Source organism: Lutra lutra, chromosome 18 (assembly GCF_902655055.1).
Source record: "Lutra lutra chromosome 18, mLutLut1.2, whole genome shotgun sequence".
In the NCBI taxonomy this organism is placed as follows: domain Eukaryota; kingdom Metazoa; phylum Chordata; class Mammalia; order Carnivora; family Mustelidae; genus Lutra; species Lutra lutra.
This window is the reverse complement of record NC_062295.1, coordinates 36,967,594-38,071,208: the sequence shown is the minus strand read 5'-3', so window position 1 is coordinate 38,071,208 and position 1,103,615 is coordinate 36,967,594. Positions and strand designations below refer to the sequence as shown.

The 1,103,615-nt window shown below is 44.5% G+C and overlaps 1 protein-coding gene, 1 long non-coding RNA gene and 2 pseudogenes across 4 annotated transcripts; 3 read left to right on the top strand and 1 right to left on the bottom strand.

Annotated features, from left to right (window-relative positions):
- The first annotated feature begins 140,871 nt into the window (after positions 1 to 140,871).
- On the top strand, positions 140,872 to 141,703 carry LOC125090458 (40S ribosomal protein SA-like; annotated as a pseudogene).
- A 29,738-nt stretch (positions 141,704 to 171,441) lies between these two features.
- Positions 171,442 to 1,060,415, top strand: SDK1 (sidekick cell adhesion molecule 1). Of its 2 annotated transcripts, XM_047713402.1 has the most exons (45): positions 171,445 to 172,004; positions 540,940 to 541,099; positions 558,633 to 558,739; positions 560,801 to 560,948; positions 708,493 to 708,626; positions 824,299 to 824,410; positions 825,053 to 825,243; positions 833,119 to 833,202; positions 836,720 to 836,914; positions 839,228 to 839,344; positions 840,516 to 840,683; positions 842,570 to 842,672; positions 844,833 to 845,009; positions 854,087 to 854,223; positions 874,313 to 874,460; positions 875,362 to 875,502; positions 881,322 to 881,503; positions 907,208 to 907,323; positions 909,069 to 909,261; positions 919,494 to 919,592; positions 925,395 to 925,586; positions 927,990 to 928,111; positions 948,887 to 948,996; positions 950,563 to 950,713; positions 951,311 to 951,548; positions 960,426 to 960,541; positions 961,902 to 962,091; positions 964,052 to 964,150; positions 976,846 to 977,040; positions 979,765 to 979,966; positions 984,345 to 984,448; positions 986,831 to 986,901; positions 993,458 to 993,593; positions 995,021 to 995,080; positions 997,022 to 997,123; positions 1,015,911 to 1,016,026; positions 1,017,967 to 1,018,153; positions 1,019,719 to 1,019,856; positions 1,026,260 to 1,026,421; positions 1,027,250 to 1,027,375; positions 1,038,023 to 1,038,187; positions 1,041,101 to 1,041,238; positions 1,044,162 to 1,044,282; positions 1,044,751 to 1,044,880; positions 1,056,738 to 1,060,415. In XM_047713402.1, the coding sequence occupies exons 1-45, from the start codon at positions 171,776 to 171,778 to the stop codon at positions 1,056,987 to 1,056,989; spliced, it is 6,564 nt and encodes a 2,187-aa protein (XP_047569358.1). In that variant the 5' UTR covers positions 171,445 to 171,775; the 3' UTR covers positions 1,056,990 to 1,060,415. The 2 variants fall into 2 exon arrangements, with proteins under 2 accessions (XP_047569359.1, XP_047569358.1); XM_047713403.1 differs by lacking the exon at positions 995,021 to 995,080 and having other exon boundaries at positions 171,442 to 172,004.
- LOC125091201 (uncharacterized) lies at positions 544,429 to 544,552 on the top strand (annotated as a pseudogene).
- LOC125090591 (uncharacterized) lies at positions 919,465 to 938,062 on the bottom strand. Of its 2 annotated transcripts, none has more exons than XR_007124388.1 (3): positions 936,387 to 938,062; positions 931,091 to 931,304; positions 919,465 to 919,567 (listed from the first exon to the last, which is right to left on the bottom strand). It is a non-coding gene; the product is annotated as an uncharacterized LOC125090591 (long non-coding RNA). The 2 variants fall into 2 exon arrangements; XR_007124389.1 differs by having other exon boundaries at positions 937,740 to 938,062.
- Positions 1,060,416 to 1,103,615: the final 43,200 nt, after the last annotated feature.

The window sequence follows — 1,103,615 nt, the reverse complement described above, 5'->3', positions numbered from 1 at the left end:
GGTTTGATCCCAGGACCCTGAGATCACGACCTGAGCTGAAGTCAAGCATCGGCCGCTTTACTAACTGAGCTGTCCAGGCGTCCCTGTTAAATTTATTCTTAAGTATTTTATTGCTTTTGATGCTATTGTAAGCGAATAGTTTTCTTAATTTTTTTTCCTTAATATTGTACATGGTTTTCTTAATTTAGCTTTCATATTATTTCAAGTGGATAGAAATACGATCGATCTCTGTATATTGATCTTGTATCTCTCCAACTTGCTGCAATTGTTTATTAGTATGAATAGTGCTTTAGTGAATTCCTTGGGATTTTCCCTATACAGGATCATGTCACCTGCAAACAGAGATTGTTTTACTACTGCTACTACTACTACTACTACTTCTTCCTTCTCCGAATCTGAATGCCTTTTCTTTCTTTTTCTTGTCTAACTGCCTCGGCCAGGTGCTCCAGCAGAAGTGCTGAGACAAGAATCTTGGTCTTGCTCCCATGCCAACATACTCGCAAATGGAACATGCTGTGTAGCTGAGTTGGCGTGGGTTGGGGGTGGACTGTAGAACTGAATTAACTCCCCTGTAGAATGTTTATTAAATTTCAAGCACCAAGAATGTGCTGATCTGAGGCTCACCTATACACATGGCTATGAAAACGCAACAGTAACCACATCAACTGTTCAGCACTTAGACCCATCGAAGATGGTTTTCAAGGAGTAATTTATCGCTGGCATCATTGTGTAAAGTTGCTGGTGCGATTAGCGGTCTTATTAGTATTTTAAAATTCTCTGCAGAGAATATGTTTTTTTGCTACTTGCACCCAAGGCAGAGGACTCCCACTACCTCCACCCCCTGGTGCACTGACGCCTACCCCTTCTTTCCTGGCGGTCTCTGAACCCTCCATTGACACAGCCTCTTAGGCTCACGCCAGATCACGCAGGGGCATGGACCACAGAGCTCACAGCACTGCACTCACTGCTGCCTCCCTCCCCACCTTGTGCGGAGAAGACCCTTTGCACACACCTGCAGATTGGACCCAGAGGGTCTGGGGACACACTGAGTGGCACTCTCTGCTCTCTCAATGCTGCTGTTGGGGCCACAGTCAGGGAGGAGAGGTCAGGGTGACAATGCCATGGATGCTGTGGGGTTGAGTGCCGTACACCCCGGGGTGGAGCAAGGGCATGTGACCATGACAGGGCTCTGCTGTGACGCATCACGTGACCCCGGACCTGTGCCTGCCTCTCTTTCAGTTTCTGTTCCGTTAAAAGGAATAGTGGTGCAGGTTTGACCTGCCACCACCTTGGCCTGCTCAGAGTGGAAAGTTTTGTTAATGTGGCTTTGTTACAGAGCCTTTGGGAGGAATGGTGTGCTATGAATGAGAAAGGGGGAGAACTGGCTTGCTGATTTCATTCCTGCCTTCTAGGGGCTTGCTTTCTGGGGCTTGTCAAAAAAAATGTATGTAAACTGTGTCTCTTTTTTTTCATGGATGGGAGAAATATGGAGAGAGCATGGTTTCCCTACATGCACTCACTAATTGATGAGGTATTTCTAGTAGGTATAATTAGGTATTTCTAGTAGACGTGCATGCTCCCTAAAGACCCTATGAAGGGGGAGGAGGCTGCCAGTGCCCCACTCCAGTCCCCTGGTGCTCGCCACTTCTGGCGACAAAGGCCCCACCCTCGCCAGCAGCAGCCACCTGAGATCCCCACCTGGAGGCCTTCTGTGGCTCACTTGAGCAGCTCTCAGCACATGGCAGGTGTGGTCTGGGGATGATCACCCCAAGTCAAACACCTGTGTAGCAGTGTAACTCTGAGGTATGCTGCACCTGTCTCCCAGGGGTCCCCCGAAGGACCAGCTCCAGCTGGGGTCCAGCTGCCCACCACGGTAACCAGATCAATGGAAAATCTTTGCTCAATGCCTTCATTCCCATCCCACCTCCTTATTCTCTCACCTGGGTGTTCTGGGACCACCGCTCACATAAGCCGCTCACCTTCCAATCTTGTTTCAGGGTCTGCTTCTGCAGTCTCCCACCCAAGACAGAATAAAAGGCACAGGAGAGGGCTGAGAGGCGGTCTCTGGGGCCGTCTCTTTTTTTTTAAAGGGCCACCTTCTTTATTTTTCTTGACCCCGAATCATCTAGCCTAGTTAAGGGTCAGCAGACCATAGCCTGGGGGGCCAAATCCAACCCACAGTCTGTTTTCTTTTCTTTCTTTTTTTTTTTTTAAGATTTTATTTATTTATTTGACAGACAGAGATCACAAGTAGGCAGAGAGGCAGACAGATAGAGAGAGAGGTGGAAGCAGGCTCCCTGCAGAGCACAGAGCCGGATGTGGGGCTTGATCCCAGGACACTGGGAACATGACCTGAGCCGAAGGCAGAGGCTTTAACCCACTGAGCCACCCAAGTGCCCCCCACAGTCTGTTTTCATGCAGCCCGGAGCTACGAATGTTGTTACTTTGTTTTGTTTTGTTACATCTCATGACACAGGGATGTTTACTCTAGGAGAATCTCACTTACCTTCCTTATCCCCTCCAGGGTTGAGACAGAATTGCCATGTAACTGTGTTGTGTTACATGTACTGTGTTACTTGTAGGTACATAACACCATGATTTGGTGTACATACATATTGTGAAATGCTCCCCATGTAAGTTTGGCTAACATCCATCACTACCCATGGCTAACAAGTCTTTGTTCCTGATGAGGCCTCCTAAGATTGATTTTCTTAGCAGTGTTCGAATATACAACACAGTATTTTTAGATCTCCATTGTCAGGGTTCCCACCATTCTTAACATGTGACAACCTGCCAAAAATTGCCACGAAATTGTGTATTTTAAAATATTTTCCTGAAAGAAATGAACTCTTTTAATGCACGGTGTAATACAATCGTGCCTTTCCCACATTTGATTAGAGGGCTTACTTAAAAAAGATGTTGATTTGTTACACAGGAAGGCGGTGTGGGTCAATGGGCAGCGGTAGGCAGAAATCGTCATCCTTCTAACAGATCGTGGGCTTCATCTGGAGGTGTCCCAAGTCCGCATGGGAAGCCTTTTGGGAATGTGCAGTCTGGGTCACGGGACCTTGAACTGAGAAACTGGTAGGTTTGTTTCTGGGAAGCTCCTTTCGGTATCTGCAAACTGGGGCTAATAATTCCTACCTCGCTGGTTTGTTGTGAGAAGCCTGGGAGGTTGGTGAGCAAATATGTGATCGGATCTGCTTCCTCTCCTGCCCCCCACGCTTGCCTTTAAGAGGAGGGTGGAGCCAAGTAGAGCTTTGTGTGGCTTCTTTAAAGTTTCCAGTGTCTTTGGTGAGTGTCAGACAAGTGTCAGATGAAAGGCAGTCTAGAGATATAAAGTGTTGCTCTGATTACAATAATGCTTTGTGCTTGAAGTGATATCAGTAACAGGAATAACAATGACGAGAGGGAGAAAAGTATTGTAGCCCAGGTGAAGGAGTCTACCTGTGCTACCAGAATTGTGGGCTCAAGGACCAGAAAAACAGAGCTGCACAAGGCTGGGGGACCATGGGCATGGACTCTGAGAAATTAAGTCTACCCCCCCTCTTAGGAATGGGAGGTTTAGAAGGGTAATGATCTCTTTCTCCTTGGGTGGGTGACTTTGCCCAACCCTTCACCCACTCTTCTGCCTCCCCTTCCTCCCACCAGAGAGGTGGCAGTCTTTCCTCCTACCTGGGCACCATCCTACAGTCAGCTCCCTTCCACCTGGACCCCTCCCAACCCTCTCCAAGGCCCACCTCCCCTACACATCTGACCCATCCAAGGGTCAGGATTGCATCTGACAGCGAATGCACTTTGCCGTGTGCCCTCCTCATGCCGAGCCCTTTGACATAGGACCTCGACCTCATGATAACTTCATATCGTGGTTTGGGTTTCCCTGGCAGCCAGCATCGAGACAAGGATCTTTGTGTAAGAGGTTTATGTGGGAGGTAATCCCAAGGAACATGGCAGGGCAAGGGGAAACAAGGCTGGGGAGGCTGAGAGGACAGGCAGCTTGGTGAACAAGTCGCCACGGCGGACAGAGGAGCACTGCCCCCCCGGGGGTCCTGGGTACAACTTGGAATAGCACCGGAGTGATCACACCCAGGAGCACAGGAGCCATTCTTTATCTACCAGCTCTTTTGAGTATCTGGAAAACATCTCCTAGGCATAAAAATGCAGATACAGCGAAGGAGAACCAGTGGGTGCTCGCTAAAATAAACCTATTTTATTTATATTTATTTATTTATATAAAATAAACCTATTTTACCCAAAAGAGGGTATTGGCTGTGCCAACATGCTTGGAGTATGCCAGTGCCCATTTTGAAGATGAGGATTATGATGCTTATTGAAGAGTTTCCGGCGTTAGCCCCTGGCCCGACTCGGGGTGAAACTGGAGATTCCCACTGTCCCGTTGAGGTGTCTCCCCTCCTCACCCCATGCCCAGCACCAAGAGGAATCCAGTTGTGCTGAAAAGAGCATGGATTACACTCACGACCCAATCACCCACCCGTGGTCCCCAGGGCCTTTGCACTTCCATCCCTGGACTCCCGCCAGACCCAGCACATGCTTTCCCTATCTTCAGCGGATCTGGAAGCACATTCACGTGAATTGGTTCCCACTTGTGATGTGAGGGTGGCGAGTAAAGAGGGAAAGGAAGGTCCAGATATGGATGAAGTCATGATACCTCCCAGCGGAAGGGCCCCTGAGCCTCCGTATCTGAGGGAGAAGGTATTTCAAAGGTCAAAAGCTGACATGAATTTCGTTCCTAAGTCCTGTCACATTTCTCCACACATATCACGGGGTGTCTAAATTAACCCCCTCACGTGCACTTCCTGGGGGCCCAGCTGCTCCTGAGGCCCTAAAGGGCCAAACTTGCCCTGGGCCCCAACTCCTTCTCAAGCCCTGGCTCTCAGGCCCCCTTCCCATCCTTCCAGCCTGTCCTGTAAGTCAGAACCCAACAAGCAAGAGTCCCTTCTCTTTAGGACCTGGAAAACAGACACAGTGACAAAAGATTCTTATCAGCGGGAGAGGAGAGAAACACTTCTTAAAGTCTGGGTCCCCTCAATTGTATATGTTGATATCAACGCATCTGGCTGAGCTTCGTCTCTGGTTCCTGGGAGGGGGTGGCGGAACCCTCACAATTTCCCAATCAGACAGAGAAGTGTCTGTCATTCATGGTGGGGCTCTCAGACCACACCTGAGTTTATGCTAATAAGCTGGTGTAGACGGGGGCCCAGGCACACAAGAAAGACCAACTGACATGGGCCCCCTGACTTGGAGCCCCAACCCTGGTGGCATCAGCCCCAACCTCTGGGCCGGGTTGAGTTCAGTCACGTGACCAGTGATGTAATCAACCGTGCCTACATAATGAGACCCCAGTAAAAACTCCAAAACTCAGCAGGCTTCGGGTTGATAATCAGACATCTGTGTGTGGGGAATGGGAAGCATCTGAGGACACAGACGCTTGCCTTTTGGGCTCTTCTTCCCTGTCGTTGCCCGATGGGTCTCTTTGTTCAGCCAGCCCTAATTTGTAATCTTCACAAAGAACAGTAGAAGTCAGCACAGTGCTTTCTTGAGTCCTATGAGCTGTTCTTATGAATTATGGAACCTGAGGGAGCAGCCGGGGGCTGTGAATCCGTAGCCAGATGGTCAGAAGTGCAGGTGGCCTGTGGACTTCTGAGCTTTGCAGCGAGCGTCTGAAGTGAGGACCGTCTTAGCTGTGGAATCTGACCTAACTCCTCGCCGTTGGCGTCAGCATCTCATGGTAGCGAAGATAATATAGATGAAAATTTGTCATTCTGTTTGGAGGACAGTCACTTTCAGGTTTGACTAATTCATTGTGCTGGGACCTAGATGTTTCCCCCTCCCCCTTAGAGCTTAGAATTCTGTCCTTGTGTTTTGCGTTCCATGTTTTTGACCGAAGATGAGGATAAGGGTGGAAAATTGTCATCTGGGCGTTGAAAAACCAGGGCACGATGAACTGGCAGGTCTGGAACGTAAAGTCCTGTCTAGGTTTCCCTTTGAAGAGGAGATGGGCAGTCAGGGTCAGAGGCCACGTTCACGAAGAATCCCAGCCTCCCTCCATAGTTTGTGCTACTCCGCAGCTCTGCATAGGCATTTCCCCAAGAGCCAACAAATTAATGACTCATAAGACCCTTTTATGGCCTTGGAAGTGGCTAAGAACTGAAAGAGAAGACCCAGTTTGTTGGATTCAGAGTTACTGGGATCAAGCTGGATTTGGTGTCTGCTGTTTACTCATTTGTTTCCAAAAACAAATTTTGGGAGGACAGACAATTAACAATAAAAGATGCTCCAGTGTACTTGAAACTGTTGGAGAACCAGGTAAAAAGGCCATAAAATATAAAATGGATTGTGGCGGAGGGTTTTTCTAATGCCAAGGACAACAGCAGTAGAGAGAAGCACCAACTGTGCACCATTGATCTTGGCTGGCTCATGCCTCCCCTCCAGTTTTCCAGGGCAAAGGTCCCCCAACAGGTAGTTGTGAAAGAGAAATGCTCAATTTGCATCTACAGCCTGGAATTTGAGGTCTTTGGGGGAACAGTCCCTCGAGTCATGCAATCCAAATATCTATCAGGCATGAGTTGTGTCTGGCCCACCTTGAGCCCCTTTTGCTGGGAGCCTTTTCTCAGAGGCTTCAAGCGCTTCACAGCCCCTCCAGCAGGTCTGCGGAGAGTCTGAGCACCGTGATGTCCTATAAACCTGGGGTGAAGTCATCCGTCTTCCACCCACCACCCCCGTGATCTTGGGCAGCTCAGTTCTCTCATTTCTAAAAATGCTGATACGAATAACTACTTATGGTAGGTCAAATAGTATCCCCACCCCTACCCCCCAATTCACATCCACCGGAACCTCAGAATGTGGCCATAATTGGAAGCAGGGTCTTTGCAGATGTCGTCAGTTAAGGGTGTTGAGATGAGATCATCCTGGATTTGGGGTGGGCTCTACATGATGGGCGTCCTTCTAAGAAGAGGAGAGCACACCAAGAGGTCACACGAAGATGGAAACGGAAAGTGCAGGGATGTGTCTAGAAGCCAGGGAGCGTCAAGAATTTCTGGCACCCACCAGGAGCGAAGGGAGAAGGGCATGGAGTAGATGGAACAGAACCTGCGGAAGAAACCAAGCCCACCAACACCTTGATCTCTGGCTCATGGCCACCAGAGCTGTGAGAGAATCTGTTTTGTTGTCTTCAGCCCCGTCCGCACTTACAGTGTCATCTCTTACAGCAACCAGATGTTGTTGGTTGTTGCTGGCTGGCACTCAGCAACATATCAGCCTCCCGATTTACCCACAGAGAGCCAACGTCTTTGTGTAGGCGCTCCCTTGGTGTCCTAGCTTGGGTCTCCACTTTTGAATTTCTCATTTATTTTGTATGTACTGCAGACATTGTTGGTTTCCTGCCCGTGTGCCCTTGGCAGAGCCCTTATAAGCGCAGCAACCATAACTCTTTCGGAGAGCTCTCTCTGGCTTTGGGGACCTGCTTGGTTTGCATGTGGGACAGAGAGCAAGCTCCCCGGGGATGCCCTTCAACGCGAGATGGATGAGAGTCAGTGAACAAATCCCCAGCTCCTCACGCCCGAGCTGGGGTGGCTGTGAGGTGTGAGCCACAGTCTTCTACCACCCCTAGCAGGACGGAGCCTGCTGGGGTGGCTGTGAGGTGTGAGCCACAGTCTTCTACCACCCCTAGCAGGACGGAGCCTGCTGGGGTGGCCACGTCAGTGAGCTGCTCGGTGACACACACAGCAGTGGCCTTCTTCCTGGATTGGTTTCCTGTGGCTTCTAGAACAAATGACCACAAGCTGGGTGGCTTAAAACAACAGACGCCATTCCCTTGCAGTTCTGGAGGCCAGGCGTTGGAAACCAGTAACCTGCGCTGAAATCAAGAGTCAGTGGGGCCATGTTCCCTCCAGAGGCTCTAGGGGAGAAATCTGTTCCTGGCCTTTACCAAGGCTGGCGGTTGCAAGCAATCCTTGGCATTCCTTGGCTTATGGGCACATCACTCTGAATTTTGTGTCTCTACACAGTCTTCTGCTGTGTAATCAAATCTCCCTTGGCCTCCTTCATATACATGGGACTGAAATGAGGGCCCAGCCAATCCAGAACAGTGTCCCTACCTCAAGATCCTTAGCTGAACCACGTCTGCAGAAAGTCCCTTTTTGCCATCAAGGTAACAGCCACAGGTTTCAGGGATTAGAATTTGGAGATCTTTTGTGGGGGGAGCATTACTGAGCTCACAACACCTCCCTTCCCAGAATCAATCTCCTCATAAACTTCTCACACTCACCTCCTAGTCTTAGGGTCTAACACTATTATTTCATAAGGAATGAGACTCACTCTTTCAAGGGATGATTTACATATGTGATGGACTCACATTTCACTAATGGTTACACTGGCAGAAATCTAAACAATGTTCTTAAGTTTTTGAAGGTTGTTTATTCACTCGGAACCATAATCCCAAGGTGGAGGGAATGCTTGGCTCAAACAGGCTTTTGGGGAACTATAATCCCAGAAAAGGAAATCAGGGAGAAGTCTCATGAAGAGACTCTCACTGCCACTTAAAACATTCCTCAGCTTTGTCTCTGTGGTTTGTAATGTGATGTATGTCGTGGGAGAGACGTTTGGGTGGGAACGTCACAGGCCAAAGAGAGCCCAAACCCTCATCTGTACATCATCCCCTGCAGTGCACTGTGGAGAGTAAGAAAGAGGAATGGTGACCTCCTCCTGCCGGGCCCTTGCTTGAGGGGGCAAGGTTGGGAACACCCCCACTTCCCCATGGCTCTTTCCTCTACGCCGACATTGAGATCAAGGCTCTGTGGTTGACGTTGTCAACTTTCATTGCCAGGACTGAAAGTCACTGTACCATTTCTGGAGATACCTGACTTTTTTGGTTCACTCAACTGTTTGTTCATTCATCCATTCATTCATTTTCTCTTCTGTTGGGCAAATATCCAGCGGCTGCCTGTTATGTACCAGGCAGTAGAAGGGCTCCTTCTGGTCAGCAGGAGGGAGATTTAGGGATGACTTTCCCGAGGAAGTGATATGTCAATGGAAACTCCAAGGACGAGGAGGAATGAGCTGGCTTGTCAAAGCAGAGACGAGAGTCTCCTGGTGGAAAGAAAAGGGAGCAGAGAAGACCCAGCACCTCAAGAGGGAGACACAGGGTACAGGTGTCTGGAGGGGAATGACCAGAGATCGGACATGGAGAGAGGCAGGGGTCTGTCCTGGGGCCCCGCTGAAGAGCTTGTATTCACTCAAACCCCGAAGGCCTGGGGGCAATGTTGGGAACTGAGAGGTGTTTTTAAGGACATCGCTCACTCTGGCTACTGTGTCCAGAAGGTACCAGAAAGCAGGGAGGGTGGAAGCAAGGAGGCAGGTTAGGCTGCTCCAGACACTGGGACGGGCTGGGGCGGCGCCTGAATGGAGGGCACTCTGCCTCCACGCTCTTCTGCGGGCGGAACCGGGTCACTCGCAAATTCAGGTGGTCGAAGTCCTGGCCCCAGTACCTCTGCGGGTGACTGCATTTGGAGATGGGGTCTGTGGAGAGGTGGTTAAGGTAAAATGAGGTCACAAGCATGGGCCCCAATCCGCTCTGATTGGAGGAGGAGGTCAGGACGCTGACAGGCATGGGGGACCACCAGGCGGGGCCAAAGGAGAAGACGGCCGTCTGCACACCAAGGAGAGAGGCCTCAGAAAGAAACCAACCTGCCAACAATACGTGGATCTCAGGCCTCAGCCTCCAGAACTGTGAGAAAATAAATTTCTGTTGTTTAAGTTGCTGGTCTGTGTTGCTTTGTTAAGGTCACTCCCCAAACCAACACATGCCATAAGCTAAAATCCAACGGCCAAGGGGTCTAGGCTGTCTTCCCCTTCTGCTTTCTCTAAATGCCTTTGCCTCTCCTCTGCGCACAGCTGTCTCCCGGGTGTGAGGCTGTAGTTCCCATGGGCTGCCCGCTCATCCGCATACAAATGTCATCTTCTGGGGGGCCTCGCCTGTTGGCCTTCTGTCCTTTGCAGAATGGATCCCAGAGTTCTTATGCATCAACTAGGTAACTCACTCCAAAATTCTGAACTGTCCCTTTGGCTGCCCCAAGTCTCTTACACATTTATAGCAATGCTCCAACCAAATGAATGTCACTTCTACATTACAGAGACAGACCAAATTAGCATTTAGCAGAGAAAGGGCTTCTTTTTCTTCTTCTTCTTCTTCTTTTTTTTTTTTTTCCGCAAATCATATAACTCTAAATTACCTTCAATTTCCTAAATGGAATCTGGCTCGTGATTCACTCTGGTATGGAGGAGTCTGTAATGAGATTATATTATGTTTGGGGGAAAACATTCAAATGACCAAGATAATTAATTTTGCATAACAACCAACATATAGCAAGATCCAAAGCCGTAACTCAAAGCCTGCAACCTGCCAGGGCCCCTCGGGGTGAAAATGTTTCTTTCAAAATACAGCAACAAAGACACTTCCAGGGACCCGTGAAATGCAGAGCGTTTAAAGCTGGAAATGTTGGGTTCTTTCTGTTCCGGCCACAATGTCGTATTTTCTCAGTAGCTGTCATTTACCATGGATCTCTCCTGGGCTTGGGAAGATGAAAGAAATCCTCGTGCCCAAAAGAGTATCTTGGAGGCATTTTGCTGGGAAGGATCTTTTGAGAACCAATTCCAAGCATTCAAAATGTTTGGTGGTGTTTCAGGGCCCAGCTTATGGTAGGCAGGAGTGTGTGTGTGTGTGTGTGTACACATGCACGTGTGTGGACACACACAGCTCGCTCATCTTGTAAATAAAAGAATAAGATCAAACCCTCTTCAGTTCTTTGAATCCTCATTTCCAGGTGGCATTATCTGTATGATATTAGGCTTGTCTGAACATCTGGGAAGGCTTTGACTCCGAAGCAGTTTTCCGATCCTGATTCATTGTTAAAATCACCTTAGAAAGAGCCAGGACCTGGCAGGCTGGCCCCCTCTGTCCTCGTATCTCTTGGCTGCATCTGATTCTTTTTTTTTTTTTTAAAGATTTTATTTATTTATTTGACAGACAGAGATCACAAGTAGGCAGAGAGGCAGGCAGAGAGAGGGGAAGGGAAGCAGGCTCCCTGCTGAGCAGAGAGCCCGTGTTTGGCCTGTGCTCCGGGCATCGGCTAGTTACTCAGAGTCCGCACCATGGTCCCCGTGCTCCAGCCTGCACCTCTGCCCCAACGAATCATGAGATGTGGTCCAAAAGTACGGAAACTCAGGAGTTCCCGCCCCACGCTCGAGGGCCCCGTGTCCTCCTGTGTGGCTCTGTGTTCTACTCCATGTCACTTTGCTCTGTGACCCTCCTAGCAATCCAGTCCTGTTGCAGTTGTATTCCTTTCAAGTTGTTTTATTCTCCCTTTCCTGAGACTTTTGTGCATATTGTGTTCCTGATTAATGGCATCTTTTAAGCTGTTGTAATTAGGGCTACTGAAAGGTACCCGTTTTCAATAAATTGTGGGTTGGTTTGTTTTTAATAAAAAAAAAAACAAAAACTAAAAAACTAACCCAGGACCCTGGGATCATGACCTGAGCCGAAGGCAGAGGCTTTAATGCACTGAGCCACCCAGGCACCCCTGCATCTGATTATGACACAGTCTAGGAATATGTGTGAGATTGGGAGACGGAGAAACTACATTCTTGCTCAAGATCTGCTTCTGACAGCCTGCATGGTCTCAGTAATAAATTCCTGCCCTCAAATGCTTGTGTATAAATGTGCACAGTGACACCATCCATGGCAGCCAAGAGAGGGGAACACCACCAATGTCCATCAGTGTGTGAGCGGACAAAGTGGCATATGTCCACACAGCGGAACACTACTTAGCCATTAAAAGGGAAGGAAGCCCTGAAAACAGGAAGCTAACTGACAGGAGCCGGACACAAAAAGTCACAGGCTGTAGGATTCCTTTTACATGAAATATTCAGCCTAGGTAAATCCAAAGGGTCAGAACGTAGATGGGTGGACACCCAGGATGGCAGGAGGAGGGAATGGGGAGTGACTGCTTAACGGGATGGGATTTCCTTTCAGGGTAAGGAAAAAGTTTAGGTACCAGGTAGACGTGGTGGTTTCACGCCATCATGAATGCACTAACTTGTGAACTGTACTCTTTAAAATGTTAGCTTCACATTCCATGAATTTCACCTCAGTTTTAAAAAAAGAGATGTGCCTGCTATCACTATCCTCCCTCCCCAGTTCCATATCTTGGGGTCTTCATCTGCGAAAATTAGGACGTTGGACCCCAAACAGAGACTACCTGGGCTGGCCCTGGGTTTGGCTCTGACCAAGATGCAACAGAGGGGATACTATGTAACTTCTGTCACTGCTGGATCTGAGGACATCTGCAGCTTCCACGGAACCCTCCCGCTCAGAATACAGATACCACGCGATGAGGAAGCCCAGGCTACATGAGGGGCCATGGCAGAGCTTGGCAGCCCTGACTGCTGGGCCGTGAGAGGGAGCAATCTTGCTGTTCCAACCCAGTCGTGCCTTCGGATGAGGCAGCCCTGGCTAACCTCACATGGAGGTTTTGTTTGGATACAGGGACAGCTACAGCTGTGGATACAGGTACACTCAGAAACATCTGCAGCCACCTGTATCTATAGCTTTCTCTGCACCTAGCTAGGTAGTTCTATGTACATCTATTTCTATTATCTGTAGATTTATGAATGGACTCACACAATCGTGGAGGCAGGCCAGTAGACTTCCATCCCAAGGAAGATATTATAGCTCCAGTCCTAAGACAATTGACTGGCAGAGCTCCCTGATCTTCAGGCTTTTGTCCGGGTGGCCTTCAGCTGATTAGGTGAGGCCCACCCACACCACGGAGGGTCATCTGTTTTACTCAAAGGAAACTGATTTAAATGTGAATCTCATCTAAAAGAGTACCTTCACAGCAACATTTGGACCAGCGTTTGACCACTTATCTAGATATTGGGACCCAGCTGGGTTGACACATAAAGGTAACCCACCCAGGGAGGCCAGTGAACTGACAGTGCGAGACTCCCTTCTGGCACTCAGTCTCAAATTTCCCTTCCATCCAGGCTCTGCCCTTCGGTCCCCTTCTATTTCCGGAGCTGCCTGCCTGAGGCACAGGTAACTGGAGTGTGTAGCATCTAGTGGTGCCGGGTCCCCAGAACGGCCCTAGCCTCTCTACTGAAGAGGACAGGAGCGGGAAGCCCAGCCCCTGTCCTCGGGCTGAGATAACCCAGAGGCCTGATTGAGATTCTGGTACTCCCCATGGGGTCAGGCAGAAAAGCCCTGTGTGGCACTTCTTCTGACATCTCAGCCTTGCTGGGTTCTACCTGCTCTCCAGCCGTCCCTCCTCCTCCCTGAGCTGAGGGCTCGAATACCCATCTTAGGATCTGCTTCTCGGAAACCCAACTTAAGACAGACTGCCGTGTGAGGGGGCAGCCAGGCAGGACCCAGTTGTGTGCATTTGTTGAAGCAAATGTTTACTGAGCACCTCTTTGTGCGAGCATTATTTTTAGACACCAGAGACAGAACAATAAAGCAGATGGATAGAAATTCCTCTACTGGGTGGTCGGGGGCGGGGAGGTGACCGTGGGGCTGACATCCTTCTACCTGACCAGAACAAGGAGGTTTTTCTAGGCGAGGGGACAGAATTTATGGGTCTGCGCCTACTTTGTCATTGCCAGTCCCATCATCTTCCCACAAGACCTTGGTTGATGCTGGAGACCCTCAGCTTCATTCTGATTTGTGCAGAGTATCTCCCCATTGCCACTGGTCTCTTGTCCTTATAAGCAGAATAATGTACTTGTCTCCTGCAGCCACCAGCATGCTGCAAGCCTCATCCTTTACGGAGTAGGACAGAGCCACAAACCCCCCAGCTCCTCACACCTCTCCAGAGGGTGGAGCTATGGCCTCCCTGCGGGCCCATGACTGTCTTCCCCCATCACGCCTTCTTCCTGCCACCCCCGCCCCTGCCCCAGCCAAGCCATAGCAGGATCAAACCACAGACAGCTTCCCCGACGTGAGCCATGCCACCGCACCCACTCCCCCTCCCGACCCCACTGCCCCACTTGGCGACTGCCGGCTTCATAGACTCCCCGTAAAGGTGCGCTGGTGTTTGGTGACGGATATGGAAATTCAATAAAAGGCAAGTTAATTAAAACAGAACAAGCTGTTGCCTGGGGCAGCAAAATGTAACTGCTTATTATGTGAATGAATGTTAAGATACAGGGGAGTATAATTTTCTGTCTCCCCCTGTGTTTCTTGGATCCTGTTTGGCAAAGACAGAGCATGAGTTTGCCAGCTGGGGACAGACGGTTCCAGCCTCAGATGTGTGTCAGATGTGTGTGTGTGTGTGCGCGCGTGCACACATGCATGTGGTTGGCCCTGGGTACGGGGTTGCATAGGAGGGAAACTCACAGACTGTGAGCTCCTGAGCAAGGCATCAATCAGCGTCTGGAGCTTGGTGGTAACCCCAAGGCACAAGCAGCACCCCTTGTCCCCTAAGGGCACCTGTTGCTCATTGTTGCAACAGTTCTCAGAAACAGGTGTCCTGTTATGGCCTGATTGTGTCTCCCTCCCAGGGGCCTGCCCCCCTCCCCCATGCAGACCCCAATTCCTATGCTGGAGTCCCAACCCCCAGGACCTCAGCCTGGGCCATATTTGGAGACCAGGTCTTTAAAGAGGTAATCAAGTTAAAATGAAGTCCTGTGTGTGGGGCCCTCGTCCAATCTCATGAGCGTCCTTGGGCGTGGACTCACATGGAGGAAAGAACAGGTAAGGACAGAGGGAGGTGGAGGCCATCTACAATCTGGCCAGAGGGACCTGGGAAGATACCAACCTCATGGACACCCGAATCTCGGACTTCCAGCCCTCAGAACTTGGAGAAAATAAATTTCCATTGTCTACGCCACCGAGTCTGCAGTGTCTGGCTATGACACGTCTAGCAAAATTAGGTACACCTGACCACCTGTTATCGCTTGGGAGTCTTCCGGTGGGCTGAGCTCACCTGTGTCAGGGGCTGGCTGGCAGCGGGTCCCCGGTGGCTTTGGCTGGGGCGGCAGCCACGTCACTGTGCTCCTCCTCATCCCGTAAGGTCCTGCAGGGGGCCTAGGCTTGCTGTTATGGTGTTGGCCGGGGGTGGGGGGGGGGTTGGGAGGTGCTGGAGAGAGAGACAGGGAGAGACGGAGAGAAGGAACAGGTCTCTCTAGGGCCCGGCTCCCTACCTGCCTCTCATCTCTTCTGCTGCATGCTATTGGCCAAAGAAAACGATGTGATCAGAGTTGCACCAAGGCTGGGGAGAGGTGAGGGGCGGGGAAACTGCCCATTCCTCTCCGAAGGGCAGGGCATGCATTCTGGGAGGGGTGGAGGAATGGGGTCATCTGTGCCGCCAGCCCAGGGAATTCCGAAATGTTTTATTTTGAATATCAAAATCTGCCCTTCAAGCCTGAGGAATTGGGAGGCGGTTAAGAGGGACAGAAAAACACTCAGAAATAAAGACATAGGGGGCGCCTGGGTGGCTCAGTGGGTTAAACCTCTGCCTTCTGCTCAGGTCATGGTCTCAGGGTTCTGGGATCGAGCCTGTTGTGGGGCTCTCTGCTCAGCAGGGAGCCTGCTTCCCTCTCTCTCTCTGCCTGCCTCTCTCCCCACTTGTGATCTCTCTCTCTGTCAGATAAATAAATAAATAAAATCTTAAAAAAAAAAAAGACGTAGGAATCCCTGCCCACAGCTATCAATCAGAGAAGAAGATAAGGCTCTCTGACATTATTAAGTCCAGTGGAAAAATCAGAAGCAATCCACAAAACTGGAGTGACACGATGTTTAAGGTTTAGGCTACACCTTTTACACACACGGTAACTGACAAAGCTGGTGGGCACCCCTGATCTGAGTCCCACAGATGAACCCCGCGATCTTGACTGCGGGAGTCAATAGATCAGGTCCCTGTTCAGAGAGCCCTCTTAGTCTGCTACTGTTTCTGAAAGACTCCTGACGTCCCCGCCTCCACTGCCCTTCCCACTCTGGCCACTGTGTTTGGCTCTGGGGACTTCATTGTTTGCTAGAATCCACACCGCCTGAGGGCCGGGGGGCTTGTTCCCCAGCTGTCGCCAAGCCTCCTCCCACCCCAACACACACTCCAGGGGCCTCTCCTAGGAAAAGGGGGAGAATAAGAAATATTTGGGGCAGCCTCAGAAATAAATGGGAGATTTATTTACAAGGAAATAAAAAGGTTTGCATTTCTAATAGGCTAGGAACCATTAAGCTGCTGCCATCACCAGCTTGCTTGCCAGTGATGTGAGAGAGACAGATGGTAAAACTGTGACCAGCTTTTGAAACTAAAACAAACACCCTCCCCACCTCCCCCATCCCCAAGCCCATTGTGGCACCAAGGGACTTGGTCTCTCTAGGGGGTCCTAAAGCTAACAATGGTTTGGTTTATGGCTTTGTTTGAACCCGGCTTTGTCCAGCAGGATGTTTCGCAACAGCTCAGAAATATGTGAGAACATTCCTTGAACACGTATAATTTAGTTCCAATTGCTGCTTGCTGGTGCAAACTGCAAATGAGGATAAACAAGATGCATACTTAGTTTCAAGCACGTTGCAATATGAGCAAAATTAACATTAGTAAATAAGACCCTTCTGAAAAAGGACAGGCTTGGTAGGAACTGCTCTGTACCCTGAAAAAACTAATTCTGAGGCTGAAAAGACCCAGTCATCAAGGCGAGAAGAGCAATTTTCAGGACGGGGATGTGGCAGGGAGTCAGGGCTGGGGGCCGGGGCCGTGCTCACTCACGAGTCAGATACAATGCAATGCAATTTATTTTTCTCCAGCATCTTCACACGCAAGTTTAGCAAAATGCTCTACAGCTAATTACTGACTTTCTATGCAAATACGAGCAGAGTATGTGGCACACAATTCATCAAATGGAGGCTCTCAGAAGGCATCAGAGGACGAGCGAGGATGGGGAGCTGCACGCAGGCCAGGGGGAGGTGGGCGGTGACACTCCTCGGAGTGGAGAGGCCCCCAGGGAATGAGGGCGTTGTGCCTGGAGCATTCCTGGGGTCTGGCGACAGGCAGGCCTGAGTGTCCTGGTGTGGGGGTGGGCAGGAATCAGGCCTTGGAGGAGCATAGGGGATTGGTAGGGAGGGAGAAAGGGATGCTGGTCCAGCTTGGGGATGGGTGGGAGGTTCGGGCAGCTCTGGGGCAGGAGGGTAGGTGTTTCACTCGAGATTCCGAGGTAGACAAGAAGCCATAAAGGTTTGTGGTGGCAGTCAGCGGTACATGCGTGTGTCATGCTGAAGACGGGAGGTGGGTGGGTGCAGGCATCCTGCGGGGCGACCAGCAGTGAGGGTGTTACAGGGAAAGAGGATGACGGCATGCCACAGAGGCCTCCTGGAGGGGTCAGATAGTCGGGGGGTTCCGGGACGAGCTTCGAGGGAGGCCCAAGAGTCAAATCCACACCTCCTCTTTATGCTCCAGAGATCAGAGGAGGAGGAGGAGGAAGGTTGAGATGTGGACTTTCAGCCGACAATGTTCAAAGGATCCATCAAGGGTGACACGGTGGGATCCTGAAGTCACCCCGTGCTGGGTGAGGACAGCAGATGGAGCTTGGCCCTTTAGGAAGGGTCGTGCACCCTGGAGAGGTAGGCCAGTGGGGTCCCTGCATGGATGACCACAGAGCCACCCAGGGAAGCAGGGTTCCTGCTCCCCACCCCAGGCTTCTCACGATGAAAGCAGTGTCCAGCGTCCAGCATAAGTCTGACCCATGGCCCTTGAAGTGAACTCGCTGAAAACCAAAGTAGAAGTTAAGGTGTAAAACCCCAATGTGCCCAGAGCATTCTGGAAATAACAAATCAGTCAGATCAGCTGTTGGCATCTGATAGATCAAAAATTTGAAAAAAAAAGAAAAAAGAAAAGAAAAAGAAAACAAATCAAAACAGAAACCCAATGAACTGACATATTTTCCCTAAGCATCTTCCATTTTTTGTTTTTGTTTTTTTGGGGTTTTTTGTTGTTGTTGTTTTTAAGATTCCATGGTCAGGCCCATACGGTTCCGACTTCTGTGATCTTAGCCCATTTTCATTCTGGAAAATGTGAAGAGGCTTGGAGATTCATGATGCAAGCCCAGGGAGTGTCCTTTGCTGACTGGGTGGATTGGCAGGCCCCCCATCTCCCCTCCCCCGCCCACCGGGACAGCCATATCAAAGGCCCTGGATTCTGAGAGTCAAGGCCAGCCTTAGATAATCTCCTGGGGTAATGCTTTTCACCTTCATAAGGAGAAGAATTACGATGCTCTTTCCCCCGTGTCCTCAGCTGATGGCCGAAGAAGAGAGATAATATTTACTATTTTGTCCTTACAAAATGCAGACAGCGGTGCCGACCATATATTTGAAAAGCAGAGACTTGATATCTTGAGCCGGGGAGGGGGAGGTGGGGTGGCTGTTGGGGATGGTGTCGTCAGGCCAGGAAAAGTGGGAGATAGCACTTTATTTATTTACCTCCAACACTGGAAACTTCTCCTGGAAGAACTCAGTGTCAGGGACACACGATGACTGGCAGGGACCACGCCGTTGCTTGCTCTGCGGAGAAGCACTCCGATGTATTAAGGAGGCGTAAGTCCGGAGAGCTGGAAGCTAAGGACAGGACCAGCCCTCAGCCCCCATTGTTTCTCTGCTGAGTTGAGTCCGAAATGACAGCTTTGCCTGCAGGCTACAAAGCGGGCGTTCAGAGAGACTCAGAAGTGGTCTTTCTTTCCTATATTGCTGAGCTAAAGACTGTCACTTCTCATTTGGTGTTCCAAGAGCTCGCCTCCCCTCCTCCTCGTTAGCCGAGGCTGCCCCTCTCCCCGAGGGAAGGAGGTGCCCAGATTGCAAGGCGGAGGGGTTCTTCCTAACTGGGGGAGGTGGCCGTTGGGCGATGGGACCATCACCCCTGTCGGTGTGGCTGGAGACAAGGTCACCGGAGCGCGCCTGAGTGGGCAGCCTTTCCTTCTCCGGAAACACCCCTTGACCTTTCATCCTAATGCAACGGCATGAACATCCCTAAAGCCACAAAGAAGAACAACCGGGAGGCCTGTCTGCTCTCATTGCTTCAGGTCACCCCTGGGATAATAAAGATGCTCCCGTTTCCAAGAAGAGTGGCTCAGACCCAGCCCTTCTGTCCTCCGAGGAATTCTCTGGGCTGATCCCCGGCAGGGCCCCTCTGAAACAGGTGTATGCTTTCACCAGCTGCGTTTTGCTGGGAGCTCAGGAAACCTGCTTCCCATTTACTGGCATTGATGGATAACCCTATCGGTTGGGGGAAAGTTCTCTGGTCATGCTCTGCTGATGTGTTAGGATAGAATTGACTGCATAACATTTACTTTCCAGAGCAGGGCTGGGACCAGAAGGCCACAGGGTTTTGGTGGGGGGGGGGGAGGCGCACCAAGGGGCGTTTCTTCTCCCGGTCTGGTGGTTCCCAGCTTGACCTGCCATTTAGGGCCTGGACATCAGGAAAACACTCAGGGTGTCCAGAGGGATTTCTCCACGTGGGTAGCTATGCTGGGATCAGGAACCGGGGCGAGGTCGTCAGGCTGGGGTGGTCTTAGTAGTTTCCCGCAGAGGCAGCGGTTCTCAGGGCCGGATCCACTAGGGTCTCTCGAAATCTCATCTCCTAGGCTTTCCGGTCCTCCTGCTCTGCACAGAGATGGGCTACCATGCGCCACTTTGAGGCCTAGGGAAGGCAGTGACCATCAGTGGCTGCAGACCGCACACTTTCAACACAAAAGGCCCACCTGTGCCATGAGACCCCTCCCCGAGCTTTCTGGTCTCCACCTGCTCTGAGCCTCAGCAGCGTCCACCCCAGGCAGGCAAGTCCCCAGGGGAGACGTGGGAGCCCACAGGCTGGTGGGGTTCAAGCTCCGGCAAGCCGCTTCGCCCCGGTCTCTGACTCAGTGCAGTGGGAATGCCCTCAGGAGCTTAGTGCTGGTGTCTGGGAGACTGCGCAGAAGCGGGGAGTCCGGGGAATGTTTTGGGACTGGGAGGAAGAAGGAGTGATGGGAGCTGATGATGCCTGTCCTCTCCCCTTCTAGCTCTTGAGCTAGGAGCCCAGGATGTCCATGGCGGGAACGGAAGCATGTTGGAAGAGTTCCAGGAGGCCGCCAGGTGCATGGCCAGGGTCCGGGCTCCCCGCCTGCAACACGAGACCCCTCGGAGGTGGCTGGGTCAGGCCCAATTCGGGAAAACCAATTCTTTCTCAGTCCACCAGAGGGCCATTTACTAAATCCCTGTGACCGGCAAATTGTGTCCTTGCTTGGAAAAATGGCTCCCTGGTGTCTTTGGGGGCTCACCGCTGTTTATTAACCCGTTGGAGGGCCAATCAGTCATGGATTTCAGGGACAGAAATACAGCCCGTTTTGGCTTTTCTTGTCTATTGTCTTAAACAAGAACGTGGGAATGAGTCGCAGATCACCTGTGAGCTCCCCCATTGTGGGAGTTATTGACTGATGAGTGGATGTTTATAGTCACTCATTTATTCATGTGATTATAATATGAATATTTCCACATAGTTACAATGCCTGTTATTAATATGTATAAATGAATTGCTTCATTCTTTCAAGAAGTTTTTATTGAGTACCTACTATGTGCCTTGCCTGTGTGAGGCTCTGGGAAAATGGTGGTGAAGGAAAACCTGACATGGCCCCAAGTTCACAACACTTAAAATCCAGTGGGACTCTAGACAAGAGTCAAATAATCATCAGAAATGAATGTAGAATTGCAAATTGTGTTCTAAGGAAGTCACATGCCACTCTCACAGCCTGGTGTCAGAGGATTTGACTTGGTCAAGGAGCTGGGGTGGCTTTTTGAGGAATTGACCCTTGAAGGATGAGATGGGGTCAGTTAGGTAGGTGAAAAGGGGGGAAGAGTGATTCGGGCAGAGGAGACAGCACTTGCAAAGGCCCTGTGGCAGGAGGACATGGGGGCAAGCATGAGGTCAGAGTGGTGAGGGATGGGGCTACACAGGTGGGCAAGGGCCAAGTGGAGAAGTTTATCTTTATCCCAAGAGCACTGGGGACCAGTGGGATATAAAGAAGGATATAAAGGGGTAATGCAGTCAGATTTGCCTTTTAGAACAATCCCTCTGGCTATCCGTGGTGGGCTCTGCAATGTGCCGTCCCTTTCAATCTGCAGAAATAAAGGCCTGCTCCACCGTGTGCCAGGAGGGCCACTGGCAGGACACCCTCAACATGTGGTCCCTTCATGGATGATGTCTACAGGAGAGGGCACTGGCCCCAGTCACACCTCTTCCCAGGAGGGCCAGTGTCTGGTGTGCCATGTCAACCCCAGGACAGCTCCAAGAGGTTGTCTCATCTCCAGAGTTCCCACTGGGGCTGTCAGAGGCCCTCCTTGAGGCTGGATTAGAGCTCAATAGCACCCCCTCCCTAATCCTGCAGCCCCCTCCCCTGCCACGGGTGATGTCTCTAACCCCACACCCAGCTGGTGCTCCAGCAGGTGCGTGCCCCTCTCTGAGCCTGCGTCCTGGGGTACCCAGGATCATCGGTGACAGATTGGGTAAGCTGGGTGCATCTCATCATCACTCAGCGCCAACGATACACTCAAATGTTCCAAAAGAAGCCCAGACTTAAAATATTGGTAAGGATATTTTAGAAAGTGAAGCTTTAAAAAAAGTCTGTTGCTGCAAAAGGAAGAAGGGTAGGGCTCCCCACCTCCCCGGGTCTGAGGAAGGGAGGCCTGTCACGTGGCTGCTGGGCCTCACTTCCTGTCCCCTGCTGGGCTTCTGTGCACCACGGCTCAGGAGTTTGCTCGCCCCTGGAGTGCCAGGCTTCCTGCAGGAAGCCCGCTGGGGTGCACTGCCTGCTGCCAGTCATGCCCACTGTGCCGCTGTTCCCCGACTCCGGCTGTCCACCCGCAGCCCAGCAGCCTTGCCTCCCAGAGCCCCCAGAATGGGAAGCAAGGGGGCCACCGGAACATGCTTCTGTTAATCTCCTATTTCCATAACCTTCACACTGTGTGCAAGACGGGGATCGTTGCAAATAAAACATGAGAGAAGGAACAGTGTTCCAAGCTGGGTATCCACATATATTTTTCGGTCCCAAAAGCCCAAGGACAGACTCGTGTGCGTGTGTGTGTAACTGTCACTAAACGTACATTATCTCCCTGTTGGAAGAATTCAGAATTCTACTAGAACATTTGGAAGATAAAGGCCAAAAAAAAAAAAAGAGAGAGAGAAAAATCCAAAAAAAAAAAACCACCAAAAAAACCAGACATCCAACCACAACCAACTCTTATCTTTGGAACAGAATAAGGTTAAAAAAAGATTAAAATAATCACAAAGGTATGATTTAATCTTTACAGTCTTATAAATATTAATATGAAAAAGACTTTATATTGGGAAATGTTATTATACAGCATAATGTTAATTTTATGAAAATCAATTCATTCAGCACTCATACATTTTTTACTTCTCTCTTGGCTTTGCTGACGATTTGAGTATTACCGTCCTGCTGAATGTTTCCGACTTCGACAATGAGCGCCTGGCAATGGGGCGTAGCACGGGATTTTGACACCACAATTATCTCTCCGATAATGCCCTGTGATTCCGCACAGGTAGGAATCGGATGGAACCGAGTCGGGACGAGCACCGTTGAGCAGCAAGCTGGGTGTTTTTAATTAGAACCGCGATCTTATTTCTATCACAGCCTTCGGAAACGCAAAGGCCTCAGACACTGAGCCGAGGGGGAGAACGCCCCCAGCGTGAAGAGCCTGGAGGGCCGCAGAGATGGTGGTCGGCAGGGGTCCGCTCCGGGCAGGTACAGTGTCCGCCCCGGTGTTTCTCATCCCCTCAATTCCCCCCAGCAACCCTGGACAGCAGGCTTGCCATGGCCCCCATTGCACAGATCAGAGAGACTGAGGCCCTCGAGGGTAAATAAGGCACCTCACTAGGGAGTGGCTGGCGAGAGCTGCAGACCCAGGTCCCCTTCGCTGCACGCTGGCTCCCCGCGGACTAGGACCTCCGTTACGATTCTTGATGCACCAGACAATGTGACATTCTGTTCCCATTTCCACAAGATGGATGACCCAGTGAAGTTCTTTGGAAAAAAAAAAAAAAAGTAGCCCCATGACAGCGTTGAGGGGATGGGGGTGAAATCAAACCTGAAGTCACATTTGGAACCAATCTCAGCTGGTGGGGATGTGGCCGGACGCCGGGCGTCGGAGCCGACGCGGCAATCCCCCGGGGAGCGGGCCAGGAGGTAGCTGCCGGGGCCATCCTGCCTTTTTCTCATTTGCGAGCAGAGAGCTGGCAGTGCAGCCTTGTTAGAGAGCTCACACGGGATGGAAATGGGACAAGTCGGTGTCAGAGTCGACGCCAGCTCCTCTGTAAAGGTCTCAAGAACAATCAAGCCGAATTAATTTCCAAGATACCCCGTGACAGATTCTTGATTATGAGCCCCAATTAAGGAAAGCTTGGTTTCCTCTTTGTTTAATGTCAGGGAGTGAGGAGACCGCCGGGCAGATGGCTCCCGGGTGCTGAGGGGGAAGCGTTGCAGCCTCATTTGAACGGCGCACCCGTGCCGCGGCAGACCCTTTCATGCTCTCCAAAGAGGAAGCCGAGAAATCCGTGCCTCTCCGTCCATGCCCAAGGAGGGAAACGCGGTAATGACCAGATGAAGGGCTTCTGCTCTTCCTCGGTGCCCACAGAGGCGGAAAGCAGGGAATTGAAAAATTCTGTCTTGGGCTACATAAATGTGCCGCAGGGGGAAATGGGCCAGCAGAACCAGAAAATCCAGAGAAAGGGCTTCGTTGGGCTCTTCCTGAATCCACAGGTGTTTTGGGGGTGATGGGGCCGGGACGACACTTGCATTGCAGGAAGAGGAGGCCGTGTTCACGGGGCCTGTAAGATTGGAGGAAAGGGAATGAGACGGGTGGAATGGCGGGGCTGGGCCTGGATGGGGCGCCCGTGTGCGTGGGAACCAGGGAGGAATCCGGCTGCAGGTGTAGGTGCTGGGGCGACAGTCCAGGCACAGAACCCAGATTCCCAAGGGTAGACGCCCATCTGCAAGACTGGGCTGGAGACACCGACGTGGGGCAGGGAGGGCTGGAAACCTGACCAGGGGTGCAGCCTGTCTGCACAGGGCACGCCGTCTAACGGGAGGGGGCGGCATCCCAGCCAGCATGCTGAGGCCTGGGGCCCTAAGGCCTGGGGAGGGACAGGTGGCGTTCCGAACCCAGGACACCTGGGGGTCTTTGCAGTGAGGGCATTCCTGTGACAGCCCATCTCGGGTACAGATGTTCTTCTGGGATGAGGAGAATGTTCGGAAGCTGGAGAGAGGTGGTGATCGCCCACCATCGTGGAGGCATGGAATGCCGCCAAACTGTACACTTAAAATGGTTAATCCTATGTCATGTGGATTTCACCTCAATGGAAATAATAATAAAGCTGGAATGCAGAATTCTCCCAGGCATAGAGCTACCTTTCCAGACAAAGATGCAGGATCTTTCGGGTGTTTCGTGTCCAGATACCCTAGCTTCTCTGCCTCCCCGAACCGTAACGTCTGACCTTTGTAGGACTCACCTGGTCCCTCCTCCCTTGGGGAATAAAGGATATTTATAGATTTGTGATATTGCTCCTAGATAAGTCTTGCCAAAGTTCACCCCGTTCTCTTCTATACCGTTTGCAAAGTAGGCAGAGAGCAGGCCTTTGTATAGTAGGGGTCTTGGAGCCCCTCACCTGACCCCAACAGTCTGCGTTTCGAGGACCTGGTTGGGATCCATCAAGGCTGCCGGAGTGCACTCCAGAAATGTCATCGGGAAGACAGAAGCTCTGTCCACCCAAGTTTTAAAACGGGGGCAGGATGCCCACTGTGGTTACCGGATCAGAAAGGCCCCAGTGGTCCCTGCAGAGGCCAGCATGCAGGTGCAGTGACCACGGGCTGGGGCCTGGGACTCAGGACCTGGAATCACCAGCAGCTCCAACGTTCGCTTCCAAGCAGAGGACATAACCACAACAGAGCCCAGAACCTCCCCTTACTCTGGACATTGCATCATTCAGTGGGGATCAAATAAGAAGGAAGAGATTTTTTTAACCACTTTCCAGCTCTTGGGGTCTCATTGCAGTGAAATCGTCAAAGCCTGATTTAGATGGAGGGTCACCTCCATGTGAGACAGATCACAAAATAAAGTCCGAAACGTGGGTGTCCCTGAAAGACCTTACTAGGTCCGCAGATCACCATGTCTGAGGACCAACCTCGGGAATAGAAAGTCACCCCCATTTCACTGCAAAAGGCCAATCCCTCAAAAGATCTGTCCTTTCACCTGGGTGGCTCAGTGGGTTAAGCCTCTGCCTTCGGCTCAGGTCATGATCCCAGGGTCCTGGGATCAAGCCCCGCATCAGGCTCTCTGCTCCACAAGGAGCCTGCTTCCCCTCTCTCTCTGCCCTGCCTCTCTGCCTACTTGTGATCTCTCTCTCTCTGGCAAATAAATAAATAAATAAATAAATAAATAAAATCTTAAAAAAAAAAAAACTGCTCCCCCCCCACACCTCCAAGGAGAAAATAATCAGCACATAGTCTTTCTAACTGTGGGGTGAAAAGGAGAGAAAAAGAGTTCCTAGCCAAGGTGGGAAAGTCTTACAAAAGAGAAAAGTGAATTGCTCTCCACGCAAAGTTCTCACTGCAGGACAGACATTAATTAGGTGTCTGAATGGGACAAGGTCAGTCTTTGGTTTCCCAAGTCCAAGATGCTCTCTTTGCCAGAAGCAGTTTTTCCGGACTGTTTTCAGTACTCTGGCCTGAAGCCCCCGCACTGCTCCTGCAGGTTCCAGGTGCACGCCAGGCTGGGGGCCCAGGCTGGAAACCCGCCTGAGCACCCCATAGGAGTGGAGGGACCCGCGGAGACAGTAGGCCAATGACCCGGGGGTCTCAGTTCCTGAGAGCATCACACTGAGGCTTCTTTTGGCCTCAAGATTTCAGCAAGGAAGTAGGAGGAACATCATTGTGCCCCTTCAGCAGAGGGAAGCACAAGGAGCTCTGCAAAGCTCTGGGGTGGTTGAAACCTTGCATTCTGGGGCCAGAGTTCTGGCCAAAAGCACCTTCGGACTCTATAATCCACAAACACCTTCCAGCAGGCTTTGTAACTATTGTAACGTGAAAATGCTACATTGGTTTCTGAGGCAAAATGATTTGCTCATAGAGTTCATACACACCTGAACTTTGCCTTTCTATGTCATTAAACCCAAAACGCTTTTCTGGAAGGATGTGGAAATGGGGGAGGCAAAGTGGGGAGCTGTCAGGTCCTTTGGTCATGAAAGGTTGGAGGCCCAGCCTGTGGGCGGTCCAGGGTCGGCTGGCCATGCTCGTGACTCCAGAATTTTCTGTGACAGCCTGGATCACAGCTGTAATTGAATGCACAGACTGTAAACACACCTCTGCTGCCTGCCTTCCCTGAAGAAGGCACAATCTCTGAAGGTAAGGTTTGTGTACCCTTGGATCTTCCCAGTACTGTTTGTGGTGCTGGGCACAGGTTTGGTATAAGATACGTATTTATGGATTGAAAGACAGAGGTCAGTTTGAGGCTAGATAATAAGCTTTCCTTTTTGAGAGTCACAAAACAGCACTGGATAAGACAGAGATAAGGTACAGTGTTTGTTTCTGCTTTTTGCTCTTTGTATTGCAGGACTTCTCAGAACCTTTGATATGCAGATGTGCTTTGTGACTCTCCACATATTGGCTGTATTGTGCTGTGCTCCCCAAGAGGCAGCATCAGCATTCCCTCAAAGTCCCTGGCTTGTGGAATCACTTTCTGCGATGTTCATTAACATCCTGATGGACCAGCATTCCAGGGGACGCACTTTGCATTGGACGGTGGTCAGCAATCAGCAGGGAGATACCCCAGTTGTACTAAGAGGACATGGAGGAGGTGGGAGGGGTACTTGGAGGGTGCTGCCCACGGGACCCTGAATTCCAGGTGATATCTGAGTCAGCCCCAGACAGGGTGCGCTGCCGGGAGGGGCACCAGACCCAGGCAACCTCCCCGGGCAAACCCGTCCTGGGAAACCCGTCCCTCCTGCATTTCACCAACAGACGTCATTGTTTTGAATGCAGAATCAATTCATCTCCAATCACAAAAATAACAAGTGGAAGCTCTGTGAGAGGAGGGCCCGTCCCTGTGTCTGTCATCAGACGTCCTCTCCTGAGTTCAACAAGTATTTGTCAAGTGAATATGCGGCAAATTACGGGATAAAGTGTTATTGCAAAGACAGTACATGTCACTGTTACACCACTTCTAGGCGTTCTCTTCTGGGACTGTTCAGTGTGAATAAAAATGTCTTGTGGGAACTCTTGAAAAAGAAGATCTGGTTTCCAGGTTCCCAGGCCTCGCTGCACCACAGCCTCCCAGGTGGGGACGCTGGAGGAGCCCTGCGTCCAAGAACCTGAGAGCTCTGAGTTCAAGACCAAGCTCCGGTGTTTATCAGGACGGGGACTGGGAGGGGAGACCTTGGATGGGCTCTTGGTGGAGAGAGGGGAGCTGAGACGCACAGAACGGGAGGAGCCAACCAAGGGAAGGTTGGGGGTACCTTAGTTTGGCTTCCCCTACCAGCAGAGCATGAGACAGAGATTAAGGGACCAGAAGTTTATTTGGGAGGGGGTCCTGGGGAAGCGAGATAGGGAAGGGGAGCCAAGGAAATGAGGGTCGCATCCAGATTTAGCCCCGACCTGGAGGATCGTGGAGCTGGGTTGTTTGACCGCCAACCCCTCCTCATCTGCATTTAGGGTATAGTGGGGGTGATCTTAGTGGCCGGCCCTCAGGCCTTCCGCACTGGCAGCACATGGTGACCAGAGCAGAGCTTTGGGATAGATCGGTCCTGGCAGCTGGAGGTGGGGAGCCCGTTGAACCAGTGAGAAAAGGATCTAAGGGGATCTAAGTGGGGGAGTGATAGCATTTGCCACGGGAGGCAAGAATGCTCCATGCCACAGTGCCTGTGGCTATAGTGCCCTATAGGAAAGCGCTCCCCGTCTTCCAGGTGAGTGTGGCCAGAACACCATGACGGGAGGGGAGGCGGGGAGGAGGTAAGGCAGTGTAAATGTTTTCCATCTGGCTCTAAGAACCAACAGTCCAACCAACAAAACCCCCTGAAGTCCTGACCTGTGGTGTTTGCCAATTCTCATGGTGCGAACAGTCACATCATGGCTGTGACTGCACCTCCCAAGGTGAACCCCACATGCAGAGTTGGAAACAGAGGCGCGTGTTTGGCTCTCACAAGCCCACCGAAGCCAGCTCAAGTGCACATAGTAGGGAGGAGAGGTAAGGAGGTTGGACAGGACGATGAAAAGTCATCTGAAGGGCTTTAGGCAGAGGACAGGAAAGATGATCTAATTTATGTCTGTCAATGAGCCGTGAGGCTGGGAAGGTGACCTGAACTGCAGCATGAAGACCGGTCCGCTTAGGACCTTGGCGGTGGGCGTCTGTGCACACCCTGGTTCCGAGAATCTCGGTTGCCAAGAGAAGATATGGAAAAAACCATCGTCAGACCTTCTCATGCTGGGCTGAGACCCGTTCTTGTATTTAGATAACATTAAAGGTCTCCCATAAATTAGCAAAACACGAGGGACTGCGGAAAAGCTGGTGCACCCTATCCCCAAGGGCAGCGTGCTCCTTTCCCAAAGGGCCCCCCTCACCCCTGTAAGTAGAAGCCTTAACACAAGCTTTGTTGACTTTTGTCAGTTTCAGTTAGAACTTTAATACTCCTTGAATATATTTTTCTGTAAGTAAGAGAATCATGGCAGAGAAATGAAGCTATCTGTCACATAAACGCCCGCCTAGAAGGAGTGGGAGTGTAATAATGGGGGGGGGGGTTGTCAGGCTACAAGAATGCCTGTACAAATGAAAATTGATTTTCTTGAGAATTCTTCGCCTGGTGAAATAAATTAAATCTGCATTTACTTCTATTTGTTTAAAAACCTCTTTGTTAAAATAAGTGCAGCAGTATAGAGACGTAATCTAATAAATTAAAGGAGGATAAATTTTACCTAATAACGTTCTGCCTAGAGAATATGTACAGAGGGAACCCACCAGAGGAAGGCTCACGGAAGCCACTTAAATGTCTGGGCTAATTCTATTTGTAATGGTAAAACTGACAAACAGATATGTTCGGGCCTCTTCAAGCTTGTTTTATTTTACTTTTTTCCAAATCAGGTTTATTATTATTTTAATTGGGGAAAAATAATCTACTGAGTTTCCACTTAGCCTGGAGAAATACAGATTTAACTAGGTCTTAAAATTTAATGCAGCTTGAATGGCGCACCACGAGGAACAATCTTTAATGAGAGGAAAGTGCATTATCAGCCTCACATGAAAACACATGGGATGAAGCCCCATTCTCCACCCCAAGCACATCATCCTGCCTCTTGGATTTTCTGTCTCTCCCAATACAAGGGAAATTTAAAAAGCAGTGAGCGTTTCTGGAATGTCAGCAAGGACTTAGTGCTTGCTGTTGAGTACACCCTGGGGTGGGGTTGGGGGGACGATCAGGCAGCGTCGCTAACAGGCAGCACTTACAAACACTCTAGTGTCCTTGTTGGGAACACTCTAGGGACTTGTTGGGAAGAAGAAGTTGCTGTCCCCGTAGCTGCTTGAAGCCAGTTGGGAATAAAGGACAACACATGAAGGGCAGCCAATTCTCCGTTCAGAATTCTTAATGTCGATGTTTGTCGCTATGAACTTCCCTCTTAGAACAGCTTTTCCTGCATCCCCTACATTTTGATGTGTTATATTTCCATTTTCATTTGTCCCAAGAGGCTTTTAAAATTTGACCCATTGGTTGTTCGGGGGCATGTCATTTGATTTCCACGTACTGGTGAGTTTTCTGATTTTCTTCTTGTAATTGATTACTAGTTTCATTATCATTGTGGTTAGAAAACATGTTTGATATGACTTCAGTCTTCTTTTTTTTTTAAGATTTTATTTATTTATTTGAGAGTGTGAGTGATCAAGAGAGCATAAGCAGGGGGGGAAGAAGAGGGAGATGGAGAAGCAGACTCCCTACTGAGCAGGGAGCCCGATGTGGGGCTGGATCCCCAGACTCTGGTATCATGACCTGAGCTGAAGGCAGATGCTTAACTGACTGAGCCACCCAGGTGCCCCATGACTTCAGTCTTTTTCATTGTGTTAAGATTTGTTTTGTGTCCTGATGTGATCTATCCTGGAGACTGCTCCATGTACACTTGAGAAGAATGTTGTTACTCTGCTCAGCTGGATGGGATGTTCTATCCATGTCTATTAGGTCTATCTGGCCTGATATATCACGGAAGTCCGATGTTTCCTTACTGATTTTCTGTCTGGGTGATCTATTCATTGTTAAATGTGGAGTATTGAAGCCCCCTAACTGTTACTATCTTGCTGAATATTTCTTCCTTCGGGTCTGTTAATATTTGCTTAATATATTTAGGTGTTCCAATGCTCAGAGCATATGTGTTCAAACTTTTGACTAAGTCCACCAAAGAGGGGGAGTTATACTCGGATGCTCCTGTAGTGCCAGGCACTGGGCATACACTTCATCAAATCCTAAAACAAAGATGCTTCCATTTTCCAAAGAGAAAACTGAGGCTTAGAACAGAAAATCATGACCAGCAAACGTGACTCCAAAGATCATGTTCCCATGTGATGTTTTCATCTCATCGTTGGAAGAGTCCTCTGAAGAAAGCCATGTGTCTCTTTTTCCACTCATAGGGTTTTTGGTTGTTGTTTTAAAAGACGACGAAACTGAGCAGTTCTGTTTCCACCAACCAGGGGTGGTTACTTCCCAATCCCGATTTTTAACTTCCACTTTTCTGGATTCCCTTTGAACCGTGAATAGATATGGGAAGTCTATGTGCTCTTGACTTTCAAATCAAGCCACAGTCAGACTGTTGAGCTAGAAACTTACCTCTGCCTAGTAGCTTCAGAGGGACTTGAAGATCTTGACTTTTTGAAACTGCGAGCTGACGATGAGCCATCTGGAGCTGATGGCCTCCTGCAGAGGAAACCAAGTGGCTTAGACCCGACAGGGGTCCTCCTCCCTCTGGCTCTGCTTCCTGCACGTCTCCTGTGGCCCCCTGTGTCTTCCCTGCTCCCAGGACTGACCACATTGATTTGACTTTCCAAACCCTTGCTGAGTACCTACCCCAGTCCGGGGCTCAGCCATACAGCAGTGAGGGCGAGACCAGAAGCCCACTACTGAGAGCTGCAGTTCAGAGGGGCTGGTCGAGAAAAACCACCGCATGTGGTGACATGAGATGGATACCCCAGGACCAGAGGAAGTGGCTTCAGAAAGGGGTGAGGAGGTGATCAGGAGGCACTCGGGACAGCTAGGTGAGCAGGTGGGCAAAGGCACAGATTTGAGAAGCTGTGCAGTCTCGTTCTGTTGTTCTGTGGGGCTGGAGGCATGGGAGGGAAGAAATCAGAGGAACCGCAGACACGTTTTCTAGGCCAGTCTCAGGAGATTGGTTAATCTTCAGCCAGAGGCTGAAGTAGACCAGCTAAGAATGTCAAGCTTTGGAGAGCCTTGCTTGGGTTTGCATTTTATTTTATTTTATTTTTTTACAGATTTTATTTGCTTGTCAGAGAGAGCACAAGCAGGGCGAGCAGCAGGCAGAGGGAGAAGCAGACTCCCCAAGGAGCAGAGAGCCTGATGCAGGGCTCTGATCCCAGGACACCAGGATCATGACCTGAGCCGAAGGCGGACGCTTCACCGACTGAGCCACCCGGGCATCTCTGGGTTTGCGTTTTGGAGAGAATTTACCAAAGTGCCTGTTCCCAAACAGGGGTCACTTATTAAGAAGCAAGGCTGAGGGGCACCTGGCAGGGGCCCCAGGTGCGCAAGCTCAGAACACATTCCTTCCTCTCTGTCCCTTACCTCTGCAACCGCCAGTCAGTGAATGAGGAATCCTGCAACTTCCATCGGAAACACATCCCAGTCCACACCTGCTTCTCTCCGTCCCAACCTCCACCCCTGCCAAGTCTGAACCTCTAGTCATCTCTGGCAGCGTCCTCCTCCTCCTGGTCTACCGGGCTTCAGGTGCCCCCATCCATTTCCTCCAGTGCAACCTATGAACCTCCTAATAGGCAACCCTGTCACTTTGCTCCGTGTGGACAATCCCACGTGACCTCCTGCTGCTCAGAGGACACAGCCCAAGCCCCTTCTCTGGCGTACAGGGTCCACCTTGCCACCTGTGTTTGCCCTGTCCCTCCCCCAAGCCCTCCCATCTGGCCATTCTGGAGGCCTTCACTCCCCCAGGGGCTGTGGTCCTGGCTGCCTTGCCTGTGCTGCCCTCTGCCTGGGGGGCGCTCCGTCCCCAGCCACCCTCCACACCGCCCTCTTTCACCTGGCTGCCTTCTCTCTGTCCTCCGATTTTCAGTGTGGATTCGGCTCCCTCTCGCTAGGCCAGACTGTCTCGTAATCAGCTAGAATGCGGTAAAGGGGTGCTGCACGACGCCAAGGCACAGTCGGACGAGGCCATGCAGGCCTCCGTCCTGGAACGCTCACTCTTTGGACGCTCCTCCCAGATGCTCCCTAGGGGGGACTCAAGGGCTGTGTTGTCAGGAAGCCCGAGCTGCAAGGAGAGCCCAGCCTTCAAGACATTCTAGCCCATGGGCCAGACATAATGAAAGAAGCCTCCAGATGTTCAGGCCTGCAGCCATCTGAGTCGCCTGTCACCTTCCCAGAGATGGGACATCCCTGCTGTACCCTGTCCAGCTTCCATGACCCACAGAACATGCAAAATGATGGTTGTGCTCTGTCCTTATGTTTGGGGTGGTTTTTTAACACAGCAATAAATAAACAGCTCGAACAATTGGCTACCACATACCCGTTCACCATCTCCTCTTCCTTACTGGAAGAAACCTGCTTTTGTTTGGAGTGGCTGCATGCCCACCTAAGTACTGGCTCTTGCAGACTGTCTTGCAGCTGGGATGGCCATGTGATACAGTCGAGTGTTCTGAGAAAGCTTTTCCTTTTCTGCTCAGAGGGAACAACGTGGCCTGTGCTTGCATTCTTTCCCTTTCCTGCCTAGATAGAGAGCGCAATGGCTGGAGCTACAGCAGTCATTTTGTGATCCTGAGGGAAAGGCCAAGAGATTTGCCAAGATGTAGGTTTTGACATTGGTGAGCAACTGAACCAACACTGACAGCCAACCTCCCTGGGCCTTCTTGTTAGATGGGAAAAAGGACTTCACTTTGGTTTGAGTCTCTCTAACCAGGATTTCCCTCCTTGCGGTGGAGGCTTTCCTGACTGGTTCCGTGCTCCTCATCTGTGCTAAGACTCTTCTACCCTCAGAGCTCATCTCCCCAGTGGATGTAAGCTCTGAGCAGGCAGGGATCACCTCTGTCCCCTTCGCCATCGTGTCCACCAAGCCCCACCTCTGGCACGTTGGAGGAGGTGCTTAGATGTGTGTTGAATGACGTTGACTCGATGCAGGACTGATGATTCCGAGAGGGTTAGAAGCAGAGCCTCAGAGACGTTTCCAGACTGACAATTTCATGGGTGAGGAAGGGCTGGGGCAGGGTCTCTGACCCTCTCTCTGGGACCTCCTGTTCCAAGGTGGCAGGAAGCCTCACTCAGGTCAGTTGGAGGAAAGGCTCCTTGCTGCAGACCTGTGCTGGAAGTTTCCTCTCTGCACTTCTTCCCTCTGGTATTAACAAATGTTAATTTGCTGCAATGATCATTGGCCTTTCCAGTGCCCTTTACACTGCTATAATTTTGTGACTTCACTGAAAACACCAACCTTGTAATTTTACTTGACCTTATAGAAAAATCCTTGGAGGATATGTTCTAAGTCAGGGGAATGTCCAGATATATCTACATCTATCTATACATATTTTTTTGCTTGTGGGGTTTATTCCACTTTACATATTTAGGTCATGTGTGTGAAAACTCATACTTATTTTAAAGTGGGATAAACGTGCCATTGGTTTTCGTATCTGTCTCGCCCCACTGCCCCTCTTTCCGATGCTCTCTGCTCACAAAAGGCCAGCTATGCCATTGGCCATGCATTTAGGCTAAGTGACCTTTTGTATAGTTTTGATTCCAAAACATCCAGCAAAAATCTGCTTTTTGAGTTCTCTTGAACACGTGGGGAATCCTTTAAAATGTGCCCAAGCTCACTTACAGGCTTTCTCCAGTCCTGGACTGTGACGCAGGCTGTGCCCACGTTCCTCCTGCTGGTTTTCCAGAAGGACACATCGTTTCCACTTGGGACTAACAGTTGCCTGAGATGCAATAGAACTCGGTCTTTGGGGCTCGCTTGCCCGACTGTGGAGTACAGCTCTGCCCCTCATGAGCCTCGAGACCCAGGGCAGTTTTCAGAGACTTTCTGTGCCTCGTTAGCTCCATCGGAACCCAGGGGTCTGGACCGTCTGGAGGATTAGCTTCGCTGGGACGGGAGGGCTACAGCGAGAGGCACCTGTCGCACCCTAAGTGTGGGGCACAGGGGGTGAGGGCCATCTCTTCCTGCTCCCGCGTGGCCGACGGCTATGTCTGGAGCAAACCCAGAGTGGGGAGTACAGGTAGTCAGGGTCATGGACTGTCACAGGTGTCTTGGGGTGGGGGCAGCCACGGCAGGAGCCACAGGTGTGGGTGTGGGTGCGGGGCTTCTGTCTAAGACTGGATTCAAGGAGGCAGCAGAACCACCCATCCTGGCCTCCCATAAAAGATAATAAGGAGACAGAGCACGGGATGCAGGAGAAGCAACACAAACAAAGCCAGTTAATAAATCCTGGCTTAAAGCCCTTCCCTGAACACTGGAGTTGAATTTCATCTCACAAGGCCACGCCTAACAAGCATTTTGAGGTCAAGCAGCCCTGAGAGCTGCAGAAGTTTTCAGACACAGGCGGCTCTGTCTGCCTGGTTGTGAGGAGGGATGAGCCTTTGAATTCCACTCTGCGAGCCAGACGACGTTGCCCAGCTGTTAACAGGTGTGTGCCAATCAGCGGCTTTTCCAAAGGCTTCCACTTCTCTTCTCTGTGGCCTCGTGATCCAGGGCCACGTGGTGGGCCCCACGGCCAAGGGGTCGAGCGGACTGCTGAGTGCCCAGGGCCCGGGCTGCCGTGGAGCCGGGCGCCCCCGACAGGTGACAGGAGTGTGGGCCGGGATCCCTCTCCGGGGAAGAATGTTGGCCTTCGGGGAGGAAGAGTGGGCAAGTGTGCATAGAGGCCTGCAATTTTAATAGAAAAATCCGAGACTTGACTTTGTTTGTGTAATCTGGGAAAAGCCACAAGAATTGAAAAACAGGCCAATTCTGAAGTCAGCACCTTTGGCCCTGAAGAGGCTGGGATGAGACCCTCCACTCTTGTCCTCAGCCCAAATCAGACGCAGGCCCTGGGAGGGGCCGCAGTGTCTCTTTCCAGTGGGGGTTGGCAGGGAGGCTTTTCGCCACACTCCAGAAACATGGGCAGCATCCTCGTGTCTCACTATCAGCCACATGACTCAAATCCTCATTTAAAGAAACCTGTTTGAATGAAACTTAACCGCTATTTCACTCTAATCACAAAACCAAGAGCCACAGAAGTTTCTAGAACAGATATTTTTTAAAAATATATACATATGTTTTATTTATTTATTTGAGAGAGAGAGAGAGAGAGAGACAGCACAAGCAGGGGGAGGGGGGCAGAAGGAGAAGCAGGCTCCTTGTTGAGCAGAAAGCCCGATGTGGGACTCAATCCCAGGACCCGAGATCATGACCTGAGCCGAAAGTGGACACTTAACCGAGTGAGCCACCTAGGCCTCCCAACGTGGTTGCGTTCTGATAAAGCTTTACTTACGGATATTGGAGTCTGGATTTCATATATTTTTCACATGTAACATATCAGTCTGCTTCTGATTTTCCCTCCAGCCATTTAAAAATGCAAAACTGGGTCACCTGGGTGGCTCAGTGGGTTAAGCCTCTGCCTTTGGCTCAGGTCATGATCTCAGGGTTCTGGGATCGAGTCCCGTATCATGCTTTCTGCCGAGTGGGGAGCCTGCTTCCCTTCCCCACCCCTGCCTGCCTCTCTGCCTACTTGTGTTTTTTTCTCTCTCTGTCAAATAAATAATATCTCTTAAAATAAATAAATAATTAAAAAATTTTTTTTAAATGCAAAACCATGCTCAGCTCATCAGCTACAGAAACACAGGGGGCGGGCTGGATCTGTCCTGAGAGCTACAGCTTTGCCAGCCTCCATTCTAATAGCTAACATGGGTGAAAATCTTAGGATCTTGACAAAGATTTTCTCGTTAGGACATGAAATGCACTCACCACAGAAGTAAGAACTGTATAAATTGGACTTCACCAAAATTAAAAGTTTCTGCTCGTTACAAGACAGCGTGAAGATCGTGCATCATCAAAAGACATCATTTAGATCAGGCACAGACTGGAAAAAATATTGCCAGTGCATCTATCTGGCAAAAGATTTGTACCTGGGGGGCGCCTGGGTGGCTCAGTGGGTTAAGCCGCTGCCTTTGGCTCAGGTCATGATCTCTGAGTCCTGGGATCGAGCCCCGCATCGGGCTCTCTGCTCAGCGGGGAGCCTGCTTCCTCCTCTCTCTGCCTGCCTCTCTGCCTGCTTGTGATCTCTCTGTCAAATAAATAAATAAAATCTTTAAAAAAAAAAAAAAGATTTGTACCTGGAACATGTAGAGGAATGCTACAAGTTAACAAAAAAGAGCCCGATTCTAAAAATGAACAAAAGACTTGATTGGTGCCCCCACAAAAAAAGATTGAGGAATGGGGGGTAAATATATCAGAGCTTCTCAGTATTTTCGGTCATCGGGGAAATGCACATCACAGTCACAGTGGGCAGGACAGCACAGACGCAAGCCGGGACCCGTCCCGAATGTTGGCAGAGAAGAGAAGATGGGGGTCCCCGGTGTTGCTGGTTGAAAGTGAAATGCCACAACCCTTTTGCAGAACCGTTTATCAGAAATTCGATCACCTACCTACCATGGGACTCGGCACTTCCTCTGCGGTGTTTACCCACGAGAAATGAAGATGTCTGTCTCTCAAATGACGTGACCAAGAATGTGTAGAGCAGCCTTGTTCGTAATAGCCCAGAGTTGAAAACAGCCAGAATGGACATCAGTAGGAGGACGGATACACGGTGGGATAGTTATGCCACAGAACACTAGGCAGAAGCAAAGAAACACGTACCACTAAAGCATGCCACATCATGGCTGATTTTGTTTTGTTAAAGACTTCATTTTTGAGAGCAGTTTGAGGTTTGTTAAGAAAACTGAGAGGAAAATGCAGAGGTTTTCCCTATACCTTGCTTTCTCCGCTATTGACATCACTCGCCAGGATGACGCTTTTTTTTTCTTTTTAAATTTTAAGATTTTATTTATTTCTTAATAAATAAAGGAGGGAGAGAGAGCATACGCAATCGGGGGGAGTGGCAGAGGGAGAGGGAGAAGCAGACCCCCCGCTGAGCTGGGAGCTTGATGTGGAGCTTGATCCTGAGACCCCGAGATCATGACCTGAGCCAAAGGCAGACATTTAACCAACTGAGCCACCCAGGCGCCCCAGATTGGCACATTTTTTTTTTTTTAAAGCAAGGACGCACCGGCACTGACATCTAATCACCTTGGGGTTCACTTTCCATGTTGTACATTCTATGGGCTTGGACAAATGTATAAGGACAAGCATCCACCATGATAATATCGTATACCGTAGATTCACTGCCCTAAATAAAGATCCTTCATGCTTCTTCTATTCATTCATTCCTTCCCCCAACCCTTGGCAACCCCCAACCTTTCTACCATCTCCATAGTTTTGTCTTTTCCAGAAGGTCATAGAATTGGAATCCTGAGTATGGAGGCTTGCATGTAAGTTTCCTCCATGTCTTCCCGTGGCTTCATAGCTCATTTCTTCTTGGAGATGAGTAATACTCCACGGTCTGGACGGATCACTCTTTGTTTACCCAGTCACCAATGAAGGGATCTTGATTCCTTCCATGTTTTGGCGATGTGAATAAAGCTGCTATAAACTCCCTGTGCACCTTTTGTGAGGACATAAGTTTTCAGCTCCTTTGGGTAAATACCAAGGAGTGTCATTCCTGGATGGTACATTAAGAGCATGTTTAGCTTTGTAAACAACCACCAAACTGTCTTCCAAAGTGACTGCTCTATTTTACATTTACCCCAGTTGAGAATGGCAGTCCCTGGACAGTTCCAACCACATCCTTGTCAGATGTCGGCCATGCATCATGGTTTTGGATGATTCTTGAAAACAATTACACTGAGCAGAATAAGCAGGACACAAAACGGTATATGCTATGTAACCCTTTGTCGATGGGAAACCCAAGGACAAAAGATATCATTTATGATGACAGAAACCAGAGAGGGCTTGCCTGGGTGCTGAGGGAGGAGAGTGACAGGAAAGGGGATAGCAGGGAACACGCCAAGCTGATGCAAATAGCTTCAACTTCCTTGTCATTGAGGCAGCCGCTAGCCACAGGACACTGACTTGAGCTGTGGCTAGTGCCACTGAGGACCGAATTTCTTGTTTTATTTCATTTTAAATTAATTTGAGTTTAAAAACGGAAGCAGTACAAGACATTCTTCTCTTAAATACAACTCTATTGCTTCATAGATCATCATTTCACACTCCCTGCTAAAAAGTTAGCATTCAAATTGAGATGGGCTGAAAGCATAAAATACACAAGTTTTGAAGATTTGTTACCCCCCAAATTATAATTTTAATCTTAATTGTCATTCTTTTGGCTTAGACCAACAAAACCATTTATTGATAATAAATGACAATTTTTAAAAAGCACTGGGCTGAAATTACAGTATTGAAATTATTTTCACTTGTTTCTTTGTACTTTTCCTAATGTGATGACTAGAAAATTTGAAATTGCACGTGTAATTGCTACTGGAGGAAGCTGGTCTCTTTCTCGTTTTGGGTGGTGGTTCGCTGAGTGTAAGTAATTGTCAAAACTCGTTGATCTGAACACCTAAGTTCTGTGCATTTAATTGTGTGTTAATTACAGTTCAATTAAAAAATGACACCACATGACTCGTACTCTACTGATTTATGGCATTAGAAATCAGGTGAGTGGAAGGCTGGTAATGGGAGGGAAATGAGATTTCTAAGGGGCGGGAATGTTCTTTTTCTTAGTGAGGACACTGATTATACAGGTAGGCCTGGTTTGTGAAAATTCACTGAACTTCATGTCTGAAGACAGAAAATCTATCTTTAATACACAGTTCTTAAACCCTGTTTGATACTTTCTCAAGTCTTTAAAATTGAGCTCAGCTCTATGGTATGCCCAAGGAGTTTGGTCTTTGGATTTTAAAAGGCATGCAGGACAAGTGGCTAATTAGTTCCCGGCAGTCCTGGGAGACATGGTGTTTTATAACCAGGAAGGTTTCCCGGTCCCAGGACTGGTGTCCCTAAGCCCTAATCTCTCCCGGTGGAAGACTTGCCCTATTTGAAAGAGAGAAGACTACGACCGCGCTATTTGCTGAGCAGACATTGCCTGAGAACAGCTCCCTGCATTGCATGCACCCAACCTTCCACCAGACTTCGCCTTCAAAGAAAACTCCAGCATCAGAAGAACCCATTCTATCTGCTGTAGGCAGGCCTGGAGCCTGGTGACCCGAGGGACATGGACCCCCCAAAGGTGATGGGGTGGAGATGGCATGTGGCCGCAGGTAGGAGTTAATCACTCCCACTGTGTGTCCTCTCCGGGGTGACCATAGTGCTGGGCTGCCTCAGGCAGGAAGGCCAGACACCCGCTGGGGATCTTGGCACAGGGGTGGACACACAGCTTGCCCAGAGTGGCAGCAGGGGAGTGGACTCAGATCTCAGGGTGTGGGAGTGGCCAACTCCAGCCCCGTCCCTGTCTTTGGGAGGACCAGACCTGCAGACACAGTGGTAGCAGGTGGAGGGAATGGACGTGACTTTGGACCTGTGGCCATGGGCACCACGACTGGCTTTGCCGCTACCCATGCAAATTTGTGCAGGCTACTCAATTTCTCTCAATCTCCACTTTCTCTCCTGATGAAGGAAATCATAATGGCCACTTGCAGGATTATTCGAGAGTAAAGTTAAACGGGTAAGGTATGCCAAGTGCTTGATGAAAGGTATAGTTGGTTTTGGGGTGCAGTTGTCTTCAGCAGGACCCCAGCCAGTGAGTGGACAAAGAACAGAACTGAGCCTCCAACCAGCTGGTCAAGGTCACAGCCAAGGAGGACACAACCCACAGAATCACAGCCAGGCTTTAACACCAGCAGAAAGCCAGGGGCTCATTAGAAAATGGGGCAGAGCCAACTGTTGATGGGGCCTGGATTAGGTTGTGTTCTCCAGAAGCTGATCCTTGGGGGAGGATTGACGAGAAAGTGGGGATCCTCTGACGGAAAGTGTTTCCAGAAAAAACTGATAGGAGAGTATGATGTGGGACCAGCAAGGCAAGGAGGCCAATGAGGGTAACAGGACAAACACCGTCTCACAGAGAAACACTGTGGCAGCCAAGACCGTGTCCAAGGATCCTCCCTCCTTGTGTACGTGGCCCCTTGGTAATCCCCGCGACCTGGACTAGGACAGATCTGTTTGACAGTAGGATATTGTGGAGAAGACCCAGTGTGACTCCTGAAGCTAGGTCATAGGGGACACTGTGTTTCTCTCTTGCTCTCTGACATCACTGCTCTGGAGGAGGCCAGCTGCCATGCTGTGAGGACACCCAAGCCGTCTGTGGAGAGGCCCACGTGGAGAAACTGAGGCCACCAGCCAACAGCCAGCACCAACTTGCCAGCCATGTGAGGGCGCCATCTTAGAAGCAGAGTCTCTGGCCCCACTCTAGCCCCCAGATGAATGTCTGGACAATGTCTCAACTGTGACCTCCCAAGAGACTGAAGAGGAGCTCCCAGCGAAACCACATCCCACCCCCTGACTCACAAGACGCCGAGATAATAAATGTTAGTTGTTATTTTAAGTCACAAAACTCACGGGTAAATCTGTTTACACGGCAATAAAGACCTGATAAATTCATTTTGCCTCGGCGGCACAGGGGATCTCTGGAGACAGACATATCCCCCAACCTATCAGTCACTGGAGAAGAGCTTCTGGGGGTGGGTTGGAGACAAAAGACCCCGAGGCACAGCTGGCTCCCCGTGCAGGCAGGGGAGTGGGCTCCAGCAGCCAGAAGATGGTCTCCCACATACATATCCATTTTCTGGCTTTTGGGGTTGAAAGCAGGCTAGAGGGTTGTGTGCGTATCAGGGCAAAGGGATCTGAGGGAACATGAGTGGAGCCCTGACAGCGTTGGCCCCAGGGACAAATCTAGCAGGTTTGCGGGTGTGCGTGTGGGGAGGGTCCCCACGGTGAGGACCCGGATCTCGCTGACTGGGGGGTAGGTGGCACCAAGCCCAGTGGTTAAGAACCTGGGTTTGAACCTGGGAACCTCGATCTCTCCGAGCCTCCAACAGCTCATCCATAACATGGGGGCAATAACACATCCTCATTCACAGGGTTGTGTGATGATTTAGTGGGGTCCCTCAGGCTTCTTGTTAGCCCACAGTAAGCACTTGGGATGTTAGCGATTACTGGGTGTGATGACAATTACCAAGAAGGCGACGAATGAGTAAGCAAGAGGCACGGGTACCATTGTGGAGTCAACAACCTGGAGCAGAGCCGGGGATACCTGTTCCCCCAGAAAACAATACCATAATCCAATTATCAGGGAGTTTGCAGAAGAGCAGGGCCAAGATGCAGCTTTACCTGCCTCTCTTGCTCCTGGGTCCCATTGAAAGTCTCCCACCCAACTCTCATGGGGACGAGGCAGGGCTGGGACCAGCAAAGGAGGAATGGGAAAACGGGAGAAAGTCTCCCCAGCTGGTGTTTCATTATTGCCCGGGTACCTTGGAAGCCTGTTCCCAAGCCTCTGCACTTGCTGCTTTTTACACTTGACCCAGTGGTTTCCCTCCAGCTTGCTGCTACAGACTGGGCATGTAGGACTGTCTGCCAGGCATTACTGTCACCAGTAAATACCCTGGAGGTGCTGGTTCTTGCCGAAAATGCCCGACTAGGGAGACTAGAACCAGAGACTAGAACCTTCCATTTGCTCAATGCCAGGACACCCCTGATTTCACATCCTCCCTGGTTGCCCTCTTGGTGGCACTGATTTCCAAAGTATGTGCATACGTTTCTAGAACCATGGTACTTGGGAGCTGGAACGGACTCGGGATCCCAGACGTAACACATCACCTTCTATCAGAGACCCATGACTGCCTCCATGGAACATACTCTATGGATCTCCATCTAATAGTGACTGATGCAGATTCTGGGTCTTTCTCTGATGAGTCCAAGCTGTCTGTCAAGGAGGAGAGACAGGACAGGAGGGAAGCATTATTATTCCAAAGCACAGTCATTAGATTAATAATAAGCACAAAGCAACACCGTCGGCGTGGGGAGAATCAATAAAGGAACAGGGGTAAGTCTGTCTCCAGATAAGAGAGCTGCTTCTCAGGCAGGTGTCCTATTTATAGATCACGTGGGTTCAGTCCATCCCTCATCCCTTCTTCCCTCGAGCTTTCCCGGGCGAGCCGATTATCATCTTTAACTACGTGTTGGCAACATAAACCACCACCACCATCATTCTTTATCTCTGCCCCATCTTCCTCAACGTGTCCACCAGGAAAATTAGACCAAAAACCCCTGTTGCTTTGTGCGGGAGCAAAGACATTTTTTTTCATGACTTTTCTGAAAGAAATTTGTATCTCGCCACCGTTGATCTTTCCCTGTAATTTGAGAAAGTAGAACCTTGAAGGCCATGAGTAGACAGCAAACTTTAGAAATAATTTCCCCAGATGGATTTCCCCTGTGCCCTTCTACCCACAAACATTTAGTTTTCCCAAGTCATAGCTTCTCAGCAAGTGACTTTATTTTGATGGCTTTAATTTTTATGTTCCAGATTTATTATTCAGAATGGGAGGAGGGGGAGAGGAGAGGACGGGCGATTTTCTCTGGAGGGTATCTCTTTTGAAATGGAAGGAAATGCTTGCCTGGTTCTGGATCAGCCAGAGCTCAGGGTGGGGGTGACAGGGATGTGGGCAGGGTGGTGGCTGACAGCTGGAGGAACGGATAGTGGTATGACCTTGGGGCCGGACAGGGGAAGAAGATTGATGGCTTCAGTGTCCAGAGTCTAAGTGTCACACGACAGGTGGACAGCCTTGCAAGACACTTTCAGCCTTCACACCCACCCCTGCATTCTGGACCACACCATCTCTGTTTAGAAGGAACTCCAGAATTCTCCCCCTGCTCCTGAACCACTGGTTCTGAACCACATACTTCACCCTGTCTGCCATCTTGTTTTGAATTCTCCCAGCGTCTGAGCTCATTGATCATCTATGGCTTATTTTTCTGTTTCTGACTTCACCTCGCCCTTTGGACTTGACGCTTTGATAGAGCGGCGCTTTTTGTCTTAAGCCATTATTGACTGAGATCAACTTCCCTCCTGGTTCACTTGAGCCACTGCTCTCCCTCTCCTCCCCCATGGGATTCTCCTGCCTTTCCTTGTACCAAGAATGGGACTTGGATGGAGAAGCCCCAGCAGGATTTCGGAATAGACTACTGCCACTCTAGAATGTTGTGTCTCCTCTCCTGTCTCTTGATAATTTCACGTTTGCAAATGTAGCACTTGGGAAACCATTTTTCCTCACGCCCCCTTGGTGTATTGGGAGCAGTTCTGTTTAGACAGTTTATGATCTGCCCTCCCTCCCTATTTTTTTGGAAAGTTCCAGAGCAGAACTCTGCGCTTTCCATGAAAAGCCTATTAAAATGTATCTATTGATGAAAACTGTACGGCTCATCACCAAACATGCCAAGTCAAGATCATACGTAAAACTTAGGCTCATAACTCATCAATTTGTAACTATTTCTCTTCCCTTTAAAACATTAAGATCAAATTCCTTGTAATATTGGGTATCACCTAAATGCTCAACTGTAGGGGACTGGGAAGATATGCCCCAGTCCTACTAACCAACTCTGTTTGCAACGACTATTTAGTGACTCAAAGAAAGGATGCTGAGGGAAAAAGGTGGGGTGAAGACATGTCTTCCCTGTAAAGCCCCTTCCACTGTGACCTGCAGCCTCAGGGCTGGGGACATCGACATGGTCCTGCTGGGCAGTGTCCAACAGTGCAGCAGGAAATCAGCTGAGGGGCAGGGACACGAGGAAAGGCTGCTGCTTTGAGTCAAGGGCTTAGGTGGGAAAAATCCTGCGTGTGCATGGGTGGGGATGGAGAGGAGGATGGGGGAGGACAGAGGGGTGGGGGAGGATGGCAGGCTTACCATCACTGCACTGAGATGCAACCACGGTAAATCTCTTCAGGAAATGGTGTTCAAGGCTTATCTCTATTCTTTCGTACCTATCTTGATTTTTTAAAAAATGTGATTTATTCTGAGGGACAGAATAAACAGAATCACGGCATGCTTACAATTTACAAGGCTGATTTTGCGAACAGCTCAGTCGCACATTCTCCCATGTTTGAAGCACGTGCATGCATACACACACACACACACACACACACACACACACACACATGCTTACCCCCATAGACATTCGGGGAGCTGTCCTGGACTGACGGTTGCTAGATTAAATTGAGGGGTTCAGATAAACAACAATTTTTTCTGGGTATAAATATTCTTATTTGTTCTATCTGGCAACTCTGCCTTGACCCCTGATTTATGAGAAGAAAGGCTTACATTAGGATTTACTGCTTCCCGGGAGAGAGGGAGAGGGAGAGATGGAGAAAGACGGAGGGAGAGAGAGTGAGTGAGTGGGAGAGATTATCGCTTCCTCTCTCCCCTGAGCACAAAGCCCTGCAGGGACTGCCTTTCTCCAACCATAAAGTTTCTCAGCCAATTTGCTTTCCCACCTCTCCCGAATTTTTCCCTTTTTGAGGGAACTCACTCTCACTGTCTCCTATTTGCCTGCATTTACATATAATGAACCTCCTCGCTGTCTCCCTAGCAACGGGGCCTCTCACCAGCAACTTCCCCCAAACAGTCTCAGACAGAAACCCCACAGAACACTGTTCTAGAAGCGGCTGGCACCGCTTCCCGCCCAACACCTTTTAAACAACATTTAAACAAGGTTTTAGAAACTTGTGTTTTTCCATCGCGTATGAACTCCCATTTCATTTTCGTGGGGGGGGGGGGGGAAGGCCCACGGACGTTTTTCTTGTACTGAGTAGGAGGCTGCTTTTCATTCACCTCTGGGTCTCAGTGACCTGGGATGGAGAGAAGTTTCCAGACTGTGCTGAACAGTCACACGAGCCTGGAGCTAAGGAGGACTGAGGGATTCTGGGAGTGATGACGTCCACATGTAGGAACCGGGAAGACAAAGACCCTTTGTTGAGTTCCTCATACATCTTGTACTTTGAAAGATTTTTGTTTACTAAGTTGCATGTATTAAGAAATAATGAAGTCATTGAATATATTATTATTGTTAATCGAAGACATGCAACATACGATGGGCACTTCCACTCTTCCAAGCCAATCAGTGTTTCCCAGGGAGTGGAGAGGACTCCGTTCGAGGGCAAAGACGCTCTGTATTTTCTTTAAGCTCAGTGGTCCGTGCTCAGTAAATGTGCGGGTTTTGGCCATGGAAATACAGAAGCAAAACTAAACACTCCCTTACTGCCTGCGCGAATGGAAGGCAGAGCTGAAGGTGGGGCGGAAGACATCAGCGATTCAACAAGAGAGGCTCGGAAGAGGGACGGGGTCATCTGAAACAATTCCACTGACCAGCCACAATTTTGGGACAATGGAGCCATTATGTTCTCAGTCCTGACGTCCAACAGCCTGCGGGCAAATATCAGCTCTGCTGCTGCTTAAGTGCGTAGTCCTGACCTCGACAAGCCTCAGTTTTCCACCTGTAAAATGGGGCCGACGACAGTAACAACTTGCACCATTTGGGATGTGTGTGGAAGGGAAGAATGCAAAGTTCAACTCCCACTGAGACAGAATCTTGTTCATCTCCATTCCTGGGCAGCGTGGGCTTCAGCATAACCCAACAACAACATGGCGGCCAAGCAGCCCTGGAGCTAGAAACATCCTCAGGGAGAGGCCAGGGTCCCCTCCAGATACCCTCATGGAAGAGTGAGTGGGCTTTTTTCATGGAGCCCCTCAGGGTTCATGGACAGATTTGGATGATGTGACCACAGGTGAGCCCCTCCAGGGCCAGGATGTGAATCCATTGGTCAGAGAGGGCTGGAGGCACCCACCCCCTTCCCCAGAGCAGAAGTGGGGTTAGCCCCAGGGAACACGCTGACACGGAGATCAGGATCCTCGTGGGAGAGCCGTGAGGATTCAAGCAGGTAGTACCCGCACAGTGGCAGGTACACAGTGGGTGCTCGGTAACTGTTAGCTAGTTGTGGGCTGCTATTCTTTTCCTGATGGAATCAGGGTAACCAGCAGCCTTGCAAAAAAAAAAAAAAAAAAAAGTACTCCACTGGAAATGTTTACGTGCATATTCCTTTACCATCAGCATCGCCATCAACACCCTCATCTGCTGAGTGCCTACTGTGTGCGGACACTGTTGCAGATGCTTTCGGTACCGGGATCTAAGCCCCGCAACAACCCGAGACCGTGACCTACTTCAAGGGCATCCTCCCCCTCGTGCCTTCCTGTGTGGAACCCTGATTTTGCTCCGCGTGGCAAGGCACTGCATTTCTAAAACAATTAATAACCTTCATGAAAACAGACCAAACCCACTTCTCGTTTGAGGTGTGATCATCTAAAACTGCGAGGCAATTGAAAATGGAAGAACTACATCCTGCGGACTGAGATGACAAATATAGGCAACGCCCCTGAGGTTGCTCCTTCCCTGCCGCCAGGAGGGGTCACGTGACACACTCTGGCCAATGAGGCGGGAGGAGACACCTGCCGAGACTTCCACGGGTGTGGGGAGGGGTGGAGGGGGGAGATTGCCTTCTTGGCACAGGTGCCACCTGTTCCTCCTGGTGCTTCCTTCTCCTTCGTCCTGCTGCCCCCGGAACGGAAGGCTGTGGGGGAGCAGCCACCTCGTGGTCGTGGGGGTGGAAATCCCCCACTAAGAATGATAGAGCAGCCGCAAGGTCTGACTAGTCCTGGCCCACCTCCTGCTCCAAGACGTCTTGTCCTCTGTCGAGGGGGAGGGAAAGGCACTCTCTTTGCTGACCTTGGGTTTCTGTTGCAAGCGAACACAGCTGCTCGCAACTAATCGCTAGATATTATGACTCACTTTACGGATGAAGAAACTTAGGGAGGTGAGCCCTTTAAATCAAGTCTGGAATTCAAACAGGCTCCCAAACCAGTGCTCCCACCTTAAAAAGGGAGGAAATTCTGGCACTTGCAACATTATGGATGAATGTTGCAGACGTGACGCTCAGTGACATAAGGCAGACACGAAGGACAGATACAGTAGGACCCCACGTCTATGGAGTCCCTGGAGTCATCCCATTCCTAGAGACAGTGCATGGTGGGAGCCAGGGGTGGGGGGAGGGTGTGTGGGGAGTGGGGGTTTGGGGACAGAGTTTCAGTTTGGAGAAGCTGAGAAACTTCCAGAGATGGATGGTGGGGATGGCTGCCTAGCAGTGTGAATACACTTTATGCCCCTGAACAGGACATTTTAAAATGGCAACATGGTAAAATGTATGCCATGTATATTTCACCACAACAGAAAAAAATTCCACGTAGGAAAATCTCACTAAAACAAAACAAACAGAAAAACAAAACAAACAGAAAAACAAAACAAAACAACCAATGCTCCCTCCGACACCTGCCTTATAAAAACTACTAGCATTTTGGGTCGCTTGGGTGGCTCAGTCAGTTAATTGTCTCCCATCAGCTTAGGTCATGATCTCAGGGTCCTGGGATTGAGTCCTGCATCAGGGTCCCTGCTCAGCCGGGAGCCTGCTTCTCCCTCTGTCTGCTGTTCCCCCTGCTTGTATGCTGTATTTCCCTCTGACAAATAAATAAATAAAATCTTCAAATAAATAAATAAGATCTTTTAAGAAAAGTATGAGCATTTTGTGCTTCTTTCCCGAGATTCTGAGCTCCTGTACCCCCTACACCTCTGCCCCAGGTCCTTTGGGTTCTGGTGGGCATCCAGGATGATGAAATGGCTTCTGCTGTTGGGACTGACACCACTCTGCCTACAGCAAGGATGAGGGACAGGCAAGACCCGTGCTCACAGCCCTGGAGACAGAGGCTGAATCTCCAGTGTCTCTGGAGGTGGGACAAACCTCAGCGAAGGAGACACGTGGCCACGCCAGACCGAGAGGACCAGGGATAACATTTCTCTAGGAAGGAAACATTTCCAGAGTGCATACATTAACATTCAAGACTCCCCGAGAATATTCAAAGTGTCACGGAGGTCCTGATTTGGGGAGAGGCTCTCCCTTTCCCTAAGTGAAAATGTCACCGCTCTGCTTCTGGAATGAGGCTCGCAGCTCTCAGCTCCTCTACCCCAGAATCACTGAGGCATCCTAATTAGGTTAAAGGGTTTATACATCTTTCCTTCCCGATACTCATTCACCGTCTCTCTGGATATTTCAGCGTGTGAGGGTTTAAGCTGTGAGTCACTGATTTCCTTCCTGGGGGGCCCGTACAGAAGAGTAAAAAAATGTCCATCCTGCCTTCTGGCGCTTAAGGCAAATCTCTCGAGCCTGAGGACGTGTAGGGAAAGAGATCAGGGTGCATTCAGGCCAGCAGTTCCCAGTCCTGGCAGCCCCTTAAGATATCTTGGGGACCTCTGACACATGAAGCTGCCCGGCCACACCCCAGATCGATGAAATGAGCAGCTGTCGGGTGGGAGCTGAGCCACAGCGTTTTTTTCAGTTGCCCTGCTGATTCCTGATTCCAATGCTCAGCCGACTATGAAAAACCGTGCTTTGGGATCCTTGCTGCCCCATGTGAGGTCCGTGGACCAGCAGCGTCAGCATCCCCTGGGAGCTCGCTAGAAGAACGATCTCAGGGACCCCCTCCAGGCGTCCTGAATCACCCACCGGGATCACCCGAATCAGAATCTACAAGTTAATCAAGTCCTCAGTTGACCCACGTGCCCACTCCTTTGGGAAGATTCAGGAGGAAATGTCCTCGGGGAGAACCTTGATTATGGCTGACGATGTCAAGCCTCGTTGCCCTCAACTCTAGTTAACTGCTCCCCGACGTCTCCCACCTTTGGGGAGACGTGGGCTGTGATACCGGCCATCCCAGGGATGGGGTGGTGCCTGAGTGTCCACTCTGACTTCCTCACCATGGCATGACCCAGAAGGGTCCGTCGCATACAGAGCTGTGTGACCCTTCTAGTACCAAGGGCTGCCTCTAGGGCAAGCTAATGCCAAGATAATAATGATTAGGAATAACAGTTCCCTTTATTGGGGACCTACTCCGTGGTGTTTCATTCGGTCCTGCTGGCAATCCTTACTCGATATGGAAGTCGATATTATTGTTCTGATTTATAGATGGGGTAACAGAAGCTCAGGGAAGAAAGATGCCTGTGCAACATGTTTGTGCCACTGGGATTGCCATGGGTGGTAACTGGCAAGTTCCTGTCTCCCCACCGTCCTTAGGAGCCTAATGGTAGAATGTGGGAATGAATGAGGGAAGGCAATGGACGCGAGGGGAGGAAGGAGGAGCAGGGACGGCGCAGAGCAGTGAACCCAGATGAAGCAGAAAAAACTGTGTTTGTCGGGACTCCCCGTTACAAGGGACTAGAAAACTAATACCACCGATGGAATTGCAAAGAAGAATTTGTTGACTCACCTGAAATGTCTAGGAGCAGTGGGGGGGTGGGGGGGGACTCAAGATATGGCATCTTTCGGGGCTCCTGGGTGGCTCAGTGAGTTAAAGCCTCTGCCTTCGACTCTGGTCATGATCCTGGGGTCCTGGGATTGAGCCCCGCATCAAGGTCTCTGCTTAGCAGGGAGCCTGCTCCCCTTCCTCTCTCTCTGCCTGCCTCTCTGTCTAATTGTGATCTCTGTCTGTGAAATAAATAAATAAAATCTTTAAAAAAAAAAAAGACATGGCATCTTTCTCTCTTTCTCTCCCTTTCTCAGATCTGCTTTCCTCTGCACCCACATCGCTCCCAGGTAGGCTCTGCCTTGTGGAAAAAGTGTTGTCTAGCACTGTCCGTCCTACACTTACTGCTTTGCCACTTGCGACTTAACTTCCCAATCACTTCCTAGACCCTTAGGACTGACACTAGTTGGCTGGACCCTGGTGATCTGCCCCTTCCCGCAGACAGCCGGAGAGAGCTGCGAGATGGTTCTCCCAAGGAGATCAGGGCGCTGTTGCCGGGAGTGGGGAGAGAGCAGGGCCCGAGGGAATGACTAGCTCCTCCTGATATCCATATCTGCCCCTCTAGCTCTGCCCTCCACCTTCCTTTCTGCTCCGAGGCTGATTTCTATGGGCTATATTGCCAGGTCTCCCTTCTCCTCTGCCTTTTCTCTCTCTCTCTTTAATGGCTTTCCTAATGTATAATTTGCATGCCCCAAATTCTGTCCGTTGCAGGTGTACAAATTCAATGATTCTTAGTAAATTTATAGCATCATGAAACCGTCACCACCCAATCCTGTTTCAGAACATTTCCACTATACCCTCAAATTTACTCCAGCCTGTTTGCTGTAGCTCCAGGCAAAACCCAGAATTTGCCTTTTCCGGAGATTTCATATAATGGAATCGTACAATATATAGCCTACTAGGCCTGGTGTCTTTTGTGTGATATTTTTGAGGTTTATCGCTGTTGCAGCATATGTCTGTATCCTGTTCCTTTTCATGCCGCGTGGTAGTCCGTTGGGTAGATACGCTGCATTTGGTCAGTGTGTCCACCAGTTGGTGGACAATTTGGGCTATGAGCCATTTGGGCTATTTATGAATAAAGCTGTCGTGAACATTCGTGTACAAGTCTTTGTGTGGACGTGTGTTCTCAGTTCTCTTGGGCGGATTCTGAGGAGTGGGATTGCCGCCTCCTACTGTAAGTTTATGTTAAAAATTTTAAGTAAGTGTCAAACTGTTTTCCAAAGCTACTGTATCACTTTACATTTTCACCAGTGGCGAACAAACGGAAGTTTCAATTTTTCTACACCTTTGCCTCTACTTGGGATTGTCTGATTTAAAACAAAAAAATTGTAGCTACTTATTAGGTATAAATAGTGGTATCTCATTATGGTTTTAATTTGGGTTTCCCTAGCGACTAATAATGTCTAGTGCCTTTTCATGCGCTTATTAGTCATTTGTATGTCACCTTTGGTGAAATGTCATTTAAGTCTCCTGCTCATTTTTAATTGGTTAAATTGTCTTATTATTGAGCTGCAAGTGTTCTTTGTATTTTCTGAATATAGTTCTTCTTCATCAGATATATGATTGGCAAATATTTTCTCCCAGACAGTGGATTGTCTTTCATTTTCTTAATGGTGTCCTTTGAAGTGCAAGGGTTTTTAATTTTAATGATGTCCCATTTATCAATTGGCTCATGCTTTTGGTGTCTTGTCTCAGAACTCTCTGTCTGACACAAAGTCTTAAAGATTCTCTCCTAGGAGTTCTAGAAGTTTTTAAATTGTAATTCTCACATTTAGGTCTACGGTCTATTTTGAGTTCATTTTTAGATACAGTGTAAGGGCCCAAGCTCTTTCATTTTTATTTTATTTATTTATTTATTGTTGGATATGAATGTCTAATCACTACAACACCATTTTTGAAAAGACTATCCTTTTCCCTACTGAATTGTCTTGGCATCTTTGTCAAAATAATCAGTTGACCATAAATGGAAGGGTTTATTTCTGAAGTATCATTTCTGTTCCATTGGTCAATATCCCAACAATTCTTCCAATACCACGTTGTCTTGATGACTGTAGCTTTGAAATTGGGTTAGGTAAGTTCCCCGGCTTGGTTTTTCTTTTCGCAAAATTGTTTTGGCAATTGTAGGTCTTTTGGGTTTCCATGTACATTTTAGGATCAGCTTGTCAGCCTCTGCTGGGATTTTAACTGGCACTGCTCTGAATCCACAGATCAGCTTGGGAAGATTGACATCCTAACTTCCAGTGATAAATCTTCCAGTCCACGGCCAGCAAACAGGTCTCCATTTATTCACATCTTCTTGGTAAGGCTTTATAGTTTTTAGTGTACAGATCTTACTTTTTTTTTTTTTTGTTAGATTCATGACAAGCTATTTTATTCCTTTTGATGCTATTCAAATGAACTTCAGAAAAATTTCGTTCTGGAATTATTCATTGCTGGTATAGAAAGATACAATCTATTTTCATAAGTGGATCTTTTATCCTGGAAAATGTTACATTTACTCTTCTTAGGAGGATTTGTGTGTGTGTATATGTGTGGATTCCTTAGGATTTTCTCCATATAGAATGATGCCATCTGTGAATGGAAAGTTTTCCTTCTTCTTCTTCTTCTTTTTCTTTTGTAATCTGAGTGTTTTCAATGTTTCTTTCTTTTGACTTCTTTCACTGGCTAGAATCTTTGGCTTTATGCTGGTTTTATGCCGAACGCAAGTGGGGAGAATGGACATCTTTGCCTCATTTCTGGTCAGTGCAGAAAGCATTCCAGTCTTTCACCAGACGGTGTGATGGTAATGGTGATTTTTTTATGCTTCAACAGGTTGAGGGGATTCCCTAACATTCGTATTTTGTTGATGGTTTTCTCGTGAATGGGCCTTGGATTTCGTCAACTGCTTTCTCTGTGTCTATTGGGATGATACGCCATCTGAGTGTGCCATCTGTTTCCTGCTAGGACCTTGCCTGATAAAAATGCTTACGGCAAGATGAAATGTGAATGATGAAGTTCCCTATTCCTCCATCAACGGATCATCAAGCTGAATTCTCCCAGCCTTTGGGCTTCAACAAGTCTGAGTTTAAAATGTGTCCACAAATTATTCGATATTCCCGGTGTCAAAGATGAAGCCTAATCACCCTCCTTGGGCGTGGACCGGACTTAGTGACTCCCTTCTGATTAATAGAATATGGGAGAAGTGCTGGTGCATTGTTTCTGATTCTACTTCATAAAGGGCATTGTGACCTCTGCCTTGTTCCCTCTCCTGGATCAGTCCCTCCAGAGGACGCCGGCTGCTGTGTTGTCAGAGCACTCAAGCAGCCCTAAGGAGCTGAGGGGTGGGGTCTTTGGGAAGGGGAGCCTCAAACCTTCAGATGACCGAAGCCCCAACCAACACCTGACCACAAACTCATGAGACACCCAGAACCCGAACCACCTAGCTAAGTCACTCGCAAATTCCTGAGCCACCGGAACTGAAAGGCAATAAATGATTATTATTTTTACCCACAGGGTGCTGGGGTGATTTGCTCCGTAGCAATTGAAAGTATAAGAGACATTTCCACCTTCTCTCAGGTCACGTTAAACTCTATAATGATGAATAATGGGCTGAAGGAACAAAGGTTTCTAGACCTGGGGTCTGTGTAGATGTTAGGTCCCATTAGGGTTAGGAATCCCTCTGAGAAGGGCTTGGGTGAGCAATATACGTGAAAATGTCTTAAAGGTGGTGTTAGGGTCCGTGATCAAAGGAGCGAGACTGATACACAGAGAAGGTCAAGCAAAGCTTTATTTTGTGCCAAGCATCAAGAATCAAACCGATTGGTCGGAGCCGCCTCTTACAGACAGAGCGACCCCTCCCAGCCTTACAGACTGACTTTTATAGGGCAAAGGCCATGTGGTTGAGCCTGGCCACACACAGGTGGCCAAAGAGATTGTAACACACAGAGAAAGTTGCATAGTCATGCTAGGTCACACACGGGTGGCCAATTGAATTACAATTTACCATATAGTAGTTATTTGAACTAGCCTATCACCTTGGTCAGAATTAGCACCCAAAAGGCAGGGCCCACATTCTTTAGGGAGATAGTGATTGGATGTCTCCACCTGGCCTGACCCGCCCTTATATTTGGGCTCTGTTATCTGGGACTGGTCAATCATATTTTACTAGTTTCCTAGACTTGCTTTTAAGTAATTCCCCTGGGGGGAGGGGGGGCAGGGTCAGTTGAAGTTTTATTGCATAAACAACAAAATCACTGTTTAACCGAAATGAAATCGCTCTGGCTAAACAGGCCCTTACAGTGGCAAATACGGAGTAGAGTGTTAGTCCTAGGAGTCTCACGGTGATTTCCAAAATTCCACTCAGTGTCCTCTAGCAACCTGTCCATCCCGCATGTCAGGTCTTTGATCATTCGTGTTCTTCTAGGAAAGGGACACAAGGTCATGGCCTCTCGGGGCTGCCATGCTGACCAGGGACCTGATGCTGACACATGAGCCCGCCCACATTCAGCTCCCACCCATTGCTCTTTCCAGAGTGCCAGATAGGAGGGACCCACACACTCTGAATTTTGATCATCTGTGGGTGGGTGATCCGTTTTCTAATTACATTCTCCACCTGGCCCATTCTGCTGAAAGTTTCACCCAGGAGGGAAGATCTGAAGCACTGTGTCAGAGGTTATAAAAGCATTTACACAGTAAGTGAGGTCTTGCTTAATAATCGGCAATAAAAAAAAAGAAGAATAAGAAGAAAAAGGAGACAAAGAAGGAGACACGGAATTATCTGCCTCAGGCTGTGATCCTGCACTGTAGCCGTTTGTGTAAAGAAACGTGAGCCCTTGTTTTCTGATGAGCAGAAGGTCACTATTCATCTCCATTTGCACAACTGAAGACTTTCTCGGCTTCTTTCCAAGTGGGAAGAAAAGTTGGTTTTCTGTCCTGAGAGATAAGACACTCTTCTCAAGTAGCGTTGTGCCTTTGTCAGAATGTTCTGGATGTAAGCGACAGAACCCAGAACCCAACCCTAAGTAGCTTGAGCAAAACGGGTAACTTTCTTATCTAACTGAGCCAGAAAAGCAGGCAAGAATGTAGCTGAGAACGCGGATTCGAATGCCATCTTTTATCGTTTCCTTTGTTCTTAAATTAATTGCCTTCACTCTCTCTTGACAAACCTATGGCCAGCAGCTGTCCCCAAACCTGACATCCTGTCTCGTACATCCAGCTCTGTGCCTCATGTCACCATTAAGAATTGTGTCAGGGCTCACACACTAAGTGTGGAACCACTTTCCTGTTCGCTCTCCAGTCATTCTGTTCCTTCCCACCCCGTGGCCTTTGCCCTCACTGTGTCTTCTGGGTAGACGTTCCTTCCTCTTTCTTCACTTACTTAGCTCTCATCCACGCTTAAGAGCTGGTGTGCAGGTTTTAAAATAAGCTCACAGATTCTTTAACGTTCCTCCTTCCCAAATGGAGACCAATTTTCCCTCATTTTAATGAATATGGGAGAAGGGGCATTGTTGTCTCTTGGGTTGCCTGCTCTGGGAGAAGCCAGACGCCATGTTGTGAGGACACCCACACGCAGCTTCTGCTTGAGTCTACACGGTGAGGAATGGAGGCTGCTTGGTTAACAGCCAACAAGTGAGTTTGGAAGTGGATCCCATGCCCCCGGCTGAGCCCTCAGGTGATGTCACCCCAACCAACTGCTTGTCTACAACCTCATGAGAGACTCAGCTGGAGTCACTCAGCGAAGTCATGCATGAATCCCTGACCCAACAGAAATGGAGAAGATTAAACATTTATTGTTTTGAAGCACAAGGTTCCATGCTAATTTGTTTCATAGCAACTGCCAACTGATATGGTCATTCCTACATTATTCTCTTTCATAATGCCTCTGACATTTACATTTAGATAATTAGCTGGGGAACTCACTGTTTAGAAATGTCTATTGTGGTCCTTGCCATGACCTTGGGGCCTTGACCTGGGTAAGTGCCGATCAGGGTCACAACTCGCATCTAGCTGGTGGTAGTTCAAGTCTGCTGGGGGGCATTAGCAGGCCAAGCAAAAGAGACAGCCAAGGTCCATCGTTTTCAATAACCCCTCCTTTATGAGACAAAATTATTCCCTGTAATGATCACACAACAACTATTATTTTCTGGAATCCTTCTTTAGTTTTCAAACAGTAACAACCGAAAACAAATTTTTATTTTAAAGATATTATTGGAATTCAATGAAATGAATATGCTGTTGAAACACAGGAATGCCCAATGCCTTGGGGTTGGAGACTTGAATCATTTCTTGAGCAAGTCCCAACCATCTCAGGCCTTGGCAAATTTCCTCCTTAAATGAGTCTGTATTGCTGTGTTCCCGAGTGTCGGGACCAACCGTGTAACTGGGAACTTTCCGTATCACCCTCCACGTGCACTGTGATGCTGATTCTAGGACAAGTAAGTCACAAATGTGCCCATCTGAAGCTAGACTGTTCCGCAGGCACAGCAGTATGTCTAGAACGAGGCCAATGGGAGGATTTGGGGAGGGCACAGGCAGAACTGTCAACACAGGGTGATAATAAAAAATCACATGGACTTTTAGTTGGTTTTAGTATAGTTTTAAATTCTCTACAGACAATGTGCTTTTGTTGAAGACTCCTGGGATGGGTGGCTCCCACACTTGGTAGGACGCTCCTGGAATGACCAAGGAAAGACTTATCCAGCGATGAGCTCTGAGCAAGATGCCATGTGGGGCAAGTTTTTCCCAAACATATAGGGGACCAGCGTTGGCGACCTAGCTCATCGTTGCTGTCCATGCTCCAAGGACTGTGTCCTGGGTGGTGATAGCTTCCTCGTGGGTGCTGGCCCATCACGGTCTTCAGCTGTAGACCTTTCTGCAAATGCATTGCTGTGACTGGGCGCGGGGACCTCCCAGCACAGCCCCTCCTAGAGCAGAGTGCAGACTTACGAACAACGCTTTGGGTGTTACCAGGTTATAGCTCCATTTCCCACACAGAGTCTTTAAAACACATTTAAATATTTCAAATCGTCTCTAAATTTTTTAGAATTCATAAATTTGGAACAGTAACAAGATCATAAAAGAAAAAGCCTGCTACCGACCAGTAGGAAACAGAGCTGACTTATTTATATGTTTATCATTTATTTTCATTTCCCACCTGGATAGTCCCCGGAGATTTGATTTCTGGTTTTCTGCAGAATCTAAAGACAGAAAGCAGAAGTCGGTGTTAAATAATCTTTACTCTACACCTGTTCGAACTCCCTGCAAGACACTAGTCATTTGTCCTTATGCACAAACATCAATCCAGGGAACATGAAATTTTAACTATCAATAAATATTCCAACATCCGCACACACAGAGCATCTAATTCCAGCATCAAAATGCAGATAGGCATGAATAGATATTTGGATTTATGACGAAAAGGAATCTTGTCTGGAAGCCCCTCCCGGGTAGATCTGGGACTGGTGTAAAATATCTGGGATGATGTCTGTTTCTATTTCCATCAAGTTGGTCCTGTAATCCTGTTTAATTAATAATAAACATTGCACATCCCCCGCCCCTTCCATTTAAATTATGTTTGGAATGAGATGGCAGGGTGCTTCTTACAAAAATGCCTTGAAAAATAAACCATGTCAGACATGAGTGATTTATTATCACTCAGAATGATGGCAGGGGAAGTCTCAGAAGAGGACAAAATTGACGCTGCTTCCTGCCCACCTTTCTCTGATGGGGGCAGTCCAGTGTGGGTTCCTCTTGAGTCCACGCATGCGTGGTGAAGGAGCTCCCACACACGCTGCTCCCCTCCACTGTCCCACGCGTCCTTGATCCCCTCTGCCCAAAATCTTCAGCCCTTTGGAAGCCAGACCTGCCATTATGCCCCAGAACACCGGGTCCTCGGGGCACACTCCCCACTGTGCCTACTACCATACAGTTGCCAGAATCAACCATCAGGAGAACAATCAGAGATTGTTCTCAATTTGATTGATCAACCATCAGAGATCTCAATGTCTGCAAGACCGTCGATGAGTCCCATTACACTGTGAAGTGTTCACTGTTTGGTGATCCTCCAAGCCATGGTTCTTGGACAAGATTCTGCCCAAATCACAGGGTAGCTATGCTCTCGATAACTTGCTCTGTTAGGAATATGGGCAATTATTTATTGAGCCCGTACTAAGTCCATCCCAAGAATGACCTCACTTTATCTTCATGGCTTGTATTCACAGCATACCCATTTTACAGGTGAGAAAACCAAGATGCCTGGCAAGCAAGCAGCTGAGCTTGGAGAGACCCTGAGATAATGCCCCCAGAGTCCAGACTCAACCCTTTCAAGGGATTATTGATTATGAATAATAATAGCTAGGGTTCTATGAACACTGAATGCCAAGAGATGTGTTAAGCCTTCCGTAAATACTGCTTCCTTAATTGTTTTCCGCTTTTGACAATTGAGGGAACTGATGTTCAGAGAGTGAAGTCGGTTGTCTTAAGTAAGTCCTAGTGCTGCCAGGGGCGCTCCCATCTTCCCAGCTCTAGTCCCTTGTGTTGTTCTGCTTTATAGAAATAGAGGATGGGACAGTGTGGGATCGGTCCCAGGCAGTAAGCCCCCCAAGAGCCACCCTTGGGAACTGGGTTTCAGTTTTCTTAAATCTGGTTCCTGCTCCCTTTGCTGGGCTGTAGTTCCTCCAACTGAAAGAGCCAAATAAAGAAGTGAGAACATTCCTGAGGCACTGGGGCCTTCCCCCGCCCATCAGATTGTTTAAAATGAGGAAGAAACGTGAGGCTATATTAGATGTCGGAGAGAATGTGGGGGTGGGTGGGGGAAAGCAACTCCCATACCTTGTTGATTGAGGCTAGTCGATCCGGCCTTTCTGGGAGCAGCTTGGACATCTGCAGTAGCGTTGACAGTGCATGGCATCACCAGCCAGAAATTCCTCTCTCGTGTGGCACCCCAGGAGGCATGAAGAGGAAGCTTATCGTTTGCAAAAGGGAAAAAGACTATATGCCCCAACAAGGGAAAGATGAATAAGGCATGGGGGATTCATACGCTGGACTCCTGTAAGCGAGGGTAATGAATGAACTAGGTGCATATATAGATCACCGTGAATAATCATCAGAAACACAATGCTGAGAGACGACAAGCAAGTTGGGGGAACTGTGAGCAGCCCAAAGAACAGTATCGCACACTATTCACGGACAGGTGTACCTGACGGCCCAGAACCCCCCATGCCCTGTTCAACAGAGATGAAGAGGCAGAGAGCCCTGCCAGTAGGGTTGGACACCCTGAACTCGATCTGTAATGTTTTGTTCATTTCATCTATTTTCAAAGCCCCGAAAGACAGAAAATGTTGGCATTTGTTGGTTGAGGTGGTGAACGCCTGGGAAGTCCTTTTGTTATTCTCTGAGCTCTTCTGCGTTTCAACACTTGAAAAAAATGAAAGATCGACACTGAAATGCATACTAGATCCGTATGACCCCCTTCTTCCACCAACAGGGGAATGTGTCATGGCGGGTCTGGTGCCAGAGTCTGAACCGCTCTCCCAAAACAAGTACATTTCTTGCTGACGTGCCCTCCCCAGGAACAGTGAGCACAGAAAACAGAGAGCTGGTTTTCTTTACAGTTGCAGCCAGGAGATCTTAAAAAAAAAAAGAAAAAAAAAAGTCTGGACATGGTAGACGATATTGATTCATACATACACAGAGACCCAAATCGGGATGGGAGGGTAAAAAGTAAATCAATCAATACGTGCATTTCTTCTGCTCCCAACCTTAGATAATATGTATCGCTGATTGAGGGCCTTGTCACTTATTCATAAAAACCAGTGTTAAATATTAATAATTTGTCAGATGGCTTGGCCCCAGGAGAGGCCACCGCCCCCTCCCCTAGGGCACTCTGGGGACTTCCCAGCCCCACTCTGTGTCCCTCCTCCACCCCCCGGGACACACGAGCAGATTTAGATAAGAAGTCATCAGGACCCGTGCTCTCTCCGCCAGCATGATTGTGGAAGGACAATTATGGAAACAGAATTCATTGTTCGAAAAGGCTGAGCTCATAATATCAGTGTGGATTTAGAAAAATCATTCCTTGGCCAAGAATTAAAAATAGCTTCTCCCCCCACCAAGTCCCCACTTCTCTCTTTCTCTCTCTTGCCAGATTTAGAATCTGAGAAACCTTGATAGGTCACCTCCTCGTTAGTATTCCTGTGGTACCTCCTATTTGCAACGCGCTTGAAAATCATTTTCTTTTAAAACACCCGTTCTTTATACCATTCCTGCGAGGGAGTTCTAAGTTATTAGCTTAGTTTTCAATGCAAGGGGGTGGAAGTGGAGAGGCAAGGGACCCACCCATCCGAGGAGCCTAAGGGACTAATTTGGTGATTCCACAACCCAGGACTTTGCCCCCAAATTTGAGCACTCAATGGGAGAGGAATCCCAACTGTTTCTCCTCAGTGGCCTCCTTTCGTCTGTCCTCCAAGGGTTCTCTGCCATCTTGGAATTAAAGAAGAAAAAATTCAACAAGGACCCTCATGGCACCTCTCTCTGACAGATGTGGAGACTGGAGCCCATGGACGGTGCTCAAAGGGGAGCAGAACTTGGGCGCCCCCACCCCCTGCCTGGTGTCCCTGCCACTCTGTCACCTGCATCACCCCACCCCCACGCCAACCTAACAGGTTGACAAGTGCTCCCCCCACATTCATGTCCACCCAGGACCCCAGAAGGTGATCTTCTTTGGAAATAGGGTCTTTGCAGATGTGATTATTTAAAACGTGGTCACACTGGGTTAGGGTGAGCCCTAAATCCATCGACTAGGGTCCATGAGAACAAAGAAGGAAGGCCATGTGCGGGGTTGAGGGGGCAGAGATCGGAGTGACCATCTTCAAGCCAAGCACCGCCCACAATGGCCAGGAACCACCAGGAGCTGGCAAAGGCAGGAAGGGCCCTCCCCCAGAAGCTGTTGGAGATGTGTCCCCACCCACACCCCGGTTTCAGACATCTGGCCTTTAGAACTAGGACCGAATACATTTCTGGGGTTTCAGGCCCCCCAGTTTGTGGTGCTCTGTTCTGGAAGCCCCAGGACCATCAATCCACTTGGATCCAACTCTCTCTCCGTGGACCTCTGTCTCCCAGGGGGCTTCTTGTCCTTAGCTCTGGTGTTGGCACAGGTGAGCAAACCCACATCAGTCTCTTCCCTTGGAAAAGCACATTTACCAAGTCCAGTATCTGGGGCTACCTGGTGCCCATTCGCTATTTTAAAAAATAAAAATTCTTGGCAACAAATACTTCATCCTGAGCAGGGACTAGAGCTGGAATGTGTCCCCAAAATTAAAAGTTGTGTTTTTTTTTTAACTTTGCCTTTTTTCTTTCTGCCTACCTGCCTGACATCCTTCTTCTCTTCCTCCCTCCCTCCCTCCCTCCTTTCTTTTTTCCTCTTTCTCTCTCTCTGCCTCTCTTTTCCCTCCTTGAACACCTTCTACAACCTGTAGGAGCTATGTGATTCTGGAACCCAAGCCGGTTGGGTTTGGGAAAGCTACCTAAGTACTTCTTTCAAGTCCACATATATTTCCCGGCTGGGGGTCGGGGGTGAAGGGGGGAAGAAAATCATTCCTGACATCCTACTGATTCAAAATCTCTGAGCGACAAAATTATATTTAACTGAAACTTTCCAAATATTAAGAGACCTCACACTCTGAGCAGCCAGAGTTTCTGCTGTCTTCTTTGCCTCTGTCCCCAGACTGAGTCCCCGGCTTGCCTCTCTCAAGCCCATAGGCTACTAACACCACCTTATGGCCTCAGAGCAAAGTACATATGGGTGACTTGGGATGAAGGCAACAACACGTTTAGGCACAGCGAAGTCAAGCTCTTTTCTTGTTCTGTCTTTTTATTTCCCTCTGCACTTGGGAGCTTTGAAACTGCATTCGTGGTACAGAGGGATGCACATGCCAAAAGAATTCTCTAGTGCCCCCTCAGACCTTTTGAGAAACAAGCATTTTGAATGTAATAATAGTGTCACTGCCATAAAGAATTATATTATAATTAAGCTGATAGGAGTGGCCCCAGACCTCAATGATCACACTGCCTTTGTTTGGAACTACGGCTAAGGGAATACATTGGCATTTTTCTTCCAAGACAGTGCTTGTCCTGCTCAGCTAATCAGCACTATTTGCCTCATTCCTGTAAGATCGTTCTGGAAGTCTGTGCAATTTCACCGATGTCATTTCTCTTGTTTGAGGCATTACTACCTACCGCGGTGCCGTGGAAATCCTTACGTCCATTAGGAGCAATGTATGAGGCAATCGTACAACTCAGAAATCATAAGAGCAAATAATAATTACAACAGGGAAGAAATATCATACCCACCTATACTAATGCGCTTAACTGTCAAACAGAGATCTTTAAGATGATGAACCACACGCCCCCTGGGAGAAAAATGAGAAGGAAAATGCCAGTACAATTTATTCTGAGAGCTATCTCTCACAGGAGGGACCCCATTCTGCTTGGTAATCCTTTCCTAAGAAAGTTGTTGCAAACCGAGGGGGAAGGATCTGGGCTAACTCTGCGTGAGGTCAGGTGGCACTGGCCACTGGGGTTGGGGTTCCAACATGGGAGTCCTGGTGCACACCCACGGTGCGGCAGAGTCAGGGGACGGGGATAGAGAAGGTGAAAGGAGATGCCCGGTCCGGGAAGGGGCTGAATGTTTTGTACCACCGAGGGTAGAAATCAGAGCTGGCTTGAGAAGGAAGAGAATACTAATGCTCAGAGACTGATTTCAGTGGGAGAGCTGGGACTGTATTTTTGAGCTGAGGAAACAGACCCAGAGGACACACTGTCCTCCTGAGGTCACTCAGCTCCCCCGGGCAGCCTTCTCCTGTGGGTTCCTGTATTCACCATCTCACCCCAGGGCAGGTTGGGTGCCTGAAGCAATCTGAACAATTAAGGCAAAAACTAGGTATTTTCTCAAATGAATTTTATGTCACCTAGAACTATTGCCGGGTTTTCTTAACTTATCGCTGGACATAGGCTGCCCAGTAACCCTGATGCTAAAAATGTGTTTTAGGGAGGAGGGAAGTGAGAATGAAAAGAGGGAGGGGCAGGGAACAGGAGCGGGGACCCGGGGGTGGGACGAGGTTGGCTCACATCGGGGAGCACCCAGCATAGCACTTTCAAACAAACTTCCACTTGACCCCATTCAGACGTCTTTTTCTTACAGGGGAGTATTTATTCCCCAAACCCAATGCATTCTTGGGATTCTGTTCCTCTTAAATACCCCAACACCTACCCCACCTGCAAGGGGGACCAGGGCATCTCTTTGCTGGCCTCCCTCTGCCTACCCTCCACTTCACACTGTGCACGCGTCAGCGACCAAGCCCTTGTGGGGCACCCTGACACCTCCAGACTGCCTGCCTCACTTTCTCCCCGCCGCGGCAGCTCCCAGCTGCTTCTGAGCATTGACTCTGTTGACAGCAACCAAGCCAGCATTGACTCTCCCACCATCCACCCTCCAGCCACAAAGCAGAATTGTCTGAGGCCGACACCAACCCTGTGTACCTCTCCCTGGCCACTCCCTTCGCCGTCCGAGGAGGACCCCTTGGGATTCCTACGGTCAAGGCTCTGGCTTGTCCTGACAGTCTTTTCTCTAACTTCCAGACCCGACCATGCCCGGTCTTGCAGCCTCGATGACCCCCTGCCCAAGTCATGCACTTGTCAGACGTTTGTCTATCCCTCAGGATGCAACCCCCGCATCCTTCCTCTGCAAGGCCCTCCGCCCCTCTGAGACCTGCAGCCGGGGGCTGGGCCTCTAGGCTTCTAGGGCTCCTGGCATCCAGCCAGCTAGCCGAGGAGCACCAGGCTCTTCTGAGGGGCCATTCTAGCTCCAGAGCTCCCTGCAGGGAGAATGAGGTGGGGAGAGGGGGGCTCGTTACAGCTCAATGTCCCCCTCTGCCCGCTCCCTTTCTTCTGCTGCCCCCCCCCCCAGCCCAACAGCACTCCTCAGTGGGCATCCTGCTACCGAAGCTGGGCCCGCCTCTCTCGGAAATGTCATGGGCAGCAGCTGAGGCCACTGTCGCAGTTGCGGGGCGGGGGAGGGGCAGCAGGTGCAAGCTGGCGAAGGGTGACAGCACCAGTAACGGACCGAGGAACAGAGCGCAGAATCCACGTCCAATCCGAGGCCCAAGCACCGTCTTCCCTGGTGCCAGGGAGATGCGAGCCACCCTCTGGGGCTGCGGATGGAGCCCCAGGATGGCGACATGACCGTGTTCGCTGCTTGTCTTCCCTGTGCAATTATGCAGTTCCTGTGAACTTGATTCTCTATCCTGTGCCCTCACTCCTTCCCCTTACAGCTGCTTTAACCGTGCCTTTCATTCTCTGTGTTCTGATGCTCTGTCGTCTTGGCGCCTTGACCCAGAGAGACTGCCCTCCCAGGGCTATCGAATTCCTAATTCCTAGCTATAACACACCACTCGCCCAGGAGCACACCTTTTGAACGCAAGCCATCCAGCCCAGAGCCCCTGCTCCAACCCTCTCCTCTATGGAGCTCTCACACTCTGGGCCCCTATCCTCCTGCTCCCATCACCAGAGCTGGGTACCAGCCACCTGGGGACAGCCCCTATGCCACAGAGCCCACTGGCATTATTCAGACTTGCCAATCCTTAGCCTGGTCATCCTGCTGATCCTCAAGGGGTGAGCAGACATCTGACGGTGCCCATTAGACCAGGCAGGTGATGACTTGTATAGATCAGGTGTCCCAGGAAGGCATGCGCCTGGGGCACAGACTTCTTCAGAAGAAGCAGTCCCTGAAGGGCTCACAGCTGAAGGCTGGCCAGCCTCAGCACTGGCAGCAGCAGGAGTGATGGGTTCCTCCCTGAACCTGGCGAGGCACAAGGTGGGGCACACGGTGGGCACAGAGCCTGTCCCAGCCCCCACCTCCTCCTCACTGAGATCGATCTCCAATCTGTAAACCACCATGATTAAAACATTTCCTGGTTTATTTTGTTTTACTAAGTCTTGTTTATATTCATTGTGTATCCTCAACATATTATTTCCCCACTTGCTGATATTATGGGGTGTATTAACTGCAGTCGAGAAGGAAAACATTAGTGTGGAGGGTGTACACACACACCCCCTCGAGTGAGCCCACTTAGTGCCAAATGATCAGGTTATTGGTGTTTTCAATGCTCGGTGTTATGCAAAAACGCTTGCTGGATCGTTCTACAGGTGGTGGAGAGACTTTTAGTCATTTTTTTTTTTTAAGATTTTTATTTATTTATTTGACAGACAGAGATCACAAGCAGGCTGAGAGGCAGGCAGACAGAGAGGGGGAAGCAGGTTCCCCACTGAGCGGAGAGCCTAATGCGGGTCATGATCCTAGGACCCTGGGACCATGACTGGAGCCGAAGGCACAAGCTTTAACCCGCTGAGCCACCCAGGCACCCGGAAAGTTTTAGTGATCTTTGGGAATTGTTTGGGGTTTATAAACGGCCTGGAATGCATTATGATATTTTCCCGTTTAAAATAATGGAACATAGTCTCTCCTTATCCAAAACACTGCTCTGTGACATTTGAAGGGGTGGTTGGTTTTTCACTCAGCAATCTGGCCTGTAGAGCTTGACTCCATCCTTTTAAATGGCTGCATCATATTCCATAATAAGGTATTCAAAATGTCCCCAGCTACTCTCTATTGAAGAAAACTTTGTTTCCATTTCCCCCATTAGAAATAGCCCTGTAACATTCTGGAGTGGTTGTATTTCCCACCCCCCTCCCCCCACTACAAACAATGCTGTAGGCATCCTTCATTTTCCCTACATCCTTGTACATGTATGGTTGATTTTACTTGTGTAGGATAAACTCCCAAAAGTGAGGTTGCTTGCTCAACGGTCAAGCAGTTAAAATTTTAATAGATAGGGTAAGGTTAATTCCTATAAAGCTTACAGAAATGCACCCTTCTGCACAAGGTACCAGAGCACCAGACTTCCCATATTCTTGCAAGCTTTGGATAGTGCCCTTTTAATCAGGTGTTAATCGAATCACTGAAAAATGTTATCTCGTGATCAATTTAATTTTCATTTCTTTGATGGGTTGTAAGTTTGAGTGATTTTTCTCAAGCTAGATAGACCATTTTGATTCTCTCTTCAGTGAATTGTCTGTTTCTGGATGACTTTTCTCTAAAGTCTTAGTTTCCTCACCGGTAAAATGGGGAAGCAGTGATATCTGTTTCCTGGAAGTTGTGAAGGCTTACTGAGTTTATAATGCACGTGCAGAGCTTCAGAAGATGTCTTGCAACAGGGAAAGTACTGTTGTTATCATTGCCCTCTCTGCCCCTCCCCGCGGGGTGCCAAGCCCCAGGGGCTGTTTGCACTATTTTGCTCTGTACACACTGGGTCGGTTCTGGGAAGGGAGGAGGCTAGGTTAAGACAAGAGTTTGGCCATATCATGGACTGATCAAAGGCAATAGACAATGGAAATGCCAGGAGCTAAGCTTGGAGAACTGAAACCAGGAGCAACACGGGCAGGGGACTTTTGGAGGTCAAGAAAAATGGGGCTGATCATAGGCAGTGAGCATGGGAATAAAACACATGAAGTAGCTGCCATGTTCCAAGTACTTTGCCTCCACAACATCTGAGTGAGATAGGACCAACTGATTACCCACAACCTGAGACTCAGAGGGGTTGAGTGACTTGCCCAAGGTCACACAGCATGTGAATGGCAAGGCAGACACATGAACCCAAGATTGTCTGACCCCTGGGTCCTGAATTCTCCTCCATCCCAAGTTAAAAGATGGAACCGACAGGTTTCTAAGAGACCCCGCCTGTAGGTAGAGGGACCCCTGACCATGGAGGTCTCCCCCACAAAGCCTAAACCATTGCCTTTTTTTTTTTTAAAGATTTTATTTATTTATTTGACAGAGAGAGATCACAAGTAGATGGAGAGGCAGGCAGAGAGAGAGAGAGGGAAGCAGGATCTCCGCTGAGCAGAGAACCCGATGTGGGACTCGATCCCAGGACCCTGAGATCATGACCTGAGCCGAAGGCAGCGGCTTAACCCACTGAGCCACCCAGGCGCCCAAACCATTGCCTTTTATTGATTTCTTTGCTAGAATGTTAGGAGGGAAATCGAAAGCTCCCCAAGTCATTGTGTAGTTTCGGCATTTCTAGATCAAGCAGGAAATGCATTTGTTACCACACTAATTAGAGCAGAAATTAACTGAAATGCTGAGTTTTAGTAGAGAGCGATGCGGCTGCAGGTGTCAGTAATTAGCGAAGAATAAGCCATTTGATGTTTGTAGACACAGCCTTACCAACTTTCCATTCAAGATAAACTCTGTGGGCATATTGTTTTGAACAGCTTTTGCTAATGCATGTGTCTATCTCGACGTCGTAATTCAGCATAAATATTTTAAATAAATCAATAACGTCATCCTCCAGTGGCAGTGCACAAATGAAATTTCCAAAAACAAAGGAAGAATAAAATATTTTGTAGTGAGAGAGGCAGAAATGTGCAAGACAGCCACACAAAAATTACAGTTTTCTTGCTTTCTTCCTTTTTTTTTTTCCTTCTTCTTTCTTTCGATTTCTTGGGGGTATAAATAATTCACCTTCAATATCCTGTCCTGAGCAGGGATGGAGCAAATAAAATAAATAGAATGCCAGTGGATATCTGCAGGCTTTGGAAATGGCATTAGAAATCCCACTTAAACCAGACTTTCACCAGTTAGTCCGGAATTTCACTGCTCAGCAACAACCTGAGTTCCTAGCGGGGAAGGGTTGAAGAGGCAGCGTCCGTAGAAACAGAGGTAGCTGTGCCTTAGAAAGTGGAATCTGTCCCTTTATCACGCCAGACGAGTTGGCCAGCTAGGACCTGTGAGACTGTGTTTTCGGCAGGTGGGAACAGGAGCCTGGAAATTCTTTTCCTTGTGAACAATAGGCATAACCTTAGCCCAACATGGCACACACCTCACCATGGGGAAATTGGGTCCAGGTTTCTCACTCTTGCCCAGGGATCATGCCTGGCTTTTCCCAACACTTGGCTGGGTTCTAGAACATTCTCTGCTTGTCACTGCTCTATGAATCATGTATCTGCATAGACACAGATCTTGAATTAGCCAGGTGGGATTCTACAACTGTGGCAAGATGAGGGGGCTCTGTCTTTCCCCAGCCAGACTGATAGGCCTTGTTCCAGAAGCTGCCTGTTCCAGAAGCTCCCCAGACCACCCAGGGAAGGTGGTCCAACAGATATCCTCTGACAAGTAAGCATCCTTAAGGATAATAGTACAGTGGGTTCAAACATATCAAATATGTTTAAATCCACAAATTCCAGGTACTTAAAAAAGAAAATATCCCTTGTTGACCACCTTTGAGGGATGCTAGGCTACCAAGTCATTATTTTGAAAATTGATCCATAAAAGATGAAAAAAAAATCAAACTAGCAACTATATCTCAGGCCAGGTGACCAAATGGTGGATGAAGGGAGGGTCCTCACTGTTCTAGCTGATTAAGGAAGAGGAATGTAGAATTCACCTAGAACCATTTCGCAGCCCATAACATGTTCATGGAACTAAGCAATGACCATTAAAAGCCATAAACATCCCTTCCTGGAAAATGCAAACCCAGCATTCTGTGCCCCCACTGGAAGGACGCAGCACTGCGTAATGAAATGTTCCTCCCCAAAAAAATAAAACCTGAAACTCATCAAGACTCTAGACCCAAACACTAATTTGCAGAAAATACAGGGGACAAAGGAACATGTTAAATGACACCACAGAGATGCAACCCTCAAAATCTAGACAGAGGGCAAACTCCATAGGACAGATGACCCCATTTCTTCATCAAATAATGAGATTAAGGAAATATTTAACTACATAATAGCAAGGGAAGGGAGGAGTTAGATTAAAAGCTATATAAGGGAGGGCAACTAGCCACACTATGGGTCTTCCTTAGCTCCCAAATCACATTTAAACACGGCAAAAGGAAAAAAATCCACAAGACAGAGAACCTTGATCGTTGGCTGGGATTTGATGATATTAAGGAATAATTGTGACTCCTTTTAGCTATTGTGACTATTTGTAGCTGTGATAATGGCCTCATGCTTATGTTTTTGAAGATGCATACTGAACTGTTTACAGATTAAATGACAGAATGTCTGGGATTTGCCTCAAAGGAACCCAGGACCCACCGGGAATGGGTAGAGGAGTGCACACAACAGAACTGGCCTTGAGTTGAAATCCACTCCACTTCCTGGGTCGGTGGACATGTTCTTTCTGTGTCATGCAATGTGGCGGCCACTAGCCACCTGTGGTTACCAAGTGCTTTAGTTGTGCCTAACACTGACTCAGTTTCAATTTTAAAAGTCCGTGCCTTTCTCAGCACTGTAGTGTGAAGGAGCCTGAACTCAAGGACCACCAAATAATGAGGTGAGAGATCTGAGCGAGGTCCTAACCACACTTCCCAGGCTGCAGGACTTTGAGAAAGTTTCTGGACCTTCTTTGTCTCCCATCCCTCCACTGATACGCAGGGACCTTCACCCCAAGCTCCTGCTACTATGTCTCACTCACTCACCTGGGGCTGCCCATGAGAACGCAGGAGACAGGGTAAGTAGAGGCCTTTTGAGAACAGCAAGACAGCAAAACATGAGTCTGAGGATGTTACACATTCATTTATCCAACCTACTGTAGAAAGGTGGCATGCTCGGTGTGAAAGACTGGTGGGGGCCAGGGAGAGCTGGGCTCATCGTTTCATCAACCCCCACCCCTGCAAGGGTAAATCTCTTTCTCTGTGAATTTCCCAGGGAGAGTTCAGGGCTGTGGTCCAGCTAACAAATCTATTCCTTTGCTTTGACTCCGGACCAGTTTCTGGGTTGGCATCAAATTCAGTCTCCCAGACTTCATCCTGGGTGCCCCCCAATCTTCCTTCCCTTGCCAACAGGAAGCTGGGATCACCCAGGGATGCATCTAGCCTGCCTGTGTCTTGGGAGCTTCCAGGCCCGAGGGATGCTGGTGGGCATCTCCATGGACACGGCTGGGCATGTCGATGTCGCCGGCTGCCTGGCATCTTGCCCTGGAAGCCATGCCCAGTGAGCTGTGACACCACCTTAGACCGGAGAGCAAGTCGGCTTAGAAACACACCATGAGCAGGTCACGCACTGGAGAAGCAGTGGGTGGACACAGGGCTCCCTAGGTTGGGCTCTAGAGGGAATGGCTTCTACAATTCTCCTGGAACACTCAGGCTACTGTTACTGCTGATTCTCCCCCCAACACACACACACACACACACACACACACACTTTTTTTTTTTTAAGATTTTATTTATTTATTTGACAGATAGAGATCACAAGTAGGCAGAGAGGCAGGCAGAGAGAGAGAGAGAGAGAGAGAGAAGCAGGCTCCCTGCTGAGCAGAGCCACCCAGGTGCCCCATATACACTTTAAAAAAAAAAAATTGGTTTAAGGTCCATTTCCAGAAATACAATATTGTTTGTGGGACACATTTCTCATTACACAAAGCTTACTTTTTAAAATGATTATTATTAGAGGGACGTCTGGGTGGCTCAGTGGGTTAAGCCTCTGCCTTCGGCTCAGGTCATGATCTCAGGGTCCTGGGATTGAGTCCCGCATCGGGCTCTCTGCTCAGCAGGGAGCCTGCTTCTCTCTCTCTCTCTCTCTCTCTCTGCCTGCCTCTCTACCTACTTGTGATCTCTCTCTGTCAAATAAATAAATAAAATCTTAAAAAAAATAAAAATAAAAAAATGATTATTATTAGAGATCGCAATACCTGTGTTTGTTACTTCACCCACCTTAACCCACTTAACCCCGTTTAACCCACCACATGAAGCTCCTGCCGGAGTCAAATCCACAGAGACGCAAACTAGCAAATGGGACCCGAGGACTGGGCAAGGCAGGTGGGGGGGGCGAGTGTTTAATGCGGGTGGAGTTTTGGGTCTGGATGATGAAAAAGCCCAAAGATGGATGGCAGGTTGGGCGTACAGCCATGGGAAGGCACTTAATGCCACAAAATGGTACACTTAGAAATAATTAAAACGGCAGAGCTTGGCCACACGTGTTGGGTTGGACTGCAAGAGGACTGGGCAAAGTTGTAACAAATGCAGACGTTGCGATGGCTGACGGGAAGAGAAACGTCCCCCGGCGGGGGGGCGCTGTGCTAGTGAACTGGGCTAGTCTATAAAGACCCTAGAATGTGCCCAGCACAGAGCTGTTCTCGGGAAATGTGGGCTATTCGTACTGAAGGCGATCTTGTTGAAATCACCGACGGGGACCTGCTTGGACTCTGCTGCCCCCTGCCAGCTGCAGGTCCCAGGGAGTCTGGTGGCGGGGTGGGGGGGGTGGAGTGACAGTTCTAGACTTCCCAGGCTGGGGGAGGGGGACGGTATGGTCCCGGATGGAGGGAGCCTTTCCTTTCCTCTTGTGTTCTCGGCACTCTTGGTTGCTCTTGGGATGGGGAGGTCAGCATCTCCTGCCACGGTTTCTGTTACCCTCATGAAGCCCAGCTCAAAAGGCAGCTCTTTTCTATGTGCCGGGGCCGCAGGGGGCGGTGGTTAATTGGTAAAGAAATAGCACAGACCTGATGCTCTATAAACAACAAGCTTTCATTCCTCGCATTTCTGGAAGTCCCGGATCAGGGTGCCAGCAGGTCTGGTGTTTGGCGAGCTCCTGTTCCCCAGTTCCTAGCTGGCCCTGCTGGCTGTGATCTCCTTGGTAGAAGGGACCAGGCAGCTCTCTGGGGTCCTATCCCTAAAGGCACCAATCCCATTCCTGAGGGTTCTCCCCCCCCATGACATACCACCTCCCCAAGCCCTCACCTCCTAATGCCCTCTCTCTGGGCATTGGGCTCTCAACAGAGGAATCTGGGGAGGACACCAACATTTGGGAGTAACGTTAATCTTACAATGGGGTCTTCCCTTTCTGGACTGTTCCTTCAGACCCCGTACATCTGGAGACTTCCTCCCTTCTGCTGCCCTTCAGGGGGGCCGTTAGCATAACCCATCACCTCCGGGAAGAGAGGGTCCAACTGCGATGTGTGCACAGAGCCCCTGAACATCCGCACAAAATGATTGGCTCAGCAGGTGTGGTTTTCTAGAAAGTTCCAGCTAACGCTGTTGGGGCTTGGATGGCCCCTCAAGCAGCAAGTCCAAGAATCTTCAAACACCCCTGGCAAGGACCCCGGGGACTCGTGCTTTCTGGGGAAGAGACAAAGGTGGGCTCTCAGCCCTGACACTGCCCACACGCCGGTCACTGCTGCAGGTCAGTGGAGAGGCCTCACCGGCCGTGGGAGTACCAGACGGAGCTCACTGTCCAACAGGAGCGGATGTTGTTCTCCAGCCAACTGGTTCAGGAAGAGGCAGGACCAGTGAGGGGCTCGCCTCAGATCCCACCAAACCCGGACTGCCTAGGGCATCAGTAGAGCTCCAGGGAGTGCCTAGGTCAGCAGAAAGTTCCAGATGTGCCTCAACAAAGACCTGTGTGCTTGCTTTTCTGGGGAATGTTCCCTCCTGACAAGGTAGAAACACGACTTGACCACCCTCTGCCTCCTCTAAGAATCTAACTAGATCTCCTTGGGGCTCCCATTAGCATGCTTGCGCGCGCGCGCGCACACACACACACACACACACACACACCTTGCCCCCAGGAGGCTGGGGTGAGTTATTTGCTGAGGTGATTGTGCCCCTATGCTCTCCTGCCAGCCGACATTTTGTGCCCCTTTCCGCACACTCACCCCTGGGCCCTCTGAAGAATTCTCTGGAATTCGCCTAAGCATTAGGCCAGGGCTCCATCTGTCCCCGGAGCAGAGATCCTGCTTCTCTGACATGGAGGGCAGCCTCCCCAGAAAGTGGCCATGGAGCAGACACCCCCCTATACCCCCCCCCATGGCCCCCACCGCCACCACAGCCCAGAGCCTGTTCCAGAACAAAGGTTACCTTGCCAAGTAGTTAGTGGAAATCAAAGAACTGTGCGCTCTTGTGATCTCATCACAGACAGGCCAGGTTCAGAGCTGTCCCTGATATGTGCAGTCGTGGGTTCTTAGGTTTTGTGAACGCTGACACCTGTGTATGTTCTCTTCCACGGTGCGTGTACTTGATGGTATAACGGTGGTTTGATACCAGAAGTTTCCTTAGGTGTTTTCCATAGTCTTTCCTGCCCGTGGCCTCAAAGGACTTTAATGAAACTGTGTTTGGTAGGAAATCCGTCCTTGTTGTGATCCCATCCTGCAGGACACGGGGATACACCGGCTCACCTGGGGGTCTTGTCCGCATCCCAGGGGGGCAGCTGTGGACTTGATTATCCATGGAAAGCCTGCCAAGCCATCCGAAGACCCTGTCCACTTGACTCCAGTGGGCGGGACACAAGGGTGGTGCCTGGCTCTCAGAGGCCACCCCCCCTCTGCCTTCCTCCAGCCTCTTCTCTCTGGCTGACATCCAGAGCCCCAGCCTGAGCAGGACAGAAGTGAGGACTGGGGGGGGGCATTGAGAAGGCACATCAGGCCCCAACCTTCTGGACAAGCCCTCAGTAAAGCAGGGCACTTTGCTGAGGCTCCCGGGCTCTGGACACAAAGGAGGGCCTGATCCCCACCTCTTCAGGCCACAGCCGAGAGAGCATCGCTTGACCCCACATGTCGTCCTGCCAGGATTCCACGGCCCATGGGACCAGGCGGGAGCAAGGGTTGCAGGGGACCCGGAGGGAGTAGGCAGCCCCGCCAGAAAGAAATCGCCCCAGAAAGCTTGCTCGTGGAGATTTACTCACCACGCAATAAAACCTGAAATCCCACGAAACAACAGTGATAGACAAGGCAGCCGCATGGGCAGGAGAAGAGCCTGAGGCTGGCTCCAGGCTCTCGCTGTGCCTGGCCCAGATGGCTCTGGGCCCACCCGAGCCAGTCAGGGACACTTGGAGGGGGAGGAGGGCGGGAGACCCTGCACATAGGGCCCAGAGACCTCCTTAGGCCACACAGCCGTTAGGAGCCTGGTGCTGGGTCAGATCTGGGTGGTAAATCCAGCCGCCACACTTCCCTGTGACGGGCTAGAGTGCTACCCCAGGGGCTGTGGCTGTGACCTTATTTGAAGACAGAGTGATGGCAGAGGTGATCAGGTGAAGACGAGGTCATTAGGCAGCTCCGGATCCAGCAGGACCTAAAAGGGAAATCTGGACTCACACAGAGGGGAGGCAACACCAAGAGGCGAGGGGATGCTGTGTGAAGGTCAGATCGACAAACCAAAGGACATTTGCAGCTGCACCGATTTTTGGTGGGGGGAGCATGGCCGTGCCCACATCGGGATCCTGGACTTCCGGTCTCCAGGTTGCTGTCCCAAGCCACTGAGTTTGTGATACTTTGTGTCAGGGTATCCACGGGAAACCGGCACAGTGGTAAGGAGAGAATAACGCCGACTCCGAAGTTGCAAGCTGCTAGGGATGGGGGAGAGGCTTGGCACCGGCATTTCTGTCTCCCTGGGGCTCAGGGGGGCCTTTCTCCCAAACAGATGAATACGAGCTTGACCTTAGCGTGGCACTGCTTCGATTTTATTTCATGATATTTTATTTTGCTGGCTGGGAGTGGGAGAAGGGCAGGGAGCGCAGAAACCCTGAATGTAAATGTATGTAAAATTTGAAATGCAATTTACACTGTTGAGCCAAGAGCCCCGGAATGTTCAACCTTGTCCTCTCTCTCTCTCTCTCTCACACACACACACACACACACACACACACACACACACAGCACACAGGGATTGCACCACTGCAGAAGAACTTGGCCATGGCTGCCAGCCCACGCTCCGGAGGAAGGCAGGGGGCAGGACCAGGCAGGTGTCTCTGACTGCTCTCAGAGCTCTTATCAAAGGCAGGACAGGGCTGCAGACCCACTCTCTCTCTTCTCCTGCATCTGTGTTTCCTCTCTGAGCTCATGCACCCCTCCCCCCTTCCCACTTCCTAACAGACCCAACTTACAGAAATTCCTGGCTCCCGTATATACCTACAGCAGCATACTAATTAAATGCTTCAAATGGTTCTTATCCATGGTTAAGTGAAGATAAAATTTTAATGATTTAATTAGCAAGCTCAAGGGAAAAAAAATCATAATGAAGAAAGGTGTTTGCAACTGTCCTGGACTTTGAGCGTTTCTCATAATGCTGTGTTTGAGTTGAGGGAGGCTGGGTCTGGAATGTTCGTTGCTGACTGCCCTGGAGCAGAGGCCCCACTTCTCCCCAACGGCTGTAGGGAGTGGGGCTGGCTTTCATCTGTGTCCGAGGGGCTGCACCCAGGGGACCTGGGAAGGGGCGCCCTGGAACGGTTTGCTAGTCAGCCTCCCTGGGCAATCCAGTGGAGGCAACTGATGCCACTTTCCAAAAGCTGCTCTAGAACCTGGTCGCTTTTCACACAATTCTTGTGACTTCTTTTCCATTCTCCTTTCGGCAAGCAGCTCTCTTAGTTCCAACATGGGGAACTGATTTACTTCCAGCCACATGAACGATCAGAGTTTGCTAAAAGAAACCTCTCCTTGCGTTGGGGTAGGATGGGTTTGGACGGAAAAATTAACTGCCTCGTTTGACATTTTTTAGTGTTTCTGCTCTGGTGGCTCCCATCTTTCAAAGTGGGATACTTTTCTTTATGCAAAGAAGCCAGAAGCGAGAGCCCCCACTGAAGAAGGACCTCACTCCAGGAGGCACCACCCTGCCCTGCCCACCCCAGCTCCCACCAGGTGTACCCTTTCTACTCCCATGCAGTCTCCACAGATTGCCTGAATGGCTCTGTAGTGTTCACGGAGCAGAGGCATCGGGTCCCAAAAAGCCAGATGACGTCTCCCTGGCCAGCTCTGGCAGAGGAAACAGTGTGTGCCCAGCTCCTTCCAGAACTTTCTGGAAATGGAGCACCTGGAGCTCACTGCTGGCATTGACTAGATAAGGAACAAGTGTGCCCTGTCCTTCCTTGATCAGACGATGCCTGCATGCGTGGGGCTCCTGTTCCACCTGCCCTGAGTTGAAGTCCCACTGTTTATGTCATGTGCATGGGGAAGGCAGGGACCCCGTGCTTCTGGGAGCTCCCCTGGTTTGGGCCGAAGTCTTTGTAGGGAGGAGATTCACCTGATAGGTTCACCTGGAATGGCTATGTAATCCTGCCTTTTTCAATCTGCACTTCTACCTCCCTGGCCTCACCATTGGTATTAATCATGGCTTTTTTTTTTTTTTAATTTTCTGTGTTCTGCTGTTTTGAGATCTTGGGGTCTTGCTGACTCTCCAGGGACTGTCCCTCCAACTAGCTAATTCCTAGAGATAACAAAAAACTCCCCTGTGAATATATGTCTTTCAAATGCGGACCAACCAACCCAGAGGCCCGCACCCCAACCCCCTCCTCCATGGGGCTCTCACGCTCCAGGCCACTGTTCCCCTGTCCTAATCCCCCAGGGCCAGAGAGACCAGACAACCAGGGACAGTGACTATACCTGGAGTCCACTGATATGATTCAAACTAGCTTGTTCGAAACCTGTCCACCCTTCCTTGCTCGTTCCTCCCACAGAAGCCACAGCAAAGGATCTGACTATGTTTTCCTCCTGCTCCCTCTGCCTCCGGACTGACCCTGGTGTTCCCCGGCGTGTCCTGAGTGACATGCAGCCTCTTGTTTCTGTATATATGAGAATAAAGACGTCTTCCCTCATGAGGGGTCCTTTCCATGTCTGTGTGTCTCCCCACAGCGATGACAACAGATCCCAAGGACTTCGAATCCGGACCTCCTCCTAGGATCAGACTTTGGGAAGCCCAGCCTGGAATCGGTTCAGAGTGGCAAACAGCCACAACCACAAACATGTAGACCCTATTCCACTCTTCTTCCCACAAGGCTGATCTGTAGGGGCGACATCATTGGGCAAAGCTGTCTTTGGCTTTCCATTGGGCTCAACTTGGCGGGGCCGGGGCGGGGAGGGGGAGTGGCCCAGAAGGAGTTCAGAGAGGCAGAAGGGGTCAAGGCCTATGTCAGTTGTTGATTTCCCCTGTCTTGCCCCTTGCCTGGTGGCCATGGGCCAGTGGTGTCCCTCAACAGAAGTTACAGGTCACCTCAAAGTAGTGCTCTCCATGGGCTGTCTCCTCCGTGCCCCGTTAGGGCTGGATGTGGGGCAGCTGACTGTCACTAGCCCTGAGACACCTCATTCCCTGGTGGGCCCCCAGCAACTCCTCACAGCTTCATTGACGGTCTTTCCAAAACCCTCCTTGAGTCATCTTGACTCAAGGGAGCCGTCTTTGCTGGGAAGGTCCGTTTCCCTGTTCCTCACAACCAGGAGCAAGACTTTGGGGTTCCACAGATGGACAAGGAAGGCATGCGCCTTCTTTTGTGTCTGCTTCCCCACCCCACCCCACGGCCCCCTTCCTTCCTTTCGGAGGGGAGGGCCCAGAGATGCAATATTTCTGCCAAAAACTCTTTCCCTGTCATGAATATGTTAACAAATGCTGTCAAATAATGGCTGCGACCGATGAAATTCGCTGCTGGCACAGGCTGTCCACTGCCAGACAAGGCTGTGTCTACTGCACAGGAACCCGGCTTCCTCTGCCAGGAGATCCTGGCATAGGAGGTCACCAAGGCCTGCTGCGGGGCCTTCCCACCCCAGTGGCAGTGACAAACCCTCCTGTATAAACAACACCTTCACAGACCGCTTCTAAATTCCTTCTTGCAAAGGAGGCAGCAGAGGTGCCAAGGGGGACAGTAGGCATTTGCCCAGGGCTCTGAGGCAAGGGGAGATGGGGAGCAGAGGGAGGGGGGCTGGGTATGAAAGCCAGGGGCAGGGAGAGGGGAGAAAGCAGAACAAGCTGGAAGCATGTGCAAGAGAAGCTATGGACCCCAGAACCATCCAGAGGAAGCAGAACCATCGACTCAAGGGAAATAGTGGGCTAAGGCCAGGGGTGGTACTGAAGGGTCTCGGAGGCTCTGTGCTAGTGCCCTGCATGTAGAGATGTGGTTGGTGTGGCTGCTGTATGCAGTGTAGATGAGCCAGAACACGTGCACGAGGGAGCACTGAGCCAGTCACGGGAAGGGAGTGTATCAGTCAGTGCTCAGCGGAGAAACGCTGCATAACAAACCAGCCCAAAACTCAGTGGCTTAAAACAGAAATCATTTTGTTCATGGCCCCGAAGGTCAGCGGAGGGGTGGAGGACCTAGACTGGCTTTGGCTGGAGGGGCTCTGATCCACACCTCTCTCATCATCCTTCTGAGACAGTGGGTGAGCCAGGCATGTTTTTTTGTGACAATGGCCAAAGGTAACAGAGCAGGGGCAGACATACTCTCTCTCTCTCTCTTTTTAAATGTTAATTATTTATTTGACAGAGAGTTACACAGCAAGAGAGGGAACACAAGCAGGGGGAGTGGGAGAGGGAGAAGCAGGTCTCCCACGGAGGAGGGAGCCTGATGCGGGGCTCAATCCCAGGACCCTGAGATCACGACCAAAGCCAGAGGTAGATGCTTAACCAGTGAGCCAGCCAAGCACCCCAGACACACATCTCTTGAAGCCCACTCTGGGAGCTGCACACCTCACACCTTCCTGTTGTTTCTTGCACGAAGCAAGTCCCACAGGTGAACCTGCAGTCAGCATCTGGGAAATTCTCTCCTTGAATAGAAAGAACAGCCAAGTCATGAGGCAAGGGGACTGGATATGCAGGGAGGGGAGGGGCTAGGCCAGTGGTGGCCACATGGGAGAGAGGTGGCCGCAAAGTAGGAGTCTTGGTATCTCTGGAAATTAGGAGGTGGGGGAAAACTTCATATCTAAACCTTCAGACTTTTCTAGAAGAGGTTTTTAAAGCCTCCTCAAGTTTAGTGAACTTGCATAGGACTCCGAGTGTCCACCTAAAATAGCTTGTCCCCCAGTGGGCATTTTCCCAGAAAGCATGGTCTCTTTCTCAGCATCGTCTTTGCAATGTCTGTCCAACCTTGCAGGTGTTTTCCAAACACCAGAATGACTTGGGTCATCCACAAGTCCAAAAGCCAAGAGGTCACAATGAAACTCTTTGCCCAGCCCCATGCTGGGGACAACACAGTCATGCCAGAATCCTGATGTATCCCCCAAAATGCAACCCTAGTAGTCCCCCATGTCCCCATGGCTGTGTCCAGTAGTGTCACATAGATGGAAACAAGTCATCAGATAACTGACTAAAAAGAATTCCAATATCGGATCTTTTTTCTCTTTGAACATTAAAGTAGATACCAGTAACACCCTTCTTACAAAAAGAAACACTGAAAAAAATCAATAGACAAGTTTCCTAATAGGAAACTTCCAGCAAATAAAATTCCTCCTCTTGTTACATTTATCAGGCGTAGAGAGGGCTCCCTGGGTGTGTTCGGAGCTCACGATCAGCCGCACATGCCCTGTGGTAAGTTCTGCTGAGGCGTTTTCTCCAGACGTCTCAGGGAGCAGGCACTGGATTCAGGGGATGATCTCCTGTTTTCTGAGTAGCATTTGGAGGATTTTCACGTAGCTTCCAGCCCCATGGTCAGAAATGGAGTGGGAGAAGTGAGTCAATAAATCAAGAGTCATGCACAACGTTTTAGTCCACTCCCCTTCAACCTGTGTGTGCACACCCTGTTCGAACACAGAGACAGGTCCTTAAACACCACTTCCAAGGGGCAAAACACTAAGGATCCTCCTCTTGAGAAAGGATGATTAGATGGAGCAGACAGGAAGTTTCTCAGGGCAAACCTCCTTGGGCCATTAAGTGCTTCATCCATGGGACCCAGGGGTTGTCTGCATCTCTGTGGGAGCCCCACATTTCTCCTTTCCATGTCAGAGCCATCGTCCCCCTGGATGGGCAGGTAGGTGGAGCTGTGGGGGGTTCCCAGCAGCCGAGATCCCTTGTCTGCCCTTTGTGTGAAGGGGACGCACCTGAGTGACACAGTCTTGTTGCCAGGGCTGCTGGTCCGCTGACACAAAATGGCAAGGGGGCTGCTGAGAGAGTGGGAGATGTCCTCTGCATCCCTGGAGTTTTGCCTCCAGACCGTTTATCTTGTGGACAGACCACAGCGAGGGATGCCTTGGGCTGAGCCTGCATTCCGGGTCCTGTGAATGGCAGGTTTGCTGAAGGCAAGAGGGGAGCAGACTTCTGTGTTTCTTCTTGCGATGCAACCCCTGGCCAGGAGGCTCCTTCCCTGAGCACAGTGGAAATGTGTCCTGTGGTCCTGTCACACACACGGGGAGACACCAAGAGAGCCCACGCCGGACCGTGACCTCCGTGGACGCTGTTGTCAAAATGCAGGGACAAACAAAAGAAGGACCTTTTCAAGCATAACGCTGGCTAGAAGTGATTTTTAGTTCACAGGACCGTGGAATTTACTCCCCAGTTAATGCAACTCTACGGCACCAGGCAAAGACATCTCAGGTGATACCAGGTCTAGGGAGTGTGGGGCCAACTTGTGACACCAATGTCCACACCCCACTGCTCCCACCTCCCTACCCCCAGCCCCACCCGTGGACGAGCACTGGAGGGCCTCTGAGAAGAACACACAAAGACCTCAGGTGTCAGCAGTGGCTGCTGAGGTAGCCAGAGGGTTTGGTGGGACAGCGACTTGGTGGGATTTCCATCATTAGCCTGACTCAACTCTCCTATAAGTACCTGGGGTCCCTCACAGAGATAAGGAGAAAAGTGTTTGATGATACCTCTGCTGTAGGTCGAATCACACCCTCCAGGAAAGGAAAGTTGAAGTGGTGACCCCCAGTACCTGTGAACACGACCTTGGCTCCATGAAGATGGACATTTGGTTCTCTTGTTCTTTTTTGCAGAGCTAACCCCTACAGTAAGGGTCCTTAGTGAACGTTTGCAGAGTGCATAAGAGAATCTGGATGTGGCCCCCACAGGGACCGTAGAGAAGGGTCATGGGGCTTCTCAGTATGTCTGGGCGCCATGGGGACAATGAGTCCCTACCTGGTTGATGACAGATGTGGCTTTCCCCAATTCCTTCCAGAACAGTGTGTGAGGACCTGCCTCTGACCCTGCCTCTGCTGTGATGACCGCATCTTTCTGCTCCCTCCCCGCACGGAGCTCTCCCACCAGATGTACCGCTTACCTTTTCAGTGCTTCAGAGGTAAAACTGGCGATGGCTGCCAGATACAGAACAGGTGCATCCTCATCCCCGTGTCGGATTCCAGAGGGCCCTCTACAGGCTCTAGTCTGCTCGGCTCCGGCCCTGGAGACATCCACCTGCCCCCTCTGAGCTGGGAATCCACCACATTGTGTGAAGTCGAGACAGTAGGGACGGTGTGGGTTGCACTCTGCCTGACTCTGGATGGCACGCCTCCGTTTATTTTCTGTGCCTGGTGCCAAAATGCGAGACATGTGCCATATGCCCACCAATTTCCAAAGACTGTGGGATTCTAGATGCATCGGCGGCATTCACACACTCGGCGAGGTGTGAGCTTTGCCGCCACACGGAGCACACTGGTGTCTGCGCCAGGAGGCTCGGCGCTCCTTCCCGGACACATCAAACACGCACATATGGTGCTGGAGGTGTCATAATTCCAGACACATAGCATATGTCCTTGGAGCAGACAAGGCACTAAATTAATTCTAAACACCGGTTGTAAGTTTCTTACCGAAATGCTCCCTTCACCGTATAAATAGCTTTTGTGTTCCACATTTCCTACGGCGGGCTCCATGGAAGCCCAGACACGCGACTCTGGCTTTATTTTTACAGGTTGAGTGGTCTTCAAATAGCCCCATCTGCATAAAGGGAAATTGGGGGCAAATGATGAAGTGCAAAGCAAAGAAACGAGGACTTCTTTTCTCTTGTCTCAATAGGAGGACTTAGGGTCTGTGAAGGATGCTGGTCTGAATCCTCCAAGGAGGGACCTTGTCCTGGTTCTTCCCTTCTCTTCTCCAGGATAGGCTGCGTTCCCTCTGACACCTGGAGTCTGGGCTTCTTGGCCCCAGTCCTATCTCTGCTTCTCTGCTGAGCTGAAGGTTTACTCCACATCAAGAATGACCCCTAGGTAACATCGGGAGTCCCAAATGAACTAGAATCCTGGCCAGAGGCCAAAATGACATGGAAATTACTTTCTGGGTGAGTAAGTTTGGGGAGCTGGGGACCACAGAGGAATAAGGACTCAGTCTGAGTCTTGAGCCTTGACCCTCCTTGGCCCTCCTCTCCCTTGCCCTGCACTCCCATCCCTTCCTTCCCTCCCATCCCCTTTCCTTTTCTCCCCTCTCCCCAACTCCTGTTCCAGCTTCTAGTTCTGTTCCCCTTCCCCAAGATAAGACCAGTCAGGGCCATAGACGGTCCATGTGATTATTTTATGGATGTTAGAAAAGTGTGCTCTCCTGAGTGTACACAACTCTGTGGGCACTCCCCTTTGTAAGTGGACAATGCTCTTTGCAAAGGAAAAGTCTCCCCTTCCTCTAAGCAGGTGCAGCTTTGTGATGAGCATAGAGCTCAGTGAATGGAGGACAGGATGGATTTTGGCTCCCACTTTCCTTCTCGGCTGGATGCCTTTGTAAAGTGCACAACCTATACAACAGTCCCAGGCAGCCTGGGGAACATACTCCTACCTCCTCTGTCTGGAATAGATACTTCCTACTTGCTACTGGCCTTTGTGGCAGATTATAGTCTCAAAAACCAAACACACACAAAAAAGTCAGCAACAGTATCTCCCATTTCACACAATCTTCTTTACAATGAGAGTTTTTTCATCTATAGTGGGTCTATCCCCTTGAATTTAGGTGATTACGACTGTGACAGAGTGATGCTATGTGACTTCCAAGGCCAGGTTATAAAAGATGATAAAGTTTCCGCTTGGTTCTCTAGGGATGCTTCCAGGCCACAAGGAAGCCAACCAGCTCATGCTGAGAGAACACAGAGAGAAGCCCCGGGTCTGCATTCCATCTGACAGTGTAGCTGAGTTCCCAGCCAACAGCCAGCATCATCTGCCAGAAGGGAGGGAAGGTGCCTCCAGGTGATTCCAATCCCAGCTGTGCCCAGACTTCTAGCCTCCCCAAAGTTGGGGTGTTTTTATTACACAGTAGTTGTAACTGGGACAGCCTTCTAAACTCAGCTCTCTGTTCCCTCCTTCAAGAAGCCCTCCAGGATGCCTAGATTGGGTGAAATCCACTAGCTTCTGCACCCCGGTCCCTTGCCTCAGCCCTTACACCGTGGATCAGTGGATCAGTTCACTTAGTTCCCCCGCTCCCCTCTGTGAGCCAGGTGTTCCTGTCCCCATGTCACAGGCAAGGATACCGAAGCTTACAAGGCCAGGGGACACTGCTCAGGTCAATAGCTAAAGTGGCTGTGAAAAATGTAGAAATGCATGAAAGAAAATACACGAGTGTTTCTCCAGGTGCCAGGCTCCTGGGCACTCCCATTTGGACCAGTGGGACTCTTCGCAAGGACCCCTGACAGGTGAATGAAGCCTGTGGCACTTCCTGAGCTCAGTATCCCTCCCGTGAAGTAAGCCGTTGTCCCCTGGAACTGTCAGGGACCACCGAAAACAAAAGAGCAAGAACGCAGGTTCCTAGCCAAGAAGCAGCACATCAGTCATGTGGCTCAGACACGTGGCTGCGGTGGCCGGAATGTTCAGAGCTCTTGGGGCGCTGGCTCTGAGTTGAGACCAGAACTCTGTGGGCGACACCAGGTAGGAAGCAACAGGGAGGTATGTGTGACCAGTGTTTTTGCTGGTGGAGACCTGTGGGGTCCCGCGAGCCAGTGCTCTGTTTTCAGGCTCCCCTGGGTCTCAGGCTGAGAAACTGGCGGCAATGACCTCACTTGGCGGCCTGGGAGCTGGTGCAGTTTCCTCACTGGCCAGAACTGCTCGCGTCTGTGATGTAGGGCTGGCCTTGGAGGAGTAGGGACGGGCAGAACCACCCCTCATACAATGAAACCTTTTTTTCCCATAACACATCCCTTTTATATATTGACTTTGAACATCACGAGTGGCTTGCATTTTTAAGAAACCACACAATACAGTAATACACTGTAAAAACTTGTTTCAAACAGAACATAGAATACAAAGTTAAAGAAGTGCTCTCTTCATTCCCCCCTCCCCACTTTCTCTCTACAGAGGAACCTCTGTTAATACTTAACCCTCTTCCCTTCTAGTCTCTGTGCATGGATTTGCATATGGAAACACACAGCCTGACTGTATACATTCTGATACAAGGTTTTGCGTAAGTGCAATTGCACGGTTTGAGTTATACTGTGACTTGCTTTGCACTTAATTTTCTACTCATTGTCTTGTTTTTGTGTATGTGTTTTTTTGTTTTTTGGGGGTTTTTCCCCCCATGTCTGTTCACTTAGCTAGAAAGCTCCTTCTTCTCGCAGCTGCCTGGCTTTCCAGAGTGCCACTGTGTCACGGTTTATTTACCCAAGTCCTCCTTGGAAGCAATTTGGTTTGCTTCCTATTTTTGCTATTACTCGTGCTCCAAATCAACATCTTTCTGGTTACTTACTCCTTGGTATATTTGCGCAAATGCTTCTAGCAAACAGGTTGAATTGACATTGTTAAGTTAAAGGGTGCGTGCATGTAAATGTTCCACGATACCGTCAAAGGGCCCTCCTCGAGTGCTGTGCTAACACTTCCTCCCGGAGCGGCCGGGAGCGGCAGGGGTACACAGCCTCTCCAGCCTTACCTGCTATCAATCGTCTTACTCTTTGCCAATGTAATAGGCACAAATTATATCACTGTGACTGCAATTTGCATTTCCCTATTTAACTCCTTAGGCTGAGCATATTTTCATATGTTTATCGGCTAATCATGTCTCATCTATAAAAGTGCCTATTCGTATCTGTATTATTTAGGATGCTTTGGGGAGCAAGGAACAGAAAAAGGTGACTCAACTGCTTTGGCCAATAAGGAATTTATCTCCTTGTATTGAAGGAACTGCAGATGGGGGTACTGGGGGGCTCTGTCGGTGAAGCGTCTGCCTTCCGCTCAGGTCATGATCCCGGGGTCCTGGGATCGAGTCCGGTGTTGGGCTCCCTGCTCAGCGGGGAGCCTGCTTCTCCCTCTGCCTCTGCCCTGCCCCCACCCCTGCTCATATTCTCTCACTCACTCTCTTTCTTTCTCAAATAAATAAATAAAATCTTTTAAAAAAAGAAGTTGAGGACAAGTACCATGGTGCAGCTGTTGTGGAAAAACAGTGTCTGCTCCTTAAAAAGAGAAACAGGATGGCCAGATGACTCAGCGATGCCACTTATGGGTATTTACCCAAAAGAATCAAAAGCAAGGACTCGGAGAATTAATTGCACACCCACGTCAATAACGGCAGTAACCCTAAGAGCCAAAAGATGGAAGCGACCCAAGTGTCCATTAGAGGATGAACAAATGAAGATAATGTTTGTCCATCCATACAACGGAATATCACTCAGCCTGAAAAAGGAAGTCGTGACACCTGTTAGCACATGGATGAACCTTGAACAAGTGGTCAAACAAACCGGTCACAAAAAGATAAGTATTGGAGACAGAGAGGAGACGGTGAGGGAGGGGGGAGCTGGGGAGCGGGTCGGGGTCAGTGTGTAACGGGGACAGAGTCTCCGTGTGGGGAGATGGAAATATTCTGGAGATGGACACTGGGGATGGTGGCACACCAGTGTGAAGGTATTTAACTCAACTACCACTGAATTACACACTTAAAATGGCCACTAGGGTAAATTTTAGGTTACATGCACTTAACCACAATTAAAACCAATTTTTTACATTTAAAAAAAAGAGTGCAAATGATAAGTAGCTCCAAGGTTGGTGAGCTGAGCAGCACAGTCGTATCAAGGAGGGGCTAGTTCTTTCCATTTCTCTGCTCCGCTGTCTTCAGGGAAATCCCATCTTCGGCCAGCTCCCCTCCAGGTCCTAGTCATCTATAGTGGCCTCAGGCCTTGCATGTCTGCTTCAATGCCCCAGAGCAGGAAAGGGGGGCTCCCGTTTCAGTGCCTCTTTTTAAGGTTGAAGGAAACCTTTCCTAGAAGCTGCGTTCCCACCCCTCCCAGCAGGTGGGACTGATGGCATCATTGCCCATGACCTGTTCTATCTGCGGGCCATGGGCAAGGAGAAGGACCAACTGTGATGGGCCTCGAGGAGTCCAGGGCACTGGGCAGGTTGAGGTGGCCCTGAGCATCACGGGACCCCCTAGGAAGGGGGAAAGAGGACTGGCTGCCACAGCAGGCAACCAACACGGTTCGTGACAATGTTTGCTGCCTGTTATTCCAGTGGGTCGTTTGTTCTTTTTGATTTGTAGGGGCTCTTTATATATTATGGAAAGTAATCTTTTAACATAGCTGTTAACATTTTTCCTAGTCCATTGCTTTTCTTTGAGTGTCTTCTATTTACATTAAGGCCAGAATTCAGCTGGAAGTATGCTTTTTCTCCCTCTCTCTTCTTGACTTCATAAATAATACAAATGCTTTTCTCTTGCCGAAAAACAAAACTGGAGGCAGCTGAAGGTGAGTGAAGTCATCCTTATTGGATTGCAGGCTTTGAAGGCAAAGGATGTCTCCAACTGGAGGCAGCTGCCTGGCAGTCATCTGGGAGGCTACAGGTGGTGTGGTGCTCCCGTGACACCTGCTGCCACGAGAGAATAGTGAAGTGACCCAGCCATTGCAGACACACGAGGAGGGGTGGCCCAGGAAAAGCAACGGCCCCGTCTGACACCCACGTGCATCTGAGATTGTGTTTCCACGGGGCATCCACTTGGCGGGTTCTGTTGATGGGGCTCATTGGAAGACAAAGGTGATGCCTGGAGTGGTGGTCACAAGCATGCATAAGCATCTCAAACCTCAGGTGTTTCCAGGAGCCGTGCGGGGCTGGGGCTGGCATGAAGGGCACAGACGATGCCTTTACAGTGACCGCAATGCCTGACCATTCCCCTTCCTGGGATTCCCAGACTCTGCACACCCAGGGGAGGCAGAGAAATGTACCTGACAGGTGCATGGAGAATGAGGGGGGTGCTTCCATCTATCATTGGTCTCACCCAATTTTTTGAGAACTCAGGGGAGCGAGGCGGGGGCAGTATTTGACAGGGATTCCCTCTGCAACCCCAGAACCCCCTCATCGGCTATCTGTGGACATGCAGGCTAGAGTGACTACCGAGAGCTCATGCGTGTGTCATGATTCCCATGTTCCAGATCCTGTTCTCCAGGCTTTGCTGGTGTAATGATCCTATGAAGTTAGAATGACCATTGCCCCCACTGTACAGGTGAGGAAACTGAGGCGGGGGAGGCTAAGTAGCCACCAGACAATGCTGTTGCTTTCGCCCCAAGCCCCAGCATTCTCTGCCCATTTGTGGAAATAAGATCCCTTTTGCCAAAACCTGAGTCAGGTGTTTAGTGTCCTGGCCCCTCCTGGCTGGCTGCTTATCTTCTTCAGTTCAGGCCAGAGCATCTGTTTACTGAAGTGAGGACGGTGACAACCAGCCTTTGAAAGGGAAGGTCCTGAGAGAGAGTCTGCAGAAAAAGGAGAGAAGGGGCAATGCTCTGTGGGAGCTCAGGTCAGCTCCAAGGCTTAGAGGGGATGCTCAGAGTCACAGAGGACAAGGAATGGGCAAGCTGGGGGGAGGGAGCTGAGATGGGCATGGGGGCAGTCGGATGCCTTCATCTTGAGGTCAGAGAGCTGCAGGAAGGGCCCCCCATGGGGAGAGCAAGTGAGGGCCACTGAGATCCTGTAGCAGTTCCAGGCCAGTCTCCCACCCTCTCTGGGTCCCCCAGCCTCGTCTGCAAAAACGAGAGGTTCCTTCCAGGCTGGGTGTGAGGAGTACATGAAAGGATGTGCTTAAAGCTCCCGGCCCTGGTCTGAGCACCCGCCTGCAGGAAACGTCCTCTCCTCTCCCGGAGCCCATGCATCTGGTCCATGTCTTCGGTCTTCTTCTTCCTTCCCAGTCCACCCCACCCTCTGTCTGATAGCACTGCTGGTCCCACGCCCAGCAGCAGGGGAGGAGGAAGGGGTGAACGCGTTGTTAATTCTATAATCTTCAAGGAGCCACAGCTCATGTTTGGGGAGAAAGAAGCAGAAATTATCGGCTCACTCGGGTCTGTGCTTCCAAATGTTCCTGATGCTTCTCTCTTCCGCTGACCCCTCCCTGATCATGAATAATCGAGAGCCTGATCGTGGTCAGATTGCCTAATGCGGTCACTAAACACAAACATCTGGCCCCATTAAAAGCAAAAGCGGTCCCCGGAGGCACCACGCCCAAGGAGGATATTACCAAGGGAGGGTGGCAACCGACACAGATTTCCTCTGCCGCCACATCCCTGCCACATCCCAGCTTAAACCCGGTCGTCCCCAAATGGCCCAGGAGGGGAGAGCAGAGGAGCTTATGGGGCCTCAGGCCATAAATCTCACTCAGGGCCCTAATGCTGGAGCACATTTATGGCCCAATCAGTCCTTGTGCCTTGTCTCCTTGGCGTCTCTGCTTTGTTAACACTCACCGTCCATATTTCCTGGTGACAAACTAGGTCATATCTATGGCAAAGGGTACTCTGAAATCATACTGTGTCATGCTTATGAAATGAAACATACACTGACCTTAGACTGGGGATCGTTCTTAATTCAGATGGAAAGGTCAAGAGCAGAGGAGGGGACAGTGAAAGTCCCCACCCCCAGATTTCCCGGACATACTTCCTGAGCCTACGCTTACGCTGTGCCTTGGGACTGGCCGGGGCCAGTGGTCAGAGCTGGGCTGGCATGGGCCGCCTCCAGGCAGGAGCATTTAAGAGCTGGTGCAAGTTGTGGTCGCTCTCTCCTCTGTGCCGTGGAATTGGGGGGCAGCGGGGGGCGGGGAGCTGCGTGTTGGTGGTCAAGACACGCAGGAGAGCAGCCGGTGTGACCAAGGCACTGAGTGAAGTCTGGTTTAAAATATAGTGTTTTAATAGACAATTTGAGGCACAGCAGGACCGGGAGACCAGGAGATGACTGCCATTGGAAATATAGTCTTACTCACAGTTCCAGGAGGAGGGGGTCCGGGGTGCCATGCGGGGAAGCAGCAGGGCCAGTGGCACCGTGGGCGAGAGCCTTCCTGTGGTTTCCCCAGGAAAGAGCAGGCAAGGGGGTGAGCAGGGCTGGCTAGTCTGAGTAATTCTAGCAGCTCTGGGGCTTGGGGGCTGTCCTGGTCGTCTGGTCCCCAAGCGATTAGGGCAAGGGGACAGTGGCCCAGAGCAGGAGAGCCCCGTGGAGGAGGGGGTTGGGGTGCAGGCTCTGGGTTGGTTGGTCTGCCCTGGAGACCTGTGCTCCTGGGTGAGTGGTTTAGGACCCTCGGGAACGAGCTCGCCTTGGGAGGGGCAGTCCCTCCAGGGTGGGCGAGGGCCCAGGTGTGAATGCATCGGAAGACAGGAGATAAAGGGCATGGTTGATACAAAGACAGCCAGTCAGGAGGTGGGGGAACGCACTCTGGGCTTTGTGGAAGGGAAATTAACCTTTGTTATGTGAAGCCGTAGAGATCTGGGTTGATTTACTAAGGCAGCACACTGCTGTAGGAACACAGGAACAGCTTGGGCACATGGATGACGAGTTGAGTCTCAGCACCAATATGGCATCTGTAAAGTCCATCTGTCCATCTGTCCATCTGTCCATGTATCAACCAGTGATCTTTGCACACAAGCTGTGTGTTGGGCCCAGGGCACTCATGGAACTCTTGCTCTTACAAACAAGTGAGACACGTCCAAAGTAAGAGCAGTAGCAGGTAAGACTGCCATGAAGAGGCCAGATCTGCTGTGGGTAAAGAGAGGAGAGAGCGATGATCCTAACAGAGGAATCAGGGAGGGCTTCTCAGAAGAAGTGACATTTGAATCAGGTCTTGTTAGAGTTACGTAAGAGCTCCCCTGCAGAGACAACAGTCATGGATGTTCTAGGTGGTCTAGGAAGGGCACAGAAAAAGGTATATCCAAGCTTTGCAATGAGTACAGTGGGACAAAACCAAACCAAACCAAAACAAAGGACAACAACAACCCCTCCCCCCCATAAAACCCCAAAATGAATAGCTAAGGTTTTAAAAAATGGGCAAAATTCCTGAATGTCTATTTTTCCAACAGAGACATACGAATGGCCAACAGGTGTATGAAACGGTGCTTGACATCACGAGTCACCAGGAAAATGCAAATCAAAACCACGATAAGAGACCTCCTCATACCTTAGGAGGGCTCTTCCCCCAAACACAAGCAGTAACAAGTGCTGGGGAGGGTATGGAGGAGAGGGAAACCCTCATGTTCTGCTAATGAAAATGTACAGTCATACAGTCATTATGAAAAATGGTCCGGAGCTTCCTCGAAAAACTAAAAATAGAACTACCATAGGATCCGGCAATCCTGTTTCCGGGTGGATATCCAAGAGGAAATGGAATCAGTATCTTAAAGAGACGTCTGCACCCCTACGTTCAGGGCAGCCAAGATATGGAGAGAATGTATCCAGTGACAGATAAATGGATGATGAAGACGTAACACAGGTACATGCATGTGCGCACACACACACACACACACACACACACACAGTGCATTATCATTCAGCCTTGACGAAGAACGAAAGAAATCCTGCCATTTATAATGACACGGATGAACTTGGAGGACATCAGGCTGAGTGAAATAGGCCAGGTACAGAAGGACAAATGATGTGTGGTATCACTGATACGTGGAATCTAAAAAAGCCATAAAAGACCAAAGCAGGATGATGGTTACCAGGGGCTCAGGGAGGGGAGGAATGGACAGAAGTTGGGCAAAGGGTACAAACTTTCAGGGGTGTAGTGAATAAATTCTGGACCATAACACACAGCACGGGGGCTGTAGCCAAGAGCATGGCATTGCCTACTTGCAAGTTGCTAAGAGAGTGGACCTTATCCTTGCTTCTCGGCCTTTTGGCTACAATCAAGTGCAGAGAGTGGATCTCATGGATTCTCATCGCACAGAAGAAATGTAATCTGTGTGAGACGCCGGATGTGTTAACCTAATTGTGCTGATCCTTTCAAATATGTACATTAAGTCATCGTATGGTACACCTTAAGAAAATCACACGGCACAACCTAAGATATACAATTTCTGTTTGCCGTCACACCTCGACACAGCTGGAAAAGAACAGCTCGGAGGGGCAGAAACAGACAGGCTTTGGGAGTGTGGTCAGAGACTCGGCAGAAAGGCCTGGTGAGTAGCTATCAGAGTCTCTGTGCTTCCTGAGGCAAAGTGCTGTGAGCCTGGACAGCGGACACCAGGAGCCCCCATGATGAGATGGGCTGTCATGGCCCTTGGTTCTTGGCTCCCTCCTTCAGTGGCCCCTCCGTGAGATCTGCGAGGTTTGCCCAGCCTCCGTTGTCACAGCGGGGGGAAAACTCTCTAACGCTCTTCTGCTCTAAGGCAGGGAAAGTCAGTACTTTCTTCCCCTCTGCAGTCATGGCAGACATCACTAAGCAAGTGACAGGCTTCGCATCAGAAGCCAGATTGAGCCTCGGAGGTCTTCTTAACATAGAGCTTCAGGCAGCTGCTATCCATGGGTCCAGATTGGCACGCATGTCAAATTGTGTGACATTTCTATTTTAAGGGATTAAGGATGTTCTCTTTCTGGAAGTATTTTTATGTAAAGAAGGAGAAGGAGAGGAAGCAGAAAAGGAGGAGGAGGAGGAAGAGGAGGAAGAAGAAGGAGGGGGGAGGAGGAAGAGGAAGAGGAGGAAGAAGGAGAAGGAGAAGAAGAGGCACCTGGGTGACTCAGTCAGTTAAGCATCTGGCTTCGGCTCAGGTCATGATCCTGGAGTCCTGGGATCCAGCCCCGCTTCAGGCTCTCTGCTCCATGGGGAGTCTGCTTCTCCCTCTCCCTCTGCCCCCTCCCCTCCACTCCTGTTCTCTCTCACTCTTTCTCTCAAATAAATAAGTAAAATCTTTAAAAAAGAAGAAGAAGGAGAAGAAGGAGGGATAGGGAGGAGGAAGGGGAGGGGAAAACTGGCAGCGGGGAAGGCACAGTGTAACCAAAGGAATGAATAGCTAATGGTGGAATTTTAGTCAGCAGAAGTTTTGAGGAAGAGAAGGGAGGTCTGCACGATCCCCTCAAGTCAGACTTACCCCAACCACTCAGAAGAGTGCTCTGGGTGGGAAATCAAGGACACTGTCTACGTTCTCACTTCCTTGACTCTGTTGTCACCCAAAATGTTTGTCTTTAGTTTTCCAGGCCAAAGTAAACACCACAGAGCCGACAGGAGGCGCTTCTGTGGAAATCTCCTCCCACGTTGTCTCCCTTCATGTCCCTCACAATGGCCACCATCATTCAGACAAAGAGAAGATCTCAATAAATGTTTACTGAGTGAGTCTAAGTTGTATTGCTACCTACCACCCTCCAGGAAGCCAGAGGCAACGAGGTTCAACCCCATAAAACCCTGACGGGCACGGCCGGCCGGCAACTGATGTTGACTGATGCATGTTTTTCAAAAAACCACATGGACCACGATTCACACAGCCCCTTGGCCCCTGGGGCACTCCCTCTTGGTCGTGGGCTCTTCCACGTTTGCTCCGAGGGGACAGGCACGGTGGTTTTCGCTGTTCCCCCTCGTAGTCTTGAGCCAGACACACAGAAAGCTCTCCATCCACACTTGTGGATGAAGGAGCAAACTCTTACCAGCACAGCGACGCCCCCCTCCCGGTCAGGACACTAGGCAGAAAGGGCAGCCAAGATCTGTGGGCGGGGGGGGGGGGGGCACGGACTCCATGCCCTATGCCTCCTATGCAAGGTGTGGATGGATGATCTGGGCAGCTGGGGTCAGGTGGGGGCTCGTGCAGAGGTCGGAGTGCATGCTGCAAGAGTGGGGTGGTGGGGGTTGGGAGGGGCCTGAGTCCCCTTCCCAGAGACGCCTTTGCAGAGCTGAGTTTTTCAGAGTACCATCGCTAAATCTCTCCCAGAGAATCAAAGGCTTTCTCGGTTGACAACCTCTTTCCTGGGTTGTGAGGACCAGCCCCCAGTCCCTGGTCAAACCCACACGGTCTAATTTTATCAGAAGCAGCTGGCACCATTGTCATCCTACGCCAGCTTGGGTGATCTGTGCTCACCCTTTCTCTGGAGACTGCACAGATGAAGTCAGAGGCCCCAAATGTTTTCACTGATCCAGGGCAGGGAGGTGGATCTCGAAAACATGAGCTCACAGACACTGACCCTGTTGCTGCTGATCTGACAGGCAGAGCGCAGTGGCTCTTACTGAACAGTGGGGATGGGGGCAGGGGTGCAGGGAGGGAGCCCAGGGATCCTCAACTTGGAAAGAGCAGGGTTGGGGGTGCGGCGCCCTCCCTCCCATCTCCATGTGCACACACCCTGCACCTGCCCGGTCCAGGTGGGCTCAGGGTGAGGGGCTGCAGGGTAAGCGGGCTCAGAGAACCGCTCCTGGTTGAGTCTGGAGGACAAATCCAAAGGGACTGGCATGTGCAGAGGCCTCAGGGTGAGTGAGGGCAGGGCAGCACTGTCTTATCTGAGGTCCCCCCAAAGCAAACCCTGCACCACAGATTCTGACGGCGGGGCGGTGGTGGGGGGGTGGCAGTGGTGGTAAGGGTGGACAGAGACACAGCAGTGGAAGGCAACCCTCAAATTGTGACTTAGGAAGCCAGAGACCACAGAGGCAATGGGAGTGGGACCCCACGGGGAAATTCTGGGAAATGGTGCCAAGCACCTGCCTCTCAGATGATCCCGGGCATGGAGTGAGGGGCTGGGGTATTTATACCTCCACTCGGGTAAGAAAGTTGCCTCTGGGGGCAGGGGGAGGTGTTATTGAATCCCAGGTAATCCTGGTCCACCCTTTCCCAATAGCCCGAGGACAGCTCTCTGACAGCCGTGAAATTCTGGCCTTTGGCAATCAGACTGATGTGCCTGGGACAGATGTGGGAGGTCCTGGACCATGGGGGAGGGGGTCACAGAGAGCCACCACAAGGGTATCAGGACAGTTGGGGAAGATTTTGGCAGCAGATGGGGGAGGCCAGCAGGGCCCAGACTATGGAGGTGTGGACAGGAGGTTCAGCCGCAGGACTTCATGCTGTGTGCCCCAGGAGTGGTGGAAAAGTCACCTGTCTGAAAGCTATCATGTCTGACCACAGGGCCTAGAAGGGACTGGAGGGAGCAGGGAAAGTTTGTAGTCACGGTCAGGGGAGACTTCGTGGCCAGTTGTCATCACCCCGCCCACTGGGCTAAGGCTTCAGTTCTGAGCCTGGTGTGACCTCACACCTTTCTCCTTGTGTGTCTCACAGCAGCTCTGGTCTCCACTGCTGACCCTGGGGGCTGGCCAAGCAAGACATTTCTGGAAACAAATTTGTTTGCGAAACTGTATCCACGCTTCTTTGCAACATGCCTTCGTGACTTTGAGGGTCTGACCATCCACAGGTGGGCCGTTTCCCTGCCCCCCAAAACCCAGACTTGCTACAGTCAGTACAATGTGGTGGGAGTGACACCGTGCAGACTCTGAGCCAAGACCCCACGAGGGTTGGCACGCCTCTGCTCTCTCTTTTGGAATTCCGCAGCCAGCACACCAACGAGCCTGTGCTGACCCGCTGGATAATGAGAGACTTTGTCTCTGTATCAGGCATCACTTGCTGTCTAACAAATTAGTCCAAACCTAAGCAGCGTAGAACAACACACATTTATTAGCTCCTGGTTTTCCATGGGTCAGGAATCAGGGCTTGGGTGGCGGTGTCTCTGAAGGCCACACTCATCAGGTCAGCTGGGGCCAAGGTCATAACAAAGTCCTCCTGGGACAGAATCCACTTCCAGGCTCCACGACCAGGTATCAGTGGCTTCAGCTCACCCAGGGCTGCCGGCCAGAGGCGGGCCCCACGTCCTTGCCGCATGACTTCTGCAGAGGGCATTTTATAGCATTGCTGAGTGCCAAAATGAGAAACAGAGAACGATCAAGATGGAAGTCATAGATTTTTACGACCTCATCTCACAAGGGATATCCTATCACTTTCACTGTATTCTCTTTGGTGGAAGTGCGTCAGAACGTCAAGCTGAGAACTCCATCCTCCACGGAGCGTCCTTGAACCTCCCCGTCTTATGGACCTCCTTTTGTCTGACCTCATCCCATCTGGTGCCTATGCTGGCCACCTGGCATTGATCACGTCCCTCTAAGAGCACCTGGCTCTGTGTTTGGCTTGGCCTGGTCTCCACGCTGGTCTTGGTGGCTCTTTCCCTTCCTTGCGAGATCTTCCCTATGGGGCAATCCAGCTCCCTGTGCCCCATGATGGACACGAGTTCTGCGTCCTCCAGATCCCCCAGAATCGTGCCTTCCGTTTTGCAGGAACTTCAGGAATGGCAGCTTGAGTCGGCTCTCCATTATTACACAAGTGTGGTTTTGGGTGCAGTTGTAAATGGGATTGACTATTTAATTTCTCTTTCTTCTGTCTTGCTGTTGGTGTATAAAAATGCATTGATTTTATATCCTGACACTTTACTGAATTCCTGTATGATTTCCAGCAGTTTGGAGTGGAGTCTTCTGGGTTTTCCACATAAAGTGTCAAATCATCTGCAAAGAGTGAGAAATTGACTTCTTTGCAATTCAGATGCCTTTTATTTCTTTTTGTTGTCTGATTGCTGAGGCTAGGACTTCTAGTACTACGTTGAATAGCAGTGGTGATAGTGGTCATCCCTGCTGTGTTCCTGACCTTAGGGGAAAAGCTCTCAGTTTTTCCCCTTTAAGAATGATATTCGGGGTACCTGAGTGGCTCAGTGGGTTAAAACCTCTGTTTTCGGCTCAGGTCATGATCTCAGGGTCCTGGGATCAAGCCCCGAATCACATCAGGCTCTCTGATTAGCAGGGTGTCTGCTTCCCCCTCTCTCTTTGCCTGCCTCTCTGTCTACTTGAGATCTCTGTCAAATAAATAAATAAAACATTAAAAAAAAAGAATGATATTCACTGTGGGTTTTTCATAGATGGCTTTAATGATATTAAGGTATGTACCATCTATCCTTACATGTGAAGAGTTTTGATCAGGAAGGGATGCTGTACTTTGTCAAATGCTTTTTCAGCATCTATTGAGAGTATCATATGGTTCTTGTTCTTTTATTAACGTATTGTATCACACTGGTTGATTTGCAGATGTTAAACCAATCTTGCAGCTCAGGACTAAATCCCACTTGGTCATGGAGAATAATCCTTTTACTGTACTGTTGGATCCTATTGGCTAGTATTTTGGTGAGAATTTTTGCATCTGTGTTCATCAAGGATATTTGTCTATAATTCTCCTTCTTGGTGGGGTCCTTGTCTAGTTTTGGGATCAAGGTAATGTTGGCCTCATAAAATGAGTTTGGAAGTTTTTTTTCCATTTCTATTTTTGGAACAGTTTCAGGAGAATAGGTATTAATTCTTCTTTAAATGTTTGGTAGAATTCCCCTGGGAAGCCGTCTGTCTGGAGCTCTTGTTTGTTGATAGATCTTTGATGACTGTTTCAATCTCCTTACTGGTTATGGGTCTGCTCAGGTTTTCTATTTCTTCCTGGTTCAGTTTTGGTAGTTTATAAATTTCTAGGAATGCATCCATTTCTTCCAGATTGTCAGATTTGCTGGTGTATAGTTGCTCATAATATGTTCTTTTTTTTTTTTTTAAGATTTTATTTATCTATTTGACAGACAGAGATCACAAGTAGGCAGAGAGGCAGGCAGAGACAGAGGGGAAGCAGGCTCCCCACTGAGCAGAGAGCCTAATGTGGGCCTCGATCCCAGGACGCTGGGATCATGACCTGAGCCGAAGGCAGAGGCTTTAACCCACTGAGCCACCCAGGCGCCCTCATAATATGTTCTTATAATTGTTTGTATTTCTTTGGTGTTGGTTGTGATCTTTCATTCATGATTTTATTAATTTGGGTCTTTTCTCTTTTCTTTTTGATAAGTCTGGCCAGGGGTTTATCAATCTTATTAATTCTTTGGCTCCAATCTAACTTATCTGACATAAGGATTGCCAGCCCAGCTTTCTTTTGATGTCCATTAACATGGTAAATTTTTTTCTACCCCCTCACTTTAAATCTGGAGGTGACTTTGGGTTTAAAATAAGTTTCTTGTAGATAGCATGTCAATGGGTCTTATTTCTTTTTTTTTTTTTTTAATCCATTCTGATACCCTATGTCTTTTGACTGGGGGCATTTAGCCCATTTACATTCAGGGTAATTGAAAGATATTAATTTAGTGCCATTGTATTGCCTGTAATGTGACTGTTACTGTACATTGTCTCTGTTCCTTTCTACTGCTTTTAGGCTCTCTCTTTGCTTACAGGATCCCTTTCAGTATTTCCCGTAGGGCTGGATTGGTGTTTGCAAGTTCTTTTAGTTTTTGTTTGTCCTGGAAGCTTTTTATCTCTCCTCCTTTCAATGACAACCTAGCTGGATATAGTATTCTTGGTTGCATATTTTTCTTGTTTAGTGCTCTGAATATATTATGCCATTTTTTTCTGGCCAGCCATGTCTCTGTGAATAAGTCTGCTGCCAACCTAATATTTCTACCATTGTATGTTATAGACTTCTTGTCCTGAGCAGTTTTCAGGATTTTCTCTTTGTCACTAGGAATTGTAAGTTTTACTATTAGATGATGGGGTGTGGACCTGTTTTTATGGATTTTGGGGGGTTTCTCTGTGCTTCCTGGATTTTGATGCTTGTTCCCTTTGTCATATTAGGGAAATTCTCTACTATAATTTGCTCCAAGATACCTTCTGCCCCCCTCTCTCTTTCTTCTTCTTCTGGGATCCCAATTATTCCAATATTGTTTTGTCCTATGGTATCACTTATATCTTAAATTCTCCCCTCGTGGTCCAGGAGTTGTTTGTCTTTCTTTTGCTCAACTTCTTTATTCTCCATCATTTGGTCTTCTATATCACTCATTCTCTCTTCTGCCTCATTTATCCTAGCAGTAAGAGCCTCCATTTTTTATTGCATCTCATTAATGGCTTTCTTGATTTCAACTTGGTTAGATTTTAGTTTTTTTTATTTCTCCAGAAAGGGATTTTATTTTTCCAGAGAGGGATTCTCTAATATCTTCCAAGCCTTTTTTGAGCCCAGCTAGCACCTTGAGAATTGTCATTCTGAACTCTAGGTCTGACATATTACTAAAGTCCACATTGATTAGGTCCCTAGCCTAGCCTAGGTTACTGCCTCTTGCTCTTTTATTTGTGGTGAGTTTTTCCACCTTGTCATTTTATCCAGATAAGAATATATGAACGAGAGAATAAAATACTAAATGGATGGCAAAGACCCTAGAAAAATATACGCTAACCAAATCAGAAGAGACCCAAAACTGGGGGGTAGGGAGAAGAAAGGGGGAAAAATAAAAATAAAAAAATATATATGTATTAGACTGGTGAATAGAACACAGCCACCCACTTGATTTTTGGTGTATTCTGGTCTCTTAGAAGAAACTACCTCCCAAAATTTTAAAGAAAGAAAAACTTATATATACAAAAATAAGGGTAAACACGTTGAAGGGATGGAATATTACTGTAAAGATGAAAATTTAAAAAACATTCTAAAAAAGGAATTCATAAGATAAGTTGGTTGAAAAAAGAAAAAAAAAAGAGGACAGAATGTGATCAGACTGGAGACTAGAACAAAGCCATGTGCTAGATTTAGGGTTTATTTTGATCTATTAGAAGAAATTGTATCCTAAAATTTTAAAGGAAGAAAAACTTATATATACAAAAATAAGGGTAAACACATTGAAGGGATGGAATATTACTATAAAGATGAAAATTTTCAAAAGATTCTAAAAAAAAGGAATTCATAAGATAAGTTGGTTGGAAAAAGAAAAAAAAAGAGGACAGAATGTGATCAGACTGGAGACTAGAACAAAGCCATGTGCTAGATTTAAGGAATATTTTGATCTGTTAGAATAAATTGTATCTCAAAATTTTAAAGGAAAAAAACCCGATATGTATACCAAAAATAAGGTTAAATACAATGAAGGGATAAAATATGACTGTAACAATGAGAATCTAAGAAGATTTTTTAAAAAGATATTGTTAAGATCAAACAGTTAAAAAAAACGTTAAAAGAGCAAGAAGGAAACGTTAAACAAAATAGAATAAGAAAAAAAAATTTTTATTTAACTTTGTAAGACTAAAGGATCATGGGAAAAATGCCATGAATTCTATGCGTTGCTCTGGAGTTCTGCTCTTCTCATTGATCTGTGAACTTGGTCATGGCTGGCTATTCTTGCTGATCTTCTGGGGGAGGGGCTTGTTGCCGTGACTCTCAAATGTCTTTGCCTGAGGTGGAATTGCACTGCCCTTGCCAGGGGCCAGCGTAAGTAATCTGCTCAGGTTTGCTTTTAGGAGCTTTTGTTCCCTGAGCGCTTTCTGTACTGCTTTGGAGTTCAGGAATGAAGACAGCAGCCTCCTAGTCTCCGGCCACATAGGAGCCGAGAGCTCAGGGCCTCACTCCTCAGTGCACCCTCGGAGAGAAGCATTCATTCCCTCCCATCTTCCTGGTCCCCGGGCTTGCTCAGAGGTCACCCTGCTGGTGACGGAGCATTTCTATCTCTGGTGCACCATCCTGTTTGGAGTCTCCAAACCCAGCAGATTCCTGCCTCCAGAGGAGGAAGGCGAGTCTCCTTAAATCTGCCACTTGTGGGGTCCCTGCTCTTAGAGCACTAACCCAACTGTGCTGTGGGTCACAGTTTAAGGTAACTCCGAACTGAGAACCCACTGCTCGGCTCCATCTCTGCCACCGGTTCCCCTGCACCCATTCCTGGCAGCTCTGCCCCACTCAGACACCCCCCGTCTTTCTGTGAACCTTGTGGGTCCTGAGACCCCACCCCCCACCCCCACCCCTGCTTAGCCTCTGGAGCGAGGTCCCTCAGTGGAGTGAACTTCTAAAAGTTCTGACTTTGTGCTCTGCTGCTCTACCACTTGCTGCAAGCCGGCCCCTCCCCCCGTGGCCTATCTTCCCGTAGCTTTGGATTCACTTCTCTATACATCCTACCTTTCAGAAAGTGGCCAGTTTTCTGTTCCCAGAATTGCTGCTCTTCTCTTCTATCTGCTGTTGAGTTTGTAGGTGTTTGGGATGGTTTGATAACTATCTAGCTGAACTCCTGGAACCTAATGCTATTTCAGTCTGCTACTCATCTGCCATCTTGCTTCCTCTCTCAAGAGGGCTTTATTAACAAAATTGTGTGCCATGTAATCTCTTGATGTTTGGTTTTTATTACTCAGCATCACTCCCTGGAGATCCATCCAAGTTATTGTACGTAGCCAGCATTTGTTCTTTTTTATTGCCAAGTAATATTCCATGGTAGGAACTTACTATCATTTGTTTAAACAGTCACACTTTGAAGGACATTTGAGTTGTTTCTGGTTTGGGGCTATTATGAATAACTCTGCTATGAACATTCTTGTGTATAGATTTTAGACAGGACCTACTTTTTTTTAAGATTTTATTCATTTGTTTGACAGAGAGCAATCAGAAGTAGGCAGAGGGGCAGGCAGAGAAAGAGAGGGGGAAACAGGCTCCCTGCTGAGCAGAGAGACCAATGTGGGGCTCGATTCCAGTACCCTGGAATCATGACCTGAGCCAAAGGCAGAGACTTAACCCACTGAGCCACCCAGGTGCTGCTGGGCCTGTGTTTTAATTTCTCTGGGATATATGCTGGGGAGTTGCAGTTGCTGGGTCAAATAGTATGCCCATGTTTATTTTTTTATTTCTTATTTTACAAGAAACTGCCGTACTCTTGTCCACAGGGGTGCTTGGGCAATTCACCTCCCCACCAGCACAGGAGGAATGATTGGGTTTCTCCACATCCCCACCTATCCCTGGTTTTTGTGTGAGCCATCTGATGGGTGTGTAGCAATAGGTCCCTGTGGCTTTAATTTGGGATTCCCTCCTGGCTAGTGATGTTGGTTATCTTTTTTTTTTTTTTTATGTTGTTCATGTCTTTTACCAATCTTCTAGCTGGATTGTTTGATTTTTTTTTTTTTAACTGTCCAGTGTTGAACATATGAATATATGCTAGGTATGCTAGAAATTTATATTTCTAGGTATGAGTCCTCTGTCAATAATGTGGTTTGCAAATATTTAATCCTTATCCATATTTTGTCTTTTTGTCCTCTTAACAGGATCTTTCATGGAGTAAAGTTTTTAATTTTGATGAGCTCCACATAACCAAGTTTTCATTTTATTAAATGTGCTTTCCATAAATTCTTTGTCTAGCCCTGTATCCGAAAGATTTTCTCCTATTTTTTTTCTAAAAATTGTATCATTGTATTTTCACATCGAAGTGCATGATTCCTTTTGAGATACTTTTTGTATAAAATGTGACACTTAGAGGTTCATTTCATTTGTGGTGTTGTTATTTACAAGTGTGCTGTTATTTCAGCAGTATTTGTTGACTAGGTTACCCCTCCTCCATTGAATTGCTTTCCTATTTTTTTGAAAATCCATCTGGCAATTGTGTGAGTCTATCTCTGGGTTCCCTATTTGGTTTCAGATCCATGGGTTTATTCCCTATGCCAAAACTACCCTGTTTTGATGACTGTACCTATATAGTAAACATTAATATTGAATAGAGAAAGTTCTCCCAATTTAATGTTTCTTCAAGAACATTTTTAGCTATTGTAGGTCCTATGCTTTTCCATAGAGATTTCAGAATAAGTTTGTCTGTGAACAATCTTGCTCAGATTTTAAAAGTCATGAGATCAATTCTGGGAGAACTGACATCTTCTACTATGTTGAATCTTCCAATCCATGAGCATGGTACATTTCTCCATCTGTTTAGGTCTTTTTCTATTCATTTTATTAGTATTTTATAATATGCAAGATACAGATCCTTTACATGTTTTGTTAGATTTATTCTGAAGTAGATACCAAAGTTGGTCATTTACTTCGGAGCAATTGTGTTTCTAATTTCGCTTTTCTCACATTCATTGTTAATATGCTGGAATGTGATTGATTTTTGTGAGTTGTTCTATCAGGTGATTACTGGACTCACTTATTCATTCTAGAAGTTGATTGGAGGCTCCTTAGAATTCTCTATATACAAGTCATATCATTTCTAAAATTTTATTTCTTTTCTCTCAACCTTTCTCTCAAATTTTATTTCTTTTTCTTTTCTTCTTTTTTTTTTCTGTCCCCCCCCCCCCCTTATTCTACTGGTAAAAACCTCCAGGCACAAAAGTTGTCCTTTTGTTTCCAATCCTGTGGAGAAAACATTTAGTGAGTACTTACTTTCATAAGCATGATGTTAGCTGAAGTTTTTTGGTAGATGCTGTCTATCAAGTTGAGGAACTTTCCCCTGTATTCCTAATTTTCTGAGAGTTTTTATAACGAATGAGTATCAGATTTTGCCCTATGTGCTGGAGTCTTATTTTTCATAAATTGGTAAGGTCATATGATTTATCTTCCTGAGCCTGTTAATATGGTAGATTACATTAATTTTTGAATATTGACCCAGTCTTGCATCCCAGGAATAAATTCCATTTGGTCATTGTATAATTCTTTTTTTATATATTATCAGATTCAATTTGCCAAAATTTGTGTTGAGGATTTTTGCATCTAAATTCATGAGAGATATTGGCTTCTATATATTTTCTTCTTTCTTGACACGATCTTTTTCTGCTTTTGGTGTCAAGGTGATTTTAGCCTCATAAAATGAGCTGGAAGGTGTTACTTTCTCTTCTATTTCCTAGGAGACACTGCGTAATATTATTGGTTGCTGTAGGGATTCCAATACGTACACAATTTATTATGGCTTGCTGGTGTTGAAACTTTAGCACTTGAGTAAAGCATAAAAAGCCTTATTTCCACTTAGGTCTTTTAATCTCCTCATTAATATATGTGTATTATATGTTAATACATCTATCAATATGTGTATAACATATATGTTAATACCCATATTAGCAGGTATTAACATGCATGTATTGTGTTAACATGTTACATAACATATATATCAACATATAACAAGTATGTGCATGCACGCACACTAGCAACAAATATGTCAGTCCTATTCTTTCTTCTCCTTTAAGACTCAGAAGATACAAATGTTAATTGTTTTCGTATTGTCTCAAGCTCTCTGCAACTCTGGGATTTTTGATTGTTATTGTTGTTTTTCCTCCAGCTTATTTTCTCTCTGCTGGTGAGGATGGGAAGTCCTAGTGATCTGACCTCAAATTTCCTGATTCTCTTCTCTGTCATCTCCACTCTACTGTTGAAGCCATCCAGGGAGCACTGTTCTTTTCCTGGTTATTGTGTTTTTCACTTTTTAAATTTCCATTTGGTTCTTTTTTTTTTTTTTCCCCTCCATACCTTCTATGTCTTTACTAGGAGTTTCTATTTTTCATTTGTTTCAGAAGAATTCGTAATTGCTTTTTTGAAGCCTTTTTGTGATGGCTGCTTTTAAATCTTTGGTAATTCCAATCTCTGATTCATCTCTGTTTGGCTGACTGCTGTTTGTCTTTTTGCACCCAGGTAGTGATTTTCCTGGTTCTTGACAAGGAGTGATTTTCTATTCTCTCCTGGGTATTTAGGGTATTACGCTGTGAGACTCTGGATTGTGTTCTATTTTCTTTCTTGAGCAGGCAGTCTCTCTGGGAAGACGTGGGGTGAGGGCTGACTGGGTTGTGTGTTCAGCTTCCCACTGAGCCCCGTGGACACCGTCCTGGCAAATGTGGGGAGCTGACCCTCTGCCTCCTTGCAGTTGGGTAAGAACATTCCCATTGGCTCTGAGGACATCTTCCCAGTGAAACTGGAGAGCAAACCTGCCCCATCTGATTGTCTCTGAGCTCCCTGACCCGGCTTCACAGATGCAGGGATGGGAAAAGTGGACAGCTGACTCCCACTGCTTCATCGTAACAGGGCAGGGGTAGAAGCCTCCCCGACTCCAGGGGAGGGGAGAGGACAACTCTTCCTATGCTTCTTTTTTGTGTCATGTCCAGGAGCTTTTAGTTTTAAGTGGGAGGGCCTGGGGGGGATGGGGAGACTATCTTGTCCAGAGCTAGAAGTTCAGGTATGGCACGATCTTTCTATTCCCTCTCTGTCTGTTTCTTTATCTGTACATAGGGGCATAATAATACCCATTCCACCTGCACTACAGAGCTGTTTTTAAGAATTAACTAAGATGCTTATGCAAATGAAAGTACAGGGGGAAAATCTTATGCTGGTAGGAACTTTTTTTTTATAATGATGGTTATTTCTGAAGCTGGGTCTGGCAATATGGAGCTTGAGAAGAGACAGGATAAGGTGTAGGGCTCCTCCCTCTTCATCTATCAATTTAATGTTGGTGAAAACAAACTGGGCAGCTGGAAGCCAGCCTTCTATTGCCTATACCCTGTTTCTTTTGAGTCCGTGGTGACCTTTCTCTTGACAAGCAATAACCCTGGAGAAAGCTAGAGGAAAAACGAAGATTAAGGTCATGGCAAGGATAAAATAGTAAAGTAGCTTTAAAGAGCCTAATAAACCAGGATAATTGAATGTAGTAAGGATTGTGACTGGGACAGAGGGGTGTCTGCAGCACCATTTCCAGGAAAACAATCGTAAAAGGGAAAAATAATGCTGAACCTGGGAGGGGAGGAACAAGCCATAAAAGGGACCCAGGGCAGATAGGGATGGCCCTTCAGAATGTTTAGTAATGGCGCTGCCTTACTTAGGGGCATGGGATGGGACCTCCAGTTGCAATGTGGGATTATGAATCAGGAAGGCTTGGGTCTCAGCAGTCATTGGCCCCCATTCCAGGGAGGCAAAATGTTCTGAACTTCCTGCCTTGGAGTCTCAGTTCTGCCACCTTGTGTCTGTGTGACCTTGGGGAAGCTTTTTAACCCTTCCATAAAGTGAAATTGGTAAAGGTGCAAACCCCACCAGGGTGTTTGAGGGTCAAAGGTGACAGGGTAGGAATTGTCCAAACTGCCTATCATTGGTGTCTAGGGCCGTTCCCTTCCCAACTCTAAGGCTAGCGATTTGACCTCAGGCTCCAGCTCTTGGAGGCATCTCTTCCAAAGCTTATGTGTTCTGCCATCATTTCCTCCATGTAGTGGCTCAGCGTTGGGAAGGGCAGGTCAAGGTGACCTTGCCCTAATCTCCTCTCCAGAATACTGTCCATCCCCTTCTCCTCGCTCCTCTTTCTCCTGTGTCCCTGGGTGTCTCCCCTGAGTTTACCGTGCAGGGGGCTTTGGAGACCCAGTCCTTGGTTTACCCCTAAAGAAGGGTGTATTCCTAGATCAGAGTGGGGGCTGGGGTCAACCAAGAGCCAGTTCCATCTTCCACTCTCCTGCTCTTATGTCTAGCACATGCTGGGTTTGATGGAGCTCAAAGTGCCCCAATAAACTAACTCACTGTGCTCAGAAGATGGGTGCTATGTCTGCCCTGTGCAAGGTTGAGGCCCCCACCCAGGGCTACATTGGATCCAGCTCCTACCAACTGAGAAGAGCCAACTATTAGATTTCAGGAGTTTTGGAAGTGGGTTGTAAACACAGACATTATTAAAAATTAGGTTGTAAAAACTTTAAATACATGATATTGAAAACAAAGATAATGAATACTCAAAAGTCCTCACTCTTTAATTATATTGTGGTGTTTGCTCTGGGGTTGTTCATGTCTGTCATATGTTTAGGACATACTGTATAGCAATGTGGTGGCTTGACATTGGTCATTGGCCATGGTGGGAGTAGAAACACCACAGGAATCAGCAAACACAACAGATCAGAGCTGGATTTATTGCTTGGTTGATTATTTACATTTAACACAGTGATGGAGAAGAGGTTCACAGCGTAGGTTAAAGTGAAGAGTGTGCCGTGCTAAATTAGGAAAAGCACGAAGAATTAAAGCAATGTTCTGTCTGTATCTGGGGACTCTTTCCATATTCAGCAAAGATGTCACTCGGGTCGTGGATGAAGAAGTGAAGTCTGGGCAGACACCTTTGGTTGTTTTACTCCGTCTTAACCAAAGTGCAAACATGCACCACGACTCATGATGGAATTCCTCTCACCGAGCTTGGTTAAATGTTAACCGGCCCGCCGCCGGGTCTAGAACAGCGCCTCACGGAAAGGGCATGTCCAAGAAATACTTTCTGGGTGACTGAAATCAGTAAAAACAAGCCATGAAGGATGTGTGGGGCCATCTCACCCATTTGGGATGCCTTGGTGGTGGTAGCCCTGTGCGTTTTGGGTGCTGTCTCCATCCCCATCCTCACTCTGTCCCACTTTTGCGCGCGTTCAGCTGTGCTCTGTCCTCCAGAGCTCCTCCAGCAGTGGCAGGCTCTCGAATCACCTGCTGGTCCCGTGCACAGGCAGGTTCAGTGGCGAGGTTCTAGCCTCATCGAGCTACATGGAGCTTTACATGGAAGGTCAGGGCCGCCATCTTTGAACTTGTCATGTCCTTTTCCTGTAGCGCTGGTTGCCCTGATGCTCACAGGACTGGCCTCTATACATCTTTTGGGTCTCTGCCCAGGACCGAGAACTGTCCACAGAATGAAAGAGAGCCCTTCCTCGGCATGTCAGTTCCCTGTACAACATCAGTTGTCATCAACCCCTCCTCCAAGAATGTAAGGCCCGTGGGAGTTCTCCTGTCCTCCCTGGGGACTTGTAATAGCAGGTGCACAATACATCTTTCTGGGGCGATGGTACTGATGTCGCGGCTACTCAGGGGGTTGGAGTCAGAGCACTGGATGCCGTTCCGGGAAGGTGCACAGTGCGGCAGGGGTGTTTATCCCTCACCTACCTGGAAGGGAGGACTTTTCTTACACGATGGGCAGTAGAGCCCTCTCTCATCATTTTGGCTCCTCTAGCATCATGACCCCCCACCAAGAGTGCAAGCCTCCAGCCCCAGCAATCACCCCATTTGCTTTCCCCTCACCCCCGCCCGGTCAGCTCTTCCTGGTGCATGGGGATGGCCATGCAGCGGGCCCCAGGGGAGGCCCTGGGTAAGGTCTGGCTGGCCAGCTGCTGCTTTCCGCACAGTTTCTGTAGAGTTTTGCTTAAACAAGGGGCATGGGGATGCCACACAGGTAGCACCTGGAGGTACATTCAGGCCAGCCTGGTGCCCCTGGCACTTTTCTCAATTGCAGACACTCTCTAGAGCTAAGTTGGGCTGTGGATTGTGTCACCGACTCAGCCAAGAGATGCCTGGAGCCCTTCAGTTTGGGGGCAGGGGGAGACGAAGTCTCTGGAGTGTCTGGAATTGAGCTCCCTTGTGACTACTCTTTTTAAAAATTTTTTATTTAAATTCAATTAATTAACATAGAGTGTATTATTAGTTTCAGAGGTAGAGGTCAGTGATTCATTAGTCTTATATAATACCCAGTGCTCATTCCATCATGTGTCCTCCTTAATGTCATCACCCAGTGACCCCATCCCCTGACCCCTCTTACTTCCAGCAACCCTCAGTTGGTTTCCTCTGATAAGAGTCGCTTATGGTTTGTCTCCCTGTCTCATTTCATCCTGTTTTATTCTTTCCTCTCTTCCTTTATGTTTCTTAGATTCCACATATGAGTGAAATGAGATGATAATTGTCTTTCTCTGACTGACTTATTTTGCTCAGCATAATACCCTCTAGTTCCATTCACGTCATTGCAAATGGCAAGATTTAGTTTCTTTGATGGCTAAGGAATATTCACGTGTGTGTGTGTGTGTGTGTGTGTGTGTGTATTTATATATTTATATACACCCCTTTGTGACTACTCTTAATACTAAATTGACACATGGAGTGTTTTCTGTTATTTTTACCTTCTACACCCAGAATTTTGATAATATCAGCACACATACCACACAGCTGAGTAGGAAACCCCTCCTTGTGTGCCAGGCATCCTTTGAATTCACTTAACCACCCCGACAATCCCACCGAACAGAGTCTCCTCCTGTCCCAACTTGAAGACGAGGCACTCGACGTACAGAGAAGGTAAGTCCCCTGCCCCAGGTTAAACAGTGAACGGGGAGATACCGAGGACCGGAAACTCGGCTGCCTAGACGAAAGGTGAGCGCACGGTGTCTGTTAAGGACCAGATCATACAGACTTCAGGCCTTGCGGGCCAGGCAGGCTCCGTGCAACCCCTCACCTCTGCCACCAAAGTGTGAAAGCAACCCGGGGACAGTCTGTAAATAATGGAGCATTGTGGCATCGTGGCGTTCAGGAAAACAGTACTCAGCTCTTGTCATCCCCAGATATGCGGCCAGTGTGGCCAGTGTTCAAGAGAAGCCACAGGTGTGGATGTGAGGGGTGTGTGTGTGTGTGTGTGTGTGTGTGTGTGTGTATGCCCGCACATCTGCTATCTCCTCTTTCAAATGTTGGCTCGGATTACTAAAATAAAATCAAAAGTCCTGTGCAGACCAAGGAGAAGGTGTTCAAGGCCTGACTCTGCCCCACGGGCTGCTGGTGTACAAACTCTCGGCTCTGGAAACCTACCAAACAACACCGCGTTTATTAAGTAATAATTCATCTGTTTTCCCATATTTTATTTATCAAAGACCTCGGGAACCGTCAAGCCGAACTCCTTATCAGCAGGAACTGACCAGCGGACAAGTGTTACCTCCCAGGGGTGGACGATAAATCCTGGCAAACCACGAAACCCTGACATTTTAATTAGCTGGGACATTCTTATCAGCAGTGAATCCTGACCATGCCATCTCACATTGTTTGTGAACCCCTAATTGGGAATCTCTGATTTGGTCCCTCGAGGGCCACCTCACGCTCGAGGGCCACCTCACGCACACAGGCGGGCTCATCCTCATTATTCTACAGCGGAGGCCACCTTTGTATTATTCAACAGAACCCACCAGCTCAGCAGGGCATCTTGAGTGGCTGAATCAAAAAGTAAAGAGGGGGGTTCTGTTTGCCGCAGCAGCAGGAAAAAAACCCCACAGATTTTTTTTGCGGGGGGGCGGTGAGGGGACAGAACAAATAACTGTTCCAGACCCAAGCAAGGCAGTAGACAGATTTCCTCCTCTCAGGCTCCTGGAGAAACTGGAATGCAGTGGGGACAGGACCACACAGAAGCTTTGTTCCTCTCAAGCACCAGTAACCACCCGAAAGGCCCCTTCTTACCTGCCGTCTCCATGGAGACTTGGCAGAGGGGTGGGGGAGGGAGGTGTCCCTGTTTCTTAAAGGATTTAGAAAACCCAAGCCTTCAAGAGAACCACAACTTTGACCGGATCCCATGCAAGGATGTCCCCCTGCCCCTGTCCCATCAAATAAAAGCAAATCCAAATTTAGTAAAGAGGGACCTCATTCGAAAGAGTCATTAGTGGAGGAAAGGTGGGGCAGGGAACTGTGGCAATGTGGGCAGAGCTCAGGTCTTGGTCTGTAGGCATTGTGGGGTTAGGCAAAAGGGTTTTCTTTCATGGGGAGGAGTGAGCAAGGCTAGGAAGAAGGGGCATGGGCTGGAGATGGCTGGGGTGTGGGTCGGAGAATTCTCACCTGAGACAGGCCTGTTTTAGGGGGGGTGGCTGCGGGCAATCCCTGAGTGTGGGCCAAAGGTCAGGCACCCACAGGGCAGAAACAAAGGACGGGAATTTGGGGGGTCTGTGTCTGGCCTTGACTGAGATAAATAAGGCGGCAGCATCCTCAGAGTCTTATCTGGGCCACGTGGCGAAGGGTGTTTGTTCACTACAAGCTGTTTCCAGACCACAAAATGGGGAGGGACTTCCTAAGCCTGATGTTTTCCAGGAGCACAGGGCTGAGGTAAAATTCAAGGACCCCCTCCCCCCCAGCCCCAGGCATCACAGACAATAGTCTATGGCTTATGGAAATTTTTTGAATTCTACTACCTTTGCCTAGAGCCATCGAATGAATTTTCTGGGTCTTTCCCTTCTGGAAACTTCCCTTCCCTCTCCCCCAAAGGAGCGGGTCCCTCAACTCTGGAAGGGTCTGCAGAAGGAAGCAGGGTTGACGCTGAGCAAGGGGCTTATCTCAGGTTCCCCTGGAATTTGGAGGAGACCCTTCCCAAGGTCCACCCATCCCTGACACTGTAAAGGGGTTCCGGGGTATCCTGGACCTGAGGCCTTCTCCCCTTTCCAAATCCCTTTTCACCCTTAATTCCAAACCAGCTCTTTCTGCAACCACAGACTCTGGCCCTACTTAGCAGTTTCTGTTGCTAAACCTGAGAGCTTTTTGATGATCCTAAAAGGCCTGTAAAAATATTGCCAAGAGCTGGGTTGCCACAGATATGGAAAGTTCAAACTATTTTCCTAGGACAGTAAAAATAACACTCACTGGCATCATTGTAACCACTAGCGGCGCTGTAGGCGTGGCTGCATGCCAGGCCCTGTGGGAAGCGCATCACCGCTGTGGACAGACCCTCGGATCCAGGCAGCAACCTCAGGGAGCTAGTCTTACTCTTCCCATCATACAGATGACAGGACTGAGGTTCTGAGGGCCGTGACTGGTCGCAGAGCTGGGATTTTAACCCTGGGCAGCCTGGCCCCGAGACAGGACTTCCCCAACCAACTCCACGGCCCCGGGGTCTACAGAAAGCACCATCTTGTTTCCCAGAAATGATTATTTTCTACTGGTTGGCAGGTGGAGTGGAGGCGGGACACCTGCTGGGACCTCTGTTGCAGAGGCAAGCGGGTATATCTATTTTAGGGAAAACTGGCTACTGACAGAGGCTGCTAGTTACCTCCAAGGCACAGTTTCTAGCCCCGTGTTGGGAACTGAGGTGCTTTTCCTTTTAAGAGGCTCTCAGAGTAAATGAACTTGAGATTTCATTAAGATAGCTATTGTGTGAGAAAACTGGGCAATCTGGCTGAACAGGTTTTGGTTTGGTTTTGTTTTTTAAAACAACTACCTACTTTAAAATGAGAATAGTGTTGGTTACATCTCGGAGGGTGAGAGGTTGGGGTGGGGGAGTGGGGGGGGGGTGGGGGAGGGGAAGTGAGGAAAGGGTAGAGGAGGGGAAGCAGGTGGCAGACCCCTGAGGTGCCGGTGATATGGGAGATATGGGAGATATGGGCCCAGGAGATGGAGCAGGGCCAGTGTGGGAACAGAACGCTAGCAGCCTCACCCCCCCCCCCCCCCCGCCCACCAATTTGGGTTAAATCTCTGTTCTGTCTCCTAATGAGCTGCGTGGCCTTTAGTGGGCTGTAGTCCCCCGTGTGAACGTTGGTGTCCTCAGATAAAGGCAGGCATCCTAATCGCGTCTGCCCAATGGGCTCTATGAGGATGAATGAAATCATCCACATAAATACATCCTGTCTATAAAGTGATGACTAAGTCAATATTCTTTTTAAAGTAGGCATAATTATCCTCACTGTACGCAGAGGAAACCAGTTGGAATGACCAGACCCACATCCTAAGGCTAGTAAGCAGTGGACTTGGAGTCAGCAGATCTGGACCCAGATTCCAGCAGGCAGTAAGTCATTAGGAACCAGGAGGTAGTATTAGTGGTAATGGTGAGTATCAGTGTTGTTACAGGCTGGTGGCTTGGGGTCTGGGACCGGGGCGGACACACCGTTGTGACCGCCCAGCAGTAACAGCTACTAATGAGGATGGGGTTCACAGGATGATTATCGGGAACAATTTGCTCGCAGACCTGGGCCTTGCTGGCTTTATAGTCTGGTGAGGCAGAGAGAGGCAGAGAACTCTTCCAAGCCCGCAGAATTCCTCTTCAGGGGTGAGGTGACACTGTCACCTCAGCCGGAAATTTAACCCCACTGCCCCATGCTCAGGGATACACAAAAGGAATTGAAAAGATTTTCCAGGGATGCTGTGGGATCACTTCTTTGGATAATGATTACAGGGATTACAGAGAAGCAGTGCGGGCAGTGGCTGCAAGGGAAACTGGCGAGTCAGCCCCTGTCATTGGCTCGCTGTGCAACTTTGGGCATGTACCTTAACTTCTCTGAGCACTGCTCTATTCCTTTTATAAAATGGAGGTGATGATAACCTGCTGCAAAGAGCTGGGGTGAAGATGGAGTGAGATTCTTGTAAGGTACCTGGCACCTAATAAAACCCAGGATAAAATTTTGCCATGTGGAAAGATGAGTCCCTCTTGTCTCCCAGGGAGGCTGGAGTCACATCTGTCAGGGGCAGGTGGACTGATTCTGAGGCACTGCAATCATGTTGTCTTCTCTTCACACACCATGTGGTGGCCACCTTGAGCCCACTCCTGACCTCTCAGAAGGAAGTGAGTAAGGACCTTGCACGTCCCACCACCCTGGCAGTGCCCCCGACTCTTTACCTGCCCTCCAGGACCCCCCAGACCCTTCCCTTCAGTGTGTCTGAGTTCTATTCTGTCTTGTGGAGGAAACCAAGTTCTTAGCCGTGACATTGGCCTTTTCCTTTTTGTTAAAAAAAAAAAAATGGTGAGAAATGTTCCCTTCTTGCCTTCCTGCACCATCTCTTCTTTCTCTCCCTCAATTTCTTAGGAATGAAATCACCCAAGATATAAATAAAATGTTCTAAGTAAAGCTCTCCACAACTGCAGCATAAGACATATCTGCGTATGTATGTGACTGTCAGCCAAAATAAATTAACCTCCAATGGAAGTCATTCTCATGTAATTAATTATTCTTGTATCAGCTGAAAGAGACAGGTGCACCATTGACGTGCCTTGCCCAAATTTCTCAATGAACATCTTATGCTGCACTTAAAACACACAAAATGACTAGGATACAGCTATCGCTTTTGTCCTGATACTGTTTCTTGACTTAGAACTTTATTTCTCAATTACTACAAACAGAAAACAAAAGAACTCACATGAAAGGCATTTGGAAGTACAGGACGTATGTGACGTGCTAATTAAGCCGCAGGAAAGCAGCCTCATGTGTCAGCTGATGTTTTCCTTCTCCAGCTGAAGAAAGGGGTTTAGGTTGCTTGGGGATTTACAGCAAAACAACCTGTGATGGGGCAAGTCTGTTATTGGCTAGAGTTCTTCCTGCATCCTGGAGGTCAAAGCCCTGGCATGTTAAAATATTTGTACAAGATGAGAAAATAGGATGTACGAGGAGATGGCCAGGTGAATTTGCAACCTGTTGAGTGAAATCATCCAAAGAAGGACTGTTAGGGAGTTGGAGTCTCCAGTGGAATGCCTTGGAGCTCTTTCCTTAGCCTTCTTTTGAACCGTCAAAGGGGGACATGACATGAATCTGGGGAGACAGTGACTATACTGGGAGACTGAATCAGACCAACCAACTCCAACAGACGAAATGAGGGGCTGATTGAACAAGCTGTTTTCTAAAAAAAAATGCAAATTCTTACGCTGGCGGTTAGAAAAAACACAGGGTACAAAGAATTAACTTAAAAACCTGATCATAACCCTTTCTGAGTTGTCTGGTTTTAAGGTGCCTCTTATTTATGAACAGCAAATAACCGTATTTTAAATCCAATTAGATATCTAATAGGTGATCTTAACCCAATCACATTTATTGTGATGCCTGATATACTGGGGTTTAATTGTGTCATCTCATTTTGTACTTTTCTATTTACCACGTTTCCCCCCCTCCCCTTACTTTCTTTTATGGATCAATAAAGTTTTCTTCTTTCCTTTCCTTCTATTGTGTTGGAAATGATAGCTTATGCTTCTGGTTGTTTGTTTGTTTGTTTGTTTTTGCTACCCATACATTTTTTTGAACAAATATATTTTATATTTTTCTTAAAGCCTAAAATTACATAGTATCTCTGTCCTTCCCTCAGGTGAGAAAAGGGCTTTTTCCCTCCTATTTTCCATGTTACTTCCCTATAGAAGTGCACATCTATCTTTTGTAAACACAAACTAGTCCTGCTAAGATCAGTGGTTGGTAAAATCTATCAAATTACTCAATGATGTCTTTATTCACTCTTGCTGTTTGTGGCCCACTTCTCCACCAGAGTGCACTTTTCTTTTTGCTGAAGTGCATCCATTAGTAACTTTCTTGTGGAAGGATGGGGCCATCTGTGCGAGTAAACTCTTCCCGTCCTTTTATGCATGAAAGTATCTTTGTTCTCACTCTTGTGCGATAGCTTCCTGGAGTATATAATTCTAGATTGACAGTTATGCTTCCTCAGCTGTTTTATGTTTGAGAGCATCTAATGCTGCTGATGAGATGTCTGGATTATCTTTGCTTTATGGGGAGATCAACGTTTTCTCTCCAACAGTGATGAATCTTTTCTATCTTTAAAACTCTGCAGTCACTGAAGTTATCTGTGTGTCAGTTTGTGTTTATCCTACTTAGTGCAAGATGTGAAATTTCTAATTAAGGATCCAATATATTCCCACAAAAACAAATTCGGCAAATAGAAAAGCCACCTCTTATTCCTGAACAAGATGGTTCAGCATCATAAAGATATCAAAAATCCCCATAAAAATGTCATGTTGTCACCCCCCGCCCTGTGCCACCCCCAGAGCCAGACAAGATGATGTGAATGTTTAAATGCAGGGAAACCACACAAAAGGGAAATAAAGGCTAACTACTGTAAGCATATTATATGGCTTCTTTGAGTAAGAATGTGGTTATGCTAGGGCATAAGTAGACGGAAAGATCAACATAAGAAAGATCAACACAAAAGCCAGAAACAGACCCGAGGACATAAGAAAACTTAGTCGGTGTTAAATGTGAGGTCTCAAATCATTGGAGGAAAAGATAGACTTTTTTTTTTTTTTAAGATTTTATCTACTTATTTATTTGTCAGATTGAGAGAGAGAGAACACAGGAAGAGTGGCAGGCAGAGGCAGAAAGAAAAGCAGGCTCCCTGTGGAGCAAGGAGCCTGCTGCGGGACTTGATCCCAGGACACTGGGATCATGGCCTGAGCCAAAGGCAGCAGCTTAACCAACTGAGCCACCCAGGCGCCCCAAAGGTAGACTTTTTAATAAATGGTTTTGTAGTAGGTATTTATACTTGGACAAAATTGAATTCACTCCTCACACCATAAACTAGAATAAATTCAAAATGGATTAGAAAGCTAAAGTAAACTGTTTTTAAAAAAATTATGGATGAATTCCTTTACAACATGAATATGGAGAAATTCTTTCTAAATGTGATGAAAAACCCAGATGCAATCAATAAAAAGACTGATCATTTGATTGTATAAAAATATACCCTTGTATGATTAAGAAAGTCAATGCAAGCAAAGTAAAAAACACACACTAAATGAGAAACCACGGAATATAAGTATAATATGTATAAAATATATTATAGATAAATATATGTCCCTAATACTATAAATTCTAATATATGTTGTAATAACATCCCTAATATATAAAATCCTTTTAAAAAGGAGGAGTGAAAGACCACAAACTTGATTGAAAACTGAGCAAAAGGCATAATCAGATAGTTCACAAAAATCAATGTACAAGTAGTGTAGAAACATGAAACACATAAACATATGAAAAGATACTTGCTTCTTAATGAGAGGAATAGAAATTAAAACTACACCCAGGTACCATCTCTTACCTTTTGTTCTTGGAGAAATTCTAGACCTGAATGACACTTTTTCTTGAAGAAGACACAGTGGGATGCAAAATGGCTAACCCTTCCAGAAGAAAATATGGTGCCATCCAACCAACTACAAAGCACTTACCCTTGGACACTCTGATCCCATTCCTAGAGATTTACTCTGAAGACACCTCTGCAAATATAAAACAGCACATGAACAGGCCAGGTATTACAGCCTTGTTTCTCATAGCAAGATATTGGAAACAACCCAAACACCATTCCTAGGAGACTCCTTGAAAAAATTATGGTACACCCATGCAGTCAACTGCTGTGAAGCAGAGAAAGCAATGGGGAAGATCCTTAAGAATTGATAGAGTGTCTTTCTCCGATTGACTTATTTTGCTAAGCATGATACCCTCTAGTTCCATCCACGTCGTCGCAAATGGCAAGATTTCATTTCTTTTGATGGCTGCATAGTATTCCATTGTGTATATATACCACATCTTCTTTATCCATTCGTCTGTAGATGGACATCTAGGTTCTTTCCATAGTTGGGGGGTTGAGGGGGTAGGAGAAGAGTAAGTGAAACAAGATGGGATTGGGAGGGAGACAAACCATAAGTGACTCTTAATCTCACAAAACAAACTGAGGGTTGATGGGGGGAGGGGGTTGGGAGAGGGGGGTGGGGTTATGGATATTGGGGAGGGTATGTGCTATGGTGAGTGCTGTGAAGTGTGTAAACCTGGCGATTCGCAGACCTGTACCCCTGGGGATAAAAATATATGTTTATAAAAAAAAAAATTGATAGAGTGTTTTCCAGGATATGTTGTTAAGAGAAAAGAGCAAATTGCAAAAGATAATTGGGATATGCTAAGGGTGTATATGTGATTTTTTTTTTCCTGGAAAGGAACACAAGAAAGATAAACAAGTTAAGAGCTTCTTCTAACATTTCTTACAAGGTAGGTCTACTGGAGACAGATTCCTCACTTTGTGTTTGAAAACATATTTCTTCCTGACTTTTGAAGGACAGCTTTCCTGGCTCCATTTTCTAGGCTGAAGGTCTTTTTCTTTTTATGACACCTTAAATATTCTGCTCCATTCTCTTCTTGCTTGTGTGGTTTGCGAAGAGAACTCTGATGTGATTTTAATCCTCGTTCTCTGTACATAAGGTGTTTTCTTCCTCTGGCTTCTTTGAAGATTTTCCATTTGTCTTTGAATTTCTGCAGTTTGAATGATAGGCCCAGGTATAGATTTTTTGGTGTTTATCCTTCCTGATTTCTTCTGAGATTCCTGTAAATGTAGTTTTGTGTCTGTTGTTAATTGTTAAAAACTCTCGGTCATTATTATTTCAAATATTTCTTCTGTTCCTTTCTCCGTTTCTTCTCCTTCTAGTATCCCCCTTACACACATGTTGTACATTTTGTAATTGTCCCACCATTTTGGGTATTTGTGTTCCCCTCTCCCCCTTTCTTTTCATTCTTCTTTCTATTTGCATCTCAGTTTGGGAAGTTTCTACTGACATTTTTCAAGCTCACTGGTTCTTTCCTCAACCATTATCCAAACTACCAGCTTGCCCATCAAAAACGTTCATTTCCATCACAGAGTTTTTGATGTCTAACATTTCCTTCTGATTCTCTATTTGCAATTCTATCTCTCTGCTTACCCATCTGTTCTGGCATCTTGTCCACTTTTCCCATTAGATCCCTTAGCATATGAGTCATAGTTGTTTTAAATTCCCAGCCTGATAATGTCAACATCTGGGTCATATCCAAGTCTGGTTCCGGTGCTTTGGTTCTTTGTGTCTTCAGACTCTGTTTCCTTTCGCTTTATAGTGTGCCTATAATATTTGTTGAAAGTCAGCAGGTAACAGGAGCTGAAGTAAGGAGACCTCAGTCTAGTTCTCTGGGATTCTTATATTGGTGACCTGTGGTTCTTGTCCCTTAGGGACATTGACAGGGTGTTATCAGACAGAGGGTCCTTTCAGTAGGTGCCTCTGCTCATTCCTGCCCCCTCAGGCAGTCACCTGGGGCCACTGTTTCTGTATTTCAGCCCCCATTCATGAGTAGAGAAGTCCTCCCCAGATGACCCAGGCCTCAGATACATGGAGTCAATTTTCTGTTTGCTTTACCCTGCAAGATTTGACTCCCAAAGAATCTGGGTGTTTTTCAAGGGCGGTTAAGTCTTAAAACATATTTTTATATTTATCATAATTTCATAGAAATCATTATTTCTATGATTTTGGAGATGGAAGGAAGGAAGCATTGTGTGAACTCATGTTACCATTTTTATGGAAAGTAACCTCCTCTTCCCGCCTATGGCTTTGAAAAAAACCCCGTTTCAGAGAGCATGGATTTCCCTGGCTTTCGATTGCTATCTTAATTAGCTTGTAGACAGACATTTGCTTGACTTGCTTGGATAATGATAACAATCCTTTTGGAAGATTATCGACTGCTACTTTAGATTTTTCAATCAAAAACCTTAAATTGCAAAATTACATATTTCAGGCATGTATTAACTTCAGTAACAAAAGTAAAGAGGCCACATAGAATCTTTGAACGTCATTGAACTTCCTGCTCTGATACACAATTACAGTATTTTTGTGAAATTACAAAGAAAGTAAGAGGACGTGATCTTTCCACTCTTAAAGGCAACTTCTTTTCTTTTCTTTCTTCTTTTTTTTTTTTTTTCCTCCCCAGCCCAAATTCAGTTATATAATCCGTGAAGCCACGCAGGGTTTCTGCTACCTGCTCTTCCCAATTGTTGTTCACACTCAGCGCAGGTGATCAGCCAAAATGCGTTTGGGCGAAAATAGCAATTTTGCCCACCCCTAGTCCGCTTTCTTTTCTGTCCCCCATCACCGCTCCAATTTGGCCATAATTGTACCGTTCCCATAACAACAGCGAAATAGCTAGAGCTTTGCGGAGGGCTTATAACAGGGTTGTCCACAAAGCCGCTGGCAATGCTGAGCAGACCCTGCGTATCATCAGCATCTCACAAAGGAGACAACTATCGGGATGAATGTTCTTGGCAGCTCCAGACCTAACTTGCTAACTTGCTGTTGATTATCGCCCCTGCGTTCTCGAACCCGAGGCCCGTATTTCTCTTCTGTTCCTCACATGCGCTCAGCCTTCCGATTGTCGTTCCCTCGTGGCCTGCCTGGGACATTAAAAGAGGCACACACACAGAGAGAGAAACACAACGAAAAACTCCCTCTCAGCATATATGCTACCAAATGGCAGCAAAAAGCAAAGAATTATAATTCTTGAGGTCTCAGGGTGTATATGAAATTACATGGTAACAATGCCGGCACCAAGCATGAAAACACCTTTACGGGGATTGTGCTCTCTCTCTCTCTCTCTCTCTCTCTCTCTATATATATATATGCGTATATATATAGATATATATATGCGTATATATATATACGCATATATATATAGATATATATATATATTTTTTTTTTCTTTCCCTTTTGCTGAGCCTCTGTATAATCTTTAGGGAGCAAATTTGTTGATGAGGATACAAGAGCTGGCCGGATGAGAAGTTCCTTTGTTACGGACTGCAAGGTATGTCAAGCTAAGTTAGAGGAGTTCTTACCAACAGCTATTTTAATCCCTCAGTAATGAATGAGACAGCTGTTGTGGGGGAACCCGGCGCCGAATCCCATTTTCTTTCTTTTTTTTTTTTTTTCAAAGATTTTATTTATTTGACAGAGAGAGATCACAAGTAGGCAGAGAGGCAGGCAGAGAGAGAGAGGGGAGGAAACAGGCTCCCCGCGGAGCAGAGAGCCCGATGTGGGGCTCGATCCCAGGACCCTGGGATCATGACCTGAACTGAAGGCAGAGGTTTTAACCCACTGAGCCTCCCAGGTGCCCCCGAATCCCATTTTCTGTCTGAACTGAGGACTGGTACTTTGCAAAAAGACAGTTCCTCTACCCTTCCTTTGTGAGTGTGCTGCTAACACGCAGACTGACGTAGGGCAAAATCTGGGGTGTAGGGAGGACAAGAGACGAGGACAGTGGAATAAGAGGTTGTGATTCACATTCATCTGCGGACCCAGACTTAGGGATTGCTCAAGTGGCTATGCGGCACCGGTCGCTGCAGGTGTGAAAGCCACTGGCAAGGACTATAGGCAGAGTCGAGGGGCTCCCTCTGACAGAAAGAGATCATGGGTTCACCTTCTCTGTTGTCCCGGGGAGCTGAGGTGGGCTGGGCTCTGGGGTAACGTGATACCTAGAAGCCAGAGACCTCCAGGCTTCAGGTTGGACCCAGAAATGGGTTTTTCAAATGCATCACTTGGGAGGAAATTTTCATTTTTACCCTGTCCGGGGACAATGCCAATATTTTGCATTTGCAAGAGCTATTGTCTAATTTTCCAAGCAATTTCTTGTGTTTTACTAATGATTTGATTGATCCCACGTGCTTTGAAATCTGCTCTGATGTTTGACTTTGTAAAGTGTGGATCACAGACCAGCCGCATTGCCTCCCCTGAGCCAGTGAGAAATGTAGACTCCTGATCCCACCCCAGATGCCTTGGATCCAAATCTGCATTTTAACAAGACACTCAGGTGGTTTAGTGCACAGGAGGCATTGGAAACATTGTCCTGGGTTCAGCCTATGCAAGTCTGTTTAGAGTGCTCTCATATTTGTATTTGCTTGGGAAGGATGAATTTGTCATTTTTCAAGATTTATTTATTTATGGACACCTTGGCGGCTCAGTTGGTTAAGCATCTGCCTTTGGCTCAGGTCATGACCCCAGAGTCCTGGGATGGAGTCCCGCATCAGTAGGGAGTCGGCTTCTCCCTCTGCCGGTTGCTCCCCCTGGTCGTGCACTCTCTCTCTCTGACAAATAAATAAATTCTTTTTAAAAAAGATTTATTTATTTATTTATGACAGAGAGAAAGAGCAGAAAGAGGGGCAGAGGGAGAAAGAGAGAATTTCCAGCACACTCCCCACAGAGCGTGGAGCCCAATGGAGGACTTGATCTCATGACCCTGAGATCATGCCCATCATAGAGCCAGACTTTGGAATTTTTTTTTTCATTAACATATAATGTATTATTTGCCCTAGGGGTACAGGTCTGTGAATCATCAGGCTTACACATTTCACAGCACTCACCATAGCACATACCCTCCCCAATGTCCATAAACCAGCTACCTTATCCCTACCCCCCTACCCCCCAGCAGCCTCAGTTGGTTTCATGAGATTGAGTCGCTTATGATTTGTCTCCCTCCTGATCCCATCTTATTTCATTTTTTCCCCTCCCTACTCCCACTACCCTCTGCCCTGCCTCTCAAATTCTTCATATCAGAGAGATCATATGGTAATGGTATTTCTCTGATTGACTTATTTTGCTTAGCATAATACCCTCTAGTTCCTTCCACATTGTTGCAAGTGGCAAAAATTCCCTTTTTTTTAATTTCTTTTCAGCATAACAGTATTCATTGTTTTTGCATCACACCCAGTGCTCCACGCAGTCCGTGCCCTCTCTAATATCCACCACCTGGTTCCCCCAACCTCCCACCCCCCGTGCCTTCAAAACCCTCAGATTGTTTTTCAGAGTCCATAGTCTCTCATGGTTCACCTCCCCTTCCAATTTCCCTCAACTCCCTTCTCCTCTCCATCTCCCCTTGTCCTCCATGCTATTTGTTATGCTCCACAAATAAGTGAAATCATATGATAATTGACTCTCTCTGCTTGACTTACTTCACTCAGCATAATCTCTTCCAGTCCCGTCCATGTTGCTACAAAAGTTGGGCATTCATCCTTTCTGATGGAAGCATAATACTCCATAGTGTATATGGACCACATCTTCCTTATCCATTCGTCCGTTGAAGGGCATCTTGGTTCTTTCCACAGTTTGGCGACCGTGGCCATTGCTGCTATAAACATTGGGGTACAGATGGCCCTTCTTTTCACTACATATGTATCTTTGGGGTAAATACCCAGTAGTGCAATGGCAGGGTCATAGGGAAGCTCTATTTTTAATTTCTTGAGGAATCTCCACACTGTTCTCCAAAGTGGCTGCACCAACTTGCATTCCCACCAACAGTGTAAGAGGGTTCCCCTTTCTCCACATCCTCTCCAACACACGTGGTTTCCTGTCTAGCTAATTTTGGCCATTCTAACTGGTGTAAGGTGGTATCTCAATGTGGTTTTAATTTGAATCTCCCTGATGGCTAGTGATGATGAACATTTTTTCATGTGTCTGATAGCCATTTGTATGTCTTCATTGGAGTAGTGTCTGTTCATATCTTCTGCCCATTTTTTTATATGATTGTCTGTTTTGTGTCTGTTGAGTTTGAGGAGTTCTTTATAGATCTTGGATATCAACCTTTTGTCTGTACTGTCATTTGCAAAAATCTTCTCCCATTCCGTGGGTTGTCTCTTTGTTTTGTTGACCGTTTCCTTTGCTGTGCAGCTTTTGATCTTGATGAAGTCCCAAAAGATCATCTTTGCTTTTGTTTCCTTTGCCTTTGGAGACATATCTTGAAAGAAGTTGCTATGGCTGATATTGAAGAGGTTACTGCCTATGTTCTTCTCTAGGATTCTGATGGATTCCTGTCTCATGTTGAGGTCTTTTATCCATTTTGAGTTTATCTTTGTGTACGGTGTAAGAGAATGGTTGAGTTTCATTCTTCTATCCTTTTTTTTTTTTTGATGGCTGCACAGTATTCCATTGTATACATATACCACATATATATACCACATCTTTATCCATTCATCTGTTGATGGACATCTGGTTCTTTCCATAGTATGGGTATTGTGGACATTGCTGCTATAAGTATTCAGGTGCACCTACCCTTTCGGATCACTAAATTTGTATCTTTAAGGTAAATACCCAGTAGTGCGATTGCGGGGCCATAGGGTAGCTCTATTTTCAACTTTTCGAGGAACCTCCGTACTGTATTCCAGAGTGTCTGCACAGTTTGCATTCCCACCAACAATGTAGGAGGGTTCCCCTTTCTCGGCATCCTTGCTAGTATCTTTCATTTCCTGACTTGTTAATTTTAGCCATTCTGATGGGTGTGAGATGGTATCTCACTGTGGTTTTGATTTGTATTTCCCTGATGCCAAGTGATGTGGAGCACTTTTTAATGAGTCTGTTGGACATCTGGATGTCTTCTTTGCAGAAATGTCTGTTCATGTCTTCTGCCCATTTCTTGTTAAGTATAAGTATACTTACTTTCTGTATAAGTATGGATTATTTGTTCTTTGGGTGTTGAGTTGGATAAGTTCTTCATAGATTTTGGATACTAGCCCTTTATCTGATATGTCATTTGCGAATATCTTCTCCCATTTTGTCGGTTGTCTTTTGGTTTTGTTGCATGTTTCCTTTGCTGTGCAAAAGATTTTGATTCTGATGAAGTCCCAATAGTTCATTTTTGCCCTTGCTTTCCTTGCCTTTGGCGATGTTTCTAGGAAGAAGCTGTTGCAGCTGAGGTCGAAGAGGTTGATGCCTGTGTTCTCTTCAAGGATTTTGATGGATTCCTGTCTCACATGGAGGTCTTTTATCCATTTTGAGTCTATTTTTGTGTGTGGTGTAAAGAAATGGTCCAGTTTCATTCTTCTGCATGTGGCTGTCCAATTTTCCTGACACCATTTGTTGAAGAGACTATTTTCCATTGAATATTCTTTCCTGCTTTGTTGAAGATTAGTTGACCATAGAGTTGAGGGTCTATTTCTGGGCTTTCTATTCTGTTCCATTGATCTATGTGTCTGTTTTTGTGCCAGTAGCATACTGTCTTGATGATGACAGCTTTGTAATACAGCTTGAAGTCTGGAATTGCGATGCCACCAACTTTGGCTTTCTTTTTCAACATTCCTCTGGCTATTCAGGATCTTTTTTGGTTCCATGTAAATTTTAGGATTATTTGTTCCATTTCTTTGAATAAAATTGATGGTATTTTGATAGGGATTGCATTAAATGTGTAGATTGCTTTAGGTAGCATAGACATTTTCACAATATTTGTTCTTCCAATCCATGAGCATGGAACTTTTTTCCTTTTCTTTGTGTCTTCCTCAATTTCTTTCATGAGTACTTCATAGTTTTCTGAGTACTGATTCTTTGCCTCTTTTGTTAGGTTTATTCCTAGGTATCTCTTGGTTTTGGGAGCCATTGTAAATGGGATTGACTATTTAATTTCTTTCTTCCATCTTGCTGTTGGTATATAGAAATGCAACTGATTTCTGTGCATTGATTTTATATCCTGACACTTTACTGAATTCCTGTATGAGTTCTAGCAGTTTGGCGTGGAGTCTTTTGGGTTTTCCACATAAAGTGTCATATCATCTGCAAAGAGTGAGAGTTTGACTTCTTTGCAATTTGGATATCTTTTATTTCTTTTTGTTGTCTGATTGCTGAGGCTAGGACTTCTAGTACTATGTTAAATAGCAGTGGTGATGGTGGACATCCCAGCCATGTTCCTGACCTTAGGGGAAAAGCTCTGTTTTTCCCCTTTGAGAATGATATTTGCTGTGGGTTTTTCATAGATGGCTTTGATGATATTGAGGTATGTACTGTCTATCCATACATTGTGAAGAGTTTTGATCAAGAAAGGATGCTGTACGTTGTCAAATGCTTTTTCAGCATCTATTGAGAGTATCATATGGTTCTTGTTCTTTCTTTTATTAATGTGTTATATCACATTGATTGATTTGCAGATGTTGAAGGAAACTTGTAACCCAGGAATAAATCCCACTTGGTCGTGGTGAATAATCCTTTTATTGTACTGTTGGATCCTATTGGCTAGTATTTTGGTGAGAACATTTGCATCCATGTTCATCAAGGATGTTGGTCTATAATTCTCCTTTTTGGTGGGGTCTTTGTCTGGTTTTGGGATCAAGGTAATGCTGGGCTCATAAAATGAGTTTCCATTTCTATTTTCCTTCCATTTCTATTTTTTGGAACAGTTTCAGGAGAATAGGTATTTTTCTTCTTTAAATGTTTGGTAGAATTCCCCTGGGAAGCTGTCTGGCCGGGACTCTTGTTTGTTGGGAGATTTTTAATGACTGCTTCAATCTCCTTACTGGTTGTGGGTCTGTTCAGGTTTTCTATTTCTTCCTGGTTCAGTTTTGGTAATTTATAAGTTTCTAGGAATGCATCCATTTCTTCCAGATTGTCGGATTTGCTGGCGTATAGTTGCTCATAATATGTTCTTATAATTTTTGTATTTCTTTGGTGTTGGTTGTGATCTCTCTTCTTTCATTCACGATTTTATTAATTTGGGTCCTTTCTCTTTTCTTTTTGATAAGTCTGGCCAGGGATTTATCAATCTTATTAATTCTTTCAAAAAACCAGCTCCTACTTTTGTTGATTTGTTCTACTGTTCTTTTGGTTTCTATTTCATTGATTTCTGCTCTGATCTTTATTATTTCTCTTCTCCTGCTGGGTTTAGGCTTTCTTTGATGTTCTTTCTCCAGCTCCTGTAGGTGTAGGGTTAGGTTGTGTACTTGAGACATTTCTTGTTTTTTGAACAAGGCTTGTATCGCTATATAGTTACAAGCTTTGTATCAAGGTATAGTGGTATAGTTACAAGGCTTGTATCACTATATAATTACACACCTTTGCTGTGTCCCACAGATTTTGAACAGTTGTGTTTCCATTTTTATTTGTTTCCATGAATTTTTAAAATTCTTCTTTAATTTCCTGGTTGACCCATTCATTCTTTAGTAGGATGCTCTTTAGTATCCATGTATTTGAATTCTTTCCAGCTTTCCTTTTGTGATTGATTTCTAGCTTCAGAGCATTGTGGTCTAAAAATATGCAGGGAGGGGCAACTCGGTGGCTCAGTCAGTGGGTTAAGCCTCTGCCTTCAGCTCAGGTCATGATCCCAGGGTCCTGGGATTGAGCCCTGCATCGGGCTCTCTGCTCAGCGGGGAGCCTGCTTCCTCCTCTCTCTCTGCCTGCCTTTCTGCCTACTTGTGATTTCTGTCTGTCAAATAAATAAATAAATCTTAAAAAAATAAATAAAAATATGCAGGGAATGATCCCAATCTTTTGGTACTGGTTGAGACCTGATTTGTGACACAGGATGTGATCTATTCTGGAGAATGTCCCATGTGCACTAGAGAAGAATGTGCATTCTGTTGTTTTGGAATGAAATGTTCTAAATATATCTGGATGTCCATCTGGTCCAATGTATTATTTAAAGCCTTTATTTCGTTGTTGATCTTTCGCTTGGATGATCTGTCCATTTCAGTGGGGGAGGGGGGTGTTAAAGTCCCCTACTATTATTGTATTATTGTTAATGTGTTTCTTTGATTTTGTTATTAATTGGTTTATATAATTGGCTGCTCCCATGTTAGGGGCATAGATATTTAAAATTGTTAGTTCTTCTTGTTGGACAGACTCTTTAAGAATGGCATAGTGTCCTTCCTCATCTCTTATTGATAGTTTTTGGCTTAAAATCTAATTTATCTGATATAAGGATTGCCACTCCAGCTTTCTTTTGATGTCCTTTAACATGGTAAATTGTTTTCCACCCCCTCACTTAAATCTGGAGGCATCTTTGGGTCTAAAATGAGTTTCTTGTGGTGCCTGGGTGGCTCAGTTGTTAAGCATCTACCTTTGGCTCAGGTAATGATGCTGGGGTCCTGGGATTGAGCCTGTGTCAGGCTCCCACTCAGTGGGAAGCCTGCTTCTCATTCTTTCATTCCCCGGCTTGTGATCTGTCTCTCACTGTGTCTCTTTCTGTCAAATAAATAAAATCTTGAGAAATAAATAAATAAAATTAGTTTCCTGTAGACAGCATATTGATGGGTCTTCGTTTTTTTATCCATTCTGATACCTGTGTCTTTGAATTGGGGCATTTAGCCCATTTACATCCAGGGTAACTATTGAAAGATGTAAGTTTAGTGCCATCGTATTGCCTGTAGTGTGACTGTTACTGTATATTGTCTCTGTTCCTTTCTGGTCTGTTACTTATAGGATCTCTCTTTGCTTAGAGGACTCCTTTAATATTTCCTGTAGGTCTGGTTTGGTGTTTGCAAATTCTTTTAGTTTTTGTTTGTCCTGGAAGCTTTTTATTTCTCCTTCTATTTTTAATGACAGTCTAGCTGGATATAGTATTCTTGGCTGCATATTTTTCTTGTTTAGTGCTCTGAATATATCCTGCCAGTCCTTTCTGGCCTGCCAGTCTCTGTGGATAGGTCTGCTGCCAATATAGTATTTCTACCATTGTATGTTATAGACCTCCTGTTCTGAGCTGCCTTCAGGTTTTTCTCTCTGTCACTGAGACTTGTAAGTTTTACTATTAGATGATGGGGTGTGGACTTATTTTTATATCAGGGGGTTCTCTGTGCCTCCTGGATTTTGATGCTTATTCCTTTCACCAAATAGGGAAATTCTCTGCTATAATTTGCTCCAAGATACCTTCTACCCCTCTCTCACTTTCTTCTTCCTCTGGGATCCCAATTATTCTAATATTGTTTCGTTTTATGGTATCACTTATCTCTTGAATTCTCCCCTTGTGTCCAGTAGTTTTTTGTCTCTCTTTTGCTCAGCTTCTTTATTTTCCATCATTTGGTCTTCTATATCACTCATTTTCTCTTCTGCCTCATTTATCCTAGCAGTAAGAGGCTCCATTTTTTATTGCATCTTATTAATAACTTTTTTGATTTCAACTTGGTTAGATTTTAATTATTTTATTTCTCCAGAAAGGGATTTTATTTTTCTAAAGAGGGATTCTCTAATATCTTCCATGCTTTATTCAATCCCAGCTAGCTCCTTGATAATCATCATTCTGAACTTTAGTTCTGAATATTACTGATGTCTATATTGATTAGGTCCCTAGTCGTTGGTACTGCCTCTTGTTCTTTTTTTTTTTTTTTTGTGGTGAGTTTTTCTGTCTTGTCATTTTATCCAGTTAAGAATAGATGAATGAGAGAACAAAATACTAAAAGGGTAGCAATGACCCCAGAAAAATATACACTAACCAAATCAGAAGAGATCCCGAAACCAGGGGGAGAATAAAGGTGAATATATATATATATATATATATATATATATATATATATATATATTAGACTGGTGAATAGAGTAGAGCCACCCATTTGATTCTGGGTGTATTCTGGTCTCTTAGAAGAAACTACCTCCCAAAATTTTAAAGAAAGAAAAAATATGTATACACACACACACACACACACACACACACAAAATAATGGTAAACATGATGTAGGGATGGAATATGACTGTAAGGATGAAAATTAAAAAAGATTCTAAAAAAGGAGTTGATAAGATAAGTTGGTTGAAAAAAGAAAAAAAAAGAGGAAAGAGTGTGATCAGGCTGGAGACTAGAACAAAGCCAAGTGCTAGATTTAAGGTATATTTTGATCTATTAGAATAAATTGTATCCCAAAATTTTAAAGAAAAAAAATCCCTATGTATACAAAAAATAAGTTAAATACAATGGAGGGATAAAATATGACTATAACAATGATAATTTAAAAAATTTAAAACGATATTGATAGGATAAAATAGTTAAAAAACACTAAAATAAGGAAGAGGAAGAAATTTTAAAAATAGAATAAGAAGGGGCACCTGGGTGGCTCAGCGGGCTAAAGCCTCTGCCTATGGCTCAGGTCATGATCTCAGGGTCTTGGGATTGAGCCCTGTGTCGGGCTTTCTGCTCAGCAGGAAGCCTGCTTCCCTTCCTCTCTCTCTGCCTGCCTCTCTGCCTGCTTGTGATCTCTGTCTGTCAAATGAATAAATAAAAAAAATCTTTAAAACAATAGAATAAGAAAAAAGTAAAATTAAAAAAATTTAACTTTGAAAGACTAAAAGATCATGGGGAAAAATCTATGAATTCTATGTGTTGCTTCCCCCTAGCTCTGGAGTCCCACAGTTCTCATTGATAAGTAACTTGATCTTGGCTGGATGTTCCTGATGATCTTCTGGGGGAGGGGCCTGTTGCTTTGATTCTCGAATGTCTTTGCCCAAGGCGGAATTGCACCACCTTTCCAGGGCCCACTGGAAGTAATCTGCCGAGATTCGTTCTCGGGAGATTTTGTTCCCTGAATGCATTCTGTAGATAGAGCTTTGGAGGACGGGAGTGAAAATGGCAGCCTCCCGATCAATGGCCTATAGGAGCCAAGAGCTTCGGCCCCACTCCTCAGTGCACCCTCAGAGAAAAGCAGCCAATGCTTCCCGTCTCCCTGGTCTCTGGCCGCCCTCCATGCTCACCTGGCCCAGGATCGATCTCTGGTGCACAGCCTCATTTGGAGTCTCCAAACACAGCAGATTCCTGCCACGTGTTCCTGTGCCACTCCTCCCAGGGCAGGAAGGTGAGTCTCCCCAGATTTGTCACTTGTGGGGTCCCTGCTTGAAGAGCAGTGGCCCAATTGCCTTGGATCACGGTTTAAGGTAAGCCCCAGCTGAGAGCCCTACCTCGGCTCCGTCTCTGTAGTGGGCTTCCCCGCTCCGATACCTGGGGGCTCTGATACATTCAGACACCACTGGTCTTTCTGTGACCCTGCGGGTCCTGAGATCACACTGTCCCCATGAGAGCTGCACCCCTGCTTAGCCTCTGGAGCAATGTCTCTCAGTGAAGTGGAAATCTAAAAGTTCCAATTTTGTGCTCTGCTGTTCCACCGCTTGCCCGGAGCTGGCCCCTCCCCCCACAGTCTATCTTCCCATACGTTGCCTCGGATTCACTTCTCCACATGTCCTACCTTTGAGAAAGTGGTTGATTTTCTGTTCCTAGAATTGCTCTTCTTCTTCTCTTTTATCTGTTGAGTTTGTAGGTGTTCAGAATGGTTTGATAACTATCTAGCTGAACCCCTGGGACCTGATGATATTTAGGTCTCCTACTCTTCCGCCATCTTGCTCCTCCCTCTAGACTTTGGAATTTTAATTTGAAAGCTCATCTTGAATAAGTGTGTGTACGGGTATGTATGTGCATATGTGTGTGTGTGTGTGTGTGTGTGTGTGTGCGTGTGTGTGTTCTGTTTTCCTTTGAGGCCCTGGTGAGCCCAGCTGGGAAGAACATTAGATTCAGTTGAACATGCATGAATGGTGCTCGTGACTCCAGAACTGACCAGCTGTGGGGCCCCTGACAGACTACCTCATCTCTTTGAAGCTCAGTTTATTCAACTGTTCAGTGAGGATGATATCAACCTCACCTAGTGTTGATGAGGATAAAAATAATATACATAAAGCCCCTAGCCCAGTGCCTGGTACATAGTGGGTGTTTAATAAATTGTCATATTGTTATCATTGTCTTCAGTTATGAAGGTGTAACATAGTACAGTAAAGTGCACAAAGCTTAAATTTTGGGCTTGGTGAATGTTTGCACAGATATCCTGATCAAGGTACAGAATATCTCCAGCCCATCAGAAAGCTTTGTCCTATCCTTGTTCTTTCAGAGAAATAAAACATCCAGTCTTTGTCTTTGGGAATCTTAACCATCTCTTTGGGACAAGAAATCTAAACAATGTGAAACTGATAGTGAGCAATCATTAGCAAATATATATTCAATACTGTGTTTTGGGCTGGTGTCTTAGTCGATCTGGGCTGTTAGAGCACAAATATCATAGACAGGGCAGCTTAAACCACAAACATTTATTTCTCACAGTTCTGGGATTGTGAAGATCAGGGCATTGGCACTTTCCATGTGTGGTGAGGGCCTGCTTCCTGGTTCACAGATGGCTATCTGGCCATGTCCTCCCATGATGGAAGGGGGAAAGGAACATGTTGGAACCTCTTTTATAAAGGCATGAGTCCCACATCATCTCACAAAAGTGCTCCCTCTTAATACCGTAACGTTGGGAGCTAAGATTTCAACCTATGGACTTGGGGGATGGGGATATCAACATTCAGTTCATTGTGTCTGAGGACTTATAATCAAGGAAAAGGGGTTCTGAGAACCCAGAACTCGGGAAGCATTGAGGAAGGCTGTGTGGGGTGAGAAACTCTGAACTCCTGCCCTCTCAAGGTGACTCACAGGTGAGGATCCTGAGTGTTAAGTTAGTGAAAGACCTGAGATTAGATTTTTCATCTTGCAGAGTTCTTTTTTTTTCTTTTCCTTTTAAATTTATTTTTTATTTTTTTAAAACATTTTATTTATTTATTTATTTGACAGAGAGAGAGAGAGAGGAGAGAAGTTCTGAGAGAGAAGCAGACTCCTTGCTGAGCAGGGAGCCCAGTGTGGGACTTGATCCCATGACTCCGGGAGTATGACCTGAACCAAGGGCAGTTGCTTAACCAACTGAGCCACCCAGGTGCCCTCTTTTCCTTTAAAAAAAAAAAAAGATTTTATTTATTTATTTGACAGAGGGAGAGAAAGCACCAGCAAGGGGAGCAGCAGAGGGAAAGGGAGAAACAGACGTCCTGCTGAATGTTCTGAGCTCAGGGGTTGTGGGACTCGATCCCAGGACTCTGGGATCATGACTTGAGCCAAAGGCAAATGGTTAACCAACAAAGCCACCCATGTGCCCTTCATCTTGCAGAGTTCTTGTTCCCCATCTTTATTCTCTGTCTGATTTAGGGTGAGGTTGTCTCTAGGCATAGAGGACCTTTCTGATTTTCATGACTGCTTTTTGAAGGTCCTTTGTAGGATCATCATGAACTCGAGGGGGAGGTAACCTCACAAATGAGTTTAGGGAAGGAGGGAGTGACACTGGACATGCTTCTCAAAGGATGAGAGAACAAAAAGAGATAATGGAACAGAAGACAGTCCTGGTTCCATCATACCCAGTCCTGGTGGAATCCTTTATCTAGATTTCTATGTATATACAAGTTATGGAACATAATACATTTAGACAACTAGAAACCTCGGTCACCATTAGGTGGGACTTGAGTCTTGTGAATTTGTTAAGCCCCAAAGCAGTGTGTGCTGACAAGATAGCATGCCAGACTCTCCAGCATGGCCAACTCCTGACAAAGAGATGATGGCTCAGCTCATGGGATGATTAGTACAACTTGCCCATGCCTTTCTGGCACAGCATTGCTATTCCTGGGTTGGGCCAGTCAGAGATGCAGAAACTATGGAAACAGGGACATCTGGACATCTGTCTAGAGGTAGAGGAGGAACTGCCTGTTCCTCCAAGCTTCTCAAAGCCAACAAAGACTGATATTCTACTGACAAGATGCATTCTGAGGAAATGGCAGCCAATGTTTAGCAAAACATGTGGGTTGAGAAAATATTTCAAAAACAAAAAATGGAAAGAATTGGCTTGGAGCAAAGGTAACAAAGGAGAACCTGATGTGAGATGAAACTAGAGAGGTAGAAGGGCTTTTTCCCCATAATAAATTATTTTGTTGTTATCTTAAGAATGCTGGGAAGCCATTGGAGAGTTATGAGCAGGCAGTGACATGACCAGGTTTTAGGACAATCACTCTGCGGTGGGACAACTGGACTGAGAGAAGTCAGAACGGTACAGCTAAATAGGGGGCTACTGAAGTGAAATGGAGGTGGCTTACATGAATATCATGGGGGTGGTAGTAATGGTAGGGGTGCTGGGGGTGGTGATGTTGATAGTGATGGTGATGGTGGAGGTTGTACTGATGGTGACAGTAGTAGAGGTGGCAATGATAATGATCATGGTGGTGGTGGTGATGGTTGTAGTGATGGTGGTGATGATTGTGATGATGATGGTGATTGTGGTGATGATTGTGATGACGGTGTTGATGCAGTGGTGGTTGTGGTGGTGACAGTGATGACAATGGACGTGATGGTGGTGGTGGTGGTGGTGGAGATGATTACGGAGGTGGTGGTGGTGGTAGTGATGGTGATGTTGATGGTGGTGGTGGTGGAAATGATTATGGAGGTGGTGGTGGTGATGATGGTGGTGGTGGTGGTAGTGGTGGAGATGATTATGGAGGTGGTAGTGATGGTGGTGGTGGTAGTGGTGATGGTGGTGATGTTGATGGTGGTGGTGATGGAGAGGATTATGGATGTGGTGGTGGTGAAGAGGATGATGGTAGAAATGGAGAGAAGTGAAAATATGCATAACATTTAGAAAGCAAAATGGACTAGATTTAGTGATTCTTGGAAATCACTTAGATTTGGAGGATGAGGAAAAAGAATAAATCAAATTTATTTTGTAAAGATTCTAGAAATGACCTTAAGCTGCTCTTTGCTTAGTTGAACATGTGCATTTGTTAACCTCCTTTCTCTAGTACGGTTTAACAATGGGCTTCAGATGGTAACAGTCTCCCAAGCAAGTCTCCTTCCTTGCCGTACATGTGTTTGTGATTGCAGTGGGGAACCTGAGGGGGCTGCACATTTTGACAATCCTTTCATCAGGAGATGGGGCTTGTTTCCCTTCCCCTGTGACGTGGGCTGGCCTAGGACGGCTTCGGCAAACTTGTAGGAGAAGTGATGTGCATAACCTCCCCCCATAGCACCTTGTCTCTTTGCCTAAGGAGTCAAGACCCAGTAATGGATGCTCCATCTGAGGGCCTGGTCCCTGAGGGGTACCATGATGCATTGCCGATTTAAATTATAGGGGACGTAAATCACTCAATTTGAGCACTCTTCCCCATGGAAGAGATTAAATCCCAGCTCACGGAGGGATGCATGAGAAGCAAGAGGCAAGACTCTGTCAAGCGCGATTCCTCATCCAAACTCAGCTCCCTGGAACAGGGACTCCTAAGTGACTGTTCAGGTTGTGAAAGCATATGCAATCTTAGGCGTGTGTAAAACGAGGAAAATAAATCGGCAATTTCATGTGGTAACTCTTAAAAAGTCTATCTGGTCCAGTTAGGTTGTTTTTGTTAACATTTTCATTGTAAAATGGCATTTCTTCCCAGGATCAAAGCTCATCGAAATGATGCCTCCTTAGGAGCAGAGGCACCAACTTTGCACTCTGCTAATTGTATAACTGATTAAAGCTTGAATGCATCAAAACATCCTTTGGAATCATCAGAGAGGTTTCACCGATAGGGGCTCAAAGCTGAATGTGTCTAAACACGTCTGAAGTCAGGGGAGACGGAGTTGGGGAAATTAACATGGCGTTATGTCATTTCACAGTAATTTAAAAGAATGCAGAATTTGGCTTTCAAAGGATATGCTTTTTCATTTAGGGTAAAATAAGGTGCACTCTCCAGTCAAAATAAGTGGCCCATTCGTATAAAGTTAATGTATGAAGTACAATTTATCTCCAGGTTGTTGAAGGGAAAGCAATCATTTAAGGGGCACTGCCGTTCCCTGGAAAGGGAGCCTCCAAGACAGTTTTGATCCATTGATGAGCGCTGTCTAATATGCTCCCCGAGGTACAGTTTCCCTAAATCTATTAGACTTTTACAGTCTTCCAGGATGTGCAGTCTGGAGATGCTTCATCACACTGTATTAACTTGACAACGTAATGTACTGCCATCTTTTATTTTCATAGGAAGTACTAGGTTTGACCTTGAAACTCTTAACCACACTTTATAATCTTCGGCCCATCCTGGCATAGAGGGCCACCTAAGAAAAATGCCCCGGCAAGATTTGAGTCCATAAAACCTTGGATTGGAATGAGCGAAATGGGGGAAGTTGGAGAGGAGGGGTCCTGGCAGATCTGCCTGGGTCCACAGGGGCAAGTGAAATGGGGACGTGAGGAATCACGAAAACGATTAACAGCTACAGCTTACTGGAGTTCTTACTTTGTGGCAGGCACAGCACCTCACAGGATCAGCCTCCTTACTCCTTGTGAGATTGGACAGAGGCTCAGGGAGGTTAAGTAATTTACCCACAGTCACCCAGCTAGTAAGTGGCAGAGCGTGGAATCGAAGTCAGGTCTTTTTGACTCAAAAGCAAGAGTCCTAAGCATGATGCAGTGAGGTCTCACCCTAAAATAAAATCTCTGCTTTTGAGAAAAGTTAAGTCATCTCAGGATGTATTTGTCCGTTTTTGCCTTTTGTGTGTCATGTGTAACCCTTCCCTTCACTTGTCATAAGCTGATGGCTGGGCATTTCCTTCCTGGGTCCTTCCCTAGGAAGACAGAGTCCTTCCTGGGGGCCCAGGATGACTAGAGATGTTAGGTGCATGAGTTTCCAGAAGAGGCAGTTGAAAGGGGCTGGAACAGTAGCTCCAAGCAAACCTCCTAGATGCTGAGCCCATTCAGGGACCATCGTGCGGTGTCCCTGGACCAGTTGGTCCACATGCAAATGTCAGGGGATGGCTGGAAGTGCCTGATCTCTGCAGATATCTTGTAGGGTAGCTTAGGATGGCTGAACTGAGGTCCTGGAGGCCAAGTCGGAGGTGAACAGTTCACCAGCCAACAGTGGATGCAGACATTGATCGGCTGGGAGGAGCACTGCCCAGATCCGTGGTGGATACTCGCCTACTCGCAAATTTGCTTCTTCCTGCAAGCCATAAAGGCTTTTAATTATTGAAGAATGATCCCTGCGTCTGGCCAATTCATCAGCCTCTGGCAAGAGTAAAGAGTCAACCGGCTATGAATCCTATATGATTACTAATAAGAACGACATAAAATGACAACAGTGCTGAGGAATGTTCTTGGTTGGGCTCCAGCTGAGGCTGTCCTGGGTTGGATGACCCCAGGTTAAGATAGCTACTGCTTCCTTGGTGGTTCTAAATGGATGCAGGAGGCAAATTCTCCCAAAAGGAAGGTACTCGGGATCGCAGCAGGATTGGGAAGTAGGTTTCTAGTAGGAAGTAGGAAGATGGTTTCTAGTAGGTCCCCAGGTGACCCCCTCTCCATTCCAGGATCATGACCACTCCCTCCAGGGAACCAGGTGACCACAAGAGCCTCCTCTATGTACTTCTTCACTCTGGGGCCCAGGCCAAAGCATTCTGCAGAGATCCCCAGTGGGGACTTGGAGCCAGCACGCCTGGGTTAACAGCAGCTCAAAGGTCCATCGGCAGATGAATGGGCAGGCTAACTGGGGGACAGCCATACAATATGAAAGTATTCATCCATAAAAAAGAACGAAATTCTGATAGATGATGCAATGGGGTTGGACCTCAGAATGATGCTGAGTGAGGCAGATGCCCGAGGTGGTAGGATTCCATTTACAGGAAGTACGCAGAATCGGTAAAGCTCCAGAGACAGGAAGCAGATGGGTGGTTACCAAAGGCAGCAGGTGGGAGAGATGAGGAGAAACTGCTTACCGAGGGCTGAGTCTCTTTCCCAGGTGATGAAGATGCTTTGGAGCTAGGTAAAGATGGAACTGTCCCAACCTAGTGAACATACTAAATGCCGCTGAATTATTTACTTTAATATGGTTATTTTATGTCCCGTGAATTTCACCCCAATAAAAAAAATAATAAATGCAAAAGCAAATCAGATCACCTTGCAACCCAGCAGAGGCCAGTGAGATCCCCTTGGTTCACATCCATGGCAGGGCTGAGTTCTAGGAGAGCCGCTGCATTTCCACAAGAAGTTCAGAGAGCCGGCTTGCCTTGCTCAGATGCCTCGTTCTCCTCTCTTGAACACAGATGCGCCATCTAGAACCCCAGAGCCATCCTGCAGTTATGGGGCTTCCAGCGGGAGGGAAAGACCTCAGGACCATGGAGAGGCTGGCCCTGTCTCCCCATGGCAGCCACCGAGTCCACCCTTGTAACAGCCCACCTCTCGTCTTTTTGTCATTGAGAAGAATCAATTCTTATTTGCTCAAATCACCCTAAGAAACAACAGAAGCCATCATCTGTGCAGGGATCACTGTGGGACCTTCAAGAGACTGGAAGTGAGGCAGGAGATGGATCTATGTGCAAATAATCCAGCATTGCATGGTGACCACCACGTGTGAGCAAGGTCAGAGATGCCTGGGAGCCCAGGAAAGGCACCTGCTCCAGTCCTCCAGGTAACATGGTTGTTCAGGCAGGGGAGGGGCTGGGGGTCCTGTCTGGGCACAGCCAGTCTCGAGAGAAAAGACGTGGTAAGGCCTATGTAGGAAGCTAATCCCCGGCTCAGTTTTGCTACAGTGCAAAATGAATCTGATAAAGGAAAAAAAAAAAATGGTAACAGACATATCTGCAATCTTCCAACCACCCTCCATGCTGGCCTTGCCATGCTATCCAGGGCAGGGAAGGGACAGGACCGGGACAGAAGGCTGGAGAAGCACCTTTGCTCCCCTTGAGGAAGGACAGGGGGTAGATTGAGTGAGACGGGAACAAGGGAGAGGCATTAAGGAATTAATGAAGGAGAGAAGAAAACGAGATGAGCAGCTCCCATAAGAACCAGAGCATTGAGGGGAGAGGTATGGAAAGTGGGTTTTTAGGACATCCCTCTGTGTGCGAAGGCCTTCCGTGAGAAATTGTCAGTAAAGGCTGTCATTAACGTTCAGTGCTTTTTGGGGCTGGGTTTTCTGTTGGTCGCAATGCCAGCTGTGGGAGTTTCAGTCTCCTCTAAGGCAGGAAAAAGAACACTGGGTTTCCTTTGGACGATAGTGAGGAATAAGGTACACCTGGGGATGGAAAAGACATGTAGATGGCAGGACATGTAGATGGAGGGTCTCTGCGTGGAGAATCCCTGAGCTCTGGGACTTTACCCTGAAGGCAGGGGGAGCTTTTGGGTGGGCAAATTACGTAGCTTCCCTAAAGCTCAATTACATCTATGAAGTGGAAATCATGGTGATACCCGTCCTGTACATTTGTGCCGTGGATATCACACAAAACCACACACGGGAATAGACTAATAGATTTTTTGGCACAGAGTAGCCTCCTCATTCACCATCACCGAATCTGGATCTTCCTTTATGCTCCCAGACTGATCCGCCCCATGTCCCATTCATCAAGGACCAACCGTCTCTCTAGAGCTGTTCTGAACTTTGCACCAGAGCACTGCAGCGAGGTGAGCTTTGTGATAATTTCATGGTTCATAGCGAACTTCACTCATTGATCCAGAGGAGGGGGGTGAGGTGCGTGTTTCTGTGGGCAGAAGAGAAATCCACACCCTGTCTGCTTCATTACAAAGCTCTGATCCTTGAGCTGGCCTTAATCTTCATGACAGACCTATGTCATAGCTCCTTGTACCTGTTCTTTATGGATGAAGAAACAGCACAGAGAGGCAAAGTGCTCTGCCTGAGGCCACACAGCTAGGAAGCAGGAGGTCCAAGACTTGAACCATTTGCCATTAGTCTGAGCTCTTTTTTTTTTTTTAAAGATTTTATTTATTTATTTGACAGAGAGAGATCACAAGTAGATAGAGCGGCAGGCAGAGAGAGAGAGAGGGAAGCAGGCTCCCTGCTGAACAGAGAGCCCAATGCGGGACTCCATCCTAGGACCCCGAGATCATGACCTGAGCCGAAGGCAGCAGCTTAACCCGCTGAGCCACCCAGGCGCCCCCTTGTCTGAGCTCTTGAATCCAAAGGCATGTGCCTCTCTCAGGAAAGCCGAGAAATCCTGGTGGAGGAGTGAAAATCCAAAAGTTGGTTAAACATAGTCATAAACCTACCTTCAAGGGCCAGATGACTAGTCTCTGTAGTTAGCATTAAAAAAAAAAAGTGGGGGGAGAATTTGTAAGTTTCTCACCCTCATAACCCATTCTGTTCCAATAAATTAACCGTGCTCAGGTTTGCAGAGAGACAGGGAGCTGACCCAAATCAGAAGGCTCCATGCACACACTCTTTCTCTTGCAGAATCATTCCTAGAGGGGATTCCTGCAGCCAAAGGACACCAAGTGTGACCACTGCGAAGTACAAACAGGATTAAAAGGAAAACATCTGTGTTTTGCAAGGCTGCACTAACTCAAGGCAAACAAGCTGTGCATATGCCCAAATGCTCAGTGACTTTTGCTGCGGAGAGGGCTGGTGACCGTCTGGGCTGGGCGTTGATTAGGAGAGATGCCAACAATACGCAGGCGTCCCCGCACCTGAGTTCTTTTGGTGGCCTGGGGCACAAAGCCACATGTGTGATCCCATCATGTCAGAGTGACTTGGAGACTCTCCTTTTGTGGTGTTGTTATTGTTCAAGTCAGTGCGTCATTGTACATGTCCCTCCTGGAATGAAGTCTTCAGAGTTTCAGAATAACTCTGCATATGTGCTACTATTTTATTAATGCTTCTCAGATGCCATGCAGGGCTCTGAACTTCAAACACAGCTAGCCAGGATTTGATCCTCAAAAGAGACGAGGAGTCTCCATCAAGATGCCCACATGCCTAAAGCTATTTGTTGGATCCAAAAAAAAAAAAAAAAAAAAAAAGTCTCATTGGCGGGTGTTGGGGGGGAAGAAAACTTAATTACCAGGGAATGAAGTAACTCTCAGAACATATGGTTTCAGGTTGTGCCAAGATTTGGGGCCAATTTATTACTTTATTATTATTGTTGTTGTTAATCTTGACTTGAAAGATGTTTAAAGCCACTCAGTAAGTCCCTTTCTCGAGGACATGGAAGCTGGAGAGTCCCTGAAGGGCAGAGCTAAACGGCAGATCACAGATCAGAGCAAAAGCATTTTTGTCATACATCAGCATTAAAGGGTAAAGGATGTTCCATAATGGCTTTTTTCCCCCTCTTCCTTAACAAAGAAACAGCACTTTCCTTTGTTTGGGAAACCCACTTTGATGCCTGCGAGAATAATTTGCTTTTTTGCTTCCGATTTTGTTCTTCTCCTTTGGCAACTGTGCTCGGCCCACATCTGAACCAATATTTGGAAGGGATGTTGCTCTCTGTTTATACTTCCATGTTTCAGGGAAGACGTCATGGCTGAAGGAGATGCAGTTTGAGAAAAGGTCTGTTCTCTGTTCTTCGCAAGCCAAGGAAAACATGTTTTTAAAATCCTGCTAACACGTTCGCCTTGGCATCTTTAAAACTCATTTTTCTCCACTTTTTTGTGTCTCTCCAGCTTGGCTGTCGGTGAGCTGTGTGGTCTGATGGGTGACCAGAAGCAGAGATAAGTATGGTGGCCCCATCACCAACTGGCAGAGGACGTCGGTTACAAGATCATTGCCCTCCTCCAAAGGAAGGAGGCGGCTTGAGTGGGACAAGGTGCCATCTGTGTCTGTGGACACTGCCTGGAGATGGACCACATGTGAGAGCAGACGTTCAACTGCAAATTGTTAGAATTGACCAGAAAGTAGAGAAACACAGTAGTGCATCCCCCACCACCCCCGCCAACCCACCCCAGGCCTGGTGAGCTGAGTTTCAGGGCTGACGAATGGACTCAGGGCTTTATGAATGACCCTCTTCCTTGGTTGACACACAGGTGACCCCTGTGTCCTCTAAATGGTGCAGGCCAGACATTGTTTCCACGTCCTAATAGTTCCTTCCCTTTTATAAATGGCCAAATCGAAGCACATTAGTGCTCCCAGGGGGCCAACTCTTTCAAAGCCTCCTGTACAATGGGCCTTGAGGCCCCTGCCTCCTTCCTAAATGGGTCTCACTGCAAATCCCAGTGCACTTCCTCACACTTAGGCATCCGGGGGCTCTGCCACATGTCCTTGCTAAGGCCACCGCAGAACAGCTGAATATCTTATTAGTCACTGTTCCTGTCCATGCAGTCTGAACCTGGATGTCATCTTTCCTGTTGTGACACCGTTTTCCCTTAAAGGAGCCATCAGTGATGATGCGTTCTAGTCTGTTCAAAAACAAGGTCTCAGGCAGGGTCCCTGTTAAGCTGGAGAACGTTATCCTTTCTGGGAACAGGTCTTTGAAAGTTTGTGCAGATTTGGTAAAAGGTAAAAGGGAAACTATCCAAGGAAAGCCTTGCTTTCATGAAAGCCCCTTCTCTGTCCCCAACTCCCTTGTATTTTAGAAAGAAAATGTGGGCCTTGGGGCACCTGGGTGACTCGGTGGGTTAAAGCCTCTGCCTTCGGCTCAGGTCATGATCCCAGGGTCCCGGGATCAAGCCCCACATCGGGCTCTCTGCTCAGCGGGGAGCCTGCTTTCCCTTCTCTCTCTGCCTCCCTCCCTGCCCACGTGTGATCTCTCTCTCTCTCTGTCAAATAAATAAATAAAAATCTTTTTAAAAAAATGTGGGCCTTGGGACGCCTGGGTGGCTCAGTTGGTTAAGCAGCTGCCTTCGGCTCAGGTCATGATCCCAGCGTCCTGGGATCGAGTCCCACATCGGGCTCCTTGCTTGGCAGCGAGCCTGCTTCTCCCTCTGCCTCTGCCTGCCACTCTGTCTGCCTGTGCTCACTCTCGCTTCTCTCTCTATGACAAATAAATAAATAAAATCTTTAAAAAAAAAAAAATGTGGGCCTACATGACTCCAAAGGTTGCTTTTTCAAATGCCACTATTTTCTAAGAGTACTATTCTTGGTCTTTGGTTTTAGAACTTGGATGAATTCATTTCCTCCAGCAGATGTTCATTTAATTTCTACCATGTCAGGCACTAGGCAAGTCACTGGATTCAGCCCTAAGCAGTGAGACACCCACCTTGCCCTTGGAGAACGAAAACCTAGTGAGTGGTTCATTCACTCATTCATTCATTCAGTACTGTTTATTAGGTGCCTATTTTGTGCCTGGCATTGTTCTAAACACTGGGATACACAGCAGTGGACAAAACAAAAGAAAACAATCCTGGTAGGAGATGGACATTTTTCAAATTATCACATAATGTATGTAATTATAAAATGCAATGAGCACGGCAAAGAAGTCTTCTTAAAAACACCGGCCCTAGGATTCTATACCCAGCTAAACTATCATTCAGCAGTCAAGGCAAAACAGGTATTTTTCAGATGTACAACAAATAGAAGACTTTACTACCAGTAGATACCCAATGTCAGTGGGAAGTGGACAAGGAAGAAAGGCCTGAGAAATGAGAAACAGCACAAAAACTCATTAAATTCACTGGCAAATGCAATGAACTAGTAGTGCTTATGTTAAAACACTACTTTTTGTTTTAAGAGTAAAAAAAATATAATCAGTGAAAATGGCAATATAGAAAACGAAGTTAAAGGAGGAATTAATATTACAAAGTAACAAAAACAGGCTTTTTAATCAAACAACTAAAATAGACAAGCCTCTAGCAAGATTTTAAAACAGGGTCTTTCCACATTACCCAGAGAGAGGTCCATACAGTTTTGTTCTGTGTTCCTGTCGTAACTTAAAAGCAAACTTCCACAATGTTCCTTGCAGCAGAAACCTACCTAGGTGGCCCCAACCTTGACTTCCAAATGGAATAGTCCATCTACAAAAGGAAAAGTGACAGCATCTCTGTCACAAATCTGATGAGAAGCTGAGAGAAGCTTCTGCTGGCAACTTACACCGTTGTTGCCATTGAAAACCCAGCTGATGTCAGGGTCATGTGGTCCAGGAACACTGGCCAGCAAGCTGTGCTGAAATTTGCTGCTCCTCCTGGAGCCACTCCCGTTGCTGGCCACTTCACTCCTGGACATTCACTAACCAGATCCAGGCAGCTTTCTACGATCCCAGCCTTCCGGTGGTTACAGATCCCAGGGCTGACCACCAGCCTCTCTCAGAGATGTGTTATGCTAACCTGGCCACTGTTGCTCTGTGTAATACAGACTCTCCCCTGTGCTGTGAGGACATCGCCATTCCTTGCAACAAGAAGAGAGCTCACTCAGCAGGTCTGATGTGGTGGCTGTTGACCCCGGGGATGTTCTGAGCATGCGTGGCACCATTTCCCGGGAACACCCATGGGAGGTCGTGCCTGATCTCTACTTCTAGAAAGATCCTAAAGAGATTGAAAAGGGAGAGCTGGCCGCTGCTGAAAAGGTTGTGATCAAGGAGGAATTTCAGGGTGAGTGGACTGCCCCTGGTCCTGCATTCACTGCCACTGAACCTGAAGTTGCAGACTCGTCTGAGTGTGGTCAGGTGTGCTCTGTGCCTATTCAGCAGCTCCCCACTGAATACTGGAGCCCTCAGCCTGCTGCTGGAAATGGGTTGGCAGCTCCCACTGCTCAGGCTGCTGAGTGGGTAGGAGCAACCACTTAGTGGTCCTAAGCTGTTCTTCCACAAAGGCAAACACGATGCAAAGAAAGCTGATGGAAAAGAAACAGTTTCTTTAAAAGGAGGACAGAAAAAAAAAATAACAATGATAGGAATAGAAACAAACATACAGTTGAGTTCTGTTTTAATGAGGGAAATAAAATAATAAAATGAAATGAAATAAAATAAAATATAAAATTTGGGCACTTGGGTGGCTCAGTCAGTTAAGCATCTGACTCTTGATCTCAGCTCAGGTCTTGATCTCAGGGTCATGAGTCCAAACCTCAAATACCAAAAGTATTTAGACCAATTGGGAACATATCAAACATGTGAAAACTTTACGGAGAAAAGTACAAAGCATGGTCAGAGGTGGGTTTTGTTTTGTTTCAATGCATAGATAAATCATATACAAGCTTAGGAATGTTCAGTGTAATAAAGATAGTGGTTCTCCTTCGATTAATTTCATCCCAACAGGGTTTCTCAAGGAACTTTCCAAGTGGTGGTTTCAGATGCGGGTGGAGCTCCAGCTGTCAAACCCACCTGTTGGAAGCAAAAAGAAGAGGAAAGACGTGGAACAGAAGGGCATGCCCCAGTCTGATGCTTTTTACTCCCACTCAGGAACCCCTGCAGCCAAAATATAGACATGGCCCCATCTAGGAATAAGACAGCTGAGGAAATGTATCCATTCATGTTTTGTTCTGCATAAAGTGGGGTCTGTTACTGAGGAGGGAGGAAGGGCATTTGTGAAGCAACCAACAGGCTTTGCCACTCAATGTAAAGTCTATCTTTAGGAAAATGGATAAATAAGTTGCAATTATGTTGACAATGGAGTACTACATAGTGGTTAAAATGAAGCAAGTAGAGGTACACAGATTCAGATGGCTGAGCTTCAACACAAAAATCTCTTGCCTGAAAAAGAAAGTTGCAAAGTGACTCAAACTATATGATACCATTTATATAAAGTTTAAAAGCCTGCAAAACAACACTGTGTATCTTTTATGGCTCCACAAGATACTTATGTTGGGAAGATATAGAAACACGAATGGGAATGAAAAACACTAAATGCAGGGTGGTGGTTACTTCTGGAGAGGAAGGGTAGGCAATGGGGCCAGACACAGATACGACAAGAATTTTAGTTCCACCTATGATTTTTTTTTGTTTTTTCTTTTTGTTTTTGTTTTGTTTTGTTTTTTAAAGATTTATTTAATTTACTTATTTGACAGAGATCACAAGTCGGTGAGAGGCAGGCAGAGAGAGAGGAGGAAGCAGGCTCCCTGCAGAGCAGAGAGCCCTATTCGGGGCTCGATCCCAGGACCCTGGGATCATGACCTGAGCTGAAGGCAGTGGCTTAATCCACTGAGCCACCCAGGCGCCCCCCACCTATGATGTTTTATTTCTTCAAAACTGAGGGAAAAAGATTTGAAGGAAAATACTGTTAAGGTTAAATCATCAGTACACAGAATATAAGTTATCATTCCCTGTACAGTTTTGTATGTTTGACATTTTTCATAGTTTATGAGCTAGAAGGGGAGAGGGTGAGAAAGAAAGTTATGTAAAGATATAACTAATGAAGTGTAACTTACATACAGTGAATTCACACATCTCAAGTGTACAACTTGATAAATCTTTACAAAGCAAATAAATCCAGAGCATGATCTAGAAGCCAGTGCTAAAGAAAGTTCTCTTAAGTCCCCTCTCAATGATCGCCCCATAAATTGTGTTTGTTTTTGACTTTTGGATGAAGGAATCATGCAACAAACCACAGTGTATTTTCTTTAACGGCTGGCTTCATTGTCTCAGCATGACATCCAGGAGGTTCATCCGGAGGGGCTGTCTTCTAAACGGCCTTGGTGCTGATCCAGGTGGAAGGTAGGAGCTCCATGCTCCACGTGAGGAAGAACATCTCTCACTTCCTGAACCCTGCAAAGCAGTGGCGAGAGAGATCTAAATTTTGGATCCTGGACCCTTGGCTGTTGAGGGAGCCATTGTCCTGCCGACAGCTGTAGGTGGATTTGCCAGTGCTCCCAAACTCCCTCCTGACCCTCAGTTTCCCATTTCCCTCGTCTGATGTCTGCTTTAAATAGAGTAATAACCAAGTGTCAGGGACTGTGGAGGAGCTTGGGACAGACTGCGCATCTCAGCCCTCAGGCAGCTCACCAGGGGTGCAAAATAATTAAATCTGTAAAGGGAGAATGTAGGTATTATTTTTAGCCATATGTCTAAGGTTTGCCTCTCTTCGGTGCCCCTGTTCCAGTCCCTCACTTGCTGCCAGTGTTTTAAAACGGTAACTCCTCCACATTGTATGTGTGAAAAACGTTAACTTACAGAGGAAGACGCCAAGGTATGCTGTGCTGGAGATGCATGCTGGTGGGTCCTGCAGCTGGACTGGGAGGTGCTCTGCATTTTCTTGACAACGCGCTCTGTTTCCTGGGTGTTGAGAGTGTTGGCAAGCTGAGCCCCCTCTACCTGCTCCCTGGTGTGTGGGAGGCTGCAAGGTGGATGCTGTTCCGGGAGCAGCCTGCCCGCCTGTCCAATGCTCTCCCTGACTGCTCACAGTTCCCTGGAATCCATCACTGAAAGTCACGGACCAATGGAAGTCTCAAGCCCAAACTACAAAAACAACAACAACAAAACCATAACAAACAAACGAACAAAAACAAAACAGAAAAAATGAAGGGTGGTGTGAAACGTGCACACACGTTTCACAGACCACAGCCGAATTTGACGTCTATTTTAAACGAGTCGTTCTCACTTCCCTATTACCACTTTGTTTTGTCTGCAGCAGGGAGGCTGATCAGAATTATGTATACTCTCCATGGTCTCCCTGGAAAGATGGATTACCAAAGGTGGCAGTCTGAATTTGACCGCCGGACCCACTGCTCACGTGCAAAGACCGCATTCCCAACCGACCTAAAGAACCTACATCATAACGGTTTTGTTTTCGGGCAAACAAGAGGATGGCACTAATCATCCAGGTAAAACAGGACACGTGGAACTCAGAAAATGTTCCTGGAGATGAGGCCATTAATAGTCACGCCTGAGAGTGGGAAATGCAGAACGGTGAGGTTGACCGAAAGGAAAAGGGCAGTTTGGTTGCCTTAGTGAAGTTGATTCACTAGCCGTGCCAGGGCAATACCAAGGATCTTTCCACCAAGAAGCAAAAACGTGGTAGAGTTCAATCCCTGTTCAGTTTCACCCGAACTGAGCGGTGTCTCTGTGCTTGTGATTTCCCTTTTGACTTGAGAAGGAAGAGAGAATCATGGCTCTGGAGAAAGGAAGGAAGGAAGAGCAGCAAGGTGGTGATGAGATATCAACTGAATTATAGAGAGTCTGTCCAGAAAGTCAGGGAGGCGGTGCTCTTGAGAATTCAGCCAAGGAGAACAGTGGAAACCAATAAATTATTTTGGCTGCTGAGAATAAAAACCTGTTGGTGGAAAAGGCGTGGAACCAGTCACTGGGAAGGAAAGGAAGGGAGTGTCGAGTGAGATTTTGATTTGGTGCCAGCTCCTCTGAAGTTGTAAGAGACAGCTGGTACAGTGGCTGCTGTCCTCTTCCTCCATCAGCAGCTCCCTGGGGCCGCGCCGTGCAACACAGCATCTCCCTTTTGCCACTTGGAGCAGGAGGAGAAATGTTCCTTGTTAAAACCCGAGCCACTCGTACATTTATCAAATCTCGCATCTTCCTATGTGTGCCCACACCAGGGATCAGCAAACGACAAAGTGCCATTCATACCTTAAGAAAAAGAAAACCCAAACTGAAAGGCACCTCTGAGGGACGCAAGCACTTTTGCAGAGTCCTCGCTGAGCCCAAGTCCACGGACTTTCAGTCTTATCGAAATCACTGCTAATTAATACCTTTTCACTTCCTGCTGAAAGAACAACAATTTACAATTAAGTCAGGCAGCCCACGCAAAATCACTCTAACACCTTCTATGTATGTTTTGAAACGTGCTCTCACATTTCATGATCCGTTTACTTTACAAGATGGGTAAACGGCACACAATTATGGCGATAATGTGGCTGAGGTGTTTGGTTTTTATCTCTTCGCAGTAAATTGTGGTTGTTCAAGCCTTCACGGTAATATTTGCATCCCTCTCTCAATTTCTTCCTATCACTTGACAATAAATATGAGGTGTTTTTTTTTTTTGAGAATGTTGGTTTATTGTAATCATATCACCTATTCAAATAGCACCATAATTTAAGAATTTCTTTGTAGGCACGACTCAACTAAATTAATTACACTAACAAAGATATTCTGGGGTCTCTGTGTCTGAAAATATAGTATTAAGTATATTAGCTCCGTTGTGTGTCATTTTTCTCTGCATAGGCAAAAAGTACTGTCTGGATAATTGACCAGGCAATTTTGCTTTTGAATGATACTATCAAAGGACACAAGGATTTAATTTCAGATTTTTTTTTATTAGGAGACTACATTCCACATGTAATTCTCAGCACTGGATCGGGGCTGACTGGCTTCAGAAATTCATGAGCAGCTAGAAGGAATGTCCCAAATCAAAGTCAGGGCTGTGGGGAGAGCTGGACCATGGAGGGCTTCTGGCATCTTAGACCTGGTCTCTTTATTGCTCATTCCTTCTGAAATGTCCTCAGTCTACCTTTGCCAGAGGCATTCTCAGACGTGAGTAAAGGGAGCCCGATAGGCTGTTTGTAGAGGTCCAAAAGGATTAAGATTTGAAGGTGACAGCCCTGTTAGGATAATCTCCCTCTAAACTCACTCAACAGTTGAGGGTCATATCCTTATTATACCTTTTGCCTGTTGGCTCTCTCCTGGGGGCAGTCTCAAAATGTTCTTGAAAATGGTGTCTTAAGAAATAGGCAATCTCACCTTTGTAGAGTGCAGTAGGAAACCACGGTAATGTCACAGTGAGCCTTCCACTACAGTGACATGGGTGGCCTCCCATTAATTAGGTTAGGGAAATGCAGAATTAAATTGCCATCTGGGAGAGTAAAATGACATACCCACCCTTTTTGTTTCATGCTTCCTGAATTTTCAATACACTGAACATGGTCACAGCCAAAGCCATCCTTCAAGATTCTCTGACATTTTAAGGTGTATGGGGTTGACTTTATTCTAAAGCCCTTCTCCCCAGTCCCCACACCAGCACACCAAATCTACTGAGAGACGCAAACCTAAATGGTCATTTATATGACAATAATGACAACTAAACTCTGCCAATACCACTCTGCGGTTTACAAAGTGGCTTTGCAAATATCAGCCCATTTGTTCGTGAACTCAAGATTCCTTGCACTTGGCAGTGATGGTGGTGGGTGGGTGGAACCATGTGGGGTTTGATTTTTTTTTTTTTAATTGTAATAGGAATCAAAGCAAAGGGAGATGTGATCATTCTGCTCTGTAGCTCTCCCTCTGCCCATCTCTCTCCCTCTCCATGAACTCCAGATCTGTGCTGAGCTCCGTGGAACCTCATTACATTTTACTTGGGTGCTATTCTTTAAGGGCCGTCCATGGCCGTTCATAAGGCCCCCCTAGAATGGCAGGAGGTGACCATTTCCTGCTTCTCTGGGGATCGCCCATTCTGAAATGTGACTCTTCCGTTCTTCTCTAATCTTTAGGACTGATGGGGGAGCAGGTTTACGCTGCAAAGCCAGCACAGCTGTTTTGTGACTCATGGGAATATCATATTTAGCATGTTTTCCCCAGTGAAATGTATTTATTTAGATGACACATAATACTGTTTAAAAGCCAACGCTCCTTTGCTCTTACACTCAGCCTTATGGAAGAAAACAGAGGAGTGAAAAAGGCAGAATGAGCTCATTTGAGAGAGCCAGCTGGTCGGAGAGTTCTCTTGGGCCATTCATGCAATGAGCTCACACTGGAAATCTAAACAACGGGGAAATTGACACTGGGCACTGAACTACAGGGCACAAGAAATAGGAAGTAGCTTTGTAGCCAGCTCAGCCTAAGTATCTGTGGTTCACAAATCTTGCCACTGGGGCTGGAAGATCACTGATTGCACACAAGCATTCCGGAAAGAAAAACACAGCCATCTACCACTTGAGCTGATAGGGCATCTCGGGAAGTGATGGCAGCATTATGGCTTTTATCCTCTCTGTAGGTCAGCCTCTGGAAGGTAACAAGACCATTAGCACTTGAACAAGCCAGATGGCCCACTCAGCAGATAACAGGCTCCCTGCCCTGCCCCCTCCAACTAGCCTTGACCCAGTCCCCTAGTTCAGTTGTTTCCAGACTTGCCAACACTGTGCCTTACTCAGTTAGAGCTCAGAACCTACCCCAAATATAAGGAATGGGGGGTGGAATGTAGAAATGACATTAATGTGTAAGTGACAGACAGCCTTCCTTTCCCCTTTTTTATTGTTCTTGATGATGTCTGGAGCACAGTGACTTTGCTGAAGCAGTATGCTGAGGGCACTCTCCAAGGGCTCCCATTTTATTAAGTATATCACCTTGAACTTGCTCACATTTGATCTCATTTCCTTCCTTCCTGCCCACCTGTATGGTCTTAAGATCTTCCTGTTTCTCTGTCACCAATTTCCCATCCCTTATCCTTTTATCTGTTAACCCTGAGCTTTCTCTGTGCCCACCCCCCACCTCCTTCAGCTCTTGTAAAAGAATATTAAATTAAACTGGCTGGCACTGATCTTTCAGGAGTATTGCTCTTTGCACCTCCCTTTGGAGGAAAGTCTGTGTCCCCTTATTACTACCATTTGCTCCTTGATCCCTATCATTCCCCACCTGTGTCAAAACAGTCCTCATCTCAATTGGTCAGTGGCTCAATTATTTCAAAAGGTCTTTAGTGAGTAAAATTCTTTGAAGTCTTGAAAGTTTAAGCACATGTTTTTCAAACCTTTTGTAGGAGTGAACCCCTTAGTTACCCACTGTTGTCCACCGCTAGACACACAGAAGGGTGTGAATGTGTAGATCAAGACCAGAGAAGGTACCCAATCAACAAATACCTGGTTATGAATAACAATAAGGATCCCAGGGAACACTGCAACACAGAAAACATCTCTTTCCTTCCTGGCTCGTCTGTCAGTCCTTACAGAATTGGGCTCAGATAAAGGCTAAATGGGAGCCCACTTTCCACAGGCCACCCTCCAGCCTCCCCTTCCAACTCAGTCCCCAATGCAGGTCCCAGTCTCTAGCTTCTGGCTTCCTGCACAGTCAAAGCCAGGGAAACTACTGTTCTTTGTTCTGTGTTGGAGGGCCGGGGAGAGTATCACAGTTTTCTGTGGATACAGTGATAAAGATGGTGATAACAGTGATGAAGATGATTGTGGTGATGGTGATGCTGGTGATGGTGGTGATGATGGTCATGATGGGTGACGGTGGTGATGGTGGTGGTGATGATGGTGATGATGGTAGTGATGGTGGTGATAATGACAATGAAGATGATGGTAGTGATTGTGGTAATGATGGTGATAATAGTGGTGGTGATGGTGATGATGGTGATGGTGGCGGTGATGGTGGTGATGGTGACAACAGTAGCCGTTAATAGCACCAAGGCACCATCCTAGCAGTTTGCATGTATTAACTCATTCAATCCTCAGGACATCCTGATGAGTATAATGAGTATTATTATCATAATCAATCTCATTTTATAGAGGAAGAAACTGGGGCCCAGAGCCATTGAATAACTTGCTTAAGGCAACATAGTGAGTAAAGTCAGAGCTAGGATTTAGACCCAGACCGTCTGCCTGCAAAGCTCATGCCCTTAGTCACTGCACCGAAGGTCCAGATGCTTTAGAGTTTTTGAGGCAGTAAATCTAGAAGCAAACGAACTTGCATTACTATTATGTAGAACTATCATTAATTACATTTGGCAACCCCTTAAGCAGTGAGGATGGGATGGGACATGAGGGGGTGAGAGAACTCACCGCCATACCGCACCTTTACTCAAAAGGAATCTTATGTAGAAAATAAATACAAGCAGAGCTGTTTCGGGAAAACAGGGGAGGGGGCCTGGAGTCTTAATTCCTGACCTCTTTGAAGACCCTCCAAAGTGGCTCTAGGGTGCTGTGGAACTCAGTTGGAAAGTTCTTTGGTTCCAGGAATGATGCATAATACCGGTCACCATTTATTACCTACCGGCTTGCTACCTGCCAGGTGCTTTCCTTATCAGTTTTAATCCCCAACACTGCCTTAAAAGTGAGGAGTGATTATCCTCATTTTACAGGCTCAGGCAAGTTTTCAAGTAGTCCAAGTTTCCTTAGTCTAGCTGGGGGCAGAATCCTGGGGTTGGAGCCAGGACAGCATGGCTGGGAAAACCTCCTCTCTCGCAGACAGATGGGCTGCTTGCTCTGTGTTATGCAGGGAATGAGAGCCATCCGTATCCCTTGGTACCCATGCTGACTCGCCCTCTCGGGCCTCGGAGGACTCCAGGGTAGCCCTCTGGTGTGATGGCTCTGGGCGGTACCTGCGCGGTTGCTTCTGCTCCCTTTCCTTCCTTGCCCTGTCCACGGGTTCCTCTTCTCTCTCTCCTTTCTTTTAGCTGGATCCAGATGGAGGCTGAGAGCTGACTCATCTGTGCTGTAATTCCCCAGGCCCTGGTGGGGCGCTCTTACGGACAGGGTCACATCTGTGAGCGGGCATCCTCTCCAGCACGGCAACCATTCGCACTGACAGGTCCCACACTCCTGCCAACCGACCATCCCGATTTCATCCTTGAGCTCCCGCAGCTCTGTCAGGTTGATGCCATCTGTTTGCAGCCATTTATCTGACCTTGCTTCCTTCCAGCCTGGCTTAGAACATCTCCGTATTGACCATGGTTTGATCTAGTACCTGTCTGCAGTAGAAGCCATTCCAACCGCCTCTGTAGACCGAGGCTAGAAGTCCATTCAATCTGTTAACTGATTTCTTTTCATCCTTTCCCCCGTAGAGAACATCTATGAGTCCTACCATCCTTTTTCAAACGTGGAGTGAGCCACTGGGTTGGTGGCTTGCGCTCTCCTGGCAGGATGCTGACCTTGTCTGTGATCAGGGAGTTGTGTTGCTTAGTGACTGAAGTATCAGCTTCAGAGCCAGACTGACCTGTGAGAACGCCCTCTTTCCACCACTGCCCATCTGGGGAGCTGGCTGGACCACTACCACTTTCTCTCTCTTTAGGCGACAGCTCCCCCCGACCCCATGCTTCATTCTGGTGCTTGTGCCAAGGTCACAGATCACAGGACACTATTCCCTTGGCCACAGTGATTGGTCCGGTGATGGGTCAGCCAGAATCCTTTCTTGAAATTTTTCTAAGAGAGCCTGGGAAGAGGTATTTCTACTCAGACAGACAATCCAGATCTACTAAGGCCCTTCCTCACTTCTCCAGTGGGAAAAAAATCTACTCGAAGCAGGTGAGAGAGATGGCAATAAGTACAGAGAACGAGAGTCAAGGGGTGGGGAGGAATCAGGAAATATGGCAGAAATAGGAGGTTGGCACCCCTAGGACCCGGTTTCTGTGGTCTCCAGAGCTAGAGTGGCACCATGCCTTTCCAGTTATGAGACAATGAGTCCTTTATCCCTTGAGCTAATGTATTGTAGTCCTGTTAATTATAACCAATGTGTCCAGATTATTCTAGCTCCCCAAATGAGTTTCCTACGAATCTCTGGAAGTCTTCCTCTTTAATATCATCAAAAGGCCTCTTTTCATGGGATTGCTTTGAAAGTCTTTTGCAAACTACATAACAAAATCTGGGGGACCAAATTGTGTCTGGCTCTGTTCAGAGAATTCTCTATTGCTGTTTGGACAAGCTCCTCCTCCTCTCCTTCTCCTTCTTTTCGCCCTCCCTATCTCCTCCCTATCCCCTCCCAATCCCCTCCCCCTCCCCTCCCCTCTCTCTCCCTCCCCTCCTCCTCCACCTCCTCCTCCTCCATCTTCTCCTTTCCCTTCTCCTTCTCTTTCTTCCTTTCAGTGATCCAAACTTCTTACAGAGCGCTTTTGTACCTCATCAAATGCCGTCAGCCACTTTTTTTTTTTTTAAAGACTTTATTTATTTATTTGACAGAGAGAAATCACAAGTAGGCAGAGAGGCAGGCAGAGAGAGAGGAGGAAGCAGGCTCCCCGCTGAGCAGAAAGCCCGATGTGGGGCTCGAACCCAGGACCTGGGATCATGACCTGAGCCGAAGGCAGCGGCCCAACCCACTGAGCCACCCAGGCGCCCCCGTCAGCCACTTTTTGAGGTAAGAATCTATTCATTCCGTCAACAAACCTACTATGTGCCCATCTCTGTTCTTGGCACTGGGAATAACACTGGTGAAAAAGACAAAGCCCCAACCTTCATGAACTTATATTCCAGTGGGAGAGACAAACAAACAAGTGAGTAAATACACAATATAATTTCAGGTGGAAGTAAGTTCTAAGAAGAACAAGCAGATCAACTCAAAGAGTGGCAGGGGTGTCGGGTGCCGCTTTAGACAAGGTGTTGCTACGTGATCATAGAAGGCCTTTCTGCAGAGCTGACATTAAGCCAGCAACCTTAAATCAACTCATGGAATAAGCCAATGGGAATAGCATTCCAGGGCAAGTCCAAAGACCCTGAAGCAGGAATAAAACTGGCATAATGTAAGAGAGCAAGGCCAACTAGATAGCATGAAAGCGAGGGGCAGGTCTGGGCATCTGTTAGCCCAGACAGTATCTTTGTGTTAATTAGAAAAAGGTATGCCTTCTAGGTAGACTAATTACCACCAGCCATCATTGTTCAGGCCGCAACCTGGACAACTGTACCTGGTAGTCCTGAAGAAAGTCTTAGGAGATAAGGTCAGAGAGAAACTGGAACCAGCTCATGTAAGAAGAACATTGATTGGATTTTACTCCAGTGAGAAATATTACATAAGCCACATATGTAATTTAAAATTTTCCAACAGGCACATTTTAAAAAGTAAGAGAAACAGGTGGAATTATTTTAATAATATGTTATTTAACCAATATATTCAGAATATTAACATGTGAACATGCAATCAATATAAAAATTAATGAGATGTTTGTTATTAGTTTTATCATACTACTTTTTTCCCATAGTCTGGTATATATCTTACATTATAGCACAACTAAGGTGCCGAGTTTTTATCTGAAATACTTGATCAGTATTTAGATTTCATAAGTTTACAGTGGAAGAAGTAGATTTACATATCCAGGTTGTCCAAACATACTTAGAGGTTTTCTAATAATTGAATTTGGCATCAGCCTTTAAATTAAATTTTTAAATTTAAATTAAATCAAATTAGAATGGATTTCCTTAGTTCAGGAACCACATTGCAAATGCTCAACAGCCACTTGGGCTCACAGCTCCTGAATTAGACAGGGCAGGGCTAAGTGTTGTGGAGTGACTGTAGGGCTAAGAGCACAGATTAGTCCACAGACCTTTAAGAAGGAGAGTTCTGGAAGCTGTGTGGAGAGTAGACTGGTAAAGGGGAGGCCATTCTAACAGTCCAGGAGGGAAATGATAGTGACGTGTAGGGACGCTAGGCTGGCAAGACAAAGCTGACCGGGAGCTGTTCCAAGCTGTAGATTCCCAGACTTTGTGGGGAGAAAACAAGAATGACTCCAGAGCCCAGGGAGACTTCGGGGACACTAATGGTGCTTAAACTTCAAGACTCCAATGTGGGCTTCTCTCCAAGGCTTGGATTTTTGTGATGTGTGTGATATTTGTCAATTTTTTCAAATGTGTTAATCTGTGGTGAGTTTTTACTCATTCTAAATAAATATTCACTTTCATTCTTTCTCCTTTTTAAATATTTTATTTATTTATTGACAGAAAGAGAGAGCACACCAGCAGGGGGAGCGGGAGAGGGAGAAGCAGGCTGAGCAAGGAGCTCGATGTTGGACTCGATCCCAGGACCCTGGGATCAGGACCTTAAACCAACTGAGCCACCCAGCAAGGGTAAAATGACGCCTCTATCTCCACGTTTCTCTGTAATGCTGCACTTTTCATCCGGTAAGCTTTGTTAAGATAGTGCTCTGGTTTTCACAGACTTACTGATTCTTTTTCATGCTCCCTTCATGTTTTGCTAGAGCACACTTTTGACCACATTGTCCTTCTAGAGGGAGCAGGTAAGCAGATGAGCTAATTCTTGGGTATGTGCTTCTCCCCCCAACCCCAGCATACAATGAATTTGTGGTCTCTCCCTGGTAGCTAAAATGTCGATTTGCAGCCAGATGCCTTGGCTCAGTCATGATTTTTGCCTAACTCACTGTGTGACTCTGGGCACATCGCTAACCCTCTCTGAGTCTCATCAGTTCAACATGGACCATCACACCTACTACAGGGTAGTTACGAGGATTAAATGAGACACTCCATGGAAAAATATCAGCCATTTGCCTCATGGACAGTAAGTGCTCAGTCATTAATTGCTATTATCATTATTTTGTCTATTTTTTTGGTGCCTTTCCTCCATGACTTCCTGCTCCAATCATTGTCCGTTAGTCAAGGCCAGGGTCCTAACGCACCTGCAGCAGGAAAGAGTCAGGCAGCCCATCACCCTCTATGAGGACTTGGTCATTGCCAGCACCTTAACCAAGCAGTCGAAGTTCATGTCCCCAGCAATGGGCCCATTTGATGCTGTGTGTCCCGACACAAGGCACCGGCAAGGCCTTATCAGCCTCTTTCTTGTCCAAGGGCTGAATATGAATGTGAGCAGGAGAAAACACTCAGCAGATGCACCAACTGAGGCATTGGAAAGGACAATTGGCCTGGACTCTTGCAAAACATTCAATGTCATGAAAATCAAGCCAGCAAAACGAGGCGGGGCACGCTCGGAGTGGAGCGACTGAGGGACTGAGCAAACACACAGCACAAGCTTGCCCTGATGTGTCCCAGGGCGGGTAAGACAAAACAAAACAAAGTGGCTGCAAAACCCATTCAGGGAACAGGTGGGGAAGTGTATCGACACCTGAGGTCATGTGAATTCTCCTGGGTGGGAGGTCGGCATCAGAATCCTTGTCAGTGCAACACGGACACGGATACCTCCTGTACGCACCACGCTGAACGGTGAGGATTCAGTGAGAGGTTCTATGTAAACAAAAAAAATAGGAGAATGTCCTTATTTTGAGGAGAGGCCTGAGGAATGAATCCAAGGTGATGGGGAAGTTCAGAGAGGAGAAAGAGAAGGAGGAGGGGGAGGGAAAGAGACGGGGAATAGCACACCGTTAATCCTGGTAAATCTAGCGGAAATGTACGTGTGTGTTCATTGTACCATTCTTTCGACTTTTCCGTAAGTTTCAAATTAAAAAAAAAAATGACACTGACCTTCAAAGCCTCTTGACCTTTATGTTATGTTCCGTAAGACGTTGGGCCCACCTATGCCTGGCAATGAAAGGTTTCCATCAAGTGTGGACTAAATTTGGCCCATTGCAAGTGCTGGGTGATGTTTCTCTCCAAACGTTGTCGTCTCTAGCCAGGGCACGGCGGGGTGGGCGGTGAGTGCAGCAAAGCGGTCCTGTCACGTGGGATGGAGTTGCCACACGCCGGGATTCCCTGGCATGTTCTTCCTCAGAGAAGTGTCCGTGCACCACTGCTGCAGTCCTCTCTCTCCAGGCGGCTTTGCTTCCTCCATCTGCCCTCCCCCTCCTTCTGGCATAGATTTTGGCTGAAAAGTCCGTCTCATCGATTGTCCACCTGCCACCAGTTCTCCCAGATGCCAGCTTAAGATCTGCACTCATTGTCAAGGATCCAGACAAGCCATCATCTTATTTAGGCTCCTGGCATTGGGATATATAATCTGGCTTTGTCTGTCTCAGCCTACCTAATCTCTCATTCGATGGGTCAGGTTCTGCCTACTCCATTTATTTTATTTTATTTTTTTTTAAGATTTATTTGTTTGAGAGAGTGTGCACGCACGTAGCACCCAGGGGCGGGAAGGACAGGGGGAGAGAAAGAATCCCACGCAGACTGCACTCAGCACAGAGCCCGACGTGGGGCTTGATTCCGGGACCCTGAGATCCCCCAGACCCTGAGACCAAGACCTGAGCTGAAATCAAGAGTTGGACGCTTAATCAACTGAGCCACTCAGCTTCCCCTAGTCCATTTATTTTTTTCTAAAGAAGGCTACAAGGCTTTCCTCTTGGCCTCCATCATGGAAGCCTTGTCAGTATCATTTGCTGGCTTCCTGGAATTTTACGTTTGGAAAATCTAGTGAAACAAATGGCCGACCTTGGTAAATTCCCATAAAGGAACCAGTCGTAGTTGAGCTGTGATAGCGGAAGAGTCCTTCGTATTAGAATTCATTGTGTGTCTTCTACGCTAGGCTGTAAGTTCCTTGAGGACAGGGACTGTGTCCTATTCTCTGGACCTCCAACTGTGTCTGTGTTTAGTGGGAACTTAACACATGTGTCAGGTAAAAGAAACATTCCTACCACTTTGATCACTCAGAAGCAACAAGCCAGTCACCCTTGGACAGCAGAAGGTTAACAGCCTGTGAAGGCCTCCCTGCCCTTTTATGTCTTCAATGTCATTGTTATGCAATGAAAGTGTTGGCAGGGGATTCCCTGGGCTTAAGGGAAAGGAAGGAGGATTCAGTACAACCTATATTTATTGACGTAGTCAAGGCCTCTTGCTTTCATTCAACAAACTCTATTGGGAGCTGCGTTCCCGAAGCAGCACGGGGCACCAAGGATAAAAGACCGGAGGACCACTGGTTGTCCTTAAGGAACCCCCAGTATCTTAGGGGAGGATGACAAAATACGCAGGTCCCGATCAGATGAAGCAGAGAAAAGTAATTGTCTCGGAAAGAAAGAGGAAAACATTCCTCCAGAGTCCCACATTGAAATGATCAAGAAAGCTCTCCGGATAAGAAATTTGCAAAGTGGGGTGCCTGGGGTGGCTCAGTCGTTAAGCGGTCTGCCTTTGGCTCAGGTCATGATTCCAGCGTTCTGGGATGGAGCCCTGCATCGGACTCCCTGCACAGCAGGAAGCCTGCTTCTCCCTCTCCCACTCCCCCTGCTGTGTTCCCTCTCTCACTGTGTCTCTATCAAATAAATAAATAAAATCTTTAAGAAAAAAAAAAGAAATTTGCAAAGTAACAGGAACAGCAACATTTGTAGAGCTTGCTCGAATCACCGAACATTTTAGTTGTAGGTTCTCATCTACATGAAACATGCTCCTTTTTTCCTAGAAGAGGAAACTCAGGCTCCAGGAGGGAAAGTGGCCTGGCTTGGATCCTGCAGCGGGCGGGGTCGGGGGGGGGGGGGCAAGCCAGGACCTTCAGGCCCTGCTTTTCCTCTGAGGAATGGGTGTGAAACTCTGGCTGCACAGAGGGCTCATCAGTTCGCCCGCGTGCAGACTCGACGGGCCTGGGGTCACTCTGTTTCTAAAGCTCCTTTGGTGATACTAAAGAGGACCACTGTGTATTCATCATACCTTTTATTCTGTGTTTCTGATGCTTGCTGGCCCTGGAGGAGCTGGCCTCCCAAGGTTAACCAATCCCTAGAGAAGTGCCCCTTTCCCGTGCAAACCAATCAGCCCAGAGCCCACTCCCTAATCCTCTCCTCCATGGCCTCAGGTGGGGGACAGCCAAGGACACTTGTTATGCCCCCCAAGCACAGTGAAATTATTCAAACTAGCCATACTAAGCCTGATGCCCCTGCCTTGACCATTCCTTCTTGAGAAAACAATAGCGAAGGCCTTTGGCACATTTCTCCTTCCAGCCACTGCCTCCTGGCAGACCCTGGGGCTTGCCATCGTGACCTGTGTGGCAGGGAAGGTGCCCTCCTCGTGGAACTGTGAGTAGCAAACTATCTTTTTGATGCCAATCATCTCTTGATCTGTTGGCCTTGCTGCACCTAAATTATAATAAAACCTATATTTAAAAACAGTGACTTTGGGGCGCCTGGGTGGCTCAGTGGGTTAAAGTCTCTGCCTTCAGCTCAGGTCATGATCCCAGGGTCCTGGGATTGAGCCCCACATCGGGCTCTCTTTCCCAGCAGAGAGCTTGCTTCCCTTCCTCCCTCTCTGCCTACTTGTGATCTCTGCCTGTCAAATAAATAAATAAAATCTTAAAAAAAAATAAAATAAAAAATAAAAACAGTGACCTTAGCGATGAAACCAATGAGGACTTTGCAGATCCCCAGGAATTTGGGATCATCCCCATTGAGAGGTCTGTTTTTTCTCTTCCCCTTAAACAGAGTGACTTCCCTATTATCTGGTTTACATAATGGGACTTTTTAATTTTTTTAAAGATTTTATTTATTTATTTGACAGAGAGAGAGAGCAAGCAGGTGGAGTGGCAGGCAGAGAGAGAGAGGGAGAAGCAGGCTTCTCTCTAAGCAGCGATCCCCACATGGGGTTCGATCCCAGGATCCCGGGATCATAACCTGAGCCAAAGGCAGACACTCAATAAATTGAGCCACCCAGCGCCCCCATAATGGACCTTTTAAACATAATTCAGATGATGGCACTCTCTGACTTAGAACATGGCTATGACTGCCCAAGCCTGAAGTTCCTATCATGGCCTTGAAGGCCCTCCTCCCACTCCTGGCTGAACTTACCTCTACCATACTGGCCTCTTTGCTATTCAGGAACCCTGTGGGGTTTTTCCAGCTGCCAGCAACACTTTTCCCTAGATAATCCCCATGCTCAACCCCTCCTTCCCTTCCCCCCTCCCTCCTCCTCTCAGGTCTTTGCTGAAATGTCACCTTCTCCATGGGGACATACTGCCTTCTCTGTTCTGTCTTTTCTTTTTCCCATCGCACTTATTATCTGTGAATATGTGGTATAATTATTTATTGTGCTTATTGTCTTGTCTCTTCTCTCCTCCCCTCCCCACCCTACTGTATATCAGCTCCACAAGTAAGGAACTTTGGTTTCCTGATGTATTCCAAGGACCCAGAAAAGCACACGGCACAGAGAAGACATTCAATTATTGTTTGTTGAGTGGATAAATCTCCTCTCCAGCATTGTTAAACAAAATTTCCTAAAAAAGAGGTTGGGGACTGCTCAGTAGCTCAGCGGGTTAAACGCCTGCCTTGGGCTCAGGTCATGATCCCGGGATCCTGGGACTGAGTCTCGCAATGGGCTCCCTGCTCAGCGGGAAGCCTGCTTCTCCCTCTGCCTGCTGCTCCACCTGCTTGTGCCCTCTCTCTCTCTCTCTCTCTCTCTCTGGCAAATAAATGAATAAAATATACTAAAAAAAAAAAAGAGTTTGCGGGGTGCTTGGCTGACTCCAGTCAGGAGAGCATGTAACTCCTGATCTCAGGATCATGAGTTCAAGCCCACATTGAGGGTAGAGCCTACTTTAAAAAAAAAAAAAAAAAAAAAAAAAGAGGAGTTTGCAAATGGCTTGCCTAAATCGCTGACCATTTTCATGTCAAGGGTGGGCAGGGCCTTTAGGATGTCCACCCTAAAATTGTCAAGGAGGGGTCTTCCAGCAAGATCGTGAGAATGGTCAAGTGAATGTCACTTCTACTCTGGGCGAAATGGTGAATTACGGTAAGTAGTGTGATCATCCAGCACCAAAGGAAAGGAAAGATTCTGGGAGAAAAGCATCATTATTTTGATACAGAAACAGAGCTTGATGACATCTCTTTTAGGGAGTCAACACATACAAAAGGAAACACATGGAAATAATATTTCAGGTTTTCAAAGAGCCCTGGATGAGACTCTGCACCGAAATCTATTTTTAAACCTTCAGCTGGCACAGTGTGGAGTGGGCAGGGGAGGGTTCCTTAATGGATGAGACTATGACTTGGGGGCCGAGGGAGAAAGAGCAGAGATGAACAGACAGCTGTGGCCCGAACAGTGTCAACCATAGGGATCCTGGCAAGGAGCCCCAGAAATGGTCCCTTGTGGTGGTTTTGCAAACGATGTGACAGAAAATGGGCCCGGTGAAGCCAGGGACTCAGCACGTGACCTTGGACCTTCCTGGGTGTTGAGACGCCAGGCCAATGGAGACAAACGGAAAGAGGTCTTCAGGGCTGAGTGCGAGAGTAGGCCAGTGGCAAGCAAGCCTCGCTGGGGCTGACTCTGGTCATGTACCCAGGGAAAAAGAACTTGGAGCTGTCAGCCGCCACCCAAGGAGAGGGCGGAAGAGGCACCATGCACTATTTCTGGAACACGTCAGCCAAGATGAGGACAGAGTACTGGATCCTATGGGTCATGAAAGATAGTTTATCATCCCGCCACATTAGGAAATTCCTCATCCTCCAGTGTTCTCTCCCCACGCCCTCCACCCTGGCCAGGACTGGTCCTCCCTCTTAACCTTCCCTGCTCTCCCTTTGTGATTCCTTGCCTCTGAAAAGGGTGTTGCCTTCTGCAGAGAGGGCCCAGGATCCTGTAAGTTCCTAATACCTTTTCAATCCCAACTCAAACTCCTCCCTCTCTATGAGACCTCCAGGGACAGAAGGGGCTCTGCAATCGCTGCTCAGAGTTAAAAGCTCCTTCTCTGAAACATGTTAAGGTCATCCGTTTAAAGCTGGCCTCCTGCACCATGAGCTCCTCAAAAATGAGAAGTGGGCCGTATACAGTAGGTGTTCAGTAACTATTTATGCGATGTACGAATGGAGAGATACTGTGTGTATCTCAAGGCAGATGCATGGAGAGGACGCATGTCCTGAGCCAGCCACGCTGGCCCCGGGGGAGGGAAGAGCATGGTGAGGAGGCAAGTGTCTTCAGCGTGGAAAAGGGACAGCTCCCGAGGATGCAAGTACCACCTAGAAACCCTTTAAAGTTGTCAAGGCAGTGAACAGGGTCACAGAATACTGGACCATGAGGATACCGGGGATACTGGGGAGAGGAGGCAACCCTCCATGCTTCAGAAACACTTCGAAACATTTATTTCTCACAACAAAAGGGAAGCAGCCTTGTATCTTTCTGTTAACAAAGCATTGCATTTAAAAATATATATATAAAATCAACTTTGTTTTGGGGGACATTTACATACAATTAAACACTGTGACTGCATAGTTCCAGGAGCTTTGACAAATGTACACGCCCCCTAACTATCCTCACTGTCATGATGTGGAATGTGTCTGTCGCCCCAGAAAAGCTCCCAGGTGCCCCTTTGGAGTCAATCACTCCCATCCCCCACCCCAGGCAACAAATCTGCTTCCTTTTGCTGTAGATTGGTTTGCCTGCTCTAGAGCCTCTCAGGGACATGGCCGTGTCTGGCTTCTTTCTCTCATCATCCTGTTTTTGAGATCCATCCCCGCTGTTGCAGATGTCAGTAGTGGGGTCATGTTTTTTTTCGTCAATTCATAGTATTTCACTGTGGGACCGTGATACTGTTTATCTATTTACCTACTGAGAATATTCAAGTTGCTTCCAGTTTGGGTCTGTTGTGGATAAAATCGCCATAAACATTTAAGTAGAAGTCTTTTTGTGGCTAAGGCACAGTGCAGACAGAGTGGTTACCAAATAAAATAGAAGGGACAGAATCTCAGATTTGGAAGGGGAGTCGATAGGAGTCTTAATTGTTAATGAGTCCAGCCCTCTGCCTGCTGCTTTCTCTCCTGCATCGCATCCCTGAAACCTGGCTGCTTGGTCTTTACTTACCCCCATGGACAGGGAACTCACTACCTATCAAAGAAGCTTATTTAGTGGGGTTAAGCTCCAAATTCTAGAAAGTTCTCCCTTCACTGAATTTCACCTGACCACTGAATAGCCCCCCCCCACAATGCCAAAATGCAGTCTACTAACATGTGCGCAGAGTCAGGTGTGTAAAAATAGCCACCACTTCACCTGAAGTGTTTCCCATTTTAGTCTACAGATCCTTGGGGGTGCCAACCATTTCACTAGATTTATGGCTCTAGCTTGTGGCTGTCACTCTTAACCTGGGCCACTCATTACTGAACATAGCACTCCCACTGTGTTCAAGTCGGCCCAACACTGGCCAGCTCATCCTGCTCTCTGCACAACCATGTTGACCCTGCCTTAGCCTGGGACCCCAAGCACACATGGCTGACTCCCACAGAGTGACAGGCAGCCAGAGAGCAGCCTGTAGCCTTTTCTCACATGTGTTCCTATTAAACCATGCCCCCCCCTCCCCCGATCCTGTGCTTCCCACAGTGGGTAGCAGATTTATGGAAATAGTACAGACTTCAAAATACAAATAGTTTCAAAAATGATTCAGGCAACTTCATGGTTGAGAGACCATAATGGCTTATTATGGCAAACTGGGATGTTCTGTTGCTCAACTCTTGCTTTTCAGGCCGACATCAGGACACATAACAGCACTGGACTGGATGGTTTCTGAGGCCTCTTCTAGCTCTCAAATTTTGTGATTCTTTGTCCTCCCACCAAACGGCCTTTGGTGCCACTGGTGGTCCCAGAATGAAATCAATGGGGCCAAGAGGATGGCTCCATTGTATGTTTTCTGAGAAAAGAAGGTAAACAAAAGAGAAAGAAAGGTGAGAACGTAGGGAGAAGCAGAAATTCTAAAAATTCCCAACGTCGCTGAGTGTGAGTTTGTGGAAAGGCTGCTCGTTCCTCGTGTGGGAGGGAGAGAGCTGCTTGTCCCGTCTCCGTGTTAAAGCACAACTTATTTTATTTTGTTTTATTTTTGAAGATTTTATTTATTTATTTGACAGAGAGAGACACAGCAAGGGAAGGAACACAAGCAGGCAGGGGCAGAGCGAGAGGGAGAAGCAGGCTTCCTGCGGAGCAGGGAGCCCAATGCGGGGATCAATCCCAGGACCCCGGGATCATGACCCAAGCCGAAGGCAGATGCTTAATGACTGAACCACCCAGGTGCCCCAAGGCACAACTTATTTTAATTTACCTCTTGTTTCTTCTAAAATCATATGTATTCATCTTAGACTTCTTAGAAGCTAAGGAAAAATTTAATGAAAATCACCAATGACCGTCTAAATAATGAACAAATACCCTTAATATTTTGGTTCATTTTCTTCCAGTGCTTTTTTTAATGTTTGTTTATCTATCTTTCTGTCCATCCCTCCAGTATATACCCATGTATTCCAAATTTTGTAAAATAAAAATGGCACAGATAATTTTCCCTATTTAACGTGGTCTCGACCATTTTCCTATGTCATTGTTCTTTGAAAAATATAAGTTTCATGATTTCATAGAATTCCACAAAGTAGATAAGCCATAATAAACAATAATTCTTACTTTAGACATTTGAATTCTGTATGATTTTTTCCTATTACAAACAATGCAGAGATAAGCATTCTGGCACACAAAGCTTCCCATTTTCTGTCATTTTAAAGATATTTCTACTGGAGTATAATCTGGGAGCAAAGCATATGAACTTTCTTAAGGTTCTTCATATATGAGAATCACCAAGTTACTTCCTACAATCCCTACATGATTCTGAAATCATGCTCATCACTCAGCCAAGAACTTTTCAGAATGACAGAGCAGATAAAATCAGTTTCACTTCCGAATTGAATATACTCAGAAGAGCCAAAGATAAAAACTATACAGAAAACCCCAAATTTCCCACTAAGGATCCTAAGCCTCATAAGAGAGGAATTCTTTCCTCTCTCTCATTCTCTCTCTCTCTTTTTTTTTTTTTTTTTTTTTTTGCACAGAACTCCTGGGGTGAGGAACACAGCCACCACTGGGCCCCAGGAGCCCAGGGACAGAGGGGAAGAGGGACAGTGGGCTCCCTGGGAGGAGGGGCAGGGGCTGGCAGTCCCCAAAGTTTCCTCCTTTAAACACCTGGGTATGGAAACACCTTCTGGGCACAGAGCACAGAGCACAGTTGGCCGGCCCAACCCCTTTTCAGATAATGACATACACCCAGGTGGGAAGGGGAAGAGCTTGATCTCCACACCACATGGTTACTCAAAGGCCCTGTGGAAGATTTCTATTTGGCATCTGTGTAGCAGCATCCTGGGTTAACAAGAGCAAGGACTGGGAGGTGGGTGGTGGTGCTCTGGAGGCAGGGGCACTGGGCTGGGGAGGCCAGGCTGGGGGTGCTTAACCAGCAGGAATTCCAGGACTAGAAGCTGGAAGTCCAAATTATGGTGTTGGCAGGCAGGTTTCTTCAGCAGCCCCTCTCCCTGGCTAGCAGGTGGCCAACCTCTTGCTGTCTCTTCGCATGGTGGTCCTTCTTCGTGTGCACCCCTGGTGTCTCTTCATGCTTCCAAATTCCCATTTCTTACCATGACACTGGTCAGATTGGGTTAAGGCTTACCCTAATGACCTCATTTTAACGGAATTACCTTTTTAAGTACAGTCCCATTCTGAGGTACTGTTAGGACTTCGGCAAATGAATTTGATGGAGGAATGTAATTCTGTCCATAATGTGCCACTAGTTGAAGGAATGGTTCATGTGGAGGGCTCTGTATTTGTAATCTGATTCCAGAGGCTTCTAAGGCAGGTCTAGGAGAAAAGTACCTGCAAAATCCCCTTCCTCCAAGAATCTCATGGAGCCCCCAGGAATGATCTCTGGCAGACTGTGTTTTCCAAAATGTCTACAACAATACCTGTTTTGCATGCTCTTCTACAATGCGAACTTGCTTCCTCTGCATCAAGAGGTAGAGTCTGCTTACGCCTCTCAAATCTTGGCTGGCCTTAGGGACTTGCTTTCCACCAACAGACTGCACTGCAAGTGATGACTTCCAAGGCTACCACAGAAGGGGCCATACAGCTTCACAAAAACTGTCTTTCAGATGCTCCTTTGGGGGAATCTGGCAGCCATGTTGTGAGGAAGCCCAAACCACATGTGTGCAGTCTGGCTAATAGTCCCAGTCTGGCCAGCCTGCAAGCAATCCCAGCTCAGAGGCCAGACCTTGAGTGGAAAGTTCTAGGGGATCCCAGTCCTTAGCCATTTCCCTGCCGTGCCCTCACTGAATTCCTGACCCTCCAGTGAGCAAAGTGATTGTTTCACATCCCATTTTGGTGTGAAACTGAGCCAAAAGAGAGACTGTGGCTTATTCAAACATATTCAGCTGATGGATGGTAGAACTAGATTAAAATCCAGCCCTCGCTGTGTTCCATCCAGAGCTCCTTCAACCATGTACCCTGCTCATACGTGTTAATTGTCTGTTGTGCACCACAACTCTGTTGGGCCCTGAGGAGACACCAGGGACAACTGCATACAGCTCCAGAGTGCAGAATGAGGGCAGGTGGAGGACATTGCGGAAAGGCTGGCTATAATTTTGTGCAAGCGAAACAGTGGGAACTAGAGTTTGCCCCACATGGAATGATCCCGAAGATGGACACCAAGGGACTGAGCGTCTCAGGCAGATGATGGGAATGAAGGGGTGTTCATATCAGCCCCAAATCACCCGTTCAACTTCCTGTCTTGTTCCCAAAGGGATGTAGGATCTTTCTTTCACTTGACTTAGAACTTCTTCTTTTAAACAAAATGCTCTCTTTAAGATCCTGTTCTCGTGGTGCTGACCGTACAGTATTTGTCTTGCTTACTCCAAGGGCAGGAGACAGTGTCAGGAGACATGGGTTCAAATCCCAGCTCTACCTGTTTGTTACGGGTTGAATAGCCCCAGGGAAGTGATTTAAGCTTCCTGAGTCTTAGTGAAGTGCACAAACATAGCTCCTGTCTCACAGGGGTTGTTGTGAGGACTAAAGTACTTATGTGAAAACCAGGTGTAGAGATGTTGAATTGTTGAATCTGTTGCTGAAGTCTGTCCCTTTCTCCAAAGTAATATATGTAACCATCCACCCTCTACTCTCAAAGGCTGCCAACTCTCTTCCTCTTTTTATCCCTAAAATAGCCAGGTCCTCTTTGAGGAGAGCAATAGGAGAGAGAGAAAGAAGAAAATATCAGCTACGTCTTCCCCAGCTTTGCCTGACCACTCACCGATGAAGCTGTACCCCTCGCCCATCCCCGTGACCTCCCTTGGCAGAGGACTGGAGAACCCTGCCCTCTCCAAGGCCAAGGCTTCCCTTTGCAAGATGTCCCCAGGGGTCTCTTCCACCAATTCTGTTCCTCCATCAGTGTTCACTTGCTTAAGAAACCAAATGGTCATTTTTCTAGCTGCCTGAACAGGAAAACAGCTGTCATTATCCTCCACGCCCTCCTCCCTTTTCTATGGGCTCCACTTCCTAAATAGCTCCTTATTCTGCCTCTTCTCTCCCATCCAACTGTCCCTGTCATTCCCTATCTAAATGGTCACAAAGGTCTCCTCTCAGGGCTCCTGGCTTCTGATGGCCCAGGCTTAAGCCAGTCCATCGCCTGAATAATGTTGCTAAATCACATCTGATTATGAAACTCCACTGTTTAAAAACCTTCAGCGTGACTCCGTTAATTCTCATGTTCAAGTTCCCACTCTGAGCTTCCTCACATGGCGTTCCCTCTGCTTGGAGGCCTGCCTTCTTCTCCAGGCTGTTGATTCAACTCCTGTTTATCCTTTGGAATTTTTGTTTAGATTTTACTTCCCTGGAAAACTTTCCCCAATTCCCCACGGCTGTGAGAGCCTTCTCAGATGTTCCCTCACGTGCTTTTCTTATCATCCGATTACTGGAGTTGTTTATTTCCCTCTTGCCTAGCTAGATCTGGGGCTGGCACAAATCAGGACATTAATAAATAGTTGTTGAAGCTTAAGAAGGAAAAGAATTACTTTCCACCCATTGTTCTCAAATGTTCTCAGCAAGCATGAGAGTCACCTGGTGGGCTTCTTAAACTGGCGTGCTGGTCTCCTCTCCCAAGAGATTCTGTTGGGAGTTTCTGCTTCTGTCTTTTGGGGTGATGTCCCAGAATTTGGACTTTTAACCAGGTGCTGCTGCTGCTGCTGGTCTGGGACACACAGGATGAACTTGGGCTTTATACACTTGAAAGCAGTCTGCAAGGTGAGGGATGGTTATTTTTAGAGAGGGCTGGCACAGGTTTTTGGAGGCTGGGTATATTTCTGGTACTTCTCTTCTTCATGGCTTCCTTAATATGAACATTTCACGAGAGTTTTGCTTCTTAAAAAGTTCTCAGAAAGCTGAGTGGGCTCTAAGGTAACCAAAGCCCACGCCCCATTAGGGATCAAAAGCTGCACCTGGTGGCTCCTTAGTCGGTTTGCCAAGCGATGGAACAAAGGTGAGAGTGGGATGGGATTAGCAGCTGGCAGAGAGTTTAGAATGCACTACCAAGGCATGAAGAGAGAGGGTAGACCTCCCATCAGGAGAAGACTGTGGAAACCAGATGCAAGGAATCCCCACGACCCTTGCCTTGATTTGCACGTGGAAGGGCACACCATCCCCTTGGGGACAAGTTCATGCTGCAACTTGTCCTCTAATAGGACTGGGGAATATTTTTCTCAGAAGAACCACTGAGAACCGGTAAGGGACATTTCTTAATGAGTTATGGGTAAAGAAATGACTTAGGCTTTTCACCATTTGATTTTTAAAAAGAAGCTCTATTTGTTTTTTATCATAAAATACAAGGCACATTTGAAAATTTAAGAAGTACAGACAAGCATGCAATTCCATATCCCCTGAAGGGCATTAAAGTTTGGCAGGCATCCTTGCAGAAAAAAATAAAATTAACATAAAGGGGAATTATTCTATGTATACTTCTCTATAATTTTATAAGAAAAAAACGTAACTGAATACAGTAGACATTTCTGGATCCATACTTCTAACTCTACTTCATTAACAATCATAGGAGGTTTTACTGTGTGGATGTACCATATTGTACTTAACCTTCCTGGATGGGCATTTTTTTTTAATCTTTTTTTTTTTAAAGATTTTATTTATTTGTTTGACAGACAGAGGTCTCAGGATCCTGGGATCATGACCTGAGCCGAAGGCAGAGGCTTTTAACCCACTGAGCCACCCAGGCGCCCCTGGATGGGCATTTAGATTGCTTTCTGTTTCCTGCTCTTATTGGCAATCCTGCAATGGACAACCTCGGACCTACAGCTCTGTGCGTTTGTGAGACAGAATGGCTAGATCAAAGACAATGTGTATTTAAAGTTTAGCTATGAATTGCAGGTTTCTCTTCAGAAAAGTTGTGAATGTATATTTCCACCAGTAGTATGACTGTCCATTTCCAGACGCCCTCACCAACACTTGCACTCATTAGTGCTTTAACATTTTTTATAAGTTCTGTTACTTTAATTTTTCATTTGTTGGATCAATTTCCTTGGGCACTTGTCAAACACATTTTTTTCCCTTTGTATTTCTTCCTGACTTGCCTGTTTAGTTCTTTGCCCCTCTCTCTGTAGGGATTATTCATCTATTTTTCTTATTGATTTACAAAAGCTATTTATATGTAGATAGATTAATACTTTCTCCAGTTTGTTGCTTGTTTCTCTTAACATTTTTTTTATAGTGCTATATGGATGTTCTTGGTTTTTAATTTATATACAGTTGAATCTGTCGGTCTTCTATGAAGTTGCATATTTTCCTCTTAAAATAAAAAATAAAATCAAAATTCTTTCTTTTTTTCTCTAAGGAAAAAAGAGACAGAATGAAACAAAAGAAAAGACCGAGAGGAAGAGAACAGGAAAGAGAGATGTTTTTAGGAGATATGGAGTAATTCTCAAATTGTAATTTACTTGGAGACCTCATTAAAATGTAGATTCTGATTCAGCAGGTCCTGCAAGGGCCTGAGATGTTGTGTTTTGAATCAGCTACCAGGTAAGGCTGATGGCAAGTGGACCACACCTAGAGTAGCAAGGCCTTAGGTCATGGCAATGGGGAAGACACTGGTGGCCTCAGTTACAGTTCCAACTCCACTAAAATGATCATGTGTTCGAATACTCCTTTCTTTCTCTCCCTTTAATTAAACAGGGGAAATCCTAACTTTTTGCTCTGGAAAGCAGGAGATACCTGCAACTCATTTTTTTTTTTTTAAGATTTTATTTATTTATTTGACAGAGAGATCACAAGTAGGCAGAGAGGCAGGCAGAGAGAGAGGAGGAAGCAGGCTCCCTGCTGAGCAGAGAGCTCGATTCGGGGCTCGATCCCAGGACTCCGAGATCATGACCTGAGCCGAAGGTAGCGGCTTAACCCACTGAGCCACCCAGGCGCCCCCTGCAACTCATTTTTAAAAAGAAAAGTAAGTCAGCTCTTAAGGAGTAAAATCCCTCCATCTCATGGTCTTTTAGAATATGTGGCTAAAGATTTTAATTTTATTAATTTTTTTATATTTGTGTCTATAGATTTTTAAAGGTAAGTATACAAGGATGAAGTGTTCTCTTCTTGAGACCTTTTTGGGCCGGATAAAATTAAATGGGGAGATTAATTGGCTGTTTTAGGCAGAAATATTCTAGCTCTGTGCTGACTAGTCCTCTTCTGAGCATTATGAAGAGGTTTCTGTGTAGTACTTTTTTTCAGAAAGAATAGCCACAGCCTAAACACATCCCTGAAGACAGTAATCTAATGAGTCATGTAAAAGGCAACATAGTCTGGTGGGGAAAAAAAAAAATCTTAGAATAGCACTCAGGAGAGCTAGATTCCTACTCTAGCTTTAACATGGTTACTTTGTGTATGTTAAACTTCTGTAGCTTCCGAGCCTTCAGCTGTAAAATGAGGCAATGTTAGAGCCTCACTGACCCAGGATGATACTGAAATAAAAAAATCGGAGGACCTTTTGGAGTAGCAGAAAAATCAATGTTCCTCTTACTACCTATGGTATACTGGCTTAGGCTTTCCAATTTCCAAACCAGTTTCCACAAAACTGTCTCTGAACTGCAAAGTAAATTGTAGCAAAAGAGGCTCTGGATATTTTTTGAGTGTCCTGAACTCAAGAAGTTGCCTGTGCCATATTCATGCCTATGCTGTAAGGGCCTATGGGCACAGCTTGCTACTTGCAAGGAAAATAATGGGCATATGTTTCTATTTGAAAGGAAAAGGTTAAATATGGACCAGACTTCACTGGTGGGCAGAGCAAGGGTAGTTTGGGACAGCACTGCCAAGTTGGTAGGAGGAACAGGAAACTAGCATTTTATTGAGTGTGAATTATCTCATTCCCTTGCGACAACCCTGTGAGATGGTAATTATTTCTAACTTTTTACGGGAACTTAGAGTTCGCAATATGCCCAGATTTCACAACTAGAAAGACTAGGACCTCAAAGCCCTCAGCTCCACTCATAACCCTCACCCCCCCCCCCCATTTCTGAGCAAAGCAGCTTCACCTCTTAAGCCTTAGTGTCCCCAACTGCACTAGGGACAGCACCTCTCACACAGGGGGGCGGTGGGGATTAGTGTCATGATGTTCCCGCCCAGGGATGGCCCACAGTACGGGCTCAGCGCACAGTAGGTATTATTTCTCTGGTAGGCTCTCATATAGACCCTGAGGTTAGAAAGGACCCAGGGCTGTTGCAATGGAAAATAAAAGTGGACACACCCCACTCCCAGTCTCATCCACCTGTCCTCAGGGACGACATGCCTCAAGGCGCATCTGTGCTGTATCTGGCAGTGCCCACCAGTGTTTCCTTATGTTCTCAGAGAACAGCTACCTTTTGGGCTGCTTCTCACTTTTCTGGCCCTCCTTGCATGGCTTGGGAAGGCGCAAAGCCCTGGGAACAGATCTTGGTGCGAATCCACCTCCACCAGTTGGCTATGGTTCTCAGGCCTCAGTTTCCCCGTCTTTCCTTCACATGGTCATTGCTGAGACTTAATAAGGGTTGGGTAATGCTCGATAGGTGCTCTGGCAGCGGGAGCTAGTTCCCTCGCATGAACTTGGAAGACGGAGACCCGGGTCTTCTCTCCCTCGCCTGGAGCAACGAACGGACAATCACAGGGAACCTGCACCCAGTGCTTCTTGGAGATCCAGCACCAAGCCAGGCGCACGCCCTGTCCCGCTGCCATCACAACTTACATGATCTCAAACATCACATGCCCCCAGGCTCCTCCAGGCCAACTGCCAACAGCATTAGACTGTGTGTCACCTTCCAGGCCTCCTCCCACAAAAACACTGGCCTCCCAGGCTCCGCAGCTCTTAGTTCACCCCATAAACCCTGCTAATGCTTACCACATGCGGCTGAGCTTCAGAGCCCCGCCCCACGCCCCTGCTCGGGGCTCCCCTGGCCTGGCGCTAGGAGACCCTTGCTTCCAAGGCGCCCTTCCCCGCTAGAAGAACTTCACCCGAGGGCACCCTTCCCGCTAGCAGACCCTGCCCCTAAGGGACCCTTCCCCTAAGACACCTTCTCCCTAAGAGATCCTTACTCCAAGGGCCCCTTGCCCTAGGAGACGCTTCCCAGAGACCGGCTCCCCGCCTTGGCGGGAAGCGCCTGGCGCTGTGGTTCCCGCAGGCCATACATGACCTTGGACGCCTCTCCAAAGCCAGCGTCCACTGCTGGCAACAGGCGGCGGGTCTACACCCAGTGGTGTCTTTTGTTGCTAAGAATTGGAAACCCGATCGCGCTTGTTTCTCTTTTGCAATCCCAGTAACTTGGCGCTTAACCGCTCGAACACCCACCCTGGGGCCGGAGCGGGCGGATCCCCGGGCAGGGGCGGGGAGGAGAGGGCCGGCTAGAGGAGGGCGGGCTGGAGACTCCGGGAGGGGCGCGCCCACCTGCACCCGCCAGAGGCTCTGCCGCCTGGCCCACCTGCTCCTCTGCCGCACGTGCGCCAGCCCACCTGCGAGACCGCACGCCCCAAGTGGGGCGAGGCCCGCCCCCGCCCCACCCCCACCCACGCGGCCCGCTCAGCCCCCGCGGGAGCAGTCCGCCTAGCGCGTGCCGAGACGGCGCCGGCCTGCAGTACGCTCCGCGCGTCCCTAGGGGGCGCAGCCGGCGCGGAAAGCCGCCGAGGCGAGCCCGAGGCCCGGCGCGAAATTCCAGGCGGGCGGGCGCGGCGAGTTTGAAAACCGGCGAGGGCGTGGGGGCGGGGCGCGAGGCCCGCGAGCCGCCTCCCTGCGGCCAATCAGCGGCGGCGGCGGGCGCGGGCGGGCGGCGCGTGCGGCCGGGCTGTGAATGGGGCGCGGCGGCGGCGGAGGGCGAGCGCCGGCGCGCGGGCGGGCGCACTTTCTCCTCAGCGCCGGGCGGGGGCGGCGGCGGCGGCGACGTCTCCTCCTCAGCGCCCGCCGGACCCTCCGGGAGACGCTGCGCGGCCAGGGCGCTCCGGCTGCGGGGGCGCTGGGGGCGGCGTGACAAGAATTTCGCCCGCTGACAACTTCTCCTCCGCCGCGTCCCTCCGCCGCCCCTCGGCCCCCGCACCTGGCCGCTCAGCCGGCGGCCACCGCCCGCCCGTCCCGCTCGCGGGGCCCGAGGCCGGGCGCGGGCGGCGGCGGCGGCGGCTCCTCCTCAGCATGGCCCGGGGCGGCGGCGGCGCGGCGGGCCCGGGGCGGCCGCGGGGGTCCTCGCCCGGCCCCGAGCGGCGGCAGCGGCCCCGGGGAGCCCGCGCGGCGCCCGAGAGCCCCGGCCGGGACGCGGGGGAGCGCGGCGGGCGGCCGGCGACAAAGTTGAGCGCGGGCCGGAGGCGCGGATGGTGGGCGCTCCTGGCGCTGCAGCTGCACTTGCTCGGGGCGCTGGCTCAAGGTAGGCGCGGGGCCGGGGCGCGGGGCCGGGGAGAGCCTGAGCCGTCGGGGCCGCGAGGCGGGCGGCGGGGCTTGACGCAGCGGGCCGGGCGGCCGCGGGAGCGCTCGCCCGTCAGACGCGCCCTGCGGGGCTCTGTCGCCGGCGGGAGCGGAGCCGTGCGGCCCCAGCCGCCCAAGTTGGGAGCCGGCCGCTGGTCGGAGCCCGGCGCCCCCCGCGGGCGGCGGGCCGGCATCTCCGCGGGACCTGGGGGGCGCGTGGTGGGAGCCTCCGTGCGGTCCTGCCCGGGTCGCGATCCCGCACGACCGGCTGCTCGAGCCCGGGACGGGGGAAGGGGGTGCAGAGAGCCGCGAGCAAAACTTTGGGTACGGGTGGTTTTGCCCCCTTCCTGGGCTGCCGGCGAGAGCTCACCGGGGCGGGGCGGGGCGGGGCGGGGGGGTCTCTAACCCGGAGCCTAGCTCGCGGCGGCGGCGCCGAGGACCGCTGCACGGGGAGCTTCTTCCCCTCGGTCCGGGTCCTGTTAAAAACCCGCTGGCGCCTAGCATCCTTCTCCGCTGAAGTTGGCTGGTCTGGAAAGGGTGAAGCTGGAAGCAGATAACAAAAATGCAGGCGGGAGTAGGTGCCTCCTCCGGGGAAGGTCTTTAACTCGGGTTAGCGTACCCCTGCTGTTGCTGGCAGCTGGAGCAAAGCTGGCTTGGCTGTTCCTTAGCGGCGTGGGGTGGTGCGGGGGGGATACTACTGCCCCTGGAAGGAGCCGGCGCTCTAAACTTCAATTAGCCGTGCGCGGTGTCCAGTGGCGGCGAGGGATGTGAAGGGACGTGTAACAGTTGGGATGTGTTCACGTCTGCAAGGTAGGAACTCACAACTGGCCCCGGGTAGTGCAAGCACTCACTCACGGGTCTCTTGTTCTTGCTGACCTAACGTTATCTCAGCCCGGCTCCTCCCCGCCCCCTCCCCGAGGCTCTCCTAACACCTGCTTTCGGGTTTTGCAGCGTGAAAACAAATCGCCGTATTTCTGGTTAACTCCTCCATTACTAGAAAAATTTTCATTTCTTTCTTTCTATCTCTCTCTCTCTCTGGGTGTGTGTGTGTGTGTGTGTGTGTGTATGTGCGCGCACGCTTTTTTTTTTTTTTTTTTTTTTTTGCCTAATGACTGACTTCGGTAGAAAAGCGTTTATTAAGTCATTTCGTAAAATGGGATCTGTAGATTGCTAAAGAAGCCAGGTTCAGATGAAGAAATCTAAATCACTCAGGGCTGACTTGAAATGCAGATGGTGTTTATTATTTTCCTTTTTTTAATGCAGTGACTTGCACTTTGCAATAAGCCCTGCACATTCGTACATTTGGTGATTTGTGCCCAAGTTCACATGCGGGTCGTGGTGGTGGTGCGGCAACCCCGGTGGCCTTGTTTTAAAGTATATTGCAAGGATTTTAAGTTATCGGTTGCACTCTGAAGGCTGTATAATGTGTCGCATTTTTACAGCTGTAATGCTGATGAAAATATGTAATTAAAATGCACTAAGGCAACAGTTAAACTTTGTTAGGAAGGAATATTTTATTCCTTGTTGCAAGTGAAAACATTGGTACCTGTTTTACATTTATATGGTTTATGAAAGTGTACAGGTCTTTTAGTGTAAAATTTCAAATGGGTTGTCACAAATTTTAAATTCATTGACAGGCTTCTGTTCTCTGTGCTCTGTGAAATGTGTAATATATCCATCATTTTTTATATCATATTGAAAATTCATATTACTGGAGAGATGTCACCATTTGACAAAAGCTCATGTATCTTGAAAATGAAAATTCTGGTGCTGCTATAGAGATTTCTGATGGGATGATGAGTTGGTCATATGCAAGGGAATATATTCTCTTGAATCTTATCAGATAAAATGTAACATTCTAAATGAAATACTTAACACCAAGCTGGAACTAGTCATAAGTACCGTATCATTGTGTCGCTAGGTGAAGCATTTCCTAATTTTTCTTTGTTTTTCTTCTAATGGTATTTCATGTGGTTAGGCTTAGTCATGATATTTTGGGAGAAAAGTGCACCATCGAGTAGTAAAAGTTACATATACTTACTTCTCCTAAGTTACCCATTTGGCCATTATGAGAAATAACAAGGTTCAGATCTTCCAAATATAACTTAAATATGCCTTGGGGTTTCTTTCTACATGGTAATGAGAATTTCTGAGTTATACTCTGCTTATTGGTGTGTGTGTGTGTGTGTGTGTGTGTGTGTGTGTGTGTATGTGTGTGTCTGTCTGTGTTTGTGTCTGTAACGCTTCTAGATTCTTAAAGACTTAAGTCTTTAATTCTGAAAGGCAGGTGGCAATGCACGCTTTCTTATATTGTCCACCAAGAAGCCAGATCTGAGTTTATTTAAGGAGGCTCCACTCCCAACATGGGGCTTGAACTCGTGACCCTGACGTCAAGAGTTGCATGAACCATAGACTGAACCAGCCAGGTGTCCCCAGACCTGAATGTTTTGGGAGATGCCTTCTGAAGTGAAGGATGGCTGGGTCATAAGTATCATATATGTTTAGTCTCTGGTGCCCTAGTTGTTGTTGTTGTTGTTTAGATTTTATTTATTTATTTCGGAGAGAGAGAGAAGATGAGAGAGCATGAGAGGGAGGTAGGGTCAGAGGAAGAAAAACGGACTCCTTGCAGAGCAGGGAGCCCAATGAGGGACTCTATCCTGGGACTCCAGGATCGTAACCTGAGCCGAAGGCAGTGGCCCAACCAACTGAGCCACCCAGGTGCACGTGTGGTGCCCTAGTTTTACTGCTAGATCTTTGACTGGCTTATTGATTCTGGTAATGTTTAGTATGGCCTCCTGTGTTCATTATAGCCTCATCAGGCTGAGACGGGTAGAAATGTTCTTCTTAGTTATTGCTTTGGGGTTGCTCATCTTTCTCAGTTTCTCTTTTGGAGTTATTGCCAGTCACTTAGATCGATGGTTCTCGAACTTTTGTGTGTTTCGGAGTTTCCTGGGGAATTTGGTGATCCTGTAGAACACAGCTTGCTTTCCAGTTGATTTTGATACATACTAGGGTTTGAGAGCACTGAGTTAGATTGCTTTATGTCTTTCCTCATTCCAGTAGCCTGCTGCTTTCCTGGAGCCTCTCTAGCTCCTGTTTCTCTACCTTGGGTACACATTGGAGTCATAGGGTTGCTTTAAACCATACTGAAGCCTGGATCTCATTTCCAGAATTTGAGGTGTGACCTGGGTGTCAGATTTTAAGAACTCCTTAGGGGATCCCAACATTCAGGCAGGTTTGAGAACCATTGTTCTAACCCTTTAAATGAGAAATTGCACATGATGCAATTTCCCCTTTAACCTTGTTGCTGGCCTTGTCATTTTGTAGCACTCCACTGCCCCCCAAATTCCAGTGACCTTTATGCACCTTGAACTTTTCACTTAAACTTGTTTCATGTCTGTGATCTCAAACTTTGAAGTTTCTCCCTGACTAACTCAGCTTTTAATCACTTATTCTGTTTATTCCCACTGTTGAGCTCCTACTTTGTGCTAGTGTGAGGGATGCATCAGAATCACCAGTGAACTTGAAAAATAGTATCATCTGGGCTCCACCTCTGATCTAGAGGGTCTCTGGAACATGAATTTGTGCATTTACAAAAGCTCCCCAGGTGATGCTTCTATGTTTGTGCTCTGGTTTTATCCTTGTTGGTCAATCCTCTAATCTCCCTCAGTTCTCTGTCATTGTTAGTCTGACTTCACGTGGTCTGGATGCTTACCCGGACTCCTACCTGGATCACTTTCCTCAGGTCAGTTCCCAGCCTTGGGTAAGCTCTGCTAATTGGGCTTCTCTGCCACTGGTTTGGTGAAGAAGTCACAAAACTGTGCTAATTGGGTTTACTGCAAATCTAGCTTCCTCTTGGGGCCTTATGCTTTTATTACCCTAGAAGCATTTGGTTTCGCCTTTTACTCTTGGACCCCCTTTCTTACCGCTTTGTGGTTTGAGTTTCATCTGGAACTTGAGTTCCAGACTACCTGCTCTACTGGAGAGTCTTCACAGAGAGTGCTACACTAAGTGCTCAGATACTCACTGATTACATTTTATTAGGCCACTGTATGTTTAACAGATGGCAACTGGCCACTCGGTTGGTAACTGTCTTGTAAATCCAGTAATAAGCAATTATCACCCTCTATGAAGCCTTAGGTATAGCCACCTGTAGCTAACCTTTATTAGGCCTTCTTATGTGCCAGACACGAAGTGCTTTATAAGTAGGCTCATTTACTCTTCACAACAACCCCTGAGAGGTAGGTAGCATTTTGTACTTATTTTACCTGTGGGGAAACTGAGGCACTGAGATGGTAACTAATTGGCTTGAGGTCCTGAGACTAGTAGTGATGGAGCCAAAATGGAAAGCAGGTGGCTTAATCCACAGTCTCTTTGTAACCAGTAGGCTGGATTGCCTTCTGTGTAGCCTAGAGCTTTCTATGGGGAGGGAGAGCAATCAGATCAGTACCCAGGGAATTGGTGGTTGGTGTTTTCTAAATACTGTATTGTTGTTACTGGACCCCAAATTTCAGGTTCCCGTATTTACTGTTGTCATTATTCCGTTGGATAATTTGGAAGAGAGAAGAGGAAATATGCATAGCCCCCTCCATATACCCATTCCTCTCCCATAATAAAATGACTATTGCCATTTTGGAGTTTTTCTTCACAAAGAATTTTTTTCATACTATAATTTTCAAATTCCAACTGAGAATAGGTTATGGCAGTCTGTTGGCAGATATGAATGCCACAGAATTGACCACTGGGAGTGTACCAACCATTTCTTTGAGGAACAGTTGGAAAATTCTTTTATCTGCGTTCAAGTACATGCATTTAAGTCCTTTAAATGCAAATAAAGAGGTGGGGTTTGTAAGGTACAGAATTTTTGTTAGTTTGCTTCAGCATGCCTTTTATCTAATATGGTTAATTTTAGCTACATACTGGGATTATACCTAACTAGGAAGTTTCCCTTAAATGTTCCCTACCTCTTAAATATTGGGCAAAACAAAGGGGAACTCTGATAAGTTAGATGGGTAATTAAGTGGAATCTAGTAAGATGTCTTTAAATTCTACCTACCAGTTGCCTTTATATTCTACTATAGTGCCCTTCCATGTTTTCTGTTTCAAAACATGAACTTGGGGTCATCCTCTAGGTGTCCCCTAGATCAGAGGCCAGTAATGTTAGTTGACTAAATCTACAGAATGGAACAGACCCATAGTGAGTAGGAAAACAGAGAAACTGGTTTTGACTAGGTCACAACTTAAATTTCTGCAAGAAATAATAAAAGGTGTATTTTTTAAAGAAAATTTTTATTTTAAAGTAATTTCTGTATCCCGTGTTGGACTTGAACTTACAACCTCGAGATAAAGAGTTGCATGCTCTTCCAAATGAGCCAGCCAGGTGTCCCTAAAAGCTGTAGTTTTAAGAGTAGACCCTTGAAGTCCAAATCCATGGAAGATGAGTAAAGCTGAGGGTAAGGAATAACAATGAGGTTGAAAGATATAAGGAGGAGTTATAGTAGAATTATTTTTTAAAAAGTGAAGATTGTTTCACTTTTTATTTGGTTAAATATTTTTGCTGAGTGATGATACGTTTCTACCTAATGTAACTGAGCATTTTAATTTGTATATTTGTATATTTGTTATTTGTATATTTTTTACTATAATTAGGCTCCAACATACCTATGTTATTTTCTTAAATTTCCCCCATATTTGTAAATCTCTTAATAAAAAAGGCATAAACATTTGTACCCATGATCCTGACTAATATATTTTGTCATCTGGGACAGAGAATATGGTACCTCCTACCATCTTTCTGTATTAGCATATGGAAATTAGTCCTAAGTTTTTCAGTGAATCTCTGAAATGCCAAAATCTATCAGAGTTGGACAGGTACTTACCTGCCACTAATTGATCCCATATCTGAGTCTGGTTCTGGAGATATATATTTTTAGTCTTAGAGATTCATTGTATTAACACTATTCTTGCTATATCCAAATATAAAAGTGAATAAATGATATTATGGGAGCACTGCTTTAGGAAGCCCTAGTTATTTATATATTTGCTATTCTAGTATTTAGGTGGTCTGGCCTCTTGACAGGCGGCTCTAAAGCCTTAGCCTGCCCCCTCCCCCCACAGTCTTTTGTGGGAATGAGAATTCTTTTGCAAAGCTTTTCTAGAATCATGGATGTGGTGAGTGGAAAAGGTGATGGGCTTAATGTCAGTAGACTTGGTTTTTATTTCACTCTAACTAACTTGCAATATGAACAAGTCTTTTAGCCTCTCTGGGTCTGTTTTCTCACCTGTGAAAGGAGGGGTTAGACTAGATCATTAAAATTGTTCTGCTCTGATTCTCTGATTTTCTGTATGTTGTCCTATCCTTTCTGCCCTTTACTTGACTCTAGTGTGTGTCCTGTCTGGGGCTTCTGTAACTCCATATGTCTTAGCTCTTGGAACCTAATTCTCTTCATTTTACTTTTTCCAGGGTATTTACAATATCAAAGACAACTAAGATGCAGTACAGAATTTCTCTGCTGTCTAGCACATGATGTATTTACTCTAGCCTGAAAATGGTTCATGTTCAAAACTTTAGGTTCTGTGAAATGAATTAGTACCATAATTTATCAGTGTAAGCCCACAGTTTGGAGAAATAAATTTCCTTAAAAATATGAAATGCTTATTTATTTAAATGGCTGGAAGAAGAAAGGGCAAGAGTAATTGAAATCTACTGGAGGTAATTAATGCAGAGAGAAGTTTAAAAAGATATGAAATAGTGATGGGTGTGAGAATGTTTATATTTATAGGACTTGACCATCAGCAATTTAAAGAGATTGGTAGATGGTGTTTGTTGATGTTTCTGTGCTCAACCTAATGTTAATGTTGGTTAATTGTATTCCTTAGGGACTTAGAGTAAATCAAAAGCCCCTCAAAATTAACACAAGAACTATTTTCACACTAACAGGCTTAGTGGCACTCTGTTGATATACAATGTCTAGTGAAGATAAGAGCTATCAGTTAAATAATCCAATTTCTTGACAACACGCGTCAGTCAAGTAAATCTATTAATTTACTGATCTTTGGAGATTAGCTTGTTGAACATGGGCAAGACTATAGTTTCTGCACTGTTTTTGGCTTTGCTAGGTATCCATTTAACTGACAAGGCCAGCCTTTAGAGATATGGCTATAGAAAATGGGCTAGACTTGTGGGCCCGTATTATTACATAGATAAAATTAACATTTGGTGCAATGTTCTGTTGCCTGTTCTCTCTTTCAGAACTCTCCTCTGTATTCTAGACATGATTCCTTATCATGAGAGGTTTGGAAGCTGTCAGATACATAAGCCTGATTTTTACAAAGATGAATGATCTTTCCAAGAAAGAAACAATATAGGGAGGCAACCAAAGAATGGCTGTGTCTACTTAAATAGGAGTGCCAGTAGTTGCCTTTATGTATTTATGTATGTATTTGTTTATATAATGCACGGGTGGTGGGGAAGTAGAGAGATGGGGGAGAGAGAACCTTAAACAGAGGTTCTTCATCTAGTGCAGAGCCCAGCGTGGGCTCCAACTCACAGCCCTGATGTCATGACCTGAGCTGAATCAGGAGTTGGATGCTCAACCAACTGAACCACCCTGGTGCCCCAGTAGTTGCCTTTATTAAGAGTAATCAGTGGTGGGAATTTTAGCAACCCAAGTAGATGACTAGTTAGGAAAAAGAATTTGGGTAAGGAGGGAGTTTTACAGCTTTTATCGCAGAGGTATAACCTATCCTACTTAGGTAAGGGTGATCATCTCCAGAAGTTGTAGTTTCTGTGGGTTCTTTGGTGCGACCCTTAATTTATTTTGTGTATTTGTGGTTTATTCATGAAAAAGGGACTATTTCCAAAGTGAAGGTCGGTTCTGTTTGCCTTCTCCCTATGCGTTACATGGGGTGGAAAAAAGAATAGGAGATTTTCATTCTGTGGACCAAGCCCTTATATACAATGAGTGTCAGTGTTGATTTAATACATGAACCACCAGATGGCAACAGAAAAAGTGTTTATAGAGGATATAATCTGTAGTTTTCACAGCTAATTTTTTTCCTTCTATGGTTACAGTACTTGTAAGTATACTTATGTAATACATAAAATATTTGGCTATGAGCAAGATGAATTTATAGTACCTGACAATGCAAATCACAACCAGCAGATAGAATATTGGTAAAGTATTACTAGAAAAAGACAATTTCTTTATACAAACACATGTATAAACCGTTGCCAGAGAGAGTGGGTTTCCAAATATGCACCTTCATGATTTATATTATTATACAGTTATGCTTTTACTTCTAATTTTTTTGTTCAGTAGTTAGATTTATGGCAGGCTGTGATGATTTGCAGAGCATAAAAGGAAACATGGCTCTTACCCTATAGCATTTTATGTAACACCTTTTAAAGGAGATACACGAGTTTACAAATATTGAACATATTTATGTATTATCTGGCCAAAGGTATTTTTACTTTATGTCAAATTTGTTTTATTTTTGCCTTGTAGGCATGTACCCCATTTCTAAGTGTGTCTTCTTGGCTCTTCTAAGGTTTTTTTCTTTCCTTTTTCTTAGCTAAGACTCTTGGCTGCAAGCTAGAAACTCAGTCTGAACTACTTAAGAAAAAAAAGGATTTCATTGGAGGCATCCTGGGGTATCACAGTGTAACAAGATGAATACCTTGAAACTTGGCAAATTTAGGATTCCGCTCTACCTTAGGAAAAACTAGAGCCAAGTGTTCAAAACCTCTCAGGTATTATCCTCTCTGTCATCCTCTCTCAGGTTGCTTCTGTTCCTGTGTTTGGTGTCATTCTTGACTGTCGCTGAAAATTGGCTTTATCTCTGTGACTCAAACGCAGCTATCCTCAATCTTTACATTTCTAATGCTTCAGAACCTGAAGTAAAAGATTGACCTAAAGTTTTTGTCCGGAGTCCAAAATCTGTGAAAGGGTCAGATGTCTGTTTTAAAAGCATAATCTCAACAAGAGGAGAAAGCATTTTGGTTGCAAAACTGAGAGTAGATTGGGAAAAACCAGAATGCATGACTCTAGGTAAGTTAGGCTCTATCAGCAGTTGAGGTGCTAGGCTGGACTGGGCTAGGTTGGTAGTGTTGGAGATAGATAGATGTAGATGTTGTAGAGACAGATTTAGGACGCCCCTCCCTCCCCCCAAAAAGACAGGATTTGGTAAGGTAATAGTTTGGATATGGAAGGAGGATGAGAATATGTCACGCGTGATGTTCAGGTTTCTGACTTGCATGACGAGTTGGTTAGTGCAGTCATTTGCTGAGGTTGGACCGCTTCAGTTTGGGCAGTATGGTCGTGATTTTTGCGGCTTTTGATATGTTAATGTTAGGTGCTTTTGGGGCATCTAAACAGCTGTTAGGAAGTATCAGATACACATTTTTTTTTAAAAGATTTTATTTGTTTATTTGACAGAGAGAGATCACAAGTAGGCAGAGAGGCAGGCAGATAAAGAGAGAGAGAGAAGCAGGCTCCCCGATGAGCAGAGAGCCCGATGTGGCACTCGATCCCAGGACCCTGAGATCATGACCCGAGCCGAAGGCAGAGGCTTAAACCACTGAGCCACCCAGGCGCCCCAGATACACATTTTTGAGTCAAAGGTGAGGTCTGGGCTTTTGCTGTAAATATTTGTGGAGAAGGTGTAGTCTGTCGTTTAAGAGGATGGGATTGGCCTAAAATGGACTGAGTCATTTGCTAGCTGTGCTCCCTAAGGTTGGCTTAGGGATCTTTTAGTATTTCTCATCCCTGAAATAGGTATAGTATTTGCACCTATGTCATAGAGCCACTGTGAGGATCAGTTGGTATGGTTGCAGGTAAGGTGTTTAGCACCTTAGCAAGTATATAGCATACATCCCATCTGTGTTAGGTGGTGGTCTTATTCTTTATGCTTTTGTGGACAGGATTGTGCCTCATTCACCTATTCTTTTCCCATAGTACCATATAGTAATGAGCCACTGTAGGGCAGAGTGGGGAGTGTGAACAGTTGACATGACTGGAGCATAGTGCTTTTAATCTGGCTGTGCCTTGATAAACTGAAGGAGGAAGGATTGGAGTGATGGGAGTGAGGTAGATAATGATGGTGGTAATACTGGAATAAGTATTTTAACTGGGGTGATAGTAGGGTGGCAAAATTTCAATAGTCAGTATTGCTGTGGGGAGATGAGTAGGATGAGAACAAAGAAGGGACCATTGGATTTGTTGATTAGGTGGGAAAGGTTTATCTTTTTGAGTATAATTCCAAAAGAGTTCTAGGACTATAAAGCAGATTGAAGTTGGTTACGGAATGAATGAGTAGTGAGAAAATGGAGTCAGCAGGTGGGGTTTTTGTTGAAATTATCAAGGAAAAAGAACTATGAAGGCATTTGAAATGTTAGTGACAAAATGATCTTAAAATGCCTTGGGAATATTTATACCAATTTGGAAACTATTCTCAAGTTTGAAAAAAAGGTTGGCTGTTGTCATCTGGCAAAATGGTAAGTAATCATCACAGTTCCCTGAAGTGATCATTTTAGTTTCATATTTTGTGACTGCCTCAGGTTTCTAGCAACATTGCCACCAGAGCTGATATAGAGGACTTCTACCTGCTACAAACACTTGGAAACTGTGGACGAAATATACTAAGGACAAACAAAAGCATTCCTGAGGCTGATAGACCAGGAAATCCCAGGTGCCAGAAGTGAAAGGAGAGCTCAAAGCCAGGGTTTGATTGGGAGCTCAAGGTCTGTCCTGCTCTCAGATCTGGATGTAAGCTTCAAGGGCTTGATCCTGAAGGTGTCAGCAAGGAACAGGAGACATGGTCTTAGATCTCTATGAAGAAGGAAAGTTGGGTTGAGGTCTTCCTACACAAAGCTTTGAAGGGTATCCATCTGTGAAAGGAAGACTAGAAAAACCTAGTTCAAGGAAGTGCAAAGAAACATGTGTCCTTCTGAGGTTGTATATAATTAGAAATAAAAAGAATACAAGAACCATCCGAATCCCAAAGCTGTCCATCACGTTAAGGGTGGGTTAAAATTTAACATTTCTTACAGTGCAACTAACCCTCAAGCTGAGAAATTAATGTGAAACTGTATGGAATTAGTACAGAACTATGTACAGAAACTATACAGAAATTAGTACAGAACTGTGGAAACAAATGAAGCCTTTAGAAATAAGTGTGAATCTGTCCTCGAGAGCAAATGAAAAATGTGGGACTCTCAAGGAAGAAACAGTTCATGCTGAAGATGAACTGGCAATAAGTAAGTAAGTAAGTAAATAAATACATTGCCAGCCACACAAGGAAATGAATCAGTATGAAGAAGAGTGGGCAGGAGTTTTTAGTAGGAGAATTGGTATTCCAGGAGGTACTCCTGGGACATAAGACAGAGATTCCTTGGTTAAAGTTATTAGAGATACAAAAGATAAAACTATAATGAAAGAACACCACAGATTAGAACATTTGGAAAAGGACCAAAGAGAACTTACAGAAATGAAAATTATGGTTTTTAAAAGTAAACTCAGTAGCTCTTTGAAAAAGAGCACCAGTGCATGGGGTGGAGGGAGGGGGCTCTCAGGTAGAAGGAGAGGGAGAAGCAGAGTCCCTGCTGAGCTGGGAGCCAGATGTGGGGCTTGATCTAAGGACCCTGAGATTATGACCTGGTGAAAGGCAGACACTTAACCAACTGAGCCATCCAGGTACCGCCAAATTACTGATTCTTAAGGTCTGAAGAAATTGCTTGGAATGAAGTTCTGAAGGGTGAAGAGACAGAAAATGAGTCCTTGAGACTCATTCATGACCTGTGGTATGAAAGTCTAGTACCACCTTCTGTGAGCTTCTAGGAAGAGGAAATAGTGGGGGTGGTGGAGGGCACTGTCTGAAGATATAATGGCTGAAAATTTTCCATAATAAATGCAGGACCTAAGTTCTGAGTTCCAAGAAGTGCAGTAGACCCCAAGCAGGCTAAATAAAAATAAATTAGACACACTGTAGTTGAAATACTAGAAACAAGACAAAAGCAACCTGAGGGAAGCTGTTGTCCAGACTGGCAGGGATTTTGTTTGAGTCCAGATAAGGTAATGTTCAGGAGTAAGTGAAATAAAGCCTTTGTAGATAAAGACAAAGATCCCTCATAGACTTGCTGGGGGAACTATTAAAAGGTGTTCTTCAAGAAGAGAGAATCTGAAACCAGAGGAAGGAGTGAGATGCAAATAGCAAAGTGTGAAGTGTTTGGAAGCAGTTTCTCAAATTTACTCCACGAGAAGCCTTGTGGTTTGGGAAAAGTGAGCATTAGTTTCCACTGATGTGGGGTGGACAGATCAGCTTAAGAGAGGGACACGGAGTTCGTTCATTTAGTGCTTACTGAGGGCTTTCAGGGAGCAAGGCACTGTGTAAAGCAATAAAGGTACTGCTTTACCTTTGGTAAAACATGATCAAATGTAATAGTATCTTTTGATAAAATGATATCAATACATCATTTGATAAAATCAAATGATAAAATATGTATCATTTATAAATGATAAAACATAGTTCCTTCTCATGGAGCTGACTGCTTATTAAGGTGGAGACGCACTGACAAAATAAAATATAGTTGATTGTGAAGAGCCCTTTCAGCTGGACAGATGATTCGGAACCCGAGAGATGAGCTTCAACAGGATCTTAGCAGGGGTACAAGTAGGCAGGCCATGTTAGAGTCTAGGGATTCAGAAACCCAAGCGAGGAATTTAGTGTCCAGATAATGACAGAATTTTGCCAGACAGAAGGACCAACATCACGACTTTTGTGCTTAGCCAACATATTCCAAAATGGTGTTCCTTACATTCCAAATGGGGATCTCAGCTGTGAAAAAAATTGGACTTGGATCTTAGCTGGGAGCTAGATTAAATGAACAAGGATAAACTCCTTTTTTTTTTTTTTTTTCTTAAAGATTTTGAGAGGAGGAGAGAGAGAGCCCATGAGTGCGTGTGCACACAAGCAGGGAGAGCGAGAGAGGGAGAAGTAGGCTCCCTGCTGCTGTGGGGCTCTATCCTAGGTTCCTGGTATCATGACCTGAGCTGAAGGCAGCCCTTTAACCAACCGAGCCACCCGGGTGCCCCAAGGATAAAGTACTTTTAATAACATTTGAAGAAGAGCAGACATATGGAGGAACATTGTTAAGATATAAAGAAGTTCAGTGGATCAGAATTAATTGCAGGTGAGAATGTAGACCATTTGTGATTTGTGGCAAGATGTTATTATCGGCTGGTTGTTTTAAATAAACTCCTGGACTTTGAAAATGACTTAAATCTAGTATCACAGAATATTATAGTTGGAAAGGCAGAGGTCATCTGTTTCTCTCACTACTGTTCTCTGTAGAATCAAACATGAAACCTAAGTTGTGGTGGGCTTCTGTGTTGATGGAGATGTAGTGAGTGAAAATTTATAATTTAGCATTTCATTAGCTTCAAATGCAGCTTAAGGTTTTTTTCCTTTTTTTAAACTGCAATTTCTTTGTTTCAAAAGTTGTTCTTTCTTGGGTAAATACACTGAATTTCATCATAGATGATATTGACAATAAATATGTTTGTAAAAAAAATAATAATACAAAACCAAGCCAAAACAAACAAAACCCCAGCCAAACCTCATATTCCCTGTGACTTCTCCCTAATCAGCTAGTAAGGAAACATCAGAGAACTGCTCTCTCGCTCCCCAATTTCAGGGAACAGGTTGGCTTGGTTGGAGTCCTCTGTCTATATGTGTTAGCAGCGGGTGGCCCTGACCAAAATGATGAGGATCTGATTTTTCTGTCCTCTTTTCTAGTGACTGATGCAGTATAGGAGGAAAAACTGTACTATGTTGGTTTTAAGTATATTGTAGAAGTGGATCTAATTGACACGGAAAGATGTTCAGAATACATTAGGCAAAAATGAAAACATAGCATGCTTTGTACAGTGTAATAGCTTGTCTTTACCGAGCACTTCTCATGTGCTGGGCTCTGTGATAGTGCTTTTTTCTGCAGGACCTTCTAACCTTGTTATAGCTCTATTCTGTAGATGAAGAAACTGGTGTGCAGACAGGTTAAGGTCACTACTTAGTAAGTGGTAGAACTGAGTTTTGAATGCAGCTTTCGCTGACCACAGAGCCCCTGCTCTTAGTCCTTGCACTGTGCTGCCCCTCTGCATGTGACCTGAACACATGTGGGAAGTTTCCCTGATACGGGGCTGTTTGTATATACATGACCAGGAAAGGGGCTGGCAGTGCACTGACATGTGAATATTAATAGCAGCTGTCTCTTGGTTTTCTTTGTCTCTTTGTTTTCTTTTACTTTTCTCTATCTTCTGACTTTCGATAAGGGGGCTTAGATTGCTTTTGAAATAATGTAAAATCTTACAGAAAAGTATAATAGGTTTAAAAAGTAATGGGGATGTAATATTAAGGCAGAAACAGGCAATTGTTTTATAATCTGTGCAGCCAGTATGAATGGATAGACCAACCTTTCTAGAAAGTGTTTATCTCTGTGTTATGGGAAAATTTTCTGAATGTTCTGATTTTCAAAACTAAGCATTTATAACTTTTTTAAAAATTATAAAAACAATTATTATTTACCATAATGTGGGTATTAGTGGATTTTAGGACTATGGTATTAAAGTAGTTTAGTGGTTCATGCTGAGTTTCAATTAATGGGGATCTGAGATTTTGGCATGTTGAACTTAAATTACAGTTTTGGGCCCTATTTTGTTCATTTATTTGAAAACATGCAGTATCTTAAATTACAGACTCCCTGGAAGAACAGAAACTTCTTTGAAAGATGGATGGATAAATACATTTGTACCATCGATTTCTGGTTAGTGCTGCTCAATCTTTGTTTTATGACTCTGGTGTCAAATTCTCCCAATAACAACTGCAATATCAAATCAATAAATTGAAGTTTTTATGGTATTATGCACAAAAAACTTGAAGCATCTAATTATAAATGAAAATTAGAAGTAATTTTAAATTGAAATATTTTACATAAATTAAGAACTTAATAAGTTCATATTAGATACACAGTAAATGGTAAATGAGAGTGTTAGGTGTGAGTGTGGTAGTGTGGCAGGCAACATTTAGGGTGACACCTGGCTTACAAAAATGTACCATTTTCTGGGAATGGTCCTGGTCCGCAGCGGGGGCCTCTGTTGGCCATTTCTCTGTTGTCTCATCTCTCGAATTGTTTTCATGATGCTCTGTGAATGCCTGCAGCCTCAGAGCTGCTCTGGTTCTTGTCTGTCCTGAAGTGTGGACATTCTGCTTTTCCTCATGTTTCTCAGTATATCCTCCTTTTTTGCTTAAGCTACTCAGAGTTGCTTTTCTTTGAGCAAATGGTATTCAAACCTTTTAAAGGATGGGGCAGGGGTGCTTAATAATAAGCATTGCCAATAAGTTTGAATCACATAAGTATAAGATTATAGCCGTCCTAAAAGTAAATACTTGAAGGCAAGCAAAGGAATGTACATTGATTCTGAATTAGGCATATTTCTAACTGAATTTCAACCAATTCCGGTCTTCATGTGTTTTGACTTTGTTTTCATCTTTCTTATTTTCAGACTAATTAGGGAGTGGAAATTCTTTTTCCTAACTTTGCCTTAGATGCTTCTGTGCTTCATTTTCTTCCACATTTCTGCAGCTCTGCTTGATTCTGTAGCTGTGTTCCCTGGACCTGCCAGGAGTGGGCTTGCCTCAGCTCATTCCTGTCTGTCTACTGAGGATTTTCGAGCAGCCTGTTTCTTCCGTGTCTCACCATGGTTTCCTACCCACAGTCTCTCCTCCCATGTTCACAGGAGTTCTTCTATCTGTGTGTGCCAGCACATTCGGTCCATGTTTAGGATGTGAGCAGTGGTAATAGGTACTCTTCATAGGTGAAAGCATGCATGACTAAAATAGGTGTGCCTTTGTTGTCTGTAAGTCTTTTAATTTTATTCAGCCTTGGAAGGCAGGGAGAGGTGTAAGGTATCTTCCATTATAGGATTTTAGCTTTTACAGTTATTTATTATTTAGTGCTTATTTCTTGTGAAAAATTACATGAGTGGGTTAAAAAGTTACACCATGCCAAAGTATATGTACTGAGAAGGCTCTTTTCTGATCCTCAGCCTCCTGCTCCCCTCTGCTTGAGGCCATCAATGTTCCCAGTTTGAATATTCTTTCAATGATATTTTTTGTATGTGCGACCACGTGTATCTTTTCTCCCAGCCCTTGACTTGATGCAAAAGGGAGCATAACTATATTACTTTGGAGACCAGCCTCAGCTCACTTGTCTTTTTTCACTTAATATTGTATCTTAGGGATACAATTTCATATTAGCACATGTAGCTATCTCATTTTTAAATACATAGAGAACGTGCTTTTAAGCCGTTGGCTATGGTGTATTGGCATTTTAACATGATAGTGTCATGAGTTTAAGAGCTGGGTTAAAATCCTGGCTCTGCCATTTATGAGCTGTGTGACCTTGCACAAGTTACATAACCTGTCCGTGTTTCATTTGCTCCTTTATAAAGTGAAAAGTTAGTATCTCTTCACAAGGTTTTTGTAAGGATTAGAAGAGATAACGTGTGTAAAGCATTTAGCACAGTGTCTTGCTTAACAAATCATAGCTATTATTGTGCTCATTAACTTATCAGCTGAGATGAACCCCTAATGTGTTTCTCCTTCCTCAACTAAAATAAAATATACAGAAGGCATTACATATTTCTTGACATTTTAACTTACCTTGTTGTCCGTCCTTTTCTTCCAATCCATTGTATTCTTTCCCTCTTCCCTCTCCAACCTTTCCTCAACAAATAATGTTGTGTATTTCTTTTACTTTTTGCGGTATCTTAGTTTTTTGATGACTTTACTGACCTATCATATCATCTCTGTCATTGCATTAGGTACCATCAGTTGTGGTTTATTATAAAACCTCACAGAGAAGGAATATTTCTGTTGATGATACTCCAGAGTGAATTTAATGTCAGCAATCGAAATGTTTCAAGTCACTAGGCAGAACGATTCTTTTTGTGACTGGGATTTCAGCTGGGATAGAACTGAGATTTGGATACAGATGGCAACCAGCAGAGAGTAATAAATGGAGGGCTGAGAGGCCACAGAAGCGCTTCAATGGTGTGGGCCTGTCTGGGGTTGGACCTAGGAGGCCAGTCCTGAGTGGGGGGAGAGTGTGCATGGGGAGGGTCAGAATACAGCAACCCCATTGTTCACTAAAAACTGTCAGGATAATGATAAGTCAGAGGCAGTGGGGCCTCATGGGGAATGCTATGCAGGGTGTAGTGTGTACAAAATAGAAAAATACGGTGTCTTTAAACTAGATGAGCTGCCTTACTGAGCTTTTTAAAGTTCCGCTCCAGGGTACAAGAAGTCAAACTCGGAATCCCCCCACCCTTTTCACAGGGGATGCGTGCATCTCACTTGACAGGGGTCTGTCAAGCTGTCATGCTTGGAGGAGTCAGGATTGCTCACCTAGAAATATGCGTAGGGCCCTTCTAAGGGTGTTGAGTGTCTGTAAGAGCATCTTGGGGTTTAGATCTAGTGAGCTGAAGGTATTCACATCAGTGTGATTCCATCTATACCCACCAGCTGGTGTGATCTAAGCAGGCCAGCTTATATTTTAGAGCTTTCTTTTGTGCCCTCTTCAAGAGTGGTTTTTGGCTTCTTGGCCCTGATACATTTTCACTATGTGGATGATGCGTATCTGTACTGTTTGATATTCTTAATGTTCTTGTTCCTTTTGAGTGTCTGTCATTGTATGCCACAGTGATGAGCAAGGATTGGTTATATTCCCAGGTAATGGCCAGCATGTCCCTAGTCTGCCTGTTGCCAACTCGAATCTCCTTTTTGCTGTAGAACTGTAATCATTGAAGGAAATACATAGAAATGCAGCACTAAAATACATTTGAAATATTCTGTTCAAGAATTTCACTTTTTTGGGTACTGTTTCTTTATATTAAAAGTCTGATTTTCTCTTCCATTTACCTAAATCTAACATATTCTTAATAATCATTTCTTCCCCCACTTACTTTTGTGAAAATTTGAACATTTAAAAAGATGATGGTTTGACTGGGTACCAAAGGCTTTCTGAGAAAGGGAGAAAATGAATTTCTCTTTGCTTCATAGAATTGCCCAGAAGTGGTGGGAGGATTATGGTGTGGCAGAATCGTAATTCTTCAGCCCTTTTGAAACAGTTCTTCCTGACTCCTTTCTCCTTTCCCCATTCTGTTCTGATGAGTGGGGTTTAAGACTCCAGGTGATTCTGCTTTGTACACAAGTTCCCCCCTCTTCCTAGCCCCCCTACATGTGTGTACACACCCAAAGAGTGAGACATTCTAGACACCTGATTCTAATTTCCAGATGTTTGCCCTCCTTTGCGGTTTTAACCTTCTTCTGTTTCCCACCCCCCATCCCTTGTTACTATTTTACACATAATACCTTGAAGTCTAGAGAAAGCTACATGTAAACTAAAAATGTTTTTATATTATATAGAATAAGAACTCCTGTTCTTGTAAATCACTGCATAGAGTTCGGAATTGTATATTTCAGAGCCACAGTTCTTCCTTTAAAAAAGTAGTTTTGTTTAACATTGGTTGATTTTTTCCCTTGGTTGGTATATGAAAACCCTGAAGATAGAGGACACATTTTGACCCATTTTTGTTCTTTACAAGTAAGTCGTCAGAAATCAGATCTGTGGTGCCAGTTCAGTCTTTGTAGATTTTAGTCAAATATCTTGGATATCTTGAACATTGCTCTGTTTAAATAGTAATTGTTACAGCCATCTCAGAATAAGTCCAATTTGAGGTACGAAATTTGTTCAGTTTCTCATCTGTGTTAAGGAAGTAGGACCTTTTGTATATCTTTTGCTGCTTATAAAATAAGACCGAACTGTGTATATAATATTAAACTTGACAAAAATTGTTTGAAGTGATTTTGCTAGATCTCAGGAATCAGAGAAATGAGTATGTTTGTACTATCAGGACGGTGTGGCTTAAAAATATCAGCTAAGGCTAAGCAGTCTTTAAACCTGTACTTGATAAAAATTGAATGTAGCCTTAGACTCTGACAGAGGATCATGAAATTCTTGAAGTACTGTATTTTTCTTCTGAAATTTAACCTTTGCTAATGTGATACAGAATTAAGTGATACCTTGCCATTTAAAAACTTTATATTTTAGGGCATGTCAACTGAAGGCTCTTGAAATGAAAACCTAGTGTATTTAAGTCTGTTTACTCTATGTGAAAAGAAAATCTTTTTTGAAACTTATTCTTTAAAAAAATCCAGAATGATGTTACTATGGATTAGTTTGAGGTTTTTTTTTTTTTTTTTTTTTTTAAGAAGCCTCAAAATCAAAGTAAAGAGGAATTACAAAGTCATTGATTTTCCTGGATCACTTAATGGGAGTTTATTTCAGAGTACGCAAAGTTTCTTGGAGTGCAGTAATGATGACTCCTGGTTGGCCAGGCCTGTGGGCAGTGAGCTTTAGCCTGTCCTGCCACCTCTGGGTCTGGGGGTTCAGCCAAGGAGTGTGATTGAGGTGTGTCTATCAGAACCTGCAAGAAGAACTCAAGGCATTTACATGATTGATACTGAATAGTATAATGGTCAATTCACATGAAAAATAAGCCATGGCTTTTCTTTTTTTCCCAGCATTATTGAGAAGTAATTGACATCACTGTGTAAATTAAGGATGTGTAGCATGATGGTTTGATTGACATATATGTGCAATGACTGTTCCAGTAGGTTCAGCCAACGTCCGTCATCTCATAGAGATATGATAGAAAGAAGAAACAAAATTTTTTCTTCTTGAAAAATGTAAGCTCTTAGGATTTGCTCTTAATGATTGTCCTGTATCACAGAGCAGTGTTAACTACAGTCATCACATTATATGTTACATCTCAGGTACCTATTCATCTTTTTCTTTCTTTTTGAAGATTTTATTTATTTATTTGACAGAGAGAGAGATCACAAGTGGGCAGGGGGGCAGGCAGAGACAGGGGTGGGAAGCAGGCTCTCCCCAGAGCAGAGAGCCCAATGTGGGGCTCAATCCCAGGACCCTGAGATCATGACCTGAGCTGAAGGCAGAGGCTTTAACCCACTGAGCCACCCAGGCACCCCTATCTTTTTTAATGATATATAATTAGAAACTGCACGTTACAGAGAATCATCACAAGAGTCCATTTTCCGTCCATCACTATACAGTTGACCTCCTTCACCATTTCACCCAACCTCCTTCCCCTCTAGTAACCACTTGTCTGTTCTTTGTATCTATGATTTTATTTTGTTTGTGCATTTTATTAAGATTCCACATATGACTAAAATCATATGGTATTTGTCTTTCTCTGACTTATTTTGCTTAGCATCATCCCTTCAAGTTCATCTGTGTTGTTGTAGATGGCAATATTTCATTCTTCTATGGCTGTAGTCAGTGGACACTTAAGTTGTTTCCATATTCTGGGTGTTGTAAATAATGATGCAATAAACATAGGGGTCCCTGTGTGTTTTTGAAGTAGCATTTTTGTATTGGAAGTAAATGCTCAGAATTGGAATAGCTGGGTCATGTTCCATTCTTGAGGACTTTCTATAATGTTTTCCATAGTGGCTGTGCCAATTCTCAATCCCATCAACAATGTGTTAGGGTCTCCTTTTCTCTACATCCTCTCCAACACTTGTTATTTCTTGTCTTTTTTTTTTTTTAATTTATTTTTTATTTTTTCAGCATAACAGTATTCATTATTTTTGCACCACACCCAGAGCTCCATGCAATCCGTGCCCTCTACAATACCCACCACCTGGTGCCCCCAACCTCCCACCCCCCACCCCTTCAAAATTCTCAGATCGTTTTTCAGAGTCCATAGTCTCTCATGGTTCACCTCCCCTTCCAATTTCCCTCAACTCCCTTCTCCTCTCCATCTCCCCTTGTCCTCCATGCTATTTGTTATGCTCCACAAATAAGTGAAACCATATGATAATTGACTCTCTCTGCTTGACTTATTTCACTCAGCATAATCTCTTCCAGTCCCGTCCATGTTGCTACAAAACTTGGGTATTCATCCTTTCTTTTTTCTTTTTCTTTTTTTTTTTTACAGCTTTATAAACATATATTTTTATCCCTAGGGGTACAGGTCTGCGAATCGCCAGGTTTACACACTTCACAGCACTCACCATAGCACATACCCTCCCCAATTTCCATAACCCCACCCCCCTCTCCCAACCCCCTCCCCGCATCAACCCTCAGTTTGTTTTGTGAGATTAAGAGTCACTTATGGTTTGTCTCCCTCCCAATCCCATCTTGTTTCATTTACTCTTCTCCTACCCCCTCAACCCCCCATGTTGCATCTCCTCTCCCTCATATCAGGGAGATCATATGATAGTTGTCTTTCTCCGATTGATTTATTTCGCTAAGCATGATACCCTCTAGTTCCATCCACGTCGTCGCAAATGGCAAGATTTCATTTCTTTTGATGGCTGCATAGTATTCCATTGTGTATATATACCACATCTTCTTTATCCATTCGTCTGTAGATGGACATCAAGGTTCTTTCCACAGTTTGGCTATTGTAGACATTGCTGCTATAAACATTCGGGTGCACGTGCCCCTTCGGATCACTACGTTTGTATCTTTAGGGTAAATACCCAGCAGTGCAATTGCAGGGTCTCTGGGTAGTTCTATTTTCAACATTTTGAGGAACCTCCATGCTGTTTTCCAGAGTGGTTGCACCAGCTTGCATTCCCACCAACAGTGTAGGAGGGTTCCCCTTTCTCCGCATCCTCGCCAGCATCTGTCATTTCCTGACTTGTTCATTTTAGCCATTCTGACTGGTGTGAGGTGATATCTCATGGTGGTTTTGATTTGTATTTCCCTGATGCCGAGTGATGTGGAGCACTTTTTCATGTGTCTCTTGGCCATCTGGATGTCTTCTTTGCAGAAATGTCCGTTCATGTCCTCTGCCTGTTTCTTGATTGGATTATTTGTTCTTTGGGTGTTGAGTTTGCTAAGTTCTTTATAGATTTTGGACACTAGCCCTTTATCTGATATGTTGTTTGCAAATATCTTCTCCCATTCTGTCAGTTGTCTTTTGGTTTTGTTAACTGTTTCCTTTGCTGTGCAAAAGCTTTTGATCTTGATAAAATCCCAAAAGTTCATTTTTGCCCTTGCTTCCCTTGCCTTTGGTGATGTTCCTAGGAAGATGTTGCTGCGGCTGAGGTCGAAGAGGTTGCTGCCTGTGTTCTCCTCGAGGATTTTGATGGATTCCTTTCTCACATTGAGATCCTTCATCCATTTTGAGTCTAGTTTCGTGTGTGGTGTAAGGAAATGATCCAATTTCATTTTTCTGCATGTGGATGTCCAATTTTCCCAACACCATTTATTGAAGAGGCTGTCTTTTTTCCATTGGACATTCTTTCCTGCTTTGTCGAAGATGAGTTGACCATAGAGTTGAGGGTCCATTTCTGGGCTCTCTATTCTGTTCCATTGATCTATGTGTCTGTTTTTGTGCCAGTACCATGCTGTCTTGATGATGACAACTTTGTAATAGAGCTTGAAGTCCGGAATTGTGATGCCACCAACTTTGGCTTTCTTTTTCAATATTCCTTTGGCTATTCAAGGTCTTTTCTGGTTCCATATAAATTTTAGGATTATTTGTTCCATTTCTTTGAAAAAAAAATGGATGGTACTTTGATAGGAATTGCATTAAATGTGTAGATTGCTTTAGGTAGCATAGACATTTTCACAATATTTATTCTTCCAATCCAGGAGCATGGAACATTTTTCCATTTCTTTGTGTCTTCCTCAATTTCTTTCATGAGTACTTTATAGTTTTCTGAGTATAGATTCTTAGTCTCTTTGGTTAGGTTTATTCCTAGGTATCTTATAGTTTTGGGTGCAATTGTAAATGGGATGGACTCCTTAATTTCTCTTTCTTCTGTCTTGTTGTTGGTGTAGAGAAATGCAACTGATTTCTGTGCATTGATTTTATATCCTGACACTTTACTGAATTCCTGTACAAGTTCTAGCAGTTTTGGAGTGGAGTCTTTTGGGTTTTCCACATATAGTAACATATCATCTGCAAAGAGTGATAGTTTGACTTCTTCTTTGCCGATTTGGATGCCTTTAATTTCCTTTTGTTGTCTGATTGCTGAGGCTAGGACTTCTAGTACTATGTTGAATAGCAGTGGTGATAACGGACATCCCTGCCGTGTTCCTGACCTTAGCGGAAAAGCTTTCAGTTTTTCTCCATTGACAATGATATTTGTGGTGGGTTTTTCATAGATGGCTTTGATAATATTGAGGTATGTACCGTCTATCCCTACACTTTGAAGAGTTTTGATCAGGAAGGGATGCTGTACTTTGTCAAATGCTTTTTCAGCATCTATGGAGAGTATCATATGGTTCTTGTTCTTTCTTTTATTAATGTGTTGTATCACATTGATTGATTTTCGGATGTTGAACCAGCCTTGCAGCCCTGGAATAAATCCCACTTGGTCGTGGTGAATAATCCTTTTAATGTACTGTTGAATCCTATTGGCTAGTATTTTGGCGAGAATTTTTGCATCTGTGTTCATCAAGGATATTGGTCTGTAGTTCTCTTTTTTGTTGGGATCCTTGTCTGGTTTTGGGATCAAGGTGATGCTGGCCTCATAAAATGAGTTTGGAAGTTTTCCTTCTATTTCTATTTTTTGGAACAGTTTCAGGAGAATAGGAATTAGTTCTTCTTTAAATGTTTGGTAGAATTCCCCCGGGAAGCCGTCTGGCCCTGGGCTTTTGTTTGTTTGGAGATTTTTGATGACTGTTTCAATCTCCTTACTGGTTATGGGTCTGTTCAGGCTTTCTATTTCTTCCTGGTACAGTTGTGGTAGTTTATATGTCTCTAGGAATGCATCCATTTCTTCCAGATTGTCAAATTTGTTGGCGTAGAGTTGCTCATAGTATGTTCTTATAATTGTCTGTATTTCTTTGGTGTTCGTTGTGATTTCTCCTCTTTCATTCATGATTTTATTTATTTGGGTCCTTTCTCTCTTCTTTTTGATAAGTCTGGCCAGGGGTTTATCAATCTTATTAATTCTTTCAAAGAACCAGCTCCTAGTTTCGTTGATTTGTTCTATTGTTTTTTTGGTTTCTATTTCATTGATTTCTGCTCTAATCTTTATGATTTCTCTTCTCCTGCTGGGTTTAGGGTTTCTTTCTTGTTCTTTCTCCAGCTCCTTTAGGTGTAGGGTTAGGTTGTATACCTGAGACCTTTCTTGTTTCTTCAGAAAGGCTTGTACCGCTATATATTTTCCTCTCAGGACTACCTTTGTTGTGTCCCACAGATTCTGAACCGTTGTGTTTTCATTATCATTTGTTTCCATAAATTTTTTCAATTCTTCTTTAATTTCCTGGTTGACCCATTCATTCTTTAGAAGGATGCTTTTTAGTTTCCATGTATTTGGGTTCTTTCCAAATTTCCTCTTGTTATTGAGTTCTAGCTTTAGAGCATTGTCGTCTGAAAAGATGCAGGGAATGATCCCAATCTTTTGATACCAGTTGAGACTTGATTTAGGACCAAGAATGTGATCTATTCTGGAGAATGTTCCATGTGCACTAGAGAAGAATGTGTATTCTGTTGCTTTGGGATGAAATGTTCTGAATATATCTGTGATGTCCATCTGGTCCAGTGTGTCATTTAAGGCCTTGATTTCCTTGTTGATCTTTTGCTTGGGTGATCTCACTGTGATTTCAGTGAGGGGAGTGTTAAAGTCCCCTACTATTATTGTATTCTTGTCAATGTGTTTCTTTGATTTTGTTATTAATTGGTTTATATAGTTGGCTGCTCCCACGTTAGGGGCACAGATATTTAAAATTGTTAGATCCTCTTGTTGGACAGTTCCTTTGAGAGTGATATAGTGTCCTTCCTCATATCTTATTATAGTCTTTGGCTTAAAATCTAATTGATCTGATATAAGGATTGCCACTCCTGCTTTCTTCTGATGTCCATTAGCATGGTAAATTCTTTTCCACCCCCTCACTTTAAACCTGGAGGTGTCTTCGGGTTTAAGATGAGTGTCTTGTAGGCAACATATAGATGGGTTTTGTTTTTTTATCCATTCTGATACCCTGTGTCTTTTGATTGGGGCATTTAGCCCATTAATATTCAGGGTAAGTATTGAGAAATATGAATTTAGTGCCATTGTATTGCCTGTAAGGGGACTGTTATTGTATATTGTCTCTATTTCTTTCTGATCTAATACTTTTAAGGTCTCTCTTTGCTTAGAGGACCCCTTCCAATATTTCCTGTAGAGCTGGTTTGGTGTTTGCAAATTCTTTCAGTTTTTGTTTGTCCTGGAAGCTTTTAATCTCTCCTATTTTCAATGATAGCCTAGCTGGATATAGTATTCTTGGCTGCATGTTTTTCTCATTTAGTACTCTGAATATATCATGCCAGCTCTTTCTGGCCTGCCAGGTCTCTGTGGATAAGTCTGCTGCCAATCTAATATTTTTACCATTGTACGTTACAGACTTCTTTTCCCGGGCTGCTTTCAGGATCTTTTCTTTGTCACTAAGACTTGTAAATTTTACTATTAGGTGACAGGGTGTGGACCTATTCTTATTGATTTTGAGGGGGGTTCTCTGAACCTCTTGAATTTTGATGCTTGTTCCCTTTGCCATATTGGGGAAATTCTCTCCAATAATTCTCTCCAATATACCTTCCGCTCCCCTCTCTGTTTCCTCTTCTTCTGGAATCCCAATTATTCTAATGTTGTTTCGTCTTATGGTGTCATTTATCTCTCGAATTCTCCCCTCGTGGTCCAGTAGCTGTTTGTCCCTCTTTTGCTCAGCTTCTTTATTCTCTGTCATTTGGTCTTCTATATCGCTAATTCTTTCTTCTGCCTCATTTATCCTAGCAGTGAGAGCCTCCATTTTTGATTGCACCTCATTAATAGCTTTTTTGATTTCAACTTGGTTAGATTTTAGTTCTTTTATTTATCCAGAAAGGGCTTTTATATCTCCCGAGAGGGTTGCTTTAATATCTTCCATGCCTTTTTTGAGCTTGGCTAGAACCTTGAGAATCGTCATTCTGAACTCTATATCTGACATATTACCAATGTCTGTATTGATTAGGTCCCTAGCCTTTGGTACTGCCTCTTGTTCTTTTTTTTGTGGTGAATTTTTCCGCCTTGTCATTTTGTCCAGAAAAGAGTTTATGAAGGAGCAAGTAAAATACTAAAAGGGTGGCAACAACCCCAGGAAAATATGCTTTAGCCAAATCAGAAGAGATCCCAAATCGTGAGGGGGGAGAAAGGGGATAAAAAGGGGTTCAAAAAGAAAAAAAAAAAAAAAGAAACTATTTAAAAAAAGAAAGCCGATAAAGAAAAAATATAAAAAGAGGAAAAAATATATATATATTAGCTAAACTATTTAAAAAACGTTAAAAAAGAAAATGGTAAAAGTTAAAAAAATTTAGCAGAAGAAGAGAAAAAGAAAAAAAAATTGAAAAAGAAAAAAAATAACTTAACTGCAAGGCTAAAAAATCATGGGGAGAAAGACATGAGTTCCGTGCTTTGCTTTCTTCTCCTCTGGAATTCCGCCGCTCTCCTTGGTATTAAAACAGCACTCCTCGGTAGGTGAACTTGGTCCTGGCTGGGTTTCCCGTTGATCTTCTGGGGGAGGGGCCTGTTGTAGTGATTCTCAAGCATCTTTGCCCCAGGCGGAGTTGCACCGCCCTTACCCGGGGCCGCGCTGAGTAGCTGAGTCATCCGCTTGGGTTTGCTTTCGGGAGCTTTTGTTCCCTGAGCGCTTTCCGTAGAGTTCCGGAGGACGGGAATGAAGATGGCGGCCTCCCGGTCTCTGGCCTGGAGGAGCCAAGAGCCCGGGGCCCCACTCCTCAGTGCGCCCTCAGAGAACAGCGCCCAATGACTCCCGTCACCCTGGCCTCTGGCTGCGCTCCGAGCTGACTGAGCCTGTGACCGGTTCAAGGCAACCCCGAGCTGAGAGTCACTCCTCGGCTATGTCTCTGCAGCCGGCTTCCCCATTCTAATACCGGTAAGCTCTGCGACACACAGACATCCCCGATCCTTCTGCGACCCTGCGGGACCTGAGGCCGCGCTGACCCCGCCTGGGCTTCCAGTTAAGCCTCTGGAGCGATGTCCCTCAGCGGAACAGACTTTTAAAAGTCCTGATTTTGCTCCGTTGCTCCGCCGCTCGCCGGGAGCCGGCCCCTCCCCCCGCGGTCTATCTTCCCGTCGCTTTGGATTCACTTCTCCGCCAGTCCTACCTTTCAGATAGTGGTTGATTTTCTGTTTCTAGAATTGCTGTTCTTCTTCTCTTCAATCTCCCGTTGGATTTGTAGGTGTTTGCAATCTTTAGATAAGCTATTTAGCTGATCACCTGCTACCGGAAGTAGTCTCAGCCTGCTACTTCTCCGCCATCTATTTCTTGTCTTTTTGATGATAGCCAGTCTCACAGATCAAGTTGATATCTCACTGTGATTTTTATTTGCATTTCCCCAGTAATTAGTGATGTTGAACATCTTTTCATGTGCCTGTTGGCCATCTTTTCATGTGCCTGTTGGCCATCTTGGTGTTCTTTGGAAAAATGTTGATTCAGGTCCGTGGCCCATCTTTTAATTGTAGCTTTTGTTGTTGTTGAATTGTAGGAGTTCTTTATATTTTTTGAGTATTTTCCTCTTATCAGTGATATGGTTTGCAAATATCTACTCTTAGTAGATTACATTTTTGTTATGATGATAGTTTTCTTTGCTGCACAGAAGCTTTTTAGGTTAATGTAGTTCTATTTATTTTTGTGTTTCCCTTTGTAGTCATATCCACAAAGATGTCAGTTAGAATGATGTTAAGATTATTGCCTATGTTTTCTTCTGGGAGTTTTGCAGTTTCAGGTCTTACATCCATTTTGAGTTAATATGTACATGGTACAAGATAGTGGTCCTGTTTCATTTTTTACATGTGGCTGTCCAATTTTCCCAGCACTATTTATTGAAGGAATCTGTCTTTTCTCTATTGTATATTCTTGGTTCCTTTGTGGTAAATTAATTGTCCATATATGTATGGATTTATTTCTGGACTCTCAATTCTGTTACATTGATCTTTGTGTGTGCTTCCTCCCCCCACCTCCCCACAATACCATACTTTTGAAATTACTATAGCTTTGTAATATGGTTTGAAATCAGGGAGCACAGTACTTCTTCAGCTTTGTTTTTCTTTCTCAAGATTGCTTTGGCTGTTCAGGATCTTTTGTGGTTTTGTACAAATTTTAGAGTTATTTGTCCTGGTTGTAGGAAGTGTGCCATTGGAATTTTGATAGGGGTTGTATTGAATCTGTAGATTGCTTTGGTAGTACGGACATTTTAACAATATTCTTTCAAACCATGATCATGGAATATCTTTCCATTTATTTTTGTCTTGTTCAATTTCTGTCAGTGTCTTAAAGTTTTTAGTGTACAGGTCTTTCACCTTCTTGGTTATATTTGTTTGTTGGTGTTTTGTTCTTTTTGATGCAGTTGTAAATGGGATTGTTTTCTCGATTTGTTTTTCTGATGCTTTTGTTACTAGTGTATAGAAACACTGCAGATTTCTGTATATTGGTTTTGTTTCCTGCAAATTTACTGAATTCATTTGTTCTAACAGGTTTTGTGTGTGTGTGTGTGTGGTTTCTTTAAGGTTTTCTATATGTAGTATTATGTCAGTTGCAAATAATGACAGTATTACTTCTTCCTTTTCAATTTGAATACCTTTTATTTCTTTTTCTAGCCTAATTGTTGAGGCTAGGTCTTCCAGTACTGTGTTGAATAAAACTGCCAACAGTCCTGTTCTTGTTCTTACAGGAAAAGCTGTTGGCAGGATTGTCCTGTATGGCCTTTATTATGTTGAGGTACATGCCCTCTGTACCCAGTTTGTTAGAGTTTTTATCCTAAATGGATGTTGCATTTTGTGTGGTGCTTTTTTTCTTCTTCTGCGTCTATTGAGATGATCATGTGATTTACCTTTCATTTTGTTATTGTATCCTGTTGATTGACTTGTGGTTGTTGAACCATCCTTGCATCCCTTAAATCTCACTGGATTGTGGTGTATGATCCTGTTAATGTATTAATGTTTGGTGTGTATATGTTCATGGGAGACTCTTACAATTGTATTTCTATGGTATCATTTGTAATGTCTTCTTTTTCACTTATAGTTTTGTTCATTTGGGTCCTCTCTTTTCTTGGTTAGCTTAGCTAAGGGTTTGTCAATTTTGTTATCTTTTTCAAGGAACCAGTAATTTGGTTAATTTTTTTCCTCCTTTATTTCTGCTATAATCTTTATTTCCTTTCTTCCAACTTTGGGCTTAATTTGTTCCTTTGTTTTTCAGGCATACAGTTAGGTTGTTTTTTTGAGGTATTTCTTTTTAATGTAGTCACTTAATTGCTCTGAATTTCCCCCTTAGAACAGCTTTTGCTACATCCTGTATGCTCTGGTATGTTTCCTTTTTGATTTGTTTCAAACTTTATTTTATTTCCCTTTTTAATTTTTCCTTTGATCCATTGGTTGTTTGGAGAGTATTGTTTAATTTCTATGTGTTCTTAAATTTACAGTTTTTCTCTTGTTAATGATTTTTAGTTTCATGCCATTGTGGTCAGAGTAGATACTTGGTGTGTTTTAAGTGTTCTTGAATTTGCTGGGAGCTGCATTGTGGCCTAACATATAGTCTATCCTAGAAAATGTGTTTCATGTTTGCTTGAGAAGAATGTGTATTCTGCTTCTGTTGGATAGAATATTCTGTAAATGTCTGTTACGTCTATTTGGTCTGTAGTGTTCAAATTGTCTGTCCCCTCATTGATTCCCTAGATGATATATCCATTGTTGAGACTGGGGTATTAAAACCCTCAACTATTATTGTGTTACTATTTGTTCTTTTAGCTCTGTTAGGTTTTGCTTTATATATTTAGGTGCTCTGATGTTGGGCACATAAATACTTAAAATTAATATATCTTGATAGATCCTTTTATCATTATGCATTCACCTTCTTTTTTTTTTTTTTACCAGTTTTAAAGTGCATTTTGTCTGATATAAATATGTCTACTTTCTTGCTTTTATTGGGTTACTATTTGCTTGAATCGAGTTCTTCCATTCCTTCACTCTGTGTGTGTCTTTAAGGCTTGAGTGAGTCTCTTGTAGCCAGCATATCATTGACTCTTAATTCATTTAGCCATTCTGTGTCATTTGCTTGGAGAATTTAATTGTTGTTTAGAGTAATTATTGATAGGTAATGACTTACTATTGCTATTTTATTCATTGTTTTCTGGTAGTTTTGTAGATCCATTGTTCCTTGTTTCTTCAACTGCTTTTTTATGTTTTGATTTCTTCTGATATCATTATGCTTTGACTTATTATATTCTGTTGTATAATTGCTATAGATTTTTCTCTTGTGGTTACCGTGAGGTTTACATAAAATATCCTCTAATTATAACCTCTTTCAATCTGATGACAACTTCAGTAATATTTCAAAACTATACTTTTACTTCTCCCTTTCATATTTTAGGTTATTACTGTTAGATCTTACATATTTTTATCCTGTGTAACTATTAACACATCGCTGTAATTATGGTAAGTTTTGCTACATTCATTTTAATTTTTAAATTAGAGTTGTAAGTGAATTATGCACAATCATTGCCAAATTGCACATTCTAACTTTGACTATATATTTATCATTACCAGTGAGTTTTACACTTCTTTTTTTTTTATGTTCTTATGATGTTGATTAGCATCCTTTTTCTTCCACTCAGCTCCTTTTAGCATTTCTTATAAGAGAGATCTAGTGGCACTCCCTTAGTTTGTATTTGTTTGGGAAAGTCTTTATCCCTCCTTTTTTGAAGGACAGTTTTCCGAGGTATAATACACTTGGTTCACAGTTACTTTCTTTCATAATTTGAATATGTCATCCTATTTTCTCTTGGCCTAATATTTCTTTCTTTCTTTCTTTCTTTTTTTGTTTGCAAGAACATTATTATTATTTTTTTTATTTCTTTTCAGCATAACAGAATATTTCTGTTGAGAAATCTGCCAAATGATTTATGGGGGTAGGGGGCCTTTTGTATCTAACTTCTTTACTTATGCTACTTTTAAAATTCTTTAATTTGACTTTTAAAAATTATATGTCTATGTAGCTTTTTTTGGGCTCAACCTATTTGGGTTCCTTTGGACCTCATGGATCTGGGTGTCTTTCTCACTAGGTTCAGGAAGTTTTCAGCCACTATGACTTTTAAAATACTGTCTATGCCTTCCCTTTTTCCTTTTGGAATTTCCATAATGTGAATATTGTTTCTTTTCATTGTGTCTCATTCTTTTCATTCTTTTTCATTTTAAGTCTCAGGGTTTCTTCACTCTTTTTCATTCTTTCTGCCTTTTTTTCTTCTCTAAGTAGGTAATTTCTAATGTTCTAGCTTCCAGGTCACTGATTTTTTTCTTCAGTATGTTTAATCTGCTTTTGAAACCCTCTGTTGAATTACTCATTTGTACTATATTTTTTCACCTCTAGGTTTACTCTTCCATGTTTTTATTTTTTGATGGTGCCTATTGCTTTATTCTTATTTTGTTCATTTTCCTGATTTCCTCTAGTTTCTGTGTTCCTTTAGTTCATTAAACTTTTTTTAAAAAGGATTTTATTTATTCTTTTGTCAGAGAGCAAGAGAGCACAAGCATGTGGAGTGGTAGGCACAGGGAGAAGTAGGCTCCCCGCTGAGCAAGGAACCCGAGGTGGGACTCAACCCCAGGACCCTGGGATCATGATGTGAGCTGAAGGCAGGTGCTTAACCAACTGAGCCTTCCAGGTGTCCCTTCATTAAACTTTTTAAAGCAGGTTATTTTGATTCTTTTTCTGATAGTTCATAGGTTTCCATTTTTTTAAATGTTACTAGAGCTTATGTTATTGGAGCTTGTTGTGTTGTATTTACTTGGTACTTCATGATCCTTGATTCCTTATGTTGGTATCTGCTCATTTGAGTAATCAGGTTGCTTTTCCAGTCTTTACAGGTTTGCTTAGGCAGAGACTGAACTTCATCAGTCAGCTCAGTTTGGGTTTCTGCACCTCTTGGTAATGTCCTTTTGCAGGTGAGGTCTGCTATTGTCTATTTTGAGTGAGGCAACTTGAGGTTGGAGATGGGTTTTGTACCCTTTTCTGAGAACAGCTAGATAGGACTGCTGGCTTGAACACTACTAAAGTGATACTTGAAGATGGGTCCTGTGGCTGCCTGGATTCTCTGGTCAGGTATACTGAGAAGGTTAAGGATGATACTATATTCACTCATAGATTGGGCTATGGGAAGCAGGACAGGACCCAGGGCATATATGACTTGTTGCTTGGAGACCTGAATCAGGCCAGAGTGTGCACTAAATTCCCTGGACATGTGAGGCCATCAGAGGGGGGAAAGCCACAGGCAGTGCTCTTTGTTCAAGTGCCACTATAAGCAGGGCTGTTGGATGGGCTGTGTAGTTTTCCATGCACCCTGGTTATGTTTGCTGGTGGGCAGGCTGGAGCCTATATTCAAAAATGACTGAGGTTATGAATTAGTTTCCCTGTCTGGGCACAGTAGGAGAAGCAGCTCTGAAACCAGCAAAGCTCTTTGCTGTCTCAACTCAAGCTGACCCACACCCTAAGTTTCCTGGCTGAACGGCCCACTGGTTTTGCTCTGCAGACTATCAGCTCTACCTGCTCTTCTCTTGACTTGAGTGCCACTGGTCTGCATGACTTTCAGGTGTTCCCACCAGTCCATCTTGTCAGATATGGCCAGGAGATACTCTCAGCTGTGGATGGGACTATGACTCAGCTCCTTATTTGGCTGGTGGCAGACTGGGGCAAACTGGATCTAGGGCTGGCAAAACTCCTTGTTTGAGGATCTGAATCTAGCCAATGTGTATACCCTGCAGAGTTCCCTGGACAGTTCCACTGACATAATTCTACAGATGAACAAAGCCTGCTGGTTGGGATTACTTTTCTTTAAAAAAATTTTTTTAAAGATTTTATTTATTTATTTGAGAGAGAATGAGTGAGAGAGAGCATGAGAGAGGAAAAGGTCAGAGGGAGAAGCAGACTCCCCAGGGATCTGGGAGCCCGGTGCAGGACTCGATCCCGGAAGTCCAGGATCATGACCTGAGCCGAAGGCAGTTGCTCAACCAACTGAGCCACCCAGGTGCCCAGGATTACTTATCTTAGGCACTGTGGGTATGGACTTGGTCCGCTAAGATCCTTGTGTTGATTGTTGCTTTTCCTTTCCCACCCCTCTTTTTACTGTCTCTTTTCCAGTGGCTGGGCCCTGCAGATTCCCTTGCAGTCCCCATTGAGGTCAGACTAGTGGCTTCAACATAGCTACTCACACTGCTGGGGCGGGGCGTGGCAGGTTCTGTGCCCTCCCCCCTCATTATCTTTTCCCATTGGAGGATCTAGAGGCTCAGGGGAGACCTCTTTGGAGGCATGGTGCTTTGCTGGCTTGGGGATGGGCAATGTGGTCAGTTTACAGCTGTTTCTCTTACTCTTCTGGTGCAGTCTGCTGTCTACTCTGTGCTGCAGGGGCGTGCTTCACATTAACCCTGGTGTTCTAGGATTTTCTCATTGCTGTTCTCATTCTTGAATAGTTGTTCTTGTTGTGAGAGGGAGTGAAGTCAGGAACAACCCATGTTGCCATGTGGGTCTCATCAACTTCCCTCCCTGCCTCCTTCTCTCTCTTTCTTAAAATATAAACATATTGTAAAGATCTTATGGTATTTGAAGTTGCTTTCCAAAAAAATACTGGGGTGCACGGGTGGCTCAGTCAGTTAAGTGTCTGCTTTCAGCTCAGGTCATGATCCTGGAGTCCCGGGATGGAGCCCATGTCAGGTTCCCTGCTCAGCAGGAGGACTGCTGCTTTCCCTCTCCCTCTGTTCCTCCCCCTGCTTTCTTGCTTACTTGCTCACTCACTCTCTCAAATAAATAAAATCCTAAAAAATAAAAAAAAGATTTTATATATATATAAATGCTTATATTTTTTTTAGTCATGTTGTGACTAAAGTTATTGTTTAGGCTAAGACTAATAAATGTGGAGTTGTTTTTGCTTACTTTGTGAACATATCTACATGTCAAGCTATATAAGAATACATAGGGAGCGGTCTTGCTGACACCCTTATTCCTCCAGCCTTTTTGTCCTGTCCCCTGTCTCAGGTAACCATTTTTATTAGCTTCTCTCTTTTTAAAAATTTAACTGAGGCAAATTTCACATACTGTAAAAATAGCCATTTTATTTATTTATTTTCAAAGATTTTATTTATTTGACAGAGTGAGACAGTGCGTGCAGAACAGCAGGCAGAGGGAGAGGGGAAGCAGAAGGAGGCTTCCTGCTGAGCAGAGAGCTGGAGGTGTAGCTCAGTCCCAAGGACCCTGGGATCATGACCTGAGCAGAAGGCAGTTGCTTAACCAACTGAGCCACCCCAGTGCCCTGAAGATAGCCATTTTAAAGTGAACCGTTCAGTGGCATTCAGTACATTTTTTTCAGTGTTACACAATGATTGCTTCTATGCAGTTCCAAAACATTTTTATTACCTCCAAAGGAAACCCTGTACCCATTAAGTGCTCATGCTTTCTTCTCCCCTTCCACTTCTAGTTCCTGGCAACCACCAGTCAGCATTCTGTTTGTATGGATTTGCCTGTTGTGGATAGTTCATTGAAATAGAATCATAGGGGCACCTAGGTGGCTCAGTAGTTAAGTGTCTGAATTTGGCTCAGGTCATGATCCCAGGGTCCTGGGATCCAGGCCTTTGTTGGGCTTCCTGCTCAGTGGTGAGTCTGCTTCTCCCTCTCCCCCTGCATGCCACTCCCCTGCTTGTGCTCTCTCTCTGTTGAATAAATAACATCTTAAAAAAAGAAATAGAATCATACAATAGGAGAATAGGAGACCTTTTGTGTTTGGCTTATTCCACTTAATGATGTTTTTAGGTCCATCCATGTCCTGTGTATCAGCACTTCATTTTTTTTTAATTGCTAAATATTCCATTATATGAAAATGCCACAGTTCTTTTTATCGACTCTTCCATTGATGGGTGTTTGCATTGTTTCTACCTCTTGGTTATTGCAAACACTGCAGATATGAAAATGTGTGTATGTATTTGTATGAGTTCTTGTGTTCTTTTATTTGGGAGTATGTGCCTAGGAGTGGAATTACGGGATCACATAATTTTATGTTAAATTTTTGAGTAATTGCCAAACTGTTTTCTACAGTGGGTGATCCATTTTACTTTCCCACCAGCAATGTATAAGAACTTTAATTTTTTTGAGGAATTTATTTTTTTTATATCCTTGTTATTTTCCTTTTTTAAAAAATTAGTTTTAGGGCGCCTGGGTGGCTCAGTTGGTTGGGCAGCTCCTTCAGCTCAGGTCATGATCCCGGAGTCCTGGGATCAAATCCCACATTGGGCTCCCAGCTCTGTGGGGAATCTACTTCTACCTCTGACCTTCTCCCCCTCATGCTCTCTCTCACTGTCTGTCTCTCTCTCTCTCAAATAAAATCTTAAAAAAAATTAATTTTAGTCATACTAAGATACGAAGTAATAAAAATAAAAAATTAATTTTCGTCATACTAGGATACGAAGTAGTATTTTTTTTTTAAGATTTTATTTATTTATTTGACAGAGTTCACAAGTAGGCAGAGAGGCAGGCAGAGAGAGAGAGGGAGAAGCGGCTCCCTGCTGAGCAGGGAGCCTGATGTGGGGCTTGATCCCAGGACCCTGAGATTATCACCTGAGTCTAAGGCAGAGGCTTAACCCACTGAGACACCCAGGTGCCCCTACGAGGTAGTATTTTATTGTGGTTTTGATTTGCATTTTCCTAATGGATGATGATGTTACACACCTTTTCATATGATCATTGGGCATTTGTGTATCTTTGGAGAAATGTGTCTTCTTTCTTCATCCATCCCTAAATTGCACGGTCTTTTTGTTGAGTTGTAAGAATTCTTTATGTATTTTGGATACTAAGGCCTTTTCAGATACATGGTTTGAATATTTTTTTTTCCATTCTGTTGTTTGTTTCTTACTTACTTTTCCTTTATTGTTTTTGCAAAAAAGCGAGTATACAAATATATTCTCATTTTCTCTGTCACGTACAAAAGGCAGCATATTATACAGTTTTCTGTAATTTGATTTTTTCCAACCCAATAATATAATTTGGAAGTCTCTCCATATTAGTTCATAGGGATTCCCTTCCTCCCACCCTCCCTCCCCTCTGTTTGCACAGTACCTCTTTGTAAAGCTATACCAAGTTCATTCAACCAGCCTCCAGGTTACTTGGGTTATTTTTAGTCTTTTACTGTTCCAGATGGTCCATATTGAATAATCTTACATTGTGGGTATTTTCACACTTGTGTTGGTTTATCTGTGTGATAGATTTTTCGAAGTGAGATTACTGCAGCAAACGCCTGTAATCTTAAATATGATCTCTTTCAGAGTAGAAACTCACTTATTCTTACCTGGACTACTTCTTTTGTGCTACCATTACATTTTAACTTCCTTTATTCCTGTAAGAGCTGCTGTATAGTGTCAGAGTTATGGTTCCCCAAGAGCAGAGGATGCCCCAGAGATGGGTCCTCATGAGTGTTTTGCAGGAGATGATTGTTATACTTAATATAAGTGGATCTATTATTTTCAAGTGAAAGTCTAAACATTTAAGTGAATATCCACGGGGCGCCTGGGTGGTTCAGTGGTTTAAGCCTCTGCCTTCAGCTCAGGTCATGATCTCGGGTCCTGGGATCGAGCCCCACGTCTGGCTCTCTGCTCAGTGGGGAGCCTGCTTCCCCCTCTGTCTGCCTGCTTCCTCCTCTCTGCCTGCTTCTCTGCTACTTGTGATCTCTCTCTCTCTCTCTGTGAAATAAATAAATAAATAAATAAATCTTAAAAAAAAAAAAAAAGTGAATATCCACTTTGGGTTTTGATCCTTGGTCATAGAACACATTAAGAAGCACTTGCACCAAACTGAGGAAGGTGTCTCTCTTCCTTGCCACAACCAACTCTCTCAACTACACTCAACTTTTTCTTATGCTTTCTTTTTACAAATGAGAGTAGTTGCAAAGATTGACTCCAAATGCATGTGAAAGTGCACAATTGTTATTGTTTATAATTTCCCTTATTCTGTTACCTTATTGTCTGTTTACATTCCTTTCCCTCTTTGAACAGTCAACTCTGATGCATTTTTCTTCATGAAATCTTCCCTAATTCACCCAAACTATAATAGGGCCCCCATCTCTCATACCATTTGCTTGCAACTTCACTACAGTACTCAGAGGTTTCACATAGTGTTATCATTATGTGTACATAGATAGAACCTTCTAGTGTACTTTACAGACCCTTGAAACCAGGGAGTGTTTTTCGCAGAGCCTTGAACTTATTTCATGCTCAGTTAGTTATAGCTGAATGTCTTGTGTCAATTAAGGTGTAAGGTTTTGTGCTGTTTCTTGCTCTTTCTTGTCACCCTGTAAGTGTAGATGTTCTTCAGGGTTTTCTCTCTGGCCTTTTCTTCCTTGTGATTTCATCTACTCTCTGTCAGCAGTCATTCCTAAACAGATGACTTCATCTGTATCTCTTCACTCCAGTCCCTGCTCTGAGCTTGGGGTGTGATTCATCCTACCAGCACCCCAAATACAGTGTCCCTCAAGTCAGAATTGTCATTGCATCATTCAGTGCTCTATCTGGCCTGTAGTAAGTAAGCATTTGTATTCATGGAATAAATGTATACATGAAAACATTTTTCTTTACCTGACTACTGAAAAATGTTACTCAGACTCTGCTTTGCCTACCTGTCTCATTACTTGCTTGGCCCCATTGTTTCTGTATGGAAATATTGCATATATATCCCCTGTTTTTCTTCTGTATCCACCTGAATGTGTCCTCCCCCCATTACTGTGTGAGCTACCGCATGAACTACATAGCTCCTATGTGAGCTACAATGACGAACAGGTTTTTCAATGGATATCTGAGGTCTGCCCTTAGAAATCTTAGCTCCTAAAGCCGACCAAGTTGAGCCTAACATTAAAAGCTCTCCAGCCTCTGACGTCTCTGAACACCTTTCCAGCCTGTTTCCAAGTCTTCTGTAACCTAGTCTGGTTTTCCATCTCTTGGTGTCCCCATCATCTACTGAGTCATTTGAGCTGGAAATCTGAGACTGTTCCTTCCTTGACTCCTTTCCCTTCTCCTGCCACAGCCAGTTAGTCAGATTGCAATCCTCTGGATTTTACTCCTTTAAATATTTTTCAAATCTGTTCTCATTCTAACTGAACTTTGTGCCCATATTTTTGGTCACATCCATCCCCTGTACAGCTTCCAAAACCTAAATCTCACCATGAATCTCTGCTAATAATGGCTCTTCCTGCAGCATTCAGGGATCTTCTCAGAATCTGAGCCTTGTTTCCCTCTACAGTGCAGTCTCTTCTTGGGTTTCACTTGGCACTCCTGAAATACTACTGACTTGCTGGTAGTTCCATTTTGTTGCTCCCTTCTCCAGAACACACTATACTGTTTTTGCCTCCTTGCCTTTGTTTTGCAGGTTCCTTTCACTCTGAATACTGCTGTCTAGCCTCTTTCCTATCCCACCTTTGGCCACGCAAACTTCAGGTCATTTGTTGACTCTCACCTCAGACATCGCTGCCTTTTTGTAGCCTTTTCTGATTTTTCTGTCCTCCACACTGTTTCCATAGTACCCTGTGCATCTCCCTATCTTTGTAACTTCCTCATTATAGTTGATTATAATAGTGTCTTAAGCTAGTCTGAGAACTTCAAAGATTATTTTATACATTGATAAAATCCTTGCACCTGGCACAGTGCCCAGTACATAACAGGAACACAATAAATGCTTGTGAATTGAATGAGTACATTGTATAATTCTTCTTTATCATTTATGCCTGTGCTTATTGAATTTCCAGAGCTTGCTGTAAAAGATAGGAAGAAAATATATGGTAAATATGGGCTAGCATTTGGGTGGATCATAATATACCCAGAGACTTTAGAGAAAAATCCAGTTCCAAGCTCATTTAGACTGTTGATCAAGTTCACTTTCTTGTGTTTGCAGAACTGATGTCCCATTTCCTTGTTGGCTGCAGCTGGGGCTACTCTGCTTCTAGAGGCCAGTTGCCTGCCTTCTTATGTAGCCTTTCTACAAACCAACGGCACATCAGGTTCTTTTCATACTTAGAAAATCTCTGACTGCTTGCGCTTTCAGTCAGGGAAACTATGTGCTTATAAGGGCTGGTGTGTCTAGATCAGGCCCATCAGGATAATAACCCTATCTGAAGGTCACATGTGCTATAAGATGCAACATGACCACAGGAGTGATGTCATTATATCCACAGGTTCTAGAGCTTGGGGTGGGACGCTTAAACTTCTGCCTACTGCTGTGTACACAGTTGAGTGATGTTTTGACAGATTTGGTAAGGTTTCTGCTTTAGCCAGAGGGTATCTCTTTCCTTACCTTTAAGGTCAGGGTTTATGCGATCTGTTTCCATTTCTTCAAGTCCCTTGGTCTCTTATTCCTGTACATGTGACAAGGATTTTAATCATGTATCTCATAATGTAGAAATAAGCTTGAGAGAAATGAGTTTGTGGGCTGTTAGTTCTCATAATGAAATCTGGTATGTATTGTTCTAGGAAAACATGATTCACTTGAAATCACTGAGCAGATTGTTTTGATTGTAAGCAGAACTTTTTTAAAGTAAACTTTTTATCAAAACAGACATACAGAAAGTACATAAATAATATATATTTGATACATTTTCACAAATGGAACATCATGCATGCAATTAATATAAAAACCTATTAGAATGATTACCAGTACCCCAGAAGCCTACTTATCCTGTGGCTCCTTTGAAATCAGTTTTGTTTGCCCATTACTTTCATAAACTTTTAGCCTATTTAATCCTTTTTTAAAAAATTGCTTTTGTTTTAATTTAAGATGTGGTTGTTCCTTAAAAATTTTGGAGCATGTGATAAGAGTAGTTAAGAGGTAGCTCTTAGGGTTTGCTGCAGAGGATGAGATGTAGTGATCAAAGGTGTTGCAGGGCTAGATTCTTTATCTTCTCAGTAATAGGAAATAAACTCCCAATTTTCTAACCTTTAGTTAGAAAAATGGTTTTTGCTCTCAAAGCAGTAATAAGCTCTTTTGTTGTTAAACAGAAACTAGGAAACTCTTCTTTAGGAAAGTCATCCTAATGGGGTCAGTTTGAGGTGGTTGTTGGTTTTTATATTTTAAGAACAGATTTTCTAGTTGTGCTCTTGTATAATTTTATTAAACCTGTGTCAGAAAAAAGGAAAGGACAATATTTCAGAGTTGATATGTTTGAAAGTTCTTATGGTTGAACATTAGAAAGGAAATTTTTTGCAGGCTTAATTTTTCTGTTTTAAACAGAGGGCAAGGTTTCCATGTTGAACTTTCCTTTTTTTTTTTTTTTAAGATTTTATTTACTCATTTACTTATTTTTTTAGTTATTTATTTGATTTTAGTTGGGGAGAGAGAGAGCACCTGAGTATGCAGGTGTGAGCAGCGGGAAGGGTGGTGGTGGGGGGGAGAGAATCTCAAGCAGATTCTGCACTGAACCCAGTGAGGGTCTGATCTCATGATCCTAATTTAATGATTTGAGCTGGAACCAAGAGTTGGACACTGAGCCACGTAGGCACTCTCAAACTTTCCTTTTTTAACAGAGAACAAGCTTTAGGACACTGTTCCAGTCACATATAATGTGGTAGACTCTGCTGGAATACCTGTTTGTTATGTGTCTCTGGAACTGTGTTTATCACCATTGTTACAAAAAAAAAAAAAAAAAAAAAAAAAAAAAAGCCTAGACTGAGAAGGATGGTTTCTTAAATTTCTCTACCCAGTTACTTTTTAGAGTAATGTGATACCTGAGTTTCACAGGCCCATTTTAAAACACAGATTCTGGGGGTGCCTGTGTGCCCTAGTGGGTTAAGGGTCTGCTTTCAGTTCAGGTCATGATCCCAGGGTCCTGGGGTCAAGCCCTGCATCAGACTCCCTGCTCGGTGGCGGGGAGTCTGCCTTTCCCTCTCTCTTTGCCTCTCCCCCGCACCAGCTCATGCTCTATCCTTGATTCACTCGCTCTCAAAAAAATCTTAAAAATAATCCCACAGATTCTGACATAGTGCTCTAATGGATGAGTTGTAGACCTTCAAGCAATAGACCATATCCTAAACATTGATATGCAAAGATTCATGATCTGAACATCTGTAGCTTATTTTTTCTAATTACATGTATTATAGTAATCCCATCTTTTTATATAATGTCCTAATTTTTTTTTAAGATTTTATTTATTTATTTGACAGAGAGAGATCAGAAGTAGACAGAGAGGCAGGCAGAGAGAGAGAGAGGGAAGCAGGCTCCCCGCTGAGCAGAGAGCCCGATGCGGGCCCCGATCCCGGGACCCTGAGATCATGACCTGAGCCGAAGGCAGCGGCTTAACCCACTGAGCCACCCAGGTGCCCCTATAATGTCTTAATTTTTATATGTAGCCTCTTAACCTATTATTCTGTATTTCTCTAACCTCGTGGATTATTGCATACATTCGTACATGACATAAGTAATTTTACTTTTAATTTTCATTGATATTCAAGAAATAACTTTAAAAGAAGAATATGGGTACATTGTAAAATGAGAATTTAGGCATTGTGCTCAGAAATTTTATTTTATTTTTTTGTAGTAGGCATGTGAAGAAGCTTTTTAGATGTAGTCTTGGTTCCCATGAACCAAAGTGAATTTAATTATAGACAATAGAATATAAAAGTAATTCCATCATAGAAACTGTCCTAAGGGATTTGAGTGTATATCTACACAATAAACCAGCTTCTTCTGAAAAATTAACGTTGCTAAATCAGGTAGTTTTATATCTGCAAAAAAGGACTAGAACAATTGGTAAATAATGTCTTATAAATCATCCTTAGACCCCCTTTATTTTCTCTATGAACTTTTGCTCAACTAATTTTTCATGAACAGGAAAATCTTAAGGTTGTTATAATCAAAGCACCAGGCTTTATGAAAACCATGACATAGGTGCATGGAGCAAATCTCCATTTACAAGACCTAGGAAAGAGCATGTCATTTGGCTTTGCCCATATACACTCTCATGGGGGAACGAGCCAATCAGAGAAAAAGGTAGAATTCTACTAGGGGGGAGTGGGGGTGGGGTGTGTGTGTGTGTGTGTTTGTGTGTGTGTGTGTGTGTGGTGTAGATTATCTCTTTAATAAGGTGGTTTGTGTTTTTTCCATCCTAATGGCTTTGGTTTTATAAAAATGGTACTTTTTCATTAAAAATTGTATAGAAAAGCATAAAGTATAAATCAACAGAGATCTTCCTCCCCAGATATAACCATTGTTAGCCTTTTGATGGACTAGTTTACAGAAATCTCTCTGTGCCTGTGTTATGTATGTGGGAGGGTACATATTAATTAAGGTGGGATCAAATTGTATGCTGTTTTGTAATCGTTCACTCAACCATCTGTCAATTTTCAAATCTGTAAATATAGACTTGTACTATTTTCAATGGATATTTACTCTTCTACTGTTAGTCATATTTTCCTTAACTCTTCTAGATGTGGGAGTCATTTTAGTTCTTCATTTCAGATGATGATATGATGAATATGGTTAAGGATACATGTTTTCCTGTTTGATAGTCCCCTCAGCATAAATACCTTGGAGCAGGATTGCTGGTCACAGAGTACATCTATTTTGTTTCATATCACAGGTGGTGTTAACTGTACCTTTGCTAGGTCCTCAGTCTGTATCTTCTCCCCAGCACTGCTGTCAGTTTTTTTTTATTATTATTATTGCATATCAGAAATATGCAAACTGATAGCCTTCCCCCCTACTTTATCTTTCCTTCATTCATTTTTTATTGCTTTAATTTATTGTGATAAATGAAAACATAAGCAACGGTAAATGGTCCGTCACTCAGGTTCAGTAATTTCAACTCATGGTTAATCTTGTTTGATCTACATTGTACCTATTTCCCTTCCTCCCATTTATTATGAAGCAAATTCCAGACATATTCTCATTTAATCTGTGTTAAATTATTTAATATCTTATTTTATTTATATCTCTTCACTTATTACTGAGAACGAGTATCCTTCTATATACATATTGGGTATGAAGTGGTTATACATCTTAATTCAGTAGTGAATTAGTTGGTTTTCTTTCTCTGGTTTTATACCATTTACATTGTGTGGTTTAGCACTTAGGTTTGATAATCTTAAGATAGAGATGTAAAGATAAGGTTCAGTTGTAAGAAAGTAACTAGAGTTTGTGCTGGTCATACAACGTCTGCAGCATTTGGTTCTGGGTGTGATGTTGACAAATGAGGATATCCTGAAGAGTGACCAGTGTGGTGAAATTAGGGAATAGTGTCATACAGGGAATGGTTGAAGGAGCTGGGTGGGGATCTTTAGTTTGGAGAAAACAAAACAGGGAAGAGAGTGGTGAAAGGTGACAAATATATATATGAAGATGTGTCATGTGTGGGAGATTCAGGGATAAAAAAGAAGCTGCTAATTAGGTAGCAATAAATTATATCTCCTCTCTGGTTCCTCATACTTTTCCTGATTTTGTTTATATACTGCTGATGAAAGCAAGTGATTTGTTATGTGGTGCAAATGATGCTTTTGGGTTTCTGGGAAACCCTGAGATGATCTGTGTCAGGTTTTGCTCCACACATCCATTTCTTCAAACTAGGACTTAACTTTGACATTTAAATTGATTTTGCTGTATAAGAAAATACTCTTCAGTAAAAAAGTATGTTTTTCTAGCTAGAAAGCTGCTCAGTATAGGCCCACAATCCCATTCCCATAGTTTCAAAATAAAAAAAAAGTTCGGAAATATTTTCATAACTCATTTGGAGGCAAAACTTGACCTGAACAGATGTCTTTATTTATTCCACTTGGTGTGAATATTCATACAATTCTTTGCAGAAATAGTAATATGTTTGATTACAGTGTGCTTTCCCGTACCCCAGGGGATGTTATGTAATGTTGTATTATACCCATCTAAAATCCAAAGAAGTCTGAATTTTGTAAAGCTTCTAGCCCAAAGGATTTTTGTACCTATAATTGTTTTTTTCTATGTTGAATGATACACTGTGTATTTTGATACCTGATGACTATGCGTATGTAAAAAGAGGAAAGTAGTTTTACACTTGTTTGTTCTTTTGGAGGCTGTGAAATTAGGTTAATATGTAGAACATATTCAAATTAGGGCTGTCCCCAAATAGCTTGTTATTAGCATGGTATTATTCCATACAGGTTTAACATTCTTCTGAAAATGGGAAGAAGAATGTGGCAATACAGAGTTGAAATACTATGACTGTTGAATAGAGATGCTTTCTAGAGGCAAATGGCAAGATATATTTAAATGTTTTCACTTCATCCAATCTTATTAGTGCATTGTGGTGTTACATTGAGTAATTTGAAATGAAGTAATATATCATGAAACAGAATTAAGCCTATTTTAAGTCTACATTTATGACCTTTTTGAATTTGCTTTTAGGCATAGATATTGAAGTTGCTTGTAAACAGTGGTGATGATTTCATTTTAGATCATACTGACATCCTTCGTTCAAGTGATCTAAATTGCTGGTGTTGTAAGCCCTGCCCCAAATTTTACATAGAAGGGCAGTATGGTTTAATAACATATTTATAGAAAGAAAAAATCTTGGTTTAAGAACAGCAGGAAAATGTATTATGTGAAAGTCTCCTTCCCTCAATCATTCTACCCAAAGATAACTATTAAATTTTTTGTGTATTTTTCTAATATTTTATTCATATCAGTAATACACACATTTAAAAAAAATTTTACTAATAGGAACATATCCTCTCTCGCCTATTGCTTTTTCTTGTATGTGTCTTAGAGGTCTTTCTGTAAGTGTTACACAGAGTTCTGCTTTCTTTTTGGTCACTATGTAGTATTCCATATATACCATAACTTTCATATCCAATCCTTGATGGACTTATAGGCTGTTTTTCTTTTTGGTTATTAAAAATGATCATGCAGGGCGCCTGGGTGACTCAGTTGGATAAGCCACTGCCTTCTGCTCAGGTCATGGTTCCAGGGTCCTGTGATCAAATCCTACATTGGGCTCCCTGCTCATTGGAGAGCCTGCTTCTCCCTCTCTCTCTGCCTGCCTCTTTGCCTACTTGTACTCTCTCTCTCTCTTTCTCTGTCAAATAAATAAATAAAATCTTAAAAAAAAACTCAAAAATGATCATGCAGTAGACATCTTTGTATGTGTAGCTTGACATATTCTTTTTTTTTTTTTTAAGATTTTATTTATTTATTTGACAGACAAGGAAGGGGAGTGTGAGAGGGAGAAGCTGGCTCCCTGCTCAGCGGGAGCTGAGCAGGGAGCCCGATGCAGGGCTCGATTCCAGGACCCTGGGATCATGACCTGAGCCGAAGGCAGACATTTAACGGCTGAGCCACCCAGGTGCCCCAGCTTGACATATTCTTGCATGAAAATCCTACAGGTGGATTTCTAGCCTGGTAATGCTGGATTTGCACAGCTAACCACTGTTGATGGTATTGAATTACCCACACAAAAGGTCTTACCAGTGTTATCTTGTTACTGACTGTGTTTATGAATGCTGTTTATTCACTCTCTTGCGGCCGCTTGACATTAAAGTAGGTATGTTTTTAAATACAATGAACATTAAGTTTTTTTTTTAAATTTAAAGTCTTGTTTTGTTAATAACAAATTTAAATTTGAAAAATAATTTGTCTATGAGCCATATTTCATTTTGTAGGCAGGGGTTGGTATTCCTATAGGCTCAGGTTCTCTGCTCCCACACTTTTGGCATCCCCTTCATGAGGTACTCTTCTTGTGACTTTGAGGAGGAATGGATTATTTCCCTTTTCATTTTGATCTCCTTGGGAGGAAAAGAAACCCTTATTTATATAATTTCTCATTGAACAGGTATATTGAGATATAATTCATTTATTCAAAATGTAAAATTCAAATACTTTTGGTATATTCAGAGTTATGCAACCATTAACATAATGAATTTTAGAACATTTTCATTACCCCTAAAAGAAATCTCACACTCCTTATCTATAGTTCCTCCATCAGTTTAACCTCTAATCTAATCTAATTAGTGGTTTATTAGATTAGCCATTAATCTACTTTCTGTCTCTATAGATTTGCTTATTCTGGGCATTTCATATAAATGGATTTCTACCATTTGTGGTCCTTTTGCATATGGCTTCTTTCACTTAGCATCATGTGTTTAAGTTTATCCACCTTGTAGTGTGAATCAGTCCTTCATTCTTTTTTATGGTTGTATAGTATTCCTTTGTAAGGATATATCACATTTGTGTTTGTTTATTCTTTTTGGTTACAAATGTGGTTGTATACAACTTTTTATGTGAATGTAGGTTATTATTTCTCTTTGGTATATACATAGAGGTGGAATTGTTGGGTCTTATGAGAACTCTGACTGTTTTCAAAGTGGCTGCATCATTTTATATTCCCACCAACAGTTTATAGTGAGAGTACAAATTTCTCCATGTCTTTGCCAACACTTGTTTTCTTTTAAAAAATTAAAAATTATAGCCATCCTAATAGCTGTGAAGTAGTATCTCATTATAGTTTTGACTTGCATTTCCTTGATTGCTAATAATGTTGAGCATCTTTCTATGTGTGCAGTGGCATTTTGCATATCTTTGGGAAAATATTATTCACATCCTTTCCCATTTTTATTCTTAAAGTGTAAAAGTTTTTTATATATGCTGGATATAACTATCTTATCAGGTATGTAATTTCTGGATATTTTCTCTTGTTCTGTGGGTTGGTTTTACACTTTCTTGTTGCTATTCTTTGAAGTACAAACGTTTTTAATTTTGATGAACCCTAGTTTATCTTTTTTTCTTGCTTGAACTTTTGGTGTCCTGTCTGAACGTACTTTTAGGTGACAGATTTGCCTGATCCATTAGGTTGGCTATAGGCAACAAGTTTACCATCTCAACCACTTATTCCTTGAAGGTGATCTCAGGTGCAGCTTATTTAAGGCAGTACCAGCAAACTTTTAGATGTTTTACTTGGAAATATGTTTAAAGGTATTGTCATAAAATCTAGCCTTTATAATAAAGTACGACCTTGCAACATGTTTTTGCATATTTATTGTAAAACACTTGTTACTACTCACATTATAGGTACTAAAAATATACTTTCAGAATTTCAGAATATAGCTTTCTTGTGCCTTATTTTGAAGTAACATTACACTGATTTTTTACACTAAGAAGATGATTAATTTATTGCAGACTAAAAAATGCTTTATCCAAACTATTACTATATTAAAAGTTAACATCTCAAAAATTTTTGCTACTAACTGCTGAGATTTTTTTGAGATTTTAACTGATTTATTTTTGGTCATACACAGTTAAATATTTATTTATTATTGTAGTTTTAAATCTCCTCAATTTTTCCCCAGATAATTAATGTACAGGGCATGGCTTACTAATAAGTATGACTAGAGCTGTACAAATTAATCCTAGCAGGGCTCCATCCTTTAATGTCAGTGCTGTAAATTGTTCTCACATTATTCCTGTTATTCTCGTGTTATATCTTATGTAGATATAAATTCTTATTTTGTGGGTGTAAAGGGATATGGTTCAGTAGGATTCAAGAACTTAAAAATTGCCCTCCTTCTCATTTCTAATAAGTGAAGTCAGAGTAATTATAAAGGAATGATAATGGAATCTGTTATCTATTTAGAAAAACAAATTTTATTGCCATTTATAATACATGTAAACAGCTGCTGTTTATTTTAGAAAGAATTATTATATTTCTAGGCCCTAGAAAGACTCTGCATTTTGTAATTAAATTAATGTTAGTAGAGGTTGGAACGGTTTCTAGGAATTCCAATAATGTGCTGTAGGGGACAGTAATACTTTTAAAGGTTCTGACATGCAGCCAGTAAGGTGTTTCTATTTCTAAATAACTCGCCCCCCTGCCCCCGAGAGTAGATACAAGAAGTATTTTTGGTAAATCTGCCAAGTTTTTTTTATATGATTCTCATTATATCACTGAAGGTACCTCAGTAATATCAGCATTCTAAGTTAGTTACTCAGCTTACTACTTTGACATTACCACTGATGAGAATTGAAAGCTAAGTCGAGCCTGGGGAATGGGTTTCATTGTCTAGACAAGGCTCTTAGATTTCTCCTTCTTAGTACACTACAATCTTTTGTTAGGGTATTGCCAAGAGAGGAGGAGACTGCTTACTTCAGGCTGTGTCTTTGACTTTGGAATTCTCACAGGTACATTGTGAATGAGTTCAGATCTCTTGTTTTTTATTTTTCAAAAATATTTTATTTATTTATTAGAGGGAGAGAGATAGTGTGAGATAGCAAGAAAGCGCACAAGCAGGGAGGAGAGGGAGAAGCAGACTCCTTACTGGGTAGGGAGTCCAATGTGGGGCTTGATTCTAGGACCCTGGGATCATGATGTGAACCGAAGGCAGAAGCTTAACCGACTGAGCCACCAGGCACCCTAGATCTCTTAATAAATTGGAAACTAGTATGTTTCCTGTGGTTCTGTTGCTCTGGAGGTTCCTGATTCCTATTGAAGGCCAAAATACACAGAGCTGATGGGACCAGTTATTGGCAAAATTATGATGTTCAAAAACCTACTTGTTCGGATATCTGGAATTTCTTACTCTAGGGAGTCAACTGACTTCTGGAGAGTTGTATGAAAGGACCGTTTCACTTTCTGAGAAGATACTTGTTACAGTTCATAATTTTATGTTATCCTTTAATGAGGTCAAAGAAACATCTTCACTGCAACTATGGAATGCTTAGATTTGTTCCACCTGCCTCTGGTTGGGCTCCTACATGTTTTCATGTGTTTCATTATCTCTGATTTCTGGTTAGGTGGTGACTATTTTCTTCCATACTCCGCCTGGATTCCAGGGTCATCTCTAGCTCTTAAACCTGAACTTTGTCATGTTAATGAACACCTTTGTTTCTGTTATTTAATCTGTCCTGCCTATCTCTAATGCCTTATCTGCTCTTGTGGCCACATTGCTCAGTACTTTTGTGTGAATTAGAACAACTTTGAAGACTGTTATTTGTATCGGTCAGGGTTCAGTTCTGTAGAAAACAGGATCTAACTCTTCCTACTTTAAACAGAAAGGGATTTAGCACACAGAACTAAATGTCTTGCTGAATTGTTGAGTGAGGGGTTTAAAGGCATTCTGTAGCCTGACGCCAAAAGCAATTCCCACATCCACCCAGTAGAACTGGCCTGCCAAGGGAGCTGATGTTCCAGCCTGATCAGGGAGCTCCCTGCTGAAGTGGATACTGCTCATCAGCTCCTGACCCCACAGTCCTGCTGTCCTGCCTGTCATCCACATGCATGTCATGGATATGTCACACTGTTTCTCTCCCCGCTTAATCCAGATTCAGTCGTAACTCAGTTGGATCATACAAATTTATCTTTTGTATGATTCACATTTATCGTGATCTGATTGATACAACTTGAGTCCAGTCCAGAACATCAGTAGCAAGAGCGCTGGGAAATGTGGTTTTTCACTTACCCATCTCTGTGGTTTGCTAGAAGAAGGCTGGAGTAATTTGAGTCAGGCTGTGGTGTTCTCCACAAATGTATGGTTTCCCTCTAATTTGGTTCTTTGAAATTTCCCTCAAAAAACCAGCTTTAGAGGGAAATCAAGTGTACTTTGAGTTGTCCTTGTGAGAGTGATTCTTCTGTTCACAAACGTGGCAACTCCTATTCCACTTCACTCTGCTCCCTTTGAGCAGATGACTGGAGCCCGAGCTTGAGAGGCGAGAGAGGCTGTTAATTGGGTGTGAACTCTGCTTAATCATTCTTCTGGCCTTATCTCCTGTTACTTTCAAATCGTGGGAAGTAGCTACAACACCACCATGTGGAATGTAGGAGTGAGGAGGTGAGCGTCAGCAAAGTGTCTGGGGACACAGAGACTCTAGGACCTGGGGTCTAAGAGCTGCAAAGGACAGTAGGAGGAGAGAAATAAAAATGTTCTGGCAATTTAGAAACAACCTCTTGTGAGCATTTGACACCCTGTAGTTACTCTTTCCTTCTTGAAAACCTTTCTTCAGGGAGTCCAGGAAATGTTATTCTCTTGTCTCACTGATAGAAGCCTTTCTCTGTTTGCTTTGTTGATTCCTCTCCTTGCCTCAGGTCTTAGTCCCTCTTTTTTTCTCTTTGTGGGCAGTCTCGTCCTTAGTTATTTCTAGCCTCAGCCTTTCCCAGAAATCTAGACTTGCGCTTCCAGTGGCCTACATTGATGTCCTTGTAGGTATTTAATACATCTCAAACCAAACTCTTTTATTTTATTTTATTTTTTTTAATAAAGCCAAACTCTTGTTTTCTTCCCATCTATCCCTCACCCAGTGTACCCCATCTTACTAAAATGCATTGTGATTTACCTGTAACTCAGGCCCAGAACCTGAGCTGTCTTCAATCTTCTCTTTCACTTCTCACATTCACTTCATTAACAGATTCTCTTGGTTCTGCCTTCCAACTAAGTTCTGAAACTGTCACTTGTAATCATCCTTTACTGTTGCCATCCTAGGCCACCATCATCACTTTAAATGGTTACCCTCAGTTTACTCTTCTGTACCTAATAGCCAGAGTTGAGTCCATCCTGCCCACTTAGCATGTAAATCCCATTGCACCCAGAATATAAATTTCAGGTTCTTATGATAGCTTGTGAGGTTTTCTGTGTATAGTCCCAGCCGTCATTCTGACCTTACCTCCTGTCTCTGTCTGGCTTACTAACCTTCTTCCACATTGGTCTCCCCAACAAACTTACTGGGATAATACATAATAGTACATTTCTATTTTTCTGATTCCCACTAGAGTGTGTTTCATTCTCAGGAACTGTGAGTTTCACTCCCTGCTTTAGGCTTCCTTTGGCATGTGGGTGCTCACATGTTTGCTCATTGGAAGGTGGGGCAGTGAAATTTTTTCAAGTTCTTAGTGGAAGATTGAAGATTAAAGTGTCTTTTGGTGAGGGGCAGTTTGCACGAAATAGTAAAATATGTGATTGATTATAGTAAGAGAAAGTAAGCATTAAAGAATGATACAAATAGGGAACTTTCAAATTAATAGAAACAATGGAATCAATAGCAACTTGAACAAAACAGTAGGAGTTAGGAAAGGGAAGGTGGAAACAGTCTAAAAGAGCAAAGTAAGATAAAAGAAATAAAAGTGAGTGAGCCAGAGACTTCCCTTTCTGCCAAGGTGAAGCAGTACATCCCTCCCAGATCTACCCTCTTCTGCTCAAAATTCCAGGAGGTAACCCAACAAACAAGTATAGGAAGACCCTGAAAGGTGGAAAGAAGGTGGTGGACAGTCTAGGAACCTGGGGACTTTAGAAATAACAAGAGGGTGGGTTCTTTAGTTTTCCATATTGTCTCCCATGCATCCTGGCCAGCATACTGCAGAAGCCTCCAAACCTGAACAGCCAACAGAAGAAAAGCTCTTCTTGGAGGGATGGATGGTCTAAGAAAATTTTTGGAGGGAGGGAAAGAATGGTCTAAGAAAATTTTGTGTCAGTACTCACCCTGCTCAAGCCAAAGATCAAGAGAACCTCTTCTCCGGCACACAGTTTTAGTAGGGTTGAGCTGGGAGTTGACTCTACCACCTCCAGTGACACACATGCCTTTTGGTTGGTCACTGTCCAGCAGAAGTGGAGAGTATAGGACATTTGCACTAACAAATGGCCCTAAATAATTATATGAAAAGAGGAAAGGTTTAAAATCAGTAACCCACTCTTTTAACCTCAAGAAATAGAAAAAGCCAAAGCAAGGCAAAGGAAGGAAATTGAAACTAAGAAAACAATGAAAAAAAAAATCAATGAAATAAATTGTTCTTTGAAAAGTAAAATTGATAACTTCTAGCAAGACTGGCAGAGATAAAAAGGGAGAAAACACATAACTGTAAAAAAAATTACAGATCCTTCTGATATTAAAAGAATAATGGAATGATACAGCTTTACCCTCATAAATTTGACTACTTAGGAGAACAGAATCAATTCTTAAAAACTAACACCCACCAAAACTGCATTAAGATGAAATAACCTGAATTAGTGGTGTAGCCATTAAATAAATTGAATTCTTCATTAAAAGGATCCTGTGAAATCTTCAGGCCCATATGGTTTCACTGGAAGAATCAAGAGAAGACTTAGCACTATCTTATGTAATCTCTTCCAGAAAATAGAAGAGGAGGGAAAACACACAAATTCATTTTATGAGGCTAGTATTACCTTAATAGCAAAATCAGGTAAAAGATTCTGCAGGTCAGTATCTTTCATGAACTTAGAGGCCATAATCTTCAACAAAATGTTAGCAAATTGAATCCATTTTTAATGAAAATTCAGATATATGTATTAACTACATATGTACATATATATTATATATGTATATGTATACACAAATTTTAACGTGGGCAAGCAGGATTTATTTCAGGCATCCAGATCTGGTTCAACACTTAAAAATCAGTTTATAGTCTATCATATCTTCAGGTTGAAGAAGAATCATGTGACTTATCATTTGACCCAGAAAAAGCATTTTACAAAATCCAACATTCATAATGATTTAAAAACTCCAAAAACTAGGAAAAGAGAACTTCCTCAACTAGATAGCATCTACTAGATGCTCTAGCTAAGACCATACTTAATAGTGAAAGGTGGAATGCTTTCCTTTTAAGGTTGGGAAGAAGGCCAGGATGTATACTCTTAACGATTGCTATTCAAATAGTACTGGAAGTTCTAGCCACTGCAATAAAGCAAGAAAAAGAATTAAACAAGATATCTTTTACTAGGATATTACATTATTATTTAAATAGAAAATCCTGAGGAATTTTAGGAAAAAACTTGAACAATGAGCTCAACATAGTTGCATACAAGATAAATACACAAAAATCAACCATATTTTTGTTACTAACAAAGAACATGTGAAAACTGAAATTAAAATCAATACTATTGATAAGTATTCCAAAAATATGAATTTTTTAGGTATAAAATAGTATAGGATTTTTGTATTGAAAATTATAAAATGCTGATGAAATCAGTGAGCCAGATAAATGTTGACACATACTGTGTTCATATATTAGATTAAATGTAAATATGTTCTTCCTAAATTGACAGAGATTTTATACAGTTTCTGTAAAAATCTTTTTTTTTTCTTTTTGTAGACATGGCAAGGTTTTCAAAATTTTGTAGGCATAGGCCTCAGAATAATAGTTTTGAAAAAAGAACAAAGTGGTTGGAAACATTCTGATATTAAAGTTTTCCCTATATTTACAGTAATCAACATAGTGTGGTGTTGGCAGAGGGATAGTCACATAGATCAATGGGATGAGAGAGCCTACGAACTCACAGAAATATGTTCAGCTAGTTTCTGATAAAGGTGCAAAGGCAGTTCAATGAAGGAAGGATAGCCTTGTCAGCAGATGATAGAGCAATTTGACATCCATAGACAAAATGGTGAAACTTGATCTGAAATTTATACCTTACATAAAATTAACTAAAAATAATACTTAAGTGCAAAATTATGAAAGTGAAAGGAAAAAAAAAAGTCATCCGGACACAGGATGAGACCATGAGTTCTTAGTGTTGAGACCAAAAGCACAGTCCACAAAAGGAAAGATTGATCACTTGGAACCCACTTAAAAACTTGTGCTCTTGGTAAGACCATGTAAAAATCATGAAAAGAGAAGCTACAGACTGGTAGAGAACATTTGCGACCAACACATCTGCCAAAAGACTGTATACATCTCTATCTGTATCTGTATGTGTTATCTATATCTATATATCTATATCTCTATCTATATCTGCCAAGACTGTACATATCTGTATCTAGATCTCTATCTATCTATCTACCAATATTCAGTAGTAACAAAAATCAGTTAGAAAATGGGCAAAAAACATCAACAGACATTTCACTAGAGAGGACATATAAATGGCAAATAATCACAGAAAAAGACATTCAACATTATTAGCCATTAGTGAAATTAAAACTACCAGAAGAAACCACTGCTGAAGGTAAAATTTTAAAAATTGACACCACCAAACACTGAGAAGCATGCAGAGAAACAGCATTACATCTATACTGCTGGTAGGAACCATCAGTGTAGAAAATGGTTTGGCAGTTTCCTATAAAACTAAGTGAGCAATTGCCGTAGGCTCCAGGAGTTGGCACTTCTATATATTTATCACAGACAAATGAAAATTGTCGCATAAAAACTTGTACAGGAATGTTTATAGAGGCTTTATCTGTTTACCCCCACACTTGACAGGCGGAGATACTCACCACTATACTAACGAGGATGGTGACCCCCACACTGGAGACAAACCATTCCTTCATTGGGTGAATGATGAAACCATAGTGCACCTATATCCTTGTGGCTACTCAGAAAGGAGCAAAATATTGATACCCATGATGTAGCTAAATCTCTACATTGAATTTAAAAAATTACACATGGAGCACTACAAAAAAAAACTAATGTACTCTATGGTGACTAACATAACATAATAAAATAAAATAATAAAATTATACTGAAAGGTTACATACTGTGTGAGTCTATATATTCATAAATGATGAACTTGTAGAAATGGAGAACTTGTTACTGGTTTAAGAGGGGGATGAGGGTGTGAAGGATGTGGCTATAAAAGGCAACATGAAAGGATTCTTGTGATGGAAATATTCTGTATCTCGACTGTGTAATATCTTGGCCATGGTATTGTACCTGATTACTCAAGATGTTGCCATTGTAGGAAAGTTGATCATGAGTGAATGGGTACCTCTTTGTATTTCTTACATTTGCATGTGAATCTACAATTACAATAAATTTTAAAAATGTGAATGGACTAGTTCTATCAGAAGACAGGATTAGAAATTGATTTAATACAATAGATTATAAGCAATGCTTCAAATCCAGTTGTTAAAGATGAAACTAGATATGAGCAAGAAGATTCTGCACAAGGATTAAAAGTGGAATGACAGTATTGATACCAGAGTAGTTGAAACTTAGGCTGAAAGCACTCAACATTATTACAGGGAACCTTATGAATTGGTAAAAGCTTGCATTTTGAAGAGGATATGGCAGTGAGGATGGGTAGACACCAGATCACTCTCTAAACACATAAAAGAACTAGAAGTGCATGTAAATTGTAATAAATTAAGGTCAAAACAATCAAAAGATCATCACCTACCAAAGCCTATATAGAGCACAATGAAAACCATATGTGAGGGAAAAATCTATAGAACTAAATGTCTTCAATATTAAAGTAACAAAAAATTTCTCCAAACCTGCATATCCGATTGAAAAGTTTGTTTTAGCAATTGAAACTTTTTTGTTTTAGAAATTGTTAAGATACACATACCATAAATTTTACCATCTTGACCATTGTTTAGTGTACTGTTTAGTAGTGTTAATTCACATTGCACAATCAGTTTCTGGAACTTCTTTTATCTTCCTTTTCCCCTGGCAATGACCGTTTACTTTTCTCTCTATGAACTTGAATACTCCATGTACCTCATTTAAGTGTGATCACCTTATTATATCTGCCTTATTTCATTTAGTATAATGTTCTCAGATTTCATCAGTGTATCATATTTCAGAAATTTTTTTAAAGGTTTTAGTTTTTCATTTCACAGAGATCACAAGAGGGCGGAGAGGCAGGCAGAGAGAGAGAGGGAAGCAGGCTCCCCGCTGAGCAGAGAGCCTGATGCGGGGCTCGATCCCAGGACCCTGGGACCATGACATGAGCAGAAGGCAGAGGCTTTAACCCACTGAACCACACAGGCGCCCCTCAGAATTTATTTTTAAGATTTTATTTATTTATTTGACAGAGAGAGAGATCACAAGTAGGTAGAGAGGCAGGCAGAGAGGGGGAAGCAAGCTTCCTGCTGAGCAGAGAGCCTGATGCGGGGCTTGATCCCAGGACCCTGAGATCATGACCCGAGCCAAAAGCAGAGGCTTAACCCACTCAGCCACCCAGGCACCCCTTACTTGTGATTCTTAATCAAATTTCACCTTCCAAGTAAATTACCATTACTGGAGGTCGGACATCTTCTGGTGAATTGGGGGATCTTTAAATATTACCCTTCCTGAGAATCTGCCAGGCTCTGAAAGCCCCATATTTCAGAATTTTTAAAAAAGATTTTATCTGAGGATCAAAGAAGAACTTAAACAATTCATGGAAACCAATGAGAATGAAGACACTTCGATCCAAAACCTATGGGATACAGCAAAGGCGGTCCTAAGGGGGAAATACATAGCCATCCAAGCCTCCCTCAAAAAAATTGAAAAATCCAGAGCACAGCAGCTGTCTCTACACCTTAAAGAACTGGAGAATCAACAACAAATCAAACGAACTCCACACATAAGAAGGGAAATAATCAAGATTAGAGCTGAGATCAATGAGGTAGAAACCAGAGATACAGTAGAACGTATCAATGAAACTAGAAGCTGGTTTTTTTGAAAGAATCAATAAGATCGATAAACCATTGGCCACAAAAAGAAAAGAGAGAAAGCCCAAATTAATAAAATTATGAATGAAAAGGGAGAGATCACAACTAACACCAAGGAAGTAGAAACAATCATTAGAAGTTATTATCAACAGTTATATGCCTGTAAGCTAAGCAACCTAGATGAAATGGATGCATTCCTGGAAAACTATAAACTCCCAAAATTGAACCAGGAAGAAATCGACAACCTAAATAGACTGATCTCTAGTAATGAGATTGAAGCAGTGATCAAAAACCTCCCAAAAAACCAGAGCCCAGGACCTGACAGATTCCCTGGGGAATTCTACCAAACTTTCAAAGAAGAAATAACACCTATTCTCCTGAAGCTGTTTCAAAAAATTGAAGCAGAAGGAAAACTTCCAGACCCTTTCTATGAAGCCAGCATTACCCTGATCCCCAAACCAGGCAAAGACCCTACCCAAAAGGAGAATTTCAGACCAATATCACTGATGAATATGGATGCTAAGATTCTCAACAAGATCCTAGCAAACAGGATCCAACAGCACATTAAAAAGATTATCCACCATCACCAGGTGGGATTCATTCCTGAGGAGAGAGTGAGAAAGCATGAACGGAGGTGGGGAGGGAAGGGAGAGAGGGAATAGGAGATGCAGATTCCCCACTGAACAGGGAGCCTAATACCCACAGCCAGGACCCTGGGATCATGACCTGAACTGAAGGCAGACGCTTAATGACTGAGCCACCCAGGCACCCCATGGCCTGTACTGCTATAAACTTCCCTCTTAGAACACTTTGGCTGCATCCCAAAGATTTTGGACTATTGTGTTTTCATTTTCATTTGTTTCCATGTACTTTTTTCTTCTATTTCTTGATAGCTGATTTCATTGTTTATTAACATATTACTTAGCCTTCATGTATTTGTGATCTCTCCAGATTTTGTGTCATGGTTGACTTGTGGTTTCATAGCATTGTGGTCAGAAAAGATGCATGGTATGACTTCGATCTTCTTGAATTTGTTCAGGCTTGTTTTGTGGCCTAATATGTGATCTGTCTTTGAAATGTTTCACATGCACTTGAAATGAATGTGTATTCTACTGTTTAAGGGTGGAATATTCTGAATGTATCTGTTAAATCCATTTCTTCCACTGTGTTATTTAAGACCATTGTTTTTCTTGTTGATTTTCTGTTGAGATGACCTGTCCATTGATGTAAGTGGGGTATTAAAATCCCCTACTACTGTATTATTATCAATTAGTTCCTTAATATTTGTTATTAACTGTTCTGTGTGTTTGAGTGCAGATTGTTAGATCTTCTTGTTGGATTTATTAAATTTATATTTTTATATATATCTTTTGTCTTTCATTACAGCTTTTGCTTTAACGTCTATTTTGTCCACTGTGAGTTTTGCTACTCTGGCTTTATTTTGACATCCATTTGTATGATAAATATTTCTCCATCCTCTCACCTTTCTTTTTTAAAGATTATTTATTTATTTGACAGAGAGAGAGAGAGAGAGAGAGATCACAAGTAGGTGGAGAGGCAGGCAGAGAGGGGGAAGCAGGCTCCCTACTGAGCAGAGAGTCCGATGTGGGGCTAGATCCCAGGACCCTGAGATCATGACCTGAGCCGAAGGCAGAGGCTTTAACCCACTGAGCCACCCAGGCGGCCTCCATCCTCTCACTTTTAATCTGTAGTTGTCTTTAAGTCTAAAATGAGTCTTTTGTAGGCAGCCTATAGATGGGTCTCTTTTTTAAAATCTATTCTGTCATTGTATGTCTTTTGATTAGAACATTTACTCCATTTACATTCAAAGTAATTATTGGTAAGTATTGTCATTTTATTTTGTGATTATTTCTGCAGACCTTTGATGATCATTTCTTGTCTCCCTTTCATGGTTTGCTGATTTTCTTTAGTGTTGTATTTGAGTTTCTTTCTCTTTATTCTTAGCATATTTATTAGTGATTTTTGATGGTTACCATTAGGTTGTTAATAGGATCTGCTGCATATAGTGGTCCATATTAAGTTGCTTGTTTAAATTTGATACCATTCTTTATTTCTCTCCTCCTGTTTGAGGTATATGCTGTTATGTTTTATATCTTTTTTATTTTGTGAGTTCTTTGATTTTTTTTTTACATAAATATTCATTTTTACTGCTTTTGTGTTTCCTACTTACCTACTGTTATTTCTGGTCTCTCCTTGCCACTCAGAGAGTCCCCTTTAGTAGTTCTTTTTTTTTTTTTTTAAGATTTTATTTATTTGACAGAGAGAGAGATCACAAGTAGGCAGAGAGGCAGGCAGAGAGAGAGAGGGGAGGAAGCAGGCTCCCTGCGGAGCAGAGAGCCCGATGCGGGACTCAATCCCAGGACCCTGGGATCAAGACCTGAGCGGAAGGCAGAAGCTTTAACCCACTGAGCCACCCAGGCGCCCCCCCCCCCCCCAATAGTTCTTGGAGGGCTGGTTTAGTGGTCATGAATTCTGTTAGTTTTTCTGGGGGAGACTTTTTATTTCTCCTTCTGTTCTAAATGATTGCCTTGCTGCACAGGATATTGTTGGCTGCAGTTTCCCATTTAGCACTCTGAATATACTGTGCCATTCTCTCTGGCTTAGAAAGTTTCCACTGAAGAATTCCCTGATAGCCTTATGAGGTTTCCCTTGTATGTTACTGTCTTCTGTTGTCTTGCTACTTTAACATTTTTTTTCTGTATTGCTATATTTTGCCAGTTTAATTACAATATGTCTTAGTGTGGATCTGCTTTTGTTGATTTTGCTGGGGATCTCTGTGCCTCCTGGATTTGTATTTCTGTTTCCTCCCAAGATTAGGGAAGTTTTCAGCTATTATTTCTTCAAATACATTTTTTGCCCTCTTTTCTCTTCCCCTGGAATTCCTGTAATATAAATGTTATGAGGTTGGTGCAGTCACAGAGTTCCTTAAGTCTTCATTTTGCATATATATTTCTTTGTTCTTGTTCAGTTTGATTACCTTCAATTACTCTGTCTTCTAGGTCATTAATTCATTGCTCTGCTTTTTCTAACCTGCTGTTCATTGCATCAAGTGTGTTTCTAATCTTCATCTCTGATTTTTTAAAATCTCTGATGGGTTCTTTTTTTTTTTATTTCCATGTTAAAAGTCTCACTGATGTCTTTGACTCTTTTCTCAAGTCCAGTGAATATCCTTATGATCATTGCTTTAAATACTCCATTAGGTATGTTACTTATATGTGTTTTGCTTAGATCTCTGGCCACGGCCTTCCTCTTCCTTCATTTGGAATAAATTTCTCTGTCTTCTCATTTTGTTTGAGTCACGGTGTCTGTTTCTCTGTTAGATAAGTCACCTATGGCTCCTGGTCCTTGAGGGTAGTGGCTTTATGAAAAAGAGGTTCTGTAGTGCCTTGCCATGTGTTTCCTGTTCCCCAGGGCCTGGGGTTCCTAAGAGTGTCTCCGATATGTGCTATGTGTCCTCAGCTATTTTGTCCTGTCTGCTTTATCCTTTAGGCCAGTTGGCTATATAGGCTTCCTTTACCTGCTGTGGTTAGTGTTTTGTCCCTGGCCTGAATGTGGCAAGTTTTAACTAGGTATGCCCTGGTCGGCTTGTGTAAAAAGATCTGTTGTCACTGCCAATGAAACTAAGGTTCTGCAAAACTCCCAGGTCAGGAGATGTGTTGTGAGCAGAGGTTTGGGCTGTTCTTCTGGGAGAAGGGGCCTGCCATGCTGGGACTGAGGCAAGCATGTCTAGGAAGGGTGGTTTTATAGGTGCATGGAGGCAGGGCTTGTGTAAGGAAGTTAGATAGCAAGTGTAGGAGTTGTGCTGGTTCCTGTAGGTCACCCCTTGTGCTTATGCTGAGGGTTGGGGAGGGAAGAGATACCTGCTAGTTCCTTTGTTCCTGGAAGTCTCTCTGAATGCTGTCTCTCTGGGATATGCTCCAAAATGAGCAAATAACCTCCCAACTGTGTGCCCCAGGTACTCTTCAGATTGCTGTTTTCAGTCTGTATGTCAGTGGACTATTTGCCTGTCTTCTGTCCAAGAGCAGTTCAGCTGTCATGGCTCTATCCAAGCCAAGTCCACTGACCTTTAGAACTCCATGCGCTGAGCCCAGCTTGTTATCAGAAGTCACAAAATTTGGCCACTCCACTCTCCAAGCCAATTGTTCTGGGGATTCTTTTTCTCCTGTGCACCAGGGAGATCTTTTTAAACCAAGATTGGAAACTCAAAAGTTATGAAATAAATGACAGCACATTTGGTGATATGAAATCTTAACATTTTCACTATCAAATATAAAAATAAATATATTTGCATAGTTTTTTTGCAATTCAGGTAATAAAGGAATAATACATATTTACAAATTGACATTAAGAAAACTGATTAAAGTGGGTAAATCTGATCAAATAATAAAGAAGCAAATATATATGGTCACCAACATGCAGAGTTGCCAAAATTTACTAGTAGTCACTAGTCAGAAGAAAAATACAAAATAAAGTGATAATGAGGCCAAGCAAATTAAAAAGCTACTCTGTTGGTTGTGGTGGAGATAGGGAGAAAAGGTAGCAACATAATTTGACACTGCTCTTTTGGAAAGCAATCCAACAACAACAATTACAAAAATTTTCCATACAGTGTGCATACATACTAATATGTATCACATGCACACATAATGCCCTTTGACTTCAATTTTACTCTTGTGACTCTATCTTGGAATAAACTGCCAACATGTGAAGCAATGGCCAGAGAATATTTTATTGTGCCATTGCTTGCAGAGACAATAGAAAACAAAGGTAATGACCATTAATTAAGGTATGCTTGAAAAAGTTATGATAAGTGCAGACCATCTGCAGCTATGAAATAGAAGCAATAGAGCCATGTCAGGTGTCTGGGGTGAAATTTCAAGAGGTGTTGAGTATTAAGATCAAATTGCAGAAAGGTGTATATATTCTGATTCTCTTGTTAAGCAAACAATAATAAAACTTCTATATTTGTATTTATATGATTATATGATGGAGAAAACTATAGAGGGGTATGTATTAAGGGAAGGGACAGAAGGAAGGAAAAGGAGAGACAACTAAAACCTCAGCCAGTGGTCTGTGTAACATCACCACACTTACTCATTTTTAGACAATGTATAGAGTTCCTATATATTATATGTAAGTTTACAAAGTATGCATGTATAATAACTTCCAAAAAGTGAACTTGAAAACAGACTCACATAGTGCTTTTCTTGTGTACACCCTCTTTTAGATCATAGTTGTTCCCTGAAGGTAACCACACTCTTGAATGGCTAGGCTTAGCCACTTTGTTCATGCAGCTCTCTTCTGTGACCAAATGCAAAGTCTGTCAGGACACTGTCAGATGCTCCCCAGTTCATGTTCTAAACTTCTTTTTGTGATGCTTTCTTCAGCTCACCTGTGAGGTTATTCAGGCCCCTGTGCTTTTCTGGCATTGTTTTTGTGACTCTGACAGTTTTCCATATTGTGTTTTACATGTTTGTCATTATGCCATTATACCCAAGGGGATCTTAAGAACTCATATTTATAACGTTTACTTACAGTCATGTTCATCAACAGGAACTAGGTGGTTGCAAACAAAAGAAAAGAGTTGAAGATTTATGGGTAATGTATGCAATTATATTGGCCTTAGGATCCAGTTTTTTTCTACGTTTTATTTTACTTGTATGATATCTGAGAAACTTGATTTACTTTAGTAGTGGTAGTAGTTAATAGCTTTTAAAAATAGCTTCTCTTGCAACTTCAAGATGTGTTTTAGTTATATTGACATAGAAGCTTAAAAAGAATTATAGGAAGTTTATTTCCAAGCTGAATAAAAATGTGACAGCTGCTCATTATTATCCTAAGTAGAAAAAGTCCCCAAATTTGCAAGAAACAGTAAAACTACATGAGGGGCTCAGGATAGATGGATATTATATCTTCATTTTTTTTGTTGTTGTTGTTGCTGGACTGAATATCAATGCTGAAAGCATGTTGCAGTCAGATGTCCCTGAGCCTGCTCTGGTTTATAATTTAATTCAGCACATATGTGTTGCAGAAGCATGCTTGGTACTGTAGTTCTGTGAGCATGAACACAAAGAATGTAACAGTCTATCAGAAGACAAGGATCACTAACATGATCACTGCAAGTCATACATATCCTTTTATAACAGTATCAAGAGAAACTTTATTTCAGGTTTTATACAAGTAGAAACTAACCTGATTATGAAGGGTAGTAGTTTCAGGGACTTCTATATATAAAACATTGAGGTTTGTACCCCTGTGATTACGACTCATGCTTCATTAACGGATTTTATTTTATTTTATTACTTTTGAAGATTTTATTTATTGCAGAGAGAAAGTAAGAGAGTATGAGAAGTGGGAAGGGTCAGAGCGAGAAGCCGACTTCCCGCTGAGCAGGGATCCTGACTCGGGACTTGATCCTGGGACTCTGGAAACATGACCTGAACTGAAGGCAGACACTTACTTAACTGACTGAGCCACTGAGGTGCCCCTATTTTATTATATCTTAATGATTTTATTTATTTGACAGTGTGCAAGAGTGTACAATCGGGGGTTGGGGGGTGGGGCAGGTACTGTGGTATAACACAGGGAGAGGGAGAAGCAGACTCCCTGCTGGGCAGGGAGCAGGCTATTCCAGGACCCTGAGATCACGACCTGAGACCAAGGCAGATGCTTAAGTAACTGAGCCACCCAGGTGCCCCTCATTACAGATTTTAAAAGAAATATGTTACAAAAAACTATGGGAGCCTTGAAATTTCGTTGCTGCACTTTGGAGCTTTGTTGAACATGATTTGATAACATTACACTGTGGTATATGGACAAAATGTCATTAGAAACAGCATTTTGGGGGCGCCTGGGTGGCTCAGTGGGTTAAGCCGCTGCCTTCGGCTCAGGTCATGATCTCAGGGTCCTGGGATCAAGTCCCACATCGGGCTCTCTGCTCAGCAAGAAGCCTGCTTCCCTCTCTCTCTCTCTCTCTGCCTTCCTCTCCGTCTACTTGTGATCTCTCTCTGTCAAATAAATAAATAAAATCTTTAAAAAAAAAAAAAACAGCATTTTGGGTTTGGAGGATTTTATTTTCCAGGTTTTATTGGTTGTATAGTAAAAAAGTTTATGCTGATAAAAGCTATTTTCTGGTTTCCCTAGGATCTGGCTTGTTCTAGATTGACCATATTTCCACAGCTTAAATATCTTTTTTTTTTTTAAGATTTTTTTTTTTTTTTAAATTTGAGAGAGGGAGAGAGAGACAGCAAGAGAGAGCATGAGAGGGGAGAAGGTCAAAGGGAGAAGCAGACTCCCTGAGGAGGTGGGAGCCCGATGCAGGACTTGATCCAGGGACTCCAGGATCATGACCTGAGCCGAAGGCAGTTACTCAACCTACTGAGCCACCCAGGTGCCCCACAGCTTAAATATCTTAATTTCAAAAGAGAACATTGATTGGAAAAAGTTTTGGGATATAACATATGTTAAAAAACAAGTGTGAATTAAAGACTGAGCTAACTTTTTAAGTCAACATAAATATAATATGAAAAAAAATTAAAGTAGCTGTCTTTTTTTTTTGAGATCAGGTTTCCTGAAATATAATTTTGTAAAGTCCCTATTTAGTGATATAAACACATTAAGTATATTTTACTTACTCCTACAACAAGAGGTATGATTTGCATATTTTTTTAAGTTGCAAAGAATTAACACCATTCAATAACATGTGCTGTCATTTTTCCAGAATTTTTTCTTAATCTGAAGATAGAGGAGTATGGTAACCTCACAGGTCACTTAACAGGACCTGTGATATGTTCACAGAAACCCAAATTCCAGAATGGGTTCTTAAAAAAGATCTTTCAGCTTGAACTGTTTACTCTGGTTGTGCCTTTCTTTTTAGCGTTTCCCGGGAGTATCTCCTCCTCAGTCATAAATGACCTCGTATTGTGAAATTTGAGATTTTTTTTCACATTAATTAGCTTTTGACAGTATTATTGGATATCTTTGTTGGATCTAGTTTGGACTGCTGTGCTATCAGTGTCCAGCCATTATCAGCCTGCTAGAATTGCACTCATCACAGGCTATAATTTTGAATTCTTGTTTTCTCTCCTTTTAAAAAAGATTCTTTTAGAACAGTCTTAGTGTTCAGTGTTTCTTTTTTCTTTTTCTTTTTTTTTTAGATTTTATTTATTTATTTGACAGAGAGAGAGATCACAAGTAGGCAGAGAGGCAGGCAGAGAGAGAGGGGGAAGCAGGCTCCCCGCTGAGCAGAGAGCCCGAGGCCGGGGCTCGATCCCAGAACCCCGGGATCATGACCCGAGCTGAAGGCAGAGGCTTTAACCCACTGAGCCAACCAGGTGCTCTGTGTTCAGTGTTTGATGTTTGTATTCCTGGATAATCTGTATTTAGTTTGGGTGTAATTTTTAAGATTTACACTGAATTTTCTAAACTGATACTTTGATTATCTCATCCTCTTCTTAAAATCTTTCATGGGATCCCTATTATCTTCAGGATAAAATTCAAACTTTTAAGCTTGCAGGACTGCTGCTCACAATAAAGTTGGTGGTGTCAGCTTAAGGAGTCGATTTCCAACAGTTTGTCCAAGCTCTGGGGCTGCTTTTGGTGGTGGGTGTGTCTCCAGTTCACTTAGAGGCATCATGTGGGCTAACAGAGCCTTTATGTAAGGCTGTTCATCTGGCTTCTGCTTTCTTTTTAACTCTATGCTTTCTTCTTTCTTTCAACACCATAGAGGTGTGTCTGTTGTCCTGTTATCTGAAACTACTTGAGGTTCTCCAGATGTACTCCATTCTATGGTACCTTTCTTATAATAATAATTGGAGCAAACATTTGTTAAACACTAATGCAAATACTTCATTGCATTATCTTACATAGTCCTTACTAAATGAGGGTACTCTTATTGCCCTCATTAAACACAGCTGAGGAAGTGTTCAGTGGTTCATCCAGGATAACATAGCTGTAAAGTGGCTGAGTCAGGATTTGAACCCAGGCTATGATGATTGGACTCAGTTTTTCTTTCTTTCTTTTATTTTTTGAAATATAATTGACATGTAACATTATATTGGTTGTAGGTATACAAAATGACATGTATACATTGAGAAATGATCAGCACTTTAAGTCTAGTTACCACTACAAGTAGTTTCTTTTCTTACAATGGGAACTTTTCAGATCTGTTCTCTTTCAAATATAAAATATATTATTATTAGCTGTAATCACCATGCTATACAGCATACCCTCAGGGCTTATATATTTATCACTGGAAGTTTGTCTCTTTTGACCATCTTCACCCATTTCATTCACCCCCTACCCTTGGCAACCACCAGTCTGTTCTCAGAGATAAGTTGGGTTTACTTTTTAGATTCCTCAAATATGTGAGATTATATGGTATTTGTCTTTTTCTGACTTACTTCACTTAACATAACGCCCTCAAGTTCCACCTGTGTTGTCACAAATGACAAGATTTTATTCTTTATGTCTGAATAATATTTGATTGTGTATATACCACATTTTCTTTCTCCATCATCCACTGATGGACACTTAGACTGTTTCTGTGTCTTGGCTATTACAAATAATGCTGCTGTGAGCATGGGGGTACAGATCTCTTTTCGACTTAATGGAGGAGTATTCTTGGAAGACAGACTGAGAGGTTAGAAATATCAGCAAAGAGAGAATGGGAAGGTAGTGGTTTCCGGTTGGAAACCTGGAGACTCTTCCTAAAGCCACTGCTCCTACTGTCTCTGCCAAAAGTACTTGATGAAGCAGGAACAAAATAACTTTTTCTCTGCTTTGTGATGAATCATTCAAGTGTACACCCTAACCATTGGGTCCAAATACTCTCACCAAGGTGGTTTCCTATCCAGAAGACCTAGATATTTCCAACTTCCCTTTAGTTTCATTTCTCCCAAATTCTTAAGGCCAGGGGCTAATCCACTAGAACAGTATTATCCTGTAGCTTGGTTTTTAATTGTGTTCTGAATTTAGTTTATATTCCTAAATGGTCTTACAAGTTTTTTTCTCTCCATGCCCTCAGAGGAAGTTATGTGCTTCTGAACCTCTTGGGTACCATTTTAGTAAATTAAGAATTCAGCACACTGAATGATACCCCTGTGGCTTGAAAGAGTTAATACAAGCTTCTTAAGTATCTTAATGATTCCCAGGGAATAATTTATGCATTGGAGTGTAGCTTAGTATCTAGTCACTTATACATTATGGAATTTTTTTCCCCTTTGGAAAGTAGAATTGAACCTTTGAAAAACAAATGAGGATGGAGTTAAATTAAAAAATCCTGTTTTGTAAAAAAATGTAAACATGGAACATTTAGGTGAGAGAAGAGGTATTGTTATAATAGTGAAAATGAAGCAGGTTCAAATCCCAGTTCAGCCCTGTACTTTTATGAGACCTTGGTAGATTAACCCTCTCTGTATTTTTCTCATCTCTGAAGTGGGGATAATGCTTACATCAGAGACAGCATGGAACAGTGGGTTAAGCACTTAGTGCACCTGGGTTATGCCCTAAAATTGGGTCAATTCCTGGTTTCACTACTTGATAGCTATGTGACCTTATGCTTAATTAAACTCTGATTTGTAAGAACTCAGTAGTGAAACATTTTTTTCATTATTCACCCGTATCATCTTTTGGAGCACATCAAATGAAGTAGAGGATAAAAAGTAACAAGTAGAGGAGGAGTCAAGATGGCGGAGAAGTAGCAGGCTGAGACTACTTCAGGTAGCGGGAGATCAGCTAGATAGCTTATCTAAAGATTGCAAAAACCTACAAATCCAACGGGAGATTGAAGAGAAGAAGAACAGCAATTCTAGAAACAGAAAATCAACCACTTTCTGAAAGGCGCACTGAGGAGTGGGGCCCCGGGCTCTCGGCTCCTCCGGGCCGGAGACTGGGAGGCCGCCATCTTCATTCCTGTCCTCCGGAACCCTACAGAAAGCGCACAGAGAACAAAAGCTCCCGAAAGCGAACCCAAGCGGATTACTCAGCCCAGCCCCTGGTAAGGGCGGTGCAATTCTGCCTGGGACAAAGACACTTGAGAATCACTACAACAGGCCCCTCTCCCAGAAGATCAACAAGAAACCCAGCCAGGACCAAGTTCACCTACCAAGGAGTGCAGTTTCAATACCAAGGAGAGCAGCGGAATTCCAGAGGAGGAGAAAGCAAAGCTCGGAACTCATGGCTTTCTCCCCATGATTCTTTAGCCTTGCAGTTAATTTTTTTTTCTTTTTCAATTTTTTTTTCTCTTCTTCTGCTAAATTTTTTTAACTTTTACCCTTTTCTTTTTTTAACGTTTTTTAACTAGTTATATATATATATTTTTTTTTTCCCTTTTTATATTTTTTCTTTATTGGTTTTCTTTTTTTAATTGTTTTTTTTTTTTTTTTTCTTTCTGAACCTTTTTATCCCCTTTCTCCCCCCTCACGATTTGGGATCTCTTCTGATTTGGCTAAAGCATATTTTCCTGGGGTTGTTGCCACCCTTTTAGTATTTTACTTGCTCCTTCATATACTCTTATCTGGACAAAATGACAAGGCGGAAAAATTCACCACAAAAAAAAGAACAAGAGGAAGTACCAAGGGCTAGGGACCTAATCAATACAGACATTGGTACTATGTCAGATCTAGAATTCAGAATGATGATTCTCAAGGTTCTAGCCGGGCTCGAAAAAGGCATGGAAGATATTAGAGAAACCCGCTTGGGAGATATAAAAGCCCTTTCTGGATAAATAAAAGAACTAAAATCTAACCAAATTGAAATTAAAAAAGCTATTAATGAGGTGCAATAAAAAATGAAGGCTCTCACTGCTAGGATAAATGAGGCAGAAGAAAGAATCAGCGATATAGAAGACCAAATGACAGAGAATAAAGAAGCTGAGCAAAAGAGGGACAAACAGCTATTGGACCACGAGGGGAGAATTCGAGAGATAAGTGACACCATAAGATGAAACAACATTAGAATAATTGGAATTCCAGAAGAAGAAGAAAGAGAGGGGGGAGCAGAAGGTATATTGGAGCGAATTATTGGAGAGAATTTCCCCAATATGGCAAAGGGAACAAGCATCAAAATCCAGGAGGTTCAGAGAGCCCCCCTCAAAATCAATAAGAATAGGTCCACACCCCGTCACCTAATAGTAAAATTTACAAGTCTTAGTGACAAAGAGAAAAATCCTGAAAGCAGCCCGGGAAAAGAAGTCTGTAACGTACAATGGTAAAAATATTAGATTGGCAGCAGACTTATCCACAGAGACCTGGCAGGCCAGAAAGAGCCGGCATGATATATTCAGAGCACTAAACGAGAAAAACATGCAGCCAAGAATACTATATCCAGCTAGGCTATCATTGAAAATAGAAGGAGAGATTAAAAGCTTCCAGGAAAACAAAAACTGAAAGAATTTGCAAACACCAAACCAGCTCTACAGGAAATATTGAAAGGGATCCTCTAAGCAAAGAGAGACCCTAAAGTAGTAGATCAGAAAGGAACAGAAACAATATACAATAACAGTCACCTTACAGGCAATACAATGACACTAAATTCATATCTCTCAATAGTTACCCTGAATGTTAATGGGCTAAATGCCCCAATCAAAAGACACAGGGTATCAGAATGGATAAAAAAACAAAACCCATCTATATGTTGCCTACAAGAAACTCATTTTAAATCTGAAGACACCTCCAGATTTAAAGTGAGGGGGTGGAAAAGAATTTACCATGCTAATGGACATCAGAAGAAAGCAGGAGTGGCAATCCTTAGATCAATTAGATTTTAAGCCAAAGACTATAATAAGAGATGAGGAAGGACACTATATCATACTCAAAGGATCTGTCCAACAAGAAGATCTAACAGTTTTAAATATCTGTGCCCCTAACGTGGGAGCAGCCAACTATATAAACCAATTAATAACAAAATCAAAGAAACACATCAACAATAATACAATAATATTAGGGGACTTTAACACTCCCCTCACTGAAATGGACAGATCATCCAAGCAAAAGATCAACAAGGAAATCAAGGCCTTAAATGACACACCGGACCAGATGGACATCACAGATATATTCAGAACATTTCATCCCAAAGCAACAGAATACACATTCTTCTCTAGTGCACATGGAACATTCTCCAGAATAGATCACATCCTTGGTCCTAAATCAGGTCTCAACCGTTATCAAAAGATTGGGATCATTCCCTGCATATTTTCAGACCACAATGCTCTGAAGCTAGAACTCATCACAAGAGGAAATTTGGAAAGAACCCAAATACATGGAGACTAAACAGCATCCTTCTAAAGAATGAATGGGTCAACCAGGAAATTAAAGAAGAATTGAAAAAATTCATGGAAACAAATGATAATGAAAACACAACAGTTCAAAATCTGTGGGACACAACAAAGGCAGTCCTGAGAGGAAAATATATAGCGGTACAAGCCTTTCTCAAGAAACAAGAAAGGTCTCAGGTATACAACCTAACCCTACACCTAAAGGAGCTGGAGAAAGAACAAGAAAGAAACGCTAAACCCAGCAGGAGAAGAGAAATCATAAAGATCAGAGCAGAAATCAATGAAATAGAAACAAACAAACAAAACAGTAGAACAAATCAACGAAACTAGGAGCTGGTTCTTTGAAAGAATTAATAAGATTGATAAACCCCTGGCCAGACTTATCAAAAAGAAAAGAGAAAGGACCCAAATAAATAAAATCATGAATGAAAGAGGAGAGATCACAACGAACACCAAAGAAATACAGACAATTATAAGAACATACTATGAGCAACTCTACGCTAACAAATTTGACAATCTGGAAGAAATGGATGCATTCCTAGAGACATATAAACTACCACAACTGAACCAGGAAGAAATAGAAAACCTGAACAGACCCATAACCAGTAAGGAGATTGAAACAGTCATCAAAAATCTCCAAACAAAAAAAGCCCAGGGCCAGACGACTTCCCAGGGGAATTCTACCAAACATTTAAAGAAGAACTAATTCCTATTCTCCTGAAACTGTCCCAAAAAATAGAAATGGAAGGAAAACTTCCAAACTCATTTTATGAGGCCAGCATCACCTTGATCCCAAACCAGACAAGGATCCCATCGAAAAAGAGAACTACAGACCAATATCCTTGATGAACACAGATGCAAAAATCCTCACCAAAATACTAGCCAATAGGATTCAACAGTACATTAAAAGGATTATTCACCACGACCAAGTGGGATTTATTCCAGGGCTGCAAGGTTGGTTCAACATCCGCAAATCAATCAATGTGATACAACACATCAATAAAAGAAAGAACAAGAACCATATGATACTCTCCATAGATGCTGAAAAAGCATTTGACAAAGTACAGCATCCCTTCCTGATCAAAACTCTTCACAGTGTAGGGATAGAGGGCACATACCTCAATATTATCAAAGCCATCTATGAAAAACCCACCGCAAATATCATTGTCAATGGAGAAAAACTGAAAGCTTTTCCGCTAAGGTCAGGAACACGGCAGGGATGTCCGTTATCACCACTGCTATTCAACATAGTACTAGAAGTCCTAGCCTCAGCAATCAGACAACAAAAGGAAATTAAAGGCATCCAAATTGGCAAAGAAGAAGTCAAACTATCACTCTTCACAGATGATATGATACTATATGTGGAAAACCCAAAAGACTTCACTCCAAAACTGCTAGAACTTGTACAGGAATTCAGTAAAGTGTCAGGATATAAAATCAATGCACAGAAATCAGTTGCATTTCTCTACACCAACAAGACAGAAGAAAGAGAAATTAAGGAGTCAATCCCATTTACAATTGCACTCAAAACTATAAGATATCTAGGAATAAACCTAAGCAAAGAGGCTAAAAATCTATATGCAGAAAACTATAAAGTACTCATGAAAGAAATTGAGGAAGACACAAAGAAATGGAAAAATGTTCCATGCTCCTGGATTGGAAGAACAAATATTGTGAAAATGTCTATGCTACCTAAAGCAATCTACACATTTAATGCAATTCCTATCAAAGTACCATCCATTTTTTTCAAGAAGTGGAACAAACAATCCTAAAATTTATGTGGAACCAGAAAAGACCTCGAATAGCCAAAGGAATATTGAAAAAGAAAGCCAAAGTTGGTGGCATCACAATTCCGGACTTCAAACTCTATTACAAAGCTGTCATCATCAAGACAGCATGGTACTGGCACAAAAACAGACACATAGATCAATGGAACAGAATAGAGAGCCCAGAGATGGACCCTCAACTCTATGGTCAACTCATCTTCGACAAAGCAGGAAAGAATGTCCAATGGAAAAAAGACAGCCTCTTCAATAAATGGTGTTGGGAAAATTGGACAGCCACATGCAGAAAAATGAAATTGGATCATTTCCTTACACCACACATGAAAATAAACTCAAAATGGATGAAGGATCTCAATGTGAGAAAGGAATCCATCAAAATCCTTGAGGAGAACACAGGCAGCAACCTCTTCGACCTCAGCCGCAGCAACATCTTCCTAGGAACATCACCAAAGGCAAGGGAAGCAAGGGCAAAAATGAACTATTGGGATGTTATCAAGATCAAAAGCTTTTGCACAGCAAAGGAAACAGTTAACAAAACCAAAAGACAACTGACACAATGGGAGAAGATATTTGCAAATGACATATCAGATAAAGGGCTAGTGTCCAAAATCTGTGAAGAGCTTAGCAAACTCAACACCCCAAGAACAAATAATCCAATCAAGAAATGGGCAGAGGACATGAACAGACATTTCTGCAAAGAAGACATCCAGATGGCCAAGAGACACATGAAAAAGTGCTCCACATCACTCGGCATCGGGGAAATACAAATCAAAACCACCATGAGATATCACCTCACACCAGTCAGAATGGCTAAAATGAACAAGTCAGGAAATGACAGATGCTGGCGAGGATCGGAGAAAGGGGAGCCCTCCTACACTGTTGGTGGGAATGCAAGCTGGTGCAACCACTCTGGAAAACAGCATGGAGGTTCCTCAAAATGTTGAAAATAGAACTACCCTATGACCCAGCATTTGCACTGCTGGGTATTTACCCTAAATATACGAACGTAGTGATCTGAAGGGGCATGTGCACCCGAATGTTTATAGCAGCAATGTCTACAATAGCCAAACTATGGAAAGAATCTAGATGTCCATCAACAGACAAATGGATAAAAAAGAAGTGGTATATATACACAATGGAATACTATGCAGCCATCAAAAGAAATGAAATCTTACCATTTGCGACGACGTGGATGGAACTAGATAGTATCATGCTTAGCGAAATAAGTCAATCGGAGAAAGACAACTATCATATGATATCCCTGACATGAGGGAGAGGAGATGCAACATGGGGGGTTAAGGGGTAGGAGAAGAGTAAATGAAACAAGATGGGATTGGGAGGGAGACAAACCTAAAGTGACTCTTTATCTCACAAAACAAACTGAGGGTTGATGGGAGGGGGGGTGGGGTTATGGACATGAATGCTGTGAAGTGTGTAAACCTGGTGATTCACAGACCTGTACCCCTGGGGATAAAAATATATGTTTATAAAAAATAAAATTAAAAAAAAAAGTAACAAGTACTGTGTCTAGGATATAGTAGCAAATGCTGAATAGAGGATAGTTTTTGCTTTATTACTCATTACAGAAGGTTTATCTGTAGAGTTCCAGTTTTAAGTTACAGATGTAATAAGCCACTTATCATATAAAATATTGTGACACTCTTTGCCTCATTTCTTATGTTGTTAGGCTCTGTCCTATCTCTGGAAGGTACCCTCACAGTTTTATACATGTCAGCAGAGAGTTGATATGGCTGGCTTTCTCTTCCTGCTCCTTTTTACCACCTAGGCAGTAGTATCTTGGAAGTGAACTTTAGTTCTGGCATTTTGCTTATTTCCCTTCTATAGCATCTTTTCTTCCTACTTTTCCTGCCTTCTTCTTCTGTCTTCCATTGCCTTCAACTGCCCTATGGTTGCAGTAAAAACAGACACAAAAAAATCATGTATGTAAATGTATGACTTTGACATTATGAGGACTGTGGTTTTGTGATAAGAGCAGCGTCTTACCCTTATTATACTATGGCTCCTTATTACCTAATGGGAAATTCATTCTTGGGAATCCTTCATCTGAAAAAGAGGTCAGCTCTTCAGGCCTGAGAGTGGAATAGGCTGGGGAGAGAGTGGTAGGAAGAACTCTGGTTTATGAGTTGGAATTCTCCTTGGCTCTTGGACCTGAGGGGGTGTGACTTGGATGTCCAGAAAGGAGCTGCCCTTCTGTTTCTCTAGTAGGGGCCAGCTGTGTGGAGGCACATGGAGGACTCAGAGTGAGGCATATGGGCGAGTAGTCGGTGGATTACACCTGACTTTTGGGGCCAGAACCACATGTACATTGAGATAGCATCCTGGGTTGGCAGATCTGAGAGGTTTACTCCTTGGGCATTGTTGGACTATTAATGAAGTAGTAATGGGAGGATGAAGTTCTGTTTGGGGCCTTTATATATCCCATCTTTATACATATTTTTTATGAAGTACAATAATGAATGTTCATGCCGTTGGTGAAGTGTGGGGGTGGGGCCCTAATAACAGCAAGTTTGGTTTGGGAGGGGTAACTTAATTTGAGTCAGTATATAATGGATCAGAGGGAAAGAGTAAGAGACCCCCCAGACCAGCAAAGGACATAATCTAAAAGCAATAAAGGGGTGAATATGCTACAAAGGAAAAAAAATCACTTGGCAGTTAGCCAAAAATTTTTTTTGTCCGTGTCTGTCTGAACCTTATCTAATGAAGAGAGTGATGTATTGGAGATGGTATCCTAGGGCAGGCATATTTTCATAGTGGAGTGGATACAACATGATAACCACAGATGTTTGAAACCAATAAATAACTTCCTCTGTTGGGATTCCAATCTCCTGAGTGCTCTTTTGATATTACTTGTTCTCCAGTGTAATTCACCTATGAAGACAGATCACAGTGATCAGAGGTATTCAGTGTTCAGGGGTACCTGGGTTGCTCAGTCAGTTATGTCTGACTTTGGCTCAGGTCATGATTGGGGTCCTGGGATCAAGCCCCATGTCAGGCTCTGTGCTCAGTGGGGAGTCTGCTTGTCTTTCTCCCTCTGTCTCTCTCCCCTGCGCATGCTCTGTCCCTCAAATACAATCTTAAAAAAAAGAAAGTATTCAGTGTTCGGTCTTTTTGGCAGTTTTTCATTTTCTTGTAAATAACTAGTAATATTGATAAAATATCCTCCTGCTTTATATAATTGATTGCCTTTAAGTTTGTTTGGCCTGTTTGTTTGAGGTTCTTCTTTTGAGTCTGATCAACTCTAGAATCATGAAGAGGTCTCTGGACCATAATACTGAGGATCTTATCCTGGACTGCTGCTGTGTATGGCATTTGGCTGTGGCCAGCTAGCCTTTTCCTAGTGAGGTCGCAGCTTTTACTTTATCTTCTTCTTCTTCTCCTTCTCCTTCTTCTTTTTTAAGATTTTTATTTATTTTTCAGAGAGAGAGAGAGGGGGAGAGAGAAAGCTCAAGCAAAGAAGGGAAGCAGGCTCCCCACTAAGCATGGGGCCCAATATGGAACTCTCAGGACCTGAGCCAAAGGCAGACTCTTAACTGGCTGAGCCACCCAGGTGTCCCTCAGCTTTTACTTCTATAGTTGCCAAATATGTCATGTTGATTTTGCTCCATTTTATAATGCTAAACTTTATTCCTGTTTATTTGCTTTTGTAATTAATCATGCATCTGAAAGTTGGCTTGAAACTTTAAAAAATTAGACAATTATAATAATCAGTTTTCCCCCATTAAAAGTGAAAAAACAGAATTTGAGGAATTTGGCTTCAGATGGTTTTTACTGTGGGCTTGATGTTAAAAGAGAAAGATGAGAGAGTAAACACAATTAGTGACATCTGGTTGCTGCAAGGATCAATGATGTCTGATGCATAGATATCTATTTTGTGCTAATAGACCTAAGTTTCAGTGGATAAAACTAGAAGAATAAAAACAAATTTGAAAGCAGCTTGGTTACTGCCTAAATGGCAGTTATTCTAAATGTCTGCTGCCATCATTTTTTAATGTGGTAGCCTTGTACTTTCATGGATTGGTTAATCTTAAAAACCAGATGGTAGTTGTAGCAAAATTTCATAAAGATTTTATGTCCTGTGTTTTGCTATCAGCAAAAAGCATAAGAATTTATTAACTAGGAAAGTTAAACATTACCCTATCTCAATGAGAAAACAAGCATATAAGTAAGAATAAAAATTGATGAATCATTTTATTTACCCAATAATTTACTGTCATTACTCAAAAAGAATGCAAGGGGGAAAATTAGGAAAAAATGGACCTTAGCACCATTGTCTTCTACAAAGAGAAAAAATGGAGAAGAGGCAGGAAAAACAGTACAAAGTAACATAATTATAAATTCAAGTGGGTTAGTAATTACAATAAGTCTAAGGAGAGAAGATGATTCAGTTAAAAGACCAAGTTTCTTGTGGTGCCTCGGTGGCTCATTCGGTTAAGTGTCTGTCTTCGGCTTAGGTCCTGATCCCAGGGTCCTGGGATCAAGCCCCGCATCGGGCTCCCTGCTCAGCAGGTAGCCTCCTTCTCCCTCTCCCACTCTCCCTGCTTCTGTTCCCTCTCTCACTGTGTCTTTCTCTGCCAAATAAATAAAAATCTTAAAAAAAAAGACCAAGTTTATTAGAATGGGTGAAAAAAACAAATTGAAGGAGATGCTAGGTTTACAAGAAGCATATCTAAAACATAAGGATAAAGAAAGAAAAGAAATGGAAAATTATTTTTCAGGTTTATTCTAATCAAAAGAAACCTGGTATAAATATATCGATAAGAAGGACGCCTGGGTGGCTCAGTGGGTTAAAGCCTCTGCCTTCAGCTCAGGTCATGATCTCAGGGTCCTGGGATCGAGCCCTGCATTCCCCGCATCGGGCTCTCTGCTCAGCAGGGAGCCTGCTCCCCTGCCCCCCGCCTGCCTCTCTGCCTGCTTATGATCTCTGTCAAATTAAAAAAAAAAGAGAGACATTAAGGTAAAATACATTAGTAGAGATGAAGAAAATCTCTACAAAATGGTAAAATGTTTGGTTCAACAGCTATAAAAACTAGGTACCTGGTGACGTAGATATGAATTATATAAGCAAAATCTACAGAGACAGAGGGAAATAGCCAAATCACACTCCTGTGGGAACTTAACACACCCTTCTGAATAATTGATAGACCTAAAAGACATTAAATTCTGAAGGATGTAGGTGATTTAAAGAGCATGATACACAGAACATTATTTAAACGCTTTCTGTATAACCCATTTTTTTTTAAAGCACATATGGAACATTTGCCATTGATTATGTATGGACTGAAAAGTCTCAAATGTTTGAAATCTCATAGATTATGTTCCCTAACTATGGTGGAATTATTCAAAGAATCAATAATCAAAAGATAACAGGAAAATCTCCGTATGTCTAAAAATTAAGAAATATACTTGCAAATGTCTTATAACTTAATAGTTATATGAAAGTACCAGAAGGACGAAAAATTATCATTTAAAAACCAAAAAAAGTCACTGTGCTGTTTAACATAGTAACTAAAAAGTGTTATCATTACATTGTATTTTTCTTAATGTTCAAGTATTTGATACTTCTATATTCTAGAGAGCTCTAGTATTTTTGAAAATTTTCTTTTCCCTGGAGGCTAGTGATTATCTAAGTTGGATTAGGAAAGTAAGTATCTGAGCTAAAAACTCATTCCTGCTTGGAATGTGGTGTGTTATGACCAGGAAGCCCATGGATTTATTAGAAATAGAATATTTATATGCTGGTTTCAGTTCACGGTCTGTGGTCCCTCTTTATTTACCTAGAGCCGGAAGACCAGCTGAGTCTGTAGAGACCTTGGTCACTTCAAGAGAATTTGAGGCCCCAATAGGTTGAAGTAGATTATTTTTACTTCTCTATTTAAATAATGGTAACAGAGGCACCTTTAGGCTCTCACACATGTACAGGTTTGGGATTTAACCACCCTTTCTCAATTCTATTTCTGAGGAAAAGAAAGGAGACTTTGTCCGTTACTACTGATTGTTGGGAGATCTAGAGAAATTTACTCCCCTGCCCTCCCTGTTCCTTTTCTCTTTCCTTTTCAAAAAGATTCAGGCATTATCAGCTTCGTAAGGAAATGAGTTCAGGCCTACTGCTTGAAAGAGTGAGAATCTAAAGCAGAACAGACACCAGGTTGAAAAAATAATTTGTCATGTCATGGATGCAGGAACACGCTGTATATGGGAAGAGTTTGCTGGAGTAGAAAGGCTCTGTCTTGAGGAAAAACAAAGCATAGAAAGGCATATTAAATGTCAGGTAGATGGTGTGCTTCTGGTGATCAAATCCCATTGGCTGATTAGTTTTTGTTTGTTTTTAATTTCCACGCTATCCCAATTTATAGTTTCTTTTTGAGTAGAGAGAGGCTGGATATGTAAGTGATGTATATGATGGCATGGAAAAACTCAACTATTAAGTAGATTATATCCTTTTTCACTCCTCTTACTATGCCTTACTTAATCCTGGTTCACTACTTAGAAGTTTTAATGAATACCTTTAATTTTGGCATTATTTTTGAAACTTGATGGCATTTAGAATAAAAGTTCGTATAAACTTAGCCCATGTTTGGATTTGTAAAATATATGGACAAGGACTCCTGTCTTTTTAAATAACTATAACTTACAAAAAATTAAAACACAAAGTAACTGTGATAAAAGTTATTTTTATACTTCTTGTTATTAACCTATATTATATGTTTCTTCTCTGTAAAAAATTAAAAAATGTGTTGCTTTTACTAGTTGTGCCCTATGTGCAGTTTCCTTGAAGGTTCATCCTAGAAATGTGTCTTTCTGAATGCCCAGCGGGGCTGCCCACCACTCCTAGACTTACAGATGATGATGCTTCTACTCTGTCATGAACAGAAACCACAATAATTAGATTAATGTACACAGACCATGAGAATCGTAGCTGTAGGGGGTCGTGTTTGTCGTTGTTGGGCGAAGGGACCTTCAGAGGGGATTCCATACAAATGGTGAACAGAAGCAGTCTGACCTACTTGGGCACGTCCATTGTCTCAGCTGGCTTGCCGTCCACTTTCTGTGGGGCACTTCATGTGGTCCTTGCTGTGATTCCTTGAGGCTGGAGCTGGGAAACCAGACCTAAGTGAGGTTGGCCAACTTTCCCAGGTAACACATTTCATGGTTGAACTGGATTCTAAAGCAACATTTTAGACCACTGTCCATTTCACCAAGATTCAGATTACTTTTTAAGGCAGGCAAAAAACCAGGGCTGTGGACAAATCAGGATAATGACTTTATTTTAGGCCTTATGCTTATGTCTGGAAAGTTAAACATAAAGGAAAAGGTTGTTTTTGAAATGCTGTTTTTCATTGGTATTTAAGATCATTCTAGAAATTAATTTTCTGTGAAAAATGTTGATAAAAGAAGCATCATAAAAGTTAAATTTAACAGTCTTCATATTTCATTTGCAAGCACATTTTTAGTCATTTAATGCTTTAACAGCTTCTGAAAAAAATTAAGTCAGATGATCAGTCTATATTTTTTTCATGTATATCAAAGTCACACATTTATTAAATCACATACAGTTAATTACATTTCATTGGGAATTCATATTGACTTTATAAGTCTAGAGTAGACTGTTTAAATTACCCTGCTAGCTAAGGCCTTAACCCTTGCCCTTATTAAAAACATATCCCGAAGGATAAGAGCAAAATATGATTGACTATGCTGTGCTTAAATATCTCAAAATGAAATAAAATGAAGCAAAGTTAAATAAGAAAACTGCTGGGCTAAACTATGTTAAAGAATTCTCACTGCTGTACTTAAAAATAATCCACCAGACAACGCTTACTGTATAGATCTTCCTTGAGTTATGGCGGGGTTAATTCCCAATAAGGCCATGTAGGTTGAAAATATCATTAAGTCAAAAATGTATTGAATACACCTACCAAACATCACAGCTTAGCCTTGCCTACCTCAGTTGTTCTCAGAACACTTGAGTTAGCTTATAGTGGGGCAAAATCATCTAACACAAAGCCAGTTTTATCATAAAGGGCTGAATATCATGTCATTAATTGGATACTATGCTGAAAGTGAAAAATGGCTGTGTGGGTGCAGGATGGTTGTAAGTGCATTGGTTACGCTCATCATGGCATTGCTGACTGGGTGCCAGGGCTCACTGCTGCCCAACTATCACGAGAGTATGACACTGCTATTGTTAGCTGGGAAAAGAGCAAAATAGAAAATTTGAAGTATGGTTTCTACTGAACGAGTATGGCTTTTGCATGTAAAAGTTGAAAAATCCTAAGTTGAGCCGTCATTAGGTCAGGAACCAGCTGTATGTGAAAGTGGTCTACTTTCTAACCATATTATTATAAATAGGTATTCATTTATTTTCTCCTTTTCTTTGATTAAACTAGGATGGACCTATCTGGGCACATATGTTTCTTTTTCAGTCATATTGGGTGATAATTTCATTAATATATTAACATGCAGCAAGGTTTTTTTTTTTTTAACATATAATGTATTCTTTGTTTCAGGGGTACAGGTCTGTATATCATCAGTCTTAGACAATTCACTGTGCTCACCATAGCACATACCCTCCCCAGTGTCCATCACCTAGCCACCCCATCCCTCCCACCTCCCTTCACTCCAGCAACCCTCAATTTGTTTCCTGAGATTAAGAGTCTCTTATGGTTTATCTCCCTTTCTGGTTTTATCTTGCTTCATCCCTCCCTTCCCCTATGATCCTCTGTCTTGTTTCTCAAATTCCTGCTGTTTGTGAGATCATATGATAATTGTCTTTCTCTGATTGACTTATTTTGCTCAGCATAATACCCTCTAGTTCCATCCACATTGTTGCAAATGGCAAGGTTTCATTTTTTTTTTTTGATGGTGCAGTAAGGTTTTATTATTTTTTAAAGTAACTGAAGATTTCAGAGTAACTCCTATCTAAAACTTGATCATGAATATTCTCCGAAATTAGGACTAAAAGTCTGCTAAAATATAAATGAGTTGTCATTCACATAGATAATGGAATTACTTTTAAAATACAGACCTCTGTTGTTGCAAATATACTATTTGCCCTTGGTAAAGTCTCAAAACACCCACTGTTTCCAGTCAGTCTTTTCTTCTGTTCTCTGTATCCATTCTTCCCCATTCTTTCTCTCCCCAGGTGCCTTTCAAGGAAAGTGGAAGCTGTAATGCGAACACCCTCAATTTCCTACCTGCCTGTCCAAAAGTTTATTCATTTAGGCAACCATCCTTACTATTTATATTTTAAAGAAATTTCAGAAACTATCCCAGGAATTAAATTTATCTATCATGCCCAGATTAATTATCCATTATATCTATTTTATGCTTTCCATATTCTTACCTTCCCAAGGTTGGGAGGTCAGAGCATAGACCTTTGCAGCATATCCCTAGACTCGTCCTCTAGAGGGTATTTAACTAGTAATTAATTCTCCTTATGGCTGGTTCTGCAGAGTTAGAAATCACACAATTGTCCCAGCATTCATGACATTCCTCCACCCTGCCCTCCTGTCCCCTTACCATGAGGCCTGCACTGTGGGAGTGGGACACAACATAGCTCTTACTGACTGTGGCTCCTGATGAAGAACACTAATGAAAGAGGGGATTAATGACCTTGTAGCATAAGGCTCTCCATGTCAGTTTCATTAGTTTGTACAAATGTTTGTGGTCTGTGAGGATCTTCCAGGGGTTCACAGTGGGTCTGTCTATAAGTTGGAAATGGAGACAACATTGCCTTCCTCCAGTCATCTGTACCTCTGAAATTGTTTAATCTTTTTTTTTTTTTTTTTTTTTTTGGTGAAATACAGCACAAATATTGTGCATAAAGCAGATGTACATTTCAACCAACTGTAAAATAAACACCTGTGTGATCATCGCATAGATCAAGAAGTGGGATACTGCTGGCTCCCAGAGGCCCTGGAGTGTGTTACTGTTACTATAAAGATTAAGGGAGGTATTCCATGAACTTATCCTCAAATTCCCATATTTTGATTTAACAAGTTAGGAGGCTGAGGTTTATTTAAAATATCTGAGATTTACTCCTTCATTGTTTTCACCTGTCTTTGGATTTTAGTTTCTTGTTTCTCATGTTTAGTTTTCTGTATGGATTCTGAAGGTTGTTTTCTTTGGCCAAAGAAGTGGGTGTAGAGTTACATGTTTGCTGAAATTGTTAAAATGTAATATAACTAAATGAAACTGGTTTCACTTTTTGAAAACCTCACATTGTTCTGAGATTCAGTTTCCTGATGCTAATTTTAATGTCAGTAATTTGCCATCACTTTTATACACATGATGTCTTTCATCATTTCCTTTGAAAATCTGAGTTCATCAGAAAAATACCTGCTTTGGCCACATTAATCTTTTTAAAGTATCTCTCTAATTTATTTCTTCTTGAAATCATGTCTTTATATCCGAATTGAATCATTGAGAGACTCTAGACACTCCTGTTGATGTACACATTCATACTTATAGTTGTAGAAAATGTGACATTTTGTTTTTGTGTGTTTTTCTCTTGCTTTGCCTTTTTATCAGGCTTTTTCCTCCTCTGTTTTTCTGGCCTCTGTCTCCATCCATCTTTCTGTTCCCCCTTCCATTCTTTTTCTTACTCTAAGTTGACCATGATACAGAAACAAACCAACAGAACCAAGTTTTTAAACTAATGGTGCAAATGCTCAGATTCTCTAGATATCATACAGCTGTGACCTGAGGGATGGAAGAGAAAGGCAAATAGATCCCAATGAGTAAAGGGCTAGGAACATGTTTTAGGATGTCCTGATAGGTGCACATACTATTCTGTGACCACTCAGCATATCTTCTGCAGTGACCGTATCTTCTTAAAGATTAACCATGAGTTTTTTCTGCAATTGGATTTATGATTTGGGATTAAGCATATCTTTTCTTCTCCATTCATGGTGTCTGAGTTATGTTCAGGTATATTTCTCAATTATATTTGTTTTATTTATTTATTTAAAAAAAAATTTTTAAATTTATTTGACAGAGTTCACAAGTAGGCAGCGAGAGAGAGGGAGAAGCAGGCTCCCTGCTGAGCAGAGAGCCCGACTCGGGGCTCCATCCCAGGACCCTGAGTTCATGACCTGAGCCGAAGGCAGAGGCTTAACCCACTGAGCCACCCAGGCACCCCATCTATTTGCTTTAAAAAACTGTATAGTAACAAAAATAGCGTAGTATAATGAAACTTTAAACTATTAATGATATTCATAGACTGGTGTGTAAGCTGTTTCCATTCATCTCTGGATGAAGTAGAAGTGATGATTTTTGACAGTTTGTTTCATAGTCAGTTACTTTAATGAGGGAGGATAGCTGGAACAATTAGTTAATCTAGTCATTAAAATGTTCTTTCAAGCTTACAGCATAAGTTAAGGTATGACTCATAAAAAAAGTTTTTCTATAAAAGCCATCTCAAAATAGAATTAAGTGCTGTCTGGAATTACTATGCACCTAGAATTTTCTGTAGGATTGAAGGTGGTAACAGCTCTGAGCATTGATATTGATTTTGAAAATTAAACCAATTGGCAGTCATCCCCTGGAGGACTTGGTTTCTGAGACCTTTATATGTACTTGCACTTCAGTAAATAAAAATTCATTCTATATGGTGCCAGAATGTGATGGATTTTAGGGATTTTAATAAAAGCTTTAAATATTTTAACTATTAAGTTTTTCTTTTCAGTTGCAAATAAGGATTAAATAATGATTGTTATAAATAAGCATATGGAACACTCATTTCTAAGGCCTGGTTTAGAAGGTTAGTGCAGCTTCCCCCCAGAAACCTCTAACTTAAAGCCTGGTTTTCAGACCAATCCTCAGAGGTCCAGAGTTACAAAAGGGTTTCCTGAGGTATCACTTTGGGGTAAGGAATACAGGTATGGGTATGTGTGTCAAGGGTAGACTTTGTTCTTCTCACCTTTCCAGCTCTGCTCTTCTCTTATTTGCCTCTATATAACAGCGTAAGATTTTAAGAGTGAGCGGCAGCACCTATAGCTTTCTGTCTAGAATGGTTTTTCTTCTATCTTCTGGTTCTTCTTGCAAACCCCATCTTCATCGCGCACAGTGTGCCCGTGCCTGAGCGCAGTGGTTTGGTGGAAGCTGACGGTTGTTGTGCCTGTACTGTTTCCCCCAGCATGGAGCTCATGGTGGGGACACCCTTAGCTCAAGGGTGGGCATGTGAATGACTGGGTCATTTGGTGTCCCATTTGGTACTCTTACACAGGAGTACCAAGAAGACTGCCTTTTTTTTCTTGGATTGCTACTTGTCTCTGGGCTACAAAGTGGCCTTCTTCCTGGCTCTGGGGCAGAGCTCCTGGGAAGAACGCCGTCCATAGAGGAAGCACAGCCAGGGGGCTTGAGCTGGGCCGCCACTCTAGGACTCTGGTTCTCACAAAGGTAGAGGCCTTCCACCCCAGGGCTACTCACTTGCGTGGTGAGGTCATGCTTGCTTGCCTGTTATGTGGTGGTTTTCCATGCAGAATTAGTATGAACATGCCTTAAGGAAGGTAACACATTAGGGACTAACCTGTTAGGCCACTGTGGTTAAATCACAGAGTCTAGGCTTTTAGTTTGTGATTTTAAAACTCATGATTTATTTATTTATTTTTTTTGCTTGCCTGTGCTGAGTTCATTTTGCATCTGGCCAGGAAAACATTCAAAATAAAACATTTGAATAATTTCTCTAAAATTTCTGTTCTCAGAACAGGATTACTATGTGGTCTCTCAGTGCTGCTGACAGTATAGTCCAGGGAATTAGGGGGCTTGCTGTTGGGAATACTGTGAGAACACCAAAGTAGATGCGCCAATTCCAGAGCCGGGTCTGCTCTCCCTTTTGAGTTTACAATCTTACTTTCAAGAGTTTAGCAATTTCAAGACAGTATCTTTTGGGTTTGTGGAACTCTTTGGGGGATGCTACTATTCAGGGCATTTTGGAGATCACTCTAAAAAGGAATAATACTCAGTAATTAAGCCTTGGAGGGAGGAATTCATGCTGTAGCCATGACCCTTAGGGTCTTAGGACAAATTGAGGAAGGCTTTTTGGTTGGTTGAGTGAATTTTTAGGCTTTCGCCTTGCCCCTGGGGGTTTTGTCCTCATTTATAGCAATAGACACTTTCATGAAGAAATTTTATAAGCAAAGTATAACACTTTCTCCATTTTATGTCTGGTTCTGCTCTTCTGCTGTTTGTTGTCTTTGCAAGCCACATGACATCAGGGGCATGAGGAAATGTGTTCTTTCCTCTTTCATGGCCTTCAGCATTCTTGGATGGGGGGGAGTGCTCTTTCTTTAACATTCAGCCACTTCTGTTAGTTTATTTCTTTAGTGTTAGGATGTAAACTTCAGGAGGACAGGGGGTCAAGTTAATTTTGTTCACTGTTGTATTTTTCTCTTGTCCCTGTGGATTATCTGCCTTAAGGAGGTTCTCCATGTACAATGTGTTGAATGAGTGAACAAAGCTCCTGGGTTATCTAAATTGCAATGACATCTGGGATTGATTCTTATTAGACCAATGCAGAAGACAACAGATATTTTAAAGCAAGTAGACTTCACAGGAACACTATTATGCAAATATGTAGTTCTGGGGTAGCCTATTCAAACGCTAGGCCTGTAATGTTAGTGAATTGTGTGTGGGTGTGGGTGTGCACGCGCGCGCATGTTGGAGCAAATTAGAGAGTGCATGTGGAAGATTTTCTTTCCTGCATGTTTTAAAACATGTCAAGAACATGTGACAAGGTTGTGCTGGGTTGATTGTTTCAAGTTTTGTAACCTTGGCCCAGCGCTGTGACTGCATTCCCAACTACCTGGCCTGCCTCGTTCTGGAGCAGTGGGAGAGAAGCTCTTATGCTGTCAGTTCCCTGCATTGGCAGTCCTCCTTCCCCAGAAGAAGGGAAGACTATATTCTTAGCAAATTGTGAGCTCACTGGGGATGGGGAGAGGTGTTGATTTGGGGAATTTCCATACTGGAATGGTTCTGCCTATGTGTTATATGGTGTATTTAACACGGAGGAGCAACTCAGTGCATTCAAATAGCAAGGACTCCAGTTGGTATGTATAACGTGCGGAAGAATCAAAATGTCGAGTTGACAGTCAAATCTGCCATCTTTCCACTTTGGTTGAATTTTAAAGTGATGTTTTAAGAAATTTAAGATGATAAGGAGACAGTCTTTTTTGTTTGTTTTTAAAGATTTTCTTGAGAGAGAGCATGCACAAGCAGGGGGAGGGGCAGAGGCAGATGGAGAGAGAATCTCAAGCAGACTCCACACTGAGCGCAGAGCCCAATGTGGGGCTCCATCCTCCCACGCTGAGATCATGACCTGAGCCGAAATCAAGAGTCGGACATTTAACTGACTGAGCCACCCAGGTGCCCAATCAAAAGATAATCTTAAAGTCCAGAAAAAAAAAATATGATCGGATATCTCTGACACTGCAGTTTCTATATTAAAATGATTTAATTTAAAAACCTCAATTGAATTAGTACTAATTTTCTAAACATTTGTGGTAAGAATACTTATTTGTCTTATAGTACCTCTGTGTTACTTCTTTGATTCTACTTTATGTCCCACATATTGGTGTGTTTTCTTGTTTGTATTTTAATTTCCTAGTCTTCTATCTTCCTTCTTTGGGTTACTCTCTTATCTTTTCTTCCTGTCCTGCACCTTCTCTGTTCACCCTTAGCCTGATTTTGATTCACTCTATTTAAATCTACAAATTGATTATCTCTTATTTGTTTAATTATTTGTAAATGTCTGTAAGCAGTTTCAAATAGGATAAGAGCAAACTGTGCTTCTTGACAAACTACCCTGTGGTTGCCTCCTCTTTAGAACTGTTGTCTAGAATTCTCCTTTGATCACGCAAAGTATATATAGTCTTTATTGCATATTTATTAGAGAAAAAACAATTAGAGCATTATAATTGTTTCTTGACCTGTATAGGTGGGCAGGTTTCTAATCTCTGTCAATTTCAAAATAACCATTGAACTTTACAGGCTGATTATTTAACATGCTGTCTTGGTGATAGCTAATGAAAGTGAGCTATATGCACAACTTGGCATTTTAAAAAACTTGTCTTAAGTATTCCAGATCTATATATTGGAGCAGGTGAATTTTTCAGTGGCAGTCCTCATTTTTTCTACATTGAGTTATGTCTTGGTACCACACTTTATTGCAGACCTCTCAGACCTAAAGGATTTGAGGTTTATTATTGAAATTTTAGAGCAGGAAGGAAAGGAAAGAAAAATAATTTTCCCGAGTGAAGGTACCTAGTTCTTGTAATAGCATTTTGATCTGAGGACTGTACTGTGATAAATAACTCTTACTGTAGAATCTGGGTAAAATTAACCCTGGGAGAACCTTATATATCCCTGAGGCACTAGGTGGCTGATTATGACTTTGTGTAATTTGTTTTTACACAGTGTAGTACACAAATGTGTGTGTGAGCTGGGTATAATTGCAACCTTTATTTACCTTTTCTTGACTGTCTTTTTGAAGACTCCTTTTGGAGAAGATTTATCTAAGAACAACCTGAATCTTCTCTTATTTGAGTAGGATTTTGGTGATGGTGTTTGAATATAAATATACGGTAACAGGAAATTTATACAATACTAAATTTATAATTATTCTTGGGTTTACTGTATCTAAAAATGCCTTTTTTCATATTTTTCTGATATCTTTTTAAGTTTCTTTGAGACATTAATGTTTAAAAGTGTTTTTTTAAAAGTATAATTTACTTTTGTTCTTCACCTTCTGAAGGAATACCTAAGACTTAAAATCCATTAATTTTAAGAAAATAAAAAGTTTGCATTTATTTGTAAGCTAACACTGTGCAATAGGAAATAGTATTGAAACATATAATTAAGGAAAATAATATTTATTGAGAATTGTATGACTATAAACCCAGCTTTCTTCCTGGAAAACATTTCCATTTATCATCTAAAAGGTACTTATGGGGACTATTTGTAATACTTTCCTTTCATAGTTTTCTAGGCTTATTTTAGTAGACTCCTAAGAAAAACTTGGATAATTTTAGGAAATAAACATTTATAACTCCTCATTTAAAATTTTTTTATTCATTTAAATTATTTTAATTTTGAGATAATTGTAGATTCATCTGTTGCTGTAAGAAATAATACAGAGAGATCCCTCCCCCCCCCCCCCTTTTTAAAGATTTTATTTATTTATTTGACAGACAGAGATCACAGGTAGGCAGAGAGGCAGGCAGAGAGATGGGGGAAGCAGGTTCCCTGCTGAGCAGAGAGTCTGATGCAGGGCTCCATCCCAGGACCTTGAGATCATGACCTGAGCTGAAGGCAGAGGCTTTAGCCCACTGAGCCACCCAGGGGCCCCCCACGCCCCATTTTTAAAAACTAGTTTCTCCTAATGGTAACATCTTGCCAACTATAGAGAGCTGTGTCATATCTATGATACTGACGATACAGTCAAGATACAGAACATTTCCATTGAAAGGATTCTTCTTGTTACCCCTCTATAGCCACACCTGCTTTCCCTCCTACTGCCCTCGACACCACTCCCGGCAACCCCTAATATTTCTTCATTTCTATAATTTTATCATTTTAAGAATTAAATAAAGGGAGTCATATGCAATGTAGTCTTCGGGATTGCCTTTTTTCCCCACTCAGCATAATTCTCCTGAGTTTTATCCAGGTTGTTGTGTATATCAATAGCTAGTTTCTTTTAATTGTTGAGTGTAGTCCATGCTATTGATGTGCCAGTTTGCTTAATGAATTACCCATCAAGGACATTTGGGTTGTTTCCATGTTTTGGCTCTTCGACGTGAAACTGCTATAAACTTGTGCATACAGGTTATTCTGCAAACTGATAAAAATGGGCTTATGGCCATAAATGTTGGTTGTGTGTTAGTTGACTGTTTAATGTTTGAGAAGCTTTTTCTGAGGTGGCTGTGCCATTTTGCATTGTCATACATATTGTATGAACAATCCAGTTTCTCTACATCCTCATCAGCATTTAGTGTTGTCATTTTAGCCAATTTTGATAAGTGTGTAGTGATACTTCATTTGGATATTAATTGACATTTACCTAATGTTGCACATTTTTTCATTTGCTTATCTGTCATCTGGAGGTCCTCAATGGGAAGATGTCTCTTTATGTCTCCTACCATTTTCTAATAAGATTGTTTTTCACTATTTGCTTTGAGAGAGTTTTTAATGTATTTTAGATACTAGTGCTTTGTCAGCCACGTGGTTTACAAATATTTCCTCTCACTGTGGAGACTCTCTTCATTCTTGTAACAGGGTCTTCTGTAGAGCAAAAGTTCAATTTTGGTGAAATTGAATTAATCAGTTTTCCTTTTATGGCTCATGCTTTTGGTGTCAAATCTAAGAACTTGTTGCCTAGCTATAGATCCTGAAGATTTTCTCCTATATTTCTTTCTTCTAAAAGTTTTATAGTTTTCTCTGTCACATTTCAAGTCCATGATAGTTTTAGAGTAATTTTTGTGTATAGTTGAGGTTCATTTTTCTGCCTGTGGATGTCCAATTGCTTCAGCACCATTTGTTGAAATGCATTTTTTCCCCCTCCCGTTTAGTTGCTCTGTACCTTGTCAGAAGTCAGTCGGGTTCATTTGAAGGCTGTTTTGGGTTTTCTATTTTGTTTCATTGATCTATGTGTCTGTTTTCCAATATTATACAATCTTTGGTAACTATAGTTATAAGTTTTTAAAATAAGGTATTGATTTAAAATTGATAAATGGTTTTCTTCAAAATTGTTTTAGCTATTTTTGTTACTTTGTGTTTCCATATAAACTTTAGAATACTGTATATCTACAGAACACCTTCTGGGGATTTTGATAGGAATTGCATTAAATCCTTAGATCAGTTTTGGGATAATTGATACCTATACTGTGTTGTCTTTCAATTCATGAACATGGTGTGTCTCTCTGTTTGTTTTACTCTTCTTTGATTTCTTTTGTCAGCATTTTTTGTTGTTGTCATATAAGGCCTGTACAAAGGCCTGTAAATTAAGTATTTAATTTTTTCAAAGTATTTAATTTTTCTTGGGAAAGTTACAAACAGTATTTTTAATTTTTGTGTCCATGTGTTCATTGCTGGCATATAAAAGTTTTGTATATTTATCTTATTTCCTGTGACCTTGCTGATAGAAGACCACACTGCTGCATTGGAAATCTAAAGCCAGTGCACATGAAGAAGGCAGAAAATGAACGGAATAACTTATGTAGGAGTAGATTGCTAGAGGATGGTGGTGATGGAAATGCCTCTTGATTTTAAAGATTTGAAGGCTTTAAATGTGTCATTCATTTTCAGTTGGGATATGTCACTTTTCATCATGTATTTTTTAAAGACCTGGAGCTAGCATTCTCTCCAAGAAGCCCTGGTTTCTTTTAGAGGAACAGGATGTTCAGAAACCAAGATCTGGGTGCTATTGCAAGAGGAGGCCATTGCTTTAAAATTTTTTTCATGGTCAGAGCGAGGAAATTAAAATAATTGAGTTCGCATTGATACTTTGAAGTTAGCAGATTTTTTTTCTCCCTTCTTTCACTTTATATTTTTATCCCTTTTCCTATCCCTTTTCTTATACTGAAAATACTGGTTTACTTAACCTACAATAATACATTCATGTTTTAAAATGACACAATATTAAAACTACTAAAGTTTAAGATTTTTTTGCAGGTTTTTTTTTTGTTTTTGTTTTTAAAGGAGTACTTTCAATACATACTACTAAGGATGTACAGAGTACTGAGGGTAAATGTTTCTTCAAACAATTCTCTATGTAGGTATTTTACCTATTTGATGCAAATCTTCACTTATTTCCATTTCCTTACATCTGCATTTTTCATTTTTTTTAGTTCTTTATATGTGTATATGTATATATATCTATGTATACATGGACACTGATATATGTGTGTATATAATATACTTATGTATACACATACATACGTTTTTAGGTTCAAAAGTCAAAATTAGGGGCGCCTGGGTGGCTCAGTGGGTTAAAGCCTCTGCCTTCAGCTCAGGTCTTGGTCCCAGTGTCCTGGGATCGAGCCCCACATCGGGCTCTCTGCTCAGCAGGGAACCTGCCTCCTCCTCTCTCTCTCTGCCTGCCTCTCTGTCTACTTGTGATCTCTATCTGTCAAAAAAAAAAAAAAAACTTAAAAAAAAAAGGTCAAAATTAAGTAAAAAGTTTTTAGAGAGCCCTCACTTCCATCTCTAACCCTTCTTTTTAATTTTTTTTTGTAAAAATAAGCAAATGTTAAAAAAACAATTTTTTTTTCTTTTACAAAAGGCAGTATTCTATATTCTCTGTTCTCCATCTTGCTTTTTTTATTTCACAGTATATCCTGGAGATTACTCTGTAAGAGTATATAGAGAGGGGTGCCTGGCTGGCTCAGTGGGTTAAGCCGCTGCTTTCGGCTCAGGTCATGATCTCAGGGTCCTGGGATCGAGTCCCACATCGGGCTCTCTGCTCAGCAGGGAGCCTGCTTCCCTTCCTTTCTCTCTGCCTGCCTCTGCCTACTTGTGATCTCTCTCTCTCAAATAAATAAATAAAATCTTTAAAAAAAAAGAGTATATAGAGAGATCTTCCTCCTTTTTATAGCTGCATAAGTACTGTGTAATTTTCTGTGTGTAATTTTATCAGATGTTTTGGAATTGTACTTTTTATCAGTCGTGTTCGTGATTTTTCAGTTTCTTTTCAACCTTGCCAGGAGAGTGGCATTTTGCCAGATAGGTGAGAAGAGATGTCTCACTGTGGTTTTAATTTACATTTCTCGTATGAGTATAGTTGAGCATCTTAAAATGTCTAAGTGCTTTCTCTTCTGTCAACTGTTGGTTCATGTCTTTTGCCTATTTGTCTATCAGGTTTTTGGTACTTATTGTCTGGAAGGGAACATTATCTCCTCAGGAGATGAATTGTTACATCCCAGTTTGCCGTTTGTCTTAATGATTTGCTTTTTGGGTGGACAAGTTTTTTAAAATGGATCTTTTTTATAGTTGTAGTTTCATATGCTCTAGATCATTATGCATGTGTTCTACATAAACAGGGTAAAAAAGTTAGGAATTACTTTCATGTTTGCATTCTCTAGCTGCCCCCCCTTTTGGGCTATATTTCAAATCAACTACTGCTAACAGTGCGTTATTCTGGGTCCTATGTTGATTAATTTTCTCAGCATATACCACAAAAATCACAGAATGCCACTACTGGCTTTTTGTCTATCCTAAACTTGTCATTTGTAAAACGGTTGCTTGGTGATGTTAATTATTTTTGTAGAACTGCATTCATGCTCCTTTTTTCTTTGTAATTAATTTTCATAGTCTTGTTCCTTGGGTCTCTTTCTAGACTAGAGGTTTTCATTCTTTTTCTGAAAAGGGCCAAAAGTAAATATTTTAGACTCTGCAGGCCATATAATCTTTGTCATAATTATTTACCTTTTTTGTGGGAACATAAAAGCAGCCTTAGACATGATGTAAATGAATGGACATGGCTGTATTCCAGTAAAATATTACTTACAAAAAAAGGCAAATTGGGGAGAGAGAGAAGAGTGGGCAGATATGGGTCATGGGACACAGTCTGCCAATCCCTGGTCTAGACCATTATAACTCCCCTTTGACTGGGTTTAACTGCCTACTTCCTTGTTGTTCTTTTGAGTAAATTTAATCACTCCCCTTAAGTATAAACTTGGATAAGTGAATCATGTTTCTCCTGGGAAATCAGTATATTGTTTGGATGATAATGATGATTAGATTTTATTTACTTTTAATGTACACTATTATTACAGCACAAAATAGGAAAATGTTTTTTTCCTAGAAAATTAGAATAACTAGAAATGGTAAATTCCTACTTATTGGATACTGCTGCTGAAATATTCTTTTTGAGGATGAACGTTGTAGAAAGACTTAAACAGTGATACTATCACATCATCCGATCTCTCACCACTATCTAAGTGATAATTGTAAGAGAAAATGATCTGCAGCCAGAAGGAGACCTGTCACATTATTACAAATATATTATTGTCCCCATCTAAAAGTAAACTTAAAAATAAGGGTATCTGTGGGATGCCTGGGCAGCTCAGTTGGTTGAGTGTCTGCCTTCAGCTCAGGTCATGATCCTAGGATCCTGGAACCAAGTCCTGTATCTGGCTCCCTTCTCAGTGGGAAGCCTGCTGCTCCCACTGAGCCTTGTGCTCTCTCTCTTTCTGACAAATAAATAAATAAAATCTTTAAAATCTTTTAAAAAAGTTAAAAAAAATAAGGACATCTGTGAGTTAAAAAAAATCTGAAACAGATAAAATATGTTAAATTTAGTTAAATATTCCTGAGTCACTTATGTAAGATTGATCATATTTAGGCATTACAAAGAGAAGAAGGTGTTCCTAAGCTTCTCCTTTCCTGAAAGAGCATTCTGTATATGTGCTCTTGACATCAAAGTTATCAGTCTTCCTGTTAGGCTACTGTTTAATTGAACATCTAAAAATCACCCATTGTCCTGTTCACTTTTGTAGGAAGCATTTCCATTCCAAACTTTTTTTTTTTAAAAGATTTTATTTATTTATTTATTTTTTGACAGAGATCACAAGTAGGCAGAGAGGCAGGCAGGGAGAGAGAGAGGGAAGCAGGCTCCCTGCTGAGCAGAGAGCCCGACTCAGGGTTCGATCCCAGGATCCTGAGATCATGACCTGAGCTGAAGACAGACGCTTAACCCACTGAACCACCCAGGTGCCCTTCCATTCCAAATTTTATCAGCGGGATTTCACATCTGATATCTCTACTACCATATTTCCATCCAGTTTTGGTGGTATTAAAAAACAGTATAGGTTAGAGGGCATTGAGTGAAATTGATAATTTGAGATTTAAAGTTGGCATGAAAAAGTTTGGATTATGGGATGGTGGAGCTGGAGCTCTGACCAGTAAAGATAGTAGCAGACATCAGCCCTGGGAACTCTTGAGGACTTGCAAAGTCTGTTATTTGAATCCAAAGCATGTGCCATTTGGGCCTTTACATACTTACTTTCCCTTTTATTCATTGTTTTCATTTGTGGAAGTGAAAGGCAGGACCTGGTATCTAGTTTATGTCTTAACACTTTATTTCAAAACTTTTCTGCGTTGTTATGAGAACTGAATGAGCAGGGGCGCCTGGGTGGCTCAGTGGGTTAAGCCGCTGCCTTCGGCTCAGGTCATGATCTCAGGGTCCTGGGACCGAGGCCCGCATCGGGCTCTTTGCTCAGCGGGGAGCCTGCTTCCCTCTCTCCCTCTTCGCCTGCCTCTTTGTCTACTTGTGATCTCTCTCTGTCAAATAAATAAATAAAATCTTAAAAAAAAAAAAAGAACTGAATGAGCAATTAATGTAAAACACTTAGGACAGTGCTTGACACATAAGAGCTGAATAAAAGCCATTAAACATAAAATCTGATTGCTATTAAATAATATAAATATTGCTCCGTTTTATATATGAGTCGAGTCTGTGTAATTATGTGAAATTGTGTGTTGTCTCAGATTGTTACACCTCATTGCTCTATGCTGCTTCCTGCTGCCTCATTTCATAATGTAAATAAAGTTTTATTGAAACACAGCGATGCTCATTTGTTTGAGGATTATCTGTGGCTGTTTTCATTTGACAGTGGCAGAGCTGAATAGATGTGATGGAGATTTATGATCTGCAAGACTGAAAATATTTACTATCTGGGTGTTAGAGGAAAAGCTTGCTAACCCTTGGTATATAGGGTCTTCTGGTCCAGAGGAAAAGGAGATAAAAAGTTCTCAATTATGGAACAGCTTTCTGAGACCAGTATTTAGTCTTGATCTCTCTTATGCCTCATACTGAAACAAATGATTTCATACAAGAGAAGATAGCATCAGATATTTTTCCAGGTCTTCATTTATGTTCCTACCAAAGAACTGGTGGTGAAGAACTATAAATTAATAAAACATTACAGATTTCAGTAAACTGTGCATAACCAAGAGATTTGAAGTTGCTTCTCTCATAATAAATGAAAAGCTAAACCCTTAAAACTTGTGGTACATTTCTTTTCACTTAAAAATACCTATAGCCTCATTGGCTCACAGTACCAGCTCATCCGTGGGACACAGCATGTTACTACCAAGTGAACAGGACTTCTAAAACTAATCTTTGTTTTAAAATGTATCATTAATATTATTGGAATCACTCAGACACAGAATTGTCATAAACAGAATGAACACAGACCTAAGATAAAATTTGAATTTAGATCTGACTTTAAACTGAATTATGTGTATGATTTTAGAGAGTATGGTTTTGCTGGTGTGGTTATGTGTCAACAGTGAATCTGCTCTATGCATACGTGGATTTTCAGAGCAGTCTCCTTTCTGGCAGGGGAATATCAGGCAAGTGGTGTTTTTTTAGACAGCTAGGCAGATGGCTCTTTTTCTTCAGTATGGGGTATGCCAACCAAAAGAGACAGCTACACGAATGTTAACCCCTGAGGGAATGAGAAAACAGTTGCTGTCAGTTGTTCTTTATAAGCCTGTAGCTTGACTTCAGAATGATGTGGAAAGTAATCTTGTCTTTTAAGAAAAATAGGCATTAAATGCACAAGTGCAGCCTACGCTCTCAGTCTCACTAAAATGATGGTGTAATTACTTAAACTCTTAGATCCGACATTTCTGAGATAATGTGGTGCGGACTACTTGGGCCTGATATACCGCTTCCCAGTTCCCATTAAAAAACATCCATGGAGGTGACAAACATGGGCATTTTCATTATAAAGTAAATGTCATGTGCCAGGATCAGAGTAGAAGCTTCTGAATGTTGGTTGAGACCAGTTTTGGCCTATATAGCGCATGTTCTGCTTCTGAACTAGAACAAGGCAAATAGCCCCCCACAAAGTAGGCCACAGTTGAAAAATTGATTGACTCATCGTGCCTAACTTCAGGAAGCACAGGGATTATACTGAGTGGCAAAAGTTTGTCTCTTGCAGACTTTTGACCCAGTCAGACCAGTGTTTCTAACCTGCCCCTTTCTCTGTCTCCGCTGGTTATTTCCTATTTATTTTCACTTGAAAACTGTCACTCCCCAAATGTCACCCAGCAGCAGGAGTGAGGGGAAGGTTGAGGGTACACTACATTCCTGAATGCATGCAATGTAAAGAAATGCTTTGTGAATAGGAAGGGCCGTGGGTGCCTGAGTTTCATATATTATGTATGGTGCATGTGACAGCTGACAGGAGTACCAATCGGAGCAGGAAGAGTGATACTCTGTCCACATGCTTACATGAGATGGAATACATGTCATACACTACCAGTCAAGCTGAGAGTAGGACACATCTCATTTCAAAGTTTCAGTCTGAGAGGGAGAACTTGCCAGCGTTTACTGGGCATTGAGGAGACTAAGGACGTATTATGCAAGAACATAAGATCTCAATAGAACTCTTGCTCAACAGACATAGAGGATGCCTTGCATGTGGCTTGTGGAAAGATTCTAAAATATAAAGAATTACTTTGAAGACATAGTACATCTCAATGCAAAGGATTACATGTAAGCAAATTTACTATGAATTTATAACTAGTGTAAATCTTGTGTCTTAAAAAATATCATGGCTTTGAGTAAAAAGGAAACCAGAGAATCCTGAGAAACAGGATGAGAGGACAGTAGAAGTGTTAAAACTGGTTGAAATAAAAGAATTCAAGGAAACCAAACTTGTAATAAAATTTAAAGTTTAAGACAATCAAAAGAAGACTTAATACTTGAAGAAATGGAAGAGTAATGTGGATGATAAACTTGAGAATACGTCCAGAATGCAGGGGGAAAAAGTGACAAAGATATGTGTGAAAAGTGGATGTGGATGACTGATAACAGGTCTTCAGTAAAACAGGTGTTCCAGAGCAGGGAAACCAGAGCAGTAATCAGGGAAATCATGATTGAACTTTCCTGTGCCAGGGAAGAGTGTTAGTAAATATCAGAAGGGTCTCCTGAGAATCAGTCAGAAGTAATGAGAAAAGGTTTCTACTTAGATCTATCCTGGAAAAATATTTGAGTTGTAAGGATAAAACAAGCCCAGGAGATAAAGCAGGTTACCTACAAAGGAACATAAATTAGGTTTGTCTCAGTATCTTGTCTATTAAATGTCAGAAGTCTGTGGCCTGGTAGCCATATTTAGCTAAGTTGTTCATACAGAATAAAATGGCTGTTTCAGGTGTGAAACAACAGCATTCATATTTCCCTTAAAAAGCTACTTAGATAAATGTTTATCCATGGAGGAGGCTACTCTTGGATTTTAGCTTATTTCTCAACTTTAAGGAAGAGTGTGAAGCCGCATAGCCTCCTGACCTTTTGGCAGGTGAGGATGCATTTATACAATATCTGATGATTGGTGGTTAGCAATACAGGCTCTCAGGCTAGTCCAGATCTGCCGATCAGGAAGTTGGGTCATCCAAAGGAAAATGGATCCCAGCCTACAGTTAGAGCATTAAAAACCCACCAACCAAACGTAAAACTAAAAATAACACGACTATATTTCTTTTACAGAAGCTACATTCTTAAATTGGTAAATGCAAACAAAGAGAACATAGAAGTTCTATTATTACAAAACAATGCATTAAAATGGGACAGAAGTAATCATGAAGAGGAAAGGTATAAGCCACGGTAAAATAATTTTTATGGGATAGGTTACATCATAGTAAACATTACTGGAAGACACAAAGAAAAGCAGAGTAATGAGACATACTACTATGTTTCTTTTAGAGAGATTAAGTTAGATAAGAACGGTAGAGGTTATGAATACTCTGATCGTTAATGCTGCTCTAAGAGATACACTTATGGGGCTTTGCCGTGCAAAAAGAAACAATGTCTTCTTAGGGCCCCAGGGAAATTTTTTTCTAGATTATAAATCTAAACTTCCAACAAACTGAGAATGGTACAAAATACATTAACCACAATGAAATCTCAAGAATATACATGAAAAAAAATTTTTTTAAAGATTTTATTTATTCATTTGACAGACAGCGAGAGAGGGAATATAAGCCAGGGGAGAGGGAGAATCAGGCTTCCTGCCGAGCAGCGAGCCAGATGCAGGGCTCCATCCCAGGACCCCATAATCATGACCTGAGCTGAAGGCAGATGTTTAACAACTTAGCCACCCAGGTGCCCTGTACATGAATATTAACAAAACACCCAGATTTTTGAGTGCCCCCTCATCTCCTAAGTAACTTTTGATTGGATCAAAGAGGAAAGCAAAACTAACAAAATGTCTAGAAGTTCCTAGAAAAAATTATGGGAAGTGCATATTAACACAGAGATGTGATCAAAGCAGGACATGGAGGAGAGTAATGTATTTAGATTTCTTTGCAGAAGTAAATAAAAAGCACTTCAACTCAGATGTTATAAAAGAAAATATGTATAAAATTAATAAACATAAAAATACAAGAGGGTGCCTTGGTGACTGTTGAAAGTCTGCTTTTGGCTCGGGTCATGATCCCAGGGTCCTTGGTTCGAGCGCCTGCGGCAGGGAGCCTGCTTCTCCCTCTCCCTATGCCTGCTGTTCCCCCTGCTTGTACTTGTGCTCTCTCTCTCTCAAATAGATAAATCTTACAAAAAATAAAAATTCTTGAAAGCAGAATACTAGTACACTTGATAAATTTAAGTGTTATTTCTTTGGAGAAAAAACTCTAATATAATAGGTTAGACTTTAGATAGCCTAACTGAGACCAAACGAAACATGAAAAATTTGGAATTAAAAGACTACTTGGGAAAAAATGTATTTCGTGTGACTATACAGTTGACCCTTAATGTGGGATGAGGGGGTGCCAATCATATTCAACTTTCGACTCCCTATAATCAATAGCCTGTGGTTTATCAGAAGCCTTATTTATAATCCATTCTGTATGTTACATTGTATTTTTACAAAAAAGCTAGAGAAAAGGAAATGTTAAAATCAAAAGAGAAAATACATATACTGTATTTATGGAAAAAAATCCTGATATAAGTAGACCTGCCCAGTTCAAACCTGTGTTGTTCAGGCATCAACATATAGTCGTAAGTATGAAACTCAAATGGATACTTTTCCAGGAAAATATAAGTTACTCAAATTGACTTGAATAGAGAAAACCCATAAAGATTTGCAATATTAATAGCAGAAAGTGAGGGCTAGAGTGCTAGCAATGCCCCTCAGCACACATATACTCACTTCTGTTGCTAAATTATTCCAAACAGATCATAACTGTGGTACTTATTCTTCCTGAATGTAGAAAGATGAGAAACTTTTTTTTTTAACTTTTTACCACCTTGTGGGTTGTCTTTCAGTTATCCATTTTTCCTTACCTTTCCTAAAAAGATTCCTCATTTTGTCAGGAATCCATTCCATCCTTAGCTCTGTGTGGGGGGCTATGATTAGTCTAAGAGCCAATTAATGGGGAGGAAATGGTCCCAGTGCCATCTGTTGAACAGACTATTCAATGCAAAATGGAAAAGAAAAGTCCCACTTTTTAACAAGTGGGTCAGTTGTATACCCACATGCAAAAAGATGAATATGGGGCCCTGACTCACACATATACTAAGATAACTCCGTATGTATCACAGACCTAAATAAAAGAGTTCAAAACACAAAACTCTTGGAACACATAGAGCCAGGCAAATACTTCCTTAGATGTGACATGAAAACCAGAAGAGATAAAAGAAAAATTTGATAAATTGAACTTTATCAAAATTGAAACTTTTGTGCTTCAGGACACATCCAGTTGCCTCTTACTACCATTTTGAAAGTAGAAGGAAAGCCAATCTGATGACAAATCTACGACCTTGAGAGGACAGAACAGAGGGCAAAAACCCAAGGTTTTGGGATCATTGGGCCCCGAACTAAAGAATCTTAAAACTAGCTACACCTCTGTAGTGATAATTACGTGAATGGTTAGTTTCCTTTTTTGTGGAAATGGGAGTTAGAGTTTGTTATGTTCAGTTAAATGGATCTTAAGGGATATACACTGAAATAAAACAAGCTAGTCTTAGAAGATAGCACATGATGTATGATATAAGATAGCAGACTCTGTAGACTGTATTGGCAGAATTGCAAATTATAAAGATAGATTTTATTTCAAAATAAAGAATTACCCAAATTCTGACTTTTTAGAAATTTGCTTTTATTTTTTGGTTATTTTCCCAAATGCAGGATTTTGATAATGAAACTTAAATTTTAGAAACTAGAATCCAATTAATTTAAAAATAATATCAAGTGGAATTTTGCTCAGTACTAAGAATAATATAATTGAAATTATGAACAAATCAATGGTGGAAAACTGTATGGTTTAGGTGTCAGGAAGTTATTTGATAAAATTTAGTATCCTTGTTTTAAAAGGAAAACTTAGAAGGATTAAAGAGTGTGTTCCATCTAAATGTCATCAAAGATAGGTCTCAAGGGCGCCTGGGTGGCTCAGTGGGTTAAGCCGCTGCCTTCAGCTCAGGTCATGATCTCGGGGTCCTGGGATCGAGTCCCGCATCGGGCTCTCTGCTCAGCAGGGAGCCTGCTTCCCTTCCTCTCTCTCTGCCTGCCTCTCTGCCTACTTGTGATCTCTCTCTGTCAAATAAATAAATAAAATCTTTAAAAAAAAAAAGATAGGTCTCAAATTAACAGTCAACATCATTTATTAGAGTGTAACTCTATAAACACTAATTTAAATATCCCAAATAAGGTTATTAAGGCCATTTAAAAATTTCTTTTTAGAAGCATGACACAGTATTAATTTGATACTGAAAAATAAACCGTGAAGGCAGAAAGGAAGCAAAATTATTGCAATTCAAAGATACTACATGGTTAGAAAAACCAAAAAGGTCAACTGATGAACTAATAGAAGCAATTTGCTAGGGTGCTCGTTTACAAATGAAGTGTACGAAGTGTTCAGTGCTTTGAAAACCTCAAGTTCTTCCCCACCTGAGGTCCTTTACATATGGTGTTCTTTCTGCTCAGACCAATTCCTAACCATCCTCTCCCCACTCCTTACCACACACACACCTGGTCAAACTCACTCAACCTTCAAATCTCTGATTAAGTAACACTTCAGAGAGCTTTGAGTTTTCAAAATTGGCTCCCTTGTACTCACACCAGTTCAGATTCTGCTTTTCTCACATAGCACTTACTTATAATCCCATATGACCTGTTTTTTATTATAGCCTGTCACTCCCTTCAGAGAACAGAGACTTTCAATTTAGTTCACCATTTCATATCTAGATACAATCTGCCACATAATAGACATTACATATATATTTGTTGGTGAAAGAATAAATGTATAATAATTAAGTTTTATGAGTAGCATACATGTAACATGTTGAGTGATGCTATATAGCCGTTTTCCCAACAGCTCCTGTGAAAACCCTCAACACTGTCAGAGGCCAATCTGGTTCCTCATTCTAATAAAGTTAATATGACGTTCATTTGCAGGAATAAGGCATACCTTGGAGATGTTGTGGGTTCAGTTCCAGACTACTGAAATAAATTAAATATTGCAATAAAGTAAGTCAAATGGATTTTTTGGTTTCCTAGTCCATGTAAATGTTATGCTTACCCTATGTTGTAGTTTATTAAGTGTATAGTAGCATTCTGTTTAAAAAATATATGTACTTTAAAAATACTGCTAAAAATGTTAATCAAGATGGGAGCTTTCACGGAGTCCTAATCTTTGTTGCTGGTGGAGGGTCTTGCCTCAGTATTGGTCGCTGCAGACTGATCAGGGCTGCTGGCAGTTGGGGTAGCTGTGCCACGTTCTTAAAATAAGACAGCAATGATGTTTTCTGCACTGACGGGGTCTTCCCCTCAGGAGGGATTTCTCTGGAGCGTTTGATGCTGTCGGTAGCATTTACCCACAAGAGAACATCTTTCAGTGTGCGAGTCAGTCCTCTCAAACCCCACTGGTGCTTTATTAGCTCAGCTGATGCCATCCTCTGTATCTGTGGTTACTCCAACAGTGGTCACAGCATCTGCACCAGGAGCACATCCCGTCTCAACAAACCACTTTCTTTGCTCCTCCAGAAGACGCAGCTCCTCGTCCATTAAAATGTGAGATGGCAGTGGTTCAGTGCCACGTGAAGGCTCCACTTCTGATTCTAGTTCTCTTGCCATTTCGCCACATTGGCAGTGACTTCCTCCACAATGTCCTGAATCCTCAAAGTCATCTATGGGGGTTGGAATCAATGTCTATCAAACTCCTGTCACTATTGATGTTTTGACCTCTTCCTACGAATCATGGGTGTTCTTAGTGGCATCTAGAATGATGAATCCTTTCTGGAAAGTTTTCTATGGACTTTTCCCAGAACCATCAGAGGAATCACTGTCTATGGCAGCGAAAGCCTTACAGAGTGTGTTTGTTAAATAAGAAGACATGAAGGTTGCAATGCCTCATTGATCCATGGGCTGCAGAATGGATGTTGTGTCAGACATGAAAATGACATCTCTCCTGCTGCCCATCTCCATCAGAGCTCTCGGGTGGCCAGATGCTTTGTCAGCAAGCAGTAATATTTTGAAAGGAATCTCTTTTTCTGAGCAATAGGTCTTGACAGTGGGGTTAAAATGTTTAATAAACCATGTTGTGAATAGGCACACTGTCATCCAGGCTTTGTTGCTGCATCTACAGAGGCCAAGCAGAGTAGATTTAGAATAATTCTTAAGGGCCTGAAGATTTTCCGAATGGTACATGAGCACTTGCTTCAACTTACTGTTACCAGCTGTATTAGCCCCTAACAGGAGTGTCAGCTTGTCCTTGGAAGATCTGAAGCCAGGCGTTGAACTTCTCTCCAGGTATGGATGTTCTGAAACTCCTGGAAGACATCTCCTTCTCTCTGGGTGTTTGATCTACACCGAGAATCTGCTGTTGAGTGCAGCCACCTTCAGTAATGATCTCAGCTAGATCTTTTGGCTAATTTGCTGCTGTTTCTATATGAGCATTTACCTCATGTTCATTTTGTACTTTTATGTTATGGAGAAGGCTTCTTTCTTTCTTTCTTTCTTTCTTTTTTTTTATTTGACAGAGAGAGAGATCACAAGTAGGCAGAGAGGCAGGCAGAGAGAAGAGGAAGCAGGCTCACTGCTGAGCAGAGAGCCCGATGCGGGGCTCGATCCCAGGACCCTGAGATCATGACCTGAGCCGAAGGCAGAGGCTTAACCCACTGAGCCACCCAGGTGCCCCGAGAAGGCTTCTTTCTTTAAGCCTCATGAATCAGCCTCTGCTAGCGTCAAACTTGCATTCTACAGTGTCCTCACCTCTCTCAGCCTTCACGGAATTGAGGAGAGTTAAGGCCTTGCTCTGGATAAGGCTTTGGCTTAAAGGTAATATGTAGCTAGTTTGAACTTTTATCCAGACCACTAAAACTATCTCCATATCAGCAATAAGTCTGTTTCACTTTCTTATCATTCATGTGTTCACTGGACTAGCACTTTTAATTCCTTTAAGAAGTTTCCTTTCGCATTTGCTACTTGGCTGTTTGGTGCAAGAGGGCTGGTTTTTGGCCTGTCTCAGCTTTTGACATACCTTCCTCACTGAGCTTAATCACTTGTAGCTTTCAATTTAAAATGAGAGACTTGACTCTTACTTGAACACTTAGGGGATCTTGTAGAGTTATTAATTGGCCTAATTTTAATATTATTGTGTCTCAGGAAATAGGAAGGCTCCCAAAAAAGAGAGAAAGAGATGGGGGAATAGCTGGTCACTGGAGCAGTCAGAACACAAAAAACATTTATCCAGTGTCTTAAATGGATGTGGTTTGTGGTACCTCACCTCCCAAGTTACAGTATTAACATCAAAGATCACTGACTACAGATCACCATAGCAAATATAATTATAGTGAAAAAAGTTTGAAGCATTCTGGCAATTACCCAGATGTGACTCAGAGACACAAAGTAAGCAAATGCTATTGAAAAAACTGTATTCAATGCAGGGTTCTCACAAACCTTCAATTTGTTTAAAGAAAAAAAAAAAGTAATACCTTCCAAGTGCAATCAACTAAGGTTTGCCTATAAATATTTGTGAGTTGTGAAGAAAATTTTAGAAAATGAACAATGAGGGCAGGCTTGCCTTTGCTCATAAGATGCCTATGATAAAGTTATAATCATTATTATAATACTGGCTCAGGAATAGGAAAAGGAAATACAGTCTAGAAGTAAACCCAAGCATATGTAGAGATTTAATATATGTCTAATATTTTTTATTTTAAATTAGTGGAAAAAAGATAAGAGATAACCACTATTTAAGATGGCCTTCAGTGATCCTTGCCTCCTAGCATTTTCACCCTTTTTAGCCCCTTCTCCTAATTGGATAGGGCTGATTAACCTAAAGGATATTATAAAAATGATAGCGTGCACCTTCCCAGGTTGGGTTATTAAAGACATGCAACTTCTGTCTTGTGCTCCGTTGGATCATTTGGTCTGGGGGAAGCCAACTACCTGGCATAAGGACACTCATGCATCCCTATGGAGGGGTTCATGTAGGGAGGAACCGATGCCTTAGTCAACAGCTAACATCAGCCTACCAGCCATGAGTGTGTGCCATCTTGGAAGTAGCTCTCTCAACCCCAGTTAAGTCTTCAGATGATTGCCGATGAGGGTGACTTCTTAGCTTGAACCTCATGATGATTATCAAACCAGAACCATAAAGCTAAGCTGCTCTGTAATTCCAGATCTACCTAAACACTGTAAGATAATGCTCATTGTTGATTTAAGCCACTAAGTTTCAGGGTAATTTGTTATACAGCAGTAGGTAACTGGTCATATGGATTGTTAAACAAATGGTGTTGGGATAACTAGCCAGCCAGCATTATTTGGGGAAAAGAAAAGTGGGATTCTTCTTATATATACTCCTTTTATCAAGGATATTCCAGATAGACCAAAGATTTAAATACAAAATGGAACCATTGATGTATTTAGAAGGAAGTAAAGCTGAATATTTTTGTACTTTTGGGGTAGAAAAGGACTTCCTAATTATGAATATGAACTCTCCAAACCATAAAGTAAAATCAAGAACTTCTTTATGACAAGGAAATGATATGTGTATGGAAGAAAGAAAAACTGCAAGGTAGGAAAACATGTTAGTGACCTGTATTATAAAGAACTCTTAAAAATCACTATTAGTAAGACTCTTTATAGATGGGATGGCTGAGGACATGAACAGACAATTCACAAAGTAGAACTACCGATAAAGGAATGAGTAATAGTTACCCAAGAAATATAATTAAGAACAAGATAAAATATGATCTTTCATATCAGATTGGCAGAGGTTAAAAAGTCTATGAGGTTAAAGAGATTTCTGAATCTGCAGCAAGGTTAGAAAACATGGGCAGGAATGTAGATTTGTCTCCCCTTCTGGAGGGCAGTCTGACAACATGTCTCAAAGTGCAGTTACAAAGTGATTACTCACTGTGACTTTAGCTATTCTACTCGTATAAACGTATTCTGTGATACAGAAAGATGTATATATTATGATGAACTCAATGAGAATCTTTGGGCTAGTCAAATTTCCTCTGCTTCCCACCCCCCATTTCCCACCTCTTTTGTTTCTATTTCCCTTTTCGGAAATTCCTGTTGGACCCTCCTGGATCTGTTCTTTACTTTTCAATATTATGATGTTATTTTTTAAGTCTTTGTTTCTTCTCTACATTAATAATTCCCTTAGCTTTTAATTTTTTTAAAAAAATTTTTTGACTTTTAAGCAATCTGTATACCCAACGTGGGGCTCAGACTCATAGCCCCAAGTTCAACAGTCGTATGCTTTACCAAGTTGGTAGAGCCAACCAGGTGCCCACAGTAATTTCCTTAACTTTAACTTCGGTGTTTCCTACTCTCTCTTTCCATGGTTATTCTAACACTTAACTCCACTTCAGAAGTTTTGTTTGACCAATTACTTTTAACTTCTAAAAGTGCCTTATTGTTCCTGGGGCACTTGGTTGGCTCATTCCATTAAGTGGCTGCCTTCGGCTTGGGTTGTAATCCCAGGGTCCTGGGATCAAGCCCCAGGTTAGGCTCCCTGCTCAGCGGGGAATCTGCTTCTCCCTCTGTCCCCCCGCCCCATTCCTGTGTTCTCTATCTCTCAAGTAAATAAATAAAATCTTCAAAAAAAACCCCATAAAAATAAAAATACCTTATTGTTTCTGATAAATTCTTTTTTCACAGGTCTGTTCTGTAATGGGTATAATAGCTCTTGAATCTTGCCGAGGATACCAATTAGTCTTTCTTTCTTTCTTTCTTTCTTTCTTTCTTTCTTTCTTTCTTTCTTTCTTTCTTTCTTTCTTTTAAACTTCAGATTCCTTGATTGCTTTTCTTTCAGGGATAATTGTTGGTATATATATTTTTTTTAATCTTCTTTCCTCTCTCATGTTGGTAGATGGTCTCCAAGACCTGATGATCCTTGGCTAACTGTTCATGGTTATGAATGAGGACTAGATTAATTAGCAAGTTTCATCTTAAGGTATATAGGTCTGTTGTCCCAGGTTTCTCTTCCCTTGAAAGGGAGGGTTTTCTACACCTTCCATGTAGAGTGTGGAGCACATTGCGTGACAGCTTTCCCTGTTAGGTTCTGCCTGGGTGGAAAGTAGGTAGGCAGGTTGGGTTAGGAAGGACTTTATTTTGTTCTCAAGTGCTTCAGTAGTCTTGTATTCCCAGGCACAGTTGCTACTTCCTCTCCCTTCCCCCTCACCCCCATCCCTATCTTTTGCAGAACTTTGGAGCTGTCTTCTTCTCTCAAGCTGTAACATCTGGGAGCTTTCCCCAGATAAATCATCCACTTTGGGTCGTATGTGGAATGCTTACTGGTCCGGCTGTTTCGGACTGTATTTTTTAATCAACCTACTGAGCCAGTCTTTCTTGTCTGTGTTTGTTGACTCTGAGCTGGAAGCTTCTCTTGGATACCTTGAGAATTGCTCTCATTCTTCTGTTTGGGGCCACAATTATCATTGCTCTGACTTCTAGGAGTCCCTTATATTTTTGATCCCTCATTTTTTATGATTTCTAGGCAACCATAAAATATTTGATCTGCTGATGGCACCATTTTTTGTGTTCTAGGATTCTTCGATTTTACTTCAATACAAAATTTTATCTCCGTTCACAAGGCCTTTGGTGGGAGAAGAAGTAGACACATGTGCTCAGATGACCTGTTCTTATTTTGTGTGTTATTTCCATGAATTTTTCTTCTGCTTACTGTCTTAACTGTTTACTCAGGGGTTAGGAATGTGCACATATCCTTGTTTTACACTTGAGGAAATGCTGAAATCATAGGATTCAGATCCAGACTCCAAAAATCTATCCTTGTAACTCCTAACCCCATCACTATCTTTTCTGGTTATTAGTTTGGTGCCTCTCTTTTATGCTATTTGTTTACCTCAAAGTTTTGTATTCCTTGCATTTCTTTTCACATCTCTTGGTAAGAAACTATGACTGAGTGTATTTCCTAAGCTCAAGAGAGAATTTCTCCTTACCTGTTGACAAATGGAGGTTCAAATACGGGAGTTTGACTTCAGATCACTTTTCTGAGGAAGGCAAGAGGCATGTTGTAAGGCAGGGCATTCCCTTGGCTGGCCTGCTGGGTGAATCAAATTGCTCCACTTAATTTGTCTCTTTGTGGACTCAACTGTCTTCTCTGTTAGGACCCCTCTGTCAGACTTCTTTGCCCACGGCCACCCACCCCTTTCCTGGAGCAAACACCTGAGTCAGGCATTTGAAGTAGGAGGACTAACTCGGGTCTTCTGGTCTCTAGTTAATTACTTGGCTAATTACCCATGGTCAGCCCCCTCTTCTAGCCTGCACTGCACTGATAATGGGATTATTCTGAGGTTCTGCTGGGGAAACTTTTCAACTGTTACAGGTTCCCTGTATTTCTTTAGATTTGCCATCATTGTGTCCTGTCGTTGTATATTTTTTCCAGAAATTCATTTATCTTTTTCACAGATGCTAGTGTGATGGGTATTAAGAAAGAATAGTAAACAAAAGGAGAAACAGAGCCTATCATGTTGGAATTTATAGTCTCATGGAGGAGAGAGGGACTCACAAGTACATGTTGTCTGTGGAAAAACTGGTTTACACTGTGGGGACATACAAAAGGGCTGAGTTACTGAGAGAAGGATTGCCCTGGAATTCTACTTGGACTAAGTGACAGTTGGCCTGAGACATGGGGGAAGAGAAGTAGTAGTAGATGAGAGCACAGGATGTGAAAAGACCTTATAGATGAAGGGGAATATAGTCCACTGCTGTTATTCCTGAATATTTACTACTGCTATATGGATTTATTTTTATTGTATATTTCTTCTCTCACTTTTTAGAGTTTTGAAAGGAGAAAAGGTTAGATAAACTGTCTTGAGCTAAGAAGCCTCAAGGAATAATCTGGGAAACATACAAAAAACAAAAAAGGATCAAACTTACATAAAATTGGAAAGCAATAAATACACTAATACCAAAAACATTATCATTGGGAGATGGATATGACCTTTTTTATACTTGTATATTTTCAGGTTTTTTATGAGTGTGGATTGCTTTTATAATAAAAAAAAATTCTTAAACTTTATTTTGTGGTTTGGCTTATATGTAAAAAATGCAGAGTGTGTTAAATAGGTGAAGAGGAGTATACATTACGATTTTATAAAGATGTTAATATTTACTTGATGAAAATGACATACCACTAGTAGCAAAACCAACAAATGCAGTAGAAGAAAAATACTTAAGATTTCTTACCAGTGTCTCATGATAGAGTTGTTTTAAAGCTGTTAAGTAGTTCATAATTGGGAAAGATTTTAAATCTTTGTATCCTACAAATAGTGTTTTAAGAGTCACAGAAAAACTGAGTTTTGGAGACCTTGACATTGAAATGTCTGCAGAATAGGTTGTGTGTTTGAGAAGCCGGCAATTTAATTTAGCCAACTTTGGTATTTTATTAGGTGGAATTGTATTCAGCAAGTAACCTAAACCCAGACAAACAATTGCTTAAATAATTTAGAGAAAGCAATGTTTACATTTAATTTTAACTTTTCAAAGCTTAGGACATGGATGGTAGTTTTTTAATGTGCCATAAAGGACCCAGTCTTTGTCTTCCTGATTAACCATCCTCTTACGGCTTCTGACTTCATGATAATGAGGTGGCTGTTGCAACTCTAGAAAAATTAATATTGTGATCCAGACAGGCAGAAGGAGGAAGGATATTCCAGTTGAGTTTGTCCCTTTTTATCAGAAGAAATACCATTCACAGAAACCTTACCCATTAGACTTTTCTTTACGTATCATTGGCTAGAAATGTGTCACAGAACCATCTTCAACTACAAGGAAACTGAGAAATGAAGCTTTTATTTTTAAAAGAGAGCTCATTGCTCTTTCAAGCAAAAGCAGGGTTCTGTGAATAAGGGACAGGGTGTGCATTGATTGGGCAACTTGCTGTTTCAGCCACAGAGTTATTTGCTTATAGATGGTAATGGAAGTCAAGAGTGTGATTAAGATTGTTCAGAGGAGTATATGGTATAAGGAAATCAGTGAAAGAACCCTGAGGAACTTTAGTTTTGAAGGAACAGAGGAATACGTATTCTCAAAGGGCACTAAGGAATGACCATGAGCGGATGGTGAGAAGGCAGTTACCTGGAGAACATAGTGTTACACAAGCCCAGGGAGATGGAAGAAGGCAGAATTTACATAGCCCTACGTGCTGCCGAGTCAAGTATGCCAAGCACCAAGGTGTGACCTTGAGGTTTAGCGAAAGGAAGTCATTGGTGGTCCTGGAGAAAAGTTATTTTCAATGGTGGCCATGAGCTATGGAGTGAAAGAGGGATAAAGCAGTGACAGTGATAGCAAATGACTCTCAGAGGCAAACCGATTCTAACCTGAGGGACAGGGAAAGGAGAGGAGTGATTGGGGCCGGGGGATGTGGATGTGGGAAAGGTGATACCAGAGCATGGTTGAACTTTGAAGGTGTTTGAGAAAGGAGATTATAGAAAGATTGCATTTCCCGAGGGAGGTGGAAGGTGTGGAGATCCAGAGCCCCGGTGGAAAGATAAGGTTGGAGGAAGGATTGATGTGTGGATACAGAGGGACTTTTGTAGCTTGGCAACAGCGAATATGAGCGATGGCCTTTGTCTTCTCTCTTCCCTGGGAAATGAGAAGGGCATCATCCTCTGTGTTGGAGAGAGCTGGCAGGCCTGTAGTCTGGAGAGGATGGACAAGATCATTGATAACATTGTAAAGAGTTTGGGAGAGTGAGAGGCGGGGAGTTGGGCTGGATTAAGAGCCTGGTCCATGGTTCAAGAACCTGCCTTGAATGGAGTTCAGTCCCACCAGTCTGCTCAGGGCCATTATCTTACATTGAAAAGATTTAAAAAATTTTGGTTGACATTTTTGAGTGGTACCTAAGAACATTTTAGAAGTATTGAACCAAAATTTTATACAAGAAGCAGTTAAGACATGCTTTTAATAGTTTTTGTCTCTAAAACAAAGTATAATAATGACTGACATTTGTTAAGGATGTGCTCTGACACAGACAAAAAGCTAAGCATATTCTCTGTGTTTGTCTTGTAGTCTTTACGAGAAAGCCCTATGAGGCAGGAATTATTGTTTGGTCTCCATTTTTAAAGATGGCAGAACCTAGGTTCAAATAATTTAAAATAGCCTGCTCTAGATCACATTTGAACTGTATCTCTTGACTCCAAAGTGGTCTTAAATACTCTTTTGTAGATTGAATCATTTGAAATTGCCTGTGATAAGGTAGTGACAATGTATGGTTCATCCTAACATACTTAACAAAATATTTGCCAAGGTCAGTGGACTGCTTTGTGCCAGGACTTACCCTAGGTATTTTAATTGCCATAATTTGTTGTAGCATTTAAAAATATTTATAGTCTTAATTATCCTGATTTTTTAAATTATCACAATATATCACGTGAACGCTAATTTTTGAATAACATACTTAGTTTCCCTTAAATTTGAGTATATTTTGATAGTGATGTTAACTTTGCCTGACTATACTGACAAATCAGAATAGACGTGGGGAGCTTCTGGAAATATTGGCAAAAATAAAGAAGAAAACAGACATTACAAATCTACTTTCTCACAACATGAATAAAACATAAAAATGAACTAAACTGTGATAGTTGTTAGCCTGCTTGTTTAATCTTCTTTTTAATACCTATGCCTGTCTAATCATTATAAGCCAAACCATAAAATAAACAACTTCTTTTAAAAACACTTTTCTTCTGATTATAAAAACAATCCATAGTCATAGAAAAGTTGAAAATCAAGTATATATAAAATCAAATATATTCATATATTTGTATTCTTCACAATATCCTACTCAGTGAATCCAATTCAGTGAATGGTAATCACTAGAGAAATGTGGATTCATTTTTAATTCAGTAGGTTTCTGACTTGCTATGTACTTGTTGACTCATAATCAACCTGATCCTCTTCCATTTCTTCAGCTTGTTTTGGGTAAAGGGCAGGAATTTCTTTTCATTTCATCTCTGACTTGTGAACACCCACAGGTATCAGTTAGCGGTATTAATTAAAAGTAAATCACACACTCTCTCACTTCACTAATAAAATATTAGTTCTTAAGTTATATTCGCATACTTCAGTTAAAAACTCCCACTTAAAATCTGAACTAAGAAATTGGAATTTTTTTTTTCCACATTAAAGTCTTTCTTAAGAGGATACAAGTTATGCCTATGGTAGTGTTTGGTTATTTACAAAGCTTGGGGAGGATATATGGCCAACTTTTTTTGGCCTCTGTGTAGTCAGATTGCATGCATATTTGAAACACTTAAAAAGTGTTAGGCTAATTGTATGCTCTATGTTGAAGACCTAATCTTAAACTGTATAGTCTGGTATTTTCATGTAACTTTTAGTTCAGGTTCAAGAATTCTTTTAAAAAAGGCACTGACAATTAATTATGTGACCTAGAAAAATAATTTCCCCCAAGTTAATTGCACAAATTACTGTAGCCCTAAAAGGTTAATGATTGTCAAACATCTTTGATGCATAGAGCCCATTAAGTGCCAGTATCATTTGAATAAATAACTAGACTAGTCCTTTTTGGACAAATGGTCTTGTCCAGAGGACAGCAGTACACACGTCCCTTTTTTTATGTTTTAGAGGGACATTTTTTAAACCCCTCAATGGAACAACTTAAATAAATTAATCTTAGGAGCCACAGTAGATTCTTATATTTCAAAATATAAGATAATAGAAGAGTTCATATTTCAAAAAGCAACTATGATCATTTATTATACACATCGTACTTTATAGAGCTAAACTTTATAAATAGATTTCATTTTTATATTTTATACAAACTTAGCTTAGGCCTTAAATAATTAGATAGAATTAATGCACAATTATCACTGTGCATATCTGATGTGAAACTTCTTTTATAGCTATTCATAGAAGAAAATTTTAATATTTTAATATTTACTATTAACCAACATTAACATTACTATTACTTAAAGTTTAGCATTTTAAAATAAAATATATATATTTTAAACTTTGTCTTTTAATCTTTTTATACTTTTCAGTGTTTTGTAGTCAACAGCAGGTTCCAAAAGAGTTAACTAGAATAGTGCTTATTTTCAATAGCCATATATCCTAAAGAATTGTGTGAAGAATACTAATTTCTCTAGGAGATGGTTTCTCAAAAAAGATTCCGTGGTTCAATGAATATGGGAAAGACTACATGCTGTGTGCTTTTAGAAGTGTCACAATTTACATTAATATACTGAAAGATCTGAGAAAATCTAGAGTAAACAAATCAATTTAACATTGTCTCATCTAGTGTTTCCCAAAAATACTTGATGACAGAAATTCTTGTTTCACATAATACTTAGGAACATCCTAAGCACTCGCTGTGACCTTGTGTTCCATAACCACTTTGGGACATACTATTATAAGCTATAGTTATCCTTCCCAGATCTTGAACCCCAACATTCAAATGTAGCAGATAGTTTATCTGCTATAATTATACATACACATGTAGATAAGCCCACCTGTATAAACGAATAGACACATTTATAAGGGTAGATACACACATGTGTGGATAAATGTACACATATGCACACGTATTTAATCCATATGATATCTGCAATGTATAGCAGGTAGTCAAATCAGAAAATATTTGTTGAGTAAATGGATGAAAAAATCTTACCAGTCCATGGCATATTCCCAATGGCCTTCTTCATGATGTAGAAAACCACACCGCAGCCTCAACAAGGTGTGCAATTCACAAGTATGTAGATGGATATGATCTTTTTAGGGACACCTGATACGTTATAGACAGACTACCACCAATTTTTCACACCTTTTCAGTATTAAGTGTGTCAGAAGGAAAGGCCCTGGATTTTGGGTCAGGACATCCATGTTTAGGCCTACATTCTACCATTTTCCATCCATGTGATTTTAGACAAGTTACAGATTTTCTCTAAGCTTCGGTTTTTCTCATTGATGAAGGAAAATAATACTTACCTTGTAGTATTATTGGAATATAATGTAATACATGGAATGTATTAAAACTTTAATTACTTGGAAATAATGCTGTGAATGCTTATTGATCCCGATATGGCATAATACTCTATTAAGAAAATGTGGTTAACCTAACATTTTTATTTCACATATATGTTGGATAAGAAAATCTTAGTTTATTTTCAAAGATAATTTTTTTTAAAGATTTTATTTATATATTTGACAGACAAAGATCACAAGTAGGCAGAGAGGCAGGCAGAGAGAGAAGAGGAAGCAGGCTCCCTGTTGAGCAGAGAGCCCAATGCGGGGCTCGATTCCAGGACCTTGGGATCATGACCTGAGCCGAAGGCAGAGGCTTTAACCCACTGAGCCACCCAGGCGCTCCTCTAAGACCATTTTAAACTATGAACATAAAAATATATTTTTCTGATTAGTGGAGAATAATGAATAGACTTTTCCATTCTTGTTTAAAAACTTAAAACCTGGGGTGCCTGGGTGGCTCAGTCGTTAAGCCTCTGCCTTCAGCTCAAGTCATGATCCCAGGTTCCTGGGATGGAGCCCTGCATCCAGCTCCCTGCTCGGCAGGAGGCCTGCTTCTCCCTTTCCCACTCCCCCTGCTTGTATTTCCTTGTATTCTTCTCACTGTATCTCTTTGTCAAATAAATAAAATCTTAAAAAACAAACAAACCTAAAACCTTCCTCTAAAGCTTCTGAAAACTAAAAACTCCTCAAGAGTAGTATCATTATGCTTTTAACCTGAGATCCTTTTTACTTGTTGATCTCTCTGCCTGGAATGTTGTTCTATACATGGTTATGGGCTGCTTTGCCTTTCTTCCCTGACCACCTAAAAACTGTCCCTGTAGGTATCTCTTTATCCCTCTGCCCTGCTTTACTTTTTCTTCATAATTCTTGATCACTATCAAACATTTATTCTATATATTTTTATAGGGTGAAATAAAGGTCACACTATGAATATTAGTAAGGTATTACAATATTCTGTAATTCTGAATTTTAACAAAATTTTCTTTGAAGCAAATATGTATTTGGTTGCATAGTTTTTCATACCTATTATTTTAGTGCCTTAGAACTAATCCAACTGTTACTTAGTAGTGATACTTTTGTAAAATTCTCCAGTAGAATTTATATCAAAATACATGTGCTCTGTCTTCCCTTTCTGCATGGATATCTCTGTCCCTTCATGAAGGAAATGATGGAAAAAATGTTACATATTTTCACTAGCCAGTAATATTAAATAAACAATGAGAAAATATTTCTCCTGACACATTGAGTTGGTAACAATAGGAAATAATAGAGCTACTTATTTTAAAATTATATTGATGACTTCCAAAAATACTCTGTGGTAGGAATAACACTCCTTTTATGCATTAGCATCCAGTCAAATTTTGATAGTAACATTTTATCATGTAAAGTTACTGATATTTGAAGATGTGGAACATTTGGTTTTCCATTATATCTCTTAGAAATGTATTGTGTTTATTGTGGTGATACTTTTAGAGCTATGCAGAGTATTATTTTGGGTATCAGGAATTTCTTAACACTTGGTTAGAAATTTTTTCCTTTTTAAAGGGTTAGGGTTAAGGTTTTGTTAAGGTTTTGTAAGAACATTAGCTTTATATAGCTTCATGACAGACCTCTGCAATAATTTTAAAACATCCTCACCTTTTAAAAATACTTTGTTGAGGGGGGTGGTGGTGCCTGGGTGGCTCAGTCAGTTAAGTATCAGCTCTTGATTTTGGCTTCAGTCATGATCTCGAGGTCGTAAGATCAAGCTCTGTGTTGGGCTGACTCTGTGTTGGGCATGGAGGTTGCTTCAGATTCTGTCTCTCCCTCTCCCTTTGCCATCGCTGACCTCCCTTCTCCCCGCCCCCACCCTTGCATGTATACCCTTTCTTTTTCTCAAAAAAAAAAAAAAAAGTTCAGTGTTCGAAGAGTCATCCAGATGGAGTGTCTAATTTTTCTTAGGTCCTTCATGATGTTCAGATTCTTCTGCATGTTCTCTGTTAAGGCATTTTTCTCTTTCTCCAGAGGTAAACTCTTTTTTTTTTTTTTTTTTAGCACTTTTTTTATTTTTTTTTTTAAAGATTTTATTTATTTATTTGACAGAGAGAGATCACAAGCAGGCAGAGAGGCAGGTAGAGAGAGAGGAGGAAGCAGGCTCCCTGCTGAACAGAGAGCCCGATGCGGAACTCGATCCCAGGACCCTGAGATCATGACCTGAGCCAAAGGCAGTGGCTTAACCCACTGAGCCACCCAGGCGCCCCCAGAGGTAAACTCTTTTGAATGTCTATAAGTATGTTCCTTCAGGGGCTATGTCCAGTCCACTCATTCACTATTTGCAAGGAAACGCTTCTTTACTAATGAAAATTAAACTCAGACCTTCCAGTTTGGTTTTCATGGCTTAGAGTCAGTCCTAGGGACTCCATTTCTTCTGGGCTTTCTGTTAATTACAACTGCTACCACCATGTTTATCTTTTGGGAGAAAATGTGTTGGTCCCTTTTAACACTTTGACCCAAAAGGAAACACCATATCTCATAATTGAGACAAGGCTGACATGTTCAAAGACATTTTAAGAACATCTTTACTGAATACTACATAGTAATGAAGGGATGAACCCCCAGAAAGAACTCCGAATCATGAATTTAGGTCTTCCAACTTGTGAGCTAAGGCATATTCACCTTCAGTTATTTCACACTCCTGATTGGACATAAGTGCCTTTTTGCATTTAAGAAAAAGTCTCCCGGTTGAAAGTGTATTTTCTCTGCGGTGACAGATACCAGAGAGTTGTCCCTTTTAGGCACATGCCTCCTTCTCCATGCTGGGCCAGCTTTGGCCAGTGTGCATGGTGCCCAGCATGATTTCCACTGCCAGTCATGCTTGCAACCTGGGCACCTTTGTGCGGAGCTCATGCATATGTTGTGGCCCCACATTGGGGTCATTTAGGTTTTTCCATCTGTCCTTTTGCCTTCACAAGACACAGACCACCTTTAACCAACCCCTCCACCAACCAAGATTGCTTGCTTTTAGAGGACCCTCATCACTCAGTGCAGGTATGGGTCACTTGTCTTGTCCTACCTCCCCGCAGGGGTTCACTCTCATGGTGCATGTTTCATATCTGAAGCCCTCTCCTTTTTGGCAGTTAGCACTAGAAACAACCTCAACTTTCTGCTAAGACTGTCTCCTAACCAAAATAGAATAGAATCTAACACCCAACAACACCATGCAAGAGCTGCACATGCTAGTCACTGTGGAATTTTTATCCTACATCAGCTCTCAGTATTTTGAAGGTAAATGTTGGTTTTCACTTTTGTGTTTGCAAAAGTATGTTAGCTTAGACAGCTACAGTAAAATACTGTAGACTGGGTGTCTTAAACAGCAGCATTTATTAACTCGTACTTCAGGAGGCTCGATCAAGGAGCTAGAAGGTTCAGTGTCTAAGGCCCTCTTCCTGGTTTGCAGACTGCCATCTTCTTACATATTTACTTACTTATTAAAAGATTTATTTATTTGAGAGAGCAAGAGAGGGAGGGACCACGTATTTGCTTGCATGAGTTGTGGGAGGAAGGGCAGTGGGAGAGGCAGAAGCAAGCTCTCCACTGAGCAGGGAGCCTGATGTGGGGCTTGATCCCAGGGACTGGCATCATGACCTGGGCAGAAGGCAGATGCTTAATCGACTGAGCCACCCAGGCACCCCGCAGCTGGCCATCTTCTTGATGCATCCCCACATGGTGGAGAGGGAGATCATCTCTTCTGTGTCTCCTCTTATAAGGGCACTAATCACATTCATTAGAGCTCCACCCTCATGAGCTAATTATCTCCCAAAGGCCTCACCTCCAAACACCATCACCCGGGGGAATAGAGGTTCAGTATATGAATTTTAGGGGGACAGACATTTGTCATCCGTAGCAAGAACTATATTGCTTAATAAAGCTTGATAAAGTCCATGCACTTTTATTATGTGCTGCAAACTAGTCTGAGAATTTTGCATATTGGAATTGAGTCCTTGTAACAATGCTGCATAATAGCTAGTATCATAATACTTAATCTTACTTGCAGATAAGGAAACTGTGTCACATGGGAAATAGATAACTTCCACAGGGTTGCCTGGCTGTTAAGTGGGAGAGCCGTATTCAAACCCAAGCTGTTTGGCCCCATAGCTCACAGTATAAACCACTGTGTTCCTACAAATATATATTGACCCAGGTTGATTCTGTATTTATACTTTGATAGAAGGGCTTGGGACTGAAAACCTGGAGACTCTGGCTGTGTGACTAGACCACATTTGTGACTCTGGCAGGGTAGCTTCTTTGATCCTCAGTTATTTCAGGTATAAAACAAGGGCAGTTGTACGATGTTCATTAAATTCTCTTCTCTTTCGTTTTAGTTGTGGTATTTTTTTTTTAAATTTTTGATTGTACTATGTTCTTATATAGGCTCTAAGCTTCAGTGGTCTCTACCAGCTATAGAGTCCCATCTCTCAAGTGCTATGTGACTGAAGAAAGGAAGAAGAATGTTATTAAACCTCATTTTAAAAAATGGTTTGAGTTTTTCAACTATGAAATGTGGGCTTTCTTTTTATAATACCCATCACACAAGTAATAGTTGAATGGTAGGTGTAGTTTGAAACGTGTTTTTTTAGACTTTAATGGAGGTAAGATATTGAAAATTACTTCTTACTAATTTTTTAAAATTTCAAATAATTTTATACATGCTATATGTATGTGTACATCTATCATATATATTATGTAATATTTTATGAAACATGAAACCTCAGTTTAAGTGAGGGATTTCTATCATATTCATTTGACAGACGGTTTTTGAGTACCTACTATGTGTCAGGCACCTTGCTTGATGATAGGGTATAGAGAGGATAAAGAGAAGGTAACTTGCCCAAATGGAGTTTACATTCCAGTAATAAAGGCAGCCGATCAGTAAGTACACAAATCAGTGGATAAAATCAACAGAAGGTGTGATACCTTCTGGGCAAGAAATAGCAAGAAACAGCTGTGTTAGAGAATCACTGCTGTGATAGAGATAGGGATGTTTGGGAGGCCTCTCAGAGGCAGTGGGTTTAACCAAAAACTGACAGAGGAATAAGAAGGATCCAGCTTGGGAGGACTGTGGGCGAGGTACAGGAAGGGATGGGAGGGAGGAATAGCATTCTTGTACAGTTTGAAAGATTGAATAGTGGCTACCAAAGTTGCCCAGGTCCTACTCCCTGGAACCTGTGAGTGCTACCTTCAGTAGTGAAAGGAACTGCATATGTGGCTGAGGGTGTTGAAATGGTGATATTTTCCATAAGTACAAATGTCCTTAGAAGAGAGAGAGAGAGAATTGACTTGAGAAGAGAAGAAAGCCACATGACCGAAAACAGAAGCAGAGTTGGAGAAGATGGTACACGCCTCACTTCAAAGATGAATGAAAGGATGATGAACCAAAGAATGTAGATCTGAATGCTGGAAAAGGCAAGGAAATGGATTCTCCCCTTGAGGTTCTAGAGGGAGTGCAGCTCTGCCCACACTTTAACTTTACCCCTCTTATGCTTGTGTTTTGGATTTCTGGCCTCCAGAACTGTTAAGCGAACAAATTTCTGTTGCTTTAAATTGTACATTTGTGGTAATTTGTTACGGCAAAAATGGAAGAGTAATACAGATTTTGGTACCAGAAGTAGGATGCTACTGTAACACATTCCTAAAAATATGGAAGGGACCTTGGAATTGGTCATTGACTAGAGGATTGAATTTTGTGGTGCATGACTGGGAAAAAACCTAGGCTGCCTTGAATGGACTGTTGGTAGAAATATGGAGGTTCAAGGCTCTGATGCTTGAAGGAAATGAACTTTTTAAAAAAATTTTATGGAGCGCCTGGGTGGCTCAGTGGGTTAAAGCCTCTGCCTTTGGCTCAGGTCATGATCCCAGGGTCCTGGGATAGAGTCCCGTATAGGGCTCTCTACTCAGCAGGGAGCCTGCTTCCCTTCCTCTCTCTCTGCCTGCCTTTCTGCCTACTTGTGATCTCTGTCAAATAAATAAATAAAATCTTTAAAAAAAATTTTTTTACTTTATTTATTTTCAGTGTTCCCAAATTCATTCTTTAGGTACCACACCCAGTGCTCCATACAATACATGCCCTCCATAATACCCACGACCAGGCTCACTAAACCGCCCAGCCCCCTCCCCTCCAAACCCCTCAGTTTTTTTCTCAGAGTTCACAGTCTCTCATGGTTCATCTCCTCCTCTGATTTCCCCCAATTCCCTTCTCTCCATCTCCCAATGTCTTCCTGTTATTCCTTATGCTCCACAAGTAAGTGAAACCATATGATAATTGACTCTCTCTGTTTGACTTATTTCACTCAGCATAATCTCCTCCAGTCCCATCCATGTTGATAGAAAAGTTGGGTTTTAGACAGGCATCACAATTCCAGACTTCAAGCTCTATTACAAAGCTGTCATCATCAAGACAGTATGGTACTGGCACAAAAACAGACACATAGATCAATGGAACAGAATAGAGAGCTCAGAAATAGACCCTCAACTCTGTGGTCAACTAATCTTCAACAAAGCAGGAAAGAATGTCCAATGGAAAAAAGACTCTTCAACAAATGGTGTTGGGAAAATTGGACAGCCACATGTAGAAAAACGAAACTGGACCATTTCCTTACACCACACATGAAAATAGACTCAAAATGGATGAGGACCTCAAAGTGAGAAAGGAATCCATCAAAATCCTTGAGGAGAACACAGGCTACAACCTCTTCGACCTCAGCCACAGCAGCTTCTTCCTAGGAACATCGCCAAAGGCAAAGGAAGCAAGAGCAAAATGAACTATTGGAACTTCATCCAGATCAAAAGCTTTCGCACAGCAAAGGAAACAGCTAACAAAACCAAAAGACAACTGACAGAATGGGAGAAGATATTTGCAAATGACATATCAGGTGAAGGGCTAGTATCCAAAATCTATAAAGAGCTTATGAAACTCAACACCCAAAGAACAAATAATCCAATCAAGAAACAGGCAGAGGACATGAACAGACATTTCTGCAAAGACGACATCCAGATGGCTAACAGACACATGAAAAAGTGCTCCACATCACTCGGCATCAGGGAAATACAAATCAAAACCACAATGAGACACTACCTCACACCAGTCAGAATGGCTAAAATTAACAAGTCAGGAAATGACAGATGCTGGTGAGGATGCAGAGAAAGGGGAACCCTCCTACACTGTTGGTGGGAATGCAAGCTGGTGCAACCACTCTGGAAAACAGCATGGAAGTTCCTCAAAAAGTTGAAAATAGAGCTACCCTATGACCCAGCAATCGCACTTCTGGGTATTTACCCTAAAGATACAAATGTAGGGATCCTAAGGGGCATGTGCATCCGAATGTTTATAGCAGCAATGTCCACAATAGGTAGGAACAGAATAAATGAAACAAGATGGGATCAGGAGGGAGACAAACCGTAAGAGACTCTTAATCTCACAAAATAAACTGAGGGTTGCCGGGGGAGGTGGGTAGGGAGAGGGTGGTGGGGTTATGGACCCTGGGGACTTTGAGGTGGGTATGTGCTATGGTGAGTGCTGTGAAGTCTGTAAACCTGGCGATTCACAGACCTGGACCCCTGGGGCTAATAATACATTATATGTTCATAAAAAAATAAAAATTATTAAAAAAAAGCTGGGTATTCATCCTTTCTGATGGAGGCATAATACTCCATTGTGTATATGGACCATATCTTCTGTATCCGTTTGTCTGTTGAAGGGCATCTTGGCCATTTCCACAGTTTGGCGACTGTGGCCATTGCTGCTGTGAACATTGGGGTTCAGATGGCCCTTCTTTTCACTACATCTGTATCTTTGGGGTAAATACCCAGTAGTGCAAATGTAGGGTCATAGTGTAGTTCTATTTTTAATTTCTTAAGGAATCTCCACACTGTTTTCCCAAGTGGCTGCACCAACTTGCATTCCCACCCACAGTATAAGAGGAACTTGTTAGTGGAAACTGGGGGAAGCAGATTTTTAATAAAGTTGCAGAAAGTTTAGTTGAATTATGTCCTGTGGTTTTATGGAAAGCAGAAAGTACAAGCAATGAATTTGAATACCTGAGGACATTTTTAAGTCAGGTGTTGAAGGTACTGTTCATGTCTTCTTTTTTCTTTTATTTTTTGCTCAAGTATAATTAACATACAATGTTACATTAGTTTCCAGTGTACAATATGGTGATTCAGCCATTCTGTACATTTCTCAGTGCTCATTAAGATAAGTATACTCTTAGTCCCCATTATCTATTTCACACATTCCTGCTGCCTGCCTCCCCTCTGGCAACCACCAGTTTGTTCTCTGTATTTAGGAGCCTGTTTTGTTTTGTTTCTTAAATTCTACATATGAGTGAAATATGGTATTTGTCTTTCTCTGACTTTTTTCACTTAGCATTATGCCCTTTAGGTTCATCTGTGTTGTTGCAAATGGAAGATTTCATTCTTTTATGTGGCTGAGTAATATTCCTGTGTGTGTGTGTGTGTGTGTGTGTGTGTGTATGTACATATATATGTGTGTGTGTGTATATTTATATACCAAATTTTCTTTATCCATTTACCTGTCAATGAACACTTGGGCTGCTTCCATACATTGGCTATTATAAATGCTGCAGTAAACATGGGGTGTATGCATCTTTTGGAATTAGTGTTTTTGTTTCTTTGGGTAAATACCCAATAGTGTGGTTGCTGGATCATAAGGTGATTTCTGTTTTTAATTTTTTTTTTAATTTTTATTTTTTCTAGAGAGAGCAAGCAGGGCAGGGGGAGGTAAGGGCAGAGGTAGAGGAGGAGAAAAATCCTCAAGCAGAGTTCCTTCTCAGTGCAGAGCCTAACATAGGGCTCATTCCCAATACCCTGAGATCAAGACCTGAGCCTAAAGCAAGAGCCAGATGCTTAATGGACTGAGCCACTTAGGTACCAGTTTTTAATTTTTTGAGGAGCTTCCATACTGTTTTCCACAGTGGCTGCACAAATTTTCATTCCCACCAGTGGTGCAGGAGGGTTCCTTTTTCTCCACAAACTCATCAACACTTATTATTTCTTGTGTTTTTTATTTTAGCCATTTTTATTTTTTTTTATTTTTTTTTATTTTTTTATTTTTTCAGCATAACAGTATTCATTATTTTTGCACCACACCCAGTGCTCCATGCAATCCGTGCCCTCTACAATACCCACCACCTGATGACCCCAACCTCTCACCCTCCACCCCTTCAAAACCTCAGGTTGTTTTTCAGGGTCCATAGTCTCTCATGGTTCACCTCCCCTTGCATTTCTCTCTTATTTTGGGGAATAGTTTTAGAAGACCTAGAAAACTAGGTATTAACTCTTTAAATGTTTGGTTGAATTCACCTATGAAGCCATCTGGTCCTGGACTTTTATTTCTAATTGTTGGTTATGGTAAAATGCAGGAAGAAATTCTGCCTGTGGAGTACAGCCTCAGTGCACGCCTGAGAGTCCCAGTGTGCCTTTTCTGACAGCCTGCCTACAGAACATACTTTGAATAGCAAGGTTGTAGAGAATCATATTTATTTTTTTAGTGTTTAACATATGTCATATGTGCAAGAGTTTGTATTTGCTCCTTAGCTTTCAAAATGTTTACTACTGACAATGACTTAACTGATCTAATTAAAATTGTCTAAGTCAGTATATAAGAAGTGTGTATTCTCTTATTATTTTAGAAACTTTATTTGACATGTCTCCTGTACTGAGTTAAACAGTGTTCCCCTAAATTCATGTTTACGTGGAACTTGTAAATGTGACCATACCTGGACATAAGGTCTTTGCAGCTCTAATCAAGTTGAGATGAGGTCATACATGATCAGGTGGTCCCTAATCCAATGACTGGTGTCCTTATATGGATGAGGGGAATTTGGACACTGTGACAAACAGGGAGCATGCCATGTGAAGGTAGAAGCAGAGGTCAAAGTTATGCTGCCACCAGCTAAGGAGCACCGAGGATTGTTGGCAGCCACCAGAAGGTAGGAGAGAGGGATGGAATGGATTGTTCTTCTGAGATCCCAAAAAGGAACCAACCTTGCTGACATTTTGATGTTGGGAGTTCAGTTCCCCAGAACTATGGGAGAATAAATTTCTGTTGTTTTAAGCCACCCAGTTTGTGGTGTTTTGTTATGGCAGCCCTAGGAAATGAATACATCTTCTAGCAAGTAAAAAATAGATAATGGACTCTAGCAAATTAAAAAAAAAAAAACAGAAACCGAAAAATGTCACTTTTTCATAGCATCAGTGTTTACTAGGGCTGCTTTCCAAATTTGGAGTTCTGGAAGTTTAAATTAACTACCATAACTCCTTGGTAATGCCTGACCTTTTGCTCCAGGTAAGATTTAGAGTGGAGTAAAAACATCTTGAACACAGAATCAACATTAATATCAAACTGAGAAGGGACAAGAAAGAACGAGAAGGAAGGTTGCATAAAGTGGTGCCAGGTCTTCTGCGATTTGTTTCTTTACTTGTAATTTTTGCCCTGGGCTGGCAGGGAAATAATAGATGGACTCTACAGAAGTCAACTCTTAAAAATGATTTTTCTATCATCCTTTTCCTCTGTCCTATCAACCCCACATGACCTTTTTTTCCCCTTGTGCAGGACTTAGAAATGCACTTTGAATCTAAGTGGTTGCTTACAGCAATGCCAGAAGTAAAAGGATGCCTTATTTTGTGGAATAGAATTGTCTCTGGAAATTTTGCTTTAAAGTACATTCAGAAGTTATTTTTTCCTTTTAGTTTTTCTACTGTAAAATAAAAGATTTTTTCCTGCAAAAAAGTAACTGAACCCAGAATGTATTTTAAAAATTATTTAAATGTGGATAAATGTATCCTATTAGCAAACGATAGAAATATTTTTAAAAGAGCATTTATGATATATTCACAATAGTAAAATATACTATAAAGTAAAAAAAACACAAATACTTTAGAGAGATATAAAAAGAGACATACATAAATGCACTGATGTTCCACATTTACAATAGAAAATATCAATATGATAGCAATGGCTCTTGTTCCTACTTTATTTCATAAATTCAGTTCCAGTCAATAACTGAATACTTTAATATTTTTCAGCACAATTTTAAACTTTGCAAAAGATAAAGAGAATAGTTTAATGAACCCCATGTGCCTATCACCCAGCTTCGACAGTTACCAGCATTTTGGCTGTTTGTTTTAGTGCCAGGAATTTAAGGAGAGAATGTGTTGTTTTATATTCCTGGAAAACTTTACAACTTTTTTTATTTATTTGAGAACGCATGTGCAAGTGAGTGGGGTAGGGGTGGGAGAGGAGCAGAGGTGGAGCGATAAGCCTACTCTGCCCTGAGCATGGAGCTCCATGCGGGGCTTGATCTCCTGACTCTCAGATCATTACCTGACCAAAACCAAGAGTTAGACACTTAACCTACTGAGCCACCCAGGGGCTCCTTCTTGGAGAATTCTAAAACACGTCCAGAGATTGTCATGCCATTTTTACCTGTAATTGTTTTACCTGCAATCTCTAACTTAGTACTTATTTTTCGAAGACATTAACTACTAGTCCATTATTATACCTAAATAATATGTCATCTAATTTTCCATCTGTATTCAGATTTCTCAGGTTGTCTCTAAAAAAGCTTCTTATAGTTTTACTTGAATCTAGATGTAAACACAGTCCTTACACTAGGATTTTTAAGTTCCTAAGCCTCTTATGATGGCCTCCCCATTTTTATTTTATGCAGTTGATTTGTTGGGTGTGTGTATGTTTAAGTGTGTGTGTTCCAGTGGTGTGAACCTGATACCTCTCTTCTTCCACTTAAGCCTTCTGCATCTACTGATGATTATTGCCCCAAATCATTATTTCCTTGGGGGTTAAAAAATAGTACATTTCTAATTATGTCATTCCTTATACTTTAACTAGATAGAATTCTTTATAGATCTTATCCCTCATCAGCTATATAGGTACCCTGAAATAGTTTATACTAGAAAGACAGGATAAATGCTTGATTGTTTTTTTCTTTCATCGATTCTCAGAGTAATGAGCTGATGTCTGTTTGGCTATCTACTGTTGCATATAAAATTACCTCAAAACTCAGGGGGCATAAAACAACTGTTTTATTATACGTCATGACTTGATAGGTCAGACATTTTGGAATGCTTGACTGGCAGTTTTGTTTTCTGTGGAAGAAGATGTTCAGCTGGTGGATGGGCGGGTCTGGAAGGTCTAAGATGGCTGCACTCTCATGTCTGGCATCTTGATAAGGATAGGTAGAAGGGTAGGCTCACCTGGGACTGTTGATCAGAGAGTCTGTACATGTCCGCTCAGGCATGGTAGGTCAGAACAGTTGGACTTCTTCTGTGGCAGCTCAGAATTCCTGGAGAAGGAAAGAATTTGCAGCCATCTTTAATCTGCAGATTCTACTGAGGAGCAATGATTTAAAAAAAAATTTAAGGGCGCCTGGGTGGCTCAGTGGGTTAAGCCGCTGCCTTCGGCTCAGGTCATGATCTCAGGGTCCTGGGATCGAGTCCCACATCGGGCTCTCTGCTCAGCAGGGAGCCTGCTTCCCTCTCTCTCTCTGCCTGCCTCTCTGTCTACTTGTAATCTCTGTCTGTCAAATAAATAAATAAAATCTTTAAAAAAAAAAAGAAACATTTAAAAAAAAAAAATAAAAAAATAAAAAAAAATTTAATATCATTATTGATTCATGAACTTTTATATATTTGAAGTCTTTAATCTGTTTTACTAGTTTTATTGATACTCAAATTGTCACATTATTGGCCAATTGGGGCCCCTTTAAGTTAGATCTTGTGACCTTTTGATACAACTTCATTATTATTTTTGTGATTAAAAATACATATAGATGTACAGTTGTTGGGCAGCATTGCCAATATTTCCAAACTACTCTGTCATTCCAAAGAGAAACTCTGTTGCCATTTAAGCAATAATTCCCCATTCCCTCCTCCACAAACCTCTGTGAATTTGCCTATTCTAGAATTTTATATAAGCGGAATCATACACTATTTGTCATTTTGCAAGTGGCTTATTTCAGTGATCATAATGTTTTCAAGGTTCATTTTAAGTAAGATCATGTCAAGGTTCATCTGTATTGTAGAGTATATCAGAATTTCACTCCTTTTTAGCCTGAAGTTCCATTGTATGTATATACTATATTTTGTGTATGCCCATTTATCTGTTGAGGGACACTTGGGTTATTTATATACCTTTTGACTATTGTGAATGATGCTGTGATGAGCATTAGCATACAAATATGAGCCCCTGCTTTCAATTTTTGAAGTATACACATAGGAGTGAAATTGCTCATTCATAAGATAATTTTATGTTTAGTTTTACAAAGAATTGCCAAACTGTTCTTGACAGAAGCTACACCATTTTACATTCCTACTAACAGTGTATGATGGTTCCAGTTTCTCTGTATCCTTGCTGACACTTCTTTTTTTCCAGTTTGGACACCTTTTATTTATTTTTCTTTTCTAAGTTCTCTGGCTAGAACTTTCAGGAAAGTGTTATGTAACTGGGCATCCTTGTCTTAAGGGGAAAGCTCTCAGTCTTTCACCCTTGAGAATGATGTTAGCTGTGGGTTTTTTTTGTAAACGTGCTTCATCATTCTGTGGAACTTGCCTTTTATGCCTATTTTTTTTGGGTGGTATTTTTATCATGAAGGGATATTGGATTTTACCTAATGCTTTTTCTTGTAGTTGTGATCATGTGGTTTTATTCTTCTGTTCTATTAATGTGGGGTTACATTGATTGATTTTCTTAGCTTGAAACACTCTTACATTCCTGGGTAAATCCAATTTGGTCATGATATGTAATGATGCTTAATATGCTCTTAGGTTTGGTTTGTTAGTATGAGACCCCCATTCTTTTTTGATAGTTTTGTTACTTCCTAGAATAATAAGTTGTCTTAATTTCACCTTGCATGTTTCATGACCTAGCCCTGGAATCAGTGATTTCTGAAAATAATCCTGTTCCTTTTAGTGGAAACAGTATTTAGAAGCCACAGTTAGGGTTATTGCTTTTTGGTGTTTGCCATGGTCAGAGCTAGGAATACATACAAATACATACATATCTGTGAAATCATATATACATGCACACATATATATTCATAGTAATATGATAATACACTATACATTTATTTTAAATTAAGTGAAAAACTGAGGCTCCTAATTCAAATGGAAGATTAGTTGGGATGCTTTGATTTTGTATTGGTATCCCTTTCCTCTTTGGCTGCAAGTCCGGCTTCCTTATGAAACTACTCATTTGATTCATCCTGATATAAGAATAATAGTTTAAAAATAACAGTACCAGTATTTCTACTTAAAAAAGTCTATATATTGCTATTTAACATTTCTTTGCAGTTCTTTGCCTCCCTCACCATCTTAGGCTGTATCCCTGTGGAGAGAGGTGCAATCAAAATTGAGTATTTTACGGTAACTTGTAATGGTTTTCTCTGCGTGGTTATACTATCAACTTGATGTATAGTTCAGTTCATTTTCTGTTTCAGGAATTGCCTTTCCTTCGTTTTTATTTAATTTTTGGAAATTTATATGCTATTACATAGTTTCAATGTCTCTATTTTAAGACAATATATAGAAAGAGATCAATCCATGTCCCTTTTTATTTTTTTAGTTTCTTCTTTATTCCCTCAAAAATACTGACTATGAACACTGTAGTGCCTTTTGCGTTTTCACTTAACAATAAGCAAAACAATATGTACATGATATGGAAATCTCTCTCCATAGTAGTTTGTGGAGGTTGTCCTTATGCCTTTTGTAACTGTACAGTACTAATCCAAGAGGTGTTCTTTACATGTGGTTTGACAGACTTCCTAAAATTCACATAGAGAGCCTTGAATAGCCACAGAAGAAAGATTGTACCTTACTAGTTTTCAACACTGGATATAAAATTTATTATTTAAAAGCATGTTTTTGGTATAGGGATAGAAAATAGATCAGTGGAAGAGGACAGAGAGCCAGAAAAATACTCACATAAATGTGGGAACTCATGCATAATAGAAATGGCATCACAGCGTCACTGGGAGCAATAATGATCTATTTTATAAATTATGGCAAGACACTTGGCCATTGATATTAATAAAGATAAAAAATTAGATCCCTAACACACATTAGGGTCAAAAGTAAGTATCCCGTGGTTAAGACGTCAGTAAGAAAACCAAATTTCTGAAATATATATTTTTTAAAGATTTTATTTTAGAGAAAGTGTGAGTGGGGGGAGGGGCAAAGGGAAAGGGAGAGACCGAGAATCCCAAGCTCCCTTGTGCCAAGCACAGAGCCTGGTATGGACCTCGAGATCATGACCTGAGCCGAAATCAAGAGTCAGATGCTTAACAGCTGAGCCACCCAGGAGGCCCAAACTGCCAATATTTCTTGAAGTAAATGCAAAAGGATACGTATTTTTTGATACCTGGGTTGAGAAACTTATCTCGAATAAGAAGCACAACTCATAAAGGAAAAGGTAAATACATTTGTATACACTAAAATAAAAGCCTTGTGTATGACCAAAACATAGCATACATATTTTAAAGGCAGACCACATAGTAGACTTGTAACAAATGTAACTGCTAGATTTGTGTTTAAAATGGTTGGTGGGCCACTCATAAATCTGTAAGAAAAAGAGAAATGATTCAGAATCAAAGTAGGAACAGAGTATGACTAGTCTATTTACATAAAAAGTCCAAATATCCAGTACATAGATAAAAATAAGTTCATTCTTACTCATAAAAGGTGATAATGCAATTTAAAACAGCATCCATCGGGTAGTCAAAAGTGAACTCTCTGTCAATACCAAATGTTGATACGGAAGATGTGGGCAAATGGGAACTCTGGTGTATTCTTGTAATGGGTATCTGCCATAGAGAAACTTTTGCACTTGATCCATAGACGTTTATTCAGGAATACTTATTGCAGCACAGTTTTAAGAGTAAAAAACAGGCAAACATTGAAATTATGCATCAGAAGAGAGTAGATAGATAAACTGAGACTTATTCATACCTCAGAATACCATATAGCAGTTCAGATGAATGGACTAGATTTGTCTCTAGCATCATGGTTTAAGTTTCAGACTAAGGGTCATATGGAGAAGATGTGGACCCATAGAATCTTAGGCACATCGCTGGTAGAAGTGTTAATTGTTTTACAAATTTGGAAAAAAAGTTTGATACTATATCACAGAACTGAAAATCCATATACTTTACAATTTAGTCCTTTGAATACCAGTTACATATCTAAGAAACTTTTGCCATGTGTATTAGGCACATAAATGTGATGTTCTTGATAGCATTGTTTAATAGCAGAAATTTTGCAAAACAACCGAAATGTTTATTGAAAGGAAAGTCGCTGAATAAACTCTGCATATTCATATAGTGGAATTCTATATAATAATCATATAATATGCGATGATATTGATAACTTTTTAAATAACTCATTTATTTTTCTTCCACACAACTTTATTTTTTTTTTTAAGTTTTTATTTATTTATTTGACAGAAATCACAAGTAGGCAGAGAGGCAGGCAGGGGTTGGTGAGGGGGAAGCAGGCTCCCCGCTGAGCAGAGAGACTGATACAGGGCTTGATCCCAGGACCTTGAGATCATGACCTGAGCGGAAGGCAGAGGCTTAATCCACTGAGCCACCCAGGCACTCCCACACAACTTTATTGAAGTATGTCTTACATATCCTAAAACTCACCGGTTTCAAGAATATAGTTTAATGATTTTTAGTAACTTTATTGAATGGTATAGCCATTACCATAAATCTGCTTTAGAACATTTTCATTCACATCTCTCTCCTGCACTAAAGTCCCTCCTGCCCATTTCTAGTTAATTCCAGTCTCCACCCTCCACTATCTCCAGGCAACCAGAATCTACTTTTTGCCCAAAACTTCAACATTTTATGTAAGTGAAATCATATAGGGGCGCCTGGGTTGGGCTCTCTGCTCAACAGGGAGCCTGTTTCCTCCTCTCTCTCTGCCTGCCTCTCTGCGTACTTGTGATCTCTGTCTGTCAAATAAATAAAATCTTAAAAAACAAATCTGTCATTAAAAAAAAAAAAGAAATCATATAATATATGGTCTCTATATCTAACTTCCTTCTCTTCAAATAATGTTTGAGGTTCAGCCTTGACATAGCACATGTGTTTAGTTTTTTCCCTTTTATTCCTGAATAGTTCATTAGGTAGAGAAAGCATATTTGATGTATTCACCATTTGATGTATATTTAGATTGTTTCTAGTTTGGGGCTATTATGGATAATACTGCTTTGAATATTAGTGTGCAAATGTTTGTATGGAACCTCTGTGTTCATTTCTTTCTTTAGGAGTGGAATTGCTGGGTTGTCTAGTAGTTTTTTTTTTTTTTTTTAATTTTATTTTTTATAAACATATGTTTTTATCCCCAGGGGTACAGGTCTGCGAATCGCCAGGTTTACACACTTCACAGCACTCACCATAGCACATACCCTCCCCAATATCCATAACCCCACCTCCCCTCTCCCAACCCCCCTCCCCCCATCAACCCTCAGTTTGTTTTGTGAGATTAAGAGTCACTTATGGTTTGTCTCCCTCCCAATCCCATCTTGTTTCATTTACTCTTCTCCTACCCCCTTAACCCCCCATGTTGCATCTCCTCTCCCTCATATCAGAGAGATCATATGATAGTTGTCTTTCTCCGATTGACTTATTTCGCTAAGCATGATACCCTCTAGTTCCATCCACGTCGTCGCAAATGGCAAGATTTCATTTCTTTTGATGGCTGCATAGTATTCCATTGTGTATATATACACCACATCTTCTTTATCCATTAATCTGTTGATGGACATCTAGGCTCTTTCCATAGTTTGGCTATTGTAGACATTGCTGCTCTAAACATTCGGGTGCATGTGCCCCTTTGGATCACTACGTTTGTATCTTTAGGGTAAATACCCAGCAGTGCAATTGCAGGGTCATAGGGTAGTTCTATTTTCAACATTTTGAGGAACCTCCATGCTGTTTTCCAGAGTGGTTGCACCAGCTTGCATTCCCACCAACAGTGTAGGAGGGTTCCCCTTTCTCCGCATCTACGCCAGCATCTGTCATTTCCTGACTTGTTAATTGTAGCCATTCTGACTGGTGTGAGGTGATATCTCATGGTGGTTTTGATTTGTATTTCCCTGATGCCGAGTGATGTGGAGCACTTTTTCATGTGTCTGTTGGCCATCTGGATGTCTTCTTTGCAGAAATGTCTGTTCATGTCCTCTGCCCATTTCTTGATTGGATTATTTGTTCTTTGGGTGTTGAGTTTGCTAAGCTCTTTATAGATTTTGGACACTAGCCCTTTATCTGATATGTCATTTGCAAATATCTTCTCCCATTCTGTCAGTTGTCTTTTGGTTTTGTTAACTGTTTCCTTTGCTGTGCAAAAGCTTTTGATCTTGATAACATCCCAATAGTTCATTTTTGCCCTTGCTTCCCTTGCCTTTGGTGATGTTCCTAGGAAAATGTTGCTGCGGCTGAGGTCGAAGAGGTTGCTGCCTGTGTTCTCCTCGAGGATTTTGATGGATTCCTTTCTCACATTGAGATCCTTCATCCATTTTGAGTCTAGTTTCGTGTGTGGTGTAAGGAAATGATCCAGTTTCATTTTTCTGCATGTGGCTGTCCAATTTTCCCAACACCATTTATTGAAGAGGCTGTCTTTTTTCCATTGGACATTCTTTCCTGTTTTGTCGAAGATGAGTTGACCATAGAGTTGAGGGTCCATTTCTGGGCTCTCTATTCTGTTCCATTGATCTATGTGTCTGTATTTGTGCCAGCACCATGCTGTCTTGATGATGACAGCTTTGTAATAGAGCTTGAAGTCCGGAATTGTGATGCCACCAACTTTGGCTTTCTTTTTCAATATTGCTTTGGCTATATAAACATTGGGGTACAGATGGCCCTTCTTTTCACTACTTCTGTATCTTTGGGGTAAATACCCAGTAGTGCAATGGCAGAGTCATAGGGAAGCTCTATTTTTAATTTCTTGAGGAATCTCCACACTGTTCTCCAAAGAGGCTGCACCAACTTGCATTCCCACCAACAGTGTAAGAGGGTTCCCCTTTCTCCACATCCCCTCCAACACATGTTGTTTCCTGTCTTGCTAATTTTGGCCATTCTAAGTGGTGTAAGGTGGTATCTCAATGTGGTTTTGATTTGAATCTCCCTGATGGCTAGTGATGATGTTAATATTTTTAAAGGACCTATACTTGGTGCTTTAGGTTTATTTTATAGAAAATTCATTTATTTCCTCTACTGTTTTTCTGTTTTATGTTTCTTTATTTCCTCTCTCATCTTTATTATTTCTTTATGATTGCCTTCCATGTGTTTTCTTTTTCTTTTTCTACATTTGTAAGGTAAACATTTAGATTAAGATCTTTCTTCTAACATAGGCATTTATTCAGTAAATTTCTTCCTTCTACCTATTGCATTAGGTGTGTTCCATATATTCTGACTGTTTCCCCACAAATACAATTATACTGTTTTTTATATTTTCCAATGTAATATCCTTTCCTGTTGTTCTTTATTTCTTCATGTGGATTTGAGATGCCATTTAGTTTCATTTTATTTCAGACTGGAGGAATCCCTTTAGTATTTCTTGTAGAGCAGGTCTGCTAGTCACACATTCTCTCAGTTTTTCTTTTCTTTTTTTACAGTTATTTATTTATTTATTTGACAGAGTGAGAGAGAGAGAGACAGTGAGAGAGGGAGCATAAGCAGGGGGAGTGGGAGAGGGAGAAGCAGGCCTCCTGCTGAGCAGGGAGCCTGATGCGGGCCTTGCTCCTAGGACCCTGGGATCATAAACTGAGCCAAAGGCAGATGCTTAATGACTGAGCTACCCAGGTGCCCCTCTCTCAGGTTTTCTTTTTGACATTATGAACTTTAATTTTTGAAGGATAATTTTGTTGGATATATAATTCTTGGTTGATAGCCTTTTTCTTTCACCACTTTGAATAGATCACCTTACTGTCTTAAAGTCTTCATGGTTTCTACTGAGAAGTAGGCTTTTAATCTTACTCCGGATGAGTCTTTTTTTCCTGCTGTTTTTAAGATTCTCTGTGTTTCAGCAGTTTGTTGTCTAGTTGTAGATCTTTTTGAGTTATCCTCTTTGGAGTTCATTGAACTTCTGGATATGTAATTTAATGTTTTTCATCAAACATGACTTTTTGGCCATCATTTGTTACACTGTTTTTGAATTCTCATATTTCCTTTTGAGTTTATTTTATTTACATCTCTCCTGCTTATATTTCTGCATATTCTGTACACTTTCCCTATTAGATCCTTTAACATATTAGTCATAGTTACTTTAATTTTCTGGACTGATAATTCTGAAATCTGCTGTATATGAATCTGGTTCTGATGCTTGCTTTGTTCCTTCAGACTTTGTTCTCTTGCCCTTTTAGTATGCTTTATAGTTTTTGATGAAAGCTGGACATATTATCTGGGTAATAGGATCTGCAGTAAGTAGGCATTTAGTGTGAGGTTTTATGTTTATCTGGCTTGGAGTTGGGTTTAGTGTTTGCTGTAACTACTGTAGGTGTTAGAAGCTTTAGTTTCCTCTCATATCCTTGCACTCCCACCCCCATTTTATTTTATTTTATTAATTTATTTATGATGCTGCCCTAGGACCTGCTTCCTAAATAGAGTCTGTATTTTGTAGGTTTTTTTTTTTCTTTTTAAACTGTAATCACTATTATTTTCTTGGAGCCCTATAGGTATGATGTTAAGGTATTGTGGGAAAGAAGCATTCTGTAATATTACTATCAAGTCTCAAGGTTTTTATTCATCCATTTATTTATTTATTTATTTATTTATTTTAGTGGACTTACATCTGTAGGATATGATCTTCAGACACCTCCATAAATTGCTTTCTTCACTTACGTGTGGCAAGAATGCTGGAAGGGACTGAGTTTTTAATTATTTTTCTTGAAGTTCAGTTTCCTTCTGGTCAAATAGTTTTCCTTGAAGCAGGTCTTTGTTTTGGGGAACAGAATGCTCTTGGCATATTTCAAATGGTTACTTTCCTCCTGGGTGTATTTAGGAATTATTACTTTTCTTTCCCTCCTGCCAGCTGAATGTTCAACTTTTCTTCAGTCTTCATTGGGAGTACCTGGTAGGGTTCCAGGAGTAAAACTCATGAAAATGTAGGAACCCCCTAAGACTGGGCCCCCTCTCATGTTAATCTATGCTCAGTCTTAAGCAATTAGTCGATTATCATTTGAGTTAGTGGTTTATCTTAATATTAACTTAGCTACTGGCTTTTAGTGGCTTTCCTAAGCCTCTTAGTAAGCTGTGATTCTTTGTCTCTAGTTTTTGGCACAGCTGTTTGTCCCGTGATTTCAGTTATCTATGTGTCTTACATTTGTTCATTTTTAGTGTTGTTTTTTTTTTCAGCACTTTTCTGTTGAGAGAATGTAAGTGATGACTTCCAAGTTCTTTATATGTTGGAGTGGAAAACTGCAATGGCATTATTTCCTCAAATATACTCTTTGCCAATTTTTTCTCTCTTTTTCTGGGACTCCTGGTGTGCATATCTTTGTATATGTGGTGATGTTCCAGAGATCTCAGAAGTTTTATTTTCCTTCAGTCTTCCTCTGTTCTTCAAACTGGATAACCCAAATTGAGATATCTTCAAATTTGTTGGTTCTTTATTCAGCCAGTTTATATATGCTGTTGAGCCCCTGTAGTGAATACTTCCTTTAGTTGTTATAGTTTTCAACTGCCGAGTTTCTGTTTGGTTCCTTTTTATAAAGTCTTTCTCTTTATTAACCTTCATTATTTTGTGAGACATTGTTTTTGTACTTTCCTTTATTTTTTTATTTTATTATTTTTTAAAGATTTATTTATATGAGAGAGAGAGAGAGTGCTTACACAGAGGATGAGGGAGAAGCAGACTCCCTGCTGACCAGGGAGCCTGATGTAGGACTCAATCCCAAGACTCTGGGATCATGACCTGAGCTGACGGCAGAAGCTTAACTGACTGAGCCACCTAGACGCCCTACTTTCCTTTAATTCTGTAGACATGATTTCGTTTAGTTCTTTGAAAATACTTGTGATAGGTTATTTATAGCTTTTGTTTAGTAAGTCCAAAATGTGGGCTTTCTTAGGGACAGTTTCTGTTGATCTTTTTCTTGTGTATGGGCCATACTTTCCTGCTTCATTGCATGTATTATAATTTTTTGGTCAAACTGGAAATTTTAAATGATATATAAACTTTAGAAGTCAGAATTCCTCACATCCCCAGGATATCTTGTTATGTTGCTCCTTTTTTGTATAGTGACTTTTTTGGACTAATCATCTAAAGTCTCTTGTTTGGTGTGTGTAGCCGCAAAAGTCTCTGCCTAGTTTGATGAGTGTCAGCTGCTAATTAGAGAAAGATTTCCTTAAGTTCTTTTTACGAGTAAGTCTTCAAGCCTTTTGTGAGTGGTGCTGTGTGCTGAGTGGCTCTCACACTTTCAACACTCAGGTACTTTTTGTGCCTGCCTTCACTTTCTATAGTGTAGGGCCTCAGAGTCATCCAGAAGCGAGAGACTTGGGCCCTCCTCAGCTTTTTTTTCTGGGCATGAACATAGCCCTACATATATGTGTGTGGAGCCCTAGGTCCCCAAGGATTTCTGTGATACATTCAAAAATTTCTGTGGACATCTTTTTTATTTTTTAAGATTTTATTTATTTATTTGACAGAGAGAGTGAGAGAGAGCACAAGCAGGCACAGCAGCAGAGGGAGAGGGAGAAGCAGACTCCCTGCTGGGTAGTGAGCATGACTCAGGGCTCCATCCCAGGACCTTGGGATCATGACCTGAACTGAAGGCAGTAGCTTAACCAGCTGAGCCACCCAGGCACCCCTCTGTGGACATCTTATTCCATAGATCTTCCTTTTAAATTTTTGGCTAGGCTCTTGCTTGCCCGACTGGTATGACAGTTCTAGTAGTGGTAATGTTAATCAATTGCAGCTAATTGTCTCTGACAGATACCCTGGGGATGAGGGCTTTTCTAACTTAGTGAGCTCTGAGTGACATCAGATAATAATGCTTTCTGGGCTTTTCTAGGGAGCTGAGATAGGTCAAATAGTGACAGTGTTCTGGAGATGGTGGTTTTAAGGAGATCCAAACCTGAAGGCTGCAAAGCTACAGGTTTTTGTCAGTTACTGTATTTGGGAGGCTGCTGGTTTGTGGGGTTGCTTGTTCTTAAAGCTACTGCAGAGCTCAGGAGTGGAAGATACAGTAGACCATACTGAAATGTCATAAACTCAGCTGTTCTAACCAAGGTTCAACAGTTTTTCTAGGATAATGCTAGATTTTCATAAGCCTTTAGTTAATTTCTAGAATTTTGAGAAGTTGATTTTCACAACTGTGCTGGCATTTTCATTGTTTTTATTGATGAGAGCATTTACACAGTTCCTCATTTCACTATTCTGGTAGTTCTGTGCCTCTGCCCCCAGTATGGATGAAATTTTTTTTTTAAATTTTCTTTTTTTTAGTGTTCCAAGATTCATTGCTTCTGCACCACCCAGTATGGATGAATTTTAATAGCAAGTGAAAACAGTTAATCCCTGAAGATTATGTATACCATTTACAAATTTTATAAACTTAGGAAGAACTAAAGGAACACATACATATATAACTGCATTATATATGTATATGTATTTATATGTGAGGAGTGTGGGTATGTATACATATATGTATATATATAATACAAAATACATGAACATATAACTGTTAAAAGTATAGGATTCCAGATGGTTGTCATCTTAAGTAGGGGGAGACCTAAGGATAGGATTGAGGATACATGAGGATATGTATAATATACATATAATATATATAATGATTAAGGCCCAGTTTTATTTTGGAGTAGTGTGTTCATTTTTTATTGCATCATTGAAAATGTATATATAAGCAGACAATATTTTATGGTTGTGGTTGCCTGTGCATTAACATGTGACATGGGAATCAGTTACACAATGGAGTTTTATAAAGGAGCTTTTACCTCAGCTTTAAAAGCCATTTTTTTTAAAGATTTATTTATTTGACAGAGAGAGATCACAAGTAGGCAGAGAGGCAGGCAGAGAGAGAGGAAGGGAAGCAGGCCTCCTGCTGAGCAGAGAGCCCGATGCGGGACTCGATCCCAGGACCCTGAGATCATGACCTGAGCCGAAGGCAGCGGCTTAACCCACTGAGCCACCCAGGCGCCCCTAAAAGCCATTTTTATGGGGCTCCTGGGTGGCTCAGTGGGTTAAAGCCTCTCCTTTTGGCTTAGGTCATGGTCCCAGGGATCCCTGGGATCGAGCCCTGCATCAGGCTCTCTGCTCAGCAGGAGGCCTGCTTCTCTTCCTCTCTCTCTCTGCCTGCCTCTCTGCCTACTTGTGATCTCTGTCTGTCAAATAAATAAATAAAATCTTTAAAAAAATAAAAAATCCATTTTTATGGCTAGAGGAGTTACTTAGGGGTTATATCTCTATCCAGCCTCAGCTGGTCTAACTCTTATCAGTACAAGACCGATGATTATGAAAGAAGTGATAGACATTGGTGCCTTTCTGAGATGAGTAGTTTTCTAATACTGATCCTCCCTAGGTCCCTGCCACCTTTTGCCTTCTAGTAACCCTCAGCTTCATAATGTGCTCTGATCAGTTTAGTAAAAGTACAGGAACTGTCAGTGGAGCCCAATAAATACGCAGATAATGCTGTCCTTACTGAATTTTATACTTAAAGCATGATGTTCAAGAGTTGTGCAAGTGTTGAAGGTTTTTTAAAATTATCATGTAAAGATTTTGGGGCAGTACCCAGAACTGCTCTGAATAGGAGTTGAGCATAATATATCATGGAGGCAGGATCAGAATAGAAAGGTAACTAAGAAAATGGAAATTTAAACAATTATAGTTTTCCCATTTTAAAGAATGTTTTTAAAATTTCATTTTATTTTACTTCCAGTATATTTAGCATACAGTGTTACATTAGTTTCAGGTGTAGAATACAGTGATCGAACAATATCATACATCACCTGGTGCTCATCATGACATGATAATCCCTGTCACCTATTTCACCCATTTTCCTACCTCCCTCCCCCTGGAAACCATCAGTTCTGTATAGTTAAGAGTCTGTTTCTTGGTTTCTCTCTTTTTCTCTCTTTAGCTTTGCTCATTTTCTTTCTTGTTTCTTAAATTATACATACAAGTGAAATCATATAGTATTTATATTTCTCTGCCTTATTTTGCTTAGCATTATACTGTCTAGCTCCATCCAAGTCATTGCAAATTTCAAGATTTCATTCTTTCTGTGGCTGAATGTTACTCCATTGTGTGTGTGTGTGTGTGTGTGTGTGTGTGTATGTGTACACACACACACACACATACCCCACAGATTGTTTTCCATTCATCAGTTGATGGATGCTTGAATGCTTGGATGCTTGGATTGCTTCCATAACTTGGCTATAGTAAATAATGCTGCCGTAAACATAGGGGTGTATGTATCCCTTTAAAGTAGTGTTTCTGTATTTTTGGGGTAAATACCCAGTAGTGTGATTACTGGATTATAGGGGAGTTCTATTTTTAACTTTTGAGGAACTTCCATATAGTTGTCCACAGTGGGTGCACTAGCTTGCATTCCCACCAGTAGTGCAAGAAGGTTCCTTTTTCTCCACATCCTCACTAACATCTGTTGTCTCTTGTGTATTTTATTTTAGCCACTCACTGTAGTTTTGATTTGCAGTTCCTTGATGATGAGTGATATTAATCATCTTTTCATATGTCTGTTGGCTGTCTGTGTTTTTTGGGAGAAATGTCTGTTCATGTCTTCTGCCCATTTTTAATTAGATTATTTTTGTTTTTTGGGGGTGCTGTGTTGTGTAAGTTCTTTGCATATTTTGGATACTAACCTTTTATCAAATATATCATTTGCTAATATCTTCTCCCACTTAATAAGTTGCCTTTTAGTTTTGTTGACTGTTTACTTGGCTCTGCAGAAATTTTTTATTTTGATGTAGTCCCAATAGTGTATTTTTTATTTTGTTTCCCTTGCCTCAGGAGACATACCTAGAAAAAAAGTTGCTTTGGCCAATGTCAAAGAAATTACAGCTTGTGTTCTCTTAGGATTTTTATCAGGTCTCACATTTAGGTCTTTAATCTGTTTTGAGCTTATTTTTGTGTATGATGTAAGAAAGTGGTCCACTTTCATTCTTTTGCATGCTGCTGTCCAATTTTCCTGACACCATTTGTTGAAGACACGGTCTTTTTCCCATTGGATATTCTTTCCTGCTTTGTTGAAACTTAATTGACCACATAATTGTGGGTTTATTTCTGGGTTTTCTATTCTGTGTTCCCTTGATCTTTGTGTCTGTTTTTGTGCCAGTACCATACTGTTTTGATTACAAAAGAAGGGAATTGTAGGCCAATATCTCTGATGAACATAGATGCAAAAATCCTCAACAAAATACTAATAATCTGAATCCAGTAATACATTAAAAAAATCATTCACCATGATCATGTGAGATTTATTCCCAGGATGCAAGGGTGGTTCAATATTCACAAATCAATCAATGTCATACCTCACATTAACAAGATAAGGGATAAAAACCATATGATCATTTCAGTAGATGCAGAGAAAGCCTTTGACTAAGTATACCATCCATTCACGATAAACACCCTTAACAAAGTAGGTTTAGAGGCAACATAGCTCAACATAACAAAGGCCATACATTAAAAACCCACAGCTAACATCATACTCAATGAGGAAAAACAGAGCCTTCCCCCTAAGGTCAGAAATAAGACAAGGATGTCCTCCTTCACCAGTTTTGTTCAACATAGGACTGGAAGTGCTAGTCACAGCAATCAGACAACAAGAAGAAACAAAAAGGGATCCAAATTGTAAAGAAGAAGTAAAACTTTCAGTATTTGCAGATGACAAGGTACTCTACAGAGAAAACCCAAAAGACTCCACCAAAACAACTGCTAGAACTGATAGATGAATCTAATAAAGTCACAGGATACATTATTAATGTACAGAAATCTTTTGCATTTCTGTACACTAATAATGAAGTAGCAGAAAGAGAAATTAAGGAAACAATCCTACTTACAATTGCACAAAAATAATAACATACCCATGAGATGTCAAAAGACCTGTAGTCTGAAAACTATAGAACATTGTTGAAAGTAACTGAAGACAACAGAAAGAATATTGTTAAAATGTCTATACTATCCAAAACAAGATACAGATTTAATGCAATTCCTATAAAAATACCAATAACGTTTTTTACAAAACAGAACAAAGAAATTGTAAAATTGTGTGGAACCACAAAGGAACATGGATAAACAAAGCAATGTTGAAAACAAGAAGCAAAACTGGAGATACCAAATTCTAGGCTTCAAGTTATTTTACAAAGGTATAGTAAAGAATGAGTGTGTTTTAACACAAGTTTTAACATATGCAGCCTTGAGAATGACAGCACCGCATTGGCAATTTTTAATCGAAAAACATTCATCGAAGCAGTATTGGTAGGGTCAAACAGTATTTGCAGAAGTTTTCCTATGTGGAATCCATAGAAAAAGGCAATTTTGTGGTTTGTTAGGGAAAATAGCAAAGTGACTTATGGCCACAATAGCCCAAACCAACCACAGTTCACTGGTTGTGAAGACCTAAGTTTGATTTCTGGATTTACTTCTTACTTATTCTTTGGGTAGTTGCCCTGTTTAAACAATAGGGATAATACTGCTTATTTGTAATGATCTTATATCTACTAATGTTTGACTATAAAAATTACCCCTTATTTTCTCAAATACTTAAAATATAAAATAACATTTAAATATTGGTCAACATGAGAGCAAATGCCATTTATACAAATGCATATAACATTTCAGTTTTTATCATTATTTATCTACACTTGAAGGCCAGTGCATGGCATTTACTAGGAGTTTATATTCATGCTCTCATATATTTGTGTGAATATCTTTACTGCTTTCTTCAAGTGGGATGTATGAGCACCTGCTATATGTGTACCTTGTGCTAGTCATTGTAGGAGATATAAAAGAATCAGAAAACTTATGGAACTCAATCTGGCTTGTGTGGTATGACTTTTACGTAAATCATGAAAGATAAAATGGTGTCGTTTATGGAAAATAATGTGCAGAAAATAGATGCAAAAAGACCTTAAAGAGGAGACTGCTCCATGTGGCTTAGTGTCTGGTACTCAGTAGGGTATTCAGGGGATATGTATAAGATCTAATTGAGATTCTTAGGAAAGGCGTTAATGAGGTCTGAAGAATTGAATGATCAGGCATACAGGATGGTGAAGTTTGGCTATTCAGAGAGTAATGGGAGAGGCACTTCAATAGTTTTTATTGTGTCTTCCCGAGAAATTCACTTGGAAGCACAATATTCATTTCTGAGGAGGCATAGACTAAGTTTCAGAAAAGAAATTCTCCTAGATACTATTATAAAGCTTGAGTATTTCTATTATGATTTTATTACTTCCCATCTGTGCTAGATGTTTTATTGAAATTATTTGGATGTTATCATCAAGCTGTGACAATGATGCTTTAAAGGTCATACACAAAACACAATTAAATTTGCCAAGTGAAATAAGAATATGCATTGTGAAAAGCAAATAATTTGAAGTAGTTCCTTTTTTTTAAACGTAGGCCATTTTATGATGACATTTTGAGGTGTTTAAATAAATCACTATGTTGTTTTTCTTTTTGATTGCAATTTTCCCTTCACTATTTGTGTAGGTTAAAAATTGAAACCAATGTGTTTAAAGTTTGAGTCTATTAGTTAATATAAACTTATTCTGAAGTCAACAGTAGATTGTATTGTAACTCTGTGGAAATTTATTTAAATTATTTAGCTCTTATGTAAATGGCTCCTGATTGATAGAGATTTAATTATGCATACTTTGGTTTATTATAAATCACATAAACCAACATTTCCATACCTCTCTTTGTCATTAATTTACTCAATAGGAGATCTCTAAGTTTCCTTTGGTTTAAAATTTTGTGATTTTATTTTACTTCCCCCACCCCAAAAGTAATGAATGATTGTTTCTTTCAAATGTTCGGGAATTAATACTAGAAAATTTTTAGTTACTACTGCCCATCTCAGATTATTTTAATATTGTGACTATTTGACATTGTTTTCTGTTTGATTTGTGGTGTGGACTCAAAAGTCACTGAAAAAAAACAGATGTTTTGGTTCTAATTTAAAGAGTGCTTGTTTAGATAATGACTTAGACACGTAAAAACTCCTTTGCAACTAGGAAGAAAATGACAGATGATACCTAGATGTCTGAATAAAGAGTTAATACCCCACAAGAATAATAAGAAACAGAGATAGAACACTATATCAGGTTTTTGGTGTAAAATAGCCCAGTGGTTACTATCTATTTAAATAGTCGGTTACTGTTGTCCGTTTCCATACTGATTGCTCACTTTCATGCAATCACGAAAGGGTGGGAGCACTGCACATCTGTCTGGGTACTGGAGTAGCATATCCTACATTGCATTAAAGCAGTACGATGTGTATCTGTGTGTGTATGTATCTGTATCTGCCTGTCGTTCTCAGGTAACCAAGAATTGATGACATTAGTATTAATGGAGTTTGTTGTCTTTTCTTTGAGTACCTAAACAGTATATTCGTCTGCCCTTACCTTGACATTAGTTTAGGGGTACAAGAATACTTATTGGAAAAGTTGTTTGAGATGTTTAGAATTATTATATACTTCTGAACTGGATTTGAAAGCTCCTCTGGGCCAAAAGTCAGTTGACTCTTGTCAGTGTTTCTACATGACTGAGGTCAATTACTTCAGAGATTGAACAACTGCAGCCTTGGTAAATGGTTCACTTCTGTCCAGTGGTACAATATAGGATCCTTTTAAATGCTGCTGTAATTGGTATTTTAATAAATGTGTTTTGATTGGACAAGAATGTAAAAGCTATTTTGGAGTATTTTCAAATGCATGGAGTTAAAAATACTGTAACTTGTTAATTTTGTGTTCTGTAATGTACATAATAAGATTGAGATTTCAATGTTTGTATTAAGTAAATGAAAATATTCAAATGAACTTTTTATATAAGAGGAGTTGCCAAATGTTGAAAGATTCTGAGTAGAAACAGTTGGATTTAAAAATTGAACTAGTTGCCAGAGGGCTTGGGTTCTGATTATGGCTTGCCTACAAGCACCATTTGTGACTTTAGCAAGTCCCAATTTTCCCATTGTTAAAGATTAATTCCAGGATTGGCCTAGTCCCAACTTCCTCATTTGTAAAACCTTCCTAAGTCCTGGGATACTTTCTGAAAGAAGTACGTGTATCTTATTGATAGCTCTGTCAAGTACCCTGCTTTTACAGGAGCCTGAAGTTTGATGGGTGGGTGAGGTAGATTAATTGGGAATAAAACTTGGACATGCCCTGTCCAGAAATCCTAGAGCCTTATTGCTTGACAAAACAGCAAGGTTTTATGCTATAAGTGCACAGCTTGGAAACAAGTAGCCACTGGGCTGAACACTGGTTTCAGTGTTTATCCTGAACATCCTACGTCAAACCACCTTTACAGGTGTGTGACCTCCCCATTCTCCACAATCTCTATACCTCCTTGGTCTCATATTTGACTGTTTTACCTGCCTTTTGCCATTGAAAGCTTGCGAGTTTATCCCATGCTGGAGTAATATGTAGTCAGAGAAGGATTTTGAGAGGAGAGTGGTATCATGAGATACGCTTTTAAAAAAAATTTACTTGAGCAGTATAGTGCAGGGTTGATAGAACAGGGTCAAGAGTAGTGGCTTAGTAACTGACCCTATAAGAAAGTTACAGTCAGTACTCTTGATTGTATTTCATTTCTTTCTTCCCCATTATAGTTTTGTTTAGTTTTCTTAAAAAAACCCCTCTTGAGTAAGTTAACCAAGTGGTTGGTTCAGGTGACTTTTTTTTATTTGCCCCCATTTAAAAGCTGATGCATTGAAATATGAGCTTGGCATAGAACTTGGATATGTGTGTTACATGGGAATCTTTGTGTTAAAAATGCACACACACACACATACATACACACACTATATATAAATGCAATATACATAAAATCTGTGGGAACACTTTTCAGATATCTCAGGCAATATAAATAACAGATTTGTACCTAAGTAGCAAACGTGTTTCTTATGTCTGTCTGTGGAATTACCAGTTGTGTCTGAAGGAACTTGCTGGATTCTTTTTTTTCCTCCCCTACGGTACTGCCTTGGTGTATTATTGTCAAGATCAGGTACTCTGGGCGCAGACCGATCTTGTTTACATTTTGCCTCTCTTTCTTCACCTTTGGGGCCAATTTAGTAATCCACTTGAGTTTTGATTTCTCCATGCATCATTTTGCAGATTGAATGAAACATCATATGGAAAGCCTTTAGCTTTACCATGCACACAAGGGTGCGAAACAAGGATAGAGACCAGACTTCCAGTTTTTGGATGTGTTTCAGAAGAAGGAATATCTAAGAGGAAGTATCACTCTCTGATCCTTTCTTGAAGACTTCGTGTGTAAGCCACACACAATGTCCAAAGTGGACACATACACGAGAGTTATACTTATGCATGTATACAAGTATGGATATACACACAGAATGAATTTAGAAAGTCAATTGATGAATTGATCAAGTTTCAAGTTTGTAAAATAAGCATGAGCAGTACATTTATAATGTCAGAAGTCCTCTTTTATACTAAAATGGAAAAGCAGAAAATTACTATTCTGATTTTTACCTCTTTGTAGACAAGGTTGAGTAAATTGCAGAGTGGTTGAGGCACAGAGAATTAGTAACACATGGAGTCAAGAACCCTGGAGGAAAGGGCAGAGATTATTTTTTTCACCCACAATGGCTCTGCTTCTCTGTAATGGATGGGGAAAAACAAATTCCCCAAAACACACAGTGAACTGAGACAATGACTGCTGGTCTGCTCTAATGATGCTTGGGGTCAAACAAGACCCTCCATGGTAGCTTCTGTTTGCCCTGGATTTTACAACCTGCTCAGAATTCACTGGGCTTCCTGGAACTTCGTATTAAAAATTTGATAGATCACAGCGGGATTTTCAAACAAATGGCCATTACCAAACATGTGTTCTTTCAGTGACTGATAGAAAACAAAGCTTCTGTGAGGGCTCTTGCACAGGGCCAGGCTTCCAGAGTTTGCATCATGTGAGGTGGTACTTTTTGTGGCCAGTGCATGGTTGGCTGGCATCAGCAATGTGCTTAAATGTCTGCAGTGAAAAGATACAAATGAAAGAACACAAAGAAGAAGGAAAAATAAACATAGCGACAGCATCCTTACGTTCAGAAATATGTTTATCTCAGTGTGTCACTTGGGGCACCCGGTCCTCTCATCTAATAAATCTATTTTCTGGAAATCAGCTTTATGTGAGAGACATATATTATTTACCTGCATTATAAAACCCCAAGGTGGGTGCTATAGCTTGAAAATAAAGATCCTTCATTTAGCAAACATTCCTAGCTGCATATTAAATGTTGGGCACTATTCTAGGTGTTCAGTACACAAGGATAAGTAAGAATTGCTCCTTCTCTTCAGGAAGTTCCCACTTTTGTGGCAGAAACAAATGTGTAAACAAATTCTTTAATGACTACTTATTGCCTGACTGCTGTATGCCAGGCTTTGTACTCAGCTCTGGAGAAAGATGCAGATGTAGTTCTGTTCCCAGCCGGCACCATGGTGTTACGAGGTAGTACAGGCAGAAGCTGGGAAGCACTGACAGGGCCTAAGAATCAGGTGGAGACCAGTGTACTGTCATGACCTGGAGAATGCCCTAGTTCACTCTTTTTACTTTTACTTTTTTAAAAAGAGAGAGAGGGTACGGGTCCACGTGTGGGGTGGGAGGGTGAAGAGGAAGAGAGAGAGAATCCCAAGCAGACTGTACACACAGCGTGGAGCCCAGTGTGGGGCTCAGTCCCACGACTCTGAGATCATGACCAGAGTCGAAATCATCAGTTGGACGCTCAACTGACTGCACCACCCAGATGCCCCCAGCGTTCAGTCTTTACTTTGGGCTCGCATAATCCACTTTATGATTAAAATGTTGCTTTCCTTGATTTTATATTATTACTTAACAATCCTCTTTATAGTCTTTAACCATAGACTGTGGCTTTATTGATTTTTTAAAAAATTTACATTCTGGTTATTATTTCTGAGGGAGTCAATGAGGAAATTCCATACAGCATCCCATTTGATAAATTACTGAAAAAATATTTAATATATGTGAGTATCTCATTTATCTTCTTGTTCCAGGAGGTTTTAGCCAGTTACTCTTTGCCTTTTGTATGTTGAATTGATCATTCTTTTGAAGCATCTGTTTATATAAACTTATTGATTTGACCCATACTTGAATTAACTGTTTACAGTTGATATGTTGGGCAATACCGTAGATTACTTATTAATTAGAAGTCATTTTATATTAATACAAATTCTGAATTCTGCTTTTAGAGCTTTATTTGCTTTTCCATACACAACTATTTTCACTTTTGGTAATAATGCATGATAGGACGGCAGTGCCATTTATTTACTGAAGGCTTTGCAATATTTATTTAGCAGCCTCCAGTTTTGCAATAATTAAGTGATGCTGATGTACAGTTCCCATTGCGTTTTAAAGACCTAGCTAGTTAATTAGCTTAAGTGGTTCTGTCGGCCCTATTGACAGTTGGAGGCACATAGTGCTGGCTTGTCAGGCTTCTAAAATGAAACCTCTAAGAATGACATTACTGGGGTTAGCTTCTTTCCCTCCCCACTCTTGAGATACGAGTTTGCTTTCTTTTTCATGACATAAAAACAAAGCCAGATAATGTAAACGGACACTTCTGTGTCTGATTAACATGGCTTTTTATTCAATACGGATTAGTGTTTTTCCACTCCTTTGCCTTGCTCAAGATTCACCAGTCTTCATCATCTTTCATCACACCTTTCCCTCGCGATGGTCTCTTCTAAGGTTTTATTATGTTTTGGTTTTGGATGCCGTCAGGGCCATTTCAAGAGTGCTCTTCGTTACTCTGAGAATGAATTGCAGTCTGATCACATATTTGCTCCTGCCTCTATCATCTGGTTGCCTGTGCAGTCAGGGAATCTTGTTCCTGCCTCTTATCCCTCAGTTGCCTTTCAGACATCCCCTGTGGATGGGCTTTGAGGTGTTGCCAGTTCTTGTTTCCATCAAACTTTATATAAGTTACGGAATTGTTCTGGAAGCATACATTTAGTGTAGTTGGTTTGGCTCTGGAATCAGGCCCTCTGGCAGGACAGGGGTCAAGGAAGTGGAAGTGGAGAAAAGAGGAGTCCTGAGTGTCATCATCCCGAAAGGCTGAGAACCATGTGCTATGTGCACATAGGCTGGCTGGAGGGAAATGAAAGGTGTAGTTTGAGTTTTGACATTGTTACATTTATGTTGGTGAGACATGTTCTGGAAATCCTCTGCAGAGTTGAAGTGAATGAAGATCTATGTTTTATGGGATATGGGCTTGGGAGTCACAGCACAGAGGTATGTATGAGAGCAGCCACTGTTTATTGAATGCCTGTTAACAACTGTGATGGGACTTGGTGAATATGCTTTCTGTGCCTTCGTTTCCTGATCTGTAAAATGGGTGTAATAGCAGGATTCTTGTGAAGAGTAAATGAGTTAATATGTGTAAAGTGCTTAACAGTATCTGACACATAATAACTAATATTTAAATGTTGTCACCATTATCATCACAATTTAATCCAACATCCCTTTGGAGATTATTATACACATTTTATAGAAGAGGAAGCTCCAGAAACCTAACTACTCTGTCAGAAGTGACATAACTAGTAAGTGACAGAGTCAGAATTTGAACTATGCTTATTTCTTTCCTTCCTTTGCGACAACAAGCTCTTCAACAGAGCCTGTGTGGTGTAGAGGGAAGTCAGAGGATAAGATGCCTGACGCAGTTGTTGTTTTGAATGTCAAATGGACAGGGCCCTTTTAAGACATTGGAAGAAGAGCTTTTTAATAACAAGTATAACAGAAAATCTCACAGAAGGATGAGGATGAAGCTTGGCTTTTGAGAGCTGCTAGGAAAGAACAAGGGGAAAAGGGAGATGATTGGTATAAGACACAGCAGAGTTAGAATGAGAGGACAAGAGGATGATCATGTAGTTTCCACACTGAGAGAGAAGAGAGCTTCAAAATGTACCTGTTGGGCAGTGTTGTCAAGTGCTGCATGCAGGCCAAGCAGAATGAGACTTGAGGAAAGGGAGTCCAAGTCTCTCCAGATTAAATTTATTTCCCTATCAAGCTAAAACAATTACAATCCTAAGAAACAGAAACATGATCCAGTGATATAAATCAATTGGAAGCTAAAATTTGGATTCCCCCATTTTGCAGTTCATATATTTTATCAATAGAACATTCTCACATGTCATTTGTCAGCTTAGAGATCCACTCATTTATCTCACACAGTCGTGATGCTTCTCAGTAAATACAGTAAATACACTACCAGGAAAAGATGAACAGTGTTAATGTTAACGTGGAAAAGCTCCCTTTTCATGCAGTGTTTTCTTTTCTTTTTTTTTTTTTTTTTAAAGATTTTATTTATTTATTTGACAGAGATCACAAGTAAGCAGAGAGGCAGGCAGAGAGAGAGGAAGGGAAGCAGGGTCCCTGCTGAGCAGAGAGCCCGATGCGGGGCTTGATCCCAGGACCCTGGGATCATGATCTGAGCTGAAGGCAGAGGCTTTAACCCACTGAGCCACCCAGGCGCCCCTCATGCAGTGTTTTCTATTATTCACACTAATTCTTCTCCTTTTTCCTCCGTTTTGTGTGTGTGTGTGTGTGTGTGTTCTTTCCACAGTTAAAAAAGACTGAGCTGATGTGACTAGAACTTGAGAGTAACATAGAGTGAATTCTGGAGTTTAACTTGTTTAATGTCTGTGAGGGCTTGACAAGGTCTGGAACTTGGTTGACTAAGTATGAATCTATTGTCTTGGATAGTCGTGCTTCAATAAAAGTACTTTGAATGAGGAATGAAGGAAACTCCATGGGGTTTCATGTTGATAAAACCTACAAATAATCTGACACAATGCAATGATATACATAATTAGTGTATTGTTTCAAAGTTAACCAAAAGCAGAAAACAGATTAGGTAAATTACCATTAAATAGATTTTCTTTTGTATAATAAAGTCAGGTTTTCGGCAATTCAAATTGTCTGTGCGCATGGGTGGGAGGATATGGAGCTAAGCTCAGGACAGAAATTGTCCCGTTTCTGCCCATGCCTCCCCCTCCACCTCCACAACCTGTGACCCAGCCTGACTGAGCTCCCTGGGATTCCTTGTTGGTAGATTTTCACTCCTCATCAAGTACTGGAAGATGATACACTATGAACACCCATAATCTAGGAACGCACTAAATTTAGGTTGGCCTCCACCCTCTTTTAATAAGAATTACATTTCATCTTACTGAAATCAGAGAATAGATATAAATTGGGATAGTGTAGGGGTGAAGTTTCTAATTAATTTGGAGTAATGAGATTCTTGGTATACATAATATTGTTGTAGTAAATATATAAATTGAGAGCTTACCATATATAAGATACTTTATGGGATGCAAATGTGTGTAAGTCATAGTTCCTATCTGGGGCAGTTTATAGTTTAAAGCATTTTTTTGGAGATATATTTCACATAGCATAAAATTCACCATTTTAAAGTGTACAGGTTAGTGATTTTTAGCCTTCCCACAAGGTTATGCAAATCTTCCCACCATCTAATTCAGAATACGGTCATTACTTCAGAAGGAAATTCCAAAATGATAAGAAATGAGTCCCCATTATCTCTTCCCTACAGCCCCCGGCAACCACTAATCCTTACTTTCTGTTTTTATGAATTTATCTCTTTTTATGATACGCTATTTTATATAAATGGAATTATAAATATGTGACTTTTTGATGGCCTTTCCCCACCTCTTTTCCCCCTTAGGATAATGTTTGCAGGGTTCATCAATGCTGTATTGGGATCAGTACTTTCCCCCTTCTCAGTGCTAACTAATATTCCATGGTATGACTGTGTCACATATTATTTATTCATCAGTTGATGGATATTTGAACTGTTTCTGCTTTTGGACTACTACAAATAATACTATCATATTGCTGTGAGCATTCATGTATAAGTTTTTGTGTGAAGTCATCTTTTTGTTTCTCTTGGTTATAGATCAAGCATGGAATGGCCGAGTCACATAGTAATCTGCGTTTAACTTCTTAAGGTTATGTAGAACTTGACTATTTAGAAAGTGCTTTATAGCCCTTATATTTTGTATTCATCACAGTAACTGAGAAAGGAAACAAGATCTGGAAGGTTAGATGGCCTCAAGGAAAACTTGCATGTGCTACAGAGATAGATAAAAATGAGGTTCCTGGATGCATCAGTTGATTCAGGGCAGAACTGCAGCCTCAGTATCTGTTGGCGAGGAAAGGTCAATAGAATGTGTGATAATCCTGTAGTGGGAGACCCTATTGCAGGTGTGTTGTGTGCAGGGGCCGACTTAAAACCATAAAACATGAAGTGAGTGGAAAAACCTGAGTCACAGAGTGATAGATACAGTATAAGATCATCTACGTAAGTCAAGAAAACCATCAAGTAATGCTGTGTATTGCCGTGCACTTGGAAAAGTATAAAAATGGATGCGAAGGACGCACACCGATCCATGTGCTGGGTGCTCTGTACCCCAGCTGCTGGACTTCAGAATTGCCATTTCTCCTTACCTTTATTTAGCAAATTATTTCTGTTATGAGACTGTCGATTTCTTTAGAATAAAAAAACCATGTTAGCCATGTTTTCCTTACTGTTTTATCTCCATTGTCTGATACAATATGCCTAGTATATAAGTGGGAAAACATAGTTTTGAATGGCGAGGCAAAGGAATACTAGGCTGCTTAAACGATTTTGGGACAAGGTAGGGCAAGACTAAATAAATTAGCTGTTCTCTCCCTCTCAGCGTGTTGTCTCTTCCATACCTTCATTTTCTGCTAGTGTTATCATAATACGAGGCTTGCAATTACAAGAGCCGTTCTGTGTGACATGACGTGCTAATAAAGCAGATGGTGTGTGCAAATAAGCAGGATAAAAGATATCTTTGCTGCAAAAGTCATTGCTGTCTCCTTTAAAGTATGGAGTATTTTATGATAGTAGATTTTATCTTCGTTGTCAAGGTAATGATTATGCATCCTATAAATCTTTATGGCTTTGTTGTATCAAGTGTCAAATTACACAGCTTAGGTTGTTGTAGAAAGAAAGGTATCTATGATCAGATTTGGAAGTAGTATTACTAAAATTTTCACCTTTTAAGAGGGTGTAGGTCTCACTTCTTTGTGTTATAGAGGAGAAGAACTCTGTTTCCCCTTGGGGTCTCTTCCTCGTTTGTCTTTATGGGCCTTTCCTCATGGGAGAAAGAATGGCAAATAGTAAACTTTGGAACCTGACACTCACATGGGTGAAAGTACTGTGTCTCCACGTGGCCTCTGTTCTGTTTCTCACGGAGTGCTTCACAGGTAGACAAGGCTTTCCTTCACTCCTTGCCTTTTGCCTCCAGGCAATAATTAACAGGGGAAATGGGGTCCAGGCAGCACCAGCCTGATCTGTATGGTTTCTGGTTCTGTGTCCCAGCCTTTCTGTGGGTGGGTAAATCAGTGAAGACTTGCTCAGAACCTGCTCAGGAGGCAGGACATAGGAACCCCATTTTGACTTGAGGCCTAATCTGTATCCTTTAACAGAGCTTACCAGAACCTATTGGGAGTGTTGTATGTTACCCACTCTCTACTGAAGCTCATGTTTTAATGACCCATCTGCTTTAATCCCAGTCATTTATTTGTGGTTATGCTTAGTTGTTTAGAACTAGGAGAGGTAGTAGAAGTAAACCATTTCCTATGCACTCCTTTTTCTCCCCTGCTAGTATTGATACTCCTGATTTTTACCAGTCTTGACAATTGTTGAAACTTGTTTCTTTATAATGATGTCTTACAGAATCTTCAGCCAGTGTCTTGGCAGTATGGGAATGTACCCAGCTTTTTAGAAGAAATTTGACATATGGGAACCTGTAAAAGCAGTTAAAATCCTAAGGGATTCTGTCAGAGCACATTTTGGTAGTTTTTATAGGTGGTGAAGTCATTTATTTTCACGTATGAAAGTACCACAGCAGTCTGCCTTCCTTCAAACAGATACCCATTCAGCATCAGATATTGTATTTAATAGATATTATATTTAATTTATATTAAATATATATAAATATAATATATAAAATAGTTATTACATTTAATTGAATCTCAGATGCCACTAATTAAAAAGATACACTGTTATTTTATGTCTCACTAAGAAAAGGGCTCTCAATTAATTGTAAGATGTCATTGTTTATAAGATACAACCCATCTCACAGATGTTAAATATGAAGAAAAAGAACTACGAAACAAATGAGTTATAGATGAGTGGTTCTTCATTTGTGGAATAACTCAGTAGAGACAGGGAGGCAGGTTGGTGTGGTGAACTAGACATTTGGAGACTGAGGCTTTCATTATGGCTGTAGGGTAAAATGTATACCATTTCCCTTTAAAACTGTATTAACCGATAGAATCTGGAGCACCTCCTTGTCTTTGCCCACATCTCCAGCATCTTCTCACGACACTCTCTCTTCCTTCTGCTTCATGAAGTTGGATGTTCTTTTAGTTTCTCCAGCTGAGCAAGCTTCTTTCAGCCCTGTATCCTCTGCATATGCTGTTTTCTTTCTACGAGTCCCCTTTTGCTTCTTTCTGTGGCCAGGTGCTACTGACTCTTAAAGTATATACTTAAATACGACTTTCTCTGACCCTCCAGTCTAGGTTTGATTGCTTTAGTGGACTAAGGCAAATATATGTACTCACTACCACTTGTATCTCTCTCTAGTGACACTTGTCACAATTGTAATCAAATATTTACTTGTTGCCTCTCTGCCTGCCATGACAGTCTGTTTCATGCTGTATCCACTGTGTGTATTATGATCCTGGTGGGTGGTCTATACTGAATAGACTTTTGTTGAGTGACTGGAATAGTAGTGTCCAGCAGTGACATATACTGGTGAGATATGGCAAGTCAAGGTCTAAAAGTTGCCTCTTGGATTTTGCAAATGGAAGTCATTAGATATTTTAGAAGGCATACTTTTAGTAGGGTGGTAAGGACAGAAATGAGATTGAAAAATAGGCTAGAATGAAAAGAAATCATAAATACTTGCTGTAAAACACTAGAACACTTCGAAATGATTTCTCTGATGATAGCACCTTTTCTTGAGTTTTACTAATTTGGTAGATGCTGTCAGACTGCTCCAAATTACAATAGGATAGAAAATAAATCCCAAGGCATACTGTGGTTTTCTTTTTTTAGTGATTGTGAATGGTACACTTTAGTACAGATAATCACAAGCAGGCAGTTCAGAGCATACTGGTCCAGAAAGAGCAAAGAGTAACCCAGACGTTCTTGATCCCCTCTGCTTAGCACTAAGCCCAAAGTGCAGTCATTAAAAAGAAACCAGACTATCAGTTGCATCAAAAAATATGTATGCTTCCATCTCTATGCTCAAGGGGATTTGAAATAGAACTTTAATAGAACCAATGCTCCACATAAGGATGAAAGAATGTGAAAGTTCTTACATAGCGGAAGTGGCCTTGTGAAGACGTTCATTGTGAAGACCTTCTGGAGTGCGTTCGAGAGCTGCTCTCGGCAGTGCTGTACATAGTCTTGGTTTGTTCTACTTAGGAAAATTAATCATAGTAACGAGTACGTGCACCACTTTGGGACAGCTGACTGTTGTAAGCACGTGATGTATGCTAACTCATTTCCTCCTCACAACAAATCCTGTGAGGAAGCTATCCTTGTTTTTTTTTTTTGTTTTTTTTTTTAACTGATCAGGAAGCTGAAGCCCAGAGGGCTTAAGTAACTTGCCCAGGGTGGCAGACTTGGCATTCATGTGCAGGTGTCCTGGCTTCAGGATCCACATTTTTACCTACTGTAATGTGCCACACCCACATGGGAACTTGATTATCAAGTCAGTACTTAGGATTGGCTACCATTCTCTCTTCTGCCTATGTTCTCATCCCTGAAGCTCTAGCACCTCTTCCCTTTTCACCTCCAGTGTCACTTTCTAAAGAAACACCTAGGAGAGGCTTCTACTCTCTCCTACCAGGGCAGCCTGCAGGGGAGTTGCTGTATTGGAACAGATGAGGATTTCCAGGACACCACCCTCAGCTCTGTAGTGTTCTTTTGTGATAGGGGCTTCATTGTGGATTCGGTTGGTTTTTGAAAGCTGGTCAGGAATCCTCATCATCCTTCAATGTCGATCACATGGGAAAATATGTTCCTAGTTCCAACAACTGATTTACACGTACACTTTTGGGACATAATCTGTCTTTAGGTTGATAACTACCTGTGTATGAATTAAGTACTGAAATTCCCAGTGTTGAAGAAATATGCTACGCTATTAAAAGGGAATTAACAGCTTTCTGTGAAGAACAAAACTAAGCTCAATTTGGCCTGGTATTAATCCCTGCCTAGAAGTTCTACAATCAAAAGGGGGAAATGTGGAAAAGCAAAGATAAATAAGTAAAACTGGAAAATATGCAAAGCCGTTCGAGATGTACCAATGACTCAGAAGTAGATATTAATGAGAAATGCATCCAGCTTCTGTCGTTGTGAATGTGCCACCAAAGCATTGGGTTTTTGAAGTATTTCTCTGGCACTCAACCCTCTTTGTCAGTGGCACTCTGGAGCGCCTTCCATAGTTATTGCAAAGAAAAGAATGCCCTAGAGTGAAAACAAAATACTACTTAATATTCAATTTGATGTCCTTTAAATTTAAAAGTGTTAGAAATAATATTATAGTAGGACTAAGAGTATTGTCATATTAGCGTTAAAATTTTCCTATTAATTTTTTGGGTTGGTGAATTTCAAAGTATTGTTTAACCTAAAAGATTTTAAAAGGTTAAGGTGAAATAGCATTTATTTTGCACAGTTTGATGGATTGGCAGCAGCAGGGAAGACTTTACAGCTCAGATGGTTTCAACACACTCCTGATCTTCTTTCTGCATTTTTCCTTTCTCATTAATTTTTCTTTCAGAGTGGTAATCAAGTCATTTTACTGTATGTAGAAGAGATGCTCAAGTAGTTAGGTGTTAATGAATGACTCCTGTGCATTTTATATGTCTGTGCTTCTTCTTGATCATAGATCTTAATAGCCTTAACAGCCTACTGGGGAGAGGTAAGGGGAGGTTTTGCTTAATTTGGGGGCATACATTGTCTTTTATAGAGCTTGGTATGTGGCTCAGCAGCAAGTAGGATTATAATAAGTTGTTTAAAAGAAACTGAATGTTTTCTCATTGTATTTGTTTTAACATAAGGAGAATTTTTCTGGAAGAATTTATCACATCTCAGAACAACTGTTTTTAAAGCGTAAGACTGGGATTGTTTTATGTCATTAAGTGGTAGTCGAAAGGAGAAAGGGTATATTAAAACCTTTTATCAGAGATTTTTTTTTTTTTACAAAAGTTTTCTTGTCGGTATACCCACCTCTAATTATTTCAGTGTTAAATTTAGTTTGTTACTAAATAATCATCATGTTCACAATTACTCAGTCTTCTAAACTGCATTTCAAATTTTTTGTTACTTTCTGATAGAAAACCTTTTGACTTAAATATTTTATGAATATGTTAAAAATTTCATGTTTTTGATATTTAGATATGTGAAGTTTAATTTTCAGCACTGTTATATAAACTGGTTGTATGGTGAAATGAAATCAAGAGAGAATGGACATTTTCTACATTGTTTAAGTATTTGAAATTAAAGAACACTACTAGGCGGTGAGGTGCCTTTTTGTTCTTGGTTGGGTTGATACTCTTGTGGACTTGGCAATGGTTGTTACACTACAAGACTTACCTTTCCTCCTCTAATTTAGAGATGACATTTAGAGCACTGCGGGTTTATGAGAATATGCTCTTAACCTCAAATAGTAGAACTGTTCCTTCTTGATTTCTGAGTACTTGAGATTCTTCTGGAAAGTGGGCAAAGTTCTTAAGATGAGCTATCAATTCTGTCAACTTAAGATCCCTAGAGTGGCTGAGCCTCTCCTGTGGAATCTAAATGCTACTTCCTTACTTCCACAGAGCTGACCTAGTTTTTTATGACTAGCCCGAAAAAAGGCCAGATAGCCTAGGTTCTGGTTTGCATCCACATTGGATAGTACACGAATGGCATTTAAGTTGAAACCTAGTAAGTTTTTAATGAAATTTGCATTGTGCTGAATCTATAAAATAAGAGACTGATGTGAAAAAGAACCCGATTTGGGGAAAGAATTCTTGAAAATGGGAAGCACTGTAGCTCAATGGGGGAATTAAATAGACTGGATGGTGCCTGAAATCAAAGAATAAATCAGAAAACATGAAGCCTGATTAATAACAGCAGCAACAATAGGCATATAATGAAATAATTATTGATATAATGAGATTTCTGAATTTCAAAATTAAAAAAACTCTACAAGTATCTGATCACAATAGAACATGTTCCCTTCAAGGGGAAGAAGCTCAGACCCTAGAATTCTATACCTAGCTAAACTATTGTTAGGTGGTTAGAGGATCAGTATTTTCACACATGCTATTGTTCTAACTATGAATCCTTTCAGAAAAAATTAAAATATTGCAGACAGTGACAAAATCAAAGGTGAAACCCCCACACACTATAATAGAAAAGAACTCAAATCTTATATGCAACCAGTGGAACTTGAATTGGATCTAAATAATTATTATTATATTGTGAAGCTAAGTCGAGTCCCTGAATGAAGGATACTGTAGAACGTAAACGGTTTTTCTTTCCTTACTAACACCTTTACAAAAGTTAAAAAAATGTATATATATTAATTTTTTACTATATATAATAGCTATCTATGAATTTTCTGTTTCTTTCTGGAGCTCTAAGTTAACATGCTATTCTAATTAATTGAAAGCTCTACTCTGGCAAAACCTGGAGCCTGAGGATTAAAGGTGGGAGTAAAGTGGGCATATTTAAGGTGTGGGAAATGGTGCAAATATGATAGACTAGTCATTCAGGGAATCATACCAGAAACAATTGATCTGATTTTCAAAAGTAATCATAAAAATAGGTAGCATTTATTAAGTATTCTAGGGTTCTGTGCTAAGTATTTTATTTTTACCTCATTTCATCCTGCATATTATCAGAGATATTAATGGGCAGGCCAATTTTGTATACCTGCAAAAGTCTAATAAGCATTCATTAATATCATAGATTAATTTCAAAGTATTATTATTATTATTTTTGCTGCTTCCCTTTTCTCTTAAATTGAAATGTCTAGGGAGTAATCATAATAAAGAGTCAAAGGAAACTATTATAGATCCAGCATATAAAGAGAAAAGAATAATTTGGTTGCTGAAAGCTGTCATCCTTTTCCCAAGAAAATTTAAGCACAAATGATTCCAATAATTTACATTTTTTATGGCTAATATAGTTGGCTTGGTTTCTATCAGATGCTAGAGAAGAATAAAATTTTTATTGAGGAACCAGGACCTGAGCTTTCTGTCTTTCAAAGAAGAGAATATGCAGTTAATTTTCATGATTCCTATCAAAAGAACAATGAACTTTTGAGCAGATTGGCCACTGAGCAAAGGGAGTGCAGAGCAGAGCTAATTGAATCTTCAACAGGGAGAATTTCTTGAGATAAGCTGGTTTCTCTGATTCCATAAGATGGATTTTTTGGGGGGCAGTGAGAACATAAAAATAATAAATTCAGGAATGAAGAGTCAATCAATAAAGACCCTGAATTGTGTTTTAATGATGGAGTCAATTGCTTTTTATTTTGCGTTTTTATTTCCCACACAGAGAATTCTAAATGCAAAAGAAGTGTATTTCTAGGTAGTAATGTATTATAGGACCCAGTAAATTAAACTGGGTTTAGTTTTGTTTTTGATATCTGAATGGATTAGGAAAATTCCTTTTGGGCAACCAGGGACCAGGAAATCAGATAGATACTGTATCAATTTATTTGTTATGAAAATTATAATTCAATCTTGTAAAAGTGTTCTAGTGTTAGGTTCTTGGTAAATAGTAGAGTAAAAGTAGGTAAAACCATTATATATTCTGAACAATAAATGGTTCTTGGCAAATATGTATTAATTTTAGGGATGTTATAATTCATTTTGAAAAAAATTGTAAAAAGATGAAATATTTTATCTTAACATTTGAACCTAGCTATGTCACCCTCAAGTGTAAGGGATTTATGAGCTTAGACTTGTGTAGGATACTTAGGAAATCTCTTCATGCTCATGAAATAGGAGACTTCAGTATTATTGAGGAAAGAAAAAAAAGATTTGTAAGGATATGTCTCAATAATCCTGCATCAGAACTTAATCATTTTTTCTGCCGATAATCTGGCTGATGTGCCGTTGAGTTTACTTTTCTAAGAATTTCCTTCAAAAACAAAATACATTTATCTGTAACACACTTTATTCTCAGAAAAATAAAACCTGAAATATTTAAGATGGGCAGCAAAATGTTTTTAATTTTTTAAAAGTAGCCATATCTGATTAAAGCCATTTCTAACTAAATCAAGTTTTTACTTATTAATGTGTTTATTACAGCAAATGTATGGAAAAAGTATTCAAACCTTGAGGTCTTTGTTTTTCCATTCTTGACGGTCATAAGATTGTCAGCTCTTTTGCAAGTGATAGAAAAGTTGTGGGAACTACTGAACTAAAAATTATCTTCTCTTTTTTCCCCATAAGCTGCTGCTCAGCAGCTGAGTGATCTCAGGGAGGCAGGCCTGTGTTACCCTCCTGTGGCAATGATTTACACTTTACTGAGAGCAGATTTATGGCCCTTATCTGTTGAAGACTTTTATGAATGACTGGCATAAATCACGAAGTGAATGACTATTTTTCCTTTTGAGCATAAATCTATGATTGGGAGATTGATTTCTGAGAAACTCTTTGGTAACCCATTTAAATTATCATCTTCTACCAATTTTCTGTATTTTGGCATAAGCTGAATAAGTAAAATATGGCTAAATACTAGTGTGATAGATTTGTTTTCCTTCTGTTAGGTAGTTTTGGAATTCACCTGGACCCTTTCTGTAACTCAATAAATAACTCAGTTAATAGAGTAGAAAACAAATTTATACAGTGGGAATCCCATTGATGGAAATAACTGAAGCAACTGTATCTACCTTTTAGGCAGGAAAGGGCAAATGAAATATGTGTTTACTTTTAAAGGTACTTATGATAAAATGTGCCATTAATTGGGGAAAATAAGACGATGGAAAGCCAGTACTGTGTCTAGGACATTAGCAGACTGCTTTGGAAATCCTAGAAGTGTCAGCCCATGATCTTTTGCACACTGTTTCTTAAGAGGCTTTCTTTCAAGAAGACCCGTCTTTCTAAAAACAGCATGGAAGAGGTAGGAGCCCACCTAGAATGGAAAGCTAGATTCAAGTGGTTTAAAAAATAGTCTCATGGACAGTGCTATTCTTCCCCTCACAAAAAAATTATGATCTATAAATAACAGCTTTTAGATAGAGTTACAAAATTCATGAAATTATATTATTTTCTTCTCAGATAAATGGTCCTTTCCTTCTTTTTCTCTTGTTCTGTGCAATTGTACAACTTACAGTGTGGAAGAAAAGGTTTGTCAGGAAATAAGCAGTTGATCTGGGCCAGATTTAAATGGAACTTGAAAAAAGGACAGTGTTGATCTATACTGGTTGCTTAATAACTATTTGCTCAAGGGCAGAAGTAAGGAAAGCAGCCTATTGGGGAGGGACAACAGATAGCACAAGAGGTCTCTATATGCAGTGATAGGGTGAAAAGATGAAGGTGGTCCCCTGGGTTAGTGGGATAAGGGTCAGATTCAGACTGTGGCTCTGGACCTGGGCACTGTGGTCCCAATCCCAGCAGCATCACTTATTACCTGTATGCCCCAGGCAAGTTATCTTCTCTGTGTCTCATTTTCCTAATCTTTCAATGGTAATGGTAAGAGAACCTACCTCCTAAATTTGTTAGGAGCATTAGCTGACTTTACTATTGAAGATGGATTAAAGTCCTTAAGACAGTAACTGGCACATGACTTTCAGCAAATGTCAGCAAGCATGACACTGACTAGAAGGCCACAGCCATTCTCAGCACCTGTCTCTAGGTTAGTCACTGCCTTTGGTCAGCTACATTTAAATATTTCTTAAAGATGGTTCCTCCATGCTGAAGGCCCTGGCTTTAGTTTAGAGATTCCTAACTTGAATACAGTTGCTTCTTTTAGTAAAAATTTCCTTAAGTCCTCTCTCCCCACTACAACTAGGTATTTTTCTAATGTGCACATCTTGTCCTACCACTCTCTTTAAATCAAACTTTCCAGGTTTCCTGTCATCCTTAAGGAATTTGTAATTAATCTTCAGCATAAAGGGCATTTAGCCTCCTTCAGAATTTAGCCCATGCTTGCCTTCCCAACCTTACCTCCTGACAGATATTTTGTGAACATCATGTCATTTAATTCTTACTACAGCCTTCCAGAGGACATGCGGCAGTCCTTGCTTTGCAGGGCAAAGCAGAACCACGACAATGATGGTTCAGGCTAGACTATCCAAAGTGATCTTAATAACCAATGGGAAAGATTGTAGTAGTTCCAGACCTTTAAAAATTTTTGTTAAAATGTTAAAAACTCCCTTGCTGTTTTTATAAATGTGTAGGTAAACGAACTAATACTGATTTAGTACACTGTAGTGTAAAATATTAGAAATGTTGGCAGTTAAAAATTTGTCAGGAACAGTGTGAACACTTTTTCTCTTCTTCATCTTGTCATGTAACATATAACATGGAGCACCTTTGCTATGCCTTAGTGAATTTTCATACACCTTTCCAGATTTGGTTCAGCTTTCAGCATTTTAATCCTTTTTGCACTAGGTGTTATGAAATACCTCCTAGAGTTCCTTTAATGTGAAGGGTTTTTTTGCTGGCATCACTTCCTCTGGATATCTTCACCCTTTTGCTCATTTATGCTGATAAATGAGTTGACTACACTATGTCCCTGTGGCTACACATCCAGTGTTTCAAATGGTGATGGTGTTAACAGTCCCATGGTCAGCTGTTGCTTCGGTAAACCCCATTTTGGTTTGATTCAAAATTCACTTCCTGTTTTACCACTGTTTGTTCTTTAATTCCTGTTTGGGTAAGTATTCTCTTTGGATTACCCATTTTTGAAAGATGTTGAGTGGATTTATCACTGGGAGAGACAGGGAGGCAACACGGCTGCATGCTTTGCTGTCTGTACATGAACTAACAGAGGCACAAGGACCAGTCGCCCACAGGCTTTGAAAGAAGGGATGCGATTGGTCTTGGATCACGATACACATCTGTTACTTAGGTAGTGATTTATGGACTGAAGAGCTAGTGGTGAAGTTTGTCTCTTCATGAAATCATTCATGGTTATATGCCATAGTAAGTGACATTTGAACCTTGTTGGGAGGTGCGCTGTTATTTACCTAAACTGTGGTAAATGAAATGCAGATATCTCAGAACTATGGAAATCAAGGACAGCCTGAATATTATAATCATTTTACAAAGAAACTGAGTCTAAGGAGCTTAACAACATCACATAGCTAAAAAGTGTTAGAGACCCATTAACTTTTTGGCTGTCTCTGGCCTCTAATGTTGTAGGGAGACACAACTTCTCTCTTGATGTTTTGTTCAAATATGATGGGATCTGAATTATTAGTGGATTGTTTAAAAAAAAAATCATCAGCATGTCTGATCTGGTCTGTAGCCCTGTAAGATCCTGTCTCATTGTAACTGGGCTGACTGTGTAATATTGCCAGGGCTTGCATGAAAAATGGATTATGCAAAAATCTTCTGGAATCTTAGGACACACCTGACTTTATAAGAGTTTCTTAGAATGAATCAAGACTCTTCAGTCTTGGAATGAAGGAGGGACTGACCCAGAACAAAACAAAAATTCCTGAAAAGGAAAGGAACGTCCCAGCAGCCAAATGGAGAAAAGTGGCTAAATAGTTACTGGTGGAGATACTGGTTAGGATGGGAGATAAGCAGAGTGGTTAGGGATATTAAGTGATCTGACCTTCAGCTTCTGGGATTCAAGGAAGGCTTCCAGGGTCTCTGCTCCATTCACTGGCTGGCAGGTAGTAGGAATCCACGTTAAATAGTTTAATCTGAGTGATTCTGATTCTGAGTTGGCAGTCTAGCTTCTACTGAGGAGGCCTGATTTGGAGCCTCTGAAGTTGTTCAGGGTAAAGCAGAGCTGTGGTAAGGAGATGGACTGAAAGGGTTATTACTAAGGCTTGGAAAGATGAAGGCAGAGAAAACTATGATTAAAGAAAAAATAAGAGGCATTATTTAGTGTCTCTAATATGCTGGGCCTTGTGCATGGCTTTTACTTATTAATTATGTAATTCTCATTAAAACCTTGTTAGTGGTTGTTAGAGTGAGACCCAGAAAAATTGAGTAACTTTTCTAAGCTCACAGAACTACGAAGTCATAAGGCTCAGATTTCCTTTTTAAACCCAGACTCCTTTTAAAGATTTTGTTTATTTACTTTAGAGAGAGGAGAGAGGGAGAGAGAGAAAGAGAGTGAGTGCAAGTGAGAGTTGGGGAAAGGGCAAAGGGAGAGGGAGAATCCTAGGAAGACTCTGAGCTGAGTGAGGAGCCCAATGCAGGGCTTCTTCTCAGGACCCTAAGGTCGTGACCTGAGCCGAAATCAAGAGTTGGATGCTGAGCCACCTGAGCCATCCAAGTGCCCCCAGACTCCTTTAATATATCACATAGCTCTTAAGTAAGTAGTACCAGACTGAAACATTATTAAAAGAAGGTAATAGGATCACCTGGGTGGCTCAGTCTGTTAAGCGTCTGCCTTTGGCTCAGGTCATGATCCCAGGGTCTTGGGATTGAGCCCCACATTGGGCTCTCTGCTCAGTGGGGAGCCTGCTTGTCTCTCTTCCTCTGCCACTCCCCTGCTTGTACTCTTTCTATATATCAAATAAATAAAAAGAATCTTTAAAAAAAAAAGATTTACAGAATTTTTTTCTTATCATTGATCTTGAACTAAGCCTCTTGTATGGATCTCAAAATGCACTTTCCTGTAGAAATATATTTGAACATGTGATTTGGTACCTCGATCATACTACAAAAGCCTATTTCATATGCATATCTATATGTACCCATGTCTCTATATCTCCTCATATATATCTTTTTGTACTATTTAAAACACATATAATTTTTGTATAAAATACTGCATATTGAGTCCTGACTTGGGAATCCTGGTATCTGCCTCTTACCTTGAGGGCAGCCCTTCCTGTCAGCCACACTACAGATAAAAAAGAGTTCTAGTAAGTTATTAAATGTTTACATCTGTGCATTAATGGCAATCACATTCTGTGTTTTCAATTAAAATTTCACATCTAAAGTATTCCTAATAATCCATAGCTCTCAAAGAACTGTAAAACAAAGAAGGACCAGGAGTAGACTTTGAAAACTCTGGAAGATATTTTCAAACAAATGTATCTGTTTTACTTAACCAGAATCCTAATAGCTGGCTGATTCTTGAGGTGAGTAATCTGAAGGCACAAACATCAGTACGGACTCTGAGTGAGACTATGACTTTTAGTCACATTCTTTGCTGCTTCATTGCAGTGAAAAATATCAAAGGTGAATTCCAAATCAATTTTTCAGTATTGTACTTGTAAAGGCAGTTCATGAAGTAGTGAATGGAAGAATCAAACTTTTATGGTAGTCTTTTATTATAATCTATTTCCACTTCAGTCTGAGAAGCAGCATGGCCCAGTGGACTAAGAGGAGGATAGGGAATTTGGAGCTCTGAGATATAATCTATTTTGCAACTGACTAGTTTTGTGACCTTGGGAAAGCGTATTAACCTCTGTCTACTTCCTCATATGTAGAATGGGATCTACCAGATAGAAATATAGGTACCTTCTGATTTGCACAAACTGAATAATAAGAAAGATTTTATACAAATCAGGAGTGATTTTTTTTTAATACCAGAAGCCTGTGGTCTATAAAAAGATTCTCCCTAGCATTTCTTTAACACTCAACCTCTTCTCAATCTTTTAAACTGTGATAGACAAAAATTAAATTTATACATACCAGTTTAAAAAAACACACCCATTGGATAGAATGAGAAAAAAAATAGTCTCATGGAATTATGACAAGAGCTCAGCAAATTTATGTGAAATACTTCAAGAATAGTGTTTTTGCAGACTACAGCAAACAAAGACTGTGTCCATACCTTAGATTTCAGAGTTAATTTTTTCTAGTATGGAATGACATTAGTTCCAATTTTGCCATATATTTGCTGTCTTGTTGACATTGGTATCATCTTATTGGTCTTGGCATTTTGATGCTGGTGCTGAGTCGACATTCACGCTGGCACCATGTCATCTTGACCCAGTCAGAAATGACTGTAGGCACTTGCAGTTCCTGCTGCTGCTGGAATTTTGATGTAGCAGTGTTGAAGGTTTGATTTGTACTCTGGAAATCTTATGCCTACTTGGGAATTAATTCTCCAGAGGGTGAAATATACCCTAAAAACTAAAATGTAAACAAGCTCAAAGGATTAAAGTAGTAGGAAGCAATAGTAGTTTTTGTGTATATTTATGTCGAATTTACATAACAATCTTAGTTATTTGAAAAGTATATTACTTTAGGAAAGAAATATGTTCTGCTGGATTTTACACAGAGAAACCCTTGAAGCACAGAGATCAAGTGACTAGAGACACAGACAACTACCTGAATCTAGTGAGGAACCCAGGCTTCATTCATAGTGTGCTATTACTAACTTGCAAATGCTCATTTACAGGAAAGAGTGACTAGAATCTTTGAGTTCTTTTATATTGGTATTTAGATTTCTATTCTATTCTAGTTTTCCATTCATTTTACAGGGAGATTTTCCCAGAGTTTCATCTTGGTTGCAAAACATATCCCCAGAGACGCCAGTGAGCATAACTCATGCTGACCAGTTGACTCCAAGTGTGACAGCACTGTATTCAACAAGTCCAAGTGAAACCAGGTGGAGACTAGAGAATATGTGTGCTTTTGCCTAAATGATCTGGTTTTGCTGTTCAAGTCCTCAATTTCAGTTGGCCCTCAATGAATGTTAAACCAAACATCAATTTTGTAGAGTTTTGGAGTACAACAAATGTTTTCACATTGCAATTACTGGTTTATAGTCACAATTCAAAAGGTGTGTGTGAATTGATGTTCGATTTAGTCATTTTAGTACTTGGGAGGTCAGGTAGTTTGGATTAGATTTGTGTTACTACTTGCCTCTGAGAAAGGTGAGCCCAGTTCTCAGATTATCGTACTCAGTTAATAAATTCTCTTCTTCCTCTCCTTCTTCCTCTTCTCTTCCCCTCCTCTCTTTCCCCTTCCTCCCCTTCCCCCTCCCCTTCTTTTTCCCTTCTCCCCTTCCTCCTTTCCCCTCTGGGCTTCTACCTCCTCCCTCCCTCCCTCCCCCTTCCTCCCCATTTCTTCCTTCCTCCTCCTCTTCCACCCCTCCCTTCCCCTTCTCCTCCAACTGTATCTCCAATCTCTTTTTCTCTCTCCTTTCTTTATTTACTTTCCTTCTTCTTTGCATTTATATTATATAGAAAAAAAAATTCCAGCCCAATGACTGAGTGAATTGCAACATTAAAGACTGCTTGGCTAAGAAACTATTAATCTTTGTATGTCAGCCTTTAGGGACTAGTAATAAATACAAACATGTTAGAAATCTTTTGGCCATTCCAGCTGAATTGACTCAGAAAATTTTTAAGAGCAATAGTCAGTGCTTAGCAGAAAAGAACCAAACTATTGTAAATTTGAGAAACTCTCATTTTTAACATGACTCTTATACATCACAAGCTTGACAACCTTACAGATTACATGCCTCCTGCAGCTGACTTCAAAAATTTGTGTTTTAAACACAATTTTACATTAAAAGTTTTCTCTGAACTTAATGATTTATTAGTAAGTTTATCTTTTGTTGAAAAGTCAGGTTACTTTGCATATAAGTACTACAATGCTTTATTGAAATGTTAAGAAGAATTGTTATCCCACATATTGGACTACTTAAAGCAGTGTTCCTTTTAAGCAGTCAATTGAAGGAAGTTCAATGAAGAATTAATAACGGAAAGGAGGCAGAAACCTTAGCACAGATCCATCATACAACCTGTTTTTTCTTTCTCTTTGAAAACCCAGATTTAGAAAGTGTGCTTACTGTGCTACTCACTTTACCAGGTCAGAGAGCCAATGTGATGAGAGATTAGGAAACCATGTTTTCAAAGACTCACTTAATGCAGATGAATATGTTAATTTGACTTTTCTTTCATTAGGGACCTGTGAAGAATTTCTACTTTGTTCCCCTTGATTTTTGTGTATGAGGTAGAATTTTTTTTTAAGTCCTCTCTTGGTTATTGTTGTCGAGGATGATTATCCTAAATATTCTACCTTGCGCTTACCCTGAAGAAGTATGCTGAACCACAAGCGCCACCCACTTCTCTCTGATAAGATGGGGCGCCATGACTATAGCTACCATTTGTTGAAGATAGAATATGTTTCTTCCTTTTAATCCTCACAACTCTGTAAGTATCATCCCCATTTCATGTATGAGGTCACTTCTGGCTCAAAGATGCCAAGGGCTCATCTAAGGTCATTTTTCCAGTTAAGTGACCAAGCTGGGATTCCAGCCCAAGTCAGCTGGACCAAACACAGATGGTCCTAACTCTGCTTCTTTTATCCCTTCCCCATGTTGTGTTGAGTTCCTGCCACCAGCAACCTAAACCTTTTTGCTTTCAGAGTTGTGAATTGCATAAGCAGTGCACATCCTGGTGGAGCCTTCCTTTGCTTCCCTGTTGATCCCCAGCAAACTTAGACATGGATTACAAGAGACCCGTTTCGTAGCAATGTTTATCTTTTTTCTTTTTTCCTTTTCTTTCCTTCTTTGTCTCTTTTCTTTTCCTTTCCTTTCTTTTCTTCTTTCTTTCTTTCTTCCTTTTTTCAGAATGGTGGAGAGGCGGGGAGGGAGAGAGAGAATCCTAAGTACACTCTAGGCCCAGGGCAGACCCTGCCTTGGAGCTAAATCTCACAACCTTGAGATCATGACCTGAGCCAAAATCAAGAGTATATGCTTAACTGACTGAGCCACCCAGACACCCCAGCAATGTTTATTTTAAGTCTTCCTGTTTCACAAGTGATTTTTCTGGAGGAAAGATGATGGGCTAAAATTCTAGATGAGTTTTGAGGGACTTTTCCTAATTGTCCAGTCCCCATCTGGATCTCACTAATAAGACTTTACTCTCCCAGAGAGTAAAGTACCAAATTAAATAATTCTTATTCTGATCAGTTTATTGCAATATATTCAGCTTCAAATCAATTAAAGATTTCTAATTTAAAGTCAGTTTATTTTCGTGATCCTTAATACTTTTATGAAGGCCTCTTTGCATGATTATCAATGTAAATTCTTTCTTTTTCTCACTGTTTATGTTATGGAAGATAACGACTGGGAGAAAAGCAAACTATTACTAAGCATTAAAACAGATTACGTTAGAAATCCTCTTCGATGTTATTTCCAAACCCACATATTTTGATATGTGACTTTAGTAAGGGGGCTACTGTTTAAAGAAGGGCTAAGGGGTGATTAATCTGTGTGCTGTTTCACATGTCCCTCCCCCAGCCCCATGTTAGTCCACTGTCTGACTTGTCTCACCCCTTTTGTCTGTGTCTGTGTCCTGGGGATCCTCTCTGGGGACCTCATCCTTTCTCATGGATTTATGGTGACTACTCCCAGACTTCACTTTCTGGCCCTGTCCTCTACCTTCTGCCCTATGATCACTTGTTAGTCACAAGATTATATAAAGGAAACAACAAAGATTTTTCTCTTCCCTAAAAATATTTAAAAAGGCAGGACTATTGCTCTCAACTAAATGGTAGCTTTGGAAATCAGGTGTAAATTATGTTTAAGGTTGTAAATGAGCTTAGCATCATGCGGCTTACGTGGTAAGTTATTCTAAAGAGTTAAGTACCATAATGGTTTCAAATAATTATATCATTTTGTTTTCCATATAATATGGATTTTAATTGTAACACTAATGAGCACTGAGGACACATTTTACATTCAATCATATAAAGTTATTTGATGAATTGAAGTAAGGTGACATTTGATGGATTTAGTGGAAGTTTAGATCCAATTTGCATTTCAGTGGTATTTATGGCTGACTTTAGAAAACTTTTTAGATAGGATTTCTTGGTAAATTAAAGGATTTAGGGAGATGATTATGAAATAATTGATTAAAAAGTGTGCAATATCAGTTTTCATTGAATTTAAGCTTGTATGGGTTCAATTTAAAACCTAATTCAATACATTTTAGATTTTATATTTCCCTGAACCTCATTGGAGTATTAATTTTGTCATGCTTGTCATTCTAATCTAATGATGATTTAATGTTTGCAAACCTGAATAAATTTGTATGCAGGGAGTTTTGTGTTTTTGATCAATGAAGATTGAAATTTGGTAACTGAGATGATGAAGAAAAATTTTAAATAGAAAATGAAAATAATGATTAAACTTTAGAAAGTACTTTTATTAAAGTTCTTGGCTATGAACCATGTAATATTTTTCTCTTCTTTTTATCATGTACTATTTAGAAGGTGAATGAACCTTAAAAGAAGTAATTACTACTAAATTGTGAAGAATATTTAAATTAGAACAGAACCTTTGTGTTCACTTTCTCCCTCTTTCCTTAAAACCTGTGATCTAAAGTTAAAAATAAAAGCCAGCAAAAAAAAAAAAAAAAAAAAAAAGCCAGAAAGATGCTAGCCTACTTAAAAAAAAAAACAAAAAACAAAAAAAACTCATCTACTTTCTCCAGGAAACTGTGTAGACCATACAGTGTTCTCTAATGAAAGTACATCTTTACTTCATTATTATTGAATAAAAATGTAGACGTTAGAATGTTTAATAGATTAGTCACACCAAAAAAAAAGAAAAATTCTGGGTTTAGGTATCTAGGGGTCAGCAGCCCCTCTTCAACAATCCAGGAGAGACCTGTCTGGTTTAACATTGCTTTGCTTTTCTGAAGATCTCATGACACTAAAAGACAATTAATACAGTCCTTAAAAATTAATACAGGATGTCTGATTGTAGTCCTTCACCTTTATTGCTCACTGCCCTTCTAGGGGGAAGGAAGATATTCCAGTGCAAACAGTAGGTCTGAAAACCTAACAGAGTGATAAGTAATAAATGATTCTTGGGGGAAAAAAAATAAAAAAACTTCTAACGTTATTTCCCAGAACTGAGAGGTGGGTTTAGAGGTGGAAAAAAAGGTGAATGTTATTATTTTCAAGGCTGAAATTTGACTTTTTAAGTAGAGTGATTTAGTGATTAAATATCACAAATGTTCTATCGTATATGAAAAGCAAAATTTTTTAACATGGAAATTTATGGAACTTATAAGGCCCTATTAGATGTCAGCAGTTAAAACTGATAACACTAAGGAGAACAGTTATTCAGATAGCTTTGTAGAATCTATGGCTGCATTGAAGCTTCAACTTTTGTAGTGTTGGAGCTTACTGGTGAAGAGAGCACACAGTGACATCCCTGAAAGAGATAATGTGACAAGAGTGAGAATCCTCCTTCCATATGTGAGAGACGGGACCATCTCTTTTACATTATCTCATTTGATTGTCTTAACTCCAAGACTTTGTGAGGGCAGGCATGGTTATTCTGCATTTTACAGAGGACAGAATGGACTTAGAACAATTACGTTATCTGAGGCTGTATGGTTTATATTTGCAACTGACCTCCCCAGAGCTGCTGAGATCCTCCCTCCCTCCCTGCCCACCCCTGACAGTGCTGTTAAAACACCACGTTGTATGGTCTTTTGATTATCTTTTATCTATGATACTTAACACTAAGCCAAAATTAGCAACTGAGACCTATCTGGCATTGTTAGTTCATATTCCCAATGAATATGACTTCTTCAAAAAAGCATGTAACATGTTATTATTTTATAGTTATGTCATCTGTTTTCCAGCTAATTTCAACACCTTCATGTAAAGACAGAGAAGACAGACTGTGCCATGTATGCAAAATAATTTGTCTCTAAGCCATAGTGTACTCTAGGTCCTACGATTTCTGTATGAGCCGGGCCTTGAAAATGTTGGCATAATGCAGACTGCTGCAGAGACACCGCCAGCTTCAGGAAATGTCCACTGTGGAGGCCTCTTGCTCATGTGTCAGTGCCACAGACAGCATGAATGCAGGGTGGGCAGGAGTCTCGCCCTGGAGCAGGCTGTGTCCGGGTCCACTCCTGGCCTGCCACTTAGTTGGCATGGGTCCTCATCTTCACTGCCCACCCTCATCTTGGAGTCTTTATTTCTCCACTTAAGTTTGTAATCTCTCTCTCCATAAACTCGTCTCCTGTCACATTGAGGAACCACCCCCCATATATCCCAGTCCTGAGAGTTAATTCTTCACTAATTCCCTCATTGTCAACATTCTTGTTTCTCCTTTTTCTCCTTTTTTCTCCTTTGTTGAGAATTTTGAATGTATAGTGCATGGCGGTTTTTAGTTGAGCTTCAACTGGTTAGACACTATATACTTAACTCGTTTTAGAAGATAAATGACTGTAAATGCTCACTCCTATGAGTGAACATTCCATCCAAAACATATGCCACTTTCTCAAAAACTGGTAAAGTGGACGTTTCCCAAGCCATCCTGGCATATGAGAAGCATGCAAGCCCCAGATCCAGCTGTTCCACTGGAGACCACTGTTGGATTCCTGACAGCCCTGTGGAGAAATAGAGAGTCAAGAATAATAGAAGATTGTTTCCTAACACTGACTTAGTGGACAGTAGTCAGTTATATGTGAAGATAGGTAAGCTAAACCCAAAATTTCACATGTGAATACTTGTACTGAATCTGTACACAAACACTGAGTCAGTTTGCTGGAATGTCCTGTATCTTCCCTGTTAATACTTTCCAGTGGGGTAAAAAAGAAATGTTTTTTTCTTCTTCTTTTTGTTTATTAATGATCTGATACACTGTTGGATGAGATATCATGAGATATCATAGTTTGCTTTATAAAACAGTAAAGAACCATTTTCATACATTATTTAGTTTTATTACAATGACTTAAAGCCATCATCTTTGTGAGAGGAAGACCGTCAGATGGCCAGCACAGCTCTAATTACACACAGGAAGACCTCCTTTCTTACCAGAGGGCCCTTTTGTTGTGCTAGAAGCTTCTGAGGTGGAACAGAATAAGACATTAATTAAATTAGCTCCCATACTAACCTTACTGGTCTATTTTTTTTTTTTAAGTTACAGGTCTACTGAGGTATTTTTAACATATAATACACTGAAAATATTTTAAGTATGCACTTTGGTAAGTTTTGATATGTATACATCAGGAAATCATCACCATAGTCAAGATAGTAAGCATGTATAAACCTCCCCTGAAATTACATTGAGCAGAGTTGTAGTTCCTCTGTCAGGTTCTTTGCACATGCCCCTGTCATCAGACAGTCACCGATCAGACAATCACCTAATCTACTACACATTAGTTTGCATTTTCTGAAGTTTTGGGTTTTTTTTTTTTTTAAGATTTTATTTATTCATTTGAGAGAGAGAGAGAGAGCATGAGAGGAGAGAGGTCAGCAGGAGAAGCAGACTCCCTGCTGAGCAGGGGCCTGATACAGGACTTGATCCCGGGACTCCAGGATGATGACCTGAGCCGAAGGCAGTTGCCCAACCAACTGAGCCACTCAGACGCCCCAGCATTTTCTGGAGTTTTATATAAAGATGGGCTCCTTTAAAGCACTTAGCACAGTTTCTGACACATGGTAAGCCTTATCTAAATGCTTACCTTTAAAATTGTTAAAAGTGGGACACCTGGGTGGCTCAGTCCATTAAGCGCCTGTTGGTTTTGGCTCACGTTATGACCTCAGGGTGTGAGACCGGATCCTGCATTGGACTCCATGCTCAGTGTGGGATCTGCTGGAGATTTTTCCCCCTCCCTCTCCCTTCCCCTCTACTCCTCCCCACCCCCACTTGCACAAAAGTTCTCCCTCTTTCTAAAATAAATAAGTACAATCTTAAAAAAAAATCACCCAATTAAGCATTGGACTCTCAATTTTGGCTCAGATCACTATCTCAGGTTCGTGAGATCGAGCCCCGTGTCTGGTTCTGCACTATGTGTGGAGCCTGCTTAAAGATTCTCTCTGCCTCTCCTTCTTTCCCAATCCCCCGCACCTGAAACAAACAAAGGTATACAGCATATCTTCTATTTTATGTCTGATATAGTTATTTTGAGATTTATCCATGTTATGTGTATTAATTGTTCATTCATTTTTATTGCTGTGTAAGCATTCCATCATGTAAATATACCACAATTTGTTTACCCATTTATCTGTTGATGTATATTTGAACAACTTCCAAGTTTGGGCTCTTAGAAATAAAGCTGGCATGAACATTTGGGTGACAGTGTTTACCTGGACATAGGTTTCCTTTTCTTGTGAGCAAAGCATAGTACTGGAGTGGTGGGGTCTTATGATAGGCACCTGTTTTAAGAAACTGTTTCCAAAGTGGTCATCATGTTCTCTGGGACAGTTCTAGTTTCTCCATATTCGTGCCAACACTTGGTATGGCCAGTCTTTCTAATTTTAGCATTTGTGAAGAAGTGTGTAGAGGTATCTCTTTACGGTTTTGGTGTTCACTTCCCTGATGACTAATAATGTTGAGTATCCTTTCATGTGCTTATTTGCTGTATGTTTCTTCTTTGGTGAGGTGTCTGTTCTGATCTTTTCTTTGTTTTAACATTGGGTGGTTTTCTTTGTTGAATCTTGAGATTTTATTTCTTTATTTCTTTGGGAAGTGAGTTTACCAGGTGTATACTTTTCACAGGTGTTGTCCCAGTCTGTGACTTGCTTTCTCATGCTCTTCACTGTCTTTTGAAGAATGGAAGTTTTTAATTTTGGTGAAGTCTAGTTTTCTAATTAACCTTTCAAATATTGTGCTTTTGGTGTCATAGCTGAGAAAAATTGTCTAACCTGAGCTCACAAATATTTCCTCCTAATTTTTTTCCTAAAAAGTTTTATAGTTTTAGGTTTAACATCTATGCCTATGGCCCATTTTGAATTAAGTTTTGTGTATAGTGTGAGGTATGAATCCAATTTTTTTTCTATTTTTTATTTAATAGTTCCAGCATCAATTGTCCATGTGTGTTTTGGTCTAATTTTGGATTCCCTGTTTTGTTCCATTGATCTATTTGTCTCTCCATACACCAGTACTGCAATACACGCACAGTAGCTTTATAATAACTCTTGAAGTCAGGAGTGAATAAACGAGGTCTCCAACTTTGTTGTTCAGGTGTTTGGGCTATTCCATATGAATTTTAGAACCAATTTGTTCATTTCTACTAGAATGTCTGCTGGGATTTTGTTTGGGATTACACTGAATTTATAGGTCAGTTTGGGGAGAATTGACATCTTAACAATATTAAGTCTCTCAAACCATAAGCAGAATGTCTCAGTGTCTGAAATTTAAAACCATTATCTGGCTTTAAAATATAAGCCATTTAGGATTACTGATCAAGAAAGAAAGCAAAAGGGATACTCAGGGTGCCTCACAGTTAGATAAGCAGGAGAGTGGGGATTAGTCTTTCTGCTTGATTCACCTGATCAAAATTCTCATCTAATATGAGATGTCTAAATATGAGATCTCTTATCCAAAATAGGAGCCTTGAGTCCCCCACAAGCATCTTTGTCCCACAGATGCTAGTCGACCATGAATATATTTACTCATCTGGTCTGTTGACACCATACCAGATGAAGGGCATTTTGTGTGAAGTTAGGATGGATTTAAGCCACAGATCCAAGAATATCCAAATCTTCCCCTAATGAACTACCCTTTCTTGGGTGTTTTCTGTAGGAAAGACACAGGAACACAAGCAACAAAGATTAAACCATTAATAATAGGAACAACATAATTCTGCTTGTGAAGGAAAGAGAGGTCAGGGTACCACAGATATTTGGATATCCATGTCTTATAGAACATAGCCTTTCGTGTTGGGACTGTACATTTTTCTGAAAGAGTGTCAGTTATAGTAATGAGGCTAAGCTTTGACGTATATAAAGACAACAGATGGAATGGTGCCCAGGTCATTGCAAATTACCAATTCTTCAAGGACAAGCGGAAACATATTTGTCATTGACAGTGGGCCTATTCTGTTCTCTAAGGTAGAGAATAGATCTTTTCGAACTAGGATAGTGGCATGGTTGAGGGCACTGAAGTCAGACTGCCTAGGTTCAGATGGCCACTCTGCCTGTGCAGAGTGTAGACTAAATTGCTCTTTTCTTTAAGGGTACAGAAGATTGTCACGGACAGATTAAAAACAAATGGTTGGGCTCACTGAACTTGGTACAGTTTGTGTTTTTGGCATAATAATTTTTTTCACTTTTTCTCCTTCATATTTTATGTTCTCACTAACCACTAACCACCTGTGAAAATGTGGACTGTGTGTTTGGTGGCCTACTCTTGCTTTGCTTCCTGTCAATTCATTGTTCTGCTCTTTGACCTTCCCTCTCACGTCCCTTCTGACCTTATGATCTTCTCTCTCACGCCAGCTGGCCTTTTCCACTTCCAAAGGAGTTTCTTCACAGAAGTTTGCCCTTATGCACCATGAGTGACTCTGAGACTAAAGGAGGATGGGCAATGTGTTTGCTTACAAAGCAACACAAACAGTCTTTCTACATCCAACCTATAAAAACCAAAGCCAGATGCTCTTTTCTACTCTGAAGTAAAGAGAAAAGTTTTAGGGTTATATCCTTAACATGTAATTTAGAGAGTTCAAAATATTTTATGTCTTAAATAGCAATGCAGCGAGTATTTAATAAGCATTGACAAAAAAATATTAACCATGTGGTAGATAATATTCTGCCAATTAATGATTTATTTTATTTAGCTGCAGAATGAACTATGTCAGTATGAGAGCTACCAGTACTGATTTCTGACAATTTTAGAATAGGAATAGGAAAAATACTCAACAGAGATAATGGTTGCTTGAAAACTGCTTATGTCAAATATATTAAAATTTGAAATAGTTGAAGGCTAAAATCCAAATTCAGGAGTAATTAACCAAAATAGTTGACAGATGTCAGCCATGCTAATAAAATTTGTATACCCTGAATATTTTCCAGCTTGTAATTAACTGTGCAGATGATGTGATCTGATTTTTGTCACTAACTGCTTATTAATGAAGGGGATGATGACTAGTTACAAAATCCATAGTGCTAGCTGAATACCAAGTTTAAATATTTCTCATACAGCTGGCATAAATAAGGGCTACAGAAGCCTCGATACTGGTTTGATTTGTACTTACTTTCTTCATCTGTGATTGCCAAGGGGAAACTGAATTTGCTAAATTCAGCCCTGAGTGACCTTGAAGATAGTAAATCTGTTTTCATTTGATGGTCAGCAAGCATAATGGCTTTTATTTTTAGATTCTTTGTTATAAATTTATATCATCAGGCTAGTGAGATCACCATTAGAGTTTCCATAATAAAGTGCCAAAAGGTAATTTTGAGTTCAGTGAAAGCTAAGCAGAACACGATCTGCCAATATCACTTGAAGACTTGAATGCAGAATACTGTTAACAGAAACGGCATGATAACAAAAGAGCATTATTCATTATCATCTTATAATGTGGCATTTAATATAAAAGAGAAATACTATTCAGATGGCTGATGAACTAACTTGTAAGCATAAACTTCCTGGAGAAGAAGGCCAGGGAGGCTGAAATAGGAAGGGCAGTGGGTCAGATTACAGATGGTTCTGGAGAGTTAAGGAAGAACCAGAACGTGCAGGGTCCAGAAAGCCAGGTGTCTTTGGTGCTATAAGAGCAAAGAGAACCCTTGGAGGGGTTAAAGAAAGGAGGTAATGTGATCACATTTCAGTTTTGTTAAGAATCTCTATGGCTACAACTGGAACTTGGATTGAAAAGAGAGTGCATGTGGGTTGGGGAAAGGGAGCAGCTACAGTTGTTTTGGCAACAAGCATGGAAGCCAGACAAGAAACAGAAAGATTCCAGAGATACCACTGTGCAGCCTTCCTCCATGCCAACCCTCTCTTTAACATACTGCCGCTCTCTTACCTCTTCAGGAATCTTTACCCCATTGCTATTCTCCTGTTTGCTTCCCCCTCCAATCCCCCACCAAGGGCAAGTTCTTTTACTTCCTTTCTCCTTTATGATGGATACTTTCAGATCTCAGTTCTTTGTTGTCTTTCATGGGTGGCCTTTCCAGTAGAGTGGTCTTACGGTATTTACGTTTGTCTGCCAGATTGAACTGTATTTGAATTCAGTCCCTAAGAAATAACTGTTGGACATCTCCACTTGGGTGTTTCCCAAACATCTAGCTTCACATGTCACATGACATTTTTAATGTCACTTTGATTTTACTTTCTTCAAACTGGTTTCTTTACCTCCTCCTCCCCTTTTCTCTCTTAACTCATTTTTGTATCCCTGAGTTTAGGATAGTAGATATTTGTTCAATGAGTGGGTGATTCAAGGTATAATTATAATAGTAGGGAGTTCTAAGAAGAGGAAAGACTCTTCCTTTACACCTTCTAAGAACAAGAAAATTCCATTCCTTTTATGAGAAAACTGTAGTATGTAGAAGTTTTTTTTAAAAATGGGTCACCCACCTCTGGACATACTCCTTATTGTCCACTGAGAATCCCGTGTCTGTGCTTCCCTCCCTAGCTATGTATAGCTCTGCTCCCAGTCAGGTGTTAGATTGCTATCATTGATTAATATTCTGTTTTTGATAGGCCAATATGCAGGGAGTTACCTTTGTCTAAGCAGTGATCCCTGTTTCCTCATATGACTCAGCTGCAGAGGCTAGAACTTGTTACCGTGGGTGGCGATGAAGGTCCTTTGTCTTCTCTGATACCACTCCTGGAGGTTAGGGGAGCAGCGTCCCCATTTGCCTATGCAAGGATGGCAGTCAAGGCAGCCCAGGTGGCGTTTGCTTACAGGTATGAGGTTTTGTTTTTCCCCTGGTGTTTGGAGTGGAGTGGTCATTGTCTAAAGTTTTCTGTCTGTTAGGTTGTGCCCTTCTTAGTCCTTTGGTTAGAAATCAAGTTTTCCTTGGAGATTTTTTTTTGGTCTTTTTTTTTTTTTTAAGATTTTAATTATTTATTTGACAGAGAGAGACACAGTGACAGAGGGAACACAAGCAAAGGGAGTGGGAGAGGGAGAAGAAGGCTTCCCGCCCAGCAGGGAACCGCATGCGGGGCTGGATGCGGGGCCTCAAGCGGGACCTCACGCAGGGCCTCATGAGGGACTCCCATAGGGCTTCATGCAGGGCTCAATCCCAGGACCCTGGGATCTAATCTGAGCCACCCAGGTGCCCTTTTTTGGGTCTACTTTGATTGGTTTTTCTAGGTTGCCATCTTCTCCAGCATTGAATCTGGGATGAACCCAAGACAAAACCCAAGCAGCATACGGCCCTGTTATTCTTTGGGTCCTGGGTCCAGTCTGACTTCCTTCTCTGCCTTTCAGAGTCTTTTAATAATTGTTTTATATGTAATGTTAAAAGTATTTAGCTGTACTTGGAGGGAGAATTGAGAGACATAATTCTCCTTGGTTTGGAGCTGGAAATCAGGAAGCTCTCTTTAATGATTTTATATTTTTCAAATGAAGTTTGGCCATTAAATAAAATAAGAATAAACTCTTTCTCTAGGGGAATATAATATTCATCCAGTTTTACTTATATTTGTTTTATGTATATTTGCATATGTTGCAGGAAATCTTAAGAGTTTGTAAAATTTCTATCAGCCCTTCTCACACAACAAAATTAAAATTACTTTATCAATGCTTTATGTGACTTATATAAAGTAGGATCTTAAAAAGAATTATGAGTGAGAGCAACCAACTTACTTGAAAAAACTTTCTCAAATTAAATATATTGGATTTATCAAGTCTCTACTTTTAATTTTCTCTAGTAAATTCCTTACAATGTATTGTAAAATAGCATTTGTACAACAAGTTAACTATTTGAAGCAATACCTGTTTTCAAACAAGATTAAACTGTAGTTGAATTTAGTCTCTACGAAATAACTAATATCAAATCAGTGGCACTACACAGAGTCAAGCTAATATCCCAGGGTATTGCTTTAGCTACAAGTGTTTGCAGATGTTAAACTGTACTGTTAAGTGGGTTTGCTTTTGAGATTATTGCTTTACCATGAATTTATTCTCTTCAAAATCTTTTTCAGATTTTGCAGTTACATGGCTCATCTTTTTAGACACCATGTAATCAATAGAATAGCTTTCAAGAAAAAAAATTGAAAAAAAAAAAGATGAATTCCATGAAGGGAAAATTAATGAACCAGTTTGAAATGTGAATGAGTCTGGGTGTGCAGTGGATTTTAGATACTCCGTCCCCTTTTTTCGTGCAAGTGAAAGGCTATAGAGCTCTAAATTTGAAATCTTATTAAAATCTTTGAGGATACAAATAGAATAAATCTCATTTAAAAAGTCTTCTCCACCTAACAGGTTTATAACTCAGTATTATTTGTATCTGTTTTAATATAATAAATATTATACATTAAGCTACAATTAGAGATTTTTTTGCGTCTAATATTTTCTTCCTTTAATTATAAAAATGAAATAACTTAATTATAACAATTGAAGCAATTAACATATCATAAAGGAAAAGTTAATTCTTTTTCCCCAGCCTTCTCTCCTCTATCCTTTCTCCCTCTCCCCAGCTAATGTTAACATTGTAGAGTTTATCTTTTTTTTTTTTTAAAGATTTTATTTATTTATTTGACAGAGATCACAAACAGGCAGAGAAGCAGGCAGAGAGAGAGGAGGAAGCAGGCTCCCTGCTGAGCAGAGAGCCCGATTCGGGGCTCGATCCCAGGACCCTGGGATCATGACCTGAGCCGAAGGCAGAGGCTTTAACCCACTGAGCCACCCAGGCGCCCCTGTAGAGTTTATCTTTCCGTGCCTTTCTCCATGCCCAAATAAGTGCAAACATATACTTACATGTATTCTATACATTTCACATTTATTGGACCCCACTAACTATAATTACATGTTTCACAATGGGGTCATTCTCTCTATATATAAGTCTTTAAATCACTTTTTCCTCTCATTCTTCCAGGACAATAGATATAAATTCAAGTTATGTAAAATTAACCATAGTGTAGAGTATCTGAAGTGTGGATGTGTCCATTTACTCAGTCATTCCTGTTGATGGACATTTGGGTAGTTTCCTGTGAGAGTTTGTATTGCTTGTTGCTCTGGGAACAGTTGTTTGGGATTATAAACAGTGAGGAGATGAGCATCTCTTCTTGTGTGTCTTTAGTTTTATACAGCAGTGCTTTTATTCCCAAAGGGTGGATTTCTGCTAATGAGACTTTCAGGTCAAAGGAAAGATGTATAGACTTAATTTTGTATAAATACTGTATTTTCTTCCAAATGTTTACTACAATTGTAGTCCTAATAGGGTCATATGAGATTGCACATTTTCTCACATCCTTAACAGCTCTAGATATTCTCAGTCTTTTAAATTTTTACTAATTTGATGGGTAAAAAGCAGTACATTTTTTTGTTGTGGCACTCGGATTTTTGGTAGAGTTAAATATCTTTTGATGTTTATTGGCCACTTCAGTTTGACCTTCTGTGAATTTCTTCTTTATGTTATTGGCCTGTTTCTCCTTCCACTTGTCTTTTTCTAATGAGTTTGTGGGAGTGCTTTCTAAGTCAGGGGTATTTACTCTTTGATGATCATTTTTTTTGAAGCAGTTTTTTTTACTGGTCTATATATATTTGGAGTGGTTTGTGATTTTTTTGTTATAGAATAAATAATAGGTGTCTTTATATCTTCATGGGTTACCATCCTTAGTTCTACAGACATTCTCCAAAATCTCATTGTGAATGTCACTGCCTTATTTTTTATACAGAGATCTTTAATTCATCTGGAATTTACTTTTATAATGGTGGGACAGAGGGGCCAAGCTTTGCCTTTTTCCTGATAGCTAGCCATTTATTATGCTAATGCCATTTAGTAAATAAACCATCCTTTCCCTTCTGAATTTAAATGCCATCAGTGTTCTTTTAAAATATTTAAATGATTACATTTCTTCTCCAGCTTAACCCATTTTCAGTAAGGTAATGACTTTTTGAAAGCAGGATTTAGTAAATTGGAAAGGTTATTTCTCTGCTCTCAAATGTCAAATGCTACCTGATACTCTTTACTGTTGCTGACTAAAAGTGCAAGTACAAGGATTATTGCTGTGAACAAATTCACTGATCAGGATGTAACTTAACAATTTTAAGACCCAAAAAAATGGAAAAATTTGGGATATTCATTCAGTGCTCCTACAAAAGCAGTAACGTGTAAGCACTGTGAAGAAAGTCATTAAATATAGAAAAAATTTTTTCTATTCAAACATATGCATAGAAATTAAGTTCACAGAGACCTTCCTTTTCCTCAGTGGTATGAGCTACATAGGGATGGCCTCCAAGAAAGGCTGTGTCACGGTTGCAGTCAGGGCATCTCGCATGCAGAGACCTGTAGACCACCTGAAGTTCTATTTCACAGTTTTATTTTGGGTTCATCCTTACAGTAAGCCCTACAGCAGGAGATCAAATCCAGACATCTTATTTTCATGCATTTTGGAAATACGTCCTTGGGCTTGGTGATCCATCATGATACTTTATAAAATCTTTTTGCTGGGGCACGCCCAGTGGGTTTATGCACCATAATACAAGTGATGATGTAACTGAGGCCCGAGGATGCAAGAGCACTTGGCTCTGGGGGTCCCAAATAGACCAGGTTTGGCCCCCTCACTGCTGACAGAATCCAAAGGCAGAGCGAGGAGTGATGGCGGAACAATTTATTTCAGTGATGCCAACACTGGAAGATAGTGGATTAATGTCTCAGAGCCTGCCAAGTACTGAAAATGTGTCTAGGCTTACATAAGGCAAATGTGGGATAAAGGTTGCTGGGTACAAGCAGGTGAGCAGGAAAGGTCAGGTAGATCATTGTCTCAGCATCACTCACACAGGGTCTTGCTGGTACCAGGCAGTCCCTGTTCCTTGAGGGGTAGTTTCAGTTTCTTCTTGGGATGCTTTGCCTGCTGGGTCTTTTGCCTGAGTTAAAGATAAGCTGGTGAGAAGAACTTCATGAGTAGAAAGTACAGCCTGATGTCAGAATGGAGGTGGTTGAAATCCGCTTTCAGTGAAGGAAAGACAAAGGGGACTCCTGCATCTCTAACCAGGAAGAAGAATTGTATCAATTACAGGTTTGAGAAAATTTGACTATATATTGCAATACAGTAATGATAGATCATCTTTATAATTAGACATAGGATCTTGAAGTACAAGGCATCCTTACCGCTATACTATCTGATGGTAAGGGCATAAGCATATAAAATATGCTGTATCTTAGGTTAGAGTAGTATGTGGCTATTAAATAATGTGTTTCTGATGAATATTTAGAGTAGGTAAATATTCTGAAATTATTATATTTCATCACAAAACAGTATCTATACTGGATATCCAGCATGTAAACTCAAAAGTTACCGAGTAGCAAAGGGACTTGTGTGACTCATTTGGTCATTCATTAATTTGTCTTTTACCGAGTGTCAGCTGTGCTGTAGGCATTCCATGAGGCGTGGCAAACAGTGACGAAGGGCAGAGTCTTTTCTTTCTGGGAGTTTCCAAGCTAGTGAACCGGTAAGTTGTATCATCACAATACTGTGCCTCACCAATTACATGAGTGCTCTGGAAGCAAAGAGCGTTGTGCAGGCTCGCGCAAATCAGCCTGGGTGCATGGGATCTGTAGGACTTCTTGGAGGTAGTGACGTTCGGGTTGAGTTCAAAAGGAAGGAAAAAGAATTATCCAGGCAAAAAGAAGATGATTGGAGGAAGGGAAGCTTTCTGATAGGAGTATTAGTACATAAGGACACCGAAGATCCAGCTGACTGTAATGTTAGGATAAATTCCAAGTTATGTATAATTGTATCAGGTGCATATATGTGCATATTTGCATGTTTATCAATGTGAGAGATGATGTGTAGAGATTCTTGATAGTGAGGTCTTGAAAATCCCCCAACCCCACACTAAAGAGATTAGATTTTATCCTAAAGGAGGACACTAGGCAGGAGGGTGCTCTTCTCAGATATGCTGTTGAGAACACTTTCTCTGGAGATCTAGCAAAGGATGGATGAGATGGTGTTAAGTCCAGAGTCGTGAAAACTGGTAGGACAGAGGCGTAATTATCCCAGTGAAAACTGTAAAGTGTATTTAGAGATTTCAGGGAATAGCAGACTTGGGACAAGAAGAAAGGAAAGGAAGCTAGGATGATACATAGATTGCTGGTTTGGAGTGAGTGGATACATGGGGATTTGATCCATGAAAATGAGGAGGGGGGAGTGAATTTGGGAATGGGAAGATACTGAGTTCAATTTTGGACTTAAACATTTTGAGGCCTTTGGGGAGAAATGATGGTACTTATCAGGCAGCTGAATAGATATGACCTTGGCACATGAGAGAGTTGAAGATTTAGATGTTGTCAGCGTGTAGGGTGGTGATTTTAATCCTGGGGCTGCAGAGATGGAATAACAGCATGGAAAGAGAACAGGGCTGAATATGAAGGCAGAGCACCCTGGGAGGGTGACAGAGATGGAACAGCCAGAAAGTAGGAAAGAAATAGGAAGAGAGCAGCCAGAAGAGAGACTCTCCAAAGGGAAGCAGTCATCACCGCGGTGAGATGGCACAGAAATTTCATGTCAGCTCAGTTCATCACGGCCTCTGTTGAACTCAGCAGCAAAGAGGTTATCAGTGGGGTAGGCCCGAGCAGGTTCCTCAGGTGGCACTGATAAATGGCTGTTTATACGGATTGCACAAAGAGTGGCAAGTAAAGAGGTGACAAGCGTACTATTACTCTGTCTTGGTGGGTTGGCTATTAACAAAAGTAGATGGTACAGGACCTAGGAGGAGATGATGCAGGACTGAGGGAGGGGTGTGTGTGTGTGTGTGTGTGTGTGTGTGCATGCGCGCTCGTAAGATAAACAAGATTTGAGCAGTGTCCTAAATTTAGGGATTAGAGAGTAAAAATAAAGGTGATGGGGTAGGTAATTGATGTGAAGTCCCTAAAGAGATGAAGGAACATGGAGTTCTGTTAAAAAAAAAAAAAATAGGGACCCCTTTCTGGCAGAGTCTAGGGGGTGGGGGGAGAAAAGGACGGGATATAAGTGTGGGCACATTTGGGTCAGAGGCAGAGCAGGCAGGAGTAAGAACAAGGATAGCTGCATTTTCCTTTGTGAATTGGGGGGTGCCTTCTGAGGAAGGAGAGAGAAGAGATGGAGAGCTAGGGGACTCAGGACACGGGGAGGGGAGCCACATAGCACACACACCCCTGCGCGTGGCCACCGCCGCCGTGGTTCCTGCCAGTGATGCAGCCACATGGAAGTGGAATAAAGTGGATATAATCCAACTTCCATGGTCTTTCATTATGTAAAATGTTTTGACACTGAGAATTTATGTTTAACGTGGAACTGAACAATTTACTGAAATTTAAGCTAAAGTAAATATTTAATGAACAATACACATACAAAATTAAATAGTTCCTTCAGCCTCCAGGAGACCTGCTCTGCTTCAAGATACTAACATTTTTTCCTTTCGACTAACTGACCATTTGAAAGCCACCTGTATTCAGATAATCAAACCAGTGCAGCAAGGGAGGGACTTTGTGAGGTACGGAAAGGTGTTGTTCTGGGCACTGCCAAGAAAATGGGCTCCAGATGGGAGTGTGTTAACATAGTACACAGGTTTCTCTGGTTATGAGCTCTGGCTGTAATATTGATTTTTTTTGTATCTAGGAAAAATAATTTGTTCAAAACTCATTAGAGTGAATAAACTTGTATCTTAGAGCCAGCAACAGAGGACTAAATTTTTTATTGAGTTAAATTGTGTAAGTTTATCAAGGGCTATGGAAGCTGACTTACATGATTAAGAATAATCAAGTTACAGACATTTTTGTGTCTTATTTGTTCAACATATTTGAGGCCCTTGCCATGTCACCTTTCTTTTGAACAGGTAGCATTTCATCTAAACTTTTCAGAACAAGAGTACTTTAAGGGTTCTGGGAGGATGTGGACATCTCAAATTCTTAGTTGCTGGCTTTATTGCCTTTGCTAGGCATCTAGTTTCTTTCTGTCCCTCTCGGAAGCAGGTGACTGATACTGGAAATTGGCAGGTTGGGAGTGATGTACTTAACACACGAATAGCATGGATTTATTCATTTTGAATCCTAGGGACATTCTTATCTGTAAGCATCCCTGAATGAAGTTAATCCTGTGATTGTTGTATCGAAAATAAAAGGCAAAAAATTACTTTGAAAGTGCATTAATTAAAACCTTTACTACTAAAATGTCACATTAAGAAAACTCTCAGGTTTGTGTTTACTTGCTTCATGACAAACATCATAATGCAGTCTTGCAAATATCTGGTAAAGGAAAATATTTTCCATCTTGCTCTGATATCTCATAGAAAAACTTCCCAGAATACTGTCGTGTATATGTTGACATTTAGAATTCAAAGAGATACACAGTTACGTGACACTGGACATTTCTCTTGCTTCCACCACCACCTCGTTGTTTACTCTTTCTGAAAGTCTTGTAATGTTATTTAATAATCAGATTCCTCTTGCTGCTGTGATATCCCTTCCTTCCCCCCCCCCCGCCTTTATGTTTTCTGATTTTTTTTCCCCAACTCAGAGCATACTTCATTGGAAGTCCCTAATGATGTCAGTTAACCCATTTCACCCTAATCAACCATGAGAAAACCACATGTGACCTTTTCTTTTTTCTTTTTTTTGTAATTTTTAAGGACATGCATTGCTGCCTCGGCTCCATCCTGACACCATGGTAGAACTGATCCTGCAGCCACAGGCTCTCTGTCCTCATCCTGCCACTGGTGTCTGGAACCAGAGCAGAACTTAGACCCCCATGTCCCACCGTGATGAAGCCCCTATACCAGTGCCCGAACAGGGCAAATGCCTTGATACTGTGGCAGATGCCTTTCCTAATGCTTATGACAGTGGCTCTGAAACTTGACTTTGGCTGAGGGGCGTTGCTGGCATGGAAAGAATGCAGACCCTTAGTCCCTACAACCAGAGGTCCTGATTCAGTCTGTGGTTGGATGAAAAATGACCCCCCCCCCATCCCCAAATATCCAACATCACATCCCCAGATCTGTGAATATTCCCTTATTTGGAAAAAGGGTCTTTGCAGATGTGATTAAATCGAGGATCTGAAGATAAGGAGATTGCTTGGGTTATCTGGATGGGCTCTGAATATTACTACAAATGTCCTTGTAAGAGAGACACATAGGGGAGAAGACAGAGTGAGGAGGCGGCAGTGTGGCCATGTGCAAAGGAATGCTGACAAGTGGCCAGAAGCTGGAAGAGGCAAGGAAAAAAATTTCCTTGGAGCCTGCAGAGTTGGGCAGCCCTGTCAACACCTCGACTTCAGAATGCTGACCTCCAGAAATCTAAAAGAGTAAATTTTTTGTTGTCTTTATTTTTTTCTAAAGATTTTATTTATTTATTTGTCAGTGAAAGAACACACAAGCAGGGTAAGCAACAGGCAGAGGCAGAGGGGGAAGCAGGATCCCAGCTGAGCAAGGAGCCTGATATGGGACTCAATCCCAGGACCCTGGGATCACAACCTGAGCCGAAGGCAGATGCTTAGCCGACTGAGCCATCCAGGTGCCCAGGAATGTGTGTTTTTGACAAGCACCTGGGTTATTCTGATGCAAGTGCTCTCCTCACTACACTGGACATATGTTGGCTTAGAAGGAGAGGCTACCTGTTTGTGCTCTTTGACCTGCAGCCAGTTGAGATGACAGCTGGCATCTCAAGTTGATACTTGGACAGCATTTTTTTACTCAACTGAGAGACACTGGTGTTCTTTAGTTCTCCCAGAACTGTGATTCAGGTTTGTTGGGTTAACTACTGATCTGAGTTAGTCTAGGTCTATAAAGTAATATTATTCATTACCCCATTTTGCTACAAATCATGGCTGTGAGGTGGGAGAGAAGAAAAGCAGGGAAATTTTAGAAAGTATAGGTTATATGGTTTTTTAGTGTGGAGAGCTTTGTCATTTTCATTAAAATGCTAACTTTTTCATTATAATTTACTATTCATGGTAAATAACAACTGTTTTCTTCTTTCTTAAAGAAACCTGGACCCAAGGTTGATCAGTTGCAATTTACTTGTCTTATTCTACAACATTTTTGAGGCACTGTGCAATAAGAATGTATAAATACAGTATACATAGAAGAAAACCAAGTTCCAAGATAAAATTGATAGATCATAAAATCCTACTCAGTTTCTAGAGTTTCATCTTTATCATTCATTTCAGTGTTAAATGTTGTTTTTCTTTGAAGTTTCCCCTTTAATAATGAACTTTTATTTTTGTTAATAAATATATTTAAATTTGTTCACGTCTCCTTAGATTCACTTGCGCGCGCGCCCGTGTGTGTATGTGTGTGTGTGTGTGCATTAAATTCTGTGCAGCTTTATCACAAATGGAGATTTTTTTCCTACAGTCAAGTTACAGAATAGCTGTGTTCCTCCAAGGGTCTCTCCTGTGGTGCTTTCATGGCCTTCCCCACCCCGGTCCCCAGTCAGTGGCAATGACTGGTTTGTTTTCAGTACCTCGGATTTTGTCATTTCAAAAATGTCACACTACGTAACTTTTTAGGATTTGTTTTTTCACTCAGCATAACTTCCTTGGACATCGTCTTAGTTATATTTACACTTGATCTTAGCCAAAAGGCCAAGAAGCGACCATCTTAGTTATACTTACAGCCGTTCCATTCGTTCTTATCACTGAGGGGGATTCCACGATCTCTGCCACAGTTTGTGCAACCATTTGCCCATTGAGGGACATGTGATTTATTTCCAGTTTTTGGATATTGCCAGTAACGCTGCTGTGAACATTTATGTGCAGGTTTCTCTGGCAAAAATGCCCAGGAGTGCAATTGCTGGGATGTATAGTAATTGCATGTTTGGTTTTATAAGACGCTGTCAAATTCTTTTTCAGAGTGGCTTAATTTTAATATTTCACCAGCAATTTATGAATGGCACCATTTCTCTGCATCCTTGCCAGTATTTGGCATTCTCCTCATTTTCAAGTTTAGACGTTCGTGATAGCTCTTTGTAGTTTCACATTGCCCTAATGGCTGTTGATTTGAACATCTTTTGATCTCTGATCTCTGTTCATGTTGTCTGCCCATTGTAAGGTTGGATTTTTTTTTTTTTTTTAAAGTTTTGAGAGTTCTCTAGTTTGAGAACATTTCTTCCTGGTCTTTGGATTTTTGTATCCTCTTAACAGGATCTTCAGAGAGCCAAGCTTTTTAATTCTTACGAAGTCCAGTTTATCAGTTTTTCTTTCATGGATTGTGCTTTTTAAGAATCAAGTCTAAGAACTTGTTGCCTACCAAATGCTGAAGATTTTCTCCAGTTCAAACAGCTTTAGAGTCCTAAGCTTTATTTTTAAGTCCGTGATCCCCTCTGAGTTAGATTTGTATAAGATTGGGGACTTGAGATACCATGGATATCCAAGCGCTCCAGCTCCATGTGTTGAAAAGGCTATTCTTGAATTCATTGAATTATTTTTGCATCTTGTCAAAAATAAACCAAGAATATTTGGATGTGTGTATTTCTGGGTTCTCTGTTCCATCCATCTATGTGTCTTTATGTCAATGCCTCATAATCCTGATTAATGTAGGCTGTATAATATTGGGTAGAGTGATTGTTTTCACATTGTTCTTCTCTGTCAAGATTGTTGTAGCTATTCTAGATTTTTACCTTTCCATAGGAATTTTTGAGAACTCTTGTCTGTGTCTGCAGTGTCTATATTTGTACTTGGATTTGATAGAAATCATGTTAAACCAATAGATCAGTATATGGGGGGGGGGGAGATTGACATTCTTTAAGGAAAGGTTTGCTAGACATAAATTCTTTCAGTTTTCCTTTGTCTCAGAATGTTTTTATTCCCTCTTCATTCCCCAAGGATGATTTTATTGATACAGAATTTATAGTTGACAGTTTTTTCTTTCAGCACTTGAAGAATGTGTTACTTCCTTGTGGCCTCCATAGTATTTGCTGAGAAATCTGTCATTTGAATTGTTATTCCTCTATAAGTAAGACATTGTTTGTCTCTCATTGATTTCAGGGTTGTTTTTTCTTTCTTTAGTTTTTCATTAATTTGTCTTGGTTTGGATTTTTTTTGGGGGGGTTATTATATTTGTGATTGATTTGGTTTCTTGAATCTGTAGATTTATGTCTTTTGCTGAATTTGGGAAATACTGTTTCTTCAAATATTCTTTCAGCCCACTAGCTTCTCCTCTCTTTCTGGCACTCCAGTGATACAAATTTTGGAAGGTACAGGTTTCCAGTTATGGAATGAATAAGTCATGGGAATAAAAGGCACAGCATAGGGAATATAGTCAATGATATTTTAATAGTGTTTTATGGGGACAGATGGTAGCTACGCTTGTGGGGAGCAGAGCATAATGTTGGGAGAAGTCAGATCACTATGTTGTATACCCGAAACTAATGCAATATTGTGTGTCAATTATACTCAAAAAATAAAAAATTAAATCCAGTTCTAATCAGAAAGTTCTATCACATGTGTTAGAGTGTTGGAATCAATTGATAGTATTTTCTCATTCAGATTTGATTTTCTTGGTTTTGGGTATGATATATGGTTTTTAATTGTGTCTTGGATATTTTGGCTATCAAGTATTTGTTCCTACTTATACCTTTTATTTTAACTCACAGTCACCATGTTTAGGTTCCGCACTTCGGTACTGATCTACTTTTTGTTAGTGGTTCCAATGACATCTTAATTTTTAGAGCCTTTGTTTTGCTGTTTTGAGCTGTTTTTGTTGTTGTTTGTTTGTTTGTTTATCTTCTTCTGGTGCCTACAGGCCTTGCAGCAATTTCTGCTGCTGTCTCCTGAATGTGCAGAAGGTGCTTTTCTGTTTTGGGCTGCTTGGTGACTTCGAATGGAAGAAGGGACCCTCAGATATGGTGGGGAAGAGGAATGCGGTTTCTGCCACTTGTCTGTGAGGTTCTTAACTGAACCCCCTTTTTGTATCACTGATGGGATTCCTATTGATTAAGGGGAGAAATGAGCTTACCTAGCTGCCTCCTTTGCTAGTTTAGAGGTGGAGAAACACCAAGCCTGGGCTGCTTTCTTCTTATAGGTCGGGGTTCACAAGACAGCTCTCATTTTGTTTTGCCTCCAATCTTGGCATCCCTGACTGATTCACTTCTTTTTTCTGGCTTTCAGAAGTCCTACAGGATGAGGATATAACTCTCTCAATTGATTATTGTGCCCTTTCCCAATGTCTTCCATGCATTCCATATACATTTTTTTTTCTCCTCTCCCTTCATCCTCCAAATTTTATAAGTTTTGGTCAAATCAGAACTTGGTGCTTACATTTTATGACTGTTGATTATTGGTGCATACTGTATCCATGTGGATATTTCTTTTCTTCATGGGTTTCTGTTTTGTTTGGTTTTCTATGTACATTTTATTAGCTTATCCCTAAACTCTGTAAAGCTGAGCTTAATATAGCCAAACATACCAGTTGGCTTATAATTTCCTTTTTTTTCTTTCTTTCTTTTTTTTTTTCCCTTTGAAGTTGTTTCTCTAAGAGCTAGCTTCAGTCTGAGCTAATTGCTCCATGGGCCTTCCTCAGAGCTCCCAGTGTGGAATGCATGTCACCACGTTCTGCCTCCCTTCTTTGCCGGTCTCCTTTGCTGTCTCTCTGTTGCCTATTTCCATCCTTGTTTGTTGGTGCACACCCTCTGGGATTTTCCTAAGAGTGCACATGTGAGAAGGAAGTTTTTATGCACTTCACATCTTTGAAAATGCCTTTATTTTACTCTTACATTTATCTAGGTATGAAATTCTTGGTTGAAATTCATTTTTCTTCAGAATTTTCAAAGCTTTGTTCATTGCCTTACAGCCTCGAGTGATTTCTTTCCTGTAAAATAAAATGGCATTCTAATGCTTGTATTAGATGTACAAAAATGTGACTACTTTTAGATGGTTCTCTTTGATGATTTGAAACTTTGGGTCAATAGCTCTTGATGTGTTGTAGCTCTGGGATGGGGCTTTGTGGGCATCTTTGATCTGGGAACTGTTTTTTTATCCTGGGAAAGTGTCTCATTGTCTTTCCTCTTGTGTTTCCTTTCTTGCTATGTGGAACTCCGCTAGAAAATAAGTTGCACAACTAGAGGGATTTTTGTTTCTTTGTTTGTTGTTTTATCCTGAGTGCCTAGTACACTATCTTTATAGATTAAGTACTTTATGCAATGAATATTTGTTGAATGAAGGAATAAATGAACTTCTTCCATTTTGGAGTATGTCTCTTGGATTTATCTTCTAATTGTCTTTCTTATTCTCTTGTACAGCTCTCTTACCTTTTGTTTTGTACACAGGGAGATCACCTCAGTGGATCTTACCACTTTCCTGGTGTTTTGTCTGCTTATTTCTACAGTAGTAGTATTATTATCTCTCCCTTTTTTCCTTCATAATTCTTCTTTATAAAGTACTGTTGTGGTCAGAGTCCTGAAAGAAACAGAATAATCTAATAGGTATACAGTCTATCAGGAATTGGCTTTTATATATATGAGTATGAGGTAGATATCAAGAATAATTTTTTCCATGGGGGGGGGCCTAGGTGGCTCAAGTGACTCTTGATCTCAGCCTAGATCTTGACCTCAGTGTCATGAGTTTAAGTCCCACACAGGGTTCCATGCTGGGTGTGGAGCTTACTTTAAAAAAAAAAAAAAGTATTTTTTCCATATGTGTGTCTGGACACAACATCATTAATATGATAATCATTTCTCTTAGGCACTGCAGTGTCATATTTGTCATAAATTAAGTGACTGTGTTTATGTAAGACTCTATTTGCCTAAGCAAGTAGAGATTATGTTTTATTGTTATCTTTTGTTTATTCTTATGGCATTACCATACTGGTTTTTAAAATTCAATTTAGTTAACATATAGCTAACATATAGTTTCTGGGGTAGAGTTTAGTGATTCATCAGTTGCATATAATACCCAGTAGTCATAATATCAAGTGCCCTCCTTAATGCCCATTACCCAGTTACCCCGTCCTCCCAACAACCTCCCCTCCAGCAACCCTCATTTTGTGCCCTATTGTTAAGACTCCATTATGGTTTCCTCCATCTATGTTTTTATCTTGTTTTGTTTATCCTTTCCTTCCCTAGTTCATCTGTTTGGTTTCTTAAATTCCACATATGTGTGAAATCATATGACATTTGTCTTTCTCTGACTGACATTATTTTGCTTAGCATAATACCCTCTGGTTTCATCCATGTCATTGCAAATGGTAAGATTTCATTTTTTTTTTAAAGATTTTATTGATTTATTTGACAGAGATGACAAGGAGGCAGAGAGGCAGGCAGAGAGAGAGGGGGGAAGCAGGCTCCCTGCTAAGCAGAGAGCCCAATGTGGGGCTCGATCCCAGGACTCTGGGATCATGACCTAAGCTGAAGGCAGAGGCTTTAACCCACTGAGCCACCCAGGCACCCCAAGATTTCATTCTTTTTAATGGCTCAGTAATACCCCATAGGGTTTGTGTGTACACACACACACACACACACACACACACGTGCATCACGTCTTCTTTATCCATTCATGTGTTGAAGGACATCTTGGCTCTTTCCATAATCTGGCTATTGTGGACATTGCACTATATAACCATTGGGGTGCATGTGCCACTTCAAATCAGTTTTTGTATCCTTCAGATAAATGCCTAGTGGTGCAGTTGCTGGGTCATAAGGTAGCTCTATTTTTAACTTTTTGAGGAACCTCCATACTGTTTTCTGCAGTGGCTGCACCAGCTTGCATTTCCACCACCAGTGTAAGAGGGTTCCCCCTTCTCCACATCCTCGCCAACATCTGTTTCCAGAATTGTTAATTTCAGCCATTTCGACCAGTGTGAGATGGTATCTCATTGTAGTTTTGATGTGTAGTTCCCTGATGTTGAGTGATGTTGAGCATTTTTCATGTGTCTGTAAGCCATTTGTATGCCTTACTTGGAGAAATGCCTGTTTCACGTCTTTGGCTCATTTCTTGACTGGATTTTTTTTTGGGGGGTGGGGCTATTAAGTTTGATAAGTTCTCTATAGATTTTGGATACTAGCCCTTTACTCAGTATGTCATTTACAAATATCTCCTCCCATTCTGTAGGTTACCTTTTAGATTACCACACTATTTTAATGACTGTAGTTTTATAAGTAGACTTTAAATTTGGTAATGAAAGTCTCTAAATTTGTTCTCTTCAACATTGTCTAATTATTGACTTTTTTTGTATTTCTTTGTAAGTTTGTAGAATCAATGTCAAATCACAGATACATGCAAACATGTAAAAGTACTCTGCTAAGATTCTGGATTGCATTAAATCTGTAGGTCAGCTCGAGGACAACTGATATCATTACAGTTATGTATCTTTTAATGCATGACTTCAGTGTATTCTATTTTAAATTTTGCATTTTCTTAAAGATTTTATTTATTCATTTGACAGAGAGAGAGAGGTCACAAGCAGGCAGAGAGGCAGGCAGAGAGAGAGGGGGAAGAAGGCTCCCCACTGAGCAGAGAGCCCTATGCGGAGCTTGAGGCAGAGGCTTAACACACTGAGCCACCCAGGTGCCCCAAATTTTGCAGTTTTAAAGAACAAATCGCATGAGGTTATTGTCTGTTCATGCCATGAAGTATCTTGTCCATTTAGTAGGAATTTGGTATTAAATTTGTAGCAAATTCTTACACCCCTTTTTGCATAAGATATGCTTTCAGTTACGAAGTTTTTATATTTTTTATCACTTTGAAATGTGTCTGGTTCCAAATGATTTGAACCTCATGAATCTTCCCTGTGTTTTTTTGTTTTTTTTTTTTATTTTATTTTAAACTTTATCTGAAGTTGACATTTTCAGGACAGGACCGGATGTAGCTGCTCCCCAGTGCCGTCAAGAACTCAGGCTCTTTCTGTCTTTCTGCTTCTGCTTCCTTACAGTGTTGATTTTTGTCCCTATGCTTGCTGCCTCATAGTCGTGGCAACACTTGTCTATTCCAGGCAGGAAGTAGGGAGAAGGTCCAAGAGATGAAGGGAGATGCCTGCAGAATGTATTTGTTCACTCTCTCTTCTAAAACTGAGAAAGCAGATGCTTTCCCAAGTTCTCACCACACAGATCAGTGTTTCCGAGCTAACTGTTGTTGGGCAGAACTCAGTCCCACAGACTTCCTGGAACTGTCACTAATCAAGGCCAGCGAGGTCACCACAATGATCAGTTTGTTTAAAGCTGTTGTAAGTCCTGTCCTTAGCGTAGGGTAAGGGCCTCCTCTCTCTCAAGTAGCAGTAGCTACTTGAAAGTTCTTTATTTTTTTTAAGATTTTATTTATTTATTTGAGAGAGGGAGAGAGAGAGCACAAGCCAGGGAGTGGGTAGAGGAAGAAACAGACTCCCTGCTGGGCAGGAAACCCCTTGCTGGACTTGATCCCAGGACCCCGGATCATGACTTGAGAGGAAGGCAGATGCCTAACCTACTGAGTCACCCAGAACTGACTGGGGTTCTTATAGCAGAAAAAGAGAAGAGAGAAGTATTGTATAGATGAGAGAAGATGTTTGTCACTTTCATTTAGTTTTCTCAAATAATATGTTAATTTTTAGAACTCTGCCTGCTTCTGGGTAGCAAAGAAAGTGATTTTAATTTTGAGTATTTTTGCTTTTTTGTTCAACATTTTAAAATTAACTGATTTGGGGATAAGTGTTTATATTAGTCTATTTTTTTTAATCTACTAAGATTTGGTGGTATTTTACGAAAGTAAATGGCATTCCTATTTCCATAAACTGCTTTTTCCTGGAGAGTTTAGGCATAATGGCATTTATCTTTTTAATGGGAAAATGCTTTCTAAGTTTTCATCTGCCAAATGGTAGAATGGGGACAAGTGTAGTGCACGTGGGTCACATACTGTGACCTGGTTGCCATATTATAGTTTGGTGTGATTGAGTTATGCTTTTCATAAGAAGAGTCTGGGAAAGTTGGAAATAGGTAAATTAAATCACTTTATCTGAGAAAGCTTAGTGAATTACTACTTTTCAGAAACTGCTTCAAAATCTGAATCAGTAAATATCTTTACTTTAGGCTGTAGGTGTTTATGTCATTGAAAAACTGAAGTTGTTTTTTGTGTATCTGTTATTTGATGCAGTTTAGCTTTTATAAATGATTTTTTTTCAGTCTTTGGAAGAAATTTGGAAATGTGCTTTTAGGGGACAACAGGAGTTTGGTAGTTCATACTATTTCAGTATGTCAAATCAGTTGATGTATACAAAATCTCATTCACTCAATTTCCAAATATAAGGACTTGAATCTTGGCATTCCCCCCCATGTTTATCTCTATTTTATAGGTTATATTATCTTGCCTAATGTCCCGATCTGAGAATAAGTAGGAATACAGCTGACTCTTGAACACTACGGGGGTAACGGGTTCCAACCCCTACACAGTAAAAATCTGCATATAACTGATGATTCCCTCAAAACCTAACTATGTACTATAGCCTACACGTGACCAGAAGCTTACCAGTAACAGAAACAATCGTTAACTTCTGTTTTGTATGTTATATGTATTATATATGGTATTCTTACACTAAAATAAGCTAGAGAAAAGAAAATCCTCTTAAAATCCTAAAAAAGGGAAAATACACTTACAAGTACTGTATTGTATTTATTGAAAAACAACAACAACAACAACAAAAAAAAAACAGGTGTAAGTGAACCCTGTAGTTCAAACCTGTGTTGTTCAAGGGTCAACTATGTTTGTGGTGTCAAGTAGCTTTGACTGAATGAATGAATCAGTTAAAAGAACTAATTTCAGGGCAAAACCCAGCCCAATTATTATAAACTGGAGAATGAATGAATCTTAAAATTATTTAACATATAGAAACCAGTTCTAGTTACCTGTATTTCCTCATTGCTCTGTTCCTTATCATTTGGCATTTTTATCATTCATTCATTCATTCGCTTAGAAAAGGAGAGGGGCAGAGGGAGAGGGACAGAGAGTGTCTTAAGTAGGCTCCACTCCCAGCATGGAACCACCTTGGGGCTTGATCTCAGCAACCCTGACTCATGACCTGTGCTGAAATTAGGAGTTAGAGGCTTAACTGACTGAACTACGAAGGCAACTCTGGCATTTTTAAATAAGAAATCGTAGACTAGATTTTTTTTTTTTAAGATTTTATTTATTTGACAGAGATCACAATTAGGCAGAGAGGCAGGCAGAGAGAGAGGAAGGGAAGCAGGCTCCCTGCTGAGCAGAGAGCCCCACACGGGGCTTGATCCCAGGACCCTGGGATCATGACCTGAGCCGAAGGCAGAGGCTTTAACCCACTGAGCCACCCAGGCGCCCCCATAGACTAGATTCTTGACTGAAGAGCAGCCTTTTCATCTTTGATAGAGAAATGTTTCTTTTTACATTCTAAATAATATGTCAACGTTCAAGACCAAATCACAGCCAATTTGAAACATACATATCTGATGTGGAAGTTTCATAGGATATTATATACATACCTAGGACTTAACTGGATTGTGCACATTTTAATGTTTTTATCTGTCATGCGTGATGGTTGGTGTATTGTAGAAATCAGTTTGGAGAACAATCTAGGTAAGAAATGTTCAGACTCTGTGACCCAGAGGTTGCCCAGGGTAGCCTTCCAGTTGTTGGATCTTGGCTTTTCTCTAGCTTTTTTTTTTGATTCTTGCTCATTTTTGAGGGTTGTTTTCCATCCAGCCATTGTGACAGTTTTGTGAGCAACATGGTCTCATTCCCATGAATTCCTTGTCTACTTAATACATCTAAAATTGAACTCTGTTATTTAAAACCATCACCCTGAGCGATATAACAAGCTCATGAAGTTTTAGCCAACATCCACATCTCCCTGAGAAGCCCTGTGATTTCACTAGCCAGAATGTCTTTGTGCAAGAGTCAGAGTAGGGGAAAAGGGGAAAATGATGTGAAGAAAAAAACCTAAATGGCCCGAGAACAGAGCAGCAGCTGCTGTGGAATGGCATGAAGGCTGAATTCAAGTTTTAAGTTCTGGATTAGAATCCTTCTGGTACTTAGCAGTTGTGTGACTGGTCATCACTAAACTATTCCAAGGTTTGGTTTTATTTTATTATTTTATTTTAATTTGACAGAACAAGTAGGGTGGAGTGGCAGGCAGAAGGAGAGGAAGACGTAGGCCTCCCACTGAGCAAGAAGCCCGATGTGGGGCTCCATCCTAGCACCCCGGGATCACTACCCGATCCAAAGGCAGATGCTTAACTGACAAAGCCATCCAAGCGCTCTATGAGGTTTCTTTTTTTTTCTTTTTTTGCCTCAGAGTTTTCCCTATCCTTCTTCTGTCCCGTCTTTTCAATGGATAATGTACCTTATACTTGACAGAGAGACAGAAGCCATTAGATTAAAAATTCCTTCAATATCCTACTTCTAGTAATGACTGAGCTACATACATTTTCAGCATTTCCTCTTTTTGTTAAATATTTAAAATTGGTTATCTCCACTTGGATTTGGAATTCAATCCTGTTTTATCCTCCTAAGAAATGTGTGTTATCAATTTATCTTTTAACTTTTTCCTTTCTTAAAATTCAAATTGCTGCTCATGACCCTAAACAATTCTATTCAGCATTTGAATGTACTCAAGACTCTTCTATATTAAAAAAGAACCGTGACCTTCCCCAACCCTACATCTACCTAGCTATTGCCTTCTTTCTCTCTCTTCCCATTTAAAACAAACTTCCAGATATAGTTGTCTGTATTTGCTGCCTCAGCTCAAACTTGGCTTCTGCTTCCATCATTCTACCAAAATTGCCCTGGATAGGTTATCAGTGGCCTCAGGGAAACCAGGCCCAAAGGATGTTCTTCAGTTCACATCTCACTTGACTTTTCAGTAGGATTCTTCACTAATGGTCTCTCAGTCCTTTTGAAATAGTTACAATAAGCCTTCTTTGTTAATTTCTTCCTGAAAGACCCCTGCTTTTTCTCTTGATATTTTTTGGGTGGCTGAATATCATTATCTACCAGTCGTATAGTGTCCTCCCCAAAGCTAGTCCTAGTTCTGTTCTGTTCCCAGTCAATAATCTTCTAACCTTTTTCATGAACATGGTTTGGATAGTCCTCTACTATGTTATATATTGATGATTCAAATTTATCTGGGCTCTCAAGTTCTCTATCCAACCATCAACTCTCACTTCTGTGTTTCGAGGGTACCCCAGACTCAACATGTACTAGGCCAAGTTCTTCTATCTGGTCAAGCACTCCATAACTTAGGAGTCATTCTTAATGCCTCATCCACATGATCTCCACATTTCATGGGTTTTCCTCCCAAATGTCTTTTTTTTTTTTTAAATATTTATTTATTTGACAGACAGAGATCACAAGTAGGCAGAGAGGCAGACAGAGAGAGAGAAGAGGAAGCAGGCTTCCTGCCGAGCAGAGAGCCCGATGCGGGGCTCGATCCCAAGACCCTGGGATCATGACCTGAGCCGAAAGCAGAGGCTTTAACCCACTGAGCCACCCAGGCGCCCCTCCTCCCAAATGTCTTTCCCACCTGTCCTGTCTCTGTTTCCGCTGCTGCCTAGGCCTTTCCTGTCTGTTTGCCATTCATTGCCAACAGGATTTCTGAAACACGACAATAATATCATCCTACCCTACCTGCTTGTTCTTTAGTGCCTTCCCTTTGCTGTTAGATAAAGGGCAGAATTCTTTTTTTTTTTTTTTAATTTTTTTATTTTTTCAGCATAACAAGGGCAGAATTCTTAATATGGACTATGTGGTCTGTATTTTACCTCTCTGCTCTCCTTTCCTTTCCTCTGATGTGTGAGTGAGTGCCTTGCTCCCTCCTGCTAGGGGGCTTTACACTTGTTTCTTATTCTTCCCTCACCGAACTTTCCTCCTCCAGATGTTAGCACAGGCGTCATTTCCTTGGGGAGGTTGTTCCTGACTCTTGTGGAGACTGGGTGAGGACTTGTAGGCTTTCCATGTCCTTCATAGTCCTTTGTATACATGTAACTTTACATTTAATTTTGCGATAATTTGATTAATGTCTCATTTCCCATGACATCAAGGACCATGTCTTTTTTTTTTTTTTTTCCTGTAGCATTTTAACCTTGGTCCTACAAAATGCTTAGTATTATTTGCTTAGGACTGACATATTCTGAATGAGCAAATAAACAAGGAAAGAATGAATTAATGACATCAGATAGATTGGGATTTGAGCCCTCGCTCTGATACTTGTTATTTGACTGTGAGCAAGCTTTTACAGGGGTCAGTTTCTGTAAAAGCCTTTCTTCCTCATCTGTTGAATGGGGATTGTAAGGGTACCTGGATGGCTCAGTGGGTTAAGTGTTGGACTCTTGATTTTGACTCTCAGGTCGTGATCTCAGGGTTGTGAGATGGAGGCTGCCCAGTGGCGAGTCTGCTTAAGATTCTCTCTCCTTCTCTTTAGGAGGAAGGATGAATGAAAATTTCATAGTACAGTGCCAGCCCTTGATAAGTGCCAATTAATCATCAGACAATCATGATTATTACTATAGGAGTGTTTGTAACTTCAGGTTTTCTAAAGTGAGTTTTCTGTGCATGTTTAAACTACTGCAGCTTCAAGGAAAAAAATGATGGACTTAGGCTTTGTGAGTCTTCATTCTGCTTGTCTCTCTTGTAATGTAATCTTGTAATGCCCTTATGTTTGTGCGTGCGAGTGTCTGATTTTAACACATTGCTTCCATAACAGGCTGTATGAGGAGGATCTAGTATAATGGTAACCTTGGCACCTGAACTGGCTTGTTTGACACATTCCAGGCATGTGGGCCCCATCTTTCTCCTTTAATCCCACTCCAGACACCTGTAAGGAGCCATGTCTCCCATCTTTGGGGCTTTAGAACCCAGAGGGCCAAGCAGATGTAAAATATTCTTACTCTGAATCATTCCTTTTCTGACAGTTTTAATCTGAAAACAATCAGCCTCCTTTAGGATACTTTAACTATGACTTAACCAGGCATTTAAATATTTTATGTACTTATTTCTGAGTATTATTACACTGACACATCTTTCTCTGAGTGAAATATACAAATGCTCATTTCAAGTTTATAAAGTCGTGTTTTGGGATGGAGGAACTTTTGCTTTCTATTGTTAGCAAGATAGTAAAGTTGAAACTTGGCATGACTTTCCATTCTCTCTTTTTTAAATAAAAGCTATACTTTAATTAATTAACTAGTTAATTTTGAGAGAGAGAGAAAGAGAGCACAAGCAGGAGGAGGGGTGGAGTGGCAGAGGAGAGGGAGAGAGAGAGAATCTTAAGCAGGCTCCATGCTTAGTGCAGAGCCCAGTGTGGGGCTTGATCTCATGACTCTGATACCATGACCTGAGGCACAATCAGGAGTTAGACACTTAACTGACTGAGCCACCCACGAACACCTAGAAAAGCTATTCTTTTAAAGCCAACATTTATAATACAGGACCATAAATATTTTCTTAATACAATGCATTGTGGGGCACCTGGGTGGCTCAGTGCGATGAGGCCTCTGCCTTCAGCTCAGGTCATGATCTCAGGGTCCCGGGATCGAGCCCCACATCAGGCTCTCTGCTCGGTGGGGAGCCTGCTTCCTCCTCTCTCTCTGCCTGCCTCTCTACTTGTGGTCTCTGTCTGTCAAATACATGAATAAATAAAAATCTTAAAAAAAATACAATGCATTGTATGTTTAACATTCACATATAAAGAAAGTACCTTGGCCGAAGTACATTTCAGTTTTATGAATTATTTCCCAGTTCAATGTTTTTATAGCAGATTTTTACAAAATACATCATGATGTTATATATTAGTTTTTATCTGGAGAAAAATGTACATGTATGTAATTTTACTTTATAATTTGCCATTAAATTATAGTTTACACTGAGTATTTAAAAAAATAACATACATTGAGTGGCTCAAGCTAACGTTTTTGCTAGCCAGTAGTACACCTGAGGAAAACCCCTGAAAAGGGAGTACACACACTCTTACAGGAATCAAGAATCAGAAATTTGAGTGTGGTGAAACTAATTCTATGAGAGAGGCTGCTGTTGGAGAGCTTCCCAATACATATTGCAGTTAAGTCTCCACTCAGAGTGATTATTGGAATTCTGAGGACAAATCCTCAGAACTTTTTGATTTATGATATGGGCCAGCTTCTGGGGTAAAGCAGAGGCTCTCATGTCTAGTTTGTCACCTGTGACAATCAATGGCATTCTCTAGAAGTTCTCATAATTCTTTCCAACATTTGTATAACATGTACAAATTCAATGATGAATAAAACTATTTAAACCAAAAAATGAAGATTTTTGGAGAAATGGGCATAGAAAACATAGTGAAAACCTCAGCATAATTTGAGATTTCAGCAATTGAAGACAAAGGCTGAGAAGATGTATTTCTAGTAGAGATATTCTGATGTCCCTAACCATTGGTTTTTCTTGTTATTTGATACCTGTGAAAGCTTTTCTTTCTTTTTTTTCCATGTCTTTATGTCCCTCTAATTGCTGAGTTTTGTATAGTGTTGTGTTATTGGTAAGGTCGAGCCTGCCATGTACTATAAACACAGTCTTCCTGATTAATTACTTTTTGGAAGGTGGGAAAGTCCCATAAAGGTAGGTGGATTTGGGAAGCCTGGGTAGCTCAGTTGGTTGAGCATCTGCCTTCAGCTCCAGTTGTGGTCCCAGGGTCCTGGGATTGGGTCCCACATCGGGCTCCTTGCTCAATGAGGAGCCTGCTTCGCCCTCTCCCTCTGCCGGCAGCTCCCCCTGCCTGTTCTCTCTCTCTCTCTCTGTGTCAAATGAATTTAAAAAGAAAATCGTTGTTGTTGCTGTTGTTTTTAAATGTGGGTGGATCTATCTTCTCTTATGTGCTTATCTGAACATTCAGGCAGACTTGGAAGACCTGAAGGAGTGTCTGGTGAGCCAGCTTAGAGTATTATATTGGTGTTTACTAAAGGATTTTACAGCTTATGGGTAGAGCATTTCAGGGAGTCAACGCTGAGTTATCCATTGGTCTAAAATCCTAACCAACTGCAGGGACACAGAGGAGTATTTAACCATATCTGAGACATGTTCAGGTGACCAGATCCTTTCTGAATAGAAGGTGCTGTAGTAATTTTCCATCACGCTGTTTTTCTGGACTGATGTAAGGGACAGACATGAACCCTTTATTTATTTAACATATAATGTATTATTTATTTCATGGGTTCAAGTCTGTGATTCATCAGTCTTACATAATTCACAGCACTCACCATAGCACATTCACTCCCCAATGTCCATTTCCCAACCACCCTACCCTTGACACCCCCCTGCCCTCCAGCAACCCTCAGTTTGTTTCCTATGATTAAGAGTCAGTTATGGTTTGTATCCCTCTCTGGCTTCATCTTGTTTCATTTTTTCCTCGCTTCCCCTATGATCCTCTACCTTGTTTCTCAAATTCCACATATCAGTGAGAGCATATGATAATTCTTTCTCTGACTGATTTATTTCGCTTAGCATAATACCGTCTAGTTTCATGCACGTCATTGCAAATGGCAAGATTTCATTTTTGATGGCTGCATAATATTCCTGAATGTGTGTGTGTACATACCACATCTTTTTTATCCATTCAACTGTTTTTCTTGTCTTTTTTTTTTATTTCTTTACAGCATAACAGTATTCATTGTTTTTGTACCACACCCAGTGCTCCATGCAATACGTGCCCTCCTTAATACCCATCACCTGGCTCCCCCAACCTCCCACCCCCGCCCCTTCAAAACCCTCAGGTTGTTTTTCAGAGTCCATAGTCTCTCATGGTTCACCTCCCCTTCCAATTTCCCTCAACTCCCTTCTCCTCTCCATCTCCCCATGTCCTCCATGTTATTTGTTATGCTCTGCAAATAAGTGAAACCATATGATAATTGACTCTCTCTGATGGACATCTAGGCTATTTCCATAGTTTGGCAATTGTGGACATTGCTTCTATAAACACTGGGGTGCAAGTTCCCCTTCAGATCACTACATTTGTATCTTTGGGGTAAATACCCAGTCGTGCAATTGCTGGGTTGAGGGTAGCTCTATTTTCAACTTTTTGAGGAACCTCCATGCTGTTTTCCAATGTGGCTGCACCAGCTTAGGGTTGATTCCCACCAACAGTGTAAGAAGGTTCCCCTTTCTCCGCATCCTTGTCAACACCTGTTGGTTCCTGACTTGTTAATTTTAGCCATTCTGACCATGTGAGGTGGTATCTCATTGTGGTTTTGATTTGTATTTCCCTGATGCCAGCTAATACTGAGCATTTTTTCATGTGTCTGTTGGCCATTTGTATGTCTTCTTTGGAGAAATATCTGTTTAAGTCTTCCGCCCACTTCTTGATTGGATTTTTTGTTCTTTGGGTGTTGAATTGGATAAGTTCTTTATAGATTTTGGATACTAGCCCTTTATCTGAGAAGACTTTTACAAATATCTTTTGTCCATCATCTTTTGGTTTTGTCAAATGTTTCCTTTGCTGTGTTCATTTTTGCCTTTGTTTCCTTTGCCTTTGGAGACATATCTAGGAAGAAGTTGCTGTGGTTGAGGTCGAAGAGGTTGCTGCCTATGTTCTTCTCAAGGATTTTGATGGATTCCTATCTCACATTTAGGTCTTTTATCCATTTTGAGTCTTTTTTGTGTGCATATGGTGTAAGGAAATGGTCCAGTTTCATTCTTCTGCATGTGGTTGTCCAATTTTCTCAACACCATTTGTCGAAGAGACTGTCATTTTTCTATTGGATATTCTTTTTTTTTTCCAATTTTTTTTCTTTTATGTATATTTTGTAGTATCTTTTTTTTTAATTTTTATTAATTTTATTTTTTATAAACATATAATATATTTTTATCCCCAGGGGTACAGGTCTGTGAATCACCAGGTTTACACACTTCACAGCACTCACCATAGCACATACCCTCCCCAGTGTCCATAATCCCACCCCCCTCCCAACCCCCCTCCCCCCATCAACCCTCAGTTTGTTTTGTGAGATTAAGAGTCACTTATGGTTTGTCTCCCTCCCAATTCCATCTTGTTTCATTTACTCTTCTCCTACCCCCTTAACCCCCCATGTTGCATCTCCTCTCCCTCATATCAGGGAGATCATATGATAGTTGTCTTTCTCCGATTGATTTATTTCGCTAAGCATGATACCCTCTAGTTCCATCCACGTCGTCGCAAATGGCAAGATTTCATTTCTTTTGATGGCTGCATAGTATTCCATTGTGTATATATACCACATCTTCTTTATCCATTCGTCTGTAGATGGACATCTAGGTTCTTTCCATAGTTTGGCTATTGTAGACATTGCTGCTATAAACATTCGGGTGCACGTGGCCCTTCGGATCACTACGTTTGTATCTTTAGGGTAAATACCCAGCAGTGCAATTGCTGGGTCATAGGGTAGTTCTATTTTCAACATTTTGTGGAACCTCCATGCTGTTTTCCAGAGTGGTTGCACCAGCTTGCATTCCCACCAACGGTGTAGGAGGGTTCCCCTTTCTCCGCATCCTCGCCAGCATCTGTCATTTCCTGACTTGTTAATTGTAGCCATTCTGACTGGTGTGAGGTGATATCTCATTGTGGTTTTGATTTGTATTTCCCTGATGCCGAGTGATGTGGAGCACTTTTTCATGTGTCTGTTGGCCATCTGGATGTCTTCTTTGCAGAAATGTCTGTTCATGTCCTCTGCCCATTTCTTTTTTTTTTTTTTTTTTTTTTTTTTTTTTTTTTTTTAAGATTTTATTTATTCACCTGACAGAGAGATTACAAGCAGGCAGAGAGGCAGGCAGAGAGGCAGGAAGCAGGCTCCCTGCTGAGCAGAGAGCCCGATGCAGGGCTCGATCCCAGGACTCTGAGATCATGACCTGAGCCGAAGGCAGCGGCTCAACCCACTGAGCCACCCAGGCGCCCTCCTCTGCCCATTTCTTGATTGGATTATTTGTTCTTTGGGTGTTGAGTTTGCTAAGTTCTTTATAGATTTTGGACACTAGCCCTTTATCTGATATGTCATTTGCAAATATCTTCTCCCATTCTGTCAGTTGTCTTTTGGTTTTGTTCACTGTTTCCTTTGCTGTGCAAAAGCTTTTGATCTTGATAAAATCCCAGTAGTTCATTTTTGCCCTTGCTTCCCTTGCCTTTGACGATGTTCCTAGGAAGATGTTGCTGCGGCTGAGGTCGAAGAGGTTCCTGCCTGTGTTCTCCTCAAGGATTTTGATGGATTCCTTTCTCACATTGAGATCCTTCATCCATTTTGAGTCTATTTTTGTGTGTGGTGTAAGGAAATGATCCAATTTCATTTTTCTGCATGTGGCTGTCCAATTTTCCCAACACCATTTATTGAAGAGGCTGTCTTTTTTCCATTGGACATTCTTTCCTGCTTTGTCGAAGATGAGTTGACCATAGAGTTGAGGGTCTATTTCTGGGCTCTCTATTCTGTTCCATTGATCTATGTGTCTGTTTTTGTGCCAGTACCATGCTGTCTTGATGATGACAGCTTTGTAATAGAGCTTGAAGTCCGGAATTGTGATGCCACCAACTTTGGCTTTCTTTCTATTGGATATTCTTTCCTGCTTCGTCAAAGATTAGTTGACCATAGAGTCAAGGGTCCATTTTTGGGCTCCCTCTTTTGTTCCATTGGTCTATGTGTCTGTTTTTGTGCCAGTACCATACTGTCTTGATGATTACAGCTTTGTAATAGAGCTTAAAGTCTGGAATTTTGATGCGCAGCATTAGTTTTCTTTTTCAACAATCCTTTGGCCATTTGGGTCTTTTCTGGTTCCATACAAATTTTAGGATTATTTGTTCCATTTTCATGAAAAAAGTTGATGGTGTTTTTTTTAAAGGTTTTATTTATTTGACACAGAGAGTCATCACAAGTAGGCAGAGAGGCAGGCAGAGAGAGAGGGGGGAAGCAGGCTCCCTGCCTAGCAGAGATCCTGATGTAGGGCTCGATCCCAGGACCCTGAGACCATGACCTGAGCCGAAGGCAAAGGCCTAACCCACTGAGCGCCCCAGGCGCCCCAGTTGATGGTATTTTGATAGAGATTACATTAAATGTATAGATTGCTTTAGGTACCATAGATATTTTCACAACATTTATTCTTTCAATCCAAGAGCATGGAACGTTTTTCCATTTCTTTGTGTCTGCCTCAATTTCTTTTATGTGTATTCTGTAGTTTTCTGAGTATAGATTCTTTGCCGCTTTGGTTAGATTTATTCCTAGGTTATTATGGTTTTGGGTGCAATCGTAAATGGGATAGACTCCTTAATTTCTCCTCTTCTGAATGACACACTGAACCAGATGGACTTTATAGATATATTCAGAAAATTCCATCCCAAAACAACAGAATACACATTCTTCTCTAGTGTCCATGGAACATTCTCCAGAATAGATCACATCCAGAGTCACAAATCAGATTCCAACCAGTACCATAAGATTGGGATCATTCCCTGCATATTTTCAGATCACAGTGCTTTGAAACTAGAACTCAGTCACAAGAGGAAAGTTGAGAAGAACTCATATACATGGAGGCTAAGGTGCAGCCTACTAAGGAATGAATGGGTCAACCAGGAAATTAAAGAGGAATTTAAAAAAATTCATGGAAACAAATAAAAATGAAAGCACAACTGTTCAAAAATCTTTGGGATGCAGCAGAGCTGGTCCTAAGAGGAAAGTGTATAGCTATACAAGCCTTTCTCAATAAACAAGAAAGTTCTCAAATACACAACCTCATTCACACTTAAAGGAGCTTGAGGAAGAACAGCAATAAAGCCTAAACTGAGCAGGAGAAGAGAAATAACATCAGAGCAGAAATCAATGAAATAGAAACCAAAGAACAGTAAAATAGGTCAACGAAACTAGGAGCTGGTTCTTTGAAAGAATTAATAAAATTGATAAACCCTTGGCCAGACTTATTAAAAAGAAAAGAGAAAGGACCCAACTAAATAAAATCTGAATGAATGAGGAGAGATCACAACCAACACTAAGGAAATATAAACAATTTTAGGAACATATTATGTGGAACCATATGCCAGCAGATTAGGCAATCTGGAAGAAATGGTTGCATTCCTAGAGCGGAAGAAACAGAAAACCTGAACAGACCCATAACCAGCAAGGAAATTGAAGCAATAATCAAAAATCTCCCGACAAACATCTGGCCCAGGGCCAGATGGATTCCCAGGGGAATTTTACCAAACATTTAAAGAAGAATTAATACCTATTCTTCTGAAACTGTTTCAAAAAATAGTTTTATGAGGCCAGCATTACCCTGATCCCAAAACCGGACAAAGACCCCATCAAAAAGAAGAATTATAGCCCAATATCCCTGATGAAGATGGATGCTAAAATTCTCACCAAATTACTAGCCAGTAGGATCCAACAGTACATTGAAAGGTTTATTCACCACAACCAAGTGAGTTTTAATCCTAGGCTGCAAGTTTGGTTTATCATCCACAAATCAGTCAATTTGATACAATACATTAATAAATTGATACAATACATTAATAAAAAAAGGATAAGAGCCATGTGATCCTCTCAATAGTTGCAGAAAAAGCATTTGACAAAGTACAACATCTTTCTTCCTTAATTAAAATTCTTCGCTGGGTAGGGATAGATGGAATACACCTCAGTATCCTAAAAGCCTTCTATGAAAAGCCCACAGAGAATATCATTTTCAGTGGGGGAAAAACTGAGAGCTATTCCCCTAAGGTCAGGAATGGGATGGGATGTCGGCTCTCACCACTGCTGTTCAACGTAGTACTAGAAGTCCTAGCCTCAGCAATCAGAAAAAAATAAATAAATAAATAAAAGGCATCTGAGTCAGCAAAGAAGAAGTCAAAATCACTCTTTACAGGCGATATGATACTTTATATGGAAAACCCAAGAGACTCCATCCCAAAACTGCTAGAACTCATACAGGAATTCAGTAAAGTGGCAAGATATAAAATCAGTGCACAGAAATCAGTTGCATTTCTATACACCAATGACATGAACCCTTTGAATGCTACTTCAGGAATTGGCGGTTTTTCTCTCCTCAAATGGACAACTCTGAGAAGATGAGGTTTGGTTACTGCCTCTGCCTTGGCTTCTAGTCTTAAGACTGGGACCACTAGGCACACTGGCACATTAAACTCATGGGAAACTTTCTAACTTTGGTTCTTAGGATAGGAAGAGCCTTAGTGTCTTCGGGCATATTCTTAGCTTTATATGCTAGTTCCGGGGCTGTGTTCTGCACGATATGGATGCATATATTGACCTTAGAGTGAGGCCCTGGGTGCTGCTTCCCCAAAGATTAATAGGAAGCACAGCAACATCAAATCACTCTTTCTCTGTGATATTGGAGAAATTCCAGGTGCTTACCTGAAGAACATTATTCTGTCACAGACAGGGTTCTTATCTACTTTATGTTCTAACTTTAAGTATCTGGTTGGGTTGGGTCTTAGCATTTGGGTTCTTTAACTTGGGCTGTGAGCTCAGCCTTGTACTTTTTTGAGGCAGGTTTTCTCATCTTCATCCACTCTTATCTCAGAATGAGAATATCTATTTTTTGAGCCATGTTACATATCCACAGTTCATATGAAATTGCTTGTCATTTTTACTTATCACTTAAAATAATTGATTCCTTTCTTATGTGGCTTTTGCTAATAATGACAGAGCTATCCAAATGCTTATGATAATCTGTCAAGAGGATTGCCCAATGCTCCCCATTCCCCTCTCCCAAGTTGAATTGAACAACATAAAAGGAATTTTCTACTATATGTTAGATAGATAGCAAATGACTGGAGGCATTGAGTTCTTAAAATCAAAAATACTTATACACCATCCATAGTAAACATCTAGTTCTTTTTTATTAGTATCTTTTTTCTAGTTCTTTTGATAAATATGCTGTAAAAATCTCTCTCTCTCTTTACACACACACCCACCATCTTAAGGAAAGACACCAAAATATTGATAAATGTGGCTATACCTGGGTGGTAGAATTTGGGATCCTTTCTACTTTGCTCTATGCTTCTTGGGGAACACATTTTATGATCAATAAAATATTTTTTCTATAAAAGCACATATTTTTATAATAGAAAAAGTGTTTTTAAAATTTGCTATTAATTAAAGACAGTAAAATTTGTATATTGACCAAAATTTGAATTGGAGCTAAATACCACTTATATTTCTCATGAAGAAGAAAATATTTTTTTTTACTCCTGTAATTAAGATCCTTACTGATGGTGTTTAAGAATTGTCCATTGTACTTTTGATACATGTGAAAACTGCACCTGGTAAAATAACTATCTAATAGGTTTTTGGAAAAATGGACTAGATATTCCTTTACCTGAGTGAGTTTGTCACCTTTCAGCTCATTTTCATAGTAAATTCTTTTAAATTTGATACCTGTTGCTAAATTACAACAGAAATCATAGTCCATCTTTGCAACTGTCAAGATTGCTTAAGCACAAATTTTGTTGAAACCTTTAAGAATTTGTCTTATAAACAATTTCTTCATTAGTGATTTCATTCTACATTTTTTGGACTTCTGATTTGAGGTAGGATTACAAATAAGCTTAATTTTAAGTGTTTTAAATTGGACAGTATTTAATTAAAACTAATTCTTCAAATGAAAATTTATTTCTTGCCTGTAGCCTAAGTCCTTATTTATTAACTTTTGCATTGAACAGTGCTTGGAGAAATCTGAAAATGCATCACAAACTTATCAGAGATCTTGCTTTTAAATAATTTTTAAGCTTTTTGAGTTTCTAATTGTCATACGTAGGTGACATAATCGTTATTGTTACTGTATTTCTTGAATGAGGATTTAAGCAATTCTCCACCTCAGACGTTTATAATGTAACATATCCAAGAAATGAATAGCTGTCTCAGTATTTTTGGATGGAAGAAATAAAGCATAGAGAAATCAGTCTGTTCAGGTTGTGAAAAAGGTCAGATATGTATGTTCAGCATTCCTTTATTCCTTTTTCATGTGAGACATTCTTTTCCAAGAGAAGCATATTTTCTTTTACTTGTGAAACACAGTTCTCTTGTGCCCAATACTGTGTTTTCTGAAAGGGTATAAATACAAGTCGCCTGATACAATTTTGGGAGCTAACTTTACACAATTTGGGCTTTTCCCTGGTTACATGAAGTTACAAAATACTCAGTAACAATACATTGTTAGTTTTAAGGATTATTTTTTTGATCATGTGATAATATACAGCCTGATTTTAAATTTGGAATTTTTTATCAATTGATTGATTTCGTCAGAAGTTCTTTGATAGAGTAGAACTGATGATGTGCAGTCAGTAGCATTAGGTACTGTGTATTTCAGTATTTTTAAGTATTAATGGAGAGCTTATCTAGTTCATTGTGATTTGGTTTTTCCAGCCAGGGCTTATTTCTTGCTTGGTTTTCCAAAGTAAGGTTTTTGGGGGGTTTTTTTGTTTGTTTGTTTGTTTTGTTTTTTTTTTTTGTTTGTTTGTTTGGTTTTTTTTTTTTTTTTGTGAGTAAATGCCATGGTTTTCCTTATCCATTGACCTTTCTAAGGACTTTGTATTCTCCATTTAATGCCTAATTATTTAAGGATTCTCTGAGCAGTTTGCTTGAAGTCTATTTTTCCCTCTTAGCCATTGACAGCAAAACACATCTGCCTGAGTGAGGCCCCTTTGATCTTCAGAGAGCTTTATCTAAAGGGAGATTAAAAAGAAGTCTCTCAGGCATTTTCCCAAAGAAATTGAAAATGCTTCCTAAGATTTCAGATCAGGTGAAGCTGCTTTCCTGAATTAAGACATAGGAAAATAACTATGTTGTTCAGTATTTTAATCATAGGTTAAAGATTTCAGAGATTTGCCTTACTTGGTATGAGGGAATATTTTATTTCAGCACAGACATAAATTTCATGCAAAAATATTGATGGCCAGAAGCAACTTCTGTCCATTAATTTTACCTTTTTTTTTTTTTTAAATAGTACTAGTGTCTCTGGAGAAGAAATGAATGAGGTTCTGTTCATTTTCAGTTCTGTTGGGGCCTAGCGTCATGGGAAGACTTTTTAACTGCTCTCTTCTGAATCTAGAGTTTAAAGATTTCAGACATGAATATGATACAGTTTTTTGAATATAGGTTGAGGTTGGGTGTGGTGAAGTCTGGAGCGGACAGCCAAGAAAGAATTCTTGAGACGTCTTTGGTGCAAAATGGTGGTTTCATTAAAGCAAGGGGACAGGACTTGTAGGCAGAAAGAGCTGCTGTGCCATCTTTGTGGGGGTGTGTGATTATATATTTGGGAGTTGGGTGAGATAAAGAAAAGGGTAGGTTTTCAAAAGAACTTTCATATGCTGAAGAAGACCTACAAGATACTGAAGGCCTTGCCATTGTCAAGTTAAAGTTGTTTTTCCCTCTAGCAAGGCCTTAATATTAAGACCCTTGGGAGCTTCCTGGATGAACTTTAAGCTCTTTCTGCCTTAAGTATTTGTTAGTGGGTGGAGATTATGAGGACATTTAATTTTATCTACATTTCCTTCTGGAAGTTAGGTTATTGATGAGAATGCTTTTTTCCTGGGGCGCCTGGGTGGTTCAGTTGGTTGAGCATCTGCCTTTGGCTCAGGTCATGATCTCAGGATCCTGGGATCCAGCCCAGCATCTGGCTCTGGGCTCAGTGGGGAGTCTGCTTCTCTCTCTGACCCTGCTCCCTCCCATGCTCTTCTTCTCTCTCACTTTCCCTCTTTCAAATAAATATATAACATCTTAAAAAAAAAGAATGCTTTTTTCCTGTCAATCACTAAGACATTTGTAAATTGAGGGAGACTCCTCAGGACTATAATTTCTAAATTAACCATTTGTTTTTCCTTCCCTTAGCTTTAGGGCAGCCAGGAATGCTGGATAAATGTCCTACATATCCCACCTTGAGTGTGGTGGTGGGGGGCAGGCTCTGTGGAGTGTCAGCTTGTGCTTTGTCCTCAGCTTGCCTTCGGCTCCCTCATCACATATGCTGACCCCCTCCCTCCTTTTACACACACACACACACACACACACACACACACAGCTTATTTTGTGCCAGCCTCCGGATTTGTACTCTTTACCAGGAACAAACCTCACAGGTGTAGGATCTGGTATGCTGTAGGCTTCAGAGGAATTTCACGTACAATCCTTAAAACACTGTATGCAATTATTTAAAGATCTCTCGAAGTACTTCACTTTTAGTAAAGAAATACAAAATCTATACTCAAACTAAATTGAATTTCTGATTTACTGTTAATTTTAATCTTTTAATAACTTAAAGCTAAGAACAGCTAATGGAATTAATTTATAATCACAATAATTTATAATCATAATTTATAATCATCATAGAATACATCTGTAAAAAGTCTGCTTTGAACCTTTACAGTCCATGAGAAAACCTTGAGGAGAAAGAAAAACCTATAACAGGGTATGATGGAAACTCTTTCTTGAAGTTGGGGGTGTGGAAGGAGAGGAAGGAATAAGAAAGTCTAACATAGGGTTACAGTTTGATTTCTGAAATGAATGGTTGAAAAGACACAAAAAACAAGGGGCTGACAGAATCAAGCTTTCTAAGTTTCTTTTCAGAAATTCCAGGCTTTTTATGAAATTTTGAGAAAATGACTTAGCCTTATGTTTCTCCATTTTGAGTTGCTTGGAAGAAAATATCATATAAATGCTAATTTCTGCTATAATCATTTATCCACCTTGTATTATGTGCTTAAAGAGAGAATCTAGAAGCTGTTTAATATACAAGGCATTGCCTATAAAATACTCCCTTATCACATAAATAGTTTGCTGTATTTGGTAAGCAACTACCTCTCTTTCCTCCCCCTCATTTTCACCCCCCAAGTAATGGCTGAGTTGACCAGAAAGACCCTGTCAACATCTGGCAATTATTATATCTGTTTGAGGACTATTGGAATATGGGACTTGAGTTGTTATTAGTTGATAACATTTTGATGTCCTTCATTTCATTAATTAGTTTAGGAAAACTATTTGGATTTCATATATAAGTACTTGGTAATTACTTAAGTCATGAGAAGACTGAGAGAGGTCCAAGTGTCCTATTAATTCCTTTGAGTCTGAAAATTTTCTCGTAATTGGTTTGGCAAGAAGAATAAGTGAGATTAGTTGCTAATGAGGAGATAAATATGTAATTTTAGCATGATGTAAAGCTGTGATTGTCAGTAAATGGTATTAGGAATCTAGATTATTTTTATTAAACCTTGTTTCTTTCTGTAAAATCATTATCAACTCCTGATATTGTAAATTGGGTTATTTTACACCGTTATTTTTAATATGTGTTAATCCTCAAACTACAGGTACTTAAAACCTTGTTAATTAAGGAGTCATTAATAAAGTTAGCAATATGAGCAGTCAGTTTATAGTCTTCAGCTAATTCAGATGAAATTCAATTTGGCATATTTACGTTGTGTTTTCAATTTGGCCTAAGCACTTAAAAGAAGTTAAGAGTAAGAAATGCTGGGGCGCCTGGGTGGCTCAGTTGGTTAAGCAGCTGCCTTCGGCTCAGGTCATGATCCCAGCGTCCTGGGATCGAGTCCCACATCGGGCTCCTTGCTTGGCGGGGAGCCTGCTTCTCCCTCTGCCTCTGCCTGCCATTCTGTCTGCCTGTGCTCGCTCTCTCTCTCCCTCTCTCTCTGACAAATTAAAAAAAAAAAAAATCTTTTAAGAAATGCTGTCAGTTTACACAGGCAAGCCCTGTGTTCAAGCAGACTGGTAACAGTGTAAAGAAAGATAAAATGCTTCTTTTAGTAGCCAAGCACAAAATAAGCTTTGTTTGGTTTGACTTTCTTATAGTCCATTTGGCTTTCTGTTCTTAATGTACAACTCGCCTGGTTCTGCTAGTTTGAAGCACTCTCTGGGACTTCGTTCGTTAAACCTCAATGGTAAAGTGCAGTTTCTTTGCAACAAATATTGAAGTAGTTTGCATTTGATTTGAAAAGACTCATTTTCCTCCTTAAAAAAAAAATCAAACTCTTCAAATCATTGATAACTACAATCACTAGTACTTGAAGCATACATCGTAGTCCTGAGTCAGGTTTTCACTTTAGTAATCTTCATATCCCTCTTCTGTGTTTTTGCTTATGCAGAAGAAGTGGTATTGTTCCAGTGTGTCTGAGTGCTTCCTCATCTCCCACCCCACTATGTTTTGGGTTAGTAAATCTATAGTTCTGTTCATTACTTTTGTTGGCAAGAAGGATTATAAATATTATTTTGCATCTCTTGTTTCTAGATATCCTCAGAACTCCATTTTTAGCCATAATGTTGTGGGTTGTTTTTTTTTTTTAATAATTTTGAAGCAGCTCTTGCTGCAGGCAGAGGGATTATAAAGAACAGTTTGGTTTCTACATGTTATACATTTTGCACAAATTTTATTTGTGGATCTGGCACATGTCCATTGTGTTGCTAGATAGTGTAAAGGAAATGAAAATTTTTAGTGATTTTTTTCCTTCCTGAGGAGATGCACTAATTAGAGTGATGAGGCTAATAAGTTAGGAAACAATACAAGACTAATATGTATGTTTTAAAAGAACAAATATATACAACTATTATTGTTAAATCTTCACAGAATATTTTGTAACCAGTAATTACTGGTTCTGTACTTAGTTAAAAATATTTACTTCCCTATTATGAAGCCTTGAAATAAATGGGAGAGTACTGTTTGAATTTTTTAGAGATTTATTTATTTACTTTAGAGAGAAGGCAAGGGTAAGGAAGAGGGAGAGAGATTCTATTTTTTTTTTAAGATTTTATTTATTTATTTGACAGATAGAGATCACAAGTAGGCAGAGAGGCAGGCAGAGAGAGAGAGAGGAGGAGGCAGGTTCCCTGCTGAGCAGAGAGCCCGATGTGGGGCTCGATCCCAGGACACTGGGACCATGACCTGAGCGAAGGCAGAGGCTTTAACCCACTGAGCCACCCAGGCGCCCCGAGGGAGAGAGATTCTTAAGCAGACTCTACGCTATGTGTGTGTAGACCGACGCGGGGCTCGATCTCAGAACCCTGAGATCATGACCTGAGCTGAAACCAAGAGTCGAAGACTTAACTGACTGCGCCACCCAGGTGCCCTTACCATTTGAATTTTAAAGGAAATGAATTACTATGTGATTAAAGTTCGTATAACACCAGAAAGCTTTCAAAATTTCGAACTTTGGACCTAAATTACTGACGGTCTATTTGAAGAAACTGAGGCCAGCAATTTGCTTAAGTTACAAGCTAGGGAACAGTAGGGCAAGCATCAGAACACAGGACGACAGCCATGTGCATTGGGGTTGCTGGCAGGGCTTAGGGAGAAACACTTGTGACCATGACTGATAGAAGAAAATGAAGGAAAGTTCCCTTCCCTCCCTCCTTCTCTTTTTCCCCTTTTTTCTCTTGCTACTCTTCTTTCTCCATCATCATCTTCATCATCATTACCCCTTTTATTTGTATGGCTCCTTCTGGCTCACAAAATATTTTCATGTACACCGAGATACTGGAGCAAGGCTAACTCTGATCTAAGATGGAAAAAAAAAATACACCTGCAAATCAGTGAAACAGTTTGCTAAAGTAAGTGAAGCAAAACCTCAAACCCAAATTTCATACTCTAGGCCTTTTATACCATCTCTCAGAAAGCTGATTCTATCCCAAATCCTTCCCCCAAACCAGCAGAATCGATTAGAAGAATATGCGGAAAATGAGTGAAATTGTGTGTGAATGCTTATTGTAATTGTGTGGCTTGCACCTCTTAAAATGCTTTACAAATTTACTTCTTCAATAATTCTTGTAGATTTGTGTTGTGTGCATTATTAGTGGGTACGTAACATAAACATAAACGCTAGGCTGGCTTGAAGAATAGCTTTGTGGAGTTTTAAACCTCCGAGGGACTGCCCCTCTCTAGATGGGACTCCTGCATAAAGTGAGATGATAGCAGTCCTAAAATGACCTCCATAAAAGCCTTTTGAATTCTACTCTATGCTTCCATATGCTTATTCATTACTACGTTTCCCCTACAGCTTCAGCTACTAATATATCTTGAATTACTACTTACATTTTTTTTTCCAGTTGCCTATATTCTACTTCCAACTTGTTCCTTATCATAGCGCCCTAGCTCCTAAAGTAAGACAATGAACACAACAGTGTTCAAGAAGTGTGGTAGAAACTAGGTGATCATTTTAGACCATTATCTTGCCTTTACTTTGCTTAGGCTATTTTCCCAAAGTCATAGATAGTCCTGGCTACCACAGCAGTAAAGGGAAGTGGAAGGGATTTGGGCTTTAAAGTCAGAATAGTTTGGGTTACAAGATGCCCTCCACTATTTGCTAGGTGGGTGCCCTGAGGCAATAGCTTTGACATCTTTGGGCCTTGACATTTTTTACCTATAATATGAGGTAGGTGCCTGTTATGTGGGATTGTAAGATGGTCGTCTGCCTGTCCACTTGACTTCTCCATGAGATGTTTTAAAGACACTTCCTGCTCATCATGCTCACTACTAACCTCAGTCTCTCCCTGACACTACCCCTTTCAAAAGGTGTTCTCTAGTTTGGTTAATGGCACCATCCTCCATCTAGATAAACATTTCTCTTCCATATTTTATATGTAATATAGAACTGTTTTGCCATGTTTATCTCCTCTATTTCTCCCTCACCTGCTTTTCTCCACCTGTAATGACATCATATTCATTCACAGGACTGCCATCTCTCAGCTGGGTCATTGTAGCAACATCGTAACTGGTTTCCTTGTTTTTACTTTGGTTACCCTGCAGTCCGTCCTATATGCAGCAACCAGGATAACATTTTTTTTCTTAAAGATTTTATTTATTTGAGAAAGAGATAGCGACAGAGATAGAGCACAAGTGGGGAGGAGAGGGAGAAGCAGGCTCCCCTCCAAGCAGGGAGCCTGAACTAGGGCCCAATCCCATCACAACCTGAGCCTAAGGCAGATGCTTAACTGACTGCGCCACCCAGATGTCCCTGGGACAGTATTTTTATTTTTATTTTATTTTTTTATTTTTATTATTATTTTTTAAAGATTTTATTTATTTGACAGACGGAGATCACAAGCAGGCAGAGAAGCAGGCAGAGAGAGAGGAGGAAGCAGGCTCCCTGCTGAGCAGAGAGCCTGATGCGGGGCTCTATCCCAGGACCCTGGGATCATGACCTGAGCCGAAGGCAGAGGCCTTAACCCACTGAGCCACCCAGGTGCCCCAATTTTTAAAACAAATTTAATCATGGCATTCTCTAGCTTAAGACTCTCAAGTTCTTTCCCATTGTCCCTTCTGTAGCACATGGCCTATAACAAGGTCCATCATCATCTGGGACCTGCACTGTCCCTCTTGATCTTTAGCTGTCGGTTGCTTTCTGTTGTGTTTCAGCCATAGCTTCAGCTCTTGCTGTGCCTGGAATTACTGCTCCATGCTCCCTGCCACCCTTCCCAATCCTATGCCATTAACTGCCCCACCCACTCTCCGTGGAAAACTTATTACTCATTCTAGAGTCCTTTGGGAAGACTTCCTCAATGTTGCTTCTCCTCATGGATCTGTCAAATCATACAGACTTATTACAACAGCCCTTCCAGAGGAGGGTGCCCTCCCTTCAGAGCACTTGTCTCTCACCCAGTGTAAGGTCACTTGGTTTGGCAGAAACCAAATGCAGCACAGTAGAAGCTTGGCATACTCATGTTCTTCTCCCTGCATTTAATTTTCATCTGCAAAATTTATTTTATTAATGTTTTATTAGAAAGTAGTTACTTTTCTTTAATTGTTTGGTTTTTTTAAAAGGATTTCCTTTTAGGTATTACTTGTTACGTTATACCAGTCCTTCCTGCTCTGCCTATCCCCCACACCCACCCCACCAGGTAAAATTCTATGGGGGATTTGGACTAAAAGTCAAGAAATTGATTTTTCAAGTCCAGCTTGTATATACATTTTAAAGAATGGAGTATATTATACTCACACACGATGGTCTTCAAGTACAAATATATGATTTCATAGTGGTTCTGCAGTGTTTAAAAAATTACCTTAGTTCTTCTGTTGTTTCCTATGGCACCATGAGGTATTAATTATTCATTGTTCTATATGATTTCTACCCAAAAACATTAATTAATTCAAACATTTTGACTTTTCCTTTAAAATTCTACTGTAATTTATTATCTTCAGTTTTGTTTTGGAACCTGTTTAAATATCCTGATTATTATCTTTTGTTAATTAAAACTTCTTCTATTTATCATGGAAAAGGTTCTGTATATTTTTAAGACTGTGTTTTGAAAACCAATTTAAACCTTATTTCAAAAACAATGTTCCTCACTTGTGGATGAAGTGACTAATTTTATTTATATTCTGTCTCATTCATCAAAGCTTTTGAAGTGCTTCCTCAAATGTATATAATATGCATATGGAAGTTGTTCCTGTATTTTCTTCTGTTGATCAGTTTCCACCTTTTATAGCTTTCTTTGATGTCATTGACCTGAACATTACACAGGATTCCATGATCCAAAGCAATATGTCATTTCCATGTAGACCATCTTCTTCAGTTACTGTTACCTGTGAACATCCAACACCACAAGGCTGTGTTTTCAAACATTGGTCAGTAGTGATTTCAATATTAATGTTTTTTAAAACAGACATGACATTTTTCCCCTCAGTTATCATTGTTGTTGAAATCTATATTCCGCTTTTCTGCCAAATTATACAGCTTAGTAAAATCCTTCAAGATTTTATTACCAAAGCCTTGGGATCATATAGGACATTACCATTTTTTTAAAACTTTACTTTATGTGTGATTATTATTATTATTTTTACTGTGCCATTATCTTTTGATTTTTTAAGTGCTGGGTTTATTTTCTATATTGAAATCTAGCATTTTTATTTAGCTAAATTTGTCAGTCTCTTTGTAGTCAGCGTTTCAAACCTCTAGTTCTTTCTCCCCAACCATTTTCTACAACTGCAGTGTAGTTTGGATGACCTCACCCTAGCATTGACTCTGTTCGGTTGAGTTTAAAAGCAAAATCCCAGGCCCCTTCCTCTGAATGGAATTCAGGCCTAGTCCAACTGACATCCTCTTTGTTTCAATAATTAAGGACATCCTCTTTGTTTCACATATTAAGAGGTGGATGTATGACTAGGACTTCAGGCAGTGGACGGAGGAGAAGCAACTTCTTTTTAGATCATGAGGCCTACAGAGGAAGGACTGAGACCCCTTAGGCGTGACGGAAGCCATCACATTGGGGGCCCCCAAATGTGGGGCGAAGATCATGTGGAAACCTGTGGCATAGGCTGTGAAAGAATTCTCCTGCGGCAGAAGAAAGGAGACAGAAGTTTATTGAATACATCTGCATGGGAGCAGAGGGCAGGGCAGCAAAGGAGAGAATGTCCACCAGGAGGCAGTGGGTGGGGGCTGTTTTTAAAGGGCCTTTTCCCTTTTTTGGTAACTGTGCCCAGTTATAAGTAGCCCATTGTTAAGTTTGAGTCTGTGGATATTTTGGGGTGGGTCACCTGATGGGCCTGTGTTCAGCTGGGGATCACTCTGGGCTCTTTCAACATTACATTGCTCAGACCTGTTTGCCTAAAAGCTCCCTTTACTATAACTCCTTGGAGTTTTGGTTAGAATTCTTTTTATTTTATAAACTTATAAATTTTGAAGTTTTGGCATCTTTTTATGTTGTTAGGTTTTTCTGTGTATACCAGAACATGGCAAATCTCTATATATCAAGTATTTTTATGTCCCTAATTTTTTGAGTTAGATTCTCCACATTTCTTGGTAATGTACTATTAGGCATTTAATATTATTGCTGTTGTCAATGAGGTCTTCACTCATTTCCTATTTTTTTTTAACTTGGAGAAAATATTTAAATACATACAAATGTAATTATTAGAAAGAGAATCCAGGATTGCCATATTTACATCTTCTCTTTAAATAAAATTCAAATACAGTTGAATATCCAGTTACCATGAATTGTACATTTGTATCTTTGTTTTCATTTGTGTGGGGACCGACCTTCCTTCCTTTCTTTCTTTAAAATTTGTTTTAATTTAAATTCAGTTAATTAACATATAATGTGTTATTTGTTTTAGAGGTAGAAGTTAGTGATTCATCAATCTTATATAATACCCAGTGCTCATTACGTCATGTCACGTGCCCTCCTTAATGTCCATCGCCCAGTTCTTGCTCAGTGTTGCTAGAAATATATCAATTCTATTAGGCTTTTCAAGGACTCAAAGTTTTGTTGAACTTCTGTTGAATCTATGTTAATTAATTTCTTTTATTATTTTCTTTATTCTACCTGATTTAGGCTTATTCTGTTTTTCCTTTCCTAATTCTTAAATTAGATACTTAGTTCATTGCTTTCAGCCTTTTTTTTTTTTTTAAGATTTTATTTGTTTATTTGAGAGACAACAAGAGTGAGAGAGCACTAGCAAGGGTAGAAGCAGTGGGGGAAGGAGAAGCAGTCTCTGCACTGAGCAGGGAACCCCATGCAGAGGTCAATCCCAGGACACCAGGATCATGACCTGAGCCTAAGGCAGCTGCTTAACTGACTGAACCACCCAGGCACCCCAAGTCTATCTTTTTTAATTTTTAAATAATTTAAGCACTTATATTTATAGATTTTTCTGTCACTTTCGTTGCTTCTTGGGAGTTCCAGTACATGTTATTTTCATTATTCATGTGTAAGTGTTTTAACATTTTAATTATTTTAATTTGTTTAATCAATGAGTTATTTAGATATGTGTTTCTAAATGAACATTTCCTTATTTTTTGAAATACTGATTTCTAATATGATATTCATAGAATTTGAGGTATATTAAGTGGATTGTTTAAAATTTTTTAAGACTTGCTTTATGGCCCACTATGTGGTCACTTTTTGTAAATGTTTCAGATTTGCATAAGAGTATCTATTCTCCAGCTGTTGGATACAGGTTCTAAAAATATCTGTTAATCAGTTTAATTATATTGTACAAATCTTCAATATCTTTAATGATTGTTTTTAGTCTAATAATCTGGCAATTACTGAGAGAGATGTTAAAATATTCCACTAAATCATGTATCTGTAAATTTCTCCAGGTTCTTTCAATTTTTCCTTTACAAATTTTGAGGCTATGTTATTAGGTAGGGAGAATAATGCCTTCCTCCTTGCTACCCCCCACCCACTAAAAAAAAAAAAAAGATGCTCATATCCTCATTTCCAGAACATGTGAATATGTTGACTTACGTGGTAAAGGGGAATTAAGGTAACAGAAGGAATGAAGATTGCTAATCATGTGATCTTAAAATATGGAGATTATCCTGGATTTTCTGGGTAGGCCCACCCATTGTAATCACAGTGGTCTTGAATGTGGAATACAGAGGTAGAAAAATCAAAGGGGTGTGATGTGAGAAGTACTCCATCAACTGTTGCTGACTTGAAGATGGAAGGGATCATGAGTCAAAAAATGCAGGCAGCTTCTAGAAACTGGAAAAGTCAAGGAAATTGATTCTTTCCCCTAGGGCCCCCAGAAGGGAGGATTGCCCATTTCAGCCCAGGGAGTCTTGCATCAGATTTCTGGTTAGTCGTTCCCTGCTGTATCTTTTTTCCTTTGTTACCGTCTGACTTCCACTATGCTATGTTTTGTGTCTCTTTTTTAAACTTTTTAAAAATTTAAATTCAGTTAATTAATATTTAATGTAGAATTGGTCTCAGAGGTACGGGCCTGTGACTCATCAGTCTTCTATTATACCCAATGCTCATTACATCACATGCCCTCTATCATCCAGTTACCATGTAGCAATCCTCAGTTTAAGAGTCTTTTATGGTTTGTCTCCCTCTCTGGTTTCATCCTGTTTTACTTTTTCCTCTCTTCCCCTATGATCCTCTGCCTTGTTTCTTAAATTCAACATATCCTTGAGATCATATGATAATTGTCTTTTTCTGACTGACTTGTTTTACTTGGCCTAATCCCGTCTAGTTCCATCCCTGTCATTGCAAATGGCAAGATTTCATTTTTTTTTAAAGATTTTATTTATTTATTTGAGAGAGAGCACATGAGCGAGGAGAAGGTCAGAGAGAGAAGCAGACTCCCCGTGGAGCTGGGAGTCCGATACGGGACTCGATCCCGGGACTCCAGGATCATGACCTGAGCCGAAGGCAGTTGTCCAACTGACTGAGCCACCCAGGCGTCCCAAGATTTCATTTTTGATGGCTGTGTAATATTCCATTGTATGTATATGTGTGTGTGTGTGTGTATACACACCACATCTTCTTTATCCATTCATCTGTCAGTGGACATCTGCTCTATCTGTAGTTTGGCAGTTGTGGACATTGCTGCTATAAACATTGGGGTACACATGCTCCTTCGGATCACTGCATTTCCATCTTTGGAGTAAATATGTAATAGTGCAAATGCTGGGTCATAGGGTAGCTCTATTTGCAACTTTTTGAGGAACCTCCATGCTGTTTTCCAGAGTGGCTGCACCAACTTGCACAGTGTAAGAGGGTTCCCCTTCTCTGCATCTTCACCAACACCTTCATTTCCAGACTTGTACTTTTAGAGATTCTGACTGGTGTGAGGTGGTATCTCATTGTAGTTTTGATTTGTATTTCCCTGATGCTGAGGGATGTTGAGCATTTTTTCATGTGTCTGTTAGCCATTGGTCTGTCTTACTTGGAGAAATGCCTGTTTAATGTCTTTGGACCATTTCTTGACTGGATTTTTTTGGAGGGGGGTGTTAACTTTTCCCTACTGAGAATGATATTTGCTGTGAGCTTTTCATAGACAGTTTTTATGATATTGAGGTATCCTATCCCTATACTGCAGAGTTTTAATCAAGAAAGGTGGTGGTTGTACTTTGTGAAATGCTTTTTCTGTATCTGTTGAATCATGTGGTTCTTGTCTTTTATTTATGTAGTGTATCACCTTGATTGATTTGTGGATGTTGAACCAAGCTGGCAGTAAATCCCTTGGTTGTGTTGAATAATCCTCTGGTAATCATCATGTTTGTAGATGATGAATTTTTTACAGTTTGACTGTACTTTTTAATTAGAGAACTCAGAATAATATACTTATGATTATACATATATTAAGAATTATTTTTACCATTGTATTTCTGCCATTCTACACTCCAAGGACCACTAAATGATTTTAGTTCTTGTCATTTCTTTTCCACATTCTTATTTTCTAGTATATTTAGTTCTCATTTTTTTGTAAACCCCAAATGCAATGTCATTATTATTGTTGTTGTTTTATATGGTTATAGTTGTTTGGAATTAATCATGTTCACTATTTTCTTGACCCAGCTTTTGTCTTGCATTTCAGAGCATCCTTCTGGGTTTTTGTTGTTGTTTTTGACTCACAGTTACTTTCTGTCTGCAACATAAAGTAGTCTGTTTTCTCTGGGCTTCTTCTATTGCCATCGAAAGTTCTCTGTGAATTGAATTTTCTTACTAAGATGGTCTGTTTGTCTTTGGTGTTTTTTAGTTTTATTATAAGATGTCTAGGTGTGGATTCATCATAATTATCTTGATTGTATTGGGATTCACTGTACTTCCCACATCTGAGGATTTATGTCTATCATCAACTCTGAAATATTTGCAATTGCTGTTTCTTCCCTCTATAATTTTCTTCTGGGTGCTGTTATATGTATCTTAATGCTGGTTGTCTTATGTTGCCTTCTAGGTAACTTACTCTTCCCATCTCCTGGTTCACAAGTTCTTTCCTAGAAGCTGTATCTAATTTTCTATTTAGGTGATTCTATTTTATTTTTATTTATTTTATTTTTAGAAAATGTATTCTTTGTAAAATATGCTTGGTCATATTTTTATTGTTTCTTGGTCCTTTCTTGTGGCTTTAATTACCTTTTATTTTTAAAAACATACCAAACACCATACCTCATGTTCTAGATCTTAACATTATGTCTTAAGTTGTTTTTTCTTTTTGAGTCTGGTTGTTATGTTTCCTTTTTCTATTGACCCTTCCTATGATGTTTTCTTTCCTTACATGTTATCATTTTTATTGTGAGTTCATGTATCTGAATATTTTAACTGTAAAAATTCTGTGAGGGCTAGGTCAAGGGAACCATTCTCTAGAGATGATTATGTTTTTTCTGTTAAATTTTTGAAATGGCTGCTAGGGTGGGACTACTTCAAGTTAACTGGTCTGTTTGGACTGTTTTGGACCTCACAGATAGGGTAAAATGAAATATGAATAGTTTGTGAAGGTCAGTTTGTGATTAAAATTCACATATTTTATTTTCCTGCCTTTGTCCAGAATCAAGACCAAAAAGGGCAAGTTGCCTTTTCTGTCTGCTTTGTGATTTATTATTTTTACTAATTTTTTTAGGTTATCTTTTCATATAAAGTAGGGACCCTTAGTTGCTCTGTCTTGATTATAATTTTCCCCATTATATAGATCCAAGGTTTTATCTTCTGTTTTTTGTGCAGTTGTTAAAAACAGAATCTCTCCATTCTGGCTTCACCATCTTAGGCCATCTGTGTTTGTGCTTTTTTTTTTTTTTAAGATTTATTTATTTCAGAGAGTGTACATGCACATGCATAGGGGGAGGGACAGAGGGAGAGAATCTTCAAGCAGACTCCGCACTGTGCATAGAGCTGGCTGTGAGGCTTGATCCCAGGACCCTGAGATCATGATCTCAGCCAAAACCAGGAGTCGGCCACTTAACCGACTGAGCCATCCAGGTGCCCCTGGGCTTCATCTTTATGTTGTGTGGTTATTTACTCTATCCTCTGAAAAGGAGTTCCCTTTCATTTTTGCAGCTGAGCTGTGCACCTGAATGGAGTTTGAAATATTTGTCTTTGTGTATTTTATTGTAAGGAAAGCTTTTGGAGGATCTAGATTAGTTTGTTGTTTTAGTTTCTATTTTTTTGGTAATGTACATGTTTTTAGAAGGTGAACATTTATGAACAGTGTCCGCTATTCCTTTATGAATGTGTAGTTTTAAAAAAATACATAAATAGTATTCTATGTTTGTTCTTAAATGCTGTTTTACTTATTTTTAGATTTACCCATGTAAATATATATGGGCATAACATATAACTTTTAACTGTTACATGAAATTCTATCTTATGAATAAATAATGATGTGTTAGTTATTCATTATTGGTGAAAATTTAGGGTGTTTTTTTCCCCCCAGTTTTTTGCTATTACTAATAAAAATATTCTTTGTGCTATTTTTGAAGAATCTCTCTAAGACATACAATTCAGAGCGGAATTGAAATCTGTTAAGGTCTGCCATTCTATACTTCGGTCAGTCTGATCTCTTCATCGGTCATGGGAAAAAAATGTTGAAGATCACTGGAGATTAAAATTCACTTCAGAGTAAACTCATAACCAAATGCAGTGTGTTGCTTTTGGTTGGATCCTGAATCAAAGAAACCAGCTGTAATTTTTTTTAGACATTTGTAGAAATTTGAATATGGACTGAGGGTGAGTTGAAAGGAAGGAACTATTGTTAATTTTGTTATCTGTGACAGTAGTGTGATTATATAGAAAAATATCCTTATTTCTAGAAGGTGTATGCTGAGTATGCATGAGGCCTATTCTGATACCTGGCATTTACCTGGAAATAATCCAGGAAAATATTGATAAGACAAACAAAGCAAAATGTTCATATTAAACTTGGATGTTGGGTATACAGGTAAATTGTTAGACTTTTTTTTTTGTCCTTTTCTTTATATCTTAAACTTTCACCATAGTTCAGAAAGAAAAAAAAATTTTGCTCTTCATTCTGTTTGGGGTTGACAGACAATAGTTTGAGGGCCATTTCTGGCCTTTTGCATGTTCTCGTAAATAAAGTTTTATTGGAACACAGTCAAACTTATTTATGTATTTTGGTGTGGCTGCTTTTGTGCTACATTGGCAGAGTTGAGTAGTTTTGACTGAGACCATTTGACCTGTGCAGCCATAGTACTATTTGGTCAGTTACAGAAAAAGTTTGCTCCATATACTTACCCCGATTTATTTTTCTTTGCTGCCTTTAACTCTCCACCCTTCTTTCTCCCCTTAACATATACTTATTTGTTGTTTGGTTCTGGTTACTAGAATACAAATAAACAGAGTTGATGTTTTCACCAAAATAATACCAAGTGCATATTAAGAGCGCAATAAATATTTGTTGAATAATAGATGAGTTAGCAACATGTAAGAATCTAGTTTCCCCACATCCTTGTTAGCACCTAATAGAAGATTCATAAATTTTTCTGATAAAGTGAGTGAAATGGTATCTGATTATTGTTTTCATTTGCAAGTCTTTTGTTAGTAAGGGTGAGATTTTGCATGTCTTTTCTGTGTTCTCTCTTTATTGATTATGTATATTTTATCTTATGTGAATTGCTTGCTAATACTTTACCTCTTTTTCTGTTTGGCTGCCATCAGTAATGCTTTGAATACGGAGTTGAAGCTGTTGTCCTCCAGAGGGTATTTGCATTTGCTTTTGCCAGTTGCCCAGGGCCCCAACTACCTGAAAGACTGCATTTAAAAATTGTTGGTTTAAGGCTGTTTTTGGACTTGCTGATAGTGTAGTTTGAATCTGGGCTGCAGGCATGTGTGAGGCCCCCTGGTGGTTATAAATTCTTAAGGATGAGCTTCCCCTTCATAAATTCTTAAGGATGAGCTTCCCCTTCTATTCCAGTAAAAAAGACTTAGTTCTTTGCTTTTCTTTTGTACACAGGGATGTGTTTCTCACTCACCTTTACACTGTGATCAAAGGACTTTGGGATTCCAGCTTAGTTCGGAAGTCTCTTTTGAGCTTCCCACTCTGTAGAGACCGTAGACGTCACTGCCTGTTTCTGATACTCCAGGCCACTGGAATTCAGAGACGGTGAAAACTCACTGCACCTAAGTCCAGCTTCCACGTTTCCTCCTGCTGATTTCTTACGCTCTTGCCTGGTCAGAAATACATTTTAGAATACTTTTCTTTGAGACATTTTACCTGTTTTTAATTGTTTTCACTAGGTATGTATTTTAGGGTGTCTGATCTATCATTTGTCTGTAAGATGAAACCACTATCTTTCAAACTCCAGTAATAGATGTTTTATTACTGGAGCTTTACAATGTGTTTAGTAGAACCTGTCCTTTCACCGAAATGTTGTGTGGTTTATTGTTCCCATAGATGTTTTGACACATTCTTTACATGCTTTAATTGTTCATTCTTTCTTATACTGTGCGTTCTCTCTGCCAAATCTATTGGCTTATTTTTTGTCACATGAAATTAAAAATTTTGATGTCATTGAATTCATGTGTTTTAAGTTTTGTGTTTTTTTGAAGAAGGAATCCTTACTCAGGGTTATTAAACACTTTCCTGTAGCATCTATTAACATTTATAGAGTTTCAGTTTGAATATATTGTTCTTCAGTTTATCTAGATTATTTTTTGTGGGCTTTAACCATTCATTTTCCTGAAAGGATAACTAATTGATTGCTGATCCTTTCTCAGTGTATCAGTTAGGTCCTGGCAGAAAACAGGTTGTGCAAGCAAACAGGGATCATTTGAGAAGAGTTTAGTAAAGGGACTCTCACAAATGTGTGGCAGTTGAGGGAAATGGAAAGGAACTCTGTCAGGCTCTGGAGTAGGTAACAACTGCCTTGTGCACCATGGGGCTCTAAGCCATAAAGGCTTGAAAGAGGAATGTAGATGTCGGAAGGGGTGAGTGGAAAGGCCATCTAATAGGAGCTCTGGCATTTTATCCAGCGAGGTCATGAGCCCAGTGGCAACCATATAAAAAGTGGCGACAGTCTAGAAAGGGGGTGGGCGTTTGGGGGTGGGTGGGGTTCAGGGGCCAAAACAAGTCCCTTGACCTAATTCCTTACCCTGATTCCCCATTGGATGAAACTAACTGGAAGTCACAGGAGCCCACTATGTAGTCCCAACAGGTCAGTCTCCTGGGGTACAGAGCAGGGAGCAGAAGAGTGTAGAGAGGTATGTGACAGTATTCAGAGTGTCCATTGATTGGAAATTGTACCTCCTTTACTTCTCGAACTCTGTGAGCTGTACCTGGAGAATATTGCGGTTCCTATGAGCAGATGTCCCGGGCTTGAATGCGGATTCTGCAGAGCACTAGCTGTGGGACCTTAGACAAGTTACTTAGCCTCTCTGTGTCTTAGTCTTCTCAGTTGTGAAGTGGGGTAATGAAAATGCCTAGTTTAATGGATTGTTGTGGGAATTAAATGTATGTAACAAACTTAGAGCATTTCTGACATTTGAGTGCCAAGTGAAGGTTAGCTATGATGAAGACCGAGGCAACAATGATGATGTTGATGGTTTTGTGGCTTCTTAATTCTTTCTTTACTAATAATACACCAATTAAGACAGTGCTGTGTTGCTTTTGTATTGTTTTGTGTAGCTCATACTCTTTTTCAAGGTTTTTTGAAACATTTTCTTATACATTGTTTATTTTATATGAGTTTTGGGATTAGCTTGTTGAGTTCCTGAAAAATCATGTTGGATTTTTGGTAGGGATAGGGATTACATTTATCAACGAATTTGTTAAAAACGGACACCTTTACAATATTGAGTCTCACCATTCTTGAACAAAGTGTATCTTTTTATTTTCCAGGTTTCTTTTATGTTGTTCAGTAAAGTTTTATAGTTGTCTTCATAAACATCTGAAACATTTCTTTTAGTTTTATACCCACTTTAGTGTTTATGTTGCTTTTTTCTGTTAGATTCCTAAATTGACTATTTTGGAGGTGTAAGAAAGCTATTGATTTTTGTGTTGACCTTGTATGTGGCCCACTTGCCAAAATTTCTTATTTTTTCCATTGATTACTTATGATTTTGTAGGTGAATAATCACATTGTTTGTGAGTTATGGTAATCTTCCTCTTTCCTATATTTATAGCTATAAATTTTTGTTTTATTGCAATACCCAATGAGTAGGTAGTGGGTTTGTAGCAAGTAGAGTGTATCTCCTTGTTTTACTCTTCCTTTTAATGAATGCTTGTAATATTTTACCAATAAATGTAAATTTTTCTCAGAATTTCTGGTATATATCCTTTATTTGGTTTTGCTAAGTATTTTTGTTAATAATTGGAGTTGAATCTTATCAGATGATGTTTCAGCCTCTACTTGATAATCTTAGGATTTTTTTGTCCTCCTTCAATACATTAATATAGTAAAAGCATTGGCACTTCTTTTCTTTTCCCTTTTTTTGTTGTTAACTACTTGTATATGCCTTGGATAAACCCCACACAGTCACAACATGTGGCTGGCTTTTATACTTCAAAATCATACGTTGTTTAAAAATGTTACTTCCAAAGGGTTTGAAGAGGTGGGGGGGGGTGGGAGGTTGGGGGAACCAGGTGGTGGGTATTAGAGAGGGCACAGATTGCATGGAGCACTAGGTGTGGTACAAAAACAATGAATACTGTTATGTTGAAAATAAATTTAAAAAATGATTAAAAAAATAATAGCAAAGAAAAAGTTACTTCCATGTTCTTAAACGTAAGTGCTATTCCCATCTAAGTTTATGTTCTTATCCTGTTGATTACAGTTATGTTGGTCTCGTAAAATATGTTAGGTAGCTTTTTTTTTTAAATCTTCTTTTTTGTCCTAAGGCAATTTTATGTTATAGAAGAAATTATCTATTCCCTGAAGATTTAGTAAACTTCCAAAACCATGTGAACTTAGTGCTTTTTCTTTTTCTTTTCTTTTCTTTTTCTTTTTTTTTTTCTTTTTGATTAAAACATTACCTGTCATTTTAATTTTGTTTGTGATTATTTGGTCTGTTCTTGTTTTTATTTTATGAAGTCTTTAGTACATTTTTTTTTTTTAAGATTTTATTTATTTGTCAGAGAGAGAGAGAGAGAGCGAGCACAGGCAGACAGAGCGGCAGGCAGAGGCAGAGGGAGAAGCAGGCTCCCCACAGAACAAGGAGCCCGATGTGGGACTCGATCCCAGGACTCTGGGATCATGACCTGAGCCGAAGGCAGCGGCTTAACCAACTGAGCCACCCAGGCGTCCCTTTAGTACATTTTTCTAATATTTTATCTATTCTGCCTAGATTTTAAAATTAAAATTTTATGGTAGAAAATAATCTTTTTCAAACCTGAAGTTATTTTCCCCTTTCCATTTCTACTGTCATTCATTTGAACTTTCTTTTTTTTTTTTTTTAAGATTTTATTTATTTATTTGACAGAGATCACAAGTAGACAGAGAGGCAGGCAGAGAGAGAGAGAGGGAAGCAGGCTCCCTGATGAGCAGAGAGCCCGATGCGGAACTCGATCCCAGAACCCTGAGATCATGACCTGAACCGAAGGCAGCGGCTTAACCCACTGAGCCACCAAGGCGCCCGAACTTTCTTTTTTCTTAACTAGACTTACAAAACTTTGCCAGTTTTCTTGATCATTTTAAAGCACCTAGATTTCGAATGTCCTGGTATTTTATTTTGTTTCCTAATTCTTTTTTATTTTGTATTTAATGATTTATTCTGCTTTCTTCTTGGGATTTATTTGTGAGGTTTTTTTTTTTTCTTATTTTCTGAGTTAAGAACTTTACTTTTCAGTGTCTTATGTTTTCAAGTAAATATATCTTTTTTTTTTCCTAGTAAATAAATCTTATGCTATGAATTTTTTCTGACCCCGCTCAGGCTATTTCTCAGTCTTCTTTCTGTAAGCTCTAATTATTATTATATGTAAAGGACATGCAAGTTTTTCCTTTTTCCCCCTTTATTCCCAAACATATTAATATGTAAGGTTTTATAGCTACATAGGTAAATATGGAGATAGCACTTTTTGTAACTATGTTTTAACGTTAACCCATTTCTTTCATTTAAAAAGATTAACATGATTTATCTTTTTTTAAGTTTGTGAGTATATTCTTTTGTTCTAATATTTGGTAATTTTTATGAACATTGCACATGTGTTTGATAAGAACGTACATTATACTCTGCCTTTCTTAACGGTCGTATCCTATATGAGCTTGTATTTATCTTACATGTGTATTAAAACTATTGTATTAAGTCCATAAATGTTATACTTGAATTGCAAATGTTGTGTGAGCTATCTTTATGTAAAGGGCCAGATAATAAATATTTTAGGTTTTGTGAGCCAGATATTATCCATCATAACTACTCACCTCTGCCATTGTTCTTGAAAGCAGCCTCAGACAACAGGTAGAGTGCAGCTGTGTTCCAAGAAAACTGTGTAAGAACATGTGGCAGGCCAGGATTGGTCTGCTGCTCTCAGTTTACCCACTCCTGGTCTAGTGTAAGGATTATGAAACTCTGAAGTTTAGATATGTAATATTATTTGTGTTCCCTTTTTGGTAGTAATTTGTTGAAAACTTTCACAACTTTACACATTGTTTTTGGTATTCTTGTGTTTTCTCTCTTGAATCAGTTGGAAAGTCCTTATTTTTCTAAAGCATTATACTTGTTGCATATATTCTCAACAAGGACAACATTATGAAAACTGGTATGGGTTCCAGAGGAGGTAAAAACAGATGAACAAACAAAAAAACCTTGGAAATTACAATGCCTATGGCCCTCCAAAGCTGAGTCCTACCCAACAAAATCTTACTCCTTAGCATTTAATTTCAAGGGCAGGATATTGATTAGGAAAGTCCCCTTAGGGGGATGGTAATGAGAAAACCATAAAGTACTCAGATTTCGTACTGTTCCTGAATGTAATGTCCTTTAAAATTTTTATACTATCTGTTTCTGAGGTTATACAATTTTGCTTACTCCTACTGTTGCATATTGTATTTTCTCTAATTGTTCTAAATCAGACAAGCTAAAAGCATGTATTCCCTGCCCTCTTCAGACATTCAACTCTCTCAGCTCTTTTCCAGATTCATCTATTTTTATCTTTTATCTTTCTCTATTTTGTTTATAGCTGTTTGCTTTCTGATATCTTTAAGTGATTAATTTGTTGACTACTTCCCATCTCCTCAATTTTATGCTCTATTTTTTCCTGATTATAAGTCTGGCTTTATTTCTTTTCTTTTCTTTTTTTTTTAATTTTTAATTTTTTAGATTTCTTTTCAGTGTACCAGAATTCATTGTTTATGCACCATACCCAAGTGCTCCATGCAATACGTATCCTCCATAATACCCCCCAACAAGCTCACCCAACCTCCCACCCCCCGCCCCTTCAAAACCCTCAGATTGTTTTTCAGAGTCCATAGTCTCTCTTCGTTCATCTCCCCTTCCAATTTCCCCCAACTCCCTTCTCCTCTCCATTTCCCCATGTCCTCCATGATATTTGTTATGCTCCACAAATAAGTGAAACCATACGATAATTGACTCTCTCTGCTTGACTTATTTCACTCAGCATAATCTCTTCTAGTCCCATCCATGTTGATACAAAAGTTGGGTATTCATTCTTTCTGATGGAGGCATAATACTCCATAGTGTATATTGACCACATCTTCCTTATCCATTTGTCCGTTGAAAGGCATCTTGGTTCTTTCCACAGTTTGGCGACCGTGGCCATTGCTGCTATGAACATTGAGGTACAGATGGCCCTTCTTTTCACTACATCTGTATCTTTGGGGTAAATACCCAGTAGTGCAATGGCAGGGTCATAGGGAAGCTCTACTTTTAATTTCTTAAGGAATCTCCACATTGTTTTCCAAAGTGGGTGCATCAACTTTCTTTCCCACTAACAGTGTAAGAGGGTTCCCCTTTCTCCACATCCTCTCCAACACATGTTGTTTACTGTCTTGTTAATTTTGGCCATTCTAACTGGTGTAAGGTGATATCTCAATGTGGTTTTGATTTGAATCTCCCTGATGGCTAGTGATGATGACCATTTTTTCATGTGTCTGATAGCTATTTGTATGTCTTCATTGGAGAAGTGTCTGTTCATGTCTTCTGCCCATTTTTTGACATAATTATCTGTTTTGTGTGTGTTGAGTTTGAGAAGTTCTTTATAGATCCTGGATATCAGCCTTTTGTCTGTACTGTCATTTGCAAATATCTTCTCCCATTCTGTGGGTTGCTTCTTTGTTTTGTTGACTATTTCCTTTGCTGTGCAGAAGCTTTTGATCTTGATGAAGTCCCAAAAGTTCATTTTTGCTTTTGTTTCCTTTGCCTTTGGAGACGTATCTTGAAAGAAATTGCTATAGCTGATATCGAAGAGGTTACTGCCTATGTTCTCCTCTAGAATTCTGATGGATTCCTGCCTCACCTTGAGGTCTTTTATCCAGTTCAAGTTTATCTTTATGTGTGGTGTAAGAGAATGGTTGAGTTTCATTCTTCTGCATATAGCTGTCCAATTTTCCCAGCACCATTTATTGAAGAGACTGTCTTTCTTCCACTGTATATTTTCCCCTGCTTTGTCGAAGATTATTTGACCATAGAGTTGAGGGTCCATGTCTGGGCTCTTTACTCTGTTCCACTGGTCTATGTGTCTGTTTTTATGCCAGTACCATACTGTCTTGGTGATCACAGCTTTGTAGTAAAGCTTGAAATCAGGCAACGTGATGTCCCCAGTTTTGTATTTCTTTTTCAACATTCCTTAGTAATTCGGGGTCTCTTCTGATTCCATACAAATTTTAGGATTGGTTGTTCCAGCTCTTTGAAAAATGCCAGTGGAATTTTGATTGGGATGGCATTGAAAGTATAGATTGCTGTAGGCAGTATAGACATTTTAACAATGTTTATTTTTCCAATCTATGAGCATGGAATAGTCTTCCATCTTTTTGTGTCTTCTTCAGTTTCTTTCATGAGTGTTCTGTAGTTCCTCAAGTACAGATCCTTTACCTCTTTGGTTAGGTTTTTTTCCCAGGTACCTTATGGTTCTTGGTGCTATATAGTGAATGGAATCGAATCTCTAATTTCCCTTTCTGTATTTTAATTGTTAGTGTATAAGAAAGCAACTGATTTCTGTACATTGACTTTGTATCCTGCCGCATTACTGAATTGCTGTATGAGTTCTAATAGTTTTGGGGTGGAGTCTTTTGGGATTTCCATATAAAGTATCATGTCATCTGCTAAGAGAGAGAGTTTGACTTCTTCATTGCCAATTTGAATACCTTTTATTTCTCTTTGTTGTCTGGTTGCTGTTGTTAGGACTTCTAATACTATGTTGAACAAGAGTGGTGAGAATGGGCATCCTTGTTGTGTTCCTGATCTCAACAGGAAGGCTGTGAGCTTTTTCCCATTGAGGATGATATTTGCTGTGGGTTTTTCATTGATAGACTTTATGAAGTTGAGGAATGTTCCCTCTATCCCTATACTTGGAAGCGTTTTAATCAGGAATGGATGCTGGATTTTGTGAAATGCTTTTTCGGCATCAATTGAGAGGACCATGTGGTTCTTCTCTCTTTTCTTATTGATTTGTTCTATCACATTGATTGATTTGCGAATGTTGAACCATCCTTGCAACCCAGGGATGAATCCTACCTGGTCATGGTGGATAATCTTTTTAATGTACTGTTGGATTCTATTAGCTGGGATCTTTTTGAGAATCTTAGCATCCATATTCATCAGGGATATTGGTCTGAAATTCTCCTTTTTGGTGGGGTCTTTGATTGGTTTGGGGATCAGGGTAATGCTGGCTTCATAAAAAGAGTCTGGAAGTTTTCCTAATGCTTCAATTTTTTGAAACAGCTTCAGGAGAATAGGTGTTATTTCTTCTTTGAAAGTTTGGTTGAATTCCCCAGGGAATCCATCAGGTCCTGAGCTCTTGTTTTTTTGGAGGTTTTTGATCACTGCTTTAATCTCATTACTAGATATCGGCCTATTCAGGTTGTCAATTTCTTCCTGGTTCAATTTTGGAAGTTTATAGTTTTCCAGGAATGCATCCATTTCATCTAGGTTGTTTAACTTATTGGCATATAACTGTTGGTGATAATTTCTGATGATTGTTTCTATTTCCTTGGTGTTAGTTGTGATCTCTCCCTTTTCATTCATAATTTTATTAATCTGGGCCTGCTCTCTTTTCTTTTGGATTAGTTTGGCCAATGGTTTATTGATCTTATTGATTCTTTCAAAAAACCAGCTTCTAGTTTCATTGATACGTTCTACTGTATCTCTAGTTTCTATCTCTTTGATCTCTGCTCTAATCTTGATTATTTCCCTTCTTGTGTGTGGAGTTGGCTTAATTTGTTGTTGATTCTCCAGTTCTTTAAGGTGTAGAGACAGCTGGTGTATTCTGGATTTTTCAATTTTTTTGAGGGAGGCTTGGATGGCTATGTATGGCTTGTATGGGAATGCCTTTGCGTATTTCATAGGTTTTGGACCGAAGTAGCTCCATTCTCATTGGTTTCCATGAATTGTTTAAGTTGTTCTTTGATTTCCTGGTTGATCCAAGCATTCTTAAGCAAGGTGGTCTTTAGGTGTTTGAATTCCTTCCAAACTTTTCCTTGTGGTTGAGCTCCAGTTTCAAAGCATTGTGATCTGAGAATATGCAAGGAATAATCTTAATCTTTTGGTATCAGTTGGACCCTGATTTGTGAGCCTGTTTATGGTCTATTCTGGAGACGGTTCCATGTGCACTCGAGAAGAATGAATATTCTGTTGTTTTAGGATGGAATGTTCTGTATTCCATCTTGTCCAATGTGTGTTCAATGCTCTTGTTTCTTTATTGATTTTCTGCTTTGGTGATCTGTCTATTACTGAGAGTGGCGTGTTAAGATCTCCTATTAATGTAGTCATATTAACATGACTCTTTATCTTGATTAACAGTTTCCTTATGGAATTGGCTGCATAAATATTTACAATTGTTAGATCTTCTTGGTGGATAGTCCCTTTAAGAATTATGTAGTGTCCTTCTGTATCTCTGACTACAGTCTTTAAAATCTATTTTATCTGATATGAGAATCTCTATCCCAGCCTTCTTTTGAGGCCCATTGGCATGAAAGATGCTTCTCCATCCCTTCACTTTCAGTCTGGATGTACCCTTAGGTTCAAAATGAGTCTCTTGTAGACAACATATGGATGGGTCCTGTCATTTTATCCAATCTGCAACCCTGAGCCGTTTTATGGGCGCATTTAGGCCAGTCACATTGAGAGTGATTATTGAGAGATACATTTTTATTGACATCGTGTTACCTGCGAAGTCTTTGTTTCTATAGATTGTCTCCATATATTTCTGTTCAATGATATTCTTGGATTTTTCCCTCTTTTATAGACCCTCCCCTTAATATTTCTTGCAGTGTTGGCTTGGTGGTCACATACTCTTTTAAACCTTGCTGGTCTTGGAAGCTCTTTATTTCTCCATCCATTTTGAATGTCAGTCTTGCTGGATAAAGTATTCTTGGCTGCATGTTCTTCTCATTTAGTGCCCTGAATACATCTTGCCAGCCCTTTCTGGCTTGCCAGGTTTCTGTGGACAGGTCTGACATTATTCTGATGGGCTTTCCTCTGTATGTAAGGGATTTCTCCCCCCCAGCTGCTTTCAAGAGCTCCTGTCTAAAATTATGATTCATCATTTTCACAATCAGTTGTCTCGAGGTCTTTCTAGATTCTATGATCTTGGGGGAGACCTTTCTGCCTCTAGTATACGAATGCTGGTTCCATTCGCCAGATTGGGAAAATTTTCATGGAGAATTTGTTCAACTATATCTTCTAGTTTTCTTTCTTTCTCCTCCCCCTCAGGGATTCCAATAATTCTGACGTTGGAATGTTTCATGGCATCATTTTTTCCCTAATTCTGTTTTCGTGGCTTCTAAGTTGTTTGTTCCAGGCTTCCTTCTGATCCTTTTTCTCTATCTGTTTGTCCTCCAGATCACTAATTCTATCTTCTGCCTCAATTACCCTAGCTTTTAGAGAATTTAGATTAGAATGGAACTCATTGAGAGCATTGTTAACATTATCCCTGGTAGCTTTCACTTCTGCCCTAATCAGTTCCATTTTGTCATCAAAGACTTTCTCCAACCTAGTTATTGCCTGGATAATTGTTGGCCTGAATTCCCTTTCCAACATGCTGTCTATGTCCATATCCAATAGCTCTGATGGAGAGGGCCCAGTCTCTGAATTTTTCTTCTGTTGGGCATTCCTCCTTCTAGTCATTTTGGTGAAAGATGGCTAAACGTATTTGTAGCTGAATGTATCAGTCATGGTGCAGGCAAGGTGCATCCTGGAATGCTTCTGTCCACCGGCATTTTCTGCCCCCACAGAGATCCAGAAGTGTATAATTCTAACCTCAGGCTGATTTTGTGGGTGATCAGAATTCTTTCGTAGGTAATCAGCTCACTTTAGGGGACAGGTTGAAATAGCGCCTCTTACTTCTCCACCATCTTCTCTCCTCCTCAAACAGGCATTATTTTCTAACCAATCCCAAGTCAAAAGGTGCATCCACAGTGGCAGCTGCCTGCGCTCATGGACCTGAGGACTGTGCCCTCCGGAGAAGAAAGGGAGATGGGGCAGGGGAAGGAGGAAGAGGAGGAGGATAACAGAAAGAAGTGGAAGGAAAGAAAAGGAAGCAAGGAGGATGCTGCTGCTGCCCCGAGGCTGCTGAGAGTCCGCTTCTTTTTTCTTATCTTTTTTCTCTTTTCTGGGGTGTAACATCCTTACTATCATTATTTTCTAAAGATTTTACAATTGCTTCTGTAGCTGCTTTGACCAGTGATTTCATTTTTGATGAGAATTGAAATTTTTTTTTCTCTTATTTGGCTATTTTTGTCACGAATTTCAGTTTTTATTACATTATCTTCAGGGAATCTGATCCCTATAATTCTTTTGAACTAAGGATTAGTTTATGGCATAATATATAATCATGTTTTGTAAGTGTTGTATGATCGTGAGATGATTTTTGAAGCCCATTACTGTGGTCATGAGTTAGGATGCTTTAGGTAGTGGAAAAACAACTGAAAATGGCTTAAGCAGAAAGGAAATTTATTATGTACAAAACAAGAAGCCTTGTAGTAGAGTAATTCTAGGGATTGTTGACTGGGGGCCTCAGCAACATCATCAAAAACCTGCATTTCACCCATGTTTTCCATTCTCACCTTCTTAGCCTGCCAGCTAGGATTTGGGCTCCTATACAGGCTCTCTTCAAGGTGTGAGGATAGCTCGCACAGAAAATGACCGGAGGCTAACAAGAGTAAATGTCCCATTTAAGGGCCTGTTTGTGTAAGACCTTCTCAGGAGATTCCTGGAGATCCACTAAGCCCTTTCAGGCACCAGGATTATGTCACAGGCCCATTACTAAACCAGTCATTGTGAAGGAGACTACTGTGGGTGGCAACTGCAGTAACCATTTGCTGCTTTAGGGTAAGTTGGGGTTAGCATATTTGACAGTAGCCTTTACTGAAGATTGCAAGCCTTGGGAAGAATGATCTAAATTAAGGGTCTGAGAATAGGTTAAAGCCTGGGCACAGCAGAGGGTGCAGGGATGGTAGTTTGGCAGGAAGCCAGTATTATTGTCCACAGAGTGGAATACTTTTTCAGCTAGGACATCAAATACTTTACACACTTAATTTGGAATATTTATTTCTTCAGGTGTAACTTAACAAGCAACATTTTGGCTATAAATAATTGAGTTTATCATGAAAAGTTTGGTATAATTTTTGTCTTTAATAGTTGCTGCCTCACTGAGAATTGATATAAAATCCTCTATTACTATCAGTGTATTAGATATATATATATTTGCCATTTTCTTTCTAATTCAGAATCTTAAGATTTTAGGAAGACATTTTGTATGTGTGTGTGTGCACGCACATGTTTACTATTGGTATATTAGATATATATTTTTGCCATTTTCTTTCTAATTCAGAATCTTAAGATTTTGGGAAGAAATTTTGTGTGTGTGTGTGTGTGCACGCGCACTCATGTTTTACTGTTCATCCAGCACTGAGTACTGGATTTCCAGGAACTAATTATTAGTAATAAGGAAAGGTGCATATCTTGAGATAGATTGAGGTTCAAGTCAAGATAGGATTAGCTACCTAGTTTGTTTTTATTCAAAAATTTTTTTCCTGCCTATTTGTAATCCAAGGAAAGTTTCTAATGTGAAAGGTAAAGTAGATATTTTAAGGCAACATATAAAAAATAATAGGCCTAACAGCACTGTGTGAATACAGATGAGATGGTCTTATTAAAATTTGGTCACAAAGTACATATGGTAATGCAGCAGGATTCATGCTAACTAATTACTAGCTCAAGTTTGTTGTAAAATTCTGAATTAATGGGAATTGTCGTGTCACTAAATGAGTCCTGTCATGAAGAAATGATATTGCCAGTGACATAAAATAGTCAAAGGCCAATACATTTGGATAGCTAATTCTCAGGGTGAACTTTTTTTTTTTTTTAACCTGCCTTGTGCTTACTGGTGGTTTATTTTCTTTCTTTTTTGTTGAGAGAATACACGAAAATGATATATTGTCACTTGCCTTCATGCTGGCATTATTTCTCTTGATATTTAGACATAGGTACCAATTTAATGAAAAGAAGTCTGTCTTAAAGTGAAATTATTACTACTCGTATAGTGTATCTTGTAACACTTTAATCTTGTGACTGCTAGTATTCTTACTTTGCATCCAGGTAATTTAATATGAATGATGGATTATTAAATTCTTTTCATAGAAAATAGGCATATTTTAAGTTAACAGCCCTTATCACTGATACCAATTAGCAGAAGAGAAATGAATTCCCAGGATTTATATTTCTTAACAGCTCTTTTAGGATTGTTTTGTTACTCTTGGGGAAAGGGTATGAAATTTGGCATAGGGATCACATCTGGCATAGAACAAATATATTCATTAATTCAACAAATATTTATTGAGTGCCTGTGATTGCCAGCCATTCATGTGTTCTATACGTCATTTTAAAGATTGCCATTCTTTTTCTTCTGATACTCCTTTAGAGACCTTAGGTTAAGCATTTACCATAGGGAATGCCATGGCTTCCTCCGCGTAAAACTCTATCAGGAATGGCATTCAGCATGAACACATGAAACAGAACTACATGCCGAGACACCCACTGCTTGAAATGGCTCATGAAGGGAAAACTCTGCGTGAGCCCACACCCCTGACTCCAGAGGCCTGTCAATCCCACAACCCCCGTTAGTATAGGATGTTGCAGGGAGTCCCAGTCCCATATGTGGGCAGGGAGCTTCCTTTAGGCCTTGATGAAGCATACTCCCTCCCATCTCTTAAGGCATTTCCAGAAGACTAAGAAAGTAGTAGGTTCTCCCTGTCCAGCATTCCCACAGCAAATTTGCTTCTGTTTGGCGTTTATTCCTGAGGGGCCCAAAATTGCAGTGGTAAAATAGCCACCATCAACAGATGGATCCCTTTCCCCACACCTTTGCTCTAACCCTCATGTAACCTCACTTTATAGATGACAGGAGAAGAAGGGCAGGGGTCTTGTTTGGATTGCCTGATGTAAGTGGCATGTGATGGGGGTTCGAAGTCTCAAGTGAGCAGGATGTCCACGCCTCCCGGGTTGTGTTTTTTTTTGTTTTGTTTTGTTTTTTAAGATTTTATTTATTTATTTGTCAGACAGAGATCACAAGTAGGCAGAGGGGCAGGCAGAGAGAGAGGTAGAAGCAGGCTCCCCACCTAGCAGAGAGCCCGATCCAGGGCTCGATCCCAGGATCCCGGGATCACGACCTGAGCCAAAGGCAGAGGCTTTAACCCACTGAGCCACCCAGGCACTCCATCCTCCCAGGTTGTTAAGGGGTTCACTCTGGCTGCTATTCAGATGTCTCTCATGTTGACAACATAGAGTGAGACCACAGCTAGAAGGTCAGCCTGTCTTCCTATCCTGATGTCTTCACAGGGAGGACTGCAAATAGACTCCTGTTTGGTGACTGTGAAGACTAGAATTTCTGAGGAGCCATCTGAAGCTTAGAGTGGCAGCCCCTTCTGGGCACTAGAATCACCTGGGGAAACATTTAAGTCTACTGTTACTCAGACAGACTGCCTCCCCCAGCCAATTACATCAGAGCCTGTGGAGGTGGAACCCAGGCATCCGTATTTTGTAAAGATCCCAAACAATTTCAGTGTGCAACCCAGGGTAAGAACCACTGGTTGAGAGCTTTGAACAATGCAGTTGTTGCTGTTTTGTGGTAGATGTGATATAAATATGTTGTTGAATTGCCTATAAAATGAATTAAAGATTAAAGCACTTCTTTTCCCCCCATTCATAAACGCTTGTGATAGCAGTCTTAACTTGTATAGAATTACCTAATTTTGCCTGATGAGATTTACTTAGAGAAGGAAATAAACATACAACTCTATCTCTCCTGAAGTCTTTTCACAGCTACTAATTAAGGCAGTAAACACATTCTTAGCTGAGGTAGAACTTTAGATATTGTCTCTTTGCTCCACTGAATGTAACATGAGTGTTATGGCTTTTTAAATGAATCAGAGCAATAAATCCAACATTGTTTACAAGCCAGATGCTTTTTCTCATATGCCAACAATTATGTAATCAAAGTATAAAGTTGCCATTTAAAGAGTCCTTGCTCTTGAACAGAATTTAAGAATTAGAAATAGTAATTAGCATAGATAAAAATATCTTATTGACCACCATTTAGTTGATTCAGTGAATACAGGTGCTCTTATGAAACTGGCATTTAAAAATCCTCTGTCCGTATGGAACACATTACTTTTGTTCAGCTTACATTGACTTCTTGTTGCTTTCTGGATATAGTGCAGGGTGTTCATTTCATTTGCAAAGCCTGATGTGATTTGGGCATTTGGCAGGATAAAACTTAAATTTCCTCAAATGCATGCTTTTTAGGGACTTAAAACATGAGAAAAAAAAAATAATAACCACATATTTAAATCCTCAACATTTCCGGAAGTCTTTTCTGTTCATCTCAAACTTTCTCCTCTGCTGAAATTGTTTGTTATGTGTGAGGGCAGATTTGTGAATTGAAGAATAATGTCTCTAATTAAAAAGCTGGTGGTTGACAGATGTGTCTGTGAGATTGGGATGACCTTACTAAAGGCATGTGTGGACAGTTCTTCATCAGCGCTCCTCCTCCTCCTTTACACGGTGGACTGGATCCAGGATCACACAGTTCATGCTTAACAAGTGCCCTGTTGCTTTCTGGTTGACTGATGTTTTGTTTGTTACATAACATCTTGCCATCCTATTAAGACTGTAATTATAAAACAAAGTCCCAACTCATTGACAATAATGGCAAAAACAGAAAGATGCAGCTGTTTTGTGTGCTCTTCTTGATTGAACACAGAACTTAATTTGGTCTTTAGTTGACTAATGATTAAAATTTTTATATTTAAGATCTGAGAAAAACTGGAAATTTGATATTCAAATAGTATGTAGTTTATGCATGTATTGTGTTTTAAGATATTTTCATGTGTCTGTCTACTTTTCGTCCATTTATCCATCCTTGCCATTACTTGAGAGCTAAAACTCTGTTTTTAATCTTTAAGACCAGAGCTTGGTCCATTGAGTTACTTCATTAATCAGATTTTAGTGATGCTTATGGATTTTGTGCTCAAAAAAAGAACTGAAAGTATTACTTATACTTTTTTTTTTCTTAAGATTTTTATTTATTGACAGATCACAAGTAGGCAGAGAGGCAGGGAGAGAGAGAGGAGGAAGCAAGCTCCCTGCTGAGCAGAGAGCCCGATGTGGGGCTCGATCCCAGGACCCTGGGATCATGACCTGAGCCGAAGGCAGAGGCTTTAACCCACTGAGCCACCCAGGTTCCCCTGAAAGTATTACTTTATGTGTAGAGTGCTATTCTCACTACAAAGTATTGTTTTCTTGATTTCTAATTTATACATATTTACAAGGTAGTACCTACACTGATAAAATACTCCTAATTAAGAAAGAAACTTGATTTTCTTGGGCTATTCCATTATTTAGCTAACTAAAGAAAAGGAGAATAATGGAAGGAATTTTATGGATCCTCTCTTCATGAGGCAGGGCTTTTGCAATGCTAAGGCTTTTCAGTTTCAATTTCTCTCTTGCAAGGTTAAAAGAATCATTCTTGTGTTAGCTCACCAATACTGCGTTTGATCATCCTTTCTCACTTATGACATAGCCTCTGTGACTTACAGAACATTGGATTTGCTGTAGTAGATCAGTCTGAATTTGTCTGTACATGGAATGACCAGACTGAATTGGCACCGAAGTTCCATTACAAATTCTTCATCCAGACTTCCAGTTTGAATTGGAAATATCAATTCAAGTAGCTCACAAGTCATCAAATGTTTCAACGGGTTGTTGTAGCCAGAGCAGGCAAAAAGAAAAAGTTCTGGTACAGAGTGTTCATTGGAAGAGTGCAGTTTTGTATTATGCTTAGGTGGGTTTTGAAAAATTAGGTTTTTTTCTTTAGTAAACTGTCATCCAGTTTATTTAGAAGTCCAATATGTTCCAAGAACCTAAGAGAACACAAATGAACACCTCCTCCTCCCTATAACATTTAAAATAGCTATTTAAAGTCCCTTTTATATTACATAGGGAGGACTTATGCTTTTTTAGCTTGGATCAGTCTGTTTTACTTTATATATAATTTTAATGAGTTTTGTTATATGTTATTCTATTACAGTCAAGATTAAAGATAGGAATTTGGAGGGAGGTGTGAGCAGTGCTAGATGGAGCAGTTAGAAATGAGAAGGGCTTCTTACCTGGAGAAGAAGAAGGGATTATACTAGTTTGGGGACATTTAAGGTGGTGGTAAGACTCTCTCAATTAGTAATAACTCTGAGGGTAGCATAACGTTATGTTATTGTAAGAAAACTCATGTTAGAAATTACAAATTTTGGGGGCGCCTGGGTGGCTCAGTGGGTTAAGCCTCTGCCTTCATCTCAGGTCATGATCCCAGAGTCCTGGCATTGGGCTCTCTGCTCAGCGGGGAGCCTGCTTTCCCCTGTCTCTCTGCCTGCCTCTCTGCCTACTTGTGATCTCTGTCAAATAAAATCTTAAAAAAAAAAAAAAAAGAAAAATTACACATTTTTGAAAAAGTGTTATGTTTTATATACTCTGTCAAAGAAAGCACGGACTATATTGGGAAAATCACCAAAGTTATTAAAACTTTAACCCAATTTTTAAAATAAGTGCAAACATTTACAAAGTGCACCTGTTTGAATCACCTCGTTCTCTGATTATGCTGCATAGTTCAGAGGTTACTGTATGTACTTTATTTGGTAAACATTTATCGTGTGCAAGAAGTGATATGGGGACTTGTCCACTTCTTGGTCCCCTGGCTTCCTGTCTGTCTGTCTGCAACCTAACTTTGAGTTCTAGGCCATTATATTTTATGGGCTAGTGTTTAGCACTGTCCTTCTCTCCTCTAGGACCTGAGACCTACTGTAACTCAAACTCAAACTCAAAAAAAGAGAGAATAATATTAGTATATTTGGGGAAACATCCCAAGGGCCAGTGGGACAGGAACACTTTCATCTTAAGAGGAAAACTTGGGGACTGATCCAGGAGTGTCTTTTGGGTACAGTTTATTCCCTATTGGACTGTATACATTTTATTCTTCTCTGTTAAGTTTAGGAATGAACATAGTCTCAATGGTGAGACTGCCTTTTAGAAGCTGGACTGATGCCCACAGGTCTCATCTCCTCCCCACTCACAAATGAGATCTTCCAATGAAGGACTTACTCTGCTGTCTGTATTTGTGAACTCTTTGAATGTGAAAAAGGAGCTTCCCCAGATTTTAAATTTGTAATAAAGGCATTTAAAAACCTTCTGTCTTTCTAAAGTGCTCCTACTCCAGGGCATTCCCTATCTTCCTTAAGGAGGAGGGATGTTGCCTCCATCTCAAGCTTGAAGCTTTAGCACAGTCTCTGTGCTTTTCTTAGCATGTATCCACAGCCTGCTGATGACACCGCATTATGATTCAAAACTGTTCTCTCAGTGAGACTTCCCTCTTGTTTACTGTTGGCTTAGTTCAAGCCCACAGCTGGAGCATTTAACAGTTCTGCCTTTTCCACAAGGTAGACAAGATTATTCTCTTTAAAAACAGTGGTGATGATGTCATGCTTCTCACGAGATCTCCATTGACTTTGGCTGCATCACTGGTTAGCTTGGCTTCCTCTGCTGTCTTCCACACGCCCCACTTTGTGTCCCATCACAGCTCTGTGCCTTCACACATGCTGTTCTCAGAGCTTGGAGGCACTTAAAATGTGGACGCCGTGCAGATGATATGCCAACTCTCTTCCGAGTTCACATCTTATCCTGTTGTAGATCTGTTTACCTGCATTTCTCAAAATTTCAATTCATGAATTCCAAAGAAAATTTATATATAATTAGAGCATATTTATCATACGGTTTGTCACTGTAAAATCAAATAGGGTTTTAATCGTAAAATAACATTGTTGATGAACTTTTCTCAAGGAAGAGAGATGATATGCCATAGTGGTTAAGAGCTTGGATGCTGGGAAGCACAATGCTTGGTCTTGAACTCCTGCTTTCCATTGAGTCAGTAGCTGTGTGACATACCTCTCCACCACCCGTGCCCCTTATCCCTAAATTGACCATAACGTGGGACCTGTCTCACAGCGAAGAAGTTAGCATATCTACACCTCTGAGGATAATGTCTGGTGATGTCATATGCTCTCTCTATTAGCTGTTGTTACTGTCCTCACCATTATCAGTTCTAGCCCCCAAGTTGTGTGTGTATATAATTACATATAATCTTTTTTTTTTTTTTTGAATTTTGCCCTGCATATTTGCAATTTATTCAGCCAAACTCTAGGGCAAACCACATGTTGTAGCTATTTAAATTTAAACAAAATGTTTAGTTCCTTACTTGCACTTGCCACAGTTGAAGTGCTCAGTAGCCATATGGTAGTGGTGCTGTCATACTGGACAGCACATTAAATATTTCCATCTTTGCAAAAATATATATATTTCCATCATTACAGAAAGTTCTATTGCACAACACTGTTTTTGGGCACCATGCAGGTTTCTGGAGCTCTGTTTTCAATGCAGCTTCCTCTTTGGTATCTCAGTGCAATTCCAGCTTTTTTTTTTTATAATTTTATTTTTATTTATTTTTTTTTTAAAGATTTTATTTATTTATTTTGACAGAGAGAAATCACAAGTAGGCAGAGAGGCAGGCAGAGAGAGAGGAGGAAGCAGGCTTCCTGCTGAGCAGAAAGCCCGATGCGGGGCTCGAACCCAGGACCTGGGATCATGACCTGAGCCGAAGGCAGCGGCTCAACCCACTGAGCCACCCAGGCACCCCTATAATTTTATTTTTTATAAACATATATTTTTATCCCCAGGGGTACAGGTCTGCGAATCGCCAGGTTTACACACTTCACAGCACTCACCATAGCACATACCCTCCCCAATATCCATAACCCCACCCCCCTCTCCCAACCCCCTCCCCCCATCAACCCTCAGTTTGTTTTGTGAGATTAAGAGTCACTTATGGTTTGTCTCCCTCCCAATCCCATCTTGTTTCATTTACTCTTCTCCTACCCCCTCAACCCCCCATGTTGCATCTCCTCTCCCTCATATCAGGGAGATCATATGATAGTTGTCTTTCTCCGATTGACTTATTTCGCTAAGCATGATACCCTCTAGTTCCATCCACGTCGTTGCAAATGCAAGATTTCATTTCTTTTGATGGCTGCATAGTATTCCATTGTGTATATATACCACATCTTCTTTATCCATTCGTCTGTAGATGGACATCTAGGTTCTTTCCATAGTTTGGCTATTGTAGACATTGCTGCTATAAATATTCGGGTACACGTGCCCCTTCGGATCACCACGTTTGTATCTTTAGGGTAAATACCCAGCAGTGCAATTGCTGGGTCATAGGGTAGTTCTATTTTCAACATTTTGAGGAGCCTCCATGCTGTTTTCCAGAGTGGTTGCACCAGCTTGCATTCCCACCAACAGTGTAGGAGGGTTCCCCTTTCTCCGCATCCTCGCCAGCATCTGTCATTTCCTGACTTGTTAATTGTAGCCATTCTGACTGGTGTGAGGTGATATCTCATTGTGGTTTTGATTTGTATTTCTCTGATGCTGAGTGATGTGGAGCACTTTTTCATGTGTCTGTTGGCCATCTGGATGTCTTCTTTGCAGAAATGTCTGTTCATGTCCTCTGCCCATTTCTTGATTGGATTATTTGTTCTTTGGGTGTTGAGTTTGCTAAGTTCTTTATAGATTTTGGACACTAGCCCTTTATCTGATATGTCGTTTGCAAATATCTTCTCCCATTCTGTCTGTTGTCTTTTGGTTTTGTTCACTATAATTACATATAATCTTATATGCTATATATTATAAAGTCTCTATAGCCTTGTCAGGGTATCAGGCTCTGTCTTAACATTGTATCATCAGCATTATGGAAGGAGGTTCTCTATACCTACTTTATCTTCTCTTGCTTCCTATTTGTAAAATATAGGGATAGTCATATTCTGCATTTGCAAATGAGTTGTTTGGAACATTTGTATGGTGAAGGTGAAAATTTAAAACTGAGGATTCAGGCCAAGTGTAATGCATTGGCTCATGCTTAATAAATTTCAGAATAACGAATTTTCACATGTTGAATTTCCCTGTTTTATGAAGAATGTCTAGATTCTGAATATTTTGCTTCTCAATTCAGTTTCAGTTGTTCCATTGTGAAAGCATAAAGAATGGGCCATTGGTTAATTCATTTAATGTAGTGAAAGTATACAAATTCAAGCTAAATTTGGCTAATTTCTTCTACAGGCAGAAGATAAAAATCCTTTAACTCCCACAGTTAGGTTGGTAATGCATGAACAGACTCATCTTTAGAGGTCACCTGATTTAATTGTGGCTGTGAACCAACCAAACAATCTGAGTCCCCACATTCCTATTTCTACCCCTGTGCATTTTCAGCATAGAGTGATTAAGTAATTATTGTTGGTCATGTCACTTTTCCATATGAAAAATGTTGACAACAAATACAAGAGTTAAAATCCTTTAGATAGGAATGTTTATTAATGGACAAGACCAGGCTTATTCCGGAGTCTTGACTTGAATCTATAGCTTAGCTAGGAAGAGAGACCCTAAAACTATGCTCCAGCAAGGATGTTAACTCTACATGAGCCTGATGGCTACTCCTGTCTTTTTTAGATTATTTTGTTCCGAACTTGGGATTCCACAGCGCTGCAAATATGAACTAGAAAAGTACACAAGGGGCCTGTGCCTCCATGGGAATAAATACAGTATTAGTGAGGAATGTCGAGCTACTTGCTCTTTTTTATGTTTTATTTTTTATTTTTTGATAGATGATGTTTATCACTCTTGTAGCTCTCTGCTGCAAACATTGTTGCACCTTTATTAGGAATGTGTTACGGTTTTCCAGTCACTGCTCTTCTGGAGCGACTCTCTAAAGCAGTAGGAGTGAGATTGTTTTGCAAATGACAATATCATACCACGTATGATCTTGTCTGAACCCGTACCACACAATCCTCACAGAAATAGTGTTTAATTACGGCACTGTCCTTCCTGATATCAGACATCGTATGGCGCCTGTTAAGATTATATTGTTTGTAGTAAGATGGGGTAACAGTGTTTAAAGTCAAAGAAATAAAATCACGTACCTGGGTAACCCCCTTAGATGCCATTTTGGCTGTGGAGTGTTTTGCTTTTGTTTCCTCTCTTTACTCCCACAATAAAAATGCAAACAATAATTTGACAGACAAACACTGTCAAACATTGTAACCCAATCTAATCCCCTCACTGCACATCTTAATCCCTGATGGACTTCTCTCAGATATATGGGCTGTGAGGTTAGGGAGTTTCTGGATGTGATAGTTTTCCCAGAGTCTCCCAGTGACAGATGCAGTGACCTTATCATGCAGACAGCTCTATCCCGTTTGACAGTCCGGCCATCTGGCTTCTATCGATCATAATTGATTTAAAGAAACCAGCCCTCAAAAGTTGGCCATTTAAAACCCTAAGGCTAAGTTGGACTACATTTAATTTGAAGTTTTAAACCTTTATTCTTGAAACTTGTTTTGAATTGATCTGTAAAATTAATCCTAGTTTCTTGTCTGTGTGAGGTTTGGGGGTTAAAAAAGAAAACAACTCATGGCTTGCCTCGAAAATATCAGCTTTTATGTGGAATATTTTATACTCTAATGACCATATACAAATGTGTACTCATAGTTGGAATGTAGGTCTCCTGTTAGAATTTGCAGGAGTTGAAAACTTAGGTGTAGTGACTATTAGTCCTGGCCTCCTTGTTTTCCAGCTTGCCTGATTTGAGTGTGTTACTCTCGGAGTCTCTAGACTCTGCCCTGGAGTGATGATAGTAGGTGTTTCATCGCATGGCTGGGAGAATTAAGTAGAATATATCAAGTGCTTAACGTGCCGCCCAGAACACTGTGGAGAAATAGAAATTGTTTTACTACCGGCTGCTGTTCTGTACGCTGCTGATAGCTCTTGCTACTTCCTCTCTTGAACCTTCCTTTCATGGCTCCCTAACACCTCCTCTCACCTTGTTCTCCTCCAGTTTCACTGACACGGCGGGTCTCTCTTTTACCTGCTTCTTCACTTGTCCACGTGTTCGGCATTGGAAGCTCTTGGAATTTGACGTGGGCTTTATCTTACTTGACTTTATGTTCTTTGAGGATAATCTCGTGCACAGCCAGGATTTCTGCTCTCACTTGTATGCTGATGGCTTCTTTGTGGTTATCTCCAACCCAGATCTCTCTTTCAGGCTTCTGAAAGGTACTTATTCTCCGGCTACATGGGAGATTAAGGGACCTGGTGCCATACAGGCAGGTAAAGATCAGTTGGGAAATAAATACCATTGATTCAGAGCCAGCTTTTATTGGTTAATTGATAAGAATATGTGGAAATCAACATTTAGTTAAAATGTAGGTTTTTATACATTCTTTTTTTTTAAAACCTGATATTGGCATGTCACACTGTAATACAAATACATTTTGGTCAAGGATACCCTTTCTGCAACTCCTGGTTATGACGATGGTTCTAGAACTCTTTTTTTTTGTTTGTTTTTTTGGAAAATCTAGTTTTCTGAATTGTTGAGATTGTACCCAGCTTAGCACTAAATGGTTTCTTTAAGATGGACATCTTTCCAGAGTTATTTTATGCTCTGATTTAATTTGATAATTAACAGTGATAATACACATTACTAATTTGCATGGTGCCTTGTTAGGCTACTTGCTCTTTTTTACATCTTATGTATTATTTTTTGGTAGATGATGGTTATCACTCTTGTAGCTCTCTGCTGTGGACATCAGTGCACCTTTATTATGAGACTATTATGGCTTTCCAGTCATTTGAATAGTGCACTGACTTGTTTTGTTAAAATGGAATTTATTAACCAATCATTCCTTAATGCTTTAGCCTTTTTTTTTTTTTTTTTTTGGCTCTTTTTGTTTTCTTTTTATTTATTTATTTATTTTTAAAAATTTTATTTATTTATTTATTTGGCAGAGATCACAAGTAGGCAGAGAGGCAGGCACAGAGAGATGGGGAAGCAGACTCCCTGCTGAGCAGAGAGTCCAATGTGGGGCTCGATCCCAGGACCTGAGATCATGACCTGAGCTGAAGGCAGAGGCTTTAACCCACTCAGTCACCCAGGCACTCCATCTTTTTCTTTTTTTAAATTGTGAAGTGTGTACCACATGAGGAAAATGATATAAAATGTGTGTTATGGTTTAAAGAACAATACAAAAACAACTAAGTATCCAGCTTCTGGATTAAGAAAACATTATCATTTTTTTATTAGCCTCCCATGTGCTCCTCCTCTATTGTTTTCTTCTCCCTCAGCCTCAGAGGTAAGCCCATAATGTTTCCTAGCTCTTCCTTACAGGTTAACCACCACATTGTTATTTTGCATAAAATAATCTGTTGTTTTGAAAAACTGAGTGACTTATAAATAAACCTAGTTGTGCAAGAGAAGGACAGCATTGCCACTGTAGGCTTCCTAAAATTAGAGAGACTGAACTGAACCCCTGGGTCATGGCTGGGCTTCATTATCCCTCGGAGTTTACAAAGCCCCGTCTGGGGATGGTGGACAAGGTCACGAACAAGTCCTGGTCAGCTTAGGGCTTACTGTAGTCAGGATAGGGCTGTTGTGTGGGTCTTGTGTTAGATGCCTGGCAGGAATATGGAAGGGAGATGAACGCTACTCTGTTTTCTGTTTCTGCATTCCCTGTACCATCTCAGCTTTCCAAAGTAGACCACAGTAGCCATTGCAGGATAAAAGGAATGTCCTCAGTGGATAAAGGCATCAAAGTAGGATTGGAAGTTGGTGTTGGGGTGGGGGAGAGTAGAAACACTATCAGCTTGTGGTTAGGATGAGCGAAGTACGTATGAGACTGGGTCAGGCTCAACCTGAGCATTTTGTGCTTAGGTAGAAAAGACCGTTAAAAGCAGTGTTGTTGCAGGGAGGGGTTTGTGTGAACAGTCCTCACATGTCTATCTCTTGAGTTACATTGCTGAAATTTGGAACGTTTCCTTCTTTAATTGTATAGCACTGATCCTGGGATCATTCTTCACTGTGTTCTGAGGATGGCTATTTTCTTACTTCTGCTGCATCTCATGCATCCTGTATCCCACATTTCCTTCTTTCTTACTATTTTTTTGTTTTGGTGGAGCACCACCTCTAGTACCTTTTGAGTGAAAACTGTATGGGAGATGCATTTTTTGAGATCTTCCATATCTAAAAATTATTCTACCCTAATTTTTAGAATGATAGCTTAGAGAATTCTTGGTTGAAAATCACTTTTGTTCGTAATTTGAAGGTACCGCGCTATTGTCTTGCTTCCAGTATTGTTAAGAATTAAAAAGCCATTCTGCTTCCTAATTCTTTGGTGTGATATTACAGTTTTTCTTTGCTATTTGTGAGAATTTCTCTTTGCCCCCAGTGTTTTGAAGTTTTACAATAATATGCCTAGGTGGAGATCAATTTTCTTCCATTGTGCTGGGTGCTCAGTAGGTCCTTTATAACCCAGAAGCTGATTTCTTTCAGTTTTGAGTTTTCCAGAATAATTTCTTTATGATACTGTCTCCTTAATTTTTTTTTTTTTTTTCTCCCCTGTCTGTCCTTTCTGGGATTTCTTTCATTTGGAGATTGTGCCTCCTAGACTGGCCTGGCCCCTCCCCGCCCTGCCCTGCCCTTCCCTTTTTTCTTTCCCTCTTTTCCTTTCCTTTCTGTTCAGTCCTGTTACTTTCCCTTTCCCTTTCCCTTTCCCTTTCCTTTCCTTTCCTTTCCTTTCCTTTCCTTTCCTTTCCTTTTGCATTTCTTTGACCTTTTGCTCTACTTTCTGGAGACTTCTTTAAACTTCATCCTCCAACTCTTTGCTTTTTTTCCTTTTCATTTTGTTAATTTTTAAGAGTTCTTTTCTCATTCTTTTCCTTTTCATAGAACCCTGTTCTTATTTTAATAGCAGCAATATCTTTACTATATCTCTGAAAATTATAATGAGTTCTTTTTGAAGTTTCCTTCTCTCTTTATAACCTTTGTTTTCCCTGCACCGCTTTTGTTTGCCTTATGATTGTTTTGATTTCTAACTTCTCTATTGAAGTCTTTATTCAGATGACCATTAATGCCACATATGTGCTTGCAGTATAAGCTAGCAGGCTAAGATAAACTGTGGACTGAAAGTGCTGAACCCATGGTTGGGACATGTCATTGAAGGGTGATCTGCTTGAGCTCTTTTTTGGGTCACCTTTCATGGTTAGTATTTTTAGAGAACTCCTCCTGGATTGATGGGATTCCCTAGAGATTTCTTCAATTCCTTACTTGACTTTTAGTTGTTGATTTTCTTCCTTTTCCTCTTCTCTCACTTGCTGTCCAATTTGCAATGGGCTAGATAATTGGAGAAAAATCTTGATTAGGATTGTTTGAAATTAGAACAATTAGATTCTGAGTGACAGCTTAAAGGACTGGCCTGTGCATAAAATGCTTTAAATGTGTGGAATTTTTGGCATCTGTTTTGGTGACCCAGAAACATGTTTTTATTTATTTTGTGTTCTTGGGTGTATTCTGGAAACCTGATGTATTCATGTAACAGAATTCTAAATAGATGAACTATTAATGCAGATCATTCTGGAGCAATTTGTTTTTTTCTTTTTTTTCTCATAGCCTTTCAGCTGATCCAGTACATGTACTTATCTACTGGAGTATAGAATGATTTATTCATTAATTTGTTCTCTAATCTTACGAGTTACTGACTTAAACAGTACTGGTCCATAATGATCATAATCTTCCTTTGATTTTTTTTTTGGAAGTAGAGCCGTCCTTTTAACTTCTTTACTGTTTTTATAGGAAATCCACAAGCTCTCAAAAGCAATGGGAGACAGAAATAATTCTTACTTTTCATGTTCTTCAAGGTTCATATCATGAGTTCCTGTTGATTTATAGCCATCTGGAAATTTAGAGTATTCTGCAGCCATTTTAGCTTCTTCTTACTCTTGCTGCTTGTTTTGACTTCCCATACCAGAGGTATTTCTTGATAACTGCTTTTTATTACAGTTGAAATTCTAGTGATAGACAGACCTTTAACAAAAATTCCATTTATACATAAGCTCACTGTCATTTAGTTACTCTGATTAAACATATGAATGTTATAATTAGGGTTTATTTAGTCACTGCCATTAAAACAAACCTAAGAGATGAAAATTCAGTGTACACAAGTATCATTCATTGAGGATTGCTTCTTCAGAGAGTTTAAACAGTCATTGTTTTAATTAAAATTTTTTACAAAATGTTTTCCTAAGATTTATTTTTAATAACACTTCTAACACTTAAAGCATGATCACATATGCAAAACGTGTACACTTTTATAACTGCATATTTTACGTAAGCAAACCACTTCTATTTCTTGACAAATGAAGGGGACTTTTGTTAGAATCAGCTCCAGCTTCTGATTTTCTGAATGACCTTGAGGACATTGTTTACTTGTTATATGTAACACTTTTCCTGGCTATAAAACTAAGACGAAGATGTTAATCCTGATCCTACCAAACCATTGCAGTATTGCAGGGATTAATGAACTCGTGTTTGTAAAATATTTTCTTCTTCATAAAATTGGAATTACCTAAATAGATGGTATTATCATTAATATTATATATTATGTTCAGGACAGTGGACAAGATAATAATGCCATTGTATCATCTAACGTTTTAGATGTCTTTTAATTAAATTACTTGGAGATACTGGTATGCTTTCTGCAATCTTGTCCTTTCCTGCAAATAGCAAGTGAATATTAACATGGTATTTAAATCGTACATATTTACAAGGTTCTTAAGGATTTAGCAGTTCCAGAGAAAAAGAGGGAGTAAAAAAAATATTCATTAAGACTGAGGAATTCCAGCAATCGTATTTGGAAGAATTGGGTTATCGATTTTTTGTTTTTGTTTTTGTTTTTTTAAAGATTTTATTTATTTACTTGACAGATCACAAGTAGGCAGAGAGGCAGGCAGAGAGAGAGGAGGAAGCAGGCTCCCCATTGAGCAGAGAGCCCAATGCGGGGCTTGATCCCAGGACCCTGGGATCATGACCTGAGCTGAAGGCAGAGGCTTAACCCATTGAGCCACCCAGGAGCCCTTGGATTATCAGTTTTATGATATTGATAATATTTCATAGTATTCATTTTCAGCCATTGATGATTGAGTCTTATCAAACATAGTATACAGCAGAGAACAATCTACAAATGAAATTTAGAAAAATGACTACATTTACAACAGCATTGAAAAGAGTGAAATTCGGGGTGCCTGGGTAGTTCAGTTGTCCAGTGGCTGCCTTTGGCTCAGGTCATGATTTCCAGGTCCTGGGATCAGAACCCCATATTGGGCTTCCTGCTCAGCAAGGAGTCCGCTTCTGTCTCTGTACCCTTCCCCACAGCTCATTCTCTCTCTGTCTCTCTCTCTCCCTCCCAAATAAATAATTAAAATCTTAAAAAAAAAAAGAGTGAAATCTTAAGAATAAAAATAGAGTGGGGGCACCTAGGTGGCTCAGTGGGTTAAACCTCTGCCTTCAGCTCAGGTCATGATCTCACGGTCCTGGGATCGAGCCCCACATTGGGCTCTCGCTCGGCAGGGAGCCTGCTTCCCTCTCTCTCTCTGCCTGTCTCTTTGCCTACTTGTGATCTCTGTCAAATAAATAAATAAAATTAAAAAAAAATAGAGTGCAAGACTGGTACACTGAAAATTACAAAACATTGTTAAAAGAAATTGAAGAAGATCTAAATAAACAAAAGACAAGAAATGTTTATAGATTGGAAGACTTAAAATTATTAAAATGGCATTATTCCCCAAATTGATGTTAATCCAAGTCATATAAAAATCCCCTCTGAATCTTTGTGTTGTTGTTGCTGCAGAATTCAACCAGCTGATCCTAAAATCACATAGAAATACAAAGGACCCAGAATCACCAAACAATATTGGAAAAAAAAAAATCAAAGCTGGGGGATCCATATTTCTCACTTTCAAACACTCCAGAGCTACAATCATCAAGATGGTATGGTACTGGTATAAAGGAAGGACTAGATCAAGGGAATAGGATTCAAAGTCTAGAAATAAACCCTTACATTTATAGTCACTTTTTTTTTTTAAGATTTTATTTACTTATTTAACACACAGATATCACAAGTAGGTAGAGAGGCCGGCAGAGAGAGAGGGGGGAAGCAGGCTCACTGCTGAGGAGAGAGCCCGATTTGGGGCTTGATCCCAGGACCCTGAGACCATGACCTGAACCAAAGGCAGAGGCTTAACCCACTGAGCCACCCAGGCGCCCCTATAGTCACTTGATTTTGAACCAAAGTGCTTGGACAATTGAGAAAAGAATAGTGTTCATAGCCAATTGTGCTGGGACAACTGGCTATGCATGTGAAGGGAATGTCTGGGCCCTTACCTCACCCCTGCACAAAAATTAACTCAATTTTTTTATAGCTAAACCTATAAAATTCTTGGAAGGAAACATAGGAGTCAATTTTGAGACCTTGAGTTAGATAATAGTTTTTAAGCATTATGCTAAAAGCACAGTTTGTTCATTCAGTGAATATTTTTGAGTATCTTTTATGTGCCTTGCATAATGTTTAAATAAATAAAAATAAAATATGTGAAGTTTCAAGTGATGATACACAACTCTAGATTTTGGGGGGCTTTTTAAAATATGATAAGTCTCTTTGGCTATTAGAGTAATTTTCCTTAGAATATTCAGATTGTATATACTTGAAAATAAGTAGAAATTTTCCTTTTTTCTGGCCTTCCTATGGATTATAAAGTGTTATTTCTCTTTTGCCTTACTAACTAAACCTTTTTGATTTTTACTGGTTGCTCTAGGGTTTACAATAAACATATTTATTGTCTGTCTTTAAATAACAATATATTCTTTCATGTGAAAGATAATACACTGAAGTAGTATACTTTCATTTCCCCATTCTTGGCTTTTGTGCTTTACCATCTCTTATCTTTATTTTATGTTACAGGTGTTAGAGCAGTTTGTGTTTTTGCTTTAATTCTGAGTTGTCTTTTAAATAAATTGAAAAAGATGAAAAAATTGATTTATGTTCATCCATGTTTACCACTGAGGATGCTTTATATTCCTTTCTGTAGGTACAGGTTTGCATCTTGTAACATTGTCCTTTTGCCTGAAGACTGTTTTTAAGTTTTTCTGGAAGTTTAGGTCTTTCAAAAACAATTTCTCTAAGCATTTCTTTGGTTGAAAACCAGTTTTGGTTCTATTTTTTTTTTTTTAAGATTTTATTTCTTTATTTGACAGACAGAGATCACAAGTAGGCAGAGAGGCAGGCAGAGAGAGAGAGAAAGCAGGCTCCCTGCTGAGCAGAGAGCCCGATGTGGGGCTCGATCCCAGGACCCTGGGATCATGACCTGAGCCGACGGCAGAGGCTTTAACCCACCGAGCCACCCAGGCGCCCCTTGGTTCTATTTTTTAAATGACATTTCAGTGGATATAGAATTCCAAGGTGATGGTTTTATTTTCTCCTGAAAGATTAGGAAGTACTTCCATTGTCTTCTGACTTGTATTGTTTCTGATGAAAAGTCAGTAAATACTGTTATCTATTCCTGTGTATAATTTATCTTGTTTTTCCCTTCTGGCCAGTTGTAAGCATTTCTATTTGTCACTTGTCTTTAAGGAGTTTCATTATGATGTGACTTGGTGCGTTCTCTTGGTTTTTATTCTGTTTGGGTTTTATCAGCCTTTGAAATATATGGGCTTATATTTTTAACTAATTTGCTAAAATTTTAATGTTATATTTGCATATCATTCTCCTTCCAGAGCTCCAGTGACAGGTATAGTGTATTTGATTTCTCTGTTTACCCAGATTATTTCTTTCAGGCTTCTCTCCATGCTTCAGTCTGTACAGTTTCTATTGCCCTGTCTTCAGATTCACTGATCTTTTCTTCTCCTGTGTTTATGTACTTTTAAGCAAATCTAGTGATGTTTTATGTCATTTCATTTTTCAATTCTAGATGTTCCCCCCACATTGCCATCTATATTCATTATGTTTCTTGTTTGTCCTTAAATCCTCAAATATATTTATGCATTCATTTGAAGTCCTTGTCTATTAATTCTATCATCTGTCATTGCTGTATCTGTTTATATTGTCTGATTTTTCTCCTGATTAAGAGTTGCATTTTCTTTCAAAAAATAAGTCTCTATTCTGTCAGCAAGTTACATTACATGTCTATAACCCTTACCTTGTTGAGTTGTCTTTTGTGTCCTGTTGGTGGACAAAACTTTACTTGTTGTTTTCTTGGGTGAATATTTACAGTGGCATTTGTTTAGCTTAATTATTTCATTTTATTTTATTTTATTTTTTAAGTAGGCTTCATGCCCAGTATGGATCCCAGCACGGGTCTTGAATTCATGACCCTGAGATTAAGACCTAAGCTAAGATCAAGAGTTGGACACCTAACTGACTAAGCCACGCAGGCACACCTTTTTACCTGAATTCTAATGCATGGTCTTCGGGTCTCTGGTGAGTGCCCCAGGTATTGAAGGAGGTTCCTGTGGGGATCTGGTATCTTCTAGCTGGTGCACTCCAGTCATCCTTCTTGACTTTTGCCTTGTTTCTTAGAATCTCATCGTATACATGTATGGCTTGTATTCAGACAAAGAGTCTAGGGGACTCATTTGTAGATTTCTGGACTTCTTTATAGAACACCTCCTTTTTAGTATTCTGTCCCACCAACTCCTCTCCTCACTGTGTTCTCAGCAGAGCTGATCTGTCTCCAGGTGACTTCCCCTAGACTGCACCCTTCTCTGCTCTTACCATAAGAGTCTCCACTTGATGTCACAAGGCAGTCTCACATAGGACAGGTATTCTCTGCCATTGGCCTGTGTAGGATTTCTATAAGAAAATGAAAAGGGCACAGAGAGTCCCAGAATACACATCGGAAATGAGCATTTAGAGGCTAAATTTTAGAGAATAGAATGAGTTAGATCAGTGGTTCTCAACTCAGGCTACATGTGAGGATCAGGACCTCTAGTGGGAGGGATCCCATAGTTTTCCAAGCTCCCTATGTGACTTTGAGGTACAGTTGTGGCTAAGAAGAATTGCTGCTCTAGAGCTGACCAGGTCTCACTTATAATCTTGTTCCTCTAGGTTCTAAGAGACAACCTTACCAGAAGTAGGTCTCTTAGGGTTTGGGGGTTTTGTTGTTTGTTTGTTTTGCTTTGTTTTGTTTTTACTGCAGCTTAATTCACCCTTGCAAGCTACTGTGTGCTTTTAGTTACCATGGATGGCCAGGGAAGAACAGGGCCCAAGTGATGAGAAAGCCAGTGTCTCTCAGGCAGTTTAAATTTCATAGGGAAGCAGGGGCTGAATACTCAAATTGTAATTGATATGCACAGAAAATTCTGTTGCCAGAATAAGTGTCATTTATAAAGTCTTCACTGCTCAAATGGTAGTGTTTGATGCATGGCAGATGGAGGATTACATGAAAAATTGAAGGATAATGAGAGGCTAGCTTTGGGGGAAGGAATGTCTTTGTTTTTCTTTTCTAACATTCTTTTCAGGTATCCCAGTGCATGCTTTTCTCCACCATGAGGATAGTTCCCTGATATGTAATGATAATCATTTTTAGCAGTGCACACATTAAATGTCATTGGTGTTAAAAGGGAGATGTGTAATATTTTACATTTATTTTTAGGCACATTTCCCATGCATGGTAAGCATGTGCACCATAGTAAATGTATCACTTTTTTCACTCATTTAGTATACATTTATTTAGCATGTACTATGTGCCAGTTAAATTCTGGATGCTTGGGAGACATCAGTGAACCAAATGGAGAAAAACTCCTTCCCTTTTTGAGCTTTTACTTTGTAGCAATGTTCAGAGGGGACAAAGACTAAATAATAAACAAAACTAAATTATGCTGTATGGCATAAGGCAAGGAATGCTGTGAGGAAAAAAAAGAGCAGGGGATAAGTGATGGTGTCAGTGGCCTGCAGTTTTCAGGGTAGTGGTTGAGGAGTATACCACGAGGATGGTGACATTTGCGCAAAGACTTGAGAGGAGCGAGAGCATGCAATTCAGTTTCTCAGGAAAGTGTGTTCTGGTGAGTGCAAAGATTGGCAGAAGAATGGTCAGCAGGTTCCCAGGAGTAGCCGGCAGTCCATGAGCTGTAGACAGCTGTGGTCCATAAAAGAAAAGTCAGCTAGAGAGATAACAGGGGCCTGGCCCTCAGTGCCTGTGTAGGGATTTTGATTTTTTACTTTGCATCAGATAGGGAGCCATCAAAACAAGAAGTAACAGAACCACCAGGAAAGGGCCATGGGGGCTGCTGTGTTTAGGAGATCCATGCTGAGGCTGAAAGCTGGGGCCCAGGGTCCAGGCTAGCGAAGTAATCCAGGAAGAAAAAGGGATGGGGCAGGTTGACAGGGACATCTCTGAGGGTAGAGCCCACTGACTTCTGTGATGGACTTCGGATCTGAGAAAGGGGAGTAGAGAGTGACTCCAGGCCATGCTCACTCCTTCTGAAGTTCACCATAGACGGCATCTATTAATTTATTACGGTGATTAAAAATTTTATTTCTTTTGCCTGTTGGGTATTTATAACATAATTTACTATATTCTGAAAATCATACTGTATTTAGATTATTCTTCTCTTTTGCAGAGTGATAATATCCTTATTTATGTGTTCAAGATTTCACATTTGATTTCCGGGATAAAGATTTTAAATAAAACTGTAGTTCAAAAGTAATTTCAGTTCCTCCAAGTTTAATTATTTAAAATTCAATAAGTAGATTATTTGGGTCATTTTACCTCACTTAGTGCTTTACATTAAAATTTTCCTGCTTAATGAATGCTTAATAAGTAAAATTTGCTAATCAAATTGTCAGACTCTGTTAAATGGCTTGTTGAAATGTTTATTTAGCAGTTATTCCTGACTTTTTAACATTGTGTAATGCTCTCCAGTCCAGTTTTTTCCCGGTAATTGTGATACATGGCAATAGATAAAAATTATTTTTAAAAAATTCTCTAAGTGAGCTCATTGTGGACAATTCATAAAATATAAAAAGTTTAAAGAAGCAAAAAATATAAAATCAGCCATAATTTTACCTTTCCAAGACAACTACTCCTAATGGTATTATTTCCTTTCAATCTTTATTTCTGTGCTTATTTGTATGAATAGTTGACATTTGGGGTAAATATAATTTTGTGATTTCCCCTTACCCCCCACTTCCCACTTAAGATCACATTGAAAGCTTTTCTTCCTGCTTTGTTAGAAATATATTGTATCATCCTAAGAGCTGAGTGGTGTAATGAGATTTAATATTCATTCACCTATTAGAAATTTTGGTTATTTGCCTCTGAAAAATTATATATAGCATTGCATTAAAATAATGGTGCATAAAAATCTGTCTGGTATTTTAGGTTATTTTCTTAGGGTACAGTCCCAGAAGTTAAGTGACTAGTTTGGAGAGTAGAAACATTTTGATGGTCTTTATACATATTATGGTGTTGCTTTCCAGTAATTATGCTAATAAAAATAATAGTAGTTAACATGACTGAGCTCTTAGTATTTCCAAGCACTACTCTTAGTGTTTCTGATGTTTCTTCTCGCTAAATCTGTCTCCTTCTGCATCTGCTAGCTGTGCTGCTTTGCAGGTCATGAAAGCACCTTCATGGTTCAATCCCAGGTACCTACTATTGTAAAGTTCCCATTTAAAAATCTCATTAATTTTTCTAATACATGGTTTCTTGTTTGGGTTTACTTGTCTTGGAATATTAATGAAAAGTTATTTAAATACATATTAACCCTTTGTATTTCTTATTTTGTGCATTGTCTTTTCATGTTCTGAAATTGTTATTAATTTGCTGTGAACTCTTTATACGTTAAGGAAATTAGCTATATTGATTCAAATTTGTTACAGATGTCTTGTCCAGGTTTGTGATTTGCTTTTTATTGTAATATTTTGATTTTCAAGTTTTGAGTTTGGTAGAAAATACAGTCAAAGTTGATTAATTTTGTTTCTTTTATGATTTCTCCTTTTGCTTTGAAATGTAGAAACATGATCCAGAAAGTTGATATTTATATCTACATTTTCCCTTAATCATGAGATTTTGTTTGGAATTGTGTTAAACTTATAAATCAATTTGGGAATAACTGACATTTAAAAAATAGTCTTGTCATACACAGGAAATCTCTTTATTCAAATCTTTGTCACTTTTAGTGCCTCTTAATGAAGACTTAAGAGTCATGTGGCTAAAAGAGTTATGACAAACAATATAAAGAAAATATTAGTGTTTTAGAAATGAAAAAGAGCAGGACTAGAGAGGTTATCTGTTTCAGAGCAAATGTCTACAGATTCGCTGATGGAGACTGTATGTTTTTACTCTAATTTCAAAGAATGATGGATTTATTATAGGCATTTCTGCATCTCATAAATTGAATATAGTGCATGATCTTCTGTTGTGTCTTGGGTTTGTTTTTATGTGTTAATTTGTATATTCTGTTAAAGAAGGGAAAATATGTAGTTAAAACTTATAAATATATTTGTTAGAAATTTACATATCCATCAGATTAACTTTAGTTTCCCTTTTCTAAGAAATGCATGGGGCTTAAACAAGGGAGAGGTTTATTTCTCTCTCGAATTTAAAAAAAAAATTATTTATTTATTTGACAGAGAGAGAGAGAGACAGTGAGAGGGAACACAAGCAGGGGGAGTAGGAGAGGGAGAAGCAGGCTTCCCGCCCGGCAGGGAGCCTGATGTCATACTCCATCCCAGGACCCTGGGATCATGACCTGAGCTGAAAGCAGGCAGACGCTTAACTGACTGAGCCACCTACGTGCCCCTGCTGTCTTAAATTTTGAGAGGCAGGTTGTCCAGGGCTGATATGGTGGGTCCATCATCACTAGAACTCAGGCTCCATGTGACTCATTGCTTCTTGATGGTCCTAGGTGGGGGCTGTTCATGGTCCTAGGTGGGGGCTGTTCAACTGCTGTGTGTCTCCGCATGCAGGAAGGAGGGGAGCTGAGGAACGCAGGACAAATAATATAAGCTCAGTTTTCTTTAAAGGTTTCTGAAAGTTGCTTTGCAATACTTAACACTGCATCTTGTTGGCCAGAACTCTAGGCCCGTGGGACAAGATACAATGTCTTGTGCCCAGCTGAGAATCAGGAGTTGTATGAGTAAGGAGAAATGGGAGAATGGATACTGAGCTAGTTAATAAGCCATCTCTGCTCCACCTCATTTTTATTTATGTAGGTTTGTGTCTGTCTCTGTCACAGTCTCTCTCTCTAACATTTATGTGTAATTAAAGGAAAGGCAACATTTCTAATATTAATTAGAAAAATAATTCCTTATGTTCTTTAACCCCTGAATGCAAAGTTTTTATGATGAGACATTATTGGGCTTGGGAAGTACCTTTGACACTATTAACCTTGACGTCACCCAGTGTATTCTGTGGGCAGAGCTGGACTTGTCTGGGAGGAGACCAGACTTGAAGGAGCGGTAACTTCTCATTCTGCTCTGTTGTGAAAGTGCGCATGTCTTGGACTGAGAGTTCACTCTTAAACTCTTGGGACCATCCTGAGAAATAGTCCCATAGGAGGAAAGACTTTTGTATTTTAGGAAAAAAACATTCTGTACTGTGTCTAAATTGAATTTAGAAAGAGAGGTATTTCTGACTGGCAAAATTCTGGAGGACAAATATTACATCCTTATGAATTACTTGGCACAGACCCATGTCTATAAGGCCCTTAATAAATGTTTCAAAGGGCAGCAATATGATAATGGCAGGACAGAAACTATGTTTAACTCACAGTTTCAACTCTACTTGTAACTTCATGAATGATTGCATTTAAAAGTACATATTGTGTAGTTAAATGCTAGGTAATTTATGCTCAAAGTTGGGCTTTTGATAAAATTGTGTCCTCTATAACCTAGAATGTATTCTTAAAATGCTCAGACTTTTCTTGGCTTCCAAGACTTAGAACTGAAATAACAGGTGACTTTCTTGTTTCCATATTTGGGCATCATTTCATACCATGTGAGGGTTAACCGAAGAAAACCACTGATGTAAATTTTGCTTTGTACATTTTACACTGTTTTTCAACTCACTTGATTTTATAGATCGCTTGATTTTCCAAATTATAAGTTATAGTTGACCCTAAAACAACATAGGTTTGAACTGTGTGGGTCCACTTATATGTGAATTTTTTTCGATAGAGCACAGTACTATAAATGTATTTTCTCTTTCTCTTTGTGATTTTCTTAAAAACACTTTTTTTCTCTATCTTACTTTATTGTGGGAATACAGTATGTAATACATACACAAAATATGCGTTAACTAACTTTATGTTATCGGTACGGCTTCTGGTCTGTCATAGGCTATCAGTAGTTAAGCTTTGGGGGAGTCAAAAGGTATACATGGATTTTTGACAACGTGGAGGTTGACACCCCAACCCCTGCATTGTTCAAAGATCAACTGTAGTTGAATTACAAATGCATCAGTATTATAGTCTCAAAGATGTAAATCACTTTGTTTGGCCAATTTTGAAAATTGAAAAAAAGCTAATGAAAAATTCACTGTATGTGAGATTTAGCTGAAATTTTTCATTTTTGATCTTTGAAAATATTCATGTAGTATAATTAGAAGGGCTTTCTGCACATGTAATTATTTCATTATTAATTGTTATTTTATACTTAAAATTCATCCAATGAGAACTAAAGTATTAAGTTTTTAATGCAAAACTTGATAAAATGTAAGAAAATTTTAGAACTCCTTTGTTCTTTTAACTCAAAGATACTTTCTTGTTTTGGTCCACTTTCAAAGAAGGGACATACATTTATTTATATACCTATGTAATGTATATTTTATAAGATGCAGATTGTACATATGTGTTTTACATATTATGTAATACATACTACATATACTATACATTATGTATTGTACATGTGTTCTATGTTTGAACATACACGCATCTCTATACAGTCTGTTGCAGGTGCACACACACACATAAGCTGTGAGTGCCACACCGTCCTGCTTGATGATGTCTTTTATATGCTTTTAACACAAAATTTTTGTGTCTCAAATTTATTTTCCATAAGCTAATAATTGAATATAATAAGTAATGTTTAGGCATTTTGCTCTTCAAGAAATAAAGAAATAGTTGGCAAACCTTTTATGAAAATACTCTGACTTCTAAATGCAGTATTTTTAGAGCTTCCATGACCTCTTAAGGAATTCATTTTCTAGTGTACTACTAACAATACTTTTGCAAAGTGTTCTAAAAATATATTAGGGTGTAATAGCCTTTCAAATGAGTTATTATGGGTTTGTATAAACGATAATTTGAAAAAGTTCACAAAGTCTGGTATGAAGAACTATGGTTATTGTCTGACAATTAACAATTTGAAATATATCTAGTTTTACACATTTTTTACGTTAAAAGAAAGTGATGCAAAATCAGTCAAAGAAAAGTACTTTCTTAGGAATTCATTAACTGTAATAGACTTCATTACCCGTAATCTGGGGACACGGGAAAGCACTCACTGAAAGAGCTGTGGAGTGCCATGTTGGGTCACATCAGCCTGCTGGTAGCTCTCTGAGGTTGTGTCTCAGGGGCGCCTGGGTGGCTCAGTGGGTTAAAGCCTCTGCCTTCCATTCAGGTCATGATCCCGGGGTCCTGGGATGGAGCCCCACATGGGGCTCTCTGCTTGGTGGGGAGACTGCTTCCCCCTCTCTCTCTGCCTGCCTCTCTGTCTACTTATAATCTCTGGCTGTCAAATAAATAAGTCTTTTTTAAAAATTACCAAAAAAAAAAAGAAAGAAAGAAAGAAAGAAACCAGGGGTTTTGGGGCTGGGGGAGGGGTATGCTTCCCTTTGTTTATGTTCTCTCAGAGGATTAGGGTTAAGGGGGAGCAGCCCTGATTTTCCTGGGTGACCTGTATTGTAGACATCATTTGTAAGTGAATGAGGAGTCCTAGTGAGCCTCCTTAGATCTCTGGCGGGAGCTCACTGCGAAGCCTCTGAACTCGGGGCAGCAGTTGCTCTGACCTGGTCAGGAAACCCAGTCTCCGGGGCTGTCATTGGGGCGCCCGATACTAAAGTCACGTTCAACATTGCACAAAACTCTCGACTCTTGGAGTTGTAGAGCACCAATGTTTTTAACCTGTCGTTTGTGGGCCTCATAGCCTCTTCATTATTTTAGCTTCTTTTGTTTGATTTACTGCATCTCCTCTTGAGCTGAACCTGTGCAGAGTTTCGTGACGGAATGCATCATGTTCCTTAGAGGAGGAAGTCAAGTAATGGTCTGTGTTTCAAACCCTCTTCCTGATGAGTCTCATCCCTTCTGCATGCTTTCTGCAGGAACTTATTGAGCCTGTTTCATTAAGAGATGGCCCATGACCAGGTAGGGAGCCACGAATATGTCACCTTTCGTGACATAGCTCAGGGCCTGTCATCTCTGGAGCAGGTTGAGTTATTATCTTCAATGTGTAGCCTGTAAGTTGTTGGTGTTGATACCCACCACTCTTCCGATAAGGTTCTCAGCTTTTTTATGATACATGGTCTATTAGCTTTGAATTTTACCACCACCAAATGCTTTCTTTTCTTAGCACATCTGGAGAATTCCTTGTACATTTCTTCTCCTAGGCCATCATTAAATAAGACCTTTTTTCTGGCACCTGACACTATAGCTGAAATTGCTCTTTTCAGAAAACAAACTCCCTGTTATTATGCTACCTTGAGCCAAGACTAAATGTTTTTTCTTAGTCTGAAGGTAATTCATTTTGTATTTTGTTTATTGGTTCATATTTTGTGCCCCTTTTTGGTGGAAAAGCCTACCAGGGTGTTTAAAGAACCAATTTGGTTCCTTAAGTTATAGTTTTAGGCCATTTTTTGTCAAAAAATCATTTATCTTTCAAAGTATTTCAGTAAGATATTATGATATTTGTGTCGCTATTTATAGTATTGTTTTTGCCTAGAAGATAGGCTAAGTTCATATAGCATACCCACTATTGATATGACTCAGGAAAATACATTTTTTTTCTCGTATTTTAGGAGAATAAAACTCTCGACTCTCCAGAACATACAGGAAGAAGGAAGGATTAGGTAGGAAGGTAGGAGATAAGAAATGTGAGCGCCTGTGGAAAGTTTAAAAATTCACTCATGTTCTGAAGAGGGAAAGGCTTCTGCCTGTCTTTCAGAAGGTCTGAATCCAAAGGCCAAGAAATAGAGCAAAGTAAGTGGAATAGTACTTAAGGTGCTTATTTAAATGGAAAATCCATTTCTTCTGGGTGAATAACTTATTTTGTGCTTTCCTTTCTGGAAAAAAAAATCAGTAGTACATATTAGAAATTCTTAAAAGTGTGAGCCTTTTATTCAGTGATTTGTACATCTTGGAATTTATTGTAGGAAATAATACCAGTTATAGCCAGCATCTCTGTATTGCGTGCCATGTTTTAGGCACTGTTGTAAGTGTTTTATATATTTTAACTTAGCTACCTCCTTATAATCCTGTAGGGGTAGTACTGTGCTGTTCCTTTTTTTGGTGGGGGAGCAGGGAGCCTAAGTAACTTCTGTAGTATCACAAAGCTAGTGAATGGTGCAGCCAGAATTTTATTTTGGCTCTGTTATATCCAGAGATGTGTATAAAAAAAAAAGTGAAATATTTAAAAAATTGAATCTACTTATATTTCTACAAATAGAAGTTACTGTTAAGAGGAGAATCATATGATTTTGTGAGGACATTAAAAGGTATCTTGTAGAAGACAACTTCCATAATGCTAAACCTGAAAAAAGTGTAATGCCCTTTTAATAAAAGAGGTATTAATGCACATACACTGGAATGCAAACATTGTATGAATCAGAAAAACACCTAACAGAATAATAATGGTATTGATTACTCAGGATGTTGGGACTGTTGGTGATTTTATGTGTGTGTTTCTATTTTCCAAACATTTTTTTCATTGAGCATGTGATTCTGGGTTTGGCAAAAAAAGTTATTTAAATTACTTTAATTAGATTAAAAGTTTTACTTATGTTTTTGTCATTATGCTAGTTAGGTAAGTAAAGATAGTAGATATCAAGATATCACAGTCTCTTCTGGAGCCCTCCTTGTGGGTATTACATTATGTCTGACCTGTCTTCTGGAACAGTGATCTTGTGAATGACATGGTTTCAGGACTTTGACCAATTCATGGTGTCCTTCTGTGTTCCTCCAGAACATCTGGATAAATGCTGCCTGGTTCCACTGATTTCTCTGTGTGTAGTTAGTCAAGAGTTAGGAACATTCTGTGCTGTTTAGGTAGCCTTTGGATGGTTATTGCATTAGTACAGTATTTTTTTTTTAAAGAGATTTCTTTTTTTTTTTTCTTTTTTAAGATTTCATTTATTTGTGTGTGAGTGAGAGAGAGAGAGCAGAAGTGCCCCTGAGCTGAGGGAGGGGAAGAGGGAGAGGGAGAAGCAGACTCCTGGCTGAGCAGGGAGCCCAACGGGCTGTCCCAGGACCCTGAAATTATGACCTGAACCGAAGGCAGCTGCTTAACTGACTGAGCCACCCAGACGCCCCTGCACTGGTATAGTATTAATAGGACCATAGTTGTGCAGATAGCCTGTATGGTATTTAACTTTGCCATGTATTGTACAGACTGTACCCCTAACACTGTTAAAGAAAACTGATTGGAACATAAGGGGATGTTTTGCCTGAATTTGGAGATTTTAGTGTAAGTTTCTTGCCTTGTTTTAAAAGCAGTTGAAGCAAATAGCCTACCATATACTGTAGTTCTGATATATTTGACCCACTTAGTTTAAAATTTGGTTTGGCTATGAGAATTGCTCCAAGGTTTCCTTAAAAACTGAAATATTAAGGGTGCTCTTTACTGTTACCCCTGTTCAAGTGGGCATGTTGATTGTTTATCTAACCAACGTACCAGCAGTTAAAGAACCTTTATGTTTGGATAGCATGTCTGAAATGGCCTTCTGGCCTGTGTACTTTCTTATTTGACCTTGTGCTGCCCTAGATTAGTTCCTTGTTGCTACCATAACAAATTAGCACAAATAAACAACACTTATTTATTATTTCACAGTTCTGTAGATCAGAAGTCTAGATACGACATTGGTCAACTATTTCCTCTGCTTAGCGTCTCACAAGGCCCAAATCGAGGTGCCAGCAGAGCCAAGTCCTTTCTTGGAAGCTCTGAAGATGAATCTGCTTCCAAGCTAATTCACATTGTCTGACTTCAGTTCCTTGAGGTTGTTGGGGTAAAGCCATTTCCTTGCTGGCTTTCAGTGGGGGTGAGCTTTGCTCCTAGAGGCTGCCCCCTTTCCTTCTCATGTTTCCTATGTGGCTCTCTCCAGAAACAGTTTGCGTCCCATTCAAGGGACTGTCTGCTTTAAGATTAAATTAGGCTCACCCATATAATCCAGGATAATCTCCCCATTATTCTACAAAATCCTTTTCAGCTTTTAAAGTAATATATTCAAAGGTTTCAGGGGTTAGGGCACAACTGTCGTTTGGGTGCTGCTCTTTTTTACAGTGTTTGTTTGTTCTCTTATAAACCTGTTGCTTCTATATATTAACTACTGTGTTCTTCCCAGTAACAGGCACCCAGAAGTTAAGAGAATCAGTCTTGACACAAGAGTTGGTAGAAACTCGTAGAGGATTTGTGTTAAATACTTATGTTGGTATTTTAGGACTTTTTTTTTTTTAAGATTCTATTTATTTATTTGACAGACAGAGATCGCAAGTAGGCAGAGAGGCAGGCAGAGCAAGAGGAAGAAGCAGGATCCCTGCTGAGCAGAGAACCCAATGTGGGGCTCCATCCCAGGACCCTGGAATCATGACCTGAGCCGAAGGCAGAGTCTTTAACCCACTGAGCCACTCAGGTGCCCTGTATTTTAGAACTTTTAAAGGAAAGTAGAACTGGTAGAGGTGGAAAATTAGGCTTTATATAGATGGAAGCACTGGAATGGGTCCTTTCAGGCTGTTTTGGGTTTTGATATTGCAAGGATTGAGGAGTTAATACAAGGTGGGAAGAGCTTGATCACCTGAACAAATACAAGGTAGGACTGGGCATGGTGTGTTTGTGTGGCAGCAAAAGGGCTCCCTTGACTTAATTAAGAAGTAGCAGGAAGTAATATATACACATAATGGAAGGTTTGGACAGTCATGCAATGGAATCTAGGTATCATTTCCAAAATGGGAGACCACTTTGTTGTGGAGTGAGAAAGTAAAGTGAGGAAACTAGTGTAAAAATTAGTGTTGGAGCAATATGCTGGCTGGACTGAAGGTGGGCAAGGTGGAGTTAGGATGGATGGTCAGTTGCTATTGTCATCGGGGGATGGGGTACCCAATCTGGACCATCATCACCAAGCACCTTCTTACTTTGTTCATCTTAAATATCAATGTCGTGAGAGTTTTACGGTTTTAAAGCAGAGGGGAATTCATTAATTCCTTCATTGATGGTGCTTTTGGTTTTATTGTATACAGTAAATCTCTCTCTCTCTCCGTCTTTTTGGTAAGGCTGTGATGTCAGTAAGAGTGATGAACTTTTCTCCTTTGTCAGACTTGTAATGCTTCACATACTTTTCCAGTAGCCGTCTTCAGAGCACATTCAGAATAGAAAGAATTGCTTTTTCTATTTGAATATGAAGAGCTGAAATTCAGAAATCTGAAGTTATTTTATCAAGATCATTCAGCATGTCAGTGTCATAAGAAGCAAAATTCAGAGCTTTAATTCTGATCCAGTGCCCTCTCCCCGCAGCTATTCTTAGAGATAAGTTGAGAATCTTCAGACGGCACAGCTTAAACTAAGCTGAGTAATCTTCCTGCTAAATAAATACATGTATATATTTACTAGTTTTTAAGGAGATAACTTATCTGTGAGGCATACAGTAAATACTTTGGCATTCTTTGGGTGCAGGGACTTGAGCATCTTGCTGCCCCAGTGCTCGTTATGGGGTATGGCTGCAGAAGGAGTCATGATAGGCTTATTAAATCAGTGATTGATGATTGGGATTACCTGGGCTGACCTTTGAAGGCTGCTGCTTTCTGATCCTTGTCTAAACTGCCAGAGGCCTGAGGGTGAGTTGACATCCTGGAGCAACTCCACCCGGATCACCAGTGTCTGGGGTTGAAGGCTTGAAGGCTCACAGCGCCCTTTATAAAACACAGTCTTGTTTTAAAATAATTTTTTTTTCATTAATTCTGTTTGGGGAGATGGAGATTCACAAGTTTTCACATCAGAAAGTGTAAATAGCCCTTTCTAAGGAGATCTGATTAGTTTGTTAAATTCAGACTAGCATTTTAGACATGACTTTACTAAAGGTTACTGGCACTCTTCAGCTCTAAAATTTCATTTCAAAGTAAGAGGTCCTAAGGGCTAGTTTGACTTATTTAATTATACCATACAGAACGCCGGTAATAATTTTATAAAAACCCTCTTCGAGGCAAATTTGTAATTTAATACAAAGTGGTAAATTGGTATACCTTTAACATTTGTATCATGAGACAGATGATGTAGATCAGGATTAAGTAAAGGGAAAAATTTATGGTATCATATTTGAACTAGAAATGACAATATTTGTACAGTTTTGAGAAAACCTGAAGATCTGAAAAACAGCATGTGCAGCTGACCTGAATGACGTAATTTTAACGAGCCAGCAAGTACTGCAGAAGCAGCTGTGAATCATAAGTGAAACCGTGTATTTTCTTCCTAGTGAACAGTTTTTGTGTTTCTATATGCAGTGAAGTGTGTTAAGTACTGGATCCTGGAGGATGTTGGCTGTGCCATCACAGGGCTTCTAACCTAGTAGGGGAGGAGACCTAGGGCAGAGATTTCTGAGGTAGCTCTCTGTGGGCCCAGAGTCCGCAGCACACAGGAAGTTACCAACAAGTGTTGGATTAGTGAATACAACTGGCCCTTTTTCTTATCTTGTCTGTGTGATGAACAGCTGCTAGTCTTTTGAGGTTATCTAAGATGTGAAAGAGGCCTGGAGAGAATCTTCTTTGACCTTTCACTGTGTTTATCCCTGATGGTATGAAGCTCTCACAGCACTTAAGATACCCCAAAGGATGTAATGCATCAGAATTAATACAGAATGGGCAGGCCTGGGGTACCCAACCTCCCAGAGCAGGATGACAACTTGTTAAGTGTCTGAAATCAGAAGACAGGAGTTAGTTTTGCTCCAGTGACAGTAACACATGTGCCACTCCCATTCCCCCCTCTCATGTTCTTCGCTTTAGCAGGTACCTAATCAATGTTCAGGAATAGTGTAGGGAGAGCATTCTAGTTCAAAGGAAACTTTTTTTTTCTTTAACTGTGCTTGCTGTTGTTATCATAAATTACTGCATTTCTAATATCTTCTTTTACTTTTTTTGCATTCCCTTGCAAAAGTCCACTTCCCTTTCACTAGGTTTGTCTGATGATAGGCTTGTGAGTTTCTGCAGTAAAGCTCATTCATTTGCATAGCTGAGAATCATACCATTGTCTTGTGTCCCCCTCTTTAGGAAACATGTCCTTCTCCCTTTTACCAGTTGATGGCCTCCAAATTTTCTGTCACCTGTGACTCGCTTATCTATACAAGATGAATTTATTTATTCACTTGTTCATTAGGTATTTAGTGAACAACTAGGAGCCAGGAATTATTTTAGGTTGTGGGAATAAGCTGTTTTATAATTCAGACCTGGTGCCTGTCCTTACAGATAGAACAGTCTGATAGAGAAGGCAGATGATTGAACCATTAATTAGAGGGTAATGTGATGGAACTGTCATAGGGGACAGATAGAAGACTGAGGGGGTTTAGGAAAAGAGATAAAAAGTTATAATGGAAACCCTTTGATATCAGAAAGCTCTGAGAACATGTAACCTATCCGTGTCAGTTAAAAAACAACAACAATCAAAAAGCCCTTAAAGTTTCCAAATCACAATCTGTTATGGGTATATATTGTCAAAAGAGACTTGAGTGGGCTTTGACTTAATAAAAAAAAAAAGAAAAAAGATGTGGGGCACCTGGGTGGCTCAGTGGGTTGAAGCCTCTGCCTTCGGCTCAGGTCACGATCCCAGGGTCCTGGGATTGAGCCCCGCGTAGAGTCAGGCTCTCTGCTCTGCAGGGAGCCTGCTTCCTCCCCTCTCTCTCTGCCTGCCTCTCTGCCTACTTGTGATCTCTCTCTCTCTCTGTCAAATAAATAAAATCTTTAAAAAAAAAAAAGATGAAAAGCAAACATTAGTTTTTTTTTTTATATATTTAAAGAAAGAAATAGAAGGAAGAAATCAGGAAGATGCTTGTATTTTGGCTACTGAAAAGGCATACTTTATAGCCTTTTCCTTTTTTCTCTTTATTTTTATTTTTATTTTTTTATTTTTAAAATAAGCTCTGTCCTCATTGTGGGGCTTAACTCACAACCCTGAGATCAAGGGTTGCATACTCTACCATCTGAGCCAGCCAGGCACCCCTGGTTCTGGTCCATTGCAGACTGATAAATGATTAGTGTGTAACTCTAGTGTGTAACACATGATTAGTGTGTAACTCAAACTACATGGAACCCAAACTGATATATACTCTGATCATATTCACTGACATGTCACAGCAAAGTCAAATTGCCACAAAGTGTGTCACAGCAAAGTCAAATTGCCATAAAGTTTCTAAGTGTTATTCTTAATTTCTGTCCTGACAGTGTGCAGACTGGCACCAGAGCTAGGTCACATTTCTCAGCAGCAGGTCTGCAGTGTAACTGGATGATTAATTTCATCTGTACTCTAACAGATAATTTAAGTCTCTTTGTTCTAATGTTGTCATCACCAAGCAGTCTTACAGTTGTGCGTTTGGTTTTCTACTCACTTTTGTGGCCACAATTTTGCGGTGATTATGGGTCTAGGCCCCGCTGTCAGTCAACAACTTGATATCTGTACCAATTTGTCTCCTCTGAGTCTGGATTCTCATCTTTGCCCTGTGATTCCATCAGAGGGATTGAAATCCTGCAGTGCCTGACCTGAGTCTCTATGGTCAACACATCAGCTTTGTTGACAACATTGATTCATTCATTCAATAAGTATTGCCTGAGAAGATGACATTTGAGCAAAGACCTGCAGGAAGGAAGGGAGTGAACTAAGTGGAGATGTGAGGGAAGGACTTTGAAGAAAGAAGGAACAGCAAAAACCATAGCTCTGAGATATGAGGGGTGGGGTCAAGGTACCACATCATGTAGGGCCTTCTAGAGCATTTTAAAGACCTTGGCTAATAATTATTTGGAATAAGTTGGCAAATCATTGTTGAACTTCGAGTAGAGGAAAAATGACAAGATCCTACTTACATTTGTAATAGTTGCTCTAATTGTCATGGTGAGAACGGTGTGAAAGGACAAGGATGGAAACGGGAAGATCAGTCAGGTGATTTAAATGATCTACAAGGAAGATACTGAGGTCATTGGACCAGATGGTAGCAGTAGAAATGGTGGTAGGAGGTGTTTGGATCTATTTCAGAGATGGTGCCATCAAGCTCTGCCGACAAATTAGGTACGGAGTGTGTCCGTGTGCTCGTCTACACATGTCCACGTACAAATGTGCCCGTAAAAGAAAAAAACAGAGCCAAGGATGACCTTAGCATTTTTGAACTGAGAAGTTATGTTTCTGCCCACTGAAATGGGGAAACTGAGAGCAGCAGGTTGAAGGGTGACATGTTCACTGTGAGACCCTCCTAGGTAACCAAGTAGAGTTGTCAGAAGGGCAGCTGGATGTACAAATCTGTGTTCTGTTCGGGAGAGGTCCAGGTTGGGGATGTGAATGGGGGCTCATCAGAACAACAATAGGCTTAATGCCACGGGAGTGGGTGCGGCCCCGAAGGAGGTCTGGGAAGATAAACCAGAGAAGAGGTCTTTTGAATTGAACACTGGACTCTCCGATATTTAGAGATTGGGGTGATAAAGAGTAAACAAGCAAGGAGACTGGGCAGAGCAAGCAGAGTGGCAGGAGGAACGCAGAGGATGGTGTCCTGGGAGCCACAGGAAAGGAGGTCAGCTCTGCGAACTGCTGCTGAGTCCAGTGAGGGACGCCGACACTCGAATATTGGGTTCAGCCTTATTGGTGACCTTAGAAGAACTGTTTTTGATAAAGTGATCTTGATGGAAACCTAATTGGTGTGGGCTCAGGAAGCAGTGGGAAGAGAGAAATTGGCAATTTCCAAGGAGCAGTTTGTTGTAAAGGGGAGTAGAGAAAAGCAGCAGCAGCTGGAGGAGGGAGTGACAGGCTTTCAGGAGAGGCTTTGAAAATTTTAATGGGAGAATGTTTGTAGGCCCAGGAAGAAGAATCCAGGGGAGAGGGAGAAGTCAACAATAGGGAGAGAGAGAGTAGAATTGTTGGAATTATGTTTTTGATCTCGTGTACAAAGGCAGGTTTTGGCCTTGGATGGAAGCACGGCCCGTTTATAGTCCCAGGAGAGAGGGCAGAATATATAGGTGCGGGGGCAGGCAGGTGGGTAGAGGTGGTGGGTGCTTATGCAGGGGCTCTTCTGATGGCATTTATTTTCTCAGAGAAACGGGAACAAGCTGAAAATGAGATCTGAGGAAAGGGGTACATAATTTTCATCTAGAGGCATGGGAGAGGGGACAGAGCAGACAGTGGGATTGCTAGACAGCACAGGGTCCTGCTTGAGGTTTGTGATCATGAATTTAAAGGGAGCCCGGTCAGTATGATTGTGTGTCTTTCTCCAAATACAGTCAGCAGCCTGGGAGCAGAAATGGAGTTCACACATAAAAGAGAGCAAATTATTCTTATAAAGTAGGGTAGGCCTCTCCCTATGGATTCCAGCCACCAGGAGTGGGTTCTGGGCACATCAGGTCATTTTTCTTCTGCCTCTGCCCTCCTCTCATCTAGTGAATTTGTGTTGGGCAGCTTGCTCATTTGCACTCAAGAAAAAAACCTCTTCACTCGGTTTGTTTAGACCCCATGTCTTCCTTTTCTTCTGAGAGCTTGATAGCATCGTGCCTCCACTGAGTATGGTCTATAACTGTGGCTGGTTGCTGAGAGAGTAGAATTAACTCAGTAGTGTCCCCCAGACCAGCAACCTGGAAAATGCTTTTATGGCTGTTGTATGTACAATGTCTTTCTTTTTTTTTTTTTTTTTTTTTTTTAAAGATTTTATTTATTTATTTGACAGAGAGAGATCACAAGTAGACAGAGAGGCAGGCAGAGAGAGAGAGAGAGGGAAGCAGGCTTCTTGCTGAGCAGAGAGCCCGATGTGGGACTCGATCCCAGGACCCTGAGATCATGACCTGAGCCGAAGGCAGCGGCTCAACCCACTGAGCCACCCAGGCGCCCCTGTACAATGTCTTTCTGATTGCAAAGACCTCTGTTCTTGAAATGGGCCAGGATTAATCCTTGTCACCTCTCTTTTCTCTTAAAGTCACATGCCTGATAAAGGGATGGCTTCTGAAACAGGTAGTGTCACCATGGAAGCCATATGTAGAGTTAGTTTGTCTTCCAGTGCCTTCCCCTACAGGCCCTATTATTTCCTGTCTCAGTTGCTTTGTGGCTGACTTCTCCCTGGAGTTCCCTAACTCCCTATTCTCTGGCCAGTAAAAAAACTATCACATTTAATGTAATAATTTTTCTTATGTAATTTTGTTCACTTAAATAAAATTTAAGTTTTACCAAGGACTTAAAATGGGGTTGGGATAGAGATTAATGAGACAGTTATATATCCCTGCTCTCAAATAACTCATATTTCAGCCTTTATAGGATTTGTTATTTTTACCATTCAATTTTACATTGTAGTACTTATCACGGACTTTTGTTACAATATCTATTTCATTGTACTGGGAATATTTTTCATCTATTAGAGAAAATTTTTAAAGTCATTGTTTTGCCCTATGATTTGATATAACTTCCATTTAATAACAATTGTTTTTAGGTTGAGATTTTATCAGCCTCTTTTTTATACCTTGTATTTTCCCTGGATTCAGTAATGTGAGTATATGTATTCTCTATATATTTGGATTTTTTTCATTGTCTGTGGATAGTTACTTGGTGGAATTTTTATTTTTAGTTGCTATACTTTGCTCCATCACTTTGCTCAGGAATGCTGGATTAAACGGTTGCTTTCATTTCTCTTTTTCACCATCATGATTGTTTCCTACAGTCCCATTTATTTTTGTCAGGTTTTCCTTTATGCCATCAATCTGTCTCATTTGTGTACTGGTTCTGTTTCTTCTTGTTTTTTTCATGGCTACACAGAGCCATGGATGGTCTTTTATTTGCTTGATTTTCATTCTTAATGCATATACAAACCACTGGAGTATGCATTTTTGAATCCCATATATGTCTTCCAGATTTAGCTTTATATTATTATGGAGTTATTTGTCATTTGGGCAGATCTGAAAGTCTTTATTCTTGAGGCTTCTCTCTGCTTACCTTTTTTAATGTTCACATGGAAGGTTGTCAGTTAAATTGCTATAGATCTGTCTTCAGTTTTAGTATTCCATAATTACATAAATGCTACTCTTAATAGCACACCTTTGGTCCGGTATTGATGTTGCTAGTGGTCATTGACTCTGTTATTTCGCCATTTATAGTGAATCTGTGTCTTCATTTTTTTTTTTTTAAGGTTTAGGTTTTATTTATTTATTTGAGAGAGATCACAGAGAGGGAGAAGCAATATCACCACTGAACAGGGAGTCTGATTCAGGGCTCCATCCCAGGACCCTGGGATCATGACCTGAGCTGAAGCAGACGCATAAACGACTGAGCCACTCAGATGCCCCTGAGTGTACGTCTTTAGGCGATTATATTTCTTTTTCACAGAAATTTGTTACATATACATTTCTGTTATTGTGTCTGTTATTTATTAAATGCCCATAATGTGTTAGGCACATGAATAATGGTCATAACCATAGTGAATACGGTGCCCCTGTAAGAATTACATTCGGCTGTGGGAGACAGACAGTAAGCAAGTAAATACAACACATTGTAGAATGACAGTGTGCGAAGACAGGGCTGAAGACATGGGGCTTGGTGAGGGAAGACCTCTTGGGAGAGGTGCCATTCAAGCAGAGAGCTGTTTGATGTGATACGGTGAAGGGTGTTTTAGGGAAGGGAGCAGCAGTGGGGAGGCTCTGCAGCAGAACTAGTGTGCAGTGTCTACAGAGCAACGGGAAGTTTGGGGGCTGGATGGTAGTCAGCCATTGTGTGAGTGGAGGAAGGTGAGGTTGGAGATGCAGCAGGGGCAAGCAAGGGCCTAACAGGGCACAGGGAAGGGTTTGAGTTTTATTTATTTATTTAAAAGATTTTATTTATTTATTTGACAGAGATCACAGTTAGGCAGAGAAGGAGGCAGAGGGGGGGGGAAGCAGGCTCCCTACTGAACAGAGAGCCCGATACAGGGCTCGATCCCAGGACCCTGAGATCATGATCTGAGCTGAAGGTAGAGGCTTTAACCCACTGAGCCACCAAGCGCCCCTTGAATTTTATTTTAAGTGGAGGATTGATCCTTAAGGTGGAGGATTTTTAGTAGAGAACGGTTGTGAGCTTGTTTGCTAAAAAATCAAAAACCAAAACACACAAAAACAGGAATACTCCCTTTCATTACCACAAGAGAATTATCTGAGTTAGCAGTGGGTGTTACTATAACACGGTGTGTCTTTTTTTTTTTTTTTTAAGATTTTATTTATTTATTTGACAGAGAGAGATCACAAGTAGACGGAGAGGCAGGCAGAGAGAGAGAGAGAGAGAGAGAGGGAAGCAGGCTCCCTGCTGAGCAGAGAGCCCGATTCGGGACTCGATCCCAGGACCCTGAGATCATGACCTGAGCCGAAGGCAGTGGCTTAACCCACTGAGCCACCCAGGCGCCCCAACACGGTGTGTCTTATCCATAGATCGTGTTTGCATTTCCGTTTCCATCCCAACCGCAACTTTGTCTGCTTTCTGCTCCCGGGTCCCCGTGCTGCGTCTTGTTGCCCTTTGTCTGTCAGTCTTCTTCCTGTCTTCACCTCGGTACTCCCCAACATGACTGAGACAGCCTGTGTCTGTCCTGTGTTCCCTCATATCCAGACTCAGGCTGGGATGTCGGCAGAAACAGCACAGAATCGATAGTGTTCTTACCACTGTCATCAGGAGGCATGTGGTTTTGACCTATTCCACCACTGGCAGTGTTAGCCGTGATCACCTGGTCACCAGTTCTCCCTTTGTGACTGATAAGTATTTGAAAGGAGATGCCTCAAGACAGCACCAGTGTTCTGTGCCCCATCAAGTTCGCCCATCAACATGAGCATCCACTGATGACCCCCACCTCAATCAGCCGCTGCTGTGGGGGTTGCCAAATAGTGATTTTTTTTTTTAACTCCATCATTGCTTCCCCATTTATTTATTAGCAGTCATTCTGCTGTAAGGAAGAACTTTCCTTGTCTCCTATTTACTTACGTGTTTATTTATATCTGTTACCACCATTATTTATTTTGATGCTCAAACTACCCAAGATTCAGTTCATGTAAACCCCTTCATGTAGGGTCCTGTGACTTTGACATGCTCCCATCCTTCTGAGTACTTCCTTACTTCCTGGAGCAAATACACTTTCCAGGCTCATCTTGTGTTTATGCTGGAATCAACTAATCATTCAGAAGCCCTGGTTCCCTTTTAGCGGAAGATAGAATTTAGAAACCAAGACTTAGGCACTGGTGTACTTGTTGCATGTAGGAGTCTAGATTTCTAGGAAGTTATGGCTGCAAACAATTCTAGGATTCATCATTGAAAAGATGACCTTTCAAGTGATACTGAGTGAGGTTGCTTTTGTGACATTCATGAACCATGTTCAGCTCTTTGTGTGTGAGTGAGGCAGGGGTAGAGCACTAGGTATAATTGATACTGGGTTTTCCAGGTGTCTGTGATAGATAGACAGGGACAGGGAGTTAGGGGTGCTTGTAAAAGCATGACTGTGGTGATGGGCCATGGAATCTTAACTGGATAGAGGTTGGGGTAGGATATGGACAGAGGAATGACCAGTCAAGATGCTTTTCTGGTGGGGGCGCCTGGGTGGCCCAGTGGGTTAAAGCCTCTGCCTTTCAGCTCGGGTCATGATCCCAGGGTCCTGGGATCGAGCCCCGCATTGGGCTCTCTGCTCCAGGGAGAGCCTGCTTCCTCCTCTCTCTCTGCCTGCCTCTCTGCCTACTTGTGATCTCTGTCTATGAAATAAATAAATAAAATCTTAAAAAAAATGCTTTTCTGGTGGACAGTGGATTGGAGGTCTTGATGGAAGCCCGTTCTTGTTTAGGGTGCAGCCCCAGGACTGCCTGTGACAGAGTTCCCATTGTATAATGTAAGGGCCTTGATAATTGAGCAGGTGAGCCAGGAATATAGCAGAATACTTAAGACCGATTTGGCCAGGATCACTAGAGTTTCATGATGGAAAAAGGTGACCAAGTTGGGTTGGAGGAAAAGTTCTTAAGAAACAATAACAGAAAGAACTGAGAGAGCATGATGGACGGATCTTCTGTGTGCCTCTTGCATGATGAAAGAAACCGTGTAAGGGAGGAAAGAGTGCCTCAGTGCTACAGTTTCCACCAGTGAGGGGAAAGGATGCCCAGGAGGTATATAAATGGTTTTAGCAAGAAGCAGGTAGGGTGGAGTGGTCTGGTAAGAAGGATAGTATGAATATATTGCCTTACTGGGTGGAGGGACTTCAGCAGATGTGATTACCATAAGCTTCTTGAGATAGGGAGATTATTCTGGGTGGTCTGGGTGGGCCAAATCCCATCACCAAGGTGCCTCTAAGAAGGAGGCAGGGAGGTTAGAGAGTACAATGTGCTGGTGGTAGTGGAGCCAGAGAGACTGAAGAAGCCACTGGCTTTGAAGGTGGAGGAAGGGGCCTGGAATCAGGGAATACGAGAGGCCTCTAGAAGGGCAGGGAAATGGAAACCGCCCTGTCGGCAGCTCTGTCTTAGCCTGGTGAAGCCCATTTTGGACTTCTGTCCTCCATGATTGTGAGGTAGTAAATTTATGTTGTTTTAAGCCACTGAGTTTGTGTCGGTTTGTTATAGCAGTGATAGGAAAATAATCCAAATGGTTTAAGGTTAATTCTTCCAGTTTACAGAAAGCTTGGAATGAGGGGGAAGATCTGGAGCCAGCTATGGCATACCATCTTCAACGCAGTGGTAGAGGGGGTGTGGGAGACCTACAGAGGGTTTGAGGGCACAGTCCAATTTCAGGGACAGAAAGAAGGGATTGGCTATTTGGAGTGGAGAAGAATTTGAGCATGTAGGGACATGGCCTGCGGGTCTATTCCTTAAGGCGTAGTGAGTGGCAGCGTATGGAGGTCAGGAGAATTGAATCCACTCACTGCAAGCAGAGAGTTTTGTGTGGTTAAGAATCTGCATAATGTTTGATAACCTGAGATGCTGAAAGTCCTTGATGTGGCTGAAGTTTATAATAAAACAAACAAAACACAGTAATTTAAGGCATCATGGGATTGTACCTGGGAATGGTGGGCAATCACTTCTCCCAGGTGTGTTGTGGCGACTGTGTCAAGGCCTAGGACCAGCAGCAGCGTGCCTTCCTCCTTCCAAGGGCTTCCTTTGGTTTAACCTAAGGTCTTCCCCTTACACACCTGGAGGGCACCTTAGCAGCTAGAGTGATCCGTGAAGATATTTTTCCAGAGCTATAGTGAAATAGCCTCAGCTCAGCTCTCTCCTGCCGAACCACTCAGGAACTCAATTACACCTAAAATACAGAGCAAAACTCACCTTTGTAACAGCTATCTTCATTTATTCCTCTGAATTTAAAAGAAATGTGTGCATTGTGGAGGTTATAATAACATATAAAGAAGAAAACAGAACTTACTCGCTCACATAATGAGCATTCCTTTTTGGCATACTGCTTTACTGTTTATCTGATGTAGTTTTACATAGTTGAAATCATGCTATACATAACAATTCCATGTCCTGCTTTTTTAAACATACACCACATAGCCATTTTCCCTTCTTTGAAACATTACTTATAAGCAACCATTTTTTTTAAAAAATTGATTTATTTGAGAGTTTCAGAAAACACGAACAGTTGGTTGGGGGGAGAGGGAGAAGCAGACTCTCTGCTGAGCAGTGAGCCTGATGCGGGGCTCAGTCCCAGGGCCCTGAGATCATGATCTGAGCTGAAGGCAGATGCTTAACTGACTGAGCCACCCAGGTGCCCCTATAAGCAACCATTTAATGTAAAAAAAAATAGTGTTCCGTCTTATACATAAGTCATAATTCAATATTGTATAGTTTCAGATTTCTGAGTTTTTACTATTATGTAATGAACACCTTTGTGGATAAAATTCTATACCTAAGACTACTCTTTGGGATAGAGCTCTAAGAATCTGATAATCATATAAAAGAATAAGAACTTGTAAGGACATCTTAAAAAGTATTGTTAAATTGTGTTCCCCAAACCCAGCACCATTTTATGCTCGCACTAGTGATTTATATGTAAGTGTCCATTATGTCAGCTGAAAATGACAATGACTTTATTTACAAACATTTTAAAATGATACAATAAACCAAAGAGTCTTAGACATGACACATTTCAGCTTGCCCAAGAGCAGGAGTCAGGTATTTCTGGTGCAAGAACTGTTTCCGTGGCGCCTCACAGATGCTCGGCGCCTTCCTGCTTAAGCACCTCCAGTGAAATCTCCTGGACTTTATGTTTTTCTCAGTGGCTGATCCTTATTAAAATTTTAGGGCTTTCTAAGCTACTGAAGGAAAAGTGTCTTTTTATCATACTGTTCATCTGTGTGATAACCTATAGAGGACATTTACTGAAACCGTTTCTTGGAATGCCTGTTAGCCATGAGAGAAATAAGTAAACCAAGTTGGGAAGGAGAAGAAGGGACTGAAATCTGGAAGATTCATTCATATTTTATAGAGGAGAAATACATGGGTGGAATGAACAATGGAGGGAAAAGCGTATTCCTGTTTGTGATATTACTGACAGTCATACTTACTTTCAAATAACTACACATATAAGGAAAATCCTCTCTTTCAAGATTACCTTGAATATGAAGTTATCATATGTGCATGACTGAGAAATAAAAATGTAGCCAGGGTAGCTAAATTCAGACCTGGAATATTAACCTTTGTTTACTTCATGAGGAATAATTCTAGTGAGTCTATGAAATTATGAAAAGATTTATGTGATCACATATTTTCCTGAAAGAATTGTTTGCCTTTGTTTCTCTCTCTATAAAAACATAGACAACTATCTAGAAGGTCAAATCTAAATATTATTAAAATTCATTCCTCCCTGAAAAATCCTTATTGTACTGTTGATAATCCCTGTTGAATTTTTATTGGTTTAGAAATGATATGGCTGGTGCTTGGAATTATGCTGTTAGAATGTTCTACCAAAATAGCTCTGCTTCATGTACCAGTGAATGAATCATTCATTTAAGAGTGTAACAAGATCTGACTAATGTGAACTCTAGTCTGGATACTGAATCTGTTCCCGACTGTCAGGCCAAAGGACTGACCTGCGAACTGCAACGTGGGGCTTTCACTTGGTGTTAAATGTGGATCTTTTGATAAGTCTTTTTTTTTTTTTTACTTGAATAATTCAGGGGCACATTTTGGATTGATCTTAATCTCTGCCCTGTATTAGTGGTTAGTGGAAGTCCTTTATTTACCCTGAATTTTGCATTGAAATGTTCATGATTTTTTTTTTTTTTTTTACTTCAGTTATGGGTTGGGAGAAGTGTGGCAGAAATTTGGTCTTTATTTGAATAATGGATGTTTGGAAGGCCACATTGAGGATAAATTTAACTTTTACTTTCTTAAAATTAAAAAAAAAAATGAGTTTAAACTGCCTGCAATTTGAGCAGTTAATTTGTCTTTTGGATTTTTTCATAGAGTCCCAAATTTTCCTAGCCAGAGTCTAGCCAGAAGGAATGTAGGTTGGTTAGAATGTAGGTAGTATATAAGGAATTAATTTGTGTCACTAGGTACATCCCAGATAGTCAAATATAAGTGGTCTTAATATATTCATTATTTGGTATCGTCCATACTATTTTCTTCCCCATCAGTGTAGATAATTCACTTAAACCCCTTACTTGTTTTTGTTGCTTCCACCTGGGTGCTGACATTTGTAGAAGTGATATTTGGGAGAGTTTATTTTTGAAAAAGAAATCAGTTTATTACTTATGCTTACCTGAACAGTATAAAGTGTTACACATTAATATTTTAAAAATACAAGGAATTCATAGGACATTCTTTGCAGTTCAGGTAGAATAAGCTGTCCAGAAGTTAAGTAGGCTTTTGTTTTAAGCTTGATTCATTTATTTGTACTAAAGTAGCACATTCAGTGACACCCCATTTATCTGGTCATTTTCCAGAATAAGATGGAATTTTCCAGGTAACTGATCATAAATTAGATTTCCAGTAACTGAATCTTACACCTTCAAGGACTAAAATCTTTAAAATCTAACCATTTTTGATGGAAATCTTTATAAAATATATTATACAGTTTATACCTTCTTACATTTGTCCATTTTCTTAATCAGAGGATACTCAATGTAATTTAGCCTTTTTTTCTGATGACTCGGGACCACTATTTTTAACATGAAGTAGCTGAGTGTTATCCTTCCTTTTAAGTTTTTTTCTTCGTGGTCAGATTATTAATAAGCTGCTGGTTCTCCTGCTGTTGTATCTACCTCTGATAACTCCTCTTGCACCCTCTCTGGTTTTGCTTTTTGTTCTTCAGGGCTTATGAAATTGAAGTTGTTAGGAATTACTGTTTATGGTAAATCAGGAGGATCATCAGAGTGCGGGTCCAGGGAAGCAAGTGAGATGCCAGAGTGCTGTTTTCCTCCACTGGCTGTGTCTGGTATTCATGTTTCCCTAGACTGCTTTGTTCTGAAAGGTTGGTTGCTGAGAGATCAACGACTCATGGCATGTTAGGCCTTACCTGGTATGTTCACCTTCCCTCCCATGTGAGTAAGCTGAGCCTTAAGAGAGCATTCTGGACATCTCCCCGATGTATACAAACTAAGTCATGATATACCTTGGGTTTAGGACATGGTCTCCTGTCTCCAAGCCCAGAGCTTTTCTGCTGTAACTACAATGTTAACTCCAGGCAGTGATTATGAACAATGTCATCAGTCTTGGTAGGCACAAAAAAAAAAAAAAAAAAAAAAAAAAGAAAGAAAGAAAGAAAGAAAGAAAAAGAAAATAGTCTGTGTTCTTTCTCATTGGGTCTCTTGTTACTCACCCTTTTACCTAGCCTGTAGACTGGAGAATCGTCCTGAAGTTCTCCATACTCTCCATTCTAAAAATTGCTAAAACCTTGCCTGGTTTACAGCCTCAATACCTCTAGAAACTTACCTCCTCTCCATCTCTATTACATGGCCCTGGTTTAATCCCTTGTCATCTCGTGACTTTTTTCCTTCCTTGTTCTGCTCGCTGCCTCTGGGGTAATCATTCTCAAAAGCACCATCCCCTTGGCCAATATAAGCACTCAATTAATGGAGAAAATATGGAGATAAAGAGGGATATGGAAAGATTATAACAAGCATGGGCACCTGAGGCAAAGAATTCATACCAGTGGGTAGAAAAATAAAAACACCCAACTACAGATGGAAAATAGTTGAATTATGCATGTATAGGTCTAAAAGGAAATGATTCAAGTGTTACAGCAAGACCAAACCACATGATAAATGTAGAGTAGGACATAGTGAAAACCCTGAATACAATATGGTAGGTAACTGCCACTGCTCTCTAACCACGTACTTGAAAATGAGCATTGCTTCTGATGAGACTGATTAGAATTCCATTTCAAAGTACAGACAGGGCTGAAGGATGTGAAGTCTACTAAGTAAAATGACAAGTTGAATAAGACCCATTGGTAAAGACTTAAGGAAACAAAATTAATGTGACTTGAAATGGAGAGGTTAAGGGATAGCTTATATGTGACATTAGTATGTGAATTTTACTGTTCTGAGGGTGATGTCAAAATAAATTCCGTGTATCCTCCAGACAGTAAGGGATTATATTGTAAGTAATGCTTTAAATATTTTTTATTTTTATCAATTTAATACATGTACTCTAGAAATAAAGCCAATTAACATGTAAGTTTATAATGAAAAATAGCAGTACCAGGTACTCTGCTTATCCTGAAATGTGGAAATTGATGTTCTGGGAATTTTTTATTTTTGGTATTAGTTCGTTGATTAGTTCATCTTCTGCCTTTTTAAAAAAAAATTATTTTTTAAATTTCTTTTCAGTGTTCCAGAATTCATTGTTTATTACCACACCCAGTGTTCCATGCAATACATGCCCTCCATAATACCCACCACCAGGCTCACCCAACCTCCCACCCCCCGCCCCTCCAAAACCCTCAGATTGTTTTTCAGAGTCCATAGTCTCTCATGGTTCACTTCCCCCTCCAATTTCCCTCAACTCCCTTCTCCTCTCCATCTCCACTTGTCCTCTGTGTTATTTGTTATGCTCCACAAATAAGTGAAACCATATGATAATTGACTCTCTTTGCTTGACTTATTTCACTCAGCATAATCTCCTCCAGTCCCGTCCATGTTGATATAAAAGTTGGGTATTCATCCTTTCTGATGGAGGCAAAATACTCCATAGTGTATATGGACCACATCTTCCTTATCCATTCGTCCATTGAAGGGCATCTTGGTTCTTTCCACAGTTTGGCGATAGTGGCCATTGCTGCTGTGAACTTGGGGTACAGATGGCCCTTCTTTTCACTACATCTGTATTTTTAAGGTAAATATGCAGTAGTGCAATGGCAGGGTCATAGGGAAGCTCTACTTTTAATTTCTTAAGGAATCTCCACATTGTTTTCCAAAGTGGGTGCACCAACTTTCTTTCCCACTAACAGTGTAAGAGGGTTCCCCTTTCTCCACATTCTCTCCAACACTTGTTGTTTACAGTCTTGTTAACTTTGGCCATTCTAACTGGTGTAAGGTGGTATCTCAATGTGGTTTTGATTTGAATCTCCCTGATAGCTAGTGATGATGAACATTTTTTCATGTGTCTGATAGCCATTTGTATGTCTTCATTGGAGAAGTGTCTGTTCATGTCTTCTGCCCATTTTTTGACATAATTATCTGTTTTGTGTGTGTTGAGTTTGAGAAGTTCTTTATAGATCCTGGATATCAGCCCTTTGTCCGTACTGTCATTTGCGAATATCTTCTCCCATTCTGTAGGTTGCCTCTTTGTTTTGTTGACTGTTTCCTTTGTCTTTTTGTCTTTGATCTCTTTTTTAGAGCTCTTGCTAGTTTCCTATTGAGCTTTCTGTGATCCTCCTATTTTAGTCTATTTTTTTCTCCTATTGTCCATCTTTTTGGCTTCCTCCATCCAGTGTTTCACAGTATTTCTTTCTTAGCAATTTTAGGATATTAATTTTTTTCTTCCTTCATTGCTGCTCCTTCTTACATCTTTTTTTTTTTTTAATTGGGGTAAAATTGGCATATGACATTATATGAGTTTCAAGTGTACAGCATTATAATTCAACATCTGTATGCACTACAAATTCATCACCATTAGAGGTATGGTTTCCATCTATCAGTTGACCTCTGTCACCCATTTCACCCATCCCAATGCCCTTACCCTCTAGTAACAATCAATTTATTCTCTGTATCTATGTGTTTTTATATTGCTTTTTTTTTGTTTTTCAGATTGTACACATGAGTGAAATCATGTGGTATTTTCTCTGTCTTATTTTATTTACCATAATATCCTCAAGGTCCATCCGTATTGTTGCAAATGGCAAGACTTTATTCTTCTTTATGGTGTGTGTGTGTGTGTGTGTGTGTGTGTGTGTCTTCTTTATCCATTCATGTATTGATGGATACTTAAGTTGTTTCCACATTTTGGCTACTGTAAATAGTACAGTGAACATAGGGGTGCACATTTATCTTTTTGAGTTCATGTTTTCATATTCTTTGCATAAATACCCAGAAATGGGATAGCTGGATCTTGTAATAGTAATCTATTCTTAATATTTTGAGGAATCTCCACACTGTTTTCCAAATTGGCTGCACCAATTTATATTCCCACCAACAGTGTATGACAGTTCCCTTTTCTCCAGATCCCCTCTAATACTTGTTATTTCTTGTCTTTTTAATAATAGCCATTCTAACAGGTATGAAGTGGTATCTCAATGTGTTTTTTTTTTTAAGATTTTATTTATTTATTTGACAGAGAGAAATCACAAGTAGGCAGAGAGGCAGGCAGAGAGAGAGGAGGAAGCAGGCTCCCCGCCGAGCAGAAAGCCCGATGTGGGGCTTGAACCCAGGACCTGGGATCATGACCCGAGCCGAAGGCAGCGGCTTAACCCACTGAGCCACCCAGGCGCCCCTCAATGTGGTTTTGATTTGCATTTCCCTAATAATTAGTGATGTTGAACATCTTTTCATGTGCCTATTAGCCATCTGTATGTCTTCTTTTGAAAAATGTTCAGATCCTATGCCCATTTTAAAGTCAGCTTCTTTGATTTTTTTAAAGATTTTATTTATTAGAATGAGAGAGAGAGAGAGAGAGATCACAAGTAGGCAGAGCAGCAGGCAGAGAGAGAGAGAGGGGGAAGCAGGCTCCCTGCTGAGCAGAGAGCCTGATGCTGGACTTGATCCCAGGACCCTGAGGTCATGACCTGGGCTGAAGGCAGAGGCTTAACCCACTGAGCCAGCCACCCAGGCACCCAACTTCTTTGATTTTCATTGTTGAATTGTATGAGTTCTGTATACATTTTTCTTCTTAGCCTGTTATTAGACATATGATTTGAAAATATCTTCTCCCATTCAGTAGGTTGCCTTTTTGTTTTTATGATGGTTTGCTTCACTGTGAAGAAGCTTTTTGGTTTGATATAGTCCCATTTGTTTATTTTTGCATATGGTGTAAGATAGTGGCCTAATTTCATTCTTTTGCATGTGGTTGTCCAGTTTTTCTAGCACCATTTATTGAAGAGACTGTCCTTTGCCCATTGTATATTCTTGGCTCCTTTGTCATAAAGTAATTATTCCTATATGTATGGGTTTACTTCTGTACTCTCAGTTCTGTTCCACTGATCTGTATGTTTGTTTTTATGCCAATATCATAATGTTTTTATTTTTGTAGCTTTGTAGAATAGTTTGAAATCAAGATGATGTTACTTCTGGATTTGTGTTGCTTTTTTTTTTTCCCCCAAGATTGCTTTGGCTATTTGGGATCTTTTGTGGTTCCCTACAAATTTTAAAATTACTCTATTTCTCTGAAAAAATGCCTTTGAGATTTTGATAGGATTTACATCAAATGTATAGATTGCATTGGCTAGTAAAGACATTTAAAATGTTAATTTTTCCTGTTCATGAGTATGGAATATCTCCACTTATTTGTGTTTTCTTCAGTTTCTTTCATTGCTGTCTTAAGGTTTTCAGTGTCTTTCATTTCCTTGGTTAAGTTTATTCATAGGTATAATACCCTTTTTTATGCAATTATAAATGGGATTATTTTCTTAATTTTTCTTTCTTTGTTATTAATGTATAGAAACAGCACAGATTTTTGCATATTGATTCTGTATTCTGCAACTTTAATGAATGTGCTTATTCGTTCTAACAGTTTGGCAGATTCATTAGTGTTTTCTATATGTAGTATTATGTCATCTACAAATAGTGGCAATTTTACTTCTTCCTTTCTGATTCAGATGCTATTTATCATTTTTCTTATCTTATTGCTATGGCTAGGACTTCCAATGTCGTGTTGAATAAAAGTGGTAAGAGTGAGCATTCTTGTCTTCTTCCTAATCTTAGAGGAAAAGATTTCTGTTTTTCATTACTGAGTACAGTATTAGCTAAGGGTTTGTCATATATGGCCTTTTATATGTTGAAATACTTTGTTGAGAGTTTTTATCATTAATGGATATTGAATTATTTTGCATCATCTTTTTCTACATTTGTTTGTTTTGGTCTTTGTCCTTTATGTTGGAAGCTGTCCTCCAATGTCTGTGGGTCATAAACTCTTTGCACATAGATGGATGTCAAATGCTTTTTTTTCCCCCAGAGTGATCCATCTTATTTCATTAGCGTTCTCTAGCTGTTAGTTTATATAGTTCTCATGTATTAAATTTTCCATTTTTAACTAGCAAAACTAGAAAGCTATTTAAATTAAGCATAAGAAAAGACTTAAATTCTAGGGATATTAGATATTGCATTGGATTAGCATAGGAGGCTTACTTCTGAAAGCTTTTTGTTTTGATTTTTAAATATTAATGTTATCTGTTTGCAATGTATGTGGTGTGGTAGATTTTGTTGGGGGAATCAGGAGTAGAATTCTTGCCTTGTTTTGAGTGGGAGGGTTTGTTTTCAGGAGTTTTAACAATTCTCCTTCCCCAAAGTTCACTATAATTCAGAGGTTAAACTGGGTTTAGACTGATGAATTACAATATACCTTCTTATTCTGGTAGAATTGCTAGCTACTTGTGGTTGAGAACTCCTTCTAAGTGATACTTCATTACTGTGACCCTTAATTATGATAAGATAATGGATCATTTTCCTCATTCTTAATACTTAGTTGTTGAGAAATTATTTCATAAAAAATAATTTAAATGTTTTAGGGACACCCGAATAGCTCAGTTGGTTAAGCATTTGCCTTTGGCTCAGGTCATAATCTTGGGGTCTTGGGATGGAGCCCTGCATCAGGCTCCCTGCTCAGCAGCAAGTCTGTTTCTCCATCTCACTCTCTCTCTCTCTCTCTATGATCTCTCTTTCACTGTGTCTAAAATAAATATATAAAATCATCAAAAAAATAAAAATAGGGGTGCATGGGTGGCTCAGTCAGTTGAGCATCTGCCTTGGGCTCTGGTCATGATCCCATGGTGCTGGGATCAAGTCCTCTATTGGGCTCCTTGCTCAGCAGGAAGCCTGCTTCTCCCTCTTCCTGCTGCTCCCCCTGCTTGTATGCTTGCTTGCTCTTGCTCTCTCTGACAAATAAATAAGTAAAATCTTTCAAAAGAATAATTTAAACGTTTTAAACCAATGTAAAAAATAGGCAGATATCACAAAGAAAGTTCAGTGTTTTCATAGAAGGAGTAGTGACAGATATTTTCTCAAAATTATTTTACTAATAGATGCTCACTTGTAAAGAGAAAAATGCATTATGGTTTAAATTAATAAAATGCACCAATTTATTTCAGAACTATCAAAGCTAATAAAATAAAAAACTTGGACATTATTTTTCATTAGTATGACTGTGTGAAGTGTGGGTAGTTATTTTATTACATTAAAACAAACTGTGGTAGGCTATAAAGAATCCTTTGTTTATCTGTTTATTTTTAAAGTAAAAATGTATATTATTCTAATTGTATACAGTGTTGAATGTTTCATTTATAAATTTATGACTCCCATTCTTAACTTTAACAACATTTGATTTACCTTATTTTTTGTAGCTACTGTGTAGAAAGGATGCTGGCCTAAAACCGGAGAAAAGAAGACTGTTTTCTAAGTTGAGTTATACTACTCAGTTAGCTATGTAATATTCCCTTATTATATGACAAAATACTTCTATATAGGAATTTCTTTTTAAAAAAAATACATGTGTAATTAGGTAATGCAAATGATATATGTGTGTGTGGGTGTGCGTCATGGTGGAAAATTCAGACATTATCAAACTGTATAAAATGAAAGTCTTCCCCCACCTCCAATGAAAACAAAACAGATTACAAGCAAACAGAAATTTCCAATGACAGAGCTCAAAATTGCTAACGGTTTCTGTACATCCTTGCAGAAACTTTTCATGCCTTGGTCAGTATATGTACATAAATCACAGTACAGATACTATTTAGCAACTTACTTTTTTCCCCTTACATGTTGGAAATGACTTTATGTCAACATATTTCTGGACATATTTCTAGCCAAAGTCTGGTAGCTGTAATTTACAAACTAATAAGAAATTTAATTTTTTTTTAAAGATTTTATTTATTTATTTGACAGAGAGAGATCACAAGTAGGCAGAGAGGCAGGCAGAGAGAGAGGAAGGGAAGCAGGCTTCCTGCTGAGCAGTGAGCCTGATGCGGGACTCGATCCCAGGACTCTGGGATCATGACCTGAGCCGAAGGCAGCGGCTTAACCCACTGAGCCACCCAGGCGCCCCAAGAAATTTAATTTTTAATTCTTTTTTTCCTTATATCTTAATTTCCCTCCTGCATGTTTGAATTATATTAGCAGAATGATTTTTAAAAATCGGCATGGAAAAATGTCTGAAGTTAAAAAAAAAAAACTAACATTGGTTAAGCGACTGCCTTCGGCTCAGGTCATGATCCTGGAGTCCCGGGATTGAGTCCCGCATCAGGCTCCCAGCTCCATGGGGAGTCTGCCTCTCCCTCTGACCTTCTCCTCGCTCATGCTCTCTCTCTCTGTCTCTCTCTCAAATAAATAAATAAAATGTTTAAAAAAAACTAACATTAACAATGCACATATTGGGTGGTGAATTTGAAGTGACTTTTTCCTTTGTGCTTTTACATATATTTCATATTTTTAACAATTGCCATTTTATTATGGAAAATCTATTTTTAAAAAATACCATGATATTATGAAATAATTATCAATCAGCAATTTAATTGAATTATAAACCCATATTCTTTACTGACTATTAAATCACACCTCATTAAAAATATTTTATCATTATTTTTCCTAGTCTCTTTATTTTTTAATTGAAGCATAATTTATATATAATAAATGCAGAGATTTTAACTATACCATTTGATGAGGTTTTTATCCACTGCACTTAAGATGTAAAACATTTCAATAATCTCATAAAAGTCCCTCAAATCCTGTTTAAATCAACCCCTCCTCTCCACTCAGGCCACCACTGATCTGGCATCTATCCTCTGGATTAGTTGTTTCTTTCCAAGCATCATATAAATGGAATCGCACTCCAGGGACTCTTCTGTGTCTGTTTCATTAAACATATCAGTATTTGTGTATCTTTGTCACAATTTTAAAAATGCCTTCCATTCATCTTTTTCATAATGTTTAAGTAACTGGTCCAAAGTCATGCAGCTAGGAAGGGCCAGAAGCAGGGTTTGGTCTCAGGTTTGGGTCAGCCCAAAGCTCTTTTCCCTGACCCCGTATGTGTGGCTTTTACAGGGCTTGTGATAGGAAATAAGGTCAGAAAGGGGGGTAGTCTCTGGTTGGTAGTACCTGGGAGGTTATGCTAAGGAATTGGTGCTCTATTCCTCATGACGTGAGTTCTCCACAACAGCACTGTGATGCCTTGGGATTGAGAAGTACAGCAAACTATAAGTTCGTTATAAAAAAAAGAGAGACAGGTTCCAGTTTTGCTTTAGCTGAGTATTCATTAAGTCACTCCTATGAGTCGGATGTTCTTCTAAGCCGCTTGCTGCCAGAGTCCTGGCTGTGGGGTGGTCTGACTGGACCTTTGATTCCGAGGGTTTGACTTGAGATCTTGGCGTTGTTAGGTGTTTCTCCATTGAGCAGGTCAGTTTCCCTGGAGAAGGTTCTGACTCCTGTGTGGAGGGTGATAGCTTGGCTGCCATTATCCAGGAAACTGAGTTCTTCTCAGTTTCTCTTCAGGAAGGTAGGCAGCCACCACCATCCTGGAGTTATGTCTCTGAGCCCAGGTGTCCCGTGTTACCCTCTGCAGAATGTACATCTCAGGTGTTGTCCTGAGAGCCTGAGGGCAGGCACCAGGTTGTGCTTAGTGGGGAAGTACATCCAGTTGCTCGCTGTGCCTCCCCTGATTTTGTCCTTCACACTCCTCTGGGAGGTAGGTCAACCCCCACTGCTGAAATCCACTGGGGATTTTGCATCCTAAATCATGTCTGCTGTTAGATACCCTTTTGCCAGCTTTGGATTCTGGCATCTTTTTGACTATAACATTTTCTATCTATCCGTCTTATATTCTCTCCTCTGTTCCCCTTACCTTTAAAAGAAATTCCCTTCACTGTCATTTCAGTGAGGTTTCCAAAAATAAGTATATACATGCTTTCATTCTGTCGTCTTTATCTTGGAAGTCCTATTTGTTTGTTTATTAGATCATTCTAAGAATAGATATCCTTTCATTAGTTTTGTCTCTTAATAAGTTTCCATTAATTCTGAGGTAAGTTCAGAAGTACTGAATTTCTGTATTTTCGGAAGATCTATGTAATTTTGATTCCAAGCATCTTCCTGTTACCCTGTCAGCAACTTACCCTTATTCATTCTTAAGGTACATCCCCTTTACCTGGAAAGGGGGATGGTGTCACACTGTGAACTACCTTGGATGTCACCAAGGAATTGGTATTTCATTCCTTTTGTGTGGAAATTGATTAGGTCCACATGGCCCTGTTGCATCTGCCAACCCAATAGCTTCTGTGGTAGGTTTAGGACACAGGAATTTAAGACACTCCTCAGCCCAGAATGTCATGGACTTGGAGATGGCGTGGTAGGAGGAGCTCTTTAGTCCTACTGAGAGGAAATCACTTTGGTGGCTAATGTTTTCAGGAACTAAAGATGGGGGGAGAAAAGAGACCCCCAAACACATTTGTACTGCTGGCACAATTTTATAGTTGGAGGCACCAAGATGCAGAATGGGGTCTCCTTGAGAGGTGCTTTTGTTGCATTCCTTTTCCTACTTTTTTTCCTGTCTCCCAAATTGGTATCAACTTCCTTCTGACTTTTCAACCTAGTCACTAAATGGTGTGGGTCAGCTCATACGGTATGACTTCTGGTTTTGTTGTGTGTGGGTTGAAAACTCCCTACTACCACTAAGGGGTACAAGAAGATCCGCAGGAGAGGTTTTCCAGTAGTTCCTTCCTCTTTGCTTATGGCACCTAGTTTCCAAATGGTTCAGTGTTTCCTTCCACAGGTCGGGCTTGTTGGGGACCCTGTATCTAGGGCATCCTCTTACTTATCGAGATGTTGCAGCATGGCTGAAAAGACCATGCTTCATTTTAGGCAATTCCTTCAAAGACTTGGTGGTGTATGTCTGGTTTAAAATTTTATTTGTATGTTTCTATGGGATTTAATGGGAAAGTGAAAGAGGAGCTGTGGGGTTTTGCACTTGCCACCCGTGTGCCCAGGAGGGGGCTTCTTGCAAGAGCTTTAAGCTGGAGAGGCTGAGTTTCTGCTGCCCCATTAGAGGATCCATGTGAAAGGTCTTTATGGTCTGGAGATTGTGGGCTGGAGCTCAGCAGAGACTGATTTCTTGCCTGGCCCCCCTGCATACTCATCTAGAGCAGGATGATGCTAGATTTAGATGAAGATGCACCTCTCATTGGTCTTTGAACCCCCGGCAACTGGCATAATTCATGGAATGTATGGGTGCTCAGTAACAATTATAGACTGATTAAATGAGGCAGTTATCACCATGGTGATTGTCTACACTGAGGCGAGTCATGGGCATGAGTAAGGTTACAAAAATTATTGGGTACATTACCCTGGCCAGCTCATCAGCTCGGTGCATTGCAGTATCCAAACTGATGAGTGAAGAGTGTCCATTCTAGGATGGAAAACTGCTGCTGGAGCTTGGTTCAGCATCAGGGTAGCCAGCGCTGGTTGGAGAGCACAAGCCTTATCTGATGGGGGCAGTTGCTGCTCAGCCACAGCCGGTAGACATGATGACAGAGCTCTCAATTTATCAGATTTAAGCAAAACTCTAAATCATAACATGAAATATCTTGATTTTGTTTTTAACTTAAATTTGTAATACTTTGAGGAAACAGTGAAATAGAGATTTGGGTCATGTTTGGTGTGTGGGCCTTCACATTGTGGTTTCTAGCTAATCAAACGGGAGGGGGTCTAGGCTGCTGGGAACCTTCATAGAAGGGCCAGGTAACAGGCTTGAAAAAGAGCAATTAAAGAGCTAGAGAGGAACAGTGAACTTGAATCTAAAGAAGGGAAGACTTGCAAGAAATCTGGGGGAGGTTGATGGAGATCTTCTGCGATGTGTATGTATGGTGTGGAGACATCACGTAATTAGAGAACACAGTGAGTCCATCTTGAATACAGAGGATTCATGTTAGCGTTGTGTGGCTGGCTTTGGTCTGGCCCAAGTACCCAGGTCCAGACTGTGACTTAGGCATCAATGGAATCAAACTTGTTTTTGAAGTTATTTCCTTAAAGCTTTGCAAAAAAGAGTCCAAGTTCATATAAATTAATTTGACATTTTGAAAACCATTACTCATGTATCTGTAATATAATACTTTAAAAGAGTATTTAAAATATTTCAAGGAATTTACATGAAACTGTCAAGGAAACCACTCTCTTTATATCTTCACCGTGAAAGGATGGGCCTTCATCTTGTCTGTCTGGAGAGAATTATGATGGTAGATCCTATTCCAGAAGGTTTTATTTTATTGGAGGGAAGCCCAGTTAAAGTCTCAGTATTAATTTTCTGTCATGTTATCTACCAAAGAACAGATTTCAAAAGTCTCTCAAACATTTGTCATAATTATTTCTATTTGCTAAACTTGATCAATGTTTTTCAAGTGACATATGCATCTCAAATCAAAACTGAACAAAGTATATCCTTGAGTATAACAAAGTACATCCTCTCTAATGTATTGGACTAATAGAAGATGTTTTCATTTGTTGAAATGAAAAGTTTAATTAGTTGTAAATCAGTGCTTTGTGCGAGTTAGAAATTATCTAGTCGGTCAAACAAAACCCATTGACTCCATTCCTTCCATGCACTTCCATGTGCTCAGAGTTACACAGATTGATCTATTGTTACCCTAGTGCCGCAGTGGCTGTTAGTGGATGTCATCTATGCCACACACTGATCACTCTGTGCTCCATGCCTCCACGTCTTTACTCACGCGTGTGCCCCAGCCTGCGAGCATCCCATCCACTCTGTCTCTTTCCCAAGATCTCATGTTTCAGGGACAGTTGAAAATGTCAGTCATGTTAGAGCTGTCCTTAACTCTTGCTTATTGTTATTCCCATATGCCTCTGTATGTGCCATGGATACAGCACTTATCAAGAGTGTGCGTGTGTGTGTGTGTGTATGGAGAGAGCGAGCGGGTGATTGGCAGGGAGAGGGAAAGAGAATCTCAAGCAGACTCTGCTGAGCATGGTGCCTGATGCCAGGCTCAGTCTCAGGACACAGGACCCTGAGGTCACAACCTGAGCCAAAACCTAGTCAGGCACTTAACCAACTGCACCACCAAGGTGCTCCTCAAATGATATTTTGGGATTTACTTTTTTCTTTAGCAAGACTGCACACTTCATATGATATATGTGTATGATTAATTTCTGTGTCTGGTCATGTATCTTACATAGGGGAGCTTTTCAACAAATGATTGTTGACATAGATTGAATCTGTTCCATAGTACAGATAACACTCTAGTGTATGACTCAGGAAAATAAACTATTAACCCACTGTGTTATTGGGCATTTAGCTTAAAATTCTGATGAACTAAATGTCCTTATATATTGTTACTATATCATTCAAACAAAGGAACAAAAACTAAGAATCTTCAAGGGAAGAAGGGCTAGTAGATATATACTTAAGCCTTCATAAACTAAATGTCCAACATGTTCTTATACTTTTTTTTAAAATTTCTTTTCAACGTAACAGTATTCATTGTTTTTGCACCACACCCAGTGCTCCATGCAATACGTGCTCTCCCTAAAACCCACCACCTGGTTCCCCCAACCTCCCACCCTCAGCCCCTTCAAAACCCTCAGGTTGTTTTTCAGAGTCCGTAGTCTCTCATGGTTCACCTCCCCCTCCAATTTCCCTCAACTCCCTTCTCCTCTCCATCTCCCCTTGTCCTCCATGTTATTTCTTATGCTCCACAAGTAAGTGAAACCATATGATAATTGACTCTCTCTGCTTGACTTATTTCACTCAGCATAATCTCTTCCAGTCCCGTCCATGTTGCTACAAAAGTTGGGTATTCAACCTTTCTGATGGAGGCATAATACTCCATAGTGTATATGGACCACATCTTCCTTATCCATTCGTCCGTGGAAGGGCATCTTGGTTCTTTCCACAGTTTGGCGACTGTGGCCATTGCTGCTATAAACATTGGGGTACAGATGGCCCTTCATTTCACTACATCTGTATCTTTGGGGTAAATACCCAGGAGTGCAGTGGCAGGGTCATAGGGAAGCTCTATTTTTACTTTCTTGAGGAATCGCCACACTGTTCTTCAAAGTGGCTGCACCAACTTGCATATCACATTCTTTTAAAAATTTAATTGTTGGATAAGTACTCAGTGATAATGCCAAACTCTAAAAATTTCATTCACAATGAGAGTTTTTTAAATAATCTGTGATAAATTTCTATTATGTCAAAACCTGATATTACATAATTTAGATGTTCCATGAGTAAAAGCATTGTCCATAAATCTGATTATGAAAGTCTCACATAAAACAGCTTAGAACATTATTTTTACTCCCAACAAGAATGTTGGAAGGATGATCCAGTGTTACCAAAAATATCCTGTTCAACCTCTGCTTTGTAGAGATCGTGAGCATGCCCCTGCTTTGTACAGGCCTATGTTATCTAGCAAGGGCTGAGATGGGAAAGCATGTTGGTCTGCCCAGTTCATGTTATCATGCCTGACATATGTGGTAGTTTAGCATTTCACAACTTGTCCATGCTGTATTGCTTGATTAAAGTAGCATTGATATTGTAGTCAATAAAAATATTAAAAGAAAAATATTTAAAATATGAAAACAGAAGGTATTTTAATCCCTAAAAAAACCTTGCAGTAGTTATTGGTGATGTGATATTATTTCTCTTTAAACCTCTCTTGAAAGTTATGTGGTAGGCTTAGTTTTTTTTATTATTATTGCTGAAGCATAATGGACATACAGTGTTACATTAGTTTTGGGTGTGCAGGAGTTTGATCTGACAATTCTATATATTACTTAGTACTCACGACGGTTAAGTGTAGTCACAACCTGTCACCATACAACGTTATTGCAATATTATTGTCTATATTCTGTATGCTGTACTTTTTGTCCCTGTGACTTACTTAGTTTATAACTGGAAGTTTGTGCCTCTTAAATTCCCTTCACCTAGCTCACTCATCAGCTTCTCTCCCGGCAATCACTGGTTTGTTCTCTGTGTTTAAAAGGCTGTTTTATTCTGTGTTTACTAGAAGTGCCTTCAGAGAAGGCAAAGAGCTCCAAAAGGGGCCTTTTTAAAGAGCAAATAGAGAAATGAGAAAAAAAACATCAAAGACAAAGGAAGACTTCTAAGAAGGAAAGTGAAAAAGGATTTACCCTTGCATCAGAAGCTTCCCCGAAAAGGGGACCAGAAGTACGGGGATGGGCAGCCCTTACCAAGAGCATCCTCCGTCCTCTCAGAGCTTGTCTCATTCCAGGTCCCAGGAGCCTCCTTGGGGGAGAAGAGCTTTTGTGGGAGTTTGAGTTTGTTGCTGCTGCTCTCCCCTCTGTGTCTGGGGCAAGCTTGAGAGTGATTCTTATTTGCCTTTCCAAGTTTCCTGCCAACATGTGTTGAGCTATGTCACCAAGCTAACTGGGGTTATTCCTCATTTTTATTTTTAAAAATTGATAAAATAATGTTTCTACCACGAGCAAGAAAAATTGAAATAGCACCATAGAGGAGTTATCATTGAGATGGCGTTTGTGATAGGATTTGGCCTTTTGAAGAAGTAGGTCCCATTCTCCTTGGCCTCCCTGTTCTACTCTGTGTGTTTAGTTTTTATGAACACATTCCTTATCTGTTGTGATTGTGAGAGTAAAGCCACAGGGTCACACTCCTACCCTGTTGGACAGCTGTTCTCAAAAAAGAGATGGACCTTTCAAGTGTGAAAGCAGCCCAGGCAGGGTGGACTAGGCAGGTTGGGTGGGAGATGACCCCTTTCTCATGGCCTGCACTTGACTAGATGGACCCTTCCAGCGGCCACTTCTGATAGCAGGGAATCGAGAGGACACATAACCACACAAAGGCAAGTCTTAAGATCTCTAAGACCATTTGCTTATTCTGAGAAAACTTTGGAATGGGGGGCGCCTGGGTGGCTCAGTGGGTTAAAGCCTCTGCCTTCGGCTCAGGTCGTGATTCCAGGGTCCTGGGATCGAGCCCCGCATCGGGCTCTCTGCTCAGCGGGGAGCCTGCTTCCTCCTCTCTCTCTGCCTGCCTTTCTGCCTACTTGTGATCTCTGTCTGTCAAATAAATAAATAAAACGTTTAAAAAAAAAAAACTTTGGAATGGCATTCAGTATGTTTCTGAGACTGTGGCATGCAGGCTTACAGACATGGGCAGCAGTTAGAAGAATGTCATTTTTTTAAAAAATTTTATTTATTTATTTGACAGACAGAAATCACAAGTAGGCAGAGAGGCAGGCAGAGAGAGAGGAGGAAGCAGACTCCCCGCTGAGCAGAGAGCCCGATGTGGGGCTCCATCCCAGGACCCTGGGATCACGACCCGAGCTGAAAGGCAGAGGCTTTAACCCACTGAGCCACCCAGGTGCCCCAAGAATGTCATTTTTATAATGCATTTTAAAACCTGTTGATGTTCACATGGTTTGAATTTCAATTTTGGTTTATTCTGTTCAAAAAGATCTTTTTTTTTTTTTCAGAGCATTTAATGAATGTTAGTTTCTAAATTACTTCAAAATATTCATTTATTGGTTACCTGATAGTATAAATACCAACAACAACCTGAATTATACAAACTATTGGTTTTTATCATTAAGAAGGCCTTTATTTTATTTTTGAGAAATGACCACTTATTTCTGCATAGGTGGTTATCGCTAGCCGTCTCTGCTCTTTTCAACATGTTTAATTCCTTCCTCAGCCGTAACAATTGTATAGTTTTTGTATTTGAATTATTTTGCTCATAAATTATGTTACCCTTGGCTAAAGGCTTTTCTCTTTTAGTAAATGCTTTTGACTATCTGGCCTTTATAGCATCAATTTCATTTTTAAATGCCTACGGAGACATGCTTGACTGCTTATAAATTTTCTAGTATAGTTCTGTAAGAATTCTTCACTTTCCAAGGACCATATGTATCTGTCTTGGTTTCCAACAGTTTATAACTGCCAGAATAATTCAAAAGACATTTTTTTTTTCCTTTGCAACTTAATTTAGAGCAGAGCGCATTTTGTCAGCCAAGGCGGTGTAGGAAGTGACATGGATCAAGCAGCATTAGACCTCCAGCAGCCTTAAAGGCAGAGCAGGGTGCCCACGGAGCGCTGCCTGAGGAGTCTCAGTTTTTAAAATTTCAGTTTATTTCATACTTAGGCTACATATCCACTGAGGGGGGGCGAGGGGATTTCTGCCCAGTGCAGTCCTAGGCAGACAATGCTGAGGAGCCATACCTTACGGAGCGGGCAGGAAGTGCAGTCCCACAACGGACCTGGAATATTCTGTGGGCGGCAGGATTGAAACCACACATTACAGACATCTTCCAAACAAGGCTAACTTCAGGGGGGAATTTTAACTGATCGGTAATAGCTTTTTGCTAGAGACATTTCCAAATTATGCAGAATGAAAACAATCCCTGGTGTCAGAGCTATTAGGGATGGGGAAAAAATTAAACAGGAAAGCAGAGAATTGATGAAGGGGTTTGGAAAATTGTAGCGGTGTGCCACACAAACAGTTTGGCAGAGTGCCAGGTGGCCTAGCATTAGCAATCAATTTTAGACCAACATGACTGAAAATTTGGGGGAAAAGAAAAGATGAATGTGGAGTTGATTCTAGCAAGGTAGGGCTGCAGCTGTTTGCTGCTAGAACTCTCAGTTCTCTATACTCTTCATCCTTCAAGGCTTAATTCAAATCCTAGTTCTTAGTGTGTATTTTTCTCCACTCATGTATGAACTTCTCAAGGAAGGACGAGGGGCCATTTCTGTGTCCTGTGTACCTAGCACATTGCTCACAGCAACTTTGTGATCAGTCAGTGACTGAACCAAACCAGCTGGCAGCCCTCTCCCACGGTTCCCAGGGGCCTGCAGCCCCTTTGGAGGCTCACCATTTCATGATCTGGCTTGGGGTACGCTGCTGATGGCGGTTGGTGAAGCAAGATGGCACTTCTGAGAACTCCCGTCCCTGCTCTGCTCGTCTTGATGAGGCCAGTATTAGTATACTAATACTAGATTAGTATAGTCTAGTTATTTAAAGAATTTAACAACTCTTCATAAAGTCTTCACATAATTAGACACACTTTTTGGTCTTTGCAGTGTAGAGCAGTGGTTCTCCAATGTGAGAGTGCATCAAAGCTGCCTAGAGCGATTGTCGATACCCAGACCTTGGTTCGGTAGGTCCGGCATGGGGACCGAGAGTCTGTATATCTAACAAGTCCCCAGGACATGTGAGACTGTTGCCCTGGGGACCACACTTTGACCAGCACTGATGTCCAGAAAAGACAATGGAAACAGGTTAGAAATATATTCATTTAAAGCTCCATGATGCTACCTAAGAAACATTTAAGTTTATGTAAGGTACTCAACCCACCTAGTCCTCTGTGTCCTTCTTGTGGAAAATGAAGGTCATAATCGATTTAGCTCACGTGGTGTCAGATGAGATTGTATGATAGAGCCATTAAAAAAGTAAGGCTCTGTAAAAATATTGTCTTACAATCTCTTCAACATTATGAACCATGAATGCTTACTTCATATTAGATGTACACAGGGTACTGGGCAAGGGAGTGGTGGGCAGGACCTGGAAAGAAAAGAATAGCCTAAGTGTGGCAGATGCCCAGTGCCAGAGGTGTGAAAGGGACATTTCCAATTCAGGGAAGGACAGGCTGCAGTGGGCTGCTTGGGTGGCCTTGACCCACAGTGTATTGCATAAAGACCATCATTTCACAAGAAGAAATGGTCATTCTTTGAGGAAGAACTGTCTTACTGCCGAGGTAGTACCCGGAAATGTAGAAATCTGTAATGTTAGTGCATTTGAGCAAAGTTTATCCTTCCACTGGCCTCAATATCAGGTTACCTACCTGTTAGAGTTTGGTAAAATGAAAAGTACAAATTATTCATTTGCCAGTATTTAAAACGCATCATCTCAGTAAGATAAAATTATAAATACCAGCAAGAAACAAAAAAGTCATTTTCTTAGCCTGTTTAGGCTGCTATGAACTACCATAGATCAGGTAGTTTATAAACAACAGAAACATATTTCTGACGGTTCTGGAGGCTGGGAGGTCCAAGATCAAGGCACTGGCAGATTTGGTGTCTAATGAGGGTCCCCTTTCTAGGTTCATGGATGGTCATCTTTTTACTGTGACCTCATATGTGAAAGGGTCAAAGGAGTTCTCTGATGTCGTTTTTATAAATAAGGGCATTAACCTCCCCCCCTCATGACTAACCACCCTCTCCAGTTCCTGTCTCCTAACACTGTCACATTGGGGGTCAGTTTTCAACATATGGATTTGGGGGATGGGCACTTTTAATTGAACCAAATGAGATTGGTGAGGAAAATCTCTGAGAATCTCAACTTAAAAATGTAGAGTATATACAGTTAATACACAGTTAACCAGCACCAGCATTTTTCTTTTAAGGCATGCGACCTTGTCCTTTCTTGAGTTTTATATATTTTTATTATGGTTTAATCCTAAGGTTTTAGAGTTATACTTAATAGTAGGTTTAGAAATTAATATTGAAAGTAAAGTATTAACATTTTATTCTACTTTAAGTGATTTAATAGCCCAATATTTGAGATTAGATAAAAATTATAATTTACCAGTAATAATTTTTATTGATTTAAATAGAAAATGTGGAATAATTTTATAGATCAGGGCGATTTATCTGGTAAATAAATTATTTTTGACAATAAAATTGGATTTTAAATGTATCTTGGGCAAAGACTATATCTGGGTAATAGATTGAGCTGTCGATTGCAAAGTATAATTGTATATATCAACTACCATTATGAGTAATATAATCCATTTATATAAAAGCTTTACTGTAATTTTAGTAGTTTTTGTTATGTATTTTTCAACCAGTGAATACTAAAAGGCCAGTTACTACCATATGAGTTCAGTTTAGATTTTTGACATTAAAAAAGGGATCCTCATTCTTGAAAAGATTGAGAATCCCTGACCAAGTTCGTAATATTAAGTATAATAGTATTACCTAGACCCTTCATCTTGACTGGCTCTTTGTATCATCTTGTAACACACATGTCTTACGTATTTCTTACCTGATTGGCTAGAATAATAGTAGCTTCTGTAAAGGAAGCAAGGATAGGAAACTAAAAATATTAACTGGTTTGAAGATGGGAGCATATTTCATCACTCTCAAGTCACAGATACACCTTAGCCTTGGAAGATGGCTTTTTACTTCCTTACTTTGTTCTCTGCCTGGCCACCTCCTTCTCAGAACCTTCCCTTATCAGGTCGACTCACATGTCCTTGTTGAAGAATGTATTAGAAAAGTACAGCCAAAGTCTTCCACCATTGTTTTTTGTTTTATCCTTTTAAAGGTAACTTGTTTCTGAAGTACCACTGTAAGTCCAAAAATTTGCCCTCAAATTCTTAAAACATTTTTAGTATGGGACAGTTATAAACCCTGCACTATGTACTGTCAGTTTCCCACAATTAAATAAGTGTGAATTAACATTGAAATGGATCAGTTGAATGGAGATCCAGGTAATATAATGTGTGATCATGCTGGCAAAAATCAGTTCAGAAAAGGTGGTTTATTTAATAAATATCATTGATATAACTGACCATACTTCTGGAGCAAAATAATTTTAGGCACTCTTCTTACCCTGTGTACAAAAATCAATTTCAGATAAGTTATTCTAAATATTCTAAATATGCAAGTCATGGAAACAGAATTCAAGTTCAGGTTTGACTCACTCCAAAGCCACATGCTACATTTTAACTGTTAGATATCATTGTGTTACATTTCCTAAAGGACAGACATTTTGTTGCTCAACATTTGACTGTTTCCATTTTGTTGTCATTATAAATAATGCTGTGATGAATATATAAATTGATAATTGGAGCCATGATTATTAATTTGCTTAGAGCAAATTCTTAGAAGTAAAATAGCTGGGTCAAAGGATACTCACATTTTGAAGACTTTGGAAGTGAATTTCAAAATCGCTTTTCAGAAAGGCTGCGTGGGTTGAATAATTTATTTTTTTGGTGAATTCAATAACTTACTATTTTTCTGTTCAAGATGGATCCTCATTTGTTAGAAGTATTGTACCCCTATTTTCTTTTTATATTGGCCAGTTTCGAATGATTTGGACTTTTGTAAAATATGGAGTTGATATTTTATATCCTTTTTATCATCTGTTACTAATTAACATATTAATAAGCTCATGAAGAAAATATCACTTCTCTGAGCCCACATGTCTCCTCCTCTAGCATTATCCAAAGGACTCTGTTAAGATCCAGTCATAGCAGTAAGTTTCTGTTTTCCATAGAATCCTTGTAGCCAAGGTGCTGGGGCTAGAAGCCCTCTGCCCTCACAGCCTCTGAATTCTGTCTTTCAGCAAAGCTTGTGACCACATGATTTCTGTTGCTCTCCATTATCTAGTCAGTAGAAGTGCATTATATTTCCAAGTTGTATAAAAACATGGACCATCTTAAGACTCTGGTGTTTTGTTATCTTTCATGCGTATAGTTCTTTTTGATAGAATCAAGAATTTACTGGATAAAATGTGATTTCTGTGAATTCTTGTCTTCCTGTGAGGAAGCATTCTCTTTGTGGAAGCCACCACCGTGTTGATACAGTGTTCTTTATTTTTCTTCCACATACTTTTTGAACCTTCATCCGCAACCAACAAGAGACAGAGTTGAAGCAATGACATTTCATGACATATTTGATGTGCATAGAATTCCTTGTGAGTTGAATTTTACTTAAAATTTTTAAATAATATATGGTGCTAAGTGTTATCCCTTGTGGCGAAGGAAAATAAAGTTCTTTTCAAAGCAGGGAGTTTTATGTCCTACAGTATTCTTTGTGAAATAGGGGGGAGGTGCATCGTCAATCATAGTGCACTCCAGAATGAATTTAGGGCAGCTGCATCCTGTGATCTCTTACCTGGTCTCTGCGCAGTGGTGGGGAGGGTTGGTTTTTACTTTTCATCACAGACTTACCCTACTATACTACAAGGTGAAAAGTACAGGCATTGTCGAAGTTGGCCGTGAATAATAACACTGTCGATCTCTCTGTAAACCGTTTTATTAATGCACGCTAAGGCATTGTTTTTTATTATTGTCCTTCTCTTCACTGCAGACCAATTAATATGCAAACGGAGACTGGAATCATTACTTATTTTTCTTTGCATAGGCCAGTTAAATTTAGCCAGGATGGAAAAAATTCTACTTCAGTACATGTAACACTAAAAACAATGCAGCTTTATTTGCAGTCTCCTGAAATCTGCATCTAAAAATATATATTTAGATATATAAAAAATATGTTAAACAGCACAGTTATCAGGATGATGATATTTGTGAAGTAAGAGTGAATATTTAGCTTTACATATAAATATATGCATGCATATATATCTCAATATATTTAAGTATATATGTATCTCAGCATATATGTCTATATATTGAGATAACAGAGATTATAAATGATTTATTAGAAAGGCTGCAAGTTTTTGGTATCTTGCAATGTTTAAATAAACCCACAATATGTCAGTGCCTGGGATTTTTTTAAACCTTTATATTTTACTCCTTTGCATTTTCTTTCTTTTTCTAATGTACTCTTTAGATGAATTCGTATATTCAAAATCAGTGTTCTACGGCAAAAAGAAAATTGTGGGTATTGCACATGTTACTAGGGATTAAGTTAGAGTAGTCCGGAGGAAGACTTGGTTAGAGCACCTGTCTCACGTCCCTCCACCCACAGAACCTTTCCTTAGTTACTGCTGGATACTTACTATTATGCCTTCCTTGATTTTACTGGAATAGTGTTAATTAGAATACCTCTTTGCCTACCTATGACATAATAGTTTGGTTTTCATCCTTATGTTTGATGGACATCTACTAAAGGTGAACTTCTAGAACATGTAGGATAAGTCGGAGATTCTCTTGTACTGATTATATCCACTTGACAGATCTGTTCAGGAACTTTCTATAGTCATTAAAATGTAAAGTAAAATTTGAAAGGCTTTATGTGATATTATTAATGTTACTGTGGCAGGTGATGGCTTAAGAAAGAAAAGATTGCTTGTAAGAACTCTTGTCATATTTCCTTCTATTTTCATGGTTTTTTTTTTAAGATTTTATTTATTTATTTATTTGTTTGTTTGTTTGTTTGTTTGTTTGACAGAGAGAGGGAGAGAGATAGCGAGAGCAGAAACACAAGCAGGGGGAATGGGAGAGGGAGAAGCAGGCTTCTGGCAGAGCAGGGAGCCTGATGCAGGGCTTGATTCCAGGACTCTGGGATCATGACCTGAGTTGAAGGCAGATGCTTATTGACTGAGCCACTCTGACACCCCTCTATTTTCATGTTTTGGTATTTCTAAGAAATGTTGTACTCTATAAAAGATAGGTTTTTTTTTTTTAAAGATTTTATTTATTTATTTGACAGAGAGAAATCACAAGTAGGCAGAGAGGCAGGCAGAGAGAGAGGAGGAAGCAGGCTCCCTGCTGAGCAGAAAGCCCGATGTGGGGCTCGAACCCAGGACCTGGGATCATGACCTGAGCCGAAGGCAGCGGCTTAACCCACTGAGCCACCCAGGTGCCCCAAAAGATAGGTTATTATAATTTAATAGTTTTTATAATTTTTTGAGCAATATTGCTCAAAAGTCTAGCTGAAATGAACATAGGCTTATTTTAAACCTTCATTTACCAGCAATGATTATTAAAAGTAGTAAAGGTTAAAGTAAATTATACAAGTGTTGGATAAACTCAACCAGCTTTTAACAATTTTAATTTAGCATAGTAGGAAAAATGACAACCTATTTAGTAGCCTTGCCTACGTTTAAATCATACAAATTAAATTTTTTGTTTGTTTGTTTAAAGAAGCTCTTTCCTTTTTGTTCTTTTGTATTTTATTTATTATAGCGGTTGCTGGCTAAGAGTAGATGTTTTTAAGAGTTACAACCGGGTGGGGGGGAGAAAAAGCACATCTGTGTTGATGATGCAATATTTATTAATATAGGTCATATTACTTTACTATATCAGCACCTGATGGGTATGTGAATTATTTAAAACGAGCATCTGTGTACTATTTTATGATATCTGAAATAAAATGAATTTTTAATATTCATATGTAATACAATCTGCCAAGATTATCCTGGTAAAAGTTTTCAAACCCAAATGGGAAGTCAGCTGCAGTGTTTCTCCATCACTTTATAGGTCAAGCAAGCCTAAAGTTGGACACAACCTTCACTGAAGTTTTCTTGCTTCAAAATGGGGTAATTATGTATATATTTATACACCATTATGCTAATAATTTTCAAGTCAGTTAAACTTCCAGCTTGCTTGCATGCCTTCTCTGTCCTTTTTTCTGGAATTAATGCTATCCAAAAATAAAACCAGAAGCATCGATTTAGCTGACCTCACTTTCCCCCTAAATTTAGAAGTTTATATAACAAACAACTTTAAAAGTTTTCATCCAGAAAGTTTTTCTTTTTTTTTATTGTTTGCAAAATAATTTTATTGTTGATAATTTTAAACAACCAAAATGTTAACTACTAAACCTTAATGCTTTCTATCTTTTTTTTTTTTTTTTGGGTTTTATGTTTTTTTTTTTAATTAATTTTTTATTTTTTCAGCATAACAGTATTCATTATTTTTGCACCACAACCAGTGCTCCATGCAATCCGTGCCCTCTACCATACCCACCACCTGGTGCCCCCAACCTCCCACCCCCCGCCCCTTCAGAACCCTCAGATTTTTTTCAGAGTCCATAGTCTCTCATGGTTCACCTCCCCTTCCAATTTCCCTCAACTCCCTTCTCCTCTCCATCTCCCCTTGTCCTCCATGCTATTTGTTATGCTCCACAAATAAGTGAAACCATATGATAATTGACTCTCTCTGCTTGACTTCTTTCACTCAGCATCATCTCTTCCAGTCCCGTCCATGTTGCTACAAAACTTGGGTATTCATCCTTTCTTTTTTCTTTTTCTTTTTTTTTTTTTTTACAGCTTTATAAACATATATTTTTATCCCCAGGGGTACAGGTCTGAGAATCGCCAGGTTTACACACTTCACAGCACTCACCATAGCACATACCCTCCCCAGTGTCCATAACCCCACCCCCCTCTCCCGATCCCCCTCCCCCCAGCAACCCTTAGTTTGTTTTGTGAGATTAAGAGTCACTTTTGGTTTGTCTCCCTCCCAATCCCATCTTGTTTCATTTACTCTTCTCCTATCCCCTTAACCCCCCATGCTGCATCTCCTCTCCCTCATACCAGGGAGATCATATGATAGTTGTCTTTCTCCGACTGACTTATTTTGCTAAGCATGATACCTTCTAGTTCCATCCACATCGTCGCAAATGGCAAGATTTCATTTCTTTTTTTTTTTTAAGATTTCATTTCTTTTGATGGCTGCAGAGTATTCCATTGTTATATATACCACATCTTCTTTATCCATTCATCTGTTGATGGACATCTAGGTTCTTTCCATAGTTTGGCTATTGTAGACATTGCTGCTATAAACATTCAGGTGCACGTGCCCCTTTGGGCATAGGGGCACGTGCCCCTATGTTTGTATCTTTAGGGTAAATACCCAGTAGTGCAATTGCTGGGTCATAGGGTAGTTCTATTTTCAACTTTTTGAGGAACCTCCATGCTGTTTTCCAGAGTGGTTGCACCATCTTGCATTCCCACCAACAATGTAGGAGAGTTCCCCTTTCTCCACATCCTCGCCAGCATCTGTCATTTCCTGACTTGTTAATTGTAGCCATTCTGACTGGTGTGAGGTGATATCTCATTGTGGTTTTGATTTGTATTTCCCTAATGCTGAGTGATGTGGAGCACTTTTTCATGTGTCTGTTGGCCATCTGGATTATTCACCATGACCAAGTGGGATTTATTCCAGGGCTGCAAGGTTGGTTCAACATCCGCAAATCAATCAATGTGATACAACACATTAATAAAAGAAAGAACAAGAACCATATGATACTCTCCATAGATGCTGAAAAAGCATTTGACAAAGTACAGCATCCCTTCCTGATCAAAACTCTTCAAAGTGTAGGGATAGACGGTACATACCTCAATATTATCAAAGCCATCTATGAAAAACCCACCGCAAATATCATTCTCAATGGAGAAAAACTGAAAGCTTTTCTGCTAAGGTCAGGAACACGGCAGGGATGTCCGTTATCACCACTGCTATTCAACATAGTACTAGAAGTCCTAGCCTCAGCAATCAGACAACAAAAGGAAATTAAAGGCATCCAAATCGGCAAAGAAGAAGTCAAACTATCACTCTTCGCAGATGATATGATACTATATGTGGAAAACCCAAAAGACTCCACTGCAAAACTGCTAGAACTTGTACAGGAATTCAGTAAAGTGTCAGGATATAAAATCAATGCACAGAAATCAGTTGCATTTCTCTACACCAACAATAAGACAGAAGAAAGAGAAATTAAGGAGTCAATCCCATTTACAATTGCACCTGAAACTATAAGATATCTAGGAATAAACCTAACCAAAGAGACTAAGAATCTATACTCAGAAAACTATAAAGTACTCATGAAAGAAATTGAGGAAGACACAAAGAAATGGAAAAATATTCCATGCTCCTGGATTGGGAGAACAAATATTGTGAAAATGTCTATGCTACCTAAAGCAATCTATACATTTAATGCAATTCCTATCAAAATACCATCCATTTTTTTCAAATAAATGGAACAAATAATCCTAAAGTTTATATGGAACCAGAAAAGACCTCGAATAGCCAAAGGAATATTGAAAAAGAAAGCCAAAGTTGGTGGCATCACAATTCCGGACTTCAAGCTCTATTACAAAGCTGTCATCATCAAGACAGCATGGTACTGGCACAAAAACAGACCCATAGATCAATGGAACAGAATAGAGAGCCCAGAAATAGACCCTCAACTCTATGGTCAACTCATCTTCGACAAAGCAGGAAAGAATGTCCAATGGAAAAAAGACAGCCTCTTCAATAAATGGTGTTGGGAAAATTGGACAGCTACATGCAGAAAAATGAAATTGGATCATTTCCTTACACCACAGACGAAAATAGACTCAAAATGGATGAAGGACCTCAATGTGAGAAAGGAATCCATCAAAATCCTTGAGGAGAACACAGGCAGCAACCTCTTCGACCTCAGCCGCAGCAACATCTTCCTAGGAACAATGTTAAAGGCAAGGGAAGTAAGGGCAAAAATGAACTATTGGGATTTTATCAAGATCAAAAGCTTTTGCACAGAAAAGGAAACGGTTAACAAAACCAAAAGACAACTGACAGAATGGGAGAAGATATTTGCAAACGATGTATCAGATAAAGGGCTAGTGTCCAAAATCTATAAAGAGCTTAGCAAACTCAACACCCCAAGAACAAATAATCCAATCAAGAAATGGGCAGAGGACATGAACAGACATTTCTGGACAGAAAGTTTTTCTTAATGGAGTTATTTAGACCAAAAATAAATTGTGAGTTTTGTTATTAAGCTTTAATAATCTTAATCTAACTGGAAAAAAAAAACACAAACAACTGAGCATTGGTTTCAGTTTGGCACAGCTCGGTTAAGATTGGATTTTCCAGTGAGCTGAAATCAAGTCCCGGGGCCTCAGGATCTCTCTGTTGGGTGAACGCTCATGGGATCGCTCCACTCTCCAGAGGCTGCCGGATTTTTACCTGCCTCTTCTCCCCTCATATCGTAGCTGACACAGTCTGAAAGGAAGGCAGAATTTGCCAGTGTGTTAGTTCATGATACATATTTTTCTCTTTACAAATAATTATGTTCATTTTGGTGGATCTCATTTCAGAGAGCTCCTTTCTGTTGAGTGGATGGCAAGCAATGTTTCTGAGCTGGACTGACCACAGAGTAGGATCTTAACCTTATTCATGGCTGTGAATCATATGAAGCTGTTTATCTTAGCTGTCACGCAGTTTGCTAATTAGGTCAGTCTAGGGGTTAAGGGAAATGAAAGACTGCAATAATGATTGCATTCTCGGAACAAAGCCCAGTCATTTTGTTCTGTCTCATAAACCCAGAAAGGGAAGATTGGTTTAGACCTTGCTGTAGCATTCGTCATCTTCCTCACTGTGTCTGAAGATTGTGCAGAAGGTATTTAAATAAGTACCTTAAGAGTGATAAGGTGCACATTTAGATTATACTTCTTTTTAAAACATTTTTTATCCTCAAACTAAAACCTGTTAATTGTAGAACATTTGGAAGACACGGAGAAATATAAAAGAGGAAAATTTAAAAGTACTCATGATCCTACCATCTAGAAGTATAATTATTTAATGGATTTTCTTCTGGCCTTTTCTATTCATACATTTTATTTCACAAAACTTAATTATTGCTTTCTATTGTGGAACTGTAGCTGATATTTTCTGAGTGCTTATTTCATAGAAGGCAGCGAGCTAAGAGCTTTACATGTAGCATCTATTTCATGTTCACTGCAGTCCATGAGACTGTTATGTTCCAGTGATGAATCTGAGACTTAAATTAGAAACTTGTGACTTCTAGTCTGGGCAAGAGAGCATGGATCTCTTTCTTCCTCCTCCTCTCTACTAAGTACAACTATAAACCCTAGGAATAATGCAGGAGATGAAGAAAGAAGACTCTGAAAGGTTGGGGCCTTCGCACTGGAGGAACCATAGAGTGGCCGGGCCTGTCACATTCCCCTACCAGGAGGAGCCAGCCAGACCTGATATTTCTTGACCCCTAAACTGGCAACAGAAGGCAGCTCAGGTGGGCCCCCCTCCTTCCTTGGATCGGACAGGAGCAAGCCTAGCACCGGTAGCAAGAGAGAGTAGTAGGAGCCGCTCCACCATTTATCCACCAGGGTACATGATGTCCTTCCCTGCTGGGCCTGAGATACCTCTTCTCACTGAGAGATACCCGGGCATCTGGCAGTTCCTGCTATAGGATACCACCACCAGAAGTGGCCCAGTCCTTTCCTGCCTAGATACAGTTGGTGGCCGGGAGGCACAGATAAGGGGGGACTCTGTCACAATAAGTACTAGGCCAGGGAAGCCTCTTCTAGCATGTGGGCCTGATCTGAGTGACATGGGGCAGCCAGGCTTGAGGAAACTCTTTCTGCACCAGCAGGACCCTAGGGAGGACCAGATAAATAAAGCACACCAAAAGAACACTGTAAAGGCCGTGAAAATTAGGCTGTCTTTGGAACTATAGCCCACAAAAGTAGGCCAGGACCTTGATGCTGAACCTAGAGAGGGTAATGGCCTAAACAGAAGATCACCAAGAATAGAGAAGAGCCGAACAACCCAGTCATCAACAGGGCTTAACTGGCATTTCTAAGATGCACCATGTAATAGTAGCAGAGTTCACAGGACACTTGCTAAGGTGGAGCCTGTCCTGGGCTGTAGAGCAGACTTCAGCGCTTTTAAAGCAGTTGAAGTCATGCAGGGTGTGTTCTCTGACACACTGCACATGAGCAATCAGTAAGAGAAAGACAGCAGGAAAACTGCAGACAGGTAAAAATGAGATCACACACTTGCAAATAACACATGGGTCAGAGAGGTCTTAAAGGAAATACAAAATACTAGAACCAAATGGAAATGAAAGCACAGCATATTAAAGTATGGGCAGTGCAGCTAACATAGTTCAGAAAGGGAAATTTATAGTACTAAATTATACATAAAAATTGATGAAAGGTCTCAAATCAATAATCTAAATTCCTACCTCCAGAAATTTAGAAAAGAAGAACAAAGAAACCCAAACAAACAAATAAAAACCCCAAAGTAAGCAGAAGGAAGGAAAGAGTAAAAAGCCAAAGCCAATGAAATTGAAAATAGGAAAAAATAATGAAAATCAAGGAAGCAAAAAGCTGCTTCTTTGTAAAAAAATCAATAAAGTTGATAAGCCTTTAGCAAGACTAAGACAGAAACAGTACACAAATCATTTAATATCAGGAATGAAATGCGATAACACTACAGATCCTGAAGCCATTAAAAGGATAATAAGGAGCATTATTATTCCTCTGTATTTGCCATCTGAGAAGAAAAGGACAATTTGTCTAGAACTACAAACCACAACAACTCAAACAAGATGCAGCTGATGATTTGAGGCATTTTCTAACCATCGAGGAGATGCATAGGGGAAAGGGTCTGTGGTTACAGAGGAGCCATGCCAGGGACCTTTGTCATGATGGACACATGAGCTGACACATGTGCAGAAATTGTGTAGAGTCACACACGTACGTTCATGAGTAAAGCCAGACTGGGAAATCGGAGTAAGAACAGTGGACTACATCCATGTAAGTCCTGCTCCCAATATCCTGCTATAGTTTTGCAGAATGTTACTCACTCTTGCAGGAAATTGAGGAAAGGTACTCAGAATCTCTGTTATTTCTTACAACTGCATGTGAATCTGCAATGATCTCTATAAAATTTTCAATGGAAGGATCTTAGAGTAGTTCATAGGAATTGTGGTGAGAGCTCTGGGCTTCTGAGACTGGGACCTGGCACATAGGCACTATTTCCATTCCTTCCTTCCTTCCTTCCTTCCTACCTTCCTTCCTTCCTTTTTTTTTTCTTCCTTTCTCATTTATTTATTTGAGAGAGAGAGAAAGAATGAGAGAACGCAGGAGCATGAGAAGGGGAAGGGTCAGAGGGAGAAGCAGACTCCCCACTGAGCAGGGAGCCTGATGCGGGACCTGATCCCAGGACTCCAGGATTATGACCTGAGCTGAAGGCAGTCGCTTAACCAACTGAGCCACCCAGGCACCCTCTATTTCCATTTCTTACTAAATTTTGGGTTCTGCTGCCGATGAGCATTCTCCACAATGGGGTCATTGGTGGCCTTTGGGGTCTTTGCCTAATAGCCTTTCAGTGAGAAGGGAAGGAAACCTCTCTGAGGTTTGTTTGCAAAGTTCAGGAGTATTGAAGTTGGCTTGGCTAACTTTTCCAGTCATTGCGCAAGGGGCTGTGTTTGGCACAGCATGAGTCTTGTGGACAGGAGGCCTAAGACTGTGCCTGTATGAGGGGGGTTGGTGGAGAGTACATGAGGGCTGACAGGGACATGGCCAACAGGGTGACCACTGGGATCCAGGAGATGCCCCCACAGCCTGTTTCTCTTGTTACCAGGACAGGACATCTAAATGAGAGTTGAATCGTGAATGTAAAAATGACTCCACACTAGACTTAATTGTTACAGCTTTTGAGTTTAGTAGAATTTTTCTCTTTTGTTAGTCACAAGCCTATCAAAATTAGAGAATATCAGAATGTTTTCAAAAGTAGCATTTAAAGAAGACATAATATTTATGAGCTTTTAATATAAATTTTTGTTGGTCAAATATGATTGTACCACAAATCCACACTTTTTTCTTTTTTTTTTTTTAAGATTTGTTTATTTATTAATTTCAGAGAGAGAAAGAGTGTGAGTGTATGGGGAGGGCCAGAGGAAGAGAATCCTCAAGCAGACTCCCCAGTGAACACAGAGCCTGACACAGGGCTCAATCCCACGACCCTGGGATCATGATCTGAGCCGAAACCAAGAGTCAGACACTTAACCGACTGAGCCACCCAGGTGCTCCTCAGATAGTCACTTTTTTCTACCACACCTGAGGTCACATAGCAAAGTCTGAAGGCAGGCTTGTGAATAATGGATATGAGAAGCAGTGGCTGGATGCTTTCAATCTTCCTGTAACATACAGGATGTGTGTTTTAAGAATGGAAGAATGCAAATAGGAGACTCACATGTCCTCTCCAGCTGAAGGTATTTTCTTCAAAGCTTTTAGTTTGTGACTCAGGTGGTGAACCTAGCTATGGTATATGAGTGATTATGATTATTTCAAAAGTCAGACGGGCACTTGGAAATAAAATCCCGAATGGTGCAGGATTACGACTCTTGCAAGGACCTGGTAATTCAGTAGTTTGCCACTGTGCATTCGGACTTCAGAGCTCATCAGCATAGGATGTCCCCATCTGAGCAGCACAGTTGTGTCCTTTGGTAGTGACCATGAGCACTCATCCTGTTGTCCAGCATGACTTACATGAAGACCCGTGTGAATTTGGCTTGGGTCCATTTTCAGGAAACAATGTTTTCTTTACCAGTGAATTTCTATGTTACTTCTGCTAGAAAACAGAACAAACAAACAAAAAAATGCATGGTTTTATGTTTTCTTGAGTGAGCCCCACTCAGTACCCAGACAGAGTCATTACATTCTCAGATGTAACTGTTCATTTGTACTTCTCTCTGATTTGCCCCTAAGTGTCCTCCAGTAACTTCTGCTTTCTGCCTGCAGCTCTGTTGTAAAAGCAGTGTCCATTCAAGTCCCTTGCATATGTGGTTACAGTTCCTAAACTGTTATCATAGTCATAAATATTTGAACTTCTAGGTAATCCTGCAAAGTACAGACAAAGATGATACCATGCTTTTTCCGAAACAAGATGGAATTGGGAGGGAGACAAACCATAAGTGACTTTTAATCTCACAAAACAAACTGAGGGTTGATGGGGGGAGGGGGGTTGGGAGGGGGGGTGGGATTATGGACATTGGGGAGGGTATGTGCTATGGTGAGTGCTGTGAAGTGTGTAAACCTGGCAATTCACAGACCTGTACCCCTGGGGATAAAAATATATGTTTATAAAAAATAAAATTAAAAAAAAAAATAATAAAACAAAACAAAACAAAACAAAAAAACCTGCCTGAACAGAAGCCAGCACAGGTTAGTCTAGTGTCATCAACGTAGACTGTAGACTTCCTAAGGGCAGGGATCTGTTCTGTTCAGCATGCTAGCCCTAGCTCCCAGTGTAGTGCCTGACGTTCCATAAATATTTCAAGATCATTGATGTTGAATAAGCCTAAAAAGTACTGAGCTCCTCAGAACTTGGAAGAACACAGAAAAACTTGTGTTGGCAGAGAGAGAAATACACAGCCCCAGGAGACCAGAATATAGCTCAAAGCAACCTGTCACAAGCACATTTCTTTGAAGTCCGGTGTTTTATCTTAAAAACCCGTATAAATTTTGAATTCTACTTCCTTTTAGGGATGTTTATTTTATTGCAAAATTATTTTAAATGTTATTTATCCTAAAATAATGTGTTTCTGGGAGACGTGCTGTGTGTATCCTGAAGATCCCTGACATACATATCTCTAGGGTACTTGTTTCACTTTGGAGAAATGTGGATGTCCAATTAATTACATCCTAATGAAGGATTATCAATATGCCGATGTACCAAATTTATGCCTTCGACCTTTTCCTTACCCCTGAATTCATCAACCTCAGTTCATGGCAACTCTACCTTTCCAGTTTTTTTGGGCACAAAAACTGTTGCATCATCCTCGATCCATCATCTTTGTTTCACTCACAGTTTACATCCAGTTAGTTAGGAAATGTTGTTTCTACCTTAAGAATATATCCTGAATTTGATTACTTCTAGCCACCCCTTCTGCTACCAGACTCACACCCTCATCTCTGTTAATACAAGGAAGCTCTTGGGGTGAAGTGGCTTTACTGCCCTAGCAGCCTACAGAACGACTAAAATCTATGCCTGCGAATGCCCCAAGGTTACAAAATCCGAAGGCTCTAGATGACCGGTCACAACGAGCAGCCAGCTAGCCTTAAAGCTGTAGGCACTTTACTTTCCTTGCTTCCTTCCACACTTGCTCTTTCTCCCAGCCCCTGGGGCGGAGGGGCCCTAACCACTCCCCGTTGGGTGCTGCCCCACTCCAATCAAGTTCTGCTGAAATAAACTCTTAAAATGTTTGGTATGCCTCAGGATAGCTTTTGCCATCTTTCACCGGTTTGTGCTTGTAACTGGTGTCTGTGTCTCCACACGGCAGCACGAACACACACGGCAGGCTGTGATAGTGCTCTGCACAGCCCGTCTGACTGGAGTGAAGGCCTTCGCTGGAACCTCCCCTCCTTCATCTCGGTCCCAGACACTCGGGCCACCAGGGTGCCTGATTCGCCGCTGCTTTAGGGCTCTGGGCGTGCCATTCCCTCTGTCAGACCTGCTCTTGGTCCAGAGATCCAGATGACTAGCTCTTGTACCTCGTTTGGGTCTTTACTCAAAAGTCACTCTTGCCGTGAGATCATCTCCATTCGTCCCACGTGAAATCTTTACACCTAACACCAGCCACACTCCCCTTTCCCACTTTATCCCTTGACACTTACCGTATCTAATATACACTCTCTTCTACATTTTGAAGGCATTTATTATCTCCTCCCCCGACCCCCTTTCTCTCAAAAAATGTGTCTCTAGGGCGCCTGGGTGGCTCAGTGGGTTAAGCCGCTGCCTTCAGCTCAGGTCATGATCTCAGGGTCCTGGGATCGAGTCCCGCATCGGGCTCTCTGCTCAGCAGGGAGCCTGCTTCCCTCTCTCTCTCTCTCTGCCTGCCTCTCCGTCTACTTGTGATCTCTCTCTGTCAAATAAATAAATAAAATCTTAAAAAAAAAATGTGTCTCTAGATGATGAGCTTGAGAGTGGTATAGAATGGCACCAAATACATACCAGGCAGCCTGGTGAAGCTTTGGGGAAGTTTAGGGATGTTTATCTGGAGTTTTATTAAAATACTGTCTTTGAACTTTCCCTGTCTTCTTGGGCTCAGAACCCTAACGCTTACCGCCAAAGTCCAAAGCCTACTTCTTGTCTTTAGGACGTTCCACCCACTTTGCACCAACTTTCAAGCCACCCTCCTGATTGTCCATGACGGCTGCTTTCTTCAGGCATCAGGGACGGAACTGCTCATGGAGGAAAGAAAGATACTCTCTTCTTTCTGGTTAGTTATTTATTCCCACACATCCCAGTGCCTTTCTCCTTATTAGAAATTGTAAGTGTGGTTGTAGAACTGTAGAGTCCTGGAGACCATAAATATCCTGGTGGCCACTGGGTTTCCCCGGGGCAGATGACTCCTAAAGAGACTTGCTACTCAGGGTTGAGGTGTGTCCATTTTCCTTCACTGGTAGTTGCTGGCCAGGCATGATGCCTGGTACATAGTGCTCAGTGAACCATTTTTGAATCAAGACTGGACCCCTAAATTTGAATTTGGTTACTTAACTTAGTGTTTCTCTCTATGGCTTCCTTGTGGCCTTTACATTTTTACATGCTGAAGCTGAAGGAGACCTTGCCAGAGGCCAGGCTATGAAGAACACAGGTTTCCTTCCAGAATGTGCTGTCTCTAACAAGCCAGCTAAATAACTTTTTGTGAATATGTATTCAAACAGGATTCACTATTGGGCTGGCCTTGCATTTAGAACATGTTTTTACAAGGAACCTGTAATTTATGAATATTTCACTTTCTTTTCATGGTTTTCTTTCTAAATTGACTTTTGCTTCCATTTTCTTGTTAAAGTGGATTGAGAAAGATTAATTTAACAGAAGTGCCAGTGGGGAAAATACAGAGAAAATGTGCAATCATAATAAATATTTTAGGTATCTGTTATTCAACAACCCACAGCTATGTTTACATAGTAGATCTAGGACAGAATGCAATGTCATATCACCACAAGACACTGCCTTGGCGCCAGTGTTCACCTGGGGAATATCATGTGGATGTTTGGGAACTCCCATGGTGCCCTCGTGAAAAATGATTCCATGTACAAGGCAGACCCTGTCTCGGAGGATTTAGACCATATTGTAAAGTTTCCAAAAATAACTTGCCATTATCAGCTTTGACCCCTAGCTTTAGAATAACATTTTCTGTTTATTCAAGTAAGACGTGTTCATTGTAGAAAATACTTTGGCCTATTCCTGTGTGGGTTTTAAAGACGGAAAACAGCATGCAGGCTTTCAGTTCCAACCAAGTAGAGTAGCATAGACATGGACGCCCTCACCCCAAATTAACTTCTGAGAAAGTGTGAAAACTCTAGTGCTGAGAACTCACCACAGAAACATGAGGACCCATGTGAAGACTGAAGGCTTCTGGAATTTGGGCATCGCTGGAAGTGGAGAGGCAGCCAGGGGTGTCATGAGAGTCTGGAAGAAAGTTTTTTTATTTTTTAAATTGTGGTGAAATATATGTAACATAAAATTTACCATTTTAACCATTTTCAGTATATGGTTCAGTGGCGCTAAGTACATTTACATGAGGTTGTGCTCTTACCTTTCTCACTACTTTGGGTTTTATTTTCAGCTGAACAAGCCTTTTTCTGTGTGAAGACCTATGTTTGGAGGAAGTGTTTAAATATGCAGGACAGTGAGCACCCAGGCTGCTCCAATAGACAAGGGAAGTAAGGAGGATCAGGTCCCCTAAGAAAGTTTATTGATGCTGTCAAATGACCAAAAAAAAAATCCAATTTAGTAAGAAGTTTGATGTCCTTTATTCAAGGGAAAACAGTCGACGGATTGTTTACAAGGATCTTCACAAGCAGTAGAACCTGTTCCTGAGGGATTTGGGGGCATTTTGTAGAGCGTTAGGAGTGGCAGAGCTGAAGCAGGGCCTTAGGGGCTAGGCGGCCAGGGATTTCCTGGGAAGGCTAGCAAGTCCCCTTTTCTGGAGTAAGGGGAGCTAGCCAAAGCGTTGCTAGTTGATTGTGATTGGTGTGTGTTAGATTTCTTTGGCAGGTGTTTCCTGTAGTTCAAGGCTGGGTTAGGATTTGACTTGTGCTGTGGATGGGGCCATGAAGGTGGCCTCCATTTTGCGGGTCCTGATGTGAGAATTAGCTTTATCAGTTTCTTTAAAAAAAAAAAAAAGTCAAGGATCAAAGAGAAGAGACCACAGGCCCAGTAACTTGGGACTAAAGTTCCAGACATTTTCTGGGATTGAGTGGCTGCAGGGCCACTGCACTCACAAAACACAGGGGTATGGGCTTTTATGCCAGCAGGAAGGTATTTGTTCTGTCTAATCAACAATAGGGAAGGGGATGTGATAGAGGGAAAAGACAAGAAAGGACTACATTAAATGGAAAATATGAAAAGAGTGGCCAGCATCGAATGTGATAGTAAGTACAACCCTGTTACTGGGTTATCCTTTATCAAGGGGAAGTCTCAGATCTGATGGAAAAATAAGACGTGGAAGTGAGTTATCTACAAGAAACATACTTCAAAAGAAAGGCAGTAGAAGGCTGAGAATAAAAGGATAAAAAAGAGATCCTACACAAACAGGAACCCAGGGAAAGTTAGCGGTACCTTAAAGGAACTATAAGGGAGAGCGAGGGATGTTCTGTACTGATAAAAGGAGCATCAGAACACGGCGTACTCCTCAAAAATATGGGTCCCTAACAATTCAGCTTGAAAATATACCACCAACAATAGAACTGCAGAGGGGGAGAGAGAGAAAATCAACAATTGTGTTGGGAGAGTTTCAATACTCTTCTCTCAGAAACCTAAACCCTGCTGTGAAAAAGTAAGCAGGCACGGGGAAGAGCTGGACAACATGGTCAGAAGCGTTAGCTATTAAAAATATGCCTAAAACTGGACAGTCAACAGAGAGTGATTGTGGGGACTCATAGGGAATGGTTATAGAGAGCAAACCATTATTGTGCCATCCAGGAAGCCTGGAGGGTCCTCACGAATGGGAGAGATACACTTTAGTGTCCTTCAGTATGGCACCATAGGGCAAGAAATTACCAAAAAATGACAGCCCCCCCCCAATAAAATCCCTGTGGTTATAAATTAAATATCCTATTTCTAAATAGCCTTAGGGTTATAAAGGAAAAAAAGGAAATAAAAAATGAAATTGTGATCTATTGAGAACTGAAATGTCCCAAGTGTGGGATAGAGTCCAGGCAGCACTTAAAGAGGTTTTAGAATCTTAAATTTGTCAGCAAACAAGAAAGACTAAAAAGTGAGCCAGGCAGTGATCTCAAAACTTGGTAAAAAAAGGATGACAAAACAAAGTCCAAAGAAACAAGAGGTAAGAAAATAAAGATAAGTATTAAAAGCAAATAAAGTACAGAATAATAACACTAAGTTGATACAGATGTTTAAGAAAATTAAGAGCTGGTACTTTGAAAGCTAAATAAGATCTCTGACACACTGAACAAGAAGGAAAAAAGCAATCAAAAAATTAGGAAATAACCATAAACCCAAGACACTTTCAAAGGATAAAAGAATATTGGAACAAATGTTATATACTAATAAATTTGGAGAAGAAAACTAAATAAAATGAGTATGTTTTCAGAAAAAATGCAAAATGTCAAAATTGCCACGAGAAGGAATAGATAACAAGATTAGATCAATAAATGATCAGACCAATACACAGACGTGTAGTCTGCTTCCCAAAATCTCCAGAGAGAATTTTATAGGTGATTTCTGCCAAACTTTTAAGAAACAATCACTTATTATGTTTTACAAGTCTTTCCAGAAAGTAGAAGGTAGGTAGAACGATGCCCAACCCCTAATGTTACCGAAGCCACAAGTCACAAAATCTGTGAATGCGGTACTACATGTTAAGAGAATGAAGGAAAAATAAGATTATCTCAAACAGCATAGGAAAAGCACTTGATAAAGCTCAACAACTATTTGTGATTTTTAAAAACACACAGGTTACATATTAGGAAGAGAAGGGGTCTTCTTTAAGGTTTCATACCAAAACGTGTATCAAAGTCTAACTTAGTGCAGAAATTTTGGATAATTCCTTCTATCACTAGGAACAAAACAAATATACTGCAGTCAGTCACAGTTTAGTGCAGGAAACAACAAAACATTTTAGGTTTTTAGGTGTAAAGAGATGCAGTGGCTTAAGTACTTAGGTTGTTGGGAAGACTTGGGGGAGCAGGCTTGGGGGTAGATTTCAAGGTCACCCCACAGTAGTTATAGTCTAGAGGACAGAAGTTGCTGCTGCTGCCACTTTCATTACCATTTGCTTTTTTTTTTTTTTAAATTTCTTTTCAGTGTAACAGAATTCATTGTTTATGTACCACACCCAGTGCTTCATGCAATATGTGCCCTCCATAATACCCTCCACCTGACTCCCCCAAACTCCCACCCCCCGCCCCTCCAAAACCCTCAGATTGTTTTTCAGAGTCCATAGTCTCTCATGGTTCACCTCCCCTTCCAATTTCCCCCAACTTCCTTCTCCTCTCCATCTCCCCATGTCCTCCATGTTATTTGTTATGCTCCACAAATAAGTGAAACCATATGATAATTGACTCTCGCTGCTTGACTTATTTCGCTCAGCATAATCTCCTCCAGTCCCGTCCATGGTGATACAAAAGTTGGGTATTCATCCTTTCTGATGAAGGCAAAATACTCCATAGTGTATATGGACCACATCTTCCTTATCCATTCGTCCCTTGAAGGGCATCTTGGTTCTTTCCACAGTTTGGCGACCGTGGCCATTGTTGCTATAAACATTGGGGTACAGATGGCCCTTCATTTCACTACATCTGTATCTTTGGGGTAAATACCCAGGAGTGCAATGGCAGGGCCATAGGGAAGCTCTATTTTTAATTTCTTGAGGAATCTCCACACTGTTTTCCAAAGTGGGTGCACCAACTTGCATTCCCACCAACAGTGTAAGAGGGTTCCCCTTTTTCCACATCCTCTCCAACACACGTTGTTTCCTGTCTTGCTAATTTTGGCTATTCTAAGTGGTGTAAGGTGGTATCTCAATGTGGTTTTGATTTGAATTTCCCTGATGGCTAGTGATGATGACCATTTTTTCATGTGTCTGATAGCTATTTGTATGTCTTCATTGGAGAAGTGTCTGTTCATGTCTTCTGCCCATTTTTTGACATAATTATCTGTTTTGTGTGTGTTGAGTCTGAGGAGTTCTTTATAGATCCTGGATATCAGCCCTTTGTCTGTATTGTCATTTGTCAATATCTTCTCCCATTCTGTGGGTTGCCTCTTTGTTTTGTTGACTGTTTCCTTTGCTGTGCAGAAGCTTTTGATCTTGATGAAGTCCCAAAAGTTCATTTTCGCTTTTGTTTCCTTTGCCTTTGGAGACATATCTTGAAAGAAGTTGCTGTGGTTGATATCGAAGAGGTTACTGCCTACGTTCTCCTCTAGGATTTAGGATTCTGATGGATTCCTGCCTCACCTTGAGGTCTTTTATCCATTTCAAGTTTATCTTTGTGTATGGTGTAAGAGAATGGTCAAGTTTCATTCTTCTACATATAGCTGTCCAATTTTCCCAGCACCATTTATTGAAGAGACTGTCTTTTTTCCACTGTATATTTTTTCCTGCTTTGTCGAAGATTATTTGACCATAGAGTTGAGGGTCCATATCTGGGCTCTCTACTCTGTTCCACTGGTCTATGTGTCTGTTTTTATGCCAGTACCATGCTGTCTTGGTGATCACAGCTTTGTAGTAAAGCTTGAAATCAGGTAATGTGATGCCCCCAGTTTTTTCTTTTTCAACATTTCCTTAGCAATTCGGGTCTCTTCTGATTCCATACAATTTTTAAGATTATTTGCTCTAGGTCTTTGAAAAATACCGGTGGAATTTTGATCAGAATGGCATTAAAAGTATAGATTGCTCTAGGCAGTATAGGCATTTTAACAATGTTTATTCTTCCAATCCAAGAGCATGGAATGATCTTCCATCTTTTTGCGTCGTCTTCAATTTCTTTCATGAGTGTTCTGTAGTTCTCGAGTACAGATCCTTTACCTCTTTGGTTAGGTTTATTCCCAGGTATCTTGTGGTTCTTGGTGCTATAGTAAATGGAATCAATTCTCTAATTTCCCTTTCTGTATTTTAATTGTTAGTGCTTAAAAAAGCAACTGATTTCTGTACATTGACTTTGTATCCTGCCACATTACTTGAATTGCTGTATGAGTTCTAGTAGTTTTGGGGTGGAGTCTTTTGGGTTTTTCATATAAAGTATCATGTCATCTGCGAAGAGATAGAGTTTGACTTCTTCATTGCCAATTTGAATACCTTTTATTTCTCTTTGTTGTTTGATTGCTGTTGCTAGGACTTCTAGTACTATGTTGAACAAGAGTGGTGAGAGTGGGCACCATTTGCTTTTTATCCCTGCAAGCAAATAACCAGATACCCAAATGCAGACTCAGGTCCCACAAACACATTGTCCCAAGCTTCCTTTCTAGCATCCACTGGAATAGGGGCTTGCCTCCCTCTTCTAAATCTTTTGGAGAGTGACCCTTAAGTGACAGATTCCAAGTTGCTTCCACAATCTTGGTTATAAGGGAGCCTGAGAAATGAAGCTTTTGGATTTCAGACCTATCTAGATAGAGGTAGAGGGGAATGGAGTTTGAGAGATTGAGTCACATTCTCTCACTATCTCTGCTGCTGCTTGACCAACCAAGCATTGATATCCTGAGGAATGCTATCCAGAAAGAAAAAGAAATAAAAGCTTAGTATTGGAAGGAATAGATAAAATTATCATTATTTATGGACAATAAGGTCATCTTAATTAACAGCATGTAATAAATGCTTTATTCAAACTAATAAGTTTGGTGACATTGGGGGTATATCTGCTCAGTCTATAAGAATCAATATAATTTCTCCGTATTAGAAATATCCAATTAAAAATGTAATAAAACATAAGCTATCACTCATAATAGCAACAGAAACTATATAGTATCTATGAACTAATCAAGAATGTATAATGGCACTTGAGAGAAAAAAATCTTAATTTTAATAAAAGACAAGATTATGGGAGTAATAGATTTTTTATTCTCTTGGGTGTAGTATTAAGAAGACATGAGTTCTTCTTAAATTAATCTTTAAATTCAGTTAAATCTCTCCCAAAATTTAATTGGTTGTTTTTGAAGAACTTGATAAACTTCAACAAAAGGAGAAAATTGATTAATTTGATTCAGTTTTGAATATGCCATGAAGGCATCCAGAGACAGATGGCCAGGTGACAGAAAGGGAGATGATGTATGCAATGTCCGAAACCTGTAAGAGATTATTAGTGGGTCGATGTCTAAAACTGCAAGAAACTCCTTCAGAATGGTATGAAGGAGATAGCAGGCCTACTAGAAGAAGGAGGAGGACTTAGGAACTTCCGTTTCACTGAAGAGTAAACCAGAAGGCTAGCCAACATATGAGGAAGTCATCAAACTCATTAGTAACCAGAGTAATGAGAATGGAGGCAATGGTGTGATAATCACTATTAAACTAGTAATAATTAGAATGCTGACAAATGAGTTTAGAAATTCTCATGCAGTGATAGTGGGAATGTAGATTTCAGCTGTAATGGAGAACAGTCTGGAAGTTCTTAATCGAATTAGGAACACAGACTGGTTCAATTTATTCTCCTGGGTTTATGTCCCAAGGACATTGTCAGTAATTGAATAATGTACGTGGACAAGGTGTTTGTGGCGATGTTTGTTAGTTCTAGAGGCAGGAAGTTTGGGTGCCCTTCTAGGAGAGCAGCTGGGTAGGATGTGGTGACTACACACATGGAGTGATTGGAAGCAACTGTAGCTACTGTGCACAGAGGGCAAAGTGTGTGGTGTCACAAAACAGAGCAGTGGGAGGGCAGGGAGAGGAAGTTGCTGAATGAGATGAGTAGCATAACACCATCATTCATTTGAATTAAAAGTACATGCCGTGGAACAGTTTGAAGTTTTTAAGAGCGCAGACTCCCACAAAACTCAGCAGATTGTTTTAGGGTTTTTTTTTTTTTTTTTTAGATTTTATTTGAGAGAGGAGACCAAGAGATTGAGAGAACAAGTGGTGGGAGGGGCAGAGAGAGAAGCAGGCTCTCTTCTGAGCAGGGAGCCCCATGTGAGACTCTATCCCAGGACCCCGGGATCATGACCTGAGCGGAAGGAAGATGCTTAACTGACTGAGCCACCCAAGCATCCCGATGTAGGATTTTTTAAAGATTCGTGGATATGGCGGGGGCAGTAGACCTCCCCACTGAGCACAGAACCCAACACTGGGCTCTATCCCATGACCCCAAGACCATGACCTGAGCCAAAACCAAGGGTAGGGCACTCACCTGATTGGGCCACCCAGGCACCTCTGGTACAAACCACATTTAAAAATCTGTCATTGGTTTGTTCATTCACTAAATACTTGTTGAATGCCCACTGTGTGTCTTAGCATTTAGACAAAGTAGGCAAAAATCCTTGCCCTGGTGGAACTAAACTGCCGCCCTAAAGAAAAAAAGTGAATCTGTGAAATATGTAAGATGGTTAGTTTTCATGGTACTTTGGTTCAAATGTGCTCAGCGTCTGAGTCATTTACTTCTTTTCATTCTACATGTTCTCAAGAGAGTGGTCATTAAAAGATGTGTTGTCTGAACCAGGGCCACTAATGATAAGGTGTAGATCAGCTCATTTACTTAATTAATCATTGTTAGTCAGCTGCTTGAGACGACTCTCATATGCCATCCCTAATTTCTGTCCAGATGAAAATGTTTTCCCTCTCTTTGCTCCCATGACTCGGTACCTCTGTTAGAGCAGTAAACACCACATTATTTTTCTATGCCCAGATTTCAGATTCTTCTGATCAGGGACTGTGGATGGTTCATCTGTCAATGCCTAAAATGGTCAACATTCAGGGAGTTTTGTCTAGTTGAATTTTGACCTTTTCTTCTGGTATCCTTTGGGCTTCTTTCTGGTAAATATTGTGTGATATCGAGTGTATCCATTACCACATTCCCAAAGACCTCAGAAATGATTTGTACCAATGGTTTGTGGTAAAAAGCGGACCGTTGGCAGACAGATCTTTTATAATTAATGGATTCTACCTTTGGTGACCTACCTTTAGCAGACTCCCTGACATGAAGTCTTTTTTTCCTGTGCTGACCTCAACTTGGATTATATGTGATGGATATTGTTGGTCAACAGATCCCTTCAAACACCATTCAGATTCCAACTAGTTTTGCTCTGACTTAGGAGCATGTACATTTGGTGTTGTTAATAAATAGAAAATATTTTCCCAAAGGAATTAGACAAATTGATTTAGTATCTTTTTTCTTTATACAAATAAACATTTATTTTTAGTTTAGCTGCTCTAATTTATCACTGAATATTTAGTGCGACATGTTTTTTCTGTACATCATTACCAGCGGTTTCTCGGACCTTAATTTTCTCACTTGAAAAATTAATGAGTTTGTATTTTTTGTATTTATTTACTCATTTAAAATTTATAGTTTGCTTAGTTTTAAAATGTATTCAAAACTGGGGCGCCTGGGTGGCTCAGTGGGTTAAGCCGCTGCCTTCGGCTCAGGTCATGATCTCGGGGTCCTGGGATCGAGCCCCACATCGGGCTCTCTGCTCTGCAGGAAGCCTGCTTCCCTCTCTCTCTCTCTGCCTTCCTCTCCGTCTACTTGTGATCTCTCTCTGTCAAATAAATAAATAAAATCTTTAAAAAAAATAAATAAATAAAATGTATTCAAAACTGGTGAAAATGATACAAAGAGCACAAAAAACCAAACACATCAGAAGTGAGAAAAACAAGAAAAATGAAAGTAGGCTCACATGCTAGAACCGGATGTGTGGCAGATAAAAGATGTGGAGAGTCTGGGTCTTTTGCCATGAAGAGGCCCAAGCTTAGTGGTAGTGCTACACAGCGGTGCATGGGACATGGGAATCCCAGCCCGGGCTTCCCAAGGCTCAGCAGGGAAAGCAAATTCTTTGTTGCAGAGAACATTCATGAGGCCAGGACCCACGGATATTGTTCTCAAGAAGTTTGATGCGGTGGACACTGTGGTTTAATGAGCAGTGTCCTGGTTATAAAGCCTTAGGAAGGGTCCCGGAGGGCTACCTGTCCACGTAGGCAGCGAGGTGGCCCTGCTGTGAGAGTCAGGACCAGAAACAAAGGCCCTTCTCTCCATGCTGGTGTGGCGGTCCTGTGCCAGTTAGGCCCTGGGTCTGTAGCCGGGCATTGCTGGCTTCTGCTTTGCACTTACTAAAGGAAGTATTCACTTCTTCATCCTGTATCACAGACTGCTTACTTTCAGGGGAAGAACTTGACTTAAACTGGTTAGGGTCTGTTCTCTGTGACATGTAGCTAACACTTGGTTTACTATTTTACTGGGAACCGTGTCCCTTGGTGTGTCTTTTGTGTGAGAAACCGCGGTCTTCCTATGCTGCTACCTTGCTGAGGCTCAGAGTGTCTTTAACTTTGGCCTTTGGACCATCTTTTCTGCTTCTCACTCTCTTTTCCTCACAATCCTCAGTCCCATACAACAGTTCCATTATTTGAGAGACTCGGGGACAGAAACCATTGGCGCTCCTGTCTCGTGTAGCGCCAGCTCCCATTTGTGTTGGGACGAGCCTTAGGTTGCTTCCTCCCTGTGTTTTTTCAGTTATCACTTAACTAATGGTTCCCTTTCCCCAGACTGCTGTCTTCGACTCACTGGTGATGAGGATTCCCGTTTAATCCCTTGTTCTTGTGAGACACTCTCAACTCCTGTCTCATCTAGAGATACTGCTTGTTTCCTAATGATAGTTTTGTTTATAACAACATGATCATTAACTTCTGTCACAGTCAACAGATGGCATTGGCCTGGTCACGTCCCCCAGCATGGCGTGCTGAGGCAGGCAAGAGTCGGTGTGATTTCCTGCACCAATGGGTCCCCAAAGGCTTTGTGACACAAAGTGCTTTATTTTAACACAAATTAATGTTCTTTATTTTGTTCAGTGATTTTTGTCAATACATAAATGCTCAGAATTCATTTTGCATGCTGACTTTTCATGCATGCTTCTTTAATCTATGGTGATTTATGTGTTTACCATCTGTGTTAAGAATTTCCCTGTCAGAGTATGTACTGAGATATTTGTACTCACAGTACATAAATTTGTTTTATGTTTTCCCAGGGAGCTGATATTTTATATTTTTCTCAAATATATGTATTTAATGAAATTAGGATCTTCCCATTGGAATGCTTGTTTTAAATATTCCAGTTAAGTGTCCTATGTTATTTGATTTAGAGTTGAATTACTGAAGTTCATTATTTACTTAAGTGTACCAGCAGGAATACCTCTCTCTCTCTCTCTCTCTCTCTACATATATATATCTACCTACTTTGGATGTTTTACATTATCAATCTGCAAAATCTTGTTGGTGATGTTACTGGTGTTATCCCAGGCTATCTTTGCTGTTCACAAAATAGCTTTTTGTTTTAGAGTTTATTATCAAGGAAATCCCAAGTATACATCTTAAAAACCATTAGCTCATCTAAAACCCTTTCTAAAATAATCAACTCTGAGACCTGTGAGCTCATCGAATATAGCATTCTTGGTAATCGAAGAATTAGAATCAGATTTTTAACGTGGACAAGCAGTTCTGGTGTGAGTTAGGAGGAGATGTAAAGTGACTTGTTTTCTTAATGTTGAGCTAAATCTGCTCTCTGTATTTTTTTTTTTAAAGATTTTATTTATTTACTTGTCAGAGAGAGAGAGAGATCACAAGTAGGCAGAGAGGCAGGCAGAGACAGAGGGAGAAGCAGGTTCCCTGCCGAGCAAGGAGCCCGATGTGGGACTCGATCCCAGGACGCTGGGATCATGACCTGAGCCGAAGGCAGCCGCTTAACCAACTGAGCCACCCAGGCGTCCCTGCTCTCTGTATTTTTTAAGCTAATTGGTAAACCCTTAAAAACCCTGCCTTGCTCTTAAAAAGCTCTCATTCTCTTTCCTTTCTCTTATTTAAATTACTCACTTGCTATCCTAATAGGAAAATCTTCAAAATCTCTTTGTCGAACCTCTATGTACATAGGATTAATTGGCTAACTACCAGTGCCTAACATCAAAGAAAGGGCACTGACTTGTTAACTTCAACTTTCAGATAAGCAAGAAGTGACAATTTTTTTAAAATTCAATTCAACACATATCTGCTGGGTATTTATATCAGAATACTATAGATGAGAGGAAAACTAGTAAGTCAACGGTTCCTAATTTCAAGTAATTTACATTCTTTTTTAAATGACTTTGATAGACCTTTAACTTGTTTAATGGTATTTCATGAATTTTTGTAAAGTAAGGTGTTTTAATTTATGACAATCCTAGGCAAAAAATGCCTCATGGGAGAGGATGTGGATGGAGCCTCTAAGGGATTAGGATCTTTTAGACCCTCAGGGCCAGAGTTTCAGATCATTTTCATAATGGGTATGAAAACCTGGGCTTGGCATAGGCGTTGTGTCTGACTGGACTCATGGCTCCTCGTGTGTCCCAGAGAGACACCCATCACTGAATGGCCATTGGGGAGACCACTGGAAAGTGCCAGAAAGTGCACGGATTAAATAAGCCAAACACATGAAAGGGCCTTGCAAACTGTCTCACAGTGTATGAGCTCAATAAATGGTAGCTTCTGTTACCTATTTTTATTTCTTATTCTTATTCTTAAACTTCCTTTAGAAAAGATGGAAAGCCGTTCATCTGTGGCTCTTTATCCAGTGCCTGCTTTGTGATGGGCATGGTGGTTGGTATGGGGGATTTAACTGTGAGTTAGAAAGACATTCTCAGTGCCCCCTTAGAGATTCTAGTTACACAGGCCATTCAGACAAGCGCACAGCCTAAGCAGCATGTAAGTGTGATAGGGGTGAAGTATGGGGTGCAGTTGGGGGTATTCCCCTGTACCTAGGGGTACAGGACAGTGTCCCATTGAAAGGTGGATAGAAGCTGGTGAGAGCAGGAGCTGAGGTGAGCAGTGTTCTGGCAAAAGCAGCATCCTGTGTGGCCCCCGAAACGAGGGAAAGGGCAAAGCACCTGGAGCTTGTGTGTACAGCCTGGGTGTGAGGTCCGGTAGGCCTTGCTGGGATGGTGCCTTGAGCTTGCTCTGAGGCAGTCTGGGCTTTATCCCAGAGCAGTGCAGGAGCTGTAGATCTGTTTTAAATATTGCCAGGATCTGACAAAATCCTTAACTTAGAAAGTTGTCTGTGGTCTCAGCTGAGAATGGGCCGGCTTGGTGGAGGAGAAGCTGTGGAACCAGGACTGGAATTGTGCAAGGGGCTGGCACTGAGCAGCTGTTGGTTGGGAGGGCTGGAAAGGCACAGATGACCCAGAGGTGTGGACAGTGGGCAGAATCATGAGCCAGAGGAGCTGAGCAGAGGGCTGGTCTCTTCTGGGCCAGTCCTGGAGTTCTGTATGCTCTTCATCGACAGGAAATGGGGAGGATCTCTTTACTCATGGGCCCAGGGAAGAGCAGGTGTCAGAGAGCCACGTCCCAGAACAGGAGATGCAGCTGCCCACTGCGGAACCCCTGCGGTACTGGGAGGACACACTGGCAGTGTGTTTTTAGTCACACCCAGCACCTGGTTAGGGAACTTCCTCCAAAGCCAGCCTTTGAAGAGAAAGAACAATAATTAAATGATCCTCTTTCCAGGGGTTAGGTGGGTTATCCAGATTGCCTCAAGGCCAAAGCTAACTAAACAATGGAAGGCTTTCTGGGAACTGGGCTGTGCCCCTCTGCTATGGCTAGGTGCCACAGTGATTCCTGGTCTTCTATTCTCTGGCTTAGGGAGAGACCTGGAAGCCTCTGTGGTCCTTCATCTTTCTGCGCTCTCACTCTAGCGCTCACTCAGACAGATAGGAGAAGGGAGAGGAAGAGGAAAGAAGGAAGGAAGGAAGGAAACCTGACTGTGTAATAAGGCCAAACCTAAATACTATATTTTTTTATCTTTCTTTTTTTTTTTTTTTCTGATAGCTTCATCAATTCTGTGTACCTGTACTGATTACTTATTAAAGAAAGGGCTATATATTAGGTGTCATTCTTTGCAGAGTTGGTATTTTCTCTTTGGTTCTGAAGATAGGGCAGGAATCCTAATAGTTTACTTTGATGACATGGATAGACTCGCTTCCCAGCTGAGGCCCAGCTCTCCTTGCAGAGCAGACTAGTTTGTCCCTGGGGAACCCAGTATGTGAATTGGCATTTCTGCTGCTGTTTACTGATGCCAGAACCTAGGTTCAAGGTAGCCAGTGGGGTCTGTGTTCTTGTTGCTGAGAGGGTGTGAACTCAGGAAGGATCCCCAGCTTCCTTCCCACACCCCCCACTCTGGTGAGTGCTGTGTGCAGGGTGCCTGCCATTGCTCATGGAGACCTCCACTCCCACTCTACTACCCCCTCCACACTCTGGCATTCCACGCAGTTCAAGGAGAGTAGAAAGTCATGGGTGCTGTGCGGCACCTCCTGGAGGGTGAAACTCAGAGGGAAAACATTGCGTTTAAAGGTATGAAGCATATCAAGTGCTTAATCAAATAAAGGAACAAGTGAAGAGATAAAAGTAAAAGAAAATCTACTAGAAGGAGGATGTTAGAGTTCTAGGATTAAGAAAAGAAGTAACTAAAGGGCTCACGGATTAACGGTGTAAAAGACACTTTGTGTGAATTCTAGTCATCTGAGTATGAGGTGTCCCATTGCAGCCACTGGTATCTCCCAAGTGCAGGGGTGTAATTCTCTCAGTTTCTCCTTCCAGCCCCTTCAAGTTGTTGAGTTATTACTGCTTTACACTCATGAGGAACCAAAGAAACCTCCTTTGCTTCTCAGAAGACAGGCCCCAAGTTTGAACTGATATCCGTGTTAGTTGGCTTCATCACCAGAGAAGAATACCACAGACCAGGGGAAGGGGGCTGGCTCAAACATCAGACATGTATTTCTCACAGTTCTGGAGGCTGGAAGCCCAGGATCAGGGGGCTGGCCCACTTACTTCCCGGTAAGAGCTCTCTTCCTGGCTTGCAGACGTGTTGCACATGGCGGGGAAAGAGAGAGGAGGGAGGACACTCTGGTGTCTCTTCCTGTAAGGGCATTAATTCCTTTGTGAGGACCCCACTCTCATGACTCTGCCTAATCCCAATTATCTCTCAAAGCCTCAGCTCCAAATACCATCTCTGGGGGGTTAAGGCTTCAGCATGTGAATTTTGGGAGGACAGAAACATTCAGTCCAGAACAACATCTCATTTGGTATTTTTATTTAAGCTAAAAGAATATATTTATACATTTTTTGCAGGAAAAAAAATAAAAACCACATGGCTATAAATAGGAGTTTCGGCAGGCTTTGATTTTTTTCAAGATCAAGTAACATAAGTCTAGAGGTAAACAATAAAATTCCATTAAGTAGGAGCTTCAAAGGGACCATCTTACTAAAGGCCGTAAATCTGTTTGGAGAAAGTTTTGGGGATCAACTTATTAATAGCATTCGAGCCCATCAAGTTTTCTTTGTTCTTTTAAAGTTACGGGAATGAATTAAAAACAAGCTTCCCAGTCTATCATGTATCATTGAAACCCAAAACACAATAGCATTTGTCTTGTTACAAACCAGGAGGCTGTAAATCTATTATTTATTTTTTATTAAAGGTGCAGGCTCCGGAGCGAGGCCCGTGAATGGCCAAGAGAAATAGGAGATGAAGCCTTTCATCTCTGCCCAGTCTTTCCCCGTGTGACCCGAGTCAGCAGTGATTCAGTGTTGCTGCTACTCTTAGGACTGTGTTTGTTTACCTGCACTATGTTCGTGCTAAAGAGAAAAGGGAAGTGGACAAGGAAAATGACAAATCTGACTTTACGTTTTAGAGCAGAGTTGAAGTTGTAATTAGAGAAAGCCCCACAGTCATTTCTAGCTCTAGACACAGTTTTCCACCAAACCACTTGTGCCTTGGATCTCTTATGGATCATTACACATAATGGAGGATGATAAAGCCGTGCTATTCAGACGGCTCTTTTATGGACGTCACCCTCAAGTAGGGCCCCTGCGGTCACCACTGTTTACAGGGTTGAGAGTGGCCTGGCCCAGGTGAGGGCTCCTGAAGTGACACCAGACAGTCTGACTTCAAACCAGGAGGGGCCTGGGGAACAGGGTTGGCTGCCTGTGACTCCTCAGGGAAAGCCCGTGCCTTCGTCTGGGGGCTGGGGCGTGAGCCAGGAAAGCCTGGGCAGGCAGTCCCAGTGTGGAGCCAGATGGCAGCGGTGACAGCTGGAGATCCCTGATACCTTCCCGTGGGGTCTTTTAGGGAACTGATCCAGTTCAGGGGTGCCTTGCCCTCCGTGATCCTGCAAACGACTGCCTTACTTGAGAATTTTAGTTGCATTACAGTAAAGCTGCTGGTATTTTTAACTTGCTAGAAATACAATCTAAAACGGGTGGTAATGAAGTCTACCATTTTCTGCAGTGGAGGAGACCTGACTTATTTACACCTTACACCTGTGGCATGTAGTGCGGTCACATGTGGGGCGGTGTGTAGCCTATTAAGCCCATGTGCATAAACTAAAGGGAGTGTTGTTTTATTGTCCTGGAAACTAGAGTTTCTGCATTTTGTTCTTGATCTTCCTTGGTTTAGGTGGAAGATTTGTGAATTATACAGAGGTTGGCTGCCCTTTGCTGGGACTGCCGAAAGCTGCCCATGGGGAGTAGTGGTTTGATTTCCCCGCTGGCTACACGTCCACCACCGAGGGCGGCCTCTCATCATCTTTCCTCTGTGCCTTTTCGGCCTCCTGACATGACTCCTGGTCTGGTCCACCTCGCAGACACCAGCCCGCATGTGAATCCCGCTGGAGCCTGGCCATGCTGAAGAGTTTCCCCTGCCTCTGAGCCCACCCTAAATTAAACCTGTGCTTCTCCATCTGGATCCCAGACCCACTGGCATACCACCACCGTCCCCACTGTGCATTTCCTTTCCTTACACTTCTCTACAAGTCCTCTCCTGCCAGTAGTGATGATGATAGCTAATAACACTGCTCCAAGGTCAGTCCTCTTACTTAACACCATTTGGAAGGAGGTGCCCAGTCCAACATCCCAGCTCTGGCAGGTCATAGCCGCAGGCTACACAGTTTAGCCAGGCCAGGGTCACCCCTCAACCACCTTGGACTTGGCGTGCTTCTGGGGTCTGTGTGCCTGAGGAGTGGGCTCTTTCATGCCTTCCTGGCCCCAGTGCAACCTTCTGTGCTGTCCTTAGTAGAACTTTCCCTCCTCCCATGGAACCACCATGGAACGCTTTCATGTTTCTGCTGTTTATGGAGCCCTGTGTGTCAGGAGCTGTGCTAAGTGCTCTCTCTGTCTGTTAAGTTAAATTGGAGTGACATAAACTGAGAACTTAATACCTCAGCACTCCTGTGAAGAAAGCATCCTCTCTTCTAGAAATGAGGGAACGGACTTGCACTCAGTTTTTGTTTGGTTATATGGTCCCCAACCATGTTCTCAGCTTCTTGAGGGCAAAGTCAGAATTTCCTCATTTCCTATATCTTCAGGCAATCCCTACTCTGTCCACACACCAAGGAGGCAGGCATTGAAGTGTGAAGGAAATCCAAAGCTGTCAGGACCGATCAGAAGAAGAAACGTTTATGAGAGGCGGCCTCTACCTTGCGACACTGAAGAGGCACCCAGGGGTCTCTCCTTACCTTCCCTCCCCTCTTCCGCATGCACCTCAGGTATTTTCCCTGTTATTTTCTCAGAAAAAGGGGACTTCATGAAAGTAATGGACTTGGTGCTGGTGTCTTGTCTCCACGCAGCTCTGTGGTCGGTGGCTTTGTTACTTGGGATCTCCAGGTGCCATAGAGGGAAACTCCGTGTACAGGGGAGGACTGTGGTGGGTAGTAAAGGACTTGCACAGTAGTGGGTGCACATCTAGGAGTTCACAACCCTGTGGCAGACTTGTGTCCCAGGGTCTTCCCTTCTGTGACTCAGGCCCAGGCCTAAAGGACAATGGGGGTGGGAGCAGGGGTAGAGGGGAGTAAAAGCATTTTGATAAAGCAACCAAATTGGAAACTGAGGACCGATTGGTGTAAACAGTTTTCTGGCCTCTGGTGGCTTCTTGCATTTCAGCCCTGGCTGTAGCCACGTGGGCCATATGTCAGCAGGACCTTGTTACAGCTCTCAGACTAATGAAGATTGTCATTTGTGCTTGAGAGTGTGTAAATTTGGCAGTTCTTGCTCTAAAATAACATTCTCCATCTTTCCGGGAGTCAACTGCTTTCTTAGTAAACAAATTTTCAGTTTATTATGTTACCATTTTAGAAACTTTCTTACTCTGATGCCAAATTGCTCTTAAAGGTGACTGATTCATAAGGAGTATTTTATTTACCTTGAAATCAGATTCTGCTTAGAACAGTATTAAAACACAAGGAGAGTCAGCAGTCCATCCCTGGAACTGCATGAGGAGCTAAAACACTGGAGTCCACACCCGTGTTTATGTTTTGGAGAGGTTGTTCCTGTCCAGTTCATAGCACCTATTTCTGCGTCATTCATGGGGCAGCTATTAAGTGCAAGACCCTCTACTTGGGGGTCTCTTGAGGTACAGAAATGAATAACATACTAGTCTCCGGCTGCTGAAAAGGAGAATAAAACAAGTATTGAATAAAAGGCAGAGAGTCCAGCATGCTCTCTGAGAGGCAGGCATGCGGAGGAAGGCTTGGGGGAAGACCGCCCGAAGAGCCGGTGTGGAGACAGGCGGCGTCTCTGACAGCGGGTTGATTCAGCGGTAGTTGGGGGGTGGGAGGCATTTGCGGTGGAGGGAACATTACCAGCAGAGGAAAGCCTGGTGGCCCGGGGGCCAGTCTTGGAATGAAGGTTAAATGCCCACAGCTTATGGCTAGAACCCTGGTGTGGGGTCAGATACCCTGCCCCTCACCATCCCGGGAGGCACCAATGCTAACCTGAGATGGTTGATGATGGAGAAATTTCTAAAGTTTGTACAGCCAGGAAAGTAAGTTGATTTGAATAATTTTTCTAAATCACATTTTTATTGACCTTATTTGGGATATTGTGAGTGAAAAGGGTTTTGTGCTAAATTAAGTTTGGGAAATAAACAAGTCTTTAATGTAAGATTTCTTAGAGCCTTTGAGACGCTTTGTGACTTTTTGGACAGGGATACATTATGTGCCATTTCAAATGTGTTTGACCATAGAACCTGAGTGGGACACAAACCAGGCACACCTTATTGGAGTTCTTTGGCCTCCTCTTTCTTTCTGGGATGCTGTCTGCCCAGCACTCCCTGCCCAGTTTAACGTAGCCCCAGCCCTGCCTGGCTCCTCAGTCTGGGCACAGTTCTGATTTAGTGGCCTCTCTATATCTGGACTTGGATAAAATGCCACACCCACAGTGTTGCCAGATTGGCACCCAAGGGCCTGGGAGTCTAGGGGGTCTTAGCTCTTCAAGAGATGAATTTCCATTGGTGGGAATCAGGAGGGAGCCAGGCTGGTGGATTTCCCATCTTTTCTTCTTTTGTGGATTCCTCCAAGGTGTGCTTGTTTCTGAGAACCTTCCAGAGATGTCTTGTGTGCCTGGACATGTCTGGCAAGTGAGCTGATGCACCTTTGAGTCTGTGCCATGGCAGCACCTGGGATAACCCATTACTTCACATCTCTCCTTATTTTGAGTCTATGTTCTTACACATCTTCCTGCCTAGCTTACACTTCCCAAGTTAAGTGTTGGCATGTAGTCCTTGACTCAGGCTCTGCCTTCTGGAGGACCTGGACAAAGTTCAAATCCCTTTTTCATTGATGAGTGTCTCCCAGGGCTCACTCTGGGCAGGAGTGGTCTGATGGATACATGGGCTAGACAGGGAGGGGCACTGAGTACTAAGGATGACTGGCTTCCTAATAGTCCAGACAAACAATAGGGAGAACGAGAAGGAGAGGAAATGCCCAGTAGGTAGCTGATGAGGTACATCAGAACTGGGAATAGAGGAGCCAGAGGTGAAGATTTGGGGGGAGGTCTCCTGTAGGTGGCTGAAAGGATGATAGCATAGACTGCAGGGATTGGGGGGTAAGGAGACAAAGATGAGCACTGGGAACATGTTGGCGCAGGAAGAGAGGAGGAACAGCTTGGGCTAGAATGAGGACCAATGACAGAAGCAGAAGTGGTGCCCTGAGCACAGGAGCAGGTGGCAGAGGGAAGGGGTGGTATTAAGCACGTGGTCACTGGTGAGTTCCGGGTGAGACAGTGGGTGCTGCATTGGTGGCACTAAGATTTGAATGTTGGTGGTGGAGGGAGGGAGGGTGGGAGCTAGAAGTTACATCAGGGGTGAGAAAAGGGTTGGGGGGATGAGAAAAGAAAAACCCAACAGTACAACAGGTTTAGCTCCTTTCACCTCTAAAGACGGGCTCTAAGTCTTGTCAGTGGGGAAATAACTTGTTTCTTCCACCTTCCAACACTGGTGGCAGAGGGATCACAAGGAAGACTCACATTTCAGGGCCTCTGCCATTCCAGTGTTGCCAAAGGAGACAGATGTTATGGTTCTTTGTTGAGTATGCACATGTGGCTCCAGAGTGGATGGGGGTCGGGCGGGCAGTTAGAAAACTGAATTGCTCTGCTTTACAGAGGGAGGCATTTGACTTCCGGGGAGGGACTGGCCTGGGAGGGCAGAGAGGCAGAGAGGCGTGTGACTATTAGGGAGAGAGGGAGGAGCCACTGCTCATTTGACCTAACTTTCAGTGTGGCCACACACAGATGAGTGTCTTTGGCAGGAGGAAGTGAAGAGGAAGAATTTAAATCATGCCAAGAAAAGGGGGCCGGGGGCTAATTTCTACTAGGTCAGCACGGACTGGCAGAAGAACTGAGCCCTGGGGGCCACAGCTGTGAGCTGAGCAAGTATGGCCGGCTGATGTGGCCCTGAGAATGCATCTCTGGCGATTCGCAACGTAATTGAGGAGGGCTCTGGACTTCCCACAGTATACAGGAGAGGACAACAGCCGCAATTTTATTCCTCTGTCCAAGGACAGAGTAACCTTAACTGTCATCTGGATGTCATGGGGGATTTCTTAATGTTACTGCAGACAAGGGGGAAAGCACTCCATGGAGACAGAGATTTCTGCCACTTCTGCAGAGGTGACATGCTGGAGGAGTATGAGAGAACCAATGTGATAAGGACTCCATAAGAGATTTCTTTTTAAAGCAAGGAGGGTCCATGTAGGGTTAGTGAGCACCATGTCAAAGCAGTCAGCATAATTGCTGGCCTGAGGAGGAGGGGGAGGAAGAGAGGGCAGTGGGCACAGTGCAGAGGTTTGGGGATTGGCATAGTGGGCATGGACCAAGGGTAGGTCAGGGAGGAATGCTTGGGCATATGTGAAATCTTGTTGAAAGGATTGGTTATGGGTCCAGACACAATAGCCAAGTCTTAACACAGTGGGAAGAATTGAAAATGTGGCAGTCAGACTGTTGCCAAAGACAGGAGCACAGGACTGGAGGAAGAAGGTGGCAGGGATCAGTGGTCAGAAGGTTGGAGGGTTTGAGACTTTGAGCATTTGCTGCTGACATTAGGGTTCTCCAGAGAGACAGAACCAACAGCACGTATCTATCTGAGACAGAGGGAGATTGATTAAAAGTATTGGTTCACATGATTGTGGAGGCTGAGAAGTCCCAGGAAGTAAGCTGGAGATCCAGGAAAGGTGGTGTAGTTAGTTTGAAGGCCTGAGAGCCCAAGGGCTGATGATGTAGATTCTAGCCCCAATCTGTGGGCTGCGCTAGAGAACCAGGACCACTGAGGACAGAAGATCAGTGCCCCAGCTCCTCAGTCACACAGAGGAAAGGCAATCCAACTTTCCTCTGCCTTTCTGTTCAATCAGGCCTTCAGTGGATTGATTGCATGATCTCCACCCATGATGAGAAGGGCCATCTGCTTTATTCAATCTGTCAATTCAAATGCCAATCTCTTCCTAAAACACTCTCACAGGCATATCCAGAAATAATGTTTAACCAGCTATCTGGACATTCTTTGGCCCAATCTCGTTACACATAAAATGAACCATCACAGTGTTCCATGACCTGTGTTGGGTTGTTACCGAGCTTCCCATGTTTCATCCAATCTCCTTATCTGTGTTGTAAGCTCCTCCAGGGCAGGGATTCTGTCTTATCCTTTGTGTTCTCGGTAACTGACACAATACTTTCCATGTACTAAATGTTCAGTAAAAGTGTGTTGGATGGTTCATTGATCCAATAAACTTATGTCTGTGCCAATACAGAATTGCTCTTGAAGAACTATGGGTAAATCAATTCTTTGTAAATTGAATCTTACTTCACATGTACCAGGGACATTCAGCACTTTTTAAAGGGACCCCAAGTGAATCTTTTGGGAACCCAAGAGTCCTTTACTCTGTTTTTCACATTTTACAGAAAAGGAAGCTGTTACAGAGGAATTAAGTGACTTGTCACCATCTGATTTGTTGGTCAAATATAAGGTTTCTTAAAGAGAAGTATTCCTGTTATTTTAGGTAGAGAGTGACTTGGTGAAGAGCCCGGCTATAGGGTTTATAATGTCAGATCAATAACATCATACTTTTAACAGTATGTATTTTAGTCTGCAGATACTTGTAGATTTGTGTAAAACAGAGCATTATTTCAGCAATATATTAATGACTACAGTCTATACTGAATAGTTTTGCAGCCTGTATAGCAGGTTGGGAAATGAAAACCAAAAACCAAAGAACTACAAACAGAAAAGCTTCTGGCTAAGAAAATTACTTCTAAAAGATCCTGCCTGGAAGCATTTAGTTTTTCTTGTGTGACTTGTGTGAGGGTGATGAATGTGCTAGATGGGTGCTGGGTATCAGGGTCCTGAGGGTGTGTTCCCAGCTTCATTGTGGAGGTGATGGAAATTTCTTCAGTCTGTGGCTTCATGTTAAGTTGAAGAAAGATGTTGAAAAGATTTAGTGAAACCTTTTGGACACCTTACTGATTGAATTATTCATTTTAAATTGATCCGGTTTTATCAACATCTGTATGGGCTGATTTAGTTCCTTCTTGCTGCATTCTAGAATAAAGTAATTTGTTAGATGTGAGAAACTTGAGAAAAAAAGCAGAGCTACTTCTCCAAAGATTACTATCTTTGGATGATCCAAATAAGAGAGTCAAAATGTGCATTTGATTTGCTCTCCTTTTTCTCCATAGCTGTTTTCACATGGTTTCTGCTTGTCAAAAATGATTTTGAAGTTGTCATTTACTACGAGAGACATTTCCTTTGGGTTTGGGATTTTAGTTTCTTGACATGAGACGTTGAATCAGATGTGAGGGGCAGGAGTTAATTTGTACCGATATTAGCTCAGAGCTGTTGTGCAGCTCTTGCTGCTCTGGGGTGGGGGCATAGACATTATTAACCCCCTTTTATAGATGTGCGGACTGAGACCCATAGGGGCAACAAAACTCGATCGCACGGGTGTGTGTGTGTCCTTTGCCATAAGTGCTCAGACTCATCCTGCTCATCAGCACTGTCTCCGTAGCCTGAATGTCTTCCTTCCATTTTTACACTTATTATTAGTGTTGGCTGCTGTGACCGCTACTTTTTGAAGATACTGTGATATATGGGGCACCTGGGTGGCTCAGTTGGTTCAGTGTCTGACTCTTGATTTCCGCTCAGCTCATAATCTTGAAGTCCTAAAATTGAGCCCCGTATAGGGCTCCATGCTCAGCGGGGAATCTGCTTCTCCCTTTCCCTCTGCCCCTCCCCCTGCTCTTGCTCTCTCGCAAATAAAGAAATAAATATTTCAAGGCACCGTCATTATTACTTACATAATAATGCCTGGAGCTCCTGGGTGGCTCAGATGGTTAAGTGGCTGCCTTCATCTCAGGTCCTGGGATCCAGCTCCATGTTGGGCTCCCAGCTCAGCGGGGAGTCTGCTTCTCCCTCTCCCTCAGCCTCTCCCTGAGCTTGTGCTCTCTCTGCCTCTCTCTCTCTCAAATAAATAAATAAAATCTTTTAAAAATAATGTCTTATAGTAATAATACTAAATAAAAATCCTAAAATAATACTTTTTGAACACTGTTAAAAGTATGGATAAATGGAATCTTTAGGTTATCCAAACTCTCAGTATTTGTGCTCATCCCAGTCCCCACGTAACCAGAATTGTGTGCTGCTTGAACTTGTTCTGTGGCTCTGTGCTAGGATATACAGAAAAGTGGTAACGAGTGGAATGTTGGCTTTCATGTCCGTGTAAATACAACTGTGTCAGGGCCAGAGGGTGAACGTGGGAGGGTTTGTAAAGCTGAAAGCTGAAATTGAAATGGGTCACTTAGAGCAGGTGGCTTCCGGCTGTGCCCCAGACCTTTGGGGGTGCCTGTCCAGTTTCTGTACCTGTTATGGACACATGTAGCTAGAAGTTGAACTTCAGTGGTTTTGAAATAGTAGCATACGTAGTCTTTCATGAATTCTAGTTGGTGTGAAGGAAATAAAGAGAATTTTTGCCACCTTTCCTGGTTCCATGTCCTTTGCCTTCCTCTTGATTAAAGTGTGAACGGATAATGCTGCAGTTGAAGTACAAGGGGGGCAGGTTATGGACAAACTGGAAAATCAAACTCTGTGGAACAAAGGCTCATTATTTTAAAATCACATAACAAATTTAATTAGGTAAACTCTACCAAAGAATGAATTGGCAATGTAGAATATGCTGTGTGGCTCCTAAAAAATGAGTGCTTAATAAGTTTGAAATCACTAAATCATAGTAATTTCTTGCTTTATGCAGCAGAGTTCTATTAATTACAATCAGAAGTCAACATATTTTAGGGAAGATTGCTAGTTTCAGCTAACTGCATGTGATCTGTTTCTGCGCTTTGCAGGAGTCCCCAACCTTAGCTGCACACTAAAATCACAAGGGAGACTTGGGCAGTACTGATGCCGAAGCCTCGCTCCCAGACATGCAGATGTAACTGGCCTGGGGGAGAGCCTGGCTAGCAGTGTTTTTTTTTAAAGCTCCCCTGGGGGTTCTCAATGTGCATCCGAGTTAAGAACCACTGTTTATATTATAATCATTCTTTGATTATATTTGGTTATGTCTTTATAGATGGAGCTCTGCAGTTTAGCATTTTGACTTTAGAGCTGTACTCTTCTGAGGCGGGCAGCTCAGATCAACTTACAGGCAATTTAAAGTGCTGACCTTTATCTCTCAAGTTTTTATGTGTAGACGGCAGTTGCTGTAAGGATTACCCTTTTCCTTTGGCAGCATCATAATACTGAGTGCCAGGACCCAAGTTTTTGAAACCTCCCAGTAGACCCTTTTTAAACGGTTCTGAGCCTGCAGGGTATGGCAGGACCTAGCTGTTAATTCAGTACTTTCATCTGATTGACGTGGGGAGGATCACTGGCCACCTAAGGGAGGCCTTCCCATTATTAATTCCTTTCTGCATGTCCTTTGTGTGTCTACCCAGAGGCCTTGGCGTTGGGTACGTTGTGAAAGTCATTAAATTAAAGAAATATCTTATACTGGCTGCTCACACTGACACTCAGAAAAACAATCACAGTAATGGCGGGGGCTTTCTCCTTTGAAAGAATACGCACCGAGGGCTTTTGGTGTATTTCTTGATAGAATTTGCAGTGGGCCTGCTGTGCACTGATGGGTGGAAAAGCGCTGATGGTCATGTTGGGGTCACCGCTGCTGGAATTGTCCCAAATCTTGTAACTCATTTGAGTGTGTGTGTGCATGTGAGTGTACACATGGACGTACTAGGGGGTGTGTGTGTGTGTATGCCTATGTGTGCGCACATGGACATGCTAGGATGCACATATGCCAGTTTTTATTGGATTTCAAACATGAGGCTTATTTTTAAAATACTTGCAAAATTTGTCCAAAGAGAGGAAAACATTTAAATTGGTGATTCTCAAATTTTTGTAGGTATATCAGGATCAGATATAGTCAGCCTCAGATAGGGTCTCACGTTTGAGAGGCAAAGATTTAAATAAATTTCCCCGAAAAGCTACTTTTGTTAGATACCCTGATACAGATTACAAACAAGGCTATTGATGGTTCCATATAAAAACAAATGAATATATTTTTAACATTTGTGGAAATCATCGTTTTGAAGCTCGGAAGGCCTGTGTATCACTATCTGCTCTATTTTTGGAAGTAATGGAGGAAGTATTTCAACCTGATTACTGCCTGTGGAGTGAGGAATTTCTTAGTATTTGACTGACCGCCTGCTGGCACTTTATTTCCTTAGAGCTCCTCAAGTCATTATAAGAATCACCCAACAGTTTGAAATGAAAATGATGTCTTACTATAAAATGTCAGCTATCTATGGTAAAAAGATTACACACCATTTAAAAATATAATTGCCATTCCCCTCTCCCCCTTACATCTAAACATTTCAGAAGAACAGAATCCTTGCAGAATGAGAAGGAGCAGTCAGGGTTCAAGCCTTGCAGATTTGAGAAACTGCATCTATTTTAAGTCTTTTAATAGTCCAGATAATTATAACTCCACCTACTGCCCTTTTCTTTCGTCTACCTCCTGGTCATTTTAATGATACAGTTTGTGTATTGCTACTGATGAATTCGGCCTGGTGAAGGTTACTTATTTATTTTTCCCTGAGCTGGGCTTTATCCTCTGTTTACTTATCTTGGTGTTCTGTTTCCTTCCTGAACTGCCACCAGACGTTCCTTTACATGGCCATTGTGTAATGCACAGTGGGCAGAAGGAGCTTGGGGACTCCTGCTGTGGGAGTCTTGTTTGGGTAAATGTCACCTCTTTAGACAAAGAGGAACTTGGCCGAATCACGCATCCAGAAAAAGCTTAGATTGCCACATCTTACACATTTTATCTGACAATTTGAAAGTCTCTGTTTGCTGTATGGTTTTGAAGAGCTAAACTGGTTTGGTGTAGGGTTTTTAATGCATTTCTTGTTAATATTTTTGGGGTGAAGGTGGAAAGGAGCCAGGTGGGGATGAGTAATCTAGAGTCCATGCCCTTCTGCCCCACTTTGTCCACAGGCTTACTAAGAGCTGGGACATGAACCTAGGAGAAGAGAGCTCCTCTGTAAAAACGTTTTTGACTCCCGTGCAAATTAGTGTTGCCGCTGGAGCTTAATGGGTGTGCAGAAGAGAGCCTGCCTCCACCACTTGTGGAGGAAAGTATTGGAGTTAGTATCTGTGACAACAAGCTGGGGTTTAGGTACTGTTTTAAGAAGTTCTTACTCATCTTTAGGCTTATTTGTTGACCTTAAGGACATTCTTAGGCAGTAATGCTGCTTTTCTCAGCACTCAGGGTTTCCATCAGGGCCCTGGCCTTCGCTAATTTGTACGCACTCCTGCTGACCCTGACCTCCCTTTCTAGTTATAGGAATTGGGGTCAGTGTAGACCACTTCCCTGTGGGCTATCTCTTCCCACCTTTCCTCAAATTTTGTTTTAGTTGGAGACCTTGGTGGCTCTAAAAGTACTTTAGCTCCTCTTTGTGTAATTCTGCTTATTTAGAACATGATTACTATGAAGAAAACTTGGGGAACACCTTTTCATGATGTTTTCCATCCCATTCCCAAATTGCATCGGTTAGCCTTGTCTAAGGACCTGATCCAAAAGAGGGTACCCCTTGCTACTGGGGAGAGCCTTTTAGCTTTCAAGAATGTATGTGTAAACTTAAGGCAACTGTTCTTCCCTACTTCTCTTGTCATCTCTCCTGTGCCCCTTCCAGTCTCCCTGCTCTTCCTCCTGCTCACTGGCTGCAGCTGACACCCACACACAGAAGGCTGGCTCTTTTCAAGAACACGCATGGCACAGTGGGCAAGAGAATAAACTTTGCAGATAGGTTCCTTGGGCCCAAGTCTGGCTCTGCCACTTCCCAGCTGTGTAACCCAGGGCAAATTCCTTGACCCTCCTGTGCCTCACTTTCCTCATCTGTAAGAGAGTAAAAATAATAGTACTCACCGTGTGTAGCACAAATAGCTATTATTATTTCCTGAATGTACTATTTTAACAGCTTTATTGAGATAGAATTTATAGCCATGAAATCCATCTGTTTTAAAGTGTCAACTCTAGATTCTTAATATGTTTAGAGTTGTGCTAACATCTCCATACTCTAATTTTAGAACTTCCCCAAATCATCCTCATACCTACTAGTGGCCCATCCCCACCGAGACTTCCCTTTCTGCCAGGTAACTGCCCATCTACTTTGTGTGCAGTTGCCTTTTCTGGACGTTCCTATCGATGCAGTCACACAATGCATGGTCGTGACTGGCTGCCTCCATTCCACATGCTGCATCGTGGATGGGTCATGTATTTATTACTTCCTTTTGATTGTTGGATCATATTTCATCACTTAGATATATACGCCATGTGTTGTTTATCCAGCCGTCACTTGACAGACCTCTGGGCTGCTTCTGGATTTTGGCTCTTAGCCATGGACATTCACGTACAAATTTTTGTGTGGACATAACCCACACATTTCATTTCTCTTGGACATATACCCAGGATTGGAAATAATGGGTCCATGGTAACTCTGTTTTAACATTTTGAAGAACTAGCAGATTGTTTGCACCTCATATTCCCACCAGCAGCACACGAGGGTTTCAATTCCTCCATATCTTTGCCGGCACCTGTTAGTGTCTTTTTGATGATAGCCTTTCACGTGGGTGGTTTGAGATGGGTTATCTCATAGTAATATTGATTTTTCTAATGACAGATGATGTTGAACATTTTTCATGTACTTATTAGCCTAAATATACTATTGATTATATGAAAACTGGCTTGCTGGTTTAGAGATAATAGAGATATAAGAAATATCAGTCTCTGCTTTTATGAAGTTTACAACCGTGACAAGAGTGAAGTTAGGGGGCGCCTGGGTGGCTCAGTGGGTTAAGCCGCTGCCTTCGGCTCAGGTCATGATCTCAGAGTCCTGGGATCGAGTCCCGCATCGGGCTCTCTGCTCAGCAGGGAGCCTGCTTCCTCCTCTCTCTCTCTCTGCCTGCCTCTCTACCTACTTGTGATCTCTGTCTGTCAAATAAATAAATAAAATCTTTAAAAAAAAAAAAAGAGTGAAGTTAGTTTGAGTCAAGCATACTTAAAGAGTCCTATCTGCATCTCATTAACAGTAAGAAAATGTTAGCTCTAGATAAAGCTAAGTCATCATTAGTATCTAGAGCTTAATCATTTTCTAATAGGTTTATGTGTAGAGAGATAATTTTGTTTGGTTTCATCTCTACTTGCTTTTGTGTTTTAATTTTTATAAATTAAATTGGTAATGTGGAAAATGATTTTGTTGCCACACTGTAAGTTCCAGCTTGTTCTCAGCAACTCTCAGATGATTGAAATAAAATGTGGCCATTTTTCTCACTTTTTTAAAGTTTTTTTTTTTTCTTTTTTCTCCCCTGTCTTACCTGAATTATGTAAGCTATTCAGCTGGTCACTTAACAGTGGTTTTTCTGTAATATTGGTGGGTTTATGTAATTTTTGCTTGTAGGAAATTATACATATTCATTTTTATACCTCAATTTACCTTGTTGAATGTTACCTGCATGAAATCTGTGGCTGTGGCACTGATTATCTCTGAGGGCTTTTCTAATAGTGCTTATCTGTGCGTTAGTCTCAGGTAAGAGGCGTATTTGGTGCACATTTTCTGGTTTTTGATAGAGAAACATGAATCACTCCCTCTGATATAAAACTCACCAACACTAATGTTACTATTTTGTCATGCAATTATGTTTCTATTCATTTTTAGTTTACATTCTGAACCAGAGGGCCAGTGGGCAGAATGCATGGTCATAGAATTAATTAGGCAAAGAGGTTTGACCACTTACTGTCTCTGTGGTCTTAAACAAGGTACCTAATCTCTTTCTCAGTTTTTTCATTTGTATAATGGGCATAAAAACATGACCTCTATCTGATGGAGTTGTTGCGGAGATACCTGATATTTTGCTTATTAAAACATTTCTTCCCGGGTATGCAGTAAATGCTCAGTAATTGTTAGATAGTAGCACTAGTAGTCCAAATAAGAATGTTGCCTTCTCCATCTAATTGGGAGATAAGATGCACCTGAAGAGTTAAATGGTACCTGGAGGATTGAAAGCTCAAGAACAGATAGCAAACTAGTTAGCATGATCGTACAGGAGCTTCGGTTTTAAAATGCCAGTGGCTGCCAGAGTGGACAACAGGTACTGCCTTAAAGTGGTGTGAGGAAGGTGTGTCTTCATTATGAAGGGTGGATAGATGGATGCCTTAAAGCCTTTTAACTGAGGTAAAGTTTCTACACAGTGAAACTCACAGATGTTAAGTGTACTACTCAATGACTTTTGACAAATGTATACATTCACACAGCTACCACCTCAGTCTGGATAGAGAACGTTTCTGTCACTCCAGCAGATCCCCTCACGCATGCCTGTTCCAATCAGTCTCCGTCCCTGTAGGCAACCGTATCTCTGATTTCTTTCCACATAGATTAATTTTGCCTGCGCTTGAATTTTGTATAAAGGGAGTCGTGTAACATGGGTGGTTTTGTCTGGCCTCTTTGACCCAGCGTGATGCCTGAAATTCCTCCATGGTGTTGAGTTTACCAGTTTCTTCATTTTTATTGATGTACCTCTCTGTTGTTTTCAGTTTAGGTTATTATAAATAATGCTGCTGTGATTCTTCATGTAAATTTATTTGAGTGGATGTGTACTTTCTTCAGGAAATATCTCTTGAAGAAATATCTGGGCCTGGAACTTCTGGGTCATTGGGTAGATGTTTGTTTAATTTTGTTTTTGTTTTTTTTTTTAAAGATTTTATTTATTTATTTGACAGATAGAAATCACAAGTAGGCAGAGAGGCAGGCAGAGAGAGAGAAGGAAGCAGGCTCCCCGCGGAGCAGAGAGCCCCATATGGGGCTCGATCCCAGAACCCTGGGACCACGACCTGAGCTGAAGGCAGAGGCTTTAACCCACTGAGCCACCCAGGCGCCCCGGTGTTTGTTTAATTTTGTAAGAAATTGCCAAACCTTTCCCCCAAGTGGTTGTGCCATTTGTACAGTCTTACCAGAAATGGAGGAGAGCTGCTGTGGCAACACACATTTGCCTACATTTAGTGTTGTCTGTTTTTTCCAACTGAGCCATGTAGTCAGTAGTGGCAAATTATGTTAAGCACGTCCGATGTGCTTATTAGCTGTTGGTGTATTTTCCTCTGTGAAGTCCACGTTCAGGCCTTTTGGCTCCTTTTACTTATGTGTTTCTTTCCATGTTAATCTTTTTGAGTTGTGGGCATTTTTATATAATTTGGATACAAGTTTTTTCAAGATATATGTAACCAGAATATTTTCTTCCACTTTGTGGCTTTCTTTTTTTTTTCTTAAAGATTTTATTTATTTATTTGACAGACAGAGATCACAAGTAGGCAGAGAGACAGAGAGAGAGGAAGGGAAGCAGGCTCCCTGCTGAGCAGAGAGCCCGATGTGGGGCCCGATCCCAGGACCCTGGGATCATGACCTGAGCCGAAGGCAGAGGCCTTAACCCGCTGAGCCACCCGGGCGCCCCTACTTTGTGGCTTTCATATTCATTCCTTAACAATACACTTCACAGTGTAATTGTTTTAATTAAACATTTTTAAGACACTCTTACATCCAGAGGAGTTATTAGAATACAGAGAGATCCCGTGTACCTCTGTGCCCTTTACTCAGTTTTCCCCAATGGAAATATCTGGAATAGTGATTGCAACCAGGTAACTGACATCCATGCATGCAGTCAGCACAGAGAATCCCTTATGTTGTTGCCCTTCCCATGTTCCCCACCCCTTTACCCCCCACCCCCATTTCTGGCCCTTGCAATCACTAGTCTTTTCTCTGTTTGTGTGATTTTGTCATTTCAGCAATGCTATATAAAAGGAATCCTATTGTATGTGACCTTTGGGATTAGATCTTTTATTTTCACTCAGCAGAATTCTGTGGAGATTCATCTGGGTTCTGTGTATCAGTAGTTTGCTCTTTTGTATTACCTAGCAGTTTACTATGGTTTGGATGTGCTGTAGTGTATACAGGGACATCTGGGTTCTATCTGGTTTCTGCCTGTTATGACTAAAGCTGCTATTAACATCTTGTACAGGTTTTTATGTAAACGCAAGTCTTCATTTCTTTGGGATAAATGTCTAAGAGTGCAATTGCTGGGTTTGTACAGTAGATACATGTTTAGTTTTATCAGAAACTGCCAAACTGTTTGCTAGAATGATTGTACTACTTCATGCATCACCAGCAGTGTATAAGTAATCCAGTTTTGTTTTTGTTTTCACATCATCAAACTTTGGTGTTGTCACTATTATTTTAATTTAGCCATTCTGATAGATATGTGCTGATAACTTTATCAGGGCTTTAATTTGCATTTCTATAATGATTGATGAGGTTGAACATTTTTTCATGTATATATTTGTCATCCATAGATCTTCTTCAGTGAAATGTCTGTTTATATCTTTTAGCCATTTTCTATTTAGATTATTTGTTTTGTGTGGTTGACTTTTGAGGGTTCTTTATGTATTTTAGATACTAGTCCTTTTTTAGATATGTGGTTTGGATATATTTTCTCCTAATCAGTGCTCGTCTTTTAATCCTCTTCTCAGAGGCTTTTAGAGAACAGAAGTTTTAAATTTTGCTAAGATCCAACTTGTTGTTGTTGTTGTTGTTTTTATTTTTTATAAACATATAATGTACTTTTATCCCCAGGGGTACAGGTCTGTGAATCGCCAGGTTGACACACTTCACAGCACTCACCATAGCACATACCCTCCCCAATGTCCATAACCCCACCCCCCTCTCCCAAACCCCTCCACCCAGCAACCCTCAGTTTGTTTTGTGAGATTAAGAGTCACTTATGGTTTATCTCCCTCCCAATCCCATCTTGTTTCATTTATTCTTCTCCTTCCCCCTTACCCCCCATGTTGCATCTCCACGTCCTCATATCAGGGAGAGCATATGATAGTTGTCTTTCTCCGATTGACTTATTTTGCTAAGCGTGATACCCTCTAGTTCCATCCACGTCGTCGCAAATGGCAAGATTTCATTTCTTTTGATGGCTGCATAGTATTCCATTGTGTATATATACCACATCTTCTTTATCCATTCATCTGTAGATGGACATCTAGGTTCTTTCCATAGTTTGGCTATTGTAGACATTGCTGCTATAAACATTCGGGTGCACGTGCCCCTTCAGATCACTACGTTTGTATCTTTAGGGTAAATACCCAGTAGTGCAATTGCTGGGTCATAGGGTAGTTCTATTTTCAACATTTTGAGGAACCTCCATGCTGTTTTCCAGAGTGGTTGCACCAGCTTGCATTCCCACCAACAGTGTAGGAGGGTTCCCCTTTCTCCGCATCCTCGCCAGCATCTGTCATTTCCTGACTTGTTAATTGTAGCCATTCTGACTGGTGTGAGGTGATATCTCATTGTGGTTTTGATTTGTATTTCCCCGATGCCGAGTGATGTGGAGCACTTTTTCATGTGTCTGTTGGCCATCTGGATGTCTTCTTTGCAGAAATGTCTGTTCATGTCCTCTGCCCATTTCTTGATTGGATTATTTGTTCTTTGGGTGTTGAGTTTGCTAAGCTCTTTATAGATTTTGGACACTAGCCCTTTATCTGATATGTCGTTTGCAAATATCTTCTCCCATTCTGTCAGTTGTCTTTTGGTTTTGTTAACGGTTTCCTTTGCTGTGCAAAAGCTTTTGATCTTGATAAAATCCCAAAAGTTCATTTTTGTCCTTGCTTTCCTTGCCTTGGTGATGTTCCTAGGAAGATGTTGCTGCGGCTGAGGTCGAAGAGGTTGTTGCCTGTGTTCTCCTCGAGGATTTTGATGGATTCCTTTCTCACATTGAGGTCCTTCATCCATTTTGAGTCTATTTTCATGTGTGGTGTAAGGAAATGGTCCAATTACATTTTTCTGCATGTGGCTGTCCAATTTTCCCAACACCATTTATTGAAGAGGCTGTCTTTTTTCCATTGGACATTCTTTCCTGCTTTGTCGAAGATGAGTTGACCATAGAGTTGAGGGTCTATTTCTGGGCTCTCTATTCTGTTCCATTGATCTATGTGTCTGTTTTTGTGCTAGTACCATGCTGTCTTGATGATGACAGCTCTGTAATAGAGCTTGAAGTCCGGAATTGTGATGCCACCGACTTTGGCTTTCTTTTTCAATATTCCTTTGGCTATTCGAGGTCTTTTCTGGTTCCATATAAATTTTAGGATTGTTTGTTCCATTTCTTTGAAAAAAATGGATGGTATTTTGATAGGAATTGCATTAAATGTGTAGATTGCTTTAGGTAGCATAGACATTTTCACAATATTTGTTCTCCCAATCCAGGAGCATGGAACATTTTTCCATTTCTTTGTGTCTTCCTCAATTTCTTTCATGAGTACTTTATAGTTTTCTGAGTATAGGTTCTTAGCCTCTTTGGTTAGGTTTATTCCTAGATATCTTATAGTTTCGGGTGCAATTGTAAATGGGATGGACTCCTTAATTTCTCTTTCTTCTGTCTTGTTGTTGGTGTAGAGAAATGCAACTGATTTCTGTGCATTGATTTTATATCCTGGCACTACTGAATTCCTGTACAAGTTCTAGCAGTTTTGGAGTGGAGTCTTTTGGGTTTTCCACATATAGTATCATATCATCTGTGAAGAGTGATAGTTTGACTTCTTCTTTGCCGATTTGGATGCCTTTAATTTCCTTTTGTTGTCTGATTGCTGAGGCTAGGACTTCTAGTACTATGTTAAATAGCAGTGGTGATAACGGACATCCCTGCCGTGTTCCTGACCTTAGCGGAAAAGCTTTCAGTTTTTCTCCATTGAGAATGATATTTGTGGTGGGTTTTTCATAGATGGCTTTGATAATATTGAGGTATGTGCCGTCTATCCCTACGCTTTGAAGAGTTTTGATCAGGAAGGGATGCTGTACTTTGTCAAATGCTTTTTTAGCATCTATGGAGAGTATCATATGGTTCTTGTTCTTTCTTTTATTAATGTGTTGTATCACATTGATTGATTTGCGGATGTTGAACCAGCCTTGCAGCCCTGGAATAAATCCCACTTGGTCGTGGTGAATAATCCTTTTAATGTACTGTTGAATCCTATTGGCTAGTATTTTGGTGAGGATTTTCGCATCTGTGTTCATCAAGGATATTGGTCTGTAATTCTCTTTTTTGATGGGATCCTTGTCTGGTTTGGGATCAAGGTGATGTTGGCCTCATGAAATGAGTTTGGAAGTTTTCCTTCCATTTCTATTTTTTGGGATAGTTTCAGGAGAATAGGAATTAGTTCTTCTTTAAATGTTTGGTAGAATTCCCCTGGGAAGCTGTCTGGCCCTGGGCTTTTGTTTGTTTGGAGATTTTTGATGACTGTTTCAATCTCCTTACTGGTTATGGGTCTGTTCAGGTTTTCTATTTCTTCCTGGTTCAGTTGTGGTAGTTTATATGTCTCTAGGAATGCATCCATTTCTTCCAGATTGTCAAATTTGTTAGCGTAGAGTTGCTCATAGTATGTTATTATAATTGTCTGTATTTCTTTGGTGTTCGTTGTGATCTCTCCTCTTTCATTCATGATTTTATTTATTTGGGTCCTTTCTCCTTTCTTTTTGATAAGTCTGGCCAGGGGTTTATCAGTCTTATTAATTCTTTCAAAGAACCAGCTCCTAGTTTCGTTGATTTGTTTTATTGTTTTTTTTGGTTTCTATTTCATTGATTTCTGCTCTGATCTTTATGATTTCTCTTCTCCTGCTGGGTTTAGGGTTTCTTTGTTGTTCTTTCTTCAGCTCCTTTAGGTGTAGGGTTTGGTTGTGTACTTGAGACCTTTCTTGTTTCTTGAGAAAGGCTTGTACCGCTATATATTTTCCTCTCAGGAGTGCCTTTGCTGTGTCCCACAGATTTTGAACTGTTGTATTTTCATTATCATTTGTTTCCATGAATTTTTTCAATTCTTTAATTTCCTGGTTGACCCATTCATTCTTTAGAAGGATGCTGTTTAGTCTCCATGTATTTGGGTTCTTTCCAAATTTCCTCTTGTGATTGAGTTCTAGCTTCAGAGCATTTCTTTAATATTTTTTCTAACAGTTTTCTGGTTTTATACCTAAACCCATGATCGATATGAGTTAATTTTTATATGAAATAAGGTTAGGTAGAGGTTCTCTATTTTTTTTTTTTTTTTAAATCTTCTGGATATACGGTTGCTCTGTCTTTGCTCCTTTTTAAAAAAAATATTTACTTATTTATTTGGGAGAGAGAGAGTGCATGATTGGGTGAGGCAGAGGGAGAGGGAGAAAGAATCTAAAGCAGACTCTGTGCTACTTGGAGAGCCAGACACAGGGCTTGATCTTGTGACCCTGAGATCACAACCAGAACTGAAACCAGGAGTCAGACACTTAACCAGCTGTGCCTCCCAGGCACCCCTATCTTTCCTCTGTTGAATTTGTCCTTCACCTTTGTAAAAGATCAGTTGGCTGTACTTGTGTTGGGTTTTTCTAGGTTCTCTATTCATTTCTTTGATTTAAAATTCTGTCTCTGCCAATACCATACTCTCTCTCTCTTTCTTTTCTTTCTCTTCCCTCTCTTTTCTTGTCCTCCCTTCCTCCCTTCTTTCCTTCCTCCCTTCCTTTGTCATTCTAACTGGATTGTAGCATGCTACAATCTCTTTAGTTGAAAACTTCACACATAACCTCTGGCTGAGGTCAGGCTATATATGAAAATTGATTTCATTTTTAAAGTCACATTAAATTTTTGCCAAAATCAAACAGAATTGGAAGGCTGATAAAGGAAAATTAAAAAACAAAACAAACTCAGAAGTCTCCTGCTCCACTCTTCCCTAAATTATTCTTTGTTGAATGCTGGTTCTTCATTTATCACATTTTATCCTTTTCCCCCCTTTTTTGGCTTTTTGTTATGAAGATGAGGACTTTATATCCTTATATGGTCCAACATTCATGCTTTCCCTTCTGTTTTCCAAATATAATTATATCAAAATTTTTAGTTAAAGCAATGTAAAATGTTTGACTAATTTTGTTTAATATTTTGTAATTATATTTCCTTTCTTGTTCAAAATATTTTGCTTTCTGAAGTTAATAATTACTTAATTTCCCCTCACTTATTTATTTGTTTATGTTCCTATTACTAATTATTTTCAGACTTCCAACTCCTGAGATTATGATTTTCCCACCCAGCCCAATGTATCCTCTTTTCTTTATTCTTAAAGACACCTGACCCAGCTGTGCTCTAGGTATTCCATATAGATGTGCTCCTGGCCCTTATCATTGCTCCTGTCTCATTTTCTAAATTCCATCTCTTTCTCATCCTTAATATATACTCTAATTTTAGTAGAGTACATCTTTTAGTAGTTTCATAAGAAAGCCTGCATGAGAAATATTTTTGAGGCCCTGAAAGTGTTAATAGGTATTAATATGAAAATATATAATATGTATCTTTTTGTGCTTAATTGATAATTTGAATGTAGAATGCAAATATTTATTCAAAATTTGAGGCTGTGCTCCATTGACTTCTAGCTTTGATCGTGTTGTTGAGAAGTCACATGACATTCATATTTACCATCTTTTAATGTGAACTAGTTATTTGTGACTTGGAGATTATAGTATCTTTATTCTCAATGCTCTGAAATTTCATAGCAGTATAACCTGATATGGGGATTTTTAAAATTCATTATGCTATACATTCAGTAGGCTTTTTAATTTGAATACTTATGTCTCTCAGTTAAGAGAATATTTTGTGTATCAATATTTAAAATTTTTTTTTAAAGAAAAACAAGTACTTATTTTTCTTGAGCTCTTTATTTTTTAAGATATTATTTATTTATTTGACAGACAGAGATCACAAGTAGGCAGAGAGGCAGGCAGAGAGAGAGGAAGGAAAGCAGGCTCCCTGCTGAGCAGAGAGCCCGATGTGGGGCTCGATCCCAGGACCCTGGGATCATGACCCGAGCTGAAGGCAGAGGCTTTAACCCACTGAGCAACCCAGGCGCCCCTCAATATTTTAATAATTTCCTCTTTATTTTACTCTGTTTTCTTTCTCTGGAATTCTGTCACACAGTGGTTAGAATTTCTGGACTGATTGATACTCAAATTTCTTATCTCCTATTAATACCATATTGTCTTGATTACTATAGCTGTATAATAAATCTTGAAATCAGGAAGATTGATACCTCTCATTTTCTTCTTTACTTTCTTTTTTAAGATTTATTAAAATTCATTGAAAGAGAGCACAAGCAGGGGGAGAGGCAGAGACAGAGAGAGGGGAGAAGCAGACTTTCCATTGAGTTGGGAGCCAGATGGGAGGCCCAAACCCAGGACCTGGAGATCATGATCTGAGCCGAAGGCAGATGCTTAACCATCTCAGACACACAGGCACTCCTCTGTTCATTTTCAAAATTGTTTTAGATATTCTAGTTGCTTTGCCTTTGTATTAATTTTAAAATAATCTTGTGTATTTCTACAAAGAATGTTGCTGGTGTATTTACAAAAATTCCATTAACCCTGTATATCTGTTTGCATAGAATTGACATCTTCACTATGTTGAGTCTTCAAATCTATGAACATGGTATATCTTTAAAATTTTTTTTAGGTCTTCTTTGATTTCTGTGATCAGCATTTTATAATGTTCAGAATAAAGATCATAATGAGTTTTTTAAAGTTTATACCTAAGCATTTCATTTTATTTGGAGTAATTGTAAATGGTATTGTTGTTTAATTTTGGTTTCTACTTATTCACTGGTAGTTTATAGAAATGTTATTGATTTGTGTGTTGATCTTGTATCCTGCAGTTCTTGTTGAATTCACTTATTAATTCTAGAAGGGATATGTGTATCTGTGTGTGTGTGTGTGTGTGTGTGTGCACGCGCGCGTGCCTATAGCTTCTTTGGGATTTTCTACAGACATAATCGTGTCATCTACAAATAGGGACAATTTCATTTTTCCCTTCCAATATGTATATCTTTTATTTATTTTCTTCCTTATTTCAATGGCTAGACCTTGACTAGGATTGATGAGAGCAGACATTCTTGATTGGTTATCAAGTTTAGGGGAAATGTATTCAGTCTTTTAACTGTTCAGTAAGATGTTATTAGATGTAGGTTTTTGGTAGATTTTCTTTATAAAGAAAGTGCTCTCTATTCCCAATTTGATGAGAGTGTTTTTTTTTTTTTTCTTAACTTTATGAATGGGTGTTGGATTTTGTTGAATGCTTTTTCTGCTGCAGTTTATAGATCACAGATATTTTTTAACTCATTGATATGGTAAATTATGCTGATTGATTTTTCAAATTTTGAACCAGCCTTGCATACCTGGAATACATTCCACTCAATCTTGGCATATAATTCTTTTAATACATTACTGTATTTGACTTGCTAATATTTTGTTGAAGATTTTTGTGTCTAAGATCAGTAGAGATATTGGTATATAATTGACTTTTTTGTATTATCTTTGCCAAGATTTGATATCAGGGAAAAACTAGGCTCAAAAATGAGTTGGGGAACATTTCTTTCTCTTCTGGTTTTTGGGCAAGAAATATGTAAAGTCAGTGTTAATTCTTTAAATGTTTGATAGAATTCTTTAGTGAAACCATCTGGGTCTGGAGATTTTTCTCAGAAGCTTTTTAATTACAAATTCACTTTCCTTAATTGGTTACAGTACTCTTTGGGCTGTAGATTTCATTTTGACCGAAATTTTGTAGTTTATAGTTCCTCAGGAATTAGTTCACATCTTCTAAGTCTCAAATTAATGAGTTTAAAGCTACTCATCGTATTCTTAGTGACTGCAAAATTTGTAGTGATATCCCCTATTTCATGCTCTTATTGATGGTTTATTTCTTCACTATTTCTTTCAATATTGTTAGAGCTTTACACTTCTTTTTCCTTGAAAAACCAGGCTTTTGATCCATTAATTTTCTGTTTTACTTCTCTCTTTCTTTCTCTCGCTCTTTCTCTCTCTCTCTCTTTTTTTTTTTTTTTTTTGTTAAAAGAGAGACCGTGAGTGGGGGTGGTGAGAGGGAGGAAGAGAATCGTAAGCAGGCTCCATGCTCAGCATGAAGCCTGATGCCAGGCTCAATTCCAGCACCCTGAGCTCATGACCTGAGCTGAAGTCAAGAGTGGGATGCTTAACTGATTGAGCCACCCAGGCACCCCTAAAAACTGAGCTCTTAAGTAAAAATTAGGATTTTGGAAATTCTATATATGCCACCCTGAGCTGGACAATTCCCATTATTTAGGGATTTTTTGATGAGATATGGAGCTATATTAACATGGTATTTTCTATATTGCATAAGAAAGTATGTCAACATTTTGAAGAGCTACATAAGTTAGCAAACCAACAAAGTCATGCAGACATAAGAAATCCACTCAAAGTGTGAGATAGGCCAAAAGTTTTTAATGTAGAAAGGCACCAGAATTTCACTGATAGAGTTATAGATCCCAAATGGCAGCTAATCTTTATGAGACTTGCTACTCCTTCAGTTTTTGTGCAGTATCAAGAATATCCAGTTATCTGAAAAGGCTATTAAAATACTTCTCCCTTTTCCAGCTACATGTTTGTGAGAGGTGGGACTTTTTTCATGTCCTTCAGCAGACACAACATACTTGCAAGAGATTAAATGCAAAAGCACATATGAGAATCTAGTCATCTGTTATTAAGCCAAACATTAAATAAATTTGGGGAAAAAAGTGCCATTCTTTTCAATAATTTTTTTTAATTTGGGAAAATTATTTTTTCAAAGCTTGTTATAGTATGATAACTTTGTTACTATTTTTAATGAATTAATAAATATTTCCATAGTTCTCAGTTTTACATTCTTATATATAATAGAAAGATATGACTCATATAAATAAGAATTTGGGGTGTAAAGGGGTCCTGAGACCAGAAAGTCTGCTCACTGTTGCTGTAAAGGAGGTTGGTTTTATGATTTTGTTGATTGGGAAACCCAAGCATAGGAAGCAGGGTTACCAAGTTCAGGAGCTAGAAATGGTTAGCGCTGAGATCCGTACATGGGCGGTCTGGTTCCAGGGTCCTTGCAGTAGTTGCCACCATACACCAGTACTTCTTAGTGGGGAGACTTTACGGTTTGTAACTTGGCCAAGATCAATGGGCCTTATCTGTTGGAACGTTGATATCCATAAGAAGTTCCTTCCCCATATAATTTTCTTGGTCTAAAGTTAAATCTTTACCATTGGGGTACCCTTTGAGTCCCACTTTTGATGTCAGTATATACGTGGCATAAATTCACGGTAAGCGCCTAAGAAGGGCAAGTTAAATCACCTGTGAATTTCTATCCATGGACTTCTCTGCCTTTTATTTAATCAGAGTTGGACTTCCAGGATTATTTGAAAGAAATACTGTACCATGTTCAAGAAGAATGTTGGTTATCTCTGATAACTCTTCTTATATTGGTTGACAATTTAGTGCATTTCTTTTTTTTTTTTTTTTTTTTTTTGCATTGTGTTCTTTTTTTTTTTTTTTTTTTGTTTACAGCTTTATAAACATATATTTTTATCCCCAGGGGTACAGGTCTGCGAATCGCCAGGTTTACACACTGCACAGCACTCACCATAGCACATACCCTCCCCAATATCCATAACCCCACCCTCCTCTCCCAACCCCCTCCCCCCATCAACCCTCAGTTTGTTTTGTGAGATTAAGAGTCACTTATAGTTTGTCTCCCTCCCAATCCCATCTTGTTTCATTTACTCTTCTCCTACCCCCTCAACCCCCCATGTTGCATCTCCTCTCCCTCATATCAGGGAGATCATATGACAGTTGTCTTTCTCCGATTGACTTATTTCGCTAAGCATGATACCCTCTAGTTCCATCCACGTTGTCGCAAATGGCAAGATTTCATTTCTTTTGATGGCTGCATAGTATTCCATTGTGTATATATACCACATCTTCTTTATCCATTCGTCTGTAGATGGACATCTAGGTTCTTTCCATAGTTTGGCTATTGTAGACATTGCTGCTATAAACATTCGGGTGTACGTGCCCCTTTGGATCACTACGTTTGTATCTTTAGGGTAAATACCCAGCAGTGCAATTGCAGGGTCATAGGGTAGTTCTATTTTCAACATTTTGAGGAACCTCCATGCTGTTTTCCAGAGTGGTTGCACCAGCTTGCATTCCCACCAACAGTGTAGGAGGGTTCCCCTTTCTCCGCATCCTCGCCAGCATCTGTCATTTCCTGACTTGTTAATTTTAGCCATTCTGACTGGTGTGAGGTGATATCTCATGGTGGTTCTGATTTGTATTTCCCTGATGCCGAGTGATGTGGAGCACTTTTTCATGTGTCTGTTGGCCATCTGGATGTCTTCTTTGCAGAAATGTCTGTTCATGTCCTCTGCCCATTTCTTGATTGGATTATTTGTTCTTTGGGTGTTGAGTTTGCTAAGTTCTTTATAGATTTTGGACACTAGCCCTTTATCTGATATGTCGTTTGCAAATATCTTCTCCCATTCTGTCAGTTGTCTTTTGGTTTTGTTAACGGTTTCCTTTGCTGTGCAAAAGCTTTTGATCTTGATAAAATCCCAAAAGTTCATTTTTGCCCTTGCTTCCCTTGCCTTTGGTGATGTTCCTAGGAAGATGTTGCTGCGGCTGAGGTCGAAGAGGTTGCTGCCTGTGTTCTCCTCGAGGATTTTGATGGATTCCTTTCTCACATTGAGGTCCTTCATCCATTTTGAGTCTAGTTTCGTGTGTGGTGTAAGGAAATGATCCAATTTCATTTTTCTGCATGTGGCTGTCCAATTTTCCCAACACCATTTATTGAAGAGGCTGTCTTTTTTCCATTGGACATTCTTTCCTGCTTTGTCGAAGATGAGTTGACCATAGAGTTGAGGGTCCATTTCTGGGCTCTCTATTCTGTTCCATTGATCTATGTGTCTGTTTTTGTGCCAGTACCATGCTGTCTTGATGATGACAGCTTTGTAATAGAGCTTGAAGTCCGGAATTGTGATGCCACCAACTTTGGCTTTCTTTTTCAATATTCCTTTGGCTATTCGAGGTCTTTTCTGGTTCCATATAAATTTTAGGATTATTTGTTCCATTTCTTTGAAAAAAATGGATGGTACTTTGATAGGAATTGCATTAAATGTGTAGATTGCTTTAGGTAGCATAGACATTTTCACAATATTTATTCTTCCAATCCAGGAGCATGGAACATTTTTCCATTTCTTTGTGTCTTCCTCAATTTCTTTCATGAGTACTTTATAGTTTTCTGTGTATAGATTCTTAGTCTCTTTGGTTAGGTTTATTCCTAGGTATCTTATAGTTTTGGGTGCAATTGTAAATGGGATGGACTCCTTAATTTCTCTTTCTTCTGTCTTGTTGTTGGTGTAGAGAAATGCAACTGATTTCTGTGCATTGATTTTATATCCTGACACTTTACTGAATTCCTGTACAAGTTCTAGCAGTTTTGGAGTGGAGTCTTTTGGGTTTCTCCTGAAACTGTTCCAAAAAATAGAAATAGAAGGAAAACTTCCAAACTCATTTTATGAGGCCAGCATCACCTTGATCCCAAAACCAGACAAGGATCCCAACAAAAAAGAGAACTACAGACCAATATCCTTGATGAACACAGATGCAAAAATTCTCGCCAAAATACTAGCCAATATGATTCAACAGTACATTAAAAGGATTATTCACCACCACCAAGTGGGATTTATTCCAGGGCTGCAAGGTTGGTTCAACATCCGCAAATCAATCAATGTGATACAACACCTTAATAAAAGTAAGAACAAGAACCATATGATACTCTCCATAGATGCTGAAAAAGCATTTGACAAAGTACAGCATCCCTTCCTGATCAAAACTCTTCAAAGTGTAGGGATAGAGGGCACATACCTCAATATTATCAAAGCCATCTATGAAAAACCCACCGCAAATATCATTCTCAATGGAGAAAAACTGAAAGCTTTTCCACTAAGGTCAGGAACACGGCAGGGATGTCCGTTATCACCACTGCTATTCAACATAGTACTAGAAGTCCTAGCCTCAGCAATCAGACAACAAAAGGAAATTAAAGGCATCCAAATCGGCAAAGAAGAAGTCAAACTATCACTCTTTGCAGATGATATGATACTATATGTGGAATTTAGTGCATTTCTACTTGGAAATAAAATATTGGAGAGCTGGAAGCTTATTTCAGTTTGGAGAAGTAGAGGAATTGCTTTTATCCCACTGCCTCTTCTTATTATTAATTTATATGCTGAAATATATTAGCACGGTGCAGAATCAAACCAGTACATAAATACAACCATTTATGTTTCTACCATAAGCTTCACTGTAGATTAATCTCACTGAAAGCTTGAATAGTTTCTTAGGGGGAAATATAGGAAGGGTAGGTTTACCCCATGAGCTCTCTTAAATATGCTGTTAATTCGCATTGATTTCAGAGAAAACAGAGATAATCAGTTTGACTTTCCCCCGACTGAATGTATCATCCAGCTGTTTGCAGCACTGCTTAATGGAAACCTGAGGGCCCCTCCTGCTCTCTGGGCTTTCATGTGCACAGATCCAGATGCCAAGAGAAGACTGCAGACACTACTCAGAGAAAATCCCACACTTCTAGTCAAACTTTTGAGTCCAAAATGAGGACTTTATGGTGCGATCTGGGAATATGTACTGGGAGCTTTTTTCTGCTTTCTCCCCTCTGATTATAGTGCCCTCCAAAAGACAAAGGGACAAGAGCCTCGGGAGGGGGTGAGGTGTACTTACGTGATGTGCTCAGGCTCCCCCAAGTCAGCCCCTGACCAAGTTTAGCAGTCACTGCCACTCCACACCAGGCCATCCCTCTCCCTCAGAGGCTGCCCCCGGGTGGCCAGGATGCTCCTAAGCCCTGCTCACCTTTCACGGGCCAGACATACACATGCACGCGCGCGCATACACACACACACACACAGGCTTGCATAAGCCCTCTTCTTAATTGGGGTGGAGATGTGCCGTAATCTAAAAAAATTCTCATTTGTCATCAAGGATGGAATGATTCTTTAACAAGCCTTCAGATGCCTTTGAAAGCCATGATGCAGCATAGGCAGCGCTAAGAGATGGATCCAGGCCCTCGCATTTCTGTGAGATCTCAGCGCCTCGACCCCTGGGAAGCCTGAGTCTAGCTGCTCCGGGGTCTTTGGGCACTGATGCCCCCTCAGCTCCTTCCCTGGCTGACTTGTAGACACTTCAGCCACGGGGGTTTTTGGCCATGCCATTGAGGGTCCCACAGGCAGCAGCTTCCTGCCTCTGTCCTCTTTCTTCTTGGTATTGCTCTCGGCTGGGTAACCAGCATCACACTCCCTGGACTGTGGCTCCTCGGGGCAGTGACCAGCTGTCTGAGACTCTCAGGGAACGCTTGAGCCAGGGACCACAGGACATTAGCAACCATGAGCTCCAGGCCATGCCTCTCCTGGGCTGGGCCCTGTGGGTATGAGGAGGACATGAAGGGTCTTCTGGCTCTCAGAGGGCAGAGTGGCGACTGGCCTTGCCGTGAAACTTGCAGTCCCCCACTAAGACATGCTCGAGAGTATACATGTGGGAAACCCACTATCTTTTGTAGTCCTCATTTCAGTTTTTTAAAATTATGTTTAAAATGTATGTATTTGTTTAATTGCAGCTACCTTCTACGCTGAGATTTCTGATACTCATTTATTTTATAAAGCAGTGGTGGAACTATATAAAGTGACATACAGAGAGGTTGGCTGATTTTTTTTTTTTTTAAGACACACAGAATATGATGGGTCTATCACTGGAAAATATTTATAAATATTTCTGATAAGCTAGGAGAATGAAGCCTGGGAACTCACTCTGGTGATAGAGCTGCCTCCTCCTTCATTTCACCTATAAACAGCAAGGGCTTCTGTAGGTGGTCCCAGAAAGCACAGTTTGCATCAGCTTGTCCTAAAGCATATGGAGGACTCGCTCCAGGGAGAATTATCTTCTAGGATCATCTCACGTCGTTGAAGGGTCACCTTTCCATACTTGTGTATTTAACTGTAGTAGAACATACCTAATCATATTTACATTTTTACCTCAGAAATACACTTGAAATGCACAGCTCTTGCCTTTAAAAAGACAAATATTACTATTATGAGAAAGCACAACACACTGTGAGATTGAAGCCCCGGCTTCAGTAGGTGTGCCTAATGACCTGCCAGCAGCAGGGATTTGAAGAACTATATTTACCAGAAAAGGATCTTCTACCTGTATTTTTCAGAATAGGTGTTCACAAATGATGCATTATGCCCTGTGCTTTTGTTTCTCACTGGGATTTGAAAAATAAAACTTTCCGTTAGCTGTGAATTCATAAGCTTGGGGCATGAAAATGTTTGAATTTGATATAAAAGAAGTTTTGAAAGGAAGATTAGTGGTTTAAACCAAAAGATTAGTCGCCTTGGGAAATTCAGCTGTCGAAAAAGCCGAGTTCAGTAATAAAAGGTCCTGCTCCAGCTGATTGCTCCATTCACACTGCGATTCCTAATCCTTCCCGCCGGACCCTTGCCTGATCGACAGCGCTGATTACCAAGGCCTAATAGCACTCATCGTCACTTTACCAGAACGTGTGGGGTTCATCTGCGTTAGACACCCCTCATCTGTGGTGCACTTGGCTCCTTTGCTGTGTGGGAGAAATAATAATTACTCGTATTCATTATCACTTTAAGTGGAGGAGAAAGGTGAGGTCCTAGAACCGATCATGATTATGCGGGCCTACCTCTCTCATTGGCAGAGTCACAGATGAGCTTGATGTTGGACTCTTTTGGCAACCAGTGGTTGATTCCTATCCATTCTGCCATGAGAGAGTTTCTGGTAGCAGACCCATGGTTTTCCATGATGGAACAGATAATTAAAACCCATGGCGAGCTCAGCCTTCTTCAGGGTAGGAAAACCTGGGGCCACAGGACGGGGTTCTGCTTTACAGCTGCCTATTCCCCGCTTTCCCCCAGAAGTAAATGATCTTTGCTGTGGCAGATGGGTTGTGGTCCCCTTGTAGATGAGCAGAAGATTATCTCCATGTCAGATGGGTAAAGTTAAATCCATTTACATTATATCAAAACCTTGAAAGTCCATTTGGGAAAGTGACCTCTACATCATAAAATGGTGATGTTATCTCAAGAGAGCATTACGTGCATTCCCCTCCTTTGGCTGGCCCTGAAGTCTCTGTTATCCAGACAGACGAGACTCTCTTGTTCATAACTGATTTCTGTTCTATTTAAAAGTATTTGGAAATGGAAATTTCAGAGTTTTTCATAGTAATTCATCCCAGGGTCTTACAGTGTTCATTTTGTTAAGGACAAAGAAGCTGGCTTAATAATGTCTACTCATTTTTTCCCAAGAAGAGGGAGAACTGTTAGTCATTATTTGGAAAAACACACATGTGCACACACACACACACACACACACACACACACAGGTAAGTACACATGTACACAAACCCCTCAACAAGCACCAGGTAGACCACTGACTTTTCCCCAGGTCCAAGTTTGATGATCTTGTTTTAGAGGTAACTGAATCATTTTTGTCTTTATGGATATTTTCAGACTTTTCTCTGTTCCGTTGAAGGTATATAAGGATCACATGCTTTTGTCAGGGTCTCTGCAGACCTGAATACCAACCCTTCTGTCTCTTTTATTGGTCACCAAAGCTTTTGAGCTCTGTTGCCTTGATGCCCTCTGAATTTCATGATCTGCATGTGTTTCAGTGGTAAATAGTTCTGGGCTCAGAGCAATAACCCTGTTATTCTGCACACTAAGCTGTGTCGTGTAACGACTGTCGCCTACACACGTAAGATCCCAGAGCACGGACGCATTTGCCTCCCTTTCTCCTACCATAAATATTAGTGTCTGCACTAATCACACTTCTGTGATCATTTGGATCACAAGATATTTGCTTGCCAGCTGTATGAAACTATTCTTTAAGAAGATTTCTTTTCCTGCTTGTTCTGAATATGCAGCGTAATTTGTACAGAGTTTAGACATGTTTACTAAACTATGAATTCTAGGAAAAAATGAATTATGGTATCATTTACATTTAAAACAATCATATATTAAATTGATACTCTGTCGATTGTAAAACCAAATTCACATCCTTGAGTGTCTATTTTGAAGCCTTTTTTCTTTTAAAAGATGTATTTTCTATGACTCATTTTTGTAGGACACGGAAGCCTTATGAAGTGGTTAAATATGGTGCACATGGCAGGGCACTAATGAAGCCCCGAGCTTAGTCATCCTCAAGGTTTCAAAGCTGTAGTCATCACACTTCAGCCTTATGAGGCCATGAAAGCAGACACTTTGAGCTGAAGTATGTAGCAAAGAGGGACCCTGGACAGGCTGTCACTGCTGGCGGGCAGCCTGGGGATGCCCTTGCAGTGTAACTCAGAGAGGGTGGTGTGCCGCAGCACCTTGGGACGGGACGAGGATTGACTGCTTTCCTATCTCTCAGTCACAAATTTCAGTCACATTGCCGGACACTTTGCCACCTCTTGTCCTGCATCACACCTAGCCTGTATCCTCTTATGGGACAGCAACTGTGCCTTATTCTCATTGTATTCCCAGCACTAATAACAAAATGTGTGTGTGTGTGTGTGTGTGTGTGTGTGTGTGTGTGTGTGTGTGTGTGTGTGTTGAACAGAAAATCATGCAAGTCAGAGACCTAAGAATCTTTCTTGATACCTCTCTCCCTCAGTCCCATATTTAGTCCATCACTAATTTTCTTTTTTGCTACGTAAATACTGTTTTAAAGCTACTCATTTCTCTCCATCTCCACCCTACAACCACTACTGTTACCTTGGCCCAAACTCCCATCACCTTTGAGAGCATTTGCTGGGTCACCACAGTGGCCCTAAGTGGTCTATTCCCACCGCTCTGGCCCCTCTTAATTCCTTCTCTGTAATGTGGCCAGATGAGCTTTTAACAGCACAGCCCCTTCAAAGGCTGTCTGCTGTCCTTCTGTAATAAAGGCTAATCAACATTATCATAATACTGTTAGTACTTTGACCAAGGCCAGTGAATAGGGTGGTCATACAATTTATCATTCACATAAGGACACTTTTGAATGTGAAGTGGTGCCATTGAAAATTCTACAGGGATGACATGGAAACAAGGATCTTTGCTTGCCTTGCCTGCAACAACCTGTAAGAAGGGCCTAGACCTTGTTCACCCTGCTTCCATTTGCTCTGTCTTCCATGCACCTATAGATCTGCTTGTTTTTCAGTGTTTGGTACTTCCCAGGGTTACTCACTATGTTTGCTACCATCACAGGGCCTTTGCACATGATATTACTTGAGTTTTTGAATCCTACTGCTCTTGAACTTCGGCATAACATCCCATTGACTAGGCTAAATCTTTTTTTATAGGCTCCTACCACATTCATGAGTGCAATTTAACATTAGTTACCTGAATGAATAGTAGTAAGAGATTGGCAATATTCTACTATCCATGTACCAGTAATAGAATGTAGTGATCAGCACAATGGCAAAATAAACTCTGTATAATTGGCCCTTGAACAACATGTGTTTGAACTGTGTAGACTCACTTATACATGGGTTGTTTTTTTTTACAGTACAATACTATAAATGTATTTTCCATATGATTTTCTTAACATCTCTTTTCTCTAGTTTACTATATTATACAGTATATAATACATACAATATACACAATATGTGTTAATCAATTGTTTCTTTTATTGATAAGGCTTCTGGTCAACAGTATGCTATTAGTAGTTAAGTTTTTGGGGAGTCAAAGTTGTATGTGGATTTTTGACTGTGGGGATTGGTGCCCCTAACCCCTGTGTTGTTCAAGGGTCGACTGTGCTTAAGTAATATATATTGGGGTGCCTAGGTTTAGTTCGTTGAGCATCTGCTTCTTGATTTCAGCTTTGTTCATGATGTCAGGATCCTGCGATTGAGCTCCGAGTTGGACTCCACATTCAGTTTGGAATCTGCTTGATTTTCTTTCCCTCTACCCTTTCCCCCACTTGCTCATGCACATTTTCTCTCTCTCTCTCTCTTCTCTCAAATAAGCAAATCTTAAAAAATTAAATTGTATATATTAAGGACAAAAAAAACAGTTATATGTACTACAGTTTAATGTAAAAATACCATCTTAGTTTTAACACTGTTAATATGCTATTGATGCTTAATTTGTTAAAAATACAGTAATTTAAAAGCCCAGTTTAATAATTCCACAAATTTATCCAAACTTGAAGTTAAAATGCAGGTTCTTGAGATTTCCTTAAGGAGACACCCATGGCATTTAGAGTCATTATGTATACTATTTAGGGATTCTGTATCAGATTATCTGAATTTAAATGGTGATTTCACAACTTACTGTCTGGGTGGCTTTGAGCAAGTTAGTTTCCTTGGGTCTCCCTTTACCCATCTGTAAAAGGTATAAAATGGTGACATCTCTCTCATGAGACTTTTGTGAAAATTGGATAAGGTAGTGCATACAAAGTGCTTAGCACAGTTTCCAGCACATGATAAATGCTCAGTGACTACCAACTATAACTGTTATCTGTGTTGTTGTTATTCTTTTTATTTGTTCAGCAAATATTTTATTCAGTATCTACTTTGCCTCTGGCATTGTTCTAGGTGCTGGGATTCAGAAGTAGTCAAGAAGAGGGCATGGAGTGTGTTGGGATAACCCATAAGCATTCTTAATTTCGAGATCTTGTAGGTGTCGTGACTGAAACAAATGTCATGGTTTGTTGGGGCATGTTGGTGGGGAGAGGTTTTGTCAGCTGGAAGGATGAGAACGAGTCATCTCATACAGAGCAAGGGGTATGTGGGGGTGGGAAGGAACACACAAGAAGGCCCCACATAGGAAGAGGCTCAACCTGATTTCAGAGTTAAAGAGTATTCATGTGTAAGTAGAGAGGGTCTGGGGCCTGAGGGAGGCAGGTGTGTCAGGGGATTGTATTCGTAAAGTAAGAAGCTAGAATTCTGTTTATTTTAGTGTTGAAGAAAGAGAAACCCCGTGTCCTAATCAGGGTCATGTAGAAAATTAGTGCTGGGCCCAGAACTAGAAGCTAAGTGTCCTGTGTTCATATTTATGTATTTTTAACTATTGAAGTATACATAGAGGAATTGCACAAATCTTACACAGAATAATATTCCATGAATTTTCATAAAGTTAAGTGTCCTGTGTAATCACATTGAGACATAGGTCCTGGCCCACTTGCTGTAAGCCATGCTGTTACACCCCTACACCATCCCTATCCCCCAGAGGTGACATTTATCCTGACCTCTAAGAGCACAGTTTAGTTCTGCCTGGTTTTGAGCTTTCCTGGACTTTGGGAGGGAAGCATATGCTGTAACTTCTTTCTGCCCGGCTTCTTTCATTCCACATGTATCTGAGATTCAGTGGTGGGTGGGGTGTGTGTGGCAGTAGTTGTTGCATTCCCATTGCTGTGTAGGATTTTAGTATATCAATACACACAGGTTTTCAGTTGTACAGCCTGGTGGAATGCTCTGAAGAGACAAGGGGTATGTGTGAGCTCGAGAAAGAGAGAGATGGAAGCTGGATGGCGATTCCTGTCATTTATGTATGCATGTTAATCTTGCTTATCCTAGTTACTTTTTTTCTTTTTAACCAACTGAAGGATATATGAAGAAATTTCTTTTAGAGTCTCCATGTAGAACCTTGGTTGTTACTTTGAAAATATAATGCCTAGTTAAAACCAAGACTTGCATGACCACAGACTGCCCTTTATGCCCCTTTGTTAAACAGATATTAATCATAAATGGAAATAACTTGGATGAACTTGTCCGATGTTTTCCAATAATGCTGATCATTGAGCTTTCAGCCTTCTGAAATATCATCTAGGGTATCACATGTTTCTAAGGGGTCAAGGATTATTGGCTACTTAATTGGGCCAAATAGCCGTCATATATATTTCTTTAAAAGTAGGTCTGTTTAAATAAGTGATTGATTAATTAGATGAATGCCATTTTCATGTGTACTTCATTCACTCTCTCTCTTTCTCTCTTTTTAATATTTCAGAAGATGTTGTGCCGTATTTTAAAACAGAGCCGGGCCTACCACAGATTCACCTGGAAGGCAACCGCCTTGTTCTCACCTGCCTTGCTGAAGGGAGCTGGCCTTTAGAGTTCAAGTGGTTGCACAATGACCGTGAGCTCACCACCTACACCAGCGAATATAAGTAATTGATTGCTTAAAAATAAGATTCCATTTCAAGTTGATGTGTTTAGAATATTTGCCTTGTTGGCCATAATAGCACAAAGGATGAAAATATTTTAATGAATTTCTAATGCATTAAGATTAGAGGAATAGAATTAATTAGAATGTGATTTAATATTCTGATCTACATTGTATTTACACCTAGGAAGTCTATCATTATATTTGTAAAAGGAAGCCTGTTAGTGAAATTACCAGACTAAAAAAAGCTATAGTTACAGAGGAATGCAAATAACAGCTTTAGCATGATAAATTTGCTGTCTTGTGGCAACAGCCCCACCCACCAGTATTGTTCCTATTTAAGGAGCATGAATGTTTAAACAGAGATCTTTAAATCCGTAGCTTCTGAGCTCTGAGCAGTCAACAGAAAATTTACCTGGCTAACTTTTAGAGTCAGGATGGGAGAAGATGAGCTGTGGGGGGGTGGGGGGCATGAGCAGAGCCTCTCATTCCAGCAGCAAAAAGGAGGTTGTGCCAGGTGTGGGGTGCAGGAGTGAGCATGATGCTGGGGGCAGAGAACAAGCACTGGGGTCGGGGGAGGCCGAGATGAGGTCACATGCAAGCTGTGGCTTCTCCCAGGGCCAACAGTACCAGCTTCTAAACCTCCTGGCAGGGCTCCGGTCTTTCAGGTTTAAACCTATTTAGCTTCCATTTCTATGGGAAGGTTATGGTAACAGACGCTATAGTTCTGAGTAGGACAGAGAGTTAGTGACTGCCTAAAAAGTCCCAGAGGTCCCCATATCAGCAATGTCATGCTCTTTTTTAATGGAAATAAGAGAATTGGTTGTCCAGAGGTATTTTAAATAGGGTAATGGGCTTCTCAACATGGCTCGGGGGTGGGGGGACATAGCCCATCACTCACTTTGAAAGTCAGAAGTTAGGGGCATCCGGATGGCTCAGTCAGAAGATCACGTGACTCTTGATCTCAGGGTTGATCTCTACACTCACGTTGGGTGTAGAGATAACTTCATAAATAAGCCTTAAAAATTTTTAAAAAACAGTCAGAGGTTGTAATTAGATGGCCCGTGAACCACATCCAGGCTGCCCACATACTAGGTGGTATGTATGTATTTAAAAAATCAGTTGAAAATATATATGGATATACACATGGATATCTCTCTTAATTGCTTGCCAGCATTTAACACTTATATGATTTCATATAAAAATCCACTTTCTGGTCCCTCTTAAACAATCAGAAGGCCTGGCCACCTGGCTCTGCTGACCTACACAGAAGAACTGTGCTTTGCTCAGTTCCCTTATCTACCTGCTCTTTGTAGACATAGAAGTTTGTGACCTCCTCTTTCACTATTAGGCCTATACTGTCAGAGTATCTGCTGTTGTAGGAACAATTAATCATAATAGTTCAGAGTATGTTGACATCAACAGACCCAGGTTTGAATCCCAGCTCACCACCAGTTAGCATCAGCAATGTGACCTCAGGCAAGCCGGGAATACCTTCAAAATGGGGATGATGATACCTCATTTGTGGTGTTGTGAACACTGAAGGGCTCTAATGCATGTAAAATGGTGTATTTTCTGGCCCACAAGCAATCTGCTAATAAATCTGAGTTGACATTGTATATTAGTATAATGAGGTGTTAGGGATTTGGTTTTGTAGGAGGGGCGTAAGAAAGGAGAAGACAAGCAAGCTTACAAAGGAGAACGATGTGTGAGTAATGGGCTTTAGCAGCAGGTGTCTTGAATTCAGATTTTTCTATTCAACTCCTGTGTGTCATTTTGGACAAGTGCCCTAACCAGTTTGATCTTGATTTTCTCATCTGTAAAATGGGTGTAATAGAAGCCGCCGAAGAGAGTTCTCATAAAAATGAAATGAAGACTCCAGATTCTTCTTCCTATAAAAAGTAGTAATGTGGATGATCTATAATGATGGTCTTCAAATTGGGGAACATGGCCTTGGATAGTGGCAAAGGAATTGCTTTCTAGATATTCAGTTTCCAGAGGTGTCTTTGCTGATGTTGAGCTGACTGAGAACATGCCTCTATGTGGGCACTATGGTTCACTTTTCCTGCCCTCTTTGTGCTTTCTCCCAGTTCACAAAAGGAAGGCTCACTTTCCCTGAGTCTTCCTGTGGAATTGCTTCTCCAGGGTGCAAGACAAGTGCGTAGTTCAGAATTTTCGGCTTGAACAAAATGTTGGGCTTTTTTAAACAACCCCAGAAGAACTTCTCTCCTTTTACATATTCTCTTTAGGGGAAAGTAGGATACTAGAAATGGGATATTTTCATCAGTTTTGGGTTTTTAAAAATTTAGATATGTTGTGTAGATGAGCAGCAGGAGCTATACCAGTTTTAACAACGCCCCCCCCTCCTTTCCATTCTCCAGCTGCTGTCAGAGAACATATTGTGCCTCAAGGAACAGGTAATGAGAGCAAAGCAAAGAGTGTGTGCAAGGTAGACCCACGGCAGGCAGGGGCATCTTGTTTTATCTGGGTGGCAAACCTACAGCTGTGCCCTGGGGCTTGTCCCCTTACACAGAGTAGGACGAGAGTATTCGGGATTTGTTAGAAAGAAGAATGAAGTTGAGAAATATTCTTTTATGAAGCACACTCTGGCTGCATTTTCCCCTCCTCTGAGATAAGAGCGTGGTGAGGCCTCAATTGGAGATCTGAGGAAGAACGAGGTAAAAAGTGCTGTTTACTTTGATCAGATCCGTGTTCTATCTTGATATAGAAGGAACATGCACAAGAGGAAAGTTAGGGCTTTGTATTTTCTCAAACATTTATTCAGAGGACGCCTTCATTAACTTTGGCAAAAAAGATTATTTAATATTCTCAATCCATACCCCTTTTTTTATTACTTCCCTTTGTTTTGCTTGCCGCTGTGCTTCAGCCTCTTCTCTACTTGTTTATTTGTTTTTCCTGCGTACTCATTGGATTTAATGAACACCTAAATGACCACAAATACGTGGTCAATACCTTCTCTTTGTTGTTAATTTCTATCCAATTCTGTTTATTCTAGTGTTAAATAACTTCCCAGTCAATGAAATTTAAAATAATTGAAAAAACAAAAACCCAGCCACTTCCCTTTCATTTAGAGACATTTTCTTTCTAAATTTTTAATGCCTAATAATTGTATTTCAAAATTAACACATTTATGTTGTTTTGATTAACTGTAATAATTGCAATGAACGTGTAATACAGAAGACTTTTTATAAGCACTTAGGATCTTTTGATTAAAGGACATCCTGTTTAAGTTGCCATTTATATGTGTATTTTTATTTCAGATAAGTATGTTGGATAATCAGTAAGTATCTTTCAGGCATGAAAAGAGGTTAGAGCTTTACACAGTGGTAGTATCGTAGCCAATGAGGTTTATCCGAGGCATGATTATTGCTAATTGAAAATAGGTCAGAATAAAATTCTATGGGGTAAATAGATTAACAACTCAAGTTCAAAGAGTAAAAAATAAAAAAGAACAATATGAAGGTTCTATCTGTTAAAGAGTTCATTATTAAAAATGGATAATGTGGATTTCAAAATCATTGTTTAGATTCCACTGGATACATGTAAAACAACAGTGTAACAGTTTTGTTTAAAATGCTACATCAGGGTTTCCTGGGTGGCTCAGTCAGTTAAGCATCTGCCTTCGGCTCTGGTCGTGATCCCAGGATCCTGTAAGCGAGTTTGGCATGGGCTCCTTGCTCAGCGGGGATGCTGCTTCTCCCTCTGCCTGCCATTCCCGTGGCTTGGGGATGCTCTCTCTCTCAGACAAATCAATAAAATCTTAAAAAAAAAAAAAAATGCTAGATCAGGGGTGTCTGCGTGACTCAACTCAGTTAAGTCTCTGATTCTTGGTTTCAGCTCAGGCTCTAATCTCAGGATCCTGGAATCAGGGAATCCTCTTGTGGATACTCTCTAGTTCTCTCTCTCTCTCTCTCTCTCACACACACACACTCAAACATAAATAAATAAATCTTTAAAAAATTGCTGAATCATACACCATGCCATTATTATACATGCAACTATTCAGATTTATGATGAAATAGTTTTGGTGTTCACTTTAAAATACACAAAGAGGTGGGGTTTTTTGGTTTGTTTGTTTGTTTGTTTTTGCATTGCTCTTTGCATTAGCAGATTTACCTGTTAATTTGGCACACTCTGGATAACCCACAGGAAGGCAAAGCATTGTGGGTCTTTGAAGCAAGATTGCATGGGCGGTTCATTATACATGGATCATTACAATGAGACACATGCTTCATTCCCATTTCACTAGAAACTTAGTAAGAAGAAATGGGTTATTCTAAAGCAAGAACGGTTTGGGGTAGATGTGATAAATTATATTCTGTTCACTGAGGGCTTCAGACACTCAGATGGGTTATCAAGGATCCATTGTATTTTGTCATCATTTTTTTTAGACATAAAACCTGTCCCAAAAATCTCATGCTATTTTTTCAAATTACTCTTTCATCTACTTCCTTCCAATAAGCACCTTCAGCTGTCATATGTTAACCTTCAGGAGACCATTCCCAGTCTCAAATTGAAAAACATGGCTACTTTATGAAAATGGTAGCTGTTTTCTCACTGAAATTGAGTCCTTCTCCCCCTACCCCCACTTTGTGTCAATAGAAAATAATAATCCTATAAAGGGCACATCGTATAAACTCAGCTTTTCTAGCTTTGACCAAAAATAGCATTTTCTTTGCTGCTTGTGTTGCAAACTGCACAATGAATTTCAGTGAGTTTCAGATGATTTTCATATTGATGCTTGTATCCACATTTAGGCAGAGGTAACTGTATTGGCAAAGTTGTAGTAGTTCAGCAATTAAACCAAGTTTACGTAGCTGTCATAGGCAGATTTTTTTTTTTTTAGAAAATATTTATTTTCAATTATTTTCTACTTTGAGATAAATAATTCTATTCAGTATGAATAGATAGATATCTAAGCCAGTAATTTCTTAGTGGTAGGCATGATATTCATTGTTATAAACAGGAGGGATAATTGGATACTGTAAACTGTGAAAAATCTTATCATCTCCTTAGGAGACCTATCTCTGTGGTTCACTTTCTGTGACAGTATCAGTAATAGAAGTTTGATAGATGGTGATGATTTTTTTTATTTCAGTAAGAAAATAGGAATGGTTAAGGAAGAAAGTAACTTTTTTGTATGTCTTATAAAAAGATGAAAAGATTCACAATATCAATAAAAATTATTAAATACCTGGGAATAACCTTTATAAGAACCTACATGAAGTGGAAAACTTCATTAAGAGATATGAAAGAGAGTCCCAGATAGGAAATCTAAAGAGCCATGAAACCAGACAAAATATATGAAGCAGTTGTGTTTAAGACATTGGACATCAGGCAGCCAAAGGTGGTGATGCCTGAGAAACAGAAAATCAGTGGGCCCTCTGATTGCCCCAGCTTTAATGCTGTGCGAGAATTTCCAGGCTATGGCCCACACACAGGGGTGCATATGTGTCTGGAGGACTCCTGAGTTGGAGAGATTGGAGAATCCAGGGAGATCGAGGCAGAGTACCAGAGAAAGAGGACTAGGTATCTGTAGAGGTGTATTGTTGAGTATTAGAATTTTCATCAGCACATTCACGTGAGGAGATTCCCCAAGGCCCAGGAAAAGACTGCCCAGAAGTGATGGTAGTTCTTCCCATGCTCACCACGTAGGGCTGGGTGGGGGGCCTATTCTCACCAGCCATACCAAAAAACCTCATAATTTATGGGGTTATTGAGTAGAGGATACAGAATGATCTTAGGTCTGTAATGAGAATTATTAACCCTTGACCAAATGCAGCTCTAATCCTGCCTGAGATTTTATAAACAAGACCGGAAAGGGATCAGGTGACTTTCAAGTATTTTTCAAGCATCAGAGAGTAAAACTTGAGAATATTTATAGAAATACAACAATATCCAGGTATACATGTGAAGATGGAGGAGAAGTAGCAGGCTGAGACTACTTCAGGTAGCAGGAGATCAGCTAGATAGCTTATCTAAAGATTACAAACACCTACAAATCCAACGGGAGATTGAAGAGAAGAAGAACAGCAATTCTAGAAACAGAAAATCAACCACTATCTGAAAGGTAGGACTGGCGGAGAAGTGAATCCAAAGCGACGGGAAGATAGACCGCGGGGGGAGGGGCCGGCTCCCGGCAAGCGGCGGAGCAACGGAGCACAAAATCGGGACTTTTAAAAGTCTGTTCCGCAGAGGGACATCGCTCCAGAGGCTTAACCGGGGTGAAGCCCACGCAGGGTCAGCGTGACCTCAGGTCCCGCAGGGTCACAGAAGGATCAGGGGTGTCTGAGTGTCGCAGAGCTCACAGGTATTAGAACGGGGAAGCCGGCTACAGAGACAGAGCCGAGGAGTGACTCTCAGCTCGGGGTTACCTTGAACCGGTCGCAGGCTCGGTCAGCTCGGAGCGCGGCCGGAGGCCAGGGTGACGGGAGTCATTGGGCGCTGTTCTCTGGGGGCGCACTGAGGAGTGGGGCCCCGGGCTCTCGGCTCCTCCGGGCCGGAGACCGGGAGGCCGCCATCTTCATTCCCACCCTCCGGACTCTACGGAAAGCGCTCAGGGAACAAAAGCTCCGGAAAGCAAACCCAAGCGGATTACTCAGCGCGGACCCGGGTAAGGGCGGTGCAACTCCGCCTGGGGCAAAGACGCTTGAGAATCACTACAACAGGCCCCTCCCCCAGAAGATCAACGGGAAACCCAGCCAGGACCAAGTTCACCTACCAAGGAGTGTAGTTTCAATACCAAGGAGAGCGGCGGAATTCCAGAGGAGAAGAAAGCAAAGCACGGAACTCATGGCTTTCTCCCCATGATTCTTTAGCCTTGCAGTTAAATTAATTTTTTTTTCTTTTCTTTTTCAATTTTTTTTCTTCTTCTAAATTTTTTTAACTTTTACCCTTTTCTTTTTTAACATTTTTTAACTAGTTTATCTAATATATATATATATGTTTCCTTTTTATACTTTTTCTTTATTGGTTTTCTTTTTTTAATTTTTTTTTCTTTCTTTCTGAACCTCTTTTTATCCCCTTTCTCCCCCCCCCCCCCAATTTGGGATCTCTTCTGATTTGGCTAAAGCATATTTTCCTGGGGTTGTTGCCACTCTTTTAGTATTTTACTTGCTCCTTCATATACTCTTATATGGACAAAATGACAAGGCGGAAAAATTCACCACAAAAAAAAAGAACAAGAGGCAGTACCAAAGGCTAGGGACCTAATCAATACAGACATTGGTAATATGTCAGATCCAGAGTTCAGAATGACGATTCTCAGGGTTCTAGCCGGGCTCGAAAAAGGCATGGAAGATATTAGAGAAACCCTCTCGGGAGATATAAAAGCCCTTTCTGGAGAAATAAAAGAACTAAAATCTAACCAAGTTGAAATAAAAAAAGCTATTAATGAGGTGCAAACAAAAATGGAGGCTCTGACGGCTAGGATAAATGAGGCAGAAGAAAGAATTAGCGATATAGAAGACCAAATGACAGAGAATAAAGAAGCTGAGCAAAAGAGGGACAAACAGCTACTGGATCACGAGGGGAGAATTCGAGAGATAAGTGACACCATAAGACGAAACAACATTAGAATAATTGGGATTCCAGAAGAAGAGGAAACAGAGAGGGGAGCAGAAGGTATATTGGAGAGAATTATTGAAGAGAATTTCCCCAATATGGCAAAGGGAACAAGCATCAAAATCCAGGAGGTTCAGAGAACCCCCCTCAAGATCAATAAGAATAGGTCCACACCCCGTCACCTAATAGTAAAATTGACAAGTCTTAGTGACAAAGAGAAGATCCTGAAAGCAGCCCGGGAAAAGAAGTCTGTAACGTACAATGGTAAAAATATTAGATTGGCAGCAGACTTATCCACAGAGACCTAGCAGGCCAGAAAGAGCTGGCATGATATATTCAGAGTACTAAATGAGAAAAACATGCAGCCAAGAATACTGTATCCAGGGGCACCTGGGTGGCTCAGTGGGTTAAGCCGCTGCCTTTGGCTCAGGTCATGATCTCAGGGTCCTGGGATCGAGCCCCGCATCGGGCTCTCTGCTCAGCAGGGAGCCTGCTTCCTCCTCTCTCTCTACCTGCCTCTCTGCCTCCTTGTGATCTCTCTCTGTCAAATAAATAAATAAAATCTTTAAAAAAAAATACTATATCCAGCTAGGCTATCATTGAAAATAGAAGGAGAGATTAAAAGCTTCCAGGACAAACAAAAAATGAAAGAATTTGCAAATACCAAACCAGCTCTACAGGAAATATTGAACGGAGTCCTCTAAGCAAAGAGTGACCCTAAAAGAAGTAGATCAGAAAGAAACAGAGACAATATACAATAACAGTCACCTTACAGGCAATACAATGGCACTAAATTCATATCTCTCAACACTTACCCTGAATGTTAATGGGCTAAATGCCCCAATCAAAAGACACAGGGTAACAGAATGGATAAAAAACAAAACCCATCTATATGTTGCCTACAAGAAACTCATCTTAAACCTGAAGACACCTCCAGATTTAAAGTGAGGGGGTGGAAAAGAATTTACCATGCTAATGGACATCAGAAGAAAGCAGGAGTGGCAATCCTTATATCAGATCAATTAGATTTTAAGCCAAAAACTACAATAAGAGATGAGGAAGGACACTATATCATACTCAAAGGAACTATCCAACAAGAAGATCTAACAATTTTAAATATCTGTGCCCCTAACGTGGGAGCAGCCAACTATATAAACTAATTAATAACAAAATCAAAGAAACACATCGACAATAATACAGTAATAGTAGGGGACTTTAACACTCCCCTCACTGAAATGGACAGATCATCCAAGCAAAAGATCAACAAGGAAATAAAGGCCTTAAATGACACACTGGACCAGATGGACATCACAGATATATTCAGAACTTTTCATCCCAAAGCAACAGAATACACATTCTTCTCTAGTGCACATGGAACATTCTCCATAATAGATCACATTCTTGGTCCTAAATCAGGTCTCAACCGTTATCAAAAGATTGGGATCATTCCCTGCATATTTTCAGACACAATGTTCTGAAGCTAGAACTCAATCACAAGAGGAAATTTGGAAAGAACCCAAATACATGGAGACTAAACAGCATCCTTCTAAAGAATGAATGGGTCAACCAGGAAATTAAAGAAGAATTGAAAAAATTCATGGAAACAAATGATAATGAAAACACAACGGTTCAAAATCTGTGGGACACAACAAAGGCAGTCCTGAGAGGAAAATATATAGCGGTACAAGCCTTTCTCAAAAAACAAGAAAGGTCTCAGGTACACAACCTAACCCTACACCTAAAGGAGCTGGAGAAAGAACAAGAAAGAAACCCTAAACCCAGCAGGAGAAGAGAAATCATAAAGATCAGAGCAGAAATCAATGAAATAGAAACCAAAAAAACAATAGAACAGATCAACGAAACTAGGAGCTGGTTCTTTGAAAGAATTAATAAGATTGATAAACCCTTGGCCAGACTTATCAAAAAGAAGAGAGAGGACCCAAATAAATAAAATCATGAATGAAAGAGGAGAGATCACAACGAACACCAAAGAAATACAGACAATTATAAGAACATACTATGAGCAAATCTACGCCAACAAATTTGACAATCTGGAAGAAATGGATGCATTCCTAGAGACATATAAACTACCACAACTGAACCAGGAAGAAATGGAAACCCTGAACAGACCCATAAGCAGTAAGGAGATTGAAACAGTCATCAAAAATCTCCAAACAAACAAAAGCCCAGGGCCAGACGGCTTCCCGGGGGAATTCTACCAAACATTTAAAGAAGAACTAATTCCTATTCTCCTGAAACTGTTCCAAAAAATAGAAATGGAAGGAAAACTTCCAAACTCATTTCATGAGGCCAGCATCACCTTGATCCCAAAACCAGACAAGGATCCCATCAAAAAAGAGAACTACAGACCAATATCCTTGATGAACACAGATGCAAAAATTCTTGCCAAAATACTAGCCAATAGGATTCAACAGTACATTAAAAGGATTATTCACCATGACCAAGTGGGATTTATTCCAGGGCTGCAAGGCTGGTTCAACATCCGCAAATCAATCAATGTGATACAACACATTAATAAAAGAAAGAACAAGAACCATATGATACTCTCCATAGATGCTGAAAAAGCATTTGACAAAGTACAGCATCCCTTCCTGATCAAAACTCTTCAAAGTGTAGGGATAGACAGCACATACCTCAATATTATCAAAGCCATCTATGAAAAACCCACCGCAAATATCATTCTCAATGGAGAAAAACTGAAAGCTTTTCCACTAAGGTCAGGAACACGGCAGGGATGTCCGTTATCACCACTGCTATTCAACATAGTACTAGAAGTCCTAGCCTCAGCAATCAGACAACAAAAGGAAATTAAAGGCATCCAAATCGGCAAAGAAGAAGTCAAACTATCACTCTTCGCAGATGATATGATACTATATGTGGAAAACCCAAAAGACTCCACTCCAAAACTGCTAGAACTTGTACAGGAATTCAGTAAAGTGTCAGGATATAAAATCAATGCACAGAAATCAGTTGCATTTCTCTACACCAACAACAAGACAGAAGAAAGAGAAATTAAGGAGTCAATCCCATTTACAATTGCACCCGAAACTATAAGATATCTAGGAATATACCTAACCAAAGAGACTAAGAATCTATACTCAGAAAACTATAAAGTACTCATGAAAGAAATTGAGGAAGACACAAAGAAATGGAAAAATGTTCCATGCTCCTGGATTGGGAGAACAAATATTGTGACAATGTCTATGCTACCTAAAGCAATCTATACATTTAATGCAATTCCTATCAAAATACCATCCATTTTTTTCAAATAAATGGAACAAATAATCCTAAAGTTTATATGGAACCAGAAAAGACCTCGAATAGCCAAAGGAATATTGAAAAAGAAAGCCAAAGTTGGTGGCATCACAATTCCGGACTTCAAGCTCTATTACAAAGCTGTCATCATCAAGACAGCATGGTACTGGCACAAAAACAGACACATAGATCAATGGAACAGAATAGAGAGCCCAGAAATAGACCCTCAACTCTATGGTCAACTCATCTTCGACAAAGCAGGAAAGAATGTCCAATGGAAAAAAGACAGCCTCTTCAATAAATGGTGTTGGGAAAATTGGACAGCCTCATGCAGAAAAATGAAATTGGATCATTTCCTTACACCACACACAAAAATAGACTCAAAATGGATGAAGGATCTCAATGTGAGAAAGGAATCCATCAAAATCCTTGAGGAGAACACAGGCAGGAACCTCTTCGACCTCAGCCGCAGCAACATCTTCCTAGGAACATCGCCAAAGGCAAGGGAAGCAAGGGCAAAATGAACTACTGGGATTTTATCAAGATCAAAAGCTTTTGCACAGCAAAGGAAACAGTGAACAAAACCAAAAGACAACTGACAGAATGGGAGAAGATATTTGCAAATGACATATCAGATAAAGGGCTAGTGTCCAAAATCTATAAAGAACTTAGCAAACTCAACACCCAAAGAACAAAGAATCCAATCAAGAAATGGGCAGAGGACATGAACAGACATTTCTGCAAAGAAGACATCCAGATGGCCAACAGACACATGAAAAAGTGCTCCACATCACTCGGCATCAGGGAAATACAAATCAGAACCACCATGAGATATCACCTCACACCAGTCAGAATGGCTAAAATTAACAAGTCAGGAAATGACAGATGCTGGCGAGGATGCGGAGAAAGGGGAACCCTCCTACACTGTTGGTGGGAATGCAAGCTGGTGCAACCACTCTGGAAAACAGCATGGAGGTTCCTCAAAATGTTGAAAATAGAACTACCCTATGACCCAGCAATTGCACTGCTGGGTATTTACCCTAAAGATATAAAGGTAGTGATCCGAAGGGCCACGTGCACCCGAATGTTTATAGCAGCAATGTCTACAATAGCCAAACTATGGAAAGAACCTAGATGTCCATGAACAGATGAATGGATAAAGAAGATGTGGTATATATACACAATGGAATACTATGCAGCCATCAAAAGAAATGAAATCTTGCCATTTGCGACGACGTGGATGGAACTAGAGGGTATCATGCTTAGCGAAATAAATCAATCGGAGAAAGACAACTATCATATGATCTCCCTGATATGAGGGAGAGGAGATGCAACATGGGGGGTTAAGGGGGTAGGAGAATAGTAAATGAAACAAGATGGAATTGGGAGGGAGACAAACCATAAGTGACTCTTAATCTCACAAAACAAACTGAGGGTTGATGGGTGGAGGGGGGTTGGGAGGGGTTGGGATTATGGACACTGGGGAGGGTATGTGCTATGGTGAGTGCTGTGAAGTGTGTAATCCTGGTGATTCACAGACCTGTACCCCTGGGGATAAAAATATATGTTTATAAAAAATAAAATTAATAAATTTCCTATAAAAAAAAAAGAAATACAACAATATTCACCACCAAACAGTGTAAAATTCACAATGTCTAGAATTGAATCAGAGGTTATCAGGCACATAAAGATTAAGGAAAGCATGATCCATAAGGAGGAGAAAATTCAGTCTAGTAATCTCTTAAGCCAAAACTAACACAGGTATTAGAAGTAGCAGGGAAAGATATTGAAACATTATAAATGTATTCCCTGTGATCAAAGCTAAATACATACATGAAAGATATTAAAAGGCAGACATCAAACTTGTGAGGACAAAACCTGTAATGTCTGAGATGAAAAACACATTGGATAGGTATTAGCAGATTAGACATGGCAGAAGAAAATGTTAGTAAACTTAAAGGTACAGCAACAGAACTACCCACAATGAAAGGCAGTTAGAAAAAATAAAAGGGAATCAAACACAGTGAAATGAGGACTAACAAGTTACAGGACAACTTAAGCTAGACAACTCCAATGTATGTGTGATTGGAATCCCAAGGGAGGCAGGATCAGAAATATTTGAAGGAATAATATTGAAAATGTTTTACAGTTGATGAAAACTGTAAACCCACCAAGGCTGGAAGCTCAGCAGATGCCGGGACTGGACTTGCTGGCCAGAGCAGTAAGGAAAACCAACACAAAAGAAATAAAAAGGCATCCTAAGTGAAAGACAGAAAAATGTCTTTTTTTGAGGGTGACACGATCACCTATGTAGAAAATGCGGCATTTTCTATTAAAAAAGCTGCTAAAAATAGTAAGTGGACTCAGCAATGTTACAGGATACAAGAACAGTCTTTAAAAAATCTTAAGACACTGAGCCGAAGCATCTCATTATGCTTTATTGCTAAGCTACGGGAAAGACTCCTCTACTTATTTTTGTTTTGGTTTGGTTTTAACCTGTTCTTCCCCCTACTCACCAAAAGGAAAGGTCTACTGAATTGAGAACTCTTTTGTTAGGTGACATATAACCAGTTGCTTTCTTCATCACCCCTGAACTGAGTGTGACCCCTGCCTGCATCTTCCCACAAAGGGCTTACTTAGTTCCCCAAGTTGTTTGGCTTCAGTTTTCTTGACTTGGTTTATCGTCACTCTTCTGTTGGCTAACTCTCCATTGGCCCTGTCCTCTAGGAACTGTGCAGCTCACCACAATAACAGTTATATTTTTGGCTCACGTGAATTAGTCTTGAACATTTTGGCTAAAATAAGTAGAATCCCTCATAGTCCCACATTGCTTAAGGCTCTGGGTCCTTTTATCTTTTTCTTAACATGTTTCACTCTGGATTTTTCATTTCAGTATTTTGTTTGTAAAGAAAGCTGTGGACTGATCCCACTTTTGATGATGCTTTTTTAATTTCATGTAGGAAATTTATAAAAATAAAATTGAAAGCCTACTTATTTATCATCACATCTCCAAAAGAAGAATCAAAGTAGTTCCAGGAAGGGTATAAATGACTTACAGGGTTTTTTTTTTTCCCCCCATAACCATTTTTTTCCCCCTTTGGATGTAAGATTGGGTTCTGGGCCAAGATATGGAAGTTTATTATAGGACTTGGTTGTTTATTCTCATGCAAAATAGATGTTTTTATACCAGCATAAAAAGTTGAAGTTGTAGGGGATAGTCTCACCTGGAGTGGCATGAAATGGATGTAAGACCCCCATTCAAAGAAAAAAAAAAAAGCTTTACATCTAATTTTAATGGGCATGAAAATTCTCTCTTGGATTGAATTATGTTGCCTGATCTGAGAGGGAGAAATGCAGATGTGCCTTCATTATTCAGAACCAGCATAGGTCTGTCGACCTGTGTCCTTAGTCATAGTATCTCACTGTTGCTAGAAGATCTGCTCCACAGTAACCTGTCTGCACCCAGGCAGTATTTTGTCAGACATTTTCTCAAATTTTAGTGTTTCGTGTTCAAGAAAACTCCAAACAGGTTCATTTATCCCAGTTTTTGAGGGACTGTTGATTGCCTAATGATTCTTAGTGCTTTACCAGGAAACCACGACTTTTAAAAGAGAGATGACTTAAAGAGGCATTATTTGGGTTTTTCTGTGACCATGGTGAGTGCCTGATAGCTTCAGAAGCTTTTCCAGCTGAAATTATTTTGGCTTTGTCCTATAGTGTAGACATTTGGGGAATTCTAGGACCAGCCACAGAAACAAACTTTCGTAGTGAAATGGAACAGGAAGCTGTTGCATGGACATTGGGTTACTCTTAGAATCAGTCACCAGGCAAGCTGGAGATGGGGCAGGAGCAGAGTGAGGTGAGCCTGCTAGAGCCAAATCAGCCCGAGAGCCAGTCCTGTGAGAGTCCTGCTGCTAGTTCAGCTGGAGCCGGGGTGCTGTTGTTGGAGCCGCTATCCTGACTGGCAGTGGACGCTGCACTGCTCCCCTGGGGCCCGGGCTCTGCTGCGCACTGGCACCGCTGCTGTTAGACGAGTCCTTTAGCCCTGTTCCTGTGCATCACCAGCCTGAGACCCCAAAATCCAGAGTACGTGTGGCCAGTGGTCACGCATCATCTCCTACCTGTGTCCAGGGATCTTCCTCCACCGAGACTCCGAGTGGAAATTCTCCAAACACAGGAAAATGGCGTAGATCTGAGGCAGACAAAAAATGTCAAATGTTCACTCCAGGCAGGGCTAGTCAAGTAGTTGTTTGTGGCCTGGAATAGAGCTCGAGCCGCTGCTAGAGAACCCCTGGGGTGGTTCTCATGGCCCATCTTGAGAGGCATTTCAGAACTGAGGTATTCTCCTACTTAGCAGGAATGGACATTTAAACCCTTGGTTTTGCTGTGATTTTGTGTTTGGTTTTCTTTAATTTGCTGTTCCTGATAATGAGCTAGCCCTGGTAAATGTTCTCTTGGTCTAGTAGAATTCTGCCTTTCTACAGTGAGTACAAACATTCCCTGCTGTGTTTATTTGAAAAAGGAGCAGGCATTTTCTATACTTTAGTGGCATATGGTGCTAAGATTTTATCATACTTTCTTATAAAGAGCCAGGAAACTTTCTCTGCTTAAAAATGTGTGTTTATAAACAATAGGCTTGCAGTGAATATTCCCATCTGTTAGGTGAACATAATTTGTGTAGGAAGTCCTGTAATAGGTGGAGTACTTTGCAACTTTTTAGTATATTTTTTCCCTGGCGAGACATTAGACTAAAGAGATGGTACAAAACAGCATATGCCTAATATTCATTTTTGTATCTGCTCCTCCCTGTGGTTTGAAAACACTGCTATTTTGTGCATTAGTACATAAGATTACTATAGAAATTCATAAGAATTTAAAATCTATTTAGGATACTGCAAAAAAGAAAGAGAAAATGGAATGGATAACAATTATTTAAATATGGAAATGTTGCAATGATGAAACTGTTCCTGTCGTTTTTCAAGTATGTACTCCTATAACTTGTGTTATTTCATTTCCAAAAACTTTTGTGGACTTCATTGTAACTTAATCTCAAAACTCCTCCTTATTTATAATCATGGTATCTGACAGTTAAAGCTGCTCATCTTTCTAGCCTTGATTTGTAATTTAAATAAATGGCATTGACTCTCTGTGTTCAGTTTGATACTATTCTTATTATCCACACTAATTAATTTTTTGAAATGAGCCATTGCCCAGAATGAAATAAAATTTTGAAGATTAAAACTCAGTAATTTTTTTCATAAAAGATTTTATTAATCTTGTCATGGGAATATCAAGATCATTATCAGAGGGAAAACATACTTTGATTAATATTTGCTTAGTGCTGAATGACCTAGATTGTCCAAATGTTTTATTCACTTAAAAATTATGCCTTTAAGTTCCTTTTTCAGGTTGACTAATTGGACATACTTGAGTAAAAAGATGAGCAATCAGTTGAATGTAAGCAATTTCAAGCTACAAGAGAGCGTACTGTTCATGGTGCTTTTTACCTCATTTTTAAAAGTTTCTCTGATTATCCTTTGTGAGAAGTATTCTTAAAGTGAAGATAACTATTAACAGAACATCTTTGTAATAAAGGATAGCATTGCTGAGTTTTCTCTTTTTTGGGAAATAGGCTACCATTTGATTGGTTGTTAGCTCTCTTTTTCTTTCTTGTGGTAGGCAACTTCCTTTTTGTAAAAAGTGTCCAGGACTCAGCCTTATTCTTGATTTGTTTTTGAACATGGCCTAGAAACCAATTAATGAACTCTCTTAGGTTTTGTGAAAGGTTTGGGCTCTGGAGCTATAACACTCACTTGAAGTGGTCCTTGGCTATAAATTGTACTTGCTTATGGATTTAAAAATATCCTAAGTTATAAAACTAACAGTAAACTGAAAGCGGGGCTTTTATGGAATCTGTATCTTCTAACTACTTTTTTTCCTTCTATAAAATGTTACTGAAGTTTTTAGAAAGGCATTGATTTGAAGGACGTGATTACTTACAGTCATATAGCATTGAAAAATACCAATGAAGTCACCTTTCAGTTACCCACAACATTTTTAAAGTAAGTATCAGTCCACATGCAGAGAAGGAAGTGAGGGAAGTGTGTGAATTGTTTTGGCAGGAGAGGGGGTCTATAACTGTGAGCACACAGGGGAATTGTGTCACCATGTCACTGCTCTCTTTGCCTCGATGACCCCTGTATCTCATCCTGAAAGTGCTATTTGAATTTTTAGGTAGGGTAACATGACACATTATGTAAAGTTTATTGCCAGGCCTAGATATGACTTCTAGAGATTCTGAGAGAATTATAAACACCTTTTACTGAAAGGTCTAGTTTATGCATAATGACCTATAGCTGTTTTACATTTGTCATTTCTTCAACGACTTGTGAGTGTTGTCTACTACGTGCATGGCAGTGTGCTAGGCGCCAGGGGCAAGTGATGGACAAGGCAGATCTAGAACCTAGCTTGGGGTATTAGTTACTGACAGCCTTGCTGGGGAGACAGACATCGATGACGTAATCTCACAAATGGCTGTTGGTGAGTGTGTCGACCAGAGAAGGATTGCACAGACAATAATTTACCAAAAATAAAATATTTGTTGAGCACTTGCGAAATGAGATGCCAGAGCTGCTCTAGATATAGAAGCATTAACACTTCTTTTTGGTATTTGGCAGGTATATTATCCCGTCTTTACAGAGGCTTGATGCTGGGTTTTACCGCTGTGTGGTGCGAAACAGGATGGGAGCTCTCTTGCAGAGAAGATCAGAAGTTCAAGTCGCATGTATGTGTGCATTGGAAAAGTCTCCGAATGATAAATAACAGAAACAAAATGTCTGTGGGGAATGCTGATCAAAATCACTTTTAACCATTGTAGGAATAGAGATTCTGTCTTGGATTCTCTTTGGAACAGAATAATTGCTAAAGGTTTTGGGAGATACCCGCCCTGGCCATCCAGCAGTCAGGGGCTCTGTCAGGCCCTGTGGAGGACAGAAAACAAAGTATTAACAAGATGCCTTCTGCTTTATGATTAGCTGCTCTTAGCATTTCTGATACTCAGATTCAAATGTTTTTCAAATAACAAATTAAACCCAGTTAGGTAAAATTTTGTCAGTTCAAAATTAGTTCTTTCCAGTGATTTGTTTAAAAATCCTTCAGCTACACAATAAAAAGTAGGTGGATAGTAATGTCCTAGATGGCATTACTGTTAGTGACTTGATGAGGTCTCTGTGGGGCAGACCCATTTGGAGTAAAAGTAACTGTGGGAGATACCAGAGTGCAGGGAGTTTGTGTTTGATGTTGTATTTGGAAGGAATTGGAGACAGGCTGGCCAACGCAAAGCACTTAATACTTTTGCAGTCCAAAATCTGTGAAGGGTCAGGTCTGTCTAAAATGGCCTTTCTGCTTTATTATGTTTTGAATTTACTACCAAAATGTCTTGTCATTGAAAAGAAAGCAGTATTTATGAAGTTTTAAGTTACATGTTACTATGTTATGACAGATTTCAGAGAACTCTAAGGAGTTCCTAAACTGAGCTGTCAACCAATAACTAGAATGTTTTCTTATTTGTTTTTTTGACCACAGGTAAGGCCTATAGTTTTCAGCATTACTATATCAAATAAAATAATTGCTCACTACTCTTACTATTCTGTAATTATTAGTGACTGAGTGAGGTGCTGGTCCTGTATACATTTAGTTATGTTTTTAATTAGGATGGCTCAACTTTTCTGAATTGTTGTGAAGTTACTCAGCTAAATTTTTCTGCAGAATAACTGAGAACTTCTATTCAATTGAATAATTGAAAACATAATTAATACATACAAAGCTTAGATCAGTACCCCAAACATATTTGAATAAGTTAACAGCTTGGAATTTATTATCATGTATTAAATGCTATATGCGATATTATTTGGGGCTGGTTTTTTTTGGTCAATTATTTGTACCCTTGTTTCTGTCATTTATCTCTGGCTCTTTGATGTTCTCTTCTTTCTCTTTTCTCCTTCTTTTTGATAACAAGTTTCACTTTGAAAATAACTGTGACTATTTTCCTAATCTGTTTCATTAGTTTGTTTCATCTCTTTCCTAGAATATTAAATGCTGCTTATTACATAGGAAATAATTTCCTTTGAATAAAAACATGCATAGATAATAGAGATTTTCTATGGATTATTCCAAATTTATATACATTGAAAGGAATACACATATGCCACATGTGTATATACGCATATATCTGTATCTAAGCATAATGTAGACATTTTTCAGAAGTTTCAAATGTTACTAATTTAAAAATTGGCCTCTTATACCTACATTCTAATGACTGGGGTTTTTTCTGTGACACCCATTTTTAAAAAGATGCTGTTTACTGGTAGCACAGGGACTGGAACAAAGCCTGCTTGCCCCAGGTTAAAGGAAACTGAACCGGGCAGTGGTGGCTGACTGGGCGGAACCAGCCTGAGAGACGGGGAACTGGGGGGAGCTGTGGGGCGAGCTGCCGGCGCTTCATTCCCATCTCTGTGGTGGTGGGATGCTTTCCCATAGTTTATTCCAATATTAAAATCAGTTGCAAACGTTTCATTGTAGTGTTGCCGCGACACAAAGACCATGAAGTTCTGCTGATTAATGCATTTTGTGGGCACTTTGGAGGCACATGGCTCTGCCTCATGCTTCTCTTCACCCCCAGATCTGCACTCATCAGCATTACTGCTCAATCTCTCTTGTCTTATTGCTTAATTATAGCAACGTCGGTGACTTTGCTGTAATGTATAGTTATTTCCATCTTTGACCCTTCCCCCTCCCAAAAAAAAAGAGTTTTCTGGAACTTAAAGGGTCTGATTTTTCTCTGCAGATATGGGAAATTTCATGGATACAGACCAGAGGAAAACGGTGTCTCAAGGACATACAGTAGTTCTCAACTTACCACCCATCACCAGCTGCCCAAGACCGCAAGTGACCTGGTTCAGAGAAGGGCACAAGATCATTCCCAGCAACAGAATGTAAGTCGCTCCAAACTTTAAAACACAACTCATTCCACTTGTTGGCACCATTGACCTATTATTTAATGAATTTCACTATATCAGTTAAGCCTTGAAAAGAATAATGACCTCGTCTGGTAGTCTTCCCCCAGTCCTTCTAAGCAGCTTTTTGGAAAACTTGGCTTGGAAATGTTTAAGCAGTTTAAAGCAATCGTCGTGTCATGTTACTCTTCAGGAGGCTGTGTGCCCAGAATAAAGCGTCCTTACTTAGTCGTTACAGTCTGTTTTTCCCTTTCTTGAATGCACTTTTTGAGGTGTCATTGTCATCCCTGAGTTGTGTTTAGCTCCAAGTACTAATTTAATGAGTGCTGGTATTTACTTACAGAGCTGTGGGGTTTTCCCCCCTCTTTTTACTGAGCCATGTTTGATACTACTTTCTCTGACAATAAAACAGTAATTACCGCTTATTTCTCTTTATCCTTTTATCCTACCGTGACAGTTTTATTTCCCTTCGTCTAATTAGTGGTTCGCCCATCTATTGAAGAAGAGTTGCTTTGTGATTAGTTAAGCATTATTTCAAGGTGTTCCTGCCTATCCCACATTCAAGGTATTTATCTAATGCTAAACAGATTTTCTTCATTTAGAGCTTTAAGTGATTAAAAAGAACATTTGGTATATATGTCATAACTGGGCATTCTGCAATATAATTTAAAGATAATGTACCAAATATAAACATTCCAGGGATGAACATTTCTGAAAGAATCATGAAATGCTTATAAGCTTGAGCTAAAAGTCAAGTACTTACGCTGTCAGATGGTTGCACTCATACAAAAATTCATGAGAAGAAAATGCTTTTGTTTTGTTCTGTTTTTCTAAAACAGATATGTATATAAAATAGTTTGCTGGAAAGGTTTTAAATGTAACTCTGAAAGTCACTGTGAGATGTCAACTTGCTTTCTCCCCTACCTGCCCATCCATCGGGGGTCCCTTCTCTAAACCAGGCTCCATGGCTCTTCTGCCGGGGCCTCTGAACCTGCCTGACGCCAGACCATTCTTAGCCTTATTGAATACATGTTTCTAGTCTTATTATCGGAACAGGAAAAATATTGAAGTGTATTAAGGCCATATTTAAAAATTTAGTAAAAGTACTAATTACAGTAGAAAGTGAGATAACTGCTTTCCTTTTTATTTTATTAAGAGTTGCTTGGATGTCCACGTTTTTATTGATTCCAATGATAATAAATGCCTCTCAAGGTAGGTGAAACAAAGAACAGGGATCAATTTTTCATTCTTTTAGAGGGCTGTTAGGCTGAACAAAAGGCGGCTGAGGTAGACTCTTGCAAAATATTCTGGAAGTTTCTACCATTGAGCGCAGTATGGGCTGGGCCAATTTGGGATGAATGCTAGGGAAGGGTTGGTGCTAGGGAGGGTGGGTAGATTGCAATAAGCTTCCTCTCCAAAGTTGGTGCTTCTAAGTAATGTCAGTGGGAACACAGTCCGTGGTGGAAGGATTCGTTGAACTCAGCAGCAAGCAGCTGTACGGCCTGTCACTTGTTGACTGGCCGTCTAGCCAGATTCACAAGGCAGCATTTATTCAAGAAGTATGGAAGGAGATAGAATGAAATAACAGCTCTTAATTTTATAAACTTTTATTTTTCTACTTGCAGATTCTTGTTAAAACCATTCAACTCCTGGCTAGCCGCTAATGTAAAGATGCTAAGTAGGCTTTAACTTAGTGTCCCATCAAAACAAATGATCTGCGAAGCTATTGATAAATCTCCAATCTCAGTAGAATAATGCACCGGTGATCTTTTTTTTTTTTTTTTTTTTTCTCCTTAGGAGATGGGATGAGATGAGATGAGATGAGATGAGATGAGGCTGGTTATGGATATTTCCACATTTTCAGGGCCTTTTGTTTCATACTTTCCACCTCATCATCACCCCCATATTTATTAAGTCCCTGCTGTGCAAGATGTCATAAATCAGTGCCCGTGTGGTTTTCTTCCTAAGTTTATACATCATTCAAAGATACATTGTGTTACACTTCTAAGAAAGTTTGGCTTTGGATAGCAGTTGGGAGGGAGGGCATTTCTGCATGGTCCCTGCCCAGATGGTTGGCAGACAGGAGTCAGATGGCGTTAGATCTGTTGTGCACCACCAGAGGTGTCCTTTAAAAACTGAAACATTTGGCTGAAAGTGTTTCACTCTAGGGAAACAGGTCAAGCTTCTATACCTATCAGTTCCCTAACACGGCTGTGGAGATGATCCATTGCCACGAGGAGGAGGAACCTCGTCTTGCCAGCCCCACCTCTTTACTTTTTTTTTTTTTTAAGATTTTATTTATTTACATGAGAGAGAGAGAGCATGAGGGGGAGGAGCAGAGTAAGAGGGACAAACAGGCTCCTCCCTGAGCCCCAAGCCCTATGCGGGGCTTGATCTCAGGACCCTGAGATCATGACCTGAGCCGAAACCAAGAGTCGGACACTTAATGACTAAACCACCCAGGTGCCTCACCACTGTGACCTTCAGAATGTGAGCTTTTGGCTTACAATTAAATGATTTTTTTTTCATTTTTAAGGGAAATAATAATTCTAATATTTCCTAACTTGAAAAGTCAGTTGAATTGCCTATTAATAATTTTAACAGCAGCTGTTATTGAGTACCTACTTTAAACACATCCTCCCTGATCCTCACAGCTGTCTTCCGAAGAAGTATAATTAGTTGTGCTTCTAGAGATCAGAACGAGGATTAGAGAGCTTAACCAGCCCACCCAAGGACACACTGCTGACCAAAGGCAGAGCTAGGGTTCTACCCCAGGCCTGTCTGGCTCTGAGTCTCATGCTGTCTTCTGCATCACACTAATTCTTCTTTTCACTTTATTTTGCCAAACCTTCTTGGTGCTTTTGATATCTCTTTCCCTATACTTATTTTCCTATTTCTCCCTTTTTAGAACACCAGTCTTCAATTTGAAATACTACAGGTTGCCGTGAGCCACAGCCGCACACAGACACATTGTCCACCTAGCCCTGAGCCTGCCTGCAAGTGTATTATGTATTCGATGTATCGGGTCTGTAAGTCCTTAACTTCAGAAGTTTTTAGCAAAAGAGAAGGCAAACATGGTTATCCAGTTAAGGTGTGGGCTTTATGAAATTCAGAGGCCTCGTGGGAGGTAAGGTGGAAACGATGTGTGTGTAGCACAGGGTGGGGGGCAGCAGGCCAGAGAGAGCAGCTGCTGTGTGCAAAACCCAGCACCCTATCCCTGACAACCTCTTTGTTCTTGAGCTACACACTTGTGGAAGGAAGAGGTTTAGATTGTGCAGCAAAAGGAGCAGCAAAAATCCATCACCATCCCAGAAACTTAGCTGAAGTGAATGTCCCCATGGTGGGTGTGAGCTGCTGCACATTCACGTCAGATTGAGGGTAAAGGAAAAACTCACGAAGTTCTGACTGCACTTTGGCCTTTTCCCCCCATTCTTTTGCCGAGTACTTATCGAGGGCATACCACATCCCAGGTGCTGTACCAGGCACCGAATATGCAGCAGGAAACAAAAGAAAGTCCTTGTCCTCAGGAGCCCTGTCTCCAAGTAGAAGGAAACAGATGACATGCCAGCTGGTGATAATAGTGAGGAGAAAATGAAGCGGGGGCGGAGTGTGGAACGCAAGGGTCAGCTGGGTTGCTGTAGATGTAAAATCAGAGAAGTTGTCTCCCCTAACCACCTCTTTGAGCAGAGACTGGAACAAGTCTGGGGAGGAGGCCTGGGGTAAACCAGTGAGAAGAGCACCCGAGGTAAGGGAACGGCACATGTGTTGGAGGAACAGCCAGGCCGGAGTGAGGGAGAGGGCTGGAGAGGAGGTTTCTGAGCTGGTTGGGCCCGATTCCTAGAGCTGGTTGGGCCCGATTCCTAGATGCCGGTGACTTAGCCAGAGTGAGGACTTTGGCATTTGTTCTGAGGATCCGAGCAGAGCAGCAGTGTGATCTCCCTTGTGATCCTTCTGTTAGGAATTCTGTGAGGAATGGACTATAGGGCAGCAGAATCCGAAATGAGGAGGCCTAGTAGGGGTTTGCTGCAGTAGCTCAGGTGACTCAGGTTTGGGGAGGGCTGGTGAGAAGTGGCTGATACTGATATATTCTGAACGTAGACTGCATAGGATTTCCTGCTGGATTAGCTGTGGGGTATGAGAGAAGGAGAGGAGCCATGGACAACTCTAAGAATTTTGGCCTTCACAGCTGATAGGATGGACTTACCATTTCCTGAATGGGAGAGATGATTTGCGGGCAAAGCAAGTTCTGTCTCTGTTTGGGGGTGGGTGTCTAAAATTGGTTTTGTACATGTTTGAGATGCATAGTAGATGGTCACAAGGATCCATTTGTGAGAGAGTTGTTTATATCAGACTCAAGGTCAGCAAAGAGGTCTAGCTAAACTTGGGCGTTGTTAGTATGTTCGTGATTTTTAGACCTCTTTAATGCTCCATATGAAACACCTAAGTCAGTAAGCGAAGCCCAAAGAGTTCATTGTGTCAGCTGAGATGCTCTTGGTCACAGGTCATAGAGGATGAGTCTGACCGAACTAAACAACCTTGAACTGGAGTACTTGAAGAATTTCAGAACCAAGGCAGGAGAAGGATGGGGAGAGGGGGGGACCAGGTGGGGGGCTGCATACTGGGACTGTGCTCAAGGCCAAGGCGCAGGGAGCCAGTCAGCACTTTAATGGCTTCCCAGGAATGTGAGGTCCAATCTCCTGGAACTTGTAACTATGTCACGTAACAGGGCAGATGGGGAAGAAGGCCGCAGAAGCAGGAGACTCGTAAGCTGGGAAGGTGGGACAGAGGATGAAAAGTGAAGTCTTAAGACGAGCGCAGGTGTGTTCAGTGCCGGGGGCCCGCCGTGCCCGCTGCCCACAGTGCTCACTCTTCTCACCTTCAGACATGAGCAGGTCAGAGTCACGACCCCAAGTGGCATGTTAGGTCGTTTTCTCCAGGAGTTTCAGTGTCCCCTGGGTATTGGCCATTGAAAACATTCTTGTTCTGAGAACTCCGTCTTGTGCAGCAGATACACACTTCTGAAATGGCTGAGTGTGTGAAGAGATGTGAAGTAAAGTCAGTAATATTTGTAAACTTCCTCACCAAAAGTGGGGGGAACATAACCTTGAGGAAAAATGCTATTGATGAAGGAGAAATCTATCTTAGAAAAGGCAAACTATACTTCAAAAGAAATGAGACTAAGTTATACTCAGAATTTTAAATAGGTAATTATAGGTTTTATTTATCTAAGAAGATGAAAAAAAAATGCGTATTTGTTTTTCTGATTTACTGAATCCAAATAGTTTGCTATCTTTGCATGTCAAAGGTGAAGATAGCCTTGTCTTATAAATATCGTCTAATTTGATAATAAAATTGTTCTGTTATTTTGGTTTTGATATATGTTCTTTGTTTCCTTTTATTTCTCAGAATGTGAAATGTGAATGTTGATGTCTTGCAATATTTCTTCCACCTCCAGGAGGTAATTTGTGTCGGCAGTTATCAGATTAGGACGCAAAAACTTGTTCTGTACTGTGCCATTCTCTGGCTTAATTGCAGGTTCTTGTGTTCAGACTGCGTGCGGCAGCCTACCTGACGGGAATGCGGAAGCACGGCGTACTTGCCTGTGTTTGCCGGGGACTGCGAAGTTTATAGATTAAGTATTTCAACCTCCAGTCAGCTTTTAGCAGGATGACTTGCCAGGGAAGATGTGAATTGTGAAGTATGGGCAGTGAACAGCATCCCAGGCGACGTGGAAACAGCCTGACTCGTAATTGTCCATGCTTAAATACTCGAATGTCCATTAACTTATTACCATTTCATTTCAATCGCTTCAAGAAAGATTTGTTTAAATTAGCGCTTGTAGTGGAAGTCACAACTTAATGCTTGAATGAAGTAGATCTGGTTGTAATAATATTTTTATAGTTAACTGGGCTTTCAAAATAATATGCTTTTAAAAATTTTATATTATATTTTATAGGCATTTTGTGAATGTTTATAGAGTATGTCTATACATGTGAATTGAGCCCTATTTGCTGTAAGTGAAAAAGACTAGGAGATGTGGGCTCCAGACCTGCTTCCATCATTAAGTCCGACCTTGGGCAAATTACTTTCTCTGCTTTGCTTCCATTTTCTCATGTCAAAGTGGGGAAGGTGTGCTAAATGACCACTGAAGTCCTTTCTGGTGTTCACTCAGCCACGCTCGTGGAAGGGCAGGCCCGTTCTGCCTCTCCCTCTCCTCATGCATTCAGTAGATATTTACTGAGTGCTAATTTTTTGCCAGGCACTGTTCTAGCTGCCAGGGGCAGAAAGGTGAATGAGGCATTGAAGGTCCCGCCATCAGTGAGCTATGGCCTCACGTGGGAACAGGTTAATAAACAGGATACTCTCAGGGGAGGACAGGCACCATGAGGGAATGAACAGGGACTGGGATTGGAGAGCTGAGTGGGAGAGGAAGGGATCTGGTCACTGCTCTACAGTGGGTGGCCCAGGACAGCCTTTCTGGACAGGCGACATTTAAACAACCACATTACTGAGGTATAATTTACGTACAACATTGAACAGATTTTCAGCACAGAAATTGATGAATTCTAGCAAATATGTGACAAATGTCAGCCCCTTCCCAGTCAAGTTCCCTGGTGCACTTAGCACTCATATGCTCTCTCCAGCCCTGCCCACTAATCTAATTTTTATTACCATAGGGTAGTTTGTGTATTCCAGAATTTCTTATAAATGGGATCATAGAATATGAAATCTTTTGTGTCTGGCTTATTTCATTCAAGATAATTTCTGTGATACTCTCAGGACGGTGTTTAGTAAGAGTAATTATTAATATTTCTGGGTGCCGGCATTGTTTGAAGTGTTTTCCATGGAATGATTCGTGAGCTCCTCCCACCAGCCCAATGAGTCGTCCTGTTACTGTCCCTGCTTGACTGATGGCTGCTAAGGTAGGGAGAGGGCAGCAGCTGGCCAGTGTCCTAGCACCCACTTGCCCTGCTGTGCTGACTGCTGTCTCAGCTTCTGTCTGTAGGGCGAGGAGCCTGCCCTGCATGGAGCTGGAGGACAAGTGTTCTTGGCAGAGAGGGCAAATACTTGCAAACCCAGGAAACAGCTGCTTGGGTTTGCTCAGTTGGAGGGGCTGTTGTGTGGTTGGGGTGTGGAAAAGAGGCAGAAGGGAGTACGGGGGACATGGGACCTGGAGGCAACAGACTCTGAAGGAACCCGGATTTATTCCATATACCATAAGAAGTCTTTGTGGAGTTTGTGGGTTTTTTTGGAAAATGTTTTGAGATTGTGGTAAAATACATGTCACATAAACTTTACCATCCTAACCCTGGTTCGGTATACAGTTCAGTGGCATTAAGTGCATTCCCGTTGCTGTGTAGCTGTCCCCACCATCCAGAACCTTTTCTTGTTCCCACACTGAGGCTCTGCCCCCACTAAGTAACAACTCCCCACTTGGCCCTCCCCACCCCAGCATCCACGCTTCTGTTTTCTATCCCTGATTTTGACGTCTCCAGGGTTCCTCATGCGAGTGGAACCATACAGTATTTGTCCTTTTCCCTCTTCTTTAATTAAACTTTGTATTTTGAGTTGATTGTGTATTCAAATAGAGTTGTAAGAAATAATACAGGCAGAGCCCGTACACCCTTTAACCACTTTCCCCAGGTGGTGAGATCCTTGCCACACTGTTGCTCCAGATCACATTTAGGGTATTGACATTGATAGGGTCAAAACAGGACACATTCCCATCACCAGAGGGTCCCTCCAGTCTTATTTATGGCCATGCCCCTTTCCTCCAACCCTCCCACCCACCCTCTCCATTTCTATAATTTCATCACTTAGACCATGTTATGTAAGTAGAATCATGCAGTCTGTTGTAGGGTTGGCTTTCTTCACTCATCGTAATCCTCTGATTCATTCAGGTCATTGCCTGCGTTGGTGGTTGGCTCCTTCTCACTGTGTAGTGTTCCATGGTGCAGACATACCACAGCCTGTGTAGCTGGTGGTGAAGGACATTTGGGTTGTATCCGGTTTTCCACCATTTCAAATAAAACTGCTATAAACAGTTGTGTACAGGTTTTTGTGGAAACAGAAGTTTTTGTTTTTGTTTTTGTTTTTGTTTTGTTTTTTTCTGGGATAAACACCGGGCAATGCAGGTGCTGGGCCAAATGGTAGCTGCATGTTTAGTTTCTATAAGGAAACGCCCAGCTGTTTTCAAGAGCAGACATACTATGCTATACTGCCCCCAGCAGTGTCTGGGCGATCCCGTTTCTCAGTCCCTTCTCTCGCACTTCGTGCTCACACTGTTTTTTGTTTTAGCCATCCTGATAGGTGTGTGATTATAACTCAGGGTGTTTTTAATGTGCATTTTCCTAATGGCTGATGATGTTGAATATCATTTAATGTGTTAATTTTAGAAGGAACCAAATAGGAAAAACTAAACCTCTTGAAGTGAAAAACACAATTATTTATCTAAAAAGTCAATTGAATCAGTGAGAGAGCAGACACTATGCAGCTAAAGTAGGAAATATTGTCCAGGTGGGTGTGAGGAAGAAAACTTAGAATAAAGCACAGAGATAAAAAAGATGGAAAATATGGAAGACAGGCTAAGAGATAAAGAGGATAGAATAATCACTCGAGCTCTAAGAAGGGGGAGGGAAAGTTTGAGAAGAATGGGAGGAGATAAAGTTCAGAGGTAATTGTCCTAGCATTTCCTAAAATGATGGATCCTCAGAGTCAAAAGGCAGATTAAGATCCAAGTAGGACAAATGAAAATATATCCAAATCTAGACGTATTATAATGTCACTGTTGAATTTCAAAGACAAAGAAGAAATCTTAACAGCAACCATACATGTAATTCCCATTGCCTCAAAGGCACAGCCATTAGATCTCTGTGGGCAGCGATAGTAGAGAAGATAACGGACTAACAGCTTCAAAATTCCAAGGGATGTAACTGTAATTGTGGAAACCCATATCCTGCTAATCTAGTGTCCAAACTGAGGGAGGCGTGAGGATATTTTCAGACAAGACTGGGAACGTATTTTTCTGAGAGCTCTCCTGAGAGACCCACCAACAGTGGGCTTGAGGAGAAAGGAAGTAGAATGTTAGAAATGTTGGTCTTCATTTGATTTTTTTTTTCCTGTTAGTAAATGTTTAGTAATTGTGGTTTTACTATGTTTAAATAAAAGATAAGGAAGGTGGAGGGAGCAGGTGGAGATAGTTCTTTGGGCATATTTTTACTGGGAATGGCTGCAGAGAAAGGGCTAGTGTCCACATGGGCTACCTGAGATCAAGGGGGTGGTTTTTCTGTTGAGGTGGGAAATACCAGATAATATTCGTATGCTGGCAGAAGCAGTTCTCCAGGAGAAAAGGACAATGTGAAGGGTCTAGGGAGCATGAGCGCAGCTAGAGGAGCAAAATCCAGGGAGGGCGAGAGGCCAGGTGGCCTGGGCGCACACACAAGCAGCATGAGAGGGAGGGCCTGGCATGGTGGGGTCCATGGGCTTACACCTGTACACAGGGGGCCTTCAGCAGGGAGCCTTAGAGAGAGTCAAGGACAGCTTCCACTGTCACAACAGAAGCCTAATGTGGGTATGGATGCGTGTTGTGTGGCAGATGTTCTTAGGGGAAATTGAGAACTTGTAGGGTTTTCTTTCCTCTGTGAGTATTGAGAGGAGGTATGAGTTCAGAGTGGAGTGTGGCACACGATGAGAGGGAAGGTGCTGAATCATGCCAGCACTCAGAGCAAATGAAGAAACATGCTAGGCTCGTGGGACCACCTGAGTGCACATGCATGGTTGCGGCTTGTGCTACTGGAGCTCTTCAAGAAGCTTTACAGGTTCTGTTGCAGTTGTAGGGAAGGCAACTAATTGGGTTCAGAGAAGGTGAAGTTTGACTGTCGCATGGGAGTGAAAAACAAGGACATCTAGGGTGTTTGCAAGGGGGCGATGGCTCTCAGTGGACTCGGAGTCATCTGAGGGAGGAAGTGTGGGGTGGTCATACATGGCGGCGTGGAGTCAGAAGACCGCGGGAGCCCGAGAAGGAAGAGGAACGACTGAGTGGGGTAGTGAGGGGAAGTGCTGCGCTGGGCCCCACAGATCCACTCATCCTCACCTTGGCCACTCCTTCCAGTCCTGGACAGCAGGTGTCTCTTCCTATCGGAGTGGAGAGAGTGAGTATTGCAATGCAGAATTCTGGCCCAAGTTAAATTTTTGTAGGGTGAAACTTGACCCTTATGGAAGCCTAGAATGGGTCTATGTTGGGGAGAGGGAGCAGACCAGCAGAGAAGTTGCCACCCCAGCTGGACTGTCCAGAGACAGGTGGCTTCAGGCCTCCTCTCTGATGTCATCCTGCGAGTTAAGCACAGCTGCAAAGCTGAGGCCAGTGGGCTCCCGCCCTCCTTTGTGCTCTCTCCTCTCTTCCTTCTCCCTGTTTACAACCATCTCACGCACCTGGAGTGGACCCACAGAGATGCTGCTGAGGTGACTCTGTTCCCCAGGAGACCCAGGGTGTGATGTCGGAGATCTGGGATAGGACTTCAGAATGAACTCTCATAGGGATTGGCAAGGCTGAGAGGGTGACCCTGCATGTGGGGCTGGGACGGCACGGGAGAAAGTATCAGCTGAGGTGAGAGGGTTAGTCACCAAGGTCCCAGCAGGGGTGCTCAGTCACGTGGGATGACAGCAGCAGGAGTCCTGGTGATGTAGTTTTGATTATAGTGTTTTGTTGGGGTCTGGATCCAAATGCCAAGAAAGAATTCTTGAGACGTCTTTGGTGCAAAAAGGTGATTTTATTAAAGGTCAGGACAGGAGAAAGAGCTGCTTCCCTGGGGTTGTGAGGAATGGCCGATTATATACTTGGGGATTGGGGGAGGTAGGGAAAAAGGGAGGTGTCCAAAGGACTTTGATATGCTAAAAAGTCTTCTTTTTTACAGATTTTATTGATTTATCAGAGATAGCAAGAAGGGAGCGCACATGCCATGGAAAGGGGCAGAGGCAGGGGGAGAAGCAGCACCCTTAAAGAAGACTCTGGGGATATTGGAAGCATTACTGTTATCAAGCTAAGGCTGTTTTCCCCTCTAGCAAAGTATCAACATTAAGACAGTTGGGGTTTGCTAGAAGAATTGTGCTCTGCCTGGCTCAATTATTCGTCAATGGGCTGCAGGTTATAAGGACATTTAATTTTGTCTTCATTTCTTTTCTGCCTCTGTTTCCCACATCACTAGGGACATGCAGAGCCAAGAGATTCCTTCTGCAGCAGGTGGTGGGAGTGAGTTGAAGCCCGGCAGGGGGTTCCGGAGAGTAAAGGGAGCTCTGATTCTGCCACAGCGGCTTCAGAGGAGCTGGGGTTGGAAGGAGAGGTGACGGTTTTGGGGGTGCCATTGATGGCCCTTGCTTTGGTAGATGAGGCTCTGGGAAGCCCTTTTGGAACTGCTCTTCTGGGTGGGTCCTCCACCGTATGGCACTTTGGAATCCCTCTGCTATAGACAGAAAATTTGTGTCTCCCTCTGTTCCCCCAGTTCATTTGTTGAAATCTTAACCCCCATGTGATGGTGTTAGGAGGTGCGGCCTTCAGAAGGTGCTTAGGTCATGAGGGTGGACCCCTCGTGAGTGGGATTACTGCTCTTGTGGAGGAGACCTTCGAAAGCTCCCTCCCCACTTCTGCCACATAAGACTCAGCCAAAAGGTGGCCACAGACAAGAAATAGGCTCAGTCCAGACACCCAGTCTGTCAGTGCCTTGAGCTTGGATCTCCAGCCTCTAGAACTGTGAGAGAAATGTTTCTTGGGTACCGGCCGCCCCGTCTGTGGAATTTATAGCAGCCAGATGGATGAAGACGGAGAGAAGAAGAGAAGGCGGAGTCTACCCTGTGACGGATCGCACCACCTCCCAGTGCCTCTCCTGTACTTAGGAGCGGGCAGATGGTCTCTGTCCTGAGTTGTCCTGAGATTTAACAAAAAGTAATGAATGACAAGTAATTTATTAACTAATGTTTGAGGAGGGGAAAGAGGATACATGCTGTATTTCCTCCCACCCCATGGTATCCTCATGCTTCCTTAATGATGTCCTGTGTACATGTGGCTCTGTGCATGGCTATGTGTGTCGATGTCTGGGGACCTAGTGCTACCTGGCATGAAGGGACCCACGGGTAGAGAATGTGCTGGGGCCGTGGGTACCACTGTGCCCCAGTCTGCCTTCGCTCCCGTACGTGTCCTATGGGCTTTTCCAAGTGCTGGTTTCTGACACCTAGAAAGTTCCTGTTGTTGTTCTGACCACATCCAGGAGGAGTCTCATTGTCTGAGCTGATATGAGGGCATGCAGATCAGTGTCCATGGATATAGGGAAGAGAGGAGATGGGAAGCATGGCCTTGCTTCAGCAAATGGCCTCCAGAATGCTGACTACATTTCTGCCTTTCAGTGCTTCAGGGCAGACCTCACTGTGCACGGTTGGAGGAGACCCAAGATTGCCCGAGAAGTTCATGTTTCCTTTCAGATTGTTAGGCATTTTGACACTCTTACATGGAAGGTCACCCTTAAACCTTCGATCAGGTTCTGGGCTGTGGCTGGTGGTCGCCGACGCTGACAATGGGACCTACACTATCAGTGACTCGGACGGACTTGGTGAAGGTCGTTAAAGCATCTTCTGTGTACTAGGGTTTGTTGAGCGTGTGTGGGCAGCTTCCAGCATCCTCCTGCTTTGGGATCAGGCTACCTCACATCCAGGGAGCCACTCCTGAGCACAGTGAGTAGCCGAAGGGCAGGGGTGGGGAACTTAGAATTACTTGGTTCCATTTGAGTTGGCAGTGTAGTATTTAATGACAAGACTTTAATATTCTGTGTACCAATTTTTCATTTGAAAATAAAATACCACTTCATTTTACATGAGCAGATCTAGTGACAATAATGCATTTCTTTACAAATATTAGCCTATTATACATCTCAAGTCAGTTGCACATAATTGCATTTCACCAACTCTACATAATACCTTAATTAAAACTAGGATAATTAAAATACAGTTTTAATGAACAATAAATTCTGAAGTTGTCAAGCCTAGAATGTGTTATGTGAATCATACCTTGCTCTCTTTTTAGCTGCTAAATCGGTATCCACATTACATTTTGCAATGGCAATGATCTGAGCGGGAGGCGTTCTTTAAATGCTTCTAATAAATGATAGATTTCTTTGTGGCTGTCATATATCTCTCTGTCCCCCTTGCATACAGTCGATTGTTTGCTACTAGTTATAAACCCTAGAAGCAAGGAAAAGTTTTTCTTTGTGTTTCCCCCCAGTTTTATTGAGATATTAACATATAGCATTCTGTTAGTTTTAGGTGAACAGTGTAATGATTTAATATATGTATTGCAAAATGGTCACCACAGTAAAGCTAGTTAACATCCATCACCACACAGAGTTACAACATTTTTCTTCTATTGAGATCTTCTAAGATTTACTCTGTTGGCAACTTTCAAATATATGATATGGTATTCTTTTTTTTTTTTCCCCAGAGAGAGAAAGAGAGAGAAAGCGAGTGCAGCAAGCACAAGCGGGGATGGGGGGAAAGGAAAGGGAAAATCTCAAGCAGACTCCGTGCTTATAATGGAGCCTGATGTGGGGCTTTACCTCACGACCCTGAGATCTTGACCTGAGCCGAAATCAAGAGTAAAACTCTGAACCAACTGCACCACCCAGGTGCCCCTACAATATTGTATTTTCAACTACAATCACCATGTATGTTATATGCCCAGAACCTACTTATCTTACAACTGGAAATTTATACCTTTTGGACCCCTTCAGCCCTTTGTCCCCCTACCCCACCTCTGGTAATCACCAAATTGTTTCCTTTCTACGAATTCAGGTATTTTTTTTTTTTTTTTTTTTTTTTTTTTTTTTAGATCCCATATGTAAGTGAGCTCATACTGTATTTGTCTTTTTGTGTTTCACTTACTTCAAGCAGCATGATGTCCCCTGGGTTCATCCATGTTACCACAAGGGACAGGATTTCTTCCTTCATTAAGGTTGAATGATACTCCATCACATATGCTTGTGTGTGTGTGTGTGTGTGTGTGTGTGTGTGTAAGAATACACCACATCTGCTACATCCATTCATGGGTCGATGGACACTTAGTTTGTTTCCATGCCTTGTCTGTGGTGAACGTTGCTGCAGTGAACACGGGCTACACACATCTCTTTGAGACAGTGATTTCATTTCCTTCAGATCTATACCCCGCAGTGGAATCGCTGGATTGTGCACTAGTTCTGCTTTTCATTTTTGGAAAACCTCCAAACTGCCTTCCACAGAGGCTACACCAGTTTACATTTCCACCAGCGGTGCGCCAGTGTTCCCTTTCTCCACATCCTTGCCAACACCTGTTACCTCCTGATAATACCCACCCTAACAGGCATGAGATGAGATCTTGCCGTGGTTTTGATTTGCATTTTCCTGATGATCAGTGACGTTGAGCACCTTTTCATGTAACTGTTGGCTGTTTGAATATCTTCTTTGGAAAAGTGCATACTCGGCTCCTTTGCCCGATTTTAATTGGATTGTTTCTTTGTTTTTGAAGGCTCGGCAACTTGGCAAAACACTTGACCATCCCAAATAGTGAGTGTTTATTAGATGAATGGATAAGTATTTCCTGAATGAATAAATATTAGTAGTTGACCCATTCTGGGGAGATAGTGCGGGACAGTGTACATTAAATTAAGACTCAGAAAACTATGGTCCTGGTCTCAGCTCCATCAGTTAGGAGCTACATGACCTTGACCAAGTCCTTTAACTATTCCCAGCCAAGGTAATATAGTGGGATATCTCAAACGGAGAGAGTAGTAGCTACCCTACCCAGCTCTTGGAATTACTACAGGGAACATGCATTTGTTGGGTAAAATTATAGATGTGAAAATGCTTTCTAACCTGTAAATGTAATGTACCGCTCTTGGTCTCTATCATTTCTGCCTCTGGTCAGTATACTCTCCATACACACGAATGTGCACTAGTATTGAAAATCCACCATGTATCAAGTCCTCTGGAACTGTGGATCTTTAGGTCATTTCCATAATGAATCTCCAGTCCTCAGTCAAGTGGCACCTTGTGGTACAGAACACAAGTCCTACCCCCTCAGCTTCCCCCAGTTATAATGTCCTTGGGAGATTCAAGCAGGTCTCGGTATTGGCTGTGTAATTAGGGAAGCATTGCTTCCTATGCATCTAATGTGTAGTTCATTACACAGTCAAATGTAAGTGACTTTTATTAGCTTCTCTTTTGGATTATCAGGGCCACTGGTTATCTCTCCCAAATACAGGTCACTGATTCATTCACTTGTCTCTTCATTTAACAAGTACCCAATTGCACTGGCATCATCCATGAAAGTTACTCCTGAAGCACCAAATTCTCTAGAAAGGAAATATGCTTTGGACTCTGGCCAAGGGGATACTGCTGTAGTTAATAAGTCAAGAAGACTTTGTAACACTGTTTCCTTTGTAATCCACACATAGGGCCTGGCCCCTGAGGGCAGCTTCTAGTGATGCTCCAGGATGCGTGTCATCTTGTATATCCGAGGAGAGCCAATGCTCAGAGTGCATTTCAGTTTATACGGGCACCTTGGGGGCTCTGTGTCATGGCAAGACAGGTCTCATCTGGGCTTGCCCCAGAGTCCTTGGGCAGAAATCTTGGCTACCAAAGTGAAGTTATCTCACACAACAGAGGAAGGGAATGAGCATCAGGAAGGAAGGGATGTGGTCAGAGCTCAGGGAAAGTCACCTTATGTGTGACTCATGGTGTGTGTGCACTTCAGGGCTAGGACCATGAGGAGGCTGTGATGTGCAGAGGCTGAGGCACTGGGGGAATGGAGTGGGTCAAGAAAGACAAACAGATGAGTGGTGGGCCAGCTCGACGGCAGGAGGTGCTGTTAGAGTTGGCAGCCTGTGTCCACAGGTGGGAAGAGAAGCATTTCCAGGGATGGACCAGGGAGCAGGGTGGGGGTGTACAGTACAGCCTGCAGAGTCCTTGAGATCATATTTTCGAAGGGGATCAAGGAGCACAAACTGTGAGTTGAAGATCCCACACAGATGGAGATTGGGCGGGGGACAGGGTAGGCTTTAGAAAGCACATGACATTTAAGTAAGAAGGGCTAACTGTGAGAACCGGCTGGATTCTTTAATCATTTTCTGATTCTGGGCAGAACTAACTTAATAACTGAGCAACTCAGCTCCATCACCTGTGACGCGGGGTGAAAGCAGTGTCTTGGCTGTCTGATGTGACACACACTGCTAGTGTGTCGGCTGGGGCTCTGCTGTGCCGTGGGCCAAGCGGGCTGGCCTCTGGGTGTGGGTGCTGTGCAGCCCGTGTGGACGCTGTGGAGACTCGTGCGTTTCCTCCACAAGGCTGCTCTGAATCTTCACAGCACCCGAGGAAAGGAAGCAGAGGAAGTCTTACCACACCAGTTTTGTGGATGACTGCGTGGGGGAAGAAAGTGGCTCTGTGATTTAAGGTCAAATACAATGTAAGTGATAGAGCCAGGGATGGAGTTCAGTGCCTTAATGATGCCTTTCTGGTCATTTTGGGGAACGTTTATGACACTCAGCTTGCCCACACGGGATTTAGGAAGGGGAAAAGCGTCCTTGCTGGGCATTTGGCACCCCAACTCTGGCTCCACGATGCTGCATGTGGTGTGGTGCCCAGCGGCAGGCCTGAGGCTTCCGAAGGCGCCTTTTCTGGCTTAATAAGATGCAGGTGATAATAGAACTGGCCTCGCGGCACTTTCATTTTTGTTTGTGGTAATCAAATATGGTAACGGATAGAAGAGCCTATTGTGAGTTGCAGAATGTCCTGTCTGTGTGACCTGGACTCCTTTTCTCACGCGGGCTCATTCCTCGCTGTAATCAGATCTGACCAAAGCCTAGTTAGATCGAATTGCTCGAGCATTTGCATCCAGAGGACAGTCCCGAATGTCAAAGCTGTCACTCATTCACTCGGTCTGCCCACCAGTCAGCAGGTGTGAGGCTCTGGGGATAAAGAGATCAATAACACAAGCCTGACTCTGCAGGGCTCACAAGCTAGTGAGGGGATTGTAGCTACTTCTTCATAGTTCATCCAGCCTAGCCTCTTTGTTTTCTTAAATAATAGCTTTACTGAGCTGTAATTCACCTATCATAAATTCTTTTTAAAGAATACACCATTTTAAAGTGTATAATTCAGTGATCTTTAGTATATTCTGAGTTAGACAATCATTTCCACTCTCTAACAGAGCATTTCCACCATCCCAGAAGAGACCCCCAAACCCCCTAGTAGTCCCACCCCCAACCCCCTGGCCTTGGCCGTGATCAGTCTGCTTTCTATCTTTGTGTATTTGTCTGTTCTGGGCATTTTATATAAAAGGAATCATACACTATGTGACCTTCTGACACTTCGTGGTCTTTATTCAGTGATTTTTTTTATTCTTTTTTTTCCCCCCTTATTGATCATCATTAAATATTTCAATGGGTCTTTTTTGGGTACCTTTTGTGAGCTAAATTCTACCTGGGTAAAGAAAAGATGTCCTTCATTTCTTTAACAAACATTTGTCTGGTGTCTCCTTTGTGTCGGGCACTCTGGCAGGCATGCATATGATACCACAGAGCTCCCTGTTCTCACAGGATTTACAGTAGTAAGAGGAAGCAGACCAAAAAATAGGCAAATGAACAAACACATAAAGAGAATTGGGTGATGAGGGAAGCCTATCACAGGATATAATATTTAGAACAGAATTAAAGGAAAGAAGCCAGCAATGTGAAGAAATGGGACTGGATATTCTGGGTATGGCATTGCCGAGAAACTGAAGTCAGAAAGTGCCCCGTGGAGGTGTGAGACCTGGAGGGAAGCTGGCCTGGTCATCGTGCTGTGGGAGGGGAAAGTAGTCCTAGATGAGGTCAGCGAGGCCTGGTTATGCATGCATGGCAGAGGGTTGGGGTTTTATATTTTAAATTATTTTTTAAAAAATTTTTATTTTATTTGAGAGAGAGAGTGAGAGCATGAGAGGGGTGGGGGCAGATGGAGAAGCAGACTCCCTGCTGAGCAAGGAGCCTAATTCTGGGCTAGATCGCAGAACTCCGGGATCGTGACCTGAGCTGAAGGCAGATGCTTAACTGACTGAGCCACCCAGGCGCCCCAGAGTGTTGGGGTTTTATTCCAAGTGTGGTCGAAAGACATGGAGGATGCCTTGATCTGATTTGCTTTCAGAAAATCTAGCTGCTTTGTGAAGAATGGATAGTAAGGGGCAAGAGTAGAACCAGAATACTTAGGAAGCTCTTGCAGACATCCTGACAAGAGAAGCTTACATAGCCTGAAAGAAGATGGGAAAGAGGAAATGGGGAAAAAGGAACAAATTAATCCGTTAAAGCAGAATCAATAGTTATGATATGAATAAATAAAAACAAATTAAGGATGACTAAATAGAATCGATAGGACTTACAGGTGGAGCAGGTGTATAGGGGAGCTAGACTTCTTGTTTCTGATTCGACTCCTTCAGTACATGTCTACTGAAATAATGGTAACGGGGTAAAGATGGGCTTGGGGTATGTTTAGTTTGAGAGGCTTGTGAGAAATCTTGGTGGAGAGATCAACAAAGCATGTGGGTGTACACAAGTCTGGAGCTCCGGTGGGTGATCTGGGCTGGGGATATGAAATCGGGAGCCATCCATATGTGGGTAGCGTACTTGTGAGATTCAACCAGAGGGGTGGATGAGTCTTTCTAGGGAGAGAGATTTTTGTCAGAAAAGAAGAGAAGCAAGCTGAGGAACTCCAACATTTAGCGAAGGATCAAGAAATAAGATGCCCATGAGAAGAAAGAGACAGCAGGAAAGGGAGGGGCGCCAGGAGCGCTGCATGCTGTGGAGTCACCAGGAGAATGTTTCACTTGAGTCCAGCCCACACGTGGTCTTGAAGTCAAGTAGAAATGAAGAGGAAGAAGAGATCAGCAAAGCACAGGAGGGAGAGGTCGTGACGAAGGGCCAAGGGAAAGCCCTGTGCTCTGTAGCTCTTGCCACCTTTTTGGTGAAACCTGCACATAATGGGCTCAGCTGTGCCGCCTGGCTGGGAAGAGGTCCAGTTTCACTCTTCGCCACAGCCACAGATCAGGAGGCCCTCTGGAAAAATTGTGTTGTGGACAGATTAGAAAGTTTGGGATCGAACAGCCATAACAGCACTAGTTCATGCTTCACCTTGGACAATTTTTCTTTGTGTTTTTGTGCTTCGTCTTTATCACCACTGACGGAATTGCACTGTTTTACCTTGGAAGGTTCTACATGGGGAGGAATCCTTAGCACTCATTCATCTTTGAGAGTGTGAACCTTTCCTTCTTCAGTCTAGATGTGCCCATTCAGTATTGGACAAGGTAAATTGCTCTATCCAAGAGATCAATTTTGTCCTTCAGTCATATGCGCAATGTGCATACTGTACTTCTATAATCAGCGTCTGTGGTTTATGCGAGGAGTGGTTCTCTGAATAACCCATGTTGAGTTGTTTCAGGCATTTAGAAATTACCGACGTGAAGTCTACCTGTGCTCAGTTATTTTCATATGTACCTGTCGTCCCGTGAAATCACTGCTCAACCATGAGTACCGACTCTGAAGATCCAGATTGCCATTTACTTACCTGCTTTGTTGAGCTTAGTATTCTGTCAGAAACCTGTGTTGTGCCAAGTTCTTTGAAAAACTCATTTACTGTCAATAATTTTATTAACCTTTTCTTATTCTCAAACTTGATATGGACAAAGAAATCATAATATGGCTGGAAGCTGCTATCTGTGGGTTTATATTCTTGAACTACATTTAGATAAAATGAAGAATTTTGTCTATGGAATGAATGTCCAGCAGTACTTGTGTTAATTCATGTTGGAGAGAGGGAAGGGGCTGGCAGCCCGCCACTGGCTTATCTCCGGTCCTTAGTTGTGACTAAGGATGTCTGGCTTTGGCTAACAGACTCTGACCGAATTTAAATACATTGTAAATGCCCTGGATAAAATTTAGTCATTTCTTGGATCTAATGAAGTAAGGAATTGTGGCAATCATGGAATTTTTGAAAAGCATCTAATGATTAAGATAGAAAAATACTGTTTCTAAATATTTACTGGAAAATGCCCTGGTCTTAGCATTTTCTATGATCTTACTGTTCTTAGTATCTTTAAAGAGGATAATACATACAGCTTGCAAAGAAGCAATACAAAGTCATGGCTAAGAGTGAACTCTGAAACCAGACTGCCTGAGTTTAAACCCTGATTCTGCCATTTCATAGTTGTGTGACTTTGGGCAAGTTACTCAACCTCTCTGTTACCCTAGTTTCCTCTTCTGTGATGCTGGTATTCCTAATAATGTTTATCTCATCAGAGGGAAAGGATCACTTGCGTAGCGCCTGTGAAATTAGAGGGCTTGGACCAGCACCGGATCACAGAAGGACATCATAACGGTAGTAAGTTGCGTTACTCATTATTATTTTTAGGAATCTGAATGTTTCAAATTGAGCAAGAGGCAATGGTTGTATCATCCTCTTGGTGTTTGTTCTCTTCAAGTAAATGGGTCTTACAGGATGGGTTCTAGTTAAGCTGTGCAGAATTTGAAGATATGATCAGAACATGTCCCATTGTTCTTTGGGGCTACATCCTCTTTGGTAACCAGAAGCAGAGGAATGTTTCTCAGTAGGAGGCCTGGAGCAGGGTCCCTTCTTCCTACTCCTTTCTGTGCCTTGTGCTTTAGTCCCAAAATGAGTAAGCCATTTGTCTATTTCAAGACCCTATTTAACAAGCTGGAGAAGGTACTAGGAGTCAGACAGTGCCACCAAGGGCTGCTGTGGGACATCAGAAACTCACAGATCTCAGGGTCAGGGGAGTGGCTCATTTATCGAGAGCACAAGTGTTTAGTATCCTCGAAACATGTTTCCCGAGTGTAGAGTAATATTTGCATACACACACATGTGGATCTGTACCTACTTGCATACATGCGTACACACACACCTATATGTGCATGCACATGTAAATCTATAAATGTGTAATGTGAGTGCACGTATACACACATGTCTACACACAGATATCTCGGTACACACATGCGTATATAAACACAATGTGCACATATTCACACACACATGCCTGTGTACATACACACCAATAGGTGTGCACACACAAACATAACATAATATATGCATATACACATGCATATGCATACATGCTTAGATATGTGTGTATGTGTATATGCACACATGTATCAGACAGCTAGTTCACTTGATTTCATTTTGGACTTTGAAAGAATGCATAGATTATTTTGTCTTAAATTAGTCAATGTACTCAGACTAAATAGAGTCAAATGTTTCCATATTTTAAAATCTGTTGTAGTGGTAAGAGGTTTTGACTCTTATCCATATTTAAAGTGAGTAGAATCATGGTACAGATTTTGGAGTAAGATTTGCAATGATAATAAAACATGCTTGGGCGCCTGGGGGGCTCAGTTGGTTAAGCAGTTGCCTTCGGCTCATGTCATGATCCTAGAGTCCTGGGATCGAGTCCCACATTGGGCTCTCTGCTCAGCAGGGAGTTTGCTTCTCGCACTGACCTCTCTCTCTCTCTCTCAAATAAATAAATAAAATCTTTTAAAACATCCTGGATCCAAGAAAGGAACATCCATGTTTCTGTCTTCAAGTGGGGTAATTTTGGGAGGATATCAGAAAAACCAAAGCTTATTTCATGCATACTGTTTCTTCTTTAAGTTCTCAACTAGATAAAATATTTAGGGAACTTGAATATTTATGCTTGAGACATGTCTTGATTTGGGTCTTCTCATGGTTTTGTTTACTTTTTATGAAGTTGTCCTCTGAGAGCTTCGTGCTGTAATTGAGAGATTTGTACAAGAAAATATTCGATCAGGTGAGGAAACAGAGATACTTTTTATACCATGTGGCTAGCAAGGGAGCATGTGTAACATGTAGGTGACCAGCTCGTCCCTGTCTGCCCAGGACTGCCCCAGCTTAGGGCTCAGATTTGCTAACGTTTACCTTGGCAGACCAGGTGGCTGGCCACTCTGCTTGTTTATGGCTCCCGTGGGGGTAAACGTTGCCATATTCCAGTAACACGTTTTCCCTACTGGTGTCAAAGGCTCCGAATCTCTGAGGAAGCATGGAAACATTAGCTAACTATCCTGTAAATGCCAAGCAAGGCAGAAATGTGTTGTGGACAGAATTTATTTTCAAAGCATTTTGCTACCTAATATATCAGCGTCACTCTAGGAAGAGCTTGATAGACTCCCATAGAATGCGAGGCATTGTAGATTTGGGAAAATCAGCTGTAGGATCTTCCCTGACCCCAGGATCTCATCGTGGCTTCTCAGAGTGGCTGGTGACTAGTCATGCCTTTTACAGGCTTTCTAGCAAATTTTCCTTGTGAACAACACTCATGCTTGTTGAAACACACCTGTTGAAATGAGCTCTGCCAGCATTTCCCGCATGCTCACAGGGAGGCATTTTTCTTTCTTGGTAGAATGCCTGACAAAAACACACATGCCTTGAAGGAGATGTAAAATGCAAGGCAAGTCAGAAGGGTGCCACCAAGCTGTGTCACTGGGATACTCTTAGTCACAGCATTGTTATAATGAGAAACGCCAGGCCGTTAATTGCCCCCACAGCTCAGGGCAGCTCCAGCTAAAATGCAGTTGTGCTGTGAGAAAGTGTACTGAGAAAATCGAGTATGTGTACTCTGTTCTCCCTGCACACTGTACTGTGGTCATCTTAAAGCCTTTGCTGTTGTGCTTATAAATTTGGAAACCAGAAGTGGTATGATTCAGCTTTTGGTGTGCTTATATTTCTTTCTAGGGAAACTTTTTGTCCCTCTGGTTGCGGAAATAGATGAGATCCGCATGAGCTCTAACAACTTGGCATCTCACTGTGGCTCTCAGACAAAAGAGCACTGCCTCCAGGAAATCCAAATTGTACTTTTCTATCTTCATACTTGAAAAATAACAGTGACTTTAAAGAACAGTCTACCATTTTCAGGAAGAGTATATATGAACCAAATTAACAGCAGAATGATTAAGACCTTTGTAAGTTTGAGTGGGTTCTTTTTTATTTTTTTTTAAGATTTTTTATTTATTTATTTGACAGATCACAAGTAGGCAGAGAGGCAGGCAGAGAGAGGAGGAAGCAGGCTCCCCACTGAGCAGAGAGCCCAACGTGGGGCTCGATCCCAGGACCTTGGGATCATGACCTGAGCCGAAGGCAGAGGCTTTAACCCATTGAGCCACCCAGGTGCCCCTTGAGTGGGTTCTTTTTTTTTTTTTTTTAAGATTTTTTAATTTATTTGTCAGAGAGAGAGGGAGAGAGAGCAAGCACAGGCAGACAGAATGGCAGGCAGAGGCAGAGGGAGAAGCAGGCTCCCCGCCAAGCAAGGAGCCTGATGTGGGACTCGATCCCGTATTTTTTTTTCACCTTTGCATTTCCTGCATGCAACACAGTGCACCACACATACTGGCACGCGAGAAGTAGTGATCGGTTTGATGAACTTATGAGTGAGAAGGAGTGAAGGAATGAGCTTTGTCTTGTGCCTGATGTCATGGGAGTTCATCTCTTACTTTTTTCCTCCCTCTCCCTTTCCTTTGGGAGAAACATAATGCTACAACAAAAGGCAGCGAGGAGTGGTATTTTGAGGTTACCCTGGGATGTGGCGTGGGACCCTGGTCTCTGACACTGCGGCCTGCTGAGATCTCCCCTTGCCCAGAATTGGAGAGAAAAGGGATCAATGGTCAATTCATGTTGGAAACATTGAGTGCCATTTGCCTTGTTTTTTCTCTCTCTGTTAACAGATTTACATTGATTTTTAGTGATAAAGGCAGTCTCTCAGTTCGCTTCATTAACGAAAAGGCCGAGAAACTTAGAACATTCTATGCCGTGTTCCTTGGAGTCCTCCAGTGCCTCACCTTCGTGTCCCAGTCGAGAATTCTCTTCCTCCACTGCCACCACCTTTGTTCAGGTGGTCAGCTTTTCTACTCCGACTCCTGCAGAAACTCTCAGCTGATCTCTAGGTCCCCAGCTTTGTCCTTTGTCCCCAGCTCCCACCAGTCCAGCCTCTACCCTGGAGGCTAAACAGATCTTCCTGCAAGTCACACACGGCCCCCTCCTCTAAAGACCATCAGTGGTTTCCCATGGCTTCAGGATGAAGTCTGAGCTGTGGTCCTCCTCATCTGGCCCCAGCCTCCCTCCGGCCTCCTCACATCTCCCCAGCCACACCAAACACTCCATGCCCACCCCCCCCATGGGCTCTCCTTTTTCTCGGGACCATTCTGCATGCTCTTCCTGCCTCCAGTGCCATTCCTCTGACTGGTTTTACTTTGGCTTCAGCTTTAATCTTCCCTATCACTTTCTCTAAGAATATTTCTCAGGCCGCTTTCCTCAGCCTAGCTGCTCTTGGAGACCAGGTTCAGAGTGATTTGTGTGGTCCCCTGTCACCTGTACCTCCATTGTGGCACCCGTCAGCGACGTGAGGGATCAGTCTGCTTGTTGGTTTCTCTCTGCATTGTGACCTTCTTGAAGATGAACACCATGTTTTAGTTGCCCGTGTGTTCTCAAACCTTAAATTAGTTCCTGGGGCATAGCAAGTAATTGGTATTTATTTGAAAGAATTGTTTGATTTATGCCTACTATGAATTTTCTTTTCATACTGTGTGTCTGTTAAAGTACATTTGTGGAAATTAAGAAATCAAAGAACGAGAACTCACGTTAACAGTGTCATGTAGGGGTATGCTGACTTTCGCCTTTCCTGTCTCAGGTCTTAAAGGAGGGAAATGAGGGATAAATGCTCACATTTCCTCTTATGTATGTCTGCTGAGTCACTAGGGAGGTTTGCAGGTACAGTCATTTCACACTCTTCACACTCTTTTTGAACTTGGAATTGGAGTGGGTTTTTAATTTACTTTTCTTTAAGGACTTGTGCTTTGTTAGTTTGCGTGCACTTATAGTCTGGGAAATTGTGTGGTAGGGATTTGTTTTTCCATTAAGTGCTCCCTGAAGAAAAATAAATGATAAAAGAAATAAAAATCCCAATGAATTATGACATATGCAATTCCTTGTGCCTATCTCTGCACCCTGCCAGGTTATTCTGACCTAATGTAGGTAAATTCTCATTTGAGAAATACATACCCATGAAGGTTATATAGTTGTTCAAATGTAGTTTTTGTTTTATTATTATCAAAAATGCATCTTTGGGACTCTGCAGCTTCTATTTATTCCATTATTAAAATGATAACACATTTTTATATGAGTAATTTATAAAGCATTTTGGCCTAGAATGATTTTTTTAAAGCTATTTTTTAAAAATTGGGGCTAAATGAAAAACCATAAGTAGCTGACTCATGAGGACTGGTAGTTCTGGTTACCACTGATAGTGTAACGGGAACATGCCCTACATTAACTCTGGGGGTTTCACATCAGTAAGAGGACTCGCAGGTTTAATGCTTCAGCAAGCCATAATCCATTATGCTCATCCTTGCTCTGTTCAGTTAAGAGGGAGAGGCACATTGCATTGAGATTTTACCAGCCAACACATGCAAATGTCACTTACTTTATTTTATATAAACTAGTTTATTTTAGAAAAGCACTTCTGTGGAATTAAGATTATAATATGACAATATTAAGAGAAAAAAATAAATATGTATTTTTACTATTGTAACTCATATCTGTCTTTGTTTCTCCTTCAACATTTCTGTATTTCTATGAGTATTAAACCACTGTCACCTTAAACTCATTACTTTGTAATCTGTCATCTTCTGCAACCCAGCTATACTGTTGATGTCCCTGTTTCACCTAATGCCACCAGTGGTTTCCCAGTCATATCGGTTCTGTGATGGACTCTTCCTTTTTCACTTTCCTACCTGCAGTATGTTAACTGTCAATCCTACAGATTTTACTACTGGGTGGGGGTGGGGAGGGACTTTAATTATGAAATATGTATGGATGCAGAAAAATGCATAAAACCTATGTGTAGAGAATGATACATGATTATCGGGCAAACACCCATGTGACCACTTCTGATTCCAACACTGAACATGACCTGTCGTGGGGCTCCTTTCCAAGCACCCTCCAGTCCTCCTCCAGAAGACTTGACCTCTATGCTGCCCTTTAGAGTTTTACCACTTACATCTTTTTTTAACAAATGGAATCACATAGAATGTATTCTTTTGTATCTTGCTTCTTTTTTTCTTATTAAAGATTTTTATTTATTTGACAGAGAGAGGGAGCACAAGCAGGCAGAGCAGCAGAGAGAGGGAGAGGCAGATTCCCCACTGAGCAGGGAGCCTGATGTGGGACTCAATCCCAGAACCCTGGAATCATGACCTGAGCCCAAGGCAAACACTTAACCGACTGAGCCACGCAGGTGCCCCTGGTATCTTTCATCTTAATTCAACATTATGTGTCCGAGATTTATCCACGTTGTCCTTTGTAACTGTGTTTTATGTTCATTGATGTATGGTTTTCCATCGTATGAATGTCATTATTTATCCTTCTGTTGTGAATGATCGTTAGTCTTGTTTGTTTTTATGATTAGAATGAATAGCCCTGCTGTGAGTACTCAGGCGCATACTTCCTAATGCACGGGCCCCTAATATTCCTGTCTTCAACCGCACTAGATCTCGCAAACAGTTTTCAAAGTGGTTGAACCAGTTTACATTCCCACCATCATCACAGGAGTTAAGAGCTCCAACTCTTTGTCAACATGTGGAATTGTTACATTTTTAAATATTCGCCATTCCAGTGGGTGTATAGTCACCCTTCACAGTGGTTCTGATTGTGGTTTTCCTGATTACTTAATAAGGTTAAGTATGTTTTCATATGTTCATTTGTCAGTTGCATTTCCTCAGGTGAAGTGCTTGTTTAAGTCTTCAGATCTTTTGCCCTTATACTATAGTTGTATTCATCAACCTTGTCCTTCATGGTTAATGCCTTTTTAGTTTTGTTTAAGATATCATTCCCTGTCCTATGGCATGACGATATTCTCTTAAGTTATTTTCTGAAAGCCTTATGGTTTTGCCTTTCACAGTTGTGTCCCTAATCTACATGCTGTTGATTTTTGTGATGAGGGAAAAACCTGTCTCTTCTTCCTTTTCCTTCTTCTAGGTCCCTTTTTTCCCCCCACACCCACCATCATTTTATGTTCTTATTATCTTCTGACTGGTTATTGCCTTATTATCTTCCTGCCCTCATCTTCCAGTTCATGGTCCATGTTATTTTACTTGGTAGATTTTCCTAAATGTCACTCTGATAATTGTATATGAATTTAAAAACCACCATAGTGTCACTTACTTCATTCATGATTAAATTTTGTCTATTTTTCTGATATTTAGAGCTACTAAAAAATCTGCTGTTATTTGTAGTTTCACCAAGAAGAGATAACATCTCATCAGGGAAGATGAGCTGGCTTGTACAGCGATTCATCACCACGTCTAGAATCAGTCCTCAGCTCTGCACATCCCAAAGTGTTGTGTTTATTTTTTTTTTAAATTTTTACTTTTTTTCTGAACCCTTGGAATTGATCCTACTCAGAGGAGAGAGAGTAATGTAAGAGCCAAACACCCATTTACAGTGAGGAATAGCACATTCCAACAACCATTATATTCATATCTGTTCTCCAGGCCACCCTCTCTCCAGTATCACAGTATCTAGGAAGCCACGTTGGTATTACAAAATTGCTTTCTGTGCAGACAAAAGGAGCTAGGACATTTTAACAAATATTTATTCTGAGCCACAGTGAGGCTAGACACTTTGTTCTGTCTTTACAGCAGTCTACCTGGGTTTTTTATATGCATCCAAATCAATCTCTTCTTCTCTCTTAGATTGGGCCAGAGAAACACAGCCAAATCTTTGTTCTTTCGAACTCATTTTTTCAGGCTGCCTGATGACCGGCCCTGCTCCCCAACCCTCACTAATTATACTCCTCCATCAGGAAGAACAGAGTACAGCTGAATGAACTTCTACCACCGCAATTCTGAAAGTAGACTTTTCTTCTGAGATATTGTATGTCTCATTGTTTCTTCAGCTCCTGACCCCAGCCCTCAGGCACTCTCTCCACCCAGGGACATCTGTTTCATTCGAGCATGTGAGCATGTCCCGGCTTATGTCTTTTTAATCCTACTACAGAAAGTATTGTGCTTTACGCAGAATAGGCGACTTGTTATTTTTTTGAAACACATCTCGTTTCTCACTTCTTTACCTTTGGTTAATTATGTCATTGCTTTGTCTCAGTTACACTGTCCCTGGGTCCATTAAATCTGTAACTTCTAAAAAATCCTATTTGATGACATATAATAAACCTTTCCAGTTTATTCCTCCTTCTCTAGAAAATGCCTTACAGTCACGTATCCTACTGAAGGGCAGAACCTGGTGGGCCATGTTTGAACCACATGAGTCTTCCTCTGAAGTAGCAATTAATGCATTGGCTGGTCATTGACTAATTATAATCTTCAAAGAAAGCTGTGCTTAGAAATCCAGACACCATAAAGCCCATAGAATTGTTTCTTGGAAAAACCAAAGCCATGAATCATTTGGAGTCACAGAGTTACAGAGGGGGCACAATTCGTTGAGGAAGCCATTCTGCAAAGGGGGATATGGCATAGGGGCTACCAGGAGAAGGGAAATGAGAGGTATGAGGCCCAAAGAGAGATGGAGACAGAATGCCACCTCCGTCCCCTATGGCTCAGCACCTCCCGTTTCAGTGCCTGTCCTCTTGAATATGACTGTGCCTCATTCTCATGAGATCTGTGTCCTCATGCTATGTACAGGGCACGAAGAACAAGTCTCTCTCCCAACTTCTTCCTCCCTGAGTCTTTTCTACCCAGAAGTAACATATTTTTTTCCTTAACTTTAAAAAGGTATAAAACTCGCCCTCTTTGGGGTACAGTTCAGTGAAGTTTGACAAACACATGCTGTTCTTAATCCACACTCCAATTAAGGTATAAAATACTTCCCTCACCCCCAAAATTCTCTTTGCTTTGAACTTTCCCCAGTCTTTGGTCCTCAACTTCTTTACCTTCCCACCTTATTTTCTTTCCTTAGGCAATCTCACATAAGTCCATAGTTCACCTACCAAGTATAGTATTTCCAGATGACTCACAAATTTATTTCTCTAGCCCAACCCACTTCTTTGGCCTTCAGACCTCTGTATTCAATGCCCTCTTCATGGCATATTCCTAGATCTTCCAAGGCACATTGATCCTGTTTTCCCTCTGTCCTGCTTCACTTCACAAAGATCCTGACTCCCTTCCAGTACTCCTTTCTTCATATGGATGACACCACCATCCAACAGTTGTCCAAGCCAGAACAGGGAATTGTCCTTGATGCTCCTTTTTCTCTACCACTACATCGGGTCAATCACCAGGTTCTTTTTATTGTACCACCTAATATCCCACAAACCCACTCCCATCTCTATGTCCACCTCTGTCACCATCTCTGCCCCAACTGCTGCATCTCTCATAAATTTCTGCCAGGGTGTTATAACTTCTTTCCCTATGTCTGCTTTGGTTTTCTCAATCCATTCTTCCTGTTGTGGACAGAATGATTTGCTAATTGTAAACACAGTGCCAATCCCTTGCTTAAAATCCATTAGTATCTTGGTCTGAGTAACCAAAACCCTAATGTAACCTATGAGGTCTATTTAATATGGTTCCTTACTTCCTCATGTCTAATTTATTGACTTCATCTCTGTGTCTGAAACTCAGCCATGCCACTTTGTATAATGGTCAGACTCGCAGTATCTAGGGTCAGACTGCATGAATTTGAATCTTAGTGGGGTTTTTTTGTTTTTTTTTTTTTTTTTCGCTTACTCTAGCTATGATTTAGACAAATTCTTGAGCTTACATATTTGGGTTCTCTTTTTAGAAGTTGAATTATTAGTGTCTACCTTATAGGGGTGTGTGTGAATTAAATGTGATGAAACGTGTAAAGTGATAACATAGTGCCTGACATTAAGTAAGCCTCCAGTAGATGTTAGCTTATTTCCTTGAATGAACCGTGTTCTTCATGACCCAGGGAATTCTTACTGGTTCGTCCCTCTGCCCAGGATACTCCCATCATTTCATCTGGTTAATATGGACTTATCCTTCTGCTCCAGGAATACCTTCCATCCTCGTTGGGCCACGCAGAGCCAGTTCATGTCTTTTGTAGATAAGTTAATGACTATTAATTATTTTTAGGGTGTCCCCTCTACTGCTGGCTTATGTGGTAAATTATATGGTCACCCTCCCATGCTCAGTTCAAAAGTGACTTTTTCTAGGGAACTTCGTCAGTTCCACCAAGTCAGGTCTCTTGCTATTTGTTCTCATAACACATCCTGCATCTTTCTCTGCTGTAGTTATTATCAGGTCCTTCTGTAACTCTTTACTTGAGGTTTGTTTCTTCCCTTAAGTTGTAAGGTCTCTGAGGATGAGAACTGGCTGGCCTGGCATTGTCACAGATTCCACAGCATTGTTCTTGTTTGCTGTCAGTGCTCCCTAAATATCATTAGAGGAAAGAATTTGATCTGGCCTTTTGTCCTATTTCTCCCATTAAATGTCAAGTCACGTCTTCTTTCTGGGCCTCAGTTTCTACCTGAAAAATGACAAAATTGTACTTGATGTTCTCTAAAGCTCCTTTGACTCTACATTACATGAGTGTGGACACATCAAAGAAATCTCTTACCTATTTTCTAATATTTAGAATCATGAATTCTAAAGAAATACATGGAATCAGTTTAATCCCCCCCCCAAAAAAGAATAATATCCCTGTATTACCCAGTGAATGTAGTCCTGATTGTTATCCCTTCTCTTGTTATGGGTTCCTAATGTATAAACTGATGTTATCCTTTTTTTCCTCAATATATATGAGAAGAATATAGAGTCTATATGATTATATGATCATTGCTGTACCTGTTAACAAGTTGAAAACTGAGCTAATAGGAGAAGAAAAAAAAAACCTAGTTAAGATTATTTAAAATAAGTTTGTCTTTCTCTAGGTAGGTAGCCAATAAAAGACATTTTTGGTTGTTGCTGTTGTCATTCAAAAAAATAATCCTTGAGGAGAGAGTGTCCTGAAAAATCCAAAGCATTTTTATTGAGCCTTGTAATGAAATTAAGTAGAAAATAAGAGCAGGAAATGAAATCTGTAACACTAGTGGGAAATCTTGAAACCATTTTATAAGGTTTTTTTTCCCCTAATTTAATTGGGTCACACAGCATGTCTATGAGGTTGGGAAGGTTTTTGTTTGTTTGTTTGCTTGCTTGTTGTTTGTATTTAATAATGTGAGGAAATCTGCTAAACTTGATTGTTCCCTTTACAACTGTTAAATGCATACATAGCAGTTGCTTACACCTAAATGGAGAAAGATCGTAGAAATTGAGAAATAGCTACTCTGAAGTCATTTTGGCTTCTGGGAGGGCTTAACAATGCTTTGCGATATAAAATTTCCTGAGGTCTTTGAGAAATTTTCTTGGTGACTCTGAGGAATGGTGGGTCATGGTGCTGTGACTATCTGTGTAAATTGAAGGATTGTAGGATTGAGGGGCCGAGAATTTTGAAGAGGAGGTCCGTGACTTCCAGTGAGAATGGAAACGTCCCCCCAAATGGCTTCCACACTGGTCCTGTTTCCATAGTACTGGGTATCTTGAATGCCTACCATGCATTAGTCTTATATGACAAGTCATTCTTGTATTCCATACCACCCTCAACACCTTGAAGTGCCTTTCGTTTCTTGGCCTTATTGGATGTAGGCCAGTATGAAAAACTTAATTTATCTAAATTCATCCTTCTGCTGAGAACTCTTGAGACAAAAACTGAGGCATCATTGAAAGAGAGAGGATACACAGATGAAGAAGATGATGAACTGGAAACCAGTGCCTGGAAAGGTCCAGAAGTAACCTCATCCATGGACTCAAGGACTGGCTCCATGAAGGAGATGATATGGAGGAGAGTGAGAGGACTTGAGAGAGCTCTGAGCATTCAGGGACACACTTGTGCCCCAACAGACCCCAGCCCAAGGACCTGCTTTGGACTACCTGCATTGGGTTGGGCTTAAAAGCTCAAACTAACTTCCAAAACTGTTTAATTTTTTTTTTCTAAGTGCATCTTTCAATATATTTTTGTAGTATTCCAAGTGATTTCCTTTTCATTTTCTTTTTTCTGTCATTTTTAGAGGATAAACTTTTTTTTTTTAATTTTTAACTTCTTTTGGCTGTGGGGCAGTCAGTTTGGTAGCGAATAAATTCTTACAATACTAAGATACCTTTTTGTAGCATTTGACCAATTTGAAAGGCAGTGGTTCCTAAATTTCAATGATATACCAAGCTTTACAGAAAATGAGTTCCAAAGGGAATTGATTTTTATCTGCAATACTTTCATCCTACAGACAGGATATTGACTACATTTGATAGAATGGAAGTGTGAAACTAGAAAGAAGCATTGCAATAATAAATCCTCTGGGAGATGTTCATGATCAACAGGATCATTCACTAGATGGAAATATCTGAGGGCTGGACAGTGTCAATAGAAAAGATGACACGATAGCATTAGCCTTCTGGAAGAGTCTTCTCCCTCGAGTCATATGGTTTTTGTTAACAAGTTCTTCTTTTCAGAATCCCGTCCTTTCTCCTTATTCATTAGCTCATATGAGAATCTTAAAAATCCTAGTAACTTATAATCAGAAATTTTAAAATGTCAAAATATTGGCAGAACTCAGCCCTGCTGGCGTGTTGCTATATGAATTGATCCACAGCCATTGTGAAATGCCTTGGTATAGTCTTAAATTATTTTGAATTTTATGCTTTCCTAATGCATTCAGTAGTTTTGTCCTACTGTGGGAAGGTAAAAGGTCTGTCGTCAACATAAGCTTCTTTTCATGAGCTTCTCTTCCCTGCTGTGTTGTGTAGTTGGTTGCTGGCATGGTCACTTCCTTATGTGGCTAACCATAGTTTTCACCTATGTGTAGGAAAACATGTCTCAAATGTTGATTTCATTTGAGAATTATACAATAAAACTCAGTTCTAAGTATCTCTTCTTGAATATTGATATTGATAAAATGATTATAAATTATTCTTGGAAATAAGAACATAGGAGCTTTTATCTCATTAAAACATATAATTTTATAGAGAATAAGGGATTATTTCAAAGAGTTGTAATAGGTGATAACAGGGAGATTTCTTTGATCACAGAGTTTCTAAGAACTTTTGAAGTTTGGAAGTCTGTTCAAGCAAAAAGAGAATGAGGAAATATCTCTGGATAGCACAGACTGATCCTATGTGGATTGAAGGACTATCAATGTGCATGTGGAAATAGTGAGCCAAGAGATAGATCATAAAAAATAAGGGAGGGACGCCTGGGTGGCTCAGTTGGTTAAGCAGCTGCCTTCGGCTCAGGTCATGATCCCAGCGTCCTGGGATCGAGTCCCACATCGGGCTCCTTGCTTGGCGGGGAGCCTGCTTCTCTCTCTGCCTCTGCCTGCCATTCTGTCCGCCTGTGCTCGCTCTCTCTCCCTCTCTCTCTGACAAAAAAAAAAAAAAAATAAGGGAGAGACAGCATCAGAAGTTGACTAGAAGTTGAGGGGATAGTGGGAAATGAGGCTTAAAAATGGAGGCAGGTAAGAAGAAGGTAGAGTGGACTGGACAGAGCTGTGAAGCTAGGATGACAGCTGCCTCAGCTCTAAGTCCAGTGGTATGAGGCTGTGGGAAGTCTAGAGAGGTTTGCAAGCACAGGAGGGTCAACGGGGGAGAACCAGGTTCCAAGTGGAGCAAGACGAGGAAGGAAACATTCAGAGAAGAGGTGGACCAACCAAGCGGGCATTTTGCGGGGGTTCAACTGTGAGTCCCTTAGGCACACTGAGTGGTTAAAGACTGTGGAACCAAAGAGGGATGCAGTGAAGAGATATCTAGGGATTTGAGTGTAAAAAATGAGAGAAAAATTGAGATTCTGGGGCTTTACCCATCAATAGGGGTAAAGGCAGTGTTGTGCTGTTAAATGTTTAGTAACTGGCTTTTGGCAAGGAAAGATCCTAATTGATAGCATTTGCCAATTTCCATGGTGTTAGTACTCCCACCAAAACAGATTTCAACTACCAACATGGCATCATCTCATATGGATTTGAGTAGAAAAGCACAAAATTGGCACAGGTGAGCCAATAGAAGCTGGCTTCAGCAACACTGGATAAAGGGCACACTTGGATTAATGTTTTTGGGCAAAGGCAGATAATTGGCCAAAAATGTGAGTGATAGAGTGTAGGGAGTGTTTGGTATTCCTTTTGACTTCTGTGGATAGAGATACAGTGACCTCAGGCCTCTTAGCTTGGGCCATATAAAAAACAGACCTGGGATGGATTTGACCCATAGGCCATACTTCGCCAGTTAAACTTTATCATGCCTATGAAACATCTCCACTTGGAAATCTAATAGATCCCTCAAATTCAAGCCTGTTAATGTATTAACATCCAAAATACACATGTTTTTAAAAACTTCTACAACTCAACCATTAAAAAAAAAAACCCAATTAAGAAATGGATAAAGTATTTGGATACATCCCCAAAGAAGATTTAAAAAATGGCCAAAAGCATATTAAAAGATGCTCAGCATCATTAGTCATCTGGGAAATGCAAATCAGAACCACAAAGAGATACCCACTTCACACCCACCAGGATGGCTATTATAAAAACAAAATCAGGAAATAACAAATCCTGTTGAAGTTACGGAGAAATTGGAGCCCTCATGTATTGCTGATGAGAATGTGAAATAGTGCAGCTGGTGTGGAAAAGTTTGGTGATTCCTCAATATATTAAACAAAATTAGCACATGGCCCAGCAGTTTTACTCCTAGTTATATACCCCAACGAACTGACAGCAGAGACTTAAACAGATATTTGCATGCTCATTCGTGGTGGTGTCATTCATAATAGCCAAAAGGCGGAAACAACTCAGGTGCCCACCAGCAGATGAATAATGAAGATAATGCAATCTATACATACAGTGGAGAATTAGTCAACTATAAAAAGGAACATTTGAAAAATGCTATGACTTGAGTGAACCTTGAAAGTATGCTAAGTGGAAAAAAAGCCAAACACAAAAGGGCAAATACCGTCTGCTTCTAATTATAGCAGGTACCTAGAACAGACCAATTCGTGGAGACAGAAAGGAGAGTAGAAGTTAAGAGGGGTGGGAGAGGAAGGGATTGTGGAGCATAACAAATAACATGGAGGACATAGGGAGATGGAGAGGAGAAGGAAGTTGAGGGAAATTGGAAGGGGAGGTGAACCATGAGAGACTATAGACTCTGAAAAACAATCTGAGGGTTTTGAAGGGGCGGGGGGTGTGGGAGGTTGGGGGAGCCAGGTGGTGGGTATTAAGGAGGGCACGTATTGCATGGAGCACTGGGTGTGGTGCAAAAACAATGAATTCTGTTACGCTGAAAAGAAATTAAAAAAAAAAAAGGAAGGGACTGGAGAGTTTAATAGGTGCAGAATTTCCATTTGGGATATTGAAAAAGATGTAGAAATAGCGATGGTTGCACAGTGATGTGAATATACTCAGTGCTATTAAATTTTAGGTTTAAGTGTTAAAATGATAAATTTTATGTTACGTATTTTTTACTACAGTTTTAAAGAAAGCAGTTCAGTGGAGGAAAAATAAACTTTTCAGCATATGGTGCTGGAGAAACTGGACATCAGAAGGCAAAAACCATGAACCTTAACCTAAAACTCACACCTTATGCAAAAAAATAAATAAATAAACTAAGAGTGCAGTTTAGATCTGGGTATAACATGTAAGCCTGTGGAAGTCTAGAAAAAGCATAGTAGAAAATCTTCAGGACCTAGGAATTAGTGAAGATTTTTTAGACATGGCACCAAAAACATGATTCATAAATGAGAAAAATAAATAAGTTGGGTTTCATCAAAACTGGAAACTTTTGCTGTGTAACAGATGTTGTGAAGGCAGTGGAATAAGAAACTATAGACTGGGAGGATGTATAGGCAAGCCACACATCTTTTGAAAGATTTATAATCATTTTATCAATAATATCAAGACATTTATTGTATGACCCAGTGATCACACTTCTTGGCAGTTATTCCAGAGAAGTGAAGAACTAGGATCATACAAAAACATGCACGCAAACATTAACAACAGCTTTATTTGTAATAGCCAAATTTAGAAACTCATTTGTAATTAGCCAAAAATTAGAAACAACCCAGATGTTCTTCAGTGAATGAATGATTAAACCAACTGTGGTCTATCCTTACTGTGGAACACTACTCAGCAATAAAGAGGAATGAACTTATTATTACAACCTGAGCAGATCTCAGGGTCATTGTGTTACGTGAGAAATACCCAGTCGCAAAAGTTTATATGCTGTATGATTTCATGCAGATAACATTCTCAAAAGGACACAGTTATGGAGGTAGCGAAGTGGTTGCCAGGAGTTGGGAGATAGAGGAGGGCTCAGGAGGGCAGCACGGGAAGAGGGAGGGATATGAATAGAGAGGGGTAGCACGAGGGATCTCTGTGGTGACAGAATGGTTCTGTGTCTTGCTTCTGGTGGTTTTGCACAATTTATGTACATGCTACACTGGCATAAAACTATATGCATGTGTGGATGAGTCCCTCCGGAACTGGGGAGATCTAAATAAGGTCTGGGGGAGTGTACCAGCACCTGTACAGATTTTGATCATTATACTGTGGCTTGGCATTTTATCTTTAGGGGAATTTGGGTGGAGGGTACATTAAACCTCTCTGTACCATATTTGCATTTTTCTGTGAATCTGCTACTATGTGATATCTAGGGTTTTAAAATATAGTTGTACAGTTTTAATTATCATAAAGTATGTATTTGCAGAAGCAATGTCCAGAAAAGGATCACTGTGTCATCTGAAAAGCCCTAGGTTTGCCCTTTTCTCCCCTTAAAACAGCAGCTCTCTTGACTTCTGTGTATAGTAACTACTCTGTGATTCCTTGTCATTTTTGCCACCTAAGTGCTATCATTCAGTTTTTGGACTTTTTATAAATGAAATCTTACTGTATGTATTCTTCTGCATCTGAACTCTTTCACTCAATGTTAATTTTTATGAAATTCATACTCGTTCTAGAAAGCAAACATTCATTTTTATTGCTGTTTAGTATTCCATGGTATGCATGCATGACAGTGTGTTTATCCATTCTAGCATTAATAGACTTTGGAATTGTTTCCTCATCAGACTATGACAAACAGTGCTGCTACGGCTGTACTTACACATGTCCCCTGGTCACCTGAGCACATGTTTTTGTTGGGTTTTGCCAAAGAATGGAATTGCTGGGTCATAAAGGCAAGCATGTCTCAAATTTATGAGAAAATGCCTATTTGCATTTTCTCCATTACACTTAATTTCCTTTTATACTTATTTACAATATTTATTTTATGTCTTCCATTATTAGAATATAAGCTCCTAACGTATTGCTTCGTTTTTTTTGGTTTTTTTTTTGTTTTTTTTTTGTTTGTTTTTTTTTTTTCCATTCTGTGTCTCTGGTATTTATAAGGGAGGGACATAGTAGACACTTAAAGATTGTTTGTTGAAACCATGGGTGTTATGTCCAAAAGATAGCTTTTCTTCACTGATTAACCCTCCCTTCATTTGGATCAGGTTGAAATAGAGTCCAGAATGGTTTTTTTTTTTTTGGACCCCTTGAGACCAGACATTTTTGGAATTCAGAGTTTTCTGTTTTTCATCGTTTGGAAGGGTAATACAGTCCATACACTGTGTGTTACCTAATACCGTGGGTGTGGGTTCTAGGAGCATCCCGTGATCAAACATATCAGTGTCTCTATGGTAGAATGGTGAATCACTGAATGAACTAAGGAACACTCAAAATAACCTAATATCAGTTAAAGCAGCTTTTGATTAATGGAATTGTAAAGGACCTACATGCCAGATCACTGGGTGAAGATTTTGATGCTAAAAATATACTAGATCAAAATTTACAAAAGTGTCTTACCTTTCCTTACAACTCTGGGAGATGATGGGTAGCATAGATATGATTATGCTCACTTCACAGATGAGATAATTGAGTCACCAGGAAATAAGGATCTTACCCCAAGTTTTACTAAACAGCAGAGCTAAAAAGCAAACTGTGTCTTATGATTCTAATACTTTTTCAACAATGCTACAGCTGCTTCTCATTGATGAAAGTGGCATTTTTTTCTGATTCGTAAATTAACATTTCCAGAGGAGAGAAAACTGCTTCATAATGAAGCTGTCATAAATCATGCACAGTTGTCCTGAGATTTGGAACAGAGCTAATGCCAGTGCTCCCACTGAGCCACATGTATGTGCTGAACCGTCCAGGTCAGCATCCGTTTGTCTGTTGCGGTGAAGACTGACCTTCCACGCACGGGGATGTCTGCCTTCAGCTGGCGCCAACCTCCCCTTCCTGCGTTCTCTCTTTTCTTTGTTGAGAATTCTTTTCCCACATCAGCTCTGTAGTGCCACCCATTACACAGCCTCTCTCCTCTCTTGAAACAGAGGAGAATCTGAAATAAGGCATCTGGATTTATAAATTAAATAGCGGTTTTTACCGGGAGTGATTTTCAGGCAGGGTATTACCTGGTAAGGCATTGGCATTGAGTGAATTGACTGAATGTAGATTGTAGACTTCTTATGAATTACATTTATTGTATTTGCCCGTCTCCTCCAGTAGAAGTAAGCTGTATCTGTGTAAGTTTTTTTATTATTTTGTTCTCTATTGCTTTCCCAATACCTGTAACAGGACCGAGCACATACTCTGTGCTTGTTTAATAAATTACTGATTGTATATGCCTTTTATCTTTAAGAGATATATGCCTTTAAGCTCTGTTTAAAATCAATTTCAGACTGGAAGAAGTAGATATATTTCTGTGGGGAATTAAGTAGGTTTTGGCATGCCCTAAAAGAGCACTCAATTACTACCCTTATTTTTTATGTAATCGTTTATTAAAATTTAGTTAGCTTCATGAGAATAAGAAGCTCATCTGTGCCTGGTACATAATAGGCATTCAGGAAGTATTTATTAACTTCAGGTTCTGCCAAGGTGGAGTTGCCCCATTGCTCCCCAATTCTTCCCTTAGAACTAAAACTTCCTGGATACAACACAGCAAACAAGCATAGGACATCTGGGAAAAGCAGAAATAAAAGCCCTGCCTGGGGACTTTGGCATTTAAGGATCAAGGTGTTGGCAAGATCCCCCAGTTTTCTTATTATTGCCCATGTGTCCTAGACAAAGACCTGTAGATAACACTCATGTGAAGCAGCAAAACACACACACACATACACTGACACACACACACAAACTCCAAAAAAAGCCTCTTCCTGCTAGCCAAAGTTCTCAGAGAAAGGTGGCCTATTTTCTCTTGGTAGCATCTTGCTACTCTAGCCAACGAATAGGGAAAAAATGCCTCTCCCTCCCCCACTAGTGCATCGTGTGAAAGTCAGTGTTCTATCGCTATTCCACTCTGTCAATATAGGCAAGTTCTCTGAGCTGCCCGTTGGGTGGTGTTGGCAGGACTTAGCATGGAACTGATCCTCCATCTTCTGCCCAGTGAAAATAGTTGGTGTTCTGATTCCTGCAGCAGGGTACTGTCATTGGGCTCTCCAACAGCTGAGCATCACCCCAACTCAATAGCCACAAGACCTAAGGAGCTGGTGAGAAATGTCCTAGTTACCATTGGGCCTCACACTCCACATTTGTTTCAGCTGGGCCCAGTGGAACAGGAACTTCAGCTCTACTGTGCAGCAACAAAGCAGTCAGCCTTTCTCCCCCTCTTCCTGGGTGGTTGTGGGGCCCACAGCAGAGCTGATCTTTGCTCTCACTCTGAGGCAATAAGGTAGTGGGAGTCAGTGCCCTTGCTTTTGCTAGGGTCTGTTAGAGGAGCCTGGTACAAAGCTGTACATACATCTGGCCCTTATGCTACACATCAACCAAGGGGATCCCTGCAAGAAAGATAAGATTACATAGGATCAAGACTTATTACATGCCTCCAAAATGTCTAGGATATAACCAAAGATGACTTATCATACTAAGAACCAGGAAAATCACAACGTTTCTAAGAAAAGCCAGTAAACTAATACAGAAAGAAATCAGATGTTGGCAATATGTGGAAAGATTTTATTTATATTTTATTTTTTAGAGAGGGGGAGGAGCAGGGGGACATGGAAAGAGAGAATCTTAAGCAGGCTCCATGCACAGCATGGAGCCCGACATAGGGCTTAGTCTCACAACCTTGAGATTATCTGAGCTGAAATTAAGAGTCAGACACTAAACCAAATGGGCCACACAGGCACTTCTATCTGGAAAAGATTTTAAAGCAGCCAGTCATAAAAGTACTTCAAAAAGTAATTATTAATTCTCTTCATAGAAATGAAAAAATAGAAAAGCTCAGCAAAGAAGTGTAACAACAAAAAAAAGGAAATTAAAGAACTGAAAAATACAGTAACCAAAATAAAAACTCACTGGATTGGCTCAGTAACAGAGAAAAGATAGACTTGGAGGGAAAAAGAGAGAGACCCATAAGGATCTGTAGGACAGTAACATTCACATCATCAGGACCCACCCAAAGGAGAAGAGAAGGAAGGTTGAGCCAAAAGTATTTGAAGACATAATATCTGAAAACATCCCAAACTAGGCAAAAAAAACATAAACCAACAAATTCAAGAAGTTGAACAACCCCAAATCAGATAAATGCAGAGAAATTCACACCAAGAGAATTAAACTTCTGAACACCAAAAAAAAAAAAAAAAAAAAAAAAAAAAAAAAAAAAAAAGGGAAAGGTCTTGAAGTCAGAGTGAAATGACACATTACTTGTAGGGGAACATGAATTTTAATGACAGCCATCATCTGAATCCATGGAGGCTAGAAGGAAGTGGAAGAACATTTTACATTTACAAATACTGAAAGAAAAGAACTGTCAATGGCAAATTTTATATCTTGTGAAAACTTCTTTCAGGAATGAAAGGGAAATCAAGACATACTCAGGTGATGGAAAACTAAGAGAATTTGTTGTAGCAAACTTTTCCTTAAGGAATAGCTAAAGGAAATTTTCTAAACAGAAAAAATAATGTAACAGAAGAAAACTTGAAACTTCAGAAAGAAGAACATTGGAATGCATAAAAATAGGGGTAAACATATTAGATTTTCCTATTTTCTTGAATTTCTTAAATTGTATCTGAAAACCATTAGGCAAAAATTATAACAGCATCTGCTATGGTGCTTAGTACATGTAGACGAAATACTAAAATGATTTCATTTAAAAAGTGGAGAAAGTAAAGAGACCTTAGCAAAAAGTAAGGTCTTCAAACTTCATTCGGAGTGGTAAGTTATATATGTATACTGTAATACCAACGTCAACCACTAAGAAAACTATACTAAACAAGATACTGGAAGACACTAGAAAGAAATAGCTATGTATTCCAGAAAATGTTTACATAACCCACAGGGAGATAAGAAAAGAGAAATAGAGTAACAAGAATCACATTAAACAGAAAACAAACAAACAATAAAATGGCAAATTCAAGCCCTAACATATGAATAATTTTAGTAAATGTAAATGATAGAAACATGCCAAATCAACAATGATAGAACAACAAAATCAACCAAGAGAACTTATTATATATAGAACACCTCATCCAACAGAAACAAAGTAAATGTTTTCAAGTATGTATGGAACATTCACAAGGATGGACATTATCCCGGGCCATCAAACAAACCTCAACAAATGAAAAGAATTGACATCATATAGAAATATTCTTTGAAATATGGAATCAAAGTAAAAGTCAGTAACAAAAAGACAACAGGAAAATCCCCCGAACATGGGGAAATTAATCAACACACTTCTAAATTGTATTTGGGTCAAAAAGAAAACAAAGGAACTTTTTAAAAAATGGAGAGTAGTGAATGATAATAAAATTCAAAATGTCAAAATTTTTGTGATGCTGGTAAAGCAGGGCTGAGAGGAAAATTGATAGCCTAAAATGCTTACATTAGAAAAAAGGAAGAGTCTCAATAAACTATAAACTCCCACCTCAGGGAACTAGGTAAAGAAGAACAAAATACACCCAAAGGAAATGGAGGGGAATTATAAAGGTCACAGTAGAAACCAGTGAAATTGAAAACAAAAATAGGAAAAAAATTGATATTAAAGAATGCTGGTTCTAATTGCACTATGAAGTATTTACCCAAAGGATGCAAAAATACAGATTCAAAATACATGCATCCTGATATTTATAGCAGCATTATTCAACAATTGCCAAACTATGGAAAGAACACAGGTGGCAATCAACTGATGAATGGATAAAGAAGAAGTGTTATATATAAAACATGGAATATTGGCCATCAAAAAGAATGAAATCTTGCCGTTTGCAGCAACATGGATGGAGCTAGAGTGTATTATATTAAGTGAAATATGTCAGAGAAAGACACATACCATGTTTTCACTCACATGTGGAATTTAAGAAACAAAACAGATGAACATAAGGTAGGGGGGAAAAAGAGAGAGAATAGAAAGCAAACCATAAGTGACTCTTAAGGGTAGAGAACAAAGTGAGGGTTGATGGCGGGAGATGGGTGGAGGGTAGGCTAGATGGGTGGTGGGTATTAAGGATGGCACTTGTGATGAGCACTGGGTGTTGTGTGTAAGTGATGAATCACTGAATTCTACTCCTAAAACCATTATTACACTATGTGTTAACTAACTAAAATTTAAATAAAAATTTGAAAAAGACAAAAAAAAGGAAGCTTATTCTTTGAAAAGAACAGTACAGTGGACAAAAGTATAACAAGACTTAAAAAGAAGGAAGATACAAATCACCAATATGAGAAATGAAAAGGGAATCACTATAGTCCTTGCAAAAAACTGAGAGGAATAATATGAATAACTCTGTACATATACATTTGGCCACCCAAGTGACTTGAACTATTCCTCAAAAAGGAAAAACCACCAAAACTCAACCAAGATGAAGTAGAGAACCTGAATAGTCTCATAACCAATAAGGAAACTGAATTTGCTATGAAAAATTGCCCGCAGTTTCCAGTGTCATCGCATTTGAAGTGAGCGTCCAGAGAAGTTTACCCAATTTTACCAGCCTTTTAAAGAATGCCAGTTTTGGGGCATCTGGGTGGCTCAGTGGGTTAAGCCTCTACCTCCGGCTCAGGTCATGGTCTCAGGGACCTGGGATCGAGCCCTGCATCGGGCTCTCTGCTAAGCGGAGAGCCTGCTTCCTCCTTTCTCTCTGCCTGCCTCTCTGCCTACTTGTGAACTCTCTCTCTGTGTTAAATAAATAAATAAAATATTAAAAATATAAAGAATGCCAGTTTCACACGCTCTCTTCCAAAGAAATGGAGAGGAGAAAACTTTCTAATTTATGAAAATAATATTACCTTGATACCCAAACCAGATAAAGGCAGTTAAAAAAAAATAAAATCTATAGACCAATATCTCTCACACCTTTAGTCATAAAAATCAAGAAAATATTAGCAAATCCATTTCAACAATGTGGAAAACAAGTTACATATCATGATTAAGTAGGATTTACTTCAGTTATCTATCAAAGGTTGATTCAACATTGAAAGTTCATGTAACCCATTATAACAGCAGTCTAAAAGAGGGAAGAAAACATGATCAAATCAGTTTATGCAGAAAAAACTTTTGACAAAATTCAACGTTTATTTTGGTAAGGACTCCCAGCAAACTAGGAATGAAGGGGGAACTTCCTCAAATTGATAAAAAGCATCAGGGAAAAAAACCCTACTATTATAACTCACATACCTTGGTGGCAGAAAGGTAAGATGTTACAACAACTATGGGAGTAGATTGACTGTTTTTTTTTTTAATATAAAAATTAAAATGCCATTACACACAACACATCAAATGCAGTCTTGGACTATTTTATAAGATTTGAAGATTTGATTCATGGCTAGACACCACATGCTGACCCTGGGATAGGTAAGAAGATAGAACTCATTGTTACTTAGAGCTCCACAGGAGAAGGCCAGGCCCCAGTAGAGCCATGCAGGGAGTTGCAAGCTGGAGCTGTGGGGGGCAGATACCGTGTCAAGCAGGATGACACTATCTAGGTTTCTTGGGCTTCTTGGGGATTGGCTAATTTGAATAACTTCAGTAGCCTGCAGGGTCTGGAGGCTGTCCCTGGTTCCTGGTGCCTGGCCCCAGAGTAATGAGGGCTTGTGCACAGTGGTCCTGGAACATGAGAGCCATGTCAGGGAAGTGGTTGAGTCTGGACTTACCTGATGCTCAAGAGGAACTGACTGGTTCTAGTCAGGGCGTCCAAACTTGATCAAGATAGCATTTAGAACAAATAATTTCATGTGGATATTTTTTCCATAGAAATGAAAACTCATGTTCACATAAAAATCAGTACATGAATATTCATAGCATTTTCTACTTATAATCACTGAAAACTGAAACAAACAAACAAACAAACAAACCCAGTGTCCCCTGACTGGATAATGTTAATTAAGCTTCGGGATAAACCACAGCAATAAAAAGGAATGAACATCTTGGGAGAATCTTCAAGGAATTAAGGTGATGTAAAGATTCAACTCCAGAAGTCACATCCTGCATAAATCTGTTTATGGGCCATTATTGAAATGATGAAGTTCAAGGGATGGAGGACAGATTAGAGGTCACCAGGGGTCAGTGAGGTGGGTGCCAGTGACTGTGAAGGGTGCCACAGGAGGTCCTTGGGGGCGGGGGGGTGCTCTGTATCTGCACCAGCGGGTTGTTCCTTACTGCTGCAGTGGAATCTGCATTGATCTAAAAAATCTGATGTTTTAAAGTGCTTATTGAGTGGATAAAGGAAGGAATGCTCGTGGGATGGAGCCTCAAGCTAAGCATTGAACTTAATTTGTATGAAGTCTCTTGGGAAGAGGCATTGGAAAGTACAGGAAGGACTTTGCCTCTTCTAGATGCCTTCCCCTGCCCCCACAAAAAAAGGCAGGGGGGGAAGGGGGTCTTATTTCCTATGGCTTCTCAGGATGTGTGGGGAAAAAATCATAATTAAAGTTTCTAGATTCAGGTTGCTTTGAATACGCTATGGGAAGCACTTCGTTTTTTCTGTGAGGTCAGCACAGTGATAAACGGAGTATAGCGCCACTAATAGGCCAGAGTAAGGGAACAAGAGTGGAGCTATGACACATTCCAAGATTGTTAGAAAGGTTTTACTCCAAAGGTTAGAATATTTCCAAAAGGAAAACTACTCTGGAAACTGTTTTTAACTACATTCAAGGCAGCGCGAGCATTAAGTGCTTTAGGACAATCAATGCTGAGTGTGGTAATGTTGCGGCTGCTTCTGAACTCCTTTCTCAGTGCTGTGTCCACCAAATTAATTGCATTATTGCAGTTTATAGCAACTGAGGCTTTCTGCATGTTTCTTCCGAGCGTTCCAAGCCTTTCTAAAATCCCAGAGAGTAATGGAGTGTGCAGGAGGTGCTTGGTACAGGCTGGCGGGTTTCGGAACCGACCCAGGTTCTCATTCAGGCTCTGGCACTTCCTGGCTGTGTGACCTGGGACACAGTGAGACCCCAGCAGGAATAACTGCGTCTGTACTAAAGGATGTCACAGAGAAGAAATGACTCCGGTGCTAGGTGGCCAGCACTTCCTGATGGCTCCACAGACGCCAGCACTGCTGCTGCTCTCCTCCGACGAGAAGCAGGAGCGGGACCCGTAGCGCAAGGGCATCAGGAGACACAGTTCTCTGCTTCTCTGCTTCTCTGCTTCTGACCCGTCCTGTGACTTCCACTAAGTCACATACTCTGCAGCCCTTAGTTTCTTCATCTAGAATCTTCCTCTGTGGGAGTAAACCGTGTGCAGAGTATCTTCCAGCTTTCATGTGTGTGGATTCTGAGTTGAACTTGTTCCAGGCAAAATGATAGAGTCGCATAGCAGTTGGGAGTGTGGGCTCTGAGTCTTCAAGGTCTAGGTGTGAGCCCTGCATCTGTGCATGCTGTGTGTCAGGCCCAGCAGCCGGTCGGCTTTCTCATCAGGACTGTGGTTCTGTCCTTGCCAACCTGGTGCACCTGCCCATGCCGCGGCCAAGTCCCGGCTGCCCTTCGTCAGGTCAGCACAGCTGGCCAAGGCCAGTCAGCACCCTCCACCAGACTTGTGTTGCTGTGAACACACCACCTATTCATTCACGCATCGTCTGTGGCCGATTTCCAGTGACACAGGCGGGGGTGGGTAGTTGGGACAGAGACCATGTGCCTGCAAACCTGAAACTTTTTACTGTCTGGTTCTTTACAGAGAACTTTTGTTGGCCAAGCCCTTCACTATGAAAATTATGTTAATCCTTCCCTTTGGTTTCCTAGCTTCTCTTCCATCTGTAGAAAGGTGGAAGGGGCAAGATTGTTGACTGACCACTGAGCCACTAGTTCCTGGCTCCCATCCTCTAAGTATTTATTATATGAGAAAATAGACTATTTTCAAAAGTCTCTTAAACATCTTTGTTGCTGTTACTGCTTACAACCCAGCGCGGTCCCATTCTTTTACAGTCTGTGAAACTTTGCACAAATTACTTCTTCAGTTCTCAGCTTCCTTCTCTGTTTCTCACTTTTAATAAAAACCAGAATTAAATTAGTGATAGATAAAAAGCTTTGCTCAGTTCTTTTCAGAGAGTAAGCAAATAATTGGAAGTTATTATTTTTACTTTTGATGAGTCCATACATAATTTTAAAATACTTTGAGTCTGTGTCTACATAAGCCCATATTTGCCAAATTAAATACCTTTTGCAAGAATCATGTTTTATTTAGAAATGTTTTGACAGCCAGAACATATGTTTCTACTGCAAACAAAAATATTTCCAGTTTAGAAATGCTTGTTCTGATCATCTGTGTGGAAATGAATGTTTTGTATTTGAGCTGTTAAGCTACAAAATATATTTGCTAAATGCTCTTGCAAATATATTTGTCCATTTCTTAGAATATTGCCTTGGAGAAGTACCCAGTGACAATTATGCTCTTAGGAGAGGTTTACAGTTTATAACCCAGAGCAGATCTAACCTTTTGAACAAATAGGGGGTGGCAGCTGGGACAGACAGCTTGGTGGCCATCAGTGCAGCAATCCACATTGCTCCTCCTGGCTCTCACATTATGACCAGCACTAGCTGGATGGGCCTCCACGTGGTGATTACCATATATCCAGTATGAACTGACATGCTGTACTTCCGTCTCAAGCACCAGCACTGACCTTTTTTTACCATAGCAATTTTTTTTTCCTCTGAGGGCCATGAGTAAATAGAATTTTTTGTTTGTTTGCCAAAATTGTAATAATTCACTTGTGGCTTATTGTTAATTTTCAATGACAGTGGCAAGAGTTCACCCTCTTGTAATCCTCATTTTGCTTCTCGTTCACATTTTACATGTAGTCAATGAAAAAGTAAGCCTGCTGGATAGCCTGTGTCTTTTGCTGGCATTTAGGATAAAGAGAAACCTAATAAATCATGCATTGAGTGGCCCTACCAATACTGAATTATGAGATCATGGTATAACTTTTACAGATAAATCACCAAGCCAGTGTCACACAGTCAATCTTGTTTGAAAAGTAGGGAAGCATTTCTTCTTTTTAAGATTCCATGTTTGTTTTAACCCCTATAACATTATACCAATATTTTTTCAACTTGATTATACTCTCTGCTGCAAGGTCAAGATAAACTTTACATTAATAAAAGCCATATGACTTGTCTTTTGAGTTCCAAGAAAATTTAATTTAAAAGCGGTACTTTGCATTTATATAACACCTTTCATAATGTGTGGTCTCAAAACACTTTGGAAATAAAATACGTTAACATGTTAGCCTGGATTTACAAGCAATTCACTGGGCTAATGTTCCCTTACAAGACTATGACCCACCCGAAATACTCAAATATTTTGTGTTTGTCCTTGTCAGGTGATTTTCTTCTTCAAGGAAAATTATTTGGAAGAAATTTTCTTCAAGTTATGATAAAAAAAGATACTTGTCTCTCATTTTTTATTGTTTAGCAAGAAGCCCACTGATTTATTTCAGACAATTACACCAATGTTTCATACCTAGAATTACCTTTCAACACAAATAAAATCAAATGCATATGAAAACCAATTAGAAATTTCTGAATGTCAGACTTTTGAGAGAAAGAAATGGCTCAGATTTTCCTTCACTTGTACGGTTGTCACAAACCAGAGTAAACATGCCATAGAAGAAGAATGTCTAATGATATGGAGAGATCTGGCTGTTCCCCTAAGCACGAGGTGGACCACAGACTGAATTTCGGACTAGGATGGACAACTTTCCCACCTCAGCTGTGGAAATTTACAAACACCAGTTCCATGGAGTGGCCACATGTTAGAAATGGTTCAGAAAACAGGATACCCTCTCCTCTCCTCAAGGACCTATATAAGGAGGCAGTGGTATTCACAATAAAAAGTTGAAGACAGATGTTCTCTGGTGGTATGATATTTTAAAAAGAACTAAAAAGATTATTATCTGACATGATCCATGGGAACCAATCTTATTGATTCTCCTGTCCTGACCTTGGTTGCGTAGCACCAACACAAGTGCACGTCCGTCGCTCCTCGGTCTGGTTTCAGTTGTGCTTAGCATGCCTGCAAGTCGGAGGAGAGAACAGTAGGGGCTCATAGCACTTGTTCTTGCTTTAATGAAGAAGTACATCTTAAACTAATAGGGTATCATATGGCAACTACATTTCAGTAAAGAATGAAGTAGCTTTGGATACGCTTACGTAGGATACGTTCTAAGATACTTCAAGTGAAAAAGGCAAAGGGTAAAAAATGCACACAAATGCCTCCATTTGAATAAAAAATGACTAAGATGTGTGTGCATATGTGCTCTGGAAAAATATAGAAGATGCTGCTAGCGGGGTTGCCTGTGAGGGGAGTGTGGGGCTTGGGGACACCAGTGGCAGGAAGGCACTTTACCACCACTTTTGGGAATGTTTTGGCTTCTGTATTGTGAGCACATACTAACTTTTGGGGAAAAAATGAATGAAAAAAAATGAGGAAGTGAATGCCACAGAGACAGCTTTTCAAGAACTTTGGCATTGAAGGGAAGCAGAAAGTAAGGAGGGATCAGGGAGTTCCTAACTCTTGCAGGCTGGAAGGATGCACGAGGGTAACAGGGAGATGGGCAGATGTGACAGGAGGGAGAAAGGGAAAAGGGAAACTGGAAAGGAAGAATGTAGCTTTAGCAAGCAAGATTAACCTTGAGAAGGAGAGAGGGTCTGGAGGAGTAAGCAGTGGTGTGGATGCTTTGGGGACCCGTGAGCTCTGAGGAGAGGGACCAGGAAAGAGAGGGTGGAGAGTAGGGGGCACGCAGGATGCTGTCTCAGTCCAACAACAGTGGCTCATGGCAAATGTTCTGCAGGCGGAATGCAGGACCTGGGGCTCGAGGGACAGGGGGAGGTGTGGGTAAGGAGACCAGTGGCATCCTCAGCACATTCTCCTGAAGGGGAGTATCTTCAATAATTTTAGGGTAATGTGTTCACTTAATGATGGTTGAGTTTCATGAAAAGAAAAGCAGCAGCAGGGCAGGAGGCCTGGGAAGGGATCACAGGGGTGCCCATTTCATAGCATGCCTCCCTCTCTCCCTCTCCTGCTAGACCTCATCCATAGGCTCATTCCCTCGAGATCAGAACATAGCTCTGTCCTTGTGCCAATACTGTGCCAGGTCTGGGGACCTGAAGAATGCTGGAGAACATGAAGATGCCAAGACACTCTCAGCACTGAGCAGACTCAGCACGATAGAGGGCGCTGGGTGCTCTTAAGGGTGTATTAGTTGGGTTCTCCAGAGAAACTGCCGATAGGATACATAGAGCTGGTTTGGAGATTCATTAGGAGGGATTGGTCCACACCACGATGTCCTGTGTGCATCCTGGAGGCCCAGGAAAGCTGGTAGTGTAATTTCCCATTGCAGTCCTGAGGGTCAGAGAGCCAGGAGTGTGGAAGCCAGAGAGCAGGAGAAGACAGGTGTCCCAGCTCAAGCTGAAAGAGTGTATTCACCCTGATTCCACCTTTTTGTCCTTTTGGGGCCCCAGGAGATTGGATGGTCTCCCCCACACCAGGGAGGGCAGATCTTCACTCAGTCTACCTGTTCACATGCTGACCTCTTCCAGAAACACCCTCACAGACACCCAGAAACGTTTGACCATCCATGTGGGCGTCTTTTAGCCCAGTCGAGCTGACAGGTAAAAGGAATCCTCACGTGTTAAGTGGATGAGGGTCCTCTTATGAGGTACACGTATATTAAATCACTGTGACAAACACTTTAAGTATCTTAAGTATCTTAAAGTGTCAATGATACCTCAATAAAGCTGAAAAAAGTTTCAAAGAAGTAAATATCAGTTTATTGACTTATTCATATACATAACATGTTCAGTGTTTATTATATGCCCCACAGCAGCTAGGCCGCTGGGACACTCAAGAAGTTGACAGATGGGGCACCTGGGTGCTCAGATAGTTACGTGTTTGCCTTAAGCTCAGGTCATGATCCCAGGGTCCTGGGATCAAGCCCTATGTCAGGCTCCTCTCAATGGGGAGTCTGCTTCTCCCTCTCCCTCTGCCTCTCTCCCTGCTTGTGCTCTCTCTGTCTGTCTCTCAAATGAATAAATAAAATATTTTAAAAAAAAAAAGTTGACGGACAAGCTCCTTGTCTGCCACATTCACCTGGACCTTGCTTTTCCATTCCCCTCCTCCCACCTTCCCTTCCTGTTTTTCTTCCTTTCTTTCATTTATTCATAATCAATATTTATTAAATTCCTAGAATGTGCCAGGCACTCAGAGTATAGTTGTGAGCAAGATGCATATGATTTCGACTCTAATTTTATTTATAGTTGGGGAGACAAACATTAAAGAACTAATTGTATAAATATTACTATAATTATAATTCCTATTCCAAGACCCCAAGTAACTTCTGACTTTTTTTTTCTTAAAGAATTCTTTCTGGGGCACCTATGTAGCTCATTCAATTAAGCGACTGACTCTTGATCTCAGCTCAGGGTTAAGCATTCAAGCCCCAGGTTGGGCACCAGTCTGGGCATGGAGTCTACATTTAAAAAAATATTAAAAAAATATTTTTTAAAAATATATATATTTTTAAAAAATATTTAAAATATATATATATATTTAAAAATATATATAGTATATATATTTAAAAATATTTATACACACACATACACATAGATGTATATATATATATATGTCTTATAGACTGTTTAGAAAATATTGGAGTATACCAAGAAAATGTAATCTAAGATCACCCACCCACCCAAAATAACTGCTGTTAACATTTTGATATATTCTTTGTTTTTCTCTGTGCCCGTGGGCATGCGTAGGCACCCACATGTATGTGCATCTGGGGCCATGCTGTATGTTGTCATGTTGTTTCCTTTAAGTGACCATTAAATAGTGAGAATTTCTCATATTATTAAATACTCTTTAAAAACATCTTGTAGGTTTGCTGAATACTTTTTTAGTTATGTATCATAAATTATTTGTTCTCTATTTGGGCTCATTCCAGTATGTCCTGTTGATTTTTGTGTATGTGTTGGTGTTTGTTTTGCTTTGTCTTACCTGATGTGGTGATGAAAGTATAAATTTTTGTCACATTTCTGATTATTAGTCTGACTTATAATCTAGAAATGGGACTAGTGGCTGAAATGATGTTGGTATTTTGGACCCTCTCAGTTAGATGGAACCAGTGGGTGGCCACTCCTGGCAAGGGGGACAACAGCTGACTTCTTCCAGACTTTCCAGGATGCATGGAGGGAAGGCTGACAAGTAGTGAAATTTGAAATGATAACTACAGACCAGGGGATCTCCGAGGATCACCGGCGCTTCTTCACGCTGGTCTGGAAAGGGTGTGCACAATTTCCTGGGAACAGTTGCAGAGAGGGGAAATTAGGAAATTGGGAAAGTGAGCGGTTCAGTTGATGCTCTGAAATACTCTCAGGAAAATAATCCTCAGATCTTGGTGCAATTAGTGTCCTGGGAAACTTAAAAAATACAGGTTTCTAGGCCATATCTCTTGAGATTCTGATCCTAGAGGTTGGGCCCAGGAATATACATTTTCACAAGCGGCCTTGATAATTCATATCACCGGGCACGTTTGTGAAACAGTCACTAGAACAACCGGACTCTTCCTAGTAACCTGCAAGTCTTGCCGTGAATCATTTCTTTTATGAAATGAAAAGTTGACACGTGTACAAGCACACCTCCCGCAGTGATAGGCATTTCCGTGCTCTGGTATTTCTCTGTGCATCGTCTTATTGATCAAGCTGCCTCTGAAACTGTTTTGGTACATAAATACTTTGCCCAAGAAAGCAGGCACAGAGGTGGCTCTGTGGGGACTGCACGTGACAGGCAGAGTCACTCTAATATGCAGCTTTTCCATAGTGCTGTGGAGCTCACACTTTCCCGATCACTACAGATATTTTTGGCACATAATCTTCGAGTTGTTGTGAGACCATTCTCTTCCAAAGCGGTGTGATCTCTTCTGACTGCTTCACACAGCAAATTCAGGAGGTATTTCCCTTGAAGAACTTGCATCATAAACATACTTGTGGGAAGAAAGGAAATTGATTCTGGCTTTATAATAGGGTTTAATTATTCCTCTTCAAGGCTAGTAAAGTTATATAAAACACATGCTTATTGTGATATGTTACATAAATACTGAAGAGTATGAGTAAGCAGAAAAAAATCTCCCATAACACTATTTTCTGTAAGCAATTACATTTTGTCATGTGTCCTCTTTCTTTTATGTATGTTTTTATTTATTGAGATCCTATTTGATAAACTGTTTTGTAAACATTTTCAAACTGAGATTATATCCTAGATATTTTCATTTGTCAAGAACTTTGTAAAAAATCATTTTAATGGCTGAGTTTGAGTTTGCCGTACTTAGATGGGAGGTGCCATACTTTGACGTGAGTATCCTTACAAAATCAGAAATATAAAACACGGGGAAACGCATTGCCAATGCATTAAATATTTCAACTAAATGTATTTAATTGAGATTCATATCATATAAACATTTTCCTATTTCCTTTGTAAAATTTGTTTATTACTTTGAGTAATATAAATGCCTGGACATAGAGAAGAAAATATGAGCCAGTAGGCAGTATATGTAGTGGGGGACCCTGAAGATGATTGACCCTAACACCCAGTAGACACCACTGCCATTGCCTTCTTGTGGTTCTTCAGTGACAGCCCAGTTATCAAAGCTAATGGACATTTTCCACTTTTTACATTATTTTGCCTTTTGCAGCATTAGAACTGTTATGACTTTTCAGCTTTCTGACACATCTCTTTTGCCTTTTCAACATTACTCTTATTTGTCTTCCTTGAACTGTTCCTCTTAATTACTTTTTTACCTTGTCACTAAGATGTTGGTGTCCTGGTGCATTCTGTATCTGACCTTCTTTTTTTCCATTCTGAGCAGTCTCCCTGGGTTCCTTCTTCTTACTCTCAGGTCTTTAATGGCCTCCTAGAGACGATGATCTCAGCTTACATGCTCCTCTCTTCTCTCTGCCTCAGAACTCGCAGATAACATGTGCCATTGTGGTGGTCCTGGTTCAAATCCATGCTCCTCTCTCTGACCCCTAACAAGCCTTCTTGCCCCAGACTCCTTGTCACATACTCTCTCCCTTTGCAGAAATAGGACTCCTGGGTTGCTGGGCCTGTCTCCTTTAGGGGATAGAGCACACTGACAGTGAGTGATCAGTGGTTGATTAAAGGACTGACCAGTGGTGATGAAAATTCCTCCCTCATCAGTTCCTACATAATTCTTATTTTCTGTCCCCAGGATTGGGTGATGGTGCTCTGAAATATGTAGTCCAACTTTCTAGAGTATGCTTTTCTCTCTTCCTTTGCATCACCATCTGTATTTAAGGTTATTCAGAATTCTTTCTAGTACTTCCTAGGTGCTAACTTATAAAACAAGATTAAGAAAATTAAAGAATGAAAGGAATAACAAATTATTTTATAACATTCTCTAATGTATTAAATAGTTTATTGAATTTAGATACTAAAATGTAACTATAAACAGTGATCCAATATAAAGGAGGGGCATCTTGTTGTTTCTAACACCCTAGGGTGTCAATCTCAGCAGCCAGGAGACTTCTAGTACTTACTGTTGTGATCCCTAAAAAAAAATATAAGCAATGTGGCATGTATATATAGAACAGCGATGCTGAGCAAAGCTGTAGTATAGGAAAAGTTTGAAGACTTTGGAGGGATAAACCCATTGCAATGTTAAAGATATCCTTTATTTTCTTGATTTTCTTTCTCTAGCTATCTCTGACCAACTCTTAGAGTAAAGCTAGGTGGGATGAATGAAGGGAATGTCAACCATTCTTTATTAGGTTTTTTTCTGTTACCTTTAGAAAATAACAATAATGATTTTGTACAAGGCAGTTTTAAAATTATGTGACTTCTAATTATAAGAAAAGCCACAATACTGAAATTTGTGTAGTGCTAATTATTCATCCCTTTCTCTCCTGCTGTAATTCACAGTGTGTCTCTAGGATGTCAGTGGCTGATTTGGAACTTATGCCTCTGCTTTTTCTCAGCAATTAGGTTTTGTCTTCAACTAATGGAATTGAGCAATACTAGGCTAATGATATGGAGAACTTCTCTTCCATTTTGCTGCATTAAACATTGACATGAAACCTTAAAAAATGTCTCCTGGGGCACCTGCGTGGCTCAGCTGATTAAGCGTCCAACTCTTGATTTTGGCTCAGGTCATGATCTGAGGGTTGTGAGATGGAGCTCTACGTTGTGCTCCATGCTGGGTGTGGAGCCTGCTTGGAATTCTCTCTCTTCCTTTGCCCAACACTGCTTGCATGCATGCTGTCTCTCTCCCAAAAAAAAAAAGTCTCCTGCTTTTTTCTTCCTAAGGCCATATGATATTAAGACACTTTGATTCCTCCCTTTGTCTTTAATTATTATTGGCGTCTTATTCTTTGCCCTGGACAGCTCTTTTACCATCCCCGCCTCTCCGTCATTATCTTCTGCCCTAAGCTAAGCGGATGAGGCACATCCCTCCCAACACCCCGAACTTGGTGTAGAGTTAATAATTTATTCATTTCTTCTTCCTGCTTCGCTCCTAGGTAGGTTTTTCTGTTGTTATTGTTCCTCTGGCATTTCTGTGTGCTAATGATCCTTGAATGTTATTTTGCTGATCATTAATCTGTAGAAGAGAAGGAAAAACTGTTAAGAGCATCTTCCCAATTCATGTCTCTGGAGAGACGGGGTGGGCCTACTTTTCTCTACCCCTCCCTTCAAGGGACAGCTAAAGTCCCTGAACATTTTGTATGAAAAACATGAGGAGACTGAATCGTGGAGAGGAGGAGGTAGACTGCCTAGGGACCTTGAGACTCAATGAATGACACAGTGGCGGATTCCTTGATATTATTATTTTCCTCATATTTATTAGACTGGGTGCCAGAGAAGCCAAAAACCAAGATGCCAGTGGGCACACAGGAAAAAAAAAAAAAAAAAAAAAAAAAAAAAAAAAACCTCCAAGGAACCTGCCCTTTCTAGCTAAGGGACAATAGCCACCTTACTGCGGTAAACACTACAGAAAACACCGGGGGCACACTCACAAACCCCACCAGCAAAGACCAAGTATGGACCCTAGACTTCCAGTCTTGCCAGGCTATTATGAGGTTCTTATCCCTCACACCTGTCCAGAGTAGTAAAAAAGAAGTTGTGTGTGTAGCCAAGGTTTACATCCCTCTGGATAATCCAGTGTGTGCATGCGCATGCATGGGTGTGTCTGTCTGTAACACCTTCCTCATCTACTTGTTTATCAGTGGACACTTATATCTTGCTTATATCTTATATCTTGCTCTTGTATCTTGGCTATTATAAATAATGCTGCAATAAACGTAGGGGTGCATGTCTTTTTTTCAAATTAGTACTTCTAGTTTTCTTTGGGTAAATACCGGAGTGGAATTATTGGATCATATGGTATTTCTATTTTTAATTTTTTGAGGACTCTCCATACTTATTTTCAGAGTGACTGTATCAATTTGCATTCCTACCAACAGTGTATGAGAGTTCCTTTTTCTTCACATCCTGGCCAACACCTACTATTTCTTGTCTTTTTTATGTTTGCCATCTAAGAGGTATAAAATGATATCTCAGTGTGGTTTTTAATTTGCATTTTCCTGATGGTTAGTGATATTGAGCATCTCTTCATGTGCCTGTTGGCCATCTCTATGTCTTCCTTGGAAAAATGTCTATTCAGGTCCACTGCCCATTTTTTAAAAGTATTTTTTCCTTTCGGTGTTGAGTTGTGCAAGTCCTTAATATAGTTTGAATTTGAGCCCCTTACTGGATATATCTTACCCAATTTAGTAGGTTGCCTTTTGCTTTAGATTTCCTTTGCTGTACAAAAGCTTTCTATTTTGATGTAGTGCCAGTAGTTTATTTTTGCTTTTGTTTTCCTTGCTTTAGGATGACATATTTGGAAAAATGTTGCAATGGCTCATATCAGAGAAATTACAGCCTGTATTCTCTTCTAGGATTTGTTACAGTTTCAGGTCTTATGTTTAGGTCTTTAACCCACTTTGAGTTTATTTTTGTGTAAAGTGTTAAAAAGTGGCCCAGTTTCATGTTTTTACATGTAGCTGTCCAGTTTTTCCAGCACCATTTATTGAAGTGACTATCTTTTGCCCGTTGTATATTGTTGCACCCTTTGTCATAGATTGATTGTATAATCGTGGGTTTATTTCTGGGTGCTCTATTCTTTTCCATTGATCTATGCATCCATTTTTGTACCAGTACCATACTGTTTGGATTTTTATAGCTTATTAGTATATCTTGAAATCTGGGATTGTGATACCTCCAGCTTTGTTGTTCTTTCTCAGTATTGCTTTGGCTATTTAGGGTCTTTTGTGGTTCCATACAAACTTTAGTATTATTTGTTCTGGTTTTGTGAAAAATGCTGTTGGTATTTTGATAGGGCTTGCACTGGATCGTAGATCACTTTGGGCAATATGAACATTTTAAGAGTACTAACTCTTCCAGTTCATGAGCATGGAATATGTTTTCATTTGTTTGTGCCATTTTCAATTTCTTGGATCAGTGTTTTATAGTTTTTAGAGTATAGGTCTTTTACTCATTGATTAAGTTTATTCCTGGGTCTTTTATTCTTTTTGGTGCAATTGGAAGTGATGCCATTTTCTTAATTTCTCTTTCAGCTACTTTATTATTAATATATAGAAATGTTCCTGATTTCTGAATATTAACTTTGTATCCTGCAACTTTACTCATTTCATTTATTCTAGTATTTTGTGTGTGTGTGGAGTCTTTGGGATTTTCTATGTATAATACCATGTCCTCTGCAAATGGTGACAGCTTAACTTCTTCTTTACCAATATGGATGCCTCTTCTTTCTTTTTCTCATCTGATTGCTCTGGCTAGGACTTCCAGTACTAGTATTCCAGTTGAATAAAAGTGGCAAGAGTGGACTTCCTTATCTTGTTCCTCATCTTAGAGGAAAAGCTGTTGGGGTTTTGTTGTTGTTTGTTTTACAGTAGGGTATGATTTTAGCAGTGCATTTTCCACATGGATTTTATTGTGTTGAGGTATATTCTCTCTAACCTCACTTTATTGAGAGTTCTTTCATGAGTTAATGTTGAATTTTGTGAAATGCTTTTTCTGCATCTATTGAAATGATCTTATGTTTTTTATCTTTCAATTTGTTGATGTGATGTATTACATTGATTTGCAAACAATGAACCATCCTTGCATTCCCTAGAATAAATTCCACTTGATTGGGGTGAATGATCTTTTTCATGTATTGTATGTGGCTTGCTAATATTTGGTTGAGGATTTCTTCGACTGTGTTCATCAGGGATCTGGCCAGTAGGATTCTTTTTTGTGGGTTTTTGTTGTTGTTGTTTGAGTTTTTGTTTTGTTGTTTTTGATCTGGTTTTGGTATCAGGATAATGCTGGCCTTGTAGAATACATTTGGAAGTTTTCTTTCCTCTTACATTTCTTGGAATAGTTTGAGGATACTTGTGAATTTTCTAAATTATGTTTGATGGTTGAAGCAAAAAGTATAACACTGCAAAATGCTTATTGGAAATGTAGAGGAAATATTGATGATAATCTTATTATACATGGGGTAGGATAAGGAATCTAAAGTGAGCTAAGGTTTTTGTACTTTGCTCAAATTGGTAAAATGTTGACACAAGCACACCATGATAAGTTATGTGATTAAAATGTAATACTTAGAACAACCACTAAAACACTATATAAAGAGATACACTCAGAAACACCAGATACATCAAAATAGAATTCTGGATATATTCACGTAACATTTGGCGGGGCGGCGGGGGCAGCAAAAAAGAAATCAGAGAAATTAAAAAAAAACACAGAGAAAACAGGCAGCAGACAAAAATATAAATGGGAGACTTAAACCCCAAAATATCCATAATTGCAGTAAGTATAAATGGTTTAGATATACCAGTGAAAAGACAGAGATTGGTAGGCTAGTTAAAAAAAAATCATGACCCAACTGTATGCTGTCTACAATAAACTAATTTCAAAATAATTGTACATTGAAAGTAAAAGGACCTAAAAGGCCATGCACACGTAAATTAAAAGAATTCAGGACTGACTAGATTAATATCAGCTAAAATAGAGTTTAGAGCAAAGAAGGGATGTAACAAAAATGGGCCAGTCTACCAGGATGACATGTCAATTCCAAAGATGTATAACAGTCGAGTTGCAATACGTGAAATAAATGTTATAGAGTGGAAGGAGAAATCATAGTCCACACTTACATTGGGAGACTTAATAACCCTCTCTCAACATTAGATAGAACAACTAGTCAGGAAATCAGCAAGGATTTGAATAACTTAGCCATGCTATTAACCAACAGGATCTAATTGGTATTTATAGGACACATCACTCAGCAACAGCTGAGTATACATTCTTTTTAGCTCTCATTAAACATATACTAAGACAGACATTGTCCTTACCCAAAAAGAAACTTGAATGCAGTTAAAATAACTGAAATCATAGAGTATGTTCTCTCACCACAACGGAGTCAAATTAGACATTAATAACAGAAAGGTAGTGAGAAAATGTCCAAAGACCTGGAAACAACACATTTCAAAATACCACGAGACAAAGAAGCCACAAAGGGGCGCCTGGGTGGCACAGTTGATTAAGCATCCATCTGCCTTCTGCTCAGGTCATGATTTAAGGGTCCTGGGATTGAGCCCCAAATCGGGCTCTCTGCTCAGCGGAGAACCTGCTTCCCCCTCTCCCTCTGCCTGCTGCTTTGCCTACCTGTGATCTCTCTCTCTCTGTAAAATCTTAAATTAAAAAAAAAAAAAAGAAGTCACAAAATAAATACTTTCAATGAAAATTAAAACACAACATATTATACTTGGTAGGATAAACCTAAAGCAGATGAAGTGGGAAACTTAGTGGTACTAAATTCTTACATCAGAAAAGAACAAAAGTTTAAAATCCATCAAGGCTCTAACATTAAGATGCTAGAAAAATAAGAACAAAGTAAACCTAATGTAAGCAGAAAGAAGGAAAAAAACAAAGATGAGTAGGAAAACAATGAAGTTGAAAACAAAAAAATAGAGAATATCAGTGTAAAAAAGGCTAATTAGAAAAATCAATAAGACAGACAAACCTGTAATAAAACCGACACACAGAAAAGAAAGAGGACACAAATTCCTGGTATCTGGGCTGAAACAGGTGATGGTACTACAGACCCTGCAGGCATCAAACAGAAAATAAGGGAAGGGGACGCCTGGGTGGCTCATCTGGTTAAGCGGCTGCCTTCGGCTCAGGTCATGATCTCAGCGTCCTGGGATCAAGTCCCACATCGGGCTCCTTGCTCAGCAGGGAGCCTGCTTCTCCTTCTGCCTCTGCCTGCTACTCTATCTGCTTGTGCTCACTCTCACTCCTCTCTCTCTCTGACAAATAAATAAATAAAATCTTAAAAAAAAAAAAGAAAAAGAAAATAAGGGAACACTGTGAATAATCCTACATGCAAAATCTGACAAGTTAGAGGAAATAAGTCAATTTCCCAACAAGCACAAACTGCCACAACTTAATGTGAACTAGACAATTTGAAAAGCCCTATAAATAGTAAGGAAATTGATTTCAAAATTTTAAGCCTTTAAGACATCTGCAGGCCCACATAGTTTCACAGGAGAGTTGTACCAAACTTTAAAACAAAAACAACCAACTTCCTCCAACCCCAGCAATTCTACCCAATCTCTTCCAGAAAATAGAAGAGGGTGAAATACTTCTCAATTAATTTTATGAATCAGCAGTATTGTTTTGATACCCCAAACAGAAAAGAACACACACAAGTTCACACATACAAAAGAAAATTACAGACCAGTATTCCTCATAAGTACAAATAAGAAAGCCTTAACAAATTGTTAGCAAATAAAATCAGTAGTATACCTAAAAGAATTATACATTGTGATCATGTAGGATTTATGCCAGTTATGCAAGGCTGGTTCAGTATTCAAAAATCAGTCAATGCAGTAAACCATGCTAACAGCCTAAAGAAGAAAAGTCATACGATCATATCAATCGATGTAGAAAGTTTGACAAAAATCACACCCATTCCTAAAAAAAAAAAAAAAAGAAATCAACCTAGGACTAGAGAGAACTTCCTCAACTTAATAAGCAGCATGTACAAAACTATGGCTCACATCATATTCAGTGGTGCTATACTGAGTGTATAGCACTCAGTATATGTCACCCCCCTCATACTTGGTGACAAGGCAAGGATGTCCACTCTCACCACATCCCTTCAACATAGTACTGGCATCTCTAGCCAGCTCCATAGTGATGGCTGGGCGGGGGGTAACTAAAGGCATACAGATAGGAAAAGAAGAAAAATAACTTTGTATTTGCTGTTGATATGATGGTCAACCTTGAAGATTTCAAGGATTCTTTTTTTTTTTTAGATTTTATTTATTTATTTATTTGTCAGAAAGAGAGAGAGGGCACAAGTAGGCAGTGTCAGGCAGAGGCAGAGAGAGAAGCAGGCTCCCCACTGAGCAAGGAGCCCAGTGCCGGACTCAATCCCAGGACTCTGGGATCATGACCTGAGCCGAAGGCAGTGGCTTAACTGTCTGAGCCACCCAGGCATCCCAATTTCGAGGATTCTTTTAAAAAATAATAATAATAATCTATATTAAAAAAACAAACAAACCTTCCTGGCATAAAAAAAAACTCCAAGGTGATAAGATATAAGATCAGCATAAAAAAATCACCCACATTTCTATATAGTAATGGTGAACATATGGAAATCGAAATACAAATACAGTTGCTTTAAAAAGGAATAATTCAGTGTACAGCTAAGAAAATATGTTCAGGGCCTGATGCTGAAAACTATGAAGTACTGATGAGAAAAATCAAAATCTGAATATTTGGGGAGAGGTGCCATGTTCATGGATTGACAGAAGTCAGTTTTCCCCAAACCAATGTATAGGTAGGTTTAATACAGTTCCTTTCAAAATTCTAGCAAGATCATTTTGTAGGTACAGAAAAGATGGTTATAAAATGTATGTGGTAAAGCAAAGGAGTTGAAACGATGTTGAAAAAGAAGGATAAAGTGCGAGAAATCACTCTACCAATTTGAATTCTTACTAGATAACTAAAGTAAGAAAAGCCCTGTGGTATTGGCATAGGGGTAGATACATAGATCAATGGGACAGAACAGAGAGCCCAGAAATAGAGCCACACAGGTACAGCCAACTGATTTTTGACAAAGGTACAAAGCAATTCAATGAAGGGGGAATAATGGTCTTTTTAGCAAGTGGTGCTAGAATGATTGAACATCCATAGGCAAAAAAATAAACCTTGACCTAAACCCTATTCCTCGTACAAAAATGAACTCAAAATGTGTTGGATTAAATGTTAAATGTAAAATGACTGAACTTTCAGAAGACATAAGAGAAAATCTGTGGGGTTAAGAGTTGGTGAAGAGTGCTTAGGCATGCCACCAAAGGCATGGTCCATAAAAGAAAAAAGCATTAAATTGGAATTCTTCAAATCTTAAAACTTTAGCTCTGCTAAAGAGCTATAGACTTCAATAAAGTATTTGCCAGCCACATATTTGAAAAAGCACTCATGTCCAGACCATAGAACTCTCAAAACTGCAGTAAAAAAATCCAGTTCTAAAATGGGCAAGCCACCCGAGGGGACATTCCATGAAAGTGGACAAGGGAATACAAATAAGCACATGAAAACATACTCAACACTCCTGACAATCAGAGAAATACACATTAAAACCACGATGAGATATCACCATGTAGCTTTTAGAACCACTGAAATAGAAAGTAGTAACCGATAGCAAATGCCTGTAAGGATCTGGAGAACCTGTATCGATCAGACATTTCTAGGGGGCAAGGTAAAATGGTCTGGCCTCGTTGGAAAATAGTTTGACAGTTTCTTTTAAAACAAACAAAAAAACAGAACATACCCTGATTCTAAGACAACAGTTCATCCCAGAGATGTGAAAACCTATGTCCACACAAAATGGGCCCCTGCTTGTTCACAGAAGTTTTGTTCATAGTGGCCAGAAGCTGGCAATAGGCTGTATGTTCTCGAGTGGATGACGAGTGGACAAAGGGTAGGGCATCCATCCCGCAGAATGCTGCTCAGCGTCATAAAGGAATGAACTGTTACCAGCGAGGCCCCTTGGCGAGAGCTCAGGGAGTTATCCTGAGTGGAAAGAGGCCTCAAACATTCTCAAACTGCTGTGTCTATAGAACATACCTGAAATGACAGAATGACATACCTGAAGAACCAGTTAGTGGATGTCAGGTGAGAGGAGGGGGTGAGTGGGTCCTCCCAGGGAGGTGTTTGTGGTGACAGAGGAGTTCTGCTCCCTGACTGGAGGGGTGAGGCCAGCTGCACGTGTGTTAAAGAGCAGCCCTTGTCCCCACGTCAGCTTCCTGGTGTCCCATCGCACTGCACTCAAGATGTGTCCGAAGAGTCAGATGAAGGGCACACGGAGTTTCTCTGTACTAGTTTTACAACTTCCTGTTAATCTAAAATTGTTTCAAAATAAAATGTTTTGGGTTTAAAAAGCAGTCTTCTTAGGTGTTGTCTGGGTCAGAATTGTCCCCTTTTCCAGGCAGCTTGGTTCGGTTGCAGTCTCATCCTGTGAAGTTTTGTGTGTCTGTTGGTTTGCATCAGCAGATGGTTCCTTGTTTTTTAAAGTAAAATTCTTACCTTGAAATTTGGCTTCTGCAAAACTCTTCTAGCTACTTTGTGGGAAGAACTAAACTTCTAAAATCAAAGGAGACTCTGGCTCACCAACACATACAAAGGTTAGAAATTACAGATTTTCGCCTCTGGTGCTCATCACCTAGGACCTCCGTGATGAACTCTGCTGCAAGTTCAAGGGAGCAGAGCGTGTTGTGCTGGTGCACCAAGACTTACATAGTCTCTTCATTTTTGTATTTTTTTTACATTGGATAAATTAGTTTTAAATTATTAGATATATTATTTGACTGTAGAAGAAAAGATTTTATTAAAACTCTGAGCATTTCTTATTTAACTTTAGATAATTCTTAGCACATATTTTCTATTTTCAATCCCTTTAGGACAGATAGAGAATGGATATTTGTGTCTTTTTTCAGTGACAGATTCTGTGATACCTATAGCCCCTGGTATGCTATAATTAGTTTTTTTCTTGTTTCCCCTGTTGGCATCTTGTTTTCCTACCCGGGTTTCTTGTAAGAGAGGTCATGTGAAATACCTCCGTGTCCTTCAGGATGACCAGCCTGATGTGGGGTCATCACATGGGGGACACACAGGAACTTGTTTGTCCACTGTTTCTTCAATTCATGCCATTTTAAGGAGGCCAGGAAAAAAAATGCATTGCTCAAATAAAATTGTTTTTTATTGAAGTTCACATGTTAGAATGATTAAGGACAGAGCTCTCGTTGGAGTTGTTTCCAGTTTTGATATGAGAACAGGCTGTCTCAGTGCTTTGCAGTAGTTGTCTAGTTCCTAGATTTTCTTAAACAGTCTTCCCACATTTCCTGTGTTCTGTCATGTGTTAGAACAGCGGCCTCTGAGGCGGAGAGGTGGGAGTGCGTGCGGGCTGTGCTAGCGCTTGAACAGGAGGGGTCGCGGTTCTGGGAGGAGGCCACAAGGAGTCCGCTGGGTCAGCAGTCTCAGGAGCCAACCTCCATCTGCATCTTGGAAAATGTTTTGGGAGTGTGGGCACTGGCCTTTGATTATTTCTGTTTTCAGATTGCCTTATGCTGTTATCCAGCGAACCAAATGCTGTATCATCAATAACTAACTGCCTGATACCTTTATTACTGCAGCTTCATGGAGTAATATAGAGATTTTTCTCTAAAATATCAAGCACATTTGAAAGCCATTCTTTTACATTCATGTCATTTTCAAACTTTAAAATTAAATTTTATTTCCAGAGAGCTCTCAGGAGGTGTTTTTGTGAATTCATCAACCATAATTTGATAGCAATTTTTATTATTGTTCAGAAGTAGAAAAGCTTTGTGTCCAAAAGTTCAAATTATGTAATTTAAGAAAGTTGATATACTGTCTCTTTTATCACAGGAAATGGTATCATTTGACTTTTTTAGACAACATAGAAGTATTTCTAAACACTTTTGCAACTTTTCTTTTTTTTCCCCTTTAAAATGAAAAAACTCTCAGGGCACCTAGGTGACTTGTTGACATCCAACTCTTGATTTCAGCTCAGGTCATGATCTCAGGGTTGTGGGACCAAGCCCTGCATCAGGCTCCACACTCAGTGGGGAGTCTACTTTTCCCTTTCCATTTGCCCCTCCCCCCACATACTTGCTTGCTCTGTCTAAAATAAACAAGTAAATTTAAAAAAAATAAATAAGGTGAAATTACTCTCCATTACCTTAGGAGACTATACTCTCCATCATGTTTGCTGTTATGAACTTACTTATTTTGTCATTAAATATTTGTTTAGTTCTGCTCTTATACTTCAAGGGTACATCAAAGAGTAGACAAATATGATATCTGAACTCATTAGGTTTATGTGAGGGAGATAGGCAGTTAACAAACAAATGAATAGACAGATAATTCCAGATTGCTAGAAATTATATGAAGGAAACAGATTCATATAACACGGGTGGTGGGTCATTTAGTGGATGGTCAAGGAAGGCTGCTCCTTGCGCAGGTGACTCTTGCGCTGATTCCTAAAGTTTAAGAATGAGCCAGTAAATACGTGGGGTTTGAGCATTCCAGGCCTTAGAGGTACCCAGCAAACTCAGAAACCCCAAAGCAGAAAAGTTTATTGGAGAAGCAAGAGGAAATGAGTGGATGGGAATATGATAAGTTAGGGGGAGAAGCCCAGCAGTAGGGATGGAGAGAGGCAGGGACCAGAACCCTTGGGGCCCTCTGGACCATTTGTGTCCTTTGGAATTTCATTCTGAGCGTCCATTGAGCGGGGGCAGCCTGATCCTCTGTGTACTTGGCTGCTGTGGAAAGCAGAGGTCTGGGAAGAGACTGGCATGGCTGACCCTTCAGGAGAGTTCTCTCAGGCGGTTGTCCTATGTGGGCAAGTGACTTAAGTCTCTCTAAAGCTCAGTTTTCTCATTTGTAATTGAGAGTAATGTCAGTATCTACATAAGAAAGTTGTTGGGAGGTTTCTGTGAGACAATGTGAAAGCTTCTGTTTGGAGCAAAGGAAGTGCTCAATGTCATGAACCATAATTGTCACCCATTGTTCTAAAGATGATAAGATTTCACTGGCTTCATGACATACACAACGGTGGGCATGTAGACAGACATGTAGCATACACAGTTTTGTTGTTAGAAACACACACACACACACACACACTCGGGGGTATACCTGGACATGAAAATTTGTTCTGGGGGAAAGGCTCAGAAAAGGTTACATAAAGAGTTGAGTATAAATGTGGCTGACTGTCCACTGAGTGGCCCTTTGAGGGCCCTGGCGCCTCACAGCATCTGCCCCACTGACCCTTTGGTCTCACCACTCAGTTCCCTGCTTTGGGTTGGAGCGTTTCCAAAAGCCTCTGCAAAGGTACAAACCTATTGTCTTGTTAGCCCCAAACCTGTTAGGAGGAGAGAGATACAACCAAGGAGACATCTGTGTGGCCTTGTGGCCGGGGCCAACTGGCATCTCCATGTGGGCCATGGCCCGAGTTGGCCTGCAGGAGGCGGTGGAGGGTGCGGGGAACCTCTTGGCAAGCCGGCAGGTGTGAGCGCACCCCTGAGACCAACACCTGCTTCAGAGCTGTGTGCATCTGGTCGACAAACAGACCAATGGTGAAGACATAATCTTCCTCTGTTAGGATAAGGAAGATAATGATGTTTCACTTCAGTGTCCTTGGGGAACTGAGGCTTCATGTAAAGGACAGTTATGGTTGTTTGTCTTTCTGTGCCTGAAGAAATCCTGGAGGAGAAAAAAAAAAGGGGGGGTTTCCAAAGAGTTTAAAGTAAGAAAGGGTTTGGGAAGGAAAGGCATAGAGGAGTGCACACTTTCTTTGCCTCTCCTCAGGAGTTTCCGCGTTGGTTGCTTTCATGATCTTAGATTTCCCCCACTCTTTTCTCCCCAGCACCATCTTTTGCCATTGAATTAGGCTTGGTCTAGACTTTCATAGTTGTAACAGAAAGTACAGAAACTTTTCAAACCTATGTTAACTCTATTAGAATAAGAGCTGGTCAGTCACCAGATACCTTTCCCAGTTTTCTGTTGCAGTATCTAATCATTAAGCCACAGAATCTAAACTAGATCTTTCCTCTGAAGAATACACCAGCCTGGAAAGCGAAACCACTCCACAGTTTAATATTTAACTCATTCTTGTGTAATATTGCTTGTAAGACAACACAGTCACAACACAACACTTACAACACAGTTGTAAGACAACACTGTCACTTGTTAATGAGTCCTCTACCTGGTAATCACTGGGATTGAGAACATGAATGGGAACCAGGAATCAGCAAAGTGGGTTTTGCACAGCCAAGATAGGCATCACAGTAATTCATGGCTTGATTTAAAAGGGAGAGCTCCCCAGACCCTAATTCAAAGGCTGTTTCATCTTGGTCCACAAACACATTTGAAATATCAGATCAGAAACAGTGAGAGGACGGGGTACAGACAGCAGCCAGGAGTGAGCCAACAGCCCCGCGGCAGCAGAGGGGATGGAAGAATGCAAAATGTGGAGCGGGATCACAGAGCATCGGGCGTTTGAAGCCACGTCATGAAGGTGTGAATAATCCTGCAGATACGGTGCAGCAGACACAGCCTGGACTTCAGATCTGAGGGGGTTTAAAAACCCCGAAACTCCAAACAACCCAGGATCAGGAGGCAGAGACCTTGCTGGCTCCTTCTGTGACCAGACAGTTGCTTAAAATCTCCAGGCCTCATTTTCCTTATGAAATATGAAGGACAATAATTAGTGTTAAAATGAAATAATATTCAGGAAAAGGGCTCTGGTTCGATAAAAGCACAATGTGAATGTTAGCTTTTTAAACCCCTTTCCTGCCTTTTAATGGGCTGTTTAATTAGCGACTAGTCATTCAACTTCCCTGAGACTGTTTCCTCCCAAATCGAGAATAATAACTGTACTATTTGCCCATTTCATACCAGTAAGATGATGCCCTTGAAATGCCCTGTGTTCCGTACGTATCATGTAAGTAGATGGCATCATTAGCTCTACACTATAGGACAACACACAAATTGTGAAAATGGTCCAGAGACATCAAGAAAAGGTTAAATGTCATCAAATACCCTTTATTTAAGAAGGAAGAGAACTGCAGTGTAATTAATTTCAAAAATTTTCTTTAAATAATGATTCTAAAACAAGTTTCCAGGCTTTAAGCATTGAGCATTAAATGCCTGAAAAATTTGCTCTTGTAGGATATCTTATTTCCCAGTTGTGCCAGAATGAGTTGTTTTGTATATAAGTCTCAAACAGAGAGAGGTTCTAATTAAGTGCAAATTACAATGAAATTAACAAATGACACCATTTTTTAGACTTTAGCATGGGCTCTGAGAGAGTGCAGTGTGGGCTTAGATTGATTATAATTCTGATCTTTCAAGTTCTGAATCAATATTATATACATTAAAACTCAATTAAATAAAAAATAAGAATCAAATAGAAAGAATGCTCATCTCTGAGTTGGTTCAACCTCTCAAGTGATGACTTAAAATCTGTTAGATGCTAGGACTGTAATTGTCCTTATTATTCACTATATTCCAAAATTGCACATGTAATTTGTATCAGTTAATGATAGATATTAAACTACACTACTTACAAATACACTAGATTGTCATAAATTGTCCAAATACAATTGGAGACTTAAGGTTTTATTTCACTTTTTGCAGATGAACTGCAGACTATAAATGGATGAATTATTTAATATTACCAGAAATTTTATTAAATTAAAAACTATTTGATTCAGCATTTTCTGATCCATACCCACCAGAAGAACATGGATCAGGTGGGCTTCCCTCCTCAGGTGGTACCAGCCAAGACTGAATGAGAAGCCTACTAGCAGCTGATGGCCCAGAGGAACTTTCTCAGTCCCCATAGCCAGGTATCCCCTACCTTGCAACCAGTGACAAAGGTAGCCTAGGGAAGCACCTTCTGTCTCCATAGGCAACAATAGTAGGGTTAGAGCAGGAGCCTGAGCAGGTCCCATAGAACAGATGAGACCCGAATAGCTCTGCAAAATAAATTCTCATTGAAGCTACAGACACAGAAGTCAGCTATAGACCCTATACATGAAACTAGCCTTGCCCGCCAAAATGAAGTATTTAAATAGGATCAGGTCAGCATAATATCCAGAATGTCAAGGATGCAATTGAAAATCACTCACCATACCTAGAACCAGGAAAAACCTAACTGGAATGAGAAATCAGTCAACTGAAGCCAACATTGCAATGAATCCCGTGTTGGAATGACCTGACGAGGATTTTAAAGCAGCCCTCATAAAAGTGCCTCAACAGCAATTTATTAATTCTTTTCAAAGAAATGACAGAATAGAAAATCTCAGCAAAGAAGAAGAAATTTAAAAAAAAAAAAGAATCAAGTAAGAATTAGTGAATTGAAGCTTCCGATAATCAGAATAAGAAGCTGGGTGGATGAGCTCAGTAGTAGAGAGGACAAGGATAGAATATAGTGAATATGAGGATAGATCATAGAATTTACTCAGTCTGAACCACCAAGAAAAAATAGACTTAAAAAGACAAAACAACAATAAAAAACAAAGAACAGAGCCTCCAGGATCTCCTATCTAACATTCAAGTCATTGGCATGCCAGAAGGAAAGGAGCAGGAGAGGGGAGCTGGAAAAGCCTTCAAGGAAATAATGGCTAAAAACTTCCCAGATTGGGGAAAAAAACAACCCTATAAACCTGCAGATTCAAGAAGCTGAGTGGATCCCAAAGAAGATAAAGATCAATGAAATCAATTCAAAGATGTATCATACTTAAGCTTATAAAAAGTAAAGAAAAATTACAACTCTTCAGGCTGACAAAAAGGAGTTGGCAATTTACGAATTCTGTATCTGTGTCTGGCAAAAATGTCCTTCAGGAATGAAGGTGGCAACTCAGAGACCCTGTCGTTACAACACCTGTGCTTGAAGCGTGATTGACGGAGGCCCTCCCAACAGAAAGGAAATGACCAGAGAAGATCTGAGGCTGTGGAAAGGAAAGAAGAACAGAGAGGTAGGATGAAAGTAAACAGTACAGACTCCTTCTCCTATGAGTTTCTTATGTTTGGAACTTGAAAAAAATTATATTATCATGTGAAGTGGTGCTAAGTGTATGGAGAGGGGGTACTTAAGACATTTGTATTCAGACAGCAGGGAGGGGAACAGGCTCTCCATACTTAATCTGGAGTAGTAGGGTGTTCATACAAGTTACTTATGTCTACTGTAATAATTAGAGCACTGCTAAAAAAAAAAAAAACTACATAAAATGAGATACTAAAAGCCACTCTAAGTAGATTAAGATGGAATCCTAGAACTCATTCAACAACCCACAGTAAGGCAACAGAAGAGAAAGGAAGAATGAGAAACAGAGTGAATAACAGTCTCAATATGCCAATTAAGTAACAGAGATTGGTAGAGAGGATGTCAAGACTACGTAACTACAAAAGCCACTTCGATGTAATGATGTATATATAGGTTGAAAATAGGAAATGGAAAGTTGTGTCATACAAGCACTAATTTAAGAAAAATCAGAAAAGAAAAAAATGTTACTATCTACCAAGGTAGACTTCAGAGCAAAGACCATTACAAAACGAAGAACTGGCCATTACTTAAGGATGAAAGGATGACTCCACCATGAAGACACAGGCATCCTTACTGTGCATGTTCTGAACATCACAACTTTAAAGCATGGGAAACAATAGCTAAACTAAGACAGAGGCACAACCCCAGTTCTATTTGGGGTCTCTCACCAATTGACAGAAGCAATTGATGGCAAGGACAGGAAGAACTGAACAACACAACACCATCAACCAATAAGATCTAACTGACATTTTTAGAACAACTCTACACAATACACATTCTTTTAAAGTACCCATGGGACATTTCCAAAATAGAACTTATCCTAGGTCATAAGACCAAACCTCAGTGTAAGTTTAAAAGAATTGGAATCATACAAAGTATGTTCCGTGAACATAATAGAACCAACCTAGGAGTGAATGACAGAAAGATAACAGGAGAATCTCTAAGCATGTGGATATTAAACAGCACACTTTTAAGTAATTCATGGATCAGAGATAATGAAACGAAATAAAAGAAATACATAGAACTGAGTGAAATGAAGTAGAAAAGACCAAAATTGTGGGATGCAGCTAAAGACATGCTGGGAGGAAAATTTTGTAGTATAATGTTTATACTAGAAAAGAGGAAGGGCACCCGGGTGGCTCAGTCAGTTGAGTGTCTGACTCTTGGCTTTGGAAGCTCAGGTCATGATCTCAGGGCCATGAGATTGAGTTCTGAGATGAGCTCCATGCTCAGTCTGGAGTCTGCTGGAGATTCTCTTTCTCCCTCTTCATTTACCTCTCCCTCTGCTCGCTCTCTCTTTCTGCCCTGCTAAGTTAATAAGTAAATCTTTAAAAGAAAGGAAGGAAGGAAGGAAGGAAGAAAGAAGAAAGAAAGAAAGAAAGAGAAAAAAGAAAAGAGGGAAGGTCTCAATCAATAATTTAAGAGCCTTCCTTAAGGCCAGAAGAAGGAAAAAAGACAGAAGACATAAATTACTAATATTAGGAATGAATATAAGATAGCACTACAGTTCTTACAGCTAGTGAAAAGACAAAACTACAGACAACGTCAGGCTCATAAATGTGTTTAGATTAATTGGATCAAGTACTCAAAAGTTACAAAGTACCCAAACTCAACCTATGTGAGATAGATAATCTGAACAGTACCACAGCCATTGAAGAAATTTAATTTGTAATTAACTTCCTCTTCCCCAATCTCCAAGCCCAGATCTTTTCATTGGAGATATTTACCAAACATTTAAAGGATGAAAACAATAGTTTTACACAGTCTCATCCAGTCAATACAAAAGTAGGTAACGCTTCCCAGTTCGTTTTATGAGGCCAATCAAAAAGCACAAAAGCAGAAATTATCAACAGATGTGTCTAATGAATATAGATGCAAAAATCCTTCACACAACATTGGCAAACTGAATCCAGCAAAGTATAAAAAGAACTCTACACCACAAATAAGTAGATTTTATTCCAGGTATGCCGGGCTGGTTCGATATTTGAACATTGATCTATGTAATCCATCATATCAAAAGGCTAAAGGGGAACTCTTACGAGCATATCTACGGACACAGAGAAAGCATTTATCTTTCATGATAAAAGTTCTCAGCAGCCATGATAAAAATTCTCAGGTTAGGGGAAGTAACTTCCAGTGCAGTTCTTTGCAACTTTTTATGACTCTGTAATTATTTCAAATCCAGAGTTCTTAAAATAACAAATAATATTTGAATGTGCAAAAAATCAAATAACAGTAGGGCTTTGAGAGTGTAAGCTCCCAAATTTCGGAGACAGTCCTGCAGTGATTTGTCTCACCTGCACTGGCGTCCCCTTATGAAGCAAAAGACCCTGTGTTGTTAGTTCTGCTGGAACCAGACTTCATGGAATCTGGAATTTCTCAAGGAAGTAGGCACAGGGTTGGAGAGTGCACTGTGTTCTCCCCGAGGAAGGGCAAGAAGCGGAAAGAGGAGATATGTCCCATAAAGAGAAGAAACTCTGAGCTGGGAGCTTATGGAAATGTGCTCTGCACCATTTTCCTAAGACGTAGGAACAGGAAGCAGAACAACATCGTGGACTGTCTGCCGTCCTGTCACCTCTTCCTCGTATGGCAGTTATCCCCTGATTTTCTCCTAATTGTGTGTCCTAAATCTTGCTAAGAGGATTTAGATGAAAAGAGGGCTCTGGTTTGGTGGGCTTGATGGAGGAAGGGGAGGCCAGGAGCCACGTCCTATGCCGAAGCCGCCGTCAGAGACAGGAAACCCCTGAACAGCGAATGGCTGAGCTGAAGAAACAGAGCAGCTTCCGTCTCCTGGCACTGCAGCCCAGAAATGTGGCTCTCCCAGGGAGTCCACCTGGGCCACAGCCGTGGGGACACGGCTTTCCACCAGCAGAAGCCACGGGGTTCTCCCACTTCCTGCAGGGACACCCCCAGGGGTCGAGCACACAGGAGCCCCCTGGCCTGGATGGCCTCCGACCTTGGTTTCTGTCTGTGGGCTCTAACAGAGTGGGGAGCTCTTCACCAAGGCACTGAGAACACTCCGTAGCGCACCACCCAATGCCGGACAGGCAGGGGTGCTCCTAAAGGGCTGTAATGCCTTTAACAGCGCCCTGACACCCCCACGGCACCCAGACATGTGCACCGGGAAAGCAGGAGACCCCCACACCTGGTCCCAGGCCCTTGGAGACAGGGATTGTCACATACCCCACAGCCCATTCTTTGGGTCACGCCCAACCCTGGAATAGATGGGCTTTTGGCTCCCAAGACCACATATTCATTCCCCTTCTGGCCTTTTCTCCTCCACTCTCAGGAAATATGTATTTCCCCAAAGCAGAGAGGAGAAGCAGCCTGAGTACTTAGTATTTATAAACTCCTTTCACCTTGAAATTGCTTTACAAATTTTAAACTTCACATTACTCTTCGGGAGAAGAAAGAGGTAACATATAATATTCAATTTCACACTTGGGAAACAGAAATAGTAAGGTTAAGTCACTTTTGCAAGGCCAGAGAGCATATCCATTAGGAAGGAATCTGTAACTATATAATTCTGTTCTCGGGCCTTTTTCAAGTGTGTTCTAAAATAAAAAACTGAACTCAAAACTTAGCTTTGTCCCTATTGAGTAATAAATTAAGAGTTCGAAGTGAGAAAGTAAATAATGTGCTGAGGTATCGACATAAATTTATAAGATTACCATAGAAATCAGAGGGTGCTTTCCTGAAGTACTAGAATAAAAATCTTTATGTCTTAAATATAAGCCCTTGAAAAATAAGATAGTTGTTGCTAAAAATGAACCTGTAAGGGCTACTCTAATGTCTTGCTGAGTTAACAAGCACAGAAGTTGAAGGACAGTACTTCAGTTTTCTTCATTCACCCATTAATAACAAAATGAGAGACATTAGTGAGAGAATTGGATCTGTTTTGTTGACCTGATGATAATGTAACTTTTCATTATAAAACCTAAATTTCTAGCTGTACTGTATTCATGAAGGTTGAGTACTGTAAGAAGACAGTTCATGCTTTTAGAAAGTAAAACACAGCATATTAGGTAGTCATTCTATTGCACCGTCAGCTTATTATGTCTGAGCAGAATTTGTCTGTGTGCTGAGAGGTGAGGTCAAGAGAAAGCTTTTTATGCGGTTGTGTTTACGTCTTCTGAGGTGAGGGTCCTCGCCACTCTCTGTCAGGCTGTGGTGACAAATGGACACAGACGAGGCGTTCAAACACTGTCGGGTAGTTTCCCAGCAAAGCTCGGGAGAGGTGCTCCCTCCCCCTGGCCTGCTGTCTTCCTTGAGGAGATCCAGAGACACGGGCTCAGGCCGCTCTGCAGTGCCCTCTGCTCTGGCTCCCCTGTGAGAGCCTGGCCCGGAGGCCTCAGCAGGATCCCTGCCAATATTCCTGGTAAGGGTGCTGTCCTGTGGCCACACCTATCTGCGGGAGGGCTTGGATCTACTGTTTCTGCCTGAGGGACACTTCCCCAAGTGGAAATGTATATTTTAGAAACAAACAGACAAACGGATTTTGGTGGACAGCCAGCCCAGCTGCCATGGGAGCTTTCTTCAGGTGCTTTTGCTTATAATTTCCTCCACAGCCACATTCTTTTCTCCCAAATATGGGTGTACACAAGTACTTTAAAGAGATCTAGAAAGTTGAATTCACTTTCAGTTGGTCAAGGAAATGGTTTTTCTGATTAGAGTTCAGTCAAGAAGGAAAACTTGCTGGGGGATTCTGAGAAGTTCACGAAAACGTACTTCTTTTTACCGAAGAGGTACAGTAATGCAGGGTGAAGGAAACGAGCCTTTGGGTGCCACTCCTGGGAGTTTTACAAGCTGAGAGCTTGGCCTCGTCAACTCAGGCGTTAAGACCTCAGCATCTAAGGGTGTTTTGTATGACCAAGGGTGGGGCAGGTCCGCAGATACAGTGTTTTGAAAATAACCCTCTGGTTTTTCTCCTTGAAATTAGAAGACGACTTAGGTTTTGACCAATTTCATACTTAAAAAAAGTTTTCCACTTACAGTGACAGAAGAATCTGTAATTAAGTATCTCTTCAAGCAACTATTAATACTATCAATAACATTACTGTGATTTCAAAATTGCAGTTTATTTCTTGCCTTCCACTCTCTGATATAAATAACCGGTAGAGATACGGGGGCCCCAGGAACAGAGAGGGGAGCTGCACTGAGGAGGTCATCAATGCCCTCTGCTCCCAGTGACTTGGCCCAAAGCCGTTCAACTTCACAGTTGCCCAAACCAAGACCACTGGAGGGAAGAAAATGCGAGGACCAGCCTGAGCGCATACGGTCTTCTTCTCCCTGTAAGCCTGGCCATGAATGACATCTGATTTGAAACCACAATTTACTACTGTAATAAAGTTTCTAAAATTACTGCAGAAGGAATTCAATTGTATTGAACAGTCAATTGATTTTGGGCTAAAACATGCTTACATCACAAAATAATGACTAGTTTCAGAGAAATAAGGTTGTATTCAGGCACCGATATCTCTGAGCAAGAGGGACACTATTAAAATTCTTTAGGGGAAAATAAATTGCTGATCTTCTAAGTATGCTTGAAGCCACATCACTTTCCACCATCCCAGCACCCCAGCATCCCCGTGAGACAAAGCAGGAATTCCCACCTCAGAGAGTCTCAGGATCTGAGAAGTTCTTGGCTGAGAACATTTTAACCTAGTTACCAGCCCCCAGTTTGTAAGGATCTTCATACTACTTCAGGCAAAAAGTGATGGCCACCTAACTGACAGAAACTTTCTTTTTTAAGGATTGGATTTAGAGGGATGCTTACCAAAATCCATGAACTCTGATCAGTTAACGAAGAACAAAGTTAAGGCTTTTGAATATTAAGATAGATGGTAGATCAAACAACGAAATTGGCAGTAGTAATTCAGTGATAGGCATTTCTTGCTTACACAAAGTGGATTGTTTTTGTTTTTGTTTTATAGCCTTATGGCAAGATCTGAGGCCCAACTGTCACTTCTTAGCATGTTTTCACTTAAGGGAATACGTGAATTCTTTGTTTTGTGTTTTGTTAGTAAGTTTTCTAAAATATTTGTTTTTATTGGTTTTAATCCATTGCATTGCAGTTGTTTCTGATTTTATTCTTTGTTATTGAATCATTTCTAAGATTACAAATGAAATTTTGAAAGAGTTACACACTTAATGCTTCAAAAACTTAAATACTCTGGGCTCTCCCGTGCACTCAGAAGCTAGGGGAAGTCACAGCTCACCACAGAGCCAGCAGACCACCTGCTCCCACAGCTCTAGTGAACAGTCCACCTCCGGGCCCAGCTCCTCCCTTCACCCAACACCTTGCCACTAGCCCCCTCTTCCCTGTGTAGTCCAGAGGGGTGTAAATCACAACAAAAGGTTTTTGCTCACCCACTTTGCTAGATATATTGGAAAGAAATGCCATTCATTACACGCTAATCAAACTGTAATTGCCTGTCTCCTTGATAAATAGATCATGAATAAGGTAGGTCTCTGAAGTGACACTCTCAGGAACATGCGTTTCAGTCTCTACAGCCATGACATGCTTGTGACAAGAAAGCAGGATTGCTGTTAGAGAGACAACAATATTTCCCTTTATTGAAGAGCATTGAATCTTAACATTTTCACCGCCATCATAAATAGGCCTTGGAGAAAGTATCCCTCGCTGATTGTTTACATGGCAGATAGAGGAGCAAGTTAATTTTAGTTTTAAAAAGCAACCTTGTTGCCATATTGATTTAATCAGAGTTCTATTTGTTTGTGTCTGCTGATGTAATGTGTAATCAGAATCCCTAAATAGGAAGCAGCTTCATTCCACTGCTCTGTATTCTGGAAGGAAAGTGTGATGTTGGGTTTACCATGATCTTTAACCACCTGCTTGTCACTGCCAGGCATTGAAGCCCTCTGAGTTATTTTCTCTGCTCTCATGAGGCTGCTTCTGCCCTGCCCAACCTTGTGTTTTTCCCAGGGACAGTGGTTAAATAGGAATCATGAAGAATAAAGCATATTAACCAAAGTCCATACTTTATTCAGAATTTCTTTGTTTTACTTAATGTCCCTCTTCTGTCCCAGGATCCCCTCCAAGGACCCCATAGTTACACTTGGTCAGCTTATCTCTTTAAGCTCCTCCAATCTGTGATAGTTTCTCTGACTTGCTTATTTGTTATGACCTTGATGATTTGGGGGTAATGCTGGTCATATATTTATGTAAAACATCCCTTAACTTGGGTTTTCCTGATATTTTTTCCTCAAGGTTAGACAGGAGTTATAAGTGTGTGGGAAGAGGACCACAGAAGTAACATGCTATTCTCATCATGTTATATCAAGGTCATGCCCTGACAACACAACATGACTCTTCACTGCTCACGCTGACCTTGACCACCTGGCTGAAGTGTGTGTTTGGTTTCTCCACTGCGGTGTTCTTTTTAGCTACTTCTACCTAGTTTATTCTGTCTGTACCACAAAGATTACTTCAGGATTCACTGCCTTCTATGTATATTCCTTTGAATCTGATCAGTTTTGTGGATTATTAGACCATAGATGACTTATTGGAAACAAGACTTATTTATTGAGAACTGAGTTAGGAAGGAAGGTGGGAAGTACTTGCCCAGCTCTTAGCTGAGTGACCCACACTATGATTCCACAACATATCAAAATTGCTGTCTTTCTTTTACACCTGGGGAGAACCTCAGAACTCCTCTAAGAATTGCTTTGTAGTCAAAGGTGGAGGAGGGCCTTGTACTACTGAGGTGAGGTGAGGGGAGAGACTACATAGTTGTGAGTTAGCAAACTCCAGTGGCTAATCTAGGAATGCAAATATATATTTGAGAGGGAGCCAGAGTTTCAAGAAAAAATACTCTGGATCTGTCACTTTGCTGGCCTGCCTTCGCCAACTGCCAGGATACATGACATGTGGCCCTGTCTGCCATAGAGGTTGACCTTCCTGGACTCCTGCTCCTTAGAACTCTGAGCTTTTACTTGTTCTTAGCCTATGGTGTTCCCTCTTATTTTATCTGACAGTTTCCCCTATATTTACTTTCAGTCAGAGACCATGTCTTCAGAGCTGAGCACTTGTGAATGTGTTCGGAAAGTTCTGTCTCTGGCTTCTACCATGTGTCCCATTGTGTTGCCACTAGTGGGTCCATCTGCCTGTGCCATAAGGACAGAGTGGTATGCATCCTGAGCACTAGTCTAGTGCCTAGGACAGAGCAGATCTTCTAATCAGAAACAGCAACAGAAGCCCTTATAACTCATAGGAGAAATGCAATATAAAACAACCTCAAATTTCCATCAAAAGGACAACATTCAAGAATGAATTTGTTCATATCAACAAGATACATAGAAAAACTTGTATTTAAAAATTATGAAGGACGGCAACTTGAGGAAGAATATATGATCTCCGTAGACCTCATGACCTTAGCCTTTCAGATTAGCTGCTGTCAGTGTAGGATTCCACTTGATAACTTAGTTTAATCTCTGTGGGCAGCACTGTCCTGCCGGAATAGCAGGCATCAAACACAGCATCAAACTATTTTGGGGTATTAGTGGAAGTTTGGATGTAAGTCCAGTGAAATTAAGTGTCTTTATCTTTGTAAATCACATAATATTTTGTTTTCAATTTAGAGGCAAAGTTAACAGTCATGTATTCGGGTGTGAAATTGCTTATTAGCCCAAAGGAAAATAGGCTTTCACAAAGGAACATACGGTTTAATTGTGTGACGTTGAAGGTATTCACTCTAGTAGTGCTGTCTTCAGATATTCATGGTAGTCTAGATCAGTGGTGCAGGGGCAGGGGAGGATTTTTTCCCTTAGGAGACACTTGATAACATCTGGGGATGTTTTTGGTTGTCACAAATGGGTGGAGGGGTGCTATTGACATCTTGTGGGTGAAGGCCAGGTGAAGGGTGAAGGTCAGGTGAAGGGTGAATGACGCTGCTGAGCATTCTACAATGCACACACAGCCAGCCACAGCAAAGAACAATCCGACTCAAAATGTCAACAGTGCCAAGACTGAGAAACACATAATTGGTTATGTCGTCTCTAGTTTTTGTCTGGCGCACCTTTCCCTAGACCCTGAGATTTATTTATATTTAGTTTTGTCTGAAAGATGTTAGATAACCCCAGAGAATGTCTGTGACCCTAGGTCAACCTAAGAATGAAACTACTAGAATGTACTAGAATGACTGCTATAACCGTGGTTTCCACTTAGTCTGTTTGAATATGAAGCCCTGTATGATAAAGGGCTGATATCCAAGATCTATAAGGAACTTCTCAAACTCAACACCCCCCCAAAAAAAACCAAATGAACAAGTAAAAAAATGGGCAGAAGACATGAACAGACACTTCTCCAAACAAGACATACAAATGGCCAGCAGACACATGAAAAAAAATGTTCATCATCATTAGCCATCAGGGAAATACAAACTGAAAAAACAATGAGGTACCACCTTATACCAGTTAGAATGGCAAAAATTGACAAGGTAAGAAACAACAAATGTTGGAGAGGATATGGAGGAAGGAGAACCCTCTTACACTGTTGATGGGAATGCAAGTTGGCATAGCCACTTTGGAAAACAGTGTGGAGGTTCCTCAAAAAGTTAAAAATAGAGCTACCCTATGACCCAGCAACTGCACTATTGGACATTTATGCCAAAGATACAAATGTAGTGAAAAGAAGGACCACATGTACCCCAATGTTCATAGCAGCAATGTCCACAATAACCAAACTGTGGAAAGAGCTGAAATGCCCTTCAACAGATGAATGGATAAGGAAGATGTGGTCCATATATACAATGGAATATTACTCAGCCATCAGAAAGCATGAATACCCAACATTTGCATCAACATGGACGGAACTAGAGATTATGCTAAGTGAAATAAGTCAAGGAGAAAAAGTCAATTATCATATGGTTTCATTTATTTGTGGAACATAAGGAATAGCAGGGAGGACATTAGGAGAAGGAAGGGAAGAATGAAGGGGGGTGAATAAAAGAGGAGATGAACCATGAGAGACTATGGACTCTGGGAAACAAACTGAGGGTTTTAGAGGGGAAGAGGGTGGAGGAAAGGGTTAGCCCAGTGATGGGTATTAAGGACGGCACAGATTGCATGGAGCACTGGATGTTATACACAAACAATGAATCATGGAACACTACATCAAAAACTAATGGTGTTATGGAGCATAACAAATAACATGGAGCGCATAGACAGATGGAGAGGAGAAGGGAGTTGAGGGAAATTCGAAGGCGAGATGAACCATGAGAGACTATGGACTCCGAAAAACAATCTGAGGGTTTTGAAGGGCATGGGGTGGGAGGTTGGGGGAGCCAGGTGGTGGGTGTTATGGAGGGCACGTATTGCATGGAGCACTGGGTGTGGTGCATAAACAATGAATTCTGTTACACTGAAAAGAAATTAAATTAAAAAAAAAAAAACTAATGCTGTATTGTATGGTGACTAACATAACATAAAAAAAATATGAAGACCTTTTTTTAATGACCAAAAATTCCAAGGAGTCTCATAATTATTGAACTCTTATTATTTGATAACTGAGAAAATGTATAGTGGTGCCAGTGCATATGCATACACACACATACATTGACTCTAGATTTAGTGCGGCATTTACAGTAATTTGTATTTTGTTAATCAGAACATTTGGAAAAAAAATAATACTCGGTGCCTGTGTGAGACCCACTGTTTATTCAGTCTATAGTTAGTGCTTAGATGCAGATGCATATGGATTTGATGGCCCCTGGAAGGAAATCTGCCTTCACAAGGAAAAATGGCAAATAGCTTGGAAATGGGAATAATTAATGAGTATTCCTTTGAGACATAGGTGACCTCGAGAATACTCACATCTGTAGCTTAAGAAATGATCAGTCTGGGATATAGAATGGATATCTTATCTCCACACACAGTGACTGCTTATTAAATGTCTGTGAATGAAGGTGGAGGCTCTCCCCTACTTTTCATGCCTTGCCGCCTGTCATTTAAGGACTCTGGCAGCTAAGGCATCAGGCTGCTTTCTTTAGCCCTAGTCAGAGTAAGAGCTCGGGAGAGAAGCCAGTGGATAGAGAAGACTATTGCCAAGACTCTGAATCTTCTGGGACCATCTGTGTCTACTTTTTCAAAGAGCGGATTGTAAAATGACAGGGGTGTAGGACATGGAGGGTAATAGAGATGTGAACAAGAAGACTCTAGGAAGGAATAGAGGGGACTGGTGCCAGTGGGAAGAGCCCATCAGAAGATTAAGTGTCCTGGCAGCAGGACTGAGAGGCTGTGGTGACAAATGGCCTTTTTCTCTGGGAAGGAAGCCAGTGACATGTGAGAGTTGTGACTTGGGTTCCAGATCTTAGATCATTTTTCTTTACTCACAAAATTAAGGCCCATATTCCTTCCAGGAAACTAGCTAGAGCAAACAGATCAAGAGGCAGCCAAGTGGAAGAGCCTCAGATGTGGTAAGAGGGTGGAGGCAGCAAGAGGATGTATAATCAACTATTTGGCAACTGTACCCACCATCCTCTGGCCTTGAAGATTTTGCTTTGGCTCCCAAACTAGAGGCATTTTCATGGCTCTGCCATCAGTCTTTGAAATACAGCATCAGGCTTAAGGTCCCAGATGGACCTCAGGATAGCTTTTATTTTGATAATTTTGCTTCTCAGTTTAATATTCTCTGCTTTTCCATTGAGTAGTGTATCAGTTAGCTATCGCTGTGTAACAAACCACTTCCAACTTAGTGGTTTCAAAGAGTAACTTTTTGTTAGTTCTCATGAGTCTGTGGGTTGGCTAGGTTGTTCTGCTTATCTGGGCTCCTTAATGCATCCATGGTCATGGAAAACAAGATGCCTGGGAATGGCTGATTAAGGATGGCCTCAGATGGAGTCATTTCTCTTCCACTTGTTTCCCATATCTTTCCATAAGGCTCACACAGGCATGTTTTCACAGTAGTAGGTTCAGGAGAGAAAGCAGAAATTCACAAGTGCTTTTTCAAGCTGCCACTTGTGTAACATTTGCTACTGAACCAGTGTGAAGCAAGTCACATGACCAAGTCCAGCATCAATAGACTCCCAAAAGTGGATACAGGGAGGCAGATATGTACCAGAACTGGTGAAATACTAAGGAAGCCAGTTGATACCTACTAGCTGTCAGAATGACTTTTCTCCTGTATATTCTTTTACTTTTGGTATTACTGCTTTGGAGAAAAACACATTATGTATTTTAAGCTACTTGGTGGTTGAGATCTACATCAGTAGACATCTTGAGTAGGCATTTTAAATAGATAATGTTTCTGTCTCTTAACCCATTGTCTATAATTGTTCTGTCACTTACATGATGATGACACAAACCCAGGAATACAAACACCACTCTTGGGGCGCCTGGGTGGCTCAGTGGGTTAAGCCGCTGCCTTCGGCTCGGGTCATGATCCCAGGTCCTGGGTTCGAGCCCCACATCGGGCTTTCTACTCAGCGGGGAGCCTGCTTCCTCCTCTCTCTCTGCCTGCCTCTCTGCCTACTTGTGATTTCTCTCTGTCAAATAAATAAATAAAATCTTTAAAAAAAAAAATACAAACACCACTCTTATAGAGCATGTTCAGAAAACTAAAAGAAGCATTGAGATTTATGAATAAACAGAATGGAATCCCCATGGAGAAAAGCCTCCTGCTAATTTTATTTTTAAGAGGAAATGATGAGGGAGGGAGTGTTCATTCCAGCTGGCTTTCCAGTTTTTAAGAGTAGTGGTACAGAATGGTGAACTGGGAAATCCCAGCTGTTGGTGTTTTTTTTCAGTAGGGTGTGGAAAAACTGCCTGTTTTCAAATTGTTGTGATCAAACGGATGAAGAATTTATAAACATATATGAATATAAAAATATACTTTTGCACCTTGTCAGGAGAGAGCTGACATATTATTTGGAGCTATTTAGATAGAATAAAGTGGAACTTTCTAAAAATCCAAAGTAAAGTCAGGAAGTTTTTTTAAGACTTTACACAGTAAGTTTCTGCTTTATAACATTCATATTTACTCAGTTCCCTCAGTCCCCTCTCAGTCCTATCTAGTCACATATTTTTTGTTCAGTGCTAATAACTATACTTTTATATTCTTATTAGCAACACATTCCTCTGCTTTCTCCATGTGAGGTGTTCTGAGACTGAGAGGCAAACACTAATTAATCCCTACAATATGTCTTCTTTATTTGTTCAGTTGAGGTGCTGAAATGCCTATGAATTTAGTGTCAGAGAGGATGTGAATCTTTCAATTCAGGATTCCATAGATGCCACAATAAGCATCTAAGGCAGAGCTTGTGATCCAGCTCAAGGTTTAACCCTCAATGGACTGTTGGGGTGCCAGCTGGATCTCCTTTATGTGCTAGTCAACATTTCTTCGAGTGGCCACCCTAGGTGTGGAGCTTGAGTATCCTGATTAGAAGTCATCCACAGATCTGGGGGACGGGGGCGGCAACCCAGTTTGTAGGGTGTAATCTTGGTGAGCTATGGGCTTGCATTTTGTTCATTTGTCTACACGTTGGCAAGTGACCCCATCCCTGAGGTTCTGTATTTTTTCCCCCAATTAAATAGAACAGACATTAGGCAGTTCAATGATAAGCATAAAGCACTTTGATAAGTTTGTTGAAAAGCAAGTGTTCTATCACTATGACTGCCTACCTTTGTAATGTGTTTGGAATTTAAAGGATCTTCCAGAGGCATCTTGCTTCTTTAAATAGGCCTCTTCAGTAAAATTCAGTTTCCCAGTAGATACTTTCTCTGAAGAACTTGAACAAGATGGCATGAAAATAGTTACTACATTGGGAAGCCTTCTGAATGTGTTCAGTTAGATGTTGGCACACAATAAATTATTTGTTGCATTTCATCCAACAGAGACTGTCTCATGAGTTATTTTTCACCCTTGATATGTGGAGACCACCAGTAACAGAAGCATCCTCTTTGCTTTAAGTGGACTCATTTGGTTCTCTCTTCAGAGCTGCATGTTCTAAGTTTCCCCACTCTGGGGGTCAGAGCACTGATGGGTGAGTGGCTATGGAGCTGTGGCAGGTGTCCTGGCTGCCTCCTAGAACCCCACCCCATTTTGATCATGCAGTTAGTATCTGCATCACCCCCCAGTCCCTAACTGTCCAAGGCTATGTCTGTCTTCTTTGGCTCTTGCTCCCTTAGCCCTTGGTACAGTGACTAGCAATAAAGTGATGAGTACACATTTATGAAATGGGGGAATGAATGGAATACCATGGGTGACTGGAAGAGGCTCTCTGGGTAGTGTTTCAGAAGGCTATTGTCTCGGCCATCTCTGCATGGAGTTTATCCCAGTCCTCACACCCTACAACGACTGTTCTCAGGACAGATGGCTCTCAAATTTGAATACAAATCAGGATCACCAAGGACACCTGGTCTGGAGTCCCATCCCCCAGCTCCGACTTGGGATCTCTGAGGAGTGGGCCCCAAAAGTTTAATTTTCAAAATATTTCAGATCATCTACCCTGAGAATGCATGTCAGGAATTGTTGATGTAAACCTGCTTCATGCCCTGGTTGTGCCTGAACTGAAAGCTCCTTTCTTTATGCCCAAGTTCCCAATAAGATGAAGGCTCATAGAACCTGTCTTATCCTCATGATCCATAACTGGAATTAGGGAACGATACCTCTCTTCACTTACCTATAGGATCATGTTGATATTTGATTATACTTGTTTTAAAATTTACTTCTGTCACTAGACTATTCCCCTCTGGAGCAGCGGCCTAACACATAGGTGGTTCTCAGGCAGGAACTGGGGGAGGGATGCCTGAATTCTGTGACCTGCTTAAGAATAAATCAACATTGGTGTTAACTAGATGAAAAAGAATGTTAAGGGGCGCCTGGGTGGCTCAGTGGGTTAAAGCCTCTGCCTTCGGCTCAGGTCATGATCCCAGGGTCCTGGGATCGAGCCCCACATCGGGCTCTCTGCTCAGCGGGGAGCCTGCTTCCTCCTCTCTCTCTGCCTGCCTCTCTGCCTCCTTGTGATCTCTGTCTGTAAAATAAATAAATAAAATCTTAAAAAAAAAAAAGAATGTTAAGTTTGTACGTACACACATCTATCCAAATTAATAAAAGGTCATGAAATCTGCGTTCTGACTTTGATTCACTAATAGATGATGTTTAAAATGATACTCAAAAAGAGATTCATTTTAGAATTTGTAATGGAGCTGTTCCTGTGTTAAGTTAGTAATTCAGTAGGAGGTTAAACATTTCAGTTAAAGATATTATCTGAGATCAGTTACCATTTGCAGCTTAAATAATGTTTCCTTTCCAAAACTTTATCAAATGAAGTAACTGTTAATTAAACACTAGCTCTTTTCAGTTCCTAGCATGACACTCAGAGAAATTTGCCATTGTCCCCGTTCCTAGCTCCAGAGGTCTGGCTAAGAGATTTTTTCCTGGCCAGTGATGGGAGGGAGATCCCCCTGAAGTCAGAACAAATAAACACTGGCTTCAAAATCCATTCTTTCAAAAAAGCCAGAATTTGGTTAAAATCATTTATTGACTGATTTATGCCTCAAGGTATTATTGGAAACAATAAAGCAATCAACTGGCAATTAGTAGAGTTTAACAGCTGGGCATGTTCAGGAAAAGAAAGGAAGAGACCCCTACACAAACACTCTCATCTAGGGTGACCATCAGTATTCCCAAAAAGCAGTGTCAGACCCTTAGCATTCTCAGGTAGAAATACACTTTACTAAAATAATTCAACCAGTCAATAAATAAGTAAACAAGCAAATAAGAGTAACAAGCCCCATAGTGAGGGAAACCAATACCCAGAGTTGCAACAGTGTATTTTCTAAAATACCCAGTTTCTGAAAGAAGATCTTGAAAGCAGTAAGAGAGAAGAATGGCTGTTACTTGCCAGGGAACCCCAATAAGATTAACAGTTGACTTCTCACCAGAAATAATAGAGGCCAGAAAGCAGTGGGGTAACCTACAACCTGCTCAGAGGAAAGAGCTGTCAACCATGAACCCTGTATCTTACAAAGATATTTTTGAAAAATGAAGATAGAGACGTTCCCAGATAAAAATTAAAGTTGTTGCTCTCAGATCCTCCTTATGAGAAGCACTAAAGAAACTTTTTCAGAAGCTGAAAGCATGATTCTAGATGGCAATTTGAAACTACATGTTCTCACTGTTAAAGATCCATCAGATAATTAAGGTCACAGGGCAGACCTCCACCTCAGAAGCTGGGGAGACAGGTAAATGCAGAGAATCACAGAGGAGGTTAGCTACCTCAACAGAAGCCACTGAGCCACTAGATAATGAGAACACTGAAGTGGTGGGTTTTTTTTTTTTAAGATTTTATTTATTTATTTGACAGACAGAGATAACAAGTAAGCAGAGAGGCAGGCAGAGAGAGAGGAGGAAGCAGGCTCCCCGCTGAGCAGAGAGCCCGATGCGGGGCTCCATCCCAGGACCCTGGGATCATGACCTGAGCCAAAGGCAGAGGCTTTAACCCGCTCAGCCACCCAGGCGCCCCTGAAGTGGTGGTTTTGATGAATTGCTGGAGGCTGAGTGTGGTCTAGCCTGGGATTTAAAATTCTTGGAAGCTCAGTCTTAGGGGGCTCCCACATTTTTGTGGGGTTTATCTCCTGGAATCTTCCCAGATTCTTACTATAAAAATGGAAGAAAAACTCCCTCTTATTCCAGGTAGGGAAGAGAAAAAGCAAACATTTTGAAATACACCCAGAGCATTCTCCCTACAAAGTCCAGTTCTGTAAGAGAAAAGAACTCATCAGAACTTTATCTAATGTTGGAGCAGAACAATTCACCAGCTCAACCTCCTGTAGCCTTCTTGTCTTATGTAAGGAAGGAGAAAAATGGTCTATATATACTTCTTAAGGTCTCAGCCCACTAAAATACTGAGACTTCATCATAAGATTATAGATACTCTCCCTTCCAAACACCTACCACCACATCAGCAGGGGTCCCATGTGATTACAGTGGATGGCGACTGAAACTGCTGCAAGACACAGGCTCTACTTAAGGAGATTTTAGGATCCTGAAGACAACAAGAAGGGGAGGACAACAACAAGGCAACTTGTTTCTGGCAGTACAGCGACAGCAGATGTTAAACGGTCCAGCTGCTAGCCACCCAAACAAAACTTCACACTAAATGCCTCCTCACATCAGTTCCTACTACCCATCCATCATCCCTAGCTTTCAAAAAACAATACAAGGCATGCTAAATAAAAAGCAAGAGAAGTCAGTCCGAAGAGTCAGATCAGGCATCAGAACCAGACTCAGGTACGATACAGATTTTGGAATTATCAGAGAATTTAAAATCACTGTGATTGGTATTTCAAGGGCCCTAATGAAAAACAATGCAGCAGCAGCCAGTTCATCAGAGAGCTGGAAACTCCAAGAAAGAATCAAAGGGAATGCCAGGAAAAACAACAACAATGACAAAAACACTGTTACAGAACAGTCTTTGGTAGGCTCATGAGTAGCCTGGCCATGGAAGAGGAATGAATCTGTGAACTTGAATATGTGACCATGGGAACTTCTCAAACTGAAATGTAAGGAGAAAAAAATGAAACAGAATGTCCAAGAACTATTGGACAGTTAACAAAAAGTGTAACATATGATAATAATAATAAGAACATCAAAAGGAGAAGAGAAGAAATATTTGAAGTAACAATAGCTGAGAATTCTCTAAAATTAATTACAAACACCAAACTGCTTTTCTAGGAAACTTATAGAACACCCATTAGGATAAATTCCAAAAAGTCGGCTACTACACAAATCATATTCAAACCATAGAAAACCATACAAGGAGACAATATTGAGAAAAAAAAAAACAGAGTGGGGAATGCATTGCTTAGAAACAAGAATAAAAAAATACATTAGAAGTCTTGCTGGTAATCATTCAAGCAAGGAGAGAGTGGAGTGTAATATTTAAAGCATTAAATTAAAAAATATAAAACAGCAACCTAGAATTCCATATCCAGTAAAAATTATCCTTCAAGAGTGACTTTCTCAAACAAAAGACAAACAAAAGATTTTCTCAAACAAAAACTGAAGAATTTATTGCCAGTAGACCTGTCTTGAAAGAAATGTTAAAAGAAGCTTTTCAGAGGGAAGGAAAGTAATATAGGTCAGAAACCCTAATCTATATAAAGAATGGAAGAGCATTATAGGGGGAATAAATTAATGTAAAATAAAATATTTTTTGCATTCTTAATTTAAAAGGTCAGTATCTTAGAATAGTTATTTTATAATTGCATTTTTATAAAGTTCAAAATATAGGCAAAACTAAATTATGTATAGAGATGAACACATATGTGGTAATGGATCAAGAAATGCAACGGCAGGGAGGCAGGGGGTGGCGCCTGGGTGGCTCAGTCGTTAAGCATCTGCCTTCGGCTCAGGTCATGATCCCAGGGTCCTGGGATCGAGCCCCGATATTGGGCTCTCTGCTCAGCAGGGAGAAGCTCAGGCTTCTCCCTCTCCCACTCCCCCTGCTTGTGTTCCTTCTCTCACTGTGTCTCTCTCTGTCAAATAAATAAATAAAATCTTAAAAAAAATTGCATCAGGGTATTTGTGAGTTGTTCGTTTTGGTGTGAAGAGGGGTAATTCTTTCAGGGGCACCAGGCAGGAATGTTGCCAAGGTTCTAAATTTTGATGTGGGTCATCATTATGTAAGTACTTATTTTTGTTTTATATATTCCTTTACATGTATGTTATTTCTCAGTTTACTTTTTTAAGATTTTATTTATTTATCATTTTTATTTGAAAGAGACGTGAGCAGGGGAGGGGCCAAGGGAGAAGAGAGGAAAAGAAGCTCAAGCAGACTCTATGCCCAGTGCAGAGTCCCATGCAGGGCTCGATCTCACAACTCTGAGATCGCGACCTGAGCCAAAACCTAGAGTCAGACACTTAACTGAGCCACCCACACACCCTTTTTATTTCACAATTAAAATTTTTTTTTTCATATAACTAGCTTGCCTGTTTAACTAGCAGTAACCGTATAGAAAATATCACAGAAAGAAATTCTCCAAACAATGTAATATTTGGAACAAGTACACCAAGAGGTGTGTAAGACCTCTGTAAAATCTAAATTTTATAAAGGTATACAAATAAGATCTCGACTGTATGACCCCATTTCCTGAATGGGAAATCTCAGCATTGTGAGGATCCTGTTCTGTCCAAATTGATCAATAGGTTGATTTAATGCAATTTCAGCCAAACTCCTAGAAGATATATTTGGCACTTTGATACAGCAGTATTCAGCTTCTGAAGATCCTAAGTTAGAAATAATAAGACAAAAATTTGAAAAAAAAAAGATAAAGACTCTTGATTTAAGAACAACAAAAGTGGAATATCAAAGCAATGATTATAGAAATGACTTTTCAAAAAATACTGACACAGATGGCCAACTACTTAGAAAATGATGTTAAATAAATTAGGGGAGATGCAGATATGCTCACAAACAGGGTCTTGTAGAAGATCTGCCTCTAGCAGGCAAATACATGGGAAAAGGCATCTCACTTGCTTTTAATTAAGACAGCATTTAGAAAATACTGATCTAGTAATTAGTGTTTGTGTGTACTTCTAAGGGTGGAGTATCATGCTTGCTGTGCTATTTTCTGGAGGGATACATGGGAATATTTACTGATGGCATTTAAAATTAGGTAACATTTGAGAATTCTATTTTTTAGGAATTTATGATGAAAAGTGCTCACACTATGTATTTTGTTTACTAAGACATTATGCCAGGTACTGGAACTGAAGTGGGTAGGAAATGAAGCTAGGTACCTGTGGGGAAGAGAGGAAGACAAATATTAAAGAGGCACGTAACACAAACATAAAAGAGCAAAAGGAAATGCTTGCCATTGTTCAAAGAGGTAGTGCTAGAGATAAGAGCCCTTTCACTGGAGCATTTAGCCTGGCCTGAATGTGAGAACTCGTGTGTGCTGGGGACAGCCATCACGAAGCTTGCCCTGGAGAAGCAGTTAACACTGGAACATGAAAAAGTAGTAGGAGTCAGGGAGAGGAGCCTGGAGCAGTGGCATGTGTGAAGGCCAGTGGTAGGACAGGCAGGAAGGAACAAGGGGATGGAGCAGAGAGGACACAGAGGTGGGGCTTCTGACAGCCCTGGGAAGGCAAGATGGGCCGTCCTGCCCCAGGCTTTTCATGCATCCAAGGTTCCAACCAAGAAACTGATAGGAAAAATAACATTTCAAAAAGGCAATGATTCAATATTACATTATATAATTTTAATGATATTAGCATATAGTCATTATTATATTGTATATCATAAATACTGTGATTGTGTAGTATTCAGTAACTGTATAATCAATGTTATATGACATTATTTAATAATACCGTGATATAATATTTAATGATATGAGATGATAAAAGCACACGCAGTTTAATCTCAGTTTTGAGGAAGAAAATTGTGTGTATATACATGGAAAAGCTGAGAGAAACTTCTAGTGGCTATGCCAGAGTTTTCTGTGTGCTGGAGTGAAGGGAGCTTTTTATGTCCTCCTTTTCTTCCTAAATCTTCTAAAATGGATGGATATCACCGTTCACTTAGAAAAATATGTATGATGTCAGAAAAATACATTCAGTTTTATCTTGAAACAGTTACATGAATAGTCTGTGTATATTATAATGGTCTTATGATATGATCCTGACAAATACTCGTTAGATGGCGTAGCGTCTGGCCTAAAGCTGGCTCTGCCCCTTTGAGGTCTCCTTCAATGTCCACTTTTCCATTAAGGACCCTTAAGCGTCGATGTTTTTATTGAAATATATTATTCAATCATGTGGATCTCAGAGAGAGACTGAAATCAGCGAGCCTTAGGCAGTTGCTTTAGAAATTCTAATACATGTTCAGTTTCTTCATGCTTCATGTATTGAACTGTAAAAATTCTGGTTTTGTTACCATAGGAAAATCATAGGGTGAATTAAATCTCATTCCTGTTTTATTTGACTGGGAGCAAAAACAAATCTCAAAATTTAAAAGTACTTGGTGCAACCATATAATTACTATATATAAACTCAGAATCTCAGCAACACTTTGCTTTTATTTTCAATATTGTTCACAGCATCACTGTGGTTCAGGGATATCTGATTTATCATATCTAGACATACTTTTTCTGTTCTACAGAAATTCTGTAACAATAATGAATTCCGGTTTAGAATAAATTTGAGGAGAGCGGGGAATAGAGACACATCCCGTATGTAGATGGAAACATGTCAGTAAGGAAATGTTTTGATAGATCATAGTCTCACTCCTCCGTGCCTCCAGAATGTAATCAGATGGTCTAATGGATAGACTAATGGACAGACTAGTGCATTCACTAGAGAAGGAGAACACCAACTCTTAACCTGAAATAAGAAAAGAAAGCAAGATTCTGATTAGTGACAGACAAAAGTGGCCCTGCTGCTTAGTCTAGCTCCTTCCCCTGCACCAGCTTTCTCACAGTTAAACTCTGGGGTGGCAAGAAGAAAAGTATCTTGGGGCACCTGGGTGGCTCAGTCAGTTAAGCAGCTGCCTTTGGCTCAGGTCATGATCTCAGGGTCCTGGGATCCAGTCCTGCATCTGGCTCCCTGCTCAGCAGGGCTTCTAGTTCTTCCTCTGCTTCTGCCCCTACCCCTGCTTGTGTGCTCTCTTGTTCTCTCTCTCTCTCAAATGAATAAATAAAATCTTAGAAAAAAAAATAATAAGAAGAAAAGCACCTTGTGTCCTTTCTTCCTCCTGTTAGGTGCCAGGAGCAGTGGCCTGGGCTCCTCTGTGGCTGATGTGCTTGCTGGGCTGCAGGTCCAGTCTTTCATATGCCAGCAATGGTAATGTGCCCTACAGTTCCCCAGGCTGAAGCCATCTTGGTGGAAAAGGCAGCAATAAGCATTAATTTGGACCAAGTCAGATAAAAAGAAGAAACAAAAATGAAAACAAAAACCTTGCCTCTCCCAGCTGGGTGTGCCTACGTACCTTTGGGTTTTTGTTTGTTTTTAATTTAATTTTTTTCAGTGTGCCAAAATTCATTGTTTGTGCACCACACCCAGTGCTCCATGCAGTACGTGCCCTCCATAATACCCACCACCAGGTTCACCCGCCCCCCCTCCAAAACCCTCAGTTTGTTTCTCGGAGTCCACGGTCTCTCATGGTCTGTCTCTCCCTCCAATTTCCCCTAACACATTTCTCCTCTCCATCTCCCAGTGTCCTCTGTGTTATTCCTTATGCTCCACAAGTAAGTGAAACCATATGATAATTGACTCTCTCTGCTTGACTTCTTTCACTCAGCATAATCTCCTCCAGTCCTGTCCATGTTGATACAAAAGTTGGGTATTCATCCTTTCTGATGGAGGCATAATACTCTATAGTATATATGGACCACATCTTCTTTATCCATTCGTCCGTCAAAGGGCATCTTGGCTCTTTCCACAGTTTGGTGACTGTGGCCATTGCTGCGATGAACATTGGGGTACAGATGGCCCTTCATTTCACTACATCTGTATCTTTGGGGTAAATACCCAGTAGTACAATTGCAGGGTCATAGGGTAGCTCTATTTTTAATAACTTAAGGAATCTCCACACTGTTTTCCAAAGTGGCTGCACCAACTTACATTCCTAGCAACAGTGTGAGAAGCTTCCCCTTTCTCCACATACTCTCCAACACTTGTTGTTTACTGTCTTGTTGATTTTGGCCGATCTAACTGATGTAAGGTGGTATCTCAATGTGGTTTTGATTTGAATCTCCCTGATGGCTAGTGATGATGAACATTTTTTCATATGTCTGTTAGCCATTTGTATGTCTTCATTGGAGAAGTGTCTGTTCATGTCTTCTGCCCACTTTTTGACGTGATTATCTGTTCTTATAGATCCTGGATATCAGCTCTTTGTCTGTAGTGTCCTCTGCAAATATCTTCTCCCATTCTGTGGGTTGCCTCTTTGTTTTGTTGACTGTTTCCTTTGCTCTGCAGAAGCTTTTGATCTTGATGAACTCCCGAAAGTTCATTTTCATTTTTGTTTCCTTTGCCTTGGGAGACATGTCTTGAAAGAAGTTGCTATGGCCAATGTTGAAGAGATTACTGCCTATGTTCTCCTCTAGGATTCTGATAGATTCCTGTCTCACGTTGAGGTCTTTTATCCATTTCGAGTTTATCTTTGTGTATGGTGTAAGATAATGGTTGAGTTTCATTCTTCTATACATAGCTGTCCAATTTTCCCAGCACCATTTATTAAAGAGACTCTCTTTTTTCCACTGTATATTTTTTTCCTGCTTTGTCAAAGGTTATTTGATCATAAAGTTGAGGATCCATATCTGGGCTCTCTACTCTGTTCCACTGGTCTATGTGTCTGTTTTTGTGCCAGTACCATGCTGTCTTGGTGATCACAGCTTTGTAGTAAAGCTTGAAATCAGGCAACATAATGCCCCCACTTTTGTTTTTTCTTTTTCAGCATTTCCTTAACAATTTGGAGTCTCTATTGCTTCCATCAGATTTTAGGATTGGTTGTTCCAGCTCTTTGAAAAATGCCAGTAGAATTTTGATTGGAATGGCATTGAAAGTATAGATTGCTCTAGGCAGTATAGACATTTTAACAATGTTTATTCTTCCAATCCATGAGCATGGAATGCTCTTCCATCTTTTTGCGTCTTCTTCAATTTCTTTCGTGAGTGTTCTGTAGTTCCTCGAGTACAGATCCTTTACCTCTTTAGTTAGGTTTATTCCCAGGTACCTTATGGTTCTTTTTTTTTTTTTTTTTTTTTTTTTTTTAAAGATTTTATTTATTCATTTGACAGAGAGAGATATCACAAGTAGGCAGGGAGGCAGGCAGAGAGAGAGGAGGAAGCAGGCCCTCCGAGGAGCAGAGAGCCCGATGCGGGGCTCGATCCCAGGACCCTGGGATCATGACCCGAGCTGAAGGCAGAGGCTTTTAACCCACTGAGCCACCCAGGCGCCCTACCTTATGGTTCTTGGTGCTATAGTAAATGGAATTTATTCTCTAATTTCCCTTTCTATGTTTTCATTGTTACTGTATAAGAAAGCAATGATTTCTGTGCATTGATTTTTATCCTGCCACATTACTGAACTGCTATATGAGTTCTAATAGTTTGGGGGTCGAGTCTTTTGGGTTTTCCATATAAAGTATCATGTTATCTGCAAAGAGAAAGTGTTTGAATTTTTCTTTGTCAATTTGAGAACCTTTTATTTCTCTTTGTTGTCTGATTGCTTTTGCTAGGACTTCTAGTACTATGTTGTACAACAGTGGTGAGAGTGGATATCCTTGTCATGTTCCTGATCTCAAAGGGAAGGCTGTCAGCTTTTCCCCATTGAACCAACATACCTTGGTTTAATATGAGTTGCTGCTAGCACCCAGGCATTTTTTTCCACACTTTTTAATACAAAACTCACACAGGCTTTTACAGACTATGGTAAGATGCGTGTTTAGGGACCAAGACAAGATTTATTTGTCCAGCGCAAAATTGATCTAATTTATGGAACAAATTTTGCAAAGATATTTTACTCTAAGAAGATATGGCTATTTTGACATGCTTCAATTAAAAGCACTTAATAGTATCAGTTTATCCTAAGAAGGACTAGAGATTTAGTAAGCTCTCACAGGGCTCTCTAAAGGGAGGCACTTGATATAAGAAAAAAAAAATGTGAGCAGATGGACAGCAAGAAATGTGAAAGGTGTTAATTGCGTTGCAGACAAGTGAGAAGTAAGGCAAACCATTTCATTTTGACATCCATTTTCATGGGCCAAATCAACAAGCGTAAAAGTATTTAAATGTGTAGCTTATAGGTAATGCTCTCTGTAGGTAAATACTAGTGAAAGAAAAAATATTTGGCAGAGTCAAATGGGATAAACAATTCCTGTTTTTACCACCTGTTCCCACCTTTCTCTTCTGCACCTTTCTCGCTTAAGTGATGTGCAGATGCCTCAGGGTGATGACCATAGAATGGAGGGCACAGATGTCAAGACCAGGCTTCTTTGTGTAAAAATATATACCTACATGTGCAGAAACTTTAGTTTCTGAGGATTGACTTTTTCTTCTAGAAGGGACTTGCATCCCCAGCAGGATTGGCTCCCCCTTGCGACTGCTGTCCCTGGGAAAGCCTTGGGAACCCCTTCCCATCTGGGTCACTAGCACTCCCGCCAGTCCCTGCTTGGCTGCCAGCGCTTCTGACATTATAGAACATTGAGGCCCCCACTGACATGAAACTTAAATTTCAGCTGGCGGTTTTCATGTGCATTTCAGCCTTCTGAAGGTCCGAAATTTCTCAAGGTATCAAATAAGAGTCTATAAAACTAGGATGATGCCCTCTTTACTTCCTGTCCCATAAACCTTGAAGTCAGTGCTGCGTTCATAACTCATTGCTGCGCCACAATTGCTCACCTCAGGATGCTGCGTGTAGCAAACAGAACATGAGGGCAGGACCAGATAGTTGGCTGTAAAAAAGGAGAGTCTGGGGGACAGGGAAGTGGGAGGACTGTGAATGCAGTTAAATTCTCCAAGCCTAAAGGCAACTTAGTCATTAGTAACTGTCCAACATGGACTGTTGTCACAGAACTGAGTCTCATTCAGTGAGGCTTCTCTGACAGCCATACAGACTTTCTCCCAAAAGATCCTTTTCCTCGAAAGAAAGGATTCAACACTTCATTGATGACAGTGCAGAGCTCTGATCAGACTCACAGCTGACACAGGTTCTGGAAGGGGTTCTGAGGCAGGACATTTATTGGGGGTCCTGGGGCCACCTTACTCAGTGATGGGCACACATGGGCTGCAGCAGCCCTCCTGGTCTTTCCTCTGATGACCACTCCCTCCTGAAAGCCCCAGGAAAAACCATTTCTTTCCCTGGTTGTAAAATTTGTGTGGTTACATGCAATTTTAAAAAACATCAGGAATGACGGGTGAGAGACTAAGACAGTATTTCATGTGAGGTCTATTTCCAGTGAGCAGAGGGTAAAATGAACTCTCCACCAGTGGAAAAAGCATTTCTTTTGCCTTCTATGATTTACATTTCCTAACAACCTTCTGGTAGAGGTTAACTAATAGACACTTCCTATGTTGTTGCCTATATGAATGAACATAGACTGCAATTTTTGTTTTCATCTTGCCCAGCCTGATGGTTGAGCCTGAAACTGACTTTGTTAACTTGTCTTCCCTAAGCTTTTATCCACTGTTATTAGGAACTGCAATCTGTGTAATGAATTTATTAGATCAATTATTTTTATCTTAATGCATGTTTAAAACTTCAAAGACCCTTTTCTTTTGGTTTTCTTTCATTGAAATGGTTTCCTAAACATCACTGCTTCCGTGCCTCCACTTTGATACGTAATTACTATTCTGCAAGAGCTCTCGGTACTTCTAATGTCATCTGACCTTAGGATTTTAATAGAATTAAATGCAAACAACATGAGAAAACAAGGGTCATAGGGAAACTTTACTTGTTAGTGAGCATTGGGAGAATTTGAAAGTCTTGGTCAAAGTGCAGTTCTGTGTTTAAGAAATCAAAAATATATCAGGAGGTGCCTTCAGAAACAGCATTTATAGAAATTGCTTTTTTGGGGGTGGGAGTTTGATTTTAGAATTCATCTGGGTCTGTATGGGATTCATTTCTTTCTTTGCATTTTTATTGTTATAAATCAAGAGACTCATCTTCCAAGGCAAAAAGCCTTATGATTGGAAACAATATGTGAAAAACTCTTGATTTGTTACTTGTAAATAAGTAGTGAGTCTTGTCAACCTTTACAAGAAAAAAGGTAAGCAGTTTAGCCAGCAAAATCAGGTTTACTCTGGAATAGTAGAAGAACCACAGTACATGACACGCAGACTACGGTGAGCCACAAGCAAGTCAGGAGAACAAAGCACAGGAGGGTTCTGGAAGCAAGGAGAATGGGCATGGGAGGGGTTGTTCTGAGCAAACGTTCTTGGGAGGCGAGTGAGTGTACGAGGTTGGGGCGGCATCTCCTTGGCCGGGTTGTGGCGTCTTGTTGGCCGGGTTGTTCCTGAGCCAGGAGAAAATCCTCCTGCCGGAGTAAGTGAGGTAGGCTGCCATGGAGTGAGTGGTCTGTGTGGGACATCCCTCCCTTCAGTGCTTCCCCATTCCGTTTTGCATGCATTTGTTTTCACAGTCTAGTATCTTAACTCTCCCTCTGAAATTCCAACGAGATTTGTAATAAATATACAGTAAGTCTTTGCATATTTTTTCTATCTAGTTATTATCTCAGTTTTAAATTCCAACTTTAGTTAGTTCTCTAAAATAAGAGGACATCCACTGAACTGCCACATGGTCTTTGAATTCTATTGCTGTCCGATCGATAAGATGTCTGGGGTGATGATCAAAAATTGAGAGAAACGAGGGTTGGGGCCTTATTTCCAGATACCGTCATTCCTAAGCTAGATTTCATAACTGGTTCATAACTATATCTGGAAAAGTATAATTTCAATAGTAATTTCACAGTAATTTCTTTACAGTTTTTATAACCTGAATTTATGGAAATAAAAAGTATGAACTGTCATTTTATGAGCTTGATTTCTGAATTCTCCTAGAAACTTCAGATATTCAAGCCATATTTCATTATTGTAATAAATCATTGATGATTTTAAAAAAAGAGCAGAAACATCACCACCGGTATTAGAGAAACAAGTAATGAAAATATCCTAAAGTAGAGTGAGTGCCACTTAACCTTAATAGAAAAAGAAGAGAAATGCAGAGTAGAAGGCTTTTGTAGAAGAGAAGATAGGAATAAAGCTGGTGGAATTGCAGCCACCCCAAGACAGGAAAGTTCCTTCAGATTACTGTACTTGGCTCTGGACCCTTCCACTAGAAAGCTTGAGGCACTGGAGCCAGCGGACGTTCTGTAGGCTATTTGTCACAGGGAAGTGCCAAGGGGCCTGACTGTGGTGGAGTTTTTCTCACTGATGAGATGTTTGTGATGACACCCCTAGGTTTGTGAAGTAGCTTTTGTAGGCTGAATATGGCTTTGATTTGCAAATAACACATTCTAAAAGACATACCTTGAAGTAGCTAGAACTGGACGCTTTGGTAACGACTGTCCTTTTTTCATCTTTGTACTACACTTAATATAACGCGTCGGGAAGAATTCAACTTCACCAAATAAAATAAAATTCTGAAAAAAAGTAAAGTGCAAAAAAAAAAATCTGATGAGGCAAATCTTTCTAAAAGAAAACTTGACATTTCTAGTATTCCCCTTGGCTTTCCATTCAAGACTTCTGCCCAAAGTGTAAGCATAAACGACTAGACCATATGGAAATTGGTTGCAAAAGAGGTTTTAAATTAGCCAGTCCTTCCAAGAGTCTTGGAGCATCACATACATTGATGTTGTGGTGGCTAATGAAGTTGCCTCTTGGAGAGTTTTTATTCAACAAAACTGAAATTCTTTCTCTGAGAAATTCTTATTACTTTTTAATACAATTGTCTTGGTTCATACCCCAGGGATATATTTAAGTTATAATTGAATATTGCATTTTTAAGAAGGTTCCTTAATTTATTGCTTCTTTCAGCAAATTTTGCTTGGTGTTGTTCTGTCAGAATAATTTAATTTTACATCAGCTAATTTAGCTCATATTAATATTTCCCCTGAAATTCAGCTAGCTTGGCAAGCTGTTTTAGGTGGTGAGAAAGAAAACTCTTTTATAGGAAGCATTAAAATGTTAAATTATTGTGGAGTGAAATCATTTTATCAGTCCTGGGAGGCAGTCCATAACTAATTCCATTGTATCCTTCCAAGAAAAGTCAACTTTTATTGAAAAAGCCAGTTCTCTTTTTCCACTTCGTCTCTTTCTCTGTTTTCCATAATGCCATCCTTCGCTCCCGTCTCGACCTGCCCCTCCAAGTCCTCCCAGGACTGCTGACTGCGCTAACAGCTCGACCTGGTTTCTGAGTCACAACAACAACAAAGTCCCTTGTCGGTAGTTACAGCATTCAGTGAATAATTCAGACATGATGAAAGAAAGCCTCATTTGACAAGATAGTAGCTGTTTCAGTGAACAGCGAGTGTGCAAACAAGGCCCGCGTTAGTTGGGGGAATACAGGAGTTCAAAGGGTTTGGTGATTTTGAAAGTGAATTACAGCTGGGGGAGCTTCGCCAGCCTCCTTTCTACTGTTGGGTTGCGGCTGGAGCTTCTTACATTGCTGATTACATGGCATTTGGAGGATGTTTTATCTAATTTCTGATAAGGCTTTGTTTTATAAAGTGGGCTTGCTTCTGTGGAAATGAACCAAGAGCAAAGGAGAACAAACAGAAACGATTGATTCCTAGTTTGCTCTGGCAATAGTTGGCTCTCACAAGGGAGATGCAAAGGCAGGCCTGGGAAGGGCAAAAGCTCAGCAGGGAGAGCAGAGGAGGCTGGGAGTCAGCTTGGAGGCTGGTGGTAGCCTGGGGAAGCTGGAGGCAGCTGGCTAGAAGGGGACATCCCAGGGGATTGCTTTGGGGAACATATTTGGCTTTCTCTGGTTGGTCCTGAGCTGGAAAAGATTTTGGGGAACAAAAGTAGAGAAGTCAGTGCCCAAGTCCCAAGCGTTCTGGGCCATTGGTGCAGAGAACGTGTTTGCCTTCCTGACTTGTCACGTGGGTCGGAGTTCCCTTGGCGTGCGTGGCTTGGCCAGGGTCTTCGGCACATTCCGTGTCTTAGGCACATTCCGTGTCTTACTTTGTACTAAGAAATATATCTAGCCAAGTGCGAACTGAATATATATCAGTGCGAAATTTTAAATTAAGAGGGACAATGGGGTATTTACTAAATTTACTTTTTACTATTTATTCATAGTAAAATTCACTCTTTTTGAAGGATGTAGAGTCTAGGGACCACCGCCACAATTACGATACAGAACTTCACCTCCAGAAGGTCAGCCCCTTCCCTCCCCCTTGATCCCAAGCAACCATGGACTTGTTTCCTGACCTTATAGTTTTGCCTTTTCCAGAATGTCATGTAAATGGATCCATACAGAATGTTGGATTGGGCTTCTTTCCCGTAGCACAATGCACAGGCACATCCTTACTGTTGTGTGTATGTCAGTAGCTTGTACCTTTTTTTTTTTTTTTCATGTTTTAAAAACCAAAGTTTATTGAGATATAATATACACATAGTAAATTGCACCTCTGAAATGTACAGTTTGATGAGTTTTGGCAAATAAGATTTCCATGTGGGGGCGCCTGGATGGCTCAGTGGGTTAAAGCCTCTGCCTTTGGCTCAGGTCATGATCCCAGGGTCCTGGGATCCAGCCACGCATCGCATCGGGCTGTCTGCTCAGCAGGGAGCCTCCTTCCCCCCTCTCTCTCTGCCTGCCTCTCTGCCTACTTGTGATCTCTGTCTGTCAAATAAATAAATAAATAAATCTTTAAAAAAAAAAAAAGATTTCCATGTGACCATGACTCCAAAACATAGACCATTTCTATCAACCTGATTTTGAATACTCTATTTAGAAGTGGACTTTTAGAACCCTGCCTTCTTTGTAGGTTGAACTCTGCCTATATAGAGCTTCAAAATCCTATTTTGAGAGGTAGCTCCTTGACAGTTTTATTTTCATTGAAGCATTGTGCCAAGAATTTGGCTTTCACTTATCTTAATCAAATCTGTAGGTTTGCCTTATTTGGTGCTTAATAGAAAGAGTAAATAAATAGAAAGGTGCGTGGTAAACAGAAAAGTGTGCTTTAAAACATAATTTCTTTTTTTTTTTTTTTTTTGGGAGAGGGGGTGGGGTTATGGATATCGGGGAGGGTATGTGCTATGGTGAGTGTTGTGAAGTGTGTAAACCTGGCGATTCTCAGACCTGTACCCCTGGGGATAAAAATATATGTTTATAAAGCTGTAAAAAAAAAAAAAAAAGAAAGAAAGAAAGGATGAATCCCCAAGTTTTGTAGCAACATGGACGGGACTGGAAGAGATTATGCTGAGTGAAATAAGTCAAGCAGAGAGAGTCAATTATCATATGGTTTCACTTATTTGTGGAGCATAACAAATAGCATGGAGGACAAGGGGAGATGGAGAGGAGAAGGGAGTTGAGGGAAATTGGAAGGGGAGGTGAACCATGAGAGACTATGGACTCTGAAAAACGATCTGAGAATTTTGAAGGGGTGGGGGGTGGGAGGTTGGGGGCACCAGGTGGTGGGTATTGTAGAGGGCACGGATTGCATGGAGCACTGGGTGTGGTGCAAAAATAATGAATACTGTTATGCTGAAAAAAATAAAAAAAATTAAAAAAAAAAAAAAAAAGCTTGTACCTTTTTTTTGAAAACCAGACATCAGTCTTTATTTGTATTTTGCCAGTTTTTCTCCTCAGGTCCTTTTCCTGGTCTAGGTTCCACCCAGGACATCATCCTCGTGTCTCCTTAGTCCCCTCTGCTGTGACAGTTTCCCAACCTTCCCCTGTACCGCATGCCCTTGGCACTCCTGAAGAGTCTGGTCAGCTGTTCTGTGGAATGTTCCTCCCCTTGGGTTTTTTCTGATGTTTCCTCTTGATTAGATCAGTGTTATGGGTTTTGGGGGAAAATACCATAGATGTGCCCTTCTCGTGCCATCCTATCTAGGGGTACAGTTCAACAAGACTTACTCCTGGTGGCGGGAAGTTGGACCACTTGGTGAAGGTAGGGCTTGACAAGCTTCCCCATGGCGCACTTGCTGTTCGTTCCCACATTTAATTCCTGGGAGATTTTTTCTCATACCAACAATATATGTGATTTTTTCTACACCGGCTCCCCGGTTCTCTGGCACCAACTCCCAGAGATAGCACAGACCCCACAGGACTGTCTTTCCTGCAGAAGGCTGCCACAGATGGGGTGCTCAGGCACCTACATTTCTGCCTAACCTATTACAACCTCAGAGGTTCTCATGACCCCCCCTCCAGGTTTGATAATTCCCTACCATGACCCAAGAAAGTGCTTTATTTATCATAATCGGAAGCATGCAATTCAGGAACAGCCAGCGGAAGACTCCTAGGGCAAGATATGGGAGGGGGTGAGCTACCAAGTTTCCAAGCCCTCTCTGGGCATGTCACCCTCCGAGCACCCACCTGTGCTCGCCAACCTGGAAGCTGTACGCACCCCTCAGTTGAGGCATGTTTATGGCAGATCCATTACTTGGACTTGATTGATGAATTCATTGATCATTGGTGATTAACTCAGGCTCCGATCCATTTTCCCTCTCCAGAGGCTGGGAGATTTGAGGGGCCAGTTATAAGTTTTTGATCAGTGCTCTGCATTCTGAAGCAAGATAGGAGCCCTCCAAGAATTGTATTCTTACAGACAAAGATGCTTGTATCACCCTTATCACTTAGAAAATCCCAAGGGTTTTAAGAAATCTCTGCCAGGACCACAGACAAAGACCAGATGTGGATTTCGCATTCTGCTGCAGTTCCTTAGAAGCAAACCACTGGTCCAGCCTACACTCAGGTGGAGGGGTATTGAGCTCCGCAGTGAAGGGGAGACTGTCCAGTACTGTGTGGGCATGTGTTAGTCAACATACTGGATTCTGGGGGAGGTGCTTCAAGGCCAGGCAAACATCTGTTTCTCCTTCAGCTTGCATCCCACCAGTTTTAGCATCCGTCTGCGGGTCACGCCTGTCATGGTCCTTATGATTATGTCCTGTTTCCTTTTTTTCTTCTGCATCTACTATCTGGAGTTCTTCTGTACTGCAGATTTGTCCCTTTCCTCATCTGTTTTCTATTCAGTCATTTCTTATTTGGACACGTGGACAATTATGTTATTCCTTGGGTTTTAGTCTGTTTTTAATTTGTACCTCAAATTCTTCCAGCTTTGACCTTGGAGCTTTTCTAGGTTGGCTCCTGTATCCATTTGATTTTTTTTTTCTTAGCACTTCCTCACTCTCTGGCACCAGGAAATGCTCCAGGCTTCTTTTATAAATGACCTGCACCAGCCCCAGAATAAGATCCCTGGTTTCTTTTATTGGAAAATGGGTTAGAAATGAAGACCTGGGTGCCGCATGCTTGTTGCTGCTGGACTGATGCATTCCAAGGCCTCTCCATGGACAGAGCTTGTAATTATATGCGTGTATTCTGACCCATGTAAACCTGCAAGTCTATTTCCCTAGCTGTCTGTGTATATTTTAAAATAACCATGAGTTCCTGCCGGCATCTCTGACCGTAATGCAGGACCGTGGGTCCACTCCATTTTCCCGTGCTTCCTATTTGTCATTTCTTTCTCTGCCAGTGAGAAGCCTAACTCCCATTATCTACAATTTACTTACTTCTTTAACCCTATAGTACATGTACACTGTTTCAGAATTGCTAACTCATATGCCTGTGAGAAACAGAGAGACCACCTGAGCCCTGTCTCTCTGGAGCCCCTTTCTTGATTAGCCTTGCCGTGACCATACGCTGTCTTATGGAGCCCCCCAGCCCCGCCCATGAAGATCTGGGGCACGTGTACTTGGGTCATTAGTCATTCATTTACCTCCCTCTGCATCCATCCTGCCTTCTCCCAGTATCCCAGCTGGCATTTGTTTGTCTTTAGTTTGTAAACAATGAAGTTCACTCTGTAGTGACCCTTTCTTTCTTTTTTTTGAAGTTTTTATTTCAGTTCTAGTTAACATACAGTGTTCTATGAGCTTCAAGGGTACACTATAGTAATTCAACACTTCCATACAAGTGTGATCCCTACTCCCATCCCCTATTTATCCAACCTGCTACTCCTCTTCCCTCCATGGTGAACCTTTCAGTGAGACCCACAGGAGCATAGAGTTGTGTGTCCATCACTACCATCCAGAATGGTCCCATCACCCTCGAAACCCCTGCAGTCCTTCCCTCCAGCCTCCAGCAACCGCTGCTCTGCTTCTGATCATAGTTTTGCCTTTTTCAGGGTGTCATGCAAGTGGGATCTTCAGGTCTTTTGCCTAACAAAGTGCATTTAAAATTTATTCATTCTCTTATGTGAATCAACAGCGCATTCCTTTTAATTCTGAGTAGTATTCCATTGTCTGAATATATCACGATTTGTTTATATACTCAACTTGTTGAAGGATGTTTTGTTTGTTGGGGTGGTGATGAATAAGGCTGCTCCAAATGAATAAATAAATAAAACTGCTACAAACATTTGCTTGCATAATCTTTTATAAACTTACATTTTTAATTCACGTGGGACATAGGAGTGGGTCAGATATTGTACACTTAATTTTAATGTGTTTGCAAAATTTTTGTTTATCTAAAATGTAGAATGAATAGCACCGTCCCTTATTGAACTTTCTGATTGTCAAATTACATATGGCTTTTTAAAGTTAACTGATTTTTTTCCCCTTAATTTCTTTGGAAAATCCAGAAGTTACTATATTTATCAAGCAGATTTTTCTTTTGATCCATACTTAGTGATCTCTATAGTTGTTAGGTGGCAGCTCATTTAAATGAATGAATTCATGTGCCATTTCATCTTTTCTTGCCTTAAAAAACTGGGCCTAATCCTTATATAGGGATGATGGGGGTGGAGGAGAGGAACGAGGGAGAAAGACGGGGAGAGAGAGAGGATACAAAAGCAGACACCGAATAGGATGTTGGGGAAGAGCAGTGAGGACATAGGCATGACTCAGGAGTTTTGATGATACAGGCTGATTAGGCTAGAATTATGCACGGCTGCTGTGGCTAGGTCAGTCGTGGAGATGGGAATATTCAGGCTCTGAGATCATGCAGTACTGGAACATTGAAGTTGAATAATCTGAAAATTAATAACAAAATCATTAGAATAATATTTAAGAACAAGTGTGAAGTTTTTATATTGGCTTTGATTTTTGAATAGCAGAATATGGAGCTTTTCACTTCTCAGTGGTTTAAACCTAGCCCTAGGCCAGAAATAAGCAAATACTGTTTTCATTTGACAAGTCTTTAGCTGCTATTTGAAATGCTTTTTTGTGGTGAACGATGCTCACAAAATACCAGTAGATGAATGTGAACCTGAGCATGTCTTTGTGGGGTTGTGTTATTTTCAACAACAACTTGGCCACAGATTGTTTAAAGAGATTGAAAATTTTTTTAGACGGAGTGACTTGGGAATGAGTACATGCTAGCCTCTTAATTTTGTTTTGGGGAATATTTCTCTGTAATTAAAATCTAAATGTTTCTAAAACAAACCGTTGTTCACCTTAGATCAGTGTTTAATGGATGGAGTACTGCCTCCTACAGGATGTTTGTGGGCCCATTTCTGGTGGTCCCAGTGAGGATAGTCATCAAGAGGACAGGAGCCAGGTGAGACCACGTGCAGGGTCAGGACGGTCCTGCATGTTGAAGATGGCTCCCTGCCCTCCTGTGTCTTCCACATGTCCCCTTGATGTTTACGTAAACTCTATTCATCACAGGACCTAGTATTCCATTTTTAAAATAAACATATAGCACTTTTGTAGTGTTTTAACATGTATTGAAATTCTTCAAATGCAATTACTGTGCAAATTAAGGGAAAATTGTACTTTATTTTGTTGGGAACGTTACCAGAAGCCACTCACAATTTTAGCAATGCCCTATGGAGTGGGAGCTGCCAGTAAACACACCTGTATCCATATTCCTTTCTGACTGCGCCCTGCAACTATGTAACAGACGGGTTTGGGTTTCATTGTAATAGACTTAGAACCAAATGTTTTTTAATTAGTGCAACCACAAGCATGAACTATGACGATATCACACTTCAAAGATTTAAAAGAATCTGTACCAGTGAAAGTTTTTAAGATGTCATTTATTGTCATCTTCTCTATTTTAATTTTTGTAACATGTTCCCACAAAATAAGTTATAAAATCATATAACTCAGTGGTTGACTTGGGGGGTTGCCTGCTGTTTTTCAGTCTTCTCCTGAGACTGCCCCCCCCAACCCGTAGTCTACAGTGTCATTTTGTCACAGCTTTTCAGTTCTTTCCTTGTAAGTCTCAGAGACCCCATCTGATCTGTGGCCTGGCATGTGACAGGGATTTGAGATATGAGATATAGATATACAAATATATATATATATACATATATATATATATTTTTTTTTTTTTAAGATTTTATTTATTTGAGAGAGAGCTAGCACAAACGGGGAAAGGACAGAGGGAGAGGAGGAAGGAGAGAGGCAACTAGATTTCCTACTGAGCACAGAACCCAACTCGGGGCTCAACCTGGGGCACCAGGTGGGACAGGGACAGGTCTTGACTTGGGGATTGACCCCAGGACCCTGAGATCATGACCTGAGCTGAAGGGAGACACTTAACCAACTGAGCCACCCAGGCTCCCGTGGATGTGAGCTATATGTTTTGGGATCCTTTATCAGTAGCCTATCCCATGTCAACATGGCAAATTGTTTTAATACTGCATTTAAAAACAACCCTCATTATTCCTGAGAACACCATATATTTCTTCACTTAAGTAATGTGTCATTTGTCTGGGAGTTTCATTTCAACAAGTATCATTTCCTCTTTCTCTTATCATTTGCAAATAAGCTTAGTCTCTTATTACTTAGCCTAACCTTGGTATTTGTAATAGTTTAAAAGTTTAAATTTTTTCTTGGCATGTAACTTACATATAATAAAGTACACAAGGCACTGGGTGGCACAATTGGTTTAGCATCCAACTCTTGATTTTGGCTCAGATCATGATCTTAAGATCATGAGATTGGGCCCTGCCCTGGGCTCTGTGCTGGGCATAGGTCTGCTTGAATTTGTCTCTCTCCATTTTCCCTCTGCCCCTCCAAACCCACCTCCCTGTTCATGCTCTCTCTCTCTTAAAAAACTTTTGAAAAGATTACTAAAGTACACAAATCTTTAGTATACAGCTTGTTGAATTTTTTCATTTTATTATGAACATTTTCAAATGTAGGAAGAATTATAAAGTGAACACCCTTATATCCTCTGCCTAGATTCTACAATTAACATTTTGTTCTGTTTGCTTTATCACATGTCTATCCACCAACCCATATCTCTGTTTTTCTACCAGTCCCTCTTAGTGTTTGATGCATTTCAAAGTAACTTGCAGACATTAGTACACTTTACCCCTGAACACTTCACCAGACATACTATTTTTTAAAAAATTTTATTTATTTATTTGACAGAGAGAGATCACAAGTAGGCAGAGAGGCAGGCAGAGAGAGAAGGGGAAGCAGGCTCCCTGCCGAGCAGAGAGCCCGTTGTGGGGCTGGTTCTCAGGACCCTGAGATCATGACCTGAGCTGCAAGCAGAGGCTTTATCCCACTGAGCCACCCAGGCGCCCCAAGGATGTGTCACCACACATACTAGTAATCGGAGTTCAGTATTTGTTTACTTTTTTAAAGGTAAAATTTGCACACAATGAAATGCATAAATAGTAAGTATACTTACTTACTTACATTTTACAAATGCATCCGTGTTTGCACAGCAAGCCCAACCCTAGGGAAAATCATCCCCCTGAATGTTTTCTTGGTGCCCCTTCCCATCAAACATGTTCCAGCCACCAAGGGAGAGTGCTCTTCTGGACTTTGTGGTCATTGGCTAGCTTAGCTCTGGTTCTCTGGATTCACGGGTGACCATGAAACCCATGAAGGGGAACCTGGGGTCAAAAATATTTTTGTAATGCTTCTTAGATGTCACTTGCCCTTTTCCATCTCACTCCCTGATGAGTGTCCCATGGGATTTCCCTGTTCTAAAGTCATGTTTTGTGTGGTAGTGTTCTTGCTGGTAGGGTCCTTATTTCAGTGAGGATAATGAGCTAAGGGAGGAAGAGATACATAAAACATGATCTAAGGCACTATTTTCAATCCTCCTGGACAAAATAACCCCCTCCTTTCTATAGCAGATATTTAATCTGGTTTCCCTACTGTCTTGGAATGAAATTCATAGATTTAAAAAAAATCCCACATATAATTTCAGAAAATCAGTATAATGCCCTTGCCTTGATAGTAAGGAGAAATAAAAGAAAGCAATTCATAGTGAATATGTATTTTAATATGTAAATTGAATGCAGAAGCAGATATGAGGATCCAGCTGTCTTCTATTAGGCTAAACATTAAAGAGATTTTCTAAAATGTAAAACAGTACCATTCTTTTAATTTGTTTTAAAAATATAATTATCTTTCATTATATATATATGTGTTAATATGTAAGGTTTGATATTACCATTTTTGATGAATCAACAAATATTTTTAAGTGTCTCAGTTTAAAATTTAATACGACAAATAGAAATAGTTACCAACATAAATCAGAGCTTTTGGGTGTTCTCAGAATTATAATTTTAGGGCTGTGTGACGACACTCAGAACAAAATATCTGAGAAGCTTTGGTTTAGCCTGTACTAGAACTTCACACAAATGGAATCCTGTATACTATTCATGCTTTGTATGTGCTCAAGGTTTATTTTACCCAACATAATGGTTTTGAGATTCATCCATGCTGTTTGGTATACCAGCAGTTTTTTTCTTTTTTATTGGTAAATAATACTCTGTTGTATGAAGACATCACAGCCAATGAATTCTTTTTTTTTTTTTTAAGATTTTGTTTATGTGTGTTGCAGAGAGAGACACAGTGAGAGAGGGAACACAAGCAGGGGGAGTGGGAGAGGGAGAAGCAGGCTCCCTGCAGAGCAGGGAGCCCAACATGGGACTTGATCCCAGGACCCTGGGATCATGACTGAGCCGAAAGCAGATGCCTAATGACTGAGCCACCCAGGCACCCCACAGCCAATGAATTCTTAAATATATATATATATATATATATATATATATATATATATATATATATATACACACAACCATGAAAACCCTATGCAGTTGGGAAACATGAACTATTTCCATGATGACTGCCCCCCTAAAGGTAGCTGTTATTCTCACATCTCATATGAACAGAAAATAAGGAACGCACTCTTTTATGTCTCTTTCCTTAGCCCAGTGCATGCCTACTGATTGTACAAAGGCCACCTGCTCAGTTTCTTCTTTCTAACAGTTGCTTGCTCTGCTCTCTGCCTCCTGTACTTCTACTCTTTTGTCTCCCCGTACTTCCACACGGAATGGTTTTTAAACTCCTATTTTATGCGTGCAGACATATTCATTAGAAAGAGCTACAAGCATCCACCAGCCTTATTATGCCTCTAGCGTAGTCGAGCTTATGCATTTATAGATTGAAACGCAGTCATTATACATCGTTTCCCTCCCCCCACCCCATTCTATTGCTGTTTGGGTATTATATTGATTTTTTGAAATTATATGTGAAGCCTGGTTATTTTTATCTATGAATTTCATCTCAGAAGAGTGAAGTAGGTGGGCATTATTAAATATTAGTTGATAAAAAGGGGTGGGCTTTGGGTCCAGCAGGATTGAGAATACTTCTTGGACCTTGGTTTAAATTATTTATTTCCTTCTTAGCCCATCATCCCCACTGAAATACAGAACCTAGTAGCAGTAACCTCACTGTGAAGAATTAATCATTTTCTTCATCAGAACTTGTTTTTAATAAGTGCACCAACCATTTATTTTAAAATGGCATTTTTCCAAGAGATGACATATCTGGCCAGTTGGCCAAGATTTGCTGTGATGTATAGAAACGTCATGTTTGAGGACTGGCCTCTTGAATTCTGTGTAAAATTCTAATAATAATTGATTTGTAGAGGGCATTATTCTTGTTGTGTATGATTCTATTTATCTCCTTGGTATCTGATTTGCATTAGTTAATGTAAAATAAGGAAACTAGTTATCCATTTTTTTCTCAGTCTGAACATTTTCTGAATTCATGCCTTAGGAAGTTCTTTTATTCCAAGAAAATGATCCAGCCACTAGGAATTGCAAAGTGTGTTATCTTATTTTTCACCTTGGGAAATAAGAATGATGGCTACAAATGAGGTCTCTGAAGTTGGGGCAGGTTGATTTTTATTCTGATTTAGTCACACCTCTGCCTCCGTTTTCTTATCCATCAGGTGGTGGTAACTGTGCCTACCAAATAGGGTTGTCTCAATTATTAAGTGGAATAATATAATGTGGACACCTAGAATAGTGCCCAGGTTTTAGTAAATGATCAATAAACAATAGCTTTTGCTTGTTATTATTTTTTTTATCACAAATAGTAATTGATGGTGAAATTAGGGATTGTTTTGCTCTGATGAATTTTTTTGGATTTAGATTTCTTGGTAGACAACCAGTATATATTGAGCCTCTGATGTGTAGACACTTGGGAATGAAAGATACGAAGGGATAGTATTTACTCCTTGGAGCAAGCTCAGTTGATTGCCTCTAGAATAACACACCCAAAGGTGGTTGTATTTAAATGGCACCAAAGAAAAGTGGCAGTACCCAGTGGAAGGTTGAGTTCCAGTGGCCGCTGCTTGGATTTGGAAAGTAGGAGCCTGTTAGCAATCCTTGCAGGAAAAGCCAGAGGAATTCGGAATAGGAAGTAAGTAGAAACAGTATATCCATTTTGGGAAGTTTGGAGAAGAATGGAATGGCATGGGTATCAGGGAGGTCCCTTGGTAAGCCCAGGAAGACAGGGGCCGTGCAGGCTGGAGGGACGGCCGTGGAGGTGCTGCGGAGAAAGGAAAGGCCTACTGGGAGGGTCAAGAGAACCTCCAAAGCCGGGAATCCCACGGATGCTCTGGAGCTGGCTTCAGGGAGGTGACTGAGGGCTGAGCAGAGCCAGTTTGAAATAACTGCTGAGGAGAATGAGAACAAAAGCAGCCCAGAGAGATGTTTTTTTTAAAGCGCAAGGGGGTGCTGAGAGAGCATTGGGACAAGACCCGTGAGGGTGAGGGTATGGTAAGCTTTCCCTCTGTTTATTTCCCATTATTTTCTTTGTAAGTGCTCATTTCAACACAAACTGAAATCCGTGATAGCTAATGCTTCCTGGACGCAGGCACCGCTCTTGTCTAAAGACTTGAGCTCCTTTCGCCTGCCAGCAACCCTAAGAGACAGGCAGTCTCCTGCTTGTCACTTCACAGGTGAGGAAACAGAGCCACCAAGATGCAGGGTCGCAAGCCCAGGAGCCAGGGTTAGGTGGAGGAGCTGGGGCCCCAACCAAGCAATCAGAGGCCTGACTCTTGGTCTAAACTATGATTGTGCTGCCTCATAAAACAAAGCAAGACAAGAAAACAATTTTGGAATTCTCTAGAAGGAAACAAAATACACAGTGAGACAAAAGTTGGCAGTTTTCCTCCTTGGAGGTCATCATTGTCATGGGATGGCTTCTTATCAAAGCAAGGAGAGATGATTTCTGAATCCTTACTTGGGGCCAGTTACTATTCATGTCATTTATATGACTCTCCCCTTCCAGCCCTCACACGGGCAAAGGGTCAGCCCTGCTGCTCCCACCCTTCGTCATGCCTGAGAAGACCAGAGAACAGTCATCTGCCTGGGGCCGCAGAGCAGGGAAGAGGCAGAAGCCTGATGGGGTCCTGGTTCCTGCCTGAATATGTCCCATTCATTCTTGGTTGCAGGTTGGGGGGTAGTTCTCTTCTCTTTACTGTGGCCATGGCCCCTATGGTAGCAATGATCCCTCTCCTCTGGCAGCTTCTCCTGAGACACTGTTGGTTTGAAGCACAAGTGGCAGCGTAGATGTACGCTAGAGAAGTAGAGAGAAGGGGCACCTGGGGGGGCTTAGTCGGTTGTGTCTGGCTCTTGATTTCGGCTCAGGTACTCATCTCAGGGTTGTGAGATCGAGCCCTGTGTCAGGCTCTGTGCTCAGCCAGGAGACTGCTTAAGGATTCTCTCTCCCTCTTCCTCTGGCCCTCCCTGCACTCAAGTTCTCTCTCTCTCTCTCTTTAAAACAAATAAATCTTAAAAGAAAGAATGGAAGGAAGGAAATAGAGGGTAAAGGCCCCCATATTCGAGAAAAATATCATAATGGACACATAGAGCAGATTTAGCATGCCAATGAAATATTTCATTATCATCCTAATCCTTAAATTTTAAGGAAGTGAAAAAAAAACCTCAGTAACCTCAAAGACAGCATTGCATTAAACAAACAAGTCTTTGTCATTAAACTTCTCGGTGGTCCTTGGCCCAGCAGCCTTCTCAGAGGCGGTCCAATAATTTGATTAGCGCACGCAGGTGTGGGTCATGCATTTGGAATGTCTAGAACTGCTTCTTGAAAACTCCAGGGCCACAGGATATCTGCAGCAAAGTATATGCATGCATGTTCTCACATCCTGACAGAGACTTTCACACCCTGCCTCGTGTGCAGCGTCAAGCTCTGGTCCACCGCTGTAGGAGTCCTGAAGGCATGACTAGAAATAGTCCCCAGCGCTCACAGTTTCTGAGACCCCTGTGCCCGTCCCTCCGAAGCCTCTTCTCCCTCTTTCCTTCCACCCTCTCCCATGACCCAGATTGTCTTTGGTCCGCTCTTCCCTTCCCTCTCCCTTAGATCCTGTTTGGTGCACCTGCTGTGGGAGCACCGCAGAATGAAGCACTTCCCTGGGAGACGGTCAGACCTCTGGCGCCTCTGTTCTGTCATGTCCACGATTTGTCTGTGTGCTGAGTGACCTCTGTGGCATGGCTGCGGTGGCGCTGCTTGCTGTTGGTGCCCTGATTGCAGCTTCCACTGAGTTCTGGAGAGTAGAGCTCTTTAAATGAAACCTTTTATTTTGAAATCATTGTAGAAGCTCATGCACTTGTAAGAACGAATCCAGAGAGATCCCATGTCCCCTCTCCCGGGTTTCCCACGATGGTGATATCGTGCAGAAGTGTGCCACAGTCTCACCACCGGAATATTGCCACTGATAGAACTCACCAACCTTATTCCGGTTTCCCCAGCTTTACCTGTACTCGTTGTGTGCGTGTGTTTAATCTGTGTGAGTCCATCCCGTGTAAGTTTGTGTATCTCTACTGTGGTCAAGGTTCAGTCAGTGCCGTGCCACAGCAGCCCTCCCATGGCCCTCTCAGAGCCACCTCGCCGGCCCTGACTCCACTTCATCTCCCTCATCCTCCAACAACCAGTCTCTCCCCCATTTCTGTTATTACGTCATTTCAGGGTTACATAAACAGCCTCATACGGCATGTACGTAACCTTTTGATACTGGTTTTGAGATCGGGCCTCAGCTTAAGTCCCTTGAAGTCCGTCCATGCTGTTTCATGTATCAATAGTTCATTCATTTTTTTTGCTAAGTAGTAGTCCAGGGTGTGAATGCACCACGGTGTGTTTAATCATTCAGCCATGGACTGACCCCTGGGTTATTTATAGCTCTGGGCTATGATGAGTAAAGCTGCTGTGAGCATTTGTATATAAGTTTGGAATGAACATAAGCTTTCACTTATCAGTGGTGAATATCCAAGAGTGCAGGTGCTGTATTTTTCATAACTGTATGTCAGGTTTTATAAGAAGTTGCCAAACTGCTGTCCAGAGTGCCTGTACCATTTTACGTCCCTACCAGCAACATCTGAGCGGTCCAGGGTCCCTGCGTCCTTGCCAGCATGTGGTGTTGTCGCTGAATTTTAGCCATCCTGAAGGTGAGCACTGCTACCTCAACATGGTTTTAACTTGCATTTCCCTAATGACTAATGATGTGGATATCTTTTCACGTGCTTATATGGCATCTACCGTTCCCTTCATATATGTCTTTGTATAGTTTGCCCATTTTCTTTTTAAAGATTTATTTATTCGTTTTAGAGAGAGCACGAGCAGGAAGGGCAGAGGGGGAGGGAGAGAGAAGCTCCAGCAGACTCCTCCCTGAGCTCAGACCCCAGTGAGGGGCTCAGTCCCACAACCTTGAGAAAACGACTTGAGCTGAAACCAAGAGTCGGACCCTTAACTGACTGAGCCACTCAGGCACTCCTCATTTGCCCATTTTCAAATTTTTTTGTTGTTCTTTTGGAATTTTAAGGGTTCTTTATATATTCTAGATAGTAATCCTTTTTTGGATACGTGGGTTGTAGGTATTTCCTCCCAGTGTGTTTCTTGTCTTTTCATCCTCCTAAATGGACTCTTTCACAGAGCAGAGGTTTTAAATTTTGATGAAGTCTCATTTGTCAGTTGTTTTTTGTTTGTTTGTTTGTTTGTTTTCCTTTTTTGGATCATGCTATTAGAGTCAAGTCTAAGAACTCTTCACTAAGTGTTAGGTCCCAAAGAATTTTTCCTATATCTTTTTCTTCAAGTTTTATAAGTTTGCGTATTACATTTAAGTCCATGATTCATTTGAGTTAATTTTGTATAGATGTAAGGTTAATTTTCTTTTTTCTTATGAGTATCCGAATGTTAAAAACACTATCCTTCCTCTATTTAATTACCTTTGTGCCTTTGTCAAAAATCAGTTGTGCATATTTCTATATTTCTGGGTTGTCTTTTCTGTTTCTTGGATCTGTGTGTCTCCCCATCTGCCAATACCATACTGTCTTGATTGCAGTAACTTTATATTCTCTTAACATAGGGTAGAGTGATTCCCCTTATTTCAGTATTCTCTGTCAAAATTGTTTTTAGCTATTCTAGTGCCTTTGCCTTTCCATATAAGTTTTAAAATAGTCTGTGTATATTTACAAATATTTTGCTGGAATTTTTATCAGAGTTGCACTAACCCTACAGACCTCTTTAGAACTAACCAATATCTTTCCCATGTGGCATCTTCTTTTCCAAGAAATGGTGTGTCTCTCCATCTATTTATCTCTTCTCTGATATCTTTCATCAACATTCTGTAATTTTTAGCATACAGAGTCTGTAGATGTTAAGTTTATAGTTGAGTTTTTCATTTAATTTGGAGTGAGTATAAATCATACTGTGTTTTTAATTGTAATTTCCATGTTTGTTGTTGGTGTACAGAAATGGAACTGTAATTGATTTTTGTGTGTGTTTGTCTTGTATGCTGTCACTTTGCTTAACTTACTTTTTGGCTCCAGAAGGTTTTTCTTTTTGGATTCCTTGGGATTTTCTACAGAGAAAAATCTGGTCATTGGCAAAAGGAGATGATTTCACTTTTCCCTTTCCAATCTGTATGCCTTCTATTCCTTCTTCTTTGCTCACTGTGGTGGTTAGAACTTCCGTTGCTGCCCCGGATAACAGTGGTCAGAGCAGACATCCTTCCCTTACTCTCAACCTTAAGGATAAACGTTGTCTTTTGCTCTTGAGTATCAAGTCCGATATAGGTTTGTGGTAGATATTCTTCATTAGTTTGAGATAATTCCACTCTATACTAACTCACTGGGAGTTTTATCAGGCATACTGGATTTTGTCAAATAGTCTTTCTGTATCAATTGATATTGTGTGATTTTTCTTTTCTAGCCTGTCTGTAGGATGGATTACATGAACTGATTTTCAGATGTTGAACCAGCCTGGCACACCCAGTATAAGTCCTATGTGGTCATATGTATGTAATTCTTTTACACATTCTTGGATTCCATTCACTAATATTTTATTGAGGATTTCTATATCAGAGATTATGAGACATACTTACCATAATTTTCCCTTTTTGTGCCATCATTGGTTTTGTTATCAGGGTAATACGGGCATCATAAAATTAGTTTGGTGTGTTCTTTTTTATCTTCTTGATGAGGTTATATAAAATTGGTGTTAATTCATCTTTCAGTGTTTGGTAAAATTCTCCAGTGAAACTATCTGATTGGGAGCTTCCTTTTTGGGAGTTTTATTGTTTTTGTTTATTTTGTGTTTGTTTTTGTTTTTGCCTTTTTTTTTTTTTAGCAAATTTAATTTCTTTAACAGCATAGGACTACTCTATTTCATCTTGGTTGAATTTTGGCTATTTGTGACTCAAAGAATTGGTTCATTTCATTTGCATTGGCAAATTAATGACAATGACAGTTTCATTTTCAGAGCCCTGGTGATGCTGGTTCAGTCTGCTAAGTTCATCTGATGCCTGTGGGTCTCCCATTAGTGTTCTGATGCTTTCTAATGGGGCAGAAAGAGTTCTTGTAGGCTGGACTGCCTGGTACCTCTGGCTTTGGAGAGCGTTGTCACGCTTGAGGGAAAGGACAGAACTTCTGATACTGGCTCCTTGTTTTGGTCGGATTCCTCTGCCTGTTGGGGATGGAAAACACTTCCCAGGTTCATGCCACCTGGCTATGTGATCGTGGTCTCAAATCTGTGAGAACAAAGGGGCTCTCCAGCCTGGATACTTGTGGAGAGATCTCCTTGTTCATGGCTGCCAGCCACCAGCAATATCTTGGATAAGAAAGAAATCTTAGCCTGGTATGGGAGGAAGGCCCTTCTTTTGACTGACTGCTTTTTCTTAGTGCACTCCTGACTGATGGACCCCTGGCCTGTTTGTAGGAGCTGCTTGGCTCACCTTTGGTTGTCGATGGGACTTCTGTCCAATTCAGGTGAGGGAGCAGCCTGTCTTGACTGCCTTCTGTTGCCACATTGGGGGTTGGGCCAACACCAGGCTGGGATCAGTATCTTTTGATGGTTGGGGTGGTGATAAGTGTCCCATGCATTCTTTCTCCCTCCTGGGGTCTCTGACCAGTTGGCCTTCCAGTTCTGCATCAGCATTTATCTTTGCTCGTGCATCTCAAGGTTACCTGAGTGCATTTTCTGGTCTGAGCTGGGCTCATCCATGGGGTTGTGGTCAACTCAAAGTCAGGCAGGTGGCTCTATTGAAGCAGCCAGGCTTAGCCACACTTGTGGGGATGACTGGCCATGGGCTGACAGAGGATGGCCTCGTCTGAGGCAGCAGTCCTCTTCCTGGTTTGATCTCTGACCCTTCTGCCCTTGTCTACGTGGCAGTTGCAGCATTGCGGGAGAGCAGACCCTGGCTTGGAACTGGCACCCCGCCCCATTGCTGCACGGTGTCAGCTGAAACAGGTCACAGGACCAGCCCAGATCCCATGAGAAGGGGATATAGGTCCCATCTCCCCATGGGAGGCACTCAAAAGTCACTGCAAAGAGCATAGATCTGGGGTGGGGTGGGGGATGAAGAATCGAAGCCATTCTTGTAATAAATTTACCTTGTCCTTCTCGTCACCCATAGGAGTGATTGAGTTACTCTCTTGGGTTCCGAATCCCGTTAACCTGCCTGGCGACTGCTTACAGAAGCTGCCATCTGTGGCATTTCTCTTTGCTCCATGGAATGGATTTGGTTTTTAAACAAATCCAGTTTAAGCCATCCACCATGGAAAGCAATATGCTTTACCTTCTCAGAAATTGGTGACTTTGCCGGATTATTTCTTGACAGTTTTCTGTATTTTCCAAGTTTTCTAAGAAAAGATTGCATTGATTTTATAATCTAAAAAATAGTTATAAAACTTGGAGGTGTTTTTCCAGGATTTATGATCTTCTGAATTCTATTCTTTGCCTGAGCTTTTAAAGTTATTTTGTGATATTCATATCTGGGTAACTGACCGTCAAGAGTCTGACAAACCATGAAGGGCCACTAAATGAGATTAAATTGTCAAACTCATGCTTTCTTCTCTGAGGGAGGCCTTTTGCCTTGATGATAATTCCTCTCTGGAGGGTCCCCCCGTTGAGGACTTGTGAAGGTTGGACAGTGCCCAGACGCCGGTCGGCGGGGTCAGCTCTGCGGGCAGCCCTGTTCCTGCTCTTCCACTCCTGCTCCTGGAGGAAATCCCTTCACGAATGTTCAGTCTCAGTTATTTGGGAATTACCTGGGTCGCTGCTCTGCACGTGCTGGTTTTCAGTAAATATGGGTCAAATTAGAGGCTTAGAAGTAGTCCTGGGTGTTTGTTCTTTGAGCTCCTAATAGTCTCTCTTCACTGTTTTTGCCTTTTTAAGGCCTCTTGAATTCTATTACGTTGACCCTTGTGCAGTGGCCACTTTGTAGGTCAAAAGCAACTGGATGTTGGTGGTTGCATAAGGTTGTCTGGCACGCTGCATTTTACCTGAAGCGGCTTATGGCTTTGCTTGGGTGGCTTTCCCGACCTTCCAGGGAAGCCTTTCCTCACTGTCTGCAGGCAGGCTCTTCTGAGGCCTGACATCTTTCCGTCCTTGACATGTGCACTTCTGTCCCGACCGTGCAGGCTGATGCTTTTAAAGTAGTTTTCAGGCTTCCATAACATTTTTATTCTCTTCATTTTTTTCCTGTTTAATTCCTATGCTCAGTCATTATTACCTCTTTAAATGAAATCATTATTTGATTAATGTCTTTGATTCTCCTTCTCCTACAACTTAACTGCTTGAGACCGGTTTTCATACTGACTCACAAAGCTTGTTCCTCTTTGCTGTCCTGGTCAGCTGTCATCCATTCCCCACCCCGTGGCCTCCCTAGTGTCCTTCATTCAGCACCTACCATGCATCAGGCCACATGCCAGGCACTCAGGTCATGAACATCATAGGAAACAGACCATGTGTGCTCAGTGTTTATTGAATGAATACATGAGAGTGAGTAGGTGAAGGAAAGCTATTGGCTTTGGAGGAGCTTTCTGTCCTGGGGGGAGATGAACTTAGAAGCAGACAGCTTCAATCCAGTGTGCAGAGGACAATGATGGCCGTCCACACAAGGTGCTCTGGAAACACAGAGGAGACTTGTTTCTCCTACATACCATACCCACATTGTGCTTCTCAATTATATCCTGAAAAGATCTCCTGTCAGGCTTATGTTTGGATAATGTAAGGCCTCTGTTTCTATCACCTGAACAAATCTATCTCATTTGACATTTCTCGCCCCATGAGAAGAACCAGGTCCAGCGGAGTGTTGCGTGACCCTTCTCCACACTCCTCCACCTGTTGCAGAGCTGCGGCAAGACTTGGATGGAAGTGATAGGGGACCAGGTGTAAACGACCCAGCTCGTGGCATGGATTTTGAGCATGCAGACACCATGTATGAGAGCAGTTGATCAAAAAGCGAGTATAGCTTTTTATAACAGCCTACAGTAATGAACTTGAGCAACAACCACTGGAAAAAAAGAAAAGGAAGTATTTCACTAATGTATTTTTTTTTCTAGAAGAATTAAAGCAGAGACCCTAATCATGTACCTATAAGATGGTTTCCTGGACAAGGATGAATCTGAAAAGGACATGCAACAGAAATTGACCATGGCTTTGTTACAGAGACCTAAGAATGTCATGCAGTAGTCTTGCATAACCATATAGTGAAACTTCTCAAAGTCTCCATGGTAACACACAGAGAGCTGTATCACTGAGAGCTGCGTATACCTGCATGAACGCCAATCCCGCAAGAGAACCCTATCTGTTCCCCACTCCGCACTTGTTCATTTTCATCTCTGCACTCCCCAGCGCCTCACACACCTGCCTCCTCATCACTAATAATGATGATGTTTTTGTCTCAAATCCATTTCATAGCTCACCCTTTCTAGTGTTATTCTCTACACCCTTGGCACTAATGTAGGATGAGATAAAGGTGTCACCGTAGGGCCCCAAACTTTGTATCATGATAAAAACACTTGACACATAAAATGGATGTTTTAACTGCAGACTGAAGTGAAACACAAGTTTGATCTTCAAGTGACTTTTGTCCCATCGTTTATATTCAGATGGCTGTGCGCTAATTTGCCTTTATTAGTATGCTGCTTAATAGATATCCCTAAGTCTTTGTACAAATAGTCTAATGTTTGAAGAAGCCTCTACGGCTGTCGGCGTGTTTACTCCTGTAATCCAACTTGATCCTCACCTGGTGTGGCTGTCAGGACAGGGAGTGGGCTTGTTACTTACAGGCAGGGGAACGTCCTCTGGTGTGGATTCGCAGATCCACGGCGGAACAGGAACCAGAACCAAGGTTCATGTTCTTGTGCTGACGCCACCACAGCAGACTTGGCAAGAACCCGAGCCCTCTCTCTGCCACCTGTTTGGTGTCATAGCTCCTGGTATCATGTGCTGCCCTGAGCCCAGAGCGAGCATGCTGAGGTTTTTGATGGACTCTCACGTTACAGCTTTTCGTACTGTCCTACGATGTGTGTTTACGAATTATTTTGCAATGATTTTCTGAAGCTTAGGGACTTTGCAGAAGTCCTTAAAGGATTGCTCCTTTAAGGAGATTATGAAAGGAGATGCAGTCCCCCAGCTCAGCCCAGCTCTAGACTGTACCAGCGCTGGCTTCCTGCTGAGAAATGGTCTGCAGGGGATGATGGACATTGTTTGGTAGCCAGCGCTTGCTGACACGGTGTTATTTTACATGAGTAGCTGCAGGTCTTTCTTGAGATCATTCTCTCATTTTCCTTTCAGGCAATAGAAATGTTTTTGGTCTATGTTCAGAGAAATCAAATGGTGCCAAGCATTTTCTGTGACATTACGACCGCCATCTTGGGGACAACCACCCATGTACGAACGAGATGAAAGACATTTCTAACCTTAAGCAAATTTTTGTTTTCCCTATTAAGAAAGAAGGTTAATCTGAAGCCAGAATTTTCTGAACTCATGTTAGTCCATATTTTAATAGCATTTTGCTGAAGAAAAATCTGTCAGCATGAGGAAGCAAAGTGATACTCTATGTTAGAACAAGGCTTCCTGGCTTAGATGTTAAAAATAATTCTTTTGTTAAGTGCTTTGGACTTTGAACAAAAGCGTCCTTGAGAAACTCCATTTAGCCGGCCAGGTTAAAGTTCATGTTCTTTATCTTGTTATATCTGACAAATATAGTCAGAGAATATTTCTGTTCCACCTTACAGTTCTTTTTCCACACCCGAAGAGATGGCTCGCGTGCATCTGTCTTTGTGCATCGAAAACATGAGTGTGTATTTCGTGTTTCATTATGGTCTAGTGCACACCGTACGTTTCTAACAGGCACAAGTATATTTAGATCAAACATGAACCTAGCAGGATCCATAAACTAGAATATATTTAAGCTTGACAGAACAGACTTGATGGAATGGCTGGCTTCAAACACAAGCGGGAATGAAATGATGAGCTCATAATTACTTAATGTAAACTGAGTGAGGTTGAAGGGCCCTGTGGGGTCGATTATTTCAAGGGTTTCAGTGATTACACCTCACGAACCACCTCTCCAGGCAGACGCTGCTCAAGTGGGAGGCTAGCTGGCAGCGCCGTAAAACCCTGGAATGGTTTGAGACTAAAGAATCTGTTAGTTTTGTACGTTTAACATCCTTGACACTTAATAGGATTTGGGATTCCACGACAGCCCCCGCTTCATTGCATGACGCTTTAATTGAATGCCTTGGAGTAAAATGAAATTAACAAAGACAGTATTGAATTATGGATGTTCCTTTTTTTATCATTTGGCTAAGAATGCTGCAGAGTTTTTCTCTAGTTATATTATTTTGAATTGATTGATATAAAAAATAAACACACTACCTTTAAGACTAAGTGTACCATCTGGTCCCAGAAATTTGAACTAGCGTGAGTGTGGAGTTGACATTCGCCACAGTGTCTCTCCAGGGCTTGGGAGAGAACTCCATCAGGGCCAGTGTAGTTTTCAAAAGATGTACAGTAAACTCACATCCATGAGTGGGGAAGGGCCAGGCAGACCCATCTTCAGTGCTGTAACCACCGAAGTTACAAGTGACTCTCCAGACAGAAAGGAGACACTGACTAGCACTTGGTTTTTGCTCAGGAAGCCACACTCTTTTAGTGTGGCAAAAACAAGTGTCCCATAGATGTTCGAGTCAAGGCCAGAGTTAGGCAAGTCCACCCTGGTTCTGTGTAAACATCGATGAATGGAAGCTAGTTTTTGTATTGGGATACTGACGATTTTGATATGTATCTCTTTTCCTTTAATGCCACTTAAAAGTTAGGATCTTCTAACTGAATGAAGATCTGGGGAGAAAATGATATAGTTATGTAACTAAGGCCAGTCTGCTTCGAAAATGTCAAAACAGAAAAGAATATGTAGGGAAACGTTACAAACTAAATAATTAATTTGTTAACAGAATATTGGTATAAATGCTTCATGAAGTAATTGTCTACTGGAGGGAAAGGGGATAGAAAACAGAATACATTTGGGAAATTACTCAGCACATACAGGGATTTAGCTTGAAAAATACAATCGCTGGTGATTACAAGCACCCTTCCAAGCTCTGCGTCTGAAGAGCCTAAGGAAGGAATAGGCAGTCTCTCAAAAATGTCCCGAAGCACCACGGATTTTCAGAGGCCACCCCCCACGATTGGCGCCCCCCCACCCCCACCGCCATGACTCACATCACCATCCTATCAAAAGGACCACGGGCTTATCTTGTTCCCTATGCAGAGTGGTAGGTAAATATTTAGTAGATGCCGTATGGATCTCAGATAAACGCGGTTTCCATGAATTGCCTCCTTTTATTCGGTCATGGATCCCATCATCTGGTGGTGTCAGATAATACGGCTATGGTCATGGATGTAACACACACGTGTGATCACATGCCGAACAGGAAAAGCGAGGGTCACAGTGGAGCACTCTGAGGCCAGACTGTTTCCCTCGTTTTGTTCCACTTTTCTTTCTTTGGGGTCAATCGGTCTGTTGGTTTCACTGTCTCCCCCCACCTCATGCCCCCTGCCACCCAGTTTCCTTCACTCCTTCCAGAACCCAGCATTTATAAGGTTTACAGAAGCACGTCCAGGCAGACCTGGGGCTCAGTCCTCTCAAAGAGCTGCCGACTTTGGTGTTGAGCTGGTGTTGGCCACCGTTGCAGGGTCAAGCAATGTCCCTAGCACAGAGGAACCATGGTAACTCCTGACACAGACCACCTGTTTTGTGGGCACTACTTAGCAATCTTTCCCTCCTTTCCCACCTAAATGCACACCAGATCGTGTTGGGTCCAGGATCTTAAATTCTGGCATAGTGACAGTCATCTATGTGGAACACAAAGCAAGGAGAGAAGAATCTAGTGAGCGCCCTTAGAAGCCTCTCCATGCAAGAAGGTGCAGATAAAGATGCAAAGGCTACCACTGGACGTCTTGTGATTAGTGATGCTATTCCCGTGCCCCAGTGGGTGCACCGAAGCCCTGTGCCGTCTCTTTGTCCTGATAACAAATGAACTTTATACGATAAATGCTCTTTACGGTCTTTATCTTTCTGAGGGGATGCACACTTGCATCCGGGATAGAGGGAGAAAAGGGGTAGGCTTACCTCTTTAAGAAGATTTTTTTGAATATGCATTAAGTAGTTGCTTCCCTACAGTTCGCACCCTACAGATCCCTTTGGCTCTTCTTATCCTCCTCCAAAAACACACCAGCTCATGTAAAATTTACCCCTGAAACTCCACGTCATCGTTTTAAAACAATAAAAACAGAAGTAGCAGTAGGTTTTAAGCCATGTTCTCTCCTTTGCTCAAGCCAAGTTGCTAGTCCTTTCCTGGACACTTCACTTGTGTCCCATGAGAACATTGCCTTTGTCCTCAGGTGGCGGATAAGAACTGTGACTTCTCTTGACAATGTGCTCATTGTCATTAAAATTCTCTCATCCCGGAAAAGACTCACTATTGAAATCAGTTTCTAAATCCCATAAAGAAAACTTTTCTGCATGTACTGAGGTCCTTAATCTTCTTTTCCTTTTTTTGCCCACTTAATTTGAATTTTCTGGCATTGTTGGAATGCTAATTATACTTGACAAAATTCTGTTTTCTAAATATCTGCATCTAAATTCTGATTAACTCTGGAAAGTACAAAGACAATATTTCTTTCATTTGCAGAAAGGCAAGGGTGGCAAAGCACAACAACAAAGTAAAGATGATTTCACTGAAGGCACATTTGTGTTTCGTATTTCACTGCTTTGAAGAGCATCTTCTTAGCCTAGCCATGAACCAATATAAACAGAAGAAGTAAGTACTTTTGGAAACGAGTTTTAAAAACATTGGCTTTTCTAAGGCATTGGCGCAAAACCTCTTCTGGTTCCCCTGATTTCTGTATCTCCAGGATTCCCAAAGTACCTTTTTATACTAGCAAGATTCGTTCCTCTAGGTGAGGATTCTTTTTTTTTTTAAGGCCAGCCCTATCCACAGTTGTCCTTTCTTTATATGAGGTTGGCTGGTTCTCCATAAACCAGTTAACTCAGAGATGCACTCTTAAAACTCCAGTGAAGTTGACCCACTTAGCAGAAGCGTCACCCGTCTGCTCTCTCGCTGCTCTCCCTTAGATAAAGTTTAGATGCTTCAGGAAGTGCTGCATAAAAGCATTTTTAAACCTAAGAGGTCATTTCGTTGGGGGCTCTCCTCCTGCCTCAGGACTTGAGTTTTGCTGCTGCCATTGTCAGGGGCGGACAGATAGAAGCCGCTCTCCGAAGTCAACAGAGACAGCAGCCGAAGGAGAGCTCAACTGCCAGCAGGAAGGCTGGGGGGGTGGGCTCTGGGCTGAGCTTGAGAATGATCCCCAGGTGACTGCCAAGGCACCGGCCCTTTCTCGGGAGTGGGGGTCCTGGTGGGTAGTCTCAAAGCAGGGCCCCTGGTCCACCCTCCCTCTGCTTCCATGGGAAACAGGAAGCCGCCGTGGGGCCTGCTGGCTCCAGGAGAGACCTCCCCAGATGCCAGCATCTGCAGCACCATACTGTGCCTCTCGGGGAAGTGAGGGACTTACAGGGTCCTTGGAACCACAGCGGGATGCCCCCGTGTCTGTGCCTGTCAGAGAAGCGTCTCCACCACCTGCACCAGTGCCTGCAGTTGCCATGTGAAACCTGGAGTCTGCAGATGTGGTCTTGAGCTTTCTAGCTTCTGCCAAGCAGGCTGGTCTGGTACAGGGGGATGGGCTGGAGTTGAGCGGCCGTCTGTGATACCGGCCACCCAATCTGCATGTAAAATGTGGTCGGCTCCTGTAGGCAGATACGCCATATTTTTAGAATGTTTTCCATTAGAATTCTGCATGCTGCACTGTTTTCATGTCATTATTTCTATACCTTTAGCTTATTCGTATGCTGTACTGAGCAGCACTCTCTGAATGCCCATCAGGAAGGATGCGGCATCTCCCAGTACAAGATGAAGAGTAGCGTCTCTTCATCTTGTACTGCATGGGCCTCCTCGCTGGTCTGGGAACAAGAGCTAGAGGCTGGAATGGCAGTGTTCCTGGAGCATAGTCAGCTCCTGGGGCACATTGTCAGGGCCAACAGACCCAACAGGTGGCTAGGGGAAGGAATTCCTCCAACTCTCCTCCCGCCTTTCAGTGTCTCCATAGCAGGACTCATCGACAGGACTGAGCAATTTGCTGGCTGGCAAAGCAGTCTGCCGCTAGTCTGCAGAGCCCCAGCCCCACACCCAGGGTAGGGGACTGTGCCAGGGTGGGTTTGGGGCTGGGAGGTCATCGGTGACTGGCCCACACAGAGGCAAGGCAAAAAGAGGGCTTTTGCCTTGGTAGAAAGACTTGAAAGTGATTGCCTCTCAAAGTGGGCCTGGGGACCTGGAGAGAGGTGGGACAGGGAACTGCTGTGATCAGAGAGAGACGGAAGTATGGGGAGATTAGCTGGAGTTTTCACAGTGGTCAGAGGAGCTCTGCTTTGGAGCCTATGCTCAGTTTGATTCACAGCCCTAGCACTCACTAGCTGTGTGGCCTTGGACAAGTTACTTAGCCTTTCTGAGCCTCAGTCTCTAATAACAGTGCCTAGTTTCTGGCATGTTATGAGGATTACTTCATGTTTGTGTGGCTGAGCAGTGTCTGGTATCTGCTAAATATAACGAAAGGGCTGGCTTGACTGCTGAGGGCTGAGCTGGTGGACAAAAGCAAAATTTAGGTGAGCAGGAGCACCACGTTGCTAGATCAGCCTATCTAATAGAACTACAGCTAGTGAAATGAGAGGCTGGCAGCAGAGTTAACCCCTGGGAACTGATTTGAATGAGACAGATGTCAGAGTTTTACTATGAGGGAATTATGGCAGAAACCATGTTCTGTGGACCAAGGCATGGTATAGACACAAGGAAAGACTTGGTGGCAGCTGTTGTTCACAGGCCCCTGCCGGCCCACTGGTCATGAGCCCAAAGCGGTACAGTGTTCCAGATCCTACTAGATAATGGAATAAGGCTGCTGACAGGATTCCTGCTTGGTCTTCATCCCTTCAAGACCCAGTCTTAGGCTGAATGGGACGATGCCAACAGCTCCTGGGTTGGTGGTTTGGGGAGACTGGGGAGGCAGGGACTCACACCAGGTGCCCTCTCAGCTGCCAGAAGCCTCCAATTCCCTGTCTCTGAAGGGAGGATCCATTCTGAAAGAGACCTTACTCTAGGTGACCAGGGCAAAACGTGTTCCAGAGATGTATTCGATTCTGGATCCTCTGGCCAAACAAGGAACAAAGCTCCCAGATCCCTGAAGTAAACCTCTTAGAACTGCCAGGCTCCAGACTCTCCTGGACCCCTACGTTATGCTGATAATGGCCAGATCCTGACTCTGAGGGAGGGAGCCTCGTGGCTCTGACCCACAGAGCACCTGGGTACCTGCCTGTATGTGTCACTCCCTCTGTCCCTTCTTGCATTCCTCCTCCCTTTTTCTTACTCTTTTCTAGTGAACATTAAAGGCTTAATTTTTTTCATTTGCCTTACTTATTAAGACATACGTTCTTAAAGGTGTGCTGTGTCTTATACATCTTTATATTCAGTGTTTCGCTGCCAAGCAGGCCCAGCAAAGAGCTGACCCTTGTTTCTTGCTTAATAAATGAGTTATACAAACCAACCTTTCATGCTCTTACTCTCTTTCCCACTGTTCAATGGAATTCCCCTTTCTTCTCTCTCCCTTCCAACCAGCCATCCATCCACCCACCTGTCCACCCATCTACCCACCTACCCATCAAACCATCTCTCCATCCACCCAGACACAAATCTAACTACCCACCCACCCACCTGCCAATCCATCTGTCCATCTGTCCATCCTTCTGTCCATCCACCCATCCATCCTGTTTGTTTCTCTATGCATCTCACTCTGAGCTTGTTTAGTGAACATCAGAGCCCTTGCTGGCTCCTGCTTAGATTCTGATACACTGCAACCTCTTCTAGCACACATTCCAGCCTAGCTTTTGACAGAGAAAGTTCAGTGAATGCATTTATGTGTAGCTTTGAAACAGTGAAATATTAACAGTGTACTAACTCAAGCCTTTCATACATGGGAAAGAAAAAATTTCAGGATAATACACAGATTTGTGTGGGAGATCGTGGAAGAAAGGTCAAAGGCTTAACTCCTATGGACAGGATGATGAAAAAATTCCATTAAGAAGAGTAATGTCCTGTTATGAGAAACTCTACCTAGCATCCTTTTAAAAAAAGTTATAGTAACATGTAAGGTGTATAGGTTTAATATTGTGGTTATTTCTATAAAAGAAAATTTCTAAATTTGAAGGGCAGCCCTTGCCCTATTGTAAGATCCTATAAATGATTCCCTTATTTAGCTTTGAATCTTGTCGTCTTATATTCCTCATTGAAAAGGCGTGATCATTATTAATAGATTAACCAGCCACACAGATGTATCTTCTAATAGAAAAGCTGTGTATTTGAAGATCTTCGTGCTCCTCGAAGAGAAGCCTCCCCAGCCGTTGACATGATGAGCGCTGCCTCTTTCCACACACAATGATGGTCACTTTTAGCTTATGAAAGGCTTCCTTGTGCCTTAGACAGTCTCCAGGTTCCTTTCTGCGTGCGAACTTCTAAGTAGACCCTTGAGCCTCTGTCCTTCACAGCTTTCGCTCCCTCCTCGTCTCTTTGCTCTATAGCTATTGTCAGCAACTAAGCAATCTTGTTTTTTCTTGGGATTTGGGAAGCTATAAACTGCATCTTTTTTAACCTTCCAATCCTCTGCCACTTACTGAGCTGTTGGAAGTGAGATCTAAAGTAGAAATGGGTGTCAGCATTCAGAATGCCAGTTCCTTAATGGCTGTGCAGTGCGGTCATCCGGTCACCCCGGGATCACAGAAGGGAACAGGCTGAGCCCCGAGGGGGCAGGGGTGGGGCAGCATTCTTGCTCAGCTGCGGTCACCTTGGAAACCAGAATTCTGTCTGCCTGAGCCTGATTAGGACCCCTCCCTGTGAAGTCTTAAAAGGGATGTCTGGGAGTAGGGCCCTCCTTGCCCTGCTCTCAGGAGACCAAGAAAATCCTCCTCTCCGGAAGCCTCTTGCTCTGAAGGTACCCTCCAGCCTCTGGAAGGGGGTCCCCAGACTTAGCACAAGCCCAGCTGTCCTAGTTTTAATAAACGTGTTATCTTTTTTACCATTTTATTTCATCACTGTAAATGCGCTCTTTGATCCCCACCCCCTATGGAAACTGTCAGTATGTTCTCTATATAAACATGTTATCTTTATAAAATCGAATATGTTCCTTGAGCTCATTTTATATTTTATAATTTTACCTCCTTTAAAAAAAATAAATTACTTCAGTTTTACAAAACCAGATTAAAAGGAGCATGTCACGAATGCCCACCCACCCGGCTTGCAGTTTGAAGGCATAAAGTGTTGCCTGTGTGAGATGTCCCGGCCTCAGGCCACAGACATGATCCTGAATTTCCTACTTAACATTCCCATTTTGGCTGCCACTTCTTACATTTTTTGATAATTTTTTAAATAAAAGAAAGATGTTAATACACCAATTATATCTGAGTAAGGCCGGAAAACTTTTAAAAGTGAAAGGAAAGGAAAGGAAAGCTAAAGGAAGAAGGAAGGAAGGAAGGAAAGAAAGGAAGGAAGGAAGGAAGGAATGCAGGAAAATAACATGTAGCAAGGGGGCAAGCTCTGAGGCACACCCCACTCTGCTGGGCCTCATCGCCACTCCTCCATGCGGTGGGCCCAGAAGACATCAGCTTTAGACCCTCTGCCTGTTGTCTCACATGAATTCTTGGGCACTAAATTTGTCCTTTAAGGGAAGGTGAATGGGCTGATTATAAAAAATACTGGTAGAATTGTCTTGCTGTCATCGTTACTATCACGCTACGAGGTGAACTCTGTGCCCAAAGCTTTGCATGGGCCAGCTCTTGCCCTTCCTGCGGCGGTCCCGGGAGGCATCTGCTGGGGCCCTGATGAAGTCGGGAAGCTTGTCCAAGGATAGTAGCACAGCAAACGGCCTCCTGAGCCTCTCAGCCAGACCCAAACGTCCTCACAGAGGAGATGGACTTTATTAGTGAGGACATAGCCTCCTCAGTTCCATGTCATGCTTCCACGGGACAACGTGCTGTGCTGTGATTTTTTTTTTTTTCTGTACAGGAATATTGGATATGATGTCTTATCAACTGACATCACCTGGCGTGCCAGGCCAGAGGAGCCTGGGCTGTCAGCGCACTCCCTAGGCTCTTCCTGTAGGAGAGGCCAGTCAAGTCTCACAGATCCTCTTGTGAGTTTATGATGGAGAGGGATGTGTAAGGGCCTAGACACAGACACAGAGTGCATAGACCTCCTTCAGAAATGGAGCCCAAGAGGGGCCTCGGTGTCCTTAAAGAGCAACAAGGGGCGGATTGGCTGCACTCAAGGAAAGTCTTCTTTTACCCGACCCTGGGGTGCCTGGTTGTTAAGTATGTCTTTCAGCTGGCATTCTGTCCTTTCTAGTATTTATCACAAAAAGTTAAATTACAGTAAACTGAAAAGTGACACAGATGTGTTGTAACCCATCACAGTAGATTGAGAGCTGAGACTTGATGTGAAATGTCCCCTTCTGAAGTGTGAGCTCTGGGACGTGGCAGGCGTTCTCTCCACAGCGCATGGTTACAGGATAGTCTGATGACGGGTTTGTACCCATTTGTATTCTTTGTTGAGTCAAGTAGTAAAATCTGTGAAATTGACTGATTACAGTCAGAATAATATCAGCGAGAACGATAAATCTAGCTTCAGCTCTCATAAAATGTGTTTCTGGGAAGGTAATGACTCATGATCAGATGCGCGCACAGACATCACGATAGCGCGAAGAAATGGAATTCGTAACCTTTGGCTTTCAAAACCACTGACTGCGCTGTGGGCCCGGGCAGCCTGCCTGGGGGGCCGGTAACGTGGGGCACAACAATTTGGGCTGTCTGTCTTTCCCTCTCTGGATTTGCTTAGAGGTCTTAAGTTCTGCTTCCTGTGACATGTCAGGGAGGAAGAAAAAATGATGAAAGGGAGAGAAAATACTTCTACAATCAGTATAGGTTAATAAAGGGAAGACGAATGAGGTCTTTAAGCTTGAGAGAACGGGATACCCACAGCTGACCAGATAAAATGGAAGAGACATCAAATAGAGAGGTTTCTTCAGCAGTGAAAAAGCATTTCTTACTCAGGAAGTTACTAGGAGATAGAAGTGGGTCTCAGAGCAAGCCTTTGAGGCCACTTTCCTGTTTGCATACTGGCATCCTTCACTGAAAGCAGAGCTCCCTGGAGACAGGGGTGCGCCTTCTCACCTCCTGTCCAGCACAGTGCCGGTCCCATTCATCCTGGCCTTCTTGCTCTGTGACCCCCAGTACCCCTCCTGGAGCATTCCTGGCAGCCCCACCTGCAGCAGACATCCTGGACGCAACCACTTCTGATGGCCTCCCCATGGCCACTGAGGCCACAGCACCTGGACCACTGTGTGCCCCACTGGATTTGCTTTGAGGACAGTGGTGGTATTCACCGTTTCTGTTTGCCTTCCTCTGGTTATTCATCATGCTGAGTGGTTTTCAAATGCACAATATTCCATTTTAATCTTTTAATGAATTTTGTGTTTGTCTTATATATTCTTGCCATTTTGCCTTCTGATTTTCTTGGTTTTTTTTTTAGATAAGCTAAAATTACAAACGTTATGTAGTCAGGTTTATTATAAATCTCTGTTATGTTACACGGTTTTCACACTTTGTAAAAAGTACATTTATCTTCAGCAGTTAGACACTTACTAAATTTTATTTTTGTATTATGATATTTAATTCCTAAAATTTAATATCTTTAAACACATATGCACATCATTTTAAATGTACATAACTGTGCTCATATACATGTTCTTCCTTTCATCTTTCCCCCCCTTTTCCTTGCTGCTTCCTTCCCCGCTTCTCCTCTTTTTGTCCAACCCGTGTTGGTAGCCTATACTGTATCTTCTCTCTTTTGTTTGTTTTTTGGTCTAGTCATGTAGTCCCATGTAGATATGTGCGTGCACACACACACAGCTTTCATCGCCACCATTTGTAAAAATTGGATCGCATTTTATATGCTTTTCTATATCTTTTCACACTCAGCAATACATACCAAAAAATCACTGAACTTTCAGTCTTTTACTTATGTTTTATTTTCTCATGGAGAGAGAGAGGTGGGGAAGGGGCAGAGGGTAAGAAAGGCAAAATTTTAAGCAGACTCCTCACTAAGCCTGGAGCCCAATGCAGGGCTCGATCTCATGACCCTGAGATCAAGACCTGAGCCAAAATCAAGAGTCCACCGACTGAGCCACCCAGGTACTCCTCCGATTCAGTCTTGTAAACAGTTGTGCAAGGTCCCACGTGTGTATGTCACAATGCATGAAGTCTTCTGTAATTTCTTTTCTTGTGGGAATTTTATGTTGCTGTATGGCATGAGGGAAGGATCTAATTGCTTCTCCTTGCTGAATGGCTGGCTAGTATTTCCCTGATGTTTGTTGAACCATCTCACCGTCCTGTTGACCCGCAGCTCTTCCTTCGCTGCACGGTAATCATGCGTGTGTCGTGTCTGGAGGCTCTCTGCAGAGATGTCAGCTTTTCGTGGTTTTGTTCACTTTCATGTGAGAACACTTTTTTATTCTGGAATAATTTTAGAGTGATAGCAGAGCCATACAAGAGCTCGGTACCCCCTTCACCAGCTTACCCGGCTCCGGGGCCTTTATCAAATCTGAGAAACCCACTTGGGTATGAGGCTGCTGACCGCGCAGCAGACTCCGTGCAGCTTGTCCGAACCTTTCTCCTCACGCTCTGTGCCGGGTTCAGGCTCCAGCCCCAGACCCCGCATGCCGTTTGTCCTCGTGTCTCTTTGGTCTCCCCCAACCTGTGACACTTGTCTTTTCTTGTCTCTCCTGACCTGCACACTCTTGACGAGGAGCACTGGCCCGTTGTTTCATAAAATTTCCCCCAATTTGGGTTTAGCTGGTGTTTTCTCATGTTAATCTGTGTAGTAGAAAAGGAGGAAGGGTCCCAGAGGGTGAACTTCTCACCTCAGCGATCAGGGCCTCAGGGATTACTGCTGACGTCAGCCCTGGTCATTCGTTCCAGGTGAAGTTGGCCGACTGTGTCCCCTGTAAAACTCCTGTTTCTTCTTTCCCAAGATGTGTTCTTAGTCTGGCCATGTGCACACTCCACACATGGAGAGAAAGTGTGGACATGATTTAAAACTACCACAAACAATAAATATTTGGGGTGGATACTTTGAGGCTATACAAATATCCTTTTTTCCCTTAAGTTCTGCTCACTAATTTTACCATTCATCATGCGGCTCTTGTCTGCATCAACTTTCCGTGACTTTCTCACAGTTGCTTTTCTACTTTCCCCATTCCGTCCACATCTACTAATCTAAATCCTCCTGTAAGGAAAATTTATCCTTCCTACTTCAATCATCCATTATTCAATCATTACTTACAATGGTATAGGTTTAATGTCATTCTATAACTGATAGGATCTTGATTCTTCCTTTCAAAACAATTTGCAGTCTCATAATACTTTCTCATTCTTCTTATAAACTTAAAAAATATTTATTTCCCATTTCCAGAAAGTTCAACTGGGGTGTTCCTTAGAACTTTGGTAAACTTTTCAACGAAATCTAGGAAGAAATTGTATCATTATGGTCCAGAATTTATCTTACCTGGAAGAGTGACACACCTTTCTGTGTCCCCACTCGTTCCCTGAGACCTCTTCTGGCTTCTCCACGCTGAAGGCACGTGACTATGTTAATGATCCTTCATTCTAGACTGACAGATGAGCCTCTGTAACTCTCTGGGTTTACTTGTTCTGCTGGATGGCAGATTTGGAGCTCTCTGCTTTTGTATCTCTTTAGACATTTGTCTTACTGACTACATTGCTCTATCATAGGTGCTCAATTCATGTTTTTTTTCTAACTTTATTCTACACTTTTTTTTTTTCCTTTTCTGGGTTAAGCTTTGGTTTCATGTCTTTGTGAGGTGGAACAGTATACTTTTCCCAGAGTGATGTAGCTAGTTAGGTTTTCACACGGGCTTCATTAGAACCTTCAAGTACGTACAATAACAACCAGACTTTTTTTTTGGTTAGATTATAGTAGGGGTGTGGATTTCTTACTTGATCTTCAGACTCTTAAGAGCAGGCTTCAGTATGGTAGGTTTCCTGCTTTATAGTCTGGTGAACTGAAGGAAAGGGAGCAATTCTGTTTTCTTATTTCTAAAAAAAATATAAAATAAAATTAAATTTAAAAATCTGGCCCTATCACCTCTTAGCCAATTTGGTTTTTGAGTAATGATGTATACATATCTTTATTCCTGCTTTCATTGGTGAAAATGTCTAGCCAAATCGATGGGCTCTTGACTACTAATTATCTTTTGTTTTTGTAAAGCAAAGTGCTGTTTCCTCCACATAGCAGATGGTTCGTAAAGTACCACAGTGTTCAGAGTTATCAATATCCCTCCTACACAGCTTATTCCTGCATCAAAAGAGGAAAGTCCTTTGTGCCCTTTGAGATATCTTACCCACCTGCAGAGGCGTGCTGGAAGCCCGGGTATACCAGCAGGCTGGCCTCACCTTTCCTTGACTCTGTGGACTTGTTCCTGTCCTAAGACTGGGTTCCGGTTAAGCTAACTCACTTTAACTTCTCTTCTTGTCAACCCCTTTGTTCCTTGTGCCCTAACTGAAATGTCCCAAACTCAAATAGTTGTATAGTGAAATGCAGTTTTTAGCAAATTCCTTTATTTTACTAATACATCCCAAAGCACAGTTGAGCTAGCTGTACTAAGCTGAGAATTTGGGAGCAAAGGAAGACATGAATGCAGACAATAACATAAGACACATCCCTTTTTCATTTAGGAGGCATTCTTGTATAATTAGCTATTTCATATAATGGGATTTTTTTTTTAAATAGCCAAAAGTAATATTTCACCATAACTTTTTTTTTCTTTGCGGTAGCTTTAATGAAAACTTTTCTAATATGTCTCTACCTTTTGGAGCATAGTGCATATAATTTATTCTCTTTTCAATATCACTGGAAGGTTATAATTAAAAACATAAATTCCTGTTTCATGACCCTGAGAGTCTACTGAATTGTTCAATCTTTTTTTTTCTTAAATTCACCGACTGGCCTCAGCTGTGTATTTTTGCATTCTTATAGCTACATTCATGTACTTTATTTGTGTTCATTGTTGGTTGTCACTGTGCTGACAGTACCCTTGTCCATTTCATCCTCCCTCCTTGGCCCTGAGGGTCTCTCTTCAAGCTTGACCAAAGCAGGAAGTGGGCTTCACATTGATAAGGTCTGGAAGGTTCCGGTTGACATGGCCCTCTTACCTCCTTGGCTTCTTGGACATCCTGGACCCCACCAAGCCTATTCCATCTTGGGGCCTTGCACTTGGTGCTCTCTGTCTGGATCGTATAACCTTGGCTTCACATGGAACATCCTGTTTTATTCTGTTATCACTCTCCAACATTTGCCTCTCCTTGCTCTGGGAGGACAAAACGGCTTGCTTTTCATTTCTGAACCATTCTATCTCATAGAATGAGTTAGGAGTGTTCCTTCTTTTGCTTTTCTCTGGCATGGTTTTTTGGTTTTGTTTTTCTTTTGTTCTTATTCTAAAATAATTCTACATTATACATTCACAGAAAGTTGCAAAAATCCTCTTTTCTTCAGAGAAACTCGTGTATCTTTCATCCAGTGGTTATATTTACATAACCACAGTGCAGTTTCAGAACTGGGGGATTAATGTTGGTCCCACGTGTGTGTCTAGTTCTGTGTCCTGTTATCACATGTGCAGGTCTGTGTACCCACCACTGCAGTCCGGACACAGAGCTGCCCCACAACCTTCCAGGTCTCCCAGATGCCGCTCCCTCCCCTATAGCACCCCTGCCAGCAACCGCTAACCTGTTTTCCATCTCTGTAAGTTTGTCATTTCAAGAACAATAATGTAAGTGGAGTCCTACAGTATGTGGCCTTCTGAGACTGGCTTTCTTCGCTCGGTATAGTGCCCTTGAGATCCATCCAAGTTGCGTGTATCTGCAGATAGCCCACTGTCATTGCTTCAGTAGTGTTCTCCAGTGTGGCAGTGGCAAAGTTTGCCTAACCCTTCACCTGTGGAGGGATGCTTGAGTTGTTCCAAGGTTTGGGCTATTCCAAATAAAGCTGCCATGAACATTTGCCTATAGGCTCCTGTGTGAATATGAATTTTCCTTTTATATGGGATAAATGTCCAGGAGTACAACTGCTGGGTCAAAAGGTAAGTATATGTTTAACTTTTTCAAGAAACAGCCAATTTTCTGGCGTGACTGTACCATCTTACGTTCTCACCAGCAGTGAAGGAAGGATGTAGTTTCTTCACATCACTGTTTTTAATTTTAGCTGTTTTAGTAATCATGTAGTGATAGCTCATCATGGTCTTGATTTGCATTTCCTTAATGGCTAGTGATGTTGAGCAGCTTTTCTTGGGCTCGTTCACCATCCGTATATCCTCTTCAGTGAAACGTCTATTCATGTCCTTTGTCTGATTTCTAATTGGATTTTTTTTTTTTTTGCCACTGTTGACTTTGGAGAGTCTTTATATCTTCTAGATGTATGTTCTTAGATTTGTGATTTGCAAATATTTTCTCCCAATCTGTAATATGTCTGTTCCTTCACAGGGTTTTTCACAGAAGTTTTTATTTTTTTCAAGTCTAGTTTATTTTTTTTCACTTACGGATTATGCTTTTGAAGTACACCAACCTGTAGGTCACAAAGAATATCCCTTGAATTTCTTCTAGAAATTTTATAGTTTTACATTTTACATAGACATCTTGGATCTGTTATGAGTCCATTTTTGGATGAGGTGTATGAGGGTGAGGTCCAGGTTAACCTTTTTTTCCCCTCATGAATGTCCAGTAGCTACAACACCATTTGCTGCAAAGATGCTTGTTGTTCCATTGAACTGCATCTTCATCCTGGTCAAAAACCAAGTGGACAGACTTCTATGGGTGTGTTTCTAGATTCTGTATTCTATTCTTTTGATCTCTATGTCTGTTTATCTGCCGATACCATACTGTTTCATGCATTTTAGAAAAATCTTCCCTATAACTCCAAAAAAAAAAAAAGTTCTGGGAGTTTGATAGGAATCACATTATCTGTTTGGAAAAAACTGGTATCTTTGTTGTTTTTCAGTTTATGAAATCAATGTCTTTCCATATATTTAGAGTTTTTTTTTCTCCCTCCAATGTTTTTGTAGTTTTTCACATGTAAGTCCTAGTCATGCTTGTCAGATCTTCACATAAATATAATTTTCACATCTGTTGAATGATCACGAATGATATTATATCTTTAATTTTGTTTTTACATGTTTGTTGCCATTACACGAAACACAGTTGGTTTTTGTGTGCTTATAATCTTGTATCTTGAAACCTTCCTTCCTGATTTATGATGCTGAAATCATGCCCTTTTAGGATCCCGGGAAATTCCTTAGTTGAATCCTGAGTCCTTGTGATGTGACCTAGCCTCTGACCATTTCCTGCCTGTGTGATAATAGCATGTTCAAGGCTTATCTTGTACATTTCCTGGCAAAAGCCCATCATCAACCATTTCTCCACAAGGAACTTGTTTCTTCATGTGGAAATGGCATTGAGAGACCACATCTGGCCTCAGGAATTGGAACCATCAGTTTTAACCACTGCAAGAGACTGTCTGACTCCACAATTCTCTGCTGGACTGTGGCGACTAATTAAACCCCTTGATATTCTCTTATCTAACAGGAAATGCCCTAGTAAGAGTTTAACAATCACTTGTAAGATGAGTGAGATGAGTGAATGAATGAAGGAATGAGTGAAACACATTTTGTGCTAGTCTCTGATCGTTGCCAAACAAAAAAATATATATAATATGGCCCACCTAAGAGGGAAATTGTCAGAGCAGTTCAAATCACTACCAGTCTTTCAAAGAACTCCGAAACTCCTGTGAACCACACAACTTCTCCTTCCACCCTCTCTCCTTCCTCCCAGTGACCTCCCCACCAGCCTGGCCTCTTTGTTCTCCCTCTCCCTTTCTAGATCCACTCCAGACTTTCTCTCCTTGGGGTGAATTTCCAAGACTCTCCCTTCTCTAGACTCTGCTGCCACCCCAGATTGCTTGGTAAGACCCCGCTGGGAAGGAAGAGAGAGATTGCAAATGCCCTTGATTGAAAGTCTCGCCACAAATAAGCACACGGATGACAACACCCAGTCAGAGAAAGCTCTGTGTCCGTCCTGCAGTGTGATGTGGGACATGCATTGTTGAGTATTGGTAGTGCCTGGCCCCATGCTTAGCACATGTACATACTTCCAACCAATTTTTTAATACACAGGATGGCCCTGGGACCTAGGCAGAGATCTCTCGTTTCAGAGATGAAGAAACGGAGCCCAGAGAACTAACGTTTTTAAGGCTTTTCTGTGGCTGCTGTAACAAATTTCCAGAAACTCAGTGACTCTTTTCTTGCCAGGGTCTATTTTCAGGGTCTATTTTCTTGCCATGCTAGAGGTCAGAAGTCTGACATGAGTCTGATGGTGTGTAGAGGGCTGCGTTCCTCTGGAGGGCCTGGGAGGGACCTGCTTCTTGCCTTTTCAGCTCCAAGTGTTCTTAGACCTCTAGCCCCTCGTCCACCCTCAAGCCCACAAAATTGCACCCTCAGATCTCTTTCTGGCTCTGGCTGTCCTGACTGCTTTCCCTTTTAGGGACCCCTGTGATAACTTGGACTCACCCCGTAGCATCTTCCCATTTCAGAATCCTTAATCACATCCGCAGAGTGCCTCTGCCACGTGAGGTCATATATTTACTGGCTTTGGGGGTTAGCACGTGGCCAGCCTTGGGGCCACTATTCTGTAGACTCAAAGGGAGCGCCTACGCTACACATGGGGTCTGGGAGTGGACCGCACCTTTTCCTGCCTGTCCACCCTGCAAGGCTGGCCTCTCCTTCAGGGACTCCCAGAGGGCTTTACCTTTGGATAACTCTGGCAAAGAGTGGGCTGTGGTCTTTCACTCTGTTCAGTCCTGGTGCCTGGTTCATTGTAATCATTCGGGGCCAGGATGCGGGTTTGCTTGGGGGCAAACCTAAAATGCCTGTTGAGGAATGTGGCCAAGGACCAAGAACAAATCCATCAGCACCTAACGAACAACAGCGCGGTTCTCCATGAAGACAAACGGAGGCAATTACATTTTATGTTACTGTGTTATGTTTGTCATGGAAATGAACTGCATGATCGTTAACAATGGCAGGAAGTGGAGACAGTTGGGAAAAGTGGCTGTTACCCTTTTTTTTCTATTTTTAACCATTTTCCTCATTTTGTTTTCATGTGGGGTGTCTAGGCACTATGAGTGATGTTACCTAAATACGCACACTGCCTGTACCTCACAGGTGTATTGTCATGGTTAATAATGTTTTCAATATACTTAGACTTTCCCAAAATGATCCTCTTTAAATTATTTATGGCTATATTTTGGGCATATCACCATTTTACCCTGGCAAATCTGAATTTGCCTGCCTATTTTCTCAGTTTAGACACATCCTAATGTCCAAATCAAATGGTTTTATAAAGCTTTTCCTGGAAAAGTCGGAAGTGGGTAGTTCTTGAGAAAAAAGGATTGTCCGTCTCCACTAATCTTCATAGCTGACCCCAAGCCTCTTGTTAGCAGGAGCAATGGCTGGACCTCGTGGGGAAGTTAATTCCTACCAGAGTGACCAAGGAGGCCTGGCTTGTGGTTTCTGGCAGGGTAGGAGGGGGAACCCCTCACCTCCTGCTTATTCACCTCGGAGGCATGGGGCTCCCCTGCCAAGCTCTGGCCTATTGTGGAGCAGTGGTCCTCCTGGTAGACGTCAACACTTGGGACTTTGACAAAGCCGAGTGCATCGCCAGCTCCATGATCACTGCCTCATGCTGGGCACTGTCTTAGTTACTGGGCAGCCTGACCTGAGTCCTAGAGAAGTGGGTGAGAGAGACAGAAAGGGACAGATGGAAACAGGGAGAGATGGAGACAGAGGAGGGAGGAAGAGAGGATGAGAGGGACGGAGAGGCATGCACCCAGGCTGAAACACTCTTGAACGCCAGGACAAAGGTTTGTGTCAAATACAATTCCTGGCCTTGTGCCCCACCAGGTATTGGGAGAGGGAAGGCGGCTAGACTCAGGTGAGGGAACTTGGGAGAATTTAGGGTAGGTGGGGTAGAGGTGGGTGCAGTGGAGGGGACTGGGTTAAAGTCTTGATTCCTCTGCTTTCTTTGGGAAAATTCCTTCTCCTCTAATAGTATCTGTTTCCTATCTGTAAAGTAGGGGTGACAACAGTAACTCAACATTTTGGAGTTGGGGGCATATGCCAGGCATGTCGCTAATCAGTCTTTATGTTATCTCGTTTGTTTCTCATGCCAGTGCTAAGCAATGGATGCCTTTGTTATCCCCACTGACAGACAAGCAGCCTGCTCAGTGCCCACAGCCTGCGGGGGTGGGTAGGGTTTGGTAGAGGAGGGTCCCCTGCAGTGATCTCTCCATCCACTTCTTGGTTGCAACCACCGGGTACTGGGAGAACCAGCTGTGGCGATGTGCTCAGAGCGCTGAGCACATGCCGTGCCCCTGGAATGTGCTCAGAAAAGTCTGCCCCTTACTACTCTGTGGGGCAGGCAGAGCAGCTTGGCAGAGGAGGATGGCTGAAAGGGGCTTCTTGCTCCTTCTTTGGAACTGCACGAAGCCCCAGGTAGTGGGATGAACGGTGGGAACCAGGGGGCCCGTTCTCAGGGAGATACATCGAAGACAGACAGGCTCACCCCTGCTGAAATGGAACGCGGAGGGACCTGTCAGAACTCAGGGAAAAAAACACGACTGTCCATCTCCCAGCTGTGGCTAACGGTTCTGTTGGATCCACTGATCCGCACCTTTGGAGTTACTCCCAGTGCGAGGTAAATAATGCAGGTCTTCTGGGCCCTTAGCCCAGCCTGCGCTCCCAGAGGATATTTTCATTTCGCATTAACAAGGGATGTGGTAACCCTTCCTGAGGGTTTAGTTTAGGAGCCCAGTGTTGTAAATACCTCCCAGCCTTATTTATAAATTAGTTGCTCTGTTGACTGTTTTGCCATTGCCCTGCGTTTGTTTGCCAGGCTGTGTGCGTGAGCCCGGAAGGCTTGTGGGCTATATGGTGGAGCCTTCGGTTTATACACACAGGCCACGGCCCATACTGGTGGTTTCCAGAAGCAAAGAGTTACAGGAACGTCGGGGATTCTTGTAGATTTATTGTCATCTTCACAGCTGGCAGAGTTCTGTCCTGGAGCACAGGGCTCTTGCCCCACAGTCGGGGGAGCGTGCGTTTCCCTGAAGCACGTGCAGGGGCGCCGTCACAGAGCAGCAGCTGTGACTCTGCCACAGCCACGTGTGCTCTGCAGGCACAGCTTTGTCCCTGAGTCATCAAAGACCGTTTAACAAAGAGCAGAAGCTCTTTGTCATAATTACCTTCCTTTAAAGAGGAACTTTTGCCATGACTGACTTGCAAGGGAGAGGAACATTCAGAAGCATTCCGTCCCCCAGAGATCTGCCAGCATTCTTCACTATTGTTTGCTCTTCAAGAAGCACTCTCTTTCATGGCCGTACTCATTGTGCTTGATCCTGTCCCAACGACATGACCCCACACGGGCGCTACCATGCAGAGCCAGGGTCAAGTGGTCTGCCCACCGCCCCTACTTCTGCAGGAGGGAGAAAGCCTCCATATGCCATGTGCGGAAGGAAGGGAGATTCGGAGAGAAACCGTCTGACTTGTCTGGATGTTTGAATTGCCAGGCTCAGCCTTCCCGACATAGCCCACTAGGCGGGGATGGCTGCCTCGGGAATGACTGGTGGTCACACGGGCATGCACATGCCAGCCGGGGGCCTTCGCTGGGGGTTCTCATGTCCACAGGCTTGGCGGCATCTCACTCCGCAGGCTGTCAGTTCAGGGAAGAGTGTCTCAGCTGGCCATGGCAATACACATTTAATTCTGGGCTGATATATGTATTGCTTTTATGATGCCATATATAAAGTGAATTTTTTCAGATCTGTCCACTCTTTGGAGTGGCTCTCAGGAGAGCCCCCTCTGGGGAGGATTTGGTTGGGGCCTATCTAGGTTCTAGACGTCTTTCTGTCATCCTTTTTAACGGTTTCTAGTTTGAGTAGATTTTACGGTCTGGGTCAGAGCCAATGTTTAAGGACCTCACTACGACTACACATTCTACACATTGTGCTGAGCCTTTTTTCTTTTTCTACTTGTTTTGTTTTGGTAGGGGAAAAAATGAATGTGGCTGGGAATTCTTATGCCTGAACTTCAGCTCTATTTGAACCTTCCTCGGTCAACTTCATTCTTCCACATATGACCAGGCCAGAATTTGGGCGTGACCTCTTATTTGTGCCCAGAACTGGAACCATTAGCCTAAAATAACAAAAAACCCTGGGTAAAATATACATTGATTAAATCCTTTTTAAAAGTACTAGAAAAACAAATTTTTTTAAAAACCAAATGAGGTAAACTAGAAAATAAATAAGTAAAAGTAGCTAGAAAACTTAAGAAGCACTGCTGTAAAGAAATACATTTCTCCTGGGCGAAAATCCCAATGGAATAGACCCTTCAGTGGTGTATCGGGTTATCCTGAAATTTCTTTTCTTCTTTCCTGTCTCTTCTGTTGTGCAGTATCTTTCCAAGAGGAAAAGGATGGATTCTGTTACTGACATATCAACATGTGTTGAGAAGAGGCCAGGGACTTTTCCAGCATTAAAGTCTAATATTGTAGGTGTTGCTGCTGGAGTGGGAGATGGGGGGCTGGGTACTGGGAAAGGAGGCTTTTCTGGGCCTTTTTGCTGAAGCGTCCCTCTGGCCCCTGTGCACATGGCTTCAGGTCATACTAGCTTCGGATGACTTGATGATATTAAGTTGGTGACTCAGCGACTCGGCCATGTTTGTATGGCCACCTGTTCAGTAAAACTCTAAAAAGTATCTGGTATTTAGCCCTAGAAGGAGGATAGTTGACTACACTTGTTACGTGACCACCTGCCATCCAAATGCACCACATCTGAGATCCGGCGGACACTGAGCGGGGACTTCGTGCCAGCCCTGCTCCCAGCACTGCCTCATTTGCACACGAAGGCCCTTGTGATGAGTACTGTCACCCCTATTTCATAGATGACAAAAGCAAGTAGCAGGCCTAAGGGAACAAACCAGAGCCAGACCTCATTCCAGGCCTCTTGACCCATCCAGGTCATACTTAATCCGGGCATTTCCAGGACCTCTCTATCTCAGCACAGAGTACTGTACTTCCCTCGGCCTGGGTCTACCTGTGTACTTACTACCCGTCATCTGTAATCATCTTGTACTGGCAGAACAAGGGGGTGCTTTCTCTGTAGACCATTTGAGATTTTAATTTGAAGGCAGACCATGTTTTACTTCAACCCACCAGGAAGCAGTCTGGAGAAGATGAATGAGCTTTGAGCTCTGGTGTCCCTTCTGCTTTTACTCAGAGACAGACATCATGCACTCTGGAGGGTGTCCCTCTTTGCTTCTCTTTATGGCACACGGAAGTTCCCTCTCTGCCGCTGCTAGGTGAGCTGACCCTGATGCCCACCCAGTGACTGTGCTCCTGGAGAGCAGTCTGGGAAGCCCCAGGCCAGGCCCACAGTTTGGGGGGCCTTGGGGTCCTTGCTTTATCCTTGGGGGCGGGACAAGTAGGAGCCCTTGACCAGAGTTTCAGGTGGGAGGCTCGGCAGAGCTGAGGATGGTACTTCCTTCCATGTCACCTCCAGAAGCAGCCCTCATGTTCCTGAGCTGCTACATGTGTTCTTGGTTAGAGAGCCTGGCCTATCTTTCTAATATGACATCTCATCCGCATTGTACTAAGAAGCTGTCACTGGGAAGATAGATGTGGTCAGACCTCCACATTTTCAGCTGCCTCTTTGGCTTCTCTACTCCTCCTTTAAAATTCTGTAAAATATGTATTTGGGACTTTGCAGGCCTATCATTTTCTTTCTCTGTCTTTTGGGTGTGTTCTTTCCATTGAGCTACGTCCTCGTGTTCAGGAACTGTATTTCCCTATGACTTTCCCTGGACAGTGTCTCACACACCACCGGTGTTTGGTACAGTCTCACTGAATGGTCGGGTGACCCCCCTTCTTCCTGGGTTCCTCCAAAAATGAACAATCACAGAAACTATGCCAATATGAATACGTGCATGTTTTTCATGCTCTGTGCTTAAATACTGGCAGCAACTGTGTCTAAGACAGAACATGTGTATATTGAACAGGCTTCAGATCCAAACAGTTTTAAGGGAGTTATCATTTAGAACTCCTATCCTCTAATGTACCCCCACTTGTGTCTGTGATTAATGGTTCACAGCTGATGTAGAATAGATTAAAGAATTTATATAAATTTAATTATATTTCCCCATATACTTGCCCTAATGAAATTAACCATATGTCCTATAGGAAAGAGTCCCTGCATGGATTAAATTGAAGTGTTTGGCAAGGCATGGACCACACTGGCAACTAAGCTGGTGGAAAGCTTGAACGGCCCCTCCCTCTCCCTTCCCACTCTTAAGGGAAAGTCAATAGAATGTTTCCTGTTACTTCTTATAGTTCATAAAAGTACTGAATCTAAGCTTCATGGGACCTGGGCGGTGTGCACCTTGTTCGGGTTCATATGGCCTCTGCTCTGAGGTAGGCCTGGGGACTCAGATGTGACTTCATAAGGAAAATGGTTAGTAGATTTTCTTCCCACAACAATCCGGGCAAATGTCTACCCTCACTTTCCTTCCCCGTCCTGGGCAGCTCCGAGGGGAAAGGCAAGTAGGGCAACCACCAAGCTGGTGCTGCCATAATTAACATGTCAGGGCCGCAGGTTGGAAAGCTGGTGTTCTGTATGGCGTTAAGAAAGCGAGGACCCCTGACACTGGCAAGCGGGGCAGGAAGCTCACTTGTAGATATGCCCACTGCTTGCCACCCCCCATCCCCATGCAGCCAGTGCCTGAGCCCTTGGATCTAGGTGTTCAGGGGCATTTTCCCCTCACAGGTGACTTTGATCAGAGCTGATGGTCAAAGACTGCAGGGATCGCTTCCGAGGTTTTAACTTCCCCGAAATAGAGTATTCTCATTTTGTCAACTCCCTCAAGAAAATGTTGGGAGAATCAAGTGCAGAGCCCAAAGGCACTTGGAATGTGCCCTTCCAAATGAGTCCTCCTCTGAGCCACTGCATTACTCAGGACAGCTGATTTCTCTCTGAGAACCGTCCCTGTGCTTACGGTCGGCAGCTGGCAACCCTTCAACTTGCTCCTCATGAGTCTGGCACTCTGCTCTCCCATGCTTTACTAAGCTGAACTTTTACATTTCTGTATTATTTTCTTTATTACTATCCAATGGAATTAGAATGTTTCATTTTGAAATGTAGAATTAAAATGGGGGAAGACTAAGGAAATAATTTCATATAAAACCATATACACATTTATTTTAATAAAGTGAAAATAAAGTAAAAATCTCCTTGACTTAATGCTCTAATTTTCCTGTAAAGTCAATGTAAGTTTTAAATTAGGACTTTGGAATTATGTGATTAAAAAAGCCGAGTAGTCTGTATGATGGGCAAAGTACTAAACGCATGCCTTGCATTCATTCTGAAAGTTGTTCTCCTGGTTCAAAAGTGATTTATTGTGGAAAGATATTTTAAAATACAGAAATTGAAAGACAATTAGTTATAATCTTACCACTCAAAGTTAAGTGCTGTTAACATTTATATATACACATACAGAGAGAAACACACAGGATTATTTTGTATACACCGAGGATACACTCTTCTTTCTTTGAACCCCAAGTGGGTGCTCCTGCCCATGCTATTTTGTATCTGTGTCAGGATTCATTTGACTTCTGGAAACAGAAACCCTAACTTCAATAAGTTTAATCATGAATGAAGTATATCACCTTATGAAATAGGAAGCCAGAGAGGATGGGCTGCGGGCTGGTTGGGTCATTGACTCGGTCAGGTTATCAAGACAAAGGACTTAGCTACTTTCTTTTCTCCCTGTCCTGCCACCAATGTCATCAGCTTCATGCTAAGGTTGTTCCCTTGGTGGCCATACAGTTGCCACCGTGAACATCTGGACATCACGCTTCTTCATTCACGTCTGGTGGAGGACGTGGAAATCCTGCCCTTCCGTCTGGTGAGAAGAACTTGGGCATGACTGCCTCAGAGCAAGGACAGTCACCAGATACCTGCCCCAGGCCAACCATCTCTAGCCCGGATTCCTCTGTCAGTCCCTGGCAAGAGGGATTGGATCACCATGACTGGTTTAGACTGGTTAGCGTCAATTCTCCAAACCAGAGGCCTACTGTAAAATGGTGAGAATATGGAATAGATGTGGGAAGTCAGCCCCCAGCTCAGTAACCTGATGTTTTCCCAGAATGTTTTATGGACACGTAGGAGATTCACAGGAAAGGATTACTTAGCTTACTTTCTTATCATCACCTTCACGCTATTGTCTAAAGTGCTTTGACTTTCAAAATTCTGTCCCTCCTGCTTTTGTCTACACACGCTTTCCCCAGCACTGCGAGGGTGGCTGGCAGCCTCCAAGCGTGGGACCTCCTGCCTGGTCTCCAACAGGGGTGAGAGCTCGCCCCCAAGTGTGCGCCTCCCCTTTGTCCAGCCGGGCAGCCTGGGTCCCATGCCACTTCCTCGGGTCTTGCATGTGGTACCCGTACCTGAATTGGCCTCTGATGACCAAGAGCCAAAGCTGGTGCTAGGAAGGGCCAGCTTCATGGCATACGTGGCGGCCTGGGCCAGGCGTGGGCACAGCAGAATTATCGGGGTCTGTTAGGGAGGAAGACTCAGAATGAATGCGTGGTAAATGACCTGCTTCAGTGTCTTTAAAAACTGCTCTGTTCTTAAGCATTATAACAATGATCTGAATTATCTGAAATTAAGAAGAATGTCTTCAGATGGTTCAATTTTCATTTTAAAAACTCAGTTTCTTTTGTAGAAATGCTCTGCTCAAAAAGAGTTGGATGAGAAGAAAGAATAAAGTCTTCTGGGGAACTGATCCTCATTAATCTAGTGTTCTCTAAAGTTTTGGCATTTTTGTGCTGTCTTTTTTGGCTTAGACAAGTTTTTTTTCATAAGTTTTGACAAAATCGTTCAGAAATTAAAACCTAGAAGGGCAAAAAATGAACTTAAAGATACAAATTATAATGGATGTAAGCTTTAATATTTTTATTCTTTATGTACTTTTTATTTTCAATATCCTTGAGACAATGTCATAAATAATATAGAGAATTAATAGGCATTTTTGAAGAATAATTCTGAGAGATACTAGGCATATTTGAAATTACTACAGCAAAAATTAGATGTTAGGGAAAAAAGTTATGACATATTCAGTTTTTTAAATTGTACTATTAAATGTGTAACTTAGGTGTAATAAATATTCATATTTAATTTTAGGTGCCAGGGTAACATATACTAAAATAAAATGGAAAAATTTCTATGGCTCTATAAAGGAATCTATAAAGGAGTCATAAATAATTATAGTAAAACTTCTTTGAGATATTTTTATGGGACTAAAAATTGAAAACTTGTTAATAGGGAAATTTTCATAAGTGAGAAAGGAGGTAGGTTAGTCACAGAGACCTCAAACTGCAATATATCCTGTGGAACCCTGAATAAGCAGTAACTTCGTAAGATAATCTTGTATAATGTGTAAAAGTGGAGAGTGTCTAAAGGGGCTTTCCAGAAAGTAGCAGGAAGAAAAAGATTATTATTATAGTAAAATTCATGATTGGTCACGCAGTTTGCATTTTTTTTTAAATGTTACAAGAACAGAGATCTTACCTGAATTTGGAAGGGCTGTAACTGTCTAAGATTTAAAATGAACAAATAAGCGTATTCCCTGTAGAGTAACAACCTGTGGGCAGCAACACAGCTCACTCCAGATCCTGGGTGCTTCCGGCATTTGAATAAGAGCAGGGACAAAAGGGCGCTTGGGTGCTCAGAATGTGTGTCTTTCTTGCAACGCCCAGTCTACCCTTTGTATTTTTTTGCTTTGTTAACAAATTCTGCAAATTATAGCAAGGGCAAAGGACTACTAGGACACTTATTTTCATTGAAAGCTGCTTGGGTTTATGGAAGTTATATCTTTGTTACTTTTCTTCCTCTTCTTTTAAATAAGTACTCTGGTGAGTCTGTGTATGATCTGCCCAGCAGAGCACTACTCCACATGTGGGAAGACAGGTCCTCTCCCTCTGGTATTGTCATGTTGCTCTGTTACCTTGAACAAATAACTTAACCTCTATGATCTTCCTTTTCTCATTTCTAAAGAGAAGGTGGTGGGTCAAATGTGTCTCTGAGGTTCCTTTTTGCAGCAGAACTGGGGCATACGAGAGGGTCTCAATGATGATGGGCTAGACCGTGCTCTGGAACGTGGGGAGGTGGCCCGGGTGAAGAATGTGCAGTCTTAGCTTTTGTGGTTATGGGAAAATCAAGTGGAAGGGGTCAGCACTGCCCATTGGCAACTTTTCTTCAACCCACTAGTTGAGAAATAGAGGTACAGAGGCTCTAATGAGGCTCCTTGGGAGGTGAAGGAAATTGCAGTGAATTCTTTTGCCCCCAGTCCAGGTTTGGGGGGATTCAGCCCTGCATTTGCAAGGTTTGTGACCATTATGTGATCAAACAGCCCTACTTGAAGGGAAAAGACCAACTCTTCTGGAATTTCTTCTAACTTGTTACACATTCCCAGAGGAAACTTTGAGTTTCAACATACCTTAGATATATCTGTTCCAAAATGTTGTCTTCCTCACAGCCAAGGGTCAGAGGGTTCAGACCCTCCCCGCAGGAGTGTGAACTGGGCCAGAGAAGACTTAGCCAACACCATATTCCTGAGGTCTGCCTGTACGTTTGTTTTTTTATCCTTCTAGCTTTTCTGCATCTTGGACATTCCTTTCTAGTTGGCCTAATAAATTAATTTGCCTTATGAACAAGAAGTCCCATGGAGTGGTTTTGACTCTGTCTCTTGTCTGACACAGAGCCATCACGCTGGAGAACCAACTGGTGATCCTCGCCGCGACCGCGGGTGACGCCGGGGCTTACTACGCGCAGGCCGTCAACGAGCGGAATGGGGAGAACAAGACCAGCCCGCTCATTCACTTGAGTGTCGCAAGTGAGTTTTGAAATTTCGAATGGTAATTCTGAAAGCAAAAAAAATCTTGATTTAATTAATATATGTCTCATGGGACATTTCGCAGTAAATCCCTCTCTGAGATAGTGGTGATGGTTTAAGATTGATCCAGTGCCAATAGCTGCTTTCTTTGAAGTGGTATGCAGAAAATGGAGCACAGCAGATAATTCTGACTGTGAGCTCTTATCTGATTGGGGATTTAAAATATTTTTGCTTTTGCAGACTATTACTGCATACTGTTTTGAACAACAAAAAATCCTGATTTATAAGGAATTGTATCTATGAGCCTTCTTTGGGACTAGATTAAGCACAGGTTATATAAGTTTAATTTAAAAATAAGATCTTTGAGAAAATACATATATGCTAAGTTGTTTTAAAATTAGCAGTATTTCTTTTTTTGAATTTTTATGCATTTATTTTTTTAGAGATAGAGAGCAGGGGGCAGAGAGAGAGGGAGAGAGAGAATCTTAAGCAGACTCCACACCCAGTGCAGAGCCTCACACAGGCCTTGATCTCATGACCCTGAGATCATGACCTGGGCCGAGCAAAAGTCAGATGCTTAACTGACTGCACCATTCAGGTGCCCCAAATTAGCAATATTTCTTAATTTTAATCAGCTGACCATTTTTTTTTCCTACCTGATTTAACTGAATAATGAAGAGAACACAAATTATAGTTACACCTTTAGTTTATTTAAGGAAATTTTAGTTTGTGAAAACTAAGTTTGAGGAAACTTAAACATTTGGCCTTTAAAAGAAGGCTCTAAAAAGTCTACTAGCTAGATAGAGCTGATTTCTGCAGCAGGGGGAAATGGCCAGAAGCAAAAGCTCTGAGCTACAGGAGATTAAAATGTGCATCTCTCAGGGCAGGTCACCAGATGTTGGCAGCGTGAAGTTTCTTGGGATGAAATGCAACGACACTGTTCCTAAGAGCATACAGTTGGGAAATGGTTGTAAATTTCAAAACTTGATGATCACATCAAACAAAATCGAATTAAACAGGTTTGTCTGTATAGTAGTAGATGTTGTCTCTTTAGGAAACACCTCGAAGGGAGAGCTTTTCCCTGCAGATGGTTTGGGAAGTCTCGTGTCATACATAGGATTGGATCACAGTGTTTGCTCCTCGTGCCCCCCGAGGGTTATGATTACGTGAAGTTGAGTAGGACTGACTGGGTGAATGTCTGTAGCAAACATGGGGCAGGAGACCACAGGGTTAATTGAGTGTCCTGCCACGGGCCTGTCACCTTCCTGGTAGGTGCTCCTCAGTGGCCGTCATCCTGCCGTCAGCACCTCATTCCTCGGAGCTGAATCCTGGTCTCCAGACCACAGACTAGGTGCGGACTGGGCTATCACTGTGGCCTTTTTAATGCCTTGGAGAGTTATGTGCATTGACTGGATGTGGGCTTCACAAAACAGAGGCCATGATGTGCTATTTAAAGGACCCTTTGAATCATAATAGAAACAAATGTGACTTATCAAGATTTTTTTCAATATTGATAATAAAGGATGGAAATTATATTATCAAATAGATTGATTACTTTAGTGATTTCTGAGTTTTACAGTTAGAGCCATTTGTTCTGGTTAGAAAATTGATTTAGCACTCAATTGTAATATACATACCAGGATAATAATGGGTCAGATTGGGAGAATTCTGGGTCAGAAACAAGGAAATTGACCTTAGCCAGTTGGAAGAGGGGGAAAAAATTCCACAAATCATCTGGTTACCATGATGCTACCATCACAGAGCTGTGGAATAGTCTGTACCTATAGTTTCCCCCATGCCCATTCTAGAAGGGCCAGTAGGAAATAAAACTAATACAATGAATTTGCAAGTTGCCATCCTAATGTAATACCATGGTGTTAGGTAATTGGAATATGTAAATTCTTTTTCAATAATTTCAGTTTCTACTCCAACCAAGAAGTATATTGGAAACAGCTCATGAATATTATAATTAACTGCCTTGCATTTTGCTCCCTTGTATATTTTTATCTTTTCATTGGCACCAGGTAAAATGTGTGGATGGTGAGATAGAAAGAGGTTGATGATGTGGATGGACTTATTGTAAATCTTGGGAGAAAACCTGCATATTGTTTCCTTATATATTCTTTGCTTTTTATTTGGGACCAAGTAACGTGTGAGAAATCAGACGCTTGAGGAAACAGCCTTATTTTGATTCTCAGGATAACATTCTGTTGACATATTGGATTTAGCTAAAAGTTAAATGGCACTCTATTATGCATTTTCTCACTGAAAAATCTACTTTGAAACCTCTAAAGACGAGAAATATTGATAAATCTGTAGACACCCCCAGAACTGTATGTGTAAGGGCTGCTCCTTTCTGAATCGGAGCAAATGCTTTCAGCAGCAGAACCTGCTCTCAGGTCCATGGCCAGCACCAGGTGAGGCCAGGGAATGGGGACGTGCAACACCTCTGGGCTTATCATGGGGTTAGGTGTCCTCAAGACCCGTCCGTGCTCGTGGTGGGACACAACTGTGTGCTGCAGACTTAGATATCTTGGTTGTTTTTTGGGTTTTTTTTGTTTGTTTGTTTGTTTGTTTTTTTTCTGAAGGAGGCTTTGTAAAAACACCAACCAAGACTGATGACATTTCTTAAAAACTTGCCAGCCAGCATTTTTGAAGAATCAAAAGGTATTATCGCCAATTATCATTTAATGAAGATAAATTTTTCTTCGGCAGCAGGAGACTAAAATAAGGAAGGTTTATGTAGGGAATACGATTGAGGTGGTCAGGTACTGGAAATTAAATTCCTGGTGGATCATACTGTAATTCATTTAAAATTGTAGAGCACCAGGCGGACCCACCTCTTGTTTCCTGTCATAATAATAAGACATTCCTCCTGCAGGACAGCCTAGGGTCGAAGTGGAAGAGCACCCAGGGGCCAGCCTTGTCTCAAAATGTCTAAATGAGTGATGCCCTAACACCCAGCTAAGAGGAGGAAATAATGTATCTTCCCAAACAGTGGTGTACTATAGAGTTCAAAACCTCACCCCCTTTTCAGTCTCCAAATGTCTTGGCTACATTTGAAGCTTATGGGAAGAAAAAATAGGGAGAGGATTGAGATAAAAATAAATAAATCTTTTAAAAAGCATGGCAATTAGAAGAGAAACACAGCCCCTCCCCATGCTGCCTGCTGTCCCGTGCATGTTTAGGAGGTGGTGTTACTGTCTCTTCCCATTTCTCCCCATTTTGTGGGGCTAAGAAGACAAATTGCAGTGTGTTCTGCACAGACACTTCCTGTCCAGAAGGAGAGGCCATCTCCGAGCTATCCATTCTCCTGCTCCCCAGCGAAAGCCGCTGCCATCTCGGGGCTGGATTCACTTTGAAGTTTTAATGTGACGTGCAGCCAGCAGATGTTAAGGACGTAGGTGGGACTGTGGAAGCGTCCTGCATGAATTTTTCATAGCCGGCTCCCGCAGCTCAGGTGCACTCCAGAAAAAGAATGGGCTGAGCTCACCCGAGAGTAGACGTTTCTATTCTGAGGTCGGACCCAGGCAGGCTTTATAAACCTGTCAACCCGCTTTCCGTTTTCACTTTGAAGATTTTACATTGAGTGAACTTTGGTGGATCAGATCTTCTGAACTGAATTAATACGTGAATAAGAGTTTCTTCTTAAAATCAGAAAAAAAGGGTAGAGTCGGGAGATGAGAGGAATTCTGCATGATGATGAGTCCATCATTGTGCAGATGCCACTGTGCACGCCTTGACGCGTCCTCGGTCTGACCCAACGTGTGAGATGGCCAGGGTAATGAGAGCCTCTGGAGGGGAGGAGGGTTGAAAAGGAAGCAGTGCCCATCTCCTTCCTGTGTTTCCACCTCTTTCGTTTTAATGCCTCCTCTTCAAACCATATCCGCAGATAGGATATCATTTCAGCCGATCCTCCTTCAGGCTGACAAACCCTTGCTTTTCATTCTGAAGACCACTTAACATTCTTTTGTCCTCTATAATGCTAATTTAACTGCAGACCTCATATATGTGTAGGAGTTGAAAGTGGATTCCTGAGAATAATGTCTAGGAACAGTCGTCTGAGAGAATCACCCAGTAAACCTGGCTTTTGTGTGCCCAGATAAAATTCTCTCGCTTTTCTTTCTGCCTTAAATATTTCTGGGAGAGGGCAAGGCGGAAGACTTTCAAGTGTACCCTGACATGGGTTGGATTCCCAAAGCAATAGGAACGGTTGGCAATATTACTGGAAGCCTGTCCAGAGACAGGGTCCACACCACAAATGATGAATTTAGAATATAGCTATAGCTTCATACACTGGACTGAACTTCATGGCCAGAATTTTCAGAAACATAAATAGAAAGTGTACTTTATGGTAGAGTAATGAGTTAATTAATCATTTAGGATGTATCGAACCTTCTAAGGGGGCTGTGTAATGAAGCATAAGACATTCTCTGGTCCCGGCATCCTGGAGCTGGTCATGAGCAGAACGGAGTGTACCCTGGGGTCCCTAGAGCAATTCTGTAGGCACTCCATCGGTAAATAAGCCTTGTGCGTTCACCCCTCATACGTGCATACTCAGTTATTTATAAATTAGAAGCACGTAACTATCATACAAAAGCGATGATGGTGAAATAAATGCTCTCTTAAGTAACTTTCTCATCAGCAATACCTCACTAGTCTCAAAAATAAAACAAGTTATTCTACCAGCAGAAGTGGGTTTATTCAGGAATAACAGAGAATCTAATTCAGGACAAGCAAACTATGGCAAAACCATAGGCAAGTTCAAGAAACAAAACAGGAGTGTTATTTTTGGAGAGCAAGGAGGAAGTTGCAGGGGAATTTGAACAAAAGTCTGTTGGAGAAAAGCAAGAGTTCGTGGTGATGACAGTTCCTGATTGGCTGAGTTGGCAGGAGTGGTTCATTTATTTTTGTTTTGTTCTGTTATTTAAAGACTATTTATTTGTTTGAGAAGACAGAGAGTGAGCAGCAGAGGGGCGGTGGGGGAGACAGAATTCCAACCAGACTCCCTCTGAGTGCAGAGCCCCATGCAAGGCTCAGTCTCACTACCCTGAGATCATGAACTGAGCTGAAACCAGGAGTTGGACGCTCAACTGACCAAGGCTCCCAGGCACAGGCATGGTTGACTTCTTTTTTTTTTTTTTTTTTTTTTTAATTTTTCTTTGACAGTCTGCATGAGTCTTTGTGGTAGGCAGGATTCTTTTTTTTTTTTTTAAAGATTTTATTTATTTGACAGACAGAGATCACAAGTAGGCAGAGAGGAAGGCAGAGAGAGAGGAGGAAGCAGGCTCCCCGCTGAGCAGAGAGCCCGATGCGGGACTCGATCCCAGGACACTGGGATCATGACCTAAGCTGAAGGCAGAGGCTTTAACCCGCTGAGCCACCCAGGCGCCCCCATGGTTGACTTCTTGGAGGAGATGCATTACATGTCTTTCTCTGTTGGGGCCTGGAGTTGAGGACTTTTTCCTGGTGAGCATTCTGCTTGGGTCTGTAATTGACAGTTCCTCCTGTAATCGAGGGCAAGCATGGGCTTTCCACTTCCAGCCTTCCCTTCCCACTCCCTGAGCCCACTTTAGTGGGGTTCCCCTTTATTAACTTTCAGATTCATTTGGTCTTTAGTTCCTAGTGTCTCATGGCACAATAAACACTTTGTGAGTGGTCTTCCTGATGATGGTTTAGTTTTTTGGCCAAATTCTTGTGACATATGTTTCAGGAGAACTATTTATCCGGTCCCGTTGCCTACGAAGAGCCTGCACAGACAGCACAGACCTGCGTGCTGCTGTCTGTCGTCCTCATTCGTGCTCCCCTCAGAGCACCTTGACTCTGAACTTCTTCCCATGGTCACTTTTATCCGCGTATCTGTTCTGTGAGAGTTAGTTTAGTTAAAACCAAATACAGTTGACCCCTGAAGAGCACAGGTTTGAACTGCATGGGTCCTCTTCTACGCACAATTTTTCCAATATACAGTACAGTTCTGTAAATGTGTTTTCTCTTCCTTATGATTTTCATAATAACATTTTCTTCTCTAGCTTACTTTATTGTAAGAATATAGTATATAATATATTTAACCCACAAAATATATGTTTACTGACTCTTGTGTAATCAGCAACAGTAAACTATTAGGAGTTAAGTTCTGGGGGAGTTATACACAGATTTTCAGCTGTGTGGGGTGTCAGCAACCCAAACCCCATGTTGTTCAAGGGTCCACTCCACACAAGGATGCCTACCCATGGCAAGTTCTGAGAGCCCGCAGATACAAACACACATCTGTGCACCTTCTTGAAAATGAACATGTTTAGCTCTCCCCACCGAGGTCATGTACATTACACTGTGTGACATGAGGCCATTCCCCCCAGAGATGTGTTTTGTATAATAAATGGTATTAGTGAAGATCAGTTTTCTTTTTACGGCTCTGGTTTAAAAACAGGGATAAAAATGCGTGTTCTCACATTTGTTTCTGAACCACAGATGTATGTTTATATGGATTAATGACAGGTTTAGAGTCAAGTAGAACTGGTGATTCCCAGCCAGACTTCAGCTTAAAAGAAAAAAAAATAAGAAGCAAAGATGAGGAAGGCAATAATAAGTCCATAATTCTCTCCACAGCCCATGTAACAAAATTGCATTATCTGTTCCCTACCCCTGCCATCGCCCGACTTCTTTTCCCACACTACCCATCTTTTCTCTTTCTGGCCGATGTCAGCCCAGTCTCCCCCTTGGTAGATGTTAGGGAATCAGGTTCAACTGTGAATTGTAATGTGCCCTGAACCTTTGAATGAATCAGGGATAGCCCCATATCCTCAGGCTCCCAAAGCAGCCATCTTCACACCGGGCGTGGCAGACCTCTCAGGGGACACATGGATTTCTGCAGGACAAGCAGGCCCATAGACCTTTCAGGGAGTCTATTTCCAGGTGCTTTCTTGGGTTCTTCCTAAAACCAGGTGTGTGTGCTGAATCCCAGCGGCTCTCTGCCCCGGTTACCCCCTCACAGGATGCGAGTCACACACATTCTGAAAATACAGGCCTCGTGTGAGGGCGTAAATCGCCAGGCGCCAAAGGAAGGAAGAATCCTAAACGTCAGTGTCAGAGTTGTGGAAGTGAAGAGCTCTAATAGTGGAGAAATAAATCATTTAATAAATTAGGTGTTTTCACTTTCTTGCTGTCCACCAAATGAGGCAGGACCCACACACATTGTCAGTTGACATGTTATTACAAATAATTTGGGAAGATTGCTAACACAGTACAACACCAACCTGTAGGACAGGAAGACATTTCCAGCCTTTTTGCCGTTTGGGGGGTGACGTGACTCACTGAAATGTAAGTGGAATGAAGTATGTCACCTCCAGGCCAGGAATGTAAGAGGCAGCAAGCCACCTTCGTGCTCCCCATTCCCTGTGGCTGGGCCACAGGCTGGAAGCTGCCCAGATATCTGAATCAGCATGTGGACAGAACAGCCTGGAGAGTCACCCGATGGAGTGGGGAGCGTTACAGAGCCGGTAATAAGCCTGTGTGTGCTGAGCACCGCTACTCTAGGCTTTGTTCTGGGACTAAAAGAATTCAGAGATATCCTTGAATAAAATTCCTCCCATCCTCATGCGCTTTTCTACATGAACATAATTTCACAGTTGTATTTACAAAAAGGAAGTAGGGTAAGAATCAGGGTAAACCTCTGTCCATTTCAAGGAGAGATACATTTTCAGCGATTTTTTTTCTTTTATAGGCAGTAGTCATCAAAATTGGTTATATGTTTGTTTTGATTAATTGAGTACAAATAATAATTGTAACAGTAACTCAATCCAAGAGAACTTTTTTTAACCCCAGAGCCATATGGTTGCTGGGAAATTTTAATTTATATGCATACCTTATCAAAGGGTGTGATAGGGTGATCAATAAAATACTCTGAATCACTGAACGTAATAAATTACGACAAAATTCCTTAGGAAATGTGGAATGAAAATGCAGGTTCAAGAAGAAAAAGGAGTGAGAACAGATTTCTGGCCACTAAACTAAAGCTCATTCATTTGCTTTTCTCAGTGCGTGATGATGTGTATCTGATGCTTAGACCCACTCAGTCAGGTATCTGGATTCCTTTGGACACACATAAAAGAGTACCGCAGCCTTCTCTATTATTAAAATACATCAGCATAGTCAAATATTAAAATACATGAGAAATTCTGTTCTCTGCAGTCCTTGAAATCGGTCTTAAAAAACATGAGGTGTTAACGTGGATCACGTCAGCTGTAGAAGAGCACAGAGTTTTGCAGAATTCTTCTAGGTGATATAAGAGCAGAAACTCTTCTGAACTATATGCAGATTTGATGATAATTTGTAAATAAGTGTACTATTCAGGGATTCCCTGAGGGAGAGCCAGAAGTAGGGCCCCGATGAGCCTTGAGCTCTGGATTAGCGTTTTGTGGACGTTTTCCCCACTAAATCCCACAACAGCCTGTGAGTCCGTGACCAACACCATTGCAAAGCTGAGGGTACCGAGGCCCCAAGAAGTTAGTTCATCAACCAAAATCAAAAGAATAGTGAGTGGGGAGTTAGGGATTCAAGACAGAGTTTCTTTGAGCCCCCAACCCCCTAGGTATTCCTGTGAAAAGGGAACAGCATATATTGTGGATGCTGTATGGGCTTTAGTGTCAACTTGTGTCCAAGTGAGGGAAGCCGAGGAGAAGGCAGAGCTCAGGGGAAGTAGCCCTCCCATTGTATTGGAGATTTGGTCAGGGGCTTTTCCACACCCAAGTCTCAGAAGGGCTTGGTTTTGACTTAAAAAGGGAGGTTGTTCCAATACCATACCCACTCCCAAAAAGCATTCAGTCTCGGTAAAGCCTGCATACCGTTCACACACACACAGCCCAGAGACTTGCACCTTTTTGCAACCACAGAGGGACACTTGGGTGGCTGTGGCTGTGGACACTCGCTCACCAGGGCCCAGATGGGCCAAAGGGTGTGGTGGGAGAGGTGAGAGTCAGCGCTAACTGACGGATGGTGCAGCTGTAATTTCCAGTTCCTAACAGCACGCTTGCCGTCCCCCATCATGCAGTGCGCACCCTGCGGGATACAGAGTAAGACGTGGTCTGTCCCAGCGACGTGCACACCCATCCTTGTGTTTCCACCCCATCCTGGGAACCTGCCGTGGCAGATTCTGCCCGGAGAGTGAGCCACATCCTGGAATGATGGGCCAAGTGGATTCAGTAAACAAAGCATCCATATTCCTTTGCTTCTCCCAATATGGGATGATTTTTTTTTAAATTTTCAATTATTTATTTGACAGAGAGAGATCACAGTAGACAGAGAGGCAGGCAGAGAGAGAGAGAGAGAGAGGGAAGCACGCTCCCTGCTGAGCAGACAGCCCGATGTGGGACTCGATCCCAGGACCCCGACATCATGACCTGAGCCGAAGGCAGCAGCTTAACCCACTGAGCCACCCAGGCGCCCAAGGGATGATTTTTTAAGGGCAGAAAGGGTCATCTGGTAGTGACTTGCCTAATCAGATTTTAAAACTCCCCCAAAGTCCATCTTTAATATTTTTCAAAACTACCTTTTCTCCTATCCCCTTGTGAAATACACCAATTGAAAATATTACATTCAGACATCTAAACACAAAAGTCTTCTGACCATGGCAGTCTAGGGCTGTGACTAGACGTAGCTCTGATAATTTTACCCTGGCTCTGGGATCTCACTTCTTCACCTTAGCCAGCAAACAGCCGCATGCCCGCATTCAGGTGACCAAGGACTTAGCATCCTGTCATTGCAGGCGCTTAATAATTAAACAGAACATTCCAGAACTTGTCATGGTTTGGGAGGGACTCAACATTGCAACTCACTCATGCGATAAGAACCTTGCCAGCCCAGATCCCTCCGGATGCCACGTTCACTGAAGCACTCCGTCTGCTCTTGCTGTCGCTATAATTGATATGAACAGATAAGTGATTTTTAGAGGGCACAAGCAAGGGAGATGGAAAATTGAATTTTCCTTGCAATCATTTCATCGTCTCTAACATACATCCATCGCACATCTCGTCTGGGGAGATCCTAAGCGAAGTCGTGGTTATCAGCCGAGATGAGGCCACAGAACCAGTTGTTAGTTGTAAATAGAGTTTTCTGTGAAAAGCTGTGTTTACTCAGTGGTTGGCTAGAGTCAACGACCATGCTTAGTCCCCTGGTGTTCGAGCTTTTACTCTTTTCTGGGTGAAATCATCGCACTCTGTTCTTCCTGGTGTCCCCTTTCCTTTTTTGAATGGGCTCAGTGTTGAAGGCACTAATCAGGAAACACCTGTTCAGTTTGTCTTCCTTCAGAACTTCTGAGGTTTGCAAGCTCCACATTGTCCAACCTGGGCCAGACTGTCTTCATAGCTCACCCTTCAGGAAAAGGAGAATATGTGATTTCTGATATGGAGGGAACGCGGAGAGAGTGGAACCAATGTCGTTAGTAATGGCCGGGGTTGGGGAGGGCAGGCCTGATAGCCCAGGTTTTGAGCAGTCAGGTAAGGATGGGAAGGCACGATCTGGCCCGATGTGGGATGAAAGTGTGTGAGAGCTGTTGTCATAGTTTGGGCCGCTATAGCAAAATGCCGCAGACAACAGACATTTCTGTCTCACTGTTCCAGGGGCTGGAGAGGGCCAACATGTCAGGTTCCAGTGAGAATTCTCTTCTGGGCTGTAGATGTCTCACCATACCCTCACACGACAGGAAAGGCCCCTTTTATAAGGGCACTGATCTCCTTCACAGGGCTCCATCCCCGTAACCTGATTATCCCCCGAAGTCCCCACCTCCTGATGCCCTCACCTCCTGTGTCCAGCTCAGGGATTAGGATTTAAACCTAGGAACTTAGCGGGGCACGAAAATTGCAGGGTATTGCGGTAGGCGAAGCAGTCATCGTTTGCTGAGTGTCTGCTCTGTGTCCAGTGTGTAACTATTATATGTAATCTCAACCCTTGTTTTTAAAAAAGCCCCAAGGGGTCGGTATTATCCCCGTGTTACAAACGAGGAAGCAAATGAAGGGAATAAACAGCAACACAAAGCCACACAGTTAATTACATGTTTTACTTTCAACCCCAGTCTGTCTTCTCCCAAAGAGATTTTCACCGTTTTATTGGTTGAGATTATTTATATTACAGATCATTTTCGGCTTTTAAGCTCATGTTGAAAGTTCTTACTCTGGTTGCTGCTTTTCTGTTTGCAGCCTAACAACTGGTCACCTTCTGGTAACAGTCCCGTTCTTCCTTTACAGCTTTGTCATAATGTTTTATCGCTGATCACCGTAAATGATGTTCTTTCGGCTCTTATAGAAGGCAATTATAGCACATAATTAAAATTGTAGATCTTTACAGTGTGCTTGTGAATATTAAATCAAACCTTAAGAAAATCAAGCATAATGCATCTGTTAAAGTAAAAGGTGACTCAGCAGCTCTGAAGACCATTACCAAACCCGGAGAGCCGGACTCCCCGCTTTTCCAAAACACTTTTCTCTGAGGTGTAAAAGCCGATGGAATTTATATCAGAAATAATAGGAACCAGAAATTTGTCTTAAGATGTAGACCCAGTCTGTGTGTTCTCCTTAGCGAGTTCTTAGCGATAGCCCCACCTGTGATTCTTTGTTCTTTCAGAGAATCACCCAGCCTGTACCCTCTCACCTTTTACGATCTCCAGGAAGACCCTCCTCGGCACAAAGCCGGGTCCTACCCTCGGAGCCTCGTGTAGTTCTGTCTTGTTGTTGTAGGGGTTGTAGGGGCTACAAGAAATGTGACTGCTGGTTGTCAGTGTAACTTGCTGTTTGCCCAGGGGTTTTTGGTAAGTGTAGCTTTTTCAGGCGGAATCCCAAGGGTTCCACAGATTAGGAAAACGTGAGGTGAGAATTTTCTGGTCCACCCTGGCTACACACCTGAACGACCATCTGGGAAGTCTGAAGGCTGTCACCGTTTTGTGATTTTCCTGGAGAGCAAGATTCAGACACCAACCCAGAGGGGCAGTAGCTCATAGTGGAACTCCCGGAAGAATAGCTATTTTTCTGTTTGGTCCCCAGCGTGGACTCAGGAGTCAGCATCGGAGCTGGAGACAGAGGAAGCCAGCAGTGGCGACCCGCCGGCTGGCCCCAGGAGGTTAGTTAGTTGTTTGCTTGTGTAACTGGAATGGACTTGGGGGCTGTAGCCCTCATGCTGTGGCGGGTCCCATGCTGTGCTGCCCCCTCCACTTTCCTGGGTAGACCGTAGTGCACTCCAATATATTTCCCCATCAGGATGTTACTCTGAGGCTGAATTAATGCAGACAGGGTTGAATTACGCCACAGTTTGCTCTCCAGTGGGAAGCTTTCCAGCACAAATGTGCTTCAGGATTCAGACTTCTCCCTTTCCATTCCTTACGTCTTTGGGAAGCACCTTCGTCAGAACGACTTACGCGTGAGACCACACGCAGAAGTGGACCTTTGGTTCTCAGTTCTTTCAGAAAGTTGAAGTGGATTCACACTTTTTTAGCCTACATAGGAAAACTTCTCCTGAAATGAGAAAAGAGCCTCAGAAAAAAAAAATTATGCAAAAATGTTGCTATCATAAAGAAATACGAAATGAGCAGGCAGTGTTCTGAGCATTTTAGTTATAATATTCACAAAATCATGACTGTAAGCATATTCTTAATAAAAATCCAGGAACTTCTAGTTGACTTGAACCCTGTGCTGGCCTGAGATTAGCTGGATCATCGCCCCCTCGTAAGTTTGTATGCGACAGACGGGTGGGTAGTAAGCCATTATGCCCCCACCAGCTTTTGTTCTGACTGTCGGTCAGTGTAGATTTTGACTATCAGTCCAGCCTGGAAGAATACTCGAGAACGCATAAAAAAGTAAGCTTGTCATCATTGTGGAAGCACATTGTGTACTCGGCCTAGGGTCCCGGAGTTGCCCAGCACCACTCCTCTGTACCTTACTGTCCGTCTCTACAGAACAGGCAGCTGGGCAGGCTGCCCTGGGATTTCCTTCTGCCTTTATGGTCTGTGTACCTCATTTTTGTTCCATGGCATATAATCTCTCCTTTTATAAATTCAGATTTCATTTCTGCTCTTTCATTCAGGAAACAGAAATGCATCTCAGATGTGCGGCCGTATGCTTGATGCTGAGGAGACTGGGTATGACACACATTATTGCCACTCACGAGCTCAAGCTTTGCTGAGGAGAGGCAGACCACAAGTGAATGGCAGGGATGAGACGTGTGGAGCACCCAGTGGAGTGTGCGGAGGTGGGAGTGTTGTGGAAGCGCAGGCCGGGGAGTGTAAATTCTGCTCCCAGATTGGAAAAGCATCCTTAGCAGAACTCTGTCACCTTTTCATTCATTTATGGAGAGATGCACTCCTGGTGACATGATGCGGGCAAGGAGTTTTGGGGTTGAACAACACTCTGTTCAGCTAAGGATGGTTGCAACTGCTGTCCTGTTGTCCGCTCCCTGTTTTCCTTACCAGTGTTCCCAGCAAGACTGCATCTCCCACACACTCATTCTAGTAAGTGTCCCATCTCAATCTCTTAGCAGCATGGATGTTTCATGAGGGTAGGCTTTTTGTTTCCATTCCCCAAAAGCAGCAAGAGGCACACATGACAAGCAGTGGGACCTCGTGAGGGCTCATTCAGTGAAGGAGTGAGACTGCTTAGAACCCAGTGCACTGCCTTCCCAACTCTGTTGCTTAGCCCTGGGCCGCACGCCTCTCTGCACACCCACTCCGTCCTGATCCTCCCCCAACTCCAACTCCACCTCCTCGAGAGCCTGCTCACCAGCTCTGTCCTGCTCCTTCTGCCAGCTCCTTCTCTTTTGGTGTTCATAGCTCCGTCTGGTTCTCCTGACCCCCAAATGTGAGGATTCTCCATTGTTTTTAGGCCTTAGGTGCACTATTTAATTCTGCTTTTCTGCTCTTTTGTTTTCACCCTGGAGAACGCCTTCATTCTTGTGACTTCATGTATCACTTGGATCAGGTGTTCTCTCCAGACCTCAGGGCCAGGCTGAGCATTCAGTCTTCAAGTGGAAAGTTGCATGAAACAGTGTAAGTGCTCGATGGCTGTGACATTCTGATTATCTCCTAATTGTTCAACTTATTGGTCTGATTTAGACGCCCTGAAATGGAAGGCATGTCCCCAAGCCTCGCCTCAGTTACTGATTTCTTTCTTGTGCTGTGGCCCCTTGGCCCGCTGTTGGCTGGCTTCCCTCTCTGTGGCACTGTCACTCGCACACCAGTCCATGCTTCTGCTGGTCTGATGCAGTGCTCGGGACACTGTGCCCCGAGAATGACATCCACTGTGTTGCTTGCGGCACAATTTCACTTGGAGATTAAATTAGCCTGTCTCCTTAAGCTTCCCGTACAGAGCAGGCTCTTCTCCTAAAGTCCCCAGGGAGTCCTCTCACTGCCGTTCCATATTTCCACCTCTTCCTTGTCCCTGAGCATTTCACCTGAATCCCTGCTTCTTTTGGAACACATGTCCATCTGACGTTGGTCCATTTACCCTTCCATCCATCCATCCATCCATCCATCCTTTAATCTGCTCACTAAACATATGTTTACTAAGGACTTAGTGAGTGCCAACACTGTGTCGGATGTTGACATCGAGGTAGACTGGTTTCTGCCATCCCAGCTTATGTTGGTGGGATAGGAAGGCCAACAAGCATGTTTAATATTACACGGGATGTCCTAAGTTAGGGAGTAGTCATTTTCCCATTTATCCTAAGTGTCTGCCACTTCCATTTCCAGTCCTTTGCTTGCTGTAAAAGATTGGGCTGGTAAATATAAAGATAGGCAAGATTGTATGTTGAAGAAACACTTCGGGGGAAAGAGCTCCAATAGATCTTATTTATATGGCCATTGGTGTAGACTTACATAGAGAAAATGGCGGACATTTTTAAGAGATGGATTATGTGAGAAATAGAACCAGTCAGTAGAATTATCAGTCCTTGGTCCATGGGCTCATTATTCTCCTGAGCAGGGCCCTTCCGTGGGCAAAACTGCCAGAGCCCGGAAAGAACGCCAGCACCCACGCTCCATGAGCCCAGTGTGTCAAACTATAATTCAGAAGATGAGTTGCTTTACAAATGGACTATTAATAAAAGTTCTTCATCTTTAAGCCATTCAATATGTGATTTGTAAAAATTGATTTCCTTATACCTTATGTTTAAGTTATGTATATAACTTATAGACATACACATAAAATAACTTGGATGGAGAAGTTAAAACTACAACATTGGGCACTAGAGCTGCCAAAGCAGGATCCCACCAGCTGGGACATTTATTTTCTTACAGTTCTGGAGGCTAGAAGCCTGAGAACAAGGTGCTGGCAGAGCTGACCTCTTCTGCTGGCTTGCTGATGGAGGTTTTCACTCTGTGTCCTCACACGGCTTTTCCTCTGCGCACATGGAGAGTGGCAGGGAGAGAGCTGGTGACTTTTCCTCTTCTTAGAAGGACACCAGTCCCATCAAATTAGGGCCCCATCCCTATGACCTCCTGCTTCTTTAATTACCTCATTAGAGGACCTTTCTCCAAATACGTATTAGGGACTAAGGTTTCCACATACGACTTTCAGGGGGACACAGTTCAGTGCCTAACAACTACCCCATCCTTGTTGTGGCTTCTTTCCCAAAGTACAGCCTCCCTCTAGAGGAGGTGTCCACTTCATCCATCTGTGGGCTCTGTTCCATTTAGTCTACCCAATACCGCTAAAAATACATGAGCTAGTATTTCTACGTCAAGACAAACTCTTCGGTTTTAAATAACACCTGACGAGCTGGCCGTGCCAGGGCCACATTCCCAGTTTGGACAGTCTGCAGTTGGAGCATTCTCTGGGGGCTGAGGCTTCTGTTTCCCCGGGGAGTGCAGAGTTTGTTTGGGGAAAACATTTGTTGTGGATTTCAAATTGTTGCAGATTTATCTTATTTTATTTTATTTTTTTTAGAGGGAGAGAGCGGGGTGGAGAGGCACATGGGGAGCAGCAGAGAAAGAATCTTAAGCAGGCATCACACCCAGTGTGGAGCCCAATGTGGGGCTTGATCTCACAACCCCGAGATCATGACCTGACCTGAAATCAAGAGTCAGGCACTTAACCAACTGAGCCACCCCAAAATGTAAAATAATTTAGCCACCTCTAATTGTTGCAGATTTAAAGCATTATAAGAGGCAGGTGTTTTAGAGTAAAAAAAAAAAAAAATGAAGTCTCTTCTTGTTCTTGAGGGAGAAGCACAGGTCACAATGGAAATCCCAGCATGGGGCACCCACACAGGTCTGGGGGACTGGGAAGGTTTTCCCTGAGGAATTGGTATTTGACTGTAACCTTAAGGTTGAGTAAGAACCGTTAGATGAAGAGCTGGGGAGGAAGGCCACCCCGATGAAGGGAACAGCCGTTGAAACTTCTCTGTTCACAGACTTTAGACGTACCCACTTCCCAGATAAGAACAAAGCCCTGCCCTAGCAGAGGGCCCTAACAACCATTGGGAAATGGGAACAATGCTTTAGCAGCCAGGGGACTCCGCCAAACACTGAAGATCTGGTGACCTGGACCCACACCCGCCTCAAGACAACAGTTAGCTTGAGCTGAGCGGATGTGACTCACTTTCCACGGCACGTCTGCTCCTTGGCCACAGCCCCACCTCTCCCGGGCTGTGTCCTTAATAAGGAGACCAGACAGGCATGAGTTATTATAATGTCCATGCTGCTGTTTTTCTTATAGTAGAGAACTCTCGCTTTCCCCAGTCTCTGTCCAAAATAGGGCAATAAAAGTTAGAGAAGTTGGTGGAGAGCATCTCACGCTGCCCGATGCGGTTATTTTGCCGCCCGTCTGCTTTGGTGCCTGCAGGCGGGAGTTTGGGTGAAGGCATGTCAGCGGTGCTCACCATGAACAGCTGGGGTCCTCTAGATCAGGGGTCTCCGATCAGGGCTGTCACTGCAAGGACCATTTGTGAGGGGTGCTCTATCAAACTCGGCTTCCATGTCGAACACACATTCTGTCTCCTGGACAGTGGTGCCCGAGGAAGCGCCTCCCTCTGCAAGGTCCTCTCCCACCTCCCTTCACAGCCCAGGGCCCCCCTCATCTCCCCTAGTGCATTGCTCTGGACTGTCCAGCCCTCCACCCAGACCAAGGACAACTCCAAAGACAGGCCAGTGCTGAGAAAGTGGGTGACTTTCACAATGGGCTAAGAAATCCTATTTAAGGTCAGGTGGCCTACAGTTCCCAGCTTTCAGCAAAATTGAAGGAGGACCTCATCAAGTTGTCAGCCAATAGATCATTAAAAATAATGTTGATGATAAATTACTGCGTAATTTGGGGCATAGTCATTGGAATGATGTCGAGGAATTAACACTGTTCTAACAAAACTCCTTCCATTCCCATATGCTTATGTATGAAAGTAAGTTTTCTCACTGCATACATTTATAAAAACAAAAAATAGAAATAAAATTGATGCTGAATGCTTTCTGATTTTAGCTGGAAATAATATTCATCCATGAATACATGAACTAATTTTTTAAATAGGATCATTTGTCCACAAGAGAGGTATTTCCAATAAAAGTATACTTTTCCATGTTCAATATTTGTCAAAATTGGTAATGATGAATGTTGGTTTGATTATTATTACTAATTTTTATAATGGATGACCAACCAGAGTTTTTTAACATTTAGAGTTTTTGGGTCATGGATTTAAAAAAAAAAAAAAAGAAATCTATCCTTTCTTGTGTAGAGAAGTGTGATAAAAGACTTTCAAACATAATATATATGACAGTAAATAAATTCTATGCATGGATGATAAAAAGGAATGATATAAAATTTCCAGGTTTTAAAACAGAGATTTTGGGATAAATGATAGTTGGAATGAAACCACAATCGTATCTAGATCTCTTTGGATACATTTGAAAGAGTGATCTAAAGTTTCATTTAAAATACACTAGAATTAAATATAAATATTTAAATGTAAAGTTTATGTGAGGGGGATATAGTTTTTCAAAATTCTTTTATGGACTAAGTGGGCAAAAATACCAGATGTGAGTTTTATGACTGATTTACAAATGAAAGTTGAAGTGGGGAAGGGTATAGGAGAACCTCCAAAGGGTACTACCAGGGGCACCAGGACTGTGCGAAAGCCAGAAGGTCAGACAGAGGACAAACCTAGCAAAATTTATAAACATTCCAGGCCAATATATTTAAAAATAATCATATGAAAAGTGACAAAGGAGAATAAAAGTATTTTAAGTATATGACAGTTTCTTAACCCTAAGTGCCCATGAAAAATCACCTGGGTGGTTCAGGACTTAAAGGCACCCCTGAGATCTTACTGTATTGCCAGGGCTGTGACTTATTTGGTTCAAGTCAAAGTATGGTCCTTGGACCAGAGATGAAAGCATCCTCTTGGGATCTTGTTAGAAGTGCAGAATTTTGAGCTGCACCTCAGTCCTACTGAGTGGGATTCTGCATCTGAAATAGATACTTAGTTGATTCATATGCACGTTCAGGTTTGAGGGAGCCAGGAGTTCTACCAAGTTCCCGGGGGCTGCTGCTGCTGGTACAGGAGCAGAGTTCTAGAGAAGAGCTGCTGAAAGGGTGGTCCAGGGCCCTGCAACATGTCCTACCAAATGTCCTACCTGGACATTTGGTAGACGTGCAAATTCTCAGGCTCCCACCCCACACCTACTGATCAGAGAGTCTCTGGGAGTAGGATCCAAGAATCCGGATTTTAACAAACTCTCAGGTGATTCTGGGACTCACTAAAATTGGGGAAGACCTGCTCTAGAGAGAAACAGGGACCAGCTCTGCGCCTCAGGTCAATTAAGGGAGATGGCTAGGAGCTAAATGCCTGGAGGCCCAGCCTAATGAGAGAGTTGCCACTAAACTTCATCTCAAGCTCCATCTGTCTCCCACCCGCAGGCCCCTGTTCTGCCAGGAGCCCTGGCTGTCCGGCCGATTTTATGCAGGCGCAACCCGATAGCACCTTACGTCTTCCCTTGTGCCACTTGCACACATGGCCCTTGGAAACATGTCCCCTGGCTGTGTGCTGGGGATTCAGAAGGCTAGCTACCAGATCTGAGAGAGCTGCCCATTAGTTCTGGGTGTGAACTCCCCCAGTGCCTCGCTTCATCTGAGCCGGCAGATCTGATGGGACCAGAGGCCTCCGTGTTGCGAGGGACACCATGCGTGTCTGTGGCACACCCCAGGAGAAGAATTGCGGTTTGGGGCCCCAGACTAGAGCAGGCCCATTCCTTCTGCTGCAGAGCACTATTCATCATTCAAGAAGGACAGACATCTCGCTCTAATGAGTTTCTGGGCCCTTGTAGACACTGAGCACTGAGTGACCAGTTCTGAACTGCCCGTTTTAAGCCAGGTATCATGAGGCCCTCCGAGTCCTGAGGATAGTCAGGCAGAGATGGCCCATTCGTGGCCAGGCGGTAGAGAGCAGAGAGTGAAGGCAGTAATGACGTGAAAGTAATGACTCCCCTGGTGCGTACCTCTTTAGCACTGACACCTCTTCCCCATCTCATGACCACAGCCTCCATGGGAAAGGGTCCTTACAGCTGACAAAGGAGTGAAAGCCCCGGGACTGATTCCCAGGTGGGTCAGGACACGTGCTGGCCCCAGCCGACATGTGCTTGGTAGTACCTGGCCGTGAAGATGGCCGTGAGGACACTGGGAAGCGGAATCCTCCCAGTGAGCAGAGCTGCAGGCACACTCACCCTCCCAACCCCGACCCAGTCCTGGGGCTGTGCTTCCTGTCCCTAAACCCTGGGCTCTGCCCTCTTGGAGCTCCTGCATCGTGGGAGACAGTGCCTCTAGCGGAGGGCACATCAGGCTTCCATGGACCAACAGACAAGGTCAGAGATTGAGGAACCGGCACCGATGACCAAGAGGAGCCTGAGCTGTTGCCACACGACAGAGGCAGGGAGGAATCTGAACCCGGGTGACTCTCTGGTACGTCCCCGCTGCTTCCACACCCAACAATCAGAGGCAGTGGGCAGCTGTGCTCCTGGGTCAAGTCAACTAAACGCTGTGACGAAGCTCTGGGTGCGCTCCTCCAGACAAACCGCCAGCCCAGCTGAAGTCCTGGTCTGTGTCGGCTGTTCCTGCCATCCTACGCCACTGGAACCTGCCTCCCTCACAGTGCTCAACCCAGGGGCAGACAGACTGAATCTGTCTAGCAGAGAACATATGGTGTCACCACAGGGGCAGCCAGGAAATTGTGTTTGTGGAGGCCCAGCGGAAACCAAACATGTTTCATTGGAGAAGGATTCTCAGAAGAACATAGGTCAATGATGGAAAGGAAGGTGGCCCAACTCATAGTCCTCCTTGGTGAAGATGCATCTAGCCCCTACCTATGCTCCTCAGTTCTTTCAGACTTAGGAAGTAATGAATCTCGTGAGCAGCCTTCAGGTACTTCATGACCAAGGAACTTTGCAGCTCAGGGCACCCATGCCTTCCCCGTGTCCTTGACTTCCTCCATGCTGGGCTTCAGGCAGGCTAACAGGCTTGTAGGTCAGTCCTCCTGGTAGCGTGGAGCCCGATGCTAACGAACCCCAAAGGGAAAACCAGAGCCACTTCCCTTGACTTTCTATTGACTTCGGTGTACTTCAGAATTCTGCATCAGCCCATGTTGCTTTGTGTTCTGGACCAAGCTGAATATTCTGGTTTCAGATTGTCTTCTTTATGACTACAGGCAGGATATGATTTATTAACTTTGTCTCCAGCTATTTAAGAAAAGAGCTTTTATGTGAAGAAGAAATTGTTAAAACCCTATCACCTGCAAGTAGGACTTGGCTCTTTCTTCTCTGAATTAACTAAAATCAACCTGTTTTCAATTGATGATATTCCTTCATTAGTTTTAATTCATTTTTAAGCACATCTGATTTTTTTTATTCATAATGCTTTTGATGAAAATTAATTAGTTTCTTTAAGCACTGAAACAATATTATCATGGGCTCTCAGATGCTGTTCTACGAAAGGTCCCTATTATAAAGACAGCCTCAGGGTCCAGAGTGTGCGTCTTTCTCAGAGAGATCCCACTGTAGGGCGAAGCTCTATAGGCATTTGGCTGCTGGCGATCTGGGCCTCAGTTTTCTCATCTGTAAAATGAGGACTGCAACCAGGTGAGCCCTATCTAAACTTTTGTTTTATGGTCCCAACAAAATTAAATTTTTATAAAATATATGAAGAATACATGCAAAAATTATATAAATGTTACACTGATTAAACATTTTCATAGCCCAATGTAGAATGGCAGTCAAAATTGTAAGTTGTAAAAGCCTAAGAAAAAGTACAGAGGGGTAGGAGATGAGAGGAGAACGTAGACTCAGCCAGGCATCATCAGGTTCACCCCAAACTAGTGACTAAGACCTAGGAGAGCCCCAAGATGTGCTGCCCTGGAGGGATCCCCAGATGTGCTGTCCTGTTTCTCCAGGGAACAGTCAAGCTTGAAGTCTACACCTTGGCTGATAAACCCCCAGATAGCCAGCTTCGGGCAACTTAATCTCCTCTGCAACAGCAACTGTGAAACCAAATGTCGCTAAGCCAAAGAAAAATCCACTTCCTTAACTATAATTTCAATAATGAAGAATTTCAAGAAAGAGAGGGGAAAAAAAAAGTACCACTTAATGCAGCTCTTCAGGCTGCCTTTGACATCACTGTTTGCCTAAGGCCTTGGAGACAAAAGTCAAATCTATTTACCTACCGTGTTTCTGACTTGGTCTGATGAAACAAGAGCCTTAATTTTAATAAAATTTCTGATCCTGTATTCAAAATCCATTATGAGTAGAACCTCCTGAATTAATCCATTCATTACTTACCAAATAAATGTTGTTGCTTTAAGAAAAGGGCTTTTCCTGAACAGACCCATAACCAGTAAGGAGATTGAAACAGTCATCAAAAATCTCCAAACAAACAAAAGCCCAGGGCCAGATGGCTTCCCGGGGGAATTCTACCAAACATTTAAAGAAGAACTAATTCCTATTCTCCTGAAACTGTTCCAAAAAACAGAAATGGAAGGAAAACTTCCAAACTCATTTTATGAGGCCAGCATCACCTTGATCCCAAAACCAGACAAGGATCCCAACAAAAAAGAGAACTACAGACCAATATCCTTGATGAACACAGATGCAAAAATTCTCGCCAAAATACTAGCCAATAGGATTCAACAGTACATTAAAAGGATTATTCACCACGACCAAGTGGGATTTATTCCAGGGCTGCAAGGTTGGTTCAACATCCGCAAATCAATCAATGAGATACAACACATTAATAAAAGAAAGAACAAGAACCATATGATACTCTCCATAGATTCTGAAAAAGCATTTGACAAAGTACAGCATTCCTTCCTGATCAAAACTCTTCAAAGTGTAGGGATAGAGGGCACATACCTCAATATTATCAAAGCCATCTATGAAAAACCCACCGCAAATATCATTCTCAATGGAGAAAAACTGAAAGCTTTTCCGCTAAGGTCAGGAACACGGCAGGGATGTCCGTTATCACCACTGCTATTCAACATAGTACTAGAAGTCCTAGCCTCAGCAATCAGACAACAAAAGGAAATCGAAGGCATCCAAATTGGCAAAGAAGAAGTCAAACTATCACTCTTCGCAGATGATATGATACTATATGTGGAAAACCCAAAAGACTCCACTGCAAAACTGCTAGAACTTGTACAGGAATTCAGTAAAGTGTCAGGATATAAAATCAATGCACAGAAATCAGTTGCATTTCTCTACACTAACAACAAGACAGAAGAAAGAGAAATTAAGGAGTCCATCCCATTTACAATTGCACCCAAAACTATAAGATACCTAGGAATAAACCTAACCAAAGAGACTAAGAATCTATACACAGAAAACTATAAAGTACTCTTGAAAGAAATTGAGGAAGACACAAAGAAATGGAAAAATGTTCCATGCTCCTGGATTGGAAGAATAAATATTGTGAAAATGTCTATGCTACCTAAAGCAATCTACACATTTAATGCAATTCCTATCAAAGTACCATCCATTTTTTTCAAAGAAATGGAACAAATAATCCTAAAATTTATATGGAACCAGAAAAGACCTCGAATAGCCAAAGGAATATTGAAAAAAGAAAGCCAAAGTTGGTGGCATCACAATTCCGGACCTTCAAGCTCTATTACAAAGCTGTCATCATCAAGACAGCATGGTACTGGCACAAAAACAGACACATAGATCAATGGAACAGAATAGAGAGCCCAGAAATAGACCCTCAACTCTATGGTCAACTCATCTTCGACAAAGCAGGAAAGAATGTCCAATGGAAAAAAGACAGCCTCTTCAATAAATGGTGTTGGGAAAATTGGACAGCCACATGCAGAAAAATGAAATTGGATCATTTCCTTACACCACACACGAAAATAGACTCAAAATGGATGAAGGATCTCAATGTGAGAAAGGAATCCATCAAAATCCTCGAGGAGAACACAGGCAGCAACCTCTTCGACCTCAGCTGCAGCAACATCTTCCTAGGAACATCACCAAAGACAAGGGAAGCAAGGGCAAAAATGAACTATTGGGATTTTATCAAGATCAAAAGCTTTTGCACAGCAAAGGAAACAGTGAACAAAACCAAAAGACAACTGACAGAATGGGAGAAGATATTTGCAAATGACATATCAGATAAAGGGCTAGTGTCCAAAATCTATGAAGAACTTAGCAAACTCAACACCCAAAGAACAAATAATCCAATCAAGAAATGGGCAGAGGACATGAACAGACATTTCTGCAAAGAAGACATCCAGATGGCCAACAGACACATGAAAAAGTGCTCCATATCACTCGGCATTAGGGAAATACAAATCAAAACCACAATGAGATATCACCTCACACCAGTCAGAATGGCTAAAATTAACAAGTCAGGAAATGACAGATGCTGGCGAGGATGCGGAGAAAGGGGAACCCTCCTACACTGTTGGTGGGAATGCAAGCTGGTGCAACCACTCTGGAAAACAGCATGGAGGTTCCTCAAAATGTTGAAAATAGAACTACCCTATGACCCAGCAATTGCACTGCTGGGTATTTACCCTAAAGATACAAACGTAGTGATCCAAAGGGGCACGTGCACCCGAATGTTTATAGCAGCAATGTCTACAATAGCCAAACTATGGAAAGAACCTAGATGTCCATGAACAGATGAATGGATAAAGAAGATGTGGTATATATACACAATGGAATACTATGCAGCCATCAAAAGAAATGAAATCTTGCCATTTGCGACAACGTGGATGGAACTAGAGGGTATCATGCTTAGCGAAATAAGTCAATCGGAGAAAGACAACTATCATATGATCTCCCTGATATGAGGGAGAGGAGATGCAACATGGGGGGTTAAGGGGGTAGGAGAGAATAAATGTAACAAGACGGGATTGGGAGGGAGACAAACCATAAGTGACTCTTAATCTCACAAAACAAACTGAGGGTTGATGGGGGTAGGGGGGTTGGGGGGGGTGGGGTTATGGATATTGGGGAAGGTATGTGCTATGGTGAGTGCTGTGAAGTGTGTAAACCTGGCGATTCGCAGACCTGTACCCCTGGGGATAAAAATATATGTTTATTAAAAATAAAATTTAAAAAAAAAAAAGAAAGGGCTTTTAACACAATACTTAATTAGTCAGAATCTTCAGCAGAACGTCTCTTCTCACACAAGTTACGGGGCTCAGTGGCCTGGCCCAGAGAGGTGAGGCAGAAACGGGGGGTCCCGAGAGCCAGGGTGGCTTGAAAGCAGTGACCCAAAACGTGCTTATGGACGTGCCCAGTTGGGGACAGCAGAGTGAGGGGAGCAGAGTTGGGAGACAAAGCTACTTCAGGCTGAAGGGTGGGAGGAGAGGAAAAGCTTCCTTGGAGACTGCCAAGTCTACCGCCAAGCCCAGCAGCAGAATGGAGGCAGGAGCTGATCAGACTTGAAAACAGATCACAAAACCACCCTCTGAAACACCCTGCTCTTGATTCAGTGTCCTTGAAGCTGTGCATTTCCCTCCAGTGTCCTTGAAGCTGTGCGTCTCCCTCCAGCATCCCAGATAGCGTTCTCTCAGACACATGGTTTTTTCTTTTTAACAAATGCAGCCGAGTCAATTAAAAAGAAATTCCATTTGCAGTGAATATTTATTTAACGCTGAACAGGTTGTTTGCTATACGAGCCCCAAAATAATACAAATAAAATAACATATTTGAGTGGATAGAGAAAATTACTGGATACATTTAGAAAGTGACTGGATCATCAGTATAAGCAGATTGAAATTGTGGTTTCTGGAATAAGTTCAGTAGAAATACTTTATTTGAACTGCTGTCCTATATACAACCTTACAGAAATCTAATTTAATAATTTTAGGCCATATTCCCAATTACTTAAAGAAGAAGGGTGGGTTTGTGTTTCTTGATAATGGATTTACGTTTCTGTTTGAAGTAAATGAGAGTAACTTGCACATAGCAGGAGGAGAGAGCGCCGTAGAAATTTTGTTAACTTTAAGTTTAGGTTGCTGATAAATGTCACTCTCATTTTCATGAGCTGAATAATAAAAGAGCTCACTGGGGGACCCACACCAAACCTCAGGCATGTGTGCGTGCACACACACACAGGAAAAGAAAAATGTGCCAGCATGTCCCTTTGGGTTTGTAGTTAATATACTGCTTAAAGGGATCTCAATAAAGATTTCCTATAGGGGCGCCTGGGTGGCTCAGTGGGTTAAGCCACTGCCTTCGGCTCAGGTCATGATCTCAGAGTCCTGGGATGGAGCCCCGCATCGGGCTCTCTGCTCAGCAGGGAGCCTGCTTCCTCCTCTCTCTCTGCCTGCCTCTCTGCCTGCTTGTGATCTATCTGTCAAATAAAAAAAAAAAAATCTTTAAAAAGATTTCCTATAAATTATGTTTATTGCGTATAAATAAGTAGAGCATAAGGTAAGAATTCTAAATGCGTTAAGGGAATTCTGCCCTCTGATTTTGAAAAGAGAAGGACATTTCTTTAAGGAATTGGATTATCTGTGATGGGTCATTTCTGATCATAATGTAGAGTGCCCATCTCCCCGCAGAGCTGACATTTGGATGCCCTCTCCCCAAGCCCCCACTCTCTGCTCACCTCCCTGATTCTTTGAGAAGTAGCCAGCCATGCCTCTATAAAGTCCCTCCAAATCTGTTGTGTGTTGACCCATCCTATGGGCATTCCTGCTCCTGTTCAACCCTGACACACCCTTACCACCACTTCCCTGACCCTGTCTTCTCCAGGAGGTTGGCTCTGCCTTGTCCTTTGTCCCCTCACCTGCCTCTGCAGGTATGTAGGCATACTCAGTGTCTTCTCCTTGATGTCGTGTCCAAATCCCCAGTTGCCGTCAAACACCCTTGGACTCCCTCTCCTAGACCTCCGCCGTCTGTGGTCCTCTGGGGTCTGGTCCCCACTGGCACTGCCACCAACAGGTCAGAAGTGACCTGCTCATCTCCAGATGGTGGGCTCCGTGCTGGTCTCCTCAGCGCCCCCCGTTCCAGCTTTGTGAACTCGCAGGCAGCTCTTGCTCAGGGTTTCTCTTGGATTCTGTCTTTTGCACCCCTTCCCCATTAAAGGTCCTGCCGGGCGAGTTGTCCTTGCCTCACAGCCCTTTCCTGTTAGTGTGGGTCTCTTGGGCCTGGAGCCCCAGTCTGCTCTTGTGATGGTATGTTCCACTGCTGGGCTCTCACACAGCCTTCTCGGACCGGCGTCTGTGTGATGCCAGACCTCATTTCTTGCCCAGACCCAGTACTGTCTCACTATCACTGAGACCTCTTACAACTGGAAATCAGAGGATCGTCTTAAATTCCTCACCTAGTTCTATTAAGCTCCCAAACTCTGTCAGTTCTATTTCTGAAATAGTAGTAATTTTATGTAGCATTTTCCAGGGCCTATAACATGCTACACTGAGGGACGTATTTTACAGAGGAACCCGCAGATGTAGGGCTAGTCAAGGCCACGAGACGAGTAAGTGGTAGAGGTGAGATTTGAACCTGGTTGCAACAGCAAAGCCCAATATTTCAGCCTCGCATGTGCTTTGCGGTTCCCGCTGTGTCCCGATTGCCGTGCCCACCCTCTCATCGTCTCCACCCTGGAGTGGGGCTCCGGGCACTCTCGCTGCTCTTCACAAAAGAAGTTATGGAAGCCATCTACCTCCTTGCATGTTTTTAATGACTTTCTTGAGTGCAAATAGTTGCAAGGGATATTATTATGAATATTGACATTTAAAAGTAAAACTGTCACTTGATTCTTCAGAATGGATCTACTGGAATAGCTAATTCCTGTCGTGATTTGATATCGCCATCTGTTTCCAGAGTATGTGAAAAATGTTTTCTTGAACAGTTGGAGGGGCACTGGGACATTATTGACTTCTGCTCCCCCCACCCCCATGGAATTTGTTCCCAATAGAATGTTCTTTAATGCTTCAAAAATTGTCATTGATCACCCTATCATACTTCCTTGCAAAGAATATTAGATCAGAATACCATTGTATATTATTACAGATTTCATAAATAATTATTAAACAAATTTTAATGGAAGCATATCTCTTAATGAGACAGGTTTAAGGGTATTTATGTTTTGGTACCTTAATGACAGGAACTCAAACTGGTTCTTTGGTTTGGGGCCCAGAAGGGTTTTGTTCGACGTGGTAAGTCTTGACAATTCAGGGTAGAAAGATATTAGCGTTTCCTTTTCAAGTGGCAGGGTGGTGGTGAAGGGGAAGGCGGAGGGAGAGCCCGAAGCTCGGGCTTCTCAGGGAGATGGTTTTAGGGGAAAATATGTATACAAGTTGAAGATCTGGAAGTTGGTTCTCTTAAAACTGGCTGTGCTTAGAACGTTCCTTGCATCAATTCACCCCCGGTCGGAGTTGCCCTGGTCTGAAGACCACTCTCAGGGCTGTCGCAATGGCCTCCTCTATTAGGTGCCCAAGCCCAGGCAATGGTGTACACTTTCTGTGCCACTTCCCTTCTTCAGAACTTCAAGTCTTCACTCCTTGCCTGGTATTTAAGACTCTTCGCACCTGTCCCAGCCTACATATAGAATTTCAGGTTTTTCAGATTTTTTCCTCCCTCCCCAAATTAATGCACCCCTGTCCCACTCTGCTCTTCTTCCAAAAAAGTCCCCTGGTCTGGAATGCCCTCACTCTCTTTACTTCTACCCTCAACATTTCCAAGATGGCTCACACATCCCCTCTCTTGTGAAATCGTATCTGGTCCTAAGCGCATTTGTACCTCTGTCCTAATGCCTCCAGCGTGGCGGTCCGAGCACCCGCCTCGCCTGTCAAGGCCTGACCTCCCTTCTAGACCATCACCTCCCTTCCAACGTTGGGTCCCTAGGTTAAGCACAATGCCCAGAGTCCTGCCTGGAAGGGAATTGATAGATGCCAAGAAATTAAACCTCTTGAATATTTGTAAGAAAATTGACTTACTGTTCCTTAGGAAGATCATTTTCCTGAGGAAAATCTGTTTAAATAGTTTGATATTGTATTCATTGATTGAGAGGGTAATTTTCTGACTTGAGAGAATCTGGCAGGAAAATATTATGAATGTGGATGATCTCTTGAGCCTTATACCGACTGGTGAGTTTCAGTTTAAAGCAGGAAGTAGAATTCATTTTGACAAATGATTCTGACAGGGCATACATTTTGATAATAAATTAGAATGTTGTTGATAGCAACCATCATCTATAGTACAACGCACAGTCCTTTGGGTAGTGGGATCATTGGTTTCTTTTCTTGTTACTGTACCTATCTATGTAACTTTCAAAAATTATAAGCAAATCTTTCTTAAAAAGCTGTGTGGAGGGTCCCATAGGAAGTGTATACTAGAGAAGCTGACAGACCTTTAATTATGAAGGCAGTGTTTGGCACCACAATAACATATGAGCTTTACAAAAAAAGAATTCGGAAGTTAGGAATAATAATATGTATTTTCACAAGTTGAAATTACCAATAATTCACGAGTTGGGTAGGAACAGGAGGCATAGCACAGTTTCTTCGATATTGCCTAGCAAGTTAAAATGTGGAAGTCAAGGGTGCCTGGGTGGCTCAGTCGGTTAGGTGTCTGCCTTTGATCAGGTCACAATCCCAGGGTCCTGGGATCGAGCCCCAGGTAGGGCTCTCTGCTTGCCAGGGAGCCTGCTTCTCCTTCTCCCACTGTGTGCATCTCTCTCTCTCTCTCTGTCAAATAAATAAAATCTTTAAAAATATATGGAAGGTGTATCCTTCTATAATTGTGTTACTGTCTTCCAAACTGCTCGTCCTATAACCAAAGCCAGTAAGCAGGGGTGGCCCATTGGGGTGAGGAACACCAGCCCTGGGGACAGACCACCTGCCTGAGTTTGGCCACACTGCCAGCAGGCGCATGGCCCCACCTGGGCTTCTGAGCACACCCTCTGCTTAGCTCCTCATCTGTCTCATGCTGAGGATAGTGACACCCACCTCACAGGAGTGTGTGGAGTGTTCGTTAAGTCCATGTGAGGTATGTAACAGGGCCTGCCATGTAGTAAAGTCATTCCTATGTTAATTATTATTATATAATTATTATTCTTGTAGAATTATTAAGTACAGTGGTACTTATCTTACTATTGTCTTGTTTTAATTATTGTATATTTTTATTATTAATAAAAATAAGACACATCAGAAATTTTCCAAAAAATTGTCTGATGGGCCGACTAAAAAAAAAGAAGTGTGCATTATTAGTAGCTCACAATTGGAGTAAAAATTATCATTTTATTAAAATGCATTTAAAGCTTGTTAAGAGCAGACAAAAATGCTATCTACCATGAATAATAAGTTTTTAGGAGACAATGTCTTTCTTGAAGACATGATACAGTCTTTTTCAGAAATTGAATTATTTGGGTGATATTAACATTTTAATGAAGGAATTATCCTTTTTCCATATTTCTTAAGAAACTGATATTTAATTTCAGCTTCATGTTACTAATGTTATAAGTATTTAACATATTTAGAATCTCAGTTAAAGCTAATTTATGCTTCATTTTTCCATAAAGATAGAAGCATAATATTCTTCTTTGTATCGTGTGTGCATCACTCTTGCTCTGTCATCAGTGTTTCCTTTAATGGAGCTATATTTGGAAAATACCAATCCCAAGGAAATAATAATTGAGATAAGTAATATCTTTGATGTGAAAACTTGCCAATCATACACTTCTGTGAAGAAGTGTATTTTTTAGCATGGAGGACAAGGGGAGATGGAGAGGAGAAGGGAGTTGAGGGAAATTGGAAGGGGAGGTGAACCATGAGAGACTATGGACTCTGAAAAACGATCTGAGAATTTTGAAGGGGTGGGGGGTGGGAGGTTGGGGGCACCAGGTGGTGGGTATTGTAGAGGGCACAGATTGCATGGAGCACTGGGTGTGGTGCAAAAATAATGAATACTGTTATGCTGAAAAAATAAAAAAAATTAAAAAAAAAAAAGAAGTGTATTTTTAAGAAGAGCCTCATTCACCAAGTGACAGTTGTGGGCACTGGGGCATATGGACGTGATTTACGGGAAGCCTTGTCCTCATAGGTGGCCATGTGGACATGGGAGAGGTGGCCTTTGGAGAAGGACTGAACGTCAAAGCTTAAGGGCTGAATTGCTTCAGACACCCCCTAGCAGGAGAAAAATAAGATTTAAAGCATTGTTATTAACAAATCAGTCTATAAGTAAAGCAGTTCATTCTCATACCCCTGGCAGATTTTGACAAATAAGAGAAAAATGTGTCCCTAATAGGAAATACGTGTTTGAGGTATATTTTAAACTACTTAATGCTGCCGGGGCATTGAGAGCTTTCTTGTGGAACCGAAGTGGAGTTAATCTGGGTGAACAAAAGGAGAAGGAAAGGTTGCTTCGGACCAGAGCTCTGCTTTTCCTAGAGCATTTTTTGGACAACCAAATAAGATTTCCTGGTTCCTCTTATTCATGATAAATGATGTGCAAGAGTGGGGTCTACTCTTGCTCTTTCCTGGGATTATTTAAATCATTTTGAATTGTCAATTACAAAAATGATTCAGGCCAGCATCCTGTAGAAGCATGGAAATGTGATGAGGGTAGAACGTCCCTGAAGAACAGCCCACATGTTTGGAAGCTGCGGTTTCCTTGCTGTGGGTACAGGGCTCACCACTGGACACACATCAGTTGTATGAGTCTTGTAAAAGGCAAGAGAGATACCACTTGTTTTGTTTCTTGAAATTTACCTTGAAGGCTTGCTATTTAAGGAAAGAAAAACATGTCTCTTTTGTCTTTAAATACTATGTACCATTGTCACAGTAGTCACTGACCCCAGAGTCCTTCGGAGGGAATGACCTCACATGAGGGCCGAAGATTAGCTTACAGTGCCACTAACTAGTTCTGTCCTCCCACGCGGCAGTGTGGAGAAGCAGGTGTGCGCCCTTTGGAGGATGCCCTGTGCTTGTATTGATTTTGCTGGTGGGAATGACGGAAAGCAATCTATTGTTCACACTAATCTGTGAAACATTTTTTTTAATATTTTATTTATGTATTTGATAGGCAGAGATCACAAGTAGGCAGAGAGGCAGGCAGAGAGAGAGAGGGGAAGCAGGCTCCCTGCTGAGCAGAGAGCCCGATGTAGGGCTCAATCCCAGAACCCTGAGATCATGACCTGAGCTGAAGGCAGAGGCTTAATCCACTGAGCCACCCAGGCGCCCCTAATCTGGGAAACATTTGCAGTCCAGAGTGTAGATTCTGGATTTTTTTGCTCATTTATTCAACAGTTCTGGAGGGCATTTAGCAGGTGTTGGATGCTGGGGATATAGTAATAAAGACAACTGTCCTCAGGGACCTCACAACCCATTATGTTTCACAGACTTTGTGTGTGTGTGTGTTTTTTTTTAATCAAGTGATTTTCTTATTGAAATCTTTGCTAGGAAAATTTTCTAATTAGATTTTGTATATGTACCTGTAAATATATGTATTATTTTTATTTTTTTAAACAATAAACCTTATAAATTTCTTAGTTTGAGAATAGAGATTATAACTCCAAGGCATAAAATACTTGAGAGTGATAGAGCAAACCTCACTTTCTTGGAAAACTCATAGGAGCCCAATCTGGTGCCCATTTTTGGTGGAGGAGCAGGGCTTGGGAATCATCTGACCTCTATTCGGATCTCAACTCCTCCTCCCAGGCCTGTGAGTTCAGGAAGGTTACTGCAGCTCTTCAAGCCTAAGTGAGATGCCCCATCTACAAAATGTGAATAATAAACATAACAATCCACACCTTACAGAATATGTGTGCAAATTAAATCAAATTATATAAGTAGAGCCCCTAGAACACAGTAGACGTTAAGTAAAATGTGAATTATGTCCCCCTCTCTTCTTCTTGCCTGCAGTCTCTATACTTATTACCAGTCCCTATTATTAATTGTTGAGGATGATCAGATATCCTAGGGTAAGATGGTGACCACATCTCAGAATAGAGACAATGACAATGGAATATAATTTAAGAAATATTTTGCTCATGAAATTTTAAAAAGAGCCATGTAACTTTGAGTGCCTGTATTTATTAGAAAACATAGAAACAACTATTTGGTTTTATTTTGCAGTATTTTCTTTTGAAAATACAGGAAGAATATATGAGAGGTTAGGTCAGAGGGCAGACTAAGAATCTACCATAGTCTTTCCCTCTCACTCCAAATAATAGAATCAAAAAAGAAGACAGGTAGATGATTGATAGGTAGATCGATCAATAGCACAGATAGGACATAGAGGGATATATTATTACGAGGAATTCCTAGAGGGCAAAAGTAAGTGGGAGTGCCTGAGAGGAAGTCTACAGACAGTTGGAGAAGCATTAGGGGCAGAAGACAGGGAGAGTAGGGTGGGACCCGGTGCCTGTGCAGGGAGACTGAGCTCTGCCAGCTCCATCCACAGGAGTCAGCATACACCTTACTTCTTCATCCCATCCCCCTTGGGCCCCAGATGCATTTGCCTGCAGGTGAGAGCTGTGTGTACTGGGGTGGGAGTTAAAGAATGGTTGGTTCTGCCATACACAAGGAGGAAAGGAGATCATCTAGGTGAGCATCCTGGTCAGCAGCACACCCATCCCTTCTCCCACAGCAGGATTCTCACATGGAATATCCAGGACAAAGATGCGCATAACATTCAGAGTCACTGGGCAGCTGGGAAGCCCCAGGAAAGAGAGACACAAATTCAGCAAAGAATACTCATCCGAGAAGGCACTGAAGAGAGCAAGTGGAAAAGACCTACAGAGAAGACACAGGTTATTGTTTTGGGAGAGATACAAGAAAAGATTTCATCAGTAAAAACTGCACATCCTGGAAAGTAAAGACGGACTGTGGAGACAAAAATGCAAGAGATGGAGGAAACCAGTGGACACAATTGGAGAACAAGCTTAGGAACCCCCCCAGCATGTGCCACAGATAGACTTTGAGATATGATGTAGGTGGGGAGAAGCGAATAGGCATATTTCTACAGGCAGCATTTGTTCAGTAACAGGTGTTTCATGTCAGGGGAAGGTGAAGAAGTGCTACGCAAAGTAATATTAAGGAATTTCCATAATCAAAGCAAAGAAAATTAAAGCATTCACTGGGTGCCAGTAGAAACAGCAACAAAGAAACCTCCCAACACAGTATTCTGAAGGATCCCTGAAAGAAAAAATAGAATACTTCTAGTAGATATTCTGAGGAAAAATAATTTTGCATGTAAAACTTTATACCACAGTCTTTCAAGTGACAAAGACATTTGTAGACAGTCGTGGTCTCAGAAATTTGCCACCTACTCATTGTGAAAGAATCGATAAAGGATATACTCCAGGAGCAAGAAAACTGTATACAAATGAAGTAAAAATGAATAAAGAATTTGCTAAACCTATTATGAAATGTTTTGTATAGACTATCAACACAAAACAAAATTCCAAGAATCGTCAACAATGAGAGATATTGATGTCTGGGGAGAAGAGAGGGAGGGAGTGCTGGAGAAATGAATAAAAAGTATACACATTTTCTTATGTTGTTCAGAAGGACACACCTACTGATTAAGTCTAGCCATAAGGAAAAAGTACATGTTAAAATGTTAAGGATAGCCACTAGAAGAATAGAAACTGAATGGATAGCTTCCAAAAACTGGAGAAAAAGAAAATGGAATGAATCACATCAATCCCAGAAAGGATTGGAAAAGAGGATTAAAAAAAAAAACATGAAGAACCATGGGAAATAAATATATGAAACAAGATATCAGGACCACTACAAACAGATGAGTAGTCTCAGTAAATGTAACTAATTCAAACTCACCTTAATGAAAGACAAAACCTTTAGACTGGGTTTTTAATAAGCAGTTGATTATGTGTGATTTCTAGGAAATATTTCTCACCTCATGTAGGAAGGTCAAAGTAAACATATGAGACAAATGTTAAGTGATTTAACAGTATTATATTAGATATTAGAGAAATTAGAACTCAGGTCAGATGGTATTAAAAAGGACAAAGGATGGGGTGTCTGGGTGGCTCAGTCGTATAAGTGGCCAGCTCTTGGATTCAGCTCAGGTCATGATCTCCGGGTCTTGAGAGCAAGCTCCACATTGCAGTCCACGCTTAACGTGGACTCTGCTTGAAACTCACTCTCTCCCTCCTCCTCTGCCCCTTCCCTCTCTTACTCATGCTCTTTAAAATAAGTAAATCTTAAACACACACACACATACAGATATTTCCTGCTGAGAAGGGATCTGCCAAGACACTATGACAGTCATAATTAATATGGTGGGTTGGACACCTAAAAATGGAAGGATGGTTTAGAATTATACTATGAAAAAATTCAACTCCCATTCATTGTTAATCAGCCACTGGGAGTAGAAGAAAAGCACATTAACTAAATAGAGAGTCTCTAACAAAAATCTACTGGAAACAACTTAGTCATAAATTATCAGAAGACTTGAGTTTAAAGACTGGATCTGGGCAAGAGTATCGTCTATTACATTATCCTGAGCACAGTAAATGAAATAATAGGGGTGGGGGAATAGAGAGAGGGGCAGAAAGACAGGAAAGAAAAGAGTTATAGGTACTATAAAGAGGCCAGAGTATCATTATTTCAGGCAGTGTGATTGCTGACACAGAAAATCTAAGATAATCTATTGGGGATTAGGATTTATGAGAGGGTCCTGAAAGATGCTTGGATACAAGATCAACATGGAAAATATTAACAGTTTTCCTGTTCATCAGGAATAACTATTTAGAAAGACATAATAGAAAGGTAATAAAAATTAAAACATGCCATCACTATAGTAAGCTAAACTTTTAAATATTTTTTAATAAACCCAACAAGAAATACATAAGAATCTGTAGAACTTCACTGGAGATTTTGAAAGAAGGAACAAATGGGCTGGTAGAAAATGTTAGAGGATGGAAAACTCAATTATGTGAAGATATTGACTCTCCTCAGATTAATCTATAAATTCAGTACAATGATGAGACTGACCAAGTTTATTGAAGAATGAATGTGGAAGCCTTTAATAAACCGTTGTACATCCACATGATGAGATACAAAAGATCAGTTCTAGGTAATGAAGTAGATTTGTATATATGAGTATGGCTCCAATTCCAAAACTCTTTTTCTGTGGAAAAAAGAAAGTCATAGAACAGTGCATATAGTATGATTAGTTTACTTCTCTCTCTCTCTCTCTCTCTCTTTCTCTCTCTCATTTTTTTAAGTAGGCACCACACCCAGCTTGGAGCCCAATGCAGGGATTGATCTCAAGACACTGAGATTAAGAGTCAGGTGCTTAACCAACTGAGCCACACAGTCACCCCTGATTGGTTTATTTTTAAAAACACAAAAGAGTCCTTTATACATTTTATTAGTACATGCATATACAGATAAATGAATTGGGAAAGATCCAGAAAAGAATCACGCCAAACTGTAGACTATGGCTTTCTCTGGAGAGGGAGGATGAGGACAGAATGGAGAAAAATCTCAAAGGGATTTGAAACTCCGTTCGGAGTTTGCTTTCTACATAAAGCACAGGGTTTTCGGATGTGCTTGTTTAGCAGGAGAACTTGGGGGAAATGCATCTAGGCCATCTTCCCGGAAGCACAAGTCCCCAGCACAAGCTACACAAAGGCTACGGAAAGAGGAAAGAATTTCCCTGTTAGCATAAGGTAATAAATTTGTCACATTGGAGCAGAAATGTACAAATGTACTGTTTGGTTATCTAGTGTAACAGCTATCCCCCGTATTTAGTTGTTTATAACATCATCTCTTTTTTTGCTCATGATCTTATGGTTCATGAATTGGTGCAGGACTTAGCTGGGAAGTTCTTCTCTGAGCCACCTGTTGTCAGCTGGGGGGTTGGGCTAGCTGTCTCCTTTTAAGGTGGCTTTTCTTTGGGATGTCTCATTCTCTGGGGCCTTACTTATGGTAGCTCCAGGGTTGTGGCACTCGTGTGTGATGTAATCCACTTATCAGTTAGATTGCTTTGGACAGGAGGCAACAGAAAAACCTCAACTCAAACTTGTTTTTGACTGTAAGGAGATTTGTAATCACCAAGTCCAAAGGCAGAACAGGTCCTGGTGTGGCTCATGGTGTCATCAGGGCCCCAGATTCTTCTTGCTTCTCTGCTCTATCATCTTTGGCCTGCGCAGCATTGGCTTCATCTCAGGTCAAGGTGACGGCTGGTAGTAGTTGGGGTTTCATGCCTCCTCATCAGGAGATGAAACCACACCATGAAAATTCCTTCCCCTTTGCCTTATTAGATCAACGGCAATCACAGCCACGAGGGGAGAGCCAAATGGTCGTTGGCTTAGACCAGTTTCTAGGGATTGAATTAATACTGATGAGTCAACCACAGTATCCTTGACACCTCTATCATTACACCACGCTTATCTGAATAAATTCCAAATAAATCAAATTCACAAATGTAAACAAAAACACTGTGAATCCTTAGAAAATAATGGTATATGGAAGACCTTTTTAAGAAACAAAAATGTAAAGTAGTGCAACAACTGGGAAAATACTTTATCCCATCAAATTTACAACCTCCGTGTAATGAGGAGTCCTATAAGCAAAATTAAGTGACAAGAGACAGACCGGAATGATTACTCGCAACACAGTTGATATACAAAGACTTAATATTCTAGAAGTAATTGCCTTGGAAAAAAAAGTAACTCAAGGACAAAAATGGGCAAAGGATGTGACAAGGCAGTTGATAAAAGGTGAATACATATTTCCACTAAGCTTATGCAAGGATGGACAAGGTCACTCTAAATACAAGTTAAAATAGAGTAGAAATTTCACTCGTTATATTGTTGAACATTTAAGAAGTTTGGTGATATCCAATATCCAGTTTGATGATTCCTAGGGGCAGGGTTTAGGATAACGGAATTTTCAAAACACTGGAAATTGATGTGTAGATTAAGGCAATCATTCTGATAAGCCATCAGCTCCTGCCATAACGAAGGCTGGTTTCCCATGCTCTGTACCTCTTAGGTTCACTGCTCTGAGAACTACTTGGCGTGTGACTGCAAGGCTGTCTATGGAAGGCTCCTTGCACTGATGTCAACTGAAAATAGTCCTCGCGGTCCTGAGTAGGAGCCAGCTAGGCAAGCATGTGTCCAGCGTGCAGTGTTTTGGGTGAAGTTCAGTGTGACACCGCACATCCAGACAGGGAAGGGTTCCTGATCCTTGCTCAAATGAGAGCCGTTTTGTTTGAACAAAATGCACCCATTTCCTTTGAAGTCTGTGTAAGATCAGAGCATCTCAGGGCGTCCTTGCTCCATCGCTTGCATCAGGTGCCTGCCAAAGGAGGGTAATCACTACAGAGACATTCTGGGGTTTAGGGAGTGCTTGTGTGCTTCAGCTGAAGAGGTTTCGTTGATCCCCCTGCTGCTCGGGTACCACCCAAAAGAAACGGAATGAGTAATTTGAACACAAATGGGAGAAAGGAAGACTCATTTTCATACCACAGAGCACTTGAATGTCTTCACCAGAAGGGCTGTCTGGTAACTTGGTGCTCGTTCCGCACCCTGTCTGGGGCTACACTTCTTTATAAGATGCCTTCGTGCGCCTGAAGTGATTCACAGAGATTGATTTGTAAAACATTCTGAATCAATTAAGGCTTTAATCAGCAAAGTAGCAAACTTCACATGGCTTGTGGACTAATTTTACCATCTCCCATCAATGTGAACCTAAGCTGAGAAAAGAAGACAATTAGGAGGATGCAATTATCTGTCCTGATTACTGAATTAGGAGTTTGTGTTTATCTGTCCCGCTGTAAAGGTGGGGATCTTCTGTGGAAAACAATCCCAGCGGCTGGTGAGGGGCGGGAGCCTCCTGGCTCCAGGGCGCCTGAGAGTGAGGGCGAGGCCCTAGGTGGCTGCTCTGAGTGACCAAGCACAGAACAAAGGCTCGGGGGAATTATTTTGTATAAACGTTCATGAGAGTGAGTTTCCAAAAAGCTCCTTGCCGATGGCGGTGGAAGTTTCCTGCACAGACATCTCATTTGAATTACTGTGTCTGCAGATCCATCCACTTGCACAATGATCGGGAAATTGGTTTCCTTTATTTAGACCAGCTCCCCACCCCGGCTGCCTGTCAGAGCCACACGGGAGCTTTGGAAAGTCCCAGAACCTTCCGAGAGCCATGTCGTCAGACCGTCGGGGGAAGATGCCAGGTGCAGACACCTTGTTAGGCTTCAGGGTGCAGCCAGGATGGAGAAGCCCCGGTTGAGGGAGCTTCTCCAGGCCAGTGCTGTCCGTCTGCCTGGTTACGACATGGAGACTGTATCTTTTTGGGATAGGATTATTTTTGACAGTTAGTTCTTTTTAATAAAGCTGTGTGTTAAGTGTGTGTAACTGAAGATAACTCCTGCAACCTTATCAGATTTTTTGTTTCGTAGTTACAGGTTTCATGTTTCCAAATCACAAAGATCCCTTCCTCAGGTAGTGCTTCCTAGTTCTTGATTTGGAAAAGGTCGTCATCTGAATTATTTGTTCGGCAATATCAGTGAATACTATGTGAGTGGCATTCCTTATATGTACCAGAAATGTCTGCCTTTTTCTGACAGAACTGGAGTTTGAATTATGGGCTGTGTATCTGAGGCATCTTCCCTTAGCTCCATATTCCAGAGCTACTAGAATATTCTACTCGGCAAAATGATGCAGACATGTCAGGAGGAATGCCGGGAGCAGGTGTTGTCCCCGGAGTGCCTCACTTCTCACATAAATGGACTTACCAGACATTTTTCTCTGAGAGGAGTTCTGGACGAAACTTCTTCCCACTCCTCACCATTTCCACTGCTGGCTTAGCGCCCTTTTCAGCACCTGATTGCCTGGCAAGTCCTTTCTTGAAAAAACTGTGGTAAAATATCCATATCATAAAGTGTATCATTTTAATCATTTTTGCTTATACAATTCAGTGGCATTAAGCACATTCACATTGTTGTGCAGTCATCACTGTCCATCTCCAGAACTTTCCTTATTTTCCTGAACAGAGACTCTGGGCCATTACAAATGCCTGTCACCCACTCCCTGCACTCCCCGTGACTTCGAATCAGCTTTCCGTCTCTGAGTTTGATGACCAGGCACCTCATACAAGTGGGATGATCCAGGATTTGTCCTTTGGTGGCTGACCACTTACCTGCTGTCCTCAAGGTTCATCCATGTTGGAGCAGGTGTCAGAACATCCTTCCTCTCCAAGGCTGAGGACTATTCCATTTGTGCATATGCGAACCACATTTTGTTTCTCCATCCATCCGCCCGTGGACACTCAGGGCGCTCCCACTTTCAGCTCCTGCGAATCCTGCTGCCGTGTGCAGGGTTGCACAGACACTTGTCTAGAGCCTGGCTCTCAGGTCTTTTCGTTGTGTGCCACCAGGTGGATCGCTGGGTCCTGTGGTCATTCTGTGTGTGTGTTTCGCTTTCTGAGGACCCACCACCCTGCCTTCCCTAACGGCCCCATTCCCACCAACAATTGGGAATTCGACTTCTCCACCTCCTTGCCAACACTTAATTTCTGTTTCCTTTTTAACCACAGTGGACATTCTAATGCGTATGAAGTAGTTGACTGATGTGGGTTTTTTTTTTCTTTGCAGTATACCTTTTTGTTGTTGTTTATTAAGTTTCTCGTTTTAATGCCAATAGAGTTAGCATACAGTATTATATTAGATCAAGCGTACAACATAGTGATTCAACACTGGCATACATTATTCAGTGCTCATCGTGGTAAGGGTATTCTTAACCCCCGTCATCTACTTCATCCAGCCCCCCACCCACTTCCCTTTGGTCACCATCCATTTGTTCCTAGAGTTGAAAGTCTGTTTCTTGGTTTCTCTCTTTTTTCTTTGTCCATTTGTTCTGTTGCTTAAATTCCACATTTGAGTAAAATCATATGGTATTTGTCTTTCTTTGACTGACTTATTTCATTCAGCATAATATACTCTAGCTCCATCCACGATGTTGCAAATGGCAAGATTTCATTCTTTTTATGGCTGAGTAATATTTGTGTGTGTGCGTGTGTGTGTGTGTGTGTTTGTGTGTGTGTGTGTGTGTGTAACCCTTGACTGGGAAGAAGACTCCAATTATTCGGAGCTGTGGAGCATTTCCAGCCTCACACTCAGCCAAGCCTTCTGTGACACCTGCAGTCTACAAGACCTGCCTCTTTTCTGGGTTCTACAGTATAAATTGCCTCACTTTTTAAAGGTAACTTAAACAGGGGTGCCTGGGTGGCTCAGTCAGTTAAATGTCTGACTCTTGACTCTTGATTTTAGGCTCAGGTCACGATCCCAGGGTTGTGGGATCAAGTCCTACAGTCAGGCTCCATGCTATTCATGGGGCCTACTTAGGATTCTCTTTCTCTCTCCCCCTCTGCCCCTCCCCTGTCTAAAAAAATAATAATTAAAGAAGTTTTTTAAATAAAGGTATCTTAAACAGGCAATTGAGTTGTACCTTCCCATTATTTTTTTCTTCTTCCAAAAATTTGTTGTATCTCTTCTTCTGGCTTGCTTTGTACTTATAGGCCAATAATTTAAAAAAATCTTTTTATTTATCATTTTTATCATTTTAGTAGGGTTTTGGGAGGGACAGAAAGTAAATATATGTTAACAACAGTTATAGTTTGTGGAGCCCAGTAAACAGGCCAAGTTCTCCTTTCAGTCTAAGTTCTCAATCTGTTGCAGAACATGACAAATGGGTAGAGCAGATAGGAGGTTAAAATATTATCTTTATAACTGGTGAAGTAGAGTTTGAAAATGTGGCTAAGATCTGCAGGGAAGTGGGTTCTCTAACACTAGAGCAAGTGTTGAACTTAGCACTTGGTGTTAGTTGGCCTTAGCACATGTGCTGCCCCCAAGGAGCGTGGAGGACCAAAGCAGGTGTATGTTCTTGGGAGAGCCTGCATGGGAAAGAGAAAGAGTGAGAAGCTAAGCTAAACATGTTGCTTATTTATTTTCCCACATTCATGAATTAGGTAAAGTTCCACCTCTTTCTGCAGTGAGGGAGATAATGAGTAAAGAAGACAAAGAGACAGAGACAGATAGTGAAATCAGGAATGGATTTCTCTCCACAAAAAAAAGAAAACAGGAGTGGACAAGACATATATTGTCCAGTAGGAATCCTCCATATTCAACAGACTATCCTTTGTTCCCTCTTCAGCTTGATCTCAGCTACTGGCATCTTGGGGTTGCTAGCTATGACCACATTCTCCATACATTTGTGCAGCTTCCCACTACTTCCCAGTGCCCTTTGACCTTAGGCCCCATGTCCTCCCACATGTTTTATTGACAAGACTAGAAAGAAGACTATATCTTGGCCCCTGGCCTTGGGGGTACAGCATGTTGAAGGAAGCCATATTGGAGTCCCTAAAAAGTGGACAGGAGAAGGGGAGGTAAGAGGATGGCAAAAGCCAAGGTTTGGTGAGATGTGCAGATCTTCCTGGAAAAGTGAAAGTGGAATTAGCTTAAAAGGGTGAGTCAACTCCACAGGGAAAGAGAGCATAGAAGGACATTTCATCCATCTCCCTTTGGAGGAATGTTGGAATGTGGTAGAAATAGGACCACAGACTCCTTTTTTTTTTTTCTTTTTTTAAATAAGAGCTGGACATTTACAAACACTTGTGCCTGCAGGAAGAAACAGCCAGCTAGACCCAGATGACCACTTCACCTCTGTTCTTAACACACCAGTTTTGTGGGTTTTCTTCTACATAACTCAAGAATAAACCAGGATCCCAAGAAACCACTTACATCTTTCCAGAAATTATTTTGGGCTTCATAGGAAGGGGAAGGCTTTGTTTTTCGTTTGTTTTTGAAGGATTTTACTTATTTATTTATTCAAGAGAGAGAATGAGAGGAAGAGAGGAGAGCATGAGCAAGGTGAGGGGCAGAAGGAGAGGGAGAAGCAAGCTCTCCACTGAGCAAGGCACCAGATGCAGGCCTCGATCCCAGGACTCCAGGATCATGACCTGAGCTGAAGGCAGGTGCTTGAACTGACTGAGCCACCCAGGCACCCCGGAAGGGAAGCCCTTGTAGTCAAAAGTAAACTACAAAAATTTTTTAAAAAATATTTTATTTATTTATTTGACAGACAGAGATCACAAGTAGGCAGAGAGGCAGGCAGAGATAGAGGAGGAAGCAGGCTCTCCACTGAGCAGAGAGCCCGATGCGGGGCTCGATCCTAGGACCCTGGGATCATGACCTGAGCCGAAGGCAGAGGCTTAACCCACTGAGCCACCCAGGCGCCCCGTAAACTAGAAAATTTTAAACAAACTTTAAATATGCATTTGAAAAGCAAAGAGAACAACAGTGAACAAGGCAGCTTGCATATCTGAAAGGAGATTCTGATGCACGTTTGAAAAGAAAGGGAGCCACAAGAATAGATCAGAAGACAAAGAGAATAGAAGATTATGATTATATTATGCTACTTTATTTTTTAGATATTTTAGAATATATGACATACAGCCCTTTTGATTATTGGGAGGCTGATTTCCGTCATGTAGAAAAACCAAATCAGAGCTTTTCTTAGATCTCAAACCATTTTGAAAGGTTGATTCATTCAAGTCTTCATTAATTCAGCAAGTACTGATTGAACATCTCTCACTACTTTGGCATGTTTCAGGCTCTAGAAATTCTGCGGTGAGCAGGACAGAGGTGACCCTGCCCTAGTGAGCTCCCATTCCAGAAGGGAAGACAGATGACAAGCAAGTCAACAAGCACCTAACTTCAGTCATTCCAGAGAGTGATGCGTACTTTGAATGATGAGGATGGAAGCAGAGATGAAGTACAAAGGCCTCAGGAGGGAAGGGATTTGTTAGGTTAAGGAGAGAAGCCAGAGTAGCTGAGTTGTGGCTACAAGGGGGAGTGTAGTCTGAGATGATGAATGCTACACTGGGTCTCCAAACTAGCACACCTACTCGACATTTCTTAACAATTCAAGGGAGGCAGTGGGCTCCCCCCACCCAGAATCTGTGGGCCACAGATTAATTCAAGGGAGAGACTAAACGTTGGTTTTGGTACCTGCAGAAGCCCAGCTGGTTAGATTGGGAGTGTATACCATTGTTTCATGTGCATGTTTTAAGGGCAGCAACAATGGAGAAGCAGTAGGGGAAAAAGCTGAAGAATTTGAACTTGATCCCACCGGTTGTGGAGCTGGATCAACAAGACAGCACATGTCCCCCAAGTGGGGTGAACTGGCTGTGGGTTTCCTGCAGGGATTCAGAGTGGAGGGACACCAGAAGGGTCACCTCCTTCCTCTGTCCTTAAGAGTGATGGGTGAGGCACTAGGGGAGTGTGGACAGACCAATGTATGTGGGTGTGGATTTTCGTTCCTGGGGCTGATGGAAAAGCCATAGTCCTCCAAGTGATGATGCAGAACAAAGGCAAACTAAGGTTCAAGCAAACACAGAAAAAGTGTGTTTAGTAATTTTACCTTGTAGGATTCAAATGAAACAAGGATTGGCCTTGGCCAGTCTGTCTGAGGAGATGAGTTCAAACCACCTGAAGAATAGAAGGCCTTCAATCCAGGAGAGAAAAAGTGGACTCCTCATTGAAAGCATATTTTCCACAAGCACATTAAGAAAAGAGAATTTGATTATTTTGGTGTTAGAGATATATAAAAATGCAGCTCCCTTTGATACACTTTTATTTTAAAGATTTGTTTATTTATTTGAGAGAGAGAACACATGCACCCACAACCTGGGGGAGGAGGAGAGGGAGAGAGAATCTTAAGCACACTCCATGCCGAGTATGGAACCTGACACGGGGCTCAATCCCATGACGCTGAGGTCATGACCTGAGCTGCAATTAAGAGTCCACTGACTGAACCACCCAGGTGCCCCTGAATAAAACATTTTTAAAAACTTAAAATACACTTTTTGATCTCTAGATTATTTTTCACCTTCGAGATAATGTTTTTTTTTATTTTCATCATAATTTTCTTTAGAAATAATAGTGTGTTTTACTTCTTAGCGATCATCCATTGGCAATGTGTGGTTTACCACTGCATTTGCGTGCTCTTTTCTTTCTTTCATGGAAGAGATAAATATTTTTTGGCAGACCATTACTTATCTTTCTAGAGATGATCAGAGTTCACAGATTACATGAAACTTCTCATATAAAACCCTATTTCATATCTCAAGAGTAATTTTGGTTCAAATGTTAAGCAGAATGTGAATCCTGGCATATTTTGCTGCCATGATGAAGGACTGCCCGTGGGTGGCATGTAAATTCAGAAGAAATGCCCAACCTGGTGAGTCATAGGTCAGCCTTATAAATTGGAAGGAAATACAATCAAGTAACTTGACATTACCCACCAGGGATGTTACCATTTATTGTTTATTAATCAACAATAAGCAAACCTGTCACCAATCATTGATTCTGAAAAATGTGCTGCTTAGTTTACTGCAGTGACTGACTGGTACCATTAGAGCAGAGGTTTGTCTCAGGGAAGTGCAGTGATTATTAAATACCATCAGGCAGACCCTTGATATAATGAGATTAAAACCGTCCGTACAAAGGAACTAGACTTTATTAAAAATGAAATAGGAAAAGAAAGCTACCTTATCAAAGTTGGCTTTACAGACTGGGTGACATCTGGTTAATAAATTTGCTGTTTTTGTTGGAAACATAACTTGCATTATTATTAGATTAAAAAATGTGAAAGTCTTCGTAACCAGATAATGTAATATGATCTTCTACTATGGTCAAACCCTATTCTTTCATTGACGCTTTTCTTCCACAAGTATCTACCCATATTTTAATTCTGCATTCTGTCATGATAAAAAATCTAGACTTACATCCTAATATCAGACATTAGCATGAATGTAAACCAACACTCCTGTTGATGGTATTTCTTCAGAAACTAAGGGCACCTCTTGTGCACATAAGTTTTATGTACAATGGCATATACCTTCTTGTCTGTTACAAAAGTTAAATGGCAAATACCCTGTTAATTTGCACGCATAGGCATGTGTTCAAGAGCAGCTATTTATAAAAAGGAGTTTCCTTTGGCATCATTTTAGCTTCAAGACAAAAACATTGCTTGCCTTTGCTGCCTAGTATTCTGAGATGAATAATGGACATGTACAATATCACTGCTCTATATAAGAAAGTACAAATTATTGTGTTACCTTGTTGAAAGGCAATAATATAAAAGGGAAATAACTTGATTGACATCTCTCGTTCGAGAAAAACAAAGCTAATTCTGGTCATTCTGTGTGGGGCATTCTACTTGGCTACAGAAGACTGTCATTTGAAGATTTCTTTTAAAAAAGTAAGTGGAAACAAACACAGTGTGCAGATGGGCATTGCTGTATTTTTACTTCTCCAAGATCTCAATTGGGAGCAAACCCCAGAGGAAGCATGGTGGCTAGGAGTCAGGGCCAGCTTCCAGCTTTCTGAAGTCAACCCAAATGACCCAACCTTGTGCCTGCCTTTCTCATACCTATTCTTCTTCTTCTCTCCCTGCACACCCAGTGCTCAGCTTCCACAGGCCAGGTGGATTTTCCTTGCAAGTAAGAAAATGAAGACACACTATTTTTAACTCTTCAAAATTTTAAAATTTTGAGACCTTACCTGGAGTGGAACATTGGCTCTCTGGTAGTCACCTAGGCATGGCAATATCATGCTGTCAAGCAAAAGGGAGGAGGCCCACAGTGTACCGTTAAATTAAAAGCCAGTATAACACACTGCCTGCAACCTTTAACAAATCATGTATGGGTTCCCTTTGTTCCCACAGAGTAGAAAAAGAAAGTGCTATTTAAGTAATTTTATTCAAAAGAAATGCCATTTGATACTTATTGTTCCCTGAGTATTTGAACGTAAACATCTTGGGGATTTATTTTAGATCATCTCTCTAAGTGTAATGTAAAAGGTTCTGTATAAATGCAGGACTGTCCTTGTATCATTAGAAGTAAAAATGATCAGAATAGTAAAAAGCATTTAAATGTGCCTTATTCTTTAATAAGTCTTTATTTAATTTACTTTAATAAGTCTTTGTCAGCACTCAGAAAAGTTTATCTAAACCTACATAATGCTTCACTTTTTAAAACTCCATCAAGATATTATGATCTAGGGACCAGAGTTTCCATGAGTTTCTGGATATATTAAAGTTAACTCTTTCATTCTAATCAAATAGTTGCTACTTCTCATTATTTTTTTTTAATTCTCTGGCCCTTTTAATTAAGGCACCTGACCTCATTATGTGCCAATAGATGGTTATCAGGAATAAAACAAGTGCTCAATATGGGTATAACTGTTGCATTGAACAAGCAGAATTTAAGAAGGATATAATCATTTTTAGATAAATAACTTTAATTTTGTTCTCCAAATATAATTTTAAAACACTGTCCTTAGACTAGTCTTTCCCTGACTCCTTGGGGAAAATCTCTAGCAGGTGCCATTTACTTATTTTTAAAAGAAAGTAAACTTAATTTTAAGTAATTTTAGATTTACAGAAGAGGTGAAAAGTTAGTAGAGAGAGTTTTTATACACTTCATCCAGTTTCCCATATAACATTAACATTTTATATAACCATAATACATATCAAAACTAAGAAATTAACATTGGTACATCACCATTAACTAAAACATAATTTAATCAGATTTCATTTATTTTTGCACTTACATTCTTTTTCTGGAGTGTCCACTCCAGACTATTACATTGTACTTAGTTTTTATGTCTACTTTGTCTCTTCCAATCTGTGATAGTTTCTCATTCCTCCCTTGTTTTTCATGACCTTGATATTTTGGAACTATACTGGTCAGGTATTTGTAGAGATTAGTTGATTGACAGTGAATTGTGTCTATAGATCAGATTGGAAAGGTCATGATCCCAGAATCCGGATTGAGCCCTCCATCAGGCTGCCTGCTTGGCGGGAAGCCTGCTTCTCCCTCTCCCACTCCCCCTGCTTGTGTTCCCTCTCTCACTAATAAATAAAATCTTCAAAAAGAAAAAATTTACAACAATCAGGCGCCTGGGTGGCTCAGTGAGTTAAGCCGTTGCCTTCGGCTCAGGTCATGATCTCAGGGTCCTGGGATCGAGTCCCACATTGGGCTCTCTGCTCAGCAGGGAGCCTGCTTCCCTCTCTCTCTCTCTCTCTGTCTGCCTCTCTGTCTACTTGTGATCTCTCTCTGTCAAATAAATAAATAAAATCTTAAAAAAATATTTACAACTACAAATACGATTTTGTTAATAGATATAAAACTATTCAGGTGTTGTTTTTTTTTTTTTGAGTGAGTTTTGGTGGTTTGTTTCTTTCAAGGACTTGGTCCTTAAAAATTCTAAATTGCCAAATTTATTGCCATAGAATTGTTTGTGGTATTTTTTTATTATCCTTTAAGTATAGGATATCAACACTGATGTTTCCTCTTTTATTCAGTATTTGTAATTTGTGTCTTCTCTTTTTTTCTCTATCAGCTTGGCTAGAAGTTTATCACTTTTATTGATATTTTCAAAAAAACAGGTTTTGGTTTCATTGATTATATACAGCTTTTCTGAAAACTTTTGTCATGGCTGCTATAGAGTTTACAATATACATTTTCAAATAATTTGAGTCAAACTTCAAATAATAGTATACTACTTCACATATAGTATAATCTTAAAACAGAATATTCCCAATTCCTCCTTCTCATCTCTTTTACTATTATTATTATATATTTAATTTTAAATATGCTATCAACATACAATATATTGTTGCTATTACAGCTTTATACAATCAGTAGTATTTTAGATAACTTAAAAATAAGAAAATGCACCCTATTTTATTTTACCTTCATTTATTTCTTTGCTGATGCTCTTTACTTCTTTGTGTTTATCACAGTTCCTGATCTGTATCATATAATGCCTGAAGAATGTTCTTTAATGTTTCTTATATCACAGGTCACCTGGCAATAAATTCCCTGAGTTTTGGAGGTGGGGGTTGTTTGTTTGTTTTTTGTTAAAAGGTCTTTGTTTCTTCTTCACTTATGGAGGAGAGATTCACTGGGTATAGATTTCTATACTGACATGTTTTTCTCTCAAAATTTCATGTAATTCCATTGTTGTCTTGCTTTTCTGGTTTCTGACAAGAAGTTTTCTGTGTTTCTTATCTTGGTCCTCTATATGTAATGTCTTTTCCCTCTTCTTTGAGATTTTTTGTCTTTTGTTTTCAGCAGTTTGAATGATATCTAGAGGTTTTGTATTGTCTTTATGCTCTTTGATGTTCTCTGAGCTTCCTGGATCTATAGTTTGGAGCCTGTCACTAATTTTGGAAAATGTTTGGCCATTATTCAACTGTTTCTCCTATTTTCCTTCTGTCTTTATTATTTAAATTTTGTGTGTGTTAGACTGCTTATATTCTCCCACAATTCTTGCATGCTTTCTTCTGCTTTATTCACCTTTTTTTCTGTCTTTAAATTTCCATTTTGGTGATTGCTATTCTATTGATCACTCTTAAAGTTCAGTAGTCTTTTCTTTCAGAGGTACTCCTGAGCATTCTTCATTACCATAATTTTTTTTATTTCTATCATTTCCATTTAATTCTTATAGTTTTCATTTCTGTGTAAAGCTACTTATTTGATCTTGTATGTTATCTGCCTTTTCCATTAGAGCTTTTAACATATTAACCATAGTTAATTTAAATTCCTTAGTTCCAACATCAACATCCTATCTTAAGTCTTATTGTGATGATTGTTTTATCTCTTCATGGAATGTTCTTCTTTGCCTTTTTCATATGTCTCATACTTTTTGTTAAAAGCCAGATTGTCTAAGATGATAGATACTTAGCTAAATATTTTTTATGCTCAGAAATATGCGTGCCTTTTCTTCTGCTAGTGCTTTAGTATGAGGGTGTGTTAATTCAGTCAGGGATTGGGCTGGGTTTAAAGCTTGCCATTGTTATGGTTGCCCTCCTTCCACTGGAGGCTTCAAATTCCTCTAGCAATATCTTGTGTTTACAGTGTGGACTCATTTTCCAGAGGATTTTTCTGTTTCCCTTGTCTGCTCCCACTTTCTTGGAGTCCCTAGTTTGTCTTTGGGGATTCTCTTTGCACTTTTCCCCAGAGGAAACTGTGTCTTGCAGAGTCCCCAGCTGTATTCCTCAGTTATTTTTACTCACTGATTTTTAGTGTGTAGGGTACCAGGGCAGAGGTGTCCTGTGTTCTGATTAAGCCTCACTCTTGGGCAGACCCTGTGAATATAGGCTTGGAGGTGTGCCCCTTAGAAGTTGTTGCTGTTCTTCTGCTACCTGTCCTGCTGGTCTCCCATATATTCCAGTCTTCCCTCTAGGGTAGAGCTGCCCCTTCACCTCCCACCCCCACTTCCCTGCCCTGCCTTACTAGGATTACTTAGTGGGATTCCCACAGTGCCCTGAGGCTACAGTTTTGTTGCTCTTTCTCTTGCCTATCAAGGCTTTTGTTCCTTTGGGGATTTAGGAGAGAGTGTGGGCAGCGATGGCTGCCATCTCCCTTCCCAGCTGCAGCAGGTTTCCTCCAGTGCCTTAAGGCCATGTGTTGTTCTTCCCCCTACCAATTATGGCTTTTGTTCTTCAGGGCACAGAAGAGAGAAGTCAGGGCAGAGTTTCAGTAGTGGTTCTGTTCCCCAGCCCCAGCCAGAGCCATGGAGGGAGCTTTCTCAGGATCCGCATTGACCTTCCCTGTGAGCACCTGGTCAGATTCCTGGAGGAAAACCCTACACTAGGCCGTTAGCCCCTTTCTGTCCATGACCCCTGGGACAGTGCTCACTTGCACTAGCCCTGTTGACCTTAGGCAGTTCGTTAGAACTTTTAGCAGAATCTTCCTCTGTGCCTGAGTCCTATTGAGTGGCATTCTAAACAAGCAAGTGCTTGGGTCCTGTTTCTCCACGGAGGTGCCTATCTCTTTCTAGATTTGGGGTTGTTTGCCCTGCCACTTCTCTTCTCTGGCAGGTTCAAGAGAAGTTGTTGGTTTGCACTCTGGCCAGGGTCTTGCTTGTTGTGAGGGGCAGGGATGCTCTTTCTGAGTGTCTACATGCAGGAGCTTGAGCCAGAAATTCACTACATCTGGTTCCTAGCATTTCCCTTTCAAGTCACTCAGAACAATAAATAGCCCTTTGCTTACTTTAACACTCCAGATAATCTCCAGTTCAGAAGCTAGACATCTGGTAAAACGTACAGGAAATGCTGTTGAGCTAGTCGATCCTCCTCCCCTTTCAGGCTTGTGTTGAACTGGGTGCCATGGGAGAGGGGACTGTGATCGGCCTCTCCTTCATGTCTCCAGCTGTTTCTGCTCTGCCCTCCAGGCTAGCTGTGGGTTTTACTGAACCTTCACAGTGTGGAGATTTAGGGCTAGGGCAGGAAAGATTGGTTAGAGGTTGGGGTGGGGAGGAGTATGAAGAAAGGATGCAGGGAGGTTCTTACTTGACCAGTACACTCTTGAACTGGCATATGTGTTTCAGGTGACATTGTCCTGTGAAAGCCCCAGGAATGCTCCTGAGACCCACTCATGCCAAGGGATCTTCACCTGGGATCCCTTACTCTGGAAGAATGCATGTCCTCTACCTGTGGGTCCTTGTGTCCCTTTCTAAGACCCTAGAGATCAGGTGCAATGCTTCCCCCTCACTCTCCAGACATTTCTCTTGCAAAAGCTCTTACGTGATCCCCAGGAAACATCCGCCACAGTGGCCCTGCTACCACAGGTCGGAGGAGGACAACATTCTAAATGGCAGCTCCCTGCTGCAGTAACGGCAGCCAGGTTCTGGGCCTTTTCTTCTGTGTTTGCCGGGGACACGTGGATGCTCTCCCAGTCATCTCCCAGAGACCCTGTCACTTGACTTGATTTGATATGGACTGGGGTAAGGGTTGGACTCCCAGCATTATGACAACTTTCTCCCCTGTTTTTCTTCTAATCTCTAGCTTTTTGGTGCCATTTTCACTGATCTCCTTTTGGTTAGGAATGTGTGATCAGCTAAAAATTGCAAAACACATTTTTGACACCCAGGGTTGTGGTCCTCTTTTGAGGATTTTGCACTGTGCGATGTGGATGTGGAAGGAATCATGACTTAAGTTTCCTGGGCTCTCAACAAGACAGGAGGAATCCAATGTAAACATCTTCTTACCAGTGCTTGTTCTATTTAAGTGAATAGACGTTTTCAGTAACCAGTCACAGAAGAGTTCTTTTTACTTAGGTGTTATTTTTAGGATTTTAAGATGTCAAAACAGTGAGATGACCACAGAGAGCTCATAACATCATTTCAAGTTTAAGATGTTGAAGATTACATTTTATATTTTAGATATCAAGACTCAAAGTGCAATGCTATAATATATCTTAAATGGCCAAAGGACAGATTTTTTTGAAGGTTCATGGATACTTATTGTCTTTTCTTTTGTCATAGTGACTCTTTTAACCAAGATAAGTGACCATGCTTCCATGTGACATCTTTTTAACAAGGCGGGATATAGACGTTGAGCTGATTCATCAAACCTTAGCATTTTTAAAAAAGATTTATTTGAGAGAGAGAGAGAGAGAGTTGGAGGGGGCATAGGGAGAGAATCCCCAAGTAGACTCCCCACCAAGTGCAGAGCCCAAAATGGGGTTCAGTCCCAGGACCCATGAGATCATGACCTGAGCTGAAACCAAAAGTCAGATGCTAAACAAACTGAGCTACCCAGATTTCCCAAACATTAACATTTAAATACAGCTCTATCATACTTTAGTCCGTGTCCCTAAAATAATTTTTGTGGAGTTGAAATATATTGTAATATTAATGGGGATTTTCTTTTTAAATGAATTCTATATTTTTTTCATAAAGCAAAGACTTTTTTGATTAAGTAAATAGCTTCTCTCCCACTATCCCTTCCCTCCCTTAGGTAGAAATCTTAATTCTTAGAATCAGGGGCAGCATGTTCATAGCATAAAGGACACAGTGAAAGGATCCAGCTTCAGAATCAGAGACATCTGGATTAAAGTTCTGACCAGAAGCAGACCGCTAATCAATCACAGTGGCCACCAGATCCATCAGAATGAATGGCTGACTAATCACGGTGGCCAACCTGACCTGTCCAAGCCCCTAAGCCCTGGGCTGCTTTGGCCCACAGCCACTGGCATCAGCCCTTCTTCCGTACTCCCGGTGCACTAAGTGGCCATCTTCTCTCAGCCTCAGTTTCTTCCCTGGCTGGGGGTGATAATCTCTGTCGTGTGGAGCTGTCAAGAGGACTGCCCACAGTACAGTGGTTCCTGGCTCACAGGAGGCCCTCAGCAGACACTTACTGCTGTCATGACAGGATCAGGTGTCACACGGTGCAGAGAAAGACTGTGGGCTCCTTTGCTGCCTCACAATTCCACGTGCCTACTCTTGAAGTCACACCTTTCTGGGGTTGGTTAATTGATAGAGATGTGAACTACATCTAATGGAGACATTTCTCTATTTTCCAGCTAAAAATCTTTAGGCAATTTCTTCCTTTTAAATCTTTGTTATGGAAGTATAAAACAAAGAGAGAATAGAGAAAAATTATGGAAGAGAAATGCAAAGTCACCCTGTCCTATCAAGTTAACCACTATCAACTTTCGAAGTTTATCCTTCCATACTTCTTCCTGTAAAAACATAAATGTTTATGAGAATGGGAACATATAAAACACAATATATTGAAACCTCCCTTTCAGTTTAGTTCCTGTATCACAAATGTGTCCATGTCAGTAAATAACATTATCATAGAATGCCATTATACGGACTTCCCAAATTAAATAAATTTAATTTATTTAAATAAATAAATAAATAAACCATCAGTTTTTTTAACTGATATTTAACTTATTTATTAAATAAATAAACCATCAGTGAACTGCTTTAGATGTTTATCTTTTCATTCATACATGGTTACTTTCTTAGAATGCATTCCTAGATGTGGATCTGCTGGACAGAAAGAATGTGCATTTAAAGAATGAAGCAGATCACCAACTTCACTTGGGAAAGCTGGTTCCAAATTACAGTCCCCTTAAAGCATAGGTGGCATCCCTATCTCCACATTTGGAAGTTTTAGAATAAAATAAAATCTTTCTATGTTCTTTGATAAGTAAGAGAATTTTCTCCCTAAAATTAATTAGTACCTTTAAAAAGCTTCTTAAAGTTTGAAGTAAACAAAGCAAGTCCTTTCATCACACAACTATGAGGACTGCATTTTCCAGAATCCTGGGGTCCCGGGTAGCCTGCATCCAGTGAGTCCTAAAGTCAGAGGGTTGAAAGGAAGAGTATTTTGAGTCCTGCCAGCCATTTTTCCTTTTCCATAGTCCTGGAAGATCCATTATTTTTCTGCTAACTTCAGGGCTCCCCTGTGACATTTAAGTTTTCTTTTAATGAAACACACATATAGAAAAGTATAAAAATCTTCGCTGAATGAATTATTACAAAGTAAACACACCTGTGTAATTGTCACCCAGGTTAAGGTCAGAAAAATATTTTTATTAACATTTTCTAATATAGGTAATCCTAATGAAAAATGTAAAAAATGTCCTGACAGTTTCTTGAACTACAACATTTATATTAGGTAGTAGTTTTTCTTTGGGAGAATGTACCCACTGGTCTCCCCTCTTCTCTTCTGCAGGAGTAATGAATACTCAGTATTCTCTGTGTAATAAATTGCCTGGTTTTTTAGAGTATCCACAGCACTGAAAAAGCTTTCGGTAGTTCTAGGCTTTGACAGTGAAACCAAACCAAGAAACGGGAAGGGTGAACATGGTGGTTTGCAATAACGTGTGACTCAGAGTACATTGCTGCACACAAGTGGTCAAAACCCAGGGATGCAGGGTTTGGCACCCGTCATAACATGGTGCTGACCTCGCGGGGACTAGATGACGCTTGGGGGACTGTAGCAAACCAGGTGCTTTGCATCAGGGGATCTGGCAGGGAGTTCAAAGTGCCCGTTAGGTGATCTGGTGTAGCGTTTGCCTGCGGACACAGACCTGGTTGGAATGTAGGGTGCATAGCCCCCCTCCAACTCCCGGAGGCCATGCCCTTCCCCAGGGGCCAGGCTGTGCCCAGGAATTCTGGCAGAGAGGATTCGTGGTAGACCTCATCTCCCAGCGGCCGGCTCCAGCCGCTTACCATTCCGTGTGTGTGCAGGATGGACACCTGGTTTAATCTTGTTGTTCAGTCAATAGCTTTTGCATTATCTTTCTTTTTTGTGGTTAATGTACCATTTTTCTTCTCTTTTTTCCCCTACACAAACACCGCCATGCCTGAACTGCTTCCCCTGCTTGTAGAAAAGTTATAGCCTAGTCTGTAGTGAACAGTGCTCTGATTAAAGTGATTAAAACTATATACAGCATGCATAATTAACCTTTGCGCGGCTGTCACTGCGAGCTGATGCATGGAGCTGATACTGTATCTGTCTGTGGCAGCCGGCGTATGCTACATGACCATTTTTTTTTTCCTGCAGAATTTTAATCACTTGAGATAAAGAGCCAGGAGAGAGAGATCAAGGCCATATTAATCCTCTCAATGGCTTTATAATTTCCCTTCTATTCTGCTGCTGGTAATCAAGAAAAATAATGCTGCCTTAATCCTAGATGCCAAGGTCAATCATCTCTGTGCCCTTTGATAGTAAGGATGTCATTATGGAAAGATTTTTAATGAACGTAATTCTTGCTGTGCTCTGCAGGGAGAAGGGTATGTCCCATGACTTCAGGATGGTCAGGCATGCCTCAGTGTCTGGCAGGACTGATTTTAAAATATTAGCTCTATTAGAAATAAGTTCCTAACAGCTGGTGGGGGCTGCAGACCAGCTACATGTAGTAGCCACGAGAGATGGAGGAAGGTGGGAGGGAGCCACAGCAGTGGCCAGCAGGTGAGGAGGGCCTGACCCTGTGATTAGCACTTGGGCCACGGCAGTGGGAACGTGGCCCAACATGAACTTCATGCCTCCCTGGAGGGCTGCCAAGATGAAAATACAAGTGTGGTGATGCACAGATGCGTGGTGACATTTCAAAACAATGCCCTGGGTTTTTGTTTTGTTTTAAGAACACGCAGACAGGTGAAAAACAAAAATCCTTTAGCTCAAAAGCACCTGAGCCAACTCCCAGATGGCTGCTTGTGCTTCTTCCACCCACTTCCTCTCATGTTGGGTTTTCCCCAAAACATGTTCTCTTGGTCAAGGGGACATGGCAGGAGCCACACAGCCTGGACAGAAAGTCACAAGGCGGGCGGGCTGAGAGCAAGCTTGGCCAGCAGTGGCTCTGAGCTGTAGCAGGAGAGGGCAGGAGCGTTCAGAAATCCCGTACATCCAGGGTCACCGATCCTGGGGAAAATGGGGCTGGAGTCGGTGCCCAGCGCAGGCTTCGGATCCACACATGGTTATAGGATGGTTAGGGGGCGCACGTAACCAGGTGGCTGTTCACCCTCAGGATCAGAAGAGGAACTTCACCCTTAGGGGCCCTGGTTTCAGAAGAATCCAGAGGGGTTACTGTATATAAATGGTTTGTGTTCACATGTCTTTAAACATGTGTTAGGTTGGCCTTCTCCTGAGAGGTCAACGTGCAGTCTCCCTCCATGTTAGGGTCGGGCAGGGATTAGCAGGTGGGGGGCAGCAGACTGCTCTAGACTCTGGGACGGTACAGGCAGGTTGACCTGGGGATGCTGGGAGTGAAGGTCAAGGCCAGTGTTCCCCGGGAGACCCTCTTTCTCCTGGAGGCATCCTTCTCTCAGGGCTTTGATCTTTCCTCTCTCCTTTGTAATCTGACCCTAAATACTGATTCTGTCCTTCTAGAATTTGTGCTTGAATCCGTTTGGATTCTACTCGTTGAGAATTTATGACCATCTATCCTAGCCTGGAACAAAATTTACCCTTGCACTGTGAGAGAAGTATACACAGAGCTAATTTAGAAGGTAAATAGCATCATAGGGGGCACGTTCTGCCTACTTACATGAACAAACTATGTTTAAGGACTCAGATACCACTGATGTCACTATTTACAAGTGAACCTTTTTTTTTTTTCCTTTCTTTTTTTTTTTTTTTTTACTAAAGCAGGCTTGGCAAGGCCTCTCCTTGGAACCAACCACTTGGTCAGCAATTCATTTGAGCAGTTAAAATGAATGAAACTGAATTTTTTAAAATGTTCTATAATTTAGACTTTTCTGCTTCCTCTGAACTACTGTACTATATCAATGCAGAAAACAATTTAGTCATGCATACCTGAGAGATGGTTCTGGCTTTCGTTCCCTTCAAATGTAATTTCTGAAACGGAACATTGGCCCTATTTCCACAGATCGGTACATGTGTTGGCTAGGAGGGCCACACAGATGGGACCCTCATAAGAAATTGGAACATAGGAACTGTCAGTCTGAGTTACTGGCACGACTTCTGGCACCCAAAGGCTTTTCCATGGGGTCCTCCAGAGCCTGGGGTTCCTGGGGAGGTGCCAAGAGGCCCTCCAAGGGTTAAGCAGATGAGCTGGTTGGCTGGTAGGTAGGTTCCAGGAGTGCCCCCCATAAACACTTACCCAGGATGGCTCCCACTTTCCTGTTTTCCACACTGAAGTTTCTCCTAAGATTTCTTTTGGGGGAAAATGATTCTTGAAAGTTGAATAGCTTGTACAGCCCTTTTTGTATAGTCCTTTGCTCTGTCTCAAATGAACTTATAAAGGAAGATTGGTCTCCTCGGTAAGAGGTTGTTTCTGAAAGACCTTGGGCTGTCACAGTATGTCTTCCGTGTATGTGTGTGTGTGTGTGAAGCTCTTTGTCATTTGAGACTGCCTCACTGGAAAACTGACTTCCATAAATTCACCCTGAAGGGTAACCTCGGAATCAGACACATGAGCCAGGGGAGGAGTTCGATGACCCCAGAGTATTAAGGCCTTTCATGTCCCTTCTAAGAAATGAAGACTTTATACCATGAAGACAGAACCAGCAACCTAAGAGTTCTTCTGCAGATCTCGTTCCCATGGTGTATCCAGTTCAGTGGTCACTGTGCCCAGTGACCGGAGACCTTGGGGCTCGAATCCTGTCCTCCTCTGCTCCCGCAGCTGCCCCATACCTAGTGGTCCTCCCAGACGCAGTACCGTCATCATTCTGCTCCCTCCTGCCTCCTCCCTCAAGCTCCGCATGGCCTCCAAAATCCTACCTTTAAAACACAGGTGTGCTCAGGTCACCCCCCCCCCCTTACAGGTAATCCTTCATTGTTTGCCCTTACCGGAGACAGTGTCGCACCTCCAAATAAGCATGCAAGGCTGCCCACAGGGTATAGTCTCCTGAGGGACTGCTGTGTTTACTGCTTTTGGATGGCTCTGCATATTCTCAGTCCTGGACTTGGGCTCCTTGAGGGCCCCTTGTATTTGAATTCTACATGCTTAACACTTAAAGGTGTTCAGTATGTTTGAACTGAATCCACTGGACAGTTTCCTTTGTTGTTGTTACTGCTGTTTATCGACATAACTGTGTGTCCTCCTCACAACAACCTTAAGCAGAAGGCATAGTTAATAGTTAATTCCACTTCCTGGATGAGGAAACTTAGTCTCTAGAGAGATTCAGCGCCTTGCCGGACCTTGTTGTTATTTAACATCCTTCCAGCACGCAGTCTGTGAGCACCTACTGTGTGCCGGGCCTGTGCTCAGTGCTGAGAACGCGGATACTGGAGGCTGAGGACAGTCACTCCCTCAGGAGGCTCACAGGTGGGTGGGGGCAGGCAGGGGATGTCCGGCAAGGGCAGGAGCACACAAGAACGTCCCCTACCTTACATGCACCAATATGCTTGCCCCTCCCCCCATAAGTCATTCCAGATTAGCAGCGGGGGCTTCTTTTTTTTTTTTAAGATTTTTTATTTATTTATTTGACAGACAGAGATCACAGGTAGGCAGAGAGGCCAGCAGAGAGAGAAGAGGAGAAGCAGGCTCCCTGCTGAGCAGAAAGCCCGGTGCGGGGCTCGATCCCAGGACCTGGGGATCAGGACCTGGGCAGAAGGCAGAGGCTTAACCCACTGAGCCACCCAGGCACCCTGCAGTGGGGCTTCTTATGCTCCTCTCCGCACCACTGGGCCGTGTTCCTCCGGGTAGACAAACTGGAAGGGGGATAGGCTGGGAAGGAAGGTGATCTCCCCTGACCACCCAGGCCCTGGGTGCTGCTCTTGTCCTGGTGGGAGGGGCGGGTCAGGGTTACCTGTGCCTGAACCTGCCCACATGTGAGTCTGCTGCCTCTGGATTGGAACACAGTGTGTGCCGCACAAGGAACTTGAATGAGGGTGGCCTCACATGCTGGGTCGTTACAGCCTGGAGTGGCTGGTTATGAGGGACAGATGTCAGTGGACCAAAAGTTACTGAGGGCTGGCTGCCTTGTGAATGGATGCAGGTGAGCTGGCTGATACCCATGGGACGGGGCCCTGAGGACAGCAGCTCATGGGCTGACTGTTTGAGACTTGGGGCTAGAACTTACACGCATGGTCCTCACATTTTGTCGAGAAGGCCCTGCAGACCTTGGACAATTGTCCTCTTTACACAGGTTGTTCATTAGACATAAGTTCTCCAGCTGTGTCTTCCTAGTGTCAGGTCAGCCAGGTCTGGCCCCGGGGCCAGGCAACCTGGCTGCCACTCCCAGCCCCTCACCCTTTCCTCCTGATGGTGTGCCTGTCTTCCCCCCCTAAGCTGGTGAGTGCTAGGGCATCATTATCACATCCTTCAGTAAACGGGATAGATGCTGCTTAATTACTGGATTGACCACTGGCCCACTTCATTTCCCGTTATACCGCAGTGCCAGCCTTCATTAGGCGTGCAGTTCCACTGAGGCCTCTCCTCTCTCTCATTTCCTCCCAGAGTCCCTCATAAATACAATGACAGTAACAAATGCTAACATCTATTAAGCTCTTTCTGAAGAGAAGGCACGGGAGTGCATTTTGCATGTTGTTTCCTTTTGAATGTTCCCACTTAGACCCTGAGCTGAGTTAGAAGCTTTTAATGTTCTAGAGGCATCCCCTGAGACAAGGATTTCAGAGCAAGGAGTTCATTTAGGAGGCAGTCCTAGGACGGGAGTGACACAGAGAAGGCAAGGCAGCCCCTTGGAGGTTTACTCTCTGGTGGTACCGGAAAGACCAGAGATCAGTGCACAGCACAGACCGCATCCTTGACCCAGCTCAGAGCCGAAGGAGAGAGCCGACCTCTCCCACAGTCAGTCTGACAGCGAGGTAGGGTAGAGGCTGAAGTCTGCCATCCTCGTGGGAGGTCTGGCCTCTGAGGATGAAGGCAGAGCAGGCCCGGAGGCCAGAGAGAGAGAGCTGTCCAGGGTCCTGATCCAGGTGCTGGCCCAGGGAGGGCGGTGGGTGTGCACCACGCGCAGAGGCGGGTGGGGGGTGGGGGGGGCGGCGGCACTGTCTGCGGGAGGTCATCGTGTTATTTTCATTTGACAGGTAATAAAACCGAGTCTTAGTGGACTAAGTAACTTGCTACAGGAATGCTTGTGAGTCATTCATGTTCTTCCCGCTGTGGGAACTTCCCTCCTTCCAGCCAGTCCACATATTTGACTTGAGATTAAGTTCAGTAGTTGCTCTGTGACCTTGGTACCTGCCTCTGTCCAGGTTGCATGTCTTTGGCACCTGCCCCTCCCCCACAAGTGGCACTTGGGGTACAAAGCAAAATTGCTTCCGTGAAGTAGATTTCAGCCTGATCTGAAGGGAAACCGATGAGGCTGGGCAAATATGTTTGCTGGAGCGATGCATTTGTAATCCAAACTTTGAGTGATAAATAGACAAGGCTCTTAATCTGAGTGATTTCACACACGAGGTTTAATTCTTACCCACAGAGCCCACTGCGGGGCCGTGCGGTAACTCCAGGATCGGGCAGCCTCGATCTTGTGTCTCCCTTATCCCAAGCATACCCCTACCTGTGGCAGGTCACAAGAGTGACCGGACACTCCTTGGGCTTTCGATAATTCAGTCCCGAAATGATGATGCCCTCTCTGTTTCCATTACATTGCCCACGCCTTGTCACGTGGTCCCAACAAGTCACAAGGAGGCTGAGGAGGGCAGCCCCAAGTGCCCAGAAAGGGCTTCAGGGCAAGGACCCCTAGGCACCAGTGAGCACCCACTCAGAGAAGTAATGATAATTAAACAATCATGATCAAGGCCCGCCTAAGGCATTTCCTGGGGGTTTCTAAAAGGCTGGAAGAATTTTGCCATGGGCTGTAAATGTCAGTTGCTCATTAATTCGTCAGAAATGCCCAGAGCCAAGGTTGCTATTACTAATAAGATGTATTTGTTTGGTTATTTAACAAATCAAGAAAGCATGTTATCATTCTCCCCCCGCCCCGGTCCTGAGTATTCTTTATGCAGATGAATACTCCATATTATACATCATATTAGTTCTAACACCTTTTCTTTTCTCTCTCTCCAAGTTACGGCTGGGGATAAATCTCCTTGGCATGAAATATCATCATGGGGTAGCAATCAACAGTTGTTCACACAGCTGTTTTGAAACCTAAACAACTAAAAAAATGCATTTGAATACTCCCTTCTTCCCCTCCCCCCCCCAGCAACTGATGTGAGGGCTGTTGCTGGTGTAGGAACCTGCAAATTTTCACCTACACTTGGTGATCTCTTTCTTTGCTCTATCAGGTTGTTCTACAGGGGGGAAAAAGTGACAATTAAATGATGTAGGTCTTACCACATTAACACGAAAGCTGTACAAACACTTTCCAAAGGGTATTTAAAAAAATAGATGATTCAGCCAAAAGGAGTCCAGCAGATTAGGGAGGCCTTGGATGTGCGCTCTTGAAACGGATGCTTGAAGTTTGATTCTTCTCTTTTCATCAGAAAATAACAGATGCTGTGCCTTCTGCCTGACTTACACAGATCCCAGCTGATAGAGGAGGAAGTCCTACCTCTATAGCTGTTCCCAGGTTGTCCTCACACGGCTCTTTGTTGTGAAACCTGTGGAGATAATTCTTGTTCCAAACGAGAATGACCCATCCCTTAATCCCATGCTGCAGTTGTAACACTGCCCCATCCCACAGCCCGGCCTCCACTGCTAACAGCACATGGCACGCACTGCACCCGACCTCTGGAGGGCTTACGCCAATATACGCCCGGGTGTAGAGTGGGTTGACAGAGGCTTTTGAAAGCCAGAGAGAAATGTATCAAACAAATCAATGGTGCCGCATTAACAGACTGCTACTTTGTTCACTGTTCACAGAATGTAATTCCTTGATAACGGCATTTTGTACAGTGTATCATCGTAAAACAATAGCAGTATCACCACAGTAGAAATGATGGTGATAAATTATACAGGAACAGGATCTTAGAATTCTAGTGGAGATCTAATTTCGGGTTATCAGGACTTGCAGAGCAGTAGATTTCAATTTTACATTGTACAGAGGAACAAAAATTCCCGGGAGGAAGAATACACGTATCATGAGAAGCGGTGTTTTCCCCCTGTAAGTTACTGGTGCACGACTGGCAGGGTTTGCACCTCTTTTGACTCATTCTCTTCTCATTCTATTCTATATAAGCCATGTTCATGTTAGGTGTTTTTTTTTTTTCATTTTATCTAAAATGATCCTGTGCGTACTTCTGAAAATTGTCACAACTTTAAGAAGTTTGAATTTGATTGATATGTGATCTATCTCTCTCTCTCTCTCTCTTTCTTTTATTTAGAGAAGAAGAGAGTGGGGAGGAGGCAGAGGGAGTGGGAGAGAGAGAATCCCAAGCAGGCTCCATGCTCAGCACAGAGCCTCCCACCATCCTGAGATCATGACCTGAGCCAAAGTCAAGAGTCGAACGCTTAGCCAATTGAGCCGCCCAGGTGCCCTGTGCTGCCACTAATTTTTAAAGGAGACCTGTTGATACTACTTTAAGGATCCTGACAAAATCACCCAGAGCTCTTGCTGTCCTCTGGGCCTTGAAATTTTTTTTTAAAAACCCACAAATCGCTCTTGGTTCCTTGAAGTCTTCTAAGAATGGAGACTGAAAGTGATGTCTAATCATTGCCTCCAAAATCCAGCTGAATGATGGAATCCTGGAGTATATAAGAGTATTTCACTGAAAAAAAAAAAGAACATTTTATTGAATTCCTGCAAACTTCTTACTAGGAGAACAGGCACCTTCTGTTCACAAGCCCTCACTTTGGCGACGATGGCAGTGAGTCTTAAAGGATGGTGATTCTCCCCATCTTGGCCCTGGGCATCCAGGACCAGGCATCTCCCTGGGCTCTCAGGATGCTGGAGGCAGTGTGGGCGACACGAAAACCGAGGGATGGCTAGGCTCCTTTAAAGTAGCCGCGGCCACTTCTGAGCTCACTGTGGTGGTGTCCGAAGGTGACAGGTCCCACAGCAGTGTCACCAGCAGCCTGCCAGACTCTTCCCACGAGAAGATAGGGCGCTGTTGCGGAGAGAGCTTAGCTCCTGCTGGCCTGTCTGCCAAGACCGGCCCGCCAGCCTCTTTCCAGTTTTGTAAGCTCCTGAGAACTTTCCAGGCAACCTCCCCCACCTTCTTCCTGGCTTATGCTGAGTTAGCCTGAGGAGCTTTCTATCATTTACCAAGAATCCCTGACTGATTAGGTAGTCTGTTTTGGTTTGACATTTCCTGAGCGCTCAAAGCAGAAAGAGGCTTGGAAGATAGCTTCCTCCTTCATTCTGAGACCACGCCCAGACCTGCCTCTCGCTCAGAGTCCCAGAGACCACTGGCTGCTGACCTGGAACCAGAATTCTGTGCCTTGGTTTCTTTTCACTGTGGAAGTTCCAGTCAGGATGAAGAGCCATTCTGTAGACCCGTGCCATCCAGCGTGGTAGCCATTGGCCACGTGTGGCTGCTGAGCCCTCAGAATATGCCTCGTCCACTCAGCCGTCTGCTGCTAGTGCATAGTGCGTTCGTGTTTTGAAGAGTTAGTTCCAAAAGAAAGTTTTGGTGTCAATCACATGTTTAAATGATAATAGTTTACATATGCTGGGTGAGATAAAATATATTCGTAAGCTTTTTACCTCTTTTAATTTTTTTTATCGTGTCTACCAGTAGATTTAAAGTTACATGTGTGACTTAGATTATATTTCTGTTGAATAAAGCTGCTGAATACAAAAATCAGGAGGGAAGATAACATCGAGCCTCTTCAGGTAACCTGGGGTCTGGGGTTGTTTGTTTTTTTTTAAGATTTTATTTATTTATTTGACAGACAGAGATCACAAGTAGACAGAGAGGGAAGCAGAGAGAGAGAGAGGAGGAAGCAGGCTTCCCGCTAAGCAGAGAGCCCGATGTGGGGCTTGATCCCAGAACCTTGGGATCATGATCTAAGCGAAAGGCAGAAGCTTCAACCCACTGGGCCACCCAGGTGCCCCCGGTCTGGGGTTATTGTGCCTGAGTGTTACATCAGTCATTTTTTGCTGTGGTAACAGATAATCTGCAGATGTTCAAGTGGTGAACGTGTATTTCTCACTGTGGGTCTTCCGGTCATCTGGGCTCTGTTGGGCTTGGCCAGGCTTGGCTCAACTCAGCTAGTACTTCTTATGTGGGGACCTAGGCTCTGGTGGAGCGGCCATTCTCTGCGTCACGTGCTCTTCCTTGTAGAAGCTCCAGAGGGTGAGCAGAAACACACGATGCTCCTAAAGCCTCTGCTGGGGATTACTGGCCAGCTGTTGCTTCAGCTCCTATTCCCATTGTCCAAGTGGGCCACGAGCCCAAGGCCAGAGTAGACGTGGCAGGGTCCTGCAGGGGAAACGACATGGGCGGGGACCTGAGGAGTGGTGCTGAGCATGGGATCGAACCTGCCACACTCTGCCCTCTTGTGGACACGCGTTCACTCTCCTCCCACATGGACATATACTCATCCTGGCCTCAAGACCCCCTACGTGTAGTATACACTTATGGCGTCGGCGTCAAGATCCACAGCATGTCCAGATACAACTCCTCTAGACTCACCTTCTCATGAACCAACAGGGCAAGTTAATTGCTTCCTTCCCTCCTTTTCCAACCCCCGACTCCCATATTTAATGTTGAAACAAGGACCACACTAGCTCAATAGCACTCCCATAGAAAGAGGAAGGGAAGAAGCCCCACAGCCATCCGTGTGAGTCCTCATATTCTGTGGGGGAAATACTTTGAGGTCCCTGAGAGATGCAGAGAGTGGGGACTGGTCCTCGAAGAGGCCCCTGGGAGAACCCAGTCTGCCGTTTACCTCTAGAAAGGTGCTCAGAGATAGGCCTGAACAGATTTCTTAGCCTGTTTCCTACCCACAGAAAAGATGGAAGCGAAGGGTGATTTTAGACCTCAGATGGTCATAGTCAATTTTAATTCAGGCTCAAGTATGTTTCACGCTTCATGAAATCACTGCCTTGGTCTCCAGCCGTGGCTGCCAGTGGCTTCATGTGCCTGCTGTGCTCACAGTCCTTTCCAGCCCAGGGGCTTCTCTCCAGACTCAAGCACAAGTACTTGCAGTTCCTGGTGCATCCAAGAGACCAAATTCTGGGTGTCTTCCCCTAGAGCATTTTGTGCAATGGAGCAATTTCTTCAGGGCCACACTAAGCTAATTGGACATTCCAGCAAAGCCGGTAACAGCCGTCCTTTCGATCTAGGCTTCGCCAGGAGGTGATGCCTTGATCAACACCCTTGGTTTTCTGAGAAATAGTACCATTTTTCAAATACTTCAAGTCCTGGAATTTGGGGATTTTCTACACTCCCTTTCAGTGGTGTTTGCAAAGCATTAAAATTATTTTTTGCAGGGGGAGGGTCATTTCTTTCCTATATGGGATGTAAAGGCATCCTGTAACAATGAACTCACACAGGTAACATTCTGCCTTGAAACAGGTTTAGTGGGTACATTTTCTGCCTTCTAAGTTATCACAGGTGATATTTTTAGCCAAATGTTTCAGCGCTGCATACCTTGGGTTGCCATTTTTCCGACTTCCCATAAGAGTCCTCTGGCTTCCCATCACCTAGACCAAAACTGATGGGTATTGGGTTATGGCAGCCCCTATTTCCATGGGCCAGTTTCCGCATCAGTCAGCTCTTGCTGCAGTAACTTCACAGCCCCCAGATCGCTGTGGCATTCAACAACCGATGTTTATTTTTCACTTAAGGATCCTGTGAGTCAGCTGCAGCTCCGTGGAGCTTGGCTGTGCTCGCCATGCCTTGTCATGCCAAGATGGGCTGAATGAGCAGCCGCCATCTGGGCTGCACTCTGCTTGTGGTGGGGGGCAGGAGCTCCAGAGGGCAAGTGGAAACACACTGCCTCAGAAGGCCTCTGCTGGGAACTGGCACGCTGTCACCTCCTCCCACAAGGTACATGGCAAGTCCAGAGTTAATGGGGTGGGAGCGCACTTTACCTTCTGGGGAGTCACAATAAGGGGATTTCAAACAAGTGGTTCCATCTCTCCTAGCTATAGACTCTGTAAAGGACCCTGGTGGTGAACCAGCCAGAACCCCTGGGTTGCATTTTTGGAGAGGCAGAATCTAGGCAGGATACAAGTCACAGGACTGGGGGACCTCCAGCCTTGGGTGGTCACCCAGCTATGCATCCCAATCCATGCACCAGAAGGAACCTTGTGGGGAGTTATGAACCCTGAGTTCTGGCCTCAGCTGAGCCAACCCTTAATGTACCTTAGGCCTACAACTTCTCTGTGCATCTCAAGTCCTTCTCAACTGTTAGCAAAGGGTGGGATTAAATGGCATCTTGGGTTGCATTTGAGGACGATGCTTTCTCTGCCAAACCACTTTACATGGTGAGGACACCTGCTGCACCATTAAGAGCTTGGGCTGGGGTGCCTGGGTGGCTCAGTTGGTTAAGCATCTGCCTTTAGCTCAGATCAACCTTTAGTCATATCCTGGAGTCCTGGGATCGAGTCCCACATCAGGCTCTCTGCTTGGCAGGAGTCTGCTTCTCCCTCTGATCCTCCCCTTCTCATGTTCTCTCTCTTTCATTCTCTCTCTCAAATAAATAAATAAAATCTTTAAAAAAAAAAAAAAAGGCTTGGGCTGCAGCAGGAAGAATATAGGTTTAGGAATCAGGCTGATTTGAATTTTAGTCTCATTCTGCCATTTACCAGATGTGGAACATGGGCCATCTTGAACTCTCTGGGTGTGTTCCCTTGCCTAGGAAACAAACATAATGGAACCTGGCCTCCAGGGCTGTTTTCGAATTCTCTTGTACAGTTCCCATTGTGAGAAAAGTTTTAATTGCAAAGAGTCCAAATCCGACCCTCCCTGTTGAGCTTTGGCCTGAGTTTCCCTGTGTCGAGGGACAGCAAAGCAAAGCAGTTAGGAGCGTGGGCATCTGACACCCAGGCCCAGCTCTGCCAGGTCCCCGATTGGGTGGCTGTGGGAAGGAAGGCCTCAGGACACCTAGCTGTCCCTGAGCTCCCCCGACGTGCACCCCACGGTCTTCCCGTGAGAACGAATGTCCCGTGAGAACAGTGCTAGTTGGCTGTTAGGAAGATCGCTGTCTCTGCCTCACAAGGCAGCTCTGCAAGTGCCTTTTGTGCCCTCTCGAGATCCTTCAGTCTGGACAGCCTCCGTCCCTCAGCATCCCCCAGGTGTCAGCTTCCTGCAATCTCGCCGACCTAGCTCTCCTCTTGCAAACCTGCCTCAGCAGGTCTGGTAGAGGAGAAGAAACAGCATGCGTTCCAAGCTGGAGCTCATGCCCACAGAGGCGGTCACACTCTGGACGTCTCCAGACATCTCCACAGACACTCAGAATGTGCCCGCAGCTCTCACCTGTTGCCCCCTGGCTGGCTCACCTGGCTGTGGGCCTTGCCCTGCCCTCTCCTGAAGGTGGTGACCTCATGACCCCGCTTGCTTATCCGACCCTCAACTCATCTGACCCTGTCTCCTGGGCCACCCAGTCGCCGGCTGATATTTTTTACCCAACTTTGATTTCCTGGGCTGGTATTAAGGATTTTACAGGCTTACCTTCAATGGACTTCTTAATCCTTATGCCATAAACCACTTAGTCATTCATTTTCCATTAGGGTGCATCTCTTACTCCTCTAATGATCTGGAATGGTTAACCTATTGAGTGGGTCCCTGAAAGATGTAATTGAATCAAATGCGGAGAGAAAATTTCACAATCCTCATGGTTTCTTGCTCTTTTTAAGCAGAGAGCAAGGGGAAAATGTATAATTTTTCTGAAATTTATGAAGTGATCACTTATTCCTTTCCTTATTTTAAAGTCGGGGTTAATAACTCAACATTTTATCCGCATACATCAAGTCAACTAAAATTTCTTTTAAAAATCTCTATCTTCAGATAGCAAGAAAACCATGTTAGCACTCTAGATGAATAGCCGATCCCTGCAATGCTTCTATAAGACTGAGCCATCTTTCAGGAAGTGTGGTCTACTCTAGGAACACGGGGTTTACACAAGCAGGGGCACCCGGGGCACAGCTGCTCTAAGCACCACCTGTGGCCCGAGGCCATGTGCCTGGCATTTTCCTCTCTGGGCCTCTCTAAGCTTGACTGATGGGGATCCTGACTGGTTTCGTCATGGCCGCCACTGCAGCAATGGCCAAGGTATGAGAATAAATTCACTGAAAGACAAGGAAAGTTCCGAAGCAATGTCTCCCAAGGTCCCCCACTCTAAATATGGCTTGGAGGGTTTTAAGTACTTCTACTTGGAGCTGTTCATGCTTTCCATCATTGGAGTTGGACCAGTTTTAGAAAATATGTACCATAAATAATCTTCAGAACATTTTAATATACTGCCGATAGTATTAAAAGTCAAAGCTTTCATAAAATTTAATTTACTTCTCCATGTAACTTAAATCAGGAGCAGTTTTAAAATGTGCACGGCTCCTGCTAAATTAATAGCTTCCCTTTAGCCTTCTGGGCTTGGGGGCTTCACAAGTCTGCACCTGGAAGCTTGGTGACTGACTGACGGGACGGTATGGTTCCGTGTCTGTCTGTCAGGAAACCTGCTTAGAGCCTCTGCAGAGCATTAACACCGGGCCCCCAGCTAGTGGGGTGTGTGGCCTCCACCCCACAGAGCCTTAACAGGGTATCTGGGGAAAAAACTCCAGATGGACCCAGTCACGGAAAGGAATTCCGTGCCTTCCTTAGCCTTGTGAGGCCTCAGGGTCTCCTGGAGACTCATGGGAGCATCTTCCTGGACACCTGCAGGGTCAGGGCATTGAATTTGCCAAAAACAGGTGTGCTTCACTATACGTGTGGTATGTACCGAAACGAAGGCAGAATGATGTTCTCCTTCTTGCATACCTATCCGTCGTCAACATGTCCCTGACAGTGTATGTTTGCTCGTTCATTCCTTTAAGTCTTTTATTGTTTTTACTTTGAATATGGTGTAAGTTTCTACTATAGGATAAGAAGAATAACACAGAATACCCAAAGGATGTGGGAAAAATCATATGGTAGTGGAAGGAGATTGTGATAAAAAGTAGGTCAGGAGCTTGGTACCCATAGATTTGATTAGATAATCACTACACGAATTGATTCATATGTTTGGTTATGGGGCATAATTGGGCTAATTCCTCACTTTTATATGCGATTTATGGTTAATCAGGTCCTTTCACCTATGTAGCCAACACTGTAGGTTGCCTGACCCCAGTACAGTCCCGAGGCTCTTCCGGTTGGGCAGGACTATATGACAGAGTTCTCACTAATGAGAATTTAGTGGGAGTCCGCTAGGTAGGACTTCCAGGAAAGTGTTGTGCTTAGAATAAAGAGAGAAAGACATGGCTAGCACCACTTTGCCATTGTCCCATTTTCCTGCCTGGAACAAGTTATGTAAAAATGGGGAGAGTGCAGCCGTCTTGCTACCATGAAGCAGCGATCATGAGGGCAGATGTCAGCTCCCTGAAGGTCCCAGGCACACTTGCTCCCTCTCCCACCCCCTCCCCAGTCTTAGAGTTCCTTGTGTTTGAAGTTGCATAAAGTGGATTTTAGATCACCTATCAGAGACCTTTCTTCTTTTCTAATACAAGTGCTGTACCTATTTCTCTGAGCACTGATTTAGGTGCATCCCAAATTTTTAATATGTTGGGTTTTCATTTTCATTCATGACAAAATATTTTCTAATATCCTTTGTAATTTCTCCTTTGACCCACAGGTTGTTTGGGTGATGTTAAACTCTATTTGGGGATATTTTCCAGATAGCTTTCTGTATTGACCTCTGATTTTAATTCTCTTGTGGTCAGAGAATGTACTTTGCATGATTTCAATCCTTTTACACTTACTGAGATTTGTTTTATGACCCAGAATATATTGGCAAGTGTTCTGTGTGCACTTAAAAAGAATTCATATTTTACTGTTGTTGGATGGAATGTTTTGTAACTATCAGGTCAAGTTAGTTAAAAAGCTGTCCTAGTCTTATGTCTTTACTAATCCTGTTTGATTTTTAAAAGAATTTTTAAAATGAGAAACAAAAGCCTTTTGTATTTGCTAACATATTTACCATTTTTGGTGCTTCTTATTTCCCTGTGGACATCCTCTTCTTTCTGCTGGTGATAGAGTCTATCCAGTGCCTGGTGTGGTCGGAGCTGTGGCCTTGTTGAGCTCTTGGTGCTGTGCTGCTTGCTCCTTTTCTCCATCCTTTCAATTTCCACCTCGAAATCCCTAGCCTTGGCGGTTTCCCCCTTTGCACAGACCCCAGATGCCCAGCTCAGCACTCGGCAGAGCCTGGAGGGGATGCTCTCACAGATCCCTCAGACTCTGTGTACACTGGCACCTCTGTGGGTTCTGCTCCCACCAGCTTTGACTTCCTGGCCCCAAAATGCTGAACTCTGTCTTGTGGGATCTATTTGGGTTCCCTCCTGCTGGACTGGAAACTGATCTGAGGCAGTGAGCTGGGGCACGCGTTCGTTTTCTTTCTCTCGGGGGTCATTGTCCTATGTGGGCTGTGGTCCAGCATCTAAAAATCATTGTTTCATTTATTTTGTCTGGTTTTCTGGTTAAGGTGGGGGAATAAATCAGAAGCCTCTTTTCTTTCGTGGCTGAAAGCAAAATTCCTCTCCATTTGCTTTTTTTTTTTTTAATTTTATTTTTTATAAACATATAATATATTTTTATCCCCAGGGGTACAGGTCTGTGAATCGCCAGGTTTACACACTTCACAGCACTCACCATAGCACATACCCTCCCCAATGTCCATAATCCCACCCCCCCTCCCAACCTCCCTCCCCCCATCAACCCTCAGTTTGTTTTGTGAGATTAAGAGTCACGTATGGTTTGTCTCCCTCCCAATTCCATCTTGTTTCATTTACTCTTCTCCTACCCCCTTAACCCCCCATGTTGCATCTCCTCTCCCTCATATCAGGGAGATCATATGATAGTTGTCTTTCTCCGATTGACTTATTTCGCTAAGCATGATACCCTCTAGTTCCATCCATGTCATCGCAAATGGATAAAGAAGATGTGGTATATATACACAATGGAATACTATGCAGCCATCAAAAGAAATGAAATCTTGCCATTTCCATCTGCTTTTTAAATAATGTTTAATTGTAGTAAAATACACATAAGGAAGTTTACCGTTTTAACCATGTTAAGTGCACAGTTCAGTAGTACTAAGCCGCATTCACCCTGTGCAACTGCCCCCCTCCACCCATCCCTAGAAGTCTTTGTCTACCCACCTGAGACCCTGGCCCCGTGAAACATTCACTCCCCACCTGCCCTCCCCCAGCCCCTGACGCCTCCATCTGAGTTCGTTCTTGATGACTCTGACACCTCTGGGCACCTCGCAGGAGTGGAAGCACATAACAGTTTTGCTCTGTCTGGCCGATTTCTCCCAAGGCCAGGTCCTCAAGGTTCATCCTTGCCCATGTCAGAACCCTTCCTTCTAAGTACGTGAGGACCACGCTCATCCCTCAGCTATCTGTGAACAGTCGGGTTGCTTCCACCTTTCGGAAAAACGCTCTCGTCCCTGCACCTCACATGTTCCACAAATGTGCTTCAGATGCCGGTGGCCACGCGGCCACGCTGTCCAGTGTTTGCAGGTGTGCGTGCGTGCGCATTTCCGTGTAGCCCCGCGGGAGAAGAGCAGACGCAGCGAACTGGCCAAGTTTGTTCACCTCCCCTTGCCTCGCCCTTCTCATCTCCTTTTTCTCTTTCTCACCTTCCCCTCTCCCTGCTTTCTCCTTCCTTCCCTGCACTTTGCTCTTCCTTCCCTGCCTGCTCCCCTTTGCTCTCTCCCCCATGTGCCAGCGCTGATTACCGTGTGCATGGACAGCGTGCCGACCGTGGGTGTGGGTGAAGAGCCGGACGTGTGCAGCATGCCTACCGTGGGTGTGTTGGTGAGCCAACAGTGGGTGTGCATGGACGGCATGGTGACCGTGGTTGTGGATGGCAAGCTGACTGTGGGCATGTGTGGACAGCGTGCCAACCGTGGGCACAGGCAGCGAGCCAGACATGGGCTGCATGCTGACTGTGAGTATGGGCAGTGTGGCGACTGTGGGCATGGACACTGAGTCAGCCATGGGCGTGCGTGGACAGGGAGTGGACCATGGGCATGGTGGGCGGGCATGGGCAGTGAGCCAACTGTGGACATGGTGGGTGGGTGTGGGCGGTGAGTTGACCGTGGGCGGCGGGCTGAGCTTGGATGGCCGGCACTTGGCAGAGCGCATGTACAGTTAGCCCTGGCACGCCTGTGCCTGGGGCAGGACCGGGGATAGCTGGAGGAGCATGGCTCCAGTCCCTCTGTTATTCTGGGAGCTGGGCTTTTTCTGGCTGGAGACGACCCTGGAAGGCCTGGTGGTCTGGCAGCGGAGCGTAGCCTCAGGAGCCAGGCACTGTGGGGCTCACCTGGGTGCCAGAGCTTCTTCAGGTAGAAGGAGTGGTGGAACCGGGAAAACCTTATACTTTCTCCTCCTGTGTTTTTTCACTATGTCATTCCCGTGTCTTTGCCCAAGAATTCTGTTTAACCAACTTCTAAAACTTCAGAGTGAAATGTGGAAGGTTATATATGCATGTAATTGCGAAAATAAGACAATGATAATTAAGTCAATTATTTTTGGTGCACTTTGCCCAGTTTTGATTGGTTTTAGACATTGTGTATTGCAAATAAGTTTTCTAACTTTATCATTCGTCTTTTGCTTTTTACATCCTATTCTCTTTAGGAAAATAAGACTTCTGAAACAAAAGAGCAGGTAGGCGCTCAGTAATTCTGACTAATGATAAGTCATCTGAATTCATAAAAAGTTTGAATGACTAATTTAGAATTTTAGTTTTATTGTGTTTGAGGCATCTTGTCACCCTTGATCGTCAAACTAAGTCTAAGCAATTACAGCTCTTTGGGAACATGTTTTAATAAATAGATGGTGATTTTATTTCCATGAACGTTTTTCATTTATAAGTGCAAAGAAGTTCTATAATCTCTAACATCTTGTTTATATTGTTGATTTGCTGAGAAAAATTTATCTTTGTACAAATGTAGATTTTTTTAGCCTAATCCCTGAATGAATTATCATAAATTCTGCATTAATGGTTTTCCAGTTACGCAGGAAGGTAGAACAGTTTGTATGTACCTCATTTTATTTTTATAATAGCACAATTCTATATTTCTTTTTGGTTCCGGTTTTAATTATGAGAAATTTATTAACATATCATCTTTCCTGTAATCTCCCCAGATTTGCCAGCCTCGTCAGGTAGGAATCAGTGCATGAGAACGGTTTAGGAGACAGAGGCACTCCCCCCTCCTTGGCCTGGTGAGCCAGCCTTACTTTTGATATCATACGCTCAGTCCCCTACAGAGGTGTCCTGCCGCAAAACGTCCACTGGGTGTTTCCAGGGTATGTCTGTTCACGCCCTCCTCTGTTGAAGGTTCTTGAATACCTCACATTCACCTATAGGTCACAACTTGTTTGGGCTCAGAAGAACCTGTGTGCAAGTCTTCTGTTTCCCCATCCCATGTGACTTGCAGAGAACTACCCAGCCTTTGTGTGCATCAGTCTCCCTGTCGGCGTGATGGGAGCAGCTGTGACTCCTTGGACACGTGGGGAGACTGAGCACAAGGCAGGTAAAGCCCACAGCTCAGCTCCTGGTCTGGGGTAAGCTCTCCAGATAGGGAGCTGCTACTTCTACACCCTCCAGGCTGCTGAGAACCTCTCCCTTCCTACCATAGGCCAAGGTCTGAACGCCCTGCTGTGTTGTGTCTGTGTTTTTGCCACCCTGCTTCTCTGCCCTGATGCCTTTGTCCACTGTCGATGTCCTCAGGTGTCACTGCAGGCTGACACTCCTCCAGGGGCCATTCCTGACCCTGAGCACCCTGCTCCCCCCAGGTCTGTGCCAGGCTCAGCTGCAGGAATTGTCTGAGCAAATTGAAAGTCTCCCCTTGGGCTTTGGTTCTCTTGCTCACATTCTGCCTGACCACATGAACTGAAAAGTATTTGAGTGGATTCTTCCTAAAAAATTTTAACTGTGAAATATTTCAGACATATAAGAAGCTGTAATTTGGTACCATTTTACTCCACCAACATGTAACAAATATGAACATTTTAAATGAGGTATTTTTACTGAAAAACAAACCTCTCTCATCCCTTCTCCTCTCTTTCCTGAGAAAACAGTAACCTGAATTTGGGGTGACTCCTAATCCAGGGTTTCCTATTTTATGACACATTTTCATGCCTGTAATTCTATAGAATATCACTTGTGTATTTTTAATTTACATAAATATTTCCATTTTATAAAGCAGTTACCATCAAATATTTATCGTGCACAATTGACTTAATGGAGTCTAAAATTAGGCAACACTTTCTGAATATAAATGGACTCTCCCAACTTCCACAGCAATCAACCTCTCTTCTAGGTTTCCTATCTTCGTGGTCTTCTGTGTTGGTTCTATTCTGTTTTTAATCCCCAGGTTAGTTATAATAATGTACAAAATTACTTCTCACACTTAGTGTTTAGATAGATTTGCCAACATGGTTTACTCCTTGCGGCTTCTCACACCCCAGCCTCCCTCTCCCACAGGGACCTCCTCCAGAAGTCAGTTCCTGTGGATAGCCTGAAAATATCTTAGTTCAGCTCATTCATGTTCTTCCTCTTTTATTTTGGGAAATTTCAACCTGCAGAAGTCTAAGACAAGTCAAATATGTATCTTATACCCTCCACTGAGATTCAGTGATTCTTAGCATCTTGGTACTTCTGCTTTCTCTGTGTCTCTGTGTGTCTCTCTCTGCGTGTTGATCTCTGTGTTTCTGTCTCTCTGTCTGTCCCTCTCCCTGTCCCCCCTCCACTTTCTTTTAGACTGAAGCATCTGAGAATTTGTCATAGACCACCCCCCACCCTAAACACTCCAGCATGTATGGACTATGAACGAGGATTCTCCTCCATAACCACAGTAAAATTAGCACTCTTTAAAACTGAGCATTGATTTAGCGTTATCACCTAACATATAGCCCACATCTGAATGTCCCTAATTATAACAATAAAGAGCACCAGAGATTGTTTTCAGCTCTGGTGTCCAGTTAAGCATCACGTGTTAGTCTCTGTGTTAGTCTCTGTGTTAGTTCTCACGTCCCTCTGTCTCCCTCCCTGTAATCTGCAAGGTCTTTCGCCCTTTGTCTGTCTTGACAGGGACACTTTCGAAAAGCCCAGACCAGCTGTTTTGTAGAATGTTCTTCAATCTTGAAAGTATCCGACTGTTTCCTCTGTACTAGCTTCAGGGTAGACATCCTGGCAATACTGTGCCCATCTCAGTGCCCCACACCAGAGCCACTGGGTGTCACTTGTCTCATTATTGATGATTTTTGGTCAAGTGATGATTTGACTAAATGGAGGCCATCAGATTTCTCCAAATATGAAGGTGCACCCCCCTCTGTAATTAGTTAGAAATCTGTGCAGTGATACTTTGACAGTGTAACTGCTGTGTCGCCCAGTAGTCTATGCGGCGGCTCAGCATTCCTGGAAGACTCTCAGCGTCAGTCAGATATGACCGTGACGGCTGGGCACCACCACGACCATGCTCGGAACCTCCACCATCTGTCTGTGTTTGTTGGGTCAGCACTCTTCTGCAAAGGACTGCTCTTATATCTCCAGACCTCCACTTTTAAAATCCTTTAGAAGGGGCCTGTGGGTGCCTTTATTAATATGATATGTTATAATATAATCCTTCAGTTACTCACTTTGAGACTCAAATTGCTCCATGTTTGGCCAGGGGAGGGGAAGAGTCCATTCAGAATGTCTGCTCTTATCTTTCCAATATGCTCTTATCTGATTGTGAGCATTTCTTGCTTTCTGACAAAACGAGGTGTTCCGCGCTCACCTTGAATTTTTCCTGCCATCAGCCATTGTTCCAAGAAGCCATCGTTCCTTTGGGGTGTGGTCTTTAGAACCCAAGATCTGGGAATCTGGATATTAGTTGTGCTCATTACTACTGAGGTATTATTGCTTCTAGATTCTCACTGGACAGAACGAGAAGATGCATATATAGATATGTATATGTTATTATATATGATATGTAATAACTACATCGTGTATATCTTTTTAAGTGTGTATTGTGTATGTGTGTGTTACACACATATATACACACACATATATTACATATATATACACACACATATATGTACATGTGTATGTATATGTAAACAGTTCTTGTTTTAATAGTTTATGCTGGGACTTCAAAGTTCCAGTTCAGTATCGATATCCTAGGATTTTTTCTTCCCTTCCCCCATTTCATATTTGTATCTCCCTTCTCCAACAATGAGAACACCAAATCCCAAAGGTACTAATTTATTTATTCATTTTCTCAATCCTGTAGTTCACACTAAATTGTTTTGGAATTGCCATACTAATACAACCACCTACTTCAAAGTCACTAAGCACAATTCAAGATTTCTTTCTTGTGTTTTTTTGTTTGTCTTATTTTTGTGCTTGTGAGGAGATACCCTCTGGAGAGTTACAATCAGATATTGAGTTCTAAGCTTTCTTGGATTGTTTTTTTCTCTTCTGTGTATTGTGTTATCTATTTGTTTATTGTTATCTTGGTGTATTGTTATCTATTTAGGTTCATTCATTTCGGTATGAATCAATTGTAGGAAAATTTTTCCCTATTGATTTCCCTATTGATTTAATAATATATTTTTGGAAATATAAATCGACATAGTTCAAAAGCTGAAACCACACAAAAGACACACTTAGAGAAGCCCTACCACTTCCCTATGTGTACCTTGCACCCCATTCCCAACCATTCCCCGTACACAGGCAGCATCCTAAGTTCCTGGTATATCCGATCATAGAAATTTCTTTTTGCAAAAATAAGCATATACCAGAGAATGGGAGAAAATATTTGCAAGTCATATGTCTGGTAAGGTCTATTGTCTAGAACATATAAAGAATTCTTACAACTGAACAATAAAAAGACAATCTAAGGTAAAAACAAAGGATTTTAATAAACAGTTCTCAAAGAAAATAGACAAATGGTCAGTAAGCAAATGAGAAAATATTTAATCTCATTAGTCATTAGGGATAAGCAAATGAAACCACAATGAGATACCACTTCACATCTACTAGGATGATGATTAGGATTTTTTTTTAAAATGGAAAATGACCAGAGAAATTGGAATGCTTCTATCTGCTTGTGGGAATGAACAGTGGTACAGCTGTACAGACAACACTTAACAACTTAAAATCTCCTCAAAAATTTCAATATAGAGTTAACTATATGCCCCAGCAATTCTGCTCCTAGGTGGAGACCCCAGAGAAGAGAAAGCGTGCATTCACCCAAACACTGGCACATGAATGTTTTCAGGAGCATTATTCATAGTAGCCAAAAGGTGGAAATAACCCAGATGTCCACAGCAGATGGTTGGAAAAATAAGATGTGGTCTGTCCAAACAATGAATTACTATTGGGCCATAGAAAAGAGGGAGATACCACTACATGGTACAAAGTGGGTGAACCTGGAAAACATCAGGTTGCATGAAAGAAACCAGACAAAAAGGCCCACATACTGTGTGATCCCTTGATATGAGATGTGCAGAATCAGGAAACCCATAGAGACAGAAAGTCAGTTAGCAGTTTCTGGGGTTTGGGGGCAGTGGGGAGTGAGCATTGGAAGGTGCGGTGTTTCTTCTGGGGTAGTCAGGTGTTCTGGAATGAGGTAGTGTTGATGGGGGCCAGACCTTGTGGATATGATAAAATCCACTTAGCTGCACATTTGAAGGGTGACTTCTATGGCATATGAATTAGATCAATAAAAATAGAAGCATTTCTTTTCTTAGATACTCATCACCACCTTGTTTCCTGTTTTGTTTTCAATTAACCGTCCTGGACATCAGTTCACAGAGGTCTCCCCTGTTCCTTTCTTCCAGCATTACACACTCTCTGCACCATGCTTCATCCTACCAGTCTCCTGTATACGGACACTTAAACGGTCTCCAGTATTTTTCGATCATAAGTAATGCCTCAGTGCATACTTGTTGCACACGCCTACGTGCTGCTGGAGGTGATCTTACCCTGGATCCTGAATAATAGTCTGGAAGCTCATAAGTTCTTGGTTGATCATTTACTCTCTTTCAACCCCTTGATGCTGTTACTCTATTTTCTTCTAGCCACTTTATTTTTCTGATAAGAAATCTGCCAGTTCAATTATGCTTTTGCGGGTCATCCTTCTCTATGGTTGTGTTTAAGATTTTCTCTGCGTCTCTGCTGTCTGCTATTTCACAACGCGGTTTATGTCCTACTTCATAGTCACCGTGTTTCTGAAGTCCGAGGAATCACATCTTAGCAGTTCCAAAATTCTCAGCTTTTTTCCTTTTTCTGAAAACTGCTTTTCTGTCTCTGGTTGTCTCCCTTTCTAGAACTCCTAGGTAAATGTATATTGGACCTCCTTCTTTCCCCTTGCTTTCTCTTACCCTCATTTGCCTAGTTTCTATCTCTTTATCTTTCTTTGCTACATTCTGGAAAACTTCCTTGATCTCTCCTCCATTTTACTTTATTTTCATGTTAGCTCTGTCTCATCTGATGTTTAACCTCACCTATGAATTTTTTATCCCAATGACTACATTTTTTCATTTGTGGAATTTCTACTTGCTACTTTCAAAATCTACCTTTTTTCTTTCACATCATTCTATTTTTTGTTAGAATTTCCAATTTTCATTTGTTCTTCATAACTTCAAACTTCCTTAATTTACAGAGTCTCTCCGATTACTCCATTATCTCAAATTCAGGGATATGAAGGCCTGCTTTTTTTTTTTTTTAAGATTTTACTTATTTACTCGGCAGAGAGAGAGAGAGATCACAAGTAGGCAGAGAGGCAGGCAGAGAGAGGAGGAAGCAGGCTCACTGCTGAGCAGAGAGCCCGACGTGGGGCTCGATCCCAGGACCCTGAGATCATGACCTGAGCCGAAGGCAGAGGCTTAACCCACTGAGCCACCCAGGTGCCCCAGGCCTGCTTTTTAATATACTGGCTCTTCCCAGTGGTGGCTGCGTTTTGTCTGCGCATGAGCTGATCCTCATCAGCAATCGGTTCTCACATTCGTGGATGGTACGTGTGTTGCTCTGGAATGGTTTTGTGTTTCTTTGGGCCATTGCCCCCATGGTTTTATTGGTCTGAAACTGGTTTAAATGAATTTTTTGGGTTAAGGACTCCTACAGAACACAGGTGGTACTTCTTTGTCCTTTTGACCTGTGTTATTTTCTGGCACATACTACTTACCCTTCTTTTTCTACCAAGCTTAGCTCTAAATTTTAAATCTCTTTCCTATATTTCACCTTGATTTTTATGCACTTTTAACCCCAGGAATGGGGTTCATGATAGCTAAAATCAGAAATGTAAATAGATTATTTTTCTACCGTGTTAAAAATAGGTAGAACCGCTGTAACTATTTCAAGTGTACAATTCAGTGGCATCAACTGCTTTCCTATGTGCAACCATCACCAATATCCATTTCCAGAATGTTTTCATCACGTCAGACAGACTCTGTTATGTATTAATATTAATAACCACCCATTCCCTCCTCCCCTGCCACCCCTCATGACCCCTAATCTACCTTCTGTCTCTATGAACCTGCAGATTTCACATATTTCGTATGAGTGAAATCATACACTATTTGTCCTTTTGTGTCTGGCTCATTTCACTTAGCATGACATTTTCAAGGTTCACCCACCCTGTAGCACATGGCAGAACTTTATTCCTTTTATGGCTGAACACTAGTCCGTTGTATGTACCAGAACCGGCTTATGCGTTCCCCTGATGACGTATATTTGGGTTGTTTCCAGCTGTTGGCTGTGGCGAACAGTGCTGCAGTGAGCATTCCTGTGCAGGTATCTCTCTTGGTCCCTGTTTTCAGTCCTTTGGGCTATAGACCTAGGGGTGGTAATTCTGTGTTTTTTCTTTAAATATGTGATTAGCAAAATGAAGTGGGTCCTAGAGATGTAGCACTCAAGCAGCGGAGGTAGTGAGGGTCTTCTTTCAGCTTGCTTCTACTTTGGATAACGTTTATGATGTTCTGGGTTTAGCCCCACGTTGCCCAGTGCTTGTCACATGCTGCTCAGCTGTGTGCACCATGTGCGTCCAGTGTGGTTTTCAATGGTACCAAAATTGATTAAATGTGTGTTTGTGTATGTATTGCTTATTTTTGTCATTCCTTCGGGTGAGTGTTTATTTGTTTAGGGTTGGGGTGATGCCCTAATACTGTACTCGCTTCTACTTTAATACAGCTTCCCGGTCTTCCTCTCCACTCCTCTGACTGCCACTTAGTTTTCTGTACCTAGAAAAGCGTTCACTGAGCACCCACAATGTGCTCGGTTCTGTCTAGCGGTATAGTGAGACGTGGGTCCCAGTCAGTGGGACGGGTGGAGGGAAGATGATGGTGCAGTGTGGGGAGGGCTGAGCAGAGCCGGGCATGGTGCTCACGGAGCTCTGCTCCTAACTCAGAGGGTGCCAGATGTGTGTCTGAAACACTTGGCACAATGGGCTGCAAGAAACAAACGCTCCTCTGGGCCCCAGCAAGTGATGGCGTGTTCATTGCACGAGCACATGTGGCGATAGGAAGGCAGGACTGAAGGGAAACTTGTTCCATCCAGGAGGAGGAGTGCTTGGTCTGGTTAGCTGCCATGAGCCTCGGTGACGTTGGCAGATCCCTTCATGGGCTACTGGGGGCGGTGGCCACCCAGGTCCAGTCAGCTGTGACCAGAATGGGTGGGTCATAGGGAAATAAGCTGAGTGATTCACAAGGAGCAACCCATTAAAGGGCGTGGTGGCGTGTCAGGATATTCTGATGCCAAGTCTGGCCGACACAACCAGCCACTACAGTCCCTTTCTGTATGAACTCTGCCGTGCTCATCTCACACTCTCATCACAGCTTAGCTAACAGTAGATTATTCTCTTTCCTCCAAATCACCTTTAATATACTTATTGATGTCTCTTTTGTAAGTGGATACATAAGAAATGTATTTTACCCATGTCTTCCCAGATATCTAGAGTAGGTGTAAGGGAAGGAAAGCATCCTTTGGGGTCCAGGAGGGAGCAAAATGATTTTTTGGATGCCTTGCAGTGAAGCAGGAATAAGCCACATCGAGAGATGAGGGTTGAAGTCCCCTGCTTCCACAGATGTTCTTTCTACCGCTGCAGGTCATGTTGGAGTTCTAGGATGGTCCATCAGGAGCAGAACATGAGGTTGCATGTGCATGGTCTTCCTCTGCTCAGCCGGACAGGGGTGGGGAGTAGGTCAGGAAGGCAGCCCGTTTAGCTCTGCCTCTTGGCCCATTTTCTTCTTGGTTGCCCTGAGTGTATTTATTCCTGTAATGCACTTTAGAAACAGACACAGAATTTCTTGTCACAGGTAATGGAAGGGCCCAGGGGCAGGTGGTCTTCAGACATAGCTGGGCCCACATACTTGGCTTCCTCGGACTGGGTTTCTTTCCATGTCGGGCTCGTCTGTTCTCCAGCTTGGCTTCATTCCCAAGCAAAGTCTCAGGTGGTGATCAGATGGCCTCAGTCCTGCCTCTGCCATGGGGCACGTGCCCCATCTGCTCCATGGGAGTGTTATCAGCCAGTGTGAGGAGCACCCGGGAGAGTAGGGGTGGGGTGGGCACATCCCAGGGACCGTCCCTGATCCTACCATTGCGGCCTCTGCTCAGGCTGGCATGGCCACCTTGCAGCACAAGTCCATGTTCATACTCCAGCGGGTCCTGGCTCTCCCGAACAGGGCAGGCTGGGGAGCACCTAGGGGGCAGGTGCCACGTGAGTGGTCCTCCAGTGCTGTCCTCCAGAAAACAAGGGTGCACACACGGATTTGCTCTGTAGGTGCCACGCAGCATGAGCTTGTATTAGGTATTAGAATAAACAGATACGCAAGTCCTAGGTACAAGTAGTTCGAAATTTACTACAGAGGAGTTCAACAATTAAAGAATCTTCTCTTAATTTGCAAGATCTATGGCTTTATCTTTTTGTGTACCTTGCTTGCTTAAAGATACCTGTTAATGCATAAATCAGCCCCTTTCCAGTGAAAGTTAAATACAGCACAGCCTTGAAAACATAAATGAGCAGTAGGGATCATTGGGCACTGACGCCCCCGGGGAAGTGACTGTTTTATGTGAGAGGCAGTAGAGGCCAAGGCTAAGGTTCATTTAAAATGTATAAAAGTAATAAAAGCGCTCATGGATTGAAAGACCATCTGAAAGGACTGTTCACTTTGCTGGTGGTGCTGATGTGGGAGCATTGTTTCTTCGCGGGGAAAACAATGCAATGCTGTCTGAGCGGCTCCCGCCTCCCGCTGCATCAGCAGACAGTCCCATTATTTTTCGGTGGAATGTGCAGTGCTCTGAACCTCGTTCTCTCTCCAGCGCCCAGAACCACAGCGGAGAGAGAATTGGAACGTTTCAGAGACGAAACAAAACCAGATTATTCTGCTGCGCTGCTGCGTCGCCCCAGCACCGTCCTCTGCTCAGAAGTGCCTCTTGTGAGGCACATTTTTAAACTGTATTAGGCCTCCGACGGCTGTCTGTGTGGGAGACTCTGCGCGTGTAGGGAAAAGGGCCGCACGAAGTAGAATGCCACCAGAAGGGACCAGGTTCTTGTGGCCAGGAAGTCTGTTTCCTTAGCATTCTGGAAGGTGCCTGAGCCTTCCAAGGTCACTGGAGATATTAACTGGCTAGACCATTCTGTTCTGTTGGTGCCACCGTCCTGATGGAAGCCTTCCCAAGCCTCTACCCTCTGCTCTTTACCCTAGCGGGGATTTGTGTCCAAGCATGGAATCTGGGCACGTCCGCATGAGAGGAGTAGAAGTAAGCCGCTTTATCTCCTGGTTGCCCTCCCCTCCTCAGTGCCACCTCTGGAGCGCAGGGCCCCTGAAAGGTCAGTCTCTGGCCCCTCTGCCGGAGTAGCTGTTGATTCCTCCTCTTGAATCCATCATGAGCACTTACCCAGAAAAATTGATTATTCAGATCGTTAAATCCCCAATTAGTCTGGATAATCGACGTCCTGTTGTATCCCATAAATGTGACACGTGCCATGGGGCACAGTGGGCTTCCTCCTCGGTGCCCCATGGATCCTCCCTCCTAGAGTTCATGTGCACAGCTCTCCTGGCTTTCCACTCTCCTCCTGTGCTGGCTCTGTGCGGCCTCGGCCACACGGCGCCCTTGACTCTATGCCAACTCCCTGTTCTGTGGCAGCTAGTGTGGCCCAGCCGGGAAATTTCCATGGAGCCTGTTTTTCGGTTGGGACAGAAGGTGAAATGACACATAAATAAAACATGAATCCAGTTGAATGTACGTGTCCTCACACAGCCACCATGGCTGCCATGCCTGTACCCTCCGTCAAGGAAAGCAGCAGCAACCTTGAGGCGACCTCCTCAAGGCCCACCTGTTAAGCGGGCCAGGCCAGCCAGATCCTTACTGGACCATCGTTTTGTCCCCAGTTTTCTATCAGGTGTTGGGGAAAAGACGTCACGCATATGTGCAGATGAAGAGGCTCCATCTGAAGCAGGCCCCCCATGATGGTGTGTGACACAGATACTCTGGGGCTGGGGTGCACATAAAAGACCCAAGAAATGGGATGAAGAATTCATCTGGCTGTGGATACATTTGAGATGCACCTCAAAGGTTGGGTGGAAGCAGGATTTGGAGATGAGGGAGAACATCCCGAGAGAGGGATGGGGGCAGGGCAGGAAGCCGGGCAAGTGGCCCAGTTTACTTGGACCAAGGGCAGAAAGTAAGTGTGCAGGACGAGCCAGGTGAGAGAGGAGCTTGGAGGGACCTGGGAGTGTATTCTGTGTCGTCACGGAAGGGTTTGGAGATAGGGAGCTCTGTGACGACAGCTGTGTTCTCGGAGGATGGGGCTGGAGTGCAGAGGGGGAGCTGGGGGCTCACCTTCAGAATTGTGTTTCCTCGGACACAGGAAAGGAAGCTGACCTTGTTTCTTGCCGATTTTGCTTTTGTATATACACTAATGCACATTATTGCGAACTCTGAGAAGAGGGAGAGTTCCTGTATTTGACCACAAAACTTCTTTTTCCCAAAAGCTGGTGCCCAAGAAGCCATCAGTGTTTGTGTGTGGACAGATAAGCAAGCGGGACACCTATACCCAACAGGATGTGGTTCAGGAACACGGCGTTCTCCAGAGGGAAGGGCAGGGAGGGAAGAAGGAGCGCTTGCCCATGCTGAGTGTCAGTGGGGTGAAGACAGAAAGCCCACCCCAGACGCAGAGCCCGGAGCGCGGGCTCCAAGGGGCCCCGCGGGCTGGCTGGCCTCTCCTCCAGGTAGGCAGTGAGGGCCTAGGCCTCAAGATGCTCCGGGGCACAGAGAGGAAGGTGAACCTAAGGGGCTTGGCAGCTAGAAGGCTGGCAGGGAGCCCTGGCTTCTTCACTTGTACACTGACTTGGCTGAGAGGTACAAGAAGCGTGGGCCTCAGCCCTGCACCAGCCGTGCCTACAGATACAGCCGGAGGAGCCTCAGAGGGGAGAGCCCGAGCCAGAAGGTGCTGTGCCTTCCTGGTCTCTTCTGGTGGCTCTTCCTCCCCACCTCTAAACCCAAAATCTGTGATCCAGGGGGACTGTGTCAGTGAAAAGGGTAAAGACGAGGTTGAGGCCGCCACTCAGGGCATCACCTGGAAGGCCCCCGCCCCCATTCAGGGCCGTTCTCCAAGCTCCAGGCCTCAGGCCTCCTCTGGATCGCCCCGTTTCTCTCCCTTCCTCTCACCTTTCTCTTCTGCCTGGCCCCCAAGCTTGTCCTTTATTTCCCCCAGAATGTATCGCTGCTGTCATAGCAGCCTTTGGCTCCCCGAAACCTGCCTGGGTTAAGTTCACCCACAGTCACCTCTTCATCTGTTCTTGTCACCTCCGTGTGTGGTTAAAATAAGGAAACTGATGTGGGGCCAGACCGATGCTGGCCTCTACCATTTCTCTTTGATTTTCCCTCACGTTTCTCCTTGGTCTTTGGTTTTGTTCATCTCTTGATGTGCTATGCAAGCCGAGAAAACGGCCTGGGAGGTGACTGGCAGAGGACACATGTGGTTCACGGCTGCCCTGGGGCTGCAGCCCTGTGCTTGTCCTACGGTACCTCACACCCTTCCTTAGCAGTGCCTGCTTTTCCAGAAGCTGCCTGCTCTCATTATAAAGATAGAAGAGCCCCCTCCAGATGTTGAGGAAAGGTAAAGAGCAATTTCAAAGGCCCGGACTGGAGGTGGCTGCACGTTTTGCATTTAGCGAAAGCCCATTTGCAATTTTTCCTCATATGTGGCTTAAAGCATGCACATTACACAGTTCATTTATGCCTTTATCATAATTAGGTGCAAGTAAGTTGCTGCTGGAAGTTGCTTGTCTGCGCTATTACAGTGTTTGCCTTTTCTCTGTTCCTGCTTAGTTTCTTATGCTATTTCATCTTATTGTCATCATGTCAGATCTTCTAAATGGTTATAACATTCCCTTTTCTGAGCTCAACAGTGGGGGGCGGGCACAGACTATGTCAAAAATTTGGGAAATGAAGAAACGTGCATATATACAGGCACACTTGGGAAGATGGCACCGCAGTCACAGCGAGGTTGTGCAGAGATGGGATGACATAAGGTTAGCCACCGAGAGCACTTCCCACTCCTGGGAACTTAGACATGGTGTGTGTGCAGCCGCTGCACAGACCCAGGCTACGTGCTGCTGCGATGTTCCTGGGCGGGCTGTTCGATGGCGGAGGCATCAAGGATGGTCCTGCACACGCCGTGTGCTCCCCAAGTCTGTTTCACCTTGATGTTTCGCTGGAGGGCAGAGTGATGGGGGGGACCTACAAGGGGCACAGTGACATGGGCTGACAGACAGCTCCAGTCCGTTGGGTAATTAAAATCTGAATGGAATGATAAGAAAAGTCCATACAGTCTGATTGGTTAATCTACTTGTTTTTTGAGAATTTCAGTGAGACCCCTGCCATCATTTGAACTTTTAAAAAGAAATCATTTCGGGGGACACCTGGGTGGTTCAGTGGGTTAAGCCTCTGCCTTCAGCTCGGGTCATGGTCTCGGGGTCCTGGGATCGAGTCCCGCATCGGGCTCTCTGCTCGGCAGGAGGCCTGCTTCCTCCTCTCTCTCTCTGCCTGCCTCTCTGCCTGCTTGTGATCTCTGTCTGTCAAATAGATAAATAAAATCTTAAAAAAAAAAAAAAAGAAAGAAAAAGAAATCATTTCGGAAGTCTCCAAACGTGCGTGTGCTTTGTGGTCTAACTGCCTGTGGAGCTTGAACCCATCATGCATGGGGGTTGGTGATGGGGATGCCGGTGTCAGGCCTGCTCTGTGTGCCGTCTGTCAATCTGGTCTGTGAGGTACATGTCTCTCGGAAATCTCACAGTCCCTGATTACTCACCATTACAGACCCTCTGCCGAGGTGACCCTTGGAGCCCAGGGGGTCAAGGATTTATTTCTCAAATAATGGAATGAACCCTCAGGCGGTGGCAGGGGTGGGATGAGCCTCGTTTCTCCCTGAATCTCGCCATCTCTTCGGCAAAGCCCATGGTTGTGGCCATGAGGAAAGGATCCGGGTGGAGCAGGGAGTCTTTGTACTTCTCTCTCCCTGAGGCCAATTCCAAGTTATGGAAATTGACATAAGTGCCCTCAAGAGCTTAGCACTGAGCCACATGGTGACTCACAGGCCCTCAGACGCCGTATGCACCTTCTACTTGGAGCACTTCATCAAGAAGCCCGGCGTGGCCAGGTGTGTTTGGGATAACTATCCATTTGGTAGATGTGTAGACACTTACTTTTTTTTCTTTATTCTGTAACCACTGTCTGTTCATTTATTTGTCCCCTACTGCCTCCACTAAATGAGAACAGAGCTAAACTCGGAGAAGTCTGTCCTATTACTTTTTAGCGTTCTGGTAGAAAAAGGGATTATTTGTACTCCTGCTGCCCTTGTCTTTACAGACATTTGAAAGACGACTGTGTGTTACGGACAAATCAGTCATTTTAAGCAATTCCTAGGTAAGGTTTAACATAGCCTGAAACAATCACTAAGAGCCTGGCTCGGGATTATTCATATTTTCCTGTATTACACACTTTGCCTCTGTGTGTGTGTATGTGTGTGTGTGTGTGCATGCACATACATTGTATATCTAGGAAGAACATTGAACAGCAACTTTCTACTGAATTATTAGGTATTAGAGAAATTTAATAATATTCCTCCCAAATTCTGTACACTTTGTATTATCTTCCATCTGATAGAAGAGGAAAAGTTATATAGATGATAGGTAGGTAAGGTAGATAGACAGATACTGGGTTTTAGCCTCTCTAGCAATTCCTGGTTGGGCATAGACATGCCAAATTTCTGCCACGGCTCGAGTACCTAATAGCATTTCTCCATTTGAGCAACTCCTCTAGACCCAAAGGCTCACATGCCCAAGGCAGCTCTCTATCTAAACACACCACCAGCATCCCTTAACAAACCAACTACAACGTAATCAGTTGGTTTCTATCAAATGATGCCTGAAGTAGTGTAGAAAACAGGAGGACTCAGTCTGTTGCATGGACCACACATACACAACATTGTTTTCAGGCTTATCATTTTGAATCTAATCTGGCGCTGAGTGAAAATCAAACACTTGCTAGTGTTAAGTCTGTGATTTCCTTCCATTGTCTCGTGGGCAAGTGTCTCTGTTTCAGCTCACCGCTCCTCAGGTATTCAGCTCACGTTGACTGAGCGTCTGCTTTCTGTGGGAGCCGTGCAGGCCCGCAGGGTGACTCCAGCGCCAGGTATCCAGCTGAGAGGGTTTCTGTCCCAGAGGAGACGGGAAGCGTCCTTAGAGCCCACATGGAAGGAGGCCGAGACAGGCTTCCTGAGGGAGGGCTGCGGGTGCCCGGGAGTGGGACAGGCCTTAGCACCTGAACCTGAACCTGCCCTTGTGGCGCGCGGCCATGGGCCATGGGAAGGAAGTAAGGACTCCTGCTGGAGGGCGGCCAGCTGCCTCAGCCAGGCTTACAGGTGCTCCCACACAACTGATTGTCAATTAAAAACATGAGTCGTGCCATGTATTTCCAGCTCTGAGGAGGGAGCGGCTGGACACCTGACAGATGTTCTCTGAGCAACGTTGCTGCTTTCACACACACACACACACACACACACACACACATACATGTGGGAGCACACACACACACATGACTCTCCCTGTGCTCGGGCTGTATGGACGCCCTGGGAAGATGGGGGGGCTCACAGGTTTGGCTCAAACTCCTACTAACGCCCAGACAGCTTCTGTTGCAGCTCTGGTTTGTGTTGTGCCTGCGGGCTCAGGGTTCCATAGGCGTCCCTTCGTGGGCAGAGGCAGGGCAGCCTGTCCTTGGGCTGGGGTTGAGACCTGCCGCCGCAGGTGCTGCCTTCCTGCCCCAGACGCAGGGGAGGTCGGGGTCCCGGGAAGAGTCCTCACTCCTGCGTCTGCTCTGTGTCCACACCGCAGCGTCTCTGAGTACTGGGGCCACTGGGTACCTCTGGGAAGGCCGTCGGAGCCACCGCTCTCTAGAGAGCCTGCCTCCTTCTGCCGCCCGACCCGTCCACATACTGTTCTGCACACGCGGCTTCTCACTGCCTTTTTCCCGTGGACCCGTCCACGTCACTGACAGGGTTATATTTCACCACTTCTCAGATTGATCTGTGGGCCTGGAATTATCTTTCCGTCCATTATTATTACAGCATTCAGTGGGATCCTCATTAGCCCGCTAACTCATGACTATTACTATCATTGCTAATACAATAACTATTAACTAAATATGAATAATTCATGCTATCACTAATATAATTACTGTTATTAACTATATTTCCTCTTCCATAATCTGTCTTTGCTGCCTCATCTCCCTTTACTTCCCTTCACCTTGGCCCTGCCTGTGTTCCCCGCAGATCCCAGGAGCCGGGCTTATCTCCTCGGCCAGAATGAAAGTGTCCTGGCAACCAACCAACACGTAGTTTGGTCTGCAGAGCAGAGGCAAGAGGTAGGGGGAACCACTGGCTTCGTGGCTCACAGGGTGCACCAGTGTCACCAGGATCGCTCTTGTCTTGACGTGGGACTCTGTCTTTGCTGGGGCCCCAGGGCCCCTCTGATGTTGCAGGGCAGACGTCAGAAAGGCTGTGTACCCCGCCCCTGCCCCACCTCCAGCGATGGATGACAGCAGGGGCAGACTGGCGGCCTCAGAGAAACCAGAGTCCCTCCCTTACTCTTGGTAAACTGAAAAAGTTTGTGGACAGTGTCCCTAACATCAGGGCGTTGACCAAAATATCACGTTTCATGCTCCATAGATTCTGTTTCTAAGAGCACCAGCATCTAGAGCGTTTAGAAAGTCTGATTTAGGGGCACCTCGGTGGCTCAGTGGGTGAAGCATCTGTCTTCAGCTCAGGTCACAATTCCAGAGTCCCAGATCGAGCCCCGTGTCGGCTTTCTTCTCAGCAGGGAGCCTGCTGCTCCTTCTCCCTCTGCTCTTCCCCCAGCTCGTGTTCTTTCTCTCGCTCACTCTCAAATAAATAAATAACCCTTTTTTAAAAAGTCTGATTTATCAACTGTCTGCCTGCTGCTGTTCTGGGTCCCCTGGGACAGTTAATGCCTGCTGGTTTGAAGGGATCGACAGTCTACTTGGGGACAGGTCAGGCTGCACACACACCTCACATTTCAGACTTGCACCTCAGGCAGGTTGCAATCCTCCAAGGGGAGGAGAACAAAACAACAGTTAGAGATGCGGTTGATGCTGTGACACCAGCGTCAGCACAGGGGGCTTTGGGGTCACAGAGGAGGGGCACCTCACTAGCCTGAGGGAGGGGCCAGGTCTGGGAAAGCTTTACAGAGGAGACAATAATTAGCTGGCTTTTCTGGATGCAGGGGTGCAGCAGGGAGGGCTGGGTGAAAGGACGGTTGCAGCCAGAGGGAACTCTGTGCAGACGGGTGCATCCCAGGAAAGGTGATGACCCTGCCTGATGGCTGCTGAGAGGGGATCTGGGCTCAGGAGGGGAAGATCATGCTGTGCATAACAGAGACTTCCAGACTTCTCTGCGGGTCACAATAATTCATTAGGGAAGGATTTTAAAACTAGGAGTGTTCGAGGAAGATCGTTCTGGCTACAATGTGTGGGCCAGCTTGAAGGAAGGCTTTTGAGTGTGTTGGATGTGAGGTCATAGGACTTGAGCTAAGAAAACGGCAGTGAGGGTGGAGGAAGGGACACACTTGGGAGTTTGGGGGAGATCTAGAGGCCACCCATATTAATTTATGGGGATAGAGAGAGGGCAGCATCTCCTGTGATTTTCCTGTTTCTGGCGTGAGTGGCTGCTCCAGTGATGTTCCCAGGGGTTGGGATGATACAGGAGCCGGTTTGGGGGTGGGGCATGGCAGGATGGGAAGAACAACGACACAGTGGATTCTGCTTTGATACACTGTTTTAGATCCCAAGATGGAAATTTCCAGAAAGCAAATCGGCTGGAGATGGAGATTTGGGAGACATTACTCTAGGGTGGCTTTGATGACCCCAGAGAAAATAGCCCAAGAAGAGGGTGGTTGGGAGGGTGTGTGAAGGACGAGCCAACGCTGAATAGTGAAGGAGAGGACAGATACTAGTGGAAAGCAATAGGTGGTAAGTGTCCAACAGCTGCAGCATTGAAGCAGGGGCTCTGGAACCCCCTGTGAAAAGACTGAAGGCCCTTTGCAGAAGGCAGGCAGGCTTTGTGGTGTCTTGAGTGCCCCCTGTGGCAGTCACAGGAACTGCAGGCACAGGTGCACAAGCGCTGTCCCTGTCCTTGGCGGAAGGGTTAGGGGAAGGCCGCAGAGACCAAGAAATTTCAGCTCAACTTCCTGCTTCCTGTCACTGAGATATAAGTAAAAGAACTTTTTTTTTTCCTTATTAGAGGAGTAATAATGTTAACTGTAGAAAATGAGAAAATACAAATAAGCAAAAAGAAGATATCCGTAACTCGCAACACTATAGCCCAGACTCGTGATAGTTAACACTTTCCCACGTTTCAAGCAAACAGAAAAATTAACATTTTTAGCAAAACAGGATTATACCATAGATACTATTTTGTGAGCTTCATTACTTAATATTTCATTATTTATACAGTGTTCTCTACTCCTGTATCCTTTAAAATAGCTGCCTCATTTGCTTTTTTAAGCAAACTTAGCGTATTATCCTAGCTCTCAACCACTGGGCATTTAGATTGTCTCTAGATTTTCACCGTTACAGACAGAATGGTGAATATCCTTTTAGCTCCATCTGTGCGAACATCAAAATTATCTCTTTACAATAAATTCCTAGAAGCAGAGCTGTTAGGTTGAAGGATATTGTAGCCAAGTCTTTGAGTTACAAGAAATAGACACCTATACAGATTTGCCAGCTCCAGTGTAAAAATGGGGGCAGGGGGCTCATAGGAACAATAGGAAATGGGGGGAGTCCTCAGGTAACTTGAGAACAAGATCCCCCCAGGGTGAGAAGCCAGAAATACGAACTCCCTGAACCCAGAGCTCTGTTCCAGCTACTCAGGAGGTCTCGTGGTTCTGTCCTCTCCTTCACCAGCCTTTTCTGCTTCCTTTTGCCACCTGACTCGATTTTATATCACAACCACACAGCTCTGGTGGCTGATAGTCATGTCTGTCCCTTAGGTAAAGTAATGGGCAGATCCTGACTGCCATGAGTCCTGGTCAACTAACTTCGGGGATTGAGAGAAGAGTTTCGGTCAGTTGTAGGTTAGTGAGAGCTGACTGTGGGCATCTCCTCCCAAATCCGCACTCCATGACAACACATTTGCAGCTGAAGATCTGCCGTGGCCGGCGTGCTTGGACCTCGGAAATCAGCGAATAGTATGCATCAGGCCTGCTTGTTCTGTGTTTATCAGAAAACCACTGGGTGTCACATGGAATACAATTGTCAGACTCCTTGAGAAAAAGGCATGGCCAGTGACTGACATCTTTAGAATGTTTTTGACAGGGGCACCTGGGGGGCACAGTCGGTTAAGCTTCTGACTCTTGGTTTCCTCTCAGGTCCTGATCTCAGGGTCAGGAGATCGAGCCCCAAGCTCAGCACAGAATCTGCTTAAGACCCCCTCTCCCTCTGCCCCCCACCCTAGAATAGATTTTTTTTTAATCTTTTAAAAAGAATAAAAGAAGGCTTTTGACAATTTAATTCCGTGAAAACACCATAGATATTACTTTATTCTATCAGTTCATGCAGCAGAGAAGAAATTTGGAGGGTTTTGGGGTTTTGGGTTTGGGGTTTGGGTTTTGTTTTCTCCTGGTTGATACCATGTTTCATGTATCTGGACTCTAAGTTTTATTGATTTGTCTCCGAAGCTCAGACTTTTTGTCAGGATATGACTATAGTGGCTCTCTCTTTCTTGGTACTCAGTAAGCCCCTTTTATTTGAAGATGCAGATCCTCTTTGTTCACGTCAGGGACTTTTTCCACATTGTTAATTTGATTGATATGTTTCTCTCACAGACTCTATTTTCACCTTCTGGAATTCCTATTGTGCTCACACCGGATCTGTTGGATCAATCTTCCATTTTGCTCATCTTCTCATCATAGCTCATTTAATCTGCTTTCTCTAAATTCTAGGAAAATCTCTCCATTCCAGCCAAATTCACTTATCTGATTTTATGCACTATCCAGTCTGTTCTCTGGGGCATCTGTTGCATTTTTAATTTTGGCAATTTGTATTCTCATCAAAAAAACATCTTTCCTGATCTAAGATCTTTCTGTTTTCATATATCAACCCCTCTCAATGAGGCTTTTATTCAATTCAGATTTTCTGATTCATCTGAATCAATTTGATTTAGAAATGTCCTGAAGTGTTCTTTTTCAAAAAGGGATATGTCTTCATAGTCTTTAAATTAATCAATCTCTATTTTATGGACATTTTCCACTATGGCCTTGTTATTAGGACTATTTAGGTATTTTTTGCCACATTAGGGAATGTGTAGATGGTAGTGAGGCATCTACAGTTCACCCTAATGGGGCGAAGGCAGTTTTTATTTCAGGGCCGTCGGAATTCATTCCTCCCGTAGTTTTCACCGTCCAGAGGTTGCGGGGGCCCTGCTCCTCTCTCACCTGTGTTCGCTGCTCTGGGGAAGTTCTCAAAGTTGGGTACCCCGGCCAGCTGTGTCCTGGTAATATGCATCACCTGGGCGCATGTTAAAAGTGCAGATTCCCAGACCCCACCCCAAATTTACTGGAGCAGAATCTCTGGGGACAAGGCCTGGAAATCTGAGCCTTAACAAACCCTCTGGTGACGCAGATGCCCTTCAAAGATGGGGAGCTGCTTGTCTACTGTCACCTGATTTCTGTCCCTAGCAAGTTCACACCATGCGAGTTTATGTTCCGCCTCTCATGCCAACACCAGTGCTCTGTCCTGAGGAGGTCACAGTTGGGCCCCTAGCCCCAGCCCCACAGACTGCTCTGATGTGCTCTCTGGGAGAGGCTGTCCAGCTGGGGTCGTCCCTTTGGCTCTCCTTCTGCAGATTGGTTGGGGGGGCGGGGGGTTCCAGATCAGAGTGGCTTTACACAAACCAGGTGCCTTCGTGCCCTCTTGCAAAAATTCTCCTGTCGTGGTGGTTATCCTGGTTTTCAGTATCAATACATTTATTCCCCTATTTTTTTTATCCTTTGGAAATTTCTGTAGGGATTTAAGAAGTGCAAAATGGGTGAGTTCAAATCACCTAGGGGCAGAACTTTGAATTTGAATTTGATCTAAGGACTGTAACCTCAGAGACTCACAGGGCTGTGGGCAGCTGTGATCCTCAGGTGGGGGTGAGGACAGCCTGCCTGAGGCAGCGAGTGGTGTGGGGACAGGGAAAAGCTGAGCTCCCGTGAGTTTCAGAGGACAGGAGCCCAGCCTGATAACCCATGGAATGAGAAGGGCGTGAGAGAGGACAGAGGTGAGGCGGGCTATGTTTTCTGCTTTGGCCCCTGGATGATTTCTTGGGAGAGAGGCAAACTGGACTTGGCTTGGGCAGAATGGTGGCTCTGGAGGTGGGAATGGGGAGAGGAAACCACTCCGGACCAGGGGGAACGTAGCCAAGACAACGGGAGGAGCAGGTGCTCGGAGCACGGACAGCTGCCGCCTCACCTGCTCAGGCTCATCCCAGGCGGTGCTGGTCACAAGCGCGCTCCATGTCCCACAGCAAACCAGACAGAGAAACAGTGCCACCCCCGATTCCTTCTGGGCCTCTTACACTCCGTTTTGTTGCTGATGAAAATAGTGTTGAGGACATTCTCCAGGTTCCTGAAAGTCACGGGGAAAAGCAGCACCGCCCCGAGGCTCCCTGCCCCTCCGCCATGTCCGTGTTTGAAGCTTTCCCTCCAGCCATCCCTCAGAGAGTTTGGCATGTTAATTTTCAAGTTTACCAAGTGGCACTGAAGATAATAATGAATTTCTTCACCCATTACCCTCTTCCTGTCTGTCGTAATTCCTCCCACTCGGAGTGTTTGTTTTCCGTTCCCGTATGTGTGTGATGAGGGTGACGGGGCCGGCCTTCAGAGGAGCTGGCCCCCTTGTCTGCTGCTTCAGCTCTTAGATCCTCATTCCTGATTACGGCCGCGCTAGTTCTCACCCGGCTGCGACTGGGGACATCCGCTCGAGTCTCAAGTGCTCCGTGTCCTGCTACAGCCAGCCTCTTCATCTGACCCTTGACAGTTACTTGTGTCCACTCGCTTTCCCTCTTTCTCTTTATCCGGGTGTAACTTAAAGTCTGTCTGCTTATGCTGAGCATAGAGTAGAGCACCCAGGCCAGCCTGCTCTCTGAGTCCCAGTGCCCTCGGGCTTCACCACCGCCTGGTTTAGAATCAAAGCCAGGCGCCCTCTTGCCAGGGAGCGGGCAGAGTACAAGCAGGCGGAAACGCGCCGCGTTATCTGCAAAGAACCCTCAACACCTTGGGAACTTTGCACCCTCCGTGAACACAACCGGTGCTGAAAACTAGGAAAGCAATGGGGAGAAAGTGATAGCCCCACACTCTCAGTGGGGGGACTCACAGGACAGAGCATGCCCAAGTTTCCCCTGGAAGCTTCCCGCTGGAAGCTGCCGTCTGCGGTGTATGCTGAACTGTTTTAATAACCCTTTGTATTTCCACAAGTTTCTAATTAGAGTAGTAAGTCCTACAAACTCTGTGCCCCTTTCACATCCTCAAGGGAAGGGGGACTGCTGAGTGTGTGACCCTGTGGACCCAGAGCCCGTGGGGAGTCTTTGCGGCCACTCCAGGGGGAGGGGTCAGCTCCATCACTGGGCCCCAGAATAAGCCCTTCCTCAAATATGCTGGGATGGAGGGGTGGGGGATGGAGTCAGGGTGGAAAGGACTGGTCTGTGGTGCTGAGCAGACCTGTACATGGTCCTTCTTACCAGGAGAGGGCCGCCTCATCCGAACTCCCAGCACCAAGATGACAGGCCTTCCGGCTCATGGTGAGCAGCAGGAATGGCCTCAAGGTGTGGACACTTAGCCTGGCCCAGAGCAGGTGTCCACAAGTGTGGGTTTGCCGCTATCTTCTGCTCCCAGTGTCCCCTAGGGTTGCTTACAGAGAAATGTCATGAGATGGTTTTGAGTTTACATTCCCCCCTAACACCCAGGGGGTTCCTACAAGGGTCTCTAAGACGCAGTAAGGCTTGGTGGTTAAGCACGCAGGCTCGGGGTTGTGCAGATCACATTCTCTCAACGGCTCAGCAACTGGGAGACCCAGGCCAAATTGCTCGACTTTCCATACATCAGTTTCCTTATGTGTAGAACAGGAACAGTAATCCCTTGTGTTTATCAGAGAGAGGAGGCAGAAGCCATATTGACAGCAGGATTCACAGGAACCTGCACACAAAGAAAAGCCAGCCTGGATCGCCCCGTCACCCTTAGGGCCCCTCAGGATACCCAATACTGGGTTTCAGGCCACAGATGAATTCCTGATCCGCCCACCTGCGGGCTTCCATTGGCTCGTGTTTTGCTTGATGGGCTGGTAGGGGCTGACACTCTCTTCTCCCTTAAATTTCACAGTGTGGGTTTGGGGGTTCTCATTGAACCAGGTCTGACCTCACATTATCTATACGTAAAAGGTCACTAACATGTTGGTATTTAAGAACCCTTTAAAAATATATGCCATTCCAGAGCCATCACACGACTTATCAAAAGACGATTTGTTTTCGTTCAGTAAATGTTGGGTTCTTTCGTTAATATCCTGTTTTTAATCAGATATTTCGGGGCATTCAGTTTGTTGAGCACCTACTATGTGCCAGACGTGGGTTATAATCACCTTACATAGGTTATTTCATTTAGTCCTCACACAGCATAAGCCACTTCTCCCGCAGCTGGTGAGGCAGAACGCCAGAACTCGGACTCCTGGGCCCTGGGACCCCCGGCTCCGTCCCTGAACAGGGCCTACAGTGCAGCCCGGTCCCAGAGCACGCGCAGCCCGCACAGCTGCAGGAGAGGACTCGTCTGCCACAGCTGCTACCCGTTAGACCAGCTTGCTTGTCGGGACCCATCCTAGGCCACCTGGGAGAGTTCAGTAAAAATCACATCCTCTAATCTCATAAACAGATTGGATTTGGAGGTCTATTTCTTTGTGTATTTCTTTCTTTCCACTCTACGTCTGTAGAGGGGAAATTGTGGTTGCACCTGAGGTTCTTACGTAAGTTAACAAATGATTATTCCTCCCCCACAACTACAGGACTGACCCGTACGAATGAACACATTCTTTGTTTTCTCCTGATGGTTGACAGCGGCCGCTGCGTGTTCTGAGTGGAAGAGAATTTAGTGACAGAAGCCAGGCGGGTGTTGCAGCAGGGGAAAAATTAGGAAATTGATGAATTATCTTCCCATTCGCACCTTCAGAAATAGGTTAATTGTTTTGTTGACTGGTTCCGTCTTGATTAGGAAGCATTAGTAGCAATTAATGATGGAACTTCAAAAAAGACATAGGAAAATTAATAGAATTTTCAGTTCACATAAATTATAGTCATTATCTACTGTATCCAGAACCATCGGGGCTGCCAAACCCGCTGATTAAAGTGCAAGTAGATTTTTGGTCTGAATTCTCTGGATAATTGAACACCTCTTTTCGTTAGGCTTTCAGTATATAATTCCCTGTAGTGAGCTAATAATCTTATTTAGTTTAAAATGCCCCGATTCTTTGACATAATTGAACACCTTTCGCAAGTTAATTTTATGACTGTGGGCACATTTTACCTACATGGACAAATATTATTTGATTATGGTGATGAAACTTTTTAAATAAAAAAGCAGCTGCCAGAAGTGAGGCTTAGCACAGTTCAGGTCTAGAGACACAAAATCAGAACGGGGTGAGCATCATGAAGGTGACGCCTCCCTCCCCAGCTAACGGTGAAGCTTGAATTGGCAGGCACTGGGGAGGCGGTCAGGGTCCGAGGATGAGGAGCCGGGGTTCCAGGAAGATCAGCCTGGGTATGGCTCTGAAATGACCGCTCTGGCTGTGGGGTTCTTCAGTCTTCTCTGTGGGCTTTCCCCTCGGAGGCTCGTGCATGGTCGCACCTTGGACCTTTCTCACTGGAGCCAGGCTGAGGTAGCAGTTAAGAGCACAAATCCTAGCTATAGAGCCCTGGATGGTTTGTATCCCAGCTCTGCCCTGTGAGGCTGAGCAGGTGACCTACCTTGTGAGTCTCAATTTTCTCTCAAAATAGGAGCAATAAAAAGCACACATAATGACGAACGTAAGATGATTGGCGCAGTGTCCACCCATATGTAACAGATAAGAAATGTTTGCTGTCATTCTTAGAATCTCTGAAAACTTTCTGCTGATGGGATCTGTAATTCTATTCACAGTTTCTCTCCCATCCACCATCCCTAATTTTGCTCACTTTGCCATATTGAAACCTAACTCATGTCTGCTCGCCCGATCTATGAGTCTTTTCTTAGGCACCGTGATGGCCCCATTGTCATTATTTCCTTGTGCACATCAGTCCTCTCTTGACCTTCCAGCATGCCTACCTTGCAAAAGCTCTGCCCATCTTCCCCCTGCTTCCCCTTCTGCAGGGCTGAAGTTCCACAGACGGGTGTTGTCTACACTCTCTGGGGGATGTCAGTGCTGCACAGAGATCTTTGGACTCAGCTTCCTCCTGCTGCCTTTTCCCTGCTGGTGGTCCCGGGGCTTGCCTCCTCCCATAGGCCTCACCCGGTGGCTGGTTAGATGGAGAACCTGATTTAGACTGTGCGTGTGCACAGGGTACCCAGGTGGTAACCCCCTCTGCCCCTGAAGGTTTGAGAAGCACGGACTTAGAAGATACAAATAAAAAGTTCTTGGGGCGCCTGGGTGGCTCAGTGGGTTAAAGCCTCTGCCTTCGGCTCAGGTCGTGATCTCAGGGTCCTGGGATCGAGCCCCACATCAGGCTCTCTGCTCAACAGGGAACCTGCTTCCTCCCCCCCTCTCTCTCTGCCTGCCTCTCTGTCTACTTGTGATCTCCCTCTCTCTGTCAAATAAATAAAAAAATAAAATCTTTTAAAAAAAAAGTTCTTAAAAGTGGGTGTAAAACCCTATGTGGTTTTCAGTGCTCTGGAAACTGAGACTACTGATGTCAAACTAAGCTAACTGGTGAGTGAGTTGAAATTAACCAGAAAAGATTCTCTAAGGAAAGTAAATTTTGGACCAGGTTTGGGAAAAGAAAAGCGTATTTATCAATGTATGTAAGACCGGTTACTTCTATCATCGTTCGGAGCATCTTTATCTATTACCATTATTTACAAAAGCCTGGTTGTAAGAGAATGATTTCCTCATCTGTTGTACTGAGTTATTTTTGTTATTTTTCTTTGTGTAAATAATAACAAATATTCACAGGATAGTCTTAATTCTGCCCCCTTTTCTCCCTCCAAGCAACCCATTGTTCATCCTTTCAGCACAGTGCTGTTCCCGTGTCCGCGTACCATGGAGCTACCTGGACCGGCCCGGGAGAGCTTTCTCGTCACGTTTTATGCTTGCACAGAACCAGATTCACCTTTCGCTTCTCAGATCCTGTCTAAGAGTCTTTCACACAACAGTAACCTACACTCACCCGTGAGAGGTCCTAGCCCCAGGAAATAATTACAAAACCCGTGTTAAATTTCTATGCCTCTTCTAAAAACGGACTCCTTCAAGTAACCACCACAGCCTTCCAGCTGAGGTTATGTTAGGCTATTGTGTCTTTCCCAAACAGTACTTAAATTTCAAAATAAATATTTGTTTCTTTGAGACACGTTGCAAAGACTCAACCAAAGGCAGGTCCCTCTTTATGGAGGAGTAATTCTGGGGAGAATTCTTGACTTATACTCAGTTGTATGGGGTCACCTCCAGGTTCCTAACACTCTGCTTTGCCTCCCCTCGGTGAGTTTCACCAGGCATCCCGAGGCCCATCGACCTGGCTACCCAGAGAGTGCCTTCCTGCCTTCAGCCCCTTTCCCTCTCTCCCTGTGTGCAGGCTTATGGGGCGTTTGACTGCTTATCGACGAGTTGTCTCAGCAATTGGACAGAGACTAAGTCAAATTTTGGAATAAATAGATACCATCCTCTTATTGGGAGCTTTGGGAGAGGTTTGGTGGAGGTGCCTGTTGTTTAATGATTTGCCATAATTGCTTTTGGATTTCCTATAAATTCTCTATAAATCTGTTACTCCTGCCGCCTCACAGAAAGCCGCGCACCCACGCAGCTTGCGAACTACAGAAGACCGCTAAGTATGTGAAATGCACTCCGTGTTCATTTGTTTGAACTGATCGTTTGCACAGTCCGGATTTGCTGAGTAATCATCGACCTTCCACATTTTAAATAGGCCCAACTGACCGGCTTCTTTCTTAATATATTTGAACAACTGCATAAATGGGACTAGGGCTTTATTTTTTATTCACCTGCCGTTCTGTCTGTGTGAACAGACTTCTTATGTTTCTACCAACAATACACTCCGCTCTCAGTAACAACACTCGTGATAATGCATTTCTAAGTATGTATCTTAAGAGGGATCTTAGCTCTGTTTTTGTACACTTAATTCTTTCTATAACCAGCTTCTGCTCTATACATTCTCTCCATCTCTTGTCATCAGCCTTAGATTTATGGTAGGTGTTGATTTTAGACCAAAATATAAATGAGATTCTGTTGACATTTTAAAAAACCTTGCTTCACAGCAGATGGAGTAGAGAACCAGTCGGTTTAAACAGATAACCTTGGGTCACATCAGAAAATGTCTTGTTCTCGCTGAGTACTTTATTCTTGCGCTGTGGGACTGACTTTATTCATTTAATGGAAGCTAGGGCAGACAGGAAAAGAAATATTTTCTTCTCTTAAGATTTCCTGATTTGTTTGTACCTATGTTGTGACACCCAAGGGTAATTCTGATATAGCAACTTCCAAAAAATAAATAAATAAAAGAGGAGAAACAGACGGGGAAACACCTCTATAGTTGTGATTTCTCATTTTTCACTCTCAAAGCATCTGTGTGTTCTGCCTCATTCCATGGCCTTGTTTGCTGTGCCCCTCAACAAGGACAAGGACCCACCTAATTCCCAGAGACAGAGGGAGAAAGAGTGCACACGATGGATAGGAGGGAGAGGGGGAGAGAGAGAGCACCAAGACCCGCACTCCTGTCTTACCCATGTGCTCAGACTGGACGTGGCACTCTCCTGCAGCCCACTTCTGAGCCTGATTATTTACACTGCTCAGGGTCAGGGCCGATGAGCAGCGGAGCCCCTGCCTTGGCACAGTGGGAAGTCAGGGCCGCCTCGATGGTAGAAGGTCCAACCCCTGCCTGCCCCGCCTAGAGGCTAGGTGAGGTAAAGTCCCCGCTCCTTCGTCCAGAGGGAAATGTTCCTTTATCCTAACGTCAGAAAGCGGACCATGGTTCCATTCCTGATCTGATTTGGGGATGCATCTGGCCGAGGGGCTTGGCTGTCCTTCAGGTTGCTCACTCACTGTTTATCGTCTGGGAACATTTACATTTCACCATTGCTTTGAGATGGTTGAAATAGAAATCCTGCAAGATTTTCTGTTTCAGAGTTTGCCCTCCTCCACGGTGAAATAAATGAGAAACTGATGACCCCAAAACACGGCAAGGGGAATGTTCATCAATATATTTGTGTGAACATTCGTGTTTAGAGTGGGGGTACATAAGAAAATGCCAGGCGATTGATAAAATCTTCAGTTCTGTGTATAACCACCTTTGAGAATTTTAAGTTTTATGAAATACTAATAATGGAAATGAGAGGTTTTATTTGGCTTTGGATTCCTAATTTGAGAAGCTCTGGTTTTATTTACGGTATCAGCCTCATATGGAAAAAATCAAAAGAGGGCCATCTCTTGGTCTGTGGGTGCCCCTTCTGGCGAGGAGCCAGAGCCTTGAGAAATGCGTTTCTCCCCATGTTGGCCCTTAGCTCTGTCTGTTTTCACATGGCTGGGGAAGGATATAAAATACAAAGCGTTCTATTTTATGTTGTTCCAATCAAGCAAAGACTTCAAAATATAACAGCCCTGGGACTGTTCACCAGCCGCATGGTTTCCTGAGCAGGCTTCTTTATAACCAGACTAAATTTACCTGGAGTTCCGACGGCCATAATTTCTAGTCTCTGAGTTGAGCAGTAGTATCTGTTGCAAGGGAAAATAACTTCAATTTAGTCTGGTTTTCTAAAGATCCTTATTGTATTTTAAGGAGGAGGGCACAGTTGTGACTTTTGAGCTCTGTTCTGCTGAACAGACTGTGACCCCTTTCTCTCTTACTTATCTCCTTTTTAGTTTTCTCTTTCTCTCATGTGCTCAGAGCATTTGTTAAGTTAATTTTCTTTTTTCTCCAGGGACTCGGGACTGAATTCCTTTGTTCTTGGTTTTATCTATTAAAGACACTTTTCTAGTTACAGGTTCTGTCTGTGAATCCCATGCTTTGTAAAGAACATCTGATTTTCCGCAGGATGTGAGCTTGGCACTTGGTCACAGACATACCCCAGGAGCCGAGCAATGCTACTCTGCAGACATCTGTGTGTACAACTCTTGTCTTGGGAAGAGATGTTGATATTTTAGGAATCGATCTGCAGATCTATTTGGAAAATGTAAGTTAGGTTTGTTCAGTTTGGCAAGCATCTATTAGGCCACTTACGATTTGCCAGAGGCTGTGAGCATAAAGGAGTTTTTGAGCATCACATGCCTTTAAGGAGTTCAGAGTGGATGGAGCAGAGAGCTTATACAGATGCCCTTGTCTGGAGGAGAGAGGATCTTGTCCTACTTTCCCCCAGAAACCAAGTGTGTGAGCCTGACGAAGATGTGAGTGCGATAGTTTACTTAGACATGCTCCCCAGACACACACATGAAGGGGTGTGTAAGGGAGATGGGGAAGAGCAAGGTGCCAATACAGAGAGCACAGGGCGCCCATCGCCTCTGTGAGCACCTGTTCTCAGTACCCAGGAGACCTCGGGGAGAGATCAGAAGCCACTTTAGTGCCACTTACACCTTCTTGGTTGAGTACAACTTTCAGGGATATTAATTTACTGGCCTTCTGGCCTGTGTATCCAGCTCACGCTTGTGGGCCAGTGTTGTGGGATATCCCTGACAGGCTTTTTGTTTTTCCCTTTTGTGATGCAAGTGCCTGACTTAAGCCACATGTCCAGGCACCTGTTTCAGAGATGGGGGTCTTGGCATAAACACTCGGCCAGCCGCGAGACCAGACGTGGACCCAGGCTGCCTCCTGCACCAAGGCTCTTTGTTCAGAGCTCAGAGTTGAATTTGATAACTGACCACTTGCGCCACTTACTTTTTCTCCTCCTGGACTTTAAATGTCTGCCTTTATGTTTTTAATGCACGAATAAAGAGTGAGCCTGTGAAATTGTAGGCCCCCACCCTCAACCCCCATAGAAGCAGAACCCCCTCTACCTGCCGCCTCCCTGCATGGCCCTGGCGGTGCTGCCTAATTCCCAAGTCTCGTGAATAATAAACCTTCGTTTTGTCCAAGCAGCCCCAGTGGTTGCTGCTGAAAGGTGTGCTGTAATCATACTAAGAACCACAAGGCTGTCCACACACAGCACAGGTTACTGATAGGCTGAGACTCCCACAGATGGCCAGCCATAAACCTGACCCTCGAGTGACCTCAGGTGTGAACCCCAGATGCTAGCAGAGGGCCCTGGGCTTGTCCATGAGGAGTGAGCAGCACACTGCAGGCAGGACACGGGCACCACCGGCTACAGGATGTTTCCAACACGTGTAAACAGTGCACCGCGTACCTTATACTGTGGACGGCACACTTGTATTCAGAACAATCAAAGGCCGAAAACTATAAAACCCTTAGAAGAAAACACAGGGGAAAGCTCCGTGACATTGGATTTGGTGACACTGTCTTGGCTATGACACCCAAAGCATAGACAACAGAAGAAAAATAGACAGATTGGACCCCATCACAGTTTAAAAAGTTCTATATCAAAGGACACCATCAGCAGAGTAAAAAGGGAACCCGTGAGATGGGAAGAATATTGGCGCATCCTAGGTCTGATAAGGGATTAATATCCAGAATACGTAAAGAACTCCTGTGACACAGCAAGCAACCTGCACCCTCAACATAAGACACCGAGCAAAGGACGCAAATAGACCTTTTCCCAAGATGGTGCACAAATGGCCAACAAGCACGTGGAAAGATGATCAACTTCACTAATGATCTGGATAAACAAAATGCAGTCCTTCCTTACAACAGAATATTATCCAGCCTTAAACAGGAAGGGAATTTTGCAAATGTTATAGCATGTGTGAGCCTTGAAGACTAAGTGACATAAACCAGTCACAAAGGGGAAAATTACTGTGTGGTTCCATTTATACGAGGCACCTCAAATAAAACTCTCACGGGGACAGAAAGTAGATGATGGGTGCCAGGGACTAGGGGAGATGGGGGGGGTCAGTGTTTCCTGGGGACAGAGTTTCAGTTTGGGAAGATTTCTGAGAAAGTTCTGGAGATGGCTGGTGGTGATGGTTACAAAACAAAGTGAATTTATGCCATGGGACCATACACTTAAAAATGCTTACCTTTCTGTTAAGTAGATTTAACCACAATAAGGAGAAAAAATGCACCACACATACAAAGTGGAAGGATCATTGTTACTGTGGGCCTGGGAAACTTTCATGGAGGAAGTGACACGTTCCCAGGCCTGGATGCATGGGTGGGATTCAGGGGAAGCAGGTCAGGTGGGGGCACTCAGGTCAGAAGGGGGCGGCTGGCTGCCATGGGGTCTGATGACAGTGAAACACTGGACTCTGGAGCCTTGAGGGAAACACTGAGGCACAGAAGACCCAGCTATCCATGGCGTGGTCAAGGGCCCAGAGCAGAATGTTCCCTAATGACACTATTACTCCTCAGCCCTGTGGCAGCCAGCCTGGTAGAGCTCTCTCTGAATCGCCAGAAGGAAAGACTTGTCCCCAGACCTCCACCGGAGTTCACTTAAGAGGTTTTTATTGAGCACCTAACAAAACATCAGGCACTGTCCGAGCCTCCTGGTCTTACAAGCTCGTGGGCAGACACGGACGAACAAAACTAACAATTCCGGTGAGCAGTACGTCAGGTGGTGAAGGGCCAGGGAAAAGCTGAGCAGGGCAGGGGGGCCGGCACAGGGCCCTCCAGGCTGCAGAGGCGGAGACCACCAGGCAGTGTTGCTTGTGTCCTCAACATGATGGCTTGGTGGTCATTAGAAAAAGTCGAATGTGGTTCTCATCCCTCCCTTAGTAAATGCAGTGATCTTCTTCCAACAAATCTGCCAACCTCTAAATATTTTGCATCTCTTTTTTGAACTTTGAAGAAAACTCTTGGCCAGAGAACTTCAGCTTGGGTGGTGGAGGAGGACGAACCTTCAAAGACCTCTACCAAGGGGTCCTGCGTTTTCCCCTCGTCCTTGCTCACAGCCCTGGGTGGGCATCAGCTGCCCTGGTGGGCTTGGGCTCCATGCCCGGATTTGCATGTTTGGCACATTTACTCAAGGGAATGTCTTCATTAAAGCTAAAAGTGATCTGTTATTGTTCCTAATTACATTCTCAATAATTTTAGACTGCCATTCAGAAAATTGACCTACTCTCCTGAAGAATAGATTCTCTTAGCCCTCTAGCCCACCCAGCCTGCCTGTAGTACCAGTTTTTCTGTTGGTTATGGTTCTTATACCATGAAGTGGTAGATTGTGCCTTTAGGTGTTTAAATGAAAAACAGTTTATCAAATCCTGTCTCTCTATTCAGATATTTGGGTCACTCTAGTGTCCAGTCATGGTAAATCCTGCCTTCTGTCTACCAATTTATGCTCATCCCCAAAGAAATAGGTAAACAAGCCCACTGTAAAGCTGCCTTCTATCACCTTCATTTTTCTCGGCCCAGTACAGAGCTGATGAAAACACATTCTTTGTTACATTCCATTCATTTCCAAATGCACAAGTTTTCAAATACATTATAAACGAGAAGAAAAGAAACTGAGGGATTGTTCGTCATACTGTCATATTATTTTATTTATCTTCTCTTGTCAATAGAAAAGTCCAGAAGTGTAGTGAGATAAAAATGGAAGTACATGCAAAGATAAAATTGTAAATGGCATAGACTGCTGTATTTCCTCCCATTTTTCTTTCCCTCCTCCTGTTGGACAGTAAATAAGAAGGATTGGGTCAGCTGGTGCGTGCTCCTCTCAGGAGAGCTGGGAGAGTATTTGTGATGGGGTTTGCCTACCCACCCCCCACCGAGCTTGCCGCCAGCCCCATGCACCCTTCTCCCGCTCCCCACACCGGCGTGACGCCATCGCAGTTTGTGACCAGATTCTGGCTGACAAATGATAAGGGACACGGCATCTAAAAGAGTGGGAAAGTTTCCTTAAACACCTCCTCTCACCACAGATTGTTAACCCAGAAGTTAGGACTCCAGCCTCGCCTCTTCCAGAGCCAGGTGACGACAAATTAGGTGAACTTGGGGAACGAAAGAGGTGGGAGGAACCTTCTCCTTAGTGAAGAAGATTTTTTTTTTCCTATCAGGAGAGAAATCGTGCTGTTTATTTCAGTTTTCACCGTACAGCTCCTGTTAACGTTGTCCACGTCCTGCCGCGAGAAAATCACCTCATGGGGTCCTAGTGAATGACCTGGTCTGTGGTGCTGACATAACCTTCACTGGAGCACATTTTAATGAAAAAAATTACTGTTTTCTCAGAGTCCTTGGAGATATATATATAAATCACGTATATGAACTTGGGTGTATGTCAGTCTTAAAAATGTGCACCTGGGGGTTCAGCATTACTGGGATTCAAGCTGCTGAGATGCTGGCCCCCCAGGGTGACAGGAAATCAGATATACCCATTGAGACGCTTGCAGGCAGGAAAGCACTTAATCCCTTTGCCAAGCCATTTTAATAATGCAGAGAAAGATGACAGACTCCAAGTGGTTGCAAAAGTGAGTGATGAACAGAAAAGCCACCTGATTTTCTTGAAGCAGAATATCCTGGAGCAGTTTCACTCCTCCCCCAAAAGAGCACCAGTATCCCTTGCTGTGCATGGGAGAAGGTCGAAAATCACAAGACAGACCAATTAAGCGACCCTCCGTACTGTCAGAAATCAGGTTGAGGATGGCTGGAGCCAGGCTGTTGGCAGACACCGCGCCACTGAAGTGACCAGAGAGCACCCCCGGCTCTGTTCTGTGTGTCTGTGGCCACTGCAGCCCTTGTTGCCGAAGGTCAGCCATCTCAGCTGCATATAGCTCTGCCTTCCTTAGCCGTTGCCCCACAAGGTAAATTCGAAGATTCATCTTCAAAAACCAAGCAGGACAGAGGTTGCAAACACAGTGATCTGAAGGGGCACCCTCGCCCCAGTGTCTATAGCAGCAATGTCCACAACAGCCAAACTGTGGAAAGAGCCCAGATGTCCGTCGACAGGTGAATGAATAAAGAAGATGTGGGATAGATATACAATGGAATATTACACAGCCACCAAAAAGAATGAAATCTTGCCTTTTGCAATGACACGGATGGAACTAGAGGGTATGTTGCTCAGCGAAATAAGTCAGTCAGAGAAAGACAAATACGGTATGATTTGACTCATACGTGGAATCTGAGAAACAACACAGAGCATGGGGAAAGGAGGAGAAAAAGAAAATAAGATGAAATCAGAGAGGGAGACAAACCATAAGAGACTCTTAATCATAGGAAACACTGCTGGAGAGGAGGAGGGTGGAGGGATGGGGTAATTGGGTGATGGGCATTAAGGAAGGCACGTGATGGAATGAGCACTCGGTGGTATGTAAGACTGATGAATTACTGGCTTCTACCTCTGAACCTAATAATACACTGTATGTTAAGTAATTGAATGTAAATTTAAAAACTTTTTAATTAATTTTTTTTTAAAAAACTGAGCAGAAGTAGCCTTGATTTTATATATGGAAATTCCTGTCCACTTGGAACAAAAGAACGGCATAAACTCTAATTTCGGTGGTGTCAGAAGCTTCTTCTCTTCCTCCTCCCCTTCCCTGACCGCTCTTCCTGCAGTCCTATGTGGACGCGGGTGCCCGCCCTTCAGAGGTGTGCTGCGGGGATTTGCCCCAGTCCTGCTTTCTGTCCTTACTCTTCCTGCTCTCCCGGAGAGGTCTACTTAGAAGTCTCAGGATTTCAGTCACTGCTCCCTCGATGACCAGCCGATGCCCCCTAGACACCCCACAGGCACCTGAACATGGCCCTTTTCTCCAGAAACTCCTTCCTTCTCCTCCATCCTAACACGCCAGTGTCCTCACCCCCAATCCTACTCTTTCTTCCAAGTTTTCACCCCTGAGTCGCTCTGCTGCCTGCCCAAACCACACCGGCCAGCCACCTGGAGTACTTTGTGCCCCAATCCAGCTGCCAAGGCCCCTCTGCTCTCTCTTCTTCCTCCCCATGGTGTCCCACCGTCTCTTACTCAGCACGGTCCCCTCGTCGGGGTCCTCCAATGACTCTGTTCTTCACTGGGCAGAGTCCATGGCACATCCAGAAGCACTTCCCCTGAGCTTCCAGAGGAACTGACACTTTCCCATACATGCTGGACAGGTTTCCATCTTCATTGTTTTCTGTTCCCGAAATGCCTTTCCTTCCCTCTTCTGCCTGGTGAATGCCTGTCCATCTCTCAAGGACATGGCTCAGGCTTTCCCGATTCCCCTGGAAGAATGGACCTCGCTGTCACACACCCACCCTGTCCTGCGGTGTCCCTACCTGCTCCTCTCCTAGCCGCACACAGTCTGTTCACATTCCCTCTGTCAGTGGGCGGCTTCCGCTACTGACCCACGCCTCCTGGATAACGCTGACCTCGGGTGTTAAAACTTGGAATCCCCAGCACCACCGCGGTGCCTAGCCGCTGTGCACTTGAAATTCAAGGCAGTTTTATGTTGTTCTTGTCCATAGATGCTCTGCTGACAATAACCAACCCCGTTCTATGTGGACAAGACTTGGTTCTTCATTCACCGAGTCCCTGCAGAAAGGGCTGTTATGGCCAAAGCACATTGTTTCATACCAAGATGATTAATGCATACATCCTTCCTTATTCCAAAAGCTGGACAGACCTAGGGGCAGCTGGGGGGCTCAGTCGGTGAGCGTCTCAGGGTCCTGAGACTGAGCCCTGTGTTGGGCTCCCTGCTCAGTGGGGAGCCTGCTTCTCCCTCTCTCTCTGCCTGCTGCTGCCTCTTTTCATGCTCTTTCTCTTACTTAAATACATCAATATAATCTTTTAAAAATATTTTTAAAGGTGGGCAGACCCATGGGCACATGGTGATGTGGGGAACTGAGAGCCACGTGTGGGAGGAGCCGGGGCACCCGCGCCTCTGGCTTGGGCGGGGCTGCTGCTGTTCTGTCCAGAAAGCCGGTGGCCTAAATCTTAAAAGCTTTTCTGTAACTGCTAATGTCATCTGCTCAACACAAGCAACAGGTGTTATTATTATTGGCATTGAAGAAAGATTAAAAAAAAAAAAAAAAGACAAAAGCCTAGGAACACATTGCTCAACACTGGGAGCCTTCACTGTCTTTTATTCCCTTTGTTTTCAACCCTGTTGTCTCCTTTGTTCCTCCAAATTCAGGGCTGATTCTTTTCGGAGCAGAAGATTTTGAGGTTTCAAATAGTCCTGTAGATTCCATTACCTGCGAGCTTCCTGATGAGATGCTTTGTTTGCAAAACTGGAAACCCTGTAGCTGCAGACATACTAAGCATTGAGGAAGCAGAGCTGCCTCCTGATCTCAGAGCTGTCCTAGAACCGACCTTCCTCCAACAGAGGCGCCTCTCCCGGGACACGTCCGCTTGTGTGTGAGAAGGGCCCATGGCTTGCTTGTCTCGCACGTGTTTACGTGGGAACCGTGCCTGGGTTCTGTACCTCAGGGCCAGTGGGACTCAGCACCCTTTGGTGGAGGGCAGAGTTCGACCTCATTATTTTCTGGCGTGCCCCAGGAAAGAATGAGGCAGTGTGCGGGCAACTGAGCCCATGACCTCAACCCTGCCCGAGCTGCCTGCTGCAAAGCTTTCCTGAGGCGTATTTGCCAGGAGCACCCACCTGTGAATCAGGAAACTCGACATAGCGGTGCTAATAGTGAAAACCAAAACATAGGATCTGCTGTCTCAGATGGCCTGAAAAATTCCACTCCTTTAGGGCACAGTCTCTTTTTTGAAAGAAAGAAGTCTGTGTTTTTTTAATGAGATGTTGATATCTGTGGAACAAGGGAGTGTGGGGGAAAGGTGTCTGCTCCGGGCTCCGAGTGCCGCTTTGCCTGTGAGCTATGACTTGGGGCTCCAGGCCTTCTCGGGGCTCGGGGTGTTCACCTTCATGAACCAGGACACCGGCCCCAAACACCTTCAGGGCCCCAGTGGGGAGGACAGTGCTCTCTCTGTGTCGGGCCCATGTACACACGCATATCTATAGACCCACATACATGTTCCCTTGCTTGTAACGGCCCTGTGATGTGCTTATCGGTTTACAAACAAAACACATAAGGCTTGGAGAAGTTAGGTGACCTGTTCCCAAGCAATTAGGAGCTGTGGTGGCATTTCCAGGTTGATTGGATTCGAAACTGTTCTCTTTGTAACTGCGCCTTTCAGCTTTTGGACTTGTGGGAACCTCATCCTAGGGTAGTTGGGGGCAGGGAGAGAAGCTTGGAGTAGAGTAGGGGGCCAGGCCAAGGGAACCTGATGGAGTCTGTTCCCAGGGACTGGGCCAGCACCCCACATCCCCATGTCCACGTGTCCAACAGAAGGGCTAGCAGCCAACAGTGATTATGTCATCACTGCTTGTGCTCAGGATGGGGCTGTCCTCGCAGCCAAATGCAAGGAAATAGCAGGGAGCAGGGTGGGCACTGTTATGGGGACCACAGCTGGTAGGACAGGAGGAGACCAGCCACATGTTAGAGGGTGGTAGTGTCTGAGGTAGGCCTTAGGATCGGTTCTGGGCTCCACCTGGGGTAGGGACCGAGCCGGGTCTCGACAGGCTCAGGACACAGGTGTGCAGAGACCGATGCTGAATGTCGTTAGTGTCTGGTGTGCTGTGCTGGGGACAGCCCCAAGAGGCTGACGTCCCCCTGCAGCTGTCAGGACAGGGCTTGCCCACGGGCTGCAGTGCTTGGCTCCAGGTGGACACAGAGACCCTGGTCAGGGAGAGGCTGTCTGCTTACCACCCCACAGCAGGGGGCTGCTTTCCTTCCTTTCCTTTTCTTTTTAACTCTGAAGAAAGATTTTTTTATTCCTGCCCATATCACTGACCAGGAGTGTGACCTATATCCAGTGGTTCCCAGCTGGGGACAGCTGAGCTGCACAGGGGACATTTGTCAGTGCCTAGAGACTTTTATTTTTTACATTACATCCTCAGGTCTTACTTATCTTAGAAATAAAAGTTGGTCCGTTTTGACTACCTTTACCACACCCTCGCCTCTGTTGGGTTTCTGTGAGCTCCGCTGTTAGGGTTTCCTTATGTAAGTGAGATCACACGGTGTTTGTCTTTCTCTGACTCCTCTCACTTAGCACAACGTCCTCAGAGCTCATCTGTGTTATAGCAAATGATGAGATTCCCTTCCTTCTCGTGGCTGAATTATATTCCATAAATGCACCACATTTTCTTTAGTTTTTTATCCGTGGACACGTACGTTGTTTCCATGTCTTGGCTGCTGTGAATGACGCTGCTGTGAACATGGGTGTGCACCCATCTCGGCGTCAGTGGTTTCTTTTCCTTTGGGTCCATACCCAGAAATCGGATTGCTGGATCATACGGTAGTTGTATTTTTAATTTTTAGCTTTCTGAGGAACGGGCAGCAGTGGTGTTGGAGGCAGGATGGAAGAGGGAACTTTGGGAGCAGAAAGGCAGAAGACCAAGTGTGGGGGGTGAGGGTATGCCGGGGTCGCTGCTGAGCCACGCAAGGAATCGACATCCACCCCGCAGCACACATCCCAAACCCCGTTCCTGAACTGCTCCCCACAAGCCTGAACCCACCTGGTCTTTCCCTCTCAGAGTTGGCAGCTTCCCTCTCCACAGCTCCTCTTCCACAGACATCCCCCTAGCCAGCCGTCGGCAAACTCTGACTCCTCAAAAAGTGCCCCACGCCTCGTTTCCACCCCCACCACCCAGGCTTGTGGTCACCTGCCTGACCTCCCGTGTCCTCTCTTGACCCCCATGGTGGATTCTAGGGTTGGAGTCTTAAAACAGGCTCACATTATGTCATCCCCTGTCCTGTCCTCTTCCCACCTGCCTTTAGGATATCGCCCAGAGTTCTCCCCAAGACACAAGGCCCTCCCTGAGCCGACCCCTCCCATCCCTGCCCCTTGCCCCACAGCTCCCCTTGCGCTGTGGCCCCCTGCAGCTCCTCCAGCACCCCGAGCCCGCGGGGCAGCGAGGGCTCTTCGGGACTGCATCCCCCTCCAGGAATGCCCTGCACCCAGGCCTCCGCAGGCTGGTTTTCCTCCCCACTCCCCCCTACTCCTGCTGGGTTCCGGGCTGGAGTCTGTCTCCCTGTCTCCTGATGCTTTCTCTTCCCCTAAAGCCGTACAACAGGGTGTCTGCCACTTACCCTCCTTCTTCCGCAGCTCTGTGGCTTTAAGAGTTCAGGGGAACTTTGAACTCTTTTGTCGTTTGAGAGGTTTGATGTTCTTTAGAAGTACTTTTTAATTACATGCAACCTCAACAGCTTCCCCCTACTCAGCTCTCCAGTGATTAAGGGATTCGTGGTGGCGGAGATTGACGAGGATTAGGTGCAGTTTCTGGGCTCAGATGCTGTATTCCCAAAACGACTGAGAATCAGCCTTGGGGCCACCAAAGCCCCCTGCTGCCCATTTGTTGCTGACCTCTGCAGAAAGCCTCTTGATTCAGCGTCTTCACCTCCAACCAGCCTGGGAATTGTTCAGGTGGAAAATGATGGTAAAGTCTCCATTAAGGAAATGCTTGGGGGAAGGCGCGTTCTAGTTAATTTAATTTTTGGTTAACTGAGCACCACCAGAGTTTTTACCAGGAGCGGACAGCATTATGTGAAAGGAAGTTGACAAATTTGGGTGGAGACGGTCCTTTATTTAAGCCCTTTCTCCGACATTCGAAGTCACGTGACTGTGGGCCTCAGTTTTCTCGGCTGTAAAAGGGGGGCAGTAATAGGTCTCTTATTGTCTTGGCATTAGATTAAATGGGAGAAACATTTGCAAGTCATTTAGCAATAGGCTTGCTGGCTACACAGGAGGCTTGGTAAAGTGCCTTCTTTTTAGGAATAATTCTTAATACATTGGCATATAGCATTTAAAAAATCTTATGTTAATATAGAGCATTGAAGGAGAGGGTACTATTCCTGGTGGAAGTATAGTGACTCATTATTGTGGAATACTTATGAAAAAATAACTGATCATTAAGGATTTTGAGTGCTTTTGTATCTGAGACACTGTGGAATAGCAGAAATAAAGAGGTCGTTTTATTCTTTTGGAAATGCCTGGGTATTCTTCTTTGCATCTCTCTTCTAAAAATTGAACGTGAGGGAAAAAAAACCTGGTAGATAAGTCAGCATGGCAGGTTCAGAATGGCAGATAAAGCACCTCTATTACCACTTCTCACTTAAAAAAGAAGTAAAAACCCTCTAAAAAGCAGTAAAGGAAGAAGAGACTGAGGAGCACAATGACAAAAAGAAAGTGACAGAAACGATTCACAGATGGGAGGTGAAACCAGTTTCTGGAGAAATGCTCTCAGATGGTGGAATGGGCCCCGCGGGGGCGACGGTAGTGGCCTGGGGACGCCTGAAGTGTGTTGGGCCACGGCGGGGCTGATGGTGGACTAGAGCCGGACACAGAGGGAAGACGTAATAGTTTGTCTCTGGAACAATCTACTTCCTGCCCGGCTACTGTATGCAGAGTAGTCAGCGGCTAAATAGGGCAGACACATAGGGAAGGTTCTCCTCCACCAAGGACAAATGGCCCAGAGGGACAATCTCTGCACACTGGGATCCAGGGTCTCTGCAGAGTAATAGTCTCCCACGTGACCGAAATTCCCAGTTCACTAGCCTAGTGGTCACACGGGAGTCAGCCATGTGCCCATGCAGATTCAATTGAAATATCAGTGTTTCAGAAGAAAGGAGTGCTCAGCGTCCTGTGCTGTCGTGAGTACCACCCCTGCAGTTGGGAGATGTGCACTCTAGGTGCTTGGGTAAAATGGCACTGAAATACGTGACAGCAGTTTCAGCAGCAGAAGCTCGGCTTTGATCTTTCTGTGGCGGCTCCCAGGAGTCAAGGTCACCTCACCCCCGGATCACAAATGCTCCTGTGAGGAACGATCACAGTTTAATCTGCACCTCTTACCCCTGCTTCTCCAAAAGTGTCCTGTGCCCCAAATCAAATCCAAGGAGTCACTGGACTTGTCCAGCCGACCCCGCAGGCAAGGCACCTGGCACATGTCAGCACTTGTGACAGTGAGTTACAAAAATACCGCCTGCTGCTCCGTCTGTCAGTGTGGCTGGAACCCTGGACAGGGTGGCGCTGCTCTGTCCCACTCACCCCACCCTCAAGGGGCTGTACCTTGGCGCTTCCTGGTGTCACACATGCACAGTGTCCCGGGGTCAAGGAGCTGTCGAGGCCCACCAGCTGGGGGCCTGTCCTCTCCGGGCGGTGACAAGTGCTGAGCATGGGTTTCCTCTTCTGCCACCATGGCTGAGCAGTGATTAATGCCAAATTAGCACCTTGCTCAGTGACCTTTTAGCATTCGCTGCTGCTCTCCTTCACTTCGCATTAACTATTTGCAAATATTAGCTTCTCAGGTCATTTCTTCTCATCAGCAACTTTCACAGATGACAGGCAGGTTGTTAATCTGATTGGCAGTCAGGTTCTGTCCTTTGCCCCATCATGAAAGTGTCAGTGCTCAGGCATCTCCCCAGGAATCCAATAAGCAGCGCAGCGGCCTCTACAATATTCTGAGCAGAGAGCGTCCGCAGGAGGCGCTTACAGAGGCCTTTCCGGGCTAGCTTTGGGAGCAGAGGGGCTGGGAAGGGCTTGACGCCTCCCCTGGGACTCGTGGAAACTGGTTTCCATCAACGTCATCAACATATAGGCTAAAAATTAATATGGTGGCTCCGTGCACCTCAAGCTTTTTTGTGTGTGTGTGTGTGATTCACATGGACCTTTAATTTTTCTTTTCTTTTTTTTTTTTTAAAGATTTTATTTATTTATTTGACAGAGAGAAATCACAAGTAAGCAGAGAGGCAGGCAGAGAGAGAGGAGGAGGAGGAAGCAGGCTTCCTGCTGAGCAGAGAGCCCGATGGGGGCTCGAACCCAGGACCTGGGATCATGACCTGAGCCGAAGGCAGCGGCTTAACCCACTGAGCCACCCAGGCGCCCACATTTTTCTTTTTTTTTTTTTTAAGATTTTATTTATTTATTCAACAGACAGAGATCACAAGTAGGCAGAAAGGCAGGCAGAGAAAGATGGGGAAACAGGCTCCCTGCTGAGCAGAGAGCCCGATGTGGGGCTCAATCCCAGGACCCTGAGATCATGACCTGAGCCAAAGACAGGAGCTTAACCCACTGAGCCACCCAGGTGCCCCTCACATGGACCTTTAAATCACATCCTGCTTAAGCAGTAGAGGCAGAACACAGACGAGGCCAGTCCTCATTTTCCCTGCCGTGCTGGGTGGTGGGCACTCGAGGTCCTCACAGCCACAGCTGTCCCCGGTGCTGGGAAGGGGGCCCAGCTCTCTAATGTCAGGTACCAGATGAAGCATTTCACATTTGCAGAATCTAAATTTATTTTTATTTCCAGTCTCTGCCTTCTATACCCCCTGTCGAAATCCCTACTCTAAAAATGTTTGATCTGTCTTCATTTCCCCTAAATAAACAGCAGTAAAGTGTACTGTGGGTAGTTTAATTTTGATATTACATGTATTTTAGAGAAAAGTGGCAAAGACGTGTCATACTTTTTTCTCCCTTGTCACCAGAAGTACAAGCTAAATTATTTATAGTTTGATACTCACAAAACAGAGGTGGATTCAGGATATTTACTTTTCAGAGAAGAAAAAGGGATTGAAAGTACATGGACAGAACAGAACACTTTGCTGATTGAATGCGTTTGCTCTGGGGAGCCACATTTGCACCCGAGTGAGAACGCCAGCCCCATTCTAACTGCACACGTGCCCGGCAGAGCGCCCGACACATGGAATATTTGTGGAACTGGGCAGACTTGAAAAGAGTGGGCGGACTAGGTAACTCAATAAGTGAAGTCTTAAGGCAATAAAAAAATAAAGTCAGCAAACATTTTGGAAAACGCTCAACACTCGAAAGCACTTACCCCCACGATACGCAGGCAGCAGTGTAAGGCACTGGGTGCCTTGACTCCCAGCCGTAATGTTCACTTACCGGCTGTGGATTCCACCCTGGGATCTTGCCCTCTGATGAAGGCCAGTGACAACGACCATGCCCAGGGGCTCCCCTCCAGGGGTCGGAGTGGGGTCGTGACATTCAGGTGTCCCATCAGAGTGGCTTGACAAGACTCCCCCATGTGTTATGTTCCGGTCTTGACATCTTCCATGCTTAGGAGAGTCCCATGAAGTTTTGCTTTCTCTGCCACAGGAGAGGTTGGCACCCCCGAAACCATGGCGCCCGTCATTGTGATTCCCCCCGGCAACAGAAGTGTGGTGGCCGGGTCCAGTGAGACCACCTTGGAATGCATCGCCAATGCCAGGTATGCAGCAGGTCCCACCCTGGTGGTACGAATCCTTGTAACTGATGAGACGGCCCTTCAGTGGAAAGCCACATCACGCGTGTGCTTGCTGTTCTAGCAGTCATGCTGGTCTCGTTTGTCCAGCTGGGCTACACACACGACACACCTGGGAAAATAGGGCCCGACGTCCCAAGCCTGGGACTGCAGTGCTTGCACTGAACGTACCGAGGTGCTGGTGGACGGCCTCCGTGGGTACACAGGAAAGAAGCACCTTTCTCCTCGGTAGGGCTCGGTGTTCTCGGCCTCATCAGCGGTCGCTCCAGAATTTGGTTCCCATGATCATGCCTCCCATGTAGCCACGTCCCCTAACAGTATTTATTTTAAACATTCTTTTCCTGAGCAAATGGAATCATTAGCCCTTATGGTCCATCGCTGCTGCAATTAGCTATCCTTGCTCAATAGCCCTTGAGCGGAATGTATTGTCAGTGCGCACCGTGAGGGAGTCGGGCCGCATCTGGATTGATTTTTAAATGTCCATTGTTCAACCCGCCATGGTTCCTGGTAGAATTAGCTTTGTCAGGCTTGTGCTGAATGCCTGAAATTACGATTATTGCCACCTACGTGATTCACCGTTGTTGTCAATCATGCCCTGCGCCCTCCCAGGCCTGTCGAGGAGCTGCATGTGACCTGGAAGAGGAATGGGGTGAGGGTCGCCGGGGGGCTCCACAGCCATGGGAGACGCCTCACCATCAGCAACCCGACGTCCGCCGACACCGGGATGTACGTCTGTGAGGCGACGCTGAGAGGACGCGCATTCAACGCAGCCACAGCGCAAGCCTTTCTGGCTATCATAGGTAACGCGGGGCTCATAGGTGCGCGGCCCCTCGTGGAGTGGCCCGGAAACAGCCGTCTCTGGCCGGCTCCCTTTCTAACTCAGAGAAGGAGGGTGACATGGAGGCTACCTTCCAGAGTCACCCTGCTCTTCTTTCTCCAAGAACATGAGCCCGCTGAACCCAAAGCGCTCACGTTCTGAGTACTTCTAAGAAATGTGATTCTGGATCCTTCTGACCACAAAGCTCGAGAAGTGGTGTGGTGAGGTCCTTGTCACATATGTCACCTTCTGGCATTGGCCTCTCCAGCACGAAGCTTCTCTGTAGCCCTTACTGGGAGTTTATGGTCAGTTTTCAGAGATTATCCCATCACTGGTATTTTTTGACCCAGAAAAAAAGAAGCTTTGGGATATTATCTTCTGTTAAGTGAAAAGGGGAGAACAGAGCTGCTTCTTAGGACGTGCGCTAAGGGCCACTCCTGAGCCAAAGAGAGCAAGATAAAATTCAGCACCTGGGAGTCGCTGTGGACGCTAGAAAGTGTCAGTGTTCAGGGAGTGGGCGTTGTTCCGTGGCCAAGGAAATCCTCAGGGTATTTGCGCATTATGGTAAGATCACCATACATTGTGAGGACAGTGCCTTTGTTTCTCGCGTTTCTTTGGCTCCTGTAATACTTTTAGTCCCCTTAGTGGCTGTGGTCACTCTCACCATGACCCGTCAGCAGGATAGTGGCTGCTGCCTGTAGGAGGGGCCAAGGCGACGCCAGGGAGGAGAATCTCTGCCTCTTCTCTCTTTCCGGAAGAAGGGAATGAGAACGAGAAAGGTCAGGTCAGCAGAGCCCTGGGGAGCGCTGTGGCTCCTCACAGGACGTGTGTCACAGCTTGCCACTTTGCCAACTAAGAAAGAAGACAAGCTGTGTTCTCCTGTGAAATTAGCAAGGGTATCAGGAAATGCCGAGTAAAAGGCAGTTTGCCTTGAGTGGGTCACACTCTTTTTGATCATGAAGAAATGGCTCCATGGCCTGGAAACGACCCAGCCAAATACACGCAAACCCATCCGTCCCTCCAAATGGAGCGTAAAGACTTTTAAAGCATCAGGAAGGCAGACTTCGAGTCGCATGTCGCTGTGGACTCCGCACTAGGGGACTGAGCTGCTTGTCCTGCTGCCTCTCCTCCTGTGCTCCTGACGGAGGGAAACACCGCAGGCCTGTGCCCCGCGATGACATCCTTCTGCCTCCTGTGAGCATAGCATGTTATAGATGGAACCAAATCAACATTCGGCACATGTCCGTCTCCGGGAGACAGGACTGTATTGTGTTAAAACATCTTAAGGTGATTCAAACAAGAGAAGAAATTTATCTTCCTGTGAACTGGAATGTTTGTTTCCGTCATAATTCCCTTTAGAAATATTTAAATCTATCCTATGAACTTTGGTTTCACATTGACAAGTGAATTCCAAAGCAGGCTGTGTGCCGCTCTGTGTTCAGGCTTTGAAAGGAACACAACTCTGCGTCTTTAGGATGTTGATTTACATTCCCTTTTATTTATAAGAATTTGCAATGGCAGGGAGGATTCTGTGCAGGAGTCATCCTGGGGAAGCCCTGAGGATGGCCACTGTGAATCCGGATTGGTTAGGAGATGGTGGCCCCAGGCGCGGTGTGCTGGGAGGAGGTTCCCAGGGGTGCCGTGGGGCCCGGCAGGGAGCTGTCCCGGAAGCAGGCCAGTGCAGGAAGGTGGAAACGCGCTGGCTTTCAGGGGCTTCCATCACGGCTGACGAAACAAGACACGATGGGGTGGTTGTTCCCTCTGCCTGTCAACTTCAATAGCGTATTGCCTGATTTCTGAGGTTTATACAGGAATGCGGGCTGCGTCCCACCTGCTCCAAGTCCTGGTGGCCGTCTATGTGACAGGGAGCACCGGCCTCCAGGGGGACCTCTGCTCTGGCCCGTTGCTGCTCCTCAGCTCTTTCTCCCGCCCTGCCCTCCACATGCTCCCTGAGAGCCTCCCCACACCCCACATGCTGAGGCCGATGCCATGGCCTGCCCACACAGCCCCCAGTCTCCCTGCTTCAACTACTTGCACTACCGTTCCTCCCTCATGGCCTTCCTGGGCCACTGGAGCCGTGGCGCCCGCCATGCGGCAGATTGGAAGTGCGGGGTCTGATGGACAGTGGACAGACAGCTGAGCTCCCGCCCCCCTGCGACGGGGGTGTGATCTGGAGGTCCTGGCTTCCAGTGCCCCCAGTAGATGAGCTCACTTGGTCATGTGCTCCTTGCCGCTGACCTGCCTCTTCTGGTGGTGTTTCCATCACCTCCCCGATAAACCGTGGGCCGCTGGGCTGGGCTGTGGGGACAGACCTGGGTTCAGACCCTCTAGGCACCACTCATGGGCTCGAACAAGTCCCTTTGCCTCTGTTGGCCTCAGTTTCCACATGTGTAAGCTGTAGACGAGGTAGGAAACGATCGGGCTTCATACCGTGAGCAGGAAAGGTAGTGCTGGTCACAGAGGCAAGGGGATGGCAGCGTGATGAGGTGTGGGCAGAGGGCTGTTATCCCACCTGTGGCATTGTTTCAGCTCTTTACTGATGGTCACGTGACATGCACTTTTCACCTCAGCTGTCCCTGAAGTCAGGGTGTGTCTCAGGATCCCTGGAAGCATTTTTTCTTTCCTGAGGGTAAATATAGCTGCAAAGTCTCAGATTCAGTGAGACAGCGTGTACATCTTCCTTTCCAGACTGACAGACCGACACCGTCTCCTGTCACTGCTGTTCACGTGCTTACCCTGTGTCCGTGAGTGTCTGTGTCCCTGCCCTCAGACATGCATCAGCGTGAGTGGCTGCTGTCCAGAGCCATCTCTGTGCCTCTCGGGCTGGTCTGGTGTTTGTAGACATGGATCATTCAGGAATGCCAAAATCGTATCATTAGAATCCCAGATTACTTGTACCATCGACAGTCTGATACATGCCACAATCAAGGAGTTACAATTGTGCTGGAAGGTTCTCTAGAGCTGAGACCAAACCACTCTTCACTGTCTGAATCCTAACAGAAAATGCCTCCTTTCTCACGCTTTCCTTCCTTTCCCCCACTTAACATTTCTTGAGTCTGCATCTCGGACACTGCTCTGGGCATTGGTGACAATGTGGCGAAGAAGGAGCCATGGGCCCCGGCATGCAGGAGTCTGGTGTGGAAGGCAGGCGTGCACGAGGCAGGGATGACTCAGCACAGCAAGTGCGCACAGCAGGAAGGGACGCCTGAGCTCATGCAGCAGGTACAGGGCGCAGAGGCCCTCTTGGCATAAGGCCAGGCCAGAACCCTGAGGCGGGCCTTGCACCCCACCTGCCCTGGTTTAGGATAAACTCAAGATGTCTTCTTTCTGGCTCTACATACAGCCTACGTTAGAAGCACCCCCATTAATCATTGGTGCCCTGTGACAGCTGGAACTTACCTGTATAGCTGAACATTACCGAGTGAAGTTCAGAAAATAGAGCTGTTACAGAACTGTTTCTAAAACAAGAGAGATACTGGTATAAAGCAAAGCCCAGTGGCGCTTGGGTCATTTGCTCTAAATGCAGGATAGGCAGGCCGGCTGTAATACCTCGGGATGGAGTGGGGTTCAGCGGGCAGGGAGCCACGAGTGTGCTCTTCACGTACTGTCTGTCCTTCCTGGCTCCCTGGCCATCTCTGCCCTCCTTGCTGCTCTACCAACCATTTGTGGAGCACATGGTGTGTGCAGGACCCTGCCGAAGGGCCAGTGTGGGCAGAAGACGAAGGAGGCTTTGCAGAGCTGGAATGGGACACACCTGCTCCCCAGAAGGACTTCAAGTTTGTAAGGTCTTCGGTGATCTCCTGTATCTCTCCTTCCAGCAGATGGTATTTAAGTGTTTCCTCATAGGCTGTGCCAGGCACTACCAGTGTAGAGATGAGGAGGACACAGTTCTTCTCCAAAGAAGGTCCCAGGTGGAGGGGGCACCCTGCCTGAGGAGGTTGGGGGAAACTTTCCAGAAGACTGGCACTAGGGCTGATCTTGAAGACCGACTTAGGATTTGCCAACAAGACAAGCATCTCTTGTGTGGGAGCCAGAGTGTGGGGGCTGCTCAGGCCCCACAGTCCCAGGGGACAGGCTCAACCACTTCCTCTCCTGCTGGTCTCATGGGCCATCATCGAGCCTTCTATGGGTCTGGGCTCTTTTCTGGGGGCTCTTAGGGAGAAGCCACTTCCTGGCTCACTCAGGGTGGGGAGAAGCCAGTGCACAGGGTTGTAAGACTGAGGTCCTCACCTTCTTTCTGTTGTTGGTTGGGGTCCCAGAGGACCCCCTGCTCCCCCTGGCTTAGCCACCTTCTTCTCCACCTTCTTCTCCAACAAGCCAGGACTTTTCATGCTGCAGGACTCTGAACTCCCTTCTTCATCTCCCCTTCTAGCAGCAGGGAGGCCACTGCTTTGGGGGGCTCCAGTGATAAGACTGGGCCCACCCAGCTGATCCAAGGTCAGCTCTTCGTTTCAAGATTGACAGCCTTAACCACACTGGCAGAGGCCATCTTGCCATGTAGCATGATGTGCTCACAGGTCCCAGTGACTAGGGGGTGGACACCTCGGGGCCATTCTTCCCACCACAGTGGACAGAGACACCATGTGTGGATGATGGTGGCAAGTCAAAGACATTTCCTGGCATGAGATGGTCATTCTGGAGCAGAAGGAAAGACAGAACAGGGAACATCCTCGGGTCTCATGGTAAGCCCTACTCATGACAGGCCCTGCCACTCAGCTGTGGGGGCTTTGGCAGGAGAGCACGGGGAATCCTTGAGATGCACGGGCCATCTGCCGTAGCTGCCTCCATGAGGCCAGGGTGAGTGCTGTATGGCCCTGGCATTTTGGAATGTGGGGAATTCAATAGAGGCCTTGCCCTTAGGCTGCCTGGGAGGCATCCCACCTCTTGTTCTGAGACAGGGCCAGTGGAGGATGATCAGCGTGGCTGGCTGTTTCTGAACAGGGATGGGAACGTTTTCCTGATGTCTTCATATTGTTTCAAGAGAGAGAAAAGTGTTCATTGCAATCGCTAGCTTTACTTACCGGCTGTACGTGGGATACGTTTTTAGAAGTCTGATGTGCACCGGTGTTGGCATTGTGCCCTTTCTAGAAACGGTGGCTGCCAATTAGCTAAGACACGCACTTGCCCCTTAGAGGTTAAGTGGTTGTGGGAGTCCATACTAGTTCACGACCAGCTCCCAGTTCAGCCCACAGTCCTTGCATTGTGGACGCGCCTCGTGTGCTCCCACTTCTGTCCTTTGAGCTGACTATGTGTAAAAGTAGCTGGGGATCAAGAGAAGAGGTCTCTTCTGAGCACCTGTTGAATTCTGTCGACAGGAAGGGTCAGCCCTGAGCGAAACGGCACACATATGGTGGGGAAAGAAATACAATTACCGTCAGAAGCTACAGGGGCCTTTCCGGGTCTTCGCAGCTGCGTGCCCGCTCTGCTTTGTTTAGCCTCCTGGAAAAGTTTCGGGAACAAGGCCGGAGTATCAGTAAATGAACAAACCTGCTCGGCCCAGGCCATTCCTGGCCTTCCTAGTTGTCAGCCACGCAAGCCTCCCGGGTTATTGGCTCCAGGGGAGAGAGAAAGCCCTTGGCATGCACCGGCAGGACACCCTTCCAGACTGTGCCCAGGCTGCCGAGTGCGTGGGGTGGGTGAATTAGTACCAGTTCCCACAGTAACTGTCTGCAGGGGGGTGGGGGGGAATGGCAGTGTTCACAGGCCAGTGGCCTTGACCAGGCCTCTGATGCACCCCAGCCCTGGAGCCGTGCCGCTGCTCAGCTCGAGCCAGCTTTGGGCCACATGCGATGAGCACCCCCTTCTCTGACCCCATGCTAGGTCCTCCCCTGGCCCCGGGGGGAAAGCTGGGTGGCATTGCAGAGGGAGGAGAAGCAGCACCAGACACTGGCCGTCGCACCCAATGCCTCGAGGTAGCCGTCTGGTCCTGTAGATGTTGAACATTTCTATATGCGTGTGTCTGTTATCAAAGTGTGCTTCCTCTGGGATGAATCCCACGAGACTTGAGCAAAGTGAAAAATGCCAATTCTGAAGGTTACACGTGGTGTGATTCCATTCCTGTATCATTCAGGAATCGGGACAGAAGTACAGGTGGAGACCAGAGGAATGGCTGCCAGCAGTGAGGGAAAGGACGTTGGGGTGGCCAGGGTCCTGCAAGGGCAGCATGTGGGACCCTTGGGGGACAGGCCCATTCTGCCTCTAGACTATAGGTCCACATGCCCTCGCTGATTATGTCGCCTAGGGCTAAGCCCGCACATGTGCTTGCGCACACACACACACACAAGGCAGACGGCGGAGGTGAGAGTAGGGTAGGTCAGTATCTCGGGTGTGATGTTGGACTGCAGTTGTGCAAGGTGTCACCGTTGGGGGAAACTGAAGGAAACCTGGGATCTCTATTATTTCTTACAACTGTGTGGGACTCTCTAATTATCTCAAAATAAAATGTTTAATTTAAAAAAGGAGAACCATAATTAATCACGGACAAATGTTGACTCTGTCACTTGGTCTTTTTTTTTTTTTTTTTCCTTTTCTCTTATGTCCCTTTCATCAGACCGTGGAGGTAGATATCGACGTTCCCATTCACTGATGAATATGGGGCATGACCTGCACATGAGGGCCACGACAGGATGCAGCTCTGGGATGGTCAGAATATAAATTTCACTGCTGTCATGATTATTGATGAAGGGAAAGCGGCTGAATGTGAACATGTGGGTGTGCAGGGAAGACCAGCTTGAAAAGAGACTGTGAATCTTTGTGGTTTGTCTTTCCAAAACCTGGTCTACACACACCCAGAGCCTAGTCGAGGACTCCGTGTCCACCTGGCGAGGGGGCAGCCCATTCCTCAGGCAGATGGCATGTGCCCGAGTGACCCGGCTCATTGCAGAGGGGTTCCCAGACTCCCATCCCCACGGAGAAACCTTCAGCCTTTTCTTAAGTGTTCATGTCTCCTTTCCCTCTTGTGTGTCCCACCCTGTCTTAAAGACCCAGGCAGTGCAGGAGGCATACCAAGCCATGCCACCCACTCCCCACACAGTGACAGTGGCAATCAGCCACCCAGGAAGACAGTGCCCAAAGACTAGTTATCACACAGAAAGGGAATTCAGCAGCCTTTGTTATCGCAGTAATGAAATCGCTGGCACCTTCACACTGGCTGAATCTGGCCATGCCACTGTTGAAGTTCTGCTGAGAAAACTGAAAAGAATGTTGCAGTTCACTCTCCAAGGAGAGAGTCACTGTGAATACACCTGCCACTCTTCTGTTCAATGGGCGAGGGGAGTAGCTGGAGAGACACAAGCCGTGGAGTTTCCTCTGCTCCTGAAGATGGATGAGAGGCCCTTTTTCTATCTTCTCTTCGCCATTATTTAGCCTTCCATTGAAGTAGTAAATCTATATTTTGGAGAAGAAGAACGACTAAGACTTTAAAAAATACGTTAATGGGCCGCCCGGTCCCCTGACACAGGCCCATGCCCGGCTGTGACGTTTTATTGGACATGCCGCATGCGTCGGGGTTTGGTTTGGATATGGAAACAAACTAGCCTATAAAACACTGTGCTGTAAATATAAACCTTTATGAACCTCTCGGGACAGTCCTTCTAAAATGTGAATTAAGATATTCCATGATTCAAGCCCATAAACAGGAAAGTAGCCATCACCCTGAGTAGTAATTTGCTTTCTGAGACCTTAGGATAAACCGCCTTTGGCCTCCGCTCACTGAGTTCTGAGTTCGCGTGTACGATGGTGGTGAAAGAACTTTCCAGAAATAGTTTTTAAAAGGGGTTTGAGCTCTTTGAGGCCAGACAGTTCTCCCGAAATACACTTCTTTTGCTTAGGGGCTATTTTGTTTCTTTCTTGTTTAAAGAGCCACCGTATTTTACTGCTGAGCCCGAGAGTCGGATTTTAGCGGAAGTGGAAGATACCGTGGACATCGTGTGTCGAGCCATGGGTGAGTGTGGGGCGGCTACTCCACGGGCCGCTGTGAGGCAGGGGGACCGAAGGGACACTTTCATCACTGTCGGGACACACATTGAGTGTGATGTTAGTGACAGGGCCTTTGGATCCTGGCAGAACTCAGTTACTAGGCATGTGACCTTGAGGAAGGTGACCTCGACCTAGCTGAGCAGTTGCTTCCTCGCCTGTAGAGCGGAGATAAGAATATTCACCCAAGGGAACAAGAAGAATAACTTCACCCCATCTGTCCCCACGGAGATGGACAGCCTTGTCCTCTCAACTCCTTTCAAACACTCTGGTTCCACAAGACCATGACTCCCCAAGGCCTGGAGCAGGAGGTGCTCTTCCGTCTGTGGGGCGACGGGCACTGGTGACGACGTGTGCTCTGCAGTAGGAGAGGTGGTTCTAAAGTCTTTGAACAGGAAGCCTTCCTTTTTTTCTTTTTCCTTTTCTTTTTCTTTTTCTCTTTTTTCTGCTTCGGGTTGACTTTTTCTTTGTTATTCTAGTAATCTCACCCCTCACCCCCTGTCTTGGTGACAAGCTGTCCACCATCAGGCAGCATCAACAATTATACAAACCCCCTCCTAGAGACAGGCTTTTTAAAGGCAATTTCATTAACAAAGGCTATGTTAGTGCACTAGACACTGTCAGTGAAAAGACCTTTTTTTTTTTTTTTTTTTTTTTTTTTAATGTTTAAACTTGTCCATCTTAAGGGTGGGGATTTCATTCTAAGAGCTTGGAGGGTAAGGATTAGCAATTTTGTAAATATCCAAAACAGCTCCATAAAAGAGATATTATTTTCTCAGAGTACACATACAAAAACAAGATCTTAGAAAGTGAGGTTAAGTAATGTGCTCAAGGCACAGAACCAGGGAGAGGAGATGAGATATACCTCTAAAATCCCAGCCCAGCGTCTGGCATATAGGAGCTGCTCATTAAAGATTAGACAACCTGCCAGAGGTCTCATGGCAATGGAGACAGGAATGAAACCCAGACCCATCAGCTCCCAAAGCAAGGGCTTTGGCCAGGGCACCTGGCTTCTCCCAGAGAGCTGAGGTTTGGGCCTAGAACTCATGCCAGCAATCCACGCGTACGGACATGTCATTGTCCGTCTCTGAAAGGGAGTGGGGGTGTGCTCTGAGCAGTGTTGATGGCTCCTGGCTCCTGCAGAGATCGGGGTCTGCCACAGGCCACCCTCCTCTACCCACTGTGCTTCCACTTGGAGCCTATGTCCTGGGGGGCTTAGTCCCCAGCCCCTGGGCAGGTCACGGGGGCACTGTTGGCACATCTGCTCTGCGGCCATCCTCTGTTCAGGATCCTGGGGATGGGTGGTGGGAGAGTGATGTGACCTTTACATGGAAATGTCCCCCTCGTAGTGGGTCGCACTGCTCTCTTCCTGGCATAAACACCGTTTTCCAAGGTCAGCGGTGCTCTAGAAGTGGAACTCCACTGTATTTTGAGTGCTCAGACTTTAGAAACCAGAATCTGCAGCACTGCTGGGGATAAGATTTCTGTTTATGACCCTAAATCACCCCAAAACAGAAAGACTCCCGGTTCCCCATGTACTAACAATTATTTTTCAATAAGTGACAGTCTTAAGCCCTTCCCTTGACAAGAGAATGCTCTTTTTTGCATGATTTCTACAGGGTAAACTGCTTGGTAAATACAGATGTGTACATGTATACTGAGCAGGTCTTTCAACGTTGCCATCAGATAATTTACTGCTTTTTTAAAATTTTGACAATGAGACTACAGCAGCATGCGAAGTGGTTACTCTTCATGAAAGCTTGATCATGTAATTGCTCTTAGGAGATTTTACATGAATTGGTTATGCTTTTACCTTGAAATGGATTTTTTTAATTTCCTAATTTAATGAAAAGTGACAGGAAACATAATTAAGGCAAAGAACAGAATCTGAGAATACATTATCTTGAAATATTCCATGACATTAACTTTATTTATTAAAGAAGACATCTTACACCTACATGGCATCTGAAATCAAGGGATTTGGGTGTGCTTTTCACTGTGAATCCTGCCAAGATGGGTTTTATTTAAATTAATTTCATAGGTAGGGAAACCGAGGTAAAGAACCAGCCTAGACATTCCTGCGCGATTCCCGTGGGCCCGCAGCAAACATACACGCACCCGCCATGCTCAGGACCGCATTGTCGCATGTGTTTTGGCGGAGTGTCTGTGCACAGCCTGTCATGTCTACCCAGTTGGCATAGGTGGCTTAGGAGGTCAGAGACACACCCAGGTGGCAGTGTACCCTACCACTAGTCACACAAGCTTCCGGGGGAGCTGCCCAGGGAAGGAGCCTAGCGTCTCCCAGGTCAGAGGTCATCCCAGGCAGTAAGGCACCGGGGACTAGTGCATGCCTCGTCATGCCCTGGGCTCCACGCACTGAGCATGGCCTTGTCGGGGCGGAGCAACAGAGGTCCTCATGCTTTCAGGCTGAGCAGAGTCCCTTCATTCACAACCCAGGTTCCGCCCCTGTGAGCCTACCCTTTGTCCCCTGCATCTTCACTCCCAAACCCAGCCTCCCCGCTGCCATCCACTGGGCCAGCTGGGTGGTGCAGGGCTCTGGTCTCACTGACGGAGGCCTGAATTTTCACTGTAACATCATTAATATGAGGAATGAGATGAGGAAGGCACAGCCAGCCTCAGTCTGACCCTCCGTCCTCCTGCTCCAAGTGCTGGCCTTGCTCCGAGTGCCTTTGGCTCCTAGGGACAGGGGTGGCACCATCCTTTGACCCCTCCTTGTTACCTGCTGGACTCATATTTGTCTGGGAGCCAAGGCAGCTTTTCCCACATCCACAGCTAAATGCCCCTCAGGACCCCTTAGTCTCCTCCCACAAGCACCTCGTGTGATTTACCTCTGCCATCCTCCACTGCCATGGACGTCCGCTTAGATCGGTGATGTCCAGCCCCCTCGGCAGGAGACGGCTGAAAAGATGGGATGCCTTCTTCTTATGGTTAGTCCTAATCAGAGTCATTCTAGCCACTGAGCTTTGGCCGTGTGCCAGGCACTGGGGACATCTGCGTGTGCTGATGGGGTTAATCTTCCAGCAGCATTTCAAGGTTGCAGTGACCACTTCCTTCCAAATGTGTCTCCGGTCCTGGCGGCCCTTCCCTGAGCCTCGAGTGGCAGAGGCAGGCACTGCAGGGCAGCAGGGGCCTTCTTCCTGATCCCTGTCTGTTCCCAGGACAGTCATGGTCACAGCTGGAATCCCTCTCTCTCCAGACCAGAGCACAAACCTGCACCGGCTCAGGGGGTCCAGAACGATCTGCAGCCCAGCAGATCCGGAGTTCATTACTGCACTTCCTCTTGCTGCTTCTCTGTGTCCATTTCTCTGCACATAACACTGTGCAAGGCAGAGAAAGGGACTCTAGACGAAACATGCCGCCAGACTATCACCTTGTAACGCCTGAAACATGTTCTCCTCAGCCCTCACGTAAAGTGCTTGCAATTGAGTTCTTTCAAATGCCCAATTATTTCCACTCCTGCGCAGGGGTCCCTCTTCCCACCCTCCAGTGGTACAAGGATGCCACGTCCATCGGCAAGCTCCAGGATCCCCGGTACAAGATGCTATCAAGCGGAGGCCTGCGCATCCAAAAGCTGCGTCCCGAGGACTCGGGGATCTTCCAGTGCTTTGCCAGTAATGAAGGAGGGGAGATCCAGACCTATACCTACCTGGACGTCACCAGTGAGTCCTGCCCCCCTGCAGCCAGACCCCCTGCGCTGGGCCCTCAGCCACAGCTCCCCACTCGGAAAACCGTAGCATCTGTTCTGCAAATGGACAGGGTGTGGGGGCCAGCAGTGACCCACTGTGGAGGGCCACCTCTCCGGCCCACAAAAGCCCACGTGCTAAGCCCCCAGGCAGTAAATACTCCCCATTGTCCTTACGCCCCGCCGCCCGACCTGCTCTCAGGAGAGCCTTGTGCTCTCCTCTCTGCTAAGAAGTGAGGGGACAAGTATCTCCACTTTTCTGGACTGAACTGGAAGGACTGTTCAGTGAATAGCTCATTCCTAATCTTTTTCTTTTGATCTTTTTCCCATTTTTTAATATTCACATTCTATTTTAGTTTTATCGAACAATTATAGTTCTTCTGTAAGTTTCTTTTATTACCCCATTAGCAGAAATACTTTGGCACCCTGTCTTTGAAAACTAAAACGAAGGTATAGGTTTTCACTGTATCTGTGGGTTTCCTTTTTCAGCCCCACAGTTGTAATATTGTTCTTCTAAAATGAAGTCGTATTTAATGGTTATGGAATTATACCTTTTGGAAGCCAAATGCTGATATCCTCTGGTGTGAGAGCCGCTTGAGGAAGCAAATCGTGTCCGTATGCAGACAGCTCTCGTTTGCCTGAACTTAGGAATTTAAGGATTCTGTGTGTGTGTTTTGGTAAAGTAGGGGTCATTACCTTGAACCTTGTCCAGGGGTCAGATTTAGTCTCTGGTTTAGAGCATAGGAAACCAGTATCGCTACAAATGATGGCAATAATATTGGGTACTTATGCCAGAAACTGAGTTTCACTCAATTAGAATTATTTAAAGTCTATCTTACAAGTCGGCCAGGCAGCTATGGGGCACAGATGAGCATACTTTTTTTTCCTAATTTATTTTAATTCCAGTATAGTTAACACAGTGTTATATTAATTCATGCATTTAACAAACATTTACACAGCATCTGTGTCAGGCACTGGGTCTGTCGGGCTTGGGGACAGAGCTCCGAGGAAGACATGCAAGGTTCTCACGCCTCCAGGACAGAGGTCAGGAGGCGGGGAGACAGATGGCAGAGGAGGGGTAATTTAGCCAGGGATGAGGGCTGGGAAACGAGCGGACAGGCGGGGCCCAGGGTGACCAGGGAGGCCTCTCTGAAGGTGGTCAGGTTGCATTCCTTGTGATGCTGCCAGAGCTGAGGCCCAAAGGTGCAAAGTTTTGGGGGACATGGGTGTCACGGGATGGGGGAGGCTGCAGGTGCTTTCCAGACACAAGCTTAGGGAGGTGTGTGTGCAGGGAGCAAGGAGACAGTGGGGACGCAGGCTGGTGAGGAGCCAGGGGTCATGCTAGGAGGTAGTTTGGAGGGACAAGCAGGGCGAAGGCCCAGGAGCCCGAGGGAAGATTCTACTGGCTTTCGGCAGGGAGTGGCAGGGTATCCTTCATGGCTTCCACAGGGCACCGACGGCTGGGTGTAGGATGGCCAATACAGGGAAGAGCGGAAGGCTTAGGACCCGGGAGGAGGCCACTGTACTGTCGACTTGGGGGCCCCAGCCAGGGAGGGATGCAGGGGGCTCTGGGATTTGCTTTGGAGGTGGCATCCACAGGGCGTAGGTGGTTTGTGGTAGAAGGAGAGGTGGTAGCAGTGCTTCGGTCCCGAGTTTCATCCACTGGTCCTGGGAACCTCAGGGGCCTTATGGATTGGGGACATGCAGATCAGAGTAGAAAAAGTCGCTGAGTCTCGCTAAAGCCAGCCTGAGCTACCCACCACCATCTCAGTCTGATTGGGGGCTCTCGGGAGCTGGAGGCCCGTGCTGATCCCCAAGGACAAGAAGACGCCCCCAGCACTTGGGCCCCAACACTTCCTGGAAATCCCTCACTGACGTGCTTCAAATCTGGTTATTTTGTGAAAGTGTCATCCTTTGGGTAATATTTAATATTCAAAAATCCAGGTTTTCTATTTTTCCAAAAGTACTAAATGTGAGCTTATTAGATTTACCTGAATAACTGTCCCCCTCGTTAACATCCACCTGAAGCAGCCACTCCTGGCTCCTGCACTCGCCCACTTGCGTGTCCATTCCGCCATGAGACTAGGGTTCTCTTCAGGTTGTAAACACAGGCAGCTCCTGGGGGACAAATAAGGGAAGGTTATAGTCACTCCTGAAAGGTTTTCCTCCTTTATTGCTACAGTTATCTCTGTGATTAGTCCCATAAAAGCCCATATGGGCTACCCCGGCAGGCAGGTCTGAGCGCGTGGGGGACAGCACACTGAGTATCTCCCTGTTGGCTCCCGCTTAGATGTCGCCCCAGCATTTACTCAGCTTCCGGTGGACACCACGGTCACTGATGGGATGACGGCCGTCCTGAGGTGTGAGGTGTCCGGAGCCCCCAAGCCCGCCATCACATGGAGGAGAGGTAGGTCGCCAGTGCAGCCTGGCCCACACGCGGATGAGCCCATCGGCCCAAGCCATGTGTGTTTTCGTTCCCACCCTCCTTTGTTCATTCAGTGAAGACTGGCAGCCACCTGTGGGGCACCTGCCTGGCGTCAGAGTGGCCACCAGAGTGAGCCAGTCGGGCAAGGCCCCCAGGAGCTTCACGGAGCTTACCTCCATGAGAGGAAACAGCCGTGTTTTAAAACATGGGAATATCCCTATTTTCTGCCTCAGCCCTTCATAGGGCTCCTTAGGCTTATGAAGGGGTTCCCCCAAAATACCAGGGAGTGGATTCGGAGATGCACCACCAGGACCCAGTGTCCCCATTTGTGAAACGAAGGTTCTGTTAAAAAATTAAGAATAATATCCTTGCTCTTGTAAGAAAGAAGGGTGCCGAGGTTGCACACCTGAAACTGATAGGATACATAAGCCGATGAGACCTTGGTTCACAAAAGGCAGAGAAACCAAAGCCTGGGTGACACCCAGGTCCTTCTCGGTGCCCCTTAGCGGAATGGCTGTGGAGGGATGAAGCTTCACTGAAATAGGAAACCGAGAGAGAAAGATGCTTCTGGCTCGTTTGACACATGTGATGCTCTCGGTGTCCCCTGTTTTCAGTCACTGTGAGGAGGGGCTTCATGCCACGGGCTTGCTCTCTAGTTCCAGCTCCTTCCGCAGGCACATATGTCACTAAATGAACCACATACATGGTCCGTCCTTAATAAATATGTGCTGATACATGTGGGTTCACGTAAAGGCCTCATCACACCCTCAGACCATGGCGCTCAAACGTGAACGTCTGAGGAGCTCCAGGCCAGCAAGCAAGAGGGCGTTCTTCTGTCTTACACATACTTTGCTCTCGCGATTCAGAACGTAATGATAGCTTTACATAGAAAATCTTCAAGTGCATACAGATATAAGGGAAACTCAGAATCAGTCAGCCAGAGATAATGACCGCATACATGGTTCATAATTTATTTAACCAAGTTTTTCAATTTCTGACAATTAAGATTTTTTTGGTCTCCATTATCCTAAATTATGTTAAAGGGAATGGCTTTGATTACTGTTGTACATATAGTTTTCACTTCATTATGATTGTTTCAAGTCATTTCCTTGGTCTTGGTGTTAACACTCCCGCTTTCTCGACTTTTCTTCAGGAAAACATATTTTGGCCAGTGGCTCCGTGCAGATTCCTAGGTTCATGCTTCTGGAGTCTGGGGGTCTGCAGATCGCCCCCGTCTTCCTCCAGGATGCCGGCAGCTACACCTGCTACGCAGCCAACACGGAGGGGTCCCTGAACGCGTCCGCAGCCCTAACCGTTTGGAGTAAGGACTACAGGCCATGTGGAACCTTCTGTTAATCACAGCTTAATCGCCATGTCAGCTGTGCTTAGGGATGTCAATATGCCCTTGGACTCTCTAATTGAATCATAAGAGAATGATTATTTTTACAACTAATTTATAGAAATCTGTCGAGTAATTAATTTTTCAGTTTCTGAAAGCGTAATTAGAAACTGTATTCAAAGATTTAATGGGAACGTTTCTGGAGAGAGAAAAGAGGGACTTTTTACAGTCGGTGGCAGAGAGGGTATTAGCCCAAATGAGCCCAAATGACAAAACCTGTGGGGCGGTCAATTTTGGAAGCTTCGCGTAAAGAAACCGAATCAAGAGTTAACGTTTTAGAGAAAGTATGGCTTTTTCTATAATATCATTATAACCAACTCAAACGCTCCTAGTATATTAAATATGAGTGTTTTCTATGTTAGGAGTGAACTGGAGAAAGATCTTTGTTATTTCTCCAACTTTTGTTTCTTTATCGAGAACACCATTTTCTGAAATGGAGAACAGATCATTTTCCAGACGTAAGGATTCATTACTGAGTATTTCTGTCCACCACCAACCCCCGCCCTGACCCCGCCAAAACTTTTAGCTTCACTTGCTGGCGTACTTTTTCCTCTTTGCTTCATCTATAAGTATGTTACTAAAATTAATAACAATAAATAAAAATCATTGTTCAAAAAATCAAAAGACAGGGCTCACGATTTTTTTAAAATTTATCTATAGGAAGAGAAAAACTTTTAATTTGCATCAGTGATGAATTTGTTAAAACACTATCCTGAAAGAGAAACTGAATTACCATGCTTTATTTCATGTCTGTTTCACTCTCTACCATACAGTTAGTGTGCACTTTAATCAATGACCTTACTGATTTATTGGGTATTCTAAAAACACCAGGAGTTTTAGAAAGGAATGAATTCAACCCCTCCGCAATATTGTCGGGTACCCAAAAAAAAAAGATTTTTGTCTTATTTCATGGCCCACTGTGTCCACCCACTTCCGACTGGTCACGCGTCCCTAACATGTTAACCTTATATTTAACAACTTGTGAAGGGTTGATGTTTGCATGTCTGTAGGTCACTCACGAGAAAGTTCTGTAGATCTACTAAGATTCAGATTCTAACAGCACTAGAGCAATAGGTATGCTCATGCTGCCTGCCTCCCCCTTCCACAGACAGTAAAGCTCACATGTTTTCCTGGACATTCGGCCAAGTAGTCAGGCTAGCGGCCAACCTCGTCTTATGACTCCCACATTTCAGGCTCTGGTGGGACCAGAGCTGTGTTCACCTCAGAGGGATGCAGCCGGGGGGACCCTCAGCACAGGGCTTTTGCTAGAGGCTTGGCTGTGCCCGCCCCCCCCCACCCGTGCCCAGTGTTGGGCGAGCCACCATGCCTCAGAGCAACACCTTCTAGTCCGGAAACCTGGGAGTGGTGCTCTCACAGCCCTCCCAAGGTTGTTGTGAGATTAAGTAAAATAATATAAATGAAAGCACTTTGCAAAGTCATGAAATGCTGTGCAGACAGCAGAAATGACCAGAATGTTAATGATCTTGGGAAAGAACCAAGATTCTCACCTAAGACTGCAGAACCTCATAAACCTCGGCACATGCTCGTCATTCTCAATGTCTCCCGGAGGGTTTAGAGGTTCAGGAGTGGCCCTTATGGGCAGGGAGGCCCGACGACCATGGCTGCAGCCTGGGAAGGCTCACTTTCAATTCCCTGTTTCCCAGCGCTTCCATTTACGCTCACTTTGCCAAGATGAGAGAAAACTTGGAGGTTTTTTGTCAGATGACCAATTCATTCCCCTCCTCCCCCTGAGGGAGGAAACTCTGGAGCATGTAATTTTGTCTGAGCTGTGACTTATGTCTTCACAGATCGCACGTCCATCGTTAACCCTCCAGAGGACCGCGTGGTGATTAAGGGGACCACTGCCACGCTGCACTGCGGAGCCACTCACGACCCCCGGATTGCCCTCCGGTCAGTTCCGTCACTTACGATATCTGGGGCTCATTCATGTCCTGGGAGCCTAGGAACTGACGTGGAGATGGGAAGGGAGAATTTGGGAAGCTTTGATTTCAGCCACAGATCCCTGATTACGGCATCTCACAGTCTTGGGCTCCATCATTAATCACACAAATCCCATTTTCTACTTCAGCCTTATGTATTATTTACAGTGAGCTATGTTCTACTTCATGACTTCGGTACAGCTTTTCATGATTTTTCTGCCAAGGTTAATACACTATCTGTAAAACGTACTTGTCAGAAGCGGATACTTAATGAGAGAAAAATCTGGAAGGATCGAATAGGATTTCAGTGGTGTTTATGCTGGGCCGTGCAATACTCACGAGGGGTTTTCTCTGCTCTGGGATGGTTTCATTTTGAAATGGGGAGCAAGGGAGACCCATACCCAGAAGAAAGGCAACCACAGTCCCCTCGTGCATATAGGGAAGTACTTGTAAAGATGGGACTGTGTGCCTCGAAGCTCCACTAAAGGTATCGGAATATCTGGTCTTTGTCTGAGTTTGGACGGGACAGTAGCAATGAAACATGTGACTTTCCAGGTAAATGTGTGACAGGAGACACAGTGGTAAGCTTCTTCCCAAAGAGCAGCCAATTTCAGAGTAGTTTTTAATTTTCAGAACCAGCCTGGAAAATAAATCTAGAAAGAAAAATAAAGTCCTCCTAGAATTGTCTCTCTGGCCTTAGCCCAGAAGGCATGCGCTTAGCCAAATGGATAGAATCGAGATGCATTCCTCCTTTCTGGAACGTCTCACTCTGGGCAGAGGGAGGTGGCGGCTGCCACATACATTATTAACTGGATTCAGAGACTGAGCTGCTTTCTCACTCTTCTTGGGCAGGTGTTTGGCAAATCATGAATTTCCGTGCCTCCACCTGGCTCTCTGGAGTTCCCCAGAGCTCAGAAGCCAAGTTTGGTTTAGTTATGAGAATGTCGGATGCAAAACCAACAAGCAAAAACTAACAGGTTCAGGATTACCTAGGGAATCCATGGAGGTCATCTTCATGAGAGCTGTCATTCCCAGAAAAGAACCCGTTCATCTCTAAATGGTTTGGGCAGAGGATTCCAGAGAAAGGACAGATAAGCTGGTTTTCTGCTACTCTGTGAGCTTACATGGAACCCCTCTGGATCCATGTGGGTTTCTCAGAGCTTTTATGTGTGATTAAACAAACAAAATTGGAGTCTCCTTCCTGAAGAGGACTTCAATCGCTCACTCTTGGGGCACCCCTCGTGCCCGGGTTTCTCTGCCCCAAGAGCATGGGCCCTAAGGGACAATCGCAGCTGAATGTTGTACCGCCGAGTGAGCAGTTTATTCATTTCCTTCTGGGGAGACCAGGTCTGTTCTGTTTCAGGGTAGTTCCAGATAAGCAGTTTATTAATGTCTGTGCTCTGTGCGTATTAAACCTTTAAAGAACTGGGTACGTTTTGTAAGTCCAGGCAAATTATTTTGGAAAGGAAAGCCAGTACTTTGATCCCAGCCAGCAGTGAGTAGTGGCTCCTGTCCACTGACAGCCAGATGCTAGGCACACTCTTAATTGCTCCTACATTCAAAAAGAAAAATGTGTGAAAGTGGTCATAAATAAAGAATTAAATGAGAAAGAAATGCAGTTTTAAGGACACTCTGCCAGAACAGTTGGATTTTAAGAAAACACGTTTATGGGGTATGATCTGTCTTTTTCTAGAAGTTGGGTCATTCCCCTCTGAAGAGTTTTTGAACAGTCATTGCTTCCTCTCCAGTCAACAACCCCCTCTTCCAGGTGCATTCCTGGGTGGGAAGGTGAAGTAGATTTAGGAAATGACAAGTGTGATCATAACACGACAGACTTCCTTCTCTAAATCCAAAGACCAGATCAGTGTTCTCCATGGTCCTCCCTGACCCGTTTTTTACTTCAGCGTCTGTTGTTGTATTGTGACCAAGATAGCTGGTTGCTTTTCTTTTTTCTTTCTTTTGGATCTATTCCCATGTCATAAAATTCACCCATTTAAGGAGCACAGTGCCGTGGCTTCTGGTCCACTTACAAGGTGGTCAGTTGCCTGTGGCCCGGATCCTAACTCTAGGCTCTTGGCTGGATCCTAACTGGAGATCTTTTCTAACTCGTGACTCCGTGCTTGGCCTACAGCTACATCTGGAAGAAGGACAACACAGTCATCACCCCATCTAGCAGTTCCAGGATTGTGGTAGAGAAGGATGGATCCCTCCTCATTAGCCAGACATGGTCTGGTGACATTGGAGACTACACCTGTGAAATTGTGTCTGAAGGAGGGAACGACTCCAGGACGGCCCGGCTAGAGGTGATGTGAGTGTCGCCACCGTGTAGCCTAACTGCCTTGCCTCCCCATAATCTGCAGGATTACGGGCCACTGTCCTGACTTCCAGTGACTGTCACTTAACACACGTGGTGCCATAGTAGGTCCCAAGCCAGCAGTCAGAGGCCATGGCCTTACATTGGGGTTTCACCAGATCCTCGAAATTAAAACATTGTGCTCTTGGTTTAGAAAGTTGATACTTGGTTTTCATTCTCCTCCTCTCTGTTTCCCTCATTTCCCCCATTGGCACTGCATCATGGTGGGCCCTGTTCATCGCACCATGTGTGAGGAACACTCAGTCTGCTTTGTGGCATGATGCCTGTCAGCACTTGCCATCGGCAAGGAATGTTGGGGTCGGCCTGGTGAGACAAGACCATTCCATGAGAGCTGGCTGCCTCTCTGTGGGCAAGGACACACTCTCCATGAAGTCTCTGGAAGTCCTAAGAATAGCAAGAGGCTGACCTGGACTTCCTGGGGGTCCCTGGGGCCCGGGTGGGAAACTACCGCCCTCCTCTGTCCCTGGGCCTTCTTTAGTACAACTGCTCTCAGTTCATGGGCAGGGGCTGAGGAGCCTGCTGACAAATTCCCTTTCTCTGACATATTTATTTTTTGAAGAATGGTGTCCTCCCAGACAGTCCCTGAACAGACATCCAACAGTGACTCCAAAGATATGGTAGCCATGTGAGTCCGGTGTCCTAGGGCAGCCAGCTCTGGGGGTGAGGCCAGCCACCAACAGGGTCCTGCTGGGTCCGTAGGAAAGGTCTCTGCCCCTCCATCTGGGAAGGGTTCTACAGACAAAAGCCACTCCCGAACACATGGTGTGAATGGTTTGCATATAGGGTCAGTCTCATTTGTCTTTGGATCCCTAGACTCTGGCCAAGGGGATGAGAATGAGAAAAACGCAGGCTATGTGCTATGCACAGCGTCCCGTGTCTGTTGCACACACCCATGAGCAAGCGAGCAGACGGGCCACTTTGTGCTAGCCTCTCTTTGTGGAATTTGGTGGATTAATGATGTGTAGCAATAAATCCAGAAAAGTCTTATTTGTGCCTCTAGTACCTGGAAAAGCCCCTTCTGCCTCCTCATTGGCCTCTGTAGGGTGACCCGTTGTTCTCATGTGGGTAAACGTTAGTCCTTTGTTAGTCAGGGAGCAGTGGGTGCCCTGCAGCCCCAGGAGACATGTGGGGGGCTTGGTGCCACAGCCACAGGCCAGTGTGCTGGGGGCCGCTGTCCAGACGGCTGCCCGAGTGTGTGTGGATGTGCCAGGTTTCGGCGCCCCAGCTCTAGCCTCTGCACCTGCTGACCCTGGGCTCTCTGCCCTCCATACTAACCTAGCCCTCACCCGGAGTCTTAGCCTGCTGCTGCCTCCGTGGTGGGGCCTCTGTCTTCTGCCATCCCTCCTGAAGGGCTAATGCCTCCTCTACGGCTCAGCCAGGGGTCGGCCCTGGGTCGGGACACCAGATGTCTCACAGCCTCCTGGCCCTCAAGTGGACCTTCTGCCAGAGCCCTGGTTGTCCGGGGGCAGGGTGTGAATTTTCACCATTCCTTCCCTACTGAAGCAGACACACCTGGATGGCATAGCTTTGGACTCCAAGTGCCTGGCAGTGCGCTGGGACCCCAGCAAGGCTCCATAAATATACGTTGGCTGGTAGATGTGCCCATGAATGGATAAATGTGTGTAGGTTACCGTCCACTGGCTGGTCATCCTTCTGATTGACTCTTCCCTCTGAGGCTCACACGCCCCAGGCTGTTCCTCCTAAGCACACAGGCTCGGATCCCACTATGGAGAGCTCAGGCCCCCTACTCCCAAACCCCTGTTCGGCTCTGGCCCTGTGTCTTTCTTCCTCCTGTCTTTCCTCCTTCCGTCATGTTGGGGATCTTTTTTTTTTCATATTTTGATAATATTAGAGTATATGACCAGCAAATTCACATAATCCACTGTGCTATTCCCATTTTAAAAACTACCTTTGAGAACTCTTAGATCATCCATCATTGGTATCAAATAAATAAGTGTTAGCATTTCGTAAAGACTCTGTCAGCAGAAGCCAAATTACCTGCTTCCAATACAGTGCATGCTTTTTATTCCGCACAGTTTTTATGTTCTACTGATTTACATATCTTCCCTTCTATTTGCTTATTTGATTTCCTCTGAGTAAAATGCATTTTTCAGCAAATGTTGCTGTATCTATAAAATAATGGGCTTTCTGTAATGGTAAAAACACCTCATCCCTAAATATAGAAATATTTGCAGATTTGTGATTCAAACCAATTTAGGTACAACGGGTTGCAGAGCTGATTTGGAAGCCCATGGCTCCTTGTGAATTGTGAGTGTAATAAACACTCCACTCTTGCAAATCTGAATGAATTGAGGAAGCTGTAGGTTACAGCGTGGTCTATCTTTAGATCCAAATAGGTCTTAACTCTACGACATCAGTAATGACAACAGTAATGATAATAGTCATAAGTCACGATTGCTTCTCAGAGAACTTTCAAATCAAGCTCCGTAACATTTCTGTGATTTACTGAGATGACCAAAAAAAAAAAAAAGGGAAAAAGGAAAAAATCTCATATTGCAGAAGTGACTGAGAGGTACTTACGGCTAAATAGTGTCCTTCAAAAGAAGCTGAAAGCCTGCTTCCCCTACCTCCCCACTTGAGCTAAAAGCTACTTTGTTAAATATAGAAATTAGGGGCATCAGAAGTGGGCTTTGCAGAAGCAGACCGTCCGCTGGCTTGCTCTCGGCCTGTCTCGTTCGCTGGCTTGCTCTCGGCCTTTCTTTAGCGAGTTTCAGCGCCCTCCTCTGTGCCAGCCTGGCCAGATGTGTATCGCCTTACCCCTAGGACAGTGCTGAAGAAGGCACAGTTCTGGCAGGACCACAGGGGCCAGCAGTTCCTCAGGGGGTGCCGCCCACCAGCCGGGTGGGACTGAACACCCTGCTTCCTGACTTTGGGCAAGTTAGCCGCCACGTCTCAGCCTTGGTTTTCCCTACTGTGAGCTGGATGTGTTGTCATGGCCATATAGGGCTGTTGTGAGGTTTGACTGAACCAGCGTTTGTAGAAGCCTGGCCTGGAAGCCAGTTTCAGGTGGGTACTCGATAAATCACAGTTCCTCTTCCTCCCTCAGCATCTCACAAGAAGGGCCGTGACTCCTTCAGCAAGGGCAGCCTCCCCACACCCAGGGCCAGGAAGTTTCCCCGGTATCTTGCTTTCTCTTTGACCACACTCTGTGACCTTTAGACCCACTACGTATGTCTCTCTGCTGCTGAGCCGTCTGTGCCTGGAACTGTGCCGGGTATAAATGTCCCATAAACGTCAGACTGAGCCTCAACTCCCTCCCATGAGGTTGAACTGGGCTTGTGTAATTGGTATCACAGAGGAAGGCTAATTTATGAGGGGTCTGCCTTCATCGCCTCCCCGAGAGGAGAGGCTCCCACAAATCCCCACGGTCCCACGTTGTGCTCTGTAAGTTAACCATAATGCGGGCCGTCATGAGATGCCGGTCACTGATTGGGTGGCCGTGTCTTCCCTGCTAATTCACAGGTGCCTCACAGGAAGGAGCTAGGTTGGGATGGCCCCATACCCCAAAGCATCTTGCTATATTGAACACACCCAGGGGACCAGGCTCCTAGGGTTTTATGGATTGAGTAATTATTAATCATTTAAAGACCCAATTAGCTTTGCATCTTTTCTTCTGAGATCAGAGACTAATTCTTAGGAGCCTGGAGTACAGAGAAAAACCTAATTTATGGAGCTGACTTGACGATCAGTCCCTGAGGCAGTGGGAGAGATTTCTCAATAAAGCAACATCTGACAAAGCCATAATAAGGAATGAACAATTTAATACTGCTTCTCAAGGGCTCTCAGGCCCCCATCATCTTCATTCTCTGGGTGAGGTCGGAGAAGATGTGTTTGACCAGGGTCATCATTTGTGCATTAAAGGGACAGCACTTCCACCCGGAAAAATACTCAGTTGACCCTGTTCCGCACAGTGAATACCCCCATGGCCACAATTTTGCCAATTGCTTCAAGTCTTTTTCAAAGCTGTTTTCCCCTAACACACTTGGCTTAATCTCCTTCCCATACAGTTTTGGTTTCTTGTTCATCTCCAATAGTCTTATGTTATAATTTGCTTGATGGTGACTCCCCCCCAGTTCTCTTTAAATTACAATGTGACTCAGCACCGACTTCACTGCCATTGCTCCCAGATCCCCTTTCATTTGTCACCCTGTCTGCATATCACTGTCTGTGAGTCACTGTCCTGATCATTTATCTCCTTTCAAAGTTGGCAGAGAAATGCCGAGACACAATCTATTCCTATTAGATAAGATTCTCTGAAATGGATTCAGAATATATTAAAGCCTCCTTTATCGGTTATTGATGGGTCAGTCAAGTATTGCACAAAGCTTAATTTTCTTGATAACCAAAACTTATCATTTAAGGAAACAGTTTACATTTCCAACGTATATTAAAAAGTTCTTTGCATTGAGAAGCAGGTAGTACTGAACACAAGAGATACTATAAAGGGGATTTTCCTATAGAACTGAGGCTGGAACTAGAAAAAAATCTAAATTCCCTTCCGACTCTCAAGTCCTGTAGTGTATGTAAAAGGTTACACTGCTCATTGGGTGACCATCTTGGGCGTGACCTTGAGCCCATGAAGAAGACTCTGTGGGGGCAATGGTGGATGGAGGCTCATTGTTTCTTGACGCATCACATCATATTCTTGGGCACCACTGAGCTTGTGACTCCCTGTTCCTACATTAAGTGTCTCAGGTCTACTTTGTCTTCATAGTTCCAAAGTCTTTTCTATCTCCCCTCCATCTCAGGCCCCTGGCTGCCATGTTGCCATTCAGGGTGCCCCCTTCTAGCAGGCCCTAGGGCCTTCTCGTTCTTGGTGGCTTTTGATCAGCGAGGAGGAGGGAAGTCAGAAACCACTCTTACTAGAATCACGGGCTGAATGAGAATCAGCCAGCTCTGAGGGGCAGGCAGGGACTGTGCACTAGCACCCTCCAGGGGCAAGTGCTCAGGTTATTTTCTCTCACTCCCAGAGTGGCTGTGACTGGCCCACAGTCTACGGAACACTCCACTCCCCCAGAAAAAAGCTGTCTGGTCACCTGTCAGATTGGGCATTTCTTAGCTCTCATTTTAGGCTGAGAGAAGCATGATCTGAAATTCAGTGGAAGACCCCCATATTTTCCCAGGTGTGGGAAAGATGTGCTTTCAAAATTTAGAAGTGGATCCAGCGTGGCCCATGCAGGGCCACAGGACAGGGTGTACAGAGATGCGGTAGTTTCTCTGGGGCCGCAAGCTGACACTCCTGTTGTCTAATAGGAGCCTGTTCCCCTACAGGCTTGGGTCCAGTTCATCTAAACTCAAGGTCCAGAAGGGCCACTCTTCCAGGTTTGTCCCCAGTATGCTGTGCGCCCCTTCACCATCTCCTCTCAGAGCCTGGATGCTGGCTCCCTCCTTAACCTCTAACCCAGCTTATATCTCAGAATCTGTCCTCTCTCCCGACCAATACACAGATGTCGTGTGATATTTTATCCAGTCCCTGGGACAGTTTCCAGTGAGCTACCCTTGGGGTCCCGGTTCCAGCTCTGGAAAGTCAATGTCACAGAGCTAGCCCAGAAATTTTAAACACATGTGTCTCTTACTTGCCTTCCTCTGTGACCCAGCGCAAACCCTGCGTTCCCACCACTACCCCCCAAACCAACCCCAGGCTTAGCCTTGCCGTTAGGCCATTCTCCTTCCTTATCCTTTCTGCCTAAGGGAGCCCATATCCCTCCAGCCATGTGACCCCCCCTCCCATAGGCTGACCCTTGATGCAGCCCTGCCCTGCATTCCTGCCCAACCTTATCTTCAGAACCACCCTGTGGCTCCTGACCTGAGGTGTCCCAGTCTGCATATGGACCTCATGTCCCTCCTTACGTAGCTTGTCAGCTCTGGGAGAGCAAGAAAGTAGCAGCCTCTCCCTTGGGATCCAGGGAAAGAAGAAAAGGGAGGAGAGAAATTCCTTGCCCTAGAGAAAGGCAGATCCATAATCAGACAGGATACAGTGGGGTTCTGGCCCCTGTAGGGCTTCAAGATGTTTGGTGAATGGAAAAATCTATAAATTGCAATGAGAATCAAGAGGTAGACGTGATTGGTTCTGCTCAAGAATGAGTCAAAGGTGAGAGGGAGACCAAGCCTTGGAGGCTGAGTTTCTGATTGGCGTGACCCTCCAGTCAATGGGACATCTCACGCAGTGGCTCTGCTCAGGGAGCTGCTGGAAGTTTGATGCTCTCAGGAGGGTACCCAGTGTGGGGAAGGGGCTAAAGAGTGTGGGAGGGGGTCACAGTGGATGCGGGAGCTAGCTCACGGCATGACCCTGTGCAGAGGCAGCCAGCAGGCCCTTCGGGAGGATCGCATGTCATGGTTCTCAGGAGAGCCAGTGTCAGTTGGGCTGAGGCTGGTCTGTGGCAATGAGGGGGCTGGTGTTCTGGCCATTTCTCAGGTACAGTAGGTCAGACGTAGTGACTACTTAGATGCATGTGACGGTGAACGTGGGAGCAGGGATGGGTGTGTAACCACTGATTGAGATAAGGACGAGCAAACTAACACCCTGCTTTGGTGGGAAGAATAAGTCACGAGCAGTGTCAGCCTCCAGAAATTGTTCCTCTGAAATGTGTCCTTGGACTTGCCTCCTGCCCACTGTGAAATCCTCTTAGGACCTCCCAGCGCCTCTTTCCATCACCCCGGTCCTTCCAGGCTCTTACGGCTCCTGGATCTGCTTCCAAGCCTTGGGGCTGCATGTACATCTCTCCTCCTGACTTGGAAGCGAGAGGGGGTGGCCCTCAGGCCAGTGTGTGGCCGTGTCCCGAGTAAACAACAGCCTGGAACACCAACTATCCCAGTCAGCCTTCCCGGTTAGTGTTCGTCATGTGAGAAAACCTCATACTTTAGGGGAAGTCTTTACAGTGTGATCCTGATCCCCTCGAGTCAGCATGCACCCCACAGCTGAAGGGCACCGGCACTGCTGCTCATTTCCGACACCAGCCACAGTTCCACGGCCCCCAGGCCACCTGTGACTCTGACCAGCTCACTAGCGTTCGGAGCTTCCCACGACCCCAGCAGGGTGGATGACTGCCTAGAACATGTCACAGAACTCTGTCAAGTGCCCTACTTAGGATATTTGTCTTATTATAATGGATAAAACCAGGTCCAGACATATGAAGAGAGGCAAGGGCAAGGTCTGGGAGGGTCCCCAACACACAGCTTCCACGTCTTCAGGAGGCGTCATCCTCCTGGCACACGGATGTCTGGTGACTGACCAGGAAGCTAAACCGAGCTTGGTGTCCAGAGATTTTACTGGGATGTCCAAGTCGCTGGCCACATGACTGAGCTCAGTCCCCAGCTCCCACTCCTCCCCTTCCAGGAGATCACAAGGTCTGGCTGATCTCACTGGCTCAAAGACCCAACCCTCTAACCACATGGCTGGTCTTTACAGCACAGCGAGTCCCCTCCTGGAACTCTGCAGGGGCCACCCTGAGTGCCGTTGTTGGCATAAACTCAGGTGTGGCCCGACGGGGGCCCCACGAAGAGCTAAGACTGTCCCTCAGGAACTTCCAGGGGTTTAGAGTTCTACCTCAGGAACCTGGGGTGAAGACCAGACCAACACTTGACGATACCACAGTATTATTTGGGCTTATTTATCCAAGTTTATTTCAGTTTGTTGTCACGTGGGACTGTTTCAACAACTTTGGTCTAGGTTTCAGAACAAACTGATCTCAATAGGAAGTGGGGTGTGGGAGAAGATTAGGTATTTCACGCTGGCATTCCCTTCAGATTGGCCTTCATGGGCATTTAAGGGAGGATCAGTTACTGGAGAACTCAAAGAGAAATAACAAACAGGTCTCTCTCTGATTTAAAACCAACTCACAATTAAAGAGAAAACAAGCCAACGTCTCGGGCTCACGTTGCTTCTTTATTGTACTAATTTAAAGTTTCAGTCTACCCTGGAAATATTAGTCTGTTTATTAACAGTGTGCCTGGGTTAGAGAGAGCCGTGTTTCTTAGGTAGCTACAAGCATCTAACGGCTTAATAAATTTCACAGTGTAATGAGTACGTTTTTAAAATTAAAAATATCAAGCATAATTATGGCTCTTTGTGCTGACCTATGTGGGCCAGCAGTAACTGATGCCTAAGAGAGACCAAAACCTAGCTAGTGGGTGAATCAGGTCCACGTGGCACCCCTCTCCCAGCACCACCTAGAGACGTTTCTAGAAGAAACCATTCCCAACAGTGGCCACAGAACAGGGTGCTGCCCCTGATCCGTGAGATGGAGAGGGAAAGCCCCAGCCTGGGGCCTCTTAGGATCGCTTGGCAGTGGACCCTTGGTGGCAGAAACCATGCAGCTGGATTTTGAAGCTTTGTCCCTGGTAAATCCCTGTAAACCGTTGGGGTTTTCATTTGCTCTCATTGTGTTTCCATTCTAGAGCCCTGCTGATGTGTTAGTCCCCGTTTCCAGGGCATTTATTAGTTACAGTTTTCTCTACATTCCCCTGAGTCCTTCCCCCAAACCCTGTTTGTTACCCAGCAGAAGATGGAATGAGCCCAGCCCCATGCCATCGATAGGGAGCCCTCCAGGAATTCATGCGGGCACTTCAGCTAAGGACCCCATGTGCTAGCGTCCAAAACTCTCGTGTTCAGTCTTACTCCCTAGCTTTTTCCTGGTGATGGCTTCCTGCATTTCCATTAACAGCTTCAAGTTGTAAGAACTAATTGCAGATGGAGTTTTCTCAATTAAATATCATACTGTATAGATACTGGCCCTCCCCACCCGACTAAAGTTAGAGTCATCAGGTGCATAATCTCCGCAGAAAGGATCAGATCAAATTTCTGGTAGAAAAAACAACACTGTGAATGAGGAAGGGTTTGGGGGGGCAGTGGAGGAGGAGCATTTGGGTTTGGGGCATATTTTATGTTCTCCGTCTTCCGGACGTTGCCCACCAGGACTGTGCAGCGTAATGACCAGGCTAAACGTGGACTCTGATGTGCGCTCTTCTCTTTTTGTTCCTTTGTGCCCAAGTGAACTGCCTCACTCACCTCAGAACCTGCTGGCCAACCTGAACTCTTCCCACAGCCACACGGTGATGCTGTCTTGGGTTCGACCATTTGATGGAAACAGCCCAGTGCTTTATTACATCGTGGAGCTGTCTGAGAACAGTAAGTAGCGAAGTCGAGTCATTGCTGTGGACAGCAGTCAGATTGCTCTCTGCACACGTGACACCCTCCACCTTTACTTCGGGCTCAGACCCCGAACGACTGGTCAAATGCTATGGATGCTTTGCAGAGTTCCAGTGAAAACCCCAGCTCTGGCTTCGGGGGAGATAGAAGGTGACCTGGGTGCCCAGGAGGGATGAGAAGGAAGCCTGGGGTCTTCCCATGAGAGCCCGGATCTGGAGGCCGAGGCGCCACAGGGAGGCCGCGCACACACCCGTTCAGCACCGTCCCCCCGCAAACTCGGGCTTGGGGAACAGTCTGCCTCCACCTGGGGCTGGCTGGGAGCAAGCACAATACTAGTTGGCATCTTTGCATGTTTCCTCTGGCGCAGACAAGGGCTAAGTATTCCCGGGGCTGCCCCTTCTCCATCTGTTGGCCTCGGTCAGCATGTTCTGGCTTTGCTTCAGCCCTGCTGGTCCTTCCCTCCTCCCCATGGGCCATGTGACGGGCTCCCCAGCATCTCTCCTCCCTGCCACCTGCAATCTCTTCTTAGGAAGTCATGGGCATTCCTGTGATTTCAAGGGACCTCTTTTCCCTGAAAAGAGATCTTGGTCTTCAGCATCCTTGCCCAGACCTCTGGAGTCAGGCACAAAGTGTCGTCCCTCCCCATCTCTGGTGGCCTCACGCTTCCGTGTGAGGCCATGTGAATTCTCCAGACTGTGATTTCAAGTCCTTTTAATTCTGGCGGTCTTCACCACGTTAGTGTGGGCATTCAAGTCTCGGATCCAGCCCCACGGCACCCTTGGGGAGGCCTATGTTGCTCAAGCTGGCAGGCCAAGAAGAGTCCTTGGCTCCTTTCTCCTTTGCCCGGCCCCACGCCCACATCCCCAGCTCATCCATGCTGCTGGCATGTGTCCTAGGATGAGCTGGTCCCTGCACCCCTCTCCAGCTCTGTAGGCCCCGTTCTCTCTCACCAAGACAGCCTCTAACTTATCCCCCTGCTTCTACTCTTCTTCTCTTCCAAAGCATTCTGCCACAAGCAGAAATATCTTAAAACATGAAGGACGTGTCCTCCCTGGATACACCCTGCAGGGCTTACAATGAAACCCACAGTCCTTGGTGCCTGTGTGGTGGCACCTGCCCCCACCACTCTCCCTTTATCATATTATCTCCCCTGTGCTCCCACAGTCCTCCCCGGGCCTCCCCCATGGGGGAGTGAGCCAGACCACAGGGAGCTGGGCTTCTGGGACATCCGTGTCACGGGCCCATGGGTTGTCTTCTCAGGATATCGTTATGATAAATGGGTCTCTATTCCAGGACAGCTAGGAATGGCGCCCTCTCGGGGTCCCATCACCTGAGTCAGGCTGGCAGCAGTGCACGAGGCTGGTGGGCCCTGCTCACTTCCGCGGGGGGCAGCATCCCGCATCTCTGCCCTTACTCACGCCAACCCAGCTGCGCATCCCATAATGAGTAACTTCACCTTCTCTCCTAACGATCTCTCACACTTGCCCGTCATCTCCTACAAGAGATCCTCCTTCTGATCCCCACATGCTCACGCTGCAGCAGGTCCTGTCTGACACTCATGTCCCCGCAGAGGCTGCTGGCTCACGGGGTCGGTCGCTGGCCAGGGTCACAGGGCCAGTGGGAGGTGACAGCAGGCTCTCCCCGGGGCTGTCTGCCTCCACAGCCTGTGCTCTTAACAAGCGTCGGGCAGCTACAGAGACGGTCCGTGGAGCAGAGTCTCCTCCTAGCACTTGTGCCGTGGCTCTGAGACGAATATGGACCCAGGATGGCACACGTAGGTTTCCATCTGTGCGGAGGTGAAAGGGACCAACTCTGTGAAACTGCCTTCACTGAAGGGTGGCGGCTCCCAAGACGGTCCCCTGAGGGAGGTCCCAGGAGCAAGATGTGAGTCCCATCGCCTGGGTTTCTCAGTTTACACCCTTAGCTGTGATGGCTTGGGTTGTGTGCCCCGTCTAAGAGCCAGGCATACCTGAGGTCCTGGTCCCCATTTCCCAGGGAACCCCTGACAGCCCACCTGGTCTCTTTTCTCAAACTCTGGGGGGTTGGGGTGCGAAGGGAACCCGGTCTGCATGCCGCAGTCCATCGTGGCTTCAGCTCCACAGCTCTGGTCAAGGGGGGATGGCATCGGCATTATTTATTAAAATAACCTTCCTGAGATGATGAGGGTTTCCTGAGGCTGCCATGCTCATGCGGCCTGTGAGAACCTTCTGTATGGAGATGGTGGAGGCAGGAGCAGAAGTGTTGCCCTCGGGGTTCAGACAAACACGACCCCGCTGGCCATCTGCGTCCTTGAGACCAGGACCAGGCTCGTCAGTCTCTGTCTCCTCAGTCCTGACACCTGGTGGGCCCCTGGCAAGTGAACCAAAACGAATCTCTCTCTGGTCAAGTCCCTTTGTGACACCCTCGGACTACAGTTCTAGACCCTCTTCCTTAAGACCAGTGCTCCACTCTCCTCAGGTTACCAAAATAAGACATCATTTCAAAACACCATACCTGCTGTTTTCTCGGCAGACGGCATGTGTGCTGGGTTCTTCCAGGAAGCAGACTTCCTGTGCCATCACGCCTTCCACCCGTGCGTCCGCTCACCCAACACTAAATCCCGACCAGCCATCGGCTTCACCCCCAGCACTCTGCCGGCTGCTGGGCTGCAGGGCTGAGGTGATCCGTCTCTGCTCATTAACAGCAGGGAGAAGGTCACACTCATCACCACATCCTGCCACTTAACGAGCTCCCATGGGAGGACTCCCTTGTGCTGCAAGACCCTGGTATAAGAGGGACCAGCTGGGAGGTGAAGCAGAGAACCTTCGAAGGGGACAGGGTTATCGCATGGGCCAGGCAGAGGACGGGGCAGCATCAGCAAAAGCCCCAAAGCATGAGCCTCGAGGCCCGGTGAGAATAGCCAGCTTCGACAGACAATGGGGAATGGGCCGGGACATTGCCAGGTGCCGTGGAAGTGTTGGCCTGGGAAAATTCTCCCTCACTCTTTGTGTCCTAGCTCAGTTACGGCTTTCCTCCATACTGTCCTTGACCCTTGACCCAGGCAGCCTTCCTCTTTCCCTCCTAGGGGTCTCTGTACATTATGTATATTATCCCTCGAGTACTTGGCACTGTGTATGATAGTTACTGGTCTACATGTGTGTCTTCCGGGAGACTGTGAACCCCATAAGGGCAGGCCGAGCCCGATTCTCCCTGTACCTGTGACAGCCGCCAGAGAGCCTGGCACACACGGGTCCTCTCTGTGGCCGTTCAGTCGCTTCACATGCCTACAAAAGGGTCTAAGAACATCATTAGTCCCTCATTCGCATCTGGCTCTCCTGACTGGAGCTTTCTGGAGCTGGCTCCAACTCCCATCTGTTTTTCCTAGAGAGACTGTGATATAGAAGAGTCCAAAGTAATCTACACTCTTACTATTACTGCTCCAAATATTATTACATGAAGAACCTAGAGTGGAAAGATGTGCTTATCTGTGTGCTGATTCCGATTTCTACTGTGCAAAATACTTCCATGGGCTTTGCCGAAACAGTTCACAGCCTTGCCGGTTGCATAGTGGGCCTTGTTTCTGCCACGCCAAACAGGAAGACCCGCACTGTCCCCTGTGCCAAGGATCTGGTTTTTATTTTTACTAGGAAGCAGTGCCCTTAAGAAACAGCTGAACATGCTGGCTAATTATGGTTAGAAAGAACAGCTTAGCAGCAATACACTAAAATGGAAATGGTATCTGGCCTACGTTCTGCACTGTGCCAGCAGATGACTCGAAATAACTCCATCCACCCGGCTACTTGGGACACTCTCTGCAGCCAGCTCCTCCTGACAGGCCGGTCAGTATGCCGTTCTCCTGGAAACCGTGGCTCCTGCAAGGGGCCAAACTGGCATGGTTCCGTGGCGGGGGCAGGCCCTTCGCAACACCTGCCCTCACCACACGCCAGCCATTACCAGAGGGCCTCTCCAGAGCTTTCATGAAGCAGAACTCTGCAGCTTCCGCTGAGCCTTTGTCTGTGCACTTGCCTAGAGTCGAAACCCTCCACGGAGAGCACACTGGGCCTCATGGGCACCCAGAGGACTGCCTCTCTGTGGGGTGTGATCATTCTCCTCACTGAGTGGGGGTTCAAAGAGGGCAGCAGCGTCTGAAGGCCTGGTTCAAGGTACCTGCCTGGCAGGGCTGAGAGCACACGGGGTCCGCAGGCAAGGGGACCCTGGAGGTCCTGGGTTAAGAGAGCCTGATAGCAAGGATACAGTGAACGGGTCGAGAATTCTGGTGAACAGCTAGAGCATTTGGCCCAGTCTCTTAAGTGCTTGTTGAGTTGGATCAAGAATAATCTTTCTTTGAGATGATTATGATAACAAGGCAGGAGACTGCCAGAAGAAACTGTGAGGGCTTTGAAGTGGACTCAGAGACAGATCAAACCCACATTACCGGGCGTCTCATCCGGCAGCCTTCGGGGCTGGCTGTCTCTAGATGCCCACAAGCTGTTCCACAGCTCCGCGGCTCGGACAGAACTGAAGGGTAATGCGAATGATTCTCATCCATAGAAATGCAAATAAATCCTGTCTGGGTTATAAGTGGGTCTTGCAGTAACTGGTTATCACTCTGTAGACATTAACCGGGTTTGCATCTATCTGCAAATTCATTTGGAGTGTGTGCACTTCGAATTCCCTTTTCATCCTGTCGGAGCACCTTACTGGTTCCTTCCTGAATTAATGAGCTGCCTAAAATCTTTAGCATGTGTTCGTTTTGTATTTGGATGAGAGCCGCAATTTTACCTTTTTAAAAAAAAATGTATCCTTTCAGATGCGTGAGTTGGCCTCATACAGTATGAGAATCACACGTACTCATCGAATGAGCTTTCGCGATAACCCTGATCTTTGGGAGAGGCGAACCTTGTTTTAATCTAATCCTCAAACTGAGCCCTTTGCCTATGTTCCCTGAGCTGCGCTAAGGCATTTATTCCACTGCTGAAATAGAAGAGTTGAGGTCTTTCTCCAGCTGGAAAGATTGTCTCTTTCCTATGAATTTTTTTACACCGTAGCGCACGTCTCCCCATGAGCAGTCACGTGGGGAACAAGCACCTTTATGCAGAGCCCGGGGCTTCGTTCTTCTCTTCGCTTTTTTTAATAGATCCAGGTGTTCACAATTGTGGTTTCACCATCACATCTTACAATACTTGAATTTAATTAAAATATAAGGTAACTTTGTAATTGTTACTATTAAAGTTAGGCATGCACACTAATAGAAATCTAGAGCTTACTTGGAGCACAGCAACTGACAGCAATCACGACAGTCCCTTGTGAGATGAAAACCAGCCCCTCTGTCCCACATCCTCCAGGAATTAATGCCTGATGCCCTCTATCTTCCAGTTCTCCTTCCCTCCTGACTCTTTCCGCTTCACGAAAATCCCTCCTCCTCCTCATCTCCCAGCCCTGCCCTCCTCTTTTCTCCGCAGAGACCAGAGCCTCCTCGTCCTGAAGGGCAGGTGCAGGGAGCAGTCATGGTCCTCCCCAACAGCTGTGCAGCCCATGCCCTTGATCTCCCGCCACCTTCTTGCTTCCTAGCCCTTCTTCTCCCAATCCTCTGGCCATTCCTTATGACTTGTCTGGAGACCTCCTTTCCTCTTCTCCCCAGGGCTCACCTGTTGCCAGTGGGCTGTCCCCTAAAACGTGTTTGTGACCTAGACCTTGGCCCTGGACCCCAGATTCATGTGACTAGATGTCCCCCAGACATCCTCGCCCAGCTGTCCCATGAGTTTGTTCAGCAAACTCAAACTGTCAGAACTCGTCATGTTTTCCCCAAAGTTGCTCCTTCTCAAGTTAAACAAACATCATTTTGACTCTGTTCCCCGCAAATAGTAAGGTTTACCTCATAAATGTTTCTCCAACCCATTGCCCTCTCTGTTCCTGGAGCCTCTGTCCCTAACTAGTTTTCACCCCATCAGACGAGCCGTTCCAGTTCGCTTCCTCAAGTGTGCCCTCCCCGGGGCCATCAGTGGGAGCCCTCGAAATTCACATGTGCCCAAGTGAAGCCCCTGCTAGAAACCCTTCAGAGGTCCCTCAGAGAAGGGGCTGCAGTGGTGCTGGCTATGTACTCTGCTCCCGCAGAGTATACAGGGCTCTGCATGGCCTGGAGACTGGTCCCTAGGCCATCTTCAGGCCACACAACCAGCCGTGATTCCACCAGAGACATTTCATTGCTTAAAGAATAGATCTAGGCTGATGAGCGTGATACATAAAGCTCTTTGTCATCCAGCTGCCACCTGCCTCTCCAGACTTATCTCCAGCTACTCACTGCTTTGCCCGTTAGCTTTAGCAACAAGGCACGGCTCGTGGATCCTTGCACCGGCTGAATATCCAGGGCTGCGGGATTTCTCTCCCCATCCCTGCCACTCTGTCTCTAGTCAACTCCTTGTAGCATCTCCTCTAAGCAGTGTCCCCTGTCTCCCCTTCCAGGGAACACTGTTCCCAGGTCTTGCTCTTGGAGGGAGGGGTTGCTGTCCCAGGTCTCCCTCTCTGGGGTGGGCACTGTCATAGAGCCTCTCTGGGGAGTGGGGGACTCTCTCCAGGTCTTCCCCTCTGGGGGGCACTATTCTAGATCTTCTCTAGGGGGGGCACTGTTTCCAGGGCTCCTGCTCTGGGGGGTGCTGTCCCAGGTCTGCTCTGGGGTGGGGAGCGCCGACCCAGGTCTCCTGTTCCAGTGGTGCTGAATTACCCTGGGGGCAGACCAGGCCTTGAGGGCACAGCGAAGGCAGGGCACCAACCAATGAAAATACCTAGAAGGAAACTTGTAAGAATATTTTTCCTCCTCCCAAGCTTGCAAAGCCACTCTCCTATGTCTGCACTCAGAAGATTTTTATTTTGCATTTCTTTGATTAGTGGTCCTATTGAACACATTTTTCCAAGTTCCTTGGCTTTCTGTACTTCCTGTCTATGATCTGTCCGTTTCTTTTCCTCTGCTTTTGTATCAGAGCCTTAGGGTTTTCTCTGTCATGTATGACACATATTCTTTCAGTTTGCTTTTTACTCTTAATTTTTATGTATTACTTTCTGACATACGGAAGTATTTGATTTTTACACAGTTAAATCTGTTGATATTTTCCTCTGTTATTTCTTTCATTACTTGTGTATTTGGTTAGATAGTTCAACACAAGCATAAAATACAGGTTCTTCTAAGTTTTCCTCTTGTTTTTAAAGCTTTACTGGTAAATACTGGTAAATAATTTGCATATCATGAAATGCAGAGATCTTAATTGAGTTTTTACAAATAAACGTACACCACATAACTCCTGCCTCAAGTAAGGTACAAAATGTTTCCACCTGCTGGGCGGCTCCCCTGTGGCCCTTCTCAGTCCGTCCTCCTCCAGCAAGGACCAGCACTCAGCAGGCCTCGTTCCCCTTGCAGCCTGTTCCTGCTCATATAAATGAACAGGATCTTGATTTGAAACAATTCTTCATGATCTAGTACATTCTTCCTATTCACGGTTCTTAGGATTTTTAAAATATCTATATGGAAATTTCTTCTGTCGAGCCAGTTATTCCTAAAATAGCAATATTCCATGTAACAATATCCTACAACTTCCTCTTATGAACGTCCTTGGCTCCATAGCCCCTAGGTGAATTCCTGAGGTCCTGCCCTCCACAGTTAAAAGATGACACGCCGAGGGCCTTGGTCCCCATCATGATGCCAGGGTCCTGAGCTTCACACTCCAAATTAATGTATTTTCCCTTAACTTTGAAAGGAACACTATCTTCCACAAGTTAATGCCATACTCGTTTCTAGGCCAGAGGGATCTGCACGGTGGGTGTCTCCCCGAGACAATGCCTGTCTCTCTCCGGCGACTTAGCATCTTTCTTTTCAAACTCTGCCGTCCGGCATGTCACTTTTCTCTTTGGCCTCCAGGAAACCCAGAGCAGTCGGAACTGAGTGCTTAGCTGGACTGCCTCCCAGGGGCTCAGCACTGTTCTCTCCTCCTTAATGATTTTGGGTTTATTTTTTATTTTGGGGTTTATTTATTTTTCATTTTCATTTGTATTCAATATTATGTGTATTTTCACTTCAGATGTTGAAATGTTTTTTAAAAGCTTCTTTGTGTGTGTGTGTGTGTGTGTGTGTGTGTGTGTGTGTACACACACACACTCGCACATGCACATGCAGAGACCAAGGGAGGCCAGACCACAGTCCTGATCCCCAGAGGGCCATACAAGGTCACTGAGCGATGCCGCGAGAACCAACTTGAACCTGGCAGACGGACCTGGCAGGGTGTGTGGGCAGCTCTGTCCTGGTGTGAGGGACAGAGGCAGCCGGAGCGAGTGGGAAGGTTGCTTATTCTGAATTGGTGATTGAAGCCCCTGGAAGGACGGGCGCCGAAGACCCCTGGGAGGCCAGGGGCTGGGCCTGGGATCTGCGAGCCCACTAAGGGGCGTTGTCCTGGGCGGGTCATCAGCTAACCTGGCTAGAGCATGCCCAGTCCCAGGGGACGTTTTGGGCTCCAGGGGGCACTTTCCCCAAGCCTGTGTCTTCTTGGGCACAGGACAGTGCCATGGCCTCTGGCATGTTCTGTCAGCGGCTGGCCTATTACCAGCTTCTGGGGGGCATTCTCCAGGGCTTAGAATCTTCGGGGAGGCAGGAGGGCTCTCTTGTCCATCACAGGGATAACTCTAAGCCATGCGGCTCAGCTCTTTGTTCTGCGGTCCCAGAGTCCTCTCAGCCAGCACCCGGGAGCTGCCTCGCACCCCGCTCCCCATGAGCTCGTTTGCTCCCGAGTGCAAGCCACTCCCGCCTGGCTCTGCACCCCGTGTTTGACGTCTTCATCCCCGCTTGCTATTATGTGCTTAAAAGCTGACAGGCTTTGCGCTGTTTTGCTTGCCAAAATTGCAGAGACTTTGTTCTTTATGCTTCCAATCGTTTTAATGCTGTCTTTGAAACATAGCTCACGCAGGTATCTACTAATAGCCTCAGAGTAGTTAGGAAGTATTTTATGTCTCAGCTCATTTTTCTTGGGGCTTTTGCATATTGAACCTCACATTAATGGCATTTGCTCCTATTTTAAAATCCGTGCGGGAAGACAGAGTTGTGTCACCGACACTCATCATGGTTCTCTTGCTGTGCCGTGGGCCCAGAGAGGGGCTGAGGTGGGGAGCTGGGGGTTCTCGCCCTCTCCGCTCCCTGCCCTCCAGGGAGACGTCGGCGGGGGTGGGGGGGAGTGCTGCAGCCTTTGCTGGGGCTCCCCTGTGGTAGGCCCTTTCAAGCCTGTCGCACACGCTGCTATGTCTGCTTGGTGCCGATGCAGAGAGGGCCGCCTGCTTCCAGCCAGCCAAAGTTCGAGCTCTCCAAGATCCGACCCGTTGAGTGGGCACACCGCCGCCATCATGATGTGGCTGCTGCCCACAGCCCCGTTCCCCTCCGGTTCTGGAATTATCCAATCCCTGTTTCCAATCCCCTGACTTCTCTCCACCTCTCTGAAGCAGATGGCTTCTCCTGCTCAGCACCCCTATCCTATCCAGGAGCGCATATCCCCTTGCAGCCTAACTGAGGTCTCATCTGAGGTCTCACCCACAGTGCATAGGTTCCAGTCCCTTGGATGTGAAGAGCATAATGTCCCAAAGCCCATCCCTGGTGTTGCTTTGGCCGCTTTCTGTAGTGGGGGCAGGGAGACTCATTTAGTTCCCAGATGCTCAGTGCTTTCGTTCTCGACCTTGAAGGCCACACTTGGGGCCTCTTCCCTCTGGCTCTGCACACTTTTTGTTGCTCTGATGATATCTCCAACAGAGAAAGCTCTCCCTAAGTGGGGGGGCGCCAAACTATACTTTAACTGTCTGCTTCTTGGGGCCTTGTCTTAGGAGAGAGCCCCTGCTGCCGCCCCACTCCCAGGTCAGGGAGTTCCCTGACACAGGTCTCTCTGGTGGCCTCCGCCACACCCTGCAGTTTGTGACCATCCATCCCGTGACTCAGGCTTCTTTCCCAGGGTTGCCATGAGCAGGTCCGAGTCACAGAATCCTTCCAAACTTGTGCTTCAGTGCACTTTCTAGATATGTGTGATGGCTCCATGGCGTCCTGTCCGTCCTGAGGACCTTGTTGTCTCGTGTCGCAAGCATGGCCCATCCTCCCAATGCGCCTTCCACCCGCCAAGCAGGACACTGCAGCACAACTACAAAGTCAAGGCCTCTCAGTCGTGTAACACTTTCTTTTGTTTTGTTTTGTTTTGTTTTTTAATTTATTTACTTATTTATTTTTAATTTTTATTTATTTATTTTTTAATTTATTTACAGTGTTCCAGAATTCATTGTTTATGCACCATACCCAGTGCTCCGTGCAATACGTGCCCTCCACCATACCCCCCACCAGGCTCACCCAACCTCCCATCCCCCATCCCCTCCAAAACCCTCAGTTAGTTCCTCAGAGTCCACAGTCTCCCCCTCCAATTTCCCCCAAATCCCTTCTCCTCTCCATCTCCCAGTGTCTTCCGTGTTATTCCTTATGCTCCACAAATAAGCAAAACCATATGATAATTGACTTTCTCTGCTTGACTTATTTCACTCAGTAAAATCTCCTCCAGTCCTGTCCGTGTTGATACAAAAGTTGCGTGTTCATCCTTTCTGATGGAGGCAAAATATTCCATAGTATATATGGACCATATCTTCTGTATCCATTCATCTGTAACACTTTGTAACCGGAGTCGTCTTTACCCTTTGCAGAACTAGTTTTTATCTGTGCTTCTCTTGGAATGTCCTGCTGAGCTTTGAATGAGCCAAGAGACACCGTTCTGTACTGCCCGCTGAGCTTGCCTCTGAGTCCCCTCTCCAGCCTGTCTCGGACAAGGAGCTTGGGGCAGGGATTGACTTTTGGCCTGAGCAGCCAAGCCATGCGGAGGTGGGAAGGACTGGTTGTCTGGGCCTTGAAGCCACATTTCTTAGTTCTCGTGACAACCGGACGTTCAGGGCACTTGAATGTTGAGAAGCAAACAGTGATCATCCCACCAAATTAATTTTAGTGACTCAGTGAGCTGGACACTGAAACGTAGGTCAGAGTAGAGTCTGAAAAACTTGAAGATAATTGCAGAGAGTGCTTGAGAAGTCATGAAAATGGTTTTTAAAAAGCAGTAGAATGTACCTGGGCCTGTTTGGTTTCATTTTTTTTATACTCTATTTTCCAAGTTTTTGTTAATGAATATATATGTATTTTTGTGATGTGTTTCATACATATATAGATAATTTTTATATGTATATGAAATTTATATGTAGTTGTATATATAATTAATATTTTATATATAGATATAGAGATATAGAGATATATATATTTTTTTAATCCTTCTCTCATCACTTCATGGGCATATGGTGCCGTGGGTAAGACTTGGGTTTTGGATGGCTCATGTCATTTGGGGCTCTCATTGAGGAAAACAATTCAGAACCCCAGGGGTCTCTGTGAAGCCTCACACAGAACCTGTGCCAATGTGGGCCGGAAGCTCCAGGCCCATCTGTCCTTGCGCCTTCCAGAACAGACGCCAGCTTCTGACCATGAGGGCACTCAGCAACTGCTGTTCACAGCTGTGGAAGACATGGCCCCTTGCTGTCACTCCACCACATGGACAACAGGCCCTCAAACTCTGAGAGATGAAGTGAGCTGCATCTGGGACAGTGGGACAGCCCATCATCACGGGCTCCAGCGTCAGGAACGGTCACAGTGGCTTGAAACCCAGCTGTGCAGCAGCTCTGAGCCTGCTGTGCATGCCTCCCTGCATGAACTGTGTGCACTCGCACACCCAGCTCCATTCTCTTCTCCCACGGAGAGCACAGGGCCTCCCAGTACGGGTCCCACGCTGCTTGCCCCAGCTTGTCCCTCCCTTTCCTGGTGCACTCCAGCATGAACAGACAGGCCTTTTCTTCTCTTCTGGTTTATTTTAGAATAGTTTCAGGTTTGCAGAGTTATTGGGAAGATAGAGAATTTCCAAAAGCCCAGACATGGTTTCCCATCTTGGGAACATCTTCCATCCGTGTGGTGCATTTGTCACAATGAATGAACCAATATTGACATATTTATTATTAACTGAAGTCCGTGCTTTATTCACATTCACTCAGTTCTGACCCAGGATCCCACCCGGGACACTGCACCACATTAGCAGTGCTTGGGCTCCTCTTGGCAGGACGGTTTCTCAGACGTTCCATTTTTGACGACCTTGACAGTTTTAAGGAGTGCAGGTTAGGTGCTTTGTAGGACATCACTAGGTTGGGGCTTGGGGATGTTTTTCTAGTGATTAGACCAGCATTCTAGCGTTCTAAAACGAAGAACACAAAAGCCAAGTACCACTCCTGTCCCTTCCAATCAGGGGTACGTGCCATCAGCCAGCCTTAACACTGTTGATGCTGGAGAGGCGTTTAACCATTGGAAAGTGCAACTTAATTTGTGCCCAGGCTTTGATTCTCACCCATCCTGAGTGTGCAGTATCTTCCTGAGAAACCCAGAGCACTTACATTCTAAACAACCAGCATGAGGAAGGAGAGCCTCTCACGAGTGTGGCATGGCTGAGACTCTCGGAAGCTTTGGGCCAAGAGTGTAGCTCTGCTTCTGGGTCATCCCTGGGACCAGGCTCTTGACTTGCAGGAGTCAATACTAACTGTGACCAGTAATGAGAAGTCGAAAAGAGCAAAGTCGCCTTGACCTGGGAGTTCCTGCCAAGGTGGAAAGATGAGACTGTGATCTGTGATTCCATCCTTCTGTGTCTCCTTTTCTCATATGAACGTGAGGGTGATCATACCTGCCACGAGGTTCTGGGAAGGTTACCTGTGTACATATGAAGTCACCCCAGGGCCCAGGACATTGCACGTTCTTTCACGGAACAGATACTGGTCGAGCCCCTGCTCCACATCAGGCACGCTTCTAGGTATGAAGGATCTAACAGTGAGTAAAATCGAAACAATGGAGTTTATCTTGTGGGTGGCTATTTAAATGGGTGTTATTTTTATGTACATTATTATTATTATAACCTAAAGCTTATATTTTAAGAGACACAGTACACAGACTGTTGTAGCCAAAACCACAGTGGAATCAGAATTAAGAAAATAATAAATGTGCATCTTAAGTCTTCCACTTAATGCTCTATAACCCAGGGGAAGTTGTTTTCATGCAAGAAGTTAATTCTCATTCATAGTAAAAAATATAAGGCAAAGCATCAGTGAAATCGCATTTTTCGTCTACCAAACATGAGTTAAGATGGTCACAGTGCTCAATGCTGGCAAAGTTGTGATTAAACAGTCACTTTCTAGAAGCTTTTTAGTGTGAAAAGTGACACATACACAAAGGTATTCATGCGTTCATTTTTGATACCATCAACATATTACCATATTGGTTTCATCGAGTGCCCACCTTTTTTTTTTTTTTTTTTTTTTTGGTTTTGTTTTGCTAGGGTATTTTTAAGGAAATCCCAGACATTATGTCATTTCAACTTTAAGTGATTTTATACTTAGCTCAACTAAATGACATCACATATAGCAAAATTAATGGTAATCCTTAATATCATCTTACACTCAGTCCATATTTATATGTCCCAAATTGCTTTTTTTATGTGTTTATTTAAATTCATTTAGTTAGCATACAGTGTAATATTAGTTTCTGGTATAGAGTCTAGTGATTCATCACATCCATACTATACCCAGTGCTCATGAGGACACGTGCCCTCCTTGATGCCCATCACCCAGTTACCCCGTCGCCCGGCCCACCTCCCCCCACCCAGCAACACCCAGTTTGTTATCTACAGTTAAGAGTGTTTCTTGGTCCCTCCCCACAACATGATCATTTGCTTCATTTCTTAAATTCCACGTAGGAATGAAATCATACAGTATTTGTCTTTCTCTGGCTGACTTACTTCACTCAGCATTATGCTCTCAAGCTCTGTCTCGTTGCAAATGTCAAGGTTTCATTCATTTTTATGGCTGAACAAAATTCCCATGCATGTATATACCACTTCTTGTCTATCCATTTATCAGTCAATGGACTCTTGGGCTCTTTCCATAATTTGACTATTGTAAATAATGCTGCTATAAACATCGGGACACAGGTACCCCTTTGAAGCTGTGTTTTGTATCTTTTGGTAAATACCTAGTAGTACAATGACTAGCTTGTAGGGTATTTTTATTTTTAACCTTTCGAGGAACCTCCATACTGTTTTCCAGAATGGTTGCACCAGTTTGCATTCCCACCAACAGTGTATGACATTTCCCCTTTCTCCACATCCTCACCAACATTCATTATTTCTTATGTTGTTGATTTTAGCCATTGTGACTAGTGTGATATCTCATTCCAGGTTTGATTTGCATTTGTGATGATGAGTGACAATGAGCATCTTTTCATATGTCTATTGGCCATCTAGATGTCTTCTTTGGAAAAAATGTCTATTCATGTCTTCTGCTCATTTTTTTAACTGGACTATTTGTTTTTTGGGTGTTGAGTTTTATAAGTTCTTTATATGTTTTAGATGCTAACCCTTTATAAGATATGTCATTAATGGGGCGCCTGGGTGGCTCAGTGGGTTAAGCCGCTGCCTTCAGCTCAGGTCATGATCTCAGGGTCCTGGGATCGAGTCCCGCATCGGGCTCTCTGCTCAGCAGAGAGCCTGCTTCCCTTCCTCTCTCTCTGCCTGCCTCTCTGTCTACTTGTGATCTCTCTCTCTGTCAAATAAATAAATAAAATCTTTTAAAAAAAAAAAGATATGTCATTAATATCTTCTCCCGTTCTGTTGGCTTCCTTTTAGTTTTGTTGATTGTTTCCTTTGCTGTGTAGAAGTTTTCTGTTTTGATGAAGTCCCAATGGTTAATTTTTGCTTTTGTTTCCCTTGCCTCAGGAGATGTATCTAGAAAGAAGTTGCTATGGCCGATTTCAAAGAGGTTGCTGCCTGTGTTCTTCTCTAGGATTTTGATGGATTCCTGTCTCACATTTAGGTCTTTCATCCATTTTGAGTCTATTTTTGGGTGTGGTATGAGGAAATGATCCAGTTTTATTTTTACGCATGTTGCTGTCCACTTTTCCCAACACCATTTGTTGAAGAGACTGTCTTTTTATTGGACATTCTTTCCTGCTTTGTCGAAGATTAGTTCACTATAGAGTTGAGGGTCCATTTCTGGGCTCTCTCTTCTGTTCCATTGATCTATGTGTCTGTTTTTGTGCCAGGACCATACTGTCTTGATGATCACAGCTTTGTAATAGAGCTTGAAGTCTGGAATTGTGATGCCACCAATTTTGCTTTTCTTTTTCAGGATTACTTGGCTATTTGAGATCTTCTGTTGTTCCCTACAGGTGTTCAGAATGTTTGTTCCAGCTCTGAGAAAAATACTGTTGGCATCCTGATGTGGCTTACATGAAATGTGTAGGTTGCTTTGGGCAGTATAGACATTTTAATACTTGTTCTCCCGATCCATGAGCATGGAATGTCTTTCCATTTCTTTGTGTCCTCTTCAAATGCTTTTTTAAAAATTGACTGCTTGTAGTTGATTCTTTTGAATATAAATCCAGATCCAGACAAGGTGCATCCATCGCTCTGGTGGTTCTATCTCTTGATCAACAAGAGCCCCATATCCCTTTCCCCTGCTCTCGTCTGATGAAGAGGCCAGGGCATCTGGATGTCCCACAATGTCCCATGCCGATTGCTTCCTCATGATGTCATTTAATTTGTTCCTGCATCTCTTTAATTGCCCAGAGACAGGCAGGAATTTACATCAGTTTTTGATTTTGTGTGTTTTCTCGGATCGTGTGTGTGTGTGTGTGTGTGTGTGTGTGTGTCTGTGTCAGTGGTGCCTGGCTGTTGCTTGGTACTTCCCATTGCATCTCACAAGGAGACGCTGGAGGCCCAGCTGCTCTTTTGGTGATGTTCGGTCTGCCCCCGAGTCTGGAAAGTGACAGCGTGTAAGGCCAGGGGCACAGTATTTATACCTCCCTGAGTCTTCGTTTCCTGACCCATATGAAAGGAGACAATGCCTCCTCCCCAAGGAGATTCTCATGGTTACAGCTATGAGTGCATGTCCAGACAGCAGGCTACCATGTAGACATTAGGGCTAAGTAATAATTACGGGCCCTCCAGCAATGAAAACTTTCTTTGAAAAAGTCTTTTCCTTCCTCAGATACCTTTAACTGAGAACACGGTAAGGTTCTTTTTATTGAGGGAAAAAAAAAAAAAAAAAGCTTCCAGTACATTTATGGCGACTGAAAACTGCCTGTTTTTCACCAATCCACAGAGCAAAGGAGTGATTAACTCCTCGTGGATTCCGGCACTTGAAGCCAAGAGAAAGATTAGTGACGGCCGCGTGGAGCGGAGGTTTGTTTAATAGCCTGACTGGGAAAGACCAAGTTTCCTTCGGCTTCTAGATCAGAGGAGCAAGAGGCATCCCTGAAGGGGAAGAAAAAAGCTATTGAAACTTTTATGGGATGGTTTCCTTTCTCAAAAGAATCTTCTACATCCCAGCCCCTCAGAGGAGCCTCTCAGAGCCCTCCTTTCTGAGGACCAGGAGGAGCATCTTCTAAAGGGATTTTGCTTACGGATTGTCAGGGACAGACCTGCCCTTTACATTTTACCAGTTCTCAGCAAGCTTCAAGTTCAGAGACTTGTGAAGAAGCAAATCCTTCCCTTCCACTAACCACTTTTTTTTTTCTTTTTTCAGTACAAATCAGAGTGCCCATGAGATGGATCGGGTTCATTTGTATTAGTTTTCAGTTTAATCTCTCTTCCTGCCAGACCTTTTATCTTCTATGAGGGAGAGGGAAGAGAATAAATAAAGAGTTTTATTTAGACGCATCCGGAGGACTGAGCCGAGCCCCCGGATACAGGGCAGATTAATAGGCCCTGTTGCAGAGTCAGACTGGGGCTGGGCCTCAGATCTGCTGGCTCGCTGCTGCTGCTGCTGCTCGATAGGGTTCCACACTAGGAGGGGCTGTTTACACTCTGAGCTGAATCTGGGAGGGAGGGAAGGAGAGGGGTCGTGGGGCACTCTCTGTCCCCTCTGTGCTGACACACATGGGCTCTGTCAGTGGACTTGGCCACCATCCTTTTGAGTTTGCTTCTTTCTGACCTTGGACCCTGTAGGTAACTGAGCAGGTAAGCCGTTTGCTTACAGGCACTGAGATCTGCAGGAAGAGAGGGACAGAGGTGAGTTTTATTGAACACTGCCTCAGTCAGGGTCCCCACAAGAAGCAGGTTGCTGTCTTGACTTAGAACATCTAAGCAGAGAGTCTGCAAAGGGAAGATCTGCCCAGGGTCGGGTGGAGAGAGACACCAGGACCCTGGGGCCAGAGCTGGCTAACTCAGGACACAGAGGGAAGGGAGATGCAGAGCCCAGAGAGGGAGGTGGTGTAGACCTTCCCAAATAGAGCATGAACCTCTGGCTGAGGAATGCGATAGTCTTGGGCCATCTCCCAGTGAGTAAGAAAGAGCCCAGCCCTGCCAGGCAGATCGTCCAGGGCCCAGATTGGGGCAGGGAGGTAAGGAGGAACAGGGGTAATAGGAGGGGGATGGGCCCATCCAGCTCCAGTACCCACCGGGGCCTGGATCTGCACAGGATAAGTCCGCACGTGTCTCTTAGTTCAGACCAATACCAATCTTGGGAGTGCTGTGTTATTTCCCCATTTTTTCTTCCACATTGAAAAAAGAAATGTTTCGTTGTGGTAATACACACCATAACATAAAATTTTACCATCTTAGCCACTTTTAAATGTCCAGTTGAGTGGTCAGTACATTCACATCGTGCCACCCATCTCTTATCCTCATCTGGCAAAACTGAAGCTGTGGATCCATTAAATGTGACTCCCTGTCTTGCCCCCGCCCTCCAACCCCCACCCTGGCAGCTGCCATTCGCCTCTGCGTCTGTGGATCTGACCCCTCCAGGGACCTCTCATCAGTGGAATCCTACACTACCCGTCTTCTTGTGACTGCCCTATTTTCAAGGTTTATCCCTGTTGGAGTGTGTGTCAATTTCTTGTTCAAAGCTGAATAATATTTCATTGCAGGGATGGACCACATTTTGTTCATCTGTCCATCCATCAGTGGACACTCGGGTTCATAACTAATATCTCTTCGTGACCCTCCTTTCAGTTCGTCGGGGTGTATATTTTGACGTAGAATTTCCGGATCATACGGTAGTTCTACCTTTAGTTTCCTGAGGAGCCGCCATACTGGTTTCTGCAGCAGCAGCCCCATTTCACATCCCCACCGTCAGGGCACGAATGTTCCAGCTTCTCTCCCCGTCTAGCCCACACATGCCATTTCTGCTTTCTTTATAGTAGCCATCCTGTGGTTGTGATGTGGATCTCCCTGTGGTTTTGACTTGCCCCTCCTCCCCCCTGCTTTATAGAAGAAGCTCAAACAAAAGTGAACAACTGTCAATGGAAACACGTAGTCGGCTGTGATGGCTCTGCACCAGCTGCCTTCTGGAGGGAAGCTGTGTCTCCACTGCTGTGTGGCTTGGCAAGGAGAGGCGCTGCTCTCCACCAGCAGTTACAGGGGTGCGAGGGAAGGTTCTTGCGTTGTCCATGTGTACAAATGGCTAGGGGAGCCTGCTTGGCAGACCAGAGCACCTTGAGATGTTTAATGCTTCTAGAAGGGTCTCAGACTCCCAAAGCGAGAAGAGAAATCAGTGTGAGCAATTCTGTAGTTCCCTGGGGATGCACACGTTGCACTCTGAAGGAAACAGAAAGAGCGGGGGGTCCTCATCCAACATAGATTACCTAGATCACTGAGAATCAAAAGCCAAGTACACTTAAATGCCCAGCTGGTGCTAAAGACTGCATTCCCAGAAAGCCATTTGTGGAGGCAGCTTTATTCGAAATAATTAAAAAGATTCAGCCTTTGTAGCCCAACTGGCATCCCGCTCCAGAGCGGCATAACTTTTTGTTGCGGAATCCGGCTCCCAAACTCCAGCTCCGTGGTAGACGGCTGGCTGTGAGAGCCAACGCAAGTTGCCCTTGAGTCTCATTTCATTTCGGAGTGGCTTGTGGCTTTTTCTTGGTGACTCCTAAGGGAGCGGCATGTGTTCCCAATGAGCTCCCGGCACAGACCTGTGATCCTCATAGTTAGGTCTGCAGGTTTTTGCTGAAGAGGTGTTGATTGTACGTGTGGAGGGCGCCCGCGGCTGGCAGCAGCATGGAAATCATGGCTCTCCTCTCTCTGACCATCTCCAGTGTCGGGAGAGGGATTCGGGCACCACTTCCAAGGAAGGGGACAGACGGTTTGATTTCCACAAGAGCCCCCTCCCCCCAATTTCACTTCACTGATAACTTGCAAATGCAGCTCAGGCATCATGACGATTCCAAATGAGAAGTGACAGTGGGTGTTCAAAGTCATTGCCAGGTCCTGTTCATTCCAGGGCATCATTCTACGAGATGATCGGGCCAGAAAGCATGTTTCAACTCTGCACCGAAAGAAAAAAAAAATAAAATCTCGCAAAGGTGTGGGAGCCCAACAGAATCCTCTGAAGCCTTGCAGGCGAGAGCCCATTTGGCTGACAGAGTCGCTCTTGCACACCTGCCGGAAAGCTGGGTGCAAAGATACTCTAAACTAGCTGCGAATTTCATTACGTCTGTCTCCAGCCAAAGCCACTGAGGGGTGCGGCGCTGTAATGGGCCGCCACGCAGATGGGTTGCAAAATGCACAGCCCATCTGTCTTTATCATGCTCATTTCCTCTTTTATTAAAATGTTAATGAATATAGTTTTTATTTATCATTTGGTGACATGTGCGGCATCCTTTTCTGGGAGACAAATCTGCAGTCTGCCTCACCGTGTGCGCTGACAGGGAACGCAAGAATGAGGAATATTTTGGTTCCGTTCAAACTGCCCTATGCGGGTTGAAGGAGAAGCCACTTCGCTTGTCGACAGCAGCATGAGGACGACGGGAGGTCTCGGAGTTCAATGCCAGGCCCAGTGGCTACCAGCGGCTAGCCATGTGGCCACGAGCCTCGGTTTCCACTTCTGGGGAACAGGGATAACCATTCCCTCCGCCCTGGAAACGAAATGAGAGAACTTATGGAAATGTAGTTTGCATTCTCTTATTATTATTCAGATGTGTGCCTGTGTGGTTCTGAATTCCTTTTGCTCATTCTTTCAGACTCTCCATGGAAAGTACATCTGTCAAATGTCGGCCCCGAGATGACAGGCGTCACCGTGCGCGGCCTGACTCCAGCTCGCACCTATCAATTCCGGGTGTGTGCCGTGAATCAAGTGGGCAAAGGCCAGTACAGCGCAGAGACAGGCAGGTGTGTGATTGCGCAGCCGCGGTTGGCTCTCGGGGCAGCTGGGACCAAAAGCAAGGCTGAGCATCCAGTTAACAAGAAGACATTGATAGAAGGAGTCAACCCGCATCCTTTAGTGATATCGGCCACACATGCACAGAAAAGACCAGAAGGAAGAGAGAAAGGGAGTCACTCGTGTGTTGGACTAGCTGGGTTTTCCTTCAATGCTCAGAGGGAAATGTCTCCAACTTCCCTAACGCTCTGGCCACACCAACACAAGGCATTTCTGAGAGCACAGGCCTTGGTATCCACGAGATGAGGCGCTGACCATGTCTTCACTCCCTCTGTCCTCCCGGGCTGCTGGCGGGACGGGAGCTGGTGCCACCATGCTGACAAGCAAGCATCTGGCAGGGCACGGCACGTTCCTGAATGGTCCTGACCTGGGACCGTGGCTTCACCCCATTTCAGTGTGCCCACCCCAACCAACCTGAGCATTGGTGGGGCCTGAATCATAGGAGAGTTGAGATCTAAGTGACTTTTTTCAAAATGTGGGAGTTTGGTATGAGAAATACTAAAAGAGCTAAGGAAAAACACAATTTGGAAGGCATCTCAGGCTGTGGGCCGGCGGCCTGGCTCGCTCAGGCTTGTAATCCCCTCCCGGAGTGGAGATGCTGTGGGTTATCCAGACAGAATAAGGTCACCTCCTGTGTCTTCTTGCTTGCTGGCTGAACTGATTCTCTATTATGTTGATTTGCTGTACCTATTTCATGCATGTCCTCTGAGTTTGATCAGCTGTGTGCCTTGCTTTGTTCATCGCTTGATTTTGGTAAATAGTTAAGCTCCAGATTCAGCCAGACAGAGAATGCAAATGGGGACCGTTTGTCTCGGATGCTAATCTCTTTCGCTCACCATATTTTATCTCTAGGTTGATGTTACCTGAAGAGCCGCCCAGTGCTCCCCCAAAGAATATCGTAGCCAGCGGGCGTACCAATCAGTCCATCATGGTCCAGTGGCAGCCGCCCCCAGAAACAGAGCACAATGGGGTGCTGCGTGGGTACATCCTCAGGCAAGTAGCTGGTGTTTGGCCATTTTTAGGTTCTCATTATAAAGAGTCCAGGGTCTGTTTTGCTGGGGTCGCAAACTGAAAGGTCTAGAGGATCCCAACAGTAATCAAGAGACTCAGGCTGATGTCGGACTTTAGGGAGTGTGGGGACTATGGCCAACAAGCAACTGTGGGTTGCTTGGGTTGCAGGGGCAGCCTCTGTATATCCAACCATAGCATAACCGCGCACATATTGAAGCTTGCATCTTGGTAGAAGAATGAAGGGGGATATTACGTGTTGGGGTGAAGGTGTGCTATTCATTCCAAATTTTTTCTTTCTGTTTCAGTTTTTTCCAGGGGCATGCATTATTAATAGAATAATTTTTAATTAATAACAATGCAGTTGACATTATCACAATTGACCAGTTGCTACCGGGCTAGCTCTTACATGTTCAGTATTGCCAGGTTTCCTAGTGTATTCAGAGAAATTTTTAAAAATCTAGCTTTTTACATGTGATCTCACAGTTTCTAAACATTGGAAATGAAGTCTGTATGTTTTGAAACATGGGGCAGGCCAAATTCACACCTCCACAGGCCAGATGTGGCCCAAAGCATGGCCACTTTGCTTTCCCTGCCTTATATGGGGCAGTCAGGCTTCTGAGAATGTTGAGGAGATTCTACAAGAACTTGGCTGGGTGGGAGAGAAGAAATCTGTTTTGTCAAAACTGCTAATCTTGAATTCACGCCAAATGTGGGAATTGCAGTGGTTTGTTGATGCAAGTAGTGAACAGGAAAAAATAAAGCAGTGTTAAAAGGTATTTATGAAATCTCTTCTAACAGACAGTGCAGCCACAGACAGACATACTCGTTCCACGACCTGCACTTTGCCTCCCTCCCCAGCCTTATGGAGCAAGAACCATGGGTGTCCATCACTACCCTCCCCCCAGTATCAGGCCCGTGCCCTCGTGAGCTTGTGATCAGCAAATACTGGGTTAACAGAGGTCGAAAGGGGCTAAACGTAATGTCTTAGAAAAACATAAGAAGTTACAAAAGTGTAGCTGCTCTAGCTCTGTGCTATTTGCATATGGAGGACCGCTCCTTCCAGTATCTATTGATGTAATCATCCGCTCATGGTTTAACATACCTTTATCCATACGTATGACATATTAGCCCATCACAACCACTTCACTGCTCTTTTCAAGTCTTCCTCAAGCATGTGAATTATCCTCTAAACACAAGCTAGATCATTATCTACATGAAGTGGTTTAAAGTTGGCTGTCCCGCAGGGTTCACGGGGACTAGAGGACTGGAATCAGCACTTGGGGACCCTTTGGTCACTCTTCCCCTTTCAACAAGAAACTCTGAAAGGGGCCTTCGGGCAGGGGGCACCTGTGGGCTTGGGGCAGTTCCCAGTTCCCTCCCAAAAACAGGCTGGGGCTTCCCACACACACAGGCCCAGATCTCCTGTCCATTCCAGCTGTCACTCATGGCCTGTGCTCATCAGGTAATGAAAATAATTTCCTTGCCCTCCCCACCTGGCCCTACACACGCTTGTCATCCCAGCTGCCTCCATCTCGAATGCACAGAGAAGGGTCCTCAGGCTCCGCTGCCAAGGGAGGACTTTAAAAGTCAACCCGCAGAACCAACCTCAGGGCAAAGACTTTAATAAGAAAATCTTTCTGATGTTACAAGGCCCTATCAGGAACTGCACGTTTCTCTATTTTGCAGGATTACCACCATTAAAAGGATCTTGTGTGATGGTGTCAGTGGAGTTGAGTGCTGAGAAAGAGGGCATCTGTATTTGTAGGGGTTTAAATCAAGAAAGTCCTAAAATGAGGGTGTACAACCCAAGGCCTGTGAATAGCAAAGTTTCCAGAAATTAAAGGCCCATGCCAAAATGCATTTACTTGGAAACATTTCCAAACAATCCTCCGGTCTGCAAATCAGCTCTGTTTGCAACTGTGAGCCCTCCAGGGCTCAAGTGTCTGTGTCAGACATATAGCCAAATCCATGGAGGCACAAAATGGAAATAAATCACCACCGTGGCTCCGGCCGTAAGAAGTGGTTAGGATGTGTGTGCAGTAATAAAATATTTATAATAATGGGCAGGGTGCTTCTTTGAGAGGAGTGTAGGGGTTATGTCCTTTAAAAACATTCTCCTGTTTATTTCCATATAAAAAAAAGTCATCTTGTTCTGCCTGAGACGGTCTCCCGGGCAACGTATCCCACCAGTCAGAGGACAATGCCCTGCACTTTCATTATTAATTGTGACCTTCCCAGACATCCTGTGACTATTACAAAAGCACCCTGAGCCACGGGTCAGAATGGACCAACCTGCCTGCCGCGGAAAGGAGGGCAGCCCGCTTCCAAGACACGAATCCCGTGGCTTGTTCGGCACGATCGTATGAACAGGCATCTAGGAGAGGCTTTGGCTCGTGCAGTCTTCAGTGTCTTTGCTTAGCATACTTTCTGGACGCGCGGCGTTTCCAAACCAGCAGTATCTGCAGTGGGCTCTGCACTGTCACAGCTCTCCAGCACCCATCGTTTCATCTTATTCTTGTGACAACCCTGTGAAAGGCTATTATGATGATGTTATTTTCAGGAGTTAAAATCCAAGGTCAGAGACGTGACGTTAAGACCACGCTCAAGGCCACCCAGCACGTCTGTCTTCTTCCCAACCTGTGCCTTCTGGAGCTGACTTCTTTGCTTTTCCCTGGAAGGCATATTGTGTCGTGATGGGTCCGAACTAATGAGCTCTCTGTAAGCGATAGTGCCCAGTGTGTGCCATATTGGTTGTAAGTGGTCCTGGTCACCATTCACACACCGGGCCACTCTGGGTGGGGGCCGACCCTTGCCTTCTCCCAAATGGCTGATTGTCTCAGTGTTATTTATTTTGTAGACAGGGAATTTAAGTGGGCATATCTGGCACGTGGCTTATTCAATGCCAGGACTCTCTCTCTGTGGGCCTCAGCCTTGAAGACCATGACGTCCTACAGACGAACCTAACCCCCCACTAGGAAGCGCGCCTACACCTGCTTGGTACAGGCAGTTGAGTAGGCGACAGAAGCGGATGGAATCTGAAGCAAAAATGCAGGGTGAGGCATCAGCTTCCACTTTTGCCCGTCACGGAGGAGCACGGCCGTCCCTGCGCCTCCGGCCCTCCAGCCAGCTGCTCTCGGGCAGGAGGGGTCAGGAGGACGCCTGGAACATTCTTGCTGTTCCAGTGCTGCCTGCTCTTGCTCCTGTATCTTCCCACCACACGGGCCTCACCTGTACAAATGGTTTGTAGCAAGAGGAGCTGAAAGACTGCCCTCAGAAAATCCGGACGTTCACGAAGAACCTTTTACTGCCTTCTCCAGACTTCCGTGCTGTATTTTTAGCTGTCATTCTCTTCAGAGAGCTGTTGTCTGTGGAAGGGCCTGAATATGGGGGGGGGGGGTCTTCCTTTTCCTGACAGCAGCAGCCTGGCACGGCCTTCCCCTTTGTGCCCAGGCGCTCTGCCTGGGACAGCGCAGGGACCAAAGAGACACTGCAGGCCTCGGGGGAGCTCCGTGTCAGTGCAGAGCCAGACCCCAACCTGCCGTCAAGAGCCCTCGCTCAAGGGCGCCCCTGTCTTCACCCTTGCCCCCCTCATCAGATGAAGCCGTGTCTTCCTGAGGCAGGAGCCGCCGCTTGGACAGGATTTGGGGTGTTCCTGAAGCCTCAGTATGACCAAGGCAGGTTTTCCCAGGATAGGTCTTCCCAGCACACGCCCCGCCCCACGCTCGACCCCTGGGAACGAATCCACTTCTACAAACAAAATCAGGAAAAACATTTGCTCTGCCCAATAATGCGCCAAAGCCCTTTCATAGTACACAAGGCAATTTCCTAATTGATACATTTTCTAAGTCCAGGGTCATGTATGTCACTTTATTCTTTTTATTTTTTTTTTTATAACCATATAATGCACTTTTAGCCCCACGGGTACAGGTGTGTGAATCGCCAGGTTTACACACTTCACAGCACTCACCATAGCACATACCCTCCCCAGTGTCCATAACCCCACCCCCCTCTCCCGACCCCCCTCCCCCCAGCAACCCTCAGTTTGTTTTGTGAGATTAAGAGTCTCTTATGGTTTGTCTCCCTCCCAATCCCATCTTATTTCATGTATTCTTTTTCTACCCCCCAAACCCTCCACATTGCATCTCCTCTCCCTCATATCAGAGAGATCATATGATAGTTGTCTTTCTCCGACTGACTTATTTCACTAAGCATGATACCCTCTAGTTCCATCCACGTCGTCGCAGATGGCAAGATTTCATTTCTTTTGGTGGCTGCATGGTATTCCATCAAAATCCTTGAGGAGAACACAGGCAGGAACCTCTTCGACCTCAGCCGCAGCAACTTCTTCCTAGGAACATTGCCAAAGACAAGGGAAGCAAGGGCAAAATGAGCTATTGGGACTTCATCAAGATCAAAAGCTTTTGCACAGCAAAGGAAACAGTTAACAAAACAAAGACAACTGACAGAATGGGAGAAGATATTTGCAAACGACATATCAGATAAAGGGCTAATATCCAAAATCTATAAAGAGCTTAGCAAATTCAACACCCAAAGAAAAAATAATCCAATCAAGAAATGGGCAGAAGACATGAACAGACATTTCTGCAAGGAAGACATCCAGATGGCTAACAGACCCATGAAAAAGTGCTCCACATCACTCGGCATCAGGGAAATACAAATCAAAACCACAACGAGATACCACCTCACACCAGTCAGAATGGCTAAAATTAACAAGTCAGGAAATGACAGATGCTGGCGAGGATGCAGAGAAAGGGGAACCCTCCTACACTGTTGGTGGGAATGCAAGCTGGTGCAACCACTCTGGAAAACGGCATGGAGGGTCCTCAAAAAGTTGAAAATAGAGCTAACCTATGACCCAGCAATTGCACTACTGGGTATTTACCCTAAAGATACAAACGTAGTGAACCGAAGGGGCACGTGCACCCGAATGTTTATAGCAGCAATGTCCACAATAGCCAAACTATGGAAAGAACCTAGATGTCCATCAACAGATGAATGGATAAAGAAGACGTGGTATATATGTCACCTTTTAAAATAAATACAACTTTAAATTTATGTCTTTTTGGGGAGTGAATTATCCTATTTATTCTACATGTTTCCTTCCTTAACAGTGAGGTAAAATTGGTCCATAACACTGTATTAGTGTCAGATGTACACCGTAATAATTCACTTTGCATACACTGCAGAGTGATCACCCTGGTAAGTCTGGCCACCTCCAGTCACCATATAGTTAACCCCTTCACCCATTTTGTCCGCAAAGCTCCTCTACAAAGCAACTTGTCCTGTAGCATCGACTAGCATTGGAAAAATGGGAATACCATGTAGAGATACTCGTTCTGGTGCTTGACACTCACGGAACAGATCTAGAAGCCAGATGGAAGAGGAAGCCAAGAGATTTCCCTGCTTCTCCACACATTTCAGAGCTGCAGGACGAGAACATTGCTCCCAAGTTGTCACTTATGGCTACACCCCAACAGAAATCATGGTTGGAACTTCTGGTACTAAGTCACCGTGCTCCCCAGACGAGTTACACTTAAAAAGCCATCTCTTTTCCTTACCCGTCACACCATGGAGATGTCAGTTCCATTTTGTCCAGAACTTAAAATCGCTGGGAGACTTAACGACCCCTCTTTGGAATGGTTGGCTTAGGAGGCCGTGTTTTCCGGGGCTGCCCTCTGGCCTCACTGTCGTCTGCTGACTTCGTTTCCCTCCCCCTGCATGGAGCGAGTGAGGGTGTGCCCGCTGCCCGGTTCCAGCTGTTTCTCCCTGCTCCACTGCAGGTACCGCCTGGCCGGCTTGCCGGGAGAACACCAGCAGCGCAACATCACCAGCCCGGAGGTCAACTACTGCCTGGTGACAGAGCTGATCATCTGGACACAGTACGAGATCCAGGTGGCCGCCTACAACGGGGCGGGCCTGGGCGTCTTCAGCAGGGCGGTGACTGAATACACCCTCCAGGGAGGTAAGCTGGCTTTCCCCCACGGTTGCCGGTCTTTGCTGGGGAGCAGGACGCGCCGAATTTGCCCGCAGCGTGTTAGAAATAAAAGTAAAGGGCCTGCACCTCTCAGGGTCAGTGAGAAAGGAATCACGTCACCCGGTCTCTGCTCCGACACTGGAGCAGTACTAGAGAAGGGACACAGATGACATTCTAGCTGCTTGCTTCTGGGTAGTAAGCCCGGGAGGGGTCTCCACACACCCATCAGCTGTCCATGTGCTCCCTGAAAGATTCATGCAGTTGCCAGTTTCTAAATGGAACAGTGCTACGTTTCACAGTAAAGCTGGCCGTGGAGTCCCAGGCGATACTGTGGACGTTCTCCAAAGAGAGGGATTATTTAGAATTTTGTTTTTAGTAGTGTACTGTGATTATTGGTAAAGGAATTTGCAACTTGGTGCCTTTTTGTTTTGTTTTGTTTTCAGTTATACAAGCCAAACAATTTACTAAATTGGTAAAAACCCCTCCTGGCGCCCACCCTTCCCCAAAATGGCCAGGCAGAATGACATAAAGCCGGTGTCATAGGTGTCATAGGCTCTGCCCCAACCCCATCATTTTAAGGCTGATCCCCGCACCACATTCTGGAGGACCTGGGTCTCAGCCGCAGGAAGGCTGGCGTTCAGAAACATTTCACTCTTGGTTCACCCAGCAGAAATGGATGGACCCTGTCTTGAAGCGGCTGTGTGTGCCCTCAGCACCCCGATCCCGGTCGCGGGAAGCAGTTCCCCCACAAAATCAACAACTCCTTTCATTTGGCACTTCTAGCCAATGCTGACTCGCAGGTGTGAGTTTATTTGCTTCGGCATTTTTATTGCCACCAAGCCTTGACCTTTGTCAAATGATAAGGTTTCTAACTGCCCCCTAACTCCCCAAATCATGCCAGAGACCTAATGTTCCTTGATATTACATACTGTTATCATCACCCCATATCGATTGGCTGTCCGTCATCATCCGTAAGTCCATAAAGCCTCCTTTATAAATGAAGCACAGTCATTTCTGCTTCCACAGGGAAATATGTCACTGGCAGGAATAGTTAAAATGCAAGACAGCCAGGGAGGACCCGCTCATCCGCATGTGAGGCTTGATTACTCATGGGAAAATTGAGACAGCCGAGCACCTGGACAATTAATGTTTGCTTTAATTCGTCTACTTAATAACAATAAATTTGGAAATACTTAAAGTAATGAATATTGCTATTAACAATCCCCTATTACTGTTAATGATGAGTGCTTCATTTTGGTACTGGGATGTCTGAGTCCTGTGCTGGGCACAGGGAAGCACAGCTCCATCTCACTGAGAAGGGCTTGTGCCTTAGAGTTTGGCTTTGGCTCCATTGGCACTGGGGATCCATTGAAGGTTGAGAGCAGTGAGCAACAGGAGCAAAATGCCATATGAGGAGAATGAACCTGTTGGCAGCTGTGCAGGGGAACGGAGGCCACAGCAGCCCAGTGGCCACAGGGACTCCAGGCCCAAGGGCAGTGATGTGGCCATGAATGGATGGGTTCCTACAGCTCTGACACAGGCTGTGAGAAGGGCGGGCTGGTATGTTTCTGGTCTGAAACACCAGGGCGCAGGCCTAGGCAGAGGTGGCAGGGGGCAAGCTCCTACCTCTGGGTCGGATGATGGAGAGACTGACCGAGGATGCTTCTGCTAGGTGCGAGGATTTGCTTTCCTCCGCTAGGTGACAAATGGCTTCTTTTAGTTCTCTGCCCGAGTATGGTTCATACCGTCGTTCTTTTTTTAAACTCTTGATGAGCTGACATCCCTCGACGATGCCCTGGGTGTAATTTCCCCATCCGTATCTCAGCTTTGCAGCTGGGTTATCTTCCTTTGTCTGGGCGTTGGAGGGCTGATGTTGGAGCCCCGAGCCTGGAGCCCCTGCAGGTCTCGGGGCACCCAGAGGACGTTTACATAATTCACATCTTCCTCCCTGCAGGCGTTGCTGCTTCCGGCGTGGCCACAGGAAACATGGGCGTCTTTATCCTCCCTCTGGGGGGACACAGTCCTCTCCTTTACCCGTGTTTTAGACTCTTCCTATGTGCTCACATGCCTGTAATATCCTGGGGGAAAGGACCCTGTGCTTCTTGAATGCAGTGGGTCCTTTCCTGCTGTTCCAGACGCTGCTGTACACTTCCTCCTCTACCTGTCCCTTGGTCACCTGATAGAGCTTCTCAGGCTTGTGACAGCCTCTGACCCTTCACCAGGAAGCGCCATCCACCCTGGCCCTCCTCTGAGGGCCATGCCTGAGCCCCAGAGCAAATCAGGGCAGAGATGCTTGTGGAGCACAGCTTCGGGATCCTGTCCCTTGGGTGTGGCTGTAGCACTTGACTCGCATCAGGAGGGGTACCCGTGCAGGGAGATGGCCTGCCCCAGCATGCCATGCACTCCCGCCGTGCCAGTCCAATCCTGCTCGTCAGGAGTGTCCTAGTCAGCCACCTCACAGCTTGTAAATTGTGTCCCTCATCAGTGTTCCCACCCAAGACAGGACACATGTAAGAGAGGATTTAGACGTGCAGATGGGAAGAACCGGGGAGTGGAGGCGGGGGACCTGGTCTGGAGCAGGGGCAGAATAAACCAGATAAAAAATGATCCGATTAAAAGGTGAGGCATTAGGAAGAAAAATGGCAACAGCGGGGGCCATGAATAATTTACGGAGATAATGATGGAAAGCATGGGTTTGTGAGCTGTCTTCCCACACACGAGCTCGCTCACATCTGTCCAGAAACAGCCCTTTCTGGCTAGCCCATCAAGGCCTGACTCCACAGTTACTACTTATCTGCCTTCTAGAAGCACATCGCCTCTGTGAGCCGCAGGTTCCCCGTTGTAAAATTATACCCTGGAAGAGTGTGTGCCCTGGCTGCCTCACGGGCGGGTGTGAGAGAAGACACAGGCAAGGCCTTGAAAGCCCTGAGTGCCTACACAAATACCCAGTGGCTGCTGTTTGTCCCCGTTCCTCCTCCCAGGGCAATGCCCGGCATCTGCTTTGTATTTGAATGTCTCTGCAGTGACGGTTGTACTGAGAGAAATGGGGTCATTCTCTGCCGATAGGGAAATCTCGAGGGGTGTGAGCACCTAGTGCGTGCCCAGTGTCACATGATGGGCCACAGCCCTGAGAGTGGGGTAAACACCAGACACGCTGTCCAATTTGGGGCAGCCTTGCCTGGGAGGGGAGACTAACATTTGTGATGAAAGAGCAAGACCTACCCACGAGACCAGCCTCGCTTGGGTGTGGTCGCTTCCCGTCTGTCCAAAAGATCAGTGTGACAAGTGTGCTGCCCAGACTTGCTCGTCGAGAGACTCAGAGGAACCTGCCATCAACATGGAAAGGGGCTTTAGTGGGATCTATGTGGTGGGACTACAGCACAGGAGTTAGGGTTCCACTGTCCGTAGTGGTTGGAAATGGAGTCCAGCTGCGGGAAACAGACCCAGAGCAACAGCTGAAACACAATGGAGGGGTGTTTTTATTTTCTCCCATCACAAGTGGGCCTTGGGCTGCACAGGGTCTAACTGGCAGCTCCATGGTCCCCAGACAGTCAGGCTCCTTCTTTTTGCTTTGCCATCTTTAGTGTTTGCCTTGTGGCTGCAAGCTGGCTACTGGGATACCAGCTATCACGCCCACATTCTAGAAGGAGGAAGGCACAGTGTTACACCATGCAGCCAGCTATGCAAGTCTGCTCCTCTTGGAAGAACTTTCTTAGAAGTTCCCTCTGCTGCTGACTATGTGTACAATTCATGGGCTGTCTCTGTGCAGAAAAGCCTAGAAAGGTGCTCGTTTGGCTGGATACATTTCTGCCAGTTGCTAAGAAAGGAAGGGGGGACAGACAGTGGAGGGCAGCTACCAGTTTCTGCCTCGCATTCTACAGCGACTCCTGCTGAGGAGTGAAACGCAGAGGATATGCAATTTCTAGACATAAAATTGTGTGACCTCCTGTCTCACAGCCCGCTGCATGCAGAGGGCCTCAGGATCCTTGAAATCACCCACATAAGAATTAGCAGACACCAGCCACATGGCTCCTCGAGCCCTTGGCATTGGGGTCTCAGCTCATGGTCCATTTGGGCACCAGCTCAACAAGCTTGTGGACACTGGGGGCCCCTCTCCATGGGCTTAGGGTGCCCCATGACTGTTAGTGCCTTGTGTTGACAAAGCCTATAGGACTGAGCTGGCCCTTGCAGCTGGAAGGAGAATAATTTCAATGCCTGTATATTAGAGGGGAAGAGAATTACTCATAAAATTAATTATTTGTTCAGCCTAATTTGGAAAATTATTGGAACATATATGCACATAATTCTGGGAGTCTGTCAGGACACCCTGGGAACAGCAGGAAGCACCCAGGCTTCTGGAAAAATAAAGCTTCCGTCCAGCCCGTCTGATTTTTGTCCTCCTCCCTTCAGCCAAGCGGCAAGCCTGATCCATCAGGGGAAATGAGATGTAATTTGTCCTGACTTTAATAAGCTCTTTGGATTTCGCTCCTCTGGAGAAAGCATCGGAACGCCAGAGAGAGCTGGTGTGGATCCCGCCACCATGAGGCGGCTTGTGACATAGTGGCTGGTCATTCTCAAAGAGAACTCAGGAACATCCCAGCCTCGGCCTGGGAGACAGAGCCACGCACGCGCAGGTGGCCCTTGCTGGCACCCCTGCGGACACGGAGCGGTGGACAAGCATTGGCCCCAGGGGGGCGGGGGAGGCGCCTGCCTGCTGCTGGGCACACAGGTTGGCTCTTGAGTGCATTTACTGCACAGAAGCTCCCGAAAGATGATCAACAAGTCATCTGTGCCTGGAGGTCAACACCATGGCCTATCGATCCCTACTATTTGCCTGTCATATGGCCCATTTTTCTTTTTAATCCCATTTATCACTGAGATCTATTAAAAACGTCTGGTTTGTCGACTTGGGTTCTTCGCATTCTTGACGTTGGCAAACATCTTGGACACGCAGGGGTTCTTTTTTTTTAGATTTTATTGGAGGGGTTCTTTAATATCAACTTTCTCACCTTCCCCGACTCTTCACGCCCCTCCCCCATCCACCATTCTGCCATTATCCTATCCACCAATCCCACTGAATAGATCTCAGCAGTGCCTCCCTGACCTTTTCTGCTCTAGGCACTTTAAAATGCGACATACTAACTTACAAATCGAGCGGCAAAACCCTAAGACACTGCCAGCCACGTGAAATTTCCAAGGGGGTAAGAGGAAAGGTCCCTCCGGCCACAGGAGCTGCAGCCTAAAACCCGGCTCATGTGGGACCCGTTCATCAAACTTCCATCATGATTACCCAAAATGAAATGGAAAATAACTGAAATGGACTGAGGAATTTCTTTCAAGACACTCTGGAAATCAATATGCTTTCAGTTGTGAGTGGAAAAGGCCATAGCATGTAAGTTCCGCATAATGAAACGCCCCGTATAATTACAAGCATTTTCTTACTGCCAATGTCTACGTCAGCAACTTCCCGATCATTTAGGAGAAGGAGAGCACTGCAGTCATTACAGCAACGAGGGGTCCGAATCCAACCCTGACACAGTGTTTGGTTCCCCAAGTCAGGTTTTGTTAAAAACGGATCAGCTCCCCAGAAGAGCCTGGTGTAGATGTGCTGTGACCATGGGGTTCTCGGGAGAGGTTGAGCGTGGAATCCTGCCGGAGCGTAAGTGTGAGAGACAACCGCAGCATCCTAAAATATGCCCGTGTAGATGAGTGAACTTCATCCGCTTCTTAACTGTGTTCACAAAGACGCAGATGTTGGTTTTTCTATAAAGGGTCCAAAGACAAATGATACTATAAATCATCATTTTAAGCACACCAAGGTTTTAATTTTTTTTTCTGGTTTTATTTCTTTATCATTTTTCTTCCAGTAACAGGTATTTTTGTGCTGTAATGATTTATTCTGGTTTCGGAACATTACCTTCTAATGAAAGAGAAATACTTCATATTTAAAGAGAGATGGAAAAAACATTTGGTTATCCACATTTCTAAAACATTAGTAAAAGCTCCTAAGCGTTCACTTGGGCTTTGAAAGGTTTTCTAAAGTAAGGATTATAAATGAACACTCTGTTTGCAAGCTCCATTCGCATCTCCTCTTGGGAAATTCTCAATGTGGCATAAATGACATTGCACAAAAGATTTGTTTCTCAATCCTTAAGACTTTCTAGACCTCAGGCTTTGCCTACAGAATAGGATAATGCTGCAGGTTCTCCCAGAATTACCTACAACATTAAGTAAGAACTGTACAAAATGATGTGAGATGTTCCATCAGGAATGGGCTCCATTCAGTCTTCGAGAATTTCCAGGGAAGGAAAGGAAAGGATAGGAAACTAGAATTTGGGAGGAAGCCGCTCTATACGGGTTTTTGTTGTCATCTGCTATGCGCGTACACACCATGCCTCACCTTGGTCATCCCCCGACAGTCGTGGGAGAGAGGCGTCACTGCCCCTATTTCACAGAGAAAAATGGGAGCTCCAAGAGGTAACTAACTTGTCTAAAGTCACGTAGCTGGAAAATGCTGAATTTGTGCTCTGTGTGTATCAAACATGGACAGAAATTACTTCCAGATTTCCAGTGCAGCTTGAATATAGAATAGAGAGAAGCAGGATCTCACCTTATTTCCATTCACACAGCAGCTGGGTTTGCAGGAATTTGTGGTCATTTCGGACGGCAGTCTACAACAGGAAGTCTATTTGACATTGAAACCCAGTACACACACACAAATACACATACACACAAACACACACAGCTAAAACAACAGAGTCACAGCACAATAGCCACCCTTACACAGTGTGAAGTTCTTCGATATTTCCTATCCTATTTCATTCTCCCATGAACGCTGGCTGTGACCACTAAATGGATTTCCTGGTCTGCTAATGCAGTTGTGACCTACAATTTGAAGAACACTGAATTCAAGCAATACAGGGCACTTGGTTCAGCGGATCTTGCGTCCGTCTCAGAAGAGGCTCCCGCTGGCCCGTAGGACGCATCAGGGTCCTCAAAGAGGACACCACTGAAGCCCACGATAAAAGACCAGGCAAGGGTCTGAGTGGGGGCATGAGCGGGATGATTGTCTTGGGCACAGTGCTAAGATCTGGGGGCTGGAGGAGCTTCCAGTACCTGGGTCTGTGCAGATGACCTCTTGAGTGAGGGGAGGCTCCCCAGGGTGCAACTTGACCTTCAGCTACTGCTGAAAGACACAAGGAACAATCAAACCAGTCTTAAATTGTTGTGACAAGCATTTTGTTTTGTCCCACAGACTGGTCTTCCCTACAAGCCTGGGAACTCTTCGAGGGTGGGGGCTGTGTCCGATTTTCTTATTGGTATCTGTGTCCCCAAACCCAAGCATAGTGCCTGATATGAAAATAAACAAGGTGTAAGTAGAGGCCGGACTAAAGACAGATGCTTCTCGTTTCTTCCTCAGTTTCCAAGGCTGTGCCAATTTCATCTCCATATTCAGCATGATGCCCTCCTTTCCCTCCTGCTCCTTTTTGTCTCAGAATCTCAAAGGAAAGGCCAGGGCCTGCCTCCTTTGCCCCCACGCACTGCCCCTCCCTGGTCTAAAAACCGGTCACAAAAAGTTTTCTCCTCAGTGCCTGGCCAAAAAAATCAGGGAAAATAAGTTCGGAAAGGGCCACGTAACGCTTCTAAAGTTTTAAAGTATTAAAGTGGTTTTTTATTCCGGCCATTAAAAAAAGATACTTGAGCTTATTTGTCCAAGATTTGTTATGCTAATAATATGCTAGGAATGTTTAATGCAGTGGGAACATTCAGGTGTATCAACACCGCAAGAACCATAACAACACAAGAGCTCATCCACAGCCTGTAACGATCTGGAATTAACGATAACACCCGACACACAAATCATAACATATACATCCATGAAGCGATGTGGAGCCAGTAATTCTTCCAAATAACGAGCTGGCTTCTCCCCTCTTTGAAAGGCAGAGACGTTTAATTCCTTAGGATCACCTGGAGAACTGGATGCCCATGAATCCCCACTATGCTCCGGAGAGACACTGCAATCCTTAATATGTGAAATCATCTACTTTAAGGCTAATGAAAAACAGACATAAAGACCTGAGTGCCCCTGCGCCACCCAGGGTGGGGGGCCCCTCCAGGACCTGTGGTCCAGCCGGCGTCCATCCCCAGCACACAGATCCGAAGTGAAGAGACCGTTTCCCAGGCAAGGTGGTCCCTGAACGGCCCCATGCCAGGCTGCCCCCCAGCGCCCTTGAGAGCCACAAGAGATTAACTCTTTCTGCAGCAGCGCGCAAGGCTTTTTGGGTTTATCTGCAACAGATAAGGCCCGGCTCCTTCACTAGATGAAAACCGTGTGGGGCGAAGCACCGTCATTTCATTGCATGCTCAGTTCAGCTGATTCTGCAGCATCGTCAGGGGCTGCCCCGCACCGTTAGCCTGGGTTTGCCCCCATCTGATTGGGGTTAGAAGTGGGGTGCAGAAGGCAAGCATTGTCCTAGCACAGAAGCCTGGACGCCCACAGCCCCTGCCCCGGGAGGCCCCATGAATTCCCACAGTGTCACCCAGTTCACTTTGCCTGATATGTTATAAACCTCCACAATGTCAGATAGCCCCGTGGTCCGCACCACTTCCTTTAGATTAACAATGACCGTAAACTGGTTCTGCCGCTTACACAGACTGAATCACGAATGAATGGTAACAACAGGCTAGAATTTACTCAAGGGTGTTGCACGTAGGCTTTTACGAGAACATCGTTGGAGAACTTGTCTGAGACACAGTCTTTCAGCCGCAGAGAACGGTCCAGGAAAGGTGCTCACCTGTCATCATCTCAGATCCTCTGGGTTGTAAATAATAATATACGTTCCTGGCAGAAAGCGGGGGGCAAGAGGTACATGGGCATGGTGAACCCGGACCCATAGCAGCTGTGACCACAATCTCAATCTCCCTGTAGAGACCACACTTTTCCAAATCAAGGCAGATTACAATCCCATGGAGTTGGGTCTCGGCTGGATGCCGCTTAGAGCCCTGAGCTCGGCTCCAGGTCCCTCACCAAGAGAAAAACCAAGGCCAGTAGAATGGGCAGTGCTCCCTAAATCCTGCTATACGGGAGAGACAGAGAAACAGGATGCTTGTCTGGCCAGTAGGAGTAAAGCCTAACTGGACATTTTTGTGGTTTTTCAAATAGTCTAATATGTGCGAGGTACAGTTTACCCAGGAGACCAATGGAGGTCACTGGGCACATGTCGTAGAAGGCGAGGTTTGAGTGGAGAATAAGGAAAAGCCCCTTTACTGGGCACAGCAGAAGTGCAGGGTGATCTCAAGAGCAGGAACACCGTGTCTGAGAAGCTCCGAGACACTGTGCCCACAGGAGCTGATGGGCCACCTGTCTGGTGCTGCGGGTGAACCCCATGGCCTCGGGGGGGGAGGGGGCCTTGCATTTCCTCCTCTGCTCTGCACACCTCGATCTGCACTAGCAGCAGCGTGCCTGGTTGGGCACTGGCCTCAGAGACACTTTCTCAAAGGAATCATTCTGTATCAGAGCTCTGGTTATTGTAATGTCGTAGAATAGGACCATGATGTTGTTGTAGAACATGGACTTAAGTCTGTGTCCATGCCTTTTAGGCACACACCCAGGCAATAACTTGCCAACCACATTTGCACCTGGTAATTCCTACTTAAAGATCTGGCTCAGGACCTGTCTCCTCCATAGAGTCTTCCTGAAGGAAATCTGTGTTGACCTTCCAAGAAGCACTTATGCATGGGATTACAAATGTCTGCTTACCCCACTAGATGCTAAACTCCCATGAAGGCAGGGACCACAAACCCATATTCACCATGTAAGCACCAAGGAAGGACCTGACCTGATCACAGTAGGCCCTGATATACATATGCAAACATGGCACACACACACACACACACACACACACACACACCGTTGCACACAGATGCATGCACACACACACATTTGTATACACATATGCACACCCACACAGACGTATACACACACATATGGACTCACACATTGGCATGCCCTCACCAGAGATAAACCTGGCTTCTCTGTGCGTAAATGAGAATCTGAAGCCAAAATAACAAGTCTTCCAGCACATTATAATAATCCTTCTATATCCAGCTGGTGTGTTTCTCTGGATCATCAGCTTGTGGGATCACATCACAGTGTTTCCAGGGAGGGAAGGATGCAAGTTCACGGGCTCATTGCCATATCACCCATGGCAGGGAACCAATAGGTTGTATCGAAAAAGAGGACTTCAGGGCTATGTAAACATGTTAGTGTGTGCGTATATTAGAACAAAAATACAAACCTTCCCAGTTACCAAAACATACCAAAGAAAAGAGAAAATTAAACAGACCACACAGTGAAGCATACACACGTACATGCATGCACAGAGACATAGCAATAAGCATGTGTATAATTATAACATGTATATAACATGTGTTATATGTATATATGTAATGTGTGTGCATGCAGTATACAGAACTGAAGACAAATTTGTTGATTCTATAAATAAATGTAATATATAATATATATAATAATATATAATATAATAATACAATAATATATATAACGTAATATAATATATATATTGATTCTATAAATAAATGTAAAATATAATAAATAATTGTAATGTACTTTAATTAGCCTATAAAAATTAAAAAGATTTCCAGATTGGCTGGCAAAGCAAAACCTAATGTGACACCCTAGACACGAGATACCCTAAAGGAAGGGACTTAGAAAGGCAAAAAGTAAAAAGATGTAGAAAAGGTATACAGACAAATAGGAATAAAAGAAAGCAGGTGACATACTCTTGATTTCTGACCCATAGATCCAAATATAAAACAAAATTTTAAAAGACAAAGGAGAGCATGTTTTAATGCCAGAAGCCGCAGTTCACCGTGAAGTAACCCCATTCATTCGTGGACCTAGGAACACAGCAGTGGCCTACACGAGGCAGAAACTGTATGGGACGCAAAGAGAACAGAGAGACACTAATGAGAGGAGACGTTGACGTGTCTCTCAGCCCCAGGCAGACATGGACAGAGAGTGAGATCAGCCACAGCATAGAATACCTAAATGACACGATAAACAAAGTAGAACTTAGGTATCAACCGTGAACCCTGGCAAGAGAAAATACACCTTGTTCTACAAAGGGATGGGGAACATTTATGAAAATCAAGCATGTCTTGGGCCACGAAAAATCCCAGACGATTCCAGAGAATACAAAGATCGTATCAACGAAGGCAAGTTACAAACTAGTGTTTCACTTTATGAATATTGATGCAAAAATGCCCCCAAAATCATCAAACAAAACTCAACAGCCTGTGAAAAAGAACTAGATCATCTCCAAGTGGGGTTTAATCCAAGAATGCGATTTGGACGTTTGACAATATTTGACACTCCTCCGTAGTAAAAAGGTGTCATAAAATAGGAATTCATACATATTTACTCAGTCTGATAAAGGGCATAGGTGCCTCAGCCCCTGAGGTCATTTTCTCCATTCACTTAATGAGGCAGCACAGCCAGTGCTCCTGCTAACGAGGACCGATGGGCTGCCCACACTCTCCACTTTTGAATATCGCAGGGAGATTGTGCGCCAAAGCAGTGGACAGGATAAAGCAATCAGAGGCACTAGGGCTGAAGAGGAAGTACTAAAATTATCCTGCAGACAATAAGTTCATAAATCATAAATAAATAAAATTAACCTGCAGACAATACAATTTGATATCTGGAAACTCTGAAAGAGCCCCGTGGAGAAACTACTGTCACCGATAAGAGAATTTATCAAACTAGCCCATTCCAAAATCAACACAGGAAAACAGGAGACTCCATAAACACAAAGAAAACACAGCGAGAAGCTATAATCGAGAGAAGACCCCACTTATAATAGCAGAAAGCATTAGAAAGGAAACAAAGGGAAAGAAATCTGGGGGTGAAATTAATAAGAAATGGCTGACTACCAACATTCCTGAAAGTCATACAAATAGACACAAACAAACGGAGAGTTTCATCATGTACTTGGGCGAGAAGACCCACTGTCACAGTGATTGTGGTGCTCCCAACCTTAATGTAGAAATGCCCCATGGTCTCAAAAAAAACAGTATCAGAATGTTTTTTCTCACTAGAGAAGTTCACTTTCAAAGTTCATCCAGAAGAAGATGAACAAGAGTAGCCAGGGAAATCCTGAGCAGGAAAAGCAGCAAGGATGGACTCGTCCTTTAGGAATGAAAATATATTACCAAGCTCTGTAATTAAAAGAGTATAGTATTGGTGCAGGAAGGGAAGTTGAATGGAACAGAGTAGGAAATCTAGAAACGGACTGTTAGACCTGGAAATTCAATACACGATAAAAGTGGCATCTTGCATGTCTAATCAAAGACAGACTTTTTTTTTTTAAGATTTTGTTTATTTGATAGAGATCACAAGTAGGTAGAGAGGCAGGCAGAGGGGGGTGGGAAGCAGGCTCCCTTCGGAGCAGAGAGCCTGATGCGGGGCTTGATCCCAGGACCCTGAGGTCATGACCCAAGCCAAAGGCAGAGGCCTAACCCACTGAACCACTCAGGCGCCACAAAGGCAGACTTTCTGATAAATAGCATTGAAGTGAGTGGATTCCTCTGTGGGAAAAGATGAAGGGGGAGCCATGCCCGACACCATATTCAAGGATGTATTCCAAATGGGTCAGAGAAATCCATATTAAAAACTTGGAATATTACTCAGCCATCAGAAAGCATGAATACCCAACATTTACATCAACATGGATGAGACTGGAGGAGATTATGCCAAGTGAAATAAGTCAAACAGAGAAAGACAATTATCATATAGTTTCACTTATTTGTGGAACATAAGGAATAGCATGGAGGACATTAGGGGAAGGAAGGGAAAATTGAAGGGGGTAATCAGAGGGGGAGATGAACCATGAGAGACTATGGACTCCGGGAAACAAATGGAGGGTTTCAGAGGTGAGGGGAGTGGGGGGATGGGTGAGCCTGGCAATGGGTATTAAGGAGGGCACCGATGGCAATGAGCACTGGGTGTTATACGCAAACAATGAATCATTGAACACTACACCAACGACTAACAAAGTACTATATGGTGACTACATAACATAATTTTAAAAATTATTAAAAAACTAAAAAATAAAAATAAAAACATGAAGTGCTAGAGAAAAAAAAAAAACAGCAAATTCCATGATAACCTGGAAGTGGGGGAAACTTTTCTTTTAAACTCTAGAAGTAATAAATGAAAAGAATTGATGAATTTGACTACATAAAATGTTTAAATAGCTGAAACATTCTGTATACAAAAAAAAAAAAAGCAAGGGGGGAAGAAAAACAGCAAATTATATCCCACACAAGTTGTTATTAGCTGCATATTAAGCTCTACTTTAAGAGTTTCTAAAATAGAGAAGAAAAAAGACCCGTAAGCCAGAGAGAGAAGTCAAGAAATAAGAGAATTAACAGAAGTGCAAATGACCCTTAGCCACACGAAAAGATGCTCACTTTTGCCAGAATAAGAGGAGCACAAAGAGAAACTACACAGAGACACCGTTTCTCACCTATCATTTTGGCAAAAGTGTGAAAATTTGACAGTATTCCGTGATAAGGCTTGAAACGCACGCTTGCTCCCTGCTGCTGGGAAGGCAACATGACACAAACAGAGGTAGGTCCGGCAGCAGAGGGCAGTGGATGCCGCCTTTCGCGGGAGGACGTACGACGAGGAACAGGTCTGCGTGGTCTCAAAGCATCTCCCCCCAAAATGCATACAACTGACGGAGAAAGGGGTAACTCTATGGAGGGGAAACCTGGCAGCGGGGGTTTCATCCCCAGCAATGGGACGGATCAAAATCGTGCACCAGAGAGAGGACGCCACCAAAGAAGAGAGCACCAGCTCTGTGCTCCTCCTGGCTAAGACACGTGGCTGGAACCTAGTTGAGAAGAAACACCAGACACAGATCGGGGCCCAGACTACAGCTGATTAGCCTGGAATACCCCGAAATGCCCAGGCCCTGAAAGTCGAGGAAGAATTGAGCAACTGCTCCAGGTTGAAGACTGAAGAGTCATGAAATTGAAAGCAGCGCGGGATGGCCGGGCTCCTTACGGGAGAAGCAGGAGAAATTGTGGGTTAGAGGCAGTCCTGACATTCTGGTTTCTACGACTCCATGTGGTCAGGTGGTGAATGTCCTTGTTTCTAGGAATTACATGCCATGGATTTGGGGGTGTGAGGGGCGTAACTTGGTTGCTCACCATCAAACAGTTTAGAAAAAAAGTCTTCATGTAATTTCAGATTCTTTGTAAGTTTCACATATTTCAAAATGAAAATTATCTGTCTCATTTTAAAATACTACTAATTCTTTTTCACGTTCTACCCAAAACTGGAGAACTTCTGATGTCGCTAATTGGCGAGACCATCTATCCCCCAACCTGTGGGAACTACTTCAATGAGACACATGTCAACAAATGGGAAGGCCCATCCAGGAGACTGTCCAGCACAGCCCTGGAGGTTCCATGAGAACCAGACCTATCAAAATGTCCATCCCACGGTCCTAGCGGGACAAAGCTTGGCTCATAAACCATCATACAGCTGTCAGGAAGGAACTCGGGCATTTCTAGAACAGCCCCTGGGGGAAAAGGGGAACACAAACAGAAATCAGGCTTCTCATCAACTTTGGGCCCATGTATCTATTTGATCTGTTTATGAAACTAAATTAACTTTAAAACATTTAGGAAAGAAATTCTAGAGGCACCTGCATGGCTCAGTCAGTTAAGCATCTCCCTTCAGCTCAGGTCATGATCTCAGGGTCCTGGGATGGAGTCCAAATTTGGGCTCCCTGCCCCGCAGGGAGTCTGCTTCTCCCTGTCACTGTCCCTCTGTGCTTTCCATCTCTCTCTCACTCTCGCAAATAAATAAATAAAATCTTTAAAAAAAAGAAGTTCTAAAAAATGAAAGGCAATTTAAAAAAAAAAAAAAAACACCAGTATACGCGTATTTCAAATTGGTGGCATAACCAAACAGAAAGCAATTACTTCAAGTCTCTTTAGACCATGGTCATTTGACAGTGTGTCCCTAGCAGGATATAATCCAAGCATAAAAACAAAAACCAGAGGGGGGAAAAAAATGGCTAAAACTGTTTTCAGCAGTCATGTGGTGGTGGCAGTGGTGGGTTTCCATTTTAAGGCAAATTGCAAGAGAGTTAGGAGGTAAAGCAAGTAAGTATTATGTTGATGTTATTGGGAACTGAGATTTTTGCCAGAGTTGAAACTCTCTGAATTTGAATTAATAGTATGATGACTTTATCTGAAAAAAACAAAGAGAAATTTTTAAAAAGTTCTAGAAATTGGAACCAACCCAGGAGCACTGAGCTTCCAAGGAACCACAATAATAAACCACAAAAATAAAAAAATAAATAAAAATAAATCTCGGTTAAGTAAATGGATGATTCCAGGCCAGGTCTCTGGCAAGTAATGCGTAAGAGAAGCCTGCGAGATCTTGACCTCTGAAAAAGCAAAGAGACTATTGAACGCCAGTGAGGGCTTGTCAGAAAGACTCATGCCCACCTAGAGAGGCTCCCACTAGTTAAAGTTGGGAACCTGTGAAAATCAACGCTAGTAATAATTGCAATAAAGTGAAATGCTTCAAATACATTTCAGCCCATGGATTCATAACGGTATTGTTTTTAAGCCTCATTGGTCACCTTTGGAGAACGTTAACAGAAACTATTATATGCTGAATTTGTGTAAACCTTCCCAATCATAACTCTCAAGATCTAGAGTGAGATACTTGACCTTGATTGGTGAACGCATCAGGGCCTTAGTATCTGGTTTTATTCCTGAGACGACCCCGTTCAGACTGCATGCAGGCTTTTAACCTCTTCAAATACGTGGAAGTTACCACTGACGAGAAAGTGGTCACATGTTTGAAGATTATTTACTACCTTTTCCCCGGTTAGGAGAAACCTCTTCCTTGCCATTAACCGGAATGCAGATAATTTAGCCTCCTTAAATGGCGCTTTACGGGTATAATGCTCCCCTAGGTTAACAGCTTTTCCTTTTATTTCCTTGACAGACATAATGTTGAATGTTTTTTTGTGATGAGGTGAATGGATTGGATTCTGAGCAAATGTTTTTCATAGCAAGTATTTCAAAATAATGGGTGTTTCTATGAATCTACACAGGTGTTGTTGTCAGTCTTAATATTTTGCCTTCAGAGTTCAAATAGTGACTCCTTAGAATTATAAAATCCATCCTCTTACCACAAGTGCACAGTTAACTCCATAGCCAAGCTGAGTTTCTTTTTTTTTTTTTAAGATTTTATTTATTTATTTGACAGAGAGAGATCACAAGTAGGCAGAGAGGCAGGCAGAGAGAGAGGAAGGGAAGCAGGCTCCCTGCTGAGCAGAGAGCCCGATGCAGGACTCAATCCCAGGACCCCGAGATCATGACCTGAGCAGAAGGCAGCGGCTTAACCCACTGAGCCACCCAGGCGCCCCCCAAGCTGAGTTTCTGCTTTGACCCTCTTTGGGTCAGGATGCTTCCACGAGGTCTTGGCAATTCTCTATCATGTCCACTTGGGTGCTCAGAAATATCAGTTAGTGGGACACCTGGGTGGCTCCGTCGGTTAAGCATCTGCCTTCGGTTCAGGTCGTGATCCCAGGATCCTGGGATTGAGCCCCGCATCCCAGGTCCCTGCTCAGCATCAAGTCTGCTTCTCCCTCTCCCTCTGCCCCTGCCCCCGTCCACTTGTGTGCTCTGTCTCGCTCGCTCTGCTCACTCTCAAATAGATAAATAATATTTAAAAAAAGAATGTCAGTTAACTAAGCCACCGTTAGTACCAATAACTCCTGCTTCCACAAATCTTCATCGTGACACCCAGTCTCCAAAACCGATAACAAAAGTGAACAATACAGTTCACACATCCTTGGGAGGTTCTGCTTTCCGACAGTCCATAGGCTTCCATCTGAACTTGAAATAGGAAACGGGGTGGGGGGAACACCTGGGGCAGCTCAGTCAATTAAGCAACCGACTCTTGATTTCGGGCCAGGTCATGATCTCAGCGTCCTGGGATCAAGCCCCAGATCCAGCTCGGCGCTCAGCAGGGGAGTTAGCTTATGGATTCTCTCCCTCTCCCCCTCCCCCTCCTCTCTCTCTAAAATAAATAAATCTTTAAAAAAGAAAGAAAGAAAGAGTAAACAAAATTCCCATTTTCGAGTGATGCTATCAGAAGACCATCAGCTGGCACGTCAGGTGGTCCAGAGACACACTTAGTCCAGATCATTATTTTCCGAAAAGTCTGCATCATGGGCCGATGAATACTGGTAGTTCTAACCTCACCTGACATGTAGCATTATCTTCAGTCCCTCAAAAGAAATCCTTTGTCAAAAGGGATGCCTTTTCTTTTTTTTTTTGTCTTTCACAAAACTGCAACAAAAAAAAAGGTCTTAGATATTACTAGATTTACCATTCCGATAGCATCATTTAATGAGGAGTCTGAGGCCACAGGCCACCTCTTACTGAGGAGAACTTCTCTGTGAATAAAACAATGGACTTCTTGTATCTGAGGCTTTTCGGACTGAATGTGGCAGTAAAATCTTTATACCATGCTGTTCGCTTTGGTATGCAAAACTGACGACTCTGTTCTTTGATGCCTTGTTTATTCCCAACATCCATTTAGCATTTGGCCACTTCATCCTTCCTAGCGTGTCTGGAGTGGGGTCTGCTGCGGTGTCCCCATCCCGATCAGTTGCTCTGGGGGGCCTGCCTGCCCTCCCCCAGAGCTGGAACAGGGCCTTCTCAGGGCTCACCGCTGTGACACCCCCCCCCAAGAACTGCCCGTTGCCTCCCCCAGGGCCCCCTGCCCTGCCACGGGCCAGTCTGTGGCTAACGGTGCTGCTGTGGGCCTGGGAAAATCCAGTCCCTCGGCCTCAGGTGAGGACACCTAGAAGGGCTCAGCCGAGGCCTTGCCAGCCAGCCTCTCACAGAGTATCTTCTCCTGAGCTCTCCTGGCCTCCCCACTTCCTTCTGGGGGCATCTCCAGAACCCCCGTAGAGCTGATACAGGAAATGCTTCACGAGCAGGAGGCTCAGTCTCACACAGATGTGCATTTTTACACATAAGGAACGTTCTCAGCATTTCTTTTGAGAGTGAATCAGAACGTCATGCTTCAATAACCTTCCCACTAAAGTTTATCCCTGCACCATCTGATGTGTCGTCCACACAGCTCCCCACCACGTTCCCCAGAAGGGGTTCCTGTCCTGTCTCCCATGCCCACCGGCCCCAGGCGTGTCACTGACAGTTTCTGCTCTGTCCGGCAACGTGGAGGATTCTGCAGCAGCGAGAGGAGCGTTGGCCTTAGCTCTCAGGAGCCGGTCATTGTAGCCGGCCTCTTGCCCTCGACCTGATATGGTTGTAACCAAACTCGTAAATACCCCTCCTTCCTATTTTGTAGCTGCAGCCAATTTCCCACTTCTAGTCTTTTCTGGATAGGATCAGGGCTGGCGTGATCTGCCTGGGATCCTCACTCACTTCATCCCCTTCCTTTGCCATCAAAGACTGACTTCGGGCTGAAGAAAATGATCTGAGCACACAGACCTCAGTCTCAGATCATCGCCTTGACATTCCCCGGGTAGAAAATTCTTTTACTCTCTGACGTGGTGTACCTGATGACTCCTTTTATTTTTGAGTTTTTTGAGAGAAAGTGAGCACAAGCGGCGGGGTTGGAGGGGGACACAGAAGGAGAGGGAGAAGCAGACTCCCTGCTAAGCAGAGAGTCTGATGCGGGACTCAATCCTAGGACCCTGGGATCATGACCTGAGTCAAAGGCAGACATTTAACCAACTGAGCCACCCAGGCGTCCCCAGTGGCTCCCTTTAATCAGAATGTTGTTCATTATGTCTCTATAAATACAAAATAGTATCAATAATATAGACATAAATAATTTTAGTAAGTATTTATATATTTAAATATAAAGTACCTACAGTGGACTGTGGGCCTCAATGACTTCAGAAATCAACTTTTCAAAAAGTTTGTTTGAATGCATTTTTTAAAATTAACATATAAGGTATTATTTACCCCAGGGGTACAGGTCTGTGAATCATCAGGCTTGGACATTTCACAGCACTCACCATAGCACATACCCTCCCCCATGACCATCACCCTCTCCCTACTCCCCCACCCCCCAGCAACCCTCAGTTTGTGTCATGAGATTAAGAGGGTCCTATGGTTTGTCTCCCTCCTGATCCCATCTTGTTTCATTTTTTTCCCTCCCTACCCACCACAATCCCCTGCCCTGCCTCTCAAATTCCTCATATTAGAGAGATCATATGATAATTGTCTTTTCCTGATTGACTTATTTCGCTCAGCATAATACCGTCTAGTTCCATCCACGTCATTGCAAATAGCAAGATTTCATTTCCCTTGATGACTACATGGTATTCCATTGTATATATAGACCACATTCTCTTTATCCATTCATCTATTGATGGACATCTAGGTTCTTTCCATAGTTTGGCTATTGTGGACATTGCTACGATAAACATTCAGGTGCACATGGCCCTTCAGATCCCTACATTTGTATCTTTAGAGTAAATACCCAGAAGTGCAATTGCTGGGTCATAGAGTAGCTCTATTTTCAACTTTTTGAGGAACCTCCATTCTGTTTTCCAAAGTGGCTGCACCAGCTTGCATTCCCACCAACAGCGCAGGAGGGTTCCCCTTTCTCCGTGTCCTCGCCAACACCTGTCATTTCCCGACTTGTTAATTTTGGTCATTCTGACCGGTGTGAGGTGGTATCTCACTGTGGTTTTGATTTGTGTTTCCCTGATGCTGAATGATGTTGAGCGCTTTCTCATGTGTCTGTTGGCCATTTGGATGTTGTCTTTGCCGAAATGTCTGTTCATGTCTTCCACCCATTTCTTGATTGGATTATTTGTTCTTTGGGTGCTGTATGCATTCTTAAGAAATTTTGCAGATGAATTTTTTGAGTGAAAACCTGAAATTTTGAAAAATTCATGACCTATAAATATTAATTATGTACTCTCTGATCCCAAATATTTCAAAAAGTCGATTATTTGAAGCTGTAAAACTCTGTAGTCCTCTTTAATGAGTTGATTTATTTAGGTAGCTTATTATTTTAAAACATTTTAATATTTCTGAAACCCAGGATTCGTGTTGAAAACCATCAAAAATCAGATCTTACTGAATTTACATGACTAGCCAGGAAGAAGGGAAGGGAAGGAGGAAGAAGATTTTTTTTTTTTTAAAGATTTTTTAAAAATCCTTCCTATCTTTCCAGGGAACACCTAACGCCAGGAAATAACCATAATTGCACACTGCCTCTATGTGTGACTGGGTGAAAATGAACATGGAAGTGAACTTGAGAAGATGGGCTGATGGGGATGTTGGGGAGGGCGCTGTTATCTTTGCTGCCCTGGGGCCTCCCTACAGATGCTCGCGGAAAGTCGGTAACAGGGGCTGGATTCAGAAAGCGTCTAGCAAAGTCATGGCTCGTTTTGTGTTTTAAATAGACTTTAATTTTTAGAGCAGTTTTAAGCTCACAGCAAAACTGAGTGGAGGGTGCAAAGATTTCCCATGTACCCAGTACCCCTCTCCACCATGGCTGCCCCACCATCAGCATCCCCCAGGATGCTGGGTGCATCTATTACAGTCCCGGAACTCAGCGACACATCACTGGCACCCACAATCTGTAGTTCACATTGGGGTTCACTCTCATTGCTGTACGCCCTGTGACTTTTAACAGAAGTGTAATGACATGTGTCCGTGATGAAATCATACACAATAGTTTCCCCTAAAAAATCCTCTGTGCTCCACCTATTCCCCCACCCCCGAAAACCATGAATGCACTACCTCTGTAGTTTTGCTTTTTCAGGATATCCTATAGTTGGAATCACAAAGCACAGAGCCTTTTTAGTTTGGCTCCTTTCACTCAGCAATACGCGATGCGTGGGGAAGGTTTTCAAATGTAATTTTCCAGTGGCTCTGAACAACGGTTGACGACAACAAAGAATTGACGGACACGAGCAACTCTGGTGCTGGTGTAACCCAGCGGACAGGGCCTCCCTGCCCTTGGTGCCTCCTACGTGCCCATCCCAAGAAATCCCACCTCTGGCCATTGCTTTATCCCAGCCACAGGCTCGCCTGTAACAGATCAATTCCTGTTTCTAAAACTGCTCATGTGGTTTCTCTCTCCACGTGCCACAGCTGGAAGGTGCCCTTGGGTGCTGGGTGCTGGCTGCTTATGACAGAGCTCCTCGTCCTTGGCCGGGAGAATCAAGACAGGATTTAAGCTGTGTTGAATTTAAGACTGAGAGCATTCTAGATCAGTGCAGGGGGAAACATCTAGGGGAAAAAAAAAAAAAGGATTTAAATTTTTTTTTTTTTTTTTTTTTTTTTTTTTTTTTTTTTTAGCAAAGAAAACCACAAAAGAGCATAACACCACCTGTCACTTTACCAGACCACTTCAAGGCCTGCAGTTAGGGACAAGGGAAGAACTGCACTTTAAATGCTAATTATCTGGGGAGAAAAATGTCCCAGGAGGCCTCATTCAGGAGCAGCGGGAGGCTCCCCTCCCTGCTTCCCTGAGCTCTCCTGTGAAGACTGCAGAGAAGTCCCACCTGGCAGCGAGGCCCCTGCCTTTCCTTACAAGAGGAGGGTTCCACGGCCTGCAGTAATTAAGGCCATTCTGCCTCTGTGGGGAACACTGTGGAGAAGGATTTCCTGGCTGTAGCTCTTTCTCTCCCTCTAGGGAATTTTTAATTCCATCATCCTTGTATTGGTGAGTCATTTCTGATGACAATAATTAGGACGACAAGAAGCTGAATGGTGGCTAGGACAACGGGTGATTTTTTTTGGACAAAGCCCCAGGTGGGCGAGAGAAAGGAATCTCGGGCTCTAGAACCTGCTTCCTGGGACTTTGGGAAGGAACGCACATCCAGCCCCATGAACTTGGGTGCAGGGGTGCAGCAGGCAGAGCCCTGCTGGCATCCTGACTTTCCATGACCCCTGGAAATGAGAAGGGAGGACAGAACTGCCTTCTTGACGGGGGCAGCCCAGCTCCCCGGGGTTTTGCTGAGATGTGGGTGGGCGAAGAGCCGCACTGACGCGACGTGAGGCTGAACAGGCCGACCCAGGCGAGCAGCAGCCCCTCCGCGTGCCCGTTGTGGTGCCAGAAAGAAATGCAGAACTGCTAGACGTCCCCTTAGAGCCCTAGGAGATCATCGCTCAATTTAATTTATGCAAAAATGCCAAGTTTTTAAAAGCGTTAGATCAGCGTGGTGTTATCTAGGGACTATCACGGCGTTGGATGGGAACGTTTTATGGAATTCTAGTCAGTAACTGGGCCCACGAGACCCCAGAAGGAAGCCCGCAAAGAGCGTTGCATTCCTCGGCCCCCGCAAGCACAGCATCTGAGAGAAGAAGCCAGACCCTTCGGAGTGTCCTCCCAGTTGCCCCCGGGACTTCTCTTCCCTCTCCCTGAGACAGTTGGAGGTTTACGACAAGCAGCCTTCTCTTAGATGTCATGGTGCTGTGGGCCTGGAACCGCAGTAGGCCTGGACGGGTGGCTCCTCAGTGCACTGGCAGCCAGCTGGGCTGGCGGCGGGATGCGGGGGGGCATGGATCCATGCACATATCAGGGCCTCTGCAGGGAAAGCTGCAAGACTGGGCTGCCCTGGGACTGCAGGGTGCTGTCAGGGTCCCGGCCTTCTTACGGGGCTGCTCAGGGTGCTCCCAGAGAGGCTGGGCCTGGAGAGTAGAAGCTTCAGGCTCAGTAGGGCCTGGGTGGTATTCTGCTGGTTGGAAGACCTGTGGGGCCTCTCCGCAAGGGGCCCAGACCCAGACATCACCCCTCGGGGGCAGAAAAACATCAAAGAGCTTGAAGCACTTTTTTAGAAGTCAGATTCCCTGTGATATAATTTACAGAAAATGAAACAAATTCCCCCTTTTTAGTGTACGATTGGATACGGTTTGATAAACGCATGCCAGCCACAACCCCAACCACAATGGAGTTGGGCCATCTCTTTCACCCCCAAAACCCCCTGCGCTGTCCCTCTGTGCTCCCAAGGGGTTATTTTTTTCAGCATGTATTTTTTCTGTTCTTTTATTTGTACTCTCTTTGTGTCTTCACCTTTAAAGTGAGATCCTTTTAGACACCACACAGCTGGGCTTTTCCTCTCATCTGATAGCCCGTCTTTTGTTGGTATGTGTACTGTTTACATGCTACACGACTTGAAAAATGAGGTTAAAATCTATCGTCTTGCCAATTGTTTTCTATTTGATCCCTCTCCTGTTTTCTCCTTTTCCATTCCTTCTGCCTGCCTGCTTCGGGATTAATTAGATATTCCTATATTTACATTATTTTCCCCACTCTTGCCTTATCTTAGATCCCTTTTCTGGACTCGTTTAGTAATTGCTCTGGGGTTTACTATATATCTCCTCATTGAATCCCAGTTGATCTTAAAGTTAGTCCCGTGTACGATGGATGAGCCTGGTCAGTGCCTCTGGGGCCTCACCCCATCTCTCAGGCATTGGGACCCCTCATCTCACTCGCACTCCTGCTGCAAGTCCCGATGGAATGCTACCTTGGTTGCTTCAACAGTCAGCCATATTTGAGAGTAAGTCAAAAATAACAAAAATATTCTACCTACCATCATCTTAACCATTTCTGGAAATCACCCACTTCCCTGCATAGATCATCAGCCTCGGTGTCCATCTGCTAGCACAAGCCTCCAGTGTTTTTCACAGCACAGGTGTGCCGGGAATGAATTCGCTCCGTGTTCGTCTTCCTGAAAATGTCTTTTATGACGCTTTTCCAGGACAAGAAGCCTGGGACCGTAGATTTTCCCATCAGTACTTGAAACGTATCACTCTACTGCTCCTGGCTCACTTGGCTTCCGATGAGAAGGCCCTTGTGATTCCCTCCTTTGTGTCTCCGCAGTATTGAACTTGTCTGGGCGTCCACAGCCTACACACACTCTGTCCTCCCCTGCCGGCCCCCACTGAGCCTCCAGCACTTAGTTAGGAATTTGAGCTGAGTTTTCCTTACCCAGCTATGCGGTGTCCCCCTGTCCTCTCTCCTGCTCCGTCCCAGGTAAGCCGGCACTCCCATGCTCTCTCCTCCAAGAGGCCCATCTTTTCTCAACATTCAGTGGCCACGCTGACCTCGGCTTTCCTGTGGGCTCAAGAGAGGTACAGGTTTTATAGTTGTTAGTTCAGCTTCCTCTTGTTCTTGGATGTCACGTTCTTCCCAGCATTCTACATCCCAGGCACTATGATCCCCTGGCCTTTTTTTTTTTTTTTTTTTAATCTACAAAATGTGGAATGGGGAAACGGACCATTTGCTTGGTGACATGCAGAGGCAGGGGACAGAGGAATATTGCAGCCGGAGTCCAGAGCAGATGAGAAGAGAGCATGACTTGAAGTGTACTCTTGAGGGGCTTGGGGGAATTTTTTGCTTTTTTCACTTTTCACTTCTTTTATGCTTTTTTCACTTCTGCCTAACAAGATGGGAATAATGGAAGGCTTAGTCATCTTTAGCAGGACCATGCTCTGTCCTCATGTGCTCTGTGCTAGGAGACTCTATGTCATCTTTATTTCTTTACCTGGAGCCCAAGGATCCGTTTGGCTTCTGTGTGTTATTTTTGAAACAAGGCCCTAGAGAACCAAGACCTTCTTTGGTAGAAAGTTGGATCACAGCCTGTGGGATGGTCCCCTCCAAGGCCATGGAGGTCCCCGTCCTCCAACAGCTAGCCACATCACATCGCTGCCTTTTTCAAAACACTTCGGATTTCCCATGGTGTGCCGTGTACGTCATCAACCACTGTGTTTGGCACAAGGCAGTACCCAAGGCGACTCCCCACGCCCAGTTGCCCCTGTGTGCCCTGTGTCTAGCCCACGCACTATATTCTCACGGTACAAGAGGGTTTTGTAACACCAGGCCTTGCTCACTCCATCTTCCCAATGGAGAAGGCCCTTCCCTCTTCAGACATCTGCCCTTTCTTCCAGACCTAGTCCAGGTGCCTCCTCATGGAAGCCTTCCGTGCTTTCCTGGGGCAGAGTCAGCTGCTCTGTCCTGGGCGTCCCCTGCCCCCAGAGAGCCTGTGTGCTTATTTCTGTTGCATGAGTATCTCCCCGAGTTCGCGACTTCTGGAAGACCGGCCATTTGGCGAGTGTGTAACTGGTCAATAACAGAAAGAAAAAATGGTGGTCCCTGTAACAGACAAAGAGAAATTTAGCCTCCAAATGAATGAATAATCCATATGGGAGAGGGTGTTTTTTTTTTTCCCCCATATGACTTGAAACATAGTGGTACCTGCTGGGGGAGGGGGTCTCTCAACGAGACCTTGCCTAGATCTCAAACCCTGAGTAACTGAGAAATGAACCAGAGAAAGCTCTCCTTAGCTATTTATCTGGGGATTCCTGAGAAAGCCTCACCCGTGGAATGAGATGATCCGGTCCACTTTTCCGCCGATGCCTTAAAGAATTCTCCCGCAGAAAATGAGAAATAGCCCCAGTTCTTTTTCTTTGTAATGCCACTATTAGCTTCCAGAAACATTTATCACACTTCCCTGTTCTCAATGCTGTAATGGCCTGTGAATCATGAGTGGCAGCTAAGAGTTTCTTTCTCCTCTCTCCTCCCTACTGGGCCTCCTACTGTTTGTTTTGCCATCTTCCACGACTGCCTTGGAACAGTGCCTACTGCACCCCCACAGAACGTGCAGACGGAAGCTGTGAATTCCACAACCATCCAGTTCCTCTGGAACCCTCCGCCTCAGCAGTTCATCAACGGCATCAACCAGGGATACAAGGTACACCGTTCAGCCCTGGGTGGCCGTCCTGGTCTGTCACAGTCTTGTGACCAATAAGAAGGCTGCCCACTCCTCATTTCATGGAGAACCTACCACATAAAGTTACCAAGTGTGTTAGCTTTGGTGGTCGGGTGGGGGTGTCACCATTTATCCAAGGTCTTCTCTGCTCTATGGGTTCAGAAACTCAAATTATTAGTTTTTAAGTGGGTGGTCAAACGTAACAGAGCGACTTCTTTTGAGAAAAGCCATTCATTTTTAAATTAGCAGTGGAAAACCTGTCTGGGTTGATTGGAATCAGTATTTGTGCAAACCACATCTTCCTGGAGAAGAGACCTCTCCCAGGGGCACCAACTTAGAATAAAGGGTGCTCGATGCAAGGGAATGAGACTTCTAACAAAAGAAGATATTTACTCCCTCCCCATCTCAGCTTCAGGGAAAGTTCTGTTCAGTGAATTCAGAACACCTACCTGGCCTGAATTAGAGACACAGATTCCCTCTGTCCAACATCCCTCTGTCCTTAGCTACCAGAATCTATTACCTTCATGGATGTATTTGGATGCAATTTCCAAAGGTGTAGTCCGTCTTGCCTTCTAGATCAGCTACTGGTTGGACTTGGGATCCTGTCCTGATTTTAGCTACAGCATAGTCACTAGTGGTCTGCCATAACAGGTAAACTCAGGGAAGATCCTTGTGGAGAAAGGACTCCACATGTTCTGCTTGAATTCTTGGTAATTTCAGATTCAAAGAGTATTATTTCCTTAGACACATGGTTCAGTTTTTTTTTTTTCTCCCATTTGGATTCAACTTACAAAAACACTTTTTTGTTTTCATTAGAAAGGCAGAGGTAGCTAGGAATTTGCCCTGCCTTTTCTTTTCCTTTTCAATTCCCCAGAGGAATCTACCCTCAGAAGCTTTGTCTGAAAGAAAATCATATTGATCAACCAAGATGCTTTTGCCTCCTTGACTTTCCTGTCAAGTCTTATTGGCAAGACCAGAGCATTCATTCGATGGCTCAGTGTGGGTTTGATCTATACAAATACGCTTTGTGTCCTGCAGCATGTCAACCTTCAAACCTAATTAACCCTGGAAATGTTTGGTGTCAAAGGAATTAAAAGTCATGCTCATACATAATGTTGCCCAAACGTTAAAACGACTTCCCTTGGAATGCGTACGTGTAGGATATTTCTTTAAAATTGGACTCGACCTCCTAAAATTCTTTTCAGAAAACTAGTGTGATAGAAATCGTAAATAATTAAGAGTGGTTCCTATTGAATCAGGGGCTTGTCTTTGAGGCAGAGTAGATGCCTACCCGGGGGAAAAAAAAAATCTGTGTTCATGTTTCGTTGATATTTGTGTTTATGTTTCTTTTTACTGATTAAGTCAAATAAAGATGGTGTTGTCTTTATTGCTTAGTGTTAAAAAACATTACACTCTGGAACATCTTTAAGTGAAGGTTTAAGGAGTGTCTATTATTCCAACATGGGTTAAAGTTAGATAATTTGTTTTTACATACATGTATAAAATATATGTATAAGTACATATCTGTGTTCAGTTATCTGTGAGATATTTTTTCAACTCCAGATTTTTTAGCAGCATTGCAAAATGTAAGCTTTATGGAGTTTCTTAGTCATGACTTTGCTTTCTTTGATGATACATTAATTACAAACTAAAAATCCTGATAACAGACTTGAGAGTGAAGATGTGCAGTTCAAAAGCATCTCTTTTCTCCACATGTCCCATCACAGCTCCTCGCGTGGCCAGCTGAGGTCCCTGAGGCCACCACTGTGGTCACCATTGCGCCAGATTTCCACGGAGTCCACCATGGGTATATAACGAACCTGAAGAAGTTCACAGCGTACTTCACTTCCGTTCTGTGTTTCACTACTCCGGGGGACGGACCTCCGAGCACGCCTCAGCTCGTCTGGACTCATGAAGACAGTGAGTACTGCTCCACTGTGTGTCTTCTCAACAGTCACAAGTCAGGCATCAGGGAGGTTCCCACCACTGTCCTATCCCACACCGGGCCAGGGCTGAGGGCTCATCAGGAACCTCCATGTCCTCAGAGAGTTTGCGGTCTGCGTGCCTGAGGGAGATCAGTCAGTGGGAAGTATCAGTGATGAGCGGCGGGAGGTGGTCCCTGGAACTGGAAGCCAGGCTAGCTGAAAGAGCTCAGAGGGCCAGAGAAACAGTCTGGTCTGAGCCATGTGGTGCACCTGTGGTCTTGATGGCCTTCTCTTCCCCCAGATTTCAACTTTTAGTCCCCTTTCCTTCTTCTTTTTTTTTTTTTGTTCCAGTATTTTTTTAATTTAAATTTAATTAGTTAACCTACAGTATATTATTGTTTTCAGAGGTAGAGGTCGGTGATTCATCAATCTTATACAACACCCAGCGCTCATTGTGTCACATGCACTCCCCTCCTTAATGCCTGTCACCCAGTCAGCCTATCCCCTCACCCCCCTCCTCTCCAGCAAACCTTAGTTTGTTTCATATGATCAAGACTCTGCTATGGTTTGTCTCCCTTGCTGATTTCATCTTGTTTTTTTTTCTTCTCTTCCCCCATGATCCTCTGTGTCGTTTCTTAAATTCCACATACGAGCGAGATCCTATGATAATTGTCTTTCTCTGATTGAGAGTTAGCTTAGCATAATACCATCTAGTTCCATCCATGTCGTTGCAAATGGCAAGATCTCAGTTTTTTGATGGCTGAGTAGCAGTTCATTGTGTGTGAGAGTGTGTGTGTGTGTGTATGTGTACACACACACCAGCTCTTCTTTATCCATTCATTTGTCGATGGACATCTGGACTCTTCCATAGTTTGGCTATTATAGATATTGCTGCTATAAACACTGGGGAGCAGGTACCCTTCAGATCACTCCATTTGTATCTTTGGGGTACATCCTTAGTAGTGCAATTGTTGGGTCATAGGGTAGCTCTGTTTTCAACTTTTCGAGAAGTCAGTCTGTTCAAGTTGTGAAAAAGTTCAGGTGTATATGTTCCCTTATTCCTTATTCATTCCCTTATTCCTGCCAGGTCTCTGTGGATAGGTCCTCTGCCAGTTGAATGTTTCTACTTTTGTAGGTTACAGACATCTCATTGTGAGCTGCTTTCAGATTTTCTCTTTGTCTCTGAAATTTGTAAGGCTCACTACTATATGTCAAGGCATTGACCTATTTTTATTGATTTTGAAGGGGTTCTCTGTGCCTCCTGGACTTGAATGCCCATTTCCTTCCCCAGATTAGGAAAGTTCTCTGCTATAATTTGCTCCAATATATCATCTGCTCCTCTTTCCTCTTCTTCTAGGATCCTAATTATTCTAATATTGTTTCATCTTATGATATCACTCATCTCTCGAATTCTCCTCTCACGGTTCAGTAGTTGTTTATCTCTCTTTTGCTCAGTTTCTTTGTTCTCCATCATTCGGTCTTCTATATCACTCATTCTCTCTTCTGCCTCGTCTCTCCTTGCAGTTAGAGCTTCCATTTTTTTATTGCAACTCATTAAGAACCTTTTGATTTTGACTTGACTAGATTTTAGTTCTTTTATTTCTCCAGAAATGGATTCTCTAGTGTCTTCTATGCTTTTTTCCAACCTAACTAGTATCTTTGTAATCATTATTCTGAACTCTAGTTCCAACATCTTACTTAATGTCCATACTGATTAGGTCCTTGGCAGTCGGTACTGCCTCTTGTTCTTTTTTTTGAGGTGAGTTTTTCCATCTTGTAATTCCGTCCAGAGAAGAATAGATAAACAAGAGAATAAATACTAAAAAAGGCAATAATGACCTCAGAAATGTACACTAAACAAATCAGAAGAGACCAGAAACTGAAAGAGAGAGAGAGGAGAATATGATCAAACATGTGAAAGAACACGGCAATACACTGAATCCTATGTGTATTTTGGGGTGTTTGTTAGAAAACTATATCCCAAAATTATAAATATAACTAAATACATAAAATAAAACTAAATACATTGAAAGGATACAATATAAGTATAAAAATGAAAATTAAAAGACAAAAAAAGAAGGAATATAAATAGACAGGTGAAGAGAACAGAACAATACACACTATATCCTTTTTTTTTAATGATTTTATTTTTATTTATTTGACAGACAGAGATCACAAGTAGGCAGAGAAGCAGAGAGAGAGAGAGGAGGAAGCAGGCTCCCCACTGAGCAGAGAGCCCCATGTGGGGCTCGATCCCAGGACCCTGGGATCATGACCTGAGCCGAAAGCAGAGGCTTTAACCCACTGAGCCACCCAGGCGCCCCAATACACACTATATCCTGAGTGTATTTTGGCCTCTTTGTTAGAAGAAAGTACATCCCAAAATTGTAAGGAAAGAAAAACTTATATATATGTAAAAATAAAATTAAATACAATGAAAAGGTAGAATGAAAGTATAAAAATGAAAATTAAAGGTGATTTTTAAAAAAGAGTTGATAAAATAAGAAATTGGTTGAGAAAGGAAAGAGAAAAAAAAATAAAATTATCAGACTAAAAAACCGTGGGGAAAAAAACATGAATTCTGTGTACTGTTTTCCCTTAGCACTGGAGTTTTATGGTTCTCCTTGACCAGTAAACTTGGTCTTGGCTGGATGTTCTTGCTGGTCTCCTGGGGGAGGGCCCGGTTGCATTGACTCTCAGGTGTCTTTGCCCCTTGTGAATGGCCTCACCATTGCCGGGGACCAGGCTAAGTAGCTCAGGTTTGTATTATGTGGCTTTTGTTTCTTGAAGCCTTTCCATGCCATTCTTGAGGATGAGAATGTACTGGCAGCCTCCCAGTCTCCAGCCCTGGAGCCAACAGCTTGGGGCCCCACTCCTCAGTGAGACATCAGGGAAAAGCAGTCAGTCCCCTGCCCTGGTCTCTGGACGCACTCCATGCTCACCTGGCCTGTGACTGAGCATTTCTATCTCAGGCACATGACCATGCTTTGAGTCTCCACAAGCTGCAGACTCCTGTGGCACCCACCCACACTGCTCCTCCCCGGGAACAGGGGTGGGGGGTCTTGCTGCGGTCCTGCCGCTTACGGGGCCCCTGCTCGGAGTGCGGTCACCCAGCTGTGCCACAGTTCCAGTATGAGGCAACCCCGAGCTAAGAGCCTCACTCCTGGGCTCACTGACGGCAGGTGGCTTCCCCGCTCTGAAGCCTGGGAGTTCTGCTGCAGTCAGGCACCCCGGCGTTCCCGTGACCCCAGGGATCCTGAGACTACCCTGTCCTACCTAGGATTCTGCCCCACTTTGCTCCCTGAGTGCCTTTCAGGCAGGGCCGTCTCTCACCAGAGCAGACTTCTAAAAGTCCTGATTTTGTGCTCTCCTGCTCTATCACTTTCTGGTGCCCGTTGATGGAGGCTCCCTCCCACCGTGGCTTATCTTCCGATATATCGCCTTGGATTCACTTCTCCGCACCTCCTACCTTACAGAGTTGCTTTTCTATTTGTAGAACTGCAACTGTTCTTTCTTACATCTCTGCTTGTGTTCACAGGTGTTCAGAGTGATTTGATAGCTTTCTAGCTGGATTCCTGGGACCAGATAAAACTAAGGCCTCCAACTCCTCCACAATCTTGCCAGATCCCCTTACCTTCTTCTCAAATGCCCTGTCAGGCCTCCCAGCTGTGCCTTCCCTGACCCTCCCTGGGGCATCTCAACCCAGCAGCCCCTCTGAGCACCTTCACTTGGCACTGTCCCCATCTGCTCACTTCAGACCAGCTCCTTCTCTGTCCTCGGGTCAGCTGACACCTGTGGAAAACATCATCTAGTGAAGTTCTCTGAGAAAATGACCACAGATGTGTGCCAAGACTTGAATATGGGAAGGCTCATTGCAGTTATTTGTAATTGGGAAAAAAAGAAAGAAAAACATGCAAGTGTTCCAGAAGGGTGTAATTTTAAAAATTATGGAATGACAGTATACTAAATATTTTGTCGTTATTAAAAAGTTTTTTGAATAAATGGTCATAATCTACTGTTAGGTGAAAAAAATAATATGCAAAACTATAGGAGATCCAAATTTTATAAAAACACACTTGTATGACACACAGTTGTTAGCTCTACGTGGTGTGATTACGCATGTTTCTACATTCTTTGGATTTTGCGATATATTCTTGTTTCTACAGTGGGTACGTACTCTCTTTATCTCTTTATATTAAAACTAATATATGTTTAAGAAAAAGTCACTGGGGGTTGCTACTCGTCTGTACTCCAGCTTCTTCCTGTCCCGGCCATGGGGCTCTGGGTGTGGCCGGCCCCCTGTGCCACCTGGGGTATCATGGCCCAGCCTTGCCCTGCTCCCTGAGGCCTCGGCTTCACTGTACTCACAGAGGCAGCATTTACAGAGGTCAAGGCCACCTGAGATGAGCTTCCTCCCCGTCTGCTCCCATCTCAGGATCCCTCTGTTTTCACCCCAGTTCCTCTCTATCAGAGGATGAAGACTGACTAGTTGTCAGCCCACAAATATGCCCAGATCTCCCTCATCCGAAAGTGGCAACTCCGTACTCGCCCCGACCCACTGAGCTCCTGGTGAACTCACTTCCTTCTCTGAGAAGCTATTTCTTAGACCCCTAACCTCTTGCATCCCCGATGACCCCTAGCAGCCACTCTCACCCCAGCCCTGGACTATGACCTCCTTACCAAGCATTCAGTTTTGTCAGCTGCTGCGACTGCAAGTGACACAATCTTGTGATTTTTCTTTTCAGCAAGTTGTTGGTACAGTGGATTGATTTTCAAATGTTGAAGTGGCCTTGCACACTTGGAGGAAATCCCACTCTGTCCTAGTGTGTAATTATTGCTCATGTCGTTGGCTTTAGTTTGCTAATACTTTGTGGGTGATGTTTTGCATTTGGGTTTCATGGGAGATACTGGTCTGCAGTTTTATTTTCCTGGACTTTCTGTCTGTCCGGGGTAGTGAGGATAGCGCTGGCCTCCTAAAGTAGGTTTGGAAGTGTTCCCCTTCTCCTACCTACATTTCTTTCTTTCTTTCTTTCTTTCTTTCTTTCTTTCTTTCTTTCTGAAAGATTTATTTATTTAGTTGAGAGAGTGCATGAGTGGGAAGAGGGGCAGAGGGAGAGGGAGAATCCCAAGCAGACTCCCCGCTGGGCACAGAGAGAGCTCAACGCAGGGCTCAGTCTCACAACCCTGACATCATGACCTGAGCTGAAACCAAGAGTCAGATGCTTAACCAACAGAGCCACCCAGGTGCTCCAGCCCCTGTTTGGCTTTCTAGAAGACATTGTGTAAAATTAGTATCAATCCGTCTTTAAAATGTTTAGTGGCATTTTCCAATGAAATCCTCTGGGCCTGGCTATTTCTTTTGGGGGAGCGTTTTAATTATAAATTCAGTGTCTCCAGTGGTTATTGTACTATTCTATTGTCTGCTTCTTCTCGGTTGAGCATTGGCAGTCTGTGATTTTTCGACGAACCGATCCTCTAAGTTGTCGTGTCTGTGCGTGTAACGCTGCTGGCAGGATTCCCTTCGTATCCTCCCATGGCTGTAGAATATGTCATCATCTTCCTTGTTTCATCCCTGATATTGCTGATCTCTTTTTCTATTTCTGTCATTCTTCCTAGAGATTTGTCAATTTTATTGTTTTTTGGTTTTGTTTTGTTTTGAGGAACCAGCTTATTTCATTGAATTTTCTCCACTGTTTTCCAATCTTCAGTTTCATTGATTCTTGCTGTTAATATTTCCTTCCTTCTGCTTGCTTTGGGTTTATTTTTTGGTCTTCCTTTTTTCATTTCTTGAGGTAGGTACTTAAACTATTGATTTGAGGCCTGTCCTCGTTTCTTTTATAAAGAGTTAATGCCATAAATTTTCCTCCCCACACTGCTTTAGCTGCATCCCACATATTTTGATATATTGTGTTTCATTTTCACTCAGTTCTATGTGCTTTTATTCCCTCTAAGGCTTCCTATTTGGCCCGTGCATTATTTAGAAGGGTGCCATTTAGTTCCTGTGGGTGTGGAGATTTTCCTATTGTCTTTCTGCTGTGGATTTCTTGCCTGATTCCATAATTGTCAGAGAGCACACTGTAAAACTTCAATTCCTTTAAGTTTCTGGAAGTTTGCTTTATGGCCCAGCACATGCTCAGTCTTGGTGAATGTTTCATGAGTGCTTGAGAAGAGTAATGTGTATTCTGCTGTGAGATCTGTTTTTCAATTATTAATTTGTATACACTGGCCCCAACCAGAGTTTAGGATTAAAGGAGGCTGATCAGATCAGCTTTTCCATTTTTAAAAAAAAAATGTACGCCTGTCTCATCAAGTCTTGTTCCTACTGTGATTGTATTGTAGTTAAATGTTAATTGAACAGTCCATTCATCCATCTTCCCAATGCAGAAATGAGCATGCGCACTTATATTCAGGTTGTCTGTGGACATGTACGAGGCAGCCAGCTGGATGTTGAAAGGGTTGCAGAGATAAATGAGCAGAGCCTCTGCCTTTAGAGATTCTCACCTAGTCAGACGTGAGGGACGTGGCTGAGACCAGTGCCACCGAGAAGGGAGGTCGAGGGATGTGGCTGCCACCACCCAGTGAAAAGCAGCTGGTTGAGGAGCATCAGGGAGCAGGTAAGTCTTGTAGATAAGGTGGCAACTGAGCTGGTCTTAACAGATGAGCCGAGAAGAATTGAGGGCGTTGCAGGTGGGAGAAACCGCATCTGTGGCAGCAAGGAGAGAATGCGAGGTTGAGAGAACATGAGTGAGGTGTTTGGCGTGGCTGTGGTGCAGCATGTGGGGGTCGGGGAGGGGACAAGCCCCAGAAAACCAGAGTCAGAAGAGTCTCAACTGCTACGTTCAGGCACTTGGACAGACCCACAGAAGGTTCTCCATGAGGGGTGTGCTTTGACTTAATCCATGTTTCAGAAGTTCTGTCTGCGGGTTTTGTGTGGAGGTTCTGGAGCTCAAGGTGAAGGAAGCCGGGAAGAAGGCATGAGATGAAGAGAGCCCACACCCACGCCATGGAGACAGCAGCGAGGGGGATGGATCCTGAGCACACGTCACAGGGACTTTGGGGGCTCTCTGATAGAGGGGTAGAAGGGATTATCCAGGATGACTCAATGTGCTTTGGTTTATGTGACTACGAGGGCAATGAGGCCACCAAAGTAGGAAACGGGTCTTGGGTGGGTGAAGACGCTGCACCAACTTGGGGTGTGCCTGGTGTGTGGCGACTGCAGAGCATCTGGGCCCCTGTGTCTGAGTGGGTTTGGGAGTCCTGGCAATTCCCAACTGCGATCTTACTTTCCAGGAAAGGGTTAGGGAAGGTAACTGAGTATATGGTCTAACCCCAGATGGAAATATCTGAAATCCATTCCACCTCAGGGTGTCTGAGCTCTAAGGTCCCCAGCAGGTAAAGCCCCCTGAGCAGATGAAGTCGCTGTAGGGATCTGGTGGGCCAAGGTGTACGACAAGGGGGTGTGGGCCCAGTCGTGTGGGACCGAGGTTGCAGGGGGGCATGCAGGGGGCCCGCATGGGGTCTTGGAGGAAGAAAGAGCCTGGCGTGGACATAGGGTACTTTCTGCACTCATCCGTAGGAAGACTCAGCCCAACTCCCTTCTGTGTGTAGATGGGGTGCGGAGGGCAGTGCTGGGGGACAAATGTTGGGAGCTCCCCCTTACACCTCTGCATTACGTGGACGTTTTCATCTAGTTCACTTACCAAAGCAGAGGCTGGGGCAACACCTCTGCTCAAGCCACAGCCATGTCCGACTGCATCGTATCAGACTTCACTTTCCAGAGGACACTGATTAAAAAGACAAAGTGGCAGAAGAAGGTAACTCCTTCCAAAGAAAAAGGAGAAGAGTCCTGGCTGAATTCTTTGCTCAGAGACGGAAACCCAGTTGTTGCCAGCTAAGCAAGCTACAGACACCGTGGGGACACACCCCATTCAGCTCTGTGGCCAGGAAGCAGAGCCTTAAGGGAATTTTCGCCCACCATTAGTAGGTAAAAAGAGCAATTGGACATTTCTTTCTTGGGAATTGAGAGAACTAGAACTGATGACCCCTCTTTAGAATTTTTCTAACAGAGTCACCAGTTTTCGGTAGCTGGGGGGCCTGCTGACGCTGTTCAGAGCATGGACTGTGTCATGGCAAGGTTGGGAGTCAAGGCTGGCTTGGCCTGGCCCCATGTGCTCTCCAGCTGAGGGCACCTCCCTTGGCTCTGCATCCCACGGGCCTCCTTTTCTGAAGCTCCGATGCGATCAGAACCCAGGGGGGAAAGCGGGTGATGGGGGAGGCGGGCAACACAGTACGGGGGAAACGGAATATGAATTTTAAGGCTAGACATTGCCAGCTTGTTCCAGTAGAGCTAGGGGACAGCAGATTTGGGCAGGAATCCAAGAAGCAGAAACACTGAGAATATAAAAGGAGCAAAAAGCTTTCTTTGCCGCTCTATCGATCGAAAAAAGAACAAGTCCATTCAAAAATCCGTCAGAATGTCTTTCTGGAAACTCAGACCTGGAGAAAGATGAGTGGGATTCACCAGCAGTTCTATGTCTCCCCGGCCCCGAGAGTGGTCTTTATCGGGGTTGGAGCTTCGCCATAAAACGTCTTCCGGAAGTTTCACCTAGATGAGTGTGTTTGCTGAGGCTGTTTCCATCTTTTTTCTTTTTTTTTAATTAGATGTATTAGGAGGCTTTGTCCAGATGCCAGGTGAGAAGCCGGTACTGAACCCACTATCTGTGTGAGCCAGCCCCACAGCAGCCAGAATGGGGGGATGCCCCAACTCCACTCTCGCGCAGAAAAACCAGCACCCTTGTCTTCATGCTGTCCGATTTGAAGCTTAAAATACTGCATCGTGCTTTGGTTAAAAAGATCTCTGTGTAGTAGGTTCAGGGCAGAGCAGGGGAGGCATGATGCGGGGCAGCTCTGGAGGGGCCAGGGCAGGGGCGTGTGCCTCTCCCGTCTGTGCTGAGCTGGTGGGTCACTTGGCTCCTCTCCATTCTCCTCTGTTCCTCTTTTGTCTCTGGTTCTTCCCATCAAGCCTCCCCTCCTTCCTCCCTGACTCAGTTAAGTGTGGCCTCCAGAGTTAGGCACAGGGAGGGGGAGGCCTAGGGGGGCAGAGTGAACTTGAGCCAGTGGCCCCACCAGCTGCGGGAGATGACCAACCGACCGACCCACACTCAGGCCCCTCAGCAGTGGAGCCCATCCCTGACCCCTTCCCTCGCCCCATCCCCGTTCCCTCCCAGACTCCAGTCTCCCGTAAAGTGCTTCCTTCTCTCTCTGTCCCCCATGCCCACCCCCACAGATCTGGGAAGGAAGCCACCCTATGAGAGGGCCACACGCAGGGGCTCCAGGTCCTCACTGACCAGGCTTGGCCTTCCTTGCATGCTATAGCTGCAAAGAGGGCGAGGGGTCTGGGCAGGAGGCTGGTCAGGGCCCCTGGCAATGAACGTCCATGACCTTGGACTGCTCACCTCACATTGGGCCTCTTGGTCTTTTTCTCTGGGTGCTTTTCAAAGCGGCAGACAGTTCCTCTGAAAAATGACGTGGTGCTGGGGTGGTAAGACAGCTAGGAACTAAGAGTAGCAGCTACCTGTCCGGGGACAGGCCTCCAACCCAGCAGCTCCTCATTTTAATGGATGACGTGGAGCCTCTGCCCCCCACGCCACAGAGAACAGCTGTGCTCAAAGAAACTCCTGGCAAAGGAGTGCATGTTGCTGGAACTTTTGCATAGTGCCCAACCCTGTGGGTCCCCTCAAGGGAAGGGGGGTGGGGGTAGGGAGCCTGGAACTCTGGGTTGGGTCTGGGGGCGTCACCCTGCTTCCAGCAGTGGGTGGCCCTGGCTGCACAGAGCAGAGACCCCACGCCAGCCAGATGCTCGCTGCAAGGCGTGTCCAGGGATACCGGGTGCCAGCCGCCGCTTTTCAGAGCCCAGCCAGCCTGCTTGTTCTCATTAGAGTAGATCAAGGAGAAGGAGAATGGGGTGTGTACGAACCTCCTGCTGCCCGTCTGGTTCTCAGCATGGCTGAGATGCAGCTGATGAAACAATTTATGTGCCCGGGATGCCTTCTACACCTTGAATTCCCTCCCCTCTTCTTGGTTCTTACTGGCATTTCCTTCAAGTCCTGCCTGGGGGCCCCAGCCTGGGCTCCCACTTCCCTTCCCTGGTTAGAACTTTCCACACACATTTGACCCAATGAGAAGGGGGCTCTGGTGTTAACAGGTGACTTTATTTTTGATTGCTAGAACCAGGAGCTGTGGGACATCTGAGTTTCACGGAGATCCTGGACACATCCCTCAAGGTCAGCTGGCAGGAGCCCCTGGAGAGAAACGGCATCATCACAGGTTAGTATCCCCATCTCAGAAGAAGGAAAAAGAAGCTTGTCCCAACAAGGGAGACGGGCATTGCTGTACACAGCCTAGCTGGCCGGGGCACAGGCACCAGCGGCCTCTCCGGGAAACGGCCCCGTCCACCTGACTGTCGGCTCAGGGCTCAGTCAGCACACCGGGCGGCATGCCCCCGGAACCCCACCAGCAGGGGGGCATGGCCCTGGACAGCCTGCGGCCGCCGAGTCTTACCTTAACAAACCTCTCAAGTTTGGCATTTCCTGGCGCATTCCCCTACACACACCGCCCCCCCCACAGTTCTCTTAGTGACATGGCAAAGTCCATGCCCGTATCATGACCCACTGGCAGAGGAGGCCGAGGCATGGAGAGCCCGCCTTCAGCACACGTGCCTCGGATGCCAACGGCGTGCAGACGCTGCACTGAGACACTGCCGATTGGGCAGCGGCCAGTCCCTCCCCACCTGAACCAGGGCCCCACAGCAGAGCCAGGTGTCCTGGCTCTGGCACCCCTTGTCCTCTGCCCAGCGCCCTGGGACTCCCCGGGCAGACTCCTCTTGGGCTGTAGGTGTTTCTTGTGGGGCTCTGATGACTTTTTCAAACAGAAGAGCTTTAACCTGAATTTAAATCTTGGCTTGGAAAAAAAAAATTCTGGCTGGCTTCAGCCTCGGGAAGGTGGGAGCCTCGCCTTACCTCCCAGAGCCTCCATTTCTTCATGGGGCTACAGAGACAAGGCACCAGGGTCACAGCCGCCAGCAGCCCTGTCCATTTCATAAGTGTTACTTGAAATGTCAAGCCAGCAGCTCATGTTCCCACAGCTCCGCCACTGGGTCTGGGACACGCAGTCTGTGGCTGGTGCCCTCTGGGACTCTGCCGGCAGCACCATCTGTCACATCCAGGGCTTTTGCCTCCGCTCTCTGAACCTGGACCCTGAGGCTTCAAGGGGACCTAGCTCCTGAGCGAGGCTCATTCATCCTACTTGTGAGCATGCTAGGACCCTGGGCCACGTTCCTTGTCCCTCACCTAGCCACCCACAAAAGCCTGTGGAAGCCCACGCACACTAGCAGGTGCACAGGAGAGACCAGCAGTGATGTGTGTACCCCGGGCCCAGCCTCAGGGCTCAGGGCCCCCCCGCCCCCGCCACACTGTGTCTGGACAGCAACAGTGGCAGCCCTGGGCACTCCCACATGCCAGCACCTTAGCCTCACAGGATCCTGTTCAAAGAGCCACACAAAGCCCCTCCTACAAACCGCATCTGAGACCATGGGTTGTGCTGTCCCCATGTCGCATGGCCAGCACAGGGATGCGAGTGCACTGGCAGTGGGATTCGAAACGTGCTCCTAACCCCAGACCAGAGAAAGTCTCCCAACTTCCTGGGGTCACAGCCTCTCACTAAGTCTCTCAAAGCACCCAGGGCCAAAAGAAGCCCCGGACAGCTGTTTCTGAGGTCACTTGGTGCAAACAACTGATTCATATGCTAACAACTTAACAGCTGTTTGAAATGAACTGAAAGAGAAAAACATCTGTATTTCCTTCTTCAAGCAGATAGGATGCGTGTTCCTGATGTTGGGGTCAGGCTCTGCCCACCTTCTTGAACGTGGGGTCAGAGTGGACCCCACCACCTTAATTTCCTTCATTTCCCACATTGGTCTTCACGCTGTATCACAGAAACCACCAGAAACTCAGCTTCGCAAAGACAGGGTGTGTGCCCAGACGGGTACATAGCACACCCTGACCCTAACCTTGAGAACAGCTCAAGCTCCAGCTCTCTGTCATCCCCGGGGACATTCCCTCGGGGAGTGTCTCCCCCCCAACCCCCAGTGATGCGGGAGGTGCCCAGCATCACTGTGTCCCTGCACTGTTTCTAGGGCTCTGGGCGGTGTCTGGGTGCCCTAGGGCAGAGCTTGGGGACCGCCTTCCTCTCCTAAATGCCTCTATTCTCTCCCGTTAGTCAGGAAACCTCTTGGTGCCAACCCCTCCTGCTTCTTATCCACAGAACACAGCATAGTCACCTGTGCTCAGCCAGAGCCCCCCACAGACCCCAGAGGGCACCTCTGCTCTGAAGCCGCCCGTCCCCCAGCTTTTCAGCAGAGTACGTGTATGGGTCCGGTCTGGCCCCAGAGCTGATGCTGTGACATAACCTACAGCCAGCAACAACGGAACTCCAGGGCAGGGGAGAAGCAGCTACGGGAACTGGACCACGGGAGCTGGGACATGCATTCTGCCTCCAGCCCAGGATGGCCAGTGTGCATGTGCTGGTCACAGAGGCCCCCGCCGCAGCCCGGGAGCCGGACGCAGTGGGGGATGGGCAGAGAAGGGAGCCCTTGTAGTCTGACTTTGCTTTAAGCCATCCGGAGGGAGAACAAAGGCCGGACAGTGCTAGGAAAAACAAAAGAGCAAAACACCAGAAGCGGTAGAGGGAGGCTGCCCTTGGAAGCAGAGAGTCTCCAGCAGACCCATCAGGGACTGGGGGTCCTGTGGCTGGAATGAGGCTCACATTCACCATCTGTCTCAGAACCGGAGCGTCCCTGTGGCCTTCACCACAGCCGAGCCGCAGCCACCTGGTGAGGGCTCCCGGGTGGACGTTGGCACGTGGGGACTGACTTCCTTCGATACGCGTATGGGCCTTCGTGAACACAGCGCACACCTCAGTCCTGGTGTAAAGCTTCAGGGAAGCCACGGGCACACGCACCCCCGAGCGGGGCCGGCGCTTCCCGGCCGAGCGCTGGTTGCCAATATCGCAATTTATGATGCTCCGTTCTCGCCAGCTAATAGGGCTTAATGAACTCATTTCGTATTTTATTTAAACAAATCCGTGTCGTTACAAGCAGAGCCTATAGTCTACTTGGAGCTTGGCCTTCCGATGGCCTCCCACTAGGGTCTTCCTCCCTCCTAGTGGCCACACGTGCCCCATCTCACTCCGTCTGGCCTGTGCTGTCTCCTTTCCCCTATGAACTGTGCCCAGGGTCCCAGGAGCTCTGGGGAAAACTGCAGAGGAAGAAGCCTGTGGGAGCTGAACCCAACGGCGGTTCTTCCTGCCCCTCACTGCTTGTCCCTCCAGCCACCTGCCCGGTGACCCCTGCCATCGGCCGGGCCTGCCCCCGCAGACAGGTCTGCGCTCCCCACAGACAGGGCTCTGGGCAGGGCGTGCCAGCAGCACCACCCAGTCTATCCCAGGCTCCAGACCGAGTATCTCCCCCACGAGCGGAAGAAAAGCCCGGTCTGTGAGCACAGCCAGCCTCGGAACATCATGCACTGGGGCTGTCAGAGCCTCCTTGTTGGTGCAGCTGCTGTTGGAGCCCCCGCAGGGCGGATGAACGGCGCCGGGCGTGGTCCTCCACATGGGGCCCCTGGTGGTCCAGACACTGGGGGAAGCCCTTCCTTATCAGCCACAATGCACAATGAGCAGCCTCGGGCCCAAAAGAGAGGGCAGCCCCGAGCAGGGGCGGCCGGAGGGCCGAGCAAATTGCCCATCGCACTTATTGTGAATTCCAGCATCTTCCACTCACGCTGCGTAAACCCTGATTTATGAGGGCCAGGATGCAGACAGACAGCTTGTGATTGGATGTACTGCTCTCCTGTAGAGAATTTACTTCAGATCAACAGAAAATTATTTCTGAAGCTCCCGCAGTCGTTAGTCTCCGTTAGGCAGCATTCAGAGCAGGTAGGACACCCGCCCGCCAAAGGCACCGGGCACCGGCTGGGGCAGCCCCTCCACCTTCTCTGGCTGTTCCTGAGCCGCCGTGCACCACTCCCCTGCTGAGGAGCGGTGCGGGAACCCGGGCACCCCTCCACCCCCGCGCACCCCGCTCTGTCCATTGTGTGCGGCAAGCTGTCCGGGCCGTGCTCTCTTGCCAGCGCGGGGTGGGAGGAGGGGGCTTTGCTTGTGTCGTTTGGTCTCATCTGCATCCACGATGCCACCCTACCCCCAAGCCTGATGTCACAGACCCCAACAGCGTTGCCCTCCCGAGGATGCTGGAAGCTCCGGGCTTGGAGTCCAGGTTGCCATGACGAGCCACATGCTGTGTTTTCGTAAATGTTGATCAAGAACAGCTTCTAAACAAGTTAACTGCCTGGCAGACGAGCTTGGAACATAAAGCCCTCTCTTCCTGGACGTTCAGGAAAGACTCCGAGGATCAGATCGTTCAGTGATGTATCGGGAGTGACCCACCGAGGTCGGGGGGTGGTCAGGCACGCTCACGCACATCCGCGCTTCAGAGGGAAGCCGGTGCACAGACGGAGGCTCTGTGGGGAAGCCGGGAGCTCGGCCCGACCCTAGAAACCCCTGCCAGTTTCCAGGAAGCTCGTGAACCCTTCTGCACCTTCGTGTTCTCTGTTGCAAGTGGGGATGGTGATGTGGAGGTCCTGCTGTGAGGACCGAATGAACTAATGTAGGGGACGTGCTTGGAATGCCAGGAACGTTGGGAACACTCTGGACGCTTGAAGATCCTGATACTCATTGCCCAGAAGGCTTGATTGGTGATTGTACCATTAGATCCAAAATCCCAAATTAACAAAATGAAAAGAACTGATTTGTCTGGTGCACTGAGGAGGGCGGAGGCTGGACAAGGGGCACAGGGAGTGTGAGGAGGGAGAGTCTGAGGTCTGGAGGGAGCAGGGCAGTGGGCGGTCTGGGGGAGCCCATGGCCCAGGTAGCCTGCGCAGAGCACAGGGGCCTGTGTTGGGACCAGAAGGTAATGGGAGATGCACATGCAGGGCAGGGGCCATGGCTGGTACCCCTCTGCTGCTCTCCCGGATGTCCCATCAGCACCACCCAGCCTGCATGCCTGGTGTCCACACACGAGTCTCCAGGCTGTGGGACTGCAGATAGGCAGCGGCTTCTAACATTCGTTTTATTTTGGGGGGGGGTTGTTTTTTTTTTTTCAAAATATTAAATTCCCGAGATGCTCTCTAAATTCTTGTTTACCTGCAAGCACAAGTTTCTAACTATATTTATTGCTTTCATCAGAATGAGCTTTAAGACGCCTCTTGGTGCTTCGGTATCCCTTAGTTTATTGACTGGAAAGAAGGAGGAGCAAGCGTTTTCAGCGGCCCCCCTTGCCTCTGCACCCACGAGCGCCTTCCATCACTGTCTCCCGTTTGAGGAGGTGCTCTGCCAGGCCTCCAACCACTTTAACTCCCCTCCACGGGGTCTGCTTCAAGATACCGCTGGGGCGTTCTTCTCTGAGCCTGAAGTCACGGTGGAATCTGGGGCTGGATAAACTGTGGTCACAGGGCCCCACTGAACTGAACAGAGACCAGGGGAGAATCAGATTTCACCAGGAAAACAGGAGGTTCAGAGAGTGGGGACGCAGGAGAACTCAGGCACTCCGGCAGAGAGGGACTTTTTAGGGAAAGCATTTTGCATGGCAGAGAGCGCCCATCAATCATTTCAGGAGGGAAAAAGTGGCAGTGTTTCCACGAATTAGTGGCAAGCCAGGAGCAGGTTCCCGATTTAGAGTAGTATGTAATGAAAATATCAGCGTATAAAAATGGAAATATTGATGAAACGCACCCACAGTTTGACACAAGATGAAATCAGGCACCACAGGCTGGCAGCCATCACTCATCTTTCCTCAAGCCAGCTCGGGCACTGGAGGCCGGGCTCCCGCTGTCCGTTGGGTGGCAGGGGGATGGGGACCCCGTGGATGGAGGAAGGGCCTGGCTGGCAGTCTCGTGTGGGCAGAGCAGCAGGTTCCCTCCTGGCTTCAGCACACCTGCCGGGCTCTCCTGCCGGTTCAGCTCCTCAGTGACAACAGCAGCCCCTGGACAGCCCAGCTAACCCTGTGTTCTCGCTCCCCAGGCTACCAGGTTTCCTGGGAGGTGTATGGTCGGAACGGCTCCCGGCTCACCCACTCCCTCAGTAACACGACTCATGAGTACAAAATCAAAGGACTGTCGTCGCTCACCACCTACACCATCGATGTGGCTGCTGTCACCACCGCGGGGACTGGCCTGGCCACCTCATCCACCATTTCTTCTGGAGTGCCCCCAGGTCAGTAAAACCCTGTGGCCACGTCTTTAAGGGCATGGTGCTCTGAGATTGCTGGTGTTCTGGGTGGATGGCAACCCTGTGCGCGGGCCTGGGGTCCTTCCGAAGAGGGACATCTGCTTCCTGAGGGGGCGGTGGGGTAGCGAGTGGATCGTAACCCAATTTGGGCCTCATCCTCCAGCGTCTGCAGTTGGGGTGTGGATTGGAGGGAGCGTACCCCAGGGAGCGAGCTGGCCCCGAGGTCCTGTCCTCCAGGGAGACCATCGGTCAGGGTCCACGGACAGGGAGATGCAGGCTTCCTCCCAAGTGAGCAGGAGGAGGCAGGGGTATTAAAACAAAGAATAGGAAGCATAAAGCTTTATTCACTCAGCGAAACCATGGCGATTTGGTTTGCAATAAGAGAGGGAGTAGGAGGAGGTAGGAGAGAAGGGAAGGTCTTCCAGATGGAGGCAACCGTCCCCACGGGCTCGGGGAGGGTGCTCCGCTGGTCGCTCTGCGGTGTGGGCACCTGTGATCCCTGCTGCCCTGTCCTTTTGGAAATTCAGATTACCTTTCTCAACGCGCAGCACACTCATTTCAGCCTCAGAGCTCTTCACTCAACTCTTTTCTCTCGGATTTTAAGTTTGTGTTCGAAATGAAAGTGTTTTTCCTGGGAATTCACAAATGCGAGGGAATGTGAGGAAGCCTTGTGGGGCTCTCGGTTCAGTTCTGCAATTAGAGCTGTGGGCCTCTTGCTCTTTAAAAGATGTCAGTTTGCCTCATGCGGGTCAGTCTTCGAAGAGGAGGCCCTGAAGCTCCCTCCGAAATCAGCACTCCCTCCTAGAGTGGCCTGCGCCTCCGGACCTGCGTTCAGAGCCCATTGTTCTCTTGCACAGGATGCAAAGCATGTAAAACACACACAGTAAAGCAGGAAACCCACACAGGAACGAGTGTGTCCTCCTCCCAGGACTGGCTGGAGAGAGCCCGACAGCCCTCTGAGTTGTTGGGGGGCGCCGAGGAGGAGGTGCCATACTTCCTCCCTCCTCCACAGGACAAGCTCAGAGGACACTTTCTAGAGGCCCTCAGCCACCTGCTCTGCCTGCCGGGGAGCAGCAGTTGCACGCTCCCCCACAGCAGCACCCCAGGGCCTTCTAAAGCAGCTCAGTGGCCGGGGCAGCGGGGTGTACACCATGCCGAGTACACCCTCATGAGCTTGGGGGATGGAAGCAGTGGAGAGGCTGCCGCTTCCCCGAGAGGTCAGGTCACCCGGAGCTGGGGAAGGACCCCAGGCGTCCCCTCACGACGGCCATCCCTCTGGAGGTCTGTGTTCTACCAGCTGTGCTGGAAGTCAACATCCAGTCGTATTTAGAACACCATGGAGAGAATCCAGTGAGCGGAGACATACAAAGACAAGTGACACAAAGACAAGAGTCACTTGTCCTTCGATGTCAACATTTTCTGCTTCAGATTCATTACACGAGATGTGAAAAGACCCCTTGCGCCAGTGCCCAACAGATCACTGAAACAGTTCGATCGTCCCCGTGCGAGTCTGGGTTTCTGGCCCCTCAGGACCAGGGACTGGACCAGGAGGCGCCCCTCAGATGCTGTGCACGCAGCATGCCGCCCCTGCCCCCTGCACGGCGTCCCTCTCTCGTTCTTTCCATCCCAGAGTCTTTCCCCAGAATAGCTTGTGTTGCCTGGTAAGACGGGAGCCCGCATTTCAGACTGGTGGCATCTCACTTGTGAGTGGGGCAGGCTCTTTGGGGTTGGGGGACAGCCTGGCCGAAGGTCTCTATTCAGTGAGTAGGCTGCGGCCCCAGGTAACCTCCCAGGATGGGAGCCCATCAGAATCCCCCTCTCACCCACTTAGTTGCTAGAGCAACTGAGCTCAGGCAGAGTGGGGAGAGCTCTGCACTTAAACCTGAACAAGGTTGTCTTGGAAACCACACCCGGGGCCTAGGGCTCAGGACCCGCACACCCAGCAGCCCCATGCGGCACCTGCTGTCTCCCTCCTGCCCCACTCTGCGTGCCTGGCATCATAGTCATCACCAAGGGGAGGGTGGACGTTTGGTTGTGTTCTTTTCAGAGCCTGGAAGCATCCCATCCTTTCATCCTTCCTTCCTTCAATGAGTATCTGTTAATTACCTGCCACGCATGGAGATAAGTAAGTCCTGACCTTCGGGGCGGATAATCCAGAGACCACATAAATATGTGTCCTCGTCCCACCTCCGAGGCGTGGAGCCTAGTGTGTGGCACCCAGAGCATAAGGATCGTGTGGTGGTCACGTCCCCGGGGAAGCAGTGTTTCTCACGTGGTTTTGAAAACAAATCCAGGCATTTTGAAACCGTTTACTGACTGGCATGTTTGGTGCGTTTCCTGAGCTGTGGGAGCTTACATCTCCACGTCTTTTCTCTCCTTTGTCTCTAGAGCTCCCTGGCGCCCCGTCTAATCTGGTCATTTCCAACATCAGCCCCCGCTCAGCCACGCTTCAGTTCCGACCGGGCTACGATGGGAAGACCTCCATCTCCAGGTGGATCGTGGAGGGTCAGGTACGCTCTCGAGGGAGGGACTGCAGGGTTTCCAGACAGTCATTCATGGCCCTGTGCGTGGGAATCAGGGGACTGTTGCGTCTACAGAATGGCTAGTCGGGGGCACAGTTGCCTCCCAGGGGGGGCGCTTGGAGGACGAGAGCCAGAGACTGGAGACGATGGGCTGCTGGGGACAGGATGTAGAAAGGTAAGAGGGACAGGATGTTAGGCTGAGGTCTGCATGGACTGTAGAAGGAGTGATAAGAGGGCTTCACATTTGAGCTTCGGCTCCAACTAGGTACCCAAATTAGATAGCATAGCTGATTTATTTCTTTTGAATTCCGGGTAACAATAAGCTCTCAAATGTACAAATAAGATTTTTTTTTTGGTACAACTTGTCTATGGCGTGAGGGAACGTGTCCGCAACGTGTAGAGAGCAGGTTTGTTCCCAAGCACTATTCCAGGCAGTACACAGAAAGGAGGAATTTCCTTCTTGGGAGAAAGGAACACACATCACAGTCAAGGACCAGCAGTCCTTGAGGCTCCTTGAGGACTGGAGCCAGGGTGGGGAAGGGTGGGAGGCACTGGGCTCGAGGAGCCCCACGCACAAATCCCACAGGGTCCTGGATGCGGGGTTCCCCGGGACTGGGGGCACCACACGAGCCACAGTTCCAGTTCCCACAAGAGCAGGAGATAAAAAGCTGAGGAGACAAACTGTGGAAGGAGAAAGTGTCACAGCACTTCCCTCCTCCAGTAAAATCTCAGGGACTTTCGTCGCTGTGCTGGTATTTTGTTGTAAGACAACTCACTCTCGGAAACTGGCCGTAACTCAGGGAATTAAGTCCACATGCATCCACAAATCTTCCATTAAGCAACAATTTCTGAAAACAGATGCAGGAATCTGAAAGTGAGAATCAGCTGGTCAGGGCACATCGACAGAAGGGCCTGACAACCCGTTTCCTCAGGAAATAATCAACAGCATGTCCCTACCTCACACTGAGTGAGAACAGAGGTCCCCAGTGAATGAAAACCAAAATGAGAACAGCGAAACTTTAAAACACAGAGAGGAAAATACAGGAGAAAAATCACTTTATCTCATGAAGACCAATTCTAGCTCATCTGGTTAGGTAGTTTAACTTTTTTATACATATGTAGGTACACATGGACATAATTTTATTTCTATATACACATTTATACATTATTCCCCCCAGCTTCATTGAAAAATAGTCAACATATATCTATCACTAAGTTTAAGGTGTACGGCCTGATGGTTTGATTTGGCCTCAGGGTTTTAAAGCACATCTCAGACCGCACATCGTTTCACCATGAAATTTTCAGGCTGTGTCTCTGTCTATATGTGCGCCTAACACTGCGGACGAAATTTCACAGACATGGTGTTGAGCAAACAAAGCCAGACTCAGGTTTTCGAGTAGACACTGTTTGATTCCATTTATATAAAGTTCCAAAACAAGAAAAAGTAATGTTTGGTGTTGGGGTCTTATCTTGGAGAGGGTGACTGAAGGCCCCGGCACGCTGGAGTGTCGCTTCTCAGTCAGGATGTGGGTGACATCTGAGTGCGCACCCTGTGGTCAGGGTACTTGACTGTATATCTGTATTTCCTTCAATAAAAACTTTACATTAAAATATAGATACTTCCAAAATTATAATGCCCTTATCACACCTGATATGATTAATTAAGTATTCCTTAGTATCAAAGGTGCCTGGGGGGCTCAGTCGATTAAGCATCTGCCTTAGGCTCAGGGTATGATCTCAGAGTCCTTTCCAGGGGACAGAGAAAAAAAGTATCATGAGTTCATGCTGGTATTTCCAGTCAAACTTAAGATTACTCTTAACTTTGAATTTATGGTTGAAATACCTTTTTTCTAAAATTGTGTTTTTAGAAATATTAACATCATTACTTATGTTCTTTCTCCTACTCTCGTACAAAGAGTTTCACAGTGATAATTTCAACGGTACGCCTCACAATAAGACTCTCAAATGTGGTGTATTTGTCCTTGGGCTGTGTTGCACTATGGACGTACAGACAAAATACGGAGCTCTAAGTTATTTTCTCTGTGTGGTTACATCAGCAGCTTCATACAAAACTATGTCCATTCATTCTGGTTTGGGTTTCATTTTGTTCTTTTGCTTTCATTTTTTAATGACTGCTTTCTTGAAAAATCATTTTACTTTAAAAAGTTGTTAAAATATTTGAAATTTACTTTACTTTCCAACAGGTAACTCATTCGCATGAGCTCAGAGTCAAAACCATGGAAAAAGTCTATTTAGAAACATTCATGTTCCTCTTTCCCCCTCTACCCTGTGGCCTCTGTCCCCCAAAAGTCCCATGTTAGATTTTCGGTTTACCCTTCCTTGTTTTGGGCAACATAAACAAATACACACACTTGTGTTCCTTGCTTCTCACTCCATTGGCCTGAAGGCGGGTCCTGAGGACCCCTACGCATCCCGCAGGCAGATTTTCCTTGTCCCTTCCTGCAGACGCAATCCTCCCCATGCCCACGTGCCAGGGCTCCCCCTGCAGTGCACACCCCTTGTCTTCCTGCTGTCATGAAGGACCAAACCCTAAGTGGCTCAAACAGCACTCGTGCACTAACTCACACTTCTATAGGTCACAGGGCCAACACAGGTTTCCTGGGCTACAATCAGGGTGTCGCTGGCCTTGTTCATTCATGTGTTGTCAGAATTCACCCCTTATGGTTCTAGAACCCAGCTGCCCATCACCATCCCCAGCATCCATGGCCACCATGTTCCTAGGCCCGTGACCGTGCTTCCTGCATCCTCTGAGCCACCAGTGACAGATCCAGTCCTTCTCGGGCTTCGATTCCTCCTCCTCCTATCTGTGACTACCCTCCTTCCTATCTCGGCCACTGGCAGGGACTCATGAACAGGCCAGACCCACCCAGATAATCCAGAATAATCTCCCTATTTCAAAGCACTTAACGGTAATCATATCTACACAGTCAGGTAACTAGTACTCACAGGTCCTAGGAATTAGAGTGTGGAGTTCCCGGGTGAGGGGTATTATTCTGCCCGAAAAGTTGTCTTTGGCCTTGAATCTTGAATCTTTTGGATGGATTCCTAGGAGTGGGATCACTAGATCCGACAATGAATATGTAATTTCTCTAGACTTTAACAGATCCCTCTGCTGTAGGTGGAAACATGTCGCATTCCCATCAGCAATATGTATGAATTTCTGCCATGCCAAGAACAAAAAAAAATAGAAGTCAGATTGATCATTTCTTGCATGCTTTTAGGTTGTCGGTGGCAGAAAGGTTTTCCCCACCCTCGAGTTAGGAAGGAATTCGCCTGACTTCTACCACCGCTGTCTTTTTTGCCATTTAGCTCCCCAACCATTTGGAATTCGACCTCATATATGGACTGAGGTATGAATCCATTTTTGTAATTTTGCAAATAGCTATGTGATTATCCCAAAGCCATTTAATAAAAAGTCCCATTTTTTTCCCTCTTCCTGATTTATAATGTTAGATTCCCATAGGTACTTGGGTTTATTTCTGAATTTTTTATTCTGTTCTATTAGTCTGGTTACTCATGCACAAATGCCACATTTTTTAATTATAGAGGCTTTAAAATGTGTTTTTCTTATCTGGTAAGGTCTTCCTGACCCTCATCACCATACACGCGCACCCCCTACCCTTGCCGTGCTTAGGATTTGTCTGGCTACTCTTGTTGACGTCCTAGGATGGTGAGTCTTCTATTCAGGAACATGACACGTATACCCTTTCTAATTGCTTAAATCTACTTTTGTCAGCTGGTTTCTTCTTGGCAAAAGCACTGGGCTATCTATTCCTACCCTTACTTTGTTCTGAAAAAATACAGGAAAAGTCAGGGGCCATCAGCATGGCTTGAAAACTTGTAGAAGGAAGTGTGGGCCTTGCCTCAAGCAGACCTGTGCATCCTTTGCCTTGCCCCCCTCTTTCCCTGCTCTGCAATCCTGGGCATATTTCTTAAGTTCTTTGTGAGCCTTAATCTCCTCATCTGTGAAATGGGGTCAGTAGTACTATTTGCAAGATCACCATGAAGGTTAATTAATGTGTATATAACTTTAATTACATTTTCTAACATTCTGCTGGCATATAGGATCACAATTGATTTTTAAATATTTTTCTTATTTTAATGAGTGGCACTAAGCTGCATCTCGGCCTTATGGGATGGGGTTGTAGCCAGAAAACTCTTGAGAATTCTCTTATTTTATTAATTCTACCTAGTTTTCTACAAAGAAGTCCTATTGTCCGTTAATCATGACCGGTTTTTCTCTTCTTTTGAAATCCTCTGTTTCTCTGTTTTTGTTCTTTTAATGTATTTATTCTGTAATCTTGATGGGGGGGGTGAGGTCCTCCTGTAGTGTATTGAACAGAAACAGTGACAGAACAGTGGTTGTTTCATTACTAACTTTCAAGAAATTCTGTTAAGGCTTTATCATCACTTATGACATTTACTACATTTATGCTATGTTTTTTGTATTTATACCTAGCCTATATCAGGTTAAGACAACTCTTTTCTAATCCTGATTGCTAGGAGTTATGGGGTTTTTGTTTGTTTTAGGATTTAAAAAAAATCATTCATGTTTATTTTTGTCAAAGTATTACTTTGTGTCTGTTGAGTCGTTCGCGGTTTTTCTTCCAACATCTGTTGGTAAGATGATGTACATTGATACTCTAGTGTCCAACCATTGCAGTGCTCCTGGGATAAACAGAGCTTGATCCTGCTGGCTCTTTTGTTTGCTTTAGTTAGGAGCTGAAATTGTTGTTTTCATGTTTATAAGTGAACTTGGACTTTTCTGGTTGTTGGTTTGGCTTTTAAGATCAATAGTTTATTTTCTCACTCGGACGCAGACCAGGAGCCTCAAGGGCATCTTCCATAGACGCATTGGGTTTCCCAATCCTGGCTGAGCTTTAGCGAGTGGGATGGGGTGGAACATTGTCCTGTGGGTGAGAACTTCCAGGTGACACAGTGAATTAAAGAGCCATAGTTCCTGTTGTGCTGGTCCCACTGTAGGGACTCTGGGCGCTGGGTCTCTGAGCAGGGCATAGGGATCTGGCATCTCCATGTCTCCTCCCGTGGGTTTAAAGGCTCCAGTTCCACAGGGGAGCATGGTCTGGGCAGGCTCCGTGCCTTTCTCCAGGACTCATGCTCCCCCGGGGCCTGTGTGAGAGTGTCCCAGGTGGTGAAGGTCCTCGGTGCGGTGCCTGCAGTGACACAGACTCCCCAGGTGTGTGCCCCAGGCTGCTGCGCTCACTGCGACTCGGCTTGCCACCAGTGGTTAAAGGTTCTAGCAGGAGTTTGAGATTTCCCTGAAGTTCATGTTTGCCTTTCACCTCGAGAATATTTCAAAATTACAGAAAAGTCATAAGAATACTACAGAAAGTTCCCTTCACTCAGAGACCCCGTGCAAGTTTGGTCCGTTGGCCCAACGTGTCCTCAGTGGGAAAAGGATCCAGCCCAAGGTGACACACTGCCGCTGGGGTTGTCCCATCTCTCCAGTCTCCTTCAACCTGGATTAGTTTCCCGGCCAGTCCTTGATTTTGTGGGTGATTAATGATTTTGAGGGTGATAGCCCCTTCGTTTCCTGCAAGACCCCTCAATTTGACTTGTACATTTCTTTATGAGTAGAGCCAGGTCACCCATTTTTGGTCAGAATGTCACAGAAGTGATGCTGGGCTCTTCCCTTTGCATCCTGTTGGGCTGAATAAGATGTGGACGGGTCCTGTCACTGGTGGAGTTAATTTTGCTCTTGTGATTAAAATGGCATCTGCCAGGTAGAGCTGCTTTCCCCTGCTTCACAGTTTGTAAGTCTTCTGTGGGGAGGTACTTTGAGACTCTTGAGAATCTCATTCCCCCTCCCACTCACATCCACTAGTTTTGTCATCCACTGAAATTTCTTGCCTGAAGTAATTAGTACAATGAGGGCACCAAATAGCAACCTTTCTAATTCAGTCATTTCTTCTGTGTTTATTGTTTGGACTTTCCTGCAGGAGACAATTTTTCTCTTGCCATTTATTTATTCATTTATTTGTTGATATCAGGGTAGACGCACGGATCCCTCTCATCCACTGCTATCATTATTTCCATTGGTGCTCTGACCCTCCTGCCTTTGGCCCTCCCACCTGGTTTTCGTGTTCTCCTCACGTGCCTCCATTACTCTAACCACACCCTTGCCTTCCAGCACAACAAAGTACTCTAGGCTCCTCTTCTTCTTGCTGCTCTGTTTTCAGCCATTTCTCCAAGGACCCTTGGGTCCTTTCAGTGGAGAGTGGTATTTAGAAACCAATATCTGACCACTAGATGTGCTCACTGCCCCTGGATGTCCAGGCCTCCTCCAGTGCACGGAGCTAGGAAATACACACTGTCGGGCACACACATGTCTCCACCTCAGTCTATTTCTGTATCTGTCTACATACACTGACAATCACTAGTTCATACCAGCACCTCCAAGTACACTTCAGTAGCATCTATTTATGCAAGCCACCCCTTTCCACATTCATACTAGCCTTTATTGGCTCCCACTCACCTCAGTTATTTATTGATTTGCCAAATCCCCCTGTAAGTGGGCAGTCCTCCCACCTGAGGGGGCTGCCACCTGCTTGGACACATTTGCATGGGCCCCGACCCCACCTTCCCCCACCAGCTGCCCTAAAAATTGTACCATGCACTTTGAAGTCACCAAAATCTTAAGTTAATCATTATGTCTTAATTCTGAGCCAGTCACACTTGTGATTATGTCCCTATTTCAAGTCCACTGTGTTTCTCTCTGTGCCCAGAGGCTGTGATTATTATAAGCACCTTCTCTCACAGGCAGTGCTCGCTTAGGTTTCGAGGTGGGTTTGACTACAGCTTCACTCATGTCGGTCTCAAGAGACATCCCTTGCTCCCCAGTGCTCAGGCAGGCATCTGAGAAGACATCCGTCATGCCTATCCATCACTGCTCTGGCTTTGGGGCAGGAGGCTAAGCTTAAAGTTTATCTTGTCTGCCATATTGCTTGAACTGGAAGTCCCTTATAGCTATTCTCTCCAAAGTATTTTAAAATTAACTCAGCAAGCCTAAAAATTCTGGTAGTGGTGTAGATCGTTTAAAATCCAAAGAGAATTTTTCATCCTGAAGCTCATTATCTGGATGATTTGTGTTTAAATGTTCCTAGAGAGTAAACAGTCATCTATAAACAGAAGCTCTGTTCCAAAGCCCAGAAGGTAAGGATTATAGACTTTTCCCAGGCTCCTTTGGACAGAGTCATGGGCAAGAAGAAGACAGAAGACAAGTCATGGGCATTTCACCACGTGGTGTGCTGGGAGCCCCCAGCTGGTTCTGTCACAGAGCTGGTCCGGCCTTCTCCAGTGACTGCTTGGCCACATGAAAAATGCCCTTTTCCTCAAACTTACAGACTGACTCCTTCAACAGACTGCAACCCTGGTTTCTGTTGTCCCAGTCCATTCAGTTTGGTTGAACACGTTGGACCCGTTTTCAATCATATACTTAGTTATCCCAGGGAAATGTCTTGATGATGTGGCAAAGGTTAGGATGAATATCCCTTTTTTTTTCTCTTGGCTGAACCAATACTGCTTTTCTTTTTGCAACCTGTTCCTACTAATCTCGAAGACGTATTGCAGAGGGTATGCCTTTACAAATCAGCAAAGGGCCTTTCTTCAAATGCCTTGGCAGACACTCCACTGCTACTTCTCTACAAAGTCCTGGTGGAATGTACCCCAACCCACCCACGTCGTCTGCCAGTGCTCACTGGCCCTCATCCAGGGGAAGAGCAGATCTGCAGCCCCTCTTCCCACTCCTACTGCCAGGACTCTGTCTGTGAGATCTTTCTGGAAACCCCATCCTGCCCCCTCCTGGGCATTTGCCACCATCCATGGGTCACTGTCCGACTCACCTCCCAGGAAAGGCCACAGACTAGTTCCCTGAGGCTACCTGGTGCTCAGATGAAGCAGTGACATGAGGGCAAATGGCCTTGAACCATTGAACCTTGAACCCCAGCTCTGCTATGTCCCAGCTGCACAACCACAAGCAAGCCACCCAGCTCAGGTTCTTGGGCTGTGAAGCAGAGATAGTCATACCTCCTCTGAGGGGTTGCGAAAGAATTGGAACACTTTGTCGTATTTCTGATCTAATATGAGCATGCCTTTGCTTTCTCTAGGCATGAGGTTTTGTACAAATGAAACCCACTCTGGGCCACAGTAGCTATGTCCCCGACCTCTGTGTATAAGATTCGCCCATGTCGAGTTCCTCCTGTGAAGCCTCCCTTCAGCTTACCAGCCACTTCTCTGAGAACATCTCAGTGGGTTCCATGGTCAAGTCAGACTCCAACTTTCCTAAACTCAGAGCAGCAGGGCTCTGGAGACTGTCACTGGGGTAGGCAAAGCCTCTGGAATATTCCTCACCTACTTCTCTTTGTATGGATGCGAGCTGAACCCAGGCTTTCTATGCCATAAGACTCCAGCGTTCTCTTGCCCTGCGCCTGGCCATGAGCCAGAGTTCAGAGAGGAGTAAGAGGCCAGAGCACCAGGGCTCGTGAGGAGGCGGCCATCTGACGACTCGTCACACTGAAAGCAGGGGGTGATTTCAGAGTGAGCCCGGTGTGCTGGCAAAATGCGTGCAGAGGGCACTGCCCTGGTTTGGGGGTTGGTGGAGGCCCAGGAAGACGACAATGTCTGTGCCCCATCTCCAGGTGCCGTGAACATCAGTTGGGACAGGCAATGGCTGAGCGGCCTTGTAGATGTGAGGATTTGGCTCCTACCAAACACTTCGTGACAGGATACTGGTATTTTCTTTCCTTTGATCCACTTCTCAATCACATCATCTTTGCAGAAAAGTTTCCTTTACATTCTGAATGCTTTGAAAGCAGACAAGGAAGGTTGTATCACACTCGGCATTCTCGCCAGTGAATTATGGAAGAAAAGACCCTAATCCTTGGAGGAACGCGTTGCCAGGCCCTAGAGTAAGCCAACGCTCAGATGTAGGTTAAAGATCTAGAAAGCAGCTTTTATAGGCATTTCTGGCTCAGTAATGCTTTGTTTAATTAGTAACCTCTGGCTGTAGGTGAGCAAAACCTGTCCTCCTGCATTTTTATGGTGCACGTAGATGGGAAGAATGCAAATGTCTTATGTTTTCATTTGCCGCTCCTGTTTGCCTTCTCGATAAACCCCTGCCGTCTGCAGCCGTTCACTGTGCTCTAACAGCCGAAATAACATCGAGTCTCCTCCAAAGGCTGCTTCGAGCAGGTTTCCTGTAAAGAAGGTACTAGTGGTACAGATAAAACCGTTCCCATTCCAAAAAGGGGAAGGGGAAGAAAAGCCCGCTTATTGCTTGTTTGTGCATAATGGCACCATTTTCTTAAAAGGACTTGTTTCAGAGAGCGTCATGGGCTAATAAAATAAAGCGCCAGTCTGCCGACTACGGTCTCCGTGACTACAGAGCAGTGGGATGGAGCAGGTCGGAGCACCCCAGATGCCCAAGGTGGCCCCCCGTCCACGGCGTTCCTAGAGGAAGTGGAGGTGCCGATGGACGTTCTCTACTTCCCAGGGCACTTCCCACTGAGGGACAGGATCGCAGGCTGATGAACAGACGGCCGGTCTTTGTTTTCTTTCCTGTGTGCTGGACGCCCACCTGTGAGTGTGGCCTCTCGCAGTGAACTTCTCCCGGCAGTGAGCCACGGGGCAGGTGTCCAGGTGGACCAGTGTATCTCCTTTCTCCTCTTCCAGGTAGAAGCCCATACAGCCTGGGTGTTTCCCTTCATGCCCAGGTTGCCAGGGCTTTAAAGTCAAGTGTGAAGCCCGAGAATTCTAGAACCGTGGCTCTCCTCCCCCACTCCCTTCAGCTGGATTTGCCTCTGTTCTGCACTTTCGTCCACTCCCTGTGGCTCAGTCCTGCACCAACCTGGAGCCTCGAGGAAAAGCAGCCGTGGCTCTGACAGATAGGGAGACACTCATGTCCCAGCCTTCCAGCGGGGGGCAAACGGCTGTCCGCCTCCGAAGAGACTGAAGTTACGAAGACCTTGCGTTTGAAAGTGGGAGGTGTGCACATTCAGCTCCTGTAAACTGTTGCTCGAAACCGTCCACTTGCCTGTATACTATTTTCAGTGATTTCTTGCCCTCTAAGAATCCATCAGAGTGTTAAAGAGCAACTCTGGAGGCCAAGAGATCGGAGGTTTCTTGCAATAAGATACTCATAGTGGAAGCTTTGCCCTTGATCTTTGCAGGATGTGTGGGACCGGTGAGGACCCTTGTGGTTCATTCAGCCCCAGGCAAGGCTGCAAAGGGACAGGCAGAGCAGCAAAGCACAGTGCCAAAAAGCAGGCCCCTAGGGGCATTTGTGCAGAGCTGGCCTTGAGGCCACTGGGTGTGGGAGGGTCCATGGGCTCCCACCAGCTGGCTGAGGGCGAAGACCACACACACCGGGACATGCGATGGGAAGAACTGGGCATTGAAAGCTCTAGCATGGGACACACACATAGAGAGCATTTAATAAATGGAACCTCATGATAAAAATAATAAGGTCAAGGCAAGTGTTTGAGGAAAGACTGTGTTCTTGGGGAGGCTGCAGGGCCACACCCAGAAACACCTGGAAAGTCAAGCCAGTTCAGGGCAGGAGCTGCTCTGGCTCAGAGAGCCAAGGAGGACGGAGTGTCCCCGTGATAGTAGGCCGTGCCCCTTGGGAAGAGGCCCAGGCTCCCGGGGCCGGATGCCAGCCCGGCTCGAGCACCCAGAGTGTCAGCTGAGAGTCAAGCTGGCGGTACTTAGAACTCACTCACACAGAACCCAAATCCCACAGCTTGAAAAATGTCAAGTCCAGCTCTCCCTGGAATGTCCAGGGCTGTGCATGGCAGGGGTCATTCCCAGCGGCACTCTGGGCTCGGAGACTTCCCCTGGCCTGGAGGGCGTGGGCCAGCCTGGGCTCCCAGCTCACTGACATCCCACCTGCTCAGGAGGCAGACGAGCCAGGAGGGCCAGAAACTCTCACGCTGCTCCTCCTAGTCACAGAAAGGCTCTTCTCCACTGGCTACAGAGTCTCCTGGGAACGTAAGCCTGGTGAGACCAGGACCTCATCTGTCCTGTGGGCACTCCCCTCCGGCCCAGAACAGGGCCTGCAACATGGAAGAAGGGTGCCCAGAGAAGCCTGTTGCCTGTGGGTCACGGCACAAACTCTAGGGACAGAGTTTCCCATGCTTTCAAAATGTTTCCTTTCCTTATTTATCCGTCCACCTGCTCCTGTCACCACTGACATTAGAAAGGCTTTCCAGTGTGTTCTGTCTCCTGTAGCGACAGAGGCCAGACATTTTTTGCCTCATCACTTCGAGATCTGCAGGTGGGAACTTCTGATCACTAATTCTCTCTCCCCTTTCCCTCATCGCAGAGGGAGGTTAGGGCCGTCGGTGGCCCTCTTCATCAGTATCTGTCAGCGTGTTGACTGTCATGAGCTCTGACTGTGGTGGAATTGCTTTGTCTTAATCGGAAGAAGAAGAGCGACTTTATTTCTGAATAGCCTGTTGAGTATGCAAAGGAGGGCTGTCACCCACTCTCTGGCTCCTTCAGCGATGACTCTGTCACCTGGATAAGAGGGACAACACCTCTGCCTAAGTGTCCGGGCACCGCGGTGAGAGGCAGCGGCAGCGTACACGCTCAGATTTTTCAAAATGCTTAGTGTCAGCTTGATTGTGCTTAATAACACCCTGACAATGACTCTTCTCTTTTATTTCTTGACCAGTGTGGGAAATCTATAGAAGATCAACGGTTTGAACTGGCCTTCTTGTTCATTAGTCTATCAGATCCTTCTGTGTCCTCTTATGGGACTTAAAAAAATACCACAGAGCCGAAAATACTGTAGTGCAAGGGACAATGCGGGTCGGTCTGAGGGAAACATTTTACCACAAATGTCATTTTCAGGAAATGGAGGTCAACGTATAGCTAAGTCACAACTGTCAAACCGAATTAAGTGTCATAAGAGAAATATTTTCCTATTCTTTTTGAGGACCACTCAGCATCTCTCATCCTAATTCTCATGTTGGATTTTTAGGTTCACCCATGTTTCATTTTTCCGGTCGTCGGGTTTTGTATCTGTTCCGCTCAGTCACCCATTCACCCTGCAAACATTTCTTAAGCACCTGCAGTGTTCCAGGTCTGGGGGGTCGTGCCCAGTGCCAGATTATAAAGAGCTCCAGAGCCTCCCAGGCTGGGGGACATGGGAGGGACAGCTGACCTGGAGTCTGGCCGATACAGATGACACCTGCTGCTGGAAGGGAGCCCGAAAGCAAGCGGGGGCCTGGCCAGAGCGGCCAAGGAAGGCTCCTGTGGATGCTAGGTTGCCGTGGGGTGAGGTAGGGTGAGCAGGCCTTAGGCAGGGAGGAGGGCGCTGGAGCCAAGAGCACGGTGGCATGAAAGGTAGAGTCACAAAGTTGCATGTGTCCTACTGTGGTAGAACCTAAACTCTGTTTTTATTCAGGCGGGGTGAGGCCAACAGGTCAGGAGATGACTCACCGCGAATAGAGTCCTACTCACAGTTTGCAGAGGAGGGAGCGTGGGATTTCACAAGGGGAGGCAGCAGGGCCAGCCAGTCAGCAGGCAGAGGGAGGCCTCACCGTGGGCGAGAGCCTTCTCGTGGGTTACCCGGGAAGGAGCAGGCAAGGCAGGGTGAGCAGACCCAGGATGGCTAGTTGGAGTAATTCCAGTGGCTCTAGGGCATAATGGCTATTTGTGTGGTCCCCGGCCCTGGGGAACTGGATGGGGGGACGGTCGCCCAAAGCTCTAGAGCCCCAGGGAGGAGGGTTGCAGTGTGGGCTCTGGGTCGGTGGTCTACATTTGCAAAGTGCATCACGGCGAGCTGTGGGCTGAGTTCTCCAGGGCCAGCAGAACTCCAGACATCAGGGACACTGGAAGCGTAGCGGGTATATCTGCGGGGGAAGGCAGGGCGGCTGCGGAGTGGGTGTGTGAGCAGGTGGGACGGGAGACAGGAAGGCAAGCTGGAGCTCATAGGAACGGCCTGATTAGTTTCTGCCCAAGAGTGTCCTTGGGAAACTACCCCCCGGGGTATCACAGCACAGTGCCATGCATCCGGGTGTCCCCTGCCCTTCACACCTCCCGTCCTGTCAGAGTCTCCTGGTGACATTTAGGGAATGTCATTGCTGTCCTTGCTTCACAGGCAAGGCCGAGGTCCTGGCATCACAAAGCAGGCAGCAGGCAGCAGGTAACAGGCGGTTCTCCTGGCCCCATGCCTGTCCTGCCATTCCCCTCGGGCCCCACTCCAAGCACAATGGGGCCCAAGTCCTCGCTGGCATTTCGGCATCTTGAGAAGCAGCACAGGGAGGTGTGGGCATTTCCTGTTTGTCCTTGAGATGAGTTGGATCTGATGAGTGAGGAGGGACAGATGCAGAGAAGGCCACTTGCACTTCAGAGATAAGCAGGGGCAGGTGCTGGGGACAACAGCTCATCATCCCCATGGCAGCTGGGACAGCCATGCCTTGAGGCAGCCATGCTCACAGCCCAGGCTTCCGGACAGGGATTGTCAGGAGTGCACAGAGGGCCTATGGGAGAAACCTCTTCGCAGGAGGGGAGCACTTCATGGAAAAATTGTCCCTAGAAGGATTTTTTGGATGGGGATGCATTTGGGGACTGTGTATAAAGTGGGGGAGACCTGGAGAGCCCAGGGGAGGTGAGACAGGAAGGACTGGGTAACAGAAGGCACAGGTGAGGCCGGGGACAGCCTGGAGTGCGGGGTGGCAGGGAAGACCTTGCCCCCATGCCCAATCCGCCTTTATGGCGGCAGCAGCCCAAGGCTCACAGCATTCTGGGGCCTGTACCTGAGGGACACAAGCAGGTGTGCTGTGCAGGGTGACTGGCGAGGAGGGGGCTCCTTCCCAGAGGTGCAAGTCAGGGTGCCATCAGACTGGTGGCTTTCCACCAGCCGGTCAGGGAGGCAAATCTCCAGGCCAGTGACTCACCAGACCAGCGACTGCCCTATGGATCCTACAGGCAGTGGTCAGCAGCCTGGACCTTCAGTCTTTTATAAGCAAGTCTCTCTTCTGTGTTTAACTCACTGAGCAAGACTATCAAAGTCATTCAAACAACAGGTCAGGAGCTTCTTAAAGCTTCTAAACAGGTCACATCACTGGAGTCAGACTGCTGTGAGAGGCAGTGGGGGCCACCAGCACGGCGCAGAACGGGGGCACCAAGACGGGGCTCCAGGTTTTCCATCCTTGATGACAGAGGGCTGCGGGATCTTGACCAGATGACAGGAACCCGGACAGGGGTGCATCCTGGCAGGGAGAGAACAGGGGCCCTTACAGGCCTGTGGGGTCCGAGGGACTCACTCAGAGATGGCCAGAACTTATCTAGTCCACCTGGCGGTCAGTAGGAGTGAAGGCCACACACAAGGGTCCGAGCCATCCGCAGAGGGAGGAGAGCGATGCCAAGGGAGACAAAGGAGGAGCGCCAGGACAGACCTGCAGGGAGATTTCATTTTGGGGTCACTGGAGGCAAAGGAGAGGAAACAGCTAGAAGGCCAGAGGAGGCCAAGAGAACCCAATGCTCTTGACGCCCCACATGGTAGAAGACTCAACCATCATTTCCCGATCCTCCCGAGTCTGAAGATGGAGAGGATGTTAAGCAATTAGGAAAGAATAAATAAATAACCAGCAAGCCCAGCTGTGAACAGGAGAGAGGCCTGGGGAACATGGCTCGGGTTTTTGCAAGGAACAAACCCCTCCTTGGTCAGGTGTGCGGACAATCCCCCCATGACTGTGGGGCTTTTTGGAGAACTGGCCTTGGGCCTTGCTAAGGCCTCAGCCCCTTCCTGGTTGTGCATGACCTGCCAGCGGCACCATGCGGAGAGGCCCCGTCTGTCCCCCGTCCTCACTGGGGGGCTTCATTTGGCAGGGGCACTGGGGACAGCACTCAGAACAAGAGGGGACTTGGGAAGTGTGGAAGTTGCTTGACTCGCAAGTTTTCCTGCTGACATGAGAGTTTCAGCCAGCAGGGTGCTCTTGGCTTGGCAGGGTTCCATGGAATGAATTCTTGGAGAGTCTTTTTTCCCTCTCCTAGCTCTGGATGAAAGGAGAGCTGTCTCCTCCCGCCCGCCCGGCTCCGTCCTCCCTCCTCTCCCAGAGAGCACAGATGCGGGTTCCCGTGCTCCCTCTCCGTCTGCGGCTACCTTTCATGAGATGAGGTTAATGACCGTCCTCTGAGTAGCCACTTACCTCGTAGCCACCGGGGCCTCGGTGGGGTGTTGGAGGTCCTGCCCCGGGGAAGGCTGGCTTCCCCGCGACTCCTTGGAGGCCCCACTGACAGCAGAGGCCTTCCTAGGACAGACAAATCCAGCTCTGGTGGAAAAACCCACTTGGCAAGGGCAGGCGGTGGTCTGGGACCTCCCCCCACCAGGTATTAAATGAGTACCTGTGTCCAAAAGAGCCCACCCTCCCAGCCAAGCAGATGTGCCTGTCGGAGCCCTCAGGGAGGAACGTGGGCAGGGCAGCAAGTCCTGGGGCTTTAAGGAGGACAGCAGCTTCCTAATGGGTCCTAACGACCACCCCCTGATGCGCAGCATTTGAAATGTGTGGCATTTCTGCTTTTGTATTAAGTATTGTAAAGTGCTGTTTGTTAGCTTTAAAAGAAGCAGCAGAAGAAAAAAACCGTCAAAATCCCAGCTTCCCCATGGAGCTCTGATTTGTTTCATCTTTAAAGAGCTCTGCCACACTGTATGTCCAGTGCATCATTAGTGAACAGCCAGTTACTTCTGGAACACTCCACCATGACGGTTTTGAAATCTAACTAGAGAGCCAGAGGAGCCCAGCAAGTGTTAAAAAGACTTCTGTTTCTCACTAAGAAGAATTCTGGTCGCTTTAGATCAAAATGTAAACCTTTTATTATAGAAATGTAAGCACCCCATCCCCCCTTCAGAGGTCCGTAAGTAAAATTACATTTTCGGTAATCCTCTGCTTTCGGGGCTCAATGCAGGACAACCCATTTTCAATATCGATTTTGGAAACCGTGCACGTGTTCCCTCATGTTCCTTCGTCTGTGGAGCCAACAGCCTAGGCTGGAACCCTGGGGGAGATGCCAGGGCTACAGAGAGGAGTAAGACCCTGAACATGCCTGGGGGCTCTCACGCGGACAAAAGGGAGAACACACGTGGCAAGTCACCTCGGAAGCAAGGCAGAGGGAGTGCTACATGTCCTGTGGGTGAAATGCTGGAGGGGGGATGGCAAACTTTTCCTGTAAAGGGCCAGGCAGTTAATACTTCAGGCTTTCGGGCAGATGGTCTCTGTGACAACCACACGGCTCTGCCACGGGAGCATGGAAATAGCCATTGACAGACAGTACACAAACCAACGAGTGTGGCCGTGTTCCAATAAAACTTTATTTACAACAACAGGAGGTGGGCCAGATTTGGCCCTCAGCCAGAGTGCACTGACTCCTAAGGCTCATCTGTCTTAAGAGCTATAACTGTTCATCTTACTGTTTATGATTCGGCCAGGCTCTGTGAAGTTCGATGCAACTGTAGAGGAGATGGAAAGCCGCACACCCAGAGGTTATGATCGCCATGCTCTTGTAGCTGGCCTTACTTCTGACTTGGCCACCTTGTCGCAGCATCCTCCTTCGCAGACCCCGCATACTTTGAATCTGGTATTGTCTGAACCATTTCTAGACCCTTGCTGGTTCCCTCATCTGTGAGCAAAAGGAATCCTGGACACGCACCATGTGTTTGTAGGAGAGTCGTGTCTTTAAGGGGCTGTGACAGGTGGGAGGAGCGCTGTGTGTCAGGGACAGGGAAGATGCCCTGACAGCACAGAGGTAGCAGCCTGGTGGGGGTGGGGGGGCAGAGCTGGGGGTGGTGGGGTGTGGGTCGCAGAAGCTTCCCAGAGGCCCAGGTGCTCTGTGGATTCTGGAGGAGTTCACCAGGCACCAGGACAGGAGCAGGAGGGGGAGGCGCCCTCCAGAGAGATGGCAGAACATTTGCGAGCTACAGGTGTTTAAGGCTGAGTGACGCCTCCCCAGAATGACAGACTGGCTTTGCAGGGAGAAGTGGCAGGAAGAGCCCAGAAGCTGTGTGGGGCCACCTGGCCTCACCGCTCACTCGGCACACATTCAAATCCAGGTTTTATACAAAAGGAGACAGAGTGCTCCGTGAGAAGGCGGGAAGTATGACCTTGGGGGTCCCCAGCCATCAGTGTCAGCCCTACTGCTAGAGGCGGAACAGCAGCCCTGCCCTCAGCCAGCGGCCACCTTCACAGGAGGAGGAGGCTGGGGCTGGTGGAGGTGAGCAGGGCCCTGGCACTCCGGAAGGAGAGCCCTCCCTGCTCAGCGGCCCTCCACTGGGGGACCCCCTTCCCCGGGTAGGCTAAGTAGGAGTCCTCATCCAATTTCCCCCACCCCACATCCTGGCGGCAGAGCTGTGGGCCAACCTGGCCCAAGACCCAAAGGAGCCTGCTGCTTCATCCTGTCCTCCCTTCTCAAAGCCCCGCCACTGGCCCGGGAAGGAGGCCTTGCCAGTTCTCCACCCATCTTTACAGGCACGTGAGTGGAACGGGCTTGGGACCCAGTGCAGCTGACTGCTGCTGACCCCGCTGAGGCCACATGCCGAGCCCTGTCAACCATGGCAGCTGTGTGGCCAGGAGCAGGCCATGGCCGGGGAGGGGTGATGGCCATGGGGTCAGGGCAGCCACCCGGCCGGCAGATGGATGCTTCTAGGCCAGGGAGGCAACCAGGCAGGTGGAATGCCAACAGCCAGGGTCCAAGGCCAAGCACTTGCCACCACCACCCTGCTGTTTCTTAGCCTGGGGACATCCCTCTGCCCCAGGAGCTCAAACAAAGCAACCACAGTCGGAGGGGTGAGGCTAGGGCACCTGGAGAGAGGAGGGGAGGGGAGTGGCTTTGCAAAAGCACAAGAGAGCTCCACGGTTGGGCTGGGGATTTGGCCAAAAAGCGGCACCGAGCATGCAGGTTTCCCCCACACGCTGGCAGACACGTAAAGACATGAAGGCACCAGGCAGCACGGGTGCCGCAGTGCCCAATGGCCACGAGCAGGTACCCATGGCCGGCGCTCGCCTCCATCCCTCAGTGTCCCGAGTACCCCACTCACCTGCGCCCTCTCAGCCTGGGATCTGGCGGTAAATAAAAACTCTTGAACGGATTGCCCTGAAACTGAAGTTGGCTCTTCTTCCTTTTTTCTTTCTTTCTCCCTTTTTCCCCGCCAAACTTGTCTCCCAAGAACGAGTACAGGTGCTCTGGTTCAGTCTCCCAGGGATCCCTTTCACTCAGAGGAGCTCCCTGTCACCTGGGACTCAGAAACCACCAGATCCTCCCGTGAGGCCCTGTCCGCAGGGCCCGCTGCTCAGTACAGGGCAGCTGAATTGTTAGCGTTTTGGCTTTAAGACCTTCATAAATCTTGTTCATGTCTAGAGCGGCGATAACTGAGCAGAGAACGTGGTCCCAGCCCTCCCGCCCTCCCCACCTCCCCGCCCCGCTGCTGAGGGTTCAGAAGGCATTTGTGAGCTGTGCGGAGCCGAGACCGGCCCTCAGCCATTCATCCCACAGACGCCCACTGCGTCTCCTGCGGGCTGGACACTGAGCCACACACAAGGCTCCCACGTGGACATTCGTGCACTGCCCTGATGTCACACCTGCAGAGGGACTCACCTCCATCTGCCCAGCAGCGTTGCATGGACCCAGGCCATGGTCAGTGCTGGCCAGTCTTTCCCTGCCGGGCCTCTCCCACTTCACAGGCACAGTGGAGGCGGCAGCTGACCGCCGTGGGCCCTGGGGGCATGCAGTGCTGTCTGGGGCTGGCCTGGCCCTCCTGTTCTCCAAGACATGCTTCTGTGCCACCTGGATTGAGCCTCGATCTGTCTGTTTTCTCCCTCTTTCATTTCTGTGTCTCTGAAGTGAGGGTCTGCAGGCTCCGGTGGGGGTCCCAGGGCTGAGGACTGGAGGAGGCTGGCCGCCTTGTCCCCCTGTCACCAGCCAGTGGTGGAAACTGCTTCATTTTCTGATTTCACTGCCCCCTTCAACTGCCTTGCTGCTTTCTGTCTCCCGGCTGTTCATGGACTCTGATCTCTAGGTCTTTTCTACCAAATGGTTCTGGCCAGTTGTCCCACGTTTTAACACTTCTTATTAAAATGTATTTAATATATTTATTTGACGGAGAGTGCACAGAGAAGGCCAATATTGGGCTCGATCCCAGGACCCCAGGATCAGGACTTGAGCTCAAGGCAGATGCTTAACCCACTGAGCCACCCCGTCCTGTTTGCTGTGTGCCACGTGCTCTGCCCTGAGCCGGGCATAGAGCCAACGCTGAGTGCAGACCCTCCGCAACCCCCACATCTACCTGGTTTTGGGGTCATCACCCCAAAGGGAAATGCTGTACCTTTAAGCAGTGACTCCCAGCTCCCTCCTCCTTCAGCCTCTGGCACCTGCCATCTGCAGACTCTGGATTTACCTATTCTGTGAATTTTATGAAGTAGAATCATATAAACATGGTCTTTAGGGTCTGGCTTCTTTCACTTAGCCTCGTGTTTTCGAGGTTCGCCCATGCCGTAGGCTGTAGGTGCCTGTGTCCCGCTAACTAGGACTCCCCCATGTGGACCCACCACAGTGTTCCTCTGTGCCTCCTGTGACCGGCCTTCGTGAGGCCTTCCCCTGTAGCCGCTGTGAAGAGCCTCCAGGAACAGAAGTGCTCGCATGCTCCCTAGAGGACCAGCTTCTGGGTCATCCCAGCGTCCACCTGGGCATGGACTCGCTAGCCCACAGGGTCATCCTCCATCTAACTTTCTGAGGAACTGCCAGACTGTGTCTGTGCTTTCCGTGCAGGCTGTTCCGAGCTTCGAGTTTGCACTTAGCTTTCTGGAGGAGGTGGGCCGCCCAGCTCTGTGTCTGCTTGGCCTCCTCCATGCCCTCCTGAACCTTTCTCCAGTTATCCAAGACTTTAAATTCTTAAGCCGTCCTCCAGCCACCTGGCCACTTGCCAAATGATCTCTCCGCAGATTTAATGAGCACATTTCTGCACTGTCATCTGACATATTTACAGAGCGTTAAAAGCAGAGAGGCCTGGGCTGACCCACCTCACCCCCACTTGTTTGGCCTGAAACCCCCTCTGCGCTCCCAGCCTTCCCTCCACACGCGTCTGCCGGGTCCCCAGAGCCACATGGCCTACACAAGGCCACATGTGCCTGGCACAGGGATGCAGAAACCTGTGTTGGAGAATTAGGGCTTTCCTGGCTGGTATGAAGTCATGTTGTCTCCCTTCATGGCTCTCTTGACTTGGCCCGCTGGTCTGGCTCCCAGGGCAGGGTCCAGTCCTTCTCTGTGCAAGGCCTGTGCTGGTTCTTTGGTGTGTGTTTGGGACAGAAATGGGCAGGGTGGGAAAGGGAGAGACAGAGTCCGCTTGGTCAGTGTGTAGTGGAAATGGCTCTGGACCCTAAGTGGGATCCTGGCCAAGTCTTCTCTCTGGGCCTCTCTTTGAGTCCTTGCATGTCAACCAGGAGGAAGGGCAGGATGGCATGGGAGGTCCTCTCCCATGGTGGATTAGCCCTGGGGGGTTTGTTCCCAGAGACTTCATCCTCTAGGTCCTGACCTTGACGGGAATAGCAGGAGCCATATCTCCAGGGCTTAGTTGAGGGTGCGTGTGCAAGATCCAGTTATCTGCCCATGTCGGGGACACGCATGGCTCTGCCCAGCCTGACACACACCAGGCAGCCACATGTCTTGTACATGGCCGTCTCCATGCCCCAGCTCATCCATCCCATATGAGCATCATCTTTCCCATAGGTTGGAGCCATCGGTGATGAGGAGGAGTGGGTCAGCCTCTACGAGGAGGAGAATGAGCCCGACGCCCAGATGTTGGAGATCCCAAACCTCACACCTTACACTCATTACAGGTGAGAGCAGCAGGTGATAAGCCACCACAGGAGGAAGGCTGGCAATGCCAACAGTTGGCTTCAGCCCAGAAGAGCAAAACCCGATTCCATGCATATAACTGAGACATTTCCAAGAGGTATTAACAGTCCACTGAACCTTAGGAGCAAGACGCATGGCTGAGTACTATTTCCGGTGCAGACCCGATGCTGGCTCTGCAGCGCTCCGGCCATCAGCGCCAGCTGCAATGGCTCACTCTTCCACTGGGCTCAATACCAAGAGCCATGGGCAGCCGAGAGGGGGCTTTTCCCCACAAAGTCCACAACCACTTGGGACTATTAACATGCGTGTGTAAACAAAGCAGTCTTCCCTGGAACGTCTTTTCCTTCCCCCTCCTGGGATGCAGGAGTGGCAGAGCTCACTAATCAAGCACTTAACACGCGGTGTAACCTTTCGCTTCTTGATCCTGAAACCTATCCAGGCAGTAAATCCTTGGCTTTAACAAAGGGTAGCGTGATCACAAGCCGTTAGAGACGTTATAACTTCCCGTAAGATCATTGACCGAGATGAAATTTCCAGTTATCACCAGATGTTGGGTTTGATAATGTCGTTGTTCATAAGATCGGGGAGTAAAAGACTAAGAATGACTAATTCAGAGAGTAAAAGGTGACATTACATCTTCATGAAGAACATTTTCTTTTTGGTATAATACCGACATTAGAGCTTTTAAAACAATGCCTAATGAGAGCTGCTGTTCAGCCTCTGTTCCTTGTGACATCCTCCCTGAGATCAGAGCAGATGGATCAAGGCCCCATACACTTGTTTTTAGAGAAAAAACATTTCTCAAACAGTGAGCTGCGGGGGCTCCAAGCTTACCCTGTGAAGCTGGTACCAGCTGTATCATCACGGCCAAGGTCAGAAACTGTGATTGGAGACCCCCATCCTCTCCCAGCCCCTGTGGTGAATGCGCATGTGTGCTCAGGCCATGTTTCCTGGGGAGAAGATCTCTCCAAGTAATTGTACAAATAAATAGAGGAGAGAGAACCAAAAATATTAACCGAGGCTCTAAAGCACGTCCATCGCACCCTCATTCTGTAGGTAAGGAAATGGGGGCAAGTCTGATTTGCCTCAGGTCTCAGTTCCAATGGGGTCCGAGTCCTGGGGTGTGGGTTCTGGGGCCAGTGCTCCTCCCCTGAGCCAACAGAAAATGGGGTACAGGCACCCGTGCTCATTGAAACGACACCAGACTCTCAAGGCCATCATTTGGCTCCTCGCCCTCTGATCCCCAGCCTTACCCTAAACACAAGTCAACCAATGGCATCTGATGACAGATTTCTGGCCATGTAACCCATTCAGTTATGCTTTGCTTGGGAATTAAGTCTTTGCGTTGGAACAAATTTACCATTCCTTGGAGACTCTAGTGGGAAGGGCCAAATACGCAATTTGCATTTTTCATGAAACCCAGTAGAAAGAGGACATCCTCGGGACAGCCTTCATGATACAGACATACAGCAGAACATCCTGAGAAGGTGGTGGGTGTTTGTTCTGTCTTTCCTGCAGAATAACTCTGTCTGCGGCTTTCCATCTAGGTTTCGCATGAGGCAGGTGAACGTCGTTGGTGCCAGCCCCTTCAGCCAGTCATCCCGAGTCATCCAGACCCTGCAGGCCCCCCCTGATGTGGCCCCCACCAGCCTCACCGTGCGAACGGCCAGCGAGACCAGCCTGCGGCTCCGCTGGGTGGTGAGTTGGGGGCCGGAAGTTGGCTGCAGGGACAGTTGCCTGGAGTGTCCATGTCTGCACGTGAAGCCAGAGCTTAGCAGTGTCTCAGACATGGCTTTGTCCTAGTCAGAGCTAATCTCTCCATTAAACCAAAAAGTATTGCATTTCACAGTTGGTGTTGGGTCGCAGACCAGCCCAGGCGATCCTGCTAATGAGTAGTAGCATTACTCACTGGCTTCTTGGACTGGAGGAGTCGTCTCTGGGGGAGGGAAGCCAGTGGTGCTGCAGGCCGGACCCGTAAGTCCTTAAGCTGGGTGAGCGCGGAGCCAACACTCGGTGTTTGTAGGAGAGGTAGCTTGACATTTATTCAGAAACTTTCCCCCACAAAACTAAGCCAAAATGTATTAAAAAGAAATTATGTCCAGCCCGAGTTACTGACAGGATTTCATTTAATTAACAGAAGAAGAGTTCCAGGGAACAACATGGTAGAGGTTCTAAGACTATTCCCCCCGGAAAGTATTTTCCATGGACATGGCCTGCTAAGACCGGCGGACGCTTGGGGACCTTGACGGGGTGGTTCTGAGATGTCGGCTCACCATGCGTGTCGTTTGCTTCCAGCCGCTGCCTGATTCCCAGTACAATGGGAACCCCGAGTCGGTGGGCTACAGGATTAAGTACTGGCGCCCTGACCTTCAGGCCCCGGCACTGGCGCAGGTCATCCACGACCGGCTGGAAAGGGAGTTCACCATCGAGGGGCTGGAGGAGTGGACGGAGTACGAGCTCCAGGTGCAGGCGTTCAACGCCATCGGGGCCGGGCCCTGGAGCAAGGCAGTGCGGGGCCGCACGCGGGAGTCAGGTGAGGCAGAGGCTCAGCCCCGACCTGGGTCTCCCTGGAGATGGGGCTCCATGTCCACTGTCCCCACATCACATCTCAGTGACTCTGCCCCACCGTGTCTATGCCAATACTTTCCTAACCCAGAAATTAGGTCAATGTCAGTGGGAATTTCAGGAAAATGTCATTAGAGTCCAAGCCACTAATTTGAAATTAATCATAGGTCTTACTGGGGGCTGGACTCATGGTATTATCTTTTAAATTTAGGTATGACTTTCACCCTTAATGATAGTAAGCAAGGGTGTATAGTGATTCTGAGGGAGATCTTTATAACACAAGGCTCTGGACCTCCTCTTGACAAAGTAGTGTGTGGGAGGGGCTGAGACCATCTCCCTGGCACTAACAAGTAGCCCCTCGAAGGTTCGATTGCCTTTGACACAGCAGAGCTTCATTTCAAGCTCATGACTGAGTAGGACGGGGGTCCTGTTCAGCAGGGGGCTCATAATTCAGGGACCTAGACTCCGCTGTGCTATTGGCCCAATCCTTGTCTGGGCCCAGCTACCCGAGGAAGAAGAAGGAGCAAAGAGCATACACCCCTGGCCCCTAACACTTGTCCAGAAATAGCACACACCCCTCTGCACAGAGCCACCAGGCTCGGGGTTACTGTTGGCACCCAGGGAGGAAAGGAAAAGTACTAAGTACTTCAGGTCAGCACTCAGTAGTCTTGGGCTACAGTCTGGGCTGCAGGGAGTTCCCCTGATCTGCCAGGCTTTGCAGGCTAACCTGTGGTTTAGGGGACCCCTGCTAGCCTGGTTTGAGTTAGTGGAGTGACAAAGAGGGCTCCAGTCATGTTTAAAGGCGCACAGTGACACAGACCAGTTCTTTCCACCTGGTCTGAAATGGCGAGGTTATCTCCTGAAGAGAAGGAAGCATAGTGCTCCCCTTCCAAGAGGACCGATATTTGAAGAGGGGTTTGCCGGAGTAGCTGGGGCTGGCTCAGATGCCTTCCTGGCTTTCTTTTAGGCTGTAGATTTTATTACATTAGAAAGAAAAGATCGAGACACTACACTCAGCTTGTGGCTCTGTGCTCACATGGATTACATAAAAGCTCTATTCAGTCTTTGTGACAAAAAGGAGGACTTGAAACATTCTAAGGGGACTGTTCTAACCCCAGCAATAGGCAGAGCAAGAAAACATTAAAAAAAAAAAAAAAACTTTGCTGTAAGTAACTAGAAAATTATGGACAAAATATCATTGAGATTTAGAATGTATTGATGTCCTCATAAGAAAACCAGAGGAAATCCCCAGAAGCCAGAGGCAGACAGGGACTGAACCCATAAGTGCTGAGCTGGTCCTGTGGCCACCCCAGGGGTTGGCCTGGGAGGTGGACATCCATCCTGGGATGTGGACATCCATCCTGGGATCTTCGAGACTTGCAGCCAAGGATAGAAGGTTCAGCCACAAGTTTGCACAAGGTGGGGAGTTAGAATCAAGGTCTCTGCACACAGATGAGGCTCCTGAATGCTGTACCCTCATTGAAAGGAGAGACTGAAAATCTCTGCCCAGGGACAGGAAGTAGACAGGAAGTCCACCTGTCTACCCAGACTCTGAATAAGAAAAAAATGTAACTCTAAGTCCTGTGCCCAACTCAGGTTTGAGTTTTGAATTTACTCTGTTGGGTCCAGAAACTCCTAGAAAAGAAACCAATGGAAAACTTGGTTCCAGATACCAAGAGCACAAGCCACAAAAGAAGAGACTTCACTAACACGAAAACCTCTGTGCTACAAAGAACACCATAAAGTAAAAAAAAACAACAATTAAAAGCAGTCCCCCAATCATTGAAGGTATTTGCAAATCCTTCATCTGATAAAGGACCCATATCCAGGATGTACATAAAAAATCTCTTACAACTCCACAATGAAAAGACAACCCAGTTAAAAACTGGATGAAGGATCTGAACAGACATTGCTCCAAAGAAGACATACAAATGGTCAGGTAATCACATGAAAAAAATGTTCAACATTATTCACCGCCAGGGAAATGAAAACAAAAACCACAATGAGATTCTAGTTCACACCCCTAAGGTGGCTAAAATAAAATTTTAAAAAAACAAGCTGGACAATAACAGGTGTTAAGTGATATTACAATAAGTATGGTTCAGAGATTGTACACTTTCTACATCATTGGAAGGCCAGGAAGACCATCGTCACTGACCGGAAAATCTTCTTACCCCAGGGAAACAGTGATCCACTCCTCCTGAAAGATTATGTATTATACCCCAATAAACAATTTCACTATCCTCCAAAAACAAGATAATTTTTTTTTTGAAAGACAAAACAAAAAATGAAAAAGGAAGTAGAAAGAAACACGGTTCTAGGCCAGACTTTCTGGGCAACCAAAGTAGGAAACATCTCTGGAGAGATACTGCCACAGCCAACTTGTCCCAAAGAAAAATCCGCTTTTAAAGATAAAGTCACAACTTTCAAACACACAAGGAAATACTCTGGTATGAGTAAGAGTAAGATCTTTTTTGTTTTAGGAAAGAAGGAAGAAAGGAAAGGAGGTAGGGAGGAAATAGGGCTTTGATTGCTTTAAAATACATAATAGTATGAAAGAGAATATGTAATAAGTATAAAATTACTTATATAAGTTATTTACTTATTTATATAAGTTTAAAATTATTAAAGACTTCCCGGTGTGAAATGAATAAGTTCTGAGTAATCTTATCTATAGCATCATCATCATAGTTAATAATACTGCATTATATACTTGAAAGTTGCCAGGAGAGTAGATCTTAAATGTTCTCACTACAAGAAAGGGACAATAATTTTGTGACCGATGGATGTGTTAGCTAATGTTATGGTGGTAGTCTCTTTGCAGTACATAAGTGTCTCAGATCAACATATTGTACACATTAATCTTACACAATGTGGTGTATCAATTATATCCTGATAAGAACTGGAATAAATATAAAATAAGGCTATAGTCTTAAATTATGAAAATAAAGCATTAAAACTTTAGGTAAAGATGCCACTTTGGAAGCACTCTTTAAGAAAACAAATAGGACACAGCCACTGAAAATAAAATGCTACCATTAGGTGAAAAGTAGTTTAGACACTGCTAAAGAGAGAACTACCAAACCGGAAGCTAGGTATGAGTAAATAACTTAAAATATAGTACAAAGACACTGAGGCTGAAAACGTGACAGAGAGGTTAAAAGACATAAAGAATGGAATGAGAAGGTCCAACATATAACTAATAAGACTCAGAGGGGAAGGAGGGAGGAGATGAGAATGAGAAAATATAGGCAGATAATAGCCAAGGAGCTTGAGAACTGATACTTTATCAGACTGAAGAAAAGTGAATCTTGCACAGAATAAATAAAATAAATCCACACCGAAATACATTATGCTGCAACTGTAGAGCATGAAAACCAAAAAAAAATTTGAAAACACTTGGAGGGAAGGCATCTTACCTACAGAAGACAAGACAATTTGAAGCCAACTTCTCAAGAACAGTGGAGGCCAGAGGACAATGGAACAATGGAATCATAATGGAATGAGAATAATCTTGAAGGAGCTGAGGGAAAATAACTGTTAACCTCAAGTGTTACATGCAGCTAAATTACTTTTCAAGGATTTTGTTCCAGAAACTGTAAGCTAAATAACACATAAGATTGAATAAAATGTAATAAAAATGGAAAATAATACTGTTTTGTTAGGTTTCCAAAGAACACTCTCAAAAGACAAACTCATGGTAAAATTGCTGAGGTGAGACTATATTTTTGTAGAAATCTGTTCAGCTGCTGCAAAGGTCCCTTTACAGTGGTCAGGAGAATGCTGGGGAGATCACTCTAGGCATCAGCTCACCCCAGATGCTTGCTTCTAGCTCTGTTCCCTTCAGACAATCTTGTGTTGCCTCCTACCCGATAACTCTGAGGAGACTCTCTTTCTTTTTTTTTTTTTTTTTTTTTTTTTTTTTTTTAAAGATTTTATTTATTTATTTGACAGAGAGAGATCACAAGCAGACGGAGAGGCAGGCAGAGAGAGAGAGAGAGGGAAGCAGGCTCCCCGCTGAGCAGAGAGCCCGATGCGGGCCTCGATCCCAGGACCCTGAGATCATGACCTGAGCCGAAGGCAGCGGCTTAACCCACTGAGCCACCCAGGCGCCCTGAGGAGACTCTCTTGAATGATACTGTTTTTGTAGACATTTCTGTGTTTTAGTTAATATCAAGGTGTGGCTTCAGTATCAAAAAAAAAAAAGGCACGATGAGTTTGTTTTTGTCTTGGTTGACAGAAACAACACAGACATATTTTTGCACAGCTAAAGGAGAATCATAGGCTGGAACTAGGCCCCCCGAACTAACTGCATCGATTTCATCATTTGCTTATTGAGAAAGTTCCTGGTCTCAAAATTGTCTTTGCAATGTAAGTTCTGCTTTATGCTCACACATTCTTTCTTATTTTGAGGGTTCTGGCTTACAGAAAATTATTTTTTGGCTTTTAATGGGGTGTTTGTTCAATTAGAAGAGTTTTGGTTCTCCAGATGTTTTCATCACAAATTGAATAAAAGGGTTATTGATCTTCATTTCAAGATGAGATGACTCAGACTTCAGACATTTGGGGTACAGGAAAAGTGGGCTCCTAGGACTCCTCTTGGGCTGACCTCTCCACCAAGAGTACTGGCACTCAGACATTGGTCCCCCCAACCTGGGGCCTTCTCTGGCATCCCTTCCAATGTTTCTGGTCCTTTGGGGCTTCAGCACCTCCACCTTTGAACAGTGCTTCCAGAACTTCCTACTGGGGCAACCCTTCACCTCTGATAAGCAGGCCCCTCTCCATTGCAGCAACGTTGATGTCTTACCTTCCCTGGTCCAGTAGAGGAATCTCCCCTTCCTAGAACAGATCCTGCCAGGCACCCCTCAGCCCATGGGGGTGGTAGAGAGGGCAGGTGTTGCAAGGCCCAGGGGTGGAGTGCAGCTGATGGGGAGGCAAAGGGGGGAGGGAGCCGATGGGGAGAATAGAACTGCAGACGCATGTCTTGTGGAGATGGCCACACAGGGGTCCTCTCATACGGCATAGTCATGGCCGTACAGAAAGCTGGTGTGGGGAGCACAGAGCAGAACATCTTGAACCACATTGAAATGACATTTCCCATTTTGAAGTATGCTCTAACTAGCTTCGTGACATCCTCTGATTTATTATGATATAAGGATTAATGAGGCCCTAAACATCAAAAAGACTGAGCCGTGAGGAATCCTGGAGAGAGAGCGAATGAAGAAAAGAGAAGCGTTTTAATCAGGATTGTTCTTCATGAAAGGAATCTCTAACATTGTCCCCAGATGCAAGATGGCAGGTTGGAAAGGAAGTCGAATCTACCTTGAAACAGATAATGGAAAAGATTTTTCTTTTCTTACCAAATCTTAAAACCACAGATACTTTGTAACTAAATGGCAGATTGGATCCCAGTGGGATCTGAATCCACTGACACGGAATCCCGAGTGTGGCCTTTTTCTGTGGCTCTGTCCTTGGACACCCAGCCGAGCTCCTGGTGCCACATCCAGTCATCCCACTCACTGGGTGGCCTTCTTTCTCTGGGGCAGTGGATGCCCTTCAGGACACAGATGCACATATTACCATACCCTAGAAAATCAGTGTGATCTGTAGATCCGTGGTAAGGACTGAGCACTCACCGTGTCACACATGGACCCGCAGGAAACCATTACGGATTAGAGAGGCGGACGCGTTGTGTTGCTATGACAACAGTCTCTCTCTCTTACAGGCAGGGACAGTTCTTAGAACGCAGCACTGCTGTCGTGGGCACGCAGCACCTTTGGAGTTCTCATCTTACTCTAAATAGAGTCTGATAAATTGTCAGCTTACCTGTTCTTCGAGTGGTCATGACTCAGTTCACAGTTGAATCAAGGTAGCCAAGTAACCCTTGTTTCTTGAACACAATAAGCATATGTGTGAGCGATGTCCTGGGGTGAATGCCGTGGCAGGAGCCCCCTCGGGCATGGAGAATGTGCATGAGCCCTGCAGGAGCCACCACCAGAAGTCACAGGGGACACAGGGAAGTGTGGGTGGCAAGCACATGTCCCTTAGAGAGCTGAGGAAGCTTGAAATTATATTCTTTTTTGTGACACTTAGTTGCTCAGATAAATTACTACTATTTTGTTGAATGACTGACAAACCATAGGAATGACTCCCAACTGACATATTTGGGAAGAAAAAGTGTATCCAGCAGGTGTGGGCTGACCGACATTGTCTCTCTCTAAAAGTATGAGGAAGATCCCTGAACCCTTATGCGAACAGACACCAACAGGTGACTCTTCTGTTCTGGGGACACGCTGACTGGCCTCCACCAGCAGCCAGTCTAACGCCTGTGTTCTGAAGGTGGTTGATGTGGTGAGTAGCGGGGACAGGCCCACCGCTGGGCCGTGGAGGCCGGGAAGTCACCGGGCTTGGGGCTGGAGCCAGGGTCTTTGCCGCCGGGAGGCCTCCATGACTCCACTATCTGGGGACCAGAAGGCACCAAACCCTGCCCACCAACCCCCCAAGTTCCATGTTCCCTCAGCAGTGTGCCTTCTCAGGCTTTCCTTGGTCTTCTCGGCCTCTGTCTGCAGGAGCCACTGGCTGTGGTGGTGACCTGGCCAAGCTGGAAGATAAGGTGACAGCACCTCTAGAATCTACATGACTCCTGGCACTTTTTTCTTGAAGACAGTATTAGTTTCCCAGGCCACCGTAACAAAGCACCCCAGAACGAGGGCTTAACACAGCACAGATTTACTCTCCTGCCATTCTGAAGGCCAGAAGTCAGACACGAAGGCATCAGCAGGGTCCCGCTCCTCTGCAGACCCTGGGGAAGTCTCTGCTCCAGGACCCTGTCCCCACTCCTGCTGGCTTCCGGGCTCGTGGCCACGTCCCTCCAGACTTGCCACAGTGGCCTCCCTGCGTGCGTGTCCGTCTTTTCCTGCGATGCCCTCCGAAGGACACCGGTCATGCTGGATTAGCTGCCCTTCGCCAGTATGGCCTCTTGTAACTAATGACATCTGCAGTGACTCTAGTTCCAAATAAGTCCCATTCTGACCTGCCAGAGGTTAGGACTTCAGCGTATGGAGGCCGGCGGGGAGGGGGACACAGTTCAACCCATAATGAAGACCAAATCACTTCAGTGAAGAAAATCCAGGAATCAGACATTGGAGAGCAGCATTGTTGTGCAAAGCCTCGTTACTGTGTATGTTCAGAGCAAATGACTGAGCTGCTTACAGTCGCTTTGCTAGGAGGACAGAGTACTTGTGGGAAGGAAGGGAGGGAGGGAGGGAGGGAAGGAGGGTGGCTGGGTCTGTGGATGGAGGGTGGCGAGAGCCCCTGTAAGCAGAGCATCCCTGCTTCTGAGGTGCACTTGAGGGCACGCCCCCTTCTGTTCACAGAGCCACGGTGGCCTGCAGAGAAGGGATGGATGCTGCGAGGGCTGGGGGCTTGGCAGCCTTCCACTCACCCTCCTTCAGTAGGGAAGGGAGGTTATGGTGTCATTGTCTCACTTTCTTCAGAACAGAGAGCCACGGATTGCCTCCTCATTGCAAAGCTGAGTGCTGGGGATGGGCACAGGGGAGAAAGAGGGTAGGTTCAAGGACGGGTGGGCTGCACTTGGCCATTTCACAGATGGGACAGTCAAGGTCCAGAGCAGAGCAGAGCATCTTCCCCAGGTCCCATGGCCCGGGATTCTTGTCGAGTTGCTCTCGCTCTGCAGCCTGTGAGCTTGTTCCTTCCCTGTGAACACCTCGGTGCCTCTCATCTTCAGGTGGTTTTGTCACTTACTAGGGATGTGGGCAGGTGACCGCTCGGAGCCTCCATTCCTTCCTCTGCAGAGTGATCCCTCCCACGTTGAATGCCAAGTCCTATCCCGTATTACTCTCCATGAAACCCACTGGACTTGCAGGGTCTCATCTCCTGTTCAACCACGGAGGCTCCAGAACGTGGTGGGAGGTGTGACCTTCAGGCCACAGCCAACAACTGCCTTGTGCTCAGTGCCTGTCCGTGAACACTGCATCCCCTGACTTTGCTGGGGAGCTCTGGGATCTCTCTTTTCTGTCTGAATAAAGTTTAAATGGGTTCACAAGGAAACTCTCAAAGCAAATTGAGATGATCTGGAATATAAAGCCTTGCTTTTAAAGCTTGACTCTTGCCCTTACATACTTTCTATCCAAACCATTGAAAACACAGAAGACAAACTGAAATTTGTTCAATGATATGCCGAAACAGAAGAGAATAAAATCCTACACATACACAGGTCAAGAATTGCATAGCTCGTGTCCACAGGTCCATCTCGTGGAATAGCCCTCACTGAAATGTATGGGGGGTCCTCCAGCCTTGGTCTCTCCATCTGCAGAATGGGGCTAATAACCCCTGTCTCCCAGGGCTGTTGTGGCTCTTAGAGATGACGGTGGATCTGAGACCCCTAGGACAGGACGTGCAGTCAGTGCCTAGGAAATCTTCCCTCCCCTCCCCTTCATGCAGACCATGCTGTCCCCTCCTCACCAGCACCTCTGCCCCCTCTCGAAATACCACGTTCAGAGATATCACTGAACTGGTGTGTGAGAGTGACCTGAGATCAAAGTCTGCAGGTCCCACAAGTTAATATAAAAACAGACCAAGCAGATTTTCTTGCTGGGTGGTTTCAGGTAAGATTGAGCTCCTAAGTAGCCCGGATTTGTGGAATTTGCTGCTAATATTAAAGAGATTTACATTTCTGTTATACCCCTGCAGGCTTAATCTGATCACTCCAAAATGCTTAGAATTCATTGCTCTTTCAAGGACAACTTGATTGGGTAGAAATTGGATCTTTATTTACAGAAGCCCTTGGACTTTGGGTACCAATCTGTTTTACTCGCCTTTGCAGTTCCCTCAGCCGCGCCTGAAAACGTGTCTGCTGAGGCCGTCAGCTCCACCCAGATTTTACTGACGTGGGCTTCGGTGCCCGAACAGGACCAGAATGGGCTCATACTGGGTTACAAGGTATGTCGGGGGTGACCGTCGCGTGCTTAGGCCTTGCAGGTGCACCCGCGTGTCACTCCCCTAGACCAAGGAGCTCAGAGGGACGTCCAGACCTGCAGCACAAGCCTGTGTTGTGATGTTCACATCTGTTGTCTCCTCTAAACTTCATTCCCATCTGGGGATGAGGCCCGGGTACGATGTCCTAACGTAGGCACAGATAAGGCATGGATGGGAGCCGGCTGCGTAAACTCGAGCCTCTGCTTCCAGGCTTGTACAACAGGAGTACCCGTGGTGGCTGGCTCTGAGTCTGGCCTGAGAAGCAAGGGGGTTTGATTTTGTAAGAAGCGCTTTGCTCCTAGCGTGTGCCGAGTCAGTGCGAGCTACCTGCTCACACACGGGGACACCAGCACCCTGGGCAGTCCCAGGCGATGGCGGGTTCAGGAAGGGGCGTGCTCTTTCTTCTTCTCCAGGAGCCCTTGCCGGGTTCAGTCCTACTTGCCCTTAACCCACGTGTGCTTGTGTTCCATCCCCTCCCCTGAACAAAGGGATGGGTTTTCCCGGATGTGCCCAGCAGCCCCCCTCCACCCTGGTCTGTTACACCCCACCCCACACGGCCTCTGGGCATGGGGACTCCCCGCTCTCCTGGTTTTCATCCCTAGTGTCTGGTTCTCCCCACCTGCTCCCCTGGGCATTCAGGCTGCCTCCGGCCCTGCTGGACATGGCGCTGCTACTGGGCAGGTGCAGTGACCTGGGTCCCGGCGAAGAGACTTGCCCTGTGGCGTTCAGGCTCCTCCCTGAGGACCGCCATCTTCCATGGCCTTCTGGGCCCCCGACTGAGGGACCCGCTCAGGAAGGGTGAGCTGTGAATGAGGACTTAGCAAACCAGAGGGAGCCGGCAGGGCCATGGAGCGGCGCCTCCCAGGGTGCTGTGTCTGTGCGTGGGGCCCGGGATTCCGGGACTTACAGCAGCTGTCCTGAGGCAGGAGCCCAATTTCCCAAGAAGCTAGGAAACCAAGGTGGGGGGGGGGGGGTGGCGCTGGCTCCTTCTGCAGGAGGCACACTGTCTGCGTTTGTGACGGAGGCCTCGTCCTCATGGCCGCAGGTGGTATGGCTACTGTCTGTCGTGCGCCTCGGATCTTGTTATTCATGGCTCGGGGGTAGCCCGCCCAGCCTCGGCCTGGGTCATGACTCCAGCTCCTCTCCTGCCCCGGAGACCGTCTTCCCCCCCAAAACACCAGCGTATGGAAACTAGACCCGTAAGCCTGGAACACAGCCGCTGTGGAGGAGAATCCGCAGTCAGCTGGTGCTGGCCGTGTGCTGGAGGGACCCCCTCCTGACACCCACACCCCCGTGACCACACACTTGTACGCTGTGGTTCCAGATCCTGTTCCGGGCCAAAGATCTGGACCCCGAGCCCCGCAGTCAGGTCGTGCGAGGGAACCACACGCAGTCGGCGCTGCTGGCCGGGCTCCGCAAGTTCGTGCTGTACGAGCTGCAGGTGCTGGCGTTCACCCGCATCGGCAACGGCGTGCCCAGCTCGCCCCTCGTCCTGGAGCGGACCAAGGACGACGGTATGGTAACGGCGTGCTCCGACAGCCCCAGCGACCCGTGCGCTGGTCATTAGTAACTTAATTTTCAAACCACTTCCACCACCCCCTCCCCCGACCTTTTCTCAGTTGAGAAAAACAAAACAGGATTGTTTTTCAGTCACTGAGCGTTTATATGGCCAATTTCAGCCCGGAGTGAATTTTTACAGCCTAATTATGAACCTCTGCGAATTTCGGTCGTAAATTGAAAGAGGCCTCACAGTAAAGGCCGGGTTGGGCAGGGGCCGTAAAACATCCAGCCGCTCCGGCTGGTGGTGTCTGCACAGATCGGGTAGGAGCCCCACCCCCAGCCTGGGTGCCTCTGTTTCCCTGGTGCCAGCCGCTCCCGCGGTCCTCATGCCAAGAGGTCCCTAGAAGTTCGTGCCCTGAGTGCAGCGGGCTCTGTGGACTCCGCGGGCTCCAGACTCCCCACACCCATGCTTCCAGGCCGGGATAACAAGCGCCTCTTGACAGCTCTGTTTTTATGGAAGTCTAAATCGTCAGCGCATATGTTTTTCCACTTTGCAGATGTCAAACACTTAAAGGTTATCTCTTTTTACATTTTTATTGTTACATGGGCTGTAGCAAATAGTCGGGGAGGGGGTGGTACATATTCTAGGGGAAATACAGCTCTCCCCGCCCCCACCCCCCACACACACCTTAGGGATCAGAAGCTTCTCGCAGAAATGCAACAACTCGATTTCCTGGTACGCGTCTGCCGAGGTCATTCAGTTAGCCCCACGGTTGTTTGTGCTCTCCTGGGAGATGGCAGCAGCGCTGGGCTTGAGTCAAGGAGAGGAAGGAGCTCTGCACCCCGTCCTGTCCTGGATGCAGAGCTCCGGGTGGGGGGGGCCAGTGGCCTCAAGGATGTTAGCAGAGCTCTGCGAACCCATGGCAGCCTGGGTCACAGGAATGGAAAGTACAAGGGGCCTCCAACCTTGGCCAGTCACAACTACCTCCTTCTAAAGTAGAGGCTGGAACTCACAGAATGCTCTTCCTTCTTCTCCCACAGTGTGATTGGAAGCATGCTTTCCACTCCCTCATTTCAGTGTGATCCCAGTGATGGGGCTTGGGGACGGGGCAGGGGACAGAGGCCACATAAGCCTGCTGTTGAAATTCACATATTTTGCAGCTGGTCCTGGCTTCTGAACCCATACCCTCCTTACATTTATGTTACCAAACACAAGGATCACAGATTTATTTAAACCACAGGTTTAAAATTTTAAATACTGTTCTCCACTTAATAGTGAGAGGCAGAATTCAGCGGCCCCGGAATGACTAACACCCATAATCCTATCTCTGTGTTCGTTGTTCTGAGCCCCTTGCCTCTTATCTGGGAATCTGTTCAGTTCCAACAAGAAGTTCTGGACTGGCCACTCGCCTCCCCCTTTAAATAAATATATTTACGAGGGCCATGACACTGGTAGGCAATGGCGCCACGCCACACAGAATTATTATACACATTTGTGCACATCAACTCTTAATTTTCTAAGACGGTGCATAGGGGAATAATCACTCATTGTAAACATGGGGAGGGACTTTAGGCCATCGGATTTATCTAACTCCTGATAGCAGGTGTCAAGCCCCCAAAAGGATTCAGCCCACATTGGCAGAATCTTGACCTTGGGCCTGACACACTTGCAGCCTCACGCCCCTTGCACTCTCGGGCTCCCAGCACGGTCTGTGAGCACCCTTTCTGGCTGGAAAAGCAGCTGAGCTGGGTTCTAAATTAGGTGTTTTCTCAACACCATTAGGGGGCCACGTGGAGCCAGTTAGATTCCAAAAGTCATTTGCGGCCTTGGAGCATCTGGTCCATGAACAGAGACACCCATGGTTGCAAACGCTTGGCCAGCCCACAGAGCCCTATGTAATGTTGTAACCTCATCACGTCCCCCTGTAGCCCCATATCGACACCTGGCTCACAGGTTTCCTCTCCTCCCTCCAGCCCCAGGCCCACCAGTAAGGCTCGTGTTCCCAGAAGTGCGACTCACATCCGTGCGGATCGTGTGGCAGCCACCGGAAGAGCCCAACGGCATCGTTCTGGGTAAGGAAGCAGCCGTGATTAAAGAGATCATAGCTCAGAGGAAAATAGCAATTACATTGATTTCATGTGTTTTTATTACACATCAAAGAGGTTGAACCAAAAGAAAAAAAAATGTGCCTGCCGCCACCCGGCACTTTCTGTGCAAAGGAAAGCAGGATACCACCTCGGTCCTGTGAGCTGTGTGCTGAGGTTCCTCTGCAGGTTGAAATTTACATTTTGTTGGCCCAGAACATCTTCCATTTGTTTGGGGTTCGCAACAAAACCATCTGTCTTTGGCCCTTCCTTCAGCTCTAAAATAACCAGGCTGTTTCCATGGGCATCTGGGAAGTAGCAGCCTCATTGCTCATGGGAGCCAGAGACCCAGGCTTCGCTCCCCAGTTCCGGGAGACATCCTTGGCTGCCGGGCCCTCACCTCATCCTTTTAAGAAGTTTCCAGAGTGAATTGTGTGCCTTGGGTCCCCGGGAAATTGTTTATTTTTAACGTTTTGTCCAGGGAGGCCTCTCAGACAGCATTGATGAAAAGCCTTAATTTTTCTTAGTTCCCCAAAGGCAACAAGTCTTACTTAAAAAAAAAAAAAAAAAATCAGTTCCCTCCTTTAGTCACCCTTTCGGCATGACAAATTCAGGGCCTCTCCCATGCACAGCGTTGCATGCATGGTGAGCCGTAAGGAGTGAAGAAGAGGTGCCCGTCCTTGGGATGTGAGTGGCTCCTGGCACTGTCAGGGTGAGGCACGAGGACAATGCAATATGATAGCTGACCAGTGACCATTCACGAGATGCCCCACGAGTAGGTCCGTGGCTCTGAGGGGCTTGCCACGGACAGAAGGCAGCTTTGGGGCTGGATCTTGCTGGAGAGTGGCCTCTGCAGTCCTGGAGGAAGGGAAGAAGGTCACCCACTCACCAGATGGAATGCCTCATGCTTGTGGCAGTGTAGACAGACCCCAGCCTGGAGACGTGGGCTGGGCCGGGCCGGGGACGGCTGGGGATGGTTGGGCCGGCCATGCAGGGAGTGCCCAGGGGCCCAGACGCGTGACATCAGGCATCTAACAGCCAGGACCCCAGGCTGGGTCTACTCTCCAGACCCTGGCCAGCATTCAATAGGGTGTTTCCTCAGTCCAGACTCACAGCGGACCCCCATGTGTCTTTGCTTATGCACTGGGTAGTTACAGGAAGATTATAAACCTTGTGCTTACAGACAGGTAGTAAAAATCACCACTCATACCCACTGGCTTCTGACATTAGGATTCTAAGATTTGGTTTGAAAAGGGGTTTTACTTCATTAAAAAACACTTTAAAAAAAAAATCTGTGCTGAGGGCAGTAGAGAGTCACCCCAGGACTTTGAGCAGCAAAGTGACATAATCAGGTTTGTCTTTTAGGTAATAACTACACAGAGAGGCAAATGTTTTTTGAGTTCTTGCTTCATGAACACAGGGAGGACAGAGCCTGGGGCGTGCCAACATCATCTGCTGCAAGGCTGGGGCCCTGCTCAGTCTGTCCCTTCCTGGTGCCATTCCTGGGGTTGCTGGGTGGAATACTTAGCTAAGAGTATTTCTGAATTGGGTAACCTTCAGAACTGCAGGTTCTTGGTACCTTAATACCACAACGAGCCATGGAAGAAGCTGCTGGTAGAATGTGTGTTTTGGATACCGCCAGATGAGATGGGATTGTAGACCCCTGTTAGGCCCCGTGCCTTGTGCTCCAGACCTGGGGCAGGAGATGGTCCACGGAGTGCATGGCTGGGCCACAGGCCTCCCAGAGCTCCCCTCAGCACCGCGCCCAGCTGCTGTCTCTCCTGGACGGAACTGGGCTAACGTCTGATGACCCGGGGGTGGCCCCAGCTTTCCACGAGACAGGAAACCTGGAGCACAAAATGTGAATTCTGACCTGTCGCAGTACCCAGAATCTCCAAGAAGCAGAGTCTCCCCGGCCTGCCGAGGAGGAAGGCCTTGTCCCCACCCCCCCAGGCCTAGCAGCCCCTGCCCACCCCCAATGCTCCCGCCACGGCCTCTGCCCTCCACCCGGGCCAGCCCTGTACTGTACTTGCGGGTCCTTTGCCCTTCTGTGCCTCTAACGTCACATTTGATGTCGTCTCCGTCTGCAAGCTCCCTCCACGCCTGTCCCTGCCTGGTCATGCCCACTGTCATCATACAAGTCTCGCTGTCCAAAAGTAAAATCTTGTCACTTACCTCAAAGGGCATCTCTAACGTTTGTACATCTGATTGAAAAAGCCCTGTGAACAGAGAATTCATACCACAATGAGATGGCATTTACATCATTCAGATTGGGAGCCCTAGAAGGTCGGATATGACCCAGGAGAGACAGGGACATAGGCAAACACACACACACACACACACACACACACACACACACTCACACACACACACACACTCATATACTCCCGGAGAATGATCTGGAATGCCTGGGCGAGGGGAGTACATCTGTCCCTGAATCCCAGAGGCCCTTCCCGTCAGGTCATAAGCCTGAGTTCTCACAGCTGTACCCAAGGAGACATGCACGGGACACTCCTGCCATGTCGTGTTTGATGACAAGACACCCGAGTGTCCATCAGTCAGGCCACAGAAAGGTGTGTTGTGGACCCTTCCCACAGCAGTTAAAGGAATGACCAAGGCCTACATGAGTCAGCATGAGGAAGTCTTACAAGCCTGTTCGGGGGAAGAATATACCCAGCGGGAGAAGGTTCCTGCACATAGAAACCTCCATGAGTGTGATTATCACCATTTACGGGTCCACACGGTCAGTGCACGTGTGAACTCACGGACAGGAATACACCCCGAGTTGAGAAGGGGGGTTGCCTCTGAAGAAGGTCTGGTGGGGCCACAGAATGGCCTCAACTCCTTCTGTCTCATCTTCTCTCTTATGTGAAAAAAAAAGTCCAATTTGGCAAAATGTCTAGATTTATTCAAGTTGGTACAATGAACACTTGGGTGTTCCATCTATATTATTCCCAGTATTTTCTCTATATTGGAAAGATTTATAATAAAAAGGACAATCATAAGATAAAAATAACACATTCATTCTAAACTTTGAAAAAAACAGAAAATTTAGACATGTAACAGGAAAAAATGAGAATCACCACAATTCCACTGCCCAAAAAATAATGTTAATATTTTTTTCTGATCATTTTTCTAAAATTGTAAGTACAAAGTATTTCCTACTTAGAAGGGAGCCTCTCCGTCATATTATAGGTGTGTTTAGCGGGGGTGACCCATACGTGTCCCTCCTGCCCCGTCAACCACAGCCAACCCGCCAGGACCCCCAAGGGATTTTGTGTTTCTCTCTTCTTCGGTTTTCTATAAGATATTCCTAGAGTTAAACTTAAGCTTAAAAGTCTAATATTATGGTTGCCTGTTTTTAGATTTCATTCCAACTCTTGTCACGTGTTTGTGACTTTGCTCTTCTCTTCCCATGTCATGAATCTTTCCTATGTAGACACCCCACTGTCTGTGTCTGCACATACCCAACCGGCATGTATGCAGCATCTACAGCATCCTGGCGCTTGCCCCTGGGTGCACGTGTGGAAGGGTGCCCAGCCCCAGATGAGCGCGCCCAGCCTCGCAGGTCTGTTGGCGGCTCCTATCCCTGGGCTGCCCTTGGCTTCATCTCAATTCTTAGCGTTCTGTTTCCTTTTCAGTCTCTGATTTCTCCTTCTCGCTTGCTGGCTCAACCATGCACTTAGGTTTGCGTTTCTTGATACCGTATTTATTAGTTTGGGATGTCTTAATAGGAAGTTTTTTAAGGACATCTGGTTTACCACATGCCAAAAGCAGACTCTTCTCTGTACACTTAAGTGCTGCTCAGACGTCCAAGATGTGAACACATTCATCCCAAAAATGTAATGTTGAAATGCAAATACATTATAATTAAAAAATTTTTTTAAATATGGATCATGTCCCAATTGTGCAGTGAGAAATAACGATGTGACTGACGTCCTTAGAGGTGACTCTTGACAGCATTTCTGATGATCTCCTCAGGATGCAGGCCTGGAAGCAGACTAACTGGGAGAAGGTGCTAGAACATTTCCACAGTTCTTCCCCTACATGCCACACTCTCCCTTCAGAAACGCTGTGTCTACATAATAAACTCATGAATCCTGGGCGTCCTCCCCTACTCTCCCCTGGGTTTGAAGCACCACGCTCTGGACAGGCCAACAGCAATGTGGGCAAGCTTGCAGACTCGGCAGCCCAGGCCGATGAATTTAGGCACGTGACTGAGGCTTTCTATGCCACAGTTTCCCTATCCCTCAAATGGGAATAACACATTCCCTTGTAGTGTTGACTGAGTTGTGCATGAGAACCTTAGGACAACGCCTGCCACGTTGTAAGCATTCAACAAATGTTTTCTCAAATGCATGGCTATTTAGTATTTCATCATGTCTCCTGGACTGGAGAATTCTTTCTTGTCCCCCAAGTCTTTGCCCGGTGCCCGCATCCAGCTGGCCATCCCTAGCAGAGGTTTCACACGGACAAGACGGGGAGAAGAACCAGGAAGGGCAGAAGTTGGATTCAGGCTATAAGGGACATTCAAAAGTTTGGATTTTGATCTGCAGTCCCTGGGGGTGCCAGGTGGTGGGGGGGGGAGCGTCACTAAAGACCAGGTAAAGAGAGGGCAGCATTTAATACTTTGTGCATTCTGACCATGGCAAAGCAAAGAAAAGGTAAAATAGTGCTCCGTCTACCATAATGCAGAAAAACACCACGTCCGAGCATCTTCTGTGGTAACGGCCTTTAGTTGTAACGGTAACAAATGTTGTCTGGGCAGCCCGCCACCTGCGTATTAGTACAGCTAGCCCATCAAATTGCAGATGCCGTAGGAAGGATGAGAAAACAGTGCCTGAAGATTCAGATCAGTGTTCGTGGGAGAGAAAGGGAAACATCTTTTTCGCAAGACTGGCTTCCCACCCAGAGACCTCGAATCAGTGCTCCCGCTCGGGGTGCGTGTATGAACTCCTCCCCAGCCCAGGCTTCAGTAATCTATATCAAAACATGCTCTTGCATTTCCAAAAAAGATTAACAGCACAAAATAGCACCAGGCGCCTGCAGGGAAAAACACTTGCTTATTTGCGTAAATATTTTACTGTGGAGAGCTTTTAGCATTTAGAGCCTGCCTTTGGGGGACGCGGCCGGCAGCCCCCTGAGCACGGTCACCCTCCCTCCCTCGCTGGCGACTCCGCACTCCCTTAAATGCCTCCAAGCTAACGTGCGGCATGTGCTCTTTAAACCCACGGGGGGCTGCCCGCACACACACCAGAGCCTCCCCCCACCTCCACCTGCCTGCCGAGGGCCTAACATTTACCCTCAGCTTATTATGGAAGGGGGTGCCAAGACTCTGCTGAGAGTAAGGATCGCAAGGGACTGTAATCCCTGTTTGCAAATACAGTTTTGATCCATTGCTGCATTTGTCTGACCCCAGCCCTCACGCGGATAAGCAGTAGAGCCAACAAGCCACACGGTGCCTGGGCTGGGCCTTCCAGAGGCCATTCTGTGGCCGTGGGCTCTCCCAACAAGTCGTGCGTGCTGGCAGGGCCGTCACCTCTCACACCCACCCACTGGGGCTACCAAGGGGGTCAGCAGCACCGTGCCCCATGGGTGGCCTTGGCTTCGGGCCCCCAAGCATCGGGCCCTAGGGACACACCACCGAACAGGCAACTCTCAGTTGGGGCCATTTCGCTCGCCCAGGATGCATGCAACTCAGGAAAGGCCTCCCACCACCCAACGGGCCGTTCGCAGCTCCCCCGGAGGGCTCCAGGTGCGGTCCACAGTCACCCCATCTGAGGAGGCAGCTGAGACCCACCCTCCCAGGAGCCACACCCCGCCCCCCAGCTGGCTCCCAGCACAAAAGCATCTTAGAACCTCCTCCTGCATCTCCCATAGCGGAAGGTTCTAGAACGGGTGTTGGGCTCGAAACACACACCCTTTCCCGATTCTGATTTTCTAGATGCGCGTTTTTTTCCATCTTCTGGGCATGTTCAGAGCTCGCGTAGTTTCGATCTTCACCTTGGATCAATGCGGCTCATACTTGGCCTTGCCCCCCGGAATGCCTGTATGATCATAATTCACCCATAACCTTACAAATCAGACTTCACTCGGGCTGTGTTTCCCTCCTGGTATTGATTCAGCTTGCCCATTCTTTCCTAACACCCAGCGCAGCCTTCTGCCCTTATGCCACGGACACCCAGCAAGTTTATGTCCCTGATGGCACTCGAGCTGTACTTACGTAACTGGCCTTTTCTACCACGACACTATCTCCCGTGACTCCCGACAAATGCAAGAACGGGTACTTGGCTGCTCCCTTCTGCCACTTGTGCACAAGCTCTCCTCTCCTGCCCGTTGAGGCTGTGACGTTGTAAGGACGTTTGAGGTTATGTTCACCAGGCCACAGAATGAGGACTGGGGGACATCACCCTGACTTGAGGGCGGATAAGAGGAACGGACATAACCCCAGGTTGAGGGACTTTCTCCCAGTAGCTCATGCAGAAGCTGGAACAAAGGCAGAGGTGATAAGCGGGGTTTCCCACAGTTGCAAAGGGGCGATGCTGGGCCTTGCTGTTCCGTGTGTTGCTTGAATCAACGCCGTGGCTGCAGGAAGTGGGCCTTGTGGGCTCCGTGCTTTGGTGGTGGAGGAGCTCAGGACATCCCGCCCTAAACACCCCCTTCCCGCTCTGTGCTGGTAGCGCCTCGGGGGGCAGGTCCTTGCGGTGCAGTATTCCAGCCAATCCAAACTCACGCTCCTGAAGGACACGAATGACGCTTTCCAGATGTGCTGAGAAGACACGAACGAAAAGCCTGCACCTGGAGTAAAATTGGTTTTGTTTCCATTTCATAAGTGTAGAAAAATTATAACAAGCAGTCCCTAAGATAGGAACAGTGACCTCAAGGTGGTGGCAGGTGCCATGTACGCCGTAGGCCCTCAGGGCCCCAGCATCGCCCCACACAACCTGGCCTGCCGTGTCCTGGAGCCCCAGGGCACTGTGCCCGAAGGCGCTCTCTGCCCCGGGGCCGGGCTCCTGGGAAAGTTGCCTGCCAGCAGCGCAGGCCCATGACAGCTGGGGTTGGGGGTCACCACCATAGCCCCTCCCATACCCCCCAAAGTGGGCAGAGCCTTAGGGGCCCAGCAGGGCAATTGCTTCCTCACGCCGTCTGTGAGCTTCCTCTGTCTCCTGGGCTCGCCTCCCTAGCAAACTCTTCACCCTGGGTTGTCTTGGAGCCGACTGGGCCCCTCAGGACTCAGGCAACAGCATCCACAGAACAGAAGGTGTCTGGTGTGGGCAGAGCCCCCTGGCTGTCTAGCCCCTGCCCCTGCATAGCCGGCTCCGTTCTCCTCTCTGGGCCGGTGTGGCCAACGGTGCCTTACGGCGGCCCATGGGATGTGACATTCAGAGGGGCCTGGGCCTCGGGCCACCTCCCATCCTGACACACGCTCTACCCCTCCTTGGTGCTCCGGGCTCCGGTGGCTGAGGGCTCTGGCATTGGGGTGGGCGGGGTGGGGGGCCATTCTTCTTGGGTTGTCATGTTCCTTCCATGCCTAGCGGCAGCTTGAACTCCAAACCCTGCTGCAGGGACCCCGAACCCACTGCCCCGACCCTATTCCTGGTGCAGGTACCCCAAGCCTCCTCCAGACAACCCCGGTTTTTCTGTCTGCATTCTGAAACAAACCATCCTTTCCAGAGGAACCCTGGCCTCGGAGTTCCTGCCTCTCGGCTGTGCTGGCATCCCCCCTGGGCACTAGATTGTGCCCCTCCACTCCCCGTTCCCAGATGCCTTGCTGTCCCTCAAAATTTCCTTGCAAATGTCCTGTGGAGTGACCAGATTATTTTCCACTTGTCTCTCTTTTCTTCAGATCATCAGAATTCTACCATTCTAGAGCAGGAAGGAGCTGGGGAAGCAGCAGGCCCTCCCCACCCCGGGCAGAACGGGGCTCTCACGCTGCTCTAATGAGTGGGAGGTGCTAATAAGTAGGGCGAGTTTTTGCTTGATTCACAGTGTAGGGCTGAAAGCTTCTACCTCCTCCCTTCTGGGTCTTACAGCTGGTCGAAGAATTAAGCTGACATAAGGTGAACAGGAGAAAAATTTAATTTTGTGTGTACAGGAGCCCCAAAGATCGGAGGCTCAAAAGTGACCAAAGCAGAGGCTGTTTTTTAATGCCTTTGAGTGAAAGAAATAGTGAATTGGTGAGGAATTGGCAAGACCAGGGGTTTGGGCTTGGGGGGTCGACTGGTGAACAGGGTTCTACAGCCACCTTGGCCCTAAACTGCCCCAGGCGGGCGACGAGGCTGCTCTCTTCCTCCTGGTGCATCGAGGGGGACTGACGTCCTGTGTTCAGGGGGACAGAGGAGGGTCTGAGCGTCCCTCCGGTGCTGGCCGTTTCTTAAGTAACTTTAATCCAAAGTAATCAAGAGGCAAAAATGGCATATTTGGGGGTGGCCTACGCTAACTCTGCTTCAGGGACTGGAAATGAGAAGCTGGGAGTTGCGCAGGGGTCGTCCGAGGTGTCGAGTAGGAGGAACGGCCTGCAGGCCACAATCTTGGGCCCCAAGGGGCCTGGACACCTCCCAAGACCTGTGCGTGCAAGGCGGGCTGTCGGCCCGCTCCAGGTGCTGGGATAGCGTGTGCAAGCAGGCGGTCCCTGCGTCTCCTTGCTCCCTCGGGCACAGCGCGTGTTCTCACACGGTGAAAACAACACCTGCTCAGCTCCTCCCACCCAGAAATCCCGTGTGCCCTTGCACGGGGCCCAAGCCCCAGACCCACGTACATCAGCCTGCTTCCAGCACAAAGCAAGTCTCTGTCTCTTTGAGGAGGGCTGGTGTCTCTTCCTCACGAGGAACGATATTCAGATGGCTGAACTCGCTGACACCGGGTCCCGCATCATTCTTGAGGTTTTAAAAATGTTATGTTTGCTCATGTTCTTCTAGGTAATGTCTGTGTCTGTCAGTGTGGCCTCTGGGCTTCATTGTAAAGGTCAGTTTGTCTTTGCAAAGTATCTTGCCTTGCTTTCTTTCTCTAGTTGAGGGAGATGCGTATGTTAATGTCACTGGTCAGTCATTAACATGCTTTTTGTTCTGGACGCAGACAACCCTCCTCCACATGCTCAGGGTGGGCGGGGAAGGAGTCGCCACCAAGGCCTCTGGCTGACACTGGTCCTACGTGAGGCTCGCTTCAGCCCCTGTGTATGGACCACATCCCCACGCAGGCAACATAGCCTTGGGACAGCGGCTGCCTTCCCCGAAAGCTTTGATCTGTCCCATGCGCCGCTTTAAATCGGCTGAGCAGGCATCGCTAGTCCCCCCCAGCCTCGCCGCAAATCCTGACAACATAAAAATAATAACACGACTCATAACAGCCGGAGAGAGGCATCCTGAGGTCAGAAGTGCTTTAAGAACGTTGATTTACATAACTTTTATAGCAGCGGGTGAGTGTCAGAGCCGAAGTTCAGAGTTAATAGCTCAGATAACAGAGCTAAACGCACAGACCAGCAGGGAAAGAAAAGCAATACTGTAAGCAATCAGCCGTGTGTGACTGACAAGCCGGGGGAGGAAGTACGCCAACGTCACCCCATTCCCAGGGTCGAGTCCGTGGGTGCTGTAGGAGGAAATAGGGACTGAGTACCTTGTGGAAATCATGACCGTCAGAGGTGAGGACGTCGTGACACTCGGGCATGGGGAGGAGAAGGGCCACAAACAGATGCAGAGACTTGTGAAGGGCCAGACCTGTGGCCGAGTGAATGCCTACCCAGGGGTGCTACCGAGGAGAGCCCGGCACGGGGCCGGATGCGGGCCCAGCTCGTGCACACTCAGGCAAGGACGAGCGTGTCTCCACAGAGGCCTCAGCGACCCTGTGCTCTCCGACGCTCCCCAGAAAGACACCCAAGAAGCTGGCAGAGCCGACCTGGCGGGCTGGGGCCTGAGCAGGAAGAGGTGTCTTTAAGCTCCTTCCTTACACTCCCGTGTTATTTGTGAGCCGATGATTTGTGAGTGTAATACAATTCAAGAGGAATGACGAAACATTGCAATAGAACATTAATGCCTTCATTAAGGGGGAAAAAAAAAAGGCAGCTTAAGGCTAGGAATTTTCCGAGATGAATGCAATTGCGAATTCCGGGACAGGAAACCCCGTTCCGGCCAGAAGGCTGACGGCCAGGGACGCAGTCTGGGCCCCGGAACACAGGCCGCTGTCAGGCAACACGCACAGAAGGCCTGAACTCAGCGTCAGCTCTGTGCCCGGCTCAATGTGGAGCACACAGCACACAGCAAAATGGACAGGTGTGGCGGGGCCGGGGTGTCCCTCCCACGTCTTGGTCCGTCCCCAGCTCCGACGGGACCGAGCAGGAGTCTGACCCATGTCTGTCTGGGTCCCGTCCCTGGCAGCTCTCGCACTCACTGCCCTTCCCCAGAGCTGCCAGACCCAGCAGGTGCGTGGGTGAGGCCCAGAGGTCTGGGGATGAAACTCCCTGGAGGCCACGTGACCAAGGACATCCAGAGCGGCAGGCAGAAGAGCTGGTGGGGATGCCGAGTCCTGCAGCCACAGAGGGTGGAGAACTGCCTACAGTCCTTCCTTTGTGATCACTTTACAACCTGGAGTGAGTGTGCCTGATGCTTAGCTGGTACTGGGCCCCAGCACCCCTTCCCTCCCCTCCCCTCCACTCGTGGTCGGCGCCCTCCCTGCGGGCCAATCCATGCCACACGGCCCCCTCAGGCAGCCTAACATGCAGAGACCCCGGGGGGCACTGAACTCCCAGAGCCTGAATCGCACTCTGGGCATGTGCTTTCAGAGCATGTGTTGGTCGCACCCCACATGTTGTCATCCCTCAGACGTACTCTGGTGTGCTGCAATGCATGGTCTCCAGCAGCCAGGACTCGGCAAGGGGACTCTCCCTTTGCTGGAGGATGGGGGCAGATGTTTTCTCTTCACAGGAACAGTATGACTCAGTAGAAAGTGGGACTGGCTCAGGGCTCCCAGCACAGCTCTGCTGGTGACTTCTTGTGTGACCTCAGGCAGACCACTTACCCTCTCTTTGCTTTGTGGCCATGTGAGGATTCGTAGGTTTCCTGTCCTGGCTGTTGTGAGGGCTCAGGGAGCCAGGAGGTCAGCAGGAGAGCCCCTTGTGGTGGCTACAGTGACCACGGTGTCCTCACCCTCAGGAGGCAAGGTGTCCAGGACTCTCCAAAGGCTTGGGACCAGCGTCCCAAGGCACCAGAGCCCCAGACGCCCCCACCTACAATGGGGCAAGGGAAAGAAAGGTGGGAGGAGGATACAGAGCTCAGCTTGGCTTCTCTGGGCTGTAGGTCATCAGTCCCTAAATAGTAAAAGACAGTCGTCTAGTAGGACACCCTGGCCAGAGGCTAGAGGGCAGCCAGTCATCCTCGGGAGGAGAAGGAACCACAGGGTCCTGCAAACAGCAGGCCTGTGAGTGGCTGTCGTTGTGAACCAGGCAGGATGTGCCCGACCCCTGGTCTGCGTGGCAATGGTGGTGACCCGTACAGTGGTCAGCAACTTGATGCTGAGTGCATGGAACCATCCCCCCCAGACACAGCCAGCCAGGTGGGGCTCCTCGTGTTGTTGGATGGATGACGAGCTGGGAGCTGGGAAGACACCCATAGGCTCGGGCCCCAGCAGAGCCAAAGAAGGTGCAAGAAGGACAGCAAAGGAGTGGGGGGCATCTCACCCGGAGAGGCGGGCAGGCAGCGTGGAGTTCCTGGGGCTTGGTCACTGGGTGGCCGTCCCACCCCCAGGAAGCCAGCAGAGCCCGAGCTGGTGGAGGACAGAGTCCAGCTCTGCTAGCCGCGTCCCCTGCCCCAGGAGGTCCTTGTGTCACCAGAGCAGGCTCGCTGTCATCCGTATTGGTGGAGGCCACCGTGCCCCACCAGCTCTGGTGTTAATCAGGGCAGAGCACAGCTGTCAGCACCAGCAGGGAGGCCAGGCTGGGGCTGACAGTCGGCGCTGCTTCTTCAGACGTGGGCAGAGGGGGTCTCGGTACAGCCTGGCTGGGTGGCTCGATCATTAATAACATCTGATCACCCATAATCTCTTGATAATCAAGGAACTTTAGGAGCCCTTCAGAGCCACAGAAGCCCCCCAGAACAGATGACATGTACCTCACTGCCTCCTCGGCAGGAGGGGGATTACATGGTGGGGAGCCCCCCAAGTCGGGGGCCATGTTGGGGTTTCCTGGGGTGTGGGCACAGAGGAGGGGCTAACAGCAGGAAACAGAGCTCCCAAACTTGGGATCTGCAGGCAGATAGGGAGGATGACCAAGAGGAAGGACATGTAACCACAGGAGAAGGGCGCCCTTGGAGGACCGTTCCAGAAGGAGGCACTGCCCTTGGCCCTGTGAGGGGAAGGACAGGCGGCGGGAGGAACGAGGAAGGACAGAAAAAGCGGGAGCACTGGGCCTGCCCCTCAGGAGCACCAGCTGGTTCCCGCCACATCCTCTGGGCAACAGCAGCCGTGGCGAAGGTGAAACTGTTGCCACATTTTGGGGGCAGAAAGGATGAAGGGGAATGAGGGTCATGGGCGCCCAGCGTTCCAAGGCTCCATCCGTCACCGCGACTTTTCCCCTTCTCAGATGCCGGTGGAGGAGGAAGGACGCCGGGGAAACAAAGAGTGGGGGGTGGCAGGAATGTGGGGGTCTGTAGGGGGGTTGATGTGACTGACACATGGCCCTCCTGCCCCACCCACAGGGTACCAGATCGCCTACCGCCTGGCCAGCAGTAGCCCCAACACGTTCACCACGGTGGAGGTGGGTGCCACTGTGAGACAGTTCACGGCCACCGAGCTGGCCCCGGAGTCTGCGTACATCTTCAGGCTGTCAGCCAAGACGAGACAAGGCTGGGGGGAGCCGCTGGAGGCCACCGTCATCACCACTGAGAAGAGAGGTAAGACCCCTCTCTCGTGGGGCTCCAGGGAGGAGAGCTGGGCCCGAGCGGGAGTCATGATCTTGCTGGGCCACGGCTTCCCGGGGCAGGCCCTGCACCGTAGCATGTCTACACAGCCTGACATTTACCGGACAGGCAGGAACGTCCCTCTCTGCTCTCAGAGAGGTTGTGTAACTGGCCCAGAGCAGGTCTGAGTCACCACATTTGAGGGCAGCTCCCCAAAGCCAGGCACCAGGTCTCTGATGTTCCGATCCACGTGCCTCACTGAGCAAGTGCTCAAAAAACACGTCTCCTACCAAGCGGTCCTGCAGAGATCTGTCTTCACGGACACCGCTTCTGTTCCAGGCTCTGGCGAGGTGCTTGTTGTACGTTGTCTTGGTTTATCCTCACCAGAGCCTGGTGAAGGAAGGGCTGTGAGCCCACGTTCTGCAGAAAAAGTGGGGCGCAGACAGAGTCAGCTATTGGCCAGGGACACAGCTGTGGGACAGTGACGTGAACACCCTCCCCAGGCCCCAGGCCACCTCTTCCCACAGCAGTGTGCTGTGGCTTCCCATGTCAGGGGATCAGCGAGCCCCTGACATGCCCTCCAGCCTCGCTCTAGGATCTGCCTCAGCAGGCTCCCTCCCCTGGGCCACCCCAACTCTAGTCCCAGACGTCTCAGGGAAGAGGACAACAGGAAGGCACTTGCTCGGAGAAATGACCTGTCCTACCTCCCATCTGGGAGTCCCCGAGCACCAGGCTCTGGAGCTATGTGACTTCAGGCAAGGCCCTTCCCCTCTCTGTGCCCTGGCACCCACCCGGTGGCCTCTTGGGAAGTACGAGGGCCAGCACTGTCCGCAGGCCTCCGGGGGCAGAGCTGGTGCAGCGCCCGCGCTCAGAGGGTGAGCCCGTGTCCCCGCGGCCGGTGCGATCGCTCTAGGACACGATCTAGAGCAGACAGTCTAAGGGAGGCATGAGTTGAATCGAAGTGCTTGAGAAACAATCCAAAGGGCCGATCTGAAACCTATAAAAGGTAGAAGGCGAAGGAGGCTGTCGGGCGTTGAGCCCTCATCATGTTCTGGCCATGTTCTGGCCACGTTCCAGGCAAAGCAGCCCACTTCTCTAATTCCCACACAAGCAGGCTAAGCAGGTGGGGAAGCTGATGCCCCACAAGGTGGAAGGGCCCACCAAGGTCCGGCTGCTGCTCGGTGGCTGCCCCGGCTAGAACGCCCAGCTGACCCTTCCAGTGGCCAATGGAGGGAAGCTGGCATCACCTGTCTGTGGCTTTGGATTTTCCAGAGGCTCCACCTTCCAGGGAAAGACCAAACCCTTCAGCCCACTGTGAGTCCCCTGACCCCAACCACTGAGCCTCAGTCCCCCAAGGATGATGACAATTGCACAGCCCCTCTGATGACAACGGTTACCTCTACTGTTAACTGGAGGACGGCAACCTGGGAGTCACCAGAGATGCCGGAGCGTGAAGCCGATGGAGAGACAGCGCGCACACTCGGGGCCCTGGCTATCAGCACAGACACTGTCTAACCTATGGTCCCGGCACAGGGTGGCAGTTGGGGGTGGGAGCTGGCCAGACAGAGGACAGGCCGCAGGAGAACCCCCTCCTGCCCAGGTCATCAGGCTCCTCCTTGTCTGGGTCATGCTCGGGGCCCTGAGTGCCTCTCCCAAAGGCTCCTGCCTTCTTCCTCAGAGTGGATGCAGCCCCAGAAGGGAATCCGGCACTTTCTAAGGCACAGGGAAAGACACAAGTTTGCTAATAGTTTGTGACTGATGAATCCAGATGGAAGCATAAACAGGCACACCTTTTAGGAGGCATCCCTGGTCCACGGCAGGTCTGCTACTGATGGGGCTGGGGGGAGGCACACCCACACCCCAGCCTGTACCCCAACCTGTGTCCCGATCACCCGCACCAGCTGCCTGGGGCCCATAGGGCTGAGGGGCTTTCTGCCAGGGCCCACTAACCCTCCCCAGCAGAGCTTTGCCCATTGCCAGATGCCCAGGACTGATGAGGGGACGCAGGCCTGTTGCTCCGGGCGAGGAGACCCGGGCAGCACGAGCGTGTGCTCCCGGAGGAACACAGACCACATCAGGGGGAAGGGCTCCCCCCACTGTCACCACAGGGCCAGCCAGCCGTCGCTGCTTTATTACCCACAACACATTCTCAACAGGATCGATAATCTTCATGATAAACAATTAAACAATTATTCCTCCCTCTGTGGACTTTCTCCGCTGCAATCGATGGGGTGAGGAGACGCGTGACGGAAACGATCCAAGCTCAGGAGCCAGGTCCCGGCCTTGTGCCCTGCACCCCCAGTCACCAGCGCTTTGGGCACAGAGCAGCGGTGACAGCCCCCGGGGGAGCTGAGTGGGACTCTGTCCGTGTTTCAGCCTCATAGTGGCTTCCAGGGAAAGGACATCAACAGGACAGATGCCCTGATCCCAAGACTGGAGGGAGAGGGTGTCTCTCAAGAGACTCCCCTGGGGACGTGTGGTCGTCGGGGAGCATGTGTGGGCTCACCCTCTCATCTGTCTGTTGTCTGCTGTCTGAGAGAGAGCAGCGCTCCGGGAGCAAGCCAGGGTCTCCCGTCAGATCCCGCTGGGGCGCGTCCAAGTTGGCCGTGGACCCGGAGTCCACTCCCTCTCCTCGGCCCTCTCTGCCCTTGCTCGCAGGGGGCCTTCTGGGAGCAGCAGCCTCTCACGTGTCCCCGCTCTGTTCTCTCTCGGTTGCAGAGCGGCCGGCGCCCCCCAGAGAGCTCCTGGTGCCACAGGCCGAAGTGACCGCGCGCAGCCTCCGGCTCCAGTGGGTCCCGGGCAGCGACGGGGCCTCCCCCATCCGCTACTTCACCGTGCAGGTGCGAGAGCTGCCCAGGGGCGAGTGGCAGACCTACTCCTCATCCGTCAGCCATGAGGCCACAGCCTGTGCTGTCGAAAGGTACCCAGGGGCAGGCGGGCCCTCCGTGGGGAGTAGAGCAGGGAATCTGGGGGCCAGAGACACACCCGGACAGCTCCCCTCTCTTCTCTAGCTCCCTGTACCAGGGACCAGGACTCCCCCTCCTGGAGCCTCTCCAGCCTCTGCCCCGGGTCCATCCTTCCAGGTCCAGCCCTGTGCAGGTGGCAGGCACGCCCCAAGCCCCAGGGAGAGAAGAGGCACAGATCACAGGGCCGGGGAGCCTGGAAGTGTGGGCTCCAGCCCCCGAGCCCCTGAGAAGCAGAAGTGTGGGGTAGGTGTGGAAGGGGTGTCACGGGCTGAGACTCGCACCTTCTCTTTGTGCTCTCTCTCCTAGTTGGCAAGGCTGGTGGCTCCCATGGCTGCTGTCATCCATTAGTGATGGCTCCTCAGGGAAATGGGAGGGGTGTCCCCACTGTACCCTGAGAACCCAGCGTTTATCCAGTTACTGAGGGATCCACCAGGCAAAGGCGGAGGGGAGCGGTACTGACCACTGCAGCTCACTCTTGGCACCTAAGGCCTCATTTGGGTCCCTTCCCGTGTTCCGACACCCCTCTACAGTAAGAGATGAGGGTACCCCCTCTCTGGGGTGAGGGACCAGGGCTACATAACCGTCTAGGCAAGGGTTCTCAGCAGTGACCTTAGACCTTGCATCCTGACCTGGGAGGTCTGGGCTGCACAGGCTCACACCACCCTGCAGAAGCCCCCCTGGGTCTCTCCGGTGAGCAGGCCCGTCCAAGGAGCCAGCCGGCATTTTCCCTGTCCTTCTCTGGCCCTGACAGTGGTCACTTTCCATGAAGCTCACATCAGGCTATGCAGGGACCACAAAGGAGCGTGGCCCACAGGCTCCAAGGATTCCAGTACCCCAGCCGCCCTGCTCACAGGGACGGGGGAGGAGGCCTAGACCCCATTTCCCAAGCTCACCAATGTTCCTCTCACCTTTCAGACAGAACACCACATACTTGTTGCCCCCCGTTCTGGGCCCTGTGCTGGGAAATCGCACCCACATTTCTCATTGAACCCGCGTGATGGCCCAGTGGGGGGCCACCCTGCCGTTTCTCTCAGCTCTGGGAGCCCGAGATCTGCCTCCAGAATGGATGGCAGTGACCAGGCTGCCATCTCAGAAGGTCATGCTAAGCAGTCCCGCTCTGTCCCCCACCTTTCTGCCAGCGCCCCTCGTACTCTTTGAACAGCAGCTACATCACCCGAGAGGCCCTGCTCTTGGCCCCTCGGAGATCTCCACTGGCTGCCCCCCCCACCTCCAGAGCCCAGAAAACCCACCCCCAGCACAACCCCAAGCCTCGGGAGGCATGGGCCAGCGTGTCCAGGTGGCTTCATGAACCACACTCGGCCACACTCTCCTCTGAAAGAGAGGAGAAAACTAAACTCCAGTGGCCTCATCTGTCCTGGGGCCTCCTGAGATCAGACGAGTGTGTGCAGGAGACTTCCCATTGGAAGTTTGCTGAGTGACAGTCTGATCTGGTGTGGGACATGCTGTGGTCAGTCTCCTCCAGGCCCCTGCGCCCATCAGCAGACACACACCGAGGGCCAGGTTCCCAGGAAAGTCACCTGCTGGGCTTCCTACTCTGAGGCGAGGGTTTGCCCTGCGTGCCCCCCCAAACAGCTCGGGTCCTGGAATGCGGGGGGGGGGGGCAGAAATGGGCCTCATGCTGGGAACTTAGCTTCCTGCTCTCTACACACCCTCCCCTTGACCTGAGACAGGGGTGGACTCTTCCAGCCGTCTGACTTGCGTACCTCACCCCTGCTGTGTGCCCCCCCAGTGGGCGGGGTGGGAATGGAGGAGCTGCCACTGGCCTCATATTCCAAAAGCGCTAGAAAACAGTGAGGTGCTAAACGCAAATGGATCAATGATGCGTCTGACACATGTCCTAAATGTAACGCGCTGAGTGAGCATAAGCGCTGAATTCAAGGAGGGGGTAGTTTCCCACACGCCAGTGCATGCCAGACACCGTGCTGATTGTTACCTGCATCCTCTCATTCACCCCTCCTGAATCCTACCCCCGTTCGTCCCTCCCTTCAGTCCTCCCTTCCTTCCCCTTTCCTCTCTTCCCCCCCCTTCCTCCCTTCCTTCCTCCCTCACTTCCTTTCCCCTTCCTTCTTCCTTCCTCCCTCCCTTCCTCCCTACCTTCTTCCTTTCTGCCTTTCTTCCCTCCCTCCCTTCCTCTCTCCCTCCCTTCCTTCCTTCCCTTCTCCCCTCCCTTCCTCCCTCCCTTCCTCTCTCCCTTCTTCCCTTCCTTCCTCCCTTCCTTCACAGATACTCACTGAGCACCTCCTGGGTACTAGGCCTTGTTCTTTGTGCTCGGGGCATAGCAGTGAAAGAGGCCACCTCGGTCTGTGTCCCTGTGGGGAAGGCAGACTGTTGTCAAGGAAGCAAACTGTTCCTTACAAATCATGGTAGGGCTGGTGAGGCGATGGACAGGCCGAGAGGACAGCACTCAGCGCACAGGCTCTTCCTGAAGCCATGTGAGCTGTGGCCAGAGGGTCCTGATGGGAAGAACAGCCAGGATTCAGTGAGTGCACTGCGTGTGTCCTAGTCTTTTCTAAGCACTTCTCAACGTCATCCACACAAACATCTCACGACCCCGTGCTCCGGTCGGCCCAAGTGAGGCGCCTGTGGCTCATCGACCTGCCCAAGGTGATGTGGGAGTCAGTGTGGGAGCAGTTTGGCTCCAGAGTGCTCACTCCTGGCAACTGCCCTGGGCTGCCTTTTCATCTGAGGAGAAGCTAATGCAAATGTGGGGCCTCAGGTGGTTGAGGCAGGAACCAAAGGAGAAAACCATGCGATTGTCACAAGAATTAGATAAAATAGCTCCTAGGAAGCTAGGAACAGATGGGAAGTTATTTGTTTTCACTTGATAAAGGATAGCTCCCCCAGAAGCTGCGAGCAAAGATCATTGTTAAGGGTGGAACTTTGGAAGCGCCCCCAGGACAGCCAGGGCCAAGGCAAGGTCGCCTGGCATGGCTTGCCCAGCTGGAACCGGGGCACAGAGAGGCCAGGAGACAGGCCTGCAGTCACGGACCAGCCGTGGCACGGAGAGCTGGCGTGGTGGAGGGCTGGAGGGAAGAGCCGACAGAGAACTAGTGCAAAATCCCGTCTTAGGCAGGAGGGCATGTGAAAACACGGAGGACGATTCTTCCAATCCTGTGTCCACAGAAGGTCATCGGTCTTTGAAAACGCAGAATTCTTCCTCTAGGCCAAGAATTCCCCAGACCCCACTTGCAAACCAGGTGGGAGTGGGGTGCTATTGGCTAACTCAGGGGGCATGGGAGCCCCCTGGTCTCCTAGAGGACCCCTCAGAGCTTCCGGTGTTCCACAGTGCTCGGTTTGAAACCCATGAGTTTCCAGGTTGGCCTGGGAGGGGGACAGAGGACTGGCTTGGAGGCAGTGAGGGTCTGCCCACCAGTAGCTGGGGGAGCAGGCAGAGTCCAGAGCCGCCCGGCTCTCCTGGTCTGGGAGATGGACACGGGCAGAGCTTTGCCCCAAACAGAGCAGCGGTCCCTGGGGCAGGGGCAGCTGTTCTCATCGGCTCCTTCGGAAGTCATGGCAAGGACAGCCAGAGGTGCCGGCCAGCCAGGGACCCAAGGAAGACCGCAGCTCATCTGCTTAGAAGACTGTCCGGTGTCTGTGTGGTACAGAGCTCAGCTCAGACCATCCACAGGGACCGGGTCGATGGAGGGAGGCAGGCAGGCCTGCGCGGTGGCCGCCAGCCGTGCGCCCGGACTGTTAGTGCCCCTCAAATCCCTTTCAGCAGGCAGTTGGGGGCGTTTCCCCTGTTTCCAATGGACAGTTGACCTTACCTCGGTCTTAGAGGCAGCCTCAAGACAGATCCTCCTCCAGTCCTGGCCAAGCCAGGGACAAGGGACTTTAATGGGGCCGGGCCTCGGTTTTCTCATCCCTGCAATGGGAATCACACTGCCTCGCCAGGCCCTGTGTGGGGACAAGGGGCAGGTGGGCCTCCACGAAGGTGCGCTTGCGAGCGGGCGAGGAATTGGCGAGGCGGACCCTGGTTTCACGCTCTGAATCATGTGAGGGCTGCGGTAATTAGCTCCTCCTGAGAAATTCTCGAGTCCCTCAGAGAGCGGTGATTTGCTTTGCAGGAGAAGCTCTAATTACAGGAAGAGCCCGGCGTAAAACAGCCACCCTTGGGCCAGGACGTTCAGCTGCTGGGGGGCAGGTGGGGAGGATAGTGCTGGCTGCCTGAGGGCCCCTCCCAGGCAGGAGCATGACTGATTCCTGGTCCCCGAGCAAGGGTCTCTTCCTCCGGGCTGCCCGCTTCCTATGGCCAGAGCATGGGGCAGGACAGGGAAGGGCTCAGGCCCTTACAGCTCATCTGTGTTTCAGGCTGAGACCCTTCACTTCCTACAAGCTGCGCCTGAAAGCGACCAATGACATCGGCGACAGTGACTTCAGTGCGGAGACGGATGCAGTGACCACGTTGCAGGACGGTGAGCCAGCTGGGACCCAGGCGGGGGTGTAGACACAGGCCCCTGGCCGACTGCCACCTTTGGACCCCGAGACAGGGGCTCCCAGGGAGAGAGGCCTTGCTTTCATCCCGAGCCAGGAAGGAGTCACCCCGGGGAGGGAGGGCGAGCAGGAGGATTCAATTAGCAGCAGACCGCTCAGAGCTCCGTACAGCCTGTGGTCCTGAAGCCGACTTCAAGGACTGGCGAGTGGAACGGAGGTTCATTTGATTGGCTTCTAAACCCCTACAATCCATTAGCATTCTAGAAATTGAATAATTTATAGGGTCATTAAAAATAAATATGGAAGGGTAGCTGCGTTTTGAGCGGTGTCCCCATTTTTCTCATTCACGAACCGCTCCACAGTTTTGCCCTTTGACGGAAGCCCAGGGAAGTGAAGGAGCTGAGATTCCCCCAAGAGCTCCAGGTGGTTCTTACCCGCCCTCCTCCACCTCAGAGGATCAGACCTGAAGATCCTTGTGAGTTTGGGGGCCAATCCTGCCAGGCCCGCTGGCAGGCCGACTTCTAGGGCAGGAGGGTCGCTCTTGCCTCGCAGATGCGGGGGTTTGGATCTTGGGCTGCAGGCCTGAGCCTTCAGCTCCCCCAACAGCATTGGAGACTGACTCACCACGTTGCCATGTTTCTCCTTTCTAAGCCGGGAGCCTGCCTTCACCAACATGAGGCCTCGGGCAAGCTGGGGACCAGCAGGAGGGGTTCAGGGGGACCCTTCCAGCTTCTGGGCCTTGAGATGCAGAGATCATGCACACCCAGGGTTCCCACTGCCGCTGGGACAGTCCCTGTAAGAAACCCTGCGGTTGTCTTTGTGGCTCGTCTTCTCGTCTTACATTTAACACAGCTGGGGTTCTATTTGGGAGAAGCACTGATGCTTAAAAGAAATCAGGAAATGCAGCAAGCTGATTTTGTTGGCGAGTCTTTGAGGAAATCGCAGGCCAGTGAGGAAGATATCACAGACTCCCTTTGCTCTTACACAGCTCGGGTTCCTGCTGAACTGGCCTGTTGGGGAAAAAAAAGGCATTTGAGGGCTTCTCCAGGTTCCCAAAGGCCTGTCTGCATCCTTTGTTACTGAAATCCTGCCTTTGGCCACACCGACCCTGTCCTCTTCCTCTTCCGAGATCTGCAGTCCCCTTGTGTCGACTGTATTGCGTTTGGGCTGGATTGTCTCCTAACAACAGATCTGCTGGGACAGAGGACAGACTCCGGGGCTGGGGGAGCCCTGGGCTGGGTGTGTGGATGGCTCACTGATAAACATTTCCTTGTTGTGGTGGCTGAGGTGTGAGACCCCCCTCAATCCAGCGTGAAATCCCGGAAAGCTGTGTAAGGGTCCAGCGTGGACCTCAGGCCAGCAGGAGGCCAGAGAGCACAGGGTAGGGGGCTCCCCAGAAGGCAGGGGGGCTGTAGGTGAGGCTGATGCCAGCACGTCCCAGGTGCTGGGTGCCCCAGCAGGTGTGGAGGAGACTCAGAGCCGGTGACCGAGAGGCTGAGTCTCGGACGGTCAGGTGGGTGCGGGGTGCGGACAAAGCCTCAGTTGTTCCACTCAGTGACTCTTGGTAAGCATCTGATACGCGGTCTCAGGACCTTAGAGTGAGCAGCCGTGAAAAAGCCAACCTAGCATGCCGGCCGGGACCGGACAGGTTCAGTGGGAGTGGAGGTAGGGAAGGCGTGTCCGAGGAGGGCCGCAGGACATTCGAATGGGGCGGGACTGTAGTTTCCAGCATGGAGGGCACAGCCATGGCCACGGGCAGAGCCAAACTGACCGTATCCCTCCAGAGAGCAGAGCCAAGCTGTCTCCGCCGCTGCCCCGAAAACAGCGGCCGTCCCTCCACCCCAGAACTCAGCCTCCCTCCCTTAGTGTCTGAAACTAAGAGCACTCAGGCCTGGATTGGCCCTTTGTCCCATTCAGAGCCTCTCTGATTTAAGTACCTCCAACAAATGATCCCTCTCCTTCAGGGAGAGCTCCTGAGAAGATGGGGGACAGCAGGAAGGCTCCCCAGGCAGGGTTCCCAAAGATAGCCAAGCGCCTTTGTATGTCCTGTGTGGGTCTGCTGGGGGCGGGGTGCAGGAGGGACAAAAGCAGGACATGATCTTGTCACGTCCATCAGGACCCAGTCCCTTTGATCTGGGCAGGAGCGGGGCTCTGCCGGTGGAGGACAACTACAGGGAAGGGAGGGAGGTGGAGGCAGGGATGCCGGCTTGCCGGCTTCCCCAGCCGCCCACCCCCTCCCCCACCCCACCAGCCGGTCCCTGGCCCTGCCTTCTCGCCAGAACCAGGAGGGAGCTGGCTCCGGCACAGCGGCCAAGTACAAGCAGAACCCGCTAATCCTCGCTTTCTCCTTTCTTGGATTCCAGTTCCGGGAGAGCCTCCAAGTTTCATCTCGGTGACACCGCACACCACCTCCTCTGTCCTGATCCAGTGGCGGGTAAGGCCCGGGAAGGGCAGGGTGTTTCCTGAACCTGCATCCGAGGCTGGAACCTGCCCGCCGCTGGACCCCGTGTCTGAGGGTCGGTGGCAGGTCACGGGACTCCGTGTAGTTGGCGTGCCCACTGCAGGGGGGAGCACCACGGACCCCCTGAGCCGCGCTGTGGGAAGGAGCCTGAGCACGGCTCCCTGGGAGGGCCAGCAGGACAGCAGGGCTGGTACGGGGCATCTGGGCTGAATGCCCCAGGCTATTGGGGAAGGACGGTCCTGCAGGCCTCCATGGTACACACAGAACTAGGTGGCATTGGACAGGGCAGCAAAACTATAGGCTGGGGAGTGATCTTTTCTACAGGAATCATCCACTAACAGACAAAATACCCACGGGGTTACGTGCATCCTCCCTACGTGCCCAGTGTTAATTCTCAGTGAACAGTCCCATCAAGGCACCTTATCCTAGACAATCAAGTAACGTTGCGGGGCCGTGAACAGTAACGTGACGTCAAAAGGACACTCTGCTCTCTCTTGGCCTCATTTCCAATTTGGATACTTTTGTCAACAGCAACGTGCATGGAAGACAAAAATAAGAGAGGGGAGAACTGTGAGGAGGGCTGCCCCGGCCCCAGGCAAGCCCAGCGAGGGTGCTCACAGGTTTGTGGAGAGGGCTCAACCAGGCCAGGCAGTAGGGTTCGGCAGCTGGTCTGGACCCAGGCCGGACAGAACCAGCACCGGAACAGGCAGGGCCGAGGGCAGCAATGAGAACGTCGTGGGAGCTCTGGGCAGCCAGGGAAGTTCCTGAGCCCAGAATGGGTGGCCTTCGGAGGAGGGCAGTGCCTAGAGCCGGGGCCATGCGGTCAGAGCGGGGAGCAGGTGCGCTGGTCTGTGTCCACTGTGGCCACATTGGGCTGGTGGTCCGCGGAGGGGTCCGTGCAGCCAAGCTGCTTCTATCTTGAGATCGTCCGAGAGAGTGCCGACATCACATCCAGACCAGGCGGGCGGGAGGGGGCGGTTCGAGGTCAGGAGATATAGGGGCCCAGGTAATGTTGAAACTTAGAGCAAACTGTGGCTTGGACATGGCCTTAGAGAGGCAGAGGCTGTGCCCAGCCAGGGGCAGAGGCTGACAAGAGGGGAGGACTGGAAAGGACTCCCTTGGAAAGGGATGGACCAGAGGGCATGGGTGGGTAAACCACCCATGTTTGTATCGGGTAACCTAGAGGAGGCCCTCGGTGGGGGGGGGGGGGGGCTGTCCTATAGGGACTGCTCCAGGGGCCTTGTAGGCTGGGACAGAGCATGCCAGAGACCCCTCCAGGCTAGAACTGGTGCCCAGCAAGGAGCAAGGGGGAGAGAAGTCAGGAGCGCTCCCGGCCTCCCGGGGCTGCTAACGGAGAAGGGTGCTGGGCGGGACGTCAGGGCACGCAGACAGGATTGGGATGCGTGTGTCGGCCATGAGGGGGCTCGCAGAATTCTCGGGGTGGCTCCTAACTGCTCAAGGTTCCCGCTGTCTCCCCTGGTGGGGCAGCTCGGTGGCAGCCTGGCTGTTAGCCCACTCACGTGCAGTTTGACCCCGAGCGAGGAGCACAGGTGGAAACTCCATGCGGGTCAAACGAACAGACTTGCCATGGCTGCTCCGGAAGGGACGAGAGCCAGACGTACATAGCCCGGGCTCCGAGCCACACGCAGGCTCTCCAGGTACTGATGGAGTGGCTGTGGACTCCTCCTTCACTCCACTGCCGAGTGACATGTCTCGGAAGTGAGGGAACCCTTACAGGTGATCAGGAGACAGTTCCAGATGTCTTCCAGTGAACGTGGAAACTCACTGCCTGGCGTTCTGTCTTGCGCAGCCTCACCAGAGTGTGGGGAAAGCATGGGGCTGGCTCCCCCACTGCCTCTGGGCGGCCTCATCCCCTGAGCTTGTCTTGGGGCCTCACTGGCTCTAGGTCCGTGGACCCCAGTTTGCCAGTGGATGACATGACCCCAGCAGGCCTCTCTGGCTCCTGTTCTTTCTCTGTAAAAATAGGAGGTCAGTGGTGACCTCCAGGGTCTCTGAGGCAAGACCGGTTAGGTCTCACACCCCTGACTTCCATTAGGGCCTTTGGTGGGAGGTGGGAGACGTTCAAAGTGGGAATTCAAGGTCCCAAGAGCTTCTGTTTCCCACCCTCTACTAACTTAATCGACCCAAAAATTGGTCTTCTCTACTGTGCTAAATTTTACCAGAAATTTAGCATTTTCTTTGTACATGTGGCAATTGGCTGGCCGGTAACTAGGTAAGGTCCTTTCCTATAAAAGCAGCTTGGAGGCTTGGGATGGACCATCACCTCCACACGGTGGCTGTCATCCCCCGCCGTCCTGGCCCCCACACCCGCAGGGGGCTCCGAGCCCCATAGTTGTGGTTGGACAGCTCTGTGAATGGCGGAGAGCTGTACCAAAGGAACTTGGCATGCGTGTCCATCAGCTGTCCCCGTTCAGAGCCCAGCAGAACAAACTAATTGCAAGGAGCCCAGAGCAGGAGGTGGTCAATATGATGTATTGTAGAAATAAATGCTTGTCAACTGCCAGGCAGTTGAAGTATAATTAAAATTATGAGTAATTTACTAAATCAGCACGAACAGAACAAAGAGACTATGTTTAAATATAGATTTGCATTCCAAATGAAATGTTTCACCTGTAAACCCCTTTTTTTCCAGTAATTTGTTTAAAAATGCGAACACCGCCTGTAATTTCAAGGCTGCTGACCCACTTAAACGTCTCCTCTGTAGAAACTTGTCAGGTTTGATTTTTCCTGGTAGGATAATCAATCCCTGCCTTTCATGGGGTCCAGCGCAATTTGAAATCTGAGGATTTGAGCGTGTGTTCTAGACAGTGGCGGCACTGTGTTCACACCGAGTGCCACTCATAATGGACACCAGCCTTTCTGAGTTGCTCACAACATTGAAGCTGGCTGCTTAGAAACTTCCAGTGGCTCATACAGTCTGTCACTCAAGTGGAGGTCCCCCCTGGGGTAGCTAGAGACTTCCCTAAGTAGATTTTCAGGCCATTTTTTTTAGCAAAACAACAACAACAAAAACTAAAAACTTCTTAGCAATAGATCACATCATGCACATTGGCCCCAGCAGAGCGTGAACTCAGGGCTGTGACAGGCACCTTCCACAGAGGAGCATGACCGCCACCCAGAAAGAGGGGAGAGGGCCACAGGGCTCTTCAAGACACGTTTGGTGTTTGTTCCTTCTCTCACATGGGCTCCATCCCCTGCAGAGGACCAGCTCCTTTGTAGGGTCTGAGCACCCAGAGGAGGGCAAGCCAGACTCCAGGCCTTGCAGAGCTTCTGTTCACTGGGCAGAGCCCTAGGACGTGTCGCTGGGAAGACAGTGGAGGGGGAGCTGGGAGGGGGCTTCTGACTGTGTTTTGCAAGATGAACACTCCCCCCCTCCATGCTCCCAGGTAAATGGCAGAGATGGGCTTCTGGGCATCACCCACAGCTGGGCAAAGGCTTAGGGGTGTGACAGCCCCTGGGACTCAGCACCAGGCATCAAGGGAAGGCACGGTGGAACCAGGTTTTCTAAGGCTTCCTGTGCTACAGCGTCTCCCGTACAGAGGGCCAGTCCAGGATGAAACCAACCCGAGATGGGGTGATCTTGGATGTCAACAAATCTAGCTCACAACCACAAGCCCTAAGTGAGTGCCTGCCATGACCAAAGCTTGCCACGGGTGCTGCAGGGAAACAGCAACGAAAAGATATAGCCCTGGACTTACAACCAGTCAGTGTGGAGACAGAAACGGCAGGCGTAGTGTGGTCAGGACCAAGGGCTGTAGAGCAAGTCTGTGGCTGAAAGGGAACCTTCTATCCAGAGTCACAGGAGGCGCTAGACCCTATCGGGCCAGACTTCCACCTGCTATGAGCACAGGGCTGAGCCTGGGTGGGTGAGCCACCAGCCCAAACCCACACTGCAAGGAACCAGGACTCGAATCCAGAGCCTGAACATGGCCCATGGCTTCTAGAACTCTTCCATGTGTTACACGGAGCTGCCCTACTGATACCTCCCAGGGGGTCCAGAGTCTTTCACGAATGACAGATGTGTTTTCTCCGAACTCTAGAAATAGAAGGTGTGGTTAAACCCAATTCCAAATCCCATGTTGGCAGGCCCCAGAGTTGCCATGGAGCCTACCCTTCCTGTGCCCAGGACCTACCGCAGACTTCACGAGGCCACCCCCAGGCTATATGGCCACCCATGCCCCTCCCCGAGCCCAGAGAGCAGCATCGGGGTGTGTCCCACTGTGTCACAGGTAGCAGCTGTGCCCGTCGGATGCAGATGTGCCCTCTTCTCCTTGTGCCTCGAAAGCACCCTCTTCTCCTTCATCAGAAGTGTCCGTGAGCCCAGGATCTATGGCCTTGGCCCTTCCCCTCCATCCTCCAGCCCCAGGATGTGCGTGGACACACACACCCTGCGTGGGGTGTTTGCTGCCTGTTGCCTCTTCCAGATGGAAGATATGCACCAGACAGGGTCTGGGGGAGGGGCACAGAGCTTCCATGCCCTCCACCCCGGATCTCTGCGTGTTCACGGACTTGGGAGCTCTCCGAACCCCATCCTCTAGGGCTGTCCTGGATGCTTCATTGCACAGGCTTGACTGATGAAATCACCGACCACTGGCCATTGATTGAAACTCTAGCCCCTCTCCTGTCCCCAGAAGTCAGGGATGGGACTGAAAGTCCCAACCCTCTGATCACAAGGTCGGTTCTCCTGGTGACCAGCCTATATTCTCATTCACATAACAAGTGACAGCTTTGTCACTCTGGACAAAGACACGTGTATGAGAAACATATTTGGCTCATCTGAATGACGAAATAGATACTCTTTCCTAAGTCACGGTATTGCAGCACATTGCCCGTCTCTGCTTCCGGCTCCCATGAAGCTCTCCCAGGGCTGTGCCCAAGGGGCTCTCCCAAGGACCTTCGGATCTTCTCATTGCCTCGGTATTTGTCAAATGATGGCTAGACCCTAAATTGCTTCTCCAAATATGCTCTGTCTTCATGTTCAGCAACTGATAGTGTGGAACACAGGCTCCCCGTGTGAATTAGCGATTATGATACCTTGCTCATGTTCACCCGTCCAAAATTTGCCATTACATTTGCAAGCAGCTGTGCTGTTTGTGACCTTCAGGCTTGGAGGTAGTCCTGTTGTCTTTGGGTGTCATTGAAAAGACCTGTAGATACTTTGTTTTGGGGTTTCGTGGGGGTTGGGAGATTTAGCTTGTATTTGCAGGACTCAGGACTCTATATGCAAACATTTATGGCGGGACGATTTCTAGACAGTAGTTGCTGGATTAAAAGGCAAGTGCATTGAAAACCTTGATAAGTAAAACCAAATTACCCTCCGAAAAAGCAACCAGTCATTGGATGAGAGCCCTCCCTACTGCAGTGTGACCTCCTCATAACTGCAAGGTCTGAAAACCCTGTGTCCATGTAAGGTGGCCGCCACACATACCAGGGGCAGGACACCTGCGTATCTTCATGGAGGGCACAGCTGAACCCACCGCCAAGGAGTTTTCCTACAACAAAGCTGTGGCCTCTACTGTGGGACAAGGACAGTGTTTACGAAGGTGCTGGTGACACCCCCATACACAGCAGCCATGTGGGTGTCATGGGGAATTCGACGTCCATCCCTACCCCTGGACAGGCTTCACAACTCTGCTGTAGCCAGGGGTCCTGGGCATGCCCTTTGCCCATCTGTCTAGTCACAGCTTGCATGGTTCTTGTCCTTATTTGCTGAGTGTTCCAGAGGACACACGGGACCCAGGGCCCCTGGCCCCCCAGGCTAGCTCTCTTGCTACTGCAGCCTTCCCAAGATTCATTAATCAATAGGAACTGATGGGAGGGAGAATGTGGGCTGGACACCTCCGTGCACATTGGTGCGCAACCCGGTGTGGGTTAAATTCTGAGCCTCAGGGCCCGTCTCCCGCCATTCACAGTCCACAGGGTGTCCAAACATTGAATGAGCACCTACCCTACCTACCCTCCCCCAGGCCCTTTGTACACCAGCTGTCATGGGAGGGACCGCGGGGGTTCTGGCTTCGGTCTGAGTCCATGCAAGAGTGGGGGTGACCTGGCATGCGGAGCAGTCACTGGGCCCCCCTGTGAATCTGCCACGAGCCTGGGTGGCCGTCAGGGAGAGGATGGGGCCAGCTGGTGGGTGACGCAGAACCAGCCCACATGCATAACTCCTCAGAGTTCTGGCTTCACCAGGCAACGGGCAGCGTCTCCGCCCACCTGCGACCTGGGATGGAGTCCCCTGCCTTAGCCTGGGGCTCCTACAAGTATGGACTGCACATGGGGTAAGATGCTCAGTGCCCATGTCCCGGCACCAGGAGACCCGGGCTCTCAGAGCCCGATCCTCTACCTGGGGGTCCCCTGTGCCCTTCTTCATGAGTGTGGCACCTGCCTTTTTGTGCACAAACAACCAAGGACAACCTGTTTGACTTAGAGACTTCTCCAGCGCGGCTGGCTGATTCAGCTGGAAGCGGGGCTGCTAGGCCCTGCCAGGACGCTGGTCGTGCTATATTTGCAGCCTCCAAGGGATGAGAGCCTGAACGGCCTTCTTCAGGGTTACCGGATCTACTACCGGGAGCTGGAGTCCGAGGCATCCTCAGCCACCGTGTCCAAGACGCTCAAAACCCCTTCGGCTTTACGGGCCGAGCTTGCAGGTAAGACGCCTACCCCGTCCCAGCACAGGTGCCACACCATATGCACCCAGGAGAGGGACCCTTGTGCATGTTAGCTCTATGCAAGGCATGGTGGGAAATGCCCTAGAAGGCCAGGGGAGATGTGGCTCTCCTCCAGGGGGCATGGCCACTGGGGTGGACAGGTCTGTGGCAGCCCAGGTGTGCACAGAGAGGGTTGGCCCACGGAGAGCCCCTGGGCTTTGAGGGCTTACTCCCAGTGTGGAGATCAGGGGAGGCTTCCCGGGGGAGGAGCCATTTGAGGTAGGTTGTCAGGGAAAAGAGATTTCACCGAGGACACAAGGACAGGTACTACTCACAAGGGCCTGGCAAAGGTAAATGCTTAGGAGGTGGGAAGAGCAAAGGGGCTCCTGGATGGGGCCTTCCAGTGGGCCAGCCAGGAGCACCTGCCCGTGTGAGGCTGGTGGGGTATGTTAGGGAGGGAAGGCCCTCCCAGGACACCATGTCACTGCCCCATCTGGGGCCGACAGAGGCTGGTCATATTCTACTGCTCTGATGAGGTCCATTCAGGAGGCCCCCCAGCCTCATGGTGTGCACAGCCCTCTCATCCTGAGCCAATCCACCTGTTCCCCTGGCTTGGATCCAACAGCAGTTGAGGCAGCTTCTAGAACTTCTGGAAAGGGCATCTTCCTGTCTCAGAAAGGGGTCAGAGGGCATCCCCCAAACAGTGTCACAGAAGATTCTTCTTGCCGTGTGACATCCTTGTGTCACATCAGAATGTGCGACTCCGGGACTGCATCCCTGCTCTGTCCACCTCCCACCACAGCGCAGGCTGTGCCTTGGACCTGCCAGGGTCATGGGGCAGCAGACAGGCAGTGGCTGTGCCTGGCTGATCCCAGAAGTGTGCTGACCAGAACCAGTGGCTCATTTGCCTCCCGTGATCTTGGTCACACTGCCACATCCCCGCCCCATAGGCATCCCTTGCCGGTGGCCAGATAATATCTTCCTGGGCTTTGTAGCAAAATCAAAACCACAAAATAAAAGAACCCAGGATTCGGTTGGGTCCATTTGCCTGCGCAGGTGCTCGCAGTCTGTGGCTTGCTTGTCCCCGTCCAAGCAGGGCTCTCACCTGAGCAGAGACAACCGTGCCTACCTCAGAGTGTCTGGAAAAGTTGCCGCCCTGGGAGAAACCCATTTCCTGGCTCCTCGAGTGGTGTTTGCACTGTCATGCCAGAGACTCATCTGATCCCTGTCGTGGGCCAGGTGCCCTGGCTGTCTCAGGAAGCCAGGCGGGGACCCCCAGGTTGCTAACGGGGAGTATGGAGGCGGCAGTGTGGACGGGCAGCGGCTTCCGAGCGCAGCGCCAGCCCGCCCGCCGTGTCTGCAGACATCATTTGCAGTAACTGTTCCCTGCCTGCTAACTGCCTTTCTGCTTTGCTTACCCCTAATAGCCCAAAGCAGCTTCAAGACCGTGAACAGCAGCTCCACATTAACGACGTATGAATTAACACGTAAGTGCATGCCGCCTTCAGCAGGAGGCGCCGTGACCGCGGGGCAGGCCGGGGCCAGTGCCAATTGGCCTCTCAGTGGACCAAGTGAGAAGCAGCCGGAATTGATGGCTCTAGTTTCTGGAATTCCCCCTCTCCGGTGCTGCTTCTCAACACACCAAAACCATTGGGGAGACGGGAAAGGACACTTCCAGAAGCAGAAACTGGGAAGGCATTTGACAGCTGGTCTTCAAGTCTGGGGGAGTCAGAGGGAGCCAGAGCTCCTTTCTGCTTCCCTTTGACCTTTTCCTTTTACTCTTTATTTAATTGCAGTAAAATATGTGCAAAATGTACCATTGTAACCGTTTCTGAACGTGCAGCTCGGGAGCATTAAGCATGTTCACACTGCTGTGCAGCCATCCCCGCCCGCCTCCAGGGCCTATCTCTCTCCCTGGACCGAGCCTCCGTCCCCATGAAACACCCACCCCTCCCCCGCCTGGCCCCCGGAGCCCACCCTGTCCTTTCTGTCTCTGTGTCGGAGTCCAGGGCTTCAGCAGTGCTTGCCCTGCTGTCTGGCTTCTTCCCCTTCCAGCTTCAGCCCTGCTGGGGCACAGTTGGGATGCCCCATGTCTTCAAGACTGAGTAGTGCCCCCCTGCGTGCACTCACCCGGTTCGGCTGCCCGTCCATCACCCCTTCCCTCTGGCTGCCACCTTGCTTGCTCTCATATTCCTGGCCCTCACAGGGTTCCATGGTCCAGAGACAGGGCAAAGGGGCCCCACAGTGTGACTCCCCTCTGTGCCGGGAGCTTCCCTGGACTGGCACGTGGATAAACGAGGGGGGAGGAGGAGGGGCCAGCCCTTCCCGAGGCCCTAAAGTGTGTGAGCACCACCCCACCGCATCGCAGGCAGTGCCTGGGCAGCCGGCCCCGCCCTCATGGCCGGGGTGGGAGTCGGGGCGGGGAGACTCAGGCATGCCATTTTCTCCTCCACTCTGCTCCCCTAAAAACGGCTCTATGGTCTGCGGTCTGCCCCACATCCCTACCCAGCCACCACCCCTCCACCCAGCACCTCGTCTCCCATGACACCTGGCTGAGGAGCAGCTTAGGGAGTTCGGTGCAGCCCAGGTCCCAGAGACGAGGCTTCCCAGGCTGGACCTCCAGGCTTTGCAGTCCGGGTCCAGGTTATGAAGGAGAGGGGCCCCGACTCTGACCGTGCCCATGTCCACCCTGGCTTGTCTCCATTGATGCTGAGGAGACACATGGTCCCCAGGCATGGGGGTGGGGCAAACAGGCCAGGCCGGTGCATGAGCCACAGAAGGCAGCACAGCTGCAGCCAGGCTGAGAGCAGGAAAGGGTGGGTCCCTGCATGGCCCTGAAGCCAGCAGGGGCAGGAACCTGGTGTTCTGATTCACTGAACCTCTGCGGACCCCAAGAGGGGAGATCTGAAGCCTGAGCTAAGTCACCATTCACCCAGGGGTCAGACCCACACATAGGGCCTCAGGAAGGCCCAGCAACGATGAAGCAGTATTAACTAGCAGGAGAACCTTCCAGAGTGTTCTCGTTGACAAGTCAGCTACTTCCGCCCTATCACTCGGCTCGGCCTGTGGAACACTGTATATGTGGTTTCACATGCCCTTGTCTTTCCGGGACGTGGTGGTTAAAAACTCAGAGGGCTTTGTGTTGCCAGTGCATTTCCTCCTTAAACACCAGGGTCTTCCTTGTCCGTTCTTACGGAGAGATTCTGGACCACAGGCTGGCCTACCTCACATCCTGCCCCCTCTACTCTTCCCTCTGGTAGGAGGCCTGTGGCCGTGCACAGTAGCTGCTCATCTGGGCCAGGGAAGGAGAAGGAGGCCACTCCACAGACCCTCGGGGGATGCCCCCACTCTGCCCCGTGGCCCTGTGGTGTTGCTCCAAGGCAGAGAGGTGGTCCCAGGCCAACTGACCTGTCCCCTTCCACCTGTAGGTTTGAAGAGGTACCGGCGCTACGAGGTCATCCTGACGGCCTACAACATCATCGGCGAGAGCCCAGCCAGCGCGCCCGTGGAGGTGTTCGTCGGCGAGGCTGGTAAGCTCGGGGCACCACTGCCCTCCGGGAGGCATGGCATGGCGCCCTCAGGGGCCGGCGGCGTGCCCACGTTGAGGAGCCTGGTGCCACCTGTGCCTCCAGGAGGTTCCAGGTTCTCTCCTGGGAAAGACGGATCTACTGAGGGCTGGGCTGACCTGGTGGCTGGAGAGACCCGTGCAGTCTTGCTTTCAGACTCAGGGATTGATTTTACCTCCGGAGCCCTCCTTGTGCTTCCCAGCATGTGCTCCGCGGGGAGGCTGCTGCCTCCACGGGAATCCGGGTGCGTGGGGACCTTGGCCTCTGCCGGGACATTTGTGCTCAGTGTCCCACAGTTCCTGGTGGGGCCTCAGTGTCGGCTTGGCACACATCAGCCTGACCCCCCAGTAACCGCCCAGTCTCCTGTCTGGGAAAATCACATGGATCATTGTTTGTACCCCTGTTAGATAAGACGTGGCCCCTGAGTTTGTTTCCAGGGCTGTCCCTTGTGTGGAGGCTTCAGAGAGACGTCATGCCATGTTGAGAGCAGACTGGGCTCCCGTCTGACCCAAGGGCGCTGCCCGCTCTCCCCTCCTCTGTCGGGGCTCCTGCTCAGGTCAGCTGGGGTGGTGAGAACATCGTGCTTCAGGCCAGGAACCACGGGAATTCCCTCTGAGGTCAGAGCCCCAGGCTTGCAGGAGACGGTGGTTGGGCGCTGGGCCAGCCCGCAGAAACCTGTCAGGTGACCTTTCGACATTTGGAGAGGTTACTGTTAGAAACCGAACAACAGCACTGGGGGACTAACTGAGCAGGACTTTTCTGGAATGGTCAAGCAACATTTGCACCAAGTGGAACCAAGTGCAACAATGTTGCACCAACATTTGCCGGAGCGTGGGCTGTGCTGGTGGCTCTGTACGTCTGCCCCCAGGGGTTAAACGGGGTGGCGAGGTGGGGGCTGGGCAGCCAGTGTTCTGGGTAGATGTGCCTCCCCTCAGAGGAGCCTCCCTCCCCCGGCTGAGGCCAGGCAGGAGCACAGGCAGGGAGGGGACAGGACGTGGCCAGTGCCATCTAGAAGGCGGGCACTCCAGCCCTCTCTGGCAACTGGGCCCACGCTGGTCAGCACAGGGGTCTGCTGGCCAGCTGGAACCGCAGCGCCCGGCAGCCCGTTGGCGGCCTGCATCGGGGGCCTGGGGCACTGGAGGCAGAGCCTGAGTCACAGGGGCCCAGATGGACACTCGGAGGAGAAGACTAGAGCCAGGGAGGGAGACAGGCATGGGGGGGCCGTGTGCACCTGCCAGGTCTCCATGGGCCTGAAGTCCGGCTCCATGCTCCATGCCACGCTCCACTCCATCCTCTGCTCTCCTCCGTGCTCCATGCCATCCTCCACTCTCTGCTCTCCTCTGTGCTCTGAGCCATGCCCCATGCCATGCTCCATGCCGTGCTCCATGCTCTCCTCTATGCTCTGCTCCGTGCTCCGCTCTGTGATCTCCTCCAGGCTCAGCTCCACGCTGGCGGGTTAGCAAGCATCAGGGCAAACCGCGAGCAGCATGAAGTCAGCCGTCCCCCCAACCCTGAAGCTGAGGGTGCAGCCTGGAGTGCACACCCTGTGCACGGCTATGGCGCAGCCGTCACCCCTCCGGAGACAGAGCCCCACTTCCCGGAGAGAAGGCCCTGCCATCCAGCTGTCCCTCCACCCCTGTCCAGCTGGTGGCCTGGAGGTTCCCGTCTAGGAATCTGTGCGGAATGTCTCATAGCATCTGTGCCCACGAGCGGGCTGCTTTCACCCGATGTGGCAGCACCTAGTCTCATGCTTGGGGAACGTTTCGCCATATGCACACTCAGATTTCGTCTCTTCCTTTCTGCAGGGGGACACCTGGCTGGTCCCCACCATCCAGGTGCTATGAGGACAGCCTCTACGGTATTATCCAGCAGCGCTGAGCTAACGCCATGGCAGGCAGGCAGGGGGAGCCACGGAGGTGGCGGGGTGGGGGCCCCAGGGCCTCTCACCTTCCTCCACTCTCCTGGAGGGGCCCCCACTCCAGCCCTTCCCTAGGGCACCTGTCCTCCCGGCACCCGTCCTCCCAGCACCCACCTGCTCCCCGTGCTGTCTCCCCACATCTCGGTGTCAGCCTCCTGGACCCCATTGCCCCCAGATGGAAAACGGGGGGCCCTACCTGGTGAGCCCGGGTTCCAGGGCTGTCTGACCCCACACGCATGCTCTGATGAGCCAGCTGTGCTGCTGAGGTGCTGAGAAGTGCTCTTCAGGGCTCTGTGCGCGAAGCACCACTCAGCCTCCTCGCCCTCCCTCTTCCCCCGCCCCCCACCCAGGACCTGACTCCAGGGGCTGCTTCTCCAGAAAGCTCTCTCTGACCCACCTACCCCTGGCACAGGTCCAGCATTCCCCTTTTGTGCCCTGAGTCTCGGTTGCAGTGTGGACACCTCTGCCTTCATTATCAGATGGGACGATCCTGTCTTCCTTCCCCGTGGGACCAGGACCACTCCTCTCACAGTGCTCCCCATCCTGAGCTTAGGACCAAAGGGGACCTGAATGCCTTTGCTGCCTTGCAAATAGAGGTCCCCAGACTCCCATGAGGACGAGGCAGGAGAGCAGCTATAGGAATCCTGGGCACTGGGAAGCATCCAGATGGGCTGAGATAAAGTGGGTGGGCTTCATGTCTCAGCAGGTGGGAGTAAGTGGGGGGATGGGGCTAATCAGAGATGCCTCCTCCTGAAACAAGGAGACACGTGACAGTGGTATCTGCCCTGTGACTGCTGTGACCCCAGTACCCTTGCTCACACAAGTACACACATGTACCATCGACGCCTCCTACAGCACCTGGGCAGGGAAAGGGGTCAGCTGGCCAGGGTACAGGAGCACACTCTGGGGAGAGAGGCAGGCAGGCGGCAGGGGCAGGGACCAGAGAGGCTGCTAAGTGCTCTGGGCTAGGCTTTGTGCAAGGGGGTTCTTGTAAGCACCACACAGGAAGAACGCATGCGCATGTCCCTGCAGTTCTACTCCCTCCCTGCACAAACTTGGATGGGGCAGGGAGGGAGGTGCAGGATACGGAAGGAAATTGTATGCTCACTCCTTCCACCGTAATGTGGGTGACAGCCTTCCAGAGAGACCAGCTGAGGACACGGAGCACAGAGGCAGAGTGGCCTGGCGGACACCAGGAGAGGGTGTGCTGTGCACCCCAGGGGAGGAAGGCAAGACCTGTCTGCCCATGTCGGATGCAAATAGGAACTGACCAGGGCTCTAGGCCTTGAGATGCAAGAGTGAGGGAGGACCAGGGCCACGGCCCTGGCAGATGAAATCAGGGAGTCTTTGCTGTTTGGATAGAAAAAATAGGGAAGCAGTCTTCTCAGCGTGCATTGGCTGCTCTGGAATAAAGTCCACCATTTGTAGGCAGCTCTGTCAGTTACTGGCTGTGTGACCATGGGCAAGTCACTTGAACCCTCTGGGCCCCAGACTTGAGGAATCACGGTGTAGAGAGGAGCACTGTGAGCTAGGACTAAGGACACTTGGAGCCTCATGCCGACTCTGTCCCTAACTCGTCTGTCCTTTCTACAGGATGAATGTGGAGAACATGACCACACGGGGTGGGTCAGTATTTGTGAATGAATGGTTGAGACACTGGGTGAATTACTTAACTCCCTTGGCCTCATCTGCAGAGCAAGGTGTTTAGAGTAGGGGTTCTCTGGGTCTAGCCCAAACATACAGGATTTTAGTCTGTTTCACCTCATGGAGACAAGGTAATTTTTAGGAAATTTCTCATGGAGATTGATTTCTGAGTCCAGGCATTGCAAATGGGTAAAAATAATACATCAGTAGAGACTCCAGTTTGCCAGAAATAAAAGCCCAGCCCAAATAGGCTTAGGCTGAAAGAATCATATATTAACCCATGTAACAGAAAAGCTGAAGGTCCGGCTTCGGGCATGGCTGGATCCAGCACCCTAACAGGCTGGTTTGATGGCCCGTCTTGGCTCCACTGTCCTGTCAGTTTGTTCCTATCTTGGGGAGGCTCCTTGTTACAGTGGCCCAGCTGTGGCAGCAAGAAGGCAGCTTCCCTTCAGTGATGTCTGCAGAGGAAAACTAATCAGTCCCAAGAGCCGGCCTTTAGTGATATGCCCATCTGCAGACCAGATGCAGTGGCCAGCGGCCTGAGGTCCCCAAAGCCAGGTGATGATGTCATCTCTACCTGGGTCCCTGGGCCAGATAGGAGGAAGGATCCCCAGGGGAATGGGTGCTCCCTGCCACAGTCCACATGTAGGGATGGCAGAGTGCCAGTGGCCAGAGCTGCATCAGAGAGGGGTGAGAGACCGTGTGTGGGGTGCCATGGTACATAACTGCTGTGCCAGTTGTCCCCACTGAGATCTCCAAGCCCATCTCTGTGTTCTCAGGGTCCCGGGTACTACAGGGCTAGAAAAAGGAGCCCACATCCTGGCCTTCAAGACATATGCTACTCAAGGATGGGCCCCCACTTTCTGGCGAAGACTGCCCTCTTGCCCTGGGACAATGACATCAGCGGCTGCCTGTGTTTCCAGGCCTCCCAGGCCACTATCCCCTGGAACAGACACCGGCTGTGTCGTCTAGAGTCCCTGCTCTTGCTCCCGGTCCTGGAAGGACCTGCAGGCTTCCTCCAGCCCCTGCAGGCTTCCTCCATGCCTCCGGGATGTAGCCGTCTCCTCCCTCTCTCCAGGCAGAGCTGGGGTTCCCTCCTCTCTTCCAGAACACATTGCACACACAGCTTTCTGCACTCACGGTCTGTGGTCTGTCTGTGCTCAGTGCTCCACAGAGCGGAGAGCCCCTCCTATCCACCCCACCGTCCTTAGGACTCCATGGTTTGCCTGTAAATGCTGTGGGGAAGGAGTGGGGGGAGGGACAAGAACAGATTAGACAGGAAGGAGGGAAGCCGGCAGCCCTGCTCGGAAGCATGGACACCGGAGACAAATGACAGCAGGCAGTGCCATGTGGGGGTGGGGATCCCCAGGTCCAGGGACACACAGGAAGTGCCCTAACAGAGGCTTCAGAAGCCCCAGCTCCTGTTTGCCCCATCACCCCTGCCCATTCAAGAAGGACAGGCATCTGGGGACCCCAGAAACCTAAGGGCTTCTAACAAAACAACACAGCAGACGTGACTGGCCCCAAACCAAGCCCAGGGCTTTCTGTTCTGAGCCTTGTTCTGTTTTGGTCAAAAATTGATCGATCGCACCCTGAATGCTTTGTGGGGACCACTGAAGGCAGAGCACCTGTTTGCTGCTCTGATGGTGGGAGCTGTAGAAGCAGAGACCACACACACACACACACACACACACACACACACACACACACACGTACACCCCCTGCTGCCAGGGAAGGGGGTAACAGCCCCCGTTCTCACGGAGCAGGGACCCCTCGCCCCATCGACACCATCCCAGCTGCCCCATCAGGATCAGGACCCTGCAGCCCCCCGACTCTACTCTGCAGGCCAAGGCCCCTGGAGTGGGTGGGCTCGTACCGAGTGGTCTTATTTGGGAAGACAGGGGTGTTGTAGAGGCCCTGTGAATTGGGGTTCGATTTCCTGAAGCGACAGGCCCAGGCACCTCTGTCATAGGTCACACGAAGATTCAGTGAGCCTGAAGAATGACAGGTCCTTGGCCTGGCGCCTGGCCCAGGGATACACGGACAGCAGCCGTGCCACCCTCACTCCAGGGGTGAGGCAGGGTGAGCAGCCCCCGCCTACCTCTAGCCCTGCTTCCCCTCTGAGCCTCAGTCCAGGTTTAAAGGCAGAATGCGCCCCCTCTCCCAAGAGATGAGCCCATCCATAGAGCCGAGATGGTCATGGCAGAGGAGAGGAAAGCCAGTGTCAACCCCAAGAAAGCTCTGGCCAGACAGGGTGATGGTGGCCAGGAGCAGTTTTGGCCCAGGAAGTGACCAAAGAGGCCAAGTGCTCGGCCTGGGCCTGAGCTGCTGGCCCGGACACACCTGATGTTCAGAGCCTGGCCTGGGGCCCAGACGCTGCGGGCTGGCTCCAGGATGAGGGGCATGCTGCATAGCCCGCAGAGTCGGGGTTGATGCGTGGCCCAGATGTGATCAGCTGGGAGAGCCATGGGCGCCTGGGGAAAGGCAGGCTGCCATGGAGGGGAGGGGTGCATGCGCAGGGGCCTCGTGGGGTAGCCGTCTTGCTCCAGGAGAGGAAACACAGGGTCGGTCTCACCCTTTGACTCTCTGCCCTGAAAAGCCGCCATCACAGAGATCACCACGCAGGGGAATAGGCAATCCACGGAGGCTTCCGGGCAGGATGGGCTCACAAGGTCCAGCTTCACAGCACTCCTACCAGGGAAGCCATCAGTCCCTTTTGCATATGGCCAAAAGAAGCTCCAAGAGAGGTCCGGCCACCTCCTGGCCTGACCATGCTGTCACTGGCCTTGGACAGGTGTTTCTCTGCCAGGGCCCCGAAAGCAAGGTCAGAACCCTGCCGAACTTGGAGCAGCCCCTCTGGCTGTCAGGAGCCCCTTTGCCCTGTGTGGGGCAGGAGAGCAGGAGGACGGGCGTTATGGGGCAGTGGGCTGAGACCAATCCTGGGGCATTTACTCCTCCAGCCTCTGTTTTCTGTTCTACGAAATGGGATGACCCTTGTGCCCAAGCAGGGCATGCTCCAAAGCCCTCCGGCTGCTGGGGGGTGAGCGATGGAAAGAGAAGCCCAGATGGTGTCTGGGGGTGGCGGTTGCTCTGAGCGGGGCCGTCGGCAGCAGCTCCAAGGGGCGCCCGGTGGGGGTTTTCAACCAAACCTTCGAGGCTCCCCTTGCTCCCCCTTTTCCACTGCTTCAACGGTGACAAGCCCAACATTGACCTTCCCAGGCTGGCCACAACCTCCCCATCCCTGTGGTCCCACAGGCATTAAGCCCAGGCAAAACCTGGCTGGGACTTTACCCCCAAATGCCAGACCCATGGGGTCAGGGCAGCCAGGCCCCTGCAGTCCGTCTGTCCTGAGGCCACAGCATGGTGCCTGCCGGCCGCTGAAGGCCTCCTGTGCTTGCCGGTCTGGCTTCTGTGCCCGCTTTCCTCCATGAGCGCCTCCAGCACCTTCCCGTGAACGTGCATGAGGTGACCCATGTGGGCCCACCTGTTTGCAGAGGCTCTGAGTGCAGCCCATACCTGCTCCCATTCAGGAAAGAGGCCAGGAGGCTCCTCTGTACCTGCCAAGCCCCCAGATGCTTTGAATGTGCCCGTTCTCTCTGCCCTGCTGGTTCAGAGGATGACCCCCACAGGGAGCACAGGGCACTTCACTGGAGAGGGGAGAGGGAAGATGTCCCCTCCTGGCCTCCAGAGGCTTCTCCCAATCTTGCCCCTTGCACTGGGCTCTGGCAGTGGTGGGTGGAAGCCAAGTCTGGGATTTTATCTGGAGACTCGTCTGGGGCTAGAAGCATCAGGGCCACCAGAATATCCCCATGGGAGCAGTTTGGGGGAGCAGGCAAGTGGGGCTCACTGCTGTATAAGGAATGGGGGGTCAGAGCCAGGGGGTGCCTTCCCCAGGTGAGACAGGTGGCACCGGATGCGGGGCTGGGTCCAGATGGTGGAGAACCTTCACAAACCGCCCCCGGGGTTACTCCTGCTGTTCATCTGGGAGAGAGGGACTGGCACAGACACAGGGCGCAGGGGTTTGCTGACATAAATCAAGCTTCTGTGAGCACTGTTGCAAATCCTTTATAACCTCTCTGATTCTATCCTTGGGAGAAAATGCTAGAAGCAGACTCCCCGGCTCAAAGGACATGAGCATTTCTTGCTTGGAGAAACTGAAACCCATTGATGTGCTGTGCCCTGGGGACCAGGATGGGGGTCTTGTGGCCTCTCTGCTTCCACACTGGGCTCTTGCCTCACTTGTTAGGTGACAGTGTATCTCACTAGTGTTCTGGCCACTGGCCTGTCATCCCTACCGTGCTGTTAAATGCCCCGACCATACACGGTGACATGTCTCGCGGGGTCTTAGTGTCCTGGGGGTCATTTGTGAGAGCTCCGTGTGCATCAGGGACATCACGTCCGACCCCCCTTAGGGCCCGTGGTTTCCCTGTTTTGTTGTCTGTCGTGGAGTTTCCTGTGGTCAAACCTATCGCTCTGCGGGGTCTGCTTCTGGTCCAAGAGCCCGGGACGTACCCAGCTTGTCCTCCAGATTGTCGTGGGTCCCTGGTTCCCGAAACTCTGGAGCGCACCTGGAATGCGTTTCGGTGCTGGGCGGACGTGAGCTTCTCAGTGGCTGCTTCTCGCAGCCGCTGCCCCAGTCCCATCTCTGACCAACTGGTCCCCCCGATGCTCCGGGGCGTGGCCTGGGGTTCTTGCCACTTGGCGCTCATGCCACCAGCCCCTCTCGCTGCTGCGCTATCACCATCCTTCCTGTTTCACAACACTCTGCCCTGGGTTTTGTTTCCCAGAACTTCTCAGCCGTTTTTAGGAACTTTCTAGCCATTTTGGCAAATTCTGCTGGGGTTGAACGGGATGTGTGTTATGTTCTGAAGGGACAGAAGAGTGCACCCCGCAGTCATCCCGCTCTCCCGCCCTCCCTCTCCGGACCCCCCTCACCTCTTCCCCGCGCCTCTTGCTGGAGCTGCACTCGGCTCCGCCCTGCGGGTCACCTGCTGAACTCGGTCCCTGCAGCATCGTCACCGCGAGCCCTGACCCCCCAGCAGCTTGTCCTCACTCTACCCACAGCAGCTGGAGCCTGACGGCCGCCCCAGGGAAAGGAAGGACTTGACAGTTTCTTCCTCCGAGAGCAGGAGTCAGAACTTTCTCCTGCACCCAGTGGAAAGCGTCTTGACCTTTGCTCTTTGACCCCAATAACTTTTGCCGAAAAGGGAAAAGAATCAGGCACTGTTCTACTCGTTGGTTGGTTTAGGGGCCATTTGGGTCACAATGGGCCCGAGTGTCACTTCACAAGACCGCGAGCATCTTGGAATGGTTGGTTGACTCTTTTTTTAAAGAAAAGAAACTTACCAGGAACTGCAGGTTCTACCTTTCTTGGAAGTCCTGGAGTTTTTAATTGCGGCTGGCTGGAAGGAGGGAGGAATGGCACCACTTTTCTCGCCATTTTAGCTCCCCCTAGCGACGCAGGGCCCAGCTCCAGCCTCGGTCGGGGCCAGAGAAGGATCTGTAGCTCTGCTGGTCTGAGCCTGGTGCAAGGCCAGGAGTCAAGGGCACTTTGGCCACAGCCTCTCCCCGGCATCACGCACTGCGATCTCCAGGTAATTACTAATGGACGCGGGTCCTGACAGGATCAAAACCACAGACAGCTTCCATAGCAGGTCCCGCCTGTGGTGTGGTGGGCCACGCAGTGTGTATACAGTGTGTAGGTGGAGACACAGGGCTTACAGGCCAGCAATCATGAATGGTGTAGCGGGTGTCCACTGGGACGTGACAGCCTGCTGTGGGCCAGGCCAATTGCTGTCTCTGGTCCCAGGTGAGCCGTGGGTGCTCGGAGGCTGTCACCCAGCCTGGAGGTGGCCAGGGTTCCTGGGGCTCCTTCTTGCCCTTGGGGGCCACAGCACACTGTTTGCTCCCTTGATGCACAAAGTCCCAAGTCATTGCTTCAGAGATCAGACTAGACAGTCCCCACAGAGGGGCAGCCTCCAGTGTCGCTGGGCCTGACCCCAGCTGGCTCAGTAGATGTTGATAAGGGAGTGGGCACATTGCCTGTCCCCTCCAAGACCAGAGAGAGCTCCTAGGGATGGCCCCGGCCTTTGCTGCCTCCTCCAGGCTGTCTTCAGCATCCCTGACTCCAGGAACTCCTGTCCTGAGGCTGTGTGGGGAATGAGGTAACAGAGTCAGGCAGCTGTGTTGATTCTAAAGCCCTTGCAAACACATGGGGGATGGGGTGCTGAGGGGGTGAGGGGAGGCCTGAGGCAGGGGTGCACCCAGGATTAAGCCGTCAGTGCAGTCAGACATGGCCTGGGAGAGGTGAGAGGAAAGGAGGACAGCTCCCACAGTCTGGTCAGTGCTGGGGTGCCGCGAGTGTCACAGACCAAGGGCACAGGTGTGAGCTGATGCCCTATAGCAGAGACCCATGGAAAGTTCTAGAATCACCACGACTACCCCAGCTTCCATACCCCTGCATGAGTAATTCTTCCCCAATCCGATTTCAACCCCTCAGTGGATCCCTCTTGTTCATAGGGAGATATATAGAATTTGCTCCTAGAACAGGCCCTGGGGCCCTTCCCACCTAGCAGCATCTCCGGCCTCCGCGAGCATCTCCTGGTCCCACAGCTCTGGGCATCCCTCTCCTGCTCCATGTGCTCCGCAGCGCAGAGTACTGCCTTCCCCAGCAGATGAAATGTTAGTAGATAAATGACATTTCTATTAACCTAATTTCCATCAGCGTAGGAAGGTTATGGAGAATATTCGAATCCTAATGCTTTATTTGGAAAGGATCCCAAACATCACGCCATCTGGAGTCCAAGTTCTGGGCTGGGCAGATTCTCAGGACGCTCCTCTGAGCACCATACTGGGGGTGGATGGAGACCTCGCCACTAAGCGCCCACTCCCTCAGCGGCTGGAGGGGCCCCTGGAGGGAGAAGCCCAGGTCCTGCCCTTGAGCAGCGCACACTCTGGGTGGAGAGAGAAGCCTGGCCTGGGCCTTGTAAGTGGGTTAGGCTGTCTGGGGTCAAGCCGTGCTGGCCAAGGGGTCTTCCTTCCAGAGCCCCACGTGGACAGCAGGCCAACAACACCAGTTGTCCCTGGGGATGAGAGAGGCATCACTCCCATGTGTGTGAGTCAGCAGCCACATGGGGACAGGGCGTCCACATCCAGCCACTGGGCTGCTGGCAATACAGACACAACTGTGGATTTGGAAGTGCTCCGACCCCACGCTTCTCTCCCCAGAGCCTGGCCTCGCCTGTGTCTCTCCTTCCCGGCCAAGCTCTTCCTGAATTTGAGAACCTCCTTCCTTTCGTGTGTTGTCTCACCACTGACTGGGGACGCTGGGAGTATGGACAGAAGCTGACGGGCTAGCTCCATGGGTCTGCCGCGTCTGCCCTTGGAACTGCCAAGCCCTGAACTCCTTGTTATCAAGTCCAGGGCTGCTTCCTTTGACTCTGGCCAACACCGGGCCCCGTCTCTGTGGCACGACCCCCAGCTCCCGGGCTCAGCCTCTGCTCTCTCCCTGGCGCCATTCCCTCCCTCAGTCTGTCTGCTCTCCTGGGGTGGTTACCTCATTCCTGCACCCTTAGGTGCCTTTTGGACCTGCGCAATTCCTGAATTTTCTCCCCCATGTGCTCCGGTGGCAATGCCTCCATGCATCTCCAAATTCCAGGCCAACCCTTGGGGGGCAGCCTTGACACCTTGCAGCCCTCATGCCCACAGCCTGTCAGCTGGTCACCATTTGTTGACTCGCAGTCCCCAACATCAAATGCACCGTCACTTGCTCCTTTGTCTTGGCCCCCACCCTCCTTCGGGTGCCATCTGCTGTCTGCATCCACGCAGCGGTCCCATAGCCGGTCTTCAGAGCTGGGGCACCCCCCAGCTTCAGCCCAGCCATCTCCAAGTACGCCTGTGGCTTGTGGGTGTTCAAAGATGAGCTGACACATGGATCATGGACCTTCACCTCTCCAGGTGCTATATCCTTGAGTTATTGACCCAGAGCAGGGTCCACAAATCAGGCCCATGGGCCAAATCCAGTGCCTGATTGTGTGAATGGAGTTTTATTGAGATGCCCATTCATTTACATACTGTCTGTGACTAATTTGCCAAACAAAGGCAGCGTTGAGTCACTGTGACAGAGAACATGCGTCCCTCAAAATTTAAAACACTACCCGGCCCTTCATGGGAAGCTCCCTGACGCCTGTCCTTGACAATCAGCAAGCCTCCCAGTTACGCAGATCCCAGTGCAAATCCAGCCCCTTCTGGTACAAACAACGTAAGTCCCTTTAAGCTCCGTTTTCTAAGGTATGGAATGAGAGCAAACATCCTCCCTGTATCGTGAGTTTTGCAAATACAAACTGCATATGATGTGGTTGGTGAATCAAGGACCATGGTTTGCGCTGCACAGACCACCAGCGGTCCCAGTCCAATCGTGGCCTATGGGCCTGGGTCTTGCTCTGGTGGGAAACTCACTCTACAGGCAAGGAGAAAAACCCCACAACAGGTGCAGGCTTTATGGCTGGCTTGTTTGAGTGGCTCTCACTGCCGTGTCTCCTGCCAATGAGGGGGGACCTGGCAGGGACTGTGCTACCAGAGGGCTCCCGACCTCCTCCTGTCTCTGCTGGGAAGCACCCATGGCAGAAACTCTCCAACCCCCTACACTGCTCCAGACTCCCATAATCCTGCAACACACCCACCAGTCTGAAGGCCGGACCATCTTTCTCTGCACGCTCATTGGTGCCAAGCCCAGAGGTGGGTCCAGGCTGCTTATGAACACTCGTGGCCATAATGGTGGGTTATCGGGTTATCACTTGAACACCGTGAGATCCTGCATTTAGCATAGGGGCTACACTAAATTCAAGCCAATCTGTCTGAGCCCAGAGTGTGCAGAGACTGGGCCTCAGCTGGGTGCCTTTCCTAGAGGAGCTTATGCTCGTTGGCTGTATTGGTTATCGATTGGTTATCAAAGGCTGTGTGACAAATGTTTCCTGGGCAGCTGCTTGAAAACACATGCATGTGCTACACCACCGTGGGGGGGAGCCAGGTGTTCAGGCACAACCGAGCTGTGTCCTCTGCCTTAGGTCTCGCCCAGGGTGGCACGCAGGGCGGCTGTCTCATCTGAAGGCTGGACTGGGGAAGGAGCCATTTCTAAGCCCACTTGTGTTGGCAGGCCTCTGTTTCGTGGGCTGTTGGACAAAAGCCTCCCTGGGCTCCTTGCCATGGCGAGCCTCTGTAGGGGGTGTCTCCCTGCATGGCTGCTGGCTCCCTCGGTGTGGGAAAGGGCAGGACAGAGGGCCAGCCAGATGGGCACTAGCCATGGGGAAGCACAGTCTCCTGGAAGCCAGTCATGGGGCCACCACCTACCGCATCTGGCACATTCTGCTGGTCAGAAGCACGTGCTTTCAGGAGGGGATCACACAAGGGAGGGTGTGAGTAGCAGGAGGCGGGACCATGGAGCATCACCACCATCAGCCATCAGGATGCCGGCATCCAAGGCTGTGGAAGGTAGAGTGTCAAGGACACATGTGGGCTGCTCCTGGCCCACAAAGGAACTGAGAGGAGGGACGGATGTTTAAACATGTCAGTGATGTGACTACTGACAGTCCCCATGGGGACACAGCCAAAGCAGGCCCAGGACACTGTCCACACCTGCTGAACAAATGAGCTTGGAGGAAGATCCTCTGTTCAGGCCGCCTTACAGAGTGCCACCTTCTTGCTGGCCACCGAGTTGCATCCTCTCAAAACTTATTTCATTTCACCTCTGAGACCTGTTCAGTCTGGTCTTTTCTCCTGTTTGGCAAAAGAAACTGAGGCTCAGAGATTGAACCGTGTCCCAAGTCCCACAGGCTGAGCCCAGATCCTAAACTCACCATCCAGGGCTTTGTCCATGACCTCCCACCTGCAGCCTCATAGCCTGGAGTCCATGACACTGACTGTTTTTGAAGACAGTTTTAGGGACCTGCTTCCCGATTTTTCTTGTTAAGCTTCCTGAGAGTTGTGTTAGTTCCCGCTCAGCAATGAGGGGATTGGAAGAAAGATGGGCATTTGAGCTCAAGTGAGGGGCTCGGGCTGAGTGAGATGGGGCTGGGCTGCAGTGGCTGCTCCAGGAACCTAGAAACGTGGCCTTGAATCCCCCGCCCTCCCCCACACATTGTGCTAGACACCGGGCTGTCTGGCGTCGAGTGCGGTGTGAGTCAAGTCCCGGGGCCAGGCCCTTCTCAGTCTTCCCATGCAGGAAAGGCAGCAATGAGAGCCCGCCTCCTGAGGTTATGGGGGTGAGGCGAACCCAGACAAAAGGCTTGCATACGCACCCCCGTGCCGCCCTTAGCGCCCTGGTCACACCCCACTGCTGGGTCACCATGATTCCAGCAGCTGCAGACTAGATGAGAGCTCGCTCTTCAAAAGACCCTACAGGCTTCTGGCGAGCAGGGGCTTCCCCTTGAGAAAAGGGTGATCCATGTCTTTTGTGTTCATTACAGATTTATAAAACACGATCGCCTCACTTTGAAATCTGTTATAGGCTTTTTTTAAACATCATAGTATGATGTTGAACTGAGCACTCGTTTACAGACCCGGAGTTTCTCTGGGCGGCCCTGGCAGCTGCCTGGCCTCCTACAGGGCCCCGGGCATTGGACTTGACATTGGGTGACAACAGTGACTCTCCTCTCTTCCTTCTGGGGGCTGTGCCCCTGCCCCAGAAGTGCACCAAACTTTTGTGTTTCTGGGCTCAGCTCACCTTTTGAGATTCTGCTCCTTTCCCACGTTCCTGCACTGAGTCATTGTTCTGTCTCTGGTCTTGACTTGCCCCCCACTGAGCTGAAGAACTATGATCTGGTTAAGCCTCCTTTCTGTATTGCAAAGGCCCCAGAGGTTAGATAATTACACAGAGCTGGAGTCTGTCTCCAGGTATCCTGGCCGAGAGGAACAAATTGTATTGGCAGAGTTTGCCAAGAAGGTAAACTACATTAGAGAATTCTATTTCCTGTTTGCTTCGACAGGAAATCAGAGAGCATGTTTGGCCAGAAAAATGGTGATGTAGTTAAAGGGAACTGATGAATGTGTAATTTTTTTATTATATCAAACAAATACCTGTCTCGTTATATTGAAATGTTAACAGTGATCCTCAAGGTATCAGTTAAAAAATTGTTCTACCCAAATAATAAATCCCTGGGTTACAGAAAGTGAAAGAAATCTAGCATAGCCTAGCATGGCCTAGCATAGTCTAACATGATTTAGCATGATCTAACATGATCTAGCATGGTCTAACATGGCTTACCGTGATCTAGCATGGCCTAACAGGGTCTAACATGACTTAGCATGATCTAGCATGGTCTAACATGCCCTAGCATAACATAACATAGCCTAGCATGGTCCAGCATAATCTAGCATAATCTAACATGACCTAGCATGGCCTATCATGGTCTAATATGATCTAGCATGGCCTAGCATGGGCTAGCATAATCTAAAATGCTAGTACAACCTAACATGATCTAACCTGACCTAGCATGGTCTAATATGATCTAACATGACCTAGCATGGCCTAGCATGATCTAACATGGTCTAGCATGACCTATCATGGCCTAGCATGATCTGACATGATCTAGCGTGGCCTAGTGTGACCTAGCATGATATAACATGGCCTACCATGACCTAGCATGACTCAGCATGATCTAGCATGGTCTGACATGGCCTAGCATGGTTCAGCACTGGCAGATGCCCAGCACGGCCCCAGGTGCCACTAGCACCTGGATGACCATCTGTCCGATGTGACCCTAGCAGATACCCTACCCTGTTGCCCTTCCCGTTCCCACCCCTTATGTGGCCCTCGCTTCCCTGGCCCATAGTCACATGTCGAATCCTCCCCGTTATTGAAAAACACCCTTTTCCAGGAAAGACCCTGTGTCCCCCAGCCAGAAATGACTTCTCATGGCCCTTTGAACATGTCCTCCCATTACACGCTCTATCATGATTACTGCGATTTCTCTCTCTTATTACACGTGTCGCTGCATTTTGTGTCCACCCACCCCTCAGTGCCTAGCCTAGGGCCTGGGGGATACTCAGGAAAATGTCAGCACATTACACTGTGGCGACAACCAGTCACCTAGTCCTAGCGGCTTAATCACCAGCGGCCATTTCTCTCTCATGTTCCCTGTTCTCCTCGGCCAACTGTGTCTCTCCTGCTCCCTGTCGTCTTCTCCCCAAGACACAGACTGAGGAGTCAGCCCCCGCAGGGGAACTGCTGCTCAGGTGGTAGTGGGGAAAGCGGAGATAGAAGGCCAGGGACCTTCTGGAAGCTTCGGCTGGAAGGTGGCCTGCGCCACTCCTGCCCGTGTCCCCACTGCTCCCCTGTCATTGACTACACTGGGGTCAGAAGGGGAGACATGTGGTCCCCTCGGGAGGGAGATATCACAGGCTGCGGCACCCTTCCTCGGAGGCAGTGGGTAGTTTGAATGGGTGGGTGAGTCTGCACAGTTAATTCCTGCAGGATAGAACCCTTCCCTGACTCTCTCAAGCAGGCAACCACTGTCATCTCTTTTTCTCCATGGTGAGAGCACAGGGTGGGGCCTGTCCAGGGGCCGGACCTCATAGCAGAAGCTCTTAAATGCTGACAAGGGAGGGTCTACAGCTCAGGCCTAAGGAGCGACCAGGTCCACTCAGGACCTGGTGGGCACAGAATTAGGTAGCCGTGAGCCAGTGCTCTCCTCTCACCAGCAAGTTAAGACTGAGCCGGGCACAGCCACGTGGTTGTGGCAGCTGCTGGCTGGCTACTCTGGGGCAGCATGTCGGCCCAGTGGTCGTGTGAGGTGGACAGAGCGCTGCCCTTCCTGCTCTGGGGAGCTTGCATGCAGGGCCTTCCTATGCAGTCACCCAGAACCCCAGAAGATTCCAGAATTCTTCGGGTGCAGGAATCTGTAAGGGCCCCGAAGTTCCTCCGTTGCTTCCTCTGTGAGCTCGCTCTTTCTGTGGCCTCTGTGGCCAGGGTAGCAGGGCCCACCCCCCCCCCACCCCCGCAGAGGCCCAGCTCCCAGCAGCCCGGCGGGATCCTCAGCCCTGACGCGAGGTGTCCCCTTGGCAAGCCAGCTCTCGGGGCTGCTTGTGGGCAGTCTGTGTCTCAGCATGTCCTAGAGACTGCTGTGAAAATGCTCTTTAGCCCTGATTTCATGCATGTTAAAAAAGCATCCAGGTCTGATTTCTGTGTTTACCGTACAGCACGGGCGTGAATTGGGGAGAACGAAGGCAAGGGCTCACCGGGAGTTCCATCCGCACCTCCCCACCCCCCTGCACACCCGCAACGACCAACAAGCACTGTATCTGGGATTGTAAATAGCAGAGCCTCCCTAGGTCGGGTCGTCCTGCCGGCACAGAGACTCAAATGCTTTCAGGAGCCAAGGAAATAATGCCTCAAAACTGACATGCTCCGCTGTGTGTTTACACGCATTTCTCTCTTCCCTGCTCATGTCGTCATCAAAAAAGTCCTTGTTCCCCGCAGCATTTTTATGGCACAAAAGCTCTGGGCTGCGGGAGAGCTGGTGGGCACATCAGAGCAGCTCAGCTTGGGTACAGCAGTGCATGCAGCTTGGCTGCCCTGCACAAGACGGTGGGTGGGTTTGGGCCAGCATGTGACGACCCCAGCCAAGATGCACATGGCCCTTGAGTTCTGGGAGCCGCCTCGAACCCTGTTTCTGTGGACCTCCACGTCCAGAGAACAGTCGAAAGCCCGGGCTTTGGGAAGGAGACCCCGGGGTGGGGGCAGGGGGGCCACACACAGAAGGTTCTAACCCACTGCCAGGGTAATGGCCGTGCTCAATTTTGCCTTTCACGTTTTAATTGTACAACAGTAATTTTGCGATAGAGTTGCCGATGGCAAACATGCAAAAGACATTAACTTTATTTATGTTTTGGATTATTAATGTGGCTGTTAAAATTCCTCCAGTTAGTTTTGATTGAATTGTTTTTTTGTGTGATTCTGTTGTTTAATGGAGCGGTAAATAAGAATTTCTGATAATGAGGTCGAGCATCTGTCACAACAACCTGGTGTGGGTTATTAACATTTCCATTAACGGCAGGGTGGGCAGCGATAATTCGGGAGCCGCACAGTTAGAACAAAATAAATAGTCAGTGTCAGGCTGAGTGGGTGTTAATTACTATTTTATTCTACATGGGGGTGGGGGGAACGGGGTGACTCTCGAAGGTCATTCTCTCCCGAGAGCGTGTGTGCGGGGCCATCGCCCTCGGACAGCAGCTGTTGTGTCGTCTCCGGAAATATTCCTGGGCCCACAGGTCGAGGCCCCCAGACAGTTCCTGGGGCCCCGGGGTCCAGCCCAGCACAGATCCGCTGGGGCAGCGCACTGGCAGGCAGGACAAGGGAGTAGCTCCCCGGGGAGCAGAGAATGGCCCATCACGCAAGGAATTCAGAAACGGCGCAGAGCTCATGGATGCAAAGGAGACAGGCTCTGCATGTACGCATGTGCTCTCTGCACTCTCCCAGCTTCCCAGGGGCCGACGGCCTCAGTGTCCTTCCCACCTCACCAGGCACAGTGTGGCCCTCAGGGCAGGAGGACCAGATCCTCAGTGTTGGAGCCTTAAGGGCCCTTGGAGCAGGGGCACTGGGAGCAGGGCAGTCTGTGCTCCTGACCCCATTAGGGGGCAGCCTTGAGTCTGCAGCCCCAGGGAACAGGGCCCCACAGCATAAGATTTCTGGGATGGGCACACGAATGCCTTAGTCTCTCCATGTTCCATCCAAAACGCAGTGCCTCTCTCCACTGCTAACGTAGCGACACAGCCCCGAGGCCTGCAGGACCCGCCGCTCACTCAGCAACAGGCCCCCAAACGCCCCTGTCGAGCCCCGGTTGGTGCTAAAACCACAGATCCTCCCGCACACGTCACACCTTGATGTCCCAGCAGCCCTTAGCCCAGCCTGGCATCACCACCCCGCGTCCCACTCCAGAGGCACGCAGACGAGCAGATCAGACCCTTGTTTATGAACACTCTGCCAACTGTGTCTCAGTAGAATCCGTTTCCTCTGTAATTGTCCAGACTGTATTTTATGCATCTCTAAACGGGATTCTGGGAACATTTTGCAGGGTTCCTTGGCATAAAAGCTGGACGGCCTGGGCAGACTCTCAGGCAGCCCCCTCTGGACTTAGGGGCCCTGCACATGTCAGCAGATGCCTCAGCTTCTGTCCTGTGCTGTTCTCTCCTCAGCCCCGGCCATGGCTCCGCAGAACATCCAGGTGACCCCGCTCACGGCCAGCCAGCTGGAGGTCTCATGGGACCCACCGCCACTAGAAAGCCAGAATGGGAACATCCAGGGCTACAAGGCAATGCTCTCTCGCGTGGTTTGACTCTTCCTTCCAGGTCACTTTTAGGCCAGGATAAGTGGCCTCAATCCCCAGAGCTCCCGAGTGCTTTGCTGGAACCCCGGCCACACTCTGTGTCTTTCCAGCAGACAATCAGCTGACCGTCCGCCCAGAAGGCCACAGGCAATCCTGAGCAGCTGGAACAGGCTTAGCCTGACCTTGCCTTTTGGGCTCGGGGGTGGGGGTCCGGTGCCCTGCACAGCTGGCTTGTGCCCAGCAGCCCCTCCCTCCCAGGCCCAGCCAGGAACCCTTCCAGGGAGGGTGGGAACCCTTCCAGGTGGGAACCCACCCACTCTGAGAGCCTCCAATATCTCTGCTAAGAGTAAAATGGAGCAGCCTAAAGAAGAGCAGGTTTTCCAGCCCTGCTCTGCCCTTGGGTTTCTATTGGATATGTCATGAGGTCTGGTGGGGGAGTCCAAGAAGTTGCATTTCTCACACGTTCCCTGGGGGTTCCTAGGAAGCCCACTTTGAGAACCACTACACTCGACTCAGGATTCCACATTAGCTAAACATTTCGGACATGGGGCAAAAGAAAGGCAGCAGGCCGATGGGTGATAACTCAGAGCAGGTTCATCCGGCGGGCAGGAAGCCCCCCACGCCTGTCTACAAGGCCACATCTGTGCAGAGAACTCAGAAGAACCAGCTAGAGCACCCCAAAGAAAGCAGCCCCAGGCTGTCCCCGGCAACCCCCTCCCCCCCGCGCCTCCCCTCTGCCGGCCCAGCTCGGTCAGTCATCGGTTTCTGTGGGCCAGCCTGCCTGACGACTATTGGGCCAATTAAATGTCCATTTAAAAATGATTTTTGTCGGTGTTTGATGAAAATAAATACCTTCCTCCACGGCAGGGCTGTTACAGTGATGAATGAGGTAATGCGAAGTCCTGTGAGCTTAGAGGCAAGATGCTATTTATGTATGTCCAAAATATGTTTTCTAATTTCCTTAATGATAAAGACATCGAACTTGGGTATCGATCTCAAGTTAGTAAGGCCTGACCAAGTGCAGGATCGGATGTGCGCAGTTGGGAGAGCAGAGGCTGGCCCCTGCCGGGCCGAGTCGGCAGTGCCCGCGGTCAGGGTGCGCGCCCACGCGGGAGGCACTCCCCAGCTCTGCAGCCGGCTGCCTTGTGGGCCAGCGGCTCTAAAGGCCTGGCTGGGTTTCAGCCCGCAGAGCCAAGGTGGATCCACGAATGGGTGTTGTTTTTGGGCAGCCGGGCTGGCACTGGCACAGAGCGGTGGTCCTAGGCCAGTTGTCCAGGGAAGCGATCCTGGACACCTCATCCAGCCACTGTACTCGGGCATCTATTCACCCAGGAGCACATATGAGCTGGGGAGGGGAAATACATCTGGGAGAAGCACGGGGCCTTCCCCACAGTGCTGAACCCAACCTGGTTTCTCCCCTGGCTATTTTTCGTGCCACGCGGATTGAAGACTCATGTGTCCGCCTGCCATTGGAGCACAGGGCTGAGGCTCGGGTTGTCTGCACAGGCTGGAGCAGAGACAGATACGGTCCATCTCCTCCTGTCCAGAAGACTGAGGAATGGGGCAGAGGCCATAAACAAAAGCACCCAGCTCTGAAAGGGGGAAGGCATTCACGGGGAACTGGAGGAAAGTGCCACTTCCGTGATCAGTTAGGCAAAGCTCCAAATCTGGAAGGACAACTCAGAAACACAAATTACTGGCTTCCCAAACTGTAGTAGCAGCTGAGGAACCCCTGCCTGACCCTGGCTCAGACCTCCCTCTCCCCTGCTCTCTGCCTTCCCAGCCACAGTGTGGCCCCACCCAGGGACTTTGGGCTCAGGCCCACAGTCCTGCCTACTGGGCCTGCCTCTTCCCCCATGAGCTCCAAAACGGGGCTGCCACCCCATCCCCACGGCCTGCCTCCAACCTTTGGCTCTTTCCAACAGGTTTACTACTGGGAGGCAGACAGCCAGAACGAAACAGAAAAGATGAAGGTTCTGTTCCTGCCGGAGACCGTGCTGAAGCTGAAGAACCTGACCAGCCACACCCAGTACCTGGTCAGCATCTCCGCCTTCAATGCGGCGGGAGACGGGCCGCAGAGCGACCCCCGGCAGGGGCGCACCCATCAGGCCGGTAGGAGCACAATGTGTTTCCTTCCCCTGGGGTTCCACTGGGCACCCCTCCTCCCCCAAACCTATAGTTGCCCCCAAACCCAGCTGAAACAGCGGGCCCCACTCTCTGTCCCCACCGCTCTCTGCTCTGCCTGACCTGTAACATGCAGCTGTGTGTTGGGTGCTTTCTGGAGAGGCAGGCCTGGGCTCAGTTCATCTCCTTCCCCCAGGGCCTGGCCTCTGCCTGCTGTGTGGCAGCCTCCGGTACCCATGAGAGGGCTTCAAGTGGTGCGTGTTCTCCCTGGGACCCTCTAGGATCGCGGAGGGCAGGCAGACTCTGCGTCTGTACCCAGGCCTCCATCAGGTTCCCTCAGGGAGATTCTTACTGGGGTCTTAGCCCCGGCACATCCACACCACTGGGAGACCAGCGCCTGTGCACAGAGCCCAGGCCACGGTATCAGGTGCTCCCCGGGTTTCCAGGCTACAGACCACTGGAAATGGCTCCTGCCACCTTCCAGACTTCTGCTACCAGCCGGGCCCAAGAACTCTGTGCGGCCGGGGGTCACCCTGCCTGCCACCCCGTCCCCATACACAGTGTTTCCAGGTCATTCTCCCACACTTCTCAGCTTCCCAAGCAGCCTGGAGAACTTAAGAAGTGGTCAGGAATTCCCAGGAAATGCAGCTGGTCCTGGGGATCTCTGAGAGGTGCTTCGTGTGTGGGACCCAGGAAATGTAAGGCCAGGAGAGCCAGGGAGACCAGTCCTGCGCCGGGCTCCCGGCAGTCCGTGCGCTCAGCCAGTGAACCCTACCAGGTGCTTCATCTCCTGGAGACGGGGACTCCCGAGCATCACGTGTCCTTCCCAGATGACTGGCCAACGGGCAAGGGCGGCTTCCTGAGGGCCTCAGCCAGCAGCCGGGAGGGGCCGTTTCTGGAATCCAAGCTGGGTCACCTGTTACTCCCCGGGGTACCGAGGACTTGGCAGGTCACAGGGTGACTGGTGGGAGCGCAGCCAAGAGGACATGTGCTGATTCTGGGAATCAGTCTGGACCCCAACACACCCCACAGAACCCAGGGAGGGGGGTGGGGAGCAGGCTCTGTACCTGACCCCATGCCTGGCCCTCCTGGCCCACAGGCATCTTCTCCGGCCCAAAGTGGCTGGCTGGGCCCCCCCTCCCCAGCCCCAAGGTGGATCTCTAGAGGGCCCCCCTGCACCCACAGGTGAGGGAGGGGAGGTGGGCGGGGCCTCCAGCCGCCTCAGTTGCTGGAACCAAAGCCAGAAGCTATCCGCCTTTCCTTCTGCGTCTGCCTGTCTTATTCCTCTTTACGCCTCTGTCACTGTGTCTCTCAAGCTCCTTTGCGTTTAAACCCTGTCATTTTCTCTGCTCTTCTCAGGAGGGTCCCGGTTTCTGATTAATCCTGGGAAGTTCAGAGATGGTCAATAAATCTTTTCATTCCAGAGAGTGGAGACTTACTGAGTTGAAAATAACATCTAATAACCCTTTTATCCTATGCGGAGGCATAGACGTGGATGTAAATGACCAATAAAGCAGCCTGACTGAAAGTCCCTTTATGCTCTGTTCCTCCAGCTCCCGGGACCCCCAGCTTTTTGGCGTTCTCAGAAATAACCTCTACCACGCTTAACGTCTCATGGGGCGAACCGGCAGCAGCCAACGGCATCCTGCAGGGCTACCGAGTGGTCTATGAGCCCTTAGCACCAGTCCAAGGTGAGGCCTGAGGGGAGCGTGGGGACAGCTGGCCTCACTGGGGCACACACGCCACTTCCTAGTCTGACAGTGGGCAGCCTTGACCTCAAGAGGCCTGTGAGCCATGGGCGGGGCCGGGACCAGAAGCCCCGCGCTCTGGGTTCCAGCACAGCCCTCTCCCGACTGACTTACGATGAGACAACTTTGACATTCACCACTTGACCCAAGTTCTCCTGTTACTGTTGTGTCCCAGGGCACCACTTGTTAGGAGCACAGGGAGCACAGAGGCCCATCAGCTTCCATGGACATCCTAGGAGGAGCGCTGAGCCCCCAGCGTCCTCAGAGGTGTCTCTGCTAATACCCTTCACGCGTTCATTTCCTCGAGTCTTTATTAAGCACCTGCTGCATGCCAAGTACTGTTCTAGATGCGGGAACGCACAGAACTGGGGAAGCAGGGTTCCTCACCCAACTGTTTATCAAGATCCTTCCTTCCCTGAGTCCATGAGTCGATATTCTAGTGAGGAGAGAAGCAACACACCCGCAAACGGTCCGCGATGTGAGGGTGACCAGTGTTGGGAGGACCCAGGTGCACCGAGCTCCCAGCCCCAGGTGAAGGCCTTCCTGGGGAAGCTCCACTGCACATGGGCCACTTGGGCTGGGGCCCGGGGTCCTGAGGCCAAGCCTGAGGAGTGGGGAGGAGGTCACGTGAGAGCAGTGGGACCGGTCACCAGGGCCGTGTCACTAGGGCCGAAGCAGCAGGGCCCAAGAGGGTCTGGCCCACACACACCAGGCCCCTCTCTGGCTACAACCACAGTCTCAACACCGTGGAATGAAAAGATTTATTGATCAGCCTCACACTTCCAGGGATCAATCAGCAGAAGTACAGACCCTCTAAGGAGAACAGAGGAAACACTTGCACACAGAGGAGCCTGAGAGACCCAATGACAAAGGCATAAAGATAAATTTGAGATGGAAAGAGAAGATACAGAAGCTTCTGGGGAGAAGGGGTCGTGGCCCAGCACAGAGGCTCAGGCCTGGGAAGACCAGCGACACTGCAGCACCTGGCAAGGGGCTTGGAACTGGGGGTCTGGGGTGAGGAGTGGGGGTGGGGGATGTGTGCGTTTGCGGTGGAGACTGCCCACCGCCTAGCGAGGGAAGTGAAGGGAGTAGCCATGGGCTCGGTCGTTCAGGGGCACAGCCATGTCCTTGCTGTGTTACTCTCTGGCACTGCCTTAATCTCTCGCATACCCGTCACTCCTCCCCACTAACGGCTGACATGCTCTCGGAGAGCCCCACAGACTTTGTTCCTCGTCTGCTGTGTGCCCAGCACCGGGCCAGAAAAGGGAGACCAGCCCAGGGCAGGCTGCCCCGGTAAGACATACCACCAGACTGTAACCATTACAGATTATTTAATGTCTAGGAGGAAAAAATACAACCAACACATCAAATAATATTGGCACTCCATTTAAAACCATGATAAAAAAGTTTCCTTTTAAAATAAGTACATTCAAGGGGCGCCTGGGTGGCTCAGTGGGTTAAGCCGCTGCCTTCGGCTCAGGTCATGATCCCAGGTCCTGGGTTCGAGCCCCGCATCGGGCTTTCTGCTCAGCGGGGAGCCTGCTTCCTCCTCTCTCTCTGCCTGCCTCTCTGCTTACTTGTGATTTCTCTCTGTCAAATAAATAAATAAAATCTTTTAAAAAAATAAAATAAAATAAAATAAGTACATTCAAGTAAAACGGGGGGTTGATTTGAAGAAAATTTAAGCACGAGATTTTATGTCATCGAATCTAAAACGCCATTATTGACTATAAGATTCGTTGTTATTTTATGAAGTGCTAGGAAAGAAGAAATGCTTGCAGTAAACAGCGGTACGTTTGCATCATCAACCCCAAATCAGAGACACAAAAACATGCAGCGAGAGTCTCCCACGGTTGATGCACTTTGCTGAATAATCGTAGAGGCCGGGCAGGAATGTGGCTCGGGAATGGCAGAGGGCACAGCCCTGGCCCCGCGGGGGTCCAGTCACACCTGCTGTGTGCCTTTCAGACCCGGGTGCCTGTCTGGGGACCAGGCGGCCAGGGCGTGGCGGGGGTCAGGGTCCCAGTGGCACAAATCAGAAGGAGCCAGACATCTGTGTGTGCTTGTAGTGCCTGGACAAAGGGCAGAGAACCGCTGGACACTGTCCGGACACTGTCCATCCTGTTGCCCAGTACTGTGTACACAGATGCCCAGGTGTGTACACACATGCACACACACTCACGGCGTAAGACCAAGCTGCAGACATTGTACACTAGTGCCACAAAGGAGAAAGGATCACCAAGATTCACGACCTCCTCACCAAGACATTGAGTCTGCCTGTGCTCCCTCAGATAAGTGGCTTTTCCAAATCAGGGCAGTAATGGGTTTGCAGAATTTCTAGAAACTCCGTGGCAGGCACCCCTTGACCTGGCGCCCAGGATGGCTCCCCGAGTCTTGTAAAAAAGTACTTGCTGTCCAAGCAAGACTACGGCCATTGTCCCCGCCTGGTCGCGAGCCACGGCAGGCCCTGCTTTTCTGTCCCCCGAGTTCCGCCGTCCCGATGTCCCAGAGTCCCGCTGGCTCTCCATGTGCCTGAACCCACAGCCTCGCCTCACCTTCCAGGGAGAAGATCCTGCATGTGGTTTCTCTGGTGTGGTCAGGTTGTGGTCCAGCAACCACGGCATCACTCACATGACGCAGCTAGACACTCCGGTCCCTCGTGCGCGGCTGACCCGTGGCTTCTCCATGCTCCCTGTAAACACGGCCCCACGTGCATGCCCGTGATCGTAGGTGCAATGGCGTAGTTCACTCTACAGACCGGGCCTGTGTGAAGCACCTGCACGCACTGGTCCGCTTCCTCCCACGGCTGCAGGGTGCAGTGGCCGCTTTTACTCACGTCTCCCTAGAACTCAGGTTTCGAGCCCTTGGGATGGCCGCCCGGGGCTACAGGGGGTATTGTGGACATGCGAGGGGTTTGAACTGGGGCAGGCCGGTTCGAGAGCCACCATGATGGGGAAACGTCTGGAATGCCTGCACTTCTGCAAGTAAACATGCGTGAAGGCTGCAGAGAGGAGCGTGCCAAGTGGTCATCCAAGCATTTCCCGGACACCCGTGGCACTTGCCCTTCTCCCTCGAGTGACAGCACGTGGAGTCACTTGGAAGCACCATTTTATCTCTTCCCACACGTAATAAGACTGTGGGTCACTGGCATCGTCTCTTCTGTGTCAGGAGGGCTGGTTCTGCCCACCTGGATCTTCCTGGCCTCGGCAGTGAGCGTGATCCGCTCTGAAGTCAGGGCAGGAGGAGAGCTTGGCAGCTCACGCATTTCTCCAGAATCTCGGGGCTCACAGCTTCCTCGGGTCCCCAGGGCACTCAAGAGCAAACCGTCCAGACTCCCAAACTTGGACCACATCGGTGGCTCAGGCACATCCCAGACTCCATGATTCCTACTCCGTCGCGTGGCTGGCCCAGGCCTGGGGCTGGTGACAGGAAACACCGAAGCTGCCACTGAGCTCCAGGCTTTCCACGAGTCAGAGCACCCTCCGTTTCAACTGCAGACCCCATCCTGAAACAGCACTAACCCCTGCTCCAGCCGGGGATGAGGCCAGCCACAGGCCGCCCCTGTCGTCCCCCTGTCCTCCAGCTTCCCTGGCCACCAGCCAACGGGCTCTTCCCAAAGAGCAGAGCTCACCACCCCTGTGCTGCCCTGGTTGACCCTGTGACCTTCTGGGGTGCCCCTGCTCCCCACTAACATCAGTGTCACTGTGAGCCCGCCTGGTCGGACGGCATCTGCCAGAATCCCTGGCTTGGCCAGACCGCAGCCACCAGTCCTGGCAGAGAACACCGGCCAGGAAAGGGCAGAGCCTTGCCTGTGACCTCTCTCTAGCCTTGGGTCCTTTGGGGCATTTTGACCTGGGGCTGGCGAGGGGCAAGAGGAACTTCAGTTGCACACAGAATGGTGTGTATTGTTATGTAGTAGAAAAGGACCAGATGCTCAGGGATGAGGCCAGAGGGGCTGAACAGAAGGCAGTGATGACGAACACACAGCTCGGTGTCCTGTGCCTTGCTGAGGTCAGATTGCCCTGCATCTCTGGCAGGCTCGTCCAGCCCTCACTGTCCCACTTCCATACCCAGCTCCATTTCTCCCGGGGGCAGGCGGGAGTGGGGGGCTCCTTTTGTGGCTCCAGGAAGTCTTCATTGGGTCCCCTCCCCTAGGGCAGCAGCTGGCCAAACTGCTCAGTGTGCGGGGCCCTAGAGTGGGGGTCTCCTGGAGAAACCCAACCCCTGTTGCCCTCACGTTGGATCCAGATTTCCAACAGGGAATCATCAAAGTAGCAGGTGGGTCTCTGAACAATTTCTGATTCTTCCCGATGCCCCAGAGATGGAGTGGCCAATGTAATGAAAACCTCAGGCATCTTTCCTGGAGGGCTAGAGTCCCACGAACTCTGCAGGAATGCCGGCCCTCTTGCGAAGATCGCAGAAGACATGACGTGTGAGTTTATACACGTCTGTGCCATCAAGAATGGGGGAGGCTGTGAAATGGTGGTGTCGAGTAGTGGTGGTTCTACAGACTGCTTTTTCTGCCTCCTGGTCCAGGCGCTGGGTGGTGCCTGGGATTTGCGCAGGCAAACTCACCAGCCCGGGCCAAGGCGGCAGAAAGCCCAGCAGCCTCCCCCTGCCAGTGGGCCTCGGGGGTCACTCCATCGAGAAGACAGGCCCGCCTCATCCCGCCTCCCCAGGGCCAGTCCCCTGGTCACGGTGGGGAGCACCAAGCCACGCAGAGCCTGAGCCATGTTCTTGGGGAACGGATTTTATGGCAGAGCTACTTTTATGGGGTTTTTTTTAATGTTTTAAACGGTAGTATTTTATGTGATTGCACCCCAGGGCTTTGTAGTGCAGGGCACGGTTTAAAAATTGACTAAATAAATAAGATTCTGACATCGTTGAAATGCAGGGGAGGTCGGACCAGCTCTACCTCCTAGTGGGATGGAATTCACAAAATCTGCACATGGCTTTGTTTCTGCTCTGGGGAAAAGGAAGGCTTTTGTTAATTAAAAAGGGGGGCTGCTATGCAGAATAACTTTATATCCAAGAAGATCCCACCCATTTACAATGATGGTCATTGTGTGTGCAAACTATCGTCCTGAAACCCCTTTCTTGAGCCATGTAAGGTGAGGAGGGCAGCCTCTCAGGGCAGAAATGACCCAGAAACCTCAGATTCAGAGGTCACTCAAACACGGTAAAAATCCTTCTGAAATAGTCTGGAAGAGACTCATTTAGCTGAATCAATGTTCTGTACAAGGCATGGTGTGAAAACAGTGAACCAGCCAGAAGGTACTGGGACAACTGTAGGACAAGAGACATTGGCTTTGACGACTTTGAAGGGTGAACCCGTTTTGTAGTAAAGAACACACTTTGTGGGGCTCTTCTGAGTTCAAGGCTACACAAGGATGAAGGGTGGGGACAGCACCAGCCATCCACACAGAGGGCAGGCCCAGCCACAGCCACCCTGGACAGTCTGTTTGCTCTCCTGGCCAGCTCTGCTGGCTAATGTCAGAACAGGGCGCCCTTTCCTCCTCCCTGAGGGACACCCCATAGACACGCATGGGGTGAAAGTTCTCAGAAATCCTGACCTTGGAGCTTACGAGACTGTTTTTGAACACGTCATCTTCAAACTTAATTAACCAGGGAGCCCCATTTCTGTCCAGGAAAACGCTGCAATCATATAATTTTCACTATGTGTCTTCCTCCCCAAATGTTAAATCTTGATTTTCTCATTACACAGAATACAGCCAACAACATGTTCACTTCATTTATGTCGTGCCCTGTTGTCTATCTGTCCTCCTAGTTTGAATCAGGGCTTCGATATTTGGTGTGATGGTCTTTCTTCATCCTTGCTTCCAAGTCCAAGGACCAAGTTCTCACTTGTGGCTGGGGGGCCTTTAGGCCACAGGTTGGCCAACCCAGTCCGGCTGGAGACTGCTTTTAGGGGAAGCCCATCTTCTTTTGTACTCTCTTCTCCGGAGTTGGGAAGCTCCGAGTCACCAACACAAGCGACACAAGGCTGTGTGGCTCAGAGTCCGTGGGGAGGGGAACCTGACCCCGGCACGGGAGGATGGGGGGGCAGCCTCCCCGGCACGAGGTGGGACTCGTGGGCCCCCTCCCTGCGTCACCCCATGAGGCTGGCTCTTCCCTTTGCTAGCACCACTTATCAGACTTGAACACTAATTACACTTATCTGTGCTGAAAATTGGCCATTACCACCACTTAACTCCTCCTAATTGTAAGAAATCCTTCCTTTGCAAGTTGGGGCCACCGTCACTGTTGTAATGGCAACATGGGTGGTACTCCTGGCGCTTCTGACCCCAGACCCCTCCTGGCCTTTGCTCTCTCTCGGTGGTTGCAGGAGTGAGCAAGGTGGTGACAGTGGACGTGAAGGGGAACTGGCGCCGCTGGCTGAAGGTGCGCGATCTCACCAAGGGAGTCACCTACTTCTTCCGCGTGCAGGCACGGACCATCGCCTACGGGCCCGAGCTGCAAGCCAACGTCACGGCCGGGCCAGCAGAGGGTAAGTGGAGCTCCACCCAGGGCCCCGTGTCCACTGCCGTGCCAGATGGGCCTGTCCTCTCAGCAGCCCGGGCGGTGGTGACCCACCACCCAGAGCGGTAGAAACACAGAGGTCTTTCGGCAATGGGGTTATCTTCCAAAGCTCGTGCCAGCACCAACCTCTCCAGATGGACTTGTTAAACAGAGATGAGCAAATTCCTAGGTCTTAAACACATAATGTTCGGGGCTGTTTTCTGGAAAGCCTTGGAAGGAACAAGTGAATTTTTTAAAGGTTTATTTATTTACTTTTGTTGGAGGCAGAGGGAGAGGGAGAAACCCAAGCAGACTCCCCACTGAGCATGGAGCCCGACTCAGGCCTCAACCTCACAACCCTGAGATCATGACCTGAGCCAAAAGCAAAAGCCCAGCCAGCTGTGCCACCAGGCACCCCCCAAATTAGTGAATTTTGGAAATAAGATATACAAAAGAGGTGTGAAGTGTTCACATCGTGGAAGCCCCAGAGCTTCCCACTGAAACGATTTTGGCCTTTGCTTGCATTCTTAGCAAGGCGAGGGCGACAGGATCTAGGTTCACGGCAGGCCCACCGCGTGCCAGGCGCAGTCCTGGGCCTGTTGCATGGCTTGTCTCTGTTCACATCTGGCCCACCACTGGCCTTATGTGAGGCCACTGTAGCCTTCCCACATCTGGGCTGAGCAGAGTGTGACCAGGCAAGGCTAAGTCATCTGCCTGGAGAAGTAGACAGAGCCTGGACAGGGCAGGCCCCATGTGGGGGATGAGGAGCCCCCCCGAGTGCCAATCTCCACCCTCCCCTGTCTCTTTTACCCCACAGGTTCCCCAGGGTCCCCCAGAGATGTCTTGGTCACCAAGTCAGCCTCTGAACTGACCCTGCAGTGGACCGAGGGGAACGCAGGCAGGACGCCCACCACTGGCTATGTCATCGAGGCCAGGCCCTCAGGTAAGGGGTGGGGCCGGGACACCTGTCAAGCTGGGAGCCTGAGAGTCCGAGCCTTCGGCTTCCTCGCAGCCTTTCCCTAACAACACGGACATGAGGGGAATTCAATGAAACGCTAGTCACATCTTTCCCTCTTCTCCGCCACCTCGCGGGCATGACAGTCTCCGTGTTTTGCCACAGCGTCTGTCCCTAGAGGCGTGGTCATTGTCATCCTCAGAAACATGTACGTACAAACTTAGGGACACTTGTACACACCTTCTACTCGTGGTGGGATCCAAGAGTGTTTCCAGGGGCTCATCTCGGGCTCTGCATCTTTGTACCCAATTAAGCCCCACTCCTTTCTGATCACAGTGAAGCCCACCCGTCGCGTGCCCCATCTTTAGGCTCCTGAAAATGAGGTCTAAGGTCTATTCCCTTCCCTGTCCGCCCTAAGGGTTTTCGCTCCCTCCCTCCCAGTCAGCGGTAATAACGACGCACGGACATTATCAGAAAATCCGTCTCTGCTGCGCTGAGCCAGTCATTAGTCCTTGGAGCTAGGGGGTGTCACCAAACACAGAGAACACAGAGCACGTCCACCATGATCTTCAGAGGGCGGCACATTTAATCGTATCTGAACTTGAAAACCCATGGTGCGCCTGGGCTGCCAGCAGAAAGCTCACCGCTCAAGCCCACCCAGGCGCTGGGCATCGCTGTAGTCAGATGGTTCAAGAAGCCGTTGGACTGAGAGTGAAGGTCTGCGGGGTCACATTTGTCCCTGTGTCAGACTGCCCGCCAAACTGCTTCTGGGAGATGACTAGTCGCAAGCCCCTCCCAGAAAGTCCTAAGTAGAAAATCTGGTACCTGAGACCAAAACAGCATCCTTTAAGGGCAATATGAAAAATTCTTTGACTCAAGCACTTGCATGTTCAGCGCGTCCACCCAAGGGGTCCTGGGAGCTTGTGTTGAACAAGGCACTTGGTCTGTTCTGGAAGCAGCGGTCTCGAATCGGTGACGGGCCTTCTGCGTCCACTGAGCCCCCTACCAGCCTATCGCTCTGAAAGTAGGCAGCCCTGAGAGCAGACAGCAGGTGCCCCGCTGAGGACATAGGATTCCCAAGCACTTTCTGATACTTCAAGACCTTCAAACACGGGCCCAGTGAGGTCTGGGCCCAGCCGAGGGCCATGGGGGCTGCACCTACCCCAAGGAAGCAACTCAATGCTTTTCTCCCCGAATCTGGGGAGAGCATTCATTGCAAAGGTAGCTTTGTGAGTTTTCAGGCCCAGCAAGGGGCTCCTGAGAATTCCTGAGATCCGTGGACATCACTGACCCCTAACTGAAACCCAGCCTGTCCTTGCCTCGTGAGCACAGGCACGTTCACTTACTCCGGCTGCCGGAGCCTCGGGGCCCACACTGGGCTGCTTCCCCCATGTGCAGGTCCTGCCTCCGTCTGGAGGCTGGGTGGGCAAGGGCAGGGCGTGACAGGGGAAGGGGATCCTCTGAGGCCATGAGGGAGTGTCTCTTTCATCCTGTCTTCCGGCTTCAGGTGGTTTGCTCTCAGTCTAGGTCATTCTTTGCCTCGTGGAGGCCTCACCCCATCCCTGCCTTCTCCCTGTGCGCCCTTCTATCCCCGTGCCCGGCTGTCTCCTTTTTATGAGGACAGTGGTCATACTGGGTTAGGCACCCCCTCAAGACCTCATCTTGACTAATTATATCTGCAAAGACCCTATTTCTGAATAAGGTCACATGCTGGGACATTGGGGATCAGACCTTGAGCACGTGAATTTTGGGAGGACACCATTCAACCCCCCCACAGTAGGTAAGAAACCACAGACGTAGCTGAAGAACCTGCGGAATTGGCAGCAACAGAAGTCACGCCGCTTCCCATCCCATCCCGGCCTCGAGGGCACCTCGCAGCATGGCTTCCCTCGTCGTCTGAACACTGCCCGGGCCTCATCACCCAGCGTGGCCCTGGTATCACGGTGCCCCCCAAAATCCAGGCCTTTGCACCTGCCTTCCAGAGAATCACGTAGCCCAACACGTCACCCAACGAAAACCCCCCGTGACCCACATGGTCCGCAGTCTGGGGAGACGGTGCTGCTGGGAACCTTCGGTCACCTTTAGGTATTTACAAGTATTAACAGCATAACTGGCTTCCCTTCATGTTTTATGCAACTAAAGCCATTCGGAGAAGGTGTCCCTTCAGAGTCAGCAGGCTGCCAATGGGATCTCTGGCCCGAGAAAAGGTGAGAGGCCTCGTACTAGAGGACACACATGCACAGCGGACCCCTGCCAGCTGCCCTCCTTCTGCCGAGGGCTTGCTAGAATGTTAGGACCTGACTAGAATGTTAGGACCATCACCCCCCGACCCTGCGTCGATACAGTAGCTGTGAGAGGACCACAGTGGGGTCCCTGGGGTGACGGGAATGCTCCATATCTGGGCTGTGTCAGCAAGACGATCCCGTTGACGGACACCAGAGAGAGGACACATGGTTTCTCTCTGCGTGATTTCCCGTAACTGCGTGCAGTTCTGTTTATAATTACCTCAAAAAAAGCTCAGCTTAAGATTTAAAAAAAAAATATATATATATATATACACACGTGTATCCCACGATGGTGTCCTAAGGAGTCAAGGGCAACAGCACATCTTTGGAAAGGGCGTCTCTGGGTCAGAGGTCAGCATGGGAATGGACCACGTCAGCAGCCAGACACGGCTTCATGGGCTCAGAATCCTAGCAGAGGAGAGCATATTCTGGCATTTTCTGAGCAAAGGGGAAGTTTTGATTCTCAGGCTTCTCATGGGGTTAGCATAACTTCCATCCACCCTAAAGAAGGAAGCAGGTGGCCTGTTGGAAGAAGCACAGCTTTGGGCAGTCTGGACGGTGGTGTGAAGAACCAACCAGGATGCGGAGCTAGGTCTCGCACTGAGCCTCGCTCCCCGAGGGCCTTGGCCGGGTGGACACCTCCAGAGATCGGCAGGACCCTGAGCTCTGTCAGTTGGTGCCTCGATGAGGAAACCGGCCCCCGGGGACCAAGATGCAAAAGGAGGCTGACCTATGAGATGCTGTCTTGTTCCATGAGCGCTGAAGATTTCGCTTCTGCTCTCTTCTGCCCCCAATTTCCCCTTTCGTACCGTGGACCGAACCGGAGTGGCCGCGGGGCTCACCGTCTCCCCACGGAGGGGTGGCTCCTCCCTCCCGTGACAGAGGCCAGCAGCAACTCAGAGGCAAATTAAATGCTTTTATGGATTGTCAATATTTAAACACCTTGCTGGTGCCTTAGGGCTTTGGATCTCAGCTGTCATCTATTACAGGCCTCATTACACAAAACATTAAACGCTCCATCTTATTTTCTCCACCGAAGCTCTCTGGCAAGACTTTCTCCAGGCAGGGGAGTGGTTTCCTTGGGGAGTGGGGATCTGGGAGATGGGCCCAGGTTGTCATGAGGAGGCTTTATTTTTGATGGAGTCCACCTGGCCCCCGCGGGTCCCTGCCACCACGTGTCTGGGGAGCCAGAGCCACTTGTCTGCCGGGTCTGCCATCTCCCCGCCCAGGCAAGTCTCCACCTTGCACCAGGGAGGCAGGCAGCTCGTCAGCTTAGTGGCTGGTGCCACGAGGCGCCCAACGGGCTGGCGCAGGTGGGGGCAGATGGGGACAGGTGGCAACACAGCCTTTTCCTTTCCTGCACTGTCATGGTAACCCCTGCAAATTCTGTGGGGTCGCCCCACTGCCCACCTGACAGCAGCTAGGAGATTAGTGTCTTGGACCAGAACGTGGACTCTCTCCTTCCCAGGAAGGACGGTCAGTGAGCACGCGGAGCCAAGGACAGCCTTGCGAAAGAGGCACGTCTCAGGTTGTGCTATGTTTCCTCTGAGTCAGTGTCACAAAGTTCCCTGGAAGGCCATGGAAGCTGTGCAGTGGGCTTATGCAGATGATTTATTTACACAAATTATCCCAAGGCATTTTATTGTGTAGCTCACGAAACCAAATTTACATATTTACACAATAGACTGGAATGGCACTAAAGGAACTATAAATATATTTTCCTCTCCGAAGCAGCCGTGAAATTCATGTTTAGGACGGACCCGGCGCAGGCAGCGTTTTTCACAAACAGTGTGGTTAGCCCGGAGCGGAGAGCTGGCCCGCCAGAGGACAGCCCCCTGGTCCCAGGCCCTGATCACATCCCCACCACCCCCCACACATCTATCTGCATCTTCCTGCTCATTTTGTTCCTGTTCCATCTTTGGCGCTGGGACTTTTCGGTTGAACAAAGAAGAAAATCAGCCTTATTCCAAAGGTTTAAAACCGATGGAAATCCCCAAGTCAGCAAATGCAGCAAGCGGGTGGCAGGCGGGTGGCAGGCGGGCGGCTGCCACTGATCCAACCTCCCCAGCCTGGCGCTTCCCCCTGTCCTTACACCTGCCTGGTGCCCACCTCCTTCCGGGCATAGGTACCCTTTGCTTCTAGACCTTCATCTCATTTTATCTCCTGCCTTAAACCAGATCAGATAAAAAGTGATTTTTTCTTCTTTTTTTTCTCAAAGGTATTTAGCCTCGTGTTTGAACCCCACTGCTTCAGTTAGATTTCGAATGGAGACTGACCACTGACACAGAGAGAAAAGGCAGTGTTTAAGAAATAAATAGCTCACAGGCCTCCCTTTGCTCGGGGCTGCGGGCTGACAGTCACGTTGCTGGTTGCGTGAGTTAGTGGAACCAGAAATCTGGGGCCCGTGAGTGACAGTTTCATTCAGCATGGAGACCCTGTTTAATTGTCCATGAAATCAAACTTTTGTGGGGGCCTGGCGTCTGTCTGAGTGCCAGCAGCACACAGCTCAGTTCCGGGCATTGGAGGGGTAAATTGAGCAGCCCGCCGATGTGCCTGAGCTGGGCTCCGTCTCAATTGAGAAGAGAGGTGTTCATGTTTCCAGGTTTATTAGGACATTATCTGGGAGCAGATGTGCGGAGGGGAGGTGGGGGCCACAGGATGAGAAGGGACACATTCTGTTGGCTGTAGGCAGGTCAGCTCCGAGGTGGCCAAAGCTATTAGGTGGGAAAAGGACTCTTTCTTTCTTTTTTTTTTTTTGTTTTAAGATTTTATTTCTTTCTTTGAGAGAGAGAGAAGGAGAGCACAAGCAGAGGGAGGGGCAGAGGCAGAGGGAGAAGCAGACTCTGCCGAGCAGGGAGCCTGACACCGGACTCGATCCCAGGACCCTGGAATCATGATTTGAGCCGAAGGCAGATGCTTAACCATCTGAGCAACCCAGGTGCCCCCAAAATGTTCTTTCTTTAAGGACCTTTACTATCAGCATCTCCGCCTGTTTAGGGCACAGAGAAGGCCGTGGAAGCAGCAAGGACAAAGCAAAGAGTTCACATTCCTCAAAGAAACACCCAACCGCTGAAGAGCCAGACTGTGTGTGTGCCTCCCCTGAGTCCGGTGGGACTTGGGGTGCGTGATCGATGGGATCCCCGTAGGAACACTTGCAAGGTTCATTTTGCAGCAGTGTCCTACCCACTTACCTTGCAGGGGGGCAGGGGTGGTAGCGAGAGTCCGGGCAGGTGCTCCCTCAGGCGTCCAGGAATGGAGAGGGAGGACTGGCCCCACACACAAGCGTGATTTGGGCTCACTCCCTGCCCTGGACCCCCCCTCCCACAGACATCAGGAGGTATCCTCCTGAAGGTCAGCCAGGATGTTCAGAGCCCTTTGCCAGCTGGGGACTCTGCACCAGGCACCCGGCAGACAGGGAAGTGGCTTTGGAAGACACTTCTGCTCTTCTCTTCTGGCCCATCCTGAGTTTCCCAGGAGTGTGATGGAGGAGCTGACCAAATGCGGAGGGAAAGCCAGGCTGGGGTGCCCTGAGCGTCCTGGCACGGGGCAGCCTCACCTGGGGTCCAGAGGCTTGCTGAGTCGGATCCCCAGAGCAGCCTGTAGTCTGTGCAAAGGCGTGCACGCCTCCCACGTGTTGGTTGAGATGGGAATCCGGCACTGGGGATTATCCCAGTGCATGGAAAATCAGTTGCACAAACCTCATTATAGCTAATAGTTCTGTAATGTTATTTTCCCCCTAATTTGTAGAGATACTTTTCTCCATCATTGATTTATTGAGATATTTAACGGCATAATACAAATGAAAAAGCAATCCGCGGCGGAGACAGAGTGGACACGTCAACAGCTGGCCGGCCTTCCTTACCCACTCAGGACCACGATGGAAATGTTAGTGTAGACAGATCGCCCGGTGAATTACAAGCGATGGCCAAAATGCCGAATACACTAATTTTGGCAAGGAAAAATTAAGCAAAATAAAAACAAGAACATTTTCTTCTGTTAGCTCAGGAGGAAATTCTCTTGCTATGACTCTCCCTCCCCCAACATTTTTCAGTGTTAACGGATCACTAAATAAATCGTTTTGCATTGAGATTCTCTATCAATATTTTAAAAAAAAATTTTTTTTTTGAAAAATGCACGCAATTCCTGGAGCTATGACAGAACACTTAAAATAAAATGTGGCCTTTAGGTGACGGCAGAGGAAGGGGAAATAATTTTTTTCTTCGGTAGCAGGAAAGCATTACAGAAACATTAATGCAAAAGACACTCAGGGAACCCACTCCAGAAGAGTTCAGACCCACTCAGAACAGTCTGAGAATACCTCTCATGCTTAGTCCCTTAATTGCAATGGTTTAAGCAACATTCGTTTAAAAGAGCCTATGTTTTTTTCCTTTAGTTTCTTGAGTAGCATAAAATAGTCTGCTCTTTTATTTTATTTTTTTTCTAAGATTCTATTTATTTGAGAGAGAGAGGGAGAGGCAGTATGGGGGCAGAGGGAGAGAGAGAATCTCAAGCAGACTCCACACTGAGTGCAGAGACTGACAGGGCTCGATCCCACAACCCTGAGATCATGACCTGAGCTGAAATCAGTAGTTGGATGCTCAACTGACTAAGCCGCCCACGCACCCCTGTCAGTCTTTTTAGAGGAAAAACACTGCACAATTCAGTCCACATTTAAAGCCCTTAGAATAGTGGCTTACTCATAGGAAGTGCAAATAAAATGTGGTGGGTATTCACTAGAAGCCTGCTTGTGCTAGGTCCTGCAAAGGGCTATGGAGATACGTAGGTGGATGGATGGTTGGGTGGATAGACGGATGGTGGGAGAAAGGAAGGAAGGAAGGAAAGAAAGAATAAATGGGTAGGTGGATGGATGGTTGGATGGGGAGATGGATGGACAGATGGGTGGCGGATGGATGGAAGGAAGGAAGGGTAAAGTGGGTGGATGGTTGGGTGGATGGTTGGTTGGATGGTTGGTTGATGGGGAGATGGATGGACAGATGGGTGGTGGATGGATGGAAGGAAGGAAGGGTAAAGTGGTTGGATGGTTGGTTGGATGGGGAGATGGATGGATGGGGAGATGTATGGATGGGGAGATGGATGGTTGGGGAGAGGGATGGATGGGGAGATGGATGCATGGGAAGATGGATGGTTGGGGAGATGGATGCATGGGGAGATGGATGGTTGGGGAGATGGATGGATGGGGAGATGGATGGGGAGATGGATGGACAGATGGGTGGTGGATGGATGGAAGGAAGGAAGGGTAAAGTGGTTGGATGGTTGGTTGGATGGGGAGATGGATGGATGGGGAGATGGATGGATGGGGAGATGGATGGATGGGGAGATGGATGCATGGGGAGATGGATGGATGGGGAGATGGATGGTTGGGGAGATGGATGGTTGGGGAGATGGATGGATGGGGAGATGGATGGATGGGGAGATGGAAGGATGGGAAGGTAATCACATCAATAGGTATTTATTGAACTCTTGAAAACCTCGAGGACCCAATGATGCGGACAGGTAAATGCCACGGAGTGCTCAGAAAGCCCACTGGTGGAAGCAAGCATCTCTTGCTAGAGGGTGGGAGTGAGGTCAAGAAGAGTCTGAAAGGGAGGAATGACCTTGTTTAGCTGCCTCCACCCCCTGCCCTTGGACTTACAAATTGCTCATCTGAACAGAAATCTCACCTGATTCCCCGATGGGTGGAACAAGGCAAAGAGGGAGAACTTCAGTATCTATGGAACGATCACATGCATGGATGGGAGGCAGCAGAGGGGAGGACAGGGCCCTGGGGGCTCCTGAGGCACAGGGAGTGGCTTGTGGAGAGAAAATGTTCTCTCTGCCCCCATTACTCCCCAATGATTCTTGTGCAGAACATCCAAACGAACATCTTTTTTTTTTTAAAGATTTTATTTATTTGACAGACAGAGATCACAAGTAGGCAGAGAGGCAGACAGATAGAGAGAGAGGTGGAAGCAGGCTCCCTGCAGAGCAGAGAGCCCGATGTGGGGCTCGATCCCAGGACCCTGGGATCATGACCTGAGCCGAAGGCAGAGGCTTTAACCCACTGAGCCACCCAGGTGCCCCCGAACGAACATCTTAGACAGCCATCATTCCATGCGCAAACCTCAGTCCGTTAGGGCCAGAGCGGGGAGACTTGAAGCTATGGCTTGCCATTTTGACATTATTAGTGGTAATGGGTACCTTGGTGAGAAATGAGTGTAACTATGAATGTTTAGAAATAAATAAACATTGCGCTTTCTTTCTGCCTCTACAGAGATTTGTACCTTTAAAATCTCATTCACATCTGTTCCTTCATTAACCTGTGGCTGTAAGGACTTAATTGGTGCAAACTCTAAATCCTATGCAAATATGGACTTGTACACTAGCAATTTTCTTTCTGTGTGCCGTTGGGCTAATCCACTTGAGCATATCTGGTGTTCCGAGGTGCGTGGTAAGGTCGGTGCCAGATAACCCTCAGCTCCCCGGGAAGCTGTCCATGCGTGAGCACGCATATTTAAGCGCACCTCTCCTCTCCAGATCTTCTGCTCTTTTTAAAAAGATCACATACCTGTGCCTGTAAAAGAAATTATAATTCATAAAGGATCAGCACTTCAAATGAACATTTTGGGCTCGGAGCCCACTTTTTACCAAAGAACCTCCTTCGAGATTGGGTTTATAGATACGCAGGCCGTGCACGGTTTCCCCTATGTATTGCACTGTTAGAAGCACTTTACAGATAGAACCTTGTTTAACCCTCCAAACTGATCTACGATGTAGATGCCTTTGTTGTCACTATTCTGCAGTTGAGGCCCAGAGAGGTTGGGCACTCCACCTAAGGTCACACAGCTGAGGCATGTTAGGGCCAGGCTTGGCACGCACGCTCTCTAGACTCTAGTCCTCTTTCAGCCACAGTGCTGTGCTATGAGGTTTTGATGACCGACGCCGCTGATCACGTTCCCTTGGCCCTGCTGGGAGATGCCTCCAATCTAGAGGCTTCTTCCTGTCTTCCTGCATCTCGACTTTCTGGCTTTAATGTCAACTTTATGAATGTTTTCCCACGTGTCGGGGTTTAGATAAATTCAATATGTATGTTTATTGTGGCAAAAAATACATAAGATAAAATTCACCGTTGTGACCCCTTGTAAGTGCGGGGTTCAGTGGCGTTGAGAACATGCACTCTAATGTGCAGACATCACCACCGTCCGTCTCCGGAACTTCTGCATCTTCCCCAACTGAGACTCTGTCCCCATGAACCCATAATCCCTCCCCTCCCCCAGCCCCTGGCCCCGCCGTCCACTCTCTGTGTCTGTGATTTTGACACGTTAGGGGGCCTCCTATACATGGGGGTCTCACAGCGTTTGTCCTTCTGCGTCCGGCTTCTTTTACGGAGCATCACGTCCTCCAGGTTGATCCGTGTTGGGGCCGGTGCCAGCATTCCCTTCCTTTTTAAGGCTGAATGCTATTCCATGGTGCAGACGGACCACGTTGCTTATCTGCTCATCTGTTGACAGATGCTTGGTTGCTGCCACCTTTTGACTATTGTTAATAATGCCATGAACACGGGTGTGCAAGTGTTCAGAATTCAGTATGTGTTTGTCTCATTTGCACGCATATTTGGTAGCATCGGGGCAGAAATGATAAAAGCGAGCTGGGGTCCGGGCAGGTCAGATGCTGCAGCCAGTCCAATGGATGAGCAAAGTGGAGGGCACCTCTCAGGGGGTTTGGTGTGCGCAGGCAGGGCAGAGTCCCGAGGGTGAACAAGGGCAGCCCCTGACCCCCCGCATCTCTGTGCTGGTTGTCCTGAGCGCCTTTCCTCCCAATGAGCCGGTGACATGTCTGCCCATGGCCTCACTGCGCTCACAGCTGGCTGGTAAAGACACTGTTGTGTAGTTTTCTCTGTGGGCCTCTGGTGGGATGGGGGTGGCAGGTGCTACAAAGAACCCCAAACCCTGGCTGGGGTGTGCGGGATAGCAGGCGACTGATGGACAGGCGAGCCAGGGAGGCGGGATCCTGGGGCTGGGAGAGACCACGACCAGCCAGAAGGGAGCCAGAAATCCTCAACGGAAGATGACATAAGTCAGAAACCAGAGGGAGGCCTGGAGTCTGATGGGATCCGATGGGATCCGACGGCTAGGAAGACGTTCAACAACACGCCACCGCCCAGCCTGCAGCTGCAGCAGAGCCTGTGCACGAGGAGAGGGCTGGCCGCCTCCCTGCCCGTGGCCCCCGGCCGCACACCCCGCCTCTGGCTCTCACGGGGGCTCCGTTGGTGAGGGCGGCAGGGAGCCCACGGCAGGGCATCAGAAGCAGGAGAAGAGCACCCCTCACCTCTCCCCTTGTGTCATCTCTGCAGATGAAGGCCTCTGGGACGTGTTCGCGAAGGACATCCCCCGAGGCGCCACGTCCTACACTGTCAGCCTGGACAAGCTCAGGCAGGGAGTGACCTACGAGTTCCGGGTGGTAGCTGTGAACCAGGCAGGCTATGGGGAGCCCAGCAGCCCCTCCACGGCCGTGTCAGGTAGGGAGCCCTGTCCGAGCAGGGGACGCTCCGGGTGCGGTTCTTCCATTGGAGCGGGAGGGGATGGCTGGGAGCCGTGATACAAAGAAAGAGGACAGCGCCCGGCACCATGTAGGCACCAGCAGCACAGGCCCAGCCTGGAGAACACGGTACTGAGGGAGCGGGCGCCACCGGGACCCTGACTGTCCTCACCAAGCTGCATTTAAGCAAGTCTTAATTTCTGTCTCATTTTTTCCTAATCAAAGACCCAGGCCAGAGTCAGAGCAGTCAGCCTGAGCTAAGCACTGTGCTGTCTGTCCGTCCATCCAGGGGAAGGCAGCCCCCAGCCCCTCCCATCAGCTGAAGGCTCCTTACTGGGCAGCCTTGGGCAAAGTCCTGGCAGCTACGGGGAGGGCTGGGGTGTCTTAGCACCCGACCCAGGTGTGTCTGATCCAAGCCTCCCCTGAGACAGCTGAGGGGCCCATGTGCACCCCAGGCCAGTCGCCACCCTGTACAAAGAGCCCTAGGCTCCACTCTGGGTGGAAGAGGCAAGGTTTCTTTCCCAGAACTCATGGGGTGCTGATGACAGACCAGCCACCCTCGCCAGCCCTGTGGCAAGGGGTGTAACAGATGCGGGGAAATCACTAAGGGCTTCTCAGAAGAGGGAGCATTGTCTGGCTGGCGAAGGGTGCATGGGGGTGAGGCCACAGGGGAAGAGAGCAGCAGAGACAAAGTCCTCGTGGTGAGACAGCAGGCAAGGAGGGGAGGGGAGGCCAGCTTCTGCCCTGCCTGCACCTGGCGTTCCTGGGGTTGCCTGGAGGACGTACCTGCAGGGACCCCATCCAACCCAGTGGTGATGCCGCCTGGGGCTCCACTGTTGATCTGCCAGGCAGCTGGAGGAATAGCAGGGAGCAGCGCGGAGGCGATTAGAAAGGGAGCTGGCAACCCACCGCAGGCAGGGGACAGGCTGGGCGTGCAGTTGCGGGGGGAGGCAGGGAGCAGGTGCGGCACAGGCAAGGGGGCAGGCGAGGCCAGAAACCACATGGGGTGTTCCTGGGACCAAGAGAAACACGTTGTTCTTCCCCAGCCTCTAGATTCGTTCAAGATGCTGACTGCTCTTGTTTAAACTGAAAATACCTTCTGTCCCTCTTTGCCATGACCTTGGAGGGAGCACAGTATCTGCGGGCAGGCTCGGGCCCACGAGTCCTTGTGGATCGTGGCGGGGTCTGCCAAGAGGAGCCCCAGCACACCACGGGCTTCTGTAGCAGTAAGACATAGAAAAATCAAAATCTTCTCATTTCTGTCACTTTCTTATGAAAAATTTAACATGCCCTCCAGAAGAGAGACTAGAATAAGGACACCCTGGGCACCCCTCACCCCAGTCGAGCAAGTCAAGGTTTGTCCCCCTTGGTTCCTGTGTGGAACACCTACGTAAAGCAATTCCAAATGCACAGAGCCTTTCACTGCACACACATGCAGCCAGGGGCAAAGGCTCCTTCCTGCAGGAAGCCCCTCGCCCTTCTGTTCATGGAGCCCACGGCCGGGCTGTCCTCTGAAGCCCATTACACGCCCTTGCCAGCCGCGGCCACCAGCGGGACAGTGGTCAGCTTCCTCTGTCCTTCAGAGCAGCGGCCCTGACCTCAGATCTGTGGGGTCCTGCCCAGGGGCCAGGAGTAGGGTCCTGCGGGCACCCAGGCCTTTCTTCTCCACGCCCATCTGGGTGGTCATTTGGAATTTGTTGGCTCATTATACAGAGCAATTACTGTGCAGCCTGAAAACCACTGATATATTTTGGATTCAAAATGCTGTCGTCTCCCAGGAAGCCCTGTGCCATTGCATTGCCCAAAGGCAGCTCCCCGCTCTTGTCCCCAGTGTGCACAGTCTTTACCCAACCGACGAGAGATATAACATAAGGCAGAAGTGTCTTCTGGGGGCTTCAGCAGCTGGGAGGCGGACCAGGGCTTCCTATTCTGTCGGATCTGGTGCCTCCCAGCCAGCTCCCCTGCAGGGGGCTTGTGGAAGGCACCAGCGGGACCCCAGGGCCATCCGGCATCTCCCAAGCAGCGAGTCCCATGTCTCTGTTCTTAGTAAACAGAATAAAACATGAGCAGGAAGGGTGTCCTCCTCCAAAGCAACTTTTAAGTGAAACTATTTGTTTCTCAAAAAATATTTCCCACGACGGGGGCCAGCGGTTCTGCTCAGTTTTGCAGGAGGCAGGAAATACAGCATAGCGCAGGCCTTGGGGAGTTCCGTGGTGGCAGAGGACTGCAAGGAGGGCTCACAATCAGAAGTGTTCATGCAGGTGTGGATGGGATCCAGCGTTGGGCAGGAGCAAGCAGGAGTCAGCTCATGGGGCTCATGGGCTTGGACTGAGCCCCAAGGCTCATGTGGGCCACACTGAAGACTTTTAGGAAGGGACAGTTTGTTTCCATTGAGTAAGATCTCCCTGGTGACAGTGTGTGGCAGATTGGTTGGGGGGTATGTCAGGAAGAGGGGAAGCCACCAGAAGGGGCTATAGGGTGGCGGCCGTGGTGGAGGGGGTAAGGAGCCCCAGGGGCCATCGGGGAGGGAAGCCTGAGCACTGAGGATCAGAGACATCCAGGCTCGCTGGTCCTTCCTCCCTTTCCCCCGGACAACATCCATAAGCAGATAAAATCGGGGGATATGGCGTGAAGCATGGTGTGGATGGCAAAGACAGGGCGAGCTCTGGGACAGGGCGGCAAGGGTGCCCAGGGGGCCCCAGCCGGTTCCCACAGAGAAGGAGCTTGTGTCTGGGAAACCAGCCCATCGGCCACCCCCCTCTCCCCCCGCCCACCCACCCCAGCAGGGGGCGGGGTTCATCTTCCCCGCTACTGCCTTCCTCCCCAGCCCCGGGCTGCGAACAGGTGGCAACAGTGTCCATCCCGTGTGACCGTGTGCTCCTGTGCCCCTCAGCTCAAGTGGAAACCCCGTTCTACCAGGAGTGGTGGTTCCTGCTGGTGATGGCACTTTCCAGCCTGATCGTCATCCTGCTGCTGGTGTTTGCCCTGGTCTTGCACGGACAGAACCGGAGATACAGGAGCTGCAGCACAGGTGGGGCGTCTGCCTTGTCTCCCCCCCCCCCCCCGCCCCGCCCCCCACCCCACCTCTAGAAGGGCCCATGCACTCAGGAGCCAAAATGTCCGCATTTTCTCTGCTTCAATCCGGGATCTGTGGTGCGGGCTTTGCGTTTGGTCTGCCTGAGGGTGACCAAGGCCGGGCCTCGGATTTCCTCTGGGAGGCAGCTCTGGGCAGCAGTCAAGCGCCCTTGGCCCTTGAGGCCCAGGTTCGCGTCCTGGCTCTGCCCCACAATGAGCCTTGTGTCTTGGATTCTCCATCTCATGGGTGGATGGAACTCCCTAAGCCTGTTCCCTCACCCACACCATTGCCCAAACGCAACAGGATTTTTGAATAGGACACACAGAGCATCAATCAGGTGACTCACTGTACCTCTCAGTATCATGAGCACAGTGAGCCCAGGCACGTCTCAGAAATGCTGGTGTGGCTCCCGGACCCATGTGTGGAAACACACAACGGGGTACAGCCGTAGACCAACAGAGCGTGTACCGCACCTTACATCCCACGTTCCTGCTCTAAGCCCTCTGACGCCCGGCTCACCTTTGCTTCCCCGGCATAAGCTCCATGGCTGGCATACAGTAGGTGCTTAATAAGTGTTTGTTGCTGCATGAGCCACCCCGAATCAGAGAAATGGACAAATGAATATGGGGCAAAGCTGGAACATGGCAAAGCTTGTCCTATTTATGGGAAGGTCAGGAACAATGCAAACGAGCTGAAGTTTCTAGAAGACAGAACACTGGTTGTCTCCTGGCAGAGAAGTATCAGTAGAGAAGGGCTGTGAGGGAACCCCTCAGGGTTCCGAGAGTGTTCTGCTCTGACTCTCTATGCGGATGGTGGTTCTACACATAACACATGCCAGCACCCCGGAGGCTTAAGATTAGTACACTCCGTGCATTCTGCTCTCCTCAATTTTTTAAAAACTCTCATAATCACCTGTAAGACCTGTTCTTTGCACCAGTGGACTGTGACTGGGCTCTCTGGATGGTGGTGTGTCCCCCCACCCACACACACAGCTGTAGCTGGGCCACGCATGGGACCAGCTCTGTGACATCACCACAGCGGAGGACGGGTCCCATGGCTGGACCTGTCTGTCTTTGCTTCTTAGGAATTTGGATCCCTGATGGGGTCCTCCCACAGACGAGTGGGCGCCTGAGCCCCCAGGGGGGCAAGCCACTGGGCTGAATGGCTCCCCCCGGCCCCCACCCCCCTGCACCACACCTTACTGCTCCTGAAGGGTTAAAAGAACCAGGCGCTTCGCCATTTGCTTTCCTAACGTTAAGCAATTCATTCCTCCAAGAAAGGATTTATTTTTTTCTGTATAAATTCACTTCTAACAAGTGTTCGTAAATCAGACCTTATTCCTATGGGATTTACTATGTATGAATGGCATGTCATTTTACTGAGTTAATGCTATTACAGAACTCTGCGTCTGGCGCATAGAAAATCTCCCCACTTTTCACTCTCCCTCTGCATCTGGAAAACCGGCCTGAAAAGACATATCTGACCTGCAGCTTCTGATACTCAGCCTCACCCTGGAGTATTAATTTAACATCATAATTGAAGCCTGGGGAAAAAAAAAAAAAAAGAAACCGTACTCGTCTACTGGAACGTCTGCCTTGCTGCCAGGAGCCATGCAGAACCCAGACCTTTGCAATTACGGCCCAGCCCCCTCCCGCTTGCTCCCCTCACAACCCTCTCCTCATGGGACTTCCTTTCTGAGAGCGGTTTTCTCCTGCTCACCCTCTCATCAGCCCACATCCCACTGGCCTGCAGCTCCGTCCTCCCTCCGCCTGTGTTCAGTCAGCTTCCTCTGCTGCGAGCACGTCAAGCATCTGGGCCCGTCCAGGCGCTCTGGGTTCACAGCAGAGAGGGTGCCATGGGGTTTTAGGGAACCTGGAGTCCTTCTGGAGGACAGTGGGAGATAAACGGGAGAGGTCCCCACGTCCAAGAGCTGTGGTCCAGCTGGGGAAGATGGAAGGCAGACAGTAAGGAACAAGCCAGTATGTCAAAAATGCACTCTAGGGGGCGCCTGGGTGGCTCAGTGGGTTAAGCCGCTGCCTTCGGCTCAGGTCATGATCCCAGGTCCTGGGTTCAAGCCCCACATCGGGCTTTCTGCTCAGCGGGCAGCCTGCTTCCTCCTCTCTCTCTGCCTGCCTCTCTGCCTACTTGTGATTTCTCTCTGTCAAATAAATAAATAAAATCTTTAAAAAAAAAAATGCACTCTAGGCGGGGCTCTGTGGGCCTCTGGGAGCAGAGGAGGAGGTCTGGAAGATTCTCCCAGTTCCCAGTACAGGGGCGGCCCCAAGGACAGAAAGCCACTGGAAACCTTTCAGCCCCTTTGGTTTCTCACAACTACACTGTTATTCATCTGATCTCCTGATGTGTTTTAAAATATGTTTCCATACATATTTATAAATTTATTATTTTTGAGTGGCTTTTAGTATATCGAAGATATGTGCGGTCAGCACCACAGTCAACTCTAGAACATTTTCACCATCCCAAAGACGCCCTGTCCACTACCTCCACAGTCGTCCCTTGTAAATCTACTTTCTACTGAGATTTTGTTGTTATGTGGTCGTGAGTTTTTTATTTTGAAATGTGTTCAATATTTAATTTCCCTGCTTTTTAAAAAAGATAATGCATTCTGGAAACTCTTTCGTCAGATACTGGTTAGAATACCAGTTCAGTTCTTTGGTGTCGGGCAAAATAAACACGGAAATGCCCAGCATCATCCTTAACACGCGGCTTCCTCCCCAGTGTGCCTCCGACTGTCTTGTGAGCCCAAGCCCGGGTCTGGGCTCTGCTTCCGGCCGGAACTCAGTGAACACCCGTAGGCTGACTGGCTGGGGCTGGGCTCTTTCCTGGAACCTCTGAACCCATTCTCCCGTTCCTGCTGCAGGTAAGAGCATCTCCAACATGGAGGAGACCGTGACCCTGGACAACGGAGGGTTTGCTGCCTTGGAGCTCAACAGCCGTCACCTCAATGTCAAGAACACCTTCTCGAAGAAGAACGGGACCAGGTAGGGATGCAGTCGCTCTAACCACCCCCCTCAGTGTGCCCCATCTGCCCGAAGACCTGAACCAGCCAGGGTGGGGGCCCAGCCGCAGACATGCCGCCGTGCCCACGGGCACCCACCCAACCCCAGCAGGGCAGTGTTGGGAAGGGGGCAGGAAGGGAAGGGGCAAGAAGCATCCTTCCTCCTCTGGAACTCCAAAAAGCAAGCAGATCTCAGACAGGAGGGGAGTGAGCTCAGGAGCCTCCGGCCCCGGCTGGCCCTCTAGGGGGCCGGTTGCGCACGTGCGATTAGCAAAGTCCTGCTTCACACACCGTCACGCAACACTGCGGTGGACTGATCGCCAGCAAGGATGTCCTCTCACCGACATGACGGTGGCCACAGGGCGGGTCAGGAGGCCCCCGGGGGAGGTGTCCGTGGCCCAGAGCTGCCCTGAGCCCACATCCGTCCCTCGTGGTCCCGTCCCTGTCCTAGGTCCCCACCCCGGCCCAGCCCCGGTGGTCTGCACTACTCAGACGAGGACATCTGCAACAAGTACAACGGAGCTGTGCTGACCGAGAGCGCCAACCTTAAGGAGAAGTCGGTGGACGCTTCGGAATCCGAGGTCAGTGCTTGCGGCCGCCGTCCCCTGCCTCTGTGATGAGCACTCTGCCTTCCCGAGGCGCCGCCCCTTGGGTCCCATCTGCGTCTCAAAGCCACAGGAGCCAACAGGACAGGTGACAAGTGACTCCCTTTTATAGATGAGGCCCTTCAGGCCTGGAGGTCATGGGTACTGGGCCGGCTCTCAGATCAATACCTCACCAAAGGGGCTTCTGATCCCAGAGCTCACTTTCCATGTGGCTTCAGGAGATAAAGCGTGTTTTCTGGTGGTGACCATAGAACCTGACCTGTAGACCCCAGCTGGAGGGGCGGGCGGTCTGAGCCTGCAAAACCCACCAAACCTGGAACCCCGGCCCTGGCAGCCCTTCCCCGCCCACCTGCCCTGCTTCCTTGTGCCGAAGGGGGACTTAGCCACTGCCATTCTGGGACCATTAGAGGCTCTGGGCAGCTCTGACTTGTCCCCGTCCTCACTGAGCAGATGGACCAGGGAGATCTTGCCCCCAAGGGGACGTCCCCTGCCCGGGACCCACTGGCCTGCCTATATGTGAGGCCTTCTGGGCCCCTGCGTGTTCATGTGCAGAACTGAGCTCGCCCGGGGGCAAGGCCTCCATCAGCAAGCAGGCGGGGGAGGATGTCATCCAGGGGCAGTGGTGGGAGGCTCCTGCAGGGGCTCAGCGCCCCCAACTCCCAACCCCCGGAGCATGTCCTCTGCCCCGAGGGTGCGGCCTTCGTGCCTTGCATTTACGAGCAAAACCAGCTAGACGGCCGTAGGGAGGTGGTCCTCCATCAGTCCCTAACCTAAGCTCTTTTATTTCTCATATGCCAAGTCTTGAGAGAGAGGAAAATCACCAAGCCATTTGCTGGACACGTGGGCCTGCCCTACCTCTTGGCATTCATACGCTAAATCAATATTTAATCTAAAATAAGTCTCACCTTCATTTGGCCCTGAATTCAGGCCTTATTAAGCCCCGAGGCTCAATAAAATGGCTTCTCTTAAATTGTGCTCTATATATGAAGTCCAGGTGAGACGGGGCACAGGGTGGGTGTCGTGTGACACGGCGACCGCTTGCTTCGGGCTTTCTGTTTACGAAGGACGCCGGGCGCCCTGTCTGTCCAGTAGCCTCAGGCATGGGGAAAACAGCAAGCAGCACCACAGAGGTTCGGGAAAGTACATTTGTCTGAAATCAAGGGGCTGTCAAGTGAAATGCGGCAAAAATGAGCTGCTGCTTTGTGATAAGGAAAGAGCAGCTGTTCTGGAGCTGTTCTAGCTGCTTCCATCAAAAGCCACATGTTGGGAAGGAGAGGACAGCCTCCCAGCAGACACTGTCTGCGGTAGCAATTAGAGACGCGCTCGCAGGGCCCCTGCCTGGGCTCTGTCCGTAATTCCCAGGGGCCATGGCTGTTGAGAGCTCGCCGGCCCCACAGATGGGACTCACAGCCCTCCTGCGTTAGCCCTGCAGGCCAAGCTTGTGACGGGCCAACAGAGGCCAAGCACTATGGAGCACCTACCGTGGGCCGGGCACACTTAGCCCATGCTCACGCCACCCCGTGACGTAGACCGATTCTCTCCGTTAGCCAGCCGACTAGACTGAGCATGAGGTCATCTGAGCCCCGGCCTCCACCGTCCCCTCCAGCTCAGCACCCCCGGGTCAGCAGCCTGGGTTAGATGCATGAATTCTGAACTCTCTGTTGGTGAAAATATTCTCAAAATGGGTTGATGGGGTATATTGAGATGCAAATTCAGCTGCTTTTTATGGAGGATTGTTAAATGAGCTGGGCATAGACACACATGCATACACACGCGTACATATATGCACGGATTCCTACATGCAAACACACAGGCGCCGAGAGTGGAGGAGGGAAGGTGATGGGCGTAGGGAGGGAAGGGGGAGGAGGGCAGGGGTCAGAGACAGGGGCGTGGAATTCATACTAAATCCCGCAAGGAGATCGTCATGATCCTCCTATAATAAGGACAAATCTAAAGCTTACGGAAGCTTTTATGTCTTTCCTGGATATGCACTGATGGGGGGTGGGGGGCTAGGGGGCTTGAGAGACAGATCTGAGTGCCAGGCTCCTAGTTCCATCCCTCCCTGCAGACCTGCTGCACAGAATCAAGTTGTCCTAGCTCTAGGACTGTGGCTGAGCTCAAGCCCTGTGCCAGGAGGAAGGGGCTCCTTTAAAGTTCCCACAGATGCCTCTCATGGTTCCTACTGGTTTTTAGGTCAAGGCCTCTATCAGACACCCTATGAGAGGTGTAGACACTCTCTCTATGTACGTGCAGAATTTCAGCTAGGACCTGGGGGTCCAGGCCCCTGGAAAGCTCTAACAGTCACCTCCAGCTGAGAATTTCCATGCCTGGCTTCTGTCTGCCCCCTGGGTGCTCAGGTAGATACAGGAAGGCCCATCTTTATTCCAGAATTCCTCACTTTATCATCTTGCTAGGTCCTATCTTTGAACCTAATGCATTTGGGAGATTTGTAGGCACTAAACGTTTACGGAATCCCAACAGAGGGACCTGGGGACGTTCATCATCTCAGAAGTGCCAGCTCAGGTGGGAGAGCTTGGTTTGAGCCACATTTATTAAACAGCTTAATCGAGATGGAATTCACATACCACAAAATTCACCCATTTGGAACATGGGTTATTTAGGAGAGTGTTTGTAATGTCCTCATATTTGTGAATTTCCCAAATGTCATTCTGTTATTGATTTTTTAATTTTCTTCCACTGTGGCCCAGGAACATGCTTTGTATAATTTCTATCCTTTAAAATTTATTGCGTCTTGTTTTATGGTCTGTGCTGGAAGAATGTTCCATATGCACTTGAAAAGAGCATGTTTTTCTATGAACGTGCGGAGTGTAGGGTGCTCCTTACGTGTCTGTGGGGTCTGACTGATTTACAGTGTAATGGAAGCTACCTAGGTTTTTGATCTTCTGCCGTCCGCTAATGTACTGAAGTCTCCAACTACTATTGTTGAATTATCTATTTCTCACTCCAGTTCAGTCCGTTTAATTTTGGTGTTCTGTCCTTGGGTGGATATATGTTTATGATAGCTATGTCTTCTAGACGGATTGAGCCTTTCATTAATATTAGTGTGTTCCTCTTTGTCTCTGGTAACAATTTTGTCTTCAAGAATATTTTGTCTGATACTATTCAACCACTAGGGTTTTCTTTTGGTTACTGTTGACATGGTGTATCATTTCCATTCTTTTACTTTCAACATGTTTGTATCTTTGAATCTAAAATGTATCTCTTACAGACAGCATGTAGCTGGGTACCTATCAGTTTTATTCTGCTGATCTGTGCCTTTTGAATGAATTGTTTAATCCATTGACATTTAATGTAATTATGGCAAAGGTAGAATTTACATCTGTCCTTTGGATGTTTGTCTTTTATAGGTCTCACATCTTTAGTCCTCTTTTTACCCCCACTTTCTTCTTTTTTAAGTGAAAATTTTCTAGTGTACCATTTTAATTTGCTTGGTTTTGCTTCTACTGTATTTTTTTCAGTTACTTTTGTTAGTGGTTGCTCTAGTACCAACATTTACTTAAGATTTATACTGGGGGCGACTGGGTGGCTCAGTTGGTTTAGCCTCCAACTCTTGATTTCAGCTTAGGTCATGATCTCAGGTCCTGGGATCGAGCCCCACATCAGGCTCTGTGCTCACAGGGAGTCTGCTTGAGATTCTCTGCCCCCGACCCCAGCTCATGCACACATACTCCCTCAATCTCTCTCTCTCTCTCTCTCTCTCACACACACACACAGACACACACATAACCAAATCAATCTTTAAAGAAAAGGCTTATACTAAACCTCACTGACATATAGAAACTTTATTCCCATACAGTTCTATGGCCTCTGCCCCTTTCTGTGCTATTATTATACATGCTATGTCTGTATATCTGTACTGTTACAAACTCAAGAATACATTTTTTATAGTTACTACTTTATAGAACTATATGTCTTTTAAAGAAGTTGAAAGAGGAAGGGAGAGCAAGTCTATTTCTGGAGTTTACTGTGTTTCCTGCTTATGTACTTTTTCTGGTCCTCTTCATTTTTTTTTTTTTTTTTGTGGGTCCAAGTCACCACTGGGTGCCATTACTTCACCTTCTCCTTTGTGCTGTTATTGTTAAATACATTACATTTCTATACATTATAGGCCCAATAATACAATCATATACATACTGTTTTATGCAATCGCTTTTTAACTCAGACAAGAGAAGAAAGGAGAAGACATGTGCAATCATACTATCTTTTATAATTACCCATGTGTTATCAGCTTTGTTGGTACTTTCTGTCTTTTTGTGTGAATTTGAATTTCTGTCTGTATCACTGGTTTTCGACCGGACAGTCTTCCTTCCGTATCTCCTGTAAGGCAGGTTGGCTAGCAATGAATTTTCATGTTTCTGTTTATCTCAGAATGTCTTTATTTCACCTTCATTTTTTGAAAGTAGTTCTACTGAACAGAAGATTCTTGGTTGGCAGTTTTTATTCAACACTTTGACTACATTGCCCCATTATCTCCTGTCCCCCAGCTTCTTTCTGATTAGAAGCCAACTCTTAACATTACATGAGTTCCCTTGCCCATGATTTCAAGAGTTTGTCTTTGTGTTTTTGACTCTGAGGTGGGTGGATGCAGACTTGGTTCCATTTATCTTACTGGGTGTTTATGGAACTTTCTGGGTGTATGGATTAATGCTTTTGATCAAATCTGGAAAGCTTTAAGTCATTTCTTCCCCTGTTTTTTCTGCCTCTTTCTTTCTCCGCTCATCCTGGTGCTGCCGTGACTATCTCGCATACGGGTGCTCTATACACTTATCAGATTCTCTCTTCTTTTTTTTTTTTTTTTTTTAAGATTTTATTTATTTATTTGACAGAGAGAAATCACAAGTAGGCAGAGAGGCAGGCAGAGAGAGAGGAGGAAGCAGGCTCCCTGCTGAGCAGAAAGCCCGATGTGGGGCTCGAACCCAGGACCTGGGATCATGACCTGAGCCGAAGGCAGCGGCTTAACCCACTGAGCCACCCAGGCGCCCCAGATTCTCTCTTCTTTTGTCATCATTCTTTCTTGTACGTGTTCATTCTTTCTTCTCTGTGTTTCAGATTGCATAACCTCTCTCGATATCTTCATGTGCCCTGATTCTTTCCTTGGCCAGACCCAACGTACCGTGGGGCCCCTCTGATGAATTGTTCATTTTGCCTATTGTATTTTTCAATGCCAAAACTTCTCATTTGGCTCTTTTTAAATAATTTCTATCCCTATTGATATTCTCTGCTTGGTGCAATAGTGTCATCTTACTTTCATTCTTTAAACATAGCTTCCTTTGGTTCTGTGAATATATCATAATAGTTGTTTTCAGAGTCTTATGTCTGCCAACATTTGGGCCTCCTTGGAGGCTACCTGTTTTTTGTCCCATGTACGGCACACTCTATCCTGGTGTTTTTTTTAATTAGTCATTTTAGTTAATATGTTGTGCCAACTCCAAATACAGATAGCCTCCACACCAAGGACTGTTCTTGTTGTTTGCTGATTTGTTTGTTTCTTATTTAGTGACTGGGCTGGACTAGTTCTTTGGAAATCTGGTTCCTCCACAGTGTGGACTCTGATGCCACCCCTGAGAAGGAACAGCCTTAGGGATGCATTCAGGCCCCCTGAATACCAGGGATGACGATGGTCCCAGCCAGGCTTTCTCTGTCTCTTTTTCTCACTCCCATTAAGATTCTGAATGGTCTGTCCCTGTTGGTACCACACCCAGCTCTTAACCTCCGCCACTGGCTGGCTGTATTACTTTTCACAATCCCCCCCCCCCCCCCCCGCCCCGGGCTCTCCATTACTCCATAGCTTGCACCAGTTAAAGTACAGCCCTTTTGTAGGGGCAAGATATTGTCAATCTGAATTTTGCTCTGATCCCAAGAGGGCTCTCCTGAGCTCTCTCTCTTTCCCTGGTCCTCTCTGTTAAACTTCTGGCTGGTTGATTGCCTCACTTGTTACAATCATGGAACTACCAGCTTCCTCTTAATTTCTCATCCCAAAGAACCCTGCTGTTTTCAGCAATGCCCTTAGGCATGCTCTGTTCCAAACAAAGCCTTTCCCCTAAGGACAGCTCCAGAGCTCTCAGTTCTAATGGACTGTCTCTCTCCCCTGTGTCCTCTTGCATGTCACAGCACCAAAGCTGGGGGTGGGGATGATGGCCTTCCTCTCCCATAGTGACCTACCCACTGTGCAAGCAGTGTACTGGGTGGACACAGTAGTCCCTGGGCTTCTGAGCTCACCCCTCCCAGTGTCCATCATCTTCCCTACAAGCTAGCCAAGGTAGGGGCATCCAGGGGTCAGTATTCCCAGCCCACCACAAGCAATGTAGGTCATTCAGCCTATGGGTGAAGACAAGGTGAGCAAGGGAACCCAGTTCTCTCAGCCATACCTGCCTGAGATAGAGCTTCCGTCACACTGAGCTGGGGGTCACGGGTGGGGCTTAGATATGGGTCACTGTTCAGTGCCTCCGACTCTTGCTGTTCTTAGAGAAATTTAGATTTTTCAGGAATAAAGCTTTCTCCATTTGCTATATGTCCTCACCACTATTTCCAGAGACTTTAAATGCCTGCTTCTAAAATAGCTTTGCTCAGTTAAATCATTCTCCCACCAGGAAGAGAATCTGCTAGCTCCTCTCCAGCCATTCTGGAAACACCTTTTCCATTCGTAACTGATGGTCCTGATATTCAGAGGGGAGAAGCACAATCTTCCTAAATCTGGCAATGATGACTTCTGGCCTGGCCCCTTAACCCCAAATTCACAGAAACAGAGTCAAAGTATGGAACTGTAGACAGAGCCCTCAGAGAGATCAGCAACGGTCCCAGAGAGAATGACCCAGGAGTGGGCACCTATCTCAACTAGGACTGGGTTTGGATTTCAGATCGTAATCCTCTCTACCGGAGGCAGCTTCTAGGTTTAAATCGACTGCACGCCAAGATGTCAGGCATGAAGAGTAAGGCACATTCTGGGCCCTGGGCTTCATCAAGAGTTTAATGCCCTCCCCCTCCACCTCAGCCCCCTTTGCAGAGCCCCAGGAAGGAAGGAGGCAGAAACCCCGTGAGGTCCTGGCTGGAAGTTCTCTTCTGTGAAGCTAGTATTTCACTAAGAAGCTAGTGATGCTGTCCCTTTCTCCACAGGGTATCTTTTGACCCATTTTCAGGATTATTGCTTAAAGGGGACATTCTGCAAATGGGCTCACAGGAGCCCCAGGACCTGCCTGATCGGTGCGGCTCTGAGTCAGGCACTTGGTGTCTCAGGACACCTGCTGTGGTTCCTTATCTTTCTCCGGTTGGGAATAAGAAGGTCTGTCACCAGGTTTTCACACAACTGCATAGCAGGACTACTCTTCAAATCGCATGAGAAAAACTGTTTTCAAAATCCAAATAAACAGTTTTCAAAACCTCTCCTGCTCCAACCAACTTAGACCAACCCCCTCATACCTAATTAATTCCCTAATAATATTTGACTCTTTCATCTTGCATATATAATGCCAAAAGTGTTGAGCTTATCTCTGTTAGCCATTTGCCAGGCATCTGTGCACCTTTAGAAACTGCCACCGCGTCCAATCACCTGCTGTCCTTCTCTGGTTTCCTGGGAAACCAACACACATCACTACTTCATATCACACAGGAAACTTAAAAAAGAAAAAAAGGATCCTGCAGTATTGCCTTTTTGTCGATAATTCTAACTCACTAAAATACATCCCCATTAAAAAATAATAATGTCATGTAAACAATAAACAGAGCAGGCAGAGCGGGGAGGGTGGCATTTGGATTTGGGGCTCTCTCATGGAGGTGATGCCGAGGGCTGAGCAGGAGCCTGGAGCCTGGAGACTGGATTTAACGTCTACTCTTAGGCTCCTGTCTCTCCTGTCTTTCTGCAGGATGGTCTTCTCCTCTCACAGGGGCTCTTGGCCGTGTCTCTGGGCCCTGCCCACTCAGGGCGCACAGCCAGTGCCCAGCTTTGCCACCCAAAAACCCTGCCCTTCCCCATGCCCTGCAGAGTCCCAGGGAGGATTCTGATTGGCTCAGCTTAAATCGCATGCGTGCCCATGAACCAATCATTGTTTAATGAGGGACAGGCCATTCATCCCGTGGACAAGGACAGGCAGAGAAGGATCACTTTCTGAAGTTCATTTGGGAAGGTCACAGCCCAGACACACACACTGGGATATCACTGTGAGTCAGACAACCACAGGACTGTCTCCTGCTGGGGCCTCCTCTCAGCACCCACATCTGTCACAGACCCCTCTCCATTCCATAGGACTTTGAGGTCTGTGCTTGAGAAAACATATAATGATAAAGCTTCTGAGCCTTCTCCAATGAGACTGTATAGTTCATCACATAAACAGGCATATGGGGGTGGGACCCATCCCGCATCCGGGCTGGACGTGCCCGTGGAAAGGTTGCCTCCTGCAAGGACGTGGGAGTCCCTTCTAGACCTGCTGCCTTCTGGCGACTGCGAGCTGGGCTTCTCCATGACCCAACAGCAGCAAGAGGAGTGGGCAGGGGTCACAAGACGGGGGAGAAGCAAGTGTTGGACAGGGCCACAGGGGACTCCTGCGTGTGGCCATTTCCTCCGATCAGAGACCTGACCCTTTATACAGCTGTCCTGGAAGGTATACAACGTGTTTCGAAAGAGGCTTCGTTTCTGCCACCTTTGGCTGTGACACCAGCGCTGGGTCTGGCCTGGCTCCATCCCCGGTCGGTATAACCTGGAGAAGGTCACATGCTTGTGTGGGTCTCAGTCCTTTCAGACACAAAACGAGGAGATTGAATCCAGCTGTTCCTTCTCACGTTCTTGCTCCCATGTATCCCTCGTGGTTGGGATGGACGGTGCATGGGGCGGCCTCCGAGCACCGGAGGGTACAGTGCAAAGAGGGTGAAAATCTTCAACCCTACATCCGGTCTTCAGCTAACCATGACCCTGACCCCCGTGTGTGGGACCTGCGGTCCACATCCTGAGTGTTCTGGGCCTTTCTCAAGAGGGGGCTGCCCCCAACACATCTCCACGTGAGCTCTTTGCTCCTGAACTTGCAAAACTTACAGCCAAGACGGGTGAAGAAGGGACAAACCCAGCTCAGAGGCTGATAACACAGCTGCCACCTGATCCTTCAGGTGACCTCTGTCCTTGTTCCTGTCCATCTCGATGTACACAGAGCTTGGTCTCAAAGCCCCACAAGGCCTCTGGAAAACAGAGGAAGAACAAACCTTAGCTGCTGGAATTACAGCTATCGCATCTCTTATCTGCAACTCCTAAGGCCAGATCCACTGAAGAACTCCGTGTTTTTCGGGTGTGGGAATGCATGGGACATTAGGTCACGGCCCCGGCAGGATGGGGCAGCATCACAGATCAAACCCATTAGCATTCCTGCAGCAAAACCAAACACTGTTCACACTACACATTTTCACATCAGTTCAGCTCGGGGTTAGCTGCCAAACTAGCCCCACGCAGGTCAGGCTTGGGGTGAGTTACAAAAACAGCCTTTGGTTTGCAGAGCACGGTGGGTCTGGGACTGACCAGCGGGGGGTTTGTGACACGAAGGAAAGGCTGGAGCAGACGGCCAGTTCCTGGGCGGCTCCCACCCGGCCTGGGACACCGGCAGCATGACTGCTCTCTGAGCCTCTCTCTTCATCCCTAAAATAGGAATAAAAATCCCCAGCTCACGGCTGCTGTGCAGTGTCAGAGACTGGATGGGGGTGTCACTCGGTGTGCACAGCGGCTGCTAAAATGCAGGTCGTCCTGGCTCTGTTCCACCATCACTGTCCGCTGGTGGCGGAGCTGGGTGCCGTCCGCGTCCTGAGATGTGTCAGGGAGCCCTTCATCACACCTGCGTTTACACAAGCTCCGACTCACGGAGAAGCAGAGAGACCACAGACACGCTCTGATTGGGTCGAAACATAAACAGTTTACGTCTCACGTCCTGAGGAGTCCCAGCTCTGTGACTTATTGTTACTTTCCTGTAAACGTTCCAGTGAGAGCCAGATTTTCAGTCTGTGTCTGGAAAATCCCAGGAGGCTCCAGCTCCCCATGATGTCCGAAGGGACATCTGCCCACTTTACTGGCTCACAGGACACAGCGCCGACTCCTCAGGTGGAGAACAGCATTAGTCCCTGGGTCGAGCTTCCTGCATGTGGGTGACACGGGCCATGTCCTCCCCATCAGATGGGGGAGAGTGGCTCAGGGCACCAAGGGACCCTCTCTGGCTTTCATGAGTCTCTATACAGACGACACATAGAATGGAGGCCAGCAGTCAGCTCTCTCCCGCTTCCCTGCCCTCACTCCAGCCTGACCACCGATCAGAATCCTCCCAGAGCTTCTAAGAAATGCACATTCCAGGGCCCTGCCCCAGACCCTCTCCATCAAGACAGCAGGAACCACACCCCGAAACTTCCCTGGTGATTCTGAGACAGGCTTGGGGGCCTCCTGACACCCTCTGTGGAGAGGGGAAAGGTCAGAGCTCAGGCACTGGAGCCCAGGGAGGAGGCATGCCGGGTGTCAGGGACAGAGCCCTGCCAGGGCATCTTGGAATGGGAGAGGCTTTACCCAGCCAACTGCTCCTGTTCCCTCACCTTGAACTTGAAAGCCTGGACAGGCGCATGTTTCTGGACCCATTTTTGGCATATCTCAGGTGTCCGCAGCCTCTGCTCCATCCCGGGTGGGGCAGGGAGGAACCCCCTGTGTTTTCAGGGTGTGGGGCATGACAGAGAGCCTAGCCAGACTGCGGGCTGCACCCCAGCAGGTAGCAGGGCTCCGCAGAGTTCAAGAAGCCCCCAGGGCCACAGAGCACCTCTGGGGCAGGGAAGGGTGGAGCTTCCACTGTCTTGGGAAAACGGCCTCCATCCACTGTCCCAGCTGGCATTGCTTCTAGTGATTTAAGATCAACCCCCAGAAACCAGGTATAGAGACAATGTGGACTAAATGTTCTTCGTGGAAACTTTGGATTTATTCTATAAAAAGAAAGGAAATGAAACCCTCGCAGACTGGCCTTCCCAGGGCGGGCTCTTCTGTACCACTGGCGAGAGCTCAGGTCTCTCTGGGGCCTGGGGAGGCAGGGGCTGGGTGCGTCCATGAGAGCTCATGGCTCGCTAGGGCCTCGTTCCTCAGCAGGCTTCCCCCAGAGGTCTTCATGGAGGTGACAGCACGCGGAATTTGTGTCCCATGGAGGATACCCCTTGCTTCTCTCCTTGTGTGCTCAAGGCGGGCTCCCCGTGCCCGCCTACACTGGAAGCTTGGGCAAGCCGAGGACCCTGGGCCTTTCTGACTCCCCCCACCACGCAGGGCTTCTGCCCTGTGAGGGCACAGAGCACCCCCTGGAGGCTATGTTGGCCTGTCCTGGGGCAGAAGAGCAATGTAGACCCCTCCTGCGACAGGCTCAGATACACAGCGGCTCAGGAGCAGCTGGGACAGCACATGGTCCCTGTGTAAACACAGGGGAGATGCTGAGCTCAGCAGGGGGCGGGGGGAGCTGTCAGTCTGGGGAGGTGTGGGTGCTCCTAGTGTGCAGGGTGGGAGTCGGGGGAGGAAGGGGCAGAGGGTGGGAACTGACACAAACCTTTCCACTTTGGGTTGCTAGTTCTGGTCCTGCCTCCTGGCCACTCCCTGCTTCCAGCTCAGCCCTGCTACATGTAGCCACTCCCCCCCGGGACTCCCCTCCCCCTGTGGCCACCTGTCCCTCCGTGGCTGTGCCCCCCTGCTCCATCATGGCTGCCCTTCCCTATTGCTGTCCACCCCTCCCTCCAGGCCACCCCATCCCTTCCCCCATACTCGCCCCCCCCCCCGCCGTGTCTGTCCTTCCTCTCCCATGCACCTGCTCACATCTCATTGTCCCCCCAGGGCACTGACTCCGAGTCCGAGGATGCACCCCCCCAGCACTCCTTCGTCAACCACTACATGAGCGACCCCACCTACTACAACTCGTGGAAGCGGCGGGCCCCGGGCGGCCGTGCCCCGCACAGGTACGAGGCTGTGGCGGGCAGCGAGGCGGGGCCACACCTGCACACAGTGGTCACCACGCAGAGTGCCGTGTTTGCGCCCATGGGCCCTGGCGCCCGGACTCCACTCACGGGCTTCTCTTCCTTCGTGTGACGGCCCCAGCGGGGCCTCAGCGGACCTCCCAGCCTCCTTTTGTTAAGACAATCAACTCCAATAACTGAGCTCAAGCTTTTGTTTAAAGAGAATTCTGATAAGTGATGATTTTACCTACTTGTGGACACTAGATTTCAATTAGGAAGGTATTTTTAACGGCTTTTTGTAACATCGCTGCAGGAAGCGGGTTTCTTTGTTTTCTTTTCTTTTTACGAGAAGGTGTATTTCAGTGGTGCAATGGTGGGAAGGCCTCAGACCCCCGAGCCCCCCAGCCCCGGGTTTCTCGATCCCGATGCCTGACTAGGGAGGCTGCGGGGGGAGGAAGAGCGGGGATCCAGGGAGCTGTCCGCCCGCATCCAGGGTGCTCCTTCCTCTTCTCTACCTCCTGTGCCTCCAGAGAACCAGTCGCACGCCAGGGTCCCCATCGGTCACACCGACCAGCTGCGCTCTCGCCACCTCCTGGGGCCACAGAGTGAAGTCTGCCCTGGGCTGGGCCCTTTTCCACCTGACGGCATCCACCTCTGAAATATTCTCCCTCCGCAGTTTCTAGGCAAGGAATCAGCATCCAGGTTCCTGGCAAGGGGGCAAGAGATTGAGAGGTGGGGTCCTCAGACCCGGCGATGACTCCGTTGGTCTCACCCTGTGTCATTGCAGTGGTGAAACACCGGGGCTTTTTCTTCCTTTCTCTCCTTAAACCCAACGGTGCAGAGCAGGAAACCACCCCCCGGGGCCGGAAGCCGCCACGCTGGCCCTCACTTAGCGAGCTAGCTCCTTCCCGAGAACACAGCACACGGCCAACCCTGCTAACCCAGAGAGAACCAGACGGCGCTTGCAGAATAATTGCTTGTTGTGTAAGACGTGTGCATTGTTAACCAGAGTATTTTTTAAATCTTTTTATCTTTTTTTAAAATATGTCACATGAAATGAATGAGTCTCTGCTGTCTCCAGGTGCCTTTTTATTAATTGTTTAGCTTTGTACATGAGAAAGACGACAAGCATCAGTGTCTCCAAATAAAGCAAAACAGCTCTGAGCAAACGAGGCCCCAGCTTGCCTCCTCCTCGCCAGGCCTCCTGCGCAGGTAGGCTCCGGCCTGCCTCCGAGCACTGCCCCCGGGGTCTGCTTGCTCCGCCCACTGCACACTGCCTTGACCACCTGTGCTGCTGCTGTCCCCGCCCCCGACCCCAGCCCAGCTTCTAGCCTTAAAGGGTTTTCTGGAAACGTTTTATTTCTTTCCCCCTTTGCTATTGTTTTGTTTTCGTTTTTAGCTACATGAAAATAGCATGAACTATGTTGAAAAATCAAGAGTCCAAACTGTAGCTGTGGCCCAGCCGTCACATTATTCTTGCAAGAGGGTTTAATGTGGCCGACTCTCCAGGCCAGAGCCTAGGTCCAGGTGTACGCTGTGAGCCGCTAATGCCAGCCCGAGTGTGCCCAGAGCTCGGGGATGGCCCAGTGTCCCCACCTCACCAGAAGGAGTGTGGCCATGACACTGTCCAGCCATTCTATTGACACCCCCAAGGCCCAGGGGAGCGAGGCAGGTGCCCTTCTCCCAGGTGACCTGCGGTGCCCTGAGGGTGGGGGAGCCCATCTCCGGGCCACGTGGAGAGCTCATGGTGCCTACTCCACTGTTTTCCTTCTACACCTCCATGGCAGCCTCTGCTTTCAGAGAGGCTGCCTGTGGCCCCAGGAGACCGAGGAGAGTTTTGTGTTGGGTGAAAAGCCCCTTTTCAGTTTTTCCGAAAACTAGAGGGTATGCAAAGGTTCCTTTCTCTCTCTCTCAATCCCCTCCTTTTCCTTCCCTCCCTTGCTGCCTTTGTTTTTTGAGTGGAGGCAGAAATATTCTAAACCAAAAATCCTAGACGCTCTGCCCAAAGCCACCTGTGTGTGAGAATCACCCACCGCAGTTCACTGGACAGGATGCCCCTCGGGTCCAGAGCCTCCACTCCTTCCTCTCCGCGTCTCCACCACCGGGAAAGGGGGCAGGAAACCTCGAGGCTGCAAGCGGAACTTCTTGGAAGAACTCGGACAAACCCTGCCTCCTGTGCACTTCGCTCTCTAAGCCATATGGACTTTGCTTTAAATAATGGGGGAAAGTGTTAGGACGTGTTGGAATGAGAACGATTTGGTTTGAGTTGTGTTCTTTGGTTTGCGGGTTTCTGCTGCGACATGACATTTTTGGGGGGGGGTTCCTTCTCTTCCTTGAGCTTTCTCTACCTTCCCTGAACTTGCTTTTTGTGGAACTGAGGCACCGCAGGCTGTGGATGGACTGTCAGCATCCACCCTCCAGCTGGGCCCTCGGGAGAGGTTGCACCAGGGGAAGGGAGGTTTCCAGTCTGGTTTCGGCCTCCTCCAGCAGTGCGCGCCTGGACCAGCGTCACTTCCCGGCCTCTCACCTTAACGGAGGAAAAACAAAATATCTCACACGAACAAGCAACATTTCTTTAACCAAGACAAAAGGGAAAGTCTGCCGCTGGTCTTCCTCCTTAGTGACGTCATCCAGGTGCTCTCCAGTAGCTGAGCCCCGCCCATGCACGCCCTCGGGTGGGTCCCTGGAGACTGCTCCGACAGGTGAGCAAGAATGAACCCGCTAAGCGGCCAGGAGGGGCCGGGCTCTCTGTTGGAGCCGCAGGGCTGGGCATGCACCAGGCTGCCCCTTTCCGCTGGGCACCAGCTTTCCCAGACAGGTAAGCGGCGGGGCAGCTGCAGGCAGTCCCCACACCTAGCCGGCGTGAACCACATCATCATGGCCTCACCACCTCTTCCTGGATAAACAGGCCCACACCGATCCCCTCCTCCCCCCAGCCTTCCCCTCCACTGCTCTCACTGTCATACTTTTAAGAAGTACCCGAGAAAATGTCGTAGCAGAGGACGGTGTGGCCTAGGGCAACGAGGGGACCCATGCCCCCACGAGCGCGGGACGAGGCCACACCGCCAGGAGGAAGGGTCGTGCGCGCGCTCTGTAAACGTCTTTGGATTCTGGGCTTGTACTTGATCACGACTGGACTGAAGCATGGTGTTTGCGTAACGGATCGTAGCATGGTTTCTAGTTTTTACAAACTCTTGGCACACAGTGTAGTTATTCTCCCAATGAGCAATCCATCCGCGTATCCCAAGCTGGCTGTCCTTAACGCAGCATCCCTGTAGCATGAACAGGGTCGGGAAGGCAGAACCACCGCAGCCATCCGTGAACCGAGCTAGTCCGCGGAGGCACCCCTTATCACCACCCCCAACATCGCCTTCTGGGTTATCCAGAGCTTAGGTCACTCCTGGAGTTTTCCCGACAACGTTTTCTGGAATTGTGCAGAAAACCAGATCTCATTTTAAAAAAAAGAAAGAAAAGAAAAAAGAAAAAAAAAAAAAACTTGTAGGAAGACAGAGAGGTGCTATGGGTACGATTTTTAATAAAAACATCATTTTGTTCCTTATTCGCTTGTGGTTTTCTTCAAGAATCGATGCAATGACTCATGAAGTCTAGGGCTGTAAAGATGAACCCCAGTGCGGGCCTGAACCACACACACAGCCATCCCAGCCCCCACTTCTGGTGAGACGCAGGTGCGCACAGACAGCAGGGCTGAGGTCAGAGGGATTTAGGCTCTCCCGGAGAGACGGACGTCGGGTGGGGGTGAAGGGGCACCTGGCCATGTAGGGCCACCCCCTGCCGTGCTTTCCAAAGGTTCCACTGCTCTCTACCAAACTTACCGTTGGTTGGCGGGAATGCAGCCCGCAGCAAGGCCTCCCTCCTGAGCCCCCAGAAGAGGTGTCTCTCCCCACATCCCCACCTGCGTCCCGGAGTGGCTCTCCATCGAACGTGGTGCGTTTCAGAATCACTGGGAGCACACGCAAATCCCAGTGCTTCGGGCACACCCGGACCGACAAAGACAGGATCTCTGAGGGCTGGGACAGACATCCGCTTCTCTTTTGAAAAGCAACCCAGGTGATTCCCATGTGCAGGCCGGGTCTGGGGAGAGGCAGGGCTGCTGGCTGCAGGGAGCACAGGGGTCCAGGTCTCAGGGGCACCGGGGCCTGTCCTTCCAATTTTGCCTTCTTGCTCCAGAAGCCAGCTCTGCCATCAACAAGCCAGAGGTAAGAACGTTTTCGTTTTTCTCTTTTTCTCGCCTCTATTGACCACCTAATTTCCATCGTCCATAAATAGAACCTTGAAATCTCCACATTTCCAACCGTCCCCAGGATTTGACATTGCACCTGCGCGTCCAAGACAGCGGCTGGTTACTGAACACGACCATTTGCCAGGCGGCCTTCTGTGTTCTTTACTTGTGTTAATCCACGAGACTCCCCCAGGCCCTGGGCAGCAGGCACAGTCAGGGCTCCCTGTTTGTAGATGAGAAATCGCCCGGAGAGGTGCCAGCCACCAGCTGGCAAGGGGCAGATCGGGCTCCAAACCTAGACGGCTGGGGGCGCGCAGAGCCAAGGTCCTAAGCCACAGCACTGCCTTTTAGGAGGGGTTTTGCTCTCCCCGAGGGCCCGAGATGCAGGGCCTTCAAAAAAGCGGGTGCGTGCCGCCGGGCACCTGGCTCCGGGGAGCCACCGGCGCGATTGTGCGCAGGCGCACAAGAGGCGCCCTGTCTGCGCATGCTCGCCTCCCGCACGCGGAGAAGACGTGCGCGTTCTCTTGCCCCGGCGGCGCAGAGCTTCCTCAGGACGGCTGTCCTTGTTGAAAAGTTCCTGGAAGGCCTTTCCAAACGCGGCGTTCATCGCCAGGAAGAGAAGCCCCACCGCCGTGCTGGGTGACAGGTAGGTGGACCGCCCCAGGCGGGAAAAGCAGCATGGGTGAGAGCCGCAGCCGGGAATTCTGGCTGCGCGGAGCCTCGGTCCGTGGGGACAGGACTGGCGACGGGGAAGGGGGAGGAGCGGAGCGCGGCGGGCTGGGGGCTTCCTGCGTCCCAAGTCCCGCAGAGCCGGGCCCCAGAGAGCCCAGAGTGCGCCTCCGTGGGCGGGAAGCAGTGGGGACCTGCCTCCCCACGAGCCAGGCTTCCGCGGAAAGGAACTGGGGCTCTAGCTCCTCCTGTCCTTCACCCAGAGCCCGATCCACAGGATAAAGGGGATCTGGGCACGGCCCTCCACTAAGCGCCTCGAGCAGAGCTGGGCCCCTGGGCCAGACATGGAGAGGGGAGGTTCGCGCTTTGGCTGCCTTTCCGTGCACACCTGCGCCCCCGCTGTCCCTGCGGCATCGCCTCTCCCCCAGGCTGCACTGTACAGGCCAGCCTCCCAGGTGACAAGTGCCCAGGCTAGGCTATGGGGAGGGAGTGGCGTGCCTGCCCCCTCCTTGCAGCCTGAGGGTCCAGCAGCAGAAGAGCAAGCTGGAGGCGCCTCTGCCTCTCATTAGGGAGATCGCCTTCCTTTGTGCCAGTGTGCAAACTGTTCCTGCCAATGGGGCACGCTGGGGACCTTCCCTCCATGAGTTCCATTTGCGTTAGGTTAGCCTGAGACTGTCCACCTACTTGCAGCGGGGAGAACCCTGCTTCTTGCTCCTGGGGGGCTGGGGGAGGACCCTCGTCGCCCTCCGGGGAGCTCTGAGTGGCTGCGGTGCACCAGCTGGAGTGGGCCAGCCTGTGGGGCCAGGAAGGGCCCTCAGGCCTGGGAGTAGCAGCCACTCTGCTCCGTGGGCTCAGGAGAAAGTCTTTGGGGCTGTCTTCAGGGTAACACAAATGGTGGGTCATTCCAGAAAAGATTTGCGAGCCAAGGCGGGGCCTTGTTTGCAGTAAGCTATGGATGGAAGCCCAAAGTGTGTTTTCTGCAAAATGAGGTATTTTGGGGACAAAAAAGAAATACTCTGTAAAAATCACGAAATGTTTCTAAATGGCCCCGGCCTGGCAGGGCCCCATCTCTGGAGGTCAGGGGACCCTTACCAGCCCTGCCACCACACCTCACCAGACATCTGCCTGCTGGGCAGAGAAGCCAGAGGGCTTGAGCTGGAGATGCGCTGTGGGCCTTGAGCCGACCGGGTTGGGGAGTGGCCTTGATCCCGCGCCCTTCACCTTGCTGTGATTTGAGGTGACTCTTCTCAGGCTCTCTTCACCCCAGTTCTGACCTCGGGCACCAAGCTGCGCTGCCCCAAAGATAAAAGGCAAAGCAAGAAGAGGTTTGGAGGCTGGTGACAAGACCTCACCATGTTCCCCAGAAAAGGGAACTTCGATGGTGGTTGCTGGGTTCTGTGGGTTTTAGGGGTTTGATTCCGTCTCGAGGTGGAACTGTTCTCAGACACTATTTGGGAAGCACAGAAGCTTTTGCAAACCTTCTGATGATACAGCCCATTTTCCTAAATTGATCGGTTCGCCAGATGCCTCTTGTTAAATGGTCTGATCGTGTCCACGGCCTCACTTGTACAAGTGCTGCAGGATTTGCCAAAATTTCTTTCCCTTTAATGGCGTAAGCCAATTAACAGCCAGCATGGGCAGAAATTCCAAGCTGTTAATTTTGGGCTCCACGGTCTTAAATGTCCTGCTTCTCCTTAGATAAAACCATATTCCACAGTCATTGAGCAAACCACTACATTATGGGGTTGAATGTGATCCAGGTTCAGCTATTTTAACGAAAATTTCATATTTCTGAGGCATCCTGAGATGTTTCTGTGGGATACTCCAGCCAGCAGACAGCATAATTGGCCTGATGACTTGGGGTGAGGGGCCCAGTGGGGTCCCCAGAGGGAGCCCAAGAGGAAAATTACATTTAGCTGGTAGAGGCCCAGAGCCTGCAGCTGAGAGTCCTGTGCTCTGTCTTGGGGAACATTTCTTTCTGAATGTTCTTCCATAGGGAACATTTTTTTCAAGAATGTTCAGGGCCAAAAGATTGGGGACTGTCAGCTCCAGAGATGAGGTGTGACAGAGCCAGACAGAGACCCAGATGAGCCACTTAGAAGGTCTCCAAGGGCATCTCTGATCAGAGAGGCCACTCAGTGTCCCAGGGACCCCAATGAGGGGAGGCCCCCTTCATCATCGACCTCAGCAGTGCCACTCGCCCCCCACATGGGCCTGGAGACAGGGCTCGTCTGGCCCAGTGCCACCTCTAGCACAGATGTCCCAGGCCACCCGCGGCAGGAAATCTGTTGTGTCCACACACTGGAACTTACGCAGCTGTTTGAACATGTGAGCTGAAATGACATCTTTGGGCACAGAGCAGTCCTCAGGTTATGCCTTTAGGGGCAAAAAGTGTGCTCTCACTCATGTGTGCTCGTGTGTGTGTGTATATGCACACATACACACACACGTCAGGATGTACAGAGACCAGCTCTGGAAAGACAGATAAGAACACAGTCACAGTGGTTGCCTCCATCCTGGGCATGGTCTGAAGCTGTCACCACGCACACAGAGTATCTTTTCAAATAGAAGAGGAAAATGGTACCAGGGCATCCAGGCTGACAGCCCCCGCTCCCCAGCGCCTGTCTGTTCTGGGCATCCTGGCTGCTGCTCATGGACATGAATTAAGGAGAGTGAGCCGTGACCTAACCATGTGGTGGTCTTGGGAAGACTGCGGATGCTCTCTGCGTTGTTTATTTTCTGTAATATCACACTAAGCTGTTTTGAGATGTACGTGAGAAGGAGGTGGAAAAGCTGTCTGCAGGCTCATGTTGTCACCGCCACCATCAGCTCAGGGCACCTCGAGCAAGAAATGGGGCCTCCAGTGGGAGCCTGGCTGCCCAGCCACGCACAGGAGGACCAGAAGTGGAAGGCCATGGCACCTGCTCTGACGAAGAGGTCCAGACTGCCCCACACCAACCACACCAAGAGTTCACCGTCAACCCTCTCCTGCTCATAGACTTTTAGGTCAGAGTAGCCCCATCCAAATCAAAATCCACTACCCTCGTTCAGCCCCTTGTCCTGAAACAGGACTGTGGTCAACATGTTGTTTTGGAACAATTTGGGCTCTTTTAGCTAAGAAGTTGTACCTTGGGTCAGTCCCATCTTCCACTTAGAATTCTATAGTACTGGAAAGTGTCATACATTTTTGAAAATTATTAATGAAGTTTTGGAAGTATTTGCATATTTAACTCATGACTTGAAAACAGGGAGCCAAGCTTTGCTCTCCCCCTGCCCTGTCCCCTCTTTCCCCCTCCCCCATCATGTCCTCTTTGTCCTGGCCTCCTGAGTAGCCTCTACTCATGGCTGTTTTCATCATGCCAAGAACAATCACCACTAAATGTGGTCTCTGAATTTTCTACTGCCTTTGAGTGACTCAGAATCCAGCTTGGGCGAAAACTGGAAATGCACTGGAATCTCAATGAGGCTGCAGAGAATCCTGGTGGCTATTAACAGAGATGATTGGAAAGTCAGAAGATTAATGCCAGAAACACTCGGTTAGATGAAGTCATTGTAATCACAACCCCCGCTGCCCATATCTACACTCAGAGAGGTGGTGGTTTTGCCAAATCCACCACCAGCCAATCTGTCTGCCCTCTGTTGACACCCTGCTCCTGTCTGGCTGACAGGAAGAGGGACTCATCATCGTGCCGGGGCTTAGGAAAGAGCCAGGGCAGCAGGAGGCAGCTAAAAAGATGATGAGGACATTGCAAGATGTCCCAGGTTGAGGGAGCTTGGTGCTTGCCTCCGTCCCCTGGAGGCCCTGCCTTTGCGGGGGTGTCTTCTCAGTTGAAACACCACAGGGGTCTCCAGATGCTGGCCCCACAGCAGATGCTGTCACAACCCTGGGGCAGTCTCTAAATTGAAATGCACCTACATGTTCATTCCTGCTCTCTAGAGCCATAGACTCTCACTGCCCATGAATGTTTCTAAACTGGCCGGCCTATTCCCATTAGGGGTTCACTGAGGTCCTGTGAGGGGGTTTCATATTTTCAATTTTTCAAAATGCCCAAAGGAAAGTTACCTCCTTTTCCCTACGTAGGCCGTGCAGGGGTCAGCCCCCAACTGGCAGGTGCCGAGGGGTGGACTCCAGAGGCCCGCTGTCTGGATTCGCACCCAGACCCACCTTTCCTGGCCATGTGGCCGGGTTCTTACTGACGCTGAGCTCAGTTTTCCCATCTGTAGAATAGGGACACGGAATACTCAAGAGATGGTCATGATCATGGTAGTACCTGATTCTGAAAACAAAACCAAAAGGAAAGCCAAGTACTAGGTATCAGTCACTCAGTCCTGAACAGCTCTCTTCCTGAGCACTAGCCGAGGTCTCAGGCCTTGGGACACCTCAGGGAATGAGTCAAAACACCCCTCCTGTGGAACCAACTTCCATGTAAGGGGATCCAGATATAAGCAACAGACAACACCCAGAAATTGTTTCGGCTGCTCGGGGTGAGAAGTATAATAGAAGGAGAAGTAGAGCGGGGGTGGGAGTGGTACTGGGGAGGGGGCAGGAAGACTGGTTTCCATCTTGAGTAAGCCCTTGGCGGGGGAGCCATGGCCTTCCACCAAAAACTCGAAGGAGCTGACCATGTTGTTCTTTGTGGAAAGGGGAACGAAATCTGCTGAGTGGATAAGATCTTAAAAATATGGGATTTATGGGGACAGAAAATGATAAAAACATTAGGAAATGCAGAGCACAGTGCGTTGTGCGATTTGGCTTGTACGTCGAACACTCGCCGAGAATCTAAGGGCAGAGGTGTCCGCGAGCCTCCTGGCGGGTCACCACTCCTGCTGTGAGAGAGCAGGTCCTGGGAACCCCTCCCAGGTGGGACCGGTGGGGTCATGGGTTCAGATCAGGGCTGAGCAACCCCTCGTTTACCTCCCATTTCTACAAATGAGCCTCTTCCAGACATTTCCTAGAAATGAAATCATCAGATAAACAGCCTCCTGAACCGGCTTCTTTCACGGAGTATCACGTTTAGAGGATCCATCCGCGCTGTAGCATGAATCAGCAGTTCATTCCGTTTTTTGTTTGTTTCCTACAATAATATTCCATTGTATGGCTAGACCAGATTTTGTTTATCTGCTCAGCAGCTGATGGACATCAGTTGCTTCTACTTTTTGTCTATTATGAATAACGCCACTGTGAGTATTTGTGTAACAGTGTTTGGACACAGGTTTCCATCTCATCGGAGCACATACATTGAGTTTGAATTGCAGATCACGGGGCAACTCTAGCATTTTGAGGAGCTGCCAGACTGTTTGCCGACGTGTCTGTGCCGTTCTGCATTCCCGACATCAAAGTGTGAGGGTTCTCATTTTTCCACATCCCTGTCAATTTTTGTAATCATATGTCTGTGTCATCCCAGCCACCCCAGTGGGCATAAAGTAGGATATTGTGGTTTTAATATGCATTTCCCTAAAGGCTAATAGCCTGGATCATCTTTCTGTGTACATAATAGACATTCATTTTTCTCCTTTTGAGAAGTGATTATCGAAATCCTTTGCCTATTTTTAAATTGAGCCACATATCTTCGTATCGTTGGAGTTTTAAGAGTTCTTCATATGGGGGCGCCTAGGTGGCTACGACGGTTAAGCCTCTGGGGCTCAGGTCATGATCTCAGGGTCCTGGGATCAAGCCCCACATGGGGTTCTCTGCTCAGTGGGGAGCCTGATTCCCTCTCTCTCTCTGCCTACCTCTCTGCCTACTTGTGATCTCTCTCTGTCAAATAAATAAATAAAATCTTAAAAAAAAAAAAGAGTCCTTCATATGTTCTGGATTTAAGTTCCTCATCACATACATGATATGTCAGTATTTTCACCCAGTCTGGGGTTGCACTCAAATAGCCAGGATTAATAGCACCATTGTTTATAATCATAAAAAATTATAAGTAACGGAAGTTATATAGCAGTGGTTAAATAAACTACATTTATTCATAATATGGAGAACATTTCCCTTTTTTTTTTCCTTAAAGATTTTATTTATTATTTGACAGAGAGAGAGAGAGATTCCAAGTAGGCAGAGAGGCAGGTGGGGGAGTGGGGGGAGCAGGCTCCCTGCTGAGCAGAGACCCTGATGCGGGGCTTGATCCCAGGACCCTGTGATCATGACCTGAGCCAAAGGCAGAGGCCTAACCCACTGAGCCACCCAGGCACCCCAACATTTCCCTTTTTAACAGCTGCTAAAATAAATGGGGACAGTCCTTGTGTAGTGACATGGAGTGATTCCTGAGACGTAATGAATACACAAAGCATGGAGAGGCTGGGTGGTTCTCAGTTAAATGTCTGACTCTTGATCTCAGTTGGTCTTGATCTCAGGGTCATGAGTTTGAGCCCCATTTATAAAATAAAAGGACAAAAGAAATTACGGTACTATATATATATATATATATATATATATAGCATTTGACTACTTATAGAAGGCAAAACCATCCTTTTCTATAGGTGTGAGCATGTGTAGGTAAATACGGGGTGGGCATGGCTATGAAGAAACACGGGAACTGGGAACTAATTAGCTCTGGGGAAGGATCATAAGGTGGGAGGGTCTGACAAGGGAAGTCAGGTTTTTTTTTTTTTAAGATTTTATTTATTTGACAGAGAGAGATCACAAGTAGAGAGAGAGAGAGAGAGAGAGGAGGAAGCAGGCTCCCTGCCTAGCAGAGAGCCCCATGTGGGACTCGATCCCAGGACCCTGAGATCATGACCTGAGCTGAAGGCAGAGTCTTACCCCACTGAGCCACCCAGGCAGCCCAGGAAGCCAAGTGTTTAAAAAGAAGATACAGAAAAAGAGACTTCTGCTCTGGAAAAAATGGAATATATGTGCTTTCTTTTCTTTGCCTTTATTTTTTCTTTTTTGCTATTCCTTCCACTAAATACAGATAATATCCTGGACTGGATATTTAGATAAAACAAACGAAAGAAACTGAAAGAAGCCGGCAGACTGGAGAAGGACCTCAGGAGCCAAGGAAAGACATAGTGGTGGACATAGTGGTACTTCTCGGGGTTTTGACCAGATTTTCCATGTTCTGGCCAGAGTCTCTGGGTTTTGGCCTCATGTAGCTCCAGCAAGGTGCAGGGAAAGCCAGAACCTGGAACAGGTGCAGGCCAAAAAGCCCTAAGGAAATTCTATTCTCCATAACCAAAGGTCTAGAAAAAGGCAACCTAGTAAGAGAAACATTTTAGACAATGACTGTTCTACTCCAGCTAAATACCACTGGAAAAAAAACAGGGGATCTCCTACCCCTGCCAGCAAAAACAGAGTTCACACTCCCACCTCACCAGGCTGTGACAAGATGTCCCAACACCTCTCCCTCCTGCTGCCACCTGGTGGTTTCAGATCAGGCCAAGGGGAAGGCTGAGACTGTGCCAAGATCACACAGGCAGCCTGGACTTCCACCACCACCTAGAGGTAACACATCATTCCTCTGCCTCCCCAAGAGGGTCAGGGGTGGTGCCAAGTGGGTGTAGTGGACAGTCGGGATTTCTGCCACCACTCAGCAGTAGGACGACCCCCGCTGCCACCCAGTGTCAGTAGATACAGTTGGAGAACAGTCATGAGGTGCCTGTTCCTCTCCCTTCCAAAGTGGTATCAACAGGGAGCCTGAAAGCCCACTCACACACACCTGTAATGACAAACTCCTCCATACCCAGGAGACCATGGAAGCCAACCGGAGAACTTGGACTCCCGACCCCACCTGGCAGAAACAAGGTACTGTCCTCCTCCCCTGTCAGAAGAGGCCGGGTAATAAAACACAAGGTTTAAGTAAGATCCAGATCCAAGAACCAGGAAGATCATAAACTGAATGAGAACAGACAGTTAACAGATGCCAATACCAAGATAATGTGGCTGTTAGAATTATCTGACAGATTTTAAAGCAGCCATCATAAAAAAAAAAAAAAACTTCAGTGAGCAATTGCAAATATGATGAAAAAATTGAAAAATTCAGCAAAGAATAAGGAGATATAAAGAAAAACCAAGTGAACAATACAATAACTGAACTAGTCTTAGTGTAGAGAGGGGAATGAGGAGGATACATTTAAGAATCAGTGAACTTGAAGGTAGAATGTTAGAAATTACCCAACCCAAACACGAGAGAGAAAATAGGCTGAAAAACAAAATGAATAGAATCTCAGAGACATTTGAAGCTAAACAAAAAATCTATAATAAAAGATTTGGGTTATTGGAGTCCCAGAAGGAGAAAAGAAAGAGGGGTTGGGATGAAAGAGTATTGAAAGAAATGATGGCTGAAATTTCCCTAGATTGGGAAAAGTTATAAATGTAAAAGGTCAGAGTGACCCCAAAAAGATACATGTGAAGAAATCTGTGTCAAGACACATCATAGTCCAACTTCTGAAAACTAAAGACAAAGAAAAATCTTGACACCACTCAGAAAAAAAAAAATGGGACATTAACTCTAGAGAAAAAAAAAATAATAAGTATAGTGTTTTCTTATCAGAAACCACGGGGGCCAGAAGGAAGTGTCACAACATTTTCCAAGTGCTAAAAGAAGAGAATTGTCACATACAACCCTATATCCAGCAAAAAGTAACCTTCAGAAACAAAGGGGAAATTAAGAACAGTGTCAGATAAAGAAAAACTAGGAGAATTTGTAGCCAGAAGATCTGTAAAAGAATATTTTTAAAGGAAGCCCTTCAGATAAGAAGGAAATGAAACCAGAAAAAAAAAATTGAGAACCCTGAGGAAACGAAGAAGCAGAAAGACAGAAACATGGGTAAATATGATGGACTTTTCTTCTGAGTTTTCCAACTTCTGAAGCAAAGGTGATAACACTTTTTAATGTATTCTCATTGTAAGTAGAAGAAATATTTAAGACAATTATTATATAAATGGGAGGGGTAAGAGATGAAGAGAGATGTAAGTTTCTGTACTTCACCTGAACTCCTGAAATGTTGACACAGACTGTAGTGAGTTATATACATGGGATGCATGTGACGTGCCCGTGGCTCTTTATGTATGTATATTAATACTTTATATACATAATTCTAGATCAGTGACTGAAAAACTTCAAGAGACACTGAAAATCACTATGGACAAATAAAAAGAAAAAATGTTCATGAAACCCCCAGGAAGGCAGGGAAACAAAAACAGAAAAAAACATAATACAGGGAGAACACACTCCGAACAAAAAATAAAACGGCAGTGCTAACATTCCAATAGTTACATTAAATGTAAATAATTTAAATAAAGCAAGTCTAAGACAGAGGTTGACAGGGAGGGGGGAATGACCAAACTATATGTCTTCTATAGTAAAGTTATTTCGAATATAATGATATAAGTAAGTGGGAAGTAAAGGAATAGAAAATGTCAATTAAAAAAAAAGGAATGGCTAATAAAGCAAACTTCAGAGCAAAGAAAATTACTAGAGACAGACATTACATAATGATTAAAGAGTCAGTTTGATGAGAAAATACAGCAATCCTGTATGTGTGTGCACTGAACAACAGAACTAAAATGTGACATGCAGAAATTGATATAGAACTGAAAGGGGGGGAAAAAGCCAGTCTGCAGTCACCGTTGTAGACTTCAACACCCTTCTCTCAACAGTTGATAAAATAACTAAACAAGAACTGATAAGGTTACACAAAACCTCAACAACACCATCAACCATTGGGATGAAGTGACATTTATAGAAAACCCCATTCGAAGACAGCCACATGCACATTTCTTTCAAGTATTCATGGAACATTATCCAAGAGAGATCATATCCTGGGCCATAAAACAAATTTCAGTGTATCTGAGAGCATTGAAATTGTATGGAGTGCGTAATCTGAGCACATCGGACTCAAACTGCAAATCCATACTGGAAAAGTAACAGGAAATTCCCCCAAATATTTGATATCTAAAAAATAGAATTCTAAATAATCCATGGGGCAAAGGAGTCTCTTGGAAATTTCAAAGGCACATGGCACTGAATTCGAATGAAAATACGTAACAGCTGAAAGAACTCTTGATAGGGGATCTCTAGCTCTGAATATTTACATCAGAGGGGAGGGCATTCTGAAATCAGTAACTGAAGCTTCCACTTCAAGAAACTGGAAAAAGGACAAAAAATAAAAGCAAAGCAAAGCAAGGAGAAGGAAATAATAATGAGAAGAAATCAAGGAAATTTTTTTTAAAATAGATAAAAATCAGTAAAAGAAAAAGCTAGTTATTTGAAAAAAGTTAAGAAAATGGTCAAATCTCCAACAAGACTAAGAATAAAAAAGACACAATTTTATGAATTAGGGGATGTCCTTAACAGATTCTGCAAACGTTGAAAGGATAATAAAGGAATACGACAAACACCTCTACAGACATAAATCTGACAACTTGGATGAAGTGGGTGAATTTTCTGAAAAGGACCAACTACCACAAAGCACTCAGTAGGAAATAGATCATCTGAATAGCCTTGTCGCTATCAGGGAAATTGATTCATAATTTCAAGCATCCTATAAAAAAAATTTCCACACTGAGATGGATTCACTGGAGAGCTCCACCAAATATTTAAAGAAAAATTAGTGCCAATTCTGTAGAATCCATTCCAGAAAACAAAAGAGGTGAGAGCACTTCCCAGCAAATTTTAGGAGGCAAGTATTAGCTTCATGCTAAAATCAGATGAGCTCAGTTAAAAAAAAAAAAAAAAAAAAAGGTCTCATCAATGTAGTGTGTCAATAGAGAAACAAATGCGTGGTCCATTTATACAACAGTCTTGAAACTTGTGGTTGCCAGGGTTTGGCTGGTGGGAAGATGGCTGATGGGGAGATGGGACAGGAGGGAGAACTTTGGGGTGATGGAACTATTGCGTGTCTCCATTGCCGTGGCGGTTCCACAAATCCAGAATACGATAGGGTGCATAGAGCTACACACACACATTGTAACGTTGTTAGCCTCCCAGCCTTGCTCTTGTACTAGCATCATATAGGATGAAAGCATTGGGGGTAACCGGGTGAAGCTATATTGGAACTCTTGTGATAATGTTGCAATTCCCTGTGTATCTGTGACCACTGTAAAAAAAAGTTTTAAAAATGACAGGGAGGTACCCCTACGTGCCTATCCAAAGAGCTAAAATTTAAATGACTGACTATAACAAGTGTTGGTAAGGTTTTGGAGGAATTGGAGCCCTCATACACTGCTGGTAGCAAAGTCAGGTGGTACAACCACTTTAGAAAACAGTTTCAGAGTCTCCCGAAAAGTTAAACACACGTGTGTAATATAATTTAGGTCTTCTAGTTATTTATCTCAAAGGGTGAAAGGATATTTATTGGAAACAACCCACACGTCCATCAGCAGGAGAACTAATAAGCCAACCGTGGCACGTTCGTATGGGGGAACACTGCTCAGCCACAGAAAGAATGGAGAATATGTGTATAGAATATACGTAGCCCCGTGGACAAATCTTGAAAGTAATCTGCTGAGTGAAGAAGGCAGGCCAAGCAGAGAATGTGCCGTGTGGTTTTTATCCTATGTAAGATTCTGGGATAAACATGAGCAAATCCGTACCACCAAAAGCAGGTCCTTCACTGGGGGGTGGACAAGTGAGAGACAGTTCGTGGGGTGCAGGAGGGAGTGATTAGAGTTTTATGGGGAGCAGATATGTTAGCTGCTTTGATTGTGGAGATGACTCTGTGTATGTGTGTGTCTTTAAATATCTGTTTTATATGTCAGTTATATGCCAGTAAATCTGCCAACATTGAAAAAAAAGAAAATATATTTGTGGGTTATCTGTGTATAATGATAAAAACAAAGTTAAAAAAAATAACAGAGTCTTTGGGGAAAATTGATGGTGGATGAGAGCTCAGATCGGGGGGCGTCCATCTCCCCCTACTTCTGCTCCCACCACAGTGGGACAGCTGAGGCCCCTGTCCCGTGGTACGCCGGGTAGGTGTGAGTCTCACATTCCTGTTCGACGAAGCCCCCTCTCTCTAACCCTCCACGCCCCCCCTCCTCCTGATAGTGGGGTGTGTGGCCACCCCTCTGTGCAGACTCCCGTCCCTATGTGCCAGCGTCATTGGTCTCAAATCTTTGCCGCGCCCCCTGTCGTTTTCCGGGAGCCGCTCCCAGGCAGCTCCCCCTACGGCCAACCCCAGTCCCAGCTTCAGACCTCTGAGGCTGAGGGCTTGTCTCCACCACCGTTTCTGCATATCCAGCTCCTGTGCCTGCAGTTGTGAAAATGACATGAAGAGGAGGTCACACGGAGGTGTAAAAATCATGTCCTTACCGCACAGACGCGTGGCAGTGCCAAAGGGAACACCGCAGGGAGAGAAGGAAAGCAAGCACAGGAACTGTGGGTCCAGATCCGGTCACTCCCTACAGGTCCCCCTGGGTCTGCACAGACGGTGGTGTTCAGCGCTGTATGACCTGCATTTTTAAATTCTGCGGTCAGGCAGGGAGGGCACGCCTTCCTCCCTGGACTCAGGGGTGTGTCCCTGGGGCAGGCTGGTGGCACTGAGTGCCCCCAGCTCAGGAACAAGCGCAGCACCTTGAAACCGAAGCACAGATCCTGTCTGGGAAGGAAGAGGGTGCAACGCCTCCCCCTCTTGTTTGTTGGAAAGGGAGATGAGGCAGGAGATTGCACAGGCTGGCACTCTGGGGACAGCTCAGGAGTGGCACGCGGATGTAGGTGCAGCTCTCAGGGCCTGCCCAGGCCTCTCCAGCCTGAGGACTTGACCATCTTTCCAAGCCTGTCTGTGGGGACTTGGATGCACCCAGCGGCCCGTGCCATGCACCTGCTGCTGAGTCTCCCGCCTGAACCCAGACTTCCTAGGCCTGTCAGTGAGGGGGCACCGACAGTTCCTGTCTAGATCAGAGGGACTGGGGAAGGGTGGGGATGTACAGATCTGGGGGGCTGGGGACAGCTGGATGGGGGTGAAGATGGAGGTGGGAGGGCAGTGAATCTCCAGGCCCATGGATATGTGCCTGCTGGGCTCTAGGGCATCCCCTGCCCCATTGGCAGGGCCTTGGGGACACACCTGGGAGTGGTGGCAGAGGCATCCAGGGATCCAGATGGGGCAGGGCAGGGCCTGGTGGCCAAACTTGAATTCTCAGAGCAGAATGAGGCCTCGGGGAAGGTCAGGAAGGTGTTGGGAGGGCTCCGTGCTCATCCCTATGTGACACACTCAGCAGCATCAGTGAGTGACTTGTGAGCTCCGTGGGGGGAGCTAATGTGGAGGAGATAAAACAGAGTAAAGTGCTGCGTGAAATGCCACACGCTGGGGGCCCTCGGCCACATCACGGCAGACACAGGGGCCTCCAACGAAGGTGTGAGGAGTCAGCCCTGGCCCTGCAGACGTTAGCTATCACCCTTGTCACTTCACATGTTCCAAGGACATGGCGCTCACGGCAGGAGGGACAGCAGGTGCTGGGGATTAGGGTGATCCCAGTGTGTCGTGGAACAGAGGGACAGAACGTTCTGGAACAAACATGGTGGAAAAGGAAAGAAGGATTTCCAGTTCCTGGAAACAAGGCAGGAAATGCTCAGGCAGAAGTGAGTGGACCCAGTGTCCCCGTCCGTGGAGCGTCCTTGAGAATGACGTCTCTGTGTAAGGAAAAGCCCATTCATTGCAGCTCATTCCCACCTCTTGGACTAATTTGCAAATGCAGGCACCAACCAGGGCTAATTTTTCAGGCTGAAAAGTAGCTGAGCCACACAGACAAGTGTGCAGACCACTTCCTCTCCCGCCCCTGAGCGGGAATCGCAACAGGCCAAGAGCGGATGATTTAAATTCCTGCGTGGTCTTCTTCCGTTGTGATCGGGGCTTTGGGCTAGTGAACTGTTCTCTGAATTTTTGGCATTGACTATTTTATCCATATCCAAACACAATCTGTACTATAATTCATTCCATGATTTTCTTTACGTCAACCTTTGTTCTTCTATTTTAACCTAAATCAGTGTAGCTTTATTTAGGAAGTAATTAGTATCTTAGAAATTCTAAACCACATGTACTAGCTAGATGTCTTTCTAGTCTACCTGAAAATAGCTCATATTAACCCCCACAAGTGTTTGTGCATGTCGTGACCCAGCCATCTTGCCCGTTGTGTCAGGACACGGTGGATGGGAAGGTGGAGGAGAGCCTCCGAGGGGCTGAGCGGCTGAGCGGCAACGACACAGCAGGAGATCACCAGGAACAGGACTTTCTTCTTCTACAGGATTTTGGAATTTGAACTGGAATGTTTTAAGAAATATGGCAAAATCTGGGGGTAAGGCTCTCACTGTTAATCCTTCTCCGCACCACAGCAAGGGAAGGCATTTTGGGGCCTTCTTCCCTGTGCCGCGCTGTACAGACGCCCACCCATCTGCCTATCAGGGGGTGATGGCAGCAAGTGCAGGGCCCACTGTTATCTCAGCTCTAGAACACCCAGTCTCCTTTATACCCTGGCTATGGAGGCATTGCTGTAGCCCCATCACCTTCAAAGCTAACCCAGCAGTCGAGCCTCCCCTGGATGCAGGGTCCTGAACTGGGCACAGGACAAGGACTAGAATTTCCAGAGTCCTCTTGGATTGGGTGAAACTTGAGTGGGGTCTTGAGAAGTGCATAGGGCTGAACAGAGCTGGCTAAATAGAGAAACTGGAGTCCAGTAGGGGAGATCCAAGCCTGTTCACATACAGCACACCAGGACGTGGAAGGGAGGACATAGAACCAGCCAGGATCACGGCTGGCGATCACCGTGAGGACAGAACGGAAGCCGCCACCACCCCCCTAGCAAGGCAAGCACCTTCTCCAGTGTACACGGAGGTGGTTTCTTCATTAAAACGCGTCCATATGAAAGGCACAGGCTAGGCAGCACCCTGCACGCCGCGGACAGCGCCTCCGGGGCTCCGCTCCCTCCCTCTGCCCTCTGAGGATTCAAGCAAAACAAATTGTGGTGCCACTGCCCGCTGTGATCTAAGGAATTTGAGGACCGGGAGATGGTATCGGACACCATCAATCCATATATTGATAATGCCGTATACAGTTTAACCTCAACGTCTCTCGAAATTCCCATTTTAAAAGAATCAGAAAGGCCAAGACTTCGAAATCAGAAACCAGCCTCAAACTCCATCTCTACTCCCCATTCACTCACCGGGCTTGTTTGGGCTTTTCCTCCGGGCCAGGCACATGGCTAGGCACTGGGGAGGGATAGGCGGACGGAGACAGAGAAAGCACAGCTGCTGCCTCAGGGAGCTCGAGGCTGGTTCAAATTCAGCAGCAAGGCCACGGAAGTCTTGGGAGGAAACAGAGTCAAGTGGGAAAGCCTCACAAGAAATGGAGCTGTCCGAGTGGTCTGGAAGGATGGAGAGCAGACGGCCACACAAAGGGAAGAACCACTTCTTGCCCACCAGGATGGCAAACCACCTAGAAGGCTGGCATTACCAAATGTTGGTGAGGGTGTGGAGCTGCTGGGATGCCCTCGTCGTTGGGGGGTGCAGAAAATGGCTCCCTCCCATCGAAACACCGCATCTCCTTTACTCTGTAACCAGCGAGTCTTTACCTGGGTGTTCCCTGGGGAGAAGTGAAAACAAACCATGTGCACAAGATTCATGGCAGCCTTGTCCATCATCCCAGCGTTCATCAACGCCAAGTGGGTAAATTGGGGATTTGTTCAGAAAGTGGGTAAACAAACTCCAGGCCATGGAGTCCTACTCACCATAAGAAACAAACTCTGGATACAGTGTTTTGGGTTTTTTAAAAGATTTTATTTATTTATTTGACAGAGATCACAAGTAGGCAGAGAGGCAGGCAGAGAGAGAGGAGGAAGCAGGCTCCCCGTGGAGCAGAGAGCCCGATGTGGGGCTCGATCCCAGGACCCTGGGATCATGACCCAAGCTGAAGGCAGAGGCTTAACCCACTGAGCCACCCAGGCGCCCCAAACTCTGGATACATTTTGATTGATACACAGCGTGCATGAATCTCACAGACATTATGTCATGCAGAAGAGGCCAATTGCAAAAGAGGACATGTAGTGTGGTGTTTCCTGTAAAGTCCAGAACAGACAAAAGCACAAATCAATGATGGTAGAAACCAGAAAGTGGTTTTGGGATGGGAAGCTGGGTGGCAGAAGGACCACTGTCTTCCTAAGCAGTGGACCTGTCTGTGCCTTATTTTGCATGGTGGTGATCCTGACACCAAAACTCTTAGGATTTCATGTCCCAAAGCAGAATGAGGGGAGTACATGTCCCAAAGCCATGATCACGTGGGCCAGCTGGGTTCCTCGAATATTCTACATACAGTAAAGACTACGGTTTTCAGTCTAGCTGGAGCTTACTTTAGCCTTTGGTAAAGTAAGAAGTGGATGGAAGCAGGATAGAGAAATCCTATTAGGCTATATCCTTAAAATTAAATACTCCGATTTTGTATGCTGTAAAGAGGGAAATGATAGGAGCTTGCATAATACAAAAGTTCTCAGAGAAGAAATTATCAAAATGCCAGGCTAGCCAACCAGGACCTTTTGGCTCAAGGCACATTTTTTAAATATCATCATGGCCCATTTGGTTTTGGTCTTGGTGTCTGCAGCAGCCGCTCCAGGGGCAGTAGCCCGTCCTGGTCGTCCTGGATTCTGTCCTCATCGTGTGTGCTCTTATACCCTGTTCTTACACGTGAAGGGAGTCTTATACCCTTTTAACCAACCAAAGGGCAGGTTCCAGCTCACACTTACCTCTTCCACCTGTGTCCTTGACCGGAAGCTAGTTAAACCCAAGCTCTCTGTGCAGGCAACGTCCTATCCTCCCTCTCAACCCGAGATGGGAATTAATCATCAGCTAATAGGCTTGAAGCCCCTTTTCATATTCATAGGTTCATTTCATACTCTGATGGCTTTGAAAAATATGGTGTGACTCTTTGCAACCATGCCAGAATCCAAGATGTGAGCAGTCGCCTGCGAATTGGCAGTCATTGCTGGAAAATAAAGGCAGGTCACAGTGGAAATGACTAGATCTACCCAACGGTGGCATCCAGAGTAAAACCATCTATCCTTATGCTGAAGCTGAAATAGCCAGCTCTCCGGGCAGCTGGGGTCTGCGCGGTGTCTCTGGGTTAGCAGCCTTCACCAGCAGCGGTCTCCGGGGAAGGGACTCTGAGAGGTCCTCGGCAGGCCTGTCCTGAAATCTCTCTCACCTCCACTGCTCCTGACAACTAAATCTCTACCACTGGACAGGAGTTTGGTGGGGACTTTAGGGTCAAGACCACATTTTAATCCCTTTCCCAGCCATCCTTCCTCACACCTTCTACACAGCCAAAGAACATCAGACAGCCCTGTGTCGGTCTGGGCCTCAGTTTTCCAGAAGGTTTCTTTCCCACATTTTTCAACGTATTATTAGCACCCAAGCTCCCAAACCTGGTTTCCAGCCTCAGATCTGGCTCAAGTCAGCGGCAGGCCCCATAGACATCTGGGTTTCCTCACATCTCCAAAAAGATTGGGCAGTCCAGGGATTATCTCCTCTTTGTGCAAGATTTCAACAGTCTTCCCTTAGGTCTATTCCATGAGACTAAAAACCAATCACTCAGGAGTATCTGCGCCTCATGACATACCCCCCAGCTTAACTCCCAGCAAAGAAACAGATGGACTAGCTCAGCGGCGGGGACTCATCTGAGACCCTGGACGCGGTAACAGAGAGTCGTCGGCCTGCCACGCAGCGCAGGCTGTCAGCACGCGGCAGTCAGACCTGCCAGCTTACCGCCACACTCCTTCAGAATGCTCTGGAAAGAGCCAGCATCACACATGATCTGATTCTCAGGGGGTTTTCCTTCTTCTTCCTTTGGTAATGCATCTAGTCCTTCCTTGGAGGAGCTTCCAAGCCACTTCTCTACCCCAAGCCAGACCTGTTTTCAGTCACATAAGCCTCTCTAGAACTGGGGGTTGTAATGGAACTTTGGAATCAAGCCTTGTCTTCGCAGAGGATGATGAGTGGAAACGGCTCAGACCTGGCCGCTCCTGGACCCTCGCCAGCAGGAAAGCTCCAAGGGGCTGGTGTGGGCAAGCCAGTCCCACAAAGCAGGCAGGGGGATGGGGGACGCAGGGGCCAGGGAGATGCCTGGGCAGGGGGGAGCAGTGTCATGGTCTTAAAACTCCTTTCATTTTCCATCATCACGTTCCCTTCCTCTTCCTTCTTCCTCATCATCCTTTTCCATCCGGCTTATCTTTCTCTAATACAGCTTTACTAGACGCCTGATGGTACCCATAAGCACCCTACGTACCCTGGAGGGCCAGACATAGACATTAATAAGCGGAGCTGCGTCTAGAGGCACCAACGGAAAAGAACCAGTTCTGCGAGCACAGCTAACCCAGGCCCAGGGGGTCTCCCTGAGGATGGAGCTCACCCATCATCCTAGCTTCTCTCAGCTGGAGAAACTACCTGTCTGATCTCCAGCTCCCCATCTGGCAAAAGTCCTTAGATAGAGGGAAACATGGGCAACACTGTTACACCACTAACGTGCATACCGAACCTCTATTTTTAGGAAGGGCGAGGTGAGGGGAGGAGGAGGCCCACAGGACTCAAGTCTGCGGGTGTAGGTACAGCCACGGCGCTAGTTTTCATTGTGTTTTCTGTCCCAGTTCCCCACCACCGCCTCCACCACAGGGGCCCCTAGGGAAGCAGGAATTCCGCAGGCGAATGGCAGCGACACGGGAGCCGCCCGAAGTGGAGATCCCACGTGGCTTACCCTCTCCAGGCCTGGAGCTGGGGGGCGAGGAGGTTCCTGGGACCCTGCCCACACGAGGAGCAAGGAGGTTCCTCCTGTGGGCTCGTGCCGCTTTCTGCGACAGTGCTTCAAAGAGCAGCTCCTCCTGCGAGAAGTGAGTTGAAGGCACCGAGCTGGGGAGCGGCGGAGTCCTTCCTCCGGTCCAGGCCAGTCTCTGAGCAGAGAGCACTGAAAACCTCCACGCTCCTCAGTGAGCTTTCTCGGACGAGTTCCTATGCATTGAGGGACATCTTAAAGGAAAAGACAGAGTCTGTACTGTCTCAGCATTTTTTTTTTTTTTTTTTTTTTTTTTTTTTTTTTTTTAGCCAGAAACCAACCCAGGCCCCCAGTTTGGCCAGACTGGGGTGTAGTAGGATGACCCCCATGGCACTGTTTCATCCCTAAGTTTTGTTTTTGGTTTTTGTTTTTGTTTTTTTTTTGCACTTGATTTTTAGGCGAAAGATGCCAGATTTGTAGCAGAATAAATTCATAGCTGAAATTTAAAAAAAAATAAAAAGCCTCTGGGAGCAGCACAGCCTCTGGCTCGTAGCAGCTGAGAGAGCCGGTCACGCACACGTCACCCCCACTCACGTGCAGGGATGTCACACCGGCCACTTGAAGTCAGGCACGCATGAGAATTTACACCATGATACTGGTGAGCACCGGGAAGCCGGGCGTCTGCCCCGGGACAGCCAGCGATGAAGCCTTGCCAGCCTGCCAGCGGTATCCCTCCTAGAAGTCGCCCGTTTCCTCTCTGGCCCAGTGATTCCTTGAACCAAGATGATCTTTATGTCCTAGAAAGGCCGATGTTCCTAGACGGGATTTGCAGACATAGAGAAGTCCATTCAAGCTCCAGAAACATTTTAACAACCACAATGAAATAAGTCTTTTTCTTGTGCAGTGGAATTAGAGGATAACATGCCTCTTTTTTTTTTTCCCCAAAGAGTTTATTTATTTATTTGACAGAGATCACAAGTAGGCAGAGAGAGAGGAAGGGAAGCGGGCTCCCCGCTGAGCAGAGAGCCCGACGCAGGACTCGATCCCAGGACCCTGAGATCATGACCTGAGCCGAAGGCAGAGGCTTTAACCCACTGAGCCACCCAGGCGCCCACTCCTCTTTTAATTCACCTGAATCCCCGTTACTTTAACGACTCTGACTCCGGCTGATGGAGCGTTTATGTTAGATGCGGGCATCCCTTAGTAACCAAAAGGAGAATGTGTCTATGAAACCTTTCCTAAGCCATCATGGCATACCTTATTAAGGGAAGCAGCTTTTCCCATAAAAGCAAAAATCCTCTTTATGTTTCTTTTGCTTAGTGAAAACAGGCACCGATGTAGATCTTTCCTAAAAACGAGATGGTGTAACGTGAACTTTGGCCAAACGGGCATCCCGGAGCGCCCGAATGTCTTTCTCGGCACTGGTTCCTCACGCGGACACCAGTGATCAAGTGCCGGATGGCTTGGGAGGTGCCCTGGATGCTTCCCTGTACCAGACGCCTTGGAGCATTTCTGGTGTCAAACACCGGGAAGGAAGTGACCGGGAAGGGGTCCGTGGAAGCAAGCAGCGCGGCCGTCAGGGAGGAGAGGGGCGGCAGCTGGCTCCTTACGGCTTCTGGGAATGGGAGCGAGATGGATGGAGGGGGGTTGGGTCCAGGGCCCCAGGCATAAATATTCAGAAGTTTTCTTTTCCCCTTTTTATAGACAGTACGAGGCCCATTTGCCTTTTCCCAGCCCTGCACATTATTAGCCTGGCCTAAAAGGCCCAGAGCCCAAATGAATTTAGAACAGGTGTAAAAAAAAAATATGAGAGGATTTTACTGGAGCTAAAAATTATGACCCGAGGCCACGGTCATCTGCTCACGTCGGCCCCTGCAGGCCAGGCCGCAAAGCACAGAGGTGGGTCTAGCCTAGCCGGCATGTATCCCCTGCACTTGGCTGGGATTCTGCAAGGGAGCGGGGCATTTGGGGCAGCGGCTCCAGCCCTGACACTTAGGAACGTGCAAATCCCCGTGCACCTCTCCCCTCTCCCTCCCCACCACGTATAGCTCGTATCCTGGCCTGCAAAGCTCTGGGGAGACTGGGGAGACTGCAGGAAGGGTTGGGTGTACCTGCCGCGGCAGTGGGGGGACAGAACAGAGCCGGAGGGGGAACGGCAAGTCCTCAGCTGGGATGATCTGTCCAGACCCAGCTCCAAGCTGTCAGCAGAAGAGAACCTTTGGGATGTTTGGCTTAATCTCCTTTCATTCCTTCAGTGTCTGAGTACTCACTGAGTGCCTCCTAACGCCTCAAGTTCGATGCCACATCCCCTCCCCACCACTCAGAACTCGATTTTTCCTCTCTTCTCCAAGGAAGACCCGCAGCAGGAAATGTGTCTTTCCCGGGCCCTGTTATGCCTCCGCCGACCGACCATGAGGGAGCAACAGGTGTGCCCCGCAGGGGCCACCCTCGGTTTTCTGAATGTTAAAACAGTTTTAAACGTTTCCTGCTGCAGACGCACTCGGTGGCCCTCGTGTACTGGGCGTTGTTTTAGAAACTAAATAAATCTGCATATTTCCAATCTCTGAAACACATCTTGTTCAATGAAGCTTTAAGGGAAGGACGATTTTGTCGTGAATACTGATGCATTTCAGAGCATTTCCCCTGCTGCCCAGGACGGAAGACGTGTGGCAGACTTCAGTGACGAGGCCCTCGGCCGGCAACGGCCTGGACAAGTGTGTCTGCAGAAGCGCGTGTTCCTGCTTCAGGGAGGACGTACAGAGAACAACTCAAAAAGATCCGACTTTGGTTTCCCAAAAATGATGGCAGAAGTTTCTCGCCGTGAGTTACTGGAATGTGGTTCTTCTCATTGCCTGAATTATCTGTGTGATGATTATTTTTAGTTCTTTTTAAACCCACTTCTACTGAGCTGTAACTCCAGGGTAGTAAACCACGTGAATTGCACGTGCACAGCGGGCACGTCGTTACCTGTGTTCCCGCCTGCGTGACCATCACCCACGTCAAGATGCGGATGGCTTCCAGCTCCCAGAAGGTTCCCTCATGGTCCTCCCCACCTTGTCCTCCACCGCCTGGCCTCCAACCCACCCCCCAGGTTACTACTTCTTCAGCACTTAATTATGGACAAGGCTGGCCTGTGTCTGAACTCTGTGCGGATGTGGTCGTGCTCTGGTCCTGTTCTGTGGCTCTTACTCATCCGTTCTCCTCTGCTCCACGTGGCATCTGAGAGAGGCACCCTCGTGGCATGTGGCCTGCTTCTCCCTCTGCCTAGTGCTCCCCTTGCTTGTGCTCTCTGTCTCTCTGGCAAATAAATAAATAAAAATCTTAAAAAAAAAACAAAAACATAGCTTCTAATGATCTCTTATGAGGGCCCATTTTTGCCTTCCAACTGACCTCGTTCTGCACGTTTCTCTGATGCTGAGATTACGCAACCCAAACCCACATGGTAAGCAGCTTCCTGAACTTGGGTCTGGAGACCCCAGACTCCCCGAGGCTCCACCTACCGCCCCAGGCCACCCTGCACCGTTCCCTTACAGCACCCGTCCACAGTGAGCCCCACGGAAACAGAGGAGAAGAGAGTCAGGAACGCCATGGATCTGCCTCATTAAACTTGTCAACAGTGAGGTGGGCAAAATGTCTACAAAAATGCGACAGATGAAGTGTTCGTAGACTTCAGTTATAAAGAGCTTTTGTGAATCAGTAAGAACAGCAGGCCCCGCAGGTAAACATTCAAAGGACATTCACAAAACAAGAAACACAAATGTAAGTAAACATCGGGGAGGACATTCAACCTCCCTGGTAACCAGAAACGTAACTTTGTAAATGCCGTATTTGACTACCAAGTAGGAACTTTAAAATTATTGTTATATGATAACTATTATGTAATAACATGCATATATTATATAACATTTATATAATGTATATTACATACGTTAAGTGCATGTATGAAACATGGAAAGAGTTGGAAGCATGAACACCCTCAGTGAAACTGTAAGTTGTTACAAACTCCCTAGAAAACAAGAAAAATAATACTAAAACAAGTAAAAAGGACTCAGGGAGCGCCTGGGTGGCTCAGTGGGTTAAAGCCTCTGCCTTCGGTTCAGGTCGTGATCTCAGGGTCCTGGGATCGAGCCCCATGTCGGGCTCTCTGCTCAGCAGGGAGCCTGGTTCTTCCTCTCTCTCTGCCTGCCTCTCTGCCTACTTGTGATCTCTCTGTCAAATGCATAAATAAAATCTTTTTTAAAAAATTAATTAAAAAAAAAAATAAAAAGGGCTTAGATCACAGTCACCGAAGGAAATTGCCTGAGCCCTGCTACTACAAGAAAATAAACCATGCTCGTATACAGGTTTACAGTGGTAAGTAAATATGTGGAAAGCAAGCGTCATCATTAGCAGAACAGAGTGGCAGTGTGTGGGAGAAATTCTAAAATGATTCCCACCTTTGACCTGATGAGTCCACGTCAAAAAAAAAAAAAAAACAACCATCTGGAAGTCTCTTCCAGTATGGCTATTGGTCATTGGCAATGTGTTTCTAAATAAATAAATAAATAAAAGATTCTCGAGAAAATTTGCTTATTGGCACGTTATTCACAAAATAGAGATAATTAGAAACGAAGCAGGAGCGATAAGAACGGTGGCAGGGTCACAGTGCAGTCTCACGCAGGTGTGCTAGCTGTAACACCGAAGAATGTGTACGGCATGGGGAAATGCCGAAATGATAATGCTGGATGGAAAACATCAAAACACAGGATTGTGTAGACAGTGTTAGCTTATCTCTGTAAACAACGCTCGGAAAGAAAGGCTAGGAAGAAAGAAAACCACAACCACCTATCTTTTAGGAATTGGCTTACGATTAATTTTTATAACTCTTGTGAATGTTCAAATATATACATAAACCTAAACAATAATTCACATGAAAATAAATTCATACTTAGTGTTTTTGCTGAAGCTGACGCTGGAAGGGGAGCGAGGGTGGGGCACAGGGCAGTGGACAGGTAGCAGACAAGGGCAGGGGTGGCCGGCTTCTGGCTGTGCGGGGACGATCCCGGATGTGACACGAGCGGGTGGCCAGCTACCAACTCTGCAGTCCTCACCTCTCTCCTCTCCGGCTCTGACTGATGCCCAGGCTGGCCAGGGATCCAGCACAGCCAACCAGCAACCCCCCCCCCCCAGGGTAGCCTCCCACAGGCGTCCAGGGGCCCATCTCCCAGACTGAAAGTAGCTTGTTCTTTAACTGGGGTGAACTACACACAACATAAAATTCACTGTTCTAATCATTTTTCAGTGTCCGGTTCAGGGGCACTGCCACCGTCCATTTCTATAGAATTTCATCTCCCAAAACTAAAACTCGGACCCGTTAGAGACTCACTGGCCATTCCCCTTCCCAGCCCGGGGTCCTCTCCATCCTGCTCTCTGTCCCTGTGAACGTGATTACTCTGAGACGTGGCCTCAGCGAGCGTTATCTTCTGTGTCTGTCTTATTCCATCAGCATCGTGCCCTCAAGGTTCATCCATGCGGTGGTGCATGTCAGAGTTCCTTTTTAAGGAGGAGTGATATTCCAGTGTCTGTCCGTTTGTCTGTGTGTCATGTCCTTGTCCCTTCATCTATCAGTGGACACTTGGGTGCTTCCAACCTTTTTCACGATTGTGCATGATGCTGCCATGAACACGGGTGAGCAAGTAAGTCCCTCCCTGCTTTCCATTCTTTGTGGAGCTGCTGGGTTCTGTGGTCAAGTGTCCTGAGGAACTGCCATACTGTTTTTCACAGTGCCCGTATCATTTTATATTCCTGCCAACGTGCACGAGGGTTCAAATTTCAGTTGTCTCTATGTTTGGGTTTCTTTTAAGATTTTATTTATTTATTTGAGAGAGAGAAAAAGGGAACACAAGCAGGGGGAGCAGCAGAGGCAGAGGGAGAAGCAGGTTCCCTGCTGAGCAGAGAGCCCAATGCGGGACTTGATCCCAGGACTTCCAGGATCATGACCTGAGTCCAGGGCATATGTTTAACCGACTGAGCCACCGAGGTGCCCCTGGTTTTTTTGTTTGGTTTTGTTTCTGGTTTTGTTTTATAATAGCCATTCTAATGGCATGAGGAGGTATGTCACGATGGATTCGATTTGTACGAGGGGCTTGGCTTTTCGGAGCGCTTGTCTCCGGCTCATAAAATCCCACGAGGCTTCTCCAGGTGGCGGGATGGAATAGGAGCAGGAGGAGAGAACAGAGGCAGGGTGGCCAGTGAGGAGGCTGAGGTCCAGGTGGGAACTGATGTTGGACAGGGTGCGTTTAAAAAGAAAGAATCAAGGAAAACTTCTAGGTTTTGTGCCTGAGGCAGTGCGGGGGGGGTGCTTGGACCACTGACAGAAGCGGTGCGGGTCGGGGGTCAGGAAGTAAAGTTCGATGGGGACGGAAAATTTTATTTGGCCATATTGAGTTAGATGGTGAGTGAAACCCTACAGATGCAGGCACAGGCTCTTTTGGGAAAGGAAAGGTTACACCAACCCTAAAAACAGTCAGTATGCCTCCCTCTCGGGCCCAAACCACCCCAACCCGGCAGGAGAGACACAAACATGTGACGACGTCCACCGAGCCTCGGGTCCTTTCCACCCAATCTCACCCACGGCTCACAGCACCTGCTCCACAGAGAATTATTTTACCAGTTCTGAGCAGACAGACAGGCCCTCGCAGAGCTCAGAAAGACAGAATTTCTTATAAGCATCAGACACCGGGCTCATTCAGCCGCCACTTCATACATGGTTTTCTCTCCAGCAGGTGGACCCCACCCTCAAGGTCCTTCTCCAGGTGGAGTATCTGCGCTTAGCCGGGAATGAAATCCCTCAGGCTCTACCGCCAGGGGAATGTCTGGAAGGGTCTGGAAGAAAACCTGCAAGGGAGTGAATGCTGGTCGCAATCCCCATCTGCACCATCGTCGCACACGCTGGCTGGAGCCCGTGGAGTTCCATCGTAGCAGGTAAGTGAGATGAGCGCCCCAGTTTCTGGTAACTCTCAGGGTTGGATCATCGTGGAACTATTTTTTTTTTTATTATGAGGTAACATTTACATAGAGTGAAATGCGCCTATGAGAAAACTTACACTTTGATGAACACATACAGCATTGCAGTCACCATATCAGCAAGACATGGAATATTTCCAAATCAGCCCAGGGAGTTTCCTTGCGCCCCTTCTGCGTCCACCGCAAGGCACCGGTGTTCTCGTTTCTGTGACTGAAGCTTGGCCTTGCTCGCCGCTGAGTTTCACACAATGGAATCGGCCAGGATGTGCTTTTTCTGTTGTTCCTTCTTGTTACTGGGTGATAATTCATGGCCTGGATGTACCACTGTCCGCTTATCCTCTCCCATGGCGACAGACACTTAAACTGTCTCCAGTTTGGGACCGAAACCAGTAATACTGCTGTTCTCATTCTTGGGAAAGCCTCCCGTGGACTGTGTCTTCCTCTACCTTGGGTAAATCTCTACAGGTGGGAGCGTCGTGCTGTTTCGGAAAAGACCTCAGAGGTGTCACTTCCCGTCCAGCCCCAGGATGCCTTCCACCCATTCCGCGTTGACACCATTGTAAGAAGAGAATCGGAATGTCCGCCTGATGCATCCAACCCACTCTCTCCAGCCAAGGAGTTTTACAGCCTTCGTGTGCACACTGTGCTTGGAATTTAATTAACTGTGTTGAGGAAAGTGACACCAGGACCAGCTTATAGTGGCTGCAGCTCTGAGGGGTTTATGGCCACATATTAAACCCAATGCCACGGGGAGACTGGCTTGGAGCCAGACAGATCAGCACGAAGGGCAAAGATGTATTGAAAATAAAATTTAATTTTTCAGCTGTGGTTATGAGCAAGCCCTATTCCGGCCTCACCATGGGGTCACAACCTAACAAATGAGGCAGGCCCGGGGAGTGGCGGACGGAGAAGGGTGAAGCAGCCCCCCGGGTGGGCTGGATCCATAACAACCTCGAAGAAGGATATTAAGTCGATGTCCTTTTTTGCATAAATCCTCGTGGTCACCATCAGGGGAATCGTCTGGAACCTATTTGACTGAATCGCTATGCGCAACAGGCCAGGTACAGCGGGAATTAATCCTGTAGTCAACCTGGAGTGAGAATGTCACCACGCGGGCTCGCGGCAGAGCCCCTCCCTGGTCACAGCAGCCGTGGGCCGAATACGTGGCCACCGTAAGCCCCACTGCTGGACTCAACAGTACCCCATCCTCGGGCTCTATGACTAGAATGTGTCCATCTTCTGCAGATGTGCCTGCACCCCCTCCATGGCTTCTCGGGCCCCACTGGCTTCTCCCTCCTCCATACCTGCCATGCCCCACAGTCCTTCACGGCGTGCCTGAGATGCCGGTTCCTCCACGTGACCCTTGCCGGCTCCCCCAGCGCCCGATGACTCCCTCTCCCCATTGCCAGCAGCCCTGTATTACTGCACACCTTGCCCACCATGCCCCTCATCCATCTCCACATTAAGACATGTGGAGAACATCACAGGAAGGTGGGAGAAATGCCACCACCAGCCAAGGAGCCACCAGATCGTCCCCCAGCACCTGCAGGGGAGCGCGACTCTGCCGACACCTTGGCCTCCAGACCATGAGACAGTATTTCTGATGGTCAGGCCACTCGGCAGGTGGTACCAAGTTACAGCAGCCCCAGCCAGCTCATGCAGAATGGAGATGGAAGACCACTACATCCGAACATTTAGATATGACAAATGACTTCTTAGGTAACGATGAGCAAAGTTAACTCGAGAACGTTTAGAGTACCCCATGCCTAAAAGTCATGCAGACCACTGTTATGTCACGTGAAAGTCTCATTTCATTTCACTATATTATTTTACTTCATTATTTTAAGCATTTACATTACACATACTATGGGCCAGACACTTGCCAGGTAAAGTATTAACTAATTTAGTAGCAGGTTTGCAAGGCACGAGACCAATCAATCCAAAAATTCAGTTAAAATTCTATACGTGAGCAATGAACAATCCAAAAATAAATTAACAATCCCATTTACAATAGCCCCCAAAAAGAATTTAAAGCATCAGAATAAACTTAATAAAAGAAGTGAAAAGCATTTACACTTTATACTACAAACCATTGTTGAAAGAAATTAAAGATCTGAATAAATGGAAAGATATCCCCTATTAATGGAACAAAAGACTTAATATTTTTAAGGTAGCAATTCTCCTCAGAGTGATTTACAGACTCAGCACAATCCCTGTTGAAATTCCTCCTAAACCCCTTTCTTTGAGGAAACTGACAAGATCTTAAAACACGTAGGAATTCAAGGCACACAGAATTGCACAAACAGTCCTGAAAAAGAGCAGAACTCAAGAACTCACTTGTCCTGATTTCAAAACTCACCACAAAGCTGTGACAATCAGGAAAGCTTGGTGCCAACGCAGCGGAGACATCAAGATCAGTACCATAGACTGAGAGTCCAGAAATAAACTCCTACATCTGTGGCAGTTGATTTTTGACAAGGCCACCAAGACCATTTGATGGGAGAAAAAATAAGTCTTTTCAACAAATGGTGCTGAGAATATCGGGCCCTTACCTTATACCAGTCACAAAAATCAACCCCAAACAGATCAGAAACCCGAGTGCAAGAGCTCAATGTGTAACATTCTTAGAATAAAACACAATTGTACATTTTCATGACTTTATATTAGGACGGATTCTTAGATAAGACACCAAAACACTGAGCAACAAAAGACCAAATAGATACACTGAGGCATCATCAAAACTCAAAACTTTTGTGATTCAAAGGACACCGTGGAGAAATTGCAAAGAAAATCCACAGAGTGGGAGGGAAATGAAATTGCTAATCCTATATTGGGCGGGGTCTGTGCTTAGATAGAAATCTAAATCTGATAAGAGACAATATCTAGAACATATAAAGAACTATTACAACTCAATAATAAGCAAATGACCCAATTGAAAATAGGCAAAGGCTATGGTTGTCTATATGTTCTCTATTTTCCTCCCAAAGGAGGTCTACAGATCTCCAATAAGCACATGAAAAAAATGCTTCATTAGTAATCAGGGAAATGCAAATCAAAACCACAAGGAGGTAATCTTTTATAGCAGGTAGGAGGGCTGTCATCAAGAAGTCAGACAAGTGACAGAGAGGTGGAGGGGGTGGGAACAGAAGGAGGCGGAGCCACTCTGGGAGGCGGCCAGGCCAGTTGTCAAACAGGCGTGGAGTTACCATAGGACCCAGAAGTCCCACTCCTAGGTTCATGCCCATGGGACAGGAAAGCACGTGATGATCAGGAGTATTCACGGCAGCAGGATTAATAGCAGCCGAAGAGTAGGAACGGCTCAAGTGTCTGTCAGCTGGAGAATGGATAAATCAGATACGGCATACCCCAGGAGCTGAGCTGAATTCAGCCATGTGCAGGGGCCTTGAAAACAGGCCACGTGGCAGAAACTCATCACAAAGGACCACATGGGGTGTGATTCCTTCCGTAGGAAATAATCCGGGATAGGCTTTTTTGGGTAATAAAAACATTCTAAAATTGATGATGGTATTGGATGTGCAACAATGTGAGTTTATTTAAAAACCACGGAATGATTACAGGGGCGCCCGGGCGGCTCGGTCAGTTGAACATGCAACTCTTGATTTCAGCTCAGGTCACGATCCCAGGGTCGCAAGATCAAGCCCCAAGTCAGGCTCTGGGCTCCGCAGAGAGTCTGCTTGAGTTTCTCTCTCTCCCTCTGTCCCTGCTATTCCTGGTCTCCCCCTCTCTGTCTCTCTCAAATTAATAAATAAATCTTTAAAAAAAATAAAAACCATTGAATTAGACACCTTGAATCAGTGAATTTATGGGTATGTGAATTACATCTCAAGGTAAAAGTAGTAATTTAATGCTTCAAAAAAGCCCACCATTTCTCTGCATTTTAAGGATCGCACAGAGAGGTTGGGGGCATGAAGCCTGGCAGCGTGGTCCCAAATCCCGAGTCGTTATTCCTGTATCTGGCAGCACATCTCACACCACCCACCGCTCACTGACGAAATGCAGCGAGATAGGGAATGAATGAATGAAAAGTGGTCCTTTTCCTTCCTTGTATCATATACCAGATAAATGATAGATGGTTTAAAGAGCTCAATATAAAAACCAAACCAACATGTGGAAAGAAATACAGAGACTCTCAAGGTAGAGAGGAACTCTCAGGCATAACAACACAAGATAAATGGCCCAGAGATTAATGGAATTATACCAACATATGGAAATTGGCTGGAGGAACCCATGAACACAATTAAAAATGGAAGGATAAAGCAGGAACAGTGTACACGAAGAACAATAACTCTGAAGCCAGTCTAAAACTAGAAAAATAACTACCAAACACGTACAGTATTTGATGTACTCATCAAAAATACAGAACAGGGGGCGCCTGGGTGGCTCAGTGGGTTAAGCCGCTGCCTTCGGCTCAGGTCATGATCCCAGGTCCTGGGTTCGAGCCCCGCATCGGGCTTTCTGCTCAGCAGGGAGCCTGCTTCCTTCTCTCTCTGCCTGCCTCTCTGCCTACTTGTGATTTCTCTCTGTCAAATAAATAAATAAAAATCTTTAAAAAAAAATACAGAACAGTGCAAAATGAAGTATTAGAAATTGAAATTTCAGAGGGCGCCTGGGTGGCTCATTGGGTTAAGCCTCTGCCTTCGGCTCAGGTCATGATCTCAGGGTCCTGGAATCGAGCCCCGCATTGGGCTCTCTGCTCAGCAGGGAGCCTGCTTCCCCCCTCTCTCTCTCTGCCTGCCTCTCTGCCTGCTTGTGATCTCTTTCTGTGTGTGTCAAATAAATAAGTAAAATCTTTTTAAAAAATTTTGAAATTCCAGGGCACCCATGTGGCTCAGTCACTTGGGCATCCAACTCTTGATTTCAGCTCAGGTCATGATCTCAGGACTGTGAGGTCAAGCCCCTCATCAGGCTCTGCACTCAGTGTGGAGTCTACTTGAGATTCTCTCCCTCTACCTCTTCCTCCTCCCCCTGCTCATGTGTTTTCTCTCTCTCTCTTTCCCTCTCTCTCTCTCTCTCAAATACATACATAAATCTTTTTTAAGAAATTGAAATTTCGAGGCTCTAGAAAAGGTAGCATGCCTCTTGAGTATAAGTGCAACGACATGGACATTTTCATTCAACTGCTTACAGAATAGAAAGCCCCCCCCCCCAGGATTTCTGGAGGAGCCCTGGGACAGAAGCATTCCCAACACACACACTATTTACACCTTGGACCAGGAATCTCACATAGCAACTTCGACCCAAGTAGAAAATCCACAGACACACAAAGGTACAAATAGAGATACAAAGTTACTCACAACCAGAAATAAGAAATCTCCTAAATATGTAAAAATAAGTGTACAGTTAAATAAACCATGATAAGCTTGTCTGACCATCCTACGTCCCATCCTACATATGCTACGGTATGGCCTTGGGAAATGCGAGCTATAAAACATTATGGGGACAGAAAGCAAGATCCGAATCTGAAATGAGTAAATACAGAGACAAAGAGACACAGAGGAAAATAAAATCCCGAACAGAGCAGCGCTTGATTCACGCCAGGCCGTGGAAAACCGTGCACAATGGCGGAAAATGAGAGCACGGCGACACGCCAAGAGGGGAACGCTGGCTTTTGGGAGGTGCATTGGGGCAATCTTTGTTTTGCCCACAATTTTGTGCATTTCCTCGATTTTCTGCCATCGGCACGAACTGACCTTCTAATCAGAACATCACGTGATTCGAGTTTAGAAGTCTGTAGAGATGTCAGGGGGAGAAAAAGACTGAGAGCTGCCCGTATTTTCACAAGGAGGTGAAAACGGTCAAATACAAGTCCCGGCAAAGAGGAAGCAGAGCTGTCAGGTGTCAGGACCGGACGAGGGAACAGGCTCTTGGTCGCTGATGAGGGAGGTCAGGTTCACTTCCAGTCCCATGCAGCTGTGCGGACCAAAAACGGAGTCAGCACCACCTAGACATTTCACTGGGGTTTCTTTCTCGTTTGATTCCCTGTCGATAATCACTGTCCCTTCTGTCAAGAGAGGTTGTCACTCGTCGCTCACGGTAGGTCTTTTGTCCGGAACCAGAGGCTGCTGCATGACGAGCCCAGCCACTCTGTCTGCTATACCCTACCACCTCCTCCAGATTCTCTCCTTTCGCTCGGATGTACTGTCACAGTCCTAGCACTGTGGTTTCAGAGTCTAGATATCCGGGGAAGCATCGAACAGTGCAGCCGCTGTAGGACTTGCCCAAATGGCGACAAGATGGGGTCAGTCGCTGGACCCTTCCTAAGGGAGGGGCATGCATAGAAGTGAGACTATGAAGAGATGGTTGATAAAATACACCTCCTCCCCCAGAGCCTCTTCCCTCCTCCAGGGTGCTCCCAGGAGCCCCCCACATGGCTTCCTGTAGGGTGGCATTTTCCTAGGACTCCAACTGTCCTTCCCAGCCCCCAAAGATCAGGACCTCAGACCAGAGCTGACACAAAGATGCGTGCTGAAGTGGGGGTTCCCTGCTTTGCTCTGCATATGCTCCCCCAAGAGGAGCCCCGTGTAACATGTGACACATTGCAGACTGGCCCCCCGAGAGGCAGCTGGAGAGAGGAGCCTCAGCCGCCATCCCCCCCATGCCTTCTCCATCGTCTGTCCAGCCCCAAAGGCCTTGGCAGGGGATGCCTCATAGGGACCAGAGCAGGGAAATGTGTTCAGCGTATCTCGTGTTCTCTGTTCTTCCTCCCAAAACGACCACAAGCATGCAGGGTGGCAGCAACCTGAGGCTGGAGGAGTCATCACCTCGGGGAGGGTTTCCCCAGCATCAGAATCCTAGCCAGCCTTCTTTGCTTCACTGTCAAATGGCCACAGGAATCTGGAAGAAGAAATACACACACACACACACACACCCGGTGGTAATTACTGGCTTTGAGAATTCATGGAGATGTTGTAAGAACACAGCTTGTGAACTTCAATGCCCTGCATTGGTCAAGGTGCAACTGTTCACGCACGCAAGAGGCCACCCCCTACACAGATTACAACCTGGAGCTGTGCATCAGGACGCCCGAGGTGTGACCTCAGCCTTGCAGCCTGCTTGTCCCATGGTCCTCTCGAGAGCCGGGGCTTGGGGTTGCTTGGGGCTTGACAACAGGCATCCTAGACCTGCTGTCTCTCAGCCAGATTAATGGAGACTTCCATTGTGATGCATAGGGCCAACGCCCACTGCCATTCCACCTGCTGACAGCTAAGACCCTAGCCCAGAATATCTTGATATCTTAACACTCACAAATTCTGATGTCAGCGGTAAAGATGTCCTAAGAATCAGCCAGAAGCATGTGCTGATCCTTTAAATATATGCATACAAAGATGGAGAGAGAAAGAATTCATACGCTGTACAATTCACCAGTTAAAGGGTACAGTTCAGCGGGTTTTGATATATTCGGTTTTACAGCCGTCGCAAATCGAATTCCAGAACAGTTTTGTCACCCCCAACGGGACCCTGCACCTTGGGATTCAGCCGCCCCCCATGTGACCTCCACCCTCCTGCCCCAGGCAAATACTAATTTACTTTCTCTCTGTCGATCTGCATCCTGGGCACTCGAAACAGAGGGCAGCGTACAGTAGGTGGTATTGCTTTCATTTCTCATATTTTCGAAGGTCGTGGTAGCATGTTTTGGTAATTTGTTCTGTGTTATCGTTGAAAAGGATCGCACTGCATGGCTAGAGCACAGACTACAGTTCCATCAGTAGGTGGACACCGGCTCGCTTCCCCTTCGGCGAGATGACCAGTAGTACTGCCGTGCGCTTTTAGGCACGAGGTTTCTGTGTTGTCATTTCCGTTGGGGAGAAACCCTAGAGCAGAAGTTCCAGGCTGGACGATAACTCTGTGTCTAGCATTTTGAGGAACTGCCCAAGTGCTTTCCAAAGTGGCTGATCCATCCCACATTCCTGCCAGCGTGCACAAGGGTTCCCATTTCTCCCCATCTTTGCCAACACTTCGTGTCCTCTGTCTTGCTGACTGCAGCCATCTTGGATGGTGGGACATGGTTGCTCATTGAGGTTTTGATTCCCACTTCCCTACTTGTTATGATGTTAGGAAACTTTTTGTGTGCTTTCTGGCCATTTACATATCTTCTACTGAGCAATATCTGTTCAGATCCTTTGCCCATGTTTTTCAAATTGGGTTATTTTTTAGAAATCAATTATTATTGGGGCACCTGGGTGGCTCAGTGGGTTAAGCCTCTGCCTTCAGCTCAGGTCGTGATCTCAGAGTCCTGGGATCCAGCCATGCCTCAGGTTCTCTGCTCAGGAGGGAGCCTCCCCCACCCCTGCGTGCTTCTCTGCCTACTTGTGATCTCTCTCTGTCAAATAAATAATCTTTTTAAAAAATCAATTATTACTGAGTTGTAAGAGGTTTTATGTTCCTTATCAGATATAAATCTTCATTTTGCTGTGCTCTGTGGGTTGTCTTGTCCCTTTCTTGATGTTTTTATTCTTTTTTTCAGATTATTTATTTATTTATTTATTTATTTGACAGACAGAGATCACAAGTAGGCAGAGAGGCAGGCAGAGAGAGGGGGGAAGCAGGTTCCCTGCTGAGCAGAGAGCCTGACGCAAGGCTCGATCCCAGGACCCTGAGATCATGACCTGAGCCGAAAGCAGAGGCTTTAACCCACCCACGGGCCCCTTGATGTTTTTATTTAAAGCTTCAAAGTTTTTAATTTTGATAAAGTCAGATTTATCTCTGTTTTTTTCTGGCTCATGCTTTTGGTTTCATATCTAAGGAACCCTCGGCTAACCCAGGGTCATGAAGATTCCTTCCTGTGTTATCTTCTAGTTGTGGTTTTAGCTCTCACACTTGGGTTTACAGTCCCTTGAATTAATACCTGTGGATCATGAGGGGAAGGGGTCCACGTTGTTCCTTGGCATGTGGCTGTTTACTTGTTCCAGCATCATTTACTGAAAAGACTATTGTTTCCCACTGAATTATCTCCGCAGCCTCTTCTAAATCAATCAAACGTAAATATAAGGGTTTATTTCTGGACTCTTAATTCCGTTCCCTTGATTTGAACATCACTCCTTATACCAGTACAACATTATCTCAATTACTGTAGCTTTGTTATAAGCTTTCAAGTGGGAGGGTGTTAGAACTCATTTTTATTCTTCTTTTTCAAGAGTATTTTGGCCATTCTGGGTCCCTTGCATATCCATATGAATTTTAGGATGAGTATGTTAATTTTTGCAAAAAGAAAAAAAGGTAGGTGGGGCCTTGGTCAGGATTGCTTTGAATACGTAGACAATTTGGGAAGCATTGCTATCGTAGCCATATGAGTCTTCTAATCCATGAATATGGGATGTCTTTCCATTTGTTTAGATCTTTGAACTTTTTTTCAACAATGTTACATAGTTTAATATGTATGAGTTTTGAACTTCTTTTATTAAATATACTTCTAATTATTTTACTCTTTTGATACTATCATAAAAGGAACTGTTTTCTTAATTTTATTTTAGGATTGTTCATTGCTAGTGTAAAGAAATACGAGTGATTTCTGTGTGTGGATCTCTCATCCTGAAACCTTGCTAACCTCATCATTTGTCCTAATAGGGTTTTTTTTTAAGCACGTTTTTTGAAATTTTCTAAATATAAAATCCTATCTCTGCAAATAGAGATGGTTTTACTTCTTCCTTTCAAAACTGGATTTTCTATATCTCTTTGTTCCTTAACTACCCTGGCTGAAGCTTCTAGTACAACATGGCACAAAGTGGTAAAAGCAGGCCTAGTGGTCTTTTTACTGGTCCTAGTGGGAAATCCTTCAATTTTTCACCAATAACTGTCCTAGGTACAGGTTTTTCATAGATGCTGTGTCAGGTTGAGGAAGTTCCCTTCTATCCCTAGTTTGTTGACTGTTTATATTATGAAAGAGTATTGGATTTTGTCAAATGCTTTTCCCATGCCCATTGAGATGATCATATGGCATATGTCCTTTAGTCTCTTAATGTTTTTATTATATTGCTTTGTTTTCGTGTATCAAACCAACCTCACTTTCCATCCCAGTTGGTCGTGGCATATCTTTTTCCTATGTTGCTGGGCATCATTTACTAAGAATTTGTTAAGGATTTTTCATCTCTATGCATAAGGAATATTGTGTTGGAGTATTTTTGTTTTTGTGATATCTTTGTCTGGTTTCAGTATCGGTAATTCTGGTCTCACAGAATTAGTAAATGTTCTTCCTCTTCTTATTTTTTGGAAGAGGTTGTTAGGCATTAGTGCTAATTCTTCTTTCGGTGTTTGATGGAATTGACCGGTGAAGTGATTTGGTTGTGGGTTTTTCTTCATGGGAAGTTTTGTTGCTGATTCAAACTGTTTACTTGCTATAAATCTATTCAGATTTTCTATTTTTTCCTGAGATAATTTTGGTGGTTTGTGAATTTCTAGGAATTTGTCTCTCTCATCTGTTTTCTTGGTTATCTCTATAACTGTTCACAGAATTCCCTTATAATCTTTATTTTTGTGAAGTCACTAAGCACGTTTCTCTTTCACTCTTGGTGTTAGTAATGGGACTCTTCTGGTTTTTCCTCTTGGTTAGTCTACATAAGGTTTGTCAATTTTGTTGATCTTTCGAAGAACCCATTTTATTTTGTTGATATTCTATATTGATTTTCTATTCTCTATTTTATCGTATTCTGCCCTATTCTTTATGGTTTCCTTCTTTCTATTTGCTTACTTTTCTTTTTCTTGTTTGCTAATGTGGATAGGCTGGATTGGTTTGAATCATTCCTCTTCTTTCTTTGTTTTTTAGGACTATAAATTTCCCTTAAGCACTCTTCAGCTGCATTCTTTAAGTTCTGGTATGTTGCATTTTCTTCTCATTCATGTTAAAATACTTTTTGATTCTGTTTGTGATTTCTTCTTTTGCCCTACATTATTTAGAAGTGTGCTTTTATTTCATGTTTCTGTGAGTTTTCCAAATTTTCTCCTGTCATCAGTCACTCATTGAATCCTACTGTTGTTAGAAAGTGTACCTTGTATGGTTTCAACCTTAAGTGTATCGAGGCATTCCACTTCTCTGAGGCCCCGTTTACGGTCCTCTGGCCAAAGCTTAAGGCTCTGCAGTCTGATGGCCACCTCTGCATTCAGGACTGCATGTCCTTGTGGACGAAGGACAGGGAGAGGAGAGTCCTGGGGTCAGCGACCTATTGAGGGTCATAGTTCCACTGAACATAGGAAGCTCCCCTCTCTGAGTTTGGACCTCTGCTGGCCCCTTCACCAGCCACCACCTCTGGGATTATCCAAAGGCCCGGCTATGGGAGAATGGGGAAAACAAGAAGGAAGAAAGAAAAGGAAGCTCAGGGCATTGCTGTGCTTTTGGGGGGATTAGGAGTCCCCTCTTTTTTTTACTTCAAAGCAGAGCTAGCATCTTCCCCAGAGTGCTCTCTGCTTGTGCCCCCACAGCTCCCATGTGGGTTTCCAGCTACATCCTATCCAGGCTGCAACACTGGAGGGAAAAAATGGCAAACTCCCCACCACTGGAGGTCCTTTAAATCCTGGCCTTCTTCCCCAGTCTTGCCAGCACTGTTTTCTGAGGGTCCTCTGGTAGCTGCCCCGTGCACACTGCCCAGGTTTTATGATTAGACACAGTGGTAAATACAGGGGAAGTGTTATTCCATCTTACCCAGAACTGGAACCTGAAGTGCATTTTAGAAACCAGAAGTAAAAGAGAAACACAGATTAGCGTGAATCCATTATTCTTACTGGAGAGATCATTAAACCCCTTGTCTGCTGCGGGTGGGGTAGCCACGTTTCCTCGTCTACAAAGGATGGCTTCATTACCCTCATCTGAATTGCATGCCCAGGCATATCTTTACCTAATTCTGCTTGATTTGAAAGAATTATTCATATTCATTGAAATTTCCAGCTGCTTCTGGACTAGGTTGAATGAATAAACAAATGACTCTTGGGGACATGCTCACTTTTTCAAGATGGTTCATAACCCAAATACGCCAGGATCCTGCTGACCCCACAGCCAAGGTCCTGTGGCGGTTATCTCGAACCCACCATCTTAGATACTAGCTTCCATTTTGACAAGAAAGTTGATGGCAGTGCCAACTCCAAAAACGTCCATTAGAAGACACTAGATTGCATCATTAGACACACACATATTGATTCCCCCTATTGATTCTTTAAGAGCTGGCCCAGCAAGACACAAGGAGAGGTCAGAGACCAGAGATGCCACAGTCCCCACTTGACGGAAATGCAGAGTTCACGCAGCGGATCCCGTTGATTCCGTCAGCATTAGGAGATCTGGTGCAGGAAGGGAAGAGCTTGCCCGATACCTTTTTCCCAACCTGGTTTAGTTTCAAAAGCTTAAGCTCACTGGGTACACAGAGTTGGAAGAGAGAAGTGAGCCCATGAGGGAAATGTGGAGACAGAGTTTCAGATTTTAAAAAAAAGAAGAACATCTTTTGGGTGTGTGGCATAAAAGTAACAGGGCAGGAAAGGGACGCTCCAAATTGTGCCCTGACCTCAGAGACAGTGGCCACGTGATGTCCCACAGGTGTGGATCCCACCCCAAACCTAGTTCAGAGGCACCAAAGGGGCTTCAGAGCTGAAGGGTCCACAGGAGCTGGCAGGGGCTGTCTCTGCTCTCATCTGTCTGCTCCACCTGGAACTCCACGAAGGCAAGACTTAATTTCTAGAAAAAGCTACAGCGGGAGAGTTCCATAAAAATGCCTCCTGTGTGCCCACCAGCCAAGTGGAGATAAAATTAAGTTGATTTAAAGACACGGAGGACATAAAACGTTTCTGGCACACCCAAGTTGTGGGCCGCGTTTCCTGTCCATCACCCCCCACCACTGCCACCAGCCAGCCACACACGCACAATAATAAATAGTAAACAGAGACATAACCTTTGCGGAAAGGAGGATTTTCAGCAAATATAGGAGTCTGCCAAAGCCAGGGAGTCTTACTCAGCCAAATGATTACAGCTTGGATTTTATTTCTAAGCATCTTTTCAGCATTATGTTGTCACCTATAATAAGTAGCCTCCTTGCACAAGGGGTAGAAGATCCTAATTGGCCCCGGCAAAGGGATTTTTCATACGTTTCAGGAGGGAAAGGATGAGCAGCATATGCAGTTACACTAATGGTTTCATTTTTTAAGACACTGAGTATTGTTTATGTGCTGTTCTTATTTTATTGCGTGCAGATTAACAATTGTTCATCCCAAGTAGAGGGCCGTGTTGGGGGGGGCGGGGGGTGCATTTCATTTACTGGCAGCTCCGAGCCTCCATGATTGGTTTTTCTCTCCCCTGCTGAGGTCAGTAACCAGCTCCGATATGATTTCTGCTGAATCAGTTTGCTGTGATTTGTCTTGTCCTCCTGCCCCACGTTAATTATATCTCCCAATGAGTGCCAGGCTAAAATACAGAGCTTATTTCAATAGAGGAAAAATGTATTTCTCCTTATTTGATGGCCCTTCATTTTGACTTTCAGCTCCTCCTCTGCCTTTCCAAGGTCTGTAATCAATAGTCACGTGGCTCCAGGTCCTTTATCTGGGAGAGATAGGGAGACCTTGGCAGTACTTTCTTTTCAGACTTCAGAATCCAGAGTTAATGTAGGGATAAAAAGGACTTTATTCTTCTTCCCTCTCCAGTGAGGTGCACTCTCAACCCCTTATTTTAAAATAGTCCTCCCCTCTCGAAATCTGCTGGATTTCTCTCACCTATCTTCTGGGGAATTATATGGTTCATCTTATGGAAAGATAGCTCTGTCCCCAGGTGACCAAAAGTAAAAGCAAAGTTCAAAAAATAACTAAAACAACAACAACAACAACAAAAAATAACTTATCCCAGGAGCAACTAATTTGTTGTCCAGTTCAGAACGTGACAAGTTCCCCAATGCCTCCAGCTTCCCAGAACGGAAGGTTCCCCAAACCCGCTGTGTGGCGCTTGGGCTTGCGGCCACACACACATGATGCCATCCTAGCCTCCTGCCTGGCACAGATTATATTCTCCGGTAATAGCCATTGATATAAAATTAGGGCCAGTAGGGGAGACTACTGCCAAAAATGCTGATGCTGGGACTGCACTATTTGGAAAGAAAATTAAGTTTTCATCTCTGTTGACCAAAACGACGGAGAAGAATGGATGGATGACATCCGCACACGTGAAGGTGGCCGTCTTCACCCCATGGCTTCATGGCACCGCCCTCTGTGCGTGTCTGGGTCCCCATCTCCTGCTCTTACAAGGACACCAGTTAGACTGGAGAAGGTCCCGCCCTCATGACCTCAGCTTTCCTTAATGACCTCTCTCACTGCCCCACCTGCAGATATAGTCCCTTTCGAGACCGTGAAGTGTGACTTCAGGGAGGGCACAGTTCAGCCCATAGGAGTCCCTTCCCTCAAGGCCCTGGTAAGGCACCTGGATTTACTGTCTTGATTCAGGATGTCAGGATCTTAAATATTTCCTTTCTCAAAGCCACCATGTTGAATTTTCAGTGCAAGAAGAAAGGGCATCCTTCTAATCAGAGCTGGGATCAGGCTACCAGGTTTGGGCCTGTGATGGAAATAAAGATGCAGGGCAGTGCAGAGAGAGCAAAGCTACCAGCACGAGGTCGGTCACCCTGTCCCAGGAACATCAGTTACTCAGGGTCCAAGGTGGGACCAGAACAAGGCTCACACCGGTGGGAATCCTTGACCCTGAGTCCTTGGGGCCTGCAGGTGATTGCTGCTCAGCCTGTCCCTGCTGTCCCTTTATTAACCTGATTTCCTCCCAGGAGCTTCATAACTGCAGGCTGGGGTTAGGGTACCAGTGGCGACACTGTCAGTCCAGTGCAGAGACTCTGCACAATGCTCAAGGAATGAAGTCGGACTTCTGCTTTGCACTCTTGCTCCCAAACTCATCTACCCATGCAACACCAATTTTATGGGTTGAATTGAGCCTCCTACTCCCAAAAGATGTTGAAGCCCTCACCCCTAGTACTTGGGATGTGATCTTATTTGGAAATAGAGTCTTTGCAGATGATCAAGTGAAAATGGGGTCATCAGGGCAGGCCGTAATCCAATATGACTGGTGTCCTCATCAAAAGGAGAATTTGGACCCAGACATCACACAGGAGAAGGCCACATGAAGACGATGGCAAAGATTGGGTTGATACCCCTATAAGCCAAGGAGTACCATGGATTGATGGCGCCCCATCAGAAGTCAATGGGGAGAGGCCTGGAGCAGACCCTCCCTCTCTCAGCCTCGGAAGGACCCCACCCCACAGACACTCTGACCTCAGACTCGTGCCCTCCAGAACTGGCTTACTGAGGATGTCCTGAATGGAGGCATTCCTGGAAGAAAGCCATGCTGCCTTATTTAAATGCATCAAAGAATGTCCAGAGTTACCTGGTGGTGGTTTACATCGTGGGAACAGAAGTGTTCCCAGCTCTGACCAGCAATCTGCTTTGGAAGGAAAACATGTCAAATCTGTATGCTGCAGAGAAAATTTCATGCTGCAAGCCACGTCCACAAGATGTGGCTGGAGTGGCCAGAGACATCAGAAGGGACTCATTGCGGCCCTGACAGTGCGTCTCCCAGACCTCTGCTCTCTGCGTCTCTATGACGCATAGTTACTGCACCCAGCACAGGCCACCAGGGCCCGCAGAAATCTCTTGCACTCATTCAGGGCCACTGACACATTCCCTTCCTGGAGTTTTTTGTTTTGTTTTGTTTTGTTTTGTTTTACTTTTCTTGTAGGATCATTACCTATGATCCTGGGAAAGGTGCATCAGGACCAATTTCCGTGTTGGAAAACCAGCTCGCATGTTACCCAGAGCAATGTTACCAAGGTTGTTCTGCTTCCAACCCTAACTCAGATGCATTCTCCCCTCCTCGTTGGATCTTGTTGTCGTTAATCAAGACGATTTTCTGCCACCAGCCTAAATTGCTACTTGCCGCAGTCTCTTCGCCCCACAGAGAAATCCCTTTTACCACCGTCTCCCGAGAGGCTAAGTCCTTGACTCCTAACCAGAATAAAGTGACTCGTTAAACTAGTCCATTGCCTTTCAGAATGAACATAGCTCCATAAGATGGTTTTTCTATGTCTCCTCCCGGAAATCATGCATAAAGAAGAAGGAGAACTTAAAAACCCCATAAGCTCCATTTTCGGGGAAACCAGAAAACAGAGGTAGTCCGCA

Excerpts from the sequence above, each read along its gene's own strand:
- SDK1 (XM_047713402.1), top strand. The coding sequence starts at position 171,776 with ATGGCCCGGGGCGGCGGCGGCGCGGCGGGCCCGGGGCGGCCGCGGGGG. Across the intron at positions 172,005-540,939 it reads GCTCGGGGCGCTGGCTCAAG|AAGATGTTGTGCCGTATTTT; the intron begins GTAGGCGCGGGG and ends TTAATATTTCAG. Across the intron at positions 840,684-842,569 it reads CGCAGCCCTAACCGTTTGGA|ATCGCACGTCCATCGTTAAC; the intron begins GTAAGGACTACA and ends ATGTCTTCACAG.